The 1111259-nt window shown below is 41.3% G+C and overlaps 3 protein-coding genes, 7 long non-coding RNA genes and 2 other non-coding genes across 22 annotated transcripts; 6 read left to right on the top strand and 6 right to left on the bottom strand.

The window, feature by feature from the left end:
• Positions 1-56307: 56307 nt before the first annotated feature.
• LOC132664830 (uncharacterized) lies at positions 56308-59243 on the bottom strand. The gene is made up of 3 exons (XR_009603868.2): positions 58831-59243; positions 58648-58761; positions 56308-56537 (listed from the first exon to the last, which is right to left on the bottom strand). It is a non-coding gene; the product is annotated as an uncharacterized LOC132664830 (long non-coding RNA).
• Positions 59244-59374: 131 nt separating this feature from the next.
• On the top strand, positions 59375-77461 carry LOC132664829 (uncharacterized). Of its 2 annotated transcripts, XR_009603866.3 has the most exons (4): positions 59375-59502; positions 71554-71944; positions 77030-77143; positions 77324-77461. It is a non-coding gene; the product is annotated as an uncharacterized LOC132664829 (long non-coding RNA). The 2 variants fall into 2 exon arrangements; XR_009603867.3 differs by lacking the exon at positions 71554-71944.
• Positions 77462-77636: 175 nt separating this feature from the next.
• On the bottom strand, positions 77637-77743 carry LOC132664906 (U6 spliceosomal RNA). Its single transcript, XR_009603898.2, has one exon. It is a non-coding gene; the product is annotated as a U6 spliceosomal RNA (small nuclear RNA).
• A 17252-nt stretch (positions 77744-94995) lies between these two features.
• TNFRSF11B (TNF receptor superfamily member 11b) lies at positions 94996-124345 on the top strand. 2 transcript variants are annotated; one of them, XM_060611193.3, is made up of 5 exons: positions 95146-95291; positions 113777-114146; positions 117825-118016; positions 120587-120811; positions 123346-124333. In XM_060611193.3, exons 1-5 carry the CDS (start codon positions 95262-95264, stop codon positions 123732-123734), a joined length of 1206 nt encoding a protein of 401 aa, XP_060467176.1. In that variant the 5' UTR covers positions 95146-95261; the 3' UTR covers positions 123735-124333. The 2 variants fall into 2 exon arrangements, with proteins under 2 accessions (XP_060467177.1, XP_060467176.1); XM_060611194.3 differs by lacking the exon at positions 113777-114146 and having other exon boundaries at positions 94996-95291; positions 123346-124345.
• A 153-nt stretch (positions 124346-124498) lies between these two features.
• LOC132664439 (uncharacterized) lies at positions 124499-176215 on the bottom strand. 2 transcript variants are annotated; one of them, XR_009603672.3, is made up of 6 exons: positions 176137-176215; positions 167577-167937; positions 162971-163127; positions 156071-156254; positions 139317-139433; positions 124499-125765 (listed from the first exon to the last, which is right to left on the bottom strand). It is a non-coding gene; the product is annotated as an uncharacterized LOC132664439 (long non-coding RNA). The 2 variants fall into 2 exon arrangements; XR_009603670.3 differs by lacking the exon at positions 124499-125765 and having other exon boundaries at positions 129141-139433.
• A 52745-nt stretch (positions 176216-228960) lies between these two features.
• Positions 228961-372782, bottom strand: LOC144615134 (uncharacterized). 2 transcript variants are annotated; one of them, XR_013553604.1, is made up of 4 exons: positions 372470-372782; positions 359056-359158; positions 259248-259499; positions 228961-229151 (listed from the first exon to the last, which is right to left on the bottom strand). It is a non-coding gene; the product is annotated as an uncharacterized LOC144615134 (long non-coding RNA). The 2 variants fall into 2 exon arrangements; XR_013553603.1 differs by lacking the exon at positions 372470-372782 and adding an exon at positions 361627-361900.
• Positions 327356-327440, top strand: TRNAQ-UUG (transfer RNA glutamine (anticodon UUG)). The gene has a single exon. It is a non-coding gene; the product is annotated as a tRNA-Gln (tRNA).
• Positions 372783-372794: 12 nt separating the features above from the next.
• On the top strand, positions 372795-767128 carry SAMD12 (sterile alpha motif domain containing 12). 6 transcript variants are annotated; one of them, XM_060611200.3, is made up of 6 exons: positions 372795-372922; positions 410145-410323; positions 545879-546008; positions 600403-600543; positions 679730-679807; positions 759008-767128. In XM_060611200.3, the coding sequence occupies exons 1-5, from the start codon at positions 372910-372912 to the stop codon at positions 679756-679758; spliced, it is 492 nt and encodes a 163-aa protein (XP_060467183.3). In that variant the 5' UTR covers positions 372795-372909; the 3' UTR covers positions 679759-679807; positions 759008-767128. The 6 variants fall into 6 exon arrangements, with proteins under 6 accessions (XP_060467183.3, XP_060467182.3, XP_060467180.1 ...); XM_060611199.3 differs by lacking the exon at positions 372795-372922 and adding an exon at positions 373729-373878; XM_060611197.2 differs by lacking the exon at positions 372795-372922 and adding an exon at positions 408360-408716 and having other exon boundaries at positions 545879-545978.
• Positions 604769-608213, bottom strand: LOC132664441 (uncharacterized). Its single transcript, XR_009603674.2, has 2 exons — positions 607739-608213; positions 604769-604951 (listed from the first exon to the last, which is right to left on the bottom strand). It is a non-coding gene; the product is annotated as an uncharacterized LOC132664441 (long non-coding RNA).
• LOC132664440 (uncharacterized) lies at positions 615116-618585 on the bottom strand. The gene is made up of 2 exons (XR_009603673.2): positions 618498-618585; positions 615116-615685 (listed from the first exon to the last, which is right to left on the bottom strand). It is a non-coding gene; the product is annotated as an uncharacterized LOC132664440 (long non-coding RNA).
• A 4668-nt stretch (positions 767129-771796) lies between the features above and the next one.
• Positions 771797-820338, top strand: LOC132664436 (uncharacterized). 2 transcript variants are annotated; one of them, XR_009603668.2, is made up of 6 exons: positions 771797-771935; positions 772530-772609; positions 784701-784876; positions 810924-811022; positions 820003-820122; positions 820236-820338. It is a non-coding gene; the product is annotated as an uncharacterized LOC132664436 (long non-coding RNA). The 2 variants fall into 2 exon arrangements; XR_009603669.1 differs by lacking the exons at positions 810924-811022; positions 820003-820122; positions 820236-820338 and adding an exon at positions 790263-790687.
• A 5173-nt stretch (positions 820339-825511) lies between these two features.
• Positions 825512-1111000, top strand: EXT1 (exostosin glycosyltransferase 1). The gene is made up of 11 exons (XM_060611192.2): positions 825512-827304; positions 1075358-1075451; positions 1077673-1077780; positions 1082686-1082805; positions 1090880-1091012; positions 1093485-1093603; positions 1094492-1094587; positions 1099465-1099554; positions 1104896-1105056; positions 1107354-1107525; positions 1110440-1111000. The coding sequence occupies exons 1-11, from the start codon at positions 826343-826345 to the stop codon at positions 1110623-1110625; spliced, it is 2241 nt and encodes a 746-aa protein (XP_060467175.1). The 5' UTR covers positions 825512-826342; the 3' UTR covers positions 1110626-1111000.
• The last annotated feature ends 259 nt before the right edge of the window (positions 1111001-1111259 follow it).

Below are 1111259 nucleotides of genomic sequence, written 5' to 3'. Positions count from 1 at the left end.
ATAGACACAAAATGGATTAAAGACATACATGTGAGACTTGAAACCATAAAAATCCTACGAGAGAGCACAGGCAGTAATTTCTCTGACATCAGCCATCACAGCTCTTTCTAGATATTACTCCTGAGGCAAGGGGCATGAGCAGCATGGAGTCTGCTTAAGATTCTCTCTCTCTCCCTCTGCCCCTCCCCTGCTCTCTCTTTCTCAAAATAAATAAATAAATAAATAAATAACCTTTAAAAAATAAATAAAATAGAATAGGTCAGGTGATTGGATAAATGAAAAGAAGTAGTCAAATTATGTTAAGTGTATTCATTTTAGTGTGTGAATAATATACCTAATGCCCAGACAGATACCTAATGCCCCAAAGAATTTCTACTGAGATGTAAAACAATTCAATTGTTTTCTTTTTAGAAAAACATGGTTTGGAAATAGACAATAAACCTATCAAGTTTTCAGCAGGTATAAAATTGGAAGAAGTTAATGGTAACTAAAAAGACAGGACTTAGTGACTGGCTTATGAAACTGTCTCTGTAATTCCACATTTTCCTGAATGTTTTTCTCTTCCTCTTCCCAAGGCATTGAAATTTCAGGCTTGGTTTTGTGCTTGTCTGAATACAACATTCCACTAAAGTGAATGATATGTGATATTTCCCCACTCTTATTCTTTGACCCATTTTTCATGGGGTTGAATGGTGAGCCCACGAAAAATACGCCCACAACTTAATCCCTAGAACTTGTAAATGTGATCTTAGTTGGCAAAAGGGTCTTTGCAGATGTAATTAAGCCAAGGCTCTCAAGAGGGAATAATCTTGTATCATCTGGGTGATGGTGACAAGTGTCCTTAGGAGACACCCACAGGAGGGACATAGGGACAAAAGGAGAAGGTCATGTGAAGACAGAGTCTGGAGAGGCTGAAGTTATGCAGCTGAGGAACACTGGGAGCTACCAGAAACTAGAAGAGACAAGGAAGGGTCCTCTTGAACCTTCAGAAGGAATGCAGCTCTGCTGATGCCTTGATTCACCTCGGGCCTTCAGAACTGTGCGTTCATAAATTTTTCTTCTTTTTAATAATTTTTTTAATGTTTAATTATTTGGGGGGGGGAGAGAGAGAGAGAGAGAGCAAGTATGAGTGGGGGAGGGGCAGAGAGAGAGAGAGAGGGAGACAGAGAATCCCACGCAGGCTCCACACACACTGTCAGCACACAGCCTGGTGTTGGGCTTGAACCCACGAACTGTGAGGTCATGACCTGAGCTGAAATAAAGAGCTGGATGCTCAACTGACTGAGCCACCCAGGTGCCCCCTCAAATTTTCTTGTTTTAAGCCATCACATTTGTGGTAATTTGTTACAGGAGCCCTAGGGAATTAATACACCATTCTTATGATATTCATGCACAGTTACTGGAAGGAATGACACATCAAAACATTTACTCAGTGCCTGACAGAGACCGAGCAACATCTATTCTTGTGCATTTAGTTGTCATGCATCCAGCTTATGTGATATCTGGAGGGAGATGAAATACATATGAAACCAGCACATCCTAGGCAGAACTCAGGCTATCTTCAGGATGGCAACAAAATGACACCCTCCTCTCCTGAAGGAATCTCCTGACAAATTGCTATACTTCCGTTTTGGACTTGGTTTTGTATGTGTCCATTCACATAAGCATCTTACTGGACTCAGGTTCTCTCTTGTGAGTTAATTCAATTGAATGCAGTTTGTAAAAAAAATGGGAATTAGTAGAATAGCTTTTAAAATGACATATAGTTAGGAAACAACATGCTAACAAACACACTCATAAAATTATTTTATTATCGTTCACTTTTTAAATTTCATATTTATAAAAACATATTTTTAAAAAATGGTTTTAACTGGCTTCTGAGATTAAATAGAAACCTCCTACTGTTCCCATCCCATTCTTGATTCTTACTTCTGTAAGAAAATTATTTTAATAATTGTAATGCTTCTTCTTTTATCTTTTCCATATTTTAAAATAAATTTATGCTAATGTTCTTGATTTTTATTTGTTTCAATTTGGATACTCATTGTCTTCTTAATATGGAAGATGGAGATTTTTTTCTCTTTCATTCTTAGCCCTACACCCCCCTCCATACACATTTCCTTTCTTTCTCTTGGTAATTTAATAATGTTATCATTTAATATAATATTCAATGTTTATATCATAAGGATGCTATAACAATTATTCATGCCGAATCACATGGTGCATTATGATTACATTCTGTTTCTTGTACTAATTTTGTTTTCACAAGGTTTAATAATTGGGTTGTTTTCTTTTGCATAGCTTTCAATGTACCAATCCCACAATAACTACTAATTCTTTGAGATTTGTCAGTTCTGTGGAAAATGCAAAATGTCCAATTAGTTTTCATTGCTTTTCTAAGAAATACTTATTCTGGAACACTCATGCTTTTTGCTGCATCTGGACTGGATATTCTTTAGGCTTCTGGTAGAGCTATTCAATTGGGATGGGTCTTTGCCATTGTCTAGCAATCTGTTACAGCTCCTTTTCCTGTATCCACCTCTTTTTTTCCCTGGTTTCATAGTTGGTTTCTTTTCTCATTTTATGGTAGCATAAGTAATTTCTTATAAAGCATGTAGCTGTATATACATTTTTGAGATAGTGCACATCTGAAAATATGATAACTGTACCTCCAAATTATGACTATTTTGGCTGGGTATAGAATAAAACTTGTAGAAGAAAACATAATAGAAGATCGTTGTGACCTTGGGTTAGGGAAAAATTTCTTAGATATTGCACCCAAGCCATGGTTCATAAAAAAAATTTGATAAATCATACCAATTCAAAAGGTAAAATATTTATGCTTCGAACACACACACACACATGCACGCACACATCTTTTTTTTTTTTTTTTTTTTTATTTATTTTTGGGACAGAGAGAGACAGAGCATGAACGGGGGAGGGGCAGAGAGAGAGGGAGACACAGAATCGGAAACAGGCTCCAGGCTCCGAGCCATCAGCCCAGAGCCTGACGCGGGGCTCGAACTCACGGACCGCGAGATCATGACCTGGCTGAAGTCGGACGCTCAACCGACTGCGCCACCCAGGCGCCCCGCACGCACACATCTTTAAGGAAAAAAAAAACAGACAAATCACAGACTGGAAGAAAATATTTGCAAATCATACATCCAATAAAGGACTTTTATCTAACTCAATAATAAGAATACTAATGACTAAGAAACATGACCTAAGTACTTGAACAGACACATCTACAAAGAAGATGAATAGCTAATATACATAGGAAAAGATGCCCTATGTCATCATTTATTAAATCACAATGGGATACCACTACACACAGAGAAGACTAGTCAGAATACTGAAGAATGTGACAGGAGTAAGTGTTGGCTAATAAACTGGAACTCTGATATACTGTTGGTATGGATGTGAAGTGGTACAGTCACTTTAGAAAGCAGTTTGGCAGTTTCTTAAGAAGTTAGTATAAACTTAAAATATAACCCAGCAATTCAACTCTTAGATATCTAACCAAGAGAAATTAAAAAGTGTGTCCACACAAGCACTTGTACATGAATGTTCATAATAGTATTATTCATAGTAGTAAAACACTGGAAACAATACACATGTCCATCAGGCAGTGAATGCATTTCGCCTGTCAAGTAGTGTATGTGTACAATGGAATGCTCTTCAATAATAAAAGGGAAGAACGACTGACAGATGCAGCAACATGGATGACATCTCCTCTCCAAATTATGCTACGTGAAAGAATTAAGAAACAAATGACTACGTACGAGATGATTCTTTTTACATTACATTTCTAGAAAAAGCAAGATTTTACAGATAGAAAGTAGATGAGTGATTGCCTAGAACTGGGGGTAGAAGCAGGGATTGATCGCCTATTGGCACGATGGAACTTCTGGAAGCGACAGATAGCTATGTTGTAAAACTGAATCACAGGGATTGTTGTGCAAGTATACAAATACACTAAAGAATCCAACTCTCTACTTACAACGGGTCAGTTTTATGGTATATGATTTATACCTCCATAAAACTGTAAAAAATTTAACATTCAATTTGCAATCAAAACTCTTAGAATGTTTTCATTCTCAAGAAGTGTTTATAAGCCTGGAAATCATGAATGAGACAAACTTGGTTTTGCTCTACTTCGGAAAGCAGTCCTTACATGTTCAGTAAGTCATCAATCCTAAGATTGTTTCCAGTCCAGTGTATGTGGGTTTGGCACACCTGAAGAGTGTCTTTTTTCAGTTAAAGAAATACATCTAAGTATAAGGTTAATTATAACAATTAATTACAGTAAAGAGCACAGGCATCGCCAATCTTTTTTACCTACTAAGGGATCAATACCATCTGCTGGCCCTAATGGAAGTAGGGGCGAATTCTTGATTTTCATTATGTTTGTTCTGTGATTAATTATATATAGTAATCTCTTGAATAATATTGGATTAATGAGAATGGATAATTATACAGGCACATAATGATGGAAGTTTGAGTTTGGAAGATAGAAATGTGTGATGAAAATGCATTAATTCATCTACTCATTCGACAACTGGTACAATATCTGTAGCTACAATCACCCACAAGACAGTCTCTTCCTTAAGGATTTTATCATTGTCTTGTTGAGAAAACATAGAAGTTTAAAGTAGTTGCCATTACCTTTTTTCCCCCACCATTCAGATGGAGATAAATACCAGGTATCCAATTTCATAGACGCCTAGAGGAGAGGGACCTAGCTTAGACTTGGAGGCTCAGGAAACGTTTCCTTTAGGGGATATTTCCTAAGTGGGGTTTGGGAACCTGTCAGCGTTAGACAAATAAACTTGAAAAGGAATAAAGGGAAGATATTCCACATAAACAGACTAGTATATGCTAGTCTGTAGGAAGTAAAAGTAGTTCATTGAGGCTAGAGTTTGGAACTTGGTGGGGAAGATGAGGCTCAAGCTATCAATAAAAACTAGATCCTGAAGGCACTTATGTGCCGCTCAAGAGTTTGAAAAATATTCTAAGGCCAGTGGGAGCACATAAAGGATTTTAAGAAAAGGGATGTCACTATTAGAACTAATAATCAGAATGTAAGAGATGTGTCAGAGATAAAACTTCATCAGCTTCGTGTAATAGAAACCCAGCAACAGTAACTTACTGGCTTAGTGAAATAAGACGTGTTTGGTTTGTTTGTTTGTTTGTTTGTTTTGATAATAAGGAATCTGAAGGCAGAGAATCCTAACAGAGCATTTCCATGCTGTCACCAGGAACTATGACTTCCACTTTCTGGCTTTCCCGTAATTTATTTGTGGCTTTTCTCCTCATTGTCACAAAAGGGCTGCTATAGTTCAAACACTCCACCTAAATTCTAGGCAGGATGAAGGGAATGGTTGTAGACAAAAGACTAAGAAAACAAGACAGCGAAGTTAGTCACATTTTTAAAGAACATTCCTGGAGAGCTTCTGGGGTGAAATCAACTTACACTTCATTAGCCAGGATTAGGTCCTATGGTGGCAGCAAGGGAGGCTAAGAGATCAACTATTTCAATTGGGTAAACCTGGGCTTTGGAAGCAAGAATGGACAGTAAGCAGGTAAACAGTAGTGCCTGACTCTGCGTGCCCTGAACTTTAGCAGGGCCAATGGGAATATAGAGAAGCAAATGGATTTAAAAAAAAAAAAAAAAAAAAGTGGAGGTAGCAAGACTTACTGACTGTTTAGAAATGGAAGGGAGGGGAGGGAAGAGTCTGAGGGATTCTCAGGTTCTTAACTTGAACAGTTGGACGTGGTGCCATTTACTGGGATACGCAAAGCAAATTTGGGGGGAAAGATGCTAAATTAAATTTTTGGATACATTAGTTCAACGTCCGTCTGTATTATTCAAGGGGATGCATCTGACGACCTGGAAGAAATCTCAGATTAGGTACAGATTAGAAAGTCATCCCCATATACACTGTATTTAAAGCCATGGGAGTGGATGAGACCTTGAGAGAATAAAAAGTGAGAAGAAAAGATAGTCAAGGTATTTCAAAGGTAGAATCAATAGAGTTTGGTAAATTGTCAAATCTGTGTAGAGAAGGAAAGTTCACATTTTATAACCGGGAGATGCTTGGATGCTTTTGGCAGCACAAAAACGAAATAATACTTTATGGCGCTTTTTTTTTTTTTCCTTTTGACAAGGCATTTTATTATTTGCAGTCTGCTCAAATACATGATCTCTTTAGAATTGCTTTAATGCTCTCGAGGACAAATAGATGATTAAATTGAATATGTTTAATAGAAACTATGTTAAACAGTCGTCATGACTTGACATTTAAGAGGCCTGAGCCCAACTTTCAATTCCATCGCAGACTTTGCCTCTGGGAAGATTATTTACTTGTTCTACGTCTTGCCTCTCCATGTGGCAAATGTGGAGACCCACATCCCTGCTCTGCTCGTGCAGATGGGTCAAATAAAGGTTCACGGTACCTGAGACCCAGGACACAGGCACCAGACAGATATAGATCGAGTAACTAAAGGGCATCTTTGTCTCTCTCTTCACTGTGCACAGAGGTCAGGGAAGAGGATTCTTCAGGGTAATTGCTCCTGTGCATTCGTCCCCTACCCCTTGCTTCCAAAAAGCCCAAAGCAGCAGGGTTTCCACACAGACAGAGAGTATGTGGTTGACCTGCTGTATCTGTTTGACGCTCAACACAGAGGAGTTGAAGACAGACTATCAGGCATTTGTTGAACTGATGAAATGCAGAATATAAGCCATTCCTGGGAAAATATTTCCTGCACTGTGGAGATAAATATTTATTTCAGCTGTGCTGGGAAGCATGTGACTAACAAATGGCATGCTCCTTTTTTTTTAACGGTCTACGTTTTAGAGACTTCACATCACAAATCTTGGTCATTTACATCATATAGAACTCTCAAAACATATTTTCCTGAAATACTTTTGAGAAGATCTAAACTTAATAATCAAGCAAATATCCTTCGTTGCCTAAATTCTCATAAATGACTCTGAAGTTTCTAGTTGATAACATGCAGAGATACTGAAGCCTTTTACGCATGTAATTATTTTTTCCTTCAAAGGATACAAAAGCTCACAAGGACGTGTCACAATCTATACAACACCGAAGGACATGTTTGTTTAAAAATGAATATTTCGTTACTAAAAATATTTTTTAAATGTGTTAATTTCAGAAGCAAGACTGTATCATAGAAAATGGAAGGCAGAACTTAGGGACTCCCAGGAATAATTTTGTGTATGTTTCTGGGCGCCGCAAGGATAGGTATGCAGGGGAATAAGGATAGGTATGCAGGGGAATGTGTTAGGATATCGGGGCCATACCACTGAGCTCTGTTCACTTTTGGTGTCGTGTTCTGTTCCTCAATCTCAGTCCCCTGGTGCCTCTGCTAAGCGGCTCCCTGTCTGTCACATGCAATTCATCTCAATGTTCCACCCTGCTTCACTCACATGTAGGTGAATTCCTTCCTTAGATTTCTCTGACGCGTCACCGGCACGAGGTGGTTATATGCGGTCAGCGTCCTACGGGAGCTGACAATTTCAGGGAATCTCAAACAACTGAAGTGTGAGTAGCAGGCATGTTCTTCAAAGTTCTGGAGCCAATAACATATGAGGAATATCCTCTTTGCTATCTTCTCTTGTGCTTTCCTTCTCCACATTTTTCTTGGAAATTTTACCTCTGCTCCTCTCTTCTTGGTTCCAGATACCCTCAGTTTCCATCTTCCCTGAGCTGCCAAAGAAGTCCCAAAATCATTTTTTGGGTTTGTTTTCATTTTGCAGATACTTTTGCTTTCTCACTGTGCGCCTTCACCTAAATTTACCCTATAATTTCTAAAATAAAATACCTTTTTACCAGTATGAATTGCCACCAGCAACGCTTCTTTCAATTAAATTAAAATGCGAAAATGGTTATTTTTTTCTCTCCTCTAAAAATGGAATGGGCACAAAAACAACATCACCAGCTGATGGGAGAGAACATTGGCTTGCTTTACTGTTTATAATTTGTTCCACAGATATTGCAGTGGTCTGATAGTCTTGTTAAGTAGGCGGAAATGGAGGCTCAGGGACTTTAAGCGACATAATAAATTTGTATAAGTAATAAGTGCCACAAACAGAACCTGAGTTATAGGAATTAAAGTATAGAAATTAAGCATAGAATTTAGAAGTTGAAGTACAGAAATTATACTTAAATACTTAAATAAACACTTAAAATAAATATATATTAAATAAATTATAGATGTATAGTGAAATATTACTGAGCCACAAAAAAGAATAAAGTCTTGCCATTTGCAACAACCCAGACCTAGAAGGTATTATGCTGAGTAAAGAAGTCAGGCAGAGAAAGACAGATATCATATGATTTCACTCACATGGAATCTAAACACCAAACCAAACCAAACAAATGAATAAATAAACAGAAATAGACTCAGAGATACAGACAACAAACTGGCGGTTGCCGGAGGGGAGGCGAGTGGGAAGGTGGATGAAATAGTTAAAGGGGATTAACAGGTACAAACTTCCAGTTATAAGGTAAGAGCACAGCCAAGGGAATATAGTCGATAATATTGTAATAGTGGTATCTGGTGACAGGTGGTAACTACATTTATTGTGGTGAGAATTGTCCCACCCCTACCTTGTACACCTGAAGCTAACGTGACATTGTATGTCAACTGTACGTCACTAAAAAAAATAATAATAATAAACAAAGTAAAAGAAAATTTGTTCGAAAAAATTAAAGTCAGCAATTGTCAGCTGTAGTAGCCTTAAAAACTGAATGAAATTATGCCTCGGGAAACGGAAGGGTCTGTCATTGTCATCTTAAAACACTTACCTGGCAGACAAACTTGTATGTGGCTCTCAGGGTTAAGTGTAGGTGACATTACCATGATCTTTGTGACAGATCAGTATGTGCACAGGCTTGGTGTCACTACCATTCTCCACACCTTGGCTAGCATCTGGCCTACTGGAAAAAAATGCATGTGTCTTGTGAGCCCTCGCCAGACTATGGGATGTTGGTGGAGCCACAGCGAATGAAATGTTTTGCTACGACCAAACCAAATGACTTCCTACGAATGAGAAACGTTGGTAATCTTGCGGGTGAGGATGATTACAGCAATTTCGCCATCCTGGTATATTTTCTACCAGTTCTTCAGGGGCTTACAAAGTTACCCCGCAAAGGTCCTATTTTGCTGAGTCCTGGGCACTCCGGCTATCTCTTTTGATGCTGTAAAAATATTAAAAATACATAATAAATAAAACTGTTACCTTTCCCACTGTACATGAGAGAAAACTGAGACACAGAGCGTTTAAGTGGCTGGCTTAGTATCACACGGCAACTGAGGCTCAGAGATGGGATTCAAGCATGCCGTGGACTTAGGCTGTACTTAGGCTGAGCCTGGGTGTCTCTGAGCTCTGCCACCAGTTTGCCACGTTGCTCCGACGTGTTAAGCAAAGGGCATGTTATGCATTTGAGACCCTGACAAACGATGCGCTCACTGCCTCAAATGAGGGTGATGTCTGTGCCTTTGTCCATACCAGATGCACCTTTTTTCTTTTCTTTTCTTTTCAAGTTTTAGTTAACATACAGTGCAATATTGGTCTCAGAAGTAGAATTCAGTGCCTCATCGCTTACTTACGACACCCGCTGCTCATCACAGGTGCCCCCCTTAATACATCACCCATCTAGCCCATCTCCCACCCACCTCCCTCCATCAACTCTCAATTTGTTCTCTATCATTAAGAGTCTCCTGCAGTTTGTTTCCTTCTCTTCTCTCCACCCGACTTCCCATATGCGCATCTGTTTTGTTTCTTAAATTCTACATATGAGTGAAATGAGATGCAGTTTTATTTTCCTTCCTCAAGCGAAGATAAATGTCACAATCTTTCATCTATTGTACATTCATTTATTCATCCACACATTGATAAACATTCAAAGAACACGTATTTGGCTCCATCTGTGTGCCAAGCACACTTGTGTGTGATAAAGACCCAGACTTCCTGAGCAAAGTATTTTTGTTGCTGTTTTAAGACACTGATAACATTTTCATTAGATACATGATATTCATCTTCCTCATAAAAACCTGATTTTATAAATATAATAACTCAGTCTCAGGAAGGTCAAAAGACTTGCTTCAGCCTGCTGGTTAGGAAATAGCAGGGATTCGAGTTCAGAGCTTCTGATTGGCTTTCGTGGCTTTTGTCGCCTCAGCGCTGAAAAGGAAAGCAGTTGCTGTCAAGCAAGTTCTGCCTAAAACAGTTATCTGGGAAGAGCCAATAATGGGTACATTACTTGTATTTCATGCTTTTATTTCCAGTTCTCACAGGTGAATTGAAAATTTTTATTTTATTACAGACTCTTAATGTCCACAAGTAAATGCAGGTATGTTTTGAATTTTGCAGATCTTGGGGCGCCTGGGTGGCTCAGTCAGTTAAGCGTCCAACTCCAGCTCAGGTCATGATCTTGCGATTCGTGAGTTCAAGCCCGTGTGGGGCTCTGTGCTGACAGCTTGGAGCCTGGAGCCTGCTTTGGACTCTGTGTCTCCCTCTCTCTGCCCTTCCCCCACTCGTACTCTGTCTTTCTCTCTCTCTCAAAAATAAATAAACCTTAAAAAAACTGAATTTTGCAGCTCCTACTCCTCCAGCTTGGAAAGGAGCTTAAGTCAATAGCTCTGAAACATACATGTGTTTCAGTGAAACACTTGGTGGTGGGGGCGGGGTGGGGGGGGGGAGGATGGAAGGATTCATTCACTTTTAAAAAGCAGTTCATTTTCTCTTTTGCTCTATTTTATCGTTAGCCCAAGTATTTATAGATACATTAGTCTTTCTTGCTGGTAAGGAGGTTTCAGAATATTTTAGATGTATGAAAAGTTAATTGGCCTCATTGAAAATCGAGCACTGTAGGAGTGCTGGGCACATCACAGAGACCTGACCAAAACGGGCAGCAGAAACATGACTTTGGCCTCGTTGTTTCCACTCTGTAAACGAGTCAGTAAACCCAGGACAGAACTACTCAGATGTGGTTTCATAGGGGCAGAGAATTCCTTTGACAAGAATGTGGACTGATTCAATGGACTTTTTATGTCCAAAATATATATATATTTTTTTTCACACGGTTCTTAGAATCATGCAGTCATTTACTTAATTTTGTGTTGTCTTAAAAGATAATAGCTTTAATAAAGTAAAATAAATTACCAAGTCAAACAAGATGAGTTTTTTCCTAAAAAAATATATCCACTCAGACATTTACTCAGACTATGAATGTATATATACTGTTGCTTGCAGATTCTATCTAATTAATAATTGATAAGATTTTTCTGGATAGAAAATCTTTTTACTGGCCAATTTCTGAGAAATTGTATCACTTTAAAGCTGCCATAAGGTGATTTCCATAGATGGGGTACCTGGGTGGCTCAGTTGGTTGACTGTCTGACTCTTGATTTTGGCTCAGGTCATGATCCCAGGGGGTGAGATCAAGCTCCATGCTGGGCCCTGAGCTAAGCATGAAGCCTGCTTGGGATATTTCCATAGGTAACTGTGGGTTTATCATTAAAATTTTAAAGGGAAAATGAACTTTATTATTTATTTGTTTTCCTTGACCTCCAGGAATATATTAAAAGGAAACTCAGTTATTCTCTGGTTACTGTGGAGATTCTTAGAAATTATAAATGACGAGAGCTTTGAAATCGAGTGTTGACTTTTAGTTATCTCGTCAAAAATAGTGTAGCTAAGACATGTGGAGTGCTATGGAGTGCTAGGGAACATCCCATTTTACAAGATCTTTAATATACGAACTAGATTCTCACAAAAAGCCAAGTCATCAACTTCAGACTAGTTCAACCACAAACTATTCAACCATGCCAATAATGCGTTCTCTGGAAATTGGAGGGAATTTAATCTTTAAATAACAGAATTCTCAGATCCCTGATGAAGATAGCCGGGAGTGCTGTAGCACGGCTCTTTTCCAGGTTCAATCAGTGCTGAGGTGACTTTTTGTTTCTTCTTCATAGCCAATTATACAACTTCTATGATTGATGTTAAAAGAAGATTCCTTTGATCCATCAGAAATTTATGAGTAACTACTCTTCCCTGTACTTACCTAGTCAGTGGAGATAGTACAATGAATGACTTAGTCTTTGAACTTGAGAATCCCTCTTTGTTAAAAAACCAATTAAAAAAAATAAACCAAACTTTAAAAATACCATTACGCCACTCTTGTGTCTTGGTAAATAAGTATGTTAAAAAAATACTTACTCGTTTTAATGATGAGCTTTGAGGATTGGGGCTGTTATGTGGAATGATGGCCCTTTATCTAGAGTAGATGAATATTATATATGGAGATAACACACAACTTGTTTGAACTCTAGAATTTACATTGAAAATCACCTTTTTCTAACATCTAGAAGATAAATATTTAGCCTGATATTTCCCTCTTTTTTTTAATAAAAGATGTTGGGCACCTGGGTGGCTCAGCCGGTTAAGCATCAGACTTCAGCTCAGGTCATGACCTCATGGTTTATGAGTTGAGACCTGTGTCGGGCTCTGTGCTGACAGCTCAGAGCTTGGAGACTGCTTCAGATTCTGTGTCTCCCTCTCTCTCTTTCTGCCATCTCTGGCTCTCACTCTGTCTCTCTCTGTCTGTCACTCTCTCAAAAATAAATAAACATTAAAAAAATTAAAAATAAAAAAATAAAAGAAGGCAACTCAGACTTTCCATGTGTTTGCATCATTGCTGAGAACTGTGCTTTTATTAATTGTTTTCTTTTTAGTATAATTGGCATGATATCCTTGGCATTGGACATTCAAAGCCATTTGGTTTTTTTTTTTCTTTTTTTTTTAACGTTTATTTATTTTTGAGACAGAGAGAGACAGGGCATGAATGGGGGGAGGGTCAGAGAGAGAGGGAGACACAGAATCGGAAGCAGGCTCCAGGCTCCGAGCTGTCAGCACAGAGCCGATGTGGGGCTCGAGCTCGTGAACCACGAGATCATGACCTGAGCCGAAGTTGGACACTTAACTGACTGAGCCACCCAGGCACCCCCATTTGTTTTTTCTTACATGTTTTTTAGATTTTCTTTATATTAGGCAATCATATTCCTACAGAAAAATGTAGAAAATTGGAGACCTTTAGTTCAGATATTAACAAAAACCATAAGCTAGTGGGATTTATGCTTAATAGAGTAAATATATGCTTTTTGTGCACATTTTTCAGAGAGGAAACTCTTCACCATTCCAACTGATGGGGAAGGTTTTGGAAAACCTGCCTCTGCCTAGTCTATACAGGTTAGCTCTATAAGAAGACAAATATGGATAGACTTTTGTCTTTTTATAGAAAGTAAAAGTTCACATTGCATTTTGGTCATTAGTTTCGCCACCTTTCTCCATCCTGATCCTTATAATTCAACTGAAGCTTCCTTGCTGGTGTACCAAATGCAAGAAAGACTCTCCCAACTTGATCTGCAAGGCTAATGGCTGGATTTGACACAGCATATGCTGTAACATACTATTGGTTACTGAGTACACACAGAGGCTAGAGATGGCTGGCCATGGCCACGCTTTTGGCTTGGAGTTGCGCCCTGAACTTCCACATTTGAAACGAGTCCATGATTTTCTGGCAGCCTGATCCATTACCCATGTGACAAGAGAGCCAAAGTGGTAAACCAGTTTCCCCAAGGCTCAGATGTACCCAAAATGTTTACCTTGTACACTGATCTATATATGCTTTTATTGGAAGGTGGTTGCTACTTTGTGAAAGTGCTGTACTATCTCTTTTGAGATGGTACCCATTAACATCTGTTGTTTTTTGGAATACCATATATTTAAAAAAATACATTTTTGAATAAAGTCCAAGGTAGGAGTGCTTGATGACTTAGGAGAGCTAAATCATCATTTAGGGGTTTCCCAAAGGAATGTTGTTGTCAACATCTTGTCACATTCTTAGCTGAGTTCTTGACATGCAAGTTCATGCTGGTTACTTCATACCAAAAGCTAAAGGTGAAGTAGACAATTCTATGATTCCATGTGTTTTAGGGACCATGGACTACACATGAGGCCATAGGAAGATAGTGTATGGCTCAGGATCAGGATTAAATGAAGAGAAACTTGATTCCTAAATAAGCAGCAACATGCCAGAATCCATTTTTTATTTGTGTGTTTGGAAGCAGGTAGACAGAGAAGACATCACATAAAAGTCATGAAGACCGAGATAAAAATTACAACTGTTTGAAAATCAAGTCTTTTTTTTTTCATATTTGGAAGGAGTCTGACATCTCTAGCTTCGATTTAGAGATGGGATGTGTAGGGTGAAGCGTTTGAACTTTCTATTGTTTAAGAAGTGCCACTAAAAGGATGGGTTGGCCATTATAAAATATGAGCAAAGCAACCGCTAAAATAAGATGCAGCCAATATTTATCTAGATGATAAATTCATGTCAGGAATTCCAATTTACTGTACATCTATGGACTTATGATACCCACCATTAATCATACTTTTACCGAGAGAGCCCATTATCATCGGTACAGAGCCACCAATGAAGCAGAAGCAAGGATAAAATAAAAAGAGGTTGCTAGGATGAAGGTTGCAGATTCTAAACAAAGATGAGTGACACACGTTGGGTAGGATAAATCTACAAATAGCCTGGGGCCAGACATCAGACATTATTTGAAATGACAAACTTCACATTAACTAAAAGGGAGAGAAAAAGTTTATAGATGGAGACAGACGGTGGTGCTAAGAGTTATACAACTGCATGATTCATTTCCAGAAGAAATCAATGTTGAGGTGACTTTTTTCCTCCTTCAGAACCAATAATGAGCCTCCTATAATTAGGTAAACTTTCTCTGTCCTATCAAAACAAACTGTTAAGCCACAGCGAGGCCACTGACACATCTATCCCTCAACCAAAGCTATAGTATTTTAATCTAAGTACAATGCAAAGATGTATGAGTCAATCTACCGTAAATTTTCAGCAAGTAGTATGTGTCATTGGAAATAACTTCTGCTTTTCCGAAGACCGTAGATTTATTCTGTAGGAGTTTTAGAAACAAGCAACAATAATTTTAGCTAAAGCAATTCCCTGCGTTCACTAAACCATAACTGTCTGAAACTAGTTATTTCTAGAATTACACAGAACCAAAATAGCAAACATGTAAACAGAGAGCTATGGGTTAGATTCATCAAATGGGGGAAGAAAAAGTTTTGAATTTTAAGGTATAAAATATCACATCTGTGAACTATTTATAGGTGCCCAATTTTAATGCACAATTCAAGCACTAATTAAAAACATTCTCCATAAATAGAAAACCAATTTGCCCGTGTGTGCGCAGAGCGAGTAATACAATCAACTTTCTCCAGCTATCAGTTTTCTCTTCATACAGTCGGTCAAAAAGTAATTGACCTTTGGACTTCTCATTAAAACTCAGCAAGTGAGGCTGGAAAAATGAAGCTGGGTCTATTCATGCCATCAAATAGGGTTATAGCATATCTAATCCTGTCGTTTTCAGCTTTCTCTATTGTCAACACAAGTTGCTGGGCCGTGGTCTGAACCAACTAGGGGAAAGAGCAGAATTGAACCGATTGGCCATGCCACATTTATGCATCCACACCGACAGAGTCTTGGTTTGCCATAAAGCTAATAGACTAAAAATATAAGACAAGTGACATCTGAGCCAGCCTGGACACTGGGATGGAGAGACGGAGTCTCACTGTATCAACCCTATGTCTTTAGCTTGTGTGGATGCTTAAGGTAAATTCCAGGAGGAGAAATTCTCTTACCTTCTGAAAGTTCTGGGAAATACTTGTATTATAGACAACTTGGGGCAAATTGGTGGTGGGGGGAGAGATGGGTAATATGTTTTCCTGGGAAAGGATAAAATTATGGAAATTAATAAACAAGTCTATGGGAGTCTAAAATTGGAGCTGGGAATAACCAGAGATAGTGTCATTAATTCCCTTTATTTCACAGATCATGGAAAAATGATAAGACCCAGAGATATAGAGCAACTAGCCCCAAGTCACACTTTGCTAAAATGTGTATTTGGGTCTCAACTCCAAGCTGTATTTTTTTTCTCAGTCACAGCATGGTTTTACTACTCTTTCATGTACTTTCATTTTGTTTGTTAAAAATAAAGAAAAATTTAAAAAGAGAACCAAAATTCTCATAGAGGACATCTTGCAAAGCCACACATATGTGCTTCCTGGTGAGGGTTCCCTCTGCTATGGCCTTCTCATGTGATCTTGGTCATTTTCAAGTACATAGTATCCCCTGCCCCCCTTTTTTAGTCCCAAGCTCTTGTGATGGTTTTTGTGCACTTCTTCATGGAAAGTCAAGATTTAGAATGTATCTTCAGATTTTTTGCAAGTAAAGTGTGAATCTTTACATTCGACATGAAACTTGTGTTTAAATTAAGGTGATCATATGCATTATCTTTCAAAGCACACATTTGTGAGGGTGGATGAAACACTTTTCATTATCACAAAAGGGCAAAGGTGCAAACTTGAACTGTTCTTTGCAAACTAGCATATGTGATATCCCTAACTTTAGTGTTTCCAACATCCATAATAGTAAAAAGCTCCCTGTACATTCAGGTATCCGTTTCATTTGTGGGTATTTGATGATTTTGCTTTGTTTTTTTTTTTTTTTTATTTTGAAAGGCAGCATTATGTAGTGGAAAGATAAAAAGAAATAGAAAAAGATCTGGTGGCCCAAGACCTACTTCCAACTGTAAGACCTTATGCAAATGTTCTCTCTTGGATTCAGTATTTACCCAATTAAAACACAGGGATGGACTAAATCATCATTAAATTTTCTTCTAGCCCTTAATAGCTGAGACTTTATATGCCCTCCAAATTTCCATTTAACATGTATGTATTTTTATGTGTGTACATATACATATGTGCATATATACATATATATATATATACACACATATGCCTGTATAAAAAATAGAGGTCAATTATGAAAAAATACATAAAGTTTCAAAAATATTAAATAAGAAAATAACCAGTCTTGTGTCTGGAATATGCTGTTGGTAATGTTATCTTTGAAAAGAAAGCGAAATAGTTTATCTATATTTCAAGTCACACCTAGAGACATGATGTTAGAGCAACTTGGTAGTTCAGTGACAGACAGGAAATGTTTTTTCATGTGTGTTTTTGGCAAAACCCTACAGTTTGGGATACTGGTGGTTTTTTTGTTATACAAAGTCTTTCATGTGGCAAAGTCACATTAGACGCTGTCTGGTTGCTCTTGGTTACCAAGGCTTTTCCTATTTGACTCACCTTCAATTTTTAGGCAAATTCTCCAGCTTCCTGCCATTGTTTCTGGATGTCTGCAAGTTCTGGCAATCTTTTATGTGTCTACTGAAAGGAAAGACTAGGTGGGCGATAAAAGACTGTTACATGGCCCATGTAACTTTAGAGGTGCGAATTATTAAAAACATAAAGGTAGTTGGATAAGAAATAGAATTTATCATAAAGTTTAGATCCTTATCTAGTTTAATAAATCCCCCCTTTTAAATTATAAGCGATAAGCCTTATCTGCCTTCTGCATATGTCGCAGGCACAATCTAGGGCAGTGTTTTGTCTTTCCCTATTGCTTGTCTGAACTCATTTTGCAACTTAAGTAATCTTGCTCAGCCAGGGAGACAAGCACAAGCATGGGTGATTTCTCCCTTCTGCTATGACTTTTTTTAAAGGTTTTATTTTATTTTAATTTTAATAGTCTCCACCCCCGACGTGAGGCTTGAACTCACAATGCCGAGAACAGAGATCGCGTGCTCTACCGACTGAGCCAGCCAGGTGTCCCTATCACTCTGCGTTGTGAATTTTAGGCACAAGATTGTTTCTTCATACAATTACTATAATATATTCCTACTCAAGCTGCAGCAAAAGAATAGTTTTTTACAAAAGAACTTCTCAAGCTATGAGCTTGACAATGTGTTAAGCATTTTATACAAATAATCTCGGCCAATCCTCAATATCATCCATTACACAGATGAAACAAGGCTCAGAAGTGTCAATTACTCAACCAAGTCTGTACAGCTAGTTAGTGGCAAAACCAGACGCATATGAAATCCAAAACCTGTGTCCTGAACAACTGTAGTATGTTATCTCAGGGTATACTATGCGGTAACAACTCTGTTGGTTACTTTTTGAACAAAATCTTATACTTTAAAAACTCTTACTGGCACATCCATTTAGCATATTTGGTCCTCAAGATGCTCTATGAGGGCAGCATAAAGGGCGTGTGCTAAGGTTCGTTTCATAGATGAAGAATCAGTACTTGGAGAGGATGATCCAGTGTCCCCAAAATAGCAAGCCGTAGTGCCATCAGCCATCCCTCTGTTTTTGGGCAGCTGCTCTAGTGCAGAAATCCCTAAAACCAGAGTTATTTTCCAAATAAACTAAAAAAAAAAATTAAAAAAAAAAAAAAGAGGTAAGTAATTAAAACCTTAAAGAGGCCAAAATCTGAAAGCTTAATTAATCAATCTTAAATAAGGAACAATTGCTATATTAATCACATGCTGGAGAAACCACTTAACACATCCTTCTCCCTCTCTCTTACCTATTTCACATCCCACACAATGACTGGCCAGTCTGAATTTGTGACAACCCCAGGAATGGTGGTTAATATGACCCAAATCTCTACGATTCCCTGTTTTATCATGCACCAGCTTATATGGAGTAGTCTGGTTTTCCTACTAAATGCTAGTGTTACATACAGAAACCATTCTTTATAGGTCTTTCCATCGAGTGGGTACTCACTAAAAGTGTGTTGACTAAAAGCAGAAGGTAGTTTTACTAAGACATGTAATAACAACATTTATTAGTCCTTAATCTTTAATATAAGCCGGGAGCTTTGTAAGTACTTTAAGTGTATTAAAATATTTCATCCTGACAGCTACCTTATTTTACCCCAGTCTCCCAGGTATGAAAAATGAAGCATAAAGAATTCAAGCAGTTTGCCAGAGTCATAACATACTAAGGGGCAAGGTGAGACTTTGAACACAGTTAGTGCAGTTTAGAAAAATTAAGATTTCTAACTCATTGGCACTTAGGGATTCTGTTAGGGAGTATTCTTTTTAGTCTCTGATTCATTTCATAAAAATAGAGAAAATGCATTCCAATAGTGTTTTGCTACTGAATTGATGTACTGGATGTAAAATCATTTTTAAAAAGAACTTCAAGTTTTTCTACCAGAATTAAATGGTACTCGATCGTTTGGGGATCAGACCAGGGGAAAAAAAAATGCTGCTTGAACAGATTCTCAGCTGAGTATCTGACAAGAGCTGGCATCAGGCAGTAGACAACAACAGGGGCCTTAGAGCAGGCGGAGCGAGGACAGGGACGCAGCTCCATCCCTGTTTCTGGCCAAGTTTGCCAGAAGCAGAACCCTTCGGCAAGGATGTGAACACCTCTTTGGCCTCGTGCCAAACTAAATGTGAAATTTTACTCCAGTTATGTCCGGGCACACAAACTATAATTTCCTGTTTGGGACTCATTCTATGTTACTGATTCTTGATTTGCCCCTGTTCTTTTATCCTGTCCTTTTTAGATGGTAGCACAGGCTCATTTGCCTTGTGGCTTCCAGGTTTGAATTTTCCCAGTAGGGAAGCAGCACTGGTTGGAGATCAGAAGGTGGGAAGAGAGAGAAGTGAGGTACTCCCTCCACACTCGCCCTGTGGGCCAGAAGGACATGTTCCTGCGAAGGACCTGACTAATATATCCCATATCTGAAAGGGTATCCTCATTGTGGATTTCAGCAGAGAGGAGAGCCACCACGTTTATTTTTTTATATGCGTCTCTTACACCCCGCCCCCTCCCCCTGTGCCACTGGACCAGAAGGAATGGACTTTCCCCCTTTCTTTTGTGATAAATACATCTTTTACATCATATCCTTAATTTCACTTCCCATGGTTTGGAATAAAGCACAATTTGCAACCTCCCACTTGAATCTTCTGTAGAAACAGCTGTTTCAACTGCTGCAGGGTGAGCAGGAGTGAACTGACCTTGGGACCGTCAGTGAGATTGGGATTTGGGGTGAGACAGATCCAAGCAGAAGAAAGAGCTTATTCCAGAATAGAAAAAGGGTCTTAGTGCATTCAAAAGGAGATTCTACATGGTTGGAGCAAAGGCTTAAGGGGGAGTGTGGTGAGAGATGTGGCTGTCAGGGTGAGTAGGGGCAAAGGGACCATGCTTTACATGCTGAGACTGTGACCTCTGAGCCTTTGGGAACAGAATTTTGGTGATACAATTTGACACTATTAGCATGATGGTTACTATTACATATATGTAATCATTTATATTGTAATTTTGTGTATAATACTAATTAGATGGTCATGCAACATTGCAAAGAACTTAAAGAAAACTAATGTGGCTGGAGTTGGCTGGTGTGGGGAGGCCTTGGAAGGGCTGGTGAGACAGCAGAGCCAAAGAAGGCAGTGTCTGATAAGGTTGGGAATCTGGTTCTGCAATCTGCTGATACCACCTCATACCTGTCAGAATGGCTAAAATTCACATCCCAGGAAACAACAGGTGCTGGCAAGGATACAGAGAAAGGGGAACTTTTTTGCATTGCTGGTGGGAAGGCAAACTGGTGCAGCCACTCTGGAAAACAGTATGGAGGTTCCTCAGAATATCAAAAACAGAACTACCCTACGACCCAGCAATTGCACTATTGGGTATTTATCTAAAGCATACAAAAATGCTGACTCAAGGGGCACATGCACCCCAATGTTTATGGCAGTGCTATCAACAACAGCCAAACTATGGAATGAGCCCGAATGTCCATCGACTGATGAATGGATAAAGAAGATGTGGCATATTTATACAATGGGATATTACTCAGTGATCAAAAAGAATGAAATCTTTCCATTTGCAATAACGTGGGTAGAACTAGAGTGGAGTATGATACGTGAAATAAGTCAGCCAGAGAAAGACAAATATCATATAATTTCACTCATGTGGAATTTAAGAGACAAGATATATGAACATAGGAGAAGGGAAGGAAAAATAAGATAAAAACAGAGGGAGGCAAACCATAAGAGCCGCTTAAATACAAAGAGCAAACTGAGGGCTGCTGGCGGGGGGTTAGGTGGGGGCTGGGTTAAATGGGTAATGGGTATTAAGGAGGGCACTTGTTGGCAAGAACACTGGGTGTTATATGTAAGTGATGAATCACTAAATTCTACTCCTGAAACCGTTATTACACTATATGTTAACTAACTTGGATTTAAATAATATTTTTTAAAAAGAAGAAAATACTGATCTAAAGCTTCACAAGGACTGGTCATAAGATTCACATATGGATGAGAGCAAGGGTGTTTCCTCCCCACTTAGGCTCCAACATCCATTGATCCAAATACAGTCCTAAAACAGTCTTAAGTAACAGCTTGTACAGAGAAAGGGGGAGTGAATGTACATAAACTCCTATGGTAGTTTCCTTAGTTGTTTATTTAGTTCGAATATTACTAACGTGAAATTTCCACAGCCTTAACTGGAGGGCAAACTTAAAGGAAAAATGCTGATTCCCATTATGTCATGCCCTTTTTCTAAAATTACAAAGTTCTTAAATCCCCTATTCAAATCCACTGCCCCAGCCCTTGACTTTAACCAGAGCAGTTTTTGATATCCTTTAGGGAAAGGTGATAGAGGAAGGGAAGCTAATATTTCATCATGTCAGTGAATTTACTATTTATGTAATCCTATTACATTCTCCTCGCAACCTCAGAGAAGTTGAATAATGCTCAAGGTTATCAAGCAAGGAATGGCAAAACTGTGTTGTGAGCTCAGGTATGCTTCCTATTAAAGCCCAAGTTTATTCTATCCTACCATGTTGATTTTCATGCTTTCTCTTCAGCAGCAGAAAAGAGGAGAATTAATTTTCTTGCTGCACATCTGAAGTCTAGGGATATATCAGGAAAAGGGAAGGAGAATGTTGGACTCTTGAATAAATTCTGTTCTATTTGATGAGCCTCTATTACGTGTTGAGCTCCATGAAAAAGATGGAGTCCAATCCCTCAGGTAGCTAGACAACAAAGTTCTGTATTTAATACAGTCGTTCAAGGAAAAAATGCAATTCAACATGATCAATGCTTTTATGGAATGAGCATTAACCAAGTCCAGAGAAAATTTCCAAGAATAATAATCTACATTTACATGGGCAAAAGAAGAAAAGTCTTCACCATGAAAATTGAAACTATGGGGGCGCCTGGGCGGCTCAGTCGGTTGAGTGTCTGACTTTGGCTCAGGTCATGGTTTTGCAGTTCGAGCCTCGCATCGGCTCTTGCTGACAGCTCAGAGCCTGGAGCCTGCTTCGGATTTTGTGTCTCCCTCTCTCTCTGACCCTCCCCCGCTCATGCTCGCTCTCTCTCTCTCTCTCAAAAATACACATTAAAAAAAGGAAAAAAATTGATACTATGTATAGATGCTTGCGATGATCAATTCAGGGTTCAGAAAACTTTGGAGACTGAAGATCTAATGTACAGCATAGTGGCTATAGTAACTGTGGGAGGGGATGGATGTGTTAATTAACTTGATTGTAGTAATCATATAACATCATCGCACTACACTTTAAATATATACAACCTTGTCAACTCTCAGGAAAGCTGGAGGAAAATAAAGCACTTCGGAGAGAGAAGGAATCCCTGCCATTACCTAGAATGCCATTTATACATCTGTAATTATTCCCATCAATTACACTCACTGTGTGGCTAAAATCCCATACACGCGGGCTGCACCACATAGGTGAACACATTGGAGGAACAGACTTAAGTATGATTTCAGGTTCTAGAAGTCCAGCCATTCTCTAGAAGGAGATTGTTCATCACCAACACTGAAAAGTTCATTAATAATGAAGAGATTGGCTTACTTAACAATATAAATTGTCAAGTTCCAAAATAAGAAATACTTTTTTCTGGCATTTATTTATTCACCCATTTATTCAACAACTAGTTATTAAGTGCTTCATCTGTGTCAGGCACTGTTCTAGGTTCTCCCAAAAGTGTAATGAATAAGTCCCTCCCTTCATACAATTAGTAAAGTGAGATAAGTAGATAACGGACAGGATAATATTGTACCAAAAAAATTTTACAAACTTTGCTTCTCAATGTAGTCTTTATCTGGTTTGAGATGGTTCATTCTTTTTTATTATTATTATTTAAATCAAAATTAGTTAACATATAGTGTAATAATGATTTCAGGAATAGAATTTAGTGATTCATCACTTACGTATAATACCCAGTGCTCATGCCAACAAGTGTCCTCCTTAATGCCCCATCACCCATTTAGCCCATTTCCCCCCAAAACCTGCCAGCAACCTTCAGTCTGTTCTCTGTATTCAAGAGTCTCTTATGGTTTGTCTCCCTTTATGTTTTTATTTAATTTTTCCTTCCCTTTCCCTATGTTCATCTGTTTGGTTTCTCAAAATCCACATGAGTGAAATTATATATTTGCCTTTCTCTGACTGACTTATTTCACATATCATAGCACACTTTATCCACGTTGTTGCAAATGGCAAGATGTAATTCTTTTTGATCACTGAGTAATTTTCCCTTGTATATATATATACCACGTCTTCTTTATGCATTCTTCAGTCGATGGACATTTGGGCTCCTTCCATATGTTGGCTATTGTCAATAGTGCTGCCATAAACGTTGGGGTGCACGTGCCCTCCCGAATCAGCATTTTTTATCCTTTAGATAAATACCTAGTAGTGCAATTGCTGGGTTGTAGGGTAGTTCTATTTTTAATTTTCTGAGGAAACTCCATACTGTTCTGGAGAGTGGCTGCACCATTTTGCACTCCCACCGGCAGTGCAAAAATGTTTCTCTTTCCCCGCATCCTTGCCGACATCTGTTGTTTCTTGAGTTGTTAATTTTAGCCATTCTGACAGGTGTGATGTGATATCTCATTGTGGTTTTGATTTGTATTTCTTCAATGATGATTGATGTTGAGCATCTTTTCATGTGTCTGTTAACCATTTGGACATTTTCTTTGGAAAAGTGTCTATTTATATCATTGCCCATTTCTTCACTGGATTATTTGTCTTTTGGGTGTTGAGTTTGATACGTTCTTTATAGATTTTGGATACTAACCCTTTATCTGATATGTCATTTACAAATATCTTCTCCAATTCTGTTGATCACCTTTTAGTATTGCTGGTTGTTTTCTTCTTTGTGCAGATTTTATCTTGATGAGGTCCTAATAGTTCATTTTTGCTTTTGTTTTTCCTTGCCTCCAGAAACATGTCAAGTAAGAAGTTGCTGTGGCCAAGGTCAAAGAGTTGTTGTCTGTTTTCTCCTCTAGGATTTTGATGGTTTCCTGTCTTATGCTTAGATCTTTCATCCATTTTGAGGTTATTTTTGTGTATGGTGTAAGAAAATGGTCCAGGTTCATTCTTCTGCATGTTGCTGTCCAGTTTTCCCAACACCATTTGCTGAAAAGACTCTTGTTTCCATTGGATATTCTTTCTTGCTTTGTCAAAGATTAAACAAAACAAAACAGATGAACATATGGGGATGGGGAAGGAAAGAGGGAAACAACTACGAGAGTCTCTTAAAGATAGAGAACAAACTGCGGGTTGATGGAGGGAGGTGGGTGGTAGATGAGCTAGATGGGCGATGAGTATTAAGGAAGGCAGTTGTTCTGATGAGCACTGGGTGTTGAATGCAACTGATGAATCACTGAATTCTACTCCTGAAACCAATATTGCACCGTATGTTAACTACCTAGAATTTAAATGAAAATTTGGAGAAAAAAAATACCACCTTTGTTGTCTCTGAAGTTTCTATCCTTCGTTTACTTATCTGCTAACATTGACTGATACCACACCCTCAACCAGGTGTAGAGGAGGACACATGGATAGAGACAAATAATGCCTGCCTAAAATAAGCACTCTCATATACTCTTAGTGGGAACTCAATTAATATATGTCAAAATTTAAAAATGCATTTACCCTTTGCCCCAGAAATACCATGCAAGAAAACTTACCCTTTTCATACAGCATTATTTGTAATAACAAAATACAGAAATCACTGGTTAGATACATTATGGTACATCCAAACAACAAATGATATGCGTATGTTAAAAAGAATGTAATAAATCTGTATGTCTTAATATTGAAAACTGCTCAAGATACAATAAGTGAGAAATCAAAGTATTCGACAGTATGTTTATATACTGTTTTGTGTAAAACAAACAAAATATATATGAGTAGGTTTACACATAAAATTTGCTTTGGTTTTGTTTTGAAGTTGGGTATTGGGATGGGTTTGTTTTCTTTTCTTATCTATTTATTTATTTATTTGACATATAGAGAGAGAATTTTTGAAAGGGATACTTTTGGGAAGCAAAGCTAGGGAAGGGAAATCACTACCTCATATTCTTTCTGCTTTCAGTATCTGTTTTATCTTTTAAAAACCATGAGCTTAAATTAATTTCATTAAACAACATAAAAATGGGACTAGAAATGAAATCTCAATCCTCTATTTTGTTTAGCTTAATAAAGTAGTTCTGCCTTCCAAAATAGTTGTAATTCAGAGGAAATAAAGAAAGTCCCTAAAACAAACTTACAAGAAACAACATCAGGATGTTAAACAATATCACTTGTAAAACCTAAAACAGGAGCATATTACTAAACTTACTTCTCATGAAAATCTATTGAAATTGACTTCAAAGGCTGAACCACATGTCCTTGACAGCCACCAGGGGCCTGTTAACATAACCTCTGCTTGTTTTCTCTCATATTATTCTTGCAGTACAATTATAACTGGAAGTCCTCAAACCTTGTAATTGTCAACTAACTTTTGCAAATGTGAACGGTTGACCAAGAATTTAAAGGGAAGGCCCCTCCTACCTTCTCTGAACTTTGTGGTGGTCTTTGGGTGCAAAATGATCTAACTCAAACAATCCTCAAATAGGAGCCAAAGAATAAAATAATTGTCTTTTCAGGAAAGGTTTCTCTGCGGACAGCAAAGTTCTCTGAGAAGGAATCTGTATAAGATGATATCCTTTTCCCAGAAGTTATTGGCATCCATCCAAGATTTTTCTTTGAAAATTAACATCCTCATATATACAGATAGGTTTGCTATCTGAGCTCAGCTGGATCAGCCCATTTTTTGCACAAAGTGTATCAATATTCTGTCTATGCCCCAGACACTCTTATTAATCCAGCACAATTTCTCTTCTTCCTGTGTCTGCTTTTTACAAACAATCATAACCAACCATAGATAGCAAATATTCCCAAAAGTGCACAAAATAATAGCTAATACACGTAGAAAGCTGTTTGGAGCTCAGATTGCCTTCAAGAAGAATTCAGATCCTAAGCACTGTAATTTCTGATAGAAAGTCCCATGCGTTTTAGCATATTGTGTTAATTATTTTCTATTTTTTTAATATAAGAAATTTATTGTCAAATTGGTTTCCATACAACACCCAGTGCTCATCCCAAAAGATGCCCTCTTCAATGCCCATCACCTACCCTCCCTTCCCTTCCACCCCCCTCTATTTTTCTTTTTTATTGATAGAGCAGCATCTGTTGCTATTGTTACTCAGGTGTGCTGTATAGAGACTAAATATGCAAGGTGGGAGAACATCTTGTAGACGGTCATGCCCAATGGACAGAGCATACTATGCCATTAGTGTTACTGCTGCCAGGCACTGGCCTAAGTGCTTGACATATACTATTGCAGTATACTTGACATATACTATTTCAACTTCCTGACGATCTTCGAAATAAAGGTGTTGATTCAATTCTACAGATGAGACATGGAGGTTCAAGAATATTATCTGGAATCACACAACTAGTAAGTGTTGTGACTTGAGTGTCTATGTATTTTCTTCGAAACCCCAAGAGTAGGACTAACATCACAGAGCTTTAAATGTCCAAAGTGGCCATTTTTTTTTTATCTCCTAAGAAGAGCAGTGACCAAAAAGCCCCAATAACTTTCCTGTAGCCAAATAAAACATCAGTTTAAAGTCCAATGTAAAAGACCAAAGTTAGAAACAGTTAATATCTTCCCCTCTTCCTTTGCTGCCCCCATCTGCAGCTTGAAAAGACCCTTTCTGTGGGTTTTCCTGGAAATATTTATACTCTCCAATTCTCTAGTCAGAAGGGATTTTATTCTACCATATTTGGGCAGCATAACTACAAGGTAAAAAAAAATAGATGACAAAATTCAAGAGAACACAAAAAGTCCCAAGATCTTTATTTAAAGGAGAACAAGATTTTCCTCCTCCAGAGAAACTGGTCTCACTCCTTTTCCTATAAAGGAAGTGGCAATAATCCAAATAGTTCCTAGCCAGGGGAAACATTGCAGGAACTTTAAAAAAAAACGTCCAAATTAAACCAATGATCACATTTATTGGGCAACGTTCTGCCTTCTTTTCAGAGACATGCCTGTCCCCTCAGCATATTGTGTGGACCAGTCACCATATCCCTTTGAGCTCAGAGTCACTACCAGAATGAACACTCCACCGTGCACATCAAAACCATAGAATGCCATCACTTGAAGGGGCTACAGAGGTCTTTGATTTCAACTTTTCCAATGTCTTCCTGCCCTAGCAGCTCGTTCCTTGACTTATATTTTTGCAGATGAAGAAGGGTGACATGACTGTGTTCTTGCCAATAAATGGTGATATGAGGACTCTAAACCAAGTTTCTGAATTCCCAGTCCTCTGCTCATACCACAACATGGGAGGACTTCACTTTGACTCCTGGCTAACTTCTTAACAGTGGGTGATCAAACTCTCTAAGCCTCAGATTTCTCCGTCTGTCAATGGAGAGAATACTGGTACTTGCCTTGTAGGTTTGTTGTGAGGCTTAAATGAATTGATGTCTGTGAAGAGCTTAATGTTTGATACACCGTAAGTGCCAATTTAACATCAGTTTGTATTATTATTATTATTATTATTATTATTATTAATGCAATGCTTTCTAAATCAAGGTCTTATTCCCTAAGATGTGACATATATGGGCTTTAAAAATTGCATTTACACTCTACAAATGCTCAATTTTCATGGCAAGTGAATTAAGGTCAAGTATAACATAATAGAAATTTATATGTAATTCTTCCTCCTATTTACCCTTCCCATGAATTGATGTGAAACACGATCAGGAGAAAGAATTCTGGATAACCAGAAGAAGTATTTGCAGTATGTTATAGGTGAGTGGGAAGGCCGTCTGGAAATGGTCTAGCCCATCCCCCAATTTGCCATCTTTTTCAATTGTGTGCCCCATGTCAGTCATCAGCATCTCTATTTACTAATTTATTTACTGATGTTAGAAACATGGTGATCTTCTTTGACTCCTACTTTTTCTCTTTTCATCCAACACTTCTAGAGTTAATCAATGACTTAGTCCTATAAGTTTTATCACCGTACTCTGCGTCTAATCTATCCCTCATCTCCATTCCCACCATGACATAAATGCTAACCTCATCACCTATCATTTTAATTGTACAAGAATCGCCATAGCTCTCCCCACCCCCACTGCATTTTCTACACCACAACTAGAGGAATCTCTATAAAACAAAAAATAAGATTGTATTACTATCTTGTTGAAAATCACTCAGGGGTCCCAACTGTCCACAGAATAAGGTCTCAACTGCTCAACAAGATATTCAAAACCAAAGCCTTCTCCAGCCTCAATTACCACCAATATCCACTCCAGGTTATATGTCCTGGACATACTAAGACACTTGCAGTTTCCAAATATGGCATATTTCTGGCCTTTTTTCTAAGTAAAATGCTCCTCTCATGATAAGATCTTATTTAATGATTGACTCCTATTTGTCCTTCACATTCAGCTCAGGTTCTGCCTCACCCTGTTCTCACTTCCCTTGTCTCCTTGTCTTAAATTTTACACACCTCCATTATCATACTGTATGGGAAATTTTTACTTGTCTCTTTCCTCTATTAATTGGAACTTTTTTGGCTAGAGGGTTTTCTCTTTATTGAAACCCTTATGTCGATCCAGATACCTGGCAGAGAGTAGGTTCTCAACAGATTTATTTTAATGAATAAGAACCTTCCACATTTTGGAGACTGATTATCATTTGTTGCCACATGATATTTCATTCGGTCTACAATTTTCAGAGATGGAACTTTGAAGGAAGGTCCATGGGTCCTTGGTTGTGGAGTGCATACAACCATAAAACAGGGTGTGCACAACCACAACTCCAGAAACCTTTAATCTGGTCTGGAATATGACACAACACTGGCACCACCCTACATCTTTCTTTCCAAAGAATACATTGGACCTTTAGATATGGGTTCCATGTGAGACGATCAGAGCCTAATGTGATGGGCTTCTCTCACAACTTCCCTTTCTGCATCCCAGAGTCATCCGTGGAATTTTGAAATCTTCATGTAAAATACAGGATGAATAATTATAAATTCTTTTCCATATAATAAGTCAGAATTGTGGGTGAGGAGTAGGGTAATAATTATCTTTAATATGAAATATGGTTAGTTCCACAAGCATGCATTCACATGTTCATAGCTTTATGGAGATTTATTAGCAGATAGGACCACATTTTCTCAAAATTTTCAAAACAATATAATAAATAAGTAATGTTTATGTGTCAAGTATTATTCTAAGCTCATGTATTGACCCATTTAATCTTCCCAACAGCTTAAGTGAGGTGACTACTCTCTTTACCTCTATCTTAGTGATGGGAATTGAGTCACAAAAGTGATAAGTAATCTATTTATGTTCATATGATGAGTCAAAGTAGAACCAGGATTCAAACTCCAGAGCAAACCACTGCAAAGTACTGACACATTTTTACATTTTGAACTGTATTTTCTTAAGAAACATTTAAGTTGCCTTATAAAAATTAAATTATTACTGGTATCTTGAAAAGGAGAAACTGCCTGTGCTCTGAAAGTACATTTTTATTGCAGGAAAAATGTATGTCCAATGACTATATATCTGAGGTTCCTCAAAGTCTTGTTACAAATGACCACAATTAAGATATTTCCACAGTATCTGACCATGTGTCTTCACCCTTCTGCACTGTCATATCCATTGTCTGCACTGGGGACAAGGAGGTAGATAATGTGGCTCCAAGTCCCAGTTATCTGAATGAGGGCTGAGTCCCACACAGTGAGAGGCTAAAGGAGGATGAATGGGGATATATTCCTATTCTATCCCTGTGTCTGTGAAAGCCTCATATAGAGAAGTGGAAAATTAAGCATTTCTTCAGAGCAAGTAGTGGTAGGCCTCCTGGAGAAACTCTAATACTGGCTATGAACTTATATAGGTTTGTTTAGAGCTGAAGCAGCCATAAAGATTTCCCATTCATCAGCAAGGGCATGGAAGATGCTTAGCTAGTGTGGTGGGAGCAAAATTAGCCTCGTATTCATTCTTTATCTTTGGCTTCAATTCACTTAAGTAGAGCTGTTTGTTTTCTTCAACCAGATTTAATCTTCCCTGGAATTAGGGAACATGCCTTCTATTTCTTTTCTCTTACTTTCAGGACATGGTACAATGTGAAGCACATGGGTTGTACCTAGGGAGTGGGACTCAGGTGAGATACTGGCCTTTGTGAGCCAAAATTTCTCCATCTGAAAGAGAGAGTCACAGAAAAGACGGTTTCAAAATGCTCCTTTACAGGGGAGCCTGCCTGGAGTCCAAGCTCTGCATAGGGTTCTCCTCTGTCAACACAGAGCCTGCTTTGGATCCTCTGTCCCCCTCTTTCTCTGCCCCTCCCCCACTTGCTTTCTCTCTCACTCTCTCTCTCTCAAAAATAAGCAGATTTTTAAAAAGTATTTTTAAAAATGCTCCTTTACGTGTAAGTATTTTTTTCTCCAGTAATCGCAGAGTCACTAATTGTCATTACATCTATGGTACCTGCTCTTTATTATTCCAATACCGTAATACTCATTCCTTGGAAGACAGAAATAGTGAACGGCCATCAGATTCTGAGGCTGAAGACTTAATTGTCCAGATTGTTGGTGGCCTCCCAGATGATTTTTCTGGCTTCAGTTTTGGACTTTTTAATCCAATCTCCATACAGAAGCCAGAGTGGTCCTCACAAAAGAGAAATATGATTATTTTATTCTCTTGCATAAAGTCTAAAGGCTGAAAATGGACGACAAAGCCCCTCCGGAATTTTGTGCTCTGAGCTACTATACTGTACTCTTCCCTCCCTTGACTACCTCCAGACTAGTTAGGCAGTCTGTTACATGGTAGTATAGCATCCTGAACAACCCTGTGAGAGAGGTCTCACACTTGACTATTGTTTTAACAGTCATCCTCCCAATTGCAGACTTCATGAGAGCAGGAACAGTGTTTGCCTCTGTTCAGCTTCTAATTGTTCGCACTTAGTATGGTTAACATTTAGCAGATGTTCAACAAATAACTGTTGAGTGAATGAATGAACAAATACCGGGGCGCCTGGGTGGCGCAGTCGGTTAAGCGTCCGACTTCAGCCAGGTCACGATCTCGCGGTCCGTGAGTTCGAGCCCCGCGTCAGGCTCTGGGCTGATGGCTCGGAGCCTGGAGCCTGTTTCCGATTCTGTGTCTCCCTCTCTCTCTGCCCCTCCCCCCTTCATGCTCTGTCTCTCTCTGTCCCAAAAATAAATAAAAAACGTTGAAAAAAAATTAAAAAAAAAAAATACCATGCTACCATTAATGAGCCAAAATGACTTCTACTCCTGTCAGCAGAGGAAAATAATGTTTATCTACCTGAGATGACACAACCACATATGAGTTAACCTTTGAAACAGCTTTCATTTTTTCAAAAGGATATTATGACTCATCCTCACTTTAAAATGGAGATAATAACTCCTTAAGTTTCTGTGTCATACATTTGACATTTCACTTTTTTCCCAAAAGTCTGTCCTTTACACTGCTGTGCAATTTCAATATGATATACGATATATATCAAACCTTTCTTTAGCCATGTATCCAGCAATTATTCGTTTAATATGCCAGACATTCTCCTAGATGTCAAAGCAATCAAGATGTATATGATAGGGCTTCTTCTGTCAAGGAGCTTGTACTAAATAAAGGAGACAAGTAGACGAACACAACAATACTCATATCTACTAAATACTGAGTACACACTTTGTGCATCTGGTATACATTTTCTCACCTAATCCTTACATGTACCTTCCGAAGTAAGTTGAGAAAATCAAGAGTGGAACTGGTCAAAGGCTACTCCACTAAGCGCTGAGTTAGGATTTAAATCTAGGACTGTCCCATTCCAGAGCTCACCATATCACATTATGATACAATATGTTAAGTGCTCTAAACCCAGACCTGAACAGAGGAGGCAGGGTAACAGAATCTGATAGGAATATTATTATAAATATTATTATTAAATATCTTTATTTAATAGGGTAATAGAAGTTTTCCTACAGGCAGAGAAAGGAAAGTCTGTGTGCATTTGTACACTCATATGTATGAGTTGGAGAAGACTCCATAGAAGAAAAGATATTTTAGCTAATGGGAGAAGTTAAACTCACACACAAAAAAACTGGTTAAGGTCCCAGAGTAATAATGCCAGAGCCTCATAATGCGAGTTAAGAGTAATTAGCTGTTGCTGTAGAATTCGCTGCATACGAGGGAGTGGCAAGAAATGGAATGATTGTCTCTCTAAGAAACTTGTACTTTGTCTTATTGGCAATAGTATTTTAAGTAGGGAAACGATGGTTGGATTTGAATTTGTATAGAAAATCACTCGCTATTAACAAAGACTTATTTGGAAGATGGAAAGACTGGAAGCAAAGACATGGTCCAGACAACAGAAAATAAGGATTTGAACTAGGAAAGTACTGTTGGAACTGGAGAAGAGGTCACAAACAAGAAAAATATTTAAAAGAAAGAATCCATAGAATTTATGACTTGAACGTGAGCACGAGTCTAGGACGAGTCCCAGGGTATAGCCTGACGACGGTCTGCTGAATTCAGGGGCTAACACACTCCGTCTTGAGTGGCTATGAAATAAAACAGTAATTTTACTGGGCATGTACTAAATGCCAGAAATAATTTTAAGCAATCACAACAAACCCATGTGTTACGTACTATCATTGTTCCTCTTTTGTAGCTGTGGAAGTGAGGCACAGAAAGATGATTTCCTAAAGGATACAGAGCTGTGGTAATGGAAACTGTGAGGCTCTGCCCAGGGCATATTCCCCTAATGGGAGGCAGTGCTGCTGACTGACAGCCCTCGGCACTCAGACCCATTGCCCAATGGAGACCCATTGCCCGGAGAGCCACATCGCCCAAAGTCCTAATGCCCCTTCCAGGGCTCAGCCTACAATCAGTGATCGACAAATACAGGGTTACAAAGGCAAGGCCTCTTCTCCACAGCTGCAGATGATAACTCCACAAGCTTATTCCAGTTTTAGATCCCCACGCGATTATCTTTGATGAGTGACTGCACACAGCTCAACTTCTCTTTTTGCCCAATCTTGCTTCTTTCCCATGGTCTTGGTCTCAAGAACACTCCTTAATGAATCTCCTACAAACGAATCATTTCAGAACCTGCTCTCTGAGGACTCCCTTCTGAATGGCCACCAAGTGGCAGAGCTAGCATTTGAACTCAGGTCGGTTATAATAGCCATGGTTTTAAACACTCTTCTATGAGCTTCGCAAATTCAAAGGCCCTAGGGCGATGCCTGAGACTGCAAAAATGATTCATAAATGGCCAAATTATGACTTCTTCTTTTGTATTAGTTCGTGATGCAGAACGGTCATTCAATAAAAAATTTACCTGAAATGAAAACGAGAGAACGGAGATCAGATGTTGAACCAGGTACTGGTAAAATCAAATAAGGAAAACATTTAAAGAAGGAACTAGTCAAATACATCAAATACTGAAGGGAGATTAAATGAGATAAGGACTAAAAATTGCCAATGGTTTTGGCAATGGAAGTTTGAGCAATCTGAGTGAGTTCTGTTGACATGACATGATGTAAGCATCACCATATTGCTGCGTGACAGACAGAATGGAGGCAAGATGTAAAGATGAGTGATTGTAAACTATGCTACCAAAGAGCGCGGGTTTCAAGGGAGCTACGATAGAGTCTTGATGGTTTCTAACATTGCCACCTGTCCGGGTTGAGTGGGGTCCACATCTGCTGCACACACACAGGGAATCCAGAGTAAGTAATAAGGTTTGCAATAAATCTTGAGCAAACATCCAAGCCTCTGGGAACACTCATTCATCACATCTTCTCCTTTCTCAAGAACTGCAGGTTCCCAAAAGTGAATTCTCAAATCCCACACTGTGATGTGGTCAAGCCGCGTGCTTAGTCACTTCATGCCTAGTGTCCACACTGTCGACTTTTTGGAAGCCAGAGCTTTCCTTAAAGTCTTGCCCTGCCATTACACGATGAAGAACACCAAGCTCTGTTTCAGGTAAGAAGTTCCTGACCTAAGGCCACAGGGGTGGGTGGCCCAGGGAAATTAACCACAGAAAGTGTTTCCCACGAACCCGCAGAGCACAGAATCCATGTTCGAAATGCCTGTGTTCCTCTGTGCTTGTTTATTCTCAGCAGGGTGCAGTACCAGGCATTATGTAATAGAGGCAATGGCAGCTAAAACTTTAAAAAATAATCTCTGTGGTAAATTTGAAAGCAAATGTTGAAGACTGGAACATTTCAGATTTTCCACTCAGAGGATTGAATAGCCAGATACTTCAGTATCACTTTCTCTCCATTTAGCTTTGGAAAACAGAGATCAAATGCGTGACCTTGCAGTCAATTTCCACATTCTGGAAGGAATAGACACTGTAGATTTGAGCCGGAGACCCCAGCTCTGAAAACTGACACTACGTAGATGCCGTTATGTGTTATTACAATTACTATAAATATGATATAGAAAGTGAGATCTTTTTGTTAGTTATGACAATCCATGTACATTCCCAGCTTACTATAACCGGTCGAGAGATCGCATGTCAATGGTCTTGCCCAGACCTCTTGTGGTTTAAAAAAGAGTGGTGTGAGAACTCTTAATTCATACATTATAAATCCTCCTTCAGTCTCCCTTTTGAACTATTATAGCAGGTGTAACTTTTGTTCCACATAACTTGGCCAGTAAGGAACTTTATATTACTCACTTTCGGGAAATTGGGTGGTCTGTTCTGAGCCTCCATGTTTCTGGCAAAAGTGAGCAACGTATCCAGGCTTCACTAGGCTCCCTTCTCCTCATTGTCATGCAAAAAGAGTTGAGGCCTCACACCATCTAGAAAATGCAGTGCAGGACCCTCCGCCCACTATTCTTAAGAGGTGGCCATACGTCATCACAGATGTGTGTGCATGCAATGTGTGTGCACATGCGTATGTTTGTGTGACCGTCTGTCTTTGTGTGTGTGTGTGGGGGGGGGGTTCTACCCTGGGAACTGGGCCTTGACAGTCAGTGTCCACCATCCCTAGATGCTCCATGCAGCCATTCCCGTTTGAGGCTGCACCCATAATCTAGGCACTACAAGGAGTCCCACTATGAGAAAACTAGTAAAATACAATCTGCCCCCATCTCTGGGGAAGCTCTAAAAACAATAAAAATATTTTTCCTAGTTTGTTCTACTTCCAACTTTCCCAATCCTTGAAGCTTTTCTTTATACAAGGAGAGACCAAAATGTCCCAAAGAATATCTTAGGAATGAATGAGAGATAACGTCTGGGTACCCACCAACTATGTCTTTTGTCAAAAACTAACATGGCCGCCCCCTTCCCAAGCAGAGGCATGGAAACACGAAGTTTAAAACACTTTCTTGGAATCGAGTGCAGAAAATCTGTGAGAACAAAGCAAATTTCCTGTCTAAACTGCACTGCGTTCTCTCCAGCCCTTATCATGTTAGCGTGTGAACATGTTTCTGACAAACGAGACTGTCCAGAAGGAAGAGGCTTCCGTGTCCATGTGAGGTTTTGACCTGCAGTGCCTCACTCTGGACAAAAGCAGCTGGGACGCAGGGCTGTCACACGGTCTTCTAAAACAAAAGCAGTGACAAAATCCTGCTTCTGCCTGTTCAAAAGCTGTTCTTCTGATTTCAAATGATGGTACATAATTGCAGCTTTTGCCAAATGTATTGACATCGAGTAAGCTGACTGAAAGATCGATATGGAAAGGGCTGTGGCTTTGGCTGTAAGATATAGTAATTGAGGTATAGATTCTAACAGAAACATCATTGTTCTGTTTCACTAAATGTCACCCACTCTTCCAACATAACGAAAATTTAAAACCAGACTGTTTTCCAATTTTCATAGAAAGCACAAAGGGAGAACTAAGCTGAATAATTAATATGTTTAGAAACTGGAGGTTTAAAAGTTTCTGGAACATTTATCATCTCAGTTTTAGTCCTGTTCATTAAATCTGATGACACCATTTGTCTTTCTATAACTTGCCCTCTGTTTTTATTGGGTTTCCTCCCTTATCTACAAAGTACTCTCCTTCAGGCTCTGTGCTTCTCTCCGAAGTTACTCTTGAAAATACCTTCTTCAAAACTATGTGGTCAGGAATATCATCCAGTTATTCGTTCTATAAACTGCATACATACATGAAATGCATAGACATATATTCTTGCGTCCTTGGAATTTATATTAAAGGAAACAGATAGACAATAGGCAATCAATAATAAACATGATAAATAAGTAGATTATATGGTATATTACATGCTGACAAGGGCTACGAAAAAGTACAGAAGGGTCAGCAATATCGGGAAGCAGAGAGTGGGTGGGCAGGCTGTAGCTCAGGGTAGGCGTCGAGATGGTGCTATTTAGGCAAAGACTTGAAGCAGGTGAAAGTATGACCAGGTGGGTGTTGGGAAAAGAGCGTGGATGACTGCAGCTGCCTCCAGCAGAGCAAGTGGCCAGTGCAAAGGCCCTCAGGAGCCTTTGAGCTAATAAGGGATGATGTCAGAGAGTCAGAAGTGAGGTAAATACTGCCTTCTGGGCATTTTTTGGGATTTTGGCATTCACTCTGAGTGAGATGTAAGCTAATGAAGGGTTTTTAACAGAAGAATAATGACATGACTTTTTTTTTTTTTTTTAATCATTTTAAAAGGAGTACTCTGTTGCTGAATTGAGAAAAAACACAGTGGGGAAGACTAGTCCGGAGGCTACTGCACCGATCCAGGCAAGGCACTTTCTAATCTATTTTGAAGGAATAGCCAACAGGATTTCCTGAGAGACTGGATGTGGGTGTGAAAAACTGGCTGGCCTTCCTCCGGAGTTGTTACGCTACAAGAATGATGAGCATTTCTTTTATATTGTCCCCATTTTGAGCAGTTTCTTCTGCTTATTGTTGCAATCATTTTTATGAAATGCTAACACTCCACCCATATTTTCGTATCTTTGCTGTTTCATCCATCACAGACTTAGTAGGAAAAAAAAAAAGCTCGAGGAACATAACTGCTAGACAAAGGAGCAGCCTACCTCTCTAAAAGGGGGTGCTCATAGTCTGTTTCTCATCTGCTCCCCTTAAAAAAAACTGGCTATTTAAGCTCTCACAGAAAAAATAAAACCCATACGTGTTTCACAATTTATGTAGCTGATTTAATTTGCTTTCAACAATTCCATCAGAGTTCTGACAGTTACAGCTTTTATTTTTCCTCTGAAACGTCTGGACCTTGTATTTGGATGTTGCCAGGAGACAGGTATGCGGTATCTTGGCACTGAGCAAGATGACTGCCAGGGGCAGGGACACCAACCCTGAAATGGCCTCGCCAATTTCTGAGCCAGAGCCAGGTTTACAGGTAATGACGATACCACCTACCAAGTGTATACATTTCTCCTCAGTTGACTGAGCTGTTTTACGCACATTAACCTATGTAATCCTCAAAACCTCGGAGCTCTATGTCATTGGCTGCATCACGCAGAGAAGCGTATTGTCTGAAGCAGGTGAACTGATTTCCCCAGGTCGTATCACCCATAAATGGCTGATCCAGGCTCAAAACTGGGTTCAGAATTTGATTCTAGGCATATTCCTGCTAGGGGGCCCGGGCATGTTCCTTCTTGTTGCAGTTGATGGTTCTGCAAAGACAAGGTGGACCATAAACGAACACTATTCCGTTCCATAATCTTGCTGCGGACTGGTCTTTCCAAGAACAAAAGGTGGTGGTGTTCAAGAAGTTTCCAGGGTGCCTCAGGCCTTGACCTGAGAGGCAGACTCTGTCAGGATGAAACGCTGACTATTCCATTCCCCTCCAGAGGAAAGCCTTCAGCCTGTACCAACTCCAGCGGGAATAATTGCTGCTAGCTCCTCTGCTTTGACTGTAGAAGACATTCATTCCTTGCCCCTAAACTGCACGAGAGAATCCCTGTCGTAGATATAATTGCGGCTGTAGTTCATCGGCAGGGAGTAAAGATCTGTGATGAATGAGAGGACCGGTTTATGAAGTCTGCAGTGCCACAAAGCCCTTTAAAAAATGTTAAGTCCTGTTAGTATAAATCTAGAAATAATTTGATACATGTCTCCATTACAGGCTAGAAGAATAAAGAGTCACCATCTGCCTTTCCACAAAATAATATTAATGGGGCTAACACCATGGATTTAAATGGAGGCAGCTCCTAAAATTAGGGAAATAGAAGGCACAAAACTCACTCCATCAGAAGTTTATTGATTTTTCAATTAACGTTGAAGGTTTGCTCCCCCAAATTTTGCTTACTGGCTCAGAAATGAAGTGTGCCGGTAGATAATAATTGACATGAATTGCTATATTCCATGTATCGCCCTCAGTGTCAAAATGACTGATAATGAGCAACTCCTAGTTGTTTACACACTCTTCAACTAAAGTAGCATCATTAGAAGAGATAAAGATTGCACAGCATGAAATTCGTGTGCATTTTTAATGATTCCAGCTTAAAACAAACTACAAAAAATCTATTTCTAGGCGAATTTAATTTAAACATAATAAAGAGGATTATTTACTTAAGAAGGACCAGGCATTTTTTTCAAATGCAATTTAATTAAGTACAATTTTAAAAACTGGTTCAAGATTGCCAAGCTCTTAGCCTTCTGACATTTTAGGGTGCTTATAATGAAAAAGTGAAGAGCACCCTTACCGTTACACTGATATCTGTGCCCAGAAATTATTTGCTAACTTAGCTTCTTCTTGTATTTCCATCCATTATTGAATACACATCTTCAGGGTACTGAGTTCATCCATTAAGAATACCAGTAAGAAGAAATACCATTAAGCTTGACTTTTAATCACCACCTTAGAATTCAACACCTAGTATTTAGCAACTTGTACTAGCTGTCTATGTGCATGTCTTAGGTAAACAGCATTGCAAAACAAACCTGGAAACCATTTCTCTAGTTTTTGGAAAAGTTAATAACTTCCAAAATACTTATTTACATAGGGAATATTTTATTGATACATTCCAAGCACCTGAAACGTCACCTGGTAAATAGTGGGGCTCTCAATAAATATTTATTGAATGTTGGTTAAATGAGTAGACGTTCTATTTTTCTCACCAAGATTTCAATCATTTCAGCAAATGTGAGTGCTTACCCAGTGCTCAGTAATGTGCGAGGTCCTAGGAAAAGTAGACTGAAGCAGAAGAGCCAGAGACCCAGTTCACCACTTTAGCTTGTGACCCAGTAAGACAGGATGAAAAGAATTGAAAAGAAACCCAGGCTGTGAGTAAGCACTGTGTGGTCATAGAAGAGAAAGCTTACTGACTGCCTGGGGAGCCGGGACGGGATCTCCAAGAGGATAGGCTCTTGATCTGGACCTCTTGCAAGCCACATACTGAAGAATAAATGAAACTTCAAGAATCAATGATGACTCTGTTTACTTTTTGCTTCAATAGTCAATCCTCATCGTTCTTTAAGAAGCTAGATCACATCATATTGAAATTTCACCTGGGCTGTTTCACTCTATTCATCATTTATTGGGATAGACCTTCAAATGAACGAAGCGTATTAATTGTCCAGCACTGCCTGTGATCGATGTCAGGCCTCCATCCACATGGGAGATGCCACAACCCGTGTCCTAGAGGATTCCCACTCTAGTGTATCATTGGAGCCCTGAACAAGTGCACGCCCCTTCACCTGGGCTGGGGGCTGGAAGGCCTTCCCTCCCACAGGAAAGCACTTGGAAACTGAGATCTGATAAGTAGAGACAAACAGGGAAAACGGGAGGGGTAGAAAGGAGGGAAAGACATTCCAGGAAGAGGGAAGGGCATGTATGAAACCACCCACTCCCAATAGGATCCAAAGACCAATTTCTTGGGAGCCTTTCAAATGAATGGCTTCAAGAATGAGTGGAAAACTGGTTTTCCTGTCACTCCTCCTCCACTCCGCCTTCTCCCCAGCCCCTTCCATGCAGCCTGCACTGACAGGCAGCCAGGGACACGGGCTGTCAGTTTTCCGGTATTCTCCTCCCACTGACCCTGAATCTGCAAGCCACAGGTTTCTTGGAACTGCAAATATTGTTTGAACTCCAGCTAAAACTGGCCATGTGTTTTGAGTCACATTATGCAAGCATATTTATACCATCTGTTTATGACACTTACAGGTGGACACTATGATTCATTACACATACAGCTCACTAAAGATAGAAGCTTGGAAAATCCTGGGCCCTGGGGAGTCGCTGGGTATGGGCCAGGATGCAGAAGGAGAAGGTAATAGGGACCTTTTCTTCAGTTTTATGGCTTTTCACATAAAATCCTTACCTTGGTGAAAATGGTTTTGAGGGCATTTCATAAAATGGATTTGGTAGATAAGGATGGAGAAAAGGAAGTGAAAAAATAGGTGCTACCATGACCAGTTGTGGAAGAGTTCCCTCTTCTGCAGGGTGTGTGCGTGTGTGTATACGTGTGCACAAGTGTTAAGGAATCGGAAAATATTTGCTAACTATGGAGTCAGAAAGAAGTCATCTGGTGTCAGCAGGAGGGATTCCATTCTAAAACAATTCCTTCTTTCTCCTAAGTAATGTTTCTATATGATTTGGACTTTTTAGGTTGTGTTCCTTATCTTCATATACAAGTCATTCCTTGGTTTTTTAGTTTTTGTTTTGTTTTGTTTTTTCAATCTTTCAGGATGCTTTGCGACAGTATACATGGACCTAAGATCAAGCTACAAGATTTATCCATTCTTTTGCTTTCAGAAACCATTCCCCAATCCATAAATTAGGAATATTACCCCCACAAGCTAAGGCTGGTACCACTGCATTCTCTCTGTTTTAGTCAAATGTGCAAACTTTTAACAGCATCATAAATAATAATAGCTTTTAAAGTCATTTCAATAAGCAAGTATCTCAAAGTCAAGCTGTCCGATCGGGACCCTTCCCCTTGGGGTAGTAGAAACATCCAAAAGAGTCAAGGAAGAAGGAAGTCACTGCTGTATTCAATTAGTTGAGAAACCATCAAAGTAAATAAGGCAATACCTTTAAGAACATACAAAAAGGGAGGCAGTGAAGTAGAACAGATTAAAAGAAAAAGGAGAAGTCTGTTTTAGCTACCAAGTGACCCCAGGGGTGAAGAATAATTTCTTCTTCAGGACAATTTTAGTAAAGGTCTCCTAGCAAGATGGCTCAGTGGAGACGATTCCTTTTCATGTCTGTGGGGAACTGATGAAGTTTTCAGGAAACACAGGCAGTGTAATTTCAAACAAAGTACAGTAGGTCAGTTAGAGAGAGCAAATTTAGAAGTCTTTTGTCACCTCCTAGAATACTAATGGTTTTGAAAAGTCCCAGTGGTCATGAGGTAAGTAAGCCATTTGCATCTTAGGAATCAGATGCAGTGCAGAGAAAAATCTCATTAACTCTATGCCAACTCAAGATGGCTTTCACGGAATTCTCAACCTTCTTAAACTGACAGCTGATAATGCTCGTCTTACAAAATTATTTTTAGCTCTAACATGGTCAACAACTATTTATTGAATCCTGCTATGTGCCAGGATTCATGTCAGGCTGAAGAAATATCTGGATACATGAGATCTCTGACTTTAAGAGTCAGAGTAAGAAAAATGTCATTGGATATTTATATAGTTATTAATACAAAACCATAGAAGTATGAATGCAGTGATGTAGAATCTCTAAGGGGAATAACTCTACCTGGAAGAAGCAACATCTAAGACATCAACTGCTGGAACATAAATCTCAATGAGAGGTCCAGTGGATACGCTATGGGTGCTCCCTCAGTCAGGGCACACGTACCTGTGAAGTCGGTCATTGCACTCATTCCCGCAGAGCTGAGTGAGAGCCTCAGAATCCATCTTAACACAATTGACCACCGCTGACAGCTAAGAGCTGGTACAGAACCTACTTGCAAATCTGGCTCTTTACAAATGTAAGGCATTGTTACTAGATAGCTTTAAGAGCAAGTGCCCACCTACATTGCCCATTGCTAAAGGGTATAAGTTATCCAGATTATTTAAAGGGCACAGGACCAGGAATCAGATGATCCAAACGCTGGCTAGCTTTGTGATTGTGACTAAACCTTTTACATAAGAGCTTCTTTCCTCATCAGAAATGGCAGAAAATTCCCTCCCTGAGAAGTTTCTGGAAGTGTTAACTATAGAATTGTTACATATGTGGGTACTTTGAAAACTGAAGTGCTAAGCCAACACAAAATGTGAGCTTTTGTGACAATGTTTATTATATTCTTTATATTATGGTTTTAACTAATCTTTCCATAGTATTCTGGGATTTCTCCCCTGCATGCCTCCCAGCCCCCACCTTGCAAAATCCAGGATAAATACGTTCAGATGAAAATCAAAGTCATCCTTAAAAGGGAGAAGAAGTTTTAAAATGTGAAAGAAGGAAGAGATGGAGAGTTCCAGTGTAATAGTGTAGTGGTTGGGAGCAAAGGCTAGGGACCAGATTACGTGGGTTTAAATCTTGCATCTGCCACCAGCTGTGTGACCTTGGACAAATTGCTCAATCTCTCTGGCCTCAGCTTCCTCGTCTGTAAAATGAGGTTAACAGAAACTGTTTCACAATAATGTGAAACGTGAAGGAAATAATTCGTAAACTGTGTAAAGCTTACAGAACAGTGCCCATAGATAGCACATAATAAATATGAAATAGGTTTTTATTAATTAAATAGAAATTCACTGAGCAGAATGTGTTATATGCCAGATCCTTAGCAGCATGTAACGGCTTCCCCGACTCCCACCAAACCCCAGATTTGTTCAGTTTGGGATGAACATATTACTATGCTGAAGCCAATAATAGTCTGTGTTTCTCACCTAGAAAGTTTTCCAGCTATGGGGAAAAGATCAAGACTGTGTACAAAGTCTATGATCTTAAAGCTGCCTTAATGTTGTGTTAAAAAGATGTCAACTTTCCTTTCCTTCTTTACTTCTCTTCTTCTCCCCTTCCTTCCCTGATGCCTCCTTCCTGCCCTCCCTCCTTCCTTCCAACAATACTTTTTGAGAGTTCATTGTACATTAGATGCTATGCTAGAAATTTCAAAAGTTTGTGTTATGGTGGATCCGTCAGAAATATATGTAACTTTGATATAGCCCATAAATCCAGTGAGTATTTAGAAGGCAGTTTAAATCATCCTGTAAAGGAGATGAAATTGATTCATTGAAATAAAACATTAAAGGTTAGTTTCCTAAATTCTAGGATCTTTAAAATAGGGGTCTCCAAACTTGTTTGAATATTCACCTTTACAAAAAAAAATTTTGAGGGTTAATCTCCAATATAGGTTGAATATTAGTTTATAAATTACTCAGAAGGACTACTGTAACAATAAATATTATTTATTAAAAGACACTAACAATGGAACATTTAAACAAATGATAGAATAAATAGGTGCTCAGGTATTTTTTCTTATACCTTTGTGGATTGCCCTGTGCAGACTACTGTACTCACGCCTCACGTAGAGGACATCTTCTTTGGGTTTTATATAGGTTAAAAAAAAAACAAAACATGTAGAAGAAAATGTATCACTATAGAAGAGAAATGTTTTATTTGAATAAAGCCAGCATCTTGTGACATAACTGCCAACGTTTATTCTCTGTAAAGCCAAATAGGACTTTGCTGGAAGTAAAATATGCAACAAAAATTCCTCAAAAGAATGCAGCATATTTTGAGAGGCATTGCCTTTTAATTAAGAGCTGCTACATGAACTCAGCAGTAGGGCATAATGGTTAAACTCAAAGTCTCTGGAGCCACCTTTCTTGGATTCAGATTCTGTCCTCGACCACTCCCTAGTAATGTGTTCTCAGACAGGTCACTGAGGCTTTTGTGTGCCTCAGTTTCTTCATTTGTAACAGGTAGGATGATAGGATGCCTGTATGGTAAGTGGTTGTGAGGAGTAGATAACTCCCTGGCACATACTATGTGTCCCAGGATTAGTTATTATTATTAACTTTAATAAAGACAGCATTAAAAGCTAAGCTTTCTTGGCTTCATTTTTGAGTAAGTTGTTAAACTGCGTTACAACCATCAGAAGCCAAAGCAGTCTTCTTGAAGTGAGTTTAATCCTTAATCCGAGGATTAGCAGATCAAAGGTGATTTACCCAGCTTCCCAGAGAAACAGAAGAGGAAAGAAAAACCAGACCCCCATTTGTACTGTGCCCCATGAATCTGTCACTTCTGTAGGATTTATTTTAACTTCGCACAGAATTCTTTCCCAACAGGAAGAGATTTGTACAGGGGATCTGAGTCAGTGGTCCTGTCCTCCCTCCCTCACCTGTCTGTATCTGTAGGGTTTTATCAGAAAGAATCTCAAAGGTGAATTTTATGGGTAAATGTTGGCAGAAACATGTATCAAGGTATGAAAGGCATGGCCCGCCTAAAGGAAGAAACTGAACAGTGTATGTTTGTGTTCAAGAATCCTAAGCTGGTACTCAATGAATTTTTTATTTTATTATTTTATTTTGTATTAGTTCATTTGTCTGTCTGCTTGTTTAACTAGGCTTCACACCCTAGTTAAACTGGGCCCACCACAGGGCTTGAACTTATGACCCTGAGATCAAGGGGTGAGCTGAGATCAAGAGTCAGATGCTCAACTGACTGAGTCACACAGGTGCCCCTTAATGATTTTTTAAATTGGACTTGCTCATTAAGGCCATCTCTTTTTACCCTTGCTGAATTCGAATGGAATGGAATGGGATGGAATGGAATGGAATGGAATGGAATGGAATGGAATGGAATGGAATGGAATGGCATGGCATGGGGGGGGAGGGAGAAATTGTTACTGAGTACCTATTAAGTGCCAGGTACTGTGCTAGATCCTATATGTATATTCATTCTCTTTCAATGATTACCACAATTTGGTGGTGGAAGGCATCATCATCCTTATATTGCACATGAGGAAACTGAAGCTCTGAAGATTTAAGTAAATTTCTCAAGTTTACAAAGGTATTAGGAGGCACAGCCAGGATTCATTGTCTAGAATCCCAGATGTGCCAGAATGTAGGCCACCACACATACTTGTCTCAGTGCCTCCCATGGGAAACTCACCAGGATCCTGAACAGTTCTAGGAGGCCAGGTTCCTAGAGTGATCATCCCACTGACTATTCTCTAGAAGGATCTCTCTAAATAAATGCAAACCTTTGAGCTCTCAGGGACCCCAAATGTAAGCACAAACTGAATCCTAAAGGCAAAATATATATAATATACTCTTTGGATAATGGTTTTATCAAGTTAGTCCTTCCTCGGTCCTATAGTATTACACTTAATAAATTACTCATTTTCATGGGAATCATGACTGAAGAATATTACCTCAAAATATGGGATCTAAGAATGTAAGGAGGGGCATGGTATTCTGGGACTTTCCAGCCTTCACAGTTGTCTGAGTTCCCAGATTACTTTTTGCTATGCCTCTTCCACTCACTGCTTGCAATTAATTGAAGTCACACATGTTGCAAAAATGTCTTTCCAGAGAGTCCCAGTTTGAGGAACTATCATTGTTGTCCACAACTCACTTCAAATTCAATTGTTTAAGTCTTAAACTGCATTTTTCCAGAGGATTCATGTTCTCAATTTAGAGACCAAAAATTCTCTGATCTAGAATATAGCTGAAATTTATTCAGTATCATCCTGGTAAAATGTAAATAATAGATTTGAATAAGAAATGTTCATTTTTTTGTCATTAGTAAAATTATAATAAATATAATAATAATAATTGCAACCTTGTACCAGGCTCAGTATTTAACATAATCTCATAAAAATCTATCAAGGTATCATATCCCATTTTTATAAATGAGAAATCCTTCCTGAGCCAGATTAAGTAATTAACCTAAAGATACATAATTAGTAAATCATCCAGATTTGAGCTCAAATCTGGTATATATTTGGTATTGTGGTTACTCAGTCTCTCTGGATTTTGATTAATAAAATACAGGTGTCAGAAACAGGATACTCAATTTTGCTAATATGCTTTGGGCAAGTTCTTTGACTTCCCTAGACTTAATTACTTCACTAATAAGTTTAGCAGTTTGGACAATTGGTATTTATTTATTTATTTATTTATTTATTTACGTTTGTCCATTTATTTTGAGAGAGAGACAGCATGAGCCGGGAGGGGCAGAGAGAGAGGAGAGAGAGAAGCCCAAGCAAGCTCTGCACTGTCAGCGCAGAGTCTGATGCTGGGCTTGAACCCATGAAGCTGTGAGATCTTGACCTGAGCCCAAACAGAGTCAGACGCTTAACTGACTGAGCCACCCAGGTGCCCTGGTCTTTATTTCTTTAATGTTTATTTATTTATTTTGAGAAAGAGAGAGAGGGAGAGAACATGAGTGAGGGAGGAGCAGTGAGAGAGGGAGAGAGAGAGAGAGAGAGAGAGAGAGAGAGAGAGAGAGAGAGACTCCTAAGCAGCCTCCTGCTGTGAGCACAGAGCCCATAGGGGGGCTTGATCCCATGAACCAAACTGTGAGATCATAACCTGAACTGAAATCAAGAGCTGGATGCTTAACCAACTAAGCCGCTCAGGTGCCCCTGGACAATTGGTCTTTAAATTCTAGGCCAACTAAGCCCCCCTGGTGATAAATTTCTCATCATTTATACCAGCAGCCCTATACCATTGCTCCATGGCTACATTTTTTAGAAAGTTTCTTTTTCCTAGTCAATCAAAAGACATCTCTCAATGATTTCTAAACATTTTTATCCTAGAATCATACAGAATAAGTCTACATGCCCTTCTCCATCCATTCATCTAATCGGTAAGTATGTAGTATCATACCAGCATTAGAGAACCCAAAGATGTTGCATTAAATGGATGGAAATGAAATGAAACAATTAGAATTAAGTATTTATTTAATATAGGTACATTCTGTTTGGAATGTATTAGTTATGATATGTTAGGCTATGCTGAAGTAGAAATAAAGGCTGACATGTCAGTGGCTTAATATGAAGAAAGCTTATTTTTCACCCAAAAGTAAAGTCTAATGAAGAGTGGGGATATTTCTAGGCAGCTCTCCTCCAAGTGATGAACCAGGAACCAAGATGCTTCCAGCTTATAGTTTGGCCAAGTTCTATCCTTCATTTCCAACTGTATGGACAGAAATATATTGAGAATGGAAAATCATGCCAATTGTTTTATGGCTAGGGTTGTAAATCACTTATATCACCTCGGCCCACATTTCCCTGGCTAGAACTCCGTCACATTGTTCAACAGACATACAATGCTGACTGGGAAAGGTGTTCTTCCAGTATCTCCAGAAATCAAGCTGTTTGATGAACAAATTGCATTATGTTTCCTATAGGAACTGAAGGGAGTTTACATCGTAGACTTGCAAACAAATTAAGATTTGACAAATGGGTAGGAGTTTTATAGGTGATAAATCTGATGGAAGTGCTTAGGACAGAAAAGAAATTGCTGAGCAAAGAGCCAGACAGAGCCAAAGATACAGAAAGAACATGGCATGTCCAGGCACCAGCATTTATCACATAAATACTTATTGGGTCCGTACCATGTGCCCATCGTTTCCCTAGGTGCTGTAATTATTTTGGTAGTGTTGTTTAAAGTAGATGCCTTAGTAAAAGTTTCCCCCCAAAAAAGTTCCTGAGACAGATGTTTTAGTGGATATAGTTTATTTAGAAAGCAATGTCAAAAAGAAAATGTGATGGACACGGGAAAGCAACATAGAAAAAGAAAATAAACTGCCAGTTTGCATTGTCTAGTAGGCCCTGATACAGGCAACTGTGGCTCGGGCCTGAGAGTCATTACTGGCAGCTTATGAAATGTGTCTCATAACTGCTCTAAGAGGATTGGAAGTGGTGCACAAGATATATCCAACACCATCCATCTCCAGTGCCATCCACCTCTTATACTTGGGTCTTCCATTAGTCAATCCATTGCAAAGCCCCCTCTAAAGTAGAAGCCAGTTATTAAAAGTGGATTAGTGGAACCAGCCTCCGTCCCTGCTACTTTAACTCTCCTGAATCACATACTTCAAATGTATTCTCTTACTCTTACACTGTGCTGGGGACTGTATGTTTGGGTCCCCCCCCCCCAAAATTCCTACATTGAAGCCTTAAGCCCCAACATGATGGTATTTGGAGATAGAGATTTTAGCAGGTAATTAAGGGCAAGACCACATGAACACACAGTAGGAAGGATGCCACCTGCAAGTCAGGAAGAGAGCTCTCACAAGGAACCAAGTGGGCTAACACCTTAATCTTGGACTTCCAGTTTCCAGAACTTTGAGAAGTAAATTTCTGCCATTTAAGCAACCAGTCTATGGTGTTTTGTCATGGGTACCTGAGAGGACTAATGCACTATTTAATATTGTTTCCATCCTTAGCCAGCACTTTGGCTGGTCTAGTAGTCTTTCCTGTGGTCTAGGCTGCTTACCTAGAAAGATGGCCTGCACCTTCAATCCTGAGGGTTTTGGACTCATTGTTGTTATACTTGCCCAGTCATCGCTTTCAGTGTGTAGAGAACAAGCAGGACATTTCCAAGTAATTCCCTGGCTATACTTCAACTTATAGCAGCAACCCTAGCTCCTCATGGCGATAATGATCAATTACCAACACTAGTACTGTAATCATTCCTTGTTTGCTGGCCCACAAATATTAAGAATCCGGAGTGACAAAGTGGTAGTCCTAGCTCCAAATAGAGTGGAACGCTTCCTGTGGAGGTAAACTCTTTAGGAAAATAGGGTCTTGGGTCCAGCAGAGCTTAAGAACAAATTTTACAGGTTGGTAAACCTGTAAAACCACTCAGAGAATGATGATCAGTGTGCGTAATTTTCTGTAAACCTCTTGCTTCCTGAATCCATGTATTCTATGCACTGGGGACCCAGCACCATCTTTTAACCATTGGCTCAGTACATTTAAAATCTTAGGGTCAATATTATTTATGTAACATATTACTTGAGTTTTTAATAGACCTTTCCACTATTAGGCCACTTACTTCCCAATGACTGGGTATATAATAATTCAAGTAGATCTCATGGTTATAATGATATTTCAGGCATTCTATAAGGCTCCAAATTGTGGGTGCTACTTACAGTATTGAAGAGATATAAGGCAACCCATATGCTTCCATTTAACAACTCCAGCAAAGAAGAATCATCAAAAGAGGTTTGATGTAATCAACCAATCAGTAAGACACTGGCTGGATTCATTGAGTTAAAATACCATTAAAAAGGCTCAGCATTGGTCTATGACGCTTGCAGATACAGAGGTATCCAGATCAGCCTTTGGGAAAGGCATCTCATGTTATTGAGTCTGTGCATATAGACTTTATCTCTGCCACCACAGCCACTTAATTCATGAGCCCATTGTGTCATCCCCAAGCAGAAAACGGAGCTAGCTGTCATCTTCTCCAATTATTATTAGGTGTCTCCTCTTTGGTTTATGCTCTTCTCATAGTTTGAGTCTACTACCAGAGGTCTATTTGTATGAATCTATGAATCTTATGAAGACTTCCTTTTTGCCCATCTTCTTATCTTACTCATTCTATGTTGATGACCAATAGGCAAGCTATTTTCTAATAGCTATGAATTAATACATATCCATACTTCAAGCCATTTCTCCATCCATACAAAGTAAACAAACCAAGCATTTTACTCAATCTCATTTAGGAATACCCATGACTGGGTCTATGGTGTGGCAGCTGTCCTTTTAAAGTATTGTCCATATAACATACCAACACCAAAATATTCATTAATATGTCAGTACTCTGAATCATTGTGGAGTTTATTTCTCATCCGCTGGTTCTGGCTCACATGTCTCCTATGGGAGTATTTATATTTCTGGCTATTCATGATCTCAAGGTGCAACTACACAAAAGTATCCAATGCAGTGTAATACAAAGAGGAATCTTTATGATTTAGAAAGCTCTAGGCAATGCTTCAGCTACTCTATAGCCCAATGTTCCATCTTCTTTTTTTTTTTAATTTTTTTAACGTTTATTTATTTTTGAGGCAGAGAGAGACAGAGCATGAACGGGGGAGGGGCAGAGAGAGAGGGAGACACAGAATCTGAAACAGGCTCCAGGCTCTGAGCGGTCAGCACAGAGCCCGACACGGGGCTCGAACTCATGGACCACGAGATCATGACCTGAGCCCAAGTCAGATGCTCAACCGACTGAGCCACCCAGGCGCCCCTTTAGACCAATGTTCCTTCTACCCATACTTCATCACAATCTACCACATGTGATAATCTTAATAATTATGATGCTACTGCATGCCAAATATTATCACCACCCACTTCCCACAAGTAATTAGAGTTTTAATTCTTTCTTATCTATGAGTGATTCAACTTCAAAATCTCATCACAGGGGTTTGCTTTATAAGAACTTTCTTAGTAACTACTAAGTCTTTCATATTTCTTTGAAAATAAATCCTCATTCAAAGACTTACATAAAAATAGTCTTTTTGGGAAGTAATCTCATGTATCAAGAATTATGGAAAGAAGGACCAAAAAAGGAAAAGAGAAAAATAAATTAACATGAATTGTTGCACTGGCCATTGGCACAGGTGGAACAATCTGAAACCTTCATGACTGGCAGTGGAAGAGGCTTATAAAATATCTCTCTGAAATTTTGGCACAGGCTTCTATCCCCTGTACATCAAGGTAGTTCCATGTGTATGAATATCCCACACTTTGGGGCTACATCCCTGATAATGGGAGGCTTTCTCAGGGAGCCCCATGTTTTGATGACAGATATGCCCCAGGGAAGGAAGAGCTATGTGGCTTGAGCACAAGGTGAGGCACTTTCTGGATGCACCTGAGTGAAACTAGTCAAGTTCTATATAAAACTGGTCATGGTAACACCTCTGAAATAAGAGGTGAAGGTTGAGGAGATCTGACATAGTACACAAGTATCTGATGCATTGTAATGTGAAAACGATTGAGAAAAATTAGGATTGACACATAGAGAACTGATCCCAAGGATATTTCTATGAGATGAAAATTATTTCACCTTTTACCCTTTAGCAGGTGTCATTGAAGGATTTTGAGCATGGAAAAACTGTGCTCATATCTGAATGTTAAAACAATAAAGACAAGTTTGTAGGCAGTGTGAGCAGTGCTGGAACCAGAGGTATAAAGACAAACAAATAAGACTTCTCAGCAAAGAAGTGAGATTTGATGATAGTCAAAATCTGGACAGTAAGAATTCAGATGGAATGCCCACTTAAAAGCTATTTTGGGGGAAGAGTCAGTGGACTGGGTTTGGGTTGACCAAGAAGAGTATAGGAGAGAGGAATCTAGGATTACTCTGAGGTGAGCTTCTGGGTGATTTAATTGTGTCATACACAAGTTAGAAACATATGCTAGGAAAAGTTGGATGGTATAGGTGAAACTGGAAATATGGGGTTCACTTTGGGTACATAGAGGTTAAAGAATGGGTTGGAAATTTGGATGTGTATATTCAAGGTAACTGGGAATATTAGTGTGGAATTCAAGAGAGAGACTTGGGCTAGAGTGGGATTCACAGCTTACAGGTGGAATTCCGAGGAAACTAAAAACAACAGCTTCAGAAAGATTATGACTCATCATGGGGTTCCCTCAAGGGTAGTTCTCGGCAGCTGTAAGGGAAAAGGGAAAAGATTGAAATTGAAGCAACAAGTCCATGACACTAGAAAAAAATGGCCTAGGATTCTTGGGATCATAGTTGTTGGTTTCCCCCCTTGATTCTATAGTTGGAGTTGCTAGAATCGATGGTAGGCATCATGGCTGAACGAGTACCTCATTTGGAGGAAATTGTTTTCCCAGGGGTCAAAACAGTTCTTCCCACTTAGACTGTCCATAAATAACAGCAGCTAACCACTTTTTAAAAACTGAAGTGTAGTTGACATACAATATTACATTAGTTTCAGGTAAACAACATAGTGATTCTGTAAGTCTATAGGTTATGCTATGCTCACCACAAACATAGCTACCATCTGTCAGCACACAACACTATTGTAATACCATTGAGTATATTCCCTATGCTGCACCTTTTATCCTTGTGAGAATATATCAGGTATTGTTTGAGTCTAGAGCTCCCCCAAAATGATACTGCTTGCTATGGATGGGTTATAGTTAGATTAAACATATGTCCTGGCTTGCCCAGTAGAATCTCAGTTTCTGCCTAATGTACTAATCCTAGTGTTATTATTAATATGCCCAATTCAACTCTCAGAAGCATCCATATCTGCATGATAAATTATACGATCCTCCTAATTATCAATGTGATGGAATATTGATCTCCTTAAGAATGCTAACCAGCTTAGCATAGTTGAAAACCTCGAACAAGTTTCCTCTGGCCTTAACCATTTGCTTCACTGTGCCCGGTGAATATCACAATTCTGTATCTGTGTTAAGATGTGGAAAAGGCGGAGAATCTGGACGACTTGTGTGGTGTTATTATCTCAACTCTAGAGGTAAGGATATACGTTAAGTGGCACAACCATGATCAAACAAGAGGAGAGAAGATAACAATGCCAGATCTCTCTAAAGTGTCCACACTGATTTCCAAGCATCTTCTATAAAAAGGACATTCTGTTAATTCAGGCTATGCTCAGTGATGCCAATCACAGACTCATTCTGTTTGTGGTAAACTTATTTTGTGATGGCGACGTCACAAGGTCACCTTTTAAGAGGATATCAAAAAGAGAAATTGTTTTTGGAAGCCATTTTGCCATTTGAGGCCCAACCAAATATTTCAGGGAGTCTTAAAACCAGTGAACTAGAACCTGATACAGGGTATAATTTATTCTGTATACCATTTTCGTTTATGTGGTTCAAGATTTTGAATCTTCAAATAACATTGAAATATAGCCTTCTTGTCAAGCATAGTCTTAAAGTCATCTGACTTAGGAGGTTTATAAAAAGTAGCTGAAAAATATAATTTGGTAAGAACTTAGACTTCTCTCTGTTGTACCTGGTCACACATGAGTTTTTCCTAAGCATTTACCTATACATTTCAGTTCCTAAAACTAGTTATGACATTCAGCCAGAATATTTCCCTTTGCAAAGTACAAATTCAACTGGAACTAAGTCTGTGAAGAGACAGTTAGTTAAATAAATATGTTTATGTAAAGAACTTTTCTACCCTAACTTATTCAAGGTCACTCAGTTATTAAATGGCAGATCAGGGAATCGAAGCCAGGTTTAGATGATTTCAAAAGACCAGGGCTTTGAAATGGTGTTCATAGCTGTCTCCAATGATTTAGTCACTCACCCTTATGACAGTTCTCTTCATATGTCTTTCCGTTAGTGAAAACAGGTACATACTAATGTAGGTCTTTTGCAAAAACAAAGTGGTGTAACTCAGACTTTCAAAAGCAATCTGTAATCTGTCTAGGATACACTTCAAATAAATGGAATGGATAGCTAGAATTCGAGCCTGGCTCTCTTGACCCACATACCAAGTGCTTTTCACTCTCTACCTTATTTTAACTGTATAAAACCTCAATTTGAGTCCCACATCAATTACTCCCTGGGCAGGCAACTTTGGGTACGTCAACTCACTTCTCTGATGCTCAGATATCTTTTCTTAAAATAGGGACATCTAATTTCCTCCTAAGGCTTTAGAAAGACCAAAGGGTAGAAGGAACATCTGGATACCAGAGTTTTATTTTCCTGTTCCTGACGTGAAACATTTGAAAGTCAAGTAAGTAGAGGCTGATTGTCTAGCAAAATGGAAAGAGCATGACCCCTGGGGATTTTCAGATCCAGGTCCAAGTTCTTGTTTTTGCCTTCCTAGCTTCACAACCTTACCCAAGTCCCTTATTTTCTGAGTCTCGGTTTCTTCGCCTGCAAAACTGGCGCACACAATAAATGCTGCTCCAGGATCTACCCGTTATTACTTTTAGAAAAATGAAATGGCTATACACAGGTTTTAATTACATTCAGGATATTTGTTTCAAGAGACATTTAGTATATACTCAGTACAGGCATATTTGCTTTCTTGAGAGTGACTAAATTTCATTAAAAAAATTTTTTTAATGTTTATTTTTGAAGGACAGAGGGACAGAGCATGAGTGGGGGAGGGGCAGAGAGAGAGGGAGACACAGATTCCAAAATGAGCTCCAGGCTCTGAGCTGTCAGCACAGAGCCCGACATGGGGCTTGAACTCACAAACTGCGAGATCATGACCTGAGCTGAAGTCGGATGCTTAACGGACTGAGCCACCCAGGTGCCCCTAAATTTCAGTTTTTAACTGCAAATCCCACTTTATGTTACAGACAGCCATATCAAATTGAGTTTAAAAAGAGGTCATTTATGTCCTTCTCAGTTAAAAACAAAACACGCCCAAACCTGAAATCCAAGCAGATGATAGACCTAAGAGAGAAAAGATCTGTATGAAAATGAAAGCTTTGCGCGGCTGTAAAAGTATGGGGAGAAACACAGAGGCTTTGATTGCTGTGTGAAGGACAGGCTGCTGGTATTGTTTCCTTGTTCAAAGCAGTCCATTCGGGCCACCTGGGGAGGCATGAGGCCTTGGAGGAGCCCAGCAAGCCGCAGAAATGACTCAGGTGCTGTGAAAGATCGCAGAGTAACGTGCTGATGTGAATTAGCTTCTTCCCCAGGCCCCATTAAGAAGGCCACCCACGGCCAAGTTCAAGCATTAAAATATATATTTGCCTTCCCGGTTTTGTGTTATTTGATTCTCAAACATTCCTTCTTGAAAATTCTGTAAATACAGCAGCAGCCAGGATTCATACCTTGCGATCACTTTCCCAAACTACTTTGGAGGGGGACCTGTCATATCCCACCCATGAGACCTCCTGCTGAGACGCTGACCAAAAAACAGATTGCTTCACACATCAGCAGCCCAGAGTTATTTTGGGTCTGCTACTTACCAGCAATGTGGCCTTGTATGGGTCACTTAAACTTTCTGGGTTTCTGTTTTCTTATCTATAAATCTATGAGGCTAGGCTGAATGTCAAATATCTGCCAGACCCCTCCTGTCCCCATTTTCTCTGATACAACATATGAACTGATAACAAGGATTCCCAAACGAAAACAAATTCAATGTTGCATCCAATTTGGAATGCACTGACGTGATGTGACTAGATTTAGCCTATCTGTGGAGAAGGGGAAAAAAAAAAAAAACACACCAGAGTTTACTGGCAGCCTGGGTGAGTCAAAAGGCCAAGCTATTTTTGGTAAAGACCACTAAACTGGTTCGGGCATTTATATGCATTTTCTCAGCAAAAGGACACAAGCATCCTGCTCAAATTCCAGGGAAAGACCTACCTACACTTTGGTGCAATTCAGTAGTAAAATAAATGTACTTAGCTGAATAAGGACAACACACACTGAATGCTGGCTTTGTAGCATTATTTGTTAGGCTTCTCAGTCTGCTGGTTGGTAAGGTCATCAAGTGACCTAGTTATATGGTAGGATGCATAGCTTCAGTAGGGAATAAATAAGCATTTTTAGACTCTTTTAATTTTTTTCTTTTTGCCCACATTGAATTAATAACTTGTTGCCTTGCAAAGACATCTGTGGCCAGTGCTAGGAGATATAATGACCATTATTTGAATTTGGAAGGCAACTTTGCAAACTAAAGTCTTTCTAGTGCATGTTGATAATGCTAATAAATAATAGTACTTCCTATTCATCCTCGACATGGCTGTCATAATAAAACCAATGAAACCTAATTCCATAATAAAACCAATGAAAATGATTTCACATGTGAAGCAATCAGCATAGAGGCTAACACATATACATACGCATATACGTATACACATATATGCACTAAATCAACAGTAGTATTATTAGTCAATTGCTAAAGTAGACTTACAATTATACAAAGTATACTTTGTATCTTTTGTATTAGATCACGTGACAACTTACCCTTCAAAGCCTGGAAATTCACGTATTCTTATCCCTTCTCTATTTTGCTACTTAGGGTCTGTTTTTGCCACTTGACATTCATTTTGCCACTTTTCAGGTAAAAAAGTTAATCCGATTTACCCTTAACCCCACTAAATATGAACCTCTGAAGATGTAGGGCCTGGGTGAAGCCATCTTCCAACCACACGGGGACTGAGAAGTGGAGACAACATCGAGAAAGCAGATGGAAGAAATGTAAAAGGAGAAGACAGGCTATTATGGCATCATTTACACTATAGAATGAGGTTATGGTACCCTTTAGGCTCTTGATCCAACCTAAAACCTTACTCTCCAAATGCTCAGTTATTCGTTTTGGTCGATCCAGCTTGAAATAGGTCTTATGCCATCTGCAAAAGAACAACTCCTATCAGACACTTGTTAAAAATGCAGTTCCCTTGACTTAATGAGTCATTCTTCAGTAGTGGAGCTGAGGGATTCTGAATCTCTAACCAGGACCCCAAGTGCTTCTCCTATAAAACCGGTGTTATGGACTGAATTGTGCCCCATCCTCCCCAGGACCTGTGCCGAAGTCCTAACCCCACTACCTCAGAAGGTGACTGTATTTGGAGATAGAGTATTTAAAGAAGCTATTTTAGGTGCAAATTAGATATTAGGGTGGGTCCTAGTCCCTTGTGACTGGTGTCTTTATGACAAGAGGAGATTGGACACAGACATGCATGGAGGGAAGACCGGGTAATGGATGACACAGGGAGAAGATGGCCGTCTACAAGCCCATGAGGGGCGTCAGGAGAAGTTAACCCTAACCTTGACCTGGGACTGGAGGAAATAAATTTCTGTTGTCTTAAGCCACCCAGTATGTGGTCTATGACATGGCAGCCCTAGGAAACACGTATAATCACTTGGGGAAACATCAGTTCTGGGACAACTCATCCTATGCTAACATCTGTTTTGCAACCTTCCAGGCAAGCAATCCTGCAGCCTTTCTTTTCCCTGCAGAGGGAATCCATAAAGTTCCAGCATGGCCCGGTCCAAACTGGAACTACTCTCTCTGTGCAAAAGTCATCTTTACTTTATGCTGAAATTTATGTCATGATAATTAAGGTTCATAATGATGAATCTAAAGTGGTTTCAGAACAGTCAAAGACAACAGTTTACTCACTGAAATCCTAACATTACGTATTCTCTTTACAGTATAATATTTGATATGTATATTCTAGAATTTAATTTAGGACATTTGACAAATATTATTTGGTTATAACTAGCACTTTCAATGCACTGATCATTCTGGATAAAAGGTAGTTGATCATAGTTTCTAAAGCAGAATGAGATTAAAATGTTATATGTGAAGTTTTCCTCCCCTAGGGATTTTGAACTTCTGAAGTGTAATCACCAAATGATGATAAAATCTCAATAGGTTTAGCTTCCCAGTCCCTTTTGAGGACAGATCTTTTAGTCTGAGAAGAAACATTCCTTGCATACAGATTTCTATCTGCACATCACATGCAGATAAACTTAGAGGCAACACTCCCGTTAGGAATTAATATTTTTACTGTTTTATTTAAAACAGTTCTACCAACTCTTTTACTGAAATAATGAGTATTTTGGACAGGTGCTATCCAATGGAGTTGTAGAAACTGATTACCTGTATAAGTGACCCCCCAAAACCTTTCCATTTTAGAGACGATATTTCTCACATTAAAGCAGACCCTGACAGGCTTAAGTTTAACAAAGGTCCTTTCACTTCCGCTGACTGTATTGAAACTCATATTAATAGTGATAATAAAGTAACAACAATAATAATAACTAACATTTACTGACTGCTTACTGTGATTCTAGTAGAAGGCTTTAAATATATTGCCTCATTTAACATAATTGTCAACCGACAGAGGCTGTATTTACTATTTGCACTTTACAGATGAAACTCAAAGAAGTTTAATGACTCAAAATCATGCACGTCAGTAAGTAGCAGAACCAAGTTTGAGCCCAGCTGACACACAATGTTACATTAGTTTCAGGGGTACAACTTAGTGATCCCACAAGTCTATAGGCTCTGCTGTGATCACCACAAGCGTAGCTATCACCTGTCACCATACAACGCTATCATCATATTATTGACTGTATTTCCTGTGCTGTGCCTTTTATTCCCGTGACTTATTAGCAACCTTTTTTTTTAATGTTTATTTATTTTTGAGAGAGACAGAGACAAAGTGTGAGGGGGGCAGGGGCAGAGAGAGAGGGAGACACAGAATCCAAAGCAGCCCCCGGCCTCTGAGCGGTCGCTCAACACAGGGCTCAGACTCATGAACCGTGAGATCATGACCTGAACCGACATCAGACGCCTAATGGACTGAGCCACCTAGGCGCCCCTCCCATGACTTATTTATTCCACAGTTGGAAGCCTGTATCTCTCAGTCTCTTTCACCCATTTTGCCCATCCCTCTCCCCTCCCCTTTCCAAACTCTGGCAACCCTCACTTTGCAGATCCAAGTTTCTTACCAAGTTTGATTTGTCTTTAAAATCCTGCTCTCAATTACTGTGTTCGTTCCATAAGGAGAAAACATAGTCCGAGGAAAGAAAAAAATCATCCTCTAGGCAACATCTGTAAAACATCTGTAAAACAGGGATATTAACACCTGCCCCTTGAGAGTATGGTAAAGATTAAGTATAAATGTAATTTACCTCAGTAGCCAGCCATAGTTCTTGGCAGATATTTCATAAGTGCTTTATAAATGTCAATTTCCTCTCTTTCAGCAATTGTTGCCATGTATTTCCAGGACACTAAACTGGGTCACACCAAAAAACCTGTACCAAGTGGAAGGCATAGTTGCTCCTGCCTTTCTAGAGTTTATATCCAAATATAAATTCAAAAGACTGTGAAAGGAACAGGTTACAAAATACTCTATTTCAATGAGTGCTTCGTGTGGGCATTTTGTAGCCAGACTCCGCTGGACTGGCATCCTGTCTCCACAATTGTCTATCCATCATCTGTAAACTCGTGGGCCAGTTACTTTCCCTCTCAAGATCCTTATCCATAGAATGAGGATCTACTTCATGGGGTTGACATGAGGCTTTTAAAGGTTATTCCTTATTGGTGTTCATTTGGACTAAGGAGGGTTGTGAGAAATTTGATTACTCATTGATGAGGTCATTCCGTCCTCACAATGACTTGGTGAGATGTGTACTAGTTAACTATTCTCAGGTTGAGGTAACCAAGGCACGGGAGAGTAAATAGGTGACAAATGGCACCTGGCCAATTCAGTGTTGTAGCCAGGATACCATTCCAGGCAGTGTGGCTGCACAGCCCAGTCACTCCTCAAACCACACAACACTGACTTACAGATCATAAACGAGGTATGTGAAGTTCCGGAAATATTCAAATGCCAAAAAGGGAATATTTATTATGTTATCAATGTGTACAAAACAAAAACATACTGATTAAAAAGTTTTCTTTCCCTCGGGCTGAAAGGAGAAAATAAAAGGTTGTCCAATTTGAGAGAATAATAATGCCCTTAAGGTACACTAAACAACATTATGCTTTTTTTTTCATTCCCTAAAAGAAAGGCCCAAGTACATGAAATTGATGACATTTCCAGACTCTTTACATTTTTGCTTCCTCATGTCATTTCAAAGGATGACTTCTAACTTGATGACTTTTCCCATTAGCTCTGGGCCACTCAGCTGGCTTTTTCTGACAAAGGTCCACAGATAAATCATGTGTGGCTGACATGATTTCCTTGAAGTTCTCAGTGGTCTAATCTGCCTTGATGTGGCTCCTTTCATGGTTTCATGTGGCATTTGTGGTACATGAGTGGGCATAAGGCCAGCACGGTCATATTGCAGCCACTTGTCTCTTCAAAATGAAGATTGTGTTTAAATGAAAAATTGCGTTCCAGGCACAAATTATTTCTCTTTGAAGCTCTATCTCCTAACATGACATTTAAAGGTTTTGTGGAGAGGGGTGCCTGGGTGGCTCAGTTGGTTAAGCCTCTGACTTTGGCTCAGGTCATGATCTTGTGGTTCATGAGTTCGAGCCCTGTGTTGAGCTCTGTGCTGACAGCTCAGAGCCTGGAGCCTGCCTTGGATTTTATGTCTCCCTCTCCTTCTGCCCCTCCCCTTCTCACGCTCTCTCTCTCAAAAATAAATAAACATTAAAAATAAAGGTTTTGCGGAGAGAAATAATTTGTACTTTTACATATTCATCAATGTTAATTTTGCACTTCAATTTACTGTGAGGAAGGAGAAATTCAGACCATCCTCCTTTCTTCAATACAATCCTTATTAAAATTCCAATGACATTTTTCACAGAAATAAAACAAACAGTCCTAAAATTTGCATGGAGCTATAAAAGACCCCAAATAGCTAAAACAATTTTTTAAATATTTATTTATTTTTGAGAATGAGAGAGAGAGCATGAGCAGGGGAGGGTCAGAAAGAGTGGGAGACAGAGGATTCGAAGGAGGCTCAAACTCACCAACCGTGAGATCATGACCTGATCATGATCTGAGCTGAAGTTTGACATTTAACCGACTGAGCCACCCAGGCACCCATCTCAAGCAGTCTTAAAAAGAACAAAGTGGGAGATCTCACATTCTCTGACTCCAAGTTCTATCACGAAGCTATAGTAACTAAAGCAGTGTCACACTGGCATAAAAATAGACACATAGATCAGTGGAATACGGTCAAAAGCCCAGAAATAAATCCATGCATTTATGGTCAACTAATTTTTTTTTCTAATTTTTTGAAATGTTTATTTATTTTTGAAGGAGAGAGAGAGACAGAGCATGAGTGGGGGAGGGGCAGAGAAAGAGAGAGGGAGACACAGAATCAGAAGCAGGCTCCAGGCTCTGAGCCAGTAGCACACAGCCTGACGTGGGGCTCGAACTCATGAGCTATGAGATCATGACCTGAGCAGTCAGTGCCGATTCTTGAGTTTTATGTACATATTTCTGTAATGAAGTAATATATTTATGACACTTAAAAAGAAAAGAAATAACTACTAGGATTATGGTCATTTATGAGAGCCATATTTTGAAAGGTTCAATAACCACATGATATATTTTTTTAAGTTTATTTATTGATTTTGAGGGATGCAGACAGAGGGGGAGGGCAGAGAGAGAGAAAGAGAATCCCAAGCTGGCTGTCAGTGCGGAGCCCAACGTGCAGCTCAATCTCACAAACCGTGAGATCATGACCAGAGAGGAGATTTAGATTTGGATGCTTAACCAACTGAACCACCCAGGCACCCCACCAAGGGTATCTTTAAATAGGATAATGATCTGTGAGAGGAGGGCACAGTTCTTAAAACAATAGCATGGTGTCTTACTACATTCTGGCTACTGTAACAGAAATACCACGAATTGGGTGATTTATAAACAGCAAACATTTATTTTTCACAGTCCTGGAGGTTGGAGGTTCAATATGATGGCACTGGCAGATAAGGTGTCAATTGGGGACCCTCTTTCTCATAGGCGGCATCTTTTGACTGTGTCTTTACGTGGTGGAAGGAGGAAGAGAGCTTTCTTAGGCCTCTTTTTTAAGAGACTAATTTCTTATAAAAAGCTCTGCTCTCTTGAACTAACCTACTCCCAAAGGTACAACCGCATAACCTCTTGGGCATTATGATTTCAACGTATGAATTTGAGAAGAGACATAAAGATTCCATTCAACATTCTACAAAACCATCATTGAAGTCAAAAGACAAGCCAAAAGCTGACAAAGGATTATCATCTAGAAGACATAAAGAACACTTCTAAGTCAATTGTGAGTTCCAAATCCAAATTTTTTTAAATGAGCAGAAGATTTGGGCAGATACATCATAAAAATAAAAAAGATATTTGAAAGGTTAGAAGGCTCGTGGAAAGAGGCTCAACATCATTAGTCAGCAGATAAATGCAAATAAAAACACCGCTTAAATAAAATGTCGCTACCAACCATTAGAATAGCTAAAATAAAAAATACTGATGACACCAAGTGGTGCCAAGAATTTGAAGCAATAGAATTCTCTACATTTTGGGGAAAATGTAAAATCATACAGCTGCTTTGGAAGACAGTCTAGCTGTGTCTTATAAAGTTAAATAGACTCTTATTATATGTCTCAGCAATTGCATTTCTAGGTGTTTACCAAAGAGAGTTGAAAACATATGATCACACAATGACTTCTACGTAAATTTCCACAGGAATGTTTTTCATAATAATAAAAAAACTAGAAACAACCCACATGTCTAACAGCTAGTGGGAAGATAAATATTGTGGTACATCCATACTATGGAATACTACATAGAAATAAACAGGAGCAAGCTACTGATACATATACAGAATAACATTGATGAATCTCAAAATAATTATGCTGAATGAAAAAAGCCAGGCATGAAAGAGTACTTACTTTGTAATTTCTTATATTGAAGCAAAATGAATCCCCAGTTACAGAAAACAGATAAATGGCTGCCTGGGCCAGGGTGGAGAGACTGACTGAGATCAGGCACCAGGAAACTTCCTTGGGTAATGTATTTATTCTATATCTTGATCTTGATGGTGATTATGTAAGTGCAGATATTTATCAAAATTTATTCAACTGTACACTAAAGAGTATGCATCTTGTGTGTAAATTATACTTCAATAGAGCTGATTCAAATAAAAACAATAGCCTGGGAACAAATAAAAATGCAAATGGTTATCTTGGAAGAGATAGAAGGTTTCAGGCAAAAGAATCCTTTTTATGTAATGTTTGATTGACTACCATGTGTTGGATAAGTATTCAACTCGTTCTGTGGCTCCTCAGATGATAAATAAGAAGAAGAACTGTCTTAGGAGAACATAAGTAAAATATTCTGAAAACTGGAAACTTTTGAGTTGGATATTTGAGAACTTTTCAAATTTTCTGAGTTGATAAAATGCAAAAGTCCTCTAACGTGAAAAGTTTTGACATCGTATTGACTTAATATAATTAATCGCATTACAACTTCCTTTGATAACACTGATGTTTTGTGATTTCCCTTGAAATACCTGAATTATGAAGCCAGAAATTAAAATTGCATTAAAATATGCATTAGAATGGGAAAATAATGGACCATGTTCCATCCTTGGCTCTGTGCTGGACTAGATATATGAACTTGAAATGAGTGGCCTTCATGCAACTTCTTTTGTAAGTTGTAAAATCAAAGTACATGTTAAACTTCTAGGTCCCTCCAGCTCTTAAATCCCTCTACTAATTGCCCTAATTAAAGACTGGGATTTTATATTTGACCCTAAAAGGATTTGTGGAACCATAAGAGGGCAGCATTCCATTTACACAATTTCTTACACAATTTTCTATAAATGCTCAGTACACTAAAATTACAGGACTTTGACAACAAAAGACAACTGATAAAAAGATTCTGTCACAATGAGAGGGATTCCTATGTTTTGAATCAGTGCTCCAATTGTTAGCTATGTTATCTGCCTTACAAGTTCATCATCTGACAAGGACAGAAGGCCATGGAAGCTTGCTCAGTTCAAGGTTACAATAATAAATTCCAGATTTACAGACTGAACACTGTCTTCTCTTTGTGCTGTCCTGGATCATCATCTCCTGGTCACTGATCTTAACCCGGGGATTGGAAGTTCCTTTTTTCTCTCACATTGGCATTCAGTTCATCCTTCTATACAACGTTGAAGTACCTTCTCATTCTCTTAGGAAATCGCCCCCATCTTCCATAGTTAGAGGAAAAGAATGTTTAATCATTGGGAAAGAAAGATCCAAGCACTGGGAAATTGGGGAAACTACCAGTTACCAGCTATGTCCATGCCCAAAGGACAATCTGTCATCCTGTTGGCTTCCATGTGTATCTGAAAGAATGCATTTGATTTGCTTCAAGTCACTACCTTCATTATACTAATTTGAGTATATAGTGTCTCATGGTAATGGAGTAAATACAAACAAACAAACAACACAACGAATCATAAAGCTTTTATTTGACATAGAGAAACTTGCTTGGTCAGGCAAAATAATCCATGAGATAACACAGCAGAATTTACAAGTTGGGAGAATCTAGAAATGCTATATAAATCTGCACCTTGAAATGCTATATAAATCTGCACCTTGCTACAGGACCAGAGCAGTCATGCCTACAAATGAAAAAAATGTCATTTGATCACAAATGCTTTTCTAATTATACTCTGACTCCATTTTAATATGTAAAATCTATTTTGATGTAGTGTTAGGATGTTAATAAATGTAAATTGCTTTTATCCTGACCTTCTGTTTTATTGTTTCTCCTCAGCTTTTATTACAGAATTGTTATTGCTATGGAAATGTTAACTTCCTGTTTGTATTTCTGGAACCCTGAAGGGCATGGAAGTTGGCCAGTTTAGGCTTTATTAGGTAGCTACTGAGAGAAAAATGTCTGCAGCACTTTTGTTCTGTTTTGCTGCAGTTCACTAAATGAAAATCTGCCCATTAAAAGTAAACTTTGTGGTCAGTGCCTCAGAAATGTCTCCCTTTTCTCCCAGTAACAAACCATAAACCTTCAGCTCATTTAGGTTAATTCTGAAGATCTGCAATTGCTGCTTCTAAACAAATATGAACTTAAATCTAACCGTTCCCAAAATGTACATGTCTCTCTGGAATACTGGATGATAGCAGTAGTTAAAATTGGATGACTTTTCCGGATGTGTTTGATCATGTCTGCCTCCCACTGGAGGAAGATTACAGTGAAGAGTTGAGTCCTTGGCTTTTGAGTTCATAAACTCGATTCTGTGAGTTTACTTAAATTTTAGCTCTGATACTACCTCATAAACAGGAATGTCGCTTTACTAATTACTAAGGGAGATACTGAGAACAGTAAGAATGAACAACTAGCTCTCTATTCACAGTCTTTCCTCAGAACAAGGCAATTACAAAACTGAATTAGTGATAGAAAGCTGTTTGATGAGATAGCAGTAAAGGGAACTGAATGCCCTTGAAGGAATTCGCATCTTAATTAAAGGAAGATACACCTCTCTCTAGTGATTGGAACATAGTATGTCGGTCTCCTCTTTTGGATGATTACAGGATAATTATTAGAAGAAATTTGTGCTTTCTTTTTTCTCCTTCTGTAGTGCTTGCATTTGTTCTAACTAACATCCCCTTTATTTCACCAAATAGGTCATTTTATGTATATTGCATGGACAAAATAGACAATCTTTGCTCCATGGAGCTTTAATTTAAATGATGAAAACAGACAATTAAATGTGGTACGTAATATTTTATGTGGTTAAAAAACAACATTGGGAATAAAAATAAAGAAGGGTAAGGAGGGAGACAGCAATGAAGGAATTATTGTTTTATTTTATTTTATTTTATTTTTTTTATTTATTTTATTTTTTTTAATTTTTTTTAACGTTTATTTATTTTTGAGACAGAGAGATACAGAGCATGAACGGCGGAGGGTCAGAGAGAGGGAGACACAGAATCCGAAACAGGCTCCAGGCTCTGAGCTGTCAGCACAGAGCCCGACGCGGGGCTCGAACTCACGGACTGCGAGATAGTGACCTGAGCCGAAGTCGGCCGCTCAACTGACTGAGCCACCCAGGCTCCCCAGGAATTATTGTTTTAAATAGCATGGTCTAGAAAGGCCTCTCTAAAAACATGACATTGAAGGAAAAGACTGATTTAAGTGAAGGGCAGGCCATATGTGTATGTGGGCAGGAGGGCTCCAGGCAGAATAATTTACAGTGCAAAGTCCCCCCAAATGGGACAGTGTTGTGTGGATTTGAGAAACCGGAAGGAAGTCAGTACATCTGGACAAGAGAATACAGGGGGAGTGGTTTAAGATGAGATATGGATGGAACAAGGTCATGATGAAGAATTTGGAGTGTATTATGAGTTAAATAGGAAATACCTGGAAGGTTCGGAAGAGAGAGATGACACAACCTGATTTGTGCTTTAAAGGGTCTCTCTGACCATTGCATGAAAAATAAACTAAAAATATGTGGTAGGCAATTTCTCAGATGCACCCAATGATTCTTGCCTCCTTCATGCTCTTATATAATCTCTTCCCCTTGAGTGTGGGCAGGATCTGTGACTTGAATTAACCAACAGAATATGATAAATATGATGGGAAAATTGCTTCCATGATTAGATTATATGAAATTGGAACTTCCATCTGGCTAGCAGACTATCTAGTGGCTTCTTGACTTACACACTTTGATGAAGAAAGAAACCATGTTGGAGAAGTCCATGTGGCAAAGGAGGGTGGATGAGGGTGGCCTCTGACTAGGAACCACATAAGAATTGAGGCCCTCTGTCCAACATCCCCTGAGGAACTGAACCTTGTCTATAGTCACGTGAGCTTGAAAGTGAATCTTTTCCCAGTCGTATCTTCAGATGAGACCTTTGCCCCGGATCACCTTGACTGCAGTTTTATTGGATTCCCTGAAGCAGAGGACCTGATGAGCTCTGTCCAGACTCCTGACCCACGGAAACTATTAAATAACAAATGTAGGTTGTTTTAAGTCAGTACAAACTGTGGTGATTTGTTATCCATCAACAGATAACTAATAAAGGAGATAAAGATAAAAGCTGGGAGAACATTTAGGTGAGAGGCACCAGTAACCTGGAATAGGGCTAGTGTAGTAGGGAAGAAGATCGATTCAGAATGCAGAGCTCATAGTTTTGCTGATGTTTCAAACGTGAACTATAAGAGAAAAAGAGGAGTCCAGGCTAATGCCAAGCTTTTTAGCCAGAGCAATTCAAGTTCCTGTTCACTGACCTAAGGAAAACTAGAAGAAAAGTTTTTTGTTTTTGTTTTGTTTTGTTTCGTTTTTGTTAAGTTTATCTTATATTTGACCTTTGGGGGGGGGGGCGGTGAAGAGGGTACATGTTGGAAATAAAAGTTTTAGCTTAAATGTGCCAAGTTTGAGATGTTTGTTAGACATTTCCAAGTAGATGTTAAATCTAGAGTCAAAGGGAAGGCCCGGGGGCGCCTGGGTGGCGCAGTCGGTTAAGCGTCCGACTTCAGCCAGGTCACGATCTCGCGGTCCGTGGGTTCGAGCCCCGCGTCGGGCTCTGCGCTGATGGCTCGGAGCCTGGAGCCTGTTTCCGATTCTGTGTCTCCGTCTCTCTCTGCCCCTCCCCCGTTCATGCTCTGTCTCTCTCTGTCCCAAAAATAAATTAAAAAAAAAAATTGTTTTAAAAAAAAAAGGGAAGGCCCAGGTTGGGTACACAAATTCAGAAGTTATGCAACTCATTCTCACATTCTCCTTGGGAAATAGTAAAGAAGGAAAACCCTGGAAAGTAAAGAAGAAAGTAAAGCATGAAAATAGCTTTTTACTTAATTCCCTGAGGGTCATGGATCGAGTAAAACCAGGAGAAGCTACAGAGAAGGGCTCAGAATCCATTACTGAGAGTCTCTGGTTTCTTCCAGTTCATGAGTGGGCTGGGTGGGAAATGAAGATAAACAAATAAATGAAAGGTAAAGTCAAAAATTTAGTTATAAGCCCAACATAATTCTTTCCATTCAAGAAAATATGGCCACAAAGTAATAAATTAAAAGTTTCAAGTCTCCAATCAGGTGCCATTTTGTGAGGAGGGGTTAGGAAACAGACACACAAATAGTATTAACAAAAGAAGTGTGGGGTGCCTGGGTGGCTCTGTCAGTTAAGCCTCCAACTCTTGGTTTCGTCCCACGTGATGATTTCACAGTTGGAGTGTGAGCCTTGTGTGGGGTTCTGCACTGACAGCATGTAGCCTGCTCGGGATTTTCTTTCTGCCCCCTATCCCCATCTCTCTATCTCTATCTCAAAACAAATAAATGAACTTAAAAAAACAAAACAGAACAAAAACAGGTGGTGTCTGAGTTGCTAAGTTTCAGTAGAAACTGTACTTTAAATTTTGAATTGGGATCATTGCCCATTCCCCGGAGGGTACGAGCCTCTCTTGTGATACTGGGCAGGGACAGCAGGGTGCAGCCCCCAGTCAGCCACCTCATCATGAGGGTAAATAACCCCTCCACTGACAACCTATCTGTACGCATACGACCATTCTGCTTTTCACCTTCAGTACAGTATTTAATCAATGACATAAGATATTCGACACTGTATTATAAAATAGGCTTTGTGTTAGATGATTTTGCCCAACTGTAAGCATTGTAATGTAATGTACTTAAGTAGTAGGAGCACATTTAAGGTTGGCTAGGCTAAGCAAGCTATGGTGTTCAGCAGGTTAGGTGTATCAAGCGCATTTTCAAGGGGTGCCTGACCGGCTGAGTCATTAGGGCATGTGCCTCTTGATTTCAGGCTTGTGAGTTCAAGCCCCATGTTGCGCACAGAGCTTACTTTAAAAAATAAAAAGAAAGAAAAAGCATTTTCGACTTAACAGTATTTTCAACTTACTATGGCCTTTTGGGGATGTAACCCCATCATAAGTCAAGGAAGATTCATTCATTTAATTTGACCAGTTCTTGAGCTAATAAGGGGATGAGCTGGGAGTGGGGGTGGGAGGCAGTAAAGTAGGAACTCATCCTAAGATAAGAGAGGCTGGAAGTCTGGTTTCAGACGGCAGTGTGAGACAGAAGTATCTGAAAGCTGGTGACCGTCCCCTCTAGGAGTTTTTATCCTAACATGTGGGTGATACTCTGACATTACTGAATAAGGCACCAACAGCCACCCTGGAACGTGTTATATTTCTCTGGCAGAAGTCACTAGGAGGTGGGGCACCTGGGTGGCTCAGTCAGTTAAGCATCTGACTTCAGCTCAGGTCACGATCTCATGGTTCGTGGGTTCGAGCCCCGCATTGGGCTCTGTGCTGACAGCTCGGAGCCTGGGGCCTGCTTCGGATTCCGTGTCTCCCTCCCTCTCTGCCCCTCCCCTGCTCACGCTCTCTTTCTGTCTCTCAAAAAATGAGTAAACATTAAAAAAAAAAAGAAAGAAGTCACTAAGAGGTGAGGCAAGGACACATACATATGAAATCATTCCAGGACAATTTGTGAAATGTGCTTTCTGTTTTGCGAAGCAATATTGCACAATAATTAGCATATTAACAAGGTGTCTACAGTTTCCATGTCACTTTAAAGGAATGCTGCCTGGTCCTCTATCACTCAGAGCATTTCAATGTTTTTGTTTACTTTCACCCGTATTCCTGAGGCACCTCACATACAAACAACTTCAGGAATATCTAATGGGCATATATTAGTTCATTTAATTCTTATAATAACTCCACTAAGCAAGATCTATTTTTTAATAGATGAAATTGAGGTACAAAGAGGTTAAGTAAACTGGGATTAAACAATTAGCAAGTGCTACTACTGAAACGTTCAACCGAGGAGATCTGACTCCATTGTTCTCACTACAATATTGCAATGGACTGAATGTTTGGGTCCTCCCAAATCCCCACGTTGAAGCCTTCACCCCAAATGTCACGGTATTAGGAGATAAAGCCTTTGGGAGCTAACTGGTCTTTGATGAGATCATGGAGGTGGAGCTTATACGATTAGTGTCCCTTATAAGAAGGGGAAGAGACCCCAGAGCTTGCTGTCTCTGCCATGAGAGGACACAGCAAGAAAGTGACATCTGCAAGCCAGGAAGGGAGCCCTTAGCAGAACTCAACCCTGATGGCACCAGCTTGGACTCCCAGTTTCCAGAACTGGGAGAAATAAATTCTTGTTAAGCCACCCAGTCTATGGCATTTTGTTACAGCACCCAAGCAGATGAAACCAATTATATTCTACTACTTCTGAAGGTCAGCTGGGCAGTTGTTTGAAATTAAGTTCTATCAAAAATTATTGTGTCCACAGCACCAGCTCCCAACACTTTTTTGTATATAGGAAAAGCCAAATGAAAATTACTACTTAGGATAGTCTTAAAAGAGAAAAACCATCCTAAATGGATACAGTGCAATTGAGGACTTTGGTTTGGTAATGGGCAAAGAAACTGATATTGACGGTCCTTATCTACAGAAGGTATATTTTTCTTATACTATTTGGAACTATCTATTGTGTCACTCAAGGTCCTATCAAGAAATTAGGCTAAATTGAGGGAGGTATAGTAAAGCATCATTTACCCTAATGTGCAGCACCCTGATATTTTTACCAGTCCTAGGCCTCCTAAAATGAGGAGATGGCATGACTAATGGAACTCAGAAGAGAGTTAGACCTTGTGAGAAGCTGTGACTTTCAGTTGAGAAACCCAACCATCCGGAGGGGAACCTGCAAGGAGGGGTGTACTCCATGCCGATCAGCATCCCCAGGATGGGGTTGGGGTTTGCAGGTGAGGGATGGGTAGATAGCAGACACATCTTTTTTTCCCCTTTAGTTTGCCTGTCAGAGGCCCTACCAAGTTTAAAATGTGTGTCCCAGTCCTACAGAATAAAGGGGCTACACTCAACCTAATACGTACACAACTCCCCCTTTCCCAGTGAAGGTTCAACATGTCTAGAGTTGACTTTAGGTCAAGATATTTCTAATGGCAGTGGAAGTAGGAAAAGTAGCAGGCAGAGACAGTGCTAACCTGGCTTGATCTTTGGCCACTACAGATTTCAGGCTCCATGCAAACCATGCAAATGTCAAAGAAGTAGTAAGGACTATGAAGAGAGGGGGTTCTAGGTCCAATGACTTGAGTGCAAGCCATCCCTGTGACAAGTATTATCTTTGTGATCACTGGTCAAGTTGCTTAATCTCTTTGTCAGTTTCTTTACCTATAAAATGAGCATAATTTTAGTACTTACTTATAAAATTATTGGGAGAATGAAAAAATATGTATGTGAAACAACATATGCAGAGAGCCACAGTGCTTTCTGATAAGCTCCCAGAGACATAAGAACAAAAGCACTTAGTTAAACCTGAATTAGAATTCCAGAAAAAGGAGGGGCACCTGCGTGGCCCAATGGGTTAAGCACCTGGCTCTCAGTTTCAGCTCAGGTCATGATCTCATGGTTTAGAGATGATCTCGCAGTTTTGTGAGTTCGAGCTCTGCATTGAGCTCTGTGCTAACAGTGCAGTGTCTGCTTGGGATTCTCTCCCCCCCCCCCTTTCCCTTTCTCTCTGCCCTCCTTTGCTCATTTTGTCTTTGTCTCTCTCACTTGATCTTAGCCAAAAGGCCAAGAAGTAATGTCTTTTTCTGTCCCAAAATAAATAAATAAATTTAAAAGAAAGAAGGAAAGAGAAAAAGGCACAAACATATATTGAGAGTCCGCTATGCTTCAAACATTACTAAATGTTTAACATATACTATCTCACTCAATTCTTTGAACACCAGCTATCAAATAGGTGTTGATATTACTATTTTACAGTAAGAAAACTGAGGCTCAGAGACATCAAACAATTTGCTCTAGATCACACATCATATAAGTAGGAAGGTCAGGATTTATACTAAATAATATACTAAAGAATCTCAATCCAATGTATTTTGTTTGTCTCCCCCCACCCCCACCACATCACCAATCCTGCCTAGTGCTGCATCAGGAGTACAGAAAAATCGCGTCTCTCATTTCAGAGTTCTCCTGGGCATGAAGAAGACGGCCACCACCTGCCTCTGTGTCTCTGTGTGGTACCAAGAAAAAACCCTGGAAGCCCCAGAGCCCTCTGCTAGGTAGCAGCCAGGGCTGTGGCATCTCTGCCCAAGCTTCTCCCTGCTGGATTCAATATGAAAGGGTGTTCTGTCTCGAGTTTCAAAGTCCAACACCACCAATACTCCTTCTCATGTGGCAGCAAAAGTACAACAGGGATCTCTGCCTTCCCACCTCAGTGCAATGAAGCCCCACACCGCAAAGCTTAGGAACCCATGGGAAACCCATCATCACCATGCTTCACCAAATGCCATTTGTTTCCAGAAAGGAAACGAAGTAAACAGCCCTTTGATTTGTTGCTTCTCAACTTCTAAAGAAATCTAGCCTGAGAATCTAGTTCAGCTGGGTCTAACACACCCAGAGTGGATGGGTGGTAGATCAGGTGGGTAAACATTTGGTTTTATTTTGGTTTGGTGAATGTGAGTTCCTCCAGATGAATGAGGCATGAGTTCTATAAAGGAGGGCCATTTTGCTAAGTGCAATAGTGACATGTTGTGTTAGGGAACTCAGAGCAGAAGCATCAGTCAATAATGGTGCTATTGGCTAGGCAGGATGGCACCTTTAGGCATGCCCAGAACCAATATCGACCAGGTTACATCCTTATACGCGTCAGATCTTAGTCAGGCATAACTATTATTTGCCCTTACGTCCATGTATGAAGAGTTTTGGCCAGCCCGTTTTCATAGCTTTTCCTCTCCCACAGGGATGTGAAATTTTCTGATTGCTTTCCTCAGTTTTCGAATGGTAGTGAGTGGGCTCAGCAAAATCGAGAAGCTCATGGATATAAGGACTCTATCTGGCCCTCACCATGGAATTCATCACGTGTGGCATAAAGGATATAATCAGTAAACTTTTGTTAAATGAGTTAGCTAATCACCCCTGTGACCTCGCTTCTCATCCAAACTGACAGGTTACTAAGGGCTTTACATTTGGTTCCAGACTAGCTTGTGTGGTAGATATAAATAGTCCCCAAACATATCAATGATTTAAAACAACAAAGGCTTATTTCAGATGAGCTGGGGGCTCAGCACCATACTACCCTCACTTAAGGACCCCAGTGAATGGGGAGGCTACCATCTGGAATGCTGATGTTACTTGGAAGGAGACAATGAGACTCGCAATGGCTCTTTTTTTAATAGATTTTTATTTTTTTAATGTTTACTTATTTTTGAGAGACAGAGACAGAGCATGAGCAGGGGAGGGGCAGAGAGAGAGAAAGAGAGAGACAGAATCTGAAGCAGGCTCCAGGTTCTGAGCTGTCAGCCCAGAGCCCAATGCAGGGCTTGAACTCACCAGCCACGAGATCATGACCTGAGCCGAAGTCGGACGCTTAACTGACTGAGCCACCCAGGTGCCCCAACAACGGCTCTTAAAGACTTCTCCCAGAAGCAACAAATGCCAGTTATGCTCATATTTCATTGGCTAAAGTCAGTCACTTGCACTCTAAAAGAGATGAGAAAGTTCAGTCTTACCTACAAGGAGAAGAGAATGACAATATTTATAATGTCTCTATGACTGTCATCTGAGTGTTAGTTCACTTAAACCTTTTCAGCCAGAATGCAGACACTATTTTTGTCCCACTCTAAGGATCCCACTGAGGATCTTGAGGCTTAGCATGATCAACTGAGCTGATCGAGGAAATCAGACAGTGGAGCCTGAACTCAACTTCAATCATTTAACCAACCTGTTGAATGTTACTATTATCTGGCAAGTTCTATATGGAATGACAGTGAAGTCACAAGGGTGTGAGTCTAGGACAGAGTCTGTGCTTGAAATCACTATGCAAGCCTCATAGATCTGTGCCCATGCAGGCGGTGCCTCTGCTCTCTGATTTATCCTCTCTCTTTACTGGAAGAACTTACTATTCCTTGAGCAGGGTGATAGCTGCTTATTTAAGGCGTCACATGCCGGCCATCATCTCGTCCATGGCTATTTTTAAAAGCTAACGAACAACAGCAAGTTTCCTTATTTGCCGATGGTAGATAATACTCATGGAAATTATTATGAAATTCATATTTACAACAAAACTATTATTTCCATAACAAATTCTAGTAGCTCAGACATCAGAAGATTGCAAATTCAATCTGTGGCTCACATTTTTCTTTCCACATAGACAAAGAAAAATATTTCCCAAATGCTGAGATTAGGATGTGGACTTAGCTTGTTGAGGATAAAACGTCAGTTGGCTAGTGACCTACAGACAGTTTCTGTGAAATAAAATGAGCTCACTAAAAATAAATCATTGGTCTAAAGCACCATCACAAAACTTGGACATGATCAGAGGACACTATCAAGTGACTCTTTAGGTAATTTACCAGAGTGGGCATAATGGCCATAAAAACACTCTTGCCAGCTTGTGTAAATAAAGGAATTTATCATAAGGACCTGAGTGGCTCAAAAAATCAAAAGAAAAGCAAATTACCATACCTCTGGAAGGAATGGAAACAGCACAGCTCTGGGGATCAGGTGAACCACCATCAGAATTCATCAGTTCAGGGGTGCCTGGGTGGCTCAGTTGGTTAAGGGTCTGACTCTTGGTTTCGGCCTGAACTCATGGTTCGTGGGTTCGAGCCCCACATTGGGCTCTGGGCTGGCAGTGCGGAGCCTACTTAGGATTCTCTCTCTCTCCCTCTCTCTCTGCTCCTACCCCACTTGCACTGTCTCTGTCCCTCTCAAAATAAATAAACAAACTTAAAAATTAAAAAAAAAAAAGAGTTCATCAGTTCAAACATCCTTCTCCTGAAGGGTAGTCTCTGTCCTGCACATTCTGATTCCCAGGGTCCCAAAGAAAGCTTCAGAAAGGCATAGCACGGGTTATATGCTTACTGTTAACAGTGTCTGGCAGATGTTAGCAGCTCAATAAATTGTTGTTGAGTGAGTGAATAAATGAATGACCAAGTTCTCTGGGCCTGCAAGAAATAACACCATCCTTAATTATCCAACCCAGTAATTTCTAGATGTCATTTTATGGTAGCTTAGGGTTTTATTAGTGCCATTAAAAGGGACTCTGGCATTCTCAATGCTAAGATAATTACTTAATTAAAATATGGCCCCAACATTTGTAATACCATGGTTCCCAAACAAAATCCCGCTTTGTATCTCAGGTTCTTAATGTTCTGTCTATCAAACAAAACACCTTTACTTACAATCATTCATGTTTTTTCATTTTTTAAAATCAGACATACTATTTAACTTCAAGTCTGAGCCTCTGAGCAGCCTGAAATAATAGCTGGCACTGTTTGAACAAATACTTTATGCTAGTCTATCAGCAAATACTTTATCAGTTTTAGTCTTATATGTAATATATGATTTAACCCCCAAATGACTGCAAGTATTATTGTTATATCCATTGTAAAATGAGTCAACTAAGGCATAGAGTGGCTACTTAATTTGATGCAGGTCACACAGCAGAGCAGAAATTTGAATCCAGGGAGTTGATCTCTTAGCCCTTATCCCATGCCAATTCCCAGGACTGCCACTCCGGTTAGGTGTCATGGGAGTCAGATGCAAGAAAGTGGCTATGCAAGTTTCGCTTTCCTATTTCTTTTCGTTTTTTTTTTTCTTTTGGTTTCTTTTGCCTTTTTTTTTTCTTTGAGGATAAATTCGATTTGAAGAGACTAATAATTCAAACCAGACCTGTACATCAGAATAATTCAAAGAAGCATTTCCAGGTATGTTCGCCAAGTCTAGCCCTAGAGATTCTGATTTGCTGTGCCAGGGCAAGTAGACACCTGTGTGTACGTGAAAGCTGCTTATGTAACTCGACACAGACTCCTGAGGAACAGCCGCTGCACCAGGGTTCGTTAGATGCCCAAAGAAGTGCAGAAATGACATCGTTACCTCCAACGACCTGGAGGAATCTAGGAAATCTAAGTGATGTTAGAAAGTTGATAAACAGGGGCACCTGGGTGGCTTAGTCGGTTAAGTGTCTCTTGATTTCGGCTCAGCATGATCTCATGGTTCCTGTGATCGAGCCCCTCGGTGCTGTTGGGATTCTCTCTCTCCCTCTCTCTCTGCCCCTCCTCTCTCTCTCTCTTTCTCTCTCTCTCTCTCTCTCAAAGTAAATAAATAAACTTAAAAAAAAAGTTGACTAACAAAAAGCATACCACAATTCCAAAACGATTGTGAATCCAGTCTAGGTGGGAAGAAAACTTTACAGCAGAAATGTGGTACAGCACACTATGGTATACAGCATACCGCTATGAAATTAGAAGCGTTTATAGAGGAGGCAACTGCCAATGGTCCTGTGTGGCCCCTTTTCCCGTGTTAGGGCATGCCTTTGTATTCATGAGAGGATAGGGTGGAGTGGAGCAAAATAATAAAACTCCAGATGAAAAAAACACTGAAAGTATATTGTGGTTAGAGTCAAATAGCCTCAGTCATTTAAAAATGGAGCCATCTCCTCCAAGAAAGAGCAGTGGGAAATAACTCCATACCTTTTATTCATTTCTAATGCTTTGCAGTCTCCAGGCAAGCTCTCGCTCTTCTGCAGAAGGGTTTAACGGACTTAAAAAGAAATGCGAGGAGTCATTTCAAAGGATCAGTGTGCTACAACGTGCTCATACTAATTTTGAAGTCTCTCTGCATTACTTCATATGAATTATTTAAAATAATCCACCCCCCTTTAACACGATGACTCATGTCTCTGTCAGTCTCTATGTGGTATTCTTTTTTGTTGTTGCTATAGTCAGAAGACAACTTTTTGGCTTTCTGCTTTGTTTGTACTTGTGAGAAAGGCAAAGGAAGTTTTTCAAACATGTTAATGGCTGCTTGTTTACATAGTCAATTTTTTCAAATAGACTAATTTCATGCCCTCTTCCTTGTTGTGAGTTTCCATGTGTAATCAACAGACACTAAGTACTTTATTAGGATGTACCGAATTTTTTCCATAGCCCTGGGGCCATCTTACACTCTGTTTTTTTCATTAGAACTTCACACATGGTGTTTTCCATAAACTCTTACTTCCTAGGATCTGGTCTTTTTCCATTTAACTCAGGTTTGTCCCTGATTTGCTTTTAGATTATATAACTGTTGCCAAATAAGACATGGTTTTGTAAAACCATCACCACCTCTCCTGATGTTGAATTAATATTTTAGTTTACCCACCCAGGAGAAATATCAACAGTTACCCATTTGAGTGACAAAATTAAAAATTTTTTCATCCAGTCTTGGACTGGAAAGAATAACCTATTTTACTATTCACTTGCCTGACCTGACATTGATTTTCCATTCCCATGACAATGATCCTACAATCAACAAATATCAGTTGAATGCCTATAATGCAGAAAGCAAAGGATTGTGCCAGAGCCTGACTATGAGATCCATTAATAACTCCCCACACCTTCTTTTCCTGTTTTGAAGATGATGTTGAAGGCTGACCCAGCAACCACACCCTTTATCACCTCCCTGCTTCACACATACACCTCCTCCTAGCGGACAGAATCTGCCATGTCATATGGAGACTGCAAATGACAGGTATATATATTATATATATATATGTATATATATATATATTATATATGTATGTATATATAATATATGTAATATATTTAAATTATACAAATATATACTTATATTTATATACAGATAGATATAGATATAGATATAGATATAGATATAGATATAGATATAGATATTTTTTTTTTTTACCCCCAGCTTTCCTTGCATTTGGAGCACGAACATGCAGCCTGCCATGACCACTGGGATCCAAAGGGAACTCTACTGAGACAGGGGTGAGAAATGGAGGAAGCAAGGCAAGAAGAGCATAGTTCTTCTCTTTAATAAAAAGGATTTGGAGAACAGTTGTCCCTTTCAGCCTTTTTATGTACAATTGCTTAAAATACTATGCCAAATGACTTGGCTGCCATCTTGCAATCACGAGGGCAAAAAGCTTAAGAACAAAACCCAATATTCTGAAGAAGATGGAACAGACGGTAGAAGATCTTGAGACTTCAATGATTTTTTTTTTTTAAATATGGAAGGCTTCATGAATTTGTGTGTCATCCTTGTACAGGGGCCATGCTAATCTTCTCTGTATCATTCCAATTTTGATATCTGTGCTGCTGAAGCAAGCACTTCAATGACATTTTAAGCCATTGAACTAAACCCTTGCCTCTGTATTTTATATTATGTGGAACAACTATTGTACTTCTTATCAAATCCATCTTTAATTGGGTAGTCTATTTTGCAACTGAAGGCTAATATGTAAGGTAATTAGCCAACTAATAGACCTCCTTATTATTCTTCCTTCAAAACTCAACTGAGACATTAATGCCCTCCAAAACTTCCCTCAAAAGCATCTTTGACAACCGCCCCCCCCCCCGGCACTCCCCCCCCATCCTCTTCCAAGTGGAACAAAGCAAATTTTAGCTTCGATTCCCGTTACCCTGGCATACAGACACTTATTTTCCTACAAACAACTTAGGTTCTCAAAGCCACCTCTCATCTAATAGCCCTCAAATCCAATGCAATAGTGTCTAGTTGATATGACCACTTGCCCCAACTGTGGGTGGCAGGCGAGTTAAGTTCCTTTACTAAGAGGGGGACTTTGCTCACACCTGGAGGGGCAATAATAGTAGTTTAAAGTTCAGAAACAGAGGAAATTCTATGCTGCATTATATTTAAGTCATCAGTGTCCCAGTCTCTTCCTCAAGGTCCTAAATATCTTAAATGAATGTATTGTGCCTTTTTTCTTTCTTTCATCTCAATTCCTCCAGTGCCCTGCAGATAGGTTAGGAGCCTAGCACAATAGCTCCTCAATAACTCTGTTAAAACGGACCAATAATTAAAGAACTTAAATATTAAAGCTCAGTAACACTTTAGATATCCTCTAATGTAAACTCTTAATTTTACAGGTACTGAGATCTGGAGAGTTTACACAACTTCTCCAGTATGTAAAGTAAGAGCAAAGCCAGAACTACCACCTAGGCCTACAGTCTCTTAATCCAGCACTCTTTCTATTCTACCAGAAGCTGGATACATTTGTAATCTAAATGAACAGAAAGGATACCTGCGAAAATGTAACTACAAGTGCGTACAGAGACAGTAAGTGCCATCCATTGTTTCAAGAGGGGAAAAAATATTTTGGACTCTGATGGTCAAGATTGGCTATTATATATGTCAGGTAGCACAGTAGTCTGGATTCTTGAATTTATTGCCTTCACTCTTCTGACATCAGCTCGGAGAGGGCCTCTCTGGCTTCCCAGTCTAAATTTGGAAAGCACCCCATATTTTCTCTCCAAGCACCTTTAACATTTTCACTTCTCTCAACTCCCCACTTCCCATTTATTTATGTCTTTGTTTGTTTCTTTCACTTGAATCTCCTCCAGAAGGGTAAAGGCCATGTCTACTTTATTCCCCACTGTATATTCAGTGCCTCACACGGCTACTGATACATAAAGACACTCGCTATCTAATTGGTCATTAATTTATTCAACAACATTCCATGAGATGGGAGTACAAAGATGAACAAGGCAGACAAAAGTCCTGCCCTCTTAGAGCTTATATTCTGCTGGAGGAAGATAGAAAATAAGCAATATAACACAAGCACAATACTGCATATGACATCAACTTGATGCACTGTCATTTTTATGTCTAAACAAAGGAAAAGACATTACAAACTTTGCCATGCTATTGACGTTTCAATGAATAACTTTAAAGATACAAAAACACGAATAAAGGGGAATCTTAGAAATGATGAATATAGTATATTATATATTATATGAAGGCAAATGTGACAGTGAAAATTAAAAGCAGGCATGGTGTGTCGAGAGAGTTCCCTGAAGCGATGAGTGAATTAGATGGGAATGAGATAGAGAGATAGTGGGATATCAAAGGAGCAGGTAGTCGTAGAGAATTGATACATGAATTAGGAACCAACCTTGTATTTACATGGTATGTAGTACCTTTGTGGCAGCTATATCTTAACCCCAGTCCTTCCAATCATTTGTTGTAAGGGCTTGAGCAAGTTTTTGAGCCAAGGTTTCCTAATTTGGAAAATGGGTATTATAAAATGTGATATTTGAGATGAAGTATGTAAAAGACATTGAATTTAAGGGATACTTAAGTTGTAGTGTTTATTACTTTTATCATTTTATTCAGTAACTCCTGAATGGAATTCTAGTTGATATCCTGCTTGTTATTTGTTTGTTTATTTGTTTGCTTGTTTGAACTGTTAGACCCTCTCCTAGACTTGCAGTGCTGGGCTATTTTCCCCCTCAATTAACACTGTGTTTGTATTTTGCACCTTCTCTTTCAACTTGTCACTTATCTGTCTTCCCTACTAGATTATAAATTCCTTGAACGTGTGAACCCTGATCTACTCATATCTGTGATATTTGGAGTACAGTGCTTGGCACCTAGAAGGTCCTTATAATGTTTCTTGACTGAATGTAAGAACAAATGTGTTGGGTAATGGGCCTTCCAGGCAAAGGGAAAGTTTTCAATAAAGCCCTGGTGATGAATGCACTGGGCATCCATCCATCGCTCAACAAAACTTCTTTTGAGTGTTAACTGGCAATAGTTTCAGAGAATACTGCTCTTTGGAACACATAGGAATATCCCATGGAACGAATAGGTCAGTACCCCATCAGAATAGGGCTTTACCCATCACGCTAGTTAATCTCAGTTACTCCTTTCAGCTTGATTTAGATGACCCATTCTAGCAGTATCTTCTCTTGGTAAGCTGTTAACTTCATAAGGTTCTAAAGAGATTGCAAATGTTTCTCAACATTTTTGTATGGGTGCCAGGATTTACACCCGCCCCGTGGGAGGGTTGCCTTTTCGATATTGCAAAACAACAGGGCAATGACTGGTTTCCCTGTGTCGTTTAGACAAGTATGCCCTGGACAGCATGAGCTCAGCTGTAGGCCCATAAGCTGACATGTCAACCTGCAAAGCCACTTCTTTGAAAATGATTTAACTTTTTTCATTTCTTAAGAACTGAGTAGGGCTTTAGAAAATGTCCAAAACCAAACTCCCCGTTGAAATTTTGAGGTCTCTAAGCAAAAATAACCTCCTTCTGGCTTCACAGGTCAAGAAACCATCAGAAAGAAACCATCTCAGCTGCCTGAGGATGGTCTTAAGTCCAGCCACCCAGGCGCCAAAGCCAACACCACTTTGACGCAGATGGGTATTGAGCCAGAAGAGGTACAGCTCCAGTGTCAGACTCTCTCTGCTTCTCCAGCCTAGGAGTGAAGGGAGTGCATGATGGGAAGAGAGGAATGCGGGCCAAAGACTCAACAAAGTGCAACATGTCTCATAGCCAACTCAACTGGCAGAGTCCCTTAATGCTACTAACCAGTTTGGGCACCATGCGGAGAGCCAGCTCCTGTATCAGATGAGCCACTTGTAGTCTTCCATATTGGCACCTGCCCACAGGCCTCAAATAATTAGGAAAGGAAGAATTCTAATAACAGTTGAAAATAACCTTTAGTCTACAGAAGTTTACTGTCAAATGATGGAATTGAATTAAGCAGAAATAGCTAGCAAAAGAATGTAATGTATATAAATATCAAATCATTATGTTGTACACCTGAAATGAATACAGTATTGTACATCAATCATTCTTCAATAAAAATAACAAAAATATGATGGAGCATGAAAGCTTTGAAATAATCGAGAGTTCAAGCTCTTTATTTAATTTTTAGCCCATTACTTGCTAACTGTGCCATCTTGGACTGGCCACTGGTCCTCGGAGTGTAACTTTCCTCACCATAGAAATACAAAGCATGTTTTAACCAATCTACCTGTCGGTTATTGGGAAGGTCAAATGATTAAATGATCTGATATTTTGCTGACCTAAGAACACAGTGCACATGTTTGATTTTGTCTTATGGCTTAAATGATAAAATGATGGGTATATTTAAAAGTACTGTGACAATATAGATATACTTTATGAATAAGAACATCATTCCTATTTAAACATTTGACCCAGTTCGAAACAAAGGCAGATTCTGTTTCCAGACAAGTAACTTTGCAAAGTGGTCCACAGGTGGTCCACGTCATCCAGTCCCTTTCCTCCTAATCCTTATCTGGGTGTGAACAGGACAATATCTTGATTTTTGGCTTTATTTGCAACGTGGGTGACATGGCTGGGCAGATGTGCGACAAATAATGGCTGCTTTCCTATTGCACTGTCTCACTCTAAGCACTAAAAGAACTGAAGTATGTAAAGTACTTTAAAAAGAATAAAGTGGTTGGGGCGCCTGGGAGGCTCCATCGGTTGAGCGTTCAACTTCCAGGTCACGATCTCATGGTTCGTGCGTTTGAGCCCCGGGTCAGGGTCTGTGCCCACAGCTCAGGGCCTGGAGCCTGCTTCGGATTCTGTGTCTCCCCCTCTCTCTGCCCTCGCCTGCTCACACTCTCTTTCTTTCTTTCTCTCTCAAAAATAAATAAAGCATTAAAAAAAAAGAATAAAGTGGTTTATAAACGGTGCCTTAAGAGGTATCTCAAAAGTCTTCTGAGCCTCCACTGTTCATAAAGCAATAGCAGCACCTGGCATTCAAAATCATCCCTATTTTTTCCTTCAGCCCCTCTCTTCCCTGCAGTTTCAGCCCCAATGACAAGGTGCTGTCCCACCTGCGCTGCTCACCTTCTCTCTGCTGGGGCCATGCATCCCGCAGCACCAGCTCAGCCACCACCACCACTCCGACTACCACACACACCCCTGCCTGTCCCTGGGTCTTCAGTAGCCTCGTGTTTCCTGCCGGGAACCATTTCCTTCTCATATCTGTCTCTCCAAAGCCTGCTAATCTTTCAGAGCCCCTCTCTTTCAGGAAGCCTTTCCGGGTGCCTCCAATCCCATTTCAAATGCATCCTTCATGCCCCCTAAACCACTAAAGACTTCATACCACGTTCACATCACTATGGCGTCTGACCTTGTGCAGCACTTCCTTCCTGTAATTTTTTACAAAGCATGTGTAACCACATAAGCCAAGTTCTGATTAAGAGACCAAGTAATAAATTCCCAGAAGACAAGGAAGACACATGGACATCGGTGTTTGGTCAGTTTCCACGGTGCTCGGTGCAGGGCTGAACACACTGTAGGCACTCTCGGACACGTGTTCCAGCTGATTTCACTGCCACGGTTGCCAGATTTTCTAATTTGAATGTCTAGTTTATACTTTTAAACAGGTGGTACAAACAGTCTCTGGAACTATAAAGTCTCTCCATTCAATGGCCTGGACAACCACATCACACAGCCCAAGGTACAATCTTTCTCAAGTAAGACACCAGTGAATTTGATTATAGATAACCGCTGAGGTTTGTGGAGAGCTTACTGCTTGCTAGGCATTGCTCTAAGCGACTTGCATATATTTGCCCATTTAATGCTCAGAAAAATTCTAACAGGTAAATAATATTATTAGCTTCTCCATTGTACAGATGGAGAAACTGAGACACAGACAAATGAAAGGGTGTAGAGCAAGGCAGCAAGGTTTCAAATCCTAGCAGTGCAGTTTCAGAGCCAGGGCTGAACTCTTGTTTTTCATCTAAAAGGGTCCCACATGACTTGACCATATTCGCTACTAAACTGCCAGATCTTGATTCTTTGCTATCTGAACTTTATCTTCCATGGTGTTTTGAAGTTTTTTTATTTTAGAGAGCGTGAGCAGGGGAGAGGGGAAGAGAGAGAGACATGGAGAGAGAGAATCTTAGGCAGGCTCCATGCTTAGCGTGGAGTCTGATGCAGGGTTTGATCCCACTACCCTGGGATCATGACCTGCATGGAAACAAGAATCGGACGCTCAACTGACTGAGCCACCCAGGTGCACCTCATGGGTTGTTTTTGTTTTTTGTTTTTTAAGGTGACCAAAACCCCTTCTTTCACTCTTTTCACTGTGCATGCCCCTTGTGACTTATGCTTTTGTATTCCTTTCACCTCCCCTACTTCCAACAACCACTAAAGGAGGAGCAGAGTCTCCTTCAGATGTAAACTGTGGTAAGTACCAGGTTGTTAGGAAACCCAGGAGCTACTGAATCAGTCACTGTTTGCTGCTCCCTCTAACAAATATCTCTTTGAGATTCTAGAATGACTCAATCACACATCCCACACCTGCCAAATAGAATCAGCTACCCTGAGATCTGAGCTGTTCTGAGTGTACACAATTTCAAAGGGCAAGCCCATTTATAGTCTAGGTCAATAAAATGATGCACTAGGGAGGAGAAAACAACTCTCATCTATTAAACATCGAAAATTCAGGACAGGTATCTTAGACAAAAACCCAGGAAATATAAATATTGAAATATGACAAATGATAATACAACGATATTATTCTTAACCAAGGTACATCTCTTTAAAACTGAGCAGAAAAGAGTTTCATCACATTCCAAATCAATCTCCCTCCTGGAGTCAGAAGCCAGGAAGCTTCTAAAATTCAATGCAAAACATAGGTGAGCCCATGTACATATTTTTGGCCAGAAGTCCCACAGCCTTTGTGAATTTGAAAGTCCCAGCTGTGAGGCTTGCTCTTGACAAGAAAGCATCCCTGCTGCACTATTGACTGGAGTTAGAACCACTAAGTCGCCACTTCTAGGTCCAGCCTTTGCTTCCACTGTGCAAATTCCTGCCAAGTGGCCAGGTTTCGAAGTTCAAGAGTGCTTTTACCTCTACTGGAACTCCTTCCAGCAGAAGCAACATGTCTTTTGAGAGAAGAAATCAAAGCACAGATAATGTCCTTCTTACTGGGACCCAAAAGGTGACCTTAACTGTTTTTGGTTTTCATTGCTCCCACCTGCCTAATTCTCACTGACTGCCATGTGGCGCCCACGGAAATATGAACCTTCAAAGTCCATTTCACATACGTGAGGAGAAACGGTAGTGACAGAATTTGGGTTGTTTTTCGTTCACACGTTGTTTATATTCTTCCAGAGCCAAACTCCATCCTTTTTCTCCTGTATTCTGAGCTACTTCCTGCACACAACTCTTTCCCCTGTCCACTCCCTTGCTCTGGGTTCTTGTTATTATGTCTGTAATTTATTTTAGAATATTTCAGCACAGTGTGATGTTATATACACATGAGTCAGGTGAATCTACCCTCTACAGGTAGACAGTTGACTTAACTAGGATTCCTACATTCTGAGAGGTGAGTTAGCATTTCAAGAGAAGGTCCACATTCCAGCAATTCAGCTCTATCCATCTCCTGGCACCACCAGACTGTGTTACTTAGCATGATGGTGGTAAAATGGGTTCTTATTTGGTGAAATCATGGATATTCAAGGCCCTGGATTGGCTAAAACATGCATTCTTAGTGGGAGCAATATATCCCACAAGCAGACAAAATTTGTTAGGGGGGTGGCCTGAAAAAATTCTGAGATTTTGCAAGGATTTTATGTTTCTTTGGAGAAACATAGGCACAACCCTACCTGAAAAAAATCTTTTACCTTGGTATTTAATTTCTTTCTTTAAATTAAGTTAAATTAAAGTTTTCTCCTTTGGGGGCAATAATGAAAAAATAAGTGGGGAAACACTGGGCTAAATTTTTTTGGCCCCCTCTGTACCCTTGTAGGAAGATAGAATGTAGCCAGTTCTTTGCTCTTTCTTTTTAGAATTGGTGAATATGATAGCCGTGGGTTTGTCTGTATATGGCCTTTATTATATTGAGATACTTCCATTCTATACCTAATTTGTTGAGAGTTTTTATCATGAAAAGACGCAGAATTGTGTCAAATGCTTTTTCTATAGCTATTGCAATTATCAAGTGGTTTTTATCTTTCTTTGTATTAATGTGGTTTATTAATTTGCATTAGTCAAAACATTCTGGCATCCCAGGGATAAATCCCACTTGATCATGGTGTAAGATCCTTTTAATATGCTGTTGAATTCAGTTTGCTAATATTCTGTTGAGGATTTTTGCATCAATTTTTATTAGGGTTATTGGCCTATACTTTTCTTGCAGTGTCCTTGTCTGACTTTGATATCAGGGTAATGTTATATAATATAATAAGTTTGGAAGAGTTCCTTTCTTTTCAATTTTTTTTTTTTTCAAGAATTTGAGAAGGATTGGTATTAATTCTTCTTTAAATGCTTGGTATAATTACCTGTAAAACCATCTAGTTCTGGGCTTGTATTTTTTATTACTGATTTGATCTCCTTACTAGTGATTGGTCTGTTTAGACTTTCTATTTCTTCTTGATTTGGCCTTAGTGGTTGTTTGCTTCTAAGAATTTTTCCATTTTTTTCTAGGTTGTCCAGTTTATTGGCATATAGTTGTCCAGCATAGACTCTTATAATCCTTTGTATTTCTTTGGTATAAGTTGTCATCCTCAATGGTTCAACTTTTCTTTAGGATCAGGAACAAGACAAAGATGCCCAATCTCACCACTCCTTGTCAACATAGGACTGGATGTTCTAGCATCAACAATTAAGAAAAAGAAATAAATAGGATATAAACTGGAAAGGAAGAAGTAAAATGATCTCTGTTTTCAGATGGTATGATTTTATATATAGAAACCCCTACAGAGTCCACCAAAAATCTGTGAGAACTAACAAATAAATTCAGTAAAGTTGCAAGATACAAAATAAATAGACAAAAATCAATTTCATTTTATACCCAAGCGATGAACTATCTGAAAAAGAAATTACAAAAGCAATCTCCTTTTCAATAGCACCAAAAACAATAAAATATTTAGAAATAAAATATTTTTAGATCTGTGCCCTAGGTTTGATCCCTGAGCAGTGCTGTATCCTTGTGGCTGCATCCTCCCACTGGATATTGTCACATTTGCTTCAGGTCAACCTATAATACAAATTGTGCTTAGAAGATCAAATATTTGATGAGATCTGAGCCTTCATTAAAGTATAAATTTATGGGGCACCTGGGTGGCTCAGTTCACTAAGCAACCGACTTTGGCCCAGGTCATGATCTCTTGGTTCATGGATTTGAGCCCCCTGTTGGTCTCTGTGCTGACAGCTCAGAGCCTGGAGCCTGCTTCAGACTCCATGCCTCCCTCTCTGCCCCTCCCTCACTCATGCTCTATCTTTCTCTCTCTCAAAAATAAATAAACATTTAAAAAATTGTTTTTATAGTATAAATTCATATTACGTGACCATTGAGGGTCTTCTTGCTTATAAATATCTGTATATAGCAGATTCTGATCTAAGAAGAAAAGAAAACCCTCATCTACTTTTAACTGTTGGCTGTTACTGATACACCAAATACCTAATTTTTCTGCAGGACAAAATTTACTTCTACCTTTAGAAAATCCTCAAATTTATTATAAGCAGCAGAGCTAGTAGTTAAGAGCACAGGCTCTAGAATTAGACAATCTGGACTCAAATCCATTCATTAGCTGTTGATCTTGTGCAAGTTTCTTAAACTCTCAGAGCCTTAGCCCTCTTTTTAGTAAAATAGGAAGAATAATAGTGTCTGTATCATGGAAGTTAATAAATAGAAGACACTTAGCACAGTATCTTAAAAATTGTAGACACTAAAAAAATGCTGCCATTATTATTATTATTATCATTATTATTTATATTACCATTACTTTGGGGAACAATTAAACCTCAAGTATCTAGAAAAACATGTAGAAACTTGAACAAATGTGAAAGTTTAGGTACTCAGCATAAATGCTTCTTTTTGCATATTTGCTTCTTTTGCCATTTAGTTCTCTTGTTTCCTTCTTACATCTTAGTCACTTACTCCAAACATAGGACACAAGGAAATGTCCTTTATTAGTAGTATTGGAAATTTACATAGCACTTTAACACTAATGAGCTCTTCCACATATGTTATCTGATTCTCCTGGTATCCTTAGGAAGTACGTATAGATACATTAGGTAACTAGAATGTTCATTTTACAGACTATGAAATCAGAGGCTCAGAGAAACTAAATGACGTGACTGAAGACAGCTGGTTATAAATGATGAAGCTAAGGAGTTATGTCCCCTCCTCGGGCTGCTGAGAACAACAGACACTCTGTTATCGTCTGTTGAGATTTTTGTTCCTTTTTCCCAACTTCCCCACCCAGAAATATCAGAAATTTGGCACAACCTTTGACAGACATTGCAACAAGGAAATTGTGATGTGTGTTGTAAGCTCAGAAAGCCTTGACATATGTTTTCCTCTGCTCAAGTGGGCAGGGTATACTTTTTAATGTAATTGAGCTCTTTTATTAAATCCTTTACCAAAGAATGTACATCTTAGGACCTAAGGGTTTGATGATGATTGTCCTGGTGACAACTACGTTCCTACTTCCTGTGGTCCTCTTGCTTCCGTTCTAGCACATTACCACCACCAAAAACAATCCTTTTGCATGTATGTCAAATCACTTCACTCACATCTTGAGATAGGCCAGTGGCTTCCCTGCCCTTCAACTGAAGTGCTCAATCCTCACTGGGTATTTTATGAAAGCGATGAATCATGGGAATCTACCCTCAAAACCAAGAGCACACTGTATAACACTGTATGTTAGCTAACTTGACAATAAATTGTATTTAAAAAAATAAAAATTAAAAAAAAATAAAGTGCTCAGTCCTTACTCTGATCCTTTTGACACTGCATGGTGTGGCCCTGCCCACCTCTCTGGCCACATAGGGTTTAAATCTCCCTCTTCTTCCCTTAGCTCTAGCCCCTGACATTTCTCATCTGGGGTACCCCACTTATCCTTCTCTTGATCCGGAAGACTTTCACCCCACCTCATGGAATAGACCTCATCATTCCACTATCTGATCAGAAGTTGCTTCTTCAGAGGGTTCTTCCCTAAGGAGAACTCGGTGAAAGCAGCCCCTTCTTAGCTAAGCACCATTGTACCAACTTACATTATGGGCTTCAACCCTCTTACCACTCTCTGCAATTGGCTCATCCACCATCCAAAGAATTTATTTCCAGGTTTACTTCATTACTCTCTCACCCTAACTTCACAGGAAACTTCAAATATGTGGGAACTATTTTTGTCTATATCAGGGGTACAATGTCTGGCAGCTACTAGGTACTAAGTAAATATTTGTTGTATAAATGAAGATAAGTTACTTTATTTGTACTGAAATAGATTTCCTTTCTCGGTTTTCTCAATGGTATCCCTTCAGCTGAATATTAAATAATTACCTTCTGCCTTTTAGATTGTATTCACCTAAAGAGACTCCTTTAGGCTAAACGTTTCATAGGCAAACTCTGGTTTCAGGAAGCATTTCTCTCTTGCAGGCTAGTTTCTCTGAAGACTATCTCACCAAAAGCTTTATTTCTAAAGGTTTGTTTTAGTTAAAGGAGGGGAGTTTCCCAGGTAGAAGCACCTAATTGACTATTAAGAGAATAGTTCTAAGAGTTCTTATCTATCATATTTGTATGAGCCAGGTGCAGACAAATTACAGGGAGGTTGGGGAAGGGGGAAAATCTTTGCATTGACGCTAGAGGTGACCAAATTTCCTGAAGAATTTTTGAAGAAGAACTCTGAGTGCGTATGCAGTATTCCCTAACCCTCTTCAGATATAAACATTTATTTGTTCAGCCTCCCAGTGAGTAGTTGTTTGGGATATGCATCCCTGTTTAATTAGGAACCAATTTCTTGGGAATGAGTAGGCACTGGATGTATATCTGAGTTTCAGGAAACCCTAGTTGAAGTGACTAGAACAACTGGCAGATAAGGTCAAAGTATTTATAAACAGGAGTTATGTCCCTTCCTTGGACTGCTGAGAACAACAGATACTCTGTTATAGTCTGTTGAGATTTTTTGTTCCTTTTTCCCAACTTCCCCACCCAGAGATATTAGGAATTTGGCACAACCTTTGACAGAAATTTCAATGAGGAAATTGTGATTTGTGTTGTATGTGCAGAAAGGCTTGACATATGTTTTCCTCTGCTCAAGTGGGCAGGGTACAGTCTTTAGTGTAATTGAGTTCTTCTATTAAAAACCTTTATCAAAGAGTGCTCAAGATTTCCTCCCAGCTAGCGGCTTCCTGACCTCATACAGTCAGAGAAACCAGAATCCATAAATGGGTGATGATGTGTTTTATAAGATGATGTAGGCATAATTTGGAGCTGCCAGAACTATGGAGGCTATTTCATTAGATGGAAGAGGGGGAGAGTCCAGAGAAGGAGGAAAAAAGAAATGTAAGAGAGAGAAAAAGATTGACCTTACAGTTATATATCTATAACAGTAACTGAGACTTGTGGCAAAAGTCGAACTTCCCTGGAAACTTAAGCATGGGGTTGTGTCAAGAAAGAGGAAGGTAGACCTATGTAGCTAAGGACTGAATTGCATTTCCCCCAATTCATAGTTTGGAGTTCCAACCACCAACATAGCTGCATTTGGACATAGGACTTTTAGGAGGTAATTAAGATTAAATGAGGTCCTGAGAGCGGAACTCTAGTCCAATGTGATTGGTGGCCTTTTAAGAAGAAGAAGAGAGATAGCTCTCTGAACAGGCACCAAGAAGAGGTTATACGAGCACACAGTGAGATGGTGGGCCACATACAAGCCAGGAAAGAGGACTCAACAGAAGCTGGCACCTTGATCTTGGACTTTCAGGCTCCAAAACTATAAGAAAATAAATGCCTGTTGTTTAAGCCATCCAGTCTATGGCATTCTTATATGACAGCCCGAGCGGACTAAGACACGTTTCTACCCTTCACTTCTTGATGTGCTGATAGCAGTTGCTGAGCACTGAATTGTGAATGAGGCAGCTCTCCTCATAGATCTCATTTTGAAAGACCCAGTTTCCCGCTCAAAATGTGCAGGGCTCCTTCCAATGCCAGGGATAGGGGGTACAGGCAATAGTATTAACTGGTTTTACCGATCCCCCCCAAAAGTGGTAAGATTAATATTAAGAATAGTGACGTATTTGGGACACAATTTGGCAGCAGCTTTTGTAAAGGGGTGGGGGGAGGTCTGAGGTGAAATGGAGATTTACCCTCCATTCTAGATGTGTCCATACTATTTGAATTTTTACCACCCGCAGGGATTTAAAAGGTTGAAACCTAGTTAAATTGATACAAATACTTGTGCACGTGTGCTGTGATTTTTCGTGTCGAGGACTTTTTCTTGAGTGTCTATGTTTGGACCTAGAACCCTAAGAAGTTGGTAGGGTGAAGTTCAAAGAATTCCACCTCATGGCAACTGTATTGATCATGTCACTTTCATGCCTAAAAGCCCTCTGTGCTTCCCACGGTCCTTTGGAAAAATGCAAGAATCGATGACACTTTGCAGCCTGACCACTGTCCACTCACCTCTCCAATCTCACCCAGTCCACACGATGCTTTGCCTTCTATGTGTTAGCCATACTGGGCCGCTTCAGGTTCTTTTAAATCACACCCTGTTTCCTCCCGTCTCCAGGTCAGCTGGCCCCTGGCCTCCCTGCTCAAATGCTCTCCTTCCTACACCACCTTCTTAGCACTGATTAATACACATTTTGTTTAAAATCATACTGGGTCAGGTGCTCCTGCTCTAACTTATTTCTTTCCATGTAGCACACCGTCTTATTTATATTTATGCATTCGTGTGATTCTTTGCCAGTTTTCATCGAAAGGGTGATTACAATCGAATGAGTGACAATGCTGGTGTCACACCACTGAGTAGGGGGTGTGACAGTAATGGCTACTGACACCGGGTCTGACACTGCCAAGCAGACCCTTAAGTAACTGATGACTTACTCAGAAAGTGCTTTTGGTCCTCAACCTTGCTTTTCCATACATTATTTATTGCAAAGAAAATACACATTCTCTTCTGTACATAGTTTATAACACCTTAAAAGTCAAATAGCTTTTGTCTAGAATATTAACATTCTTAAAATCATGTGTGTTAGTGAAGAAATTGGCAAACATTAATAAGACAAAAGAAAATCAATAGGCAGGCTAGCTGCATCGTATTTCTCCTCCTTTCCTTCTGTTCTTTCTCCTGTGAAATCAGAAAGGGCTTCATTTTAATAGCAATGAAATAACAAGGAATATGTTTCTCTTCTCCAAGTTAATAACCTTTCATTTACATAACTCAGAACTAGTCTTTCCAATTTTCAGATGAGGGAATTTAGGCGCAAGATGATCTAGACACTTGATTAGTCACTTCAGAGCCCACGGCATTCCTGGTCTCCCAGATGACCTAAATCAATTCCCGTCCTGAGTTTCAGGCATTTCCATTATGATGATGGTTAAAGTGGCCTTCTGTAGCAGGTGCTTTGATGCTGTGCTAAAGAGATGAAGTGTTTTCCTCACGGGAGCTCCCAGTATGCGGGCGCTGTTTCTTAGGAGTGGCAGAAATGAAGGCAGGGGCAATCAGAGAAATAGAGGCAGTGAAGGGGTGCCTGGGTGGCTCAGTCAGTTAAGCATTTGACTTCAGTTCAGGTCATGATCTCACGGTTCATGGGTTCGGGCCCCACATTGCGCTCTGTGTTGACAGCTCAGAGCCTGGAGACTGCCTCAGATTCTGTGTCTCCCTCTCTCTCTGTCCCTCCCCCCCTCACACTCTGTCTCTCAAAAATAAATGTTTTTTTTAAAAAAAAGAAAATACAGGCAGTGAAAATGTGTGCAATATGGGGCCTAAGTCAAAAGGGTTCAGGCAAGAGAAGATAAGAGTTATCTGAAGAGGTGTCACCTAGAAAGTCAGCATCAGACATAATCTGGTGACCAAAAACAGAAGGTTAAATTTACGGGACACTCCATTCAATGTCACCAATGGCCTCTGCCAATGAGGGATCCATCACAGGAAGATGAATGTAGTCTGCCAAGTTACTGTTCGTTCAAACGTCCCCCCTTGGGTTCAGACCCAACTCCCTGGGTCCATTCCAACTCAAGCTTCAGATGAACTCTGGCTTCAGAGTGTTCAGGGCCTGCTGCCCACAGCAGTGGGTCACATGGGATCAGCCAGATTGCTCCGGGAATATAACAAATGAGATGACCAATAACTCAGAGTGTCTGTTTCCTGTCAGTCAGTGATTAATAAATGATCCGGAGTCAGGCCCTGAAATATGTGGACAACAGGCAACACACGGTCGATTTTGTGATTCTAACCAAATGGTGCCCCAACTTTTCTCAAGATTACAGGTAATTATACCTCCCCCCACACCAGCTGCCACCATCACTATTCCCGTTACTATTATTTATAGTAATTCCCCATAGTTATAAGGAGCCAGATGCTGAGCTAAAAGCTCAAGGAATATCACAAGAAGATACATGATTTCGGCTGTCAGGAGTTTATAATCTTAACTCACACTGTGCTCATATAAATGTACCAATGAGAACCTCAGATAAGAAGAATAATAATAGCTGGCAGGTAATGAGCACTTCCTCTGTGCCAGGCACCATTTTGAATGCTTTACATGTTTTATCCAATTTAATCCTCATTAACAACCTTTGTAATCCTCCGAAGTAGGTGAGATTTTTATCCTCATTATACAGATACAGGAACAAAACAGAAACACAAATAGGTTAAGGGAAAACTTGCCTGAGACCACAGAACTGGGATGTAGTAGATCTGGGGTTCAAGGTGAGGTGTCTGGCTCCAAAGATCAGTTCTTAGATGTTGCTAGAAAAATCATAGCTGTAATTTAGTAAATATTTCCTACAAGTCAGGCATTTTGCTAAGTTATCTTACATGCATTACTCTATGTGATGCTCACCACGAGTGAGTAACCTCCTTTATGTAAGACCTGGTGCATGCTTTCATTTGTTCCCTCTTACATTTCTGTAATATCAGTATTATTTTTATCCTACAGATGAGCTTAGAGAGACCTGGAACTTCCCCACAGTTAACACTGCAGGACTCAATCCTTGATCAGTTTTCTCTAAGGTTTGGCTCCTGCATATTGGCATTATATTATATTTCAAGAAAAATGCCTTAAAGGGGCGCCTGGGTGGTTCAGTCGGTTAAACGTATGACTTCAGTTCAGGTCATGATCTCCTGGTTCTGAGATCGAGCCGCACATCAGGCTCTCTCTCTGCTGTCAGTGTGCAGAACCAACTTCGAATCTTCTGTCTCTGCCCCTCCCCAGCTCGAGGTCTCTCTCTCTCTCTCTCAAAACATAAATCAACTTAAAAAAAAATGCCTTCAAATAATAGCCTAGACAAACATCACCTTAATAAATACAATAATATTGTCATTTATAGAGTGCCTTCCTACTGACATTTGAATGTATTTGAGTCCCACGGTAAGTCTGTGTTAGTTGCACAGGCTGTAGACGTCAAAACCGAAGTTCCAAAGTTGAGATCTGAGATCATAGGACTTTGTCCTCACTCACTGACCTTCATTTATTCATAGTTCACTTAAGAAACCATCATGATGTTATGCTCCAGCACTGGGGAGACAAAGCTGAACAAGACAAGACCCTCTGCCCTCTGTCTTTTGATTCACAGACCAGAAGAGTTGCCATTTTCATCCTCTATGTTCTACTCTGTGGATCCTCTTTGAACTTCTGGTAGAAGCGCCTCCATTTGAAGGGGCAGATGCTCTGATCCCTGTGGGCAGTATTTACCCCTAGGGGGCTCCTTTTGTGAGTCATCCCCTTCCATCCTGGAACTCTGGCAGAGAGTAGAATTTGCCCATTTCACGAAAGCTATCAGGGAACACTTGGTCCTGATGGGGAAGCCGGCTCTGAAGTGATGTTTTCAGCACCTGGTGAAAACCTGGGAATCCGTGAACTGCAGGACCCCTCAGGACCGGACTAACTTTCAGACTAGCAGCTTGTGGGAGTCAGTGAGGAAGACAAGAGCCCTTTACGCAAGCACCAAACTTCTTTCAACAGCTTGGGGGTAGTGGAACGACCTTGGAGAATTCCAAGTACTTAGGATACTAAGGCAGCAAGAGCCCTTTGATGATGACGGTGTTGATGAGGAAAACAGTGGCCAAGGTATCCCACAGCCTGCCAAGCTTTTTCCTGTCTTAGGCGGGAAGTTTTTCCTCTGCTGATTCTCTCTGGCCCGAACTACCCCAGACAGCAAGAAGTGCATGGGAGGAAGGCCCCAGCTCTAGAACCAGACAGAAGTTAGAGACGGTCCTTCCGCATGGTCTGTGCAACCTTGGAGATTCAGGACCGCTCCCAATAGGGCCCTGAGAGTGCGGTGCGTAGAGCAGAGGCCTTGTTACCGGAGCTCTCAGAACCCGCAGAGAAAGGGCCCGGACGGGAGGGGATCAAGTGTGGGGGACGCACGCCTGGCTGCGCCCCGATCTCGGCTGGGGCGGCCGTGCAGGGCGGACGAGAAGGGTACCGCGGCCCCCGGCGTGCGCCCGGCCCTCCCGCGGCCGGTGGCTGCTGCCAGGAGGCCGCCCGCTGGCGGGAAGCGGCCAGGAAACCTCAGGGCCGCGCGGAGACAGCGGCCTCCTTGTTTCGCAGCCTGGTGGCTTCTTCTTTTTTTTTTTCCTCCTGGGAGGGCCAGACATCCCCGCCCCACCCCCAGCCCCCACCCCTCCCGGCGGTTCTCCGCCCTGGCTCTGAAAGCGTTAACCCCGGAGCTCTGCGCACACCCCACGGCTCCCGCCCAAGTTCCTAAAAAAGAAAGGTGCAGAGTTGGGTCCAGATAGAGAATGGATGATCAAAGCCAAGCCGGTACTTCCTGTCGCCCGGACGCTATATATAACGTGATGAGTGCACGGGCTGCAGAGACGCACAGGAGCGCTCGCCCAGCCGCCGCCGCCGCCACCGCCCAGAGCCTGAGGTTTCCCGGGGACCGCAATGAACCGGCTGCTGTGCTGCGCCCTCGTGGTAAGTTCCCGCCCGGGACGCGGGCGCCTGGGAGCCCGCCCGCCCACTGCTCTCCGACCTCCCCGCGGCCCGACGGGCCCCCCGGCTCAACGCCTCCCGGTCCCAGGAAAAGTCTGGGCTCAGGTTGGAAAGGGGGACCTTCCTGGAGAGCTCATCGCATGGCTCCTAGGGTGTCCCTTTGCCCTGGAAAGTTCCTGCTGGGTTTATGGAAAGGAGAGAAGAGTTCTAGACCTCTTTCTTTTGAATGATCTGTGTCATTGTATTTACTTTCTTCATTGCAGCTTATTTGACGCCCTCAAGGCGTTCATACCATCTTTGCTTAGTTATTGGATATTATTATCATTATCGTTAGTATTAAAGTAGCCCCTTAGTAGCAGAGTAAGGAGATGGCAGTCCTTTTAAAACTATTATAATTAAAATAATATTTGGATGCAGTGAACACAATAGGGTACATGATCAGGCTCATTCCCTACTTAAGCAAATGTTATGGGAAATTTTGCATAAGTGGCACCAGAGAAAAGATCATACATACATATGTATGCACACATACACACACACATTTCATAACTATGCGATTTAACATTCTAATAAAATTTTATTTTTTAAATGGTTCACTTCAGTTCTCAGTTCAATATAATGTGGTGGGCTAATGTTAATTATGTTCTAAAATTTAAATAATTGAAGGTCAGCACTAAATACAGCGACAAGTTATTTTTTTTTTAATTTTTTTAATGTTTATTTCTGAGACAGAGAGAGACAGAGCATGAGCGGGGGAGGGGCAGAGAGAGAGGGAGACACAGAATCAGAAGCAGGTTCCAGGCTCCAAGCTGTCAGCACAGAGCCTGACGCAGGGCTTGAACTCACAAACCATGAGATCATGACCTGAGCTGAAGTCGGTCCCTCAACCAACTGAGCCACCCAGGTGCCCTAACAAGTTATTTTTAATGTAGTGTTTGGAAAGAGTCTTTGTGACTTCACTTGGCTTTTTTTTTTTTTTTTTAATTTAGATTTTTGACCAATCAAGTTAATAAGATTTGTATGTAGATCATTCTACACTATTGACCATTTCCTTTATGTCACTAAGGTGTAGAATACATTAAGATATGAATTGGACATTCACAAAGGCATAGGAAAACCCATATTTAAGTCACATGTGTGTTTTGAGCGTGTTCGAGTAAATGCTTGAATTTCAACATCTAACCCATGAATAGTGAGCAGTAGGCTAGGAAGTCTTCCAATTAGTTCCCAGGATACACAAGCATAAATAAGTAGATAAACAGCAAAGTCACTAAAGAAAATGTAAGTGAGACAGGAGTGCACCAAGAAGTATCTTATCTACCACTACATGTGTAAGATGCAATATAAAAATTGATCCACCAATATTGGTACCATGGAGAACTTTTGAAAAAATAGACTTCATTAAAACATAACACACATAGGGAATTGCACAACTCATAAGTGCCTAATAAAGTTTCTCAAAGTGAACACTTGTGATCTAGCACCCAGATCAAGAAATATGGCATTACCAGCAACCCAGAAGTTCCCTGGGCTCCCTCCCTATCACTACTATGTCTAATGCCAGAGTAATCAATATTCTGACTTCTAACATCAAATTTGGACTTTATATAAATGGACTTTATTACTTTTCTGTTTCTGGCCACTTTTACTTAAGTTCCATTATGAGATCATTTTGACTGTTGGATGTATAATAATTTATTTTCATTGGATGGTATTCCATTGTATGGATGTACCACAATTAATGTAATCATTCTAGTGTTTGGCTAGTTTACATAATTCTGCTCTTAATATGGGGACATTTTATTCTTCCTTGCCCTTTGTATTCTGTCAGAGATTTAATTAATAACAAACATATTACCAATGGCTTTTAAATTTCAGAATTTCCACTAGATGATAATGTATGTACCTAATAAGTGTTCCTAAACAGTACGTAGGTAAAAGTTTTGATATGTAGTCTATCTAGGGAGATAGATGTGTGCCTAGCTAATACTAATTGTAGATGATGCAGAATTATCAAAAGAGAAGACTTCATATGTTGTTGGAACATAGTACATACTTTCAATGGGAAACATTCTTGTTTCCCTTTCTGTAGTTTCTGAGATTGACTTTATTTGCTAAATGATCGGAAACGAACACTTGGAACTTACACACAAGGGGTCCAGATGCCCTTTTGCAGGCACCGAGGAGCAGCTGTAAGAAGTAGAAGCGTTATAGGAATTTGTCCTTTGTAGCAGGCGTGCCCCTCGGCACCAGGGACAGAATGGAAAGGAAGATGGACACCATTCCTGTCCCCGTGAACCTCCCAGTCTAATGGAGAAGGCAGACACTGGACCATTAATTCTGTGTCTAATGAGAGTACCGAAAGGGGAAGTGCTCGGTGACCTGGGAGTATAAAAGATTCTGCTCTCCAGGTTCTTCTAAAGGAAGCCGCAGTACACATGAGTTATCAGTTGGACCAAACTTCAAATCCCGTAGCACCACTACTTGATCAATGACTGTGGCAAGTTACATCTTTCTGAGTTTTAGTTTTCTCCTCAGTAAAATAGAGCCAATGATATGTACACATGCAAGATACCGCATACATTTCCTGCTTCATGTTAGCATGAAGCTTCTAGCTTCTAGCATTTTGCTCACAGACAACTGTAGCTAAATCTAGACCCAAGTGAATCATGGAAAAGAAATGCTGAGGATGCTCAGTGGAGAGAGAAGGCTTGAAGAAGGAGTGGAATGTTTTCATTGTTGCAGATAAAATCCACGTGTCCTGAACCGAAGAAGTGAGAGAAAGGAAAATCGTGTAGCAAACTGGAATTCTAGATTCTTTTGGGGATAGCAGAGGATATACTGGTAGGCAAGCAATGTGGGGGTGTGGCCATGAAGGCCAATGCCAAAGTCCCCTCATAGGCTCTCCGGGATGCTCACCAATGTGTCAAGCAGGGGCCTGCACTGCAAAGTGAGGTAAGCATATCAGCAGGCCATTCCGTTCATGGTTGCTCAAGGGCCGTCTGAGACCCTGGGAACATCCTGGCCTAGGCCTAGATTTTAACTGGTGGCTGAAGCTTCCCATTGTGTAGTGCCCAACCATCCACTGGCCTTCTCAAAGCTAAGCTCCTAATTAATGTCATGGTGATAAGACTTGGGGTGGAGGGTGCGGATGATGGGTTTGGGGGAAAGCAGATGATGGCTTCTCGGGACTACCGCCTGGTTGGCCTGTACTTTAGGATAATGCCTTTTCCGGTTTGTTTTGTTGTTGTTTATTTTGGTTTCCTTCCCCTCACCCGGTGATTGAGGGTGTGTATTTGTCTAGCCTTTATTTGTTGGCTTATCTACTTATTTTAAGAAAATGATCACTCTGAAGTTTCTAGGAGAATCTGACATATATTCAGTCCAAAACAGTTCTGATCCCTGTCCCTAGCAACCTTCCTGACCTTTGTCACCCAGCAACCTTCAACACAGTTCCCTAATTTATTAAAGTGAATCTTTAATTTTACTTCTAAGGCTTAAACCACAGTTGTCAGATTCAACTGGTTGGGGAATAAAGCATTCTGTGCCAGATATTTTATCCACTTAGTTCTAGAAGGAGAGCTATGGCCGTGTCTATCAAAGGGGCACTAAACACACACCCAACTATTCTTGCTCTCCTATCCACTAACTTGCCTGCTGGGTTTTGCCCTAAGCAACCCTCAGCCCCCCTGCCTGCATGTTCCCTATTCTGAAAGCTTCTTGTGAAAAGCATTATTTCCTTCAGCATCTCATTAACCAATAGCATTTGCTTTAGCCTGAGTTTCTCCTTTGCAGCTGAAAAAAGTGGACCGGGACATAGGTTGCAGAGAAAGAGTAATTGTATAAAAATTTATGTTCGCGTTACTCACGGCCTTGACTAATGATGCCTGGCTGCCTATGATGGAGCTATGAAGGAGCAAAAATGCCCACATTATCAGTGTATTTGTATGTTTTGCCCTGTAGGGCAGTAATTCTCAATGCTATCACTTCTTCCATGCACTTTGAAAATAAATCCTTTGTAACAACTCTCTTGCTCTCCTGAAATGAAATTTAGAGTACATATATTTTACCTGCATCCATAATTTTTAAAGTCAATATACTGGCATAACTATAAAGGAGAAATAAAAGGAAAGTAGCTAATAATAAAATAAGCTTCACTGTAAGAGATAATGAAGCGGTGATATGTTAGCATCTTGATGTGATGCCATGAACAGGCCACTAGAAGCAAAGGCTGAAGCCCATGTGATACACTGGTGTTTGAAACCATGATCAATGTTGGCTTTGGTGCTGTGCTTTTCTGAAATGGTGACCAAACCTTGCTAAAATTTTAAACAAAGCAAAGTACAACCTTCAAACCAATTTTATGTTGTTAAATCCTATAAAATTTAGTATGTGTAAAAATCATGCAAACACCACTTTGTGTATATATAAAATGTAATCGGAATCTAGGTCAGGATAATGATAAATAGGTTTTTTGTTTAGATCACTTAAAAATTTTTGTTTTAAGTTTACTTATTTATTCTGAGAGAGAGAAAAGCAGAGAGAGTGAGTGAGCGCAAGTGGAGGAAGGGCAGAGAGAGAGGGAGAGAGAGAATCCCAAGCACACTCCGCACCATCAACACGGAGCCCTACGTGGGGCTTGAACTCATGAACTGTAAGATCATGATCTGAGCTGAACCGAGTGGGACACATAACCTATTGAGCCACCCAGGTGCCCTTAGATCACTTATATCAGTTGTCAATAGGACATTTTAAAGTGTGTGAGACATGAGATTATTCTTGATTGTCCAGGACATTTAGCAGTCTATAGTGATTGTGACAAAGAAATCCCCTAGAATTTTCCAGAACTGAAAGGGAGTAACATCACCACTTTCTGGGAAACAAAGTATAAGCTCTTTGCAAACACAGATTTCCATTTTCTTCATAACTGTACCCTCCCCAGGTCTCCACAGTATATGATACTAAACGTGTGTTTGTGGAATCAAAGGAACTATAGTGAGATTTGGTGGGGTGTTATATAATCTACCGACAGTTTCCATGAGTGTCCCAACAGAATTTAGCTTACTGCCAGAGATTTAACATTCTAATGTTGGCTTTGATCTCTTTCAAAATATAAACATGACATCCTATCCACTTGGCCAATATTTTAGATATTCTTTTGCACATTTCTACTATGAAAATACCTTAGTGAAGACCCATTCTTCTTTTTTATTTTTAATGTTTATTTTTGAGAGAGAAAGAGAGAGAGCAGGGGGAGGGCAGAAAGAGAGGGAGGGGCAGAGACAGAGGGAGACAGAGGATCCCAAATGAAGCCGGTTCTGTGATGACAGCAGAGAGCCTGATGTGAGGCTGGAACTCACAAACTGCAAGATCATGACCTGAGCCAAAGGTGGACGCTTAACCAGCTGAGCCACCCAGGCGCCCCGAAGACCCATCCTTAAATAAGCAACGGAAATGAACTAGATCCATGTAGTGACCCCTGGAGGTGCTACCTAAACTCAGTCGAACCCACTTTCTGACCTACCCATATGGTTGGTTTGGACATCAAGTATTTGTTTTTTGGTTGATCAGTTTTACATGTTTGTAAAATGTGCCAATGCAGATGTCAAGTAGACATTTGGATTCAAAATGTCAGAGCACAGGAGAAGCCTGGGCCGAGGGTAAAAAAAATCTGGTCATCGGCATACAGTGGGTGTCTAAAGTTGTAGATGTGGGAAGGGTGATTTCACACAGCGAGAGAGGAGTGGGGGAAGCAGCCTCAGCATGCGTTTCTGATACTGATAGTCCAGTAAACAAAATGCAAATATGAACAATAATAGCAGCCATGTTTAGAAAAGAAAACAAAAATCAAAATAAAACTGAGCAACCCACAATAGCAGGAACTAGTGAATCGGAAATCCTAGCAACATCTGTAAACTATCTGTGCAAGAAGAAAGACTGAGGTATGGCCAACTTGAAATAGATACAAGGACGGTATTTTTATGTGACATGTAATTAGTTTTTGGAACTCACTACCACAGAATATTTTGGGGTGACTAGCATAGAAAGTCTAAAAAAAGAATTCTTTTAAATGGTTGTAAGGGATAAGAATAGTGTGACAACACATTAGGTACGAAGCTGTGTGGTACCCACTCCCTCTCACATTTACCTGGCTTCTCTAAATTAACCTTCCGAAGGCCAGAACAGTCTTCAGACACACTAAAATGGTTTCTCCCAACTACAAGGTGACATGACTTCCCTGCCTGGGTAGATTGTTTTCACCCCAATTTCTGAGAAGCACCTGAATCAGCCAGACCATTATAGGTAGAGGATGCAGGAGGAAATGAAATCTCGTTCCTAAAAAAGTAATGTGCTCCTAATGGCCTTGATTTATTACTTTCTTATTTTGATTTTTTAAAAAATTTGCCTCTCTAAAATTATGTTTTAATACTGTGAAGACATTGTTTAGTTTCCTTGAAGCATCTTGTATAAAAATAAAAAGAATAGCCTTAGGATTTTTACTTCAATTTAGTCTGTACCTTGGAAGCATTTTCTGTAAGAGTTTCTTAAATAATCAACTATAAAATAGGGAAATGGGTGTCAGGATGAATTTAGATTTAAAACAAGACAGTAATTCATCTAAACTTTCTGACTGCCTTTAGTCAATTCAATTTTCTTCTCTGGTCTTTGATTCAGAAACTTCAATTCCCTTCCCCATGTAATGTTGCTTTCTTGTTCAAAAAAGTGATTTTTTTTTTTTTTTTTTTTTTATTCTTTGAAGATACGGATATCAGGAACCTATTCTTTAAAAAAGTTCCCCCCCCCCCCCCCCACCATCAATTTGCAGTAACAGCACCACCACCACCAACAACAACAAAAATGTAATTTAGGAACTCATTTGGACATAGTGACAGTAAGATCGCTGCAGTGGCAGACAGGAGGCAAAGGCTCTAATTTCTCAGTTGTGCCTTAGTCTGAGGTCCGGTTGGTGATTCCAGCACTGTGAGTCTTGGCTTTACCCATCTCTAAAAATTGTTGCATCATTATATTGTATGCCCAAAACTATACAACCCTGTGTGTTAATTACACTTGGATAAAAAAAATCATAGTAATATACATAAATAAATAAAATAAAATAGGGGTATTGGACCAGGTGATATGTGGGAGGACTGCTTTAGTTTTAAGCTTTTGTCATTAAAAAATAATAGTAACAAATTGATGATATACTACTCGACACTCCAAACACGCAAAAGTCAAAAGGACTTATTTATCTATAAAAAAATTACCTTTAAGGCATGGGCTTTTTTTTTTTTTAATCTATTTTGTTGCCGTTGTCTGTTTCTTCCACCCAGCTGGTTTCACATATAAGAAATTCTGTTGAAGTCCATGAGATCCCAGAGGACTTACTAAAGAGGTATAATTTTGGTTGCTAGCAATCTCCTTAGACTCACTGGGAAGAATTTTCTTTGCAATTGTCTTCACAAGGAAGTACTTGTCAACTGCACATGGCTTTTTGAAATAAATGTCAAACCTGCGGGCAGAATAAGCATGATAATGGGCTAAATACTACCCTTGAGAACTACACCAGGCTGATAGAGAGAAATCCTGCTCCCACAATTTCTGTTTTCTGTCCCTTCTTTTAATATTCAGTAAAAAGAAGAGAAAATTACCTAGATTGTGCTAAAATAAAGGTCCACGAGAAAGTATGAGGGATGTTTATTGAGCAATGATGTAGTTGTTAGTGCTATTTGTAAATTGTTCTCAGTCCTCCCTTCCGGAAACTTGTTAAGACTGTGCTTTCCAGCCTCCTGGTGAGGGTTGGGGGTTGGGAGAGGACACGAATAGTTCTGGCCAATGACTTGTGAATTAAAAGGGTATGCCACTTCCAAATTAGAATACTTAACTGTGGACATATGACCCCTTCCCTCGGCTTTTTTTTCTTCTCTTTCTCTCCTCCACAGCCAACCAGCCATGTTCTAGACATTAGTTGCTTTATCATCCTAGGTCCTGGACAAAGGACAATGTCAGTCGGCTTCAATGGACTCACTAGGAATATAGCATGAATGAGAAATCAACCTTTGTTATTTTTAAAAAAAAATTTAAATGTTTTTATTTATTTTTGAGAGCAAGCAGGAGAGGGGCAGAGAGAAAAGGAGACACAGAATGGGAAGCAGGCTACAGGCTCTGAGCTGTCAGCACAGAGCCCGCTCTGGGGCTCGAACTTGTGAACCTCAAGATCATGACCTGAGTCGAAGTCGGGCACTCCACCAACTCAGCCACTCAGGCACCCCAAACCTTTGTTATTTTTAAGCCACTGAAAATTTGAAGTTGTTTATTAGCACAGCATAAAACCCAGCCAGTCCTAACTGACACATTAGCCAAACCCCAGGTCTGTCTGATCACTGACAGGCAGGAACTTTATGGAGCACATAAAATCACAAATGCTTAAACTTATGATTTAAATGCTTAAATTCCTTCTTCGTCAAAGATATTAGAAGTGTTTATGAGGAAGGACCTCTTCTTTCTTCTGATGCTACGTGTTCAAAATTTAGTCAACTAAAATTACACAAAAGCTTAGCCAGGCTGCAAAAGGGAAAGGTGCACAGATACTTAACAATAGACTCTAAATGAGACACCCTATTATGCAAGACTAAGTGAGCAGGGATCATGTTTTTTCCTCTTTATCACTTTCAACTGATCCTTCCTTCATAGAAGTTCCCAGTCATCTTTCATCAGGGTAACTTCCACCCATTTAAGCTGAGTCAAAGAAGGAAATCATAAACTACAAAGACACTAATGATTCTTAGAACGTGTTAGTATATGGAAGTCACACATAATATTTCACTTAATTTTCATAAAAATGCAATAATGTGGAGATTAGTGTCTATTTTACAGATGAAGAAACTGAGGTTCAGAGAGTTTAAATAAATTTCCTTAAAGTTACCTAGCTGAGTTTTTTTGCCCTATAGGAATTTATATCTAGTAGCTGAGTCCAGTGGGGGAGAAAATATCCATTAAGTCAGAGCCAAGTTTCTGTGGGTGCCTTCAAACCCAGAGATCTCCTCTCTGCTGAGGTTAAGAAAGCCCCAGATGGGGCTCAGGAGGGTCAAATCTTTGGACAAAGTGATTCTGATGTATTCATTTTTCATCCTTTTTCAGCTCCTCCCTCAGCTCCTGGGGGTCACCATGCTTGTTTTCTTTTGAAATTAAATGTCCTGATCTCCTTATTGGACATGAGTTCTAAGTCCAGATGCTTTAGGAAACACAACATGAGGCAAACACTTATGTTTTAGTACCTTACTAGAAAGTGCAATCTTAGGGAAAGAGGAATGCATGAAAGAAGACTAAGGCAGAAAAGGAAGGAGAGCAAAGTCAAGAGGGTGCATTACCAAGAAGCTACTACTTAGCATAAAGTACTGCTGAGTGTCACAGAACCATCCTGCAGAGAGGCTGCGTGAGTTACTGCATTTCACGATAAGAGAGGGAGAAGAAATTATTCAACAGGATAGATAGATGTCTGGATGGACAGATAAACAAGGCGGACAGATAGATAAGATGGATAGATAAAAGATAGATCTTATCCAACTTTATATTGTGTTGTAGTTGATTATTTAAATGCCTGTCTCTTTCATCAGACTGCAAGTTCCTAGAGGGAAGAATCATTTGTTAAAGGCTGAGATTCAGAGAGGATTGGCTTGGATCCCAGCTCAAACGTGTGTTGGCTCTGTGACTTTTGACAAGTCACTAAACTTCTCTGACACTCTGTGTCTTCATCTATGAAATGGGGGTAATCCTGACTCCTCAATGCTGGTGGAGGGGGTGGGTGATAATAGCATGGAAACAAAGAGCCCAGTATGTAATAATATAACGTACTGTGCTGTTATCATTTCCATGTCCCCGACTTCTAGAATTTCACATGTTGTAGGCACACAGTAAATGCCTCCAGGTTTAACTCACATCCTATTTGGTTCCATTTTGATTTGTGGTTTCTGTTCCATTTGATAACCACCATGGCTTTTCATTTCTTTTTCTTACCAGCTACCTTTAACCATATGGTGATTGGACCCCAATCCATATCATTAACAACCAAAAGAGACTAATAAAATGATGGGAGTGATATATTATCGTCAAAGAAAAGCACTGTAAAAATAAAATGGAATTTAAAAATTGATGTTCAAAAATATCAGCGTACCAAATGTATTGCCAATTCTGAGCCCCAATGCCAGGAACCATCGCTGGAATCCTCTGAAGTAATGCTTATCAAGTGGGCCTGAATGGACATAATTATAGAGAAAACTGCAGCCAGCCCTGCTGTTGAGCTGAAGTTCTCAGAATTAATGTTCAATCTCAAATCTGGTGATTAACAGAAGCCCGAGAGAAGAAATGTTAAGATCCTGGGGGCCAAAATATGTGAGATCTCTACATAGCTTTCTTGGAAAGTTTTAAGTGTACCTGTATTACTTTTTTTCTCAGAGATTTTTTCTCCTTTTTATTTTTTAATCCATCAAACTCAATTGTCTGTAAAACTCCTCTGAAGCACCAAAAGCCTCCTCAGCAAATCTGTCCTGACAATTCTAGTTGATTCCAAACATAAACAAGGTACTGCTAATTAACTTTAAAGGCTTCAAACAGCTAAAGGAAAGATCTGAAGGGAACGCAAAATCACATTTAAAGTTAAAGTTTACTTGAGACAGTTCTTCAGCCCCAAGGGAAGCAAAATAGTGTAGAAACTGGCTCAGCGATTCATCTAATAAATCATAATTGCTGTGTTTCCTTTCCCGATTGCCTGGCGTTAGCTGTTGGCAGCAAATGAGTTCTGTAGAGATGAACAGATTTAATTCATTCGCGCTTACTTCTTAGAGACCTAATTCTCAACAAAACAACTGGCTATTGTGAAAATTATTATGCAGTGGGAGAGAGACCCTTAGGTGTGGACCTGGCAGAAGCAGATAAATGTCTCTGATGAACTACCTGCTTTTTTTCTACATTCGCCTTTAAAATGGAAACTAAATGCAAATAGAACAGTACCTACAAAACGCCATATAAGATGAAAGGTGCTTTAAACATTTTTTTCCTTCAAGGGTGCCTAGGTGGCTCAGTCGGTTGAGCATCCAACTCTTGATTGTAGATCAGGTGGTGATCCAAGGATTGTGGGCTCGAGTCCCAGGTCAGGCTCCGTGCTGAGCGTGGAGCCTGCTTAAGAGTCTCTCTCTCCCTCTGCCCCTTTCCCCCGATTGCACGCTCTCTCTTACTTTCTAAAATTTAAAAAAAAAAAAAAAAATTTCCTTTAGGCAAATTCTGTCAGTATTATTTTACAGATGAGAAAATTGCAGATTTTTTACTTGTTCTTGCAAATTTACTCTTTATATATTGGATATTTGTCTGCATGCATATATCATCACCAGTAATCCTAATTACACATAGTAAGCATTCAATGTATCTATTGAATTGCATAAAATTAAATTAGATATATTGAATACCCGATATGTGTAAGATACCATGTTAAGCTTGTGAGGAGTATGGAGACAAATACTTTTCTATCTGGGCCCTCTAAGCAAACCCATGAAACTGCCTTGAAATATTTGATATGGAACAAGAAAATGATATCAGATGGGCAGATACTGAAACTAATTTAAAAAAAAGTCAGGGGTGCCTGGATGGCTCAGTCGGTTGAGTGTCCAGCTTTGGCTCAGGTCATGATCTCACGGCTCATGAATTCGAGCCCTGCTTCGGGCTCTGTGCTGACAGCTCAGAGCCTGGAGCCTGCTTCAGATTCTGTGTCTCCCTCTCTGTCTGCCCCTCCCCCGCTCATGCTCTGTCTCTCTCTCTCTCTCAAAAATAAAACATTAAAAAAATTTTTAAAAAAATCAGAGACACTTTTCCTAGAGACAAGAATAAGGTAGAGAATCAACTTATGGCACATCATAGGTGTGTTACTTCCTACTGAACAAAAAACTTCAACATGTCTTCAGAAAGAAGTCTGGTTCAATATGTCTCCCATTTCCCCCCTCCTATGTAATTAGTATATGTAATAATACCTCCTACGTGTCTGGAAGCATATTTACCAAGTGTATTTGTGTCCCTCCTTTTATTCATTTGAAATACAACAGTTGTACAGGGATAGTTAAAATAAGGAGTATCCTCGTCTTAGATGTAAGATAGTGGCTCAAGGTTATTAAACCTGGTGGTCAAACTGAGCTTGGAACTCCAGTATTTATATTCTAAATGCAAATCCCCAGCTGAAAGTGCTCTTCATAATTAACATTGATCTAATGGCCAAGCTGTATACTTTTTAGAACTTATTAATTATCCATTTGGCATTCTTTTTGAAACACTGTGATATCCCTATCTTTTTCATCTTCTGTTTTCATCTCATCTTGCGTATGTTTATAAGTTCAAGGGTTAACTTTTTGTTCTTTTATGCTTATATGTAATATCCCTGGGTAATGCCATCTGATCTCTCTGCTTCTAGAGCCATTTGTGTGCTCTTAACATTGAAACCTATGTCTTTAGCTGCCTTTCTGTCCTAAGTTCCCAATACATATATCCACTTATCTAGTAGACATCACTTGAGTCTCATAGATGGAAGATGTTCCAAACCAAATTCATTTTCTTTCTCCATAACTGTCTCCTCCTATTGCTGTCAGCAATTAACGACAATACTACGTACCTAATAGTTAAAATTCATGGGCATGTTCGTCAATTGCTTTCTCTAGGACATCCCCCTATGCAGTCAGCCAACATATCATATCTATCCTTTCCTCTCTATCACCAGTGTCTAACTTAAGCCCCTCATAATTTCTGACCTGTTGCTCTGCTGAGTCTTTTCTTGATCCCCTATCTCCTCTCTTCTGTTTCTAATTGTTTTTCACTGATTTATGAGTATTTTACATCAGGCTGGGCTTTTAGTTGAATGTTCCCATGAAACAGGAACATTAACTTATTCAACTTCATTTAGCAGTATTTCCAGAGCATAGTAATTGTTTTGTGTTTGCTGAATGAATATATAAATGAATTATTTAAGGAATAGAGGAAAAAGGGAATGGACTACTACACTATAAAATTATAGAAAATCCAATACACTAAACTTCATGGGAAAATAGTTTTTTAAAAATAAGCTTTATAGTTTATACTACGAGAGATCTTTCGGAAACTGAATGACTGTGTCCCTTCTTGGCTAAGTTGGACTGTAAAATGGCATGCTTTCCAAACTACCAGAGGTTTAGCTAACTCTGCATAGTCCTCAAATATTTCTCTGTGGCAAAGATCATGACAAGAGATCACAAAAGGAACTCCCAAACCAAGTAGTTATTTCAAGCTGTGCGTGGGCTCCTTTTAATGAATTTTCCATAAACGGAAACCCACTAGGTCACTCATGGTTCTGTATACCAGGGAGCAAGCCCAGTAGTATGGAATTGGCTGTACTGCATAATGCAAAAATAAATTTGCTGGAGGAAGTATATTCTTCTTTCGTCCTTTAGGACGAAGCATACACCAGTAAAGTGCTCTAGTCAAATCACCATCTGAGAAATTTCTATCTCGGTAGCTTTGGATGAGTAAGAGCTAGTCTCTGTACAAAAAAAAAAAAAAAAAAAAAAAAGTCAGCATCAGTTCATCTGGACTTCGGAAAGGCTTCGTTGATGTTTTGTGTTCTCCTAACTCTATGCCCTTGAGTCTAAATGAAATATTAGTGTGTTAGGTCTCAATTTTAGACTATAGCATAAATGAGAACATTTGATAAATGTTAAAAGGTTTGACAAAAAACCCCAGTATTCTATGGAACGTGCTCTGGGTTTGAATTGTGCTTCCACTAGTTAGCGTGACATAGGACAGTTACTTATTCATTCTAAGACTCATTCTTGTAGCTGGTAGAAACTTAATAATAAAACATCCTAATGTAGATGCAAACCAAATATCCTAAAGATTGTTTTTTGTTCTACTGCCTATCACAGAGTGGAGATTTCATGCATACATGTTAGAATGGAATAGACGAACCAGAATTCCATCTTCATTTCGTCCGTTTTTTGTTGCCTGCACATACCATTACCATACCACTCGACTTCCTAAATATTGGGAATTCTAATTAGAAATTTTGTATATTTGGGACTAAGAGTTAGATGATTAATAGATAAATCAATTAAAACCTTTAATAATTAAAATTGTGCACATATATCATAAACTAAAACATTTAAATAAACATTTATTCACCTGTGTTTTGAGATTTGGCCAAGGCTTTTCCTGGAATCTGTTTGCTAACTGTAATCCTACGTTGTCTTTCTTACAGAACCCTGATCTATGATGTATTGCCCAACCATTTCAACTCTGGTACTTAAAGACCAGTTTATGAAACAAACTGATTACTCTAGATATTCCCCCCATTTTGTTATTATAATTATCTCAGCTACTCCAAAGTCTATAGTAGATTTTTGTTTTTGCTTCTTTGTGGTTCCTCTTTATCAAGTTATTCCCAAATCTTTTTCATAGAAAAATAATTTTTTCACACCCATGTTCGTTGATTTACATAACATTTAATTGAATTACCTAAGGATAATTACAACTAGAGCATATACAGATATATATGTACAACTGGCATAAACAGATTCAGCAACAAACGTACAACTGACTTTGGTGAAGTACCAACTCCATGGTAAAAGCAGATGAAAGATGGTGTGTTAGAGAAGTACCTGAGAATTCAGGGTACTGGGGCATCAGTTGGTTCTACAGAGGGAGTAGAAGGCATGCGTGAGTGTAAGAAGTGCAGACTGGAAAAGAGGATTCTCCTGTAAAAAAGTGGTTTCACAAATAAACTGGTGCAAGAAGTAGGAAGAGAGTTAAAGCAAGACACTTGTTGCTAAGTCCATTAGCTAATTAAGTGCTATCAAAGCACAGAATCTTACAATGGTAGAGCTCAAAAAGGCTTTGGAGAGCAACTAATTCAAACCACTCTCCACCATCCTCCACTAACATTTGATAAATGAGGAAAGATGTTTGGGTTGAGATAGAAAATTCTTTTAACCACTGTCCACCAGTGGCTTCAGATCAGAGCAGGGTAGGGGAGGAAGCACGAGATTGGAGGCCTCTCAGACTCCCTTCAAGCACAGGTGCTCTACACCAAAGGATGGATGGATAGAGAATGGGAGGAGGAAGAAAGAAAAAATAGAGAAAAATCCCATTTACCTTTTCTTTAAAAGTCAAACATAAAACACCAAAACCAGAAAACAGAAAACCCTTCTACAGAAAGCACTTTGTGCTTCTGCAGACACACCTATGCACCTTTCCTAGCTTTTGCAGATGTTCATCAGTGGTTATGCATTTTACACAGAAATTTATTTTTGAACTCCTATATTTAAGTGCTACCAACTGACAAAGGAGATGGAACCAATGTTAAGATGATGTGTTCTCCTCTGGCATGTTTTTCATTGCTTTTCCAGGAAGTGCTGAAGAAACTAAGAGACAGGACTGAGATGAAGAGCCCTATTGATCTTGCCCATCCTCTGTCCAGTAACTAGTTCCAGAAATTCTGTGCGGGAATTGGGGCTAACCAGAGATTGAGACTTAACCATCCAGTTTTGGCCACACAGTTCTGTCTTTTTACCAAAGTGGAAAAGCTTCAAATAAAACACAGAGGCCCAATAGAAAGTTGCTAAAAACAAGTTATTTTGTAGTTCCTCAAGGCTTTCTGATTTTTAAAAATATATATGATAATCCCATGTGGTAGCCTTGGAGAAATGACCTTCACTAATATAATTGCCCTCTAATCCTTAAGTCAACCTTATTTATTCATTTCTCTGTGGATTCCTTTTACCTCAACTTCCCTGTATTTTGAAGAAATGGCAACCAATTTCCAAAGCATGGTTTCAGGAAACCAACAGTGTCACGTCCAGTTGCCTAGAAAAATATAAATTGCATCAGTGTTCTTGGTCAGATCTTCTATTTGTGTGACTCCTTCTAGTGAGGAACACAGGCAGCATGTGGGGGGTTTCCCATCCCATACTCGTCACATCTTGGTCAGGGAGAAAAGAGTCAGCTCGTGAGTAAATGGGCGCAAGTCAACCATGCTGAAGTGAGAAAGGGGGAATGCTGGGGAGTCAGGCTGGAGGATGGTCTTTCAGGAAATCAAACGTGAACAGCAAGAGAGAAAAGCATTTCTTCATGCTTCCGTGTGTCTGCAAATCGCATCAGGAAAACTTCATTCCCTAGCATTGAAGATTTTAGAAATATTTAAGCCAAATCTACACACGGTAGCATAATACATTCAAATGACCAGGTAGCCACAAAGCTTTTTCTTCTTGCCTTGTTTCCTTCAAAACGTTGAGCGCTATTTGTAATTATTTATGTCTTCGCTTCTTGCCATTTGCCCCCTCGCTAGACTGTAAACCCTTGAAGGCAAGGACCATCTTTGTTTTGTGCACCATTATATGCTGAGTATGCTGAGTTATGCCTGGTACACAACCGGTGCTCAACAAATGTGTGTTGAATGAAGAAATGGATTCCGTATTTCTGAAAGTCTCAGAGCAAACCAGAATTTCCACCCACTACTGGCTCATTTTTTCTGTCTCCTAATGTCAGTGTATTTTGTTTGCGTCAATAGAAAGCCCCAGGGAAATTCAAGAAGTATTTTCCCCAGAAACCCTCAGGTCATGAGGGTATCTTGAGAAGGCCCCTGGAGCAGCCCTGATTTTGCCCTGTATTCTACTTTTTGTTGGTTAGGAGTCCTTTAGGTCACAGAACTCTGAAAATTACTCTTGGTTCAAAGGTCCATGGCCCAAGGTGAGATATTTTGTTCTTTTCTTCTGGTTTATTAGCTCACGTTGGGTTCAGTCAGCCCTGACGCCTGTCATGTTCCAGTAAGAAGTGAATGATGTTAATTAGATTAAAATGCCCAAATGCTTATGAAAAGGGCCATTCTACACCTTTGTCACTCCTACTTCAAAAGGGAGTGCTGTTTCCCTAGCTTGGCATGCTTTTCCCAGGTCAAGGGGCTCGCTTCTGTGAGATTTTCTGTGTTCTGCAAAGAAGAGGAGTTTGGAAAAAATTATTGTGTTTGGTCTGCCACCTCCCCAAAGCCTGAAAATAGTCAGTGTCGATCCCTGTACCGTAAACAAACAATAAAAACCAAATAAACCACCCCCTACACACAGACAACACTGTTTCTTCTGAGTGTGTACTTTCTGTAGTTAGTGCGAAGAACTACTCCAATGTTCCCTTGAAGACATTTTCAGATATAGAATACAAGACAGAACACCCGTGGGAGCTGCCCTCCCAAGTGGCACTCTCACCCACAAAATTGTCTCTCTCCTGCTGCACTAGACCTCTTCCTGACATTATGTATGGAAACTTCCAGAACCCTGGCTAGTCCCTGAGGTTTTTCCCAGTCAACATGAAGAGAAGTGGTCATTTAATTTTCGAGACATTATTTACCTAGGAGAGTCCAGAGTAGGCCATATGATGTTCTGGAGGAAATATGAATCTTAAAATTCTAGGAATCTTTCCAGTGAATTGCAGCCTCCATGAGGACAAGAGTTAGGTCTTACTTATCATCACATTCTTGGTATATTCCTGGTAGGCATTCAGAGCCTAGCTGCTGCATGAATGAATGAATGAATGAATGATCAGGATGACTGTTGATGTAATCATGCAGTCTTCACACATCACCAACTCTTTATTTCACTATACATTCAGAATCAAGTCTCGGAATGGGAAAACTAAAAGAGAGATAGCATTTAGTCCTAAATACAGCTACTGTGACCTCCCATTTAAATGTCATTAATCACCCACCTTCCCTTCCATGTTTCTAGTCTCTTTGCCTTGTTTGTTTTTTGTGTTTTTTTTAACAACACTTACCTTCTAGCACATAATTTATCCATAATTTGTTATTTATTCTTTTGCCCACCCCCCCCAAGAGCAGGGATTCCTGAATGTTTTACTTACTGCTGCATTCTGATTGCCCAGCACAGAGTTTGGCACATATTAATGGCTCTGTAACTATTTATGAAGTGGATAAATGAAAGAATCATTACTGAGGATGGACTCCACTCATCGGAGTCACTGCAGGAATATTTTTAAGCCCCCTGATCTCACCTTCACACCCGTGGAATCTGAATGGGCAGTAGAAGTATGAGTGCCAAGAGTTTGCATTTTATCGGGGAGTCTAGGAGATTCTGGCATAGCTGTTTTGAGAACCACTAATCCATCCAACTCACTAATTGAGACATAATCCTGAAGCCCAGGGAGATAAAGCCTCCTGTCACCCATGAGCCTGGGTTTGCTTACTATAATGTGTGTTGCCAGCCCCATCTTGGCCTTTGAGAGTAAGCTACTGGAGGCAAAAATCATGGCTTCTGAACTTACTTTGTGTGGCGCAGCCCTGCAGGCAGGAAGATAATGAGGCTTCATGTAGTAAAGGACTTTTGGAGTCTGACGGCGCCTTTGCCCGGAAGAGCCACCCTGTCTCCGTGCTAATGTGCCGCCGTTTCCCTCTCTCCTAGTTCCTGGACATCTCCATTAAATGGACCACCCAGGAAACCTTTCCTCCAAAGTATCTTCACTATGACCCAGAAACCTCGCGTCAGCTGATGTGTGACAAATGTCCTCCCGGCACCTTCCTAAAACAGCACTGTACGGCCAGGCAGAAGACCGTGTGTGCGCCTTGTCCCAACCACTACTACACAGACAAGTGGCACACCAGTGACGAGTGTCTGTACTGCACGACGGTGTGCAAGGAGCTGCAGTACGTCAAGCAGGAGTGCAGTCGCACCCACAACCGCGTGTGCGAGTGCGAGGAAGGGCGCTACCTCGAGGTTGAGTTCTGCCTGAAGCACAGAAGCTGCCCCCCCGGGTTTGGAGTGCTCCACGCTGGTACGCATTGGCTTTCAGCGCGCGGCAAAATTAACGAGATCGCACAAAGTCAGGTAGTAGCGAAGGTTTAAAGGCACACTTCTGCCCCGATGATATTATAGGATAGCAAATTGCAAAGGTAATGGAACCTGCTCGGTACGTGCTATGTGTCTGGATTGCTGCCAGAGGACCATTTCTCGGAGGAACACTTTGCCACGCTGGGGCAATCTGGTGACAAATCTCAAGTGTGGCAAACTGCCCTCTAATGAGATGCGTGATGGATTGCACTTTTTTAAAGGGGACACACTGTGAGTTGCACTGTTTATAGCTGATATATGATACCCCTATGTTTCCCTTCAGCATGGACAGCTTCAGACTGCTGTGCTTTTTGACAAACATCAGAAATGATAATTGATACCAAGAGAGTAATTAGACTGATATTAATGAGGCTCTGGAGTGCTAACAATGAGCAGTTACAATTAATTATGTAAAAAATGAGAATGGTTAGGGGAAATGCATTTCATCATCAAAAATGAAGCTAGTTCTTCCCTTGGTGTGGGAGTCGAGTGTCTGTGAGGGTAAAGACCAGCAGCATCTCTAAAATGAGCTTATTCTTTATCTGAGACAAAACAGATTGTCAAGCCAAAAGTGCTTGTCTACAAACAAAGTACTTTCTCGTTTTGCATTTTGAACAGCGTAGGTTAAGACCAGCGTGCATTGAATCTTTTAAAGCTGCAACCTACATTTTTCCCTATCACATTCATGAAGCTTCCGATGTAGTGTGTATTCTCGAGTGACTTGGGAAAATTAAGAATATTCCCTTACTTTAGCAGTATCCCTGGTCTCTACCCACTAGGTGCCAATAGCACTCTTCCCCCAGTTGTGATGACCAAAAATGTCTCCAGACATTGCCAGTTGTCTCCTGGATGCCAAAACTGCCTGAGGTTGAGGACCACTGGTTTAGAGGATGCTAATTATTTGTAACTATATTAACGTTCAGAAGTTGTGATACACACAGCCTAAATTACTGGCTGGCAAATACTTTCGGTTTAAAGGCATACATAGGAAACATGCATAAACTGAAATCTGTTTCGTTTCCTAAGTTGTGAATCGTAAACAAACAGTTGCAGGAGGTGCACACTGAATGAGTGTCCCTTAAAATGTCTCCAGCGTGACTATTGGAGGGAGAAATTGGTGACACTTCCTAGCTTTTATCAGATGATTCTTTCGGATTCAAAAGCTAAGCCAAATTGTAGGGGGTAAAACTCACCCAACAAAAACAAATCCATTTAAATCAATTCAGTAAGTTGCATGCATATGCAGGAAAATTAATTAAGCAGGGACCATGCAGCTTGGAAACTAGAAAAGTTTGGGAAATAATGGCAATATAAGGAAATTTTCCCACGTAAGCATGAAAATGTGTTTGTGGAATGAAGTCAGCAGTCAGTCAGAAGAGTCAGACACAGATACCCATTTTATTTTGTGGCACCACCATGGGGTTTATTTACCTGTCCCTCCCTGAAGACCCACGGAGCAGTTCCTCAGGGAGTATAAGAGGTTTCCAGCCCAAAGGGAAGGAAGGACTATGTGGTGTTATTCCAAAGAGTATTAGCCATTCCGTGCTGTTGTTGCTTTGAAGTCAGATCATCTCCTCTCCACGTTTTACTGACTTTATTCTGTCTGTGAGTCCTGTAATTCCTGTGCCGTTCCTTATGGTTGGAATGGTGACATCCTTAACTGGAAAGCAGAACTCCTCTCCCCATTATGGTATCTCATATTTTGCCTGTCAGATTATACCTTTTACATTTCCACTGATATTAATAAGGCAAAATCATTTACTTAGATAGATAAATCTTTATTTTTCCATAAAGCTCTAACAATGGTAGAAGAAGGAAGTCCTGCTCAGGAAGGCCATTACATAAGGCCTCCAAATGTATTAAGAAACATTTACTTCCATTAGTCTTGGATTCTGTTTGTTAAAGAACTTTACAGGCGACATCACCTTAAAGAATGTCTTATATCTTTGACTTTCTCATCGGGAGGCATGGCAAGACCCAAGCCCTCAACACGTATCTGAAGAATGACAAGATTCTTCTTCGTGCAGTTTGCTTTCCAGAACATGTGGCAGTTGGCAGAGGGAGACTTGGATCCAGATGGCCAAGTCCACTGATTCCCAGTGTGTTAGCAGTGAAAGAATACTATGGAATTCTCGCCCAAACACCTCTGCTTATGATTTTGTAGGAACTGGTGTGGAGCTGGATCCCACTCAAGGGGAGAGGTGTAGTAAGAAAGTACTTAAAAAATTAGACCTCTGTGTAAGTTTTTTTCCTAACACGTTGTCACTGCAAAGATGGAAATGGCATGTGAAAGTTTTGGGCTTGTAGTTTGACCCTTCCTCTTTTTTTCCTGCCAGCCCTTTGTCATTTTTACTGGTCAATGCATCATCATCAATCCCATTAGAAGAGGCAGGAGCTAAAACTAGAGTGAAATCATTTTGCTCTTTTCCTTCCTTCCTTCCTTCTTTCTTTCTTTCTTTCTTTCTTTCTTTCTTTCTTTCTTTCCTCTTTCTTTCTTTCTTTCTTTCTTTCTTCTCTTTCTTCTTTCTTTCTCTCTCTCTCTCCTTCCCTCCCTTCCTTTCTCTCTCTTTCTCTCTTCTGGTTTTGATACAATGAAGTGGGAGGTTTGCATTTTTAATAAATGAAGTTTATTAACTTTCTGTAGCTTTCATGGTGTCTCTTTTGTATTTGTTATCTCCCCTGAGCCAGAATTGGCCTGGAAAAGCTACATTTGAATATTGAAGTCTGAATCTGTTCAACTAGCTTACACTAGATGGAGGTATTTTCATATGCAAATACCCTATAATGTATAATCTAGCCACGCATAATAGAGCCAAGGGTTTGAAGGTATTTATCTTTAGTTGTTGACTGGTTGAAATTTTTCTAATCAGTGAGTTCTCCAAACTTATCAAGTATCTTTCCACCATGAAATAAAATGCCCTTGCAGTCACCCTTCCCTGAAATTTTAACGACTGTGCTCTTTTAAAACTCAATAGTTTAAGCAAACGGTATATCATCTCCCATTTACCGTGTAGTTTAACTGCAGTCTTAAGCTTTGGAGTCACTGACCAACTTTATTGCCACCTTCAAAAGTTTATTATAATGTTGTAAATTTTTACTTCTCAAGGTTAGCATACTTATGCGTTGCTTCACAATTAGGATTCAGGAAAGACAACTTCAGTGGGCACCGCTTGGAATTTAACGACATGGCATTCAGTGGGTACTGATCTCAAAGAATGACATTACCGCAGGTACACAGCAGTTATCTTCATGATTTTCCAGCAGAAATGTGTGAAGAATTATGGTTGACAACAAGACCTTACCAATGCTTCGCACAGGCAGGACAGATGAACACCCCTATTCTTTCCTTTCCTCTTGTTTCCTGTTTTGTAGGTAACAGCAAAACACATTTGTGTTTGGATGACAGGGATGGGAGGGGCTGTAGCCTGAGGGGCTACTAACTGCAGAAGTTTTGTTCTCTCTGTCTAATGAAGGGAAAAATCGAAATGCCTCAAGTCTGTGCAACATAATAGTAGCAGTAAAAACCAAGTGAAAAGTCTTTCCAAGACTGTCTTTATTTAGAGAATGTCTGCTGCAAAAGGGTTTGGGAAGAGGGTGCTAAATTGCTTGGTATTTTCTGTAGGAACCCCGGAGCGAAATACAGTTTGCAAGAGATGTCCAGATGGGTTCTTCTCGAATGAGACGTCATCTAAAGCACCCTGTAGAAAACACACAAACTGCAGTGCATTTGGTCTCCTTCTAACTCAAAAAGGAAATGCAACTCACGACAACGTGTGTTCTGGAAACAGTGAATCGCCTCAAAAATGTGGAATAGGTAATTATATTTCAAAATGTCAGCCTTGTTGTACCGCTTCTGAATTGAATACAAGACCCTCTGGCTCCCTTCTTAGCGAAACTCCTGTTTTCCCATTCTTGAATGTTAACCAGAGAAGATTGTTCTCTGTTCTCTATGCGTGGCTGCTAACACCCTAAGTCAAAATCTCTCCAGAGGTTTCCCCATGTCATGATCGCACTCCCAAACTTGACTTTCTGCCTTTCACACTTGAATCAAACCTTACCCATGGGGAAAGGGGTGGTGTAAAGATTATGTCCAAGACCAAACTAGCAGTCCAAATTGTAGAGGTTTTTGGTAAGTTCTGCATTTTCATCACTTAAAAAAAAATTTTTTTTTAACGTTTATTTTTCAGAGACAGAGATAGTGAGCGGGGGAGGGGCAGAGAGAGGGAGACACAGAATCCCAAGCAGGCTCCAGGCTCCGAGCTGTCAGCAGAGAGCCCGATGAAGGGCTTGAACTCAGGAACCGTGAGACCATGACCTGAGCCGATGTCGGATGCTTAACCGACTGAGCCACCCAAGCGTCACATGCATTTTTATCACTTTTAAGAATAAAAATTGACAGCTAAGAGGCACCATGACATAAATCGGTAACAAATCAGAAAATGCAAAATCGGCTTTGTCGTGTATGGTGTTATGGCATACTGCCATATGGCACAGAGAGATTCTAAGTTCCTCTGGTTGTCCTAAACTCTGTATTCATGAAAGGTCACTAACTCCAAGGTCATGTGAATGCATCCCATGTTGGTGAGGACGCTCATCAGGATGGTGTCCTCACCTTGTCATTCTTACCACTAGACTAATGTCAGACCTTCCATGGAGGGTGCGGCACACTGACGATGACCTGCCTTTCGGCATTTAACCAGCTCGACTCTCCCCCAGCATCTTTTTATCTGACACAGAAGAATACGGAACATGGGAATGGGGCTGAGACATTTAAGATTCCAACCCTGTTCCAGCATTTTTTCCCCACGGAGTCAGAACCTTAGACAGATCATTCAGTCGTTCTGCTTTCTTAGTCAAACAGTGGAACGAGGGAAGGGGGGACAAGAGGAGTGACTTCTAACTTTTACATTCTCTTTTCTTTATTTCATTCATTTCTCATTTTATTGTTTTAAATCTTTTTTTTTTTTTTTGAGAGAGAGAGTGTGCACACGTGTGCACACATGAGCAGGGGAGGGGCAGAGGGGGAGAGAGAGAGAATCTCAAGCAGACTTCATGCTCAGTGCAGAGCCTGATGTGGGGCTTAATTCCATGACCATGAAATCAACACCCAAGCTGAAATCAAAAGTCGGACACTTAACTGACTGAGCCACCCAGGCACCCCTAATTTTTAGTTTTATCATTCATTGAGCACTTAGTATGTGCCGGGTTCCTTTGCTACATGAGCTTTAAACTTTACAAAAACATGGTGAAGTTTGCTCAGGTTCAATATTGGTGGTGAAGAGCCAGAGTCAGAATTCAGGCCCACGTCTGACGAATCCAAAGACAAACGCTTAATCCCTGGGATAAACAGATTCTACCCCCTCAGGCCATTGTACCTCTTTTCTTTAAAAAAAATTTTTTTTTTAATTTTTTTAACGTTTATTCATTTTTGATAGAGACAGTGAACGGGAGAGGGGCAGAGAAAGAGGGAGACACAGAATCCAAAGCAGGCTCTAGGCTCTGGGCCATCAGCAGAGAGCCCGATGCGGGGCTCAAACTCACAAACTGTGAGATCATGACCCGAGCAGAAGTCAGATGCTTAATCGACTGAGCCACCCAGGTGCCCCCATTGTACCTCTTTTCTAAACAACATATTTTTTGTGTTTTCTTATTTTCCCACGGAATATATGCTTATACATCTATATCCCTCCTTATTCTTAAAGGTAAACTATGTGTTTATGTGTGTGTAGAAAACAAAATACTACTCCAGGTTGCTTTTCCAGGTCCCGTAAAGACAGTAATTATATTTGTTTTGACAATGATCTTGAAGTAACCTGTGGATGCTAACTAAACCTTTAATAGGATATTTAAGATCTACATTAAAATATGTTAATGTGGGGCACCTGGGTGGCTCAGTCAGTTAAGCGTCTGACTTCAGCTCAGGTCACGGTCTCACGGTTCCTGAGTTCTAGCGCTTGTCGGGCTCTGTGCTGACAGCTCAGAGCCTGGAGCCTGCTTCAGATTCTGTGTCTCCCTCTCTCTCTGCCCCTCCCCTGCTTGTGCTCTGTCTCTCTCTTTCTCTCCAGAATAAATAAAAAACACTAAAAAAAATTTTTTTAAATGTTAATGTGTACATTAGAATGTTTGCTACAATTCATTCATAGCAATATTTTTATTAGACATTTGTTTAAACTATCCCCCACAAATGCCCTAAGGACATAAGCCCATTTGGGGTGACATTCAGCTACCAAGACCAGCCAACAGAGGGTTGGTTTTATTCAAATTTCACATTTTAACATACTGTACTTTGAAAAACCTTATGGTGCTGGCTTATTTATTTATTTATTGTCCACTAGACTTCCAAGAATCCAGTTGTTAAGTAAATCTTGGTTTTCCCACCTTCAGATGTCACCCTGTGCGAGGAGGCATTCTTCAGGTTTGCTGTTCCTACAAAATTCACCCCTAACTGGCTTAGCATCCTGGCAGACAATTTGCCTGGCACCAGGGTAAATGCGGAGAGTGTGGAAAAGATAAAACGGCAATACAGTTCACAAGAACAAGCTTTCCAGCTACTGAAGTTATGGAAACATCAAAACAAAGATCAAGATATGGTCAAGAAGATCTTCCAAGGTAGGGTAGCCTGAAATAAGCAGATTGATCAGAAATCAAAGACACTCATTTATCATAAACAAGAAGAAGACAATGTACCTGTTTAGTCGTGTGGATGGTGTTTGCCTTTTGGAATTATTCTTGGATTAAAGATGTTTTCACTAAGTGATCATGTAGAAGCTATCCCTAAAACAGTCCTGCATTCTCACCTCCTCAACACCCCAACTTTTTTTGTTTTGAAGCTTATTTATTTTGAGAGAGCCAGAGCGAGTGAGAACAGGGAAGGGGTAGAAAGAGAGGAAGAGAGAGAGAATCCCAAGAGGATCTTTTCTCCCTGGCAGCGCAGAGCCCCACGTGGGGCTCAAACTCACAAACTGTGAGATGGTGACCTGAACCCAAATCAAGACTTGGATGCTTATCCGACTGATCCACCCAGGCACCCCTCTTTTTTCATACCCCAACTTCTTTTTTAAGTGTATGAACACTCTAAAGTGAGAGACAGTTCATGTCAAATACTGGACCTCAGGAATCGCACCTCCACATCCCTTAGCAGTTTTATCAGCATCCCCTCTGTCCTACCTGGATGTCCTTTAGACACGTTGGGTTTTCTCTTTCATTTCCACCAAGAAGCTATGCTGTATTTATTTGTTAATTCTCTCCGGAGAGCCTCCAAGTGTCTTACAGATGTCCTCTCATTAATCCTCACAACATAGCCTATTTTAAAATTACCATTTTAATAGCATATGTTGTGAGGATTAATGAGATGAGGTCTGTAAAATGTTCGGGCTTCTTAGAGAAAAGGGCTGGTGAACACCAAGTGCTCTCATGTTTTAAAGTTTTATAAAGAATCTTCTTTAGAAACTGTGTGGGCACCTGGGTGGCTCCGTCAGTTAAGCGTCCAACTTCGGCTTGGGTCATGATCTCACAGTTCATGTGTTCGAGCCCCACGTCAGGCTCTGCGCTGATGGTGCAAAGCCTGCTTGGGATTCTCTCTTTCTCCCTCTCTCTGCCCCTTCCGCACACACACTCTCTCTTTCAAAATAAATGAATAAAAAAAAAAAAAAGAAAGAAAATAAAAGAAATTGCATGGGGTGTGTGTGTGTGTGTGTGTGTGTGTGTGTGTGTGGACAGAATCCAAAGGGGAAAAGGAAGCTGCATCCAGTGTGGACTATAGCTTTAGGATACACAGTGGAAAGAGTTCTGATGTCAGTTAGCATTGGGAAGGCATGCCTGAAAGAAGGAAGGTTTCATGATGCAGACGATGTCAGTGAGAAACCCATCTGCTCTTTACCTGTCACTAGTTAGATGACCGTGGAGTCCTACACTTCCTGAAAAGCTTCCACCATCTGAAACTGAGGCAGCAGATTTTAGGACACTGAGATCTTTGACAGCTGAATGCTTTCACTTGAGCAAAGAGTAAAGTTTTCTTCTGTTTTTGGCAAACAAAATGTATTCTTTGAAAGTATAATTAGCCCCGAAGCAGGAAAAAAAGGGGGGGGGGTGGTGAGCGGGTGGGATACAGAATCAGAGACTGTTAGAATTGGAAGGGGCCACATTCTCTGTTTCATAAATAAGGACATTTCATCCCCAAAAGATGAACTGACTTGCCTTAGGGCTTACAGACAGTAAATGACTCATGTCATTAATGGAAATGTTAGATACTCCCTCTTAGGTTTTTGTCCTAGCTCGTTACCAAATTATTCTCTAAGCCATATGGATCCTACCATTCTTTGTCCTCATATTAGTGGGTTTTCAGATCTTCTCTGTAGTAATCCTCAGGTGCTATTTATTTTAAAGACCATTCGTCACACCTAACTCTTCACTTGGGGTATATATCAAATATCAACTAGTGAAAGTTTATATTACAAAATTGCTAACTTGAATACTTATATTTCTACTTTTCTGAAATGTTATGGTTTTAATTTTTCTTAGAAAACAGAGAGTGATGCGTTTATAGTATTTTACTGTTCATTTCCAAAATAGGGCTTTTCACAAAGCTTTGTCGGATGCCTAGAATACATAAAGCATATTATCATTTATAACAAGAAATAATATTTAACTCATTTCTCACCAATAACTAGCATTACTTAACCTTCCTTCGCCACCATAAAAAGGAAGGAGAAGGTTATCCTTAAAGTAAATTTATGAAATTCTGGGAGAACCTTCTTTTGCCTCACAGTAGTTTTTTTTTTTTTTTTAATTTTTTTTAATTTTTTTTTTAATTAATTTATTTATTTTTATTTATTTATTTTAAAAAAAAAATTTTTTTTTCAACGTTTTTTATTTATTTTTGGGACAGAGAGAGACAGAGCATGAACGGGGGAGGGTCAGAGAGAGAGGGGGACACAGAATCGGAAACAGGCTCCAGGCTCCGAGCCATCAGCCCAGAGCCTGACGCGGGGCTCGAACTCACGGACTGCGAGATCGTGACCTGGCTGAAGTCGGACGCTTAACCGACTGCGCCACCCAGGCGCCCCTGCCTCACAGTAGTTTTGTGGTGGTGGCCTTGGAGTATGCATTATGTGAACATCTCTTTGGGCTTTGGCTTTCTACAGATATTGACCTATGTGAAAACAGCGTCCAGCGGCACCTCGGACACACAAACCTCACCTTTGAGCAGCTTCGCAGCTTGATGGAAAGCTTGCCGGGGAAGAAAGTCACCACAGAAGACATTGAGAAGACAGTGAAGACATGCAAATCAAGTGAGCAGATTCTAAAGCTGCTCAGCCTGTGGAGAATAAAAAATGGTGACCAAGACACCCTGAAGGCCCTGATGCACGCCCTGAAGCACTTGAAAACGTACCACTTCCCCAAAACGGTCACTCAGAGCCTGAAGAAGACCATCAGGTTCCTTCACAGCTTCACCATGTACAGATTATATCAGAAGCTATTTTTAGAAATGATAGGGAACCAGGTCCAATCAGTAAAAATAAGCTGCTTATAACCGGAAATGGTCACCGGGCTATTTCCTCACAATAGACCAGATCCAAGGAATGAGTAAACTGTTTCTCAGGCACTTGACGGGGGTGCAATGATTTCTTTCTCATCACCAAGGACTAGATTTGGCCACAGGGCACAAAAAGAAACAATGGTGTGGAGAAAGAACTAACATCTCCCCCAAAAGTTCAGTAAACCCCAAATGGTTTATCCAACTGATAGATCTGGTCCACTATCTACTGACTATATTTTCCCTTATTACTGCTCGCAGTAATTCAACTGGAAATAAGAAACTAGATTCCATTGTGCCTTACTAAATATGGGAATGTCTAACTTAAATAGCTTTGAGATTTCAGCTGTGCTAGAGGCTTTTATTAGAAAGCCATATTTTTTTTCTGTAAAAGTTACTAATATATCTGTAACACTATTACAGTATTTCTATTTATATTCATTCAGATATAAGGTTTGTACATACTATCATCCTAAGGGGAAACTGTGTAAGACAATTTTAGAAAGGAAAATATATATTCTGTTTATAATTATGACAAATGAGAGATAAAATATATTTTTTAATGGAAAGTTTATAGCATTTCTTAATAAGTACTGCCATCCTTCCTGTGTGGAGTATTTTTGTAATGTACTTTTACTTATATAAGTTGTAATATCATTTTTTAGAAAATGCATTACTTAGTCAATTGTTTAATGTTGGAAAGTATATGAAATATAAATTATCTGAATATTAGATGCTCTGAGAAATTGAATGTACCTTATTTAAAAGATTTTATGTTTTTACTATATAAGCAATATCATTAAAGTTTTCAAGTTATTTTTCATTGCTTTTCCTTTTGCTTTTATTTGAATTGGATGTTAAAGGGTCTGAGCCTTTGTAATTTTTCCTGTTCTTTTCTCATTGGACCACCTGAGAATTGTTAAAATGCAGATTCCTGGACCAATTTATTGAGAAACTGGGGTGGGAGGCAAAAACTTGCACTTCCAGTAAGTTCCAAGGTAACACTTACTACATTGAAATTGCAGAATTTCTGAAGTCAAGCTTAGTATACAGGTGGTACAAACCATTTACAACTGTCATGGCTAGCATCGAGAGACTCTAAACTAATTTTTTTTTTTTTTGGTTGCAAGTGATGGAAATGGGCACTGCTTAGTTTGAGGAAGTAATTGGAAGGGTGGGGTATTGGGTTCAATGATGGTAACCCCCCCAAAATACATTCACATCAGAACCCCCAGAACCTGTGAATGTGACTTTATTTAGAAAAAGGGTCTTTGTTGAGGTAATTAAGTTAAGGATCTTGAGATGAGGAAATAATCCTGGTGGGCCCTAAATCCAATGGCAAGTGTCTCTATAAGACACACATAAAGGGGGAAAGACACGGGAGAAGATGATGTGCAGACACAGGCAGAGACGGGAGTGATGGAGCCATAAACCAAGGAACCTAGGGAAGGCAAGGAAGAAATTCTCCCCTAGAGCCTCCATAGGGAGTATAATACTGCTGACAACTTGATTTTGGACTTCTGGCCTCCAGAACTATGAGAGAAGTATTATTAATGTCTATTAAGGAACGAATTCATGTTTTTTAGCCACTCAGTGTGTACTAATTTGCCACAACAGCTACAGAAAACTAATATAGGCTATATCCAAACCACAGAGAAATAACAGAATTAAAATAACTCTGGGACCTTTAGGGGCAGAAGTTCCTACACTTTCTACTAGTCTTTCATTTCTGTATCTTTCAGCTCAAAATTTCAAACTCTTTGGAATAGACACTCTGGTTGTCCTAGATTGGCACGGGTGTAGAGACATGGCCAGTGAGGGTCTGTCTTCTCAGTTGCAATTCCCAAGAAGGGAACATCGCTGTGAACAGGGTCTATTCCATTCCATCATTTTGCAGGCTGCAAACGTATGACTATGACTTAGAGCGTGACGTTGGCGCTGATCAGCCCTACCTTTGTGAGATCACATCCGTTATGGCCACTTTGACAGAAGGGCAGATCCATGTGAATGCCACACAAACTCATAAATCTGGGGAAATGAAAAGCAGAGGCAAAGTCAAGAGACTCAAAACCTGGAGAATCAGAACCCCATCACTGCAATACTTGAAGTGGAAAAAAATCGTGGGAATTAAGTGCTGAAGGTTTAAGCAGCAGAGCATGAGTTAGCAAGGAGCTTGCATTTCCCCTTCAGAAGCTCCAGTTCTTCCATCAGAGTTCCTATTTACAGAAAATGAAATGGCCCGCTGGCACCAGCTAGGTTTAGGAAACATTGGAAAGTTAATGGCATCAAGTATAAATCACTGAAATGCTAATTTGATGGGCTTCCCTGGTTGCTACTTTGGGTTCACTCTACCTCAGCCTTATCCTCAAAGGGAGATATGGTGTATGACTTCACGTCTGTTTCTCTTTATTTCTTAACTTTCAATTTTAAAACAACTTTAGAGTTACAGAACCACTGAAAGGATGATGTAGAGTATCCCTAGTGAGCTGTTTTGTAAACTCTGTCTCAATATTGGTCTTTCTGATGTCTTCTCACGAATAGATCAATGTTACGGATCTGGGGGAAGAATATCGCGTAGTTAATGGCCCTTTTCGCATCGTATCAGGGGCCAGTGATATTAGCATGACTAATTACTATTAACATTTACCTTTATAACTGAGTTAGTTTCTATACAGGATGTGAGATATGTATTGAAGCCCTCCCACCCACCTTGTTTACGTATGGTTTGGGTTGTTTCAACATGATTTGTTGAAAAGATGAGTGTTTCTGCATTTAATTACCTTTGCATCTTTCCTAAAAGTCAGTTGATTATATTTGTGTGGGTCTATTTCTGGATTCTCTATTCTGTTCCATTTATCTGTAAATCTGTCCTTTCACCAATACCACTCTGTCTTAATTACTTGCAATTTATAGTAAAGCTGAAAATTATTTCTGATGATTACTCTGTCACATGGTAGTATACTGGCTTTTTCTTGCCTTTTTGTATGTCTCATTTTTTTTTTTTTTTTTTTATTAAAAGCCAAATGTGTTGAGTAGGTCAGTGGAAATCAGGGTAAATAGTTTATATACCTGGATATGGGCATGCCTTTCCTTCTTCTAGAATTGTAATGGAAGGCTTTGCATTAATCGAGTTAGTAATTCACCAATTTTGTCCAATTCTTTTTCTTTCTCTTCCTTCCCTTCCCTTCCCTGCCCTTTCCTTCTCTTTCTTTTTTTCTTTTTGCAATGGTGATACTCAGTGCATCAGAGCTTTCAAATTCCTATAGATAGTTTGTTTCCAAGGTGGTGGATGTGTATTAGGGCAATGCTTGTTTGAGTTTTAGATCTTCCTCTTGAGCTGCTCCTCAAAAATCTTCTGTCTGAAAACAAACAAACAAACAAACAAACAAAACACGGCGCTTGGGTGGCTCAGTCAGTTGAGCATAGGACTTCTGCTCAGGTCATAATCTCATGGTTTGTGGGTTCCAGCCCCACGATAGGCCTGCTGCTGTGAGTTTGGAGCCCGCTTTGGATCTTCTGTCCCATTCTCTCTGCCCCTCCCCCACTCACACTATCTCTCTCAAAAATAAACATTAAAAAAAAATGCTCTGTCTGCACATTCTTATTCCTTTCCCATCCCTTGCCCAGCAGCATTTTGCTGTTACTCGTCATTTGACGTTCACTGATTGTGGGCTGCACTTAATTCTGCCCCTTGTCCCAAGAATAGACTTTCCTCACATCCTGCTCCCTTTCCTCAGCTATAATGAGTGGGCAGGACCAACATACCAGAACCAGCCAGTTTTCCCTTTCCCCTGCTACATTGATGTTTTCATTCGTCTGTCTGGGGGGGTCTTACTTCTCCCTACAGGGCTACTGCCCCTCCCTTCAAGATCTTTGGTTCATTCTGATCTATTCTGTGAGTGCTCAATGGAGTTCATGGAGAAAGAGCCTGCAAAAGTGCTGAAGGAGGTCATCAAGTGGCTGTGATCACTGGTTGACCTGAGAGCTGAACAGAAGGCAACTGGAGACTCCTCACCTAGTCCCCTGTCCTTGGAACATACGTTCTTCCCACCATTCCCACACTAGGAGCCATTTCTAGGGTAGCCCAGGAGAGCAATGGGTTATTGGGACCATCTGGACTGAATGCACAACAGATCCCCCATTAAGGCCTCTATATAAACGTTAAGAATCTGGCGGGCAGGTGCAGAGATCTACTCATCTTACAACTACCCAAGACAAGCCTTGTATGTAATTCTCTTACTAATTAAGACTGACACCTACCACCTAGAGTGGTCTGTGTCTTTCTTCAGTCTCCCCTTGCTCTCCATGTATGGGGACCAATTTCTGATTTCACCTGAGAAGCTCCCAAGGTTGCAAAGCAACAAAAAGGGTGCAGACCCCTTCAGTTTCTGCAGCACCCAGTTCCACTCTATTCCACCAGCCCACACATAGCCTTAACCAACTTCTGAGCTATCCTAGCTGAGCTCTTCCGATTCATGTTCAGTTGCATCTACCCCCCAGAGAAGCACATATTTGTGTGCCCTCTCTCCCTGGAATCACTATCTCTTTTTAGATTTGGGGCCATATTTGTTCTGTGACCTCAGGTCTCTCATGAGTGGTTGGCTTGTTTGTTTGTTTTAAGTTAAGACTATTTTTTAAGAGAAGTTTTGGGTTCACAGAAGAATTGAGAGGAAGGTACAGAGATTTCCCACATCCTTCCTGGGCCTGCACATGCACAGCCTCCCTTACTATCAACTTGCCCCACCACACTCATGTGTTTGTTGCAACTGATGAACCTACACTAACACATCATTATCACCCAAAGTGCACAGTTTACATTAGGGTTCACTCTTGGTGTTGTAGAGCCAATGTTTTTTTTTTTTAAGTCATGAAAGTGAATTTAATTTGTTTTTTTTTTGTCATAAATTTGAGAACAACACTAATTCCATGTCTCTACATTCTTCCCAGGAAGAAGCTAGAACTGGTCAATTCTGTTGTTTAAAAATTTGATATGACAGTTTGGGTGGGAGTTTAAACTATCCTCATGAGTACAAACGCACTGTGTCCCCTTGTTCATCCAGAAACCTACACCAGTTGTGAAGTATTTTTGATGGATTAGTATTGTGGACTAAAGAATACAGACTGAGAAATAATTTTGAAATCCTTATTCTAGACTGGTCATGTAAAATATTCTATGAAGTTTTTACTTATGAACCAGGATTTTCTATTCTACTTATTTTATTAAGTATCTTATTCAATAGACTATCCAGTATTTTATTCATATGTTGAAAATCTAATTTGTTAATTCATTGAAAATAATATTTTTGAGTGCCAAATTATAGTACTCAATACAGTGTACTTTATACCCAGTTCTTTTTTTTTTTTTTTTTTTTAACATTTATTATTGAGAGAGAGAGAGAGAGCATGAGCATGGGAGGGGCAGAGGGAGGAGGAGACAAAGAATCCAAAGCAGGGTCCAGGCTCTGAGCTGTCAGCACAGAGCCCGACACGGGGCTCGAACTCACAAACCGTGAGATCATGACCTGAGCTTACCCAGGAAGTTGGCCTGAAGTCGGATGCTTACCCAACTGAGCCAACCAGGCGTGCCAACTTTATACCCAGTTCTAAGCAAGAGATAAAGTGGCAAGCCATCATTACTCCCAGGAGCATAGTTTTGGGTTGTTTTAATTTGCTATTGGTGAAACCATCCCTGTCAAACACAAAAGTGTTTATGCTTGGGTGTATAAATCTGTGTAAGAGAAAGGGAGAGCTTTGAGAACAGAAAATTCTATGCTTTTCTTTGCCAATGGGGAGACTGATAGCCCTGGAAGTAGCTTCTTTTCAAAATACTTTGTGCCTTTGGAGATGTTTCCTAACTGATACCCAAACTCAATCTAAGGGATAAACTTTTATTATTATCTTCCCTTGATCAAAGCTCAAAACAGAGGCTGACGCCAGTTCAATTACTGTATGATTGTTGATATTGAATACAACTATACTCTCTAATTCTTTGACTTTCTTGCTGTTATTTTCCAAATTTCTCTTTCCTCAAACCTAGGAAGCTATAAAACAGGAATTTAATAGTAATAATAACCAGAAGCAATTATTTCTGCAGCTGAGTTTAAACACATCTGTCCTGAAGATGGTTCTAAGAGAGTTGGAGAGACAGGATATACACGTGGCAGAGTAATTGCTAATGCCAGATGATATATACTTAGTACCAATTGAATTGCATAAACATGGCACATTCATCAAATGTCATCTCTGAAACCCAGGGCAGGCCAAGAAGCAGTAACTTCAGCTAGGTCTTGTGGTCACATCTAGGCAGAGAGAAGGAAGTGGGATGTAGACATAAGGAATTGTACTGGAAAAGCCATAGTGGCTAAAATGTACATAACATGTTGAGGAAACATTGTCTAGACTCATGTAGTTTATATAAAAATTCAAAGAGTAGAATAAAATAGCTCAAAGAAGTTTATTATAGCACACTGTGGGTTGTAAAACTAACTGCTTTATCTACCCAGAACTCTTTGGTTTAGTCTGGTCAGCACCACCTTCTTTTAGGGAATTGCTCTCTCCCACCCCCACCCCCAACTCAACCACATAGTTCCAATGGGGTCTGACAATAACAGCCTCTGTTTCTGTGCACCCAACTCTTCCCATTGTTACACCAGGGCATTCAGTGAGAGACCTTCCTTAGGATGTCTGCATTTGGAATTAAAGGCAATTTTTTTTCTGTACAATGAAAATCTATAAAAGTGTGATCCTAAAGTTGCCAGAGGCCACAGAGAAAGGGAGCTATCAGAGAGAACTAGGAAAAAGAGACAAGCAAAGAAGCCTGATGATGTTCAAGCCCCTGGTTCCAGCCACATCTTTTCTTCCTGTTAGTTTCATGAACCATTGACCTTCCCTTCTCACCCAAGCCAGATTCTGTAATTCATAAACAAGAGTCCTGATTAATATATAGAGTAAATAAGCTGTCCTTGATTGCCAGACAAAGGTATTTGGATTTGGGGAGCTAACTGCAATGACTGTGAGGTTCTATCCTTCTGATAATCTTCAATTTCATAATATTTACTTATAAACACAGTAGGAACCATTGAAGTTTTAAGAAAGGTATTGATGTCTGCAAAGCAGAATTTCAAGACTATTGTGGCAGGAGTGTATAGAATGGATTGGAGTGGGGATAGGCTAGAGACTATTAAACCAGAAGAGCTGACCATTCAAACAGTTCAGCCACGAGGTAAATAGGCAACTCAGACTGCAGGTGGGAGCCCAGAGTGGAAAGGAAAGGTCACAGTAAAGAATCATTAATCTTTCCAGGATAGTCATCAGAGGCGAAGCACCATCACTGGGCATTTGGTTATGACTAATGGATTGAGATTCCTGTCTTTTTCCAAATATTTAATACAAAATAAGTCTCCCATTTCCTTGGGTTTTCTTGAGTCTTTTCCCAGGGAAATCCACCTCATCTTCTGAGACACAAAAGCTTAAGTCATATTTCCACAAAAATCCTTCTAAGTAAAACAAAGACGTTCTTCCAAATTGACATTTCAATAGCAATTTTGGTTTTTCATGACTCACTGACTTCAGACAAGAGGAGGTAAACAGGACAGATCATGCATAAAACCTGTGTCGTTCTCATGGAATCACAGGTTTCTGAAAGACAACACGAGGTCATCTGTTTATCCCTCCTGCCTTGTCCAGCCATTCCTAAACCCTCCTGGAGAGTGATGACCTCTGATTTAAGCACTTTTAAAGCATCTTATTGCTATAGTGATTCCCCCCAACACACATGCACACATGTACACACATGCACACCACACATGCATGTGCACACACACACACACATACACACATGTCCACACACGTACACAAGCACACACATACACACATACACACACACACACACACACACACACACACGCACAGCCAATGGAACCTAATTTCAGGACTTAACAGCTCTCATTCTGACGTTGAGATTGGGTAAAAATGGTGTCTTTAATAGAAACTCCTACTTTCTTGGGGTTTTAGAGTAGGTGGCCTTTATAGATTGTTCCATCCTAGTGTTTATCAACCTGACCTAATCAAAGGCATCACTTGGGATGTTTGTTCAAAATGTACATTCCCTAGCATCCACCCAGGATGAATTTTGAGTCACAGGTCAGGACTGGAGTGCTAGAGCTCTTATTGGGAAATTTTGGGGAATACTGTATGTAATCCTTGAGGACCCAAATGAGGCTGCAAGAAATTAAATTGCACAGCTGCTGTCAGAACTCAGAGCTCCTCAGTCCTATCAAGATTCTTGTTTAACTTTGTGCTTCTCATAACGAAAATGGGGAACCACCAGTTTTCTCTCTTGGAGTGGGTTTAATCCCACTGTGCATGTAACTATCATTGCACTTCACACCTGACAGTTTAACTGTCTCCCTTGATGCTGATGTCATGGAAATAATAACAGCAATAATAATACTCTCTACAATTTACGAAATGCTTTCCTATTAGATCTGAATCCATTTAGGTTTTGAGAAACAATGTTCTATAAAGGCAAAAGCTAGGAAGTCACTGATTCAGCTGATTTGCCCTTGTTTCTACATTGACCGTGGTACTCACAGGAAGGGCCCTTTATTGAGAACTTGTGAGGAACAGAGCCCTACACTTAAGACCATTACAGATATCATCTCATTAAATCCCAATAACCCAGTTATCATATCATCATTTTCCTAAAAGCCTACTTCAGCTGAATTCCCCTGACATCCACCATTCTTTTACTGGGACCTCTATTATTGTCTACTTCTTGGGCTGGGTGTAATATTTGCCTGACCTAGTCATAGCTATCTCAAGTCTTATACATCCTTCCAATGGTCTATCTCGATTACATCTTTGGATTTAAGCTTGAGATACCAAACATTACTCCTGAGACAGAGGGACAGCAAGAGTCAAGAAGGAAAAAAAAAAAACCCACAATTTTGAAAAACAGAAATCCACTAGCCAGGAACCCAAGAGTAATAGTTTTGCATGGAAAACTCCATCTGTTTTTTGTGGGATCTGGATCGTATTTTTCCCTCCAGCCACGGGAATATGCCACTCAAAAGGATCTGCCTTGGATGGTGACAAGATGTACTCTGCCATTAAGCACTCGTGGCAAGGAAAGCATCCAGGATTTGCTTACTAAGAGGCGATGGCAAAAGAAGTAAGCTGTGCTAAAGCCTCCAGAATAAATTTCTGTTTAAATCCAAGCCATGGATTTGAGACTGGGTATAAAAAAACTTAAAGCCAACAGACTGGCACTTGGGTGTAGCTGGCACTGTATGTTCTCCTAATTATTTGAAAATATGCTCTGTTGACTAAGCCACACTTAAAGAATAGGGAATGTCATCATAAAGGTTCTAGAAAAAATAAAATCTGATCAGGTCTTGGAATAAAAGAAAAATAAGAGCAAATTCTACCTCCAGATAAGTAGTTGTCTTTCTCAGAAGCAGGCCCACGTGGGTTAATGAACCTTCAGTAAAGGAAAAAGGGTTTGGAAGTGAGACGCACCTAATTTTAAATCCTGTCTCTTCTCCTAAATAGTGTAATTGCTTTGGGGCTCAGCCTCCCTGTCTGCACAACTGATAGAATAAAACCACAGAAGCTTATCCGGTCACCCCACGGAAGTTACTATCACAGCACTTGGCATAGTAGGCAAGTGTTTTTTAAAACCTATTCCTTCGCAAGAGAGAAATTCACATGAGGGATGGCACCCAACCATTTTGTGTGATCATTTGAGGGAAATGAAACACGGGCGTTCCTCCAGGAAACGATGCTGGTTATTTGGTTCAGAGCTAAAACCACTTTACCACAAAATGGAAGAGAGGCGAGATCGGAGGAGGCAGCTGAAGGGACATGGAGGCCTGGCTTTCATTCTGGGCCCCAGACATGCTGGTCCTCCCTGGACAAGTCACCAAAACTTATGGTGTGCCGATGGCAATGGTGCTGTTCAGAGCATCCACACAGCGCACCTGCAGCCGGGATGAGTTTGGACAAATGTGGCACCAGGCCGTTGCAAGCATCGCAGAGACCGCAGATACAGGCGCTGTAAGGATGTTCTTTCTCCCTTCCGACGCGTAGCAGAGATGGTGAATTTTTCAATTACAGTAAGACCCTCTTAAAGACAAAACTCTCTAACAGCCACTGACATTTGAGAGGTTGAGTCAGCATATCCCCCCAAAGTCCGGTAGTTCGCTGAGTGTTCAGTGAAACCACATCAATCACTTTGACTTCCTTTTGATAAACTGGATAGAAGGAAATCTCGCTCAGAAAGAACCATTCCAATTGGAAATAATCTTAAAGGACAGCTGAAAATAACAATCACTGAACATCTCTCATGTGCCAAGATTTTACCGTTTTATGTGCATTCTCTTAGCAGTTTTCCAAATTAGGGCTTAATATTCCCATTTTAAAGATAAAGGGCTATAGCCCAAAGAGAATAAGTTACATGCCCACCATTTCACAGCAAGTGAGTAACAGAAACTCCATTTGCAATGCATTTTGTCTTTAAGACACCCTACACCCTACACCTACCCATCACGCTGGCTCAAGGACATTGGGGAAGTCAGAATGGACAATTAAGAAGTACGATGTGAGTACTTTAATGTTGTATTTAATGTTCTCTGCATTTTCTTTTGGCCTTAGTGTTGAGGGGGAAACTAGTTTCACATACTTCTGAGTTTTGCCCACGGATATTTATGTCATGTAGTATCTCCCAAGAAGGTGAGGAGGAATTCAATTCTGACACTAACTAGCCGGAGGCAGCATAGACCTCGCAGGTTAAGGGCAAAGTCCTCCACCAGACTACCTCCATTTCAGAGGTTAGCCACCAGCCGCAAGTCTCAGGGATCTTCAGGCCACAGAAACTTCAGACAGACTGGCTACAAAAGAAAGGGGTGCCCCATGCCCCCAGATTCAATGATTTGCTAGAATGACTCTCAGAACTCAGGAAAGCACTATACTTATGATTATACTTTTTACAAAGGATCCCCCTAGGGGTTAAGATCTGGGAAGGTCCTAGACGTGGAGCTTCTGTGCCCTTTCCCAGGGGAATCACAGGCATCACCTCCCCCCTTCCCCAAACACACACACACACATCACAGCAATAATGTGTATACTAACCAAGAAGCTCCACTGTCTAGTTTTTACTGGGGTTTCATTCCATGAGCATGATTGATTGGGCTCAATTTCTAGCCCTCCTCCATGCCACAGATGTCAAGGAAGCTCAAAGTCCCAACTCACTAATCAACATGGTGGGTCTTTCTTGTGACCAGCCCCTATGCTACAATTAAGTAGGGGCCTACTGGGAGCCATTTCATTAACATAAAAATGATACTCTTCATCACTTGGGATAGTCCATAGATTAGAGTCTCCTTCCCAGTCAAATTCTTTATTGTAATGCCATCACCCTGTGCCATCCCAGTCCCCAGATTTGTTCTGTTTTCTAGCACCTTCAATTCTATCAGAGATACTACCCACCACCCTTTAAGCCTGCCACAGCTGAACATCTGTAGATTTCTTTGGCTCTGTCTTTCCTTTGTCCTTCTCAAGTAGCCTAATTTCCCCTGGGCTGATTTTCATCTCTAGGTTTCCTAGATTCATCCTCTCCTCTCCACTTCTACTACCACCATTACCACTGCCATTTAGAATCCAAACCGTCAGGATCCTAAGTTGTTGTGGAACTTCCTGAGGAAAAGTACACAGTATGGTAATTGGAAGGAGTGCTGATTCTAGAGTCTTGAGTGTGAAGTCGAGCTCAACTGCAGGCTACAGATACATCGTAGAGTCACTGCATAGGGCAGAGATGTGAAGGGTGCAGCACATAGATACTTATACACAGAAAGTCAGATCTGCAGTTAAATGGGTATTTTTCACACTTACCACACATTTCTCTAAACCCATCCTTTTTAAGGCACTGTATTAATTTCTTATTACCACTGAAACAAATTGGCATGAACAGGGGTTTAAACAATATGAATTCATTTTCTTATAGTTTTAGAGGTCAGAAGTCCAAAATGAGTTTCACTAGGCTAGACTGAAGGTGTTGGCAAGGGTGTGTTCATCCTGGATGCTCTGGGGTAGCACCTGTTTCCTTGTCTTTTCCAGCTAGAGGCCACCTGCATTCCTTGAGTCTTTTCTCCATCTTCAAAGCCAGCTGAATTGGGCCAAGTCCTTCTCATGCTACCATCTCTCTGGTTCTCCCTCCTCTGCCTGTTTCTTCCACAGTTAAGGGCCCATGTGATTACATTGGGTCCACCTGAATAATCCAAGCTAACTCCTCATTTTAACATCAACTAGTTAACAACCTTAACATCTCTGCACCCTTACTTCCCCTTGGCCATATAAGGTAACAGAAATTATTCCCAGGGATTAGGAAATGGACATCTTTGGCAAGGGAGGGCATTACTCTGTCTCATGCCAAGTTCAGGTGAAATATTACCTATGAAGCTTATCCTGATGACTCTCATTTATATTGCTCTCTTCCCTCTAATTCAGTAGTTTCCAATTTTGTCAGCTGCAACACTTCAAAGAATATTGATGTTTGGGTTCTGTTCTTGAGTCTGGGGGATTAAATTGGTCCAAGGTGTGACCTGAGCAAAGGACATTTTTACAAAACTCCCTTAATCATTCTAATTTGCAGCCAAGATTGAGAACCACTGCTCCAGTAAATGTCTGTGTTTTCATCTTATCTGTCAATGCAGAAAGGAGGTATCACGTGATAATTAAAAGGAAGACTGCACAATGCCTGCATTCATATCTCTTGGCTCCACTTCTAACTAGTGGTCAGACCTTGAGCTTAAACAGCAATCCCTCAGTGCCTGTGCTTCTTCACTTGTAAACTGGAAGGAAAAATAAGGCCCCCTAGAGTTGTTGAGAAGGTTGAATAATTCAATGTATATAAAAGTGTTTAGTAGCCTTATCTTTGAAACTTACCTAAAAGCTTTGCCTGGGCATAACCAGCCACTCTTTCTGTGGTTCTCAAAAAATACTTGATATTTGATGGATAGAAAACAAGCAAGTGTGGCCAAACCACATGATTGCAGTTCTTTGAGCCATAAATCTTATTTTAGTTTATTTTTAGAATAGTTCTGTCATATCTTTGCTCTCCAAATATCTTCAACCAGTGTAAGCTGAATGCACATTAGAATCTTTTTGGAAGCTTTTTAAAAGTAGTAGGCCTAGGATCCCCCTCCTCCCTGAGATATTAGCTCAACTGGAGCCCAGGCATCAGTATCTTTTAGCTCTCTAGGTAATTACAATACAGAGCAAAGGATTAGAATCTCAGACCTGGACTAGATGCCCACAACTGTTGTACTCTGAGTACATGTAACAAAGGTAATGACTTATGCCTGGGAATGACTAGGAAAGAGTGTAATAAAAGGGAAGTAGGAAAGGGAAAGGACTTAAAAAGAGAAAAAGGAAGGGAAAGAGGGAAAGGGAGAAATAGAGGGGAGAGAGAGAGACACACACGGAGACACACACACACACACACACACACACACACACACACACACAGAGAGAGAGAGAGAGAGAGAGAGAGAGAGAGAGACCAGAAACAGAGAAAGTAAGGAAAGAAAGATGGTCAAGTACACCTAAAAGGTATGTCTTGATGACTTCTTCATACTCATGCTATGTGTTAACTATGTTCTTCCATCCCAACTGGGTCTTAAGGAGAGATGGGTATCCATGAACAGAATCTCAATAGAGAAGTGGAAATTCTATGCCCTTCCAGAGTATGTACTCAAAATATATTTCAGCAAACATGAATCCAACAGCAGCACAGATTTGTTCTGTGGCTATTCAGGTAAGTAGTTCTAGAAGTTGTGTTAAAAAAAGACTAAGCTGAAAGTTTGGGGCTATCCCTTAATTCCAGAGAAGAAATTCCTTGCTCATCCTGAGTAGCACATAGGTCACTCTGGGGATCGCAAGGAACATGAGTCAGAGGAGACAATTACTCAAGAAAGTTACCCAATCTCCTAACATCCGGTGGTGGAGAGAGGCTTTGAGTAACCTCAAGGTGACTCCCAGGCAGGTGGCCACAGCACAAAGACATTTCCTATCGGCTGCAAAAGGATCTATACCAAAAATCACGTCATCACTTGAATTTACTTACCTGTTATGATTTAGAAAATCTTTTCCCGCTTATGATCTTACCTGATTTTTTTTTTCAGGGGCAAAATAACCTTTGTAAGACACATGGGTTAAATATTATCCCCATACTGGCGATGAAGACTCAAGTCTTAGGCAATGAGTGACTGAATGATAGAGATAATCCTCTCTCTTTTCAGAATGCACCCTTCCTTAAGAAAAGCATAATTAATCATGGTATAGATGATTATAAAATAAACAGTAAGAATTCAGCACCAGGAGGGCACCCGTGAGGGTCCATCTAAGAAAACTCCCTAAGGAAAGGTGAGCCTGGGGAGGGGTTTTGATACAGCAAGTTCCACTGGGAAATGGAAACTTAACATAGACAGTATATTTAGCCAGCAAAAGATTATATATAAGATACCACTACATATATATTTCTGGAGTGAACATGAAATCTCACTTACCAAATGTTACCATGTTAAAAGTCAGTCACTTTATTAATACTAGTGACTGATTACTAAATATCTGAGTAGCAGAATAGGACAAGATTCTTGACATGCACTAACAGTCCAACTCTAACAACTGCCCTACGATATGGGTCTTTATTAAATTATTCTCTATTCATGTACAAGGAGACTGAGACCCACCAGGCCAGGGCCCCACAGCTGGTGGACGGCAGGGCCATGATTCAGACCCAGGTCGCTCTGACTCCCGGCTCATGCTTTTTCCGCTGCTCTACGCCATCTCCTCAAAGCCCATAATTAAGCAAAATAATATGCTCTTCACAAATGAAAAGATCTCATGCACGAAAGTGACGAGACGACTCGTTTGGTTGATGGGCTTCCAAATATGCGGCGGATCCTTTTTCTGGAAACCGCATTTGGCATAAGGGGGCCTAAAGTCCAGACGGTTTTCATGACGTAACTTAAGGTCTCCGTGAATGTCAGCCTTGAGTCTGAAATAGCTCTGAGCCCTCCCATCCTGGCATCTTCCCTGCGACACCCCCCGGTGCCCCCGGCCGAGCTCAGACTGCCCACGGAACCTGCGGGTGGGTGAGCGGACAGTGCCGGCGGGGGTTTGAAACAAGGTACATCATGGTCCCCTCCTCCATCCCAGTAACTATTTCCGACGCTCTCACTCCCTCTCGGAGCTTATTCTCGGCTCCGTAGGACTTCATGTTTGTTTGTTTTGCTTTCAGGTTTAAAAAGGACTCTTAGCAGCAGTTCAAGACTTTTATAAAATTAATCCCTCGTCACTTAGAGCAATCCAGAGGGCTGCTGGAAAGGAATGGCACTCTGCGAGGTGGTGCCTGAGACCGGATTTTGAGTGTGGTCTGGTCTTGCATAAAAGTCATTTTCAAGGTGTTTCTCTTTGTCTCCATTCCTATCTACCTCGTCTTAATCAAACAGCATGTTCCCTCAAGTCATGAAGTCAGCCAACAGTACACCCCAGGGTTCTCATTGCACCCAACGGCCTTACCTGTGAGCCCCAGTGATTCTGCAGCTCCAGTGCCTCGGCAGGTCGCTGTCTCCCTCAGTCTTCCTTGGCCCCATGCCTTGTCTCCCTTGGGACCCTTTTCCTACCAGGGTTTAGTTTCTGTCAAATGGAAGCAATAAAAAGTAGTGAAAAGGGGCACTGGGATTACAGCCCTAAGAACTCAGTCTGAGTTTACTTGCCTCTGCCCTCACATAGCTGACAGGAGACCACGGACTAGTCAGAAACTCCTGTTCTCATATAGAAAGCAGAGATCACAGTCATATGCGTCTTACTTATCTCACAGACCTATAGTAAGGATCGGAGGACAGAGTGGACAAAAAAGAACTCGGAAAATGTGAGTGAACTAATGTGCATTAGTTCATTCACTGCCACTCCTGTGACTGGAGGCTATCGCTTTGACAGAGGGGAGGCAGAACCGGAAGAGAATTATTGTGTGTTGCCATGTGATGGAATAAGGTTCAGAGCGTCAAGGGGGCCTGGAGGAGGGATCCTGGCCGATGTCTGGGGTTTGGGGATGCAGCCAGGTGCCAGGAACTATCCCCAGAGGAAGTCAGATATGAGCTCGGCCATGATGGCTGAGTGGGTGAAAACAAAGGCCCAAAGAGCATCTCAGGACAAAAGACCAGCACATATAAAGAGATGCTTATGCTAACGTCAATTTCATCTCCTAAGTGCCAGGGAGGGCACAATGGCTTCAAGTAGATAGTGGAATAAGAAGAAGCATGTTTTAGGAAGATGATTTTAGAGGCCATGGGGCAAGGAAAACATGAGAAAAATTAGTTTTTGTTGTTATTATTATTATCATTATTATGAGATTATCTCTCACATGAGCCTGAATAGAAATTAAGTATGAATTGAGTCAAGAGTTCAGTTATTCTCTGCACGAAGGAAAGAGAGTGAGCCCTGGGGCAAGACTGGGGGGGAAAGAGGACTGGCCTTCGTTCCAAGGCCAGGTGACACCCTGGAGTAGGATAAAGGCTCCCTTTCTAGGGAGTGGAGATTTCTACTATCAGTAACCTCAAGGAGGAGTTGATGCTGGAAAATGAAATGGAGCCCGGGATGACAAAATTTACCTCTGAGCCTGGTCTCAAAGGAGTCTAGATAAGTTCAAGGACATCCTTTTGCAGCAAAAACATCTTTTGTCATAGAAAGACAGCCCTGAAGGCATGCCAGGAAGCCCCTGAGAGGGACCCCAGGAGAAAGCACTTGGGTCTATCATACCTGAGCATCTCCATATCAAATAGCAGTTGCATTTCCCCCTTTCTCTTATCCCAGAGCCATCAACCATGTCATGAAAACTTGTTAACTAACTGGTCTCAGCTGTGCTGAAGCCTGAAGCTTGCCCAGGCCAGAACCATTATTCTGTGAGAATAATACTGTTCACTGAGCATTTTCTATGTGCCAGGAATAGAGTTAGGAGCTTAAGTGGATGACCTTATTTTCTCAACAATCTTGAGATTATAGAACTCCAGTTAACCTCATTTTACAGGTAAGAAATCTAAGGTGTAGAGCGGTTAGAGAACATGCCCAAGTCCCACAGCTGATATGAGGCATTCTGTCCAGAGATAATTCCATTTGCTGCTACCCTAGACTACCTCCCAGCTATGGCCCAAGTGAGCAATGGCCATACCCATGCATGGAGTGGATATGAAGGAGATTGGTAGTGTCATGGGGAGCTGTCTGAGATGGAGCAGCCATCATGGGTCCATGGCTGAAAGATGCCAGTACAGGCAATAACACGCATTAACACTGGGGACGGAGGCAGATGTGGCCTGGTGCTTCTTTGACAGCCAGAAAAAAAGGTCAGGAAATCTCAGAATGAAACCTAAGCCCCTGGTCACGGTGATGAGTGGTACCAAGCTGCCAGACTTTAGCCTAACCAATGTGGCCGTCTTCATGCCTACTAGCTGGTGAGCCCTGAGGGACTTCCAGCTTGCCATTGTATGGCCATGAGACCATTTTCACAGAGGAAAACATCAAGAAGTTACAAAGTGGCCCATAATCCAATTTCAAACTTGAAAATTCCCGAGAAAACGCTCCATTCTACTTGGGCCTAAACAAATTACACGCTGACAGCATGCTGTTTTTAGAGTCCTCTGACTTAATGTGCTGTTCTATTATCAACTCCACTGTTACTAATGGATTTTCTTTGGAACTCAATACTCGCAGGGCAAGGACGAAACTAGCAGCAGCACCAGATGCTTCTTTATTTTATTTTTTTTTAATTTTTTTTTTAATGTTTATTTATTTTTGAGAGAGACAGAGACAATGTGAGTGGGTTAGGGGCAGAGAGAGAGGGAGACACAGAAGCAGAAGCAGGCTCCAGGCTCTGAGCTGTCAGCACAGAGCCCAACACGGGGCTCGAATCCACGAGCTGTGAGATCATGACCTGAGCCCAAGTCAGACGCTCAGCCGACTGAGCCACCCAGGCGCCCCGTCCAGACGCTTCTTTAAAGGCAAACAATATCAATATCTACCCCAGAGGCCAAAGAGACATGTGGTTGCCTTCAGAACCAGGCCCAAGGGAGCTGTCTGGAGTCTTAGCTTCTCAAGGGGAAGCCTCTTCATTTCCACAATCCCTGTACAATGTTCCACAGTTCACAGATGACCCCACTACTGGAACTTTTCCAAATAAGGCAGTGGAATCTCAAGATCCCTACCACTCAAAATACAGAAATCCAAATTGTCATCAGCAGAAGCATCTGGAAGCTTGTTAGAAATGCAAGATCTCAGGCCCCACCAAAGACATAATAAATCAGAATCACATTTAACAAGATCCCCAGGTGATTTGTGTGCATGTTAAAATTAAGAATCCCAGCTTAAGATTGCTTGAGATCTCTAAAGAGCAAGCACCACATGGGTTGTAATAGCCATATTACAACATTCACTTGTGTATGGGATTGTGCTGCTCAAATAATTAATGAATCCATTAACTACTGACATCTCAACATGTGTCCCCTGCTCTGCTAAACACTGTTGGTGATACCAAAAAAAAAAAAAAAAAAAAAGTCAAGATATGATTCCTGTTGACTGCATGCTTACAATTCTGTCGGAGAAAGAAAATATACACATGCTCAGAATGACCTTTCAGAAAAGGAATAATGACCCTAGCACCGTCCTACATAAAATAACTAGGATTCCCCAGTGCAAACTGGGTGACGTCTACCCTACAGCAGAGTATCGGAAGCCTTCAAGAGCTCAGAGCACACCTTCCTCCCTCACCTTATCCACGGACACAGCCTTCCCCCCCGTGCTTTGCCCCAGCCACACTGAACTTGAAATTCCTAGGTGAAAACCTTGCTCCTATGTCCATGCCTTGCCCTTGCAGAATGACCCCACCCCTTTCTGCCCTTCCCCCTTTTTTATGATCTCACCATTGAATTTTTTAGACTTAACACAAAAAGCTTTTGTTTTCAAATTTGAGGGAATTGTTGCCCTTCTTGAGTATTCCCACTGCAAGTTCTGTTTATGACTGTTTCCTAGGTATAAATGTCTGATTGAAAGAAATAAAAATGGTATATGAAACAGCTATAAATCATTAATGCAATCCATCACATCACCATCTTCACCTCAGACACACCTAAGAGCCCAGTCCCAGGATGTATGCGCCCTGATCCTTCTCCCTCAGACGTCCCTCCACATCATTGGACCTGGTGGCTAAGCCCAGTGGGAACTAGAAGCTCAGTCCTAGGCCTGGGATAGCCTCCCACACCTTCTTATTTGGGAGACTCCTGCACATCCTTTGTATCTCATCTCAAATGCAACATTACTGAGCTTCCCCCACTTCCCAGAAGCATACTGGTCCTTCTCATCTCAGTTCCAACATCACTTCGTACCTGTCTCTATCGAAGAGCTTATCTGCTTGATTGTGTACCTTCGCTTGCCTGTCTCTCCCACCTGACTTAGTTTTTCTAGGACAGAGATTTGTCTTCTAAGGCATGAATAGGACTGCTTGTGCATTTTCAGTGTTCTGCAAATGTCTGGCACCAAATAGACCAGTGCTTCCCAACCCCTGCTAATTAATCATCAGAATCAACCACATGTCACACCCATATGCTTGTGCTTCATCCCAAAAGATCCTGCTTCCACAAGTCTAGGATATGGTTCGGGCATCTGTATTTTTCAAATGCCCCCCCACCCCCTGATAATTCTATGTGCCACCAAGATTTAGAAACACTGCAGTAGGCCCATACTAAAGTTTGTTAATGACGGAATTATCCATCCTCTACCCCTGGGCATGACTCCTTGCTTTTCTAGATAAACCTGAGGTCCCTTGATTGGATTGCCTTGGTCCTTCCTGGCTAGATACACACCTTATACCTATTCACATCCTGATATCACTACACTGATATGTACTGAGCAGTATATGTACCTATGGGCTCAATTGTGTGTGGCCATCTTTATGTGTAATTGGAGGCAGACAAGAAAATGATGGATATGTAATTGCAGTAGAATAATGGCAGAGACCTTTCAGGCACACCTAGTTTTCCCTGTCCAATGTTCTCAAGATATCATGCCCATACTTCTATAACATCATCCCTTAACTTCCCTAGAATGAGCATATCTGTGCTTGAAGTAGACTGTGCCCCAGCTAGACTCCTTGAAGGCAGGCTCTTCTCTCTGGTGCTGTTACCTCAGCTCCTATCCCAGTGCCTGCCACAAAATAAGTGCTCAGTAGAGGTCTAATGACTCCCTGATTCCATGAAGACTGAATGTCTGAATAAATGAATGAATGAGAGGATTTGGATTGATGGAAAGGAGGAAGAAAAGCATTCCCACAGGAGTGAGGATTCAGAATCAAGGTATTCACAGGTCTGGAGAAGAGAATGAGCTTGGTACATAAGACAACTGGATAAGTTTTTGAAGATAGCTCCTCCTCTTTGGAGAAAGTCGGAGGCCTCTGTTGTTCCTTCCCATGGGATTTCTAATAATGGACTGTTGTCCTGTGCAGGAGGGAGGTGTCCTGGGAGTCAAGCAGAGTTATTCCTAACTCTGCTATAGGATTTCTGTGTTGCTATCAATAAAGGGAAGAAAGAAAATGAAAGAGAATATTTACTTAGTATCTATTTTGCGTCTGACACTTTGCTTATGTTGTTTCCCTGGATAGCGAGGACAGCTTCTTGTGCTATTACTGCCACTTGTCTGGTGATGGAAATTAAAGTAAAAGAGTTTAAATGACTCTGACAACTTGTTCTTTTCCCTGTGTACTTTGCTGCTTCCATTCACTTAAGCTATCTGGGCCTCAGTCTGTACTTGAAATGGATTGTGTTACATGATGTCTTAGGCCTTTTTAGTTCTAAAACCAATGGGTTTACCTTATTGTGGGGTTTCTCAACCTTGAGGCAACTTCCTTTGAAGCCTGTCTATTACTTAGTACTACCCTATGTACCATTCAATAATTGTTTACTGAATGCAAGAATTGAGTTTAATCACCTGGGCAGCTCTGAGAGATAAAGACATTTTGCTCTAGTTAAAAAAGGTTTACTCCCCATCCCTAAGCAAACTTTGCATATTCCTGTTTCTTCACTTTTGCTTGTAATTTGCTGTCCACTTATCAAAATGCTACTCTGTCTTCAAAGTCTAGCTCGATTCTCCTCCTCCACCAAGGCCTCTCTGGCTGCCAATGAACCAATCAACATGGAAAGGAGGATGGGATTATCACAGTTAATCTGGGGATGGAGTCAGTCACATCTAAACCTTGGGCTATTCCATAGTTAGGGAACGATGATGGGAGGCTACCTCAGGGTCCGATATATTTCCTCAAGGGGATTTAAAGAAAGAATAGTTGAAAATTGTTCTTCTCTAGACTCTCTGGGCTTCAAAGAACCCCACTATTGCCTTAGAAATAAAATGACTATATCTAGTTTTAAAATTTATATCACCTGTAGCTTTTAGAATTCTTCACAGACTTTTCACAACCAACCTCTGCCATCACATACCATTGAACTTGCACGCACCCAGCTTCCTTACATGGAAGGCATCCCTCTGCCTGGGGTAGTGGTGGAAAATTCCTGAAGAGGACTGACTTCATGCATTACATCTCTGCCTGAGGACATGGTCACTATCCGTGCAAGCAGAATCGCCTGCCTTATGGAAACATTTCTTCCTTTTAATGCACCTTTGTTCACTCTTAGTAAAACAAGATGGACGTAGCATTACGTACCTACAACCAACAAAACTGAAGTGCTTACTCCCATGTACACACGTGTATTATGATCTCTGACATTCAACATAGATGACTAAGTAATATGTTAAATATTCCGGCTCAACGTGCTATATGAATCATAGTGCACAAAGCTCCTGAGAACTTTAAAATCAGACAATAATTTTTTGTTATCATTTAACATTTGCTTACTTCTATATCCCTGATACATGGCCCAATGACAAAACGAGTCATTCAGTAAATATTTGTTGACTAAATACAACAATCAATGGATTCATCTCTATTTCTTTTATTTTCTCTCCCCTAATATGACTCTGAAAATGTGTCATCAATATAATAAACACATTAATTTAATATTGGAAAACCTGAGTCACATAATGGAAGAAACCTGTGTCCCCAGGGCTTTGCTAATGTTTCTGTAGTAATTCTTGCAATTAATCTGTTTTTACACAGCTCTCTCCTCCACTGGACATGTGTTTTTTAAGGGAGGTGACTGTCTTACTCATCTCTGTATCATCAACATTTATTACAGTGCCCAGCTCATAATAAGTTTAGTAATTGTTTGTTAAATGAGTGAGTAAATATATTTCTAAAATGATTGCTGTGCCTCCAGTGACTTCCTGGCCCCTCCTCATCCCTGTTCTAATATTTTTTTTTTTAGAATTCTCAGCTACTTCTCTGTTATATTTAGACAAACAGCTTGTGGGAAAATTAAACCCCTCTTACAAAAAGTAGAAACTCCTGATAGAAATAATTTTTAAATGCCTTTTAAATCACAAAACTGTAAGGCTTGAAGGAACATCACAAATCTTTCAAACATAGGGGTGCCTGGGTGGCTCAGTCAGTTAAGTGGCCGACTTCAGCTCAGCTGACGATCTCACCATTTGTGAGTTTGAGTCCCGCATCGGGCTCTGTGCTGACGGTTTAGAGCCTGGAGGCTGCTTCAGATTCTGTGTCTCCCTCTCTCTCTGCCCTTCTCCAGCTTGCACTGTCCCTCCCTCTCAAAAATAAATACACGTTAAAAAATTTAAAAAAACAACAACAAATCTTTCAAACATAAATATCAAGAAACTTCCCTAGCAATAAGGTGAAATTGGTATAGCTTTTTTACAAAGAATATGTGAGATACATTAAAAATGAATACTTACAAAAACATATGAACAATCATTACACAGGAGAAATGAACACACAAGGGATAAGCATATAGAAAACCTTTCATATGGGTGTTGGTAGGGAGTGGACGAGGGGTAAAAGAGCTCTCAGGCCCTGTTCATAGGAGGACAGGCTGGTGCTGCCACTCTAAAGACCCAAATGGCATTAATGGCTTTATAGGCATATAACCCAAGATCCTGAATGAATACCCCAAAGAAGTTCTTCCATAACATAGGAGAAACGAAGAGAATTTAGCAGCGAGTCAGAGGCAATCTGAACATCCATCTGTTGGAGCATGAATAGGTAAAATATGATACACAGACCCTAGGAAATTTCGTAGTGCAGTACAAGCTACAAATCAGATGTTCACACAGCAACAGTACTTACTGAGACACATGATACAAAACCACTTATGTAAATGAATCATATATGTACATGAAACAAATGATCTTTTTCAATAACATACACAATAAAAAACAAAGCAACCCACTTTAAATACATGATGATGGCAACCTATCATGGGAAGGGGTTAGGAATATGGAATAACAATAGTGATAACTGGGAACAAATAAATTTAAAATAAGAGGGAGCTCACATGGCCCATAGATGACAAAGTTCCATGAATTAAGCAATGTGATCAACTCAGGCCCAATACAGGAGGTCCAACAGAAAAAATTAAATGAAAAGAAAATGTTAGAACTTGCTAGTAATAAAATTAAGGTAAATTAAAACCAAAATAATAAAAGATGTATTTCACTTGAACCAGCAGCTCCATTTTTGTCATTATTCAGGATAAATAATGATCAGCACAGCTATTTAACTTTAATTCTGTAAGTATAATCCAATATAATGAAGCAAAAGAAAAATTAAAGGTGTAAAAATTAAAAATGTAGTATTTATTATTTTATTGTATATTTGAAAAACCAAAGAGAAACTGAAAAAGTTTTTTTCATTTTTTGTAGGTTTTTTTTGGGATAATTAAAAAAATATATTTATTTTAGACAGCACAAGAGCATGAACAGAGGAGAGGGGCAGAGGGAGGGAGGGAGGGAGGGAGAGAGAGAGAGAGAGAGAGAGAGAGAGAGAGAGAGAATCTTAAGTAGACTCCATGCTCAGCCCAGAGCCAAACATGGGGCTCAGTCCCATGACCCTGGGATGACTTGAGCTGAAATCAAGAGTTGAACACTCAACAGACTGAGCCACCCAGGTGCCCTGGTAATTTTTTTATTACAAAGAACAAACAAATTTGCCAAGAAAACAGGGTGCACATTTCAAATCTATAAATTAGTAGCCCTTCAGTTAGAATCAACACTAGTTTGTGGGTATAAAGAAAAAAGACTCCATCCACAATGGAATGACAAAAACAAACTTACCATTAGTGTTTAAGATCTAGATAAAGAAAACAGTAACATTCTTCTGAGAGACAAAGAGAAAACGTGTTCAAATGACAAGGCATGCCATGATCCTGGATGGAGAAAACCTATGTCAATTCTTTCTAAATCAATCTATATGTGTAGTGTCATTTTACTGAATATACCAACAGGCTTATTTGAGAAACAAAGAGCTGATTTCAAAGCCAATACAAATGAATAAATAATATCATCCAAGTAAATTCTAAAAAGGAAGAATATTGAGAAGGGACAACCCTTAATGTTAAAATACTGTATAAAGCAAAATGATTTGGAAAGATCATAGATCATAGATCATAGCTACATGAATAGACACACCTGGGAAACAGAAAACAACTCAAATAAATGGTCCCAGATGTACACAGGGATTAAGTATAAAAGTGGCTTCAAATCAGTAAGGAATAGAAAGATTATTCAACAAATGGTACAGAATAACCAGATGGCTGTCTGAAAGAAAAGACTAGTTGGATCAACAGTATAATTTAAAAATGAAATTTAAGAGTACAAGAAAACATTGTAGTGATTTTTGATAGTCTCTAAGTGGAAAAGGTCTTCCTAAACATGACCAAAAAAAAACCAACAACAACAACAACAAAAAAAAACCCCAAAAAACCCACACCAGATGTAATGAAACAAAAAAAAAAAATGTGAAAAATTGACAATGAAAAATTTTGGCATAGCAAAGCCCACAGTAGCCAAAATCAGAATTCTCAAGGGCAAAGTGAGAAATATTTGCAATTTATATCTTAGGAAATGAGGACCCACTTCCCTAATATATATTTAAAAAAAAAAAACAACCTCCCATAAACATTAAGAAAAAGATCAACAATCCAATAGAAAAATTAAAGGGATGTTTCAAGAAAAAATAATAGCCCTTAAACATATGTAATTATGTTCAAACTTTTAAGACAATAAATGCAAATACAAATTACAGTGAGATACCGTTCCCACTCATCATACTAGGAAATGTGTTAAAAATGTGTTACTACATGGGTTGTGAAGAATGTGGGAACAGCCACTTTCCTACACTGATGGCGGGAATGTAAACTGGTGGCACCTCTAGGGAGGACAATTCATCAGTAGCTATCAAAATTACAACTGCCAAGTATTTTTGACACAGAAATACCACATCTACATATTCCTCTACAAATATACTTGCACAAGTATATTCACTGTTGCCGTATTTATAAGAGCAAAAGATTGAAAACAATGTTTTTTCCAATACTCCACTGAAAATTTTTTCTCTTTATTGCCTTGGGCATGGTAACAATGTTGATTTTCAAGTTAGTCTCTGAATTTCTGGGACCCCTCTGGATCTGTGTTTATTTCCTATTGTTTCTATTAATTTTTCTTTGGCTTTCTTTGGCTTTCTTGGTTGGTTTGGGTGGCTGGGACTTTCTATTTGTAAAACTGTTTCTAAAAATAATGGGGAGTCATCTGCGGTTCTATTCCAACAGAGAAGATTTACCTTTGCTTCCACCAAGAGCTATTAGCAATCTTGAATCATCTCAATCCAATTTCAGAATTAGGAAGATGTGATCAGTCCCCATGAGGGCTTGTCACTTGGGGTTCATTCATTCCTCAGGTTCATCCCTTTGCAGTCTCAGCCCAAAGTTGAGAGGTCACCTTGGAGTGTCCATAACTCCTTCTCATCCCATGAGGTTGTCATGAAGTCCTCAGCATTTTTTTCATTCAGGTATAAAGCATCCTCAGAGGCTGGGCTCACTCACAGTCCTGGATTTCCATTCCCCTCATCTCCTAACCAAGTAATTCCTGACTCTCTTTTTAACCCTCCACTATCTTCAGGTAGACATTTTTTTTTTTTTTTTTTTTAACGCTTAGCTAGTTTTTCTGGTTGTCCTAATGGTCATTTATTCCATATTATCTTTCATGATGACCAGGGACAAAATTCCAAAAAAAAACCCATAGGTGTTCATCAATCAATAAATTATGGTACATTTATACAACAGAATAAATTATTGCATATTTATGGGTAAATAACATTATGGTTAAATAACAAAAATGTTAAGCCAATTACGGTACATTTACACAAATACAATGCTATTTGGCTACAGAGACTTTTAGGTGCTGATATAGACGAATCTTCAAAATATATTGCTTAGTGAAAAAGCAAGGTACAGAGCAGTGGATGTGGTATGCTATCATTCAGGCATAAAATGCCTCTAGAAGGAGTCAAAATAATTGAATACTTAGATTGTTTGGGGCCTAGAAAAATGTATAGCCAAGGCATGGAAGTGAGAAGAAAATTCTTCATTGTTTTTATCATTTTATACATTTGAATTTTGACACCGGTAATATATTATCTGTTTGATATAAAAGATAAAATAAACATTAAATGATAAAAAATGGGTAAAGCTATGTGCATGAACCTGTTTGTCGCCGCAGTACTTACAATAGCAAAAAATTAAGGCAAACTAAATGTTCGACTGTAAGAAAATAGTTATGTCGGGTGCCACTGATGGCATCTTCTGCGATGATATTAAAAATAAATAGGGAAGTTATGGAGAAGCCTGGATACACTACTTTTCTACTGCTGTGTGATAAATGAACACAAACTTAGTGGCATGAGACATCATTTATTCTCTCATAGTTGTAGAAATCAGAAGTCTCTCCCGATAAAGCTGGGTTCTCTGCTCAAGGCTTCACAAGGTTCAAATCGAGTTGTCAGGTGAGCTGAATTCTCATCCTAGAACTCTGCCTACCTCAATGGAAAATGCATTATCATTAAAGAAAGAAAAGAACGATGAGCCTTAAACATATGCAAAGATATTCAATCTTACTAGTAAGAGAAATTACACTGAAGTACACTTTTTATCAGTCAGACAAAAAAAAGTTTTAAAAATTTGGTAACACGTTCAATTGGAAATGGTATATGGAGATCATTGCTTTCTTAAATTATTCTAACTTGTATTAAAATATTGTATACAGAAATATACATAAACTATGAAAACAACCAGGTAAAAATAGGTGTGTGTGTGTGTGTGTGTGAAAGAGAAATAAAAGGGAGGGTACAAAAATGTTAATAGTCACACAAAAGAATTTGTGTCACTTAATTTTTCATTATTTTTGAGATTTTTAAGTAAGGTTATTATTTTCTTCTATCATTAAAATTGTATTTAAAAGGAAGAACAGTAACTTTTTCAGTCTGTTTTTACCACTGCACACACAAAGAAGAGTAGATTTATTGCAGTGTACCAGATCATTGCTATTTGCTGGTATTGCTGAGATTAGGACATAGGTCCCCAACTCTGGGTCTTCATGTGCTATGTTGTCCGGTCTCTTGCTGGAAAACTCCAGGCATACGAGACTATGACAATTATGGAATGCCTGTTATTTCCTGTGTGCTCACTACTTGCTAGGTACGTTTATGTGCAGTTAACCCTCATGACAATCCTATACGATAAGTATTATTTCATAGTGTCACTGGGTTTTTAATTGCAGCTCTGCTCCAGAAAAACCGAGGGACTTGGCAAGGATTCCACCCCTCCTCGCTCAGTTTCCTCCTTTATAAAATGGATCAAGAGTCATAACAGTTGTAACTAAAATGAGCCAGATACCATTAATACCCTGCCTGTATCCTCTCAGCACTTAACCACACCCATGCATGCTTAGTTAGCTTCCAACTGGCAGCACCTATGACTTTTTACCTGAGGTTTTCCTCTGACCAGGAAACCCCTTCTATTCACATGTGGGAAAGTCTAGAAGCCTTCTACCTTCCTCCAACAGCTCTTAATCAACGAATAACTGTGGAGTGCATACATAGTCCCTGAGCTACCTCAGCCCCTGCGCAAAATGACTGAAGCGCTTGTTCTATTCAATTTCCCATTGTTCTACTTACCCCCAGAGTAATCCCTTGACAATATTTTCTTTCTTTCTTTCTTTCTTTCTTTCTTTCTTTCTTTCTTTCTTTCTTTCTTTCTTTCTTTCTTTCTTTCTTGTAGAAAGAATATTTAACATGAGATCTACCCTTTTAACAAGTGTTTGTACAGTACAGTATTATTAACTATAGGCATGATGTTGTACAGCAGATTTCTAGAATTTATTCACCTTCCATAACTGAAACTTTATACCCATTAAACAACTCCCCATTTCCCCCTTTTCTAAAGCCTTAGCAATCACCATTCTACTCTCTGTTTTCCATGGGCTTGGCTATTTTAGATATCTCATATAAGTAGAATGATAAAGTATTTGTCCTTCTAGGACTGGCTCATTTCACTTAGCATAACAACCTGTAGGTACATCTGTGTTGTAGCATATTTCAGGATTTTCTTCTTTTTTAAGTTAAGGCTGAATAATATTCCATTGTACATTATACCACATATTCTTTATTCATCTGTCAGTGGACATTTGGGTTTTTTCCACATCTTGACTATTCTGACTAGTGCTGCAGTGAACATGACTTCAGTCAAGGTTTGATCAGGGCTGTGGTCTCATCTGAAGACTTGACTGGGAAAGGATCCACTTCCACACTCACAGTCTTGGAAAAATTCAATTTTCCAGCAGTTATTGGACTGAGGGCCTGTTTACAGCTGGCTATTGGCTAGAAACATTCCTGAATTCCTTGCCACATGCGCCTTCCTACTTGGCAGTATGCAAATTGAGAAGGCAATAGAGAGAATCTGCTAGCAAGATGGAAGTCAAAATTTTATGTCACCCAATTAAAGAAGTGACATCCTATAATTTTTTTTCTTATTCTAATGGTTAGAAGTCACTAGGCAAGCCCACATTCAATGGGAAGGGATAGAAAGAGGCTGTGACTGCCAGGAGGCAGGGACCATTGGAAGACATACTGCAATATACCTGTCACACCAGTCAATTTTAGATGATTCTGATAGGAAGGAAGGAGCCTAGCTCTTTCACAAAACATTCTTTTTCTGTTTCTTTGAGGTATTCTTGCAATCTTAACAGGAGATTTCCCTCATGAAATTAGCTTTTACTTAAGCAAATATATTCCAAGAATGTGATATATAGCTCTAACATTCTAACATGTTATGGGTAACAATAAGAAGCCAGAAGGAAATCAAAGTTATTCATGAATAGCTGAATTGCAGAAAACTGGGAGAGTACATTCAATATTGGTGGACCAATATGGATACTGGATGTTGACAAACTTAAATCAACATATATGCATTGAACATACTCTTTTGTATACAAAAGTAGAAACTTGAAATGTATTCGGAAAGAAATCAAATAGAATTAGACTTAAACGTATATATTTCAGTCATCTTTGCTGATATTGTTCATGCTTTCACTTTTAGCAAGAGCCATTATGCTTCTGCTTACAAATGTGATGAAGAAGAACTTGTTCCTTAAAGTAGAAATAAAAATGACTATAAAAATCAGAGTCCATGCTATTATTACTCACTCCTGACAGAGGTGTGCTTACAGAGTACAAAGGGCTGCCTTCTCTCTAATCTGAGGGGATGTTCCAGCCCACCAAATGAAAAATAAAGCTACCTTCAACAGCAGCCAAGGAGTTAAGAAGCTGGGTGTGAAATTGTGTCTCCCTCATTACCTGCAATGCATGGCTGAAATCATTTGAAGTAACGCCTGGAAATCTCTACTAAAACAATCACAAGGTGGGTTGGGAGTTTATGCCTTTTGACCAGGTCCACAGCCCACATTTGCCACAGAGAATTTTAATTGATATTATTCTAGAGAAGAATTCCTATGCTAGTATTAAATCAGGAAAAAAAACAATTGAATGCTGCATTATTCATCTTTCCAGCATAAATGAAAATAGAATGGATTTAGAGTAAAAAACTACTTTTCAGCAAGGAGAGGGCTTCTAAGTAACCAGACTATCAACTACAAGGATTGGGCCCAATAGTACAAAAATATATGTGACAAATGAATAAAAATGTTATTTCTTTTCTGTTTTTCTAACAATTGCACTCAGATATCTGTAGGCTTTTTGAGGAGTTGTTGACTTTTTTTTTAAGTTTATTTATTTGTTGTGTGTGAGAGAGAGAGAGAGCGTGGGAGGGGCAGAGAGAGAGGGAGAGAGAGAGAATCTCAAGCAGGCTCTGCACCATCAGTGCAGAGCCCAATACAGGGTTCAAACTCATGAATCCTGAGATCATGACTCAAATGGAAGCCTGATGCTCAACCAACTGAGCCACACAGGGTTCCCTAAAAATGTTATTTCTAAATCACTTTTTCCATAGCACAAATAAGGCAACTGCTTTTTCTTTGTACTGTCTATGATTCCAAAGCATTGCTTTTATCTTTTTATTGTTATTTAATTTTTTTTTAGAAAGAGAGAGTGAGCACATGTGCAAACACAAGTGGGGGAGGGACAGAGGGAAGAGGGAGAGAATCCTAAGCAGGTTCCATGCTCAGCTCAGAGCCCAAAATGGGGCTGAATCTCATGACAGTGAGATCATGACCTGAGCTGAAACCAAGAGTCTGATGCTTAACTGATTGAGCCACTCAGGCACCCCTCCTTTTATTTTTATAAGTTTGGAATAAAAATTGTCAGGAGTGCTTGGGTGGTTCAGTCAGTTAAGTGTCGACTTCAGCTCAGGTCATGATCTGACCTGAGTTTGAGCCCCACATCAGTCTCTATGCTGACAGCTCAGAGCCTGGAGCCCACTTCAGATTCTGTGTCTCCCTCTCTCTCTCTCTGCCCCTCCCTGGCTTGCTCTCTCTCTCAAAATTAAATAAACACTAAAAAAGAGAAAAAAAGAATAAAAATTATCAAGCCATTGAGTATACATCTATATGTATATGTATATCTATAGAGACAGATCATCTTACTGAACGTTTTAACTAGTACCATTGTATATTATATGTCTTTGTGACCTGTCTCCAACTTTGTCTTTATCTTTTTATTGTGTCCTTCCAGGCAAAGTGGAGAGCTTTAAGTAACCCTGAATCCAGAATGTAATTATTCATATACGTAAGATTTCTTTTCTTCTTAGAATTTATCAGAGAAGTTATCTTTGCCAATGAAGATAAGAAACCATTTACATTTTCAAAAATGTAAGAGAAAAGGCAAGGGGATTTGACATTTATTGAGCACCTAGTATGTGCCAACCATTTTTTGATGTATATCCTTTCATTGAATGATCAGTCCTACGAGGAAGTACTGTTATCCCAACACGATAAATGAGAAAACAGAAGCTGAGAAGACACAGAAGGAAGAAAATGAACATTTCTTGAGCAAGTGAACACTAACATGAGGTGCACTCTATATTTATACACTCATTTAAATTTTCCATATGCATACCCATGTTATGGGAAAAAAAGCTGGACTCAGAGTTGTTTAATAATTTACACAATATCATACACTTAGTAAGCAATTAAGTTGAACTAGAACTTGAGTGGATCTGATTCCTCATATTTTCCCCAATTATATCAAAATACTCCAGCATAAAATCCTTTAAATGTAGCCGCTAGCAGAGGCACTGAAAAATTTAGATGGCTTCCTCCTAGCTTATGAGGGAAAGGTTGCTATTTATAAAACTGTTGTGTTTCCCACTAGGGAAAGGCATCTGGGAACATTTCCAGAATTAAATTCATCCATAATTAAATAAATAAAATTAATAAGAGTAAATATTAGAAGCATCTTTCTTGGCTCAATTGTACATTCCAGTACAGGTACAGTCCCCAAATCTACTCTATTATAATTTCTTTGCCTTCTTTTTTCTTCCTACTAAAATTGTTGAACATTTATTCCTTCATTATAATTTGTTTTTAACTCACCCATCTCCTGCTCTAGATTAAGAGTTCCTTGGAGTCAGGTACCTTGGTATATCTTAGACATCTAATACTGGCAATGACTGAATAAACAGATGAATTAATTAATAAACAAACAAGAAACAACAGGATACCAAGCCAAACTCATTACGTAGCTCTACTAAGCTTTGGAATAGTCTACAATATGGCACTCCCATTGAAGGTGATGTGATACCTCCAGGCTGCTTCAAGTTGTAGATTTAGCCTGGCAAGTACTTAGGCAGGATTCAGCTTACTTGAGTAGTACCCACCTCTGTCCCAGCACCATTCAAGATGCTCCGTTCTCAGTCGCTGAGACTATAGTCCCTCTGACTCTGTGGTTCTCTAGGGCATACTTCTCCGACTTCTCCTCATTCCTCTATTCCAAATACATAATTTTGTTTTGATGTTTGCAAAAATGTTAAACGTAGGCTTTCCTTTTGCTTAATAGAATGCCTACAGGAAACGGGGTAGAGGTTAAGAGCATGTCAGGTCAGACTAAACAGGTTCAAGACTAACTATCATTTATTTATTAGCATGTGACCTTCAAAAAGCAGTATATCTAAGTTTCCGCTTCTCATGAGTAGATGGGGATAATACGAGTACCTACCTCCAAGGATTACTGTAGAAATTATATGAGATGATGAACCAAATGCAGTGAGCATGGCTCCTGACATATTAATGTTTTAATAAACAGAATGAGAATACAAAAGTGTCTTTTTTCTTTGGCTGTCTGGTTTGCAAGTACTTAGGAATTAAAACCAAGAGAAAAGAGAAATCCCCTTTATCTTCCAAAAAAAAGTATTAATTGTGTAGTCTGGTTGCAAGGACAGGAATACCTATGGTTTGGCCCACCTTTAAATCCTGTGCCCATCCTGACACTGAGGCTGAGTGCTTTGGTTGGTGATGTAGGTGTTGGGACCTCCTCAGGGGTCTGGGGTGGGTAAGAGGGTGGAGAGGGGAGTGCTGTCTTACCCAAACCACATGGAGGCACTCACTAAGGGAAAACCAGACCAGAAAGAGCCTTAAAAGCTGCTCTGCATCCCTACAGGACTAAGCTAACCAGGAATAACCAACGCAAGATGAAGAAACCTTCAAATACCTGTTTTCTCATATTTAAAACCAAAATATTAAGATAAAAAAGAGAGACAATCCAATTCAAGGCCTGTTCTGATTTAATTTAATGGCCCCACAAAGGAATTATTGCCGTAGAGGTTACAGAGTTGGGTCTAAGCAGTGTTACTGCAACGGACATATCCAGATATCCAAGTAGGTTAATAAGGCTTTTCTTTAATTGCCAATTTAGCTAAGAAAGAATTTCCTTGTAAGGACTCTTCTACCATCTCCCATAAACTACCTAGATGCTTACTTCAAATTTCCACTTTGCCTATAGAGTCACACAGCCTTGAAAGGCATAGCTCCCCAAATTCACGCTAATCACTTGCCCCTACAGGAAGTATGCAAATAAAAGGATCAATTTTCTTCTCTATGTGTCTGTTCTTATTATATTTCAATATGACCACATGTATTCCCTTGTTAGAGTAAAGAATAAGTAACAAAATTCAGAGAGACATAAATTGCCAATACATCCGAATGTAGCTTTGTTCTAGAAGTTGTTACAAAAATAAAAGTCATATTGATGCCAAGCTCCATAGTACTCAAATCAGGCCATTTAACAGTCTGAGAGTCATTTACCCATGAGCGGTAGTGGTGGTGGTGTTGTGTAAGAGTGTCAGTGCAACTGTATTTGTGTTTCCCTTATTCTCTCCCCTCACATTTCTCCTTACAAGACATTTCTTCTCTCTATGATCCTCTACCACTCAAGCCATCAAACATGGTGGAATGAACACAATACTTAGATAATGTAACTTTGTTTCTTGAATAGAATATCAGACATACAAGCAATTTTTTAATATGTCCACGTGAAAAGAGAAATAAGTAAATGTAGAAGGTAATTATGGAGGTCACAGAGTTTCTTTTCTCCTTTTGTTTTTAAATGAAACGTTCATTTTCTGGTTACAAAGTACAAGAAAATTCTGGGAATATATTGGGATGACCATTAAAACAGGATACGAAATATGAAAATCTCAAGTAAAAAATAACGAACACAAATAGATGGTCTGCCAGTTTGTCAACCTTGAAGCCAAGCATTATAGTCTGGGATCTAAAATGAATAAAGAGGTCATAGAAAATGATACTGAGCCACACATACAAAGAAATCTCACTGAATTCTATTGTGTTCTTAAAACATGGATATTTGTGTGGGTAGTGCATACACTGAAACATCACTTCTATTTAGTACCACTAATTTTGGAGGAGTACAGCACAAGAAAGGAAAACCTGGAACCAATTAGAGATATTCCCAGTTCTGGGTCGAGCCTGTTTTCCCTGGAGGCTCTATAAGCCTACAGCCAACATTACTTCTATCAAATAAAACAACGGTTTCACAAAATGAAAAGATCACTGGATATTGTAGACTACCTTTGGAAAAGGGTCTTATGAAAACATATCTCAATCATTTTACTTGACAGGGCAACTCCATTATTAAAAGTGTATCTATCTTTCAACAAATCTTGATTCATATCGGTAGCTTCCTTCCTAGTTCCAAAAGAGAATACTATCACCATGTGTTTACTATAGTAGAAAGGCTCTTATCATTGTATTATAAGTGGCCTGCTTCCTTAAAATTTGATCTTATTCCTTTCTTAAAGTCTAACTTAATATAATAATGTAATAGAATGTAATATAATAAATATAATATAATATAATATAATATAATATGTACCTATTACATAATACAATGTAACATGTTTATATTTATATTATTATTTAGATTATGTTTACTGTTATTCATATATTTATTTAACAGATAATACTTATATCTTATAATAATATAATTTATGAAATATATAACATAATATAATATATATTACTTACCTAATATGTAGTTATAATACATTAACACATATATTATATAAGTATCTATATATACATGCTTAATTATACCATTATGGGATGGACTGGAAATAGGGTTGAAAAAGAGTTCCCACTGAGATGTAATTCAGGGTCATGGATTAAGACATCGCAGTTTTAGTAATTCCCCAATCACCAGTATCTCATTCACAGAGCCTATTGCTTATAAATTTACCTCAGTTATCATCTTCTCTGAAGACACTTCCATGCCCATACTCTTACCACCAGAAAGACAGAGCTACTTTAAAAAATTCCACCAATATTTTGCACAAAGAAGTAAAATGCCAGTGAACATACAGATAATTGCAGTCTTGCGCCAGCCATCTTGTACAAATTCTTATGATTACACTTGTCACATTGCACTGTAGTTGTTTATTTAATGCCAGTCTACACAGTGGGACTCTGACTTACCTGGGCATAAAGCCACATTCTACTCATTTTTGTATCCAGTGGCAGATACTGCCTGAACCAGGCCGCCATTACTGAGCCAATGCACCTATCTCTCAGCTGCTGGCAGTCTCAGCTGCTGATGGCCCATAGCAATCTTTCTCCAGACGGTTCTCTTTGGCCAATAGGAGCCCAGAAATGCCCAAGAGGAGAGCCCTCATCAAAGGACTGGATGATTGAAGGATACATGGGCCAACCTCTTGATTCAAGGTGGGAGGAGTCTGTGATATTTTTCATGCCCTGCAGTTCCCGTGGAGATCAGGGCTAGAGACTGCTGAACCCACATGCCTGCCTAGCTTTCTCCCCTTTCAGATCTGCTTCCTTCATTTCCTTCCAGGCTTCTCCTGGAAACACCTCATCAGCTAATCACTCACACAAAAAACCCCATGTCAGACTATGCTTTTAGGAAATCTGACCTGAGACAGTGCGCAGTGATTTCTGTGACAAATGGTCTTTTCCTCCTATTAAACTCTGAGATCCATAAGAACAGAAAAGATGACTTATTCATCTCTTCATATCCAGTCCCTAATTCAGTGCTGATAGTAAACACTCAAAAAAAGTTTATAAATTTGAATTTATGTGAGTATATTTACCTCATTCCTTATTCTTTTCTTGGATTGAATAGATAAATCCTAGGAAAAGAGAGCTATGGGTTTAAGGACTATAATTGCCATTATCATTTAATACCAACCTTTCTCTAAGACTTAATGAATACGAATTGTCAGGAGAAGTAGTAAGCTCTGAAATGAGGGTGGTGGTAAAGACACCCCTCCTCCCAATTCTATCTTATAGTAATATACATAATTAAACAGTATCTCATTAAATGGATAGATTCATTAACAGTAGCTAATGGCCATATATCAAACTGAATTTTCTTTTGTTTTCTTTTTCAGCTTCCCATGAGAATATTTTCCCATTCCTCACTTTCATCTTACTCCCATATTAAATCAGAATTACGTTGGTAAATACAAAGCCAACTCTAGGAAGTAAAGATTTCTCAGTTGTGTTTTCTCAGTTCCAACACAATATATCACCAGAGATTAAAACAAATATGGGGCTCTGGTCTCTACTGTATCTCTTGGAAATGGTCCTATTTCTCTTCACTATGGAAGATAGATCAGATTTCACCAAATGAATTAACAAAATCATTTAGAAGGACAAGAACTCCAACATTAATAAAAAACATGTACATATATCTAAATTAATCCAAAGGCACAAGTTTCTCCATCAGTGTTTCTGCTTAGACCTATGTCTTACTAAGAAAGTGGCAGAATTGCCATGGGCAGAAAATAGAACAATACTCTCAACGTTCTAATTATAATTCCTGTTACTAACTGATTGCCTCAAAGTCTGGCCAAGAAAGCATAAAAATAATTGACTCTTCACAAATACATTTTGTTTTGAGGTAGACATAGCTTTCTGATGAGAAAAGGCTCATTAGGTTTCTATTACTCAAACTTGTGTCCAATAGACAAGATCCAATTCTTAACACAATGACAAAAAATGACTCAAATACCATCTCTAAGCGGATTCACTCCTTGGGAACATTGGTATTTGGTCAGCTCTTCTGCAAACCTCCAGCTATCAACTGTATCTCAATTACGGAGCTATGAACAAAACACGTGAGATGAGGTGGGGCAGGAGAGGCATGAGAAGGGCACAGGAATTCTAAAGAAAATTGGTCTTCAATATTTAATCAGCTGCCATTGCACCCAAGCGTGGGGCTGGATATGTTACGTTAGCTCATCTACTCTTTACTATAACCCTGACAGGGCTGTATTTTTATCTTCATTTTATAAGTGATAAAAGTTGGCTTTACAGAGACCAGATAGCTTTTACAAGTCACATGGCTACTAAGTAGCACAGCTGGAATTCAAACCAGGGACTATCTGTTCCAAAGCCCATCATCTTTTTTTTTTTTTTTTAATCATGTTTTAAATTTTTTTCCCCACATTTTATTTATTTTTGAGAGACAGAGAGAGACAGAGCATGAGCAGGGGAAGGGCAGAGAGAGAGGGAGACACAGAATCCGAAGCAGGCTCCAGGCTCTGAGCTGTCAGCACAGAGCCCGATGTGGGGCTCGAACCCACGAACCATGAGATCATGACCTGAGCCAAAGTCAGTTGCTTAACTGACTGAGCCACACAGGCGCCCCAAGCCCATCATCTTTTGACTTTACCACTCTTTATCCGGTTAGCCAGTATTCACTCAAGGTTTATTTTTCACTGAGCTCTTAAATATCCACATCTCTGTGACATGGGGGAGAAAACACTTTTGCAGACTCTTTCTTTATGACACCAGTACAACATAATACCCTTTTGATATATGACTTACTAACAAACAACTAGTGCCTGATTTGTTCTAAGAAGCAATTCTATATCCTGAGTAAGGATATAGTAAGGATCCTAGGTGCAGTCTTCTTTAAAGTTATCAAAATGCATTAGTGACATGTGGTGGATGCTTTGAGGGCATGCTAAGGCTTTGGAATATGTCAGCAAATGAAGACAAATGAAGGTAATACTGGGTGCCCCCAATTTTGTGGATAAATGCCCATAGCAGACATAGGCATGTTCATAATTCCATGGCCCCCAAAGCCCTGGGGAAGTTCCAAAATGGGGCCTGATCTCCTGAGTCAGAAAAAAAGGGACTGAGGCTGGGTTCTATTCTAGAGGGAGATGGGGAGAAACCTGGGCTGCCACCCTCTGTTCTCTTTGTGAAGTGGTGTATGAAGTATCTGCTCTGAGTGAAGGATGTGAGACAAAGACGAGGGAACTTAGAGAGTTCTGGCAGAGGTTAAATGGGCTTGGATTCACTGTCTTGCGGAATGAGAGAAAGGACTGACTGATGACGGTGGGACTAGAATGTAAGCTTCATGAGATCAAGGAATTTTTCTCCCGGGTATCTCCTTGCTGTTTGCACATAGTAGATCTCAATATATATTTGTGGAATGAGCAAACTTGAAAGTATTTTTTTTAAGTTTATTTATTTTTTAGAAAGAGAAAGACAGAGCATGAGCAGGGGAGGGGCCAAGAGAGAGGGAGACACAGAATCTGAAGTAGGCTCTAGGCTCTGAGCTGGACACTGGGCTCTAACTCATGAATGGTGAGATCAGGATCTGAGCCAAAGTTGGATGCTTAACTGACTGAGCCACCCAGGTGCCCTGGAAGAAATTCTTGAATTGATTTTATACATCATAGTATCCACAATATAATTTTAGAAATAAATTAAATTCCATTAATAGTATTTCAATGAAATTGGCAACATCTCATGCCATATCATTTCTCATGTTCTTCTTAATGCCAACCAAAGAGTCTTTGTGCAGTTGAGGTCTGGACAAAATGACTATCAAGGGTGAATTACAGGTGTAAAGATCAGCGTGATGATTACCTGTATAGGGTGGTTACAGGTCACCTTCTCAAGCTTTGCCCTGGTGATGCTGAAGAGGTTAGTGAGTGTTGTGAAAGATTGTATGTAGATGAGTCTGAGGTCCTTTGGGAACACAGCTAGCCATTCTGCAGGCTCTGACCTGACATTTAACTTTTCTTCTCTAAAGGCCAGTGTTTCTCAGATGCTGCATCTGAACTATTCCTTTTCTTGTTCTAGAGCTTCTTAGTGCTCTGTGTTTTCTTCTTTTCTTTGAGGAGTTTCTAGCAAGATTCCAGAGGGCTGTCCTAGCTTCCTTCCAACAGTTGCCCCAAAGTCTCAGGGCATTGTTTTGCAGGAGACTCTTAACTTCTGTAGGAAGCACTCACCTGGCCTAGAGATGTTGCATTGTGGTGATTTTAGGACTTGAGGTCTACCTTCTTCCTGGCTCCTCAACCTCTGGACCTCATCAACCTCCGGACCTCATCAGCCCTCGTGGCCTCCATTCCCTTAAGGCACCAGTTCCTGTGTGTTCAGCTCCTGCTTCTGCCAGTGGCAGTAGGAAGAAGGGGGACAGCAATGTGGTGTATCAGACAAGTTTAAGCTTTCAAATTGTACTTGCAAACTTGACAAAGCACTTTATAATCTCCATATAAAACCAAGTTTAAAGCAAAGACTTAAGTCAGTATAAAATATACAAATGAGTAAATTATTGTTAATGGAATGACTTTCTATTCTCATCTTCAAAGCTGAATCACAACCAATTACTTTTATTTTATTTTCAAATTTTTAATTTAAATTCTAGTTATTTAGCATATGGTGCAATACTGGTTTCAGGAGTAGAATTCAGTAATTCATCACTTACATACAATACCCAGTACTCATTACAAGTGACCTCCTAATGCCCATCACCCATTTAGCTCATCACCCACCCACCTTCCTCCATCAACCCTCAGTTTTTTCCATATCTTTAAGTCTCTTATGGTTTGTTTCCCTTTTTCTTTTTTTCTCCTTCCCATATGTTCATCTGTCGTGTTTCTTAAATTCCACATATGAGTGGGGCGCCTGGGTGGCTCAGTTGGTTAAGCGTCCAACTTCGGCTCAGGTCATGATCTCATGGTCCGTGAGTTCGAGCCCCGCGTCGGGCTCTGTGCTGACAGCTCAGAGCCTGAAGCCTGCTTCAGATTCTGTGTCTCCCTCTCTCTCTGACCCTCCCTGATTCATGTTCTGTCTCTCTCTGTCTCAAAAATAAATAAAACATTAAACAAAAATTTTTTTAAAAAATTCTACATATGAGTGAAATCATATGGCATTTGTCTTTCTCTGACTCACTTATTTCACTTAGCTAAATACACTCTAGCTCCATCTACATCACTGCAAGTGGTAAGATTTCATTATTTTAGATGGCTGAGTCATATTTCACCTTCATTATTTCATTATATGTATGTATGTGTGTTTGTATTCATATACACACACATACCACATCTTCTTTATCCCTTCATCAGTTGATGGACAGTTGGGCTTAATCTCATGAAGCATGAGATCATGACCTGAGCTGAAATCAAGTCGGGCGCTTGACCAACTCAGCCACCCAGGCACCCCCTTTTATTTTACTGTTTATTTTATTTGGAGTCTTTTGGGATTCCATACAAATTTGAGGATTGTTTGTTCTACCTCTGTGAAAAATGCTGGTGGTATTTTGATAGGGATTACATTAAATGTGTAGATTGCTTTGGGTAGTATGGACATTTTAACAATGTTTGTTTTTCCAATCCATGAGTATGGAATGCTTTTCCATTTCTTTGTGTCCTCTTCAATTTCTTCCATTATTGTTCTATAGTTTTCAGAGCACAGATCTTTTACCTCTTTCGTTAGGTTTATTCCTAGGTATCTTATTGCAATTGTCTGGGTGCAATTGCAAATGGGATCAATCCCTTTTCTGCTGCCTCACTACTGGTGTACAGAAATGCAACGGATTTCTATATGTTGGTTTCATATTTTGCAACTTTGCTGAATTCATGTAATTAGTCCTAGCAATTTTTTGCTGGAGTCTTTTGGGTTTTCTACGTACAGTATCATGTCATCTGCAAATAAATTACTTTCATTTCAAACAATAAATTCATCTTTTGCAGTATCCAGGATACCTCACTAATCCATTTCAGGTTTTCAGTATAGTACAGATCTGTCTACATTTGTAAACAAAAGACTTAGCTGCAAGGGAAATGAAGAAAAGAACTAGGCCTGCAGTTTGGAGTTACATTCAAAAATCATTAAACCAGAATTCATTTTAAACAAGTTTCTGCTAGATAGTATGGGTTCAGTGTGATTACTAGTTCTGGGAACCCATTATGAAACAAATAAAAGCTAAACATTGCCCTGGAAAATTGATACAGTGAGTTGAATTCATTTATCTATTGAACAGCAAATAGGGCTCAATTTTGGCAAGAAGAGTAGGATATCTGGGGAGAGGACGTTATCCCAAGGATGTAGGTGAGAACACATTATGTTAAGAAAAGTAAAAGGTACACAGATGGAATTTTACACAATTATTCAGAGTGTGGCAGACTTATGTTATGTCAATTTAGCTCAGCTGCAACTGAATTTCACAAAATCCCCTTGCCTGCATAGTTTCTGGTTGGCATGAAGTAGCAGCCACACTCCTTTTGCATGCAGAAGGTGAAGGCAGGCAATGAGGCTCCTGGTAGCTTACACACACTTGTGCAACCAGCTGCTTGCTGGCTTCCCACCTGGGGGTAGCACCCCCTCCTCTGGGTCCTGCACCTCTGGCCAGATCCTCATTTGGCTTCTCTGGCTCCTGGGCTAGGTGCAGATTTAGTTCCATAATGAAGGTCACTAGCTTCCTCCCATTATCCATGTGGCAGGAGGAGAGGCAGGAAGAGACTGCCATGGATTTTAAAAGCCTGCCCTCATGGGCTCCAGTCACCTCAGCTTTGTAGATTCCTGTTCGTACTCTCTTCCCTTCACATCTGATCTCCTTTTCAACTGCCTGCCTTGTGGATTTCCACCAGATCCAGAAGGAAACATCTTATATAATAGTTTAACCATATCCCACAACTGTGTAAGGCCTAGTCACCATTATAGATCCCTTATTTATAATGCATATTTTGGAGGTTTTGTGTTTCTCTGATCACAGTCTTGGTTAAACACAGGGTGACATTATTAGAATGGGGAAAATTGGGAAGATCATTGGATAAATCATCTGTAATTTCTCAGAAGAAAGGCAATGACTTTGACTAAGCTCTTGTTGGCATAAAGTTCTCCACAGTGCTCAACAAAGCTAAACCAATGCTTTTTAAGACCTTCAGTATCTTCATATAACTTTATACATGCTATTAAAGTTCTTAGTCACACACTTTAATTTTTAATTTATTTTTATTTTTAAAAAAATTTTTTTAGTGTTTATTTATTTTTGAGAGACAGAGAGAGAGACAGCATGAGCGGGAGAGGGCAGAGAGAGAAAAAGGGAGACACAGAATCTGAAGCAGGCTCCAGGCTCTGAGCTGTTAGCCCAGAGCCCGATGCGGGGCTTGAACTCACAGACCGCGAGATCATGACCTGAGCCGAAGTCGGACGCTCAACCGACTGAGCCACCTAGGCGCCCCACACACTTTTAGATCATACACAATAGATTATATTTATGTATATTTATGGCTAACATTTCAAATATATTCAGTGTTTGACATTATCTAGGTGATTCCGCCATTCTTAGTAGCTGATGTTCAATATTTAAGATTCTGCTTTGTATACCACTCTTGATGTGTATTTGTATCTGTGACCTGACTTTTTTCTCAAAATAATTCTGAGAGGTCAGAAAAGAGCCAGTAAGAAGTTGGGGTTTGGCACAGAAGAAGAGGACAAACATTCCGAAGCCCATGCTGTCACATTTGCACTTTATAATTTCAATTAATTTTCACAAAAATTCTGGTTAGTTTCTTACTCCTATTTTGAAGTTGGGCACTGAGAATCAGAGAATAAAGTGTCTTGTTCAATATCTCACACCTAACAAAAAACTGCTTTTCCTTAAAAGTGAGTGAAACCATAACCATACCAACGGAAAAATTGGAATAACCTTTAGAACCCGAAAACTTTCAGGTGCTATGCATCAATAAAACTAGGAAGATAAGAAGCAAACAGAACCATATAACAAGGATTCAGTATTTGACATGTGGGCACAGCAACAAAAAACAGTGATAAACATTTTCATCTCTTGATAATAAAAGCTTTGCTGGTAGTAAACTATTTACAGTATACTTAATACATCAGAAAGCTGTTACATTTTTAATATGTAAAATGAATAAAATGGAAAAAAAAAATGCCCAAGCTAGAGTTAAACACGAGGCCACAAAACTTCCAAGTGTCATCTAATGACTAGGGAGGAAGTATGTATTTTAATGAAAAAAATCCCCAACGTATAACACCTAGAATTTTCATTTCAGCAATTGTCCCTTTAATATTGAGACCCTTTGTCTATTCCAGAGGGGTAATGGCAGGTAGAATTTTACCTGAAATCCCCTTAAGTTTCCAGTTCTCATGGTTACTTCCTCCTCAAATTTCTTTCAACACTAATCAATGGCACCTCGTTACAATCTCAGTGAAAGTTTGAACAAAAGGACCCATTTCCCAATGGTTGTAAAAATAAATGGAACATGAGGGGAAGTTACACTTTATACCGAAGTAGAGTCACAGAATTGTAGTGGCATTGAAGATTGATTACCTATCTTTTACAAGTGACTTAACTGAAAATCAGAGAAGTTTTAGTCATTAAATTCAAAAGTGAGTTCAGGTTTATGGATGCACTAAACGTACACAATTTTGTGAGGAATTTTTTTAAAAAATAAAATCACAAATACAAAATTACATATAGGACTTTGGGTGTGGCTCATGAAAATGAGGGTTTAACATTCCAACCAAATCTGAATGAGGTAAAATCCAACTGGGAAAAGCAAAAGCCAAAAGTGTTCAACAAGCTGGTACCTGGAAGTGCAAGGAAGCAGAGGGGCATCAGGAACAACCGGAACCAGAAACATGAACCTCATTGGGATTGTTTCTGTCTCTGTTTCTCTCCGTAGGTAGGCCTTATTCCCTCTCACTGTAAACCAGCACTCTTCAGAAGCAGGCAAATATGGCTACTGATAGTTCTTAAATTACATATCATAAAGTTTCAACCACTGAGATGCCAAGAAGCTCTCTGGGCCAAATCCAATGCTAGAGAAGGACCTTCGTTGATCTGGTTGGGTCCAAGTTAACTGCTGTCAGTGGAGTTGAGTCTTATAAAAACATGGAGATAACCACAGGCACACGCTCAGCATAGAAAAGAATCTGTGCCAAGAAGAATCTGGAAAGACAAAACAACCCTCCATAAATTATTTGCTCAATGCTGAATAGCTAATAAGAAGTATAGTCAGAATCATAAACTAAGGGTTCATTTCTAGAACATTTTTTTCTCTAAATATTACAGCAGATACTAAAAAAATTAATTTTCCTGGCTCAGAATTTTTGTTTTCTTGGCATAGAAAATTATCAGAATACACAAACCAAAATAAGACCCAACAAAAATAAGCTTAATTTTTTCATTCAAAGGCAATTTAGAGTTCCTCTGAATGAGCATTATACACATCGATTCTCATTTAGAGACTTATTAAGAAAACACGACATTTGGGTTAAGCATGTATTATCTATTAACTTATACTAGAAACTTCCTTCTTTCTGCTATTCTGATGTAATTTGTTTACTTATTATCTCTTTATCGTAGATATAGAATAGATGAAAAGTGCTAATTGGCTGTGTTCTGTGATAAATGAAAGATTCTTGCACAGTGCTTTGATATGCAAATAGCATAACTACAAGTTTATTAAAGCCACATTTTTTAGAACAAATAGCATATTGCTAAACATTTCAGACCAAAAAGTTCCTGCATAAGGAAGTCGCTATTGATTTATATTTCCTAGTTAAGTAATTCTCTATCGATTTATATTTCTTTGCCTGAAACAAAGTGCCTCAATCATTAGAAAAATTAAAAGGAGGAGAATTGAAAATGGGAAATTTTGACACAATATATTACAATAGAAAGAAAACCCCAGGCCTTTGCTTTTCTTTCTTTAACTAAGCTTTAGCAGCATCTTTTTATTTTAATTTTTAAATTAATAAATTTCCATTGTTCTTGATTAGTTCCAAGAATTCTTCTCTACCTGGAAACATGACGTATGTTGAAGGCAATCCTGGAAAGGATTTGTAATAGTGCCTAAACCATGCCACTATGCTTAAGATGAGAAAAGATGGAGCTTGAAAATAAGTAATGGAGTTCAGAGTTCAGCTCTTTCCTACCAGTGAGACTTTCTCTGGATTAGACTCAGCCTTACAGTCTGGTGAGGCATGGCCAAGGCTACATCTGTTGTACTGTGTGCTGTTAGGCAAGAGCAAAAAGTCTCAATTCAGAAGCTGGAGAAAAGAGTAGGATACTAAAACCAAGGGTAGCAGACGCCAAACCAAACTGAAGGCCTATGAATTATCTTCTAGATGAGTAAGAGAGCAACATCTGTTCATACTCATAAATCAAATCCTGCCCAGCAGGCTCAGGGCATGGGGTTCCTTCCACAGAAGCACAGGATGGGACACATGAAGAGAATGGATGACAGTGTGATCCTTCACACTGAAGTGTCATAGGGCAACAGTAAATAAGGTGTCCAGGAAACAGGGGCCCACAGAACTGTGAGCCAGTCAGAAACCAGAACTGAGTTCATACCACCTGGTAAATTCTATTGGCACAAGATAGGGAGCCAATTTAAAAGCAAAGCCACAAATGTCCAAGTTTGCCAGATTCTTTAAAATACAATTATAATCACTGATCAAGGGATGGATTTAACATAAACAACCTGGAGAAGACTCCTGATCATATTTGAACATTTTAAATTTCACCTACCTACACAATAGCATTACCTTCAGGATGTTGTCTTTTAATAAAAAGCCTTTTCCCTCCTCTCACACTTAGAAGAATATGTTGTTTGTCATTTGTGCATAGTGTATCTTTGTTTTTTCTTGAATTGCTCCGTTTTCTTTTCTGATATCATACTAAGTGATCATGATTTAGAATAATATGACAGATGTGTTTAGTGTGGCAGAAAGTCTCCATTTTTCACTCCAAGTTTACTTTTCACCTATCTCAGCCTTAACCTGCACGCAAGAAGAATGACCTCCACCAACTGGGTCTCCTGAGCTCTCTTGCCCTCTGGCTTCCAGTTGGGTTTGGCCATTAAGAAGTACAGACATGAAGAGCACCTGGGTGGCTCAGTCAGTTAATTAAGCATCCAACTTCAGCTTAGGTCATGATCTCATGGTTGGTGAATTTGATCCCCATTTTGGACTATTGCTATCAGCCTGGGCATTTGGGCATTTGCTATCAGCCTGTCAGTGCAGAGCCCACTTTGGATCTTCTCTCCCCCTCTCTTGGTCCCTTCCCCGCTTGTGCTTTCCCAAAAATAAACATTTACAAAAAGAAGAAGAAGAAGAAGAAGAAGAAGAAGAAGAAGAAGAAGACGACGACGACGGAGGAGGAGGGGGAGGAGGGGGAGGAGGAGGGGGAGGAGGAGGGGGAGGAGGAGGGGGAGGAGGAGAAGGAGAAGGAGAAGGAGAAGGAGAAGGAGAAGGAGAAGGAGAAGGAGAAGGAGAAGGAGAAGGAGAAGGAGAGAAATAAGATCAGATAATAAGAGAAGAGACAGGTAGGGGTATTTTACTCTTACTCTTTTCCAACCAGACAGTAGTTTAGCAGGGGTTGTGTTCCTCTTGAGTGAGTATCTCAGATGGCCCCTGTCAGATGGCTGCAGCTTTCTCCAGATTCCACAGGTAGTCTCTTTGACCTTGTTTGTGTCATCTTGATGGTGGGAGTAGCTTCCTGTCACTGCTAGTCTTAGAGGGCTTTGCTACCCTTTTTGAATCACTTAACCTTGCGACACCTTGGTACAGACGCTCTTTATTATATTTTCTTAAATTATTCTTATATGTGTAACACCTCCTTTTCTTCTAGAACTCTCATTAATATAGTTAGCAAAGAAATATCATTTACAGGGCACCTGGGTGGTTCAGTTGTTTGAGTGTCCAACTCTTGATTCTGGCTTGGGTCATCATCCCAGGGTCATGGGATTGACCCCCACAGCAGGCTACACTGAGTGTGGAGCCTGTTTGAGATTCTCTTTCCCTTTACCCCTCTCCTGCTTGCACGTGCTCTCTCTCTCTCAAATAAATAAATAAAAATTTTAAGAAGACGTATCATTTACCACAATACCCAATCTGAAGAAGCATCAATCTATTACAAGCAAAGTCAATGCAAAGTACAAGGACAATCATCCCACAGATGAGAGGGAAGATTTCCAGAAAGCAGTATGGTGTAGTGGAGGAGTACCTTGTTTTTCATACCAGGGTCCAAATTCTGGTTCTGCCTCTTGCTAGATCCACGAACTAGAACAAATCTTTTAGTTTCTCAAACCCGTTTTTCTTAATAAGATGAGACTAATAATAACATCTCTCTCATAAATTTGTTGCTAAGATTCAACAAGATAATTTGGTTTAATTTCATAGTATGACGTTGGCATTAAGACTGATAGCTTGGCAGCTATGATGGAAGCCATGTTTTTAAAATGATGCTTCCAGGGATGAGACATCAACTGAGAAGTATAATCTAAACACTTAAAGGATGACTTATAGTGTTATGCTAAGAAACATCCATAGCGCTACTTTACTCAGTTTATTAACTGCTACCAAACAATAATATGCAACATCCTGGATTACCATCTAGTCTCAAATCCGATAAAATTCCCAGCCTTGAAAATCCCCTTCCTCTATGCTCAGAAGATACAGCCTAGAGGTGAAGATGTTAAAGATGGTGGCAATGATGAGATCTCTTACTGAGATTAATTACTGACATTCATTCTTACTGAGACTAACTATATGATAGCGCTCACTATTCTAAGAATTTGATACATTTTAAATCTTTCAAGCCTCATAACAGGTAACGTATATCATTATTTTCTCATTTTACAGGAAGAGCAATTGAGGCAAAGATTAAATAACCTGCCCATGGTCACATCTAGTAACTGGCGGAAAGGAAGTTTGAACCCTGGAGCCGAGGCTTCAACACCCATGTGCTAAAGCACCCAGCTATACTGCCTCACCCGGCAATTTCTACCCCATTTTTTGATGTTATGGACATCTGGGTTCCATCTTCAGGAATACAAACGTTTAACTTAGAATTATAACACCACTGACAAATTTTTGTCAAGCAAGCACTTTGCAGAGCAAATATCATTAGGCCAGTTTAATTTATTATTGAATTTTCTATTCAGCACAGTTAAAACATTTTTATGTTTACTTTACTGAAATTATATTCATCAGGATCTTTTTTCTGTAAACTGTACACTGAACATCTGATTTATTGGTCAGTCATTTTGTCCATATAAAATGTGACTGATTATAGCTCCTACCCAGAGTACTTTTCTTTTATGGTTATTATAATAGAGCTTCAACAGACCCACATCTAATTTACATGAATTCAATCAGCTTGGCCAAAAATTAAAATAAATCTAAGAGTTTCTGTGATTTCCCAAATCCACCTCCAAGGGATTTTCATACATGAAAAGGGTTCATACGTGGTGAGGATAGAACTGAGTAGTGATTCCTCCAAGAAGAAATTAAGGAATTAACTTGGGGTGGGAAGAGGAGGGTGTTGATGAGAAACAGCTTATTAACGTAATCTCAAAATATCTCCCTGCAAATCACAATTTGCAAAAGCTATAATTTGCTATACAGTGGAGAAATAAACAACACCCCAACCAACTGATGGAAATTAGCCTCATGAATATAGGACAGGCATGACGTGCCTACAGGTGTGATAGCCTAAGAAGGACAGGCAGCACTTAATTTAGCAATCCTGCCAAAAAATACATAACCAGAATCACATTATGGGGAGACACTAGGTAAACCGCCTTCAAAGGCAGTTTGTAAAACCACTGGCCTTTATTCTTCAAAATTATCAAGGTCCCGAAAGACAAAATAGGGTAAGGAGCCATTCCAAATTAAATAATGATAACTAAGTGCAATACATGATCATAGTCTAGCTTCTGGAGAAAAACTGCTGCGAATGACATAATGGGGATAATCGACAAAACTGGAAATGAACTAGGGACGCCTGGGTGGCTCAGTCGGTTAAGCGTCCGACTTTGGCTCAGGTCATGATCTCACAGTTCGTGGGTTCGAGCCCCGCGTCCGGCTCTGTGCTGACAGCTCCGAGCCTGGAGCCTGCTTTGGATTCTGTGTGTGTGTCTCTCTCTGCCCCTCCCCTGATCTCTCTCTCTCTCTCTCTCTCAAAAATAAATGAGGATTAAAAAAAGAAGAAGCGCTCAATTGAGGTGAAAGGTGGTTTTCTGATTTTAAAATTCGTATCAGATTTTGGGGCGCGTGGGTGGCTCAGTCGGTTGAGCCTCTGGCTCAGGTCACGATCTCATGGCTTGTGAGTTCAAGCCCTGCGTTGGGCTCTGTGCTGACAGCTCAGGGCCTGGAGCCTCCTTCGGATTCTGTCTCCCTCTCTCTCTGTTCTTCCCCTGCTCTCACTCTGTCTGTCTCTCACTTTCTCAAAAATAAATAAAGATTAAAAAAATTTTTTTTAACAGTTTAGACCTGCAAAAACTGATCTCGAAAAAGTGGACTTTCTAGAAGTGCACTGAAGTAACACCTTCTAAGAACTGGTTTTAAGTACTCTAAAATGAGTTGAAAATCATGTAGAGTAAAAATGACCCTGGAAAATCTCTAAATTGCCCATAAATATAGAGTACACACATTTTTGGTAAATAGCCCTGTACAGTAATATGTATGTACAACTGGATAATGTATACAATATGCAATTTCATGGAAGGACCGTAATCAGCAGGTAAATAATTCAAGTATTTTGCAACACTTCCACAATTTTGTGAAAATTCCAAATTACAAGTGCTAGCATTATCATTATGTTCTACATTCAATTTTAACGGTTCTTCCAGTTTGAGTCACTGTTTCTTTAAGACCTTAAAGTAATCCTTTTTTTGTTTTAAAGCTTTATCTTGGAATAATTTCTGATTTAGAGACAAGTTTCATGAAATTATAAAGAATATCTGTATTCCCTTTCTACAGATTCACTAATTTTGACTATTTTGCCACATTTGCTTTTTAATTCTCTCACTGTGTGTGTGTGTGTGTGTGTGTGTGTGTGCATGCACACACACACACACACACACACACAGTTTTTGCAGACCCATTTGAGAGTAGATTGAATACCTCAATGACTTTTTGTCACTTAATACTTCAGTGTGTATTTCTCAAGAACAAGAGTATTTTCTTCCATAACCACAGTCTAGCTATCAAATTTAGGAAATTTAACATGGCTGCGTTTATTATTTATATAATGTATAGTCCATTTCCAATTTTTCGAAATGTTTTTACTTTATTTATTTTGAGAGAGAGAGAGAGCATGGGAGGGGCAGAAAGAGAGGGAGAGAGAGGATCCCAACAGGCTCCACGAGGTCAGCGCAGAGCCCAATGTGGGGCTTGAGCTCACAAACTGTGACATCATGACCTGAGCCGAAGTCGGACACTTAACCGACTGAGCCACCCAGGCGCCCCTGCAGGTCTAAATTTTTAAGGATGCATCTTATACCTGCACTTAGGGGTTTGTGTTGATTTTTATTTCTGGTCAGTGTGCTGGATATTCTCCTTTTCTTCTCCACATCCGTATCTCACCCTTTGCCACCCTGCCCTGAATCTAGGACACCCAGAGCTTCCACACTCTCTGGTTTCCAGTTGAATGTGAATTTGGAGAGCCATCAGCAGGAGACCAGAGGGTGAGAGCTGAGTGACACTATTATATCCCCTAGCCTTGCCCTGACCTGGCCAATAAAGGCTGCATTCCCCTACTCTAGAGTCCCCAGCTCCCACTGGCCAGCTTTTGTTCCAGTTTGCAGTAACAGCTCTGTCAAATGCTGGGTCTCCAAAAATATTACCAAAAGTATCTGTGATAAAGCAAAGCTGAGTTTGTTGCTTCTCACAGGAAGGCAGATCACTACCTTGACAGTCTTAGCAGAAACTTGCAAGGGGAAAAGAAAAGTCAGGATATATATGTGGTCTTGAAGGTCTGGTTCAAGGTAGCTTTTCCAATGGGAGTGCTTGCCTAGGACTGGGCAAAGCTCATGATATAATAGTTTAGGATGGGTGGATATAGCAAGAGAGGGTCTCCAGGTGAGTTAAAGGAAAACAACTGCTTGATAAGCTTGGTTGAGTTGTTATCCTGAGTAGTGGATATTTACTCAAATGAGGATACGTTAAGCAGTATAGTGTGAAGATGAATGGACGTTCAGAAAGTTCCTAAAACAAGCAATAAAGTTATCTGAAACTTCATCTTCCTGGGCATGAGTTGCCTGAAATAGCAAAGTCATGTCAATGTAGACTGTATGCCCCATGGGTGTAGGTAGTTTCTGTTCTCAGCCCCCATCCTTTTAGGTCTAGGGATGGTGATGGCTCCTCACTGTGAGTTGCTGCAGGGTCCTTCATCACCCAATGGTTGGTTTTCCTTTCCTGCCCTCACTTTTGTCAATAATCTATTAAAATTTTTGCAGTTACTCTATTTGAATGTGCCATCTGTCTCCTATTAGTACCCTAACTGATGAAGATAATTATGAGTTAGGTAAACATTTATTCATTTGTATATATTATTAACTCAGCAACTCACACAGTATTGCTCTATTTCCCAGTATTAATCGTGTCGCCAGTCCAAATCAGTATCATTGTGTATGGTTTGTTCACTGAAGGTGCAGTAAAATGTAAATTGCAAAGTCAAAAGACCCTGATTTGTGCCTAGATCTATTTGAGCCCACCTACAGAAGTGGTCTCATTGAGCTTTTGCACTCATCCTGACAGAGGACGGGAGATACTTAAGCTACTCTAGCCAATTACTGGGGATTTAGGACCTGTAGGACCTAGCTCTGCCCTTCTGCCCTGATTTTGAAAACTGTACTTCATTCTGCTTCTCTCTGGGTCCCCATCTCCATCATGATAAACTACACACTGACTCAAAACTGCTTTATTCTTGGCAGTCCTAGCTGCCAGGAACTGGAGACCTGACCATAGTTCCAAGTGCAAGGGTGGCTGCCAGCTGACTGCCTTGCCAGTTGCCTGTGAACAGTCCGCGAATTCCTCTCTCTAGCCACCTCCTGGGCGGGGGGAGGGTATATGTTTGTTTTTAAACCCCCAATGCCACTGCCCACCCACACTACCTGCCCTACTGCTGAACTCTTGGGTATGGTATCTGTCCTCTAAGTATCTAACAGAGAAAATGGAATCAAGGGTTGTATGCCAACTCCCCCCATAATACACTCACAAAAGCTCGAAAGAAACTAAATCTTTAGAAGAAACTAAGCAAAGAACATAAATGCATATCTAAACACATTCCCTGAATATGTGGAAACTCTCCGGTCCTTCTCCTCCCTAGGAATATCACCGTCATCTTTAATATACACACCTTGCAGACGTCTGGAAGTGCTGCCCTGAATTATTTAGTATGATTTAGCATGGCCATTTGTTCTGTGTTAGACCTGTTTGGAATGAAATGAAGGAAAGGACTTTAGACAGACACAGAGGAGCACAATCAAACTTGCTAATCATAGGTAAATCACACTAGGTTTCATTCATCAGTCTTTGCTTTCATGCCAGGAACTATTTCAGCTTAGTTATAGTATGCACATTATATTCATTTCAAGGAGATACAAAAACCCATATAATACATATCTCAGTACTTACAGAAATAAAAGTGAACTCTACACAAAAGCCTGTGTCACATGCAATTGCACTGACACTTTAAAAAGAGGCGGATAGTGTTTTCCTAAAGGACATGCTATGAATATCCAGTGTATGAGTAGGAAATATGAAATTTCCCTTTGGACTTTATATTGGACTGAGACAGCCAAGAAATTATAAAACTGGAGTCATTTCAGGAACTTTGTGGACCTCTTATGTAATGCATTACAAGGGACAGCCTTCCAGCTGAGAATATGCTTAATTTGTATTGCATAAATTATACACTATACAGCCTGATATAGTGCTTAAAAGCTTTGACTTTCAAGTTAAACAAACCTGGGTTTGAATGCCAGCTCACTAGCTCTGAGAGCTTCTGCAAATTATTTTATTTCATTAAGCCTTGCTTACTTCAACTAAAAATAGGGATAATGTTAGCACCTACTCATAAGGTAATTGGAAGAATTAAATGAAATAATGCACACACACACAAAAACAAAGCATCGTGTCTAGCACATAGTAAGCACTTAACAACACTGTGTCATTCATGTTGCTGTTTTAATATTGAACCTGTACTGGGGTATGGCCAGTTTTTACATTTAGCCATACCATCTCCTTTTGGATGAAACCCAATAAATAACACTTCGCTAACTTCTTCCTGTACCACCAGTTGATAACATCCAACGGTCCATTAGAGATTTTTCATGTGGAAGTTACAGTTGCACATCAAAGTTGCTGTGTCTGAAGTCAAGCTTATCATCTTCTACCTAAAAGGAGTCCTCCTGATTTACCAACTTCTGTTAAACTGGAAAAATCCCTTTGTTCTCAAAGATGGCGAGAGTCATAAATTTGATCTGATTCAATTAAAGGCTAAGGAAATTGGAAAATAGAACCATGTATACATAGTTTATCTGGATATCACCACCAGTCATCATATTCATATCATGACTGTAATCCCTAAAATGAGAAGGAAAAAAAATGAACAGGTTTTCAAAAGGTCAATCCAATTTGGAAAAAAAAATTTTTTGGATCAATATTTAAATTTAAAACTCTTAGTAATTTTTTCCAGGTCTGAGTTATAAAAACAATGAAAATTCTTTATTTCTATAGTACCTTGAAGTTTACCAAGATTTTTCACATATCTTAACTCTTCAAATAGAGCTATTATTCTTGTTTTACATATAATAACACAGAGATGATACTTTAGATTGGATTATGAGGACAGTGCCATGCCACTTATAACATGGCAGAAGCAGACCTAAGGGAGGGACCAACGATGCAGCTCTTCAAAAGGAGAGCATTCCAGAGAGAGGGAGCAGCAGGTGCAAAGGCCCTGAGACAGAAGCATGCTTACTGTAGAGAGGAACTAGCAAGGTGGATCATGGGGCTGGAGCAGAGGTAGCCAGGAGCCCTATAATGTAGGGCCTTGTAGGCAGCGGGAAAAGCCTTAGAATCTTTACTGTGATCACCCAAAAGCTCTTAGCTACGAAGTGAAAGTTCGGAGGCATGACTTTGAGTCTTCCAGTTCGGAATCTGAGATGGTGACCCGTAAAAAGGGCTTTCTAGGTAAACAGATAAGATCCTGGATGGCATCTTTAATTATCACCACAAAACTCCACCATTTTATGTCCTCTGCCACACCAGCCTCCAGCATATCTAGTATCTGTCTCGTTCAAACTCTCCTATGAAACCAGTTCACATTCTCAGACATTTTTCTTTTCTCTCCTTTTGCTCAAATCTGTTCATGAGAATGTACGAGCCAAGACAGCGATCACAGAAGAGACGATCCTTCTTGTGTTTTCTGCTTCAGCTACTTGTCAAAATTTAATTTTAATCCAAACTCTGTCACACTTTCCAGTTGTGACATAAGACAAGTCATTTTAATTTCGTTGTTTTTCTCTTTCTGCAAAACAAAGATTCTGATTCTATTGATATTTTCAAAAGCTACTTTATCCCAGAAAAATGAGGTAATGAATGTATACTGTTTAGGTCTCTCTTCCAGACGGATGATATGTCAGCAAGTATTCATTAAGCAAGTCTATGTTCCCAGCCTGTGCAAGGCTCCATGGAGCATAAAAAGAAGTAAACTGCCTGAGCCCTGACTACAGAGAACTCAAAATTCTCTTCAGGAAAAGAATAAGTCTCCATAAGCAACGACTAGAGCCTAAGGGTTTTAAAATTAAGAGAGGGATGTTGCCAGGTCTCTTAGGCTCTACTGCTTAACGGGACCATTGAATTCAGTTGGCATCTGACTGGCCTTAGGCTTCTTTGAATTAATAGGAAGCTTTGGTCCTCACATCCCCCTTCAAGGTTTAGTATAAGCTCTCTGTTGAAAAAGAAAATCATATCGGCCCTTACAAATAGAAAAAGATGTCAAGGTCATTTAGTCTTTTCAAGGAGATCAGGAACTTAATGCATTTATGTTCTGTTCAACAAGGCAGACAGAGTGGCTGTTTTCTAGTGATTTCTGAGAAGACCCCTCTACCCACCACCAGCCTTAACTTTGCTCACTGGCCCAACCTAAAATGCCTAAAATTTCTACTTTTTGAATCAGTTTTTTGGAATAAATACATTCTGCATATTGAAAATCCTTGTTAGAATGCAGGCAAGTTACTCAGAAGAAGTAACCCGTTAACTGATTAGCATGGATTAATATATCATTTCATACCAAGGAGAAAGGCCTGAGGAGACTATAAATATGAAAGGTTTTGGAAAAAGAAGTAATGTTTGAGAGAACTGGAATAAAGAAACCCAGGATCAGAGACCTTGAGACTTTCATGGACCAAGATCAAAATACCTATCATCTGGGTACAGTGCTCAGAAGAGAAAAGGAATGTGAAGGTCAGATAAGAGCACTTAAGACCAACTCAGGCAACTCCCCAATGTGGTCTGGGTTGCTCTGGTGTTCTAGACTGAGACAGAACAACAGAAGTGACCTTAGAGATACCCTGTTTCATCTACTTATCGGTAGAGAAAATACCATCTGGGACATTTGGGACATTTGAGTGACTTACTCAAATCAATTCAATAAGTAAGTGACAGAATGAAAATTAGAAATCTAGATTCATGACTCCCCACTTGTTTTGCAAAGTTAAAAAAAAAGTGGCTCTCAAGATTAGGATCTTTGGTTAGGGTTTTTCCAGATCCTATTTTCAAGGCTTTCCGTCTCTGAATTAAAGGTTCTTTTATTTTGGCTATTCTGAATGTTTGTTCAAGAAAAAGCTATTAGACAGGGCTTAAACTGGGATTAGTATGTAAAGAAACTTAAATCCTTGGTAGAATATATCTCAAAATTCAGAAGTAGAAAAGTTCTCCTGGATCAGAGGTTGGTGCAATAGATAGACACATTTCCTCTTTTCTTCCCACACTCTCATCTTAAAAATAATACCAGACAGTACTAGACATCAAAGACAGCCAGCTGAGACAGGAGGAAGTGACTGTTCAAACAGGGAGGGATTCAGCAAGGTAAGTCCCTAACAAATAAGCCCTGGTGATAAATGACACAAAGCCATCACCCAACTAACTAATCAACGTATCCAGAAACATATGGATCTAGCCCGCAAACACCAACGTTCCTGATAATGTTGGTAATTGATTAAGTTTTGTACACAAATGGTGTTTGATAAAAATAACTAAAAAACAAAACATGCCCTTCCTATTTTTTCAGCTAAAGGGAAGACATCATGGTACAATGAAAAGAAAATAATGTTTGAATTGCATAGATATGCTTTTTTTATTCCTGGTTCCAGGATACGAGAAAGAGTATCATAAACAGAAGTGTGAAAAGGAAAATATAAATTTTATTTGTTTTGCATATCTATGCGGTATCTGTATCGTTTAGGGATCATATCGCACCTTGGTTAAAGTCAATGTTAAGGAATTAAGAAGACCTGAACTCAATACTCTTTATTGACCATGTGAACATAAGCAAGCTATTAATCTTACTTCTCTTGAAACAGTAATAATAAAAACCAATTTACAGAATTATCATGAGGATTGACATTGGAAAAAAAAAATCACGTGTAAAGCACCTAGTGTAATGCCTAGCATAAAGTAAGCACTTGACAAAAATATATTCTCTGTCCTTCAGGTGCCCTTATAAGAAGAGCAATTATCATAAGGGAAGGGAAACAAAAATAATATAAAACCAGGGAGGGGGACAAAACAGAAGAGACTCATAAATATGGAGAACAAACTGAGGGTTGCTGGAGGGCTTGTGGGAGGGGAGATGGGCTCAATGGGTAAGGGGCATTAAGGAATCTACCCCTGAAATCATTGTTGCACTATATGCTAACTAATTGGGATGTAAATTTTAAAAAATAAAAAATAAAATTAAAAAAAGAAAAGCAATTATCTATATAAAGTAATTTAAGAAATATTGTCCATATATTGAGTTATTTACACTTCAAAGATTTCTTGGTCCTTAAAAATAGCACCAAGAAGAGCAGCATAAGATAAAAAAATTGGGATGTATTCAATTTAAGAGCAATGAAATAAAAATGTTGAATTCCTGTGTGGGAACAAGTGTTACAAGCAAAGTCTAAGATCAACAACAGACTGGAAGAAAATATTTGCAACGCAAGAGTTAGTGGTTCTATTTTTGTTAAGAGCTCCTATTAATCAAAAATACAAATTTCAATGGAAAAATAGTCGAAATATTTGAATAGACAACTTACCAAAACTCTACAAATTTTCACTAGACATATAAAACAACATGCTCAACTCTATTAATAAGAAAATAAATACAAAATGCAAAATAAAACAAAGAGATAGTATTTTGCTTATCAGATTAGCAAAATTAAATAGATCGATAATATTCAGATCAGCAGACTTAAAAGTCAAAGAAAAGGTAATATTTTTAGAGGAAAATACGGTATTAGCTATAAAAGATTTATATGCTTATACTCTTTGACCCAGAAATACACTAGAGAAAGAATTATGAGCATAACCAATGATAAGTGTACAAGATATTGGCTGCACTATTATTTGAAATATCCAAATCACTGGAAACAGCTGCAAGTAACAGTAAAATATTCCTAAGCGGCTAAAAAATAAGAAAGGTTTATTATCTCATGTGCCAAAAGACATGAAAGATTATCCTGAGTGTGGGTTAATTTACTGACTCAGGGATGTCATGAAGAACAATGGTTACTACCATCTTTTCCCTCTGCTTGGCATGTAAACTTTGTTCTCACAATAACTGCACTTACCAACATATGGTGCCACAAATCCAGGCTTTATACCAACTGGAACAAAAGATTAATAGCCATCTTTTTGTAACCTATGGAAATGTCTTTCGAAGAAACTTTGTGTTTAGACATCCTCTTATTCTCCTTTGGCCAGAATCATACCACATATCCATTTCTCTTCTTTTTTTTTTTTTTTTTTTTTTTTAATTTATTTTTGGGACAGAGAGAGACAGAGCATGAATGGGGGAGGGGCAGAGAGAGAGGGAGACACAGAATCGGAAACAGGCTCCAGGCTCCGAGCCATCAGCCCAGAGCCTGACGCGGGGCTCGAACTCACGGACCGCAAGATCGTGACCTGGCTGAAGTCGGACGCTTAACCGACTGCGCCACCCAGGCGCCCCCACATATCCATTTCTAAGCAAATGCCTAGCTAGCAAAGAGAATGTGATTCTCTTACTTGATTTAAGAAAGAACATGGCTTCCTAGACGTCAAGTGGGTCACCAAAACTACTTCTGGGACCTCCTTTAAAAGAACAGGACAAATAATGGTAGGGAAATATTCTATACTTTGATTGAAAAAACTGGATACACAGTTCGTTCCCTCTGTTGAGTGAGATTGAGAGGTAAATGAGTCAGAACAGAAAAGGTTATGTTGTGATAACAAATAGACCCCGAATTTCAAAAGGTTAATGCGATAACAATATAGGTTTCCTTTCATTCAAGTCATAGTCTTATTCGAGTTGCCTGGCTCTCCTTGACAGCTCATCTTCCAAGTGTCATAGGGGTCTAGATTTCTTCTAACTTGTAGTTCTACTTGATCTCAAACACATCACTGCCAAATTTATTGCAGAAGTTAAAGAGAGTATGAAGACTCCACAGGGATTTCATAGCCAGCCTTGGGAGTGGGTTACATTACTTCTACTGACCCCCCATTTGTCAGAACACACAGTCCTTCCCCTAACTGCAAGAGAGGTTGGGAAAGGTAGTTTGTGTGCTCAGAAAAGGAAAGCAAGATTCCAGTTGCATTACATAAAGCTTTGTCTCCATCAGAGGGGATTTTTTAAAAAATGACTTTTTTGCCACTGTGGAAAATAGTATAGAGATTCTTCAAAAAATAAAGATAGAACTAACCTATGATCCAGTAATTGCACTACTGGGTATTTATCCAAAGAATACAAAAACACTAATTCAAAGGGATACATGCACCCCTATGTTTACTGCAGCATTGTTTACAATGGCCAAGATACAGAAGCAGCCCAAGTGTCCACTGATAGATGAATAAGAAGATGTGATATATATATGTGGAATATTATTCAGCCATAAAAAGAATGAAATTTAGCCATTTGCAACAACATGGATGGAGTTGGAGAGTATTATACTAAGTGAAATAAGTCAGAGAAAGACAAATACCATATGATCTCACTCATACGTGGAATTTAAGAAACAAAACAAATAAGCAAAAGAAAAAAAGAGAGAGAGAGAAGCAAACCAAGAAACAGACTGTTAACTATAGACAATAGAGAGGAGGTGAGGGGGGATGGGTGAAATAGGTGATAGGGATTAAGGAGTGCACTTACCATGATGAAAAAAATAAAATCAATTAAAATAAAAGTTAAGATGGTAAATTTTATATTATGTGTATTTTACCACAATAAAAACAACCCCCCCCCCCAAAGATTTTTCTTGTTTACTTCACACATTTATCCTAAGCATACAGAAAGTTATGTATAAATTATAACATTTACGTATAAAAAGGCGGGGGGAAAGTCCCTGGTCATTCCTGAGAAGTAATTTTGCCTGGTTTTGATCATATTTAATTCCATTTTCCTTGTATTAAAATCCTTTTTCTTTTTTTTATTCATCCTGGGGACCTTGATATAGAAGAAAATTCTAGTAGAGAGTCTGTAGGTTATGGATTCACCTTAGAGCATCCTAAAAGATCAAGGATTCACAATCTGGGAGGTAAAGAAAGTCAGGGCATTCTAGACAGAAGTCTCAGGAACACACAGGGATACACAGGAAATTGGCCTTACTACTTTTTGGGGAGGCTATTTGTATTTTTATTTACTTCTTTTTTTTTATTTTATTTCTTATTATGGCAAAATACACAACATAAAAGTTACTATTGTACACTTCTTAAGTGTACAATTCAGTGGCATTAAGAATATTCACAATCTTGGGGCACCTGGATGGCTCAGTCGGTTGGGTGGCTGACTTCAGTTCAGGTTGTGATCTTACAGTCCATGAGTTCGAGCCCCGTGTCGGGCTCTGTGCTGACAGCTCAGAGAGAGCCTGGAGCCTGCTTCAGGTTCTGTCTCCCTCTCTCTCTCTGCCTCTCCCCAACTCGCACTCTGTCTCTCTCTCAAAAATAAAATAAAAACATTAAAAAATTTTTTTAAAAAAGAATATTTACAATGTTGTACAGCTGTCACCACTATTTAGTTACAGAAATTTTCATCACCCTACAAGGAAACCCCATATTCAATAAGCAATCATTTCCCATTTCCCTCTTCCCTCAGCCTTTCATAACCACTAATCTGTTTTCTATCTCTACAGATTTTGCCTTTTCTGGATAATTCATATAACAGCAATCATACAATATGTGGCCTTTTGTGTCGGGCTTCTTAGATGATTTAGCATGAGTCAGTTATGTGACCATCTTCTAGTTTATCTGAAACCAGTCCTATTTAGAAAAGGGACTTGACAAAAACATTTATTTTTCCCTACAGAAAGAAGAAGAGTCACAGAGTAGTTGGAAGAGGTAAACATATAAATAGGAAATTATAATAACATGTGGTAAATGCAATGACAGAAATTTGCATGGAGTGTTTGGGAGGAATGCAATTGTCCCAAACTGGGTAGCCTCAAAGGCATGTTATAGAGGTGACACCAGGTTTTTGTATTAATGGATTAAGAAATGTTAATAAAGCAAAGTGGTCTTAGGGAAAAGAAAGGAAAGCCATGTGAGGTGTGTATATGTATATATGTATATATATGTATACATGTATATGCATATGTGTCTGTATGTGTGTGTGTATATGTATATTGAAAAAGACACCTTAAAACACTTTAAGCAAATTGGCAGCTCAACAGTTGCTAAGTGAACTGTAACTCAGAGGCAAGGCCACGGAACATTCGGGGTTAGAAGGACAGTGCCACTGGAAGAATTCACTGTCGCAAACCTCCAAGTCATCATTACGATCGTTGGGGCCAGCCTTTCACTCAACTCAGATCTCACCTCTCTCAAAATCTTCAGTCACACTTGTTAATTCACACACATTTTAATACTTGAGTCTTCTTTGGCTCATTATCTTCTTTATTCACATTTTATTTCTGGCTGCCACAAGCAGATACTATCTCCTTCAAGGCACAGGCACATGGGAGACATTGCCTTGAATCATAGTGGAGTATCACTACCTCTTACAGGCAGTGTAAAATCAAGCAATCAGAAAGATGGTGAGGTAGAAATCTTTTATTTTTATGAAAAAAAATAAATGAATAATGTGATAAGTCTTAGCGTAGGCTGGGATGAGGATTAGTAACAAAACTAAGCAATTATGACCAATGCTTGTTTCAGGACTTATATGGTTTCTTGCCTGTGCTACACACACTTTTCCTTTGGTAACTTCAACCTACCTATACTTCATTTCCTGTAGCTTTGCTTCTTCTGTCCATCAAGGCTTTTCCCCTTCTCGAGCCAAAGCATGCAAATGTGAGCCCAGCTCCAAGAACTCCCCAGAAACTAATGGACAACCTTTCTTACCAACACTTTTGGGATGATTCAGCATCATTATAGTTGCTTTTAAGATTCAAGCTTTGGGGAGGGCTAGATTAACCCACTGACTCGAGATCACATGCAATCTCTCTTGACTACTCAGGTTCTAGTTTATTTCCAAGCCTCCGGAGAACATGTAGAGTTGTGTTCAATGCTAGAGAAATGGTCCCACTAGGCATAAGGTTTCCACCACAAGGTGCTCTGTACCTTTACTAGCAACTCTTGCAAAAATTAAAAACTGCTTCTATCTCAACCTCCTTTCATGACCCTAAACCCAAGTCAAGAATTTCTCTGTTCTTTAGTCAAATTCATATCTACTGGTGATAAAAAATACAAAAAAGAAAAGTCATTGCTCTATGTACACTTTACATTGGGGTCATTTTCACTGTTGTATACAAGATGATCCTGAAAGATCCACCTTTTTAAAAGAATGAACAATCATCCTCAACGCATGGCACCCAACTCCTTTCAAGCTGAATTTTAAGATAAAGGAAACAAAGTAAGACCTAGACTTTCTTCTGAGGAACAAAGAAACGCAGAAGAGCCATATTCTTGGAGAAGTAAAAAACAGGCAGGAAGGAATGTGGAAACTTACCACAAATAATAGATTCAGGTAGTTCAAGGATAATATTTTCTTTTAAAAATATTCATTATACTTGCCTGGAGAACTGAAAACCATTGTTCTTTGGCCAAAGAAATCAGAGGAAGAATGTTGGATTTCATACAAACCATTTCCCTATGCACATAGTACTAGATAACCAAAATAAACATTAAAAAATACCCATCGTATTTTAGGCACTCAGAGAAGGTAATGTGTAAGGAGCCCTGCTCCTTCCTATAGCTGAAAAAGGGAAAATACATGAAAAAAAAAAAAGACATTTGGATTTTATATTATTATTAGGGGCTGGAAGGAAGAGGTTTTGGACAGTGATATGCACATTACTTGCAACTGCCACAAACAGAAGGCACAAAATATTGGGTACTATGGCAGGTGAAAGAACGGGCTTTGGAGTTGGGCACACCCGGCTTGAACCCAGACCCTCCTATTCACTTTCTCACTTGACTTCAGGCAAGCTTCTTTTTTTAATTTTTTTCTAAAGTTTATACATTTATTTTGAGAAAGAGAAAGAGGTGAGCAGGGGAGGGGCAAAAAGAGAGGGAGACAGAGAATCCCAAGCAGGTTCCATGCTGTCAGTGTGGAGCCCAACATGGGGTTCAATCCCATGAACTGTGAAATCATGATCTGGGCTGAAGTGGGACGCTTAACTGACTGAGCCACAGGTGTCCCTCTAAGAAATTCTTTTTCTTTTTTAATGTTTATTTATTTTTGAGAGAGAGAGAGAGAGAGAGAGAGAGAGAGAGACAGAGCGAGAGTGGGGGAGGGTCAGAGAGACAGGGAGACACAGAATCTGAAGCAGGCTCCAGGCTCTGAGCTGTCAGCACACAGCCGGACCCTGGGCTTGAAGTCACAAACTGCGAGATCATGACCTGAGCCGAAGTCAGACACTTAACCGACTGAGCCACCCAGGTGCTCCCTCTAAGACAATTTTAAGCACAGGAAAGTCACTTACTCCTCAAGACTGGCATTCCACTTCGAGAAAACTTTCCAGGGGTCAGCAAACTATTTTCAGTAGAGGAGCAGACACTAAATACTTTTGGCTTTGTGGGCCACATACGGTCTCCATTGCTGCTGCTGCTGCTTCCTTAATAACCCTCTGATACTATAAAAACTATTCTTCACTCAAAATCTGTTATGCATTGAATGTCTGTGTCTCCCCAAAATGTATATGTTAAAATCCTAACCTCCAATGCAATAGTATTTGGAGATGGGGCCTTTGGGAGGCAGTTAGGTTGTGAGGGTGGAGCCCTAATGAATGGCATTAGCCATTAGTGCCCTTAGAAGAGGAGGCATGAGAAAACTTGCTGCTTTTCTCTCCCTCAGCCATGGGAGGATACCAGAGGGAGATGGCCATCTATAAACCAGGAAGTGGGTCCTTACCAGACACCAGGTCAGTAACCACCTTCATCTTGGACTTTCCAGGCACCCGAACTGGGACAAATAAATGTTTATTGTTTAAGATGCCCCACCTGTGGTATTCTGTTATAGCCACCCAAGCCAGGACACGGCCCATATGAAAACAGGCCACGAAAACAGTATGGAGGTTCCTCAAAAAATTAAAAGTAGAACTACCATATGATCCAGGAATTCCACCTCTGGGAATATATCCGAAGGAAATATAAACACTAACTGGAAAAGATATCCGTACCCACGTTCACAGCAACACTGCTTACAATAGCCAAGACATGGTAACAAGTTTCTATCGATGAATGAATGGATAAAGAAGTTGAGGTATATATATATATGTGTGTGTGTGTGTGTGTGTGTGTGTGTGTGTGTGTGTGTGTGTATGCAATAGAATATTATTCAGCCACTAAAAAACAAGGGCGTCCTACCATTTGCAACAATATGGATAAGGTTCAAAGGTATTGTGCTAAATGAAGTAAGTCAGACAGAGGAAGGCAAGCAAATACTGTATGATCTCACTTATATGTACAACCTAAATACACACACACATACCTACACACACCAAACCCATAGAAAAAGAGATCAGAGTTGTGGTTATCAGAGGAAGGGAAAGGAGGAAAAGAGAGGAAGGTGGTCAAAAGGTACAAACTTCTGGCTATAAGTACTAGGGATGTAATGTACAAGACGATGATTACAGACAGTGCTGCTGCAATATATCTAGGAAAAATTGTAAAGAAACTAGATCTAAGAGTTCTCTTCACAAGGATAATTTTTTTCTTTTCTTTTTATTGTCTCGTTTTGAGATGATGGATGTTAACTAAACCTATTAGGGTCATCATTTCGCAATATGTGTGAATCAAACACTCATGCTATATACCTTAAATTTATATAGTCATGTATGTCAATTATTTCTCAGTAAAAATGGAGACAAAAAACCCCTAAAGAGGCCCTGGGCAAAATCCCACTTGCCATAGTTTGCCAGCTCCTGTTCTAAAATGTGATGATCCTTAAAAAAATAAAAAAGTAAAATAAATAAAAATTAAAAATAATTAAATGTGATGATTCTTCTCAGTATTAAGCCAAAATCTACCCCCTCAATACGTCCTTCCCTTAGCTCTGGTTCAGTATTAGCAAATATAATAGAATCTATCCTTGATCTTCCACTTAACTCACTCTATCAACTCTATGGGATATGTACTATGATTATCCCACTTTACAGGCAGGAAGGTCTTGCCAGGAGTGGGGATTCGGGATACGAAACATAAAGTTTCAAAAAACTCTTTCCACCCTGAGGTCCTACTTCTGCCCCCCAGAGAACACAAAGGCATCAGAGTCCTCTTTTGGCAGTTCTTGAAATAGCTGTCAAACTCACAAAATACTTTCTTCTACATGTTAAATATTGTCTGCTTTCCTGCTGCTTAAATAATATAGTTTTAAATCTCCCTATGGTGATCATTTCCTTTAAGTAAGGTCTTTTTCTTTTTTTAACGTTTTTTTTTTTATTTTTGAGACAGAGAGAGACAGAGCATGAACAGGGGAGGGGCAGAGAGAGAGGGAGACACAGAATCGGAAGCAGGCTCCAGGCTCCGAGCCATCAGCCCAGAGCCCGACGCGGGGTTCGAACTCACGGACCGCGAGATCGTGACCTGAGCTGAAGTCGGAGGCTTAACCGACTGAGCCACCCAGGCACCCCAGTAAAGTCTTTTTCAAATTTGCTCCCCACTTAATAGCTTCAGCCAACACTGATCTTTTCCCATCTTACTTATCAATATAATTTTGCTCCATACCTAGTATATAGAATATGGATTTATGAGTATATACATTTGGGCACAGGATTATATAATTATTCAACTCTCTCTGCCTTTCTCTTTCATGTGTGAGGCACATATATTCAAAATTTTATTTTGTTTTGTCTTGTTATGAATTTTGCCTGTGTAAATTTTCTCTCATCTAAATTAATGTAAATTCTTTTTGGATACACAATGGAAAAACCAAAATCATCTTTTAATTATCAAAGATTACTCAAAATTGGATAACAGATCCCCAAATGATGACCATTTTCAAAGAGAAAATAATGGAAGAAAGCCATAGCCAAGCAAGGTAGGTAGCCTCTGAGATGGCCTTCATTGACACCCACTTCTTGGCATAGTGGTAACTCATGCCTTTATGTATGTAACACCCTCCCTGAGTCTGGGCTGGACCTAATGACTGCTTCCAATAAATAGAATGCAGCACAAGTGATGGGATGTCACTTCCAAGATTGGTTGCACAGAGACTTACTTCCAACTTACTAGATCTCTGTTTCTCTCTCTCTCTCCCTCCTGAGTCCTCTATTATTCTCTCACTTGCTCACCCTGATGGTAGCTGTCGTGACGTGGACTTCCTTGTGGAGAAGCCCATGTGGCAAATAACTGAGGCTAACCTCTAGCCAAAACCAGCAAGCAACTGAGGCCCTCAGTCTAACAGCCTAGAGAGAACTGAATCTGGCCAACAGCCATGCGAGTGAGTTTGGAAACGGGCCCTTCCCAGTAAAGTGTTGACATGACTATAGCCCCTGACACTTTGATTATAGCCTACAAGAAACCCTAAGCTCAAGTCTAAGCTGTGTCTTTATTTCTGATCCCCGGAAACTATGAGATAATAAATGATTACTAGTATAAGCTGGCATGTTTCAGAGTCATTTGTTACACAACAATAGATACCTAATATAATAAGGATTTGGTCTTATCAAAAGTAACGAGACTGCTCAGTGGGTAGGGGGTTTCCTTTCGGTATGATGAAAGTGCTCTGGAATTAGATGGTGGTAATGGGGACACAACATTGCAAATGTACTAAATGCCAACTGCAAAGTGGTTACATTTGGTTCTGTGAATTTTACCTCAGTGTTTTTTTTTTTTTTTTTTAAAGGAAGCAGCACAAGACAAAGAAACAAGGAGAAAAATGGGAAGATAAAAGGAAAAAGAAAAGTTTACGTAAGAACACCCACAAGAAAAACTGTGCATCACAAAGAATGAAAACTATGACCAAAACTTGGCAAGTTACTCAACATAATGAATCTGTTGAGATAAATATAGAGACCCCAGGGCTCTGTTAGGAGAGGGCAAGATGACACAAGGAGCTAAAATTTACAAAGCAGCAGCAAGTGACAAAAAGGTTTTACTATGAAAGAAGGAAATAAGATGAGGGGAAAGAAGGTGCTGTTTTCTTAATAAATAGTTCTAGAATGATTTATCCCTTCAAATTACATAAATATATAATTTATTTCGAAACTAAACTTCACACAGCCAAAAGGGAAAGTAGATGATTTTAATTTTAAAACTCTAGCAAACTTTTTGTGCAGCTAAGGGTAGAATTAAGGGTGGCCACCTTTGAACGTGGTTTTTGTTTTTTTTCTCATGGGCCAAAAACCATCCTGATTACAGAAGTACATACACTCCACAATCAGGAATCCAATCAACAAACAGAAACTAGGACTTCTTTTCCTAATGAGGTAAGATGTTACATGCACTCTGGACAGGGACAATTGTTTAAATTATTTTGCAATTAGAAAAATGTTTCTTTGTCACGGCATGTATTTATACTGTACTGTCCCTGAGACTCAGTGTTTGCTTTGGGGAAATGTATATGTATCCTGTACTCGGGGTATCCAAGCCAGCCCCCCTCCTGCCCTTCCTCATGTTGCTTTTTTAGCACAGTGATTTTTAACTCAGTGTTGTAGAATCATGAAAGCTTAAAAAAAATCAGGGTCCCACAATCAGATATTCTGATTTGGCCGAGCTAGAATATGGTCTGGGCATTGGGTAGAAATAGACCACTGTTTCTAAACTGTACAACAGAGAAATATAATAGAACAAACCTGTGTTCTAGACAGGAAGATATCAGAATTTGAGAAATACAGCACTGAGAATTATTCTGTTCCAATATATCCTGGAAACATATCCTGGAAATGTGGGTGGGATTGATGGAAAACACCAGGGCCAAGTCAATGCCTGTGAATAAAATGGGATGAGGAAGGATGACGTCTCAAAATGTAGGTTGGATGAAAGGGGCACAGTGCTGAGAACAGGACTACAAGGCTAGGCAGTTTGGTTGTCCGAGTAGGGACTTTCCAGGGAAAGATAATTTATGGTGTTTTCTCCTTAGAGTGTCCACACTACATGCTCTGAAATATTTCATCCAAAACAAGTCCTACTTATGTCTCTACCCCAAATCCCCCATAATAGCCCTTTGTGACTGATTCAAAAAGTGATCATCTCACATTTAGAGACAAACCACTGGCAAAGGTGGTGTTAGGGGCTGAACTGTGTGCCCCAAAGTTCATGTGTTAAAGTTCTAACATCTAGGATCTCAGGATGTAATCTTACTTGGAGATAGGTTCTTAATCAAGTAAAAGTGAGATCATATTAGGGTAGGTTTTCCCATATGACTCTTGTCCTTATTTAAAAGGGGGAATTTACACACAGAGATAAGAACAGATGAACGACAAAGATGATGAGACAAAGAACAGGGCCATGTACCAGCCATGAAGAGGCCCAGAACAGATCCCTCCTTCACAACCCTCAAAGGGAGCCAACCCTGCCATTCCTTTGATTTTCAACTTCTAGCCTCCAGAATTGTGAAAAAAAATACATTCTTGTTGTTTAAGCTACCCAGTTTGTGGCACTTTGTTACATCAGTTCTAGAAAACTAATACAGAGGATGTTGGCCTTTCCTTTAGGGTGAGAGGGCTTTTCAGAACAATAATTCCTGTTTCTTTGAGGGAAGGGGGAAATATCAGATTACCCCTAGAATGAGCCAAATGACTTATTCCAATGTAATAAAAAAAGTCACACCCCTCCCAAAGAGTTTAATTTTTAATATCAAAATGTGTCCTTGTGGCATAATGGGGAATATATATTTGGCCTTTGTCCCCAGTTCCTGGCACATTGATCCTAAAACTCTTGGAATTTCCTGAGTGATAGGAGTGCCTTTTGATATTCACGAGGCTTTCGATCATTCCTGAGTTTATGATAAGAAGGTGATCTTGACATCCCCTAGATAGCATCAGGATGGGGGCTACTCCCCAAAAAGAACAAGAACTTTCAGCCCCAATCCCTGGCCTCCAGGGAGAAAAGAAGGGCTAGAGATTGAATTCAATCACCAATGGCCAATTACTTAATCAATCATGTCTACACGAAGAAACCTCCATGGAAACACCTAAACAATGGGATTCAGAGAGCATCCTGGTTGGTGAATACATCTAGGTGCTAGGAGGATGGCATGCCTGGCAAGGGCATGGAAGATCTGCGCCCCTTGCCCCATACCTTGTCCTGTGCAATACTTCCTTTGCCCCTTTGTAATCTGTATCCTTTACAATAAACCCGTAGTAGTATGTAAAGTGCCTTCCTGAGTTCTGTGAGACATTCTAGGGAATTAATGAACTTTCTAGGAGGAGGTCGTGGGAACCTCCAAATTTGTAGCAAGTCAGACAGAAGTGTGGGTAAACTGGTACCTAATACTTGCAACTGGGTCTGAAGTGGGAACAGTTTTCGGACTGGGCCCTTAAGCCTGCAGAGTCCGATGTTAACTCCAGGTAGTTACTGTCAGGATCCAACTGAATTGTCAGAAACTCAGTTGATGTTTGGAAAACTGGAAAACTGTAGTCTCAAACGTGCATAACCTTGCAAGGCAAATAACAAGATGATGGTCATATTGCTACTCATTCATTCACTTACCCTTTAAGGGACACCTACCACATAAGAGCTTCTTGCTGCTGCCCCGATAACTCAATGGAGGGGGGACAAGGAGGTGACAACGGCTTCCCAGGAAACACAGCCACAGATTCTCAAAGAGTCACCAGCTCTCCTTAGCAGCCTTTGCCTGGGCGGCAGCTGAGCACAGACAGGAAGAGTGGGAGAGCGTGGGTGAGGTCAGGAAGGAAACCAACCTGGTTTCGGCTCCCACCAGCTCTTCCTTTCTTCTCCCTCCTCCCCTGGTTCTTCAAGGCCTTTTTTCTCCCTTTGGACAAGAAATAAAGGTGGCCTGAAGTGCAAATTACTGGTTGGCAGCCACTGCAGTTTTTGTCACTGACAATTCTCACTCCTGAGTCCCTTAGATTTCCCTGGGCCAAGTCAATTTACTGCCCCCTCTTCCGTCTATGTGAACATGCCAATCCGGATCCGCAGGCAGCCCCAGAAACACAAATGCAAACCCTCTGTCTTCCCTGCGTCTCAGGCTTCTGATCTTTGACCTCCTGGAGTGGTGCATTTGTGAGTTGTTTTGCTACTTTTCTTACAACCTTCCCCTGCAGTTGGCGTAGGTGGAGAACCATACAGAGTGGGCTTAGGTTTGGTGCAGGTATGGATTCAAATTCCCCTGTGCTCATTACGTCTGCATCTTGTAGGAGTTCCTTAAAGCCTCCAAACTGGTTTCCCCTTTGTAAAATGCAGATTTTAATCCAAGGAGCTGATAGGCAGGCAGGTTTAATTTGTCAGGTAGGTTGGAGCGGTCACTTAAGGTAATTACAGGAAACCAACAAGATCATATAACTTTTGGAGAACTGAAGAAAACCTAACCTATACTACAAATGCAACTGGCTATCTTCCCAAGAAGTGAACGTATTATGGTTTAGAAACACTTAATGAAATCTGAATGCAGTCAACTCTACAGGCAAGAAGGAATTCTTTAGAATTGTATATTCAGCCCTCTTCACCCTCATGTTTCCATGATTCTGTTAGAGCACAAGTGGCTACAGGCCCAGACATCTGCAAAGAGATTTTCTTTTGTTCCTCCTTAGGGACGTTTCATTTGTAAACTTTAACACGCAAAGAATTTTATAGGTTTGTATGCCAAAAACCAAGTATTACGTACTCTGTGAGTGATCTAAGGAATTTTTGGCGTAATTCTGATGATACTCAATTTACCTGATACAATGAGTTTGAACTTCATTTTTAATAAATGTTTATCCTATTATTCTAACATAGCATAGGCAATGGAAATATAAATATACATAACTTTTCAGTATTTCATGTTTTTCAAATATCCAAGTAAGATATTCTTATAATGTGTAAAAACACTATAAAAGAACAGATCAGCAAATCTGCAGGCTGCTACCATGCTCCACAACCTCTCCCTCACCCACACCCACACCCCCCCCTCCACACACACCCACACACACACACAGAGCTTCGTGGGTACCCTTTCAAACCATTCTCTCCATCAAATTCATACATGCATATATATACCCATCCATAGGACTTATACTGTTGTTACTGTTTTTAAAATATATGATTATTCTATACATATTACTGGGCAGTGTGGACCTTCTACACTTGTATATATTAATAATGTCCAATATTAGTAGACATAGATCTAACCTGATCTACTTTCTAGACTTTATGCATATAGTCACATACACTGAACATTTTGTACAAGCAGTTTTAAATCAAACATTCTGAAACACTTTCTGTTAAGCCTTTTTCTCTTAATTTTATTTTTTTTTCTCCACGCCTTTCTTCTCCTTTCCTATCTTCATATTTATTCTACCAACTGTGAGTTCAGGGATTTTACCATATGGTTTTGGGTTTCTAAGAATGTCCTATTTATATCCTTTGTTCACAGCTCTGAACTATGTTTTCATGTCAGTTTGAGGCCTGAATATTCCTTGTATTCTATAGATTTTTAAATGTTGTCTACATTTGTGTTACAAATACATTTTACAAATCTATCATCTACATCCATTCACTTTGGTGTCTTCTGCCATATATATATATATATATATATATATATATATATATATATAAATATGTCTTTTACACTTTTTGGATTTCTTGTCCTGTTTTAAAAGTTCTCTCTTATCCATAGGTAATAAGGGTAACCTCCTAGATTTTCTTCAAAGATTCTTATTTATTTCTTTAAAAAAATTTTTATATTCAAGTCTTGAATCCATCTGGAATTTATTTTCATATATGAGATGGGGCTCCCACTTAACTTTTTTCCAGATGAACTCAAATGTTAACTGTGCTTAAATAAACTGCCTTTTCCCCTAAAAAAACAAAGTGCCAACTTTATTATATATTCAAAATTCATAAATATTAGAGCTTATTTTTTCATTCTTTATTTTGTCCCAAAGATCTATTTATCCATTTTTTAAATGTTTATTTATTTTTGAGAGAGACAGACAGAGGGAGTGGGGGTGGGGCAGAGAGAAAGGGGGAACAGAGGATCTGAAGCAGGCTCTACGCTGACAGGGAGAGCCTGATGTGGGGGGTCAAACTCATGAACCATGAGATCATGACCTGAGATGAAGTTGGAGGCTTAACTGCTACCCAGGCATCCCTACTCATCCATTTAAATGCCAGAGCTCTAAACGGCACCTTCTAATGTCTGGTAAGGCAATATCCTTACCATGATATTTCTTTTTTGCACTTTTCTTAGTTATTTTTGTTAGTCTTTCATAAGAACATCTGTCATGAAATTCCCAGAAATAATTCTTACAATTATAATTGGAAATGATATTTTTATTTAGGAAAGTTACCATGTAAAACCATGGCATGTCTTTCTAACTGCATGAATATTCTTTTATGTCTTTTAATAAGAACTCATTTTTTCCCTAAAAGTTTACTGTTAAGTTTTCCTGTTAAATTCTGATGCTTTTCTTCTTAAATTCATTCCTAAGTATTTTATCATTTTTGCCACCATTATGAATGAAATATTTTCTTACTTTTATTTCTGGTTATCATTATTATAGAGGAAACCCACTGCTTTTTATGCCTTTATCTTATACAATCTTTATCTTATACTAATGTATGATAATACATATCTTTATTATATAAGTGACTTCCTTTCCTATTAATTCTTAGTAATGTACTATATATAATGTACTTGTTGATTTTTCTAGTTACACAGTTTTTCGCTAGTAAAAATAAAAATTTTATAACTTCTTTTCTAAAACTTTTGCTTTTGTTTTAGTTGAAATAAGTTTCATATCTGACATTTAGGAGATCTATAATTATTTGGGGTGCTGAGGGTAAACAATTATTTCATATTCACCCAGCTATTTTCACCATTTATAATTATCTGGGTTTTAAAAATCAATATTAATAATCTCCAACAATTAAAAATGAATAAGAACTAAATGTCTACTTCACCACATACTTAGCAGACTGTATGTTAAAATGAATATAATCACATACCTATTTATTAGCAGTCAGGAACCAAAATGGTCACACACTCTGTATTCTAAACTCAGTGAAGCTCAGTATCCCTTCCACTTGTAAGAACTCCAAAGAATACCTTTTCTGGAAAGCTTACCCCTTCACAAATAAAACAAATATTCTGATGGTGGGATCCATTAATCTTCTAGTCATATTAGGCAGAAAACAGAGGTTCAGATGGCATTCTAGATGGAGGGGGCTGTTCTGAAGGTATTAAGTAAAGAACTAAGCCTCCAGCCAACAGCTACAAGAATGAACCATTTAAAACTGGATCTTCTGGCCCCATTCAAGCCTTCAGATGACTGACTCCTATGAATATCCTTACATCATGAGAGACCCTGAGCCATAACAATTCAGCTAAGTTTCTCCAAACTTCTTGACCCACATAAACTATGAGATAATATATGTTTGTTGTTTCAGGCCACCAAGGTTTAGGTTAACTTTTCATGCAGCTGTTTTTAAAAATATGTTCTATCTTACTCTATGCTAATTGATTTTAATTTGACATTTTTCTTTCGTCCCTTTTTGTATCTGTGGCTTATTTACAAGTTAGAACCGCTTATTAATTTGGGACCTGTAGTATACTTTTCTAATGTACTAATAGTTCCTTTATTTTTCCTGAGCTACAATCAAGCCTATTATTTCTCTATTAATATTAATTTTAGCTCAAAAAACCCTTACCAAGTGACCTATTCTTCTACTTCTCCCCTCCAAGTCCATGCACCTCTTAGGATGAGACTTCAGATTCTCCATTCTTCCTATCCCACTCACAGATCCAGGTCTATGCTGCCATCCCTCGAGCACCCCATTCTCATCTCTGTTATGATTTCTTTGTCGTTAGCTGTGGTCCATTCTCCAGAATTTTCCACCTATAGAATAATCAGTTGATGCATGCTTTAAGTCCTTTCATATCTACACATATTTGTATTTATTTCACTATGCTAGTGGAATGGCATTCTGGCTGCTTGTAGGAGCCATGGCTACACTTAGTTAAGTAGCCTGTAGATGTCATTCTATAGTCGGCAACTCTTCATTCTGCAGATGAGAAGCCCAATACCAAGCTGACTTTTTTATGATTATTAACCCTCCAAATAACTTGTTCTTTCTGTCTGGAAGTCTCTACATTTTTTTCTTTATCCTTGGACTTAAGGAATTTTATCAAGACCCACTGCAAAGGACCTCACTGTCTCAGGTCTTCCTTTCAGTTTAGGAAGTTTTTCTTCTATTATTTGTTTAATTATTGCCTTTCTTCCAAATCTTCTTGTTTTTCCTTTCTGAACTATTATTATTTGCATGTTAAATCTCCTGTGACTGTAATTCTCATCTGTCCCTCTTGATGTCTCTTTTCAGTTTGGCTAGATAGTCTCTGCAGGTTTTTTCCACTTATTTTCTCGGCCCCTAATGTGAAACTCAGGAAGGACTGTTTTCCCCTTCAATTTATCCACTGATATATTACTTAGAAAATAATGGGACTTAGTTCCCCAAATCATTTCTGTGCTGTAATGAAGCTCCTTATCTGCTCTTGTTTTATTTAAGTTGCCATTCACATCACCCTCCAGCTCTTGCATGGGCAGGGGCTGTCTCTCCTACTGTGCTTGTTCTTCTTTCTCTAGGCATGTTTGGAACATTGCGAATGTTCCCATATATAGGTTTTGTTTTTGTTTTTGTCTGTTCATTTGGGACTGGCTGCTGGACCCTGAGTAGCATGGTGGATTCTGCTCCCCTGGAACTATATATGGATGTAGCCAACCAACAGATTTGCTCACTCCTGTCTTATCATCTGAGGAAGACTGTCTGCTCCTTGGTCTCTTCAAGCTTTCCAGTCTCAGGGGGTAGAGTGGGCTCAGCTCATTTGCTCAGTTTTTTCTTAGATGATCATAAATGACAGAACACCACTGATCCACCCCAGGATCTGGGCCTGGTTCAAATCTTCACCTCAGGGCTCATCCGTCCTCGTCCCAGGCTCTTGTGATGCCCAACACATGGATAGTCCTACAAAATCCTCTTATTCCCATCCTCCAGGCTCTGGCTCCCTTTTAGCCCCAACAGCCATTTGGCTCATGTGAAGGAAGGATTAAAGTTGAATTTTGGAATTCAGCAGGATGTTTTAACCATCATGTTTCCAGAATTCCTTTCTGTCTTTAGAACTTATTCCTTAACTAAGTTGTGATGCTAATCTGTGTCTAATACATGGCGTTAGACAACATCCCTACCCCCAAGTATCTACTTACAGCCTCTTTTTTCATGCAAGCAGAGCATTTTTGAGTGTGGTCTATAATTAGGATATTTCTGATAAAAGCCATATTGCAGGTACAGATGCTGAGGTACTGGAAGATCGATAAAAAACATTTCACTTTTCCTGGCCTCAGTTATGAATCGAATGGAAAGTAAAACAAAAGAGTAAGATAGATGGGGATACCAGCAGCACCTTAATTACTGATTTAAGAACATGGTTTAAGAATTTTGGTAGCCAGTTTCTAAAAAGACACCATTCATGTACACATCTTTTGAACCTCTGCCTGGTATGAACATCTCTGTGTTGCCATCCCTAACCTAGTAAATCTTGGCTGGCCCCGTGACTCACTTGTAACCAACAGAATATATCAGAAGTGATGCTGTGTCACTTTCGTGACTAGGTCAGAAGCCTCCAGCTTCTACTTTGTTCACCTGGAATGCTCGCTCTGAAAAAAAGCCAGCCACAGTGAACGTAGTCCAACTGCTCAGAGACCACTATAATGTGAGGAAACCAGCACTAACCTTGTAGAGTGTCCATTTGGAGAAATAGACATGCCCAGCTAGCCCTAATTATTTCAGCCAGCCTTGTCCAGGCAAAGAAATGTCAGTGAAAACCTTGGACATTCTGGCCCTGGAAGATGTGATGTGGAGAACTGAGAAACCCAGCTCATGGCTAGAATCAAGGCCCAAGATGTATGGCTCCAGTCAAACCAGTTGAGCCAAATGTAGCTATTTTATCCAACCTAACTAAAGGCTCTTGTCATTGCAGGGCACAATACAGGTCATCCTTGCCGTATCCTGCCCAAATTTCGGACCCACAAAATTATGAACCGAGTAACATGATTGTTGTTTCACACTGCTAAATTTTAGGATAGTGTGCCATATAACACAAGGTAACTGGGCAAGACGTGTAGTAACAATGGGCTCTTCATGTTACCTTGTCCGTCACAGACAACACTGGATAATCACAACCTCTCCAGGCAGGGGTGCCCCAACATAATGAAGGGCACAGAAGAGCAGACTAGAATACATGCTTTGTGAAGGCAGACTGCCTTCCGTTACAATGAGGAAGGAAGGGGCTGAGATACTTCCACCCTGTTCCCCTCCCAAATTCCCCAGTCTGAAAACTCACTCCACTTCTGGGGGAGAGAGAAAACAGAAATGAGGGAGACTAAGATACCAGGAATTTTTAGGGAAACACTCTTCTCCTGGAAAGGAATGGGCAGAGAAGATACCTTCCCCCATGAAGGGTCCGTGATACCACAACAGAAAAGGATTCTGCCCCAGCAAGATGTAGCCTGCAAATGTGAGGAGGAGGAGTGGTTCTGAGGAATATGGTACGCACCACAGGCCCCATACTTGGATGTATACGGCGTTTCAAGAAAAAGAGCTCATTGTCAGTTGAAAACGCTGCCTGCAGAATTTTGTAATTGTGCTAGTAACTAGGGCTGCCATAACAAAATACCACAGACTGGATGTGGTAAACAGCAGAAATTTATTTTCTCATAGTCCTGGAGCATGAAGTCCAAGATCAAAGAGTCGTCAGATTTGGTTTCTCGAGACCTCTCTCCTTGGCTTGCAGATGGCTGCCTTTTCACTATGTCCCCAGATGGCCTTTTCTTCTGTGTGCTAAAGTCTCTCTGCATGTCCTAATCTCCTCTTCTTATAGGGACATCATTCAGGTTGGGTTAGGACCCATCCTAATGGCCTCATTTGACTTAGGTACTTCTGCAAAGACCCTATATCCCAATATGGACCAGAATGCACTTATTTTACCATCAGAATCTTATTTGTCCATCTTGGATTAAATCTTGAGCAAAGTGATTATTCTTGAGCCTCGTTCGTAAGTCTTGCTTTCATTATGACACCTGATAGCAAAGAAGTAGGGGATAGAAGACTCAGACTTCTATCTACTTCTAATCACCAAAGGCTACTACTGTTGACTGAACTGATGACAAATGTGACACGCCAAATTGCACCTCATAAGTGGACCCAGCTCAGGGGTTAATTTAGCCATACTGCCACTTGGCAAGGGATAGTTGCAGGGATTTATTCCCCAACCCCACTACCCTCAGCCTCCCTCTTCATCATGGGGGCTCCTTGGTGTCATGATGCTCTAGAAAGATAACCCTCACCTAACCTGGCACTTTTCCCTAGTCTACTTCCCCTCCACGCTTTGACATAATTTAATCTGGGGAAAAACCCTTTCTCTTTCCAAGTTTCTTGAGAGCCACTTTCTCTCTCCTCTTCTTGTCCCTCTCATTCTCCTCTGTTGTCATTTTTTTTTTCCCCACGTTAACCTTTATGGCTCATTAAACCCAAAGTCAGAATCCTTAGCAACTGAAAAACCCGAGTTCCTCTTTTTCCTTGAAGGCAAGAAGAGCTTAAAGTTTAAGCTTTCCCTGAAGGTGAAGGGATATACTGCGTTTTCCATCCTTCTGATGCAACATAGGAAGAAATAAAAATTAAAAGCAAAAGTCAAGTTTCCATATTGAAATATTCTGACATTCGGGTGCAGCCACGGAGTTGAATATGCAAAGTACATAGCACACTTGGCTACCAGTGATTTCTCAAATATGGGCAGAATTTCTTACTTTATGAGCAGCTATAATTCCATATTTCCTACTTGTTGAGGTTAGGTGACAGGAGTGAACCCTTCTGGAGCACCTAAGCATGTCAAAGTGGCTAGAGCTGTTAACCTGGTCTTGATGAGCTGTTAACCTGGTAGCACACTTGGCTACCAGTGATTTCTCAAATATGGGCAGAATTTCTTACTTTATGAGCAGCTATAATTGCCATATTTCCTACTTGTTGAGGTTAGGTGACAGGAGTGAACCCTTCTGGAGCACCTAAGCATGTCAAAGTGGCTAGAGCTGTTAACCTGGTCTTGATGAGGTGAGCTGGCCCTTCAGCTTGAGAGTATGGAAGTCGTCTGAGTTCAGCAAATGAAGCTGGGAGCTTATTCAGAAGGGAGGACTTAATGGGTGGCCCACGACAGGATTACAGATGCTGCAAAGGGAGAAAGACCCTATTTCCAGAAGTTGGAAGTCACATACAGGCTGCAGTCACATGGACTGTAGGGAAGCTGAGTTAATCCAGTATACAGAACTACTGGGCTGTCTGGTAAATAAACTATAGGTGAAATGATCGGGACAGACAGAGAGACACCACTGAGCTGAGTTGGTAGACACATGGCTGACTTCCCTTGAACTGTATGGCTAACACGTGCTGAGGCAAGATTAACATTAGTAAACCCATTCATTTCTAGGTCTTTTTGTTTGTTTCTACAATGAACTGAATGCTTATATCCACCCCCCTCCCAAGTTCATATTATTTTCAATACCAACCTTCAAGGTGATAGTGTTAAGATGTGGAGTGTTTGGGAAGTGATTAGGTCATGAGAGTGGTCAGGCTCTTTCTGTTCCAGCAGACGGAGGAGATAAGGCAGAAATTGGTGGCGAGAGTTAGGGTACTACCGTAACAAATACCCCAAAATGTGCAAGGGGCTTTGGAAGTGGGTAATGATGAGAGACTAGAAGAGTTTTGAGATTGCTGTGCATGGCATGACTGGTGTTTGTGCCCTGGTGTTTCGGGGAAGGCAGAAATTTGACAATGAAGCAGGTGAGGAAGGAAATGGGTATTTGGCTGAGGATATAACTAAGCAAAGTGTTGAAGGAGTGGCCTGGTTCCTCTTGTCTGCTTTTAGTGAAATGGGAGGAGACGTGAGGTAAGGATGGCATTGTTAATCAGAAGGGAAGTGAAACTTACAGGTATGGAATATTCTCAGCCCGTCCATACCATAAAGAATGAGAAGTCCTGTTTGAGAGAGAACTTTCAGGGTGTAGCCAAACGACTATCTGATAAGGAGATTAGTCAGCCTTCTAAACAGAAGCCAAAAGCTATGGCTCAAGACAATGGAAGAATGACCCTGTTCTTCTGAAGGTGATCCAGAGCTCACCAGAACAACTTCAAGGGAGGGGCTACCTATGCCTGCACTACCTCGGTGCACCTAGCCCTGCATAGGTATCCCCTCACATTTCAGGCACTGTTTCTCACACTCCAGTGCCAGGTTCTGGGGCCACCCAGGCACAGGTGTGGCTCTCATAGCTCCAGTGAGGCAGGGGCCATGGCAGCCATGCCTCTAGAGGGCACAGGCAGCAGATTTGGGCATCCCACACTCTGTCCACAAGCGTACATGGTGCAGGAGCCCTGGGGCCACGGGTACCTCCACCTAGGTTTGGAAGGATGGGGCTACTCAGAGCCACAGGCATGGCACTCAGGCAGAAAACATCTCCCAAACCCCAGAATGGTAGAGCCAGCCAGGGGAGCCACAGGCACAGGACAACAATCTGTGAGCGATATGGCTGGTCTGTCCCAGCAAGGCCGTGGGGAGAGGGCCTCCCAAAGCTGCTTGGCCTGGAGGGTCGAGCATAGAGCCAAAGATGATTCTGGAACCTTATCTTCAATGACCTTGAACCTTGGACTTACTAGGAATCTCTCACTCGTTTCGTCTTTTCTAGTTCTACTTCTTGGAATGGGAATGTCTGTCCTGTGCCGTCCCACCATTGTATTTTGGAAGCACATAACTTGATTCCACAGCCTCATAGCTGGAGGGAATGTTGCATCAAGATGAATCATAACTGAAGTCTCACCCATCTCTGATTTAGATGATATTTAGATGAGACTTTAAACCTTAGACTTTAAGGTTGATGCTGGAAGGCTATTTTGGGGCTATTGAATGTATTTTGCATGTGAGAAGAACATGAATTCGGGGGGCCAGGGGTAGAATGCAATGAACTGTTTATGTTCTTACCCAATAGTTATATGTTGAAATCCTAATTCCTAAGGCATTAGGAGGTGGGGCTTATGGGGGGTGAGTGGGTGATGAGCGTGAAGTCCTTATAAAAGAGGCAGAGATTCCTCATCCTTTCTGCCATGCAAAAGAGGCTGTCCAGGCAGCAGGCTCCCCCAGACACTAAACCTGCCAGTGCCTTGATCTTGGACTTCCAGTCTCCAGAACTGTGAGAAATCAATTCTATTGTTTATAAGTCACCCAATCTATGGTCCTTCTGTTACAGTGTCCAAACTGACTACCTGAGTTTTCAAGATTTTTTAAAATACATTTTTTAGAGTGTAGTTTTAGTTTCATATCAAAATTGAGCAGAAAGTACAGAGTTCTACTCATGCACTCCCAATATGTTATAAATTTTTATCTTTTTTCTCTTATTATTTTTTTAAATGTTGATACCTGACAAAATTATCATTTGAATAGATGGTAGTCATTCTGGGCTGGGATTCTTTGGGATTCTAGAAGGTAGAAATGATAATATTAGAGAAAGATGAGATAAGGCAGGATTTGGTCTCAACTTTGGCTTCATATGAGAGTCACCAGTCTTGATACCTGGCTCCCAACATCAGAGATTAATTGATCTGGAATGCAGAATTAAAAGGTATCCAGGTGATTCTAAGTATGTCAAGATTTTAGACCAAAGAGACAGAGCTATGTTCAACCAAACTGGGAAAAATTAGACATAGTTAAAGGGGTTTCTTTCATCCAGTCTGAAGTTATCTCTCAGCTTAGAGCCCAATGAGGTCAGTGTGTGTAAAAGCAGAAGGTAAGGTATGAGCCAGTCCCCTACCCTTGGGGCCATGGTCATCGGATCATGTCATTCCTGGTGCCCTGGCCCACAGCGTACCAAACGGAAACTGTTCTTTCAGCTCAAATAGCTGGTCCACTTCTACTTTCAATCTTCAAAGCTAATTTCTTTGAATAGAGTTTTGATTTTCCATTTCATTCTGAAAACTTTCTACCTGAATGAAGGGATGGCTTAGGTTTTAACAATTCTCTTTGGAGCCTTGCAGTTGAGAATCAACTATTTATTGCCTGACTATCTCACTGACATCTGCCTCCTTACAGTTTTCCATTTATAAATGGAGGCAGCTGCTAAAGAAAATGGAAAGAGGACAGTCCAAACGCCCCCTAAATCTCCATGCGTGTCTCAAGTCCTCTGGATTTCTAAAGCCTTTTATGAATAATCCCCAGAGGTTCCATTTAAAATGGACTCTTGTTTTACTGTTCTGAGAATTTTTATATATCCCCCCTGCCTTTTTCAAATCCAGATCTACCTGGTTTGGTTATACCCATTTAGCTATTGGCAACATAGGAGTCACTGATCTGAGCCCCAACATTTTTTAGTTTCTCTGAAGCGGGGGCATGAGAGACTATCGGGATGTAAGTAGTAAGATTATGATTAAGTGGGATGTGGGCAGGACTTTCTTCTTGATGCTTTGTCAGCAATAATAGTCCACCCTTCATAGTAGAGTCAGCCAGCAAAAGCATGTGAGACCATGGGCTTGGGTCTTCCCATTTTGTAATGGAAATGCATTACATACCCGGACATGTGCAGGTACAAGTTCAGATTGCTGTTTCTGACATCCTCCAAGTCAGGGACAGGCACTGACGAAGAAGGACAAGATCAAACATGCCACATGCCCTCACAGCAGTTGTCTTCACTGACCCTTCTGTTGCCTCCAAGGACTCAGGGCACAGAGCCACTTCTGCGTCACCTGCAGGCATCCTCCCCTCCCCATCCAGATCACTGCATGCAAGCCAGGTCTAGGCCTTCAACTCAGAAGCCCAGGATCTTCCTGGTCTCAAGAAGCTAACCCTATCTGTCCCTGTACCTTTCCAACTCCCAGTTCCAGCCTCTCTCCTCTTTCCTTCATTGAGTCTCCACGTCCCTAATAAAAGAAGACTGGGAAGGAGGAGTTAATTGCTTGTGGAGGCCTGAAAAATTCTATTTCCTGGTTTGAGGCCAAAGCTGCAAAAGAACTTCCAAGGCAAGGAAGTCCATCCTCTGGTAGAATAGGAAAGTCTGTCTACATACTTGGGATAGGGAAGGAAAAAAGGTGCTTCTCATTCACCTAAGGAGAACAAATAATATATCACATTATCCTGCCTCAAAACTAAACTTTTCCCCAGGCCACCAGCCTATCTTGCCCAATACAATCTAACGAGACCATCTAGAAGCAGCAACCTTTTGTACTCTTTTTAAAAAAACTTTTTAATATTTATTCATTTTTGAGAGAGAGACAGAGAAACAGAGAGTAAGTGGGGGGGGGGGGGGGCGGAGAGAGAGAGGGAGACATTGAATCTGTAGCAGGCTCCAGGCTCTGAGCTGTCAGCATAGAGCCCGAGGCGGGGCTCGAACTCACAAACCATGAGACCATGACCTAAGCCAAAGTCAGACGCCTAACCAACTGAGCCACCCAGGCGCCCCACCGTTTGCACTCTTAAAGCCCTTGTATTTTGGATTATCTAATCAATTACTTTTGCATTATCTAGTCACACATATGTGAGTCTCATTTTCCTCGTTGGGAATCAAAGCCCCTTAAGTGCCAAGAGCAGGGTGCTTGCTTCATTCTGCGACAACAATGATGATATCTCCTTACACCAGGCATCACGAAAGAAGGACCAGGCCTTTATGGCATTTCCAGAGCTGGTTGTACTTCTCTGGAATTATTGCACCACCCAAAGGTAGGATATACCCTCTATTTACATCCCACCTATTCCTCCCGCCTGCAAAACAACGAGATGGAATTTCCTTTTGCTCTCATGAACAAAAATTTGGACCCAATGTAATCTAACTTGAGAAAAAAAAAAGGGGGGACAACTCTCATACCATTCATATCTGGAAAACCACATGGAAACAAATACACTTTCTTATAGCTTATCAGATGAGTTGGACAAGTGGCCCAGGCTTAAGATGACCTGAGAACATGACATGTGGAAACCTGTCTGTAAATTTGCTAAACCAAACTGCCTCTTTTTAGCCAGGAATCCTCTCCTTGTTAGGATTCCATAAATAGCACATCTTCCTCTCTATTTTTCTACCTCATCTATGAATAGAATCAAATTTTGTGTGTGCTGTGGAGTGGAAGATTATGAAACTTCCTGTCTTCCTTCAAATATTGTATTGTGGGTGAAGTTACGGTTTCAGTTGATGCTCGTTCAATAAAGTTCTATCCCAATCACTGCTTTAAGATCTGGGGCCTCTGCTATTCCCCCAAAGCTTCTATTACAATACAGCAATTGCTACAATGGTGAAACTGTTGTGAAAAGAACATTTTCAAGCTAGCATTTCAATCGCTAAGCAAGTTCTAGAAGAAAATTCACCTGGCATAGCCAAGATTAGGCTCAGATCTTCAATTACTCCCCAACCACCTACTTCAATGTTCTGCACAAAATAACAAGGGATTGCATCACTTTTACTAAATTTAGTATTGAGATGTAACTATTGCACCTGTAACCAACCAGGTATTTTTTTAGTTAGGGTAGTAGACAAGTCGTAATGCACAGAGTTGAACTACTTCTATAAATGAAGTAATTTGCTCTTGAACACACTAAACTTTACTGCACTCACACACATCCCATATTATTGTACCTACACCCACAGCAAATCCAGTGCCGTCATGTGATTTATCAGTCAATTTAGAAAAGTTACAATGCGGGGCTCAGTTGGTGAAGCATCTGACTCTTGATTTTGCCTCAGGTCATGATTTCACAGGTTCTTGAGATCAAGTCCTGCATAGGTCTCTTCACTGACATAACAGAGCCTGCTTGGGATTCTCTCTCTTCCTCTCTCTCTGTCCCTTCCACTGCTGGTGCACATGCATTCTCTCTCTCTCTCTCAAAATAAATAAACTTAAAAAAAAATAAAAGTTACAACGCTTTAAGTCTGTCAGCAGAAGAGTTCTTCATCCCGTCTCCTTGACTGGCTGGAGCAGGAAGGGATAGAAGACACAAGTTAGGTGAGGGTCTCGAAAATACTAATATTGATGCATGCTTTCTCTGGATTCCATGTAGACTGATCCCTTTCACCAGCAAAGGAGACTCCCAACCTGGCCGCCCACCCCACTGCTACTGGCCCCCTCAGTCCCCAAACTCTGTTCTCTGGTGACACTCTATAGTCACCCTAGTTACCGATTTTTCGCTCCCTCATCTGGATTTCTTCCATGGCAACGTGCGGGCTGCGGGAATGGAGGACAATCCATGCTGTTTCTTGCCCCATCACACCACGGTGTCAGTCCCCTCCAGTGCTCACCCTGTCACAGCAGACACAAGCCTGAGGGCTACAGCCTGATAGACTCCAGCAGAGAAAGGACAGTCTCCCACCCCTCCAAAGCTCCTTCTTGGAGAGACCTGTCAAAGAAGTGCTGCAAGCTCTTTTTAATCTCAACTGGGATGGGACTAAATAAATAAATAAAGAAATAAAGAAATAAAGAAATAAAGATATCTCTTGGTCTCTTCATGCTAGTCTAATGTCACATTAGGAGCGATGTCCTTTGGGCCTTATCTACTTAGGGTCTGGCGTTTCTGTTCTTGACAGTGTGTGTCTGCTGGGGCTACGACTTCCTCTGGGGAAAGGGCTGACGGGTACGATGAGAAAAGAGTTAGCAGGTCATACAGGAAAGGCTTATGGATGTTTTCCACTAAAACCTCCGATACAGGCAGCCTCCTACTTAACATTCATCAAATCTTTTCCTGTGTTGACTTTGTTTTCATACTACGATACTTGAGGTTTACAATAGCCTATGGGAGGTGGTGGGCTCTGTAGAAAAAGCAGTGTTAGGAGTCAGGCAGACCAAGTTGTCTTTAACTAGCTTCGTGAATATAATAATCAATTAAGTCTTCCTCACTGCTGGTTTGTTCGTTGTTACCTTGGATAATAACAAAATCTACCTCTTGAGGTTATAAAACTTCAGGGAAGTTATCGTAAGCACTGAGTATGTACACTCTGTAGAAACTTAATAAGCTTTTTAAAATTTTAAGCGTTCATTTAAAATATGAAATTAGGCAATAATCTTAATTTTCAATTCAACCTGCCGTTCTAAAACTTCTGCTCTACATTGTCAGTTCTAATACATAGGTTGATTAAGCACTAAATTGTCATTGCCCAGGTGTTGGCAAAGATGCAGGGAAACTGTCAGTCTCATATGTAGCTCATTGAAAAGCAGTCTGCCAGAAAGAAATAAAATCTCTAAATTATGTGCATTTTAACCGAACAGATATACTTCTAAAATTATTGCAAATAATTGTGCAAAAATGCACATATAAATACTTTTATCATAGCATTTACACAGCTAAATATTAGGACAAATGGGGGATTAGTTAAATAACTGTGAATTTACCCAGAGCATATGTATAGAAGAATGATGTAGTTCTATTTACTGACTTAAAAAAGATGACCACCACACGGTGTGTGTCTGTGCATGCACACATAAAAACACACATACATACCTACATATGCATATGCAGGTACACAAACATTCACCACATATGTGATTCCATTCTACAAATATTTAAATAAATATGGAAGCATCTGGAAGGTTGAATCCTATCATCAGTGGTAGAAATAAGGTAGGATTATGGATGACTTAAAAAATATTTTTCTCTACCATTGAGCTTTTTATAGTGAGGATGTATCTTGTTTTAAATTTCTGAGGAGCAGAGATTCATGTGCAAATACTTCATGGAAGAAGAGTTCTCAGAAAGAACTTGGAAGGAAAAAGGAAGCAGGATAGGAAAGAGGAAGAAACCAAGCCAGAATGTCTAGCTTCAGCCTCATCCCATGGGGAGCTTTGGAGCATCTCCCTCATCCATCATCCAGATTACCTACCATCCTCTTCCTCTGACAGCACTTATTTCTGGTGGTGCAGACGTCTTGCCTAGTGCTCTGACCTATTCCCAAGGAGCCAGATCCCATGGTTTGCATGCCCTTATCAGGACAGTTATTTTCTTTCCTCACAAGCTACAGTGAGAGCACCTGATGCCCCAGTGGGTCATCTGGCTGCCAAACATATTTCTTCCTTCCCCTCATTATGTAGCAGCAGCCCCACTTCCCCAAAATGATCATGGTCAGTAGCCTGGCCTTTTATGGTGACTACTTGTTTTGACTACTGGTCTCCTGGCATAAAAATCCTAAGTGACCAATCGCAGCCATGGTGTTAAGTTTAGTAGGACTCTTGTGCCCCCGGTGGAAATAGACCTACGGAGCCTACAGTCGCTAGAGCAGAAGCAGATTGCCCTAGTGGGACATTGAGAATGACAGGGAATGAGATCATTCCTCTTTGTACCACACAGTATGGCTCCCTGTTTACAACTTCTCGAAATCTTTCAGTATCCATTGTTTTAAGATATATACCAGAACAATGGTGTTATCTCCAGGCTGGCAGCTCAGCTGCTGCTTCAAGGGTCTGTTCTGTCTTCTTCATCAGGTTAGCAGCAACTAGGTCACGAAATAGGGGGAAGGACCCGTGATCCCCTGGTTATGTATCCACACCTACTTTCCCATATAGTTGGTCCCTCAGTCCAAGGCTGGTCCCTTAGTCTGAAGCAGTATCAGTCATTCCTCAAGCTTCCCAGATTATTGGGGTGGGGATACCCACCTGAGCCAGCCTGTGAGCCATCAGCAACTAGCACTCATAGCAGCTGGAAGATAGGTACGATGACCCATAAAATAGATCTGGGCAAGAAACCAAGAAGTGCATCACTTCTATAATTAGAAAAAATACCAATAGAGCTAAAAGAAAGATTTTATATTCAGCTACATGTTAAAAATACTATACTTTTAAAGTGTTTCAAAATGCAATAATGTTTATTGTCCCCATTTCTTAACTCAATCATTTCTTAGTAATTTATAGCTTCTAAATTGAATTGTTAATTCAATCATTTATTTTATAATTTATATCTTGATGGACTTACAGATACTTATTTTACGCTTTGGGTTATAATCCAAACAAATTATTTAATTATCTTTTTTTTCCCCTCAAATTGTTCTAGCTTAGGCCATTAGGAACTTTTCAGTTGGTTCTTGTGCCTCTTTTGGAACACCACCATAGATTTGGGTGCTTTAGGTTTTTTGAGTTAGCATATGCATTTTTTTCGACATATAATTCACATAACAAAATGTACAATTTTAAAATGTACACTTGAGTAGTTTTTAGTATATTCACTATATTGTCCAACCATCTCCTCTAATTCCAGAACATTCCATTACCCCCACAATAAATCCCATATCTATTGACAAGGCAATATTCTCCCCTTTCCCCAGCCCCTGAAACCAGTAATCTATGGATTTGTCTATTCTGGACATTTAATATAAATAGAAGCAAACACAAAGTGGCCTTCTGTGTCTAACTTCTTTTACTTAGCATTTTTTCTAGGTTCATCCATATTGTAGTATGTATCAGAACTTTGGTCCTTTTTTATTGCTCAATAGTATTCTGTTGTATGGATGTATCATATTTTGTTTATCTACTCAACCTCTGGTGGACATTTATGTTATCTTTACTTATGAGCTAGTATGAAAAACATTGCTATGAACATTTTTTTGTGCAGGTTTTTGTTTGTGCATGTGTTTTAAATTCTCTTGGGTATATACCTAGGAGTGGAATTTCTGGGTCACCCAGTAATTCAACGTTTAATTTTTGAGGAACCACAATACAACTATAAATCCATTAAATAATCATCATTCAGCACTATTTGTCCACTTTCATGTATCATTTATAACCCTCTTGTCAAAGTAATTTGAGATGGTTTAGAGTAAAGAAATGTGCAACATGATATTATTTTAAAAAATTAATGTAGTAAAAAGCACAGGATATGTAATATATGCATAAGTGGTTCTTAATCTTTTGGGACTATGGGTCCCTTTGAGAGGCAAATGGAAGCCATGGAGGTAGCTGAAGAGAATCTGATATTTAAGACAGGGAAGCCCTTTTATCTTGAACACGAGAGAAGATGGATTCAGCAAATGAGTGTTACATTTGATTTGGAAGTTTCCAGGAACCAGAGCTCCTCCTCCTATCGAAAGGAGATCCTAGTCTCCCTAGCTCCTTATTGCACAACTGTCACCCAACTACAGCTTTACGTTACAACTTAGTAGAGCAGAAAACAGACATATAACTGCATAATTTAAAACTGATCTGGGGCACCTGGGTGGCCCAGTCAGTTGAGCATCTGACCTCGGCTCAGGTCATGATCTCACGGCTCATGATCTCACGGGTTTGAACCCTGCGTTGCGCTCCGTGCTGGCAGCACAGAGCCTGAGCCTGCTTTGGATTCTGTGTCTCCCTCTCTCTCTGCCCCTCTCTGCTCACACACACACACTTTCTCTCAAAAATAAACATTAAAAAAAAGTTAAAACTGATCCTAGGAATCTTACTCTTTTTTTTTTTTGTTCAATATATGAAGTTTATTATCAAATTGATTTCCATACAACACCCAGTGCTCATCCCAATAGGTACCCTCCTCAATACCCATCACCCACCCTCCCCTCCCTCCCACTCCCCATCAACCCTCAGTTTGTTCTCACTCTTAAAAGTTCATGGGCACAAACCAGTCTTAGAAACCTAAGATCAACTGGTACAATTCCCTGCCTAGTGTCGGCCTGCCTCCATATTGCAACAACTAGCTTACTGATAATATTCCCTGAAACATCCCAGTTTAGTCTACCTGCTCACCAGCCCCAGACAGGAGGATGTTCTTCCTTTCCATGGTACCTGACTTAAGTCATTCGCTGTTACTGAATTAACTGCTTCCCAGGAGAACTGATAGTTCCTTCCTAGTGTACTCGGGTACAATGATCCAGACAAGACAATCACAACTGTCAACAATTTCTTTTCCCATCAGGGTTACTTAGTGTTAAATTCCATTGCATTGAAACACTGACATCCAGTGGTTTGCTGAACCTGGTTTGCACCAGTGAATAAAAGCCAATTACGCACATCAATTTCCAACTCTACATTCAGTGACAGGATGTTGTTAGTTTGAAATAGACCATGGTAGAAGTAGTTACACAATGTGAATTGGCATTTCCCCAAAGAGCCAATTGATAAATCTTTACCAGCATACCACTGCTGACACCCCAGTCCTTACACACCAAATCTTACTCAATTATTCCTTTTACACAATGCTCCATCTAGCTTTGTACCTAAGTATTTGACATACACACACCTCACAACTGTCTCCATTACACAGATAAGAAAAGTTATATTTAGAAACATTAAATGTCCAAAGTTCACAGAAAGTAGCATGTCTGAAGCTCAAACTCAGGTCTTCTTGACCCCCAAATCTACACATATGTGTGCATGATTTATACAATAATGTTCTTAAAACCATTTACTATTTTGATATGAAAAACATTACACGTGTCTATATAAACTTGTGCATCTGTGTCTTACACCTAGGCTGAAACACAATAAAAAAATAAGTTAGAAGAGAATATTTCTTTGGTAGTTGCTAAAACAAGGCAACTCTACTTACCTTGCAAATTAACTTGGGAAAAAAATGTACCATAAATCCTTTTTTTGCGTGCTACCCCTCACCACCTGAGGGATTTGAAGGCTAATCCTAAATTATCTCATTTCATATGAATTTCTTCTTATCCCCTCCTCCCATTTATATCTCCCCTTTATACCACTGTTCTAGTCTCTTTTATTCAAGGATCATTTTCAGTGTTGGTTAGTGTCTCTTTCACTACACCGTGAGCACCCAGATATCGTCTTACTACCTTTCAGTTCCTAGAATAGCACTGTACACAGAGTCACTTCTCAATAGATAGTTGTTGAAATGAAATGAATCATCTCAAGATGACCCAAAAGAGCTGATCCTTGTTTTTATTTATTTTATGACCATCCCTTTCACCTTGCCACAAGAACCACTCACTGCTTCCATATTCAACACTCACCTTTTTTCTAAAGTCATAATTCTCTGTAAGTTTTGGCATCAAATCACATATAGGGAAGAAGTACTATTGAAGACACTGGGCACCTTGTCTGCTTGCTCTAAAATGGGTCCAACCCAAGAATTTCTTTACTATTTCCCTGAAGAGAGTTACACAGTTTATACTCTCTCTGAACAATGACACAGCGTTGTCCAACACTCAGTAGAATCTGCATTATGGAAATATTTTACCTCATCTGTCTAAAATTATATATTGCTAACATGTGAGTCTATAAATCAGACAGTCTGAAAGAAGCATTCTAACTCTTAATGTATGTTTTAGTATATTCTAAGTCTAAGCAGTTGAGTCAAAGAAACTGTATTTGCCAGTAACCTTAGCCATCCATGTTTTTGTCTCTAAAGGTCCCCAAAGCATCAATCATTATATTCTACCGCTGAGCCTCTTCATCTCCAAATCTATTGTATATTGCCATATTTTGTTTTCAGGCCCCCTAGGGTTGGAAGGTATAAGGTTCTCTACAAAAGTACTCAGTATATCATTAATCTGAATGTCTTGATACTTGTCATAAAGAACAAAATTGTTTTCTTTTCAATTTCAGCCTGTTAATCTTACCTAGAAGCCTTTGTACCAACCCACCTCATTTTTTCTCCCATCTCAAACTTCATAGGGACTTATGCTGTTGTTAGAACTTTATACTTTGTAGCCTTTACTCATAAATCATCTACTTAGGCCCATAATCATTTAATTTTCCTCTTCAGTTAACTCTCTCTAGGTAGTATAAATCAGATTATTACATTATGTATTTGCATAATTTTCCCAAAGCACATCAAAGAATTTCATGATCCCATGAACCATTCTCACAGCTCTAGATAGAAGATATGAGGGAAAATAGGTATGTTTAGCCATGGAGGAAACTGAGATGTGGAACATTTCAGTAGATTTGAACCTGGTGTTAAATATGATCCTATTTACGCCAGAATGACTAAATTTTATAATATCAGGCTACTAGACATGTTTCTATGGACAGCCAGATATGCTTCTGTCCATTCTGTTACTCTTGAGACTACAGACTTCCCACATTATTTCACAGAGCAGCCCCACAACACCATTCGCTCTGGTTTCCTTAGAAGCAACTTGCCACAAGCCTCTGGTGAGCTATTCCATGATGCTTATTTGCTAGTATTGATCCTGGCCATTCTGGCCTTTTTACCGCACATCCGATTCTAGATCAGGGTGAATAATACTCCACATCTAGAGACATGCAATCGAGAGAAATGGTTAAGAGCACTGGCTTTGCTCACGAATTTGAAACTCAATTCCAATACTTGAAGATGTTCTTTCAAGCTCCTATCTTGCTGTTTCCTCACCTGCAAAATGGAAGTTAGTAATGGTCCTCACAGGAGTTCTGTGAAGCTGGAATGACAGAATGCATATCGAGTCCCTGGCACTGGGTCTAGCCCAGTACTTGCTGAGGAACATTGGCTATAATTATGATGATTATTATTTTTTATCACCAGCACTGCCTTAGCTAAACTGCTAATCTGCCAACAGTTACTGCACCAGGCAAACCCTACTGGTTCCCTGGGTCTATGTAACCAGTTTTGTGTATTTTTCTTCCCCCTTCCCTTCTTCCTATCCATAACTCACTTCCTCCCTTAATTAGCTCCAGAGGAAAAGACTTCAGCATCCAGATTTCCTCACCTCTAACCTAAAAACCTAGTTCTCCAGAACAAGGGCTAGGTATCTAACAGAGTAATCCAGGGATTTAAAAAAGAAAGAATCCTTTTTGAGAAGGAAAACATGGCTTTGGATGAAATCCGGCTATCATAGCCTATGAACTTCCCTTAGGGCTTCTTTAAAAGAAACTATTTTTGCCCTGCTGTTCAAAGAGACACCTGGGATCGTTTCAGCAAATTAGCAATGATGACTTTCTACTTTTTTTTTTTTTTTATCTCTTTGCCCCTCACTAAAATCTTGTCCTTGGGGGCCAATGACAAGACATCATAAAAAATACCTTACGGTATAGACAACTTAATTCTAAGTGCTTATTCAGTGTAGTCCTGTAATTTTTGTGAAATAGGTGGAACCACATCAAGCTCTCACATTTAGTAATCGAGTTACTCAAATTAAATTCACCATTATAACCTGATGTAAAGTATGAAGTTATCACTCAAAGAGACAAAAAACTAAAACAAACAAGCAAACAAAGACTTACAGTTTAACTCTAAGTGGGTTAGCAGCTTAATCAGGGCAATTGAGACAGGGAAAGCAAAGGGACCCCAGCAGAGAGAAAGCTGTTTTTTTCCCTCTGCTCCCTTTCCTGCTTCTACTCTAGCTAGGACCCGCATCCTCGCCCTACACACGCCTTAATGTATGTCTTCCTTGTAAGGGACAAGGAGTTAATGATTTCTCTGGAGTCTTCCAGCACAGTAGATAACATCTCAGGAATGACTAGGCAAGGCCATCATGTGCATATTCCAGATCACTGGTGCTCGCTAAACATCTTGGTGCCAAAACTCTCTGGCTCCGGGGAACGAATGACTTATGATGGACACCTGCGCCTCGTCCTTGTTCTCACCCATTCCTGGATGCCTGAAAGGTGACGTACAGCACAACTGTCAATAAAAACCCCATATCCCAAGCAAAGATGAGACTCGTGCTCCTTTCCTTTCTGAGTCTCCTAGACACTCTGTCTGTATCTGACCTCTCTCTATATGCCTTCAGTAAACTCTGCTTCCACTTCCTGGTGGCTTGCATTTGATTTCCATCCTACATGAAGCCAAGGACCCTCTTGGCTGCTCCTGTGGGTCCCCTCTGAGTCCTCAGATGCAGCCTGTCTGAATCACAGTAGTCATAAAAATGAAATAACAATATGCATTAGCAACTCTCATCCAAGACACAGTGCAAGATGCTCCACGTGCATTTTCTTATTTCATCCCTGTCTGAAATGCTCCTGCAGGCATGAGTCAGAAAACAATGTTATTCTCAGTCTCCATTGAGTGGCACTCAAGGCACCTTTCAGAGATCAATAATCCCTGTCCAGAGACTGTCCTCACTCTCAGAGGCCAAAGTTAACTAGTTAAATGTCAAATTAAAGGGGGCATGAGAGGAGCCCCTGGGTGGCTCAGTCTGTTTAGCATCTGACTCTTGGTTTCAGCTCACGTCATGATCTTGTGGTTTTGTGAGTCCATGCCCTTTGTCGGGCTCTATGCTGACAGCATGGATCCTGCTTGGGATCCTCTCTCTCCCTCTCTCGGCCCCCCCACCCCCGCCATTCTCACTGTCTCTGTCTCTCCCTCAAAATAAATAAATAAACTTTAAAAAAGGGGGGGGGGAGGAACAGGAGAATCAAATATTGTCTAATTTCTTGTATCTTTAGCCAATAGAAGATCAAAACTTCCCTTAATGACTCAGGTTTTAACTCCAAAATCCATCATGAAGAGAAAATACTGGCTTCTCTTAAGTCTTCTAGCTCAAAATCTTCACTAAAATTCCAATTGACTATAATTTAAATGTTGGTTTCCACCTCCTGTTTCTAGTTAAACATCAATACAATCAATATAAAGATGAAAATATCTGGATGCTGAGTCAGGGGTTAATTTAAAAGTAAAAACCCATGAGAAGAATGACCATTTATTGGATAAAAGTGTGGGCTATAATAGCAGTTCACAACCGGGGGCAATGTTACTCCCTGGGGAATATCTGACAATGTCTGGAGACATGTTTGGTTGTCACAAGTCAAGAGCAGGGGGGACTGCTGGCATCTAGTGGGTAGAGAACAGTGATGCAGCTAAATATGCTCCTGTAGGATGCACAGGACAACCTCAAAGAATTCTCCAGCCGATGTTGTCATTCCTAGTCTAGAAAAATGTAAAGTTCCTTCTCAGTTATATTCCAATTCTCTAAAACTCCTCCAAAGAGATGGTTATACACCTCTCCTCTGTGTTCAACCAACTCTGTATTCTCACTCTTTTTTCCTGGTTAAGGCAACGATTACGGCAGATCAAATGAAAAATGGGGAGGTGGGTGAGAATCAGTCATGTTTCAACTTCATTCCTTCTGGGCCAATGTGAAGTGTCCAGCAGGGAAAATTAAGGGTTGGAATTAGGTAGATTTTGAAGAGATACGAGGAGAACACAGGACTGGCCCTAGAGAAAATGGTCAACTTTGTGTCCCTGTCCCTTCCATCTGATCCAATTCCTTTTATCCGGCTGCTTCCTCCTCCTGGCATCTCACACTGTCATTTTCCCTGCAGGGTGTTCCCCTTGCAGAGGCTACCTGATATAAATCTTTTTGATGCTCTTTCACTCAAAGAAACCAACCCACTATTGAATGATGCTTACCTAGAATGCATTTCATGAGAAAGGAAGGCAAGAACTAAGACGGGGCAGGTTTTTGCACCAAACCTGAAGCTAAGTGCTTACGTGCACTATCACAAAAAACTGAGGCAGGTCCTCTCAGTCTCATTCTGTGGTGACACATCTGCAGCACCATACAACTAAGTAACTGACCTAAGATTGTATGGTTAGCAAGTGGTGAATGTGAATTCAAACCCAGGTTTTTCTGTTCCCAAGGCCATGCCCTTTTTACCACGTAGCTCCCCAGGTCACATTTTACTTTCTCTCTATTAACTGGTGCATTCATCCATAAATCCCTGAAGGGTTCATTGTATTGGTAGTAATTACAGACATGTAACCATTTTGGCTTGACACATCTTCCAGTGGGCAGGTCCATCAATGCCCATTAATCAGGTCAAGTAGGCATGACATTCTACCACCTATGCAGAGTATCATACCTAGAAGGACTTTGAAATATAATTCAAGCAGACAGGTCTTCCTAAGACCAACTGCCAATCAATACCATTTATGATAATGTATTGTAATCATAAGCTAAAGCCTGACTTGCTTTAATAAATCCAGCTCATAAATGGGACATCAGCTCCCTACCCATCTTGTTTGACTCTGAATCAGGTCATTCCTCTCTCCTTCGACTTTATAAATACAATGAGTCATATCTCTATAAATTATTTCCTTATAGGGCATCAGGGACGAGAGTAGCTTTCTGTGCTCAAGTGGTAATACCCAGAAGGCACAGGGTCGTCTAAAAAGCTCCATCTTATCCCATGGGTTCTTAATTCATTAATGGATTTTAAGAGGTCCAGGTTTATAAAATTTCATATAAGTATGCATTTTTCTTCATATAATTGATGAAAACTTTCTTCAAATACTCAAAGATAACTATTGTTCCTGAATTTAGAAATCATATTCTCTCCTATCCTACAGAGCTTATCCCATAGTTTCTCCTGCTACTCCAGTGCCCCGAATTGCAGTATAAAGGATTTAATTCCTTAATACTAGCCTGGGATACTGGGTGCATGAGGACCGAGAGCATCCTTGTATCTACCCTCTCTATCACTACATGCCCAAAGTTCTGGGGATCCCATGATCTTTATCAAGAAGCCATCCATGAGTGCAGAAAGTGTACTGGCATATTAATAATTGATATTTTAAGTTGAAGGTGATAGAGTGAATGTGACCTCCTTTGACTTGTTTTTGGAATCTCTGTGGGAATTCAGTAGAAGTAAAATTCAAAACTTCCTGTGTACAGTAGCCACCATGCCTTCTGGTAGTTATTTCCCCACAAAATAGTCATTTTCCTATCCTTAAAATATAAGTATCTTAAAATTGAAATAAACTTTCAACATCTAACCCCCTATCGAGATCAGGAATTTGATCTTGCAATATCCTTTGCTGAAAGAGTCATCCCACCTATATATGGGTTCTCTCAATGATATGGTTCTGACTTGGCTTTTAAGGCAGCCTATTCCATTATTTTAAAGAGAGTCAGAAGTGTGCAGACCTTTATTCTGTTGAGTTACAATCTGAACCAACATAACATTTATTTGATTTCTTTTATTTAATCAAATATTGAGTATCTACTTTGTGGCCAGTACTATGCCAGGCCTGGGGGATACAATGCAATTGTGGCAGACACTATTCATAATCTCCTTGAGATTAACATCTAGCTGATGACTGCTCTAGAAGTGAGCCAGAGTGATACCCTCCCCTACAGGACAGTCCAACATTTGAGATGGTGATCAGGTTCTCTCCAGTTGTGTCTTTTTTCTAGGCTATATACCTTCATTTCAAGTGTCTTACAGATACCTTCATTATCCCAGTCAGCCTCTTCTATGTTTCTCAGTGGTCATCTGAACAATGGGTTGCCTAGAATGAAATGCAATACTCAAGTCTGGTGAGTCTCAGAGTCTGAGATTTTTGTGAAGACAAAAATCAAGTCTGATGATTTATTGCACAGAGCCTAAATTATGTATTTCATAAAACTTCTCTCAGATGATACTGATGCTTTAGAAAATTTCTGATCAGCAAAGAGAACAGTGGAACCCATGGAGAATGCCAAGGTGACTCTCCAAAGATTCAGCCAGCCAAAGCAGAGCTCATTATGCTTACCCACCAGTACTGCTGTTCTTGCATGACAGCAATGAGGCTCCACCAATGCAGTCATGCCACCACTTCTGAGCTAAGCTAGGTGTAGGCACCCATGTCAGCTCCAGACTCTAAATCCAGTCACACTCTCTGCCTAGCACTACTTTCTTCACTCCCTTCAATCCCTACTTTCTTTACTCCCCCAGTAAAATTCTTGAGCAAAAAATGTCAGTCTGTTTCCTAGGGAATCTGACCAAAGACAGAAAACCCATTGGGGTCCAGATTTAAATAAGTCTAATTCAATGAAGTTTTAGAGCTGAAATGGTTCTTTAGAGTTGTCCCACCCTCCACAAGCAGCCCAGCTCTGAAATGGCCACATTGCCCAACTGTTGCTGTGGGTGAATGTGCCTTGGGTGTGGAATCTCTCTTCGGCTGTTAACAAGGTCCAACAGCTCAAAGGATTGAGTATCTAAGCCTTGTGGGTGACGGTCCACAGCATCCATTACAGCCCCAGAGTGACCATGTGGAGCAGTGTTCCATCTATCTGCATTGCATGCATAAACTGTGTGTGTGTGTGTGTGTGTGTGTGTGTGTGTGTGTGTGTGTGTGTGTGTTTAATCATGAGATTTCATGGCTAATTTGTTACTGGCAACAGAGCTTAGATACTACCCTGCCTAATAAACCTACCTCATAGCATTGCTAGAAGAATATCTGAAAATAAATGTGAATCACCTCATATGAGAGGAGCCTTATCCACCTCTTTCAATGTTTGCACTTCTCTGTTTTCTGCATGATAACAAGATTTTCAAGAACGGACTCTATTTATAGTGTTACCTCCCCATTCCTTCATGGTTCTCAATGTGTGTTCCCTAGGCCAGCATCATCAGCATTATCTGAGAACTTTCCAGAAATGTAAATTCTGAGACCCATCCTGGACCAACTAAATTAGAAACTCTGGGCATAATGCCCAGCAATCTGTGTTTTAACAACCTGCCTAGGTGATTCGCATTCATGTTAAACTTGGTAAGCACTGCTCTAACTCTAATTTCCTAGACAATATTCTTGCCATCCAAGACAAAGATGTGGGCTCATCTGACTGTTCCTCTTGCTTCTAGTCCCCCATACTCGTTTTTATATTCCTCTATTCTACCCATTTTCTTATTATATTCTATGATCTGTAGAAGTGTGTCTTTTCTCATCACTATGCCCTCATCTAGGGCAGGTGTCAGCTATGTTATTTTTGCATATCCAGTGCTTTGCATTGTTCTTAAACATAATGAATACTCAACAAATTCATTCCATTAATAAATATGCAGCACATACTGTTTGCCATGGACTTTTCTAGGTATCTCAAAAAACTCGTATTTAACAAGAAAAGATACAACCTCAAAAACAAATGCAATAAAGTGATCCAGATGCTATAGCAAAATATTAGTAATGATATCCCTTGTGTCTGGCACTCTCCTAAATCGTTTGCATGTGTTAATTCACTTAGTCTTCACAGTAATCCCATGAAGTATGATTCTAGGAAAAGAACAAATTCATCCTAAGGAAAATTTACTCTTTCATTTAGCTATAATTTTTAACAAGGTCTTGGTTATACAGGATAAGACCGTAGCCCAATCTGGGATACAAAGGATAAAGCAAAGGTAGCTAAAGTGAAAGATGATAAGTAGAAGGTTGTCTTCCTTGGAGGTTGGTGTTTTGATAACTGATTTTTTTCTTGTCTCCCATGCATGAACTGGGGAGACAGAATAAATGGATATATGATAATGTCTTAAAAATCAATAAAATCTTAGCCTAAAGAGTAACTCTCTCAGGGTAAAGTTTTAGACACTGGGAGTAGGGGTGGAGATATTGGGGTAAGGAGTCTTCAAATCATAGTGCCTATGATGATCAGCCTGCTTTACCTTTAAGGTTGTCTTCCTGTCATTTCTCAAAACTATGGAAAACATTTTCGTCATGTGATACTTCAAGCAGAAAATTAAGAAAGGTTGTTTTATAATCTGAAAGAGTTGTTGAAAAGTAGGATTTTAATACTACTCATCCACAGAAGAATTTCTTGGATTCCCTATCTTGAACTTATTTCTCGGCAGATTCATGACTGGTGTTTGAATTATTCACCACTATTTACATTGAGCAATTAATTCTCCCCAGTGTGATCTGACCATCTCTGAAAAGCTATATTATCAGGCAAGGAAAAAAAAATCCATAATATTGGGCAGCTGAAATGATTTTGTAATTAACATGACATGGTTTTCTATAATGTCACATTAACTCTGAACATGAGAGAAGACGGGGAGTAAATCGAGCTCAAGGTGTTAAGTAGCCCCCTTTCTAGCACATGTAAAGGAAACCATGCCATGTCCATCATGTTCCACACATCCCAATGCCTACTGTCATCAGAAAAACAAGGCTAGGAATCTGAATGATAGAAATCCCAGGAAAACAAAACAGGCAGGGTGGCATAGACTGTATAGACTGTAGTAATGGCCCGTTCTTCACCTCCCCCTCTATCCACAGGTGATTTAGTAGTTGTACCCATGAAAGAAACATAATACATTTCCTTGCCCTCTGATTTTGGGTTTGGCCACATGGCTTGCTCTGGTCAACAGAATGAAGCAGTGGTGACAGTCATGTTCAGTTTTGAGCCTAGGCAATCAGAGGCCTTGTTTGGTTGTGCCTGCTCTCTTGACCTCTGCCGTCTCCACGAGAAAAGTTTGCTCCACCTGTAGGTCCCTGGAGGAGGATGAAAGACTCATGGATCAGAGCCACAGCAGCAGCTGTCCTAAGCAGGCTCCTTCTAGGTTGAGCCGAATGCCTAGCCTCTGTGGTCACAGCATGAGAAATAAATGTTTACTGTGGAAAGCCAGGGACGTTTTATGCTACTATGCAGCAATACTGTGGCCATGGTTGACTGATACCAGGGGGCATCTGTTCTTTGTTTCAACATGACTTCAAATGCAAACTTGAAAGTTAGCAAATAATGATAACTGAGTTTCACCTTGAAGTGTACTAAAAATAGGAAACCAGAAACAAAGACTAAGGAAAATAAATGGCTCCTTGAACTGGCTTTCATTTTAAAGATGATAACAGAGAAGAATCCAGTTCTTTCAGTGAAACTCAGGGACTGCCGTTTGACACTTTTAATTAAAAAGACATTAAAAAATTAACACAGAACTCTTCCCACTTTGCTCCAGGGCAGCTCATGAAAGATTGCCTCTTCGCTATCAGAATGCATAATATCTATGTCCAGACCCATCTGCTTCCCCTTCTACAGGAAAGATTGTGAATGTCAGTGCCTCCAGTGAGAAACTGTCCTGTCGAGGCTTAATTTCCTCGGCACTGATAACATAAAAGCAATCTGGCAGAATAAATTAGTGGATGATTCCAAAGCACACATTTTTGATCTTCTGCCATATTCCTGACAGAAATCATAATAGTCAAACTATTTTTCACTACCAAGAATGGAAAGACCTATCTGAAAAGGCGCAATCCTGTTTTACCTTCTTAAAAAAACACCTTGCGAAAAACACCTTGTTATGCTGGGAGACATAACTTCTTGGACAGTGCTTCTAAAACACTAATCTACATACAAATCACAGAGAGAGCATGTTTAAAGTGGATTTGGATGCAGTAGGGAGGGAGTGAGCTCCAAGATGCTGAATTCTAAAAAGCTCCTGTATGCGGCTGATGCTGCTGGTCCAGATACCTCGAGGGGATCATTCTTTATCTATGAGCAATCTCTGTAAGTTGAAGTTATCCTGAACTTCAGGACTGATTTTCAGTACCAGGAGAGAATATGGTGCAGTGGAAAGAACAGAGTTCAGGGCCAATCTAGGTGGTTAAGTAGCAAGATTTAAATCTCGCCTATCTACTCAACTTGCTGCGTATTTTTAGACACTCTCAGCATGCACTTCTTTGCCAAAAAAATGAAAATAAGCACTGTGGGAAAGGAGTTAACCTAGAGAAAATCTTGTTAAATGGTCATCCGTCAATAAAGTGAGTTCCTCTCTTTTAACACAGTAAAATCTCAACCATAATCTCAGTTTCCCTAATAAACTGACCTATGTTGTATATTTGGAGGGGAGTTTATGCATGCATGTTCTGTTTGTTTATTTATCTTGTGACAAAATGCTTCAATCATGAGGAGACATGGAAACAACACGTTCTGAGATGTCAAGATGGTTAAATGCTATTTATCTGATAAAATTTCAAAGGCACACTCTTCACTAAAACTGTGATAAGTGCTTTGAAGTATATAAAGACAAGATTTCACACCCTAAAGGAAGCTAAAATCTAGAAAGGATCAGAATTGCATTTTGTATGGATGGTGTTATCTTCTTCTTGAATCTGTTTAAGACTTCCCTGTATTCTGGGGCTGAATACATTTCATTAGTATTGTCCTTGTGCTTTTAAGAGATATTGGGTTTTGTAAAATTAAAAAAAAAAAATCCCTTTTCAAGAAAGGACTTTTAGAAGCTGTCTTCATGCCTTTCCAGCCGGTTTCTTCTGAAGTTAAGCAATATTAAACATTAAGTCACTGAAATGATTAGGACAAAACAAAGACACCTGACATCACTACACAATTCTTAATGTATATTTTTAGATGGGAGGAAATTGTTGAAGTGATGGATTCTTAGAAATAACTTCTTAGTTGCTGATTAATCCTTTAATATCACTAACCCTCATAACCCTCATTAAGAACATCTACTTTACATAATTTAGGAGGAACGTAATAGTTGCTCAATAAATGACAACAATTACTTATTCCTTGATACCTTTTTCTTAGGCTTTTCATATAAGATACCAGGTATCTCAAGGCAATACAAGCTAGACAAATTGGTCCACGGGGTTTTACCTTGTAATATCCCATGTAAAACACAAAGATGAATGTGTAGCTTCACATTATACGGCCGTTTGTATTAAATTCAATCATTACTCTAGTTTGTCAGCACACTTTCTTTGTGGACCCCTATTACTTCCTCACAGAGCTCTTATACAAAGCATCTTATAATCTTCTCCCCTGGAACTGGAAAGCCCCCACCTACATTCTGCCCCAGCCCTAACTAACAGAGTATATCACCTGTGCCGGCAGCTGCTAGAACTGGTGATAAGCCCAACAGGGCCCTTCACTAATAACAAAGCCTGAAGCTATGGAAAATCACATAGTTGGAAAGCTTCTCAGGAAATGAATTGCAGAGCTGTGAAACTGAGAGCCAGGGGTGGGATTTGTTTGTTTGTTTGTTTCCAACTATGAATGCCAATCCTAGGCTTCACTAAGTTGGCAGAGTTTGTAATTCAATTGTAAACACTCCTATTATATATCTATGGAGTTGTAACTGGGTTATAGCAAAGGACAACCAACTCATGCACCACCTTCTAATATTAGAAGTCAAAGAGAATGTAGGAAGTAGAGAATTTTTATGTTTTTGCAAGACTTGCTTTCCTTAGTTTGAGATTCCTAGTGTACTCAATTGCCTCCATTTATTAAGCACCTACTGTGTTCTAGGTACATAGTTTATCCTATTTGACTATAATAACTTTATGAAGTATCTAAAGTTTTATCATGCCAATTTGCAGATGAGAAAACTGAGATTCAGAGGAGTTAAGTATGATTTTGCCTGGATCAGAAAACTGTGAATTGGTAGAGCTGGGATTTACAGTCTCTGTGACTTTAGTACAGCTCCAGCACACAAAATTGTTTTTATATTACACCAATGTATTAAGAAAGTGTCTCCTTTTCCTCTGGAAAGTGAACTTTAGAATTGATGAAATAGGGAAAATCAAATAAATGACAATCTCTAATTGCCACTGTAGTTTCTCACCCCTAAATCTTTTATAAAAGTTGTACATGAAACATTTGGCTGATTTGAGTTTCCCGTACCATCCATGGGCCCCTATCCAATCTTTAGGGAAAACGGTGAGCTAATGAGCAGTCAAATGTCAAGAGACTTGAGGTCAAGTTAGAGGATTGGAGAGAGAGATCTTCAGGCAGCCTAGGAAGACGGGACAACTGAGAAATGGAAGGCTTGAGCAGGTCTATGTATTCATGGAAGAAATTTCTACATGAAGAATTTGTTTTACTTGAAAAAAAAAAAAAATCCCTCCCTTAGCCAGATCTGCTTTGCTGGGAGAATATTTTCTTAAAATCTCTTCAGGGCAGGATTGGGAAAAGAATGTGCTGAGGTGGTAGCCAAAAGAGGGAGTGATAAGGAGAAAGAATGTGGTAGATGAGAGGAAAGACAGGAATCTGGGGAGGGAGCTTGGAGAAGAAAAATGTTGGATGGGGAACGTGCCGGATGAAATGCAGTGTGCTTCCTGAGGTGACCGAAGCTCATGATCTCTAGGATTTTCAGTGGAGGCTGCCAAAAGTACTGGAACTAATGAAGAGGTGGATTCCTTGTCATGATTGATGGCGCTGGACAAGAGAACATCCGACTTTGGGTTACATCCAGAATATGTTAGCTAATCTCCGGCACCACAAGAGAAAAGGACTCAGACTACACCAGGCGGTGGGGAGAATTAGAGCTTTTGATTCCCCTGAAATTGACAGCATTTAAACCTCTCAGAAGCCTCACGCCTTAGAGTCTTGATAACGTGGCTCTGCCCTCATCCTATAGCTCCTATTAGATGATAAAATAAATGCGCTGAGGCAAGATTCACTTTAGAAGCATCTTTGTACATCCTCTGATGTTTAGTAGATGTAATCTTGATACATTTTTATATTAGTAAATGATAAATTGATTTCCAATATATTTGGAATCCACATGAAACTTAAAGCTTTATGTCCTTGAACAATTTCTCTCTGAGTCTTAATTTCTCTCAATGTGAAGCTGAGATAATAATACCCACTTTATAGGCCCAGTGTAAAGATTAAAAGGAGTACTCTTTGCATGTAGGTGTGTATATATATGAAATATAATATTCACATAAAGCATTTGGCACAGTGCCTGGAGTGTGGAAAGTGCACGAGTCATGGGTATTAGCCGGTGTTTTAAGTTATGAATACTTTTTTTCAGATCTTGACTTTGATCTGAAGTACAATCCCATAGATTGGAAAGCAAGAGCTTTCATTACATTCCTGCCAGTCCGCAAGGCTGGTTTTCTCTTTTTTTTCTCTACCTCCTCATTCCTATACCCAAGTTTGATACCACTCAGAATTAACATGAGTGCCACATGGGGTCCCTTCACAACTTCTGTGACTACTTCTCCCCATCTTCACACACACAGAACCCAGCATTTATGCATTTTTGAGAAAATTGAGTCTTTGAGGGTCACGGGGAAGAGTCACCCTGCAGACTGTGTAGCACTCTTACCATCACACTAGCCCCATCCCCCTCTCTCCCTTTTGCTATTTTCCTCCCCCTGAAAAGTGGCAAGAAAATCTGTTCCCTTAAGCAGTACTGAACAGTGAAACTCAAATTTACGCCCACTCGGTCCAGCCTTTCATTCTGAGTCCTTTTCCCAACAAATGTAGTTGTTTTCCCCTAGGGAATTCTCGTGAATAAAAAGTCTCTGTTCTGATATGTTGTCACTAATATAATAAGGAACTCCCGATGGTGAGTTTCACTAAGCCTATAATAAGTTTACCAGGGCAGCTACTGAGTCTTTTCCTTCTTTAGGGTTCTTCACAAGTAGATTAATGTGTTTGTGCAGAAGGGAGCCTGAGATGCTCTATTTTCCAGCTTGTCTCATAATATAAGACCATGCATTTATAATAGGGGTTTTCCTAAATGATCTCAGATAGAAGGAGTTAGAATCACCAAAGCTCAGAAAGCTTCAGATACCTAATTAGCAGCGGAGCAAAGATAAGAAATTGGGTCTCCAGACCCCTAGTTCTATGTTCTTCTCACAGCCTATTACATTATACCCAATGCTCTAGCTCAACTAAATAAACCTCTGTAGACATCTGATTAGAGACCAGGAAGTGCCCTCCTTCCTGATCAAGGCTGACCTCAAAGTTCTAGCTCATTTATTTCTATTTTAGTTCTTAAAAGAAGAAGAAGGAGGAGAAGAAGAAGAAGAAGAAGAAGAAGAAGAAGAAGACGACGACATGCTTTTCTTTTAAAATGATGCGGTGTTTGGAAACACCCCCAAGAAGGTTCTTTCCTTTTTTCAAAAATAAATCTCAAGGTCTGGTTTTGTTTGTTTGTTTGCTTGTTTTTGGTGAGGTTGCTCTTCAAAAGGACCCGATGCACTTGGGTTGTGCAGCCATCTGCCACTACATGCTCAAGTATTGTGGTTAAAAAACTCTGGTCACCCTGCCTTTGATATAGAAGAACCACACAGGGTTGAGTCATATGCTGTGGAGAGAACACAGCTAATTATGGGATGTGCTGGGCCCAGAGAATATGTTAACTGCTACATAATTACAACTGCAATCCAAGGGGACAGAGTCATGGAAATCCAGTTAATATAAAGAAGTCAACATAAAAATACTCAATTCTAAGCCACAAACTACTGAAATATATTTCCATTCTTGAACTTCTATTCACATGAACTTCCCAACTGAAGATCTGGTTTGTCATCAGGGATGTCCATGAGCCTGGAGCCCTTTTTGCAATTAAATATAACATTGCTTTAACAATTCTGGGTTGTGATGGTTTGAAAGAAGATGAGAGTCCCGGAGACACAAGACCTTGATTCTAGCTTCAGCTCTCCAATTAAAAAGGCAAGAGACCTTGTACAAGTCACTTAATTTGGGGAGGGGGGAGGTTGTGGGTAGATTTCTTGAGAGAGCCTCTAAAGTTTTCCTTCACAACAAATAGAAATAGTCCATTTCAAAGGAGTTATTGAGCACCAAGTTCATGCCATGCAAGTATTTAGAATTCAAAGATGAATAAAACATAGCCAAAAAGCCAATTTCACAAGGTTATTACACTTTTCTGAATGTTCTATAATTCAGTAAGATCATGACAGTAATAGAAACCTTACCTTTGGGAATTTTCTTTATTCTCTGAAAAAATTTCAACTCAAATTCTGATCAAGCAAAGTAACTTCTCATGACCAGTAGATTGAGAAGCTGAATGGTGGGGAAGTAGAAATAAAACTTTCACTGGAAATATTTCATGGCCACATTCGATGATGTCTAGGTTGTGTTCTACAACATTCCATCTGTAGGACATAACAGGCTGAAACCAGAAAAGAAAGCAGAGGAACATAAAAGGACCCCAGCACAACAGTTGTGTAATATACAGGTGTATGCGTGTGCATGTCTGCATACGTGCGAATATGCAGCCTTGTCTCTCAGGGTATGACACAGTGGTGGTTCTTAACCTGGGACCTGAATTAGGACCATTTAAGGTGCCCATGTCACACCATAAAGTTGTCATTCAGTGGATGTGCACTTTACCCATTTTGATCCTTGGACACCCCTGCCAGGTTTATCTACAAAACAAATATGGGAAGGTTATGGCCTTGAATTTTGAAAAGTCTCTCTGGTTTGTGTTCATTAATTTGCATATGGACACTGTTTTGTAGGACACTGGGAGAACCCATGGTCGGAATCAGAGATTAAAGTTGTATTCCCTACTATGTTGATTAATTAATTGGCTGGAGGACTTTGGCAAGTGACTTAATATTTCTAAAATTCATTTGTATCTGTAAAATGGGGACAATATCCAGCCCAGTCCTGAGGATTAAATGGGGCAATTTATATAGTTAGTTTTGTGACAGAAACGTAGTAATACTTCAAGGAATTGTAATAATGGTAATACTCCTGAAATGACTCTATGTACAGGGATGTAATGGAAGAAAACATATGATTTGTGAGGCATAGCTATCTCTCAATAATCTGTGACAATGAGAAAGTGTTATTGTAGGAAGTAAGATCATTAATAAATAATCTAAAAATTTCATTTTATAAAACGAAAAAATTATTTTTCATTATAAAACATGTATGTTCACTGTAAATTTTTAAATGATATAAATACGAATGAGGTAGAATATGAATTTTATACTTCCCAACTCCAAGATCCAGTGATTATTTTTTACATATACTTTAGGTATGCCTACATGTGTGTTTAATAAACAAATTATTTTATTTTATTTAAATGAACATTTTTCTGAGAGTGGGGGAGGAGCAGAGGAAGAGAGAGAGAGAGAGGGAGGGAGAGAGACAATCTTAAGTAGGGCCCACGCCCAGTGCAGAGCCCTGTGTGGGGCTCGATCTCACCACCCTGGGATCATGACCTGAGCAGAAATCAAGAGACGCTTAACTGACTGAGCTGCCCAGGTGCCCCAATAAACAAATTATTTTAAATAAAAATGGATCATGTTATATATGCTATTCTACAGAGTGATTCGGTTCTGTTCAATAATATATCTTAAACCTTTCATGCAGTTACATATTACAAATAATCTTTCATTGTTTTAACATGCTGAATAATATAATGCTATATGGATATACAAAGATGTATTTACCAAGCTGCTTGAACATTTAGATTGCTTGCAATTTGTAAGAATCACAATGCTACAATAATAAGTAAAAACTATAGTTTAGAGAATGGTACCTATGTTCTCCAATCTTTTAAAAATAAATTAAGGCATTATTGGAAGGAGGGAAAGAAAAAGTGAAAAGTTTATTAATTTATCTAATAATTTAATGTGCATAATGTTAAATAACATATTAGTGGGAATTTTTGTTGTTGTTGAATTTTACTGATAATTTTCCAGAATGAGAATTAACTGGATTGGGTGGCGCTCTTGTAGGCATGTTTGCATAGCCTTAGATGAAAGGGAGAGAATCCAATAAAATTGGTCTTCATTGAAAATGTGATGAATCTAACCTAATGAATCTAGTCCTTGGTTTCTGGAAAAATTCTCATACTTTGACATTGTGCAGATATCCCATTGTGAACCACCTTAGAGTCAGACAACAAAGCTTCTCACATGATATACCCAGAACTTAACCAGGCAGACATCTGAGAATCGTAGTTGCATTTCAATGGTAATGTGAGACAGGTTTGGACTTAACATTCATTAAGACAGGGAAGAGAAATATTTTTCTTCAGTGTTGACTTGGGGAGTGTGTTGAGCAACTCAAACATTTTAGAGGTACCAGTGCCTGATAACATGCTGGCAGAGATCCTGTGTGAGTGGATACAATTGCTTGGAAAGATTACTCACTTTTCTCTAGTGGATCTACATACACTGTGTAGTTTCAATCAAAACTCCATTGAAATTTTTCAAATGGACATTTACTCACCTGTTCCTAAAGTTCACTAAAAGAGTACATGACCAAAAACAGCCAAGAAATTCCAAACAACACAAAGAAAACAATGTAGCAAATCAAAATATAAAGTTATAGATATTAAAACATTGTGGTGACTATGTCATGAATAGACAAATAAACTGGAAAAGAATATAAAAGTCTAGAAATGAACATCCATAAGAATTTATTACGTGATAAAGGTGACATTTCAATTGGAGGTAAAATTATGTGCTACTCAAAATTTAGATTCTATTTGGAAAAATAAGCTATATATTTCATTATATATACAACAGAAAGACTAAAATGCATAAAAGAAAGCTTTGAAAAGTATTAGAAAAAACATGCTAATAAGACAATTAAATTAGGACTTGAATTATGATCGTAGGGCACTAGAAAAAACTATAGTATATATATACATAAAAATGTACACACACACATACTGGCAATATACTTCCTATATATACATATGTAAGTCTTTCTAAGCAACTCACAAAACTCAAAGGACATAAATACGAATACTGGTAGACTTCACTACCTAAATCTTTCAACTTAGATACTTTGAAAGACATCATAAAGATCTTTAGAAAACAAGGAACAGTGGGAGAAAATATTTTCAAAAAAAAAATCAATACTCATAATATTAAAAGCTCTTACAAAGCTCTAAGAATAATGTAACAAGACCACTAGGGAAAAGCACAAAATATTTGAACAGACAGTTCAAAAAAGGAAGAGGGAAAATCCACCAAGAAACATCAAAAGATACTCAATCCGGGGTAATTGAGGAACTAGAAATAATTAACACCAAGAGGCCATTTTTCACCAATTACAAGAATTGCAAAAGATGATATCTGGTGCTGGCAAAAGTACAAGGCTAAGAAACGGACACTCTAAAGCACTCTACACAGGGCGACTGTTGTCGCCTTTTTCTGTGGTGTAATTTCGTAATGCTCATCAAATTCAAATGCATTTATACTTTTTCAGTTTCTCTCCCATGGGACTTCTCACTGATGCTTAGATATTTATGCAAGGGTGTTATTGTAGCATTATTTTCAGTCACCGGTGTAGCGCATACTAATTCCATAAAAGCATAAAATGGTTGAGCCATAGAAGGCTCACCAGGGAGAAACCTGGCTTGAGCAGACGCTCTACAGCTCAGTTCGCTAAAAAGGCTGGAAGACATGGAACATGAAAAGCAACAATCTTTTTTCAGATAATCCCTCCTTTCCAAGAAAGACCCAAACTCCGTGTATAACACGTTCCGAGTCGGGCTTCTATTTTGTGCCCCCATTTGTGTTTCCTGTCTGCCTAAAATCAAGGCAATACTTCAGAAAACTTGAACGAATGAGAGGTTTCACGTCCGTGCATTCTAGTACTGGTGTCAAAAGTTAAATCCTTGCCGACCATGTTCATCTGAAAATACTCTTTCAGGGCAGTATCTAAAGTCACATATTTGCTAAAGCTTAAAGATAAAACTATCATTAAGGAAAGGCTGTTCCTTCGGCCATGGTCTTATAACTTCACCCAAAGATGACTGCAATATTCTTTTCCCTGCTGTTTGTTAGAGGTTCATGCAGTGCCAACTTCTACAGCCATGTTTATCTACCTAATTATATAGTGCAACCTGTGTTTGGAAGGCTAGTTCTGTTTTATTATAGTTTCCCACAGCAAAAACAAAAATATTTGTTTAAACTTATCTATTGAACACAAAAATCACTACTGCTTTCCTAGTCAATTGATACTAATGTTGGATTTGAACATTAAAATGACAACAGTGGTGCCTGTCTGGCCGATCAGAGACTTTAGGCCTAGAGCAATCACCACATCGCCTTTTCAAAAAAGGATAAAGAGGCCCTTGGTGGCTCAGTCGGTTAAGCGTCTGACTCTTGATTTCGGCTCAGGTCACGATCTTGCAGTTCGTGAGATTGAGCCCTGGCCAGGCTCCATGCTCACAGCACAGAGCCTGCTTGGGATTCTCTCTCTCCCTCTCTCTCTGCCCACCCCCCGCCCCACACTGTGCGCGTGCTCTCTCAAAAATAATAAATGAATGAATAAAATAAAATAAAATAAAATAATAAAAAGGCTATGAAACTGTTTCGTGGACCACTGTGAAGACAACATTCCAGCTGTTCTAACAACATACCTGCTCCCAACCACCACTGATACTGAAATCTGTCGCATTCGCTTCTCTTCTCCCCTAAAAACTGAAGACCACTACTTATCAGCATGGTACATGCTTCCCTTTCTGATGGTTAGCATTCCCACGGACCCTTCTGGATCCCTAGCATGGGCTCTTGCAGCTATTTGTACTCACTTGTGCTATGAAGTACTGGGTATCCAGGAACATGATGGTCAAGGCTTAGCATGTAGAGTTGGACTCCTGAAGGAAACCCCAGCTCTACCACTTAACTTGTGTGCCCTTGAGCATGTTACTGAACTTCCCTCAGCATCAGTTTCCTTATCTGTAAAATGGGAATGATAAAAGTACTTGCAGGATTGCTGAGATCATTAAATAGACTAATATGTTGACTGGCATGTAAAAAGAGCCAAAGGAAAAAAAAAAAAGAAAAAAACAGTCAGCTCTCATTGCTAGCACTCTCATGATCTACCTGCAGGCCCCCGCTTTGGCCAGACCTGGGTTTACTCAGCAAAACAGATCACACCAGTTCTCACAAGGCCACGGCACTGCTTGCAGATTTCCCAGGCTGTGGGCATGCACGCCACATTGGAGGCAACTCTATCCACAAGAAGGTGAAGAGAAGTTCCACCCTGAGTCCCAGCCATGCCTGCCCTTCCATTTTCACTTTCTCAGGATCCAGATAAAAAGGAAAGAAGTTCCATGGCTCTATGCCACTGTGTGCATACCTGCCTTCCAAAACCAGGCCCTCTGCAGACCTAACTGTGCACACATGTGCCCTTTGCTAGACTGTGAACCTGAAGGAGGAGGAATCAAGTTCCCTTTTCCTTTGTATCTCTTCTGGTGATTTGCCTTGTACTGTGTCTGGAAAAGAAGGAAGAGAGGGAGAGACATTTGTAAGCAAGATGACTGAAACAGCCTAAGGGAAAAGGGAATTTACCTGGTTTCCCAATCTCTTTGTTCCCAACTGTGAAAGATGTTCTTCCCCTTGCTTTATCAATGCCTTCCAGCATGCCTTAGCTTGTCTCCACCATGCGTTGGATTCCTTCCCCATTTCTTTGTCTCAGAACACTTTCTCTCTCTCTCTCTCTCTCTCTCTCTCTCTCTCTCTCTCTCACTTTCTCTCTCTCTCTCTCTCTCTTTCTCTCTGCCAAATGGCAATCAAGTGTGAATGCATTAGTACTCTAAGACAAGGTACTAATAAATCGATGTAACAGAAAACCAAAATCCTTAATCCAGGGAAAGCTATTCTCTACAAAGACTCTAATATGGGTCACTATAATGGGGCAATGTCAAGTTCTGTATTGGGCGGCTGAGAGAAAGACACCTGTATGATTTTTCTTTCTCCTTCCTTTCTGTACTAGCTTCCTTAGCTAGCTCTGAGAAATGTACCTGTAGGGTCTGAATGAGTCTGGCCACCCTGCTGCGGCTATACCAATTCTATCTTCTCTTTGGTTTTCCCCGAGCCAGCCTTAAAAGAAGCAAAGTTCATGCAGAAGGTATTGTGAGAATAGCCACTGCACAGTTTGTAGAACTGTACCAGAGAAACAAGAGATAACAGAAGGGCTTTCTAGTTCCTCCACAGAACAGCGGCATTGTTCTGAACACAATCAAGTGTTTGATTTCTTTGCATGACCACATGCAACCCCTATGGAGAGACGATGAGTAAACATGACCAAAGGCTGGTACTTTCCCTTTCAGTTCAAACCTCCAGCTAAATGAATCATAGTAGTTCTATGAGAAAGTGAGGGGAAAACCCACCAATAGGTAGTCAAAAAACTTTAAAGTATGACTGAGCAAGTAGCTGGGGGGAAAAAAAGAAAGCCTCGCAAAGCATTGCTTTTCAGATGGCGCCTTCTCTGTGCCTCAAATTGCCTGAGGTCCTTGGATTGGAGCATGTATTACTCTGTATCAGTTGACTCTGTTCAATTTGAGCGTAACCTGCCTGAGGACAGAATCTCACGTGGCACCGTAGTCACAGTGGGTTTGGTGAACAAGAGTACCTGGTTTTGAGCACAATGTCTACCCCTTACACCTTTATAAATTTGGACTGGTTATTCCATTTCCATGGGCTTCATTTTCATTTTTATAAAATGAAGACAATATTACTATCTACCTCATGAAGTTATCGTTGGTGTTGCCTGTATTAAACCACTATGCCCACGCCCAGGCATAATCATTGATGATCAATAATCATCAATTCTTATTGCTGACTATTGCTGTCCTCCAGGTACAGAGTCCAGTGCACCCATAATTCTCAAGATCGACATGATTCAATAAACTAATCACCAGTGCTGCCCCATGGAATTACTACTTTGGTGAATAAATTAGTCTGGAACAATTGCATCATCCTATTCTCTCACCTCTGTTTACCTTGTCAAACAATTCTTTTCCTTATTTATTTAGTAGCAGTGTATGAAATGTTATAGCAGTTCTATATGTATAATAAGAACTTTTAGACATCAAGGGAGTTATTTCCTTATTCAACAAACAATTTTGAAACAGATACAGTTTCCAGATACTGGGAACACACTAAGAAAATGACACAAAGACAAAATGCCTAAATCAGTGTAACTGATAATAACCACTTCGAGCTATTATCTACCTTGTAGTAAACATTGTATTAGGCTCTTTACATACATTAGCTCATTTTATGCTGACAAAAATTGGCAAGGTGATTGTGATGTACACTTTAGAGAGAAGAAAACTAAGATTCAAACAGACTCAATAACCTTGCTTAACACTTTTCAGTTAGAATTTTCCATAGCTAAAACCCCCTCTGTATTTCCAATGCCTGTTCGTTTTCTACTCTCTTGTGATCCCTCTTTTAACATCTCACTACACTGTCAGGCAGAATGAAATAAGCACTCATTTGGAGGCATTAGTAAATCACTATGGAACTCTGGAACTCTGGGAGGAAGAACAATGAACTTGGATAGTGGAGGACGAGGGCACTTAGAAGGAAACATACAACGTAAGCGAGATAACAGAGGCAAAAATGTTTCCAGGAAGTGAAAACATATCAGCAAAGACCCAGCAGTAACCATTTGCAGGGGGAAGTAGCCTGTGCACCAGGATATAGAAAATCAGCTGCAAGTCGGAGTGAATTATTTATGGGTGGGGTAGGATGTCCAGAGTTTTGGAAAAGATTGTTTTTTAAAGTACAAACACGATCTACCTGCATATTCACACACCTTTGTTGCATAGCTGAAGTAAAGATAAACTTGAGCCCCACCGTGGGTTTGGAGCCCCACCTTGGGTTTGAGCAAGTGTGACTTAATGATGTTTGTACCTAAAGCACGCGCGCGTGCACACACACACACACACACACACACACACACACACACACATCCAATGCCTAAATAATCCTACCTTGATCATTCTTTCTCCCAAGACAAAATACCCAGAGATTATTCTCAATTCCACAGACACTCAATGAGCAAATATGTATGATGAAGTCTATCTGTTGCAAGACCTAAAAGAGAGAGAGAGTGCTTCCTTTACATGTGACCTAAAAGCAGGTGTTTTAAGAGGAATAGAGGGGTTAGAAAAGGACACACCTGGGCATTCACATACAGACTGGGCGGGGGACGTTTGGAGAACTGTGGACCTTTAAGGTGGTCTATTTCCCCCAACTTTATAGACAAAAGGCTTAGGGACACCTGGACTTGCCCCAGAACCCAACACCCTTGTTGCCCTGGACTCTCCCACCACTTCATCATTGAGTTGTTCTGAAAGCAGTGGTTGCTTCCTCTAGAATACATCCCGTTTGCCTCTACAGGGAAGGCTTTTTTTGGCTACAGTGAAAGGAAAGTGGGAAGATAAAACAAACTTTAATTCATCTGTTCTTACTCATAGGCTTCCCATCAAGGATGGGTTTTATCCTTATTTAGAATCAATACTAAGTAAAGAAAGTATAAATATACCAATTGAAAAACTCTTTCTGTGGATGCCTTAGCAGCCACAGTTAAATTGCCTGAGGTTTAGAGACACCATGCATTTTCCCTAGCCCTTATTCTGGAACCCTCAAGTGTTAAACTCAATCATTTCCTGGGACCCTTGATATAACAGCATCTAGGATCTGTTAAATTTTTTACAATTTGATTTTTGGATTTAAAAAAAATAGTTCTGGGACAGAGTTAGGTAGGCCAATTGGCCTAGTAGGCCAATGGACTTTTTGAACCCTAATTGCTTATGCTGAATATTTTTTCCCCAAGAGTTAAGAGCAACGGTTTCAGTTGAGTGTTACCTTGTCTGACAAGAGCAAGAGGATCTGGGTGGAAGGGAGGAATTTCCCCTGGGCATTTCCCACAGATTAGCCCTGTGTCAAGGGAATCACACCTCCAGGGTGAACCTATGGTCTCTGTGTGCCCGCACAGGAAGCAGCATAGACTGAATCAGATGACCTTAATCTGTCCCCCACTGTCCCTCACACAAACTAGCACTATAATCCAAGGGAAAGTCAAACTGAAGAAAGTTTAGATTCTTCACCTGTAAACTAGGACACTTGAACACATGTGTCCCTTTTAGGACCTTGATCTCTTCATTTTCTTGGGTTGCCCCAGAGAAACACAAAAGAAGCCACCAGGTAACGTCTCAGAGCTGAGTACTTTGAGAAAATAAAAGGAAAATGCATGTTAGGAATGCATCTTAAGGGTTCATGGCTAGATCTGTTCCCTGGTTAAGGAAACTGGAAATCTGCGGGTGACTGAGTCTCAAGTAAAATAACTTGTTGAGGACAGTGTGTGTGTGATGGGGGGGGGGGGGGGGGGAGGGGCTTATTTTCATAAAAGGTGAAATCAAAACAGCCTTGAGTGATGAGCCTAGATCTTCGGCTACTCTCTGGTCAATTTTCCACTACATTATGCTGTCTAGATTTTTCTCCTCCAGACCTAAAGAAAAGAGAACATGAAATGACAGGCAGGTGATTTGGAAAAGGTTAAACCATTGTTTCCAACATTTCCAAAGACTAGTTCCAGAAGACAATGCATATAAAAATGTTTTCAATGGGGCGCCTGGGTGGCGCAGTCGGTTAAGCGTCCGACTTCAGCCAGGTCACGATCTCGCGGTCCGTGAGTTCGAGCCCCGCGTCAGGCTCTGGGCTGATGGCTCGGAGCCTGGAGCCTGTTTCCGATTCTGTGTCTCCCTCTCTCTCTGCCCCTCCCCCGTTCATGCTCTGTCTCTCTCTGTCCCAAAAATAAAATAAAAAAAAAAAAAAAAAAAAAAAAATGTTTTCAAGGTGCAAAACGGGATTCTAGAAAATCTACCTCTGTCTTGGAGCTTCAATATTAGCATTAAGAACAAGTCAGGAAGATCTTACTGTAGAGAAACCTGCATATATTTTCTTTAGTATTTCCTACCTTATTTGGCCACTGAAGACATACTTTATACAAACCACCAATTGTCACTGTATCTGATTGGCAAATACATAGAAACAATCACTTCTATAGATGTAAGGAAAGGTCCTTTTACCTACACTGCGAAGTGACCATCTCTTTCATCTTAGCATGTGTCCATTTGCTCTCCTATTGCTAATTACCTTCACTCAGCACAGACTTGGTTTTTAGTACAATATTTGTCAGCCTCATCTCAGTTGTTTCTTTATTCCAGCCTCTGACATCACACCTCTGAATCCACACAATTACCTGGCTTAATACTTGCAGGTCATGGATACTCAATTACTTGTGATGATTCTGTAACTAACCTTTATAACATTTTTGAGTCATTTCAGTCATGCAAATATGAATTTCTAAGTTGATTACATATACATATGGCGCAACTGACTTCTATAGCCCGTTGGTTTTGTGGGAAGCTATCCAATGATGCACACCCAAAACCTTCGTGTGTCAGTGAGAAGTGTGTAGCAAATCTAATCTTTGCTTAAATATAAACCCACAGTGAAAAGAAGCCACAAGAATCCTCCCTCAAAGCCAGTACACACAAATCAGGGTCAGCAGTTAAAGGCACATGGTCATCTGCCCAGTGACCTATCTTTCCCTTTGGGAGCTGGCCAAGTTCCAGAGAAGCCCTGGTGGGGAGGATGGATGGTGAGGAGGAATGACTCCAGACCAGAGTGACCAGAGGGGCCATGTGGCCTGGAGCGGTTCCATGCAGTCCCGCCCAGCTCCAGCTGGAACCCCAAATGAGAAGGTCACAGCCAGTAACAAGGAGCCAGTACAAATGGGCACGGATAACCAGACCTAGACATATGCACATGTTGATCAGCAGGAACAAAAACAAATTATTTAAGATAAATATGTTGAGGTGAGGACAAACATAGGTGGACAAACTGGAACTCTTGTGCATTATTGTAGGAGCGTAAAATGGTACAGGTACTCTGGAAACATTATGGGGGTTCTTCAAAAAATGGAAAATAGAACTTCATGATCCAGCAATACCACTTCTGGGTAATTATCCAAAAGATCTGAAATCAAGATCTCAAAGGGATATTAACACAACTGTGTTTATTGCAGCATTATTCACAAAAGCCAAGATGCGGAAACAACTTACATATCCCTTGACAGATGAATGGATAAGGAAAATGTGGTATTTACACATGGCGGAATATTATTCATCCTTTAAAAATGAAGTTCTGCAATATGTGACAACATGGATAAACTTTGAGGACATTATGCTACGTGAATAAACTAGTCACAAAAAGATAAATACTAAGTGATTCCGTTTACATGAAATACTGACATAGTCAAGTTCACAGAATCACAATGTGGAATTGTGGTTACCAAGGGCTGGAGGTAAGAGATAAATAGGGAGTTACTAATCAGTAGACATAAAGTTTCAGTTAAGCAAAATGAATAAGTTCTAGATACATGCAGTACAACATTGCACCTACAGTCAATAATAAACATACTCTACATCATGGTTTCGTTAGGAGGGTAGACCTCATGTAAGTGTTCTTACCATGATAAAATCAAAAGAAAACAAAAGATGATAAAGACATGCTTGGGATGTCTTAGGCACTGAACATATTGCATTATTATTTTTATATTCAGTGGGCTCTTAATAAGAGGATATAGGTTAGTGAATAAGGAGGGATTAGACTGTAGTCTGACATTACTGTGTTCATTCTCCTGATCCCTCAGTTTTTATCATCTATAAGATTAAAATTAAATAGAATTATATAGGGTATATAGGATGAAGGCCATTCCTAGCATATTCTAAGTATATTTTAAACATTTGTTTAAAAATAGGACAGTGTGAAGACCTGACCCTTTTGTCACTCTTGGTTGGTCTTTCCTTGAAGCTTACAAGCTCCAGATACCTCAACACATCTCTCTTGACCTCCTCCACTTTTCTCTTTTCTTTACCGCTTCATCTTTCTTCTCATTCCTCTGTCCTCTTTCTTCTCTCTGATCTCTCATATACCAGGTCAACCATAGTCTTTCAATGCCTACTCCCTGTGTGTGTGTGTGTGTGTGTGTGTGTGTGTGTGTGTGTGTGTGAGAGAGAGAGAGAGAGACAGAGAGAGAGAGAGAGAGAGAGAGAGAGAGACTGTTTTCACTGGAGAAGGGGGTGAGCAGGTTCTCCCAGATGTGCTGGTTAAAAGTGAGCCACGGTGCAAAGGAGGGTGACAGACTCTGGTGACAGTAGCTGCCATACCTTTCAGGATCTGAGGAGTAATGGAGTAAGAATATTTTTCTTTATCTACCATGAAATTGCCATAATCTAGCCCCGCTTCCCTCCTCCTGAGTCCAGAGAGAGCACACTAAGAGGACTCAGTTCTTGGCTTCACTGCCTTTGATTATGAAGAGGGCACATATCCATCACTAATACCTAGGTATCCATCAGGCTACTGCCCAAGACACACTGGCTCCTTTTCTGTAACCAGAAATTAATAACAAATATCTCTCAGAAATCAAGTGTTAGTCAGCTACTAATTTGAAAAACCAAGCAGAGACAGCTCTTTAGAAGTTTTTAGCAGCTCCGTAACGACATATATGCAAGCGAACATCTAACAGACATTAGCGATTTTAAAATAATCTTTTAAAATTAAATACAAAATATATACAGAAAAATACACAAATTATAAGTATACAGCTGGATACATTTATAAAAGGGGACACACCCATACAGCCAGCACCCTGACCAAGACACAGAGCATTTCGAACAGCCCAGAGCACCACATCACCCCTTCTTTCAGTCACCACCCCTGCCGAGGGCCAAATTCTGCAGAGTCCTAACATCATAGCTTAATTTGTCTGGTTTTTTTTTAACTTTTATTTAAATGGAATGAGTCGGTCCCTAGGCTCTTGGGTCTGACTTCTTGGGCTCAACATACGGTCGCAAGGTTCATCCATGGCTATTGCATGTGTCAATAGTCCACCACATTTTTACTGACATTGATATCATTGAACTCGCCAGCAGATTTCAGTCAGCTTTATATCTCAAACCTAGCACACTCTGGAGTGCTTACAAGCAAGAGCTACGTATGGAATAGGGGCAAGATCAACAATTTGCTTAACTTGTAAACAGCTCAACTTATTCATTCTTGTACAGGCTTCCATTTGGCAATAGCTTGACACCAGCCATAAAAATGAGCCTGCAGATTACGTATTTCTTGCCTCCCTTTTCCACATTCTGTCACACTGGTCGTCCTCTCCCTCCCCTGACCACCTTTCCCACTTCACCCACTCTTCCCAAAGGTATGAACATCACAGAGTCTGAAGTGAAATATTTTCCTTCCCTACCTATATGGGGAAAAACTACACGGGCAGAGGGTGCTGGCTGATTTTCAACCGCTGCCTAGCTGGATGGGTGTTCACACTCAAGATTCACAATTTTATTTGAAGTGCCACAGCACCCACACAATTGTCTCTAAGAAAAAAAATATTTGTTCCCACACATACAAAAAATTACTTAGGGTTGATCTGGACCAACACTTTTTGCTACCACCACAGTGGGTGGAGATAAATGAGATTCAACTAGAATAAACTAAGATGAGGGCAAACATTACATCAAAACAAGTGGATGCTGAAACACCATGTATGTGGTTAAGTCAGGCATGGAAAAAGCCCTGGAGTATGGAAGACAGATGGACATGCTAAAAATGGAAGAAAGGAAGCATACTAAGCAATGCAGTTGTTCCACAATGTCATTCCTGCCCATCCCAACAGGGCATAAATAGAAATATTCTGGAATTTAGCACCACTGATATTTAAGCCCAATTTCCAGCAAGGTCAAGACTAATAGCAAGTTATTTGTTTTACTAACTTAGGTTGCAGCGCCTTGGGCGGATCCTGTACCTTCTTCTATATCTCACTCAGCGCCAAGAACACTGTTAGCCATCAACAAAACCATAATAGACCTAGAGTCTTCTCTAAAGGCCAATGAAAACATTCACACTGAGCTAATAGAGACATTTACAAGCAGAGGATTCCAGTTTCCTTTCTGAAAATGCCACCAAGGCAGCCTAGCTAATTAGGTCTTAGTAAGTGACACCGACTGAGCAGAATGGCCCACCTGCCTGGAGCTTTGTGTGTGCACCAAGCCTGTTTTCCATTTGTTGGGTTTTTGTTTTTGTTCTTCTAACTATAAATCAAAAGGGCTATTTCTGAAATTTCAAAGGCTCTCTTTGAGATCTGGCCTGTGAGTTCACAGTAATTTCAGGAAAATGGGAATGCAATACTTAGTGTGGCAAAGAATAAATTTATTTATTTGGGGATGTTTGCTCATTCCCCTCCTACTTCTATTATCTTCCCTTTGGAGAAACATAGAAAAATAACGATGTCCCAGGCCACCTTGAAATGTAGGGACAATTCCAGGAATGAAACTCAGATGTTTCTTGCAACCTTATCTGCAATCCAGCCTGGGAGTAGCCACAATTTTCCCAGTTTTTCCCAATATAAGTGTCCTTGTGAAGGGCTATCTCAACCCTGGTTTGTGTTTCTGAAAATAATGTAAATTGATGGAGACAGGGATTGTGGACAGGAGACACTGGAGTAACACAGACACAAAGACTAGCAGGTCTCTCTATGAATAAGAATGGTGTTGACTTCAACCAACGTGCTGGAAACCGGGAAAGACCACGTGTGCTGAATATTAATCCCTGAAAAACTCAATGAATATTAATGGAGCTTCTATTACAAGTACTTAGAACACAAACGTTTCTATGTCCGTCATAATCTCTTCCTCCAAAATACTAGTAGAAAATGATACCACTGCAAATCTAGGCCTTTATCTGTCCCACCTTCCCAGATAAATACATACATTTATTTTCACAGAGCCAGAACATACCAGCAAAGCATACCAGAAAACTGTATAGCACTACAGTGGAGAAGAGGGAATGGACCATGGAGGTAGATACACCTGACTGCTAATTCTAGTTTTGCTCTGCAATTTTCTAAACCTCTCTCAGCTTAATTCCCTCATCTATAAAGCTGGGACTAACATATTTATTCAGAGATTTTTCTTTGTTTTAAGTGTTTATTTATTTATTTTGAGGGGGGAGGGCAGAGAGAGAGGGAGAGAGAGAATCCACTCTCAGCTCTGACCCCGACACAGGGCTCTATCTCACAAACCGGGAGATCATTACCTGAGCCGAAATCAAGATTCAGACACTTAACCAACTGAGCCACACAGGCGCTCCCAGAGTTCTTTCAACTGCAAACATCAAAAACTTAACCTAAACTTTCTTAAGCAAAAAAGTAAATACATAAGTAAAACTGAAATACATTTATTGACCATGTAATTGAAAACCCTAGGAGTCTCTAGCTTCTGGCACACCTGGATTCAGGTGTTCCATACTGTCAGGAAGTGGTCTGTCCCATATGCCTTCTTTCTTCTGAAATGGCTTAATTTTCAAGTTTGCTTGCCCATCAAAATGGCCTCTGGAACTCAAGGATAATATCCTCACAGCCCAATGCCAATGCAATGAAGACTTCTTAGGTACTGAACCTCATTCTCTCCGATCAGTTATAGGTCCACACTGTGGGCATCACTGGTAGAAGTCCCAAGATATATCAGATGCTATTACCTGGATAAATGTTAACTGGCTTGTGGAAGGGCCAAAACAATGTCCCCTACGATGCATCTCAGTTGTTAAATAGCAAGCAAACAAACAAAACTTATCCCAGTGCCTATAATTTCCATTATAATAGTACATTCATTTTTATAAGTGGACAAATTTTGACACCCAGGTAATATTTGCCTGCATTGACTCCAATTAGGGCATACAATACAGTTAGTAGCGGCATCTCCATGATCTACAGAACGTTTTGCCAAAATCAGGTAAAGCTGTAAGGTGAGATTTCACCTGGATTGACAGGGGCAGAGGAGTTAGCTAAGCAGAGAGGAACACAGAGCTCATTCTAAAGGAATTAATAAAACAAGTTAACGACTACATATTTTCATATAAGAAAGAGTGTCACGGGTAAGGTGCACATTCTAAACAACAGTAAATGGCGTATCATGAAGTAGATTTGTAAATACTAGTAGGAAGAGTTTGCATATTTCCAGCAAAAATAACATCTATAGAATTAAGTTTTTAAAATGTCATTAGTGGGGAGCCTGGGTGGCTCAGTCGGTTAAACATCTGATTCTTGATTTTGGGTCAGGTCATGATCTCACAGTCATGATCTCATGGTCATGAGATGGAGCCCCCCCCATAGGGTTTGGTGCTGGGGGCAGAGCCTGCTTGGGATTCTCTCTCTCCCTCAAAATAAATAAACAATATAAATAAACAAACAAACAAATAAATAAATAAATAAATAAAAATATCATTAGTAAGGAAATATTTTTTTTAAGTACTCATTCAATGTATTTTTTGAAAAGACACTCCTTAAGCTGGTCTGCTTTCAATGAGGTGGCCTATGTATAAACATAAACTTGACAAGTGAAGTTCAGATCTCTTCATTATAGGACACGATTAGCTCACTCCAGTAAAGATGAAGATTTACTGGTTTAAGCATGTTAATAAAAGCCTGGCTGCAACTGAGAAACAAAAAGTAGTTTCGAATGAGAAAATTGCATGAATATACATGATGTGGGTTCTCCGGAACAGGGGCCAAAATGAAAACTATTTCCTGGATTTCAGATAGAGCTGTGTCCAACAACAACCTTACTTTGAGAATTTTGAAGGTAGACTTCAACTAAATAATGAAAAGCAAGACAGAAACATTTAACCAAATGTGAAAAGAGTTTTTTTTAAACACACTGGGAGTGCCAACCATAAATAATTTCTGTAAGCAATACTAAGCCAGGCTACCAACCTTCCGGTAATGCACCTACATCAGGCACCAAGAATATTTATTTCTGGCTAAGATGAAGTCAGATGAGTTATCCCATTCTCCAAAAGATGTCTACAGAAGGCTCCCCTGGCTGCCAAAAGCAGTATTCTCTCAAAATAGAAATCCTTTCTCAATTCGATTTAGCAAGTCTGTTATGATAATCTCAGGGAATTTACCAGTCTGGGGAGATTTATTTCATGGAACTGAAGTGTTTCCAAGGTTTGAAGATACTCACTCCATATTTCGGGAAATGAGCATGTGATATATTTTGCATATATGTTAGCTCTTTCTACAGGGTGCTGTGAGTTGGTGATTAAAAGCTGTGTATGTTCACAATCAAAAAGTAAAAACAAAGCATTAAAATAAGTGATTAAGTTAAGATCTTGAGAAAAAGATGAAAGGGCATTTTAGGGCCACGACAGCAAAACATTAGATTCCAAACAAAAACATAAGTGACTCATCCAATTCTTCTTCATTAGTATAAAGTTGTTTCTAAATACGAACACATTGAGGAATGTCCACACCAAATACTCATCGAATGGCATGATGACCGCCAAGCATGTCTACTGTTTTGGGTCCTGTACCTTTATGTTTGTGGTCTAAAGGGACCCTTCCTCAGCTCTTCCCTCAACCAAGAGCTGTGAAGCCAAAACAGAGTTCATGATGTGGCTAAACAAACAGAATTTTGATTACAAGAAGAGAGTGCATGGCTGTCTGGATGTCTGATTAGCTGCTGAAGATCAAATCCGCCTTGGAGTGAGGCTCATAGGAGAGACACCTAACCTCATCTTCAGAAAATAGGTGAGGCTTGTGTGACTAGGAAAAATGTAAGCCATGGCCTGAAGCAGGTGGGGAAAAAGCTCTATAGGTAAATAAGTCCTTGAAGGGCACTGGTATATGCAGATGACTAGCAGGCAGTGACAGCATGGCTCTTTTGGGAATTTGGTTAAGTGTTCAGTAGAGTAAAAGAACAGTGTATAATGGGGAGGCAGGAGTGAGAGAAGAGGTTAGAAATGCAGGGCAGAAACAGGATCGTGCCAAATCTTGTAGGCCATGGCCAAGATCTGTACTTATTCTGAGAGCAACGGGGAGCCATATAAATCATCAGAAAATCCTATCATCCCTACATATGAAGTATATCTAGAATCTGACCCCATTTTTAAAAAACATCTTCATCCCCATTGTGGTCCAAACTACCATCAACTCCTGCCCAGAGTATTGCAATAGCGTCCTAACTGGCCTTCCTACTGTCCCTTGCTCTCCACAGGCTCTCCCCCGGGTACTCCCTGCACTGTGACCCCACTCCACTTTTCTCCAGAACACTTATCATCTGACCTATTCCATATTGACTTAGGAGTTCCTTGTCTATCTGCACTGCCAGCAGGGCAGGAATAAACTGATTTTGTTCACTGCTATAATACTGGCTTTTAGAGCAGTGCCTGGCACAAAGTACATGCTCAATAAAATTTTGATCATGGCGGACTTGCTTATGCTTCCTATATTCAAAACTCCTTCACTGGGTTACTATATCACTTTGATGAAAAGTTAAAATGCTGACTATGGCTCCCAGAGCCCTGCAGGATCTGGTCGTCCAGTCTCCTCTTTGCTTTCATCTCCCAGTACTTTTCCTACTTGCTCCCTTTATTACAGACACACTGGCCTTTCCATTCCCTGGCCATCCAGCAAGCCTGCTTGCTCAAGGGACTTTGCACTTCCAAATCTCTCTGCCCCAAACATTGTGGCTCCACATAGCTATATAATTTGATCCTATTCTTCCTTCAAAAACATTGATATGTGCAGGCCTGCCCAGAGAGGGCTTTTCTCTACCGTCCAAACAACAGCAGCCTCTTCCTGCCACCCAGGCACTCTCTTCTCCCTTACCGGCCTTTATTATTTTTTTTTTTTGCATAATAATGAAAAAGTATCATTTGTTTTAATATAGTTAAACCTTGGATTGCGAGTAACTTGTTCTGTGAGTATTCTGCAAAGCGAGCACACATTTCTAATAAATTTTAACTTGATAAATGAGCAGTGACTTGTAATACAAGTAGTACGTGTCACATGGTCACAACAGAGCCAATGGTTTGTCTCTCTCTCACTGCGGGATTGTGGGTGATTGTTTCCCGTGCTCAGATGCTTAATCTCAGGCTGCAGTGTCTGGCAGAAATCAGTGGTTTTTCAGAACGTTGGAAGGTGCCCACAGCTGGCACTAGTGTATTTTTTGTCACTTCAAAGCACTTACAGACAGTCCTTTGCTTTTCCAGACAACAGTAAGCTTAGGAATGCTCTGCTTCATTCTAGGTCAGGCTGCCTGCAGATATAGACACTTTCCTCTACTCTCTCATTGCCAGTTACATTAAATATAGTATATGACAGGAGTTTATTAATGCTGTACTGTAGTCCATTAGTGATAGTGAAAGTCATCTTGCATAAAAACCCTCCTCTCTCTTGTCTCCCTCACACCAGCCATGCAAGTTTTCAAAGGTAAGTACAGGTTAATTTTTTTTATCTTTCTTTACATTTTATATTTTCTTTATTATTTTGTATTATCTTAACAGTATTGTAATCATTTTTATATGTATATTTTTGAGTTGTAGAACGAATCTTCTGAGTTTCCACTCTTTTTTTTTAAGTTTATTTATTTATTTATTTTGAGAGAGAGAGAAAGAGTATATGCAAGTGGGGGAGGGTCAGAGAGAGGGAGAGAGAGAATCGCAAGAGAATCGTAGCTTGAACCCACAAACTGTGAGATCATAACCTGAGCTGAAGTTGGATGCTTAACCGACTGAGCCACCCAGTCACTCCAGTTTCCATTATTTCTTATGGGGAAATTGATATACAAGTGCTTTGGATTACAAGCATGTTTATGAAATGAATTATGCTCACAGACTAAGGTTTTACTGTATGTATTTATGCATGTTGCCTGTCCAACCCTACAAGAAGATCAATTCTATGGAAGTAGCAGATTTATCTGGGTCAGGGCCATTCCATGGCACTTAAAACTATACCTCATTCATGTTAAGCATCTCCATTAGTTAGGAGCCAGCTGGGTGTCAGAGACTATACCAATTATTTGATGAGAGGGAATTTAATATAAACAAGTACTAATTATTATGAAGTTAACTAGGTACCTGAAGGAATACAGACAGAACTCACAAGTATTTCACAAGTGGCAACTGTTGGAAGTGACTACCACCCGTCAGGCTGGGGGAGGAAAGGGGATGTTGGAAATAATAAATCCTAGAAACCTAGAGAGGGTCCTTGCAAGTTGAAATTCTGGGCTCTGAGGAGGGAGCTCTCCACAGCTGGTGTCTCTAAGCATCAAAGAGCAACGTGGTGAGCTCAGCATCCACATCTTCAAAGAGGGACTGTGACAGGTCACGACTGGCAAGATGGTAAGTGAGATGAAATGAGCTTTGCTCACTCTGGAAGAAGTAACTGCACTTTGGATCCAGTGGTTGCTATGGGAAAGATCAACTGCTAAGAGATAAAGAAGTATTGTTTGGGTAATATGCTGGGAACAGAAAGCTGAAAGGTAGCCAGCCCATGGGAAGCTGAGAGGAAGGAAAATATCCCTTTTTCCTCTTCAAACCTGCCAGTCTCCCTCTGTCGCCCCCTACTGGCAGATCCCAACATGAATCCAGCCTACCAGGAGTCGCAAAGAGGCCTGCACATTGCCAGTGAGCCAGCCTCACAAAGCTGAGTACAGAGGGTAGGTTTGAAACTAACAGACAATGCCTTATTGGCATAGTACTCAGTAAAGTTCTGCTGAAAGAAGTTATTGAAATGCATTGGAATTTCTTTAAAAATCATTTAAATTGCTTAAGAATGAAACACACCACTGAATATAATAAGTAACAATAAAAAAATTCTCCAAAGGACATAGAAGCAATTGTGAGGCTTGTCAAGAGGCTAGGGTCCAGTTAAATAATCAATTACTATCGAGAGTGAATGCTATTCTGTTTCCTGGAAGCTGAGGCAAAAATGGAAATATGCCATGCATTAAAATTTAACTATAATAATGGAGAGCAGCAGTGAGGTCTAAAGATAAAGTTAATATTTTTTTTTTTCAGAGCAGAGGTTTGATCCTTTTAAGCACGTGTATTTGTCTCAAACTCCAAAGTTCAAAACCAGGCAACATGGAATAAAAAGATTTAGTCTTGCCTAACTTTTATCTCATAGCAGTGTGTATGTATGCGTGACCAGATGCTGGCCTCATCTATAAAAGAAACATCAATACATAAGCTAGCAAATATCTCATTTTAAGAACTAGATATCCTCAGGAGCCATCAGAACGAATTAAGAATAAAATGCGTCTGAATAAGAGAATAGCTGCACTTGTGGCCCCAGAGCGACTGAATCCCTACAAAAGACATAATTAATTGACTTGTTGCCTGAGGGTATTGAAAATTGAGTTCCTGCCAAATACAATGATTTTTTGTTTTGTTTTGTAGAATTTTATGCTGAGTTGTTCCTTATGGAAGTCAGATGCCAATGGACTCCTACTGCCTCTTAAATTCACTCTGAGAAAATACAACCAGGTTATCAGCTTAAAGGACTCTGTTTCTGTTTGTTGCAGTAGGAGGGGATAAAGTCAATTCATTTTATGTTTATACTATGTTGATAAAGATTATAAAAATCAGTGCTGAACTTAGTCCTGTTTGACATCACTTAAGGCTGTACTGCATTTCTCCTATCTCTGCCTATGCGAATTTTGGCAAATATGTTGAATGGAAGAGACAGTAGTAATAGCTGAGGTGACTGTCTGGAATGCATGAGTTGGCCCAGAGACAACTGCTGTCCATAAAATCAGAGGTGGATGATGGAGCAGTGATGAAATTTATACATGGCCTTGAGATGTTCTTAAACCTGAGGTGTACCAGTGCACACACATCAAAAGAAATAGTTCTATTTTCAATTTCAAAAACATAGATTATAAAGACAATCTCAAGAAAATAGGAACACAAGCCACAGACTAGAAGAAAATATTTGCATAGGAAACATCTGATAAAGGACTATTATCCAAAATATATAAAGAACTCTTAAATCCCACAATAAGAAAACAAACACTGATTAACCAATGAGCCAAAGACCTGGCAGACACCTAACCAAAGAAGATATATAGATGGCAAAGAGGCATATGAAAAGAGACTCCACGTTATATGTCATCACAGAAATGCAAATTAAAACTATAATGAGATATCACCACATCTCTATTAGACTGGCCAAAATCCAAAACACTGACAACACTAAATGCTGGTGGGGATGAAGGCAAGGAGCAACAGGAACTCATTTATTGCTGGCAGGAATGGAAAATGGTACCATCACCTTGGGGGATAGTTTGGCAACTTCTTACAAAACTAAGCATCCTCTTCCCATATGATCCAGTAACCATGCTTCTTGGTATTTACCCAAATGAATCAAAACTTATGTCCACGCAAACCTACAAATGGATGATTACAGTAGTTATAGTCATAATTGCTGAAATTTGGAAAACTTTGAACAAAAACAGGGTTTCCTTCAATACAAGATAAACTGTGGCATATCCAGACACTGGAATATGATTTGCTGCTAAAATGAAATGAGCTAGCAAGCCAAGAAAAGAACTGGAGGAAACTGAAATGCATATTGCTAAGTGAAGGAAGATTGTAGCAAGTATACTACTCTGGATGTTGATAACGGGGAGGTCGGATGGGGGGGGGAGGGGAGCAGAATGGATACGGGAACTCTGTACTTTCGGCTCAACTTTGCTGTGAGCCTAAAACCGCTCTAAAAACAAAGTTTATTGATGAAAAAAAGCATAAATTGGCTGTCTATGTTACAGTGAAACTAATATTTTATCATACCTTGCTTTCTTCTCCTCTGTTATTTAAGGGGGAGAAGAAATGGCTCTGTGTTTGTATTCTTCACCTCTAGAACGCCTGTCTTAAAACTCTTGCTCTGTTTTCTATCATTTCCCTCATTTTCTGTTTCCTACCACTTCTGTTAACAGCAGATGTTAGGTAAGAAAATGCTGTTTGGGGGGGTAGCAATCACAAGTTTTATTTGCAATGTGACCAAGATGATTTAAATTGGTACTCTGGAGACTGACTAGTTAGAACTCTTAAAGAAATTCAGATCATGTCAGCCTTGCTAATCTCTCTTTTCATTACTCATCAATTCCAAATTCCATTAACTCCTTAGCCTGACTAAAACGAGAGCTTTCCAGAAGTCTCTGTCAGAAACACTTCCTGCTTCTAGTACCTCTGGTGCACATTCAGTCTGCTTTTTCTTACAAGGCCCACTCACAAGGCACTATGGGACAGAAGGTGAGTGGGTCAAAGAGAGTCTATCACTAACAGGAGTATATTGTTAATGATAAGAACAGCTACCTAATAGGAATCACCAACCATGTATCAGGCACCATATAGGTTTTTAAATGTAAGTAAGTATTGCGCCCTTGACAGTGAAGGAAACTAAGGCTCAGAGAAGGCACATAACTTATAAAAGGCCACTGGCTTCTGGATACCCTGTTTGCAAGTGTCAGAAACAGGACTCTGACTCATTGAGGCAAGAAAGGATGAATTATGACTAAAAAAATTCCAAAGAAGTTTAAACAAGCAGACCAAATGAGGGTTATGGATATAGCAGGACTTTAGGAATGTTTAGAACCAGCAACTCAAAGTCTACCACGTCTCTTACGGCATGATTTCTCCACGGCCTTCTCTGCACGTGCCTTTTATTTCCTCTTGTTGCAGACAAGTTTTCTCCCTTTGGCAGGAAACTGGCTTACCAACAGCTCCAAAGATTTATATCTTAAAATGTCTGGCCCTACAGAGATACTAACTTCCTTTGCACTTGTCAATTCCAAAATTCCTGGCAACAAATGTTCTGTTGATCCTGCCTACCCTGCTGGGCTAATGAACTCTCTCTATTCCTGAAGTCACCATATGGATGACAAGAAATGGGAGCAGAATTTGGAGGAAGATCCAGGAGAGTTGGAGATGATCCCCAAGAGACAAACTCAGAAATGTTCACTACAAAAACCATAATATAAGGCCTGCAAGCGAAAATTTATTTTCACTACGCAGATGAGGAAAACAAAAGTTAAGTGATAAGAATAAATTAAAATTTAACTGTCTTGCCCAATGCAACCCAATAAACAAGTCGATGGGACTGTACTCAGGCACCTCTAAGTTCGCTTTGTTTTCGTCTAAATCTGCTTCCAAATCAAAGAAGAGAAAGTGGCTCAGAGAAAGTGTTGCTAACAGGGTCATACTCAGCATCTCACAGGACTAGCTGATGCCAGTGGAATTTGAGGTCCATAGATTGGATCAAAGCCCAATTCCTCAGGCATCTATCTTCTTAAGAAAATTGCAGATACAACAAATTAATAAAGAATAATAACAGTGATATTGATCGATCACTACCTTCATGCAGTGAAATTTGCTTGTTTATCCCAGCAAATAAAACTCTGAAAAGTAAGTAAAATTATCACCACTTTATATAAGAGGAAATTGAGACTAAGAGAGGTGAAGATTTTACCTAACGCCATGGCTGATATTATATCATGGCTGATATAAGCCTATAACCAACAAGCTTCAAAGTTTTCTGCTTTCTAAATATCTTCTACTTCCAAAGAGAAGAAGGTGGAACAGAATGTATAAAGATTCTCCCACATAAAAATGGTAAAGTGCATTAGCACCTGTATTTGCTATGATCTCAACCAGATGAATAATCCTTGGAAGCAACAGGGACAATGGACATCTATGGTCTCAGGAGACCTGGAATCCTGGCAACTAACAGTGAGGTCCTGAATCTGACATAGAGACTCCAAATATAAACTGACACCAGGGATACAGTTAAAAAAGACAGGGTCCTCCACCTAAGGAGCTTATACTGTCATTGGGAAATAGGCCATAATTTTATCCAAAACAAATAAACAGATAGCTAAATCGTTGGATGGTTTTAAGAGAAGTAACTTAATCTGACTTATATTTTAAAATGATTACCCTGAAGAAGAACTCAGCGAGGGAAGAGCACATCACTGTGTGAAGGCATGGAGATCAGCAAGGCTGGAGGCCACTATAGAACAGGCAACGATGAAGGCTGGAACTCAAGTATTAGCAGTAAGATTTGTGGGTAGTAGCTGAACTCAGGACACATTCTGGAGAAAAAGCCTGCAAAGTTGTGTACGGGGTGTAAGGAAAATAAAGTAATAAAAATCCCCAAATCCTGGATTTTTTACCTGTACCAAGGGTTCTGTGGTAAGGACATTTACTAAGACAGCAAAACCTTATAGGAGGGCCAATATTGTGAGTAGGGGGTGGACACTTCCATTTTGCCCATGTGATGACTAGTATGGCTAGTTGACATCAAAGTGCAGATGCCAGTTAGGTAGTTAGGTACGTGAGTCTGCCATTCAGAAAGGAGACTGGGACTGTAGATTTAAAAGTAAGAGTCTTTAGGGGCGCCTGGGTGGCTCAGTAGATTGAGCGTCCTACTTTGGCTTGGGTCATGATCTTGTGGTCTGTGAGTTCGAGGCCCGTGTCAGGCTCTGTGCTGACAGCTCAGAGCCTGGAGCCTGCTTCAGATTCTGTGTCTCCCTCTCTCTCTGCCCCTCCCCTGCTCATGCTCTGTCTCTCTCTCTCTGTGAAAAATAAATAAACATTAAAAAATTTTTTTAAAAAAGTAAGAGTCTTTAGCTTACAAATTCCACTGGAATGGGTGAATTCTCTATGGAGACACTATAAAGAAACCAAGAGAAGTAAGAATGGGTCGTGTGACGTATTAAAGTTTACAGTCCTGATGGAATTGCAGACAGCAAGTTACTCAAGATGTAGTGTTAGGTGGCAGAAAAAGAAAGGGACTGTGAGTCACAGAAACCTAAAGATACATGAGTTTCAGGAAGGATGGAGAGGAGATCAACAATGACAAATGCTACCAAATGCAAGGCATCAAGTAAATAGGGATAGAGAAATCTGGATCAGAAATCATTTTGCTGCAAGCTACAAAAACCCACCTGAGATTATCTTAAACAACAGAGGGCTAGTTGCTTAACATAACAATATGCCTAGACCCTGGGCTATTCTAGGGTTTCTTTTTTTTTTTTTTTTTTTTTTTTAATTTTTTTTTTAACGTTTATTTATTTTTGAGACAGAGAGAGCATGAACAGGGGAGGGTCAGAGAAAGAGGGAGACACAGAATCTGAAACAGGCTCCAGGCTCTGAGCTGTCAGCACAGAGCCCGACGCAGGGCTTGAACTCACAGACCGCGAGATCATGACCTGAGCTGAAGTCAGACTCTTAACCGACTGAGCCACCCAGGCGCCCCTATTCTAGGGTTTCTTAATTCAAAGGGTCAACAACACTACCAAGAACCAGATATTCTCCATCTTGTTTTTCTGCCATCCTCAGAGTATGGACAAAGTCTTTTTAGGTATTAGCAAGATGATTATACATCTTCAAAACTTCATGTAGACATAATCCCATCTAAGAAAGGAGGTTTTTTTCTTCTATTCTCTCTTTAGTAGGAAGTGCCCAGATATGCCCCCACTAAAATTTTACTCAAAATCCACTAGCCTTGACTGGTCTTAAATCAGTCTATACCAGTCACTGTCAAGAAAAATAGAATTACTTTTTCTTTTTTGTTTTGACCAATTACAATTCACATCCCAAGGACTGGGAAGGGGTTTGGTTATCTCCTGTATCACATGAGAAAAATAACCAAATGTAATAAAAGACTTAACTAAAATAAGAGGAAGATGAAGACAAAAAAGAAAAAGGAAGGAGTGAAGAATAGGAAGAAAAGGAAGGGGAGGAAGTGAGGTACAAGAAGAAAAGTAGGGATGGAAATATCTTTGGGATAGATAATCAGCAGTATCTGTATCACAGTTTTATAAAGACAATTTCAGTGGAGGATGGGATTGAAAGTTCTATTAAAGCAACTGCAGAGAGAAGGGGAGGCCAAGAACACAAGACAGTAAATATAGACAATATTTTTAAAAGGTTTTTATACACCAGAGAAAACAAACACAATAGTTTCCAAAGAAGGATATAGGGTCAAAGAAGTTTGGGGTTGATTTCAGGTTTGTTTTAGGATGGGTGATTTTGTGCCATTTGTATGTCAGTATGAATGAGCCTAAAATGGGAAAAATTTTGATGTAGGAAATATGCAGGGGCCAAGTCCTTGAGAAAAGCAGTTGGAAAGGAATCTAAGACATTAGCAGTAACAAAAATAAACTTCATCTTTTATTTTTTTATTTTTTAAATTTTTTTAATGTTTATTATTAAGAGACAGAGAAACAGAGCATGAGCATGGGAGGGGTGGAGAGAGGGAGAGACACAGAATCTGAAGCAGGCTCCAGGCTCTGAGCTGTCAGCACAGAGCCCGATGCGGGGCTCGAACTCACAAACAGCGAGATCATGACCTGACCTGAAGTCGGACACTTAACCGACTGAGCCACCCAGGCGCCCCTAAACTTAATCTTTAATAGATGGGTAATTCAGTAGTTGGGTACAAATGCTAAATAGATGATTACATTGTTAAAAGATAAGGTAGTTCAGATCCAATGGTATCTGTTTTTTCTACAAAGTAAGCTTCACTGGTATGAAGAGAGTAGTCAGATGTAAAGGGGATGCTTGAAATTTGGGGAGAGAGGGTAAGAATTAAGAGTCTCTGAGAGTGAGGAAGTGTATTGATCAGAGAAGTATTATGGGGCAGGTAGGCAGAGTACAATTTGTTTTACTGTGTACAAAGTGCTTTCCACAGGGCCTAGCACCTAGGAAGCATTCAATAGGTATTTGTATTATGTATTCATTGCTTTATTTTTCAATGATGGTGAAGGCTCTGGATATTAAGTGTTCACTTCATGACAGACACTGATCTAAGCACTTCTTTAAAAAAACAAATTGCATTTAATCTTCACAATGCCCTTATATGGTAGGCGCTATTTTTATACCCATCTCATAGCTTAAGAGAGAGAGAACAGCAAGTAAGTGACAGTGCGAAGCTTTGAACCGAGTCAGCCCGATTCCAGATTCCCTGCCCTTCACCACCATTCTATGTGGCAATTCACAGAGGAATAGATAAGGCCAGGAAGTGAAGACACAGCTTGGTGGTGTGTATGAGGGCCACAAGGAAGGGCAACGGGTAATGAAGTCAATGACATGCACTCAAAGAATCTGGGGTTTTGAAAAAGGAAGGAGGAGAGACAGGCTGAAGTGACAGCAGGGAGCAAGGCTTACGAGACACAGAAGCATTTCAAGCATTTCCGACCAAAAGAACAACATGAAAAAACAACTTCAAATTTGGGCAACCAGTGGGCTTGGCAGTTCCTTAGGGTTCTGTCCTTGTCATTGTATTTTTATCCCAGGGAGAGGAAGTTCTTGCGAAGTCCTTGCTCTCTATCCCAGCCTTGCTAAGAATCATACGAAGTTTAGGAGTGAGGTTATCTTAACCTGATAAGAGGATATCAAAGTAAATTTTATTTTTGGAGGGGGTGGGGGTGGGATGGTTCTCAGACCAATACCCACATGAAAGTAGTTTTTAAAAAACAGAGAAAAACTCTCAAATTTAGAGACTCTTCTGCTATGCGAGATATTGTAAATAATGAAATTAGGTACATATTTTCAAATTCAATTTTCCATGATAGTTTTGAGAATAAATAAATAAATTGAACACTTTTCAAAACCAGCCAGTATAGATCAGGGGTCAGTCAGCAAAGTGCAGCCTATGGGCCAAATCCAGTCCACCACCTGTGTTTGTATGGCTTAAGAACTAAGAATGGCTAAGAACTAAGAATTATATGTTTAAATGATAGGGGAAAAATCAAAAGACAAAGAATATTTAGTGATACACAAATACTATACAAAATTCAAACTCTAAATGAAATAATGAAAATCTCATTACATGTCAGCATTAATAGATGAACATTTGCAAACTATTTTGAGGATGGGGACATCAAACCCAGTTAAATGAAATGTTATCCCCTCCAAAAGAATTTGATTCTTTTCATTCCATTGCAAAAAAATGTGTATTCAATGATCATTATATATATATATATATATATATATATATATATATATGTATATATATATATATATTTTTTTTAGCGTTTATTTATTTTTGAGACAGAGAGAGACAAAGCATGAACGGGGGAGGGTCAGAGAGAGGGAGACACAGAATCTGAAACAGGCTCCAGGCTCTGAGCTGTCAGCACAGAGCCCGACGCGGGGCTCGAACTCACGGACCGCGAGATCATGACCTGGGCCGAAGTCGGCTGCCCAACTGACTGAGCCACCCAGGCACCCCTATATTTTTAATTTCATCAGTGAAATATAGTGGAAATTTGTTTTCCCTCATGTTATATAAGTACCTACAAAATCTGCTCTATTTTATCTCTTAGCCTAAAAAGTTTAAAAGTATTGCCTTTTGGTAATAGATAAAGGGTAGACAAAGTTTACATTACTATAGGTAACATAGTATAAATATAGCCATTTGATCACATATCCCTTCAGCCAACAGACATTTATTGAGCACTGGAAACTATCTTGGTTGCTGAGGATACAAAGTTGAAAATATATGCCTTTTACTGTCAAGAAAATCACAGCCTTATTATTTTATCGTTGTGGAAATTCTGGTAGAATTTAAGCACAAAGGATTTCTACAAAATTCTCCTTCAAATGAATATACCCTCCACTTTCTCCCACTCAATCTCCAGCTTTTATTGGTTATTGGATTTTATATTTCTATATAACTTTAAGTGATTCACTGTTTTTCAATCCAGGATAAAAAGTGGGAGTTAACAAATGTGACATCGCTCCCCTGTCTTTAAGCCCACTGGAATATCTTGTGACCTCTCCTTCCTATGCTTAACCCCCATTATGTCATTTAATTTGTTGGGGTGCTAGCATGTCACTTGAATAAAGTCATCCAAGGTATGTGTCTTGCCAAGTGGAACTGAGCATTGTCTATCATTGTTGCAACTGCATCGCTCACACATAGAAGCAAGACCCAAAGTCATTTCCATATTTTTCGGTAGCTAACTCTTATCCTTTTCTTTCTAAATTGCCTCTGACATCAATAGCCCTACAGGATTTCAGTGTGGGTTTAGGAGACTGAACAACCAATGAATATGGGGCATTCTTATAGCATGCAATCATAACTTGTGCTTAGCTTTCATAACAAAATCTTGTCCAAAACCATCTCAAAGAAGCCAAAACCAATCCAAAACCACTTCCTAGGTCCATATTGCATAACAAGTGGATATGTTCTTTCCCACCACATGATGAAAGGCCCTAGGTGCCTAGATGCCTAATCATGTGAATAGTGAAAGTGTTGTCTATTAGGTCCAGGCTACAAAAATTGTAAGATTTCTGGGTCCATGCTATTTATTAAACATTCTTCTATTCACATCCATTGCTATTCCTTCTCTGACTCCTGAGAAGAGTGTTGCTTTCTCTCTTCCCTCACATCCTAATAAAACTTTGTGGGATTTGGCAAGGGGAACTTAAGGCTTTCACTTAATTAATACCCATAGATCAAGAAACAGAGGAAAATGTGAATGAATATTTAAGAGCTGCACTGATAGAAACAATAGAAATTGGGACATGGAGCTTTTTAACATTAAACTATTTTTCTCATTTCCCAAGGAACTTACCTCCCTAAGCTCTGTCAATACTGTTGAGCTCATGTGTCTGGGAAATAGCAAGGATTTGGGAATGCTCACTTGGCTCAGTAATCACATCTTTCCGAAATGTCTTCTGTGGTAGCAGCAGAGATTCTCTGGATTCTGAGTCCATGGGAGGAAGCCTCCATTCCATTCCTTGTGGATTTACCAATACACAGAACTGGGAGGTCTCCATGCTGACGCCCACTGCACTTTGTACAGAGGGGGAGGGTTTGGACAGTGCTGGAATGGCAAAGGAGAAAAGAATGAATTAAAAGCTAAAGGGGACAGAAATTAGAGATTTTTTTTTAAGTAAGAGAAAAAGTAAGTGTGCATGGAGGGCAGGGTTGCATGTAAACACAACGACCAGGGGTCCAGATCATGTGAAGTTATTCTAAATAGCTCCATAACCTGTTCCACCCCACCATCCAACCAAAAGAAGGTCATTTCTTCTTCATAATGACTTATTATGGTCTCTACAACTGCCAGTATTATCAAAATTCTTTAAAGGCATAATAAAAGAGATATGTATTTTAACTTAATGAAGCCAATCTGATGTCATTTTGGTAAGAAAATAACATACAAAATTATTAAATAGATTTCTGAGATCTATACCCACCACCATCAAAAGAAGAGTCTTCAAATAATCTCACTTTGTGCATCCCACATCTCTGGGAAGATACCATTCCCTAGCCTTCATCAGAAACCTAAAAAATTCTTTATCTCCCCCAAACAAAGATATAAGCAATAACCAAAGTGTGCAATTTCTATCTCCTAAATATCTCTCAAATCTGCCCCTTCCTTTGTATCCATACTGCCACAACTTGCATCAAGATCAACCCATCTCTCATCTAGATTTCTGCTATAAACTAGGTGATCCTATTTGCTGATTCTCTTCAGAGACCTTTCTAATTTGTAGATCTGATCTTGTCACCTTCTTGCCTAACTTGCCTTTGGGTCTCCCACAGCCTTCAGGATAAAGTTCATTCTTATCTCCATCTTTACAGCACACTTGTTTAGTGGCCTTTGCAGAACAAATCCCAGCATGGCTTTAGTGACATGCTCTGCCATCGTGACATTTCTTCCAATGTTTTATGCTGTCTCGTACCTTTGCATCTTTGTTGTAATACTGGATATTCTTGCCTATATGTCTCATGAAACTGTGTCCTCCATAAGCATAGGAAACATGTCTTCTTTACTGTTATAGCCATGACATTTGACATAGTGTCTGGCACATGGTAGAATGGGACAAAAGACCGGTAACTTTTAAATCAAGTTAACAATTCCAAAAGGAAGGATTATTTGCTGGCTGAGTACAGACATCACAGGGCTGAGGGTATAGTTATCTTGACAGTCATAAGAAAATGTAAAGGTCTCAAAACTGTGGGCCAAGGGGAGTAGGACAGGGTGAGTGATAGGCACCAGAGGGGGAAAAGTGCTTAAAAACAGTCTACTGCATAATTTTGCAGAAGGCTGGCCCTGATGTGAAGGGTGGCTCAAAGGGAACTTGCTGCCCGACACAGGCGTAAAGAATACCAATTATTTTCCTCTTAAGTAGGGCCAGACCAACTCCACAGAAAACCAGAGAGGATGGGCACAGCATTCCTGGAAGGAGCTGATGGTGCTGGTGCCATCAGCTGGGTTGCCTAAGGAGACACGCTGCAGGAGCCACCCAGCTGAAGGCTGGTACACCACAGATGGGCATGCTTCTTGGAAAAGACCTGCGGCAATTAGGAATTCAAGCTGAGCCCCAACTTTTAAGATGAAGCCTTCTAATTTTCCTTTTCCCTCCCCTGAGCTTCTTCCAGGAAACCTGCCTTGTCCTCTGCTGTGGTTAGGAAAGATCAAATGTGCCTTTTACCGAAAGGCAAGCTTTCCTCTCCTCCTTGCTCCTTCATGTGAACCCGCATGCTCACATAGGGACGCTCCTGGGCATCTGACATGGAGTTACCTCCACTCTGTATCTATCTATGATCCTTCATGTAGAATGGGAAGTCACGATGTCACAGTGGAAGGCCAGATCAGACAGCCTAAGATGGTTAAGGATGACAGAATAATGTGACCATGAAAACCACTTTGAATAGAATTTTTTTCTGAGATGCATTTTATTTTATTTTATTTATTTTTTTTTAATTTTTTTTTTTAACGTTTATTTATTTTTGAGACAGAGAGAGACAGAGCATGAACGGGGGAGGGGCAGAGAGAGAGGGAGACACAGAATCGGAAGCAGGCTCCAGGCTCCGAGCCATCAGCCCAGAGCCTGACGCGGGGCTCGAACTCACGGACCGCGAGATCGTGACCTGGCTGAAGTCGGACGCTTAACCGACTGCGCCACCCAGGCGCCCCCTGAGATGCATTTTAAATGCAGACAACTTTTAGATACTTTTGTGCCATGCCTTCATAATTTCACTCATGCTAACTAATTTTGTAGCCAAAAATGCTACCAGGAGAATTAGGGAGAAGGAGAAGGACAAGGATAAGGACAAGGAGAAGGACAAGGAGAAGAAGAAAAGGCATGGCCTAGCCTACTACTTAAATCACAATTGGTTTTTGGAACAGGAGAAAGAAATTTGACGCAATCTTTTCACCCCATATTCCAAAAAAATTTCCAAACTTGTCAAGTCTTGTCCTGCTTCCCATGGGCACACAGCATAACCTTCTAGCAGGTTTCTTCTATATACCTACTTCCTCCATTCTCTCCAGTACTTTAACTCTCACACCATAGAATCATTCCCCTTCCACTTCTGTCCCTCTCATCAGCTTGTGAACTCCTGGAAGATAGGAATTTATACCAGATTTCTCAACTTGTCACCATTAGGTCACTCTTTTCTTTGAAATACTCCTTCCTGTGTGTCACTGCAGGACTGTAAGCCCATCATGGGCAGGGATCATGGCTTATTTCAGTGCATAGAAGTCAATGAATGTGTAAGTACTGACTGCTTGTCTAATTTGGCCAAAACGTTGGTTGGCCACATACTGCCATGTCCAAAGTTTGCATGCAAAAACACTGTTGCTCTTTTCTGAAACATTCGTTTTTGTCACATTAAGTAAAATATTGCAGGTGGAAGGATTTAACTACCTCAGCCCGTGAGAGGGCTATGAAGGTGCAGGTGTTGTTAGCACTTAACAGGATTTTGAACTTGAGGCATTATGCAGTGGTGATGATGATCTAGGTTATTTCTCACCCAAGACACTCATAGAAAAATATCCACAGAACTCAATCAGTGGCCCCTTTGAGGCTAGAAAAGCTAGGTAGTCCTGGAAATAGAAGGACCATGAGGTCATGATAGAACAGTCATGAAGGGAAATGTACTGTGTTTTATAAATCACAGGGTTCCTGACCCAAGGAAGAACTCAATTTCTTTGATGATTCCACAGTATTTTTAGCCATAGAGTTGGTTAGTTCCTTGTCTGAATAATATTCCTCCTTTGTTTACTTAACTCCTGATTCTTCCTTCCTTCCTTCCTTCCTGCTGTGAAATGGTATGTTTACTGTGTATTGCTAAATCACTACCATATTTACTTGTGTTTTTATTGCCATGGCACTCACAACCCTTTTTTTCCTCCAATCTGTAAGGAAAAAACATAACTTGAGAGAGAGAGAGAGAGAGAGAGAGAGAGAGAGAGAGAGAGGGAGGAGAAAGAAAGAAAGAAAAGAAAAGAAAAGAAAGAAAGAAAGAAAAAGAAAAGAAAGAAGAGAGAGGAAGGCAGGCAGGCAGGCAGTAGGAAAGAAAAAGAGAGAAAGAGAAAAGCTTGGCTTTTACACGAGCAGAAATGTTTCATTTTATTTACTACTACATTCTGAGCACTTTCAAGTTATCAGGTATTATTAAGCACTTAACATATATTATCTCAGTTCACACTGATCACATTGATAGCCAGATACCTGTTATTACCCTCAGTTTTATTTACGGGGAAATAAGCACAGAGAAGCTTTCCCAACATCATCTGCTAATATATGTAAAGACAGAATTTGAACCCAGGTCGGTGGGACTCCAAACTTTAACTCATAGCTAATAGACTTCTATTATCTTCAAGACCGATGACCATGTTCATCAGTTTCAAAGACATCACTTGCCTGAGAGAACTGAGTATCACACAAGACCACAGAAGTCATAGGTTTCCTCATCTTACTGATGATATAACAAAGACGTAAAGAATTTAAATAACCCATGTAAGATGTCAAAGCTACTTTGTGCTATCTCAAATCAAAACTAGGTTTTCTTGTCTTCCTGTTGGTCTCTTACCCTCATAACAACACTGACTGCTTGTGCCTTTATATCTTTATCATGGTTTTTCCGTCAAGCACTATTTCTTTTTCCTCACTTAAGAAGCTCTGTGTTTGGCAAAGGAGAATGAAACATCTCAGAGGGCTCTGTCCAAATATATCATTTGAGGCTATTGTGCACACACTGGATCCATTAAGCCTTTTGGATGCTTAAGACATCTTGGTTATGAAAGATGATTATGTAAATGAAGATGCTAATTCACACTTTCTCACTTTATAAATTACCCCTAGGAATTCATTTGGCCGGTGGATGAGACAAAATACAAGCCAGGCCAACGCTAGGCCAACTTCAAATAGGCGTATTTGTTTTGGATGACTTCCCGTGTCCCCTCCACCCTTCCCCCACCTCCTAGCATTCATCTTCCCTGCTCAGCTGTCACCTGCCCTTTGGCTGCCTGAGCACACACTGTGCCAACTTCTCTCTTTCTTACCTCCATGACTCTCTCTTCCCCTCTCCCCTAGCTCTCCTTCCCTAAGCTGGATGATCTCCCTCAAGGTTTTCAGGGCCCCTATCCTTTTTTCCTATGCTCTTTCCTGTCCTTTTCCCTATATTCTGAGAGTATTTGTGACCTTCCAATACCTCCTTCAACCTACTCCCTACAGAAGAATTCCACCAGAATGGGGCATTGCTGTAACCTTGGGATCTTTCCTCTTTTTCATGACTACCACCTGGTCAACACTCAGCTGTCTGAATACCATTCCTTCATGTCCTGCTCTTTCAGGTAGTTAAGACAATTAACTACTAATGTCACTACTAATATTAGTTAATAATAATAATAATTTATTGGAAGTAATACTCTTGTTGATATTAATATTATTATTAATTTCCTTAAATGAAACCAATACACCAATCTCTGCCAACGTGTGAACTTCCTGATATGTTACCTCACATAGTAATCAAATTCAAAAGTACATGTGAGAATCCCAAAGACCTTCTAGGAATAACTACATTTAAAGACAGGTAGCAATACTCATTCCTTTTTTTTAATTAAAAAAAATTAATTATTTTTAAGAAAATTTTTTGAGAGAGAGAGAGAGTGAGTACACATGTGCACATGCATGGCTGGGGGTGGGGGTGGGGAGGGATAGAGGGAGGAACAGAGGGAAAGGCAGAGGGAGAATCCCAAGCAGGTTGCATATCTAGCACAGAGCCAGATGTGAGGTTTGATCTCACAAACTGTGAGATCATGACCCGAGCCAAAATCAAGAGTTGAATGCTTAAGTGACTGAACTACCCAGGCACCCCTAATTTTTATTTTAAGTAGGCTCCACACTCAATGTGGCCCTTGAACTCATGATCCTGAGAGTAAGAGTTGCATGCTCTACCAAATGAGCCAGCCAGGTGCCCCCAATTTTTTTTTTAAATTTTAAGTAATCTCTATACCCAACATGGGGCTTGAACTCATGATCTTGATATCAAGAGTCACATGCTCCTCCAAATGAGCCAGCCAGGTGCCCCTTTTCAATTATTTTATGTTATTCATTAAAAAAAATTTTTTTCTTAATGTTTATTCATCATTTTTGAGAGACAGAGAGAGACAGAGCATGAGTGGAGAAGGGGCAGAGAGAGAGAGACACAGCATCTGAAACAGGCTCCAGTCTCTGAGCTGTCAGCACAAAGCCCAACACGGGCCTCGAAATCATGAACTGTGAGATCATGACCTGCGCCTAAGTCAGATGCTCAACTGACTGAGCCACCCAGGTACCCCTTTATGTTATTTTTAAGTAAGCTCTATGTCCAATGTGGAGCTTGAACTCACAACCCCAAGATAAAGAATTACATGCTCTACTGACTGAGTCAGCCAGGTGCCCCCATATTGATATCTCAAATCACATCATAGAGATAAATCACTGCCAGCATCCTTTAACTCCAAAGTTAAGATTATTTATCCAAATCTTACTAATTTCTGTTTCATTCCTCATTGTGTCTATTACATCTTGTTCCCAGATAAGTGGTTTATAATTTCATGAGATAGTAGTGAAAGCTTTATTTTTCCTTTCATTTACAGTGTTTATTTTTTAATTGAAAAAGTAATGTAAGCCTGTTCTAATAATCAAGTCTAAAAATGCAGAGGGATAGAAGGAAACCATTAACAATTTCACTCTACCTCATTTCTACTCAATTCTGAAATAACCAATGTAAAGAGTTTGGTGAGAATCCCTCCATCCCTTTCTCTATGACTCAAAAAATCATATTCAAAATAAATATGTATTTTCACACAGAGATATAAATACAGAAGTAAAATGTTTTAATTATGTTCCAAATATGGGATAATGTTATGCATATGGATTTCTTCCTTGCTTTTATTCTTAGTAATATATCATGGACATCCCTTTGGTCTTTATAATTTAGTTAACTTTCCTCCTATTAATAATATATTCAGATTGTTTCCAGTACTATTGCCACTACAAATAATAATACAGGAAATATCATCGATTATAGTTCTGCATTTTAGTGGCTATTTTTATCTGTAGGATATATTTCCCAAAATGAGATTGCCTAGGTCAAAGAATCCATACATTATTTTTCTGGAAGAGATTGGTTAGAGGAATTCACACTTTCATGAACCATGTCTGAGAGTGTCTGTTCCTTAACAGCTTTATAATAGATAAAGTTTTTTTGATAAAAATATTATATGAGTTACAAGCATACAACAAGTCTATGTGGGCTGTCTAAAATACTGAGATGTCTAAAATGAGGGGCTTAAGGTGGAAGGAAGAAGTCCATCTTTCAAGATGGATTTTCAAAAATAGTAGTAGGGGTGCCTGGCTGGCTCAGTAGGTAGAACATGCTACTCTTGATCACAAAGTTCTGAGTTCAAGCCCCATGTTGGGTGTGGAGCCTACTTAAAATTATACACATACATATATACATACATACATATATAAATAACACCAGAACACTGACAATCCTTTTTGGAGTGTGAATGTAGAAAGGGCCATTTTAGAAAGGATGAATGTAGCTTTCAGGAGGGCAGTGGAAAGAGGGAGGACATAGTGTCATTGCCAGGCAACCCTCAAGCCAATTGCTCTGATCTGATGTATGTAGATGAATAATTTGGCCAGTCCCTCATTTTCCCCATTCATTGTCAAGCTGTTCAGTCAGTTGTTCCTTGCAGTGGCTCAGAGTAGACATAAGAGGCAACAGAGTGTGTGTCTAATGACAGTGTCAATTCCAACATAAGCAAATGATTGAGTGCTTGCAATGAACCAGGCACTCTTCTAAGTGCTAAGTTCAATTACTTGGATATCACTATCCACTGCATCACAGACACTCCCAAACTTCCTACAATGTCTAGTATATTTAAGCCACATAAACGCCTCAATGGTATGGATTGTTGGGAGTCTTGCTTGAGCCCATACTGTCTACATCCTAACTTCCTTTCCCCCATTCTCTTCTCAATCCCTTGCAGTTGGCCCCCTGCCCACATTGCTCCACAGAAACTGCTAAAGTGACCATCACTGGGTGCCTTCCATGTGGCCAAATCCAGCAAGCACCATTTTTTGTTTTCTCCTTTTTGACGTGGTCTCTGTATGCCTTTATGAACACAACTCTCACCTCTTGGTACGCATAATAAGACTCTTTCCTGGCTTCCTCCTAACACCACCATTTTAGCCCAAGCTCAGTCATGGACTTCTTTTTCTCCATCATTACCCTCAAAAGTTTGAAACTTGCGTCTTTTTCCCCTCTCTGGAAAATCCAATCCATATTCATAGAATCAGATACAACTTATTTGCTGCCAATACACAAGGCTAAATCCTTAGGCCTGAATCACTTCTGAGAAGCATATCCTTATATCCAACTACCTAACAGAAACACCAGATAAACTCATCCATGATTAAAATAAAACTCATTCTTTTTTTCTTTAAACAAGTTTGTTTTTCCTCCATATTCTCTGCATATCATGACTATCCAGCTAGTACTCACTTTAAAATTTAAGGATGTCATTCTCAACATCTCTTTCCCAATCAGCCTCCAAGAATGGTAGCAATCACTTATTGAGTTTTGATCTGGGGCTATGTTTTTTTTCATTCTTTGATCCATTTCATTGAAAAGGGCCCCACAAAATAAATAGTATAGTCCCAACTCCACAGATGACAAAACTGAGGCTCAGAGATATTAAGCAACTTGACCAACATCTTGCTGATAATACAAAGCAGTGATGGAATTTAAATAAAAGAAAGGATTGGAAAAAAGTTCACTTCTCACCCAAGTTCCATTTCTGATTGTAATTGTAAAGGTGTGATGTTTAATTTTATATGCCAACTTGACAGGGCCATGGGGTGCCCAGTTATTTGGTTAAACCTTATTCTAGGTATGTCTGTGGGGTTATTTCTGGATGAGATTAACATTTGAATAGGTCAACTGAATAAAGCAGATGGTCCTCCCCAATGTGGTTGGGGCATCTCCAATCTATTGGAGACCTGAATAGAACACAAGGTGGGGTAAGGAAAAATTTGCTCTCTCTGACTTTCAAGCTAGGACATAGGTCTTCTCCAGCATTCAAATTGGAACTTACACAATGAGTTCTCCTGGTTTTCAGGCCTCCAGATTCAGACTAGCATGACACTACCCATTCTCCTGAGTCTCCCACTTGTAGACAGTAGACCATAGGACTTCTCAGCCTTCATAATTGTATAAGCTACTTCTTTATAATAAATAGGATAATACATACCTACATACCATATACCTACATACCACTGTTTCTCTGGAGAAGCCCAACTAACACTACAGGTAACATATATAGAATTACTGTATTTGAAGCATTTGTATTGGATACCCCTTGTCCAGACCCTCATTTGTATTGGATACCAAGAACTCTTCAGAAATTATCTCATTTAATCCATATAACAACCATTTGAGGTCAGTACTATTATCCCATTTTACCAATAAACAAACCAAGATTCAGAGAATTTTAAAACCTTATTCAATATGAATGATCCAACTAGTATGCTACAAAGAAGTACTACCAGGATACTAGGACTCAGAACCAAACTTAACTTCTGTGATTTCCCTCTTCCCAAAGCAGTTTAATCTACTTCTCCACCATCACTGCTACTCCCCTTGTCCAGACCCTCTTTATTTCACCTTGTGTTATTTGTCTCCTCCCTTTCTATTCCCTTGAACTCACTACATTCCATACATGCCTCTGTTATTAGCACATACTACATTATTTGCTGACTGCTATTTGCCAGGGGCTTTTTAAGGGCAAATATTTCATCTCTATCTCCATCTGAACATCAACACATTTTAGACGAATGGACAGAGAGTTGCATATCCTTCCCCATCACCAGGATGGCTTATTCATGAACAACTCTAAGGTTTCATCCCAGCTGCTCATGGACAAAGAGATGAGTCAATGAAAAATGAAGAAGCAAATCAATACAGTGAAACCATTATTGGCAGCTCAGTAATTCTACCATTCCTCATCTGATTTCCTCTACAAAGTCCTCACCTAGAAACTTCACAAGGGTATCAAATGGAACATCAGTTTGTTTGTTTGTGATGATTTTCAACACAATAAAGAATCACAACTAATTATGATCAAGGAAAGTATATTTCTTTATCCTATAATCATACCCAAACCCACTTTAGCATTAAATCTAAAGGAGGTATTCCCTATCATTAGAACTTGAACCATGATATGTCATATAGTGTGTATACATAGGATAGTGTTATGTGGTTTTATAAGTGATTTTTTTTCTTTGCCACAGCTTTTTAAAGATGTCAGCTTCCTAAGAATTAACATGATGGTGGGAATGTAGCATTTTCAGGTTTCAGACGGAATTGGCCAATGTCGACCCAAACACCCAAATTTGTAACCACAAAAATTGATTCCTTTGAAGAGGGCATTTTTTCCCCTTCCCACAGACATGTGAGCTGAGCAACCCTGCACATGGAAAATCTAGAGAACCAGTGGAAAGAGGAAAGAAACCATGGGCTTCTTCCCAACATGCCAAGAAAGACACAGTGGCCAGACTTTTAGAACACTGGACTTTGGTAAGACAATACCCCATTTATAAACCTCAATTCATTCTTAGAGAACCAGTAGGTTCAATTCCTCTTGATATCTCAAACTCTTCTGGTTTCTAAAGATGGCCATTCAATGATAAATTTAGTAATTATTTACTTTGTATGAAAAAAATTTTTTAGTCTATCCCAGACATAAAGATGGAATGCCTTATCCATGAACAAACCACTAAAGGTTTATTCCTGGCCAATCCTTTTCTCTTTCAATGAAAAAAAAATTCAATATAGAATCTGACTTGCTCTGAATTCAACTATTCTCTCTTAAAATAGATGAGACAGTTTATCCTTTAGTATCTACAACTTCTACTTATAACCTATCCTTTACCAAGTTGCTAAAAACATTTTAGATAGCATCTACCTCACTAAATCAGATGAACAAAAAAGACTGAGTGATATATTAGGGAGTGGAGTGGCTTTAAGTCCATGACTTCCACACAGTGGGTAAACCCAGGAAGACTTCAGAATGGCCAATGCTTGAAGCTCTATCGTGGGGAGTCCAGGTCAAGGAAATCTTTGGCCTGAGGGTTGCAGGTGGAGCTTAGCTGTACCTGAGAAGACAAAGTACTGGTGTGCTATGTAACCAGGTATAAAGTTACTCAATGTGTTCTTTGTTTTAGAGGTTTGCTACATATTCAAAATAAATATAGAGAGGAAGAGAGTTAGTAAGAAAACTACAGGCCCTTGGTGCAACCAGTTGTTCCCAAGATGGCAAACCAAGACTTAATTGCAGTTTCAACCTCTCCAGGAGTAGGATTTTAAGCCAATCAAACTGGATTTTCATTATCCATAAAGTAATCTGTCACTGGGGCCTTCTCCAGCCTGCAAAGAAAGATGAGGTAATCTGCCTAAGACCTCCTGCCCTTCCCCCTCAGGGAAAGTGACCAGACCTGAAATATCCTTTCTTTTCTTTTGCTAATAACTTCTTGCTCCGCCTCTCTCCTACCTACAAAAATTCCTCAGAGCTCCCATCTACTTGCTAGATCTTCAAATTTACTCAAATTTTGTTTTTTAACAATATATATAACTATATATTTTTAAAATATGTACTTAACTATATATATATATATATATATATATATATGTTTTAATATAATATTGTATATTCCAATATGCAAAATCTAGTGGTTAATCTTAAACAGAAACACAAGTGTAAAATATACAACTTCAAGGAGTTTTTTCACCTAGTCTCTGTGGCCTCAACTTCATGATCTGGTATGAACCACAGGATTTTTCTTCTCTCACTGTCCCTTCGGTAATGGTGATTGTCCTTTGACTGCCCCTAAAGTCTGCCTTTCAATATTCTGACCTCAGCCCTGTGCTCTTCTACTTCTAGTCTTCTGCTTTCCTAAACTGCCTCTTTCACAACACAGCAAATGGCATGCATCAAAAGAGCAAATTAGGGATACTTGGGTGGCTCAGTCAGTAAAGCATCTGAATTTGGCTCAGGTTATAATCTCACAGTTCATGACTTTAAGCCCCACATCAGGCTCTCTGTTCTCAGAGAAGAGCCTGCTTGGGATCCTCTGTCCCCACCTTCTCTCTCTGCCTCCCCGACTTGTGCTCGCACAAGTGTGTGTGTGCGCGCATGTGTGTGTGTGTGCGCGCGCGCGCGCTCTGTCAAAAATAAACGTTAAAAAAAAGAGAGAAAATATTAAGTGGTCATGTGTGTGCATAAAACGAATGGGTTCCTGATCAAGTACAAAATAAATCTAAGTCCCTAAGACTCACTCTCTGTGAACCGGTTGAAATCATGCACAGAAGGTGATTTATATTCCTATAATAAAAAAGAAAAAAACACACCCTAATATCAAAGATCACATTGTGAGAAATAAACCCACTGCCCCAATCAAAGAAGGGACTGGAGCACAGTGAAGGGAGGCTTTAATCAACATTGTTGCAAGAGCCATGTCTGATGGCCAGGCACCCTCTGAGCAGTCACAGCAGGCGATTTACCTGCTAGCGTGCAAGCCCCTCCCCTGATTCCTCATTGGCTGAGTACTACAGAGGTTACAGCCTTACCGGGAAGTCGCCCATGCCCATGGAAGGTGAAAAGTACGTTCCTTGAGGTGACACAGAGACTTCAGTTCTTTGGCGCATACTCATTGCAAAGCCCGTGAAAATAAGCCCGCAAAATGGAGAGAGGTAGAAGAACCAGGACGTGAAGTGTCTAAGACTTTGGGACTCACTTGGTTGGTAGCGGGGTGGGGGGTGGTGGGGGGGGCGTGGAGGGGTACATATTTACACTAGGTTGTAAACATATTGTTAACTAGACGGCGCTGCTTTTATTTGGTATTTCTGAAAATGAGTCATCTCACTTACTTCTCATAAAACTATTCAGCCCAAGAAGGTAGAGGTGCAAACTAAAGACTAAACAAGAAAAAAGACTAAACTAAAAAAAAAAATGGAAGTATAAATTAATGGAAATGAAAAGATAAAGACAATAAACAACCCAAAGGTTAATTCCTCAAAAAGACTAATTAAATTGATAAACCTCTAGTGACAGTAAGCAAAGAAAAAAAAAGAGAGAAAGAAAAGGCACAAATAACTACTCATTCAGACATTCGAAATATAATGAGGACATTATAGGGTTGCTAGAAAAATACAGGATGTGGTTCAATCTGAATTTCAGATAAACAACAGATAATGTTTTAGTTTAAGTATGTTCCAAATATTGTTTATCTGAAATAGATCAGAATAATTTTATATCTTTAAAGAAATTGAAACCATAGTTAAAAATGTTTCCACACCAACTCAGGACTCCAGGTCTAGTTGGAATCATCGAGAATTACATCAAACATTTAAGCAAGAAATTATACCAATCTTACATAAAAATCTAACAAAGAATAGAAAAGCAAATACTTCCCAATTCATTTTATGAAGCCAGCATAAACTTGATAACAAACCAGAGAGAACATCACAATAATAATACATAAATCTGGCCATTTTACTTATTAAAAGTAGCACAAAAGACATATATGATCCATAAAGATTATACAACACAACAAAGTAGGGTTTATTCTAGGAATGGAAGGTTAGTTTAACATTTCGAAGATCAGACAATGTTACTTACATATTAATAGAAAAAAGGAAAAAATTATCTGATTTTGTCACATGTAGAAGAAAAAGCATGTGGTAAAATTCTGTTTGCGCAAGGATGTGTTGCCCATACCATGTCCTGACCACAGTGTGAACGGTTGGTTTGTAGTGTATGTAGAGTGATCAGAAGTATACGTAATACATACATTAGCAATTCCAGACTTGTTCCAGGAGAAAATAATTTCAAACAAATGCAAAATTGGAAATAGTGTCACTGTGATGCGTATAAATTCTTTGGGGGAGCTATGCCTGCATTCCTGGAATCCTAAGAATAACGATAAGACACGAATGTTTTGGTTCAGGCCACATGAGGCAAAGCTCTTTAAAAAGGTGACATTATGTCTGTTCTGCAATTAACAGGATGGTTATAAACCTCTGCCCCATGTCAATGATATTTTGAGAAGAAAAGCCCCATGCAAATAAATTGAACAGTAAATTGGGCAGAACGACCAGGCTTTAGCTGGTTCTGCTTAGTGGTAGTGTTGGAGAGGTTGGGGAGAGATGTTGAGGAACTCACAAATGTAAGATCATAGCAGTTTAATCTTGGGTTATAAATGAGACAGCACAGTACAGAGGTCTGCCTTCATCAACCAGCAGAAGGGAATGAAATGTTCTAACATCCACGTTGTCATGGCTGCTGTTCCTCGTGGCCTTTCTTGCATGGGAGGAAGTCCTAGAACTGGAGCAAGTCTCCTTCCCTGGGTATGGTGGCTTTTGCAGATTGGCCTGGGTTCCCAGAAAGTAAGGCAGCCTTTTTGTCTTAATTGCTCTTGGGTGGGCCTTGAGCCCATCGAGGGGGTTAGACAAATAAAAAGAAACTCAACATAAGTCTTTATGTATAAAAAAAGGGGTTCTCCTACCTTGTTAATAACCACATTATATATTCAACTTTATGTTTAGATTTTTTTTCATTTAATTTTATATTATGAGAATTCTTTCCCTTGAGGTCAGAGTCTTTATCATGGTTTTCCTGATGCCTGACTCTTAAATAAAAGCAAGTTCAATATTAAAAATAATGTTAAGAGGTTGATTATACAGACACAAAGGTTGAAATGAGTTGAAAACTTTTAAGAAACATTAAGAGTAGAGTCGAATAAGATAAAGTTGAGAAGTATTGGGTAGGGTGTAGCAGCCTTACATGCCAGAGTTTAAACTTTAATCTCTCAAAACAACACTCCCTGTTCAAAAGCTTCACTTTGCTTATTGCAATGCTTTCCAACTTCTGTTCATCAGAACCCAGGAATTACACAAAGGTGACTTAGGGTCTCAGTAATGGTTCGGTGGGTAGAAAGGGGAAGTGTGTGTAAGTTAATAGAAAGACCATTTAAATAATATTTTTGACGGTTCATTCCTACTCCAGCCAGAACAGCTATATATTTATCTATTTCTAACATCCTGAATTGCATAGAATATTTCATTTGGAAAAAAGCAGTTCACTTCCTTGGTTTGAAATCCATTGACCATCTAGTGGTATTTCACTGCATGTTAAGAACAGGGAGAGATGCACAGACACCATTTAATAAGCTATTGCAATGGTAGAAAGGTGCAGGAGTAGCAGCTTGATCACAGATAGAGTGACTGAGCTGTCTAGATGCTCACCGATCCTGTTCCCTCTTCCTCATCTCACAGGAAGACTCTATTTCTCAGCCTTTTTTGCTGATAGTTTGGTGCTAGTTAGTTGGATTTGGCCAACTGGATGCAGATGGAAGTGATATATGCTATTTCCAGGCTTGTCCATAAAATGTCTTGCCTAATCTTCAGCATTCTCTTGTCCTCTATATCTCTTTCTCCATCTATTAGCAGGACAGTAACCAAATCAACTCTGAACCTGGAAGAGGTAGCAATCAGGTAGCAAACCTCACAGAGGCTCAAGATGGTGGTTCCTGGAGTCTCTGGCACCAAGGATCGCCATCAGTCAGGAACTTCCATCTTTGATTTTTGTGCTAACCAGCCACAAATGTTAGTTGGGTTAAGCCACTGAGATTTCAGAGTTTCTGTGTTACTGTAACAGAGCCCACTGTGACCCATCAATATGGGGAAAGATATTTGGCATCCGAAGGATCATTTTCAACACATTTTTAACATTTTGAGTAACACTTATACCGTGAAGTGAAAAAAAAAGTTAGAAAATAGAAGCGGGATGAATTTTTTACTTCATAGAACTTTTTATATATTATGTCTTAAGTTTTTTAATACAAAGTAAAATAAATATGACAACATAAGGAAAAAAGGTAGTAGGTTAATTATTTTAACTGCATCACTGTACTTTTCAGAGGGGAAAATTTTATACCTAAATGTCGATCTATTGTAGTAATAAACAATAAAATTATAGTTTCCATTTTTCTAGCCTTAACATTCTACAAACTTATCAATGATTTTGTCAAAATTAATTTTCTTTACATATTTCTGTTCAATAGACGATAAAGACCTTTTTTGTCATCTGTTCGACGAGAGTTAATGGAAGAACACTTTTTAAATTAATTTTAATGTCATAAAGTTTCTTCTACATTAAGGAACAGATATACAAACAGCTAAGAAAACTCCTAAACATAAATGTAAGCCTGGCAAAGCTCCATAAAAGTCTTGTTTCATAATCAACTCCAGAAACTGCATACTGTCCATGTCTTTGTTTCATTGTCAAAAAAGTCCCACGAAACACTTTCGCCAGAAATTCATCTTAAATTTCTATTACATTTAGTAAAATCTCAGTATTTTTTTCTGCTTTAGAACTAGTATCCAGATCTTAATGAAAAGGATGATATTCAAATACTGTCTTGTTATTTCTCCCACAATGTAAGACCAGTATCTTTCTGTTATTACTCTGGTTACTTTTCTTCTAATTGGATTTCTTTTTCTATGTAAATGTCCAATTCCTTACATTTTGCATATGTAATAGCCTATCCCCCTATTTCTGTGCAGCAGTCTTCAAGGAACAAGTTTGAAGCTTGCTGTATTCACTGCATCATTAAACTGATTCTGGCTGTTTGCAATTATTTTTAGGCCTTTATCACACCAGAAAAAATATATATATAATTCAGAAAAGAAAAAAAACACATACAGATATCTTTATTTCCAATGTACTGTTCAAAAGTAAGAATATATAGCACCACAAGAGTTGGAAATATAAACTGCCCCAGAAGTAAGCTTAAAAGACTCTGAGCCATTACCAACTTCCTCTTGAAATGAACTTGGTAGCCAAGTACACGTGTGTTGGAGGCCAATAGTATAGCTGGGAATTCTCTGAATTAACTACCACACGGAATGTTTATTGAAGAAGTGAATTAAGTGGGCTAATTTATTTTTATTTTTTTAATATTTTTTTAACATTTATTCATTTTTGACAGAGACAGAGAGAGAGAAATAGAGAGAGAGAGAAAGCAATCAGGGGACAGGCACAAAGAGAGGGAGACACACAATCTGAAGCAGGCCCCAGCCTCTGAGCTGTCAGCACAGAGCCTGACGCGGGGTTCCAACTCGCTAGCCATGAGATCACGACTTGAGCTGAAGTTGGATGCTTAAACCACTGAGCCACCGAGATGCCCCAAGTGTGCCAATTTAAAGCATACATAAATGTATGGAAACTCAGCTGCAACCATGGCAAGTATTTGGAAATCAGTAGACCAGAAAAAATACATATATTTTTTCAATGAAAAGTGCTTAAGAATTACTGGGCATGATGATAATTTAAAAGCCGACTAACTTTTTGTCAGTTTCATTACATTTTTAAATTCTCTACAGGTAATGCACCCCCTGATTGTCTGTACCCCAGCTAGACTGAGTATCCAACCCCTTGTCACATACAGATGGATGATCATGCAACTATCCACTTATTGGAATGGAATCTAAGCAAGCCCTCAACAGACAGAGAGAGTTGCAATAGAACCAGGAAGCTGTGAATGGCTCTCTTGATGCCTTTATGCTTAAATCTGTAAAGTTTTTCACTACAATTATATGGATAGAGTTTTATCACCCTGAATTCCAGGATCTCGTTAAAAAGTCGAGTCAAAACAACAGTCTTAGTTTCAATAGCTTCCTGGGAAAAGAAACATTTGCAGAAATTCCCGACCTGTGCCCCGGTGCCGTCCACTTCCATGGGATCCAAGCCTTCTCCCTAACAATGGATTGTGGCATTTTCTTTAAACAGCCCTGTTCCCACACATGTCTGGTGAGACACACTCAAAAAACCAAACCAAATGTAAACAGACAAAATGTGACTTTTGCTTAGTCACAGAAACCACACTGCAGGTGGAGAAATAGGAATGTCCTCTTAATGCCATGTAACCCCTGCACCTGTCCCAAAGCCAGCTCACCATCTACAAAAAGCAAGGCAACCACTTAACCGGTGGGAAAGAAGAGTGACCAAACCCAGCTGAGTTGCGGTGCAGAAATCCAGGAAAACATAATGAAGTGGAAGCTGGAATGATAGCTACATATGCAATGTCTTCCTTCCAGCTGGAGAAAAACCCTTATTCTTCCTATAAAGAACTTCTCTGGGGGGGTGCCTGGGTGGCTCAGTTGGCTGAGCGTCTGACTTCAGCTCAGGTCATGATCTCATGGTTCGTGAGTTTGAGCCCACGTCGGGCTCTGTGCTGGCAGCTCAGGGCCTGGAGCCTGCTTCGGATTCTGTGTCTCCCTCTCTCTCTCTGCTCCTCTCCTGCTCACACACTCTTTCTTTCAAAAATAAATAAAGATTTAAAAAAAAAAAAGTAAAAAAAAAAAAAAAGAACTCCTTTGGAAATATCATCTCTATGGAAGAAAGAAAAGTTCTAAGATTTCTAATTTCACTTCTGAGTTTCTTTTGTTTTTCCCCTACCCTGTCTAGCCACCCAGAGCTCAGTTAATCCTCCTGAAAATAAAATACTTTCGCAGTTGTTCTCAGCCTTATTCTCTTGGCCATTATGTTTTCATGCCAGCTCCTCAACCATGATTATATTGATCCACGTATCAGTGAAACAAAGCCCAGAATAAGCCCAAGACCTTGGGATGCTCACCTCATAGCTCATTTTGACAGATTTATTTAAGGATTTTTGTTGTTGGTGGTGTTGCTGGGTTTTTTGCTTTGCTTTGTTTTGTTTTTCACTCAATTTTGTTTCCTTTTCCAACTAAGTATATCTTCAGATTCAAAGCCAAATTCATATGTTTATGTAGTGGATTCACTGGAATTAGTCTCTATACAAGTTACCCCTCCCATCAAGTCACAGAGTACATCAGACCCTCCCTCCATGAACAGGACAAATTCCTGGTGTTCTAAAACTTCACTTAATGCCAAAGTGCAGTGTGGTGTGACTGCCATCTGCTGGCGTGGGGTTGACATTACAGTATGGACAACTGTGCACGCCAAGGCAAAATAATCAGGTGACACTTAAAAAACAAAAGCTTTCTCTGAAGAAATGAAAAACAAGATTCTTCATAATCCTTGTCCATCTTTAACACCCAAAAAATAAACCTGTACACTGCAAAAGCTGAAGAACAGTATAAAATTCGTTTACGGCAGATTTCCAAGTGCTAAATACAGTGAGGTTATCGGCTACTAACCGCCTCATTGTGGTGGAATCCATTACTGTAAACCTGGAGGGCAAACCTCATTGACTCTGGGATCCTCCCTGGTGAAGCCCATGGTGGGCTAACATGAAACCAGTAACAGGATAAGTGTCTTCCTTAAGATAAATGACAATTTCTATAACCTCTTTCCCTTTAAAGCAAAAGATTTTGTTTCTTAGAAGCCAAATAACAAAACATAAGCATTGATGTTTGGGGGAGGTAGAGAGGTTTTTCTTCCTCATTATAAAAGCCATTCTCCAATGTTTAAGAATAAGAATCATGCTTAAGAAATGTTAACACAAGCTCACCCTTGAAATCAGAGTCAGCCACTTTTTGCTTAGTCCTGACTCTTTCTTTCCAACCCTTCAGGATCTGTGAAAGTGCACAATTCATGGCCACGAAAGGCAAATGCCTACTGCTGATTCCAGTGGGCGTTGCCACTGATTTCCATGTCACAGAATGGAAACTTGTACAATTGTGAATAGACAACCACAGGGAAGAATTTCCCAGAGAGAACACCCCTGATGGTGGAACAAAACTTAACTTCTTGAAAGGACCTTATTCTTCACAGAAACAAAACATTCAACACTGAAGGCACTGTCTGCTATTAATCAGCATATATTTCTTCATCAAAGGCCATGGGAACCGAAACAAACTTCAAGTTGCATAAAACTAGAAGCATGTAATAAATAGCGTATTTTTATACATACATAAATATGGTTTACCCTATCCCCAATGTCTGTTTCTCCCTCAGCCTTCCCCAACTTAGAAAATGGCAAACACTGGCTCAGTGGCTTGACCCCCAAATGCAGGGAGCCATCTTTCCAAGCTCTGTGCCCTCACTCACCGCATCCAATCCATCTCCAGGTCTTGGCAGCCCTAATTCAAAATCCAAGTCTGTTTACATTTCTCCATATCCACGGTGCCCATCTTAGTCCAGTCAGCTATGCCAATCACACACTAGCTGGACCCTATTTTCATTCTTCAACTCTCAGCAGTATGGCTGGAATTATCTTCTAAAATCTAAACCTCCAGTGGTGACCCTGGAATGAAATTCACAAACCACGCCATGGTTTACAAGCCTTTCCATGTCTTTGTTTCTACCTGTTATTCTTTATTTCCTTCATCTTCTTCTCTTTCCCTCATTCACTATACTCCAGCTACTCTGCCTTTCCTTCTGTTCTTTGAACTCTCCATGCCTGCCCCCACTTAGGAGTTTAAATATGCTTTTCTTCTGCAAGGTGCCAGATGTCCACATGATCAGCTCCTTCTTTTCATTCGGGTCTTCCAGAGACCATTACTCGGGGCTTCACCTCAGTGCTCCTTCTGTGACCACCCTGTCAAAATCAGACCCTCTCTTTGTTCTATTTGCTTCATATTACTTATCATTATCAACAATTATCTTGTTCCTTTTTTTAAAAAAAAACGTATCACTTCTATTTAAATAAATCCATGAAAACAGGAACCCTGCTTGTTTAACATTGTATCCCCAGTACCTAGATCAGACCTAGCATATGTTAAATACATACTAAATGAATGATTGAATGAATCTGTATGCATATTATGAAGAATGAATGAATGGATGGTGTATATACCATGCATCTCATTACATTTGCTTATAACAGAGTTTTCTCATAAGGGAGGATAACTGGCTACTGTTAAAACTAACATTAAAACCTAACATAGTTTCTGATAAGTGTTTAGCGATGGCTCTGAGCTCTGCATGAGGAAGTGGGGTTACGTTACTGGGAACACCAAGAGTAATGTCCTCATTCTCTGCTGCTTCCCAAGCCTTTAGTCCTAGCTTCCTGACTGCATCCCCATTCAGAAGAAATACAAAAGCCTTTAAGTGAACTAGACACCCCTCTTCTTAACAGGCAACTTAGTAAATATGGATTGTTACCCTGGTTCTCCCATTAGACAAATGGCTTAAGAAAAATCCTTCCAATCACATCCATTATTTCTCTGACAAGAGTTCTGCTAGATTCTATTTTCTCCATGTAATTATCTTCTCTGAGCTGTTTAGGCAACCTGTATTAGTCACAGTTAGATCAGAGAAGCGCAGCCACTAGGATATTTATATAATAAGGGATTTATTATAGGGATTTGATCTTAGATGATTGTGGGTTAAAGCATCTACTGAGCTATGGTTTCTCAAAAAGGGAAGTCAGCTGGTCTGGCATCTGGGAATGGGAGGAGAATATGCAGTGAGGAAAGCAAGCTCACAAGGAACCCTGTAGGAATGGGCTGGAACCAAGGAGAATGGACAAGAATCCATATCAAAGTCTCACCACCTCTGAGCCTCTCACTTTGAGGATGGGAATAATGTGAAGGAGAAGCTGGTGTCCTTTGTCCTGGGGCTAACTGACCCAGGAATCAGAAAAATGGAAACAGGGAGTCTGGCTGGAGTTGCCCCATGCCAACAAGGTGTGCCAGCAGGTAAATGTCAACAGTCATGAGGTGCAACACCACTTCATACCATGCACTGATGTCTTGAGCATAAGAGGAGTATCATTATTGCTTCACTTCCGCCTCCCAAATCTGGTGCAGAAGTCTTTTGTGACTCACCTCAGTCTGGAGCTATTCATGGAAGGGAATGTCAGGAATTCTAGTTCCAGATTGGCTAAACTGACACAATTTAAATCTACCACATAGCCCTTATGACTTGGTTCTTCAGAAAAATTCTTGGCGGGCATATTTATGAATCCAGCTATCATAACCAAATAGTTTTGTGATGTCAGGATACAAAGGAGAGACACAAGAGAATATCAGTACTGGGATGAGCTTACAGGTAGCCCAACAGACCCTCCCTTTTGACAAATGAGCGAAGTGAAAGAGCCAGGAAGGTACAGAAACTTGCCCAGTCTCATAACTGCCCAGAGGCAGTGCAAGAAAGTGGTTTATTTGTCTGCTAACCCATTGTATTTGAACTGAGAAAGGCTTGTATGAAGCAGTAGAAATTCCCAGGTGGACCTGCCCTGAGTCTAACACATGCAGGCCTCCTTGAAGGCTGCATATGTGAACATATAGTAAACCATGACCTTGGTATTCTTTCTCCCTTAAAAAAATCATTGCATCACCTCTGTTCATCATTTTTATTTTGGCATTCACAATTTCGTTAAGCATTATATCTTTTATGATAATGGGATATCAGCAAATTCATCTGGCAATCAGGTGCAGGAATTTAAATTTTTCTTTCAAATTAGCTTTTCAATTAGTTTTAATTTGTGATGCTCCTATGTAAAAGATTTGGGTAAATACAATCAAGGTACAGGTCACATTAAAGTTGATATTCTAAATGTTAGCCCTAAAAAAAGAAGTACAGTGTGTAATATTAAGAACATAATCTTTGGATTCATTGAGTCTCAGTTTCATGTAGAAGCTCTACCACATACCAGCTGTTGGGCCTACACCAAGTTTCCCAAACTCATAGGGACACTTTCCTTTTACTTAAAATATAAATCAGAGTGTTGTTAGGATTAAATGAGATCATTCATATACAATATTTACTACAGTGCCAGACGAATAGAAAGAGCATTAAAACAAGCCATTAATTACTATCATTGTTGTTATAATTGGCTCTATTAGTAATGGTGTTGTAGTAATAAATACTAATATAATTATTATTCATTAGTATTGTCGATAGTAATTAATCATTAAGAATATGTTGGACCTGGGGTGCCTGGGTGGCTCAGTCGGTTGAGCGTCTGACTTCAGCTCAGGTCATGATCTCATGGTTTGTGAGTTCAAGCCCCCCATCAGGCTCTGCGTTGACAGTTCAGAGTCTGGAGCCTGCTTTGGATTCTGTGTCTCCCTCTCTGTCTGCCCCTCCCCCACTTGTGCTCCGTCTCTCTCAAAAATAAACATAAACATAAAAAAAAAAAAAAAGAATATGTTGGACCCGAAGAACTGAATGTGGTACAAAACAACTTTTATAAGTTTTCTTATTGAAAAGGATAATTTATGTAATTCCTTTCAGAGCTCATATTAATGAAACTAGGGTTTAATATTAAAAAAAAAAAAACAAAAAACAACCCTGATGTTATCACCATAGGCCTTAGAGTCCCTTAGATTTCCCAATATAAGAATTGTTACACAAATTCGAGCCTAGGTTTTGGGATGAGAAATGGTAGTTGTATGAAATTAGTGTATATTTTTGTCAACATCCTTTCTCTAGTTGTTTATCTTTCTTCCATCACTCAGGTTCCCCTTCAAAATTTGCAAATGTATATGAAAACACGACTGCTTATTCAACATCTTATCTTCAACTGCTCTGCAGGGCCCTCTGATATGGGAACAATTTATTCTAAAGCTGTTGGGCCCCACCATAGACCCTCAGCCACCTTTTTTTTTTCCACTCTACAAATAATGCTGCACTGATAAGTGTTTTAGAAGCATTTCATTCAGGGCTCTACAAATTGCCTAATTTAGGAAGGTTTCTAAGCTTTCCTGATGTCCTCATTCAGGGTCCTGCAGGTTGTTGACAAACACAGGATCACTCGAATCCAACTTCAGAGAATTCATCCTTCTGCTAGTTCTGTTGCTACCTTGACTTCTGTCTTTCTTTATTCACAATCCTGGCTTTAGCTCCGTGTTTAGACATGTATCAGTGTGCTGACTTGAAAAATCAAAGATTTATTTCTTTTCCATATTATATGTCCACTGCAGGTTGCCAAGAGGTTCCTGCTCATGCTAGCATTCAGGGTCCCAAGTCTATGGAGCAGGCACCATATTCGCCCATTGCCAGATGCTGTGCCAGCAGAGAAAGAGCTGAGGTGTGTTGCCTCAGCAATTAAATGCCCGACCCAAAGAAGCACGCATGGCTTCTTCTCATAACTCGTTGGCCAGAACGGCCACATGGCCCCATTGAACCATAACAGGGCTTGGAAGTACCATTAAACTGGAAGGGGGTAAACTGGAAATGCCTGGGGAAGTCCTAATGACTACACATAGAATTGCTATTTTATTCCAAACAGCAATATCCTTCTTTTGTTTGAAAAACCGTAACTTTGAGAAGGTTGTTTATTTATTTCCTGTGGAGAATTTTGGTGGTAAGTCACAGGATATAAACATTATGTGAAAGGATTTCAAAATCAGGTAAGTATGTAGCATATTACATACGCTCAGATGCAGGTAAATTTCAGTCTAGGAGGGTTTCCAATAGCAAACTGCCATCAGATCCTGGAAAGCACCCTCATGTGGAGAATTACATACTCACCCTCTCCCCTCCAACTGAGATGAAAATGAAGACAACCAAGAGTGACAGACCTATTCAAGAGTCCTGCAAAGAACCAGACCTATAGTTGTGAACAAAATGCCTCCATGATGATGTGTCTTTATTTGAGAAAATGAGATTTGACCCTTTCACTTGATTTAGGCATGAGAATTCCAATTATTAGTCTAGGAGCCTGTATGCTTATGGCAATGATAGCAATCTAAATCTGCACTAACAGTAGCCACTAGCCACAAATGTACCTCTTTACACTTAAATGTAAATAAATTAAAATTAAATTACATTAAATTAAAAATTCACTTCCTCAGTCATAGTAGCCACATTTCGAGTGTTCAATAAGCCTGTGTACTTAGTGGCCACTGAATTGGAACAGCACAGATATCAAACATTCCCATCATTGCAGAAAGCTTCATTGGAGGGCTCCTTTGCTCTTGGAAACAGCTGAATGTTCCACATTTCCTGAAGTCATACTTTCAGAAGAGTAAGGTAACTTCCAAGATCTTAAAGACCTAAATTGAAACTCCTGACTGGAATATGCTAACAGTCGGTCTCTGGGGTTGGAACACTAATAGTTGGTCTTGCTTTTATCTCTCTCATTGGTTTGATATGCCTTGTACCTCAGTTGCAGAGAAGACCTATAGTAATACAAAAAAAAACAGTTCAAATTCAAGGTTATCCAAGCTAGAAAAGGCAAGGAGGATATCAGAAATCCTACTGACTTGTCTCATTTCTACTATCCTTGTGCTTCATAGCTCCAGGATAAAACTCAGACTAAGAGGAAACTGGTATAAGATTTGCTTTATTTTTTTCTGTGAAAGTGTTATAGAAAGTCTAGGTCAAGAGTTATAATATATGATCATTTATCTTGATTTTTCTGTTAACTCACTCAAAAGCTTCCTTCCATGAAATTAAGAACATCTTACATCATTCAATCAGAATAAAGTAGTAGATCAGCCTGGGGGGTGAGAACCAAGAGGATATGACAAAGGAGCCCCCATTCTGCTCCTCCTCATGTATGATATTCATATAATCTGTGCATTGTTCTGCGAGACTGGTGTAGTTGGTGAGCCACATGATGATCGTGGCCCTTGAAAACATGACTTGGCAGCTGGTCAGGTTTCACTTTCAGCTCCTGCTGCTTTGTTTTGGGAATGGAATACACAAATACTACCAAACAAACAAGATGCATTTGCTGCGCCCCCAACTCCTCATTGCTGAACCCTCTCAGCTTCTGTTTAATCAGGCACCTTTTCCCCATTTACACAAAGGCTGTTGCCGCACAAACGAAAGCTTATTTTTCACCACCTCCTATAAGTTTGTCAAGATTCAGTGACAGGACTGAGGATCTAATTATAAATGTCTTAAGTACTCTATCTGATTGGAGCAGACATTTCTCTGGATGAGTTTTATTGAACCATGGTGTATTTTAGGCCATGATATGCTCATTCTCTACAACCTACACATACTCAACAAAATTTCACCTTTTTTTTTGCAACTGGGCAAAAAAGAGGAAGATTTTAATCAAGACACTGGCAAATGCTCTACCTTTTTGCAGCCCAACTCCTGAAATTATAATGACAAGAAGAACTTTAAGAAATACTCATGAAACATGATGTATGCATGTCTAGTAGGTACTGTGAAACATTTTACCATTGAATGTAAAGCTGTAGTCATCAGGAGTTGTTGCTATGAATATTCGTATTGTGCCAGCATCTGCAGTGACCAGCATTGAGTCTATTTCTAAAGGATCGAAACTTGAACATGATGGTTAGAAGTCCAGCCTTAGGGTCAGAGGGGTTAAAATATTAGCAATGTCACTTTGTTACTGTGATTTGGGAAAAATTATCTTATCTCTCCTGGGTTTTCTTTTCTCTTTTCTTTTCTTTTCTTTTCTTTTCTTTTCTTTTCTTTTCTTTTCTTCTCTCTTTTCTTTTCTCTTCTCTTCCTTTCCTTGCCTTTCCTTTTTTCTTTTCTTGTCACTTATAAGATTCAGAAAGCAATATGTCAGGGTGGTTGTAAGGATTAGAAGTAATAGATGAAGGGGCGCCTGGTGGTTTAGTCAGTTAAGTGTCCGACTCTTGACTTTGGCTCAGGTCATGATCTCACAGTTTGTGAGTTTGAGCCCTGCATTGTGTAGATCCTGCTTGAGATTGTTCTCTCTCCCTCTCTGTCCCTCCCCTGCTTGCACTGTCTCTCTCTCTCTCTCAAAATAAATAAATAAAACTTAAGAAAAAAAGAAGTAATGGATGAAAAGTGTCTGATATATGGCATGAGGTCAATGGATGTTGTTGCCATTATGTTGTGGCTGCTCTTGGTCATGAGCAAGACAGTGCCACGTGCTTTAGGATGTAAATATGCTTATGGAAGGAGCAGTGACATCACAAACTCTGGAAAGTGAAAGTACTTTTGCCTGATCATTAGAGATATACTTTAAGCAGTGAAGAAATAAAGGACTGACTCCCCCCGTATGATTGGACTTAGTGATAACCAGACCACTGTCACATGAAATACCATCCTGACCTCCATATGAGCAATGTAGGAACTTCTCCCCTTTGAGAGAGAGGTCATCCTGGTAGAGGCTTTTTTGTTGTTTGCTGCTGTGGCTATTATTGTTTTTAATGCCCTGGATTTGAAATCTGGAATCCAAGGTTTGAATTCCAGCCCTGTCATTAACAAGTTGTGTGACCTTAGCTGCTAAGTCTCTTGGTCTCACTGAATCTCAATTTCCTCAGCTATAAAAATGGAGGTTGTTTTGAGCAATGTAATACTTGGACTTTTGAAAATGCTTTGCAAACTGTAAATGCTAGTTAGGGTGTGGCTTAAGCACAAGTCACCAGGAAATGTTGCTGCAAGGCAACTATGTTACCAAATGTGCCACTATACAACTGGTCTCCTGGGATTTTACTGTTTGTTGGTATTAGTCTGACCTCACTTCATTCATTCAGGTATTTACCGAATGCCTACCATGTGCCAGCTGTAGTTCTAGGGGCTGGGAATGCAGCGGATGAAGTCCCTCTCTTCCTGAAACCCACATTCTAGGTCAGGAGACAGACAATAGCCAGATCAATGAATATATGCTCTAATCTCAGGAAATGGTTAAGTGTAATGAGAACAGATAAAGTAGCATAGGGGGTGGGGTGGTGATATTTCTCTCTGAAGAGGCAATGTTTATGCAGAGACTTGAATGAAGTGAGAGAATGAGCCATGGGAGTGGCTCAGAAAGAATGTTCCTGGCAGAGAGAACATAAGTATGCATTGAGGCAGGAGCATAATTGGAATCTTGGAGGAACATTAAGGAAATGGGGGTAGCTGAAGCCTAGTAGGAAAATGGAAGGAGATGGAATCCAGATCAGTTAGTACTTGTAAGCCTTAGTGAGAAGTGTGGATTTTATTTGGGTAAGGTAGAAGATCCGAACAGCATAGGAGCTGAAAGAATAGAAGTTTTGATGACCATAGGGAAGGGAGATGGAAGGAATTCTAATGTGGGGCAGAGTGGGAGAAGGTGAACACTGACGTGGGGCCACAGTGCGGAGTCCTGAACCACCAGAGCCCCAAGTGCTTAGAAAATGCCAGGGGTGGATGAGGTCAAAGGCACCCATTCCCAAGACTAGCCAATTACTCCAGTGGGGAGTGGGATGGGTTTGGAGAACAAGCACGTTTTCAGAATAACACTTGGTACAAGTAAGGTTCAAGAAATTAGCATTCACATTTAAAATGACATTTGGCAAAACTTGTTCCGATGCTCATGTGAATGTAGAAGAGACCACAAGTACTCACAGTAAGAGAAAATTAAGAAAAGACATTGTACATCCCTCAAATGTTATAAGAAACAAAATATACACATATCTCTTTTTTTAATGATTACTTATTTTTGAGAGAGAGAAAGAGAGTGAGAGTGGGGAGGGGCAGAGAGAGGGAGACTCAGAATCTGAAGCAGGCTCCAAGCTCTGAGCTGTCAGCACAGAGCCTGATGTGGGGCTCAAACTCACGAACCGCGAGATCATGACCTGAGCCGAAGTTGGAGGCTGAACCAACTGAGCCACCCAGGAGTTCTTATATACATCTCTTTATTTTAGAGAGAGAGAGAGCAAGCAGAGGAGAGGGGCAGAGGCCGGGGTGGGGGGAGAGAGAGAGAATCTTAAGCAGACTCTGCACCAAGCACGGCCTGACACAGGGCTTGATCCCACGACCCTGGGATCATGACCTGAGCCAAAATCAAGAGTCGATGCTTAACTGACTGAGCCACCCCGGCGCCCCATAAGTGTGGGTTTTGTCTCAGAATGTGTCATTGCCAATCAAACAGACTGGTCACACAAGATGCACCCTCATTTCCATTCCTAGGTCTAAACCTTTTTCAACCTGTGTATTGTCCCTTCCAGTTTCTCATTCTCAGCAAATTATGACCAACTGGCTATCATTATCAGGCATTTTTCCTCAAATCCCTTTGCTTTAGCAGACTGGTTTTCCATCTCAGGATCAAAAGGAAAATATGTCCCTCTCTGATAGTCACCTTGTTTTCAGTATCTCAGAAGCAACAGAGCATGAACGTACTCCTCTGGCCCCTTTTTCCTTCCCAAGGACATGATGTACCACAGTCCAGGACCAAAGGAGGACAGTTGGAGAAAGGAGATAACAAAGGGGAAATACCATTTCCCAAATGCCATTAGAAAGCTCTAAAAGTTTTTTGTTTTTTTTATCCAAAATACTTTCAATTGTAACACACTTTTCACGTGTAATAGTACTTATCCTCCTGGGTGCAGAGAGAAGGAATCACCCTGACAACCCATCTGTTCCCCTCTTTGTTCTGATGGGACATCCAGCCAACTCCCCAACTTGAAGATTTAGTAATTTGCTCACATGCATATGACCTTCACTTCTCTGACTCTATCTAATATAACGAAACAAATGATTGCTCCCGGAAGTCCACAAAAAGCAGTGACAAATAAAAGTATTATGTTAAAGAGGAGAGCTTTTAAGAAAGTTTGCTAAAGAAAAGAAGAGGCCTAACCACCAGAGATATTAACACACAATTCAGAAAGGAAGAGCAAATAGTCATAAAATACAGCATTTTCAACTCAAGAAATGCAAATATAAGCCATCATTAATTTTCCTCATTTTGCCTATTACTGTGCCAAAGTTGAAAAATACTGACAGTTCCTAGTGCATGAGTGTGAAGACATGCCATTCTGATATTGCTGTTGCTGGAAGTTTCTTTGGTACACACTTCCTGAAAAGCAATTTGGCAATGTGTCCTGCATTGATCTCGGTGAAATTGGGAGAAGAGAAGCCACTTGTTCTGAGGCTTACACCCTAGGAGTCTGGACAAGTGTAGATCAGAAAGGCCCTTTTCAGGAAAATGGGAGTATAGGATCATAAAGGAGTCACACTGATACCCCAGTTTCCTGCAACACAGAAATAGATAGTTCTCAGGAAGACACCTGGAGACTGATGACTTCCCAGAGGATGTCTGAAAGTCATAGCCAAAACTCCACTGCTGCTTTAGAGAATGGCTTCTCCTCTTTCTTGTGTGAATGCCTCTTATTGGTAGATTCCAAACAAAACCCTACATCAAGAGAATCTGGAAAATATTTCTGGGCTTTAAGCCCCTGTGTTACACAGTTGAACTTAGAAAGGTAGGGATGAGTGGCATCTAGTATCTGTTATTAACTATTTATTTAACTATTATGTTCCTATCATTGACTCAGGGATTCCTCCTGTAAGAATTTAAACTGAGTTAATGGATCTGACTATATGATGCATAGGCAAATACATTCACCATGGCATTATTTATAACAGAGGACGAATGGTAACTATCTAAATATCCATCAAGAGAGGATTAGTTAATGATAGTCCATTCACACAGCAGACTCCCCATGAGGGAGATGTTACCAGAGCTCACTAATTTCTGAATTTCCTCATCTTCCCAAGGCACACGGAGACTATCCATGTCCTAGTCTTCCTGAAGTCAGACGGCACCACATGCTCAGAAGAGCAAGAACAAAGTATTTTGTTGCACTTCTAGATTGAAGCCAGGAAAAGCATTCTCTTTCCCTGCTGAGGACCCAGATGTCTCACAAAGAGATGAGATCCACGAGATGGAAGAGACATGGACTGATGAATCACTATTTACGGACACGAGATCCACAGCCAATTATGTGAACAAGTTATCCCTATGTCCTTAAGCCAACTGAGTTCTAGGCGTTGATGTTATTGCAGAATAACCTTACCTATCCTGACTAATACAACTTATTATTCACAAAATGATCAATCTTTCTGTACCTTAAAATAGGAGAATGTGGACAACATATTGTTTTCAGCATATTGCTTCATAAATGTCAAGCTTTCCATAAATATCTTGACTGATGAACAGATAAAAGCAGGTTACAAATAGTACCTCTAGTATTAGTCCATTTACCTTAAAATTGCATGATTATACATATGGTGCATACATAAAATGTAAAGATGCCTGTAAAGATTCCCATGAGGATGTTAACTGTGGTTATCTAGAATTGTGAGATTTCCAATGACTTTGGCTTTCTTGTATACATTCTTCTATATACTGATTGATTTTCATAAAATGTGTATTATCTCAATAAAGTAGATAATATATGTATATTAATACTAACGCTTGGAACATATCATTAACATTATCATTATAGTAGAGAAGTAACAAAACTTAACTCTGGAGCCAGAATGTCACTGTTCGAACTCCAGCTTAGTCCCTGGTTAGATGTGTGCCTCTGGCAGCTCTCTTCATCTCTCCATACTCTATTTTCCTTATCTGGAACATGCGGGTGAATAATCGTATCTATTTAGAAGGTTCTTTTGAAGACTGAATGAGTTAAGGTTCAATGAGTTTTTAGACCAATGCCTGACACATTTAAGTACTTACAAGTAAAAATAAGTATATACTACCTGTGATGTGTTTGAAAAAGTGCCCCGCACATAGTAAGCACTCTATAAATTTCAGTTGTGCATAAACCCTGCCTGATGCATAGTGAGTACACTACAGAAAGTATATGCTTCTGTTCAGAAAAACTAAAATGTTACAGAGGACATCCTTATTCTCTGAGCCTGTCCTATGGAAAGTGGATGCCTGCAGACAAGTCTTCCCATTCTCTAAAATGTCCCATGGTACCGCATTACAAAGGACACCCAAGGTGGCTAGACAGGAGTTGGATCTGCCCCTCTTCAGCCATTCTTCCATTCCGAGGTGAGAATGTCATGATAGGTGTGTGTGGTTTTAAAGAGAGGTTTTCCTCATATGACAGTAATGGCTTTTAAATCGAGATCATGGACCCTCCAGGGCTCCTCAAGGTAACTCAGGAACTCTCAAGACACTGAGTGGGAAGAACGCCAAGCCAAGTCCTCCTTACACTACAGCATCTACAATTCTGTCTTTTCTGCACTTCGACAGTCCACATGTCATAACAGGTCAGCATGGTGATTTGCTGAAAATTTAATGTAACAGTTATAACCTATTTGAAAATTAAATTAGGGTATATATATTTTTTTTCTCGACTAATCTATTATAAAGGAACCAAACATTTATTAGTGACACATCTCAGGACAATGGCCAGGCCCCATTTCCTAGGTCTATACTCCCTAATTTTCTAGGTTGCGAGATAAAACGTCTTTTACTATCCCTGTGTCCACTACTCCTCCCGCCGAGAGTCAGGATCAGGAGATTATCCTACCATCTCCTACAGAGATACTGGAAGTTCTAAACTCTAGGTGATTTGAAAGTAAGTGGAACCACTGAGGACAGAGATGGAGGCTTTAGGTCTTAGAAAATCTCCCAGTAAGGGCAGCTCCGAGCTGCTGTAAGGTATTGAGTCCACTGGACTTGAATAAAATAATGATGGTGGAAGCCCTTTTCTTTTTCATTTCTTTTTCTAATGTTTATTTACTCTTGAGAGAGATAGAGGGAGAGAGCGAGCGCACTAGCGGGGGAGGGGCAGAGAGAGAGGGAGACAAAGAATCTGAAGTAGGCTCCAGGCTCTGACCTGTCAGCACAGAGCCCAACACGGGGCTTGAACTCACGGACTGGGAGATCATGACCTGAGCCGAAGTCGGGTGCTGAACTTACTGAGCCACCCAGGTGCTGTTTTTATATTATTATTATTATTGTTATTGTTATTGTTATTGTTATTGAAGCCCTTTTCAAATTCCTTTGAGGGAAACCAGTTCTCATCAGGGGCTGGCAATGTGGGTCCTTATCAGAACTTAGCGTTAAGTACATGGCCTCAGATACCTCAGCCAAGATGCTTCATAGTTGAAACAGAAAAAAAGGAAATGAAGTGGGTAGGAACCATCCTCCCCTGATGGTTACGGCACCGTTGTGGAGAGTCAGGGCAGCACTAACCACGGTGAAGGGATGGCTAGGGCCATATTAGCCCCAGAGCTTTATCAAATACAAGAGAGCCAGAGAAAGCAAGAGAAAGGGTGGATTTCTATCCATATTGGCAAGAAGAGGTTGGAAGCCAGATTTAATTTGGTTTAAACAAATATGTAAATATGGCATGATCTGTATCCCAAGCATCATGTAATTAAGACTGTTATTTTCATAAAACTTTGGAAAAATGGTTTTAATGCTTTAAAAAAAAGTTAGAAAAGCACTTGCTGGACCTTACTACTCCTTCTGACCACACTACTCTTTACCTACTTCAAGGAAGAAGTCCACTGAAAGAATCCTTAGTTCTTATGCGTTCACACCCATGGGCAACATATACATAACTTTGCTGAAGCCTGATAGCAGATACGACAACGCACATGCCAGCTTCTACAATGAAAGAGAGAGGAAAACCCAGAGCAATGGGAAGATCAGAGTGGCAGCATCCACAAAGATACTGAATATCATGCCATAAGGATAGCTGAGTTCCAGTAAATTGAAGAATACATTCTTTCTATGTTTCATCTCACTCCCATTAAGCTTGACTTAGACCCTCAGTCTTTTCAAAATGGTGAAAATACATTGGATCACAGCTGGAAAATATGGCAGACCTTGGATTTTTACCCTCTGATTATTTCCACCCGGGGGAAGAACTACCATGAAAGTCCTGTTTCTAGTGGTTGAAATTGTGGCCCTGTAGGAATTCAAATAGTCTAAAGAAGATAAACAGCTGATGGCACAAGTCTGGAGATTAAACTCTCATTATCACTTTTGTCTGAGTTCAGAAAGAAATGTGGAACAAAGTCACTGAAGCAGAGCCAGAAGCCACTCTCATTTTGGTCCAAGCAACTCCTGCTGCCTTTTTTGTTTCTCCTGTGCAATTCATCATGAAAGCATGGCTTCTATTCCAGGGGATTGGGGAAGGGAGAAGTCAATTTTAACCACCTCTTTTAAAAGAGTATGATGGGTGACTATGGGAATTAAAGCAAAAGGAAAAAAATCACATCTTAAGCCAGAAAAAATAATATTCAACAGCATAAAGGAGATAAGTACCACTACTTACTCTCTAGAATTAATGAGGCCTCAAGGCAACCTGAAAAGCTTTCTTTTTAGAAAATTGAGTGGTATGTTAAGTGACTCTCTGAATAACAAAACCAAAGTGGGCACCCCTTCTCTTGCATGGTGGGCACTAGGAAAGGTGGTCTTTTTTGATTATTTCTTTCTTTTCAATGAATTGTCTATACTGTGATCTAGCTCCCTGGGCAATGGGGTAAAGGGTTGGAAGTTAGAAGATGGATTATTTGGGGGAAAATATGTCAGGTTAGATACTCATCTCACACACAAATCACAATGAAATCCAAGTGGAATTAAAGAGTGAAATGTAAAAAATAAGCAAGACCCAGAGAAAATAGATTATGTAGGGAATATTGGTAGAGAAAGACTTTTTAAGCCCAAAAGCAGAAAGCACGAAGGAGCATTTTAATAGAATTTGTCACATAAATATTTATGAAACATTGTAAATAAAATCATAGATAACAGAAAATATTTACAATGTTTAAGATAGACAAAAGATTAATATTTATGATATATAATTAGTTCTTGTAACTCAGTAAGAGAAACCTCCAGTGAAAAAATAGAAGACTTAAATAGCTAACTCTCAGAAATACAAATTATCAATAAGCATTTGAACAAAACTTTCATTGCCTATATAATTCAAAAATTATTAAAATAATAATATTCTCACCAGATGACAAAGTTGTTTTTTAAATTACAAACTCCATGCTGATGAAGCTTTTGAAAAACAGGTAGTGAAAACTGTAAATGGTGAGGAAGGTGAAATTGAAGCATTTACAGTCTAACAGAACACTAGTTAGGAGATTGGGAAAAGTGGGTCCCGCCGGGTCACAGGAAGACCAGAGGAAAAACGTTCTGTTTTTGTACCTCTAGCATCACAACCACACTGCTATTAAGGATATACTTCTGGGTTCTTGATGTGACCTCTTCCTTCATCATGAACATGGCCAGATCATGTAACAGCAGTTGGACCTCACATATCCCTCGTCCTATGGGAAGTATATAATGATAGCCAGCCTGTAGGCACACCATCTCATGTGTTACTGAAGGGTAGCAGAATATGTCACCCCAAAATATGCCACTTTGGCATACTGATTATTTTGAATTAAAGGCACTTAATTAATAGTTGGTACAAGAAAGACACCCTGAGCTTCCTTTGTCCTCCTGAAAGCGGGAGATAAACCTCCCATGTGAAAGGTGCCCTCCCTGTAACAGAAGGGAAAACATTCTTATTACCAAAGACAGGGAATCTGGGGGCCAAGAAATCTGTACAAACAAACCTTGTTAAACTGACCCTTATCTTCCTAGTTACTTCCTCACCATTTACTACAGTTGCCCTTGAACAACAGGGGTTTGAATTGCACAGATCCATCTACAGGTGGATTTTTTACAGTACGGTACTCTAAATGTATTTTATCTCCCTTATGATTGTCTTAATATTTTCTTTTCTCTAGTTTACTTTATTGTAAGGGTATAGTATATAATACATATAACATAAAAAATATGTTAGCTGACTGTTCTTGTTATCAGTAAGCATTCTTTCTGGTCAACAACAGGCTATCGGTAGTTGAGTTTTGAGGGAGTCCAAGTTATACATAGATTTTCAAGTGCATAGGGTGTTGGCACGCCCAGTCCCTGCACTGTGCAAAGGTCAGAGGTACATCGAACACAAACCCCTTTGTCTTGCAATTCCTCATAAATTTATTGTCTGAAAAGTATAAAAGCTCCCTACTTTGGTCATTTCTTTGTGTCTTCATTCACTTGTCAAGGCTCTCATGTCCAATACAAAAATTTAATACAATTTATGTGCTTTTCTCCTGTTAATCTGTCTTCATCAGTTTAATTTTCAGATCCAGTGAGGGACCCTAAGAGATGTGAGGAAAACTTTGTCTTCCCCACACCGTTATGGCTCTGAGTACCCGAGGCCATTAAGCTCAGTATGCCCAGCCATGAAGGTCTACAGCAATACCTATTGAAGGTCCTCATTTTTGTGGACCCAGAGATTCCACTTCCAGAAATCTGACCTAATGAAACAGAGATACAAACAGAAAAGTCTGTCCCAGGGATATTGACGGAGTCACTTTTTATTATTGAGGAAACCTGGAAACAATCTCAATGTTCTATACCTGAGGAATAGTTAAATTATGAAAAACTCAAGTGATGAAACACTAAATAATTTAAAATAATGTTTTTAAGGAATTTTTAATGACATGAGAAGAAACTCAAGATATTATAAGTGAAAAAAGTTGAAACAATAATTTCTAGAGTGTGATCAAAATTTTTAAAAAAGGATCAGAAGGACGAAAAATGTTAACATGGGTTATCTCTGATACAAGAGATTTATATTGCTTTGCTTAATTATAAACTTACAATTAAAAAATTATAACTATAAAAGTAGAATGTGATTGTTCAAATAACCTAGAAGCATATAAGCCAACAAGGAAAGTCCCCTGACATACTTCAATCTTCATCCCAGACTAACTCCCCCCAAGAATGTATTGATGCTTACCTAGGCAAGTTTATGTTTACAATATTTTAGGAAAATGGAGTCATGTTAGAGTCACATTCAGAACATATTTAGTTCTAAAACTTTATTTTTGTCACTCAAAAATATATCATGGATATCTTCCATGAATGTGCATATAGGTATGCTTGGTTATTTTTTAACAGGAAGCTAAATCTCTTAGTTTCTTTTCTTTTTTTTTTTTATTTATAATTTCAGTTTTTCCTTAATGTTCAATAATTCTACCATGAGCATATATTGCTTTTAGGATCAGAAAAATTTATAAACATTTTTTAAGGAGAGGAGTCTACTGTATTGCAAAGAGAGAGAGAGAGAGTCACTCCTGGCAATATCCCCTCACCATGTAAAGAGAAAAAGCGTTACTTCACTTAGCCATGGAACAGATGTCAGCTGAGGACCTGCTGTGTGTCAGCACCTCTGTGGGCACTGGGGAGACAGGGTCTGATCTCAGTGCCTGACTCAGAGTCAGCCAAGATAAATGACGAAACTGCACTGTGCCACCACGGCTGGAAGGGAGTAGGGAGCTCCCCATGCCCAGCGAGGAGGTTACAGGTGGGAGCAGGGAGGGGGACTTCAGAGCTTTCTACGGGTCAATGATTTTCCATTAATGCCTACTAAGAGTAAAACAAATCTTTTTCCCTGCCCCCAGTCTCCAGTAATTTAGTTTGACTTAGCAACCAGTGTAATCTCTAAAATGCTTTGATAATAATGGGTAGGGATTATGGGAAAATCCAGGTGAAATGCCCAGCAAGGGCATGACACATGGTGTATTCAATAAATGATGCCACCCAGAGTTCCTTCCATTCTCTGACGGCATTGACTTTCATCAGAAAAGACAAACAGCTTCATCTGGAGCTGAGTGATCCCTCTGACTGTGGGTAAAGTGCCATGTTCAGAGGCTCTGAGACTGAATCTAGGGTCAGTGTGACTAAACTCTACCCAGGCATAGGAGAAGGGAGCGGAGTCATTATTTGCCCTTTGTAAACTGAGATATTTTCAGAAGTGTAAGCTTATTTTAAATTGCTCCCATGCAAACAGAAGTAGGAAAAACAGTTCTGTTACTACAAAATTATTTTAAAATACAGTGACAGGAAGTAGGATTGTCAGTGATTCTGGCTTATGGACAACACTTCTCTCACAACATCACACATGTCTCTCAAACCTACACCTGGTTACGAAAAAAGAGAAGAGCAAAAGAAAATACTGAGTTAAGAGATAAGCCTAAATGGGACTACGGAAAGTGACCTCAGCATGGCTTTGAATCAAACCTACAGTGGTCATAAGGTTTTTTCCCTAGCTGTCACTGATGAAGCAAAACAATTGAAATATGTGACTACTGCTAACATTGTTAAAGGGCACAACCTCACATTTGATGGAGAAGCTAGTTCTCCCACTCAAAGCGAGAGACCCTTACTGGCTTGCAAATGGATGTGAAACAAACTGTAGAAAGCAGTTCATTAAAAGGATGCAGAAGAGTAATGGCCACTCAGTAAGTCTAAAGACATTACTATTGTGTGTAAAGACATGTATGCCAAAGTCAGGGTCAACCGAAGCACTGTGCCACTAGATTTCTGACCTACTCAATCAACAATGGGTTTGCCTTGGTATCATAGTATCAGTGGAGTTTACCCAGGATCAGGTGTCCCTATATTAACCACCACCTGTACGAAGTTTTTAAATCCCTGAGGCATTTAAAAATCAAACCATTAATTTAGAAAAATATCTCCTAATGAAGCCTTCCTTGATGTTTGCTCAGATTGAAGCAGTCTTTACCTGCTCTGAGTTCCTATGACCTTTTAGCTATACCAGTCTTAACTTACATAACACCACAGTTTTCACACAGTGAAGTTCTACCAGAGCATAAGCTCTGTGAAAGCAAAGTCTAGGTCTGCTGTCTTTGGGTCTCTCCTTATATTTAGCTCAGTGCATAACAGATGCTTGGTAATTGTTTATGATGTATAAAAATGAACACACACATACACACTAATCACTCTACACAAATGACACACAGCCTTTGCCATACTCACCCTAAGTCAGGGTTTCCTTCAGCAACTCCAATGTCTTAAGAGGCCAAGCGGCTAAGGTCTGTGAGTGAACGAAGCAGGTGTGAGGTGTGGCATCTGATGAATTGGTGAAGGCATACTTTATCTAGAGGGCAGCTGCTGCCGCTCAGATCCATGTAACTGTTGCTCTGTGGAAATCTGGGCACTGATTTGCCAGATCTTCCCATTTTCTCGAGGCTAAAAATCTTGACCTATGTGAAATCTCTCGGTTTTGAAATATTATCAACTAACACATATCTAAGTGTGTAGCAGGATGAGTAGAAGCTGTCTCTGGGCCAGACGCAGACTACAGCTGCCAGCCTGCAACCTCTGCGTTAGGTATACGAGTCACCATGTCCTTGACCCACACAATTTTCTCCTTAATTTCTCTCTGCCAGGGATGAGTAATGCTCCTCAGCCTGGAAACCTCTATCCTCGTCTTCACTGTTTCTGTCCTCCTGCCTCGCTGAAGGATTGTCCCAAAGATAGGGTTTGCTGCTATTTGCCTGAAACTTGCCCTGTTTTTCTTGACTCTAGTTAGGATAAACACAATTTCCAACCCCAAACCTGTGCCTGCTGCTCACATCTAATACCTATTTTCTTGTGTTTTTGCCAAGGGAAGGCTATGTTTTCTCTTTATAGTATAAACCACTGCAAACCTTCTTTATATCCAATTTGCTTTGAAATACATTGATCTCAGTTAGGCTGAGTTTCTTTCATTTCACTTTAACCTGAGTATCCTTCTTTTGTGTCAATTAACTCCTTTCTACATTTTAAGTCTCTCTTTGCTGTTTTTTCCTTGGGAATAAGTTTTAGGTTTCATATTTGTCCACACAACTGTGCCCTTAACCACATACCCACCAATCCTGAAGCTCACTGGTTCCCTCTTCTCTGTGGGTTTGCTCATCCATTGTGGGATCTTTAATGAGTAGCCAGGCTGATTTACAGAAGATATCATTCAATATCCTGTAACCCTGATCACCATTTTATCAATATGTTTTGACTCTTGGGACTTAGAGATGGCATTGGGCTATCCTATTCTTAACATGCCCATGACATTCTGGTCTCTTCTGTGAAAACAACAGCAGGGGCAATTGGTTTTGACTCCATGGTTTTAGCAAGAAAGAAGAGCTTCTGGGCAATGTGTAATACACACATATGTCTAATTACACATACTTTTGTGGAATAAAAGTCCTCTGTGTTATCTCATCCAGTTCATCTTTTCAAAGTTTTTCTCCATCTCCAGAGCCAAATAACCCTTACAACCTGCCATATTTCAAATAGAAAGACTGATGTTCACATTCAGGTTTCTGCTACTCCACTGAAAAGGCTTTTCACACTGAACTCCTTTAACTAGTTCCTGTCCCAGTGTGGGTGGGCTTACAGATCCAACTTAAAGATCTCATTTCTCTGGGGCACCTGGGTGGCTCAGTCCTTTAAACATCTGACTTTGGCTCAGGTCATAATCTCATGGTTCATGGGTTTGAGTCCCACATCAGGCTCTGTGCCATCAGCATGGAGCCTGCTTTGGATCCTCTGTCCGTCTCTCTCTCCCACCCTCCCACTTGCTCTCTCTCTCTCTCAAAAATAAATAAACATTTTTTTTTAATCTCATTTTTCCTAATCTGTAAAAGGTAGATCCCAAAGAATTCACATGATTGGGCTTGAAAATGAAGAGTATGTTAAAAGAGTTTTTTAAACAGGTAAAGATTTAGACACACATTTTCAGTGCATTTTTAAAGCATACAATAATCAAAATAATAATAATCAAATATGACAAAATAATTAAAAGTAGTGTACAAGAAAATTAGCCTACAGAAAACACAAATAATCTAGAGTAATCTTCTGAGGATACATAGAGGACAGTCAAGAGGAACTAAAATGTACTAAATATTCATTCCATGATTAGTCTGGACTCGTATTACTTAATACTCCTCACAAGTTTCATCAGAATAAGACAAATAATTGCAAAATAAAATTAAAAGCAGCAGTAGGGAGTGGGAGGATGGGGGTAGGGGGTAAAAATTAACCAAGGAGAGAATGGAGACCTCAGAACTCTGGGGGACCTGGTGACCTTCTGAAAACTATCTGCCAATATCAGAGCTTCAACTGAAGCCTGTATTTGGTAAACAGAATTGTTGTTGTGAACAAATTTAAAATCAAACATCTACTTAGTGACTGGCTACAGTATTTGTTTTAATGTTTGTTTTTGAGAGGGAAAGCATGAGTGGGGGAGGGACAGAAAGAGGGGGAGGGGGAACAGAGGCTCACAAGTGGTCTCAGGGCTCATGCTGACAGCAGTGAGACCGATGTGGGGCTTGAACTCACAAACCGTGAGATCATGACCTGAGCTGAAGTCAAAGTCTCAACTGAATGAGCCACCCAGGAGCCCTAAAGTATTTTTTAAGAGTTCCCATGATCACTTAAAAGGGAAACTGAACTTCACATCTTGCTACCCTCATCTTCAAATACCGAAGTCTTCAGGAGTCTCAAACTTCTAAGCCACTTTACTTGCCCAATTTAATTCCTGGTCCCATGGTCTGAACAAGGGGGGACAATTGCACTTGTTTGTTAAGGCTTAAATAGGGTTTAGTGGTTCAGAGAATCCCCTCCCTGAAGAAGCAAGTCATGGTACCTGAGAACTCTTCTAGGACCAAATGAAAATCTTGTTGTATCTTGTGATCAAGAGACGAAACTTCATTTCTGCAGGCACCACACACATGATCTCAAGTCCTGGTCACCAGGGTTGCTTTTGCACTTTTTTTTCCTTTTAACTTTTCCATCATTCCATCTATTCTTCATCATGAGAAAGTGACTAGGTTTTAAAATAGCAGACATTTTCTTTACATGAAAATGAACCAAAATATTCAAACATCAAAGCTGAGTTCACTTTGAAGCAATGTGAAGCTGCCTCTTATTTAAGATTGACTCTCTTCCCCAAATCACGTTAGTTCTAGCTCTCAGTTTATCGATTTTGTGTTTGGTATTCAAGGTTAACTCCCTAGTTGATTAGATGTAAGCCAATATTAACCGCAGCAACCGCCACTGTGAAAATGAGATGCTATACAACATTTGGTCTTAAAAGTCAAGAACCTATGAGTTAACTAGATGATCTAATCTAGCTTCAAATTAACCACATTAAAATAAATTAAATGCTCTTTCCTCTTCACGTTGCAAAGCACAAACATGTAATACTCTGTAATTTGAGAATGACTGTTCTCATTTGATTCAGGGGATGGCATGGTATCTTTAATTCCTTTATCAATATTATCCCAGGCCAACAGACGGATGATCAAGCAATTACATAGAAATGAGCATTTGCTGTACTTACCATGTTTTTTTGTTCCCCCTGAAGTTTGCTTACTCAAGTCTGTTTTGCTATATTCACCAGTCAGGGCTGTTTACAGCCAAGAAATGACAAAGAAAAAAATTAAAGAGCTCAGAGAAATCCATGATATATTTTAGAGGCAGGGACAGAGGACAAACTCACCTCTCTTTTCTCAATCAATAACTCTGTTGCAAGATTTTTATGCTAATAGACAGGTATCTAATAACCCTTGCTTTTTTTCCAAATGGGAAAATTGTGACCTAGATTTTGTCAAGTTAATAAGTCAATGGGGCGCCTGGGTGGCTCAGTTGGTTAAGTGTCTGACTGCGGCTCAGGTCATGATCTCACGGCTCGTGAGTTCAAGGCCCACATCAGGCTCTGTGCTGACAGCTTGAAGCCTGGAGCCTGCCTCAGATTCTGTGTCCCTCTCTTGCTCTGCCCCTCCCCTGCTCATGCTCTGTCTCTGTCTCTCTCAAGAGCAAATAAACATTAAAGAAAAATATTTTTTAAAAAAGACAGTAAATCAGTGAGCAAGTATTTATTGAGTATCTACCTATATGCTGAGTCCATTGCTAGGCTCTGCAGACACACTGGTGACAACTCAGATTGTAGCCCCATCTACTAAGGGAGCCAGAAAACTAGTGGGGAAGACAAATATTAAGGAAGTAACTTCATTTACTAAATGTGAAAGAGTTGAATTTTTCATCATAGCTCTGGGGATCAAGACAAGTGACATGCTATATCACTTTGGGTCCCAGCAGAAAACAGAGGCACACTTACATAAGTAAATGGGAGGCTTTAATATAAAAGTACAAGTCATAAAGGTGTAAGCAGGATTTAGTCCCCAAAAGGACTAGTAACAAGGGATAGTGGTGTCCTCCAGGGTAATCACAAGGGATGATAGAGTGCTCTAGGTCTAGCAATACCAGGGAGCCAATTACCCCAGTCCCTCTCCTGTCTCCCACCCTGCACCCCACATACACACTCACAGGAGTATGGCCATGCTCTGGAGCGCCTGGAGGAAGAGATACATGGAGAGGTCGGCCTGATGGGAACCGCTGTCCCAATGCAGGAATGTAACCAACCCTCAGCAAGAGCTGAGGAATAAACACCCCAGCCTCACCCTCCTCTGTCCTGACTCCCACTTGTGAATACAGGGCTGAGACTAGGTACAACACGTAAGGAGGCCATCCCCATGCTCAAAGGACCTTGCTTGCTCCTTTCACCCTATATCTGGCCCAGGGTGAGCCCAATTAAAGCCAGACAGCAAGACAGCCTGTTGATGAGGCCATGCAGGCCACAGAGCAAGGCTGAGAGAATACGGGGCAAATGAATAAACATGAACAGCAAACACACCTGCTTAATTTTTCTAAATCACATGACATCTGCTCTAAGTCTCCATCAACCTGGTTGGAAAGACATTCAATGTCAGTAAATGTTGGGCCCCTTTCAACTCTTCCATGGGATTATAGAAGAATCCTGGGAATTTGTGGCAGAAATATTGGGAAAGGGTCTAGGTCTTGGAGTCTGTTGCCATCTCTAACTTTGCCGCTGGGCCACTCAAATATTTCCCTCCTTTAGATGTGCACATGTCCAGGGACTGCCTATATTATTATTTTCTTGACACATTCTTCAAGTCAATCTATTTAGTTTATAAAACACCAATGGCCATAAAACCACGGTTTTAATGTGCAAATTATATATTTTTCCTATATGCATTAAGATAAATAAGTAAATGTCTGCCTAAAATCCTCCTGCATTGTTACCATTGTTCAGGCATTTTTGGCTTATTCACTATTTCAGCTTGTTTTCCCCGGACAAGCTCAGGGGTACATCTCCTAGGAGTTGTCCTCTCAGACTCTGACTCTGCACCTTCTCCCACCTTCTGAGACACATCAGGGCCTTGACCATTTTTAGTCTCAGAGGTCACCCTAACTCTGTCCATCCAAACATTGGCCTCCTCCCCCCACTCCATGAGAAACCCACAGTTAATCATTGTGAAAGGACCCAAACCTTAAAAGCTCCTAATTCTTCTAGTTCACGAGAACTTGGAAATTTAGAAACAGTATTGGCTTCTCTGTCACAGGTTAGGAGAAGAGAAAGGAGTTACTAATATTACCTATGTATAGTATGTGTTCTTCTTAATCATTCACTCTGTCACTAAATAATAACAGCTGCTATAAGAAGACAAATAATGGTGGGAAAAAATGTCAGGGGGGAGAGAGGGTACGATCTGTACAAACGATGAAAGGATTGGCTGCAGGCAGCCTTGAGAAAGGCGTGCAGAAGTCAGAGTGCCTGAGCTTGGCAGGCATCTCTCTAGTTTAGGAGGAGACCTTCCAAGTTTTGTTGGTACCTGCCTTTTCAGCTGTGCTAATGATGATAAACTGTTGCCTCAGAATCACAGCCAACCCTTTGCACTGCATAAGTGCTTATCACTATCACCCTCAAACAACAGATAGTAATTGGGAAATATGAGTGTGTGGTTTAGTATAAAAACTCACAGGTGTTGTTCTGATCCAAAGTGACACCGACATCTAATTGAGCAGGCTTCTGGGGACAGATCTCCTAAGAGATATGTAACGAAGCTATTGATGGTTTAAAAACATTTCTTTTTTTAAATAAAATAGCGGTCACTTAAGCCATGCACTGCAGTGGCCCATGTTGAGGGTCCATGTAGTGAAAGCTTTGAACCCGGAAGAGGGATCACCCAGCTGGGTTGCGATCACCAAATACTATTATTGCTAAGGAAGTGGCACTCACACGTGGAGGCACCAGGCGAGAAATTCCTCAACCTCTTGCTCCTTTCACAGACTCACTTCCTTCTTCTTGTCTCCCATTGGCTGAAGCCAATGAGAAGCCAGCCAGAAAGGGAGGTGGGGAAATGTAGTCCCCACGGATCAGCCTTGCAGGGTGCAGAGAAGAAGAGCAGAGCAGAGAAGAACAAGATCAAGGTGATGAGCAGAGGGATTATTTTAGTTATTTTTATCTCCTCTATTCAGGCTCTGGGGATCCACTGAGCTCATCTGAACCTGAGTGAGATCAGAAAGAAATATGGCTAAAGGAGGGCAGAAAATGGTCACTCCCCCTGGACAGAGTGTACAAAAGTGATGTTTTTTTCAATAATTTTCAAGGTAACATACTGACAAGGCTATAAGACTAGGATATAAAAACATGATAGGAAAAATGTGAAACTGACCATGAGATGCATATAAAAATATTAAAGGCACCTTTTATTGTGGTTTTATTCCTTTAATCACCACTGGTGTAGGTATCAGATATTGGGTTAGTAGAGAATATTTCATAACAGGATGGCAAAACTGAATTTCTAGAAAATTATCCCTCTGTAAGCCTCCCCATCAGAGTATGTAGGACACAGTGATGCACCATCCAGATTCCTCATTAGGAATGAAGGTCTCAGCCCCTCACCTGCTGGGAATGCTGGTAACAGATGGTTCTTAGGTATCAGTTCTCTCCAGGGATTGCCTTAGCTCTGGGACAGTCATTCCCGCAAGGCCACTCGCCACTTCCCAGTCACAGAACAGCTCACATCCCATGACTGATTAACACAGGATTATAAAAGACCAGCTCTCTGACCCCAACCAGGGACAGTTCTGAAGGGTTGTGCATTTTCAGGATTCCTCCTAGGGATGGCTGAGCCTTCCACTGAGACTGTATCTCAGCCTGACTTCTCCCTCTGTGTAATCACGCTCACCTCTCTTCCCCTCCACAAGTTGATCCTATGGAACACTCTCTAATAAAAACCCCAAAAGGCTGGTCTCCATCGCAGAGTCTGTTTCCTGGGACCCAACCTGCATCACAGAGAGCCCCTAACAAATAAATACTCATATTTCTCTATATCGTTCAACATGCCTTTATTATAAAACATCTAAATGAAGAAATTATTTTCCTGCTAATATTTTATTAGACTCTCTGCGCATTAGCCTCCCTTTCCAAGTTTCTAATTTTGCTTTTGAAATGTACTTGAGAAAATTAATAGACCTGGATATTTCAAAATAAAACCCAAAGCACACTAAGTCTTCTACCAGAAAAATCAGAGGGTGAAAAGGAGAACCAAAGGCCAAGCTAAAAAGGAATGGGGACTTAAGAAAAATAGGTACAAGAGCTATGCATATAGTACAATTTGGTTTTAACTTTGCGGGACAAAAAGGGGAGAGAGTGAGGGAGAGAGTGATAAATTCACAGAGTTACACACTCAGTGGAAAACACACTTTAAAAGGAAAGGGGATGTCTGGCCCCATGGACTTCCTGCTCTAGAAATCCACTTCTGTTAGGAATCAGAAGAAATCCACTTTTGTTAGGAATCAGAATCCTTTTCCTTCATGAAGCACCACTGAAGCACACCAGATTTGTCATGGGTGCAAATTCCCTCCACACTGTCTGAGCTCTACCCTCAAAAATGTCAAAGCCAGAGTAGTCAAGAGCCTTCTTCAGTGATTGATAGGAAAGGTCAATCTTGCAAAATGATAATGAAATCATATCATATTCTGTAATGACAAAATAACAATAGCTAACTTTTAAGTGTCATGCATGTGCAAGGCACTGTACTAAATGCTTTAATGATAACTCATTTAAGGGAAAAAAGGAGGAGATGCTGAGAATTATAAATCACGTATTATCTCAGTTACTAAATGATTATGGGAATCCAAAAAAAGGGAAAAATCAAAGACAAGCTATAGGGGTTTTGCAATATGTTAAGTTGGCTTGGGTGAACCACAAATTTGTTGACCAACAAATTCCCTTTCTTGTATGTTTCAGGTTGCGTTAGACAACCAAGGAGGTTCTTATTAGAGATTTGGAAGGCAATCCTTTTATAACTCAGATACACTGTTGCTGGTTGTCTTGTTAGCATGAGAGTGGCTGAGCCTTCAATGGTTCTACCTTTCCCTGAATCTTCCAACTTTTTTGTGTTCCCCCCACAGAGGTGGGATGGATCCTCCCACATGAAAATTTGGTTTAGACATTGAGACTACGTATGCACAAGGAGAGAATGAAGAGGTCTGTTACTCAACATATGAGGTTTTCTGGGGAGAGCAAGGCAGGCTATCATGGAGGTTGGAAAATGGCTTCAGAGAGCACAGAAAAGAGATTCACTTGGGGTTTTATGGTGGTTGGAGGGTGAGGCTGTGGTATTAGCTCCCATACATGTGCTGGGGCTCATATGGCTTGAACTTCCCACATGTACCCAGGGCAAGAGTACCCATTCTTTCTTACCAGCCTGCCAGGTATGAGACAGAATGGGGAAGGGGGAGTGGTAAAACTTGAAAGCTATTAGCAGTCAAAAAAAAAAAAAAAAAAAAAAAAGGAGTCAATCTCTCTAGTAGAAGCTTCTTTGATTCCTGACCACGTGTCAGTATTTTACCCCATGACTAAGGGCCTTGGCTGTTGCAGAGCACTCACAGCACCAAGACCAGGGACGATGAGAACGGACACAGGTTTCCATGTATTCTCGTGGGCTTCACCTCATGCTTGTGGGTTCCAGCTTGATCTTACGCTCCCCCACCTTACGTCCATCTTCCCTTCAGGAATGCCTGAACTGCATGGACTTTGAGCTCTAGCATTAAGTGCAAAGTAACAGCCTTAGAGAGAATACTTAACCACCTCCATCATTGCATATGGCCAAATCCCTGAAACAAATACGTGTGTGTGCACACACATGTGTAAACATTAGTGCTTCTGCTTCTCTGACTGAATTGTGACTGATACAGAAATCCAAATCCTAATTGTCTGGGGGTGGGAACATGGTTCAAGAAAGGTTTGGCATCTCTGACCACAAAATACTCCCATTCTATATATTTAATGGTTCTCATGGGGCTCCTAATTAAGTATCCAGGTGTTTAAAGCCCTAGTCCTACACTTCTACTCTGCATTGTAGCCAAACTGGGCTGCTAGCAGCCCTCTGACCAGACAGACATATTTACATACCCAAAGGCCCTAGCCAATTGTCCCTGTTAGACATGATGAACTTATTTGTATGGAGGTATGTGTGTTCTTTGGATAACCCTCCACCTCATCAGCCTCATTTTGAAAAACATAACTCCATGTGTGTAACTGGTGAGATTTGTTTTTTCAAAGAAAGACTCTCTCTATATATTGAGCCTCTCTTAATTACTATTTTTGTTAGAAACTAATTCTCAAGGCCCTCTTCACAAAGCATACTTTCTAACTTTTAGATCATAGGGTCTGTGTCAGTCATGATATCTACATATGGATTTCCTCCCTTTCATTTTTGTCTCCTTTTCCTTATTTAACATATCAAATGCCACAGCAATTTCCTACGATGCCCAATTTATGCCAAGTGAAGATTTTTCATACTTGAAGACAGGACTTAAAAGTGCCAGCATTTAAAAGCTTAAGTTCTTATCAAGGCAAATGATTATAGTCATTTGTGTAATTCTTGTTGACAGTTTTCTTTGACTTTGGTCTCCATGTCATAAAAATTAATGTCTATAATTTGCTTTATGTTCCCACAGAGAGGGACAGCAAAAGAAAGAGGGAAAATACCCGCTCTGTTAGAGAGTGTGGCCAGAATTGATCATGTCAGTGAAAATCCAGAATAAAATTAATGCAGCTAAGAGGCAAAGAAAAGGATGGAATAAAAAAAGCATTAAACAAATATACCAGGGGAGAAATATAAACTCTACAGAAGACAGGCTTGCTAATAAAAAGATAGAGGACTAAATTATTATGACTCTGAACGTAGCTGAATGATTGTAGTCATTTTTCAATTCCTGTTTACCAAGTCAAATTAGAAAAATAAACTTGCACAATAAGAATAACGGAGACACTGGAGAATAAGTACTGGCAAAATGCAGGTGGGGAGTATGTAGAGTAACTGTGCACATAAACATTTGGTCTGGATGATATGCATTCCAGCATAATAAGAACATTAGCAAACCTCTATTGAATTGCTTCTACTTGTCTTTAAACAAAGCACTCAAGACGCACCATAAGATTAGAGGAAAACAGATGTGGTATCATTCCACAGAGCAGGTAAGAATGGCTGAGCCAGCTATTGTAATTCAGAAACTCTACTTTAGCCTATAATGAACAAATATAATAAGATGAAAAATCTTTAAACAGTTAGAACACAATGGAACTGTAAGCAAAAGATAAGATGGGCTTACAAAGAAAATAGCACGTTAGACTGAAGTCATAGATTTTTGCCAACAAATTAGAAAATCAATGACCAAAGGAAATGAAGTAGATGTTTCATAATTGGCCTTTGGTGAAGCTTGTGACAAAATCTCATAAAATTCTATTTGTTAAATTGGTTTGAATTGGCTTAGAGATGAATATAGTCATCTGGACTGAAAATTGGTTGCCTCGTTGAAGGAATATGCCTAGAAGACTCTGACAAGGATGAGTATTTATATTTTTCAGTGCTCCTAGATTTTCCTTCTTCCTTTCAAGGCCTTGAGGAAAATGAGGGTAAAGTTACAGATTCAGGCACTACCCATATGCAGACATTAAATTTTATATTTTTAGCCAGCTAAATGGTAGTGTGTCCATTTGAAGAACACAGATGTAGAAGGAAATGAAGGAATGGAGTAAAATGAAATATTTCTGATAAAGACATGAAGTTTAAAATTTTGGCTGTTTCTGATTATGTCTGTGCAAACAAACTGAAGTAGGGTTTTGTTTGGGTGGATTTTTTTTTTTTTTTTTTTTACTTTACTTTGGTTGAGCTATCATCTGTACATGTTCTGGATTAAAAATAGCGGGGCACCTGGGTGGCTCAGTTGGTTAAGCGTCCGACTTCAGCTCAGGTCATGATCTCATGGTCCGTGAGTTCAAGCCCCACGTTGGGCTCTGTGCTGACAGCTCAGAGCCTAGAGCCTGCTTTGGATTCTGTCTCCCTCTTTCTCTGCCCCTCCCCTGCTCGTGCTCTGTCTGTCTGTCTCAAAAATAAATAAAAACATTTAAAAAAAAACCCAAAAAAACAAAAAAAAATAGCTAGAGTATAACTAAGAACTTAACCCTTTAGTGATCCCCCTTCTTGATCCTTGGACCTTGAATGATCTCACCAGCTACTCTTCCTACCCCCACCCAAAAATCACCCTTGTCAATGGAAAGAGAAGCTTCTTAAAGACATACTTTGTGTGACAACTAATGTTAAGAGCCCTGCTCACTCAAGCCAGGTAACAAGGAGAGCCTAGAGCTTGCTGATCCCCTCTGATCTGACAGGTGGAAATGAGTAAGGGACAAATTTTGTCAGGCAGTATCTTAGGGTGTGAATGGGGGCCTTTTGCTCACTGGGACAAAAGCAATGAACAAATAGCATGATTTTGTAAGATGCCTAAAAACTAGTCACCTAATCTGATACAGAAGGTAGGAGAAACCGTGGAAATGGATAAGCAAAGTGGCAGAGAGGAAGGCTTGAACTGGATATTAAAGGATAAGCAGGAGATCATCTGAGATTTAGGAAAGAAAAGCAGGGGAAAGAATGTTCCAGGCAGAGGGAACCTTACACACAAAGGTACAGAAGCAGGTACAGCCTGAAATTGAGAGCAGCTGCAGGTAATTTGTTGTTAGATTGACTCTACACCCTGCCACCAAGCCACTACCACTTAAAAGTTTTAGTAATATTCTATTGTGCACAGGATAGTGGGGTAGTAGAGAATCCCTATTATGGTCTATAAGATCTACATGAGGGGCGCCCGGGTGGCTCAGTCGGTTAAGCATCCAACTTTAGCTCAGGTCATGATCTCACGGTTGGTGAGTTCGAGCCCCGCATCGGGCTCTGTGATGACAGTTCAGAGCCTGGAGCATGCTTTGGATTCTGTGTTTCACTCTGTCTCTGCCCTTTCCCTGTCCTCTCTCTCTTTCAAAATTAAATAAACATTAAAAAAAAAAAAGACCTACATGATCTGGCCCATATCTAACCTTGCTGCTTCATCTTGCTGCATCCTATTGGGAGACAATTCTCCATGAGTCAGTCATGTTTCTGCACTTCTTTCAAGGAGAAGTATTAACTGTCCTTTTGTTCCAGAGTATCTTTTCAAGGATGATTGTACAGGTAACCGCCCTGGAATTTAGAGATAGTTTCTCCCTCTGGAGCAGAAGGCAGGTTTGCTCACTGTCTAATATAATAAAGACAATATTTCCCTCCAGACCAAAGCTCAGACAGGCTTACTTCCTATTTTAAAAGATTCAGGTTCCCAAGCTCAGGATTCCTCAATGGTAACACAAATTCACTGTGTGTTCAGCTCCACCTTGGTCTCTCCACGCTGCTATGCTGAGGCCATGGCAGTGGCAGTGGCAGTGGCGGTGGTGGTGGAGGACGCACAGTGGAAGTGGATGATGCAAATGTGAAGCTCCTGCTACTTGCTGGGTCATGAGTAATGGAGTCTTATCTCTGATCCCAGAGTCTTGTATCTTCTGTCAATATCCATAGAGGTGACATGCTACTTTGTGTATGTGTAGAGTACAATCTCGAACCCATCACAGCTCTTGACACACTCTCATTTTCTGAACTCCAATCACACTCAACATTATTAGACATCAGAAAAATGCAAATTAAGATAATAGAGAGCTACCGCTACATACGTATTAGAAAGGAAAAAATACAAGATAGTGACATCATTAAATGCAGGAAAGAATGAGGAGAAACCAGATCACTCATACCTTACTGATGGGAGCATGAAATGGTACAGCCACTCTAGAAACAGTACAGCAGTTTCTTAAAAAAACTAAATATGCAATTATCGTACAATCCAACCACTGCACTCTTGGACACTTACCTTAGAGAAAAGAAAACTATGTTCACATGAAAACCAGTACATAAATGTTTACTGCAGTTTTATTCATAACAGACAAAAACTGGAAACAGGATACCCATATTCAATATGTGAATGGTTCAACAAATTGTGGTACAACCATACCGTGGAATACTACTTGGTAATAAAAAGGAACAAACTTGTTACATGCAACAATTTGGAGAAGCCTCAAGAAAGTTATGAGTAAAAAAAAAAGCCAATCTAAAAAAGTTACACAATGCATGATTCCATTTATATAACACTTTGAAATGGCAAAATTTTAGAAATGGAGAATAGATAAATGGTTTCCACAAGTTAGAGACAAAGGGGGGAACATGGAGAGAGGTGGATGCTGTTAGAAAACAGTGGCATAAGGGATCTTTATAGTGCTGACACTGCCCAGTATCTTGACTGCGATAGGAGACATTTCAAACTATATATGCAATAAAATTATATAGAACTACATACACACACACATATTCACACACAAATGAACACAGGTAAAACTGGGGAACTATGAATAAAATCAGTGGATTGTATTAATGTCAATATCTTGATTATGATACGGTGCTATGGTTTTGTATAATGTCATCATTGGGGGAAACTGAGTAAAGAGTACATGGGCTCTCTCTGTGTTATTTTTTATAAGTGATGTAAACCTAAAATTTTCTCTATAAAAATTTCAATTAAAAACTTCTGGGACATGCCAAAGATTTTTTTTTTTGATAAGAAAAAAAAATCTATCAAAGTGTGTTTAAAGGCAGAAACAGAAAAAAGATGAATCATTTCCTATTTATACCACATCAAGCCCAACCAGTTTAAGTCACTGTTACAACATTACATAATTCCACATTTATTTCTGTGTATTTTGATGGATTCATTTTGCCTTATTATACTACAAGCTTCTTTATGTCAGGGCTATATCTGCTTTGCTCATTATTTTAGCCCTAGGGCCTGACAGTTATTAGGTGATTAAATATTGCTCAATAAATTAATGAAGGAAATTCTAAGAGGCAATGTTAATGAATCAGAATTTCACAACCATGAACATAATATTTTAAGTAGTAACAATGTCAAAGAAAGTGCCAGGACAACAGTGGACCAAGTGTACCCAAGTGTCATACTGAGCAGGGTTCACATTCTGCCTCTGCCACTTGTCTGATGGGTAACCAGGCTAAGTTTTGACTTCCTCATCTCTGAGGCATCTCTTTCAGTGGCATCCATCCTAGAGGTTGTTATGAGAACTGCGATTGCAGAGGTGAAGCACAGTTCTTGGAACACAGATGTTCAATAAATGCTGCTGCTTCTTCTACTAAAATTATTGATTCCACTTTTCAAAACTCATGTCACCAAACCAGTTGTTCCAACTGAAGAAGGGAGACACTGGTCAGAAGGCTTTAGACCGATAAAGAGATTTTTTTTCCCAACAAGTGTTTCTGTAGTAAGAGTGTTCTGTAAGTATATTGTTCCAATGAGAAATAAAAACAATGAACTAATTAAATAAAAACATTAAAAAGTTTCATATTCACCCAGATTCTGGGCCATAAAATATATCTTAACATATTCTTAAAAAAATAGAGATCATTTAAATATGTTCTCATCCCACAATAGATATGAGAAATCAATAACAGAAAGATAGTTAAAAAATCCCCCAAATATCTGAAGATTACACAACACACTTACAAATAACATGGATCAAAAAAGAAGGTATAAGACAAATGAAAAAGTATTTTGAACGAAATGAAAACGAAGACACAACTTAATCAAAAACTGTGGGATTGTGTGAAAATACTGCCCTAAAAAAACACTTATAGCATCAAATGCATATATTAAAATTGAAGAAAGATAAAAAATTCATAACCTAAACTTCTGCCTTAGAAGCCAGAGAAAGAAGAATTTATGCCAAAAGCAAGCAGAAGAAAAAAAAATAATAAAAAGGAAGAATCAATCATAAAAACAGGAAAACAATAGAGAAAAATCAATAAAATCAAAAGCTGGTTCTTTGGAAAGTACAATAAAATTGATAAGCTTCTAGCAAGGTTAACCAGAAAAAAAAGAGAGAAGTCATAAATTTAACAGTATCAGAAATGAAAAAAGGGTCATCACTACTGATATTGGGGATATTAAAAAGATAATAAAGGAATATTATGACCAACTTCGTGTCCATTAATTTGAATACTTAGGTGAAATGGACCGATTCCTTGAAAGACACAAAATACTAAAACTGACAAAGGAGAAATAGATAATCTGAATAGGCCTGTATTATTAAATAAAAACTTTCTGAAAATAAAAAGCACTAAATCCAGACAATCTCACTGGTGAATTCTACCAAAAATTTAATGAAGTCATGACACAATTCTCTACGATCCCTTTCAGAAAATAAAAGTAGATGGAACACTTTTCAACTTATTCTATGAAATCAGCATTACCCTAATACCAAAACCAGATAAAGTCATTACAAAAAAGAAAAGCTACAAACCAGTATCTCTCATGAATATAGATAAAAAATCCTTCACAAAACATTAGCAAATAAAATATAATGATGTATAAAAATAATTACAACATGAACACATGGGATTTATTCTAAACATGCAAGGCTGGTTCAAATATATATTAAAAATCAATATAATCCACACAACAGACAAAAGTAAAAAAATATATATATGATCATATCAGTATATACAGACACAGATTTTTGTAAAATCCAACACAATCATGATAAAAACCCTCAGCATACTAGGAATAGAGGGGAACTTTCTCATCCTAATGAAGATAATGTACAAAAAATGTTACAGGTAGTGTAGGAGCCAATGGCAGGTCACCTCAAGATGAGCCACTTTGGCATGAAGACTATTTCAAGTTAAAAAAGTAAACAAAACCCAACAGATTCAGGAAAAGCTCTTCACTGCCCCCTCAACTGCCTAAAAAGAATTTAGGTAGAGGACCTGCTCCAGGAAGAGAGCTATCACCATAGATAACTACATTATGATATGAACTAGGTATGGTGGACAGGGAGAAACCTAGCAAGCCCTGTTTAATCATCCTTCTCCTTGCCCCAATTGTTTCTGAGTGGCCCAGCAAACATTTGTTTACCAAACATTTACTTTTTTTCATTCTTTTTGAGGATTGCATTCCTTCCCTTGGAAATCCCTGACCCATATCCCTTTTTCCTTAGTTCAGGATGGCAAATATATATCATTTTGCCTGTCTTTGAAATTTCCATGTCTGTGTGGTTTCTTGTATGCACACTATTAAATCAGATTTTCTCCTGTCAATCTGTTTCATCAATTTGATTCTTAGTCTGGCTAGAAGGATCTAGAAGGGAACAGGTCATTCTTGCTCCTTGACGGTAACATCATACTCAATGGTAATATACTGAACTCTTTCCACACAAGATGAGGAACAAGGCAATGATATCCTATCTTTACTGATCCTTTTTAACATCATCCTGAAAATCCTAGCTAGTGCAATAAGACAAGAAAAGGAGACAAACAGTAGAATAGAAATTGATTTAAAAGACAGAAATAAAACTTATTCTCAAGTGACATGATTGCCTATGCAGAAAACCCTAAAGTATCAGCAAAAGCACTCTTGGAACTGATAAGCAAGTTTAGCAAGGTCATGGGATACAAGGTTAATATATATATAAGTCAATTACTTTCCTATGTATCAGTAGTGACCAACTGGAATTTGAATTTTAAAAAACAATACCATTTACAATATCACAAAAAATGCAATACTTAGGCATAATTTAATACATATATGGGAAAAATTATAAAATTCTGATAAAACAAATCAGAGGAAGATCTTGGAAAATGGAAACAAAATCCAGGTTCATGGATTGGAAAACTCAGTATTATTAAGATGGCAATACTTCCCAAATTGATTTATAGATTCAGTGTAATTCCACTCAAAATCCCAGCAAGCTTTTTGTAGATATTAACGAACTGATTCTAAAGTTTATATAAAAATGCAAAAGGCCTAGAATAGCCAACACAGTACTGAAGAAGAACAAAGTTGAAGGACTCACACTGCTGATGTCAAGACTTATAACAAAGCTACAGTAATCAAGACAGTTGTGATCCTGAATAAAGAACAGATTCATAGATCAATGGAATAAAATAGCTTAGAAGTAGACTCATACAAATATAGTCAATTGATCTTTGAAAAAGGAGCAAAGCCAATGTAATGGAGAAAAGACCATCTTTACAAAAAGGGTGCTAGAATAATTAAAAGTCCATATGGAAAAAAAAATCTCTGCACTCTTATAGCTTTCACAACAAGGAACTCAAAATGGATAACATACAAATGTAAAACTATAAAAACTTCTATACAAGAGCAGGGGAGAGGCAGAGAGAGAGAGGGAGAGAGAGAATCCCAAGCAGGCTCCTCCACACTTTCAGTGTGGAGCTGACCTGGGGCTTGATCCCACCTACCTTGGGATCACAACCTGAGCCAAAATCAGAAGTCAGACACTTAACCCCCTGAGCTACCCAGGCACCCCAATAAAAAAAAATTCTTAAAGACACATTTTCACTTTTAGCCACACAGTCAGGAGTTTCTCATTCACTTCAATTGCCTTTAACATTAAATATTAATTATTACAACACCATCATTACTAGTGTAGCTTCGAGCATCAACAGAATGCTTAGTGTATGTAAATGCTGTGCTAAGCATTTCATAAAAGTCCTTCAGTTGAATCCTTACAGCAACTCCATTAGGTGGATATTCGTATGTTTCCCATGCTAGGGGTGGTAACTATGAAGCTCAGAGGATTTAAGCAAATTGCCGTGATCACATTGCTGGTAAGGGGTTCTAATTTCCAGAGCAATTTAACTCCGAAAATTCATATTCACACCTACTTTGCTATATTTGCAAATTTCACTGACAGCAGTTCACAACCTCCAGGAATTAAAACAAAATAAAACAAATAAAAAAGCATAAGAGTAAACAAATGAATAAATGCCAGGCCAGCAGAGCAGCCAGCCGATTGAGTAAAGTGGCTTTGAATTCCTTATGCATTTCCCACAACAGCTTTTCACCATTGTACAGATCACTAGTCCCCAATTGTGATATCATTACAAACAATATTGGTTGCTGAGATGTAGACCATGCTCCCTATCACTTACTCATATTCAATTAATCTCATGAAAACTGGGAGGGGAAAAAAAAATGCTATGCCTTAGGGGCCAGAAAAATCTTAAAGGTTGTCACTGTCAACAAACTCTATTCTCGGAAAACCAGGCCACACAAGGTCCATTCTAAATGCCTTTCCTCTTGGAGGAAGAGAGAGTCTTAGGACAAAGAAGGGTAGAAGTACCCCGAAGAAATAGGTTAATCCTTCATTTTGTTTAAAAAGACTTGCATTTACCTGTCTAAGAACCCCCCGTGCATTTGTCAAGCAGGGGCTGTGACTGATGGAAAAGCAATCTCACACTGAGATTTGTAAAATCTCATACTGCTCTTCTGGCATTTTTAAAAAGGCAGAAAGCTCACAGCAGGCTAAACTGGATAGTTCCTTGCAGGTTAAAGTTGGAAACCTCTGAGGAAAGTATTTCAAGCTCTGTCTGATGTAAAAACAAGCACCAGAGCTTACTTTTAATATGGAAAATCATAAATCGCTGGAATAAATGCCTGTTTGGGATAAGGCTGGCCGCGTGAATGGAACATGGAAAACGCATACATAATTTTGAGTAGAAAAAGCGAACACATTTTCTAACTTTGAAAGTGCTGTAGAATGTTAAGCCAGGGTTCAAACTCTATGACTTCCCCTACCCATCAGCTTTCATTAATTGTACTTTCAAAGACTCACATGAAAGGAAGGCATAACCTCTGTGATCAGGTTCAGATTTCAATACAGATTCATTAGCTCCACTTTATGGATTATGTTAGTTGAGGTTTCTCTATCCCTGTTTGTGTTTTGTCCTCTGATTTTCCCAGGATTGAGAGAAGTACGTTAAAATCTTCTTTTAGTAGGGTATCTATTTCTGATCCCTAGTAGTTTCTGCTTTTTGAAAGTTGTTGCTGTGTTATTGGAGGCACAGATAATAATAATGATGACTTTTGCATCTTGTGATTTTCAGTCTTTAGTGTTATGAAATATCCTCCTTTATCTATTTTAGTATTGGGGGGCTTAATTCTGTCTTGCCTATATCAGAACCCTTGTTTTTTTTTTATTGCAATTGCCTATATTTTTTATTTTTAAACTTCAAAATCATTCCATTTTAGGCATGTCCCTTTTAAACAGTGGAGAGCAAGATTTTGCTTTGGTGGACAGTCAGAAAACCATTTTTTTTCCTTTTGTAATAAGCGAGGAAAGCCTGTTATGTTTATTAATATGATCTATACGTCTGGTCTCTGTTGTGTCATATTGTTTTATGATTTTTTTTGGTTGTTGAATATAGAAACTTGTTCACTGTGTGATCCTTTTCTTGCCCCCTCCAATTTTTAAAATGCATACTAAAGTACTGGGTAGTAAAATGATACAATGTCTGAGATTTTCTTTAGAACACTTTAGCCATCAAATGCGGTGGTGGGCAAGGAGAAGTAAGTACAGATAACACTGATGGCTAGTGAAGCTGGATATTGGGGTTCATTGTAGTTTCCACTTTTATATGTGTTTGGAAATTTTTGGTTTTAAATACAGTTTGCTTTTAAAACAGTTATAAAAAATAATTTCATCTTTTTCATGTTACACAAAGTTTGCATGGTTTTTATTTACTTTTATAATAAGCCAAGTTCTATCTTCATGAACATAGACCTGAAATAATGAAAACTTAAGAGCTTCATAAAGAGAAGTGTTAGTCTCTAAATCAAATAAAGACCTCCTCTATTGCCTCAAGCGCTGCAATAAATTATACATACTGTAAATGAGCACAGCTTCTTTTAAAGTTACAAGAAACAATTTTGTCTTTGTGAGAGTTTTATAACTACATCCAATAGCCTATAAAAAGCCTCTCTTGATGTGGTTCCCATGGTGACAGGACATAATATATGTGTCCATTAAATTTGGAAATGTAATGAAGTGTAATAAAAATCTACTTCAGAAAAATACACTTCTCAGCATATTTTTATTAATTAAAATATTGCATTGAGCATTTTTCATGTCTGCATGCCTGACAGCAAATAAAAGCTTTGCCACATATTAACTGTGACTCTTGAGTTCCATCCAATATTAATTGGTACAAAATAGGAAAGGCATTTTTGCAGAGAAAATATTTTGACTGGTGGCCCAGAGTGATTAATGGGTAAACAGTTATGCCTCTTGAACTGTGCATATACCATTTCAAATGCCACCAGCAATACGGATTCTGACATTTGTATCCACAGGGACAGGAACAGACTAGAAAGTGAGTATCGTTAATCCTTGAGGAAGAAGAGAAGTTCCTCATTGTGGACTCCCTACCAGAGCCCTGCCGAGAGTATGTGACCATTTTGCTTGTGCGGGAGGCAGGGTATCAGAAAAGCAGTTTGAGAAAATCCTGCACAAATTCAACAAACAGGAACACAAGCAAAGGCCACCAAAGCCATCTCAGTACACAACTAGAGGCACAGAAGTTACAAAAAAAGAAAAAAAAAGTGGGGGATGACAGAAGAGCTGAAGAGCAATGAGCAAATCACTCTCATCTTCAACTCTCGATAGTTAGAATTTTAAGCAGACTAAGAGGAAAGGAAGGAGTCTTACTCTCAGGACGATTACTCAGTCATCTTCAAATAAGGAGCAGAACATTCTTAACTACCACCCATTTGAAACCCTCTGTGTGTCCTCGCAAATTAACAATATCCAAATGACTTTGACTACTTGAAAGCACATGCAAAACATAACTGGGGAAAGTGTACATAGCTTCCACTCACCCCTAAAATCAAGAAGAGTATGAACTGCCTCTCATATATGACATTAATCTGAGAGACATTTGCCTTTTGAGCTCTTCTGTCGTATTGCAATGTAATATCTACAAGAATTGTTCACTGACCTGGTTGCTGTTCCATGAAGAACCCGATCAATCAAACCACACTGAACAAACCACCCAACTAAAGGATTAATAAGTGGGACTCACTATGTCATAAACTTTCTCTCAAAAATATTTTGTAAAAACGCTCTTAAAAGGAGGGGTGCTTGGGTGGTTCAGTTGGTTAAGAACCGACTCTTGATTTTGGCTCAGGTCATGATCTCACGGTTCGTGAGTTCGAACCCCACATCTAGCTCTGACTGGCAGTGTGGAGCCTGCTTGGGATTCTCTCTCTTCCTCTTTCTCTCTCTGCCCCTCCCCTGCTCATGATGTCTCTCTCTCTCGCTCTCAAAATACATAAATAAACTTTAAAAAATACACTCTTATAGGATTCCCATTACATACCTACACCTCAAGACCCTAGATACATTTTCTGGAATTATGGAAAATACCTGAAAAAAAAAAAAACCACTGCTCCCACGTAAATAGAACCATACTCAAAAATGAGAGGAAACATTTGGGCACCATAGTTATACTAGACTTGTCACTGAGGGCAGAGTATTTGTATTATATCACTATTTGATGGTACAGATTTGTCTAGCCGTGGCAGTGAAAAGGCAGTTGATGGCAATACACAAATGTTTGTTCTTCTAAAGCAAATTTCTTTTCTTCCTGGTTCAGAAGGTTTTTTGGAAGTTGGAAACTCTGGGTGTTATACATATATCAAGGCAAAATGGAAAGAAAAAGAAGTGAAGAAAGGCCTTCCAAATCTGGCGGCTCCTGGGGCCATGGAGTACAGCCAATTCCCAAAGCTACTCCTTACTTAATGAGGCACCTTCCTTTCTCTAATCATGGGAGGGATACTCTACCCAAATACATCAGAGTATTCTGCGAATTAGAACTCTGGTCAGGCTTCCCTGATTCCCAACACATATACTCCAGCTCCTGATTCCCAACACATATACTCCAGCTCCTGTCTGTTCCAGAGTTTCTCTGAAGTGTTCCCCTAGCCCCTGATGCTTCATTTCACATTGAAGCACTCCTCAGATTATCTTTAATGGTCTCCTTCTCTGTGCCTGTGCACCCATCAGACTGTGAGCCCCTTGATGGTGGGAAATGAATTTTACTCTTTTCAGCATTCCACACTTGAGTACTCAACACAAAAATGTTGGCTTATATAGATGCAAAAAGTCTTGAGGATGAATTTTTAAAATACTGTTTACATATGCACACTGATTCTGTCAAATTCATAATGGCACACTTCCTCCTTTGCACCTCAAGATCACATTGTCTGGATAATAGATACAGGAGGATGTTTACATTGTTCTCGGTACTGGTTTAACTCTTTGAAATATTTTAAATATTACTAAATTGTCAACTCTGAATATGGAAAAAGAGAAAAATATACATACTGAGTCTCTACCTCTGCCTACTTGTACCCATGTATTTATTTTTTTTTCACAGTATATTTTTTGAGCACCTATAAAGAATTGGATTTGTCCTAGGCATTGGGCAAGGGGAGTAGTGAACAAATAGAAATGCCCTTTGCACCCATAGAGTTTATCTTCTACTGTACTTGGGGAAAAAAACAATAAAATCATAAAACAGAGATACCAAGCAAACTCAGGCTATTATAAGCACTTACAGAGTGCTTATTTATTATATATAATATATATATAATATATATATAATATATATATTATATTATATATATAATATATATATATTATATATTTATATATATATTATATATAATATATATATAATATATATATTATATTATATATATAATATATATATATTATATATTTATATATATAATAAAACAGATGATGTAACAGTGTGGCTGGAAGGAAGGAGGCACTATTTTCAGAGATGGGCAGAAAAGGCCTCTCTGAGGTACTCCAACCAGGATAAATGCAGAAGAGTGAGGGAAGGAAGTGGGGTAACCTATGAGGTCAGAGAGTGAGCTGGCGCAAGATTACGGAAGGTCTTAAAAAAATGTTGCAAGGAGTTGAGATTTTATTGCAGTGCCAAGAGAAGCCATCAGAATGTTTTAAGTAGGGAGGGGACAAGAGTTTATTTTAGGGAAGACCACTATGACTGTTGGGTAGACAATGGAATGTGCTCTGCCAAGAGGTGAAGTAGAGGATCCCTTATGAAAACTGGGCTACATTTACTCGACTTCCTTCTAATGGTTCCCAACCAGGGACACTTTTGCCACTAAAAGGACATCTGGCAATGTCTGCAAATATTTTTGTTTGTCACAACTAGGAAAGAGGTGGGTGCTAGTGGGCAGGAGCCCCGGATGCTGCTAAACATACTATGATGCACAGGACAGCCCTATTCAACAGACAACTATTCATCTAATGGTGCCAAGGTTGAGAAATCCTAATTTGTCCTATGCAGATCTGCTCTTTGACCTCTGGGTTGCATGACAGAAGCAACAGAAAAAACAAGTTATATAAATTCTAAGGTGTGTGTGTTCATAGGAAGCAAAGAAGCAAACTATGGAGGGGAAAAAAGGCCCAATAAGAAGAAACTGTAAAACTAGACTCAGAGTCACTCCAAACATGGAGCCAGCCACTAGCCCCGCCTTGTGTGCCAAAAGCAAAGACACTTAGCTCTTAACATCAGCTGACCCCCCCTTAATTTCTTATTGCATCATCGACATGGTGAACTTCAAAGATGGAGAATACATCCAGTTATTTTTTTTAGTTTCCTTTAATTAAACTAAATGCCATCCCATTTAGACTACATTAACATTGAGAAAGTCTTGAATGGCATTTCTTGTCCTTGGATGTATTTTCCCTTCAATAAGTTGATAATTTGCCTTCAGAATTCGATAATTTTATATTAGTGATTGGGATTAAAACTGTTCTCTATGACAATACCTGGTCCTTTTCCATTCATATGTCTAAAAGCAGAGACAGCATTCCACACTGGACAGCAATGCCATATGCTGATCTAGGTTAAGCTGGATTTTTTTTTCCATGAAGAGACTGATGCAACAGGATTCTCCCAACAAATTATTACGCTGAGTCTCAGAGAAGGTTTCACACTCTAAGGGAGCCCCTGGGATGCTGTTATTACTCTTTGAAGGACACTTGACTTTCACCGAACATCTGCCTTGTTTAATGTACCTCTGCTAAATGTGAGCACCTGAACTGAATATGTTAACCAAGGAAAGCAACTAGCAAGAAACCATTCTGAAAACCCTGGGACTTTGCAGTAGGCTACAATACAACTTAGATCCTCAAAAGAAAATCCTTAAAAATAGGTTTCAGGAGTTTCTTTTAAAGTCTGTATTTTCTGAATGGTAATAATGAGTGAATATCAACAGAAATGAATGGAAAAACAAAGATTATATATTTACATTCAAATGTGAACATTAGACCTACTGGAACAAACAGATTCTAATATGAGGCAATCCATAGGCAGACAAATATATTTAACAATTAAATACAAGTTAATGCCAGTGAGGGTGGCAGGATGGTTACTCTGACACACTACTGGGGCAGGGTTACAAATTATTACCAATAATTATTAGTATTATAAAAATATTTGTATATTATTATCTGCATAATTTGCTTTTGTAGAAGCATCTCACAATAATTTTTTGAATAGTTTATGCCATATAATCTGATGGCTACCCTCCTAACTTCCCTTCTATCCTGAGTGATCAGAGAAGAACACAAAGGTTAATCAATGAGGGTACTTGTTGCAGAATTATTAATAATAGTGTGAAATGGTAACAACAACAACAAGCAATTCAAATGAATTATGGTTAACCTCAATTAGGAAATATTAGTAAGTCATTAAAAATGAATTTTTTAGACAAACATTCAGGATACTAGTGTATCCCTAGACCTTCAAATAGTGCCTGGTACATGGTATTACGCCCTCTAGATAGTTGCCAAATGAAAGAATATAACTTTAGGGGAGCCTGGTTGGCTCAGTCAGTTAAGCATCCAACTTCAGCTCAGGTCATGATCTCAGAGTTTGTGGGTTCAAGCCCCACGTCAGGATCTGTGCTGACAGCTCAGAGCCTGGAGCCTGCTTCAGATTTTGTATCTCCTTCTCTCTCTGCCCCTCCCTTGCTTGTTCTCTCTCTCTCTCTCTCTCTCTCTCAAAAATAAACATTAAAAACAAAAATTAAAAAAAAAGAAAGAATATAACTTTAAATGGAAAAGGGTACAAAAATCACTTTTTTCAGTATAATCCACATTCTCTTATAAGCATACTTTAGATAGATATAGATAGGGAGATGGACAGACAGACCTGTACCAATGCATAGAAAAAGATCAGAAAGGAAATACTCAGACTTTAAAATGGTTATTTTGGGGTGGTGAGTTTATACATCATTTTTATATTCTTCATTTCTTCCTTTATTTTAAAAATCTTCTACAATAAATATTCACCATTTTTAGAATCAGAGTGATCTTTTTAAGCATACATGAGAAATATAAATCACTATACCTTTTGGTGGTGTTTCTTACTGGACTTGACTCCACCTCTCTAATAGGATCTTTTAAGTGTTATGGGATCAGTCAATTAATGTAGTTTAATAAACATTTGCTGACACTCTGTTAGGTGTCTTCCATGATCTGGGGACACATGAATAGACAATAAAATTCTTACTCTTAAAGATATTACAATAAATACAAAGTTTTATTAGTTATGTTTTTAATATAAAGATAATACAGTTAGGATAAAACAGAAGAAACCTTCATAATGGAAGTAAGTGGGCACAGGCCACCATGAGAGAGTAAAGGCAAGAAGAGTCTCTTTGCCAACCTGAGGGAGACCAGTTCTAGAAGTGAAGGAAAGGAAATGAGCACAGGAGGAGACCAAGTTGGCATGCGGCCAAGGAACCAAATGAGACAACACCTGAGATGTGAAGTGAACAGACAGCAAGGGTAGCTTTGCTTTTTGGTTTGTATTCTAGTCACATCTTCGTTTCTACCCAAGGAGAAATGATAAATGACATGTCTATTGCCTTCGCCAGCCGTAAGGCCAATTTACCCACCCCCCTCTGCCTGACTTTGTCAGTAAAACCCCCCCTCTCTTGGTTATATCTCCACAACCCTGATCATTCCATTCTCCACTTTTTCCACATCTCCAAATCTTCCAGCTTTCTTCCCTGCCCAAGAAATACATTCCATAATGTTTTTGACATTTTAAGACAGGGAAAAGCATTTTAAGACAGGGAATTCATGACTGAAGCTGCATAGAGGATCAGTTCAAATAATTAAGTAACTAGTAAGATGGTAACTTTCCAACAAGACCCCTGCAGCCCTTCTCTGCTTATTGTCGTATAGAGCACGAGTGATGGATTACCTTAATACCAGGCCCTTTGCATTAGTAAATACCAAGTCCAATGGGAATAGCCCCAGGTAAGAAGTATCTCCAGTAAGGGTCACACCAACATACACTTTATTCAACAGCCACAGATACAGTATTTACCAATTTAAGACCATGTGGCCAATAGGAATTTCATGCATTTTGTGGTATAGTGTATAAATATGAAACTAATGTGGACATTCTTTTAATTTTCTTTTTTAAACACAGAGTTCAGAAATAATTCAAAACATAAAGCAGCATAACCAATATGTGGACTACAGAATGCTAGTTTCATGCGATTATAATGGATGTTATAAAAAAAATGAGGATCCTGGTTAAAAATTCTGGGAAACACTAGGTACAACAAGTGTCTTTATCATTAGTCTTGAACGAGTCAAGGCAAATTGAGTTTCTCCTAGAAAATGATGAGATAGGTAACATTTCCCAAGTTTATGTGACCATAGAATCTCTTTGCACAGGTTATTTTGCAGGTCTAGAGTTCTCTTAGGGACCATACTTTAAAATTTAATCATAGTACCACATTAGATTTTAAAATTACAGAATCAGATTAGATCTCTAATCTCTGTCAGGAGTGATTTCAGAACAACTGTCCTCAATAGTGTCTGCACATTAAAATCACACGAGAGAGGCACGTGGGTGGCTCAGACGGTTAAGCATCCCACTTCAGCTCAGGTGATGATCTCTGTTACGATTTCATGGTTCATGGGTTCAAGCCCCACGTCAGGCTCTGTGCTGACAGCTCAGAGCCTGGATCCTGCTTCGGATACTGTGTCTCCCTCTCTCTCTGCCCCTTCCCTGCTCATGCTCTGTCTCTCTCTGTCTCTCAAAAATGAATAAATACATTAAAAAAATAAAAAAAATAAAATCACATGAGAAACTTAAAAAATTTCCAATGCCCAGCCCTTACTTCAAATCAGTCAAATCAGAATCCCTGGGGCAAAGACCAAGGCATCAGTATTTTGTAAAGCTCTGAGGGGATTATAATGGGCAGCTGGGTTGAGAGCCGCCACCTTGGTGTCTCCTACCAATGCAGGACGCTCTTCTTAAGGCATCCCTGATATCTTGGTGTTCTAGCTTTTCAACACGGTGAGCCTCTGTGGCCCCTTGTCACAGCAAAACATTCCTCTGCTATGTTAAGTACAAGACGAAAGCCACTGTGTCTAAGATAACATTTATCTCAGTAATATCTTATATTGCTAAAACTGTAGGGCACATGCTACATTCCTATCTCCCATCAGTAAATGAAGGGCCTATTTTATTTTTGCCCCTTAGTAGTTTGAACATAGCGCTCCACATAAAATTCCCACAAAGGGAAAAACAAGCCTCACATTTATTAATAAAGTTCTAACAGCAAATATTGAAAACCTGATATCCAGACAGAGTACAGAATATTAACTGTGACATGTAATATTTAAGGGCAGAAATTTTTTATTAATATTTATATACCTAATATGTACAATCGAGAAGTCTAAATAGCAGAGATGCTTTTTGCATTATGCAGACACGGGCCCAGTGAATCTCTCCAGCCTCCAGGGCACAGAGTAAGACTGCCTTGGAGGTGGGAGCTGACACAGGACTCTTTGCCAGACTTTGCCTTGGTAGGAACCTTAATTAATTTTATTTATAGTTCTACCAAGTCCTGCTCTGTTTCTTCTCATTGAATTACTTGGAATGCGTGTTTAGTTGTAAGGCAGTGCTTTTGGTTGAACAGTGAAAATAAAAATACTTGAACTCCAGGGACTCCAGCCACACAAATAACCATTCAAAACTTGGAACCTAAAATGATATGCCTTTGAGTGAACGGAGCAAAAACCATTCTCATAAATGATACCTCCCAAATCACTGTCCCCAATTTGGCATGAGTCGTGATGCTATAGGCCATTCTGTTAAAATGTGTGAACAGTTTAACTTCTAGCTACCCACGGATTTCATGCAAAATTTGCACCAAAGAAAACAAAAACACCTAGTGCTTTATCCTTAAAACTGAAAAGGTTTATGACAAGGTAGTTACATTATTTATTTGAATAACAAAATAAAGCCCCAGTATCAACCTGACTTGCAAACCAGCTATCTGATCTTAGAGTCACTAATCTTTATTTCCTTCATAATCCAATTTCCTTTATTATTTGCAATGCTAATGACTGTTTTGATTAAAGAATTAGGGATAGAAATGATAATGCTGTATAATTAAGTATGCAGATTTGGAGCTTTTTGCTTTTAAATGCAGTGTATTCAAAGAGCTAGATCTTGGTACTAGATAATTTGTGAAATTATATATTGCATTAATAATGTGCTGGAATAGTTAGGGGGCTAAAAATTTCACGATTATCCCACACCCAATAGTTGGTGGTCCATAAATATACCAAATGAATCTAAGTAGGCCTTTAGAAAATCCAATTTATTGAATTAAGTATGAGTTTTAATAGCCCAATAAAACATAACTGAAAGAAAAATATTGCATGTTACACTGCCCAACTTCGGCATAGCAATTCATTGAATTTTATCTCTCAACAAAAAAATAAATACTATAATTATTTCTCATGACAAATTTGTATCTAATTTAAATGATACTCCTTTGTGAACCTGAGAGTTTCTATGATAATGGAGTAAAGCTATCTGCTTGTTAGGTGTTTTAAGACTGAAATATAAAAGGAGCCTCAGGGAATGTGTAGCACTTATGCTAAAGAAGAGGGAACTGGGAAAGCAGCTGAGAGGCTGGGGCAATTTACGGCTGTGTTTAATTTTGTGGTTGGGCTGCTGTCACACAGAAGAGGGACTGAACTTTCTCAGAAGCTTCTGAGGGCTGCAGAGCAAATAGATAGTCTGTAAAACAACTTACGGAAATCTTTTCAAGCAGTCAGAATTATTTCAAGAATGGAAAATCCCCAAAAGGAAGTGAGTCTTTCATTAAAGAAGCAATCAAGTCCAGGCTTGAAACACACGGGCAGAAATACATGAAGAAGAGATCTGGCTTGGGAATCAGGAGTCAACTGGATTACTTGCAAAGTCTGGTTCTACCCCGAGGTCCTAGAGTTTTCTGAGATTAATTACAGCCAATTGGGAAATATTAAAAAGCCAAGGAATTTAAATGAATTATTTAAAATACCAGAAATCAGAATCTAAAATGAAACTTTTAACTCAAGGTGCAGGCACTGGAAGACACACAGATTTTTGTAATGAAATCATTCTCTATTAAAAATCTGTACAAGTATTGTCATATTCCTCTCTCTCTCTCTCTCTCTCTCTCTCTCTGTGTGTGTGTGTGTGTGTGTGTGTGTGTGTGTATGGAGACTTTTTGGGAGTGGTCTTTTTTGATATTTCAATCTGAAATCTATCAACTATTAGATACCTACATGCTTACAGTTGCTATCCCTAGCATGCAAGGTCATAGATGATTTTTATTTTCTTCTTTTTGCTTATGTTAATATATTGGTTTTCTTCAAAGGTCCTGTTGGGGTGCCTGGGTGGCTCAGTTGGTTGAGCGTCTGACTTTGGCTCAGGTCATGATCTTGTGGTTCATGGGTTCAAGTCCCATATTGGGCTCTGTGCTGTCAGTGCAGAGCCTGTTTCTGATTCTCTGCCCCCTCCCCCCCCTTGTGTTCTCTCTCTCTCTCAAAAATAAATATACATTTTTTAAGAAGTGGCATTTTTAGGGGCACCTGGGTGGCTCAGTTTGTTAAGGCTCTTGACTTCGGCTCAGGTCATGATCTCATGGGTTGTGAGTTCAAGCCCCGCATCAGGATCCATGCTGACAGTGTGGAGCTTGCTTGGGATTCTCTCTATCTCTCTCTCTCTCTTCTCCTCCCCACTTGTGCTCTCTTTCTCTTTCAAAACAAATAAATAACTTAAAAAATTGTTTAAAAAAAGAAAATAAAAATAAAAAAGGGTCATTTTTAATTGAGAATTAATAAATTTCCATAAAATATTAGATGTTTTGACTACATGTGTACATTCACAGAATAAAATTAAAAACTGAGACACTTAGATAATCCTTTATCAAAGCCTCCTTTTGACCTTAGTTATCTGGGTATTATGTAAAAGAAAAAGTTTAAGAACCTAAATTAAGGGCACCTCGGTGGCTCAGTAGGTTAAGCATCTGACTTTGGCTCAGGTCATGATCTCGTGGTCCATGAGTTCGAGCCCTGAGTTGGGATCTGTGCTGACAGCTCAGAACCTGGAGGGATTCTGTCTGTCTCTGACCCTCCCCACCTCATGCTCTTTCTCTTTCTCTCTCTCCCTCTAAAAAATAAACATTAAAAAAAGAAAGTAAATTATAATTATCTAAATTTGTTCTTTAATTTCTCAGTGAAGTAGCCTATGTATTCTTTCATCTGAAAGCTCATACAAATAAATAAAATCAGCATTCTGGACACACTTTACTGATAGAGAGCACTGTCTTAATATCTTTCACAATATAATTGTACACTGAGGGGTATTTTAAATTTCATAATATTTTAGTTTAAAATTAAATCATTGTTGATAATTATTTAGGATTATAATAGCAACAACTGTACTATAATCATGGGGGTAAAAAGGTACCAAGATTTAATTCTGGTAAAATTAAGTATTTTACCAAGCTATTAGCATTGTAGTCAAAATTAAAGCAATAGCCACATGGTGCAAGTTCAGAGAAAAAAAGTATGATTTATCTGCTGCTCCCTGCTAATATTAAGCAAGAGAACTTACAGAAAAAAATCCATAATATTTGCTGTGTACCTACCATCTAAGTACTCTATTTTCAAATTACAGCTGTCTTCATTTAAATGTTGTGACTGACAGTTAAAGATATCACAGAAGGCCCTCCAAAGGGATTCAGGCACCATAATTGCAAGATTATTTGAACCTTCTGGAAACCACTGCATTGGATAACTCAGCTCCCAAATAAAGTCTCTAGTGTCTACCAGCCTTCCTCAGTGTGTAACTCAATTTGTTGTTTTAGGAGACTGCAATTTTGGAATCATGCCAAGGAAACTAGTGTGCCATTAAGAAAAATATGATTCTCTTCCTGTAGGGATAGAACCATACACACAGGTGAGCAAACAGCTAAAAGCAGCTACCGTTGAGGAAAAAAAAAAAGGTAGTGACATCAATTCCTTCTGCGAGCACTTGCTTCATTCTCTGAGTCCGTATCCTTCCTCCCACCCATACTCAGAGACAATTGGTCCCCTCCTGCAGACTCAGCTTTATTCTCCAGGCCCTATGACCAATATGATCCTTCTTCAGAAACCATTAAAAAGCATTTAAGTTATCTCAAACTTTAAGTCAACTTAACTCTGGCCTGCCATTGGTCCTTTGTCTAGTCTGATATGCAGCCTTTTCACCAAGACTCCCATCTTTCATTTCTGTCCTGATCAATGATTCCTGCCTTGTTCTTCTGCACCTAGCCATCTGCTTGAAAACCAGGTCAGGAGGCCAGTCTTTCTGACGCTGGGACCCAACACTGCCCTTGTGCTTGAAAAAAATTGAGGCTCCCACATGTTTAAAAAGTAATACAGTCATGAGCATGTACATGTATGCATGTGCAAACACACAAAACTCTTTTTTTGGGTTAAATGTATCTGTATCTCCCTATTCCATTGAATCAAACACTCTAAATCTCATCTGTGCCATAAGATCCCATTTAAACTATAAAATAGTTCAACCGTTCCCTTTCACAATCACTGCAATATCTTTGCTTTGGGTGGTACAAGAGGTAAATAGACATGTAGCCACCATTCACTTTCAGAAGTGTGGTTTAATCTGCATTCCCTCACTTGCCTTCCCAGTACAGGATACTAGTGGATACCCCTAGCTGGAGTATCCACAGCTCTCCTTTCACGCCTCTGCTTTACTAAACATATTTAGGATGAAGTCATAGACCATAAGGCAAAATTGCTTTGGGATCTTGGTAGCTTCCACTACCACCAAGAAGAATCCAGAAACACACTTGTGACACTGGTGGATATTTGGGAGAAATGGTTATTTTGCATGCACTACAGTATGGTTGGGCCACAGTGATTTACTTTGTAACAGGTAGAACAAGAAAACTGCTCAAAATTGTTCTGTTGATGTATAAAGCATACCATCTGCTTTGCTGCTGTCTATTAAGTCTCTAAGAACATTAGAAACAAAATTTGGAGTTAGCTTGAACTAACTCATTTTAAACTAAATTATTTTGGGAAAAGCAGGGAAGCACTGTGCTCTCCGAAGGGCTGAAAGCAACTCACGTGGGGAATTTTTACACCAAAATGATAACATAACTGAATCCCTTGAAGAGCCCAGTTGAGAACTGACTTTCCTGGCAACTCTTGCCTAGATGATTTCATCTTGTCTCATGGATTAATTACAAGCTCATGACTCCTACATTTAAACCTTGAGCCAGGGGCGCCTGGGTGGCTCAGTCAGTTGAGTGTCTGACTTAAGCTCAGGTCATGATCTCACGGTCCGGGAGTTCGAGCCCTGTGTGGGGCTCTGCGCTGTCAGTTCAGAGCCTGGAGCCTGCGTCAGATTCTGTCTCCCTCTCTCTCTGTCCCTCCCCCACTCACGCTCTGTCTTTCTCTATCAAAACATGAATAAATGTTAAAAAAAAAATTTCAACCTTGAGCCCAAACCTGTCCCTGACCTCCAGGCTCACTACCTAACTGCCTCCTCTGTTACCTTACATGATGTTTATCAAGCATCTCACAACAAACACATCCAAAATGGAGATAATGTTAGTCCTGAAATCTTTCCTTTCTTACTAGATACCACCTCCATTCTTCCAGGTATGCAGGTACAAATCTCGATTTCTCTCACACTCAACCTATTAGCAAATCCTATAAGCTCTTCCTTTTAAATACCCAGAATTTGATCCCTACTTACCATCTCTACCATGACAATTCTGCTGCAAGCAGCACCATGTCTTGCTTGGACTAACACAGCTTCCAACCTATGGCTTCCCTGCTTCCACTTTTGCTCCTGCATGTATTCTACACAGAGCAGGCAGAGGAAGCCTTCAAAAGGTAAGTCGGATCGTGTCACTCCTCTGCACAAACCCTTGCAGTGGCTGTTCAATCCATATAGCATAAAATCCGGACTCTTCACCAAGGCTTATATGAAGCTAGCTGGTCTACACCTCAACCTTCCTCTGTCCCTCACCTCCATTTTCCTGCTGATGCCCCCTCTCACTCTCCCCCTTACCCACTCTTTTTCAGCCACAAGGGCATCCGTGTTGCTACACCAAACACACTCTCATCCCCGGGACTTTGCCATGGTTGTCTGGAACACTCTTCCCTGATATCTGCAAGTCTTGTTCCATCACTTCCTGTAGGTCTCCGCTAGTATAACCTGAAGGATGCCTTTTCTTTTCTACATAAAAGCATGTACATAATAGCATGTCACACCCATATCACTCCTTGTTGCCTAATCCTGCTTCATTTGTCCTGATAGTATGTAATTTACTTATTTATGTACTGCCTGTCCTCTCTCGGAGGATGTAAATGGCCTGAGGGTAGGGACTCCGCATTCTCAGCATCAAACAGTTCCTGATACAGAGCGGGCACTATGTATTCGTTGGTTGATTAAATGAATGAAGAATGTACTCTTTTGTCCCTACTCTCCCTCATAATGGAAGCCTGCATGTTTGTACATCCTTGCACATCATCTGGAACACATCAGACCGTGATCCAGGCTTTCACAACGTCCCAAGGATGGAAAATCTGGAGTTAATCATCCTTTTCAAATTGGCACTGCCCTATGGGCACTTTATCATCCTTACCCCTAAACTGCTGGAAAATCCAGATTGAGCAATGACAATGTTCTCCTCAGGAGCCATTTGCTGTTCATAAAACTCTAAAAAATAGCATCTATGGAACAAAGAGTCTGATGCAATGTTAGAGATACATTATCCTGAACAGCTTAAGATGGCTTCCAGGAATAGGATGTACCACGTAATGGCATAATCGCCTGTCTATTTCTCATTAAAAGGGGCCTGAAAGTGCACGGGCACCAAACATTTATTTCTAAAGCTCTTTTGTGAAGTTGTTCTGATAGATGGATGTGAGTGTGTAAATGAGAATAGAATAGAATTTCTAATAACTTAGAAAATCCTTAAGATACCACATCCCTTCTGAATGTGCAATTAGAAAATAAGGTAGTGGAAAATAGAGGGAAGAAATTACTGCAGAGAAGACAGCAAGTGAATTTTAGACAAATCTTACTTTTTCAGAATGGAGTAAATGATTAGAGCAAATATATTATTATATTTTTATGCATTATGTATGTAAAGTGCTTGGCTCAGAGGAGGCACTATTTAGTAGTTATTATTTTATTCTCTGTGATAGTGGTTAAGATCACAGACTTTGAGGTCAGATCCACAAAGGTTAATTCTTAGGTGACACTTACACCCTGTGGAACTGGACCAGTCACTTAGCATCTCTGATCTTCCATTGTCTTATCTAGAAAGTGGACATAACACCCTTCATCATGGAAGGACCAAATAAAATATGCATATAAGGGAAAGCATATAACACAGCATCTAGCATATAAATAACAATAACATTTTTATATGAACAATAGGTAAAATGGCAGGCTTCACAGGAAGAGATTGAGAAGAAAGAGGGGTATCTAAAGGATGTTGTGCTTACTCTTCCATTCTTTCAGGTCTCTGCTCAACTGCGTATGGCAGGAGATTGGAAGAGCTGCTAACAAAAGAAAAGGCTTGGACTCCTGTTTCTCATAAAGTATGGAGTGGGGATCATTTCCTTCTCTTTGCCAACTGATTTGCTGCCTGCCTTCACACTAACTTAACAATCCTCCAAGGGTTTGATAAGGCCACTCTTCCCTAGGAAGCTCAACCTCTTAGAAATAAGGTGGGCACATCCTTTGTCACTGCTCCAGTCCTGCCAGTTCCTCCCTTGCAGGGAGGTTGTAGGTTGGCTCTACTCATGACACTCCAATCCAAGTATGCTTGACTAGTTTTCCGGCACCTTGTCCTCTGGTTATAGAAGACTCCTCATTCCTCCCTGAAGAAAGAGGCTGGTCACAATCCAGCCTGTGCATCACATCCCTGTGAAAAACCTGCTGTCCTCCCCACCAACCACAAACACAGATGATTTCTGACTCCTTTGCCTCATCTGTTTGCCTTATTAGAACTACATCATGCCTTCTAAAACCTGCATTGCCACTGCTGGTTCATCTGCAGCACAGGTTAGGATCCGACAGACCTGATGTCTACTTCCCACTCCCCATTTGCTAACATGTGACCTTGAGAATGTTATTTAATGTTCTTAAGCCTCAGTACCCTTATCTGTAAAATGGAAATAATCATATCTGAGAGGATTATTCTAGGAATTCAATGAGATCATGGAAACAAATGTTCACTCAGTGCTATCACATGACAAGTGTTTTATGGGCACAGTGCCTGGCACACAGAACTCCATGAGTCATCAAAAAAATATTTATAAAGCATTTATTATGTGTCAGGCATTGTAGTGGGAGCTTGCGGTTCAATAGAGGAAGTAACACTCAGTTCTGGCATTCATGAAGCTCCAAGACTATCACTGGGGTGGGTGAGAGAGTGTTGGTCGGGAGAGGTGGGGTAGAGCAGGCATGATGTGGATGGATGGACAACAAAAGCTGCAATCACACCACAGTGTGGTAGGTGCTATAATGGGGTGGGATTATAAGGGACTAGGCACCCTGAAATCTTGAAGGGGCAGAAAGGAGTTTTGGGATTCAAGCTGAAACCTCAAGGGTGACCCGTAATTAGCCACCCAATGGTGGGGGGGGGGGGGGCAACAATAGAGGCAGGAGAGATGATAAGGTTGGCGGGTAGGTTGGTGCTAGGGGAGGCGGAGGATGAAGGATATTCTTGGCAGGAAATGTGCAGAAATCTGGACACAAAAGAGAGCATACTGAGATCAGAGAGCCAAAACTATGTCAGTATGGCTCAACACAACGAAGATAACCAATAATACTGAATAAATTAACTAGCTAAGTAATTGGTTAACTGGACTCTCCACACTTCCTACCCTCACTAAGCTCTGATTGCACTTTTCTGCTATATGCTGCATACATTTGAAGACATTTTCACATCCAGTGGGAAATAAGGGCTAAGAGCAAATTCTCTGGACTCAGACTGCCTACGCTCAAAGCTTAACTCTGCTACTTACTAGCTGTGTGACTTCAATTACTTACCTCCAGTTTCCTCTCTCATAAAACTGAGATAAAAATAGTGCCTTCTGTGGTTACACGGATTTAGTTATTAGCATGGCAGCTGACACAGAGTAATCATCCAATAAATGTTATTAACATGACATATACTCCTCCGTAATTTTTGCTGAGTGTACTTCTTGTCTCCTCACCTGACTGCAAGCTTCTTGGGGTCAAGGACATAGTCTTCAACATTTTCTCTTCTCTGATAGGATAGAGTGGCACTGGTTTAAAATGCTCAATAAATGTGTGCTGACAGAGCTGTATTAGCTCAGGCAGCATAGCAGAATGCTTAAGACTGTGAGTTCCAGAGCTAGACGTGCCTGGGCTCATATTTACAGCTCTTCCATTTACTGGCTTTTTGACCTTAGGCAAGTTACTTAACCTCTCATTGCCTCAGTTTTCTCATCTGTAAAGTAGGGATCATCATAATAACGACTTTACTGGCTAGTTATGAGCATTTAATGGGTAAAGCCCTTAGATTAGGGCTGGTATTTAACTAAGAGCTGGTATAGTTACTATCATTCTCTTGTATTTGTAGCATCAGAATGAAAAATTGGAACTGAGGTGGGAATTCAAGATGTCTAAATATGCAGCCTATCTAAAGATATAATGGAAATTAGACACGTATAGTTTCTATGTATTTCTGTAAAATCAACTGCACATATGCGCAAATATTCACAACCTCATTATATTAAAAGTAACAGTGTCTAATGTAATAGGTCATACATAGATTTCCTTCTGTTTCATACCTGATTTTGCCTTATTAATCTTGAGTCACAGAATCCTGGCTTTAGCACAACCCAAATAAGAGACTGGAGGGCTTCCCAGAAATAAGAAACCAAACAACAAGAGACCAAGACCGCATCTTAATATCCTGATACCAACAAGTAACAAAAATTACAGCTTTAAAAAGTTAGATATTAATGATTGATCCAATCCTTAAGAGACTCTGTGCAATTTGAACCATCAAAGTCAGTTCTAAAGCTGGATCAAATCCACTTACCCATCCCTGATTTAGAGCTTATGGATTTTATTCTTCTAAGGATCTGTAATCCAAATATCTCATTTAGGGCTCACGGGGGAAGATGCAATAAAGTGTACAGAATGCTAGGAATTCAAATGGGGAAATTCCTAACTCCTTAATTAAACTTGCAGGGATAATGCTTTCTGCATGAATCAGATTCATAAAAGTATAATAACAACCATAGATTTATAGCTGGACAACAGATATATGTCATGCTCTGAGTTACAGCTGAGAACAGAGTTTGTTAAAGCTGAATTATGGCAAATGCCTTCAACTGAAAAAACGTATGCATAAAATATTAGCCATGATACACACTTAGAATACTCTGCAGTATAATAAAGACAGTTTCTTTTAAAGGTTATAAATTAAGAATGCTTCCTTTCAAATGAATTACAATTACCACGTTCTTTTAAAAAGTGGCTGAGCATGTATCTTATGCCTAATTCCTATTTAAAGGATATATCCTTAACCTTAACAGTTGCCTATGTAACTTTCTCTAGGGTTCCTGGATTACAGGCACACAGCTACTATAAAAATGAGAAAGAAATTCACCTCAGTCATCTCAATTGATAATTATTGTGCTTGCTACCAAGCTGCTTCTTTGATTCAGTGAACAGGTTTGCAGATGTTTGGAGCACTCCCCTCCCCCCCCCCCCCCTTCCTTATTATTTTAAGAAAATCCAAGTAGGACTGCCTAGGCAGTAAATATCCCTTGGACAACCACCATGAAAGTATACTTCTTCTTCCAAGCCAGGAAATGAGAATAGAAAAATTTTCAAAACATTTGAAGGTACATTTTCATTAAGAAACTTGGGGATTTGAGCTCATAATTCACCCCTTCAGGAAAGAGAATTTATAGGATGGAATACGTGATCCCCCCTCACCCCAAAGCCAGTAAGAGGACTCTCTCACTTAACTGGTAGATGATGGAGTGAGTTCTGGTACTTTCAGTTGTCAGATTTGCAATAACATTTAGTCTTTGCAAATTACTTTACCAACTCCCAAGATCATCAGTCTGTAGTTTTTTCTTCCCCCTTGAAAGTTGGCTTTGGTTCCTACTGGTCTACTGACTTGAGTTATTGTTGAATTTATCCAAAACTCATCAGCTTTTGCTTCATCAACTCTCTGCCAGGACATGAGCCACCACTTTAAGGTTCTTTTTTTAAAAGGAGGATAAATGTATACATACATAATGCTGTTTACTAAAAAGACACTCTCCAGTTAATTAGATCTAAAACTGTATCTTGCTTTAAAAATTGCTATTCTTTGAAGACATTCAAGATTCTAATTTTGTATGTTTATCCAGCAGCTTGGTGGTGGTGGTGGTGGGGGGGGGAGTTATGTAATATAAGTCTTTTCCTTTCCCTGTGTTACCTTTTTTTTTTTTTTTAACTTTTTCCTCCATGTTTGTGGAAAATTTTGAAATGGTGGAAAAGATAAAGAACAAAATATAAAAGGTGCGCCTGGGTAGCTCAGTCAATAAAGTGCCTGACTCTTGATTTTGACTCAGGTATTGACCTCCAGGTTTGTGAGATCGAGCCCCGTGTGGGGGTCCATGCTTACAGTACTGAGCCTGCTTAGGATTCTCTCTCCCTGTCTCTCTCTCTCTGCCCCTCCCCTGTTCTCTCTCTCTCTCTCTCTCTCTCAAAAATAAATAAATAAAATTAAAAAAAGAACAAAATTATTTTTAAAAATATTCCTAATTTCAATACCCTGAGATAATTACCATTAATATCTTGACATTTCTTTCTAGAATTTTTCCTATGCACCTTCTAACAACATTAGGATCATAATATGTGGCGGTAATTTGACATACTGCTTTCAAAACGTAACATTATATCTGAGAACGTTTCCATTTCCATGTGCTTTGAAAACCCAATTTTTTAATGGTTGTATAATACTCTGTAATGTGGACATGTCTTAATGAATTGGACCATTTCTATTAAGTTTGATATTTAAGATATATTTAAATGTTCATACTTACACTCAGATTCTTATTCTCATCTCTAATTATTTCCTCAGTTTCTACAAGTGCAAATATTGTGTCCAGAGATATTTTAGAAGGTTATTTAGCACAAACTGTTTGCTGGACACCAGCCCTTACTTTAGTAATATTGGCTTTATAACAGGCAGGTACTATTGTTACCCTTATTTTACAGATGAGGAAGATTAAGTAATTCCCCACAGTCACACCACAGAGGAACCGAGCTTTGAATGCAGGTAAATGGTCCTAAACACTGTGCCAAGCTGCCTTTTGGGAAAAGTTGCAAGGCTTTTGATAAATATTGGCAATTTTTATAAAGATGCTACCCTATGCAGCTACCTATAAAAGCACACACCTCACCTTACATCACCTTAAATCCACCAACACAGGATATCATTGTTTTTAGTATCTGTCCCAAAATTTTAGATTTTAAATTTGCATTTATTCAACTCAGTCCCTTTTTTCTGAATTATATACGTATGTTTGCTCTTCAATAAAATAGGACTGTGAACGTAATTGGAGCTCATGCCGTACTTGTAGATTGACTGATTAATTGACAGATTGAGAACAAAGGATAATTAATTCAAGTTATTATCAAGAAGTACTGATTTGGACAACTTGAATACAGGCCAGCAGTCTTGAAAGAACAGGGTGTCCATCTGAGCCAGTAAAGACAAGGCAAATATGCGTTGGTACAAAAAAACCACACACCATCCATTCTTCCACTAAGTGGGGTTCTGTTCCTAACTCAGACACAAGCTGAAAGATGATCCTTCAAAGAGTTCACCACTTCTGAAGGGTCAGACAGAAAGCAGTTGGAAAATAACAGGATGGTGTCCAGTCATGAGCTAAATGAAACAGAAATGGTAGAGTAGGTCTGAGGGGGGAGAAAACTCACAAATGCTAGACCCAGCGTGGAACCCCAACAAATGCTGAGACATCATCTTATGCAATTGTATTGAATTGGGGAAGCACATCCTTCTGAGAAATAGCGAGCCCACTCTTTCGGATGAAACCTAACTCGGGAAAAGTAGAAATGTCTGCAAATGGCAACAGTTTTAATTGCCTTTTATTTTTAAGCAGGAAATGTAATATCTGTAACCATACCTAATCATTTTCTTATTATTAGTTCGGTTTCCTGGAAGTGGTTCATTTTGTTTCATTTTATGTCAAAAATGTAGAAACTACATAACTAGGATGACTGTATGCTGTGCTTCTAAACACATTTTGAGTTTGAATCAGATATATTGATGCTTATGTAAGTCACCTAATTATGAAATGTGGTTTGTCTAGTTTACTTTGTAATGAAGTGTTCTTTAAAATGAGAACTTATTTTTTTGTTGCAGAGGCTATTAATAGTAGCTTCTTAAATACAGAACTACTTCTCATGCTTGTGGAAAAATGGGCTTACTTCCAGACACTTCTTGAAAGCAAATTCTGCAGAAGTGTAAATACTGTACTATGTAGTATGTTTTTCAGTTGTTAAAAATGTAATTATAAATTGACTAAAAAATTTTAAAACATTGCGATACAAACACACCCAATTTCTTTCACTAGGCACCAAAAACACAACGCTTAAACCTATAAAATTTGCAAAACCCACCTGTGACACACAAAAATGCAACAAAATGTATTGGCTCTAAAATAAGAAAATTGCAAAATAGGAATCAATACATTCCATTTTTATACCTACAGAATGCAACATTTTTAAAAGTTTATTTCTTTTTGAGAGAAGGTGGGGGGAGGGGCAGAGAGGGAGAAGATCCAAAGCAGAGCCTGATGTGGGGCTCAAACCCACGAACCATGAGATCACAACCTGAACCAAAGCCTGACACTTAATCAACTAAGCCACCAGGCACCTCCAGAATGCAACATTTTGTTAGCTATCCAATGACAATTAAATCTTATGATAGTTACATATAAGTTAAAATGTACCACTTCTCTTATTAACATATGTTTTACATGATTTGAGACTCTAAAAACAAGAGAACCTAAGACCTGCAAAGATCTTAAATTGGTCCTCAGTTTGAAGAGGCACTTCTGGGGGCACCTGGATGGCTCAGTTGGTTAATCATCACTCTTGATCTTGGCTCTGGTCACAATCTCGTGGTTGTGAGATTGAGCCCTGGCATCACTGGGCTCTGTGCTGGGCACAGAACCTGCTTAAGATTCTCTCCCTCCTTCCCTCCCTAGCGCATGCTTGCTTGGTCTCTCTCCTTCCCTCTCTTTATCTGTCTCAAGGAAAAAAAAAAAGAATTGAACAGGCACCGCTGTCTGATCAAGCTGTTTTCAGGCACTCCTCTATTAAGCATGGCTCTCATTTCTCCATTAAGTAATGTATATAACATACCTAGGGAATATTTAAGATATCAACAGGTATTATAAAATTTTTCCATCTGTCTACAGCCTCTGTAATAAAAGTTAGCTGCTTCAGGCATTCGCTTCTGCTGACTATACTATTTGAGATGCTTGCAGTATAGTTTTAGTCACTGTTTAGTCTTCATTGGATATGCAGTTTCCTCCTGCTTTTTGCTCAGACCCTGGAACAAACTATTCACTGCTCCTCCCCACTGGCCACCCAGTTTGTGGTACTTTGTTAAAAACAAAAACAAAACAAAAAAAAAACAGCCCTAGAAAACTACACATTGTCTCTAGGTTGAAATTCCAAATTCCCCAAGAAGAAAACTGATCCATCTGGGGCCAGGTGCCCTTCTCTGTCCTAATTAACCATGGTCATGGGGCAGGATTGTAACTTCTGCAGACAGAGTATGCATATGAGACAAAGGTCGGGGCGGGGGGAGGGGTGTCTTAGCCTGCACCCCAAGATAATAGAGCAGGAGTCAAGAATTAAGTGCCAATGCTTTGTGTGAGAGGTGCAAAACCAGGGCAGCAAGAGTGAGGAAAAGGTAGGACACCATACATCCCAGATTATACCCATTGTCCTGGTGGTTTGTGAGAGAGGAATGAGCAAATGCAGAAGTGGAGGAGTGCCTCATGATCTCCCATGAAGAGAGGCAGAGTGGTATTCTCCACTCCACACATGAAGCACCCTCTTTTTCTTTAAGAAAAACTATTTGGTGGCAAGTGAACAAAAGGTTCACAGGAATAGAAGTCAGGGCCCCAGGGTTGTAGTTTTGTATTTGTTCTTGTCTTCCATTTGGCTTAACAATTTCCAGGAAGTATCAAGTTTGGAAGGCATCTAGTTTCGGGTTTACTGACAGATGTATGTTTTTTATAGTTACTTTTGTGTTTTAATGAATATTACAAAATATCAAATATCAAATGTGCAGAATATAGTTTTAGAATAAATTTATCTAAAACATGAATGAATTATTTAAAGATTCAAATAATAGTACAGAGAACGTTGCAGCAAAAAAATTGTGGGGATGGTTCACAAAAGAAGTTGATTCATAAATCTGGTGTTTAATTCCTTGTGCAACATGCAAGATGTGGTTCAGCCTGATCTTGAACAGTTCCAATGACCAGTTTCTCCTGCTAATCCTTACCCCACACCTCAGCCAGGTCTTTCCTCTTTTTTTTTTTTTTTTGTCTTGATTCTATCTTGTGAAGTCATACTGAATTGTTGTCTTGTTTTTTCTTCATGGCTATCCTTTGAATACTTGCAGTCAGTAATCAAAACCTTTTTTTAATGTTCTTTTACTCAGTGCTAACTATTTCTATGGTCCTTTCTCATTGAGAATCTTTATATGCTCTTGTGTGTCATTTTATGAAGAAAGAGACAGAATGCCCACATCTCAAGAGCATGCATTTCTCATGTAATCCACCTGGGATTGTTCCAGAAGAATAATAAGGTTCAACAACTACAAGGCTCAAATTTTTGAAATACTTACCTAAAAATCATCTCATTTGATCCCTTCTGTAACTTTGTGAGGTAGACAGGTAACACTGCCCCCATTTATTAATTAGAAAACTAGGGGATAAAAAATATTAAGTGATTTCCTTTAATCAGAAGAAAAATAATAAAATTTCTGAGCATAAAAATAGTCTCTATACACTAATATTTTTGTTTTCTGCTAAATCTGCTGTTTATAGAGTCTTTGGCATCATGAAATTCATAGCCCAAGATGGAAGATAAGACAAATGGAATCACTGGGAAAAAAACAGGAAGGAAAACACAAAGTAAGAAATTAAAAAGAAAAACACATGTGATCTGGAGAGGGGCAGATGGACAAATCAGAAGGAAACAATGGGTATAAAAGAGGTGTAATGTTACATTTGAGTATTTTAGAGTGGACTGTCTTTCTTCATATTGATTCTTGAACTTGAGCTCCTTAAAGACAGAGCCTGCTGCTTCAGTGGTGTTAGGGAAGCCTCCAAAAAAATGAAATGAAATAAAATAAAGTAAAATAAATATATTCTCCCTAAGGAAGTGAAGAAGTGTCACGACCAGCCCCAGGCTCAGTGACTTGCTAGGAGGAATTACAGGACTTGGTATACAGTGGTACTCACAGCCAAGATTTACTGTAGTGAAAAGGATGTAAAGCAAAATCAACAAAGGTAAAGGCACGTAGAACAAAATCCAAAGGAAACCAAATGCAAGCTTCCAAGGGGCATACCCTGTGGCAGCCACACAGGACACACTTAATTCCCTCAGCAATGGGTTGCTGCAGCACAAGTGAAATATTGCCTCCCGTAGAAGCTCACTGGAAACCATGACCTAAGTTTTTATTGGGAATGGGCACATAAGCACCCATTGCCTGGCACATACCAATGTTCCAGAATTCCAGAAGGACAGCAGGGATTCAGCATGAATGATACCATTTGTACAAACAGTTTAAGCACAGTGAGTCACTCTTATCAGTTAGGGGCCACTTCGGATCAGTGTAAGGAACTATTCGCCATTCAAGTTCCCGGATGTCAGCCAAGGCCACTGTTGCAAAGAAGACTTCCTAAGGATGGAGGTCTCAGGTCTACTATGCTAATATTCCTGCAAACACAGTAAATGCTTCATCAATCTTTACTACAATCTCGCTTGATTGGGCTCTAGAACAGAGTTTCTTTCTTCCTCTTGGAAAAAGGAAGCCCAGCCTGTTCTAATAAATAAATACATCATCAGAAATACATTGGGATAATAGAGGACAAAGAGTACAGCCAGGTAGCTAATGACTAAATCCCTCTGATGGATACATAAATCTCCAGTCCCATTGATGATCCCCAAAGAACATTTCTCAGTCCCACCTGAGAGTTAGTACTGGCAACTGAATTATTTCTGTTCCTTAAATCCAACCTAAATCTTCCCTTCTTATTGAACTGGGTCTTTCTATCTGGCTATAAGAAAGCCTTCTATTTCCTGTGGGAGCTCAGATGGTGGTGGTCTTACAGATCATTGGGGTCCACGATAAGGTCTGCACTGAATCATATCCAAAAGAAGTGAGATGTGGTCCTTAGATCACCACGTCAGGCTTTAAACTTTGAAACATACAAAAGTAATCGATTCAGATTACTTGAGGAAAGCATGTCAGGAGATCTTCAGAGAAAACTGAGTCACTACTTAGCTGTGTCTCCTTGGGCAATTAAACCTCCAAACCTCATTTTTTCTTACCTATAAAATGAAAGAGGCAAGCTATGTGGCCTGCAAAGTCCCTTCTGACTCAAATACCCTTGGATGCAATGGGTTGCACAATACTATATACACAACACCATTGGCATTATTAAAAAGTCATGATGCTCTTGACTCAAATGTCTTTTATCCCACTCAAATGTAAGGGCAGGATGACAGAAGCCAAGGAGCTGGGGTAGAGGGGGAGTGACATCAAAAGAAATAATTGCTGGGATTAAAAGACCATCTGAATAAAAAAAAGGGGTCTTCCAAATATTCTCCCTACTCAGACACTTTTATTTGGATCATCTAGAACTATTTCTCTGTGCACCAACTGAACTCCACCCCCCCCCCTTGGTTTTTAATAATAAACCAGCACATTAATTTTTTAAAACAGGAAATGATAGGGCCAAGACTCCATAAACAGCTAAAATGTTAATCACACAAAGGCTCCCAAAGCAATTTCATTCTGGACTCCTCATGGTTATGCATTACAATAGGAATTTTCATCAGAACGCTGGCCTGAGGATGGGCTGCCTGGCATCCTACTAAAGCTTGAATCCCTGGGCCACTCTTGAAGGGGCAACCAGGACAGAATGTTCCAAAAAAAGACATTTGCACAGAGGGGGTAATAAATCCATGTTGAGGATACTAGGTACTCTGGATATATTACCTCAATTGATTTCAACAACAGTTCATGAGGGGATAAGATTATCACACTCAGTTCACAGATGATGAAAATGAGGTTCAGAGAAGATTATCACACTCAGTTCACGGATGATGAAAATGAGGTTCAGAGAAGGTAGGTAACTGTCTGAAGTCAGACAATCACACAGCATGTTAGCATTCCATTGACATGTCCTTGCTGCATAAAAAATTACCACAATATTGGCAGCTTAAAGCAACACAATTGTATCATCTCATAGCTCTTAGGGATCAGGAGTCCAGGTATGACGTTAGCTGGGTCCTCTGCTCAGCTTTCCCCAAGCTAAAATCAAGGTGTCGGCCAGGGTTGCGATTCTTACCTGAGGTTTGCAGTCCTCATCCAAGCTCACTGGTTATTGGCAGAATTCATGTCAGCCAGTAGAGGTCATATACTCCCTTGCCATATGACTCCATTAGTTAATTTATAAGTTGGTCATTTGCTCCCAGGCCAGTCAGTCCCCTCCAGGATAATCTCCCATTTGGTTAACTCAAAGTCAACTGGTTAGTAACCTAACCACAGGAGTGTAGCCTATCATATTCACAGGTGCCACCCATACTTGGGGTGGGGGAGGCAGGAAGATTGAACAGGGTGAAAGAGACAGCTAGCTGGTCACCTTAGAATTCCACCCACCATGCAAAGTCAGTAAATGGCAGAGCTAAGGTATGACTTCAGGTCCGTTTACTTCCAAAGCCATGGTGCTGCCTATCCACCTGAGCCAGTCTAGGTTGAAGCGGGAGCCTAGACAGGTACTCCCAATGGTGGCAATTGGTTCAGAAAATTAGAAAAGACAGGTGAAGCCCTAGCTGGCCTGAGTTACTCAGAGGGAAGGGTGGTGGCAAGATCTTGTGCCTAAGTTTCTGGGCAAAGTGTCATCTCTGGATGAGATCATTCTGAGATTCCTCAAAAACAAATGTTCTCAGTTGTAAAGGCCCAGACCATCAGGAGGCATCAGTGGCTACACTTCCTTCTAGATTGGATCCTCCCAAGGCTCCTTTCCTTCTGCTGATTCTTCTTGCCACATTTACAGAGCAACTGCTAAGAGCCAAGAATTTTGGAAGTCAGTGAGATGAAAAGACCAGGCCCTGCCCCTAAGATTTTTAGATCTTAAGTTTAGGAAAGGGATGAAAGTGAATAGATATAAAATAAATGTGTTCAGGGAAAAAAAAAAAAAAAAAAAAAAAAAAAATATATATATATATATATATATATAAATATTTATATATATATAAATATTTATATAAATATATAAAGTTGGAGAAGAAGTAGCTATATCTCCCTGGGAAGATTCCAGAGTTCAATCTGACTCTAAAGAGAAAGAGGATGTTGAGTGGATTAGATGAGAAGTGGTGGGGGTTGGGTGGGGAGGGCATTAGAAGCAGAGGAAACAACTTCCTTGAAACTCCTCAGTGGCTCCCATTGATTCTTGAGATAAAATCCAGGGCCTGAATATGAGCTAGAAGTTCCTATATGATCAAGCTTCTCCTTCCTTTCCAGACAATTCCCCTCCTTAACACCTGTGGTCTGGATTCATCACTGGTCATTCACATGTGTGGTTTCCTCTCTTGGAATATTCTTTATCAGTATACTGCTACCACACATAATTCCCCAACCTACCTTTACACACACACACACACACACACACACACACTTTTCCTGACTTATTACTATTTATTCTTCAGGTCTTGGATTAGACATCACTTCCTCTAGAAAGCCTTCCTCAGTGCCAAAGCCCTGATTTAAAATGCTTACTATAGGTGCTCCTATAACATTGTATCCGTTACCAGCATAGCATTTATCACAGTGTCTTGTACCTGTCTCCTTGAGGCTAGTAGAAGATATAATACAACCGATTTAAGGGACCAGGCTTATCTGCTCACTCTTCCATCTCCAGAAATTACTGGTTACTTAGTAGGTGATCAAAAACTATTTGTTGTGTAAATAGACAAAGGGCACAGAGGCAATCCTTGTTCATGGAAGAAAATTAAAGGCATCATAAACTAAACGGAAACTAAATTTATCAAGTCTTCCATAGCTTAGAGCCTGCACTGGGGTACCTGACATAAACATTAGCAGAGAATTTATATATCTAAGTTATATATGTCTGTGTGTGTGTGTGTGTGTGTGTGTATATATATGTGTGTGTGTGTATATATATATGTATATATATGTATATATACACACACACATATATATGACATACATACCATAAGTATATAGTGCATGTACATATGACACATACATTTATCATATATATATGATAGTACTTAAAGGAAGATCAGAGAAAAGAGAGACTGTTCTTAAAAAAATATTTAGAACTCTGATTTTCTGTTGGAATCATACTCAAGAAATCAGAATGGTTTTTCACAGTTGTCCATTCCTAAAATCTTGTTTTGGCATGATAACAAGTGATCCCCAAAATTGCAGTGGCTTAAAGCAAAGGTTTATTTCTTGCTCACAATGCATGACCATTAACTACTCCAAATATCGGTCACTCCAGACTCAGGCTAAGAAAACATCCTCTATCCCCAATATATCTATGGGGAAAAGAGACATGATGAATCTAAAATGCTCATCTTAGAAGTGACATATGTTCATTCCATCTGTATTCCATTAAATAAAGCATGTTCACATGGCCACTCCTGACTTCAACAGGGCATCTACATATAAACCTCACAAAAGAAGGGGTTCTTCAAGGAGGGAAAGTGAAATATTTGACCAACAGTAATATAATCCATCACACCAGGCATCAGCAGGCTTTAAACCTCTTTTCTGACATTTGGATTTTCCCTTTTCATTTGTTGGCAATTAAACTTTACAATACCACCCTGTGGTTGTAGTGAAGAAAACAAGTTAAGGTTCTAAAGAGAAAGAATCAGAATGCTCAAGTTGGGACAGTCCCTACAGTTCATAGTCGCAGCACTATATTTTATGAATGCAAAAACTGGCTCAGAGAACCTGATGGCTTCCCCAAGGCAACTGTGCATCATGTGAGAGCTAAGACCAAATCCCAAAGCACTGGTCTCAGGACTTAGGGTCATTCTTCCATTTCCCACATAAGAGGACCCAACTTAATGGCAATGAATCAGACCCACAGCTTTGCACCGCATAGATATAGCTCCTGCCCTTGAACCTGATTCATGGTACTGCTGAGAGAACTCCCCCAGTGCAATGAGCTACAATAGGGCTTTTCTCAAACCAATTCTCACTCTGTTGAGAGAGGCTGTGATTATGCTCAGTTCTTTGCCTGTTTTATAGCTTGGTACTGACATAGTGAGAACATCTACAATAAAAAAACATCTATAGGGCTTTGTTTCCTTTGTATAAATTCATTGTCTAGAATTTGGCAGTCCCATGTCTTGGTGATTTATCAGAATTAGTCTATTTAGGAAGGAGCGCCTTGCTCAACTGAAACCTGTTCTCTTTATTTTACCCAAACCCTAGTATTGTCATGTAGCTTCAACTAAACTCAGGTACGTATTTTAAAGTAACAAAACAAAACAATTCTTCTCCTAAAGCCTCTCTATTCTAATCTTTATCATGCTCCTTGGTTGTATAATGAACACTATTTCTTCATCACTTTCTTCTCCAACGACACTCCATATATTTTGACTACACAATCCGAAGGCTACCTTCACTTAGGAGTTGGTCAAATCTTAGAAATGGCAGAAAATGTAATGAAACAAAGAGCTGTTTTTAAAGATAAAGTATGGTTTATTTAGACTTTTGTCCTCAGTTTTTAACATAAACTTTTCCATATATCGTGGATTTTATGTCCTTCAAATTGTCTACGTAAAAACAGGAGCACATACTCCAATGTTCTCAAATCCTTAAGAAAAAGATATGTGCATACTAATGCACACTATTAGCATTTTGTTTATTCTCTGATTTTTGAGTCCATTATTTTACTCTCTCTTGTTTGCTGTTTTTTGATACATTTAGGGCTGCACTTTTTTTTCTTCTAATAGATTCACGGTATTGATGTGCAAGGCTCAGGGCTAAGAATTGAGCAAACAGTAGACATGTGGAGGAGTCTGAGAATACAGAGATTGGGTTATTCTAAGAAGTGAAATAAATGTTCACTACCCACAGAGAGGTTAAAAAATTTTTTCTGACAATTTTAGGATTTGGAGTCTAAAAAGGTTGTTTTGGGGTTCCGCCACCCCTAAATTGTATTCTGACACCCTCTTCTCATTTGCTGGCTCTGGGCAAAAGATACACAGAAGTAACTTATGTGGCTTATTTTGAACAGCTCCTAGGAATTTGATAAGTGAATTTACCTTCTAATGATTTGTTGTTCTGCAATTTATATCCACACATACACATATATAACACAGGTGTAGTATTTCCCTCAGGGTTCTCCAACATAAATAAACTCAATGATGTCATGTCAGACAAGAGAAATTCTTCAGAGAAAGCCAGCTTGGCATATAGAATCCAGATTATCAGGAGTATATCTGAATAGGTAGACTGTGTGCTGAAAAGCTGCTCTCTACAATGCCAGAGTGTGGAAAGGCTGAAAAGTTTGGTTACTATTCTTAGAAGACATCAGCAAGGTCTGGACAGATCACTGGACTAGGATGAAGAAGCCATCTTTATGCCCTGGAGACCTAGGAACTTGACCTGCTCCATGACTTCATTTCCACAGCTCAGTTTATGTGCTTTTGGCCATGCTAACTACACTACGACCCTTTCTCTCTTTACCTAAACACAGCTGACATAATATAAAACATATGGCCAAACACCACGATTCTATACCACAGTACCTTTTCCATATTAATTATTCTCCTGTATATAAAAATAGCACATGTTCGCTATAGAAAATACTGGAAAATAAGAAAAGTATAAAAAAGAAAAATTGTATGAAATGTTACTGCTCAGACATAAAACTTCTAGAAAGTGACTTAACTTTTTTGCTTCTTAGTTTTCCTACCAAAATTCAGATAAAAGTAATGCCTGCCTCACACAACTAGTATAACTATTCAATCAGTGAGTTAGTATATGTGAATGCTTAAAGCCTTGTCTGGCCATAATGGATACTCAACAAATGTTGGCTACTATTATCTTACGTATATATAGTAAGTATAGCTTACTGTCCCCCGCTTTTTTTAACTTAAAATAAAATACAAACTGTCTCCCCACCTTCACTGCTATAACCCTAGTCTTAAGCCAGCATCATCATCTCTCTCCTGAATTACTGCAATGATAATTTATGTCCTCAGTAGGACCTACAGTCTAGTCTCCATATAGCAGTTAAGATCATGTGTTACAAATATAAATCAGATCATATTGCTCTCCTACTTAAAACTTTCCAATGGTTTCCAGTTACACATAAAATGAAATATATTTACTTACATATTAGAAATATGTAATATATCTACTATATTTATCATTTAAGGATTGGATTCCACTTCATGTCAAAAAACTCTGGTTCATGTAGCCCAGCCAAACAGGAATCCGGAGGCAGGTTTTCAAGAATGCGAGTAAGACCCGCAGGGCGCCCTCAAGCTCCCAGGTGCCTTTCAGCTGCCAGCTCCAAAATTGTCAGCCCAAGGCTCTCGATCTCATGGTGGCGAGGCACTGCTACATTTTTAGGATATTGTCCATGTTCCAGAAAGAAAGAACTAAAAGGGTAGAGGTCAAAGTCCTCCATCTGCACACTGATTTCACTGGACATCTTCATTGCCCTGGACATACCACACTGCCCCCCTCCCCGTCCCTACTTCAGGTGTAAGAGACACCAGGAAAACCAGCATTTTCATTATATACATTGATGCTTGACGTTGAACGGTTTCCTCTGTGAGAAAGAGGAGAGATGGGGTGTTAGGTGAGCAACCAGCAGTACCTGCCAGCCGCTGGCCTCCAACATCCTTCCTCATGCCTACTTCCTCTACCTCTCTCTCCTTGACACTATGTCCAGACACACTGGCCTTAGTCCTTAGTGTGCACCAAACATCTGCCCGACTCGAGAGAGGTCGTTAGCCTTGCTTTCCCTTCTGCCTAGAAGGTTCTACCCAGTAGTTGGCAGATGACTGGCTCCTTCTCTTCATCAGGTCTTAGTGAACATGTAACTTCTTCAGGGAGTCTTGATTCCCCGTGCAGGGTCACCCCTCTTCTCCCCCCACCCAATTTGCTTCACAGCTCTTATCACTAGTTGAAATTACACTGTTTTAAATTATTTGTTTATCCTCTGTCTCCTTGACCAGGACATAAGATGCAAGAGAGCTGGGCCTTTACTCTTGACTGTATCCCCAGTGCTCAAAACAGAGCCTGGAACACAAGAAGTGTTAGATTTGGTGAGCAAATGTCGAATGCATTACAATCACATTCTGTTTTCATTAAATGCTGTTCAAGAGATTTAACAGCTGTAAAATATGCCACTGAATAAATGTTAACACTATTAACTGCTTCCTATGGTTTGCTACTATAGTAAGCTGAATAATGGTCCCCCAAACATGTCTACATCGTAATCCCTGGAAACTGAGAATGTTACCTTATAAGGTGAAAGGGATTTGCAGATGTAGACAAATGAAGGATCTTAAATTTAAGAGATTAAGCTTAAAAAATATTACCTTGGATTATTTTCACGGGCCTGATGTAATCGTAACGGTCCTCATGCAAAGGATGCAGGAAGAGTCAAAATTAGAGGAGAAGGCAATATAATGATGAATCAGATTAAAATGATGAACTTTGAAGATGGAGGAAGGGGGCCACAAGCCAAGGAACACGGGTGGCCAACTGAGTGGAAAGAAGACAAGGAAACAACATCCCCTCAGACAACGTCACCACAAATCAATCCTGACGCCATTGGAGCCCCTTTGAAGCAACCAACTTGAGCAATGGAAACCTGCGTAAGGTAGAAGGGGCCCTAGTGACCTCCTACCTGCTAGCTGAATACAAACAGGCTCGTTAGACCACCTACCTCACAATACCCATAAGCCCTAGCTGACCAATGAGTTACTGACACCTAGTCACAGGTACTAAAAAAGGAAAATTCCGTATGTTCCCATACCTCCTCACCTCCCCACTTTACTAGAGCCTCCACGCACCTCCTCATGGCAGGCACTTTCTCCTTCAGTGTCCTGCCCTCTGCTTCCTTGGAATGTGTTCACTAAAGTTCTATCTCCTTTCTTCTGCCGTGAGTGAATTCTTTCACTGCCCACACCTCCAGCCTCCACCCAGTTGGGTCACCCCACACACACCTTGACTTTAGCTCAGCAAAAGTGATTGCACACTTCTGACCTCCAGAACTTTGAGAATGGATATGCGTGTCAAAGTCACTAAATCTGAAACAGTTTGTTGCAGCAGCAATAGGAAACTAATATAGACATTTAGGTTTTCTTCCCTCTAAGTATTTACTTAAATAACATGATATCGTAAAGAACTTCATTTTGCAGGTATTTTTGTCTGCCTTTCCAATGATTTCATTAGAATAGTTTCCTAGAGGCAGAATTCCAGTAAGCTTGCACCACCATACGAGCTCCCGGGCTGTGCCAGGGTAAATGCCTGAGCAACCTGGCTGTTTAGACGTCAGCTATTTTGAGCCATAGCCACAGGGTCTACAAAGAATTAGCCCACTTTGTGCAACAATCACACAAACACAAAGAGATTGCTTTCCAGGGGAAAGAACGCATATAAAAAATAAAAACAAGGGTGCTTTTTTCCTTTTTTTCATTCTTATCATTAACATTATAGAAGAGAAATGGGGAGGAGGAAGAGTTAAAATATAAGGCCAGAAAAAGCTCAAGTTCAGCTCCAAAGATCTACACACCTTTGATACCTGCCAGATGGGCTTTTGAAGTGCAAAACAAGATCAGATCCCTAAGGGAAGGCTGACACTCCAGTCCTGACCTGTGAATTAATCAGAGAAGCCTCTGGATGTGAACAGACCTCAGGCTTAGGGTGTGGTCTGTGTAGGCTGTTTGGCCAGGGTGGTCTCCATGACAAAAGAGAGAAATAATTTACTTGGGGGCCAAGTGACCTGTGTGGGGTCCCTCAGGGCAGAGCATGTCAATGACCCTCCCTCAGCACAGACAAGGAGGCTGTTGCAAATATTTCAGTATGGAAACTCATGAATGATAACTTCTGTGTTCTCCAAAATTTTCCTGCATTCCACCCCAGAACCTTGCAAATCAAAGTGTGTTTTGTACACCAGCAGCATTGCCATTGCATGGGAGTTTGTTAAAAATTCAGGTCTTGGGGTGCCTGGGTGGCTCCTCTGCCTTCAGCTCAGGTCATGATCTCATGTTCGTGAGTTTGAGAGTTCGAGCCCTGTGTCGGGCTCTGTGCTGACAGCTCAAAGCCTGGATGGCGCCTTCTTCAGACTCTGTGTCTCCCTCTCTCTCTGTCCCTCCCCACTCACGCTTTGTCTCTCTCTCAAAAATAAATAAACATTACAAAAAAAATTTTAAAATGCAGATCTCGAGCAACATCCAGACCTTATGGAATCAGTAACTACATTTTAACACTATCGCCATGTGATTCTTAGGCACCTTGCAGTCTGAAAACATAGGCCCTAGAGTCTAAGCTGCATAAAGGCAGAACGTTTGTTGCCTTTGTTCAGTGCTGTACTTCCAGTGCTGCAAACACAGCCTGCCATTGCTTGAAGGGGCTCAGTAAATATTTGTTTTAAGAATGATTAAATGAGTGAATGTACTGATTCTTACACATTGAAGCTGAATTTGAAAAGATAAGGTACTTGTGTATTATAGTCTTTGTCTTTTACACACATATCCCCAGGTGCATGCATGCAGACACGTACTAAAGTCAAAGAATATTTTTTCAATCCATACTTCAGATGCATGAGCGCAACCTAAAGTAGCAGCACCTGAGCAGGGCAGGGGCAAAGAGAGAGAGAGAATCTCAAGCAGGCTCCACGCTCAGCACAGAGCATGATGCAGGGCTTGATCCCATGACCCTGGGATCATGACCTGCACCAAAATCAAGAGTTGGACGCTCAACTGACTGAGCCACCCAGGGGCCCCAAGATGAACTTTTTTCCTGGCCATTGTGAAAGCCAAAATTGAGAGGACGTTCAGATTAGACAGCTGGAATGAGCCTGGAGAAGTTACTGTCACAGCTGTAAAGAGGATGCAGGTCTATGGTTTACTCCACTGTCAAAAAGTCATACCTCTCCTGGGGCACAAATGGATCAAGACTCAGAGGGGGATGACAGCTCAGGTTCCCTTCCTGAACCAGAAGGGATCTAAGCAGGCTGGCCCTAAGCATGGGTACGACAGACTACAGAGATTCCAACTCCATCCTTGGCATAAATGCAGCTTTGCTGACTTCTTTCTAGTAACCATTCATACAAGATAGTGCTCATGTCACCATGACCCTGATGGCCTGAAGATTTTGCACACCACGTGAGCCTCCCCAGAATGTTGAGTGATCCTAGCAAGGGGCCTCTGCGATGATGGAGATTTAATTATCCTTCAGCCTTGTGATATAAAGACTGAGTCCGACTTCATTTCACTTAAAGAAATAAAGTGTGACATTTCCCTTGTTTATTGTTTCTTTTTAATTTTTTGTTATGCATATTTTCAATAGACGCAAAGGGCAAAAAGGAAAAATATATAATGACCCTTCATTACCTATTATCTAGTCTCAAGAAATATCAATATATTGCTAAACTTGTTTCATCTGTACCTCCCACTCTTCATTCTGTGCTGGAAATTTTTATTTAACAGCTATACTGAGGTATAATATCCTTGGAATTCACTCATTATAAGAGCACAGGTCAATGGTTTTTAGTAAAAGTATACAGATGTGCAAATGTCACCACAAACCGGTTTTACAGCATTGTCATCGCCCTTGGGTCCCCCAGACTCCCTCCTCCCCACTCCTGTGCCTATTTACAGTCAATTCCCAGACCAGGCTAGCAACTGCTGATCTACTTTAGTCTCTATAAATTGCCTCCTGGGCTTCCTATAGAGAGAATTACACAATATGTAATCTAGTTTCTGGATTCTCTCAGCATAGCGGTCTCCTCCATGTTGTAGTGTATATAAGGAGGTCCGTTCTTTTTATTACTGAAGAGTATTCCAATGTGTGATTATACCACATTTTGTTTAAGCATTTTCATGTTGACGGACATATGGATCTAGTCTGAGGTTTCTGTGTTATAATAACACTGTGAACATTCACTTATAAGTTTTGTGTATTATATTTTCATTTTTCTTGGGTAGATTATATAAGTGTGAAATTGCTGAGTCATATAGTAGCTTTTTAAAAATTAAAAAAAATTTATTTTAGAGAGAGAAAGTGCATGCACATGAGCAGGGGAGAGGGGCGGGGGGGGTGCAGGGAGAGGTAGAGAGAGAGAGAGAGAGAGAGAGAGAATATCTTAAGTAGGCTCCACCCTCAGACATAGGGCTCAATCCCACGCCCCTGGGATCATGACCTGAGCCAAAATCAAGAGTTAGACGCTCAACCAACTGAGCCACACAGGCATCCCTCATATGGTAGCTTTTTAAGAGACTGAGAACTTGTCTTCCAACGTGGTTGCACCATTTTACCTCCCATCAGCAATGTGTGAAAGTTCCAGTTTCTCCACACCCTCTCCAACACTTATTTTTGTCTCTTTTTTATTATAGCCATTCCAGTGCACTGAAGTCATTGTGGTTTTCATTTGCATTTCCTTAACGTCTAATGATGTTGAACATCCTTTCAGGTATTTGTGAACACTTCATCTTTTCTAGTGAAAAGTCGATTCAAATATTGTGCCTATGTATTAAATGCATTGTCCATCTTATTATTAAGGTAAAAGAGTGTTTTTATATATTCCAGACATAAGTCCTTTATGAAATATATGATTTGCCAAATTTTTTGCAAGCCAGTCTGTAGCTTGTCCTTTCATTTGGTTAATGATGTTTTTTGAGCCCTTGGGACCATTGATGGTGACAGTATCTGCTCACTCAGAATGTGTAGGGGTCTTGTTTACCTACAGTTAGCTCGTTTGGCTACAATGGATGATTGGGAAACCAGTTTCAATGGAAACTTCTCAACCTCTACAAAGCACCAAGATCTGTATCTGGAGAAACTAGCTCTGGCCCAGCTTCTGGCTCACAGGATGGCCCAGGAGAGGGGCAGCATAGGGGGTAGCAAAATCCCTAAGGATTGTGATAGCAGTGAAGGAGAATTAACATCTTCCAATTCCCAAACATGGAATGTTTCTCCATTCGTTTACACCTTCTTTAATTTTTGTCACCAACGTTTTATAGTTTTCAGCATACAAGTCTTACACTCCTTTTGTTAAATTTATTCCTAAGTATTTTATTCTTCTTGGTGTGACTGAGTGAAACTGTTTTCTAAATCTCATTTTCAGATTGCTCATTGTCAGTATATAAAATTGCAATTGATTTTTATAAATCGATCTTGTATCCTGTGACCTTGATGAACTCACTTATTATTTCCAGTTTTTTTTTTTTTTTTTTTTTTTTCTGGAGGTCTCCATAGGACTCTAAACATACAAGTAAGACATTTTTTTGGCATTGTGTGTTTATGTAATAAAATTCATAGCAACCTGATTTTAAATTAAACAAATTTGCACTCAAAATTATTCCAATTATAGTGTTGCATATGCTTCAAGGGCAGAGTGAGAGAGGTGCCATTGGGCCATCCTGTGAATCATAGGTCATCTGCAGCCTGTCTTACCTCTTCTACCTCCTTATGAGACAGCCTTTCAGTTGGGGATTTGGCCAAAATGTGCCTGTAACTATAGGATTGTGTCATTGTGTCATTGAGAACCACTGGAAAATTGCTTGACCTAAGATACATCCTTAAGGAAGATTCTAGGGAGTCAGAAATGGTCCTCAGGAGCAGGAGCAGCATGGAAAGAAACAAACCAGAAGGCAATGTATTTTGATGCACCCATACGAAAAGTATAAAAATGTAAGAAGAGGCATCTTCCCCACTTCACAGAGGGCATAGATAATGGTGCAAAATTGGCATTTTGAGTCTTTCACAGAGGATAACATTCAAAGAACTAGATGAAGTTAGTGAAAGAAGAGGTGTGGCAATGACTAACTTATTGCCACAAAAGTCACAAAATCTCAATACTGTAATATAATTGAATCCCAATGCACTGATTTAGCGTGTGTAAAGCACTTAGCAGAGTTTGGTTAATAATATATGTTAAATAAATAAATGGTAGCTATTTATAATATTACTATTACTTTTACAATTAAGATGAGAGGCCTTCTGTGACTGTGTATAGTCAATATTTATTTACTTAAGAGCAGTTCCCTGCTCAATTTGGTGGTCATTTCAAAGACCATTGCTATGGGTCTCTGGAAGTAGATAAGGCAATTCAGGATAGAGGTGGGCTTCAGAGGAAAACTTTAAGAAAGATGACAAACACCAAAACCCATGGAACCACCCATGGAAATCAAAACTACACACTGCTTTTCCCATGGCCATTGTGGCATTATTCACAGTAGCCACGACAGGGAAACAACTAAGTGTCCATCGTGTATATGGAGATATATATGTGTATATGCACGCAGGCGCGCGCGCACACACACACACACACAATGGAATATTATTCAGCCATGAGAAAGAAGGAAATTCTGCTATAATTCTGACAATAGGGATGAACCTTGAGAGCACTATGGTAAGTGAAATAAACTAGAGAAAGATAAGCACTGAATGGTATCACCTACATAGGGAATCTAAAAAAGCTAAGCTCATAGAAAGAGAGAGTGGAGTGGTAATTATCAGGGGCTGGGGGCTAGGGGGAAATTGAGGAAATGTTTTTCAAAGGGTACAAACTCCCAGTTATAAGACAAATAAGTTCTGGAGATCTAATGTACAGCATGGTGACTATAGCTAATAATGCTATATTATATACTTGAAAGTTACTATGAGAGCAGATATTAAATGTTCTTACCACACACACAAAAATGGTAATTATGTGATGTGATGGAGGTGTTAGCTAACAGTATCATGGTAATCATTTTGCAGTTTATAAGTGTACCAAATCAACACATTGTACGTTACACTTACATAATGTTATACGTCAATTAAAGCCCAATAAAGCTGGGAGAAAAAGACAACAAAGTGCTTGTAGAGAGACTAGTGAATAAACGCGTGCATCTGTACATCTGAATGTTTATATTCAGAAAATCTATTTCAAGCTTATTCGTAATCATATTTAATTGCATCTTTAATTTCTAAATTGCTAGATTAAGAAATGAGCTCCCTTCTCATTGATAACTGCAATTGCCTGACAAAAAGGAGGCTGTGTGGCCAGGGACTGCAGCCTGAAGGGGCAGTTTCAGAACAAGAGACGTCTCCTCCCCTCCCCTACCTTCCCTCTCCTTGCCTCCTCTCCTCACCCCTGCTCTAGCTAAGGGCACAGCCCTCTAACCCTGGAGGTTACAGTATCACTGATTTGGGAAGAGAGTTTCTTTTGGCTACATCTAGTTCATCTGGCTACAACATACAACCCAGAAACCAAGTTCAACTTGGTTGGAAGATTTTCAGACCCTACAAAGCACAGGAATCCACATCTGGAGAAACCACCTGTGTCTTGCCCAGTCTTTGTGCTCCAAGTAACTGAAAGCCAAAGCCGGTCTGACAGGATGGCCCAGGGCAGGAGTCCCCAGAAGTGGCCTGAATGCAGTAAGGTAGCAAGAATGCTGCCTGGGTGGCCAGCCCTTCAAGAGAAATTGACATTGCTGGGGCTTCCTGGTCACAAGGCATTCTCTGCCTATCTCAGCCTCTCTGCTCCTAAGCAGACAGATAATCCTACAGCCAGGAGAGAGAGGCCCAGGTTGCTAAAAGAAGCAGGGAGCCGGCACATTGATTTCTTCTGTGTGACGCCTGGCACATAGGGGCTGCTGCCTCAGGAAATGCTGCACTAAGTGGAATGAACATTCTAGACTCAACTTTGCCACGTGCCAAGTGAAGCCATTTCCCTTCTTTCTTCAGTTCTGCTTCTGTGTTTTAAAAATGTATGATAATTGCTACCTACAAGGTTGCATCTAGGATAAAAAAGGAACATACTCTAGAATGTTCTTTGTGAGGTCCAAACACCACATGAATAGGAACCAAAACTTGACAAGCTGCCTCCATGGTGCTATGTCTCAACTTGGCTCAGATATTAATATTTAAGTGCCTAGAAGTATGGCCTGTTTTCTTACTGATATTTTTCTAACAAAGATAATTTAAGTTAGAAGATTAGACATATTATTTTAATAGAATTCTATAAAGGTATTTTCATTTGATTGAAGTGGATATGGTCACAAACTTTTTTTTTTTTTGGTCCCTGAATGGGTCCCTGTACAAAACTACATTGTTGATCATGGCTCTAATTGGTTCCCTTGTTTCAGCCTGACAGTCTCTCAGATTCATTCTTCACACTGCCAGCCTGCTGTGGCTCAAAGACAAATCTGAGGTTGACTCCTCTTTTTCCCTAAAGACCCGTATCCAATCAGTCAAGTCTTATGGATTTTGCTTCCTTAATATCTCTCAAATCCAGCCATTTCTCTCCATCCCACCTGACATGCCTCCATTTTAAGTCACTATCATTTCTCACTGAAACTAATGAACTAGCAGCCCACACGGTCACTCCTAGGGGCCCCCCTGTGTTACTCTTTTGTCTCGATCCCTTTCCCCTAACTGCAGCCAGAATTATCTTCCTGAAGTGCAAATGCTACCAGTAACTCCCTGCTGGGACCTGTGATTGTCAGGATCATCAGGATAATCCCCCACCCCCACCCCTGCTGCTGGACCAGGTGTCCCTGCTCTTTCAGGTCTAGGTTCAAGCCCTTGCTCAGCTCCTTTGCCGGACCTTGCACCATTCATACCACACTTTCCCCTCTGGCCATTCCTAGCTATGTAAGGCCCCCTGTGCCAAGTTCTCAGGAGGGCGCCTTCTCTGTTACGGCTCCCATGCCCACTGCCTTCACATGCCCTGTCTCTTCATTGTGGTCACCTCCTCTGGGGATCCTTCTCAGGACGCCTAGGACTGGACTAGGTGCTCTTGCCCTGCATCTTCACAGCACTTACCACCTTTCTTACTTACTTATTTGCACTTTTACTTATCTGTTTGCTGCTAAGGCTCATCAACCAAACTATCAGCTCCCTGAGAGCATGAACAGATCTTTGTTCCTGGTATATCCCAGTATGTTGTATTCTTGCACAGATTTCTTCCCATCTCCTAGCTCCAGGGAATACTGATAACTGATGGCTCAAAGCCGAGTCCTTCGATGGGCATTGCCCCAGGCTGCAAAAACCTGCCTTCCCTGCAGCCACAGCCCCCTCTCAGGGACACTGGGCTACCAATGACCGGGTGACATTGGCATACAAATGCCTGGCCTCCTTTCTACTTTGAGACAACTCTAAAGGGTTAGAGCCAACACTCCGGGTAAGACTGGGCTGGGCCTCAGCCGCAACCCCATGGAGCACCTGCTTTTCTCCTAGCCCCGTCCTGCTATCCTCACTTCCGGTCAGGTGTCTCTCCCCAAAATATTCCCCAGTAAACCATCTGCACAAAATTCACAATTCTCAGTCTATTGCCAGGGAACCCAGTCAAAAACAGTCCTCCTCCCCAAAACAGTTCCTGGCACATAGTAGGTGCCCAAAATGTATCTGACATATGAACAAGCAATGAACAAGGGCCTTTTTAAAGCCAACTCTCAGAGCAGAAAATTTATATCACTCATGTTTCCATTTCCAGGCCCAGCACAGGAGTGACTACTTAATTCTTACTTGCTTGAATGGTCCTTCCAATGTTCTCTCTTATGGCCAAGGGAGCAGTCTTCTGGAGGTATATGGCTCCTTTCTTTAGCCATCAGGTCCAAAGTGATAAAAGCTAGAAGCATCAAAGGAATGTAACATTACTCTGCATGATAATGAAATTTACTGCCTTCAAGGAAAAAAAAAATTATGTGGCAAATTACAAAGCAGTTAAAAACCACTGTTTTTCATTAGGGTTTAGAGGGACGGTGTTCTCCCTCAGAATTAAAATAACTTTATGGAGAGCTATGTGCTTTTCTAATAAATCTAAAGAATCTAATAAATCCCCTAACAGACCTGCTGTGGAGGATATATGCCCTGAATGATGCTGTGAGACTTGAAGCACCATGACCTCCTCCTCCTGAACCACTCTGCAGCTCTTTGGGTTATCAGAAGAAAACACTGCCTGTCCAAATAAAACCTCTAGGAATCTACACTGAACTCAATGGCTTGGACTTGGGGAGATGTCTTAGCGAGGAAAATCACAATGGGTCCTGGAAGGACCTAATGGGTAAAGGTTAGAGTTTTCCAGAACATGAATAGAGTTAGAATGGGGAAATCCAGAAGATAAGGCTCCCTAGGATATAAGGGCAAAGCTAGGGATAGGGAAGTTAGATTAGAAACTGTGGACGTATTTAAAGAGGACACATCTGAGAAAGGGTTGACTTCTCAGTCACCACACATACACGTTTGGACCCTGGGGAAGTTATATTTAGTACTTGGCTCTAATTTTTTTTCTTTTTAAACAGACTATTTTTTTTTTTTAGAGTAGTTTTAGGTTCACAGCAAAATTGGTCAGAGGGTACAGAGAATCCTCACATACACTCTGCCCCCACACATGCATAGCCTCCTCTATTACCAACATCCCCCACCAGAGTGTATATTTGTTATGACTGATTAACCTACCTTGATACATTCTCACCCAAACTCCATACTTTACATTCGGGTTTATTCTTGGTGTTTTATATTCTATGGGTTTGAACAAGTGTATAGTAACATTTACCTACTATTACAGTATCATGAAGAGTAGTTTCTATCCCCTAAAAACATCTGTGGGTCAGTTCCCTTTAAAATGGCCCAGTTCTGGGGCACCTGGGTGGCTTAGTTGGTTAAGCATGCATTCTTGATTTTGGCTCAGGTCATGATCTCACGGTTTGTGAGACTGAGCCCCGGGTAGGGCTCTACACTGAGTGAAGAACCTGCTTGGGATTCTCTCTCATTCTCTCTCTCTCTCTCTCTCTCTCTCTCTCAAAATAAATAAATAAACTTAAAAAATTACCTGGGCCTTCAGCAAAGAAAGTTATGTATATGTATACCTGTATCCACATAGCTTGACACTCTAAAAGTGGTGATTCTGGGGAGGCTGAGGGTTGAGATCTACAGCAACATTCTATTGAGGGATGGCCTTCAGGACTTCTATGTGGTCGGGTGCAGTATCATGAGTGGGGCTCATCACCAAACAGTAAGTGTCAGGGAAGAGGCCCAGTGGTAAGAAACAGCTATCAAATGGATAATTCAAGAAAGTTTCATGATGTGAAGGCTGTTTTTGTCCACCACAAACCCAAGACAGTAAACTTCTCGGGTTACATTCTCTCTCCCCCAGGGAGCTTCATACTGAACCTCAACGCATCAAAGTCTGCAGGAATTTCTATTAGTGAAGAAAACTGCTAACTTCTTTTAACACCACATTCTCCAAAAACTCTCTCTCAATATCTACTAGTATTCATGGTATCCCATGTGAGGACTGCTACACAGCCAACTGAAGAGGTTTATTTTTTTTTTAAATTTTTTTAATGTTTATTGATTTGTGAGAGAGAGAGAGAGAGAGAGAGAGAGAGAGAGAGAGACCGAGCATGAACAGGGGAGGGGAAGAGAGAGAGGAAGACACAGATCCGAAGCAGGCTCCAGGCTCTGAGCTGTCAGCACAGAGACGGACGTGGGGCTTGAACTCACAAACCATGAGATCATGACCTGAGCCGAAGTCAGATACTCAACTGACTGAGCCAGCCAGGCGCCCCTGAAGGGCTTTATTTTAACAGTAGTGTGGTATAAGCAGAGAGGATATTCTTGGAGAGTTATGTGATCATAAAAAAGCCTGGAGATGTTGGCCCTATAAAGACGGTGCTACAATGTTTCCATCTCAGTCTTACCAGGTGTAGAATGAGGACAGTGGCTAAGGGACAGAAAAAGGAGAGCCAACAGTGTCATTGTTGAGGACAAATTGAGGAGAAATGAGTCCTCTTCCCTGGTCACTCATTTCTATGAGGATGGGGATCCAAGAAGAAGGAGGAATCTTATAATCATAAAACTTTAGGACAGGAGGGGCGCCTGGGTGGCTCAGTCGATTGAATGTCTGACTTCGGCTCAGGTCATGATCTCACAGTTGGTGGGTTCAAACTCCATTGTCAGGCTCTGTGCTGACACCTCTGAGCCTGGAGCCTGCTTCAGATTCTATGTCTCCCTCTTTCTGCCCCTCCCCTGCTCATGCACTCTCTCTCTCTCAAAAATAAACATACAAATAAAAAAATTAAAAAAAAAAAAAACCTTTAGGGCAGGAAATGAGCTTTACGATCATCTACTTTGGTCTTCAAACTTGTATTCAGCCTTTGGACCTCCAAACAACCAAGTTTCCAGGGGAAACCTAAAATGCAGACCAGAAGAAAGCAGAGGTGTGGGCATGCTTTACCAAATAACAGAGAAAGGAAGAGTTTGGGGGAGGAATTCTGGTGCTTCCCGTTGTGAAATTTTGGCTGGGAATTTTTAGAACATTTTAGATCTGAGAGAAGTGCCTCAACATACAGACCTCACAATTCAAGTAGCATTTTCTCCCGCTCTCAAAATATTCCTGGATAACAAGTTTCAGAGGCAGGAATATTTCACACAAATAATTTTAGAGGCCTTGCTTTATGACAAGACCCGTACTTTGGTAGTTAAAAGCTGCATCCTGGAGCTGACAGAGACTAGTTCTGGGCTCTATCACACTCCTCCATATGTTAACATCCAACAAAATTGCTCAACTTGTCTGTGCACACTTAAGTTTTCCCACCAATAAAATTGAGATAATAATAGTGTCCATTTTCTAGGGATATTGTGAAAATGGAATGAACTTTTCCGACAGAAATGCTTAGCACAACACCAGACACAAAGCAAACAACAAATTTAGCTCGTTATTTAATTAACATTAGCTCCTTATTTAAGACGGCCGCTGCACACCAAGTACTATGCTAGGTACTAGAGAGATGGAGTGGAACCAGGTACTTTTAAAGCCTTCAAATACTAAGTGCGTTCATTTATCCAACACTTATTTTTTCCAAAAATTTTACTTATGTTATCTCTTGTGGTGATTTAAAATATGACCACAAATTCTTAGACACTCCCTTCAAAAAAATAGAGCCTGATTCTCCTCCCCTTGAATGAAGGTTGGACCAAGTAGCTTGCTTCTAGCATGTAGAATAGGCAAGAGTGACGATTTGTGACTCCCAAGACAGGTCACAAAAGGCATGTGGCCTCTCCTGCCTTTCTTGGATAACTCTCTCTGTGGGAAAGCCAGTTGTCATTTTGTGAGGAAAAAGCCAGCAGTCTTGTGAAGATGTCTACGTTGCAGGCACTGAGGCCTCCTGCCAAGAGCCAGCACTAACTTGCCAATTGTGTGAGAGAGACACTATGGAAACCAGTCCTCTACCCCCAGTCAAGCCTTTGGAAGACGGCAGCCCTGGCAACCATCTTGACTGCAACCTCATGAGAGACACTGTGCTGGAAATCACCCAGAGAAGTTTCTCAGATTCCTGGAACCACAGAAATTCTGTGAGAGGAGAAATTATTTTAAGCAACTAAATTTCGGGGGTTAATTTGTTAGATGGATAGCTGATCCTCAAAAAGCCCCTGACACAGATAAATTGTGGTCCATTTTATAGATGAGCAAATCAAGGGCAGAGACGGGACTTTGTTTCAATTCACCCAGCTGGTATGTGGTGAGAGGCAGACTTCAAACTCACATCTATAGTTTCCAGGGTACTTCTACTCTATCGCTGTGCCTCCATGGGCAAAGTCAACAATACATACAGCACATATAAGGCAGCACCATAAGGAGCCGGGCCTCAGAGAAGCTTCGTGGTTGGGTTTGTTTTTTTCCTGAGACCAGCCCAGGGGATCGGAACGAAGGACCCACCCCCACCTCCCACGCACATCAATCCAAGAGTCCATACAACCCATGAAGAGTTGTATGAGGAAGGCAGAGATCACCTTAGCAAATATACACTGCATCAGTTAAGACACCTGACATATTACACCATTAACATTTAAAACCATGGGGAAAAAATTAGCTGATAATATCCCTTGCACTCATAACATTTACGTTTCCAGCTTTTAGTTTTCCTGAACAAAATCAGACCTCACGGAGATAACTTTCACAAGCCACATATTTTCTCTAACAGTTACCACGGGCTGGAAAAAGCAAGGAGAAGGCAAATAATGGGGATGCTCTATGCTAATGCTCGCCTTATCTCACAAGGCACATCTTGGGTGCACTACATCCTTTCTCTCCCAGGTGCAATCTAAATCATCTCCCATGTCTCATTTTTCTTTAACTTCTCTGAGTTTGGCAGACATTAGGATTGAGCCCTAGATCATGCCTTCAGGTTTATGAGGACAGTAATCTGTCATCGGTAGCTGCAGTGCCTTTTATCGGGCCCTGGCTGCACAAATTCCCTTAACTCTGACTTTCTGACAACTGATGGACTTTTCTCATCTCTAACCACGAAGGCTCAACTTGATTCTTTTCTTTTGAGACAACACAATATGCTATTTTTTCTGCCCCTGGGAAAATAAGAAAGCATAGAGCTCGCTTCCTAAAAAGAAAAGGCCGTAGAAGTTTTATCCATATTACTTGCTACCCTTCAAGGAAAGAGGCGTCAGGGTTGGGGTGGGGGCACTCCTTTGAGCCCACACCCGATATCAGTGTATCCAACTCCATGCTTTGACTTTTGAGGTCTGCCTCTCACCACATACCAGCTGGGTGAATTAAGCAAAGTCACGTCTCTGCCCTTGATTTGCTCATCTATAAAATGGAGAACAATTTATCTGTGTCAGGGGCTTTTTGAGGATCAGTTATCTATCTAACACATTAACCCCCCAAATTTAGCCACTCTCCAAAGCTGCATATAGAAGAGACACAACATGTGCAAAAACAGAAAGGCAACATAGTACGGTAGTCAAGCACATGGCCTCCAGAGCCAGAATGTCTGCATGTTTTTAAAGTACTTGGAATTTCTGGCAAATCGTAAGCACTCCATAATGTTTGATTCATGTAGGTAGGTTAAATTTATTGAACAAACTCCCATTTCTTTAGAGACCTACCTCTAAGATGGGAATTTTAATTTCCTCATTTAATCCTTGAAAAGCCAAGCAGCACATTGGAGTCCAAAAGAAAAAGTTTGGAACAGTCTATCCGCCCCCCACATTCAGAATGAGGACTTTATTTTAAAGGCAGGATGTTTTGAATATACAGACATCTGCATAAAGATTTTCCTTGTAGTCTTTTCTTTATGCTCTAAGTTTGGCGTGCTAGGGAATTACTCCATAGGACTGTATACATAAAATTCCATGCCTTGTGTTTCAAGGGACAACGTAAGGTATTTTCAAGCACAAAGTTGCCCATTCCTGATTTTTACTCTGTTTTTATTTGATAATCTAACCCCATCTCAGCGCTGACTCCCTTTGTTAAATTTAGTTGTGCATTAGATGGGACCTCACTGGTAAACTAACTTCCTATGTCTCATGCCTGAAATGCTGTACCAAACTGTGGCACGTTTTCCTTCTCAGCCCTGCACATACATTCTTCTCCAGAACTGGCTGAAGACAGAAGTGTGGAGTCAGCAGTTGGTCTTTGGTAATAATCATTTTCACAAGTGCACTGAACACTGTGCAGAACACCGTGGCTACGTTCTTTTCATGGATTCTCCCCAGCGTAGCTCACGCTGCAGACTCAGGAACCAGCTCTGATAACGCCTCCCAGCTTTCTCACACCCACAGGAAATGACAATTCAGTGATGACTTTTGCATATAGGAACAGTGCTTTGTCAAAGCCACTGATCCATTAGGCAAGGGGGACCTGGAGTCCTTAGAATTATATTCTTATTACTCAAGTGATTAGTTAAACCCACTCTACTTCCAACATCTGCTTTCTTTTGTGTAATTACCTTCACCATCACTTATTCCAACAACACTACATATTCAGAACACACGGACGGGACACCCAACTGGGTTTGGGTCCTACCTCTCACTCCTGAACAATTATGGCCACATTTACCTTTTTGCAAAGCCTAGCTTCTACTCTCTTCTACGGTAGGTGGTTCTCCAACTCTAGCATGAATTAATGTCACCTGGAGAACTTGTAACATCACACATTGCTGGGTCCCACCCCACTAGTTTCTGATTCTGTAGGTCTGGGTTGGGGCCCAAGAATTTGAACTTTTAACCACCTCCCAGATGATGTTCATTGCGTGGATCCAGGACCCAGACTTTGAGAACAACTGCTCTAGTTTATAAAAGACGGTACAGGATTCTGGTCTGTTCGTTGTGGGTTGAGTTGAATTGTATCCCCAAAATAAATGTGTAGAATTCCTAACCCCACATATTTGTGAATGTGACCTTATCTGGGAATAATGTCTTTCCAAAGACAATCAATTAAGAAGAGGTAATACAGGGTTAGGGTCGGCCCTGAATCTAATGAGTGGTGCTCTTATAAGGAAGAGCGACCTAAAAAGTCAGAGACATACTCATGAGGAACAAGACCATGTGATGACAAAGGCAAAGATACGAGTGATGTAGCAACACACATGGAACCTAAAGACTGCCAGCAACCACTAGAAACTAGGAAGAAGACAGGACTCTCCCGTAGAGACTTCGGAGGAAGTATGGCCCTGCCAATACTCTGATTTCAGACTTCTAGTCTCCCGGATGTAAAGGGATACGTTTCTGTTGTCTTAAGCCACCCAGCTGGGTCACTTTGTTATGGCAACCACAGAAGACTCATACACAGCCACTGTGGAGATTGAGTAATTAACCCAACGAACGTTTCATCCTTCCCCACATTCACATCCCTGCCACGGCTTCCTCATGGGCATAGTATATTTCCTCATGCCTTAATGATGAGATTGGTCATGTGACTTACATTGACAAATGACAAAAGGAAACAAGTGAACATGCCCCAGCTCTGAGCCAGGCCTTAAAAGTCTTGATGCTTCCTTTGCCCTCTTGTTCCTCTGCCGTTACTATGAGAATAACGGTCCCTCCAGTAGCCACTGCCCCTCCAGCCTGAGGTAGAGCTACCCCAACCTGTCCTCAAAACTGCAGCAAGAAGTACAGCTACCCCAGCCTCCTCACTTGGCAACCAAGCCAAGCCTAAAGCAACAGAAATCTTCCCATCCTGCACCCCCAACCCCCTAAAAAAAACCCTTGCCTGGATCTGGGTTCTAGACATTGTTCTACCATGGTACAACCTGGGCATGCTCTTTCTCTGCCCTGACTCTGAAATGAGAAGGCTCAGATTAACTTGCCTCTAAGTCAGTTTTGAATTGATCCCAGGTGTAGAAATGCCTACTTCTTCCAGCGTGGACCATCACAACAAACAAAAACAAAACATTAACTTGAAGTTTCATTGGGGAGAATGCAGACCTAATCATGACCAGGTAGTTTATTCATGTAAGCAAACCAGAGTCCTTCCCTGTCCTCCTGGAGCCAGGGGAAGCGCTTATGTTATTTAAACGAAACCCATGTCTGACTCCTCCAGCAGGGTAGCAGAGGGAACGGAGAGGAAGCCCACATTCAAAAGGCATGTTGCAAGACTCTATGACAAGACTCGGTGTCAGGTTAACAGAACATGTGACAGAGGGGAATGCCAAATATCTCTTCTTCCCCAGGCGGTTTTGTCTCTGTCCCTTTAACAAGAGTGCTCAATAGAAGCTTCCAATTAGAATCTCCTGAAATACTTAAAAAACTTGAAAAAAGAAAAAAAAATGCTGGTGGTGAGAGTCCTACCTCCAGAGATTCTGATTTCCTTTATCAGCATTAAAATCATTTTTTTAAACTGTCCCTGCCAACAAAACAGGTCCCATATAACTCTCTGCTGTGTACAGGATGCATCCTGTATTAGCTTCTATTGCTGCATAACAAACAGATTAACAGACAGAAAATAAGCATATTTAGGGGCACCTGCGTGGCTCAGTTGGTTAAGTGTCCGACTCTTGGTTTTGGCTCAGGTCGTGATTTCATGGGTTTGTGGGTTCAAGCCCCACATTGGGCTCCATGCTGATAGTGTGGAGCCTGCTTGGGATTCTCATGCCCCTCCCCTGATCACTCCTCTCTCTCTCTGCCCCTCCCCTGATCACTCTCTCTTTTTCTCAAAAACAAAAACAAAAACAAAAAAAAAAAAAGGAAGTACATTTAGCAGCTTAAAACAATATTGATTTACTAGCTCACAGTTCTGTAGCTAAGAGGGATGTGTGGGCTCACTTGTGTTCTATGTTCGGGTTTTACAAGACCTGAGTCAAAGTGTCAGGTGGGTTGAATGCTTATCTGAAGTCTCTGGGGAAGAATCCATTTCCAGGCTCATTCAAGTTGTTAGTAGAATCCAGCTCCTTATACCTTTAGGACTGAGGCCCTTTTTCCTTGCCTCTGTCTGCCAGGGACCACTTATATCCCTACTCACACGCCTCTCTCTTCAAAGGAGTAACCTATGTGTTGAGTCTTCTTCATGCCTAGAATCTCTTTGAGTTCCTCTTCTGCCCTCCTCTTTTGCTACCAGTTAGAGAAAATGCTTTCTTTTTCTTTTTCTTTTTTAACGTTTATTTATTTTTGAGACAGAGAGAGACAGAGCATGAACAGGGGAGGGTCAGAGAGAGGGAGACACAGAATCTGAACAGGATCCAGGCTCTGAGCTGTCAGCACAGACCCCGACATGGGGCTCAAACTCACGGACCCCGAAATCATGACCTGAGCCGAAGTCGGCCGCTTAACCGACGGAACCACCCAGGCACCCCGAGAAAATGCTTTCTTGATTGACTATATTAGGCCCACCTGGATAGTCTTCTACTTTTAAAGTCAACTGTGTCTTTTAACATAACACAATCACAGGAGGAATGACTCATCACATACACGAGTTCAGGGGATAATGGTATGGAATCTTAAGGGCCATTTCTAGAAATTCAGCCTGCCATATATTACAAACATCTAGACAAGGACCTAGTACTTAGTAGGTCCTCAAAACATAACTTATTAAATGGAATGGAATCAACCCCCACTTTACTGTGGCAAAGAAAGAGAAGGCATGGATAATCAGAGTGGCTGATGAATGGGTCATTTATCATGTTTAACTGAATCTAAGCATACATTACTTCTTATCAATTTTCACTGGAGTATCTCTCACACACATACACACTTCACAAATCAGATACATATGGCTTAATACCTTTCACAAACATTATACACATGTCTAAACAGTGGACAGCTGAAGAATCACAATACCCCAGCATTCCAGATGCCCTCATGGGCCTTTCTTCCAGTTACTAACCATTCCCTGCTCTTATACTCCCCCCCCCACACACTTAGGGAACCCCTACCCTGACTTCCAATGCCATAGATTTTGTCCAGTTTTTGAATTTTACATAAAATGGAATCACACAAATGTACTTCTTTTCGTCTGGCTTTTTTAGTTCAGCATCTTACCTGTGTGTTGTGGTAGGAAGGCTCTAAGATGACTCCCAATGATCCAATCTCCTGATATTTATAGCTTCCCCTTGAGTAACTTACATCTAACCAATAGATGACAACATGGCAACATTAAGGGGATGGGACTTCTATGATTAAGTAACAAAAGGTTGTGACTTTAATCTTGTTAGCAAACTCTATTTTCCTTTCTTAGCTTGTGTGTTTCGATGAAGCAGCCTGCCATGTTGGAAAGGCTCTTGCGGCAAAGTACTAAGGGCGGCCTCTGGCCAACAGCCAGCAAAGAACTGAAGCCTTCCATCCAACAGCCTGTGAGGAAGTGAGTTCCACCAACAACCATGTGAACTTGGAAGCTTAAGCTTCCCAAGTTGAGCCTTCAGATGACTTTGGCCCAGGCAACACCTTGATTGCAACCTGTAAAAGACCATGAAATGGGACACCTCGGTGGCTCATTTGGTTAAGTATCCGACTCTTGGTTTTGGCTAGGTTATGATCTCACAGTTCGTGGGTTCAAGCCCTGCATCGGGCTCTGTGCTGATAGTGCGGAGATTGCTTGGGATTTCTCTCTCCCTCTCTCTGTGCTCCTCCCTGGCTTGCATGGGTGCGCTCTTTCTCTCTCCCTCTCTCTCAAAAAATTAAAACAAAACAAAACAAAAAACCATGAAGCAGAAATTCCAGCTTAGCTATGCCCAAATCTCTTTCCCACAGAAACTGAGGTAATAAAAGGGTGTTATTATAAGCCACTCAATTTTGCGGTGATTTGTCACCAGCAATAGACACCTAATGCATGTGGTTTATCTTTGTTGTTGTATGCAGTTGTAATTCATTCATTTCCATTACTTTATTGTAGAATTTGCTAAAACTTTTTTCTGTAAGGGATAGGAAATATTTTAAGTTTAACAGGCCAAAAAGCAAAACTGAAGCTATTATGTAGGTACTTCTATATAATTTTCACAAGTGACAAGATATTCTTCTTTTTCCCCCAACCATTTAAACATGTAAAATCCAAACTTAGCTCATGAACAAGACAGAGATAGGCAGCAGGCCATATTTGGTCCATGGGGCATAGTCTGCTCACCTGCAGGACAGGTTGGTTTGTTTATACCACAGCTCATTTATCTAGTGTTGATTAACATCTGGGCTGTTTCCAGTTTGTAGCTATTACAAATAATACACCATGAACATTCCTGTATATGTCTTTTGGAGATGTGTATGCATATCTGTCTGCTATACACCTATAAGAGGAACTACTGGGTCACAGGATAAGTGTATATTTGACTTAATATGCCAAATGGTTTTCCAAAGTGGTTGCATCAATTCGCACAACAACAGCAGTATTTATGAGTTCTTACTGCCTCACAGTCTTGCCAAGAGTTGGTATTTTCTGTCTTTTCCTTTTGGCCATTCTAGTGGGAATTGTTTCCCCCTACCCCCCCAGATGATCAACCAGAATTGAAAACCCCAGGTTAACTTCTGCTTATCCTTCATTAGGTTGAACAATATGATACTGCTCTATTTCTAGGTTAAAAAAAAAAAAAAGAATTCAGTATTGGCTATTTCTTATTGGTTAAATTAATACTTCCTTCACATCTTAGATTTATACTAAAAGTGAAACTTAAACAAGAATGCACATCAATTGAGAAAGGTCTTAAATATTTGAGTTGAAATAAAGTTTTTAAATTAAAAATGGATTTCAGTGACTCTTATTTATTTTTTAATGCTTATTTATTTTTGAGAGAGAAAGAGAGACAGGGTGCAAGTGAGGGAAGGGCAGAGAGGGAGGGAGACATGGAATCTGAAGCAGGCTCCAGGCTCTGTCAGCATAGAGCCCGATGGGGGGGGGCTTGAACTCACAAACCTTGAGATCACGGCCTGAGCCGAAGTCGGAAGCTCAACCGACTGAGCCACCCAGGTGCTCCCAGGGACTTTTACATTTTAGTATCACCCAGATCCTTAAAAGCTTAAAAACAGACCAATGATTTTCACCTTCACTGCACATAGAATCACCTGTGGGTTTTTAAAACTTAATTGTCCCTATCCAAACACTCAGAAATCCAGATTCTGTGAGATCAACTTGAAGCTTTAAAATGTGTGCTTGGAAAAGACTGGTGCACAGACAAGGTCAAGAACCACTGATATTGCCTGTCCATTGGTTTTTTTTCCCCAAACATTCTAAGGAAAAACTTAATGCTTTGGTGATGTTACATACATGAGAGGGGAGAGAAACACCCAGATTTCACTTCCGTCCATATATTTTTTTAAGTAATCTCTACACCCAATATGGAGTTCAAACTTACAACCCTGAGATCAAGGGTTGTGTGCTCCACCAACTGACCCATCCAGGTGCCCCTTGTTCCTCCCAGATTTTAAAATGCTTTGTTGCATATTAAGTTGGAAAAATGATTTTACCAATGGCAAATACCCGCTGTGTCTCACTGAAAAGGTCTCTGGCTACTGCACCAAAGATGGAAATCTTGGGTTTGATTTGCACACAGCTCTACGGACTCACAGTTAAAGTATCACCAACGGCATTTAATGTTTACACACAGGTATTCTAAAAGTACCCAGACACAGGGGGAGGGGAAAATAAAAGGAAAAAAAAAAAAGGACCCAGACACAGTCATATTACCAGATAGCAGGACTAGGCACATACTCCATGACCAGAAAAGCAGGTGTGCATGTACACCCTCAGAAAGAAAATTATTTAAAAAAAATTTATGACCAAGACAAAATCTAACTAGTCATCTTTTGGGAAGAATCAAATCTTTATACTTCCTTAGAGTTATTTTCCAGAGTAGTTTTTAGATAGATAGGGATAGTGATATATCTAACGATATAGAACCATTGCAACTTTCAAGCTCAAGACCTTTAAAAGTCTTACTGCAGTCCTGAATCAGATTTTTTCCGCAAGACCCTTCCCTTATCTCTACCAGCCATAACTGCATCTACATTTCTACATGTGAAAAGAAAAGAAAAGAAAAGAAAAGAAAAGAAAAGAAAAGAAAAGAAAAGAAGAGAAAAGAAAGGAAAAGAAAAGAAAAGAAAAGAAAAAGGCCTGGGAACGTCATTTTTATCAGTATTTACCAGCTCTGGAATTCTATTGCCCTCCACGTGATTCTTTCCCCTGTCTGCTTATAGAGCAACCCAACACCTGGAGTTAGGACACAGGGTCAGAAGTTGAAAGGACACTAATTCTTAGGCGCTGTTAATTATTAGGCCCTACCACAGACCGTCAACTGGCTTCCAGGCCAAACAAGCTGAAAGCCTCCTAGTTGGGAAGCAAGACAGCCTTCCATCATCTGACATCCTCAGGTGGGATTTGGTTCTCAATAACCCCTGGAGGCTGATGCCTGTTCAGTGTTTTCAAGCCATCCCCCACTCCGTTTTAAGTGTTTATACACCTGTACAACTTGGAGGATTAGACGAAGGCTACGTCACCTGGCGGTTTTCTCCAGAACCCCGCGTATTCCAGGGCGCAGAGGAACAAGTTTGAGCCGCACCTGGGCAGCGGCTCTCTGGCCCAGGCGGGAACCACTGCCAGCCGGAGCTCTGCTCCCCTTACTAAATGACGGGCCAAGCACGCCGGCGAACAGGCCCAGAAGATTCCACCACAGACCCAGCTACCCCCTGCCCCCCGCACGACCCTTGCCTGCCAGGTGCTTACCCACTTCCAATTGTCCGCGAAGAGCTCAATTTCGGGTCTCTATTCAGCGCCGAACGAAACCCAGCGCACGGCATCCTGGGAAATGTAGTCCTCGCCACGTCCGGGGGTCGCTGGCTCTGCCCGCGAGACGCCCCCCAGGAGGGATTATTCTGCCTAGGCGGGCTGAGGCCGGAGCTGCCGTCTGAGCGTGGAGATGGAGCAGTACCCCGCGGAGGATTCGGGGTGCTCTCCCGGGTCGGAGGGAAGTGAGAGAACTACACTTCCCGGGCCGCCCTGCGCCGAGCCGAGCCGGCAGCCTCGCTTTGCGTGACCGCGGCAGGTTGGTCCTGGAGCAGATGAGCGCAGAATATTTAGGCGAAAGCGCGAGGAGGGGGGAGCGCGGGGCAGGAGGAGTACCTCGGCCGAGAAAATTATGCATGCGTTAGGGAAGCTCTAGGAGAATGGCTGTGGAAGGTAAGGGACGCTTGGGCATTTTAAGCTCCCTCTTAACCCGCGCACCCCACTACACACATCCCTGATGAATCCTGGGGAACGTGGGGAGGAGAGGAAAGAGGATGGTGGCGAGCGGGCCCTTTCCTCCTACACCTCTTGGCACTCACCTGAGTCCCGGAAGGCGAATAGGCGCTTTCTTCAGTTGCTTTAGAAAGACATGTAGGTGCGCAGGACTTTGGGGTTGGAGGCAAACAGTACCCCTGATGCGAAACGATGTGCTGGAAGTGGGAAAATCGGAGAGACGGGCATGAGGTCTCAGCTCCGAGGTGTCCCTTTCGCTGTCCCCTCTAACCGGGGCGGGCTGGGTGGCCGCAGGACTGGGAATGCCCATTTTGTAACACCCCCTCCCCCCACGTGGGAGAGGACCCCCGGCCGGGTGCGTCATCGGGAAGCCTGGACTTCGATTGGGTCCAGGGCCCCTATCATGCGCACCCGACAGCGGTAGCAGCGGATGTACTCAGAGGGTGGAGGTGCCCCTACACCTGTCTCTGTTTATACCACCATCCCCGGGGTTAGCAAAGTTTGCAAAAAAGAAATGGAATCAGCCAGGAATAAAAAAGAATAGCCAGCCTCTTCCGTTGGGGTGAATCCTTTCCTTTGAAGATACCTTCCTCTTTTTCTAGTGTGATTTTGGCCTTTTGGCTTTGCGGTTGGAGCTCTACGATACTGCCTCTCCTGAACCTCCTGGTTGAAAGCAGAGACAGGAGGTTTGTGAGGGATCCCGAAGTTTTACTTCAGAATATCTTACCTTGGAACACAAGACTTTTTTGTGTGCAGGGTAATTTATGGGGAAATATGCGTGGACCAGATGTGTTTGTGATGTCAAATTTGAGGTCAAAGTGTGCCTGAATGATAAAAATGCAATAATTATGGGACCGAAGTTACCTGCAGAGTTATGGTTCCTGAGTGTGCCTCAGGTAAGAGGGGAACTGGGGCAGGAAAATGAGGGCATGCCTGCCTACCGCATCTGGCTCCTTGCCAAGGGGAAATGAGCCCGTTCCTTGTAGGCTAGAGGCAAGAGGGAGCCACAAGGGCTTGCTTCCCTCACCCCTTCCTGCCCCAGGAGAGAACAATTGAACTACTCTGACTCCTGCTCTCATAATTATTTAACCACCTGAAGTGGCAACAACCCAGTTTCTGTGCTCAGTACCTTAACTCAAAAAACTATTGCCTTTGGGCTGAGTTTCCCAGTTGGCTACTTTTAGTTACCTATTTATTAATATACTCACATAATAGTTTCTATATTACATATATAGCATACATGGTTTTGAAAAAATAGCCAAAATAAGCTTCCTGTGCAAATAGAATAATGTGAGAATCAGGCTTCGTGCATTGGTACAGTTGATGGTAAGTGAAACAAGGCTTCATAGGAGTGAAAAAAGCTAACAGAGGATAAGGATCATCTTGAGCTTCAGGTCAAGGGTAAGTTGACCTGCTGGCACCCCTTCTGCCTCACCCTTCAGCTGACCTTGATTATCCTCTTTTTCTCTTCACTCTTCTGTGTTCCCAAGTGAGGGACACTCCCATGGTTGCCAGTCCACAGTGCATTTGAAAAGAATGTCCTGCTTGCTGTAAGAAGTATAAAATTAGTCATATTTCTTGTCTGATGGGTTATTATACTAGCAAAGGCAGACCTTGCAAAAACAAGGGCTTTGGAATGAAGTACACGTGGACTGCAGAGGCTTATTTTATTTTGTAGAGATTTATTGGTTCAAGTGCTTGTCTAGTAAACAGGAGATCCTGAGTTTGAATCACAATGAGGTCTCCACTTGAGGAATGAAGGAAGTAGTTTAAAGTTTGGCTGCAAATAGGATTCCTAGCTCAGTTTTTGCAAAGTCTGTTTGCTCAGCCTAGACTGGGCTCTTCCTGGCTGCTCTCACCTGATCTTTAAAGGCTCAGGGAAAACTTCACTTCCTCTGCGAACCTGACTCAGCCCTGCCTTCCAGCTCTCTGCCCTAGTCTATGGGAGGGGCTTCTGCACTGAGCTTCCCTCGTACCTGTGGTTACACCTATTTTAACATCTCCAAACTTAATCTCTCACTGGAGTATAAGACTAACCCCTTGGGGCTTGGGACCTTATATTCCCAGCCAGTAGCACAGTACCAGACCCATAGTAGGTACTCAATAAATGCTTATGGAATGTATGGGAAATAAACTCATGGCCACTTTTGTAACTGACTCCATAAGTGTGCATGGGGCTTTCTTAGCCCAAGTGCCATAAAATCAAGGACTTTCTGAGAGATTTGAAGGTAGGAGAGACTCTTAAAGGAAGTTCCCCTCTCCTCAGTTTTTAGTCTTGATACTCACAATCTGATAGAGCAGTACTCATCCAGGGAGTCTTGAACTTCCTAGCTCATGGCTGGGATATATTGGGGCTGTTGTTCCTATTTTTTGTCCATAGGCCAGGGATGCTGTATGTCCCTCAGTGCATGGCCATCCCATGCAAAGTTCACAACCCCAAACTAGGTAACAACCCATGTCCCTAAGTTCATTGAGAAACATTGATTGGGGGAAGGAATTTTGCCAGAGGAACTGGAATAGGAAATAACAATATGTGTTACTTAACATCTGAACTTTAGTTTCTGAATCTGGGAAAAAGGACACACTACTGTTTACTTCCTAGGAAAGTTGAGAGGATTTAATAAAGGAGAGGCCTTATAGGAGGGTACTTAGAACAGAGATCCTTAGTAAATGTTTTTGTATTCCCATCCTTAAAAAAAAAAAAAAAAAAAAAAAAAAAAATTTACTATTTGGCATGTTTTGTGTTCTGAATTTTCACTTATTCACACAAGTCTAATTAGCAAATTAGAAGGTGTTTTATCATGTGTAATCTGTTTGGTTAAGTAAGCTTGACCATGTGTTAAATATAAAGTGTTAGAAGTATTAAAAGTGTTAAGAACAAATAGGGAGCTGATTCATTTTGTTGAACCTGTAGCCTTGAGTTTAAGATGATAAAGAGGTGCCTATGTTTTATGGCCACCCTGGGTTGTGTTTTCTTCTCTGAATTTCATTACGACATCCTGTTTCTATTCCCTAGCCTGGTTGCGACCCATGCCTTGCATTTATGGGCAGCTGGGCAGCTTAGAGTTGTACCTTCCAGCCATAGAATGCATGGTCTGCTTTCAGGTGGGGATTATATTTACATCCATTGTCTTTTTTGAAAAAAAAAAAAATTGTAGTAAATTACCCCAAATAGCTGGAAAAACTAGGGCCACCAGGGAGGAGGTAGCACGCAGAAACCACAAAGTAATCCATTCTCCATGGACAGACTGTATAGATGATTGTGTCTGTGAGGTGATGTTTTTAACAGAAATAGATTGCGTTATTATACAGGGAACAGAAAAAGTGGACTCATCAGGGACAGTGTTTTATTCATCTCTGTAGTCCAAGGTTGGTGCCTGGCACTCGGAGGACTGCAGGAATTGTTCATGAATGGAGTAGAAATGCCCCGAAGCAAGCAAAGGGTATTCCTACTCTTTGTTCTCATTTCCTTTCCTGCTTGCTTCATCCTTAGAGCTGCATTTAAAAAAGGGAGTAGATAAACATTGTAGTGTTTCTATTCCAGATGTAATAGACTTGTCCCTCTTATGTGGCAGAAAAATGACTTCCAATATTCAGCACTTCACCTCCCTAAAGATTTCAAATGGAAAGTTATATGCTTTAAATGACATCTGTTAAGGAATCTGAATTTCCCATCCTAAATGAACAAACTGGCTATCAAATGGCCTCTAAGTCATTCAAGGTTCAGGTTCTGTAGTTTCTCTCCTGCAAAAGAGTAAAAACAAAAAACAAAACAAAACAAAACAAAAAAAACACCTGCCCATGACCAAGGTATTGTAAGGATACATGACAGCAGCTGGAGGAGAGGGCAAAGGAGATAGTCAAACACTCCTAGCAAAGAGAAGCTGTTGTAAGTGATGGCTCTCTACCCTGCTATCCTGTTTGAATTCAGAACCAGGTCACAGACTCCCGACGGGAGATAAAAATGTCTTTATTACAGGACTCCTCGGGCTGGTTTGTTTGGCTTTGGGTTGGATGATAAAGCAGACTTGCTGATCTTGCATCCAAGCAGGGAACTTGCCCCTCATGGAGGTACCTGCCCCTGTAACAGCCTGAAGAGCCAGGAGAACGTGGGCTCCTGCAGCAGGCAGGTGGGACTCAAAGGGAAGGAGAGAGACCAGAGCCACATATGCTTTGTTCCCTTTCATAGACGTGAGTCTATAGTTGTCTCCTTTCTGAAAAGAACCTGTGAGAGTGGAGAGAGACCAGAAGTGTCCACGTGGATTTCCCCTCTTATGAAACCTGGAACAAGGAGGAAGATGGCCCTCCATTCTAACCCCCCTGACATTTTTCTAAGTGCATTTTCTTCTTGAGAACATTGTAATCACCTCTTGTACTTGGTGGTGCTCGTGCTGTCTGCAGGTGGGCCTGTCTTCAGCCTGGGCCATGGTAGACCCTTGGTGAATTTTGTTGAATGAGGGAAGACAACAAATTAGTGGGTAGGGTTATGGATGCTTCTGATTGCCCCAGTAGCTCCTTAGATCACAGAGAACTCCCCTCTGTGTTCACCTACAGAGTAGGGCTGTAGAAGCGGTAGGAGCGTGTAGACCGGTTTCCATAAGCAGCTCTTCCCTGTGCATGGTGATGTTATTAGTTCAACTAACTGCCTGATTCGCTTCCATTTCACTTATCCCCAAGGGTTTTTTTTTTTCCCCCTTTCCTTTTTTTTTTTTTTTCTTCTAAATTTATTTTGTTCTCTGGCCCAGAAGATTGGACTTTACTGTACCAGCAGCTTGTATTAATCACTTTTTTTTTTTTTTTTTTTTTTTTTAAGACCTGGGAGTGGTGAATCGAAGCTCATCCTCAAAAATTCTTGTCTAGAGTGTGAGAAGCGGGGCCTCAAACCCTGCCACTGTGCTTGCCGAGGCTGGTTCCTGCCACTCCTGTCACTTCTTTGGGACCTCTCAGCCAGTTCAGACAGGGTGTCAGTTTAATCCTATTCTTGCCTGGCCTGGCCCGGCCCTTTCCTTCTCCTGTCTTGCTGTACTCCGGAGCCAGAAGAAACGAGGGCTGGTGTTCGTAGGGGGAGATCGTGTAGAACGTTGTTGCCGTGTTCTGCTACGCTGAGTCACGGTAGATGCTGTGGTGACCTACTGGAGGGGCAGCCCGGGGTCTGAAGCTGGTGCTTGAACTCTAGGGAGTGTCACGTGTTGTGCCTTTAACTAGGAGAAAGGTAGGGAATTGCAAACTCCTTGGCATTGTATAGGTTTTGCATTTTCTGTGTGCAGGGAACTTGACTAAATGTGGGGGGAGGAGTCAATAAAGAAGGGAGCTTAGCCTGTTCTGTACCCGCCCCCATCATCCCTTTGCTGAAGGGAGACAAGAAGCAGATGAGGTGGAATGATAGAAGTGCTAATAAGTAAAAGCACAAACAACGTGATGTGGGAGGTCTGAGAACAAATGGAGCATCTAGTTCTGAACTGGATGGGATAGCCTTGCCAGAGGAGTAGCATCAAGCGAGCTTTGGACCAGGATATTGATGGCTGGGGAATGGGGGGAAAGGCATAAAACAGGGGTGTATGTAGAGTATGTTCCACCTAATGGATCCCCCCCACCCCCCACGGTCCTGGTGTTGTGGTTGTTTAGCCCTTTATGGACAGGAAAGTGAATGAGGATGCTCCTGAGTCCTATCTGGTTATTACTTTTCCTGTGGGCTCTATTAGCTGCTTGGCCAAACCTTCAGCACTCCCCACAGCCCAGTTGGATCTTGGGTATGGTCCTTTTGAAACCACAGGAGCAAGCGGGGAAAGCTGCTCTCTTGTAAATCGAGCTGATTTCTCCCCAATTTGCTGAAGTGGAATGTAGCCGTGCTCCCAGCTCTGAGCTGGCTCATGAGAGCAGCATTGGCTATATTTAGTCTGGTTTGTCTAAAGTGTGGGTGCAAGAAGCTGCTTGCACAGCTTGCCTCCCCGAGTGAAGAGCATGAAGGGGTGGCAGCTGTTGGGTGCCAGGGGCAGCTGCCTCATTGCCTTCAGATTTTTTCCAAGGGCACTGAGGCTGGGAGGAGCCAGCTGCCAAGTTCAGTTCCTTTGCTCCTTGACTGCCCTTGTTGCTATGCTTATATGGTATTCTGTCCAGGAAATCCCAAGTCTTCAGTGATTTGACAGATGTGTATAGACTAATCATGGGGTGTGAAATCTCAGATCCAGCTAACCTGGAGAGCTGGGGGCAGAATGGCCCCAGACTGTGAGGGCTGTTGCTGTCTTTAAACGTACAAACTCCGCAGCTTTAGACGGGGTGTGAACCCCAACTCTGCTGAAGACTTGCTGTGTGCACCTGGGCAATTTACTGAATAGTTCTGAGACTCCTTGTTTAGCAAATGAGAGTATTAATAGTAATGACCTCATAGGTATGTTGAGAAACTTAAGTTAGTATCAGTAAAGCTCTTAGGACCCATTCTGGTCATTGCTCAATAAACAGTAAATGTTAGACAACATGATGGCAATGATGTCTCCTTCCTGCCACACTTAAGAAAGCATCTAACCCATCTTTATGGCCTTGTAATATACTGTCATATATAATAGGTGCTCAGTGAAGGAATGTAGGTTCTCAGAGTTGGGATAAAACCAACCAAATGTGATGGTAAAATATGAGTCATCTTTACTTTTAAATGTATTATTTGATTATCTGATTCCCTGCAGTTATGAGGCAACAGAGGGAGGTAAAAGTTTTCATAACAGGTGTATATTCACTTAAGTCTCATCACTTAATGATATTTCCCCACCCAAAATTTACTTGTCACTTAATACACACTGTTTCATTGGCTGGGCTCTCTAATGGTCTGATAATAACTCAGCCATACAATAAATAAATTGATTGCAAAGACAAATTTCAGATCTTGCAAAAGAAAAAAAATTTCAAGCACTCTATGAAATTGACATTGGACAACGGATGTTATACGGCTGTGACCCAGAGAAGATCTGGCTAAGTTAGGCCAGATAACTGTTAAAGAGGACAATAATCAACCTAAGATGGTGATTTGATAGTCACCAAAGGAACATGTTAGGATCATCTAAGGATTATAAAGTCTTTGTCAAAAATTGTTGCCCTAATATATTTTGGGGGAGAAAGATCTATGTAAATAGACTGTTTAAGAGTCAAATGTGAAATGAGCAAGGTTTTGTCCTGCTGATCTAAATCTTACAGAAGTTACTTAACAAAAAATGGATTATTTTGGTCTAAGAATTAACACATATTTACAATTATCTAAATTTGGTTAAATACAAGTTCTTAGTTTCTCCATCTCAGATAAAGTATCATTTAAACTGTTTCAGTATTCTCTTTGTGTTAGTATGCTAAATTTAAAATTTAGGTATCCTTTATATATCATAAAATGTATCTTTTGTGCCTCTTAGAGTTTTGACAAATATATTCAGTCTCACCACCACCGCCATCAAGTTCAGTTCCTACACCCCAAAAAGTTTCCTTTTGCCTCTTTGTAGTTACCTTTCACCCATAGCCCCTGACAACCACTGCTCTGAATTCTGCTCTCACACTCTGGTCTTTTTCAGAATGTCCTGTAAATGACACATTCTGTTGCCATTTGAGTCTGGCTTCTTTCATTTAGTGTAATGCACTTGAGATTCACCCATGTTGTTACATGTATCCATTCAGTCCTTTTTATTGCTGAGTAGTAGTCCACTGAGTGGACATACCACTATTTATCCATTCACCAATTGAAGTACATTGGGTTGTTTTCAGTTTTTGGTAGATGTGAATAACCACTATAAATAGTTGCCTATAAGTTTTTTGTGTGAACAGAAGTTTCTCTTGTATAAATAAGTAGGAGTGAGGTTTTTGAGTCCTATAGTAAATGTGTTTTAATTTTATAAGAAACTGTCAAACCGTTCTTTAGAGTTACTATGCCCCACACATAGTACTGTGCCAAATTTTCCTCAATTTGGATTTTCTTTTAAGTTTTGAGTTTTGTTTTGAGAGAGCGAGAGGCAGAGCACATGAGTGAGAAAGAGCACGAGAGAGCGCCCCAGGCAGGCTCCACTCTGCCAGTGCACAGCCTGATGTGGGGCTCAATCCCAGGAACCTGGAGATAGGGATCTGAGCAGAAACTAAGAGTTTCAGAAGCTCTATCAACTGAGCCACCCTGGCACCCCTGGATTTTCTCTATTAACAAATCTTCTGATAATGAGGGTCTCACAGAAATAAGATAATTATTTTAATGGGTAGAATGTAGGCATTTGGATGGTATTAGGAGGAAGTAACTTTCCAGAGGTGGGCTCTTGGGGCCGCATTATACAAGAGTGTGCCATATGGCTATGGCAAATATACACCCTTGGTTTCCAGGTTAGTCCAGATCCCGAGGATGAAGATAGCCTAAAAATGCCACTGGTTTTGCATCCAAAAGAAAGCTGTTAACAAATTCTTGTGTTACTTTCTATAAAGGGACTTGTATCAAGCTCTGGATACTGAGTCATTGTTGTCAAATAAGGAAAGCGGCCCAGATTAGGAAAGGCTTACCTTGGAAAAAGATAGGCAAGAGCCTGTGGACAGCAAAGGGAAGACCATGTGGGAGGCCACAGAGGAGCTTAACTGGAGTGGGGAACAAACTTCCTTGTCCTTGAAAGGAGTTGGCCTTATTTGCCAAGGGGAGTCCTGACCTGTTTTGTGAAGCCTAAGAAAAAGTTAGCCGTTTCTAGTGTGACTTAAATTATGAGGATGCCTGGGCCAGGGGCTTGTTCTGTGGCTTTGGGCCATTCCGATTCCGAATTGGCTCTTCAGTGAGCTGTTCGTTTATATAGTGGGAGCAGTGCTTTCCCTTGCTAGGAGCACATTTTATTCAGCTGCAGTCTGGATATAGGACCCAAGGGCAGAGTTGTTTCCAAGTGCAAACAATCGTCTTGGAGGTATCATTTGGACAGTAACACACTAGGGCTTCCAGGATTTTCCACTGTCTGTGTGACTGTGGCATAGAATACTTGAATCTGGGATTGCTACAGAATTCCTAGATGCATGATTGCCTTAACTATTGTGTGAGGTTGTAAAATGTTTTCTCAGGGTTTCTTTTTAAAAAAAATTTAAGAATGTACCTGTGCATTACATGGAGGTGAGTATGTTAACCAGACTTCGGTAGATGTACTTTGCACTTTTGTCTCGAGGTTGTGATTACCCCCTTGATGACCAGTGATGTGTATTCAGGTATAGGAGAGTTCAACCAGTCACCAAGAAGTGGAGCTGGGGCGTGCCAGCTCCTGGCCTTGGCTCAATCAGTAGATGTGTATCAGGGCCTTGTGATGCCCGAGCTCTTGCTTTCTCTTTCTGCTTTCTGATTTTTTCTGTTAAAAAAAAAAAAAAAACAAAAAAAAACCCCACTTTTTTTACATGGTGGTCCTTTAATAAATCTGCGTGGATAAACTGGGATTGATATTTTGTATTGGAGTCATCTAGGAAGTTTGTAGGGGTACGGCATTTACCTCTGTAGCCTAGAATTGGAATATTTTTCATTTTATACTCACAAATCTTAAGCACTTGCTAATAGGAAGTAATAGGTTCCTAATAGGTTGGGTAAGTCTAGGAAAAGCAGGTGTGCTGGAGACTGAACTCTAAGTCTTTCCTTGATGATGAGATTCTCCTGGGACACCTAATGACACCCACATTCCTAATCCCCTCCTTTGGGTGTATTGTTGTTTTGGTAAATCAGAAGTGGGGCCCTGACTATAACATGTTCCCTGAGTCATTAATAAGCAAATTCGGGAGACACTGATATAGGGGCAGGATTCTTAATCTCACGTCCTGAGAGGAGATCCTTAACCCCTTTAAAACTGTATGCACAATTTGTAGATGGACATAATGTTTTTTTTTTTTTGTTTTTTTTTTTTTACTGGGAGAAAAAAAAACTGGGGTTTACATTCTGTTCTTAAAGAGGCTAGGGATGAGTAATAAGAGCCTTATGAGAACACGCATTTGACTTTTTCTTCTGATACGTCTCCATTGCCTACAACTGTGTCTGACCCAATGAAGGCATACAATTATTTATTGAGAAAACAAGAGAACTAATGTTATTTTGTGCCTACTCTCAGCCAGGTTCTTGGTGTCCGTTCTAAACATTAGTTTTCATAATGCAGTGGGATACGTGGTTTCCCCTTCCAATAGTTGAGGGAATTTAGGTCCAGAGAAGATGTGTGATCTCCCCAAGGCCACACAGCTCATTTGTGGTGGAACCAGGCTTTGTTGCCAAATTTGCCATATTCCAGAGTCCTTACTGTACTATGTTCCTTTTCTGGTTTTGTACCAGTTCAGGAGGTGGGTTCTAGTTTACTAGCTCTCTCATGGAAATGTTGGTAATTTAAGAAAAAAAAAAAATTACATTAAAATACAACATTGCTTATTTGGGCTCTACAATAGAAAAAAACTCTTTAAGGTTTTTGGATCAGATCTGTAATAAGGTGTTTGTCTCGATTTTGCTTTGTAGAGTATTGCTTCTTTCCTTTTAGGGAGCCCCAGGTCTTCAGGCATTTGTTGCTGCTGTTGCTGTTTTCCCATGCTGCCTTGCAAGTTCACTTGCATGCCCAGCACAAATTAGTGTAAATCTGTATATCTGTGATAGGCTCAGCACTGTGAATGGCACTGGGCAATATACCAGAATCTAAGGCTGTGGACCTTCCCATCACGGGGTTTATTGTCAGGTCAGAGGTTCAAGAATTGTGTTGTAAATGTATCCCAGTTTAAAAAAAAAAAAAAGTTCAGACATGGGCAGGACATGTAGGCAGGGTAGTCTGTGTGGGGGCTCTGCTCTCTCAATCAGGAGCTACCCTGCCCACGGCAATGACCCACCCATTGCCCTGGACTCCCCAGGAGAAGTCTTTTTCTATTTTAAAGAGTGAAGGGGCACCTGGGTGGCTCAGTCAGTTAAGCATCTGACTCTTGATTTCAGCTCAGGTCATGATTGCGTGGTTTGTGAGTTTGAGCCCCAAGTTCCACTCTATGCTGACAGCATGGGGCCTGCTTGGTGTTCTCTCTTTCCCCCTTTCTTCCACTCCTCCACTTGCTTGCAGGCTCTCTCAAAATAAACATTAAAAAAAAAAAAAAAGTGAATTAACTGCTGCAGAAAGCTTGGTCCTAACCTGGAGAAACTGAAAAACCAAGCAAGCTGAAGTATTAAGAGAAAAGAAAGCAATAGATGTGAGAAATATTTCACAGGGGGAAAGGAAGACAGGATTGGGGCTTGTTTCCTTACAGGGTGTGGCAGGCCCTTAATTGCTCCCAACTCTCCACTGCCAATAAAATACCAGTCCAAACTCCTTAGCAGCCAGAGCCCTTCCCAGAGTGCTAAGACCTTCCTGCTCTGGGCTGATTTCCCTCCCTTTCCCCTTCAGAGTCTACCCTGATAGTCAGTGGGGCCCAGCACTCAGTTGTTTGCTGGCTCGTGGCACACCTTGAATCCCGCCCCCCCCCCCCCCCCCCCCCCCCCCCCCGTCTTTGTGCTCTTCTCCCACCTCAAATGCCCTTTCTCCCACGGGTTCGTGTGATGTCCTTCTGCTCTCCTTCTATGTCTACAGCAAGAGAATAGATGGGCAAGAGATGAAGATCTCCGTGTGTGGGAAGAGTGTGTCTGCCAGGCGAGGGCAGTGTTGAAGGGGTAGGATGAAGAAGCAGAAGGAGGCAGGAAGAAGCAGCTGTGGTAGCAGTGAGCCATTTTGGAATGGAGCATGTCAGCATCACCTGATGGTCAAAGACCACCAGCAAGGTATTAGCTGTGAGAGTCCATGAGTTTGGCAAGTAGTAAAAGATACTCTGATGAAATGAGAAGCAAATCCATATTAAAATAATTCAAAGATTAAATGGATGATGACACTACCCTTGATACACATGTATTGAAGTGGAACAAAGGGAGAAGTTGTTATAGCAAGAGAGTGATCCAGGTTTAAAGAGTTGCACTGTTCTCACCATTGAGAAGATGTGGGAAGGAAGATGAAGGCCTTTACCTAGATAGGAAACCAGTTCAAAGGAAGCTTTTTTTTTTTTTTTCTTCTTTAAGCTAGAAATATTTGAAAGAGTTTGTAGATGGGGTGTGTGTGTGTGTGTGTGTGTGTGTGTGTGTGTGTCCATCCGTCCATCCGTCCATCCATCCATCCATCCATCCCAGTGGATAGGGAGATTTTGAAGATCCATAGGATGGAAGGGAAAATGGATAGAAAGCAAGGACCATCACGAGTTTAGATGCAGAAGGTTTTTTTTTTTTTTTTTTCTGGAAGGGGTGGGTGGTGGGTGATGGGTGGTGCAGGTAAGGAGTGTTATTAAGATATGTAATCTTCAAGAAATACTAATACCTATACTGTGTGACCAGCACTGTCCTGCTTATATATTAACTCCTTAACCTTCCCATCAATCCTATGTGGGAGGTACCATTATCATCCCTATTTATAATTAACAAAGGGGCACAGAGAGTTAAGTAACTTGGGCATGGTCACTCAACTGGTAATGCTCAAGCCAGAATTTGATAAAAACAGAAGATGTCTGTCCATTTTCCTAGTTAGGAAACACTGGGAATACTGGATTAAGACATTATCATCCTTAGAATTTTCTTTAAAAATGAGGGTCTTAAAGTATGACCTTTAAGGGGGTACCTGGGTGGCCTCATCAGTTGACTGACTCTTGATTTCGGTTCAGGTCATGATCCCTATGTCATGGGATTGAGCCCCACATTGGGCTCTGTGCTGGGCACAAAGCCTGCTTGGAATTCTCTCTGTCCCTCTGCCCCTCTCCCTGGCTCGCACGTGCGCAGTCTCTCTCAAAAGGATGACCTTTAATAACATAGATCATTGACATTTTGTTAGTTTATTTTGTAATAATTGACTCCAGGTAGGTCAGGTGTGGAATAGGATTTCGGATTTCAAATTCACAGATGTTGGAGGAGGGTATCATTTTCAGAATGCAAGTCATTTCCTAGAGAGGTTAGGCCTTGGTGGGTGCTGGTCAGCCAGCTGGTGCCATGAGGGCACCCTGACCCTACAGGCTGGGTTTGGTGTTTCAGGAAAACTAATAGGGGTAATGTCAGAAAGGAAAAGTGAAAAAGGTACTGAAAATAAACTTGGCCAATTTCATAATTTTGCCAAGATAAGATCATGTTCCCTATTTTCTTCGATCTCCTGCCCCCTTCCTGCTTTTAAAGTTTTAAGATTTAGGTTTCCAGGGTGCTGCTGCCATTGTCCCTGATTCTAATGGTAATGGTAGTGATTTTCTGATTGATGCTTGGTCTATTGCCTGCTAAGTGCCTCTGTAGAGCCCCCAGGAAACTCTGCCTCCCTCTGACCTGCTTTGCCTGGCCAGAGTTTCTTAATTGAAACTCAATAGCTGGTAGCTTTTGGCACCCGTGTGTTTGCTGGGGCTCACCCCAAGGCCATCATCATTGAAATCCTACCGCCTTGGCTTTACAGAGTACTTGGTGCTTTCCAAAGTACAGTTTCTCATCTGAACCGCAGCTGATCCATTGGCAGCTGGAACAGGGGCTCTTGTTCCCATTTCATAAAGAAGGATGTGAAGGTTCCCTTGTCCAAGGTCACATAACATATTAGTGACAGAGCTTAGATTAAAAACTTGGGGTCTTGAGTCTTTGATGGCTTCTATTACTGCTGCCATGATTGAAGGGATGGCACAGGGCCTACTTTGAAGGGCTTTGCAAATGGGCTGTTCTAGAAGGTATCCAGAATTCTCTGAAATTATGGATGGAGGCAGCCAGAGTCGGGCCAGAGGTCATGTAGTTCTCTGGAAGCACCCAATCCTTGGCTCCGGTAGTGAGAAGCTAAATTCCTTCCCCCCTCCCCATTATTTGGTTGATTTGCCATAACTAGATCTTCTAAATAGCTATATTAAAGTAATATTTAAACACTTTTTTCTAGGTGTGAAAATCTTTCATAGTCACCACAGACAGAAAAAAACCCCACAAATAAGAAACTAGGAATACCAATAGCTAATGTTTACTAGGCACTCACTGATAGTAGCAGCTGGAGCTGCTCTCCAGCCAGTCTCCCTTGGTACAGCTACACTGGCTGTTGATAGCCAATGACTTCTGATGGGTTGTGGTCTGGACCATACTGGTTGTTTATTTTGAATATCCTACCTGTTCACAGCAATCCCATGCGATGGTTCTTAATATTCATTTCCTACATGAAAAATGAAGGCCCAGAGAGATTAAATAATTGCCTCAAGGTCACCAGCTGGTAAATGATGGAGTAAGAATTCAGACCAAAGTTCAAATGACTTCACTGCCCATTCTGTTGCCACTAAGAAAGCCAGTAGATCACCCCAGGGAAAGTTCATATTTCCTTCTGGGCTTTCTATAAGTAATTCACGATAGCTGGTGTAACCTGTCATTTTAGCAAATCTCAGCGGTTGGTTAGTTGATAAAATATAAATGCGTTTGTGTTTTTGCTTTGTTTTTTGGTCATTGTGTATGGTCAGCCTAATGAACAATTTCATTCTCTGTAGATAAAACATTTAATGAGGCCCAAGTTCCAGAAAGTATCCTCTCTGTCAGTTCTGTCCCTGTGACTTGATGGTGAATGTCAAAGTCAGAGTCATAGAAAACCCCTATCTTGTGTAATAAAAAGATGGGGGTGGGATTCAAGGTGCACCATGAGCCAACAAACAACTCACTGCTGGGCAGATTCCAAAGGGGAAAGGGAAGGAAATCAGCCCAGAGCAGGAAGGCCTTAGCACTCTGGGAAGGGCTCTAGCTGCTAAGGAGTTTGGACTGGTATTTTATTGGCAGTGGAGAGTTGGGAGCAATTAAGGGTCTGCCACACCCTGTAAGGAAACAAGCCCCAATCCTGTCTTCCTTTCCCCCTGTGAAATATTTCTTAGATCCATTCCTTTCTCTTATTGTTGGACTAGTTTTTAGTTTAAGTCTGTTTCCTATTTCTCATCTGTTTTTGTTGTATTTTCTGATAAAATTTATCTTTCAAGCATGTACCATTCTTAATTTTTCAACAGCTTGTTTTGCCTGAAATTTTTATAGCATCTAATCTTTGTGGATATAGTATCTTGCCATACTTCATTGAGGTTATTAATGCTAACATTTCTGTTGTTTGATTGAAGTTTACCTGGCTCTCCATATGCCTTCAAGGTGGGGTTTTTTTGGGTTTTTTTTTTTTTTTTTTTTTTTTTTTTTGGTTTTTTTTGGTCTTCATTCTGGTCTCTGTTCTTGTTAGATATTCAAGTGTTTGTAGATATTAGACTCTCTGCTCATATTTGAGTGACCTTAATTTTTTTAATTGTGGATGGATGGGGCCTGTCAATCATGGTTTTCATTATAAGATGTATTGGCTGGATTTTTAGAATGAGGGAGGAGGTTGTCTTACATCAGAATATTTAGATCATTTTTTCTTGGACTGGTTAATCGCTCAGAAGATCCAATATTCAAACTCCCAAATCTGATTCTAGAGTCTATGGCCTTATCTACTCATTTTCTTAATTTCCAGATAAGGTTCAATGTCTGGGTATATTTAATTGTATTACTTCTAGAAAGTTAGCAATCTAAATGTAGAATTTATAGGAATTATCATTTCTGAGGATGATAGTTTTAACCAGAAATTTCCCTCACTACAAAAAAAGATACATGGTATATGCTCAGAAGATCATTGTGAAATGTTATTTTGCTCAGTGCATCACGTCTTCATAAGAGCATGTAATAGGATGGAGAAAGTTTCCTAACTCCCACCCTAGCGCTGTAGTGCATGTGTATACATTCAGATGTGACAAAAGTGGTCATGCAAACCAAAACAGATTCAACCCCAAGAGCGGTGTCCTGTTTATGGGACTTGTTGGGGCAAGAGTGTTTCTTGATACTTGGGATTAGGAGTTAGTATTGAGGTGGCACCAATCATGTGTTGGTCTGAAAAGGGTTAGGGGAGAAAGGGCTGGCTGGACTCTTAGTAACTTGTCATGTACTTGTGTGTTCAGGTTATAGCATTTTGATTTAAGCATGCATTCTGCTGACTGCTTCTAGAGACTTTCCCATGTGGTCCCTTCTGCTGACTAGGTCTTTTTGAACTTAGAATGGAGAGATGTCCCCAAGGGCCACCCACAGTTGCCTCTTTCTGTCCTGATTAGGTTTTTCTCCTCTCTTTTCCTCTGTATCTACCCACTGGTATTTCATCATTGAAGTGGGAATGGGGATAAGGGCTTGATAATGTTGAGCTAGCATTTTTAGAAGAGCCAGCTGTCCTCCATTGGCCTGGCCACTTGTCCTCCATTTTTGAAATCTGGGCTCCCATTCTCAAGGAGGGACAGTGGGGTCCAGATTCCATGAAAGAAGCAAGCGGAATGAGACCACAGCACTAAGAATTCTCTCCTGTTGAGAATGTGAGGCAACCTGCTTAAAGATAATGGTCTGGAAAAATTTGAATTTATGATACTTCACCAACCATGTTGGGTTTGTCAAAGGATGAGAAAAAAGGAAGATACACTGGAAAATAGGACAACAGTGAAGAGGGTTTGGTGTCTGGAAATACTTAAACAGTCATTCACTAGGCATGAAGAGAAAATTTATCCAGTTAGAAAGGCTACATCAGCTATTTAGACCTGAAAGCATAGTTTTGTTGTAAACCTAAAGGTTTTAATAATTTTTACATAATTTAATATAGTCTGTTAATATCCTGGAGCAAAATACTATTAGAAATTCAAGAATTTTTTTAAATGCAACATAGCAACATTTCCCTACTTTTTAAATTAACCTTTTAAAATAATTATGATTACATGCTTATATATACTCTTTGGAAAGTAAGTAGAAAGAAAAAAAAATTATCCATGGACCCACCTCTTAAAAGACCGGTATTGCTAGTAGTTGGCATATTTTTTTCCTAGCCTTTTTTCTTTGTATGGTTTTTGGTTTTGCCTAGCAGTCAGAAAGCATTTTGCTTGCCTTTTAGTAGGATATTTTGGTCTTCAATTGGAGTTGACTGTGCTTATGTTCAGATAATGCATGTCTGGGATTTATTCTTTTCTTGTCATGAGGCTGAATAAGCAGTTCTTCAGTTCTTGGCTTGAATAAATTCACTGTGCTTTTAACATAAAACATTGTTCAGATTAGAAAGTGAATAATCCTTAGAGTGAAGAAGTATGATGTATGTTTTACAACCACTTAAAAAAATGTCAAATCTAAAAAAATCAAAAGCACAAAAATGGCTTGGGGAAAATATGTATAACAAAGATAAGACCAAGTCTCCTGAGGGACAGACTGTCCTAGGACCACTGAGAGACTCATTATAGATGTCTAGTAATATTTATTAAATATACAATAATTACACGCAACACAGTGGTCTCAAAAAAGAGTGACATCTTTATCTAGAGGCATAGAAGAGAGGAACATAGTGTGATAGATACACTACTGAAACCAGGGCTAAATTCTAGTCCTGCTTGCCCTGCTAACTAGTTGCTACCTCAGCGGAAGCTGCCCTCAATATTATCACCAATAAAACAAGGCTGTTGAGCTATATAATTTTAATGAGTTTCTATCCTCCTCTGACATTCGGTGACTCAATCAATTTATGATTCTGGGACCAAACACGGAGAACATAAAGATCCAAAAAATCTAGCAGCTACCTTGACTCATTTCCCTCCTCCCTCACATCCAGTCAATTACCAAGTTGGACCCATTTTACCAAGTCTGGGGTTAGCAGATAACATTGGTCAACCCTTGACTGAAATAATTTGCAGGGGTGCCTGGGTGGCTCAGACGATTGGGCATCCGATATAGGCCTAGGTCATGATCTTGCCAATCCTGAGTTCTAGCCCCACGTCAGGCTCTGTGCTGACAGCTCGGAACCTGGAGCCTGTTTCAGATTCTGTGTCTTCCTCTCTCTCTCTATCTGCTCCTCCCCCACTCATATTCTGCCTCTCCCTCTCAAAAATAAATAAACATTAAAAAACTAAAAAAAAAAAAAAAAAATCTGTAAACCAATCTCCTTCTCTCCTCACTACCTTTGCCCTAACTTAGGTCTTCATCTCTTCTCACCAGGTGAATCCGGGAGCTTCTAAAATGAGTTTTTTCTGACTCCAGTTCTGAGCCTCCCAAGGGTGCTGTGTATGGAAACAGTGTAATGTTTAAAAAGAAAATCTTAACACGAACTTGCTTAAAACCCTTCCTGGGCAGCCTTCTAATCGCAAGATGAAATTCACGATAAAATACCTAACACACCAGGTTAGAAAGCCACAGCACTTTACTGACATCGGAAGACCCTTGTAGTCACCAAAGACCAGGTGTGGTTTGGCGCATGTGGGTGACTCAGTCAGTTAAGCATCCGACTTCAGGTCAGGTCATGATCTCACAGTTTGTGAGTTCGGCCCAGTGTCAGGCTCTGTGGTGACATCTCAGAGTCTGGAGACTGCTTTGGATTCTGTGTCTCCCTCTCTCTGCCCTCCCCTGCTCACTCGCTTACTCTCTCTCTCAACATATTTTTTTAAAAATTAAAAAAAAAAAAAAAAAAAGACCAGGGTGGTTTGACATGACATAAGCTGTAGGGACTGGAAAACCCAACTAGCTTTAAGTAGTAAGAGGCTGTGTATTAGCTCATCTAATTGAGAAGCCTGGCTATTCATCTGGCCTGGAGAGAAGTTTAATCCAGATTTCTAGTTGTTTCACCTGGACTTCCTTTCCATTCTGACCTTATTCACCCAGAGACTTTTTGTCTTGAGAGGTCAGAACTGCTGTGGCAGTTTCTGTCTCCTCCTGTGAACACATCTGGTAGGAAAGAAAACAAGTCTCTTCCCTGTAATTCCCACACCAGTGCAGAGGTGTCTGATTGGACAGCATAGGTCATGTGGTCAGAGATATGGAATGTGCTGATTGGCTTAGCACCAGTTCATGCATTCAAGCCCTGGAGTTGGGGTAAGATCCCAGATGAACTATAAAAACTGGGAAGAGTGGAACTATCCCCAATCAAATATTGGGCTGTGGTGGAGACAGGGTGAATGGAGGTGGGTTGAGACAAAATAAGATTCACTGAGCATACCATGCACAGGATTGCAGTGATGGTCAGAAGCAGTAGCAAGTGACCTGGGGAGGCCAGCAATCAGAGAATCCCAAAGTTGGGGGATGATGGTTGCCTCACTCACTGGTTCTTAATTCCAACCAGTCATTAGAAGTACCTGATGCCTGGGCTGTTTGAGGACACATTAACTTGGGTTCTCTTTTTGGTTGGCTAGGTCTGAGGGATTTTACAAGTTCTCTGGGTGTTTCTAATATGCAGACAGACTGAACTGTTGATTGGGTTTAGGTCCAGGTTTCATTTCCTGATTCTGTGGAATGGCAACAATCGTAATTACCCAGCAGGATTGTTGTGTATTGATGTGAATAAGGAATACAACCTACTTAGGTGCTCAAATAAATGGTAGTTTCTTATCCGTGGTTCTTACCTTTATAGGATACTGTATTAGATTCCTGAGACTGCCATCACAAAATCTGGTGACATAACCAGCAGAGAATTTCCCATATTTCTGGAGGCTAGAAGCCCAAGATGAAGGTGTTGGCTGGTTTGCTTTGTCTTGAGACCTTTCTCCTAAGTTTTCAAGTAGCCTTTTTTGTGTGCATACACCTCTGATATCTCTTCCTCTTTTTGTAAGGACACCAGTCCTATTGGATTAGGGCCCACTCTTATGGCCTATTTAACCTTAATTACCTCCTTAAATATCCTGTCTTCAAAACGTAGTCACATTGGGGTTAAGACTTCAAGTGAATTGCAGGGAGGACACAATTCTGTCTATAAGAGAGATGGATCCTTTGATTCTCTGATAGCTAGGGTTCCTTTGCCTGGAAAAAAGCAGACACACAAATGTATGTCAGACTTTGTATGCATTTATAGGACTTTGAAGATCCCACTTACACAGGAACATCTGAAGCAGCCTTGCAGAGGAAAACCAAAACCCAAGAGGAGGATGTGTATAAAAGAAGGCATTTCATCTCCTCAGCCCATTCATTTAACAAGTATTCACTGAGTGCTGCCCATGTGTCAGGCACTGTGCTAGGGTTATAACAATGAATGGCACAGGCAAGCCTCCTTCTCTTACCACTTAAAACTTTCATTGGATGCAATAAACACATAAGCCATCTCTACATGGCGGTACCAAGTGCCATGTAGAGAACCAAAACAACGATGGGGGATGGGGTGGGATTTGCCTGGGAAGCTACTTAGAGAAGGTGGTTAGGAATGTCTTCACTGAGACGATTAAGCGGAAGCTTGCACAACCAGGAGTCAGCCATGCAAATGGGAGTAGAGGGTTTATGGCTGATGAAATGCCTGCTATTCTCTGGTTTATTTTAGTATCAGCTGGTGGAACCACCTCCTCTCTCAGCAGCTGCTCCCCTGATTGGGTTCCTCTGCCTGCAGAGCAAGAAATAGGAATCTGCTCTGAGACGGGCATAGCTGTTGTGGATTGCTCCCCTGTCTTTGGATGTCTTTCTCTTCTCCTATATCTGAAATGTTTAGGTCATGTATTTGAAGGGATAGGACCCATCAATTCAAACATCTGTTCCTCTGAATTCTCATGGACATGACGAGACTTCAATCGTTATTTTGACTTCAGCATGAAATAGAGTAACCCTGTGGGAGAAGCAGTCGTATCGGTGGCGTGGTAAATGCATAAACAATAATTGTATTGTAGTACATGTTTCTATAATAGTACGCTGTGGGTCTGAAGGGTCTAAAGGGACCCCAGATGGCATCTGGATGGAGTGGAGAAGACTTCTAGAAGCTGCATCCTAAAGGCCCCCCCACTGTCTTTAGGATAAAGAACAAAATCCTGTCATGAATCACAGGCTCCTGTAGGTCTAGTACTTGTTACCCCCGCCAGTTCTCTCCATCTCTCTGCCAAGAGAGGCTGGACTTGGCTCCTTACTTTAGGCTGGGGTCAGTTCTGCTCTGTGATTCTCCTTCTGGGTTCCAGGTTGAAGGAGCAGTAGCCCCTAAGGCATGCTTTTTTTTTTTTTTTCTAGTTATCACAAGTGTGTAAGAGGCCAAATCAAACTTCGTAACCACTGTTCACATCTCGTCCACTTCTATCCGTTGGTCAAGTTAAATCACACAGCCAAGGCCAAAGTCCTTGTCTAAGCATACACACTTTGCTCTGGAAGAAGAGGAGTAAGTGTTTATCAAACAGTTGATCTATCATAGCATGTAAGGTGCTTAGAATAGTGCCCGTTTAGGTTTGCCTAAAGTATGAACAATAATGTACTTTTAATAGTCTTACTTTGGAGAAGGGAAAAAGAAGGGAGTAATAAACAGGGGAGAGGATTATTATGTAGGGCAAGACTTGCCTTATGGGAGGAGTGTGTGGGTTGAAGATGGAACATAAGGCAGAGCTTGAAGATTCAGCTAAAATGTGAGAACATGAGCTTAGAGTGGTGCCATCTTCCTCATGGCTTTTGTTTGCAGCCAAGGGGGCAAGTGGCTGGATTGATAGACTTTCCCTGATCTGAGCTCTATGTACTTGATTCTTTTCCCCCTTCTCTCTAATCTTAAAGGAGAGGTTTAGATTGTGACAGTTGGTGTTTACAATGTTTTAATGTCTATCATATTGAGAACTGAGTAGAAGCATCTTTGGAAATAATTTACACCACCATAAAATGACTTGCTAATCTTTCAGAGTGTGTTCTTTAGAATTGTTTTTGTTTTTTGTATACCAGCCAAGACGATCTAGACCAATGAGGAACCTGGTAAAATATTTTAGAAGCATCATCTGATTTGCAAAGCTAAGTGGGAATATAAATCCTTTCTTAAATACACAATCATGCTTTCTGCCATTTACTTGTGTTTTGTTTCTTTAGTTGTCTCTTAAGGCAACGTTTATATATGTGATTAAAATGTCCACAGGATGTGTGCCCGCCCACCAGTGTTCGACTGTAGGATTCATGAGTGGGAACATAAGGGCTGTGGGATATGCTGGCTTGTACCAGCAGGCCTCATGTCGCCCCTATTATGCGTCTGGTCTTTAAAAGGATACAGGTAATGAAGTTGATAATTAACAGCCATACGATTTATTAGATGCCTAATTTGCAGTAGTGACTTGCCCTGTGAAGTGTAGATGGATGCTTTGGGAGTTAGGATTAAGGAATACAGATAGGTGTTGGAATGAAGAGGTTTTAACAAGACCTGAACTGCATCTTGAAGGGTGCCCACATCAAACAGATGAAGATTGTCACATGTTTATTCATCCATATAGCTAAAATACAACATTGGCTGTTTCCCTGTGTTTAAAGCATTTCTTCACCGTCCAGTTGTTTAGTGAAAAGTCCCAGACTTCTGATCCTATTACCAAAACCCCATGCACTCAAAAGCTCCCTGATCATCTTCCTGTCCCATCTCCATAATTTCTTTTCAAATGACCTACTTTTCCTTGTAAATGTTCCAAACTTACCTAATCTGTACCTTCTTTTAAATTGGTCACTCTTGGGGTGCCTGGGTGGCTCAGTTGGTTAAGTGTCCAACTTTGGCTCAGATCATGATCTCACGGTTCCTGAGTTCGAGCCCACGCCCGGCTCTGTGCTGATAGCTCAGAGCCTGGAGCCTGCTTTGGATCTGTGTCTCCCTCTCTCTCTGCCCCTCCCCTGCTCATGCTCTGTCTCTGTCTCAAAAATAAATAAAACATTAAAAAAAAAAAATTGGTCCCTCTTGCTTGGACATCTTCCTTGATATTTGGATTCAAAGCTGGCCTTTTCTTCAAAACCTATCAGAAATACCAAGTTCTATGGAGTCTTGCCTGTTCTGTTGTTTTCTTGGAAGTAATCCTTTTCTCAGTTTTTGAACCCTCTTAGCATTACTTTCTCTGCAGCTCATATTCCCAGCTTCCCTTGCTCTCATGCCATCTGCAAGTAACTATGGCTTGCTTATTTTTGCTCAATAGCATAAAAGTACTCAAACCTTTAGCTTTTATAGACAAGTAAAAAAAAAATTTTTAATGGGACACTCACCGTTTATATAACTTTTACTAACATTAAAACTCACGTGAACAGAAACACCACCTCTAATCTAATTTCATAAAAATCAGCATTTGACCCCCAAAAATGCAGAGTATGAGAGGACAGGGCTTTATGCTGAAAACTGGCCAATGGAAAACTCCTGAGGCTATCTGGTTTTGTTTGGTTTTGTTTTCCATTTCACAGAGGACCAGTGAAATGTTCATCCTGTATCTGCCCTCTCTGGGTAGACGTTTTCAAGTCACTCTTTTAGTAGACTGTGAGCTTTGCCAGAGCTGACTTCTCTGATTCCCAGTTTATCTCTGTCTCCCTCCAAGATAATCTTGGATCTCTAAAAGCTTATAACCATGACAAAAATAACACTGATCTGTGACACAGAAGCAACGAGGCTGGGGAATAAAGATCTGACTCTGTCTGAAATAACTAAACAAATAGTCACTTTTATACACACACACTTCAGATATACTTTTATAAAAGTCAGAGCAATAGACAGGTTCTAAGTGCTGTTCATTCTCAAAGAGCAAAAAATTTATAAAACCCCTAATATGTCATTATATCTTCTTTTGTCTTATCCCTAAAATGTACATATGGTTATTTAAATGACTGAAAAAAATCTTAAAACTGTAGAAAAGTCCAACTATTTTAGTCAGTTTCTTTTCTTGTTTTTTTTTTCCCCCCCTCAGGTAACATTTACAGAACAGAACAAATTGGTTTTAACATTGGGAAGACCCTGATCTTTTAAACTGGCACTATCCAGTAGAACTTTGTGATGATGAATAATGTTCAGTAATCTGTACCATCCAGTATAGTGGTCACAGCCACATGTGGCTATTGAGCAATTGAAATGTGGGTGATGTAACTGAGGAATTAAATTAAAAATTGTATTTAAATGTAATTAAAATAACCACATACTACTATTGGGCTCCTTTTTTGGACAGCGTGGCCTCAAAGATTGACTAAGGAGTATTGAGCTTTAATTTGTGATGTCAAGCCGCATGGTGTTTTATTCATTTTCTTTGTATACTTGAGAAATTTCAAAGGAGCATTTTTTTGAGTCTTCAGCGAGTTGTATATGTATCAATGGCTCTGTTGACCTTTGAGCTCCTTTCCATCTTCACAAGTCTTGAAGATGCTGATTGTCAATCCATAAATTAAGATCCGTCCATTTCCTCCATCATGGCTCTCCTTTCAGATACTATGATCTTCGACTTGTGTATCTGTATACACAGGCACGTACATTTAGGAAGATCCAGTGAAACAGTAATAGGGCTGGTTCACCTGGAGTGTTCCTGCAAGTTACCATGAATAGAAGGTGTGAGCAAGCAAGATCGCGTGTGCTCTCACTCCAGCCCCTTGGGGAAGGGGAAGTCCTATCCCTTCATCCTGCCCATCAAGTCCAACCGGAACCTGTTGAGCCTTTTGCATGTTGGTGTGACTTGACACCTGTTTAGTTTCTCCTGAGGTAGTCCTTTTTCTTTAGTTGCCAGGATTACTCTTCCCAGAGAATTTTAAGCTGCTCTTTTTCTTCTCTGAAATCATTATCTGACCTTTTGTCCTCCTACACTGACCTGACCCCTGACCAGTCACTTTTTTTTTCCTTTTTTATTAATGGAGCTGCTCTGTGTACATGTACTCAGACATATATACCAAGGGTAAAGATACTTCTGATGAAATCAGGATCATTAAGGTGATATTAGCAAGAGCAAAGGATGTAATAAGGCAATAGTTACCATTTGTGGGGCACGTACTGGGTGCCAGGCGCTGGGCACTTTTATTCTAAAGCTAAATTATAAAGACGTTACGATTATTCCAATTTCATAGGTAAGTTAACCTAAAGCTGAGTAACTTGCCTGAAGCCACACAGCTCAACAGTGGAAGAGCCAGGTTTATTCAACTCCAAAGCCTGTGGTTTTACCAACTAAGCAATAATTAAGGTGTAGAGGGGAAACTGCGTTGTGTGTGATGTACGAATCCTGGTTTTCATGTCTCCTTCTCCATTTTCATGGTGGTCTTAACCAAGTTGCTTAGCATCTCTGTCTTTCCCTCCCTCTCCACGCCCCTCTTTTTTTCTTTTTTGCCCTCCCCTGTCCCCCTCCCCACTCAGGGTCAGCTCAGGCTCCTGAGCGTTCCAGGCCAGGGCCTCACCAGTAGACACCGGGGAGGGCTCTGACTGTGTGTGTTTGGTCCCCCAGTGTCCTGGCTGGGTTTGGGGAGGGCCCCCTGAGGGTGGTGGTACTGAGCCTGGGGGCAGAGGTGGCAGGCCGGCAGGCCCAGAGTATAGCACATATGGGGGCAATACATATGGGCCAGCACGTGAGTCCAGGCCCGGGTAGGACGAGTCACGCTCAGCCTCTAGCTTTGTCCAGCGAGGGCTGTCCGCTGGTGCTGCGCCCAGTGGGACAAAGAAGGCAGAGGTGGGAGGACACTTGGCCACCCAGACGGAGGTGGAGGCAGCTTCAGTTTTGGCAGTGTGATTTTCCCCAGGCCCCTGGAGCTGTCCCCACAGCCCTGGCAGGGAGAGGGGGCTGGCTAGGCCCTGGCTGGTGAGGGAGCAGCAGCAGCACATCCTACACACGCCTCCCTGGGCCACAGGGGTTGTGGGTGGGGCAGGGAGTGGGGGGACCACTTGCTCATGCAGACGTGGGGGTCAGAGCTTAGTGACCGCCCCCACAGCACGCACTCACATGTTGAGGCAGCGGGGTGAGATGGTTACTGAGGGCGACGGATGGACTGACCAGGGGCAGGTGAAAGCATCCCTCCTTCTAATTTCTAATACCTTATCGATAGGGGAGGAAGAGTCCCCCGTATGTTAATTTGGTACCACCGCTTCCTCTTCCCTTCCTGGAATACCAGATTGTAGTGTGTAAAGGCTTCCTAAACCATCAGTCACTTTTCCCCCCCGTGGTACTGTTTGACAGAGAATGCCGTCAGCTCACCTGTACAAAGTATGTTACAGGGTGCACGTATTTGCTTTTATCTTTATCCCTCCATTCCTCAACTCTCTCACTAAAGTTGTTTGTGTATTTGAAAAGCTGTTCTTTTTGCCTTCTGACTACGCCTCCCTCCCCCATTTCACTTTAGTTTGTTCTTTTCATTCAGGATTGTCACTTTTCAAGTCTGTACTATGTTACAATACTACCATTTTGTTTACTTAACAATTGTTAAAAATGTTAATGCCAAAGACCCCTCCGTTGTGATGGAGGAGGGCACTAAGATAAAAATGGAGATTGATGTTCATTGAACATTTGGCAGATGCCATGTGTCCTATATCAATATAGCAAGATGTCATGTGTCCTTCATCAATATAGCAAGAAAGTAGAACTTGGACTTGAATCAGTGGGTAGCGGTGTGTTGGGTGGGGGAGAGGTATATGAATCAAAACAGATGAATCAAAAATCATTTCTCCACTCTATCTAAAAGCATATCTAGTGTCTGTATTGTTTTGTTACATTCTTAAGGTAGATGCTTACTGTTGTAGATTAAATAACCTTAGTGTTGAGTCCTGAGTTTTGATACTTGTATATTATACAACCAAAGCCAAGATTTAGAACATTTCCATTTGCAAGAAAGGTCCTTCTACTTTTTGCAGTGAAATCTTTGTCTTTTCCATTTGGCTCTTGAACCCATCCGTTGCGCTTTTCCTTTTGGTTATTACATTTTTTAGTTATAACATTTCCATTGGGTAGTTCTTTATGTCTTCTGTTTCCTGCAATTTTGTTTCTTGGGTGAAGCTTTCTAGTTTCTCATTTGTGGCAGGTGTAATTACTCTTTGAAGATTTTTATCTTGGCTGCTTTCAAATATTTGTCAGATCTGAGATTTCTGTCATCTTGGTGTTGGCATTTGCTGATTGTCTTATTTACTATGAGATCTTCTTGGTTCTTGGTTATGAGTGCTTTTTTAATCAAAATTTGGACATTTTCATTTTATGAGACTTGATCTTATGTAAAACTTGTTTTAGCTGGCTTTAACATCACTCTGGCCGGGTATTACCTGGGAGGTGGGGCCTCCTCATTATCACTGGGTGATGGTGAAGAGTCCTGAGTCTCTCCACCAAGCTTCCTCTGACACTATCCCAGGAAGGAGGAGGCAGTCTCATGGCCTGGTGGAAGTGGATGTCCTGCCTCCTCACCTCAGCTCAACTGATGCTGCAAGGGTGGGGAAGTGGCCTTGATAATGGTGGACAGATCAGAAATTGTGGGCTCCCTATGTGGCTTTCTATGACCCCACCCTCTAGGGGGTTTTGGAGTACCTAGGTACAGCCTGGTGAGGGTGGAAGTCTAGGCTCTCCACTCAGCCTTTGCTGATACGGGTGGTTGGGTGACCTTTTTTTCTGCAGTGTAAACTACCTACTTCTGTCTGTCTGATACCTGAATCCTCCATCTAAAGCTTCACAGAAGCTCTGATTATATCTGCTGTTGTATTCTCCTCATGAAAGAGAGGAGTTAACGTTTGTGCCTTACAGCTTGTCCATAGCCTTTCCCTGCGCTGATGTTGACCTATGTAAGTTAAGTGTTGTTTTAATTTCTGTTGTATTGAGATTGCTTAGTCTGTTTATCATGAGTGGGAAGGGTGAAGGTTTGCTGTGGTGATCACACTTAGGTTAGTCTTTGGATGAGCAGGGTTCCCTTATAGCAAACTGTTTTTACAAAGGTGAAATCATCTCTAAATGAGTGAGCCAGGGTGAATGTGCTTCATGTGGCTCAGAGGGGGCAGTGTGCTGACCCATCTACATGTGGTCTGAATATCTGGCTCGGATGGACAGTCACAAAGGCTCAGCTCCGGTGGCCACACAGTAGTTATCAAGGCTACCTATGGGCAGACTTCTGACGACAATGGAGTATTCTTTAGGTTCAATCCTTCATGTCTCAGGATATCTGCTCCCATCTCTTCTCATCAGCAGGTTGCCTTTCTCTCCAGCCCCCTCGTAGTAACAGATGGGGAGCCATCTATTACTGGTCAGTTGCAGACTTTTTGGGAACAGACATGTCCTTTTTTAATGCCCTTGAATTACTGGTTTGGAAATTTGTATTTTACCCCTATTCTTTTTGATAGGAAAGGACTTCAACCTGTATGTTGAATGTTAAGCTTCAATATATATTGTAAATATATGTTTATATTTTTATTATGTGTAATCCCTATCTCTCTCTCTCTCTCTCTCTCTCTCTCTCTAAACATATCTGTATCTATAGATACAGATAGAGAGCAAGAGTATACCACATTTAGCTGACCAAGGAGAGGTCTGGAAATCCTATTCTCTTTCCACATAGCCTGACCAAAATAATAAAATCAAACATAATTGAGCTCATTTAAATTGCCTGGGAGTGGGGGAGTGCAGCATAAGTAGGTGAGTCCCTCAGACCCATGAGGCTCTTCCTTGATGTTATGATGGAGGGGGCTAGAGTGCTCAGATCCCACTGTCCTCCGGGACATGGGGGCACTCTACCCTAGAACAAGGCTCAGCAAACTGTTTTGGTAAAGGGCCAGCTAGTAAATATTTAATTTTTGCAGTCCGTTTGGTATGTCCCAACTACTCACCTCTACCTCTGCCATCATACTACAATGGCAGCATAGAAAACGTATAAATAAGCATAGCTATGTTTGACATTTGAGTTTCATATAATTTTCAAAGATCACAAAACATCCTTTTTAATTCTTTTTTCCCCCTCAACATTTAAAAATGTAAAAACTGTTTTTGACTCATAAGGCATATGTAAACAGGCAGTGGGTTGGATTTGCCCATCGACCCTAGTTTGCTGACCTGCGTTTGTAGATATGTGCTGGACAGGTTCCTTTGCCCAAAGAGACATTGTGCCCTGTCAATTAGCTTAACCCAAGGTTGTGCTTCTTGGCACATTCCCATTCATTCCCATTCATTCATGCATAAATTCTTTTTTTTAAAACATTTTTAATGTTCATTTTTGAGAGAGACCCCGAGCACGAGAAGGGGAGGGGCAGAGTGAGAGAGAGAGGGAAACACAAAATCCAAAGCAGGCTCAGACCCGGAGCTGTTAGCACAGAGTCCGATGTGGTGCTTGAACTCACAAGCCGTGAGATCGTGACCTGAGCCGAAGTTGGGCGTTCAACCGACTGAGCCACCCCAGCGTCCAATGCACACATTCTTATGAGTGCTCTAGGCACTTTTCTGGGCACCGGAGGCTCCTCAATGAGTAAGAGTTATGCCCTCAGGTATTCACTGTATCATCTAGATTGATTCTACCTCTGATAACATTTTTCTTGATAACAGCATGTACTCATGTTACATGTATTCATGTACGTGTACCTCCTCCTTGCTAAGGTATTGCTATATTCAGCTTTTGAAGTCCTAATGGGAGTTAAGAAACCCAGAGCAGAATATTTTGCTAGGATTCCAGTTTTCATTTTTATCCTTTAGGAAGAGCTAAGCAACGATATATTGTTAAAGTGGTATCATGTGTCAGTTTGGAATGGTTCATCTGAAGTCCCAGAAGAGGCCTGATTTGGTGTTGTCACAAGGGATTACTTTTCTCATGTAGTGTCAAGTCCGGAGATAGGTGGTTAAGAACCTAGTTTGAGCCACTCGGTGATGGTAGAGCCTTTGTTGCTCTTAGCCTCTTGGCTTTCATGTTTATAGCCTATGATCTGTAGCAGCTCTAGATACCACCTCTCCATTCAAGGTGACAAGATGGTGAGAAGGGTGATATAAAAATTCGTTCTCTTCTGTCACTTCCAGAACTGCATCTTTACACATCAAACTTCTGCTTCGGCCCCATAGGCAGGAATCTGTTCACAGCTACAGATAGCTGCAAGGGGGGCTGGGAAATTGAGTGCCTTTGTGGGTACATTCCAAGAGTCTCTAGGAGAACTTTGGGAAGTGTTTCCTACAAAGAGAGGTCTCTTGGATTACTTGTAGAGGTCCAGATTACTTGTAGAGGGTAGTGCTGTGCTGAATTTGAACTCAGAGTATGATAAGGCACTTCTGTTAATTAAACACATTTAGAGAGTATCTGCTATGTGGTTATCTTATAAGAGTGGTTTGAAACAAGGGCTGTGTTTTCCATGAACTTTAGCAAAAGCAGGACGTAGAAATGAAATTTTAAACGATCTCCATTCCAATAGATAATGATGGGGATTGAAGTACTCTTGTTTCTAAGGTCATGTATTTATTTAGCAGCGTTTATTGGATGCCAAATATGTACAGCTGTTTAGTCTCTGCAGGCACACAGACCAGCATGACAGTTTCTCCTCTGCAGAAGGCAGTCAAGAAAATCAGTTTGACATCAGTTGTCTGGTTCTGTGACTTAACATATCTTTGAATTATACAATGAGATAGGAAACAACTTTTATTTGCCCTTTTTGAAAAATAAAAGCTGTAAGTTTTCCTAAGAAGGGAATGGCAGTGAGTAGGATTGAATTGGTATCTTTCCACCATACCTCTGCTTATTCTATAAACAATGATTGAGTACTTACAGTAGGCACTTGGCTAGGCACTCGGTTTGTCAAGCTTTAATGAGCAGTCACTTGCTTCAAGGGGTTCCTAGTCATAGACTAAGCCGACATGTTAATATACTCTTGTGGTGCGTTGTGTATATATACATGGGGTGGCTGGGGGGAATTAGGAGGGGAGAGAATAAGAAAAAAAGGTGAATTGTCAACATTGCTTAGAGAGGATATAATGGTTGCAAAATCAGTTAAAGCTTCACGATGAGAAGAATAGATTATTTAATTTCCTGAAGGATCATCCATGAAAATAAGGGAAGAGTATATTTTGTACAAAGATCAATTCTGTCAAAGTGGAGAAGCACCAAACCTCTCAGCTACAGGCAGCATCTGTGTGGTGGTAGAAACCCTTGGTGCAGGATCTGGAGCAGCCTGCTGGACCTTGGGGGTGTTTGCACAGCGTCTCTGTTAACAGCAAAGCCCAAAATAAAGGAATCTTCAGCTTGAATGGGGCTCAGCCCCTTGTTTCACTGCAGAGAGAGAGTGGTGTGGGTGGGGATTGGAAGACCTGGAAGCTGGGTGACTTCTTGGCAAGTAGGAGGCACTTGTTCATGCAAGTGGAGCCAGCACACCCCTTGGTTCTCTCGTCATCTTGAGACAAAATGCCTGGCACTTCTCCATAGCCTGTGACTGTGAGCTAAGTCCTGTCAGAATGGGATCTTTCAGAGGTCAGGTCCAGCAGGGTCTAGGCTCACTTCCAGCAATGAAACACCTCTTCTGCTAGTCAGACTGGGGCCCCTTTTTGCAGCATATGCCCTTTCCAGCAAAATTCTAAAGTAATATGATAGTGTTGAGCTATCCGTGTTTTTTTTTATTTTGTTTTGTTTTAAAGAAAACAACATGTTTTGGTTGAAAATCACAATGAACTTACTGAAAAAACTCTAAAACTTGTGAATAAAGTATTTTTGGAGGGGTGCCTGGGTGGTTCAGTTGGTTAAGCGTCTGACTCTTGGTTTCAGCTCAGGTCATGATCTCTCTGTTTATCAGTTCGAGCCCTGCATCAGGCTCTGTGCTGGCAGCGTGGAGTTTGCTTGGGATCCTCTCTCTCACTCTATCTCTGCCCCTCCCCTGCTTGCTTGGTCTCTCTCAAAATAAATATCTTTGGAGTTTCTCTTTCCAGCTATGGAGGCAATATGGGGGAATGAGATGAGAGGGAATGGGCTGTTTTTGTTTTTAAATTCTTTTTTGTTCTAGAATATGTGTAGCATAAAACTTATCATTTTAACCCCCTTTCAGCGTATGACTTAGTAGCATTAAGTATATTCACATTGTTGTGCGACTATCACCTCTATGCGTCTCGAGGACCTTTTCGTCCCAAAGAGAAACTGGACTAAGCACATCCCCATTCACCTCTCCTCCAGCTCCTGCTCACCACTGTTTGACTTCATCTGTGTGAACTTGACTACTACAAGTGCATCGTATACAGTATTTGTCCTTTTGTGACCAGCTTATTTCACTTAGCATGTCTTCAAGGTTCATCCTGTATCAGAATTTCATTTCTTTAAACTGAAAAGTCCACTGTATGACTGAAAATTCTGTCGTATGTATCACATTTTCTTTATCCATTCATCAGTGGACATTTGGGTTCTTTCCACCTATTGGCTATTGTGAATAATGTTGCTGTGAACATGGACATACAAATATCCGTTCAAGTCCCTACTTTCAATTCTTTGGTTGAATTGCCAGATCAGATGGTAATTCTGTGTTGAATATTTTAAAGGAATCCCCAGCTGCTCCCAGCAGCTGCACCATTTTACATTCCCACTAGCAAAGCACAAGGGTACCGGTTTCTGAGGGAATGGGCTTTTCCACACGAGAGACAGATGGTACCTTTGCTCTGGCATCTCAAAACATTGTGAAAACTAATGTCCCTGTTGACTCTTTTAAAGGACTATTTATGAAATCTATTTGGTTTTTAATTCTTGATTTTGAAGAGCTTAGTATTAGCAACTTTAATGTGAAAATTATTAGGGCGGCCCTGGAAGGAAAGACCACAAACAGCTTTCGATGTCAAATCAGTAACTAGAAATCAGTAAGGCACAGAGTGGTCCGGAAGCCCGGGGAAACAGGAAGAGGGTCTCCAAGCCGACCTGTGAGCTGCTGAGCCCATTAAATTGAGTAAATAACTTGAGTGAAAACAAGAAAGGGCAGTGATGAGGACAGAAAAGAGGACTCAAACAGGGGCACCTTTTACATGATGAACAAAGAAATGGAGGTCACAGCTTGTAAAGAGGCCATTTGAAAGTTGCTTGATTTGTAAATATTAGGGACATGAAATTTCAGGGAAAACAAAGCAAAGCCTGTCAGAAATGGTTTTAAATAAATAAACCTAAGCACAAAACCTAAATCAACTACTGGGTTTGCAGGTGAGGAGGGAACAGCTATGGAGGATTAAAATATTTGTGTGAAGAAGGTGACTACGTGTGTAGAAAGTCAAAACACCGTAGTCTGCCTCATGTTTATAGTTCTCTTACATTTTGAATGCTAGGTATTTACCAGCCGAGGGAAGTTTCCTTTTGATTTATGGCAGGGCTGTATAAAAAGAGGAGATTGCTGGTTCATTTAGCAGCTGAATAAATGTTTTTTTTTAATTTATTATTTTTTACTGTATTTTTGAGAGAGTGTGAGTGGGGAAGGGAGGGGGAGAGAGAGGGGAACAGAGAATCCAAAGCAGGCTCCACGCTGCAGCACAAAGCAGCCCCAACATGGGGCTCAAACCCACAAACTACAAGATCGTGACCCAAGCTGAAGTCGGGTGCTCAACCAACTGAGCCACCAGGCACCCCTGAACAAATGTTTCTTTAATGCCTATTATGTGCCAGGTTCTAGACTGGGGAGAGGAGGTCATGGAGGTGACTAAGGGCCTGCCTTGAAGAGCTTGCAGGGGTGGGAGACAAGGTGTACAGATCAGTGAGGTAGACCTCACTACAGCGAGGGAAGTGAAGCACCAGGGCACTGTGTGCATGGTCGAAGCATAGCTAAGTGGTTCTTGGTCTGGTATCCAGAAACTCCTAGGTGGCTTTCTAAGGGTCCGAGCTGACACATCGGGTGAGTGGACTTAGCCTCCCAAAGGAGGAAGTAAAACTGGGGTGAAGTAGAACCTCTTTCTAGGAGGAGGGACCAGCATGAGCAAAGGTGAAGGAAGTATGAGAATCCAGTTTGGTGGGGGAGGTATTGGGAGAACAGGAAGTACTGGAAATTCCCAGCAAGTCAGTGGTATTCTGAAGCTGTAAATTTCAAGGCAGCTGGGGATCAGTCTGGAGAGAAAGATCAAAGCTATATATTTTTCTTCCTCTAGTGTCCAAATCCATCCTGTGCTAATCTCTCATCTCCTTTTATAAGAAAAAAATTTTTTAATAGTCATGATTTTAAAATACTGAATATTCGTTGCAATAGGCCATTCTTCGGAGATGGAGAAGCTGATCTGATATTAACAGTAATGAGCCTTCTGCTCTTACAGATTTTGGCTGCTCCATTCTCTTTCTCCATATACCTGAAGTTGGCACTGCTGTTGGTTCTCCAGCATCTATTCTGCCCCTGCCTTCTTGAATACTAGCAGTGTGGTTTGAGAAACTGACTCTAGCAGAAGGGTCAGCTGGTTAACAGTGATGCTACCTCCACTGCCAGGGTTTTAGTTCGTTAATAGGTATGTGATTCACCTTGAGCTGATGGGGAAAAAAAATGAATATTTGAAAGAGGATTAGGGGAAAGAGAACCAGACAACTGAACTGTCACTATTTCTAGATGAGACCCAGAAGCTTGTAGCTCAAGGTGCCATGAGGGGACTCAGGCTTATGATCTAGGTGATGTTCTGGATAGAAGAATGGCAAGATGAAAGAAAAAAAAATAAGAATCCTTGATGAATCCTCTGCTGAGCTGGCAAATCCATGAACTCTGAACCTGTACCATTATTGGACTTCCTTTTCTGAAAGCTAATAATTTTCCTTACTGCTTAACCTATTTTGGGTTGCTCATCTGAAGCTTGAAATCATCCATATCCTAAATGATGCTTGATCTCTGTGACCTTCAGTAGACACCTGCATGACTTTGTGACTGTGCACCTTGAGTCTCCTCTCCCTTACCTGTGAAATGAATGTAATTATGTCTTATCGAGTTTTTATGAAGATCATTTGAGATCCGGCATAAAGCCTGAGGGAGGAGGTGTGAACTAATACATGTTGAACATCTATTGTGTACCATGAAATGGGCTGGTTCTTGGCTCTAGGAAGCTTAGAAGCTAAAAGAGAAATTCAGATAATTTTCATATTGAAAGGTACAAAGCCACATGCATATGGACCTTTGTATAGTTAGGTAAGGTCATCGATTCAGTATTTGAATACTTCCTGTTCCAGGTACAGTGATCTAAAATGGGGTGGAGGCAGGGGATGAGGAAGAGATTAAGGGAAGGCATATCTGAAGTGTTCTTTAAGCCAAAACCTGACAGATGAGTAGGAGTTAGGTGAGGAATAGGGAGAACATTTCAGGCAGAGAAACATTACGTACAAAATCTGAGAAGTGTGAAAGAACTTGTTGTGTTCAAGAAGTAGGAAGTGTGAAAAGGAAGTGTGTGGTCAGAGTACAGTGAACGAAGGATAATGTGGGTGATGAAGTTGGAAAGGTAGAAGGGAACAGATAATTCAGAGCCTTGGTGGTCATGCTAAAGACTTTTGAGTGATCTAGATCTAAAATGAAGCCATTGGAAAGTTTTAAGCCAAAGGGTCTCACGATCTGACCTGTACCTTTTTTTTTTTTTTTTTTTTAATTGGGTTTCAGGGCTCAGTCGAGGAAGAGCAGTTAGGCTGGTCAGCATTGTGGGTGAGAGACGTGGGTGGTTCGGACCAGGGTGATGGCAGTGCAGATGGAGCCACATGGATGGATTTGAGCAGCACTGTGGGTGTAGAGCTTGCTGGACCTGATGATAGATGGAAGGGATGTGGTAAATCGTGGAGAGAGTCCTGCCAAGGATGACTCTGGTTTCTGTGGAACTGGAAAAGGCATTTTGGGGGGTAGTGGTAGAAAATCCAAGATTCAGTTTTGAACATGTTAAATCTGAGCTATCTGATACTGGAATTAGGGTGTTGAGCTCCAGTTTCACTTAGGTCTGAAGCTCCTAACAGGTCTATCTAGGCCGTGGTTAAAATTTGGACGTCATCAGCAGGTTGTTGATTGTGTCCGAGTGTGGGAATGAATGGCTCCTCTGAAGGAGAGCATGGAGAGCAGGAAGGGAACCCCTGCCTCACTTCTGCGAAGCCAGCCCTCTTCTCTCAAGTGTCACATACTCTCTTGGAAGCCTGGTAAGAGGAAGCCCTGACCTGAATGGGGTGTTGAGTAAGGGAAGAATTGTAGAATTGCAGCAGTTGGCTAAAAGGGAAGCATGCTGAGGGGAGCCTGGGTGGCTCAGTCGGTTAAGCGTCTGACTCCTGATTTCTCATGGTTTGTGAGATGGAGCCTCACATCGGGCTCTGTGCTGGGATTTTTCTCTCTCTCTCTTTCTCAAAATAAACCTTTAAAAACCTCTATATATGTGTGTGTGTGTATGTGTGTGTGTGTATGTGTGTGTATATATAAAGGGAAAAAAAATTATATATATATATATATAAAGGGAGGCATGCTGAGAATGGAGGGAAAGTGAAGATATTGAGTAAAAGTCACCAATGAAGTAGAGTCCTGAGTGGGATGGAGGAGTGAAGGTTCTGGCCCTGAATCCTCTGAGGCCAAAGGGAAGGGGATAAGGAATTTAATTAAATTTAAAGGGGTGGAGTCCCAGGGAGGTGAGAGAATTTACTACCAGAAACCTTGAAGCGTGCACGCGCGCGCACACACACACACACACACACACACACACACATATTGTGTGCACGTGCACATGCACACCAAGCCTCACACATGCTGGATGCTTCGTGGAGGTCATCTGTGGGGAATGTATGGTTCCTGCTATTTCTTTGATGAATGCTGGGTACTTTGGAGGGGCTCAGTAAGTATTTGTTGAATAAATAATTATGCTCAGAAAATGGGCTGTAGATTTTATTTATGGTCCTATCCATGTTAGGATGTGGAGAGGGTAAGGCAGGAAAAATCTAGGCTTGACTCCATTGAACCCTTCACTTTGGTCTTTCCTTCTCTTTCATGTAGCTGTAATAACTGTTCTAAAGTCACTTGTCCTTTTGTTTGCCTCTTCTATTGGACCATAAGATCTTGGAAGGGAACATCTGTCATATATGAATCCATGTTTCCAGGATCTAATCCAGGGGATGTCTCATGGTACACGCTCAGCAAATAGTTGCACAGTCCATGCGAGCAGGGGTACTTGAGTGGATGCTTGAATAGATTCAGAGGAGGAGGGAACAAGCACTCTTCCAGATGGAGGCAGAGATAAGAAGCTGAACTGCAGGGGTTGAATGAGTTGCATGTGTGGGAGGCAGGAACGAAGTTGCCCGATTTGGTAATCTCATCTGTGATGTGGGCATTAGTAACTTGCTCAAGGTCAAACAACTTGGAACTGATGGTTTCTGGATTTGTGCTGAAATCTTTCTGACTTGAGAGCTCAGGGTTTCCTCTGTGCCATGCTCCCTCCTCCCCAGATCATTTCCCATAGTTATCACACCACTTGTAAACTTACCACTGCTTTGTTTCTTGCCTCTGAGGCCACACGAAATACTGTCTGTCGTGGACGCCTTCTTTGCAGGACTTGTTTTCAGTTATATTTTTTTCCTCTTTGCTAGCTCTCCACTGTGGCTTGAATCCACGGGGTATTGATCATCCTGCCCGTGCCGAAGGTATTAAACTACAGATTGAAGGTGAAGGTGTTGAATCTCAATCCATTAAAAACAAAAATTTTCAGAAGGTGCTTGACCAAAAAGGAACCCCCAAGCGACTGCCAGCAGAAGCTGAGACTGCTAAGGTAGGTAGTAATCCACTAAATTATGGAGATTGTGGAAGCTGCAGCTTTGATACTTTGTGGTCCAGCCACAGAGAACGGATGGTCCTTTCACTCCGTCCCGGTGTATCTTCAGTTAAATGAACACCGACTGCTTCTGGGTTCTAGGCAATAATGAAAATGTTGACTGCATCCCCTTTGGAGTTAAACACGTTTGTGGTCCATGTCCTGCCATGAGTATGGTACAGAATGGGCTATTGAGAAAGATGCCCTGGACTTAAAGGTGAAAGGTGTGTTTGCCAGGCTCACGCTTACCATTTTATGAACTTAAGCATGGCATGTGATTATGCAGGCCTTAGATTCTTCTTCTATAGAATGGTATCATAAAAACTCCCTCCACCATGGGTAGAACAGATGAAATAATAGCATGCATTGGAAGGATTGTGCAAAAGGTCCAGTGCTGCTTGTGCATGAGGGTCTTTGGCAGACAAACACTGTTAATTAATCACTGATGTTTTATTCAGTATATCCATGTATTCCGGGTACTGTTTTAAGGACTCTTGATATACTGGCCTACTTTGTCCCTATAACAATTCTGTGAGGTAGACCATCATAAACAGAACTCTGATGGAAGATAGAATGATCCTACTTTGTTTTAGGATGCTTAGTTCTTTTTCGTTTTTAGTCTTAAATGTAGGTACATAACATACATACACTGGTAAAATGGGGCTTGGAGGGTAGATGGTCCTCTAGTAAGGACCACCTCTTCTAAAGGTTTTCCACAGTGGAACTGGCACTTGATGGATTCTTTGTGTGAAATCAGTAAAGATGCTCGTGTCAAGCGCACAGTTGAAGATGTTCATATTAGTTTGCCCCTTGGAAATTGAAGAAACTAGTCTTCATGTGGTGTTCAGTTTTTCCCTTGTGCATTCTCTGCAGAGGAATTTCCTTTCAAATGTTTGCGTGAATGAATATGTGCGTGCCTTGGAAAGCAAATGTTACAGTCAGCCAAGAAAAACTTGAAGTAGAAAGGTCACTTTGCTGTCCTATAGGAACCAACTCCCTCCCCACCCCAAACGTCTTCCAAAATCAAATGTGAATGTCTCTGCTTTATCCACAGTTGTGAATAACTGCTGCTGTTACTTCCCTTCTTTAGTGTAGATAATTAAAACCGATGACCTTAAGTGCATGCCTTTGTGTGTTGTAGAGTTGGGAAATGATTAGCAAGGATACTGTAGATATTTGGCACTAGACATTTTAGTGGAAAGAAATTGCATCTCCTAGGAAATTGGTCGATGGTTGAAGTTTGGTTTGTGAGGAGAGTTGGAAATAAGTGAGCCCTGTTATATTTAAACCTCCTCCATCTCTGATGCTACACAGACATCTTGAAAGAGCAAGGGGAAAAAGTGTATGAAGGATCTTCTTTAGGAAGATAAATAGCTTGAGTGGGATCTTTTTAGAAGGATGGTTAAAATATTAAAAAGAGTGGAGGAAAAGAAAATTGCTGGTATTTGTCTGATTTTAATTCAGTTTTAAACATTTCCAGATCATATTGCTGGTCTGTTTTCCAATAAAAAATAAAGTTTTATTTAAATCTTATATGATTTGATTACTTCTGAAGTATTTGGAATATGTGATACTGTAGTAATTCCTGAATTTCACGTTGATAGCATTTGCTTTTGCCTCTAGATCACTTTATATTTGCTTTGCTGAAAGCATACTTCACTGAGAATAAAGTAGTCTATAATGACCCTTTTCTCAAGCATAGTCCACATATTGGAAACCAGATTCATTTGAATTATCCAGATCATCTACAGTGTAAGGTGTTAAGGGGATTCTGAGTATTTTCACGTTGACATCATATTTAGAAGTGGACAGACCAGAAGCCTTAGTAGAGCTCAGGCAAGGTATTTATTCCCTTTTTCATGGAGGACCCGAGGACAACTGTGTTTGCTGGGCAGACAGAATTAAAAGTAAGTACCATAGTGTGATTACTACAGATGTACAGTGTTACAGACACTGAACCTTCCGTGCCACAGTGTGAACTTATTTTGTGTGTGTACAAACACCTTTAAAGGGTTTTTGTTGCCTCAGAGGGTTATTGGAGGTGCAAGTTTTCTTTTTTTCTTGAGTAAGTAATTGAATGTTGGGTAAACTGACCTACTCTAAATAAAAAATCTGTTAGAAATGTATAAATTTAAAGGCACTCAGTAATGTAAATTGGTACAACTTTTCTGGAGGACAGTCTGATAGTAGCTATCAAAATTTTAAATGTGTGTAACTTCTGAGCCAATAATTCCCTCTAGTAACTTGTCCTAAGAAATAATCATCCAGATGTGCAAAAATGCCTACAGGACAATGGTCACTCTGGCGTGGTTTATAATATGAAAATGTTGGGAACAGCCCAACTGTTCATTCCTAGAATGCTGGCTAAAGGTACTATGTATATTCATGCAAGGGAATAGGATTCTGTTCCTCCCTTTATAAGGGTAGGAGAGACCTGTGGATTCATCTTAGTCTGTTCAGTCTGCTGTAACAAAATACCATAGACTAGGTGGCTTATAAACAATAGAAATTTATTTCTCACAGTTTTAGGGGCTGGGAAGTTCAAGATCAAGGTGCCACCAGAATCATTGTCTGATGAAGCCCCACCTCCTGTTCAGGTGGCCATTATGTCACTGTGTTACATGGTGGAGAGGGACAAGAGTGCTCTCTGGAGCCTCTTTTAGAGCACTGATCCCATTTATGAGGACTCCACTGTCATGACCTACGCATGTAAAAGGGCCCCACCTCCTAATACCATCACAATGGGGGTCAATATAGGAATTTTAGCAGAACATAGACATTCAGTCTACAGCAATATTTATGTGGGAACATAAGTGTGATGATACTTTAAAGTGAGGGGAAGAGAAGGACACAGTGTGTATAGCATGTCCCCATTTATGTAAAAATGTCTGTTTCTGAATAAAGACGTCACTGAGTCTGGAAGAGTTTATTGCACAATATGAACAGCGGTTTATATCCGGAGTTGAGATTATGGGGGAAAGCCTTCTCTTCACTTCTGTTTTGAGGGGTTTTTTTCTTTTGTTTTTTAAAGATATGCATGCTTTTAGGTGTATTGACTTCAAATCCCTTTTCAGATTGCTCTATTTATTAACTTGAGTAGCTCAACTGAGACTTTCCTATTTGAGTCGATATTGGGCCTTTTAGGGTGCTGATTTCCTCCCATGGCTTCCAATTCTTGTTGGTAAGTTATTTGCCAAAGGAGTAAGTTCGTTGGGGGACTTTTTGCCTATATGTGCCTTGAGTTGTGGAGACCATTTGGTGTGGTGCTTTTGCTTGTCTCCTGTTGAACTTTTTGAGATGTAACAGCTCTGACCAGTGTTACATTACAGTTCAGTTTGACTTTGGATCCCTTTGCTATTGATTATGCAAATCAAGTGGTCCTCCCCCATCTCCCCATCCCATATGCACTTTCTTGTTTGCAGGCTTCACACGAACCTGGTTCCAGCTTCCCGTCATGCCTGTGGGCCTTGCCACTTGGAGTCTAGCCATGCTGGGTTTGAAACCAGTCCCTCTCCATGTCACCTGTCCCAGATCCCAGCAGGCATAGTGACCTTCATGCCACCTCATTGCTGCGGTTTTCTGACACCTAAAAATTTCTCTTCTGTGACTTCAAGCTTGGCTTTACATCAATTTAGAGATTGATTTTCTAGTGCCTTTAAGTTCTAGAACCCAAGGAATGGGAGATTGTAGCATGACATGCTTAATATACCATCTTGACTCTGAAATTTGTGTTACTTTCATAATCTAAAGATACATCTCTCTTTCTATTTTATGTTCTTGAAATAATTATCTTTTTTGCTTCTCTTAGAATGTGATTTTGGAGCCATTGACTCTAATCCCCAAAAGACTAGGACTCTCATTCCAGAAAGACGTGGTTTCTGCCAGGAGATGCCTGTAGCTCTTACCATAAGAGAAACCAATGGAGAACCAAGCTCACTTTTTTAAAATTTATTTATTTATTTATTTTTGAGACAGAGACAGAGCATGAACGGGGGAGGGTCAGAGAGAGGGAGACACAGAATCTGAAACAGGCTCCAGGCTCTGAGCTGTCAGCACAGAGCCTGACGTGGGGCTTGAACTCATGAACCATGAGATCATGACCTGAGCCGAAGTCGGATGCTTAACCGACTGAGCCACCCAGGCGCCTCCCAAGCTCACTTTTAATTAAGCTTTATAACTGGGCAGCAGTGAGTCTAGTTGGAAAAAAAAATGGAGCCAACTGAAACGTTGGATCTACAAAAGATACTTACCAATGTAAATTCTAATTGCTTATGTGCACTTGGGACTCGAGAGAGTACACATGCCATCAGGGCTGCAGTTACAAGTTCAAGATGGGAAAGAAAAAAAAAAGAAAAGCCATGTTAACGGTTAATTTTATGCTACAGTTGGATTCAAGGCAAGAGATAAGAAGTATAACATTTTTATCTCCTATGGAGGTGCAAAAATTATAAAGGTACACATATGGGGGAACGTACAGCCACCACAGATGAGAGCCAAGGTGAGGGTCTTAACACAGAGAAGGCACAGCCTCTGTTGTCCATTAACTTATTTTTATTCTTAATCTTTTTACCATTGTAGTCACGGAGGCCCAAGGCCAGCTCCTGGTCCTGCAGACCAGGTATATGCCCACATAGAAGTTTCCAAGGAGACAGTCCTATGAGAGACCAAGGTCCTTCCTGGAGAGGCCCTGGCCTGAGGTTTGTTCCCCCTTTTCTCACAAGCCGTGGAGATGGAGCAGCCAGAGAGAAGGTGTACCAGTAAAGTAGAACTTGACCTATGTTGTGAAATATGGGTAAAGCTCAAATATGCAGCAGTTAAGAATGGAAGCGATGAAGTCTAAGTACCTTGAGCCAAGGTTTGGCAGCAGACTTCCTCAGGTGTGCTCAGCAGCAGTCTCCTTAGAGTCAAGATTCATGTTTTGGAAACAGGTTAGAACAATACGTTGGAGCCAAGTTTATGGGATGTGAATGCTAGGATGAGGAATGTGAGTTTGTTTTCTGCCTGCACTGCTCAATATGGTAGCCACTAGGCATATATGGCTATTTACATTTATTAAAACTGAATACAGTAGATCTACTTCCTTGGTCATACCAGCCAAATTTCAAATGGGCAGTTGCCACATGTGTCCAGAGGCTATTGTTTTGGATAGCACAGACCTAGAACATCACAGAAACTTCTATCAGCCAACACTGTCCTGATCTGTAGAAAGCTATTGATGAGACACTTGGGTGGCTCAGTCTGTTAAGCATCTGACTCTTGGTTTCGGTTCAGGTCATGATGTCATGGTTCATGAGATTGAACCCCTTGTCGGGCTTCATGCTGACAGCACGGAGCCTGCTTGGGATTCTCTTCCTCTGTCTCTGCTCCTTCCCAGCTCTCATGCAGGACATGCCTGCATGCTTGTTCATGCTCTCTCTTTCTCTAAAAATGAACTTTAAAAAAAAAAAAAGTTACGTAAGTTCTCTGGGTATAGGAGTAAAATGAGAAAACAGTATTGTTGACATTGTCTCTAATTCTTGTCCTTGGGTCTTGGAGGACGTGTGCATCAGTCATAAGAAAGGTTGAAATAGGAGTCTGTTTTGAGAATAATGTTCCCAACTGTTCTGATGGTTGCGATTTCCATTTCCATGGCAACTCTGGCTATGGCATAAATCAGCCTATCAGCAGGCAGTATCCTGCCTGTTCCCTGTTGGAATTCTGGGATGTATCCTCACCAGTGGCCTAAACACAGCATTGGGAAATGAGAAACTTTTGCCTTCTAGACTTGATTTTCTAGGTGCTCACAAGGAAACTCCCTTTCTGTGTTCTTATGCCTATAAAATAAGGGTTTCCTACAGTTTGTATTTTTTCTTGCCAATGATTCTAATTTGCTAGAGTCTGTAAAGTGGCACAGAGTGATAATCAAGAGTCTTGGTGGATTTTTGAAGATGGCATTTTGAGTGTCCCTCATACATGCATGACTGCCTTGTATTTTTTTTTTTTTTAATAAAATACGTATCCCTATTTAGCAGCTAAGAAAACAAAGCGTTCAAATGAGTTGCCAAAATTTAGTTTCTGGCTAACAACTAGAGAAAGATGGCATTCAAGTGTAAGTCAAATGACTCCAAACCCAGGGTTTTTTATTCCCTTGACATTAAATGTACAAATGACTTATTTATTGGAAAAGAAAATATAATCTGTTATACTGAGAATCTGGCCGGCTGGGCTGAAAATGAGGTTAAAAAAACACTGCACGTGATCTGTATTCCTCAGAGAGAAACACAGAAAATCTTGATCTCTGTTTTATATAAGGGAGAAGCAATGCCAGGATCTAAAACAGTGAATAATTGCCTGCATTTGGCTTTGGGATGCATTATGTGAATCTTTGGCAGCAGATAGCCTTTTCTCATTAGGCTAATATTAGATTTAGTTTGTATTTCTTTGGCACCAAGTTAAAGGAGCTGGCCTGGAACTTGGTGCTGGAGGCAGGAGGAGAAAGCTTGGTGCTTTGGATAAGCCACAGGCGGATAAATGAGAGTTGACTGGAGATGGCTGGTGGACGTTTGTAACTCTGAGCAAGAAGCATTCCTTTGGGATTAAAATAGAAAACTAAAAGAATTTTGACTTGGGTTAAAAGGTGAAGGGTGGATTGTACTTAACCTTGATCAAATTACATTGCTCAGCTGCCTCTGAGAAGGTCTATGGCAATTTGGGGATAGAATGATCTAATTCTTGGCTCTCTGTATTTCTTGGCTTGGGGAGGAAGCATGTCTCCAAAAGAAGCTGCCAATCCAATATAATGTCACCAATGATATGAAAGGACATAATGCATTGGAAATGTAATGAGCACACACTTTAAGAATTGTCAGAAGGGTCAGAACAAGAGAGGCAAGCCAGAATGACTTCATGCTATGTGAGTTCCAGGGCCCCAGCACATATATACTGGGCACTTGGAAAGCTCTCAGGAGAAACTATAACAAGTCCATATTTGAAGAGGTAAGCATTTATTACTGAAGTATCAAGCTCTTAAAAGCGTAAGAAATAGGGTGTATTTGCACCAAAGATTCATGGTATGATCAACAAAGAAGGAACCTTAGGGAGCATCTCACCACCTAATTTATAGGTAAGGAAACTGACTCTAGGCTTCTCCAAGATTTGGAGGCCAGTAGTGGCCCAGTCTAGTCTCAAATATAGTTCAATACATGGCCAGTGCTCTCCATTCTATCATGCTGACAAATTTATGTGAAACAAGTTCTTGGAGCCATTTGGTTAATGGTACTTTTCTGGTGTAGTAAGACTATGATGTGTGCCATTTGAAGGTACAGAATGAAAGGTGCTGCTCAGGAAAAGTGGAGCCCGTAACAGCAGGTAGATCAGAACCAAGTTACAATTTCACTGACCATTTTGACATAGCAGAGGTAGGCCTCTGGAGGAGAGGGCATTTGAGTTCTAGGGATGGCCTGTCTGATGGCTCTCTGCCCCAGTGCTTTTCTTTTCCAGTCTGAAATGTAAAGATCAGTAACCCACTATGGAAGCAGTTTAAAGAGTCCTTAACAGAACTGAGTTAAGAACTGAGTTAAGAACCTCAGTCAGAACTGAGATATTTCAGGAGAGTGTGCATCTACATGAAGGCAAATGTATATCTTGGGCCTGAGAAAGAGACAAACATAGGTGGGACTCAGGACAACAGTGAGCTTTTGCTGTAGTTGTGATGAAGAATCCTAGTCCTCAAAGACTGAGGTTGGAAAAGCTTAGCACTTAAGGGCCTTAGTTAACCCAGCTGAGTAAGCTTAAGAAGCAGGTAAAGCGGAGTCACAGGTTCAAGTGTGAGAAGGAGTAAGATGAACATTATTAGAGGGCTGTGGGAGAAAGCAGGGTTTGGCCTTTGCCTGCAACCATAGCTAAGGGCTATTGCTAGTTCTTAGGGAGGGGCATTACAGTTTAGCAAATACACATCTTCCCAGAGCACATACAGTCTGTCTCTCTCCCTCTCTCCCTCTCTCCCTCTCTCCCTCTCTCCCTCTCTCCCTCTCTCCCTCTCTCCCTCTCTCCCCCTCTCCCTCTCTCCCCCTCTCCCCCTCTCCCCCTCTCCCCCTCTCCCCCTCTCCCCCTCTCCCCCTCTCCCCCTCTCCCCCTCTCCCCCTCTCCCCCTCTCCCCCTCTCCCCCTCTCCCCCTCTCCCCCTCTCCCCCTCTCCCCCTCTCCCCCTCTCCCCCTCTCCCCCTCTCCCCCTCTCCCCCTCTCCCCCTCTCCCCCTCTCCCCCTCTCCCCCCCTCCCCTTCTCCCCCTCTCCCCCTCTCCCCCCCACACATACATATGCTAAAATACCTTCTTTATAAAATGCATGTTTAGTAAGGTTTTTAAGTGAATCTTTGCTTTCCTTGGTATCCTACGTTGTAGTTGCTGTTGAGCTATGAACACCTCAACTCAGGTGACCATTTAGAACGGGGTTTGCAAACTTACAAAAGGACAGATGGTAAATGGCTCTGCACTGTTAGAGGGGAGTGTTGCTATCCCCATGTGACTTTGAGGAAGTGGATGCATTTCTCTGAGATAGTCAAGTGGTGGGCCTGTGGCTGAGTTGCATGTCTGCATATCCTCACTGCTCCATATCCTTCAGCTGTGCCTCTGCCTCTGGGGGGTGCTAGGCATCTCAGCTTCTGACGCTGCACACCCAGTATGATGGAGAACTGTGGGGAGAGGGGTGGGAGGTAGAGGGGTACTTCAAATCATTTTAAAAGAACACTTTTTCTCTTCTCTATAATTATACAAATGAGCACAGTGTATGTTCTATTTGGACATAAGTTGCCAAAAGTTTATAGTTGGAAAGGAAAAAAAATGTAGTAAGTAATCACTTAAAACTACCCTGATTTACTCATACATTGAGAAAGATTTTGTAATGATTGAATTGGAAAACGAGTATTCCACTATGTAAAAGAAACAAAATGCCAACTGCATAGGCACATCTGTTGTACAGAGATGGAGTATTCACCAATATAACCTGTTCATTCATCTGCCCCTACAACCTATTCTGAAAGCCACGCATGTTCCGTCTCCACTGTCCTCACAGGTCCACATCACCATCTCTTCTCCCGTGGACCACCTCAGAAGCCCCTTAACTGGCTTCTGCTTCACTCTTGTCCTCCTGCAATCATGCTCCACACAGCAGTATTGAATCAGAGGATGCCATTCACCTGCTAGGCATTCTTAATGGTTTTCCATAGCACTTCATGAATTTAAATTGTTACTTATCGTGACTGATAAGACCCTAAGACCTTTGGGCTTTGCTTGCCTTCTCAACTTTGTCACATGGCAGGCTCTCTTCTGGTTAGTTGAGCTCCAGACATACTTATCTGTTTCCTGAATATACCAAGGTCATTCTGTCTTGAGAGCATTGGTACTTGTCCTCCCTCCTCCTGGTTTCCTCCCCTTCATCATTGCACAGCTGATTCTTTGTCATTTAGGTCCTAGCTCAAAGCTCAAATGTGCCTCTCTAGAGAAGCCTGACCACCCTAACTAAATTAGTTCCCCAGTCACATTCTGACATCACTGTCCTTCATGGAAGTTCTACCTGTCTGAAATCCTCCTGTTTATTTTCTGTGTCTCCAGTAAAATTGAAACACCTTGAGAGCAGTGGTCTTGTCTGTCTCATTCCCTGCTATAACATCAGTACCTGCTACAGTGTCTAGCACATAATGAAGAATGCATTTTTGATAAACAAATGAATCCGTTGATGTGAGACAGAAGTCTCTTGCCTCTGAGCCCTCCTCTCTTTTGCCTCATCGTTAATTCATTATGTTTAGCCTCTCTACAAGCGAACAGAAAGATAAATCTTGCAACATCCTATAGTGGTTGGCCATGTGGGGGGAATAGTTTTCTGAACAGTTTTCTCACTGAGTGATGAGTGAGACCTCATCCGCAGGGTGAGCAATGAATACTTCCATAGCCAATCAACTATTCTTCATCCTCAAAATCTAGATTGTCTCTAAGCCAGAGAAAATAGCTTTTTGCAGTGTGGCAAGCATTCTAAACTTAGATTCTCCAACCTCCATGTCAGGACCCGGTAATCTCTTCTACCTCCAGGGTTGGCCAAGATTTCAGATGGCAAGGTTCTCTCACCCCCACGCATAACTCTCTTTCAGCATCCTCAGCATAAGCATCTGTTGACTCTCCCGATTTCTTACCCTATTTTCTTTTCTTTTTTTAATTTTTTGAAGTTTATTTGAGACAGATGGCGTGAGTGGGGGAGGGGCAGAGAGAGAGAGGAGACACAGAATCCAAAACAGGCTCCAGGCTCTAGGCTCTGAGCTGTCAACACAGAGCCCGATGCAGAGCTCAAACTCCCAAACCATGAGATCATGACCTGAGCCAAAGTTGGACACTTAACCGACTGAGCCACCCAGGTGCCCCTCTACCCCCATTTTCTTGAAGTCAAAACTGGAAGGAGATGGAAAGCAACGGCTTCTCCTTAAATGATTAAGAACTTTGCCTTAAATTGAAAATCAGACCAACAGGCACCAATAAATACCTAAAACATTATTTTCAGTTCTTAATGAATTAGAAATGGCTTTTAAATGTTGCTTTCACAGGTAACCTTAGACATATGCTATCATAGTCTGCTTGGGTTGCTATAACAAAATATGCCTAGTCCATACTAGGTGACCTTAAACAGTAGATCTATATCTCTCAGAGTTCCAGAGGCTGGGAAGTCCCAAGATCAAGGTGCCAGCCAGTTGATTCCTGGTGAGAGCCCTCTACCTACCTGGTTTGGAGAAAGATAGCCTTCTGGCTGTGTTCTCACATGTTTGGGAGAGAGTGAGCTCTAGTCTGTCTTCTTCTTAAAGGGACATTAATCCTATGTGGTTCCACCCTCATGATCTCATCTAAAACTATGTCTCAAAGCCCCATCACCAAATGCCATCACATTGAGGTTAGGGCTTCAAGATAGGAATTGGGGAGGGCACACAAACATCTGGTCCATAACATATACTAAACATGCATTTTGGCTAAAAGCTAAACGGCTGAGTGTTAAATCATTATTTGGCTGAAGTTGAATATCACCATCATAGAATGAATATCTTGCTGGCATACAAGAATAAACCTGAAATATTAATAAGACTGCATATTTATTACAACTTAATTAAAATTATACCAAGCAGATTCTGTTAAAAATTGGCATTGTGGTAAGTGGTAATAATTTCTCAGAGCTGTCCGCTCCTGTGGTTTTTATATTGTACATTTATGATACTGAAAATGTGCTCTCTCTCAGCTGAGGTCAGTAATGGAGCAACCTAAGATTTTTGTCAAGCTCTGTCATGACAGGGTCATGCTAATGGTGATATTCCCCCTTCAAGTCATTAAGTTTTCTCCTTCTCCAGTAGTAACTACTAAAATGAAGGCTTCTACTCTTGGGCTTGCCATCTTGGTTGAAAGTCATGAGGCAATTTCATTGAAACAGTCCCATAAACTAAAGCTTTGGGCTATACTTGAAAAAGATGCTTTTTTAAAATTTCAAAATGAAGCTTAATTTTGTTGCTATTGCTTGTGGTTTTTTTAAGCAACGTTTTCACAATATTCATTGTAAAGCAGGATTCTCAACTCAGCAGCCAGAATGGTCTAGTTAATGTGCGAGTCAGATCATGTTCTTCATCAGCTTCCCGTTTTCCTCAAAAGCCAATGTCCTTCAGATGCCCTACCAGGCCCTGTGTGATCTGTCCCCTGGCACGCCACTCATGTCATCTGCTACCACACTAGCAAAAGCTCAGACTGTTCCTACGTTAAACCGGGCATCTTCCCACCTCAGAGCCTTTGTACTGGCTGTTCCCTCTGCCCACAATTCCTTTTCCTCAGGATGCACAAGCTGTGCTCCTTCATCTCCTTTAAATCCTCACTGCTCAGCCTTCTCAGTGAGGTTTACATGGGCTCTTCTATCTAAAGAATGAACTTTTTCCCAATGCCCCTGATCCCCTCCCACCCCCAGTATACCCATCACTTGCTAAAACCGTGTACCAATTCCTTATTATGCACATTATTATCCTACATCACCATCCACCACAGTGTAAACTCCAAGGGCAGGGACCTGTTTTGTTCAGTAATCCCTATGACTGCTAACCATGCCTGGTATGTCCTAGGAGTGCAGCCATTTTTTGTTTACATGAATATTTGTAATAATCGGTATACATTCATCATCTGGCTGATAAACTTTTAATCTTGTATGAAGCAAACCAGGAGAATCTTACTCTAAGCGACATGCCTAGTTTTATTGGAAAGGGAATTTTCATATAGGGACAATAAACCTAAAGAACACCCCTGTTTGTGTTACTGATGATGCCATGGTGATGAGATATGTAAATAACTTGTAAGATCAAATGATAATAATTGCACACAAGTTTGGGGTTGCCAAAAACACAGTTGAAATGGCATTTGGCTACTTGGCCTGCCAAAAACCAAGGTCGAAGCCAAATCCTAATAGCAGATTTTTGACCAAATGCTACAACCAAAGCTGGACTTAGGCACCTCCTCATTCTTAATATAATTAACCAGTTTAGATCCTAATTGGTCACATGTCTACCTTCCACACTGTGTAATCTATTTTGGGGGGGAAATCTGATACTAGCCTTTCACATGTTGTAAATACACAAAAAGGGTTAACCCTACAAAGGCCTGGATAATAGTAACCGCTTGCAGGTGGCCAGTACAGGCCAGAACTATAACAAAACAGAAGAGAGGAAGATCTCAAAACTTGGATTTGTTATCACACAGACATTCTTATACAGGATATGTGACTTCACTATTTTGATTTATGTTCAAATTACATCATAAAGCTTGCCAGGCTCTAGGGCCTAGGTCTGATCCCTGTCCTACTACTTACTAGCTGTATTACCTGGGGCTCATTTCTTGACCTCTCTCTGATTCAGTGTCTTCATCTACCCAGTAGGGACAATCCTTGTATATACCTCACAGTATGGTTGTTAGAATCACTGCAGTTGATGTATATGGTGCTTAAAACAGCTTCTGGCATATTGTAATCATGATGTAAGTTTGCTACTATTGTTCTTAATATCATCCTCCAGGTATTTTGGCCAGATAGATTAGAGAATACTTTTTTTTTTTTTTTTTTTTTTTTTTTTTTTTTTTTTTTTAGCAGTGGGTTTCAAATTAGGTGCCTATAGCCATATTGGATTTATCAACAAGTTTTGTTTGCCCACACAAACTTAAAGTTCAGATTCAACAGTGGAAAAACCCAGAAATTCTTTATTTAAAAGCTCTAGATTTTCTACTTCTCGAACTTAAAAAACCTGGAAATGATAAGCCTAAATTTATACCAGCTGCAGCTGTCAACTGTTGCCCCTTTTAGTTTGGTTCTGGCCCTCTTTACTCATTGTGTTTCCAGCTAGGTTTCTCTAAGCAGTTTAGTTTGTGACCCTTGATAAACAGGACCCTGACATAGTATAAAAGTCAGTTAACCTTTTCTTATTCTGTGAAAATGGCTCTTCTACCCTTAAAAAATGTACAGGTCATTCTATATTCAAAGTATCTATTGGACCCTCTCTCTGGTGATACTATATTGAGCAAGACAGAAGTAGAAACTGGATCTCAAACACATACTTGATGCAAATTCTAATATATATTTGGAAGGAAACCAACTGAGGTCTGAGAAACCGTTAAAAATGTTAAAAATAGCAGCCATGCCCAAAGAAGCAAGAACACTTCTTGGGAGCAAGAATGCTTCATGGAGCTAGGTCAGCTTGTGCAAAGACCCTCAAGTACAGAAGATTGTATCCTGCTTAGGAAAGGAGAGAAGACCAGTGTGGCAGGTTTACAAATGGCTCAAGAGGATACTGGACCGATTGTGTGATTTTTGTCTGAATTTTATACTTAGTGCAATGCAAATCCTTGAAAGGTTTTAGGTAGGTGAGGGACTTAGGAAGAGAAGACTTGAGCTGTTCTTCAGAGTTGATTGGAAGCAAGCAAGAGTAGAAATGGGGAGACTGGAAAGTGACCGTTGAAGTTGTTGGCATTGACAGATGGTGGTGTGTGGGTCCAGGGTGGAGTCAATAGAAATGGAGAGAGGTAGGCAAATTTAAGTTCATTTTGAAGATAGAATTGGTGAGACATGATTAGATAGAATTCATGAGGCAAGGGAGGAATCAAGGATAACTCCTATGTTTCTGGTTGGAGTAGCTAACTGGACATTGGTAAGATAGGGAAAATTGGCAAAGGAGGCTGTTAAAAAGGGGAAGCTTTGGGGGGGAAATCAGAAATTTCATTCTGACCGTGTTAATTTTATAATTTCTCAGTTATATCCAGAGAAGATAGCAAGTAGGTTATTAAAGTTGGGAATCCAGATTTATGAGGGAGGTCTCAGCCACAGATAGACTGGAGGCCATATCTGTCACATTGTACATGAGTGAGAGAGAGAAAGTATAGAAACCAAGAGTTTCTCCATTGGTCCTTATCTCTAGGAGGTGGTATCTCTTTGGCTGCTCTGCTTCTGTTGCTGCTTCTTTGATGGTTATCCTTGACCTCTTGTCATTGCACTTTGAGCTTCAGGGCTAGACTGTTGAGTTTGAAGGGTAATGGTAGCAGAATAAAAGGCCTTTTGTAGAAACACAGCTCCTCCTACTTTTTTCTGTCCAGCCTAATTTTGACCTCTCTCACCCACAGTCATACTTGCCTACTGTTAATGGTTTTAAACTTCTAGTGAAGAGGCTGGTGCATATGGTCAGTATTCAGAAAAGGGGAGGAGTAGGGTTGTTGGGGATGAGCTGCTGATACAGTCTTTAGGCTTTAAGGCTTACTAGCTTTGCATATGGATGTGAGAGTGTGTTTGCTTTTACCAGTGCTGTCATGGGAGAGGACACTTGTGTTTGTTCACACTATCTGCTTCTCTCCTGTGCTCGTGGAAGTCTGCACATCCCAATTTCTTAAGCAGCAAAACCCTGGTACAAACTTCGAACTCCCTCTTTTCTTTTGGGGGAGTATGGTGGCTGCATGTTCAGATGGCAGAGCACAAAGTCAAAAGAACTTTGATCACTAAGTCAATGGAGGACAGCTACTCAGGAGCTGAATTGTAGCTGACTTTCTGTAGAAGCAAGAAATAAACTTGTGTCCTGAGGTTTTGAGGGATGTTTCTTACTGCAGCAGAAGCGTAGCCTAACCAGGTCAATCTAGGTGACATCTGGAACAATGCAGTAATGCTTGCTCAAAACATAAGCTAATCAAGGGCAGACATCTTGCTGAACCTCAGGCCAAAATCAACCCCCCAACAAAGATTGGTGTGCTTAACGATTACTTACAAGTCAGTATTGATCATAACTTTGTTTTTAACAGAGTCTATCAGTGTTCTTTTTACTCTCAACTAGTGAACTAAAATCTCTATTTGAAGATTTTCAAGCTCTTCTCCTGGGTCCCAGTGATTGCTACCAATATAGAGACATTCTGGGGCATGTGTATCCCTAGTGCCCCATTTTGTGTTCATATGTAATTGACAGCAATTAGCCACCATTTCCTTCTCATTTTGATGCTGTGATTTCCTTTCATGTGGCTCTTGCTTTCTTCTAGCATGTGTCAGAAAATGCTCAGCGCTTGTAACTGGCCTGAACTGTTGGGCTTAAAAGGTAGAGGTGAGTGTTTTTTCCAATGTCCTGTGGGGGAGGGGCAGGAGCTAATCTGCTTAAGCAATTATTCTGTTTTGGAAAAGCTGACCTATTTTTCCCTCCTGAATGCAAATCTGGGCTGCATCTCTTACTGTTTACACGTTGACTTTCTGAGACACAAGTTCTTCTCCTTGAATGACCTCTTTCTCTCTTGGGCTTACATGGCTACTATTTATCGGCAACATCTGGGGTTTAGTGCAAGGAAGTTATTTACAGCAGTGCTTATTAGTGCACTTCTGTGAGTCATGGGAATTTCTAGCCAGTGCTGCCATTTTGTTGAGGATGGCCCCCAGCGGAGCCCTGAGATTTGCAGCTATTTTTCAGGAAGCAGAAGGCTTGTGTACCTCGATGAAAAGTTAGAGGCTATAGGGGAAAGGAATGGTTACAATTAGAATGGACATTAGGAATTTTGTAATCCACCCTTTCATTTGACTGATGAGAAACCTGATGGGCAAAGAAGGGAAATGACTTATAGCCGCCTGTAAGAAATAAGTTAGAGATGCAAGCAGGAGTCAGGTTTCTTTTGTTCTCATCGTGCCTTTTCTTTCTTGGGACTTTATTCAATATTTGTCCAGGATGTCTACAGAAAAGAAGCTTTCTTGGATCATAGATGATTACTTCACCGTAGATTATTCAAAGAAGAAAAATACAAGAAAATCTTAGTTAAATTTGGATTTTTTTTAAATCCCTGACATTTGAAGGGTTTCTCCCCCTTCCTTTTAGGGATCTTCTAGGCATCAGCTAGTGAGAAGAACAAGCAGTTGCCTTGGGCTTTGTGCTCTGGGCGTAGATGGTGAGGACTCCTGCTGAGCCTGGAATGGGAAGGACTTACATCTCCAGCCGCTGCTAAGGGACTCCTGAGCTCATGTGTGTTTTCCACTCAGCCTTTTAGAACATGTGTACTAATTGACACCTACCACAGCATATAAAATATGTATGTCAGACTAATGGTTTAAAAAAAAAAAAGACACTGGTGAACCCACCATCACACTTAGAAAAGCGTGCTCACTTTTAAACTCATCTTCTCTTGCGTTCCCTGGAAATGGCTGGCTTCCTTAGCTCCATCTTTTTTGGGTTTTTTTTTCCTTGTTTTCTTTCTGTATAATGTTATGGACTAAACCTGTACATATATCCTCTATTTTTAAGATGGCCATGAGTCACAACAGTCTCTCATTTTTTAACTTCATTCCTCAAATAGAGTGATTTTTCAAGATTGTCATCAATGCTTTTCCAGTCAGTCTCACTGTTGGCCTTTCTGGCAGTGTCTGCAGGTGACAGCCAGAGCCTCATCTGCAGGACTGACTTCTCCCCAGTCCCCCATTTTCAGCTGCCTGGTAGACCGTTCCACTTGGACTTGGTGTGGTTACGTCAAGGGCAGGGTCAAAGAGAACAAAAGAAATCTCTCCCCTTTGACCACCAACCTAATTTATGAAAATCTTTTTAATCTTGAACAAACCTCTCAGAGGAATAATTGTGTCCCTTCCCTGTATTTATTGCATCATCCATACTTTAATTTCTTGCGATTTGATCTCTGGCTATGTTGCTGAAATTATAGTCTCCCAAGTTATCAATGAGTTGGGTTTTTCTACCTTATGCGCCTTGCCTCCATGCACATCCTTAGTACTTCTCTGCAGTGTTTTACATTGTTGGTCAATTCCTGTTTGTTTTTGGAAATGTACTTCTCTCTTAGTCTATGAAATACAGCTAAAGCATGGCTTTTTGGTTTTTGTTTTTGGTTTTTTTTTTGCCTTTTTTCTCCCTTTTCCCATCCTTTTTTTTTTAATTTTTTTTTTTACATTTATTTTTTTTTTGAGAAACAGAGTGAGACAAAGCATGAGCAGGGGAGGGGCAGAGAGAGAAGGAGACACAGACTCCAAAGCAGGCTCCAGGCTCTGAGCTATCAGCACAGAGCCCGACGCAGGGCTCGAACCCACGAACCGTGAGATCATAACCTGAGTTGAAGTCGGACGCTCAACCGACTGAGCCACCCAGGCACCCCAATTCCCATCCTTTTTTTAATGTTTCTTTGTTTTTGAGAGAGAGAGAGAGAGAGAGAGAGAAAGAAAGAAAAAATTCCAAGCAGGCTCCATACCACCAGCACAGATCCCGATGCAGGGCTCAAAACCCACGATCTGTGAGATCATGACCTGAGCCCAAGTCAGATGCTTAACCTGAGCCATCCAGGCGCCCCATTTCCCTCCTTTTTTGAATGGCCTCTTTTGTTTTTCTTTAATCTTCAAATGCAGTGATTTACAAGTCTGTCATAATCCTTCTCTGGTTGGTCTTGCTGTTCCTTTCCTGGGGAGTGTCTCTGCACATGACCACCAGATCCTCCTCTCCAGGCCTGATTGCTTTCCTGAAGCCACCTTCATTTTCCAGTGCTGGTGGACAGCTCCGCTTAGACCTCTTGCACGACATGAGGGAAGGCTGCATCCTTCCTCTAGGAATATAGGGTCCTTTGACACAAAAATCAAGGAGGAAAAGCTTAATGTATACTATATTAAATGGCAGTCCAGCCCATTACTCACAGATTTTGTAATTTTCAAGGAAGGTATTTGTTTTTAGAAATGCTGTACATCTGGGGGGTTCCGGAAGATGGCGGCGTAGGAGGACGCGGGGCTCACAGCGCGTCCTGCCGATCACTTAGATTCCACCTACACCTGCCTAAAGAACCCAGAAAACCGCCAGAGGATTAGCAGAAGGGAGTCTCCGGAGTCAAGCACAGACGAGAGGCCCACGGAAGAGGGTAGGAAGGGTGGCGAGGCGGTGCGCGCTCCACGGACTGGCGGGAGGGAGCCGGGGCGGAGGGGCGGCTCGCCGGCCAAGCAGAGCCCCTGAGTCTGGCTGGCAAAAGCGGAGGGGCCGGACGGACTGTGTTCCGACAGCAAGCGCGACTTAGCGTCTGGGAGGTCATAAGTTAACAGCTCTGCGCGGAAAGCGGGAAGGCTGGAGGACAAAGGGAGGGAGAGCTGCTGAGCCCCCGGACGGCAGAGCTCAGCTTGGCGGGGAACAAAGGCGCACGCCAGCGCCATCTCCCCCGCCCATCCCCCAGCCAAAATCCCAAAGGGAACCAGTTCCTGCCAGGGAACTTGCTCGCTCCGCGCAAACACCCAACTCTGTGCTTCTGCGGAGCCAAACCTCCGGCAGCGGATCTGACTCCCTCCCGCTGCCACAGGGCTCCTCCTGAAGTGGATCACCTAAGGAGAAGCGAGCTAAGCCTGCCCCTCCACCCCCCGTGCACCTTGCCTACCCACCCCAGCTAATACACCAGATCCCCAGCAACACAAGCCTGGCAGTGTGCAAGTAGCCCAGACGGGACACGCCACCCCACAGTGAATCCCGCCCCTAGGAGAGGGGAAGAGAAGGCACACACCAGTCTGACTGTGGCCCCAGCAGAGGGCTGGGGGCAGACATCGGGTCGGACTGCGGCCCCGCCCACTAACTCCAGTTATACACCACAGCACAGGGGAAGTGCACTGCAGGTCCTCACCACGCCAGGGACTCTCCAAAATTCCCCTCAGAAGAATCTCCAGGAAATAACAACAGCTAATGAACTGATCAAAAAGGATTTAAATAATATAACAGAAAGTGAATTTAGAATAATAGTCATAAAATTAATCGCTGGGCTTGAAAACAGTATACAGGACAGCAGAGAATCTCTTGCCACAAAGATCGAGGGACTAAGGAACAGTCACGAGGAGCTGAAAAACGCTTTAAACGAAATGCAAAACAAAATGGAAACCACGATGGCTCGGCTTGAAGAGGCAGAGGAGAGAATAGGTGAACTAGAAGATAAAGTTATGGAGAAAGAGGAAGCTGAAAGAAAGAGAGATAAAAAAATCCAGGAGTATGAGGGGAAAATTAGAGAACTAAGTGATACACTAAAAAAAAAATAATATACGCATAATTGGTATCCCAGAGGAGGAAGAGAGAGGGAAAGGTGCTGAAGGGGTACTTGAACAAATTATAGCTGAGAACTTCCCTGAACTGGGGAAGGAAAAAGGCATTGAAATCCAAGAGGCACAGAGAACTCCCTTCAGACGTAACTTGAATCGATCTTCTGCACGACATATCATAGTGAAACTGGCAAAATACAAGGATAAAGAGAAAATTCTGAAAGCAGCAAGGGATAAACGTGCCCTCACATATAAAGGGAGACCTATAAGACTCGTGACTGATCTCTCCTTTGAAACTTGGCAGGCCAGAAAGGCTTGGCACGATATCTACAGTGTGCTAAACAGAAAAAATATGCAGCCGAGAATCCTTTATCCAGCAAGTCTGTCATTTAGAATAGAAGGAGAGATAAAGGTCTTCCCAAACAAACAAAAACTGAAGGAATTTGTCACCACGAAACCAGCCCTACAAGAGATCCTAAGGGGGATCCTGTGAGACAAAGTACCAGAGACATCACTACAAGCATAAAACATACAGACATCACAATGACTCTAAACCCATATCTTTCTATAATAACACTGAATGTAAATGGATTAAATGCGCCAACTAAAAGACATAGGGTATCAGAATGGATAAAAAAACAAGACCCATCTATTTGCTGTCTACAAGAGACTCATTTTAGATCTGAGGACACCTTTAGATTGAGAGTGAGGGGATGGAGAACTATTTATCATGCTCCTGGAAGCCAAAAGAAAGCTGGAGTAGCCATACTTATATCAGACAAACTAGACTTTAAATTAAAGGCTGTAACAAGAGATGAAGAAGGGCATTATATAATAATCACAGGGTCTATCCACCAGGAAGAGCTAACTATTATAAATGTCTATGCGCCAAATACCCGAGCCCCCAGATATATAAAACAATTACTCATAAACATAAGCAACCTTATTGATAAGAATGTGGTCATTGCAGGGGACTTTAACACCCCACTTACAGAAATGGATAGATCATCTAGACACACAGTCAATAAAGAAACAAGGGCCCTGAATGATACATTGGATCAGATGGACTTGACAGATATATTTAGAACTCTGCATCCCAAAGCAACAGAATATACTTTCTTCTCGAGTGCACATGGAACATTCTCCAAGATAGATCATATACTGGGTCACAAAACAGCCCTTCATAAGTTTACAAGAATTGAAATTATACCATGCATATTTTCAGACCACAATGCTATGAAGCTTGAAATCAACCACAGGAAAAAGTCTGGAAAACCTCCAAAAGCATGGAGGTTAAAGAACACCCTACTAACGAATGAGTGGGTCAACCAGGCAATTAGAGAAGAAATTAAAATATATATGGAAACAAACGAAAATGAAAATACAACAATCCAAACGCTTTGGGATGCAGCAAAGGCAGTCCTGAGAGGAAAATACATTGCAATCCAGGCCTATCTCAAGAAACAAGAAAAATCCCAAATACAAAATCTAACAGCACACCTAAAGGAAATAGAAGCAGAACAGCAAAGGCAGCCTAAACCCAGCAGAAGAAGAGAAATAATAAAGATCAGAGCAGAAATAAACAATATAGAATCTAAAAAAACTGTAGAGCAGATCAACGAAACCAAGAGTTGGTTTTTTGAAAAAATAAACAAAATTGACAAACCTCTAGCCAGGCTTCTCAAAAAGAAAAGGGAGATGACCCAAATAGATAAAATCATGAATGAAAATGGAATGATTACAACCAATCCCTCAGAGATACAAACAATTATCAGGGAATACTATGAAAAATTATATGCCAGCAAATTGGACAACCTGGAAGAAATGGACAAATTTCTAAACACCCACACTCTTCCAAAACTCAATCAGGAGGAAATAGAAAGCTTGAACAGACCCATAACCAGCGAAGAAATTGAATCGGTTATCAAAAATCTCCCAACAAATAAGAGTCCAGGACCAGATGGCTTCCCAGGGGAGTTCTACCAGACATTTAAAGCAGAGATAATACCTATCCTTCTCAAGCTATTCCAAGAAATAGAAAGGGAAGGAAAACTTCCAGACTCATTCTATGAAGCCAGTATTACTTTGATTCCTAAACCAGACAGAGACCCAGTAAAAAAAGAGAACTACAGGCCAATATCCCTGATGAATATGGATGCAAAAATTCTTAATAAGATACTAGCAAATCGAATTCAACAGCATATAAAAAGAATTATTCACCATGATCAAGTGGGATTCATTCCTGGGATGCAGGGCTGGTTCAACATTCGCAAATCGATCAACGTGATACATCACATTAACAAAAAAAAAAGAGAAGAACCATATGATCCTGTCAATCGATGCAGAAAAGGCCTTTGACAAAATCCAGCACCCTTTCTTAATAAAAACCCTTGAGAAAGTCGGGATAGAAGGAACATACTTAAAGATCATAAAGGCCATTTATGAAAAGCCCACAGCTAACATCATCCTCAACGGGGAAAAACTGAGAGCTTTTTCCCTGAGATCAGGAACACGACAGGGATGCCCACTGTCACCGCTGCTGTTTAATATAGTGCTGGAAGTTCTAGCATCAGCAATCAGACAACAAAAGGAAATCAAAGGCATCAAAATTGGCAAAGATGAAGTCAAGCTTTCGCTTTTTGCAGATGACATGATATTATACATGGAAAATCCGATAGACTCCACCAAAAGTCTGCTAGAACTGATACATGAATTCAGCAAAGTTGCAGGATACAAAACCAACGTGCAGAAATCAGTTGCATTCTTATACGCTAACAATGAAGCAACAGAAAGACAAATGAAGAAACTGATCCCATTCACAATTGCACCAAGAAGCATAAAATACCTAGGAATAAATCTAACCAAAGATGTAAAAGATCTGTATGCTGAAAACTATAGAAAGCTTATGCAGGTAATTGAAGAAGATATAAAGAAATGGAAAGACATTCCCTGCTCATGGATTGGAAGAATAAATATTGTCAAAATGTCAATACTACCCAAAGCTATCTACACATTCAATGCAATCCCAATCAAAATTGCACCAGCATTCTTCTCGAAACTAGAACAAGCAATCCTAAAATTCATATGGAACCACAAAAGGCCCCGAATAGCCAAAGTAATTTTGAAGAAGAAGACCAAAGCAGGAGGCATCACAATCCCAGACTTTAGCCTCTACTACAAAGCTGTCATCATCAAGACAGCATGGTATTGGCATAAAAACAGACACACAGACCAATGGAATAGAATAGAAACCCCAGAACTAGACCCACAAACGTATGGCCAACTCATCTTTGACAAAGCAGGAAAGAACATCCAATGGAAAAAAGACAGTCTCTTTAACAAATAGTGCTGGGAGAACTGGACAGCAACATGCAGAAGGTTGAAACTAGACCACTTTCTCACACCATTCACAAAAATAAACTCAAAATGGATAAAGGACCTGAATGTGAGACAGGAAACCATCAAAACCTTAGAGGAGAAAGCAGGAAAAGACCTCTCTGACCTCAGCCGTAGCAATCTCTTACTCGGCACATCCCCAAAGGCAAGGGAATTAAAAGCAAAAGTGAATTACTGGGACCTTATGAAGATAAAAAGCTTCTGCACAGCAAAGGAAACAACCAACAAAACTAAAAGGCAACCAACGGAATGGGAAAAGATATTTGCAAATGACACATCGGACAAAGGGCTAGTATCCAAAATCTATAAAGAGCTCATCAAACTCCACACCTGAAAAACAAATAACCCAGTGAAGAAATGGGCAGAAAACATGAATAGACACTTCTCTAAAGAAGACATCCGGATGGCCAACAGGCACATGAAAAGATGTTCAACGTCGCTCCTTATCAGGGAAATACAAATCAAAACCACACTCAGATACCACCTCACGCCAGTCAGAGTGGCCAAAATGAAGAAATCAGGAGACTATAGATGCTGGAGAGGATGTGGAGAAACAGGAACCCTCTTGCACTGTTGGTGGGAATGCAAATTGGTGCAGCCGCTCTGGAAAGCAGTGTGGAGGTTCCTCAGAAAATTAAAAATAGACCTACCCTATGACCCAGCAATAGCACTGCTAGGAATTTATCCAAGGGATACAGGAGTACTGATGCATAGGGGCACCTGTACCCCAATGTTTATAGCGGCACTCTCAACAATAGCCAAATTATGGAAAGAGCCTAAATGTCCATCAACTGATGAATGGATAAAGAAATTGTGGTTTATATACACAATGGAATACTACGTGGCAATGAGAAAAAATGAAATATGGCCTTTTGTAGCAACATGGATGGAACTGGAGAGTGTGATGCTAAGTGAAATAAGCCATACAGAGAAAGACAGATACCATATGGTTTCACTCTTATGTGGATCCTGAGAAACATAACAGAAACCCATGGGGGAGGGGAAGGGAAAAAAAAAAAAAAAAAAAAAGAGGTTAGAGTGGGAGAGAGCCAAAGCATAAGAGACTGTTAAAAACTGAGAACAAACTGAGGGTTGATGGGGGGTGGGAGGGAGGGCAGGGTGGGTGATGGGTATTGAGGAGGGCACCTTTTGGGATGAGCACTGGGTGTTGTATGGAAACCAATTTGACAGTAAATTTCATATATTAAAAAAAAAAAAAAAAAAAAAAAAAGAAATGCTGTACATCTATGTTACTGGATTAACATGACTTCTCTAAAGCATTTCCTTTCATACTGAATTATGGGTACCAATTTCTATATTTATAGACTGAGGAGGAATTAATATCTTTATAGCTTTCTGAACAAAATTTATCAGCTAGTCCCATGAACCATGAACTTTAATACACTAACTTCCTTGATTTTGAGTCAGGTTGAGACTTGCATCTGAGCATTTTGGCTTCTTTCACTGAAGAAGACAGTTTTAGGACAATGATTATATCCCCTAAGTTAAAGTTTGGGATATTTATAAATAGTTTTAATTCACATTTCAAATTGACCCTATGGAGGAACAGTGCAGATTTAAACTAAAATACAGAACTGTGCTTTTCTTGAAAAATTTTTCTTATCACATGAATAAGTAAAAGGATTTCCTTGCTATGCATTATCCGATGTTTAAATTTTTTAAATATTGGGCTCAAAATCTCATTTCATTATATGTGTTCTTATAGTTTCACTTTTACTGTAGTTGCTGCTTTTTTTGTTTTTGTCCCTAAACTAGGTGCAGGTTTTAGGGCCTGAGGCTTAGTTTTTGGTAATTTTGCTACAAAATTTCAAATACAAAAAATAGTATGAGTACTAGGAAAAATCACGAAAGTTACAAATTTGAAAGAGCTGGCAAATACAACTGTCCCAAAGTCCCCCAAAAATCCATTTTTATTAACTGATTGACCTACCTCTGTAATACTTTTTTCCCCTTTATATTTTGACTGCTTGCTGACAGATTGCCTTTCCTAAATCATTGATTTTTATAATATTTTCATAACAAGATTGAAAGGATAATTCAGTCTTTTTTGTAGTATGATTTGAGCAATGATTTTGTAGTATGTTTGAGCAAGATTTCTTGATGGTATTGATATTAGGGTTTATATCATGTGACCTCTCATACAAATGTACTTTCTGGTTATAGGAGTGCTACAGGTTTGAGCCCTAAAATAAGAATTATGATAAATTCTATTTCCTGTGATTCCTAGAAACACAACTTATTTATTTTTTTTTATAATAGTAGTTGCCAAAGTGTCTATTCCATAGTTACCTTTGACTTGGTGTTTATGAGAACTAGATTCTGAGCTTTCAGGGTTCCATATCTAAATATGAGAAGAATTTTCCAAAAAGTAGCTTCCTGCTTCACTACATCTCAAAGCTTGCTTCCTTCACTGCACAGGAACTTCAGTGCCAAAGGCTGTGGTCTCATGACTGAGTCCCTGCAGGTGGGAGTGGGCACAAAGTATTCTTGGAAGTCATTTCTACATGGAGACACCTCCTAATAACTATACATGGAAGTCAAGTAACCATATGGTACCTTATAGACAATATAAATACGTCCTGCTCAACCCAAACAAAATGTGATTCTACTTAAACTTCTCCATAGCTGGATCCCCCAAATGTCTGTGGATACTCCAGTACTACCGACATGAGGAAGGTGTGTCAGAGTCAGAGTAGAGAGACTGTTACCTTAGTTAAGGTAAGGTAACTAGGGTAACTGTGGACGAGCTACCTTATCTTAATAAATCTCATAGATTTTAATAAAATATATGATTACCTGATTCAGTTGGTAAAGCCCTTTCCTGGCCCCGAGGAAATGAGAGTCTGGAAGCTTCCCCAACTTAAGTCATAGTACATTTGCCCTATTTAGCCTTAAATGTATGTGATAATTCCTAAAAAGCATTAGCTTTCTGAATCTTAGCTACTTTAACTCTCTTTATGATGTAGTGCTCTTTGAGATTTAATCTTTAAATTTGTGTTTTAAATAAAAATAGAGAGCAATCCCCCGCAATTTAAAATTGAATTAAAAAAAAAAACCCACCAGATTTGCTGTACAGAAATTTACTTAAAGGGCATAGTTTTGTGTAATCATTCAATAAGTATGCCACACGAGATTTGCTATGGGCATTACCTATCTATGCAAAGAGGGTGAGGGGAGAGAAGGTTTTTAATCACAGAGAACACTTGTCTACCAGTTGTCACGTGCCATGTGCTGCTCCAAGTGCATTTCACGTGTCACCATTTGTAATTCTGGCAGAATTGCACACTAGACAAACCGAATGCCCTCCCGTTAAGAATCTCGAGAAATGCTAGACAAAATATAACAGAAATCTTAATGCATGATGGAACTTGTAAGGATGTAAAGGAAGTCTTGCTAAAAATGAGGAGACTAAAAGCCAGGAGGTGAGAATAAGGGAGGGGGCTATGTTACCTTTGTAGACCATTGACATTTGGGTTTTAATACTCGTGTGGGGTTAGAAGTGAGACCATGGAAACAGCCACCCCTGCATAAAATAGGGACTGTCAAAAGGGAGTATTCTGTATTCTTTGGGAGTGAGTGGTCTAAAGAGTCTTCCCATTAGTACAGGAAAGCAAAAGGAAATTTATCTGTCTTAATTTGAGTTTTGGGTAGGGGAAAAAAGGTCTTCCTAGAAGAACTTGAGTTCATGTACTTGATTTCCTGTGAGTTCAGGATTTATAATTCCCATGTTCCATAAGCCAAAGGCTAAGAAATTAATTCCCAAATTAGTTTTGTGCTAGTAATAGCCCTGGGACAAATCCCAGAACAAAAATCTACTCTGAAGGGAGTCTTTTTGAGATATTAGGAAATCAATAAATAGCTCTCCTTTCTTCTTCTCCCTAAATTGGGACCTGACTGAATTATTGAGTCAAGCAGCTCATAGTCAGAATTTCACTTCTATTCCTGATAAATCTGGTTGGGCAAGGTGCAGTATGAGCTTACACATACTTTACCATCTGACCTGATCAGCGTCTTCATTGAGCTCAACTTCGCAGGTACAGGTCACCCACACGGGACAGACCAAAGATTGTGTATGGTCTGGCAGTTATCCATGTTACTATGTAATGACAGAACAGTTCACTAGTAACATATAATGATTCTAAAGTTTCATGCATTTGATAGGATAGCCTCACAATGGATTAAAAAATCACATGAGGAAACTGACAAATTCACAATCATAGAAGAAAGCTTTGACTTCCATTTCTTTGTAATTGATACCCTAAGTTGACCAGCGTTAGAAACCATGTAGAAGGTACAACAACACAATAATCTTGATCTTGGGACAACAATCTCAATAATCTTGACACAAAGTAGAATGTTGTACCAAAAATTAAAGAGTATTGGTTCTATTGGTACGTGCAAGCCAGTAAGCTGCAGGTGGCAAATTAAAGGCCGCACATGCTGTATATAACCTGGAGACTGTGTCCTCTACCCTTGCATAGAGAAAGTCTTGGATACGGGAAAGATGACCTTTACAGAAATGGTATAGTATTATTTATAATACCAAAAAAAATCTAAATATCTGTGAGAAGACCAGGTAAGTTAATTCTGTTGTGTTCATACAAGGAATACTAAATATTGTTTAAAAAGATTGGAATAGAGTCACATAACCCAAAATGGGTAGGTCTCATAAACATGAGTGACAACTAAATTGTAGAATAATCTACTCCGCATAGGGAGATTTATGTGAATTGTAAAATGTAAAAAAAAATACTGTTTGTGGATATATATATAAATAGAAGAGGATGCTAGATTTTATAAACAATAGTATTAGGATATTTTTTTTCCTGTTCATTTTTTAAAAGTGTTTACTTACATTCCAGTTAACATACAGTACAGTATTAATTTCTGGTGTACAATGTAGTGATTCAACACTTCACAACAGTATTGGGATATGAGGATATTATTTTCGGTGGTGGGGTAAACCTGGGGCAAGCAAGGATAACAGGTTTTACCACGGTGCTTTAACTGTGTTTGAAATTTTGTTTGTTTCTAAAAGCTCTGGAGTAACACTAAACATAATTTCAAGATTTTACAAATCTCAGTGAAACCACAAAGACCTCTATAGATGAGCTATGTAAAAAAGTCTACATACCACTGGGACTCAGATTGTGTGTCAAGACACTCGAGTAGTTTGGTTCACGATGTGTCCTTGGACTACAGTGCCCTTTCTAACCTACTGTAGTGTGCTCCTGCCTGAAGACTCATTTTGGATATCATCGTTTTCCATGAAAGCTGCTCTGATCTACCCTAATGCCAATCAATATTAACCTTCCTAAGTGTTCCCTCAGCATTTTGCTATTCCTCTATTACGTCCCTTATGGTCTGCGTAGTTGCATATCACTATGATGTGTGTTGGTTACTAGATTGTGAATTTCTTGAGGACAAACCTGGGGTCTGTATCATCCCTAGCTATTAACGTCTTTATACTTACTAGGCTCTGAAGATCACATTAACCAGCTTTATTGACAGTTTCAATTCGACGATTGTTGTACTCTAAAAACTATTCTTTGTTGACACCCAGAGACACGCACACATACGCGTCACTCGCCAGTTGGCAAAGGTAAGTCCTAGGGATGGCCAAATACTGTGACACATGGATGGTATTTACTAGGGAGTCTTAGTCATTCCTGCCACCTAAGTCTTGAAGAAAATCACACAGCATCTGTAACTCCTTTCACCTCACCATGGCCTTATCAGCAATTCTAGAAGATCATGCTTGGGGGCATGGGAGTGACATTCTCGGCTATAGAATGTAAAGGAACAAATGTTGCATCTTTGAGAATATCAAAGAAAAAATACTCTAATTGGAATAGTTTTCCATTTAAAAAAAATTTAATGCTCATTTTTGAGAGAGAGCAAACGAGAGAGAGTGTACAGGTGGGGGAGGGGCAGAAAGAGAAGGAGACACAGAATCTAAAACAGGTTCCAGGCTCTGAGCTGTCAGCACAGAGGCCCACGCTGGGCTCAAACTCAAAAACCATGAGGTCATGACCTGAGCCAAAGTCGGACACTTTACCAACTGAGCCACCCAGGCGCCCTGGAATTGTTTTCCATGTAAACATTTAGCCTTTCCTTATAAAGTGATTGGTAGGTAGATTTTGCCCCACTCTCCATTTTAAAGATGAGAATACAGATGAGCTTAACAGCAAGGACTCCAAATTTAAATTCTTATGCCTCTTGCTCAGTGTTCTGTCCATAGTTCTTTTACCCTGACCTTTTCTAGTTTCCCATTCTCAGGGTATGATTTCTTCCTTTTCTTCTAAACCAGTGTAGAAATAACTAATGACTAAGGTATTCGTTGGAAGTCACCAAATATCAGGGACTGGTGATTGTGCCCCCAAATCATTTAAAAAAGTCTCTACTAGTGAGTTGACACAGTGCTCAAGGATCCCATCATACCTTTTACCCAATTTCGTGCTGCAGTGAAAAAGCTGCCTCATTGGTTGTGATTAGGCTACTTACAGTATAACTGACATTTTCCTATGGTTTGTTTCTGTTCAGGAAAAGTAATGATAAACACATGGGAGAGCCAGGAACCGGTCTGGACTTCATTGGCACTCTGTTATTTAGTGGCAATGGGGAGATGTACAATGTGATTTACAGAGTAGAAGAGACCTCTTATTTAAACTTTATAGTATTAATATTTTTGAATATTGATTTGGTTGTCAACATGAGCTGTAGAATTCATTCATTTGTTTGATTTGTTAACAAAAGGCTTTCTATCTAACATCTCTGATTGTGCAGAGGAAGACAAGTTTGTTGTATGTATATCAGTAATACAGAGTGAGGTGCTGGAAGAAATCTGGGCGGCTTCACTAGGGTTGAGCAAATGAAGAGGAGGAGGACTGTTTTGGGGAAATTTTAGATATGCCTTCTGGCACCCATTCAAACTGTGAAAGTTGGGTAAGAATATCTGAGTTGTTCTATCAGTGATTTAAACAAAACAAAGAATGGAAACCAAGTGTAAAGATAAACAACATCAAGAAAGGAATTCTTCAGTGTGTACCCGGAGAAAGTTGTAATGGAAACCAATGTATAATTACTTACGTGTGGAGCTACTGTGTTGCTTATTTTGCTTTATTCTCACATTTGCTGTGTTAACAAACAACAGATGAGTGTTAGCTCTTTTGTAGTTATTGAATTACCGGTTATTTGTCTCCCAGATTCCTGATTGGTCATCCTAAGGTGTCACCATTCTCCTGCAGATGCACAGACGTGGAAAAATACGGTTATTAACTAATCAGAGTTCTCTGGAGAAACGGAGCCAAAAGGATATATAGGGATCTAGCTCTGTGTGTTTTGGCTATGTGTCGAGAGACTAGTTCACGAAGTAGCTCGTGTGATTGTGGGGCTGGCAAGTTTGAAATCCACAGGGCAAGGGGCAGGCTGGAAACTCAGTCGCGACTTATATGTTAAAGTTTTGAGGTAGCATTCCTTCTTTGGGAAGCCTCAGTCTTTGTTCCTAAGACCTTTAACTGATTGGATGAGGCCCACTTGCGCTATGGAGGGTGTTTTATTAGGGTTCTCCAAAGAACAGAACCAATAAGGGTGTGTATGTAAGATTATGGAGGCTGAGCAGTCTCAAAATATATGCAGTCAGCAACAAACTGGAGACCCAAGAGAGCTGCTGGTATAGTTCCAGTCCAAAAGCCAGCAGGCTCAGCACCCAAGAAGAGCCAGTATTTTACTTGGAGTCCAAAGGCAGGGGGACACACACACACACACTGCTGTCTCAACTCAAAGCAGTCAAGTGGAAAAGGTTCCCTTTGACTCAGGAAGTCAGCTTTTTTTGTCTATTCAGGTCTGCAGTTGTTGGGCCACATTGGGGAGTGCAGTCTACTTTACTCAGTCTATGGATTAAAAAGTTATTCTCATCAAAAACACCCTCCCAGATGTGGGAGGCACCCATGGCCCAGTCAAGTTGACACATAAAATTAACCATCATGGAGGATAATCTACTTAAAGTCAACTGATTGAGTGTTTAAAAAAAAAAAAAAAAAGTACTGTCACACTAACATGTAGATGAGTATCTGACCAAATGGTTGGGCACATAGCCTAGTCAACACATGCAATTATCACATAGGGTGTACTTAAAATTTTTTCCGTTATAAAAGTACTGTGACCACATTATAAGTTATTAAGAAGGAGAAAAAGTAATATATCCATTACCCCACCAGAACTTTGTATTTTCTTTGTCTTTTTGGTAAAAGGGTACATTTTAAAGTACCTTGAAAATATTTGCAATACTGTTTTAGATTTTTGAAAGCCTTTATCTCTCATGTTTGTTTCAGTAGTCAGCGCAAAAACACTGTAGTGGGAGCTGGGGCTTGGGATGCCTGTCCCATCCCTCCCGCTACTAGTTTTATCAGTTGAGAAAGAAACAGAATTCTCCTAAGCCTTGGTTTCCTTATCTGTTCATTAATAGTTTGGGCTTGGCAATCTCTGATGACCTTTACAGCTTGAATATGTTACTAACCCAGGATTTCTTAAAGTGGGGTAAATGTGCCACTGTTACTCTTGGCTGGAGGACTGGAGGTACTATACAGATGAGAATGCTTATTCAGTAATTCGTGTTTTCTGTATTTGAACAAAAACTACTTAGCACACAAAACCATGGCTTCCTCATTGTTCCTCAGGACAGGGTGAAAACTAGCAAAGGGAAGCATTTTAAAGAAAAATATTAAGAAAACACATGTTTTAGACCAATATGGAAAACCATTACAAACGAGTTTGGACTGTATGTTAATCTGTGAGTCTACCTTGTACTTAATGTGCTTTCTGCTGCTTTTCCACAGACCCATCAAGACCAGAGTTCTCTTAGCAGAAAGCGGTACAGATGTTCGTTTCACATCTTGCTCAACCTGTATTGAGTACAACGTGTGCCAAATACTGGCCAGGGGCAAGGATCCTTGGGTAAATGCAGTGTGGCTATATTTGGCCCTTAGTACCTTACAGTCTCATGGGGCATCAGAAGTATTGATGATAACTCACAACCCAGTATCCTATCTGCAGTAATAGAAGTGTGTAGTAGGGACCATCTCGGGGGTGATAGAGGAAAGGACATCCTGCCTTCGGGAGACCAGGTAAAGCCTGAGTATAGTCGTTCTTAACATGGCTGACAAATTGGAGGTGAGCACTCTACATAAAAGGAATAGGATGTCCAGAGGCCTTCAAGAGACTCTTCGGTGTTTTCAGATATGTATTTTGATACAGAACATGCCTAATACAGAAAGAGCTCTCTCCCCAGTTCCTGGTGGCAAGCCTGAGCTAATCTTTCAGCATTCATGGATTAGATTCTGGAATATGTGCCATCTCTTGCTTATCTGTTACCTGACTTGAGGCTTCTGTTTTTTTATTCTTGAAGAAGTCTCAAGCAGAAGTCTACATGCCCTATAAATATGCTTTTTCAATATGGCTTCTGTCATTTAAAAAAAAAAGGCAAGAGAAGAAAAATGATTTTTGGTGATCTTGGATGAGGAAAACTTTGTATCCCTGATGACATGGCTGAGTTTGGTTTTGTGTTTGCTGGGAGCCTACTGTAAAGCAAACCGATGTGGCCTTCTGTTCTGTTCCACGTGCCAGGAGCTTGCTGGGCTGGGTTCCCACTGAGTCTGTGTAATGCATTCCTTCTGTCCCACCCCATATTGCAGATCTGCCGAGGCTGACATCATCACCTTGGATAATAAAGCCATTCCCAAATGTATTACAAGTGGAACTGCCTTAAAGGAGGCCTAGGGGTGGGGGTGCAGAGGGGCTTGCCAATTAGCTCAACGTTGTAATTTCATTTGCCTTCTTTTAAAAAAAGTCCTCTGTAGAAAGAGCAATTACACGTTTAAATTTGAAGTATTTTACAAGGCTAATTTATTGCTCCATTGCTGTCTGCCCTGCAAGCGGATCTGTTCATCTGTTCTTTTGGCAGCCTGCCGGCCTGAAGTTTGCTTACCCTCCCGGTGGGCCTCATCAGGGCACCTTGGGAACTGGTGGGAATCGTATGGACTAAGCTGGTGCAGGCTGCTGGGGGGAATTGTTTGATCCGGTGTTACTCTGGTTGGGAGCAGAGTTGTGCAGTGTTCTTCTTTCTCGGCCGGGGCTGGGGTTTACAGAACCTTTCCCCATTCCAACCCCTTGCTTTCATAGCTAAATGCTGCTGGTTACTGGTAAAGCCCTATCTTAAACCTTACTCAGTCCAGGAATTTTCCCTGACCCACCCAAGGCATGGGTGAGGCCCCTTGTTACATTCTCAGACAGCACCCTGTGTTTCTCTCTCAACATACTTGTTGGCAGTTCCTTTCCTGTCCCCTCGCTGCATTGCAGGCTGTGAAGGCAGGGACGATGGCATTTCTCGAGCCCTTGCTTCATGCCAGACCTTGTTCTCAGCTTTTCCATGTCTACAGTGTAGGTCGAGATCCAGTCCTGGAGCTGCGTGGCTCATGTAAACTCTGGGGGGGGGCGGTGAAGGAAGGCAGTACCTGAGCTGAGGTTGGACACCAGACAGCAACATGCCCTGCCTGTCAAGGTAGAAGTGATTCTCAAGTTAGAAATGGTCTCTTGTGAGCTGTGTAACTTGGGGAGCTTAACTTCAATTGCCAGGCATATAACCACAGATTAACCCTGACCACTGTGGGCACTTGACACGTGTTAACCATATTTTGGCAGTTCTAAGGTAACATGTTTTTCAAACCTTTTAACATTGCTGAAATTGAGAGGCATCTTACAATGCTTGCATAATCTGGTTTAATTGGCAAGGAGTTTTCTTTCTTAGTGATAGGTGGAATAATAATGCATCTTGGGTGTCTCAGCATTTATAAAATATGATAGCTTGCTCTCATCTATGAGGGAGAGAGTATCCGATTCCTCTGCTTCAGTATACAGCACCTGTCTAGAAGTGCCTGGGCTGCTTATTTTTTAATGCGTATGTTTATATATACATATATATATATATGCGTGCGTGTGTGTGTGTATGCACCCATGCACGTACACACAAACGTGTATATTTATATAGTTTTGGGCCTCATCCCAGGTCTAGTGCATTGTTTGACTGGCCTGGGCTTCTGCATTCCAGCAGTTGCCCTGGGGGTTCTGTCACAGCTAGCACGAAACAGTTTGAGAACCAGTGCCCTCATTGATCTTCTGTTGGCTTGATTCTACTTCTGATCACTCCTCTCTGCCTTTTTCTTTTGGCTTTGGCTTCCTTCTCTCTTTATATATGTAAGCATCTAGCGAACACCTGGCACAAAGCATGCTCTCAATATATATATAACTCCTTTCTTCATCCTTTCTCCTTCGTATTTTCAAAATTGGTGAGTGAATAAGATAGGTAGGGGACAGAGTTGCAGGATATGTGGAGGATGCAGTGCAGGAGTTGGGAGAGAGCTACTGACCTTTCCCTGTGTTGTTAGCAGGGAACGGGGACTGGAGAGAGGGAGAAAGCCAGACACCTTGCTTGTGTGGTTTTGGGCTGTCTCCATATCATGGCTTTTCCTACTCCTTTGGTACTCTAAAGTGTACTTCAAGCCCTTTAGTTTCTATTTTTCTTGTGGTGTATGGCCTGGGGTGAAATCCCCAGACCAAATCTCTATCCTCTTTGGCTGACTTACAGTCCTGACCAACCTAAATAGCATGTACCCAGGAAAACTCAAAGTATTGGAAGTCCTTGTGATTGGCCTGTTCTTGCTCATATTTAAGTGTGACTCTTATCTGGAGAACCCTGGAGACAGATCCCTCTTGTGTGCTCTCCCACATTTCTAAGCTATTGCTTCTTTTGGTCTGGAGTGCATCCTTTGGTCCTTCCGCACCCTTCCCTGAGGACTGTGCCACTTAACCAAGGCCTCAAAGAGAAGAATGGATTCTTATTCTCCTCTTAGGTTTTTCCACCCTTAGAACTAATCTGTTGCTGGTCAAAGACACCTGTAAACTTTATATAGCTAATAGCTTTCACTTAAAGTATTGTAGTATAATTATAAGAGTGGAATATGACCAATGTTGGTGCCCCAGTATGTCTAGCACGTAACTGTTAAATGTGAATATGTGATGGGGGAAAGGTGGGAATGAGCATTACTATCTGAGAAGAACTGATGGATCAGCTTAGGTTATGGAGAGATTCTTCTTGGGGGGATGGGAAGGGTAGAGTGGGAACCGATGGTGAAAGACCTATGACCCCAGACCCAAGAACTTAGACCGTTCTGTACATACAGGGCCCCCTCCCCCAATTTTTTGAACAGGAGACTAGTAGAGTAAAAATATTTTGGTAAGATTCATGTAGCTCCCATGGTTTGGAACTGGGAGATGGTGGAGGTAAAGTGACAGAGGATGAAGAAGACTATTGTAGAAATTCCTGAGTGCCTAAGACTTTGAATGTTATCACAAGGGATGTAAAGGAAGGAATGGTTCCAAAAATATGTCATGAAGTAAGAGTCCTTATTGTTGAGGGATGTGGGGTCAAGATCCCTTAGGCTTCCACTGTAGGCTGAAATAGGGTACACAAAAGGAGAGCTAACTAGAGGAAAAGAAAAGGGTGATAATTTTGTTTGATTTAATTAGGGTTTGAAATGAAGGTAGCTCTTTATTTTTTTAAGTCTATTTATTTTGAGAGAGAGAAGAGAGAGAATATCCCAAGCAGGCTCTGCACTGTCAGCATGGAGCCCAATGTGGAGCTCAAACTCCTGAACCACGAGATCATGACCTGAGCCAAAGTCAAGAGTTGGATGCTTAACCAGCTGAGCCACCCAGGTGCCCCTGAAGGTAGTTCTTCTAAAGGGAGGTGTCCAGCTGACAAAGAGAGACTTGGAGATGGATTAGTGATGGAGATAAGAGACTTGGAAGTTGGGCACATAGAGGTGCAGTTGGCATCATGAGTGTGGAAAGATGAGCTGAGGACTAAACACACAGACTATGATAACACCCTAAGTGAAGACAGGAGCCAAGCAGGAAATCTGCAGGGCTATAGGCCTGGAATAGTCCGTTCAAGGGTCTCTGACTTCTCTGCATTTTGGGGGCAGTGGGGTGGTGCTAGGACTATAGAATAGCCCTTTTTCTCTTTGTTCTTGGGTTGTTTAATTCTTTTTTTCTCTCATCTTCCCTCTTTCATCTGCCTTTGCTGTTTTTGAAAAAAAAAAAAAAAAAGGATTTCTTACATTTTATTTTTGCAGCTTTATTGATACATAATTACCATATAACATTGTAAGTTTAAGATGTACAGTGTGAGGATTTGATACATATTGTGAAATGATGACATTAAGGTTAATTAATATATCCTTTACCTCGAATAGTTATCACTTTTCTGTGTGCTTAAGTGTTCTCACCAACATCTATTCTCTCAGCAACTTTGAGACTTAATTGAAATATATCATTGTAGAAGTTTAAGGTGTACAATGTGTTGATTGGATACATTTGTATGTTGAGAATTGATTATCACCTTAGGGTTGGCTAACACTTAGGTCACATAATCACCATTCTTTTTTGTGATGAGAATATTTAAGATCTCTCTTGGTAGATTTCAAGTATGTAATACAGTATTGGTTCACTGTGATCACCATGCTATGTGTTAGATCCCCAGAAATTATAGTCCCTGTGCTCTACATTATATTGCCTTCCTTCTTTTCTTTCTTTTCTTTCCTTCTCTCCCTCCTTCACTTCTTTGGTTCTTGAGTATTTAGGTAGAACAGGGACAATCTTGGATGCAAGAGAGAGGAGTACAGACAGAAAGGAAAATGTGGGCAACCTTGGAAAGTTCATAGTCCTGTTTTACGTACTACTCACAAGACTACTTTGTCCCTCAAGGGCAAATTATTCTTCATTATAGAGATAAAATGCATTTTGTTAAATGGTATTTGCAGGTAGCCTATTATTGCCTAAGTGTGTATAGACTCAGAAATTAACTTTGACTTGGATTTAGTTATAAGTAACCTCATAAAAGTGATGGTCTTAAAATTGCCTTCGTTTGTTCTCTGGTTTCCTAATTCTGGAAGACCTAGAACAGCTCCCTTTTATTTCTATTGGAAGTTGACATCGGAATCCTGCCTCCTCCTTCCAATATGCTTAGAACCATATTCACGTAGAAATCAGATTTTAAAAGATACATCAAGAATTGTACTGCATCGTTAGTATAACATTTTAAGTACTTATTTATATTCATAGCAAATATTATCTCAGGGATATTTTAATTTATATCTAAATTTTTAAACATATAATTTTAATTTTATATAGAGGTGTTTAATTTATAGCTAAATATTTCAATTTATATCTAAATATTTAATTATTCATAAAGTGACTTGATTTTAAAAACAAATACTGTTTGGGAAGTTAATGGAAACATCCTTCTTTTCCCACCGAGAATGAGCCAATCTAATGTTTACCCATCCCAGAGAGAATAGTTTCTTGATTCCGCTCTTTCTTATCTTGCTGTTGCCTTGAAGTCCCAAGCACGTTCTCCTTGCAGTCTGGGTAGCCCACTTCTCACTAGCTTAATAGTTTGTTCATCTTTTCATGGAGTGAAATGGACTACCCTCTTCATAGGGGTTGCACACCCCCTAGCATTGCCTGCTCACCTTGACCTTCTTTGGTTTATCACCACTAAGGTATTTGGCGCACTCCTCTTTAAGAATCAAAATACTGGCAGGTGGGAGGGTGGGGGCAGGCTTGCTCAGTACAGGCCTTGACTCTTGATCTCAGGGTCATGAATTCAAGCCCTGTATTGGGCATAGAGCTTACTTAAAAAACCAATCAATAAAAAGAAAGTACTTAAAGTCATCATGATGTGACATTTATCAGTTTGGTTCATGGTTTTGTGTACTTTTTGTGTGTCTGGCAGTTTTTCAGTTACTGAAGTGTGTGTATAGGTGCGTGTGTTTAGTCATGAACAAGTTATAAAGCAACATAAACATGCTTGATATGGAATTTGTTTATAAAGAATTTACAATCTAGTTCCATGGTGAATAATGGCTTAGAATAGCAAACTATTCCCCCATAGGCCAAATTCTACCTTTTGCTACCTATTTTGTAGTTTTGTTTACGTATTGCCTAGCATTACTTTCAAACCACAGTGGCAGATTTGAGTAGTTTTGGCAGATTATGTGGCCCAAAAAGCCTAAAATATTTATTATCAGGTCCTTTACAGATGAAGGTCTCTGGACTCCAAGCTTAAAATCACTGAAGTGTAGGTCAGCTGATGCCCAAAGACTTGCCTGGGGTCTCATGGATGGGTATTTTCAGAATACCTACAAATTCATATAAAACATTGTATACCTACTTGCAAGAGGGCAAGCCAGAAAGACCTAGACTGAAACCCCTGCTCTTTGCTGATTGGATGACTTTGGATGGGGACACAAACCCAGAGTCTTAGTTTCCTCATCAGAAATGTGGGCTTAGTAGCTATCTACTTCCCTGGGTCACAAGACTTTAGTGAAATAACATACATGTAGTGTCTAACATGGTTATGTGCTAGTTTCTCTGGGAAAGACGGGTCCTCATATGTAGCTCCAGGCTTACAGCATTCTGCTAGTTGACAGTGAAGAAGACTCCCTTGTTTTCTCTAATTTCAACTTAGGAGAAAGGTTCCTGATTGGCCCACTCTAGTCACATGCCTACCTCTAGGCCAGTCACTGTCCTACCAGGATCCTATGGCCTGAAGAAGTATTTCCCATCAGAATAGGATGCAAACTAAAAGTAATATGTTAACTACTTGCCTTTACCTGCATTTGACCTCCTTATTAGACTTTACCCAACCTTTGCATATATTCTAGCTTGAGATAAATTTTTTAAGGAGGAAGACGTTACACATGGACATTTACTATATGGCTAATTGCAGTCCTTTTGCGGCATCAGCAGTAACAACAGCAGCAGTTTATGAAGCTCCTAGGACACACCCAGGGTTATGTGCAATTCCCTACATGCTAGCTATATCAAATTTCCACTAAGAAAGCATATGGCCATGCAAGTGAGGCTGACATTATTACAAATGACCTTGTATCTGCTGGGAGGGTGAGGAAACCATCATAAAGGACTAGCCAGCTCTAGTGCTGCATTATACTTTAAAATTACTAATGGCAAACCTCATCACTGATCACAACGCACTGGGGACCTGTGTCATGCTGGTTGAGAATCACTATCCTGGAAGAACTTAGAGTCACCTTAGGATGATGGAAGAGGCTTAATAAATGAGTCCTGATACAAGGTAGATAGGTGGAGTGCCTAATAAATGGAGACGGTGTCAGGAATAGTTGAGAGTGTAAAACATCCTACGGGTAAAGGATTTTTTTCATTTGTGGACCTGTGTTCATTGTATGTCTCTGTTAGAACAGTTGGAGACCCCTGTCATTAGCTTAAGCAAAAAAAGGGGAATTTCTTAAAATGATGAAATAGATCTTCTAGTCCTCAGTCATCTAAAAGGATGTCTGACATATATTAGGTGCTCACTAAATATTTGAATTGAATGATCCCAATGAAAAAGTCATTCTAACAAAGTCAGTACTCAGTCTCCAGGTCTTATCTCTGATTCTCAGTACACAACACCCCATCCTTCTCTCCCCTGCAGCTTGTATTTCCGCTTCCCAGTCCATGTGGCAGCATATAGCCACATACAGCTCCTAGGTTGATACTGTGCAGCTTCGGGCATGTGATGAAGCTGGCTCGATTCCCTTACTCCCAACTCTAAATTCTGGTAGTGACGGAGTCTGATTGGCACAGTGTGAGTTAGTGGTCCACTCCTCGTAAATCACTCATGACACAAACATGGTGGCCAGCGGCATCTTTCCTAGCATCCTGTGGCTCTGTTTTGGGTGATACAGAAAACATTCCAAGAGAGAAATTCATTATAAACTAGTAATACAGTCCTCGGGGTATCTACTATGTGCCCCATTGAATAGATGAGTTAAAAAGTACCAAAACCAACCCTCCATGCCACTTGCATCAGAACAGCATTGGTTAGGGATTGGTGGTTGTAGCTGGAGTCAGAATAGTTGAGCCTCCTGGTCTTGGGTAGAATGTCAGCCTTGCTCTTCTGTGCTTATTATCTCTTGGGTTCTATGCCAAGCAAGAGAACACAGAAGTGTCTTTTGAGAAAGTGTCAATTTGAGGCATCCTCATTTTCATGATAGCAGCTAGTTGGTGTTGAATAATAATGCAATTCTATTCCTGGACTTCGTGATTCCATCTCTGAGCAAATGCAAAGCAGATCTTGGCAGGTATATCTATATATGATCAGCAATGCCAAGGCACCTCTCGCTGCTAACGCAGTACAGCAGACGTGAGTGACATTTTTAGGTTGTTTGTACTGAGTGTAATGTTTTAATGTGGAATGTATCGTGCGTTACTCTTGAGAGACCGCTTGGTTTGGTGGAAAGGGTCAAGTGGGTTTATATCCCAGTTAGACCACTTGCTACCTCAGAATTATCAGGTAAGTTCTTTAACCTTTCTGAGTTTAAGTTTTGTTATTTGGAAAATGGAGATGATGACATTTTAAGAGAAAGAAGTAGGCACCTTACCTTATATGCAAAAAATAAATTCAAAATAGGTTCAAGAGTTAATATGATAAAGCTTTCCAAGTTTCAGAAGGCAATAAGGAAAAAGGCTTTCTTAAGCATCATAAACCTACTTCTAAATACAAAGTCGCTGAGAACACAGTTAAACACAGCATGGGAGAAGATTTGTGACTCACATATATCCTAGACATTGAATTAATATCCATACATGTTCAGTAAAACAAATATCCACAACAAATCAGTAAAACAAGCCATTGAATAAATAGGCTAATAAACAGGCAGTTCAGAGAAGAAATTTTTAAATGACTATAAACTTACAGACTCAATTCATCCTTAAAAAATCATTTTTAAAAAATGAGATTGCCTTGCATGGGATTAGCACAAATGAAAATGTATTAAACTATCAGGTACTGACAAGTAATGTGAAACAACGAACACTGTCACACACTGTTAGTGGAAAGCTTCTAAGTTATTTTGGCATTAATTCTGAGATATAAGACGTGTGCGCTCTTTGACCCAGCCATTCCACGTCCAAGAATCTATCAAGAAGGCTTCAGTTGTGGACAATTAAATGTACATGGATTCTTATTTCAGAATATTTTGTTGTAGGGAAAAACTTAGAAACAACCTTCATTAACAGAGTAATTATGTTTTTCTATTAGAAAAGCTCTAAGCAAATTCGTGCCTATCAATAAAGGGGTCACCAAATCAACCAGGTATATTCATTCTGTGAAATATTATGCAGAAATTTAAAAGAATGAGGTAGATCTCCAAATAATATGGAAGTGGCTCTCCAAGACCTATTGTTAAATGAATAAAATCGGATCATAGAATAACGTAGTATGATCCAATTTATGTAAATGGTACTTATATTTAGGTATGTGAGCATATGGAAAAGAGAAAGAGCCACACCTAATTTGACACGAGTGGCTTTGCGGAATGTTTAGATGTATGGGGTGAAGGATGATAGTCACAGTTTGTTATTGTGTTGTTTATTTTAGGTGAAGCTTTTATAAATTGGTTTCTTAAACCTAAAGTGATAAAGTATATTTTAAGTGGTGATCATGTAAGGGTAAAATATTAAATGAAAAATATCGAAGACCATGTGTGGCATATAATAGGTTCTTGATACCTATTAATGTTTTTCTTTTACTCCTAAGCTGGAAAGTATAGGAATTGTATGAATTGAGAAACATTAAATTAGTGCCTACTATATGTCCTGGGGAAGACATCCCTGTAAGGACATTCCAATGTACCTGTGAAGATAAGACAGATTCACAGATCTATCCAGAAGTGATTTGGATTGGTTTCCCCACTCCAGTGGTTGGTTTCGCCTAGACTCTGGACCGTTTCTTAGAACCTTTCCTGTTGTCCTGTCAACATTCAGTGCAGAGTGATCATCTTTATAAGCAGCTCACTTTTGTTATGTGTTCTTATACCTTACCCAAAGGTTTCTGGTACCATCAATCCCCTGTCTCCCCCACTCCCTTTTATGAGTTGGCTCTTCTTGCCTGTAAAGTTTTGGTATACCTGTGCCTTTTGTTTCAAGCTGCCTTGACTCTTTCTTTTTTTTCCAGAAGACAAACATGCAATAAATACATATTGCCTCTGTGTTACCACAAGCTTCTATCATCACTGCATCCCTTGTTACCATTAAGTTGTTGCTTTTCTTTAGTTAGCTACATTCCTGATCACTTGCCATTCCTCCCCTTCCTAATGAGAACAAATCCATTCTTTCATGCATGTCCTTTCTTCCTTTCTGCATATCCATCTGCTATATAGAATATCTTTTTTACCTGTGACTTCATGGCTGGACTTGAGACTTCCAAAGAGAACAAAGATCATGTGTGTTCATCCATGGGCTAGGTATCATGCCGGTCTAGGGCTGTAAGAGAAGCAGTTGATTACAGCATGGCATGAACACTCACATGTTGAAGGCAGACAGAAGTACTTAGGAAGGACATGGAACTGAGAATCATGCTATTGGGCTTGTGCCAGTGGGCAGGAGGTGAGTAGGTACAAAGAGTACAAAAATAGTTGCTACAATAAGGAAGACAGAGAATGTGTGTTTTGACTGTCAAAAGCCCAGAGAGAAATAAATGGAAAGCTGAGAGAGATGATGCTAGAGAGAAGACTATAGCCAGATTAGGACTTGGTAAGCTCTACCTTGGAATTTGCCTGGGGAAAATGGTGGCATATAACAGGATCTGGTCCCTGCTGCCCTCCATCCTAATTCCAGCCCAACTGACTTCCATCTGTCCTGAGTGGAACAGATACGGGTTAGGCAGGAACACCTGGGGATTTGCTGGAATCTGGAACCAGAGGGCCAAGCTGAGAGCCAGCTCAACGGGCGGTGCAGTGGTGGGGAGCCCTTCAGGAGTATTGGGATGCCTTGCCTCCCCGAGAACGTGGTGTACAGAGTGCTGTAGACCCTGGGACTAAGGGGAGTGTCATCCCTGAAGGTGGCTCCTGGAGGACTCCTGACCCCTAAAGAGCCATGACAAGGAGTGAAAATACACGGGTTGAATCTTCCCATGTGAGCAGGAGAATGCCAGCTTTCGCAGCTGAGCAATCCAAGGAGGAAATTTAATCCCTTGTTATGGTACATAGTCCTAGTAGGCTTAGTTTCATCTGTGGAAACAAAAATCCCCCAAACCTCAGTGATAAAAGTACAGCAAACATTTCTTTTTTCGTTGTCACTTTACATGTCAGTAGTTTATGATCTGAGGTCTCTGCCATCAGGGACCTGGATGAAGCTCCACTGTCTGGAAAGTCAGTGGTTGTCATAGCAGGGAGGAGGAGAGATGGGTGTTAACACAGTGACCTTGAAATGGTTTCACCCAGAAGGACACATGTCACTTTTTCTCATATTCATTGGACAGAACAAGTCACATGAGTACACTTAACTTTGGGGGTTAGGGTAGAGTATAATCATTCCTATACCAGAAACAGAGGGAACTGTATATTGGTGAACAGTGTAAAAGCCCACTATCTTTGGGAATGACACCTGCCAACCTGGCCGTTGCTAGTCTGTGGGCCCATTGTGCTTCCTCCCTCTTACCAGATTACTGCTTAAAGGGTCTCCGCAGTTGGACCTGAGCCTCAGGAGTGAATGGAGTTACGTATGGGTAAAGGAAGATAACCTAGAAGGGGCTCAGAAGGTGGAGAGAGGAAAGATATGCAGAATACCCTAAATAGGTAGCAGCTCTTGGAGAGATTGGTACATCATAGCCTATGGACCAAGTCTGGCCCAACTATCTACTTTTGTGAGGCCTGCAAGCGAAGAAAGATCTTAAAATTTAAATGGCTGGGAAAAAATTGAAACAAAACTAACACCTATCAAATGCTTTATAGTGTGTCACAAATTCTTTGAAATCTTTGCATTTATCAGTGCAATGAATCTTTCTGCCAGTCCTATGAAAGAGGTACTGGTAGTCATTTTATAGAAGAAGCAACTGAAGTTTCTAAGATAGGTCAAATAGGTAGGGTTGATGAGTCATCCAGCTGAATTCAAATCCAGAAGGTTTCATCCAGAGCCTATGCTCTTAATCTGGTTTTCTTTAACACTGTGAGTGCAGTATTTAAATTATGAAAGAAAGATAAAGGTATCATACATTCTGGTGAATTCCCAGAAAAGGTGATCACTCTATTTCAGAGAAGCAAAAAACAAAGGGGGAGGGGTACTCTGTAGGAGAATGAGGCTATGTTTCTACCATGATGGTGGGGAACTCTAACTTTGAACCCCAATTAAGCAAAATTAGGAACCCATCCAAAAAAAATTCCATTCTTCTGCTTGGTAGACTTTAGACTTGTATTACAAAAATCATACTCCACTATTGACATTATATTTTGTGTTTATCCAATGAAGAATCTTGTGGAAATTGGTTCTCTCTAGTTATGTATGTACCTACATAATATCCTCAGTTTTGCCTAATGGCCCCTAAAGGCTGAAATACTTACTATCTGACTCCTTGCAGAAACAGCTTGCTGACCCCTGAACAGATGCTGTAAAAGGAGCAGGAGATCACCAGTAATATTAATGAAAACGATGATAGGAACATTTGTGTAAATAAATAATTCTCCCTTAACTTTTTTTAATAGGAAGTTTTCAAACATACACAAAATAGTTACAAGAGTAGTGAAATGGATTCCCAGGTGCCCAACAGTTTCAATAAATGCCTGGTTTTACATACTGCCTCAACTGTTCCCCCACCTGAATATTGGGCAATGATATCCTGACTTTTCATTGAAAAATACTCTAGTATGTATCTATAATAGGTGAGGACTTCTGTTTTTTTTTAATGCATAACCACACACTTATAATACCTAACAAAATTAATAATACCTTAAAGTTACTACCAAGTCCATGTTCAACTTTTCCTAATTGTCTCCAGAAAAGCAGAACTTAGAACTTTGTACAAGCAAGGGAGAGGCAGTGAGCAGTAATTTGATCAACCCAAGAAATAGAAGGAAAAGGAAAAGACACACACGAAACAAAAACAGGAAACAGTAGAAGATACAAATAAATTGACAAATTCCCTTATTTTATATAGATTCAGTTAAAATCCAGAAACATGAAGCACCTTTAAACCAAAGAGATGAACAATGGTATAACTTACAGGAATGTGCAAAGAGATACTAAGAAAAGTAGATTATATTTGTAATACCGAGCTTATGGGAGTTTAAGGTTAAAAAGCACTAAGTAGGATAAATAAGGACATTGCAATAGGCACAATATAAAAGAAGATGTATTAGTCATAAGCATAAGTGTATCAAGTGAGACCAAAATATAAAGCAAAAGTTATTAAAATGCAGAGGGAACTTGATATTAGTAAAACTTTACAATATGACCTTGTTATGTATCTTTCAGGATCATCCAGGCAGACTATGTTATAATAAAATGGAATATATTTAACTTTGGATTCTATGAAGGGGAAAGGTGTGTGTATTTTTGTATGTCTGCGGAATAGTTCTAAGGATTGATTGTTTTTAGCCTCAGATTTTCATGGGCCATGTTTTGTAATCATAATCCAGTTAAAAATTTTTTTAAAAGATCGGTACTAATATGGTAACCAAAAAATGTCATTGTGTGTTTGTAAAATTCTTTATTATCCTTGGATCAAAATAGAAATCAAACTTTGAGTTATAAACTGTCTAAAAGGTGATTAAAAAGAGAAAATCTTAAGCCAAAATCCATGAGGCATGCCAAAAGCTGAAATCAGGAAATGTATGGTCTTAAACATCAGTACTTAAAAAGTGAAATAGAGGAACTTAAAAAGATGGATCTCAAGAATTTAGGAAAAGATGAGATGCCTGGGTGGCTCAGTTGGTTAAGCGTCTGACTCTTGATTTCAGCTCAAGTCATGATCTCACGTCTTGTGAGTTCAAGCCCTGTGTCAGGCTCTGTGCTGACAATGAGGAGCCTGCTGGGGATCCTTTCTCCCTCTCTGCCCCTTACCTCTCCCCCAAAGTAGATAAATAAACTTAAAAAAATTTTTTAAGAATTTAGGGAAAAAAGTAGAAGTAGAAATTGTTGAAGTAGAAAAGTTAGATGAATCAAAATCTGGGTCTTTGAAAAGGCCAATAAAACTACTGATAACGTCTTCTTGGTTGTATTTGAAAATAGACAGCAAAAAATGTATATAATTAAAAACAAAGATAAAAAAACAAAAAAATAAAAACAAATAGAAAACCATAGGGAGTAAAATCAAAAGACTTATAAGAGAATGCAGCATAAATCCTTGTGATCCTAAAATTGAAAGGCCAAAGGAAATGTTGAGGACACAAGTTAAAACTCATTTCTCGTGCTGGCCAAGATGGAGAAGCCCCACCAGGCCTCGGTTTTGAACAGAACACCAAAAGCCACAACCTGTGGCCTCTGAAAAGTAAACAATACAGACCGATTGGGGGTGGGGGGCAGGACCTGAATTGTATCGTGGTGAGGTTCCTGGTTTTTCTCTTTCACCCCTGGCTGGAACCTGAGGGTGGCTCAAGTTCTGGAACTGTGCGGAGGGTATCTGTGGCCACAAGTTAACAAACTCCTAATTCTGGCCAGAAGATCAGGAAGAGGGAGCCCCCTGCAAGCTGGAGAGTGTGGGAGAAATCTTTTTTTTTTTTTCTTCCTTTTTTTTTTTTTTCATCTTTTAGCCTTACCCCAAGGGTGGCCTCTCTGTGGCACTTTCTGGGTCACAGCCAAGATGGAGGCATCTAAAACCTTGAGAGAAAATAGTCTCTGGCCAGAAGAATCAAAAAAAGGTAACTCTGTGGTCCAAAGTGTGATGGGGGTAGGTAAACCCCCATTAATTTTTCTCCTGTCTTTAGCCACTTTGCCCAAGGGTACCCCCAGTTGTGTGTGAGTGTGGACAATGGGGTTTCTTTCTTTTTTTTTTTTAATGTTTTTATTTTTGAGAGAGTACGAGTCAGAGAGGGGCAGAGAGAAGGAGACACAATCCGGAGCAGGCTCCAAGCTCCTAGCTGTCAGTGCAGAGCCCAACACGGGGCTCGAACTTGTGAACTGTGAGATCATGACCTGAGCTGAAGTCAGACACTTAACCAACTGAGCCACCCAGGCACCCCTGGACAATGGGTTTTCTAAAACTCAGTCTCACCTTTGTAGGTGGAGGAAACGGGAAGACCAGCTCCTGTCATGATTGATATGACCGTGCATTGGTTGAATTTATAGATCTGTATGCCGTAAAGAATGATTTTTACTGGCTATAAATTCAAAAGTAAAATGAGAAAAACTATATACTTATTCACTTGAGGTTTGCTAGAAGATACTAGAAATATGATTAAAGGTCTCCCATTTAAAAGTCATAAGAGCTTGGGGCACCTGGGTTGAGCATCCGACTTCAGGTCATGATCTTACTGTTCATGGGTTCAAGCCCTGTATCGGGCTCTTGTGCTGACAGCTTGGAGCCTGGAGCCTGCTTCTGATCTGTGTCTCCCTCTCTCTCTCTGCCCCTCCCCAACTTGTGCTCTCTTTCACAAAAATAAAACATTAAAAAAAAAAAAACTAAAATAAAAATAAGTCACAAGAACCAAACCATTATACACCTGTGCTCTGCATATCAGAAATCATTTGATCCTAATATTACTGCAACATTCCAGACTCTAAAGGAAGACAGCATAACATGAATAGCAAAACGTGACTTTAAAAAAAGTATAAGGAACAATACCTACAGACCAATATTGTGTGATTACATCAAATCTAGCATTGTGTCAATGAATAATATATTACAACTAGGTAGGCTTTTTTTTTTTTTTAAGGAATAGAAAATAGGAAATAGATTTCCTTATGTGAATAGGAAATCTATCTGTATAATTCATTCCTATGACAAATAAAATATAGTGTATTAAAAGGCAGTTCCTAAACTTCAGCAGGTATTTCTAATGAAGCAAACCTAAGGGTAAGTGGGGTAAGTGAGAATAGGTGGGAACTTCATGAATAAAACTCCATGAAATGGAAATGGCTGTTATTTCAAAAAACAAAAACAGTGGCTAATATTTTAAATGTCAAAACACTTGAATAATTTCATCAGTTAAAATCAGGATCTAGGGACATTTGGGTAGCTCAGTGGGTTAAGCATCTAACTCTTGATGCTTAGAGGCCAGGTCTGTGGGTTTGAGCTGACAGTGTGGAGCCTGCTTGGGATTCTCTCTCCCCCTTTCTCTCTGCCCCACACTCACACTCTCTCTCTCTCTCTCTCTCTCTCTCTCTTTCTCAAAACAAATACACAAGAACTAGACAAGGATGGCTACTGTCACCATTATTCAGCATTGTTTTGGACACTCTAGTATACTAAGGAAAGAAAATGTAAAAATGTGTATAAATGGAAAGAATACAAGTATATCACGTTATAAAATTGCGTGCTTAGAAAATTTATATAGACTGATAAAGTACTAAAAGACTTTGGCCATGGTAAATGTATAAAAATCAATATCTTTTTTTTCTTCTCTATTAGCAAAAACTGGTCTAGAAACAGAACTAAGAAAATACCGTGTTCACATTTGGTGGCTGCAGTTTACCCGTGTGCTGTGGGGGATGACTGGGGGATACTAAACCTGGGAGAAAGAGGGGCAGGTTTGCATTTTGAAAAGAAGGTTTCAGCAGCTCTGAAGAGACTGGCTGGAAGCAGGGAGACCAATTATGAGGCTCCTGCAGTGATCCAGGCAGCGATGACGTGGCCTCAAGCAGTAACAATGGCAGTGAGAAAGAAGAAGAGGAGGAGAGAGAGCAAAGATTTCCCATTGGCTGATTGGGAGGGAGAGGGAAAAGTTAGAGATGAATCCCTAGATTCTGGCCAGGGGCCTGGGGGAGGGGATGGGTGCTATTGATTGCGTAGGCATGCAGGAAGATGAGCAGGTTCCGTGTGTTGGGGGTGGAGGCCCATGTACAGTTTAGGCGTGTCGTGTCCAGGACCTAGAAGTATTCAGCAGGCAGGTGGTTACATGGGTTTGGAGCTGAGAGTGAAAAGGAAGACACTAAGTGTCACTAGCAGGTTGGTCTGATAGGCTCAGTGTGATTACTAGGCTAATGTTTTTCCCATAGGAAATGGATTCCCAAATGCGTGGCATACGGAAAGTTTTCCTTTCAGCCCTACAGATCAGCATACCTCTCCATTTCTCCACTTGGCTCCACACCTCAGAACGCTGTCTGGTGGACTGTGTCAAGCCTTTCTTGCTCTTGCTCTTCTGATTGCCTTTGTTCTTGCCGGAATGTTTGAGCCCCTGCCAGGCTGTCTTCTCTTGAGCTGTAGCAACTCTGCAGCCTTGTGGCAACCGCTCCCTTACCTTGTCCCTTTCTGCCGAGAGGTATTAGCAGCTCTCTGCTGCTATTCTACTCTACCTTACCTCTGCCCGGGCCTTTCTAAGTAGTCCCTTCATTAAATTCCTCCTAATGACCCACTTGATGTGTTGTTGGTTTCTTCCTCACTATACCTGGCTAGTGAATTGGCTACATCAAAATCACCTGGGGTGCCTGTTAAAAATACGGATCTCTGGACTCCGTCACAAAACAGTTCCTAGGAGTGAAACCAAAGACTGCAATTTATCAAGCATCTCTCAAGTGATTCTGATCTATATAGCCAGTTTGGGGAACCTTCCCTAGTCTTCTTGGCAACACTTCCAAGACCGTGGAAGCTCATGAGCCAGATGGTTGAAGTTAAAGAATTCAATCCCAGCCTCTGCCATTGCCCTTGTGTGACCTTGGGCAACATTTCCATCTGTCTAAGCTTTGGATTCCACCAATGTAAAGAGAATTTGTAGTTCGTGCTTCATCTTATTGTTCAGAGACTTAAATGAGGTAATCCGTGTAAAACATCAGGATGCTAATCAGCTTCCAGTGTTACTATTGATGGTATCCATTTAATCTTCACACTTTCCTATTTTGCCAGTTTTAGGACAAATAAGACTTGGTCCCAGTGTTCAGTCTTGTGAATGACACAGAGAAGTGAGATAAATTCAGTTAGAGGCCTCAATATTTATAAACTTCTAATTTAGGAACTTTCACTGATGTCAACAAAACTGTGGCCCAAAGCAGATATTTTTCTACTCTGTCGTCCTTCTGTAGGGTAGGGTTATGGATTTATACACCTAATTCCACAGAGATGTTTTGTAATGAATCGCTTTGGAGTATAGAAGAAATTAGGAGAAGTAGGGCAGATTTCAGAGACATTTGTCAAATGTCACAGACTTGTCAGGCTGTCCATCTATCGGACAAGGATGCAGGGCAAGGGTTCCAGGGACTAGCACATAGAGTCCATGAAATGTGAAAGTGTGGGATCATTTGGAGGGGCACAGGTATACCTGATAGATTCGAAGAGAGAGCCAACAGAGCCAACATGTTTCAGTGATGGATCACGTGTGGGGTGTGCACAAGAGACAGGGAGCAGTTGCCAGTGTGCAACTGTGTGTGACTCAAGGTTTTTGACCTAAGCAGTTGAAAGGTGACAGTTGTTAGTAACTGAATTGGAGAACTGTGTGAGAAGAGAAATCAGGAAATCTCTTCTAGATATTTTTAGGTGGAGATGTTGAGCAGGCAGTTAAGGGGAATGAGTCTGAAGTTCAAGGGAGAAGTCCAGGCTCCAGGCTGCAGGTGGGAATTTGGGAGGCAGTAGTGTATAGTGGTATTTATGCCTTGAGGCTGGGTAAATCCCGAGAAGAGCTACAGGGACTGAATGCTGGGGTACCCAATATTTAGACATTGTGGAGACTAGAAGGAATCAAGCGTCCAAGAAGGGGGTAACCCATGAGGTTGGAAGGAAGGGAAGTGAGTCTTGTCCTAGGTGCTAAAACAAGAGATTGTTTCCAAAGGGGGTTGGCAGAAGCAGATACTCCTGATGTGTCAAATGTGGTAGCTCAGAGTTGGCCATTGGTTTTGACAATGTGGTTCAGTCATTGGTGACCCTGAAGAGTTGTCTCAGTGGAGTGGTGGGGCCCAAAAGCTCAAGAAACATGGGGTTCAGGAGAGAATGGGCCCTAAGGATTCGGAGAACAAAAGTGAGGACAGCACTCTTGAGGCTTTTTACTCTAACAGAGGTAAAGAGAAATGGAGTAGGAGCTGGAAGGGGCACAGAGATACGACAGGTGGGTAGTAGGATGATGAGGGTTGGGAAGCGCTGTTCTGTTGGCTCCTGTTTTCTCAGAAATAAGAAGTGGAGTTTCCATTCAACAGTGAGGACAGAGAATGTATGTTGGAGGGAGTGGGCAAGCGATTGGGTTGGGGGTTGGACTGCTTGTGTATTATTCTCTAGCCTTATTCAGCTGAGCACATGCAGGTATTAAGTAGAGTTGGATTTATCTAAGGGTGGAGTTTTGCCAGGCAAAACAGCCAAATGAAGAAAGGCAAAATATGTCATGTAAGAAGTTTAGTTTTATTTTCTAAACACTGGGAGTCTTCTATGATTACGGGTCCTCAGTGTTTATAAGGATAAGTCTGAAAGCAGTGGAAAGGGGAGGACCTGCATAATTGTAACAGATGCCAAGAGTTGATTCTTAATTCCACTTTGGCCACCCTGACTTGGTGCCTGCTTTCAGTTTGATGTTCTGTGACCATTCTAGTGATAGGTCCGGACTTGGATCTTTGCATCCATGAACAAATAATACCTTCCATTTGCACAGGAGGTTAAGGGAGGGCCCCTTCACCCCCTTTCCCCCCGATCTTCAATATGCCAAGTGCCAAGTCAGAGTTCTCTAAAAGGTTTGTGGCTCCCAGAGCTAACTTTAAAACTCCTGTACATCAAAGTGCATGCATGGGGTGCTACCCTTTTGGCTCAACTGGGACAACTACTTTCAGGTACAAAATATATTTTATGAGTTAGATACATATCTAAAAGTACATTTTGTAAAGCCAGATAAAATTGCATTTTCAGCTAGGGAAATATCAAATATCAGAATGACCTCCAAGGACCAAAACAGCCAGGAACATTGTGTATTTTATGAAGTAGAGAGATCTAAACAAAATCCATCGTGTGGGTATGTATAAAATGTATTTACACCAGAATAATCTGTCTTAGGATGGCCTCCTCATGGCTACTTGCCTATGCCCTCAGGAGCAGTTGGATATCTTGATTTTGTTTAATTCATGTAAATAAAAAAAACCTTGAAAACGTGTTTATTCTCTTAAACTGTGCCAGTTTCATTCAGTGTCTGATACACCGGTTTCTCAGTGTCACAACTCAAGAGCCCTGCTGACAAGGCCTTCAGTTAAACTGGATATTAAATTCTTTAATCTGAAATTGTCACAAAAAGAGTTAAAAGTTCACAGCAACTTTGTGGAAACGTGTCACTCGAAGGGATTCCTTTCATTTTCTCTTTGATAGAAACTTCAGTAAAGCTTTTGTTAAGGGAAGATGACTATTTAGTACTGAACTTTGTATCGTCTTAGCATGTGGGCATTCATGTGTAATTTAATTTGGTATGGAGTTCTTAAGTTACTGTAAACGTCGCACAGATATGCTCATGTCTCCCCCAAATACTGCTGAAAACCTCTTCTTCTGTTCACCAAACTGTCAGGAGTGGTTTCTCCAACGTGAACTGCAATCGTTGGGTGAGGTGCCTGGGTTCTGTCTACTGCTTTCCACCTAGGTCTTGCTCTCGTTTGCGTGTGTGCACACATTTGCGTGCTCTCTCTTGCTCTCTGCCCCTCAATCAGTAACTGTATACTAAACAGCCTCCACAGCATTGGATTCTGTAAACATGCCAGAGTTATGGGAAGACACAACTCTCACCCCAAAAGCTCACAATTGGGGGAATACTGGGTGGTATATTTATTACCAGATAGCTGACCAATACTTCCTTGGGACTGTGATTTTTCTCTTGACAAATGTGTATGGTAAGTCACTTTAAGATTCCCTGTTGACGCTTCTGCACAGCAAAGGAAACAACCAACAAAACTAAAAGGCAACCAACGGAATGGGAAAAGATATTTGCAAATGACACATCGGACAAAGGGCTAGTATCCAAAATCTATAAAGAGCTCACCAAACTCCACACCCGAAAAACAAATAACCCAGTGAAGAAATGGGCAGAAAACATGAATAGACACTTCTCTAAAGAAGACATCCGGATGGCCAACAGGCACATGAAAAGATGTTCAACGTCGCTCCTTATCAGGGAAATACAAATCAAAACCACACTCAGATACCACCTCACGCCAGTCAGAGTGGCCAAAATGAAGAAATCAGGAGACTATAGATGCTGGAGAGGATGTGGAGAAACAGGAACCCTCTTGCACTGTTGGTGGGAATGCAAATTGGTGCAGCCGCTCTGGAAAGCAGTGTGGAGGTTCCTCAGAAAAGTAAAAATAGACCTACCCTATGACCCAGCAATAGCACTGCTAGGAATTTATCCAAGGGATACAGGAGTACTGATGCATAGGGGCACCTGTACCCCAATGTTTATAGCGGCACTCTCAACAATAGCCAAATTATGGAAAGAGCCTAAATGTCCATCAACTGATGAATGGATAAAGAAATTGTGGTTTATATACACAATGGAATACTACGTGGCAATGAGAAAAAATGAAATATGGCCTTTTGTAGCAACATGGATGGAACTGGAGAGTGTGATGCTAAGTGAAATAAGCCATACAGAGAAAGACAGATACCATATGGTTTCACTCTTATGTGGATCCTGAGAAACATAACAGAAACCCATGGGGGAGGGGAAGGAAAAAAAAAAAAAAAAAAAAAAAAGAGGTTAGAGTGGGAGAGAGCCAAAGCATTAGAGACTGTTAAAAACTGAGAACAAACTGAGGGTTGATGGGGGGTGGGAGGGAGGGCAGGGTGGGAGGGAGGGGAGGGTGGGTGATGGGTATTGAGGAGGGCACCTTTTGGGATGAGCACTGGGTGTTGTATGGAAACCAATTTGACGGTAAATTTCATATATTAAAAAATAAAAAAAAAAATAAAAAAAAAATCTCAAAAAAAAAAAATAAAAAAAAAAAAAAAAAAAAAGATTCCCTGTTGAGTAATCCAAAGTGAATTTGGAAACTAGGCACAACTATCCCCTTTCTCCCTCCCCCTTCCACCCACCCCCACACCCAGTAGAGGGGAAGCCGTTCTTCTGCATTTGTTCTATAGCTTCTGATTCTGGCCAAATGCCAACAAAAGGAGGCGGTCACAAGGATATGACAGTTAATTACCTGGGAAGAAAGAAGTCTAATAAATTCATGGCCTTATCACTTAGCATTGTTATTACCACTAAGGAAAATAAGGACCTGGATAGAGATCATCAGGAGAGCCCAAACAATCTTGGATGAAGCCTGAATGTGTGTATTAAGCATAGAAAGCGCTGAAGGTCACGCATCAGTCACTTCAGCCATACGTGTGCATATCTCGTGGTATAACACTATCAGCAATAACGTTGTCAAATATGCAGGTGGCTAAAGGATAAATATGGAAGTAGTGTGAAAGGTAAAAGCGAGAATGGAAGAAGAAGTGACAGTGAACACTTATCTCTCAATAAGAGAAATGATTTCAAATGTGCCCTCCTTCAGGCCAGCTCTGACAGATCTCTAATACAAAATCCTTCGCCTAACATAGCCTGCATCTGAGAGTTACAGACCCTGTGCTCAGCCACCTCGGCTCAGCAGAGGGATGAAGGAAATAGACATGGCAGCCCTTGTAAAGGAGCTTAGCTCAAAGGGAGGATCAGGAGAAATGTGACAGACAGTGAGTGCTGGGTAGAGATAACAGCTGCATGATGGATGTTTAGAAATGTGTGAAAAATTGGACAATGCAATAAATAAAGTGGAGGGGGGGCAGACACTACCATTTTTAGATCAGCATGCACAATGATGCTAGTTTAGACTAAAAGGAGAGCATCAGGCATTCTGACATGGACTAGACGACATGAAGGAAGGGAAATTTACACCTATGCATTTAATATACATTTCAATCATATATACACAGATTCCAACAAACTCTTAGTGCCTGAGCAAATACAGATTGACGAGACGGATGGTGAATCTGTGCTACATAATAGGTTTACCCTTGTCCTAATTATTTTTTATGGATCACTACTCAGAATGGATATAAAAAAGAATGGCTTTAACCTTTCTCTCAGGCTGATTAGAGTTTTACTATCTTTTTGCTCTTCTCCTTTCTAAATCAATGAAAAAAAGTTTGTATAAGAAACAATAAATTGAGCCACTCTGACCTTTTGATATTTGGATAAAGCAAAAAATGTAAGTGATTGTCTTTAGACATCTTATTGATGAGTCTTCCAGAAGAGAAACATAGGCCACCTGGTTTTCTGATTATTTTTCCTCAGTATCTGGTCCTTTAATCTCTTAGTATTTTACCATGGAGAGGCCTGTATCTTCACAAGTAGGCTATATGTTTTCAGAAACAGTTAATTCATGTAAGTTTCCTGGACTAAATGTCAGTATATAGATTCCACTGAGTATTTATATTTTAAAATGATCTTTTTTTTTTTTATTCCCTCTATCCTCCTCCTCATAGCATAGAGGAAAATCAGCTTGCATTGTGTTGGGGTGTTTTTTCTTTGCCTGATGGTAATAATGGCCATGTTTTGAAGTATCTCACACCCGTGCAGTGTGATCTCTCATCACGCCTGCTAGTTCAGATATTTCAGATGTAAAAATGTTCAGGTAGGCTTCCAAATGATTTAAATTGACTTTTCTGAAAAGTCAGGAATTTGAAGATGCAAAGATATTTTCATATATAGTTTTTTTTTTTTTTTTTTTTTTTGCTTAAAGGTGGTATTGTGTTTCAGCATATGGTTGTCATATGAGGTAATTAAATCATTAGATTCTAGCAATGTACTTATTTTAGAGAATAAACCAAGCAAATTATACTATGCATGTTCACAACCACCCCCCTTCCTCAACTCCTCTCTAAGCTCTGTAATGCCTTCCCTAGAGTCATACCTAGTGTGGGACCACAAAAAGCTCTTTCATATTGCTGACAATTACCTGAAATTATCAGTAATCATACAAGAGGCAATTATAACTCCTAGAAGCACCAACATAATTATTACATCTTTTTCAGTGCTCTAAACTAAACTTAAATGTACTTGGATAGCTTGAACACAAATAATGTTGCTGTGACTGTATTAATCAAATTATATAGAATACACAGGCCACAAGTTAAATTACTTTAGTTGTGACCAGTGAAAGCAAGTCCTATTTTAAAAGTGTATAGCTTTAGACAATTTGTAGACCTCTTTCTTTTTTTTTAATGAAATTTATTGTCAAATTGGTTTCCATACAACACCTAGTGCTCATCCCAACAAGTGCCCTCCTCAATGCCCATCACCCATCCTCCCCTCCCTCCCACCCCCCATCAACCCTCAGTTTAGTCTCAGTTTTTAAGAGTCTCTTATGGTTTGGCTCCCTCCCTCTCTTTTTTTTTTTTTTTCCTTCCTTCCCCTCCCCCATGGTCTTCTGTTAAGTTTCTCAGGATCCACATAAGAGTGAAAACATACAGTATCTGTCTTTCTCTGCATGACTGATGAATGGATAAAGAAATTGTGGTTTATATACACAATGGAATACTACTTGGCAATGAGAAAGGATGAAATATAGCCTTTTGTAGCAATGTGGATGGAACTGGAGAGTGTTAGGCTAAGTGAAATAAGCCTTTCTCCTTTTTATAGTTACAACGTGTTCTTTTAAAAAACATTTTTTTTAGTGTTTATTTTTGAGACAGAGACAGAGCATGAACAGGGGAGGGGCAGAGAGAGAGAGGGAGACACAGAATTGGAAGCAGGTTCCAGGCTCTTAGCTGTCAGCACGGAGCCCAACGTGGGGCTTGAACTCACCGACCGCGAGATCATGACCTGAACTGAAGTCGGACGCTCAACCAAGCTGAGCCACCCAGGCGCCTCAGTTACAGCATGTTCTTTAAGGCCATACCTTAATAGTGACTATCAGATCATCTGTAGGCAGCATTGTATTACTCGGAATGCGTACTCAACTGGCATCAGCATCCCTCAACTTAGAGATACAATCACCAAACACTTGAAATCAAAGATACAGCCACTGTGTGTCTATAAATCATCAAAAAGGATAAAACTGTGCTCCATGTATTTTAGAATGGACACAAATATATTGCACTACATTGATTAGGAAAACAGCCCCTTGTGGAAAGAGCCCAAATGTCCATCAACTGATGAATGGAGAAAGAAGATGTGGTATATGTATATAATGCAATACTACTCAGTGATCAAAAAGAATGAAATCTTGCCATTTGCATCAATGTGGATGGAACAAGAGTATATTCTAACCGAAATAAGTCAGAGAAAGACAGATACATGATTTCACTCATGTGGAGTTTAAGAAACAAAACAGGTGAACATAGGGGAAGGGAGGCAAAAATAAGATAAAAACAGAGGGAGCCAAACCATAGAGACTCTTAAATACGGAGAACAAACTGAGGGTTGCTGGAAAGAATATGGGTGGAGGATGGGCTGAGTGAGCAAGGGGCATTAAGGAGGGCACTTGCTGGGATGAGCACTGGATGTCTTATGTAAGTGATGAATCACTGGGTTCTACTCCTGAAACCAATACTACCAATAGCATGTTAACTAACTTGAATTTAAATAAATAAATTGACAAAAGAAAAAGAAAATAGCCCCAGGGGACTTGAGATTTCTATGAAGGGGAAAGAATGTAAGAATCTCATCCAGGCTTGCATTGAAATTTGGATATAACTGAGACTCATTCTTAAGCTTTAGCCATTTAGACCTTTCTTCATTCATGATTAACAAAACTGAAGCTGTTACATGCCTGGCAAAATGCCTGGCGTATAGTTGGTGCTTAGTATTTGGTAGCTCATGTTACATATAGAATATTGCGGTGAAGTTCCCTAGAATTTGGTGGGGAAATTAAGTTAGGGGTGTGTAGAGAAACACAAATCTCCTAATAGACCTCAGGACTCTGGGAAGGTGTTTATCCACTGAGAGTCTAATTGAGGAGGAGACAGACCAGTGCCATTCTGTGGTTGGTTTTCTTTAATTCCCATGTGATGGACTGACTTGTCTGTTAGTATAAATCAGGCTGGACCTCAGTCCCAATAACTGTTGACTTTTGTCCCCCTCTGCTGATAGTTTTCTGCATTCTTATGTCTCTCATCTCTTAAATCTAGTTCTGTTCGATGAAGCTGGCCATCTTATGCCTGTGGTTTCCATGTCCTCCTTCCTTAAGAATTCATACTTTTCTGTTTCCTAACATTGATCGGACACATGCTATGTACCAGGCCCTTGTGTCTGACATTGGGGATAAGGAGGTAAAACAACAGAGCTATGCATTCCAGCTCAGAAACCTAACAAAGACTTGGTGGCACTTAATGAGGCATGGAACACATTTCCTCAAGCCTTTCTTCAAGAGGTCAGAGGCACTCAGTGTGATGGTGGTACAATAGAGGATGAAAGAACTTACCATCCAAGGAAAGTTCTATATATGCTATGTAATAAGGTCTGAGAAGGGCGTTTGAGGCTCCTATGTTACTCGGTGATTTCCCTTTACCCCCAGTTTAGTAGAACAGAAGTTAATTGATAACTTAGAAAGTTTCCGGCAAGCATTGTGTTAAATGCTTGACTATGTGTACCCTGCTCATAGTCTTGATTATTCTATAACCTTTTGGGCATGGGGGCATAGGAAGTGTATTAGAAGGAGGGATGGGGCAAAAGAGACTATTGTCTATCTTACCAAGTTATGAGTACTGACCCCATAGCTAACAGGATGATATTTTCGTGGAAAGGGACTTCTCTTGGCTTATATGTCCTCCACCCTTCTCCCATTTCTATACTCATACAGGCCCTCAGTTTTATAAGAACCCATTTTTGTGGTTTGGTGGAGTCAGCTGTGCCCCTCATAGTGGTGGGTATGTGATTTATGCCCGGTTGGTCCTCATCTCTTTGGCCACACTGATGAGTTCAGAGGCAGACATGCCCAAACTAGGTCATTTAGAAGTGCACAGAAGATGTTTTTGCCAGGGCTAATGAGAGACCACAGTCTGTTTCCTTTGGGTTGCTAAGCTAGTAGGGAGTGAGTCTGGGGCTCCTGCTGACCATCTGCTCCCTCTGTTGGAGAGAAACAGAACTTCAATGGCACTAAGGCCCCAGAATCCCAATTGTGTGTGCGAGCTAATCCCCCTCTCCCAGCCTTTTCTGCAGGTGGGTGGGCAGGTATAGCTAATTTAGAGTTGATTGAGTCGAATTATTCTTACAAACTCCTGCATTCAAAAGCTAAGACATTACCGATAAATGCTGGTTGATTTTATAACAGTCTACCAGTGTTGAGGCCATATTGCCTTTGGAAACCACCACATGTGTGTGTGACTGATGCCTAACTTTTTTTCCTTTCTTTTTTTTTTTTTTTTTTTTGTTTAACATTTCTTTATTTTTGAGAGAGCACAAATGGGAAAGGGGCAGACAGAGGGAGACACAGAATCCAAAGCAGGCGCCAGGTTCTGAGTTATCAGCACAGAGCCTGACACAGGGCTCTAACTCACGAACCATGAGACTATGACCTGAGCCAAAGTCGGACGCTTAACCGGCTAAGCAACCCATTTACCCCAATTCTGAACTTTTATATGACTCGTCCCATCCTTATGATGGGCAGGCACCAGCAGACACCATGGTTTTTGGTGGTTTTGTTAACAATCCTATGTTCTATAAGCATCTGTGTGATACATCATCTGGAATTCCTATAGGTTGCCTTTATGGGTATGATATACCTCCCTTCTACTGGTTGTTTTAAACATTCCTCAAGCACTTACCATGTACTAAGAAGTACTGTTAGACATTAGCATTATAACCTTTACTCTATAGCCCTAGAGAGGATGATACTGTTACTATTCCCATTTTGCAAATGAGGAAACTAAGGGTAGAACAGTTGAGTAATAGAACTGGCAAGCAAGTAGTGCTAAAGCCGTGATTGATGTTTGAGCCTGACTCCAGAGCATTGTGCCAGGGTTATCCGTGCACCCGACATAGTTTTGGTTTGTGCTTATTCAGACTCACTGTAGACAGTCTTGCCCTTTTCTTCCCAACTTCTTGTTCCTCTAGGTGACCAATGTGCCTAGTACCCACTTTGAGGTTGGAACTATTAAGAAATTAAAATGGTTCCTCCCCCACTGATGAGGGATGTGGAGAGTAGATGAGGGATGTGATGAGGGATGTGGGAGAGGTAGTCACCCACATAAGGAAAATAAGAGTCAACTTAAAAAGAAGGTTCTAGGTTTTCTCAGAAGTTCTTGGAATATGGACCTTGTAGAAATATAGCGTCTGCATAATGTTGTCAAGATTACAATAGTTTGTCTGAAACAAAAATGTCAACAATAGCAAAGAGCTACAGATTAGATATAAAGAAAAAGGCAAAAGGAACATTTATAGTCAAAGGAGAAATGGACACTTTTGAGCTCTCCTAGGTGCTAAGCTGCATTTCTGTACTAAGGAGAGCCTTCTATATGCCCACAACTCCTAGGGTTCCCTGCACTAAGCAGCTGTATATGTCTGATATAAGCAGCATGTTGTTAAAAAATGTAACACATTGGTCCAAAGTTTATACAAAATTGAGATGTCCTTGTGCCAGCCCAGATGAACATAAATGAGTCTTTAAACCAGCATATAATACTAGGTAATAAACTTTATAAGTAATATCCATAACATAGAGGAAAAGAACTGTTAACTGTGTGATAGAGATGAGAAGGGTGGAGAAATCAATGGCAAAATAGAGTGGACTATTATTCAGCTTTAAAGAAGAGAATCCTGTATGAAATAATATGGATGAAGTTGGAGGGCATTATGCTAAGTGAAATAAGTCTGTCACAGAAAGACATCACATGATCTTATATGTGGAATCTTAAAAGTCAAACTCGTAAGTAACAGTAGAATGATTACCAGAGGTTCTCATAACCTGCAATTGTCATATTTAATTTTTTTTAATGTTTGTTTATTTTTGAGAGAGAGTGTGAGCAGGGGAGGGGCAGAGAGAGAGAGGTGACAGAGAATCCGAAGCAGGTTCCAAAGCACTGTCAGCACAGAGCCAGACACAGGGCTTGAACCCATGAACCATGAGATCATGACCTGAGCCGAAGTCGGACACTCAACCAGCTGAGCCACCCCGGCGCCCCTGTAATTGTCCTATTGAATTACCTTGACTAAAGGGGTATTTCATGTTCAAAGAGCATAATGGCAGGCAAATGGTCTACAACCTGAACACTTTGTGAGCCAGCCGCCTTAAATACATTATAGACAAGGGAGAAAGGATACATTTCTTGACAGTTAGCCTTCCTCATCCTGTGGCTGTGAAGAGAGATGGAATGGGAATGGCTGGCTCATAGATGTCACTCAATAAATACTTGCTGCGAACGAAGATCAGTGAGAAAACTGATGACTCAGGGGACTCCCTTCTACCTTCTCCAGAGCCTGCTGTAAAGTCAGTCTGAAAATAGGTGTATCTTTCTCCACAGGTGCTCCAAGGATGAATTGAGAGAATGCGTAAGGAAACACCTTCTAAACATAAAACAAGCACTATCCACTTACTCTGAATTCCTACTTCGGCCCCATGGTTCTATCCCATGGTCAAAAATTAGAGAGTGTCAGGGGAGTATAAAAAATAGCTTTAAATGCTGGGTGACCGGGAAAGCTTGCTGGCCTCACATGCTCGTCTTATATCAGAGAGGCTACAAACTTGAAGTTAAGCCAACATGTGCATTTAGCTGACCTGCCCACTGCTTTAGTAAAAGTATTATTTAATCAGTTGCCAGCATTTAATAATAGCAAATTACACTTAAAATATGAATTTTAAGAGGTTCTTGGAAAATTGGATTTTCTGCAAACTTTGGAGCTGAATTTCCATGTGGAAGTAATGGATGGGAATGGGGTAGTGGAGGCTCCCTATAGGAGAGGCATACCTTTTTATCAGCTCTCATCCCCAGTATTGCCCATTTCCCCCCTAAAACTGAAGGCACATGTTATTTGCTGTTGATATTAGAGCTTTCTTTTCTTTCCCTGTGACCTTTTCTATTCATTTTTATTACCTGCTAGCCCATTAGGTGGTCAAGTTTGTGAGCTTTGTCAAGGGGCTCTGTCACCACTGCATACAACTCCCCCCATCTTCTCCCTACTTCCTACTCCCTTGAACTATTTGCCTTGTAGGCATTTTCTTCTTTTCTCTCTGCAGCAACCAAATCCTATTCTTACACTTGACTCTGCTATTTTGACCTGGTCTTTGTTCTAACATGTGTACAGACATATGTGTATAGTGTGGTTTGGTGTGTATATAGAGGGAAGCATCTTCTGACTTTTAAGATTTCTTGACAGATATATTCAAACCATTTTTCCTTTAAGATTTTGAACTCTGTATTTACTGAGTTATTTGTATGTTTTATTTGTAAAATATTATTTAAATTTCTCTCTCCTTGGGCTAATTGCATTTGCGATTGGCAAATTTTTAAATTTTTATGGGCTTTGGTTTTGCAAGAGAAAAGTCAAATGACTAGTGCATATCTGAAATAAATGAATACTATGGTATTTATTATGCCAGCACAATGAATACATAGCATTTATTATGCCAGGACAATTGACTAGGCTGTGGAGAAATAAAGCTAGTGTCTGCCTTCAAGGTGTTCAGTCTAGTGAAGGTGATATACATAAAACATAAGTAAAAGAAAATAACATAAGTGCTTAGTAACATTAAAAATGACCTTTGTGTAGCTCCCAATAGTGCACAAAATATCTTTCCCATATGTTTATATAAGCAAGAGCTTTGCAGAGAAAAGAATTAGAACTGACTGCAAGACTTGAGAGAAGCTTCATGGAGGTGATATTTGAACTTAGCTGTGTAGGGTAGTCTGAATAGTGGAGAAGAGGTTAGAGAGGTTGCATTCAAGCCAAGAGAATGACATAAGCAATATTAAAAAGGCACAAAAGGGTAAGGTATGTTTGGATATGATGAGTAGATCAGTATAGAAGGATCTTAGAAATCCTTCTAAGGTAACAGTGTTCTAGGTGATTTCATTGGAAAAAATAAGTAGGACTGGATCATAAGGAACTCTGTCAGTCTAAGGATTTAAGCACTGAAATAAAGTGTTCCTGACAACACTCAGTGCTCTTTATTTCCCTTTGTCACGGGCTCATAAAAATATTGTTTGAGTATCTGATATGGCCCTATTTCAGTACAAGCTCATATATGGTGGAATTCTCTAGGATTTGTTCACTGTAGGTGCTAGAAAAGGAACAAGCTATTTATGCAACCAGTCAGATAATGGGCTAAATATTTATTGACACACAACACTGAAAACGCCAATCATAGCTCAGGCATGGCAGATCCAGGGCTCACCCATTGTCATGAATCCCATCTTTTAGGTCTGTTTTGTGTGTCTTTGCTTTACTGTCCAGCAGGGTATCTGCATGTAGCAGTCCCCAGCCTCAAGTCCAGTAGACAAGTGTCTCTTTATTGGAAATTCCTGCCAGGGTCTTCAAAATTAAGGAGTCACTCAATTGTTAACACTTGCCCAATGGAAATGTAGTCTAAGTGTTACAGAAGTGCCTCTAAGGAAAGTATAGATCCTATTTCCAGATAAAGGGGAATGGATCAGAGTTGGAAGGCGGAAAATGTCCACTACGGTACTCTGTTCTCTCAGAAAAGTGCAATAACTGATTGATTTATTCATTTACTAATCCACACATTTATAAGATTGGAGGCTCAGATTTCTTTGATAAACAGAAAAGGCAAGTTTGATTTGTCTTAATAAAAGCAACAAGTGCTTGCAAAGGGCCAATGCTTTGTTCATTGCAGACGTGGTGTGTTCCTTTATGTGCTTTTACAAAACAAACGGATACTTTTTAAAGTCTTCACAATGAGCAATGATTTAACTGCAACCAAATAGTGTCTGTTTAATTTTCTACTCACTGATCTACACGACATGGTAGAGCCCAAGGCAAACCTTCATTCTGTTGATTTTGTGTGGCATTGTGTTGAGAGAGATTTTAAATTGTCTTTTTTCTCCCCTTTACTTTAGAGCTTTCTATAGAAGCTTGAATGTAGGGTTTTAAGAAAGAAAGTGCCTTTTCAACCGGAACTATAGAGTTGCTAGGGCCCCACCATGATAATTGACACAGCAGAGGTTCAGCAAACATTGCTCTGAAGTTTGCATTATCAAATCTACCCAGATTTTCCAATCCACAAAACGTCTATTCAAGCACTTTTTTTTTTTTTTTTTAAACATCAAGGGATTTCTAAATTTGTCAATTGACCTGCTAGACACTGCATATTATGTTGCCTAAAATAGCGCCATAACTGTGGGGGGAAAATGTAGAATTGTGAAATCACCTATGGTGTTAATGGCTTTCTCTTTCATATGAACATTTCAGTTTCAATTGCTGTCAGTCCCTCTAAATAAGAATCGATCTTTTTTTCCCCCCTTCCTAATTCCCATCATTCTGAGTGCTTTCCAGGGAAGTAACCAAATTAAATTAATCTCCACAGCTTTGAGTTTTTGTATTTATTTATTTATTCTTTTCTAATTTGGTGAATCTGTTGCCCTAAGACATCCCTTTTGTTAACAGTTCAATTTCCTTCTACCATTCTAGATGAGTTGCCAATGATAAGCAAAGTAATATTTGAATTCTAGTAGGTTCTTTGTGAAGAAAAATATAATATGCCAGACTGTCACAGTCAGTTTATTTTTTAAATGACAGAGGTATTGTTAATACCTTTTAACTTGAATTTCCTGAAGAACTTCAAGCTTTAATAGTTTTAAAGTCAGTAGAAAAGTAACCACATTCACACTTTATTTGCTTGGAGGAAATGTACTTTACTGAATATGTGAGTTGTTAGCATTTTTAACTATTAACTAAAGCTCTTGATAGAAGGACTCTGAAGAATTGTTAAAGGAATAAATCGTGTTTTTGGTGGGGGGCGTGGTTGGAGAGGGTTTGGGCGTTTAGTGCCTATTACAGCTAGGCTTTGATGTCTAACCTTGACCACTAGGTGCCATTCTCCAACATATGATGTCCCCTTTCCACTGCCTATAATGGCCAAAGTGTACACTCCACTTGGGGAAGAAGGGATGCTCTCGGTTGATTTATGATATGAATGACTCTTCCTGGAATTGTCTCGCCAAACCTCTTTGTCAAATTTCAAGATTGAGTTATATAAATGAAATTATCATTCTACTTCATAGGCAATAATAGAATGTCATAAAAGAAATTTCCATAAATATGTGTAGTTCCCTTTCTTGTTTAAAAACAAACGGCCAACTCAACTACCTCCTTGCTGTTCAGTGGGATCTGCGCCAGAATCCCATGACCTGCTTGTACCTGAAGGCTCCTGGGCCCCACTCGAAGCCTGCTCAAGCAGAAGCTTTCCAGGGGATTCTTCCATAAAACAAAAACTGAGAACCACTGTTAAAAAAGCTGTACTAGGGGAGCGGCTTGCCCACTAAAATGAGAGGAGTGTGTAAAGGAGAGAATTGTATTTATTTATATGTGTGTGTATGTGTGTGTGACTGTTTCAGCTCACACACAATATGAATTCTCTCCCTCAATATTACCATCTTTAAATATCAGTATTATTGGGGTGTCTGGGTGGCTCAGTCAGTTAAGCATCCGACTTCAGCTCAGGTCATGAGCTCACTGTTTGTGGGTTTGAGTCTGTCATCGGGCTCTGTGCTGACAGCTCAGAGCCTGCTTCCGATTCTGTCTCCCTCTCGCTCTGCCCCTCCCCCACTCACACTTATCTCTCTCTCTCTCTCTCTCTCTGAAAAATAAGTAAACTTAAAAAAATATCAATATTATTCACTACTGAAGTAATTGTAACACATTAACTATAATGTTACACTTGAGGGTATGTTAGTGCTTTATTATACAGGTATCATCTTTTCAACAAGATCTATAACCTAAGACAGTAATCACTGTTGGATACTTAGGATACCTATTAAGGACAGAAGTTTTTCTTTTTTTAAATTAAATATTTAAACTACATATAAATTAAACTGTTCATGTTATATTTTAATTAAAAATAAACTAAACAGGGGTACCTGGGTGGCTCAGTCGGTTAAGCGACTGACTCTTGATTTCAGCTCAGGTCATAATCTTGTGGTTCATGGGTTCAAGCCCCTCGTTGGGCTCTGCGCTGACCGTGAGGAGCCTGCTTGGGATTGTCTCTCGCGCTCCTCTCTCTCTCTCCCATAATAAATAAACTTAAAAAAAAACAAAACCTAAACATAATCTTTCATGATACCAAAGGTGTCAGAGAAGGGATGAGTGTGTGTGTATAATGTTCAGTTTTGAGTTTGGGAGAAGCTGTGTGTAGGACTGTCACGAAATCATGCGCTTATACATTTCAGAGGTAAAACCATTTCCAAAAGAAGATGTACAAATACGTTCATTCCTGCCCTCAGAGTTAAGGCCAGTTTCATGAAGGCACAATAAAATTTCTGCTCGTTAGGAAGTGATATCTGAAACTCTTAGGCTATTTTGCTTCAGTTCAGGTTCCAACCAGTCAGACCCTCCTCATCCCTCGCTCAGCCTGTGCGTTTAATCAGGATAGACAAGGTGAGTTTTTGGCTGTCCGTCAATGCTTGGGGTTAAATATTATTAAATTGTGGATAGTTGGCCAAATCCGTTCACACAAGAAGTTTTTAAAAGTTTTAGCATAATTACTTGGCCCTTCTGGGATACAAACACACACAGATGAACATTTCACGGGATTTATGATCTTTTTCACCTTCGTTGAAGACCAGTTCAGAATCACCTAAGAAGGTAATGCTTTTCTTATACCAGAAAAAATTGAACCTTAAGGGAAGAAGGCTAATATTCTTGGTATATTTTTTATCATCCACTTGTCTCCCAAGTGGCAACTCCCTGTCAATATTTAGACCAGAGTGTTATTAAGAATAAGAAATGTTATTACAGAGCAGATTTTATAAGAAATTTGATCCATCACTTTGGTATGACACCAGACTTTCAATCATGGTGTAGCATTAAAGTTCCATTTTTAATGTTGCCTGGGCCTGGAATTATGTTCAAAATTGAATAAAATGTGTTTGAAGAAAACATTCATTGTTCCCCTCTGTCCTGCTCTGCCTCCCTTTGTGACTGCTCACAGGACTTTGGTTGAAAGTAAGATAGTGTGTATTAATTGGGCACTTGCTGTGTGCCTCAAACTGCCCCATATTTAGCAATAATGAAAATAACTCCCTACCCAAAATAAGAACAAGTACATAAAGTGGTCATTGCACGAGTGATGTTGAAGCAAGAATATAAGATTACTTGGAGATAGGAGTCTGTCTTTATCTGACTAGACATGCAATCATACATACATTGAAATGTTATTGACAGGCCAAAGTTTATTATTAGTTGTGAAAATGGTGACTTTATAGATGGGAGAGAAAAACCTTTGAGAAGGCAGCTTTAGTCTTTGATTCATTAATTCTTTTTTTTTTTTTTTTTTTTTAATTTTTTTTTTCAACGTTTTTTATTTATTTTTGGGACAGAGAGAGACAGAGCATGAACGGGGGAGGGGCAGAGAGAGAGAGGGAGACACAGAATCGGAAACAGGCTCCAGGCTCCGAGCCATCAGCCCAGAGCCTGACGCGGGGCTCGAACTCACAGACCGCGAGATCGTGACCTGGCTGAAGTCGGACGCTTAACCGACTGCGCCACCCAGGCGCCCCTGATTCATTAATTCTTAAAAGGAAGAAAATTGTATTGTCTGGGAATGTGTTCAGCTTAAGTAAGCTTCATCTTCCTTTTCAGAGGAAATAAGATCGGGCCTTGGAGAATGCTTCTCTCATAAATTGGAAATTTAAGTTGTTTTCCACTTGTTTTAGAGCTTAGATCTATATTCCATACAACAGCTATCGTATAATTGACTCTTACCATTGGTACTGTAATTGAGAATTCAAATCCCAGGTAGTTCTGGGACCTTGAGCAAATCGCCAAGCCTCCTAAGCCTCAGTTTTTTTGTCTACAAAATAGGAATAATAGGCAGTAAATGAGATGATGACTGCACCATGCTTGGCATGCATCAGACTTTGTGCATAATAGCCTTTCAATGCTTTCAATCCGTGCCTTGTGGTAGATGTCTGTGTTTTACATACCTTCAAGGAGTTTACAGTCTTACTAGACAGGACATATATTCGTGTGGTTATAATTTAATACAAGATGAAGTTCAAAATTAAGTGCTCAAAGCCATAGGAAAGTAAGTTACTAAGTTTTGTGAATAATCAAGATAGTGAAAAACTGAAGAGAGCAAAGCTATTGATTAGTGGGTAGATATAATTGAGTGTAAATAAAGAGGAGTTCCAGAAATGTCTAGGCAAGAAAATGTGTCAACCTTCAAAGCTGGAGCTTGGTCTTCCCCAGATTGCTGCCAACTCTGATCCATCCTGCTGCTGTATAGGGACCAGTGTTCTGGTGTGCAGTGTTCTGTACCAAGACCATTGGGGTGTCCATGGATATAGGCACTGAGTTCTGTTAGTGACTATAGTAAACAAGAGAGCTAACTTCTACTGAAAGGTTCCTTTTAGGGATAACAATGAGATTGAAGTGTTAATGGATGATATTATGGCCAAAGCACCAAAGGATACTCAAGATCTTGTCTGAGGGCCCAAGGAAGATATTCTGGTGACTGCAAAATAGGAGGCAAATAATGCCTCACTTTTGGCTCTGATTTCACCTTAAGTGTTGATATAGAAAGCTCTAGTAATTGAGTGAGTTCACAAGGAACATTCTGTTTTTTTAAGCTGGTGGACATATTAGGATGTGACTGTTACAGAAAGCCCAGTTAAATAGTAGCTCAAATAGATGGTTGAAATTCTCACATGATACGAAGTCCAGAGTATGCAATGCATGACGGGCTTTCACATGTACAGTATCTTCAGTGTCACAGGCTTGTTCTCTTCTGCCTGCCTTAGCATAAGGCTTTGCCGTTTTTGTAGTTTCAGCTCTTATCATATTTGCATGTCAGGTGGGAAGGGGGGTAAGACCTAGGGCCACATGTGAGTGCCAGAGGAGTCTGCCCCCTTTAAAAATGGTTTTCCTATGGGGCGCCTGGGTGGCTCAGTGGGTTAAGCGTCCGACTTGGGCTCAGGTCATGACCTCATGGTTTGTGGGTTCGAGCCCCGCGTCGGGCTCTGTGCTAACAGCTGGGAGCCTGGACCCTGCTTTGGATTCTGTGCTTCCCTCTCGCTCTGCTCCTCCCCCACTCACACTCTGCCTCTCTCTCTCTCTCTCTCTCTCTCTCTCAAAAATAAATAAACATTAATTTTTTTTCAAATGGTTTTCCTAGAGACCAACCTAACCACTTACATTTATCTTTCAGACTAGATCTCAGTCACATGGCCACCTGCAAAGGATCCTGGGAAGTGTGGTTTACACATAGCTGCCCTGAAAAAAAAACCAGAGTTGTGTTCATAAGAAAGGAGAGGATGAATAGTGCAGAAACCAGTAACACCAATTGCCAAGGTCCATTAAGCCCGAAAAGCTTCAGAATGAAGTGGGTTCTGAGACTTGCTCACCAAAACCCAATCTCAGATTTCATTGCTATGTCCCCCTATTCTAATAGTGGCAGGTAGTGCACTATTAAAACTATTAGCTTTATGTTCCTCCCGTAACAAATTACAGTGATTTTTATTTTCTCAAGTTTCTGGAGTCCAGAAGTCTGAAATCTTAGAAGAATTGCACTCACCCAGAAGGCTCTGGGGAAGAAACTCTTCCTCCTCATTCTAATTGCTGGCACCTGTAAGCGGTCCTTGACTTGTGACTGTATCTCTCTCTACTCCTTCTTCACGTTTCCTTTTCTGTGTGTCTGTCTCCTCTTCTATCACAAATCTCCTTATGCTGTTCTCCTCTAAGGGAACTTGATATAGAGCCCACCTGGATAATCTCAATGGACTCCTCTCAAAAGCCTTAACTTAATTAGATCTGTAAAGATCCTGTTTCCAAGTAAGGTCCCATTCAGAGGCTCCAGGAATCAGGACATGGATTTGGCTTTTGGAGGACACCATTCAACTCACTACAGCCTCTGCTAAGCACTGAGTTTCCCTGGTCACTAAGCTGACCTGGGAAAACTTTTAGAAATAGCAGCTAAAAGGCCCATCCACCATATGGTCTCACCAGCTATGCATGTATGTAGAGAAAGTAGAACAGTTAGCAGCCAGGTTACCTTCCACTTATGGGTAGACCTTATACAGTTGTCTTGAGGACTAGATGGACATGGAACTAAGTATGTATTTAATAAAGAGAATCTATCCATTATTGGTGTGTTGCTTTGGTCTGGGCTTTTCTGTAATATCTAGTCTAGGAGAGGACATCACAGGAATATGTTGTTTTGCTATATGGGTTAAGAAGGCTGGTGCAGATGGGGCACCTGGGTGGCTCAGTCGGTTGAGCATCCGACTTCGGCTCAGGTTATGACCTTGGGGTTCGTGAGTTCGAGCCCCACGTTGGGCTCTGTGCTGACAGCTCGGAGCCTGGAGCCTGCTTCGGATTCTGTGTCCCCCCCTCTCTGTCCACCCCACCCCTGCTTGTGTTCTCTCTCCGTCTTATGAATAAACATAATTTTTTTTTTAATAAAAAATAAAAAAGGCTGGTGCAGAACTGTGTTGAAGATATTGACCTTTCCTTCACACTCACCTATCGCCTCAAGATATAACTGAAGGTGCGGTGAATACGAATTGTATAATATGCTGACAGGAAAAGATGGGAATATCAGCTGATTTCAATGGTAGCTAAGGATGGAGGTAAACCAAGAAAACTATGGGACTTGGGCTATTTATAGGGTATAGTTAATTTAAGAAACTGTTTTTTCAGGACTTATGCTTTGAGGCACCCCAAAAGACAGTTTAATAAGGTTGGATATGACCACCACCCAGTATGGCCAACTGGCAAAATTAGTGTTCCCATTCCTCTCAGACTCTACAGAATCATTTCAGGCAAGCATTTTGTGGTAAGATTAATTTTTCTTTTGGTTATGCTTTAGGTGTTTATTTTAATTGGATTTTATAGGGAACAGAGAAAGAGGTGGTGGTTCTAGAAGACTGATGAGAGAATGAGAGGTGGAAGGATGTGGTGGTGGTGGTGGTGATTCCCTTCCCATCGCTAGGTGGCGCTTGGTTTCTGAATTAGCCTCAGAACATTGTCTTTCTCCTCAGTTTTCTTAGACATGGTACCAGGCAACATCATTTTGAAACAAATAGGTAACTCTCCATGGACTCTTTTTTACCTTGAGGATAAATTTTAGCCTTATTGGAAGTTCTCTGTAGGGTCGTGAGGAGGGCTTGGAGAGATGAGCCTTCGAAATGCTTTTGGCTAGTTGGAAGGAAGCTCTGAGCAGTTACCCTCTTCATAAACATTTGTTAAATGAATAGATGACTCTGATACCTTTCCATGAAAGAACCTTCCCCATTAAAGGCCCAGGCCCAGGGGCGCCTGGGTGGCTCAGTCAGTTAAGCGGCCGACTTCGGCTCAGGTCACGATCTCGCGGTCCGTGAGTTCGAGCCCCGCGTCGGGCTTTGTGCTGACGGCTCGGAGCCTGAAGCCTGTTTCGGATTCTGTGTCTCCCTCTCTCTGACCCTCCCCTGTTCATGCTCTGTCTCTCTCTGTCTCAAAAATAAATAAACGTTAAAAAAAAAATTTTTTTTTTAAATAAAAAATAAAAAAATAAAGGCCCAGGCCCAGCCACATAAATAATCACTTAAGTTTCTTAATTTCCCTTCATAAGCACTACTGGTAGAAGAGCTTGTTTTCTAGTATTAAACCAAACCGCAGTGCATGATACATTTCCTTTGACTTGCGAGAAATCCCCACAGACAGCATTAATGGATTTATTTTAAATTGTTGTTTGTAAAATGAAAGCAAACTCCAAATAATTATATAAAATTGTTTTTTAATGTTTGTATAATTTTTTCATCATTAAAAGCCACTGAGCTCTTTAATATTGAGGCAGAACCATCCATTGAACATAAAAAATTGTTACCTTGATGCTTTTAATATCTCTGCCTCACACACAGGCATTCTCTGCGTAGTTATTTATAGTGCTTGTCACATTAGTGGTTTCTTCTGACAAATGTATTGTTTGGGCATGAACTTCACTAGGAGGGTGGTGGTGGGGTGGGGGTCCTTAGCCTGGAACCTCCTGGAAACCAAGCCTTTGTGCTTGACTGGCCTTAGAGAATTGGACAGAGGTGCTTCTGTCACTTTATTGTTTGAAGGACCCTTACGTGATGCTCTTCTCAGCGCTGCCCCTTGTTTGCAAAATCCTCCTCTGCATGGGCCAGAACTCAGTGCTGGAAAAGCCCACAAAGTCTACTTATTAGGATCAAGGGTATAGTTTTTAAAACATCATCCTCACAATCACAGAGGTGGCTCAGGAATTGACCAGATGTTGGCTTTGAATTTAATTTCACATGCACTTTTACTTACTGAAAATTAACTCTTAACAGTCTTCCAGATTTGCCTATACTGGAGACCATTAGTATTTTAATTTGCCCTTTCATACAGATATTAGCAGCTTTTCCTGTCAGTTCTGTTTCATTAACACCTAGCCTGAGACTGTAAGGCATGCTGCTAAATAGTTGTAAATTATTTCTAGTTTTATGTCTGTGCATGAGGACATTTATCAGGAAACAACATGCAAAATTAACCTAATGCTAATATATATTTGTCTTCTGTAACCCATGATTTCAAATTTTGCATTCAGCAAAACAGCTTCACTGGCCTTTTGAATTGACTGACTTTAAGAGTTGCTACAAATTTGAACTTAAATGTTAATAGAATATCACTAACATCACTAATAGAATATCACTTTTGTCTGTGATAAGATATTTTTTTTTTTGAAGATATATTTTTTTTGCATGTTTATTGTGAAAGAAAGAGCATCAGCACAGGGGAGGGGCAGACAGGGAGAGAGTGAGAATCCCAAGCAGCCTCTGCAATGTCAGCACAGAGCCCGATGCAGGGCTTGAACCCACAAACCGCGAGATCATGACCTGAGCTGAAATCAAGAGTCAGATACTTAACCGACTGAACTACCCAGGTGCCCTGGGAGATTATTTTTTAAATAGCTTCCTAATCGAATGAACAAAACAATTCAGGGTGTGGTCTTGCTACTCAAAGTATGGTTTGTACACCAAAAGTTTGGAGGTTAGAAATGCAAAAGCTTGGATCCCACCCTAGGCCTGCTGAATCAGAATCTGCATTTTAACAAGACCCCCAGGTGATTCATATGCATGTTAGAGAGCATTGTACTGCATAAAACAGACATCTCAGCTAAGGCACTCATAGCACATGGGAGTACCACATTATCAGCCATGAACACTTTTTGTAAAGGTGCTTTCCAAATGTCACTCAGCCGGCCAGTGTCCAAGCTGGATAGATTCCCAAGCCACATTCACAAAATGATGCTTTAATAGGTCTCAAAAAAGCTAGTTTTCTAGAAAGCAACACATTGGAGAATAGGATACAAAACTGAGTTTTTGAAGGTTGGATGAATAGGGAGGGTTCGCATTGAGAAAGAGATGATACTACATTGGCTCTAAAGTGCCAACTCCTAATCAGTCAGGGACCACTTGAGAAGAACAAAAGAAAATGGAAAGGACAGAACAAGTGGCTAGAGAAGTGTGGGTGTCTCTTTTATACCATCCCACACCTGTTGGTATCTGTTGTATACAGACCACCATGCTAGACAGTGATGGACAGTGAGGTAAGTAATTAGACACTCTCTGTGCCCTCTAGCACTCTCTAATAGAGTAGGGAAGGCAAGAATATCAGTAACTCTGATCCAAGTGAGAATAAATATGAAAACAAGGTGAAATAATTGCCTTCTCACCATAGAGGAAGGACCGATTGGTTTTAGCTGAAAGAATCAGGAAAGGCTTTTTGCAGGGTAACTTCTAGGCGTTGTTCTAATCACATGGGAGAAAGATTGATGTGGAAAGAAAAGCTGGAGGAGGGGTTCAAAGACAGAGTAAACCTCAGTCATAAAAGGTCTCTTGGGGTCCAGATCAGCATATACTCTGATGTGGGCGGAAAGGAGGCATATCTCAAGAGACCCCATAAAAGCACTTGGTTGTACTAGCATGAAGGACCGTGGAGCCATATTAAGGACAATCTTCTCTGGATCCTGGCTCCAAACTTAGGGAGACTTTTAAGGAGATTCAGAGGTCAGGGGGTTCAGAACGTTTTTTTGTTTGTTTGTTTGTTTGTTTTTTGTTATTTTTCCCTCATTACCCAAGAGAATAAATGCTTGAAGTTCTTGGCCTTCAGCTGAGTCGTCTTGGAGCCTGTGGTCAAGATTCATAAATTATTTGTGTTTTTATCCACACTGATCTTTTGGCAGCTTCCAATGTTCATCACTTTTTCTCTAGCTCTGGCCAACTATGTCCGCCTTGAACACAAGCAACTCCTATTCAACAGTACTGTATGTGTCTGGAGCATGTTTAGGCTTCCAGAGAATTTTCATATGCTACTGCTTCATTGCAGCTTTAGATCCACCATCCAAGCTGGGCAGGAGAGCTGTTATTGCCATATATTATTGCCAGTTTGCAGGCATGTGGCTGATGAATCTTCAGGCTGGGAATAGGTTGTTAATAGTCCATTCCACATATCCATACTTTTCCTTATTCCTTTTTGTAAACCACTGGGGTAATCACTGGTTCTAATTAACAGTATTTTATCCTCCTCGTCTTCTGGGTATGGAAGAGTGAAATTCCCAGTTTCCACTCCTGTACTGGGCAAGTAGTACTGGCAGAAAATAAACTTTGACTGTTAAGTGATTCAGACTGGGAAGATACTGTAGCACAACCTAGCCTATCCTGAATGGTACAGGCCCCACATCAAACCATGTATGAAAGCCAGCATGTATCCATGGGAGAATGTGGGCATATAAAGTGAACTTAGCAGGGTGATAAAGCATACATATACTGAAAACACTTCATGGGGCAAGACTGTGTTCTCAGAGGTGAGATGCTGTGCTTACCTCTCCCCTGTTGTATCGATCAGTTCTATGCACCTCATACCTCTTGTGCCCTGTCTATATTTGTTGAACGAATAAACATATATTTGTACTTCAAACCCTGTGGATATGTCCTTTCTATCAAGACCTGCCTTAGCAATAATACCACTTCTCTCATATTTTCCGTGCTATAACACCATAAACCATGGGAATTCTGGTTGTGAACACCAACCTTTATCCAGGAATTTAGTTTGGGTAGGGTATCTGTATTACCACTGAACTGCTAGTCTCATTGATTTTAGAAGAAGAAAGGGATGAAGTAATGATAACATAGAAATTCAGAGAAGGAACTCTCCAGCTTGATTTGCTGATATGCCTGGAGTGATCCATGTACCTCTGGAGTGCAGTGAGGTAATAAATGTTAGAAACCTAACATGCCAATGTAGCAGATCTTAAATACATTAGTGTGTTTTTTTAGGTTTCATTGGAAACACCATTGTCTTCATCTTTTATTTACCATACTAATGAGCATGTATTCAAAGGAACAGCATATAGCTGTGTAAACAGGTCCTGTGACTATTTCTGGGACTAGTGGTCATTGGTATATTCAGTGGATTACAAAACACCTTTTTTGAAAAGTGAAGGTACGTTTGTCGCACCTAAAATCTGAAGCGGGTTGAGCCGGAGAACAATGTCTGTGATCGCTGTCTTGCACTCTGCGGTAGCACATTCCCCACATTAGTTCAGTTCCTTGATTATTGGCTTCCAGTGATTCTGTTTAATTAGTCCTATGTTGCTTCATTCTTCCTGACTTTTTTCATCTATTTCATATTCTCCATCTGTTTCTGTCTCTGAAAATTTCATTTTGGTCTTTAAGTTTAATTGATGTCTCCTCTAACATTTCATAGTTCATTAACATTTCTTATCAGATTTCTTATATTCAGTTTTGCCATTTTGACAAATCTAAAAACTTTTAAGCCCTTGATTAAGTATATCAGTCCTCAAAAAGTCATCTATTTTTTGAGTAAATATTCCCAAATGTTTGATTCTTATAAACATTTTCCCTTGAGTCCAAAGTAGATGGCCTGTATGATACCCTTGATGTTACAGGTTGTATTTCAAAATATAATAATAGTAATAGCTAACATTTAATGAGCACCTAAACATGTCAGGCACTTTCCTTAAATGCTTTGTATTATCCCATGTAATCCTTACGAAAACCCTAAGAGGTCAGAGCTGTTGTTCTCCATGTTTTACGGAGAAGGAGACTGACACACAGGTTGTGCACCACCAGCCATGGAGTTCACCCAGTCAGCTGGATCCAGGTCCTAGTCTCCTAACCGAGTTAAAGAGAAAAAGAGATGAGATAAATAACTGGCCAGAAATACTTACAAGTCTTTGAAGATTAATTATCTTCCTATCAGTGACAAAACTGACTACCCAGTTTTCAACTGGTCATTATGTACATATTTACTGGCTGAAGTGATCAATTAAAAATCACACCCAACTGAACTTGAAAGAGAAGGGTTTCACAGAGTCTTTATATTTTGGAACCATTTTTAGACTAAGAGAGAACATGAATGTCATGACGTTACACCTCCTCAAAGCTTTGGAATTTGGGGCTCTGAGACTCACATACTGTGGTTTGCGTGGTGTCCAAGAGCCAACCTAGTCCTATATCCACAGGGGCACCTACATCCCATGACCATCTAATGACCCCAGTTGACATTTGGTTCTCTTCCCTTTTGATACATTATTGCCTGAGCTCACCCTGCATTCTGTCATCTTCTAGTGACAAGAATGATGACAGCTAACATTTACTTTAAACCTTGTGTTGGGTACTTGTGCTATATGCTTTCTGGGCATATTATCATGTGATTCTTACAACAACTCTGTAAGGTACATACTGTCATACCCCCGACCTATAGTTGGGGTACCTGAGCCGTGGAGAATCCATGTAATTTCTTATGATGATACAGATGGATGATTGCAGAACTGGGTAATCTGTTTTCACCATATGTGATTTGGGGTGTATGGAAGTTGTTCATCAGAATTTTTTAAATTTTTTTAAATTTTATTTTAGAGAGCAAGTTGGGGAAAGAGGCAGAGGGGAGGAGAGAAAGGGGGAGCGAGGGAGGGATGGAGAGAAAATGAGAGAGAATGAGAATCTTAAACTGGCTCCACACTCAGTGCAGAGCCTCACCTGGGCAGGGCTCAATCCCACAACCCTGGGATCATGACCAGGCTATAATCAAGAGTCGGACGTTCAACTGCCTGAGCCACCCTCTTTCATCAGACTTTTATTACACCGTGATTCATGTAACACGTGCTGAGCACTCAGAGGAAGGGGAAGGTTTTTGCCCTCACAAACTTGTAGTCACATAGGTGGACAAATAATTGAGATAAAGAAATGGTGCTGGGGAAGCACGATAGAAAGATCAACCAGTTCCTTGGGGGAAACAGAACAAAGTCAATATATTTGATAACTGGGCAAGAATTTAACCAGGATAATAAGAGTAAGACATTCAAGATGAAGGGAACCCCATGTGCGGAGGCCTGAGGTCCTTCACTGATTTGTTCAACAAATATTTTTGAGTACGTAACTTCATTGCAGACATTAGGAACTGCCCTCCTGGACTCAATGTTCCAAATATGTAATAGCATCGAATGGAGTTTCATTAAAGTGCACCACACATTTAGCTCATAGCTACACCCAGGGTTTGCAGAGGGAAAGGGTGGGAAGCTTTGTATTAGTTTCTTATCACTGCTATAACAAATTACCACAAATTTGATATCTTACGGTTCTGGGGATCAGAAGTCCAAATGAGTTGTATAGCTTTGCCAGGGCTGTGTTCCTTCTGGAGGCTCTAGGGAGGGATCCATTTCTTTGTCTTTTCGGCATCCAGAGGACACTTCTATTCCTTGACTCATGCCCCCTTCCACCATCTTCAAAGGATAGTGCCTTCGACTTTATCCTACTCTGATACTGCTGTCTTCTCCTTGAAAGGACTCTGTGATTACAGTGTCCTGGGTAATCCAGGATGATCTTCCCTTAATCACGAAGTGCTTACAATGGGCCTTGTGCCATGGAAGGTAACACCTTCACAGGTTTTGAGGATTAGGATATGGACACCTTTGAGGGCCTGTAATTTTGCAGTGGAGGCAGATGATAAAGAGCTTCATTTGACATACCAGGACCTAAGCTTTGTTTAATAGAAGCTAAAAGAGGCTGGGGAAAAAAAAGCTTAGAGTCTTTTGCTGGTGAGAGCTGATGAGGGTCTGAAGGTGGTATCAGTGGGAATGGAAAAGGGTAATCAATTTGAGAGAAATTGGTACATAAAGCGCTTGGCGGTTAACTGGTTACATGGATGAAGGAGATGGAGAATTCAAAGACAGCTCCAGTGGTTCTCACTTGGTTAGCTGGTTAGCAAATGTTCTTAATTCTCTGCTTAAAATGACATATTCTGAAGTATTCAGTGTCAGCACGAATATTAAGGCAGTGTAACATTAGCTGCATTGACTTGTAACAAAACACTAGTGTTATGCCTTCCACCTGAAGTTATTCAGATCTTCTGTTTTTATATTTTTCTTTCTTATTCTTTCTTATTCCTTTGTCTTTCCTAAGCTGTTCTTTAATATGATGGCATACCCAGATGTCTTGACTATGTTGTATTTTAATAGAGTATCTTAAGCTTGCCTACGATTGGAGCTTTTAAGGGTTGACACACATCACTCTTTTTGTCTCTGTCTCATGACATGTTAAAGAAAGTAATTTCTGATCTGCCAGTCCCACTTCTGAGTATTTATCTAAAAGAAAAAAAATTATCGTCTCAATGAGACATCTGTACTCCTATGTTCATTGCAGTATTATTCATAGTAGCAAAGATATGAAAACTACTTAAGTGTCTGTCGATAGACATGAATGGATACAGAAAATGTGTTGTGTGTGTGTGTGTGTGTGTGTGTGTGAATGTGACTCAGAAATTCCACAACTAGGTATTTTCAAAAGAAATGAAAATATATAGTCACACAAATACTTGTACATGAATATTTGTAACACTTTTATTCATAATACTCCCAAAGTATAAACAAGTCAAATGTCCAACAAAGGAGTGGGTCAACAGATTTTAGTATATTTGTATAATGGAGTTCTCTGCAGCATTAAAATAAAACAGACAACTTGTATACCCAGCAACATGATTGAATCTTACAGATACTGTGTTAAGAAGTCATACCCAAAAAGCATATATACTGTATGATTCCATTTAGATGAAGTAGGAAAACAGGCAAAACCAATCTATGGAGGTAAAAATGTTGCTAAAGGAGTGAGGATTGATCGGAAGACAACATGAGGGGATTTTGAGGGGATGGGAATGTTCTAGATTTGATTGGGGTATTGGTTACATGGGTGAACACACTTGTCAAAACTCCTCAAATTGTATTCTTAAGGCATATACATGTTACTGTATGTAAATTTTACCCAGAAAATGAAAATACTGTACTCAGGTACCAGGAATGAAAGGATGAACAAAATAGGTGAGATCCCTACCTTCATGGATTTTGCAGTCAAAAGAGTGAGAAAGACTGTAAAGAAGAGATTACTGTGGGATAAGCCTTACAATGTGGTGTTATGGGAGCATAAAGCAAGGGGAGACACTCGGGAAAGGTTAGTGTCCCAAGGGAAATGACCTTTAAGCAGACTTTTAAAGGATGAGGAAGAGTGACTTGGGTGAGGTTGAAGAAGCAAAGATGGAGAAGAGTTTCCTAAGAACTTGGAAAGTGAAAAAGAACTCTCTCCCGAGGAGCCAGAACATGGAGAAGGATGAGGGAAGTGACAGGAGATGATGTACTGGAGAGGTTGCCGGAAGCCACACAATGAAGAATCTTGCAGATTATGTCAGGGGCTTTGATATTTATCCTGGGGTAATGGGGAGATGGTGTCTGGTGTTACTTTGCAGAAGGACGTCTTTGGGGTAGCAGAGCCAGGTTTACCCCTGTATTCATCCTTTCCTTAATGTTAACAAAAATTTTAGCTGGGCATGGCTGCCCAAAGTAAAGCCTTTGTTTTCTCACCTAACTTGCAGCTCTCTGTGGTTATGTGGCTAAGTTCTGGCCAGGGGGATGCAAATGGAAGCGGTCCTTAGCAGTTCTGGGAGACTTCTCTAGGAGAGAGCTGGAGTATGCCCTCCTTCATTCACTTCCTCTTCCTCCCTGCCTTCGGAAACTTGGATGTAGCCTTGGACCTTGAGGATGCTGGCCACATCCTCAGGTCAGATTCTAGGGACTTCATGGAAAAGAGCTTACTTACACAGTGGTCCTTGTTGCAAACCTCTAGACTTTCATGAGCGGGAGAGAGAGAGGGAAGACCAAAGAGAAAGTATCTTTGGAATGGTGTTACTGTGAGGTGATCCTAATCCTAACACAATCTGATTTACACTTTTAAAAGATCATCCTGGCTTCATTGTGATTCCTAAACACAAAGTTTCATTCATACTCCTATGATACTTTGCTTTCTCTTTTGTTTCCTTGTCCCTTAGGGATGAAGATGATGAAAAGGAGGTAGTCCTTCATCAACATGAATAATGCTTTGTGGTTTTTACTTTCAATTTCTTAATTTTTTCGAGTGGTTGGTCTAAAGTATAGGAAAATGATAGATGTGATACACAATTATAAATTAATTGCCAAGAACCTGGAAACCAAATCTCAATAAATGGGTTCCCCCACTTCTGTTTGTGTTAAGCAAAGTTGATTAGCATCTTAAATAGGAAAGTTACGTGACTCTCATATATGAGTAACTGCAAAATGTTAACATATGATAATAATTTGCTACATCAACAGTATCAGACCTCTTCTTTAAAAAAATGCCCAGCTAGTAAGGACTTCATGCATTTTACTCAATAAAGACTGTCTCTCTGCAAGGAGGAAACATAGTTCGGGACTGTGCACTGGTGATATGCAAAGGAACTGTCGCTTCTCTGTATTAATCTGAATTCTCTAGGATGCTTCTGGAAAACAGAGCTGTCTTTTTCCCTCCCATCCCCCCATCCCAGTGTCCACCAGGACCTCAATATCTTAATAACCAGCAATTTGCATAGATGTTTTGAACAATTAAATCACATTACTTTCAGTGCCTCAAAAACAAAGGCAAAGCTAACATAAAAACACCATAAAATAAAAGCCATTACAACAGCTGTACTTAGAATATCCTTAGAACAGAAGGATATTATGGGATAAAAATGTTTTAAATTAGTTTTTAATGTGAATATTAAAGGCATTATAAATCCATCACATGAACAGGATTGTAATTTCCAGTCAATATAGAGAAAAAACATCCTGATAGGAAGGGTTTTAAAGCGCCGGAACAGATTACTGAAGGAGATTGGTCAAGGTGGTTTCTCTAGAGATCTTTAAAGGGGAAGAAGCTTATTTGTCTTAGTTGGTTTAGAAGAAAGTTGGTAGGAGGCAAGAGGCTGAAATTTCTGGCATTTGAAGGGCTCTTCTGCAAGAGTATTTTTAAAGTTCTATGCAAAGGGAATGTCTTCGTGACCTTAAGGTGGGCAAAAGTTTCTGAAACAAGACACACGAAGCACTAACCACACGAAAAAATGATAAACTGGTTGTCATTAAAATTAAGAACTCCGGGTCATTCAAAGATACAGTAGAATGAAAAGGTAAGCCACAGATTAGGTGTGACTATATTTGCAATGCATAATTCCAGCAAAGGACTTGTATCTAGAGTTTATAAAGAAGTGCTATCTCGTAGTGAGAAAAGCGATAAAGACCCAATTACAGATGGTCAAAAGATTGGAGCATGCACTTCGCAAAAGGGGATGTCGAAGTGGCAATAAACACGTGAAATAATGGAGCATCACTGCTAATCTGAGAAAGGTGAATGAAAAACAAAATGAGATGCCATGGCATCCTCCCCAGAATATCTACCAGTTCAAACTGCCAAGACCAAGGTCTGGCCAAGATGGTGAGTGATTGGAAGGTTCATACATTGTTGCTAAAGTATGAATTGACACCACCTCTTCGGAAAACTATTAGGCAGTTTTTTGTTTTGTTTTGTAAAGTTGAACAAATACCCTTTGACTCTGCAGATGCAGCCCTAGGTATTTGCTCAAGAGAAAGGAAAATGTGTCCAAAGACTTATACAAAACTGTCGTAGCAGCTTTACCCAAAATAGCTACAAACTGTAAGCGTAGGTGCCCACTAATAGGAGAAGGGAGATGAAATACTAACCAAGGATGGTATAGTCTTTACATGGTACTAAAGAAGAATGAAGTATGGATACATGTACAATATAGAAAAATCTTAGCACTGAGCAAACAAAGCCGGTCACAAAAAGATGCTTATAGTATTGTTCATGTGCAGAAGAGAAGGCAAAATTAAGAAATAGAGGCACGAGAACAGCTGCCTTGGGGCTAGTGGTTGGAGCCAAGGGATGGTGTGGCAGGTTGACAAGGGATGTGAGTGGAAACCTTCTGCAGTGATGGAAATTTCCAGTGTCTTGACCTAAGCTGTGATTACAGGGTATGTAAAAAATCATTACATTGTACATATTACATTGTACACTTTTGTCTTCTTGAATAAAAAAGAAAAATAATACAATATATTCTGTATTGTGATTCTGAATCCTTGTGGAGTGTAGTCCAGTATTTTATTGAACATATTATGTAAAGCACCTGTCCTCAAGCACTTTAGTACACTGTCATTTGAAAAAAAAAAAAAAAAAAAAAAGGACACTTGGGTGGCTCAGTTGATTAAGCATCCAACTTTGGCTCAGGTCATGATCTCACAGTTCGTGGGTTCGAGCTCCCGCCCCCGCCCCCATTGGGCTCTGTGCTGACAGCTCAGAGCCTAGAGCCTGCTTCAGATTCTGTCTCTCCCTCTCTTTCTGTCCCTCCCCCGCTCATGCTCGCTCGCTCACTCACTTGCATGTACACATGCTCTCTCACTCTCTCTGTCTCTCTCCATCTCTCTCAAAAAAATAAACATCAAAAACTTCTTTTAAAAAGTAATTGTGGAATTAGTGAGTGGAGCATGTACATAGTGCATGTGTTATTAACTGTATCCCATGGAACAAAATGTGTTTGAAGTAAAGGTCATTATTATTGAGAGTGATTGTGAACCCACAACTGATACTAGTCTTGATATTTTTTATTTCTATTGCTGACTTGAAGGCTTTGATGGCAGAGACCTACTCTCACAAATGATTACTTATGGAAGTAAGCATTTTCCCATTTTAACTCACCATCTGCATTGTTGAACTTTACAGTGGATATCTTGATGTTGCAGAGTAAAATGGATTATATTAAGTATATCCCAGTGGTGAAATTAATCCAACTGTAGGATTAAAAAGCCATGCTGCATTAGAGAGATCTGTCTCTCAAGTCATGAAGCCAGGATTTAGGGCCATCTTATACCATGTTAATGGACAAGAAAGTAGACTTGGGATAGGAAAGAGTTCTATTACCTAACAGCTCTGACCAAGTTATTTTTCATCTCTGCATTTCATTTTTTTCTTCCCATAAAAGGACCAATAATATCTACCTTAGCTGTAATAAAATAACTGGGAAAAAAATAATAACAAAGACCTAGAGCCACTAACATCCCAGGATGGTGGCATGGGTTGTCTAGGTAGGAAAGCCTACCATGTATTGGCTGTGTACCAGGTTCTCTATATACAGCTGTGCTGGGTATTCCATTTGCCCCCGTACATCCACTCTTGCCTATTTTTGCCTTACTCAGACCCTGGTAAGACCACACCACTGAGGCCCCTTTGCCCTTTGATTTCCATCTGGGAAACATCGACAGGAAGACAGCAAAGTTAGTGTTTATTTCTCCCCTCTCCGCATACTGGGTTGTGGTCTGACAGTGGCTCATTCTGCTGCCTGCAGCCAAGGCTCACTGCCTGGCAGGGTCTCTCCTTTGGCTGCAGCTCTCTCCCTGTCCCCTTCTGGCTTTGAGGTGGTATCTGCCTTCCACAGTTGCTGATACAGACCTGTTCCACTTTTCCTTGATGGTTCCATTAAACCAAGTTGTCACCACAACTTACTGTGTTTTCTATTGCTTCCATAAAAAATTACCACGAGTTCTGGAACTTAATACAGATTGAAGATATTACAGTCCTGTATGTTAGAAGTCTCACATCAGGTGCCAATGGGCTTAGATCAGGATGTCAGCAGGGCTCCAGTTCTTCCTGAGGCTCTAGGAAAGACTCTGTCCACTTGTCTTTTGCAGCTTCCAGAGGCCACCTGCATTCCTTGGCTCATGGCAGCTTTCTCTCCCTTCAGATCCAATGGCAGAGGGTGAATCTTCCTGTCCTCTCTGACTCCCTCTTCTGCTACCTTCTTCTACTTTTTAACTTTGGGCCCACTCAGATAATTAAGGATAATCTCTGTATTTTATTTGTATATAATTACCCTTAATCAAGCCAGCAACGTTTCTTTTGCCATGTAAGGTAACACATTTACAGGTTCCAGAGTTTAAAGTGTGGACATCCTTTTGGGTCATCATTCTGCACAACCACCTTGATTACAGTCTGTTCAACTATTTTGTGTCATCTGCTTTCTGCCAGGACGTTGATAAAGCACTGTTTAATTCCATCTCGTAGAGATTCTGTGAGGTAGATGTTGTTGCCACAGATGAGGAAATTGAGGATAGAAAACAATCAACTGCATTCATATTTACAATACTGGTATTAGGTAATTTTAATGATACTGGTTAGTTTTAAAAATCAGAATATCCAAAGTTATTTATGCCCACTAGCTGCTAGAACTGCTGAACGCATCCAGTCAGTCAACTTATTTGTTCTTTCGCTGTTCCCTATTTCCAATCCCACTTCTGCCATTTACAGGGGAAAAGTGTGTTTAATAAGTTATTGCAGCATTTGGTGTGAATTGGTTTAATGTGTCACCTCCTCAAGAGAATTGATATTAAAGAGATCCCAGGGCAGGGAAATATTTGCTAACCAAGCCATCTGGTCTGTTTACTTAATGTTAGTGGGTGTTTTGGGCCCATGGGTCTTTCAGTCCTATCTGATAGGAAGCTGCTTGCTCTTTTTACTGATGGTCCTATGTGCTAGGTTAACCAATGTAACATAGGAATTATGCCATTGAAAGAGCACAGAGTAGAGGAATAGTACAGGTGGGCACCCATGGCTTAGGTCTATAGATCATGATGATGTATTTGTGGACAGACCAAGAGCAGATTCCTAGCAGGGAGAGCAGGGCAATCAAAAGCATCACTGAGTAGATCCATTAGCATGAAATTCCTTTAGGACTAGGAAGCATTGTCTGGATTCTTTGATCTCCATTTTCCCAGTGCCCAGAGCAAATACTCTGTAGATCTTTAAGTGAAAGACTCAAAGAGAAGAGGAGAAAGAAGTGACATTTCAGGATTTGTAACCACCCTTTCAGAGACAGAAGCTGATTGCTTTTATCTGGCCGTCTTTTGTCCCTCACAGTAGAGCACTTAAGGGTTGACAAGTATGTTGATAGCTAGAGGGAGGGAAGGCTCCCTAGGAGATATTAGCTGTTTATTTTGTGAAGGAATTTTAATGTGTTATGCTGCATCATAAGGGGATAGTGGTATTTGGACCATAAAGTTATATCAGTAATACATATGTAACTTATTTGTAAAAGAATATTATAGATCAGTGAAAATTCCACTTGGCTAATAGGTCTAAACCCATTCTTCAGATATTCACATGACCACTTCAACCATGTGACTTATTGAGGTCTTTGTTCACATGTTCCCTTCTCAGATATGGTCCTCCAGTTTTCCTCCTAGCATTCATCATAGCATGACATCATATAAGTTTATTATCAGTGTATCCCCACTTTAATGAACTGTGCAGCTAGACTCTCTGTGTAGTTTCCTTTTCCAGTACTGAGAACAGTACTTAATACACTGTTGGCATTCAGTGTATATTTGCCAAATGCATGAATCTGACTTAAAGTCTGGATTTGACTTTAACTGGAGACCTTCTACTGGCCCATCTCTGTGATCCTCAGTTCTCTCACCTATGAAATGGGGGTAAGAATTACAATGTAGAGTTATTTTCAAAGCAAACAGTATGTGAAAGATCCTGGCACAGCATCTGGCCCTTAGAAGGCCCTTGAAAATGTGAGTTTCTTAAACATTGTGTAATTGTGTATGTTCCCCAGGGGAGTAGGCAGTTTTTGTTATATATGGGTATTGTTATTTAAGAAATTTGTTAATATTAATGATCTAGACATGGGTTACAGTCGTCACTTTGATCATTGAGACAGAAAATCAAAGTTGGCTGCTGACCATTAAAGCAGTATAATGAAATTCACTAGATGGCAATCTTCCTCTCGGTATCTCAAGAGTTGAGTGATTGACAGAAGTTCTTATTTGTTAAAGCAAATTGTAAATGACCACATTAGATGACACAAGCAGAGCAATAAATGTAGAAAGTGATTTAAGACTAGTTCTTATAATGTCAGTCTTTTTCGATTTACAAATCTAAGTGGTATGTTTCTCCATAAAAAGTACAAGTTAATGCAAAATAGTGTCTCCTTAAAATGTCAAGTGCAATGAATTACTAAGATGTGGCTGATGGTTTGTGTTTTAACCTCAAACACTCCCAGTTATTGTCTTGATTGTTACAAATAGCAGGTATGCTTTCTGACATGATTATTACTTTATTAAATAATTTTGTTTAATGACCTCTTATACCTCTTCCATGTCTCTGTAATAATTTATTCATGAGGCTCATCATATTCTGCATAAAACTAGCATGATTATATTTGCACCTGAAATTTTTTTTTTAGATTGAGATGGATGGCAAAGATCAGATACTTTTAAAAAAATACTTTGCTGCGCTGCCCTCTAATAGCCAATTTTACTGAATGTGAAATGTATTTACTTTCTCTTCATTGTGGCTTCCCTGGGAATAATACGCAAAAAGCCAACGAAAACCCTGTTCACTACAGAGCAGGCTTTCAGGTAGGTCCTACTTGGACTCCTTCCAAGAGAGATTTATTGCAAAAGTATCAGAATGTCTTTATTATAGGGTGATCTCTCTGGGTGTCCTAAATTATTGATCCTTGGACAGCTTTAAAGCCAGTAATAAAACATATACCAGTTTTGCTTATCTTTTGTTTGGTAGCCATTCGGTGAAAGTTGGAGCTGCAGTGTGGGGTGAGCTGTGACAAGTTAAAGGGATCTTTGCTTCAAAAAGTCTCCATTAGTCTAGGGAGAAGACTGAAGTGACTGAAAGTGCTCGTTTTCAGAGGGTGGGTATCCTCTTGTATCAAGGGGCTGACTTGCTGCCTTAAATGTTCACTTCATGTCTTTGAAGCTCTGGGGTCCTGTGCCTATTGAATTAAGAAGATACTCTACTCATGATCAATTTTAGGGAATAAAACTAATGGATGGTCATTTAGCAACTGTCATTAGACATCCTTTGAGGGGCAAGACTGCCTGGACCCCCTGCTCTTGCAGTAATTAGCTGCATGATCTTGCCTCTTTTGTACAATGGAGGTCATAACTGGAATCTACCTCATGGGGTTGTTGGCGGGATTAAATGAGCTAATATACGTAAGGCTGTCGGAACGCAGCCTGGTTCCCAGTAAGCACGTCTAGTATGTTTCTTCCAAGGCACCCTGAAAATCCTGCTTTCTGTGTGGGGTCTTCCTGTGTCTCTGCTCTTTCTGGCTGCCTGTGTGACTTCATGTCTGAACCATATATTTTGGAGCTTTGTTATATTTAATGTAACCCTTTCTTGTACCTTTATTTTCCCCCCAGTTGTCCATCTTGGCCACACATTTATAAGATTATTGAAGGCAAGGATAGTAATCAACCGTTTTTAAATTCCTCCTGTGCCCCGAATAGCAGAGACTGGCTAAATCTTTGACTTTGGATCTTTGATTTAAAAAAAAAAAAAAAAATCAAAATAACCCTCCTCTGCAAAGTCTGTTGGGGTCTAGCTTTGCTATCCCTGTGGAGAATTGGTAGGGTTGGGTTTGGGTTTGTTGTTTGTTTGTGTTTGTTTGTTTTTAGCATTTCTTTATCCAAAAATCTATTTCCTCTTTTCTTCCTTTCCTTCCAGCCAATCCAACCACCTAGTCAGCTGTTCAACTATTTTATGTATTTACTTTTAAATACTTATTTTTGATAGCACAAGCAGGGGAGGGGCAGAGGGAGAGAGAGACACAGAATCTGAAGCGGCTCCAGGCTCTGAGCTGTCAGTGCAGAGCCTGACATGGGGCTCAAACTTACGAACCGTGAGATCATGACCTGAGCTGAAGTTGGATGCTTAACCAACTGAGCCACCCAGGCACCCCAGCAATTTTATTTTTAACCTCTTGCTGTGGTTCCAAAACAGTGCTAGGTGTTAAGTATACAAATGGCCAACCTAGAGATAGCCCATGTTTTCATGAAACTTCTACTATATTGTGAGCAAATAGTTGAATACCTAATTATAAATTACTTTAAAGGCTAGAAAAACCGGAGGGCCCAGAATGCTGTGAATGAATCATAAGGACCTACTTTAAATTGCATAGGTGAGGCTGCTCTGAGGAGGTGTTACATAACCTGAGACAGGACAGTTGAGAAGAAACCATGGTGCTAACGTGAGTGATAGGAAGGAAGGTGAGGAAAGCCATGACAGAGGGGACTATCTGTAGGGAGACAAAGAGGCTTTCGATGAACTCAAGAGGACCAGTGCCCCTGAAGCCCTGTGAGCCTGGAGGCAATCACCAAAGGTGACACCAGAGGAGTAAATGGTGGTGATCCCATGGAGCCTTGCAGGCCACACTTAGGGTGTAGACCTGACATGTAATGAAAGTCAGTGGGATGGCTGAAGGGTTACATTTTCTCATTTTCATTAAAAAAATTTTCTGGTTGCTGCTGGGAATGTTGCTCTTGAGGGGACTCATGGCAACATGAGGAGACCTGGAGAATATTGCAAAAGTCCATACCTCTGTTACCATGTTTAACACATTGGGCTGTTTGAAAGATTGATTTACTTGGCTCTTCATGTTTACATCACTAGGTCCTAACATACTACCCAACATATGGTAAGATATGTCAGAAAGCACCGTAGGGGAGATAAATGCCTGAATTAAGGGCCCCTGTTAGTGCAGTCCGGGGGAACTGCCTCTCTTGTCTGATTGTCTGAAGTACTCATGATCCTGTGGTCATCTGCTGCTGTCTCCTACTTACAGCACATGATGTGTGCACTAACTCCTTAGGCACCAATAATCAAGTATAATATCCCTTCCTACTAAAGTGGGCCTGGGGGAGAAAACCACTTACTTCTCCTTGCCTGGAGGGTTGGTGTCATTCATATTCTTCAAGGACCTTGCCTATTAAACCCAAATATGGCTCTGGTCATGGTGGGTTTATACTTCTGCCTTCTCATTTATACTCCTTTCAAGAAGCCAGTGACACAACTTCAGAATAAGAGGTGCTGTGAGAGTGTGTTGGGATTAAGCAGTGAACACAAATGACAAAAATACCTGTCTTTACAGAGGTTGTTTTCTAAGAGAAATTATATAGGATGGTGAGTATTAAGGTGAGGTGGGAAGGAATCCTGGTAGCTGGGGTTATTATGGTCATAGAAGGCTTCACTGAGAAGGCAATATTTGAGCACATACCTGAAGAGTGAGCTATAAGGATACTAGGGAAGAGCATTCTAGCTGAGAGCAGCCATTGCAAAGGCCCTGAGGTATAGTGTGCCTGGCAAGTTAGAAGACAAGGAGGGGTGAGCTCAGGGTGATGGGTAGATGTGATCAGTGAGATAACAGTGGAGAGACAGATGGGGAAAGGCCTGTGGTTCACTGTAAGGACTTGGTTTTTACTTTGAGGGAAACAGGGAGCCAGTGGACATTATTGACTAAAGAAATTACAAGTGTATTGACTCTTAACTGCTCATTAAGTGACAGAGAGAAAACAACCTACCACATTCATTTGTCTTAAAAATTGGTGTCCCAGGTGTGGTGTAGGAATTTGCTGACATCGGCCTTGAGTAACTATGACATATTGTCATTGCTTGGGTGGCTTAATATCAAATAATGGAGTGTAAGCTCTTCTCTAATGAGGTCCTAGAGCTCCTACTCACTGCTGGAGAGAAGTAGTCAGGGTCATGAGAAGTAGGTCTGTGCAGCACAGACCTATGGTGACAGAAACCGCCCCAAGCAGCTGGCCGTTAGGAAGAGACCCTCACATTACTGAAGTGGGGAAGCATCCAGGCTATGGTTAACAGCTGGGATTCTTGGGCCAGGCTGCTTGGATTGGAATCCACTTCTGACCTTTGCAAGCTGTGTCATATTAGGTAAGTTAACTTCTTTGTGCCTCAGTTGCCACAACCATGAAATGGGAATAACTGTGGTACCTCTTAGAGTTACCGTGAGGATGTTATGACATGTAAAGGGCTTTGTAGATATTTTAAAATCCACATATACCCCTGCCCTTTTGTGGAGTTTTTGCATCAGTTTCCTTACCTTGCGGCTCAAGGAAATGAGATTGCTCTCTGCAAAGCCCTGTTGGCTCTTCCCTGGGTTCCTGTGTTTTCCTCTCTGTGTTTGGATGGTTAGTAGCTCTGCAGTTAAGCCGGATAGTTGAGGGCTCTCCTCCAGTCCTGACTGAAAATGGAACAGCAGGTTTCCTTTAAGGCGAACACCCTGTTAGAGGAAAATATATTGGCCAAGTCATCATGCTAATTATCTAAGGCTCAAAGGAATTAATTTTCTGGTAGTTGTTGAGCTTATTCCCTTTATAAAAAAATAGTTTATTAAAATAATATGATATAAGAGGATTTATATTTTAAGTAATTGGGTAGTGCCTGGAATAAGAATGAAGGCTTATTGAAACTAAAGGCCCAGGGTCAGATGGGCAATATCATTGAACATATATTCTTCATAGGTCCTTAGGTTTTTGAGGGATTGGCACTGTGTGATGAATGCCACGTGAGAAGCGCATCTAGTTCTTTTTTTACTCTAGAATCTTCTTTTTTTTTTTGAGAGAGAGCTAGTATAAGTTGGATAGAAGGGTAGAGGGGCAGAGGGGGAGAGAGCAAGAATCTTCAGCAGGCACAGAGCCCAATACAGGGCTCGATCTCGCAACCCTGATCCCGACCTGAGCCGAAATGAAGAGTCAGACACGTAACCAACTGAGCACCCAGGCACCTAGAATTAAGTAATTAAGAGAGTGCAACCAAGTACTGAGTACTATCCTATTCCAGGTGCTTTTTAAAAACTGTCCCTATTACTCATTTGGTGAAGTAGATGATATCATCTCTACCTCACAGTTGGAGGAAACCGAAGCCAAGAGGCTCACAGCTACAAGTGGCAGAGCCAGCGTTCAGAATTTTGTGTTTCCTGAGACCCCATTCTTTGTTCTCTCCTCTCCCTGCTTGGTAGGTCACTGCTGGGCATTATGAGGCAAAGGACTTGAGTCTTCTATCTTGGTAGGTCGTGTTAATGTTTCCCTGTAAGAATGTTAGATCCTACAGTCGATGTTGTACACCTGGCCTGGGAATAAGTCCCTGGGTATACCGTGTCCTCAGTGTTGACTGGGACGTACAAACTTTCAACTGGTATTCAGACCAAAGGGTCATGACCATTCATATGAAGGTCTTAGCCATTCATGTAAAGATGAAAGATGAGAAAAATGACAAAGACACCAGCTCAAACTACGGAAATGGAAAAAGTAAATAATTTGAGTTGAATATCTCTGGGTTATGTTGCAGCAAAGGCTCTCTTATCAGCTGCTAACTTTGCATGGCTGTTAGAGAAGGAGCAGAAGTTGCTGTTTGAGGGTTACGAAGCAGCCATCATGAATGGGCATCAAACAAAGCACAGAATCAGACTTTGCTCCGCCTTGGGTCAATACCTCATTCGGGTGATGAGAGAGGCCTGCTGAAGTGTGCAGGGACAGAAAGTGATGTGTCAAGGTGGGAACCAGTTGATGACAGGGTCTCTAGGAGACTTGCATTTGTATTGTTGCCAGCAGTTGGGAAGAAGTATGGAGCATTGCTTAAGAGCTGGCAGAGAACCACTTGAGCTGGAGGAACAAATGCCATTTTCTGAGCACTAAGGTTTCTTGGCAGAAATTGATATTTGATGCTACCAGAATGGCAATGAGGGCACGAAATAATTTTAATAGTTATTTTTAGTAATTTTGAGAACACGCCTAGTATTGTCTTGCTCCTGAAGCCACCTGTTCAGATTTGTTGAATACGGATAGAAATAATGTCAAGCCTCATTGGTCTCCTTCCCTACCACGTAGAAGCCCCTCCGTATGATTTCCATCCGTTCCTTGTGTGACGGTAATATCAGCCGTGTAGTGGACTGAACTGCAGTCTGGGAGTTTGGGAATTGCTGGAAGGTTTGGCAAAATTAAAAGTGTCTTACCTTTCTGGGCTAGATTCTGCTTAGATTCTTTATCACCATAAAATGAAAATTTCAGGCACCAAGGGGCAGAAAACATGCAAAACATATTCTTTCTTCCTTGAGTCCCCAAAAAAGTAGAGTGCCCGGCAAAACCCAGAAGTTAGTCACGCTGCTCCTGGCCTCTGCCTCAAGGCGAGAGGTCTTCCCTTACCTGCCTTCCCAGGGCTGAGAACAGGGTCCGTTCACCCAGGCGTGGGGGAGGATGGCAGAGGTCACATCTGCAACATGCAGCTGAGATGCATGACCATCCCCAAGGGGTGGTCATTCCAGTGTGAGGAGGTGTTGTGAGTCCTCAGGTGAGGAAATGTGGACCACCGGCGACAAGTCACAGTTTTGATGCTTTGGGAGCAGGTAGGACAGCGACATCCTCACAGACCCTTTGCCTGCCATTTGAGACACCAAGTGGCAAATGTTGTATACTTGAATTATTTCTATAGAGGGGAGGGATTTCTCACAGGAAGCTTTGAAGCATTGTACTGTCTCTGCCCACCATGTTGCAGATGCAGTTACTTCTCTGGGAAGGGGCTGCTAGGAAGGGGAGCTCTGAACAGAGCCTTGCTGGAGAGTGCTGAATAACTTTTGTTACTCCGTCTACCCCACCTGCTTCTCACGAGAAGGGGGAACCACATGGTGACGTTAGTGGATCTCTGAAATTGGGATTTTTCCCAAAGTCTTCTATAACCAGACTTAGTTGTGTCTTCCTCTCTTTGCTTTCCTGGTACCCAATTTGACATCTAGTAAGCCCATTAGAATTTACTAATTAATCCAACAAATGTTAATTAAGTGCCCCTGAGGGGTAGTAGAACATGGAGGGTAAGGGTGCAGACCAGGGCTATACGGCCTGGGTCTCAGCCCTGACTCTGCAACTCACTACTTACATGGTCTGGTCAGTTAATCATTCTGTGCCTCAGTTGCCACATCTACAAGGTGGAGGTGAACTTTGTATCTGCATCCTTGAGTTGACGGGAGTGGTAAATATATCAAAAGCATAAAGAACAATGTTTGGCATGGAACAAACACTGCTCAGGAGTCTGTTGGATGATAGTGTTGATGACGGTGATGGTATTGTTGCTGTAAAGCTGAGAATAAAAATTATGTTTCTGTTATCACGTAGCTGGTGATCGAGGTGGGGCTATAGCCAGGCCAATCCACAGTTTCATCACAGAGTGGTGCTGTGCTTGGATAGAAATGTGTAGTGGGAGCGTAGGGGAGACTTGGTATGAGGTAATGGGATGAATGCTAGAGGGTTCGATGTGCTAGCTGCCCCTAAGGCAATAAGCAGGGTTCGCAGGGAGAGCAGTGCCTTCCAGTAGGAGCACCGCACGTGTGAAAACCTGCGCAGACCAGTTTGAGAACCCCAGTTAGTTTGTAAGTTAGCACGTGAGGTTGCAGGTGAGGGAGGGGGTGAGAGACCGAATTGGAGAGAGAAGGAGCCACATCGCACAGGGTCTCCTGTTCCTAGTCAGGTTTCATCTGGAAGGTCTGAAGCAGAGGAGTGACAGAGCCAGCAAATGAAGCAACCGAAAACAAGTGAAAACATCGATAACCCTGAAAGCATTTCAAGTGTCCTCCTCTATAAAATCAGGGACCGTGGGGTTGCAGAGTGTTAAGTACAGAGCAAGTGGACAGAATGTTCTCTTTCCGAATTCTCGATCAGTGAGGCAGGAAACAGATGGCATACTCAAGTGGGGTATATGAAAATAAATGTTAAGGAGGAGACAACTTAGAGGTATGGGCAGGGTTTAGAAAACTAACAGGGTGTGGTGAGGGTGGCCGTAGAAGGGAGCCTGAGGGATGTGAGGTGGCAACACTGTGGCAGAGCTGGGTTTAGGGCTGAAGCCGTGGACAAGGGGCTGCTGATGGAGGGCAGAGAGGAGGGAAGAGTCACTGCCAGTACTTCTGGAAGAAGCAGGGAGCAAACTACCCTTTCCCACACACTCCTCTCCTGGTGCCCACCATCACTCAGCACCACCCCCCGCCCCCCCACCCCCCAACGCAAGACAGCGATGTGTCGAGGTCAGGAAAATGGGGAATATCCAGCACTCCTCTCAGGACACATTGTTTGAGACTATTTTAAATCTTTTTTTCTTTTTTTTCTGTCAAAATTCACTATAAGACAATAGCTGTGGTTATATGACTGGAATTTGTGAAATTTTTCAAACCACCTTCCTATTCTGACTCAGAAAGTTATACAAGTCCCCCCTCCTTTTTTTTTTAATATAATCAGCTGCTTTCTTCTAGTAGAGCATTCTAATGGGAAACCACAGAATAAGTACAATAATTCTACCACCTCCCCCTATTTATTGAAACTCGTGTGTGTGTGTGTGTGTGTGTGTGTGTGTGTGTGACAGACTCTAGAAACTTATCACCAATTCTTACAAAGATCTAGAAGACGCTTTGTATGACTCACACTTCATGGATAAGGAAATTGAGGCAGTGATGTTCCAATGACACTACAGCTGTAACTAATGAACCTGGGATTCACACTCAGTTTGGGTTTGTTTATACCCCACTGCCTTTAGGCAATAAAGGTCCTTTAGGTCGGTCCTTGCTTTGTGGAAGGCACTGAGTTCCTGTGTCTCTGCTGTCACCACCACTGTTATCGCCAGCAGCAACAAAATAAGCAACATAAACGTGGAACCAGGAGAGGGCTCAATGGACACTAAACCTGACCATCTTAAGGAAGAGTTATTTTTGTGTGTCTCAGTTTTGGCTTTGTAAAGGGATTTTTATAGATTCCTTCTTGCAGATGCTTTCGGTAGTGACATATTGGTTGTAATTTGGTACCATAGAGCATTTCAGTGGAATTATTGGTTTCGCCACTACTTTAATACTATTTTGATGCAACTAAAATTTCTGCAACATAATGTAAGAATAAATTGCTTCGTGTTCTGGGCTGTCCTCCCGCTCTCATCCAAAATGGTGGTGGTGGCTGAAAGTCCTTACAACTGCAGACTAGGTAATTGAATAATTTGTATACCAAATTAAGGTCCAAATGATGCTTTTAATAGCATAATTACTCATAATCTGGAAAAGGTCAGCATTCACTAGTAATTATCTATTCTCTATAATTTTTAAAACATGAAAAAAATGCTGTGGCCAGCACATCCAAAGGGGAAAAGGCACTGTAAAACATCCCTGGTATGAGAGATCCATGCGTTATTAAATTAGTAATTTCATTTGAGAGACACAATGTATAATTGATCAGCTAATTCGCCTGAAGCCTTTCATTTAAGTACTGTATTTCACAGATCCTTAAATGAACATTTTCTTTCACATTTTCACATTTCCAAAATCTGGCATCATTGCGTGCCATAGTTTCTTTGGCATCTTTCTTTTTCTGTCGCGGTGGTACATAAAATAAATGTTTGTCTTAAAATCAGTGACATCTTAGATCTAGTGACAGAGGGAATCAGACCTTTTTATTTTAATGTTTTCTCAATGAGATTGCTCTGAAAGACCCAAGAATCCTTCGGAAGGAGCTAATTCCAAAGACTAAATTCACATATTCTAACAGAGTTATTTTTCTGATTTGTATTATGTGCTTTATCTGTGTGAGACATGGCATTAGTACTTGATGGCAGTAATAATTGTGATGATAAGTAGTATCTTCTGCATTTGGATAGTGCTTTGTAAGTTTGAAAGGGGCTCTTGTATTCTTCATCTTACTTAGTCTCAGTGTTACCTTAGAAGACGTCCTTTCTACTTTCAGGCTAAAGAGTGAGCAACAAACCTTCTGAAGGTTCAGTGATCCCACTCAGGTCCCCGTCGACTGAGCCAGAACGTGGGTGTCTCCTCTCCAAGTCCATCCTTTAGAGCAGGGCCTTCTGAAGCAGCCGGGCCTAGATGCAGCGGCTGCCCTGCAATCCAGCATCTGAGCAACCTCTCTTCTCGGCTTAATTGCATAAGTAAAACGTGAACATCAACTCACTGTTTAAAACAAATGAGTAAAATATGGAGTAAAAAGTGGCCTATCCCCATACCACAGTGCCTTTTCTAGTAGATGCTATATGTGTGTAAATAGCTTTCCAGCATAAATGGAGTTCTATATATAGTATTTTGCAATTTGCTTTTCTTACTTATAGTGTATCTTAGAGATTTACTCGTTCAACAAATATTCACTGTTCTCAGCACTGAGAAATCCTCATGTCCATATATATAATTGTACCTCCCTATCTTTTTTTAATTGAGAAAGAATACTCCATTCTATGTATTTATCATCATTTATTAAAGCATTTCCCTATCACTGAACATTTGGCTTGTTTCCAATGTAATTTCAATTACAATTAATGCTAGAATAAAAATAAAAAATCCTAGCACCTACCAGTTTGTGCAAATGCATATACCTATGGGCTAATGCCCCACGTGGAGGACTGAAGGATGGGGATACTTCTATTTTAGTTAATTTTGCCTAACTATTCACCAAGGAAGCTGAAACAGTAGTATGTCAGAGTGAGCTACCTGAATCTCCATGATCTCTCTCTCTCTCTTTCTCTCTCTCTCTCTCTCTCTCTCTCTCTCTCTCTCTCTCTCTCTCTCTATTTTTGCCATTTATAAAAGGGAGGAAATAACACTACAGCGTTCTACTGGAAATTCTGTGGAGTGAGAGTTGGATCAAAGTAATGATAGCCACGCTGCAGGATTTCACTCTCTTTCATGGATAAGACAAATCCACAGAATAGGACATAACGCAACAATAAATTCCAGGAGCATCTGGATGTCACAGGCAGTTTTCAAAGGTCAGAGGAGGACCAGGGGACTTCTGGCTGCCATGGGCTGGGAAGGCAGAAGAGTGAGCTGTGGACTGTTTGTTGGATGGGTAGAAACACACCAGGCTGCAACCTTCCAGGCAGAAAGAGTAGTGTGGACAGGGGCAGAGAGGGGAGAGGAGTGTGATGGGAGATTCTTGAAGTCCACCAGAACCCTATATGCAGATGGAGTCGCAGCCTCTCCTTGGATTGAAGCTTCTGCTTCGCACTGCACTGGTCCTGCAGCAAGATAGGCCACATGGCTTTGTCTCCCCAGGTTGGCCATTGCATTCTGTACCCCACTTCTGTGCACAGTAACAAAAATTATATACCCAGGGGCAGGCTACCAAAAGTCCCACATAGTCCTCTAGTAGGGAAGAGTGTTCATAAACATGGCACTGATCGAGTTGGAACTGAGGGAGAAATCTTTTATTGCCATCACGAAGCTACATTTTGGTTCAGCTCCCCTCACCTGAACAGCTCTGTGCCTAGCGTTCTGCCAGGAGTGGCAAAGAGAGGACAAAGAAGAGTGAAGGGGATGAGGAGGTAATGAAGCCAGCTCTAAACCCATGAAATAAAAGCTTCCGTGATAGAAAGAGAACATTGTTTCACATCAACAAAGCCCTGTGAAATACCACATACGTCACTGGATCTCCCTTTACAATGGGTTATTTTCCGAAGGCGTCTCTGAGCCAATGGAAATAACATCAGGGTAGTTGAAAGCCATGTTGGCATTTTTAAGGAAGATGTTCCTGCCTGTAGGAGAGGGGTTTTTGTGAGCGTGTTGAGGACAGATTGGTTTTCAGAGGCAGTTGGCAAAAACCCATCCCTCCTTGTAGTTCATGTTACCACCTGGTGAATCTGCCAGAGATCAAGATGACATGCTTTTTGGTCTGCTTGCCATAGCTGTTCACCCACCACCCGCTACCATTTCATACTGATAGGAACTGGGCCCTAGTGTACGTGTGTGTTTACTTCCTGTCCCAGGGTACACGGCTGTGTGCTACTGTTCACTGATTTCCACGTTTATACAATGGACATACTGTCATGTAAGAGCTGGGGTTTGCAGGGAATGGGATTACCAAAGGAGAAAGAGCTGGTGTCTTGTAGCAGGACTCAGTCTCGCACTGATCCAGCATGGTATCACACTGTCCCCTCTCCTTATACGCTGGCAGGGCTAAGAAAGCCACAAGTCTTGTGATCTCCTCAAAGCCCTTTGGGCTTTTGAATTGGAAGAGTGTCTTGGTGATTCAAATGTGTAGTCTAAATAGCCACACTGAGGGGCGCCTGGGTGGTTCAGTCAGCTGAGCTTTCGACTTTGACTCAGGTCATGATCTCGCAGTCCGCGTGTTCAAGTCCTGTGTCGGACTCTATCCTAACAGCCCAGAGCCTGGAGCTTGCTTTGGATTCTGTGTCTCCCTCTCTCTTTGCCCCTCCCTTACTCATGCTCTTTCTCAAGGAAAAAATAAACATTAAAAAAAATTTTTTTTAAAGCAACACTGAGTCATGAATGCATTGATCCTGTCATTGATAGATCGAATCCTGCCCCGGGAATTGTGGTCTGAGACAAAAATGCAGATGAGGTGGTTCTCAAACAGATCCTTACCAACCAGCATATTTGGCCTATGGCAACGTGCTTACGGGCTGCTTGAGCCCAAAGCTATCCTAGAGGAATGTCCAAGAAGTCTCTAAGGTAAGTAGCTGCAGCCTACATGTCCTGACGCCGTCCACTTTTTACTGAGTCTGCGTTGCAACAAAGATCCCCGCCACATGCTTTTCTGCAGGGGAGCCCACAGATGGCTCTTCCACTTTTCTGACTGAACCTGGATCAGAGATCCTAACTTTAAAGTAGAGGTAGTGCAGCTTTTGAAATACAGAACAACAAAAACAATAATGAAAATAGTAATAAACCTTCATTCAAGTTTTTCCATGGAGTAGACCTTCCTCTAAGCACTCTACATGGATTATACCACTTAATCCTTCAACAATCCTGTAAGGTAGGTATACAGTTACCCGTACTTTACAAACAGGGAGCCATGATATGCTCTGGGTCATATAGATGTTGAGTGGTGATTTGAGCCCAGGGTCTGATTCTAGCACCCCTAGGGTATAATTGTTTATAAGGGTTCAAAGGGGCCCAGAAGTAGCCATGTGGACAAAGAAGTATAGACAGGGCACAGAAGCATTTGATGACTGACTGGCCCATTGTCTCTGAATAGATGATTCAAGAAAATGCAGTGCTGTCATTTTCTGTTCCCAGCAGACCGGTACCTTCTTTTGTGATTCCTACTAGGAATCATTGATTACTGAAAATGGTTTGTGAAGCAATCCAATTAAGTGAGCCAAGAATTACATGTCAAGTGTTACCATCTTTATTTGCTTATGTCAAGTGGAGTCAGAGCCCTTTTGTGATCAGCAAAGCAAGTGTAAAGTGGTTGATTAATTTCCTTTAAGTTTTGTCAAAATTTGTGGGCAGGGAATCTAATTTTCAGTTTAATTTTCCTTCCTGACACACATTCCATTCTTTTTTTCATTCTATTACTGTTAGCCAGAACACATCACTTGTAGTTTCACTTTGTTTGAGTGTTGGGTTAATAATATTAATCTGGATCCTTCTCCCTTTTTATCTTTAAGTAATTTGTAAAGGATGGTCAGTTATAGGCCTGCTTAAGTAGATGTCAGCCATTTTGCAGAATAGCTGGGAAAAAAAGCAAAAGATTTTTATTAAAGTATTCATGCTTCCCACACTACAATTTTGTGTGTATGGTTAATATTTTTGTGTGATGTGCTGTGTGTCTACTATGGGCTAGAAATACAAGGGTGAATAAAAATCCATTCAGCTTCAGTTTTATCATATTTAAAATGAAGATGATAGATTTATTTCATAGAGCTCTGATTAACTTACATCCTTTTGTAATATCTTAGTCTAAGTATTCAGGAAATGTCAGCTGAGGCCACATGGCTTCAAGGTCGTCTTGGCTATTAATTATGGGACCTAGGACCAGCTGACTGCCTTGATCAAAGATCTCCCCTACACTCTAAGCTCTCAGACATGTGTTGAGACTCCTGCTGACTCTCTTCGTGTTGCCAGTACCTGAACTGTGACTCTTTTCAATCTCTTTTAATGTGTATTTAATTTTGAGAGAGAGTGTGAACAAGGTAGGGGCAGAGAGAGAGGGAGACACAGAATCGGAAGCAGGCTCCGAGCTGTCAGCACAGAGCCCGACGTGGGGATCGAACCATGAACCACGAGATCGTGACCTAAGCCAAAGTCGGTTGGTCAACTGACTGAGCCACCCAGGCACCCCTATATTCAATCTTAAACTGAGATTTCGTCTGTAGAAACACTGTGGTAGGTGTTATATCTGAGCTGTACATGGAGTATTTGCTGGTTTCTCTAGTGTTGAAGAATTGTGATGTGAGGTGGAGAACATTTTTAATTCCTCCTCTCATCTGTTTCATTTTAGTTATCATTAGGTGATAGTGAAATCTCTTTTGTAAAGTAGATCCATCCTAGAAAACTAGGGGTATACCTGGGGGTAACCACCCCATCATCCTGTATTTAACTGCAAAAGTCTTGAGTTCTGGGAAATACCTCCCAACCCCATGCCCCCAGGATGGTCTCAGTTTTAAAACTGAAAATTCCTGCTTCCAGGAATCTCCTTGGTTCCAAGAAAACAGATTAGTGACCTTAGATGCGGAAGACCAAGACAGTCAAGAATGCATACCTACCATCTTGTTTGTATATAATTATTTTGCCATAATAAAAAAAAGGAAATTAATTATTCCCTTTGAAATACAATAACTGCCTTCAAAGTTATTTCACAGAGATGAAGCTATTTATTACATAGCTCTCCTGAGGGCAGCACCTGAGAGAGTTGTGAGAAATCCAGATCTCATCCTCTGCTTTGTTATGTATTTGAAGCCATGTAGATTTCTTCCTCTCTGGTTAAACAGATTCTGGAGATTGTGCATGACTTTTCAAAATAACAAGACAATAAATGAGATGTTCCTTTTATTGATTTAAAATAAGAACTATAACTGGCAAGCAGGCAGATTCCGTGGGTCAGATGATCACCCTTTTTTAAGCCCTTATTAAAAAAAAAAAAAAAAAGTCAACCTAAAAAGTAAAATAACCATATGAAGTTTGCTTATTAATCCTGGTACCAGAGCAAAGGAAGTTGAGTAATCATATTAGAAAGCCATCAAGTTTTATGAGTTCCACTCACCCATCTGAAAGCTTATGTCAGTTCTCAACCCTGGCTATGAAGTATAATAATTACTTCCTAGGTCTGTCCCCTCCCATTCCCCACCCCTCGGAAATTCAAATTTAACTTGATTGGGGTAGATCTCAGACATTGCTATTTTTAGAGTTAAAACAAAATATTTTTAATGTTTATTTATGAGAGAGAGACAGAATGTGAGCAGGGGAGGGGCAGAGAGGGAGACACAGAATTCAAAGCAGCCTCCGGATTCTGAGCTGTCAGCACAGAGCCTGAGGCGGGGCTTGTACCCACAAACCGCGAGATCTTGACCTGAGCGGAAGTAGGATGTTAACCAACTAGCCACCCAGATGCCCCAGACATTGCTTTAAAAACAAACAAACAAACAAAACAAACAAAAAAACACCTCCAGGTTATCCTAATTTTTCTCCAGGGTTGCAGCTAAGGATATAGGAAACCTGGTCCTCTGCCAATATGTGGGACCCTCTTGATAGTGGATAGTACCAAAGACCTGGAAAATCATGTACTTGGCCTCTGCTTTAACTCCATAAAGAGTGAACCATTCTGTTGAGACAAAACAGCAAAGCATAACATCCATTACATTCTGTTTGTGATTTCCTGGGGAAACTCCACATTATCTCAACAGGACTTGGAGGTGTTTCCAAATTATTTCTCGTGGTGGGATGAGTTTTTGAGTGTCCATTCAAAATTGATATTAGCTCCGTTTTTAGATAATACCATTCCAAATCTTGTCCCCAGAGCTTAGTTGGGCAGCCCACTGGCAGTATTTAAGAGGCACGGTATTAGCTCAAAATAAGGAAACCAAAATAATACCAAATAGAATTGTTTATCCTTTACTACAATTTTTTTTTCTTTACTGTGCTTTCAAAAGACTTTCTTTGTTCCTTCTTAACTTGCCTTTGGCAACTTTGGGGAGAAGCCCTTTATTCTTAGCTAAATAGTCAACATTCCCCTGGGTAAACTCCAAATTCGTACCATTTTCCCAAATATAAACAGCCCTCTACTTAATCTGACTCTCTCCCTGGCTCTAACTATGGTCAACCTCTAATACCCTTTTCCTGGAGCCACTTCTTTTCTCTGAAGTGTTCTCTGTAGTGATTCTGATCCAACATTCATGGGCCAATAGAAATACAAAGTCTCTTTGTCCTTGCTATTTCTCTTCTGCAGGTTTCTTCAAGATGAATGGTTCGGTCATACTATACTAGTTTACAGCACAACCAAGTTAGGTTTGGCAAAGTTAACTCCATGACGTATCATAAGTACAAAGCAAGTGCATTTCTTTGCAATGGTTATTTTAGGGGACTTCTCCCAGCCTTGCTTTATTTTATTTTTTATTTTTTTATTTTATTTTATTTTTTATTTTATCTATTTATTTGCAAGGCCAGAGGGTGAAGGGCAGTATATAATTGAAGGATCAGCTGAAATCCTAATCCTTTTAGCAATACTGTTGCTCTTCAGGGTTTCTTCTATAGTTGCCTCTGAAATATTTTCATTTTTTTAGATGTAGAAACTCAGACATAGTCTGAAAGAGAGATTAAACGACCTCCCCAAGGACATTCATTGCTAGTCAGAGGTTGATTCAGTAATCTAATTAAGGCCTTATAATTCCAGCACCGTTGCCAAAACCACACTTTTCCCTCCTCCTCCTGCCAAACCCGGTAATTGAGTATAATGACTTGCCTGGCCCCTGGCCCTGGAAGTCCTCTGATGCCCACAGCTGAAGCTATCTGACCACATTTAAGGATTCTACCCCAGCCCAAGGGTGTAGGATGATTAGTGGTTGTTAATCAGAAGGAATTTGAGGAACCCTCCTCAGGGGTCAGGTCTTGCTACTTGGGCTTCTTTGGGCTTGCCCTTTGTGGCAGTGACACAGCCCCATGTTGTAAGCTGGTCCTGGTAATAAATAGGATGACTGTTCTTTTTCTCTTGGTTGGATTTTCCTGTTTGTCCTTCAACCCCTGCGAGACTCGGATGCCCCGTCCTGGTGCCTTACCTACCTTCCCATAGTCCCTTTTCTTTCTGTGAGCCTCTGCCAGGAGGTGGGAGAGCTGCCTTCTCCTGCACACTCACCACCTGCTCGCCTTCCCACATGACACTGGCATTGACAGGTGCCATTACTGTCTGACTCCTGGATAAATCCTTACCTTGATTCCAGGCCTCCTGGTCTGTTGGTGCGGCCTGCCTGAGCCAGTGTGTCTCAGCATACACCCAGCATCTATGCTGCCCCTGACTCCCTGGGCTTCCCCCTGTTTACAGCTAGGCCTGCCTTGCTCTGTGGATCTGTCTAGGTTCAGGGTTCCAGTCTTAGTCCACCACCTGTGAAGTTCCAGTTTCTTGGCCTGGAAAGGAGCCATACGTTCCCATAGCGATTGAATTCTGTTTGGACTCAGCACTTTCCTCTACTTTTCATTTATTTCTTGTAGGACTTAACCTTTTATTCTGGCCTCTGTGGGTAGCCAGAAATTGCCTGTTGCATTTCCGTGTGATGTTAGACCTCTCTGCTTTTGATTTTGTAAATTGTCCTCATTTCTCATTTCCTTATTTTCAGCCATGATGTCAGATTTGGTTTCTTTTTGTTCTCCTTTCTTATTTGATTTCATGGAGGTTTCTGTTTGATCTCTTTTCACTGCATTGATCTAGTCAGCAGATAGATGGATGGACTGGTGGATGGACAAAACCATACAAACTTTCTGCTCACTTCCTTTTTAATCTAAGGCTGCCACACTCAGTATCTGGTACATGTAAAATGGAGTGCTGTTGTGTCTAGTGTACCTCCACAATCCCTTAAATGTGGTTAACATTCAACACATGTCTATTATTAATAATAAAGCAAAAACTATTGTCAAGTTCGGGTTTGGTGTCAGGATGAAGGAGAGCCTTGTCCAAGTTTACCAGAATAACCATATCCTTCACTTCATGTAGGAAGAAAAGCAAGACAAGGCTATTAAAATCTCTGAAAATAAGTAATGTCTCTAAAGGAATCCCATTATCAGATGTGCACATAGTCCTGGATTGCAGTTTTTGAAAGTATTAAAAATGAGAGAGACTTGAAATAAAGCAGCTTTGGGAAGGGACAGATGGGGGGCTGGAGTAAAGTTGGGTTCAATGCTCCAAAACTGACAGAATAAATGCAGGTATTCCACAGTTTTTTTAAACCCTTATAGATGTTGAAGAGGTTTCCAAGTTTTCACTGTTGCAAATCCCATAGCAGTGCACATCTGGGTATGCCCTCTTACACATATGCATGTGTGTGTTTTCAGGATAGAGACCTTGGAGTTACACGTTGTAAACTTTTAGAAAAACATTAACTGGCACTTTGAAAAGGCAAAACTAGTCTAAGAGCAAACCGCCCACTGGATAATATCAGTCATCTCCATGCTTGCATATTTCTTGAGTGAAAACTTAATCATAGTTTCCCTTGGCACATCTTTTTACTAGTGAACACTATACAATAGTTGAAAATGAGGTGACTTTGTATGCTTTAGGGTGGAAAGTATCTCTAAATCCATTAAGCAAAAATAAGTCAAAAGCAATGCATATGGGACTGTCCCATATGGAGGAGTGGGTGGAGCTTATAGAAAACTATATATTCCTATTTTATGTATATACACGTAAAATGCATCAAAAAGAAAATGCGCACAAACCTATACCTCAAAATCCTGATGGTTTCTGCCTCTGCTGAGAAGAATAAATTGGGAAAATAGTACAAAAAGAGTGTATATGCCTATTATACACCTGTATTGTTTGAATTGTTACGGTGAGAATGCGTTCTTGAGTCGCTATACTATTTTAAAATTAAGACATCCATAGTGTAATATTGTCTGAGTATCTGAGCCTTTGTTAAGTGACTGCTAGAATAATAAATTATATAAAAGGAAACATTTATATAATCAACACCTATCTGGCAGACCTTGTATTGAAGCTGTGAAGGGTAGAAATGATGGATAGAACTGTCAGTACCCTGGAAATGCTCATGGTTCTGTGTGGGAGCAGATATTTAGATAATTAAGCCTCATCAGGAAAGGGACTCTCATTGGAGGCTACCAAGAACTATGGGAATAAGGTAGGGGGAAATTAGGTTTTATTTGGTTTGGGGCTTGAAAGGCATGCAGGAATTCTCCTGGTAAAGATGGTGGGAGTGACATCCTAGCAAGATAAAACATTCTGTGCAAGGGCACAGGACCATAAAAGGGGCAAGTGTTCACGTGGCCCAAGAAATAGTTCCAGGGAAATGAAGAGTGACAAAGCTGGGAAGTTATGTCGGGGATACCAGTCATGACAGGTTTACCAGATGGTGCGTCGCAGTGGGTCTCTTTCACCTTTGCTTCACCAGCATCGTACTTAGCACTGAGTGTGTGCATGCAGGCGTCCCTGCTACACGTGGGAACAATACCGCATCAGTCTTGACGGCTTCCTCATCCTTAGTCTATCCCAGCTTTTCTTCCATACTCCTATACGTCTATCCATAGTGTTTCTCAGTCAGCTGGTTTCTTTTTTCCATCACATTAATATCCTCATGTGGCTCTGTCCTAAAAATACACACTGTTGGCTCAGACTCCCCATCACCTTCACTCATGCAGGCAGCAGGCTGGGTGCCTTCCTGTAGGTGCTCCTCTAAATTTTTCTGTCTTGCAGTTCTACCACAAACTGCTCTAACCTAATTATCTTTCTCTTTGTTCTTCGCTTTTGAAACCTTTGGCCCCAGCCCTGATTTTTCATCTTTCCCCAGCAGATAGCACAGTGCCTGGCATGTAGTAAGTGCCTAATAAATGTTGAATAAATGAATCTTCACTCCATTTAGTGGTGGGTTGTTGATTGTTAGCATGTATTTTTACACCTGGCCCCGGAAACTGTGTTGTGTGTGCTTGTTGAACAGTGTAATTATGTAAATCCTAATTCATGGAAGAAGGGTAGTAATGGAGATGGAGTACTTGGGAGGGGGGCAGAGCAGATTGGAGACAGTGATATTACCTGAACATACATTTCTTTTGAAAAATCAAAGATTTTTCAGTAAAATCAATGTCGTGACACAGTTTTTAATTTTCATGTTCTCATGCTGAGGTTCGTATATGTTAATTTTTTACAAAATACCTCCAACTTATATCAGCATTTTTATCTTATAGGCTAGCTGTCATATGAAATAAACATGCCCACCGTATCTGAAAGACCTTTCTTTCTCATGGTTCCCATCTCCTGTGCCCTAGTCCCAAGCTCTCTCCTCATCCAGTTTTCTTCATGGCACTCACCACCATTTGTTGACATGTTTAGTGTCTGTCTCTTATGCCAGAACATAAGTCATGTGCAGGCAGGTGTCTTTTTGTTCTTTCTCACCAGCGCATCTCAAAGTGCCTTGCATGTAGTGGACACTTGATCAAGTATTTCACTAATGAATGATTCTTGTAATTAATCTATAGAGAAAACTGTCTAACCATTTGCCTTCTGCCTGATATTAAAAATTTATCATATTTAAGTCCTCTTAAACTGGGGGTGGGGGTGGAAGGGACCACTTATTCTGTAGATTTAAAAACCTTTGAATGCACCTGACACAAAATAATCATCCATAGTTATTAATAATTGTTTGGTTAAAGTGGCTCTTAAATCATTTGAATTACAATATGCAGAGGCCTTTCCCTGTTCTCAGAGCTGCCCTTCTGTCCAGTCCTTCATCATCTGGGTGTACAGTTGACTTGTTTAAGGTAGAAAATAAAGAAAAATGTAGAAGTGCCACTGAATATGTTAGCCATAGAAATCAGAACACTTTGCAAATAGGAACTGCAAAACTAATGTGATAAGTAATAAATTATTATTTGACACCTTTCCTGTATAGCGGATTACTTTTAAAGAGCACTATATTAGTACTGTAAAAACTAGAGCCATGAACTAAACACACACACACACACACACACACACACACACACACACACACATCTAGGGACTTAAATACTATTTGCTTTGAACAATGGGGCAAACAGAGCATGAAATTAAGTGTTGGGCACATTAAATCTACAGATTTTAAACTTTTTATATGGTCACTTTTCAATGAGTAATAGTAACTTGAAAACTAGTTTGACTCTAAAAAGAATTATGGAATAAAATACATTTGATGAGTAGGAATAATATGATTGAAAGGGTAGCTGAGAGATAGAGGCTGGAATCACCCTGCTTGCCGTATGAAGGATTTCTGCTGCCTCATAATCAATAATCCCAAATGACTCTGAAGGGCTCCACTGATGTATAAAAGGTACAGAAAAATAATGTAATGGAGGAACAGAGAATCAGTGGAAAATTAGTTTGGAATCCTCTTCTGGGCTTTTCTTTAAAGGATCATAAAAATGTCCTGCACTCAATTCTCTCTGGTCTGTATATCAAATGTGTAACCCAGATATTTTTATTATTAAGGTAATGTGCTTTCAAATCAAAGAGGTCAAGAAATGCAGAAGATACCTTTGAACCTCCAGTCTCTTTTTGCACCTGCTGAGAATGCCAAATGGCTAAACATTCAGAACAGGCCCCAGAATAGAAGTGGAAAATAATGTGCCTGCAAAGGCAGAGAATGAAGGTTTTTTTTTTTTTAATTTAAAAACCTGTGTAAATTCAAGGAAAAATGGAAATGGAATGAAAATGAAAAGAGGACCTTATTAAAAAGGAATAAACAGAAGATAGAAAAAATGAAAACCTTAGGATTTTCGAGGATGATTTGTGGGGAAAGGCAGTTTTAGTTCAGTAGGGGAACTGCATTTGTGGTGTATCGTTTAGTGTCATTATTCATTCCCACAGACTCTGGATGATGCTTGTTGAGCGCAAGAGTTTTTCTGGTTTTGGATTTGTTCAGCACTTCCATAGGAAACCGAATTTCATTTCCACAAATAACATTCGTGAGCCGAGCAGGCACTGCTCAGTGAGATCCAAATTTCTGTTAATGGCCCCCAGTGATCCTCCCTGGGGAAGGTCAGAAGCCACACAGACCCAAAAGACAAGATATATTGGAAGAAAGACTGAGCAAATGAAAATGCTTCTCTTGGCCATGGTGTGTGTGTGTGTGTGTGTGTGTACACGTGTGTGTGTGTGTACACGTGTGTGTGCTGACTGGGAGCTGTGATTCATGTTCAATTGGGTACTTGCGGCCAGAAAGAATGTGGAGATTTTGTTCATGAATAATAAGTGCCAGCTTCATGCCTGAATATTAGAAATGACCAAGGTATGATGGCATGTTTCTTTTCGTGCTGTTTTCTGGAAAAGAACCATAAGATGGAAACCATCAAGTCATTTGCATTTTTGCCGTCCTCTGGGTCTGGGTAAATTATGCCACTGGAAAATAATTGATGTGGCTTATTATGTAGCTGTCAATGGATATATCTAAAAATGTGTTGCAACCCTGATTACCATCTGACCCACACTTCTTCAATAACAAGCACTAGTAGCAGTAATGGGAATAGCAACTGAAGTAATGATAAAATAATAAGAGGGACTACTATTTATTAACTATCATTAGTGCCAGGGACTAAACAACATATTTTGTGTTTATTTTCTAATCAAATCATCATAGAAAACCTGTAAGAACAATATATTGTCTCCTTTTCCTTTATGGTGAAGCAGAGATTTAGAGAAATCTAGTCACCTGCTTACAATTAAATGGCTACTAAATAGGGGCGCCTGGGTGGCGCAGTCGGTTAAGCGTCCGACTTCAGCCAGGTCACAATCTCGCGGTCCGTGAGTTCGAGCCCCGTGTCAGGCCCTGGGCTGATGGCTTGGAGCCTGGAGCCTGTTTCCGATTCTGTGTCTCCCTCTCTCTCTGCCCCTCCCCCGTTCATGCTCTGTCTCTCTCTGTCCCAAAAATAAATGGAAAAAAAAATTTTTAAATGGCTACTAAATAGAAAATTCAAGATTCAAACCTAGGCCTCTGGAATTCCATTTGAGCAAAGTTAAGCAGAGTGCCCATTCACAATGTCATTGAGCCTCACCTATTTAAATCTCTTGGTCTGTCAGGCTTATACCTGTGAGTACAAAGTATACCATGGAGGGAAGGCCTCTTCTGTGTTTCCAGTATGCCATACATGTATATGAAGCATTGGACAAGTATTCAGTAAAAATATTTGAATGAATAGGGAAGAACCCTCACTATTTTCAAATTCAGATGGACATAACTGCTCCTGGGCTTTGTAGACTGCTGCGTCACTTCCAGTGGTCTGACATCAAAGCCTTGCTCTACTATCCAATTGGGACAGGAAAAGACACAAGGAGCAAGGAGGACTTGTGGCTTCTGGTCAAGTATGAGAGAAGCTTGGAAGTTGCCACTCAGTCCTAACACTAAAAAGTTAAACAAACTGAAAAATCAGTAACTCTTCTTAGATTCATAAGAGAAATGAGGCTATACAGCAAATTGCTGTCCCCCAAATTGGAGAGAGCAACAGGTGAATATAGAGGATCACAACTTAACAGTGCAGAAACCTCCATGGGAATCAGTACCAGGTTGGGAAAACATGACCTGTAATTGATAAATTGCTAGAGGCTCAGTGTGGATAACTCTGAGAGAGAAACTCTAGGGGGACCCAGTCATTGGGGGGTATTATTCTTTGGTGAATTTTACCTTTTGGAGCTCTACAAGGCTCTCACAGTGAATATCAGAGATGAATCCCCTTGTGCATCTGGCAGAAAGAAGGGAAAAGGTCCATTTTGAAATACATGGGAGTATTCTGTTCATAATAAGTTCTTCCCTCATGAAAAACTAACCAGTGCCTAACTGACCTGGAAGAAGAAAAACACCCAATTCCAGCCTATTCTAGCTATCTTGTTGTACCTAAAGGAGGGGGGAGGGTGGGACTGAGAAGCATGTATAAAGTTCACAGTGCAGTCATAGACTTAATAAAATACTGAACTCTAATCAGAGAATTCTAGAATTCTTTGCCTCCTCCCACACCTTACATCACATTGCTAAGGACCTATTTTTAGTAGTTACTTTTACACAGTACATCATATGGCTATCATGGGAAAAACTACAAGATCTACTAAAGATTGAAAAACCATCAGAATCAGACTCAGGAATGGCAAGGATGTTGGAATTACCAGAAATTTAAAACTTACATAATTGATGTGCCAAGAACTTTAATGGATAGACAACAGATGGGCAATGCAAGTAAAGAGATAGGCATTCTAAGAAGCAAAAAGAAATGCTAGAGATAAAAAAGAAAAAACATTTTAACAGAAATGAAAAATACCTTTGATGGGCTTATCAGTAGACTAGACAGAGCCGAGGAAAGGATCTCTGTGTTTGAGGATATCTCAATAGAAATCTCCAAAAATGAAAATAAAGCAGAAAGAAAAGACTTGGGGTGGGGGAGGGGAACAGAAAATATCCAGGAACTATGGGACAATTACAAAACGTGGAATGTACGTATAATACCAGAAGAAAGAGGAAAACAGGAAGAAATATTTGAAACAATGACCAAGAATTTCCCTAAATTAATGTGAGATACCAAACCGCAGATCTAGGAAGCTCAGAGGACACTAAGCAAGATAAATATCAAAAATATATATACCTACATATATCCTGTTCAAACCACAGAAAATCAAAGATAAAAAAAAATCCTGAAAGAACCCATGGGGGTGGGGGAAACATCTTATCTGTAAAGGAACAAATATAAGAATTACACTGACTTCTCAGAAACCATGCAGACAAGAAGAGAGTGCAATAAAATATTTTAAATGTTGAGGGGAAAAAATCACCAATCTAGAATTCTATACCATGCAAAATTATCCTTCAAAAATAAAAAGCATTCTTAGACAAACAAAAACTGAGAGGATTTCTTGCCAGTAGTCTTTCTTGCAAAGAAAGGACAAATTTCAGGAAAGGAATCAGTGAAGGTAAAAGAAAAACTCATTTTTCTGACTCTTAGTCAATTCAAAAAATATGTTCAAAATAATGGCCACAATGTATTCAATAATTATGAATATTCATATACTTATGTGTAAGTGAAGTGAATGACAGCAGTGATACAAGGGAGGGGAGGGAGGAATTAAGATTATTTTGTTAGTATAAAGTACTTACATTCCCTTGAAGTAGTATTATATTATTTGAAAGTGGACTTAGATCAGTTGTAAATATATATTGCAAACTCTAAAGGAAAGACTATAAAATTTTTTTCAAAAAAGAAATATAGCTGGTACACTAATAAAGGTGAGAAAAGAAAATTATACAAAATGCTCAATTAAAACAAAAAATGATACACTTACAGCATTGGACAGATCACCTAAGAAGAAAATCAACAAGGAAACAATTGCTTTGAATGACACACTGGACCAGATGGACTTAACAGGTATATTCAGAACATTTCATCCTAAAGCATCAGAATACACATTCTTCTTGAGCGTACATGGAACATTCTCCAGAATAGATCACATACTGGGTCACAAATCAGCCCTCCAAATACAAAAAGATAGAGATCATACCATGTATATTTTCAGATCACAATGCTATAAATCTTGAAGTCAACCACAAGAAAGAATTTGGAAAGCCCTGAAATACATGAAAGTTAAAGAACATCCTACTAAAGAATGAATGGGTCAACCAGGAAATTAAAGAAGAAATTTAAAAAATACTTGCAAGCAAATGAAAATGAAAAGACAATAGTCCAAAACCTTACGGATGCAGAAAAGAAGTCCTAAGAGGGAAGTATATTGCAATTCAGGCCTATCTCAAGAAGCAGAAAGGTCCCAAATATACAACCTAAGCTTATCCCTAAAGGAGCTAGAAAAGGAACAGCAAATAAAGCCTAAAGCCAGCAGAAGAAATGAAATAATAAAGATTAGAGCAGAAATAAATGATATAGAACTCCCCCCACCCAAAACACAGGAAAGATCAGCAAAACTAAGAGCTGCTACTTTGAAAGAATTGATAAAATTGATAAACTCTTAGCCAGATTTATCAAAAAGAAAAGAGAAAGGACCCAAATAGATAAAATCATGAATGAAAGAGGTGAGATCACAACCAATACCACAGAAATACAATTATAAGAAAATGCTATGAGAAATTATATGGCAATGAACTGGGAAATCTGAAAATAAATGGACAAATTACTAGAAACTCACAAACTATCAAAACTAAAATAGGAATAAATAGAAAATTTGAACAGACCCATAACCAGCAAAGAAATTGAATTAGTAATCGAAAATCTTCCAACAAACAAGAGTCCTGGGTCAGATAGCTTCCCAGGGAAATTTCACCAGACATTTAAAGAAGAGTTAATATCTATCTTCTCAAACTTTTACAAAAAAATAGAAATAGGAGGGTAACTTCCAAACTCATTCTAGAAAGTCAGCATTACCTTGATCCCAAAATCAAAGACCCCACTAAAAAGGAGACTTACAGACCAATATCCCTGATGAACATGGATGCAAAAATTCTCAACAAGATAGTAGCAAATCGAATTCAACAGTACATTCAAAGAATTATGCACCATCATCAAGTGGGATTTATTCCTGAGCTGCATGGCTGGTTCAACATTAGCAAATCAATCAATGTTATATGCCATGTTAATAAATAATAACCATATGATTCTGTTAATAGATGCATAAAAAATATTTGACAAAATGTAGCACCCATACTTGATAAAAATCCTCAGAAAGTAGGGATAGATGGAATATACCTCAACATCATAAAGGTCATATACAAAAGATCCACAGCTAATATCATCCTCAGTGGGGAAAAACTGAGAGCTTTTCCCCTATAGTCAGGAACAAGACAAGGATGTCCACTCTCATCATTACAGTTTAACATAGCACTGGAAGTCTTAGCCTCAGCAGACAAGAAAACAAAAAGCACCCAAATCAACAAAGAGGAAGTCAAACTTCCACTGTTTGCAGATGACATGATGTTCTATGTAGAAAACCCAAAATACTCCACCAAAAAATTGCTAGAACTAATACATGAATTCAGCAAATTTTCAGGATATGAAATCAATGTGCAGAAATCTGTTACATTTCTATATGCCAATAATGAAACAGAAAAAAAAAAATCAAGGAATCAATCCCATTGGCAATTGCATTAAAAACAATAAGATATCTAGGAATAAACCTAACTAAAGAAGTAAAAGATCTATACTCTGAAAATAGAAGACTTATGAAAGAGATTGAAGAGGACACAAAGAAATGGGAAACTATTCCATGCCCATGGATTGGAAGAACAGTGTTAAAATGTCTATACTACCTGAAGCAATCTACACATTTAATGGAGTCCCTATCAAAATACCACCAGCATTTTTCACAGAACTAGAACAAACAATTGTAAAATTTTCACGGAACCACAAAAGACACCAAAAAGCCAAAGCAATCCTGAAAAAGAAAAACAGAACAGGAGGCATCACGATTCCAGATTTCAAGCTATATTACAAAGCTGTAGTCATCAAGACAGTATGGTAGTGGCACAAAAATAGACACATAGATCAATGGAACAGAATAGAGAAGCCAGAAATGGGCCCACAACTATATGGTCAACTCCTCTTTGACAAAGCAGGCAAGAATATCCAGTGGAAAACAACAAATGGGGTTGGGAAAACTGGACAGTGACATAGAGAAAAATGAAACTGGACCACTTTCTTATACACAAAAATAAATTCAAAATGGTTGAAAGACCTAAATGTGAGACAGGAAACCATTAAAATCCTCGAGGAGAACATGGGCTAAACTTCTTTGGCCTTGCCCAGAACAACTTCTTACTAGACTCATTGCCAAAGACAAGGGAAGCAAAAGCAAACATGAACTATTGGGACTTCATCAAGACAAAAAGCTTCTGTAAAGCAAAGGAAGCAGTCAACAAAACAGGCAGCCCACAGAATGGGAGAAGATTTTTGCAAATAATATATCAGATAAAAGATTAGTATCCAAAATCTATAAAGAATTTATCAAACTCAACACCCAAGAAACAACTCAGTTAAGAAATGGGCAGAAGACATGAGTAGACACTTTTCCAAAGAAGACATCTAGATGGCTAACAGATACATGAAAAGATCACTCATCATCACATGAGTGAATACAAATAAAAGCCATGATGAGATAACTACCTCACACCTATCAGAAGGTTAAAATTAACAACACAAGAAATAACAAGTGTTGGCAAGGATGTGGAGAAAGGGAACCCTCTTGAACTGTTAGTGGGAATGCAAACTAATGCAGCCTCTCTGGAGAATGGTATGGAGATTCCTCAAGAAACTAAAAATAGAGCTACCCTATGACCCAGCGATTGCACTGCTAGGTATTTATCCAAAGGATACAAAAATACAGATTCAAAGGGGTACATGCACCACCCCACTGTTTATAGCAGCATTATCAACAATAGTCTAATTGTGGGAAGAGCCCAAATGTTCATCGACTGATGAATGGATAAAGAAGATATGGTGTGTATGTGTAGTGTGTGTGTAGTGTACACACACATATACATACAATGGAATATTACTTGGCCGTCAACAAGAATAAAATCTTACTATTTGCAGTGATGTGGATGAAGCTCTAATGTATTATGCTAAACAGAACAAGCCAATCAGAGAAGGAGAAATACCATATAATTTCGTGTGGAATTTAAGAAACAAAATAAGTGAATATATGGGAAAGGGGGGTGAGAAGAGAGGGAAAGGAACCACAAGAGACCCTTAATGACAGAGAACAAACTATGGGTTGATGGAGGGAGGTGGATGGAGAGATGGGTTAGATGAATGATAGGTATCAAGGAGGGCACTTGTGAAGAGCATTGGGTATTGTATGTAAGTGACAAATCACTGAATTCTGGTCTTATAACTAATATTGCACTGTATGTTAACTAAAATTTAAACTAAAAAAGAAGGAAAAAAAATTTAAAGTGTACTTATATATATAAAAAGAAAACAGAGAAGAAATGGAAGACAAATAGAAACACAGAACAAGGGCAACAAATAGAAAACAGTAACAAATATGGTATACATTAATCCTGCTATGTCAATAAGCACTTTGCATGTCAGGGGTCTAAATGCATCACAATTAAAAGACAGATTTTCAGAGTGGATCAGTAAATGAGACCATACTATATGTTGTTTACAAGAACCCCACATTATTTATAAAGACACATAGATTTAAAGTAAATGAATAGAGAAAGATAAATCATGCTGACACTAATCAAAAGAAAGCAGGAATAGATATGTTAATTTCAAAGCAGTTTTCAAAGCAAACAGAGTTAGGGTAAAAGAGGAGCATTATATAACAGGAAGGGAATCAGTTTTCCAGGAAAACATAATAATCCTTAATGTGTAGGCATCTAGCAACAGATTATCAGAACATGTAAGGAAGAACTGATAGAACTGCAAGGAGAAATAGATTGAATCCACTGTTATAGTTGGAGATTTCAAGACTTGTGTATAGAAATGGACAGATTCAGCAGGCAGTAAATCAGTAAGGATAGAGTTGAACTCAACAATACCACTGATCAACTGTATATAATGAACATCTATAGATACTTCATTCAAGAACAGCAGAATACACACTCTTCTCAAGATCCATAGAACATTTACCAAAAGAGACCACATTCCGGGCCATAAAACACACCTTAAGAAAATTAGAACAGAAATCATACGGTGATTTCTTAGACCATCATAGAATTAAACTAACAGAATTAAATTTAAATGTAACCAGAATTAATATCTGCAGAATCACAAAATATTTGGACAGTAAATGACACTTTTAAACACATGAATCTTAAATGTTTTGAACTAAATGAGCGTGAAAATAGCAAAATGTATCAAAATTTATAGTATGAAAATAGTTCAAGGAAAAATGGTAATATTAAATGTGCATAAATTAGAAAATAAGAGTCTAAAACCAATCATCTAAACTTCCACCTTTGGAAACTGGGAAAAGAAGAGAAAATTAAATCCAAAGTAAAAAGAAATAGTAAAAATTAGTGAGCAATCAACTAAATTGAAAACAGGAATCAATAGATAAAATCGATGAAATCAAACACTGGTTCATTTAAAAGATCAATAAAATTGATAAGCCACTAACCAGGCTAAGAAAAAAAAAAAAAACACAGATTACTAATATCAGAAATGAAAGCAGAGACATCATTACCAGTCCCCTGGACATGAATAAGACAATAAAGGACTATGAATAATTCTCTGCCCATAAATTTGATGGCATAGATGAAATGGACTAACTCCTCAAAAGACACAATCTACTAAAACTCAAAACTCATACAATAAGAAACAGGCAAGCTGAATGGGCTTATATGTATCTACTTAAAAATTAAATAATAGTAACCTTCTAAAACAAAGCACCAGTCCTAGATGGTTTCACTGTGAATTCTATCAAACATTTAAGAAAGAAATTACACCAGTTGTCTACATACTCTTTTAGAGGATAAAATCTGAGAGAACACTTTCTAACTCATTGTATGAGGCAGGCATTACCCTAATAACAATACTGATGAAGACATTACAAAAGAAAACTACAGGAGTGCCTGGGCAGTTCAGTCAGTTAAGCTTCTGACTCTTGCTTTCAGCTCACAATGTCAACTTTATGAGATTGAGCCCTGCATCGGGCTCCACACTGTTAGCACGGAGCCTGCTTTGGATTCTCTCTCTCTCCCTCTCTCTCTGCCCCTTGCCTGCTTGCATGCATGTACTCTGTCTCTCTCTCTAAATAAACGTTAAAAAAAAAACAAAACAAAACTGCAGACAGATATGATTCACAAATGTAGATGCAAAAATCCTCAACAAACTATTATTAAATCGAATTTAACAATGTAAAAAATAGTTACATACCATGATCAAATCGGATTTATCTCATGTGTGCAAGGCTTGTTCAATATTTGAAAACAAATTACTGCAATCCCCAACAATAGGCTAGAGAAGAAAAGTCTCATGATCATATCAATAGATGTAGAAAAAGCATTTGACAAAATTCAGTTCCCATTTATGATAAAACTTCTCACCAAACTTTCAAAACAGGGAACTTTCTCAACTTGATCAAGAATATCTACAAAAGCATCTACATTTAATATACTTAAAAGTGAGAAACTCAAAGCTTTCCCACTAAGATGAGGAACAAGACAAGTCTCTCTTGCCACTGTCTTTCAACATCATACTGGAAGTCCTAACTAATGAAGTAAGAAAAGGAAGTAAAAGGGATGCAGATTAAAAAGAAGAAATAGTGTTTTTCTTGACAGATATCATGAGTGAAAATGATGTAGAAGTTCAAAATAATTGAGCCCCCAAAATTTTCTGGGACTAGTAATGCATTATAACAAGGTTGCAGGATACAAGGTTAATATACGAAAGTCAATTTCTTATATACCAACAATAAACAAGTGGAGTATGAAATTAAAAACACTATATACTATTAGCACCCCCCAAAATGATATGCTTAGGTTAAATCTAACAAAATAAGTACAAGATCTATATGAGGAAAATTATAAAACTCTGATCAAGAAATCAAAGAAGACTAAGCAGAGATATTCCATGTTCATGGGTAGGAAGACTTGATATCGTCAAGATGTTCTTTCTAACTTTGATATGTAGATTCAGTACAATGTCAGTCAAAATCCCAGCAGGTTATTTAGTGGATATTGGCAAACAGATTTTATAGTTTAGAGAGAGAGGCAAAAGACCCAGAATAGCCAATGCAGTATTGAAGAAGAATAAAGTTGGAAGACTGACCCTACCCTAATCCAAGATTTACTATAAAGTTTTAGTAATCAAGACAGAGTGGTACTGGTGAATGAATAGACAAAAGATCAGTGAAACAGAATGGTGAGCCCAGAAATAGAATTACATGAATATAATTAACTGATCACTGACAAAGAAGTAAGGGCAATACAATGGAGACAAGGTAGTCTATTCAACAAATTGTGGAACATCTGGGCATCCACATGCAAAAACAAAAAAAAACAAAAAACTAAAACTTTATATTCTTCGCAAAAATTAACTCAAAATGGATCACAAACCTAAATGTAAAATTCAAAATCATAAAATTCCTAGAAGTTAACAAGAGACAAGCCAGGTGATCTTGGATTTGCCTATGACTTTTTAGATAGGACACACTAAAGACATGATCCATGTGAGCAGTAATTGATAAATTAGAGTTCATTAAAATTAAAACTTTCTGCTGTGTGAAATACACCATCAATAGAATGAAACAAGTCACCACCTGGGAAAAAATATTTGCAAAACACATATCTAATGAAGAGCCATTATTCATAATATACAGGGAACTGTTATAACTCAACAATAGGAAAACAACCCTATCAAAAATTAGACCAAAGACATGGACAGACACCTCAGTAAATGATATACACAGATGGCAAATAAGCATATGAGAGGATGTTCCACATTATGCCATCAGGAAAATAAAAATTGAAACAACAAGATACCATTATATAGCCATTAAAATGGCCAAAAAATTGGACACTGATAATACCAAATGTTGGTGAGAATGTGGAGCAACAGGAAATCTCATTTGTTGATCATGGAATGCAAAGTGGTACAGCTATTGTGGAAGACAGTTGGACAGTTTCTTAGAAAAATAAAAATACTTTTACCATATAATCTAACAATCACCAGTGTTAGTATATTCCCAAAGGAGTTGAAAACTTCTGTCCACACAGAAACTTGCACATGGATGTTTCTATTGCCAAAACTTGAAAGCAACCAATATGTCCTTTAGAAGGTAAATGGGTTTTTAAAAACTGTGGTACCATAGAAATTCTAGAAGAGAACACAGGCACTAATTTCTCTAATATCTGCCATAGCAATGTTTTCTAGATATGTTTCCTAAGGCAAGGAAAACAAAAGCAAAAATAAGTTATTGGGACTGCATCAAAATAAAAAGCTTTTGCACGGCAATGGAAACCATCAACAAAACAAAAAAGCAATCTAGTGAATGGGACGATATTTGGAAATGATATATACATTTGGGGGTTGGTATACCACAACTCAGCATCAGAAAAAACAAACCAACACAACAACAAAAACACTAAACAATCCAGTTAAAAAATGTTCAGAGGACCTGAAGAGACATTTTTTCAATTACCTATTGATGGCCCACAGACGTGTGAAAAGATGCTTAACATCACTCATCATCAGGGCAGTGCAAATCAAAACCACAATGAGAGATCACCTTATACCTGTTAGAATGGCTAAAGTCAAAAAGACAGAAATAACAAGTTTTGGGGAGGGTAAGGAGGAAAAGGAACCATTGTGCACTGTTGATGGGAATGTAAATTGGTATAGCCACTATGGAAAACATGATGGAGGTTCCTCAAAAAATTAAAAATAGAAATACCATATGATTCAGTAATTCTGCTATTGGATATTTGTCCAAAGAAAATGAAATGTTTATTTCAGCATTATTTACAATAACCAAAATATGGAATCAACCTAAGTGTCCATCAGTAGGTGAATGGATAAGGAAGACGTGGTATACATACAAAATGGGATATCGCACAGCCATCATAAAGAATGATATTATTCCACTTGAGAGAACATGAATAGACCCAGAGGGTAGTATTCTAGGTGAAGTAAGTCAACCTGAAAAAGACAAATTCCATATGATTTCACTGATAAGTGGAATCTAAAAAACAGAAATAAACCAAAAAACCAAATTAGACCTATAAATACAGAGACCAAACTGATGTTTGCTAGAGGAAGGGGGGGATGAGAAAAATGGACGAAGGAGAAAGGGAGATATAGGCTTCCAGTTATGGAATGAATAAGTCACAGGAATAAAAGGCTCAGCATAAGGAATATAGTCAATGATCTCATAATAGCAATGTATTGGGACAAATGGTATCTACATTTGTGAGCACAGCATAATGTACCAACTTGTCTAATCACTATGTTGAACACCTGAAACTAACACTGTGTCAACTCTACTAAAAAAAAAATAAGTAAAATTAAAAAGTAATAAACTGCGGTACATGTAGGCAATGGAATATGGATTCAGCGCTAAAAAGAAATGAGCTATGAAGCCAGGAAAAGACACGGAGGAAACCTAAATGCATATCACTAAGTGGAAGAAGCCAACCTGAAAAAGCTGCATACTGTGTAATTCTGTGTGGCCTTCTGGAATAGGCAAAATTATGCAGACAGTAAAAATATCAGTGGTTCTCAGGGGTTAGAGAGGAAGGATGGATGAATTTCCCGAGCACAGAGGATTTTTATGGCAGCAAAATTACTCTTTATGACACTATAATAGTGGATACATGTCATATGCATTTGTCCAGATTGTTAGAATGTGCAATATTGAGTGTGAACCCTAACATAAACTATGAACTTTGGGTAATAATGATGTGTCAGTGTAGGTTCATCACTTATTCCCCACCAGAGAGGTACATTTGTTGTATCAATAATGAGGGAGACAGTGTTTGGGGCAGAAGTATGTGGGAAAGCTCTGTACCTCCCACTGAATGTTGCTGTGATTCTAAAGTATTTTTTTTTAAGCTAGGAAAGGTTTTTTAAAGCTATGAAAAACATAAGGTGAAAAATGATTCTGTCATTTTCTAGAATTGATGTATCCTATCATCAAGAAATCAGTCCAGACGATAGAGATTTACTGTATTTGCTTTATAGTTCATTCATTAAAGAATAGTTATTTTGTATGTAGGTGCTAGTTATAGGGAATATTGTAGTAATAAGTAAATGTAAAACTATCAGATAATAATAAGGCTATAAGGAGTTAAAAACATCACGGGGAACCATTACTATCTTATGCTAAGGAAAGATAGCCCTGAAGAAATGACATTTAAACTGAGATGTGAATGACAAGCCAAAGCTAGTCATGAGGACATGTGAGAGAAGAGCTAGCTTTCATTCATTCAAGCTAAAGTAGGATAGGGTCCATGTCTTAGTCTTGGCACATTAAAACCAAGGCAAAGAAGAGTCAGAGATGTATGAAGAAAGGGCCTTACAGACTGGAGGATGGAATTTGGATTTTATTATAAGTGGAAAAAGACCGTAAAGGACCCAGTGAGACCTACATATTTAAAATTTTACTCTGAAGCTACGGATAGTAGATTATAGGTGGCAAGTGTGGAAGTTGGGGATTTGGGCAGGAGAGTTTTGCTGGAGTCTTGGTGAGAAATCATTGCCTTTTGAACTGGGTTGGAAGTGGTAAAGGTGGTGATCAGTGTTGGGATCCTGGACACCTTTTCCTTGCAGACAACAGTCCTATATGGGTTATATGGACGGATGTATTTGTGTATTAGGAACAGGGCGAGGGAAAACTAAGGATGAAAAGATTATTGGGCTTTTGGTCAGTGTCTACCAAGATGTGGAAACACTTATGGTAGAACAGAATTGAGGGAAATCAGAATTCTGTTTTGAAACATGTTATGTTTGAAAGTCCTACTGGATGTCTGAGTGAGCTATCGGGTAAGCAGCTTGCATAAATGAGTCAAATTACAGAGATCTGTTGAGGGAGAGGTATGAATTTGAACATCATTGACTTATTGACAGGATCTAAAGACAAAGGGACTTGAAATTACCACAGGAGAGAATATAGAGAGTAGAAGGGGTACCAGGGCTAAACCCCAAAGCACACTATTTAGGGTTTGATCAGAAGGGAAGAACCTGGCAACAAAAAGGTAGCTAATGAGGAAGAAAGAAAACCATTTGAGTGAGATACATGGAATCGAGAAGAAAGTACTTCAAGAACAAAGTGAGTCTCCTTGTGTCAAATGTTACTAAGCGGCCACGTGAAGGGAAGGGTGACATTGGAAGAAGTGTTGTCAGAACTAGCAGCTCTGGTGCTTCAGCGGCCGTGGCAGGAGGATGCTTGGTGAAGAGCAGGAAAGGAAGCCAACTAGAGTGACATGACCCAGTGCTGAAACAGATGACCTCCAGCAATTCTTTCAAGACATTCTTGAAGAGAACAGAGAAATGGAATGAGACAGAAGTGGGGACAGGGAGGTTAGGGTTTTCAAACTAGTGGCAAAAAACTGGAAACAACATAAACGTCTACTAGTAGAGGAGTGAGCAAGACATTAGCTTTCCAGTGGAATACAAGTATGTGCATGAATATGGAAATATGTTCTTTTGTATGAATAAAATATATCATGGTAACAACTTAAAAAATAAATGTGGAGATTGCACATACAAGATGCCAGCACAGGTGTCTATTTCCTCATCCACTGAACACCATTTGAAAGTAGTAAAGAAATATAAGATGGTAGTAACAATGAGAACGGAAGAGAAGACATCAGTAGATTTGAAGATAAAATCTCAAAGAGGCTCTAGACTTGGGGACAGGAGTGAGAAACAGGATATAACATGGGGATCGGGGCACCTGGGTGGCTCAGTGAGTTAAGCGTTTGACTTCAGCTTGGGTCAGTTTGTGAGTTCGAGTCCCGCATCAGGCTCCCCACTGACAATGTGGCGCCTGCTGGGGATTCTTTCTCTCTCCCCCTCTTTCTACCCCTCCCCTGCATGCATGTGCACTTTCTCTCTCTCTTTCAAACTAAATAAACTTAAAAAATTTTTTTAAATAAAATGGGGATCAAGTAAAAAATGTCAATCAGTCTTTGCCTTGCCTTCTGCTTGTAGGAACAGATCCCACTGGCCAGATGATTGTGTGTCGGGGGCGGGGGGTGGGGGGAGTCTGTTTCTAAAAAGTTTTAAGTGTCTAGGTTGAATTGGAGCATATTTGTATATCCGCTCTCCAGAGTGATGTCCTCTTCGTTGTGGCATTTGGGAAGCATTCTGAGTAACAGGCCACTCGGGCAACAAGCCCAGTTCAGATGCACAAGAAATCCAAGTCTGGTCTCTATTGCCTAGTTTTTTTGTTTTCTTTTTTAATTGATAAATCTGTAAACCAGATATTTAACTTACAGATAAAATCAAACATGCACATTGAGAACATTTGAGAAATACCAACCCTCCTTTTAAAAAAATGTTAAGTAGTATCCTCAAAGAAATTCAAAACAATATTGCATCCACTGGAAAAAAAAAAATCCCCAGATGCTTTGAAAAAGGAACACATCAGAAAACAAGACATTTCCTGGAAATTAAAACACAATTTTGGAATTTTACAATTTAGTAGATGATTTGGCAGATGAAATTGAGAACGTGTCCGACCATGTGGAAGAGGGGTAGGCAAGCTTTTTGCATAAAGAACCAGATAGTAAATATTTTAAGTTTACTGCGAGCAGTTATTTGGTCTCAGTCACAACCCTTCACTCTGGCTTTGCAGCATAAAAGCAAATGAGCAAGGCTGTGTTCCAGTAAAACTTTATGAACACTGAAGTTTGAGTGGCATATGATTTTTACACATTACAAAATATTCTTTTGATCTTTTTCAGCCATTTAAAATATAAAAAAACATTATAATTAGCCTGTGGACTGTATAAAAATATGCAGTGGGCCGGATTTGCTCCTGGGGGCCATAGTTTACTGACCTGTGATATAAAAGAAAAGTATGAATGACATGAGGGGAAAGCAAACTAAATGGTGGCATGAACTGAAGCAATTGATGGAATATAAGAAAAAGTCTATTTGATTTTTGTCTTAGGAAACTTCTTTGAGATTCTGAACGGATATGACATTGGACAGCTGAGGATGTTATACAAGAAAAAATAATGAAAGCTAGAATAATTGGCCCAGCATCTGAACAGTATTTTTACACAGTCACAATATAGTAAATGCTACTTACTGATTTTTTAACTTTGAATCAATCCATATGACATAGCAGATCTGATAGAGATAGAAAATATGTGCTGTTATCCTTGACAATATAAAAATAATAGTGCAAATGACAGAAGGTGGAACATGGAAGGAGATGATCGATTACAAAAGAGGAATGAAAACAAAGAGGAGTCCTTATTTGGAAAAATCATACAGATTTAAGTATATTAAGGGTCAAAAAATAACCAATGAAGAACTAAAATTAATCATCCTGATTAAGGAAGCTAGCATATATGTGCCAAATCCTGATCATTCTCTTAAGAGTATCCAAAGATAATTAATTCTCTAAGTCTGACCAATTAAGGAGACTGAGGAGAGAAACCTTCATGTGCAGCTAGGGTTGGAAAAAAGGGACAGGTTTGAGTTTGATCATAATGTGCATGCTGCTTTGAAGAAATAATCGTTTCCAGTGAGAAAAATGGGACAAGAGACTGGTGTTTTTCACTCTACATCCTTTTGCTTCAATTTTTTTTTAAACTCTGTGCATGCTTTCTTTGATAGCAAGAAGATTAGGGATAGGATGATTATAGAAGCATAAAAGTTATTTAAATTGTTAAATAAGGATATAGAATTTTTTTGTTACAAGGGTCATGTGGCCATAAAGACATGTGCAGGGACATGGATTCTAGGAAGACAGTTTATAAATATGTAATTAAGGAGATCAATCCTAGGTTAAGATTTCCTTTAATTGCATAAAAGTATTTGAAAAGTAAATGTAAATGTATAAAGAAATTTTCTTCTGTTGTCTTATAATTTATCTCCCCTCCATTTTATCCTCTTCTTTATTAAGCGTATGTAGTAAAATTTTCCAAGTTCTATCAATTGTAGATTGTCAGACTATTTTGCAAGTTCACCAGTTTCTCTGAACCAGAGTTTGGCCCTGTATTAGCTTGGGCTGCTGTAATAAAGTACCATAAACTAGGGGGCTCAAATAACAGAAATGTATTTTGTCAGTTTTGGAGGCTGGAATTTCAAGATCAAGGTCCCAATATGGTCAAATTCTGTTGAGTGCTCTCTTCCTGGCTTACAGATAGGTGCCTTCTTCCCATGTGCTCACAAGATGGAGGGAGAGCCTTCTTGTGTCTCTCCTTATATAAGGATGCCAGTCTTACGGAGTCAAGACCCCACTTGGTGACCTCATTTAACCTTAATTACTTTCATAAGGACCCAAACTCCAAATACAGTCACATCAGGGGGTTAGGACTTCAACATATGTATTTTGGAGGTTACAAACTTTCAGTATATAACAACCCCCATTGAACTGTTATTTGGCCGAATTGAACATAGGGACAAATTGTTTTGCCACCAAGAAGTCACATGGAACTGGAGAGTAGCTGCCCTTTATGTAGGCTTAACTTTTAAAACCCAAGTGCACTAATTGGAAGCTTTGCACAGACTGACTTCTACCCTAACAGAGTCTAGAGTTTTTAGGCTCTCCAAACCCCAGTGTCCCTGCCCTGTTAAATACAACTGGAACTGTATTTTCTTAGTGCCTTTGTTTTCTCTGAGTGTCAACAGTATGGTAGCCCCAACTTCCCAAGAACCATCAGCCCTCTCTTTTCTGTAAAATGATCCAAAGCACTACTCAGCCTTTTGATTTTCATTTTACCTTTACCACAGCTTTGTAAGATGGTTCACGTTTTGCTGGCGATGTAATTGAGAGACTGTGATTAGTCCTGCCTTCTTGTATAGAGCAGACAATGTGCTGCTGCCCATAATGAAGAGAGTGGAAAGAACCCTGGGGGACTGATGACTGGTGTGGATCCCAGCTCTACCCTAGGCATACCCAGGTTAGGACAAAGGCAGGATTGCTTTTGACAGATTGATCTTAATTGATTCAATTAAGGAAGCAAACTAGCACTAGGAACTTCAATAAGGTGGCTCATGTCTTTTTTTCCCCTATGACCAGGAAGCCGGAGTGACCTCATGAGCCTCATTTTTTCTCGCATGTTCATCAAACTAGAGTGATGTCATGGAATAAGCATAGACTTTGGAATTATTGCAGATGTGGACTGAATGCAACTCTGAAGTTCACCAGCAGTGTGACCTTCCATGAGTTACTTCAACGTCCTATGCCTGTTCTTCTGTCAGACGAAAGCAATAACTACTTTATAGGTTGTTGGGATGATTAAAGATGATTTATCTAAACTGCTTAGAACAATTCTTCCTATATGCTGTTATAAAATTGAATCTAATATTCTGTCTGGAATGACATAATAAGCTCTTCTATCATGTTACCAAGCCTGAAATGGTCAGACCTGGCCAGGCATGTTCTTACAATGATTTCACAGGAGCGAGAAAGCATGCACAAGCCCCAAAGACCTCTCGAGAACTCCCCCTCAGACCTGGCCCATCATCACCTGTGCCTTGAACTTTTGATCAAAGCAGGTCACACTGCTCCCTTCCCATCCCCATCCCCACCCCCACCCCCAGAGTCAAGACTTGGAGAAACATGCCACCTTGTGCCTAATGGACCTCCATCTGTATTCAGAGAGTCGTTTTGTACTTAGGACATTTTGGTATCAATCCACCACATTGTTACTCCAAAGGAATTGTCCTAGAAATATGAACTCATGAACATTTTCTGGTCCTTACATTCCTTTTTGTTTTAGCATGCTTTCACTCATCCAACATCTGCACGGGGTTTTGCTCTATCAGGCACATGCTCAGAGCATATTTGTGCCTTTGTACCTTGCAGCACAGCACCTCCCATAGGGTGTGCGCATTTGGGCAGGTGAGCAATGGGCTTTCCTCTGTACTGAGATGGAGCAGACACCAAGTACAGTGTGATCCTCTCCCTCCACGTTTCTCTTAACAAGCACAACACTCTGGGCTTACAGGAAGAACAGGCCTTGATAAACAGCCATCCAGGATGCCACAGACATCTCGTTTCCTATTGACTGCCTGCGCATGCCTGTTTACCCCTCCGTGAGGTTTTAATGTTAGAAACTCTTATGCCCAGCAGCATGCATTTGGAAATCAGATCTTCACCAGCATGACATACAGGCATCCACCTCACAGCTTGTGAGCACTAGAGTGTATGCCTCTCGATGGTGCGCCTTTATATATAGTTCCATCAGGTGCCTGGGGAGTCCAGACGGTATCTTTGGCATGGCATTGGGACATGTTGTGCATGACTGTTCCTGGAGACAGGGAAGAGCAGGTTCTGAGTGTCAGGGAAACCACTGGCATGACCTATCATGGGAAAACACGAAGTGATGCTTTTTGGCTGCAGCAAAGCAGATTTGAGTAAGGCGACCATCCCTTTGATTCTCCTAATTTGGTATCTTTGCCTCTCCAGGTTTCTTCTTTTTTCCTACATTTTCTCATTTCTTGTTCCTAAGCATGCCATTTTTACTGGTGCCTTTTAATACTTCTCCTTTCCTTCAGCTGTCTTCCTTTGAGTTCACTAACCTTACCACCACCTCCCAACGCCTGCAACTCGGCTCAGGTCAGCTGGACTCCAGGGATCACCTCTGTCTGCTGTACTGCATGGCTGCTTCCCCAGCGAGGCTTGCAAATTCCAGCAGGGCAGCATATCACTGACATGTGAGAGATTAGAAGATACACTTTCCTGAACACATAGTATGTGACAGGCACCTTTAAAGTGCTTTGAGTAAACTATTTCTTACCTCCACAAATGACAAGCTACGTTTTATTTTCAGTGTACTGAGGGACATGTTTAGAAAGGTTCAGTGACCTGCCCAAGGTCACCGTGCTAGTGAATGCCACAACTAACCTTCAGTCTAGGTCCGCATGATTCCAAATGCCAACCTTGTTTCGTTACATCACTCTCTGGGTCAATCGGAAAAGAAAAATCGAGAATCAGAAATGTGAGCTGTCTTGCTAAGAATTATACTGCTAGAATGTCTCTGCATATTTGGCTCAGTGTAAGAGAAATCTAATTGGAGAAAAGGCTGTTGTAGTTCTAACCTGGGAATGTCAAGAGCACAGCTGGGACTTGAATCATCTTTCTGACACTCAAGGATATAGGAGCTGTGATATATGATGACGGACCAGACAGTTCTTCATTCGTTCAACAAATAATTATTGAGTGCCTGCTGTGTGCTAGGTACTGTTCTAAAGTTTGGGACTCTTCATGAAATAAAAAAGATCCCTGCCTTTGTGGAGATGGCAGGCGGGTGGGAAGAGACAGATGAGGATGATAACAGACGAAATAAGTGAGCTACATAGTACCGTAGATGATGCTTGCTCTTGAGAAGGAAACACTGGAGCAGTGTAATAAGTATCAGAAGTGCCAGAGGGAAGAGGGTTGCGTTTTTAAATAGGAAGATCGGGGTAAGACTTACTGAGGAGGTAGAACTTGAGCAAAGGTTTGAAAGAAGGGAGGGAATTAGCACTGTCACTGTCGGAGAGAGGAGCCTCTCAAGCAACATACGAACTGAGGAGAGTTGGCACTTATAAGCAGCAGCATTAAAGTGAGGGTAGTGGGAGCAGTATATAAAGGTAGTAAAGGAGTCCATCAGAGATACTGGGTTGCCAGATGGCTTGAGGCTTTGCAAGCCATTGCAAAGATTTAAAACAAGGGAAAAACAGAATGATCTGTTAGGTGCATCTCACCTAGATGAAGTAGGCTAGGTGTGGTATGATTGTGTTTTTGATCAAAATTGTAGCAGTCATTGTTGGTGATGAAAGGAGATTGGGGTCTGGATGTAGTTAAAGGTAGACCTCTTAGGTTTTGCCAATAGATTCAGTGTAGAATACAAGAGAAAGGAGTCTATGGTGAATTTAAGATTTGGAGCTATGGCAACATGAAGTATAAAGCTTCTCTTAGAGGAGGTGAGAAGTGTAGTTTTGAGAAGAAGGACAGGAGGTCAGTTTTGGACATGATGAATATGAAATGTTTACTGGATCTGCAGATGAAACTGTGAGGTTATGGATGGTATATATAATTTCTTAGTTTGGGGAGAGAAGACTGGGCTGAAAATACAATTTGGGGTTCATCAACAAATACCATGGTTAAAAAAAATAATAAAGCAAGATACCCAGTGGAGAGTACCAGTATGATGTGTGAAATGGAAATCAGTGCATTGGGTGGTAAGGAGACTTGTCTTGCATTACTGAAAAGGCAGGACTCACAATCAGTGAGAGCATAGAAGCCTGACTTTGACTTCAACGCACACAAAAAATTTTTTTTGAAGACTTTAAGTAATCTCGACACCCAACATGGGGCTCAAACTCACGACCCTGAGATCAAGAGTCACACACCTCACCAACTGAGCCAGGCACCCCAATACAAAAATAACATTTTAACCTATTAGAGCTTATTAGCAGTGGAATAACCCTTTTCACAGGTGCTTTTGCTGATGCTGCAAATTTTCAGGGAGAATCTTGAACCTAGATCATTGTTTTTCCAAATTTTGTATAGCTCTAAAAAAAGAGAATGGTAATTATTTTCCATTAGGGGATTAACATTGGTCTTTATCCAAGAAGTTAACACACATGTATATCTTGATATATTTATCATAGCCCTGGTTTACTCACCACCGTTTTAGACGTGTTAAAGTGGATTGGATTCTTGCCTTAGGTTTAAACTTGAACCTACTGGCTATGTAGAGTCCTCCAAAATTTCAGTTCCTGTGAGGCTGTGGTTCTGAGGATTTAGGAATGAAAAAAGCCATCACTAAAATTCAATATGGGCAAATTAAGGGGAAAATTATATCAGGTCAATTTTTTTTTTTATTTTAATGACACTACTATAATGATGTCTTAGAACAATGGTTCTCAAACTTTTAATCGTAGGATCCTATTATAATCTTAAAAGGTTTTGAGCACCTCAAAGGGCTTGTGTCTACAGGGATGGTGCAAATATGGGAGAACAACCAATACACTGGTTAATAAGGATTCCCGATGATGCACTGAAACCTGCAAAATAAAGTTGAAGTTCTTAAGAATCTACTTGCAGGAAAGGAGAACCCCTACTTTGACAGAAGTTAATTTGAAGAAGACCCAAAACTGTAGATTTCCGCTAAGTTCAGTGTAAGCCACTGATCTGACTTTGTAAAAGAAAGGACGGAAGGTAGGTAAGTTTGGGTTTCAATACTGTGTTTCTTTTTGTAGTCAGTGCTTTTGAGATACTGCCTTTTGAAGGAAATGTTAACAAGCTACCATGCCCTGTGGAGGAGACTGGAAATCGAAAGGTCTAAAGCAGGTACCATGTGAAGAACAGATGGAGAAACTAATAATGCCACTCTGTTTACTTGGAAAAATTCCTAAAGTTGCTCACCCATTACTGCTACTGAGGGATGCTACACTGGTTAGAAGAGACAAACACCGGAAACGAGGAAGCACAGAATGGTTGAGGTGATGTTAAAGCAATGGTTAAAGACAGAAAAATGTGAAATAACATGACATATATTTATCTTGCATTTATCTAAGACATTTTACTGTAAACTTAACAGCAGTGAGATGCCTTCTCATTGAGAAGCATGAAATTTAAGAGGTTCATTCATCACGTTTTCGTTTAAACCTAAGAAAGTGACCAAGTGGAGTTCAGAAGCTACACTGTGAACAGGATAGGATAGAAGAGATAACCGTTACGACTTTCTAACCAGTTCCTTGCATGAAAGAGTGAAGGCTACGGAAGAGGGCATTATTAGTACTTGAAAATCAATTCATTCAGAGCCAAGGATTCTGTGAACTAGCCCATGGATCCATTTTTGGGGTGAATGAGCTTCAGAAGCTGTTAAAGGAGACGCAAATGGCTTGTTGTATATGTTTGTCCTTCCCCTCCTCCACCTTGTCCTTCCTTTTTCCAATCTTGAGTAAGATTACACAGTGGTTAAACCAATGAAAGAGGAGACCAGCATCTAAAGGAAAATCACTGCAGGCTGGTTAAGAGAAGAGGCAATGTTGAGAGCTTGCAAACACCTGTTTATAATGAGATGCTGCAGATGTGTTTGCCACTTGCTGATATTTGGGCACAACAGTCACTCCGACCTGCCAGTACATATCAGCAATCTACGTGTTGCCTACATTTTCCCCTGTCGGCCCGCTCGGCCTTGTGTAAGCTTTCCTAGTTGAGTTTATACAACCATTGGGAGCTTTAGGTTGCAGTGTTCTCTTATAAATCAAAACCTAGTAAATTAAAGAGATTTTATATTACAAAACAAGTAAGTTGAGGGATAATCAAATGACAAAATTTAACTTGAAAAGTATTTTGTAATATGTTCTTTCACTATCAAGCTTCTTCTTTAAAGCATTTAATTATTTTATAAGTTAGAAAAGCTTCCAGTTTACCTTAAAGAACTTAAAACTGAAGAGTTTTCTCCATTTTAGTACAAACCAGAACTATAGACTGAAATTGTTGAATAAAGGTGAGGAATCATTTGCCAAAATTAATTTGCAAACAGATTTTCCCTCAGGGATGTGTCTTTCGCATCAAGTGAGGCCTCCTTGTAAAATAGACCCTAAAAGTGTCTCAAGTGCACTTTCAGCATCTCTACAGAAAGGTCAGGACCAATTCGGAGAGGAAATGCCCGGAATTCTGTTTGGTATCACAATGCTTGCAGTTAAGATAACAAACTGCCTCTGGCTCCTTTCAGGGCAACAAAACAAACTAAAATCATCACCAGGGCTGTAAATCCTGGAGAATGGTATGGTAAACCTGAGCCCAGAGAAAGGGAACTAGGGCAAATGTTTTTTTTAATGTTTGCCTTTCGGCAGGATAGAGGTTTCATTTGTTTTTTTTTTTTTTTTTTTTAATTACTATTTCTAATAAATATGAAATACTATTGATTTCTTTTGTGAACTGTTTTGGATTTGGCTCCCACCGGGGGTGGGGAGAGGGAAACAACATATCAGAAAATTTGGGGCCAGAGTTGTATGTAAGCTGTGAGTATAGCAGAGCAAAGGAGGGCGGTTGAAACATCACTATGGAGCTATTAGGTTTGACAACTCTGTACCTCCCAGTGGGAAGATGCTGTAAGTAGATTGACATGGGTTTGACATATGCTCATTGTTGTTCCAAATGACACATGGAAGTTAAGCTCTTTAAAAGAGTTAGGTTATGGCATTCACTTCCAAAATTTGGTTGCTACTGGGGATGGGGTAATCGTGATGGGAAAAGTGACTGAAGTTCACCCGGGTGCTGTGCAAAGAGCAGTTCAGGCAGAAAAAATGAAGTCGGCTCTGAGAATCCATAAGCAGCTGGATACTGAGGGAAGTGGAGTCTTTATAGCTCTTAACCAATTAATGTGTGGCAAATTAATAATTCCATAATAAAGCCAAGGCTAAGAATTGGCTAATAAATGGGGCCAGTGCTTTTATCACTATCTGAGTAAGAAGAGACAAGCAATTGCCCGATAGGAATCTTTATCCCTCCCCATTTTATTTATGCCAGTTGACATGGAGGCAGATCCATGTAGGTTCCTGCAGTCTTAAAACTCTGTGCCTAAAGCATTGAGTGTATTGCCCTCCGAGCAAGTGATACCAAATTACTGCTTAGTAAGAGTATATTCTGAAGGAAAAGCAAGGCACCTCCTTGCATGTTAGCCGCAGAACATCCGAATTTATGACAAAGGGATAATTTGTAACAAAAGCATACTTGGGGGCTGATGGGGATGCATCCTGAGTTCACTTGGCATGTATGGGTTAATCTCGACCTGAAGCCCAGTTGAGGGGGCTTTACTTTGTGCCAAGGGGCCTCTGTTTCCTAAGAAATGAGCAAGTTAAAGGTGCTCTTCCAGGAAATTTAGTATATTGATATATAAGCAACTTCACCCTCTTGTCTTTCCCTTCCTAATTTACACCTGTCCTATAATTGGTTTATAGGAGTTTTCAAAAGATGTGATTAGCTTTACCTGCAGTAAACTTGTAAAGGGTTTCAGGGTAATGATGTGTCAGTTATGAACTCATTTAGTTAATCTGAAGAAAAATTTTTAGCGCAGGAAGGAGCCAGATTCAGACTTGTAAAACATGATGGTAGTGCATTTCTAGCTAAAAGAGCCAAAATTCTAGTTTCCTCATCATGGAAAGGAAAAGAGGGAATGACGAGCAAATAAGAAACCAAACAACAAAACATTAACTCATTTGCACCAACCCCCTCAGAGGCCCTCCTCGCTCATCAAAATTAGAACAATTGATACGGGTGCATACAGAGCTTAGAGGGACCATGGTGGACAGCCTGTGACTCAGGGATATGGGGTGTGGAAGGAAGAGGCTGATACGTTTGACTAGGAGCCACGTGGGAGCAAGACACAGTTGGTGGAAAGCAGCAAAACGCTATGCTTGAAATTCACTGCTGGGTTCATTTCATTAATCCATTCACTTATTCATCATGGCTGCATAGCATCTCTTAAATGCAGGGCATTCTGAGAGCACAGTTGTAACACATCTATCCTCACCAGCATATAACTTAGTATTGTAATTGTTACTAACATTATAGAACATGGTACCTGAACTTCGTGATGAAAGACAATGGCTTATGACGCTCATGGATTATGCGAGTCAGGAATTCACTCAGGGCACAGCAGGGATGGCTTGTCTCTGCATCCTGGTGTCTGGGAGCCTCAGCTGGAAGATTCAAAGACTGATGGCTGGAATCATCTGCAACTTGTTGACTCATTTGTCTGATGGTTGGTTGGTGCTGGCTGTCAGCTGAAACATCAGTTTGGGGATTGGCCAAAATTTCTACACATCATCTCTTCACGTGGTCTGAGCTTCCCCACAGCATGTGGCTGGGTTCCAAAGCTGAATGCCAAAGAGGACGAGCCAGGCAGAAGTTGTATCTTTTTTGTGACCTTGCCTTAGAAGTCAATCACTTCCACTGTGCTCCACTGGCCAGAACCACTACAGACCTTGCCAAAATTCAAGGAAAAAGAATATCAATCCCAAATATCAGTGTAGGAATATCAAGTACAATGAATGAAGAACAGATATATGTGTACGGATGTGTATATATGTACATGTATAAAGTCATCCTTGAGAAATATAATCTACCACAATAAGAGTGAAAGAAAAAATTATAAAGTAAATTAGCAAAAAGTAAAAACTATTGCTTGTGATGATTTTGTAAGTCATGGCCCAAAGAATCCTATTGGAAATATACTAACAGAAAAAAGAAACACCTGAGCACTGTGTTTCACAAATGTGAATCATGTGCATGTGACTTCTGTTAGTATCTTGTTACCATCTATATCACTGTTCATTCCCTTCATTTTTTTAATTGACCAACGGTTGTTAAACTCAAATTTGTTTTAAAAGCAAACTAGGGGCACCTGGGTGGCTCAGTCAGTTGAGTGTCTGACTCAGGTCATGATCTCTCAGATCGTGGGTTTGAGTCCCACGTTGGGCTCTGTGCTGACAGCTCAGAGCCTGGAACCTGCTTCAGATTCATATTTCCTCTCTTTCTCTCTCTCTCTCTCTCTCAAAAATAAACACTAAAAATAAATAAAAGCAAACTAGATATTACTACTGAAAATAAATTTTTTTTGCCTTTATTTGCCATAATACAAAAGTAACCTTAAATATAATAAAAATAAAATCAAACAGTCGCTAGGTGTGTTGCTTTCTGATGAAGGTTGTAATGGCAAAGCGTGCCCTCTTTGTCAGAAATGTTAGCAGGTATTCGAAAGATATTAAATCACAGTCCTACAAAATTGAGGCTCTCTTTGCCTTAATCTGAAAGATTGAAAGAGAAGTAAAAGTGAATGATCCCTAGTGAGAAGGGACATTGACCAGGTCTGGGTGCTGCCCAATATCGTTTAAAGATTTTTCTATATTACGGAAGAGGGGCATCTGGCACAGAGCTGATGCACATTAATTGATGAATTAATTCTGTCGAAGGCTAGGTCCTAACACACCTTTGTTTTGTTTCATAAACCCCTTCCTGAAAGATCTGTTGAGCAATAAAAGGCCTTAATTAGTTGGCTTCTACATCAGGTTTAGCCACCCCATTATCTTATTACCATTCTCCACATGCTGGCAGAATTGACTTTTTGCTTCCCCGCTGTGGCATAACTAATTCCTAGACTTTACAGGACCACTCCCAGGCCAGTGTGCACTCTTTAGTACGTAGGTATCTAAATCCAATAACATTCGTTCCTGAAATAATTATTAGCGCCTGCCAGGGCTAGTGTGCACTAGACCCTAGAGATCTCAAAATGGACACTTTTGTGGAATACAAAGAAAGGCCATTTGGGGGCAGCTATTTCACCCCTAAAATTTAATTAAATGCTTAGCAATAGCATTGTCTTACTGTTGAAGTGTTTGTCAGAAAACACTACTTTCTGGGGACTTTTTCCAGTGGAGATGATAACTTGAGGATAAGTATAATTTTCATGGCCTTTTCCACCTAGACCTTTTCTTCTGGTTTTCATGGGTGTGGAAAAGGTCTATAGAGGTTAGGAGGAAAAGAGCCAGATACTTACCTTCAGGGATTCCAGCCTGGAGCCTTGACCACACCCTCTAGGACTTCTAACAGTAGTGCCTTTCTGGGCACTGTCATGGGGCTGACATTAACCTTTTCCTTCTTCATTTATAGTCGGCTACAGTGAAGCTGTCAAAACCAGTGGCTCTGTGGACTCAGCAGGATGTCTGCAAGTGGTTGAAGAAACATTGTCCGAATCAGTATCAGATCTACAGTGAGTCATTCAAACAGCATGACATAACTGGTAAAGTATGCGGCATCCAAAATATTTTACTCCCTCTTTCTCTCCCCATCACGGTGGCCTTTCCCATACCCTTGCAATGAACTGCATCTCCCTACTGAAATTTTCTGGCATGGGTTTGCTTACTTTAAAAGGAGAATGGATTCCAGACCCATGCAAATTATGCTACTGAATAAGCATAAGAAGTTCTAGAGAAGCTTGGATTCTGCGGGTTCAGTACAAGTATGTGGGAGTCAAGCTAAGGGGGTGGGTGGGGGACTCTAGAGAAAATGTGTACCAATCCTAGAGAAAAGGAAGGAAGTCTTCCAAATTATCTGGGTTTGCGGGATCAGTATTTGATGTTCTAAGTAGGAAAGATTTCTAAACAGGAAAATCCTGAGGTGAATATGATAATACTTACAGTCCCTGAGATGAATACCTTCAAAGCACAAATGAAGATTCCATTTACAGCAAGGGGCTCTGAGTATTATATTTGAAGGCCAAGAGACACTTGGAAGCAGAAACCATGACAGTATAATGAACTGTAAAAGCCCTTAGGATCCTGTCTCTCGATTGGAGAACAGGCTGGGTGAGAAGAAGTCGATAGGGCCCGCCGTGGGAGCCCATCAGAACAAGGGCATCTTCACACTTCCCCTGTGTTCCCCTCCCACCCTGAGGGTCTGCATGAATATGGGCCTCGTCCCTCCCCTTGTCCCTCTCCCATTGCAAACACTGTGATGAAACACAGGACTGAAAAACATGCTCTGTGCACTAAAACTGCGCTTCAGAGGAAAAACGTGTTGAGGAGTCCTGATTCTAGTCCAGATCCTTCCCCTTTTCCAAGAGAAGACTATCCTCTAGTGGGAAAGTGACTTGATCTTGAGTAGCCCAGCACTGTGGATACCAAGCCTCTTTCCAAACTGGGTGGTTTTCAAGGTGTGTTCCGTGGAGCCCTTGGGTGCGCTAAAGGTTGACAACAGGATGGGGTGTGCTTTGGGTAGAGATAAGTGTGTCAACTAAACCAGCTCCCTTTATATCTGTTTTACATGTTTGAATTATATGAAAAACTTCATTTGGAAAAAAGGTTTCTAATACTAAAGAACATTTTTCTTTTCTTTTTTTTTTTTTTTATGTTTATTTTTGAGAGACAGAGTGCAAGCGAGGGAGGGGCAGAGAGAGGGAGACACAGAATCCTAAGCAGGCTCCAGGCTCTGAGATGTCAGCACAGAGCCTGACGCGGGGCTTGATCTCATGAACTGTGAGATCATAACCTGAGCCAAAGGCAGACGCTTAACTGATTGAGCCACCTAGGTGCCCCTAAAGAATATTTTTCAAATCCTGAGCTGGATTTTCCTAGATTCCTTCTGACCAAACTGGTAATGTTTTAATATTTAAGGAGCACACCCAAGTGTAGCTCAGGCTGAGTAGTTAACAGAGAGTGAAGTGTTAAAATTGTACTTAATTAATTCACTTTGCTTCCCCCCCCACCCCCAAGTAGAATAAAATGGCTTTTTAGGTGAAATTCCTGAAATTCTGAAGGCACTGTCAGAACTTAGCTTAGATTCCAAGTGTCAAATTGTTTTTTCTTTGGCCCTCCCTTAACAATACAAGAGCATCTCAGAGTCTGTTTTTCCACCCCTTAAGTAATCAGTTAGTAACCATTTGACTGATTATGGTCGCCTTCATCCCAAAATGTGTGCTTAATGTTTCTTAATGCCTGTGTGATAGAGTAAAGGCAAAGCCTTTTTCATGATCTTGTTTGAAAGTAGTGTTATCTTTTATTATGGGCGGGCATTATGGGATACCCTTGAGGGAAGGGAGGCATTTATAATGGTTTGTCAGGGAGGGGCATTACATCCCTTAGAAGTAAAGGTCCCATGCTTCAGTGCTCCGAGTCAATGGTACCACTTCCCAAGGCTTTCTGCTAAGTGACTTGAAGAAAAAGAGTGTGGACATGAGATACACCTGTCATTGCTTCTAGTGGCACATTTGGTCTCCATGAAATGCCACTGATACTGGTAAACCACAACCTTCTTGAAATCCCAGGCAAGCTGCTTTAGGTGGTTGAGTTATTTAACCTCCCTCTTCATCTCCAAAATAAAGATGATAATACTACCTGTCCGCAAGAGTTGTTATGAAGACTAAATGAAATAATATTAAGTAAACTACTAAGTTGGCCATTTCTTGACACCTTCTACATGTCAGCATTTTGCTATCATGTCAAGACTCATCTGGATGTGTTTAAAAACATACTCTTCATTCTAAGGGCAGCCTTTTTTCAGGCAAGAAAGGAAAGCAGAAAATTATTGGGGACTCAGGGAACAGAGAGAATGATTTCACATTAACTATTGGCCCACATCTTTTTGACATTCACCTATGAGGCCTCAGAAAGCCACTCTCTTCCCCTGTTCTCTGGGCCTCGCCTCTCCAAATATGAATGTGAAATACCTGAATGATCACAAGCGCCAAGTGGTCAGATAATAGACGGGACTGCAGCTGGCCCGCGGTGACCAGCCCTAGGATGCTGGAGGCTGGGGGGATCTCCGTGCCCTTGGAGACTAGGCTGTGATAAGCAGGACAGAGAGGTCTGTGAAAAATTGAGACCTATAGTAACAGAGCAAATGTTGCCAGCCCCCAAAAAACAGTGGACTACTGAGGGTGAGGGCCGGCAGTGCTGACAGGTGCCGGGTGGAAGCCCAGAGCTGCAGCTGTGTTGTGTCATCTTGTGAAGGTCACTGGTGCCCTTCAGCTTTCTTTATCTGCAAAAAGAGGATGGTACCAGTACCTGCCTCATAGTGTTGCTGTGAAAGGAGTTCATGGTCCTGGGAAGCATGCATTGAACGCTGCTTCTGTTCTGAATAGCTGCTGCTGTTCTCCTAAGTGCTGTTCTGATTTTGGTGAAAACAACACACATAAACAGTGTTGAATTCGTCTGTCTTTATTATCCTGAAAACTGGGAAATGAGCAACCGGGGGTGGCAGGGTGAGGGTAGTCTAGGCTGGTAAATATCCTGTGCTTATCTGCAAGGCCGCAACAAAAATGCTCACCTGTCTCTTATTTATGCCTAGATCCTCTTGAGTGTTGCTGTTCCTTTGCTTTTTCTTAAAGGGTGGGTCTCCAATATCATGCTTATCAAGCAAGTGTGTCATACCAGTATAACATATAAACAGCCCCTTAATTTAGAGGCAGATGGTACAGTGATGGCAAATAAAAAGGACATATATTAAATGGAAAAAAGAAAAAAGGGCTTTCACAGACCTGAGTGTGATCCTCCCTGCTTGTCCTCCACCCCCAACCTTTGACAAGCAATATCTATACAATATTACACGAGTTAGTTTTTCATCAGTGAAATGAGAATAAATATTTTAAGAGTTGTCGGGAGAATTAAATGGAATGATGCTCGGGAAGGGCCTAGCTTAACGCCTGATACATAGTAGACATTTATCCATTTGCAGGTATTTATGGAGCATCTACCTTGTACCGGGTTTGGGGAATACAGAAATAAATAAGACAGTCAGTGGTCTGTGCAGGGAAAAAATTGGGCTTCTGTGAAAAACTGTGCCTCGTCAATAGCACACCATTTGGGGCTATCTAATTCCACGGAGCTGTTTTTACAACTCCTTACGTTGTAGATAGCTGATAGCGATACAAAATAATCCTTGTTGTGGATGTGTAAATTCTGTCCCACAGAGGTTCAGCTGGCTTTCCTAGCCACTGTGGAAAATCTGACTTTTGCCTGCCATTGCCACCTTCATTTACTCTCGCTGATCTACGTGTGTTTGCTCTTTGGATTCTCCTTTGTAGTATCTTTCTCCTGCTTATTATATCTTACTAGCTTCTTCACTAATGAGTTAAAAACAAACCTTAAACGTGTTCATTTTGTATTTTATGAGAATACTGGTTTTAACCTTTTTTGAAAATTACCGTTTTAACTTCAGTAGCTCAATTCCTTTTTTATGTTTTAGGCAGCAAGTCCATTAATATTTTTTAAGCCTTTGTTTGAAAGACACTGAATTGTACACAAACATTCCCCCCTTTATCTCCAAAATCTAAGAAAAGTTAAAATGTGTTTCAGTATAGGAGCATTCGAAACCTTTTGCAAGTTTCCTACTAGAATTTCTGAGAATCTCATTGTGTCCAGAAGGCACCTGCTATTTTGTGGCAGATGTGTTTAATCAGAGGAGAAGTTACTAGTGTTACCTCCCTGCAGAAGCGCTCTTACGCTCTTAAAAGGCATAAGATAGTTAGAACACCTGAGAGGCGTTAGGATAGATAGATTTAAATCATCAGATTAGGCTTGAAGGAAAGAAATTTGTCTATTTTCCTGTGCTTGCAAGATTCTCTCTCCAGCTTTCTGAGGCTGGCTTGGAATGCTGATGAGGAAGCTCTACTGGGGCCAGGTGTAAGCTCACAGGCAACTTTCAGATTCTCTTTTATGCACAGTTAAGAATATTTTCAGGTTTGAGGCGATTTCAGCCCCTGGCTGTGCCTTGTGTTGTTCCCGTGGCTGCTGAAGTGAGTTTACCTCCTTCAGCATCAAGTTCTCCATCTGGAAAGGGTTCTTTCCCCTGCCAACTTGAAAGGCTTATTTTTTATGGGTGAAGCACTTAGAGTTCCCTAGAATATAAAATATTTTTAAAAGCTATTTTGAATGTGTAAAAGGTTTCCGTGGAGTCTGCTTTGTGGCACAGCAATGGGAATTCTTCAGATGTCCAGATGTCTGCAGGAATAAATACTCATCATATGAATATCACCTGCAAGTGGTCAGTATTGATTTGTAGTACTTCCCAGTGGTCTCCTGCGACATAAGTGAATATTTCTGTTCTTTTTGTCCTTCAAACACACCCCGTACCTCTTCTTTTCCCCTCTTCAAAATGTTCTGCTGAGATGTAGCACCCTGAAATGTGGCACTTCTGCCTAGGTTATTGAACAAAAGGGAAACCTCTGTCTCTTTCAGACCTTTGGCTTGTGGCTCTGTGACTTTGCTAACATTATTCCCTTCAGTGCGGATTTCTCTTTTTCACCCCTTCACCTTCTGCTATTGCCCTCCTCCTCTTTACTATGGTTGGAGTTACGCATAGGGACTATGGGCTGTATAGTTAACAAGTATCACAAGAAGAGGAATGGTTACTTTATGTGACTAGGTATGAGTGTACTACTTAATAGAATCCAATATAGCCACATAAAGTCTGGGCATATTTACAGACAGTGCCTCATCTGTACATTTTCTTGTTGCTGTTTTCCCTCTGGATACTGTGTTTTACTTTTCTATGTCTTTGTGTTTTGTTACCTATCTCTTTTTGTATGAACTACTCTACATTTTTTTTTTTAATCTCAAGCAGCGTAGATTTGCATAGTAAAGTTTCTGACATCATCAAGGCCGAAGTTTCCCAAAAGTTAATTTTCCAATAACAACATATATTGCTTTTAACCCCTTTTGATGGCGAAAGCTTACTAATATCACCTTTCCACTCTTCAGAATTCCCAAACCAAGGGTACTGAATCTGGTTGTCTTGATGATCCAGGATAATAGACTTCTAAATGTTGGGAAGGGGGTTAGATGTCATCCCAGGTTTTATGAGGTCGATAAAAAAAATATTCCTTTAAATGTAATGTGTACATGGAGATCAGAATATCAGCTTCATTCCTGATAAAGCTTTTTGGAGAATGTCGTTTAGGTCTTCAGACAAATTGGTTTGCTCAGACTATTTTCCCTCTAAATTAGGCATTCCAGGGGGTGGAGGGAGGTGGGGCTGGGTGCCTCAGTTGGTTGAGCATTCAACTCTTCATTTCGGCTCAGGTCATGATCCCGGGATTGTGGGATTGAGCCCTGTGTCAGGCTCCGCACTGAGCGTGGTGCCTGCTTAAGATCTCCCTCCCTCCTCCCTCCCTCCTCCCTCCCTCCTCCCTCCCTCCTCCCTCTCTGCCTGTCTCCTCCACTCACATATGCACACTCTCTCTCTAAAATAGTAAATAAATAAAAATAGGACTTTCCCTCCCAGGCATGACTGGCCATGTCCCTTTTGCCACATAACAGAAAGCAGATTACATGAGGCACGCAGGTCACAAGAGAGGAAAGAACATTGCACTAGCTGAGCAAGCCCAATTCCTGCTTCCAAAGGCACCAAACAGAAGGCAGGAGAGGATCCGGGAGCATTAGTCCAGGAAGTCCTTCCACAAGGGACTAGGAAGAGTGGGGAAGTGGGTCCCCTTACCGAATCAACACAATGCCTCCCTGTGTACCTAGATAGCCGGCCAGCCAGCCTTTGCTCAAACATCTCCAGGAATGTGCATTTCATAACTTTTAAAAGCAACCTTTTATCTAAGAGTTGGAGTGGTGGTGGTTACAGTGTTTGGTTTTTCTTATTCTCTTTTCCTTCTAAGCTGCAGGCCTGCCAAACTGCTTTGCAGGCATCAAATGCTATGTTCTTTTCTACCATCCTCAAAGCCACTCATATACCTGGATAATCCCAACTTCCGTTCAGGCTTTAGTTCAGACACCATCTCCTACAGAAAGCCTTTTTTACTCCTCCTCTGGATTAAGTAACCCATGCTGTAGCTCCCAGGGTAAGCCCTGGTGTAGGACTTGTCACGTTAAGTTGATAGGTAAAAAGTTTAATTATTAGAAGGTTCTGCTGAGGTTTAACTGAAACCCACCTGTAGGTCCTATTTAGGTTCCAGGTTAGAAACCTTTGCTGAGGAAAGCCCTTAATGACTGCTACAAGGACAGATTGTTGCCACCAGGCTCCAGGGGAACCACGGCATAGTCCTCAATCCTTTCCTTCATCCCAGCCAACTGTTGGTTGGAGATCCCAAAATGTCTGCCTCTGAGTTCCTTCATCTCTAGTAGATGTCCTCCTTCTGCTACACGGAGAAGGTATAGACCATCTGTTGGCATTTCCCTGAATATTCTTCCCCTCCACTCCATCTTCCAGAAGATGATATGACCCTCTTTTACAAATCGCCTTTTCTGCCTCTGATTTAACCAGATATCCTCTATCACCCCCTGGGTCCTTGCTTCCTCAGCTGCAGTCATTCTCTCTTGAGTCTGGCTACACTGGCTTCCTCCTTTTCTCTAAATAGTTCCATTCTAGCCCCTTGTCCATTCTTTCTATTTCATTATTTTTTAAATCACAGTTAATTCGTACATTTGAAAATATGTACAAAGCCACAACCATATGCCAAGCAGAACACCATACCCAACAACTTACAAACACTCTCTTCAAGTTCGTGAGAATTATCCTCCATGGTATACTGCACTTAAGTGTATAAATAAATCTCAGCAAATTTCAAAACATTGAAGTCTTACAAGCACATTCTTTGACCACAACAGAATGTCATTAGGAATTGTTCATAAGATCTCCAGAAAATTCCAAATACTTAGAAACTTAACACACACTCAGGAACTGCGTGGGTGAAGGAAAAAAAAATCACAACAGAAATGAGAAAATGTTTTGAATGGGATAATAATAGAAACGTGAATATTCCAAATATCAGTCTTGTGCAGCTACAGGACAACTTAGAGGAAAATTATATCACTAAATACCTGTATTAAAAAAGACTTGAAATCAGTAAAGGTTTACCTTAAGACATTAGAAAAGAACACACTCATCCCAAAGTAGGAGCTGAAACCAGTGAGATAAACATACGAGCAATAAAGAAAATTAACAAAGATGAAGTTGATTCTTTAAAGAGATAACAAAATTGGTAAACATTTACCTAGACCGAACCAGGAAAATAGACAATACCAAGAAAGAAAGTGGAGGTATCATTAAATTTCCTGTATACATTAAAAAAACAATAAGAAAATAGTATGAACAAGTTTATGCCAATGTACTTAGATGAAATGGACATGTTCCTTAAAAACTATTACTTAGCACCCACTTAAAGCTGGAAAATATAAATAGCCACGTATCTCCTAATAAATTTTAAATCACAACCCCCGCCACACGTACACAGCCTAAGCCCTGAAGCCTTTTGCAATGAATTCAAATAATGATAACCAAACCTATGTAGATTCAGTGAGACAAGAGAGGAAAATGGGAGTACTTCCAAAGTCATAAGTTCAGAATAACCATAACACCAAAACCTGACAAAGATACAAGAATTGTATGGCATAGACCAATGTCCTTCACGAACGTAAACCTAAAATCCTTGACGAAATACAAATAAGTTCAACATAGCCATAAACAAAAATGATACTATATCATGATTGTGTGTGCATCAGAATTCAAGGTTAAGTTTTTGAAAATTCAGCTTGATTCGTTACATTAATAGGATAAATGCAGAAAGTCATATGATCATCTCACCAGATGCAGAAGGCTTCAGATTTCAGCTGTCATAGGTGAGGACCTTGGAAGTCATCACCCCAATCCTTACAACAGGAATAAGCTGGACAAAATAAAAATTCTGTTGGGACCTATCAAAGAACTGATGTCATAAGGCAGATGATCACCCTGAAATGTGGAGCAGAAGCCAACCCAATAATAATGGACAAAAGATTTGACCCTTTGCAAGGAAGACGAAAGAATAGACAATAAGCACATGAAAATATGCTAAAGAATATTAACACCAGGAAAATGCAAATAAAGCCACAGTGAGATACCACTTCATGGTCAGTAAAATGGCTTAAATTCAAACGACTGGCAATAGTGAGGGTTGCTGAGTATATGTAGCAACTAGATTTCTCATACGACGTTACCGAGTATAATATGGTACCACCTAATTCAAAAACTATAAAGGTTTTTATGTGGTTAATCACACAATTATTAAATGATCCTGCAAATCTACTCTGAGGTATTTACCCAAGAACATTGGAAACACATATTCATAAAAATTCCCGTCCACTAATATCCAAAGGACTGTTTCTCAGAATGGACAAAAATTCTAAACAATTGTTAGGTCCCTCAGGAGTAGCATGGATAAACTGGTCTATATTCACACCGAAAGCACTGCTGGGCAGTAGAAAGGAGCCAGCTACTGATGCGTGCAACATGAAAGCATGTCACATGCTGAGCGAAGGAAGTTAGAAACACAAGAGTATGCACGGTGTGATTCCATCATGTGAGATCCAAAGACACAAAATTGGCAGTGCGGCATCTGGATCAATGGTTGCTTGGATTCGGGTGTGGAGGGGAGATGGGGAAGAAGGGCAAAGGAACTTTCTGTGGTGATGAAAATGCTTATATCTTTGTCAGAAGTTATCAGCTTGGCACCTCTGATGTGTGAAGTTTGTTGTATGTAAATTATATCTCAACGTTGGTTTTTGGAGACTTGTGTGCTTTCCAAATTTTCTAAAATGGCATAGTGTTTTTTAAAAGAAAATGAAAATGTCATCCTATGTCTTTCCATACGGGCTGTTGGATCATTTCTATTAAAGATGTTGGAGACGGATCTATATTCATCTTCTATTACAAATTCATCTATATTTACCTATGTTATAAACATATAGGTACAAATATATAAAATGATATATAGATGCATTGTATATGATATAGAATAATATAAATATATGGAACTATAAAGAAAGGTATCTACATATAAAGAAACGGAGTTTGAAAATCCACTTGGTGCATTTTTCACTGGAAGAATAACCTGAAGTTACCAGAACATTCTTATAAAGAAAGGTACGGTTTTACCAATTGTTGGAAGATGACAGCTGACAAGAGAGCAGCTCTCTTCTCGTACTGAGACTTGCTCGTCTGAGCTACACTTGTGTATCCAAGACTTTTGGCTTTCACAGATGACTTAAATTTCAGAAAATATTTTTGCAGTAGCATATAATTGCTACCTCACTGTTTCACTCATTCATATTTTTAAATTAAAAATTACCCTCACCACCCTTTTATGAACCAAAGGAATTTTGACACATACACAAAATCTCATTTAAAAACACGCTAAATTTTACTTTAAGGAAAGCATACATTATTTCTCCCATTTGCATCACATAATGTGCCACTCTAAGGGGACATTCCTTGATGTTCTAAATACAACATTTATTTAAAGTTATCTTTGAAAGGATAAGAATGGAGGTGATCACACAATGAATTATTTGCTTCATACATCAAAGAACTAGAAGGATTTTTTTTTTCAAACCAATCGCATAGACTTAAATGATCAAGACTACTCTTACAGGTGGGAGGATTTTTACTTGCTCCCTGATTCAGTTTTTTCTTGGATGATGATCTCCCTCCGCTCACTGCTGTTCTGTAGTTTGCAAAACTGAGACTTGAAGGGAAAGGTCTGCCTAGGTATCAGGGCCAGGGAATGCAGGGCTAGGCTCAAGAGCTGGCTTTCTGCACCTTTGGATAGTTACAAAAGATCAGAGAAAGCCTGGATTGTGGAGACCCATGATAGGGTCCCCTCCACTGATTATTCACCCTGTGGGGCCTTGGCAAAGACTGTTTCACCTCCCTGAGCCTCAGTTTCCCTTTCTCACAAAATAATATGTGTATCTTACAAAGTTGCTACTGGTTGTTTTTATTATTGGTCTGTGATTATATGGACTCCATACGTGGGTTTATAAGAAGCAAAGGAGGGTATAGAAATCAGTTTTTGGGGGTGCCTGGGGGGCTCAGTCAGTTAAGCTTCCAGTTCTTGATTTCAGCTGAGGTCATGATCTCACGTTGTGAGGTCAGGCTCCATGCTCAGTGTGGAGCCTGCTTGGAATTCTCTTTCTCCTTCTCTCTGCCCCTTGCCCACTCACACCTTCTCTCTCAAAATAAATAAACATTAAAAAAATTTTTTTGAGGGGCGCCTGGGTGGCTCAGTCGGTTGAGCGTCCGACTTCAGCTCAGGTCACGATCTCACGGTTCGTGAGTTCGAACCCCGCGTCAGGCTCTGGGCTGACGGCTCAGAGCCTGGAGCCTGCTTCCGATTCTGTGTCTCCTTCTCTTTCTGCCCCTCCCCCATTCATGCTCTGTCTCTCTCTGTCTCAAAAATAAACAAACATTAAAAAAAAAATTTAAAAAAAAATTTTTTTTTGAATGTTTACATGCCAGGACTCCAGTAAGTCCTTTGCTACATTATTTAAGTTTATTTTCACAGTAACCCCATAAGGTAATATTATTTCCATTTTACGGGTCAATTGACTCTCCAAAAACTTAGGTATCTTGTCTCATGTCATAGAAGCCTAAAAATGGCAAAGTCAGGGTTTTAACCCAGGGCTGTCTGAATCCAGAGCTCAGGGAGCTGACCTCTGTGCTATGAAAGATAGCATCTTATAAGTACAAGCAAGTGATGAAAGAAGAGGAACACAAGGATAAACACCAAAGGAGACTTGAGAAGGAACTCTTATCTATTATCCGGGTTGATCAGGAAGTCTGCTTGGAGGAGGCTGGATTTGTCCTGTGTAGGATTTTAAAAGAGAAAATCCCTGAAATATCAAGGTGTATTTATGTATTTCATGTGACCCTCAGAGAGCTTAACAAGAGAATGTAACAACTTTTAAGCCATTGACCTCACCACCCCCTCTTGTGTCGGACCCTGACTCTTCTTCCCACACTGGGTTACCTGCCTGAGCCTGAAAACATTTGGGTCTCTGAACCTGAGGATGGGTCAGTGATGGAGGTGGAGATAGATTGGAAGAGTAGACTGAGGACTACATTAGAAGAGGCTTTGAATGTCGGGGCAAGGAAACCAGAGTTTCCTCTTGTGGATGTCATTCACCACCCATCAGTGAGGGTAGCATCACCACTGATGAGGGAACTGATGAGTTCAGACCACTCTTGGGAAAAAAAACGGAAGGTGTGGATGAGAGAGGTCACCAGTGTGTGAGTTGTTGGCCCAAGTGGATCCTGGGTCATGACCTATCAGATATTTCTTTTACCAATCTCCAGCTTTTCCCTTTTCCAGCCTCCAGTGGTGGGGCCACTCCTAGCTCCTTGTCCACAAAGCCCACCCCTCTCCCCTTTGATTATTCTGAGTAAGCACCAGTGGTAGTAAATTTTCTTAACATTACTTTCTGCAGTATTACATCTGTTTTCACCCCCTTCTTATTGGCTTCCTTTATGTCTCTGAGGAAAAGATACTTTGTCTCCCAAGCCAATCCCCTAACCTGTGCTTTTCTCACTGCCTGTGTGACCCTCCCTCCTCCCCCACCAAATTCTGTTCATCTCTTCTTTGCCTGTCAGACTTTTCTGCCTCCACTTTTGCATTCCAGTTTGAAGCCTTGCTGTATCCACCATCTATCCCCTTCTTGCTACTCTTAACTGCAATCCTTCTGGTCTAGGTTTTCTGAGCCTCTGCATGAACAGTCTCCTACAATCCTACTTTATGTCTCTCAGGGAAAGCATCTATTCTTTTGTCTTTTTAAATCAGACTTGCCCGGGTCTCTTCCTGCTTAAAAAGACTTAGTGCCTACTGGATAAAGCCCAGATTCTTAAGCTTGGAGCATGAGGCCCTTGATAAATCTTCCTCAGGTTCGTTTGCAGCCATTTCTTGAATCCATCCTATCCCCAAACCCCAGCAGACCACTCTCACTCTTGCCCCACTGTCCACCTAGTGAACTTGTAGTCATTTGTGAGGGCTAGCTCCAATTATGCCTGTCTTCCCCACCCTCCCTGGGCCTTTCCAAACAAAATTAATGTTTCCATTCCGTATTTCCTTCACATTTTTTGCAGTGAATAATCGCTGTTGTTAGTATTAGAACACTTATCACATTATATTAACTTTACTTGATAAGAATACTTGATTAGTCCTTCAGTTTCCTGATTTGCCTCCTTTTCATGAAGCCCATCCTACACTTTTCTATCTGCAGCTTCTTATAATTATGTTCCATTGATGTTCAAGTCTCTTTTCCTGTCTCATTCTTGGAGAAGCCCCATTTTATTATTATTATTATTTTTTAATGAACTCCTATGTTGGATCTGTACTAACCCCCAAAATGCTTTACTTGGTTACATGTTTATCTTCCTTCCATCAGCCCAGAAACTCCTATAAGGTAGAAATAGCATCTGGTTTATCTTACTGTCTCTAGCTGTGTTAACCCACTGCCTGGTGTGAAATAGGCATTTAATAAGTGTTGATTGAATTAAATTGAGTTTGTTCTTCCTTTGATAGGCTTAGCACTGAACTTAAAGCCCTTCTACATTTCCTTGATAAGAATACTTGATTAGTCCTTCAGTTTCCTGATTGGCCTCCTTTTCATGAAGCCCATCCTACACTTTTCTATCTGCAGCTTCTTATAATTACGTTCCATTGATGTTCAAGTCTCTTTTCCTGTCTCATTCTTGGAGAAGCCCCATTTTATTATTATTTTTTTTTAACGAACTCCTATGTTGGGTCTGTACTAACCCCCAAAATGCTATCTTTAAGTGGACTTGAATGACAGACTCTCAAAACTTTGCAGGATCCAGAGCCCCATATTCAGGCAGGTCTTCCCAGAGATGTTGTGGCAGAATGTGTCTAGATTTCTGCTCAGTGCCAAGAGTGATTGTCACAGTGTCATGGAAGCTTGTTGGGCCTGCCGAAAGTCAAGAGACAGGTGTTATTTTGGAAGATGGAAAGAATATCCTTTATCTGAAAAGCTTCTGTTTAGGGCAGCAGGGCAAGAGCCCAAAGTCTGTCCCACCACTCATACATTTAGTGCTGATTTGCCAGTGTTTCACAGGTAACAAAAGCATAATACAAATATAGCATTATTGTTTCTGACATCCATGTTGCCTGGATTTGGGTACAGCCGTCCTAGATTTTTATTCTCAACTCTCCGTGGCAGATTAGCTAACCCCAAACTGCTTTAGTGACATTGATACTATCTCAGAGATTACAGCTTACACCAGACAAATGAGAACAGTGAGTGGGTGAAATAGGGTTACAATTGAACCCTATAAAGTTGCCAATATTGAACAATTTTCACCAACAAAATGGCAGCTTCATTAGGTTTACCCCAATAATGGAATAACGTATCTTGTTTAAAAGGAAGTACGTTGGGGCGCCTGGGTGGCTCAGTCAGTTGAGCGTCCGACTTCGGCTCAGGTCACCATCTCACAGTTCGTGAGTTCGAGCCCCACGTCAGGCTTTGTGCTCACAGCTCAGAGCCTAGAGCCTGCTTCGGATTCTGTGTCTTCCTCTCTCTCTGTTCCTCCCCTGCTCACACTTTGTCTCTCTCTCAAAAATAAACAAACATTAAAAAAAATTTTTTTCTGGGGCGCCTGGGTGGCGCAGTCGGTTAAGCGTCCGACTTCAGCCAGGTCACGATCTCGCGGTCCGTGAGTTCGAGCCCCGCGTCAGGCTCTGGGCTGATGGCTCGGAGCCTGGAGCCTGTTTCCGATTCTGTGTCTCCCTCTCTCTCTGCCCCTCCCCCGTTCATGCTCTGTCTCTCTCTGTCCCAAAAATAAATAAAAAAAAAACGTTGAAAAAAAATTAAAAAAAAAAAAAAAAAATTTTTTTCTCAGTAAAAGAAAGTACGTAATAAATGTTTTTGAGACTTACATAATGTGCCAGGCACAGCAGTAAGTACTTTTTGTGCATTAACTCACTTAATACTCAAGACAACTCTAAGATGTATTATCCTTCTCTTTACATATGGGGAAACTGAGACACAGAGGTTATGACTTCCTCAAGCTGACACAGCTAATAATGTGCAGTGGATATTCCAATAGCACGAGAAGGATTCTTCTGGCTCAGGGGTTGGCAAACTTCTTTTGTAAAGGGCCAGCTAAGGCCATTTGGCTTTGCAGGTCATGTGACCTTTGTCCCAACTACTAGACTCTGTGCAGTATGTAAATGAATGAGGTGGCTGTGTTCCAGTAAAACTTTATTTACAAAAATAAGCAGCAGGCTGGATTCAGCCTACAGGCTATGGTTTATAGATCCTTATTCTAACTCTTCCTCCCTATCCCCAAATATGTTTTCTCAGTGATGGTTACAAAAGAAATTTAGAAGTTACAGTTTTTAAAAATGTGTGTTACTTTTCCCTCTTGTGTACCCAATGTAGAAAAATTAGAAAGTGTACATACACAAAAAAGGAAAACATATTAAAATCTCCCTCTGATTCCAACACTCAGAAATAATCCCTGGCATAAAGATTTTGATGTGTTTCCTTTCAGATTATTGTCTCTGCACACTTATTTGTGTGCATCAGACCTTAGGGAGGAGTGGCACAGCCTCTTTTTAAGTGGCTTAAAAATACATTTATATGACAAATACATTTTTAAGTTAAATGCAAACTGTTTTCTTTGGCTGTTAGTAGTTATTCTCTGGGGATGTTGCATATATTTACGCTTTTCAGATAAATTGTGTATCTGGTTCCATAGGCTCCTCTATTTCACACCCACCCTCCCTTCCCTGGCTATGCCCGTCTTACATTCTTTGTTGTATTATGGAGTCACGGTTTTCTTTCTCTGGTATTTTTACCTCTGGTATTGATCTTCTCCCTTCACCTTTGCCCTGGTGATGGCCAGCCGCAGAAGTGAAACCAGCCCTGTAGGTAAATGGGCACTAGAAAAATAAAGCGTCTCCAAGTCCCTGTCACTGTCCTCTATAGATGCCACCCTTGGGGGCAGTGTAATTTCTTTGAATGTTTTCCTTCTGTTTGCTTCCCTCTTCCCCAAGGCTCCTCCAAAAGAGAAGCTTGCACAGCTTTTCTTAAGTTCATTAAATTTTCAGTGCCTTTCCCCCATGGTTGGTACACTGCAGGCAACACAAGACAAGAGGACATTAGAATTCCTTCCGGGGAGAGAACATACTGTGAGCAGTTTCAAAAGGTCGCATGTTGCCACAGTGTCCTTCTTTATGAATCTTTCAGAGGACGGTGAGGTGTATCTAGAGAGGAAAGATGGGATTGCTGTAGTCATTCCAGAAGAATCTTAACCTCAAATCTGCCTTTAGCAGTAAACTCACAGTGATGATCGGTTAAGCACACAGCCGGGGGGGGGGGGGGGGGGAGGTATAATTACCTGTGTTTTTGCAAAATATGCTCCCACTAAGTTCAAGTCAAAGACTAGCCTGTCTCCCAACAAACATAGACAGCTGTAGGGTAAAGGATGCAGTGATGGCTGGGTGCTGACAAAAAGTGCTGCTATAGAATGTGAAAGGGAAGCCACATTATTTCTCTAAGCAATTTCCTGAATGTGTTTAGTTAACCATTCTGTGGATCTCCCCAGAATCTTCGATTGTTTTATTCGTAAAAAACTTCCCACTGACATTTGTATCACCTGAAATTTAGAAAAGTGATATTTCCCACACATTATCTAAGTGTGAGTCTCTCTTCAGATGAGGAACCTGAAGCTCGGAGAAGTTAAGAAAATTGACCCAGACCTCATGGCCAGTAGATGGCAGTACTCAACTCCTGACACCTAAGGCTACATTTTTTGCTCCCGTCAGAGGCAGGTTTTGTCTTCTTTACTCTCATCATTTTGCCCTTTGTTAAATGCTCAGCACAATCCTATTTCTCTCTTCTAGAATATGCTTTGCTATTCTATAGTATAGAACACACAACCTGTAGGGGAAGATTTTTGACGCCAAGGAGAAGATTGCCCTAGGAGATTCAGAACTCCAGAATGGTGTGTATATGCCAATCACGGTTGTTCATGATCATTTAATGCTGAAGCTATTATTCACCAAGAGATATTGTTACCTTTAACTAGAAATAGAAGGGAAAGGAAAATTATACCAAAACCCATTTTTGAGATAATTAGCAAAATGTCAGGGACAGATGGACTAGAAACTATGGAAAAACATATGTTTTACTGATGTTTTCTCTTTGATCATATGTTGGATGCTATAATGGCAAAAGCCTGTTTCCTGGCTTGAAAACTATCCTTTTCATTTTTTCTGCTTTTTACTTAAGAAACTGGCTGGCTTTCTTTTGGAAGTTTTTGTAGTCTGTATCCCTCCCTCTTTATCACCTCTGGCTGCACACACTTGAGTTGGATTTTCTTAGTACATTCAAAAGGACTAGGAAATAAATTGAATCTACAAACAGGACTACTCTGCTTTTTAGAAGCAGTATCAATAGAAACAATTATTGCATGCACCACTAAGGGTAAAACCAGGTCGCGGTCAGAAAGTAATGGATAGTATAGTACCTATCTTTGAAATTTTATAGTTTAAGAAGATAAGTGTTACAAAGATACCCTCACTTATTTGTTACCCACCGCTTCTCAATTCACAAAAAAATGGACTGGTGCATAAAAATGGCACGTTGGTCACTGGAGAAACAGGAATTGACCGAATGGCGGGGAGAACAGAAAAAAAGAAAGGACCAACTGGAAAGAAGGCCAGCAATGTACTAGCCAAGTAAACGTGGGTAGGTCGGACATCTGAAATGGGGCTCAAATTTCCCATCGCAAAACCAGTGGCGTTTGAGTAGAAAACCTCTCAAGTGTATTTTAATAGTAAGATTCTATCAGGCATTTAGCAGTTGACTCTCAAGAATTCTTCGTTGGTAATAGGTGAGGATGCAAGATGGCACAGTGAATGGTCCTGCTCGCGGTGTATCTCATTTTGTTTCAGCGCCCATTTACAGCTTACAGTGTTTGAAAACAATAACCTTTCTTTTCGTTGCACATATAGTGTAGCTTGGACCTTAGATTTTTTTAGTAGGAGTTTCCTCTTTCATTCCAGTAATTTGTTTACTTACTGAATATTTTATCATTATCTCGATTGAAGTTCAATTATTTACAGATTAGATAATTTGTAATTTATTATAGATTGCTAATTTGCAGATCATTCATTACCTACTAATTATTCAATTATCTTTAAATTAGTGCTCATTAATTTGCTCCATAAACACTTGCTCGGCAATTACTAAATGGTCAACACTTCCAGAATGGAGACACAAAGAAGCTTGAGAAGGATGTCGGGCTCCTTCTTTAAAGGAGGAGTTCACTTTGTGTCGATTCTGAGAAACTGGATCTTCTTTAGTACAGACACATATGTTCACATCTCTTCATTAACCTAATTCTGTTTATCTCCATATAAAAAAAAAAGAAAAAAGGGACGCCTGGTTGCTCAGTCGTTAAGCGTCCTACTCGTGATTTTGGCTCAGGTCATGATCTCAGGATTGTGAGACTGAGCCCCGCATTGGAGCCTTCCTGGGATTCTCTCCCCACCTCGCTCTCTGCCCCTCCCACCTCTCTCTTGAGCTCAGGTGTGTGCGTGCTCTCAAAAAAAAAAAAAAAAATAAAGGAAATCCAGAAGAAATATGAAATTTAGAAACTGTTATTTGATGCCTTTTTTTCCAAGATTGGTAAAATGAAAAAAAAAAGTTTGATAATCTGAAAACATTTTGAAAAATCAGAATGCACAAAGTTAATGGAATCATGAAAATCAGGTTTTTGTAATATATAATCATAAATACTATGCACCTATTACTCATAATATTTACATATTTGAGGGATGAAAGGAGAAAAGATGGATGGAGATACAGTGGCGGGGGAGGGGGAGGGACAAGCCTGAAAGAGTTAAATGGTGTTTAAGGATTATCCTGTGGTATCTTTGTTCTTGTTATCATGGGGAATACTGGTCAGGCTAATCAAGCCCAAATGAATGAAACCCTGTACCACTAGATGGTTGGATTTTTCATGCAGGACAATTCCTTCGATCTGGAATTTTGGCAGCTGCAACATTCAGTTCAACAAGCTAAATGTTGTTTTAGATGAAACCCAGTCTTTGTTATTTGATTGTGCCCAAGTTTAAAGATTTCCTTGATTTCAGCAGGCTCCCTAGGGCACGTTGGAGATACACTAAGTAGAAGTGTAGTATCATCCATTATCCTTTGCCAGAATTTGAGTAATATGCCCCGGAAAAAAAAAAAATAATGACCCTGGTCCTAAATTCTTTCCCTGGTCTGATTAACTTATTATCATTATGGTTAATAATAGCTAATGTAGCTAATATAGTTAAAAAGCTCCTCTCACTTCATACAACATCTTCTGTCTCTCTGTACATCCAGCATTTAGTGCCATCACACTGTGACTTAGATGGACAATACGTATTGCAAACTGCCTCCTCGATTCCACTTCAGTAGAAACTATTAAACTATTATTGGAACTGACCTGCCCTGATCTGATAGAAAGAAAATCCTATTCTCCTTTTATAACACAGAGCATTGATGTCTCTTATTCATTGTGCTGAGGGAAATGTGTCCAAAAACTTGAAAGGAAAAGGGGGGAAAGCCACGCTAGATAAATGGGGATATTGAGACAGCTTTAATGGAAGGTCTGTTCCAGTTGTCCTCGGCCTCAGGCACGGTGGGTCTGAAGAAGCCCGCTCCTCAGTTCTAGCACTGGATGGGCAGATCCTGACTTGTGAGTCACCCTTCGCCTGTGGAATGTGCCCTGGAGGTTTGTTTGTTTGACTTATGTGGGCAGATTGGATATCTCATTCTTAAAACATACTTGGAAAGGGAGACTGTTTACCCTGGGGGAGAATAGTTGCTGAAGACGCTAGAGGAGAACATCTCCTTTTTTTCTCTCTCTTTCAAAACCCCAGTAAGAGTCAGCTTCAGGGTATGCTCATCTTGAACAGAAAGCAGAATCCTCAAATGCTCACCCAGCAAAATTGTTTTCCAATTCATTATGACCTCTGGACAAGAAGTGTTTTGTCCTCCCTCACATTATTCTCAGAAGTAAAGCGACTATTTTTGGTAGCAGTCTACACACACAAAAAATGATACCTTAGAACAGGGTTAATCTCCCACCCCACCCCACCCCCCCCCCCCATTGGGTTTTCCTCACATCTATTGAAGGAGATGAGTCCTAGCTGGAGACAATAAGCATGACAATGTGGTTCATTATATGGGTCTTATTTCATGTTCAAGGTACCAGTTAAATAATATCTCGGATGGGAGCAAAAACAAAAAAAGCACCGTTGGTAAAATAGCCTTTGGCAGAAATATTTGTGAAGGATTTTTTTTTTCCCTTTGTCCTAAGGAAGTGCATAGCCTTTCCTTCTGAAGAAGAGCTGGCAATGTAATTTTTCAGTGGAGTTTTACAGTTGTTTTGAGCTCCTCAAGGGGGAGCTTTCACACAAGCTAACTGGTATACTCACCTCTCAGGTTTGACGTGGACTTTCACTGGGGACTTTATCCTCCCATTTAGTCTGAATAGGACTCTCCCTTTGATAAGCAAGTTTTGCTCTCTCAATTGACATGAAGGGAGACAACAGACAGCCAGTTACAATCTTTAAAATAATTATGTCAAGTTGTACTTGGATGTGAGTTAATCAGTTTCATTGTTAAGTGTTCTACTACATGTAAGGGGAGTGACCAGTCTGGTCAGTGTCCCCACTAGGGCATGAAAACAATGGCAACTGGGCTTTAGACATGTACTTTTCATTAGGACATTCTGTGTGGGTAGGATTATTCAAACCCACCAATGCACAGTGCCTCATAGGCAGTCCCAGTTTGTGGCTGCTATGAGATTGTTCTTGGGAGCTGTTCCCCACCCCACCTCCAAACCCTGGCCCTTCCACATGAATCTCTTTCAGTGTAGAATGCCTATTTACCCTCATTTTTAATGTCTAGATGTAAGGACTGGTTAAGTCCTATTGAAAATCGTCTTTTACAAAAGTAAGAGGAAATGTAACAACTAGGTTTCCTCTCCTTGTGGTTGAAATGAAGGTACATTGGGTACAAAGAAGACTTCAGTTTTTCCCCCAACAAATGCTAAAACATTATTTCCTATTGCTTTTCTTACTTTCAGAAAAAAAAAAAAAAAAAAAAAAAATCAGATATGGTAAATTGTCACTAAAATGTGGTTTTTGGCAGGTGATTATTTGTCCTAATTCAGCCTCCCCATTATCCTCAGAGGTAATTTCCCTGGGGGAAAAGGTGAGACCAAGAGAAGGTACAGAGTAACACTTCTTTTTATGATTCTTGGAAAAATAACGTTCTTTCATGAGAAATACAATCTTTTAAAGACAAATGATTCTTTTGTTTCAACTCTAAATACAGTGGGAGGATATCTGTGGAATATAAATATTTGCAAACTCTTTATGTAAGCCTGCTTTAACCAAACACCTGGTAAATGATGCACAGGCTATTAATGACTTGCAAAACCTCCAGATTGGGAAATACAGCTATGCCATTATGATCAGTCATTGGGCAGATAGTCAAGCCTGACAACAATTGTTTAATACCTTTTTACCCATGAAGACTCTGATTCACTGAAAACATTCAAGATTCCAGCATATTTTCCTCCCACCCCCTGACCCTACACCAAATTGCTCAATTATCTCCCATAAAGAGATGTATTATTCTTTCAAATTTGAGGTATAGTGTCCCCCTGTTAGCTGAAAGTAGAAAGTTCCTATGAAACCTTTCCTAAACTGAAATGGTATAAAGTGAATAGCAATACCATTAATTCATACAGAAAAATTTTTGAGTGTTCTCAGACCCAACAAGTCACCTCTTTTAGGCTTTGCTGATACCTGAGGACACCGCTTCCTAACAGATGCACGAAATAAATCAAGATAAAGCACAGATGCCCACAGACACAAATCCCAATTCTAGTGGCTTGATGCTGAGATGCTGAGCCTAGGTCCTGGGGAAGGTGCTTGGGGACGTGGGTGGCGAGGATGCTGCTGCTGCCTGGGGTGCAGCAGCCTCTACTACAGCTGCTGCAAAATCAGCACTGAATGCTGTTTTCGTTTCTCACCTTTTCTCTGTAAATCGAAAATCCTCTTCAGATGTCTTTCAGTTAGGGAAACTAGTACTAATGTGGGTCTTTCATAAATGCAAAGTGGCATCAAGGGAACTTCGGACAAGTGGGGGTTATCTCTAATAGGAACCGGTTAAGCAGTGTTACAAAATGTGTAGTCTGTTGTCTCTGCCTGGCGAGACCCTTTTAAAAGCTACAACGTCTTCTTATGTTAACACCTAGTATTTACATGAAACTGGGCTGTGCAGCATAGGGTGTTGTTGAGATGGATAGTAAGAGGCAGGAGAACACAAGATACCACCCTTCAGAGATCTCAAAATACAAGCAGGGAGAAATGAGTTAAGTAGCCTCTCATAGCAATACACAGTTAATTGTCCAGAAGATGGTCCAGAGAGTGAATTCTGCTTGAATCCAGAGGTGAACTTATTGCGAGGCAGAGTGATGTAGATTGATTTTAGGGCTACAGAATTTAAACTAGGCTGTTAAGAATCTGCAGGATTAGGAGATGCAGAAAGAGGACAAAGGGCATTCTGGAAGGAAGGGCATAGCAAGAAAAAAGAGACTAGATTGAATATACCCAGTGAGTTTGTTTTGTTGTTTTGTTTTTTATTTACAAATTTTTAAAATTTTGTTAACATTTGTTTATTTTTGAGAGTCAGAGCGTGAGCAGGGGAGTGGCAGAGAGAATGGGAGACACAGAATCCAAAGCAGGCTCCAGACTCTGAACTGTCAGCACCCAATGCGGGGCTTGAACTCGTCAACCGCGAGATCATGACCTGAGCTAAAGTCAGATGCTCAACCGACTGAGCCACCCAGGTGCCCCTTAAAAACATTTTTTTTTTAAGTTTATTTATTTATTTAGAGAGAGAGAGCACAAGCGGGTGAGGGACAGAGAGAAGGAGAGACAGAATCCCAAGCAGGCTCCACGCCATCAGTGCAGAGCCCAATGTGGGGCTCAAACCCACAAACAGATTGTGACCTGAACTGAGATCAAGAGTCAGACGCTTAATGACCACGCCACCCAGGCACCACTGAATATGCCAAGTGTTTTTAGGGACAGTGCACAAAACTGTGTGATTAGAAACAATGTGTTTTTAATTTTTTTTTAATGTTTATTTATTTTTGAGAGAGACAGAGCATGAGCAGGGGAGGGGCAGAGAGAGACGGAGACACAGAATCCAAAGCAGGCTCCAGGCTCTGAGCTGTCAGCACAGAGCCCATTGTGGGGCTCAAACTCACAAACCGTGAGATCATGACCTGAGCTGAAGTCAGCCACTTAACCGACTGAGCCACCCAGACGCCCCAGAAACAACATGTTTTTTTTTTTCCAAGATGTATTTAATTGTATTTATTTTTTTAAAAATTTTTTAATATTTATGTTTTTCAATATATGAAGTTTATTGTCAAATTGGTTTCCATACAATACCCAGTGCTCATCCCAAAAGGTGCCCTCCTCAATACCCATCACCCACCCTCCACTCCCTCCCACCCCCCATCAACCCTCAGTTTGTTCTCAGTTTTTAAGAGTCTCTTATGCTTTGGCTCTCTCCCACTCTAACCTCTTTTTTTTTTCCCCCTTCCCCTCCCCCATGGGTTTCTGTTAAGTTTCTCAGGATCCACATAAGAGTGAAAACATATGGTATCTGTCTTTCTCTGTATGGCTTATTTCACTTAGCATCACACTCTCCAGTTCCATCCACGTTGCTACAAAGGGCCATATTTCATTCTTTCTCATTGCCACGTAGTATTCCATTGTGTATATAAACCACAATTTCTTTATCCATTCATCAGTTGATGGACATTTAGGCTCTTTCCATAATTTGGCTATTGTCGAGAGTGCTGCTATAAACATTGGGGTACAAGTGCCCCTATGCATCAGCACTCCTGTATCCCTTGGGTAAATTCCTAGCAGTGCTATTGCTGGGTCATAGGGTAGGTCTATTTTTAATTTTTTGAGGAACCTCCACACTGTTTTCCAGAGTGGCTATACCAGTTTGCATTCCCACCAACAGTGCAAGAGGGTTCCCGAGAAACAACATGTTTTTAATCGAGAAGTACCTTAACATAAAAATCTTCATGTATCTACCAAAGGTACATAACACACATTCACGCTCTCCAGATGAGTGATGTAAAACAAAACATTAACTCACAAGTTTATGGCCTGGTGATTTGGGTTAGAATTGATGAGTGGTCCTTCTGGTCTTGGCTGGGCTCATTCACTTGTCTGTGAGCCAGCTGGCTATTCCTTTGTGTAGGACAGACTTGACCAGGATGGCAGCAACAACTAGGACCTCTGTTGCCATGTCTCTCGCCTGCCAGCAGGCTGGCCCCAGCGTATCTTCTCATAGTGATGACGGGCGTGCAAGAGAAGAGAACTCCAGTCTTCTGCTTGTGTCACGTTTGCTAACGTTCCACGACCAAAGCAAGTCCCATGGCTGGGATCACATTGCCTCTTCATTGTAGAGTGTATCCCACTTATAAATAGTGAGCTGTTCTGGTTATTTATTGCTGCTTAATAAAGTACCCCAAACATTAGTTGCTTAAAGATTCAGCCGTTTATAGTACCTCCTACAATCTGGGTGTCAGGAACTCAGGAAAGGCTTGGCTGAGCTCTTTTCATCCTTATGACATTACTGGTACTCAGCTAGTAGATGGACTGACCTGGATGGTCCAAGACCACATCACTCATCTGTCTGATATCTTGGGTAGAAGTCTGTGCTCCACTGGACTGTCAGAAAGAGTGGCTGAACTCCAGTCCACTTGGTGGTCTTAGGGTAATCAAAATCCTTCCATGGCAGGGGCACCTGGGTGGCTCAGTCAGTTGAGCATCCCACTTAGGTTTGTGAGCTCGAGCCCCACGTCGGGCTCTGCACTGACAGCTCAGAGACTGGAGCCTGCTTCAGATTCTATGTCCCCCTCTGTCTCTCTCTGCCCCTCCCCTGCTCATGCACTGTCTCTCTCTCTCTCTCTCAAAGATAAATAAACATTAAAAAAAAAATTTTTTTTTAATCTTATATGGCAGAGGCTTTTCCCAGAGCCAGTCTCCCAAAGGAACAAGGCAGAAACAGCATGGCTCTTTCTGACCTAACCTTAGAACTTATGCAGAAAGCTGTGTTCTACTCTATGGGTCAAAGCAGACACAAGCCCTCCCTGACTCCAAGAGATGGGAAACACACCCCATCTCTTTATGGGAGGAACATAAAAGAATTTGCAGATATGTTTTGAAACCATACGGGCATTCTGTAAGCAACAAATTGTTTCCATTTTTACCATGCTGTGAATAATAGCCCCTTGTGAAGCCCACATACCCAAAGAGAGGACCCAGTATGATAATCAGGCTCAGGTGCACGATCCAGGATCTTGTTATCTAAATCAGGTGCAGATAAAACTCCTACCTCAAGTGCTATTCACTGGGGAAGGTTACTTTTGATCTAAAGATAAGTGAGCACAAGAATCGAGTTATCTGCTCTCCAACGTAAAATGGCAGTAGACCCAAGTCCCTATCAATTCTGAGATATAGCCAGGACTATACTACCAGTTCTCTGGTCAGAGCCCATTATGGCTCCCTGGCAATGATTCTCCATCTTTCTTAGCTTTGCCCGCTAGATAAAGGTCAGTAAACATTTTTTGTAAAGGGCCAAATAGTAAATAGTCTTCACGCTTGCCATGTATAGTCTTTATTTAATTTTATTTTTTTAATTAATCCTCTAAAAATGTAAAAACATTCTGGAGCACCTGGGTGCCTCAGCCGGTTAAGCATTAGACTTCAGCTCAGGTCATGATCTCACAGTTTGTGAGTTCAAGCCTCACATCAGGCTTGCTGCTATCAGCACAAAGCCCACCTCAGATCTCTTCCACACCCCCCATACCCTCCCTTGATCGTTTTCTCTTTCTCTCTCTCTCTCTCTATAAAAAATAAATAAATTTTACAGAAAGAAAGAAAGAAAGGAGGGAGGGAGAGAGAGAGAGAGAAAGAAAGGAAAGAAAGAAGGGAAAAAAATGTAGAAACATTCTTAGCTTACTGGGCATATAAAATCAGGCCACCACCCAAATCTGGCTCATTGGCCCTAATTTGCCAACCCCCTGCTGTATACTTGTGATTCTATCCTTTGAAGGCCATTATTCCTTTCCCACAGAAAGGAAATAACCTATGTTTATTTGTGAGTAATTATCTCAGTGTGTTTCCAGCTCATAGAATTCTGGGGAGTGCAAGGCACTCTCTATATCTGACCTTTTAGGTCTAAGTTGGGAATGTATTCTACCAATACAATTCTCATAAAAACTTTCTGGGTTTTCTAGAATCTTACTAGAATTCATTGTACTAGACAAAGTCACATGCATAAAAGTCTTTGAAATATGCCCTTCTCTCTTGTGGGTCCTCTGAGACTACTGAGGGACAGTGCCCTTAAGATTTCTTAGAGGCCCTATTGTTTAACAAAGGGTCTGTAATGCTCACTATTTTTTTTTTAAAGATTATTTATTTATTTTGAGAGAGTGTGTACATGAGTTGGGGAGAGGCAGAGAGAGAGAATCCTAAGCAGGGTCTGCATCATCAGCCCAGAGCCCAGCACGGGGCTCGATCTCAAGAACCGTGAGATCATGACCTGAACCGAAATCAAGAGTCAGACACTTAAGTGACTGAGCCACCCATGGGCCCCTGTAATGCACACTCTTAAGATCCTTATGAAGCTTGGATTTTTGTTGTTTTACTAAAATAATCTATGATATGGCACCTCAAATCTTTTGAGGGGCTAAAAAATGGTTTTCTAGCCACACCTGGTGTTCATATGTACTGTGAGAACACGTCTTCCCCGCAGCATTCTGGTTTTGGCCTTTGCTTTTATACCTTTTCTTTCTTACTTTGATAATGTTCTGCTGAGAAACACGGGCTGAGAAATAATTTTATTTTTGAACTAAGCCAAGTCCTGACTCCTTTATATTTTCTCTAAATTCTGCTTGAAACAGCATATTTCCTTTTTTAGTTCATCTCTCTGTATTTGTAACTTATGAAACACGGTTAAAAGAAACCAATGGAACTTTTGATATCCTGTTGGAAATTTCCTTAGCCAGGTTCTTCAATTCATTAGTACAGTTTGTTTTCCAAAATACTGTAGGCAACAGTTTTTCTAGAATTTCCACCGCTGTGTAATGAGGGTTTCCTTCCCTCCATCTTCCAACAGTGTTTTCCTCACTTTCCCTGTAACATTTTCCTCACTCAACCTTACTGAAGACATCCTCAAGGTCTTTCTATCTTTTGCCCACTACCTGGTGTTAAAGTCACTATGACTTGCTATTTCAGCACCTCACTTCTGGTAACAAGTTCTGTTAGTTATCTATTGCTGTATGACAAAGAACCCCCAAATTTTGTGGTCTTAAAAAGCCATTTTATTTTATCTCAGAGATTTTATGTTTAAGGAATTGGGACAAGGCTCTGCTAAGTGATTGTTCTGTACCTTGTAATGTCAATTGAGGTAGGTAGGTTGGTTCAGAAGGTGCAACATGGCCCACTTACATGTATGGGTCAGGAGATGTGCTCCACCTGAACCGTTCACCTACATGTGGCCTCTCCAACATGGTTATTTGAGGGCAGGTGAACTTGTTATGTAACAGGTAGCTTCCTCAGTAGAATAGCAAGCATCCCAGTTTCCAAGAAAATGATTAATGGCTTTTACTGACAGCAATGTATGTTGGTTAGAAGAAACACAAACCCACCCAGATACAAGAGGAAGGGACATAGTTCCCACCTGTCAATGAGAGGAGAATGAAAAGATTCAAGTCTATATTTTAAAACTACCATAGGGACCATTAACACAGGTAGTATTTCATATGAGATAATTTTCATATCCCTTGTAGAGAGAATTGAACTTGAGCTTGGACTGTCTGTATTCCTTTGTATTCAATTAGACATAATTTCAGCCTTCATCTCCCCAAATCTTGCTTTCTTGCAGTTACAATCTTTTTATAGCACATCACAGTGTAAAACACTTTGGAACATGTATGCCCAATATGTGTAAATACTCTAACATATACACATTATAAACAGATAACTTTGTGATTAAGCTCATGATAATGGAAAATTAAAATGGATCTGGTAAACTCAAATGTAAAAATATTCTTAAATATCTTGCTAATTATGATGACTTCATATTATCACATTTCAAGGCAGAAAGATCTACTTAAAACTACATTCACAGTTAACAGTGAATATAAATATGTATATTTGAATTGGTCTTTCTCAATAATTTTGAATTCAGGGACCATTTTCTTGGGTGATTGGTATATTATGGCTTTTACCACATAGTGTAGCTAATTAAATGTTTTCCATTGGAGTAAAAAGTGCCAGTTTCACCATTTTACTGGTTTTCAATAACCATGTTAACTTTTTTTTGTCTTGTATTTTATGTAAGGCAGTTTAGTTAAAACTGTTATAGGCTACAGATGCATTTAACCAAGCACATGTAGATACTACACATCTCAGTACACTGATCAGGGACCAGTGAGTGGGGGTAGCACTGCTGTCCCTCAAGCCTATGGAATCTGACTTTGCTCTCGGGGATATTGTATATACACCATTACCTTCCAACTAATGGAGTCTTTTTTTCTTTTAATATAAAAAATAAGATAGGGGAGCCTGGGTGGCTCAGTCAGTTAAGCATCCGACTTCAGCTCAGGTCAGGATCTTGCAGTTTGTGAGTTCGAGCCCCGCATCGGGCTCTGTGCTGACAGCTCAGAGCCTGGAGCCTGCTTCAGATTCTGTGTGTGTCTCCCTCTCTCTCTGCCCCTCACCCGCTTGTGCTCTGTATCTGTCTCTCAAAAATGAGTAAATGTAAAAAAAAAAAAAAATTTTTTAAAGAGTTTGTTTTTTGGTTTGACTCTTTTTTTTTCCCATTTGCCCATTTGTTTCTTAAATTCCAAACTGATGGTTACCATGGGGGAGGTGGGTGGGAAGTGATGGGGTTTAAGGGGTGCATTTGTCAAGTTCACAACACTTCCTTGTATGGTAGTGTTGAATAACTGTACTGTACACCTGAAACTAATATTATACTGTATGTCAACAAACTGGAATTTAAATGAAAAGTTAAAAAATAAAAAATAAGAATATGTAGCCTGATTTTTTTTTTTTTACCACACCCTAACGGTCTTCTGACACACCCCCTGGAGTGCAGACATGTCATGATGAAAGCAATTGACATAGAGAACCTTCAATAAATGTTGCATTAATTTTTAAAAATGTCTGACACAAAGTAGGCACTCAGTATTTGTTGAGCGTAGAAGGAAATTCCTGTAACTGCAACAAAAATAAAATTGCAGAAATCTCCATCGTTCTCAACAACTCACCTCCTCCATGAGCTAGTCAAAATATTGTGGAAGATTAGAGCTTATTTTCCTATGAAATACATTCCCACTGGAGGCCACTTTGAAAAATTAACTTTCTGTATCAGTGATGATTAACAATTTTTCCTCCCCTTCACACCCTTCCTATTTGTAACTTCATCTTGATGTCTGGGGTTTTACATTTCATAACAGCCTCATAAATCATTTAATTTCCTTCCAACAATTAGCGGAGTTGGGTTAGCAGTATTAATATCCTTTTCTTTATAGAGGGAGAGCTAAGGCATATTGAGTTGAAATTTCTTGCTGAAGGCCTTAACGAGTGTCTGTAACCATGCTGGGATTAAATGTTTAAGATTCTTTCTCAGAAGCTTTACCTGGCTTCCTTTGAGCTACTGTGGCTTTTTGATCTTATCTTGAAATAAGAATTCTTGATGATTAAATAAATGGAGTTTGTCTTAGACCAGCAAACAGTAGAGCTTTCAAAACTAAAGGCAGTTAGCAAAGCACATTCAATATCAATGGTATTTTTGGGGAATAGAGTTACTATAAAACAAGCCTATTAAGTTGAAAAAACTAGGATGGTGGACGATTTGGTTCTTTCAGAATCCTTTTGAGGAAGGTGAAAGATGAAAATTTGTCCACCTCTGTCCCATATTTTTACATATATGCATACACTCATGTAAACCTCACCGAGCTCATGACGTGGAATGCTATCTTTCCAGTGGAGTCCCTTGTGCCACCTCCCAGCTGATTGTCTTCAAAGTGAACCACTTTTTCTGACCTCTGTCACCAAAGATTGGATTTATTCATTTTTAAATAAGTGTTTAATAAGTCTGTTGGTAGGTATTAGAGCATAAAATTGAAAGAGTTCTGCCATTTCCTGGGTTTCTGAGCAAAGCAGAACTTTTCTGATGGTGATATTGGGTAGTTGTTCAATAAGGAGGCTGGGATCGTGGAGAGAGTGGAATAGCAATGGTGCAGAATTGAAAACGGGTTCCCAGACAGAATGGAAGGTCCAGGTGAGGATGAAGAACATGACTTAGCCTGTAGTGGTACAATTTTCGCTGGTAGTATGTCAGTTGGGAAAGCAGATGGTATGATCTTTGAGTTTAGCGAGTCTTTTGAAGCATAGGTACAAGGGACACCAGATTTGAGGATAGTGTCAAGGGAGTCTGGTATGTAGCTGAGTGTAGGATTACAGTGAAAGTGAATGCACATGGGAATTGATAGGCGTGGGGAAAAGGAAGGTACAAAGAACTTGAGGGTGCAGAACTGGAGTGTGATATCGCTGGCCAGAGAAGAGGTTGGTGATGAATTTTAAACTTTGAGAGCTCAGGGGTGCCTGGGTGGCTCAGTCGGTTAAGTGTCAGACTTCGGCTCAGGTCATGATCTCACAGCTCATGCATTCAAGCCCCACGTCAGGCTCTGTGCTGACAGCTCAGAGCCTGGAGCCTGCTTCAGATTCTGTCTCCATCTCTCTCTCTCTCTCTGCCCCTGCTCTGCTTGTGCACTCTCTCTCTCAAATATAAATAAACATTAAAAAGTTAAAAAAATAAAAACAAACTTTGAAAGCTCAAATAATTCACAGTGATGACAAAGTCTGGAGTGTGGTTATGAGGGTGGTGGTGGTTGAAGTGGGGTAATACTTGGATAATAGATTCATTTGTATGGTGGAGAGTAGAATTTAAAGTAAAAATGAGTCTGGGATACAAGTGCTGTAGTCCTCAAGGGATGTGGTTACAAATGCCATAGTCCTCAAGGGATGTAGTCCTCAAGGAATGGGAAGGTGGCTGCTATTGGAGGATGGCATTGAACATCAAAGGGAAAGGATCTCTTCTGAAAGACCAGACTAATAGGGGTGCCTGGGTGGCTCAGTGGATTAAGCATCCTACTCTTGATCTAGGCTCAGGTCTTAATCTCATGGTTCCTGAGATCCATCCCCTGCTTGGGATTCTCTCTCTCCTTCTCTCTCTCTTGACCTCCTTTGTTCATGCTCTTAAACTTTACAAGAACAAACTAGTAATTTGGAAGCAGCAAGAGGAAGCTGTTGTCAACAATCACCCTGGACCCACCTCACTGCCCCTCCAGTGACATTTGTCAAGGAAGCAAGAAGGAGGACATTCATAGTTGATTATTTTAAACATAATTTAAATTATAAAGTAAACTTGAGATTTTGTTCTGTGCATTGTCCTTCCTAGTTGACTGAATGTAGAAATATAGGGCTGACCTCCCTCTCCTCCCTTAACATTTTTCCTGCTGAGTTTATCACTTTGTGATTTATTTTAAGAATGCATAGTGTTTATTTTAACCTGTCACATAAGAAATGTTAGAGCCAGGAATTTCAGGGAAAGCCTTGTGTATTTTTCCTCTTTAAGACTCTTCTGGTCAGAGGGAAATACTTAAATATGGTTCAATCCAGTTTATGTAACTTAGTTAAATCAACATACCCCAGCCTCCTGAAGTCATTGAACCTTGTATTTATCCAGGGAAATCTTTTTTTTTTTTTTTCAATGCTATAGAGAGAAAACCAAAAAGAGTCAGCAAGATTTTCCTTGTTATCTATGTGGGCATATGATTTCTATCGATTATTAATACTTATTAACAAAAGATATTTTCTCCAGACTTCCTTTATAGTCTGGGAACATGAGGGCTAAAAAGGAACTTAATAAAATCTGTGAAGTCATTAGTGGCAAGGACCAAAGGGCTTTCAAACTTGTTTTCCAGACTTTCAAATTCTTGGACAAAGTGGTTTACCTTTTTTTTCTTCCTTCCTCCCTTCCTGCTGCTCCCCCCCCACCCCCGGTGTAACTTATATATAATAAAAAGTGCAAATTGTAAATGTACAGGTCAATAAAATTTTATACATGTGTAGCCTCATGTAAACCTCACTCAGCTCATGACGTAGAATATTTCTGTCATTACTATAATCCCTCGTACCTCCTCCCAGTTAATTATCTTCAGAGTGAACCACTATTCTGAATTACTGTGATAGATTTTTTTTTAATTCTTTTGTGTATGGCTTTTTTCACTTAATATTTTCTCAATAAGATTTATCCATGTTTTCAAGTATCACTGTGGTCTGTGGTTTTTCATTAATGAATAATATCTCATTGTGCGAATATTTCCTAATTTCTCTATTCCATTGCTAAGAGACATTGGATGATTTCCAATTTGGAACTGTTTTGAATAAAGCTGCTGTGAACAGTCTTGCACATGTCTTCATGAAACGAGTACTCATTTCCATACGGAGGAATGGAATTTCTGGGTCTTAGGTATATTCAGCTTAATAGGTACTAAAAGGCTGTTAAGAGTAATTATTTCAGCTTACGCTTTGACCAGCTGTTCATGATAGTTCATACCATCCATATGCTTGTCAACACTTGGTATTGTTAGTGCTGTAATTTTAGCTATTCTAGGAGAGTTTTAAAAATAGTTAAAATAAGTCAACTTTAAAGTACATAAAAGAAAGTTTGGGTTCAAGCAGAGGACCATTAATTTTACAGAGTTTATTAGAGTACCACAAATAGAAAATAGTAAAGGATTTGTTACACTGATATTTCTGTAAATATAAGACCAAGATCACCTTTCTTAGCCTCCTTCAAGGTGTTTGGTGAGTATACATACTCCTGGCCTCACCCCCAGTCCACTGAGTCAGAATTCCTGTCCCTGAATTCTGCGTGTGTACCAAATCCCTTGTTAACTGTTACAGACCTTAAGGTTTGTATGTACAACACTACATACATACTTAAATGACGGAAACCTCAAATGGCAACTGAGAAACACTGAGTTAAATCTATGTTGACTGTTCTAGAGGCTAACAATTGAGGTTATCTCAAATCAGGACGGCCTCAGAAAATTTCAGCCACTCTTGGTATCAGGTGTCTAACATACGAGTAGTTAGAATTCCAGAAGGAAAAGAGGGAATGAAGCCAAGGGAATTTTTAAATTTTTTTCAGGAGGCCGAGAATTGTCTAAAATTAGCACAGGCACCAAACCACATATCCCAGAAGGTCCTAGAACACCAAGTAGAATAAATACCAAAAATCAACAAAACGTATCACACTGAGACCTATCCTGTTGCTAAAGACCAAATGCAATATACTGTCTGTATTCCAAAGACATGGAAGCATTTTTGTCATTGATCACCCATGGCCTTCTGAATTCCGGTTATAGGTTCTTCTAGTAGGAGGGATAGGTTCTTCTCTTGTTCTTCCACCTCATCAGAACTTTCTCCCATTTGTTTCTCATTGTGCACTTGACTGTATTAGTTCATGATAGGCCTGTCAAATGCCAGTCTTTAAAGTTGACCCCTTAAGGTCATTTTCTCCAAATATTCACAACTTACTTTTAGAAACTGTTTTTTGTTGTTTTTAATTTAATAATGGCATCTCTTACTAGGTCCTTACTGTGGGTCATGTACTAGCTGTATATGTATATCATCTCTTTAATCTGCATTCTCATGGCAACCTTATTAAAGAAATACTATTGGGGCGCCTGGGTGGCGCAGTCGGTTAAGCGTCCGACTTCAGCCAGGTCACGATCTCGCGGTCCGTGAGTTCGAGCCCCGCGTCAGGCTCTGGGCTGATGGCTCGGAGCCTGGAGCCTGTTTCCGATTCTGTGTCTCCCTCTCTCTCTCTGCCCCTCCCCCGTTCATGCTCTGTCTCTCTCTGTCCCAAAAATAAATAAAAAACGTTGAAAAAAAAAATTTAAAAAAAAAAAAAAAAAAAAAAAAGAAATACTATTTTTTTTAATACATGTAGAAACTGATGATAAAAGAACTTCAAATATTGTTCAAATTTCCCAAGCAAACAAGTAAAACAGCCAGTATTGAAACCCAGGCAATTGGACTTCAAAACTGCTACTTTTTTTCCTATCTTTATTGAGCTATAATCAGCAAATAAAAATTGTACATATTTAAGATACATAACATGATATTTTGATATATGTACGTGAGGGAAGAAAAACTACTCTTAATCATCTCAATTTTTTTAAAAAATGCCACCACCAGAGAGATTGTGTATGTGATACTTCTGAAATTATACCAGACCCTAGTCTCCATTTCCACTGAGAATTATATCCCAATTTGCTCAACAGGTTAGGGCACAATTTACCTCTTTACCTTTGTTTTCATTAGCCCAGTTGCGCAGCGACCTGGTTGAAATGAACAAACTCTTGAATTCTGAGCATTGCCTTAAAGGAAAGGGCAGGCTGGAGTGTGGGTGCAGTGCACCCACACAGGCAGATGCTAGCCTCAGTGTTTGTGTGGAGAAACACGATACCTCAGGAGAGAAGCTTTGTACCCACTCCCCAGTGCAGGGTGTGTGGGTGGACTCTTGATTCGGATTCTGATCAACTTCAGAGGTTGCTCACCAGCAAGTTTTACTATGTTTTCTGGCATGCTTCTCCTTTTAAGTGGCTTACAGCAACTAGTTAGTACCGTACTTTTTTTTAATGATGAAAAGACAATAAAAGATCAACAAGACCATGCCTTACAAAAGATTTATATTGTTAAAGGTCACACGGTGAGATCTGAAGAAGCTTACGATTTGGGGGTGATTCTAATGTGATTATCTTGGTAAATGCCAGCATCCGCCCTGTTGTGCTTTATCAGCCTGAGCCCAGGCTCCTGTATCTTCTCCCTCCCCAGCACACTCAGAAGAATGTGTACTACTAACCTTTGCTCTTTGCTAGAAGAGAAAGCAGATTTCTAAGGGTTAAGTTACATTTCTTAGATGAAAGGTTGGCGTTTTGCACACAATAATATCCTTTAGCCTTTGACCCCTCTGGCTTTTCTGGCTGTAAGTTCCCTATAAACCCCAATCCCTGGACACTTTGTCCTTGTGGAAATCCCAGGCCTTGCCTCTCAAAGTTTTATCTCCTTGATGTTTCGGTGTTACGTTGTTTGCCTCTCCTCTGCATCTTACATATTTCTCTCTGATATTTTGATCCGTGAGGACTTGCCTTTGATTAAGGGCTCTGATCCTTAAATGTTCTGTTTTACTTTCTCCACTTTTTCAGAAGATTGGAGGCACCTTGGGTGACCAGACATCTCTGGCATATTGAATCTGGGTGTCGAATGCATATACTTTCTTTGATAGATGACCTAATAAGCCTTTTCCATCTCTAATTTCAGTGATTTTGTAATACTGAATTATTTCTTTTTGTGAGCATACAATTTTCTTCCCCTCTAACTTTCCTGTGTTGTATAGGTTTTCATAATTACATGCAGAGGGTTGTTTAGAATCTAATCTCGGAAACATGTGCCTTTTTTCTTATGGCAAGACAAGGAAATGGAGCTTCATAAATCAGAATAGTGAGCTTAAAATATAATTTATAAGGAACAAATAAAGGAAATGTAAATCATGCTCAAGAAAGGCTCACTTTCATCTTAAAAGTTGGAATGAAAAATCATGTGGCTACATTTGTAAGTGATGAAAAGACATGCTGAAAATAAAATCTCAAGGTTAAATGAAGAAAGCACATTTAGTGTGTATCTGAACAATCCTGATATCTTTAAAACTTTTGTTTCTGCGTGCATGTGTGTGTGCGTGCATGCATGTGTGTGATCCCAGCAATGGACCTCCTGACTTAGCTCATTTAAAAGGTGAATTCTTATGGGTTCTGACTTCTGCGTCTTCACAAGCTTTTAATATTTTAAATAAAGCCTAGAGCTGTAATCAATCCAAAAAAATATGGCACCTTGGGCAAAAAGGAACCTGGGAGACTGTTGCTTTACTATGAAAGAAAGTCTGGAAGAAATGTTAATAAATTCAAAGTTTCAGATGTGTCCAGTTTGCACACCCCTCTGATTAAGGGAGAACTCTAGGAACATTCAAAAAGCACATATGTTCTTTTTGTTAGAAGCAAGATACAAATATGATCCAGGTGGCTTGGGTTAGGATGGTGTGCCGAAAAATACAACCCAAACCAAGAGAAACTTGATGTTCGAACACAGATTTAGGATTTGAGACCCAACAACTCCGTAAAGTCATTTCTCAGGATGGTATCCTCTAATTAATTCTTCAGTTTAGGCACATTTTGGAGCTATTCTTCACCATAATAGTGAAGTTGTAACGTTTGACATCTTTATGTAGAAGACTTAATTTAACCGATACAGTTTTCATTGAATTCAAGCTGTTGATGTTATGATAGCAATACATTTATCAGTTAGAAGATGGTTTTTCTATCTCACTTGTTTTTAGTGGCTGTTCAGTATTCATTGGAATCAGCCCTTCCTTCTGACAGAGGCTGTCTCCTGGCTTGTGAGGGCGTATGTTCTCACAGACACAACATGGTGGAGTGTGTGTTGATTTACAGATTTTTGTAGCTGAAGGCATGTATTCTGCTATGCTCCATTACTCTGCATGCAGAGGAAAACATTTTGATTGTAAAAGCAAGCTTACTTCAGTTGTTGAGAAGATGGACCTTTTGCATGGGCAAAAGGACAATGCTGCATTTCCCTGTAGCTTTGCTATTTCTGATGGACCTAATTTGTTTTTTTAGGTGTCTCCCGATTTAAAGAAACCCATTATACCAAACCCAAATTTACACAATGAGGAATCAGTGAGTCTCACTGATTGTTTTTGTTATTCTTTTACCAAATCCACATTTTTATAAGAAATTTGCTCAAATTGATGTGTGGCATAGTGATGAAAAGTCCAGGGTTTGAAAACTCCAGTGGTCCCAGGAGTGACTCAAGGTATCAGCTCTAACAGCTGGGAAGTCTTTGTCAGGATTCTTCATCTCTCTGGGCTTTAGTTTTCTCCTCTGAAAAATGAGAGAAATCGTGCCTGCCTGTGAAAATACAATGAGGAAGTTCATGTCCAACACTCTTCATGGTGGTCGGCATATAGCAAGCCTTCAGTAAGATGGATCTTACATAGGTTTCCATGTATGCAAGAAAGTATGCGTATGTGTGTGTGTTTATACCTATGTATTTTATGTTCAGATACATAACGTGCTATGATTATTTAGTGTTACCAGTGTTTTATGGAAAACGAGGCACACTTAGAAAATCAATAGATGGTGTGCACGTGGAATTTTTAGCAGATTTATCTTGCTAATTATCTATTGTAGAGGCCACTCTTAAAATTCATTTTCATTCCCTGCACACACACCTACTAACAGTGGAGGTAGATGACCTAGAAGTGTGCTGGCCGGTACAGCGAAGCCCCCAGGGCTGTTTTAAAGTCACCACAGACAACATGTGATGTTTATTTCAGAGAATCGATCAGGTACCCTTTGCCTGGTGAAACCCTGTGAGAGTTTCATGTCCCCAGAAAGCAGGCTCAGAGGAGAAGATCTGCATGTTGGAAGTGTCTTGGGTGTTATCCTTTTGTTCAGCATCTATGGAGGAAGTGAAAGAAGCAGGTTGGGCAGAGGGAGAAGTCAGGTTGTGATTCAGTCACAATAAGACCACGGTCAGTCCCAGCTCTGGGGTTGTTCCAAGCTGGGGGTGGGTTACCTTGGGAGCCTGGGTCTTTATACCTTCTTCCCCAACTGTCCACCAGGCATTGGATGCAGGCTGCTCTCAGGAAGAGGGGCATGACCTTGGGCTAAGTGGCTCTTCTCAGCTCAGGTTTAAAGAAAGGTTGACACCAGGCAACACTCCCTTGTAGGGAGTTTCCTCTTTTAAGTTTATATGCAGAGAAAGGCCAGGCTACAGAATAGGAGGAAGAGATGAGTTTGGAATTGAAAAATAATAATTGAAAATTCTATCCCTTGCTACCCATGTGATCGTAGTTATTCAAATTCTCAAACCCCATTTTCATCCTTTTAAAAATGGGGATAATAATTGAACCTGTCCAGAGGGCTGTCCCAAAGAATAAATTGAAGAATGAGAAATTATTCATTTATACCTAGCTCCTCATAATGGTCCAATAAATAAAGATGTTTTTATTATTGATAATGATCATGTTAACGGTTTGTGGCTCCATCTCCGTGCAACTCTGTACCTTTGTCTGTTGGGCCAAACAAAAGCTATCTAGCCTAGGAGGAGAGTTCAGTGATTGAGTGGCCTGAAGTATTATCCCTTCCCTCTTCTTCACATAGTTGTATGCCTAGGGTTCCTTCCTATACATCAAGGACCTTCCATTTCAGTAAGTCACATGTTCCAGTGACCACACTTAGACTTCTCAGCATTCGGCACCAATGGCCCCTTCTCTTTCTTGAACCACACTCCTCCTCATTCTCCCACCTTTCTTTCCAAGTCTCCAGCCACTCCTTAGAGGTGTCCCTGTTGGCTCATCTCACTGGTCTACCCACTTAATGCTAGAGTTCCTCAAAGACTCAGTCTTAGGGCCACTACCCTGTTCATGCTTCGTTTCTCTTCGACTGTGGGTTTGCATGTCAACTCTATGATGGGGGCTCCACGCTAAACCCCAGACCTGACCTTTGTTTAGAGCATGTACACCTACATGCCAACTTTACATTTTTGTTGAATATCTCATAGACAGTTCAGATTTATTGCCTATCTTCACCAGAATTATTGATCTTTTCCCTTGAATTTGCTCACTCAATATGCCCCACACCACCAACTGCACTTTATTCTATTGTTCAAACCAGAAATACTGGGATCATCCTTAACAGTCCCTTCTCTTCTGCCTCAAATACCTAATCTACCACCAAATCCTTTTGATTTTACATGCAACATGCACATGTTCCCATCAGCACCTCTCTAGAAAAAGCAACCACCATCTATGGGCTCAACAAAAGCTCCAGTCTCCTGACCAGTTTCTCTACTTCCAGATGTCACACCCTCAACTGAGACTATTTTGATAGCCAGAGAGAGCTTTAAAATATAAATTGTATCATGTCACTTCCCTGCTTGAAGCTCTACACGGACTCCTCTTGCACTTGCAGCAAATAACGAGATCCTTGATTTACCTCCAAGACCATGAATGATCCTGCCCTTGGCTGCCCCTCTGTCTTCCTCTTGAACTCCTGGCCTCTGCCCTTCCCACAAACCCACCTCATTGGCTTTCTTGCCTTCTCTGAAAGCAATACTCCACAGAATATTGTGCATTTTTTCCTTTGCCACATTTTTTCCTTTCACTCTTTTACTCTTGTCTTTTTCATCCTTCATCTCTTAGCCTTAAGGCCTGTCACATTTGCTTTCACCCTACCTCAGTCTCACTTGGGTTTCTGCTGTTTCTCTCATGAAGAGCATTTTGGTTTCCTTTATTGAAAGTATTTATTTGGATGTCACTAAACAACTCTGTGAGCACAGAGACCACATAGACTGGATTCACCATGGCTTATACCCAGCATCTAGTCGAATGGGTGATGTTAGAAGATCATTAATTATTTATTAAATGAACACTGGACTTCGATTTTTTATAGATTAAAAAAATTGTTTTTAACATTTATTTATTTTTGAGAGACACAGAGCATGAGCAGGGAAGGCCAGAGAGAGAGGAAGACACAGAATCTAAAGCAGGTTCCAGGCTCTGAGCTTTCAGCACAGAGCCTGACACAGGGCTCAAACCCACAAACTGTGAGATCATGACCTGAGCTGAAGTCAGACACAACCTACTGAGCACCCAGCTGCCCCAACACTGGGCTTTTCTAAATAGAGTTATCATGAATTTGAATCAAGCATCCTGGTTCGAGTTTTTGCCCTGCCAATTACTAGCCATATGACTTTGAGCAAGTCACATCACTTTTCTGAACCTGTTTTCTTTTAAATGGGGATGATGCCATTTCTTCTCCCTTTCTCACAGGAGAAACTTATTCATTCATTTAGCAGCACTTTAATAAACTTCTACCAACTGCTGAGTGCTGGAGTTGCTCAGTTAAATGAAGCCCACATTCTCTTCATTAAAGAGCCCAGAGTTTAGAAGGGAAGACAGGCATTTGAACAAATTCATGATTATAATATAGTAAGTGTGAAGGTAGAAACCTATTTGAGGCACATCTTTAATCTGTATGTTTAATTTGAAAGAAATGTGTTGAGCCAGATACTGTACTAGGCATTTTCAAATGTATTACCTGTTTAACTTGCACACAGAAAACTCCAAGTGACCAAAATCATTATTCCCATTTTACAGATGAGGAAACTGTGACTCAGTGGCATTAAGCAAGCTGTCCAGGTTCATAGCACCCATGTATGGAGGCACCAGGCTTCAAACCCAAACATTGTACTACAAGTTCAGGTCCCTACCCCCTCCCCAGAAATTAACATGATTAGAGTATAAGTTATTAATTACATTATTGCTAAAAGAATGAACTAATATTGAACTAAAAATTTTATAACCAAATCTAAGTCAGAAGGAAAAAAATCATACCAAAGAATCTCACTTTTTCCTTCAACTTCCTCTGTTTTTCCAACTTATTTGGGGTCTATTTTGATTATCATTTGTAACTGATTATAAAGAGTTCAGTATCGATTATAGCATGCCTTTATTCGTACCCACAGTGAACAAAGTGTTACTTACAACAAAAATTTGAAATTTGAAACCTTTCAAGGTTGGAGAACCCTCGTACATGGCCGTCCCAGAACACTGGCTCTAGTGTGCTTGTTGGAGAAAACCCAAGTTGACCTTGTTTTGTTTCTTTCCAAGTAATTCTTGAAATGTCTCATTGCAACTTAGAGCTCTTTAGGAAAAAATATCAATTTGAGATTACTTTAAATATCTTATAAAGTGGAATTATAAAAAGGGAAATTAAGGGGAAAAAAGGGAAATTGAGGGCAGCGAAGTAATTTGAGTCCTCAGGCAGAGGTTGAGTAACAATGAGCAAAGGTATGTGCTACTTAAGTGTTGGTATTTGTAGTTAGCATGGAGATGCCATACATTTCACCTGTGAGAACAGAGGAGCCACACTGCTGATCATAGGCTCACCTGTGACTAGTCCTCAGTCTTAGGACTGATCATCATCTTCCATTGCTAACCTCTATTGAAAGCTTACATGTGTCAGGCACGGTGCTAAGTGCTTTCGTGTATCATCTCATTTATTCTTTATAAATATTTCCATGATAGAGGTACCCTTATCATACCCACTGATAGGATGGAAAAATGAACTTGCCTAAATCAGCTTAAGTAACTTGCTTAAAGTAGTGTGTCATGTAAGCAGTAGAGACATGATTTGTACTCAAGCATCTGACTCTATGGGTTATGCCCTTAATCATTGTAAAGCCATTTGTCCATGCTGTGACAGCCATCCAGTGCCCCTTCCCCGGTGCTGCCACTCTTCAGGAGTGATCAAACTCATCACAGCATGAGCCCTTCTCTCATTCTGTTCTTCCCACCTTTCTCTCGCTCTAGCATTATAATCTCTGAGCTGAAAGAAAGAATAAGAGAAGAAAGCTGTTATCCATTCTTGTTTCCAGCCCCACAATCATTAGCACCATCAGCAGCCTGGACTATTGGATGGCTGTTGCAAGCCTACAGGTCTTTTTGCAAAGTCAAGGTATTGGCATTGCAGACATAGGAAAAGCTAGTCAATTCAAATGTCCGTGACAATGCAACATGGGACTGCTTTCCTTAGGGTCTGCCACATTCTCTAACTTCAGTTTCCTTTGACAGAGTTCATTGTCATACTGTCCAAATATTATTTCACTAGTTTATCAAATAGTTTCCTGGATGTTGATAGTATATAAATGAAAAGATATACCTTTGCTTTAAGGACATTTAAGTCAGGAAATAGAAATCCTTACTGTAGCACTTACCAGCTATATTTTACCTTCCAAAGGTGAGGTTGCAAAGGGAGTCAGGGGGCACTTTCTGAGAAAGACAGGCCTGAGGCAGCCCTTTAAGCCGATCAGATAAGAAAAGAGGGAAGTCATTAGGAGGGGAAATGTATGGAGACATAGACATAGATAAACGAGACTGAGAATCTGTTCACATTGCTTATCTTAATATAACTTTTAGTGATAATAACCTATTGACATCAAATTTTGGGCTTCAAGCTTGATGAACTTATTTTTACTCCCTTTTGGAGGACAAAAGAACATTATGTTGATGTTCATTTTCATTATTTCTTCAGCAGCGAAGCAGTGTCAGCCAGTGTTAGTCAATGTTTATGGTCTTGGTTCCCTCAAATTTTAGTCACTTATCAGATAAGGAAACTTCAGTCAACTTTTTTTTTTTTTTTTTTTTTTACTCCACTAGGCCCCTTAAGTTAAATGTCATTTGAAGTGCTATGGTTATGGGCTCAAGACATTTCAACATCAAATACATGGAACTTTTTACTTGTAGAACTGGGTTGGGATCCCCATTCTGCTATGTGGTTGCTTTGCTGCTTTATCACTATGAACTTCCGTTTCCTCATTTTTAAAATGGAGTTAAGAGTACTTTCCAGGGTGCTTTGTGGATTAAATGGGACAATGAATGGAAAAAGGTCTGACACATAGTAGGTGCTTTTCCCAAAAGTAAGTTTTGTGTTGGTTTGCCTTCTCACCCACCAGAGTCCCATGAACCTTCCATGCTGAGGATTAGTCTGTCTCTTGGAGATGAGCATTTTAAGAATCGGTTGCAAGCAAACCTCCGGATAAATGGTTCTTAAGCTGGGGATTTTGCCCTCCAGCAGACATTTGGCAAGACTCTAGAGACTATTTTGACTGGCCCAACTGGGAGCAGGTGCTATGGGCATCTAGAAGCCAGAGACTCTGCAAAACAGCCTGTTACACACAGGACACCTACCACCCCACAACAAAGAATCTAGCCTCAAATGTCAACAGTGCCAAAATTGACCAAGTTAAGCAGATAAGTTCCACTCTACTTGCATACCTTATTGATAGCTTTTGAAATTTGGCATGCAATAAATAGAATTTCATTTTCCTTGTTACCCTTCACTCCTGGTAAAGGATTTTAGCTGCCACCACGAGGTTCCATTTCCATCCTTTCAAGTAATCCCATCTGTTTTGGAGTGACCTACACCATGCCCCAGAGGATCTTGGGTGGGCTCCCTACCTTTCTTTCTTTCTTAAAGTGGCAACATTATTTCCTACTTGCTTACTTTCTTGGCTATTTAATCAGGACAACATGAGAAGAGAGGGTCTCATAGCACACCCAGAAACTGAAGCCTAACAAGGTATATCTTCACAGGGAAACAACCAGGCAGCTAATAACTGTTTAATCCAGCCCTGACTTTCAACTCCAAACTCAAGACCCCTTTCTTTCTACCAGAGCTTTCCTAATAGATCTTATGGTCCTCGTGGTCATTGCTATGGTTTTATCACATAATTGCTTTAAAGCTGTTTAATGCTTGCTGATCTTACATCACAGGTAATTTTTCATCTCCTCAAAGGCAGGAGTACTGTTTCCATGTCTTTTGCTGAATGTATCTGGAGCTGGGACGATACTCGTTGCTTTTTCTACTAAAAAAATCCCTGATACTAATAAAGTTAAACATTTAAAAGTTTAAGGTAAAACAAATCCCTACATATCAAAAAGAGAAAGTCAAATAGCTTTAAAATTTTTTTTAACATTACTTTGGCTGTGAGTCACTAGTTCAAATTAATCTACATGGAGACGCCAGTATGCCCCGTGCCCGTCTTCGGCATATGAACACTATACGTGTTTGGCTATTGTGGCCGTGAGCAGATTATCACAGGCTGGGAGGACACTTGTCAATAGAAATCTCAGGTGCTTCTTGGCAATTAATTTTAAAAGATGTCTAACGCAGAGTGGGTTGCTCACCTAGTGCACTCAATTAACAGAGAATCCCAAAACAATTCATACAAATGCTAATAAATAAAAGCAAGCATACCAAGAGGTTGGGTCTACCTATCAAAACCAGAAAAGACCTTGAAGGTTGTTTACGACATCATAAATCTTCAGCTATAGTCTCCGTTATGTTGGTACTAGATTTCTTTGCTTCAAAAATCTGCTCTGAGGTACAAGGGAAGTAATTACTGAGTCTTCCCAGGGACTGAAACAGAATCCCCAAACAAAATGTTTTAGAGTTTTCTTAAATTAATTTTTGAAGGGGATTTGGTAACTCTTCGTACTACCAACAACATAAAAGGATTTAACCTTTAATTTACTGTTTGGAAGATGTGCATTACTCCAAAAAAAATAGTGCAAGGCCACATTTTCAATCTGAAAAGCACTGTAATATAATTTCTTTCTGAGTTTATATTTCAGATGGGAAACAACATTATCCCAGTTTCTTCCCATTAGCATCATAAGTACGTGAATATATTCAACCAAAAAACTAGTTTGTCTAAAACAGTCTGTTTATCCCAGACTGGTTTAAAAAACAAAACAAAAAAATGTACAGTTCCCATCAGTATGGTAAATTACTTACAGTACTACAATGGAAATAAATGTCCATCAATCCTTCTCTTAAGCACAGAGAAGAGGCCTTCAATTAATGGCTAATCATTCTTAATGTAACCAAGTGAGTGACCAGGCTTGGCAGTGGGCTGTGCTCTCAGGTAGAAGTGAGAAGAGATTTATTGGTCTTGGAAGGTTTTGCACACGTTCTTGCCAGCAAATGAGGCAATAGTTTGGCTGACCTCAGAGTCCTTGTTAGCTCTGGTATTGGTGATTCGCAGTCACCTTTAGGAAATCAAGCACTGGGGTGGGGGCTACTTAAGAAGATGGATTTGCAAGGCACATCCAGGTTATAAAAACTGGAGGGGCCAGTTCAGACTAGTCTTCAACTACCTTTGGACTCAGTAGCTGTTAAATTAGAATAGGCTGTAGAGAATGGAATCTCAAAACTTGGAGTCTGTTCCTAAAGTCTGCTGAAACTCTGAAGGTGAGGTTGCCTGAATTACTTTCCATTGCGAGTGGGAGGGATGTGGGGGAGGGAAGGTTAAAAGTCAGATGTTGCAAGTGGCAACTTGTGAGCTGAATACGACCCATATACATGAATTGTTTGGCTCTCATAGTATGGGAAAATAATGGGCAAATATTAAATTGGGAGGATTCATAAAACTTCCAGATTTTCAGTTGTTGTCAATTTAAAAATAGTAGAAGAAGCAACACTTAGCCTGTATTCTAGCAGAGCAAAAATGGGTTGGAATTGCTCATTTTAGAAAATTAAAAAACCGGTGTCCAATAGGCTATGGTCCACCTAATCCCTGTTGTCCCTTAGAGTCGTTCTCTTCACACATCTGACAACATTTGAGTTTGTGACCTCTGGTCACAAATTGGATAAGGAGTTTGCTGGTGCATCAAATAGAAGTATGCAGTCAGATTTAAGGTGCATTCCAAACAATTTGTGAGGAATAAAGATATCAGAATTTGCCAGTGATTAACTTTTGAAAGCCAATTATTGTAGAATAAGTTCAAATCATCCCTACTGGCCTACACCATCATGGGCTTTCTTGACATGGACATAAGAGGGACCGAGTAGGCACTCAACCATGCATTACACATGAGCTTTTATCTGTAAGTCAAGATTCCTTTGGGTGCAAATGGTATAAATGAGCTCAACTTGCTAACCTCTCCCACCCCAATATTGACTTACATATATGAGAAACCCAGGGGTATCTGACTTCAGGCAAGGCTGTATTCAGGAAATCTCATATTGTTATCTTCCTTTCTCATTCTTTTTTTGTTTTTCTCTCAGCTCTGCTCCCTCCGTTGGCTTAATTCTCTAGCAATTTCTCTCTGTTGGCAATTTCTCTCTATGTTGGCAAAGGTAGCCACCAACAGCAAATCTAGGCTTATGTTGTCCCTTGGGACATGATCTAAGAAAGAAAGAGACTTCTCTCTTAGAAACCATGGAAATTCTAGTGAATTTTAGCAATTCTGATGAATTCTAGTGCACATTACTAGAACCAGTATTACTTTCACCAATATTTATTTAGTGCCGACTTTGAGTTTGGCTCTAGCGAGGTGCTTGGAGACATCCATGAAGCCCTGATCTTCTGGATCTTACATTATGGGAGGAGGTGGAAGGGAATCAGAAAATGAAAAATAAACAGAATAAGCAGGAACATTATATAGTACTGTAGATGTGGAAAGTACTACCGGGATTTTTTTTTTTTTTTTTTTTTTAATTATTTAAAGGCCCGTGGGGTGAGAAGGACCAGTTCCCAAAAGTCAAAAGAGATTCTTTTACCAGAAATTGGCAGGGGTACAATGTAGGCAAAAATGAGGTATTTATATTAGTCCTATAAATGGGAATGTTTTACAACTATGAACATCATCCCTTAAGTGCTGCTTTGGGGTGGACAGAGAAAGAAAAAGCCTGACTCATCTATAGGGTAGACATCATGAAATGGCATATAAGACCCCTCATGATGTGTTTCTTGCCTCAAGCTTCACATGCAACAATACCAAGTTTCTTGGAGTTCCCTAAATGCACCTTTTGGTTCTCAGATCCCTGTCTTAGTCTATGCTGTTCCCTGTGTCTTGAATGCCCTTCTCCCTCCTACTCATCCCCTTGGCTTTTGTGGGGGTTTTGGTTGTTGTTCAAGGACCCCAGCTAAGTTAGGCGCCCTTCCAGTAGGTTCTTAAAGAGCTTGTGTTTGTCCCTCCATGGGGAAATCATCGTCTTTTCTTCAGCCTACCTCCTAGTGACATAATATGTTCAGTTCTTGGTACAGACTATGGTACAGACTATGTAGATAGTCTGTATGGTGGAGAGGATGAATCTGTTTAAAGGCTACTCTCAAAGACCACTCAGCCCCCTGTGATACTCCACCAAGTGAAGGCCATCACAGCCTTGAGTATCATGAAGTTATACCAGTGTTTGCACTCTCTGGCTTTAAGGCATCAGAGATGATGACCTTTTTCTGCTCCTTAGTCTCTTGCCTGCCCTACTGGTGCTCTCTACACAAGAACTGGCAGAAATGGGTTTGGGGGACACATAAGGTCTGTTTGAAGAATTCTTGGGTGGCAGGTTAGAGGGTGGTTAAGAGCATGGCCATTATGTATATTAGTATCTCACATCTGCAGCTTAGTAGGTATGTGACCTCCAGCTGGGTATAGTTGCTCTTAATCAGGTCTAGACAATAGTAGTATCTTCAGAGAACTGTTGAAAGTGAGGTAATCCATGTAAAACTCCCAGGACAGTGTTTAAAACTCCTAACAACTGTTCAGTAAATGTTTACTCTCATGATCATTGCTATGAAGAGGAGGAAGCATTCTCAGCCAGCCAAAGAATTATAGGACCCTTATTGCATGAGCTTAGTGTTCATGTTTGCAAAGGACATGTATATGTCATTTGATGCTCAGACACTATGAAATAGTGTCATTTTCATCCCCATTACAGACATGAGAAAACTAAGACCCAAATAATGCTTGCTTAGGCATTTATACCTTTTAGCTCCCAGTTCCATGCTGTTGCCATTATAGCTCTCTCTGTCTTTCTTTGTTCCAGATATCCCAACTTTGTAATGATGGTGAGATGGAGATTCAAGGATCCAGGCTGTGGGATGCTGGCTCTGTGTCCAGCAACCATCACTGGTTGCTCTTGACCAGCCAGGAGTGGGGTAGGGCTAGGGACATCTACCTGATGCTTGATAGGGGACTTTACCTGAGAGCAAGTTTGGAGCTAACGCAGGGCACAAATGACCCTTTCTCTGGGGAGCTGTAAGTGACCTCTATTTCTAGCAGAAAGGAGGCCCTGTAGGACAGCCTCTTCTCTGGGAAAATGGGCAGTCCCCACCCACTTACAGTGGCACTGAGACTTCCCAGTAGGGTAGGGCCTGAAGCCACATCCTTTGTGCTCCTGGCAGCTTACCCAGAAATTTCCACTTGTGCCCTCTGGCATATAATCGTCCATCTTGAATAGGTGTGACAGGGCTTCTGTTACAGTTCTCTGAGCAGAAGGTAGGAGACACCTGAACTAGGGACCAAAGACCAGATTGGGCCTAAAGGTCAGAGACACGTATCCAGACCTGCCTTCCCCCCTTTTCCTGTGTGGCTTTCGTCAGTTCCCCCTCTGAGCCTCAATTTTCTATGAGGAACACGATAAATTTCGTGCCATCTTCCAAAGTCTCAAATATTCCTTCCTGCTTATGGTAGAGTGAATGATGGCCACCCAGAGGTAGGAAGTCCTGATCCCTGGAACTGGTAAATGCTTACCTTATAAAGAAATAGTCCCCAAACATGTGGTCTTCACATGAAGAGATTATCCAGGATTATTTTAGTGGACCCTAAATCAAATCACAAGCATGCTTACTAGAGAGAAGCAGAGTGAAAGGACACACACGGAGAAGAACGTAATGTGAAGATACAGACAGATTAGAGTGACATGGCCACCAGCAAAGGGATGCTGGAAGCCAGCAAAAGCTAGAAGTTTCAAGAACCAATTGTCCCTTTCAGCTTCCAAGGGGAGTGTAACCCTGCTGACACTTTGATTTCAGCCCAGGGAAATGGATGCTGGACTTCTGGCTTCCAGAGCTACGTGGAAATACATTTCTGCTGTGTTAAATTCCCCCGTTTGCAGTCTGTTACAGCGACTATAGGAAATGAGTACACTGCTCTCTGTGTCCATGACCTGTCATCCATTCTTGCTGCCTATCTGCCCATCGAGGCTTACAGTCCCACTTGGTGCCTGTTGAAAAGAAGCACAAGACACTTGTCTTTTCTTTAAACCCGCAGGAAAGCAAAGTACTCATTTAGCGTCAAGTTCCCTATTCCTTTTTACTTGGCATCTGTGGTCACCACCAACACAATACAGCCTCCACCCTCTGCTATTTTCAGTTTCACGTCGTCCTGGGAGTCAGTTTCCAGCCAAGTCTCTTCATCAGAAAAGATAGTAATTTAATGACCTTGAGATCATCAGTATGTGAGTAAAGAAGAGAACATTCATTTAGTAGAACTAAATGTATTCATTCAATAAATATTTCTTGAGCATTGCATGTAGCCATAGGGAGTAAGTGACAGTAGGGAAGCTGACGGCAAAGATACTGACTCTTATGGAGCTGGCATTGTGGTGGGCCACGCTTGATAAAGCTTTCACGTATATGCTAAAGCTTACATTGCAGCAAAGTACTAATTTTCCAGGCCCGTTAGCAGGGCATCAGATCCACGTTTCTGCTGGGTGAACTTTCTCATTGAATATTCCCTGGCTTGAGCTTCTGCAGAGGGTCCTAGGTAACATTTTTAGCACTGAAACCATTGTTGGGGGTCAAGCAGTACAGAACTTGGGTCATAATGGGTTTCTCATGTTTCTCTAAATTCCACTGGGATGTGCTCATGCACACCTTGCCCCAGTCAGCTCAGAGATTTGGGATCAGAGAAGAATGTTGAAGGATTGAAAGCACTACAGGGAAGAAGGAAGAGTATTCTAATCATCCTCCTTTGTTTCATTCTGTTCTTTTCATCACTTCTCTATATCCCAGATGACTTCAAGAGAAGAAAATAGCACTGACACTACCATGATTTCCTTTGCCTCTAACACACCTCTCTCCAAGTAGTGACTCAACTTCCTGTGCTGAAATGGTGCCCCCCTCCCATCTCACACTGAAAACCTGCATCATCTTTGAGGTCTGCCTTTTGCTCACACCCCGCTTCTAGGTGTCACAGTTCAGAATTCTACTACTTATGACTTCTTCCCCTCCACCCTCGTCCAAGGCACCAGCACCTCATGGTTTGACTACCATGGCAGTGTGCTCACTCTTCCCACTCTTCCTTACCTCCCCCCCTCCACACCCCCAGTCTGTTCTCCACATCGTGACCAGAGGAATTCAGTACATGAGATCCCACCCACGTCATCCCTTGCTCAAAATTTCCCATATTCAGAATAAAATCCAAAGTCCTCACCAAGGCCTAGGAGACCCTGTGTGATCTGACACCTGCCTTCTTCCAGGCCTCATTTCTTATTTTTCTCTCATCTACTCTGCCCTAGTGACGCTAGCCTTCCTGCCATTCCTCTGATTGCTTTGACACTTCTGGATGCTCCACTGTCACCTCTTGAGGGAGGTCTTGCCTCTCCACCCAAACTACGAAGTGCCATCCTTCCAGTAGGGGTCCCTGCATGTCAGTTCATTTGTAAATTGTCTGCCTCTCACACTAAATGGTAAGCTCCATGAAGACAGAAGATACTGCTCCTCTCCACAGCCTCAGTACCCAGAATAATGTCAGGCATACAGTGGTGCTCAATAAATGCTTAATAAAGGAAAGAAGTAAAAGGTCAGCATATGATCAGTGTGAAGGGCTTTAAGTCTTTTCCAACTCTAAGAACCTAGCAGCCTGCATTAATGAAATACCATTTATAACCGGTTTGGAGTATCAGGACATTTAGTTGGTGTTCCTCTTTTGATACTGAATTGATTTTTCTCGATTCCTCCTCCGTCTAGACAACTGACTGCAGAGCAAGGTGCCCAACACACTCTCGGGAGAAAAGGCGGGGAATGTAAAAGCCATAACAGCACGCCTCTGTCTGCACGTTCTCTGTCTGCAATAGTGGTATCCCTTTTCATCCCTGGGGTTGCTGGACTTCTTAAAAAATCTTTGCTTTATCCAATGGTCTTGGTCTGACTAACGCTTACTCACTCCCAAAGTCCTAGGTTAAATATTCTTTACTCAAAGACTGCTTCCTGGACCAAGTTAGGTCACCCAGTTCTGTGATCTCCTATTTGTTCTTTCTTAGGACTTCTCACATACGTGTAAACATTTATCATTTACTGCCTGCCTTGCTATTCTGAAGGCACCAAGATTGGCCCTGTCTGTCCTGTTCATTATACTCAAAGTGAATAACAAAGTGACAGGGACATAGTGGGTGCTCAGTAAGTGTTGAATTAACAATTGGATATTAATGCTAAGCAACAAAAAGTGACAATATACGTTGCAAAAATAAAATGTGGTTGTTGATTGACGACTTAACACTTTCCTGACACCAGCATCAGAAGCAGATCCACTTTTATTTGGATACTATTTTGTGGTCACTATTTTGTAGTCAGGTGGTGGGACAGGCAGTTAATGGGACTTTTCCTGCTGAAAATGATCTAATTATTGGGCAGATTTTTCAGAACCGTGGACCTTCCATCCAAGAAAGACAGTGAGTCAGATTTTGTTCATAACATCCTCAGCGTACAGATCATGATCTGTTTTTTTTTTAATTTTTTTTTTTTAACGTTTATTTATTTTTGAGACAGAGAGAGACAGAGCGTGAACAGGGGAGGGGCAGAGAGAGAGGGAGACACAGAATCCGAAACAGGCTCCAGGCTCTGAGCCGTCAGCACAGAGTCCGACGCGGGGCTCGAACTCACAGACCGTGAGATTCATGATCTGTTTTAAAAGTTGTTTTATCAGTAAATTCTTCTATACAATTTCCCCATAATCTCCCTTCTTGTGATCTAAGCCTTTTGGTTTCCTCCCAAAGAAGAGAAAGCACAACTGAAGGTATAGTAGGAGGAATTCGGAAAAGCTCTTGTGTTTTTTTTTTTTGTTTGTTTGTTTTTTTATCAACTTCTCAATTTTCCTTCCTACAAGATGGAAATAATAACATCTATTTCCTCAGGATTTGGATAAAACCGTTTGAACAGCTGAGTATTTAACATGTGATGTGTTGATAGGCACTATTGTTTGTACCACAAAGTCTTCAATGCACAGATTTTTATAGCTATTGGAATTTTGTAACTTGCGTTTTCAGAGCTGAGGCTGTTAACCCACCCGAGTAGGAGATAACATTCTGATAGGGCTTTTAGCTACACTTTGACCAGTCAGGTACATTACTGGAAAGGCTGAGGCTACAGGTCCTCGGGGGGCCACCAAAGAGAGAAGCTGAGCTATGCACACTGGAACAAAATCCTCACTCTGACTTACTGCACTGTGCTCTAGTGACAGACCAGCCGACTTACCGTGACCGAACCCCCGTGTGTGTTACCATTGCCTCAGCGGAGCTGGCTCCTGAATGTCACAGCTTGTGAAGCCACAGCTCAGTTAATTGCTGAAAGGAACAGAAATAAGGATGGGTGATCTACGTGAGATGTTGAGAAGGATTTAGATCATCTGAACTTCAGGGATTTTTTTTCCTATACACTATTTGTAAGTTGAGAACACGTATAGAGAGTTGGAGGTCTTATTTGGAAGTGGGTTATCCACATAAAGGCTGCCAAATCCCATTCTGTAGTTTTCTAATGGAACTTCAGGACCAAGGTCTGACAGTGAGGAGAACATTTGATGGCAGGGCTGTCCTGGAAGCCTGGGACTTGGGCTCACCACCCCCTTAGTTCTCTACCTTTTAGTATGTCACTGCCCAGAAATTAGGAAAGGGAATCTGAATCCATTGGTTGATTTCTTAAAAATATGTTAAATTTCAGTCAAAAGACCAGTTGTTGCTCTAACAAATGACCACGAACTTCGTGGTATAAAGCCACACAAGTTTACTGTGTTCCAGTTTTAGAGCTTAGAAGTCCAAAATGAGTCTTACGGAAAAACCACAGTTTTGGTAGAGATGCTTCCTCATGGTGAATATGAGAGAGAATCCATGTCCTTGTCTTTTACAGCTTCTAGAAGCATGAATTCCTTGACTTGCGGCTACCTCACTCTGACTTCTGCTTTCATTATCACAACTCTGTCTATGACGCTCCTGTCTCTTTCACTTATAAATACCTGTGTCATTAGATAGGACTCACCTACTAATGCCAGATAATCTCCCGTCTTGAGACCCTTACCATAATCACACCTACAAAGTCCCTTTTGTCACATAAGGTAACAAATTCACGGGTCCCAGAGGTGAAGACATGGACATCTTGGGAGGGGAGGGCGTTATTCTATCACAGGAGACTACCAGAACTACTTGAGTCTGTGTACGCTCTTCGTTTCCTTTCTCATGGCCACCACGAGCTGCCTGGTGTTACCAAGCCTCAGTGTAGCTACCTCGGATTCCTTTCCCCTTGCCTCTCCTTCCTCTTCCACACGTCGATTTTTTTTTTTTTTTTAATTTTTTTTTTCCAACGTTTTTTATTTATTTTTGGGACAGAGAGAAACAGAGCATGAACGGGGGAGGGGCAGAGAGAGAGGGAGACACAGAATCGGAAACAGGCTCCAGGCTCCGAGCCATCAGCCCAGAGCCTGACGCGGGGCTCGAACTCACGGACCGCGAGATCGTGACCTGGCTGAAGTCGGACGCTTAACCGACTGCGCCACCCAGGCGCCCCAACGTCGATTTTACTGAAGCTTCAGAACACCACAGCTCACTGCACTCACTTTCTTGCCAGGCACTGGTCCAAAGCCACGTCTGTCTTGGTGTAGTTCTTATCAGTGCCGCTCATCAAATATTTCTCTCCGTTTCCTGGCACATGCCAGAAGCCATGTGTGAACCTGTGTGGGTGGGAAAGTTCATGGGATTAGTTCCAGCCTATGATTTGTAAATGACCTCTAGGCTGAGCCTTTTGTTGATGCTATGAGACCTTTTAATATCTTCTCTTTTCCCTTTGCTACAATAATCAACGTTCAAGGTGGACGGACTTGCATTTGATGTGCACACTAAACAGGAAGTAAACCGTATTGCAGCCACTGATATTTGGGGATCATTTGTTACTGTAACATGTTACCTAACATCCCACCTGATGCATTTAGCAAGGGCTAAAGGGAGGTAAAAAGAGCAAACGAAATAGATTGTTCCTACCTGGTTCTTTCCATTTGCCTGTCTCTCTTGTCCCAGGCCACATACACTTCCCTATTTCTCTGATGAAAATGTCCGTGAACCCCACCTTGTGGCTGTGGGGTTTCTACTCTGAGGAGGTAGAGAACTTATTTTCTGAAGTGCATATGATAATACACCCAAAGATAGACCATTGATCACAAGTAGTTGACTCTCCCTCAGTTGAAATGAGAAAGGTGTGCAGGTACGACGAGGGAGTGCTTGGGAAGCGGAAGACCAGGCAGACCTCCTGGGGAAAGAGGGGTTGGAAGGAAACCAGGCCAGGCTGCCCAGGACCCCGGGTGTCTGCACACTGCAGGCTCTTCCACCCGGGGGCTCCTGGTTTTGCAATCTTTAGATGCCCTCACTCACCCTGCTTCCCTCACCCATCAGGCTGCTGCAGCCCTTGCCTTGGGCCAGAGATTGGGATTAAGCTTTAGCTCCCACCAGCTGGAGATGGATCTCTAGCCCAGCACGAGGGCTGCAATGCCTGCAGGTGACTGCCTGCAGATTAAAACTGGAACTTTAAATGCATGTTTCACAGAAACATTATTGTAACCCGGGTGAAACATTGGTGGAGTTTCTCTATAACCACACATACAGCATCCAGGTCTTCCGCTGGGCTCCTGTGGGCCAGCCTCAGGCAGGACCCATCACCCAAAGAAGTGCGTTGTTTCTATGGAAACCTGCAATCTGTGTCCAAAATACCCAGGTTAAAATTTTGCGATTTTATTTAACTCAGTGTGTTTTCAGTTGAGGATTGCCAAAATTAGATGAAAATTGGGGTTCTTTTTTTTTAAATTTGTGTGTTTTCTTTATCTGGATTATCAATTCTTCTTGTCAGTAAGAATAATCGAGGACCCTCTCTTCTAAATTATCTGTTTGGAAGGAAACTACTATTATGGCAGGGTTAGCCAAAACGAAGATGGAAATCCTTTCCAGCCATTGTTCATTTGCTTTTTCTTTTATTTCTTGAAACCCTGCAGGGCGAGCCCTGCTGAGACTCACTGACAAAAAGCTTGAGCGAATGGGGATTGCCCAGGAAAACCTCCGGCAGCACATCTTACAACAGGTGCTCCAGCTGAAGGTGCGAGAAGAAGTCAGAAACCTACAGTTACTCACACAAGGTACCCCGCTGCTGCCTCGTGGGTGGATATAAGGGGAAGATGGGAAGAAAGAAACCATTCCCATCATGACAAAGGGGAGCCAGAGAGAAACTATTGTTTTTTTGCAGAATTGCTTTTATTTAAAAAAAAAAAAAAAAAAAAAAGGATATAGATGTAAAGGCCACTTCCCTCCTTTTCATAGGGAAACTTCTCTTTTTCATAGGTCACTGGGGGAAGGATGCACAAACAAATAATGAGCAAATGGAAATATCTCGTGACCTAGTTTCAAGGACATCACATATAGCTGTATGGGATGTGCCCTGCACAACCTAGAGATACAGATACAGTTGCACCCCCTAGAGTTGTACAGTGCAGCCCAAGCTCTTTTAGTCTGACTACCAGTTCTGAGGGGGCCTTGGAATTTGCGTGATTCCGTAGTTCATACGATCATGATACAAGTGGGATTTTTGTTATGTTTCATGTTACTTTGCTTTTCAGTAACTAATGGGAGGAAAACATTTTAAAGGTATGTGTCTGTGTATATATACACGTATGAACACATACACTCTTTAGAGATTTTTGAGAATGCTATTTGGCATCCTGAAAATAGAATCACTTAAAAAATTTTTAATGTTTATTTATTTTTGAGAGACAGAGAGAGACAGAACATGAGCAGGGGAGGGGGAGAGAGAGAGGGAGACACAGAATCCAAAGCAAGCTCCAGGCTCTAAGCTGTCAGCCCGGAGCCCAACGTGGGGCTCGAACTCACGAACTATAAGATCACGACGTGAGCCGAAGTCAGACACTTAACTGACTAAGCCACCCAGGCACCCCGGTAGAATCACTTTTTAAAAATAGACTGTAGAGAATTTAAGCCTGGGATATTATGACCATGTAATTCTAAATAAGGATCATTAATAAATTCAATATATTGGGAACACTGGAGAGGACTCAAGTGACAGAATAAAGCTAGAATTTGAAGAAAAGTTTTAAGTTATTGCTGTATGTAATTTGCGTGTCTACATAAGATTTGGTTGCTATCAATGTCCACTGGCTATAACCCTTTATTTATTTTAATGTCCATTATACATCGTTGTGAAAGGATGATAAAATATGTGTTTTTGAGAGCCTGGGGTATTTTTCAATCTGTAGAATATTGTAATTGCATGCATACTGATATTGGAGAAATCTGGGTCAGCCAACTTTCGTGTTATTGCATTTAGATTATAACCCAGTAATAGACCATTTGCCTAGAGAAAGCGATGTACTGCCTGAAGATGACCGCTCTTCAAGGATGAATACAGACTTTGAGTGATACGAAAACAGTGTGTTTATTTGATACGCATTATTCGCATTTGTCTCCAGAGGTATCCAGTGGTAAATTTATAGGTACAAGTACACTGAGTGATTTAAATCTGAATCTGACATCCTGATATACTTTTTGGTTTCTTTGAAGAAGTAAATAGAGATTCAGAGATTTATTACAAGAAAGTCCATCCCCAGTGCTATTTATAAAACTGAAAAATTATGAACAGCCTAGAGCTTCAGCAATATGGAAAGAAACAAGTAAGTCTGCTGAAACTCATGAGATAAAATACAATGCAGTCATTAGAATGAAATCTTCACAAAATATTTGACAACATGGGGAAGTGCTCAAGAAGTAGTAGGAAGTGGCGGGGGGGGGGGTGGGGAAGACCATGTAAAAATTTCGTATTTACAATATGAACCAAATTTCTTAGAAAGAACATATTTTTATTGTACACAGAAAAAGGGATGCCAGTGAATGTGCCAATATTTTGATAATGGTTCTCTGTAGGTGGTGGGATCGTGGGTGATTTTGTTTATTTTTTTTAATATATTTTCCAAGTTTTCTAGTTTGAATCTGTATTATGGTTATAATCAGAAAACACATGCACATTTTTAAACTTCAATCACGTGTATCGTTCTGCCAGGTTCTGTTCAGCATCAGGCTTCCTCTTCTCTTTTGTTTTCCTCCTGTGATGATATGTAGAAAATGAGACCTAAACTCCTCCCATGTGCCTTGGACTCTTTTTTTTTTCCCTCTGCTACTGTCAGCCTGCAGTGTGTTTGCTTTGCAAAATCATTTTCTACAGCTTTCATTGCCCTAGATGCATAATATATAAGATTTTTCCTGAGATACTACTCAAGTCTATTAAGCTAAATGTATGTTTGTGTTCTGGGAAGGTAATGCTAAGTTCAGCCTTTTCAATTCAGTTCTTGTCACTTTCTTTAGCTTTGAAAAGCTGTGCCTTTTGCATTCTCTCATTCCACTCCTTTTAGGAGAGATCACGTTCTCCAGCTCTTCGATATTTTGTCTGCACTCATATTACCTTTTTTATTGCTTGTCCTTTACATGTTAATGTTCAGACTCATTTCATGCCAGGCAGACTTTAGAAAATCTATAGCCTTAGTGAAATGATGGTTTCTTTTTGAAAAACACAAAACAAAAAAAATTGACAAGTTGTTTTTAATCACTGATAATAGAAGTTCTAAAGACAGCTGGGGTAGGCTTAAAATATTTGGGGTCTATGTTGGCTATAATAAAAATTGGAACACTATTCCACCCAAGTTATGTGACTGGCATAACATATATATTGTATGGAAATTCACCATAAGAATGATACGTGGTTCAGTATTGAATATTTGATTCTTTATCTCTGCAAATATTAATCAGTAGGAAATAATATGCTGGATAAGTACAAACAAAGATTATAGAATGCTACATAACTTTTAGAAATCCCTGAACATGTTTCTAAAGGAAACAGTGGATAATTAAGCCTACTTTTCCAACTTTTTGATGGCTGTTTTAAAACTGGCTTAAGCTATTGATTCTATACACACAGTTGGTCAGGAGCCATGTAACCGTTTTAGGACTAAGACGGTCTCAAAAGGACTATGAGGGCTCTAGCTGGTTACTGTGGGTCATCTGAACACAGGGAATATGAAGTTTCTACCCTCCTTCTTTCTTACTCTCCTCCTTCTGGATGCTGACCCAAAGACAAATACAAACAAACTCTAAGGTATTTTTTAAACGTGTGTGGGATTCATAGTAAATATATCAGTTAATAGACACCATCATTGAATCGTGACAAAAATTTTTAAAACCGCTTATCACCTAAAGCCAGAACTGTTCTTCAGCTGAAATACTGGCCTCTGATTTTCCTTCTTTTATCCACAGTGGCCCTATAACTACCTGACATTTGCAAGAAACATAATCAATGTTTGGCCCTGCTTTAAATGTTGTTCCCTTGGGTCCCATTTAGGCGGTTTCTTCCTCCATACAGCCTTTTAGTCTTCTGTGTCCTGTCCATGGAGTGGCCAGGATGTCAGTCTGGTGGGCTTATGACTTTGTTCATTCCTGCAGAAAACTCACTCATGTCAGGGCACCTCCAGTTATCTCTTGGGAAATGCAGTACTGGGCTGGAAACATCATTATTCTCTTCTTGATTCATGAGAGACAGGAGAAACGTTCCTTATGTAATAGCAACAGTTCATGGTATCAAATTAATTCATAACCAAGCATATGAGGGGCATCCTTAGCTTTTTAATAATGGACAGTGTTTGTGGGAAGAAAAACACCCCAGGGATACTGAAAGCTGACTTTCTCATATGGCTAATGAGTTTCAAATTTTACTGTATACAAATCACTGCGCTAATTGTCACGTCAACTCCTGACAGTACTGTTGTTAGCCCCGACTTACATATGGGGAAATGGAGGATGAAGAATTTACATGACAGACAAAGTCAGACAGCTAGTAAAAAAGCACTATACAGGTCTATCTGAGTCAACAGCAAACTTTTACGCATTACATTTCAGTACCTCTCATCTGTCAAATGGCGATAAGAACTCCTATTTCATGGTGGTGCTATGATGAGTCCTGAAATTTTATGTGGAAACCATATAGCGTAGTTCATGACATATTCTATGAAAATGGGTTGGCAGACATTGTTTTTTCTTCCTGAAAAGGGCCACCTGTAAACATTTTAGTCTTTAAGGGCTATACAGTATCGATTACAACTACTACATCATGTGAAAACAACCACAGATAATCTTAAATGAATTGAGCATAGCAGTATACCAATAAAACTTTATTATTACAGACATAGTTGGTGGTCCATAGATTGTGGGTTCCTGCTCTTCAGGGTTAAAAATGTAAACTTTTAACATCATTATCAAGATTATGATTTATTCTTAGTGTCTTCCCTTTTGAGTTGTAAATACTTCCCTCAATCTCAGGAATACTTTTCAATGTCTTCCTTGGCTACAAATACTTGGATAGTGTAAAAATGTAACCACAACGATGAGGGTTGAGTAACTTCGGGCAGTAGAAACCAGTATCCAGACTGGAGGATAAAGCAGATGAAGACAGTAAATGCCACCATCTTCAAATGCCTTTATAACTAGTGCCTACAAAGTGAAAAAAAGAAGACCATGATTGTTTACCAGGGCCACTTATAGCTCATTAAACATTAGCATTTCCCAAAGGACTTTTTCCACATTGTCCAAATATATGTGTTAAATTTTAGTTAAGAATTGCATGACCAGAGGACTTTCCTAGAGCTTCATCTTTTGGAACGACACAAATTAGAAACACTACTTTCTAATCCAAGAAGACTTTTCAGAACCATGTGTACAGATTGGGTATTTTAGTCCAGTCACCCCCGCAGTGATACTTCAACTGAAGTAGGCCATCTGATCTGAAATAGGCCATCTGGTCCACCACATTGCTTAAAGAAGGAAGTCTTTGTAGAACATAGCAATAGACTCTTTGAGAAAAATTTTTCAATCTCATTTTACAGTTTTGGGCTCCAAGACCCAAAGAGGATTAGAGCATAGTTCGTGGTTACACAGCTGGTTAGTGGCATAACTGAAACTAGATCCCTGTTCTAATTCCCAGACCAGTATTCTTTTTTTCTTACTGTTTTTAATTAAAGTATAATTTACATACAGTAAAATTCACCATTTTTAGTATATAGCTCTGCAGCTTTTGACAAATGCATATAGTTGTATAACCACCACCACAATCAAGATATAAAATAAAAGTTCTCATTACCCCCAGCCTCTGGCAACCAGTGCTTTGTTTTCTGTCTCTTTAGTTCTGCCTTTTCCAGAATGTCATAAATGGAATCGTAGAGTCGGACTTCTTTCACATACTATAATTCACTGAGACTTATCAAAGCTATGGTGTGCTTCCATTCATTCATTTTAAGTGCCTAGTATTCCATTGGATGGATAGCCCACAGTTGTATATACCACATTCTCCAGGTGAGGGACATCTGGGCTTCCAGTTTTGTAAATACTCATAAAACTATTACAAGCATACATGTACAGGTTTTTGTATAAACATGAGTTTTCATTTCATTGAATAAGTATCTAGAAATGGCATTGCTGGGTCATATTGTAATTATATGACTAATTTCATAAGAAACTGCCAGGCCAGTATTCTTAAGGTAATAAAAGAAGAAAAATAGTCTTAGAGACTGGCTTTAATACATACAAAAATGTTACAAGCTTTCTGAAAATCATTCCATCTTTGTATAAGTCTTACCTAATGCCCTACCTTGAGTTACCACCATCGTAAGAGGCCTCTGTTTTCCTGAGAGTTTCTAGTAAATTGTCTCAAAGTAAGTCAAGGTCAAATATGTGTACAGTTCACTGCTTCATTTGACTAAATTTTTCTTAGCATCTCAATTGTCATTAAGAAATGCTTTCTTGGGGCGCCTGGGTGGCGCAGTCGGTTGGGCGTCTGACTTCAGCCAGGTCACGATCTCGCGGTCTGTGAGTTCGAGCCCCGCGTCAGGCTCTGGGCTGATGGCTCGGAGCCTGGAGCCTGTTTCCGATTCTGTGTCTCCCTCTCTCTCTGCCCCTCCCCCGTTCATGCTCTGTCTCTCTCTGTCCCAAAAATAAAAATAAAAAACGTTGGAAAAAAAAAAAAAAAAAAGAAGAAATGCTTTCTTTGTCTTTGTTCTGAGGAACATAATTATAGCAATATTTCCAGCTTCTGGGAAAGAAAACTTGAGCCAATCAGATTTCCTTTTATGCATATGTAAGGTATGTCTGATGGCCTTTCCTAGGGTCTTCCAAATTACACTATTTGGGTTTCCAGTCTTCTCCATGTCTTTTATTTAGTTGTGCCACTGGTGTTACAAATCTGTGTTCACATTCCGTTGTCTTCATACTCAGCTTTTCTTCCTTATTATTGTACAACATTGAGCCTTGACTCCCTGGTGCTCATCTGTCTGCATGAGCGTGATAATGACTCCCTTGGTTCTCCTCTTTTTCTAATGGCTCCTTCTCTGGTTGATAGCAAGCCACCTTCCTGTATCACTCCAGAATGTTGATGCCGCCTGGAGAATAGACCCTCTTAGCTCTTCTCATCATTCATGCTGTCTGGAGAATGTTGTCCACTGCCATTGTTTTTAACCATCCCTTGCTCCATAGTGACTCTCAAATACATCTTAGACCTCTATGAAACTTCAGATCTTTAATCTCCCTAAAAGGTGAACTCTGAATATTCTACTGACATCTCAAATTTAAAATGTCCAAAATAGACTCCATTGTCTTTCTGACCATCTCCCCAGCCTATTTTAACCCTTGTGCTGCTTCTCAAGCTTAATAATGCCATTATTCATTCCATCACCTATCGTAGAAGGTTCAGAGTCACCTGGCCTGTGATTACACCTTTTCCCTCACCATGCACGTATAATCAGTGACCAAACCTTCTGACTCCTGCCTGTTAAATGGGTTTCCAGTCATTCCATACCCCATGACCCTGCTGGCCACTGTGTTAAACCATTCCTCTTTAGCTCCTTCCCAGGCCGTAAGAATAACCTACTAGCTACTTGATCTTTAGTCTCTGCTCTGCCCCATTTGTTCTCCTTTAATTAACTTCCTGCTTCTATTGCCAGACTTAATTGTAATATATTTCTGATGACATTATATCCCTCCTTAAAACATTTGATGGCTCCCAAATGCCTATAGAATAAAATCTAAACTTTTTAGCGTTCCATAGAAAGCCATTCTGGGCATTTCATAGATGCATTAACTTTGGGCAAGTTACTTGTCAGAGATTAAGAATATTCAGTTATAAAAATGGGAATAGGACCTATTTCAGAGTTGTTATGAATATGGTATAATAAAACTCATGAAAGGACCTAGTCTTGATGAGATACAACCTCTTCTGAGAAGACTTACCTCATTTGTCAGGCAGAACCAATCATTCTCTCTTCTTCATTACTAAGCACTTTGTTCATACTAATAATGTCTTTATTGCATAGTATCCATTTAGTATCCATTTGTACTTCCATCCAGTGAGGACCAGGTTCTGTGGTACTGGGGTTAGAAAGGAACACTCAGTCTAGCAATGAGGATAGGATGTATATGCCCCTATAGAAATGCATAGATGTGTAGTAATGCCACGGAACTGGAACCTAGCCTCACCTGGGAATAGGTGGGGTAAAGGAAAACATGCCAAAGGTATAATACATGAACTAGATCTTGCAAGATACAAGTTTTGGTAGATGGCCAAGGGCTGGCATGAGGCAGAGGAGGAGCCTATACAAAGGCAAGGTAGCATGAGATCTCTCCATCTCCCCTATAGAACATGGACAACTTCATGGTCTTCTGATTTCCCTTTGCTCTCCTACCGCCTAGCATGGTACTTAGCAGAGAGTGGATCCTCTGCATATATTTACTCATTTAAAATTAATTGTTCTACTTTTCTCTTATTTACTATTCTCAACTTAATCTTCTCAAAGAAGTAAATACAATGTCAATTTTTTACAGATTCATAATAAAAAAAAAATAGTAGCTACAAAGCTATTTTGAATCTTCCACGAGCAAAATTGCACAAAATCTCTTTTATTCCTTTGTGATCTTTTTGTATTATTTTGACTAGTAAACTTGATGGCAATGGCTCTTAAATATACCTTTTTCAAGGGGCTCTTAAATATATAAGCCACTCCTTCCTTGAGTCTTTTGGCCCACTATTTTCAATTTTAAATGTGAGAGATACTGTCAAGCAACTATAAGTTGAGCCTTTTCTCCTAAGACCCAGGAATTGCCCAGTGGCCCATGGTAGATGAGAATGTTGGATCAGGAATCTTCTAAGACTTCATGGAGATTATTCTTCTATAATTGGGGTCTTTCATTACCACTTGCTCGTCCAGTGTTATTTGATTAGGACCTGCCAACCACATGTCACTTCTAAGTTGCCTCCAAGATAGCATTTCCTCAATCTGCTACCTTCTTGAGCTTTTCCCCCAACACATTTCAGAATCCCCATACCCTGTTATACAAATTGTATGGCCAGGAGTAGTTCTAATTTTATCAAGTATTTGAGCTTTCAGAGAAATTCTCTCTGTTACAGCTTTATGTTTAAAGGCCTAAACATAGACTTCTTTGGGGGATTGTTGAGCTCACACATCAGTGTGTCAGTAGGGGTTAGCATTGTGATGTGTACACTCTAGTTAGCATCCACCCCTGTTTCATTTTCATCATGGGACTCCATTATGGCTGGTGTTTGAAGTGAGGCTTCAAATGGACCCTTCTTATCTGTTCCATTCTTCATGGTAGAAAAATATCTGGGGGCGCCTGGGTGGCTCAGTTGGTTAAGCATTCGACTTCAGCTCAGGTCATGATCTCACAGTTCATGAGTTTGAGTCCTGTGTCGGGCTCCATGCTGACAGCTCAGAGCCTGGAGGCTGCTTTGGATTCTGTGTCTTCCTCTCTCTCTGCCCTTCTCCCGCCCATGCTGTGTGTGTGTGTGTGTGTGTGTGTGTGTGTGTGTGTGTGTGTGTGTGTGAAAAACAAATAAACATTAAGAAAAATTTTTTTAAGAAAGAAAGAAAAATATCTGTTCTGACTGCATTGATGGTCCCTCTAACCAGTGTAATTATTTAATTTGGACATGTTCTATGAGGAATTATTTGTCACTGCTTCTGCATGACTCCATTTTTTATGGCATTTTCGCATTCTGAAAAGTAACCATTAGGGAACCCCCCAAAACTCCAAATATTTATGTCTGCCTCTGCAGAAATCACTAACTTAAAAATTCTTTGCTATTGACTTCTTTGCTATTGACATTTAAATGTCCTGGGTGAAGGGGCACCTGGGTGGCTCAGTCGGTTAAGCGGCCGACTTCGGCTCAGGTCATGATCTCGTGGTCAGTTAGTTCAAGCCCTGCGTCGAGCTCTGTGCTGACAGCTCAGAGCCTGGAGCCTGTTTCGGATTCTGTGTCTCCCTCTCTCTCTGACCCTCCCCCGTTCATGCTCTGTCTCTCTCTGTCTCAAAAATAAACGTTCAAAAATTTAAAAAAATAAATAAATAAAAAATAAATGTCCTGGGTGAAGTTAAAGATACATTTGATGTTTTTTGTTTGAGCAATTCAAGATAGCCATGGGATTGCATTGTTATTTCACCTTGTGGTTTGACTGTGCATTTGAAGGATCTTGAACAACTGATACTGTATTGGCATTTGTTTTCCACAACTAACATTGGATTCCTTTCTTGAGGGGAAGGCTAAATCCTGAGATTTGGGTTCTGTGGTGTTTGAATCTCCTATGGGCTTCATTTAAAAGGCAGCTGTAGTAGGACAATGGCATGTGGACCTGAGGAGAGAAAATCAAAGCCAATTTCAGGGATGCCCTGAGCTGCCTTGGCTTCTCCAAGAGGAAACAGATAAATATACCATCTGCATGTTTTAGAATTTCTGTCCCTAATATTATATATTGCCTGCTTTCCTATGGCCTTTTCTTTGGGACCACCAATTCTCAGTGCCTAGAGCAAAACTCTACAGAGCTTAGATATTCAAGATTCTCATTGCATCCATGTTTCTGCCTGCCATCTCCAGGAGTCATCACATGTAGGCTACACTGTGATTGCTCCAACCTTGTGCTCCAGCCACGTGTCAAAATCTTCTCTGCTTCTCTGAAATAACCCCTTCATTATTAGTATCCCTTTTTTCATCCCTTTATGTAGTAGCAATTACACAGCGATTCATTCAGTGTATACCATGAACCCAGCACTCCATGCTGTGTGTTAGGGATACAGGGATGGATACAATAATCCTTGATGTGGAAGTCAAGTGAAAGAGACACAACAGAGTTGTAAACATAGAATTCAAGGATCGTGTAGGAAGTGCATCCAAACCAGAAAGAATATGTTAGGAAAGATTACAAGAGGCAGTGACCTCTGAACTGAGTCAGCTATTTAGTTAGGGCGTGTTAATTTTCTATTTAGTCATCAAACAAATATATAAAATGGCCAAAATGAGTCTCAGAGAGACATACCATGGTGTAACACTTATATTTACTTAAAAAAAAAAAAAAATCTGTATTTACTGAGTGCCTGAACTTTACTGGGTGTTGGTGAAATTCAGTAAGCAAGAGAGACATAGTTCTCAGATGTACAGATTTTACATTTCAATGGAGAAGACACTTCCAAACAAATTATCTTTTGTAGCATGGTGAATGATCCAAAAGGGGATGTTATTTATGCTTTGGGAGCTGTAAGCAGCCGGGACCTCCCTGACTGAGTGGTCAGGAAAATCTCCCTCAGGAGATGTAGCAGGGGAGTAGGGCAGGTCGGCTTTGAGACTATGGAAAGAAAAAATGTCCCAGTTGGAGGCAACAGCCTGTTCTGTTGCCAACATTGAAGAGGAAGCTTGGTGCATCCCAGAAACACGTGGAAGGCTGGACAGAAGGCTCATTTGGTTAGAAGGTGGAGAGCATGAGAGGGAGGGGAGCTGGTGGTGAGAGGCAAGACTAAGAGGGGCCGGGGTGAAGTGAACACGCTCTGTATTTGCTCTCCTAAGTAATTTAGAGACAATGGCGGGCCACTAAAAGGTTTGAACCAGAGACCATCCTGATGAGCTTTGTATAACAAAAGATGAGCACATGCCCTGAAGAGGGACAAGACTGGAGGCAGGACTCCTGTGAGGCAGCTCTTGCATTAATCTGTGCAGGAGATGATGGCAGCCTGAAGGAGGGTGGTGGCAAGAGAGAGTGGAGAGAAGTCAACTCGAGACCAGACAACCCGTGGTGATAGATCGAGGAACAGTAAAGAAGACGGTTGTAAAGGATCATCCCTCACTTCTCTGCACCACATTCTCCTCCCCCAAATCCATGCTCCCTGCGGCAGACTTTTCTTCATGCTTCTTCACAACTCTAGATTCTTGGACCTTCCTCCAGAGCTTGTGGAATTAGGCTCTCCAGTCCAGGCATCAGTATGGTTTTCCACAGCTTTACCCCCACATGATGTTTATGCAGATGAAAGCTTAAGGGCCATTACCCAACACATTGCAGATTCCACATGTGCAGTGTACCAGGCACAGCATGAGTAAAGCTCGTTTGGGCTTAATGACCAGGTAAACTCAGAGAAAGTCTTCAGCTCTTGGGGTAAATGAGAACATCTCATAGTAAAGCCCACAATGGAGTGGATCCCGTCCTACATAGCCACCTAACCTTGCAGGTGATGTCCTCAAGGTCTAAGAAACTGGCCCACCCTCCATCCTTCCCAAGAGACAGCGACTGAAATCCCATCTCTCCCATTTCCCTGCGGCAAAATGAGATGGGTTCTCTTGGGCAGTCCGACAGGGCAGTAAAGAAGGTACTTTACGCCAAGACTCCCACCATTTCCTGTGCAAGACAGGTTAAAGATGACGCTGTCAAAGCTGTTCTGGTAGGACCTCCTCTACAAATAGAAGGCGGGAGAAGAGAAAACAAAGTGGCTGCTTCAGCTCACAAGGAACAGTTCAGGGATCCATATTTGAAACCGTCGAGGTTTTATAAAGTTTGGCAACCGTTTCAAAATCATTACTATTTAACATCAGCATCAGATACTGTATTTCCATACAAGGGCACAAGTTACCAAATCTTCAATTTATCACAAAAGCGAAGCCTGGAGCTAATATTGATTGTGCACCTATTTGCACACTTGGCATTTTGAATTCTATATTTAGTCCCCACAATAATTTTGTAAGATGGATATCATGAACCCCATTCTATAGATAAAGAGACTTGGCCCAGAGAGCTGCAGTGCCTGTTCAAGGTCACAATTTAAAAGTGCACATATTAGTCAGGGTTCTCCAGAGAAACAGAGCCATTAGGAGATAGATGTTTAATATTTTAGTCATATATGAGGAGAGAGAGGCTTACTATAAGGAATTGGCTCTCATAGTTGTGGAGGCTGAGAAGTCCCAGGGTCTTGTTGTCATAGGAGAGCCAGTGGTATTCTAGTTTAAAAACCAGCAGTCTAAAAATCCAAGAAGAGCCAGTGTTTCAGTTAGAGCCCGAAGACAGGGAAAAACCCATGCCCTAACTCAAAATGGGCAGAAAGGATCCCCTTTAACTTGAGGGAGGATCAGCCTTGTTGTTCTTTTCAGACATTCAACTGATTGGATGAGGCCCACCCACATTGGAGACAGCAAACTGCTTTACTTCTACCTATTCAAATGTTAATCTCATCCAAAGACACCATCCCAGACACACTCAGAATAATGTTTGACCAAATATATGGGTACCCCCTGGCCTGGTCAAGTTGACACATAAAATTAACCATCACAGGGGGAGAGATAACTAGTCATTTCCAAAACCAGTGCTCTTTCTTGCTGCCCTACCTGCCTGCTGTTAAGTCTCAGTTCTTCCAAAGATACATTTTTTCTTTTACCAAAAACCTCTTGACACCAGTGTACTTTTAAAAATTACTGCTTGAGACTATTCACATGAAAGGTTTCACTTAATGCCTTGCTTATCACACATAGTTTTCACTCTCCATCCTCCATTTCCCATTATTCTGGGCAGCTAGGAATGGTAGGTGTATGTTTTTGCTAAGCCCCTCCTGCATACCCAAGATATTGTGACAATAAGAAATTTGTCTCCCTATTTGATGACATAATGAAGCAGAGATGCCAGCCTAGCATTTCCTGATGCCCCCACATACCCCCAAGTAATCTGAACCTTGTTGGATCAATGACATGAAATTTTGCCAGCTGGCGTTTTAATTGATTTAATGGAAATTGATTCAAAATAAATGAATGCACAGAAAATTATTAACAGTGACCTCAAAGGTTTCAAGTGTCTGCTATGTAAGAGGTGGTGTGGCTTTGATATATCCATCTGAAGTCTCCCGCTTTCCATGTTATGTCGGAGAAACAGCACAGATGTTTAGCACTAAAAACTATTAAACACGAAGCATTGATGAAGGCAGTGTGGGGGGGTTCTGAAAATACGTGAGAAGCACTGTAGTATATGTTTTGGTTTGTCCCATTTCTATCCCATTGGTTGGTTGTCATGGTTCATGCTTACTGTAAACTACACATGTAGCTATTATCCTTCTAAGTATCATGAAACTTGGTTTTTCTTTTGTCATTTGATCATGCCATGGAAAGGAGGAAGAGATGACATAATAACAGAACAAATTTCATTGACCTGGATTTGTTTGTTGTTTTTTTTTAAATTGATCCTTTCCTGAGACTTGAATATTTGTTTTGTTACACAGAGAGTTTGACTGTAATACTTTTGGTCTAGCAGGATTTGGCATGTGTGAAAGCATAAATAAGTGGTTTCTAATTTTCTATTTCTAAAAGTTTAAATATGCATTGTCTTCTGGCTTATCCCTCTCTAGTTCCCTCTTTTTTCTCCCCAGTGTACTTCTCCCCTAAAGACTACTCAGTCCACAGAAGAACTATTAGAAATTTATTAATTAAGGACCAGTTTCTGCTTCTTTGTCTGGGATAATCATTCGTTTTGGAACTGATTTTCTGCTTTAATTAAATGAAAATGTCACTCAGTCAAATGAATTCATTTATATTTATTTATCCAGTTCTCCAGGCTTGAATTTCTTAGTAGGGACTTGGACTCATCACATTTGTTCACGCAATGCACTGAAAAATGTCTCTTTCAGCAGTTTAAAAGGCTCACGAGTGTTTACTCCTTCCTCCCTGTAGAAGCACTGCGTAAACAAAGCCGTGACTAACAAATGTGTGAACGGTTGTTTTCCTGTGTAGACGTTATCTAGGTGCACATCGGGATATGTATTTGAGGGTGTCGGTTTAGACACGTGCACCTATGTATGCTAGAGCAGAGAAGTGAGGGATACCCACTACCACAATCCCTTCAGACTTTAAGAAAGTACCAGGGTCATATTTGAACCATTTGTGTGTCTTTATTTGCCTTTCCAAAATGCTAATTGGTGGGTGCAACATTTAAATGCTACCTAATCTTTCCCTTCATATTTTTTAAAGGATTTCTTACTGAGTATGGTCTATGTATCTAACACTGTAAAAGCACCCGTTGAAATGGAATAAACATACTTATTCACCCATTCATCAACTTTTGAGTATGTACTGCACATCAGGCTAGGTATTGGGACTCAGTGATAAGCAGTGTAATCCTTGACACAAATAGGCTAGCTGCCAAAGCCTCACCAAAATCTTTTTGGCATGAGCAAATTATGTTCCATTTCCAGAAGGCTGGCACACTGGTGCTAAGGCCTTCTACCCTCTTTTCCAGAACACAGACTGAGAGCTGTAAGTGTTATCTTGAATTCTCTTCAGGAAAAAAACAAGGGCAGTGGAAGCAATTCTCTGCTTTATTGAAAGGGTGGAAATGGGTGCCGATACGCACCTGACACGAGGAAACTTTGATTTAGACTTTCTGGTGGGCGCACAGCCACAGATGTGAAGTCCTTAATCACCCACGCTGCGGCAAAATCCCTGTGGGTGCGAAGAGTAGCTCAGGTCTTGTGCTACAACACTGGGTCCCTCACATGCACTGCCATTGTCCGTCCTGTGACTCAAGCAGACTTTTAACTCCTCTGTTTTGGTGGTAGTGGTGGTGGCTGTCTGGTTGCCTTAAATAATCTGGAGGCAACGCTGAGTTCAAAGGGCTCGAAAATTGAGTTTCCAACAGCTTACAGAGTCCATAAAATAGGCACAATTTTAATTTTCAAATAAATCATCCTTTTGTTTTCTTCTCTGCGTCATAATATGAGCTAAAATTATGATGGCTTGGCAGTTTCTGCAGTGAGAAACAGTTGTACTGGGAGTCAATTGGTCCCCTGGGTTAACCCGGCACTGGGGTTAGGAACTGCCAGTACTTGAGTTTCCTCATCCTTAAAATAGCTCCTGGTAGCTTCTAAGTGCTGTGACAGTAAAGATAATTGAAATAATTATTACTTAGACTCCAGGGAACCTATCCGATTCAAGCCCTGGGCTTAGAAAGAAAAGGTTGAAAAAGAATTGATATCCTGGTCCCTTGATATGGATGTTGAGCATGTTGACTCTGGCTGAAACGCCCCCCCCCTCCCAACACTGCCCCAGTGGAGAGGATAAGGTGATGGGCATCTCTAAAGGTAGGATTGGAGCCCCCCCCAGACCCTATCAGGGCAGTTTATGGAGTATTTGGATAAGCGTTTATTGAGCTTTTATTACATTATAGATACCTGCTAAGCCCCAGATAGCTCCTGCCTTCAAGGAGTCTTCAGTCCTGTGATTATTCCCAAAACTTAGACTTTTATCCAAGTCTTATCAGAATTGGTTCTGAAACCCAGGGTACTTAGTCCCATATGAGGCCAAGGTGAACAGCCACAACAGAGGTAATCGCTGTCATTTAGTGTGTGCTGTCTGCTCATCAACACTGTCCCAGGCACTCTGCATTGTCGTTTTGGGAGCTGTTGGGGTCCCTATTCAGCAGACCAAAAAAACTGATGCACAGAAGATCGAAGTGACTTTTGAACCAGGTCACCCAGTCTGAGAAGTGATGGAGTGAGGATTTGAGCCCCAGCTTTCTCCAAAGCCCATGGTCTGAGACACCAGCTGGGTTTGTTGCTGTAATTCTGTGTATGTATTGCATGAGACTGGGAAGAACAGTCACCATTATCTAATGTCAGGGAGCTAACTGGAGGGTCTGTACTGCACTGCCCCTACAGAATTGTTCAGCTAGCATACCCTTTTCTAGAGTTCTAGCCACAGGAAAGGAGATATGTGCAAAATTGTGTTAAGGGCAGTGAAGGAAAAATATAAAATGCAAGGAGAGGCTCTAAGTTGGACCATGGGATAACAGTGACATTTGAGTGGTAACAAGATGGAGAAGTGAGGGTGCCTAGGTGAAAGCAGAGGAAGAGCAAGCAGGCAGACGGAAAAGCATATGCTAAGCTCTGAGGCACAGAAGAGTTTAGCATTACCTAAGAACTGAACAAAGACCACAAGTAGGATCGCAGAGCTCTGAAGAGAGTTCTGTAGCCTGGACACAGCAAGGGACAGATCCATAGGGCCTTGGAGCCACCTTAAGGATTTGGAATTAGCATCTCAAGAAGTGCAGTGAGAGGCCATTAAAGGATTTTAAGCACAGAAGTGATGAGATCATAGTTACATTTAAAAAAAATGGCAGCTGACTAGAAGAATGGGTCGGATGACAGCAGAGCTGGAACCAGGGAGTCCCGCCAGGGACTCTTGCAGAAATCCAGGTGAGGACAGGTGATCACCAGAACTGGGTGGTGGCCCCTGAGCTGAAAGGGGACAGGTCTGTCTGCTGGTAGGATTCGCAGGGTGTGGGATGGGTTGGATGTGGCCAGGAGAGGGAGAACCGAGGGTGAGTCAGGATTCCTGGTCTGAGCTGCTACAGACTGGGCCAGCCTGTGCTCGGGAGGAACCTGGATGGGGGAGTGGGAGGCAGAGTCTTGATAGGAATGAAGAGGTCAGTGTGTAACACGTTATATTTGAGGTCCTTTGAAACATTGAAGAAAGCAGTTAGATATCTGAGTATGAAGGTCTCATGTGGGATGTGCACCGAACAGTAAAATTGAGGAATCGTCCAAATATGTGTCAAGGATGCCATGCGGGTGGTGCATTGGCTTGACCACCAAGAGTTCCTGCCTTTTACTCACAACAGGTTTTGTTGTACGTCAAATAAGAGAGCACGAGGGGCAAACTCCAAGTGCCCTGGGTGTGCTTCCTTCACTGAGCCGCCTGTCAGCTTTTGTGCATCTCCTGAGTGTCTTCAGGTGTTTTGTTCAAATGAACATCAGAAGAGACCTTGGGAGGGACAAGAAGCTGTGCTGAGGAGAGCGATCACAAAACGGTGCCACCCTGCCATGCCCTCCAACCACAGCATCACCTCTGTCGATGCCCTGGTGAACTGTCACAGAGTGACTCAAAGCACAACATTTATAGTCGAAAAATCTGAGTTGTTATCCCAACTCTGTCCCTCGCTATCTATTTAACTTTAGGCAAATGACATATCCTTTCTGAAAGCAAGTTTTCTGTGCTGTAAAATCAGAACAAAGATACCTCGGTCACAGGGTTGCTATGCGGATTAGAAGAGATTTTTGCCAAGTGATTATTAGCACAGATCTGAATAAAAGATAGGAAGTGGATCCATATCTAAGAAGACATTCTTGCCAGAGATTAGCATAAGGCTGAAATATGTATTTCATAAGCCTATTCCATTAAGTCAAACAGAATTTTTGCTAAAATTCTGCAATCATCCCAAGGCAGAGAGATGAGAGAGGCCATTGTGTAGAATATATAGCTTTATCACTTCCATTAAATTGCTTTTGACAGAGGCCAGTTTGTCAACCAGAATCACACTCAAAAGTGTACCAGTATCTTAAGACAGTTTTTCATTGTCTGTGAACAAGTCTAGAGGATGGTATGGAAGCTTCTATATATAGCTATGCACTTGAGTTCTTTTGATGACTTCATTTAATCAGACTATTTATCTTATTGAAGACTCATTGCTAATATTATAGATGGGTTCTTTGTGAGTACATAAGGAGGACATTGTATAGGATGCCTCTGTTTTTGTGGGATTAGAAGAATCCCTACCTACCACTACCGGCAGGTTGTCCCATGATACCCTTGTTATACCATTGCTTCAATCATTAATAGTTCTTTGCGTTTTAGTGTTCTGAGAAAATCGTCATGGTCATTACCCAAGTCAGCAGCTGTACTTACTGTGCCAGCACTGCTAGGACTGAGAATGAAGAAGACAGGCTCTTCCTTGTTATTCCCTAGTATTCTTGACCCTACAACGAAAGAACAGTACAAGGGTATTTGTGATATAATGCTCTTTGGAATCCTACATAATTAAGTGCTCTAGAATAGCCCTGTCCAATAGAACTTCCTGAAATGGAAATGCTCTAGACCTGTACTGTTGAGTACAATAGCCACCAGCCACATGTGGCTATTGAGTACTTGAAATGTGGCTAGTATGACTAAGAAACTGAATTTATAACTTAACTTTAATTGACCTAAATTGAAGTAGCCATATGTGGCTCCCAGCTACCATGTTGAGTACCACAGATCCAGCAATTGTGAGGAAGGGTGGGTGTGGGCTCCAAAAATTCAGGAAGGAAATAGGGCTTCAGGTGGAGCTTAGAATAAAGGGGAAAGTGAAGGATGCTCCATCTAGGGTAACAGCGTGAGCAAAGGCTGCAGGAAGGGGGAAAGCATGTGGTTTGCGAACATTACACAGAGAAGAGAATTGAAGGAAATTCACTGAGAGACTTTCTGAAAATCAAGGAAGAAGTTTCTAGAATCTAGACCATTCTTCTATTTTATTAAGTTTCGTGTAAGTATTTTACCTGTGGTAAGCCTCCCATTATTTGGAATGGGTTACATGATATTGACTTTGTTACACTTTTTATAAATAAGTGATCTCCACAGGGTTATACCATGTCATGTACAAGTTGTTCATTGAAGCTGTCCATACTGGTGAGATGGCAATCTAAAGGTAATTTAAGGAAGCACTGACATAGCAGAGGTTAAAGGAACCTACTGGGGTTGAGTCACCTAGCGACTAACAACAGCTTCTGCTGAAGGGTACAGAGAGCTGGAGCCATGGAAGAGGGGTCAGCTGACCAGAGAACCTTGTGAGAGGTGCAGCCATTACCACAAGCACCGGTTCCACACAGGGAGGGAAGGAGAGAACGGTCAAACCTCCTGTCTACTGCTTCCCACTGGTGCCTCTAACTAGCTAAACACAACCAGAGATCAGAAGGCAGAGGGTCACAGGTAATGCACTGCTCAGGGGGTCAGCCTCCCATGGCAGAGATGGACAGAAAAAGCAAGAATAGATTATGGGGAAGAAGCAGGGAAAGGAAGTGTGAATAAGCAGCTCTTTTCTTGATATTGAAAGAATAATGTCTTAGTTTGAGTTGTTACAACAAAAATACCATAGACTGGGTAGCTTAAACAAAATAAATTTATTTCTCATAGTTCTGGGCTGGGAGGGCCAAGATCAAAGTGCCAGCTGATTTGGTTTCTGGTGGGGAACTTTATAGATGATTACCTCTTTGCTGTGTCCTCACATGGTAAAGAGAGAGAAACAAGATCTCTTGTGTCTCATCTCACAAGTGTGCTAATTTTTTTCCTGAGGGCTCCAGCCTTATAACCTAAATACCTCCCACAAGGTGCCCTCCCCCCAACATCATCGTATTGGAAATTAGGGCTTAGGCAGATGAGATTTGGGAAAACATAAACATTTGGTCAATAGCTAATAGTAAAATGGAAACCATATAAATAGCTAATATGGTGGTTAAATTATGACAAAATCATACGATTGAAAGTGGTGTGCAGCACTGAAATTCTATGCAATGGCAAGAAAAAATCTTCGTGTGATTATTTATTTATTTTCTTTATTGAGAGAGAGCGTGTGTGAGCAGGGGAGGGGCAGAGAGAGAGGGAGAGAGAGAGTCTCAAGCGGGCTCTGTGTCAACACAGAGCCCGACATGGGGCTCAATGCCACAAACCATGAGATCATGACCTGAGCTGAAATCAACAGATGCTTAACCCACTGAGCCACTCAGGGGCCCCTTCACTAGCTATTCAGTGAAAAGAATATGAAAACAGTAGAAACAGGAAGATCCAAATGTTGTTTTTAAATAGTGTATATACAGTAAAATATTAGTGCATAGTATTCACACTCACAGGAAAAAAAAAAAGAATACTGGAAAGAAATGCACCAGAATTTTAACAGTGGTATCTCTGGATGGTGGTTTAAGGATGTTTTTTATTTTCTTCTTTGTACTCTCCTGGGCTTTCAAGATTTTCTAAAGCAACATAATTATGGTATATTTCTAGTCTGGAACAATGCTTCTGTTGTTCTTGATATATCTGCAGGGTAGATATGCAGGGCTATATACTCAGTAGAGAGAGGTATGTGACTAAGTTCCTTATTATTCAGTCAGCTTAAGTTTCATTGTATACCCATTTCTGCAGGATTGATGGGCACCTGCACATCTCCAAGTGCATTAAAAATGGGATGAACCAGTAAAATGCTCTTTTAAATATTCCACTAAGAAACTTTTAGGTCCTAGAGAATGGCCTGATTTCCTATTGATCTTTTTATTGCCTCAATCATTTTCTCAAACATGGTTAGTTAATTCAGATCCCTACCAGCCACCTTTCCTCATTATCTATTACATTTGGGTTTGTTAAATATGAATCTTTGGTGGCATTTCCATTATTAAATTGACAGTTGAGTAATGCTTTATTGACATATGTAAGATAGAAGCATATTTCTTAGGATCCGTGGTGGTGGTAGCCATGTTTTTTTCTGAACCACCTAAGCATAGCCAGTTTTTTGTGCTCTTGTAATCTTCATCTTAAAAACAGCAATCCATCTGTTTCATCGTTTTATTCTTTCCTGATAGAAAAACATTTCCCTCCACTGTCTTACTGATCTACAGTCACCCATCCTTGATGGACTCTTGTAAGCAGAATCGTTGCCAGTGATGTGATGACTTATGCTGGTTATCATTTCAGTAAATCCGCTCCCTCTCCATGGCTTGCTTTTTAACCTCCAGCTGCTACCCAATTATTAGTTCGTGGATGGCTGCTTCAGCAGCATTATTCTAGCACTTGCTTGTAGTGGATATTAATAATAATCAGTTAGTAAATGTGCACAGTGTTAAATGCTTGTAAGGATCGTTGTTGATAACCTTAATTGTAATCATAGTTTTGTGATGGCTAAGTTAAGATTCTTGTGGTTGTAAGGAATGGAAATCTGAAGGTGCTTTAGCCAAACATATGGGGCTCGATGGGGTATTCATTTTTTTTTTTTACTATTTTTTCATTTATTTTGAGAGAATGTGTGTGTGTGTGTGTGTGTGTGTGTGTGTGTGTGTGAGAGACAGAGACAGAGAGAGAGAGAGAGCAGGGGAGGGACAGAGAGAGGGGGAGAGAGAGAATATCAAGCAGACTCTGTGCCATCAACACACAATCCGACACGGGGCTTGATCTCACAAACCATGAGATCATGACCTGAGCCAAAATCAAGAGTCAGATGCTTAACTGACTGAGCCACCCAGGCGCCTCTTGGTGAGGTATTCATACAACCCATATGGGAGTCTTTGATAGGACTTCTGAGCAGAGGTAGCAAGACCTCAGGGAGGAGTAGAACTGTGAGAGCCAGCAAGAATCCAGACAACAGACTGCCCTCTTTCTATGGTTTCTCCTTTTCTGTCCGCTTTATTCTTTATATACAATATCTCTTTGATTCAAGTCTTGACCCCTTTCGAGTTTATGGACTGTGACTGGAGCACTCAGAATGTTCTCGAGTGCTCTCTCAATTTCTCCTCTCTCTGTTCCCAATTACTTTCTACATCTCCTCATCTCAAGTCCATAATCCCGAGACAGGAACTCTGATTGGCCCAGCTTTGATGCAATCAACAACAACCAGCAGCGGGAGGTAATGCTGCCCAGAGACATCCCCTGTGACCATTACGAGGCAGTCAGCCACCCTGAAAGGTGTTGATCCATAGTTATCATGCCCTCAATGCCTTCATTGTACCTAATGACAGAAATATAAATTTACTACATTAACCTATTTTTGCATTAATATTTAGAAGAAGGAGCATATAGCTCATAAAGATGGAGGTATGGAAAAAATGAATCTTGAAGACCTCTTTTCTACATAACAAGAAAGAACAGTTTTGTGTTTTCAACTTAAGATATTGTTACAGAGAGATGTCAGGGAGATGATGGGATATGATCAAAGGAACTAAAGTAAGGATCAGAACTAGTAATGACACCAGAAGAGTAAAAGTAGCCCATAGGAGGCAGGCAGCTTTGCCGTAGTGAAGATGGCCGCTTTGGTACCACATTTAAGAATCTACTATGCTGTGTCTAGACAGCAGCCCACGCGTGTTTTATGAAGCTTGAATTCTGGAAAGAGAAAAAAAAAAAAGGATCCATTTTAAGGCAACCAAAATACAGTTAGCTGTTCTGTGTGTGTCTTACTGTATTGGATTCCCAAATTTGTTTATGTAATAGACGATTGTAGAACACCCAGTAAGCCTCAGGCTGATCATAGCATGGTTATCAAACGAACCTTTAAACGAGCATGAGTATCAGGTAAAGTTTGTGCTCGACACTTGAGTATGCACTTCATGTTCTTTAATTTGTTTAATTCTTAAAGCAAATGCCATGAAGCAGGTTTTGTAATTTCTGTTTTATAAAGAGAAAACCGATACCCTGAAAGACTAAAATAACTTGGTCAAGGTCACAAGGCTAGGGTTTGGAGAGGCTGGAGCTCAAGCCAGATCTGTCTGACTACAGAATCCTTGGTTTTACTTTTTGATGTCCGAGTCGTGTTGTCATGGGTTATTCAATCTGTTGTATTGATTATTTGAGGAATTGTGTGAGGGACACCTGTGCCCCATCACGGATAGCTCCCCGGCTGGCACTGGTGTGAAGCAATGAATGATTAGGCCATGATAAGCCACATATGATGTGGTAAATACTATGATTGAGACATCTTGACAGAAGGCATCTGCCCCTTCCGAGCTATGGATCCTTGGGCAAGTTCTTTTGTTCTCTGAGCTTCGTTGTCCTGCACCTGTAAAAGTGAAGGTGTAGTCCTATAAAAAGTCCTACTTTGTGGGTATTATGTGGAGTACAAGAGTTGATACACGCAAAGGTCCTGGAGCAGTGACAGGAACAAAGTGCTCCCATAATGGTAGCCAGGACTACTGTCCACAGAGCCCTGCCTGAAGGAATCAGGCAGGATTTACAGAGGAAACACGCTTTGACGTATCAGATGTTGCCAGGTAGGGAGGCAAATGTTGGACATTTAAAGTGGAAAGATCTGTGAACAAAGGCCTTTGTATATTCAACCCACATTTAATTGAGCATATGCTATCCGCCAAGCACCCAGGTCGTTGTTAGTTTGGGAGAGGCATGGCACTATGAGAGTATATGGAATATTCCAGATCCTGACTTTATAAAAGAGGTGAGTCCCAGGAAAATGGCCACAAGGAATCATCTCTGAGAACAATTTTGTACATGACTAGCCCAGGATGGTCTCAAGGGGATATCAGATGAATTTCTTCACCTAGCCCTTTAGAAATTCTTCATTCAAATTCCTTTAGCACACTGAGAGGTCTTCCCCCACCCCCCACCCCGCCACTTTTTACACCCACCTGTACCTGCACACTAATAAAATATATCACAGTCCTTCGTTTTACAGGGTGACACTGCTGACTCTTCATATATCTCCATGAAGGATTATTCAGTTACATGGAACATTGCTTAACTGAAGATAGCCTGAGAAGGGATAAAGAAACAGTGTTAAGGCATGTTAAAAATTGGCTTTTTCCTGGTGGCATTTTGTCATTTTTCAGTTTGGCATCTTTCCCTATTCTTTCTTTCTACCATGTAGATCTGTATGAGGCTTGAATCAGAAGGGATTTTCTTGCGAGGTGCCTTTCTTCAAGCATGTGGATAAAATTGCCAGGTTTAGTCAAAGTTTGTCTAGAGTCTTGCTCTATTTAGTCAAAAGCATATCACTTCTGTTGCTGGCCTCAGTCCCAGACTCCCAGGAAATTCATAGTGCCTCTTGACCTGTGACAGTCTTCATTTACTCCCTAGAGTGGCCCTGGTTTTGAATGGTGTTGGTGTCGAGCCTTCCTGGGTCCTGGAGCAAGCTCCACCTGCTACCGCTCTGATTCCCTCAGGCCACCCTCACCATCCCATCCCATCCCATCCCATCCCATCCCATCCCATCCCATCCCATCCCATCCCATCCCATCCCATCCCATCCCATCCCATCTGAAGCCACATGAGTCTGTTGCTACGCCTGCCATGATTCATGGCCTAGAGCTACAGGATCAAAACTTCTCAAACTTTCATTTATTTAAAAGAAAGCTCAATAAGCACATGTGGAGTTCTTCCTGTATCTGAAGGCTGCTCTCACTTTGCAGTTGAGGAAATGGAGGCACACCAAGGTTAAGAAAGTGGTCATACAGCTAGTAACTGGTGAAGCCAAGAAACTAGTGCTCCAGTCTAATTCAGGGTTTCCATCCTTAACCCCCGCTGTGCTGCTTCTCTGTGCTTAGAGCTACCTCGTCCAACCTCGTTTGGTCAAATGAGTTATTACATAAAAAGCTCCTAACACACAGTAAGAAGAATTTTTGTGCCAGCTCTTGTTATTTGCATGTTTAATAAAGGGTGAAAGCTGAGGCCATAGAAGTGATGCAAGTCTATACATTTAGGCCAGGATTTCTCAAACTGTATTCTGTAGGATGCTAGTATCCTTTGGATATTTATTTTTGAGAGAGAGAGAAGGAGACAGAGTGTGAATGGGGGAGGGGCAGAGAGAGGGAGACACAGAATCCAAAGCAGGCTCCAGGCTCTGAATTGTCAGCACAGAGCCCGACGCAGGACTCGAACTCACGAACTGTGAGATCATGACCTGAGCCGAAGTCAGACACTTAACCAACTGAGCCACCCAGGCATCCCATAAGATATCTTTAAAAAAAAAAAAAGTGATCAAAAAGGTTTGAGAAATGTTGGTTTCAGAAAAAAGTCTTTCATACCACAATACCTTTCAGATCCTTTAGTATGCTAATGTGCATTATTTATTTTCAAAAGGTAGCCATGGCATATAGAATTCTCTTAACTTACTAGACCCTCCATAGGAAAAAGTTAAGGTAGGGGGCCTGCGATTCTTTTGTTAGAAGGTCCTACTTGCAAGATTGGCCCTTGCTGGTGTCCTGAAACTTGATTTTCAGGAGGGTTCTCAGCTCTCCCTGATCAGATGGCCCATGTACTTAAATTGTCTGTATGGACAGTGTCATTTATCCTGAACACGTGTTTTCCTTCTGGGAGTTCGGAGTTTGGGTACATGCTAGGCAGAGGATGCCATGTGAACAGCCTCCAATAAAAATCCTGGCCAGTGAGTCTCTAATGAGCTTCCCTGGTAGATAGCATTTCACACAACATTCTCACCACTCGTTGCTGGAGGAATTAAATGCATCGTGTGTGACTCCCCCGGGAGGGACTCTTGGAAGCCCGTGCCTGCTTCCTTCCAGACTTCACCCTGTGTGCCTTTCTCTTTGTTGATCTTGCTCTGTATGCTTCTGCTGTAATAAATGTCGGCTGTGAGTATGACTATTTGCTGAGTCCTGTTGGTTCCCCTAGCAAATCACCAACCCTGGGGATGTTTTTAGGGAACATTTTCCCAACAAGAAAATCCTATTCCTCACAGTGTTTTTTTAACATCCCATGGGCACTGGGGTTCTACAGCACACAGTATGTGCAGTGATGAGCTGTTCAGTCCCACATTTCAGAGGTAGAGATCGCCCCACACAACCACTCTGGGCTTCTTGGTAAAAACTCTTAGGGTTCCTAAGGCCCACGTGGAGGCCATCACCAAGTAACAATTTTCTTCCTGGCTGAGACACATAGATTAAATATATACTGACAGAGCAGAACTGACTGTTACAATTTTATTATTCTTTTGGAACAATCGGCTGGGAAGGCTAAGGATGCAACCAGTAGCCTCAAGATAGAGCCATCTGTTACATTCTTCCATTTTTAGACTTAGCTCTTTAGCCCAGGATAAAACTACTTATATAAATTTATATGAAATTATATTTCCATTTATGTGAAAATGTATTAAATTATATAAAATTATATATGTGTAGAGGAGATTTCTATATATATCTAGACAACCCTACTTAAAAGGACTTTATGGCTTTTTGAGCCCTATGGATCATAACTCACCCCTTAGTAAATATGATTTCCCTGAGTTCATTTTACAGCATAAACAGATGCACCAAGGGTCTCCTGAGAGCAGGTAGGCTGCTATGGTGCATGAAACCCAAATAGAGGGGGTGATCAGCCTCAGAATGCGTTCCTCCAAGACCTTTCCCGGTACTCCTCCTCCTCCGCATTCTTCATGGCTGACTTGTCCTCCTCTTATGCTTTTCACAGCTGCCAAAAGTTATATTTGCATATCCTCTACCATGGGTGGGGAACCGTGCTTCCTGCAATCCAGCCTGCTTCAGCTGACTTCCCTACCTTCTGTGTCTAGACCAGCCTACCCTGTGTTTCCTTTGACCTTGTTGACCTGTTTCCAGATAATGGCCAGTCTTACACCAAGACCCTGCCAACTCTTACTAGACTGGCCCTTTACCAAGCTAACTAGTGCACAATTTTCTAAGCACTTTGCTCTCCTCACTGTCTCAACACCCCGTGCTTATGCTACAGCATGTCGTGATTGATGTGTTTCTTCTGTCTTCTCTGCCCTTTTCAACCTGTCTGAATCCCATCTCAGGTTCCAATCTGCTTTCCATGAAGCTGGCCTTCTCCCTTGGACCCCTGTGGACCTCCCTGGACCTTGAACCCCCACCAATATCTGGGCCTGTGGCACACACCTTAACATTTATCCTTTTATTTGCTTAGACATCTAACACATGGTGATTGAGCTCCTAATAAGGGCTATCCATCGCCCTAGAAAATAGGGGAATAAAAAGAGAGAATGAAACAAAGCCCCCACCCTCAAAGAGCTCACCATGTGGTTGAGCCCATACCATGCCATACTGTTCTTTTTCATATGCTGGTCCTGATTATTCTCTGCACCTCAAAACTCTCTGGGAACAATGGGTTCCTCTTGTGTTTTCTTGCATTTTCAGAGTAATGAATGTTCAATCGTAAATAATGGTTAATCAGGAAAAGAGCTGATTTCTATTCATTTCTACACTTCATGAGCCATATTAGCCTCTGTTTCCTCATCTGCAAACTAGCAATAGTCATATCTACTTCTTATAGTACTGTAAGGGCTGACTTAAATAATGTTTATAAGTGCCTAGCCCTGGGCCAACCACATACTAATCCCTTAAGTGAATGGTAGCTATAATTCTTATTAGGCAAGCCTGTGACACAGGTTTATAATTTTTTGTACCTAGAACTTTGGCCTCAGAGCAGCACTGGGAGATTTTTCCTAATGGGCCAGATCCTGGCATTGTACTGCCAACCTTCCTGCACGAGGTCTAACCTGAGCAGAATGGGTGGATTTAAAAGAGAAAGCAATTATGAGTCAGAAAGTCAACAATGCATGTAAAAACCTGCCAGGCTTCCTCTGCATGAGGATGTGGATTTCTACGACCATTTTTGGCATGAATTTTGCTGTCCGTAACTTGCTTCATTTCCTGACACTCAAGGCAGAGGGAGAGGGAGAAAGAGAGAAGGGAAGAAAAGAGAACAAAGAAAAGAAAATTAATTTCCATGTAATAACTGAATATTGTGTGCCAAGTGCCACAGATGCATATTCTGTCCTGACAGCATCTCCGCCAAGAAGGGGTTCTTGTTTGCATTTTACAAATTGGGAAATGGAGACTTAAAGAGGTTAAGTAACCTGACAGAGTTGCACAGCTAACCTAGCACAAATCTGAAGCCAGTGCCCTTCACGTCAGATGTCCTTCGGGAAATCACGTCCATGGAATTCCTGGCCTGATCAGGCCTGATCCATCTGGATCTCACCTTCTACACAACCCATTCCCACTCTGCTCAGTGGGTCTGTGGCAGAGAAGACAGCTTCACAGCAAGCTCGCAACTCCACTGGAGTAGTACCTCTCCCCAGGCCTGGGACCAGGTCGAGGCCAGCAAGGTGCCTGGTACCAAATGTAAGGAGGCACTCACTCCCAGGTTCATTATGTGCAGACCCACGATTTTGCTCACCCTGATCCCAACCCTGCTCCTCCTACGGACTGTCCTGGGATATTGTTGCTGGGATTTGCTAGAGGCAACTATACCAAGACCTCCATCATCGAGAGAACCAAGGTACGTCTGAGACTGGCTGGCAAGTTGTCTGCCATTCCCACCCTTCTCAAATCACATGTTTCTGTTTCTGGATAGCTCCTGCCCTAAAACTGTTTTCCCACCTTCAAAACTACCTTTCATGGCTTCTTTTCAACTGACTTTCCCTCCAAAACTATAATATGCCATACAAGCAGGAGAAACGACAGAGATCCTTCACCACAGCTACACCATGGGGTATCACCCCATGTGTTAATTCTACCCTGTTGGAAAGTGGCCGGGAAAAAGAACTGGAAGGCCAGGCCAGGGCATAGCAGAAAACATGGTGCTCTTGGTGGAAAGGTGCTGGTTTGCAAACTGGCCCTTATGCACAGAGGGCAAGGAGAGACCAATGAAGGAAGCAGTTCAGTCCAGATCAGTAGGTAGCAGTATTAATAAGCAAGAGAACTTATATACAAGGCTTGTGTTGGGCAACTGCAGGACAAGTAGATCTCCACACCCACCCGCCAGATTCTTAAAGTTTACAGAGAAGCCCTAATGGGGCTCAGTCACATATTCATCCAGATGGTCTCAACAACACTTTACTCTGTTAAGGTCCTTGGAACAGCTCCCACTGTGGAAACAGCGGGCAGAACACACATTCCACGACAGAGGAGGGGCGCAGAGCCCTTGATTCCCCAAGTCTGGTTTGCAGGTCAACTAGCGGTCATGTCTTCTCCATGACCTCTTGCCACAACAGGGTGACCCTCGGACACAGAGTATGGGCAGTTGTACTTGCCACTGTTGAAACCCAGGCTAGCCCTCCTCATCTTACAGAAGAGGAAGCTGAGGCCAGGAGAGGGAAAATGACTTTCTGCAGTTAGCTAGCTAATGCAAAATCAGGGCTAGAAACCCTGTCTCCTGCTTCTAACATGATTTTGACACTGAGCCAGGGAAATGGGGACCATGATATACTTTCTTCTCTTGGCTCTGTTATTACCACAGCTACCACCAACTCCTAAAATGAGGCACAATTCAGCATGCCTGGGTGGCTCAGTTGATTAGTTGTCTGGTTCTTGATTTCAGCTCAGCTCATGATCTCATGGTTCATAGGATCAAGCCCTGCATTGAGCTCTATGCCAACATCGTGCAGCCTGCTTGGGATTCTCTCTCTTGGCACCTTCTCTGTTTGCACACGTGTGCGCTCTCTCTCTCTCTGAAATAAACATTTTTTTTTTTAATGAGGCACAGTTCATACTGTAGCTGTGCACCGCTTTGCTCTCCCTCAAAACTTATCCCTCTAATTGAGTACCAGCAACGTGGTTCATGGGCCACTTCCATCAGAGTCATCTCAAGCATTGACTCAAAATGCTGAGTCTTGGGACATTACCTGGTTCTTCTCAGCCAGAGGTGCTTTGGTCACTAAAGTTTAAGTACTAATGTGGAGTTTATATTGTTTGTATCAGTGACTTCTTGGTTTCTGTGCTTCTCTTTGGTTTTCTTTCCTTTGGGGCACTAAAGTCAATACCTCTATCGTGTATTTTCAGTTTTCAAATTCAAGAGATGAAAGTCACTATACTTTTCATCAAACTGTGATTTGGCTAAGAAAGAAATGGGAGAAGGGAATTCTCAGATAGCAGACATTCAGTATTCCCTTGTGGGTCATGATAGTCATGTAGAAAGATCCCTCATTTACCAAGTGGTGTGTTTTCAATAAAAATCTATTGTCAAAGATGGTAAAAAGCTTTTAAGATCTTCATTTTCAGTTGTAGGCAAAATATTTCCAAGTGCACATCAGTACTTTCTTAAATGTCCTTTATAAGAATTTGGTTTGTTGTGTGAAAGAAAGGGGACATGCTGGTGGGCATGGGCAGTGTCCACAAATGTGTATGCCTGACAGAGCTTTTCAGAAAATCTGAATCTTTTGCCAGCATTTAGAAATCAGGAGATTGTACCTTTTTAAATTTGAATTTCCATCATCTCTTTTAAATATTCATAATATCTCATGCTGGACTATAGTCTCACAATGCGACAACCTGGTATCTTGATACCTACTCTCTGAAACAGACTATGGCACATTAGAGATGTTTATAAATTCTTTAACATTCTTCCTGTTGAGATATGTGGTCTGGGTTTCCTCCCTTTGAGTCTGGGAAAGCTTAGACTTCTCTGACCAGTAAAATATGGCAGAGGTAATGCTATGTAAGTTTTTGGACACAGGCTTACAGAAACTGGCAGCATTTACTTCCTGTCTCTTTTTTGTATGTATGTATGTATGTATTCATTCCTTCCTTCATTCATTCATTCATTTAAAAGAGCAAGCAGGAACAGGGGAGGGGAAGAGAGCGAGGGAGAAAGAGAATCCTAAGCAGGCTCGCCCTGTCAGCGTGGAGCCTGACATGGGGTTCGATCTCAAGAAGCGCGAGATCATGACCTGAACCAAAATCAAAAGTCAGGTGCATAACCAACTGAGCCACCCAGGTGCCCCTCCTTCCTGTCTCTTGAGACAATGATTCAGGGAAATGAGCCACCATATATCAAGTGCAACTGTCCTGAGACCATATGCTATGAAAGCCCAAGCCACATGAAGAGGCCCTAGAAGAAGAAATGCCATAGGGACAAAGACAGAAGGTCAAAGAGCATCAAAGTGCCAGACACACGATTGAGGAGGCCACCTTGCAAGTAGATCTTCCATCCCCATGAGGGGCTGTCACATGGGTAAGAGATGAATCACCAAGCTGAGCCCTTTATGAATTCCTGACCCACAAAAGCATAAGCAAAATAAAATAATTGCCTTAAGCCATAAATTTGGAGTAGATAAGTGAACAAGAGCTTGTGTTTCCATTTTGTTCTATTCTGACCTCCATTCTTTCCCCTGGCTTCAGTTGCTTAAATTATTTTACATCCTGGTTCCTGTAAGAATTTGGATTCATAATCTTTATTTAAACCATGGTCTGGAGACCCTTGAATTATGTGAACTCTTGGAAATTAAACTATTAAAAATAAATATATATATGACAAAATTAGGTTGTAAAGGCGGGAGGGATACCGAAAAAAATGGAAATTTCTACTTGAAGTACTTTATCTTTCATGAACCTCCTTGCTCAAGGTGAAAAGAGTATAAGATCAAGGATTGGTAAACTTTTTCTGACAGTTGGCTTCCTTATCTTTAAAAGCAGGTCCTTGGGGTGCCTGGGTGGCTCAGTTGGTTAAGCATCTGACTTTGGCTCAGCTCATGATTTCGCAGTTCGTGAGTTCGAGCCCTGCGCTCCCCATCAGGCTCTATGCTGACAGCTCAAAGCCTGGAGCCTGCTTCAGATACTGTGTCTCCCTTTCTCTCTACCTCTCTCTCCCTCCTACTCTTTCTCTCCAAAATAAACATTAAAAAAAAAAAAAAAACAAACACGTCCTATTCATCTTTGACATTCGTTGAGTCTTTTAGTAAGATAGCTCAGCTTTTGTATTATTTATTTTGAGTGTGTATTTGTGTATCTGGTAACACATTAGAAAGTATATTTATTCCATGGCACGCTAGCCTGTGGGACAAAAGAAATGTCTAGTTCTTTGTTGAAGTCTTGTACCTCCAGCTCTCAGTAAATACTTGTTGAATAAATGAATGGACAAATGGATGTGTATTAGTCACCCAGAATACAAAGACAAATGAGACACGGTCCCTGCCCTTGAGGAGCTCACAGTCTATCGAACCCAGGCAGCAAATTAAATACTGGTTATGCCTCCTGGGTAGCACATTCTTTTATTCAAAAACACTACTTCATCTGTGTCTAGCCACTGTTCACACCATACCCAGATGAAACAGTAAGCTACATGAAAAAAAAATGTAGCTTTGTATGGTGGCAGATGGCAACTAGACTTGTTCTGGTCCTCTTCTGCCAAATATCCAAATATCAGATTTTTACTTTGCACACCTGAAACAAATATAATGCCATAGGTCAATTATACCTCAATGAAGAGAAAACAACACACATTTCTTGGAGGAGCCCAGAATGAGACAGGGGGCTGCTAGCCACCTCCCCTGAAGAGACTGCCTCCCCATACTGAGTTTAGGTAGGAGGGAGCTGGGTCCCATCAGAGCTGCGGGAAGCAAGGCACAATCACTCAGAGGCACCATCAGGGACTCATCAGAGAGGCAAGAACAAAATCACTGACGTGTCACTCCATCAGGCTCTGCTTACACAGACCACAGAAAAAAACAGTGAGGCTGTTGGATCAACACCACTCCTCAAAGCTGCAGCCAGAGCTGAAAGATTCAGGGAAAACACCAAAGTTTTGTTTTGTTTTGTTTTGTTTTGTTTTGTTTTGTTTTGTTTTGTTTTGTTTTGCTAAGGGAAATGGAGGAAGGCCTTGGTTGTAATCAGCCTGCCCCATATGGACTTGAAGGAATTCTCTTTTTTCCTTCCCAGCTATGTTGGGCAAAGTGTCAGCTTTTGCATTTTCCCCCTTTCTTTATAATTGAGGACTTTGCAAAACCAGACAGAGAGGAAGCAAAAACATTTGTTTAATATTAAAGATGGGTGGCTCCTGGGCTCCTGGGTGGCTCAGTCGGTTGAGAGTCTGACATCAGCTCAGGTCATGATCTCGTGGTCTTTGAGTTCTAGCCCCACATGGAGCTCTGTGCTGATAGCTCAGAGCCTGAAGTCTGCTTCAGATTCTATGTCTCCCTCTCTCTCTCTCTCTGCCCCCTCCTCCACTTGCACTCTGTCTCTCTCTCTCAAAAATAAGTAAACGTTAAATACATACATATCTATATCTGTATCTGTATCTATATCTATCTATATATATATATAATGTTGATATGATCAACATTGCACAGAGTGTTGATTAAAATGCTTTTGGGTTTTGAAGGGTTTCTTGTTGTTTATGTTGAACAGCAACCATGAGGATGTCAGGAAGTCATCAGGGGGTGATGGCAGGGCTGTCTCACCAATTTCCAAGCAGTAGAGTCACATTCAAGTCCAGGGAGGCCAAACCCTGCAGCTGGAAATGACTTTCTGTTTATCAAGTAGAACCTGGTGAAATACTTAACCAGTAGTTAATTTGCTGCTGGACTGAGCTTCTTCAAGCAGAAATCTTCTGAGGAAAAGTAAAAGAAAGAACAACAGAAACCATATTTCCCTCCAGTTTCTCACAGTTTTTAAAACTGCCAACATCTTAACCATATAAGGAGAAAGTATCATCTTTATCAAGGGTCATTTTTTTTTTCTTTAAAAAGTTAGCTGTTTCACCATTTCAACATTGGAATCAAGAGTAAATATAAACTCACTGTCTTAGGAATTAGGTAAAATTATGAAAACAAACCAAGTATTAAAATTAAATAGTAAGTGCAGAAACCATCGATAGGAGATGGCAATTTGCTTGCACACGATGTCCTGCTGACCGTCAGCTTTATCCAGTTCTGCCTGAACAGATCCACTCTCAGAGGAGAACTTGGTATCTTCCTGAGAACTGATCCTGCTTGCTAATTTTTGACTTTATTCTTTCAAGTTTCACAACCTTTCTTTGATCTGTATCTCGGCTATGCATCGCTGTCAGCTGTTACAAGTGTTTCCTGTGTGATCCACTACCCCTGGTGATTTCCATACGTTTAAATCTAGAATCTCACATCCCAAGATTCCTGTCTGTAGATAGGCGGTACGTTATTAAGTGAATAAAGGTTTTATTGCCTAGCCTGTAGGCGGTGACTGGAAGGTGAAGTAAGGTTGAAGAAAGCATGTCAAGACAGCATGCTTGGTCTCCCTGCCTTGAAGAGGTCTGAAAACACTTAGTACCTGGGGACCCAGGGCCTGGAAGAGACACTCGCTGATGTGGAAAAGCAGAACTGGCAAGTGACATGGCTTACTGGCCCAAAGCCAGCAATTACTAGGGACCCAGTCGGTTGCATAGTCTTGTCCCCTTAATGTAGTGAGCCGAGCATTTTAAATGAGGACTACGTAGATAAAATTCCTGAAGCATGAGCCTCTTTTTTCCTCAATTCATGAAGACTGTTCTATAATCATAAAAATCACAGACCTAAAAGGAACTGTAAAAGATTATTTGTCCATGCCCCTGACTTCAGGTAGAACCATGTACAACGTATCTATAAAGAACAAGATGCACCTGTTTTTAAGCATTCAAGAAAATGACAGTAGCCAGCTTTCTTTGGTAACCTATCCTGATGCTTAATTACCTTCCCCAGAAGAAAAATCCTAGAATAGCTTCAGAGTCAGAACTGGATTCAAATGTCTGTGTTGTCACTGTCTGGCTATGTGATTGTCAGCAGATGACAGATCTTGATAAATCTTATTTGGAACGTGGAATACAGAACAGTCTACTTACATCACAAGGTGGTTTTTGGAAGTAAAGAGATAATGTAGCACCTGACACAAAGAAAACATGGTCCTTTTCTATTCCTCTTTCACCCAACCGGATACCCTCCTGTTGTGTTCTTAGTGTCCTCTGGCTCAGTGTGGAGAGACCATGTCAAGTGCCTGATCATTCTCTAAGGTAGCAGGTAGCATGGCGTAACTGGAAGACGGCACAAACGTTAAAGGGAAGTTGGCTTGCCACCTTCTGGAGAGCAAGACAGAGTGAGAAAGCAGCTAGTGTATCAGCATGTATTCGTTGCCACCATAATAAAGTGCCACCAACTGGACAGCTTAGAACAACAGAAACGTGTCCTCTCAGTTCCAGAGGCTGATAGTATGACATCATCAAGGTGCCAACGGGGCCGTGCTCCATTTGAAGGCACTAGGAAAGGGTCTGTTATGGGCCCCTCTCTCAGCTTCTGGTAGTTCCTTATATGGCTACATAACTCCAGTCTTCATGTGGCATTCTCCTGTGTGTGTGTCTTTGCCCAAAGTCCCCATCTTTATAAGGACACTAGTCTTATTGGGGAGCACACTACTCCAGTTTGACCTCATCTTAACTAACTGCATGTACAACACCAAATAAGATCACATTCTGATTTGCTGGGGGCTAGGACTTCATGCGTGAGCTTTGGGGGTACCCGGTTCAACAGTTTACTAGGTTGTGAAATAGTAATTCCTAAAAATCTTTTGCCAGCCATTATTTGATATTATATTTAGTACTTAGAACAACATAGCTTTGCAGCCAGCCTCAAACAGTACGGGAAGACAATTCCTTGGAAAACCAGTCCCAAGCCCCTCACTTGTTCGGAGAGAAGGGGAAACGTCATAGTGGAGAACCCCAGAGTCATGTGCACAAATGGAAGAGGGAGACAGCATGGACTCAGAAGGGTGAGGCAACAACAGATGTCCTGGTTGAGCCACAGGAGGAATATTACAGGATAAAGAAAGGACTTGAGAGGCAGGGGCTTGTGAACTCTTCTCAGATCTGGGAGGTTTCTCTTCCTCTCGCCAGGGCTGTGTCCCCCTCCAGGGCTGGGAAGCTTCTGGCCCCACAACTGCAGGATGATGCAAAGGCCTTCAGCAGTCCAAGGAGAAAATATTTTTAATGTTTTTTTTTATTTTTGACAGAGCGCGCATGAGCTGGGGAAGGGCAGAGAGAGAGGGACAGAGGATCCAAAGCGGGCTCTGTGCTGGCAGCGGTGAGCCCAATGTGGGGCTCAAACTCACGAACTGTGAGATCAAGACCTAAGCTTAAGTCAGACACTCCCCTGACTGAGCTATCCAGGTGCCCACAAAGAGAAAATATTTTTAAAAGAGCTCTTGCCCTGAAAAGTAGCCTTCATGAAAAGAATAATGGTAATTGAGATTCTCAACACCACATTTTTGGGAAGTTGGGACTGAGAAAAGTTTAGAGTAATTTTCACAATATCAAGAGAGATGAAGAGCAACATTTTGTAATTTTAAAGCAAGGGGGAACAAGAGGAGGCTTGAATTATGAGAGGTGTGATTCAGATTAGAAAAGAACTTCCTGATAGTAAAAGAAAGAAATTGTGGTATTTTCCCTACTTATCTTAGAAAGGCACCCATGTCTCTATGACAAGCATAGTCATATGAGAGACTGGACTTTTCCCATCCCTTTTTGAATGAACTGGCAAGATACTGTGTGCATAACCTATGCCAGGTGCAGGGCTAACGTCTAGGGTCATAGGGATGAAGGGCACAGGCCAAGTCTTCATTGAATTCATTGACTCATGCTTCATGCTCAATACCTAGCTGTTGAAGAAATACAGAATGGAGGCGTATAAATAGATTGTAACACAATGACAGAGTACTGCCCCGTACTGTGATTATATTTCTGACTGTGGGTAAAGTAATTAATGCTTGGCGGATGAGCCACTTCAGCATCTTGAAAGATTACTGTTAGTTTGTGAAGTAGGTGTGGAAGGATGGGACACGCACAAGAGTCATGGCGCTGGGCCATCTGGACACCTGCTACAGTGTGATTGGAGTAGAGGTTACGTAGTAGAGACAAGAGGACCAGTGATTAGGAGGTGGGAAGAGAATGAAATATACAAACCCCAGTTCTTCAGAGTCCCGTGAGCTCCTAGTGACTCTAATGGTTTATTTACCATAAGTCAAGTCTTATTTAATACTTTCCTGGCCTGTCCTGAAAATAGGACAACCTTTTTTGAGCTTCATTTGTAAATTTGTAAAACAAAAGAATGATTGCTGAGTTCATATTCTAAAAAATAGGCACAAGTGAGGTGATTCTTCAGTTTGGGAATATTTGACCTCAGCCATGGATATCTGTGAACATCCCTTCTCTTTCAGGAGTGACATGTTTCATGATCATGATACAGAAAACTGAACTAGCCTGGCATCAGCTGCTTAACAGAGAGTGGTGGGGCTTCACGTAGGAGGTACATGAGGAGAAGGCACGAGCTATCTGGGATTCTCAATGAGGTTGGAGCCACAGAGCACAGGGAACTTGCTATTTAGCTCTTGCCAACTTCTTGCAGAAACATCTCTGTGCACAAGGAGAGGGTGGCTCTGAGGGGCTCAGAAGCTCAGGGAACATGCTGCTACAAATGCTGCGTCTTGGACCCTCTGATCTCTCCCACCAAGAAAGGAGATGTAAGCCAGGCAAGAAGGAGGTGGGAGCTGAGGTGAATCAGCTGTGAGAGGAGCCCTCCCCGTGTGACTGTCTACTGAGTACTTCCTCCTTTTCAGACTCGGTGCTAATGCTGGAAGGCAAATACCATACATTCCTGACCAGCAGGCACCCCAGGTTTTCCTTTAGAGACAGACATTTCCTTTGCAAAACAGTTGAATAAGCAGTCACTGTACCACAGGAGAAAATAAGGAGATAAGCAGAGGATGCTGTGGACCCTAGAGGGGGCCCCTAACTCCCCCCTAACACGGCAGAGCATTCCAGGCATAGCAGCAAGATTCAAGAAGTGACTTGCTCAGTATAGCTGGAGTTTGCTGTTTGTGGCAGGGGCTGAGACTGAAGTGTAGATAGAAGTGTATGGTGCTAAGGGACTGGAATGTCACCTCTAAGCCCCCACAGGGCAGAGGACCCAGAGTCATTTGGCTATAAGCCAAGGTCCCACACCTTCTGCATACACATGCACAAGCAATCATTCAAGGGCACTTTCCTACCATTGCGATGGTTATGCTGAGAAAACCAGGGAAGAGCACAATTGTAAAGAGTAATTAGTGTTGTGACTAAATAAATGAACGCCACCTGTGCATCCTGTTTGGGGAAATGAGTCAAATTAGTGAAACAAGTTGCATAATCACAGCAAATGCCAATCTCAGCCATTGCCGCTATGCCGGTCATTTCTAGTTTTAATGAGTGGCTTCGTGATCAGTGTTCATTCAGATGAATGAAGAGGAATTTTAGGTTTATGTTTTATTTTCAATCACATACGTAATATGTAATCGTTGCCAGAATTTTTATTTTTTTAAATTTAGTTAAGCAAAAATAAAAAAGATACTCTAAGCCCACCATGCAGAAATGACCATCAACATTTTGGTGCATATACTCTCAGACTTTCATAAATATGTATATTTGTGAAATGTATATGCATATGTGTATTTATGCATATATGCATATGTGTGTGTTTATGCATGTGTGCATATATTATGCATATGCATATATATGAAAATATTATTTTGTTATTTCTTCTGTTGTCTTAGTTTACATTGGACTTTTTTGTTGCTGTTTCCTTTATTCCTCTTCTCTCTCTCTCTCTCTCTCTCTCTCTTTTTTTTTTTTAAGTGGGGGCTAGTTTTACTATACAATCAATCGGAGTTTTTCTTTGATTCACTTTTCCTTCCCTATCCCACTCCAGGAATTTGGAAGGTATGGTACTTGTTTTAAGTTCCTCTGATAGTTACTATTGAATTTTTAAATAAGAGTGATGCTTAAAACCCATGTTCTAAACTTATGTCTCTCAAATTATCAGTGTCAAGCATGAAACAGTGTCTGTTGACTCACCACTTTTTATAAGTGGAAGATGACTGCAGGTTCCTTCCTCCAGCTGGCCGCCCCTCCCACCCAGTTTTTGTTGCTCTGCTGGGAGATTGATATCCTGGATTGTAGTAGCTAGGGTCTGGAATAACTAAATCGTTGATCCTCGTGTAATTGGACGTCTTGTTTCAAGAATGACAGTGTTTACATTCTTCATGGAAATGATGCTATTTAGCAATGTCTGCATTCCATTTTCCGTGCTCTTGCCTAATCTCAGTTACCATAGAGAACATCAGTGTTCTAGAACCGTTTCTCAGCTGAAAATGTCTTCTCGTTGCCTTCCATTTCATACTGACAGCAGCTTAAGCAGATAATAGAATTTGGGAATCATAGCCTAAGCATTCTCCCTGGAAACTAGGTGGACAAACTCTACTAACTTCTTTTTCTTTTATGTTATATTTTTTTTCCTGGATTTGGGGAAGATTTTTTTTTTTAGACTTACTATTGAAAGCATCTAAATGTTTATCAGTTTTCACTGAGTCCTCAGTAAAAACCTTTTACACTAGAGATATTTTTTTTCATTTCCAGGAAATTTCCTGCAATATACATTTTTGAGATTGTTTCTGTTGCATTGGCTCAGACTGCTTCCTCTTTTATTCCCATCATACACCTGTTACAGATTCTGTTTCGGTGATTCCAGCCCGTCTATTCCTCTTTCATCGTTCCACTTGTTTTTTGTTTTTTTTTTTCTCCTTCTGAACTCTGGGTGATTGTCTCACGTTTGTACTCACCAGTTTCCAAACCAGATTAATTTTTGGATCCACTTCAGGGAATTTTTGTAAATATAGATTTCATAGCTACACCCAAGGCCCACTGATTCAAAATCTCCTATATTTCACCCTAGGAATGTGTATTTTAAGTATGCCCCCCCCCCCCCCCCCCAGTTTATCTGGGTTTGGGAGCCACTGTCCTATTTCACTAATCTAATTCCATTTAATTCAGGGACGATTCTCCCCTTTACTGCTTTTCATGCAGTTTTAAATTCTGCAATGGAATTATTTGCTTGCTTGTATTCTTTTCATAAAATCCCTTTTTTATCTCTGTTTGTTGCCTCATTACCTCTCTTATAGCAACATGGTGTGTTGAGTAATTACCTTGAGAATACAAAGTGGTTACTCTTAAACTTTTGTCTTTGTCTTATGGCAATTCTTTTCTAAAGTGTGCTTTTCTCTTTTATGTGTTACATTTAGTCCCTTGTGTTTATATTATGTTTATAATTTGTGTTGTGGAACTTTTCTTATTCCGTGCTAGGGCCTATTTGATAGCTCACTGTTCAATGGTGACTTAGGTGATTTCTCTGCATCCCCAGGCACTCTTCCCTTGAGGGCTGGCTGATATGCCTTTACAAGTCTTGTCATTCAGCAGTCTGAGGAGCATGGAAAGGAGCCAGCTTTATGAGTAGACCCAGGGATAGAATTTTGCTTTACTCAGCATTTCCTACATATCTGGGGGCTCTTGCATCGAGACCAATTCCTCCACATCTTGGGTGTGTAGTTGACCCTGCCCAGTATTCTGCGTAGCATGGCTACCTCTACTAATATCTGTCGATCTGAGTTGGGTAGAACTTACATGAGTTGGAGCAGTATCCTATCTAGTTCGAGGATGTTTCTCCTGGTGTTTTGTTTTGTTTTGTTTTGTTTTGTTTTGTTTTTTGTGTGGAATGGCCATATTGTTGACAATTGGGTTAGAGAAAAATCCCCACTTTTGCTGGAGGTGCATGTGGTTGGGCCATGTGCATTTCTTCCCCAGACTGCATGTTCCACGTTGTTCCTGTTAGTGAGCCCTTCTACCTCCTGTAGACTACAGTTAGCCCCAGATCTCAAACCTCTACAGAGAGAACCTGTCCTCTGGTTGTCAGAGTAAGTCCACAAGAAAAGGCAAGTAATAGCCAAACACTGGAAAAAAGCTCAGTATCCATGTGCAGCTGTGGTTAATAAATTGTATATTTGTACAATGGAGTGCAAACCCTAATAGCCACATGCTATTTTGACATATGGACAAAGGTCAGAAACAAAGTTGAACAAGAGTCGAATGGAAGACCCCAAACAGCTGTGCCTCACCCTGAGAATGGGAACTGGTATGTCTTCCCTCAGTTTGAGGCCATCTACGTGGTGGCAGATGCAGGTTTCTAGATGCTTGTAAAACAGCTGTGTTAGGTGACCTAGTTCAGATACGGAGAGGCTATTCCCCATTTTCTCTTTGCATTTCTGAAAGGAGGAAGGTGGGAAGCTGGCTTTAATGAGAGATTCTTCCCCCAAAACACAGAATAACTACGCTTATACACAGGGCATTGTTACTGGTAGCATGGGGATGAACAGTGCAGGCCATTTTCAAGCAGTACCATGTGAATACATTTTCTTTAGAGGTATGGTTAGTGCCATGATGCCTGCAGGGCTGAGGAAGTGAAGCTTGGCGAACTGAATGGATTTATCCCTCTTGCTGTCAAAGACAGAAGCCGAATTCAAACAGAGTCCAGAGTCCCCTCGCTGTCCAGTACATCACAATGCCTGATGCTTCAAATCTATATAGTCAACTCAAGCTGAAAGATACTTCCAATCATTCAACAAATATTTATTGAGTGCCTGTTATATGCTGGGCCAGGTGCTGAAGACACAGCATTGAACAAGACATATCTTTTTACTGCTGTCATGACACTTAAAATATTGACTGGAACATAGACATTAAAGAATTACATGAAAAACCATTAAATAACGGTTGGGAAGAAGATACTGTATGATAGTAGGAAAGGGGAGGAACCTAGACAGGGTCAGGAGAAGGATTTCTTAAGTGACCATTAATAGGAACCCCAGGGGCGCCTGGGTGGCTCAGTCGGTTAAGCGGCCGACTTCGGCTCAGATCATGTTCTCGCAGTGTGTGAGTTCGAGCCCCGCGTCGGGCTCTGTGCTGACAGCTCAGAGCCTGGAGCCTGTTTCAGATTCTGCGTCTCCCTCTCTCTGACCCTCCCCCGTTCATGCTCTGTCTCTCTCTGTCTCAAAAATAAATAAAGGTTAAAATAATAATAATTAATTAATTAATTAATTTTAAAAAAATAGGAACCCCAATTGATAAACAAGTTAAGCAAAGAAACAAGGAAAACGGTATACAATAAAGTCACAGCCAGTAGGAAGAGCCCAGAGGCTGGGAAGGACTTGGCAAACTAAAGGAATTAGCATAAAGGCATAGTGAAGAAGGTAGGCAGTGGCCAAAGACGAGGGGAAAACTCGCTGCAGAGCCATGGCAGCCACGAGGACAGGATTTGGGTGTCACATTAAAAGTAAGGGCAGGTTTCCACAGGGTTTAAAAGTAGGAAGGGAATGTGGTCTTATCCATTGTTACCTACTAAAAAGAGGGTGAAGAGAGCAGACCAGCTTATTCCTGAGCCACAGTATAATTGGGAATGTTTAATGACCTGTTACATTATTGTAGATTTGCTTATAAATATGTAGCATCTAAAAGACTACTCTCAGTCTACAGATTAAAAATTGAACATAGATTTGGCAAGCCTTAAAAGACATCCCTGATCACAATTTTTCAAGTTGAAAATTTGTTTTCTGAATCAGGATCATGATGAAACCCCCACGGATCTTGCCACAGCTCACCACCTTTGCCGCTCAGACGTGGCTGCCCTCCTGCCCGCGAAAGATTGTGTTCATGACCCGAGGGTGGCTTAAGCTCTTCAATAGACCAAGGGAATCTACCACATAGCAGAATGGATAGGCCTTTATTTTAAATCAACATTTTATTTTTATAGATTCTCACTCAATGACTATAAAGAGTCCATTCAGTAGATCTTTTTCATATCAGAGAATTAATTTTTTTTAATGTTTATTTATTTATTTTTGAGAGAGAGAACACAAGCAGGGGAGAGGCAGAGGGAGACACAGAATCTGAAGCAGGCTTCAGGCTTTGAGCTGTCAGCACAGAGCCCGACGCGGGGCTCAAACCCACGAACTGTGAGCTAATGAACTGAGCCAAAGTCGGACACTAAACTGACTGAGCCACCCCGGTGCCCCGAGAATTAATTTCAATATAACTTCATTTGATTGCCTGCCATCCTTCCTCTCCTCTCCCCACTTCCTCTGACATTTACTCATTGTTTCTTCAGAGGCTGGAAGATAAGTAATTACTCTCCAGAATAATGTGACCTACAGTGACGAATGGTCCGATTCACACCTGTTTATTGAGTACCTATGGCATGGAGGTACTGCATCATACACTTTGACAATGAGTGACAAAGATGAATGAGCCAGGTTTTCTGCCTACAAGAAGCCTCCAGTTCCAGAGGAGATCAGAGGATCACAACAGGCTGTATATAAGTGCTACCCAGATGGCTAACATAGTCAGGATTTTCAGAAGCAAGAGTGAAACAAGGACTTTTAGTTACCTGGGTCTCTGGCAATAAGAAACTATACTTAGGAGATTATTTTCAAAATATATATTGAAATCCCATGCTTCTGAAAATTGATTATGTCAGAATTCTGAGCACTCCATTCATGTATTCCCTATGTAATTCCTTTCACTGAGTCGATCTCTTTAAACAAATCTTCTCTAAACCAGCAGTGCATCTTTGGGAATCACTCACTTGTGTGCAGGTTTGCAGGTCATCGTGTGGTTACTCCCTGGGAAGGATCAAAATAGCTATTGTCTAGTTCTCATTTTTTATTTCCTTCACCGTAAATGGGATGTAAAGCTGTCAATGTTAAGCTAATTATACTTAAGCTTTTATTTTCTGCTGCTAAATGGAATCATGTAGAAAGTACCCCCCACCCCAGAAAATGGGACATTTAATTGCAGTAATCATTGTGACATTAGGTGAAGCACCTTGCTATCCTTTAGAACCTCCTTGCCATAAAGTGTCTGACTAGCCAGAGAAACATGTGCAGGTCCCTATAGAAATACAGTGTGTGTAATACTTAGTAGAAATCCCCTTAGGCCACAAGGTAGCAGTTCCTTAGTGAGGGGGCCAGGGAAGGGGAGGTGATCTCTGTATATACCAATTCCAGTACAGATTAATGAAATTTTAACCTCACGAACATACATCCCTAAATAAGCTACAGTGGTTCATGCTGCCTCTTCTGGGTGCCTAGCTATCATCCTCCTAGAATCTGAAACAATATGATTCATACTCTTGGCCATCAGGCCAGAAGAAAGCGTGACCTGGAATATACTTTGGGTATTAAAATACAGAATCTCCCCTAAGTCACCCCCAGCTTGGGAGCCTGAGGTTTTGGCCTCTTTTAGGAGGTGAAATTTCATGGCTTACCCCTCAGTTATGGTGACTTTATGCCAGTCCAGGCCCAAAGATAATTGCTCTGAAATTCTTTACGAGGAAACCTTATTTATCATTTGCATATTAGATCCCCTACAACGGACTGGCAGGCATCAGAGTCAGTCTATCCTCTGGCTGTAATTTCTACGTGTGCACACACGCACACACGCAAACCAATTTGACACAGTGGAGCAGGGTGCTGTTATTGAGAAATTGAAGCACTGGGTGTGATTAAATAAGATCACACATCTCATTCTCTCCTTAATTTCACATCACTTTTCAGCAGCTGAATCCACGTGCTCCTCCCATGGCGTCAGGCCACATTGTGCATTTTTAGTATGCCCAGCAGAGCGGTGGCAAAATGTTTCCAAAATAAGCCACCCTGCTGGGCTGCTGTGAGTCAAATCTGCTTTGTCTCCAAATTATTCACTATTGCTAGATCCGGTTTATTAATCCGCTCATTTCCCTAGAAGCTAAGACTTCTGGCACTTTGACATCATCGATGCTCAGTTTCAACTAAAAGTAGTTGCAAAGCATAGAGAAGACTACAGTCAAAGATAGACACACAAGTAGCAGTCTTCACAACACTTCTTCTTAGCCCCTCTTGTTTCCTCCCCAGCTCCCCCACATCTTCACACCCACCCCGATGCTCTCGGCCTCTAGGATTAGGAATTGGAAATGGCGTTAATGTATTGTGTTTGCAAGCATGTCCTGAGAACTACATGTGTGGCATTCTTGATGCCACTGAAAACTGAAATTGAGGCAAGGGGGGCATTCAGCGTGTCCGACCCTGCTGTTTAGCAGTTCAGGACCACCAGGAATAAAGCAGCATCCCTGAGAGGAGAAGCTAGCAGGGATCACGTGGCACCCCCAGCATGGCGGTAAGCACCATCATAGATGCAGTCTCTAGAGACAAAGGAATAGCTGTCGTTCACAGCTGTGTGTGTGTGTACCCTTCCTTTGTAGCCAGAGGCCAATCACAGTGACCAGTCATGGGTCAACTGTGTAGCATGGTGTGGGTTAATTCATTCCACAAAGACAGATGGAAAGCCTATTTGCCAGGTGCTGTCCTAGGTGGCACAGAGCAAACACCTCACTGCTCTGAGGAAGCTTATCCACTCTTCCTGATCTGAACTCTGCTTACTTCTCCATTCTCATCCACTCATCCATTCACCACCAGCATGCTCTGCTAGCATCCTAACAGTAACTTGCATGCCCATGAGTACCGTGTACTTTCTTGCTTTCATTCATTCAGGTCCGTGTGCTTGGGAAGCCTGGACCCACCTCTGCCCCATTACCTGCCTAACTCCCAGCCAGATGTTGGGTCTCATTTCCTCCAGCTACTGCCCCAGGCCTCTGAGCTCACCACAGTATCTCTTCTTGTCTTTCATCCCTACTTTAACCTTTTCAGGGGTAGAGACTGTGTCTTATGGTCCACGTTATGTTTAACACATAATAGGAACTCAATAAATATTTGTTGAATTAATCATCGAATTCGCTTATAGCCTTGAATAAGATCCATACGCACTCATCTGCCCCCCATGTAATTTTTGTAAGACCCACAAGATAGCTCTTAAATTGCAAGTGGAGAGATTGTGACATTTATAATCGTGATCACCCTAATCATAGTGAGAATTAAGACCCCCCATGTACTTTCTTATGAAAATCACCTCTTCTCCCTGGTATACTTTTTAATAAGAGTGGAACCCTTGGCAAAATTAAATTGGAACTGTTAGAAATATTAGGTGATTCTTTGTTGGAATCACTCCTGGAGAATTACCAAGCCTTTGCTTTCCTTACCAAGTACAAATTAAAAGTTACTTTAAAAATAATAAGAAGAAACAGATTTACATCTAAGAAAAGTAGGCATGCACATAGGTAGAAAGCACTGGGTGAAAATGAAAGCTGTGTTTGGACGGTGAGATTAAGGGTCTGTTTTCCTTTTTTAAAATGTTTGATATTTTATAATTTATTTTGATGGAAAAAGTGTTAAAAAGAAAAACAAGAATCTTCTTGCAGAAGCTCATATCTAAGGGTTTTGCTTTACCTGTATGAATTCAAGTGAATCAAACATTTTCCCTGACTGAACAAATATTTTGTCAGTGCTATAGTGTTGGATAGAATTTTTTTTATCTCAGCCTTTTTTCAGCAAGATGTTCATTGATGCATTCATTCATTCATTCAACAAATAAATATTAAATATCTACTATGTGTCAGGCACTTAAGTATGCACTTTTCTCTATTAATAGTATTGGTGATTTGCAATAGATACATTTCTCAAATCATTACATTGTATACCTTTAACATACGGTGTTGTACGTCAACTATATCTCAATAAAGCTAGAAAAAAATAATGATGACTTGAGAGTACTTGCTCCTTCTCAAAGCTCTTTCCCATACATTAGGCATATTATCACAATCCTATAAAGTAAATAGGACTTGTGTATTAGTCACAAATACACTAGCTGCTCTAACAAATATATTCCGGAAAGCAAGTGGCTTAATTCTCTCTTATTTAACAACCCTAGCTGAAGGTTGCAGATCAGGGACTGACTGCTTTACATAGCCATTTAGGGACCCAGGCTCATAGCAGCTCTGCCACCTTTAATAAGCCACTTTTGAGATTGCCCTGGTCCGCACCATTCAAACCTGGAAGTAAAGGGCCTTGACCAAGTAAACACAGGTTACAAATGACACTTGTGCTTACATTCTGCTAGCAAGACTTTAATCGCATAACCACACAAGCCTTGAGGGGAATTTGGAAGTGTAGCCTACTCCTGTATTCAGGGTGAAGGGAAGAATAGATTTTGCTTGGTAGCAGCAGATGTTTTTAAATTGCTATTTGTAAGTTGAAAACAACTAAGGCTCAAAGAGGTTGACCTGCTTACGATCACCCAGTCAAACATGAAAAATCAGAATTAGAAGTCAGGATCCTAAATGCTGGACCAAGATCTTTTCCATCACGTGTTGCCTAGAAGTGAAGTGATAGCAGAATACTGGCTTTGGAGACACATCACCTGTGGATTTCCTAGGCACGGCCTGCATGAATCTGGATAGTCATAGCACAGCTCAGAATTTGACATTCTTGTCCTGCTTTACTTGATTCAGTCTAGACCAAAGAGGGGATCCTCCTAGTGTTTGAGGAAAGGCTAAATGCTACCTTGCAGACATTTTAATGTAAGCAATGTGTTTGGCTTTCCAACGCCTCTAAAAACAAATCTGAGAACAATCTTAATAAAATCCATACCCACGTTGTAAGTTGAAGCACTGTTCACAGGCATTAATATAGCCAGGGTGTCCCTGTTTCTTTCCTCAGTTTCTCCCTATCCAGTGGCTCATTTAATGACTGTTGATGGAGAGTTTATGATGTGGCGGGCACAGGGCTACACAGATGATCAAGACAGACACAAGCCCAGCCATGATGGAGCTCGTTGTAGAGAATAATGGCGGAAGGCCTCTTCGGACATAGCTTTTGGGAAAGCATTTCTGAGCGATAATATTTCAGCTGAGCCCCAAAGGATGAGAAAGAGTCAGTTATGTGAAGAATAGATGGGGAGAGTCTCTCAGAAAAACACGGTATGAGCAGCAGTCTGAGCAAGAATGTGGAGCATTCAAGGAAGTGAAGGTGTCCCATGCAGCTAGGGGTATTGAGTGAGTGGAAAGTGGTCAAGATGATAATGGCTAACGTATGCTTATTATACCCACACAACCTATGAGGTGGGTTCCTGCTGTCATCCCCACTTTACACATAAGGAAACTGAGGAATAAAGAAGTTAAGTGGCTAAATAATTTGCAAAGTGTCACACAGCTAGTGAACGAGGCCAAGATTCAAACTCAAGGAGTCTAGACTTGTGGAATCACTGTGTTGTACACCTGACACTATGTGATAATGCCAACCATACTTTAGTTAAAAAAAAAACTCAAAGGGTCTAGTTCCAGAGGCTACCCTTGTACCATTGCGTTACACTTCCATACCACCAAAGGAAGACTCAAAACTTTCCAGTCTCCATGAACAATTTTTCTTTCCTTTAATTAAAAACAAAAGCAACAAACCACCTCTTTCTCTTAGCTGAATAGTCTTAACCTAAGATTTCTAGATCCTTCCCAACTCCAACGGAGCCATGGATAGAATTTAGTGGCGCTGATGAATTTAGATGTATGTATATATAATATTTTACAGAATACTGTATTACATATATTGTATATTTAATCAACTTTTACTGAAATTTAACATTTTATTATGAATGTAACAAAACCTCAGTATTCTTAGCAGTTTATGTGACTTTGTCACTAGAAACACAAGTAAGGTTGAATCGCATAAAGATTTCTTGAAACATCATCGGCACTCATCACTACTGCCAAATTACAAAAGTTATTTCTGCCAATAGATTTTACTCTTTAATGCATTGACAAAGATACACATGTATTGTTAAACCACAAATTCTTAAAACTGTTTTGATAGGTGTTTTTTTTTAATATAAGTTGTGTATTTTCTAATCTTACATATTTTCTTTCTGCATTTAAAAAGATTCTTGAGAGGGAGTTCATAGGCTTTCCCAGACTGCCAAATAAATATCAGTGTATAACCCCTTGAAAATTTTTCTGTGACTTTAACAATCTTTCCCTGGGCCACAGCTTCCACCAGAAGCGATCGGGCTGACTTACAACTTAAAATTCAAATTTTAATGGTGTTTCTCTCTCTCTCTCTCAGTGTGGAACATGTTGAAAAGGAGTTGAAAAGTAAGACTCCCTTCCTTTAACCCTTTCTATGTTTAAACTTTTGCCCTCCTTTCCTGTGTCACCAGATTTCTAGAATAGTCTGTGGAGTGTCTGGATTTTCCTCATGTCCCATTTTTCCATAGCTCTGTTTTCTGGCTTGTCCCCCAAGTTCTTTTCACAAGATCATCACTCTAAGATCATTGGGAGTCCTCTGATGTTAAATGAATCCTTCTCGGTGTTTCTTTTCCCTGACATCTGTAGAAGTTTGCTACTTCTTATCCCTTTTTCTTCAGGGGACCTTCTTGCTTCAGCTTCAGGAAAAATCATTCTCCCTTTCATACCTCCTTCACTGTGTCCTCGCAGGCTGTCCTACTCTCCACTCCTCATAAGTTTCTAAATATTTCTTGTTGGGAAACCACATCTACCCCTCAGACATGACCTGAATCTATACACTAATTATTCTAATCTGAGCTAGTTCTTCTCAATTTCTTTACTCGGTTCCCAGATCTCCATGGAAAAATTTTACCCTCAGAGCCCAAAGACACCACCAATGCAGCACACCGAAGGTGAACTCATGCATTGCCTGCTGTCTTCTCCTGCAGCCATGTTTTGATCGTTGACGTGAGACTTTTCCGATTACCCAAGTGAAAAACACCGGGGCTGTCCTCAGTTCATCCCTCCCCATCGCCCCTACCTCTGCTGAACATTAGTCTACACTATTGAGGAAGTCGTTTTGATCTGGCCTAAGAGTCATTTGTAGTACTGGGAGGGAAGCAGACTTTCTAGGTGTAAGTTTTGTGAGTATAAAATCAATTTATAACCCCTTGAAAATTTCTCTGTGATTTTAACTCTCTTTCCCTGGGCCATAATGGGTGACTTATGACTTAAAATTCAAATATGAATGATTTTCTCTCTTTCTCAGTGTGAAACATGTTGGAAACACAGGCCACATTCCTCTGCCTAGACCTCCTTCTCTTGATGACGAGGGGTTTCTAACCTTTTCCTGATTAGGGCAAGGTGAGAGAGGTGCAGGGGTCAGGAAAGGTCTTATTTGACAAACACTGATAGAAGCCAGCCCACTCTTGAGGGCTGACAAGTGTTTAGTCTGTGATGGGTTCTTCAGACACCACTACCACCCCCGTTGCTGGAGATGGCTCACTTGTGGTTCCCGCGACAAGAGAAAATGCATCCGCACTCTTCCACAAGTTTATTTTTCTTAAACCAACAGCATTTCAGCAATGCATCAGCCTTTCAGCTTGAGTCGTGTTTTCGCCTTTTAAGTGGCTTCTTTTGGGAGGTCTTAGCTCCTCCACACCAGCTCTGTCCTGCGGGATGGCCGTGATCTGCCTCATGGGAAATGCTTCTGTAGTCCTTCCCTGACAAACAAGGGCAGACTGTCCCTAGCATGAAAATATTTTGTTTGGTCTGCCACCAGAGCAGTTAGCAAGCCACAGGTCCTGACTCTTTATATGTTTCACTTTGTCCCCCAAACTCCCCAAAACACACACGCCAGGTAGTTTAAGAGATCCCTGGAAGCTTCCTCAGAAGACCTGGCATCATGGAGCAGCCCCTTCTCTCTCTCCTGTACCCCCAAGCAAATAGAGGCAGGGAAGCCTGTCACGGACTCGCACCCAGCTTTCTTAATAGAAAACCTCCTTCGCAAACTTTTCCACCAAATTATATATACACTTATAGATTAACTGTATAGGTCACTGAATTTTCACAAATTGTGCACACCCATGAAATAGCACCCAGACCAGGAAATAGAACATTACTAGTAGCCCCAAAGCCTTCCTTGTTGCTTCCTTCCAGTTGCTTCCCCCCGAAGGGTAAACACTGCTCTATATTCTGTTAGTAAAGAATAGTATCATCTGTTTTTGTTCATCATATAAATGGAATCATTCATTATGTACTCTTCGTGTCTGACCTCTTCCATTCAACATTACACTTGAAATTTGTCCACATTGTTGTCTGTAGTCTGAGATGGTTTATTCTCATTGCTCTAAATCGTTCAATGTGTGCACAGATCACAATTATTTACATATTCTGCAGTTCACAGGCATTTGGGTAGTTTCCAGTTTGAGACTATTTTGTGAAAAGGGATACTCTGAGTATTATTAAATATATCTTTGGCAGGGGGCACCTGGGTGGCTCAGTTGGTTAAGCGTCTGACTCTTGATTTTGGCTCAGGTCATGATCTCATGGTTGGTGGATTTGAGCATTGCATTCTTTCTCTCTCTGTCTCTCTCTGTCTCTCTCTCTCTCTCAAAATAAAATAAACTTTAAAAATATGTCTTTGAGTGATAAAATTACACATTTTAGTTGGTACATCCTAAAAGTGGATTTGCTGAGTCATTGGGTATATGATGTGTTGGCTTGCTAAGGCTGCCATAACCAAGTAGCACCACAAACTGGCTGACATAAACAACAGAAGCTTGTATATTCTCACGGCTCTGGAAGCTGGAAGTCTGAAATAAAGGAGTTGGTAGGGTTGATTTCTTCTGAAGCCTCTCTCCTTGATTTGTAGATGGCCATCTTCTCCCTCTGTCTTCACCTGGCCTTTCTGTATGTGTCTGTGTCCACATTTACTCCTCTTATAAGGATACCAGTCATATTGGATTAGGGCTCACCCATATGACTTCACTTTACCTTAGTTACCTCCTTAAGATCTTGTCTCCAAATATGGTCGCATTCTGAGTTAACAAGCACTTGGACTTCCAATATATGAATTTGGTGGGGGACACAATTCATCTATACATATGTATTCAGCTTTAGTAGGTTCTTCCGCTGTCTCAAAGTGGTTGTACCTATAAATATTCCCTCCAGAAGTGTATGAGAGAGTTCTGGATGTTCCACATCTTCACCAACACTTGATTTTTTTTTTTTAAGGAAATCTTTAACCACAAGATCCCAACTTTTATATGCTCTTGATCACTCTGAAACATAAAGGTAATGGGACTGGTTTTCATATCTCTTTTGCAAACCTTGTATTGCATCTCCAAAGTATGTGGCATCTGTTATGTTCATGGAAAGTTTCATTCCAACATCATGTTATCTAGTTCTTGAATTTTTGCTTACTTGTTTTTTACATCATTAGGCAGAAAAATAAGTTGGCACCACCAGTACATTTATTATTATTATTATTTTGAAATTTGGCCCTTCCATACCTGGCCCCATATTTGGAGAGTAACTCTGAGAAGTTAGACATTTTCATTCTGGTGTTGGCCCCACAGCTCTAAGGTTGAACCTCTCAGTAGATGTTGCCCCCACCTAGAGGTGTCAGTCAGTCCCAGTGAGGGGTGGCTGCCCACATGTGGCCCATAGCAGGTCTCTCTTACTCAGCTCCATAGCTGGACTGTATGTATCAAAGAACAAGAAGGCACGTTTGGATCCTAGATAACTGCCAAAGTACTACTGGGATTGAAGATCTGTGTAATATAATCCGTTCCTTATGGTTGCAAATTCTAAATATTTCTTTTCATGGTTGTCTCTCAGTTTGGTTCAGTCATCTTGAGAAAGGACAAGATTCCTTAGTAGTAATATGGGAATATTGTTATTTAATACCAAACTAAGGTAACTAAGTTTCCCTGTGCTATTCTGTATGTCATCTGTGAGTCGAGTCTGGGAAGAGCAGGAGTTTTGATGTTAGCCTGGCTTTGGAACCTAGCACTGTTTCTTACTGAGTGTGCCTCCTTAGGCATGTCATTTAACCTTTCTGAACCTCAACTTTCCCTGTTATATGCTTCAGATAAAATTATTACCATAAACGTTATTATATTAGATATGTTAAAAAAAAATACAGCATGAACTACCTAGATATCCACTTTCTAAAAGGTTCAATAGAAGCTATAGTGGGAGGTGGTCATGTAAGGAGGGAGCAGCAGCAGTTGTGGGAGAGAGGTATAGACATATTCACATGGAGGAGAAAAGACTAATCCACATTAAACAGTCTTCGAGGACAATATGTCATTAAATGTTATAAAGGCTCTAAGGACTTAGAGAACAGAGCAAAGGTATGGCTGACGTGGTCACACAAATATTCATGAGCTGAGACAATCTGAGCCTTAAGGAATGGTAAGGACGGACTTATTTCACTTAACATAATACTCTCTAGATTTATTCACGTTGTTGCAAATGGTAAGCTTTCGTTCTTTTTTATGCCTGAGTAATATTCCCTTGTATGTATACCTCATCTTTATCCATTCACCGTTCAATGGACACTTAAGTAGCTTTCAAAATAAGGCTGCAATAATATAGGGGTGCATGTATTTTTTTATCCATATCTTTTGGTTTTGGGGGGTAAATACCCAGCAGTGGAATTACTGCATTGCATGGTATATGTCTTCACCTATATGTGGAATCCAAAAAAACAAAAGAACAAACAAAAACAGAAACAGACTCATAAATACAGAGAACAAACTGGTGGTTGCCAGAAGAAAGGCTATGAAATAGATAAAGGGGATTATAGGGTGTAGACTTCCAGTTATAAAATAAATAAGTCACAGAGATGAAAAGCACAGCATAGAGGATATACTCAATTTTTAAAAAGAATGGTAAGGATTGAGATGTGGACTCCAATAAGAGTTGTGGGACTGTTGTGAATGCTAAGAGGTTATTAAAATAATCCAGAGGGCCACTTGGTTGGCTTATTCAGTAGAACATGCAACTCTTGATCTTGGGGGTTGTGAGTTTGAGCCCCACATTGGGTGTAGAGATTACTTTAAAAAATAAATGAAATCTTGAAAATAATCCAGATATGAGAGGGTGAAGGTTTGGATAGGAGAAGTGATTTCAAGAATGAAGAAGAAATAGCATATTACAAGCCCTTTCTAAGGCAAATAAAATTGAGGAGGCCACCTGATTTCAAGTCCCAATATAAGCAGAATCATAGGATGATACTAAAGACAACACCGAAGAGAAGACAGATAATTAATTACCTTTCAGACATATTAATTTTGAGGTCAGAGTAAGATGTAAAAACAAATATGATTGATCTGCTATTGGGCATTTGGTTGTAGATGTCAAAGGGAATTAACTAGAGAATAGGGCTTGTGGTCAAAAACGCAGAGGAGATTGTTTGGAATCAGGTGAAAAGGTGGCTCTCCCAGGGCCAGAGAGAAAATAAGAGCTGGGGGAAGCCGAGTGCCACAAAAGGAGGGTCCTAGTCCAGAGGCAGGAGGAGAAAGATCAGCCAACTAAGAAAAGTAAAAGGGGAATGTTTTCTGGGAGACTTAATCAGGGCTGAGAGGCCCTTACATTGATTCCAAGCGCTCAGGAACCACAGAGTTCATGTCTTATTTTCAGTCACCTAGACTTGCCTTTATAAATTAGAGCATTTGTTCTTCCCATCAAATCATGTAAACCAAGAGTGAATATTTCAGACTTAGGGAAAAAATGCAATAAACGAGGTCGCAAGTGATGTTCCTTACAAAGGTGTGTAGGCTGAACCTCTCTGCTTTATCCCATCCCCATGCACCACTTTCTACATGGAAGAACCATGTTGCTCTTTGAAATTGCTTATTATATATCCTGCCTGCTATCCCAAATGCTCCCAATATAGCATGCTTTCTAAGGAAAAAGAAAATGAATTCATTAAGTTCCACGTACTTCTTTTTTTTTAAGGTTGTTTATTTATTTTGAGAGAGAGCGTGCGCACGCACATGTGAGCAAGTGGGAGAGAGGCAGAGAGGGAAAGAGATTCAATCCAAAGCAGGCTCTGTGCTGTCGGCACAGTGCAGTGAGTAGAGCCTAACTCAGAGCTCAAACTCACGACTGTGAGATCATGACCTGAGCGGAGATCAAGAGTCGGACGCCCAATTGACTGAGCCACCCAGGCGCCCCTCCACATACTTCTTGATAAACATGAGTACTTTCAGGTTGCTAACAGATTATCAGGTCTCACATTTAATATCTTGGAGGAATTCCGTAATCACCATCTCAGTTTTTCTGTATTTGGCCAAGTGGAAAAATATAAGTGAAGAAAAGCCAGAATACCTCTCTCAACCTGTAAACTAGCAAATTACCAAGAGATTATCTAATTTTCCTCCCTGCTGTTCTCACACCTGCATGCCATCAGTGTTTGGAACTAATTACTATGTCCATACAGGGGCATAAAGTGGTTTATGCTCTATATTGGCTTTCTAGTTTGGGTGTGTGAATGTTTATGATGGAAAGTGCCTTCCTTAAGTCCCACCAAAGACATGTGACAGGAAGGAATCTCTCTTTTTTTGTAAATATATGAAATTTATTGTCAAATTGGTTTCCGTACAACACCCAGTGCTCATCCCAAAAGATGCCCTCTTCAATGCCCGTCACCTACCCTACCCTCCCTCCCACCCCCCATCAACCCTCAGTTCTCAGTTTTTAAGAGTCTCTTCTGCTTTGGCTCTCTCCCACTCTAACCTCTTTTTTTTGGGGGGGGGGGGAAGGAATCTCTTAAATACCTTTATTACTGGTTTTGTACCAGTGGCTCTTGATAAAGGGAAAATTGCAATTTTGAGATCTGTATCTTTAACATCTTAGCTTGCCCACATTCTATTGACCACTTTGTGACTAACTACAAAGACATGGGGTGAGTTAATATTCCAGGGAACACTATAGACCACTTATTACAACATCTTACACACGCAGTAGGAAACAGACTATTTTAAGAATGTAATCCTTACCCTCAAGAGTCAAAATTTGCAGCCCTATGATAGTGTTTTCAATGAATCATTAAGATAATCAGTCATATATTTTCTGTTGTTTTCTTGTGAAATACCTTTATCTTACAAGAAGGCAGTGGCATAGTACAAGGAACAAGAATTTTGAAGACTGAAAAGCTGGGTTTAAATCTGGCAATAGATACCAGGTCCTATATCGGATTTTTTGAGTAATTTGCTAAATCTCTCTAAGTCTATTTGTAAAATTATGCAAATTATTCCCATCTTATAGGACAGTTGTAAGAATTAGTTTATAGAGAATATTTAGCACATTGTTGGACTTGTAAAGTGCTTATTCACATCAATACACATTAATGTCTTTCCACTATACAACAGGCACTATTCTAGACACAGAGGAGACAAAGATATCAACCCTGCCATCAACAACTCTCTGTCTGGTAGGGATATCAGTCAGGGCTCAGATGTGAGAAGTAGAAACTCTCTAGCCATTTCATGCAGAAAATATTTAAGATAGGGAATTAAGTACTTATAAAATTGTTGGAAGGGCTAAGAAGAGGTCCAGGGTCCCTGCGAATTCTAGAAATGACTCCCAAACAATACCAGCCATCTGGCCTTATGAGGTCAATTACTCTGTCTGCCTAAATGAGGAAGGTAGGGATTCAGGACAGTACCAGGGAAATTGCTGAAATTAAGGGCCCACTGCCTTAGCTGTTATTCAGGGCTAAGGGAGCCCATCATTGCAAGTGATTCTGGATACCCTTGGAGTAATGGCTGTTCCCAGGAGCCCTGCCACAGAAAAGCCCAGTGTCTCCACCACTGGGGATACAGCATCCAACTCACTTCCTCTATCAAAATCTCATGAAAGAGTAATTCATCAAACTTATAGTCTAGCTGCAAAGGAGTCTGGAAAATATAGTACTTAGTTTCACAGCCACCGCAGGACAAGGAACCCTGCTAGAAACAAGGTAGAATAGATATTGAATACTCCATACCCAACCCTGGAGAGACAAGCAGATAAACCAACAATATGAGGGCTGAAACATTATTGGAATTAAAGGAGACGAAGCAAAGGAAATGGGCTGACAAAGGAAGGAAAAGGATTCTTTTCAAACTAGAGAGGCGGTTGCTGGGGAGGAAGAATGAAAAGAGAATAATGAGACATGGATGAAAGAAAGAATTCTGAGCAGGAGAAACGGCCCAGGCAAAATGTTAGTGCTTCTTCTCATCCCCATTTCCAGAAGTGACCACAAACGTCTGGAGTATGAAGATTCACTTTTCCTTAAGAAAGGCAGAAGAGGCTTCCAAAATTATTTTTTAAGTACCAGAAGGTAAATTCTGTGGATGCAGAGAATAAGTCTGTTTTGTTCCAGGGATGCGAGGCTATACTGCGTGTCAGGAGCATAGATGGGACTCAGCAAATAAGAGCAGAATTAGTTTCCTTAAGCGGGAGCATAAACTGCAATAAGGCAGGACAATAAATATGGAAGTAAGGTTATCAGAGACCCAAGAGCTAAATAAATATCCAGAGATAAGGGATGTCTCTATGGAACTTTTGAGAGGGAGTGGAATTCTAAGCAAAGAGAACTCTGTAAGCAAAGACCTATATGTTATAAGCATAAGACATATTCAAAGAGTATGGCTTAATCATGCATACAATTTGATTTTATAGGCTTCTGGATATATAAGAGAGTAGTTGCATTCAAGACCAGAAAAATAATTTGGGAATCATGGAAGATCTTATCCTGGAATTTTGGTGTACTTTAGCAGTAATCTTTGAATTACATTGATAATTTCCAGAGATGTGACCATAATCAGAATACATTTTCAGCACGTTTATCTAGTACTGTGATAAGCAGTATGCCAAGGAATACAGGGAGAGGCTGGAGGGTGTTAGGCAGCCATGACAACACGCCATGTGTTCAATGGAAGGGTTCGAACTGAGTTGTGCTCGAGAGAGTAGAAAGAAAACTGTCACATAACACCATATTCCCTTTTGGGGCAAAGTGAATTTTTTCAAATTCAGGTCTGAAAAATAAGTGACACAGACTTTTCATTCAACATTTTTATTTTTATGAATTTTATTCACACACATTTGGCTGGACAAATAATGTGTGATGGCACTGACACTCACTTGAAGGAGTAAGTATTGCTCATGTATCTTTGTGCCACCTTTTACTGGCTTCTCTGGGTTCTACTACTTAATCATACTGATCCTTGTTTTCCTCCGCCATACAAAGGAAGTGAAACAGGGCCTAATACCCAAGGCACTTGTAGAAATTAAATAAGAATGTCCATGTGAAGCACTCAGCACAACAACCTGTGTGTAAGTGCTCAGCCAGTGTGGTCACTGCTGCCGTTATTATCTACTTCTTCATCATCACCACCATCATCGTCCTCCTCACCAGGGGACTGATGTAGGCCATGTAGAACAGGGGCAAGGAAGACTTTGGAGCCAAGCAAACTGTATCAGTCAGATTCCTGGCAGGAAACAGACGTAACACTCAAATGGGGTGATTGGAAGGGAATTTAATAAAGAAATAATCATACTTACAAAGTCACAGGCAGGCTGTGGGGAAAGAAAAAGGTCAATATCCTACTTCATCCTAGTTAGATGACAAAGGACACCGGTTATCAGCCCTAGACCTGAAGGGGCAAGAAGAGGGAACAGTTATAGGAACCTAGAAAGAGTCATGTAGCAGGAGCCGTTGATAAGAACTGTGATATGACCTGCAGTGAGGGAGGATGGGGAATCAATACCCTGACCTCCCTTTCTCTCTCCCCCAGCCCTTCTTCCAGGACCTCCCGTTGGCAGGACCCAACCCAACGGGAGGGTCAGAGGGCCCTGTGATGCAGTGTGTATAGGCCAGTGTCTAGGAGTACAGAGCATGGTAGGGAGGGGTGCAGAGCAAAACTAGGAAAATAAATAGGATATATCCAGCACGCACATACCCAGCTTTGAAGCCACTTTGCAACTTTAGGCAAGTTGCTTCATTTCCCTGAGCCTCGGGTTGCTCACTGTAAAGCAAGGGTATTAATAATAGTAATTATTAAGAGTTATGCAGGTTATCATAAGCATAAGCAAAGATGATGTCTGGAAAATGCCTAGCAGAGCCCCTGGAACATAGTAGGCATCAATTAATGTTCTCCAGCCCCTCCCCCACAGCTGATGACAGCTCTCTCCACTTGTGGCTTGTTTTATAACCTTCATGAGTTCCTCAGGAGCAGCATCTCGCATAGTGCGGTCCATAGACCATGAGCTTTAGAGGCATCTGGGGTCCTTTTCAACAGACAAGTTTGTGGCCCCCACTTCAGACCATCTAAATCACAAGCAGAAGGGTGGGGATCCTCATTTCAGACAAGTTCCCCCAAGTGATTTTTATGCACAATAAAGTTTGAGAGCCATCATCCTAGTCGTCCATATTTCTAATTGACGCCCACTTGGGTAAAGTATAGGTGAGATTTATCTGTGCTTGGCAGCCATTAGGTATAGTTACAGCCCATCAGCTCTGTGAAGAGAGGCTATCAGACCGGGACACTAACAGTCTGTCTTGTGGTGTTAGGCCATGCTGATTCTCCATTTTACTGGCTTTATTAATACTTGAGGAACAATGTTCCCAAGCTTTTAATTAAGAATTCTCTAACATCCCAGGCTCTAATCATTTTCTGTGTTGGATATGGGCTTGGTGAGGGGCTGGGTTTTACCCCCCTTTCAAAGAAAATTTAATAAGCAAAGCAGAGGATGTTAGAGGGAATAAAGCTTTTTCAAAGCTTTGTAGATGAGAATAGGTCAATTCCAAGTATAAACAGGAGGAGACCCAAACGTAGAATGAGATCAGAGGATCAAGGATCTTGCTTTAATCTAGTAAGAAAAAGCATAAGAAAATTCAGCCATGTGGGACAAATCAAGCTCATGATATGGGTCCTGAATTTGTAAGGATTCAGATTGGGTGCGATAAACAGAGACTCAAAATAGCAGCAGCTTAGACAAAAGAAGATTTTATTTTCTTCTCACATAAAATTGCAGAGGTAGAACAGGGCTGTGATGGTGGCTTTATTCCACAAGGTTCTCAAGGGCTCAGGCTCTTTCCAGCTTTAGGTCCTGCCCTCCCCAGAGTGTGGCCCATGTCCTCTTGTTCCATGATGGGACTCCAATTGTCAGATCCTTGCTCCAACCATGGGAAGATGGTGTGGCCTATGTCCTCTTGTTCCACAATGGGACTCCAATTATCATCCTTGCTCCAACCATGGGAAGATGGTACAGAGTATGGAGCAGCTTACTTACAAAGAAGGTTTAGAACGTGACACACAGTGCATCAGATTACATCACTTTGGCCAGAACTTGCTGTCGCGGCCACACCGAGCTACCAGGGAGGTGTGGAAATGGAATCGCAGCTAAATATTCTGTTAAGTAAATGGTACACTGAAGACAGGTAGGAGTTGCTGCTATAGGTTCTGCATCCTGAGAAATTTTAGATCTTCTTTTCCCCATAGGACGGTTATCAGTCAAGCTCCAGTCAGGAGCCCAGAAACTACTCCAGGTATATTTAGAGAAGGGAACTTAAAGAAGGGAATTAGCAGCACAGGTGTGACAGTGAGACAACACAGAAATTAGCAAAGTAGGAAGTTTCTACCTTTCCTGGGGCTGGAGGGACAGAGGAGGAGGCAGAACTTAGAACCTCACTGGCCTCTTCTGGTGGGAGCTGGAGCCAAGAGGAGATGCAGCCACTGCCCAAGTGCCTCCAGAAGCAAAGTGATAGAGGAAGAAATATGCTGGGCTTTCCCTTCTTCTATCCCTCAGTCTCTTCTTAGTGTCCCATTGGTTAAAACTGCCTGGAGGCCAGAGGGCAAAGGAGCCTGGGGAATGTAGTTGCCTGCAAACAGAGCAGGCAAAGGCAAGTAAAGCATGGATCTGAAATCAAACAGGTGACTAGAACCACAGCCACTCCCCAGTTGTAGGCCAGGATAAATTAGTAATCAAGACCTTGCTGGACATTATTCCTGGATACAGTTGAGAAATTTGCAAACAAAAGAGGGTCCTTCTGTGGAAAGCAAAGACTAAAACTGATCTTGTACATCAAGGTTCACAGCATCGTGCAGAATAGCAAAAACAGAAACAACCCAAATGTGTATCAACACATAAATGGATAAACAGAATGTGTATGTGTTGGAATATTATTCAACCCTCAAAAGCAATGTAATTTTGACAAGTACTAGAACATGAATGAACATTGAAAACAGAAACAAGCCAGACACAAAAGAACAAATATATTATTCCGCTTATATGGAGTACTTAGAATAGGCAAATTCATGGAGACAGAAAGTAGACTGGAGGTTACCTGAGGCTGGGGGTGGGGACAAGGGAGGCTGTTATTGAATGAATACAAAGTTTCTATTTTGGATGATGAAAAAGTTCCGGAAATGGCTGATGATAATGGTCATACGATACTATGAAATACTTGGTGGCACTGGATTTTGCATTTAGAGTAGTTAAATACTAAGTTTTTAAAAAGTAAAAATTTAAAGCATAAGTGCATTTGGGAAGCAAATGTATTTACTGATTACAGAAACCTTTATGAAAAGGTGAATGTTGGTAATAAGACAGTAGAAGCTAAAAAATGGACAAAAGAGTGGGATCAAAAGACCATGAAGATTAAAGACAAAAAAAACAAAAAAAAACAAACAAAAACAAACCAAAAACTCTGTTTCCAGGATTGTTGTGAAGTTTTAATAATACTTTCTGGGGAAAAAATATTGCTTCCCTCTTCCCCAAACTGAAGTTGCTATGGTCAGGAAGCATATACATAAGTCCAAATGAAAAGGCAAAGGCAATATCAGAAACATACAGGTAGAATTGGATGTCATACACACACACACACACACACACACACACACACACACACGCGCACACGCACACACACATATAGGAGAGAGCAAGTGAGCATGAGAGTGCATGCTTCTGAAAACTCAAAAATAGGTAATCTCACAAAGGACTAAGAGAAGATGCAAGCACCTAAAAAGCCTATAGGGAATCCTTTGAAGAATGGAGATACCTGGGGAAAGGTTCAGTTTCTGGGTCACCTGTTAACAAAGAGTGGAAGGGGTCAGGCTATACTCAGCTATGTCAAAAGCAGCCCAGAAATGCCATGGAGGACAAGCACTCAAAGATGGTTGTTGGCACTTGTACCTGAGAAGGTCATTGGCTGCTTGATGAAGGCCATTTCTGTGCATGGTGGGGGAATCTGAGCTGGGATGGGATGAGCAGAACAGTCTTTTCTGTATTTCTCTATTTGCTTGCTCAACAGAAGCAGTAAACAAACCCTATTCCCAGAACTGTGCTGACAACATTGATGATGGCGGTGCACAAATTAGGAGGTAAACAAAAAGCCATGTTAATTTCAAGCTCCATTAGAAACACAGGCTGGAAAAAAAAAAATCAACGTCTGCCAAATAAAAAAGGTCAAAATTGGAAAGGAAAGAAACTTTGATTTTGAGATCCTAAGAAGATCGTGCCAACACTGAAAACATGGGAAGATTCGTTTCCTCTTTCACTTTTGTTAATCATGGGATTTTTAAAAAGCTCTCTTGTTAATGTCTTCTCTGATCAGATATGTGAGGTGATGGAGTCTGAGTCGCATGTTCTTTCTCCTGGAAAAGGAAACCATGCAGAGTTTGGAGTGTAGCCACAGGGTTCCGTTCCAGAGCTGTCTGCTATTTTGTCTCTTATCATTTTTTTAAGAATCTCCAGTACTGTTTATGACCTTAGCATAATGTGTAAGTATTATTCTTTTGCAGATTCCACAACGTAAGTTGTCTCTGAGGTGAAGCTGACATAACATAGTCTTGTCTAAGAGACCTTGGACCCTTTAATCCCTTGTGAAATGTGTTGCAAAAACCCAAGATCAAGTCCAGGAAATGCACACGTCTTTCTCATAGTTGCTTGTGTTGAAGGGGATGATACATAAATGAAAACCGATATCTCTCTTAAGTTCTTTTCTATGTCAGGGCAATGATCATTCTGAGTCTTTGATGATGAATGGGTCTTCATCTGTAAATGTAAAGCCATATGTATTAACTTAGTTTCCTTCCAGGCATTTCTGTAATAGTGAGCCTCACATATGGCTTTATAATGTTCCAGTACCAGATGCCTGGCTGTACTTTGATTCAGTATATGCAAGAAGAAAATATATACAAGAACATCACTGTAACTTTCTGGCTAGGTAATCAGTCAGGAGTTCCATCCCACCAGAGGCAAGAGGTTGACCTTGTTGATTTCTCAGGCTTCTCTCTCTCTCTGGATTTTATGATGCTATGACTTCTTTTCCCAGAGGTACTAAATTTGAAGAATCAATCACTACATGCAATCAAATCCACCCTGCCTCCCCCTGAAACTGGGTATTTTTAAACATGCACACACATGTAAACATACATACATTTCAAGAACAACAGATTTCCCTTTTAATAATGGAAATATACTTATTGCTAAATTACATTTTAGGACTGAGATCCAGGTATTAGTTACAGTGGAAAGTGAGAAATTGTAGGAGGTTCTTTTCTTAGAACCAGAACATGGATTATAGCCTGAGTTTAATTAAGTGTTGCTCATGGCACCATGCAGGGCTGGCACTTAATTATATTCAGTTTATCTTTTTATATACCATCTTGACTAGTCTCCAAATATCTTGTCTTCTCCATCTCTGTTAGAAACTCTTTGATATCAGAACTAATGTCATCCAGTAGACACGAATTAATGTATCTTAAATTAATGGGCAAAGGAATAGATGTGGCTACAGATTCCAGATGTTACCATTCAGGTTTGAGATGTGACCTAAGAAATTTGAGTGAACAAGTGAGGATGTTCCCTGTTCTTCCCTGGAGGGCATCCAAATTCTCCTCCTCTGGCTTCCCTGAGTATTAGACAAGTTTGATTTTTCTCCCTTTCCTTTGCCCTTTTAATCTGCCCCGGCAAAAATGCACAACTCTGTATTACTAGAACGTATTGTGAGGAGTGTTCCCATCTTCCAGCACTTGTGTATTGATACACTTACTTTATTGTTGGCCTTAGCTTGAGTTTTATAATTCTCTCAGTTTCCACTGTTATTTTCTAAGTATGTTGTCTTTGCCTTATTTGTCACAGCTTATCAAGATGCCTGTTCTAAATGAGATAGTCCTAAAATACAGGTCAAGGACTCTTGGCCTGTGGACATTTTCCCTAAGAATAACATCAGGCACTAGTGGCAGTGGTTATGTCTGGGAAGCGTAGAAATATGGAAGAGGACAACGTTTACTTTTCATTCTGCAACCGTCTGTATCAGATCATTTTTGTCCATGAGCCTGTATTACTTTTATAACTTACAAACCAATTAGAAAGAAAATACCTGCATTCATCATGACATATGCCATTCTAGCAGATCTTAAAAGTGTTAATGAGGGGTGCCTGGGTGGCGCAGTCAGTTAAGCATCTGACTCTTGATCTCGGCTCAGGTCATGATCTCAGTTTGTGAGTTCGAGCCCCACATCAGGTTCTGCACTGATGGTGTGGAGCCTGCTTGGGATTCTGTCTCTCCTCTCTGCCCCTCCCCTGCTTGCTCATTCTCTCTCTCTCTCTCTCTCTCTCTCTGTCTCCCTCTCTCCCTCCCTCCCTCTCCCTCTCTCTCATTCTCAAAAATAAATGAATAAACTTAAAAAAAAGTTTTAAGTGTTAATGAAATATTGATGAGGTTTATGTATATCTTTAAACAAATGAACAATCTCATTGTTTTGACATACAACACTTCAAGAGTCCAGTATTTCAGCTTTTGAAGCATTTCATAAGTGGCTGTAATTAAATACTGGTTGGTGATTCATTCTGGGGTCCATTTCTGGGTGGACAGTAGCTGAGCTGCTTTTGAATCTGCAGCTTTTAGTTTTGAATGACACGCCCCCAGTGGGCATTTTAATAATATAGAAGGGGTTTCAGTCAACGGATCAAGAGAACCACTTGCATCAACGCTTTTCATATTTTTATTTCACATTTTCACTCTTGGTCGTGTTCACAGCTGTAACACTGTTCACGTGTATGGGTCCTCCATGAGGGTCACAACTTGCTGATTACCCACATCCAGTGGTCCCACCGCATTTCACTCTTTGCATTTCCAATTTTTTTCTTTAAGAAAAAATCTTCAAGATTATGTCATTTTTGTCCTGGGCTTTTAGTCCCATGCCAGGCTATTTGATCCTGCTTCTAATTTGTCATTAGCATTTCTACTCAGACTTGTTTGACTTCCTGCAGATGGCTCAACCGTAGTTAGACATCCTCAAAACCTTTTAACCTTTAAGTAAATAAATGCTTACAAATATCTAAAATTACTTGACTCCATAAACGAATGCTCAAAAATGCATTCGGTTCTTATGAACATCTTTGTGTATTGTATGAAGTTCAAAATTGGTAAGGTATGTTTAGATTTGCACATTGTAGAAGCTGTAAGCTTACTTCCCAGTAGAGTCTGTGGGTAAACGCTCAAAAGCATATACAGTTTTATGAACATGCAGTATCTATATGTAATCTGTAACATTTACAAATTAACAACAAATACGTAAAAGAGAATGGCTAAATAATCCCTGACCCTGGGCTTTTCCAAACTTAATTGCATCAGAATCACCTGAAGGGTTTGTGGAAACACTGCTGAACTCCTGATTCAGTCAGTCTTTTCTCTTCTAACAAGATCCCAGTTGATTTTGACTCTGTTGATCCAGGACCACATGTCGAGAACTGTCGCCACCCCATTTCTCTTCCTGAGCACACAGAAACACTGTATTTCCCAGCTGCACTTGTAGTCGGATTGGGACAGATGGCTGCATCCAGGCCAGAGGCATGCGTGTACCACTTCCAAATCCAGCCGCAAAATTCCCAGTGTCGTCTTCTACTCCGTCCCTTCCCTTTCCTAGGCAATATGGAGGCTACGTATTGAAGATGGTGGCTTGCCAAAATGGAAGGCACCTGGATCTCTGAGTTTGTGCGTGGAGGAAAGCTGCCTTACTCTCTTAAAACTATCATGTGAAAGAGGAATACACCTCTGTTATAGCAAGTCACTGAGGTTGGGGCAGCATTGCCCCAACTACCCAAGTACACACGACTTTCATGTGATGAGTGCCTAACACTCAGGATACTTTTATTATGTAAATTTAAGTGGAGATTAAATTAATCTACCGCATACTCTCCCAATCCAACTATATATCTATATATCTATATCTATCTATATCTATCTATCTTATATATAGATAGATAGATATAGATAGATATAGATATATAGATATATAGATATAGATATTTAAATTTATTAATACATACTTAGCCTAAAGCCACATGTCAGTTGACCACAAAGAGATTTTTGCCAGTCCTTCAGATCATCTCCTAAATCTGCCTTAGTACATTTTGGGCGGGCTTCCATCTGAAATTTTCTACCTGCTGCTTCTGGAACTCCTGTATTCTCACATTCTCAAAATGGTTACACCCCCAAATCCTTTGCTTCAAATTGGATGAGACCCATGTCCTTTTCCTCTCAAAGTCCGTCACAGGACAGCTCTGCCTGACTCTGTCCTCTGTTCCTCCCATTCCTAGTTCTGCCAAGGAGCTCATCCCAGAATTTGTGACTCTAACTTGATTGAGGCAGAATTTCCCCTCAAAATTCCCCCTCAGAATTCCCCTCAGAATTTCAGAGTAAGGTCAGTGGGCTCAGAATGATTCATCTTTCATCACAGTCCTAAGCCATGAGACCCTCCAGAAAAATCCCATTCATTGATTCTACGCCAGCACTACTTTTGCTGAATGTTACCCACCCCCTTTCTCTGGACCCTGACTAGATGTGCATGTCCCCCTTCCTGCACCTCCCAATCTTGCTGGATTTGACCACTTGCCTACTTGGGTTTCTGCTGGGGTTTGGTACCCCATTTATCTGTCAGTTCTGCACAGACCTCCATGTATTGTATTGCATGACTAAAGTAGACTCTAGTCAAGCTCTTTCCCTTCTGGTATGCAGATACCATATCATTGCCCATATTAATATGTTTCCCCAACACAGAACTGGACCAAAAGCAAAGATGTCTCCGAAACATGTCTTAGGAAAACAACCACTTCACTCAATCCTTTTCTTGCAAACTGCCCCACCACTACATTACATGAAATCAAAGTCTCAAGATTCAAGAAAATAGAAGATGCACATTTTAAAACAGTGACCATTTTTCTGATTATACGAAAGCATACATTTATTGAAGAGAATCTTGTAATTAAGAAGAGTACAGAAAGAAAAATCCATCTTCGATATCAGCCTTTAGCCAGAGGTAATCTCTTACATATTTATGTAATTTATAGTTTTTTTTTTAATTTATTGCCATGCCATTTTTATATAGGTGGCTACTTAATATTTCAATCATATGTTTAGGCCATCATTTATTCAAACAATCCAGACAAATATCGCTTGTGATTTTCTTATCATATTTAAATAGCAACATAATGAACATCCCTGTACCTAATCTTGTACCCATTCCTTTTCATATTTCTAGGGTACATGTTTTGCAAGGTAATCCCTTGGTAGAAGCATCAACAATTGAGTTCAATACTATAAGAAAGAGCTAAAATGATTAAAAGTGATTATGTCTGGCAAGAAGTTTATGAGGATGGGCAGAAATGGGCAGATGAATACCGTTTTCCATTATAAGTACTACATTTTATTTTTTCTGCTTATGATTAAAAGTAAACATTGTATAGAAACAATTTTTCCCAAGTAAAACAAAATTATGCCCATTTTGAAGAGTTCATACAATATCCCCATATGGGCAAGCTGCCCTTCTGAGAATTTATAACAATTTACCCTCCCATCAGAAATGTGAAACCATTCCTTACCTACAAAAGGCTCTATAAACTAGGTATTTCTTTTTCCTTTTAAATATCTTCCAGTTAGGTTTAAAATGACATGCAATTTAAATTTGCATTTATTTTACTGATAAGATTGAATTGTTTTCCTGTCTGCTTGGCCATTTATTTTTCTCCTTTTGGCTTTAAAAGGAACATACCAAAGCTCATACATTCGATGTATGCTGTTCTGGTGAAATTAGTGACTTCAGAAGATGATGTCCTTATACCAGTGATATGGCCACGGCTTAAACATTTGGATAACTCTTTCTGATTGACCATCAGAGTCTGAGTGACATTCTTTTGGATATTCTTAGGATCAGTTACATCATCAGGTTTTCTTCTGCGCTTCTAAACCATCCATGAAAACAACTGTCCCTGGAGCCATGAGAACATGAACAGAATAAAGGCCCTTGTAAAGCACCACAATCATTTCAGTATATCTGCTATGGAAGGCTTCTCACTACCTTCACCTCATTGCAGAGACTTCATATTTAATACATTAGTTAAAAGTTGTCCATTAGTCTATATGTCTATGTGTCATGATGAAACCTTATGCACATGGCCTTACATATGGCAGACACTTAGAAATTGGATCAAGAGTATGGACTGAGCATACTTTTGACAAGAATGTCATTCATCCTACCATTTTTGTTTGTTTTATTCACTGTTCTATCCCAGATAGCTAGGAGACTTCCTAGCACAGGCCAGGTGGTCAACCAGTGTTTCTTGGATAAATGGATACATGATGAACATATAAATGAATGAATGCACAAACCAACACTTAACAATCGGACGTCAAGGCGCAAGCTTCGTTTCCCTTATTTTGTAAGATAACACATGATGGCAAGTGCTTCTGAATAACATTGGTGAGAAATACATAATAAAAGTTGAATGGCACTGAAAAAGGAACAAGCTTCAGTTCTAACCTTAGCTCTGTCAGGGAGTGGCTGTTACCTTATTCACTCCATCAGTGTTTATGGAGTACCCACGATGTGCTCTGCACTTTTTTTCCTTCAGCTCTATGGAGGAATAATTGACAGGTATAACTGCATATACTTAAAGTGTATGAAAAGTGTCTGATCATTCGATAGACATTGCCAAGGTGAAGATAATTAACATATCCATCCTGTCACTGGTTAACTCTTTGGGGGAGGGGGGAGGATTCGTAAGATCTACTCAGCAAATTTCATGTGTACAATACAGTATTATTAACTGTAATCACCATACTGTGCATTAGATCCTCAGGAATTATTCTTCTTCTAATTCAAAATTTGTACCCTTTGATCTACATCTCCCCGTTTCCATACCTCTAGTCACTAGCAACCACTTTTACACTGTTTAGATAAGTGTGACTCTTTTTTAGATCCCCTATAAGCAATACCCCGCAGTTGTTATCTTTCTCTGGCCAGCTTATTACAGTGCCCTACCTATCCATCCACGTTGTCACAGATAGCAAGATTTCCTTCTTTTTTATGGCTGAATAATATCCCATTGTGTATATATACCAATTTTCTTTATCCATTCATCTATCAACAGACACTTGGTTATTTCCATATCTTACCTATTGTGAATAATGCTGGAATGAGCGGGAGTGCAGGTATCTCTTTAAGATACAGATTTCAGGGGCGCCTGGGTGTCTCAGTCAGTTAAACATCTGACTTCAGCTCAGGTCATGATCTCACAGTTTGTGAATTCGAGCCCCACTTCAGGCTCTCCATTGACAGTGCAGAGCCTGCTTGGAATTCTCTTTCCCCTTCCTCACCTCTCCTCCCCCACTCAGGCTTTCTCTCTCAAATAGACAAACTTAAAAATTAACAACAACAACAAAAAAAGATACAGATTTCATTTCCTTCAGATACATTCCCAGGAGTGGGGTTGTGGGATCATATGGTAGTTCTATTTTAGATTTCTTGAGGAACCACCATACTTTTTCCCATTATTACCATACCAGATACATTCTTACCAACGGTGCACTGGCGAGGTAGGGTAGAGCATCTCTGGTTTCAAGGAGGGCACAGAGGCATAGTCTCCATGAAGCCCCATCAGTTGAGGTTAATTTTGGTAAAGACTGGGGGGTCCTTAGTGGCCAAAACTGCAGGGATCCTGGCAGGCAGGGCTCTTGAGGTCCTCAGTAGCAAAGGCTGCTAGGGTCCTCCCGTTGTCCCTTTCCCTCCTGGGGGGATGTTCTAGCCACGGGAGTCCCCCTTCACCCCAAGTCTGGCATGCTGGCACTCAGAAGGGCAGCATAGCTGGGGTTGCGGCCTCAGGAACACACGGAACTACCTGGGGCCTGGAGCACAGGTGTACTGGCCGCGGTGGTGGTGCTGGTGCCTGAGTTGCGGGGCTCACACAGTGACTTGGGCCCTAGGGGAGATGGAATGGTGTGCAGCAGCAACAAGGGCCCCGTGCTAACAGGGTGCAGCAGTGGCCTGAGCTGAGGGGGCGGGGGGTGCAGCACAGTGCACCCCGGGATGGCAGTGAGAGTCCCGATTCGGGCCTCAGGGGACAAGATGCAGAGCAGTAGCGGGTCGGCCCTGGTGGTCACGAGTGGCATCAGGACCCAGAGAGCAGCACACGGCAGCAGCATGACCCAGCGATGGAATGTCAGAGCCTTAACCCGGGACCTATGGTGCAGGTTGCAGAGCAGCGATTCAGCCGCAGTGGCCGTGGATCAGTGCTTGGACCCAGGACCTGGGGAGTGGGGCTCAGAGAAACAGCAGCACAGCCCCGTGACGGCGAGTCGGAGCCCCGGCCCAGGACTCGGCCTGGGGTGCCATGCGGCAATAGCTCTGGTCCCCATAGATGGCAAGGGGCTACAGTGTCCCAATCCTGGAGGGCAGGACACAGCAGCGAGTCGAGCCCCTGAGGGCAGGTCTCACCTCAATGGCAGCTCCAGCCTGGGGAGGACTCCAGGCAGCTCTTTCTGCTGGATCTCCCATTCCTTGTGTGGTGCGATTCTGCCCCCTCCCACCCCCTCTCCCCTCATGGGGGGTGGGGGGGTACTCCCTCCAGGTGCTGAGCCGCTCCGGACCGGGCAATGGGATGATGTGGGTAAAATACCTCCCGCGCTTTTTCTCTGCCACCACCTTCAGTCTGTGAAGGATTCTCTGCAGGATTGTTGCTTCTTCACGGTAGTGCTCTGCTTTCCCAAAGGTGTTTTCATCAGCTTGTACTTGTTTATTGTTTTTGTTGGGGAGATGCACCTTGCAGCCTCCTAGCCCGCCATCTTGCTGGCGTCAGCCTTGCCGTGCACTGGGCTGAAGGCCAGAGACGCCCCTGGGGTATGACCTACAAGCCCTGTCCCCAGGGAATTTACAGTCTAGTGAGAGACAGACAGTAATCAAATGTTCCCGGATAAATAGGGAATGGCAGACATTGTTAAGTGCCTGGCATATAACGGGTTCGCCTGGCCTGAGAGCTCAGGGAAGCCTTCCTTCTGTGACGAAGGGATATTTGAACTGGATAGTAAGGCAGAAGGAACATTTTGAACAGAAGCTCAAAGACAGAAAATAAAAGCCCTGTGCATTGGAGAAGCGGACGACAAATGACTCTAGGGAAGCACAAGAGAGGGTAGAGAGCTTTGAGAGATGAAGCTGGAGAGGTCTTTGTTGCTCTTTGCTCTGTGATGAGGGAGAGACACACGGACCTTTTTTAGGGACATAGTACCAGACAGGTTTATTGTGAGTAGAAAACATACGTGTGCACCTCTTTGCTTAATGTCTGATATGACATTAATTAAACAGGAAATGTTTGGTTATGGTCACTTTCTTTTCCTCTTTCTTTCTTTTCTTTTATTGCCTGTCTTTTGAGTTCATTACGAACAAGAATTTGGTCTTCTGTTTCGGTGGATCCCCTTAGTGCCCGTGCTGGCTGTGAACTGCTTGGTAAATGCTCAATACATGACAGCTGGCTTACCATTATTATTACTAAGCAGTCCTTTGTATGCTAGGATTTTACATATATTTTCTTACTTGGGCTTTTTCTTAATAAAAATTACTTTGGATTTATAGTAATAAATTGAGTTTCTGGCATCTGATACTTTCATATGTGGAATTCTGCATCTTATCCACTGATATTTGGGGTTTGTGTCATTTGGACACGGTTTTATTTTCCAATAAGTGGAGTATTGGTTATTTCACAGCTTCAAAGCATCTCTAAGATTTAGAATGATGAAAAATGTAATCTATATATATTGAATCGCAACATGTATTTTGCATCAGAGCATTTTTTGATAGCTATTAGAAAAGTGTATAAATACAGAGATTAAATGAATGCATAAAAGAAAAATATTCTTTCACCAATAATTCGCTGCTCAAACAACAAAGCAATAATTTAGAGCTCTGACCTTGTAATTCAGCTGATTAGAGGAATCTAATTCTCTTTTTATTTCATGTTATGTTGTATCTAATTGATGGAGAAGTCTAAGTGAATCAATATGCCAAAAATTGACCTGGACAGACTCCATTTCTTTTGTGTCTGGATGACTCGTGTGCCCTGTCTTTCCAATTTTCAAGAAAAAAAAGTTTTCTTTTTTATAACTGCCAAAACTTCAAAGAAAGGCTGCCTCTTTCTCTTTCTCACATAATCACATGGTAAAGTTTCTGCACCCCAGACTTTGCTGACAATCTAGTGACAATACACAAAATGGGATAGAATGCGCCCCGGTCTCCCTTAAGTGGATGAGCCTCAACAGTTGTAAAAACCCCCTTTTAACCAGATCTGTGCAATCTGACCCAGCCCAGTGCTCAGAGAGCAGGTCAGAGGGGAAGGTACAAAGCATCACCTCTTGATGCGGGAGCCTACATGGTTCTTTTCTTTTTCTCCCTGCTTATTGATGGTAGATACAAGATAATATTTACACTTCACACATCACCCACCAGGATTTATTGTTGTTACCATCTTTTTCATCCTTCTGCTTTTATTAAGAAGTCAAGTTCCTATTTATCTCACCTCTCGGTCCCTCTTGCACATCCGGTTTTGTGCACTGGCCTATTCATAAATTATTAACGCACAGTGTAAAAAGCCATTCTGTTTTTTTTTTCTTTATAGAAACAGGCCCTCCTGACTTGTAGCTACTGGTAATTTTAGCTGAGCTTCGGGGTGCCTGAAGCACGCCCCACTCTCCTGGTGAAGAAAGCGTCTGAAGCTCTTCTTCTGCTAGTGAAACAATTAACTCTATGTTCCGTTAGGCAACAGCGGTGCTCACCTAGGTCGGTTGTATTTGTTAAGCCGGTGTCAGTCTGTTCAGCCTGCTCAGCTCAGGGGGAGAGTCAAGATGTGTAGCCGGGCTCCAGAGATTTGGGGTAGAAATGAAAAGATTTGCACTCATCGAACAAGAAAATGGCATTCCTGGCTGTCAATCTGGAAGGAAGCGCTTTTCTCTCCAGTGTTGCACAGCAGGCCCTGCTCATGTCCCCGAGTGTCAGCTCACGCCTCGTTGCTGAGTGAGCATTTCCCCCACCTAGCCTGTCAGGCAGACGTGTCTGACATAAAAGCAGGCTATCATCGGACTGGGAAGCAATGATGCCCCAAATTGGGGGCCAGTTCTGTTCAACTGAGGAGATTGTGCTGAATCTTACCTTGGTGTTGGGTTTATTACCAACTCTGACATGTGACTTCACTGCCCAAGAAATCACAGGTCAGAGTGGGTAGAGCTGGCTTGAGTCTGGAGACCTGGTGAGGGGCACTCCATTTCCCCGCCACGAGCCCTCACCTCTCCCTGCAACACCTCCTACATTGTTGAGGACCTGAGTGTGCCAGTCGAATGGTTGTAGAGGGAGTTGGGATGGCTTGAAAGAACACGCTTTGAGCCCTATGGGTAGAAACTGTCATCAATTGGGACCCATGATCAGATTGCATATTGGGGGTATTTTGCATTTCACATCTTCAGCTGGCTTCTAGCTGCACACATCTGGCTCTGATTTTCACCAAAGTGTTAAAAAAAAAAAAACTGGGCTGTGGTAATCTAAAAAAGATATAATTTCCTAAGATAAATCTGCTGAAGAGAACATGCATTTCGAAACCAAATGTAAATTGACTTATATGTTTTCTGTTTTCAGCTTTATATATTGGCTTTTCATCCACAAATACTGATTAAATGACTAGAGTGTGCTACCACTAAAGTGAGCAAAATACACATTTTTCTGGCCCCCAAGAATCTCACCATCAAGGTAACATTCGTTTCAGTTATCCTGAATCATCAGACTTGAGTGTGTCTAAATCCATAGCCTTAACACTTTAAATCCACTATTTTACCACATCTAAATACCTTATAGCTCTAAATTTCAGCATCTTGTGTGTTAAAACAAGGGGAATGGGTCTGTGTAGTCCTTAAGTACCTGGGAAACATTCGGCTGTCCTCTGCCATTAGTACCTGTGGGTTCTTAAGGCTGCTTAACATTTCTGAGTTATGAACCCTGAGTAAGTATAAAATAAAATATTGTCCACTTTGCAAGGGTTTATGTTTTGTGTTTTTTAATGGAATGAAGATTCAAGTCCAGCCTGGCCTAACAGTATTGCAAAACAGAAGTAGCTATTGTTGTATTGTTGCTATTTTTTTTTCTGTGAATCTGTAAATACTGCTTTTGATCCAAGGATTCCAGAATGTGTTTTTTTAGATTTACCAAAATCCCCTGATTCTGGCATGCTGCAGTTTATACTAGGCAATAGAATTGGGATGCTAAAGCATTGCTCTGTCGCATTTTTCTTCTTTTATAGACTCACATGCAGGAGCACAGATGAAAAGGGACACATATATTCACTTACGCCTGGTAAAGCAGGGGCACACTTAGGATCCATTGTTAGGTGCCTAAGGAGTTATCATCAGAGAGTCAGCTGTGCCAGCTTGACCTGGCCGTGGTGACTTGCTCCATGCTGACAGATTCTGAAGCCACACTATTGTGGTTTCAAGAAACAAAACACATGACAGTTTACATCCACCTTTTATGTTCCTCCAGCTTTTTCTTTCCATGTTAGAAAAGTGACAAAAAGTTCTTTTTTCAGGGAACTAAATGGTAATAGATGATAATCAGGTAACTTCAGGAAGTTAGTAAATATTTTCTTTCAGAGCCAAGGACACGTGAAAATCAGGCCTCTGAAACATCAGCCAGACACTGGAAACTCTCGTGATTTAGTTTCATTAAAGATACCAAAGAATAATTAGACCATAAGGGGATTTCTGTTTTCCATTCCCCAAAGACTATGATTAGTAGGTGACTTTCCAGGTCATTCTTTTTTCCACTTCCTGATTTTCCCCCTTTACGAAAATTGTTTGCTAATGATGGGAACAAATAGGTTGGGAGTACTGAAGCACCCTGAGCGATATGGGTGGCCCGGGTGTGCTGGATTTTCATTTTCATCCAGTAGACCTGGGCTTTCCTGCAGGCCCAGATGGGGACTCTCTTTTCTCCTCGTCTAGACAGCCAAAATGATAGAACTTGGCAGTCTTTTCTTTGCATTATTAATCTTTACAAAAAAGGGGCAGGGTGGGGAGTGGGCACTTGGGTGGCTCAGTAGGTGAAACTTCCAACTTCTGTTCAGGTCATGTTCTCACAGTTCGTGGATTCAACCTGCATGGGCTCTGTGCTGACGGCTCAGAGCCCGGAGCCTGCTTCAGATTCTGTGTCTCCCTCTCTCTCTGCCCCTCCCCTGCTCAAGCTCTGTCTCTCCCCAAAATAAATAAACATTAAAAAAAACATAAAAAAAAAACATTAAAAATACCATACATTAAAAAAATGTATGTTTAGAGATAAAGTGAAGTTATTTTATTTGTTAGTGTCCCTAACACATAGACACAGGGAAATACTGTCACAAATAGGGAAAGACTTTCAAGGTTTTCACTGTACTAGGAACTGTACACAATTAAATTGAAATTTAAATATAAGCCAGCATTTCAGTTAAGCTGCTTATTAAAATAATTAGGCCAGTGAAGCGAGGAGCATGTAAGCCAAGAAAATTGTGAGGTTTGGTTAAAATGCTCTCACTGTAGGTATATACAGAATTGAATGAGAAAGTTGTAAAGCCATTGGTTTAATAAAAACTGTTCTACACTAAAAGTCAAAAGACAACCAGAAAAGGACCAAATAATTTCTTTTATATTTATAAATTCATAGTAATAGAAATCCTGAGTTGGCAGGGATTTTTGTGAAGCCATTTCTAAACTGGCCATTACCAAGTTCCTGTTTAAAACTTATGTGTGCCTGTAAGTTTTACTTTTTGAAAGATTCCCTTTACAATTTGCACTTATTAAGTGCCAATTAACTTGATTTCCCACTAAGTAAAACCATGATCCTCCAATTAGAGTATTGGATCAGCATGAAATAACTAGTGTTACCTCTTTCAGTTAATACAATTTAAACAAAAAGCAAATAAATGTGACATTTTGATTATCCTGTGTAATCTTATTATGGGTAAATGTATGATTTTTGTGAGTCTTCTTCTGAAAAGCAAAAATAGGGCAAGGAGGCCGACTGCCACCTTTGAGGGCTACAAGTTGGAAGCCACTGTCTGTTCCAGCCCCTTTATTCCACGGTGGGTTTAATGGCTCAGCCTCTGACCATAAAGTGCTGCACAAGGTCAAGGCTAAAATATAGTTCTCCCTATTTTTTGTCTAGCCCTCTCTTTGCTAAACCATACAGCCACTTTATGAACTTGTGAGGCTGAGAAGTTTTGAGTGCTGTTAATTCCAAGATTTTAGAAGTACAACTGCATTCGAAAGACCATAGAAATAGCACTGTGGTAACCCATTCTGTATTCTGGATTTCTCATTAGATTTTCTTCGTATCAAATTGGTCATTTAAAAAAAAAAATGTGGTCTCATGTGCAATGCCGTTATATAAGGACCATAATTTCTACTCGGCTGCTCCACTGTAAGAGTTAGCAAATCATTGAATCTTCCTTATTTGAGTCCTTTAGTGTGAAAAGTGCCACCCTCAAACCCTTCTGTTTGATCATATAATCAAGTAAGACCTGGAAGAGCTCGGAAGACCTCTCTCTTAAATGAATAACTGCGTTAAGATTGCTTCTTTCTGATTATAGCTACATTTCGAATCCAACTCTGTATTCTGGGTATCACAAAGCAAGCTCTGTATTCTGTGTATCACAAAGCAAACTCAGGTGTGCTGGTGGGGATTTAATAAAGATTACGTGAAAATTATTTGAGCAGTACTAAAGTGCGGTTAGAACTGTGTCCTTTCATGGGGCACCTGGGTGGCTCAGTCAGTTAAGCGTCCAACTCTTGATTTCGGCCCAGGTCAGGTTATGATCCTGGGTCATGAGATCAAGCCCTGTGTTGGGAGCCTGCCTGGGAGTCTCTTGCTCTGCCCCACCCCATGCACATGGGCGCTCTCTCTCTGTCTCTCTCTCTCAAAATAAATAACCTTAAGAAAAAATAGAACCGTGCCCTTCCAGAACTTTAGGGAGAGTAGGGTTGACATTAGAAAAGTCATAACAGATAAAAAATATAGTGTGGCCAGGAATTAGAGTTGGTGACAGCAACTTAGGGAAGTAGCCACAACCCTGAGTCTGGTTAGCACTATTGTAGGCTAGGACATCATAATGAATGGCTGGTCCATCACACCTGGCGACGTCCTATTTTTAGACCACCTGAGCATGCCGTGAATGTGTGGAAGGCTGCCATTGCTTACTAAAGCCCTTTGGAAAGTGTGGACTCACTGAATGCCACACAGGCCCCCTCATATCAGTCAAGTCACATTTGGAAAACAGAACCTTTAACTGCCTGCCATTTTGAGCTCCTGCCACGGAGCCTCTATCCCTAGGCAGCTTCAGGGGGACAATTGCGAGATCTAGCGGGTGTCTCTGTCAACCTATCCATTAGGAAAAGAGCAGAGTCAGATGTGATATATTAGATGGCCCTAAGATGGATCGCTCTGAAAAATCTCATATTGGCAAGAGTAATTCAAGTTGCCGGGAATCCAAAGTTTGCCATGTGACGTCCCCAGAAGTCTGATGAGGTTTGACTGGTTTACTCTGCTAAATGAAACTGCTGAGATGGCTGTCACGAGGTGATTAATACAGTGCATAAATCTTAACTATGGGGAAAAAAGGAGATGAATCAATGCGTGCATATATTGGAAATGTAATGAAGCCAAATTGAAGCTACCAGGATTTGCTAATATATTACAGAAAAACAATATCGTGGTTAGTGTTCCTCCTTGGTTGGTCTCCTTTTGAAAATGGCCAGGAAGACATGTTTGGTTTTATTTTTTATTGTTTAACGCAAGACACCTGAATTGGCAACAGAACAGGAGAGTAATAATGACATAGTGAATATGTGCTGCTGGTGTTTACCATTCGCTATTTATTCCCACCATGTTAATGGAGAAGAAAAAAAGAAAAGAAAGAAAAAGATTGGCTCAGGTTCCCTCCAAGCTGCTATTGAATGCTGTTAGTAATCATATACAAAGTTTTGGTAGTTTTCAGAGTAATTAGAACCCCAGAGCAAATAAACACTAAATGAGCTCTCATCTTTGAAGTTATTTTTTTTTTCCTAACTAAATAGCTCTGTTCTGCTATAATTATATACCAGTCATTATGAAATTAAAAATCATTTTAAGTGATTGGATTTTTTTTAAGAAGCATTTGTTTCTTGCTAATTATTATGAACTAATTGTACTTTATGATGGTCTACAAGAAATCTGAAATCACTGCCTTAGAGCCCCAGTCCCCGGTGGTTGCAAGCTGCATTCCAGAAGGAAAACAAGTGATGAGAAAGAAGGTCCATGGCCATCAAAATCTGAATTTTCAAAACTTTGAAAATATCTGACTTTCTGAAGGTCATCCCAGACAGCACGGGGTGATGGCCTAAAAAAATTTTATTGTCATATGGACCTGAATTTCATTCATTCCAGCACTACTAGAAGCTAACTATGATCTCTGGCATTTTAGTTAACGTCTCTAATCCTCAACTTTTGTATTCGTAAATGGGGATGATAATACCTACCTAAAGCCTTGTTTTCAGGATTAAAGATAATATCTATAAAACTTTTAGCACAGAAACCGGCATCGTAGTAACTATTGTTATCACTGCTTATCATCATTTCCATTGTTATTTTTGTGATAGGAAAATTTACTCCTGCTCAGAGGCCAGAGCTTGGTCTTCAGGACAGGTAGCGCGTGACGTCCTGTGATAGTGTTTTCAATGGCAAGTTTGGATCTCTCAGGAATTAAGGGATTTAAATGTTCGGCAATCCAGAAAAGCAGAAGTTTTCCATGTTATTTTCCTATCCTTATGATCCAAGGCCAGAGTAAGCATGGGTAGAAAGTGTGACTGTGCAGACTGTATATTTATTAGGGGCTTTCTCATAAATGAACAAGTTCTTGAAACCCCACCCATTCATAATTTCATGAAGATCCATACTTTGCCAATACCTCCCTAGGGCAACAAGGAAAACAAAAGGTGTAAACAGTAGTAATCATAAATTAAAACATCAAACAAAAAAACCCCTATAGATGTATCACGAGTGACCCTTTTCCCCTAGTCCTCTCTTTTTTTTCTTTTTTCTCTTTTTTTCCATTTATTACAAATTAATATCATGAGTTATACAGATGAGTAAAAACTGGGTACCAGCTGATTCTGTCAGGAGGCAGGGTGATGATGAATGTCAAAGTTAGGGTTTCCCTCTGACTCTCTGCATTATCCCAACTCTTTTGATAGATAAACTATTTCATTTTACTGTCCTTAGGTCTTTTTTCTGCCTGTTCATTTTTAATTTTGCTGTTAGTTTAGAAAACATTCTTCCTTCATTTCTTGGTTCCAGATACTGAGTTTGCTGAGTGTTTCTTATTTTCTAGGCACAAGGTGCTTCACACATGTTATCTTAAATAGTCTTTAAGTCAGCTCAGTATTAAAGCTGAGAAAAAAAAAATGCAGGGTCATAGAGATAGTAAATGGTAGAGCAAAAGTTTAAGAGGGTCCTTTCAGACTTGTGAAGCCAGGCTGCCTTCCTGACTGTATTCAACGTGGTAGGCACAGATTGGTGATTTCAGGAATACCCACCTAAGAAACCAAATTCTGATTCTGAATATAGATTCTGTGATGGACACTGAGACTGTGGCTTCTTAATCTGACCTATCTAAACCTCTCTTACCACTCTCAAATGGAATCTACCTAGTTCTTCTAGTGCATAGGTTGATTAAGAGTCACAAATCCACCTGACACACAGGCTTGCTTCCTTCCTCCCTTGATCCGTCCCCTTCATACTCACAGCCTCCTGGTCCACCACCCTGGATTCCTAGTTTAATGGAGCAGGAGAACTCTGCCGGCTTATGACACATCGCCTCAGGGGTAAGAGAAGAAAATGTTCTCATCTCTGTGGAGTAAGGGAGTGGTAGTGTTGGCCTTTATTACATTTCTTAAAGATACTGGAAGGAAAAGGCTGGATGGATTTCACAAAAGGGAAGGAAGACAGATTGATGAGAAACAGGAAACAAACCACGTACAGACATGAACAGTCCCCAACAAAGACAAGAAAATTGCCATCCCTAACTGCCTCTTGGACAGAAAAGCCCAACACATCTTTCTGACATATGCTTGCCCCCACCCACCAAACTCAAGCATCAGTGTTGTACAACCAGCCATGCCCTGTCTTTCTCCAGGTATCAAACGAGGGTTCCCAAAGGGTCTTCTACAATAGCAGTAGAAGACTTCTACAATAGCAGTTACTAGCAATTGTCATATACCCACCCTATGCCACATACTGGACTAGGTCCCATTCAGTCTCTGCAATAATTCTGTGAAATTGGTAAATTATTCCCAGCTTACAAACAAGAAAACCAAGGCTGAACAAATGTCAGCGAATTGTCTGCTGCCACACAATTAGAAAGGAACAGATCTGGTATTGAAATGATCCCATGTTGTCTCCAAATTCTGTGTCCATTTCCACTATGCCATATTATCTACGCAGGACAGTGCTTCAAACATGCCATTCTAGGGGTGCCTGGATGGCTCAATCACATGAGTGTCTGACTCTTGATTTGGGTTCAGGTCACGATTTCTCATTTTGTGAGTTTGAGCCCCACATCAGGGTCCTGGCAGTAAAGGTGCAGAGCCTGCTTGGGATTCATTCTCTCTCTCTCTCTCTCTCTCTCTCTCTCTCTCTCTTCCTCTCTCTGCCCCTCTGCTGCTTGTTCATTCTCTCTTTCTCACTCACTCACTCAAAATAAACAAACTTTATTTTTTTGATAAACTGTAAAAGAAAAAAACATGCCATTCTAAATTAATAGGTCTTTTGGAAGGATGATAGTAGAAAGGGGAAAAGGGTCTGGGCACCTGGGTGGCTCAGTCAGTTAAGCTTCCAACTCAAGTCATGATCTCACAGTTCGTGAGTTCAAGCCCCGCATTGGGCTCTGTGCTGACACCCTGGAGCCTGCTTCGAATTCTGTGTCTCCCTCTTTCTCTGCCCCTCCCTGTCTTGTGCTCTGTCTCTGTCTCTCAAAAAATGAATAAACGTTAAAAAAAATTTTTTAATAAGAAAGGGGAAAAGGGTTTTCGGAAGTTTGTTGATGCCACAACCACCTGAGAAAATAGCATTGGTTTCTTGTTTTTTAATGGCAACATTCCTAGTTCATTAAATACAACAAATTCAAGCTGTTATTTGAATTGTTTAGCTTTTTCTGCTTACCTACTTCTTTAAAAAAAAATCCTGTGTTCTCCCAAAGTTTATATGATGGCTATAATATGGGCACTATCAGATTTCGCATGGAAAGATTCAAGACTCATGAGCGCCTGCTGCAAAATTTGGGCAAAATGGATTACAAAACCCCTCAGAATTGTGAGGTGTCATCTAGAAGTCCACCCATGCAGCTAATATTCCAGACTCCTTCTTATGACCATTTCTGAACAAATATGACTAAAAGCAGAGAAATCAAACAGGAAATCAGGAGGAGGCTGCCTGGATATAAGAGGATAAGGCACATGTGTGCTAGGGCAACACATAATCCACACTTCTGAACCTACACAGAAATCAGAAGAAACTTTAGCAAGGTCACTTACCTGTCTGGGATCATGTAGTTTCAACATCACATGACTTTCTATCCACGACTTTTCCAAGATTCTCCTATAGTCTATTTTCTAGAAAACAGTGATGCCGAGTATATAGTATGTCACCTCTAGTAATTGCAAGGAACTTAATGAATTTTACACCAGCATTTACAGTCAGTCTGGATGTTTCATTTTTGTCTAGATAGTAAAAAATGTCCTATGGGTGAAGTTTGGAGGGAACAGGGGTACACCAGGAAATCACAGGCATTCACGTGTCAGCCTAACTATGTAGATGTTCAAAGCAGGATATGTGGATTCTTGTCCAATTCAGTGGGAAAATTTATAGAATCTTGCCACTTGAAGGGAAGTTAAGAGGTCATCCTAGCCAGTCCTGCCTCAAGCAAGGTCCATGCCCAAACTGCAGAAGACAAGGGGGTTGGCTTATTGTTTCATCTATCTGTAAGAAGTGCAGGAAAGTTGGAGCTTTCTTCATTTTATCATAAAGGGGGCAAAAAGTGACTATCAGGTTTGCCTATAATGAATCTAAAATAATATATTTGGAAAGGTTTCATTTAAAGAGCTTAGTAGAAAATTACCCATTGGGGCACCTGGGTGGCTCAGTCAGTTAAGCATCTGACTCTTGATTTCAGCTCAGGTCATGATCTTGCCGTTCATGAGATCAAGCCCCAAGCCTGCTTGGGATTCTCTCTGTCCCTCCCTCTCTGCCCCTCCCCTGTATGTTCGCTCGCGTGTGCTCTCTCACAAAGTAAATAAATAAACTTAGAAAATTACCCATTTTATTGACATGAAAGCTATGACTCAGAGTCCTCTCTCTGTTTTGAGAATGAGCTAATACTGCTTCCAGAATGTGATACATAATAGTTTAGGGTGCCACTGGGCATCTATACATCAGAAACCACTATGTCTCCATACTTAGGATTTATGCATTGGAACATAACCACAATAGGGGAAGTTTCTGAATGAAATTCCCAGATAATGAGAACAGAACCCTACTCTGCAATCCCAAGACAAACCCTATTCCATATTCATATTCCATTTTCATCTCCTCTATCCATACATTTGCTCTTTGGAATCTGTTAATTCTGTTACCCTTCATCTCTCTAAGTTCTGGCCCTGCCCATAAGACCCAATGGAAACCCTCTCTATAGAAGTCTCATCACCCGAGTCTAGGAGGTACTGCCCTTCCCTAGGATTCAACACTTGGTCTTTCTTACTCTTGTCTTTAGCTTTGCCTCACAAACTAGTTCAGGTGTGGCCAGTGAGCTTTTCACCTCATTCTTGTACCAATTTAAATTGGATATGGCTGATTAGATGAAGATTGCAAGACCATTTACCAGGTGTGTGTGAAGAATGCTGTGGTGGAATCACGGCATCTTTCATGGGTTTGCAAATGAGGAATAGAACATTTGGGCTGCATATCTACCCTTCCAAAGCTAGCCCATCAGTACCTAAAGAATAAGAATCTCTCACTCTGGCTTTTATATTCCTTGCATGCCTGGTGTGGTTCTGACCTCATAGTAGGGGCTGAAACCATATTTGTTGATCAGTGTCCCAAAAGGTACCATTGACACGTCAGAGAATAAATTCTAAAGGAGTCTGAAAAGCAGTATCTTGTTTTTACCAGGAGACAACACTTCCCCTAAAAGTGAAGTGCCAGAGAGGGAGCACCAAGCATTTTTCTCCATGAGTCCTAGCCAAATATAAAGCGAAATTCCACATGCAGCCACACTTGGAGCTGGATTTAATTGTAATATGTCGAGGCTCATTCGAATTTTTATTGTTTGTATATTTAATCCATGGTAGCAGTTGTGTCCAACTCATCCTACCTGATGCCTAATTTGGGTTTAAATGATCTACTTAAAGGGAAAAGAGGAAAAAATACAAAATATATCTGACTGATGAAAAGATAAAATGAAAATATGGCAGGGAACCACAGCTCATGAAAACAGCCTGCCTGATAAAAATAGTCATATTTGCTTTGAAAACCTGCACCTCTTCCTGGGTTTCTAGAGGGAACAACTGGGTGGTGTCAGCTGAAGCATCTGAATCCTGATCTCTGTCCAGTTTCAGCAAATTCCAGTAACATTTGAGGTACCTTCTCATTTCGTTGAAAATAAAACTCCCGTATAGTTACAGCACTTACTGCCTGGGTTAATTGGAATTTCAACTTCAACAATTTCTGTAAGCTTAGAGCAAAATGTATGTTTGAAAGGCAAGAGAAACAAATTGCAGAAGACTGACAGGTTGGGCTTACAGAGAAGTTTCATGTTCTTTGGATCATAGGAGAAATGGCCAGCTGCTGGAGCCCAGCTTTCAACCTGCTCAGCAGATAGCCTGCACCAGCCTGTACAGGGAGATCAGAGGCAGCAAGAGCCTTTACCTGGCTTGGACCTCACATCTGTAGAAAAATGGGAAGGAAAATGGACTTGGAATGAGAAGACCTGAGTTCAAGTTTCTCCACATGTTTGACCTTGAACATGTGTCGTAGCCACTCCAAACCTTGGTTTCCTCTCTGAAAAAAAGTGGAAATATATATCCTTGCAGTATAGGATCATGATGGCCAGATAAGAAAATGGAAGCCAGAGGACTTGAACTGTAACCAAGGCAAATTAAGCTATTACCAAGCAGTGTCACTCAACCCCAGTTGCTTACCCCTTTCCCCAAATCACTTGCCTTAAAACAGAGATCATTTAGTCTTCAGTGGTATTGACCTCATTTCTACCAAAAGTACCTGAAGGATATAATTCCTGTATAAACAGTGGCTCTCCATACCTACTTGGTGGGAGAGGATATACAGTTTGATGTGACTCTCTAGGGACAAACCTAGCCTTTAATGTAGAAAAATGGATGCCAAGCAAACTTTAGGGAGGGTAGAGGAGGTATGGCTTTAGAAATTGGGGGCTGGCTTCTAACCATCCTACTCACTAGGATGTCTACTGAGTCATACTAAGGAAGCCTATGACCGGGGTTACTCAGCACTCTACCAGCTTACCTGAGGGCCTGAGTCAGAACCCCTCCCCCATCCAAGGCAGGTTTCTAAGGTACTTCTAGATGTTTCATGTCATTTACGGAGATGACAGCAAAAGATAACAGATCTTCTTTTTCTCTGGTCAAGAGATTGTTACTTTATGCCAAATGTCAGCAACATATTCCTTTTTTTTTTTTCTTTTTTCTTTTTTTTTTTTTAATGTTTTATATCTTTTTGAGAGAGCACAGGCAGGGCAGGGGCAGAGAGAGGGCGGGGGCGGGGGGGAACAGAGTTCTGAAGCAGGCTCTGTGCTGAGAGCAGCGAGCCCAATGTCAGCAATCTATTCCTAAAAATGCCTAGTATCTACTAGAAGACATCCATTCATTCACCTAACATTTGTTACACACTTGTCACAGAATGTTTTCTGCTCTAGGAATTGACGGTAAAAGGGTGAGCAAGAAAGAGTCCCTGCCTCACAGCACTTGCATTTCTAGACCCACAACCACTGCACACAGGAAAGCATGGAAGGAGAGGGGCCTCCTGTCTAGACATGTGCAACACGACATTTTAAAAGAGCACTGGATTCTGAGTCTTTAGTCTGGCACTTCTTTCTCTCTTACTAACTCACCATGTGACCTTTCTTTCTCATCCTCTACGTCCTGATCTATGAAATTAGAGGCCAGAATGAGTTCCCACAGGACCCTTTCAGTTCTAGAGTAAGCTAATTGGCAGACCTTAGGAAAATCTGTGCATCAGGTTCCATATTTAAGAGAAATTATGGTATTCTCTAGACTGATATACCGCTAGCTGTTCCTGCAATTGAATTTAGATAAGATGTGAATGAGTTTTAACTATGTCCCTGTAAACATAAGGTGCCATGAAGGCTGTTACTAGGATGAGGTCACCAATGTAGGACGAGGGAGGGCAACCTTGTGATTTCTATTTGGGGACCCAGAGTGTACCTGTCTGCCACTTAAACTAAAAACACAGAGATAACTTGTTCCTGAGCAGGTGGTTGACATAGCCTGCAATTATACTTTCTAGAGAACGCAGAGTGCTTGAGGCACGGTACGTATATAGTCATACAGTTAAGATAAGTCTCAGTTGCCTAATGAGAAAATAACTCCCTGCCACCATTTATGTGTGTTCTCAAACCGGTTTCTTCTCATTTCTGAAGAATGCGTGAACCTTTTCTTTCCCTTTTGCTGCTGTTTGGAGCCTGCTCTTGGAAGCTGACCAAAAACTTTTTTTTTTTTATTGCTCCTAAGCTTGATAGTCCAGAGTCATAACCTCCCCCCACCCCCTCCCCAGGTCATTAAGTACTATCAGCAGCGTTCAGGCCACCTTTGCTATATTTCCACTGAGGGCTGTAGTACAAAATCACCCTGGAGGTATCAACGATGATAATTTTGTCCTTGATTCTATCTCAAACTCGAGTTTACCCTGCCCTGGTAGCATAGAGTGGGCAACGCAGCTGACTGGAGATAAGCTGTATGTAGTCTGAGTGACCATGCTCCTCTCGGAGTTGCTTGGCTACAAAATGGCACTAGGGGAATGCTTTGCATTTGTTCTAACACCATAACAATGGACTCAAAAGTCTGTTTTGACTAAGAATGAAGACATTGTGCTATCATTTACACAGGGATTTGCTTTTGGAATTCCTTGTTCAGCTAAAGAAAATGTTATGACTATTGATTTTGTGGTTTATCTGGGCACTTGCAGCAGAAGGAAGCCTACAAGCATTTATTGTGCTTCCCGCCACCCCCCGCCCCCACCCGTCACCACCACTAAAATGGCCCAGTCCTATGTGCCAGTGGAGAGAAAGTGCAAGGGTCCACTCTGAATCTCAGTAGTATCCTTTAGAAGGGAATTATTTGCAGATGAGAAACTCGCCAAGGTAAGTGTGTTGGAATGTGTTGCTGTCTGTGCTCACGTTGTCTGCTGACCCAACTGTTTCTTTGGTGAAATGAATCCCACCGGGTCAAGCAGTGCATCTCCCCTTAGCTGTTCCACAAAGAAACACAGACCTCTCAGACGCACATGAACAGGATTGTGCTGCACGGAAGTCAGCAAAATTCATCAAATATGCATGTCTTGATTACAATGTTAAAATAGACTTTACTTATTCCCTCTTATGTATATAAAACACTGATGATGCACCCCACAATGTCAAACTGAGGAAATGGTGGGAGCATTAACTATTTCAGTTCTGTATCTGACGGTTATAGTCTTTGCTACAGTTGAGAGCATAATTCAGATGTGGACCAGAAATGGGTGATTAAAAGCAAGTTTAAAAAGATACAGTGTTTCTCTTTAAGGTTTTCCCGAGTCACTCTAACCCATGGAAATGTCTTCTGTCTTTATCTTCTTTCTCTGAGCTTACTGTTTTATGCCCCTTAGTTGGAAATTCTGTACTGCTTTAAAATACCTAGATTTAAAGATTACATTTCCAGGGTGCCTGTGGGGCTCAGTCTGTTAGGCATCAGACTCTTGATTTCGGCCCAGGTCATGATCTCATGGTTGTGAGATTGAGCCCCAACATCGGGGTCTGTACTGAGCATGGAGCCTGCTTAAGATTCTCTGTCTCCCTTTCCGCTCCCTCCCCCACTCTCTCAAAAAAATAAAGTAATAAAAATAAAACATAAAAATTAAATTTGCTTAGATGTTAAAAAAAAAAAAAGATACAGCGTTTGCCTCACTTCTCACGTAACCATTTCCGATTAATGTTCATCATAAACATTAATGAGAAGAGGGTAGTGTATGATTATTGCCTAATATTAAAATACACAAGGCACACCCCAGTTTGATCTAGATTTCCTTCCAGTTAAAATCATGGGAAAGTGTTAGGATGTTTTTTCTTTTCATGTGTACTCAATAATAAAATACTATTAGTCTGATCAGTAGAAGGTCTTAAAAAAATAATAAAACTAACACCAGCTGATTGTAATTTATCTTTCAGAAAAACAGTTGTTATAATTTCCATTCCAGGGAGGGAAAAAATTGTCAGGGGTGAGCACTTCTGCGCATTTTGATCACTTGGAATTCATCTTCATTTTTGCATCAGAGGCTGAAGCAGCCCCAGACCCAGATGTGCAATTGATTTTTGTTCAATTTCAACTCTGGGGAAAATTACACAGAACTGCGTAATTTTTTCCCTGAATACCCAGATTATGTAAACACACCCATTTCGTTTTAATAACAGAACTAGAGACATCCACTGGGAGAGCATGCTAATACTTTTTCCCCCTCTAAATCGTATTTTGGGGCAAACCTTGCACAAAGGAGTTAGAGCCTTTTATAAGCCAGGGAATGACAACATCTTAGGAGCCACTTTGCAGATACATATGGCCACGTGTCATGGAAACAATGCACCTTCACTTCTCTTCACTTTACACTGCCATGTTGGTGTCTTTGATCATGTATGAAGCCTTGAAATAGAAAAGTTGCCTTGCTTGGTTTGCATTTGTGATCACTGACCCCTAAATTACAGTGATCCAAACTCGAACCCCTTCCCATATGTCTCGAGAGTGAGTTGTTGGAGTATGTTGCTTCCAACCTGGTTTTGAGCAGAAATGGTTATGTTCCACTGGAAAGGCAGCCAATGACCAGTGAATGGTCTAGTGACATAACCAGGGAAAACGGGCCCATGTGCCATCTTTATGGTTTGTTCTCTAAGCTGCCAAGATGCTGGAGCTCTCTTGGATACACTTCAGACATTCAGGTTAAGCTAGGGAAAGGGGGATGTGTAGAAAGACAGGGAGAGAGAGCCTTTTTCTCAACCTTTTGCCTGAGGTAAGTTCCATGGTGATAAAGCAGAGACATAAAATAAGATTAGCTTGTCTATGGCACTCTTGGGTCATCCGTTAGACTTGGCAAGGTGGCCTTCAGTAACAGTGTAGGCTTGGCCTGCAGGGCTGCATAGGCACTTGCATAAACAGATATATACATATATACATACATATATATATATATATATATATATATATATACACACACACACACACACACACACACACATATATACATGTATACATATGTATACATATACATATATACATATGTGTGTGTGTGTGTGTGTGTGTGTGTATTATGAGATTTAGTATATGAACTGACATCAGGAGATTTTATGGAAGGCTTAATTACTCTCAGGGGTTTAAAGAGTATTGAATGGGAGAGATTTGGTCAAAAGTAAAAATGACAATTAAAAATAAAAACTGTTTGACACTAGGGCCCAAACAAAGGTTTGCTTTGAAAGGATTTGTGTATTTTATCACTGTTTATGTTTTCCCACAATCTGGACTCTTTCTGGAGTCAATAAATACCATGTTTGCTAACAGAATGAGTGCTAGCAATTAGCAGAGTTCTAACCAATGCTGGGTAAACAGCTGCATTGTTTGCTATGAAAATTACCAGGGAAAGACTAACCAGGATTGTTTTTACCAGCTCCAAAAAGAATCCCTCTGAGCCCTCTGGAGAAAGGCAGCATAACTCAGGAAAGGGTGCAGACTGTGGAATTAGATAGGCAAGAGTTTGAATCCCAATTCGGTAATTTAATATCCTCAAAATGTGGTCTCAGGTACCTCATCCATAAAATGAGGATAATAATAACTATCTCATGGAGTCGTTATATGGATTAAATAAAGTGAGTATACGAACATAATATGCATAGTGGAAGGAAGGCATTTTATTAGGGTTCATCCCTTTTGTTTCCTTGATTCCCTAAAGAATATCATCTGAGAGTTTAATCCTGCAAATTTTGCAGGAGACCTACAAATCAAATATATTACTTTTCCCCCTTTGTTCCAGGCTTGCATAAACCTGTCAAAACTACATAAGGATATGGTTACATCAGAACCAAAGTGTGGTGTTCCATTTCTAGCAAGATTAATGGCCAAATATTTAGAGAAAACCCTCCCAGTCTGCACCTAAATGTGCTAGATGATAGATAAATAGGTAGGTAGGTAGGTAGACAGATAGATACAGAGATAGAGGGGAGAACAGTCAAAGTCAAGGAACATCCAGAAAACTCTACTTCACAGGAGTAAGCAAATTTTACAGCTGGCATCCTCTGGTCTGTTTTAGCACTATGACCAGGGTGGGAGAAGGATGGACAGGAGTTAAAGTGGATACTGAGCAGGATGGGAGGTTGAATCTTTACAAAAAATACTTTACCAAAAGCCAGGACCCCAAAAGGTGACATGCTTAATAGGTGAATTAGGGAAAAAAAAAAAAAAGACCCACACCACAGAAAAGCTGTTGTTTGTGACTCCAAGTGATGGAGGGTACCTGTAGTCTATAATTTCTTTTTAGTTAAATCCAAGTTAGTTAACGTATAGTGTAATAATGGTTTCAGTAGAACCCAGTGATTCACCACTTACATGTAACACCCAGTGCCCATCCCAACAGGTGCACTCCTTAATGCCCATCACCCATCTAACCCATTTCCCCACCCCAAATCCCTCCAGCATCCCTCAGTTTGTTCTCGGTATTTAAGAGTCTCTCATGGTTTGTCTTCCTCTCTGCTTTTATCTTATTCTTCCTTCCCCTATGTTCGTCTGTTTTATTTCTTAAATTCTACATAGTCTATCATTTCTAAGCTCATAGAAGAAATACTTCAAAAGCAAAAAACCTCAGTAAGTCAAGAAGGAAAAGTGGTAATAAAATAGAAATAGTGAAAAGTGGAACAGATGCCACAAAATAAAATTGGAAAAATGAATCCAGATACTTCAGTAACCAAAAATCAACGCAATTGCATTATCCTTCCCTGTTAAAAGACGAAGATTGTCAGACCAGTTAAAACACACACACACGCGCACACACACACATGATCACACACACTATCACACAAAATTCACCTATATGTTTCTTAGACACAGGATGGTCAAAAGTAAAGGTTAGAAAAAGGTATTCCAGGCAAACATTAACCTAAAGGAAGCCATCATTAATAAAACAAGCAAAGATACTATTAAAGGCAAAAAATAATACACAGAAGAGGTGAATTTTCTTGAAAGTTAACATTTCTCAGGACACTGTAATCATGTTGTGTTTATATATAATGAATAGGATAGTTTCAAATACTAAAAACAAATGAACAGAATTACAGTGAAAAATATACAACCCCACATCATAGTAGGAAGTTGTTACTTAACGGTTTTCAGTACAATATACAAAAGTAGGACAGCACAAAGAATAAGCCTGACCTCAAGGACATATGGAGAACACTGTTCCAACAGGGAATAGAAATTCCTTTGAGGGAGACACAGGAATTTATAAAAATTATTCATGTTGTGAGGCATAAAGTCCATCTCTACAAAAAATAAAGAATCCATTTTACCATAAGAAGATGAACAAATCAGTTATAAAAAGACAAATGGATACATACAGAAATTTTAGAACCCACTTTCAAATACCCGTTGGGTCAAATCATAATAAAATCATAATAAGAATTATGGAAATTATAAGTACTAAACAATATATGAGATGAAGCTACAGTAGTACTTAATAAGAAATTTATAGCCTTGAATGCTTATATCAGAAAAAAAAATTAGTGCTAATTATCAACTGAAAACCTTAGAAAAAGAGCAGAGTAAACCCAAAAATAATGGGGAGAAAACTAAGATAACACAAATAGAGGATCACCAACATCAAAAGCCGATGCTGTGAAAAGAATAATGAATTAGTAAGACTGGAAAAAATGAAATTGCACAAATAACATAAAAGATGCAAAGGGTCTATAAAGGGCACATGATGTTAATCAGATAATGCGAATTATCAACTACTTTATGCAGATAACTTTGAAAATTTGTGTACAATGGACAATCTAAAAACATTGTCAAAACTAATTTGAGAAGAAAAATGATCCTTTGACCATGGAAGAAATGAAATTGGTAATAATGTTTTTTTTCTACTGGAAAACACTAGACCAGAAGGTCTTACATTTGAGTTATGCCAATTATTCAATCCAAAATACATAGTCTTTTAGGCAACAGAAAAAGTGGGAATATTCCCAAACTTCCTCCACAAGGCCAATATTAACCTTGGATCCAAAACTTGACACAGAGTATAAGAAAATAAAATTATACACCATTCAAATATCTAGAACATTAACCATTAAAAGAACATTAGCAAGCCAAATTAAGCAATGGATTTTTAAATGATATATCATAAATTTGAGTACATCCCTGGAAGCAAGGTTAGTTTGTTACTAGAAAATTATTTAATGTAATTTATCATGTCAATTAATTAGAGGAGGAAGTTTTATGTCATCTCAGTATATACCAAAAAAATCATTCAATAAAACTTTACAACCATCCACAATAAAAATTCTTAGCGAACAAGGAATCAAACGGACCTTTCTTAATCTGATAAAGTATACCCACAAAAAACTTATAGCAAACATCGTATTCAATGGTGAAATATTTTTTAAAGCCCCTTTAAAATCAAGATTAAAATGAGGATGCTAGCTCACAACTTCTATTCCATGTAATTTGGGAAGTTCTAGAGACACATGACCTAGGGAATAACTTTGTATATCAGGAGACAGGCAATCAGAGTGTTTCTAGCAGCTTTGATTTTAATAGCAAAAAACTGGAAATTACCCAATTGTCCTTTGACTTAGAATGGATAAATCAGTTGTGGCATCAACGGCCTTCTATACAGGAGGAAAACAAATGGACCATAGCTGTGTGTGTCCACATGAATGAATAATATTGACCAAAAAAGCCAATCACTGAAGAATACATATATAGTATCTGGAATTCCGTTTATATGAAGCTTACATAAATTTCGTAAGCAGGAAGATTTCAATGTATGCTTTAAAATATGTGTATAAACTATAAAGAAAATTAAGGAAATGATTAACACAAAATTCAGAATTTTGATTACATGGGAGGGGAGCATGGTGGACAGGATCTGGGAAGGGCTTACATATAATTTTCTATATCTTGAGCTGGTGATAGGTGCATTGTTGATTCCAACAATGAATCATGGCTTCCCAGCCTAATAATGAGAGATATGGTAACTTACCCCTGATCCATTTGGCTTAAACTTGAAATTCCTCTGACCCCTCACTTACCCAATAATTATATCCAACTGATACAATTACTCATTGGCCTGGTCATAGTATAAATATGTCTTCTTTAGCCTGGTTTTGTTTTCTGTTTTTTGCTATGTGTCCTCTCTCTCTGTAATCCAGGACTTATGTCACTGCTGTTGTCTTTTGGATTATAAGATCAAGTGTATGATCTAGAGAATGGTCAAGGATGTACAGAGGGGACTGCTAGGAAAGACTATCTTATGTCTGTGTCATTTATTTTCCTTTTAATAACCAGGCTCCAAAAAGCAATAAAATTTAGCACACAGTGTGTTCCGTGACTCCCTAAAAAAGACTAAATAAAAATGAATGTTTCCATTCGATATGCTGTATGTACAATGCAAAAATTGTAATCCAAATAAACATTTAGAAATGAAAGATGAAAACTCAAGCAAGACCATTCTACCCTCTGGGAATTCACAATTTAAATATGACAAACATATAGTGAGATAGAAAAGAAAGTGGGTGGTAATGATATTGCTGACACTAATGTCTATTCAGGAAATGGAAATATACAGAAAGAAGAGTCAGCTAGTTCTTGGGCATTTGATCAAAGGAAAAACATATAGAAAGAGGGGAAGATCACTGTATTTTATAACAGTCTCATTCTGACTTCAGGTGATCACACAGCTGGTCTACCTCTGCTGTCCCAGGGTTCTGGGGTATTTTGGCTAAACTATTTGCAGTGCCCATAAACTCAAAGGAAGTTAGTACTAAAGGGGATATGACAGAATAATCATTGTACAAAAAAACTCAAATACATTGAAGAAGTGTAAAAGTCATAGGCTTTTGTGAAGCAACCTGGTAATGTTAACAGAGTAGGAAGTAGTGATTACTGCAGAAAATTATGGAGTACTTTCCCCTCCCCCACTATCGCTAAGACAGTTCCATTCCAGAAACTTCCTTCGTTGTGCCAGCCACACTAAATATGTCTGTTGACTCCAACAGACCCATGGAATACCAGTTTGTGAGCTTTATCAGCTCCCACTGCACAAATGGGAGACACAAATAGAGGCAGAGATGAGTCTAGGATCCAAATCTGTTCAGCATGAGGGACTCCGTCTGAAACCGTGAGGGAAGGCATGTGCAGGTGTTTTTATGCGAACAATTTTTGCTAGCTGGAATAAACAAGAGGAGTATAGAAGTTTTGTAAACAGAGAAGTTTAGTATTGGGGTCAATAAAGGAGACCAAAAACTTGATTGAATAAAACATCTTGCTTCCAGCTCGTTGCATCCTTGTCCATATTGATCAGCTGTAATAGAGCATGACAGAGGTATCGATTGACTGAAGCAATTCTCAGGTATTTGGGACCTGAAAGCAGCCATAGACTATCAGGAAGGCAATGCTCTACAAAAGCCTACAATTAGGAAGGTTAAGCGAAAAAAAGGACTTGGGCATAAGGTGTTCTGTATTTATATCAATCTAGCAAATGACATATTTGAAGGAGAATGCGCCTCATTTTCTTCACCTGTAAATTAACTGATAAGCATATGTTGGCTATTGTCTTATAAAAAGCCGTTGATGAAATGGCTACTTAAAGTAGGTGCCTGGGTTCTCACTAATATTGATTTTTAAAACACTGTCAAAAACAATGACGGCAGATTGGATACACACTTATACATTTGTTGTCTACCAAAAAAAAAAAAAAAAAAAAAAAAGGCAGCAAAGAAAAAGGTTAAGGACATAAATCTATCAAGAAATGAGACCAGAGGGAGGATGGCTGTACACACATTTTGGAAGCTGGAAAGCAGACAGACATATGGTAAATTCGTTAGCAGACCCAAGATATTAATATCTGAGCTAAGATAAAGAAGATCACTGAAAAGTTTGAGAATAAACAAGACCCCATACCCCCTCTCCCACTCATTATATTTGATTCAGGAGACTCCCACGCTCCCGCCCCAGCCAGTGGCTGAAGATTTGTTCCTGAAGAGGGTAAAATAGTCTCTGGGAATGGATTGCACCAGTCTCAGTTGAGAACAAGGCTCCAGGAGAGGCTTCTCCAGGAAGATGAGATTGATAGAATACCTAAAGTATGGGACATCTTGACAGCGTATTTACATAAATGGTGAAGAGTTTGGGGCTGAGTGAGCCGTAAGTATTTAGAAAACCAAACACATTAAGAAACCAGATAATTTTACCTCCTGGGAAAACAGTAGTTCTGCAGGGAAGGAATCCTGATAGTAGTTCACTCCGTGCTCAGTTTTGGGTAGCATTTAAATAGTATAATAATGTAAACACTGCGTCTTGATTTAGTGAAAATTATTGGGGTGAAGAGGGATTGGAAAGCACATGTGTAAGTCTGCTGTTCACAGTGTTAGACCCATTTTTTCAAGTTGGACACTTTAAAGTAGCCATAGAGGGGCATCTGGGTGGCTCAGTTGGTTGAGCACCTGACTCTCGATTTTGCTCAGGTCATGATTCTAGGGTAATGGGATCAAGCCCCACATCAGGCTCCACGGTGAGCATGGAGTCTGCTTAAGATTCTGTTTCTCCCTCTCTCTCTTTCTCCCTCTGCCTGTCTTTCCCGCTCACTTTCTCTCTCTCAAATTTTTTTTTAAAGTAGCGATATAAGTATGTGATTAAGAGATAAAAAGAAGTAAATGCCAAAATAAGCTGGGGAAGGGGGGGCAGTTGAGGAGAGGGAAGAGGGATATCGTAGGATTTTTTTTATGGCAAATCCTGTAGAACAATTCAATTCTTTAAAATTAGGCCTAAGTATCTTTGATTTAAAATCTGTGTATTATTTATTGTTTTCAGACCAATTAATAAAAATAAGATGGCAGTATGTGCTGAAAAGCCGACCCAGTGTTTGTTCAACAGCCAGAGGTGAGGAGGAACAGAGAATGATGTTCTCTCCATGTTTACGTCTTTCCTAGCAAACCCACTCTGTCCACATGTTGTTCAAGTGATGCCTTCATCCCAGGTGGACAAAAATGATATACCCTAGCTTAAGAACAATAGGAACCATGGGTGCCTGGGTGGCTCAGTTGGTTAAGCATCCAGTTTTGGCTCAGGTCATGATCTCGTGGTTTGTGAGTTCAAACCTCGTGTCAGGCTCTGTGCTGACAGCTCAGAGCCTGGAGTCTGCTTTGTGTTCTGTGTCTCCCTCTCTCTCTGCCCCTTCCACACTCATAGCCTGTCTCTGTCTCTGTCTCTGTCTCTGTCTTAAAAATAATGATTAAAAAAATTAAAAAAAAAAAAAGAATCATAGGAATTAGATGGCCTCAGCCTTCTCAAACCTCTCATTTGTAACTGATTTTATTTATCTTCCACTTTGGGTTGTATTTCTTTAGGACATTTTTTGATCTTACAGATAACAAAAATTATTTTCTGAGAATCATAACAACATTAGATGTGCAACATTTTCTGGGGTTTATGGATTCTCCTTACTTTCTTCAGCATAACCCGAGTATACACCTTTTACTTAAAACGGCTGGGTGGGGAAGAGAGCACTCACTGCTCACTCACCTTAGTGTCTTACATTTGTATGCCTTACAGTCTTGGATGTGGAGCTTTGTGGCTCTTGACCTTTTTTCAGTTATGAGGCTTTTAATCTCATTACAGCTGTGGACTCGCTCTTTAGAAACATTCCTGTACACAGATTTTACATACACTTTAGGAGAATTACAGAGTCCCTGATGCCCATTCATGGATCACTTAAGTGTTCATGAACCTGTTATGAGTATGATCCATATCACTTGCTATACTAATAGACTCTAAATAAGTATTGAATTAAATGAATGGACCCAAAGAGAGGGACTCTAGTTCCAGCTGACTTATTAGGTGAAAACAAGGGCACACAATCAATGCACTGTTTTATTATATGTCTTTGATGTTCCTCTTGGAATATGGAAAATTGGTTTTGAATCTCTTTCTCTCCTTGCTCTTTGGACTCTGTCGGTCCTTATATCTTCTTCCATTTATCCTAAAGCAGTAACTAGAGAATGTCTTCTATACTACCTAGACTCCGGAATTTCTAGCCTCAACTTGTAAAAAGTACCCTCAACAGTACATCTTGTTATTCTTAAATAAATAAATAAATAAGTAAATAAAGAAAGAAAGAAGCAAGCAAGCTTCATTATGTCCAATTTGTTCCACATATTCAGGGCTGCCATATGGCTTCAATGGCTATCTAGTGAAAATGCATTTAATATCTCATAAAACCTACATAAAGATGTCAAATGCCCACAGTTAAAGACGAATACTCTTTGAGAGATTGCTTTACCAATTAGCCACCTGGAGCTGTCTGGCCGAGTCCTAATCAATTAGGCAGTTGTGGACGTTTTGAAGATGTACAAGTCCTAAGGAGAGTTGAGAAAACTCCGCAAATTAAGTAGTGATGGTAGGGCCGGGATAACGGGCCTGTGGATGTTCTCATTAGGAAAATGCCTCATCTCAGCCCATTTCTCCTCCCTCGGGCAATCATCATTGGAAGGAACGGCAACATAACCTGAGCCCTGCCCTGTGGGATAATAAAACTTGCCATGGCCACGTGAAGAGCAATATAGTAGAGGTAATAGGAAGGTACTTGAGGAATTAACCTTACTCTGTTGGTGGTCCTTCCCACGCTACACAGGGCAGTTATGTCTCAATTTAAGTCCTTCCCTTGCAGTGCTTCCAAGTCCCCAAAACTGTGTCATTCCCTTCTCCAGCAGTTAGTTCTCCAACCAGGTAAGAACAGCTGCAGGGAATGTAAGTTTGGGCGTGGCTCAGAATTCCCTGGGCAGACATATAAAACCATGCAGGTGTCCATGTCACCGTCCTAAAGATTTCAGTTGTCACTCCAGTACCTCGAGTTCATGTTCTTCCCCTGGCCTCTGCCTTCACCCATTTCACCCTTGTGCATATGGCCACAATCTTAGTCTCATGCTGATGGTTATCCTAAACAGCCAGCTATGAGTATCCTGAAGACCTTGTGATGGGTCACCTAGGCTTGAAGACTGTTTTCTAGAATAACAATTTTGTCCTCCCTTTTTGGCTCTGAAAGCCAAAAGACTACTCCAATACATGATTACTGATGTCATTAAAATGAAACATGAGGACACATTTTAGAGTGGAAAATTTTGTAAATATGGCCAGAAATCCCAGATTTGAGCCTATCCTTTAGGGGATCTTGGGAGGGACAGAAGGTGGAGGAGGTGGTGCCATTGTTGATATTACCAAGACCCCTCCAAGGATGGTAAAGTTGCCAATAGTTCAAAAGCCACGGCGGGGGGCGGGGGGGGGGGGGGGGCGGCTACCAGGAAGCACTAGGATAGAGCGTTAGCTAGGAGATTGTGTTAATTTTTGCAGGTGTTCTTAAGAAACGGAGTAAGAAACTTGGACTTAAACCGAAAATAAAACTGAAACTTATGTTAAGCAACAGAATGTAGCACTATTTCGATTGCAATGGAATCTGGCTTTAGCTTGCACCAAGTAAAGGAAGTCTCAAATTACATGATTAAAACCATCTTCTCTTGGCTTAGGAGAGGACCGTTCCATGTATTTACATTTTCGCAAGCCTTTTAAGGAGTGTTTATGTGTTTCCTGTCAGCGCCCTGTAAGAGCACGATCTCCATCCCCACCGTCCCAATGGCAGGGCCAACTGCTTTCTACGTGCCAGGCTGCCTCTGAGCAGGACCCATTACTCAGCACCTCCTAAGCCTTTACATACAAGATTCTAATGTTGTATTTTCAAGAGCACCCCTCTTTATCTTCGCTGGGGTCTTTCTCCTGAAGTGTTTCAGCTCTGGCTTCAACATAGAAATCAGCTTCCTTGAAGCTAAGCAGCCATTTTCCCCCATCTTCCGGTGGCATTTATGGCAAGACGATGAATAAAAGGGCTCTTGCGCTTGTGGACTGACAAACTGATAGGTTTTTTTTCTGAGGTACACATCTCTGTGCCTTGGAACAACATTCTGTTACTTAACTTCATTTAAATGTGTGTCCAAAGAGTTTCACATTTCCGAATAGCCAATACTTAAAACAATGCTAGAACATAAAAGCACCTAATATCCCTGTCCTGTTTTGTTCTATCCCAACACTTGACAATGAAAGTCCTCTCTTCCCACACCCTCTGTCATTGTTTTTATGTGATGTGTCCACACATAAGAATTAAAAGGCACATTTATTGAATACTTCCCTTTGTCAGGATTTTGCGCTTAACATCTTATAACCTTTCCCCCCAACATCAACTGTAGGAAGTAGATGCACTTTATAAACAGGGAAACTAAGAAAAAGCATTTTATCTAGAATGGTTTAAAATACCAAGAGAAATAACTAGGGAGTAAGAAATGAAACAAGAATGGCAGACGTTGATGGTTGTTGAAATGGGGTGGTGATTGTAATGTGATTTCATCATACCGTTCTCACCACTTTTGTATATGTTTGGGAATGTCCGTAAAGTAAAAGTGTTAGAATTATAAAAATACAGCTAATACATTTTAAAACTTAGGAGAAAGAACGTCTCTTCTTTAGCCCACGGTTACGATTACTTGGGTGCCTCCCCCCGGTATGAAAGTACTCGTAATAGCTGAGCCCTCTGCTAGAAGTCCGTTGAGACCCTGGGTAGTTTGTTTTTGCCCCTTCTTACCTACCCATGGCCTTAAATTTTTCACATTTCCTTCAGCTTTCCTCCTGAGTGTTCCACGGAAGCCTGTTTGTACCCCAGGAAGACATAAGGGGATGTCATTTTGCCACAAAGTAGTCTTTTTGCACTGCCCCGTTGTGATAATGTGTACATTTCCCTGTAGCTTCTCTCCCGTGACAACTGCTCCTTTTCCACGTCGTCTGTGCTGCCACCTCATTTTCTTGTTGTTAACTGAAGAATTGTTCGTCTCTATTTAGACTTCAGATCTGCATCTGCTTTATGCTGTTCCATCTGTTCTGCGTTGTAGTGTATATGTAATATATTAGGTGCTGGGTACCATTTAAAGAGACAGTCAAGTTAGCATGAGCCTTGAGCTTTCTGTCTCTTAGTGGGGAAGGTCCTTAGACTATTCACAGAAATACAAGTGGCATTTGGTTACCAGATAGATTTCACTTTACCATTTGAAAATTTGGGCACCTGCTTTTTAAAAATTCTCATCTTCTCTCTCATTCTTTTTCAATTATTTTTCTCTTTACCTTCTTCTTTAGCATCATCCCAAACCCACTCTCAGAACTAAGCAACTTGGTCTCCTGGACAGATTAAGAGTCAAACACGTCCACACCAAAAGAATGGGTATATGATGGACTGAAAACTTCAAGCGTCCCCATGGGTCCATGTGTCTGTGTTTGATACGAGAATGAGCAGCTATCGAGCACAGAAGGGCAGTTTCCAGTCTTTGGTTTCTGTGTCAGCATAGTTGGACTGAAATCCCAATGCTTCCAGTAGCCTTCCCTTGGTTCATCTGTGTCTTCTGTAGGGCAGCAGGATGATACCTTCCTCGTAGTATTGTCTTGAAGATCACCTTTAAAAAGTTTCCAGTATAGGACCCATCACCTCCTGCAAAAAAACTTCAGAAATGGTCAGTAGCTGTAATTACTATTAATTCTACAAGTCACTGACAACATGGGAAAGTGCTAACTGTGGACCATAATAGCTACAAAAAAATAATGTGTTTTCTTGGTTGCCAAATTAAGTTGAGACCAATTTTCACATTAACAGCAGGCATTTGCTAACTTAGAAAACACAGCTACCAACGAGGCTCCAAAAGAAGGTCTTTGAGACTGATGCTCATTTAATGTGTCATATTCGCTTTGGGTGAAAACTTTTGCTGAAATGTGAGAGGCTCGTTGGATTTATTTTTTCCCTTTCTTGTCTACCCAGCTGTCATTATGTGTATCCTCAGAGGTGGAAGTCTTCTGACCAGGGCTTGGTTAGGACAGCAGTTTCGTGCTTTGATTTTGTTTTGTGTTTGAGGTTTGTAATGAAGAATTCAGAAGGAGAATTGTTAGATGCTCTAGGGAAAGCACAGACGTCACCGTATTTCTGTTTTCTGAAAGTTGAAAATGACAAAGAACAGCAATGCTAATAAGTGGTACTGTGTCTAGTCAAGTTCAAAAATGTAATTCACTACTTCTGAGGAAATCGAAACCTTTGATGAGTGCGGCTATTTTGGCAAATGAAAAATTCCAAAGCTGACAGTAAAAAAATTTTTTGTAACATCTGTATTCATTCATTTACACTTTTAGCAAACATTTAGTGAACATCTTTTGTTCGATATATTGTATATTGTTAGATGCTGGGATGCTAAATTGAGTAAGACTGTTGTAAAAAGAGAAAAGTGGCTCAATTAAATTCTGTAATTTTAGGAGAGGTTTGAAAAGGAGCTAATTGCAAATGTACGGACTGGGTTTAGATCAAGTCACAAGGGATGGTGCTATACCCTGGGGCATCGTGACAGTGGGGAGCCATTACCACCCCTTGGCCTAAATGCACAAGGGGAAAGAGTAAGGGCCTGGGACCTGGAGAGAGGCCGGCAGGAGTCGCCCATCTCTGGGAGATGCATGGGCCTCATGCCGTGAGCTATACATAGTCCGGGATGGCCTGCCCCAGACATAGCTGAAGAAGATAAACTCCACCATTAATCCTCTTCTGACTTCTAAACCCCCTGCTGGTGCTGCCCGTTGGCAAATCCTCACTGGTACCCAGAGGAAGAGGGAGACCCCTGGTGCAGTTCACAGGCACCCCTGGTGCCTCCCAGGGCACAGAGCAGAGTGGAGAAGGATCTGGAAAGGGCAAAGGGAAAAAATCACAACATGACCTCCCTCAAGAGACTCAGTGTAAGGGTAGCAGACTGAGGCGCAAGCAGATAAATTGAATACCCATAGTAATTAATGTGGTTCTGATATTTATAGAATAATAGGAGAGCCCGGATGACAAAGCTACCAGCTCTGGTATTAGGGAACATTTATCCTGGATCCCAAAAAATGAATATGAGTTTGCTGGATGACAGAAAGAAGGAGGAAATAGTGCAAGGGGCAGAGGAAAAGGCAAGTATATAAATCACACAAATGTGCAAAGCCTGCTTAGAAATCAAGTGTGACTCCAGCATGAGGTTTATGGGACACAGGGAAAGGACGTGGGATTTTGCAAGGCTTTGTTTGCATTGGTGGAGAATATTATCCAGACTCACTGCAACATGTCCAGTCAGCAAGTATAAGGTACTTGTGACCTGCAGGCTTCGAGGGAGGAGGTGTCTGTGTGTGTCACATGTCCCACTCTCAATAGCTCTTTGGAAAATGAATGAACAGATGAACCTAAGTCCCAAGATTGCATTTTAATTTATTAAAACTAAATTTGATATAGATTAGCAACAAGCACTATTTTGATTCTTCCCATTTTGTTCTAGAAATAAGTAGATCTAAGGAGAAGTGGTCTTGTGGAACAGGCACAAAATGAGGAGTCAGGACATCTATTCATCACTAGAAACGCCATTTAGCCTTCTGTTTCTCAGCAGTCCTGTCTGTGAAGTGAAATTGTGCTCACTCCCTTAGCTATCTCGTTGGGTTATTGTGGAGATCAAATAGATCAAAGGTGCCTTGATAGGTATAAAGAACTTGAAGGATATGACACAGTAATGCCCCCTTCTCCCCTGCATCGGTAGCATCTGAGATGAGCCACATTAAGTGAATTTTTCAAATAATGCAATGTTGTTCCATTAACAAGGGTTTCTCATTCTCAGCACCGTGTGCATTTGGGGCCAGAATACTTCTCCGGGTGGGAGGGCTGTCCTGTGCGCCGCAGGGTATTTTGCAGTGTCCCTGGCTTCTGCCCATTGGCCATCAGTACCCACCCCTGCCCTCCGCTCCCGCAATCGGCTATGACAACCAAAAATGTCTCCAGATTGCCAGATGTCCCCTAGAGGGCAAAATCATTCCCTGGTTGAGAACAACTGCATTCAACTTTCTTTTTCAATCTTAACCATTCTAGATGGAAATCTTTCTAAAATATGTTGGTCACATCCCTGCCTGTTAACCATGGGCTCCTGAGTTGCTACATGCGAATACTGGCTGCGACCATCATAACATCTTTAAGACGTCTCCCTGGTCTGCCAGCTTTTTGTAGGCCTTGTGCCTGCATTTCATGCTTTTTATTTTCCCTCCCTCTCTCCCTGGGAGGCTGACAGCTGTCATTTTCCCGTAAGCATCGAAGTGTACTAATTTGCTATTTCTAATCTGCTGAGGATTTAAAAAGCAGTTAGCCAGCTTTCCGAGAATGCATCTAAAATGAGAATCAACAGCCCCTGAGTTTGGGTGTGCAGGAGCCTGGCAGATGGACTTGGTCTGTGTAAGCCATGCAGAGGCCTTTCTGTTCTCACTTTCTAGCTCCTCTGCTGTTAGGGACATCTGCCAGGTAAGCGTGGTGTCATCCTGATTATTATACTATGACCGTATGATGTTACAGACATCAGCTTTCCCATATCCTTGAGTGAGGATGAACGAAGGGGGGTGGGAATGGATGTCTGATAATAGTTCAAACATCCCTGCCAATTGTGTACCAACACTTCAGAGAACAGTTAGCCTTTCATTTTCCCACCACCCTTCTCACTCCTTCCAGCTAGAAATTATATGAGGGGCAATACGTCATTTGTATTCTCTATGAGGCCACACAGAGCCTGGAATAATGTGGGCTAATAAGACGGTCTTTGATATCTTTTGTTTTTAATTTTTTTAATGAATTTTTTTAATGTTTATTTTTGAGAAAGAGAGAGAGCGAGCACAAGCAGTGAGGGAGCAGAGAGAGAGGGAGACACAGAATCCGAAGCAGGCTCCAGGCTCTGAGCTGTCAGCACAGAGCCCGAGGCGGGGCTCCAACCACGAACCATGAGATCATGACCTGAGCCGAAGTTGGACGCTTAACCGGCTGAGCCACCCAGGTGCCCCAACGGTCTTTGATATCTTAAGTAAAATAGGTCTAATGTATTAGCCCTGAGTCTAGTGGCAGGTGTGGGGCACATAGTTGGCCTCTTTGTGGAAGGAAGCACGTGGATGACAAACAAGCCTCTAACCTCACTTTCCAGTTGCTAGTGTGAAAAAGCGCATGTGAGGTGTGGCAAGCCAGAGATAAGGACTTCAAAACTCCAGATGTGGAAAGTGGTTTAGAATGAAAGTACAGGCTAATCTTTCATGTCACAGATAAAGAGGGAACTGTAATAGTCCCACAGATGGGAAAATAAAATGATGAAATGTCAACCTGTTTCCTGTTCTGCTGCAGTTCTCTTTCAAGTTCACTGATTGGGGATGGCCCCGAGGACTCGCAGGACCAATTCGCCTCCCTTTGTTTCCTCCATTGCGAACGCTGGTGTGTTTCACTGGGCGGGAGAAAAGGGCAAGACTCGCAGCGCCCGCCTGACACCAATGCGTAGGATCTCAGATGTCTCTAACAGCTCGCTTGTCCACGTTGTTAGGCTATTTCTGTCTCCTGTCGCAAGGTATAATCCTTCATGCCAGAATAAAGCAACCTGTAGGGGAACTCTTACCTGAGCGCTGTGCAAGGTCAGAGGAAAGCATTCCATTTCAAAATGGCTCTGTACCTAATAAGAAAGGGATCGGTGTCCAATAGGACTCTGAACACTGGCAGAGGAATAGCATTTGACTTGCTGCATTTTCTCAAGGTCATGCCTGGTCTTAACAGTCCCCATGGGTGACAGATTTCCAGATGGTGATTCTGGCCCGGCCAGACCCTTGAGAAAGGAAGCCAAGACTGACCAGTTTCCACTGGGGAATATGAAACCTGAGATCTTGCGGGTAGCAAGATCACCCTCAGGGCTTGTCCCAGAATCCATGCTAACACCAGAGTGTCTCATCTCCTGAATGAATAAACCCAGGGATTCTGTGACTTGCAGATTGTATCTGGCCACTTCAGTAAGGAGTTCCATTGAAGCCATCCTGACAGCCTTAACTGGCCGGAGTCAGGAGAATAGCCAGTCCTCAAAATATAAATTCTTAGAACATAGTGACCCATCCACTTGTATTTTCAAAAAGGCAACATTAGTCAGAAAACATCTATGTGCCTTACTTCTGCAGTCTCGACGTTTCAGATAGGTCACTGGTTAATTGGGCTGGGTTAATGGTTCTTTTCATTACGGTGACTTTTGACCATCTTTCTGGCAGAAGGGGCCTGATTAAATCATGAGTTGCTGTGGGTGAAAGATATCACTTCTATGGCATTTAGCCTCCCCAGAGACGACAGAGCGGGAATTACACGGAGTGACTCTGGAACGTGGTGGGAACTTAGCTGTGTTTTGTTTACATTCACAACAAAGAGCAGCAGTCAGTGGTTCTGAGTGCCTTTTCTAAGGAGATGATTACACAGAATCTCTGGCAGTTTCTTGAGGCCAATGTGTCTACAGTGGGAGCAAACAGGAAGGGTATGAGAGGAGCTCAGCCAAGGCAGGGCTCAGGATTAGTACCCTATCAGGAAATGAGGGTGAAGGGGCTGCTTAGACAAAGTTGGGGCAGTGCAGTTGGCAAATTATGGGTTGAATTCTTGCAATCTGTTCGAATCCAAAATATCCTTAAAAACTCCTTGAACAATGATTCTGTGGCTCAAAAGAGATACAGAGATGTTACGGAGGTCCTGATGCCAAGTTTGTAATTATTTATTGAGTCCTTGGTAGGTGGCCGCCATTTTCATACATGTGATTTAAGAGAATTTTTACGAGCCTTTGAGATGTGAATTATTCTCTTTATTTTGAAGATGGAGGAATGGGGGCTTTGCCCCTATTTGTCTTACATACTCTGGCTGAAACTTGACCTGTAGTGGGGCTTTGTTTGGGAATGGTAGAACTAAAATTGGAAAAGTGGATTTCTGATTCTGTTTTGTCCATTTTTTAGTAGATAAAGTTCTTCTTATGCTTCATAGGTTACATTAATTTTTGAGTTCTAGCTCAGGAAACTAAATACCAGGAATAGTACTGTTTCAATGAGAAAAAAAAATCTTCTCATAGTAAATGTAAAAAGAAGTTGTGAAAACATAGCCCATTTGTAACTGGTAGGCTAATCACATATGTTTATGCTATTTATAAAGAATAAGTTCTGTATATATTAAGTAAATACATGTATACGTGCATATGTATATGATTACCTATTTATTTACGTACCCTGTATCCACTATACCCAGAAAAATTCCCAAAGAATAGATATTAAAATGTTAACAATACCTGTCTCCAGAAAATAGGATTTAGGATCATTTCATTTTGTTTATTTATGTGTTTATTTGCTTATTCCCAATCTAAACTTTTTTCCTATAATGGGAATGGACCACAAAGTTTATTTCTTAGAGACAAGAAATAAAGAAGGCCCACACCTGGCTTGTTTTAGATTCAGTTGTATTTGATGTTCCTTCCAGTTGTCTGTTCCTCCATAAGTATTGGTTTCATCACAAGGATACAGCTTAAGTGATGTAAATTTGAAGGTGATTCTTTGAGTTTATTACAGTATGAGCAGGTACCAAGATTACAAAAGCATCAACTCTATAAAAAGGAGGCCCATTGTGATAATTAAGATGGGGAGAACATTTGGGCAAGTCCCTGGGGAGGAATTAGGACAAACCCAAGGGAAGGAATAGAAATACCTGATCTAGGGGTAACTGGGTGGCTCAGCCAGTTAAGCATCTGACTTCGGATCAGGACATAATCTCACAGTTCATGAGTTCGAGCCCTGTGTCAGGCTCGTGCTGACAGTGTGGAGCCTGCTTGGAAATCTCTCTTTCTCTCTCTGTCTCTCAAAATAAATAAACTAAAAAAAAGGAAAAAAAAGAAAGAAAGAAATATGTGATCTATAAGACCATCACCAGGAGACATCGTTTTGGGGAAGGGGATAAGCAAGGGGAAACATACACCAGAATTGTCAGTCACAGCGTCTGAAATCAGTCTGGGAGAGGAACAAAGGGCAAATCTCAGGGGCCCTAGAAAGATAGAAAAACATAGGCTAAGGAGACTAAGTAAAGACAAGTCCTGAGCTGCATGGTGGAAAGTTCGAGGGAACAGCACCTACCTGCACTGGGCACTGGTGTGTTTGAAAGGCTCCTCATGTGGTGTGATCATGTAGGAAGCAGAGGGACTCTCATGACTCATCTGTCATAGGAAGAAGAGGGGTGGGGGCAGGGGCTGTGTAGGAAGAAGGGGCAAGGCCCCCAGGACAGAGGGAATGGAAACAATTTAGATACATGTTATTAATTATTGTCTCCAAGAGCCTGGTGTGGCAAGACAGATGATGACATAGGGGGTATTACTTAAATCCCTTCCAACATAGCTCACTGTCTCTTTCCATGTGGCATGAATCATAATCTCTGGAACTTTCTTGTTTCCAGCAAGGAGGCCGCAGCACTGATAAAGGCTATTGGGGAGATTGAGTGTTACATCACTGCCATTTTTGCAGCTGTCCGTCACCTTCTTGTCAACCCCAGCCTGCAAGACCCCAGGGTGGAAACATTCACTGCAACCTAATGCTTGATATATAGGGGATTGACTTGAATGATTTTTCAAAACACTTAAGTTATATTCTAAAATGAGTGGTTTCTGGCCCCTATTCCCAGCCATCCTCCTCTGCATCTTTTATCTTTTGCCCACAACAGATGTGGCCAATTTTCGCATAGATGGAATCTATTTTACTTGCGGGAGACTATGGCTTAAACATCATTATTGTTGTGGTGGTGGTTGTCATTGTCATTTCAACTTCACCTATTTCTAGAGAGCATTTGAGACCATTTTCTTGGATACAATAGAACCTTTCAACAAGATTGAAATATAAGAACTTTTTATTAGAAGGGATAGTTATAAACTACAAGTCCAAGTGTTATATTCCCCATTCTGGGCATTTTCTTCTTGGTGTATAGCAGGTACTCGATTAATATTTTAGAATTAAGAATTGTGGGCTTTGATTTCATGTAATACACCTCTCTTTTGCCCATTAGTGTCATATCCATTGCTCAGATTATTTTCCTCTTCTGAGACCTGACTTAGTTGGCCAAGTCATTTGTTAATTCAACTAACAACACATGCTAAACATCAGAGGTGACATGAGGCATGGAGAATGAGTCACTACCCTGTGTCCACATCTGAGCAGCAGCAACATCATCAGGAACATAAATATCCCCAAGTTCCTGCTGTCACCAGCCACGATTCCCAAGACAAATTGGGAACCTACCATTTTCAAGGCAACTCACTAGGTCATAAGATACAAAGACTATGTAGGATATCCTCATAAGTACAAGAAGAATGTGGGACATTTTATTTTAAAATAATACATAGCAAAACACACTATTATATCCTACTATAGGTAGTTTATTTAACTATTTGTATGAAAATGGTACAAAATGTGTCTTGTCACTATTCGCAGTTTGGCACTGAGAAAACCGAGTTCTATAACTCAGAACTTCAAAATGTGATGTATTAGTCTGGGTTCTCCAGAGAAATAGAACCAACAGGAGCAGGGGGTAAAGGGTTGATTTACTATAAGAAATCCACTCACACAATTATGGAAGTTGAGAAGTCCAGAATCTGCAGTTGGCAGGCTGGAAACCCACGAGAGCTAATGGCATAAGTTTTGGTCCAATTCGGAGTCTAAAGGCAGGAGGGGACTGATGGCCAGCTCAAAGACAGTCAGGAAGAGAGACTCTTTCCTTACTCAGTCTTTTATTCTACTTGGCTTTTGAATGGATTGGACGAGGCCCACGCACACTGGGGAGGGCAATACCTTTATTCAGCCTACTGATTCAAATATTAATCTCATCTGAGAACACCCTCACTGACATGCCAGGAAATAGTGTCGAACCAAACATCTGGGCACCCTGTAGCCCAGTGAAGTTGACCTGTAAAGTTAGCCATCCTCTGTGAGTTCCCCAAGATTACACACCCATGAAGAGGGAGCGCCAGTAACACACAGCCTTCCCACAAGCCTTCTCATTGAAATACCAGCCACTCCCAACTTTGCTTAGTTTAGGTGAACGCAAAAGATTGGTTATGTTTGGATGTGTATTATCTGTGTTTGGCTCACAAAGAAATATGCAGCCATTGTCCCATCTCTCACCCTACCAGCTACATTGGCCAAAAGGCTCTCCACCTCCTTGATGGGAGCTTCCAGCTCTTCCCCCGTAGAGCTGTCCATGACATGCCTGTGCTCAGCTCAGCTTCTCATTACATGGACCCCTTCTTCCTTTCTCTATGCTACCCCAAGCTCTCTGCTTACCCCATGGCCATGTTCCTAGCAATTCCCACAGACAGGGGCCTGCTGCAGGGACTGGCAGAGCAGCCGGGTCCCACAGAGGACAAAGGGTGGGACTTGCCTTATCTCTGAAGGCTTTGCACAGCCTCCAGCTCCTTGTGGGGATGTGGTAGGTTGGACCGCCTGTGTGTTCCCAGTGCTTGTTACCAACGCCGGCCCTTAATAGGCAGTCAATCAATATTTGCTAGATGAAGGGATGGCATGGGAAAGGATAGTAATTGGAAGAGGAAGGAAGACAAAGAAAAAGAAGTCGAAAAAGTGAAGGAAAAGAGAATGTGTAAGAGAAAGGAGAGGGAAGAAGAAAGAGAAATAAGAAAAGTCAGAGAGGAGGAAGAAGAAGGAGCCCAAAAAGCAAGCAAAGCAGCAGAAAGGGTGCTGGAGCTGGACAGGGCAGGTGCATGGCCCCTAATCCAAATAGAGACTGCCTGCACCCAGAGGTAATGACTTCCAACAAGTCATCAGCCTTTGTGGACGATGGAGGAAGGCCTTATGTGTGACAGGAGAGGATCAGGCCAGGTCCCCTGAGCCCCCGTCTACATGAGCACCCCTACCCCCTCTGGTTCTCCAAGGATCAGCAAACGTAGTCTGACCCAGACCCATTCTTTGTTCATCTTCCCCAGTCTTTATTTCTTACTAGGTGCACAAGTGCCCTAAATGAATGATGTAGGGGAGAAAACACGATGACCATTGCCATAGGAGCTAAATTGCAGAAAAGGGAGAGAATTTGAGGACACATCTTATTTTGTTCAACCTCTTCTTGAAGCCAAGATACACACAAACAAAGAGCCTGGGTGTTCTGTGGTACCCAGGCAGAGCCGGATTCAGAAGCTCCAGAAAGGAGAATGTAAAATGAAATATAGATATTTATAATTGAAGTATCTCTCCCCCTGGGTATCTCTCCGTCTCCCTCTCTCTCTCTCTCTCTCTCTCTCTTTTTAATGAAAATTCAGTCAACTGAATATTTAGTTCCCCAAGGAAGACTCAGCTGTCGATTACACTGTGCGCATGGGGAGACACTCTAACAGAAAATGACGCCCGCTCTTGGCTAATGATCACCTTGCTCAGGATCAGTACAAGACAAGGTCTTTGAGGTCGGCCCCTTTGGAGCTTCGAATTAGGTATTAGGTACAGAATATAGCTAAAAGCATTTTGTGTGAGCCCTGCAAGCCAAATGGACACTGGATCCAATTTTATACATGTACAGGTATATCAAATAAATTTAATTTCCCCATTGAAGGTGCTTGCTTTTAATTCTGAGGCCAGCAGTGCAGAACAGTTTTGAAGATTAAATTTCCATTCCAAGAAAGAAGTAGTTGGGGACAGAACTTCTAAAGCAGGAGTAACCAAAAAGCAAAAGGTTTTCAGTGCTCACAGAGAAGGTGGGGGTGTAGAAAGATCTAGTGAGTCCTAGGCAGACAAGAAAACTTCAGGTAGAAGATTACCCCTGCCATCTCCTTTCAAACCAGATAATTGCCTTATTTATAACCAAAGCAGCGCTGGCTTTGGTAACTCGATTGCAGCAGGGGGACCCTGAGACATCTGGTGCCCCTCTGTGTTGTATGTGGCTGCCCAGAGTCCTTAAGGTATAATTTTAAGACCAAACTCAAAGGTTTTAAAGAATAATCTTATATCACTTTCCCCACAAAAGCTTTCCTAGTTTCTGGCAGTCACCCACCGCCAGTTGACCACTCTGTCTTACAAGTCACTGAATCAGACCCTATGCTCATTTCAGTGACAGCAACTGAAATGGTGAGGTAGGGTTACCTTGGGGTTGAGCCCTGGAACCATAGGCAAGTTACTTAACCTCTGTGTGTCTTAAGCTTTATGTACTTTCTTTTTTTTTTTTTTTAATTTTTTAACTTTTTATTTATTTTTGAGAGATAGAGACAGAGCGCAAATGAGGCAGGGGTAGAGAGAGAGACACACACACACAGAATCTGAAGCAGGCTGCAGGCTCTGAGCTGTCAGCACAGAGCCCGACGCGGGGCTCGAACCCATGAACCATGAGATCATGACCTGAGCCCAAGTGGGACACTTAACCGACTGAGCCACCCAGGCACCCCTATTTTATTTCTTTTTTAATGTTTATTTTTGAGAGAGAAAGAGCACAAGTGAAGGAGAGGCAGACAAAGAGGGAGACACAGAATCTGAAGCAGGCTCTAAGCTCCAAGCTGTCAGCACAGAGCCCACATGGAGCTTGAACTCACAAACTGTGAGATCATGACCTGAGCTGAAGTCGGAGGCTTAACTGACTGAACCACCCAGGCGCCCCAAGTTTTATGCATTTTATTTTTTAAATTTTTTTAAATTTTTTAATGTTTATTTATTTTTGAGAGAAACAGAAAGACAAAACATGAGCAGGGGAGGGGCAGTGAGAGAGGGAGACACAGAATCCAAAGCAGGTTCCAGGCTCTGAGCTGTCAGTGCAGAGCCTGATGTGGGGCTCGAACCCATGAACCATGAGATCATGATCTAAGCTGAAGTCGGAGGCTTAACTGACTGAACCACCTAGGTGCCCCATGTTTTATGCATTTGAAATGGCAGTAATAATCATAGAGTCGGGGGGATTGAGTGAGAAGTACTTAAGCCAGTACTTGGCACACATTAAATATTGTAGGTAAATACCATAGGGATGTGGAGGACAGACCCTGTCTTTGACTCTAGAACTTAGCCCAGCTGAGCAGGAAAACAGTTTATTGACTGACGTTTGGTCTCAGTGTTTTACCTGCCCAGCGTTCCACACTTCAAGCCTGGGGGCATTGAGAGGCCTTCAGCAAACTGAGCAAGTTTAGGTTCCCATTTGTTGTATGTGCCGACTGCATGGCAAGTGCTGTTTGTGGGTCCTTGATATAAAATATTCTAGGGACGCCTGGGTGGCTCAGTCGGTTGAGCGTCCGACTTCGGCTCAGTCATGATTTCACGGTTCGTGGGTTCGAGCCCCGCGTCGGGCTCTGTGCTGACAGCTCAGAGCCTGGAGCCTGCTTCGGATTCTGTGTCTCCCTCTCTCTCTGCTCCTCTGCTGCTCTCTCTCTCTCTCTCTCAAAAATAAATAAACATTAAAAAATAAGTAAATAGATAAAATATTCTATTTCATCCTTATGTAACCCTCTTATTTTGTCCAATCTAAATATTGGCAAAGTGAGACTCAAGAGTTTAAACAGGCTGCTTAAGGTGATAAGCGGGTATTTAATGAGCTGGGATTCTAACAAGGGGCTCCAACTCCATGCTATTCCCACCTCCCCCAGCCTCCTACACGTTAAAATGGTGTGCTGGCACTCTGGCATGCTCTACCTGCCCACACAGATCCCTCTCCTGTGTGATCGAGGAAACTCCTAGTCAGCCTAACTGGCTGTGCCTCCTGTCCCAAAGGCCGGACACTCAGTTTAAATTAAGACACAGGGGAGATGTGCTCAGCTTATCTATCCTGCAGCCTCCCATCAGGCCTCCCACCCCAAAACCTGGAGCGTGGAATCACCCGTGTGTACTAAGAGGCTCCGGGTCACCCAATTAGTATGAGGCCAACAGCACACTAGGCCTCTAACGCCTTCCGCCTGCGACTCCATCGGAAGTTCATAGTGTAGTTGAAAAATAATCCTATTTAAAGTTTACGTTTCATCTCTGATCACTGTCAGGGACTGTAGCTGCTGCTTAAAGCAAGAGCAAAAGGAGCCTGCTATCGTAGAGTCAGTACACAGAAGTCCTGCATGTCTTTTATTAGTGAGAAGCTAGCTGCCATTAGAATGATCTTTCTTGAAAATACAGAATCTTTTAGGAGGTGCTGTTGTATAGGATTTCTAAAATGATTTATGAGAATAGAAAACTGGTGAAAAATAGATATGTATGTATGTATGGATGGATGGATATATACATATGTGTGTGTATATATATATATATATATGTATATATTCCTTTTTAATAAAATGAAATAATTGTCAGTTCAAGTAGTATTTTGACAATAAGAGCAGTTCCATTCAACGGATGGTCCTTGAGCATGAACAGATTCTCATGAATAAAGAGGTGCTCATAACTGTATTTATCTGAAAATGGATTTGTTTTAGTGTCTTGAGTATTTTAAGGAGAAGCGTATGTTAAGAACTTAAAAGAGTGTTTTAATAAGAAAGCTTTCTGGGGCTTTTTGTCGGTACTGATCATATTTTAATTGGCTTCCATTTGTTACACTGATGTTTCAGAAGAAGGTGTACATCTTCTGATGTTTAAAAAAACAAAGTCGCCTACTCACTAATCGTTTTATCAGAGAGTGGGCTAAGACCAGGTTAGCCAGTATGCGGTGTGATTGCCACCAGATCCTGCCCCCGCCCATGGCAGACATCAAAAATCAATCTGAGCAGCCTTATTCTTCTCCACAGCACTCCTCATGCAGCCACCGCCAGTCCATTCCGCCAGTCTGAACCAGGCAACAGCCCTTTTGTCTTTCCACAGCTGAAGCCAATGTTCATACAAGAGTAGCCAAGAGTAAGAACAGGATTCCATATGAAAAAACAAAGGGTGAAATATTCACTGTGGAAACTATCCCACGTGATCCTGTATTATCAGCAGAAGTGGAATAGTAGCATTCAGTGGAGGAAAACAACTGATGGTATGGAGTCAGGCTCTATTTTAGGGTAAGGAAAGCATGGTTCCTACCATACATAAATTTCACGTGTTGCGCTACTGAGACGTCTTTACCCACCTGTCTGCAGAGATGCTGTCCCAGTCTGCCACTTACCATCTCTTACCTTAACTTCTGTAATCATCTCAGCCAACCGTACGCTTGTCAAGGGCAGGGACTGTTTTCCTTACCGTTCGTTGTAGTGAGTGTCTAGTACCATTTGGCACCGTGAGTGCATGTGAGTGATTTCATCCCCCGTAACTGAGCTCCCGACTCCCCTAATTTTACCCTCCACCTTACAGCTATATGTAAACCTAGATACATCACTCCACTGCCTAAAACTTTATCTCATTTTCACCCACTGAGTAAAGCTCAAACTGCTCTCCAGCCACATTGCTTGTCAGCCAAGCATTACGCTTTATCATCTAGTAATTTCCCCACAAATATCATCTAGTCATTTCCCCAAAAATATCATCTAGTGAATTTCCCCACAAATATCATACAGTTCATGCTTTTGTGTCTTTACTCCTGTGGTTTCCTCTGTCTAAAACTCCTTCCCCACCTAATTCTAGTTCACCCTTCAAAGCTCAGTTAAATCATCATTTCCTTAGAAATGCTTGCCTCTATCCCAAGAGCTGTGGTCAGTGTCTCCTCTAAAATCTCCTGTTACTCTCTTCATATTTTTACTATAGTACTCACCTTACGATATTGGAATGATCTATTTTTATATTTCCTTTAAATGATGGTGTTTTTGCTGCCTGATACAGAAAATCCAACTCAAACTGGAATATATTGGTTCACATAAATGAAAAGAGGAATCAGGCTTCAGGTATAGTTTAATCCAGAGATTCATTTAGATGTGGGGCTTCATTTTTATGTATTTCTTTTGGCCTTGTCTTCCTGGGTTTACCTTCAGATTAGTTCCTCCTGGTATCAAAGTGATTACCAAGTTTTGTCACGGATAGCCAGATGAGAAGAATTTCTTTTCTCCTCACTAGCTAATGAAAGCTCTAAGATTTCACTAGTTGAGTCCGTGAAAAGACTGGTATCCATCTCTAAACCAGTCGTGAGTACAAAAGAGATGGGAGTCTGCTCATTGGCCAGGACTCCATGACTGGAAAGTTCAGGTCCTTGTGGGAAGTGGTAAGAGGTAAAGGATACTTTGGAGACCATCAACATGATTCAGTATACTTTCCAATTGGACCATGCTCCTAATGGTCATGCATACCTTGCCACAGTCATCTTTGGGTTCCCAGTGCTTGATACATGCAGAGTAGATAATCAGAACATATTTGCTTAGCTGAAGCAATTGAGCCTTTGGAAGTGAAAAACACATCTGTACCCTTGCCCATCTTTATCGATGCAGATTCCATCTCCATGCTGGCTACTGTCTACAACTACTTTTCACCCTTCCACTCTACGATTTCTGCTTGCAACTCATTTCCCTTATCCTGGGTTATCTTTACTCAATCAAATTCATCTTTAACCACACCCATCCCCACCCTAATTCCAAAAAGATCTTCCTGTTTAGAGACTCTCTAAAGTTTCCCTTACAAGTTGAAGGTTCTGTGATAAATGCACAAACATATTATCCCAAATGATAGAAATATGAAAAAAGGATGATTTGTCAGCCAGTCCTTTTTTATTTAATGTTCCCCAAAGGTAGATGCTGTATATCTTTTGATTGTTTCTTCAAAAGAAAGAGTATAACAGTACAAAGAGACTAGACTTTGCAAACAGGCCTGGGTCAAATCCACTTCTTAACTCTGTGAAATGTTGGGTGACTAATTTAATCTTTCCGAGCTCAGCCCCCTCCTGTGTAAAGTGGGGATAATAATACTCACCTTCCAGGATTATAATAAAGGCTAAGTAAGTTGAGCTATGTAATGTGGCTGGGACAGTACATGGTCAATTGATGTCACTTCTCTCCCTGTGCCATCCAGAATACATTATTGGCATGCCTAATTTCAGTTCCATAATTCTTTCCAATTTTCATGTGACCCAGGCTGTTGGAGAAGCTCCTAGTTACTGAAGTTAGTCTGTCTTCCCAGTGTTTAAGCATGGGAACTCGAGACTCCTTAGCAATTTTTGAGAATTTGTCCAGTTCCCCCAAAAGGCTGGTATCTACCTACTTTGGCATGCCCTGGTTTTATTTTCCTGGTGAAGCAGAAAATAGACAGCTTGCCGGCTGTGGTCACACTGAAGAAATAGATAGGATGGTGTGAAAGTCAGGACCACCTATGGAGCTTTAAATGTCCTCAGGGCTTCTCCGTCTCAAGGCTCTAGCTTCTGTACATGCTGTGTCCCTGATGTAAAACTCAGCGTCGTCTCCTCACTCCAAAAATAAACCTTGCTTAAAATTGTGGCAGGGAGGAGAAGTTCTTTCTCGACCTCACACAACATCAGATTTATCATTAGAGATCCTGTTATAGAACCTCTCTCAGGGCTGTTACCTGGTTGCTACTTCAGACCTTCTTACCTGCTCTTGGTTCCTCTCTACATCATCTCTTCTCAGCGTTTGCTCTACTGTCCTTCTGGGAACAAAACAAAATCTCATTCAGGGTATTTTATCATCAACTTTTGTGGTTTTCACTACTAACCTCATATGCTGTAGAGCTCATCAAAAAATTTTATCAAAGATAGTTCCCTTCCTCAGAAGAATTCTAATGTCAGCTGTTAATAGTTGTTATTAATAACACATTCACCTCATATATAAATGTGAGTGGGTTTTTTTTCCCTGCAAAATGAACACAAAGGGCCACCCCCTGGACTGCAAATGCTCTAAAATGCCAGGGACTGAAAAACAGAAGCCAGTGGCTTTATTTGACACCCAAATGGGAGAAGGGCACATATTTTAAGTGTTCCTTTCCAATGGACTTCTAGTAGGGGTAAAAGACATGGCAGGTCTTAGACTGAGACAACAGTTTTTAACACTTGGATTTCTTGGGGGACTCAGTGAAAAACACTCGTTGCCCAAGTGTGCCATTTTCTCTCTCTTCATGCAGAATTCATTCTTGTGGTAAATACAATTGCCAAAGGCTCAACTCTTTAAAGTTTTGCACCTCTCCATTTTCATGAGAAGGACAACCAGAAAGAAAAACTTCTGGTCATCTTTCAGGGACACAAGTCTTCAAAGCCCCACACCATGGGCAGATATACAGGTTAATAAGAGAGAAAAATATGGCACCTATCTTTAGGATTTCTTTTTTAAAGATTTTACTTTTGGGCACCTGGGGGCTCAGTCTGCTAAGCATCTGACTTTTGATTTTGGCTGAGGTCATGGTCTCATGGATTGTGGGATTGAGCCCTGCATCGGGCTCTGCACTCATAGCACAGAGCCTGCCTGGGATTCTCTCTCTACCTCTCTCTCTGCCCCTCTCTCCTGCTTGTGTGCACTCTCTCTCCCAAAATAAATAAATAAATATTTTTTAAAAAGACTTTATTTTTAAGTAATCTCTACACCCAGCATGGGGCTCAAACTCACAACCCCGAGATCGAGACTCACATGCTCCACCGACTGAGCCAGCCAGACACCCCATCTGTCTGTGGGATTCTTGAGTAAAGTTGTTTGCCTTTGTGCAAACTTTGTTCATCCTCAAAAAGCTATGAATAGAACTACCCTGATGTTTATAGCAACATTATCTATGATAGCCAAATTATACACATACACATACACACAATGGAATATTACTCAGCCAAAAAACAGAATGAAATCTTGCCATTTGCAAGGACATAGATGGAGCTGGAGAATATAATGCTAAGCAAAATAAGTCAGAGAAAGACAAATACCATATGATTTCACTCATATGTGGAATTTAAGAAACAAAAAAAAAAATGAGTATAAGGAAGAGAGAGAGAGAGAGAGAGAGAGAGAGAGAGAGAGAGAGAGAGAGAGAGGCAAACCAAGAAACAGACTCTTAACTATAGAGAGCAAACTGATAGTTTCCAGCAGGGAGGTGGGTTGGGCAATGGGTTAAACAGGTGATGGGGATTAAGGAGGGCACATGTTATGATGAGCATCAGGTGTTGTATGGAAGTATTGAATTACTAAATTGTACACCTGAAACTAATATTACACTGTATATTAACCGGAATTCAAACAAAAACTTTAAAAAAAGGAATGTATGTCCATTGTGGAAAGTCCAAAATATGAAGATACACAAAAGAAGAAAATAAGAGTTGAATCCCATTCCAGAAGTATACAGAAACAGCCACAGTTAATATTTCATTGCAAATATTTTTGACCTTTTCAGGTATATATGTTCACCTGGGTACATAGTTGTTATAAAAATGAATCATAGTGTTTGCATGCAGGTTTTCTTTTTAGACTTCAGGTACACAGAGTTGGGTTAACTGTACTACCTGATTCGGCATACGATTTTTTCCGGTCTTTCAAGGGACTCCTGTGGGTTTTGCCTCTCCTTTCCTTTTCCCGAATTTCATTTCCAGTCCTCCTCTCCTCACACTTAAGCAAAAACTCCAGTGTGTTTGATGTACTGTTAATATATACTGTTGTTTTGTGTGAATGTTTATAATCCATGCAAATGATACTGTGTTATAGACCTCCTAGTTTCTTTTTTTTTTTCCATTTAACACTTTTTGAAATCTCTCCATGTTGCTGTATCTATTTCTAGTCCGTAGTCCTAAATGCTGCCTAGCAGGTCATCACATTTTACTTAGGTAAAACCCTACATATGCTTAGTTGCCTCATACAAAGACCTGGGAAGAATTTACTTGCTCTAGACCAAGGATGGAGCTTCCAGGGTCCCAAGGTAACTTTGTGTCTGATTTCACTAAGTCTTGTCAGATTACAGTTCATAAGGGTGAACCAGTGTGTATTTCTGCTGGAGTGGTTGTCATTACCCACATTTCTAATTTTGGCCAGTCTGATGGGTGTGAAGTGCTATGTGGCTGTTTGAACGTACGTGTTCTGATAATAAAGGAATCTGAGCATAGCCTTACATACCTCTTAGCCAATTAGATTTCCCCATTCTAAGATTAGCCTGTGGGAAGCCTTCGGTTATTTAGAATGGGATGTTTCCTGCCTCTTGCTCTGTTTCTTTGTCTTACTTTCTTGCGGATTAAAGAGAATACCTACTTCCACATTTTTGACAGTGCCTATATTTTGACAATCTGTCACCTTGTGTTAACTTTCTTTCAATAGTGTTTTTTGCCAAACATAAATTCTTCATTTTTTTGGTCTATACAGCTTGATTTACACATATGGCACATATCTTTCATATGTCATTGTTTTGTGTTGGGTGTGTGGGGGGGAATGCTGGTTAAACCTGGTTTATTTATTGGAAAGTTTCTCGTTGCAACGGGAATGGTTATATGAATTGAAGGTACTTAAACTATTATTTTTCAGTGTACTTCTGTTGATATCATCTCATTTGATCTTTCTAAAAACCCTGAAAACTAGGCAAAACAGGTATTATTCTCCCCACTTCATGAATGAGGAAATTTATTTTACTCAGAGACATGTAGTTCACATAACTGATTGGTGACCAAGCCAAGATCAACAGTTAAACCTCTTTTCCCTGAGCAATATCCCCATGCAGCTTATTAAGAGTTAGAGTTGTTTCCAACAGAGTACAATCATCTTAATCTTCTCCATGAGAAAGTCATTCACTGCCTAATGAGATGGACTTATCAAAACAGATGTTTTAATAAACCTGGCTTGACCTCTCATTTTGGTCTAAAAGGTGAGCCAAGTGGTCTTCTTCTCAAAAAAAGGCAGAGGTGTCCGTGTGGGAAGGGATCAGTCATCTCTTTGAACAGTTGTAGGAGATAAGTTGCTTTGAGTCCTGTTCTGAATGTGGTGACTGCAGATAAATTATGGTTTTCAAGGGAAACCATCTTCCAGACCTGCCCTCAGCTTAGGGATGGAATGAATCATAGGGCCAAGCAGAGCATAAATGTGGATATGCAGATGGGAAGCAGGAAGAGTTTCCACCCACTGTCACATCAGAAAATGTCCTCCCAGAAAATGAGTATGTCATTCATTGTGACCTCAGTGTAGGCCATTAAAAGACAGCTTCAAGAGAAATGTTGGACTCTGGCCCCTAAAATCAATGAATACTGTCCCAGGGATGGGACTAATGAGCTGGAGGTCAGATGATTATCTGTAGGGGAAAGTGAAGTCCAGCTCTCAGCTCCTGCTGGCGAAGGAAAAGGTGATTGAATGATGGGGTGATGGAGAACTCATTCTTCAGTGTGATCTTAATTACATTACAAAATGCTGTTCATCAGCATTTTGTGGCCAAGGAGAGGGAAGCTCAGTTGGCTGCTGGTTGGTTAGGGCTTTTCAATCTTGGCATGTCCTTCTGCACCACGGGCAACAGCAGGGCAACACCTGTGTTCTCTGACCGAGCATGTCTCCCTCATAAAAACATTCCTTCTGTATAATCCAACTAAGCAAGGCTTATAGTTGGTACTTTAAGAATGAGTATTTCAAAGACTTGCCAAATGGAGCTCATAAAATTGTAATAACAATAATAATTATAACTTCCAAATACTGACTGCTTACTGTGTGCCAAGCTCTGTGTTTAACAAGCATCATTTTATTTACTCTTGTCGGGGGTGGGGGGAACTTGGGCATAAATACTGTTATTATCTCCATTTTTCAGGTGAGGAAATTGAGGCTTAGAGAGAGATGGAATGAGTTGCCCAATAACTGGCAAAACTGGAATGCAAATCCAGAACTGCCTGACTCCGAAGGTGAATGTCTGTGCTCCCAAAATTAGTGTTCGTTATCTATTTCTGCATAACAAATTGCCCTAACGTTTAGCTGTAAAAACCAAAAATGTTACCTCTTATGAGGGTTACAAATTTAAGAGTGGCCTGGTTGGGTGTTTCTGGCTCAGAATTGCTCGTGAAGTTGTACTAAAGGTGTCCACCAGCTCTTTGCCATGTGAGCCTTACTAGAGAGCCACCGGAATTTCATCCATAAAATAAAGACATCCTCCAGGTTTTTACAAGGATCCACTGAAACAACCTGTGGGAGAGTGCTATGTAAGCTGAAATAGCAATAACATTATACGAATTTACTGCCATCTTGCCTAGGGTATTCAGGGAAGTGGAGATATCCCTGACTCCTGCAGAATGACCAAGATCATGCCTAATACACTCCATGCCCTAGAAGAAGCCCAGCCACTGTGAGGTGACGCTGTAGAGTGAAGCGTCTGCACACAGTCCCCATGAGGCAGTTTATAGTCAGTGGTCTGGCTGGGATTCCCTGCTTTCCCTCATAATGGAAAGAAGAGGGGGAAAACGTTCTCATCTACAGAGACCTGGTCGCTTCTAGAAAGTAAACACCCAACCCCTTTTGCTTTCTAGCCCAAGATGTTAGGATCTAAACCCAGGATGGAAGTAACAAATGGTCTCAATAGAAAATGAAGCCTGGATGGCTTGGTCAGTTAAGCATCCAACTCTTGATTTGGACTCAGGTCATGGTCTCACGGTTCGTGAGTTTGAGCCCCACGTCAGGCTCTGCACTGACAGTGCAGAGCCTGCTTGGAATTCTCTCTCCCTTTCTCTCTGCCCCTCCCCCACTCACTCTCAAAAATAAATAAACATTAAAAAAAAGAAAAAAGAAAAGAAAAGAAAAGGAAAGAAAAGAAAAGAAAAGAAAATGAAGCCAGAGCTTAGCCTAAGAGAGGAGAATATGGTAGAAAGTCTTTGGTGTCAGACCCATATATGCCCATTTTTGTTATGACGAAACTAATGCTCACGGAAGTTCTATAATCTGAAGAATGACATACTTTGTGTGTAAAGCACCTAGGGGACTGTCTGGCACATAGTAAGTTCTCTAAAGAGAAGTTTGGTGGTAGTTTCTGTTATGACTGTCATCTTTCTAATCTCATATGGTTGTTTTCAGGATCAAGGTGACATGTCCTATTGCTTATTAGATTATAAGCTCCAGGAGAATGGGAATCTTGTGTATCCTATGTATCTGTCTTCCTACTGTATTCCCAGCAGCTATGAATGTGCCTAACACAAACCCAGTATGTAGGAGACACTCCATGGTTGATAGTTATGAGCATTTTCATCATCAACAACCCCATCATCATCATCACTGTCAGCGTTTCCATCCCAAGGCGTGAGAATACCCTGCTGTGATATTTCAATAATGCTCTCGGTCTGTGAACATGAGACGTAATTCCTTTTTGCTCCAGGTACCCTTCATTCACAGAAGAGTCTGTTTCTTTTTACCATGGTAACAAAAATGTACTCTGCATATTGGTATTATGTTGTTATGGCTTAAGGCAAAAAAAAAAAAAAAAATTCCTAGAAAGCCTTAATAAACCCTGTCACCAGATTCATTATATGTTGGACCTCTGTCCATCTGGTATTGGACTGCATCTGCACTATTTACTATGTGCCTTTGAAGAAGTTACCAACCTTCTCTGGCCCTGAATGGACTCATTTATAAAGTGAAAAACAAACAAACAAACAAAAAACTAAATAACACCAGCCAAATACCAATAATGGCTGTTGTAAAGAATAACTGAGATTCTCTTTGCCAGTTCTCTTGCATGCATCCTTCCATGGCAGGTAGATACCCAAGAAGTATCTATGGAAATAAATGTGTTAACTTAATGAACACGGTAATTTTATCCCTGACTTCATTACTCATTCCAAAACTTGAGTCTGTGTGAGAGGAAGAAGAGATCCTTCCAAAGTCTGGGGAATTCTGAAAGAGTAGAAGACACAGGTTCCAGGATTCGGTGTAACTTTGGGCAAGTCACAAGGTCTGATTCAGAGTCTCATGGGACTTACCCACAAAATAAGAGGAAATGATGGTTGCACCAAATGTGAATGTTCTTAATGGCCCTGAACTCTCCATTTAAAAATAGTTAAAATGATAAATGTTATGTATATTTTATAACAATGAAAATGGTGGGGGGAAGGAAAATCCTAGCTGGCTAGAGTAGTAACTTTCTGATACTGGAATCCCAAAGCTTGAGACAAGTAACATTGGCTAATATACGATCCTGTACTTTGTGGCAGACACTGCTCAAATGTCAGGGGCATGAACTCATGCAACCTTCCGAGTGGTCCTGTGAGCAAGGTAGAATTATTACCCCCATTTTACACATGGGTGAAAACAGACGCTCAAGCTAGCGTTTCCAGAGGTGGGGATTGAACCAATCACAGAGGCAGGCACCCCAAATCCCGATCAAGGAGAACTTTGATGGAGAAGGTACTAGGGAGCCCTGTCACAGTTTGGGAAGAGTCTTGGCTACTTCTCTTCTTTGAAGCTCCTGGTATATTGGAGCAGACGGAGAGAGGGAATGAGGAAAAGGAAGAAGAATCAGGTGGGAGAGCGGGGAATGAAGGCACACAGTTACTATTTTTCTGGGGTTTTTTAAATTTTGTTTTAATGTTTATTTATGAGAGAAGAGAGACAGAGTGCAAGCAGGGGAGGGGCAGAGAGAGAGGAAGACACAGAATCTGAAGCAGGCTCCAGGCTCTGAGCTGTCAGCACAGAACCCGATGAGGGACTCAAACTCACGGACCGCAAGATCATGACCTGTGCCAAAGTCGGATGCTTAACTGACTGAAGCCACCCAGGCGCCCCTCCATTTTGTCTTGTTTTGTTTAATATTAACATTTAATTGTTACATTGGGGTGATCCTAATAATAAAAAAAATTTATTAAGCCATGACATCAAAAGCCCCAAAATTTGGGAGGGCTGAGCAGTTTCCAAGCCTCTCCCACCCTCCAGTTCTTCCTGTGGAGAGAGGCTCAAAGTGGTATTGTGATGTAGCCTCAGGTGGCTCATCTTGGCATATCCATAGATTATAGAGGTGGCTTCTAGGACCCCACAGCCGGAGAGCAACAACAAGCCCAAGTCTTCCATCATATCATTAGTTTGACAAGATAGAGCTGTCAGGACCACATCCTGAGAAGCGTCACTCCCCCTAGTCACCTATCATGGACTTGATTGATTCTTAAAATAGCTGTAGTAGTAAAATGAATGAATGAACGAATAAGTTGTAGTAGTCATAATAATAATAATAATAATAATAATAATAATAATAGTAATAATAATAATAGCAGCTAACACATAGAAGGCTTATATGTCTGAGAAGCATGTTTTACACAGCTCATTCGTCCCTCCCCAACAATTTGGTCTGGTAGGTACAGTACAATCATCAATCATTATCTTCTTAAATATGAGGAAACAGCTGTACGTAGAAATTACATAATCTAAAAAAAAAAAAAAAAAAAAAAAAAAAAAAAAAGGGGCGCCTGGGTGGCGCAGTCGGTTAAGCGTCCGACTTCAGCCAGGTCACGATCTCGCGGTCCGTGAGTTCGAGCCCCGCGTCAGGCTCTGGGCTGATGGCTCGGAGCCTGGAGCCTGTTTCCGATTCTGTGTCTCCCTCTCTCTCTGCCCCTCCCCCGTTCATGCTCTGTCTCTCTCTGTCCCAAAAATAAAAAAAAAATAAAAAAAAAAAAAGAAATTACATAATCTGCCCGAGGTCACAAAGGTTTTAAGTTGCAGAAGCAGAATGGAATTATGGAGAGTGGCTACCATTTATGGAACATTTACAATGGAGTTGAATGGAACAATTCATATAAACATTTAACCCAGAGCCTTACACCATCCCTATGAAGAAGGTCCTATGACTATCATCCTAAATTTACCAATGGGGAAAGCATGGCTTACGGAAGGCAAGAGACACAGCCCAAAAGTGGGGAGTCTGCCTTATGTCAAAGCACAAATGGTAATTCTGTCCTTTGGGCTGCTTGGAAACTGATTAGAAACCAAGAAGGTATATTTTTGACGATGTTGTGACATCACTTTGTCTACTTTTTGGGCTTTGAATCAATGTTGTTTTTTTGTTTTGTTTTTTCATCCACATGAAGCATAAGAGAGGGTTCCAGTCTCCCAAAACATGTCTTTTCATCTTAAGGGTCAAATGTGATAATGAAATAAACTGTTCCATTCAGTCCCTCTATCATATTTCTCATAGAAGATGGATTATGTTTGTGTGCCTTTCTTGGACACGAGTTGTGATCACTTTTCCATAATCTTTCCATGTAGCAATGCAGAGTCACTCTAGGCAGCCCAGGCAGGGTTTTTCCCATAATTGTGCCCATAATAATCCATCATTTTATATTTACTTCATCATCTTCCACAGTTGACAAGAACACCCATAATGTTAGATGCAGTAATCAACTGTTTCACAATTGCCCCATCCTAAATTTAGGCCCTGAACTTGGTTATTTAGCTAGAGCGCTTCATTGTTGAGTGCCACTCTTTCACGATGGAGGGAAAGTGCTACTGTTTGGACTGTATTTAATTCTTATTATTTCTCAAGTTGAACTGGATACCATGGAGTTTAATAACGCAGGGGATAATTGCTTTAATGCTGTTAAGGCACAACGCTGCCCACTTCCCTAGTCTTTGCTAGGACTGTCTCACAAGTGGGAGGCTGCTGCTCACTGAGGCTTTTCTGCTTCAATATTTTAATAAAACAAACATCGTTGCAGTGCACAATTCATGGATGGTTCAGGGAAGGGTATGAAGTAGTTACCAAACAGCTTTTCATAGCTGCTAACACTCACTGATTGAGGACTTACTAAGTGCTTAGCACAGTACCATCAGCTTATTCAAACCACAACAAGCCTAGAAGGTAATTGTTATTACTGTTATGCTGACACTGGCTTGAAGGGATTCGTTTATAGCAGGTCACATGGTCTGCAGCAAGAGGGTTGGGGGGACAGCTCCAGAGTCAAAGTGTACAATTCCTGCTACATTGTCTTCCAGAACAGGCTACTTTGTTGTTTTTGCAGCGTGAAGGAGGGAATCAGAGTCCAGACAGAAAACTCAACACAAAATAACCTTAGGAAGAATAGAGTCCCTTGTGAGTTGTGAATTCTGGGTGCCCATTTGCCTGTTCTCTCAGTGGACTGTCACAGTACTAACTGACAATCAGCATTGTCCTTATTTCTGTGTGTCCCCTCCTATCTACTTTTTAATGTTTATTTATTTTTGACAGAGAGAGAGAGAGAGAGAGAGAGAGCGAGCGAGCATGAGTGGGGGAGGGGCAGAGAGAGAGAGGGAGACACAGAATCTGAAACAGGCTCCAGGCTCTGAGCTGTCAGCACAGAGCCCGACGCAGGGCTCAAACTCACAGACCACGAGATCACGACCTGAGCCGAAGTCGGACGCTCAACCGACTGAGCCACCCAGGCGCCCCTCTTATCTACCTTTTAAATATGACCCCAACATCCAAGAGCCGAGTGAATTTTTCCCTGAAGTATAAAGTATCTTATGAAGTATCCATTCCAGCTGCTAAGATCCCGTTCACATTGTAGTGAGACTCTCACATTCGATTGCCTGCTGAAAAGCCATTTTCCCTTTATCAAAATGATAAAACCCTGTGGACACCAGTACACATGTGAAAAAATAGATTTACGGTAATTGTGTTCATTTAAAATGTTTATAATATGTACGTTTTCCACTAACAAATTGATAGTGATATCATACTGACCCTAAAATATAAGGCTTATACATTTGAGATAATGGAGCTGATTTTAAGATAAATGATGGTACAAATGGCCGCTTACTGGGATAATACCTTCTGATTACCAAGAAATGGGATGAAATTCTAAAATGGAAGCATATTTATCTAAACATAACTTGGAATTCATTGGCCAAACATTGAACTTTTTGATGATACTTCTATAAGGAAAAGTGGATAAAAATCAATTCTGCTTCTGAAAGTACTTATAAATCAAGAAAAAATAGCTGTGTTTTGTGGAGAATTATCTATTTGTAATGTCTTATTTTATAGCAATAATTTTACTTTTTCTTAATCATCCCCCTAACCTCTAAAAATAAAAACAGCAGTCACTATAAACAACATATATATTTTGTTCATCGCTTCGTCCAAGAAATATTTCTGTATCGGGCATTATGCCCTAGGGATACGGTAAGCAAGCGAGCTGCAGAAACTACCATCACAGGTGCATTCCACTGGGGACGACAAATTATGAACACAGAGCCAAATCAATATGTGTCATTTGGGATGATGACAAATATTGCGATGAACGTAAAGCGAGGTAAGGAGGTACCTTCTTTGGGGAGAGGGGTAGTCAGGGAAGGCCTTTTATAGAGATAACATTCCAGCAGAGACTAATGAATGAGAAAGAATGTTCCAACCCCCTTTGTGCAGAGACTTCTCACCAAAAGCAATTGGAGAGCCACCAGTCCTACCGAAAGGAGAATGATTCCCTCCTACCTTCTTCCCTGTCATTTTTTTTTCCTAGTTCTGTTTTCCTCAGAAAATATTCATCTGTCTAAGATGAAAAGGTCTTCGTTCATCTTCCCCTACATTATTCCCCAAAATGAAACCAGAGCATTCCACTTGTCCTGGAGCTGAGCCAAATGTGAGCCTCTCTGCCAAGGGACCCAGTTCTAATACCTAGCTTGCAGCCTGTTTTAAGGCCCTTATGTGCTTGGGACTTCAAGGACTCTTCAGATACCTTTCTCCCTGTGGGAAGCACCTTAACATGTCACCAGCCCACATCACCCCCTGATCTGCCTATTTTGCCAGGACTGAGGGGGACATCTGGACCTTTCCCATTCACAGAGCTGGGTGTAAGGAGTCTACATGCCAATGTGGAAACAGTCTATGTGCTGCTTCACAACCCTTCTCTCTGCCTTAGGGAAGAGGAGGAAGAGGAAAGGAAATGCCATTTGATAGGATTCTCCTAAAAGGCAGGCACTACCACAGACATTTGATGCACCTTACCTTATCTTCCCACCTTACCTGGGAACTCAAGGACCCCAGAATGCTTAAACCATGTCTGTCTTCAAAGTCACCCAGTTCATAAGTGGTTGATCTGGGATTTGGTCCCATTTCAGTTTCCAAAACCATCTCATGTTCTTTCTACTACATGGATCCAGAAAGCTGTCAACTTCCTTGTCTCAGAGGGAAATGAGATATGGAACTCTCCCGCTACTCGGCCTATTCAAAACCCTTCTAATTCTCACAGGCACTGCCTGGCAACTGGTATATCAAAGCTACAAATTAAGGTTTCAACTAAGTAAAGTTCCAGTTTCCAGGATACAATTTCCAATAAGAAGATATTTCAGGCAGTGAACCAACTACCTTAACAGTGGGTGCCAAAGCCCTATGGGCGATTTATAGCGAAGTTGAAATAAGGAATGAAACAAATACATTTAGACTTTACTGAATTTCTCTCCGTTTGGGAGGAAGAAAAAATATTATTCTCTGCAAATGGAAAAAAATAGATTCATTTCTCTCTGCTATTACATGGGTCCAGCTAAGCAATAAGGCACGGCAAAGCCAAATGCTCTGATCGGTTTCTCTGAGCTGTTATTAAAGTTTGCAAAATATTGCTCAGATTCTTCCTGGCAGGGTTTCAATATTGTCTGTTTAAACCAGAATCGGGCTAGCACTCTTCATTTCTGTTAAGCTTACCAGAGCTGGTGACCCCACCTCACAAATCTGGTGCCATGGCCTCCATCCAGCACACCCTGAGAACCAACACCCTCTGTTGCCTCTGATATGACTCAGTTCAAAATGACTGAATCAACTTTGTCTTCCCCTTCACTTTGCCTCCCTTTTTCACCCTCAACATATGTGCACATGCGCACACACACACACACACACACACACACACACACACACACATTGGACTTCCACGCTGGTATTCCTGCAATGATGTTGGGGCTCTGAGCCCAGTAATCTAAAAGGGACATGAGACTCTTAATTCCCTCTGCTGATCTGGCAGATGATCTTAACCCTACAACAGCACCCCTCACCACTACCCAACTTTGCCCCTGACCTCACTCTGGCCCTACTCAACCTGTTCCATTTCCTCAGATACCCCATGTACTTTGTTGCCCCTGGCTATGCTCTGAAGGGATCACCCTTCCTCCCTCCCATTCTGATGAATTCCAGTTTACCCTCCAGTCTCAAGTTGGCTGCCATTTCTGTGATCCCCTAGGATGATGGTTTACATGCTCCTGTTTTGTGCTACTGCGGGGAGTTTATATTGTCACAACCTTGATTGTAATTTGTGTCTTCAGTGCAGCTGGGAGCTCTGAGATACAGAACAAGTTCTGTCTTTTTTTTTTAATTTTTCTTTTTTCATATATTTTTTTAATGTTTATTTATTTTTGACAGAGAGAGAAAGACAGAGTGTAAGTGGGGGAGGGGCAGAGAGAGAGGGAGACACAGAATCGGAAGCACCTCCAGGCTCTGAGCTGTCAGCACAGAGCCTGATGCAAGGCTCGAATTTACAAACTGCAACATCATGACCTGAGCCAAAGTCGGATGCTTAACCGACTGAGCCACCCAGGCGCCCCAGGGTAAGGTCTTTCTTGTTCATAGACCTATATGAAGGTAGGCTGACTGCTATAACATACAAAGTCACGTATAAAAGTTCCAATGTGACAGACTCGTTTTTGCATGGATAACAGTCCTAGGCAAGTTTGACAGGTGGACAGGATGGCCCTCATGCATGCAATCAGTGACCCAGGCCAACAGAGGCTCTGCCATCATCAACGAGTGGCTTTCAAAGTCTCCCTAGAGGTTTCCTCCTTTCAATCCAGCCCAAAAGAAAAAGAGTGCTAAAGGAGTGCCTCAGGAGAGGCTTTAACGGACCAGGTCTAGAGGTGTATATATCACTGTTCACATCCTGTTGGCAAGAATTCAGTCACGTGGCCACACCTCATTGTGAGGGGTTCTAGGACATATGGTCCCTAGCTGGACAGCTCTTTCTACTGAAAAGTATATGGAAGGGAGAACACAAATTTTGGTAGATAGGTAGCCATCTAACACACAATACCCAATCAACAAATGTTTGCTAAATAAATAAATGAATCAGTGAGTGAAAAAACTTAGGGTCAAAGACACCCCTAACATAGCTGTGGTACAGGATCACCTTCTCATAGCTACTTCAAATGAAAAAACTACACACAACCACTGGTTGTGCAGTTGGAAACTGCAATGGCCTTATCCGTGTTCCATGATCACTGGGAGAATAAAGGTGCCTGGCACAGTACCCGGCATATAGTTTGTGCCCAATGAATACCAGCTAAATGAATTAATGAATGGAACTCATAGACTGTTGAGGTTAGAAGTGACTTAAACATCACTATGTCTGTATTGTGCTGGCTTCCAGTCCCCACACACAGGAAGCCTGTTTGCTCCCAGAGCAGCACCTGCCTCCTCAGGTCATCCCTAACCGTCCTTCACTGAGCTGAAACCTGTCTCCCCACACTGTCCCCACATTGGTACTGGATCTGTCCCTTGAGATCATATAAAGCACATGTCCTCCAGAGGTACTCAAACCTGGATGAACATCAAAACCACCAGGGAAGCTTTTGGGAAATGACACAGTCCCAGATGGCATCCCTAGATACTGATTTAATATATCCCCTGTGTTGTTCACGAATCAACAGTGTGATCAGCTCCCCCAAATGATCCTCACATATAGCCTGTCTAGGAGACCATGTGTCTGAGATTTCTCTCAATGATAGAGTCCTGCTTCCATCTCTTACTAGTCATAGTCCCTTGGGCAAATCATTTAGCCTCTTTATCTGTCATCTCTAAAACTGTGACAGGAATAGTATCTACGTCCTAAGCTTTAAAAAACAAAAAAATAAGGGTGGGGCGGGTGCCTGAATTGCTTTGTCGGTTGATCGTTCGACTTGATTTTGGCTAAGGTCATGATCTCACGGTTTGTAAGTTCAAGCCCCACATTGGGGCACTGTTAGTGCAGAGTCTGCTTGGGATTCTCTCTCTCTCCCTCTCTCTCTGCCCCACCCCTGCTCGCTCTCTCGCTCTCTCTCTCTCTCTCAAAATAAATGAACTTAAAAAAAAATAGTATCTGTGTCACAGGGTTGTTGTGAGGTCCAGATGAGAATTCCAAATAAAGCCCTTAGCATGGTGCCTGCACTATAGTAGGCCCTCATTAAACATAGATGACCGTTTTCATTGTCACCTTCCTGCTCCTTTTGCTGGTTCCTGCTCAGCCTCCTTAGCAGGTCTTCAGGTATGCCAAAGTGACCATTACAGAACACTTCTTTTCCAGGCCACTAACCCTCAGATTTCTTTTCTTAAAATCCCTTTCCCCGCATGGCAGATTCATATTTCCTCTCTCATAGGTAGATCACATCCCAGGAGGAAGTGTGTTGTTGGTGCAGCTCAGAATTAGCAGGGACTGAAGCATCTGATGCGATAAATGCAATCATTGGGCTTCAGCTCTGAACTTCAAATGGCAGTCACTACTGGTCATAGTAAGACAGCTGTACATTCTCTCTTTTTCCAGGAAAATCCTCCCAGAGGGGAACCCAAGAGGTGCAAACATCTGTAACAAAGGGGGAAAACAGAGAGAGGAAAGGGGAGCTCGTCATCTGAATGCTTTCATCTTGGTATGCTTAGTTTTGAGTCGGAGCCTAGACCTAGTTAGCTCATGAAGTTCCCAGAGCTTGTTATGGATTTTCAGCCTTTAGTCCTTATACTCGACACCATGGGAACCAAAATAATGAAAATGGTGCCTGGGGAGTTGGAAAGGGCAGGCCTAAAAGTTCAGTGTGAAGTTAGAAAGGAGGGGGGAGAACAGGCCAAATGTGCAAAGCAAGGTGTGGTGCAGACTTTGGGAGGGCCGAAAGAAGTCAGGGAGAAAAAAGCCTGCACAGTACAGGAGACACAATTTTTCTAACTCTTATTTGTCAGCCATGGGTTGCTTTCCTTTCCCTTGTGGCTAAAGCCTGTCCTTACACAGTTGGGGAATGGAGAGGATAAATTCACTTTTAATCATAATAATTTGTATTAATAAAATGTTCTTCTTAAAGCTGCAGAAATGTTCAGTCCCATCCCTGTGAGTGAGAGGTCAACTAAATATCAATATTCTTGTCTAATAAATAACGAAAGCAAGTCTCAGAAAGGCAAGTGACTAAGCCAGTGTCATACTTCCTTGTTGTGCTAGACCCAGGAGGAAAACACATTGTCTTCTAATTCCAACTGCAGTGTCCTTCACTCCAAATGCTGCCAGTGGTTTCTGAAATGTTCCACTCATTCACCCTCTCACTGTTCCTCAGTCTTTACACACACACACACACACACACACACACACACACACACACTCAAAGCTGCCCAGTTTTTCTCAGCAGCTATCATCCTCGGCTTACGTGTCAACCCCTCTGGAAGTTCTTGATTTCCACAAGCTGACCTACTTCCTTCTTCCTCCGTGCACCCATAAAACTTTGCTTCTTCCTAAGATAGAACAGGGGTATCATTAGATTCTAATGTTTTTTGCAAGACCCCCTCCCCACTGCCGCACCGTGCACCGCGATGACTTAATTGAGGGCAGGGACTGTGTAAATTTTTATCTTTGTATCCCCAGCACCTCACACAGCGCATAGCATGTAGTGGGTCCACCACAAATGTTTGCTGAATGGTTGATGGATAGATGGACAGATGGATGGATAGAAGGACTTTCAAGGTTGAAATTTATAGAAATATATGAGAAGTCAGCTTGCTGTCAACAGAGGGCTTTCTTGACCTTCGATAGAATTCTTTTATATCCTATATATCCATATTCTGCCAGAATTCCCATTGCTGAAATGTTTATTTGATAACAATCTTCAATATGCCCAAAAGGGAAAGAGCTTGTCCCAGGCAGCAGGGTAACAGGAACAGCAGTCTCCAGATAACCAGAATTTGAATCCTGATTCATCAAGTTACTGGGTGTATGGATTTTTGCTAGAAACTTAGCCTCCTTATACCTCAGTTTCTTCTTGTGTTAAATGGAGATGGTCATGCCCCTCCCCCACCTGTTCAGATGGTTTGTGAGGATTAAATGAGATAATAAGTATAAAATACTTATTATGCACCAGCACTTTGGACAGCGCCTGACACAGAGCAAGCGCTCAGTGTGTGTGAACTCTTCTATTTTCCTGCTGCATACACACAAATCCTGTGACCCAGACAGTTGTCTGAGTCAAGTCTATATCTGGATACCCAGTTTGTAGAACACCTGAAGGGGTGACTCAAGCTACTCTGGGGACTGAACCAGCTGTAATTCATGGCAGCCTTAGCTACTTTCCTGCCCCTCTCGGAGCCTCGGCCCCATCATCTGTTCTTGCAGGGCTGCTTCAGTGTTGTCTCGAGCTCCAGATCGAGCTTCCTCCTGCCCTTAGCACATCGAGAGGTATGACTAGGACTGTAAGCTCTTTGAAGGCAGAAACTGCTCAATCCGCATCCTTGCATATACAGGCCCAACTTGCTCCTCTGAAGTCCCTTCGTAAAGTTTTGCTGAGTTGAAATAAACTTACCTAAATTGCTTAACATGCTCTTTTGGGGACTTAGTCAAACTCCTGAGTACTAAGCTCCAGAAAGGTTCTGGCCCATTAACCCTATTCCCCTGCAAGCAGTTAGTGAACTTAATGATCCTACTGCCCCCAGCATGGCACCAAGCCCACTCCCTCCCAGATTACTCCCGGATCTTCTCTGAGAGCTGGCAGCCTCCGAAAGCCCTGGCAACATAGCCTTCCCAGCAGCATTTGGGAAGCAAGGTCAAGTTCTCTGTAAAGTCAATGGAATGACCTTCTTTTAGGTTCTGGGTAATCCAGCCTCATGTTCATAGACAGAATGCTCTCCCTGGAGTTGTGAGCTCTTAGTTTTTATGTCTGTGCCTACCTAGCACAGCACCCAGAACATAACCAACATTCAACGTAGAATGAATGAATGGAGACATAGTTTTTTTAAAAAATAATATTAGCCTCAAAATGTGTGGTATTTACCTAATACAGGAAGGAGACCAGCCTCAGCTGCTTTTACTGTTTTCTAATAAAAAAACGTCCTCTCCCATGAGTGATTTTATGACCTCTATAAGCAAAGGGCAGGGCAGGGGAAGCGGGGAGCAACAAAATCTTTTGGTCATTTCAATACATACTCTCTCCAACCCTCTGCCCTTTTGAGAAGTCTCAGTTGAGAAATCTCTGTAATAGGTGAGCAATGATAATGTCATTGAATAAAGATTGATGGAAACAGATATAAACCCAAAATGTTTTTAGTGCCAGAAATACTGTTTGCTCAACAATAAGTTACATCAAAGGACTTAAACATTTCCCACAGAGGTCAGCAGTTCTGTAAGTGATGCACTGAAATTCATACCTCTTCCAGACACGCTCTGTGTCTGGCACGAAAAAGAAAAAGTCAAATCTGTTAACGTCAATTCCCAGAGGAGGCAGTTTTGCCTTTTCTGATTATTGTTCAGGTGTGTTGTTCTCCACACAGCTAGCCTCTGGAGGCTGGTTAGACCTGTTATAAAATTAAAGAGCTTTGTTTTATAATTTACAAATCTACTTTTTTTTTTTTTTTTTTTTTTTACTCCTGGAACTAAAAATATAGCCTGCAGATGTCTGTCCAGTGTGTGAATCTTAGAGGCACTCCACTTCAGCAAGCATCGCTGTTCCCGTAATCGGCCAGGTCTTGAGGCAAACCACCTGGGCTAAATTATATCCTTGGTTTCCTTTGTGATTTTTAAATATTGCCCTTTGTTATTACGACACCTGTTATCTGAGAATCATGATTTGGGGGTCAAAGTATTTGAGATTAGAAAGCATAATTACAATACAAATAATAAATTTAAAAAGGGGGGCACCTGGCTGGCTTGCTTGGAAGAGCATGCAGCTCTTGATCTCAGGGTCATGAGTTGGAGCCCCACATTGGGTATAGAGATTACTAAAAAAGTAAAACTTAAAAAAAGAAAATATAATAATTATTAGAAATTATAAATTGGAAAATATAATAGTAACATTTGAGTGCTAGGGGCTTTTTCTTCTACTTTGTTGCGTTATTACAACAACCTATGATCTGAGTACATTATCATTTATCTGGTGTGGATGAGGGGAGTCATCACTCATCAACTTCTGAAATACAAAATAACGTACTTATGTATGTTTTTTATCGTGTCTGCCCTCACTAAAATGGGAGTTTTATGAACGGAGGAAATCTTCTGTTCGTTGACTTACGCCAAGGTCAAGAACAGAGCCTAGCACATAGTCTTCACTGTGTCATTATTCACAGTTGTCATTATTATCTCTTTACCTACTGAACCATGCCACTTCTGCCCATGGCAGGAAAACTGAGGTCCAGAGCCGCCCAGTGACTTCCTGAAGATGGACACAACGCACGCACTGGCAAGGAAAACCGGGTCTCCTTCCCGCCTGCCCGGTGCTTTGTCTAAACCCCAATTCAATCTTGCCATACGTTTATTGTGGTGTAAAATGAATAACTGTTTATGACTTCATTCCCAGGCCCATTATTGCTTTTATATCACATCAAGGAACTTGAGACAGGCGAAAGATATAGCCCTATCGATTTTTCTCAGAAACTCAACTTTGCCTTCTTACGTGGAATCCGTGCTCAAGTCCCATTTTGAGAACAGGAGCCAGTCTCTAATAGAAAACTGTCCCCAATGACTATCTCCATATCAGGGCAGGGTTGTGGTAGTGTTCTGCTTTAGGAATTTTAAAATCAGTCATCTGAATTGAGGGCCCTTTTCTGTTCCTACCTGCCAGACTCCCACAGAACCTTAGGACCGACCTAAAGTCAAAATGCTGAGATGTTTTCAGCTCTTGGATTCTGAGCAGACTAATATCTTCTAGAGAAAATCCAGATCCTAGAAGAAGTAACATGGGAGTGACTCACCGCTGCCTGAATAAGGCATTGAGTTCCATGGGTCTGGTGGATACGGAGGAGGTTCTGGATGTTGGCTTAAGAAGGAAGTGACAACTTTAGAAGTAAGGATGCATTAAAACAAAGGGACTTGTATTTGGCTTTCTGAAAAAAAGAAAGGCTCCAGAACCTGTCAAGAGGATACATTTGTTTGAGCATGAGTTGTTTTCTCATTACCTGCAATACCATATCTCCTTTTCCTGGTATTCATATCTCCTCGTTCTGTTAAAACTGGAATATGTCACTCTCAGTACAAGACATATGTAGAGAATTTTTCTACTTCTGATGATGTGCCCAGACTATTCTGCCATCATACCATTTACAAGGCTGCTGACTGGAAGGGAGGGACTTACCTGTACTTTTACCAAGTTAGATGGCACACATTCATTAAATCCATGACCTTTAACGGACTAGTACCATGCTCTATTAAGGGATGCATTGCAGTCTTTTAGGGTAATGATAATAAGTATGAGTCCTCATAAAGTTCTATATACTTTAAAAATCACTTTCTCATATGATTTTAAAGTTTACGTTATTGGGATGCCTGAGTGGCTCAGTCAGTTGAGCGACCAACTTTTGGTCTCGTCTCAGGTCATGATCTCGAGGTCGTGGGATCAGGCCCTGCATTGGGCTCCATGCTGGGTGTGAAGCTTGTTTGGGATTCTCTCTCTCCTTCCTCTCTCTCTCTCTCTCTTTCAAAATAAGTAAATAAAACATTAAAAAAAATAAAGTTTACATTATTATCAAATCATCCTGGGGTACTTGGGTGGCTCAGTTGGTTAAACGTCCAACTTTGGCTCAGGTCACGATCTTGTGAGTTCAAGCCCTGCATCAGGCTCTGTGCTACCGGTTCAGAGCCTGGGGCCTGCTTTGGATTCTGTGTCTCCCTCTCTCTCTGCCCCTCCACCACTGATGCTCTCTCTCTCTCTCTCTCTCTCTCTGTCTCAAAAATAAATAAACATCAAAAAAAAATTTTAAATCATCCTAAATTAGTTATGGCAGAGATTCTTATCTCCATTTTACAAGTTAGAAACCCAAGTTGAGGGAAGCTCATGACATGCCCTCGGTCACATAGCTGGTAAATTACAAAGCCCAAACCCAATGTCCACTTCTCAGTTCTTTCTACCAAGACATTCTCCCTGTTGCCCATACGGTATCTCTACCTCGATGTCCTGGAGGCTTCTCAAATACATGTTGAAACCAAATGCTTCCCCTCTCAAGAACACCCACTTCTCTTCCTTCTGGTTCTTAAACAACTGCACTTCCCCCTAGAAACTTTGGAGTACCCTTCTAATATCCATCCTTTCTCCTAACCTCTTAGAGTTAACCCAGGATTTTCATTTTAAAGGTGTTAATCAGTTATTCTTTCTTACCTGTTGTCACTGGCGTTGCCTTGATGTAGGCCTTCATCATGTCTTGGTTGGCCTATGCGAATATCAAATAGTTTGATTCATTCAATGACTCATCATTGAACCCCTGCTATGTGCCAGGCACCATGCTTGGTACTGGGAAGACTCTTCTGAGCAAAAACAAACATGGATCTTGTTTGCATGGTGTTCTGTTCTCTAATTAGTAGTAATCAAATAATCACACCAACAAATGTAAAACGACCACTGTGACAATTGCTACAAAAGCAAATATATGATCATCCTAAGGGCAGTGCCAGTACAAAGTGATATTTCTAAACCATAAATATGATCACGGCACACACCCTCTGCTTTAAAAGTTTCCTAATTGCCCATTGTCTACATGATAAAATCCAAACACATTAGCCAGGTGTACATGTCTCTTCATGATCTGGCTCCAAACTCTAGGTTAGGTTGCAAGCCACTGCGCCCTCATTTTTCCCCCTACTCCTCACTCAACTCATCCTGTGACTAAGCCATATCTGATATTTGTTCACATCCTAACCTTCTGGAAACAACTCTGTTCCTTCATTTTTCCACATCGTGGCTTAAGCAAAACTCTCTTCTGGAAATGCTATTCCTCTAGCTATACACAGAGGGCTCCTACTCACCCTTCAGACTCTGCTTAAATTCCCCTTCCCACTCCCTGGATGTAATTAACAATTACGTATGTTTCCAGCACGTTTTCCACACTACTCCTGCAGCACTTATCCACTGGAATATAGTCTGTTACTTTCTCTTTCTACCTTCCACCTTACCAGATGGTGAACCACTTGTGGGCAGAGATTGTTTTAATTAATGTACATTTGAATTTATGTATATGTGATTTCATGAATCAGACCATAAACACATAATAGGGGAGACTACAGTATTTTGTTCATTTGCTATCTGTCTTCACTATGGGTCTTTTACTTCCCATGAGCACTCCTTTGTCTCCAATTTAGTTCTGAGAAGTTTTCTCTTCTGTTATTTATGAATAATGTTATTAATATTATTGCTATTTAGAAATGATGTACAAATAATTCCAGAGGTTTCACTTCACCATATTCGCCTGTGTGTTTGTTATCTCTTCTCTATGCAGAGTGAGTCCCCCACCCCTCCTGCTTTTTAAACCTCTGGCCCAAGGACACCTTTTGCATTCAAAGGACAGGATTTGCATAATCATCAGTTAAATGATTACAAAGTGGCCATATCAAGAAAATAGAACAGGTGTTCTTTGGGAAGGCTTTCATCTGTTTGTTTAATGGGGTTAAATTATCAGAAATGGATGAAGTAACTGTCAACTGTTTCCATTACCTTTCCAACCTTAGCCAAGCCTGGATCTTGTCTCTCCGTGCTTGAAGCATGATTGTTGCCAATTAGTTCCCAGGAAATTGAGAAACACATGAGAATGGTTGAGAAGAGATCTTTAATAAACTGATTTTACAGTGTGTTATGAATGGTAGAAGAAAAACGTAGTGATTAACTAAAAACAGATTCTTGGGAAGGAGGTAAGCTTTTATTAAAAATGTACACTTCTTTTAAAAACCTACAGATTTCTAAGATCTGTCAACTGAAATGAAACCTTTCTTAAAGACTATAAAATTTCATATTCCACAACCTGACAGTCACAGAAACAAAGTCATAAAATACAGAATCACGGCCAGATTATTTATGTAGATCAGAATAATGGATAGATATCTTTGTAAGATTAAAAAAAACTAATAGCCCAGCAGAGTTGCTGTGGAGAACAAGATATTACTTAGCGTTCCGTTACTGAAGGACGTGACAGTGGAAGTGTGCACAGGCAAGTGCTTGCTAACACCGACCTGCACGCCAAGAGACACGAGTTCTCTCGGCAACAGAGTTCCCAGGTCAGCCCTTCCACCCGCCAGCAGCCTCAACCATTTACCTAGAACACCAGATAGGTGTTATTACTTTCGTTGTATGCCATAACTTTAAAACGGCAAGTAAGGACTTTAATGTTACTAATAAGGATGTCATTCCAGTAAACAGTGGAAACTCGGGATAAATTCTGTTTTATTCATTTATCACTGTTTAGTAACAAACTGCATCCACAACTTAGTAGCTTAAGACAACACGCATTTTATTATATGTCACGGTTTTGAGGATTGGGGATTGGCTCCGGCCTCAGCTGGACAGCTGTTCAGCTTCACAGGGCAGTGAATGTGGTTCCTGTGTGGTATTCAGCTGGTGGCCGGGCTGACCATGACACCTTTACTTGCTGTCCTGGTGCTTTGGATGAGATGGCTTGAAAACTTGGCTCAGCTGGGCCCTCCCCCCTCTCCAGAGATTAGGAAGGTTTCTCCACATGGTCTTTCCTGCAGAGTAAGTCAGATTTCTCAAGAGACCAAGTAGCCCCCTGTCCTCGTACAGGCCAGCTCTAGAACTAGCAGTCAGAAGGGAGGGGAAACAGACCCCCAGCTGTCACTAGGAGGTGTCAGAGAATTCGTAGCTGCCTTTAATCCACCAGAGAGTATTAACAAAATTACCTCGTATATTTGACTTAGGATATGTACTTTAGATTTACAACCTAAACAACATCGATCATTTGTTCATTGAGCTATTTAAAAAGTACTAAGCACTTGTTCATGTGCATAGCGTTGTCGTATCTACTGAGAGACGTTGAGAAAAAATACAGAGCACAGTCTCTCCCCTCTAGGACTTTGCATCTTGATGTGAACTCAAAACAAACAACACAGCAAGCAATTAGAGTATGTGATAATATAATTAAAGTGGCAGAATGCACATCATAGAATGCACAGTGTGGCTGACACAAATGCCTACAGGGCTCAGGCAAACACACGAAGAGAGATGAGCTGTCCTGAGAATACCAGGGGGTACTGAGAATACCATGGGGACTGCAGGGAACTGGAGAGTGCATGCCACATCCAAAGAGGTGGGTCTGGGGCGCCCTGCTGGCTTAGTCAGTGGAGCATGTGACTCTTGATCTCAGGGTTGTGAGTTCAAGTCCCACGTTGGGTGTAGAGGTTAATTAAAAATATATTCTAAAAATAAATAAATTGGCAGGCCTGCTCAGCTCTAGCCGGTGACTGTCATTTGAGAATATGTGGCGATGAGGCCCCAACTGACAATTTTTGCAGGAAGTATACGTCTCCCAATTTTTACATGTTGGCAATTCAAATTCGGCCTGTGTGCCGCCAGTTTTTACCCCCCTGAAATGGACAATATGTACTTTGCAGACTCAGGAGAAGAAATGAGGTTAGACTAGAGCAGTGTGCTATACTGTAGGATGCAGAACCATGCCAGACTGTGGGCTGTTTGTTACCGATTTGCAGTGGAATCAGTAAATGACTTGAGAATAAGCGTTTAGATTCTCAGAGCAATTTAACATCCGAGGCTGTAATTGGTGTACTTGTCCTATTGGGCACTGGCCAGCTCTGGTGTTGCAGAACTTGGGCTTCAAGCCGTGTTTGGTGTGAGCTGCATGGTAGGCGTGCACAGCAGGAGTGGACGGGACCATGCCCCCGGATGGGGCCCCATGCAGAGGCCCCAAGAAATTAGTCCTCAAATAATAGGTCAAGTTGGGATAAGCTCGAGGGGACAGAAAGCTTTTCTAGGCATTAGGACTAGCACGCTCAAAAATCAGAGTCCAGAAAACACTGAGGTCGTCAGGGGAGAGTTTATTTGTGAGAGATGCTGGGGATGGTGTGATGGTTGGGTAGTGACTACAGGGAGCCTCAGATGAGGAATGTGGGAACCCTGGGTGGCTTTGAACGGAGCCGGGCATCACCAACGTCCTCGAATGCCCTTCCTCTCAATTCCACCCTCTCCAGGACCAATCCATGAAGCAGTAATCACTTGCTTATATGAAATCCAATAAACCTTTTTTTTATGTATCATCTTATACCTTATACTATTAATTATCTTTCTCTAAGTATATTATGTTTCCTTCCTTTTCACCTTTTAAGCCCTTTGGGAACAAAAACTCCCTTACCCCAGCTCTGAGTCTCCTTCAGAATCTAGTACAATCTCTTGCCCATAGTGGATATTCATTTGGTATGTGCTGATGAACAAGACCGGTAGTTTTTCAGGGGAGACCCAAGGGATAGGAGTGTTTGGGATAGATTTGCACAGAAGAATAAAGAGCTAGAGACCAGATAGGAAGGTGCTGCAGGGGCCTAAGAGGAATGCTGAAGCCAGGGACTAGAAAGGACAAACTAATGTAGGGATGTAGATAGTGAAGGGATATTTACATATGCACACCAAGCCATAGCATTGATTTCCTGAGGTCTCATGCTACACTCATGTATGGCTGATACTTTAGTGAGAAAGATTTAAATAAGCTCCAATACTTAAAAATTTTCCAAATGACCAAAGTTTACTCTTTCAAGCACCTAAATGTAAACATTTTTTAAATCTCTCATTGTGCACATCAGTTTATTTATTTTATGCCATAGTCCACGTGCCCCTATACTAAATGGCTCCAGATTGCTGCTTTTCAGTTACTTCAACCCTCTTCCAACTACTAATCAATACTATCTACAGGTCCCTACTACTTCTATCCTGCTGTCTTACCCCACCAAGCTTGTTCTGAGAATGAAAGAACTTGATGCATATCCATGGAGTAGAAAGTATTTGGTAACACGTGTTTTCCTTGCACTATGTAAACTTCTTAAAGCCTTTTCGCTAACACTTAGATTTATTTTGATATTTTACATCAGGAGTCCACAAACTTTTTTTTTTTATACAAAGAATCATGTACTAAATATTTTAGGCTTTTTGAGTCCTATGATCTCAGTAGCAAGCACTTAACCCTTCCACTGCAATTGGAAAAGCAGCCATAGACAATACATATGTGACAGGTGTGGCTGGGTTTCAATAAAACTTTATTTACAAAAACAGGTAGTGGGCTGGATATGCCTCATAGGTGCTATAATTTTCCAGCTCCTATTCTAGATTATTAAAATTGCCAGAGCTTGACTTTTGAAATAGAGGAGTTTGACTATAACCTGGTTTATTTTTTAAAAAAAAGACAAATAGAATTTTTCATGTGTAGAGAAGTTACATTCCTCTAGCTTGATCATTTTTCTTCAGAATTTTTTAAATGCTTCCAATAAATTCTCCTTACGTCTCACAACTGCAGTAATAGGCAGACCCCTTTGTTTAACCTCTCGTCTGAATAGTGGTCCTATACAGCCTCGACTTCCACCTCCAGCCATTGCTCTCCTGCATTCTCGACTCCTCTCTATTATGTCCGTGTGCCACAAGGCACCGTCTCCTATTCCACTGGTTTCGTTAAGAAATGGGAGCTTTGCCATCAACCAGCAAGTCATGGGAAAGAATTACAATTTCCTAAGCGCTACAGCTTTAAAGCAAAAATAAACAACAGCTATTTGTATTGAATTCAACACTAAAGTTTATGTTCCCTCCCTGCCTTGATTTCCAAAATAAATTACACACCATGTTTCTAACATTCATACCCATGGTAGATAGCATCCTGCATATATGCCTAATAAAGGGCTTCCTGCTTCAGTGATATTTGGAGTTTGTCTGACACGAAGAAGATCTGTCTCCCTAAGCGTCTTTAGCTGATTGCACGGTAAGATGACATAGTTGACAGTGTGGCCTGTGTAGACCTAGATGTCTCCACCAGGGTCCTACGCTCTTACCATTAGCTCTATCATGCTGCAGAAACCATAGCCTCAACACACAGACCACTAGATGTGGAAACAAAAGATCTTGACATCCTGGCCTAGAACATGAACAACAATGTGAAATATACTTGCTTGCTGTCTGAAGTGACACTGTGGTCAACCAGACTTCTACCCCTACATGGAGCCTTCATGTCACAAGGACATGACTGACTCCACGCCCTGTGTTTTAGTCTGTCAACAAGGTAATCTTTGTCTACTTGGGATTCCATTCTGAATAATCTGTGACTGATATGGATGAATTCCCTGAGACTCTTGCTTGTTTCTACTACGATATTATTCCTTGAGGCCACCACCACCAGGTATGTTAAAAAGCTTGGGAGTTCAGGGTGCCTGGTTGGTTCAGGATAATCATCTGACTCTTGATTTTGGCTCAGGTCGTGATCTTGCAGTTCATGAGTTTGAGCCCCACGTCGGGCTCCATGCTGACAGTACAGAGCCTGCATGAGATTCTCTCTCTCTCTCTCTCTCTCTCTCTCTCTCTCTCTCTCTCCCTCCCTCCCCCACTCACTCACTCTCTCTCAAAATAAATAAATAAACTTTAAAAAAAAAGCTTGGAAATATCACAAGCACATTTGCATCTAATTCATAAAGTCTACTCTCAAATTCCAAGTAAGCCTTAAGAGTGTGTGTGTGTGTGTGTGGGGGGGGGGGGGGGGGAGAGAGAGAGAGAGATTGAAAATTGAAACTTTTCCACTCTTGAGTGTTTGTTATTCTTATTTCTTTCCTGAACCCACAGATTGGCCTAGACCAATTGGCTCTCATCATATAATTAGATGAGAGCTAAGGTGTAAGACAGTAGGACATGCCCTGATTAGCCTCTGATAACTGCAGTGCACAGAATAATTATGCAAGGGCCTCAGTGCAGGAATCAGAAGATCTAGGTTCACTTCTGTGTTCTACTCCTTGAGGTTCTAGAACAGGTCTTGCTGAGCATCTGTGAAAATTAACAAGGTAATGAATTTCAGTTATCTATTGCTGTATAACAAGCTGCTCCATATTTTAGAGCGTCAAAACTCAACAGTCATCATTTGGCTATGATTTGCAATTTGGGCAAGGTTCAGCAGGGACCTCCTGTTTTCTCCCACATGCTATCAGCTGGGACTGAGAGACCCACATCCAAGATGGTGCACTCAAATGGCTGGCAAGTTAGTCCAAACAGTTGGCTGGTTGTGCAGCTGGAGTGTCAGCTGAGAGCCTTAATTCTCCACGTGGGTCTCTCCGATGTAGTTTCCTTGACTTATATATAGCATGGTGACAGGTTCTAGAGAGGAGCAAACAAGTTTCCAGTCCTCCTAAATATTAGACCCAGGATTGGCCCAATGCTATTTCTGCCATATTCTATTAGACAAAGCAGTCACAGACCTGCTCCAGAGTCAAGGGAGTAGGAAACAAGACCCTACCTCTCAATGGGAGGTAAGGAAATGGGCTCCAACAAAGAACTTACAGCCATCACTCACATAGTGTTTGGAAAAGTACTTTGATCTCTCTGGAGATTATTCATGGCTTTGTACTTTCTGAAATGTAAACTGTATCTAACAGGAATCAGATTTAAATTCAATATCTTATTGTTTTGGGGGAAAAAAATGAGGTCCAGACTCCATGCACCTTTGAGACTCACCACATTCTCCTTCCTTATTTAAAAGAGAAGGAAAAAACAAAAACAAAAACAACAAAAAAATCTTAAAAATAATAAAAAAATAAATAAAAGAGAAGGGATTTGAGATTTGTTGGGCATCTCCTGGGTGCAAGACCCATAATATATGCTCATCACTTACCGTGTTTCACTGCAACTGGAATGCCCTTTTTTTCATGCTTAACATTTCTGAATTGTACATTTTACAATCTAGGGATTCTTATAATCATCGAAGGCCAAATGGCAGTCTTGCATGCATGAATTTGGCTCTGATCACATTTTCATCTCTTCACTCAAGTTATATATACTGTTAGTACTTCACCTGTTGAGTTTAATTGCTATTTAAAAATGTCTTTAGAAATAGTGCACTACAATTTGGCACTGAAGCGAAAATTTATCTCGTATGCCCAAAGCCACGGAAATAGGGCACCATTAGTGAGGCAAATGTCTGATATCGGAGGAACGGCCTCAATTTCATCTATTTCTGCAAAGCAGCAATTGTGAACTTTACACGACCACCTCGGATAGGAGGTTATCACAAGCAGGTGAAGGCGTCTTGTGTTCTATTACGGGAGTGCATGCAGGATTGCCTACAGTACAGAAAGCTTATACCTGACAGCAGAGAAATGACCAGGTTCTTCAGAATAAATGAAAGAAATTCCAAAGGAGCAAAAGGCTAATATTATTCCTTGTCCAGGACTATCAAATATCATTATGTCATAGTTCAACTGGCAGGGTTTTTGTGTTGTTGTTTTTTGTCCTTTCTTCATGGTACATTAAAAATTGCATCTTGTGGGGCACCTGGCTGGCTCAGTCAGCAGAGCATGTAACTCTTGATCTCAGGGTTGTGAGTCTGAACCCTGAGTTGGGTGTAGAGATTACTAAAAAAAATTAAACAAACTTTGGGGCACCTGGGTGTCTCCATCAGTTAAGCATCTGACTCTTGACTGCAGCTCAGATCATGATCTCACAGTTCGTGAGATCGAGCCCCATTTTGGGCTCTGTGCTGACAGCGCAGAGCCTGCTTGGGATTCTCTCTCTCTCTCCCTCTCACTCCCTGTCCCTCCCCTTCACATTCTCCCTCAAAATAAAAAAAAAAAAAACATTTAAATAAATAAATAAACTTTAAAAATAAATTACATCTTGGATTCAGGGGAAAGTAGTTCTAATAAAAACATCTGCATAGCTCCTTTAGTAGGTGAGGAACACGTGAATTCCCTCCTTTTGCAGATGAAGCAGCTGTGGCTTGAAGAGGTTCAGTAACATGACCGGTCTCAAAACTAGCAAGATGCGAAAGACTGTTATTTTTATTATTTTACACTGATTCCCTAAAATTTGGGGGCAACGCAGGTTGGCGGTTCAGAGAAGAAAGGCGTGTTGTACAGTGATAGCCATCCCACCTCCTGTCTCCAACAAACTTCAAAACTGAATGAAATGCTGCTGCAGTTTCCCAAAACCAAACTCGAACTTTCTAGAGAAAGAGCTTTACTCTTTCAGGGGCTGGGCCACTGACCAGGGTTCCCTCACAATCCTGTTGAGAAGAGTAATAAGAATAGCTTATCTGCACGGAGCACTTATAAGGGGCCAAATAATGCGAAATAATGAGAGGAATCGTTCTTAAATGGGAATAACTTAAAACAAGAAATATTTCCCAGCCTTTGAAGGCAGGAGTAGGTTTGGGGAAGGCTGGCCCAAACTGTGGATGTGAAGGCAGTACATGAAACATCCCTTGACCCCTTACTCAGGAGCGCTAAGGTTTGGGCCACTGCTGGACACTGACCCTCTCCCCCTCTCTCTGGGCTAACACCATTGGGAAGGCACTGTGGGCATCTGCAAAGGCCTGCCTCCCTCTGTGCACAGAAGCGGCAAGGCTATGCCCCTACCATAGTGACAGAGACCCCATCACTTCTACTACAACCCTTCATTGTTTATCATATATTTGCTCAGGTTAGAGATGATGCCGAATCTCAGCACTGTACATAGATGCATCAAATACAAGCCCCCTGAACACGAAGTCTCCCTAACTAGGAGGGGAGATGAGGCTTGGGCAGATTTTCCAGCCATATCTGCAAACAGCAATGAGCAACCCCCTTCTCTCTGCTCCCCTGGCATCTTGCCCTTCTATAATAGCGTACAGGACATTATGCGGTCATGGTTTGCCTGTGTGCACATATCCCCAGTGTTTCATATAGCACCAGGTACAGCGGTCAAAAAGTGATGTTATTTTTTCCATTTGTTCATCCGTTCATTCAACAAAATCATACAGAGGTTCAGAACATGGAAAAATGGGCTTTGTGAGGCTATGTGAAGCCTTTGTAAAGCGGCCTGTGAGCTGGCCTTATAGGAAAGGGAGAAGTTGAGCAGGGGGATGAGGAAGGAAGGAGGGGCCATATAATCAAAGAAGAGGCAGAGTGGGACAAATTCCATCAATTCCTCTGTCTGGAATGCAGAATGGATAAGGCTGGAAGGATAGGCTGAAGTGTCATCTAAAGGACCTAGAATATTAGGCCAAGTATTTTTTTCAAATGGGATGCCATTCAACAGAATCTCCCTCCTCCCTCAGAGCATTCAGGAGGCAGCATTGCTCTGGAAGAAAGCAGGGAATAGGAATACAGAAGGCTTCTCCTTAGAAAAATGTGCCTGGGATCTGTCTTCTGTCTTGCAAATGATGTAAAATGAATGCTGTGTTAGCAACAACAGACTCCGAGGTCTTGTCTGTGATGCCACCGATACTCCTTAAAGAGGTAACTGAGAGCAAGAGTACCAGCTTCCAGCCTGGCTCCCTCAGTAATTAGCAGGGTGACCCAAACTCTGCATGCCTTTGTTTTCTGGGTTTCAAAGTGTAGCTGATAATCATATCAATCTCAAAGCTGTTGTTAGGCTTAAAGGAAATGCTGCACAAGAAGCTCCCATGGGAACAGTACTTCTTGGCACACAGGGTCCACAAATGTTAGCTATTATTATTCCTTCTCTTCTGTGCACCTTGGTTTCCTCATCCAAATGGAGATAATAATACCTGTCCCGGCCCATTTCTTCTAGACCCTGACCGAATAAGATGCAATTAAATGTGTGAAAGCAGTTTGGAAGTGAAGTGCTGTATAGTAGCAAGGTGGTAGAAGGGCTGTTAATTACCATATTTTTGGCTGAAAGATAATCCCAAGAGCCAGGGCAGGAAGGTAGGGAGCTTGTGTATCTCCAGGCTGTTGGCTACAGGTGCATGTTTGTGAATGGCTTCTCTAGATGCCGTATGCCAAAATGAAGACCTTAGCATTTGACTGGTCCAAGGTGACATAAAGATGGGAACAGGAAAATTTAAGCAAGAAATAAATAAGGTTTAAGCCCCGAAGCCTTGCAAGCAGTGTAATTTCAAACATCATAGTCTTGGACATCTGGGCTCTATTACCTGAAATCCCATTAAACCTCCAGTTTCATAATTCTGTGTAGAGCCCGGCAAAATGCAAGATCCTGCTGATGGCCACCAGCCAGTTCAAGCAATTAATCACAAGGGTCCCCAAGCAGGTTTGCAACTCATGCCAAGTGAATTCTTTAAGTGGAAACTGTGTACACAGAAGAAATAGCCCGATCTATGCAGTTTCATAGCAACGTGCTTTGTAGCTGTGCCAACACAGAGAAATTATCTGTTATCATTAAGACATCCAAGCCTCATAACTTTTTCCTCAATGGAAATTAGTACTCACCAGCCCAGGGCAGAGCCCCCAACCTCGTTAGCTGTAATATAGACTGTAACCTGCTGAGAGCTGATAAATCCAGTTTAGACAAAACTAAACCCTACCGTTTCCCCACCCTCAGCATTTTCTCATTTGGGGGAACTCAACTTGAACTGAGCTCTTTTTCCTTTTGAACTTTTCTTGACTATCTGAACGGTTTGCATGTGTTCCTGCATTCCAGGCCAAAACCCACAGTGAAGAAATAACCTTGGAGCCTGTCTTCAGAGTCCTGCTCCATGTACCCAAGGTGAAAGTGCCTGTAACAAAAGAATTACTTCTTATAAGACTTCTGACTTGGTTTTTGCCAACTCAAAAGGGTTTATGTAAACGAGATAATCTTCTGCACTTCAGAATGTTTATAAAGCCTTTCCTAATTACACTATTTTGTTTATAGAATGATTCTGGAGAACAGAGGGGAAACCTTGAGCCCTTGCTACAGAAAGCAGGAAGGGGAGGGTGGGAATCAGTATAAATTTACAATAGGATTGAGGGGAATCTGTGGTTTTCCCTGGTTTTTAGGGGTTTTTTTTCTTTCTTTCAGAAACCTTTTTCCTAAATTTTTCAGTCTGTTTTCTACTCTACAAAGCTGTTTTCCAATATGGTGGCCACTAGGTACAGGTGACCATTTAAATCTAAAAGAATTGCAATTAAATAAAATTTGGGGTACCTGGGTGGCTCAGTCGGTTAAGTGCCTGACTTCAGCTCAGATCATGATCTCACAGTCCATGAATTCAAGCCCCACATCGGGGTCTGTGCTGACAGCTCAGAGCCTGGAGCCTGCTTTGGATTCTGTGTCTCTCTCTGTCTCTCTCTCTCTCTCTCTCTCTCTCTCTCTCCCTCCCTCCCTGCCCCTCCCCCACTTGCTCGCACGCTCTCTCTCTCTCTCTCTCTCTCTCTCAAAAATAAATAAACATGAAAACATTTTAATTAAATAAAATTCAAAGTTTAGTTTCCTCCAGGCACTAGCCACATGTCAAGTGCTCAATGGCCACATGTGGCTAATGGCTGCCATATTGGACAAAGCAGATATAGAACATCTGTATCACTGCAGAAGCCTCCACTGGGCAGTGCTGCTCTGCATTAAGAACTCTGTGGCCTTGCTACTCGAAATGTGGTCCATGGACCACCAGCAGCACCAATATCGCCTGAGAGTTTGTTAGACCCGCATGATCAGCATTTTAACAAGATACCCAGGTGACTCATATGCACATTAAAATTTGAGAAGTACTGCTGTAAAATACCCTTCCACTCTAAGCTTCTGTTTGGTGAAATCCATCATTGTTATCAGCTTTATATGTTCATATTTATTTAGCTTGTGTGGCATGAATTCAAAAAGACACTTGCCCCCATGCAAAAAGAGGAAAAATAAGTATACTTTGTGTACTCCTTTAACGTTTATTTATTTTTGAGACAGAGAGACAGAGCATGAATGGGGGAAGGTCAGAAAGAGGGAGACACAGAATCTGAAAGCAGGCTCCAGGCTCTGAGCTGTCAGCACAGAGCCCGACGCGGGGCTCGAACTCACAGACCGCGAGATCATGACCTGAGCCAAAGTCGGCTGCTCAACCGACTGAGCCACCCAGGCGCCCCTGTATACTCCTTTAAAAGCATGCTTTTCTTGGGGCTCCTGGGTGGCTCAGTCAGTTAAGCACCCAACTTCAGCTCAGGTCGTGATCTTGCAGTTCCTGGGTTCGAGCCCCACCTCAGGCTCTGCGCTGACAGCTCAGAGCCTGGAGCCTGCTTTGGATTCTGTGTGTTTTCCTTCCCTGTGGCCCTCCCCCACTCACACTCTTTCTCTCAAAAATAAGCGTTTTTAAAAAAGTGTGCTTTCTTCTTTCTCTTGGAAAAGCTGCAGGATCTGAAGAGTTTTTTTGGACATGTTTTTCTGAAGTTGTGAATCTAATAGAATATTTTTCCAATGAAGAAGCTATTGCACTGGTCCAAAGAGAGGCCTTTGAGATTAAAGAAGGGTTAACTAGACAAAGAAGGAAATAGATAAACTTCAAAAAAAAAAAAAAAAAAAAAGGAAAAGGAACTTGACTTACTCATTTGGCAAACACAAAGGGCACCCTGCTCTGTGAGTGAGTGAGGTGGGAAGCAGAAGCAATGGGAGAAATTAGGAAACAGTCCTTCAGAATATAATCTGCCAGCCTGTCTGACATTGTAGAGATGGGAGGGAATTTTAAAGGCAACTTGGATCAAACTTCAAGGCATATTTTTATGATCTCCCATGAGATTCGTTGTTGTTTGTGCCAGTGCACACAGTTTTCTTCTGGAAGGCTCTGTGGGCTTTTAGAGTGGCTGTTGGAATTTAATGACTTGAAATGCTTACCTATGTCCAGTGCTGAGAATGGAATCACTGGATTGCCTCCTCCTAATTGGCTGTCCAAACGCATCCCTGCGGGGAGCATCTAGCCTGATGATACTTTCTCCCAGAAAGACATCAAATCATATTCATGTGGTGCAAGATGGCAGCCACTGTGGTCAGCAGTTCTAGTTCAGAATGGCCATAAAGCTGGGTGAGGTGTTGCCATTTTCCTGGGGAAACCGTGCCCTGAGACTGATCCTGATAGGTGTCCTGGTTTTTCAGAGAGTCTTCACGGAGTTCAGATGCTTGTATACGTTGAAATTTCTCAACCAGTTCTCATTAGAGAACAATATTATGTTGCCCAAATAAATTCTGCCTCTACTTTAAGTAAGTGCTAATGTTACTCAGGTAGCTTAGCCATTATATTTATTCAACAAACATTTCAAGAGCACTTTTGATATTCTAGACATTCTTCTACACCCTGCAGAAGGAGAAGATGACATATTCTTTGCCTGAAGAAGCCTGGGGTTGGGAGCAAATGGTTCTTAAAGAGTGCTCCTCAGACTAGCAACATTGAGGTCCCCTGCAAGCTTGTTAGAAATGCACATTTACAGACCTACTCCAGACCTACTAAATCAGATTCTTTCCATTCAGGGCTCAAAATCTATGCCCTACCAATCTCCCCAGGGGATTTCTAAACACAGTAAAGTGTGAGAAGCATTTTTATAGACAAAGACTGTAAAATTGTCTATATTTATAGACAAAGACATCATCAGGTGGTTCTAATACAGTGTGACAAGTACAATGATATAGATATGAAACTCCTCCAGCCCTGAAGGCCCGAAGGCAATGTTGGGCATTTAGTAAGTACTCAATGGAATAAATGTTACTTGCTTGCTTGATTAATTGATGCATGCATCAGCCTGTAAATAATACTGGAATGATAGAGCATGCCTAAGTTTCCAGGACTGTGAGTGGGTTGAATGGCTTGCTTAGGCTTCACTGCTCTTTTCTTGTCCCATTCTAAAAGCCAATATTTGGATCACTGCATTGTATTATATCCAAGATTCTTGGTATTTTATTATGTGAACTGAACAAGACTAAACCAAATTTCCCCACAGTCTACGCACTTTTCTCTGTCTGAAGGACAAATAACTACTATTTAAGTACTGGGGAAAAGGCATAGATGCTTCCATGGACTTAGGCCATGCTGATCTCGTGAGAATCACTGTACCGTTTGTAAACAGAGAGCTTTGCAGACCTCCCCCTGGACATTTGCAATCAGTGGAAATGCAGAGAGTCTGGACAAAAATAAAATTTTAAGACGCTCTTTAAGATGAATCCAATGCAGTCAAGTTTGAGAACCTCTGGCTGAAATGTCAGAGTTCTCAAACCTTGAAGTGCAGAAACTAAATTTTACCCATAGGACCTAGAGTTAGGAGAGGGACAGCTTACACACAAGTGCATTCCTTCTCTCATTCACTGTGTGTGTGTGCGGTGATCCAGCTTCATCTCATGGACCCTCTAAAACCCCAGAGAGAGGTGACAATCCAAGCCAATGAGGACTGCAAAGCCAACTGCAGAAAGACTCTTAAAGTATCGGGAGCCAATCACATTCTAATTGAACCAATAAAACTGAGGGCTGAGAGGATGGGGAATGGAGGCCAAAGCCTTCCTATCCCAACTAGGTAGAAATGCTTACCTGAATATGTTCCCATGGGGCTTTGGGGCTGCACATTTCCTGCTTAGCACTTCCATAATCAATAGGCCCCTGACACGTTATAACCAGATCAAGGGTCATAGGCTGGCCTAAAGTATAGCCCGTGTTAGTTCATTTATCCCTCCAAGCCTAACTTCCTTCATCTGTGGAGTGAAGTCACGATATCTACCTCCTCAAGTTGCTTCACAGTGGACACAGGTTCTTAGCATGATGCTAGGGCATGTAGTAAGTACTTGGTTAATAATAGTGCTTACTATTATGGTCATTGTCATCTACAGACTCTGTGTTAGTGTTCTCCAGAGAAACAGTAAGAGACCTTGCTTCTTCAACAGGAGATATATCAATGTATCTATATCTACCCATCTCTAGTTATTGAAAGACAGACAAATCTATCTATCTAGAGAGAGAAAGTGCACACGGGTCAGAGAGATGTCAGGGAGAGAGATAAAGGAATTGTCTCACATAATTATGGAGGCTAAGAAGGCCCAAGGTCTACAAGCTGGACACCTGGGAAAGCTGATGGTGTAAGTTTCAGTCCAAGTCTGACTCCAAGTCCAAAGACAGAAGACCAGTGTCCTAACTCAAAGACAGACATAGAGAGTGAATTCTCCCTTACTTGGCTGTTTTTTTGTTTTTTGGGTTTTTTTTAGAAAAGCATTTCTTTCTTTCTTTTTTTCTTTTCATTTTTTTGAATTCCAGTATAGTTAACATACAGTGTTATATTAGTTTCAGGTGCACAGTATAGTGATTCAACAATTCTGTACATGACTCAGTGCTCATCATGATAAATGTACTCCTCACCCCCTTCACCTAGTTCACCCATCCCCCACCCACCACCCCTCTGGCAACCACCAATTTGTTCTCTGTAGTGAAGAGTCTGGTTTTTGGTTTGTCTCTTTTTGTTCATTTGTTTAGTTTCTTAAATTCCACATATAAGTGAAATCATATGGTATTTGTCTTTCTCTGACTGATGTATGTCACTTAGCATCATACTCTCTGGCTCCATCTGTGTTGTTGCAGATGGCAAGATTTCATTCTTTCTCCTGGCTGAGGCTTACTCAGTCTTTTGTTCAACTCAGGCCTTCAGTTGATTGGATGGGGACCACCCACATTAGAGACAGCAATGTACGGTACTCACTCTACTGATGCAGATGTTCATCTCATCCAGAAACACCCTCATGGACATACTCAGGATAATGTTTAACCAAATATCAGGGTACTCTGTGGCCCAGTCCGGTGGACACAAAAGTTACCCATAACAGCACCATTGTCATTTCCGGTTTACTAGGGTTTATGAGAAGCTGCAAGCTAGTTTGTATGCATCATCTGTTCTATTGCCCTTCACCCAGGTCCTCTGCCAGCCTGATACTCATTTTGTCCAAGATTCAGACCTTGATTTTCACGCAGTCAGGGGGGTATAGTTAATTTCTTAATCATACTCTCAGGGGCCAAAGACCCCCCCAAACAATAGGGAAGCAGGCAGTGGCAGAAAGGAACCTCATGAAATGGAGAAGGCATATGAGCTCTCCCACCAAAGGACTTGTGGTAGAGTTTAGCTTTATCGCCACATAAATCCTCTTCTGTCCTTCTTTTATCTCCTGACTTCTCCCCTACGTGCTAACTAATTAAGTGTGCATACCTGTTTAAATCGTCCACTCTTGATTCTTATGATGGTATGCCCGTGAGGGTTCTAAAAGTTAGAAATAATTTAGTATTAGAGGTTTTGATTACATTGAATATAAAATAAAACAAGCAAATGATGAATAGAAGGAGTGAGGTTTGAGCTCAGCCTTATTTCCTGTACACACAACGGGCACACTTAAGTTGGTTTTTATCTTGGCCTATTTCGGGAGTGATATATTTGGCTCGCAACGAGGAAGAGAAGATAAACAAGGACCTGTATCCTCTAAACCAACCTCAGTAGCTGGATAATTCTTTGATGGGGGATGGGGCGTCTGTCCTAGGCAATTCTAGGATGCTTAGTAGGGTCTCTGGCCTCTACCCCCCAGTTGCAGTAATACTCCCCTAGTTGTGACAATCAAAAATGTCTTTTGACGGTGCAGATATCTCTTTGGGGAGGCTGGGGGTGGGGGAACTGTACACAGTTGAAGACTACTGCTCTAAACATAGGAAAGATTTCAGACTGTTAAATAGAAATGTACTAACTTTCTCTATTTATGGTACTTTATGTATAGGGTGATGAGCATTCTTTTATACAAACACAGCTACTTGCTTTCCTGCATTCCTGTTGGGAGTTAAAGAATTTGCTTTCCTAACATGTTTTTGTTTTTTTGTTTGTTTTTTTTTTTTTTTTTGAGAGAGAGAGAGAGCGAGCACAAGTGGGGGAGAGGGGCAGAGGGAGAAAGAGGGAGAGAGAAAAACTTAAGCAGTTTCCACACTAAGCATGGGCTCAATCTCACAACTATGAGATCATGGCCTGAGTGGAAATCAAGAGTCAGACACTTAACCAACTGAGTCACCCAAGCACCCCCTTATGTTTCTTATTGAGTCAAGAAAGCATTGTGGTAAGAGCAGATCCAGGTTCTAGTCTTGGCCCTAGACCTTCTAGTGTTATGACTGTGAGGAGTTAATGAACCTGGCCTCATTTTTTCCAGGTCTATTTTAAGAAGATCATACAATTCAGGCCTCAGAGATGGTAGTAAGGATCCAATGAGTGACTGCCTATAAAACTTCCGTTGGCCCATTGTAGCTGCTCAACAAATGTTAGTTTTGCTTGTTATTTCCATAATGGAGGGGCAACTGTGGACTTCACTCCTTTGGAGTGTGCATCTCACATCTGACATAAATAGCCCCACCTCAAAATGCAAAGTCCTCAAACTTGAGTCACATAAAAGACACTTTCACATAGAGGATATGGCCCCTTTATTTATTTATTATGGCTCTCCCTTTTGAATGGAAAACCCTAAACACCTTCTAAGAAACTATCTTATTTCCTTCCCTCAGCCCATGAGATGTAAGGCTGCCTATACACAGTATCTTTTCTCCTTCCCTAAAGACACGAATCCCATCAGCCCCTTGATGCTGGAATAGGGAAAGGTGGAGCTGGACACACTCAGTCCCAGATCTGTTCTTTGATTCCTGTGCCAAGCTGACCATTGCCTCCCGGGCCCCTTCCTGCCTTTGAAGTGAAATCTCCTTATCATGGAACCGTCTGTCATTGTCTGCACTAATCTGGGGGAGAGTAGAAGCCAGAGTGTGTTGACTGTGGCCTTGGCAGGCAAGAAGAGTGTTATCTTTCTCCTGGAGGGTGCAAAGGCTTGACCCCTGGGCATGGTGTTTCTTTTAACTGCCCCCAGCTGTGGCATTAGAACCTTGCCTTGCCCTATTTGTATTTCTTGTTTCTCTAAGGAATTTTGGGAATTTGTGGTAATAATAATAATAAATAGTAGCCATCACTCAGCAGATATTTACTATTTGCCAAACACCATGCAAGGTGCTTTTTCTATGAGCCCATTTTATCATTCCAGCAACCCGTTTTAAAATGATCACCATTTTAAAAGTAAAGAAATTGAAGGTTGGGGAAATCAATGTTTTCAACATCATATAGCTGGTAAGTGGCAAGCCTGGGATGTCAGCCCAGATCTGCCTGATTCCAGAGCCCATGCCCTTAATCACTGGACTTAAATGCTTCTCTACTTTTCCCAAACTCTGGAGGCATTGGACATAAGAGGTGGTTAGTTCCCAGAATACTTGAATAGTAATGTTGACCCTCAAACAGAGATCTGAGGAAGAACCCTTCACTATATGTTAGTTGCAAATCCATACATAGCCAGCACATACATAAAGCACATGTGGCTTTAGCTCTTAGATGGCAAGAAAAGAATTAGAACAATCGCCCTCTCCATATGCAGACTTGAGCTACAGGACTAAATCTCCTATAAAATTAAGCATTGAATTAAATTGAAAAGAAAAGAAGAGAAGAGAAGAGAACTCTTTTTCTCCAACATCATTCATTTCTTCATTAATTTTACTATTCATTAAGCACTTTCTATACACAGGGCACTGCACTTTGCACTAGGAAGACACACACTAAAAAGCCATGATATCAGCCTCAAGAAATTTAGGAGAGATGGATACATTAAAATAAAGTGTTCATGGTGGGTTTGGTGATAAAGGTTTCAGATGCCATGCTGGCTGATAGGGGGAAGTTGTCAGTTGTATCAAGGGGAAAGGAGACTTTGTAAAGAATGTGCCACAAGACCACAAGGTGGTTTTGGAAGACGGAGGGGTAGGTGTTCACTAGTGTCAGAGGGCATGCAAAGAAGGCGTCCTAGGCAGGCGGAAAGGCTGAGCAAAGGCTCAAACGCTCAGTGTGTATGAGGAGCTGGAAGGAATCTGGGATGGCTGAAGCCTGGGGGATGGCACCCAAAAAGAGCACCATCTGGAAGATCACGAACTGCCACTTTACATTCTGACCTCAGGTAGCTCTTCTGTGCCTGAAGACATGATTCCAGCTGCAGATAACAAAACTCTAGGGCAAAGGGATGACAGCAGAGTCCATCATTGCACATCTGTGATAGAAAACCAGTGGTTCAAGCCTGACCCGAGGCCAATACCTTTCACATGTAGCCTGAGTAAACAGAGGCCTCTTGCTCCCACATAAAGCCCAACTCAATGTGGTGACACAGTCAAGTGAAAGACAACTCACTGTGAAAGCATCAAGGAGCAATGAATTCCTTACTCTTCCGTGGAAAGATGGTCAAGGGGGCATTACGCCATAGCACGCGCTTCTCATTGGCCATCTGTTTGCCAAAGGCCCAGTTCCCACTGCTGCCATCTAAGTTCTCTGTCTCACTTCCTAAACCCCCACTTGGTATCTCTGTGAACTCTACGTCTGCCTCTGTCAGTGTTTTACAAGAGTACCTCTCTGCTCTTCCTATCATCTGTCTGTGTAACATAAATTAAGTCTTCAATTTTCTTCCATGCCCAGCAGGGCCCTTTATAGTGCTGACTGGGCCGATGGATAAACACAGAATCCTACTTAGGAGAGAGGAGAATGGGGAAGGCTACGAATATTTACACTTTATATATGTGTCCCTGTCACTCCTGCATGTCGCTAGACTGGGACATACCTAAGTCTGAGCACAGGTTCAATCCTCACAAACTGTGTGGCTTTGGTTCTGGGCCTCAATTTCCTTACCCATAAAATGGGGATATTCCTACCTATCCTAAGAAGTGAACTGAGGAACCACAGGTGAAAGAGTTGTGAAGTACAGTGGGCTCAGCTTATGTTAGTGTTTATAAGATTATTACAGATCTTGACACACCTGCTTTCCATCATCTGTTAGAAGTTCATGTGGAAAACATGGTTATTTGGAAGAATAGCAACTGTGATAAGCCTAGTTCTCAACTCTTGATTCAGGGTTCAATGTATAGTGATTAATTGGAATTCACTATTATCTTTATTCACTTTTAAATTTTATTCTATGGTCATTCATAGGAATACTTTTCCAAGGTCACACGTTTTTCCAGAGTGGATTTTAGAAGTCTCAAAAGGCTGGTGTACTGTGTCAGGTTCCCAGAAATTCCCTAGGCCGCCCTTTTCCCTCGCAGGTTGACCTGGGTAGAAGATTTTTATTCATGTTGGTTTCTGTTCGCCCCCTTCCATATTACTAGAGTGTTATCTCTCTTTTTTTAAGGTTTATTTATTAATTTTGAGACAGAGCATGTGTGAGCGGGGGAGGGGCAGAGACAGAAGGAGAAAATCCCACAGGGCTTGAACCCACAAATCATGAGCCAAAATCAAGAATCAGACACGTAACCAACTGAACCATCCAGGTTCCCCTAGAGTGTTATCTCTTAATGAAACTGCAAAGTAGTTATTTTTGAGGTAGTATTAGTATGAGTACGGATGCTTTCATTAGTCACTGCTCGTGGGTCACATCTGCATTCTTGTGAACCTAATTTTTGGTGTTTTGCAAAATACTTAAGACAACAATAATAAAAATCCTAGCGTTTTCTTCCTTTCACTTAGAATTCTTTTCTATGCATATGTGTAAGTATTATAGTGTAGTATATCATAACTGTTTACCATGTAGCTACATAATCATCATAATTATTACTTTAATAGCCATATAAGCATCTATCCTGCTAATGCACCATCATTTACTTAACCTGCATTTTCAACAATGGAAGACTCATTTCCCAATTTTTCCACTATTATAAATAATCTCTGGGTTGTATATTTGTGCATATAGTTTCTATCATTTTTTGGAGATTGTTTCCTTAGGATACACTCCTTGAATGGGAACAGTGAATGCGAATGTGAATGTGAATTTTTAATAGTTTTTAAATAAATTGACATTATTTTTCCAGTTTACAATGCCATCAGCAATTTATTAGTATTCTACTTTCATTGCAACCTTATCAGTAGTGTGTATTATTTTATATTTAGTATGCTTAAATAGTACCTTACTTTTGTTTTTGCATTTTCTCAAAAACAGTAAGTTGTAATCAAACGTGCTTATAAATTTTGCGTTCTCTCATTATTTTGAAAAGCCAGTTTTAAAAACTAGGTCAGTTTTTTTCTTTTTTTTTAACATCAAGAATTCTTGCTTTTTTTCTCTTCCAATGCCCAATAGTTTTGTGTATTAAATAAAGCTAATGTTGATATTTTTCTGAACAAGACATTCCATGGCACTCTCATATTAACTAATAAATGAGGACCTCCATATAAGGAACTATAGGGAGGACTCAGATAAAATAAAAGGAACATTATAAAATAAAAAATTACAAAACCCAGGAAGAGATCTGCACCAGCATTCCCAAAGTCAAAAGCAAGATTGCAGTGCAGGTAGTTTAATCTCTGGTCAGACTTTGACAACTTTCTCTGTCTCTTCTCTGACTTGCTCAGCTAGTCTCACTTTTCAACTAGCAAGCTCAGGAGCTCCAGTCATATTGCTTCCTTCTAGGTTTTATCCCAGGAAATCTCCCTGATAAATAAAACCACCATTATGCCCTACACACACACACACACACACACACACACACACACACACACACACACACACAAATGCCTTCACACCACTCCCAGTCTTATCCTGTTCCAGATCAGGTAACTTCACGAAGCTCTATAATGTATGAAATGGTTTCTCAAACCACAGACTATCGAGGGATGAATGCCAGCTCCAGAGATCTGATTTTGCCCTGCCTTCCAGGCAACTTCGCCTATCCCCGAGATGGATGTTTTCCATACTCTGCCAAATGGTAGAAGGACCATTCCAAGAGCCATCATAAATTTGTCCTGCAGTTGAGTAACTATTAGATCTGTTAGAGCTTTCTCTTCGACCTAAAGGATGTTAGAGTTTGTTTGAGTAGGATAATTGCTTCATACCAGTATCTGGGAACATAAAGAAATGACTCACCGCGTTTTTCCCCTTTTTCCTCTTGCAGCCTCAACCGAGGGTTCTCCATAAACGTGGTTAGCCTTCCAAGCTGCTGTCCTGCCAGTTGATATGAACATGGCCTGGTCCTCACAGAAAGACTAACTCATGGCACCTGCCAGAAGATATCCATGGAGCATTGACAGATTAACCAGATTAACTGAAAAAAAACACCCATTCAGTCAAGATTATGGGCTTTGGAAAATCTTAGTTTGCTGTGGATTTTTAAATGAGGTGCATAATATACAGTGCCAACTTGTTCCAAGTGGTCATTGGCAGACCATTAGCTGGAAAATTGCTTCCAGTTTTCATCACTGTGCATAACTCAAGCTCCCTTTGGGGGCTGTCTGTGCCCTTCACTAGAAGTCCTATTTTAGCATGGCAACTACTGGATTATTTTATTATGTGTGCAGATGGCATGATATGTTAGAAAAAAATCACAGCAGTTCTGCAATGTCAGTGGAAGTGTTCACGATACTCTGCCCTGGTAGGAATGTAAACACGTCTTGGTTATGTTAGTTATGACGTCTAAAGGTATTCTGTCCAACTCTTAAGCACTTTATATGAGAAAACTACGCCAAAAGGAATCAGCACGTTCTGTACCTATGGGAAAACAAGTATCCTCTCTCTCTTTTTTTTTTTTATAAATCTTGTCCTCTTTCTGGCTCAGACTGTCCAAGACAAACTCCACCCCTAGCATATGGCAGTCATTTGTGGTAGATTGGTGTATATATGGCCACAATACTGTTAGGCTTAACCTGTTGACACTTTAGTGAACCAATTGGATTTCTTGTAGCTCTAGAGGGAAGGAGAAGGGGGCTGGTGGTTGAAACATCTTAGTTCTTGGTTCCTGGTACCCAGGCACAACTTAGCACATGCACATACAGATAAACACAGGGGGGCTTGTATGTGGCCAGTGTATATATCCTGTCCTATAGAAGAATGTTTTCAAGAACAAAAGGAGATGGCCATTTAATCAAAGACCATGGTGGGTTGAGGGTAAGGGTGGCAGAATGCCGTTTTCCTGTGTGGTCTGACTGTACAACTTGAGAAGGCTTTCTAGGTCAAGTTTAAATCACAGCTCTCTGAAGAGGAAAAACAGCAAGTGTCCCCCTGTGTGCCTAAAGAAGGAAAAGGGCCCAATCCACACTAGGTTCCTACCTCAGTAGAGAACCTACTAGTCCCTTTTTAATCCTTTCTGGGATTATATCCACAAATAATTCTTTTTTTTACGATGTCTTACAACAAAGCACACTATTGCTTGTCTTTGGGCATTAGAGAAACGTCCACATTGACTGACCTTACGTAATGCTTTCGCTTTCCTTTCCCCTGAAAATATAAACTTGGCTGAATCAAAAATTCAGCAAATATGTTCTGTGTACCCACAATCCCAATCTGGGACTGATAGGCACTGGAGGCTTTTCTTTAAATATATATAACAACTCTGGGACCCTGCCAGCACAAGGAAGTTTGGCATCTTAGGGGGTCTCCATACACGCGCTCACGGTCTGCTCTCCCCTGGGGGCCTCAGGAAATGCACAGCACTTTGGAAAACGCTCCCCATCCCCACTGAGATTTGGAAAGCTGACAGGGGAAGGGAAAGAGAGCCAAATGTGATTTGGGTGAGTCACCTCATAAGATGACTCACCCCAACCTGTCAGGCTGTATTGTCAAAGAAGGGGGCTTCCAAGAGGGAACTCAGAGGGATTTCAGTCAACAACAAGTTCTGGCCTCTCAATGGGTCAGCCCAGGACCACCAGGCCCTCACAGACCCTAATTCTTCACAAATCCAGAATTACGAGGCCAAACCCTGTTGCCAATGCCCCTGGGGAGAACATTCCAATCTCTACTGCCCACCTCTTGAATTTCACTTCCAACAGCAGGGCTTCCTTCTTCTTTCCTTTATCCAGCACACGTTTGTTGAGCACCTACTGTGTGCCAAACATTGTGTTGGGGTAACAACAGGGTACAAGGCCGGCTCCCCATGTCCTTCTGAGACAATATCTCCTCCTCCCAAACCCTGTCCCTGTCCCAGCTTTCCCACAATGAAAACAGAATTCAAGCAGCATTCACCTCCTGCCAGAGGGACCTCAGAAAATGCACATGGCAGCAGGCAGTTCCCTTGCCTGAGGAAGAAGACAGTGGAAGAAGAGGTAGTGGACAGCATCGGGACACATATTTGGATCCTTGTGCACAGCCTGCCCTTCCAGGGCCCGGACTTTGCTGGTTAGGGCTTCCCCCAAACAGCTTTTAATTCCTTTCCTTGATAGTCACCCTGGTCACCTGTATTCCCATCCTTTACATAGGCACAACCGTTCATTGTTACGCTGGATTCTCTAAAGCTCCAATTCTAAACTTAGTCTTGGGGACACAGAAGAGGACCTGCTGAATCCAAAAGAACTACCAGCTGCTGAAATAGTGTAGCTAGGAATTTGTTGGTTCACTAATTGAGGGTCGTTCGGAGTCGACCCTTTAGTTGTTACAGGTAACAACCTTGGAAAACTGGACATACTTTATGGTGCAGGTGGTCATCCAGTGATGCTGGTTCATCCTTGCTTTGGCTTTTGCAAAATGTGTTCTGAACAATTAAATAAGTAGAGTTTCCTAGCTTTTTTTTTTTTCAGTCAGAAGTGTGCTGACAAATTTTTAAAAGGTGATGGCTAAGGGTGGAGATGGGAAAAGGCAAAGCTGAAGTCAATGAAAGAACCCAGTTGAAAATGGCTTCTCTATAAATGCCTTAATTCCTGGTGTATCACATATTTTCGTAGTAACTGTGACTGTTTTCCAAACTGTTAGCCTCATTATGCAGTCTTTGGCAGGGATAGTTTTGGAAACATGGAGGCATAAAATCTGAGCAGTTACTTGCTAAACCAGCAAAATGGAGAACCGACTTCATTCACAGCCTTTAGGTTCTTTGTTCCGTGTTAAGCCACGATTTCTGGTTGTTACTTCCTCCTGTGCTGTACCTTATTCCCAAGATGTATGTTGGAGATTTTACCTCCCAGAAGTTCAGGAATGGCTGTGGGGAGTTTTGTTTAGTAGGCAGCGGGAGACCAGGAGGTAAGGGATAAATATTTTGATGTCTAAGGGCTATAAACTGTTGATGCTTAACTTTTCCTTTTACTTAAACCTGTGCGACACCTTTTATTGAAAGGCTGACACCCACACTTGAGCAGGAAAGACACTCTTGGGAAGGAACAGAAATGAATAATTATCAGACTCTCTGGGGTGCCAAGGGGATTAGCTTGTACCAGCTTGAGAACTGAATTTGAGATGCAGAGCATCGGTGGTTCTGCTAGGGTGAAAAGCAAATCACTTCTGTAGTTGAAGACATACCTAGAGGACAGAGATCCTACAAACTTCCCTATGGATGATGGCCACCTGCAGACCCCTGCACAGGCTCTCTGAGCTGTGTCGCTGCACATGGGGCTTCTACCTCCAGAATGGGGGAAGCAGCCCTGAGTTCTCTCCAAAGTCACTTCTCGGTTACTCAGAGGTTAATGGTCCTTAGTTCTGAGGGAATTCTGCCATTTTTAACACTCAAGGGGAAAAGGAGTATCAACCTTACTGAAAATATAACCTAAGGATAGAAACCTCCAATGGATTATGGATTTACCCCAGTGTTACTTGCAAATGCTTTCTTTGTCTGCAAATGTCACCTGATTGATTTTGAATGGGAACTACAAAAGTCTCTCTGAAGAAAAGTTTAGAAGACTCCCTTTACCCAAACCTCCTCTCCCCGGTGCATTAGCAGCTTTATTCTTGGTGATGTTTTCCTCTATATTCTTTAGAGTAATTTTGTTGCTTGACAACTAGACTTAAGACTGCCGTAGACTCTTTTTAAAAATCTAATCTTTGAAAATGACATACATTCTTTTATGTCTTAAAGGCTGTTTTTATTCACCTCTCCCACAACCCCCTCCACCTCACTTTCTTTTTTTTTTTTTCTTTTAATCTCTTCTTTTAACAAAATTTCTTGGGTAGATTTTGAGTATTCTCTAAAGAACACAAACAGAAAACCTTAGCCGTCCCCCTTTTCCCCACTACTGACTAATAATTCCTTCTTATGCTTGATCTTGGTGAAGGCTTGCTGCCAAAACAGCAGTGGATGTGAATTCACATCTCCAGGGAGTGACTGGTCAAAGCTGCTAATCAAAACTGAACCCGTGAGATTATGAGAAAGGACAGACCAGGAGATGCTTCTGCTCAGGGCACAGCTGGGGACTCTATTTCAAAGACAAACAGGTCCTGCTCCTTTGTTTTTTTAGATCTGCATCTAATCCTGTGGCCAGAGAACTGTCTTATGAATTCTGCTTTGTCAATGTGCACGATTTCTGGCACCACTGCATAGCTTCCAGGTCAAACAGGACCACATTTCCATTCTTTTGCTCTGGTGACTTACTCTAGTGGGGAGACAAGGAACATTCTTTTGAAAGCTGACCACCTGTGGGAAGCTTGAGGAAGAGTTGGCCATGTGCACAGGGAGGTTCCGCTGCACTTTAATAAAAAGAACAAAATAGATCCTTCCCTGGAGATTCTCATGTGGGAACGTGGCCAGAGGGATGATACCAAAACTGGTTTTCTTCTGGCCATTATCTTGGCCCTGCAGGGAAAATTCTGGGCTGGAGTGCGGGTGGGAGGGGCACCACTTCTAAGATCTAAAAATTTTAGGATGAAATTCACCTCTAAGATAAATGTAAAGGAGGAAGTGCCAGTGAGTATGGGACCAGTTTTAGACCTCTTGCCCAACAGCACCAAGACGGACAGATGACTTCCACAGAGCAGCAGAAAATGGGTGTAGAAGGCTTTGTAAGATGGGAGTTTCATGCACCATGTAGGGCTATTTTACAATCTTGAAGAGCCCCAAGCACTCTTACTTCAGAGTCTCCCTTCTCCAGTTACTTCAAACACCAAAAAGCACCAACAACATGCACCTAATAAAATTTCAAAGTCACCATCTGACTTGCACAGAATTGCAGTTGACTGGTTGACATAACATTAAATGTTGTAGATACATTCTTTGTAATTATACGATATTCTTTTCATATTTTGGAGCCAATGGTTGAGGGGTTTCATTTATTTAATGGCTTGTTTTGTTGCTGTTGTTATTTCCAAACCTCAAACATTTACGGAAGCCTTAGGCTCTTAAACCTAGGCCTTTTGGCCTCAAGTGCAGAGTGATAGAGACAGCCCTGCTGATGTGAATGATAAGAAGAATGTTACATTAACCCAGTTGGAGATACTAATACGTAAAACAATGAAGACACTGAAGACGCTGCTGGTTGCTTTCTGCATTGTTATAATCTTTTAAATTTCAATAATTTGGATCAAAGGAAACAAACAGGGTGTTTACGCATGGCTATGCCCTATGAGCACACACACAGCTATCAAATGTGCAATTCTAAGCTGAATTGATAAGAGCACACAGCTCTGTTTTATGTGATTCTATTTAAATACAACCCTCCCCAAATTCGATAACAATGTATTCAAGAGTTCTCTTTTAAAAAAAAAATCTGAAACAAGAGATTCTCATTAGATCATTATTTCTCCTGCGGTTGGGGAGTGATTTTGTGACCTGACTTTGAAGAAATACTTACGCTTGCCATTAAATACAAGTGTCTGATCGTTGCTCTGCTCCACAAACTGATGGTGGCCACCTCCCATTCTGCAGAGGAAGCTGGCCTGGCCTCCCCCTAAAATAGCACAAGTATCATGAAGATACCTTTTGAAGCTCTGGGTAGTCCCCCTATTCATGCATAATTCCAAGAATATGATTTGGATTGAGCAGCGTCCTGGTCTTTGATTATGTCACCCCTAAATCAATTTGAATTATATATTCAATTATATATTATATGTATTATAATATATAATATATATAATTTCCAAGATTTTTTATTGACCACCATCAACTGCGTTTAGTGTGTGTTTGCATTGAGATCTGCCAGTTGACTCTGTGGCAGCTTTGAACAGTTCCTGTTTCCCATACAGCAGAAGACCCACACACCAGCTGCAGAAGTTTTGGAGTGTGTGACCAGGTTCTTTTTCACATCAACAGGCCCTGTTTATAGGAGGGAAGCTTAAAGAGAATTGGGGCAAGGGGTGGGGATGGGGGATGCATTCGCGTTTGAACACTAGAACCTTTATCTTTTCCATTGTAATGCAACTCTCATCTCCAGGCACCATGAAGAGAAGCATTTGCCTCTCCAGTGCCCACTGGAGGTAGTTGGGCTTTTACTGGCTTAAACTCACATGTAGGCAATTTGAAGGCTCTCTGGGGCTCTGAATGGTTTGTCCACCACTACCTTTCCTCCACCAATAGAAAAATGCTATCCTTACAAGGCCATGTTTGAGAAGACCATGGCTTGGCTAGTGAAAGAAGTTCACATCGCAGAGAGTTGAATAATGTTAGGCTCTTGACTGCACCGTAAGTCTCAGTCATGCTTGGCACAGAAGCAGCTAGTCTGCTGAAAAGCCAAGCCAGCACAAATATTTTGAAACTAATTCCACTAAAACTCTTGTGTCATTAAACCATACTACTGTAGTTCCAATTAATCCAACTCTTTAATATCATTAGCCACTAAATTAAATAGCTGTACCCAAAACTTTAGAAAAGATCAATATTGTAACAAAATGACATATTAGCAGTAAAAAGTACCTGGGAAAAGAAAATATTGATCTATTGTGGTTTATATACTGGAGTTATTTTTGGGACTTTGTGGATCTGGCACTGCTCTGAGAACGGGGAAGAAGATGTTTTGAATTCAAGAATACTTGGTTTCAAGAGAAATTGCCCATTTCTCTGGGCTTCTGCTCATGTGTCCCACCTTAGCAGACAGTGTTGTCTGCAGGCTAAAATGAGCTAAGGGGAGAAGGTGTCCCATGCCACTAATATATATGCAATTATCATAGTGACCTGGGCTTTAATTGTGAGCCCTTTCTCTTTATGCTTTCTCCTTGTAGCTGGTATTACTGAGAGTCCATTCTGGGATTAGAAAAGAAAAGAAAGAATGATAAGAAAGTAACAATCAACATTTTGCAGGCACACACAAGCTTTTTCTAATATGTAGGGACCGATCTGCAGAGCCCATGGCCAAGTATCTCCACTTCTCTGCCTCCAGAAGACAGAGTTAACCTAGCCGAGGGAGAGAGCCTCAGCTTTGGCTTAGTGCGGGGGGGGGGGGGGGGGGGGGGGGGGGGGGGGGGGGGAATCACCAGTCCCCGGGTTGGAGAAGACTAACGAAAGTGTGAAGTTGACAAATTAAGGGTCACAGGAAGTAGAGAGCCCTATCGAACTTCATTGATGAGCTACTGTCTACTAGCATTTGTCCTAGGGAAGAAAGAAGAAAAATCACACAATGTAAACTGAACGGACGACTAGTAGGGTCTTCCATTCCCTCCCCTCAGTAGGGTATGACAGGGGGAAATCTCATGAAAAAAACTGGTTCACAGTTTTACAAACACTAACAAACATGGACTATAAAAAGCACATTTCATAACACAAAAGCCTACATAGAGGGTAGACATTTTTATAGCTTCCTTGAGTGAGCAGTTAAACCAGCAGTCTGAATTCTCTTAGTCCCCTAAGAGTGGTTAATTAAATAAGTATTTTCCTTATCCATTGCCCACAACTGTGGTTTTTTTTTTTTTTTTCTTCTCTATGCACCCTAGAAAAACTCCCAGGATGAGACTTAGGAGGACTCAAGCAAGTTACATGGTAAAATCAGAGTGCCTTTTCTGTTGGATGTTCACTTTGGTTTCCTGCTTTCCCAGGACATACGATGTTTAGAAACTTTTTTCTCTAAACATAAGAATTATTGTGCACCACAATCTTGAACCAACGATTTCCATATCTTACGCAGCTATCAACTTGCCAATTCCCTCTGGGTCTCCTTTATATTTTCTTATAGTGTTTCTTTCTGTTTTGGGTTGTCGTCAAAAAGAGTTGGGGGGCATGATTCTTTTTAAATCAATAGAAATGGAACTGTACAGATTTTTGCCCCCTTGTATCTGTGAGCATGATCTCTATCAGGCCTGAAAATCTGCTTTATCATTTTGTATATTTGACTATTTTGTATTCAGCATTACTTGATTCCTTATGTGCATGGCAATGTATTAAAATGTGGGATTTCTATTACCGTGTAAAAGTGTTTTGATTCTGATTTTCAACATATATCCTTAGAAAAAAAATTACATTAAACTTTTTATTTCTGTTTTCTTCAGCTCATCAGCTTTGCAGAAGGAAAAGAAAAGTTAACAGCATTTCACTTTCCCTGTGTTAGCTAATGATGCAATTCATGGTGGAAAATTGTCCTCAATTATGCTGTGTTTCCTGGAGAAATAATGTATGTGAAATGGATTGGTGGCCTCCCTCCAGCTCCCAGCACACAGAATTCCCCCAGCAACAAATCCCACCAGCATGATTGCTATTACTGGTGAAGGCTTTAGTGTTGAGCACAGCCGGGCAAAAGATGCGATTCTCTTCATCTCCAGATCCTGGAAAGAGATGGAAGGAGATGGGACAACAGATCTTGCCCACCAATTTGCTCTCACCCCACAGAGTCTTAAGTGCTTATAATAGCATGATTGATGGCATTCCCCAGCACCTCCAGTTCCGTCTGTCACAGGTAGTGGCCAACGGTAAGCTACCTGTATTTTATCAGTAGAGATACTGACCTTCAAATAACACCTGCCCAGGAGATCTCGGGTTAGAAACTAGTTCTCCCAAACATGTGGCACAGCCAGTTGTGCATTTCAGAAAACATCTAGATACACTCCACTCTCAACCACGTATTTAAAAGATGCCAAACATTTTTTTCTCAAATTAAAAAAAATTTTACTGAATAATACAATGCACCAAATATAAACAACAGGCCATTTGACCAGCTCTAAACTACCATTTTCACCCTTTCTTTTCTCAAGGAGACATCCTAATGAGTACTTATAGCCACTATGACATTACTGAGTATGATGAATTGCTTCAACTTATACTAGAGAAACACTTCTTTCCCAGAAAGGAAAAAGCACTTATAAATTGCATGAAAAAGAAAGGAAACACCCATTGCCTTTTTTATTATATGTTTACTGTGAATATAGTTTTGGGTTCCGCCCCACCTAGAAAAGTCTTCCAAAAGCAAAACCCGTGATAATCTTTTAAGTTAGCTTACTGACTCAATGTGTAAACCTTCTAAATCTGCCTACGCACCTTATAACTCTAAAAGCACAATTTTCTCCCACTCTTAATTCACACAGATTAAGAACATGGAAAATGGGGCAACATTTTGCCATTCTTGAGAAGATGTAAAACTAGAGCCCCCAACATTTTCTTCATATTGACCTTTCTTGGATAATTTCTGACCATTCCCCCTCTTTTATTTGTCTCTCCTATCATTTTCTAACTTTTTCTCTGTCATTCCTCTGCCTTTAACTTACTGCCCCCTTTCCATGTAGTTGTTTTCTTTTCTCTGCCTTACCTTCCTCTCCATTTTATCTCCTTCTCTTTCCCTTTTCAGTCTCATCTCAGTCTCTCTCTTCCAACCCATTTTACCCTTCTCCTTCTTTCTTTTTCTCTTATAAGGTAGGGTATTCATCCTCTTGGTATTTGTATCCCCACATCATGGTGCTTAATAGTTGCTCAACAGAGGTTAGGGTTAAGTGAATTAAACTTGGTGTCATGTTCTTCTCAGCTTATTTTCCTTCTTCCTGCTGAGCCCAGCAAGCCCTGCTCCAATAAGCATGTTAACTCAAAGTAATAAAGACTAAAGTCAGGTGTCTTTTCTGAGGGAGGTGAAATCTTTAGGTAGCAGATCACCTAGGCAGCTTTAGGTCGTCCCAGCCAGGCACAGACAGATTCCGCTACCATTTTGCCATGCAAAGAAAAGTTTCCCTGCTATCTCAGTGTTTGGGGAACTCATACTTGCCTGGGCAAACATGGTGGCCATATTGGGATCAAGTACAGTCATGTCATGAGCAGCTCAGTTGAGACCACCAAAATTATTTATTGACCCAAGATTATTCAGAATCTAGTAAGACCTAGTGAGACCTAGTAAATGTATACTGCAGTGCTAGGTATTTTGTACCAGAGAAAGCTCTCCCCGGCTGATGCGGGTTCTTATGGTGATTATGAAATCACAAGGGTTATTAATACATTCCCCTTCACATATCTGTTTTTATGGCATCTGGGAAAATGTACACTGAAAAATAGCTTTCCATTACCTTTCCTGATTTTGTACGTATATTGAAAAATCAACTAAAAATAAAGTTTAAGAAAGACAACCACATTCTTGTTTTGGTATAGCACTGGGGAGGTGTAAGGTGGGAGTGGATAATGAGAATTGCATGCAGTTTTTTCACAAATGAGCACGCCCCCATTCTCATGAGAAATGGAAAACTTGCTGGGGTCCTGTTTCTCACTTGTATCTGTCCTTTGGTAGTACAATCTGAATATTATTAGGCACCCCCTGTTGCCCAGTTTCTGCTGGCAATTCCAAGAGGGAACACTGATATATCTAAAAAAATTTTCCAGATTTTACTTGGATGAATGAAACGTCCAAAATGGAATGTGTGGGTGTTGATATGGGTATGTGTTACACAGGAAATATCCCAAAAGTCCTTCTTCCCATGCATGCCACCCTCATTATCCATCCAAAGGCAGCCACTTCTGTTCCTCACCCCAAACCCTTCTCCCTCTGTCACTCTCAACTCCCAATGAAGAACTCTCCCTGCCACCAGACTTTTCTGGTTCTGTCCTCCCTCTACACCCTCTTTACTTCTATTCCATACTTCTCTTCTAAATCTCGGCCCTTGCGTATGCAATTTCCCCACTTTTGCCTCTCCAGCTCTGCTTTTCTCTACCAAAGTCACTGATTCTGCCTCACAAAAGCTAGTATTAGATTATTTTTTTTTTAGTGAGCAAGGGAGGAAAAAATGTGACAATATGTTTTCTTAATAATTTTCTTTATCATTTTTTTACAAATAAGTCTTGCTCCAGAACTGTAGACTAGATTTTTAAAAAATTAAGGGTAATGGAAGATTAATGCAGTTGCCTTTGATGGCTCAAATTCTACTTCCAGAAAGTAAGTCTGTGTATTCATTTAACAAATGTAGAGGCTATTCAATCTATGTGCCAGGAACTGTGCATGGTATGGGGCTAATTGTTGATGACTCAGAGATAAATGACGTTTTTTTCCTGCCCTTAAAGATTGTACCTCCTAAAAGAAATAAGGAGCTCAACATATAATTTCTTCTTTAAGAATCTCTTATTAAAATGCAAATATCTCTGGAAGGATAACTGAAATCCCTACTCATTCTCAGATGCTGGGATTGCAGAAAGATGGAAAGTTACAGTCAAGTAAGCTCTGAAAACATGATTTATGTTATTTACCCCACTCCTAGAGACACATGCAACACATTAGCATATTAAAGGCTCTGAGAAGTCTTGCAGGAAATAATCATATGCTTTGTTCAGTGCGGTACTTTTCAAATGCATTCAAGGACCAACAGTTTCCCCCAGAGAATACTAACAACCCACAGAACAAGCACTTTTGGAAATGTGGGTCCATGCCAATCATTAGCTTGACAGCAATGTTATTTCAACCAGGTGAGTGAAAAGGCCCTCAGAAATAAATGGTGCAAAAGATGAGCTCTCCAACGAGTGATGGAGCAGCCAGAAAATGGGCTAAAAACGAACTTGCTAATGTGTATTAATAAAAATAATTATAGAGCAACACTGTGAGCCTATCATACTCTAGCCCTGCCATCATCCATGGCTGCGAGAGGGGACAACAGTAGCCTTACTTGGACCAAGGCTCATATACCACTGGATTTTAATATTGTTTTTTGGACTATTAGGGGTTTGTAATAGGTCTTACACCACAGAATTTTAAGCTCAACTACAACTTTGTCCCATCTTACCTCCAATTTTGCTTTTAAAAAGAAGTAAGCATCCATTTAAAAATCTAAACACTTCAGTCCACTGTAGCTTACCTTCCTTCTTAAGATTGAAAAATATTTTTTAGTGGGGCGCCTGGCTGGCTCAGTCAGCGGAGCTTGTGACTCTTGATCTCAGGGTTGTGAGTTCCAGCCCCACGATGGGCATAGGGATTACTTAAAAATAAAATTAAAAAAAAAACTATTTTGGGGGCGCCTGGGTGGCTCAGTCAGTGAAGCATCTGACTTTGGCTTAGGTCAGGGTCTCTCGGCTGGTGAGTTCGAGCTCCAAGGCTGACTCTGACAGCTCAGAGCCCAGAGCCCGCTTCAGACTGAGTGTCCCTCTGCCCCTCCCCCACCTGTGCATTTTCTCTCTCTAATATAAACAAACATTAAAAACAAAGTCTATTTTTAAAAAAGACTTTTAATTTTACATAGCTTTGTCTCATAGAATTATGCGAGATTTTCAAAGGAAACAAGTTTGGAATACAAGTTGAGCAACTGCGCCAAACACACAAGCCCACAGTCAGCAACTTCACCAACACGAAAAGGTATTGATTTTGATTGGTTAAGCAAAAAAAAAAAAAAAAAAAAAAAAAAATCTTTAAAATTATTTTTGCACACATGGAACCAGGAGAAAAAGAAGCCAAAGAATAAGCGGTATCAAATTTGACACCTTTGTTACTCTTCCTTTCATGACACCCTATGAGAAATTAAGTTAGGGCAGTTCGCGACTGAGTTCAGAACTACATCTTAAAGACGGGTTCCGAAAGATTGCCGCTAACTTTCAGGACAGATTTCCGAAAGTTCGTGCACGTGCGCGTGCACATGTATGCGTGCGCGTGCGTGTTTATGCGTGCGTTGGCACGTGCCTGCGTGCGTGTGCACGTAGTCGTTGAGGGAGGCAGGAAGCGAGAAGGAAGCAGGAAGGTGGAAGAGATCGGAAGAGTTTCAAACAAGGCCCGATTCTCCTTAGGTCAGCTCGATTTGCTCTCTAATCCTGGGCGACGCAGGTAAATTCCTGCCTTGGTTTTTACTTTGTATTTGTCTCTGTTACATTCCAAAATCATCCGAATAAGTGTTTAGGTTTTTAGTTATTTTATTTTATTTTGAACAACAAAAATTGTTATGATGAGAATCAGCCCTGACGGGTATGTGATAATTCTGCCTGAAATGCAGTTTAACTGACAAGAACAAAAACAATAGCTGCCTTGACTGAGTGCCCACTATAGGTGAGGCATTCTTTATTCTACCTCATGTAATTCTTACTGTATTCTGTTAGGTATTATTACTCCCTTTTAATTGAGCAGTGAAGAGATCAAAATGTAAAGGGATTAAATTCTCAGACCTGGTCCTACAGCTCACTTAGCTATTTATGACCTGGAAGCACAGAATCTCAGCTTCACACACATATTTATTGAGCCCATACTACCCACAAGGCACTGTGCTAGATAATCCACTAGCCTTGACGTCATCACTGGTCCTTGACCTCTCCAGATCACAAGTATTTTCAAAAATCTGCTGAGAGCTATGGATGCTCTCTCATCAAAAAAAAAAAAAAAAAAAAAAAAAGTACACAACACAAATCTTTGCATTCATTTTCAAAGGGTTCAAGGATCTTCTGAATCTCATCCCATTGTAGGAACTCCTGCTGTACTCAGAGAATGTTGTTCAGAAGGGGAGACAGGTAAGTAAATGGGCCTTAGATCCATAGCCCTCATCTTGCATTTTCAAGCTTCTCAGTGCTTCCAAGCATGTCCAAAAGACCAGCTAACTCAGTTCTGGATATACGTAGTAAAGGTATTGCTATTGCCCAGTTTCTGTCCCAATGTGTGAAGTTGAAAGTGTAACGAGTACTTTTGTTAACAAAAATATTTTTCATTATTGCCCTTGGTAAAAAAAAGAAGCAAATAGACCCACTCTTGCCAATGCCGATTCCAACATCTGTCTTCCAAAATCAGTATTAATGTATTCTCTTCAAATTAGGACTTTTGATTTTCTGTGGATAACAAGAATATTAGCTATGCCTTTTTCATGCTGTTTCTGTTAAAATTTTAAACACTTCTTTTGGTTCAATGTGTTGTTCAATTCAGCTGAGGTTGGGGGGTAAGATGTCTATTAGTAGGAAACCAAGTACACATCCTGTGTCCTCATATGGTATCATTTCAAGCTTGTCAATTCTTTTTTTTATGTTTATATGAATGCTTTTATTTATTCATAACCCATTTGCTTCCACAAAGTCGTTGAAGCAATTCACAAGAAAATATACCATAAAATAGAAAGTTATAAATAAACTACAATCAGGATCAGAGAAATTGTAGAGTAATTAGGATATCGAGACAAGGATGTAGGTTGCAGTCTATATACTCTGGCCATCATTATTGAAGAGAAATTAGAAATTTCTTTTTTTTTTTTTTTAATGTTTATTTATTTTTGAGACAGAGAGAGACAGAGCATGAACAGGAGAGGGTCAGAGAGAGGGAGACACAGAATCTGAAACAGGCTCCAGGCTCTGAGCTGTCAGCACAGAGCCCGACGCGGGGCTTGAACTCATGGACCATGAGATCATGACCTGAGCCGAAGCCGGATGCCTAACCGACTGAGCCACCCAGGCGCCCCGAGAAATTAGAAATTTCATGTCAACCTTGAGGCAATCAAAGATCTGATGCAGGATTTACAACATCCATAAAAATAAACATGGATGTCTAGTGGAGAATACAAAAGTCACATGAATTTTTAACATAAACAGAAGAAATCGTACTCCCCATGCTGAGGGCTGTGCCTCCTGGAAGTATGAGTTCGGTCTTTTCTGGTGATGAGGGTGAAAAAGTTGGAGAAGTACCACTTTGGGGGAAGTCAAATTTTCCTTCCCACATAAGTCTGAGAAAAATTTCTTAATGTATATTTCTAGATGGGACCCTGAGTAAAGCTGTAGACAATATCCCTATAGCATATGCAATAAAGGTTTTCAAGTAGCTGTTTCTTAGGATGTCCCTCAAAGGCAACAAAGGACACAGCAAGGACATATACAGCCCAGTGGAAAAAATCCTGTGAGCGCAGAATCATGTGGTTTCAGTTTATGAACTCCTTCCTAAAGGATTGAGGATAAGGAATAAGCTAGAACCCCTAGCAACCAACCTCAGTCATAATAGCATCAACTTGTAATGTGTCAGGCACTTTAATAAATTATTTTGTTTAATTTTTACAATAACTCTCCAAGGTTGGTGCATTGGTCAAGACTTTTTGTTGCAGGTGCCTAAACCCCAACTCAACCTGCCTTAAGGAGAGAAAGAGAGAGAGAGAGAGAGATTTATGGGTTGGTATATCAAAAAGTCCAGGGCTAGGTGGAGCTTGTGGCTCTCCCAGTATCCACAGGTGCTGCTTTTTTGTCTGAGTGGGAAAAAATGGCATCTCACAGCTCCAGGTTTACATGGAAAGAGACTTGGTCTTACAACATCCATGCCAGCCTAGAAAATAGACTCCAATTAACCATTTTGGGGTCTCTTGACCATCCCTTGGTCCAGTCAGTATGTCCATGAGGATGTGGCTCTCTGAATGGCTGGCCCATGGGAGGGAAGGTGAGTCCCTACATTGACAAGAATCACCACCACAAGAATCCCATGGAGTTAGAGGAGAAGGAGAATTTACACCCCCCCACCCCCCGCCCCGCCACAATGGATGCAGGACAGACAAAATGACCAGACAGACACTGCAGGAGGTATTATTATCCCCACTTTACAGATGAGAGCATGGGGGCCAACAATAACAAATGGCAGAGACTAGATGAGGTTGTAAATCCTGCCTTAGGCATAATTGGTTAGGTTACGCTGCGGTAACCAGAAATGAAACCCCGAATTTAATGGTTTAGTACCCTCAAAACTCACCTTACTCACCTTACATGCCTCACTCAGGTTGAGGTTTAGGGGAGGCTCTGCTCCCACAGTACTCAAGGACCCAGGCCAACAGGGAAGATTCTAGCATCTGGAAGACCTAGATTCCAGGCCCATAAAGCAGAGGAAAAAAAGAAGCATGAAACACTGACAGCCATTGCTCACAGAGTGAGTCACATGGTTCTGCTCAACAGCAGGATGGTTAGGGAATCACTGGGGGGATGGAAAGGCTGGTGGGATGTACATAGGTATTTATGAGTATTAAATATCTCTGCCATTTAGGTCTCTATGACTCCAAACCTTTGTCTCTTACCTATCGTACCTCAGTCACGTGTTCCTCGAGTGCCACAGAAGCAAATGTGAGCAGTCAGAATTTCTGGGCAGCCTAGTCCCCTAAGAGTCATGAATGAGAAACAGATGGATATACTCGACCCTCAAGTGATCCTAGGAGAAAGGATTTAGAACACAGCAGGCTTATAATGGCTGTTCAGCCTTCTGCCTTCCCCTCAGGAGCCACAGAGAAGGGGCGTGGCGGGGTGACTGATTGGTCTGTCGGACTGCCTAGAGCTGGTCCAGCTTCCTTCAGGCTGCCAGGTACGGGCTAAACCTCCAAAGCCTTGTGCTTTGAAGCTGCGATTGTGTTTCTGAATTTAGCTCTTCACATGATTTGAATTCCTGTCTTTAGTGACAACAACAGGCTGTGATGGTGGATGCAGGAATCCAAGGGCATCTGGACTAATCAGGAATAATCTAGATAAATCCTTGCCTCGTTAATGCCCACTGTTTTGATCCCAAACACCTACCAGGTCCCATATCTGCAAGAGCCAGACTGTGGACCTTGAACACCCTCTCTGCCTCTCTGGCCTAAACCAGAATTTGACTGAAGAGGTAACATCAGGCCTCTTTCACCTGGGGCCCAGGTCTTCAAAAGTTTCAAGAGGAAACCTGAGGCCAAGAGGAAAGAGAAAAGGAAGCTTTCCAGATGAGAGTGCTAAGAGAAGACAAAGCTTTTAACTTCTTTGCTTCTCCTGCTATAAACTCTACCCCTAGTGCCACGGCCACCCCCTCAGATGGCCCTGAAGACGCCATTATTGAGAGTTTCCTACTTTCACATGTAATATCTGGGGACAGACCACTGACCCTCTCCAGCTACTCCAAGTACTCCCTTACATGGCCCAGTGATGAGACCAGCTGGCACCTTTGAAGTGTCAGCAGAAGTGATGACACTCCCTAACCCCCTGGGGAAAAGCAAGGAACAGCCAGTGTCTTCTTCCACCCTTCTCCTCCGGGCATCCAAGGCCACTTGGGAGGTTACATATACCAGATGGTGAGGCTATAAGGAGAGATGCCCCATCTTACCAGATTTTACACGTGCAAGAAATAAAATTTTATTGTGTAAGCTGAGATTTCAGGATTTGCCTGCTATGGCAGTTAGCATTAATTATCCTAATCCAATATGAGACATGTGTAAAAAAATCTTAATGTTTAAAAAAATCATATAGAGGGTGCCTGGGTGGCTCCGTCAGTTAAGTGTCCAAATCTTGGTTTCAGTTGCGGTTATGATCTCATGGGTTCGTGAGTTTGAGCCCCATGTCAGGCTTTGTGCTGACAGTGCAGAGCTTGCATGGGATTCTCTCTCTCTCTCCCTCTCCCCCGCTCATGCATGCTCTCTCTTTCTCTATATAAATAAACATTTTTTTAAAGTTTTTTTATTTTGGGAGAGAGAGAGCACAAACAGGGGAGGGACAGAGAGACTGTCAGCACAGAGCCTGATGTGGGGCTCAAACTCACAAACTGAGATTATGACCTGAGCCAAAATAGAGCCAGACACTTAGCCAACTGAGGCACTCAGGTGCCCCTGTATTATTAATTTTTGAGTCATAATGGCACTGTGGTTTGTACAGGTGAATGTCTTATTCTTGGGAGGTATTTGTTGGACTATTTAGAGATAAAGTTTCATGCTATCTGTAACTTACTTTAAAGGTTTCAACAACAACGAACACATGTGTATGCAAACATATAAAGACCTGCACACCTAGAAGAGGGAGAGAAGACAAATGTGGCATAATAATGTGGATTTAGGCAATGGAAAAATGAGTGTTCATTGCATATTGTTATTTCAACTTCTCCGTAGATCTGAAATTGTTCAAAAAAAAAAAAAAAAGAGTCTCCACTCCTACTTTCTATCCTTTGTTTTGCTGTATTTTCTGCACCTCGAGTTCTTTGAAATTATGTATTTATTTATGTCATTGATTATTGGATCTTTTTCTTTCACTAGAATGTAAGCCTCTGGGAGAAGATGTTTGTCAGTCTGATAAACCAGTTTATCCCAAGTACCTAGACCAGAGTAGCACTCAATTAATAATTGTTAAATGAGTGAATGAATGACCCATCCAGAAACCTTGACCCATGCTGGATCCCGGCCTCCTTAAGGATGAGTCAGGGGAGAATATCTTGAATACCTCCAACCCCCCCAACAACCCAAGGACTCCCAAAACAACCAGCAAATCAGCAAATCTGATCTGAGTATGCACACTCAGCCTCATGGAGCTACACAAACAGAGAGATCTCAGTCCCCTGAAACATCACACAGGTCCACATACAACAAAGATGGCTGTGAGGGCCCTTTTGGCTTTATAAAGGCACATTAGTAATGTTGCCCCATTGAACACTCAGGTATAGCCTACAAGATAGGTAAAATTATTAGCCTGTTGACAGAGGGAACCAAATCACAGAAGGGCCCACATGATTTGCCCAAGGTGCAACACTTTTATTATTTTTTTATTTTTTTATTTAAAAATAAACACTTTTAGTTGGCTAAGATGCGAACCCTGCTCTTCTGACTCAGAACATTTGTGCTTTTCACTATATATCAGACCATCTAAAAATATTACAGTTACTAACAGGCAGCATTTCTAATTGCCAAATGAGTTCCATATATATATATATATACACACACATCCCCAAATAGTTCATTACATGAAAGAAAACAGGGATCACTTGTCTAAAAGGTAGACCCTTGTGATGTACAATGACAACTACTTATTTTGTCATTGAGATGGAGGTTCTAAGGGCACTGGTTTTGAGCTAAGCCTGGGTCCTCAAAGGCAAGTGCTTTAGTTCCTTAATCCACTAGCTTGCCCTTTTGTACTTCACCTCCATAAAGACAGTCAACCCATTACAATAGTGGCCTCAGAGCTCTAACATCACACCGTGACAACACCTGACACCTTGTAAGCTACACAGAGCCCTGTCTCAATCAATACTCGAATGGAAAGCAGAAACTGAAAAGAAATTTCAAGCATTGCAAGGAATAGTGCTGCTCGCTGAGAAGGTTGCCCTCTTAACCATGAGTCAATCCGTACCACTTGCCTGATAGGAAAGGGGGGGGGGGGGCGGTTAAAAGCATTGTTCTATCTTATTCCGGAAGCAGAAAGCCTGACTCCTAGGAGCCGGCACTTATTAAAAATCCAGTAGTGCCTTCTGATTAGACTGGAATGCCTTTTGATCATGGTTCAACTCAGGTAATTACATTCCCATCCAAATTTCCATTGGTCTCCAATTAGCTCAAACAGGCTTGCAGAATTTGCTATAAAATACAGTGTTAAGCTTAATCAGTGCAATGATCAAATATGTATTTTATATGTTAGAAACCTATGTGGAGGTAACGGACTATAAAGTCTATGTTTAAGATCTGTTTGGAGACTTTTTCCTTTCTTTTCTAAAGCAACCTTATTGACATGTAATTAATATATACCATAATTCACCATTGTCAGTACACAATTCAATATTTTTAAGTATATTCACAGAGCTGTTCAACCATCTACCACAATCTAATTTTAGAACATTTTTTTATCGGCCAAGAAAAGAACTCTGTCCCCATTAGCAGTCACTCCCCATTCTCTCCAGCCCTCCCCTTCCTCCAGTCCCCGGCAACCGCTAGTCTACTTTCTAAGTCTATAGATTCGCCTATTCTAGACATTTCGTATGTATGAAATTATACAATGTGTGATCTTTTGTAACTGGCTTCTTTCACTTAGCATAATGTTTCAAACATTCATCCGTATTGTAGCATTATCAGTACTTCATTCCTTTTTATTCTCGACTAACATTCCATTGTATGAATATGCAACATTTTGCTTGTCCCTTCATCAGTTGATAGGCATTTGGGTTGTTTCCACTTTTGACTATTAAGAATAACACTGTCAGAAGAATTCATCTGCAAGTTTTTGTGCGGACATAGGCTTTCATTTCTCTTGGGTATATACCAAGGACTGAAATTGCTAGATTGTAGGTAACTATATGTTTAACTTTTTCAGGATCTGCCAGACTATTTTCCAAAGTGGCTGAAACTTTTTACATTCCCCTTTGCAATGTGTGAGAGTTGCAATCTCCCACATCCTTGTCAATACTCGTTATTGTGATTTTTTGATGATAGCCACCCTAATCAATATGAAGTGATATATTAACGTGGTTTTGACTTGCATTTCCATAATAACTAACGATGTTAAGCATCTTTTCCTGTGTCTGTCAGTCATATGGTATATCTTCTTTGGGGAAATGTCTATTCATATCCTCTAATCACTTCTTAAATTTGGTGATTTGTCTTTTCACTGAGTTGTAAGCATCTCTATATCTTAGATATAAGTCCTTTATCAGAGATACGATTTGCAGATATTTACTATCATTCTATCTATTTGTTGCCTTTGTACGTTCTCGATGGTGTCATTTGCCGCACAGAAGTTTTAAATTTTGGTGTAGTCTAACTTATCTTTTTTTTTTTTTTTTTTTGGTCACTTGTGCTTTTGTTGTTCAGTTGGAAAAACTTACTTTTTCTCCTGTGTTTTTCTCCTTTACCTTCATACGACTACCAGACTCAGTACTTCCGACACCAGACGTGTTGGGGGGGTGGGGGGGGGCGGGTTTCCACATGAAACAATTCTCTGATGCCAGCCAGGTGTCCTGCGGTTCAACTCAATTCTGACACTGTTTACCTAGAGATAGCATCCCATAAGCTAAGGGCTCAGTCCCACAAGACGTCTCTCTCTTCAGATACCAGTTACAAGTTCCCATTGTTACCTGTGCTTCTGACTGACTGACCATAAATTGGAGATTACCATGACCCCCTCCTTGGGTTCAGTTAATTTGCTAGAGATACAGAACTCAAAGAAATATGTCCTTACATTCGCCACTTTATTATAAAAGAACATGGTAAAGGATACAGGTGAATAGCCAGATGAAGAGATGCATAAAGAGAGGTCTGGGAGAACCCCAAGTGCAGGAGCTTCTGTCCTGTGGAGCTAGAGAGTCACCCTCCTGGTGTATGGATGTGTCCACCAACTGGCAGCTTTCCAAACCCTGTTTGGGATTTTTATAGAGGCTTCATTACGCTGGCATGTTGATCATTAATTCAATTCCCAGCCTCCTCTCCTCTTCCCAGAGGATAGGGGATGGGGTTGGAAGTTACAGTCTTGTAATCGTGGTTTGGCTTTTCTGCTGACCAGCCCTCATCCAGGAGCCCCCCAAATATTGTCTCATTAGAACAAAAGAGACTCCTGTCACCCAGGAGATTCCAAGGGATTTGAGAGCTCTGTGTGAGGAACCAAGGTCAAAGATCAAACATTTGAACAAAAGATGCTCCTTCTGCTCTTATCACTTAGGAAGTTACAAGAGTTTTAGAAGCTCTGTGCCAGGAATAGGAGGCAGAGACCAATATATATATATATATATATTTTTTTTTTCTATTATTTGATAGCTGTCCTATCCAAGTAACTGTTGCCTAACCAAAGGTCATGAAGATTTACTCCTACGTTATTTTTAAAGACTTTCATAGTTTTAGCACTTACATCTAGGTCTATGGTCTGTTTTTACTTCATCTTTGTATACGGTGTGAGTTAGGAGTCCAGCTTCATTGTCTTGCATGTGGATGTTTAGTCGTCTCAGAACCATTTGCTGAAAAGGTTACTTTCTCCCATTGAATTGTCTTGACATCTGTGTCGAAATCAATTAACCAGAAATGTAGAGGTTGGGTTTATTTTTTTTTCATCAGCATGCTGTACATATTCCCCTAAAAGTTAGAGTTAACTAAATTGGTTTGTTTTATTGTTTGGGAAATACCTGATATGTTCCTAGAAAAGAGGATTTGCAAAGTACACATTGGCCCATAGAACATGACATGTTAAAGATGACCTTAAGCCCCTTCCATATTTTATAAGGGATAGTAATTTTCAAGTCCAAATACTAAACTACTATGTCTGCAATAATTATAACTATGCTAGCTATTACTATAGCTAGCATATATTGGACCTGGGACTGTGCAGAGCTCTTTGAGTATCTGTGGCACTTAATCTTCCCAAGAAGATTCAGTGCATATGTGTTTCCCCAGATAAGGAAATTGAGGCTTAGAGGGGTTTTGTGGGCTTTTTGCCTCACACAGCTAGGGAGTCACTTCTGTATTTCCAAATCTCACATGAGCTGATCACTGTCTGTATAATGGGTATAACTTGTAGGTATTGCCTAATGGTAGAAATAAACATTTCAATGCTCCCCCAGGGTCTGAGAGCAAAGTCCCAAAAGAGCTAATTACAACCCGGAAGCGTCCTTGAAGGTACCATGTTTAATCTTTAAATTCATGCAAAATTTTCCATCACCATGATATGTGTGTTTATTGAAACTACATAACATATGTGTTTATTTAAAATAAATCTGGGTCCTGAAGGTAATCTATAGAAGTAGGGAATTCCTATATTGACGCCCCGTCCTTCTTCTTTTTTTTTTTTTTTTAATTACAACCAAAGTGTTTCAGAAACAGTACATATTCCCTCCTCTAAAAACTCTCTAGAACTATCCTTAGGCCTCCCTGAAAGAGCCCTTAGGGTCACAGGATTCTGCTGTGACTGATGGACTCCACATGCTCCTGAAGCATGGCTATAAAACAATTTCCTTTAAGCAAATCTTATTTTCTTACTGACTTACATTATACCAGTGAAGATGTATTCCCACAGGAACAAAGAAATGTAGCCCCAACATATAATTTTGAAACAATTGCATCTACAGGAAAGCTTTTCAAAATCACATCGTTTTTTAAAAAGTATATCATTTTTGAAAAATAATAATAAAGCCAAACTGAGTCACAAGGAGAATGAATAGTGTGCTAAAACTTAAAATACTTTGCCAACATCTGCATTTCCTTGTGGAGTAGTTTCCCCAAAAGGAAATTTGTCCACTGTGTTCTCTGGGCTTTTCAGCAATCAGTAACTAGTTTTAAAAGAAAAAAAAAAAAAAGAGTGTTAAAATGCTTAACATTTTCAATGTATTAATTAAGGATGATCTCTTAAGTAATCCATGGCTAGAGCCATTAATGTGTTTGCTTAATATTCCGTGTATTTTCTTTAGAGTGAAAATGGGTTTATTCTGCATACATATACCTGCATAGTCCTAATTCTTTTTCTTCTGGGCTTTGATTTCCACAACGGGTGTGCAGTTTTCTGACACAGAAGAGGAAAGGAAATACTTGCTAGTCAGCTGATCTTGAAATTTCATAATTTCTGAAGGTCTTTCCTAAGCCTATTAATTAAGCTTGATAGGGCAACAAAAGGGAAAACTTATGGAAGCATGATTCTGCCCTACTGGGGATGTGCCTGGCAAGCTGGTGAAGCAAACAAGCCAGAAGTCTGTTTGCAAGAGGACTGAAATGTGTCTTAGGAGGACACAGATCCTAGAGAAAAAAGAGTGTAATACGGAGAATCCAGTAAGAAAGTTTGGTCCCAACAATAAATTGACAGCACTCTTAAGCTGGAGAGTGAAAGAGCCTTTAATAGACTATACAAATGTGTAGTCAGAAGTTACAGAAACAACCAGACCTGGTGTGATGTCTCAGGGCTAACAACACAGGGGAGCCTGTGTGGTCACTGGAATGTAGGAAGAGAAGACATGGGTCTTGCAAGGGAGAATGAGGGGAATAAATACCCGGACCTCATTCTCCTCTTACCCCCTATCTTCTGCTGGTTCTTTCCGTTGGTCAAACGCAACAAAACCCCAGAGCCCATTGTTGTGTCCACTTGGATGTCAGTACTTTCCAGCCAAAGCCCTCCAGGAACACGTCTGTAGTTGAACAGTTGGGTTTATTGCTCATTAAATGAATAGGAATGCACACCATGGAGAACACTGGGGAGTCTTAATAAGGGGATGTTAGAGAGGATTTGTTTCTAGGGTTCGGCCTGCTGGTAAGTAGTTTTGGAAAAGGCTGAAGAAGAAAGAGGCTTTGCTCTGGGCTGAATGCTAAGTAAGGCAAAAGCAACTTATTGACCAATTACAGCTTTAGCATCCCCTCATTGTTCCCTAATTCTAGGTAAGATTTATTCAGGTACCCAATCATAGAATTGTTCCCACTTCCTGACAGCATTCCCCTCCCCCCAACTAAAATGGTGGACCATTTTTATGGCTTAGACAATAATCAGTTTTTGTCTGTTTTCCCATGTAATTGCAGAGTGGACTTGCTGTCTTGATTCATCCCGATCACAGAGTGTCCTTGTCTGATGTTGGGGCTCTGTGCTAGATTCCATGCTCTGCCTCTCCACATTCACCCAGTGTGTGCTCTGGGAGGCTGACTCATGAGCAAGGAAAGCAGCCCCTAGCCTCTAGGACTGGCCTGATTCAGTTGGCTTGGCCTTGGGTTTCAGTTATTGAACACAAATTTGCACAGAACCTCAGCATCAGTTAAGATCACTGAAGATGCCAATTCTGAGTCCACCGTGATACTTGTCATCAGCATACACCTCTGAGCCCAGCTCTCCATGGGGAAAAGTAAAAAGTGAGAGAACTTTTGAAAAGAAAAGCCACTTACAAAACACTAGAGCTTAAGACAGAAGACCGTCTCTATCAGAACATGACCCAAAGGGAAGAGGACCTTCTCCCACACCGCTACAGGTCACTGGGCACTGTGCGTTGGGCACTTTTTGTGAGGATGTCTCCAGGACAATGGGGGATGAGTGCACATGATTGGAAACAGCATATGATTGGAAACTGATGCTCGGTGAAGCAGAGGAGGTCCAGCGGGGATGGATGATCCATGAGCATAGAAGGAATGCCCCCTGGGGACACCCAGATACAAACAGGGGACTTTGCAGGGAGACAAGGTCTTGAATTTTGTAGGAGGGAAGAACCAGAGGAATTTGGGCTTACCATTATCGTAACTTTGTTAGTATCCATGGGCTGTTGAAGCCTAGAGGAACTTAGTATACATATTTTTAAACACCAAGCAAACTAATTTTATATGCATTTAATTAAAATGAGCTTTTCCTTGAGTTTGGCAATGATGCACAATACGCGTTTAACAGCTTTGTGCATCATTCCCAACCTGTAAATGTGAATAATCATGCTTACTTATTTATAAAGTTCTTTGAGGTTTTTGGATGAAAGGCTCTTTTAAAGTACAAAGCATTAATTTTTTGTGACAGAGCACTATACCAGAAGTGAACACGAAGCAATATAAAAATTTTGTGTTCTTTCTTCCTTTAAGTTTTTAGTTGCTTTCTTCACAAAGACACAAAAGCCAGTCTCCAACAGGAGATCTGGTGTTTGAGATAACAGAACTAATAAAGTACTGTAAGTATAAAATCCTAGATAGGCTTGAATTGGCTACTCCTTTTGAGAATGTGAGAAATGAATTGATAGACAAAGTATTTTGTACAAATGAACTCATTTCAGTAAGTCGCACTGATAATCTTAAGAGTATGTAAATGGACCTCTATTTATAGACTCGTTATATCCATTTTTGACCAGGACGAGCAAGTGAAGCAGTAGCAATAGTCAATCATTACAAGTAACTAGACCACAAGAGAAAAATGTGCCAGTTGCTAGGTGATGACTTTCAATCTATCATTTTAGGCAATAAATATAAGATGAAGTTATGAGGAGAGAAGCTATTCATAGCTAAAACTCTAGCTAAAATGGCTATTATTTATTGCACGGAACTGAAATCGGATGAAGTCGAGAAACCCAACGTACAAACCCAGAAGCTGAGATACTACACAAGCGGACGTATTTCAAGGACAAATCCAAAGGTAAACAGAAAACGAGGATTTAGGGGAGGGTGGAGAGGATAAAAGGTTTAAGATAAAAATGGACTCAACTGCATCACTTATTACCATGTTTCAAACCATAAAGTAAAATGGAAAAAACATTTTTCCGAACTTTACCATTCTGAGAAAGACGACAAGTCTTTCGGCCCCTATCAGTTACTTCGCAGGTGGCAATAATACATTTGGCACAATGGCATATGCAAATGCTGTGTGAGACCCTGTGTTTCCGCCCTCTGAGAGCACAGAGATTGGCTTGGAAGTATAGGTAACGCAAATGAAATGATCAGAGAAGAGCAGGGGCATTAAAAACATTCGGTTAAAACCTATGCCTAGCCTAAAACAAGCACTCAATCAGTGCTGGCTAAATAATAAAGAATTGTGTGTGCCGTAAGGGTGCCTGTTGCTGGTTCTATAAGGGGAAAACCATAGCTGCCTCAAACACAGCTGAGAATTACAAAGCATACGAAATAGCCTCCCTCATTACCCATTTACTTTAGCAAGCCCGATAATCTAGAACAGTGGTTCTCATACTCTAGTGTGCATCAGAATTACCTGGAGAACTTGGTAAAACACAAATCACTGGGTCCCACCCACAGAGTTTCTGACCCAGTAGGTCTGAGCAGGATAATTTTCATTCTTAACATACTCCCAGGTGATATGGGTACTTCTGATCTGGGGAGCACATTTTGAGAATTACTGGTCTAAAAGATTGTAAGTAAATTTAAAAGCATGAAAGAGGATACTCATAACAGCTAACATTTACTGTGTACCCACAATACCACTATGCTTCAAATCCTCCTAGGTGATAGATGATAGATATAGATAGATAGATAGGTAGGTAGGTAGGTGATAGATAGATAGATAGATAGATAGATAGGTGGAAGGAAGGAAGGAAGGAAGGAAGGGAGGGAGGGAGGGAGGGAAGAAGGAAGGGAGATGAGACAAAGACCAAAGGGAAGTCTCTAATTTTAATGCATATGCAAACATAAAGAATAGGCATTTTTATTTGTATCTTATAGCTGAAGAACTAGAAGTAGGCTCTGAGAAGTTAAAACATTTGCCTACAGCATGTAAGAGGTAGAGCACAGACTTGAACCCTGATCTGTCTCCTTCAAAGCCCATGCTGTTTCTGCCATATCCTTCTGGATCTCTCTGCAGTCACATGCTAACAGAAAAAAAAACAAAAAGCAAAACCAGCTTATGGTGTTGGAGGAGCCTGAAAATCAACCAAAACCAGATGGAAGATCACAAAATGCACAGCAGCCTGAGGTTTTTAAGACAAGACAAGACAGCCTGACCTTCTTCAGGCTGGAGACAAGGGACCAGTGTTGAGCTACACAGTTTTATTGCTTAGGGTGACCCTTGACAGTGGTGTGGGTGGCTGGGCCTCCCTTATGGCTCTGTGTTACAGCCAAAGCAGAAGCTGGCTGGCATGACCTTCCAAATCCAGAGAAGGGATAAGAGGACATGCTTCAAAATTACATTTTCTCTTTGAAGGGTTCACATTGCCCCCATTGACCTCTACCTCAAATAATAATTATAAGTGGAAACGGAGGGGGTAAAAGCCATAGAAGTGTCTCCTGACCATAACAGACACCAAAGAATGGGGGGAGGAGTTCCTCCTCTCCTTCCTCCTCCCCTCCTCCTCCTCTTCACATGAAGAAAAGCCCTTGTTTCCTAGGCCGATCTGTTTCTCCTCTCTCCTCTTTTTGCAGAACCAACATGTTCATCAATCACCCAAAGTCGAAATTCATCTTTGATTTCTTTCTTTCCTGTCATAAGAGCACATTCCCTATAACCATGCTAACACCTTTGTTGGGGTACAGTTGAGAAACTAAATGCACCTTAAAAAATGCACCTCAAGTGTATACTTTGATAGATTTTAACATATGTATATATCCATGAAACACACTAGATAGTGAAAATCAGCATAATAGAACCCTTAGAAGTTGCCTGTGGCTTACCTTTCCAACTGTGAGCATCCTTCTCAACCCAGGTGACCACTGTCTGCTTTCTACCCTCCCCCCCTCCCTCCCCCCCCCCCCCCCCCCCGGCGGAAATAACCTAAAGGTTATTTTGCCCTTTTCAGAGTGACATTAACCTTTTCCTGTGATTATTTGCCATTTATGTTCTTTTGTGAAATGTCTGTTTAAATCTTTTCCTAAAGTACTAATTTATTAAACAAATTAAACAATACTCATTTATTGTTATTATTGAATTTTAAGTGTTCTTCATATGCATCCTGGATGCAAGCCCTTGGCCAGATACATCTGGAAATATTGCCTCCCAGTCTGTGCCTTGTCTTTTCATTCTCATCACAGTGTCTTTTGAAGAGAAGCTTAAAATTTGGTGAGGTCCAATTTACTTTTTTAATAGATTATGCTTTTGGTGTATCTGAAAAATGTTTCGCCTTACCTAAAGTGAAAAAAATGTTCTCCTGTGTTTCCTTGTGGAAGTTGTACAGTTACAGGCTTTACATGTAAGTCTATGATTCATTTTCAGTCAGTTTTGTATGTGGCTCAAGGTATAGATTGAAATTCCTTTTTTTTCCTCTTTTGCATATGGATAGCAAATTGTTCCACGCCATTTATTGGAAAACTAATCAAAATCTTTCTCCACTTTTTTGCTGTCAGTGGCTCATGTATGTGTGTGTCTGTTTTGGTTTTCTGGACTCTGTTTTGTACCATTGACCAGTTTGTCTACAACGATATCATTATGCCATGGTCTTGATGACTGTAACATTATGGTGAGCCTTGAGATCGAGAAGTGTGATGTTTGTTCTTCGTTTTGAAAGTTTTATTGGTGTGCTCTCTTTAGCAGCACATACACCGAAGGTCATATTGGCTATTCTAGGTCCCTTGTATTTCCACACAGCTTTTATGGTTTTTGCCTGGGACTGCTTTAAATATATAGATCAACTTGGAGAAAATTGGTGTATTAAAATACCAAGCCTTCAGATCCTTGGGCATAGAATATCTCTCCATTTTTCAGGTCTGCTTAAATTGACTTCAACATTGTGCAGTTTTCAGTGTACAGGTATTACTCATCTTTTTTAGATCAATCATTAAATATTGTAAGTCTTACTTTGTTGGGTTCTGTATATTTTTATATTCCTATAAATATGTGTGACCTTTGTTCTGGAATAGAATTAAGTTACTCGGAGATTGGAAATGGTTTGATTCTTTTGGAGTTTGCTGTAAAGCTTTGTTAGGCACAACCAGAACAGCACTCAGTCCAAGATTAATTTTTTCCCTGCTAGCGAAGTAAAACCCTTCTGAGTACTCTCCTTTATGCCTTATGAATTATGACATTTTCTATTCTTGCTGGTGTGAGCACACAATCTTCCTGGCCCCATGGGAGGAGATCTTAAGGGCTGTTTCCTCTAATCCTTCCAGATGGTTCTTTTCAGGCCTCAGGATGCTTCCTTACATGTAGGCACTGCCACTGCTTAGCAGAATACACACGGGTGCCTTCTGCAGACCCAGAATCCTCTCTCTGGAGCCCTCTCTTCTTATCTGTTGTCCCATGCAAGCTCTGCATGCTTGGGAGACTGGCCCCCTGGTAGCCCCGTCTTTGTCTCCGCAAGTCAGAGAGACCACTAGGATCCACCTGAGTTCCCTTTCCTACTCCAAGGCCTAGAAGCCCTTTCTGAGCAGTAAGCTGGGGCCATCACGGAGAATCATTTGTCTCCCAACTTTCTGACAATACTGCCCTTCCTTCGTTGTCTGATGTCCACCGTCTTGAAAAACTTTGTTTCATATAATTGTCTATTTTTTCAGTTGTTTTAAGTGGGAAGGCAAAACTAGTCCCTGTTATTCTGTCTTGGCACAGTGGAAGTCCTGCGTGCCCTATGATTTTATTCTGTTTCTCTTTTATCACATGTTTTCTATTCTACCACCCCCATTGCTACATTGTAAAAACAACAATGAAACAGCTTTCCTTTATGAAAACCTGCTCTGTGCCAGGGCCTCTATCACACGCTTGATAAACATCATATCCACCAACCATGGCTATAAGTTGGGCTTGTTTTTTTATTTACAAAATATTTCAGACATTCGGAAAAGTTGAAAGTGATGTGAATACTCTCGACACCTAGAAGTGACAATGTTAGCGTTTGTGGCATTTGCTTCAGCAAAAGCAAAGTTTCTTTGTGACCTGTTCCCTAGTGCCGCTCCCACCCTCTCACGTGAAGTAGCTATTATGCTGGAGCTGGAATCGGTAAGGTGGGTTTATTACCTCCACTTACTGATGAGAATTCTGAGGCTCAGAGAGATTAAGTAGCACGCAGAGGGCCGTTCAGTTTATAACAGGACGGACTAATACTGGAGTTCTGGTCTCTCTGGCCCAAAGCCATGTGCTGCACCACAAGTATACATTCGTCTTCCTGAAGCCCCATCTGAATCATAGAGTTTCCCAATTTTGAATCCTATCCCTGAATTAAATATGTTTCTCATCTTGGCTTTATAGTCCTGACAAGGCGTGACTTGCATGTACATGTACGTTAGACACTCCTATTTTCTGTAAACCTCTTCAGATCATACAAAACCATCCTATTCTATGTAAACCTCTTCAGATCATACAAAACCATTTGGTCGCCCCCAGTAGTACAGTGGATTTTCTTGCTGTTGCATCATTGCTTGTATTTTTTCCTCCATCTGGAATGTTCTCCTCTCCCCATTTCCGCAGTTCAAAAACCATGCTGATTCTTCATAGTTTATCTGACAAAAAAAACATTGATTGAGTCATTTATTCATATCCCATATCAATGACTGCACAGAGCAGATGACCAGTGGCTGTTCGAGTCTTTACTCCTTCCCTTCACCCGGGCACTTTGTCACTCAGAACCCTATCGCAAAGCATTTTTCATGTCTTCCCCCAGCATTTCGTCATATTTGATAGTATTTTGTATATGTGCCTTCCCTCTTGTATGTTGTAACTTTATCTCTGTATTACCATGAGTGTCTAGTATAGAGCCTTTGTACATAACAAGGGCCCAATCAATGCTTATTAAATTGAATTACACATTCAAAATCTGGATATCCTGGGAAATATAGGAATTGGTAAATGTAGTAGTATTTGTTTTTCATTTACTTTTACCTTAAAAAAAATACCGAGCATGAGAGTTTTCTTATGCTGGTGTATACACAGAGCCCTTTCTGAATGTCCAGTGCTTGGGCCCACGTGGAGCCTTTTTTGTTCCTCCAACAAACCTCTGAAACACAAAAAGAAATCTCAACTCTGTCCTTGCACCCATAGAAAATGGCATTAACATCTTAAAGCAAGTTGGCTGAAAGACATTTGGATCCAAGCAAGTGATATTCGGCCAAATTTTCACACTGATACGATCTTACGCTATCTTCTACCGCAGGTGTTTTGTTCTGTGTTGGCCCGAATGATTGCATGTTGTTGTCATCATTGCCATGGAAAGTGCCACTGGAATGAAAGGGTTGCCATCAATGGGTCTTTTTATGGTTACTGAGCTGCGGAGCGAACCTGTTTGAGCTGGAATAATGGATACGGTGGATTCCCCAGCTAATTCCATGCAAGTTTAGTCCCATTTTATAGTTCCAGTTGCCTTCAACTAAAACAAGATGGTAACTTTGAGATTATCATTACATAAGGCAGAAAATAAATCTTGTGTTAATGCTATCTATAGTGAAAAAAAAAGTATGCTTTCTGATACAAAGAGAATTTGGTGCTGGAAAGAAATGCTTGGATTTACTTCTATTCTTGTGCCACATAAATTTACTAAGCGAGGCGGATTAACTAAAGATCGAGAAGGGAAAAAAATACCTAAAACCAGAATAAAAATTCCAGGTCGCTTCCCCTTATCCAACTCTGTGTGCATGGACACTGCTGATTTGGGCATGTACCATTTCCTTTTCATTATTCATCCTCCAGAAGCTGGGCAGACTAGCAATGTGTTAAGGCGTGTTGTGAGAAAGTAATGAACTCTCGGCAAAAGGCACCCTCCCCATTGCATGCTCTATCTACTGGGTGTAGCCACACAGGAACACCTTGAGGTCCCCGTTCAAGGAGGAGCCTAGCATCCCCCTCCTGAAAGCATGTCCACCGCCAGTCCAGCCCATGGTGCATCAGTGGCATCCTCGTGATCCCAGTGGGGTTTGGATCAGTGAGCACTGGCTGAGGACCTCCTGTGTGCCAGAACCTACTGTGCCGTGTTCCACGGTGAATACAATATAACGTCTGGTTTAGGAGCCCTCACAACTGAATAGAGCCATAAAGAACTTTAAGATACTCTTGTTAGGAAGTCTCATTATGGGTGGCCCACCCAAAAAGGAAACACATTGTTCAGCCGCCCTGTTCTGAAATGATGCGTCTGGTCTGGTCTGTGCGCTCTGACCATTAGATTGTTAATTTAATTTTTTTTTTTTTAACATTTATTTATTTTTGAGACAGAGAGAGACAGAGCATGAACGGGGGAGGGTCAGAGAGAGGGAGACACAGAATCCGAAACAGGCTCCAGGCTCTGAGCTGTCAGCACAGAGCCCGACGCGGGGCTCGAACTCACAGACCGCGAGATCATGACCCGAGCCAAAGTCGGCCGCCCAACTGACTGAGCCACCCAGGCGCCCCTAGATTGTTAATTTTAATTTAGAGTTGGGTCCATGCTGACTTCGGTAAAATTCAACAGAGTTTTCTACCCAGGACTTAATGAAAAACAATGAAAAGGATCAAATAGCTTGATTGAATCCATACCTTAAAAATAGCTTAGGTATAATACACTACTAGATATTAATAAGTAATTATATGTATGTTGATATACATGTATATACAGTATTAAAGTTTAATAACTGAGCCATAACTAATACACAGAGCTAACTAAAATTTAAGTGTAGTGTGAGCAGTCCTGTTAACAGTGTCACCCAAAGGAATTGCACCATCATGGTGGGGTCTAGCCTTTTCAGCTTATCTCCAGCTTCTAGGTCTGCTTTTTAGTCCTTTTGGTGACCCAGACTGGTCCCATGCTAGGCCATTTGCTTACCTTTTTTATTCTAAGGTTGATACATTATTACAGAGAATTTCATTCTCTTTTTCTGTCAGTGCTCAAGGTTTTAAGTCTTCACTAGGTATCTCACTCTTCCCCAAGCTATTACTGTTCCTAACGTACTATTGCACATATGGGTGCAGTGCTGGACCATAGCATGCTCACTAACCTTTGATGCCTGGTCTGCCCTGCTCTCTGTTACAGCCATGCAGATTCCTTGCCTCTACTGAAATTTAGTGGTGGAAGGGATTCTCTAGAACACCCTGGACCTCAGGAAGGGAAAGAACAGCTTCCAGGCTAAGTGCTTTCTGAAGAGTTTTCTGCATTGTGAAGGAGTTATTGATGCTCTTCTTTCTTCCCAGGGTTTCTGTGAGCAATCAATACATGCACACTTATGTGAGGCCTGCACTACGATAACATGATGAACAAGGGCCCATGGAAGCATGGAGGAGGGAATGATTAATTTTGAAAGGACAGTGATGTTTGAGGATAATGATTAGAAATTTTGGTCTGGTAGAGGACACATGAAAGAGCATTCTAAGCATATGGAACAGCAGGGGAAAATGCATTAATTTATTGAAGTGAGTGGACTGTATATAAAATGTGGGGCCCAGTGTGACTGGCATACCAGGGGTTTGAGATGAGGTGAATCTGGAAAGGGAGCAAGATTTCAGAGATCCTTGAATGTCATGATAAAGATTTTGAGATTTGTCTCTCAAAACAAAACAAAACAAAAACTCTCCTTTGACTTCTGTTTAAGCAGGTTTTGACATAATCTAATTTGCTTTTTCCAAAGGAAATTGACTGCAATGCAGTGGATGGACTGGGGAGGTGAGGGACAGTGGCAGGCAGACCAGTTAGGGTCACTGTAGTAATCCATGTGAGAAGCAAGATAGATCTCAAAGAAAGGTAGCAGAGAGAGTGGGACAGTATGTCATTTCAGTTGTAGATCAAAGAGACTTAAATGAGATGAAGGGATAAAGAAAACGGAATCAAGGGTGAAGTTCAGGTTTCTGAACTGGATAACTGTGTAGGTTGTTGTATCATTAATTCACATTAAAAATATAGGGTGTGGATAGATTTTTGCTTTGGGGGGATATGGAGGAACAGGAAAGGTAGAGATGCCACTCTTGCCTAGAAGAATCCTTAGCTCATGGCTGGCCTTTGGTCATTGCCCTTCTAAAGCAGTATCAAGGGGCAAAGTCATTTCTATGGCCCACATGGGAAATCAAGCATAGTTCAGCCAAAGCAAGCAAGAATACACCTGCATGAGCCATTCTGGTACCAACCCACACCTTAGTACTGGGTCTTTCAGGTCTAAGCTACTTGAGTGATTGACCTTTCCTGTCTCTGCAGGAAGGAGGTACTGGCCCCCAATTCTTCACTCGTTTCTGTATCCATACCCTTTGCCTTGGATCTTTGCAGTGCCTCCTACAAAAGACCTTATGTACTTTCCAGTCTCGTGATGTTGAGTTTGATGAATGAGATATTAGTAGACCTGATACAAGCAAGGACCTGAGATGTGCTTGTGCAGTGGGGCTTTCTTCCTCTTGTGCGTTTTACTTTTCACCAGTAGAAATAGTTTCCCCTGGGTAGATGTCTCCCCTTTACCCAGGTTCTACAACAAATACGCAAGAAGCAGAGCCAATCCAGCATCTGCAACTTGAAGCCAAACCACCTCAGCCCACAGGAAGAAATAGTTACATTGTGCCACTGAGTTTGGGCATGTTTTGTTATGCAGTGAAAACTCACTGATAAAGCCATTAGGTGAAATACTTGGTTATGGATAGTAATCTTCTCAGCTCCCATACTGATGCTTCAGCCAGCTGTGTTGAGTCTGGCACAGCCCCCAGCATATCAAATGCTGGTCTGAACAGCAGCTGCAGTGGTGACAACTGGAGTTAGATCTGTTCACATTGATTATGTGACCTTTCATGGATTTTCAGCCACCATTAAAAAAAACATCCACTTCTGCTAATGATTGGCATTGTGCTTGTATTTTACAGATTACTGGGAATAAAGCTTCTGCTACCAGGAGTAGACTTTTGCATACCTTACTTACCCCTGAATCAAGAAATTCTTCCTCATTTGAATCTTAGTTTCTTATTCTATTCTAAGTCTTAAATTCGCTAATTTTGGGGGTGGGGGGTCAGGGAGGTGGATCGTGGGCTTAGTTAGTTTTGTTTTCTGGAGATGTAGAATATCTGATCAGATGCCAACTTTAAATTCTTGAAGAAAAGTATTAAGTAAACTTTTGGCCTTTCTTTCTCTGGGTAAACAACCCAAACTCATTTAACCTTTCCTCAGAGCTTCAATTTGCCAATTATTTGACTGTTTCTCTGCTCTTTTCTGAACCCATCCTACTTTGTTATATCTCTTCTAAGTTATAAAGACCGAGATTGGACATGGTCTTTACATCTGAACTGGTGCTTAGTATAATTCTTTTACTCCTGGGTCTTTAAGACAGTGCCAGCTCAGAAACATCAGGAATTAGCTTTTATTGCATTATAATAGAGAATATGTGCTCTCTGTGAATTTCCCAGCTGCCCCTGGGGTCCCCCAACTTATACTTTGGTGATGATTTTTAAAAATATTTTATTTTATTATTTTATTTTATTTTAGAGAGAGAAAGTAATGGCAGGAGAGAGGGGCAGAGGGAGACAGAGAGAGAGAGAGAGAGAGAGAGAGAATCCCAAGCAGTCTCCTTGCCCAGCATAGAGCCCAAAACGGGGCTCGATCCCATGACCCTGGGATCACAACCTGAGCTGAAATCAAGAGTCAAACACTCAGCTGACTGAGCCACCCAGGTGCCCTTGGCAATGATTTTTGAGATCTCAAAGTCTTAATCTGCATTTGGTCCTGGACATGATCACTCCAGGTTGTTGATGATTGCTCTGTTTTATTTTTTATTTCTTCTGCTGAGACTGATCTGTGTCATCCAGATTTGGGGTTTCCACAGTTAAAAAAAGAGAGCCACATTAAATAATTAGAATGAACACACACCATTCTTGTAATACCAGTCAAAGGTAATTTATATTTAGGTAAGTACTAAGTATAAATAATTTACTAAGATACATAAGAATAAATATTAAGCTAGGTACTAAGGAGAAATACTAAGATAGTTAAATACTACCATAATTTTATAGCCTGCCCAAAGGAATACTGCAAATGCAATTTGTCACTTTTGTAAAGGGAGCCCCTCAAAAAATGAGGTGAGGAAAATTAACAGCAGCAATGGTAGTAATAATAACAGCTAACATTTATTGATTACTAATAATGTTCCAGGCACTGTACTGTTTTCACATCTTAGGTTCCACAGAAGAAGGCTCCTAGATAAGGAATTAGTGTGAATGGTTAATTCAGTTGTGTTCCCAGGACAAACCAGGAAGGGGGAGGAGAAAGCAAGACAGGGAAGAAAAAAGAAATCATGCTAGTGTGCAATTTCAGCCAAAATCCCGCTGTGGAGCAAAGTCACTTCCAGTTGAGAGTTACTGGTACAAAGTCCTCGTGATAGTGTGGTATTGGTGGCAAAAAGGACAATTAGATCAGTGGTAAAGAGTAAAGAATCCAGGGGTGCCTGGGTGGCTCAGTTAGTTAAGCATCCGACTTCGGCTCAGGTCATGATCTCACCGTTCGTGGGTTTGGGCCCCATGTTGGGTTCTGTGCTGACAGCTCAGAGCCTGGAGCCTGCTTCGGATTCTGTGTCTCCCTCTGTCTGTGCCCCTCCCCCCGCTCATGCTCTGTCTCTCACTCTCTCTCAAAAATAAATAAATATTAAAAAAAATTTTTTTAAAGAATAAAGAATCCAGAAATAGATCTATACACATGTGGCCAATTTATTTTCAACAAAGGTGCAAAGGTGATTCTTTTGAGAATGATGGTCTTTTTAACAAATTATGCTGAAATAATTGGCTGTCAATATAAAAAATAAAAATAAAGTAAATGAAAAATAAGCCACATCAGTACATGCTTGACATGACACACAAAAATCACTAAAAATGTATCATGGGCTTAAAAAACTGAAAACTATTAAATTTCTTAAGGAAAACAGGAGAAACTCTTTGGTACCATGGATTGGTCAGGACTTTCTTGGACAAGCACCAAAAGCACATTCCATAGAAGAAAAAATTACTGTACTTCATCGAAATTAAGAACTTCTGCTCTTTGAAAGGCTCTGCAAAAAGAAGGAAAAACCAAGCCACGAACTGAAAAAGAAAATATTTGTAAATCTTTTATCTGGTAAGGGGCTTGCACTCACAAGATATAAAGAACTCTCAACTTTCAATTATAAGAAAGCAAACAACCCAGTAAAAATCAACAAAAGATTTGAAGATATATGAATGGCAAGTAAGTGTTCAGCATCATTAGTCTTCAGGTAAATGCAGATTAAAACCGCAAGGAACTCTCACTTCACACCTACTAGAACGGCTATAAAAAATATACACAGAATTGTAAGTGTTAGTGAGGATGTGGAGAAACTGTAGTTCTCATGAATTTCTGGGGGCGATGGGACACCCATTTTGAAAACCATTCTGTCATTTCTTGAAAAGTTAAACATATATTTACCACATTACCCGGCAATTTCACACTGGGATATCTAAGAAAGAAAGGGGGTGGGAGGGAAAGGAAGGAAGGAAGGAAGGAAGGGGAAAGAAAGAGAAAGAAAAGAAAAAGGAAAGAAAGAAAGAAAGAAAGAAAGAAAAGAAGAAAACATAATGTCCACACAAAGATTTGCACACGAATATTCATAGCAGCGTTTTTCATAATAGCCAAAGAGTAGAAACAGTCCAATTGTCCATCAGCTGGTGAATGGGTAAAAAAGATGTGTAACAACCATGTAATGGAATGCTTTTTAGCACGTGAAAGCAACAAACTATGATATATGCTACAACATGGATAAACTTTAAAAACATTATCTTATGCTAATTGAAAGAAACCATATGCAAATTGTCACATGATTCCATCTATATAAAATGTAGAAAAAAAAATCTGTAGAGAAAAAAATCTGTTTGGGTCAACTCTGGCTGGGGGTAGGAATAGGGATTAACCACAAACAGGCATGAGAGATTTTTTTTGGTGGGAGGGGAATGATGGAAATACTAAAACTGGATTGTGGTAATACTTGCACAACTGTAGATTTTCCAAAAATCGTTGAATTGTACACTTAAAATCGTTAAGTTTTATGGTATGTAAATTATACCTCAGCGAAGCTGGGTTTTTTTTTTAAAGAAGGTCATGTTGTATGTGTAATTTTGCATTCCATTCTTTTCACTAAACACCATACCATAATGGCGTTGTTAATGTCATTAAAGACAATTCAAAAACATCTTTTTAATAATTACTATTTCTTTTAATATACATACCCAAAATTTGTATAATACTTTCCCTTTAAATTGTTTCTGATTTTTTCAAAGTAATGTTTTGTTTATTTTCCTTGTGCACTTAACTATGTGACCTAGAATATGTTAACCTCTCCCAGCTTTAATTTTCTGATAGAAAAATGGGCATAATTAATACCATTCGTCCTTCTTAGGTACAATGTGGTCATTCTGAACATTGTATAAAATCAGGTGTGAAGCACTTAGCTATGGCAATGGCAAACACCAACCTTTAGAAGTTAGCCGTCGTTACTGTCATCAGTAATCATTATAAAACCTTAAATTTATGATTTTTCTCAGAACAGAATCACAGAAGTGAAATCTCAGGGGTCGTTTTTAAAAACACTGCTCTCTAAATCAGAAGTAGGCAAAACACATTCTTGTCTGTGCCCCTTTTTCCTGGGATACTGGAAACTCAGAATAGTTCCTCAGATTCTGATTCTTCTTAGAGTTCCATAATGCTAACCTTCTCAATCTCGCCAACCAGTCCTGTGATTTCTCTCCTAGTTGGGGTAGACTGGTGGCCTTGGATACAAATATTGGACAAAATGACAATGGGTGATAATTATATTCTTCCTCAGAGGTAACACAGTTGCCTTTTCATAGGATCACTAGGGGGCACCTGGGTGGCTCGGTGGGTTAAGCATAAGGATCACTAGTGTCTCAGTAAGTACAGAGAATTGGGACACGGGGTCTTCAGGATTGTCTACTGATTGGGAGAAAAATGTGGGTAATTGTATGTTCCAATCACAGACCATTTTGCATGTGGTTATGCTGCCCGAATTCCTTAGCACAGTGTCCAAGCCTGTTCATTATTTACCCCTTACTTACTTCTCCAGCCTTATCTCTTGCTATTACCTCCCCACAATGTAATACTAAAATCAAACTGCAGGTCCTGCCATTCCCCGAACTGTGCTATGCTTTCTCTCCCACAAGGCTTTGTACACAACGTTTCCTTGCCCTGAACCATGTCTAGTTAGCCCTACCCCCTTCGTTTGACTAACTTCTACTTGTAATCCTGGCTCCATCTTAAATGCTACGTCTTCTTGGAAGTGTTCCTGTCCCCAAGTCTGAGTGTGGTGCTCCACGTTTAAGCTCCGGTGGCACCCTGTCATTACCCTCACTGGATTTAAATCGCCTGTTTACTTGCCTTCTTCCTGATCGCACCATGTGGCAGCCAGGGGGTTGCGTCACTTTGATCTCCCTTCAAGAAAGAACTTGCTGTTTAACTGCAAGGAGTGCAGTTAGCTGACGGCCTCCAGCTGTTAATGCCATAGAGATCTACCTCCCTTTCAAGTTGAGGCCTTGGTCTTTGGGGGCAGCCCCAGCCAGTGAGCGGAAGAGTGGTGCTGGGGCTAATGCAGGACTTCTAGTGGGAAATCTTTGGGTTGGCAGAGACTTCATCAGCTCTGCATTGTGGTCTGAGGCTTGTTCTGCCTCAGCCTGTGCTCAGAGACATTGACTGTATGAGTCTCTCTGAACTTTCTTCATCCCATTCATGGGGCAGAAAAACCCTGAATTTGAGTCTTGTCTTCTGTTCTCTTTACTCTCCATACAGCAAGCCCAGGTTTTTCACTGGCCAGAGAGGATTTGCCTGAGCCTACCTCTCTTTCCTTTCTCAGATGTCTTATCTGCTTTTGGGGAGAAAGGGTTCCCTCACCCTTTCACTTCCGTGGGTCATTCTCTAATAACCCTCTTGCATTCCTAAATTTGTCACTGCATCCGCTCTCTGGTTAACCCAATTAACACAGACTGCAACTCTTTGAAGGTAAGGGCTATATTCTTATTCAAATTGTATCTTCAGCTCCCAGAACAACACACATTAGGATCTCAATAAACAACCATGTTAATGACTGAATGAACGAATGAATGAATGAATGAATGCTCAAGACAGTGTTCAACACTAAATAATGTCTTGATCCTGTACAGTTCACAGATGTTGGTCAAAATTCAAGATACTCGGATTTGAAGACTTAGATTCATACATGAAATGCATTTCAGGAATGACATAATTGTGCATTTTCAAGTGGGTATTTTCCAGTGGTTGGATTTAGGCCAAGTATGTAATTTACCCTTTAGGATAATCCCATGGGCTAATGTAGTTGAGTATGAGTCATAATAGATATTTGTACTTAAAATTACACAATAGCTACAAAATTGTTATTTACTATCAAAATAGCAAATTTTGAATATTACTGCTTATGCCTGGAAATCTCATCTAAATATTGCTTTATAGAATAAAATCCAAAGGCATTAAAATCTTTCAGAATCCAGGCCCTGTTTATTTGGTACTTGTCACACTACCATCTGTATAAAGAGAGTAGCTAGCTGGATCCCCCAGGAGACTGTGAACTCCTTGAGGGCAAGCATTCCATGTACTTCTCTGTATACCAATCCTCCCACCCTAACCTAACCCCCAGCATCTGCCAGGGCTGCTTGTACTGGATAGCAATGGATTTCAAATACAAGCTTCATCACTTACTAATTGTGACCTTCAACTTATAAAACCCATCCTTGTTTCTCCCACCTTTGCCCCTGTGATAAGAACTAGTAGTGAGATATGGAGATTTCCTCTCCTCTCCTTTCTCTGTCTTTGCTCCCACTCTCCGTCCCCCCGCCACCCCCAACATTCCTTCTTCCCCACCTTCCTCCTTGCTCACCCCTCCCTCTTATGTTTTTTTTCCCTCCCTCCCTTTCTCCCTTCTTCCTTCCTTCCCTCCTTACTTTTAATCCCCATGCATTTATTAAATATCTGCTATGTCCCAGGTACTATTGCTAGGTGCTTTGGAAGCAGCAGTGAATAAAGCAGACAAGACTTATGTCCTTCTGGATGCTTACATTAAGGGTGGAGGCTATTAAAAGTAATTATCCAAATAATGAATATGTGCAATAAAGTTATAAGTGAAAGGGTGTGACGGGCAAAAAAATGCCCCCTCTCACAAGAGATCCATGTAAATTCCTAGATCCTGTGAATATGACCATATTTAGAAAAAGGGATTTTTGCAAATGTGATTGAGTTAAAGATCTTGAGATGAAGAGATAACACTGGGTTACCTGGGTAAGCCTTAAATGGGCCCTGCTGACATTTTGATTTTGGATTTCTGGCCTCCAGAACTGTGAACAAACACACTGCTATTGTTTTAAGCCAGTAAGTTGGTCACAAGTTGTTATGGCAGCCACAGGAAACAAACACAAGGGGTTATATAAACAAGCTGCTGTAACCTAGGCTGGGGACCCAGGAAAAGACTGTACATAGACCTTGTCCTCCTCAGGTCTTCCCACCTTCTGTTTTCCATAACACTTGAGAATATTGTCTCACTTCCTGGAATCTACATTCTTTCCTCTCTATTTGGAACACTCCCACCTTTCCCTTGCCCAGAAAGTTGGAGATTAATAAAATTGGAGACTAATTCTTTTTTTTTTTTTAATTTTAGAGGAGTGGGGGGTGCACAGAGAGAGAGACAGAGAATTTTAAGTAGGCCCCACACTCAGCATGGAGCCCAACATCAGGCTCGATCCCCCAACACCGGGATCATGACCTGAGCTGTAATAAATAAGTCACTCAACTGACTGAGCCACTGAGTCACCCCTGGAGATTAATTCTTGTAAGTTTGACTTGATCCCCCTTTGCTGTAGATTCTCTGAGGTCTATACTCCACATTTCTAAAAAATTACCACTGATAATTACTATTTATCAGCCTGGGTATGTATAACACAGATAGAAGGAAATTGCTACGGTGCACTTTGCCAGCAGGTGCCGTTCCCTAACTCAGTCACCATGATGTGGTGTAAAAGGCACAGGTAAGCGTCATGAGTTCCACATTTTAATTCAGCTTCTTTTTTTTTATTTTTTTATTTAAAAATTTTTGTTTAAATGTTTATTTCTGAGACAGAGAGAGACAGAGAATGAGTGGGGAAGGGGCAGAGAGAGAGGGAGACACAGAATCCGAAGCAAGCTCTAGGTTCCGAGCTGTCAGCACAGAGCCCAACGTGGGGCTTGGACTCACAAACCGTGAGATCGTGACCTGAGCTGAAGTCGGTCGCTCAACCGACTGAGCCACCCAGGCGCCCCTTTAATTCAGCTTCTGATCCCAATTGATTATATGATCTATGGTGAGTCATTTAGGTTATTTATGCTTCAGTTTCCTCATGTGTGAAATGGAGGGTTTCAGACAGGTTTAACCCTAAAGTTTTCTTCTGGCTTTAAAAATAATCATAATGCCATAGTCAAATCTTTTTACAATTGTGAAAAAATTATGTAGATTGACTTGGGGATCCTATAACATTAATACTATAAATAAGAAGTCTGCAAAACACATTATCTAAAAGGAAGAGGACTTGAACTCATAGGTACTGTGCATCTGTTGGTTTCACCCAGCCCCAATGATTCCCAGTATCATATGTACAGGTAATCACAGGTCCTTGACTATGCCCCCAAAACACACAACTCAAAGTCCACCTTAGGGAATTCACTGGTTTTTTTTTCCCCAGCGTCATGAATTTCCTGGTGTAGTATCTATTGGTAAGCTAAAACAAGTAGTATGAGCTGAGTTATTCAACCAGAAGAAGTTCCATATCAAACTTCTTAAAGCAGATTGGAAATAAACAGGTCCTAGTCCATGCCTGCTATGGATTATTCATCATTCTAACAAATCTCTGTGTCTGTGCTCTAGGCAAACCAAGTCTAAACATGCCTCCTGTTCCCTCACTCTCCTCTCTCTATGCACCCCCACAAAGTATATGACACAGGATAATATTAGTCACTTGTATATATCAATAGATGTTCCTCAATCAGCCCACTTTTGCCTGACACTGCAGGGACCAGAAATGTACAAGACATGTATGGTCCATACCATCAAAGAGCTTACTTGTACAAAGGTAGCCAAGCATTCATGCCAGCATTGTGTTCTAAGGGCCAATGTAAGAGTGCTTGAATTTGTTGTAGAAGCAGAAAGCAGGAAACAAATACTCTGGTCTGTTAACACTGGAATTTAGCCCATAGATCTGAGCTGCCCAACTTACCATAGTGTCTCCAGTGCCTAACACAGTTTGCCCAATAAAGTTAGCACTCAAAAGATATGAATTGAATAGATAAATGTACAGTCCGAAGTGGGTAGGGATGGTCAGGGGAAGGTTCCAGAATGAGAGAGACTTGATTTAGGGTTTGAAGCATTGAAAGATATTAGATGATATAAGGCAAGAGGGAACTTATAGAAGAATATAAGGGAAGTTGCAGAAGTAGACTCTACACAGAGATAAAAGTAGGATTTGGATGTAGAGTTCATGCTGAGATGGATTCTTAAAAGGTTAATATCATTTCAGTTCGTGACTTATACATTGTCGAGTAGCAGAGTCTGCGTCTAACATTTGTTAATTTTGGCAGTGGCAACAAGAGGTTCAAAGACCCAGGAGAGATGCATGGTCTTTCTTTGGGGCTGACTTGCAAAAACTTTCCTAATTAAGTGCCAGTGTTTTTATGTGTCTCTGCAGTCTCCAGATATGTAGTGAAAATATTTAGTTAAGGCTACAAGATTTGTGTGGCTACCCACTGCTAAGCCTAAGAAGGTCTTGTTTCATGGTACAGTGAGCTGAGGTTGTTATCCTAGAACATAGACCGTTGAGAACTGTCCCAACAAGAGGCTCTTTTCCGAAATTTGCCAGAAACGGTCATAATGGATGACCAGGACCATGTTCAGGACCATGACTCTTCCTAGCCCTCCTTTATTCTTCTCCTTGGATGTGGTTGTCTAGATTTGAATGCCCAGATATTGTCTTTCTTCTTTGCTCACCTCCTAGTAATTTTCATGGAGTCAGGTGGAATCACAAAGATAAATTAAGTATGATGATTCCATTTAAGATCCATATGGCTTCTGTTACTCACTGAATTGGAGCTAACATTCTTACTCTTTATGCCAAAACTACTAGAGTTCTTTCCTGTCTCATTCGTGTCCTCTTAACCTACATCTCAGCTTCTGTGCTTGTATTTTTGCATCATGGAAAGTTAAACATCAGACTGTTTGTTGGAAAGCAGCTTGTTGCATAGGCTCTCTGCTGCCTAGACTTCATTTTCCACTATGGTAATGGGAATAATAATACCTAACTTGTCATCCTCATAGGGTTATGAAGAAGAATCTAGTAAGATCATGCACATGACAGCCTTTGCAAAATGTAAGACATGTAAGATGTAAGGATGTTTTCATTTTTGAGTCTTCTCTAAGCATATGGCAGTCTCAATTTACTAAGTATTTCTGTTCTATTATACAAATAGCTACAGAAATCCCAAGGCTTTCCTAAGCCTGAGTCAGGAAAATATTGTCAACCTCTTAAAATTTCTATAGCTTCATATCTTTTATGCCAGTCTCTTGTCCCCTGTGACCAACACTCTGGAGAACTCAATACATGTCTGCTGAATTAATGTATGAATGGTTCAGCATCTATCAGTCAGGATAGTCTAGGTCATGCTGCCGTAACATAAAAACCCTGAAATCTCAGGTAGCCCAACAAAACTCATGTAAAATCTGATGCAGATCGGTGAGGCAAGGGGAGGCATCCAGTGACTCAGAGGTCCAGTGTTCTGTATTTTGAGTCAAGACATGGTTTCCAAGGTTCCTGCAGGGAAGGAAGAGAAAGGTGGAGAAAGCTCAGAGCTTTTAACTACCCTTTCCTAGAGGTGACACATGTCATTTCCACTCATAGCCTGTTGGCCAGAACTAATAATCATACAGACCAACTGAACTGCAAAAGAGGCTACAGAATGTCAGGGAATGCTGAGTGCTGACTTCTCCGTGGTACAGTGCCCTCCATCTCAGTGAGGCATTGCCTGCTACACCCTCGATCCTGTTCCAGGCACAGGGAAACAGCAATATGTAAGACAGAGAGACTCCCGGATTTCGTGGAGGGTATGCTGAGGTGGGAGTGTGAAAGCATTTTGGCTGTGCTCGAGTGTTCTACTGTGTGCTAGTTATTCTTCCACTACACTTGTTTATTCTTCTACCTCAATTGTGCCACTTTCTAGAGTGTCCACGTTTTTAAAAGGCTAGGACTTGCTACCCTTCTGCTAGATCTGTGCTCCTCCCTGGGAAGTGGGACTTGCTTCTCTTACTTTATCTCATGTCTGCTTGTCAGAAGGTTCAGAAGCCCCTGTGGTTTCAGTGGGGAGGAGGGGAAAGGGAAGGAAGGCTGGGAGGCAGCGACTTCCAGCTGGACATGTTTGAGTTGGCACAGTCTCTGTAAGCAGCCTTGACTCCAGAGCTGCTGGAAAATGTGCTTATCACCCTAGGGGGTTGAGCAGGAAGGGGAAGGTCCCAGCTCATAGAGTCTGAATGAGAGCTAATGGTAAAGGGGTCTCGGCCTTCTGGTGGATAAGCAGGAGGAAGACGTGGGGGTCCGGCTTCAGGGGATGAGCAAGCTGTGATAGTGTCTTCTCTACCCTAGCCAGACAGAATGGAAGCTATTGTTAGTTTCCATTGGATGAATGGGAGAAGCATGCACTTATGTTTCCTTCTCTGCCAGTTTCTTGTGACAGTCCTTTCCTTCTGTCATTGGACTTCCCTTCAGCTTGAAGGAAATATTTTTTTTAATTTATTATTTGCCAAAACCCTGACATCAGTCTTTGAGCTGACTTCACCCAACATGACTTATTCCTCTAATGCAGACCAGTGTTTCTTGCTTCTCTGCACTGTACTTGATACTTACACCATATATCGTTAGCATCCATTTTCACACCTCTGTCTCCAGTTTTCCTCATACCTTACAGCCCAGAAAGCTGAAAACTTCATTCCCCAGTCTGTCCTTGCTGTTAGGTCCAGATGCAATTTAGGGTTTACCAATGAGTTGGACTCTCATGAGATTGGTCAGTGGAAAGGAGGAGGACCATTCATCTTCAGTGTTGGTGTTGGCTGATTCACAGTCTCATCAAATGGGAGCATTGGCGGTGACCAGGAAGGCCGGTCTAGGAACCACATTTGGGACTGTGGAGCACTGGTAATGGTGAAAGTGGTTTTCCTTTAGCTTCCTGAAATGGGGTGGTAACTGCAGGAGAAGCCTGGAAGCCTAGTGGTGGCCTCTGTTTTCAGTCCCTGCCATCCTTCCCACAATTTTGTAACCACTTATTTCCCTATTTTAAATCCTCTTCTGCTTGAAATACCTAGAGTAGTTTCTATTTCCTTCACTTATTTCCTAACCCATGCAGTGCTTTTATGCACTCACTTGGATATCCACTGACTACAGCCACTCACTAACAGGTGATCAGAACACATACTCTAAGCCTCATTCTCTTATCACTACTCCATGCCACCTCCGTCCTTATTTTTTACATTCCAAATCAAGTTTTCCTCCATCGCTCTGTCCCTGATTCCTGCATTCCAAGCAGATGTCCTTCCCATACCTCTTCTTGTTGGCTCATTCTGCCTAATATTGATACCTACATTTCCCCTCTAAACTTACCTCCACAGGAAGAGAAGAAAGAAGTTAGCTTTTATGGTCAAGAGAAGTGCTTTCTATACGTGTGCAACCACTGCTCATGTGCATTCTTAATATTTGTTGGGTGACACTGTGTTAACCTATAGAGTATAAGAACACGGCAAAGAAGGAAAACCTCTGTTCCTAAATTTAAGTTGATACTTCTCCCAATCTCATAAGTCAAGAAGACTATAGGGCAATTATAAGACTATAGGGATGTACATTCTGGTGGAAGAAAAACCACCAAAGAAGAAATGGTGGAGGAAAAAGAGTCAGGAGGAAACCAGTAGGAATTTACCCATACAACAAAGCCCTGGGTTTTCTTCCTTGCTGACAGATCACCCCTTTGCTTTATTTTTCATGTCTCTAAAGCTCTCTTGCTGTTGTTCCACAGCAGATATCAAAGTGGCCCCTTCCACCAATTCACACACCTGCAGCTAGGCTAGGGGAGCCAGACCTGGGGGTAAAGAGATCAGCTGTGCACACCACCAGCTTTCCTCAAAGGGAAACTTGGAAGTAATTCTCAAAGGTTAAAGGAAATTTGCCAATCTGGAAGCTGCTGGAAAAATCCAACATAACACTTAATTTCTTTCCCGTCTAAAGGGAGAGATTGAAACGATGGAGAAGCTATATAGCTCATTGGATGGAGAACACCAGGGAAATCAGAACTCAGTAGTGAACAACTGGATTTGCAACTGGAAAAGCTTCTCTAGGTGGTAAAGTTAGGTCTTCTCCTTAAATTCCACCTTCTGGTTTTCCCACCAGATCCGTGCGCAAGGGTTGGCCCTGGTTCTAGCTTTTCGGTTCATGAGAACTGGTGCCAGGATTGACAAAGAACCCAGCTTCGGTCTGAAAGGAGCAGGCAGGTGAACAAAGTGTGAGTGGGGGTGGAGTGGCGGAAGGAAAGCGAGGGGGGTGTTGTGTGGGAGGAGGGAGGGAAGAGAGAGGGAGGGTCTCAGGGAGCCCAGGGAGGAAGAAGGCAGACATAAAGAACATTTCTGCAATGGACAGATCTCGTCCAAGCCTCTTCAAGTCCTGACCTGATAAACTCTTCTATTTCTTAGATTTCTCATTTGTACTGACAAAGGTTTTTAGGACGGTTTGTAGTTTTTCCCGTGCCTACTTGGTTTCACAATTAGATGCCACCTCCTCCAGTCTCTGCGTGATCTCTGGACCAGCAGCAGCCCCTTGGAACTTGTTAGAAAGGCAGGGGGTCGGAACCCCACTTTGGCCGTGCTAAATCAGAACCTGCATTTTAACAAGATTGCCGTACGATTTGTTTGTACATTACAGACTGCGGCTGTGCCCTGCAACTCCAGAAACAAATGAGGAAAAGAGAGTGTCAATGAGTGAGTGAGTTTGCTCTGAGGAGGCTGGTGTAAAGGAGTATGAACTTTACACGTATGTAAAAGTGCCATACGCTCTATTTTGTGAGAGACTAACGGCGGTAGGCAGTAGATAGGCTGGCAGTCGGCCATCACAAACCAGGAAAACCTGGTGAGACCCTAAACCAGTGGGTCTGAAAAATGCAGTATGCATCAGAATCACGCGGAGAGCTTGTTAAAACAGACTGCTAGTTCCTGCCTCTTCCAGACTTTCTGATTCAATAGTTCCAGGGTGGCCCTGAGAATCTGAATGTCTAGTCAGTTCCTAGGTGATGCTGTTGGTGCTGATCCAGGGATGACACTTTGAGAACAACTGCCCTAAGCCATAAAGATATTCAGATAAAAGAACCTCCCTTCTACAGCTGATTTGGGATAATTATGGTCTCAAATCCCCTATTGAATTTGCCATTGGAGACCAGACCACTTTACAATGACTTCCAGAAAGAGGCCCTCGTGGGAAAGCCCTGATACATTTCGACCAGCTGTGTTGGGTTGAGAGCTAATTAGGAGGGAAGCTAGCTAGAATGGTCTTGCTTTCCCAGCCGTGTCATGCAGCAAACCAGGAGACAGTGGGTTGGTAAAGAAAATTACACAGATGAGACCCGGAAGCTGCCATTTCATTGGAAAAGGTTTTGCCTTTTCATTACAAGAGAAAGCTAACATTTCCCATCCTTCCTTCCACCAAAAGTAGGCAAGCATAAAGCCAAAGTCAGTTTCTTACAATTTAGTAACCTCAGTACCAACCAATTATATTCTGGGACATGAGAAACAGCTGTTGTAACATTAGAGCCTGAACAGTTCCATCTCAGCTATTTAAAGGGATAAAAGAGCCAATATTTTCATTCCCTTGTGATATTATCAAGACATGATAAACAACCAAGACTATAGTATTAATTACATTAATTTGGAGAGGAGAGAGACCACTTTAATTGCTCCAAGCTGGAGAATAATTTTTTATGGGCAGACAATCATTCCATAAATTCACATTAGAAAGGGTACTTTGTCTCTTTCTATCAGCAGCAAAACTTCTGGAGGCAAAAAACAGCTACAACCCCCATTTAAGATGGATTTCAATAGAAAAAAAATTCTCACTGTTGCCATGTATTATTTATTGAACTCTGACATGTTGAACTATCTGGTAGAAACAAACATAGGGAAGGCATTTGTCTTGAAATAATTCATAATCTGAAACAGGAAGTAGGATTAACACAGCTAGATTTAAATACCTTCTCGTACATAGAATGGACATAGATGTGCCACCCTGTCAGGGTTTACAAGACCAAATGAATGATGGGCATCAAAGTGCTTTGTAAGCTGTAACCCCTTATAAGAGCAGAAAAGGAAAGAGATCTCGTGTATTGTGTGCCTTATACATGAGGTACCGAGCCAGGTGCTTGACTTGTATAATCATATTTTCACACTCATAAGAAATCTTAGAAAAATAAAAACATAAAAAAGAGAATGTAATAAATAGGTAACGAAAATGCCAATTTTTGTCAGTGTGGAAATTATTCAGATAACTCGTATGGCTCAGGTTAATTAATGGGATACGTGCTAGGGGTATCCTCTCTCACCCCCAAATACACACTAACTATCTGTTGATCAATAAGTGGTCACATTCTGAAGTCACCCGAGCATGTGCTATAGTTTTGGTAATGAAAATGTACCAAAGTCAATCTATCTGCTGAAATTCCTCGGATTAAAACCCACATTTGGCTTCCGTAGTTGCAAGGGAAGGGGAGGATTTAAGATGGCTCCAGGAAGTAGCTCCTCAGAGGTGTTGAATGCAGCAGGCATTACTGTGGCTTTGGACTAGCCATTTGTAACTTCACGCCCAGGGGACTCTGTCCAGGTTTCTAGAAGTATTGTTCTAGAGACTCTCAATAAGCACTGCTAACAGCGTTGTCCTTTGCCAGGTTCCCCTGCCTGTGCTTCCAGAGGTGCCATGAACAGTCATAAGGAATAGGTCTTCCAGTCCTCTGAATGCTCTGGAAACTTACTTGAGGATAAGAGCAATTCAACACTCCTCTAGTAATACACAAAAGAAGGGCTTGGAAGCAATTGAGAGAACACGCTAAGATCGTGCGTTCCTCAGTTGCTGGACCGAGGGACATGCTGTAAAGGGGAGCGCTTACTGGAGTATAAAAAACTGAATATTGCGAAGTTCTGCACCATCCAATTCCTTTTTATGTAGAAATATTTTCATAACTTAAATGTCCAATAGGGGATTGCCTGAGCAAAATGTGGAGCAACTCTCTGAACACAAAAAATCATGCAGCGAAACTGTATATCAATATGAAATAATGTGTGAAATGCATCATAAGAGAGGCTTTCAGTTGCAAAGCAGCATTGTTCAATATTGTCTCACCTTTAGTCAAAAATGTATAAACGTGAATGGAAAGATGTTTGAAGTGCATGTATATATAATCACTTGATAATGGAATTACAGGTTATTTTTATCCTTTCTTTGCTTATCTACGTTTTCTGAATTTTCTACAAGAACATGACTGGTAAAAATAAAATTTTTCTGAACAAGTGTTATTTTTCTTAGCATCAGGATAATAATACATAACATTTATCGGAAGCTTACTACTGGACACAGTGCTTTACCCTTGTTAGGTCGTTTTCTCCTCACAATGGCATTATGAAGTCATTCTTTCGTGAGAAGTGTTCCCCAGCAAAGCAAATGAATCAACGTTAATTGTAGAATCACATTTCTTTCTACTATTCCTCAGTCATCTGGAAATTCGACTCTTCCTAACTTCCACCTATAGCCTCCATTTTGAAAACAGGCAATAAAATTAGGAAGAAGATTTGTGGAGGAGATTACTGGTATAGAAAAGGTGACGACTATGGATCTTGATACAGCTATATGCTTAGGCCTGTCACAGAGTCCGGGTTATCTTAGCAAAATAGCTTTTCCTAAGTGAAGGCAAAGGGAAAATACACAGATAATACTAAAATTGCTTTCAAAGAAACACCTCGGGGCGCCTGGGTGGCTCAGTTGGTTAAGCGGTTAAGCGTCTGACTCTTGTTTTTGGCTCAGGTCATAATCTCACAGTGTTGAGATCAAGCTCCACATGGGGCTCCACTGTGAACACACTTAAGATTCTCTCTCTCCCTCTCTGTCTTCCCCTTCCTCCCCTCTTAAAAAAATAAATAAGGAATACCTTTACTGTAGTTTCAGTATACAAATGGGATGGAATAGGGTATACTCAAAAAGCTAAACACCTTGTAGCCCTGAAAAACAACTAGACCCCAAACTAGTAGATCTCCCAAGAGACCTCAAGCATGTCCATACCCAAATGATCCCCCCAAAATACCACTTATTCTCATTTTTTGATGCCCCAGGGAAATGGCGGTATGAACCAAATTTCTTTTGGGTTTGTTGTTAACCCGCTTTTAAAACCTTAATTTCCGTAAACACATAAATAACTGCAGAAGACACTATCTGTGGCCTATCCATTATCCATTTTTCTTCTCTGCTAACACAATCAAAATTTTGTTTCGGTATTGAGCAGTAACATGCTAGGGAAAGCAGGCTCGGCTCTGCTGGACTATTCTCAGTCTAAGTCACTGTGCTGCTTAAGTTGTGTCAACTTGACTGGGCCATGGCGTGCCCAGATATTTGGCTCAACTGGGAGTGTCTGTAAATGAAATTAACATTTGAACCAGTTGGCTTAGTAGAACAGATTGGTCTTCCCACTGTGGGTGAGCCTCATCCAGTCGATTGGAGGCCTGACTAGAACAGGCAGAGTAAAAGAAAATTCTCTGTGACTGTCTTCTCTTGTCTTCAGAATCAAACTTGGTCTGTGACTAGAATGTACACCATCGTCTCTCCTGAGTCTCCAGCTTGCCGACTGCAGATCTTGGGACTTGCCAGCCTTGATAATCATGTAAGCCAATTCCTTATAACAGATCTCTTTGTAAGCAAAAATATAACATGTATATATAAATATAAATACACGTATATCTTCTATGGGTTCTTTTTCTCTGCAGAGCCCAGATGAATACGGACAACCATGGTTATTGTATTCTCTTTTGCTGGTGATTGGTAACCATGTAACTTGTTTCTGGTCAATGAGATGTAAGGGGAATGTTGGGGTGGGGTGGGATGTTCTGGGACAAGTTTCCTCTTTAATAAGAAAGAGAGTGACACAGCCAGAGCTGCTGTGGTTCCCCTTGCTTCCAGCTTTTGGTTGGGGTTATGTGAAGACAGAATGCCTGGAACTGGGGTAGACATATTGTATCATTGTTGCAGATCTCACTGACACGTTAAAAATGGCAAAATGCCAGGGGTGAGGGTACCTGGCTGGCTCAGTCAGTGGAACATGTGACTTTTGATCTTGGGGTTGTGAGTTTAAGCCCCGTGTGGAGTGTAGAGTTTACTTTAAAAACATTTTTCGGAAAAAAAGAAAAATAAATGGTAAAATGGGAAGCCAGAAAACCCCTGGATTCTTCTTGGCATTGCTGACCTTCTCCTCCGACCAATGCCAACTTCTAGACCACCTGTTAAGTGAGAAGCTAGCAATAAGGTAAGTTGTGTAAGCCCGTTTGAGTTTGAGTGTGCTGTTACTTGAATCAGAAACTAGCCAGAGAATGGAAAAGTGTAATTCTGTATCTACTACTATCGTATTTTGTCAATCTGTTTTTTAAAGTTTACTCTTTATGATCATTTCAGAATCAAAATTAGAAACTTTTAAAAATGTATCAGTTATTGTTTGTAAGACAGGGAAAGGAGTGTCTGCAGGAGGACGAGGAATGTATAGACATGTAGATCCCTCCCACCGGTGAAGTTGTGTTCACGTGGTTGACTAGACACACAGCTGTAGTTGGAGGTGGGGTGGGGGAAAGGGAGAAGACTCCCTCTCTTCTCTTGACCACGGGGCCATCAAGAGCCAAATCACTCTCAGACTTTAGAGTTATTGTAGGAAAAAATCATTCCAGCTTCTAAGGGGTAAAACTGGTTTTCTCTGGCAGTATAGTTTCATAGTAAATTTCCTCTTTTCTTGTCCAACAAGAGAAACCTTTATTTTAAAAGGTTTAAAGTGGGAAGCAGTTTATTGATGATACTGGCCACGAAGCCAGAGGAGACACGCACACACGCGCACACAGCCTTGGACCTTGGCAGCTCGCCTCCAAGCCCAGCCACCTCAGGAGACCTGGAGCAGGGCCAGGAAGATGGCTGGGATGCAGAACTTGGTGGCCAGGGGGCCACTCCATTACTGTGGGCACACTCATTCTGGGACAGTTAATGACCGCTCCTTAGAGCCAAATAAATTGAACACTTGGGTGAAGGATTTAGTCTTAAAAATAAGCCCTAGCTAGTAGCAAACCTAGTGAGAATGAGGCGAATGGGCTTACGGAAATATAGTAATTCTAAATGTGTGCCACCTCCTACTGATTCTAAAATGAGTGAAAATCAACTTACTGTAAAGAAAATCCCATTCCCTATCAGCCTGTGTCATTTCAAAGATGATTTATCAGGCTAATTAATTTTCAGGTGGTATTTGTTTCCAACCCTTTAAAAACTGTCTTTTCTCAGTATGTGGAATGTGAGACTCTTGATCGCGGGGCTGTGGGTTTGAGCCCCACTTTGGGTGTAGAGATTACTTAGAAATCTTTTAAAAAATTCTTTTCTCTTCTGAAACTCTTAGTAAATTTGCACTACATTAAATTAGGGATTCACTCGGGGCGCCTGGGTGGCTCAGTCGGTTAAGCGTCCGACTTCGGCTCAGGTCATGATCTCACGGTCCGTGGGTTCAAGCCCCGCGTCGGGCTCTGTGCTGACAGCTCAGAGCCTGGAGCCTGTTTCAGATTCTGTGTCTCCCTCTCTCTCTGACCCTCCCCCGTTCAGCTCTGTCTCTCTCTGTCTCAAAAATAAATAAACATTAAAAAAAAAAAAGATAAAAAAATTAGGGATTCACTCCATTCATTCATCCAACACAAATTTAAGGAGCACTTCACAGGGTGTCAGGGTGCCATGCTAGGTGTCCAGGAAATGGGTGAAAAGTAGATCATCCTCGTTCTTATGAAGTTAACAGCCTTCTGAGGCTTCTGATGTGTAAACCAGCAATTGAAATAAGGTGGGAGCAGCATTACTACAGAATCTTGGGCAAGGAATGAACAGAGTAACTTAGTTTCCTGATAGAAACATCCCAGACAACATAATGTTAATGATCTGATTTAAGGTCATACTTCTGCACACACACAAATGTCATACGCATATAATACATGTAATATTTTTATAGTGTTCTGGAAATTGATTTATGGTTTAGGCAGGAATGACAGAAGGCACTAACTTGGGGGTAACTTGCTTGCATCTTAAAGAGACTCCCTCCCTGGCAATCTCAAGCGCGTTACCCTGAGTGCCTCCCTGAGAAAGACTGGTGTTGAAAACAAGCCTGAAAGGCTAAGAGACTCTGAGACCAAGCCGTGGATGTGGTGGGAGTGGTAGAATGCACCAGAAGCTGTCAGAATGTGACAAGAGGGCATTTATTTTAAGGGTGTGGGGAGAAAAATAAATTAGACTGCAATTGGATTCTTCAGTCAGGGGCAGGAGTTGAGAGGTGCACTGTGCTTGTGTGAAGAATTTTTTTTAAAGAACACCCAAGTGGAGAACAAGGAGATATAATTTTTCTTGACGTGCCAGTATACAGCAAGAACATATATTTAGTAACATTTGCTTCCCTGCACCCTGAGCAGCTGTTCGGCACCAGCACACCCTCCACTTCCATCCAGGCAGGGAAGGGGGAGTGTGCCTCGCACGAAGTTTCTGGAGTTGCAGGAGCTGAGGCCCTGCTCCTGGAGCTGATTTCTCCTGCCTCTTCCTGGCAGCAGGCGGCCCAAACGGGGCCTGGTTTGGGAAGTGAGAGAAGTTACTCCAGGGCAAGACCGACTGGAGAGCCCAGTTTAACTTGGGTAGGAAGAGCAAGTCTCCTTGGATTTGGCCATCACTGTTTGGTCAGGCTCTTAAAGACCCTAGTGGAGTTAAAGGGTCCTCCTTGCACTGTATTTTTTTAAACGCAGGGAGCAGGAAAGAGAAACTCTAAAAATCATCCCTCTTTGCTCTGTGAGACTGTAACTCACTAGGCAAGGTTTTTGGCTTTTGGGGAATGTTTTACATCCCTTAACATAGGACTGTAGGAGGTGGAAAACAGGATGAATCCACTTCAGCTCAGGCTATCCTTATCCAAGGAGTGACACTGTGGACATCGGTTTTTCTAAGTTCACAGTCAACTTCTTGGCACTTTTTCATAGGGCCTAGGGGGTATAGGTGACAGTGAGACTGACCAAGGTGGAGAGGGGCCCTAGGTAAATAGGTAAGTATTCATTGGTTTGCCCATTTCCTCCCTCCCTCCCAGCCTCTCTCTTCCTCCCTCCCAGGGTAGCACACTGGTGCTACTCAAAGTGTGGTCCTCTACTGGCTGCATCACCATCTCTTGAGAGCTTGGTAGAAATACAAATTCTTGGGTCCCCACCATACTACTGTGGTAGGCAATGTCTAAGACGAGGCAGAAGTGATAGGATGTCACTTCCCAGAGGAGGTTACAAAAAGATTTGGCTATAGTCCTGAATGCGGTCTCTCATTCACTTTGAGAGAAGCCTGCTGTCAGGCTGTGAACAGCGTTTTGGGGAGGCCCATGTGGCAAAGAACTGATGTCTCAGGTCAACAGCCAGTGAAAACCTGAGGTCCACCAACAGCCATGTGAGTGAGCGTGGGATTGGAGCTTCCCTAGTCAAGCCTTGAAACGACAGCGGCCTCTGACCTCCTGATGGAAGCCTTGTGAAAGACTCAGTGCCAGAGAACCCAACTCACCTGTGCCTGGATTACTGACTCACAGAAAGTAGGAGATAATAAACATTTGCTGTTTTAAGCCTCTACTTGGGGTTAATTTGTTATGCAGCAACAGAACCTAACACAAGTACTGAATCAGAAATCTGTGTAAGGGGGGCCCTGGAATGTGTATTTTAACATGTTCTTCGGTTGATTTTCATGCCTAGTAGTTTGAGAAGCTCTGCTGTGACTAAGTTAACAGCTAGGGGGGAGGGGAGGGGCTTTGGCACCCAGGCCGGCTGGGTTCAAATCCTAGCTCAACTCCTTCTAGTTCTAAGAGCTATGTGAGTTACGTAACCCCTCTGTGCCTCCATTTCTTCTGTGAGGTATTGCTAACAATAGTACATATCTTTAGGTAATATAAAGAGGATTAGTTGAGTTAATATACTTAAAGCACTTAGCATATTGCCTGGCAACAATGAGTACAATAAATTTAGTGAAGATTCATTCATTCAACAAACATGTAAAGGGTCAGGCATAATTCCAGATGCTGGTTACAAAGATAATAAGACATGGTCCGCTTCTTCTGGGACTATTCTCCTATAAGGGGGATAGGCATATAGAAGAATACACACAATAATGGCTTAAAGATGCTGGGATTGACTTCTGGAGCCCAGAAATGTCAGTTCTATCGAGGATGAAAGCATTAAGGAGAGGCTTAATAAGTGGGGTGGTTGGAGGGTTGGAAAAGAATAGAGGATATGGGCTTGATTCTCCCCCAGTGCCTCGCCTCAGTTTTTCTGAGCTTCCTTTGTTATGTGGAAAACGAACAAACCTATCGTCACAAACAGGTTCCTTTGGCAGAAGCTGCTTGAATGCAGGACCTGGGTGTCTTATTCACAAAATGCCAGCCACTTGGTCCCGTTTCCTATGCCTAGATCAGGCAGCCTAGTTTATCTGACCTTCAGATGTTGGCATCTGCTCTTTTGTCCCTCTGAAGGCTTCTCTTCCCACTCCCTCCCTCTGCTCCCCTCAGTCCTTGCAAGTCCTTCCTGTATGGGCTTAAATGCCTCCTCAAGGAAGTCTTCCTGAGTACTCTGTTTAAGTAACGCCTCCATGTCAGGGCACTGTTTGTTTCCTGAGTAGCACAAGAGTTTGGCATTAACTTAATTAGTTTATTTTCCTGCTCACCATCCTCTCCCTGAGTAAACTTTACTCTAAAGGCTAGCATGTGGTCCATTTACCTCACATGGTGCATGCCCAGTGCCCAGTGCCCTCCCTGGGACATAGTAGGCATTCAATAAATATTTATTGAGTGGGTAAATGAATGAATGAACATGTCCTTTCCCAGCCACTGGAACACTTCAGCATGATTTGCTGAAATGTCAATCTTAATCATGAAGGACATTAATTCAAATTCTGGGAGACAAAACTGCTGAAAAAACAGAATGTGAAACCGAGTCACTTTTACTCTAAGGGGCTGCTGGGGAAGTGGTAAGGGATGGGGTGGGGAGGCCCTTATGCCATTTAACATTTACTAAGTCCCTCCTCCTAGGTGCTGGGCACTGATTAAGTGTTTTATATACATTATTTCATGTACATCTGAAGTAGTTATTATCATTGTGTATGTGTGTTGGGGGGATGATGGGGAAACTGAGGCTTACACCCCTTAATGAACTTGCCTAACGTCACAGCCAGTCTGGGGTAGAACTGTAACTGGATCCAGGTGGTCAGGCTCCAAAGCTCTTTTGTTCGACAACTCTACTCCCCTGCCTCCAACGGAATGCAGCTCATTAAGTAAATATCCTGCACAAATAGAAGTGTATACAGTTGGACGGCTATAAGACTGACACTGTAACACCCGACCAGACAGGGAAATATCAGAAAGGTTCTCCAGGTCACAGCCAGGAGGCAGTATCCACGATTACCGGAACTGGGCTGTGGGCCAAGCGGGAGCTCATTCTCAGGGGCCCCTTCCCCCCATCCAGGGCTCCTTCATGTGGTCAGGACTACAGTAGAGTCTCACGCCCTCCAGGTGATGTAAGTGGTCTCCCCCTAAAGCAGATCTGGTGGGCTCTTAAACTCGAAAGGATTAGCATTCTCCTTGTCAAAGCAGCATGGAATTTATAGCAATCGGCAGTTCCTGTTGCAAAGAGTTCCAACATCAGACAAGCCAAGGGGCGGGGGGGTAACAGGTCAGATGTGAGCTTAGATGGAGAGGTGGTCAGGGGTGGGGTCAGGACAAGAACTAGTGGGGAGGAGACATTTTACAAAGTAGTGAGGCCTGTCTGCATTGCGCCTGGAGAAGTCTTTGACTGGGGTTTCCCATTAGCAACAAGTCCCCACAGGCCTAAAAGAACAAGAAAGGAACCAGGCTTCTCCAGGCTTAAATAAGACTAAAGTCTGCATTTTTTTCCCCGCATGGTAAGGAATTATTGGGCCAGCAGCTAAGGTAGGCTAACTCAGGCTAAAATCCCCAGTAGGAGAGAACAATTAGAGAAATCATGAATTATGGTTCTGTGGGCAATTCCCTTCTCAAGGCTTACTTAAAGCCAGAAAGTATATTTTTAGTCTACTTTTGTGACACTTAAATATTCAGATTTTGAGAGAGACAAAGCTTATACTGAAATTTACATATAAATGTACCAAAATATGTTTAAATACTAGCCTTCTTCATAACTTTCTCTTATAGTTCCCGAGCTATTTGCACTTCCACAATGTGATCAGTCTCTGGGAAATGAAGACTACAGAAGTGTAAGGAGACAGAAATTGAGCTAGAATTACTGGGAGGTTGATGTCCTAGGGTGGACCTAAAGTTAGGCACAGTTTATAATTAGAGGAATGGTTTTGTTTGTTTAGATTGTAAGTTCTCAGAATGAGTCTCCAGACATGCAGAATTTTGTAGACGTATGTGTGCGTTTTTACTTCTTTAGAAAGGCCAGTCTCTGTGAAATTGACCTGAAGACTTCCCCTTAAGACTTCAAGAATCTAGGGTTCATAGGAATAGAAGAAATTTGATCAGACAAGCTTGGAGCATCCAAGGGAGCATTCAATGTTTTTTTGTTTGTTTGTTTGTTTGAGAGAGAGAGAGAGAGAGAGAGAGAGAGAGAGAACGAACACAAGTGCAATTAGGGAAAGGACAGAGAATGAGGGGGAGAGAGAATCTCAAGCAGGCTCTGCACTGTCAGTGCAGAGCCTAACACAGGGCTTGAACCCACAGACTGTCAGATCTAGGCCCGAGCTGAAATCAAGAGTCAGATGCTCAACAAACTAAGCCACCTAGGCGCCCTCTACAACACACCATTCAAATAACTACCTCTAGAGTCCATCTTATATACTGTGCTAATAACAAGTTACCCCATGGGGTGCCTGGGTGACTGACGTTTGCAGAGCCTGCTTGGGATTCTCTCTCTCTCCCTCTCCCTCTGCCCCTTCCCCACTTGCATACTCTCGCTCTCTCTCTGAAAATAAAATATACTATACATGGTTCACTAACTTTAATTTTTGACAATCATGAAGTGCACTTAAATCATTGAAATAGGACTAGACATGATATAACTTCCCTCCAGCAAGTTGGCAGTTATGATCCTACGGGGTCTCACAGTTACCATTGTGAGCATCAGTAATTATTGTTCCATAGTAACCTAGAAGGGTCAGGTGATTAAAAAAATTCTGCTGACAGAAGATAAGACAAACTTGGTTCTATTGGGTATCAGAAGTTATAAAAAGAAAAAAAGGGCGGGTCAAGGGAGCATTGACAGACTACTGCATAATAAAATGTGTTACAGTCTAATGGGAAACATTGGCTCGAATAGTGGGTGACTTCCTGATTTCATCACCTTCCATAGTTGATGTTTCCATCTCTTATTTTCTCTCTCTCACCCATCTATTAAACAGATCTACACCCGTTAATAGGGACCCACACAAATTTAGCCACTTCTTCCTCTAGTAAATTACACCATAGAGCCAGATTTATTGTGATCATTTCTTCCCATGTCTTGTTTTACGCCTGAGGTTTGAGTCTGTAGAAGGCCATGCATTGCTAAAGGGATGAAAGTCTTTGGAGAAAACAGAAGTTACCAAGACAAGCTAGCAGGGCAGAATGTTTGTGTCTTCCACCAGGGGTCAGTAAAACTTTTATAAGACTCCTAGGATGGCATCCAGACTTCCATAAGGGCAACATCTTGGTCACTCTTTGTCCCTCAGAAAGCATTCACCAACAAGACGATGTCCTGTCACTGGGAATAGCAGTTCCAAGTTGTTAAACACATACAACAGGCACAGTTAGATATAAATATATATGGCTTGGACTGTATCAACCCTATGTGAACATCATAGAGAGAACATCAGCATATCAAGCACTGGAGTTTTATTCTCATAAAAAGAATTCTCAATTTAAACATGCAGTTTTGATATATACTAAGGCAAGCTATCTTGCCTAATTAGGAATCACAGGCTGAATGTCCAGCGACTAGACCTTATGGCTCAACTCTGATTGTCATCATTTCTGGGTCATGAACACAAGGCTTGAAGTTCTCCTTCCCTTCCTGGTTTGCTATCCTGGTTTGCAATAGTTGTTATGCTAAGGAATAAAGACTTTCAAAAATATGTACTAGATACACCAACTTGCCTTCCTGCTTCCACTTTTGCCATACTGTCAGCTAGAGGGAGCTGTGAAAAACGGAAGTCGCATCCTATTACTCCCCTGCTTAAAGTCTCCAAGGCCTACCCACCCCACAGAAAATAAAATGCCAACACTTCACCCACCTGCGGTGCCAGGGCATGCTCAATTTTCTGCAACTTCTCTGATGTTATCTCGTGACCCTCTTCCCTGCACTCAGCACACTCCCAAAACAGTAGCCTTTCTGCTCATGCTCTCAGTGGTTCTCAAAGTGTGGTCCCTGGATCTGCAGCATCAGCATCACCTGGGAAGCTGTTGGAAAGGCACATTCTTGGGTCATACCCCCAGATCTACTGGATCAGAAAACCCTGGGGGCAGGCCCCATCCATCTATGTTTTCACCAACCCATCTGGTGATTCTGGTGACCGCTGAAGTTTGAAAACCACCTCTAATTTTTCAAATGCACTTCTGCCTCCAGACCTTTGTACCAGCCAGACACTTTCCCTGGTACACTCTTCCCAGGGCTCTTTCCTCATCAACGAGATGTCAGCTGAAATGTTAGCTCCTCAGAGAGACTTTCACCAGCCACCTACTTAAAGTGAGTTTCCCTGCTCTACTTCATCCTACTCTATGCTGTAATCCTTTAATTAGAACTATTTGAAATTATCTGGCCTATTTATTTATTTGCTCTCTTACTATCTCCCCCCTCAGAATGAGAGGAGACACCTTATCTACTTTTTATACCCTGGATCCCAAGTATCTAGAAGCATGCCTTGTATGTACATAAGTTCATAATAAAAGTTTCTTAAATTAACGTCTGTGAGATTTTTTCAATCAGGCTGACTTATAGAAAGGAGATAAATTAGACTCTCTACAGGGAGCTGCAGTATTGTGGCAGAGCCCAGGGATGGAGTCAGACGATGAATGTCAAATTCTAAATTCTCCACTTGAAAATCACCTGACCTTGGGTAAGTCATCTAACTAGTTTAGGTGATTTTGCCTCCTACAGGCATTTAGCCATGTCGAGAGGTGTTTTTGGTGTCAACCAGAGATCCAGGTGGGGCTGGGACTGCTATTGGCACCTGTTTGGTAGAGGATAGGATGTGGCTAAACATCCTGCAGTGCACAGGCCAGCCCCCTGCAACAGAGAATTCTGCCTGTGACTGGCAACATGCCTTATACAGAACAGATGCTCAAAAAATATTTGTTCAGTGAAGGAAGGAAGGGAGGGAGGAAAAGAGGAAGGGAGGAAGAAAGGAAGGAAGGAAGGAAGGAAGGAAGGAAGGAAGGAAGGAAGGAAGGAAGGGAGGGAGGGAGGGAGAGAGGGAGGGAGGGCCAGGAGTCCCTTCCCAAGATTGAGTTTTTGTTTTCTCATTTGTGACAGAGAATAAGGATAGTACTCGTGCCCTGGAAACCTTGTGAGATTACAGAGACCACGTATATAAAGCAGCTGGTTCAGGATTTAACACACCCGGGGGAGAATTGCCCTTGTTTGGCCTTTGGTCAGTTTTCCTGCTTGGCTGCCCTGACTTAGAGGCCTGATGGGGCCTCTCGCTTCCGCTTCAGTTTTCCTTCCCTTTTCAGCCGGGTTGCCACTTCCTTCCTCCCCAGTCCATCCCTTCTCCATCCCCTTGGTCTAAACAGGGCATGTTTGTTTCAGGTGGAAAGGTATCACCAAGTCCTACTCTGTGCTTTCCAGGTGGAACCCTCAAGGCCTGATATTCAGAAACAATATGCTCCAGGTTTCCCTGAGTTTCCTGGCTCCTGGTTCCTGGTTGGGAATCTTTCCACTCCTTCACAATGTCCCAACTCTTTTCAGCCATTTTGGTCTTTTCTGTCTTCTGCAGCCAGTCAGTCAGCATGTACCCAGGAGGGGCTCCAGCCTTCCAGGTATACTTACTGTCAGAGACCCCATCACACATCACCAAAACGTGATATGTTTTGGTGCCCACATCAAATTAAAAAAAAAAAAAGTATATAACTATATGAAGATTGGATTGCCTTACCCCCTCAACCTTACAGTTACATTTTACAGAATATAAATATTTGTTAAATTCAGTATTATAGTTTGTTTTCCCATTTTGGAGTCAATTATTTTCTCTTATGGCAAATATAATTATAGACCCTTGAAAAGCATTTATGCCTTTGGTGCTTTATACATTTAAAAAATCTTCTTTTTGTCCATTGGTGAGTTTTCCTTCTTCCCTTTTCCTGTTTGCTTACAACAGTCAATGACCATTCCAGAGTCTATAAAGCATCTGGAAATTGTTGTATTTGGTAGGTGATATTTCATGTATTTAATGCTGTCATCATGGAAACATGATCTCATGCACTTGTGTCCATATCTGTCCAAGAGTGTGATGACCAGACCTTGCATTTGCTATGTGCATTGTGGGCTGCAGAGAGCTTTCTCATACATTATCCATTTGTTCTCATTTGATTCTCACAGTGGTCCACTGAGCTGAGCATGATATATATATACAAACATACAGTTACTCCTGATTTTACCAATGAGAATCCAAAGCTTAGAGAAGTGAAGGGACTCATTCAAGGTTATAGAGTAAGTGACAGAACCAAGATGAGAATCCCCATCTTCTGGGTTTCATGTGTGCCATGCTGTTTTCACCTGTGGGAAAGAATTATTCCTGGAAGAGGAAATTAAGCAAGACTTGAACAGTGGGATAGCTGTAGGGATGTGTGTGTGTGTGTGTGTGTGTGTGTGTGTGTGTGTGTGTGTGTTTTGTAATAGAACTCTAGCCTTTAACATTCTCTGTTTGCTCTATAGACAATGGGTTCAAATTTGTTACTTCAACAAATACTTAGTGATGAGCATTGTTGTAGGTCCTGGGGATATGAAAGAGAAAAGACCACATCCTTGCCTCATGGAGCTCATATTCTAGATACAACGGATAAATGATAAATTAACAATCAACATATAGTATGGTAGATGTTGATTACCATTAAGGAAAAAAAAATAAAGTGGGGTGACAGGGTCAGAAAATGAGGGAGGGATTGCTGTTTTACTTAGGGAGGTCAGAGGTGGCCTCAAACAGTAAAGTGGCATTTGAAAAGAGACTGAAAAGAAGTGACTGGCAGAGGTGAAGATGTGCAAAGGCCTTGAGGCAGGACCATGTTGGGTACATATGAGAAACAGCAAGGAAACCAATCTGGCTGGAGAAGAAAGGGAAGATTGGGATGGGGGGAGTGTTACTGGCAGGAAAATGAGGTGAGAGGCATCTGGGGAGGAGATGAAAGAGAAGATCCTGAAGGAGCTTACAGGTCATTGTGAGGGCTTAGGCTCTTATTCAGAGACAGAGATGCCTTAAGGGCTTTGACCAGAGAGGCGTTACACCATCTGACATACAATGCTGGAGGATTTATGATGCACGGATTTGCCCTCTCTTAAGATACTCCTGGTTAGTAATATTTCTGTTGTGAACAAGAGACTTAGTCCTGCCGGGGTGGGCTTTCCTTTCAAGCATGTTCAAGTGGTGAGGTTGAATTTTAGTAATTCATTCATCATTCACATCGGTGATTGAGCTGCACCTACGTGCCAGGAACTACCCCGAGCCTTTAGGGATTCAGGAGTAAGACAGACAGGGCGCCTGCTCTCAGGCAGCTTCTCTTACAGTGAAGAAACACAGACACTAAACAAATGAACAAATAAAAGATTTCAGCTAATGAAAGGGGCTAGGGAGAAAATAAAACAGGGAGATCTAATGATGATGCCATTTTCAGGGGCTACTTTAGAGTTCAGTTGGATTTTGAAATGTGGAACTTAGGCAAAAAATGTTACATGTGTGGAACAATTTACGGTTTACAAATTCAAAGAGGCTGGCAAAAAAAAAAAAATGTTAATTATTCTGACTTTTTAAATGAGAAACTGAGGTTCAGTGAGATTAGGCCACATGCCCAAGGCACTGGTAAATGGCAGATGTGGGATCTGAATCCAAGTTTTCTTCAGTTTTCAGTACCCGAACATTTCTCACAACATACGCCACTGTGAAACAGACAGTGGGGCTGGGTAACCCTGGAACATGGGATGAGGGGATCAGCAATGGTTAGGCAAGACTAGAAACGTGTGCCAAAGCAGGAAGAGAATGCGAAAGAATAAGAATGGTAGCTGGCTCCTCCTAAGGTCACATAGGACGACTGGTAGGATATAGAGGAGCTAAAATCCCCACATGCCAACTTCTCATAGGGCCCAGATAATCTGCATCCTGATCTCAACAGGATCCCTGCCTTGGGTGGCTGCTCTCAGGCTCCCAACCCTAGGCTGGAGAGAACCGAGGGTCACATGTGGTTTCAATCACTGCATTTATCTGCATCGTTGTCATCATATTTGGAAGATGACTGGACCCTCATTTCTGTCCCAGGCCTCTCCGAATTGTGCAGGGGGTACAGATCAAATCTGGAAAAGCTAGCTCATCAGAAATAGGGAGAGGCTTTGGGAATGTACAGTAATGTCCCACCCATGCCCCCTTCCCCCCTTTATTAAAACAAATCTAAAACAACAAATGTCTAAAATTTTCCACTGGATCATTTCACCCTGCCTTGTTATAACCATGCCCTTCGTCCACGCCCTGCTGGAGTTTTTTTGCAGCCTGAGGGAAGCTGGGAAGTGTCTGTCCCTAGCTCTCAGTCACTCCCATAATAAACAATCACTAAACAGCTTGCTGCCCTAGGCAACTGTTTGTCCTGCTTGGCCAGACCCTGCAGACTTCAGCTAGGGAAGAAGGTGGGTGGGAGATGTTCTCTGTAAAGCAGAAATCGCGCTCTGAGGCCCGGAAGCGTGGCTTTGACCAGAAACCTTGTTTGGGACCTAGCACATCTTTGTGGGCCTGGAGGACACCTTCCAGAGGCTGTAGGTCTTTATCTGAGCTAATGAAGTTCCCTGGGGGCAGCTGGAGCTTGGGGCTGCAGTGTGGGAGGGCAGTCCAAAGAAGGACCAACCGTCTTGCACTAACTGGAAATAAGGTCATTTCCTGCCTCAAGTTCCCCTTGTACAGCTGGGACAGTTGGCAGTTCTACTAGTCATCCATTCCTAAGAGACATCTCCTTAGAAACCACCACCCCACCGCTACAAAAAGAGGAGAACATCACGTTAGGGACTGGAACCAGCTTAAATTTACCAGTTCCTCTTTAACCATTAGAAAATCTTTTTTTCACTGTGATTGGATCTCTTGGAAGCTTTCTACAGAACAGACTAGGGGCTTCAGGAAGCAAGGAAAGGATGTGCATGTAATGAGAATTTAGAATAGATGTCCTTTCTCAGCACAGAAACAGACATGAATTGCAACGACTCCTCTTGATTATAAGATTTCCTCTTTATTTTTTTCGGGGGCGGGGGATTGGGGTGTGTCTCTGGGGACAGAAAAAGCAAAGATGGGCTATGTAGGGAATAAGGGAGCTGTTTAAACGCTTGGTAAGAAATTAAAATACTGGTCCTCAGAGGGTCGAAGGTGGGCGGGGAGAGACTTCCTTCTGGTCAGCGGTCGCGTTCTTTGAAGTCTTTCTTTCCTCCCCCATCCCTCGGGCTCGCCTCACCGCTCCATTTTCGAGCATCCTTCCCCAGGAACCCGCACACTCCCTGCCGCCTGCCCGGGGAGGCGTTCCCGGCAGGCAGCCGAGAAGACGGGATTCACGGGGGCGCCCGGGGAGAGCCGGCCGGTCCCTGCCTCGCCGGCGGCCGCGCGCCCTCGGGCGCCTCTGGGCGGCGCTGGCTCCCGGCGTGGCGGCTGCAGGCGGTGCGGCCCAGGCCCACGTACCGGCCCGGGCGCCCTCTGGGCCGCGGGGCTCGCACCGGGCCGCCCCGCGCTCCGCCCGCCGACCGCGGCCGAGGCGCCCCAGGCTCCCCGCGCCCCCGCGCCCCCGCGCCGCGCCGGCGCCTCTGCCGGCGGCCGGGGGTTATGAATGGGCGCAGCGGAAGCACCGCCCCCCCCGGACGTGACGCTCGGCCAATGGAAGCGCGGGCTGCGTGGATGGATGAGGTCAGCGCTGTCGTGTCGGGAATGGAATGTGTAAGTGTAACATTCAGAACCGGGTAACATTCGGCGACCGAACGCGGCGGTCGGCGGCGATCGCGCGGGGGCCTGCGAAGCGCCGCTCGGGGCCGGCACTGCCCGCGGGGAGGACGCGCCGCCGCCGTCACCCAGCGCCGCCGCCGCCGCCTCCAGCCGGGCCGCCGCGCGTCCCGGGGGCCGGCCCCGCGAGCGCAGGAGTAAACACCGCCGGAGTCTTGGAGCCGCTGCAGAAGGGAATAAAGAGAGATGCAGGGATTTGTGAGGTTACGGCGCCCCAGCTGCAAGATGCACTAGCCGGCTGAACCCGGGGATCGGCTGACTTGTTGGAACCGGAGTGCTCTGCACGGGAGTGTGGATGAGTTGAAGTTGCTTTCCCGGGGCTCGTTTTCCACGCTGCCGAGAGGAATCCGAGAGGCAAGGAAATCACTTCGTCTTGCCATTGATTGGGCATCGGGAGCTTTTTTTTCCCCCCTCTCTTTCTTTTCCTCCGTCTTGTTGCATGCAAGAAAATTACAGTCCGCTGCTCGCCCGCCCGGGGTGAGAAATATTCAGCCCCGCTTTCTCCCGTCCATTGTGCAACCCAAAGATGAAAGACCGAAGGGGAGAAAGTTAAAGAAATCGCCCACATGCGCTGGATCAGTCCACGGCTTGGGGAAAGGCATCCAGAGAAGGTGGGAGCGGAGAGTTTGAAGTCTTTACAGGCGGGAAGATGGCGGACTGGAGCTGAAAGTGTTGATTGGGAAACTTGGGTGATTCTTGTGTTTATTTACAATCCTCTTGACCCAGGCAGGACACATGCAGGCCAAAAAACGCTATTTCATCCTGCTCTCAGCTGGCTCTTGTCTCGCCCTTTTGTTTTATTTCGGAGGCTTGCAGTTTAGGGCATCAAGGAGCCACAGCCGGAGAGAAGAGCACAGCGGTCGGAATGGCTTGCACCACCCGAGTCCGGATCATTTCTGGCCCCGCTTCCCGGACGCTCTGCGCCCCTTCGTTCCTTGGGATCAATTGGAAAACGAGGATTCCAGCGTGCACATATCCCCCCGGCAGAAGCGAGACGCCAACTCGAGCATCTACAAAGGCAAGAAGTGCCGCATGGAGTCCTGCTTCGATTTCACCCTTTGCAAGAAAAACGGCTTCAAAGTCTACGTGTACCCGCAGCAAAAAGGGGAGAAAATCGCCGAAAGTTACCAAAACATTCTAGCGGCCATCGAGGGCTCCAGGTTCTACACCTCGGACCCCAGCCAGGCGTGCCTCTTTGTCCTGAGTCTGGATACTTTAGACAGAGACCAGCTGTCACCTCAGTATGTGCACAATTTGAGATCCAAAGTGCAGAGTCTCCACTTGTGGAACAATGGTAGGAATCATTTAATTTTTAATTTATATTCCGGCACTTGGCCTGACTACACCGAGGACGTGGGGTTTGACATCGGCCAGGCGATGCTGGCCAAAGCCAGCATCAGTACTGAAAACTTCCGACCCAACTTTGATGTTTCCATCCCCCTCTTTTCTAAGGATCATCCCAGGACAGGAGGGGAGAGGGGGTTTTTGAAGTTTAACACCATCCCTCCTCTCAGGAAGTATATGCTGGTATTCAAGGGGAAGAGGTACCTGACAGGGATAGGGTCAGACACCAGGAATGCCTTATATCACGTCCATAACGGGGAGGACGTGGTGCTCCTCACCACCTGCAAGCATGGCAAAGACTGGCAAAAGCACAAGGATTCTCGCTGTGACAGAGACAACACGGAGTATGAGAAGTAAGTGGCTCGGCTGGCGGGCCTCTGCCGGTCACCCTGGGCCCTGCCCACCTGGGCCAGGTGTGAGGTTGGGGGATGGGGCGCGGCCGAGGGGCCCTCTCTCAGCCTGGGACTGAGCAGCCTGGTTCTGGCGTGTGGATAGGAGCTGGGGACCCAGAGTTGGATCTCCTCGGGCCAACGGAAAAGCCCGAGCACTTTCGTGGGCCAAGTAGGCGCCCGTGTCTCCCTCTTGCTTGGAAACCCTTCAGGGCCATGTGTCTCCTGTGAAAGGTGTGGGTTTGCTCCAAGTTTGGAGACCGCTTCTTTAGTGGGTGCGGGAGGGTGTTTGTGAGGAGGTCTAGGGACCCCGAAGAGGCTGTAAATCCACCTACAGTCTGGAGACCTTCCATCCCAAGATTGATGCTTTATTTGTTTTTCTCACAAGCTGGGGGGGGGGGGGGGGGGTCTGTTTTCCCCGGGGATTTCCCAGCCTCCAGTTGTCAAATTTCTGTAAGCCTTAAATTTGTGTTAGCGCTGCAAGTGTTTTAATTTTAGCTACTAAACTTTCAGTGCCTGTCTGTCCCCTACCCTCCAGGGCATTGGCCTCTGTGAAGGGATACCTCAAGCTGATCTAGGCCTGTGATCTTTCTTTCATTCATTCATTCACTCATTCACTCATTCATTCATTCATGTGCATGTTTGTATCCTGTCTCCTTCCTAGGGAGAAGCTGTTTTTAAAATCTGGGCCTCAGCCCCACTGCTGTAAACTCCAGTTGCTAATTTAGATTTTCCTTTCCCTTTTGTCTTTATTATTTGCATGTAAATCGGAGACTTACTCTTTGAATGGGCATGAGATGCCTCCTTACCCTCAGTAGTGAGGCAAGTTTTGTCTAGTTGCTAAGTAACTGAGTTGGATACTTTGTAGCCCTTCTTTCTCTTCCTTTTCCTTCCAGGAACAGTATCAAAGCTAGTTTCCACAAATCTGCTTTAACCTGAGCTTTGGCGGGCCAGTTCCCAAGTCGGTGGGGTCGGAGCCCCAGACTCTCACTTGCATCTGGCTGTGAAAGAGTTAGTGAGCTCCTACAGTGCATTTCCACGTTACGCCAGTTAAAAACCCGAGCAGCCTTGTGCTACCCAGGGAAGGAAGGGGAACCTCTCAGCCGAGTACAAGAGGAACTGGCAGAGGTTGGCAGATTTTGCAACTGATTCATGAAATGCAGAATAGGGGAAACGCTTCGCAGACCTGATTGGCACAGGAAGGGCTATGGTGGGAAGCAGCCCTGAAGATGAAAGGTTTGATTGTTGTCTGTGGATTTCCTCAGACACTCAGGCCTCCGTAGGAGTGATTGGAAGGGAAATTAAAGTCCTCCTATCCTCGATCATAGACAGTGAAAAAGAGAGTATCAAACACTCGAATTCCCCAACCCCCAACACCTCTTGCTTTCCAAGCATAAGAGAAAGCCCGAGGCTAGGGTCAATTATGAAATCTGTATTTCCCCCTTCTTCAGGGGCAGTTGTGTGTGGATGTTGGATGCAATTGCAATGGATTAAAATTTTCTCACGAGGGAAACAAACTATGGTTAGTAATAAACTGCTTTGTTTCCACACATTTACATTGACCTGTTCCTTTGGGTGCTTGTAAGAAAAAAATGCTTGTAGCCTTTCAGGAATTTCTTTGTCTGGCTTATGGTGGAGTAACTTGCAATGAAGTCTAACCCTTCAGTGTCTTCTAAAGCATTCTCACTGAATTTTATGCAGGGGTCTCGGTGGTCCTCATTCTTCCAGAGCGGCTGGAGCTGAGTTCTCAGTTTAGGAAATCTGAATTGCACATTGCTTTGGGAAACACCCTCAATCCAATAGAACAATCATCTTCTTTACCTTCTTATTCCTCCAAATAAGTATTAAATCTCTACATTCTCCACTGAAGCTTTTTCTAGAGCTTGGCAATGAAGGAAGGAAGGGTTGGTTTCCTAGAACCTCTAATTTTTGCCAATTAAATGTAACTAATTTTTGACCTCTTTGGGATCGGGCCAGGAAATCTGACACCCACACTCTTGTTTTGGTTTATGTTTAGAGACCACAAGGGGTCAGGCCCTCAAGATTGGGTCTCATATGAAAAGTGGCATTTAGTTAGGAAACCAAGTTTTTTGCTCTTTCTCCCGAGCAGGGATTTCTTTAGCAGAGGCACTTCTGGATGTTTTTCATGTTCCCCTTTTGCATACTTTCCAGCTCTAACCTTGCTCAGTAGGACGGGATGCTGCTGTGGAACGTTTATGTTCATTAGCCTGGTCTACCTGGAGTTTTAACTCCTTCCTCTCCCTGGATTGTCAGAACTCTTGGTCACTGAGTAACAGTGCTTGCAAACATCATCGCCTTTTAGTGTTGCCTTTGAAACACATGCAGATAAAGACTGAGCCCTGAAACACCGTGAGAAATGCGCAGCCAGCAACTGCGTGTTGGGCTCAGAACGAAGAGCCGCTCCTTTGCTCTCTGTTGCTTTCTCTAAGTCTGTCATGCATATCTGAGATGCAGAACTCAAATCCAATGCTAGTGTCCCTTCAGGGTTTTAGAGAAGGAAGTGATAGTGAAGTTAGGTTGTCCAAGTCATGTAAGTCTGACTTCTTACTTATGACTTTTGATCTGTCACCTTGAACATCAGTTTATCCTTCTGTGGAATGGGCTTTTGACTGCTCCGGGAGAGCTGTACTCATTCATTTGGTGATGGCTTGTAAAAACACGATCAGTTTTCATCCACTTCTCTTCTTTATTAGCAAGTGCCTCTGAAAAGTCTTCAGTTTCATTTGCTCCCCAAGCAACTGACATAGAAGTTTGCTTTGGTCTTACGGGGTCAGATAATTAGATTGAAAATGTATGGTATCATGGCCTAGCTAGGGTATGACAGAATATATATAAGTGTATCAACTAAAAAAAGAAAAAAATTACCTTTAGTGAAATTGAGCCTCATGTGATGATAAAGGTTTAGTGCTAAGGGGTTGAGGACTTCCATCTCACCTGCACTTTTGTGAAAATCAGACGTTTATTATTCAAAGTACAAAAGAAAGACACAGAATGAGGGGAAGTACTTTTTCTCCTGTAATAGCAATATTTTTGAGCGCCAGACTTCTAGGACTACATTAAAACATCCATCTTCACGACACCCATAATTAATTGTCATCAGTTACATACATTAACAGATGTCGATGATACTGGCTAAAAGAAGTGGCTGCAGCGATTACATGATTCGTAGTGAAGCTTTAGAGAAATTCTGTTTCACTCCTTTGAGCTTCTCGTGCATCCTTACAGGGCTCCTATATTTCTTGCATGAACTTCGTAGTTCAAATCCCTTGAAAGGGCATTATTGTGAAGCTTCAGATTTGGCTTTCTGAAATAGAAGAAAGAGAAGGAAATGAGAGGTGGCTTCTATCTTTGACCCCTCCAAGGAAGGCAGTGGCGAATATTTTAAGCAGCTCTTCTGGGAACAGGCAGGATTTTGTGCAGGCCTTTTTGATATCTTTCCCTGTGTCTGCTGAAGCTGTACCTCACAATCTTGGCATTTTTAAGAGTCTTGAAGCTAAGTGATCATTCAGCTTCCAGGATCCTCCTTTCACAGATGTGGAAACTGAGGGATGGAATGTTTCAGGGATTTGCTGAAGGTTAAGAAACTGGTTAGTGGCAGGGGTGGGTGAATTTTCCCCCTTGACATACAGTGCTCCGTCTTCAATTACAGATATACTTGAAAGCCCTCCAGCCACTAGGAGAGCCTTACTGATGCTGTTCTTACGGGATTTCTCTTGGAATCCTCGGGGAAGCTGATGAAGACCTTGGACAAACTTTGAAAAAAGCCCTAGGAACTACATGCATGCACAGCCTGTCACAGAATTTTCTGGGTGGATGCACAGCCGCTGCTCAGGGCATCCTCAGACTTCCAAATTCTTGCTGTAGGGCTCACCTTCTGTTTTTCGTTGCTGCCTAAGGTGTAGGTGCCTGCAGCTGTTTCGCCTAAGTAGGAGGTTCTTGGACCTTGCATTTTGGACCTAAGGGATTTGGGGACTGGACTGTGACTTAACCTAACAGAGAAGCAGAATACAGATGCAGTTATAAAAAAAGAAAATGTGCACAACAAGTAGTCATTGTAAATGATTTATTTGTTTACTCCCCATCATCCCAAAGCATATTAACAGACCCCTTGAGCAAGTTCATGAGCCAGCAGTGAACCTTAGGTGAATGCTTTCCTCCTCTGAAATGAAAGGTAGAAATTGTGCTTCTTGGGTTTTAAATGTAAAATATGAGTGTCTTCCCCCCTACTCACCACAGTTGTATGAGAGCACAAAAGCATTTCTAAAATAAACCATACAAGCACAGTTTAAAAATAAAGATAGGGAACATTATGCAAAATTATGAAATTGGCAAATGTGTCTTCTGGTGCCATGGTTCTAGTTTTCTCTGCTCCCCTTTTCTTCCCTCCATCCGAACTTGCTTTCTGGAGAGGACCCAGGAGGCTCATTTACAAGGAATCCCCCAAATAAAGGTAGGGGTGCTATGTGCTACATCGGGGGACGTTTGCATATTGATTGAGTCCCCTTCAACAAAGGACTTGGTTTAGAGTAGAATCTGACCTGAACTGGGAGCCTGCAGGATTTTGTTATACGGCGAATGGCTTGCTCCTGAGGCTTGGACAGGCCAGACCGATGGGAGGCCACCTTTGGTGCTGCTGACTGAGCCAGCAGCTTTAGATGGCACACACTTGGCAGAGGGGGAAGCTGTCACACCTTCCGCTGGTGATTGTTCTCTTTGTCTACACACCTGTAGCTCTGCCTCCCCAGAAGACACTGCTAGAAAGTCACCTTGAGTATGCTAATATCACTTCAAAGATTGCACTGGATGCGGCCTGGCTGCTTTGCTCACAACCATCTTGCAAGGTGTCTTGTGAGGCCATTTTACAGATGTGTAAACTGAGACCACAGGTGGCACAGCTCGTAAGTGGCTGAACTGAGACCACAAAGCCAGGTGTTCTGGCCCCGGTTCTCTGGTTCTCACTGAGGCCTGCTGCTGCCTCTGCACAGCTGCTCAGGGTGAACCAGGTCAGGCTAAGTGGTCACTGGATTCTGCAGTCTCCTGAGCGTGTTCCATGTTCAGACGTGAACACCGGGCTCATGTGTCCGTGGGCCTAGTGACTAATTGCTTTCCCTTGGAGGCTCTTCCACTTGTGACCACATTCTTTTAATAAACAGGGACTCCCTCAAAACTGCGAGATTTGTTGAATGCCTGTTATTTGAGCCTTTCAACAACGGTGTGAGGTGGGTTAAATCCCCATTTTACAGATTAGAATGCAGGCCGGAGAGGGTAGAGTAAGGTGCCCAGAGTCACATGTGGTGAATCAATGGTGGCGTTCTAACCGGGGGTCGTGGATTCCCGCGTCTGCTCTTTTTTCCTCTACAAAATGATACCACCTTAAAGGATCTAATGAAATTTCTACCTTATGCTATTTATTGTGTTTCTTATGTTATTTATTAGTGAGTGTAGTGTGATCCAGGTATTGGTGGATCTTATCTTTGTTTCCACTGCGTTTTAAAAACACATGTTTCCCAAGGAGAAAATTTGGCTCAGGGATGTGATCAAGGTGGCCCCTAATTTTGACATTTAAGCATTGAACTCCTTACACCCTTCCCATAAAAGCAGATTCTGCTTTTAGTTCTCTCCTAGAGATCTTCCAAAAAAGAAAAAAAAAAAAGCGACGAAAAGGGACAATGGGTGACCTTTGCCCTCACCGATAAAGTGCAGGGTTTCCCTTTCTAGTTGTAAGTGAACTGTGAGATGGCACAGCACTGACTGTCGCCCTAGGTAAACAGCATGTTCCAGTGGAAATGGGAGACCCAACGGAAGGTTCCATTTGTGAAAGAAATGCACCACGCCACTGCTTCCGGGTCCTCAGGCTCCGTGAAGAAGAACAGTGCTTAAGATATAAAAGTCAGGGGCGCCTGGGTGGCTCAGTCAGTTAAGCATCCAACTTCGGCTCAGGTCATGATCTCGTGGCCCAGTCCGTGGGTTCGAGCCCCGCGTCGGCCTCTGTGCTGACAGCTCAGAGCCTGGAGCCTGCTTCAAATTCCATCTCCTTCTCTCTCTGTCCCTCCCCTATTCTCGCTCTGTCTCTCTCTCTCAAAAATAAATAAACATTAAAAAAATTTATAAAAAAAATATTATAAAAGTTACCGAGTGCCTTTGTGGAAAATTGGGAAAATAGAGAAGATATAAACCTGCAAACAAATTCCTTCTCTAATCCCCTTGACAAGAGCTCCCTGTTAGGGGAAGTAACCACTATGATCAAACTTCAGCGTAGCTGGCCTGTGAGCATACACGCCTTTACGAGGGTATCATTGTACCTCTCAGGTCCGAGTGCTTCATATGGATATGTTAGTTACTATTTAATTAATAGGAAGCAAATCATGAATTCCACACATTTTCCTTAAGTGCCTTGTTTGTGCCAGATGCCCAGGGGTTGGAGCTAGGGCTGCGGCCGCGAACAAACCACTCGACTCTCCTTCCCATTCCGGTCCGTCGGTCTTGAAGTCAGACTTCAGATGTTTTTTTGCATGTTGCTTTTCTCTTTACATTATCCAAGAACATTTTCCACTTCTACTAAGTAGGAAAATCCTATTAAAATATTAAAATCGGGTGTTAATGGCTGCGTGAGGTTTTTCACTAACCCGTAGCTGGTGCCATTTACATTTTCTTAAGAGATTGGTTGTTGATTATTTCTCATTTTTATTATTACAAATAAGAGTTTTTTTAGTGTTGGTTTTTTTATTATAATTGTTATTGTTTATTATAAGTAAGTCTGTGGTGAATTTCACTGTTGTATTCGTCTCCCCCCCTCCCCCCCAGTGAGGTCTCTCAGAAAACATGGCAGAACTTCCTCTCCCCACCCACCCCCCAACTCAGTCTTTTTGAGAGGAACAGCTATTTTTGAGGGGAGGCTGTGTACCCATTTAGTGAAGTAGCCATCATTAAATGGCTGCCTAGATAAACATTTGTAGGTGTTAATTGGTCCTGCAGGGGGTCTTTGAAGCTCCCACAGCTTCTGCTCCCTTTGAAGTTTTGTTTTTGCTGGAGCCAGAAACCTAGGGGAGCCTCTCACTGAGCAGGCGCCCTCAGACTGCCTTCTCCTCACAGCCTTCCCTCAGGCCTGACCTGAGTAGATGTCATTCTCTCAGCGAACAGTATCACTTCGTCAGAGCCCTGTTTCTATTTCCTCCTTCTTATTTGTATATTATTGTTGACTCCACGGTGCCTTGGAGGTGGATTGGGGCATCCACTTAAGGTCTGGACTCCTCGGTGCAAACGAGGCCCTCGTCCAAGTGATTTAAAAACCAAGACTGAAAACAAAGCCGGCCACCAGTTTATGACTAGTTCCGTTCAGGGCCTTCTCTGGCCTTCTCTGCATCGTAACTGCTTTGAACAGCAGTGGGATTTGTGGGGATACAGGGCCTCATTTTGTGTGCCTTCTAGTCTTCTCGGAGAACCTTTAGAAGACAGCCTGTGACCCCGGACCGAGGAAGGAAGTGACCCCCACAGATTCATGGATGAGGTGCTCACCCTCTGCCTCAGTTTCCATATCTGCGAGCAGAGACCCTAACACTTGCCTCACAGGGTCGTTAAGGGGTTCAGATGAGGCAGTGTGTATGAACCTTCCTTGTAAATGCTAGTGTGTTCTGCAGGGTGGTGTTATTACTAAAAACCATCTTCCTGCCATTTTCTAATCAACTGTAGTGGTTTGCTTAGTTTCATCACTTGGCTTTTCTTTTTTTCTTTTTTAGTTTTTTTAAGTTTATTTGTTTTTGAGAGAGTGAGAGACGGAGCAAGTGGGGGAGGGGCGTGGGGGGGGGGGAGAGAGAGAGAGAGAGAGAATGAGAATGAATATCCCAGTCTGCTGACTGTCAGCACAGAGCCCAGTGCAGGGCTTGAACTCATGAACCATGAGGTCATGACCTGAGCCAAAACCAGGAGTTGGACACTTCACCGACTGAGCCACCCAGGTGCCCCATCACTTGGCTTTCCTTAACTAAGTCCCAGAAATAACTCTGCTCCTCTTTTCCTTGGCACCTAATCCCCAAGAAATGGCGGTAGGCATTACTGGAAACATAGCTACTGGAAACATAGCTACTGGAAACATAGCTACTGTGTCTGTGGGCTGTGGAAAGACCTACACAGGGCCTTCAAGCCACAGCCTACAGGTGGCATGGAGCAGGGACAGGGTGGTCTCTGGGGCCATCAGGCCCTTCCTTGACTCCACCTTCCCCAAGTTCCCTGGCGGGCTGTTCCAAGAATACAGGTTACCTTTCTGCAGTTGACTTGTGCGCCCTCACCGGCCGAGGGTGACATTTGTGAGGGACCCGTCGTAAGAATGGAGCTGAGCTACTCAGTAACCTCCCTGGGCTGGTTCGGCAGGCTCTTAGGTTGCCAAAAGCAGAAAATTACTCGGGTCACTTTAAGCCACAGGATTTATTTGAGGGGACGTGGAACAGACACTCGTCTGGAACTGCTCCAGGAGGTTCTCAGAACTCAGCAGAATACGTTTCTTCCCACTCTGCACCTTGATATCTCCCTTGGCTAGCACCCCTGTGCCTGTGTGTGTCTGCCAGCTACTGCCCTGTCTTTCCTGAAAACTCTTGTCCAGGCCCGGGAGGAAACCAGGCTGGTTGACTTTACTGGCCATTGTTACTCCTTCTGGGGAGAGCCGTTCACATTTGGCCACATCTCGGGTATGGCGGTGATCTCATCAGTGAAAAGACTGCCCCGCCACTTTGCCACTCTAGATTTAAGTGGCCATCCTTTTGCAAAGAACAGCCTAAAGTTGCTTCCTGGAACAGGGGACTGTGGTTAGGGGAAGTTGGCGGTGGCAGGCACTGTTGAAGCCATATCCTGTTGGCATGACATATTTGAGCCCAGATGATGACGGCGATAATGGCAATAGCAACTAATCCTTCTTGAGAGTGTACTGTGTGCCTGGTGATGGGCCGTATCTCCTTCAGTCTTTATGCCCACCCAGCAGGAAGATACGCATTTTGGATGCCTAACCGAGACAGAGGGTCTCTGTGAGTCACTTACCTGAGAGCGCACACCTGGGATGTGACCCAGGCCCGCCCGGCTGCTGAACCCGCGTTCTTTCCCAGTAAGCTCCTTACTGCTTCTGCACAGCTGGGCTTGATGTCAGAAAGACCACATCCTCACCCACAACAGTGTGATCGATTATCCCTTGGACTTGCCCCCTAGTATTTATTTAATCTTACTTTAGAGAGACAATTCTAACCAGTTTGGCAGTCTGGTTTCTCAGCCCACAGTAGATTAGAAGCAGTAAAATGTAAAAAGAGGGGGATTCTTGCGGACAGATCTAGGAGGACGGGACAGCCGGCGATGTGAACGTGAGGAAGCAGGCCAGGGAGTTATAAACCGTAATGCCCAGAAGAAGGAAAGAAGCACTACGGTTGGAGAACAGCTGGCTCAGTGCCCGAGACAGTGTCCTAGAGACTCTTCGGGGAGTGTCCCTGTAAACCCCACCGCCTAGTGCCACGCCTGTCACAGGCATGGCTGCTTTAAATATCCGATGAACGACACCGTGGGCCATCGTTGATGTACGCCGTCCTTTGTTAAAGAAAGTAGAGGAACAAGTAGTGCGTTTTATAACTTTTTCTTTTAACCCTGACGGTTAAAAGCAAAATGTTTTGCTGCTCCTAAGAGTAAGTTCTCCATTTGAAAATTTGTCTACCAAGCCTAGGAAGTTCCCCAAGGGCTCTAGATACATGGGGTGCCCTCGGAATTAGCATTGAATTTCTGGGTGTTTGTTGCTAACTCAGATTTCTTGGGGTTTATGACACATATCAGTACTTTAAAGTTATGAGAAATGAAAAGTTTCCTGGTATTGTGGTGTGGGCCTGTGACGCTAGCTACTCTTGATTGACTAATACCCAGAGTGACTTGGGCCGTGGGCTCAGGTGAGAGAGTGGCCCCGGGCCAGTGCTGGCCGGCTTGCCCCAGGTGTGGCACATAGAGGTTGGAGATTGGAGAAGGGAGGTGCCCATGAGAGGAGAGGAGGCATGAAGTGTGTGGCTGAGGGGTCGTCCTGGCGGGCGTGTCAGAGCGCGTGACCTCAGCTTGCTTTGCCTTTTCCCCGCACCCAGGGGTGCCCGGGATGGGCACTGATGGGTGGAGGTATAACATGGATTTCACGCTTCCTGCATGTGGTCTGGCACCCTGACAGGTTGGTGGAAATCACCACAGTCCCTGATGGAAACTACGACCTGCCACCACCCTAGCTGGACTTGCCTTGGAGGCTTCTCCTAGTTTGACGTGATATCAAGGTGGGGTTGGTCCAGCTCTGCCTGCCTGTCCTGCAGCCAGCCCTTGGCAGAGCCCCTTTCCTCCTCCTCCCTCTCCCCGCATGCCCTTTTCTGTCCTTCTTGGAAAGCTCTCCCCGTGCTCCATTTTTTCTTCTTCTGCAGTTACTTCCTGATGCCTCATATTTGGTCAGATTCTCCTGGTATGTGCTCTAACAGAACGTGTAATACTTGGCTGCAGCTACTATTTTATGCTCATTTAACTATTTGTTTTTCTCTTTTCTTAGTAGATTGTACAGGCCCTGAGGGGAGGATTCGTGTTGGTTTTTCAGTAATGTACTCAACAGATATTCATTAAGCACCTACTGCAGGCACAAGGATTCAACAGTGCGCCAAACATCCCCGCCCTCTCGGCGCTCCCCCTCTAGTGGCTGGGGGCTGGCAGCTGCCGGCGATGGCATGTATTAGAAGGTGCCAGACGGCTGCAGAGAGAAGCAGCACATGGCAGGGAGTAAGGCAGTGGATCTCAGCCTGGGTAGTTTCTGGAAATGGGGCCTGAGCCCTACTTGTGGCCAGACTGTAGGGACGAAGTTCCAGGTTTTTAAAAAGCTCACCAGGTGATTTGGGGGCACCATGCGAATGGGGGTGAGGGAAGGTTTTGCAGTGTTAAATATGGAGGGGAAGGAAAGCCTCGTTAGGAAGGGCCATTGAGCTCAGTGGCCCTTACATTTCCACATCCTAGCACTGTGCCTGACCCACTCATACCGGGCACTCAGTTCTGGCTGGGTAAGTGAAAACAACTTACATTTATTTAACTGATGGAAACGTTACCACCGCTGACTGTGTATTCAAAGTACGGATTCTCTAGACGCCACGCTCTGTTTTACGGGACAGACCTTCCCATGTGTCCTCCGGGTTCATTGAATCACTTGTTGATTCACCCAGAATTTCTTTTCATTTTTGTTCATATTTTTAAATGTTTTATATATATTTTTAAGTAATCTCTACACCCAATGTGGGACTCAAACTCACAACCCTGAGATCAAGAGTCACACGCTCTACCGACTGAGCCAGCCAGACGCCTGTTTCATTTTCATTTTCAAGGGGATGTTTCTGTCAATAAACTTTTTAACCCTAAGGTAGTTTCTCTTTTTTCTTTTTCTTTTTCTCTTTCTTTCTTTCTTTCTTTCTTTCTTTCTTTCTTTCTTTTTCTTCTCTTTCTCTTTCTCTTTCTCCCATTCTGTTGGGTAAGTGTGTTAGTGAAACCAAATTAAAATGAATTGAGCGGGTTTGCTGCATAATATGAATCTAAATAATTTAGTGTTATACGAGAAGCCGTTATGGTCTTTTTATTATTTAATTTTAATAGTCTGTAGATATTGAGACTTTTTGTTCCTCCTTAACTGCAATTTTTCTCTGAAATGGTTGGTCAGGTATAACTTTTGGCTTGTGTTTTTCGCTCAGGTTACTTCCAAATTCTGTTAACTGATATTGAAGCATTGCCCCAGAGTATATAATAACATAGTGCTTAATTGAGCCATCAGGCTTCTAATGAATTCATACTGAGATTTATCATTTAATTAAAGAGCAAAGGGGGAAAAAAGCAAAGGGAAAGGTGTATGATTGTTTCTCCCACTGGCCTCCATTTCCTGCGTTTACAGTCTCCTGGTTTGTGTTAGCTTGTGTGTGCAGTATCGTGTACAAGTGCTGCAGGTGTAGAGAGAAATAAAATGGAGGACGCACTGTATCACAGTTACTTCTAATAGGTCTCAAAAATTGATTCAGCCTTGGTGGCAATCATATGGCCCTTGATTACATAAGAATTATGTTTCATGTTTTTACAAAGCTTGGTGAGGTCACTCACCAAAATTATTGCTAGATCTGAATATCTAAGCCAATCTGAAGACCTAATCACAGGGAATCTCATACTGAAATGCTTTTGCTTTACTAAGAGGTGGAGAATAAATTTTTCTTGAAAACACCATTTCTTTTTTTTTTTTTTTTTTTTTTTTAATTTTTTTTCAACGTTTTTTATTTATTTTTGGGACAGAGAGAGACAGAGCATGAACGGGGGAGGGGCAGAGAGAGAGGGAGACACAGAATCGGAAACAGGCTCCAGGCTCCGAGCCATCAGCCCAGAGCCTGACGCGGGGCTCGAACTCACGGACTGCGAGATCGTGACCTGGCTGAAGTCGGACGCTTAACCGACTGCGCCACCCAGGCGCCCCGAAAACACCATTTCTTATATGCTACATGGCTCCTTTAAAATTCACACTGCATTAAAAAAGCTACCTGTAAGCAACACCTTTCATGATAACTGCACTTTTAAGTATGCAAGTGTAATGTTGCCAACCTGTAAATGTAGGGCAGTCTTTTATTGATTCAAAGAGTGGAAATGTATAATATTTTCTGTATTTAGGTTGGAGAGTTATATTACATGTTTTTTTTTTTTTTTTAAATGAACAGTATTTTGTGTTAAGATAAAATTTAGGTACCTCTCTGTTTGGTATAGTATAGTTTAAAGGCTTGGAATGATATTTCCCTGTGCTTCGTTTAGATTTAGCCGTGTCTAAGAAGTAACCCAAGTAGGACAAAAGAGGCCAAAAAGATTAAATATCAAAATAAATCCTTCTTTAAACCAATATATAATTGACTTTAACATTGTATTGGTTTTAGGTGTACAGCATAATGATTTGATACATAACAGTTTTTTTCTTGTGATGAGAGTTTTTAAGATCTTTCTTAGCAGCTTTCCAGTATATGATACATTCTTATTAACCATAGTCAACATGCTGTATATTGCATCCTCGGGACTTATTTATCTTACAACTGGAAGTTTATACCTTTAGACCCCTTTTACCCATTTTGCCTATCTCCCACCTCTTGTCTGTGGCAACCATCAATCTGTTCTCCATATCTATGTTTGGTTTGTTTTAGATTCTGCATAGAAGTGAGACCATACAGTATTTGTCTTTCTCTAACTTATTTCAGTTAACGTAATGCTCTCAAGGTCCTTTTGTATTGTTACAAATTGCAGGATTTTCTTCTTTTTTAAGACTGAATAATATTCCATTGTATATCTATCCCACATTTTCTTTATCTATTCATATGTGAATGGGCACATAGGTTGTTTCTGTGTCTTGACTGTTGTAAATAATGCTATCAGAATAAATCTTCAGTTTTTATAAAAATAAGTCAAGAAATGAACATCCTTAAATTCAAAATACAAAGTAGATATTCTCTGGGAGTACTGGTGACTGTTGAGCCTCCTTGGGCCTCAGTCTCCCTCATCCGGTTTTCTTGCACGGAGACTTATGAGCTCATGGCTGATTGCGACTTCTGTACACGTACATTTGTGTCCGTATGTCTGTCATATGTTTGTCTGAGGATGGTGTTCAGTCATGGTACCAGATAGTTTTGTCTGGAAGACAGAGCCATAAGATCATGGAAATAACCTTAAAGATTCAGTGTAACTCTTGCATTATACAGATAAGGAAATAGAGACCCAGGGAAGTTGGGCAACTTGCCCAAGGTCACGTAGCCAGTGGTGACAGAACCGGAAATGGAACATGCATCTCTTGACTTCCAGCCAAGTGTCACATGGAGATTATACACGTGGGCTCTGGAGAGTAGTGGCTTGATTTCCAGTGGCGGCTCTGCCACTGTGAAACCTTGGGCAACTTTCTTCTCTGCGTCTGTTTCTTCACTGGTAAAATGGGGAAAATAATAGTCCCCACCTCATAGTGTTACTATGAGGATTAAACAAGTAATGTTACGCATTGTGCTTCCAGTGGTATTTGGTACATAGTAAGGGCTCAGTCAATAACCACTCTTAACCATTGCCTTTAATCTGATCCGTTAAAACATGTTACACTGTGTATCATTTCAGACTTAGCATTTGTGTGTGTTTATCATTGCTTTCATTTCATTTCTTTTATTTGACCTATCTGTTTACAGCTCATTATAATTGTAGTGCGCAATATGATACAGCAGCTTGCCAGTCATATAGGTGCTCAAGGTGGTTTGGCAGGTGCCCAGAATTCCAACCACCTGTTCTAACTGTTGCCAACATACGATAGATTTTCATCTCCAGGAAGGTGTTCGACCGAGAGTCCGAATCATTAGTATGACTCTGTGTCTTTAAAAAAATTCTTTCTCCTTTTACAGAAGTGTTATGTTTCCTACTGGTTCTGTGCAGCTGAGCAATCACATGGGTCTTCCTGTCCCTGCCTCTTGGAAATGCACTAAAACAGTGGCAGATGTACCAGTGGGATCACCTGAAATGACTTTCCGGGATAAACCTGGGCGAGATGGAGAAGATAAAACTAGTTTTTCTTCGCCAGCAATTCTGTGATCCCATCACTGTGCAGTACATAGCAAGTCAGGAAGCGTCAACAAGGAATACCTTTCTACTCTCCACAATCTGCATGGCTATTAACAATCAATGGCTTTTCCTTTAGGATGGCCTTACCAGCAGTAACAGTGCCTGTCCTCTAACTGTAGTCGGGGTGAACGTTAGGGAGGAAATTTTAGCTGATGTTTGGAAGATCTAGGTGGCGGGGGGGTGTTCAGGCACGGCATAAGTTACATTTCCATCCTTTCTGCAAGGGGACCCAGCTGCAGTAATGCACAAACATATCGTTAGAGCTTTTCCAAAATACCAGTTTTGCCACCAAACCCAGATGTGATCCGCTTCCTACTGGATTCCACACGGTAGCAGCCCTCGCTGTGATTGGGATATACCACCGGTGAAATCCTGTCTCTCGGAACTTCATCATATCAGAACAAATGAACAAACATGTTAGAACGGCATTATATCCTTGTGGTAAATCACAGAATCACAGAGGGTTCTCTAATGTCAGCTCTTGGAAAAGGGACTCTGTGTTGGTTCACTAAGGGTAAGTGAAGTAAGGGTATATACACAGGAAGCAGTGTATATATTTTATTCACAAGGTTGACTATAGGTATTTGTATTTGTCTGTGGAATAGATATTCAAAATCTAAAATTTTTTTTTCTGGAAACATTCCTGAGTCAGGTGTCGGATATTATTTTCTGCCAAAAGTCAAGGTGCTATTTTTTAAAAATACTACTTTTTTCATCCCACCCCTTCCCTTTCTTTGTCCCAAAGTCTTCTTATCTCTTCTCCACAAAGTAAAAATGGCCTTTCTTTCTCCTGGTAAGCTGACTTGTAGATTCAGGTAGCAGATTGATAAGAATACCGTATTGTATTTTCAGTGAACTCATTTCATTAGATGAGGTGAATTAATTGGGTTTTTTTGACATGTCTCTGAAAGTCTAAAATACTCGCTTTTGGAACTCCGGGGTATCGTGGCTTGGACGTTTTCTCAGTTTGCTCCTATTCAGGACCTGGTACAAGACCTGTCATTTGAGGCTGTCATTTGAGTTCCCCTTGGGGGTATAGAAATGGTCTAACGAATTTTCAGAGAGCAGAACATAAATCAGCCCGCTACTTGGCCTGCCCTACAGTCCCGGGCATTGTCTGGTCATCACCAACCTCATCAGCAGAAGCCTGGATGAAGCATTTCTCTGTCCACACAGGGCAGGTGAGATGGTAATCTAAGGGACTCTCTGAAGTTTTTCTACCCGCCTCCCCCATCCTCTCACCCTGTGTAATTTTAGGGATCTGGGCATGCAGGCTTTGAGGGTCCTTCTTCTGTCCTGTCATGACAGGGCCCAGAGAAACTCTAGAAGTTAGGCTGAGGCAGTTTTAAACCTCAGATCATTCTGCCTTGCCTTGTAATTACTTAGTTCTTGTCTCTCTAGCTTTCTGTGCCTTCCTGGGGAAAGCTGGCCCCTCTTCTGTACCCTAGGGTTTACCCACCCCTGCAGTAGTTTGCTTGACGGTGCCTCCTATATCTGATTAGCTCGCCATCCTCCTTTCTTTAGTCTAGAAATTCCTGAACCAAAACAGATGGAGGAAAGGCTATGGTACATTCTAGAATTCTTCATCTTTTAAAGTTTTTTTTAGTGTATGTCTTTTTCAAGTACAGATCAAGAGGGCCAGACCAATATATGTACGTATATTTTGGGATCAAAGTATACAGCACCTCCTTTCACGGTGGAAAAATGTAGCCAATAGGCTCTTTCTTTCCACCATTTGTCTCCAAATACCTTTTAATCACAAAGTTACTGGGACATTTCACACTTTATATTCTACTTGCATTCAAAGTCCATTGTAAGTTATGAGTCTATAGAAGTCAGATTTAAGTCAGGTCATAGTCTTGAATGTCAGTCAGCTGAGAGAGAACAGAGATGGTGTGTATTTCTTTAGAATCTGTTTCCCTGGCATCAGCACAGTGCTGAGCATGCAGTAGGTCCTCGAGAAATACTTGCCAATCGATTGTCTTTTGGTCATGGTGGCCTGTGGTACAGAATAGAAGACTTTGGAACTGAATTATCAGGATCCTTTAATTTTGTTTGGAATCAGCAACCCAGAGGGGATGTTGAATAGGGAAATGTGGTTAGAAGAATTCCTCCTTCCTGCTCTCCACCTTGAGGTGTGGAATTAGAGATTCACCGACATCACACAATGATTTGCAGCTTTGGAATAAGCTGTGTCTTTGTCATTTTAGCTGTGAGTGGGTTCCCGATCATAACTCTGTAATATCCCTAAATGCCCGCTTTATGGAGCCTGAACTGCACTGTATGGTGTGGGACAGGCCTCGGTTCTTGGCTAGCTATGGTTTCTGTCGCTCCGAAGTTTGCTTCCTTTTGAGGAGCAGGCTGACATTGCAGAGATCCATTGCAGAGAATTGTGGTGGATCCAGGCCACCCCACGGCGGAAGGGCCCTCTGTCTGTCCCTTGGTGCTCTGACTGCCCCCCTCCAAGGAAGGGAGCAACCGTGCTGTTGGGAACCGCGGCTTGCTCCCCGCCGGCGGCTGCCGAATGGTACAACAGCCTGCCCTGCTCGGCCAGCCGCTCGGGGGGGGAAGCGTCTCTCCTGGGCTCTCACCCTGTAGCTCCGGCCTTCCTGCGGAGGCACAGGGGTACAGTTCTGTGGCCCCCTCCGCCAGGGACATGGTTTCCTACAAGCTGGCTTTGGCTTCCAAGGCTCGTCCCCAGGCCACTTCATTCTTTTTTACAGGCTTTCAGTTGACCCTTCTCTGCAGAGCAGCACCTGGCACCTCCCACTCCCACCCACGAGGATGGATTTTTTACCACTCCTCTTTTTCCTTAGGTACTCTCCAGCTGTACCAGGGAGCCACCAGAGGCATTTGCGGCCTTTCTGAAAGCTCCCCTCCCAGCCGGAGTCACCCCACTTACTTTGTGCCTCTTCCTTCTCATTCCTTTTTTTTTCCTTCGTAAAAATTTTATTATTTTTTATTATTTATTTTTTAAAATTTATGTATTTTGAGAAAGAGAGAGAACGAGAGCATGAGCATGTATGTGGATAAGAGGCAGAGAGAGAGAGGGAGAGAGAGAATCCCAAGCAGACTCTGCACTGTCAGTGCAGAGCCCCACACAAGGCTCGAACCCACAGGGAGATCATGACCTGAGCCAACATCGAGAGTCAGATGCTTAACCAGCTGAGCCATCCAGGCTCCCCTCATTACTTTGCCTTTCAATAACTGACTCTCCCTCCCTCTTGGGAAGGTTTGTGCTTGCATGCACACCCAAGGGCAGGTGCACACACACTCACTCTTCTTGACCCCTTGCTGTCCCTCATCCTACGTCAGGTCTCCTCGGGCCATTCAAGTCAAGCTGTTCTCACTTCTAACAATTCTCATCTTGGAAACTCAATTTTACATTTAACCTTGAAGATAGAGCCACCCAAGAGTTACAGCACAAACGACAATCTGGTGATGTTTTGGGGAAAAAAGTTCTTTTAAAACTCAGAGTGCAGATGGCAGCAATAATACTTGAGCATTGTTCAAAGTTGAAATATTACAGAAAGTGAAAGTTACCTACACTATGTCTCCCATTCACTACCTATTTACTAGAACATATATATATGTTCTCTTTTCTAATTTCTTTTTTTTTTTTTAATTTTTTTAACGTTTATTTATTTTTGAGACAGAGACAGAGCATGAACGGGGGAGGGTCAGAGAGAGGGAGACACAGAATCTGAAACAGGCTCCAGGCTCTGAGCTGTCAGCACAGAGCCTGACGCGGGGCTCGAACTCACGGACCGCGAGATCATGACCTGAGCCGAAGTCGGCCGCTTAACCGACTGAGCCACCCAGGCGCCCCATCTAATTTCTTTTTTTAATCACTTCATTATATATCAAGCATCATTCCATGTCCATACATATAGATGTCTCACTTTATTTTAACAGCTGAAACTATTCTGTTGTGAAAATAATCCTTTGGTTAGATTATAATAGAATGTAAAATGGCATTTGACTCCTGATCACAGTCTGTCTTCCTGTATATTCACCCCCAGTTCCTTAGTCAGAATGAGGAGTAGCCCCAAGCTGGTTTTTTTGTTTATTTGTTTGCTTTTAGCAAAATGAGTTTTTTGGAGGGATCACTAGTTTAAATGCTTTGTTTTCTCAGTTTCCCACATCTGTTTAAAAATCTATTTTAAAGGCTAAAAAAAAACCTTAGGATTTTAATCGCTTTTTTTAAATATAAAAATCATAAACAGGTTAGGGCGCCTGGGTGGCTCAGTCAGTTAAGCGTCTGACTTCAGCTCAGGTCATGATCTCATGGTTCATGGGTTCGAGCCCCACATTGAGCTCTGTGCTGGCAGCTCAGAGCCTGGAGCCTGCTTCGGATTCTGTGACTCCCTCTCTCTGCCTCTCTCCTGCTTGCATTCTCTCTCTGTCTCTCAAAAATGAATAAATGTTAAAAAAAATTTTTTTTCAAATCATGAACAGTTTATTTTTTCCATTTAAGCAAGAGACCGCGGTCCACTGATTGAAAAGACTTAGTCTCCTGTGGAGGGAAAATTGAGTGAAAGCTTTGCCTCAGTCAGGACAACCCGGAGGTTCAGAATCACAGGTCTTAGAAGTTGGGGTGTGACCCCTGTCAGTAAGCATGACCGGGAAGAGGTTTGTCGATATTCTTTGTGGAAAGTTGGTTGCCAGGTACAACTACAAACTCTTCCACGTTTCTTCACACGGTGCAGTCACACTGTTTCTTGTCTGCTTGGCTCCGGTGTCTGCAAACCAGGACTGGCGGGATGGTACGGCTCTGGGCCCGAGGCAGCGAGTAGGGCTCACTCGGACTTTATCAAAAGCGAAGAAAGAAACAGAAGCAAAGGGGGAGAAAAGTAACAGAAGAATACCACATTTCCTCATCTGGGGACTAACATGCTGGGTGCTGGATTTTCACTTTCCGATTAGAACTGACAGTTGAACAGATATGATTTGTTTCTGAGGTTGTGTGTCCATTGCTGCAAGAATAATTTAGGCAGGAAGAAACTGTCAGATTGTAGTGTGACTGTTCTTTTCTCTGCCCCTGCCTGCCCCCCCCCCCCCCCCGGGCTTTTTTTTTTTTTCCTTCCCTTCCCTTTTCTTTCTTTCTTTCTTTCTTTCTTTCTTTCTTTCTTTCTTTCTTTCTCTCTCTCTCTTTCTTTCTTTCTTTCTCTCCTTTTTTTGTTTTTAAGCATGGCTGTATTAATCAGACAGCTACTGTTTGACATGTCCTTCTGTGGTAAGTGTTTGCAGATCAAGTCTGCCAGAAATCACCATGTCAGAAAGAACCATGCCAGAAATCACTTTGCATTTTTCTGATGTAGCAGAAATGAACCTGGTTCATTCCATCTCAACAGCTTTACCCAAAGGGCTCAGAATGGACCAGACTGATTTCATAAAGGAAGGCTAACGTGGGGTCTGGTTCAAATGGGTGCCATTAAAACAGGTAGATTTTTTTTTTTTTCTTCTCACCTCCAGGTTTTATGTTTCCATGAACATTGGCCTTAATTTTCCCCAAACGAGTCTGTGAATAACCTTGTTTGAGTATCCCTTGCTGGTTTTAGCTCCCAAGTAATAAGCCTGGGAATGTCCGCTTTCTCAGTTCAGCAGGAAAAGAAGGGGTATTCCACTATTGTGTTCGATACATTTACTTTCTACCTGCTGGCTTCAAACAGTATTAATTTTTATGTGCTCATTGTGCATTGTGTTTAATTAAAAGCAGTTCTATTCGCAGAGGTACTTGTAGGATTTTTTTTTCCCCCTGAAATGAATAAAACAAATAGGCATCTGGTATTTGTTTTGTATAACACAATCCCCATAAAATGAAGAGTAATAAAACATAATTATCTGTAAAGGCTTGTTTTATAAGCCTGAGAATGGGCTTGTTTCTACCAGGTTTTTAAATTCTACTTACACGATAAAGAATCTCTTTGTACATGAATCCGTAAGAGCAGTAACAACAAAAGCTTCCCAATTACATGTGTGAATTCAACTTACCTTTTATTAAACAAATGGGTTTTTTTTCTGTTATAGTGTGCACGATAAAAGTTTGTCATCACATTTCTTTTACACAAACACATTAGGTTGAAGGCAGTTTCTATATTCTGTTCAGCCGGTATAGCTTTATTTCTGATTGTTCCCTTTAATTTTGTAGTCACTTGTTGCATTTATTTTGGTCTCAGACCACTCCGTGGATTCTGAACCCTTGCGGAAAAGTACACATCAAACTTTTGCATATGTTTTTATGAGATTTGGAGACATTCTGATCCTTGGTTAAAGACCCCTGCTAATGTCTGCTGATGATTTTGAAAAGTGTGCTGATAATCTGAAGCTAGGGTTTTAGCTTTCGTGCATGGATATCTGATGGAATAAATTTGGTTTTGGAGCATTGGATTTAATTTCAGGGTTGGGCACCTTTCTAGGAATGGAGGAATCCTCTCATCTGAGAAAAAAAAAAACATTCAGAATGTGGGAAGTATAAAAATTATTAATTCAGAGGTGGATTTGCTGTCAGATTAGATGGCAGTGCCTACCTCCCTGGGGGCTCCTGTTCCCGAGACTGTTTTTATTGTTTCTATCCAGCGCTGGGCACGAGCCTTGAAGTGGCAAATCCATCCTCTGAGGGTGTGTGTCCGTTGCGGCAAGAATAAAAGGGGCAGTAGCAAAATCATGCAGCGCAGTATTTCATGATGACAGTTTTATGTGCTTGTGTGATGTCGCGGAGTCTCGTATGTGGTATCGACCCTTTTCTTTAGAATCAAAGCACAGAGTTTTACTGGAGAAAGGAGGCTCTAGAAATAACAGAGTCTAACACAAAATTAAGCCCCTAAATAGTTCTCCCATTCTGTCTACTATTATACTTAATTGCTTACAGGAAGTGAAAGTACATGTATGTAATATTTATATCCAGTTTGAGTAGTCATTTCTAATTTTAGAGTTCTAGCCCTTCTTTACACTATCCTATTGCATTGAAATCGCACCGAAACATTCGTGTTATTATGAATGTGCGCTGAATTAAATAGACATAGCTACTTGATTTCTCCCTTCGTGTTGTCATCTGTTGGAGAATGAATAGCTTAAAATAAGAGCATCAGTTCCTCATCCAAAGGGAGGCTGAATATTCCAATTCTAGATCAGCAGTCACTTTGTGTGCTTTATTCGAAATACCATTTTTGAACATACTTGGCAACTTAAAGTGCCCAATTAAAAAGAACTGTAGAGAGAGGAAGTCTGTGGATGTGCAATTAGTCCTTAGGACTCGGGGCATTTCCTTAATGTATGGAAGTCACTGGACACAATAGCTTTATGTCAGGTACTTAGAATAGAAGACATTTTCAGGATTATTTCTGTACTCTTGCTCCTAAACCGGTTTACCTAAAGAGACTCCCAAGTCCATCAAAATACTGATCGTGGTGGTGGCATGAAAAATATTTGGTGGTATGCTCTCGTACAATTTTAGGCAGTTGATAACTACAACTAGCCACGTAAGTGACAATCTTTATTACACAAGAGTGCTTACGTTCTCGGACTCTATTCTATTGCGTTGGCCACCTCCTCCCAGCTCTTATTTTCTTTTATTTAATTTTATGTTTTTCAAGAGGTGAGGGTTAGCTGCCAGAGAATTTGCCAGATACTGTGCTACCCCTTACTACAAAATGAAGCCCTCGTGAGGAGAGCCCAGTGAGCTGTATATGCTGAGACTATTTTTAGTACTTATGGTAGAAAGACCAAAAACACTAAGCACTTAATGGCTTTCCTTATTTACAAGTCAGCTTCATCTAAGGGGCATTGCTCTTGTATTTTTCTGGTGCTTGAAATATTCCTTTAAAATAGATTATTGGGGAGGAAACGCCGGGCCACAAGATTTGTTGGTGGTGAAAATGCAGAATGGATAAAGCTTTCCGTTTTTAGTGCTGTGCACCAAAAAGAAAAAAAAAATGTTCATTTTATTTAAGTGAAAGCACTGCTTTTTGTCTGAGCAAAGTCATACACATGTAACATAGGTGAGCTTTTACTTTAACATAGTGGGCTTTTACTTCCCAATTCTATAACAGAAACATCCCGTTAAAGTTGGCAGTAAAGTGAGGGTCTACTTAAGTGAATTATTTTTCCCTAGTGACTTCTGTAGAAATAGTGTTGTCTTCCGCCGGGCTGTGAATGTAATATGTTCTCATGTACGACTACCAAGAAAAAAGAAGAGAAAGGAGAAATCCTTTCAATACTGTAAATCTAAAGGAAACAGTTTCTGACGAAGCTTCTAATGACACTCAAAATATGGCCTGTCACGGTTAAGCGAGAGTATATGGCATTAATAACAGAATGGCAGTACACAGTCGGGTCACAGCTCTGAGAATGGTACTTCTTCCCATCGTCCCCTCGGGAGAGAGGAGTCCCCAAGGTTTTAGCACGTAGGTTATTTTAACAGTCTCAGCAGCCTTGTCTCCATACCTGTATACACTTGATGTCCAAGTTTTGTTAACTTAAATATAGAAGTTGAAAATACCTCTTTCTAAACATTGTGTCCTCCCTCTTCACCAATTTGCGACAGCATCTGTGCACAGAGGAGTGTTAGCCATGATAGTTAATGCTTAACCATCGAAACATCCACACCTCTGAAGCAACAAAGTCTTACACACCCCAGTTCCTTTCAGTTATCAGCTACTGGGAGGCAGCATGGACTGTCGACGGAGCTGTGCTTTGGGCCCCCTCCCCAGATGCCTGACACGTATTAAGCACCATCTGTATCAGGAAGGCGCGGTGCTTCACACGCACTCTTTCTTCTCATCCTTGCAACAGCCCCACGTCCTCATTTTACAGATGAGGACAGTGAGGCACAGACTTGTTAAATGACTTGCCTGGAGTCACTCAAAGAATAAGAGGCAGAGCTGGCATCTGCCCTCAGCTGAGCTGGAACTTTGGAACCTGGACACTTACCTCCTGCCGTGCCCTGGGTATCTGCCCGGGCTGTGCTTGCAGAATCACCCAGGGACTCACCAAAACGCTGATGACTGTGGACTCAGCATCTCGAGGAGCTGGGCCCCGGGCACTGTGTCTTGAAGGTTCACAAGTGACTCTGATGCTGTCACGCAAGCCTGACAGCGACTGAATCCTGTCACCTCCGTGGCTTGGTTTCTCGCTTGGTTGTTGAGCTGCTGACCGATCTCATCCTCACAGTCTTCAAGCCTGCATTCCAGTGAGGGAAATGCGTGCGCGCACAACCAGACCTGAGCAAGATGCCTTCCGACGAGTGCCGCGGCGGTGTGTTAGTCTGTTCTGGCTGCTATGACAAAATGCCGCAGACTGGTGGCTTCTAAACACCAGACGTGAATTTCTCATGGTTCTGGAGGGTGGACGTCCAAGATCAGGGTGCCAGCATGATCCAGGAGGGGTTGCAGACTCCTGACTTCTCCCTGTGTCCTCGCAGAGTGGAGGGGGAGAGCCTCTTTTATAAAGGCACTGATCCCATTCATTAAGTTCTGCCCTCATGATTTAATCACCCAAAGGTCCCACCTCCTAATTCCATCATCTTGGATGTTAGATTTTAACATACGAATTTTGGTGGGTGGGGACACACAAACATTCAGATCATGGCGGGAGATAGAGGCGTTGTGCTCTGTAGTAATGCTCATGAGGGGCGTTACAGTGGAAGAGGTAGCATCTAGAACATAGTCACTTCTGCAAGTCCTGTTTATTCTAGCTCAGAAGAGTTGTTGCATCTTTACCGTGCAAACCCTATAATTAAATACCGGAGAGCCTTGGTCTCGGTTCTCCTGAAAGTCCCAGTCAGGGATCTTGAATCTTCTCCATTCAGTTTGTCTGGGAGAGCTTGGGTGGTAAGACCAGTCGTTTGTCTATTGCTTCAATTTTCTCCCCAAACTAATGAGTGTATTCCTCAGGGTCCACCTTAATGGGATTATTAGATCAAGGATAAAGCATCAGCTAGGACTAAGAAGGAAGACAGGCTTTGCTGGCTTTTCTTATTGAGACCCATTGAGCAAAAGCTAATGCTTGATTCCCGAGTTTAGAAAACCTCTTTTGCGCTGCTTGCTTCTATTCCGGGCAGTGATGACATCAGCATGACAGTGGTTCTTTAGAAGCCGATTAAACTTGTCTAGGTTAGGAAGACAGGTGTTGAGGTGTCAGCTAAGGCATAGGCAGAAGACCCATCTCTCTAATGATCCTGGGATTTAGTTCTTGAATTCCTTATATTCAAAATATGGATTAAGGCCAGGCTGGTTTTGACCACCAGGATCATTAAACACTTATGGTGACCGTTGGGGGATTGGCCACATTATAAGGAGATGTGTTCATAACAGCGAATAGGAGCAGTGGGGACCTGATGGAGGGTATTGAATAGTAAGGTGTTCTCCATAATTGTTCTTTAATTGTGGAGAGGACTATTCTGTGGATGTATTCATTCACGCATTGAAGACGTATTTATTAAGTGCCTTTTGTATGTCAGACTCCTTGAAAAGTCTAAATTTCAAAGTTGGCTCTTTGATCCCTTAAATCGAAAGCTTAGCTAAAAAGCATTTTTATATCTCAAAAAGGAATTTTATCAAATTATGCTTAAAATAAGGGAGAAACTGTCTCTCCATCCTCCAAGCCCCATCAGTTCTGCTATTGATTGGTCTTGTCCAACAGTTTTAGGAGGTATAAAAATTTCTTGAGCCATAAGTACCACACTCCACAGCATATCCTGGTAACACAGATTGAGAAGCTGATTGGAAGAGAAGTGTAATCATTACCGGTGGCCTCGGGGTTCTGAGATTTCAGGTTTCTTTCCCTCACCACAAACTTAATTCTTCCATCTCTGTTTTCAATTGCAGAAGAACTTTAGAATGAGTGAGGGAAATCAAAAGGAAGTTGGGAAGACCAGCAAAGATGTCATTGGTAGTGTGGAGAGGGGTGACTTGTGACAAACTTATCTGAAGTTGGATTTTAAAACATGTGGTCGGCTCCATATGTAATTACTTTTAGCCCAAAATAGTGTTCTGGGTCACATTATCTGTGTTTGGAACTTTTTTTGTTGTAGAGGTGCCTGGGTGGCTCAGTGGGTTAAGCGTCTGACTTCAGCTCGGGTCATGATCTCACAGCTCGTGAGTTTGAGCCCCTAATCCGGCTCTCTGCTGTCAGTGTAGAGCCTGCTTCAGATCCCCTGTCTCCGTCTCTCTCTCTGCCCCTCTCCCCGTGCTTTCTCTCTCCCTCTCTCTCTCTCTCTCTCTCAAAAATAAATTTTTAAAATAAAAAAAATAAAACCCTTTTTAAAAAAAAAAAAACGAACTCTTTTTGTTATAGGGGATATTGACACCCTACATTTTCTTAAATTAGCTCATCCTTTTCTTGCTTAAAAAAAAAAACTGTGGGCATCTGATAAAATATCTTTGTTTTAGTATATAGTGATCTTACTATGACTTTGTAACGGTTTCATTTCTGGAGAGCTTTATTCACATTGGTATGATTGAGACAGAGCAGGCAGATCTTATAGGAAAATAAATGTAGAACTTTCCAAATAATAAAATGAGGTTTCCAGTTGTAATCTTAAGATGCCCTCTCTTGGTGTCCATTTTTAGAAACCCATTTTCCCCCAGGTGTGACTAACAATGCTCTTTAGGACAATGGCGAGAGTGCTTGAGAATTGTCCTTCTTGCATTGTGTTATGGTGCATGAGGTTGAGGTTTAGAAATAAACACACCCCTGGACACAACAGGCCTTAGTTAAGACATCTACTATTTTTAATACATTTTGCTATTTTTGGCCTGGTGTGTTATCTTAGGGTGAGAAAAACCATCCACTTGCCTTGGTCTGAGGTCATACGTAGCCGTCAGTTCTCTGTAATGGATTAGATGATGTTATGGGTTTAAAATAACTGAAAATTAACATTTCTTGCCCCCATGATCGTGGTTGCAGCCCTCTATCATTTTTATGCTATTAACGACACTCCTCTTTTACGAGAATTCCACTTCCCCTCCCCCTCCCCCAGAAGTGAAATGCCATAATTTAATACACCTAAGTAATGCCTGGCTCAAATCCTGTAATGTTTTGTTTTGTTCTCAGCTTTTGTGATGGTGTTAAGAGGAAGGCAAGTGGTGTAGGGATTGGGTTGAAAGAGGAGAAAATGGAGCAGTTGTATCCCCCAGGGACAGGGTAGGAGATTGTTAATACATTAATGGCAGGAGGGCTTCTCCAGAACATATGATGGTACAATTAAATGGGAGCTATTAAAAGCATGTCGGGGTCAATTCATTAAATGACAATGGCAATTTCTTTGTCAGCCCCTTTGGTCTTTCTCCTCTTGCAAGTCTGTATTTTCCGGGAGGAGAGCAGAAGCCCAGAGAGCAAGGAGGCTGCCAAGGAAGTGGCTACAGTTACTTACATGTCCCCCATCTGTCTCCCTCTCTTCAGAGGCCGGTCCTCTGATGCAGAGATTTTATACAAGACCCGCCCCCCCCCCCCCCCCCCGACAAATACCCCTTTGCAGCTGTAGACATTGGAAATGAAAATGGGGCATCGTGGGGGGACGATCTGGGACCACATTCCAAAGCACTCTGGACTTCATCATCAGGTCCTGGGTAGGAGAAATCTGCTTGAGGGTACAACGGAATGAGTCTTGTGGAAAATTTTGGATTAGAATCTTTTTATTCCTCAAGAATACTGAATTCACATTTGGCAGTCTTGTGTAAAAAAACTGCAAAAATGTTTCCACTTAGGGAAACAATGTGTTTTAAGAATCAGTTGGAATCTGATTGCCTGCATGGTTTAGTGAGACCTTCAAGGCTTGAGTTGAGTGGTTAAGCATGTTCGATGTCAAACAGTGTAGTGGGGAATCTGTCCTAGCACCTGAAGCCCCCCACTTACTTGTCAGGAAAGTGGGGATTCTGTCTTACTCTAGTTGCCCTGTGAGATTAAACAAGATGCTGAATGAAAAGCATTTAGCATAGTTCCTGGCACAAGGTACGTGCTCCCTAAATATTTACTGGTTTTATTATCAATTTAAATTTAGAATTAAAAGAACTGCCACAAAACCTGAAAAACATAGCGATTCTATCTGCCTATTGAAAGGTAAGCTACGAGGAAGCTGAGACCCAGAGAGATTACGTGTTAATTTTTGGTAGAGCCAGAATTAGGATCCAAATCTTAGGACTTTCATGGGACCATGGTGCTGCCCGTAGGTAGGGGGTTTTTCTGCATTCTGTAAAGGAGAGTGCGCCCTTAAGAATTCTTCTGTTTTCCCAGGCATCACACAGCCCGTAGGGATTGTATGAACTTTTCCATTTGGCCTCTATACTTTCTCTTTATTGTATACCCCATTACATACAGTATTACATACATACATATGTGTATTACATACATACATACCCCTATTACATACATACAATACCCCATTGTATATTTGAGGCATGGTATTTATTCCTTTAAGAATAAATTTTTATATATTTAAGAACCTCCATTGCCTTGATTTTTTTTGGTGGCAAAAATCTCTGCACTTTGGAAGGCATTATCATTGTCCAAGTTTTAAAAGAACTACCTTCAGAGAAACATTCACAGTTTTCGATTATGCATGAAGATGGCAGAACACCATTTGAACTGCAAGTGATAGAAAAAGGCAAAGTATTTGATTAAAACCAATGTCCCTTAAAGACTAATGTCTCAATCTCCATCTGATCTTCTCCAAGGGAGCTTCGATGTTTGCTGATGGTGGGGTCCCATTTCTCGGGAGTTAAAAGAAAAGGCAGTCACTTCCTTAACTCGTTTATTAACTTCCAGACTCGATCTATTGAATCTAAAAAATGGTGTTAGATAATAGAAGAAGTCCAGTGCTTACAAAATGTGTGACATGTCTTGTGCTTTCAGGAAGCAGCTATTTGATAAGATTTCAGTATGGTATGAAGTTCTCATTGATAACAGGCAAGTGGCATTTATCAGCTGAGCGACTCAGGCAGCACACATGATTTGAACTAGTGGAGACATCCTCCGTCCAATTTTCTGCATTGCTTTTGGGACTGTCGTGACTGTCTGAGTTCTCTCCCAAGCAGACACGGACATTCATAGCTCCAGTCCACACTCCAGCATGTGCTTTTCCCCAGCCTGGTGCACCGGCTACCGTGAGCCTCACCTCGCCTGACTTTTTGGCTTAGGTTTGTCTCTTTCAAGACTCAGCTACAGCACCTCCTCTGAGAAAGTTGCTTCTTGCCTTCCTCTGGCCATCCTGGGCCAGGGGCCCCTCTCATTTGGATTCCATAGCACCCTACTTTTGCTTCTTCTCCTGGCCCTTGTGGCGCAGTATTACAGTTGTATTACAATCCTCTGTTTAGCGGTCTCTCTTTTGCAGTTATTCTGTGAGCTCTGCGGGGACAAGAACCACTTTTATCTTTTCATGCAGTGCCCAGGAGGGTGCCTGGACAGAGAAGTGAATGTTCATTGAATGAATGAATGAATGAATGAATGAATGAATGAATCACTTTCTGCCCAAACCTGGCTTCCCTGACTTTATATGCCCTGTAACCTTTTGTAAGTGAAACCATTTCTATATAATTAGCCATTTCTATTCTTTTTTTCTAATGAAGTACTTTTTTTTTATTTTCCATGTAAATCTTGATGTGTACACCGCATGCGGCTCACGCTTTTTCCTTTTCTTAAAAAAATTTTTTTGGAGAAGTGTGAAGTACAAGATACAATATAATGTGGGCTAAATCCAGGGCTATTCAACTTGACTAGACTCTTAGCCTTCCAGAATGTTGAGAAAGTAATTAGTGGGAAGGAAAGTGTTAGAAGAGAGGGCTGCAATTCTTTGTATTGGAAAGAATGTTTCTCCTTGGTGATGAGGTAGGCATTGTCACCCTTCTGAATAAATCTTAAGCAAAGTACAAAAACACCAGCAGGCGAAACAATGGCCGGCTGCTCTCCCTTTGGGGTTGCAGTACCTTGTATGGGTAAGTTTAGAATTGGGTTTCCTGTTCAGATTTTTGAGGAGTCGTAATGTTGAGTGGCAGGCTAACCTTTGAACTTTCTGTGTATTTGACATCAAAAGGAATTCTGTGCTCTACCAAAAATGTTTAAGCAAGGAATTAATACTCTCAAGGTACAGAGCGAAGTTAGCATCAGACTTGTGGACTGATGGTGGAAAAACTAGTAACTTTCATTTGCTTAGTTTATTTGGACTATAGTTGTTGTTGTTGTTTTTTAAGATGGGAAGGTCTCATTTCTCTAATGTTTCCACGTGTTGCTTTTAATACCCTTAAAATTGTTTTCCTTATGCAAGATTGAATTTGATGAAAGGTTGTTTTATTTTGTTTTTGGTGACTTAAATATTCCCCTGATTCTCCAGTACATCTAACTCTGTTAACCTTACTCATGAAAAATCTTGTCCATGGGGGGCATGTTCTTAGTAGCATTTTTATAGCATCTAACATCTTTTATAGGAAAAACATGAGTCAGGAAGGGTGTGCTTCTCACAGAACTTCTCTTTTAATGGAATTTAAAATCTTAACTCGTTTTGGCAGCAAAGTTTTGCCACATGGTAAGTTCTTAATATTGAATTGAATCCCCTATTCCTTGTATTCTCAAAGTTTGGTATTTGTTGCATTTTGTCCTTCACAGAGAGGTGTTTTTGTTTTTTGTTTTTTTCTCCTGTGCACATGGAGATATCATGTTTGGTTTTTCTAGTCTTAATTTTTTTTTTTTTTTTTTTTTAACTAAATATGTCCTTTACTCAGTGTTTCCCTGTTTTTGAATAAGAGCGATTTAAACCTTTCTGACATGGTGTTCTGCGAGGTGTATCCTCTCTGGAGGCCACCCCTTGTTTGCCTTTATTTCTTCGCTCACCTTTCAGTTTTAGAAAGATGACTTACGTATTTATTACCTAAAATGTCTCTCCCCATGACCTTGAGGGTTTTTTTTCTAAAATGGTCTTCACCTAGGAAGACTGATTATTAAAATTTTAAAATTAAAAATCTAGGCAAATGCCCCTCATTTTTTAACAGATGAATAGTAAGTTATGTGAGGAAAGGGTTAGAAGGGCAACCTGTGGAGTCACAGACATAAAGGATATAACAAATTCTGTTTTAAAAAATGGGCAAGTCTAAATCATAGAGTCTAGGGAGGCGCAGTTGGATGGTAAAACTGTATGGAAATGCAACATATGACTATTAAAAGCAGTCTATGTTGCTAGTAGTATACAGAATGATCACTTAATTTGTGACAGAAGCATTTTGGTATTTATAAGTGTTCTCTCTAGTTTATTAAGAAAATACAAATGAAATCAGATTATAGGCTCTAGGCACAGGTGTTAATTGTACCTAATATGAAAGTACTGAGTTATTAGTAAAAATATAAGGAATATTTTTTGAAGTACAGACCTAGCAGGAATACTAAGTAGAATGGTGGCTCTGTTTTTTGTTTTTTTTTTTATCATCATTGTATTTGATATTTATTACTAGAGTCCCTATATTAATTCTGGTTTTATTGCTTTTTAGAATAATTAAGACCTAAATCTTCTGCTGAATTCTGCTTGATTTTCTGACTTCTTTTGCTTCGTTCATGCATCTTACAAATATTTTTGGTCACTTTCACTATGCTGGGCCTTGCGCTGAGGCTACTGTGATTAAATACCATAGGGTAACCCTGCTTTTAAGGATTGCCCAGAATAGGGTCTTGAATAGTCGTAAGGACTCAAATTGTTTTTGCTGTAAAAGTGTATTCAAGATACATCCTACAATGCCATTCCTGGGGTACATGGCTTTTCTTTTTTGGTTAAGTATACATTTTGCCCTGTTTTGTGGGAATTTGCTCAGGGTGGTCTCCGTTGAATCTTCATTAGGGAGGCTTCTGAGCTGGATCCTAGGGGATTGTCCAAAGCCTAGTGGTGGTCTGAAAGGCTTGTGAATGTGTGCAGCCAGAAGCCCACTGCCCACTGATGATCCCTTCGATGTACAGCAGGAGCCTTGGGGTTCTGAGTCTGCTCCTTTGAAAGACGGTTCATTGCCTCCTAGGAATTCTGGACCTTGTGGGAATCATTTGTGTCCATTATTTTTCACTACACTTGATCTTAGTCAAAAGGCCGAGAAGCTATGTGTCCATTATTTTTCAAAATAAAATCTAAAATGCACTCTTTGGGGAGAAAAATGAACCTGTTAATTTCACTGCAACCACTTAGACTTTTCCATATGTGTTGGTTCCTTAACTGAAAATTCTTTCTGGAAACTGATTTTCAGCCTCCTTCCCTTCTCTCTAGTGTTAAAAGGAGGAATATTGGAACATTGCTTTCTAAACATTTTAACAGAAACAACCCCTCCACAAGTAAAATCCATGTAAGGTCTGTGATTATTTGCATTACTATTCCATTTTAATTTTCCTATTAATAATTTTTCTTTATGTCTTACCTGTGTGAAGTCAGCCAAAAATTACAATGTCATTTCCTTGCAGTTACACGGTCTTACAATCTGAATACACGATAAAAATAATTTCAGTAAATAATTGATTTTTCTAAAAGAAGCGTCTCTGTCTCCAAAAGTTCTATCAAATGTTCATTCAACAGACACTTTTTTATAATAGTAGCTCATGTTTATGGAACATTTATTCTGTGCCATGCATTCGGTCTCCTGAGGAGTCTATGCAGTACCCAAACTGGTCTTGGGGAGGATGGTGATGTAAAGCCATTGATTGGCCTCCAACAGCTCAGAGATGGAGGGTGTGCTGTGGGGAGAGGGACCAAGGTGGACGCCTGCAAGGGGGGAGTACTTAGCCCTAATGGAAAAGACTACAAGGATGTTGAGAGCAGCAGAGATGAAGACATTCTGAAAACATTTGTTGTTAAAACTCATCGGAAAGCAGCCAGTGATATCTACACCCTCAGGAATGAAAGTACACAAGGATTATCATGGACAGTGTTCAAAACTCCACAGCTGAAACCATCCCCTTTCCCTTGTAGAATGGGAATGTAAAGGGGAAAATGAAATTTGTTCTGGAAACCTTAGCAGAGAGGATAGCGTTTACGTTCAAAAGCAGCCAATTTTGTGTCTTATGGCCTTTGAGATCATATAATCCTTGTATTATCGACTGGTGACTAATCTGTAAAGATATTTTTGGAATTATTTTATGTTTGGTTTCAGGGATATGCTTTCCTCTCCCCTAAATTATAATGATGGGAACATATAAATCTACCCCCAACCGAAAGCATAACCTTGGTTGTATTTATTTTCTCTTTTCAGCATATAAAATATAAAAGAAAACAGAATAAGTCCCCCCTGCAGTACAAATAACAACTTCTTCTTCCAAAGGAACTTATTTCTTTGTTTAAATAATGAGAAATGTGTGTCCTTAGTACCATTATTTATTATACATTGTCCCCTTACTACAAACATTTCCGTGCCTCCTAGTGTTTTCCTGACCCTTCCTTAAGATGAATAGATTAGCTTCTCTTCCATTTGTACAGCTGGAGTGAGATGTAGAGACCCCACACAACCAAGATTCCCGAAAGCACAGGGGCTTGGGTCAAGCCAAGCCTAGATGTTAGGATTCCCTGACCCTGTCCTCTGTCAGATGCAAACACTACACAGCATGGTCTCTCAGAACCCAAGACTTTGGGTGTTTTCTGAAAGACCTTCTTGCAGATACTGCTGGAAAGATGTCTCAGATCCAACTTTATTGCATCTCTCATTTTCTTGGTCAAGAGAGATTGTCTGTGTCCAGAATTTGGACCTGTGTTTAAGCATGGCTTAAAGCAGTTAACATCTGTCAAATGTTGACCATGTTGTAATATTTGAGGGGAAACATTTTTATGGGAAAAATGCCCTTGAGGAGAGTGGGGGTAATTGAAAACCCATTTTCTGAGTAGTGTTTTATTGTAGTCATAGGAAAGGAATAGGATTGGGATCCACACTAGTGGAATGGGTCTAAATGGAACCTGCAGCCAGCCCTGCTCTCCTGGATCCCAGCCTCCTGCAGTCCAGATTTTCATATTCTTCCCAGTTTGCCCCAGAGCGTGCTGTGACCCTCATCCATCTTTTTTGCATTTAACAAAGTTGTAAAGGGATTTATATGCTTTCCATTAGCCTTAGCAAAGCTGCTGTCATGAATATTTAATGGTGAGCACAGTTTGTTTTCTTTTTCTTTCTTTCCCAGCCTCGTCCCCCTCCCCCGCTTAGGCAGCTTGGAGAAATGTAAATATCTCAGCCCTGCACCCCTGGCTGGGTCCCAAAGCGGTCCTGGGCTCCCTCAATTCAAAGCCTTGACCCCGTAAGGCAAGGGCTTTTTTCTTTTTTCCTTTCTCTGCACTTTTTTCCCCTCCTCCCTTTCTTTCAGTTCCTCTTCCTGCAGGATTTGTGAGCCCCTGGCGCGGTGGCCCTCGGTGGCGCTGGGACAGTCGCGCGTGGGGCTCTGCCTCCCCCCCGGTCTCCTGAGCCCTGCGCTGCAGCCCATCCGCACGCGCCCCACCCCCCCCCCCCCAAGCAGTCCCGGACGGTCCTGTCCTTTGAACTTCACTGAAGCACAATAGCTGCCCTGCAACTTTGCTGGGGCTCCCTCAGATGCATTCCTGACACTTCACGGGTCGCTGGTCCCTTTCTCTTTGCAACAGCAAAAAGGGTGAATGTCTGGGACAGAAAATGACTTTTGAAGACACTAAAAGATTTACCGTGTCTAGAGCAACCTCTGAACTCTGGTGGTTGTTATCTCAGAAAAATGCACTTTTCCCATTGGTAGCTTGGATCACCCCCTTCCTGCCTCCCTTCCTGCCTCCCTTGCTTCCCTCATCCCAGACTTTACTATGGAATTTCTCCATCTCTTTACCGCCTCTCTCCACCTCCCATCCTGGCTCTCCCTTTTTCCTGTTTGCCTTGTCTGCTCCTGGAGACAGGGGAGTGTGAAGATTCTAAAGGTGAGGATGGGAGGGGACCGATGAGCTAAATCTTTAACTGAAGGGGAAGGTTAAAGGCAGTAAAGTCTCCCTTCCCCATTGAAGTTGAAGCTGTTTAAACATGCGATCTCCAGTACCAATCCTCTAGATACCCGGAAGGATTCTTTGAAAGAGTAGGCAAGGAAATCCAAACGAAATGTTGAACATGGTATTTGACTACAGTAATTGCTCAATAAATGTTATCTGTATGTTATAATTAATATTATACACATTTCCTCCTTTCAGAAACTCCTCAGTGTAGTCGCAAAAATTCCTATGTGTTCTAAATCTTTTTCCATTTAATTAGTTGTAGAGTGGGAATAAACATTAGGGCAGCTGAACTGGATTCTGTTTATTTTTTATGTGTCCAAATATAGCTTTCTTTTTGCACGGTTAAATACAAAGCTAAGGAGCATGAACTTGGATTTTTCTTTATTGGCTTCAGACTTTCCCCTTTTCCATGTATCCTGGGCCTCTCTTCTACCTGTTTCTATCTCTTGGATCAGACTTTAATCTTAGTTCCTTTTGGTGTGATTTTACCCACTAAGCACATTTTATAAACCCTCAAAAGTAATATCTCTTCCTGATCCCGAATGCAGGGCACTGTGTTGGCACTTCAGCTGGTCTCCATACCTCTCCCACTTCCTCTGTTTACAACAGTAAAAATTCTCTGTGTCTCCTCCTACCTTTAATTGCAGACACTATTAAAAGATGTTGTAACATCACAGCAAACACCATGTCCCAAGTGATATCTAATCCTTTTAGACTTCCCAGTGAAACTTACTGTAAAGCTAGTAGTGAACCTGGCCTGTGTGTAAGTCAGATTTATTTGGGGATATTAAGTGGTTATTTCTTATAGGAAAGAGTGGAAAAAAATTGCCGCAGCTTCAGGAAAGTCACCAAACAAATTTTATAGGAGAATCTGTTAGCCTGCCCTTGGGCTCCTGTAGAATCATCCTGTTTGCCTGCCAGTGAGTAGTAATCGTTATTTGGTGAGCTCAGTGCACTAGCCATAGGAATGCACATAGCTATTGAAGGAACTGAATGGGAACGTGAGTAAGCTTTATCTTCTGGGAGCCTGTTCATTTGCAAATCTATAAAAACATATGACAGTGAGTGGGTCCCTCTCTCAGAACAAATTATTTTTACTAGATCCTTAAGTGCTTATCTATCTCTAATGAACACCTACCGCTGTGTGCTTAATTGATGGGAGTGTTGTTTCATTTCTCTTTGGGTAACCTAAAATTAATTAGTTAGCGTGTGGGTAACCTTATCTCACTAATTCATAGTGTAGTTACAATCAATGAAAATCTCTCCAAGATTTCTACCTGGGCTACTAATTAAACATCTCCTTCGCTCTCCTGTTCGGTGGGCTTGACTACAACTTTTATAGATTTCTATATTAAATTTCTTGTTAATAGATTTGGCCCCTAATTCCAGCTGATGAGATAGTTTTGGATTCTGTCCCTGAAGTCTGTCAGATCACCCTTTCTCAGCTTCAGGCTTTCTTCCGATTTGGTCAGCATGCCCCTGGTGTCTGCGATGGCTTTGTTGACAGACTAGTAAGTGGGAAGGAGCCCTTTGGTGCATCTCTATAGACCTACTTGCCTTGAGTTGACTCAGACCCATTAGTAGGTCCCTTTGGGTCAGAGTTCCCACTGACAGTATTTTCCTCTCCATTTCTTTATCATGTTTTGAGGCTGACTGGAAAGATCTTGTCAGATGTCTTGCAAAAATTCCAACATACTTGTGAACAGATGTTGGTATGATTAGGCTGGATGAACAGAAAACACATATAGCCAGATCCGTTTCTTGAATAAACCAATTTCTACATTGCTTTTGATCTCATCCCATTATGTTTCCTGTAAGTAAGACTTTCGGTGCAAATATTAATTGATGTTAAGTCAACAAGCGCGGAGGGTCTGGTCACAGGGGACTAGGAAAGAGGGAGAGAAACAAAAGGGGTCTCTCCTCTGGAAGGAAGCTAGAGCCTTGCTGGGTCAGACAATTAGGTAACAGTGTAAGGTAATATGTAATTAAGTGCTAAATTACCGGGAGGAGATGATAGGAATTCTGAAATGGGAAAAATGACTCTCACATCTCTTACATCTGGAACGGATTTCAAAATTGTTTCATGCAAGTCTCTCTTCTTTATTCTGAGGCTCTTCACTGTCATTGACACTTACCTTTCTTGAAGCAATGACAATTGTTAGTATTTTCTGAGCACTTTCTATGTATCAGGGGATAGGTCTAGGAACTGTACCGATACCAACTAATTTGACCCTCACCACATACTTCTAAGGTGGATATGCTTCTTTTCTCCATTTTACAGATGAGGCAACCGAGGTGGGGTGGCTGTTACTCACTCAGCATGAGCTTTGATTAATTCCTTCCTCTTGCTGTGGGAGGCCTGTAGTGAAGGGAGCCAAGGAGAGGCAGTGTTGCCTTCTGTGAAAACAGCCTAGATTTTAGTCCTGGCTTCTTTTTACCTACTTCTACCTCTGTAGGTAGGACCTTGGGGCAAGTTGCTTAACCTGGCCAGAGCTTCTCAGTTGTAAAATGAATCCTTATTTTAAGGATTTAAGTGCTTCCCGTATAATAGGTGCTCAGTGAATGGGAACTGTTGTTTATTAAAAATAATGATAAGAATATCATTATCACATTATCCACCCAAAGAGACCTGTTGGAATTGTGCAGAAAAGGAACATGTCAGCCTTGACAAGTTTTTAAACTCCAGTACCAAGTACAGTGTCAGTCCTTTGTGGAAAATTTGTGGAATGGATGGGTAAACAGACAGAACAGGACAGGGGCCAGGAGAGCTCTTGTAGCGAGCAGAAGCATCTTCCTTTTCCAATGGAGTTATTCTGTTCCTTACTCATCATTTATTAATTTTATTAGCCTTAGCCGCCACCATTTGTGATGGAAACGGTCACCGCCTGACTTACTTATTTCCTTTGGAAAACACAAACAAAGGTGTCTCTTTCTCTCATGGAGATTTTAATAGTAAAAACCCACTGCATCGTTACTCCTGTCTTGTATTCCAGACAATAGTAAAAGGACGTTGTACCATCACAGTGTCAACACAAACGAAGAACTATGTAATTTCACCCCATATTAATACATTGTCTCACAGAAGGTCCTATCATTAGCAATCTATAAAAATGGCTCCTGAGACCAGGCGTGGGCACGATTATTTATTCTTCAATTATTTATTCAGTCCGAAGGAAGGGAATGCTGACAGATGCTGCAAAATGCACTACCTACCAATTTGCAATAATTGAATGACGGAATCATTTGCAGACTGAAGTAGCTTTTTATTGACACTATTTTTATTTACTTAAATTCTTACTTTCACGGCCTAACTATGTTTACTACACCCACTTAGACGACCCAAATGAGAGGCTGTTTTGTTGGTAAAAGCTACTTCAAAACAAATAAATTAGCATTTAGTCTGAAAGGGTCAGATCATAAATGGAGGCTTTAAAACAGTCTCGGGAACGTTCAAATCAGTCTTAATATTTTACATGGTTTTGTGTTTAGATTAGATATTTTATGGAAAGCCTTTTTTTCTAAAGCACTAAAAACTGTACCACCTGAGATCCCTTTTCTAGCTGGGTTGGGGAGAAAGTTACACGAAGCTCCATTTGCAGTAAGTAACTTCAATTCAGTGTATGTCAGGGGAGATCACCAGAAAGTTCCTGCCCTTGTCTCTTTTTTCTCCACTTAACTGTATCGATAGGTGCTGTTCTGGTGATTCCAGCGTGTTATTTGTGTGTGATAAAGTAGGATTCGTAAGACTTTGCACGCAGCTGTCATGAAGACATTAGTTTGGACTTAACTCCTGAAGTTTCAGAGCTTATTTGTATTTGTATTGATACGCAAGTCCAAAAATCGAATCTTTTCCCAAATGGTATGGCTTTCTTCAGAGATCAGTTTCAATTTTCATTAAATCAGTTATTTTCAGTTTTGATTTTACAAACTCTTGGGTGATTCCCAGTTAATCCTGCCTTCTGAGACTTCTGAAAGGAAAGTAACTTTAATTTACATTAATTTCCAAAATCCTTATGTCAAACACTAATTGATTTGAGAGGATTGACTATGTAAACAAAAATCCTAAGAGAGAGAAAGAATTTCCAGTGTTTTAGAGGTATTTTTTGAAATAGCCATAATGCTTATATTAGGTCTATGTGTGTGTGTGTATTTGTTTATGATGCACACAAACACATATATGGAAATTTATGACGTGTTTTTAGAATCCTGGATCTGTCAGAAAAAGTAAAGTAAAATAAAAATTTTTGAAAATATATGTCCTGGAATAAAAGTATACCATCAGTGTTACATTTCTGTATGAATTAAATTTACTGAAATTTAAAAACAATCCACATTTTTATAGTTACTTTAAGCTTGGATATAACCAGATATATCTAATGTTGACATCAGTTACAGTATAAAAATGATCACATTTTTTGCTTAAAGCCTCATTTGCATGGCTAAAACAGGTAAGCAAGGATATCATCCTGTTCATGAGGTTCTTGTCAGAATTAAATTAGCTAATACAGTGCAGATCTTTGTAGTGTGCCTAGATGACGGGTAACCTATACAGAAATATCATTGCATTATTACATTCCTAGAGGTAGGCTTTCATGCTGGGTCTTACCATGAATCATTTGGTAGTAAAGTACATGATACAGAGTAGCAGATTAAAAAATCCCTCGCAAACACCCATGACATTGCTACAAAATATCTTTCAACTTTTCCTGGGAAGCTATTTCCTGGAGGTAAAGTTGGCCATCCAGATGACCTGTCTTGGTGTTCACTTGATTTCTGCAACACCTCTCAGCCTGTCCATCTCCACTAACTCTAAATATGTACTCCTGCCAAATACACATTTGGCCCCATGCCTTTTGCTTTCTTTCAGCTAAATGGGAGAATTTTATGATTTGCAATTTGGAGAGAATATTAGGTTTGCAAGATTAGCCTCCAGCAGGAGTTCTGAGACAACTAGTCTAGAGAGGAGGAAATGGAATCAGAATAACAGAATGGGAGCAGACAGGGCACCAGCTGAAGATCACATGGGCAGGCAGCCTTTTGGGAATGACACTGCTAGAGTGACAGGTAGGAGACTGTCCTTTGGTTCTATGTGAAGAAACCTTAAGCTAAAAATGACAGGTTGTTGCCTCTCTTTCTGTAAAGTTATTACAGGTGGGAAGTTAACCTCTGCTACATAATACTGACAAAGACAAGTCATGGGCAAGTAGAAAAATCTAAGTGGCTTATCCTCAGCCTCCTGTAGTCTTTCTCATTGTCTTGGGTTACTTCATACTACTTGCTTCTTCTAGCTGGTCCAAGCTGTGTTTATCCAAGTAGGACCTGCCATTTAATGAGCACTTGCTGTGAGCCAGGCACTGTGCTGTTGGTGGAGGGTAGGTATTCAGGGGGAAGGCCTCCCCAACAGGTTAGCTTGGCCTTGGTTCACGGGGCCCAGTGTTCCAGGATGGCCGGAGTGGAAGCCAAAGGGCTTCTCGCAGTGTAGACCTGGACTGAGCGAATAACAACAGTGGCAAAACAACAACAGGAACAGTAATAATATAAACCGCTCTTCTAGGAAATCTGAGACAGATCTCTTTGTTCATTGAATATCAGAAATATTTAACGTTAAAGATTATTTTAAAAATCATTCTCAGTGTTGTGTATCAGGCATGTGCACTTGGAATAATGTGTTTTTGTAACATGTTCTGCCACCTCAAAAGAGCCAGTATTTATTCAGACACAGGCGTTGTGCAAGTTTATCACTTTTAGTTTCTGTTTATCTTTCATGTTATTACATTTAGCCAGTCCTGTTACCACATTAGCCATGTGGATTAAAAAAAAATGTACTTTTTCTTCAAGGCAAGATTTTGGAAGTATTATCTACGTTTTTGAGTTCTCTTTCAAGATGCCAAGATGAGGCTGACCACTGTGTTTTAGGAATTGTTAAGAACTCAGGCTATGGAGTCTGCCAGACTCCAGCGGTCCTTGCCCAGCTCTGGAGTAGGTAAGTTCTGTGGCCACAGCTTGCTGAACCAATTTACTGAACTATAAAATGAGAATAATAATATCTTTGTATAAAGATGAAATGAGAATGTAGTTCTAAAGATCTGAGTACACTGGTGGGGGGTGGCTATCTCGGGTCTTCAGAAATTGTAGTTGTTATTGCTATAGCAAATGCTCAGAAAGCAGGCATCAGTGACTGTTTCTTTTTTTAAATATATATATTTTTATGTTTATTTATTTTTGAGAAAGAGACAGAGATAGAGCACGAGTTGGGAGGGCAGAGGGAGAGGAAGACACAGGCTCCAGGCTCTGAGCTGTCAGCACAGAACCTGACGCGGGGCTCCAACTCACAAACAGCAAGATCACGACCTGAGCCAAAGTGGGACACTTAACTGGCTGAGCCACCCAGGCGCCCCTCAGTGGCTGCTTCTTATAGATGGTGACAGAAGCTCACCCTCCCCACCGGAGGAATAAGTGACTACTTCCCTTCCATAGCTGTCACCGGGTTGCTCTGGCCTCATAGTGCATACAGCATGGGGCCTATGAATCATGGATCAACACAAATGTTAACCAGCTGGGAGAGAGTTTAGCAGAAGTAGGCCTGTCTCCAGATAAGGTCTCTGACTTAATGTGCAATTTCTAAAAACCAGCCAGCATTTAACTGGCCTTATCCCTGCTGAGATAAGATCTCTCTGGATAGTTGCTTTGCAATTTTAGTAATTGGGGGAGGATAATTCCCATAATTCCCAATTAGTATTGATCTGACTGCTGCTTTGGGGACGAAATCCCTTTGTCTCGGTCTGATTTCCTCAGCTGTGGTATGCATTGTCCACACCTAAAACTGGGCTCAGTTTTGTGCCCTGTTCAAACTGGAGAAAACTGGGCAAGGAACAGAGAAGAGCGGGTTTCCTAAGCAGAAAAGGCGTCAGCCAGTGCATGCTGTAGAGCTTACTTCCATCTCGCTGGTGCGTCCTTTCTCGTTTTTGTTGTGTTACTTCACGCTACTTGCTTCTTCCAGCTGGTGCATGCTATGCTTGTCCAGGTAAGAACAGCCACTTAATGAGCACTGGCTATGGGCCCGATCCTCTGCTGGGGGCCTGGATGGGGGGCGGTCTAGGTGCCCCCAGGGGGAAGGCTTCTCCAGCGGGTTAGCTCAGACTTGTTTTTGTGGCAGCAGTGTCCCAAGAAGGCAGTAAGTGGAAACAGTAAGATTTCTCACAGGTTAGGCCTGAAAGCCTTGTGTTGTCATTTCCACTACATTGTTTTGGTCACAGGTCCGTGAGGGAGGGGACTGGTCTGTGTCATGCATGTAGGGAGAGGGACTATGATGGCCACGTTGCAGACAATCTACCAGAGACTTAGAGATGGCATCTGTCTTTTTTCCCATTTGGCTTCATCATTTATGAGCAAACATTTGTCAAACAAATATTGGATGGCAGAGTGTCATGCTATTAGGTTTTAAGTTTTCCCTTTTTAACATTTTTTTCAGAGTTTAACTTCATCTGCAAATCATTGATTGGCACTTCTATAAAGCCTAAATTTCAAACAGGGGTGGTGGCTAAGCAAGAAATTTTAAGACTGTTCAGGACAGTAACCTTATTAGAACTAGAATGGTCTTGGGGCACCTAGTGGCTTAGTCAGTTAAGCGGCCAGCTCTTGATTTCAGCTTAGGTCATGATCTCATGGTTCGTGAGTTTGAACCCTGTATAGGCTCTGTGCTGACGGTGCATCCTCTGTCTCCCTCTCTCTGCCCCTACCCCGCACTTTCTCTATTTCTCTTTCTCTCTCTCTGAAAAATAAATGTTAAAAAAAAAAAAAAGAACTAGAATGGTCTTTAAACTCTTGAGTTCAGTTTCTTTTCATCTCCTTTCCATGAGCTGTTTCTCCAAATGTGGCAGCTGGGACCAAGGGCAATTTCAGACCCATGGCCTAGGTCAGGCAGGTATTTAGTGACAGAGCAAAGACTCTTGCCCGTTTTTGCAGCCCCACTGCTCTATTGCAAAACCTGGACAAGAGGAAATTTAAAACATGCTCACCCACTAAATTTTATCTTTCTAATTCAGCTCCCCTGCCCCCACAGATACGCTCGAATTGGTAAAAAACTTATCTTTGATTGGGGTGCGCCTAGGTGGCTCAGTAGGTTAAGCTTTTGACTTAGGCTCAGGTCATGATCTCGCGGTTCTTGAGTTTGAGCCCCGTGTTGGGCTCTGTGCTGGCAGCTCGGAGCCTGGAGCCTGCTTCGGATTCTGTCTCCCTGTGTCTCTGCCCCTCCCCTGATTATGCGCTCTCTCTCCCTCTCTCTCTCAAAAATAATTAAACATTAAAACATTTTTTTAAAAACTTACCTTTGATTGTGCTTGGTTTACGGAATGTGTGATTGGAACCACCCTTTCTTTAGCAAATTCCCAAGAAGTATGTTAAAATGTAGAAGGTTTTTTTTTCCCCCTGAATGCTTTAACAGTATGCAGTTTTACAACACATACTAGATTCTTAGATTCATTTGGTGAAGACTGATTTAAAACCTTTAACATTTTTCTGACTTGAAGCTAGAGAAGAAATAGAGAATGGACCTTTTATTTTTTTTCTTTCTGACACAACTTTGTGAAATCACGGTGTTCCTGATCTTTCTGGTCTGTTTGTTGCTACCGTTTTGTTCCTCACTTGATCTGTCCTAGTGTTTACTTTAGAGAGCTTCTGGAATGTAATCCATTGGCTCCTGGGGAATTGATTCTTTTCAAAGACTCCATCCGGAGGCATATTTAAAGGCATGTTTAAAAGCGTGTAGTTCCAGTGTTAACTAAAGTGTATGATGTTTGTCTCCATGTAAATAATAGTAATGTAAGGACTGAGAAGTTCATACTCTAAGTAAAACCTTTGGTCTTCTGAATTAGGCCGGTGATCTCCCAGTCCAGTTGTAAACTCAAGGTCAGAACTTACAACGAGTGCTGCAGTGTTATTTGTAAGAGGGTATTTAGTCCGTCACAGTTAAACAGACTCCTCCGTATCCCCACAGAGAAATAAAGCAATTTGTTTTCAAGACTCCGAAGAGCAAAACATCTGCATGTGGTAGGAATATCAGCAAATGCAGTGAACCTGGTTGTCACATCAGTTGCCATGTTTCAACTCTGTCCAAACTGATTGTGTGATTAGGGCTTCAGTGAAGCTTAGGAAAATGCCTCGGCCACTTTTGTGAGAGGGAGAAAAATAAGTGGTTGCTTTCAGTGAACACTGCCAGCCTTGTCGAAGTGTACACCTTTCATACAAAAACCGCTAGATGAACTGCAATGGAAAATACGGGTTTGTGATAATTTTGAATGATGTGTGATTGCCTTGATTAGCACTATAGTTACTAAGCAGATACGCGCTTCTTTGTTTTAAAAGGGAACTTGAATTTTTTTTTTTCCTGTAACTGTCAGTTGCTTCATCTCTACCATCTTAAAAAAATTTATTTTGGCCCCACTAATCTGTGCTCATCAGTGATGTCAAGTTTTAAAAGTAACTCCAGTTAAAAAACAAACAAACTGGGGCGCCTGGGTGGCTCAGTCGGTTAAGCATCCGACTTCGGCTCAGGTCATGATCTCACGGTTCGTGGATTCGAGCCCCGCGTCGGGCTCTGGGCTGACAGCTCGGAGCCTGGAGCCTGCTTCTGATTCTGTGTCTCCCTCTCTCTCTGCCCCTTCCCTGCTCATGCTGTGTCTCTCTCTGTCTCAAAAATAAATAAACATTTAAAAAAATTAAAAAAAAAAAAAAACGAATAAAAAGCAAACTAACAAACGTACCAACTCTACAGAAGCCCTCGTCTGTCAAAAAGTTTGCATTTGATTTTTCCTTTCAGGTAGAGGTGAGACATTTTCTGCTTTTTTTTTTTTTTTCCCTTCCAGATTTGCACCTTTGAGGTTCCAGAAAGGTTGGCGTCCATATTATTTTGAGTTTATAGGTTTATAATGACCTAATAATAGTTATGACGTGGTTGGGGGTGGAGGAAGTGGGTAAGTCACAGAAAAATGTTAAGCGGAATAAATTGTGTATTCTTATCTTTGACACATAGTCCTTGCTTTCTTTAATCCACATACAGAACTTCTCTTTCTGAAGCACTGATCCAAGTAGGCCAGTTTCTTGTTTAAAAGCTTTTTGTATCTGCCCCTTTCCTGTGGGCAAAACACTCAAGCCTGGAGACTAAGTTCTTCCAAAATTGGCCCTAAGCATTCTTCTTAGCTCATCTTTACTTCTGTTACTCATGAATGTCTCACATCCATAGACTGCTAACATGCTATTCCTTCTGCTTTGGATGCCCTGAAAATCCCCTCCTTGTGCCAGCTGGTAACTTTGGAGACTTAGATCAAATGTCCTCACTTTGTTGAGTCTAGGGATAATGCCCCGGGTAAAGCTGGCCAGGTTGGGTCCTCTTCTGCTTTCCGAACCCTTGAGTGATCTTTTGTAAAGCACAGACTGCCCTACATTGTGAAATCTTTGTCTACCATTCTGTCTCCCCCACTGGGATGTGGCTTATTCATCTTTGGACTTCGAGGCTAACCAGGACTTGACATGTCACAGGCCTCTGCCTAAATATTGAGAAAGTCAATGAATGAGCCTTCGTTGTAGCTTACCAGGCACCAGATGATCTTTTCATAGAATCCGTGTTAACTGGAGAAGGATTATTGCGACGCAGAACTCATAATGATCGAGAAGCTAGAAAAAGGTCATTGAATGTACGATGTCCCTTTAGTTCACCTCTAAAGATGAATGAATGCTACCTGACTACAGGTGTCTTTGTTTCATTAATGAAGCTCTACCATGACAAACCATTTCCTCTCTCCGAGTTTCCTGTGGAATTTCTTTCCTTGTCAAGATAGTAATGTTTTGGCGTTTTGAAATTTATAAATCCAATCAAGGCAGTTTTTTTCATTTTGTCTCGTTACTCAGAGTCTTGTCCTGTAAAATGGGGATAATGTCCTTGCTATTAATTTATCTTGAGGGAGATAGAATGGAAATATTATCTGATCTGCAAATCTTTGGAGATGAACAACTCTGTTGACTGGTCTCCATACCCGAAACCAGCCTGTGATTTTAAAATCTTGGAATATTACTTTGCTGACCAACTAAACGCAGAAGTATTTTCCTTCTAGCTTTCCCCCTTTCACATGATTTGTGGTTGAATTTTGAGTTTCAGGTTGAACAAAGTGCTTTTCAAACTTCCCCAGAGACCTAGCCAATCCTACCCCTCACCCAAGGGTGTGCTGAGCCAGTCATGGGGGCAATTTGCCTTGTTTTTCATTTGAACATTCGGGTAGAAAGTTTAGGGTATTAAACCTTGTGGGTTATGAAATGGTTTTAGGTATCTAATGAGCCACACCATGTTTCTACACAGATGAACAGTTTTATTACCACATTTTCTAGGAAATGTATTTGCTGGTTACTCCTGAAGCAAACCAAACACCGTCTCCAAACTGCATCCCAAACAGCCCCAACTTAAAGACTCTTGACTTACAAATGTCTTGATTTACAGCCACTGGAGTGGCTGCCAAAGGCGTCCCCTTCCCTGTCTTGGTTGAATGTGCTTTTAATTTTGGCGTGAATGGTCTTTGTTGATAGTAATAAAACAATAACAGTCATTGGAGCCTTTATTGAATGTGTATCCCAGCCCCTCTGCCAAGCACTTTGCATGCAGTGTTTACTTCTTCCTCACTACAGTGCTCTTCTGATGACCGATTTCAGATCAGAAAACCAGGGCAGCAAGGAGGAAAGTAGCTTACTCCAGGTGCCTGGCCAGTTTGCAGAAATGGACTTTCTATGGAGTTTTTGCATATCTTTCTGACACTCCTGCTTTCTTCTCTCAGGCTTGGGCATCTGGGCTGCAAAGCATTTTCACCTGAGAGCATCCCTTGTGCAGCGACTTCTGCTTTTCCTTTCGCTGTCTTCTGATGTAAAGAAAGAGAAAACAACACTAGCCAGTGTTTTTAATAATAGAAAGCAGATACATATATATCTTCCTTAAACTGCTCTCCTTGGGGGAGAGTAACAGATGTGCTCCACAGGCTCTGACGGCGTGATTTTTATCTGGAGCTGCCGAGCGGGGTGGTGTTACAGCTTGCTCCTGGACATGTTGATACAGCCCCTTAATTGCTTCAGGTATGTACCTCTTCTTAATCACCTCTGCCTTAATGTGAGAGCTGTGCTACACTGTGACCTGGAAAATGTAGGCATTTCTAGCAACCCCAAATGTAAATGGCCCTCCCTGGCAGAGACTCCTCAAAACTACAAGTCACCAGTCGAGAAACACCCTAGGACAAAACAGTTGAGGAAACTCAGACGGCACGCAAAGGCTACGTCTTCGAGCCTTGGAGGCCCCCGAGTACTGGCTTCCCAAGAATGAACACCAGTTGGCGGTTGCAGCCTCACATGTTCTCAGGGTCTAAGCAGGTAGTGAGTGGAGTGCAAAATGGAAACCGAGATGGTGTCCATGTAGGAAAGTGGGGCTGGGGCGGGAAGGGGGTAAAATTGTCTGGTCTTTCCGGACAAGTTGGAAATGTGAAATTTGGGGAGGAATCTCCCAATTTCTCAAGATCTGGAACCAATTCAAACATTTGGAAAAGTCTGAAGGCCAAACCAAACATGCCTGTGGGCCGGAATCAGCTTTCAGGAACCCAGCTGGCGACCACTGTTGGTACGTGAATTTATCGGTACTTGACTAACAGAGTCTGGGAAAGATTTATTTTATCTTTCGGGTAAGAACATAACTCACAGGAAGGAAGTCACTTATTCATCATTACTCAAGAGTTAATTGTTCGACTAGCAAAATATTGGAAACTTAGCTGTTTGGGGTACTTGGTGCGCTGTAGAAGGCTGTCTGCCATGGTAGTCAGCTTTGGCATGCAGATCTGCAGGGGTGCCGCGTGGCTCTAGTGTGTGGGTAGGTCATATGTGTGGGACTGTAGAAGCGTGTTCCTTACTGAGCTGTGTTTTGGTCCCTGGGTCTTGTTGCTGGTCACAAGTGGGTCAGTAGTATGCATTATTATCCTTTTATCAGCTAGGTTTCAGTCTAAGAGGCAGAGCCATGGTGAGTGCTATAGGATTAAGGGATTTATAGAAATTGACCCTTCCTCAAATATGGGAGGAGCTGGGAAATGAAAGTCTGAGGAGGGGATGGGAGTGTCAGGGAGTTAGAGGAAGTTCCACTGGGAGGCCACCCAATGGGGACCATGAAAGGAAGCACCCGAGAGGAGTCTAAAGGCCATTGCCACTGTGTCTGTGTAGTTCCTACCTCTGCCAGGTATGGCCAAGCATCTCCTAGTAGGCTAGGGCCGCTGCTGGGTGGCAGGGCCATTTTGGGGAAGACAAGGGAGTGAGAGCAGAGGGAGACAGGGACAAGCTGGGACCCACCAGCAACCTTCCATCTGTTTACCAGCTGTTTGAGAGTAATGGACTGGACTTAACCTGTGCTTTCAGATCTCGCACAAGCCCCTCATGTGGCTAGCTGGAGCTGGATCACAGCGGGAAAGTTCCCAGCTAACCAAGTTGACAGTAGTAGTGTCCGTGTACTCTGTGAATAAGAACGACTGCCTCCTTAGAACTGGGTTCAGAGAACTGCTGGGTTCTCCCCTCTGCTCCTGAAGGACTTCTTCCCACTCTGAAGCAGAGGACTTAAGTAATGGGGTTTGGGGCTCCTGCCATGGTCAAGCCAACGTAGGTGTTTTTCTGTTTAAGATCCTCTCCACGTTTAATCAACCGTTTACATGCATTTTCAGGTTAATTATTTTATCTGACCTTTCTTCCTGGAAAATTTTGGTCTGGCAGGTTGGAGGAAAGAGGGATGTTGGGGACCAACATGCCGAGAAGCAACGCGGGCAAGACAGAAACTTTGGAGGTTGGGTTGAGGGAAGCTGAGTTCAGTTTTTGCCTTGGGTCCAACCCGTGTAAATCTCCTACATTATAGTTTTGTCCATCTGCTTATCCCGCTGTCAGTCAGTCCATTCATCCATCAATCATATAGATGTATATATATATATCTATATATCTGTATATTTATTTACAGTATATCTAATTTATATCATACTATATGCACATACATGAGAAGCTTTATAATGGGAGATTTTATGGGTTTTTGACCCTCCTATGTTAAAAGTGTTCTGTATCAGGTAAACACTTTTATTTATTATTTACTTATTTAGTACATTTATTTATTTATTAAATTGTAGAGAGACAGAGCATGTGTGTGCACGTGCATGTGAACGGGGGAGGGGCAGAGGGAGCGAAAGAGAGAATCTTAAACGGGCTCCACACTCAGCACAGAGCCCAATGCAGGGCTTGATTCCATAGCCCTGGGATCATGACCTGGGCTGAAATCAAGAGTCGGATGCTCTATTGACTGAGCCACCCAGGTGCCCCTCGTAAGAAATTTCAATTTTAGAAATTTTCATGCAAAATAAAACCATCTTAGGTGTCTGCTCTTTTTGACCATGTAGTGAGATCATTGGTTTCTTTCCATATGAGGGGATGCTAAGGTGGATAAGAACTCCTGAATTTGTCCACCCTCTGCCTGACTCCAGAGTTGTTCTTAAAGAGTTAAGTCTTGGTGGTGAAGGGAAGCATCTTTGTAAGTTTATGGCTGAAGTTTGGCAATTTTTGCCAAAGTATGAGCTGCTTTTAGGTGATACTTCAGCTTTTTATTGAAATATTGGCTACTTGCACTTCTTGACTGGTGGGTAGTATGACTGCTGAATAAGAGAAGGTAAATTACTTTCAAACCTCAGAACATTGATTTGGAAATTCCAGAGCACAGGATCAGATTTCCCCCTTATTTCCTCTTGTAGCAACTAAACTCTTTATCACCTACTCCCAATTTGATAGATGTTTCTTAGTAAGTTTTGCTTGCCCCCAAAATGATCAAGCCCCATTTTTCCTTCTCATGTTGTATGTTTCTGGTGTATATTTATGTCTGTGTGTGTGTGTGCGCGCGTGTGTGTGTGTGTGTGTGTGTGAGTGTGTGTGTGAGTGGGGGAGTCACATGGTGTCGAAGTTTTGAGAGATATATTGTCATCAAGGAATATTCTCATGAAGCAGCTAAACATTCTGGGTAGAGATAGCCTTTGGCTCAGGTGCAGATCATTTTAGATTTTTTTAACGGAGCAGACATTTATTAAACTCTTCCATGGGCCAGTCACTGCCCTGGGTACTAGGCCATCCTAGGTGCTCAATAGGAAGATTGCCTACTGGTCATGCCCATGCCCAGGTGCGAAACAAAAGAATGGAAATTGAACGTTCATGAATTCAACCCATTACATTCATTAATTTCATACCTATTTATTGAGCACATAGTATATGCCTCAGGCATTGGGCTGAGTGCCAAGGATATAAATGGTGAGCAAAAAGACAGCCCTGTTAGAGCTTACAGTGTAGCTGGGGAGCGGACAATAATCAAATCATTATGCAAGTAAGCATATACATTGATTACTATGGTAAATGTCTGAGGGGACCTAACAGGTGTGACAGGAGCATGAACTGGGGACCTCACTAGGGGAGTCGGGGAAGGCTGTTGAGAGAACGCAGGCATTTGAACAGCTGAGGCTGTGAGAGGAGAGACTGGCCTTTCTGCTGTGTCTGCCTCATGCTATCCTGCTGCCCTCTGCAAATGGTAATCAGAAAGGAGAGCATCCTTGAGCGTGTTCCTGTTCTGCATCCTTAGTTTTGGGAAACTAAGTCCCACCCCCAGGGCTGTTGGTTAACAAGGCATAGCTGCCTCTTACTCCGAAGAACTGTTGTCCAGGCTGACTGAGTCGCCTCCTGAGTTCTCCGGCTACACCTGCCAAGCCCACTGGGCACTTCATCGCCAGCCAGGGTCGGAAACTCACACAAAGTTCCCCCCCCAGCCTCTTTCTCTGGGAGCAGTCCCTGACACTCTGCCCTGTGCTGCCGTTCTTCCCATTACATCAATGTCTAGTTAGTGTGCCCATCATCTTTGTGGGAAGCTTACTGTTTGTCTAGGCCAGACTGCCCCGTGCAGGATCCCTTCCTGGCCTTCCTCACAGATGGTCACCCAGGCTCAAATTACAGAGCATATTTCTTCTCCACCCAGGGCCAATTACTTCCCTTCCGAACACTCCCTTGTCAGACTTGCCTGCACATGTGCAGGTAGGTACAAGGGGTGGATGTTAGGGGCCAGGTGGATGGGGGTGGGGGAGGTAGGGTAAGTAAGCCAGTGTTGAAGAATTATTTATCACCGTCTTCCTGGAAACTAGTTGGGTTTCATTGAATCCATTCATTTCCTTCTCTCTGATGAATGAATAATCAGGTGACTCACAGTGAGCTACTGGTTAGAAGGTTGCAACATGTCCTCACAAGCTCTGTCCTATCAGACTGGAGGAAAAGCTTATATTTGATATGTTTTTAGGCACAATGTGTCAGTTCTTCTGAGATTTTTATTAAGAACTTCTTTTTTTTTTTTTAATTTCCACACAGGAGGCAGAGTTTAAAAAATGTTTAAGAAGTACTGTGTTAGATCATCTTTTGTTTGTTCTCTGATTTCGAACTGGTACTGTGATTATCTTAAGGTAAAATCAGTATAAAGGAATTTGGTAGAAATAATAGGAATTTGTTTGAAGGCATAATGAAGCTTAGTCATTTTTCACAATAGATATTCACGTTAACAGTAATCATATCCCATAGTTAGCAACACTCACCATCCATTGGGCGCAGGGTTATGATCGTGTATGGATTATCATCATCATTTAATCTTTACAACAGCCCTGTTCAGGAGCTTCTGTTATCTTGATTTTATACATAAGGAAAGTGAAACAAGGTTAAAGTATTACTAAGGGATGAATCCAAACGATGGGACAAGCCATCTGTCCCGGAAGAACACGCTCCTCGCCATTTCTGCAACATGTGCTCAGTAAGAGGGCGTGCTTGATGCTGGAAAAAGGGTTGGAATTTAACACAGTTTGATGATCTGGCAAAATTTTTCTTTGGATGCGGCCGAATTTAAAAGAGAGCGGTGACTTGTACACGAATGCTCGTAGCAACTTGTAACGTCCCTCAGCATTTGGATAGATAGACAGTGCATATCCATACGATGGCATGATACCCAGCAGTAGGAGGGGATCAACTATTGACACACCCTAACATGGACGAGTCTCAAAATATTACACTAGAGGAAAAAAAAGAGTATTTGTGTTATATGATGCCATTTATGTACAATTCTGGGAACTGCAAATTAATTTACACTGACAAAAAGCAGGTTGGTGGTTGGCTGGGTAGAGTTGGGGGTAGGTGGGGGTGGGGTGGTGGTTAAGGAGGGAACTGTGAAGAAACTTTTTGGGGTGATGAATATATCATTAACTTGATTTTGGAAATGGTTTCATGATCATGTGTCTATGTCAGACTTCCGAAGTGCACATTTTAAAAATGTGTGAGGTTTATTGTATATCAATTTTACTTTCATAAAGCTGTTAAAAATATATATATGCAATCGGAAAAAGCAAGGAGAATGGTGTGTTTATGTGTGGGGGTAAGAAAAGAGAAATTTGTACAGTGGGAACCTCATTCGCAGCGTGACCTCTGAACCCCAGAGAGGTTGTTATTGTGAGATCAGACTATCAGTGGGTGTTTATTGAAGAAGACACTCTGGGAGAATCGGAGGTTTGTGTGAGGCATGAGTTTTGCTGTGTGCGGCAGTGGGACCCATTCAGAAAGAGCCCGAGCATTACAGTCAGCTGGATGGATATAGACTTGAATCCTGGCTCTCTCACTTTTCAGGCTGAAGCCTTTGAATTCCCTTAACTTCTCTGAGCTTCAGATTTGTGATGGGGAGAATGGAGATAACAGTATCTTTATTTGAGGTTGTCTTAAGGATATAAATATATATCAAATGCTTGGCCAAAGTCTGGAGCACATGGTAGGAACGTAGTGGCAGTGATCATTCTTGTCAAACCTGTGAGCTGGGGGTGCATTGTAACTGGTGAACTGGAGACACACATTATAGGGGGAGGAAATACTTGCCGTAGGCTGGTCGTCTCAGGCAAAACCTCACTTGAAATAGCTTTTGAAGCCTGTGCAGGAGTTAGATGAAGTAGAATGAGCTGAAATGTACAAGTGCAGAAATGGCACTACATAAATCAGGGTATTTGGGGGGGGGTGGGTAGCAAGGAAGAGGTCAAATAGGGGAGGAGCAAGAAAGCCAACTTTAGGAAAGTTGGTTTCCTAAATAGTTTTGGGTGCAAATAGTCAATAGATTTGAAGGCAGTGGTTGAGAAAAGGAATGGAAGGAAGATCTTTGTCAAGAGAGGACTTACCTGATTATTCGTCATTATTGACATTTTGTTCTGGACAGTTCTTTACTGTGGGGGCTGCCGTGTACATTGTAGGATGTTTAGCAGCATCCCTAGCATCTACCCATTAGACGCCAGCTGCACCTGCTTTCCCGTTCAAGTCAACCAGAACTATCTCCAGACTGCCAAGTGTGTCCTGGGGGCGGGGGGGGGGGGGGGGCACTGAGGACCACTGCTCCGGTGGTTAGACCAGGCTTCATTGAAGAGGATAGTTTCTTTTCCACATTGGAAGGGAGAAAGGATTGGAGCTTGTATAATAATGCAGTAAGCTGTTCTCTTGTAGAGGTTTAGCAGAAGGAGAGTGGTTTCCAGCATTGATCAGGAGTCAGAACTGATTCAGATCCTGGTACCGCCAATTACAAACATGGCCTTTGGCAAACGACCTCTTTGTATTTGAGTTCACTTATCTGTAAAATGGGGGCAATTATGGTACTTACTGATAGGGCTGTTGTGAGAATAAATACATTGTAACTGAAACCATTAATTATTTGCTTAAAGAAAACAGCCTACCGTTTCTTCCTGTATTCACAAGACTTTGAAAGCCATATATGGGAAGACAAGCAAGTCTTTCTGTCTCTAGCAATCTTCAGTTGATTTTTAAAGCGCCCATGTCTTGAAAAGACCTGTTAAAAAAATTAGCCTGAAAGGAAGGTATTGAAAGATAAATGTAGAAAATGGTACTTTGTCCCCAAGCTCATTCTTCTTCCTCCGTGGACCCACTGAGAGATCCTTGTGTTATTATGTAAGAGCCAGGTATCCTTGAGCAGAGCAGAAAATGACATGGAGGGCATGAGTGGCTGTGTGCTGTAAAGGAACTTGTGAGAGCAGCACTGGCCCCAGGCAAATCTCCATCTTCTCGCCACTGAAGGAAGACCATCCCAGACACAAAAGCAGACCCTGAAAGGGCCTTCATTCTAACGGGACTTTTCAGTAACACTGGAGACCTCGTGTGGTAGCCAGATTGTCTTCTGTGACCATTTCCAACTGAAGCCTTCTGTTGCTTTTACAACACACTCGTTTTAGAGGCTGCTTAGGAAATGCTATTAGGGATGTGTCAGGCTCCAACAAATGAGAATTTCCTCCCCTCCACCCCAGCGAGGGTGGGAGCAGCGCGGGAGCAGCGTAGAGCCTGGCAGAATGACTGATGCAGTGGCTTATCAAGGTCAGGAGTGGCAGCTGGCCCCATTGTCCCACATTCAAAGAAGGATTCCCCAACACTGCAACACTCCAGGATTCTCACCCAAATTCCTCAGATTCCACACACACAAAGGCAGTGCCATAGTGCTGGAGCGATCCTCCCGGGGAAGGCAGATTATTTTAAGCCCCTGTGTTGCTTTTACTACAGAAAGATGGGCCTCATCTATTCTAAATAAAGAATATTTAATAACATTTGCTTCTTATCACGAACTTTCTTTAATCACCTAATTTCATGAATCTAAACTGCTTTGGAACATCATTTGAAATGTTCCAAAACAAAATGAGAATCATTTGGCCCCACACTTCCTTTGCAGAAGGTGACTGTTAAAAAGGGTTTAAGGATTTTTTTTTTTTTAACCTTACAAGAGTTGAAGCTTGTTCTGTGGCCTAACATATGTTATTCTGTGAGTACAACGTTTAAATTAGCCTAGTTGTCTTAAGAGTATATAAAATCCAGGGCACCTGGGTAGTTCAGTAGGTTAAGTGTTCAACTCTTGGTTTCGACTCCAGTCACAATCTCATGGTTTGTGAGAGGGAGCCTTGTGCTAGGCTCTGCGCTGACAGCACGGAGCCTGCTTGGAATTCTCTGCCCCTCCCCCTCCCCTTCCCCCCCCCCCTTCTCAAAATAAATAAATTTTAAAAAAAAGTATGTAAAATCCTCCCAATAATTTAGATTAATTTGACATTCTTGGCTAAATTTATTATGGTTAGGGCTGATTCAAATGTGAGAACAACAGAAATACAAGTAACCCAAAACAAAAGAAAAGAGCTAGTAAAGCAGACAGTGAAATAAAAGCAAAGTGTCTGTCCACGTGTTGTCATTCAGACCTGTTGATTGAGAAAAACAAAGTGCACAGATGTTAAAACTTCAAATGCCACTATCAGGAGGAAATGTTCTAAAGATTTTCTTGGACAGTCTTTCCTAAACATTTCAAGCTGACTGACAACGGATAAAAACCTATCCTGTTACCCACTGGCTAGTGTTTTGTGGTACGTTAGTCTCTGAATTTTAGGCAGTAGCCTTTCTGTTGCTCACTTGTAAGTCTCTTTCCTATTCCTCAAGGTGGGACAATTGTAAGGGTCAGTTGACATGATTCACGGATGACTTTAATGCATAAAGACCTTGAAGGCAAAGTCTCCCAGTGTCTACGTGTGTAAGCTTCTTCCCCTCAGAGGTGCTTCTGACACTTAGCAGCGCTCCCACCCATTAGCATACGTTTACTTTGCGGGTAGCATGTGGTATGGTAACCCCCTTTCCAAAGGCAAATGGTAAGGCCACCGCTGATTTCAAAACGTGGTTACACTTTATGTTGGGAATGCATAGCAGAAAATAGCCGGCCAGCCATGTGGAGAAACAGAACCAGAAGAGACAGTATATTTTCAGGAGCAATTTAGTGCATGATTGATCTTACTGATACTGCTAGTGTAGTGGTTATTGTTGACTGGCTTTACCCAACTGGCCAGCACTCTGTGTTTGGGGGAAATCCTGGGAGGAAACACATTGATTAGATGGTAAGTTAACTCCACACTAACGTTAGGAAATCAGCCTGTCATTGCTATCTTGGAAAGACGTTCAAAGTATTGTATGCCTTACTAATCTCTGGCCGTGGTTGCTTCTATTTTCCTTGCCGAGTCAAGTCGTCTCCAGTTTTATGATTTTCAACTGATTTTATTTATGATTTTATTTTATTTTTTATAGTTTATTTACTTATTTTGAGAGGGGGTAGGGGCAGGGAAAGAGGGAGAGACAGAATCCCATGCAGGCTCCACGCTGTCCGCGCAGAGCCAGATGCGGGGCTCCAACTCATGAACCGTGAGGTCATGACCTGCACTGAAATCATCAGTTGGCACTTAACTGACTGAGCTACCCAGGCACCCCTCAACTGGTTTTATTTAATCTCCTTTTCCTTCTAGAATACCTGAGGGGCAGTTGTACCCAGGAAGCAAACTGATGCTTCAGAGTTTTTTTTTTAAATAGAGAAAATTTCAGAATTGTATGCTAGTGTGTGAGCTGAGTTCATTTGAATGAAATATCGCTATATCTGTATGTGTGGATTATTCTTTCTCTGCTAGTATCAATGGCAGCAATTTATTTTTTATTTTTTATTCCACTGGTGTGATGGAGAAGATACCTGGCCTGCCATGAAATGGGAATGAGGTTTTAGATTAAACAACACAGGACACCTTCCCCCGATTCTCCCATCTAATTCTTAGGACAGTGTAATCTCCCTCCCTGTCCCCTACCCACAGCTTAATCAAGATGTTCAGTTCATTGAGTATCCGACTTCGGCTCAGGTCACGTTCTCGTGGTTCATGAGTCAAGCCCCACATTGGGCTCACTTCAGAGCCCGTTTCAGATCCACTATCCCCTTCTTTCTGCCCCTTCCCCACTTGTATTTTCTCTCTCTCTCTCAAAAAAAAAATGTTATCTATGAATGTCGTAGAGCAAGGCTGACTGACAAACTATGGCCTATGGTCTACGGGCTAAGGATGGCTTTCACATTTTTAAATGGTTAAAATAATCAAGAGAAGAAAAACATTTTGTGATGTGAAAATTACATGAAATTCAAATGCTAGCATCCATAAATAAAGTTTTATTAAAACCCAGTCATGCTCATTCCTTTACTTACTGTCTCTGGTTGATCTCTCCCAGTAGTGGAAGAGGTGAGTCACTGCAACGGAGACCTTATAGTCAGCAAAGCCTAGAGTGTTTACTCTCTCTGGCTGTTCACAGAAAAGTTGCCCACCCCTTCTGTGGAAGCCGACTGAAAAAGCCATCAGCAAGAAAAGGAGCACAGGCTTAGAGTCAGGTGGTATGGAGTCCATTCCTTGGTTTCCTCAAAGGTAAAATGACTCCAGATTGTTCTACTTCTGAAGGTTTTGGTGAGGATGAAATGAGATAGTGAATGTAACATAAATAGATATGTTTTTAGACATATGTGCACACATGTCTAAAATGTGTGCACACATATATATGTATACACACATGTATACATGTGTGTATATATATGTGTATATATATATATATATATATATATATATACACACATATACGCACACACACACACACACACACACACACACACACATTTGGCCCTTGAACAACACAGGTTTGAAGTTTGTGGATGCATTTACAAGGATTTTTTTTTTTTTTTTATATAAATACAGTCCGGTATTGTAAATATATTTTCCCTTCCTTATGATTTTCTTAATGATGTTTTCTTTTCTCTAGCTTACTTAATTCTAAGAATTCAATATGAAATACATAGACAAAATGTGTCTGACTTGACAGATGATGCTATGGGTAAGGCATCCAGTTAACAGTAGGCTGTAAGTAGGTAAGTTTTGGGGAGTCAAAAGTTATAGGTGGATTTTAAACTGAGTCAAGGCCCCTAATCCCCTAATGTTCGAGGGTCAGTTGTACACGTGCGTTTATACACATACAGACTTTACACAGATGTATTATATATGTGTATGTATATATGACGTGGAATAATCTGTAATTGTATCTGTATAATATTTATATACACACCTCATGGGCACTCATTGTGTCTTTCCTTTTCAGTGTTACGAATATCTCAAGTTCATTTCCTCACGAATTCAAATAGAACTATAGCAGAAAATACCTCTCCCAAGTAGCTGAAGAGTTTAGAAGGAAACTCCTCCTTCACTCCCACCCTCTTTTTTCCTTTATTCAGTGTCTTTCTTTCCTCTACAAAACTTGGCGGGCATTCAGCCCTTGAGAGGGCAGTGAGATGTCATTTTACCTTGAGGTGAATGGGTATATAGAATCGGTCTTAACCTTGAATGAGAGCAAAGCACGTCAGGCAGCATCCAGTCAGTGGAACTTAAGAGGAGCCGCTGGCTGAGCGTAACGTGGTGCATTGACCTCTGGTGGAGACTTTCACACGTGACATTCTGAGCCCGGTGCAGAATGTCTCCGCGGACAGAAGGGGGAGGGGCGGAGGGAGGGACCCCCGCAGTCACGTGGCCACCTCCACCTACAGAGCTGTGTTCTTTCCGTTATCACGCTTCTTGTTCAGCCCCTGTGGTTGCTTTCTAAACTGCATATCCACAGGCCAAAAAGAAATAAAAAGCTTCTCCGCGTGAAGATGAAGGTTCTTTGGCACGATTTTCCTCCGTCTCTTAGTGAGCACAGCAAACAGAGAACTCCTTTCTGACTTAAGTTACACATATTTTTTCCCTCTTTTTTACTTTCAAAGCTGGCAGCCTCATAAGAGCAGCATTCAAGTAGACTGAGCCAAGGATGCGGGGCGTCATGAAAGGAGCATTTCTTGTCCTCCTGGCCCCCCTTCCCTTTGTGCTGTCTCTACCACGTATTATTAGCCACCTTGTGAAGTCGGAACTTTGCCAACGCCTGGCTTCTGGATCCCGTGGGTCGCTGCCTAAATCTGCCGCTTGTCTAGCAGAATGAGTTCGTTTCTACAGTTTGTAGAAAAAAGCTAATCAGATTTTATCAAACTTATTTAGGTTATTAGTACATGTGGTAGCTCATCTAAGTACACTGGGGGTAAGGCTGATGCTATGCACTCTTTACAGTTTGGTTTTTAATGTGAATTTTGCACAAGTTGATGAATGGTTGTGCCCATTTGGCCTTTTAGTTCTCTTGCTGGTTAAAAAAAAAAAAAAAAAGACAAATTTCTACCTTCCTATCTTTTTCCTCTTTTAAAAGTATTTTCATGTGACCTACCAGCCCCAGTTAGCTGGCCATAAAGCAGGGCGGGAGAATGTCATTTCAGATCTTTTATAACTTGGGAGTTTTTTTGGTGGGGGGAGGTGAATAACAGAGCTACTTTAGTTCTTGTTATTGGCTTATGATGATAGTCTGGAATTATTTTATAGATTGTGTTTGGCTGCCAGCATGGTGCTTGGGTGTGATTAATTTGTGCAGCTTGCCATTGGATAAATAATATTCATTCCTTGGATCCTTGTACAGAAGGGATTAGCCAAGTGAACTGGAAAACATGCCTTTGCAGGAGAGCTTTTGGTGTTTGTGATAATCAATGAACAATCTAGTGGCTGATTTAATTCAATTCTTACAGAACTAGCTGACTCATTGGCTCTTAATGCTTCTTAACTTCTTGTGCAGTGTTTTAATCTTCAGTTTCTTACACATATACCAATATTATAGTGGACACAGTTCAGAACTTAACATTTCCCCAGGGACCTTGCTCTGAGAATTCAAAATAAATACCTTGTGAAATGGGTTTCAAGAAAATTGTTTTTCTGATGGGTCTGTTTTTTCTGCCTTTTAATGGAAAAAAATTGCTTTGAAAAAGTAAAATAAACTTAGCTTTTTTTTTTTGTAAAGGGAGGATTAAAACAAAATAAAACATAAAGCACGTGACACCTTAGAGACCTGTGTGGCTTAGAACTCTCAAAGCCTATACCATGGCTTTGGGTTTTGGTCTTGCATCATTTATAGGGCTAAATAATTTATAGTTAAGCTTTTGCCCTGTGGGATGGTTGCAACATGTTCCACCAAGAGGCAAGGGTTTCTGTTCAAATTTACAGTTCGCTTGATTTATGTATCAGATAAATGACTGCAAAATAGAGGGGCCAGCTCAGGAAAGCTTTCTTCTTTCTGCTCTCCTTTGCCTTTGAATAGTTTCCCAGTGCGTTTTGTTCATCTGAACAATGCATTGACTTGCCCTACAGGGGAGCTGGCTAGTTGCTTATCATTATAGTAACATGTCTTTTGGCTACCAGGGAGCGAAGCGGTAAAGGTCCCAGGTACTGATTTGTTTTACCTTTCTTCGTTTGGTTTTTGTTTTTGTTTTTTGGTTCATCCATGGACTGGATTCTGCCTCCTCACCTCCATTTCAGCCTACGTTTAGATGACAGGTGAATGTAGGGTTGCGAGATCTAACTAACAAAGATACGGGGTGACCAGGTAAGTTTGAATTTCAGATACACAGTGAATAATTTGTAAATATTGAATATGTCCCTGTATTTTATCTGGCAACTCTAAGGGAGTGTTAAGGAGCTAGGTTTTTCTATCCTGAGGGCCCTCAAATTAGATCAGGAACACAGAGATAATTGTGGGTGGGATATAAGAACAGGAAAAGAGGGACGCCTGGCTGGCTGAGTGGGAGGAATATGCGATTCTGGATCTCGGGGTCCTGAGTTCGAGCCCCACGTTGGGTGTAGAGATTACTTAAAGTAAAACTTTAAAAAAGTGGGAAAAGAGAGCACCATTTATTAAGCATTTTTAATATCAAATCCTGCGTAGTTAGTCCTCAGCTTGTGAGATAGGCGTTACAAACCCCTTATTCCTTTAGGGATAACAAGAGCTAACGTTTATTGAGTGCCTTCAACATGCTGGGCACTGTTCTAAGAACTTCCTTGTAACCTCTTCATTCAGTGCTGAAAATAACCTCTGTGAGGGGTAAGTACTGTTAGGATTCCCACTGGACAAAGAGGAAACTGAGCTGAGGTCTTGTAGCTAGTAAAGGATTGTTTGGGGTTGAAGAAAAAGGATGCATGAGCAGTCTCTTGCTCAAGGTCACATAATTAGTGGTAATTAGTGGAGCCAGGATTCCAATGCAGGACCTTCATTCCAGCAGTTTTTACTTTGGCTGCATATTGGGATCCCCTCAGGGTGGTGGCGGGGGGGGGGGGGGGGGAGGAGCCATTAAAAGCCACAGATACCCAGGCCCACCCCCAGAGAGCTGGATTTACTTGGTCTGAGATTGGCCTGGCTCTCAGGATTTTTAAAACTTCCCCAGGCGATTTTCATGTGCAGCCAGGGTTGAGACCGGCTGCTTTACCCCATTTTTGGCGTAAAATGAATTACTCTCCTTAGGAAATCGAGTCGCTCTATGTGGCCATTCCCTTAGTTCCAACCCCTCCTCCACAGAAACTCACCATTCCAAATCTGGCAGCTAATTTTTCATGGTCTTTGTTTCCTCAAAATTATTTTCAGGAAGTCCTGGTGAATATATGTTGGGGTATAAACAAACCACAAAGAAAGACCTCTTGGGGGCATTCTGTTGATGGATTTTCAGAGCGATCTTTTCTTTCTCGTTCCTGTTCTACTTCCTGGAGGAGGGAATAGCCCTTTGTTCTTCATTTAGCCCCAGCTGGGTACCAGGCTGGGTATTTGAGGAGGTTTACAGATTAATAAAACTAGACCACTACCCTCCAGGGGTTTTCAATTTCGGAAGGGAAGTATATAAATGTAATTCTAGGTTTAATTTTCTCAAAGTCACTTCGGAGGAGTACAGAGCAGGAGGGAATCCGGGGACGGCAGAGGCCGGGGGCGAAGCGGTGTGGAGAGTGGCCTCTGCCGGCCGCAGCCCTGGGATGAGTTCCCTCTCTGCCACTTCTCCTCAGCTCAGCCCCGCCGGTCTCCGTGCCCTCCTTGGCACAGTGGACGTGCCAGGCCTTTGATGGGGACCGGGAGCCGGTCGGTGCCCGTGGCGTGGAGGGCAGACCGCCGACGCGGCCGGGGTGACGGCGCTGTTCCAGCAGGCCGCGGAGCCAGGGCGTGAATAGTAGGTTACTAAGCTTTAGCTATTGTTGCTTGAATTCACGGGGCCAAGGACTGTCCTTTGTTTGGTAGCTGGTGAGCAGTCAGGAAGGGACATGAGTGGGAAACTAGATGTATTTCTAGAAGATAACCTGTGGCTGGCCCAGTAGGAACTGGAGTGGGATGGGAAGGGACCCCCAAGAGCCTGAGTGGCTAAAAAAGAAAAAGAAAGGATTTCTAAGCCAGAGTGAATCGGGGCCTTAACAAGCTTGAACGCAGCAGAAATAGAAAGGGGGAAGGCTTTGGGTGCAAGGACTCGGATACCTATGACATATGGTGAGTGAAGGAAAGAGGGTGACAGCTTCCAGCCTTGATGGTGACGTTCACAGATGGACAACACAGGAGGAGAGTCTGAGTGTTAAAGGGAAGAGGATGATGAAACAGGTTCTGGGCAAAGTTACATTGCAACCTTCATCACAAGCCAAGCGGGGCCACATTCCACATTATTATGTACACGCCGTGGCTGCACATTGGGGCTGATGTAGCGTCTCCCTTTAACTTACACTGGCTGTAGCGCCTGCGTGAAGAAAGGTCCATACCACTACTACCCATCCCACCTGTCCTTTATGTTGAACTTGGGCTTTCCTGGCCTGGTTTGGTGAGGTCTGAGTGTAATACTTTGAAAAGGAAATCGATAAATCTTCTATTGCTATTGGCCAATGGGGCCGTTTCTTTATTATCAGACAGTTCTGCGAGCAATAAATACTTCCGGGATCCTGAGTGTACTTATTTCTAAAGGGGAGTGAGAGTAATGAGACATTTACTAATGCCAGGCTCAACTTATAATTCACAAACAGAAGGCAGATGACTCGGAAAGACTGTTCCCACTCAAGATTTTTAAGGTCATTGGAAAGCTTCCATTTTTGTTGCAAGCGCTGTACTTTGTGTATGATATGTTGAGCCTTTTAGAAGACTGCTAACACTTAAACATTCTATCTTTGCCAGTATAGCCTGGACCAGGGGTTGGCAAACTTTTTCTGTGAAGTGCCAGACAGTAAATATTTTAGGCTTTGTGGGCCACACAGTCTCTGTGCAAACTCTTCAGCTCTGCTGTTCTAACATGAACACAGCCATAGACGACATGCAAAGAAATGAGCTGTGCAGCATTTCAATAAAGCTTTGTTTACACAAATATGTGGTAGGCTGGACTTGGCCCTCAGGCCTCAGTTTTCTGACTCCTGGGGTAGTAGATGGGCCACGGAGGAAGAGCGTCTGGTATCACCTACCAGTTCTCAGCTGTGTGCCTTACTCTCCATTTTGTCCGCTGTAAAATGGGATCAGTAGATGGGGCGCCTGTGTGGCTCAGTCAGTTAAGCGTCTGACTTCGGCTCAGGTCATGATCTCACAGTTCGTGAGTTCGAGGCCTGCATCAGGCTCTGTGCTGACAGCTTAGACCCTGGAGCCTGCTTCAAATTCTGTGTCTCCTTCTCTCTCTGCTCCTCCCCTGCTCATGCTCTGTCTCTCCTTCAAAAACAAATAAAAACATTAAAAAAAAAATTTTTTTTTTTTAAATAAAAAATAAAATGGGATCAGTAGAAGAACCAACCTCATAGGGGTTATTTTGGCATTAAATGAGATGACAGGACTAGTTTTACATAGTGACCAGAACATAGGAAGGGCACAGGAAAGTTAGTGAAAGTGAAAAAGCAAAACAAAAACAAAACCGATGTCCCATTTCAGTCTGTATGATACACAACCCTGATGTTTGATTACAGTCATTTTTTTTAAAGTTTATTTATCTTGAGAGAGAGAGAGTGCTCACGAGCACAAGTGGGGAGGGGCAGAGAGCGAGGGAAAGAGAGAATCCCTAGCAGGTTCTGTCCTGGTAGTGATGTGGGGCTCGATCCCTGGAACCGTGAGATCATGACCTGAGCCGAGATCAAGAGTCAGATGCTACCAACCTATATGAGCCACCCAGTTGCCCCTGACTACAGTCATTTTTAAGGTAAGACAGAGAGAAAGTGAAGCAACATTTTTGCAGGACAATGTTAAGATCCCAGCCCTGCACGGTGAACCGATATTATAAACTAGTTATGTATTGGCTTTCACAGACTAGAAGTTGATGACATCATGGACGCTCCACATGGCCAGCACTGTTTATTCTTTTGGATGGTTTTCTTCTTGGAAATTCTGTGTCATTCCCTTTCTGGGAGTGAATTCGACTTTGACCTAATTTTTGGCATTGATTTGGGCTCCCCTCCAGCCCCCCGCCCAGCAGAGGTGTAGGGAATAATTTCTGCAAGTGAGATGTAACAAGCACTTATTGAGCGCCTGCTGTATGTTCATATTGAGTGTTGTGTTTTCCGTTATGCTAGAGCTTGCGGTGGAGTTAGAAAAGAAATATGGATGTATGTGAAACAGCCAGGCACGATGCTAATGTATATGATAGGATATAAAAAAGTGAGGGCTCATATGACACAGGGGGCCATATAAAGGTGCTTGAGATTGAGCCTGAGGAAAAAAGTCAAATCAGGTGGCGTTAACCCCAGTGGATACTTCCTGGAGAAAATCCGGATGGAGCCTTGTGAGTACAGTTTATCTTGGCTGCATAGATATCTTTCCTAGGAAATAATTCAGTCCTGTTCCCCACAGGCATCAAGGTCGATTTTTGGTGGATAAAGTGTCTCCTCATTTTAAAAACGGCACCGAGTCACCAATGCAGTGACATAGAGGGTAGAATTTTGTGGTGTCAGCCCATGGGGACAGTAATGGCTTTAGGCATTTAGTTTTCCTTCACACTTCAAAGAACCTAAAAGTGAGGTGATTTATTTATTCATGAAAACATGCTGCACACAACTACTCGTTGCACCTGGAATTCTTGTTGTGGGTGGTCAGGCTGATCTGGTGAGAAGGCCTGGAAGAGGGATGAGGAGTAGTCCCTCGCCAGGATGGCAGCCGCCTGGAGCAGGCATTGGGGGCTGTTGGGTTCACTGCCATAAACCCAGCAGCTTGAAACAGAGTGTGCCATAGAGTCAGAGCTCGATGTTTTCTGAATGAGTGAGCAAAAGAAGTACGTGAGGTGCACCTACTGCCCTCAATCTGGTGTTGGGTGTACAAGCAGAGTAGTCTAATGGCAGCATGGATATGAAACAAGTGAGAATTATTCCACAGATGGGGGCTGTGATAAGTGTTCAGGTGGGCAGAGGTGAGAGTGCCAGCTGTCCACCCCGGAGTTCAGGAAGGCTTCGGATGTGGTATTGTATGAACTTGATCTTTAAAGGGTGGGAGGAACGATACCAGGCGTACCAAGGTAAGGAGAACAGGGAAGGGCACGCCTAGCAGGCGAGTGAATAGCTGGGCAAAGACATGGTATGATTAAAGAACAAGATGGATTCGGGGAGTCACAGGCCCTACTTGATGGGAGCCAAAGGCTTGAGAAGGGTCATGGGCACACATCCCTGGAGCCCCATTGAAGCTGACTTCTTCTTTTTCTTTTTTTTAATGTTTGCTTATCTGTTTTGAAAGAGAGAGTATGTGCACTTGCACAAGTGGGGGAGGGGCAGAGAGAGAAGGAGACAGAATCCCAAGCAGGCTCCACATTGTCAGCACAGAGCCCAACTCGGGGCTCATACTCACGAACCATAAGATCATGACCTGAGCCAAAATCAAGAGTCAGATGCTTAACCAACTGAGCCACCCAGGCACCCCGAAACTGACTTCTTGACATTCTTTGATGCAGGGACCACAGTTAGATTTCTTGGGGTCCCTTCTTGTGTTCTAAGCATCAAAGACCCTATGGATGTTCCCACCCTTAACGGGAAAAGTGTCTTCTTCAGCAGGGCAAACAGTGGGGAGAGAGTAGAGAGCAGTGGTCTCATCCATGCAGTTGGCCAGATCACCTCACCCAACCCTGGGTTCCGTGGGGTGACAAATGTGATACTCAGCCAACATAACCTGCCTTGAAAAAAAAAAAAAGTATACCCAGCATACTTCTTCCTCCATCTTGTAGGAAGACATTTCCTGCTCTAAATAATAGTTACTGTTTATTGAGGAGCATGTTCATGCACCAGATACTGTTCTAACGGCTTTACCTCCAATCCTTGGTGTGGAATTACATGATATCCCTATGACATGGGTACTGTTATTATCCCTGTTGCTACTGCTTTCAGGCAGACCTCATCTGTTTTGTTCTCTGCTGTATGCCCCACGCATAGAAAGACGCCTGGCACGTAGTAGGTGCTGGATTTTGAAAGGATTAGTGAAATGCAGACATAATCTATCGAAGTCATACTGGTTCCATGTGGGAATCGGAGACCAGAAACATGATTTCAAAGTGTGGATCGTTCACTCTGTACAATAATCACTTCCCTGATGCCTACGGAGGAGATCCCCATGTTTTTTCGGTCTTGAGGACTCCTTTTTAATGTTCCAGTTGTGAAACACCCCGCACAGATACTTCTGGTCATGCTCGTATTTGTTATGGATAAAAAGTTTACAATTAATGAGGTGATGTTTAGAAATGGCTTTGTATGTCATATATTAGCAACAACGTGTGTGTGTACTTCTGGTTCCATCTCCTGACAGTGCTTGCTCTGTACAAGAATTGGGTCTGCTGCAGGAACCCAACTCCCAAATGGACAGATTGGGGGAGGTGTGGCTTAGCACGTGAAGCCTGCTCCTTGGGTGTGGGTCAGGCCTGAGTCTGGACTTACCCTAGAGCTAGAGATTTAGTGGCTCATCTGACAGAGGCCCTGTGAGCACTTGCTGCCAGTCCTTATCAGACAAGGAGTTCGTTCCTTGTCTTCTCAGGCCTTGTCTTCTGTACTGGGAGAAGTAAGAACGTTCTTTGCCCCAGGGAGCTTGTCTTCCTCTGGAGGAGATAAAGATGGAAATGGGACAGACCACGGTAAGTGCGTTAGTAGAGGCTGCAGGAGAAAAGAGGAGAGAAGAGATGAACGTTGGAGGCCGTCTCACAGATTTCTCCGTGGTCCTTGGATCTGGACGAACACCACGATTTTCTGTCTCGTTCCAGTTGTAGCATGGGCGTTCTTGAAGGAAGCATAAAGGAAACTTCCATTAATAGAGCTGAACATGGCACTGGTTCAGGAGGCTTGCTATCCAGCTTATGGAGTCAAAGCAAAAACAGAGACGATGGGAAGGAGGAAAGAAGAGAAAGGTGTCTAAGCAATTCAGGAACCCAAACAACTCTGTCTAGCGGCTCCTCCTACCCTCATCTCCCAAGGTGACCAAGAGAGAGTTTCATAAAGATAGTTCCCTGCAGCCTTCCATCACTTTGACAACACTTGGGATTCCCATCTCTGGGGAACAAAGACACTCTTGGGAAGGGAGTTGCTACCGGGGTTAGCATGAATCTGTAGTCTGAGGACTGGGAATGAGGCCAGCAGATTTTGTGTTTTATTTCGTGTATTTTTTTTTTCTTTTTTAGTGATAGAGCAATTTGTTAAAGATAATGTTTTAAAAAATACATCAAAGTCTTGTTTCTCACCATAATGAGAAGGAAGGTACGAGAGGTCAAACATTGGCTCTTTCTACTTCTCATTTGAAATTTTTATGAGCCAGAATAGCTTGTTCATGAAACAGCAGTTTCGACATTGCAGGACTCTCTGTTTTGGGGAGCTGTTGTGCTTTTCACACAATTTTTGAAATGTAGCCACACTTTGGGAGGAAAATGCCAAGTGCAGATGCTAACATGGACAGAGTGGATGTGCTTTTATCTGCCTTCCTCCCATAGTGGGTTTGTTTTGTGTGTGTTCATTTATTTTTGGAAAAAAGCATCGAGCCTGCTCAGTCCTTGACCTCACCAGCCCAATGAAGGCAGACCATTTCAGATCCTGTCACCTTCTCCCATAATTTATGTGAATTTCTGGTTCTGGCTTGGGTGTTCAAGGAAAATAATTCATTAGCATTTTCTTCACAAAAATTCTCATTTTTCTGTCATTTTGCCTTGATATTATCAGATGGCATCCTTTCCATTGCGCTTCCTGGTTCTTCATGTTGAAACAGAATGTAGACCTGAACCTTGGAGTGAAAGAAAGAATTAGCAAATAGATTATCTGGGCCCATCTAGCCCAACATACTTTTTTTTTTTTAAATGAACTTGTGGGGCGTCTTGGGTGGCTCTGTCGGTTGAGTGTCCAACTCTTGGTTTCTGCTCAGGTCACGATCTCATGGCTTTGTGGGTGTGAGCCCCGCATCAGGCTCTGTGCTGGCAGCATGGAGCCTGCTTGGGATTCTCTCTCTTCCTCTCTTCTTCTGCCCCTCCCCCACTAGCACTGTCTCTGTCTCTCTCAAAATAATAAATAAATTTAAAAAATAATAAAAAATGAACTTCTGTCATTTGGAATTAGATGATGCCACAAAAGCTGTTGAGTTATTCATCCATCCCTACAAATATTTATTGAGCTCAGTCTTCCAGATGGCTATCGACAGGGGACTGAACTAGAAATTCAAAATCACTGCCCTGAAGGGGCCTCCATTCTTCTTGTCGGAGTGTGTGTAGAGAGAAGATAGATAATCTAATAAATTGACAAGATTGTTTCAGAATACAGTAAGTTCTGTGAAAGAAATAAATGGTCCATGTGAAAGGGAAGATGATAAGAAGGAAGCATCTTATGGTCAGTGTTCAAAGGATCCTTCTCTGAAATGGATGGAGGCACCGAGTGGACAAATTTATTAGGATCTTTCTGGTATCATTTAATGAGGAATGCTTATAAACTGAATGTTTGTGTTATGCACCACCCCCCCCCCCCCAACTCCTTCATGTTGAAACCTAATCCTCAGTGTGACAATATTTGGAGGTGGGGCTTTTGCAAGGTGATTAGGTCATGAGAGTGAGCCCTTATAAAAGAGACTCCAGAGATACCTACCCCTTGTCCCTTTCTACCATGTGAGAAGACAGAGTCTATGAACTGCAAAGTGAACCGGACATTGAACCCCACCTGAACTTTGATTTTGGACTCTCCAGGCTCCAGAACTGTGGGAAGTAAATTTCAGTTCTGAGCCACCCAATCTGTGGCATTCTGTTAGAGCAGCCGAGTGGACTAAGTCAGAATAATGGCTTAAAATGAGACAGTGCTAACTTTAAATCTCAGCTTTATTCTTGGATTTCCTCTTAGCAAGTAGGAGAAGTAGTTATCTGCAGGGTTGTTAAAAGGACCAAAGACAAAACACAACGTCCCAGGGCACAGTCCATGCTCAGTAAACAGGAAGGGCTGTTATTAGTGTTGGGTGTCCTATACAGGTCCTCAAAGTGAATTACAACTTTGGAAGAAGGGGACGTGGCTGATCTGAACCGTTTTTAAATTAAAATTAAAACCACCTGATATAATTTGGCAAAGGCAAGCCTGGAGGCTGTGTTGAAACAGAGTCCAACACAGGGAGGGTAGCTGAACTTGGTGGCCCTCGAAAGGTCCACCCCTCCTGCCTGATTATGCAGGTTCGACCCCTGCCAGGGCATCGTGCAGTGTCCCTGGCACAGAGCGAGCACAACAGTCTGCAGTATGAAGTAGCCGTTGACTTCCTCAGAATTTATATTTAATCCATTAAGGGAGCCAGTAAGCCTCCAACGTTAAGTTGTTCTTTTTAGAACTTGTCCTTATTCAACATTTTCTTTTTTCACGTGTTGCATGTTTTAAATACCATTAGGATGTCTCTCCCTCTCCCACTAAAAACAGAATACTTTTGGAGCCCGGCACTCACATTCTTCTTTTCCAGCTGATTTTTCCTTCCTTTGAAATCTCTTCCTGATACAAGGAGGATCTAGAATGTTTCATAGGAGGAATATTGAAAGACTGGTCAGAGAGAAAAGAGGTTTTGCAGTTTTCAGTTTGCAGTGGAGAACCCATATTTGACTTTAACTGTGCGTAACTGGTAGAACACACTCAATAATGTACGTGCGTGCTGCTTAGAGGCAGTCAGGTCGTGAAGCATGTGTGTGCGTAAGAGAGAATAAACACGAATTTCTCTTTTAGGGCATGTCATAAGAGGGGAATGCTTATAAGAATGTTCTCATGGTGGGGGTGGGCCGGCGCCTGGGTGGCCCAGTCGGTTGAGCTTGAGCGTCCAACTCTTAGATTTCAGCTCAGGTCATGATCTCACAGTTCATGGGATCTAGTCCTCGTCGGGCTCCATGCTGACAGCATAGAACCTGCTTGGGATTCTCTCTCTCTCCCTCGCTCTCTACCCTTCCCCTGCTCTCTCTCTCTTTCTTAAATTAAATAAGCTTAAAAAAATGTTCTCATTGGAAAATCGTAAGGTCCATGAGGGCAGGCATCAGTGTCTTTAGATCTATGTGTGTTTAGGTGTGCAAGCCTGTGTGAGCTCACGTCCCACATCTCCTGCCTTTACATACTGCAACCTGTAACTTTCCAAGGTCAGTTGGGGCTAGCTTATTTCACACAGACATTTTACTCAGGTTATCCTGGAGAAAATTCTGAAGAGTCATATGCATTGATCATGAAATTAGAAAATGTGACTTGTAAAAGGACACCGAAATAGGAATTTAACTTCCCTTTCCCTTTTTCCCTCAAGCATTTTCGAGGTCAGTGTTTCCCACTCTTGCTCGGATACAAGCAGCACCTGGGGAGCAAAATCTGGTTTATGAGGTTTTTTCCCGCCTAGGGATTCTGATTGCCTTGGTCTGGTGTGTGCCACTGACCTCTGGTGATTCTCACGATAAGGCAGATTTGGAACACACAGGGAGATGAGAAAAGGGGCATAAGACACAAGTTCACTAGGAGGTGACACTAGGAACAGAGTTGGCAAAGTCTTGCAGGTTCTAAGAGTATTGAAGAAAGGGGCGTGGTTCTGGGTGGGGGGTTAGGGCAGTGGGAAGAGAAAGTCTGTAAATTCTTTGACAGGCACTTGAGGAAGGCCTTGTGTTCAAGGCTAAAGAGTTTTAACTTCATTGCTGGCCTGGTGCTGTGACCTTATTCACCATGTACATTTTTTGTTCTTACTGATGATCACAAAAGTGATGTTTGTTTATTAAATTGAAACATTATAGAGTTAAGTTGACCCCCAAAGAGAAATTTTCCCATAATTCTACCCCACCCCACTCAAATGAAATTACCACTGTGAAGTGTTCGGCATGTCAGATGAGTGATTTAGAATTCTAGCTCTGGCAGTGGGTGCGAGGAAATGTAGTGGGAAAAGAGAGAGATTATGCAATTTCACTGTCATAGGCAGGGGCTGAAAGAGGCTCCGAACTAAGGCACCGGAGAATACAGACCAGGGGAGGCAGCCTGGAGGTGCTGGGACGTGGGGGAGTGGGAAATGTGGGGAGAATCCCAGGGAACGCTGAGGTTTCTGGCTCTGAGTTAACTGGCCCGGTAGTGGTATCATTAAACATGCTTAGGAATCTAGTGGAAGATGTATGTTCGGGGACCTGTCAACACTGAAGTGTCCAGGGGTGTGTGTGTGTGTGTGTGTGTGTGTGTGTGTGTGTGTGTGTGTGAGAGAGAGAGAGAGAGAGAGAGAGAGAGAGAAATCATTTGTCTTCTGGGGTAAATTTTGTTCATGAAATACATTTTTTTCCTATTTCTCTAAATATTCTAGATTAGGAAGAATTGACCAGGATTGTATCTTAGTTTAAAAAGTTTGAACTTTAGATAAAGAGGGCACAAAAATAATTTTATTTTTGAAATTTAAAATAGGGTGTTACACGTACGTGGGTTTGTGGCAGATTCGAACAGCGTGGGTTTGGAAAGCGCGCTGACCTCCCGTGGCTTCAGCCCCGTCGGCTTCCCAGGGCTTCCGAGCATGGCTCTGGAGGTGACCCAGTGCCTCTGAGCTTCAGCCCTCCTGTTTGCACGTGAGGATAGCAATCAGCATTGCTCAGGATGGTTTGAGGATTAAGTTACACTCTAGATGAAAAGCCCAAGAACAGTTGGAACCTGCCCAGGGTCGGTATTCAAAAAATGTCCATTGCCTTTCCGTTCTGTCCTTTCTAGAAAAAAAAATCATGCTCTGTTTCTGTTAAGACTCTTTTGTAACATTCTGTTTTAACAGGATACTTAATACACTGTCAGAAACCATGTTTCCCAATGCATTTAGTGCACTTTATAATTTTTCATTAAAAATTTAAAGCTTTTTAGTTTCATAAACTCATCTTTTACTGCTGACACCCAGCAGGGTGGGGATTTCTATTTCTGCTTTGCTGGTAACAACGGAGTCCCTCCTCTCCCAGTAGTAAGTTGAACCCCTGCATCCAAATAGAACGTGATGAATGCCATGTTTTGGCCATCGGTGGAATTACTGCTCCTACCTCTGCAGCCTGTGGCAAAGGTAGAATCAGAGAGGCCCCTATGTCAACTGGTAGTCATTCTGAATATCACAGCAGCCCAGAAATGTAGACCACGTCAGGAAAGTAGCAAGCAAGGATCCTCTCCAGTGCCACCCCATTCAGACATGCTGCCAGTCATCAGGACCACTGTGACTTCGCATGTGTGCATGAGGCCGAGCCACTGTCACATTAATATCTGTGTGATCTAAATGCCATTTTGGTTTTCCATCATTGTCAGGGCTGCTGTTGTTTCTGTGTCTAAAAAATGTCGCCTCAAATAAACAGCCCACGGCCCACAACTCTGAGAGATGTTATCGGCCTTTATCACTTTTCTCTTTGAGAAGAAGGTAGACTCGGGTTTCAGAAATGTTGTCTTAAGATAGCTGGAAGGAAGTGTTTGAAATGGCACATGGGCTTGTGATTCTGGTAACCAAGGAAACACGTCCCTGATCCAATGCTTCCTTTAAAAAAATGCTAGTGTCTTTTGGAGATTGTCTCAGAAGCACCCACAGGATTCCAGAGGGATTTGAAATTAAACTAGGTCACTTCCAGAAACTGTATCAAGAATTAGCAAAGTGCATGAGGAACCACCTCGTTTAAAACACACTGTTTACAAGAGCAACTCAGTGCATTGTGGGTGTGTGCATAATATCCTCCCACCTGCATAATCTGAATCTTGCATCCACTGAAATGGATGTTGAATAAATCTTACCTGGGATGAACTTCCCTCTGCTCTTGCCCCATTATTTGTATTCTAATTCTTATTCTTAGTTTGCCTCCTATTCCCAGTTGATTTTCAGATTCTTCCCACCCCTTTGTAACAGTCAGTGATTAAAATTATATAGTGGCAGTGCAGCTCAACAGCTACCCAGCCTGCATATGGATTTTGCCAGTACGGGCATCTTGTCTAGAATCCTAGAAATTGGAGTTGATTTGGGAGATAATAATATACAAACTTTTCTTTCAATAAATGAGAAGCTGAATCTTTAGGGAGAGTTCCTTAGAGGCAGAGGCCGTGCCTTGAATCTGAATATACACATTTTGGTAATGTTCTTCACACAGAGACCGAGCGTCGTACAGATCATGTCGAATGATTACCGACACCATCTCAACATTTCTTTGTGTTAACAAAAGGTTTCCGAGCACCAGACAGCAGGAAAGAAATACAGAATTCACAAACAGTAAAAGGATGAAGACAATCCTTCTGAATGCAAGGGTCTCAGTCTCATGGGCCACAGCGGCCAGGCAGGCTTTACAATGTTGCAGACTGGTCTGGCGTAAGAGAACAGGGGGTGGGCAGGTATTTGGTGAAGTGCAGGGGGGGCACAAACTTAAAGTTACCTAACCTTTGGTGGGACTCTTGATAGCCAGACTCCCGATAGCCAGATGGGTAGCCACCTCAGCCTTAGGCTGTCTCGCAGTAAGCTGTAAATTGAAATCATGCTGCATTTTTCTAAGGGATATGTTCCACAGTTTAAGAGTTTGAAGCGGAAAGAAGTAGAATTTTCACTTGAGAGCACATTTTACTTATTCAGTATTAATTTTTGTTTTGTTATTTTATTTATTTCCAAGCTAGTTCACATACAGTATAATCTTGGCTTCAGGAGTAGAGCCCAGTGATTCATCTCCTACAAATGACGCACGTACTCCTCCCCGCATGTGCTCTCCTTAATGCCTGTCACCCATTTAACCCACCACCTCCCCCAGCCACCCCCACCCTCCAGCAATCCTGTCTTCCCGGTATTTGGTTTGTCTCCCTCTCTGTGTTTACCTTATTTTTCCTTCCCTTCCCCTATGTTCATCTGTTGAGTTTCTCAGATTCCACACATGAGTGAAATCATGTATCTTTCTCTGACTTATTTTGTATAGCATAATACCCTCCAGTCCGTCCACGTTGTTGCAAATGGCGAGATTTCATTCTTTTTCATTGCCGAGTGGTATTCCATCACACATATACACCACATGTTCATAATCCATATGAATGTCCATTCATCAGATGATGGACATTTGGGCTCTTTCCATAATTGGACTGTTGTCGATAGTGCCGGAGAGCACATTTTAAGCCTAATGCCTGGGTATTAATTAAATTATATTTTTGAGATTAGAATTTCAGCTTAGTTTGAAAGTTGTATTCTCCCTCTCTGTGAAAGACATGGTAGGGTTTTGATGGGATTTTCGATTCCAGATGATTAGAGTCATGAGAATTTCCACAGACCTTGAAGCAAATCTCTTGTCCTAAAGCACTATTTTGCGACTGCGGTCTGTACCAGAATGACCTGCAAGGCTTCTTCCTGCAGGTTTCTGGGCCTCATCACCCTCAAATTTCTGACTCACTAAGTCGAGGGTGGGGCCTGCGAATTTGCATGTCTAACCAGTTCCCAGGAGATGTTGCTATTCTGCACTTTGAAGACCTCTGAATTATAGAAAACCCAACTATTTACTTACTCTAATAGAAGTATTTTGTTTATTTATTATTTTTCATACTAGCTAACATTTATTGAATACTTGTTACATATCAGCAACTGTGCCAGAAGTATTCCATTGACTTTGGCACTTTTTACTCTCAGCCTGGTTGCTCAGCCCATCACCCAGAGGCCTTGGCACCTTCTCTAGAACATCATAAGCAGCAGTGTGCTGGTAAATAGCTCACAGTTGGCTTTATGTTTCAGGAGGAGACCTAATTTTAGTGTTGCTGGTTTCTGTGGCATAAATACTTCCATCATGACCAATTTATTCTTTTTTTTTTTTCAATATATGAAATTTATTGTCAAATTGGTTTCCATACAGCACCCAGTGCTCATCCCAAAACGTGCCCTCCTCAATACCCATCACCCACCCTCCCCTCCCTCCCACATCATGACCAATTTAAAAGCTACCTATCAACCAGTTTGTGTAAAATTCCCGAAATTTAACAATCATCTGTCTTCAGCACACCTCTGAATCCTAAGGAAGTATCAAAGGTCATGCTGACATTTAACTTTAAGAAAAGGGAAACTTTGTGCACTGTTGGTAGGAATGTGTACTGTTGATGGGAACGTAAGTTGGTGCAGCCTTACGGAAAAACAGTATGAAGGTTCCTAAAAAAATTAAAAATGGAACTACCACATGATCCAATGATCATCTATATTTCTGGGTATATATCCAAAGTAAATGAAGTCAGTTTCCCAAAGAGATATCTGCACTCCCATGTTTGCTGGATCATTATTCACAGTAGCCCAGATATGGAAACAACCTGACTGTCTGTCAGTGGACGAGAAGATACAGGAAATGTGTGTATATACAGTGGAGTATTATCCAGTCATAAAAAAGAAGGAATCCTGTCATATGCAGCAGCGTGGATGAAACTTGAGGGCATGTTGCTAAAATGAAATAAGCCAGCCAGAGAAAGGCAAATACTGGATGCTATCACTTGTGTGCGGAATCTTAAAAACTCATACTCCTAGAAACAGAAAGTAGGACTGGTTGTCATGGGCTGGGGGATGGGAAAAGGGAAGATGTAGGTCAAAGGGTATAAGCTTTCAGTTATAAGATGAACAAGTTCTGGGGATCTAACGTGTAACGTGGTGACTGTAGTTGATAATACTGGGTTGCATACTTGGAATTTGCTACAAGAGTAGACCTCAGGCGTTTCCTCCACTGCCACCACCATCAAAAAAAAAAAAAAAAAGTATAGGAAGTAAGAAGGAAAACTAATTTAATCTTGAGAGACGGAGGCTTACCTTCTCTTTGAGAGTCAGGTATGGAGCGGGATGAAAAATAAACCCTTGTTTGTCCCTGGGGGGTCAGATGGAGATGGCTGTGCTCAAAGCACAGTGGACTCTAAGGTTCAAAACTCAAAGGCTGGCTGCCCACGGAAGCGTTTTTACTGGCTCTGAAGCCTTTTAATCTTGAATTCGTTGCTGACTTGGAGATTCTTTGCATGAAAAAAAAAAAAAAAGAAAGAAATAGACAAACCCTAAATTTCTATCTTTTATTGAATGAAACATTAGAAGTTGTGGCAACTCAAGGCCCAGATTCTTTCTCAACAGCCAGGGACTGGAGCTGAGTAGCAGCGGTTTCCTCTTCCTCCATGAGCATTTGGTTCAGAGGGGACAGGCTTTCCAGGCTTTCCCCAGGCCCTCAGCTCTGCCTCATGAGGGGCCTACTTCTTTCATTTAGCTAGCTCTAGCTTGCCCTTGTGCCCTCTGCACCATTTGAGGATGCAAATCCAGGAGAATGAATATGCATCCTTCTTTCTGAGTGCAAATTTCCAGTGGGGGAAGGAGAAGCATTTGATCACCTTGGAGAACCTTTAAGAATTTAACAGTGGAAGTGAGTTGGGCGTTTCTTTGTGTTCCTTCTCCAGTGTTCTCACCACGCCGCCCCCCCCCCCCAACCCCCCCGCTTTACTTTGGGAACTGTAAAGGAGGAAAGAGGAATTACCCTTTCTAGAAACAGAAGTCAAAACACAGAGAACCCCCTTATTTTGCTTTCTAAACTATAGACCTGAGGTCTAGGTGAGGGGATTCCAGGTAAGAAAACACACGCTCCTAGGTGCTTTAATTATTGTTTATATGGTATAAACACTTTCCAGAATCCTGTTATTTATTTGTCACTCCACTGTTCCTTTTCCCATTTTTCTCTCAGCGTCTTGAATCTGCCCTGGCCAGGTTGACTTTTATATCCTTAGCTTTTGTTAGTATGGGAAAACCCAGGTCAGAAGAAAATTCTTCTGGCAAAATCTTCCACCTGCCCGAGCTGCTCTGTGGTTATTATATTCGAGGGTGGGGTGCGGTGAGGGAGACAGAAGATTCTCAGAGAGAAAAGCCGTGGATTTAAATCTGATCATTATCAGATTGAGAGCTAAATATTTTGGTAACTTTCATGAGGAAGTATCCCTGGGAATTTTCTGGATAAATACCATTCTTAACTTTTAGCAGCCTGCGGAATTCAGGCCCCCCACGTCGTGTGGGGCATAGACCTGTTCAGAGAAGTTTAAATGATGCGTTTCAAGAGTTTGGGTGAACTTGTAACTTAACCTGGGGGAGAGCAAACAAATACTTGTGGGAAAATATTTGTACTCGGAATCGGTAAGGAAAGTGCAAGTAAGTTGCCTGCATTCTGGGAGCGCTGGTTCTCAGTTGAGATTAGTGCCGGATGGCATTTGTTCACAGCAAGCAGAGAAGAGCAAAGATGTTGACTCTCGGTGGGGTACATTGACTTGCTAAGAAACATTACTACTGGCTGCTTGGCTTATCACGTGCAGGTCAAGTTTTTTCACAGATGAATGATCGGTAAGATTTGTTAAGCGTTTTCTTTGTGCCACGTGGTACAACACAGGAGTTTAAGCGCTGTCACACTGTCGGCATGCTCACTTGTCAGATGGGGAAGCTGACTTCTGGAGATCCGTTACTCTGTGATGGTCTCACACTTCTGTGTGAAGGAGCCAGGATTTGGGCCCAGCTCGACTTGACTCCACACTTTGAATCACATTATGTGAGCAGGTCATGGTCCTTAAAGAGGATTCCTTGCCAATCTTAGGGTTTTATATTCATAAATGTTGAATCTACAAAGACATCTCTATAAATGTTTCTTATTTTAAACTGGGTACATATAGTTCTTTGTATATTGCCTAACATACATACGCTGTCTATCCAACTAGGCATGAACATATTTTTTAAACCCTTTTAAAAAATATTTATTTTTGAGAGAGAGAGAGAGCGCACGCACGCTCATGTGTGAGTAGGGGAGAGGCAGACAGAGAAACCCAAGCAGGCTCCTCACTGTCAGCACAGAGCCTGACACAGGGCTCGAATCCACAAAACTGAGATCATGACCTGAGCCGCAATCAAGAGTCGGATGCTTAACCCCCTGAGCCACCCGGGTACCCTGGCATGAACATATTTTTATTTTTTAAACTTTAAAGTTATTGAAGTGCAGTTGACATACAATGTTATATTAGTTTCAGGTGTGCGATGTAGTGCTTTGACAAATCTATATGTTACTCACTGCTCACTCACCCTCGTAAGTGTAGTCACCACGTGTCACCATACAACATTATTATAGTATTAGTGATTATATTGCCTATGCTCTACTTTTCATCTCCATGATTTATTTTGTAACTGGAAGTTTCTCTCTCTCTCTCTCTCTCTCTCTTTTTATTTTGAGAGAGACAGAGAGAGCTTGAGGGGGGTGGGGGTGGGGCACAGCGAGAGAGAGAGAGAGAGAGAGAGAGAGAGGAAGAGAGAGAGAATGAGAGAGAATGAATCCCAAGCAGGCTCCACGATGTCAGCGCAGAGCCCGACTCAGGGCTCCAACTCACAAAACTGTGAGATCATGACCTGAGCCAAAATCAAGGGTTGGATGCTTAACCAACTGAGCCACCCAGGTGCCCCTGGAAGTTTGTATCTCTTGATGTCCTTTCCCTATTTTGTCCATCCCCCCACCTACCTCCCCTCTTTCAACCGCCAGCTTTCTGTATTTGTTTATTCATTTTGTTTTTTGGATTCTATATATAAGTGAAATCACTTATAATCATGGTGTTTGTTTTTCTCTGCCTGACTTATTTCACTTAGTGTATTACCCTTGAATTCCATCCACACTGTTGCAAATAAATGGCAAGGTCACATTCTTTTTTATGGCCAAGTAATATTCCGTTGTATGTATAGCACATCTTTTTTATCCATTCATCTGTTGATAGATACTTTGGTTGCTTCCATATCTTAGTTATTATGAATAATGCTGCAATAAACATAGAGGTGTGTATATCTTTTTTGAATTAGCGTTTTTCTTTTATTTGGGTCAGTGGCCAGTAGTGGGATTACCGGACCATATGGTATTTCTATTTTTATTTTTTGAACAACATCCATACCGTTTTCCACAGTGGTTGCACCAATTTACATTCCCACCAACAGTGCACAAGGGTCCTCTTTTCTCCACATTCTCTCTGGGACTTGTTATTTCTTGTCTCTTTGATCCTAGCCACTTTGTTTTTATTTTTGGTTTTTGGTATGAAGATATCATTTATTTACTTTCTGTTGGTGGGCATTTGGGTTGTTTGCAGTGTTTTACTCTTCCGAACAGTGCTGCTAAGAACTTTCACATGTCAGCTTGTACCCATCTTCTCAAGTACATGGCACAAGACTTCTAGCTTATTACTGGGAACGATTTAATGATCATTAAGGTGTTAGGATCTTCAACATTTATAGGTCATATTCCTTGAAAAGCTTTTAAAGGGATGAAAGGCTTGTGTTTAGGGTGCTTCAGGAAGCTCGACATCACAGAAGTGTGAAGTATAGAATGGAAGAGACAGACCTGGAGGAGGCTGGGCAATGAGGAAATGCTTAAAACCAGTCCACTGTTGAGACAGAGTACAGCACAGAACTGAACAGTACAGAACTGAACACGAGCATAGCACTGGGCAGTGTCGGTGAAAATGGGAAGGAAGAGGTGGATGTAAGAGACTTTCTAATGGATTTCCTGGGACTTAATAATTAACCATATTATGAAGCGGAAGACTGTAAGGCACTGTTCATTCATCCAGAAGTCTGCTTTGGGCCATATGTCCTGCTGGGCCTTGGTGAAAAGTACACAAAACAGAGACAGACAAGCTGTCTCTACCTTCATGAAGCTGGCAGACACGAAGAGATCAGGAGACAGAGGGGAATATAGATCAATAAAGAGGCAATTAGGTCACAGGATTATATATTGGCTAGGAGATGTACAATATGTTACAGAGCATCCCCAGAGGGACGTCTGGCCAGAGGAGTAACACAAAAGAAAAGTATCCCAGGGGCTAAAACACTTGGTACCCTAGAAGTAAAAGTAGTTCAGGGTGGCCAGACCACAGTTTTGAAGGATACTAGCCAGTTTGACTCTCTGAAGTGATATCTCATTGTGGGTTTGATTTGCATGTCCCCTGATGATTAGAGACGTTGGGCATCTTTTCATGTGTCTGAACATATTTTGATTTTTAACGAGTATTTATTTACACATGTGTATCTATTATGATGAGTACATCTTACCATATAACACATTGCTTTATGCCTTACCTTTGTTTTTCTTCCTTCTTGTAGTCAATTTCGACACCAACCAGCCATGTATATATAAAGAAATTCATGTTTTAATCTCCTTTCTTTCATTTAGTTAAGTTGGAAACCACTTAACTTTCATTTAGTTAAGGTTGTCACACACCCACCTAAATAAAGTAGGCAGATTCTAATATTGTTAAAAAAAAAAAAAAAAAAAAAAAAGAGCAGTGTCTGGTGAATGGAGCATGTTGGAATTTCCATCGAGGATTCTTTCGTGCGTCAATTATCTGGTGATGCGTGGTGCTCTCCCAGTTGACCCGGAAGTGTGCTTTTCTAAAGAGTTCCTGTTTCCTCAAGGCTAGATGTGTCCTTGCCCTTTCTCTGACATGGCTGTGGGCTACTAGTGGAGTGTTGGTATCTCTAGAAGAGAGTGACTGCTTCTGGGGCCCGAGCAGTGGACTCTTCCCCATCTGTCCAGTGTTGTAGGCTCTCATGGCTTCAAATGTTGTCCTCACCACAAGGGCCTTTGAGGGTCGGGGCCACAACTCTCCCTCTGATTCTTCCCTTACAGCTGCATAATTGGATGTAAAACTTTCACTGTAGGTGAAAACTCATTTTGGCAACCATTAATTTCACCGTAATTCAGGTAGAAACTGCAGCATTTCTATTAATGGAAAAGTGAGCTCACGCATCAAACAGCCCGGCTAATATGTGTTGATAACTGCATATTGTTGATAACCATAAACTCCTGGATTCCGCTAATAGAAGGTCATAATTTCCAGGACAACCAGGAAGGGGACTGGGGAGTGGTTGCAAAGTCAGCCCTTGCCATTTTGCCATTTCGCTATGTTTAAGTTAGTGGGAAATGATCAGAGTGCCAGTAATGCACTGGGATGCTGGGGGCGGGGGTGCGTGCTAAATAAGGGTGACTGGAGAGTGAAGACTTTGTGTCCAGGTGGGGACATGGGATGTGACCGCTGACGAGGCAGGTGGTTACTCTGATAATTGCTCAGAGCGCGTGGGCAAGTGCTTCCCAGAAGATTGCAGCTCAGCACAAACCTTGTATGGTCAAAAAGGCATCTGCTCGCCTTTTGGATCCACATTCCATGTAAGCTGATAGCCTGAGCAATCCCTTGTAGAGACCAGGTGATGAGGACAATCAGAAGGTGGGGGCTGGAGTCTGGCTCTGTCCCTTAGCCAAATGTCCCTGAGCCACAGCCCTTCAATTCAGTGACCTCAGTTTCTTCTGCACATGCGAATGTAGCTGTTGCTTTGTGGCTATTGTGAACATTAACTGAGATAATGTATATATGGGACGTTCCTCTGCAAACCAGAAAGCACTCTTTAAACATGAGGAACCTGGATACCTACCTTTCTTAATTTTCTGATGAGACAAATGGACCCAAGGGAAACATCCCTGTAAAACTGTTTCTTGTACTGCAGGTTCTTTCAAAACACCAACCCTGAGTACTCAGTGCTTGTAGTTTGTCTCTTTGAAAAAAAAAAAAATATTTTTTTTTTGTTAAAAAAGTCAGCCCATGACTCATTGCCTGGGGCTGGAAGTGCCATTTTTGGTAATCCCGATCCCTGTGGCTGCACATTGAGTCATTAGTTTGGACAATCTGATGCCTGAGAAGATCCTGTTCCCTGTGTTCCAAATGAACCCTCTTGGGTTTGAAGACAACACTGCCCAGAATGTGTGACTAATGGATCATTGAAGGTGTTAGATGTGGTCCCAACAATCCAGTGAATCAGTGACTGACTGTGGGCTTCAGTAGCCAGCACCAGGTTTATCTCCAAAGATAAAAGACCCAGGAGATAATTAAGTTGACTGTAACAGCATTTGTGGCAGAGCTGGAAGTCAAATGAAAATCAACTTTGCTTCTCGTCTTCAGGGGATTTTTCCCAGTGGCTTAACGTCGTCATACTCAAGATGAGAATGATGGTGAATATATTGATTATCTCACGGAGAGAGCTAGAAGTCCTGTTTGTTATGGTTAGTTAAAATTTAAAAAAAGATTAGAGGAATTGAAAGAGAAAAGAGTATAGAGATTGTTACCTTTTTAAATTGTTATCAAGATTATGCCACAGACTCTGAGTATATAAAAAATAACAACCCAAGCTTTTCATCTTGGGATCCTAATGAGATCAATGCTACAGCTGTGCTATTTTCTCTCCGAGTCATCATTTCAACTGGGTACCAGGGGTGTCGTGGACAGAGGGGTTAGTGTTTTCTGTGAGCTAGGTGCTAGAATGCTCTTAGAGCCAGCATAAATCCCATGAAGACAGTAGGGCTTGGCATTGGCCCCTGGGTCTCTTGTTGTGCAGGTGGAGACCTATGTATTTTCACTATAGTGACAGAGGCGGGTGGTATCTCTTTCCATAATCTCTGCATAGCTGACCCCCAACCTGTGTAACTCAAGGGACAGTCCTGACAACAGAGAGCCATCCTTTGCCACCGGCGTGGGGCACCCCTTTTCTGCATGAGCCTTTGTCTCACATTTTTGCTGTCTGCAGAGCCTTCTCCAGCCAAAGATTGATGTGCCTGGATGATTTATGGCAGTGATTGTCAGGGACTTTTGAAGCCCATCCAATTTCAAGATTCAGGTTCTCATTTCTTGTCATTTATGGCACATTTGATGAATTTTCACTATCAGCTGACATGTTTCATAATTGTCAAAACTTTGATTGAAATGGTAGTTCTGGAAAAAAAAATATGGGGGGAAAAACAACAACAAAGCTCCTTGACCACATTTTTTCCCCTGTGCCCAAAACTGCTTTGCCTGAGGTTCGCAGCCCATCATTGCTAAATGCTGACCTTGCAGACGACTCCCCACTCACTCTCCTTTTACAGTCTTGTGCCTACATTTGCTGGGCCTCGTATTTTGCTTGACGGGCCTTTTCTAGTCCAGATGGTAAAAACTGTTGAAAGTGGCACTTTGGAGAAAGTTTCTCGGTTTTTCTTCAAGTCTTTCAAGATACATCAGAGTGGGGCCTGCATAGATGGTGTCAGGCTCTTTCCGTTATCTTAAACCTGGTGTGGTTTGTTTTGTTTTTATTCCATAAGCCAACATTCTTTGGCTGGAACACAGGCTCTCCAGGTCTTTGGCTGCTTTCATAACCTAGAAAACCGTTCTTGCACTTTGGAGTTCTCCCCACACTTCAGCCAGCGAAAACCCGTCAGGAATGGATCTGGTTCTTTACTATGTAGAGTGATTCTGTTGTTGTTTTTGTTGCTTTTTTTCTACTTTTGCTCACCTCAATCCTTCCTAATTCAGTGACGGTTTTTTTCTGTTTTTAAAAACATTTCTTTTTAATGTTTATTCTTGAGAGAGAGAGAGAGGCAGAGCATGAACAGGGGAGGGGCAGAGAGAGAGGGAGACACAGAATCCGAAGCAGGCTCCAGGCTCTGAGCTGTCAGCACAGAGCTCGACGTGGAGCTCAAACCCATGAACCCACAAACAGCGAGATCATGACCTGAGCCAAAGTCAGACGCTGAAACGACTGACCCACCCAGGCTCCTCCATGACAGTTTTTTTCTATAGCAGCACACTCCTTTCCCTTCCCTCTCTATCCCCAGGGTATGGTGACAATGAAGTCTCTCTTCTACTTCTCGCTTGTAGTCTCTTGGTCTTTTCCCCCAGATGCAACCAATAATATCAGTTCTTTTTATATCCTTCTAGAAATATTTCATGAGCTATAAGGATTCACTCACACACATATGTAGAAGCACATACGTATGCAACAACATCCCTGATAGGATCCGAACTCATAAATCTGGATTTCTGACTCTGTTTAAAACACGTCGATATCTGGCATCTCCTTCCTGCTCTTTTGGTGGAAGACAATCTTATTAAAGTCCTACAGTGCTGACGGGCCTCGTGTGGTCTGGTTCCTTCCTGACTCTCCAGCCTCATCTAGCATCATTTTCCCTCTCTTTCTGAGTCCCCTTGCCTATGTCTTGTTCTTCTGTTAGTTTCTCAAACAGAAGTCTTCCTTGCTTCCTTGTATCAGACCAGTTACCCCACTATGTGCTGCATAGTGTCCTGGACTGTTTGTTTATAGTATTTATCACAGTTTGTAAATTCTATATTTGTGCGACTATTCAGATAGCACTTCTTCCCTCGTATTTAAACTACAAGTCCCAGGGTGCCTGGGCGGCTTAGTCAGTTAAGCATCTGACTTTGGCTCATGTCATGATCTCGCGGTGTGTGGGTTTGAGCCCCGCATCGGGCTCCACACTGACCATGCAGAGCCTGCTTGGGATTCTCTCTCTCTCCCTCTCTTTCTGCCCCTCCCCGACTTGTGCTCTCTTTCTCAAAATAAGTAAACTGAAAACTACGAGTTCTATGGAAGTAAACTTTTTCCTTTCCTTTCCTTTCCTTTCCTTTCCTTTCCTTTCCTTTCCTTTCCTTTCCTTTCCTTTCCTCCCCTTTTATCCCCTTTTATCCCTAGAGCTTGTGCATTGCCTGGAATATAGTAGGGTCTCCATAGAAAATAGTTGAATGAATGGATGAGTGAATGAAACACAAACGGGTGGCTGGCTAGATGAATGAATACATGATATAGAAGCTTCCTTTGGGTAGGGAGGAAATGCTGCCTTTTGGAAAATAGTTGCACTTCAGTATCCAAACACATTTTTTATCTTTAGATTCTAGACATTTCTTGTTGTTGTTTTTAACCAATTCCTAAGAAGTCAGCCATCCTGGAAAGGTTGATCATAAAGCACTGTCAAGAAAAACCTTGGTGGTTATATTGGGTATTAACTCACAGTGCTTACACTTCCTCACCTTTCTTGATCTATTTTGTTTCAGCTGTGGTTTATTTTTTCAAACACGAATACCCCCTATTTTTATTTTGAAATTTCTCCCACATTGTCATCTACCGGTGAGGCATCTAGCATGTAAGAAGGGGAAGATCAGAGATAAGAAGAAGGGGAAAGTGAGTGACTGCCAGCTAAACTTACAGTCCGCTGAGGGCAAGATCCACATCAGATCTCTGTTTCCAGCATCTGGCACAAGTGACGTGCTTAATGCGAGGTGTGGAGCAGAAGCGTGACGGTGAGCGAATGTGCAGGAAGAAAAGAAGAGACAACACTGCTAATTCTGGAACTGACATTATCATTAATGAGCAGCTCTGTTTCTTTGCTCAAGCCCTGGTCCTGATAAGCTTCTAGAGATGTGCGTTGCTCACTGCTGTGTTCACTTTTTCTTCCAAACTGACCATCGCTTCTTTCCTGTTTACTTTTTTCATCTTAACTCCTCAGTTCCATCTTTTGTCTCCAAAAAAGAAAGAAAAGATAGGGAGAGTTTGGGGCCAGGGCAGGATGCTGAATATTCGGGAACTGCTCTGTGTCTGGACTTGGTGCTCATTCATTTCCGAAGGCTGAGGGTTAGCTGATGACACCACACTTTCTTTGTAGCCCAGGACTCAGTTTTCCTTTCCATCAGTCCACTTCTTGCATCTAAAGTGGCCAAGGGTGGGGCGCCTGGGTGGCTCAGTCGGTTGAACGTCCGACTTCAGCTCAGGTCATGATCTCATAGTTTGTGGGTTCAAGCCCCGCATCAGGCTCTGTGCTGACTGCTTGCTCAGAGCCTGGAGTCTGCTTCAGATTCTGTCTCCTTCTCTCTCTGCCCCTCCCCTGCTCACGCTTTGTCTCACTCTGTTTCTCAAAAATAAATAAAATTTAAAAAAACAAAAAAAAAATTTAAAGTGGCCAAGGGAGTTGAGCCATTCCTGTTTTGAGACTCCCCCTCTGCTGACTGAGCTTTCTTATTCTTCTTTATTTTTTTTTATAATGTTTACTTATTTTTGAAAGAGAGAGAGCACACACACATGAGTCGGGGGAAGAGCAGAGAAAGGGGGACAGAGGATCTGAAGCAGGCTCCCTGCTATTGACAGCAAGCCTGTCGCGGGGCTCAAACTCAGGAACCATGAGATCCTGACCCGAGCTGAAGTCGGATGCTTAACCGACTGGGCCACCCAGGTGCCCCTGACGGAGCTTTCTTCTAAGCAAAGCCAGGGCAGGAGAATTTGTTGCCTGCTACCTTTGTGTTGAGTGGGGTAACGCCATACTTAATTGGCAGTGGTCAGGGTCATTCCTTCTTAATAGGAATTTTTGACGTTTTTATAATTAGCCCTTCGTATACCAGTTGTGTTACCGTATTTGAAGTGCTTGAAAATAGTTTAATCTCCCGTAAGTCAAGGATATCTCCTTGTTTACCTGATTCTCTGCAAACTTCCTTTTTCCTCAGCTAATAGGAAAGTCAACTTTCCTCTAGTTCATCCTAAGTAATGAAACCATTTTGCCCTTTTATGGAACATTTTGAATACTTATGTAACATTCGGTTATTTTCCAGGAAATAATGGGACCTTGTCTCGAAACCTTGTGTGCTTTATGACTGGGTTTATGACACCAGACGGAAGCGACGGACTTAAATCCTCTAGCCACCTGGCCTTCCTCGCTACCCTTCATTCGTTTGGCTTTTGACTTTTGATGAAGTTCTCACATCCGAAAATATGCCTGGGTGCCGAGCCTTATGCAGTGAATGTTCTAGGGTTTCAAATATTTGACCCTCACCGGTTTCCCCAGGCTTTTTACCTCCATCAGTGATAGGACACACTTTCTTTTTGTCATAAAAAGTAATTGGTTGTTTCTTTTAATCTGCTCAGCTGCATTCCAGAAAGTAATAAATCTTTGAAATTATTGAAATAATGAGCAACAATTATAGATGTTGTTGGGTTAACCTTGGGAACTAATCCTAAAGGAAATGAAGAATTTATCCTATTTCAACATCCCTCCCATTCTTCTGTATATTTTTTTGTTTGTTTCCGTCATTACAGATTCATTTATGTTAACTTTACAGATAACCAAACAAGTTACTGCTCTTGGGTACCATAATTTGCACCTACTATGAAAGCTGTGTCCAGGTTTCTCTGATGGGGTCAGTTTACCCGGAGTTTTATGAGTTGGGAGACTTACTGAAATTCTTGGTTTTCAGCCAAGTTTCTATTTCATTACAGGTGGAAAACCTGGATCTCGCTCTACATTCACTAAAATAGGTTGATGGGGGCAAGTAAAATGATCAAGAAGGTAGCGTGGGTTCCAGAAAGCAAAGAGCAAAAAAAAATTAGGACTCCGGAGTTACAGGATGAAGGGAAAGTGTAAGGGAAGGGCAGGTAGGCCGTGGGCCTGCTCTGGCACAAAAGGGCATGTCTCTGAGCTAGAGGGAGGTAGCTTTAGTTCAAATCAAGGGAACTGGAATGTCTTAGAGGCTAGCAGGCACATCGAGCTCATTATCCCAGGCCCCTGTGCCCTCTGGCAGGCCAGGGCTGTGGATTCAAGAATGATTTAGGCAAAACCCGTTGATGTCCTTTCGACATCCAGGCAACGTGTAGACGACACCTGAAACCTTTGAGTGTGCCGTCACACAGGCGAGTGATTCTGTTGCACAGACTAGGTTTTGATGCCCTTGTCAGACATAATGTCTGGTGAGACGTGGACTTCTGGTCCTACCCAGGGTGACAGTTTTTATGTTCTTCAAGTTGGCCATCTTCCAGAAGTGTCCATTTTACCGTGCTTATCCCTGAGTACCTGAACTTCTGTAGAGAATTTTTATTTGAGTCATAAATTTTTAATGTCAAAACCTTCTTGACAATTATTAGCAAAATGTTTACTCCAAGAAGAGAGATTAAATACATATATCTTATAACTTAGCTACCAAATGACTTAACCCAGTGAGGGTTTTCGGTTTAGAAGTAGTTTCCTCAGACTTTGGGGACAGACACCTAAAGATCTCCTAGTTTAGTGGTCATAGCAAAACCTGTGTAATATATTGTCAGCTGCCTGCCATGTAAAACATATGTTCACAGAAGCAACCCAGAGTATATAGTTAGGCAGTTCTTGCCAATTAAAGCCTCCTTCTTTAAAAAAAATTTTTTTTAATAAAAGTTCATATTTGCACAATAAATGATTTATAGAGAAATTTTAATGTGTAAGCTTTCCACCGAGTCTAACTGAAATTAGAAAGCTTTGAAATGAACTCATAAATATTGTTGTAACATACAAAATATACTGGAAGCTGTAAAACGTACAGCAGTTTATCACTGGAAAGTTAAGCTACATTAAAGGATGTAGATTTGGTTTAACTCTGTCTTCCCCTCGTGGCTCAGCGATAACTTTGTACAATGCTGAACAGTTTGCAAAGTACCTTTTATGTATATCGTTTAATTTGATCTGTGTAACCAACCCTGTAAGTCAGGAGGGTAGGTCTTAACATCCTGGTTTTATAGCCAACGGAGCTGTGGTCTCAAGAGGCTCGTGGAGGGTCACCGAATAGCTGAGTGAGGACTGAAGAACACACAGACTCTGTGACTCACAAATCCAGGCCTCTCTCCCTTCAGCCGTGCTAACCCATAATATAATACCATTCGGTCAGGCACAGTCCTGGAATAACCTCAGACAGTGCTTAACGCTGAAGGGCATATGCTGCGTTTTAATCAAAGAAGACTATGGCAGCAAGGATTAGCATCGCTGTCCCTGTGTCTAATGCTGGATAGCTGCATGTTTGAAAAAGCTCTGTATTTGCATCTTCGATCAGATAATACACTAAGCATTGTTTTATAGAGGATTACCATAGCATCTATAGTGTGTTTTAGATAACACAATTAAAATAGCTCCTATTTTGTGTGATGCCTTTAAAGCCACCTCTAACCTTGGACACATACATCAATAACTAGATCTGGATTGAAATGTAGCACTGACATTACAAGCAAAGGTGTGTAGAGGACAGACCATGAGCTGTCTCTAATTCTAGCAAGGGAGGGGGGTGAGATTTGTAAATAGAATCTCTAATAATGTCAGAGTGAACTCTAAGAGTGTCACAGTGAACTGTGTTTACATTTTATGTTGCTGTAGGAACTGAGACCAGATGGGTCGATTGCATCTGTCGATCATTTCCAAATGAAATTTTATTAAAATTCTCTCCAGACAAGTGTCTTTGTAAGGATTATTAATAAAGCCTAAAATACAAATTTTAGGTTCCTTTCTTTTATAAAAACGAAGCCAAGGGTTTTTTTCGAAGCTGTTGGAGGAACATTAAAATGATAACTGCCAATAAAGGTGGAGGAGAAGCAGAGACTAAATAATCCCCCAAGTTGGTAACCAGGGCTGACTGAGTGGCCCATGTTGCTGGAATCACTCTTTCACGTTGGAATCACCGGGGTTCTGGACGTGAGACTAAAGACGCATTTCCTCATGCACTGGATATATTGCTTCTGGTTACTTAACTGTTGTTTTTTAGACAGCAGCATTGGTGGCGGTTAAAAGACCAGAATCTGGAACCTGGATTCTAGATTCCAGGTGAGTTCAAATCCTGGCTCTGCCATTTACCAACCGAGTAAGTACCTTTGGGCAGTTGTTTAACCTTTGCGACTATAAAAAGTGATGCTGACAGTAATCCATTTCAAGTATTCAAAGTAGTTTGTGGCCCACAGGATCCTCATTCTGTTCAGATCACCAGGTTAGAATGGTTGGGGATGGTGGGAAAAGAAAGGTAAAGAATCTGGGGACTTTATGGCATAGTAGAAGATCATTCCAACAAAGATTTAAGGATTGCTTTCCTGGGTCCGGATGAGGTGGGATGAATAGCCACGGGAAATGGATCTTTCCACAGTAGAACCGGAACCTACCATTTCCCTGAGGCTCTGCTAACAATTTAATGCTGGATTATTCATTATTCATCATTATTCCTGTTCTGACAGGCAGGTGTCCGATTCACACACACACACACACACACACACACACACTCTCTCTCTCTCTCTCCCTCTCTCTCTCTCTGTCTCTTTCTTTCTCCTCATGTGCATGCACATGCACACATATGCATGCACACACTTTTTTCAAGCGTAACAGTTCAGAGGACTATTTAGGGTTGGTTATATGCGCTCAAGACTTGAGTCTTCCTCTGTATGAGAGTTTGAGTCTGTTTCTCCATGTCTCCCTCCTGTTTTGGACTGCCCCACCTTACTATTTCCTAAGTGAAGGGGGAAGGAATCATTTAAAGGGAGGGAAATAAAAGGTTTCAGAAATGAAGAACCATGGATTTCTAAAGCCGCTCACATTGTACCGGGTTATGTTGTGTATATTTCTTTAAGGTTTTTTCCTCCCCCCCCGCCCCGTCTCTGCCTCTGAAGCTACCGAAAGCACATTGATCACTTTTTACAGCTTTTCCATGATAGGTGCAGTAGTTGCTTTTTTATTGAACCATAGATTGCAGCATTATAAAACACACTCATTCAGAGGAGTAATGAAGGCCATTTTTAATTGCACTTGGGAAGCAGGGCACTATTATTAAATTATACCTGCATCTGTATTGGAAAGAAGAGAGAGAAAACCAGATCATGTTTCTCTTTGGGATTTGAGGTTTCCCAGAGCTGAAGTGAATTCAGGGCTGCGTGACAAAATTTGGAACTTTAGCCTTTTGGGATTATGAGTCAGAATTTCCCCAGTCGTGTGATTAACCTCACACACCCACAACTATTGCAGATCTAACAGCCGAGAGGTTAGTAATCTAAGGTTATTCACTGGTGGGTGACTGCTTATATACAAATAGGACACATTGGCACACAAGCTTTTTAGTTAAAATTTTTGTGTAGATACATGTATTTGTTTGCTAGGGCTGCCATAGCAACGTCTGTAAACTTGATGGTTAAACACAAACCTCATAGTTCTGGAGGCTAGAGGTGCAAGATCAAGGTGTCAGCAGGCTTCCTTCTGTGGGGCTGTTAGAGACAGTTCCCTGCCTCTCCCCTAGCGGCTGGTGGTTTCTGGCAGTCTTCGGTGTATTTTGACTTATAGAAAGAAGGTTCCTAACTCTGCCTTCATCCTCGCGTGGTCCTCCTTCTCTCCTTCACTTTTTCTATCTCCCTCCCTTCCTCCCTTTTCCTCTCTCTCTCTCTCTCTCTCTCTCTCTCTGGGTGTGTATGTGTATGTCTGCGTCCCTCCAAATTTCCCCCTTTTATAAGGATGCTAGTCATTGGATTAGGGGCCCATCCTACTCCAGAATGACCTCATCTTAACTAATTATATCTGCAATGATATATCTTATCATTATCTTATCTCCAAACAAGGAACTTCAAAATATAAATGTGGGGGTGGGGGAGGACACAATTCAACCCATAACATACAGCTATAGATTTCTCTCTATTGGTATATGTATGTATATCACAATGTTCATGCTATAGGTTGTTGAGAATTTCTAAGAAGTGTAGGAATTAGTTGCAAGAAAAAGAATTTTGTGCAACGAACGGTACTAATTTCCTTCTTGACATTTCTGGAAAGTGAAATTGCTCTGAGCCAATGCATCAATGCATGGAAAATCCTGTGCGAGAGCTCGTTCCTTTTGTTGCATTCTTCCAAGGGTTCTTTTGGCAGCCTTGTGTTCAGTGCAGATGCCTTCCACGTCCGGTGGTTATGCATGTGTGTACACGATTGTGTGCAGGGTTGTGCGAAGCCAATTACGGTTGGAAGCAGTTGCTTAGCTGGCAATTAGGTTCCTCGCAGGCTCGAATTACGCTGCTTTGAATTAAGATTGTGCAGATTTGAGTTGCTTTGGTAATTTGCAAAAGCCATCTCGGGGTTACAACTAGAAATATAATCTTCCAATTAGGTTTTCTATCCAATACCTGTTTTGTTCATTAGACTGCAGGCCCATTTTAAGTATTTTTCGAAACCAAGGGTAAGAGTGTCTGCATGCCAACCAGGGGAGTCCCCAACCGCAGATTTTTTGAGGACCCAATTCTGGCATTATTATTGTTTAGCAACTCAGGTACAAACAAGCATCAAATAACTCTTCCATTGCATATAAAACGTGAGGTTTTGCCGTCGACAAAAACTTTCAAAAGTGAGATCTGTTGTTTAAATCTGAAGTAGTAGTCTATTATTAACCTAGGCCAGCCAAGACCCACTCTTTAATTAGCATGCAAAAGAGAGGATAATACAGGAGGAGAATGAGGTTGATTTTACTTAGTAATGTTTTGGGGTTTTAAAATCCACCCTAAAGTGATCAGATTAGGGTCCAGGGAGACAAACGGATAGAAGTATCTTAAATTCAAGATGATGGACGTCTTCTCCTTAGAAATATGCTTGTACCAGTCCATCTGGGGTAACAACATGCTAAATGTTACATGCCTTGACTCTTTCGCTGGACATTTTATAAACGCCGCACGCAGACAGAGAAAGAAGTTCACGAGTCGCACACTCAGCTGGATGATTTTTCACAAAGTGGACCCCTTCCTGTGTAACCAGCGTGCAGGTCAGGACGCAGAGCCCCCAGAGGCTGCTCGTTTCTCTCTTCCGGTCGGTCGCTAACTCAGACTTCCGATTGTGCTGAAAAGGTGCTTTGTTTTCCACCGGCAGTAAATACTGGTAAATTTTTTGAGAACATGCTTCCATCGCGGTGTTTCTTTAGCCGTGGTTCAATTTTGACTGGGGGTGTTTTCGTGTGTCTTGTTCACCCAGCTGGAGGCTGGGTTTCACCCCTTAGAGTTGAGGCTTCTGGCTGACATTGACTGTGGAGGGAAGTGTCTTCTTCACTGATTGCGCACGCGTGTCCGGGTCTCATCCCCTTCACCTCCCTGCTGCTGTGTTAGTTCCCAGGGCTGCTGTGACCAAGTACCACCGACTAGGTGGCTTTAGATGACAGAAATTTGTTATCTGACAGATCTGGAGGCCAGAAGCCCCAGATTAAGGTACTGCCGGGGCTGCGTTCTCTCTCAAGACCCCAGATGTTTTTCCACGCCTCTTCCAGCATCCAATAGCCCCCAACATTCCTTGATTTGTGGCAGGACAGTCCCAGTCTCTGCTTCTGTCTTCACATGGCCGCCCTCCCTGTGTCTGCGTGTGTCTCTCTCTTGGCGAGGCGTTCTCCTCACTGTCCCTTTCCAGTTCTTATAAGGATTCCAGTCATATTGGATGATCTCATCTTAATGAACTCTATTTCCAACAAGCCTATTTCGAAATAAGATCGCATTCGGAAGTGCTGGGGTTATGATGTCAGCATAGCTTTTGGGGACACAGGTCAAGCCATAGTATCTAGTTTTCCCTCATTCTTGGTCTAGATGTCACCTTCTCCGGGAAGTCTTACATGATACTGCTTTCTCCAACATCTGGCTTTGACATCCCTTTTGACGCCAGAACTTCCTCACTGGAATGCCTCTTAGCCTATCTCACAACTGATTCTGTGTTTTTAGCCCTCCGCTAGGCTCTAAGAACCCTGATGTCAGAGATAATTCAGGATATTTTAGAAATATTTTTTCAAATTCTTGGAAGTGTTACGTTATAGAAATGTGGATACCTTTATGCATTTTGATGTAACTTGAAATATTGGTATCATTCCTCTTTTGGGGGAAGAAATGATACTTAAACACTTACCTAAGAGCAAAACCTTGGGTGAAACGTTAACCCCTCTCTTGAGTTTTTGTCATTGTGGACAAATGCAGTTTCTAAATCCTTGGCTTGAGATCACGCAATTGTGGAACAGATGTGGGATCCAGTGCTCTCGAGGACCTTAAGCAGCTTACCGATCCAGCCGTTTAAAGACTGTTTACTGGCCGTGGCAACATTACTTCTGGTTGCCTGTCTTAATTCATTTTAGATTAATCTGTCTTGTAGTTCGAAGGAAAATGAATTGAGTCAGTAACTTCAAGAGTTATGTAAAATCTGTACAGTGCTAAATAATTGAATGGGGTTTTATGTACGGTCTTGAAATTGGAATGTCAATTTGACACAAATGCTCCAAAACAGAGTGTTAGATGAGCTGATCTGTTCCTCATATAAAAGCTCTGAAGCTTCCATTCCTGTATCACTCTAGAACTTTCCATGCCCCTCTGTCACAGCATAGTTAGGACCCATTTCTTTTCCTTGAGGATGTTAACTTTGGGAGAGGCGAATCTGCCAGTGTGGCTGCTGGGCCTGGAGTTGAGGGTTTGGGGGTAATGGTGTCCAGACTTCACTGTACTGATGAGTCATCCAGCGGGTTATGTTAGGAAGGATGCTTTCTGCGCCCCACCCCCGAAACTTTGATTCAGCAGGACTGTGGTTGGGTCCAGGAAAGTCCTTTGGAACCACTGGTGGTTCCAGTACTGACATCCTCAGACCACATGTTAAAGAAATAACAAGTTTAGGGGCTGTGAGGGAAAGAGTATGTGGACTCTTGAGGGGAGGCTTAAGATGATTTCCCATTAAATATATTTATCACAACTAGGTGGACCAAAAATTATTTGAGTGGGAGAAGGAGTTTTTTGCCAACCCAAAGAAAAGAAATGCTGGAGACTTTTCCCAGACATCTGTGGGACGAAGGCTAAAGTATCATTCTAACCAGAGAATATATTAGAGTTCTATTGCCATTCCCTTTAATCCCATTTTTCAGATGGGAAATATTTGAGGCTCAAAGAGCAATGAAAACTAACATTTGTTGATCACTTAAGAAATGAAGCAGCAACAATACTCATAGGTATTGTCATTATTTTTATTTCATTTACCCTGTAGAACAGCCCTGTGAGATGTCATCGTCGTCTATAGATATAGAAAGTGAGAGGTCGTTCGCGTAACTTGCAAGGATTACACATTTAGCATGTGGTTAAGTTGGGATTCACACACAGCTGTATTTGAGTTCAAAATCCATTGTGTTGTTACTACATCAGGTAGATTTTTAAGATTGTCAAAACACAGGATGCCCAGTTTAATTGGAATTTCAGGTGAACAATGTGTATTTTTAGTATGGCTCATGATGTATTTGGGACATATACTAAATTTGCTAAAACTTTAGTGGGAAAACCTATACTTTCCAAAATTAGTGGGTATACTTATACTGAAAAAATTCATTGTGTATCTGAAATTCACGTCTGACTGGGCATCTCTATTTTTTATTTGCTAAATCTGGTCACCCTGTATATGGCTAGCGGGTTTCACATCATAGGGTCATCTCCTCCTGACTTCTGACTCCAAGTCCATTCCCTCCTTCTTTCTAAGTGCCACATTCTGTACTCCTATCTGGGGTTCTTCCCTCTTCTCTTTGGGGCCAAAATGAATGGCCTATCTACTCTGTCCTTTATTCTTAGGTAGGTAGATCATAGCTCAGGTAAGAATAGGGTCTGTCTGAAGTCCGTGAACAGCTGGACATAGCTCGCACTTTCTTCACCCATAGCATAGATATTTTCATTTGTTGAATTTTAGAGATAAGAGCAAGGGCCAGGGTCAAGTACCTTCTTAGTGGTGATAGAATCAGGCCACTACTCAGCCACAACAAATTTAGGGAAAAGGCTTTTATTTTGGGTATCAATGATTAGAGTCAGAGCGGTAAGGGTGAGTTAAGAAAAATATTCCCTGGAGTAAAATTTTTGTGAGAAAAATAATAATTATATTTTGGTTAATGTTAGATCCAGTGCCCGATAACAATTATATTCCAGTTAATGTTAGATTGAGTGCCTATTACGTGCCAGGCAATTTACATACATCGTCATTCTTACAGGCTGCCCTGTGAGGCAGTCATTATTATCAGCCCCATTTTAAAGATGTGGAAGCTGATAGAGAAGTGACGCGCGGCCCCAGCCCCAGGTCTAATGGTAGTGACGCACAGGACTGGAGTCTCTCCCCACAGCACTGTTCTTCTGTGCCCTATGCTGCCCTTAGTGCTATAAATCCTGTTAGTTGGGCGCAGTCCTCCCCCCTCTGCCGCTGTAAACTGTCCTGTCAGGTGGCCCTTGTAGTAATCTGTGCTCTGGCGTCAGAGGCCCACAGTCCCCGAGGGTTTTGTGAGCTCGGCCCGAGTGTGCTGGTGAGGAAATCGGGACTGTACACGGGGACACGAGCACCTCACTCCCTGTAGTTTTAGACATAGTAGCTTCCCAGGAATGGGGCCATGCCAGCAGTGCCTTTTAATACCTGTGGCAAACTGGGAAAGCCACTGCGACTTCTTGAGGACTTAGCTGTTGTCCCAGGGGAAATACTGTCAGATGTGCCCTGTGTGCGGCGGAAGCTTCCAGCAAGCTGCTTAACTCTCGATGACTGCAGAATTGCTTTGGACTTAAAACTGGCTCTGGCATGCACTTAAACCAAGATTCCCTGCTTTTGGAGAGAGCTTGTGAAAGCCTGCATCTATGGGTTTTCCTTTATTAGTAAATGATAATGAAGACTTTAAAGAAAAGAAACACATCCACAGTAGTATTCCATGCTGTTGTGAAGACGGAGCGTGAAGACTGAGGGCAGGACTTTGGACGTGCCCTTGCCTCGTGCCCCTGCAGCTACATGTGTGAGCGTCTCTGTTCGCCCCAGGGCCAGCTGCTTCTGTTTCTCTCTGGGCCTCGCCGGTACTCTGGCTGCAGCAGACGTTCTCCCTTCTAGAACCGTTGATAAATACAGACTCTCCCCATTTCTAAGCAATTGAAAGGGTTCCTTGAAATAGTGAGATCCAAGCTGGGGATTTGTCTTTAAGTGAATCTAAACTACGTGTCAGAGGCATGGCAGAGCCATACCTGATCCTTGAAAACTCGACCAAAAGCCTTCTAAGCCAGAAAAGGGGGGAAAGTGGGAGGCAAAAGGTGCAGGGAATTTTGGAGTTCGAGAAACCAAAAACAATCACTTTTCACATCTATGATTTTGGATACGTTGTCTTAGTTTCTCAGGACCACATTTTTCCTAATCTTCTCCATATCCTAAGGCGGTAGTGGGAAATGGATTTTGATTTATAGAAATCTTATTTTATAGGAGTTTTTAAATTAAAAAACAGCTATTGCATAATTCCAGGTATTCATTTATTGATGTTCATAATAGAAATACTTTGTCAACACCTATGCCAGGTATGCTTTGAGGCACTCGGGGATAGAGTATTCACGGGGCAGGTTTCCATTCTAGGCAGGGAGATGGCTAATAGACAAATCAGTAGATGGAGTGTACTTTTTTCTTTTTAAAGTTTCTTTATTTATTTTGAGACAGTGAGTGAGAGGAGAGGAGGGGGCAGAGAAAGAGGGAGCGAGAGAATCCTAAGCAGGCTCTGCACTGTCAGCTTGGAGCCCAGTGTGGAGCTCGAACTCACAAACGGTGAGATCATGACCTCAGCTGAAATCAAGAGTCAGACGCTTAACCGACTGAGCCACCCAAGTGCCCCTGGAGTCTACTTTTTTTTCTTTTTAATTTTTTTAACATTTATTTTCGAGAGACAGAGGGAGAGAGAGAATGCAAACTGGGGAGGGGCAGAGAGAGAGAGGGAGACACAGAATCCAAAGCAGGCTTCAGGCTCCGAGCTGTCAGCACAGAGCCCGACGTGGGGCTCGAACTCATGAACCGTGAGATCATGACCTGAGCCGAGGTCGGTGCTGAACTGACTGAGCCACCCAGGCACCCCTGGAATGTACTTTTAATGGCAGGTATGATCGTGAGGACAAGAGACACAGGGGATTTAGCTGTGGGGGCAGGGAGTGCTTGCCTCCCTGAGGAGATGGCTGCTTTGCTAGAGATGACAAGTGGCCGTGGCGGGCAGGCGTACTTTCCCCTCATGGAGACTCCATTTTCTTTTGTGCATCTTTCTGGCTCTCACTTTTCTTTCCCCTCTTCTCTCCTTCACCGTTGCGCTCCCAGCGTCACATTACCGGCAGAATAGAATTACCCACAGAAAGCTTTCGTTGATGTTGCTCTCCTGTCGGAGTGTTACCGGAAACCTTGGCACCATGAGAGCCTACCGCCAAAGGAGCTTCTAGCGAAAGGAGAGACTGAAGCCTGAGATGGGCTAGAGTGAGAAAAAGGGAGACGTGAGCCGACAGAGTTCTTAAAACTTTCATGAGGTTCGGTAGACCCACGACACCTGGGGGCCGCTCTGCCGCTCGAGAGAATTGATGCCTTCAGCCACGCTAATGGAAGGCTCCCCGCAAACTGAGGTGCTCTGTAAATACACTTCTGATGGTCCTGAAAGCTAATATCAGCACTAACTGCTCTAAAGCTTCTCCTTTTAAATAGGTGAGATGGATTTCAGGAGGTCAGCGTAACACATGCAAGTGAAATTTGTGTTGGTTTTCTTTGTAAACAGCCACGGCTGGAAGTCTCCCCAGCTGGTGGTCAAAGTGCTGTTTTCTTCTTGTTATTTTGCTGAGATTTGGGGAGAGTTGAAGTAGAGGTGGGGGTGAATAAGCTGCCGAGTGTGAAAATATACATGGATCCTGCCAACTCTGAGTCTCAACATCCATCTTTTTAAAAAATACTTTTAATGTTTATTTTTGAGAGAGAGACAGACAGACAGACAGACAGAGAGACAGAGCACCAGCCGGGGAGGAGAGAGAGAGAGAGAGGGAGACACAGAATCCAAAGCAGGCTCCGGGCTCTGAGCTGTCAGCACAGAGCCCGACGTGGGGATCAAACCCATGAACCGTGAGATCATGACCTGAGCCAAAGTCGGACACTTAACTGACTGAGCCACCCAGGCGCCCCTCAACATCCATCTTTTTATAGACAAATAAAGACACTGTGGGGCAAGGGCTGCTCTAACTTCCCGTCTCTCTTACACGTGGTACAGTGCCCTGTTGGCGGATTTGCCCTCCCTGGTTCTTAAGCCTGTCCCTAACTCTTGACCACCTCCTACACCTCCATACCCTCAACAGCCTCTTCCCCTCTTTGTACTAGATTCATTTCTGGTGCAGGCAGATGTAGACCGGGTGTCAGCGTGTGTGATACCCCTGCCATTACAGAGCCTGCAAACGTTGGCCAGTATCTGGTCACTGCTTCGACCGGTCCTTTTTCTCCACACGCTTTTCTCAAATTGCCCCTCTGTGGACCAGGCCATGACTCACCTAAGGGCTCATTTTGTAGTACTGAAAATAGGGATGTGAGATCTTGGCCAAGTTTTTGATGTTTCTTCCAGGATCGAGAGGTAATCTGGGAAATGCAGTTTGGCTGCCAAAAATTCGGCATTTCCAGGATACTTCGGTGGTTCCTTAGAACAGAGAAGGGTATTAGAGTCTGAGAGGTGTGGTTATTTTCCCGAAAGCAGCTCAAAAGCCACTTTCACCAGAAAGGACTAGCAAACTTCTGAAGTCCCTATTGTGCTGTGTGGCCTCTGGAGCACCCAGGGCCTCTGATCCCCCTTCGCTGAAGCCCACAGCCGTCTCATTTCACAGACTGATTTCCCCAGTCTTCTGGGGTTTCCACCACTAAAACCCCCTTCCCATTTCCTCTTAAAGGTCCTGGAAGTTCTACTACTAGGAATTTAGCCTTCAGATAGACTTAAATAGGCATGAGATGACCTGTGTAATTAATAATAACCACACCTGACACTTGCTGAGCACTTACCCTGTTTCAGGAACTAAGGATTTAACAGCTCTGTGAGATAAGGCTAATCACATCTTTATTTCTAGATAAGGTCATTGAAGCAGGAAGAAGTTAAGTAACTTGACTGACCTTTTTTTTTCCTTCTTTTTTTTTTTTTACTACACTTTTGTTTTTAATAACAGGAGATTGGAAACAACCTATTCAATGTATGTCTAATTAAATATAACATATCATTTGTACCATGGGCTTGCTGTGCATGCGATGGGGGTAGGGACAGAGAGAGTTGTGGGGTTGGGGGGTGATACAGAGGACCCGAAGTGGTCTCCATGCTGTCAGCACAGAACCCGATGTGGGGTTCGAACTCATGAACCATGAGATCATGACCCGAGCCAAAGGTGGATGTTTAACCAACTGAGCCACCCGAGCACCCGGTGTGTGGTGACTCTTATGTGACCTGTCTGCAGACGTGTTTTCTTTGACCATCAAACAGTTAAAAAAAATTGAATTTATTACCATCTCCAGTGATTGGGAAGTTTCACATAAATGTCGGGGTCCAGTGCTTAGGTAGGAAAATTGGAAGGAAGACAATAGGAATCTGACAGTACTAGACTTGTATCACTCCGTGGCGGCTGTCTTCCAGAGCCACGTGGGGGGTCGTTTTCTCAAGTTTGCATCCGATCACACTCAGTATGAGTCAAAGCCAGCTCTAGTCTAAGTGGCATTGGCTTGGTCTGAGGAGAAGCGGATTCTAGTTTCTTTTATCCCTAAAGCAACTCATGACAATGATGTGCATCGTTGTCTGCTGAGGATGGAAAGGAGACTCTGAGACATGAAATGACATCAGCCCATGTTGCACAGTGAAGTGGGTTAGGGTAACATGAAACTTGAACTCAGATCATCCAACTGTAATGGTTTCTCCGCCAAACCACAGTTGTCTCTCATGATTTTATTGGACCTTTATAACATTACTAGAGATGGGTAAAGTATTACATCCATTTTTCGGATGACCAAACCAAAATGTGGTACTGCTGTGAAAAAGGAAGGTGACATAACAAAAGGGCAGAGCTGGCATCTGGTCCCAGGTTTTCTGAATCCAGACACTATACCCTTTTAGTTGTATCCATAAACTACATGGATCTATATGAATTCCAAGACTCTTTGCAGTGGAAACATTAATGATTCTAACATATTTGATTCTGAACAGAAGCAGGAAAGGTGGAGGGAGCCTCATTGTTGATGTTGTTTTAGAACAAGTGGAAAGTTCATGGGGGTCAAACAACAACTTGTAGGAGACTCACTCCTTGCAAGGCACTAACTGGTCTGGGAGCTGTAGAACATGAAAGCAGGGGAGATGCGAACAGGGATAACAGATTGCTTTCCAGAGCTCTATAAACTCTGATGGGGACCTAGCTGTATACAGCTGGAAGGATTTAAGCACTTTTATAAAGACTACACCTCAAGAAGTACCTGTTAACATTATTTCAACTGTGTCCTTATAGAGGAAAAGGGTTGTCGTGCTGTATGATATCAGTTAGAGATGGCTGCTTGATGCTTGATGGAGAGTTCTTTTAAGACATTGTATAGTGCTATTTGGACCCTATTAATTAATGCTGGGTATCAGCCACTACATTTCTAAGGTGGAGGTTCTCTGCCATGAATGAAGAAAGATGGGGTGTGCTATTCACCCTGATGAGGTTGCCCGTTGAAGAGTTGGCAGTCAGCCTACAATCTTCACTTCCAGTAATGTGGAAGAAAAGGTGCCAAGCGGGCCCAGGATCACAAAGACAGTCGGTATCGTGGTGGAGATCCTGGACCCAGAACCAGCCTGCCAGGTTTAAAATCCTGGCTTTGACACTTACCAGTTGTGTGACCTTAGATCATTAATTTATTGGACTGTTTGTCACTTCATATTTCTCCTCTGTATGTAGAACTAAGAAAATAAATTCATAGGTCATAGTATTGTTGGGAAGCTCAGTGAGTACCTTGTGAAAAATTTGGAGGACGGAGCCTGGCACATGCTAAATAGTGCATAGGTATTAGCTGCTGCTGCTGGTTTTTGTTTTTGTTTTTGTTCTTGCTTTTGTTTTGTTGTTTTCTTTTTTTTTTAAATCATTGTTGAGATGCCTGTCTCTGAATTGTTGTGTTGTAGCAGACAGAGCTTGGGATCCAGAGCCAAGAAAGTGGTGGGCACAGACACTGTAAATGGGTATCGTCTCGGGCTTCATTCCCTAAACCTTAATGCGAAGACACTGACTAATTCCCTGTAGTGAGGCTGGGACAGCCCCTTGCATACAAACCCCTGGCTGTCAAAAGACCCGTGACCTTGGGGAGGAACATGAGACTTGACCCTGAGTTCTGACTCTACCCGTCCCCAGCTCTAGGATCTCATGCAACCCACCTTTATTCAGGGTTTTGTCTCCCTCACCCCCATGTAATAGTGGGATAAAAATAACATCTTTCAGGATCTGTGCAGGGAATAAGTAATGTTTGGTAAATGCCCAGAGAGTGTGGTGTGTGGTGGGCTTGTAGATGCTCAGTAAGTGCCAGCGTCTCTCAGTATTATCAATGAAAAATTCTGGTCTCGGATCCCGGAAATCAAAATACTTTACCCTAACTCCATAGGCTATATATATACATATATATATATGTATATATGTGTGTGTATATATATATATATACGGCTATATATATATATATACATACATATATATATATATATATATATGTTGTGTGCGTGTGTGCCTGAAATCATACAGATTGCATGTTACTTGGAGAACGTGGGTAAATGAATTGCAGCCCGGCCGGGAGTGACTTGCTTGAGATGAAATCAAAAAGAATTTCCTGGATTTGTGATGCAGGAAAGTTCACAGTGACAGTGGTTAGAATAGAGGGTAACTGAAACACCCCATGTGCAGGACCCAGGATAATGATTGCAGGTGGTTGCAAAAGTAACAGAAAGATTGAGCCATGGACTGAGTTTAGTTGGACATCTACACTCTGCTCCAGGTCCAGTTTCTCCCCTCCAATGGCTTAAAGATTTAGAGTGTTAGCACTCTTCCTCCCCAGCCAAATCAATCTCATTTTTTTTTTTTTTCCTGTATTTTGTCCACACTCTCTTGCTTGCATTTGCTGATTCATTCAATAAATATTTAGCTTCAGGGGTACCTGGCTGGCTCAGTCAGTAGAGTGGGCGACTCTTAATCTCGGGGTTATAGGTTTGAGCCCCACATTGGGTGTAGAGATAACTTAAAAATAAATTCTTTAAAAATATAAATGAATGAATGAATGAATGAATATTTAGCTTCTGTTATGTGCTAGGTTGTGCAGGTACAGCAGTAAAACACACACACACATGCATGTGCATATGTGTAAACAAACACACACATGTGCACGTGAATCCCTCCCTTTATAGAGTTTACATTCTAGCTGAGGAGGACAGAAAATTTATTTCAAAATTTCAGTGATATATGTAGTTTATTTTCCTTAGGATTGTTGAGGGTTTCTCTATATTTTTTTTTCCCCCTCTGCTATTTGGGAGGTTGTGCGTTCTGCTTCTCTTCTTTGAAGGACTTCTAGTCTATTTAAAGTTCACAAAACCTGTTCTTTGTAGAGCCTCACAGGATTTCAGGGAGCAAGGTTTGATCTGCAATTCATTCAAATGTTTGTTAACATATTAGAATGTGGTGGTGATCTTGCTTTTCTGTTGTGCTAAAAGCAAAAGTATAGATAAGTACACAAAATGTGAAAATGTACCTGTTTGGAGTCAATAAATATGAAAATGAAGTATATTATTAAGCTATGCTGGAGGTCAGTTTCAAATGTATTCTGTTTTTCCGTGGGATTTTTCTTCAAAAAGTTAGTAACTACTGGGTTGGTATGTTGAGCAATATTTAAATTGAAATCAAAGTAGAATAAATCCATATTTTGACCAGAACATGTATGCCTGATTATGGGGAAATGGAACTTGCTGACAATAAAATTAAGCTTCAATTTGAGCTTGTAGATACATTTGGCAAAATCTCTGAGCTTATGGTGCAGCTGGCTGGCCCATGAGAAAACTGATGGTTTTCTTTTCCATTTCTTTGTTTCTATCTTTTTGACTCTTGACTTGAGGAGTCCAGATTCCCATAAACATTGCGTAAATAGGTATATTAGGGCCTCAGAACTAGAAAAATCTCATTGCCTAGTGGCTGGTTGGAACTTTAGAAAACATACAAACACATTTTTTATTTAAATCTCTCTAATGTGAAGATAACAGTTAACAGTGTGTCAAAATGACATCTTTTTTAAGTGGAATTCATACTAAGGAAAAATGACTTTGAAAATAGCGTATGGATGTATTTCCATTGTTAGATTTTGTTGCTATAAAGAATATAGCACCCCCCCCACTTTCCTATCTTCTCATTTTTGAACATTAGACAATGACTATTTACTTTGTCTAAAAATCTCCCAACAGGAATCTCAGTGGTATTCTTTTGAAATTGACTTGTTAAAGGGGCACCTGAGTGGCTCAGTTGGTTAAGTGTCCAACTTGTGGTTTCGGCTCAGATCATGGTCTCATGGTTCATGGGTTCCAGCCCCACATCAAGCTGTGTGGAGCCTGCTTGGGATTCTCTCTCTCTCTCTCTCTCTCTCTCTCTCTCTCCCTGCCTCTATCCTGCTCATTCTTTCCCTCAAAATAAATAAACTTAAAAGATAAAATTTATTTGTTAAAAACACAAAGATCCAATTTTTTCTGATAAGTTTTAGAGAACATTAGTAAAGTAACAATATATTAGTGAGTTTCAGTAGACTCTTTCCTATGAACTTGCTGGGTAGGATTTATCATCTCGGTCATGGTTATTTAAGTATATCCCCAAATGTACTTACATTTAGATTTACTTTTCTTTGGTAGCTCTCTTATTGCAGTGGTAACCCTCACTAATCCCAGGCGTTGGGGGAGAAACTTTGAATTTCAAACCCAGCCTTTGAATGATTTGCCTATAAAATAAAAAGTATAAAAATAATGAAGCGTGTTCTTTTTCTTTTTAAATTTTCTTTTAATATTTACTTTTGAAAGAGACAGACACAGAGTATGAGTGGGGGAGGGGCAGAGAGAGAGGGAGACACAGAGTCCAAAGCAGGCTCCAGGCTCTGAGCTGTCAGCACAGAGCCCGACGTGGGGCTTGAACTCACAAACCGCGAGATCATGACCTGAGCCGAAATTGGGCGCTTAACTGACTGAGCCACCCAGGTGCCCCTAATAAAGCATGTTCTATCGCTTGTAGTTTTCACTAAATTTTTTCTTACTATTAAAAAATAAGATAAAATTTATTTAAAAATATTATTGCATCTTAAGTTTGTTCTTTTTATTGTATATTCCATAATATATATTTTTATTCGTAGAGTAGAACATGTATATTACATGCTCAATTAAAAAAAAATTTTTTTTAATTACTAAGGGGTGGGTACACAGTAGGGAATTTAGAAAACTGGTGTATGAGATGATATCCTATTAGTGCCAAAGGGTTAATAATACTTAACTGTCTGGTGTGTTACTCTCCTGGCAGGGGCCTCCCAGGAACGGGCTCATTGTACATTTTACTGTAGGTGTGTTTTATGAATGACATGCATTTTTATTATTGAATGATGAAAACATACAGGATTATGGGGAATGATTTTTCCCTTCTTAATCCATCTTTTTTCAGATCCCTTTCTCTAGGATACGCTGAACTCCTAATTTCAATTATGTGGACTAGTAGATTTTGCTATATATGGGTCAGATCCCCTTCTTCTTAGAGCATGTAGAATCTGTCTCCCTCCCTCCCTTCTTTCCCCCTCCCTTGGTCACCCCCCTCTCTCCCTCCTTATCTTTCTTTCATGGAAATAATAGCCTAAGTCCCATATCCATGATATGATTTGCCCAGCGCTCTATTTCTAGTTACAGTTACTACGGAGTCATAAGAAGGCGCTGGAAGTGGCACTCGGCCTCTGCTTACCTTTGTTCAGATTGGCTCTTTTCCAAAGACCCATAAGATCAACGACGCATGTAGTGCTAAAGGGCAGCCGCAGGGTCAGGGTGTATTTATTGCTTGCTGGGGCATGTTATTGACCAATAAGAAGTTAAACAGAGCCTTCCAACACTGGCTAAGACATTGCTTCCGAGCCAGGAAGACAAGAGATCACCTCCGGCCACTTCCGTTTACGTGAAGAGGTATGCAAACGGAAACAAGGCTTGCAGCTCTAGGCATCCCACGTGTCTGTCAGAATTTTGGCCTATTTGGTCACGGTGGAAAGGTTTTGAGACAGGTCCATGATGCTGTTTTGTTTTTTCTTTGTTTTTTTGTTTTTTGTTTTTTGTTTTTTTTTGACTTAGGCTTCCTCAAGGTTGACATGGAGTATTCATTTTGAAACCTCTGTTAGGTACACTCAAGTTCATGGCAAGGTTTTGGTTTGGTGAGGTGTTTTGTTTCATGTTTCCTAATGCTGATCTGTCTACTTATTTGTGTGTATCTTTACCTGTGTATCTATCTATTAATCATCTTTATGCACACAAACCTATTTATAATTTTTTTCCTTTGAAAGTCATAAATTAGCATTAAAATGAGAGGGGCAGGAGAGATTTTGATAACATTTGATGAAATACAAGCACACTTTACATGTGCTTCAATGAATAAAGAATTTCAGAGGTGCACTAATCAGGAAAAAAATCAAGCCATAATAATATAACATATAATAAATATGATATTACATAATAATATATTACATTATAACATATAACATGTGTGTGTTTAAATTTTTTTATTTCATTTTTTTACGTTTATTTATTTTTGATAGAGACAGAGCACAAGTGGGGGGGAGGGGCAGAGAGAGAAGGAGACATAGAATCCGAAGCAGGTGCCAGGCTCCGAGCTGTCACTACAGAGCCTGACGCGGGGCTCGAACTCACAAACTGCGAGATCATGACCTGAGCCGAAGTCGGACGCTTAACCGACTGAGCCACCCAGGAGCCCCTATATGTGTGTGTGTTTAAAAGAAGTATGTAGTGAAAAATCTCCTTTTAGCTTTAGGTTGTGTTCTGAAGCTCAACTCTTCAGGTTTATATTCTGGCTGTGAAGAAATAAAAGAAAAATTATGAAGTTGTCAAAGAATGTTTCTTCTCTCTTTTTTTCCTAAATGAAAAATGTGCTATTTTTGTCAATTATCCAAGGAGGAAGGACAGGCTAGAGCAGGGAAAACACTAGGAATCTAGACTCCAGGGCCCCAAGGAGTAAATACTAGTGTTTGTCACCCACCCCCACCACCAAGTAAGATAATTTCATTTGGTTCCTCTAATTGAAAGAGCATTGAGGACTAGGTTTCTGCGTGAGCCATGCAGAGTTTGTGTTCCGTGTGTTTTTCTAACCACTTGCTTATAGTGAAAAGTTTTGTTCTGTTAGGGGTGAGGAGGATCAATGAGAGTGGTGTTAGGAGTTAAAAAAGAGCATCTGGGGGCGTCTGGGTGGCTCAGTCGGTTGAGCAGCCTGCTCTTGGTTTCCGCTCAAGTCGTGATCTTGCAGTTTGTGAGTTCAAGCCCCACATCGGGCTCTGTGCTGACAGTGCAGAGCTTGCTTGGGATTCTCTCTCTCTCTGTCTCTCTGTCTCTGTCTCTGTCTCTCTCAAGGGTAGGTAAATAAACTTTAAAAAAAAGAGCATCTAAAACTAAAGCGCAGGTGTATTTTGTATTGTTTAATTACATTTAATGAATCTACAAAGATGATAAACAGTGTATGCCTGAGTTAGGAAGGGGGGTCAGGCTGGGGACACAAATCTTTGGGACCACCCTGTATTTTCTGCAATCCTAGTCTCTAATATGATTGAAGTATAGGAGTTAAGTTGTGGGGCGTTTCGTATCAATTTAACCAGACGGTTCTCCTTTAAAATTGGAATCAAATATTGACTTGTTTGTTAGTTGGGCATTCTTTGTTCAGATTTTCACTGTTGCAGGTAATGGGGGGATGTCTTATGCAGAATTTGGTTGTTTTTAAACCCTAAAGTTATGCATTCTATTGTTTATAAATAATTTGGTCAGACACTAAATTAGAACAGCCAACTTTATAATTGATGGTACTGTTGGTTTTCCACATTCTCTTTTAAAATCTAGCTGGTGTGCTATATGCCAGCCTCTCATTCCAGAATTTCTGAGAGGATGAAGAGAAGGTGAATTAGCATTTCCCAGGGCCTGCTGGGTCCAGGGCATTGTGCTCTGTAAGACATACGTCTTCTCCTTTCTCCTGAGAAAGGAGAACATCCTGGGATGTTAGCCATATCACCATCTTTCCCCAGTGCAGAAGGGTTAGTTTACCTGGGCAGGGCCACCTACTTAGGGAGTGGTCAAGCTGGGATTCTGATTTCAGTGCCTGGAGTCATCCTGCTTTGCTTTCGTGAAAATGGGCTCATTTGGACTCATCTGGGGTTTTCGCAGTTGGCATTTGGTTTCAAGGGCCTAGGAGCCTTCACCCATGTTCAGCTCTCTTGTATCTGTGTGATAGGCACAGAGCACTTTCTTATTTATGTTTTCTTGTTTGCAGACCAGCATGATCTTACCAACAGAAACAAATTCCCTGCCTCAAAATGCAGAATTTACCTATATGTGTGAATGAATAAGAGTGGGTTCCCTTTTTCAAAGAAGATGCTTTGCAAAAACATACAACTGCCAGTCACAGAGGATACTGTAGGGAAGGACTATGCAGTCAGCATGGCTTTCCTGGGGCCAAGGAGCCATGGGAGCTCCTTGGGGAGCAGAGGTGACCCCAGATGAAGCAGCTTTGCATGAAACCATAGGGCAAGGAGATAAGAGATGGGGATGGAGTGAAAAGCAAGCATCCTGCTTAAATAAGATGCTTATTAGCTTGTTAAGAGATGAGCTTATTGTCTCTGATTAAGAGACATTTGAGGAGACCAGTCTCTGTAAAATAAAGGGTGTGCTTTACCAAGGAGAGCATCTCTGGACTGTGCGTGTGTGTATCATTTTAACAGCCCTCTGGAAGAGCTCTCCCTTGGCAGCGTACGGATGGCCAGTGGAAGGCTTGGTAGGGAAAACCAGCGTGGGAGGTGAGATTCTGTGCCACCTGGGACTAGTCACTGATGACAGCCTATATTTTGTGGAGTTTCTTAGGAGGAGGGAGAACCACTGGTACTGAATTTTTTTTAAATTGTAAGTTTTGGATCTTGAGACCAGAGTCATCTGTGGAGGGCATGAGCTTTACTGTAGGAAAGAACTGGAAAAGCGTATGAGCCATGTGGTGCTTCCTGTACATTTGCTTTGTGACTTTAGATCCTGGGTGATCACACAGGTCACTATGATGTCATGGAAACAGTCAGGCTGGGATGGCTCTATTCACAGATTGGCCAGGGTGTGCCTTGGGGTAACAACCATGTGCTCCTGATTTTGTCATCTGTGAAGTGAGGATGTAAATTGTCAAAATGCTTACCTAACCCTGAGGTTGTATGATCTGTTGCCTTCATCTCCAATAAGAAAAGAGCAATCCAGACACTTGATTAATCCAGTAACCATCCAAGCAAACTATTTTCCTTTTTACATTCTTGCCAAATGAGGGGAAAAGGTTTTGTAGTTTTGTGACTTCAAGTGCCCTGGGATATTAATGGAACAGACGTTGTGCCTATTAACTTATAAAAAATAATCAGAATAAGCTGAATCTGAGCCCATGCTTTCAGACAAAGGCCAGAGTTGGCTGTTTACTATTCCATGCCCCTACTGAATGATGGAAAATGTGCATGTCAGTTCAGCTAGTTCAAGTTTTAATTTCTCTTGATCTCTTTCCCAAAGCAATTCCTATTTGAGTTCATGGCATTAACCCTTTATCTTTCAGTCTGCATATGGGTTTGGCAAACTATGGCCCAGGCACTTTACAGAAAAACTGTGTCAGTCTTGACCTATATTAATGATTTTGGCTTGATTGTGTCTGTGCATTTATTGTAAACAACTTCAAATTCTTCCTGAACATAGGTGGGTAGAAGTCTAAATATATATCTGTCACTGTATTCCAGTTGATCATACTGAAAGTTGGGAATTATCCCTTCCCAGTGTGCTATGGCAATTTGGAAGAAACAAACACAAAACAACCACCAAAACACAGAGAAGGGCCAATGCCTAACTTCCAGGATCGCCTCTCAACTTGACAGACAAGTGGAAGGGAACTCTCCCTCTCTCCTAACTACTGAGTTGCATTGTAATAGAGGATTTTGAGAGTGGCACCATGTTTTTCAGATGGCCTTCCCAGTTTCAAGACTGCCACTGCAAGGGGTAGGAACATGGAGAGGGAGCTGACGGCTCCCTGAGATTTTGGCATCTCATCTCTCAGTGAGATGTCCAATGGCAGGATAAGACCATAGAGTAGTGTTCCAGAATGAAGGTGGGTATTCCACTGGCCTGCACTCAGAAAAGAAACTGGTAGAAATTTTTGCTGCTTCTCCTCCAAAATGTTGACCATCAGCCCATTCTGGGTAGAGCAGTTAGTGATAGATACTGAGTGTTCAGGTGTTGTAGTAAAAGCCATCTCAACAATGACTGCCCTCTGCCTGTTGCTTTTCTCTTCCCCTTTTCCAATCCTGCTTTAAGGAATGTAGGAATAAGGTAGTTTTACAAAGAAATATGTAGAAATTGTAATGCAAAATACTGTTTTTCCGGTTACTAGGACTGTATCACAAATTACTCCAAAATTTACTGGCATAAACAGCTGTTTATTATGTTGATGGATTCTGTGGGTCAAGCATTAAGACAGGGCAGAGCAGAGATGCCTTGTCTTTGCTCTGTGATATATGGGCCCGCAGCTGAAAAGCTCAGAGGCTAGGGTTGGAATCATCTGAAACTGTGTTGTCTAATGAAGCTTTCTGTGATGATGAAAATATTCTATATCTATGCTGTCCAATATGGCAGCCACTAACCACACACAGCTACTAAGCAATTCAAGTGTGGCTTGTATAGTTATGGAACTGAATTTTTATTTTAATTCAGATTTAAGTAATCACTAGTGATTATTGGGCAACAATTCTGAAGACTTGTTCACTGAGCTAAATGTAGATTTGCACTATCTAGTATGGCAGCCAATAGCTACTAGTTGAGAATTTAGTTTGGGCTGTCTCCACTGGAACACCCCTGTGTGACCTCATGACGTGGCCTGCTCTTCCTCAGCATACAGTGGCTGGGTTCCAAGGGTGAGCTTCTTGAGAGAAGGAGCTGAGGGACCCAGCATTGGAATAGATAGTACTGTTTCTGCCGTATTATATTCATCAAAGCAATCACAAAATCCCACCCAGGTTCAAGAGGAGGGGCAGTAGACTCCATTTCTTGATGACAAGTGGCAAGGTTCTGGAAGAGCATTTGGACTAAAAATACCACTCTAGTCATTTCTGGAAAATACAGTCTGCCCCAGTTGTTCTAGTGGCCAGTTCGTCGATTCATTTATTCATTCTGTAGACACTTAGTGCCCACTCTGAGGCTGGCATCCAGTTATTTAGGGGATGGCAGTTGAGAGTAATGAAGCATAGGGTGGAAAGGGTGGGTGCAGAGGGTACACATAGGTATTTCCAAGGTAGTGTGGTCTGTGCCACAATAATATGTAGGAAGAGATGAGTAGCTCAGATGCACAGGAATCTCTTTGAAGAAGCAACATGAAAACTGGATCTTTTTTTTTTTTAAATATAATTTATTGCCAAATTGGCTTACGTACAACACCCAGTACTTATCCCAACAAGTGCCCTCCTCAGTGCCCGTCACCCATTTTCTCCTCTCCCCCCACCCCCCATCTACCCTCAGTTTCTTCTCTGTGTTTAAGAGTCTTTTGTGGTTTGCCTCCTTCCCTCTCTGTTTGTAACTGTTTTTTCCCCTTCCCTTGCCCCATGGTCTTCTGTTAAGTTTCTCAAGATCCACATATGAGTGAAAACATATATCTTTCTATGACTGACTTATTTCACCCAGCATGATACCTTCCAGTTCCATCCACGTTGCTGCAAATGGCATGATTTCATTCTTTCTCATTGCCAAGTAGTATTCCATTGCATATATAAACCACATCTTCTTTATCCATTCATCAGTTGATGGACATTTAGGTTCTGTCCATAGTTTGGCTATTGTTGAAAGTGCTGCTATAAACGTTGGGGTACATGTGCCCCTATGCATCAGCACTCCTGTATCCCTTGGATAAATTCCTAGTAGTGCTATTGCTAGGTCATAGGGTAGTTCTATTTTTAATTTTTTGAGGAACCTCCATACTGGAAAACTGGATCTTAAAGACAGACTAGACTGACCAAGGAGTTTGCCAGAGAGAGATGAGTAATTTAGGGAAAAGGTTGAACATATTACAAAGGAGGAAAGTGCAAAGCTAAGCTTTTCCTGGGGATGCCTCAATTCTCCAGTGCTTGTTCAAGAAATAGGACTGTACAGTTAACCCTGCCAACCACGTCCTTCATTTTGAGTGTGTGTGCCCACCCATATCATGCATATTGAGAACCAGCCGCATACCTAGCAGGTTGCCAATCCAGAAAAATCCATAGCCCAAGGGGATATCATTGATGAATTACAGACAAGTTGCCTGTCAGCAGGAAACATGGATTGGATTAGAGAATCCTCATACCATGCTGGCTTTTCTAAAGAAGGTCTGGCTCTGAGAGAGGAACAAAGATGCCTGAACACACATGGTCAGCATTGAAAACAAATATTGATTGGCCCCTGCTAGGAAGCTGAGCTAGAGTGGGTTAGAGTCTGATGTCAAAAAGTGCTGGGGTGTGGAAAACCATTAGCTGTGCTGATTGACCAGAATAAAAGCTCCGTCTATTTTTAAGATCTCAAAAATGAAGGTGAAATATTTAAACGGCTGGAAAGGCAGAAGTGACAGTGAGAACCCACTGCTGGGCAAAGGTCCTCTCTCCCAGTTGGCCTCTGTTGCTCTGGCCACAGGTCTTGGACCACACTTCTCTATCTCCTATTCTGCGTAGTGTTTTTCCGGATCTGTGACTATTTCTTAATGTTGTGCTAAATCCCCTTAACTGAACGAGAATGTCCAAACGACTAATGTTCAGTGGTGTTCAGATTTAGAATTCAGACCGTCTGCTGGGTTCTTCATAAACTGGTAGAAAATGCTGTGGCTCCAACTGATTGCATCTGACTGTCAACTGAGTTAGAAATATCTCCTTCACTGCCAGATGTACAAGATACTGTAAAAGGAGCATTTCTCCAGCAAATTAGACTTGCTAGCTCCGTGGATCTAGATTGACTGAAACAGCTTATTTGAGGGATAAGTCTGGATTTAGTTCAGTCATTTCTTTTAAATACAGGACGTTAGAAGCCTGATCTAGAGTCCTTTCAATGAAGATTTTCAAATTCTGTTCCTTTACTTTGAAACCTGTAATTTGTTTGTCCTTCCAGAGCTGTATTCTCAATAGAACTTCCTGCAGTGATGAAAAATTCTAAATGTGCACATTAATCATTAACCACATGTGGATACTGAGTACTTGAAGTGTGGCTAGCACAACTGAGGAGTTCAGTCTTAAAATTTTATTTAATTTAAACTTAGCGACACGGTGCTAGAGAGTATCCCATTGGGCAAGACAGTTCTAGGATCTGTTTTTAGAAATGGTATTTACTGAGGTGAGTATAAGAACTTTCTAACTCTCTAACTTTTTTTTGTTTTTTCTTTTTTTTTCTTTCTTTTTTTTTTTTTTTTTTTGTTGAGAGGGAGCATGAGCAGGGAAGAGGGGCAGAGAGAGAGAGGAGGGGAGAGAGAATCTCAAGTAGGCTTCATGCTCAGTGTGGAGCCTGATGGGGGGCTTGATCCCACGACTGTGAGTTTTTAAGTTTATTTTTTATTTTTTTAATAACCTCTATACCCAACATGGGGCTTGAACATAGGACCCAGAGATCGAGTCACATGCTCTTCTGGTTGGCTAACTCTCTAACTTGTTAGCAGTGTCTTAACTCGGGAGTCACTTCTTTTCTGTAGCAGCCATCTCTAGAAGCATGGCTGGGGTGGCATTGGTACACTAAGGCCTGGGGGGAGGGGGGGAATGGGACAGGATTATGAAAGGACCACCAGGCCAGCCATGACTCATTTTTCCTATAGCATTCTCTATAAGATGACCAGGATATTGCTAGTGGGTTAGATAGCCGAAACAGTTTGGAGAAGGCCTGGCTAAATGCAATCATGTAGGTTTCCTTTCTGAACCCTTTCTCAGCCTTAAATATGCTCATATGGGTGGTGAATCTCCAAAGGGGACCGAATATATCAGTACCAAATATATTTGATCTCAACAGACCCCTTTTCTCTTTCTCTTAGATGGTATTCTATGAGACGTGCTTTGGGAAGTATGGATTTAAGCAATGACATACTCTCTGCCAAAATAGATGATAAACTTCAGGTGTGTTATAGGCAATGCATCTATCCTCTTCTGGATTTCTGTAGAGTTTAAAAATCTGCCTTTGTGTTTAGAGTCTAATCATTCCTTCACTGTGTTTGCATTGCAGTTAACTCCTGCAGTCCATAAATATCCAGGCTGGCCTGGCCCGACTGCATACCCTGCAAAGCCAAGGACACAAGTGTATTCTTTTTACAGCCTTATCCCTTTAACCCAGGGCCGAAACACCCAGCGTTGGCACAAAATGTAGGTGTCGGGGAGCTAGGCTATCCTGTTCCCTTGACACGAGGCAGATTAACAGGAAAAAATTCAAATTTAATTTCATATGTACAGGGAATCCACACAGACGTGGACATTCCAATGATAGTGAGGTAAAACCAATGATAGTGAGGTATATATGTCATTCTGAACTAAGGAGAAGGGGTTAGGGATTTGGGAATGTCATTCTCAGGAAGATGAAAAAGAGTAAATGTTTAGTAAACAAATGTTTGCTCGGTAAACATTCCCATCAGAAACAATGGGATATAGAGGACTTTGATCCATCAGGCCTTGCTAAGTTCCTCCCTGTCTGCCAGACCTAGTCCATAGGATGATGTGATTACCTATGGTAATAGCTCTCTTCCTGGTGCAGATCTTCTATCTAAATTCATTTTGGGCAATTGGGTGTGTATGGGGGGGTGATAAAGAGCTTTTTCTGAATCTGCTGGGTTTTGATTGTTTTTTAGCTCAAAATCATCTTCATGCCAAAGCAGCCCATCTTGGGGACAGCCTGCTTTCAGCCTCTGCATAGGAAAAGGTGGGACTTACTATCCCCACTACTTTTGTGCCTCTGCTGTTGACTTTCTGAATGGCCGAGTTTAGTTCTTGTACTGGAGAGATGCTGGCCTTTCCTCCATCCGTAATTATTCACTCTCTCTCTTTTTTCTCTTTTTTCCCTTGATCTCCATATAGACATGTATATGAATGCATGCTTGCTTCTCCAAATTTTTTTTTTTTTTTTATAACTTGATGAGCCAGCAAGAGACCAATACAGCAGAGCACATCACCCTGTTCATTTAATCAAGTGAGTCACAAAAGGTGGGGAAAAGAAAGAAATGCAAAACTGGAAGAAAGAAGTATTTCCCTACTGCCCTGCTCTTTCTTCTCTCTCTCTCCAAAAAGTGTTCAACAAGTTATCTGCAGAAAACATCTGTCTCCCAAAGAATAAATGTAATTTGGTTTCTGAACTCGGCATGTCCCCCTCTGGTTGGAAGGGAGAGTTTTTGTCACAAGACAGAAGTGAAATCAGCCAGATGCTGTCTGTGAAGCTGAAATACTGAGCTTGATGAGATGACAAGAAAGTAGCAAAAAGTGGTGTTTTTCTGCTTGACGGTGTCACCATCGCAGGGGTAAGAAAGCATTCCGAGAAGAAGACAGGCTCAGAGTCTACAGCTGTCCCTCCCCATGTCCTTCTCCATCTTGCAGGCCTGCTGCTGTGGAGTGAGAGCCCTCGCCACTCCCTCCCTCCCTCCGCCTCTGTGCTTATCAGGCTTGTGCTGATTATCTTGTCAGGAGACAAAGGGTCTGCCAAGTAGGTGCCTGTGAGGAGTGTCAACAGCATCTCTGTGGGGAGCAGGACCTGAAGACCTGGGGAGAAAATGCTGGGCTAATGTATGAGGCCTGGAAGCTTCTTCTTTGTTAAGGAGATTCATGGGTCTCCAAGGAGTGGAGTAATCAGGGCTAGGGGAAGATTTGGGGCCAAGTCTTTGTATCCTATATCCATCCGCTTAAAAAAAAATTTTTTTTTAGCTAGTCAAAAAGAAGAGGTCCCATTGAGGCTTGTTTGAACAAATATTTGCTCTCCCTAATTATGTACCCAGAGCAGCTCTCCTGAATGTTTAATGCAAACTTTAATGTTTACAATAGCACAAGGAAGAGTTTATAACGTGTTTGGGAGGCTTCTGAAGTTGGGGCAATAATTCTTCTTTGCACTTATATAAGATCTTTCTTCCTAAGAGACCTCAGCCATATTTACTTTAGCCACTGTTCACAGAATGAAGCAGGGAGATGAAACCCCAAGGAAAGGAGGAACCCCTCCGGGCAGCTGCCAGCATGTTCTGTAAGGTAGTGAAACACTTGTCTTTGCCAGAAGTTTTGTGCCAGCCACAAACTTGTATTTCTGAGCATGGAGAACAGGCAAGCTAGGGATGGCGAGAGTCCCTAGCAAGGGTTGGGCAGGGCTGTTGACCTTGTGATGGTGGTGGTCTTCTGGCCCTTTCCCTCCTCTGTGATAGGTCTCGCCCATCTCTTTTTTATTCTCAAGATTTGGTGAGTTTGAATAAGATAATATTTGAAGACCTACATTGAAGACATTTGGGTCTAGAAGAACTGAATTGCAACCTTCCATCCCGTGTATGGACCTTCCATCCCGTGTATGGACCTTGGGAAGGTTGTTTAACTTCTTGGTGCCTCGGTTTTCCCATCTGTGAAGTAGGCACAATAAACACCATTTGCACACGTTTGGTATGAAGATTACAGAGTTTGAGCCCATTTCAAGCCCAGCACTCGGCCCCGGGGATGGACCTTTGTGCTGGAGCGGTGGTTATTATTTGTGTCATCAACCTAAAACGCCTTTTGACACCTGAGGGCCACCTTCATTTTGCAGGTTGAGTGAAAAAGGCTACTGAAGTGATTTCCAGAGTTTTTCTTCCATGCAATTCATGGTGCCCAGCACAACACAAACTGGGCAAAAACTGCCCGTAAAAGAGATGAAAACAGGACAGTTGTGCCTAAGGCAAGTAAGGGGATGAAGCACATGGCCACGTCCCCATCTTTGGAAATCTCTGGGAAATCAGGTTGTGGGCCTCGAGGATACAAATGGAAGGTCTGACTTCCGGCCGTGGGTCAGCACACCTAACTCCTGTTTGTCAGTCTCAGTACTGAGGCACTAACCACCCAAATAGGTACAAACGGCTCCTGAGCATTTTGTTGTCAGGAAAAGCATATATTTAGGTGAATACGTACAAATACTCACTTTCTAGGAGGCTGGAATGTGTCAAGATGTCTCCTCAGCTACTTTTCCTTCAACCCGGTTCATTGGATGCTGTGCCCAGCTGCTGGGTGGGTCAGTTCTCTGGAAAAGGAAGCCAGTTGTTTCCGGTCTACAGTCTTGAAACAGAATCACTGTGCTTATTACTGTCTTCCGGGGCAGGAGGAGAGGGAGACCCCCACCTGGCTTCCAAGGGGTCATTATATTTTTTTTTCCATTTTGCACACAAGCAAATGCATTTGATTTGTGGCGTCGTTGGTGTCACATGTGCTGGTGTGGGCACCTTCTGGCGGGGCAGGGCTTCCGGAGTTCCTCGGCACTGACAGCACCTGTCAGTAGATGACCTCTCACCCCGACTGATGACTGCCAATCCTGAAATCTGACTTCCTGTCCTGGACTTTTCTCTTTTGAGCGGTCCGAGTGGGTGACTTGGCAGTTTGTAAATGATGCCTAACAGACTTCTCCAAGTGGTACTTCCAAAGGAGAGGAATAGTTACCAAATGGTGGGCTTTGAAGTCGGTCAGTTCAGAAGAACTACTGAGTGTACTCACTGGGCTCCATTATGAGGTCTGGGGCCACAGAAATGAAAGGCACAGTTAACGGTCCTTTTTCTCTAGGAGAACGTAGTCTAGTGGGGGCTGATGGACAAGAAACATGGCAGCAAAAAGAAATAAACCTACAGAAGACCGGGAGAGGGGAGCGGAAGCAGGAGAGCCCTCAGGGGGCACTTGATATACTCCAGACCATAGTAATTCAGCTTAGAGCTAGGTGGGAGCCAGGGGAGACGGGATATTCTTCCCTCCCCGTTGGAGGGAAAGCCAGTGGAATTTGCTGGGTCTTGCCTCTGCTGTGGCCTCTTGTCTTTAAAACCTTCATTTTTTTTCCTCCATAAAAGGGAGATAGTAGTGAACTTACTCCACAGAGTTTCAAATGCGCCTATGTTTTAGTTGTCATTTAAGTTGTTGTCAGAGAACAGGCACCTCACGCTGGTTTTCAGGGGACAGCCCCTCCCCTGTCTTCTCTCTGTGTGGCCGCTTGCCTGGCTCTGAGTCGGGCCAGCCGGAACTTGTGCTGCTGCGTCCACAGGGACCTGGTTGGCATTTGGCATTAGGAGGCAGCGGCCCCTTCCATTGCCGGGTCTGCTGCAGGGAAGAGGCAGCTGCGGCCGCTCCCGCTGCCACCTCTGCAGGGCTGCTTCTGACACCGTGGGGGGCTGGAGGCGGGGCAGTTGGGGGTCTGGAGGAGGGCAGCCGCACACCTGCCTTGCCATTCCTCTTCGCGGTCCTATGGTCTCTCGGTTCCTGGCAGCTGTGCCTTCTTCCCTGATAACGCAGCGCTCAGCCCCTCCAGCACTGGTTCTTACCATGTGGCTTGCGTTTCCGGTTGCAGGAGAACCACCTGAGATCATTGTTAAACAAACCTGCAAAGTCTCGGCCTCACCCCTGACCTCCTGAATCGGCATCATTGAGGCCGGGCCCAAGAATCTGCATTTTCCGACGAGCTATTTTGCGAGCCCTGTGCACTCTAAATTTGGGGAAGCTCTCCATTCAGAAAATCTGATTTTGTTTTTGGACTAATAGTAGTCACTAATATTTGTTGTAGATTTATTATATGACACTGCTCAATGTTTTGCATGCCTGAGAGATAGATCCTAATAACAACGTTGTCTTATCGGTGGGTAAATTGAGGCATAAGGGATTTAAACAAGTTGTTCAAATACGAATTAAAGGGTCAGTGTTTAAACCCAGATTTCCAGCCCTTGTCCTTCTCTTCTCTTTGGCTCTCTTATGTAGTGATATTCCATGAATGAATCTTCTAAGTTTGTTTTTTTTTTAATGTTTTATTTATTTTTGAGAGACAGAGAGAGACAGAGTGCCAGCGTGAGAGAGACAGAGAGAAAGAGAGGGACATCCATAATCCAAAGCAGGCTCCAGGCTCCAAGCTGTCAGCACAGAGCCTGACATGGGGCTTGAACACACAAACCGCGAGATCATGACCTAAGCCGAAGTCAGATGCCCAACCAACTGAGCCACCCAGACACCCCTGAATCTTCTAAGTTTAAACCGAGTACAGGGTGACTTCATGTTGTATAAAAGCTAACAAATTAAACATAGAATATTTTAAAATTGAGCTTTAACTTCCATTAAAGCCTGAGGTTTGACTGGGATTTTGACTTAAGTCTCCATCCTGAGTACATCATTTTTAAGCAATATTCTTTTTTGTCCACTTCGGTCCATCAGACCCCATTGTGTGGCTCTGCTTCTCTCGTAAACTTTATCTCCTGTGCTACTTACTCTGTGTGCATGAGATGCTCTCAACTGCCCTGGGCCAGCACCTGGAAAGTTCTCTGCTAAGGGGCCAGCACCCATGGAAGCGTCAAAGGCCATGCTTCTCCCCCCTCCCCCCACACCCCTCACCATTATTCTGCTTCTTGGGAGGCTATGTGAAGAGACGGAGAATCTGGGGTTTTCCCGATGTCTGGAGGTCGCTAAACGTATTTATTTTCTTCTTCGTGGTTCCAGATTAGTGTCTGAGAAAAGTTGGCCATCAAAATAGGACCAGCCCAAGCAGGTCTGAAGATAAAAATCAATCATTCCATTCATAGTACTTTCTTCAGATTACCGTTGCTTCCAACTCCAGGGAGGAATTTGCTAAATAGACGACCTCACACGTAAGGTAAGGTGGAGAGAGGTTTTCAGTATGCATGGACCTGAGGGTCGTTAGAGAATATCTTACAGGATCAGATGGGTGGGGAGAGGTTTCTGCCAACATGCTCTGCTTGCATCTCAGATTCTGAACCCTGCACAAAATTTCGACTTGTGCCTCAACCTGGGTCACAATTGTGCTTCTGAAAGGAGTTTTGTTGGCTTTAACTCCACTAGAGCTGTGACCGCATTGAAGATCCAAAGGCGGGTCTTTATTAAAAAGTAATTTTAAAACATAATGATCTTTCACCTTAAACATTTGCAAGTGTGGTTTGTTTGTGGCAATGTGAAGATTTAAGACTAAGTGTCCCATTAACCACTTGCCAGATGTTTCCATGTCTTGGTGTGCATTTTACAAGTTGTTTGTGATAAGAACTCTTCATATTTTCTGGCATGGTTTTTTGGAAAATGAACGTATGATCCATGTACCAATTTTCTCTAGAGCTTGTATCTCATTGTTAGTTTGAGATTCCTCCCTCTGTTGAAGGGCTGGGTATAGAACACACATACTGCAAAGATGTGCCATGTAGAGACTTTATTTCCATAATGTTCTGGATTAATAGGCTTTGGTCTTCTTTTCAGTCTTAAAGTTATTCTCTATGAAAAGAAGAGGTAAATAGGAGCATTTTTGAGATGAGACAGGGACACCAGAGTGTTCGAACTTCATAGAAGAGAGGAGTATAGGTCCAAGAAAAAGACCGGTTTCTAGCTTTCTATCAAGAGCAGAAAGAGGAGGCTTTGAGCAAAGTGTGTGTGTGTGTGTGTGTGTGTGTGTGTGTGTGTGTGTGTGTGTGAGAGAGAGAGAGAGAGAGAGAGAGTGCGCAAGCATGTGTACATGTAGATACATACATACCTAATGGTAGGATTCACCTTAAACATCACAGAAAGACCTTAATACCCTTTTATTCCTGAATTGGATGTGGGCTATCGATTATGAATTGGTTCCTTTTTATTTTAACCCAGAATATGTAGGGTCACAAACAGTAACAGATATTTGGTACCTCTATGAAAGGAATAGCCTAATATCCAGGAACTGCCACTTTCCTTTTTCAAAAAGGCAAGAGTACAGTAGGTTTCTGTTAAGGAAGAAATGTACAGTCCAAATCCCTGAAATAGGGACACAACATCACATTATATTGTTCAAGCTGAGGAAGACTGCGGGAAACTGTCCCTTATTCCAATATTCGAAAAAAGTGATTTGTGAGTCGACCATAACGTTTTTAGGCCTGTTTAAATCACAAAATTGATAAATTAGCCAAGGAACCAGCAATTGATGTCATCTCATGTTCACATATGTTTTGATTTCAAGAATACAAATGCAATCACGGTGTCTATACTCCCCACCCCCCCCCACCTCTGCCCCCCGTCACTTTGTCCCTATACAGTTTATAAAGTTAGAAAAAGTAGCTGAAATATGAAGAGTTTATTTCTTTACATTTTCAGTGAAAGTTTTTCTAACATTTTTCTTCAAATGACCTCTTAATTTATTTCCCATTTCCTCTCTTCCTCGAAGGCATAGGATCACTTTATACTCAGAGCACCCTGTACATGCAGACTCAAAGGCATCTTTTCTTTTGGCTGTTTTGCCAAACCAGGAACACTTTCTACTCCCTGGGGTCCCATTCTAAAGATCGCCATGAATAGAGAAATCTGCAAACATTGGGCTGTGCCTGGTGCCATGTGCTGGGAAGTCTCCCTAATTGAGGGACTGAGTTACAAGGTGTTAACAGGCAGGATCAGCGCTGACTCACAACTTTCTCCCTGGTATCATGGCCGGGAGAGCCTTGGTACTGAAAGGGCAACCGTGTGCAAAGCTGCAAAGCAAAAGGGAAGTTAGGGAGAGAGATACGTGGCTTGTGCCTTCGAGAGCTGGCAGGATGAGCGAGCAGAGACTTGGTGAGTGGTCAGGCCACTCCTCTGTCCTCCAGAGGTTTGATTTGGTACGCATGGGTTCTTTTTGTTAATTCCTTCATTCAGTGGCTCAGCATTCCAGAGTTCCATAGAACTGTTAACAGAGTTACTTCCTGATTCTTGGGGAGCCTGGCAAGCGGACACCGCTTTCTCATAAGCAACCATTTTGAGGAACTTTCCTTGAGATCACAAGTGGGGAGCCAGAGCTCCACAGACTCGTTTGGCCATTTCTGAGGTGGTGGAAGGAGTTAAACTGTTTTGTTTGTTTGTTTGCAGAGGAGAGTCCCTCTCACTCAGCCAGTTTGTGATCAGCTCCGTATCTTCAGATTCTTACCAGTACCCTCTTTCAAATCCTTTCTGGTCTCCTCTCTGCACTCTGTGGGAATGCTCTTTTTTGTGTGTTAAGCCAGATCATGGCATTCATCTGCTCAAAACCTGTCAATGGCTTCTCATCAAAAGATGTGGTTCGGGCGCTCAGGCCTCCCTCCTCACCACACTGCCCGCTCAGTTCACTCTGCCTTAGCCACCCAGGGTTTCCAGCTCCCTGCAGACACTCTTGCAAGGCTCCAGCCTCCGGGTTTCTACCTGGGCCACTCTTCCTCAAGACTTCTACATCCTTTTTCACACCTTCACCTTGTGCTCAATCGTCCAAGAGGCGTTCCTTGTTTGCCACATCTAAAAGTGTCTCTAGGGGCGCCTGGGTGGCTCAGTCGGTTAAACGTCCGACTTCGGCTCAGGTCACGATCTCGCGGTCTGTGAGTTCGAGCCCCGCGTTGGGCTCTGTGCTGATGGCTCAGAGCCCGGAGCCTGTTTCGGATTCAGTGTCTCCCTCTCTCTCTGACCCTTCCCCGTTCATGCTCTGTCTCTCTCTGTCTCAAAAATAAATAAATGTTAAAAAAAAAAAAAAAAAAAATTTAAAAGTGTCTCTAGCCCCTGCGGCCACCACCCTGCCTTATTTTTCCTAATTACCACTTGCTTACATTTCTTCCCCTGCCCTGGAATAAAGTAGGGTGCCACAAAAGTAGGGGAGTTCTCTATTTTGTTAATCAGTCTCTCCAATAGCACCCAGAATAGTGCCTGGCATATTGTAGGGACTTAAGAAGTCTTTATTGCTGAAGTATGTTGAATAGTGGATTTTTGTTTTCCATTTCTTAATTATGTAATCTCATTTTCTGAAAATTACAGTAGGAGGGGGAGCCGAGAAGACAGATACCATCAACAAAATAAGGCAAGATAGATAAATTCAGAGTGTGGAGGACCAGGCAAGATGCAGCATCATGACTAAGAAAAATACCTCTGCTTCAATATTATGGTTAGGTCTGAAAACAATAATGCGTCTATTTGTGTAGCCCTATGCAATAAACACACACATATATTAAATTGTTAGATTTCCCCTAAAAGGCCCTATTAAAACGGTATTCCATTTTTTTTTTAATGTCTGTGATGTTGACCTTGTTTGAAGTAGGATTGCCTTTATTGTTTTGAGGGGAAGGAAGGGTATTAGAACTACTGGTAGGTATTTAGAACATGCCTGAGAAGTGGGGGCTGCTATTACTGAGTCTTGCATGTTGATGTTTGGAGTTTTCTGATAGTCTTTATTGTGATATTTAAGGCTGATATTCATTACTCCTCCTTCCCTGCCCTGACTGGTGTTACTTATGTGGAGGAAAAGAAAAGAAAGGCCTTAATAGCTGCCTTCAAGGAAACTACAAATCTTGTTGGGGGGGGGGGGGGGGTCTTAAAGTAACACTGTTTTATATTGGCCTTGATGAGGTATCAAGAACACTTAAATCCAGAGCAGAAGACTGGTGCTGGATCTGACCTAATTAGATGAGCCTTTAAAAAGGGACTCGATACTTCCCTTAAGATGCGATTCAAGCCATGAGAGGGATGCTACCTGAGGGAGCTTCTCCATTGCTGGCTTTGAAGATTGGGGGTCCGAGGTGTGGGGGATATGGCAAGACATGAAGGTGGCCTCTCCTGGCTGTGAGTGGCCCCTGACGGATGTCCGGGAAAGAGATGGACCTCAGTCCTACAACCACAAGGATCTGAATTTTGCCACAGCCATATGTGCTTGGAAGAAGCAGAGAGAAATTCATCATGCTGTGCCAGGACTTTTGACCTACAGAACTATGCACTAATAAATTGGTGGTATTTTAAGTCCCCATGTTTATGGTAATTTATTACAATAGCAATAGAATACTAATGTAGAAGGAGATGTCATCCATATTAAATTAAAAAAAAAAAAACCCTCCTAAAACTTTAAACACAAAATACAGTTTGCTTTCTGAAGGAAAGTACCTCTCTCAGGTACAAATCGCCAGCACACAGCCAGTGGGATCAAGCTCACATCAATTGCCTATTCCTTTGGGTCCTGGTTGAATGAATAGATAAAACGTTTCTGTAATTAGTAGATCAACTGTTTATAAATTAATGAGTAGCTCCAAATTACTAGGGAAGACCTAAAATAGTTTCTGCCAAGTGTTTTATCCATTCTTGGAACCAGCCTTATTCGTGCATTATAATTTAACAGTTCTTTCTTGGTAGACAGTAAAAGATTGGTTTCAGCTCTCCTCCTGTCTGAATACTGTAGTTTCTGAATTAGCAGGGATGGAATTGATTGTCTTAAAAAAATAAAGTAAATAAAGCACTTGAGATTCCCAGTGTTGCTGGTTTCATGCAGAGAGATAGCCCTCTTTGATGAATATCATGATGTTCATAGATGCTTTGCTACAGAGGCAGATTTTAAAATAGGTTTGAGTAAATGAGGTCCCTTTCCTTAGACTTGAGCAAGGCATTCTTACACAAGATGCTGTCTACATGCAGTCAAAAAACTCATGCAAACAGTCCTTTGTGCAAGGAAGCCACGGATGTAATCGCAGGCTGGGTTTTCATGAATGACGGCGCAGTAACGGGAGAGCAGATAGCCGCTCCCTGCTTGTCCCCTGCCATGGCTTGCACACCGCATGGGGCTGCCCTCCCAGCGGGAGTGTGTGTTTGTCCTGCCGACTGGGGACTGTGGTTTGGCCTCTTTGTTTACAAGAGGGAGGACGGCAGCCTCTGTCCTCCAGCTGCTGTGAAAACAGGGTTGGAAAACCAGAGCGAAGTTTCCACTCATGAACTTATTAGCCTGGAAAAACCCTGCCCAAACAAACAAACCTTTCTTAATGAAAGACCATCTGGGTTAAAACACAGCCCTCTGGGTTAGAACCCAGATGACAGGAAAAATGTAATGAGAATAGTTGTTCTTTAGCAAACTTTCTGAGCGGGATTTCCATATATTAAGTTGGCAAATGGCCCAGCGGTGAGAAACCGGAAACTGGCTCACATGCGGTTTGTACCGTTTGTAATGAAGATTTTTAGCAGTGGGATTAATTGTGCATGTTGGTCAAATACTCCCCATCTCTGAAGGTCTCCCCAAAATGAAGTATGTGCTGGGGATCTGACTTCATATGGCCTGCAATTTGGGGGGGATTTACTGTGTCCCAGGAGCCAGGCTTAGGTTCTCAGCACAGGATTGGTAAAAATATACCACGATCTCTCCTTTCTTGGAGCCAGTGCTCTCCTGGGGGAGATAGAAAATACCAATTATTTTAAATTGGAATTTAAATATAATAATTGGACAGGGTAGCCTTATCGTTAGAAATTTTGCTGTGAAATGGAAGACAGTCACAGAATGTAGTGATACACAGTGTGCTGGGGTGGGCCATGGGGAGGGCACAGTGACAATAAGACACAGCCCTCAGAGGAGGCCGCTTTAAGGAGGTGGCATTTAAGCAGAGACAGGAATTCAGGATGAATCAGCCCCTGAAGAGTTAGGGAAGAATCCTCCAGATGGAGGAAAACACATTCAAAGCCTGACTCGGGAAGGAGTTTGATATAGTCTGAGAACTCCAAGATGGCCGGTGTGGCTGGGACAGTGATCACTAGGAGGATGTCACCAGACAAGGATGGAGAGGTAAGCTGGGGTTCTTCGCATGTGGTCTTCAAGGAGGTTTTGCTTTATAGTGTCAGAGTGTTGGGGAGCCATTGACGGTTATACAGCAGGGGAGTGCCATGCTCTGCTGTGCATTTCAGACCTCTCTGCCTACTTTTATGAAGAAGGGACTGTAGAGGGGAAGGGGAGCAGCAAAAGGCGAGGTGACAGTGGAGACAGATAGGGATGGATTGGAACAATCCTTTGGCAGAAGCAGGACTTGATGATGGGTGGCGTGTGGAAGGTGGAGAATGGGGGAGGGGGGGTAAGACCAGGATGACACCCAGACCATTTTTTCAACCCTTTGCCTTGCCCCTCTTCTTATCTATTAGCATCTCAGGAAAAATAAGAATGGGCTTCTGAGATCATTGCTTTGATCAGTCGGTGCCAGAACCCAGTCATCTAGAATTCTGTGCAGAGCATCTTAAGCCCTCTGGACATTGACATAGAGCGCCGACCTGCTGAATTAATAACATACCCATGCTATTGTAGACAGGCAGCCGCAGTCACTTACACCACCGGGCCCTCTTCATTACAGCTTTGCTACCTTGTCCATCGTGTCTACAAGCTTCACATTAAAGACTTTGGTCCCAAGGTATCACTGAAAACACCTGCACTAACCCGTGGGACTCTGGGGGAAATATTGGGATGCAGGCATATAATGAAACAATTTAGTTACGTGGGAATTTATTTTTTCTAGCTTTTGTATGTCACTCACTAAAGGTGCAGTGGTCCAAATAAAGGCTGTTTTGTATGTATGTTTCCCCATGGCACTCTGTTTTACTACAGAGCTTTGGAAAGATGAAAAGAGTCACTTAACTCATTCACAGGTAGAAGTTAGGGGTGGAAAGATGGAACATTTCATTGCAGAGATGATGCATTTACTGTTAACTATGTGTTGCCTGGTCTGGTTATTAAACTGTGGAGGGGAGCTGTCTTTGTAATGTTCTTGTTACCCTCTTTTCCAGTGTCTTTGTACCATGATAGTCTGGTGTCTTCCATTGTCTAGAGTACATTTTTCTCTTCTCTGATATTTTTCAGGCATCAGACTCAGTTTTAGAACTTTTGTTACCTGCTTTACCATGACTATCCAACCCCCTCCCCACCCCCCCCCCCTCAAATTATAAAAATATGCCCTGGTAATCGGTAATGAAGGCAGAAATAAATGGTAGATGGGGATTGCAGACTAAATGATTCCATTTGGTTTTCAACCCATCATAGTAATGATATCTTCCTCTTGGGACCAGGGCCTGGGGGACTTAGCCTGAGATGGTGGGAGAAGCCTGTGTCTCGGAATCATTTTCACAGGGTCCAAAGCTGAGCTGTGCCGGCAACTCACAGTGGGACCTTGCTCTGCTCCACTTCCTCACGTGTAACGTGGTAACAGCACCTGCCCTGCCTCCACCACAGGGTTGGGGTGAAAAATCAACTGGGAGAGAAAAGTCCGGCATGAAGCGGCTTTTGTCAGTTGTACAGACCGTGTTAGCATCCGTGGCTGTTGATGTCGTTTCTCCACCAATCACGGGAATGTTAGGTGTAGCCCCCAACCAGATCTAGCCTTCCTAGTTGCTTTCGTCTGGTGGTAACCACTACTTTCAAACAAGTACCCAAAGGCCCAAACTGAAAGTATGAATAATACAGCTGCAGCACATTTGAAAAAGGATAAACCTTCCTGGACTGTCTTGGGAATGTTTGGTGAATTATTCCTATATATGTCATCTAGAGGAGATCGCTCCCCGCTCTACCCTCCCACAGACTCATATGGAAACACAACCCAGTCTTGGTTCCTCCCCCCCTTCACTAGTTTAGATAAATTGTGAGTTTTAGGGAGAACATTTCAGATAAGAAGTACTTTTACATGGTTGAATGTGACCTCTAGATTCTTTTATGTCTCCTAGCATTTGCATTAAAATTCCAAAGGGGTGATATACTGGCTGAGGAAGCTGACACGGAGGAGATGGGAAAAAGTCATTAGCTCATTACTCGGTTTTTATTTTGTAACCACTTAGAATAAGGCTCTGTATAAAATAGGAGTGTAATGATGTGGTTTTAGTTGGAGCCAGATGTGGTTGTTCAGAAATAAGTAAGCAAAGGGTTGCCAGACATTCACATTTCACTGGGCATCCTGTATCGTTGTTGTTTACTAAATCTTTGCAATCCTTGAAACAAAGTATGATATCTCCATTTACTGCACAGCACCTACGCCCTTCCTCAGCAAAGAGGCTCCTTCACATCATGGGCCAGAGTGGATATTGAGAGGGCATGCATTCCACACCACCTTTGTGCAAACAGATAAGGTCCTAGGCACTGAGTTAAAGTAATTTCACTGTTAATTATTGTGCTCTGGAGTTATTTTCCTTGAAATGAAACTCCTATCACTCTACCTATTTCCACACTCACTCTTTTGTTAAATGGCTAGGTTATGCATAGCTCCTCTCGGCTAACTTCAGGGTTTGGTGTTATAGATTTGTGTCCTTTATTGTGTACCCATCAGGCCACCGATCTTGGATACCGAGTACAGAGATGTTTACGTGGATCTCATCCCTCTCACCGAATCCTTCCTATGACCAAGGCCAGGCTGTGATTGAGAGGACCCCAAAACCCTGTTGAGGGACCACCCTGTGCTTCATTTCGTACAAGGATTTCTCTACCTCTTCTGCCATCTGTGTTCCTTGCTCTTTTTATATGTGTTCTTTGTATTAGGTTTACAGATTTAAAATGGCTTTTGGTCTGCTGTGAGCCCCACATCATCTTTGCCTCTCGAATTTATCAACTCATTCTAAGTTCATCCTAGCCTCAGGCAGTTTCTTTTCCAGCTAGCAGTTTCTTTTACTACTTTGTCATACTAGCTGGTGTCCCTACTAAAGAAGCACTTGGCTATATGAAAGATCTTAGGATTAAGGGTCCTTATAAACCCTAATGCACTGTATAACAATGGGTTTCCTGAGAGATCAGTCCCAAAAGATTCTGCTCACTCTATCCAGGGATGCAAACACTAGAACATTAATATCCAGGGCCACTCCTCCCTTCAGGGGGTCACGCCTGGGATACCAATTTCCTGACATCTTTTTTGCTATCACTACTCCGCTCATCCAAGAAAGTCCCTATCCCTCTCTCCCCCAGGATCATCTCCCTCTCCACCACCAGCCCTTCTCCTACTGTACTGTTTTAGGATTAAATCTTCCATTTGAGTTGTTAAACAAATGTATACTTATTTAAACTTCCATTGAAGTGTAAACCTTATAAAATGTTATGCGTGTATGCACCCATGTAATTATCACCAGATTCAAGATATAGAACATTCCCAGTGCACTGTAATATCCCCCATGCAATTTGTTGATATTTTCTTTGCATGATTTTAGACTTCATACAAATGGAACCATACTGCATGTACCTTTTTTGTTCCCACCTTCCTTAATTCAGCATTATGTCTGTGAGATTTCCTCCAGGAGCTTGTATTCATCTTGGTTCGTTCTTTGTTCTTGCTGAGCAGTATTCCATCGTACAAATGTGCCACAGTGTGTTTACCCATTAATGTTATGGATGAATATTCTGGTTTCCAGTTTGAGGCTCGTTATGAATATAGCTTGTATAAACATTTTTATACATTATCTTTTGATGGAAACACTTTTTTTTCCCCTGCTGGCTATATAGCCACAAGTGGAATTGCTAAGTGATAGGTTATTCAGATGAGACTTTTAATGGGAGAAATTGAATTTGATTCTGAGAATTATGCTTCACAGTAAGCTTTGTGGGGTATATTTTTCCATAAGTTGGGAAATAGCTCTAATGGAGGTCTGAATACTTTTTGCTTGCTACTCTTGGAGAAACTATTCTTCCAAGTTTCCAGTGTTATTTTGAACATGAATTGGGGTTTGTTTGTTTTCTTTACGTCTTAGCCCACTTTTTGTAGCTCATGTGACTATTTTCTATATTAGCCTCCTTTTTCCTCCAGGATTCAGGTTCTTTTTGAAAAATAGTAACATATGGATCCAGGGTCAACGCTGTCAGAGTCTTTCTTGTGAAATTACTCCTGGGTTGACACTGAACTACAGATGACAAGTTTGCCAAATTATATGAAGCAAAACTAAAACTCAAGTGAGGAGGTTAATTTTTCAAATGGATTTATTTGGGCAACTAGCGTTGTATGAACCCATCACTCTGTCAGGTACCGTAAAACATAGCCATTATTTGTAAGGAGCTGACAGTTTGGTACTGGCAGGGGGCGGGGGCCTGCAGAAAAGGAAACCAATGTTTTTAATGTCCTTTATATATTGTCCTGCATGTTAGAGGGGAGGGCAGGGGTGTGGGGGCATGTATGTCAGACCCGGGGACTCAGAGAAGGCTTCTTGGAGGAGGGGATTTTGAAGGAAGAGAAAAATGGAGGTATTATGAGAAGGTAGGGTCGGGATAAGGGACTTGTACTATAGGTAACGGGTCCAGACAGCATATTTAAAGGAAGGGAGGCATGAAATAGTATTATGCATCTAGTAGCCATTTTTAGGGAACAACAACAATTATAGGGAACAACAACAAACACCTAAAAAAAAGTTTTTATTCCATTAATGGTGCTATTGCTGTATACATTTCTGAAATGCCTCTTTTGGAATGACTTTCAGAGCTAATTTTCAAGCCACACCAGAAAATCACCCTTGATACTTTATAGCTTTGACCCAAATGGTACACCCCAGCTGGATACTCAGCCAGAGCTGTCTCCTGAACACTTTTGGCTCATTTCAAAGAAATACAATCTGTCTTCAGAAGGCTTTAAGACTTAACCACTATTAAGAACATTCAAAAGCTTGTGTGTCTCAGGCATCAATTCCAAAACGGCACTTGTGTGCAAAAAGCACTTCTCATTGGAATAAGTCTGTAACCTTCTCCGGTTGAGGCTCAGTTTCCCAAAGACTTGTCTTTCAACCAAATTTCTATTTTAGAAACTTTTTTGGTCAAAATTGGATCATTTTATGTGGCGAGAGATAGTGGATGTGCTTCATCGTAAACCCAGGTCTTTTTGAGGAAGAACTTTATTATGTAGCATTATAATTAGCCTAGGCTTGGTGAGACTGGCTTGTAACCCATGGAAACAAGGGTCCTCTGGGAGACAGCCCTGAGAAGCAAAAGCAAAATCCAGGTGATGGTCATCAGTGGTATCAGCCTGATTTTGGCCAACAGGAGGATCCATGAAGCCATGGGGCAGCAGGGGAAGGATGAGGGAGGGTAATAGAGTAGAGAAGAGGGCCGGGGAAGTAGGAGGCAGAGCCTGGAGAGTCATGGAAGCTGGCCCCACAGAGCAATGCTCAGTTAAATGCCTAGCCTCTGGCTGTATATTTTGAGTTGACCTTTTCTTAGTTCTTTGGCTCGTATGACATGTAAACAAAAATAAACCAAATGATAGGTCTTATCTGTTATTTCCCATGTTTTTAATCAATCTGAGTTATTTTTGAAGATGGGAATAGTTTTATGACCCAGTGAGGTGAAAGGGGATGGGAAAAATGATAAATTTTTCACATCATGTAAAGACTTTATTTAACGAGGGACTAAACTTTGGAGCTGGCCTACACTGGTCTACAAGCTTACGCAGAGTCCTGTCTGTCATTTATTTGTTTCCACTGCCTCAACAGTTTACTTGAGTTGTTATCGTGAACTTGGCTTCAACAAAAACACATACACCATGTAATTCCGAGTAATTAGGTTCCCAGCTCAGTTTTGCCAGCATCTTTCAGGTGTATTTGCAGACTTTTTCTATAAGGTGTAAAGACCCCATATTAAACTAGCATCACTGTTAATATGCAAATACCCAACAGCATACTTGGGGATGGAGATCCTGAAGACTGCTAGAGTCGTCATGTATTTCTTCACACACGTTACAAATTCTCATGCAGTTTTGGTTAGGATGCCCCCGAGGATGTACCTGCTCACCCGAGCCAAGACCATTTCCAGTCGAGCGGTTGTAGTGGAAGAGGAGGGACTTACTGGTGATCCCCACTCTCCTGTCGTTTTGTTTCCTGCCCTTGCATCACGTGTGGCCGTCAGTTCATTGTCGGCACCGTGGGAGTGTCCACATCAGATCAAGGAGGAGAACCAGCACTGAATTTCTTGTAAAAATAAAACATTTCCACTGGGTCTACGAGTTCTCCCACCACCACCACCACCACCACCACCACCACATAGTGTGTGTCTGCAAACAGCATTGAGCCTCACACCAGGGCTTTTCTTGGGTTTCAGGATCTTTCTTTGACTTCTGCTGAAACTTAATGAAAACTAGTGAAGAAAAGTTACTGGTATTAGACTTTGCATTTGCCACCGTAATATGTGTGCACGCATGTGTTGTGTGAGCACATGCCCTTTTTTCTCCCCTGGAATAGACAAAAGGTGCTGGAGTATAATGAAGTTGCTCCCCTCACAGCTCTTCACCTCTTCCTGCCATCTGAATGAGGATGGTTTCATATATTCTCTGCCAGCAATTGACCTTTCCCGTGTCTACCTATTACTTACTAATTTTATTTGTGCCCAGCGCCCTTGCCACAAATTTGCTTTTCAAGTAGAAAACGATAAATATTCCTCTACAATGTTCTACTGCTCTGAAAAATAAATGGGCAGAGGTTATAAAATATGGCACATCGCACAATGGATTCTTCAACTGCTCTCCGGAAAGCCAGGAACCTCTTCTAGTGCCAAACTTGATTTAATTTTTCTGTTGTTCAGGTTGTCTTGTGTTATGAATGGCCCTCTTGGTGATCCCAAACACATTGGCAGAGACCTCAAGAATGTCTTTTCGGAAAAAATCAAGATGGGGGGTAGCATTTGCAGAAGGACTCAACCCAGATGACCATCAGGCATCTATAATTTACACTAACCATTCATTCAATAGGTTTGAGGGCAGAGGAAGGATGCTGAGCATTCTTTGGCTCTTCATCACTGATGTTGGTTTCAATGGCTTCTTTATTTCCTTGCAGTTAAGTCATTAATAATCATGAGGAGTCTATAAAGTTTGGATTTAATCTTCACCAGTAAGTGAGACCCAAGGAGTAATATCCTTTGACTATAGACCGTTTCTCTAATTTATCCTCAAAACTGACTTTGTCCCTTCAGGTTTCTGTGGTCCCCTTCACTACAAGAAGTAAATCCCATGGAATGATTTTGATCAGGAAACAGGTGTCAGTAACTATTTTGTGCCTTTTAGCTCCAGCTGTGCTTTGTGTGGGTTGGCCAGAGTTTAGCACATCATTTCCACTCCAGGAGTTTGCCCATTACTCAGGCTCTGGGGGCAGGGGAAATGTAGTAGTGTTGTGGAAAGAGGTACGAGATGCATTTTCCTTTGACTTTCTATAGCAAGTGAAATGGTTTGGTTGGAAATAAGTTCAGGTGGTTACAGGCCCCTCCCTTTCCAAACAAGACAAATTAAGGTCATTTTGCTCTTTCAGAGAGCCAAAGGCAAGCCTACACAGGGGAGGACACCTGGGGGCTGGGACTGGAGCCAGGAAAGCATGTCACAGGGTTTGAAGACCTTCTCTGTAGGACAGACCATGCTAGGTAATCCCTCAAGGTCCCTCATCCTTCCTAGAATCCTGTGAGGTAATTCTTACTGGCTTTATTTTCCACATGGAAAAACTGAGATAACCTGTGATTACAGTGTCTAGAAGTAACAGAAAATGGCAGATTTAAAACCCTTGTTTTTCAAGTATAATCCACCATGTGCGTTCTCCCACATATGTGTTCTCAGTTCATTTAAATCAGATTTGCAAGGAATTTTGGCTCTATCTCAGTCAAGTTTATAATTGCTAAATCATGATGTGAGCATCCAGATCACTAAGAATTTCAACTAACCCAGTTTCTCAAGTGTGGTTGTAGACCACTTACCTTGAAATCACTTGGGAGGACTGGGCACAGGGAAGGAGTTGTTGACTATGCTGATTCCTGGGCTCTGCCTCCGACTAACCAGATCAGAAGTTCTGAGGGGTGAGGCCCAGTTATAAGCACTCTGGGTGATTTGTTTGTGCACTAAAATGTCAGAGCCATGCAATACAACTTTTTTTTTTTATAGATTCCCCGTCTCCCCCTCCCCCTGCAAAGGCCTTGGGGACAGAGTATGTCTACAAACTGCCAGTTGGTGAATTCTGCTCGAAGATCACCTGGTTTCATCTCCTCCTCTTACACAAAAGGAAGCTGTGGTTTACAGGGTTTAAGTAACTTGTTAAAATTCTCATGGCTTATTTGTGGTAGAGTGGAGTAGACTAGAACCAGTTTTCCTTTCTCTACGCTGAAGCTTGCTGCCTCCAGTCTTTTAAAAATCAGCTAATCAAGGAAACTTGGATCCATTTCAATCCTGTCAGTGACCCTACACTCCACATAAAAGATGAATCCTGTGAGAACCACCGTTCTGATTCACACTCATTTGAATGTTGAAAAAAAAAACAACAGTGCATTTTCCTGCGTTCTCTGTAGGAGGTGGAAAGATTCAATAAGCTAGCTAAAAAGGGTTCTGTCTAACACAGGCACGTGCACACGTGCACACGTGCACACACACACACACCCTGCAGGTGGATCCATCACAACATGAGGCACACATGCAGGACTTATGCAAGACTTCCATGGATTTTTTCAGTATTTGGAGATGATTGCTTTTTTTTTTTTAATAAAAGAAACGTTTTTAACATTTATTTATTTTTGAGCGAGAGAGAGCGAGCATGAGTGGGGGAGGGTCAGAGAGAGATGGAGACAGAATCCAAGGCAGGTTCCAGGCTCTGAGCTGTCAGCAAAGAGCCCCACGCGGGGCTCGAACTCACGGACCGTGAGATCGTGACCTGAGCTGAAGTCAGACACTTAACCGACTGAGCCACCCAGGCACCCTGGAGATGATTTCTTAAACTGTACATTGAAATAGTTCCCTACAGATTAAGCTAGAATTTCACCGTGGCCTCAGAAGTAAGAGAATTTGCATCTCTGGGATCCACGTGTATATTTTAACAGGGGCGTTTCACTTTTTGTTACACAGGGAGCCTCACACTGTGGTTGACATTTTAGTTTACAGGGCTGGATGCATCGATTGCGGTACAGTCCTGGAAAAACAAAATGTGGAGGAGATAGCTTTGGAAAACTGTCCAATTCAGTTAAGAAACAAATTCCTGAGTACAGTTTGTTTATTTTTTTATGAGTGCTCATAGACCGAATAGCGTGAAAGATACTTTTTGGATGGGGTCCGTGGGGGAAGACACTGAATCCTGCTTGTTTGCATTTTCACTTGGGATCCCAAATAATGAGTCTTCTCATAGAAGACTTGGACTCTGCCCGCAGGCCTTCAGTAATAATGAAACTGCTTTGTTTTGCTCCCTAATTGTTTCATTTGTAAGTCTTCCCTTTCCATTGGAGGTGGTAAACTCCTTTGTACGAGATCTGCTTTTTGCATTTTTTGGTTTGTTTATATACCGTCATAGGTATAGAACCTATTTTTGCTTAATAAATACTTTGGGGCACAAAAGGAGGTACGTATTTGTTTTTTCTTTCAACATGGTGTTTTTGCATGCCTTCTCTGGTAAATGTTATACTTCATCCAGATTACTGAACACAGCTGCATGCAGTAGGTAGTTTGTAGTCAAATATTGATTGCTTTGCATAAGGCAGGATGGGTAGGGTTTAATGCAGAACATGCGCTTTGGGAGGAGGCAGGCTTTCTGATCCCCAGCGGTGATTCTTACTGCCCCTTGTGTGATCTTGGACAAGTTGCTGAATACCACTTACCCTTTGTTTTCTGTGAGTTAGAAATAACTCGGCAATGTTGTGAAGATTAAGTAGCAGAATGCATGAGTAAGCAAATGACAAGTGTGATGGCTAGTATTATTGTTTTTAGCAGGAACAGTAACAGCAGTAGGTCCATTTTTGTTCTGTTGTTTAAATGTAATTTTTAAAGTTTTATTTATGTAAGTGATCTCTACGCCTGACATGGGGCTCAAACTCACAACCCCGAGATCAAGAGTCACACACTGTACCGACTGAGCCAGCCAGATGCCCCAATTGGTCCATTTTTGAAGGGGGTGGCTGTGCCAGATTATTTAGGTAGGTGCCAATTTCATTTGACTTTTGACCTTTGGAAGGAACAGATAGGCTTAATTTTGGGGTTTCCCCCCCAAAGTATGGTGTGTTCAGTTCACATCCATATTTTATGATGCTTCCATTTTAAACATACTCTCCCAAGTTAACCAAGCTGAAATTCTAAGCATGGCAGCCTGAAGATGTCTCCTGTTCGGGAAGAATTTGGTGTTGTTGTTTGATGACTGTTTCTTCTCAAGTTTTTGGTCTGAGGAAAGGGCAGCATTTCCTTGGCTGTGGGCCCAAACAAAGACATAAAAATAAGAACAAGAAACTGAATAGAAATGGGGGGGGGTTTGAGTGAAGAGTTGGTCATCCTAATAGCTCCCCTCCCATCAGACATTCAGGTGCATTCTGGGAGAGTTAACTGAATTCAAAACACTCACCTTGACAGGGTCACCTTTAAGTGCCAGGCGCAAAACTGTAATGAGCTTTCTCTTCTCATAATTCTTCTTTTCATGATTTTCTCAGCTGGATTCTTCAAAGGATTATTTGTAAAGACCTTTATGGTGTGTTATGATTTAATCAGATGTAGCTTGAATTTCCCAAGATGTGTTAATTATCATCGCCACACAAGTGCAACCGAGGAAGCAAAATGTTTTTCATTTGGGCAGGTTGAGGGTTTGTTTAAAATGTACTTAGGGCCATTAGGATCAAATCAAAATATAGTGCATGGTAATTATGCATGAAATAAAAGATTACCTGCTGTTTAAGTAGCCAGTTTCCTGATAATATTGCAATAAGTCTCGAGAGAAAATTGGTTTCCCAATAGCAGTAAAACACCTTATTTAAGGGACAAAGTGAACTGTATTAGATTGAAAAATGAAGAAGAGATCAAGAAAAAAAATTTTTTTACCTAAATTATCAGTGGATCTTATCATCAGTGTTAAGGAAAAATTACTGTGTTAATCTTTCCCTTGATCAAAATGGAGAATGATTTGTTTGCATTTAGATGGCAGTGAAGTTGGTGTATTTCAGATTCGATTAAATACAAGAAAGAATAAATGTCTCATGTAAGAAAGGAAATGCATATGTGAATGCCTTACTATGAGAGCAGTATGAAGCCTGACTTCAGACAGGTCCCAAAATTGAAGCCCAGTCCCCATGCTTACCAGCTGTGTGACCTCTTCCTTCCATGTTACTTAGCCTCCGTCCCTCATTTTCTTTATTGGCAGAGTGGGGATGTTAGTCCACCAGACCTTGCTGTAGAGATTAAGTAAGATAATGTATATAAAGCACTCAGACACATTTATCATATAGTAGTGATAAATTAATATTAGATGTGGTTATCATGTCAGCCAGGGGTGTGGCTGATTAAAAATAGTCTGGAGAGCAAGGGGGAACCCTAAACAGTCATATGATATACGTAAGGTAGACATCTCATTCTGTGTTGGAATTGGACGCTGCTTTGTGGACCTGTCATAATGAGGACGATACAAAGTTTACAAGTGTGCTGATGTGAGGAATTTCCCGTGTCACCCATTGGATCATTTTTTACCTTTTAAGGAGAATTAAATGTTGAAATAGATCTGTTTGTGGTAATTTGGCTAGCGGAATAGGTGGTTTCTATGGAGTTGTTTTATTTGTTTGTGGATTGTTTTTGTGTTTTATTTTTTGGGTTTGTTTGTTTGTTTGTCATACACTTGCCCTCGATGAAGAAGAAATACTTCTCTTGGTTATTCCTCTAGTGGGAAATTTGGACATTGCCCCTCTCCTCTGTTCATGGTGAGAGGAGTTGCTATTTACTCCACAGGTCTGAACCATCACGCATATGGTTAAACATTGACTAGTTTACAGAAAGTCTTTTTTTTTTCCTGCTAATTCTAAAAATGTAGCTTCTTTTTGAGTATTAGGAAAGAAGTTCAAGAGATTGATTAATATTTATTGAGCCTATTACATAGCTGATAATGTACTTAGTGCTTTCACAGTTTCTACCTTAAGCATAACTGGAAGGAGGGGAGCTTGGGCGGCTCAGTCGGTTGAGCATCAGACTCTTGATTTCAGCTCAGGTCATGATCCCAGGGTCATGGGATCCGGCCCTGCGCTGGGCTCTGTGCTGAGCATGGAGCTGCTTGGGATTTTCTCTTCCTCTGCCCCTTTCCCCCGCTCCCCTGCTCGCTCGCTCTCTCTCTCTCTGAAAATAATTTAAAAAAAAGTAACTGGAAGGGAAGAGGAAGAAAGAGATTCTTTGTCTCTGTGTATTAGAGAACTACCCTTTAAGTGTCGAGGTTTGTATATGGTCTTCTCAATTGCACCATATCTATTGAAACTGTGTAATCAGCGTCTTCTGACCCCAAAATGCCAGCATCATCTTTGGTGGACTTTGAAGCTAATTTCCCCTTGTTTTCCATGTAACCATTGAAAAACTAAATGGAGACATCTAGTGCTCTGCTGCGGGGGGAGCCCCCCGAATTGGCAGCACTGATTTGGCTCCAGGTTGGTAATTGAACGGTAGCAATCAGCCTGTGTGATCTTTAATATTCTAATATTGCCGACTGACGCCCAGGACACCAGACGTCTTGTAATTGAACACGAAATCATCCTGTGCACAAGACTGAAGAAAAACAACACATAATTTAGACCATATTTTATCTTCACCCTCAAGTTCCAGTGGAAATGCTGGTTGTATCTTTCCACTCTCAAGTCCTCCCTTATCTCAAGTACAAGGTGTAGGAATACTGAGAGTAAATTAGGGTGAATTCATTTCTTTCGGACTCTCCTTTTTGCTTCGTTTGTTTAGCCAGCAAATCCTTCTTGAACGCCCACCGTGTACTAGGGGATACGTGTCTAGGCACCTGGAATGTAACAGTGAGGAAAACAAAAATTTTTATTTGTGTGAAATTCACTCTCCTCCTGAAGGGAGGTTGTTAGGATTCTTCAAGTTGTCCTTTGCCTCCTGTGGTTGTATTTGGAATGAAGAATTAAACCAGAAGGCAAAATGCACCGCACATCCTGTTTTGGTAAGCAAACCTCTATTCCCACACCCCCCACAATTTCCACACTTCTACCCACACACCTTGGTGGGAGGAGGAGGGGAGGATAAGATAAAATACACTGTACATGGCAGTGTTTGCTGTGATCATACCAAAGTCTGTATAACTCAGTCTCTAGTCTCAATAATTGGTATTTTATGGAATCGGCATTGACTCTTTCCTTGTTGTCCCAGTGGACAATTCTTCATTTTCCTGGTACCAAAAGTTCTACCTTCTCCATAAATTTATGATTATGGCAGTTTTTATTTCTTTCTCTTTCATGTGCAGTAAGTACTCTACAAGCCAATGTGATAGCTGACCTCAGGGGATCCTTATAAAAACTTAGCAGACAAAAATTGTAAGCACTTCATTGGAATTCTACTAATTCTGGAGTTTGGATCAACTGGGAGGGTTGTCTAGACTGAAGCTTATCTTTGTTTTACATTGCTATCTTCAAAGATCATGCAAATTAAGAGGATAGAGAGGGAAATATTTAAAGTATATAAGTAAACAAATGATAAAAAGCATTGTAATTCCCCAAAGCAGGTTCTTTGAGAATGCACAATGGTTTGTGCTTAAAATTAATATTCCATATTTTATAGCTTTCACCAGCTTTAATCAGCATAACCACTTAGTCAAAATTATTAAGACTTTCTTCAAATGAACCTGACTCCCCAGTGATGGGGAGAGGAGGTGGGTTGCATGTAATAAAATCAATTTATATTTGGGGTAAACAACCGTACACATTACGCTCTTGGGAATAAAATAGCAGTGGCTAAATTTGATCTGCCACATTTCCAGCAGCAACATTAGCAGGTTTTGCTTTTCATAGCACAGATTCCTAGAAAGAAGAGTATTCCAAATGGATAATGCCTTCCTATAGCTGCGGTATAGCCCACAGTACATTCCTCTACCAGGAGGTGGCGATTCTTTCAATTCAGGAGGCTGATCCCCTGACCAGGACTGAGATTACCTGGTAACTGACTGAGGGAGAAGCCAGTGACCAAAACTGACACATGAGCACTTTGAGGTGGCTCTATATCAATGGACAAAATCTGAAGCAACTGAAAGACTGAATTGAGTGTCTTGTGAGCTTTTTGCCCGCATGTTGATCATTGGTTATAACCTGAGGTCTTGCTTACAAAACAGGTATTGAATCACTAATTTATGAAGGCTACTAAGTGAAGAATTCATAGTTCACTCAGAGAGTTGGGGGGATCTCTAAGACTCCCCCTTTTTTAAAGTAGGTTCGAAGCCCAGCATGGGGCTCAAACACACGACCTTGAGATCAAGCATTGCATGCTCTACCAACTGAGTCAGCCTGGCACCCCTCTATGACCCCTTTTCAGCTGTGGTTCTGTGCAAGGCAACCACAAGGGAAAGCGTTGTTTAGACACCATATTTCAAGGCTCCAGCTGCTCTTCTGCCTGTAAAAGTACTGTTCTAGCTGCATCTTGTTGTAGGGACCTGCAGCTGGAAACTTTCTTGAGAAAGACCTATCTTTCAGGTGCAAGACCTATGCTTATTTTCTGTGAGAATATTTGTTCTGAACAGAACACAGCTGCGTCTCACTCTATGTGAATTCTGAAAATAAGTGCGTGTAAGTTGCATGTTTGCAAATAGCGTCCCATTTGAAAACTTAAAAGCTTTTAGGAATCCACATAAATGTCAGCTCACTTCATAATGATTCTTTGGGTACATCCAGATTTCTGTACGTTGGGTTTGCTTGAATTCACTATAAATTTTAATTGCAGAGCATGTTCAAGTCAGTGATTAATGTCAAAGATATCTATTTATCCTCAGGCCTGTGCGCTAGGATCCCCCCCGCCACCTCAATTCCATATGCTCTTTCCTCGACATCTGCTTCAAACTCAAGAAATTCTTCGGACAAGCAAATGGCCTGAAATTTCATCAGGCTTAGAGTCTCATCAATACCAAAGCAAATGGTACTGAGATTATTTCCCAATAATGTTTTCTTGCTGGGAGAATCACCGGGGCAAAGAGGGTGTAGCATAGAACATCTTGGGCATATCTCACCACTGTGGAATCCTACCTCGTTATTATTTGAAAAACAAAGGATTCCTTGTAGCCCTTCAATGCACTAACACTCACATAGTTTGCCCCAGGCTTCTCATAAGTAGCAGTATCCAAAATTAAATGTCTAATTTCACTGCTTAAACATCCTTTGTCGGCACAGTATCCAGGATGCTTATTATCACTTCCCCAAGATGGCCGCCTAAGGCGGTCGACTCCGTCAAAACCAAATTGTAATTAAACTATTTTCGTTTTTCACGCACCTGCCTTCACATTTTTCTGCGTTTATTATGCATGGTGAAAATTCCTCATTGCCCAGATCCAGGTACTTCTAATTATGTACAAAAGAAATTGTTCCCTAAGATTCATTCACTCCTTAATTTCCTTTTCTATCTAATCTCGGTGGAGTACCTCTAAGACGAGGTGATGGTGGTGGTGGTGGTGGTGAATAATTTGTTTTTGGTGTAGGTGAATGAAAACTGGAAGAGTCCATTAGGTTTGGAACTTTTTGTAAGTTTTTGAAGAAAGCAAAGGCATAGTGGGGATAAAATATGGGGGGAATACATTTAGATTACTCATACAAAATAGTTTTGAGGTTCGCCATAGAAAATGCAAATCTTATTCAATTTGCAGGTAAATCCATAACTTAGGTTTTATATTGGATATCTATTATGTGTACTCACTGTGCTAAATCTAATGTTCTAATCAGTGTCGTCATAACCCTATGAAGTCATATTGAAGCTTTGAGATTCTAGGTATCTTAACCCATGGTTATGGAGAAAGTAAATGGCAAAAATTGGGCATCCAGGGAAGAGGTGGGATGTGAACTTAAACATGAGCCTCCTTCAGTGTGGGTTCCTCACCTCTAACACCGACCGGTCTTCAATGCTTGGTTCAGTGTAGCTTGGACAACTGTCTCATGAGGAAACATTGCAATGTGCTCTTATGAGTCTGGGCTCTGGAATCAGACAAACTTGGGCTTTCTCTCCATCTTTTCTCCTCTCTATGACCTCGAGTGTTCCCATCCGTGAAATGGGGACAATGACTAGTTACCACAGAGGGTGACCGAGAGGTTAAGTAAGATAGTCGAAGGTATTTATCTTGCACCTGCATCGAGCAGGTGGTGACAATAGTGACGACCATGAGGATGGTGTAGTTACATGTTCCCCTCCCGAGGAAGCACCCCCATCCCTGTGCTTGTAGCATGAGGTCACTGCTGGCTTGGAAGGATAGAACATCTTCGGTGTATGGGGATCCTGAAGCAGAGCAGGATGATGGAAGTGCCAGTAACAAAGCAGGGCTGGTCAGCAGCAAGGCCGGGGAGGGAGACAGGAGGTCAGCAGGCGGGCCCTGTGTGCCACGCATGAGAGTTCGGTGTCTCCTCCAGGAAAATGGGCTGCCCCCAGCGAGCTTTCCCCAGTGAGTGCAGCTTTCCCACACACTAACCACTCTCAAGCTGTGCTCATTTCCCTCACTCCAACCGATGTGTTGCTATTTTCCCAGGTGTAAAGTGATGCTTGTTGGAGCAGGTGTTGAACATTAGACCCAGAGTTCATCCGTGGGGCCCCCAGCTGATAGGCGCCCATTGATTTTATCAAAAACGAGACGCTTTGATAAAGGGCGGTAGTGGGAACTCAGTGCAGATAAGCCCATCCTACTGCTGGTTTTCTGTGGCTTCAGTGGAAAGACTTACACATGGAATACAATGGGAATGCTTTAATAGAGAAGCCAGAAAGGAAGTGCAGGACTTGTAGGTGGAAATGGTGTGTTGGAGGTGAGGGGAGAAGATCTTTGAATCTATTTTTTTTTTTTAATGTTTATTTGGTTATTTTGAGAGGGAGAGAGAGAGAATCCCAAGAAGGTTCCACACCATCAGCACAGAGCCCAATGCGGGACTCAATCCCATGATCCGTGAGATCATGACCTGACCCGAAATCAGGACTCAGACACTTAACCCACTGAGCCATGGAGGCGCCCCATATTTTTAGCCAAACAATTTAAACTTTAGTAAATCACTTACTTTTGACTGGGTGAACTGAAGAAAGGGTCTGGTTCTACAGGCAGGGATTAAAGCTGGTGCCTTTGGGTCATAGTTAAATGCCCAATAAATATTTGCTAAGCAGTGGATCAAGATTATTGTGTTTCTCTGAGTTTAGTTTATTATTGTTGTTGTTTTAATTTGGAAAGCAAATAAGCAGCCAAAGAATTATGTTAGAAGTAGCAACTTCAGTAGAAGGAAAGATGAGTTTTTAGACTAGATTTGATTCGGAGAATAGTTTGATGACTCAAGTTTTGTCTTGGTTTATGAGTGGATTCAGCATCCCTGTTTTTTCCTTTACCAACAGTGGTTTATGTTTGACTCAAGTGTGGGACACACACTTTGGACACAGGTCTGGTTCGTTTTGGAATTCAGGTCCTTTTTGGAAGGTTTAGGGTCATCTGTGTGATGGCGTGTCTCTGTGGGTTTCATCTTCTGGGCCCTGATCACACTCTGGCACTGCTTCTCATTTTCCCTCAACTTTTGTTCTCTTGTGTACTTCAGTACTTGGAGGCTTTCCTGTGGGATTGGAATATTGTTCACAAAGAACTCTGCCCTTGAGAAAAGTCTTGCAGGATTCCCCTTCTGCTTTAACTTTGTCCCCATTTCAGTGAGTCTCTAAACCTTTGAAAATAAAGGGCACCCAAGTCAGGCCACTTGTTAGCAGAAACTCTTGAGGTGGTGTTGGGTTTTGTTAGAGGCATTAGAAGCTGTCTCGTTCCTTCCCTTTCCAAAGAAGCCAGAGTTCTGTTGTCTCAGTTTTAGAATGAGCCGATTGTAAAATAGCCCTGAAGATAAGATCGTTTTGATACCTACTGGTGATATTCCACGGAAGCCCATTTCAGCAGAAACATAGTTAAGTATCTTGACCTGCATAGATACACTTCCAACTTAAAGCTGGAAATGAGCATTTTAATCTTCCTTTAGAAACTGGTCAAAGAGAAAGAAAAGAATGGACTTTTTGCACTCCTTCTACCCCAAACCATCCATTAAAAAATAAAGAGCGAATACAAATATGCTCACATTCTTTGAAAGTCTGTGGGGCGCCATTAAAATGTCTCACATGTTTGTTCTGAGTGTATAACATGCAGGACAGGGTGTAGCTGTCTTGAAAACTTACATGTACAGGGACCTGGAGGAGTTTGCATTTCTATAACCGCCCTCCCCACACACATACACAGATGTACATAGAATCGTCTCAGTCAAATCCCTAATACTTTTCAGATCAGATTAGGACTCTGCAGACGCAATTTCACAGTGAGACACAGTCCTGATTAAAACATTACATGGCACCTAGTAAGCACTTGCCTCCTTTATTGTTTCGATAAAAGTTTGGATTTTCTACTCTACAGCCGTGGTTATATCCCATTCCAGAGTCATGGATTGGTAGAAGTGTGTTGGGTTTTTGATCTTCTGGGCGAGGAAACTGAGGCCCAGTGAGTGGAGTCACTTCTCCAGGGCAGGGCCAGGCCTATGCCAGGGCTTTCTCATTTCCTATTTCAGGGTCTGTCTACCGTTAAGGCCCCGTAGGTAAGATCTGCAGCCGATGAAGAGCAGTCTTTCTGTTCTGAGCACGGGCAGCACAAACTCATCGGCATTCAAGGAATTATTGGCTGTTTATCAGAGGCCCTGGCATCCCTTTAGACAATTTAATTTAGTGGCACTGTTTTGCTGGTTGAATAGGTTGCAACTTTGTCAAAAGTAATGGATTTAACCAATTCCCTGCTTTTATCTTCGTGTCTCAGCAGTCTTCAAAGAACATCCGCTATAATGAGGCGGTGACGAATACTCTTGAAACACTTACACGTGGGATTTTCTGCTTTTTGTGTTTGCTACCGTTTCTCTGCACTTGCAAGCCTCTAACCCCCGGCCTGGGTATAACTCTTTGTGACTGCTAACACACTGTTGTCACCAAGACACAAAGCTGGGAGAACCACTTTTCCCAAGCTGTCAGATGGGTCAAGTTACAAACGAGATTATGACTGTGTTGTTACAGCCTGGCAAAAGTGAAACGGCGGGTTTCAAACTTGCCACCTCATTTATCAGGCTGGAGATTGCCTCCGTCCTAGGATTCAGTTCAGCAGAACTGAAGGCAGTGCCTTCCGCATGGAGGCAGGTATTTTGAGCCGGCCCTCCAGTGTATTGATACCCCCCAGACTCTCCTCTACCCGTGGGGAATATTTACCCATTGGGAAGGAACCCTAGGTCAGTGTGTCCATTGCCTCGCACCGGAGACTCTTAAGCTGAGAAAGCAAATTAGCTGTTTTCTGTGATTTAAAATACTTTCTTGGAATCATTTGTGCCTGTTCATAGGATAGAAGTTGGGGTCTTCCAACAGTAGTAAGGAAATACTGTTTTTACTTTTCCATTTGGCTGTTTGTTTTTTTAATGTTTATTTAGTTTCGAGAGAGAGAAAGAGAGTATGTGGATGAGCAGGGGAGGGGCAGAGAGAGAAAGGGAGGCAGAGAATCTGAAGCAGGTTCCGTGGACTTGGGGCTCAAACTCATGAACCGTGAGATCATGACCTGAGCCGAAGTTGGATGCTTAACCGACTGAGCCAACCTAGCTCCCCCTGCCCCCTGCCATTTTGCTATTTGGAAAAAAAAAATCCATACTTACAACTTTGGGATCTTTTGCTATCGTGTCATGATTTATTAATAACCACACTTTGCAGAGGGACAGGAGGTTCAGGTTATCTGTAAACAGCAGATATTCTAAAATCATTTTGATGTACCTTTTAAATTGACTGCTTTTGCTGTTACTTCTATGATTCCATCTTCTTTGAGTCTGTTGTTATAATGAGAGAACTAGTCATGCCCATACACTTGGGGTGGGACGTTGTCCTAGGGAGGCTGGGGTTAGGTGGTGCTTTGCTCTTGGTAGCACATTTGTCTTAAATAATTCACAGATGCAGACAGTTTGCAGAATGGAGTTTTAAATTATAACCCTGCTGGGCACTGGTGGGGTTTAAAGCAAGGCTCGCGATTCAGGCCAGGCTTTGAAGCTCCAGTCCACTCATTGTTTGTATCATTTAGCAAAAGGACGTAGGTTAATCTACCCACAAGGAGTACGGTGGTGGGTGGGGAGCTCCGGAGTTGGTTTATTCCGTGGCCCAGGCACACCTGTGGCTTTCCAGGCACTTTGCACCCTCCCGCTTTTGCGCTCCAGCTTTGGTCACAAGCTGATCCTTTTCCTCACCTCAGGGCATGGTGACTTTTAGAAGCAGTCCCCTCCTTGGTCTTCTCTTAGGAGTAAGGAGACCTTTCCGGGAACCCCTTGGCAGATCCCCTGCCCACATCATCCCTGGAGAGCAGAAGGGCAGCGCTGTGACAAGCTGACCCAGTCTTGATCAGCTGGAGCTGGGGTTAGTCTTCCCTCAGGCAAATAGCCCTGGAAGGGAGTAGATATGCGATGGAGATTCTTCTAGAAAGGAGGGCCCAGTACAGAAATGGATAATCAGGATGCTTACCACAACCGCAGTTTCCTCAGAGGTAGAGGCAAGGATAATAATAGTACTTAATAGGGTTATGGTGAGAATCCAATGGATTAATACATATAAAGCACCTGGAAGAGTCTCGGGCACATTAGAAACACTTAATAAACAGCAGCTATGATTATTACAATGTTGAAAGTCTTACCATTCATTGGTCTCATAATAAATGTTAAATTTGAAAATGGAAGAGGCAATAAAACAGTGGTGGGAATGACCCAACTACATGGCCGCATAAGAGACTGCCGTCTGGACAAGAAGCACAGGCATCATTCAGACTTGATCATCTGAGGCTCCTCATTTGGCATACCTGAGCCATAGGTATTGGGAGCTTTCGGGAAGGCATTGTCGGAAGAAGGGTGGCCCATCAGGATAGGAGCAGCAGAAGCAGAGCAGGACAACTGAGTGCACACTCAGGGCATTGTTGAGGCCGTAAGCTTTATCGGCATTCACAGTACTGGAACAAAACCATTCTCAGAATCACGGGAGCAGAATGGCTATTCCTCCCATAATCTGAGGACCCAAACACTGTTACGCTGACTGGATGGTTTTATGAGGAAAGATTAAAGCAGCAATACGTATATTTGTGTAGCTTGGGTAAGTGACAGCGGAGGGGCCAGCTGGATTAGAGCTCAAAATAAGATCATAGTCTACAAATCCCTGGAAGGCTTGAGAAACAAACGAGAGAATTGTTATTTGGGGACACTGTTGGGGAAAGTGGGTAGAAAGCCGACAAGCAAATTAATTAAAATACACACGTCCTTGCCAGTATGAAGAGCTATTACATATTTTGGTTTTCTAACTATATTATTCAGCCCTGTACTAAATATGGCTTGTAAATAGGTCAGTCAGTGAAGACCATATTACTCGGAAGTTGCTGAACCTCTCTGGTGCACACAAATCCTTCTGTCCTTCCGTGGCTTACCTCACGTAAGGCAATGCAGAATCGGAAGGGAGAAGACAATCCTGAGGCTTCTTTAGAAAATGTCTTCTCACCCACATTTTTTTGAGAGTTGATTTTGTTTTCGTGCTAAATTATAGATTCCTTCAAGGAATTGTGGCAGCCTCATGTTTTTCTCCCCTTTAGCAGAGTACCTGGAATGAAGTCCTTACTCTGCAAATGTTGGCTGAGTAGGTGTTGAACATGTGAACCAATTCTATTTCAAAGGTAATATGACACTAATTTTGTGTTCAGATAACATTTTAGTATTTCACTCTTTATTATCTATACTACTGAGGCATGTGCTAGCTATTTATTTATTTATTTGTTTGTTTATTTTGAGGGAGAGAGAGGGAGCCTGAGTGGGGCAGAGGCAGAGAGAGAGAGGGATAGAGAAAGAATCTCAAGCAGGCTCCACGCTGTCAGCATGGAGCCCGACGTGGGGCTTGAACTCATGAACCATGAGATCATGACCTGAGCCGAAGTCAGATGCTTAACTGACTGAGCCACTCAGGCGCCCCAGGCATGTGCTATTTAATAAAGACAGAATGTGGGAGCACCTGGGTTGGCTCAGTTGGTTAAGGATTCAACTCTTGATTTTGGCTAAGGTCTTGATCTCATGGTTCGTGAGTTCAAGCCCCGAGTCAGGCTCCGTACTTTCGGCTTAGGATTCTCTCTTTGCATCGTCCACCCCCCACACTCTTTCTCTCTGTCTCAAAATAAACTTAGAAAAAAAGAGTCTAGGTTTGTCTCTTTAAAAAAAAAAAAAAAAAAAATATATATATATATATATATATACACACACACACACACACACACACACACACACACACACAGAATGTGATGATGTATATTAAAAAAGAAAAAAAAGGATTATTTATGACTGACTTGAGGTGGGTCCTAGCATTGTCCTAGAATGATCACAAAATAGGCTTCAAAAGCCACTTAGGAGCCATGTTTTTGTATTTTCCAATATTAATAATTTCTGATAATGATTTAATTTACCCTTCAATAAGGTCCTAACCTTCTAGACCAAGGGTCAGCAAACTTTTTTCTTTGATAAGCCAAATAGAAAATATTTCTGGTTTTGTGAACCATATGTACCGTGTCATAACTATTCAGTTCTGCCATTGTAGCGTGAAAATAGCCATAGATCATACTTAAATGAGTGAGCATGGCTGTGTTCCAATAAAACCATTTATGAACATCGAAATTTGAATTTCATGTAGTCCTCTTTTTTTTGACTTTTTTCTTTTGTTATTCCCAACTATTTAAAAAGGTGAAAATCATTCTTAGTTTGCAGGCTGTACCAAAACAGGCAGCAGGCCAGATTTGGCCCTGGGCTGTAGTTTGCAGACCCCCTATGTAGACTGAAGTGGTCTACTTACTAAATGTGCGGTTAGCAGAGGAGGTGCTCTGTATAAAGAGCCTAATTTAAAGAATCAGGAGTAGGCAGAAGAATGGCTTATAGGTAGCCATTTGTACCTACCTCGATTGTAGTCCTAATTCCACTGGTTCTTTACTATCTGTTTTTTCTTAAGGCAACAGATATCCCAAGTGAGGACAGAGTCCTGGTTCATTCTTCCCTGTAGTCCTGGGGTCTAGTGCTTATGAGTGAATGAGCAAAAGAATCAAAGAATCAGATTTACATGTCACAGGAGGGGCTTATGATTAATGAATTACAAAGGATAACATTTCTTTGGAGGAAAAACAAAGAGGAGACCCACTGCAGTGCTATCATTTTGTCTGGAGACATTGTACCTTCATAAATAGGCTTTGTAGAACATCTGGAGGAGTGACCAGTGAAGGGGGGCGCTGTTTTAGTTGGGAAATATGCAAATAATTTTTAGAAGATTTCCATTCCTGGGGCACCTGAGTGGCTCAGTTGGTTAAGCATCCGACTTCAGCTCAGGTCATGATATTGGGGTTTGTGGGTTTGAGCCCTGCATCAGGCTCTGTGCTGACAGCTCAGAGCCTGGAGCCTGCTTCAGATTCTGTTTCTCCCTGTCTCTCAAAAATAAAATTAAAAAACAACAACAACAAAAAGTTTTCCATTCCTACTGACCCAGGGTTGCCAAGGTGTCTCGGTTCTTCCCTGAAAATGATCTCGCATTAATGATACTCTAAAATGTTACCTCTTCTCCAGCTTTCCACTTAAACAGAGGGTCTGATTGGCCAACCCTTAGGAAAGGTTTCCATAAGTAAATGATCTCAAATGGGATTAGATTTTGTAACTAAGAACCATCTTTTTATATGTATTGATACTCTTACTTCTGGCATTGATTATCTAATTAAAGGTCAAAGTTCAATAATGTTCCCCCCAAACACAGATTGCTCCCCTTTGTTTAAAAATAAGGAAACCCACATTTTTTTCTTTTTACATTTTTGTTTCTCCATGGATACAGTGTAGAGAGCCAGTAAAATCCTCCCATTAATAAATATGATAGATAAGAGCACATACTCAGTGTAGTTAAAGCTCTGGGCTAGTTTCCACTACAACAATCAAGGTGAATTTGAGTATCATATTTGAGCACAATTCATAGGCCATCCATTTAATGGTCCAATATACAGATTTTTAACTTCTTTCAAAGCCTGTCTTTTCAACCTGCTTTTTACCCTGGTGTGCTCCTACCTGGTTCTATCAGGTTAATATTATGTAAGCCCAAGAGGGAAGATTCAGACTTGGCTATGATACTGGCCGAACACAGCTTCTCTTCCTATTGTGACCACTTGCATTTAACTATCACGTTCTTCTATTTGACAAAGTAAAAGTTCACTGTGGCAGGAGATTAAATAAACAGGAATTGGACTCACACCCCATTTCCAGGAAAAAATGGGAACAGCAAGTATTATCTGATGTAATTAAAGTGTGTTGAACCCTGAACAAAGTACTAAGTGTAAATCCTCATCTGGCCTTTACAGCCAACTGGTTTAGAATCAGTGATATGAATTACCTGTTGGATGGAAGGTCTATGGCCTCTCCAAGGTCATGTTGTAGATTTTATGGCCAGCCTACTAGAGGTTTCCTTGGTAGTAATTTTAGAGGGACACTCAGATGTCCCCTAGTCACCCCTCTCTGAGCACCAGTTACCTTGTCTACAAAATGGATATAATTTCATTTCCCATGTGGGATTGATGTTGGGCTTAAAAGAAGTATTTTTAAGTACTTAGCACAGTTTCTCAGATTAGTATGTCCTCAAGAATGAGTGACTGTTACCTATTGTTCTCTTTCCTTTTCTAAACATCTCCCAAAAAAGTCTCAATTAGTAAAAGATCTTTTTTTTTTTTTTAAACCAGGTTGAAAACTTTACCATATAACCTACTTGCTATCTTATATTGTTGAAACTATATGTCATATTATTAATGATGTGTAAAAAAAGCCGAGTTCTAATTTCAATTTATTTTATTAATTCTTCACAATTGACTCCTAAGGAAGCCTGAGAAAATAATGTTCAGACGTTTAGATCTTCGTGCCCCAATATTTGTGTCATTCACATACATGTATATGCGCATGTACATGTGCACACGCATGTGCATACATACATGTACATATACACGTATGTGTGCATATACACATGTGTGTACATATACATATATGAATACAGGTATTGACATTAAAACTACAGGTACTAACATTACTTTTACCTGCAAATTTTAAGTGTCAGCTATCTCTCCAGTCCACTGTTGATTTTTTTTCTAATGCTGTCAAATATTTCCAAAGCTTTAACTATGTAGGCTTATGATAGATCTGTTGACCTCAAATGGATATTTGTTATTTCACCTCAATGCTATTTAGCCAGTTTCACCTGCCTTTTTGTTTATTCAACTTAATTTTTTCTTTCTTCTGAAAATGATCTTAACAAATTTCTGACATATTTAAGACAATAAGGATTAGAAAATTGGTTGGGAGTTTGCAAATTCATCTGGTTCTGAGGGTGGGGATGAGTGTTTGGGATATTTGTCTCCCAAGGATACATTAACCTATCTCAAACACAGTCAACAAAGAGTATTAGCGTCATTAGACAACATTTAAAATTCAGCCCTATCCGCCCTTCCAGTTCCAAGTTGGAATAGAGTTGTCTTCCACTGGGGAATAATTTGTCTCCATTAATGGAGAACAAATGTGCATGGGTGTTTTAATTACACAGTAAATTAGGGGAATTTAAGATGCAGAATATGTGAAAGCCAAGAATTCAAAACCAACAACTCAAAAACATAAGTAGATAAACAGGGAAAATATCTCAGCATACGAGTGCAAGCAGGTCCCAAGATAAAGAAAGAAAAAAAAAAGAACAAGATCAAGACAAATTACTAGGGTTTTACTAAAGCTCCCTTCAAGCGGAACAATTCTGATTTATGATTACAAGCCATTGTTGGCTGTTGCATGGCAGGTGGAAGAAACCGTATTCATAGGGTTATTCCAAGGTGTCTGCCTTCAATAAGTGGCCTTGTAAGCCTTCAGTGAAGAAGAAATATTGAGGATTTCCTATGTGAATGTAAACTTTTTTTTTTTATTTATTTATTTTTTTTTTTATTTTTTTTTTTCAACGTTTTTTATTTATTTTTGGGACAGAGAGAGACAGAGCATGAACGGGGGAGGGGCAGAGAGAGAGGGAGACACAGAATCGGAAACAGGCTCCAGGCTCCGAGCCATCAGCCCAGAGCCCGACGCGGGGCTCGAACTCACAGACCGCGAGATCGTGACCTGGCTGAAGTCGGACGCTTAACCGACTGCGCCACCCAGGCGCCCCAATGTGAATGTAAACTTTAAAGAGAATTCCCATAGCAAGTATATAGCCTAGGTCTGTGGAACCCTGAAGAGTATATGCAAAACTATATGATTATGAGCTGATGCGGGAACAGGGTCTAGAACTTTCCTTAGATTCTCACTGGAATCCATGATCTTAAGACATAAGAGTCAAAGCTGCTGATGAGCAATGTGGCCACTTGTTAACTTTGGTCTCTGTCATTTAAATGAACTAAAAGTTGTCTTCTCATAAACGTACAGCTTTTTTTTTTCAGGCAAGGAGAGTTAAATGGCTCCACCACTCCCACCCCCACCCCCACCCCCACCCCCATTGTGACCACTAAAATGCTTTCAACCGAACTTGGTGCTTTCTAGCAAGACCACCTAGTTTGTATCTGGTTCAGAGCATCCTTCTCTCTCTTCTTACTACATACATATTTAGGTATTTCACTTTATTTTTTTTTTCTTAAAAAACTGCTCTGGACATATGTGTATTTATTGCAAGCCACTGTCAATCTTCTCTGGAAGCAGGTGGAATATAAATAACAGGCCTCCGCAAGATCTCAGAGTGCCTGTTGATTGATTACAGGGTAAGGGGGAATGGAGGATACTTGTCTGTTCCCCATGATGGTTGAGGGAATACCTACATCCTCTAATTGTCCTACTTCTGGAGAGTGGGGAAAGCTCTCTTCAAATGAGCGGCCCAGGAAGGGAGGGACAGGGACTTTGGCTGACCTTTGAAGTGAAACAAAGATAATTTCTGCCTTCCTGGTACTACTTACTCAAATATGCTTACTTACACTGTTTTCATGCTTCCACTAGAGGTTACGTCCTTGCTGTTGTTGGTTCATCTTGTGTCCCCCGCCTTCTGCACCCCCCAGCAGACTTTGAGCTCCTTAACAATGAGGGCCCTCATGCTTGTTTGTCCGTTGTTCTTCGGCAGCATTTCCCACAGAGTAGGCAAGAATGTGATTTCAGTTAATGATCAAGACACTAATCTCTCACTGATGCAAGTTATCAGCTTTTGACTTTCCTGCCTGGGAGCCTAACGTTGTCTGCTTGTGGAGGACCCTAACGTGAGCCACACTGACCCATTTGTGGTCCATGTGTCATCAGCTTCCCAAAAGTTTCAGAACTTAGTGATGACCTGTGCTTTCCCCAAACAATTTGCTGGCACCAGCGCTTCAGAAACGTTCCCTTTTAAAGACAGGTGATCGAGTCTAACCTCCTAGTTGCCGATCCCTGAAAATTACAAGACGCAGGTATGTCTTTTCCATACAAACATTATCTCAAAAGAAATGGAAAGGAAAGGGTGAATTTAGGTAAATGTCAAGTACAACTTACGTGCTGTGTGTTTGAGACCTGAACTAACTGCTAGATCTTGAGGCCCCTGAAATGTAGAATGTTCTACCCCTCTGTAACTGGGATGCAAGTGTATTTACCCACAAATGTGGCTTATTTTCCTCGTGTATGTGGATTAAGCACATCTGTGTATAATCATGTCTGCCCTTTCTTCTCCCTCAAATCCTAAGTGGAATTAATAACTTATTATGGTCCCTTTAAACAAGATAGGACAGATCTCTGCTTAAAGCTTAGAAGGTTCCTTTATAACAGTTCTTGGCTCAGGTGCCCATATACTTCTCAAAAATACATCCCGTAATGTTATGAAATTGGCCACAGAGTCCTCCCTGGTTTCCTCTGTGAAATGCTGATGAAGCAGTTGTGGGAGAAGGAAGGAAGGAGCATTTTCAAGGAGTAGCCAGAAGTCAATTCTTTGCTGTTCCCCAATGTAAGTTTCACTTTCCCCAAAGAGAATGGTGGAAAATCCCTGAGGACAGTGCCAGGTGGCACAAGGGCCTGTGGTGAAGTCCACATGGGAGCATGAGAAGTTAATAATTACGAAGCCGTGGGCCTCCCGCCTCCCCCTGGATCAGTGCCTGTTGTTTGCTGGGACACGCTGCAAGCCTGCCCCTGGTCCTCATGCCAAAGCCCCATTGTTGACGAAGCTTTTTGTCTGCCTTCTTATGATCCCAGTCTACGTGCTGGCTCCTGTGGGTTGTTCAGCTCCCTGGTTGTGTCTCAGCAGGCCTTGGCCTGTCTGTACCTTCCTTCTGTGTGACTGGCTTCAGGAACAGGCCCCGGAGGGTGCCAGGATTAAGCACCACAGCCCTTAACACAGGGTTTTCCTGTGTGCTAAGTGCTTTGCCTTCTCTTTTATTGGTTCTCACTGAGAGCATTGATGTAAAGTGAAAAATCATTACTTGGGCCTTAACGCCAAAGGGGAAACTGAGATAGGCAAGTCACATAGGCCTCACAAGTATGTCCTGGTTAAAATGGGCACCCTCGAAACCCTGGTCATGCTTTTTTACATAACATTAGTTTCCTCGAATATAACACAACATAGGAATCTTCTACGTCCACACTTGTCAAATACTCTGTAACTCTAGAATCTCAGGGGTATCTGAGAGAGGAGGGTATCTGAAAGAGGAGGGTAGAGCTCTCTCAGATCCATTAAACTCAGCCCCTTGTGTCCAAATGGCCTCTGAGGGGACTCTGGAGTGAAGCTTGGGAAAACCCCCAGGTCCCCTAAGTGCTAGCACAGAGCCTCACAGAGGGAGAGCCTGAGGACATGTCTGAGGAAAGGTAGCATATGGGGAGAGCTCTGGCGTCAGTTCCCAGCTTTGCCAACTTGCTAATTAATTGTGTGCCCTTAGGTCCTTAACCTCTCCAGTCCTCAGTTTTGTCATCAATAAAGTGGGAACAGTGAAAGGGATCATGCCATTTAGAACCCTCTGCATGGGCCTGGTCCACAGAAGTGCTCAGTGAGTTCTGGCAATATTATTTCTCTTGTTATAAAAAATCAATAATCGTACTTTGAATTTGGGAGAATAGGTTTAAGAACAGAAACGGTCTCAGTAGTAAAAACTGCCCGTTCTTGTAACAGATGTGTTCTTAGTAGGCATTCCAAACATGGTATGAGTTTTTCCAGTTGGGAAGTCCAGAAGTGGTTCTGTCTTGCAACCCGCCATGTATGTCCTAAGTAGAGCCTGTATGTGCAGCATAGTTGCAGCTGGGCAAAGCTGGTGTCTAATGAATTTTTACTTCCTCACAATCAGCAAGTGGGAAAGAAATACCAAATAGCTGTGAAGAGTAGCAAGAGAACAGTTAGAAGTGACTGAGCGCTGGGTCAATGCACAGCCTTAGGGGCTTTCTATTCCCTGTACCCATTTCTTTTCCTGTAGTTAAAGGTAGAATTAGGGAGAGATCAACAGATAAAAAAACACCACACCCTCCTGATCTCCCCTGTACCCATTATACAGAAATGAAGCTGAGGAACTGGAACTGAACAGCCAGTAGATAATGGGACAGTCACCTAGGGAACAGACCGCGGCACGGTTTGCCGGGGCTGCCTGCAGGATGCCACCAGGAGTAGGAGGCGACCATCAGAGGGTAGCAGTGCCCGAGCTACCCATTCCTGGCCTGGTATCAGGAAGTTGTTTCACGTGGCAAACGAGAGACAAAATCCACATGTTAGTACACGTGCAAGAAATACGAGTGTTACCCACCTCGGATATTCCTGTGCATTTTGAACTGTGTGCCCACATGTGCACATGTGCATACGTACGTACTTTCCTTTGCAAGAATACCACCATTGCTTTTTGACATGCTTTGTTCAACCAGCAGTGCACTGTAAGCAGTTTTCCATTCTAGCAGATTTCCCGCCGTAAACGTTTTTTTGTATGTGGCCGTGTAGTGTTCCTTGGCATAGATGGACTATTACTTATCGAAGTATTTATTGTGGGCCACGTGGTTGTTTGCCATACGCATTGTCATATTTGGGGCTGTGATTATAAGAAACGTAGGCCTTTTTTTTTTTTTTTTACATGCCTCCTTAGGGATTTCTGTAGGAGAAATAGTCAAATTGCCCTCCACAAAAGACCTCTCAGTTTACTTTCTTACCAGCAGCTTCTAAGTGTCTATTTATTCTCACCCTTGCAGGTATCAGGTAGTCATCTTAAGGGGGAAAAATTCTTGCCAATCTGTTAGACTAAAAAAGGTACCTCGCTGGGGCATCTGGGTGACAGTCGGTTAAGCATCCGCCTCTCGATTTTGGCTTATGGGATCAAGTGGAGCCTGCTTGGGATTCTCTCTCTCTCTCTCTCTCTCTCTCTCTCTCTGCCCCTCCCCTGCTCACCTTCTCTCTCTCTCTCTCTCCCTCTCTCTCTCAAAATAAAAATTTTTTAAAAAGGTACCTTGCATTAATTTGTATATTTGTGATTACTGATCAGTTTGCAAATCTCTTCATCTGTTTATTGACCATATGCATTTTTTTTTCTTCTGTGACGTGCCTGCTGATGCCCTTTGCCTAATTTTCTATTATGGTGGCTCTATTTTTCTTATTTTATAGGAACTCTTCACATATTCAACCTATTTTCTCATTGTTGGTCATAAATCCTGGCAGAATTTCCTCACGACAGGGACATGATCTTCCAGGAAAGGGAATATCCTGGGTACAGTATGATTCTCTGTAGGCAGGAAAAAGAAAACCCAAGTTCGGCAGATTCCTCGTTTCTTCACAAATAGGAAGCCACTGTTTGGGGACTGTTTAGGGATTGGTTGCCATAAAGAGGGTATGCTTCTACATGAATTAGTTATATGTGCTAGCCTGACGTACTTGAGAGAAGACAGGCAGTCACCACTTCATTATTAGAACATTAAGAGTAGCTAGTGATTCTCTACCTCTCCCTTTCAATAAAGACGGAGTAGGAGAAAGCTTCTGTGCAGAGCAGTCATATGATGGTGCTGAGATATTCATGGCTTCAATCTGGATGGTTCAGGGCAGAATATCATGTTTACATTAAAGATTTTATAAAACCACTTTTAAAAATTGCCTGAATAAATGTTTCCTTAAATACTCTGAAAAGAAGAAAGTCAGGCTTTCTGGTTAAGTCGCTTAGAGCTTCTGCATGAGTATTTTCCACAAATACACATTTAAGAGAGCTGCTAGAGAATTAGATGTGGGCTATCTCATTTTAGCATAAATGTGTATATCGATTAGATTGGAACAGATCTTTGTAATCACTGGAGAGTTTCTAACCCCGTGGCCTCACAGGTTCCTGTGATCCACGGGCCTGGGGAAACTCCGTATTTTCCCGTGATCACTTGATCACTATGTGCCGGGAGAGGAGGAGACCCCTAGACCATCTGACTTTTTATCACATGTAATTCTTGTTGCATGAGATTGTTTGGCAGGACTTGGTGGGGTTTTGAAATTAGAAGTTTTCTTATCAGGTATACAGTTTCTACCAACTAGTGTGCTGGGCTCTGGGAATATAAAACACGTGGGTCAGGTCTACCCCTGCCCTGTGGTGTTATAGTCTCCTTGGGGAGAGGCCCGGAAGAGTCGTGATAAAGGAATAAATGCCTCAAGAATACAGAATACAGACGAGCACAAGGGTACAGAGAGGATGTAGGGGAAGCTGTGTTTCATTTGAGGTAAAGTAATAGGAGTGAACCATGAGCTGAGTGTAAGGGAGTGAGGAATTGGGATTTAATCGATCAGTGTGTCCTCGTGTTAAAATTAACGAGTGCGGACATTAATGAGGCTGAGGAGGCCGTATGACATGGAGGAAAGATCGTGGGCTTTGGAGACAGACCTAAACACATCAAGAGGTTGGTCTGGCTCCTTGAACGGTTATTATTTTCCGTGAGCTTCCATAGTCCCCACTGGAAATAGGATGAGAGTATGTATTGAACGTGTAGAAACTGGATTGTGGGATTAGCCCAGCGCTTGGCAGCCAGATGGCAAGTAGAAGTGGCAGAGAGTGACCGTGGTGGCGTCAACACTGTGCAGTGACCTGGCCGGGGCCGGGGGGTGGGGTGGGGGGTGCGGGCCGCTCAGCTTCTCAACTTCTCACTCTGTCGTACATTGGATGGCATGAGGCTCAAAGCTGTGATGTCTGCCCTGTGGTTGCATGACAAAATGACCGGTCCCCTAAAGAAAAGGGACAGTGAGCTTTGTGTTTAGAGCTTTCCGCAGGACCTGTTCTGGAATGACGGAGGATTCCGGTAGGAGGGTGTGAAAGGTGTAAGAACGAAGCCCTTCTGTGCCAGTCCTTTCAGGAGGCCTGCATGACATCTGGCTGGAGAAGGTTCATTTACAATCAGCCCTTCGTACACGGTACGTGGCGAAGGCCTTGGTCCGCTGTGGCGGCGGCTAGTTTGCAAGGTGTGTTTGTTGCTGTTTCTCGAGCTGCCCCTTCTGCATCCACCCTCCTTCCCAGTCCCCATCTCCACAGCCCCAGATCCAGCCTGCCTGGAGTTTGCTCAGTCCACCAATTTGTAAAATGACAGGCCTAGCCAAGGTATTTCTTCCCTCCATAGATAATAGGAGCCACGTTGTGGCTTTCAAATTTTGCAATTTAGAGACTCTGATGACCCTCTCCACCTCTAAAGCTGTCCAGTGGCTTTGCACTGCTGTCATAAGAAAATGCCAAGCTTCTTACCATGGCGTTTAGTAGGCTGCCTGTATTCACCCCATGGCCATCACCCTGCCTTCATCCCCTGCCCTCCACAGCTTCTCTGTCTTGGTTGCTGTTTCCCTTCTTGCCCATTGTGATGGGTAGGGTTCCTTAGAGACAGGGACTGAGATGGAAATTCTCCTGCAGTCATTGACTGAGAGAGCATGCTTTATGGAAACCAGTAAAGGCATGAAGGAAGCAGGATAGGGCAGGGCAAGAAGTGAGGCAAAGATGTGGGTTCAGTTATAGTCTGACCCTGGGAGTTCTTAGAGCCTTTAGGTTCCCCGTATCCATCAGTCCCTGGGCTGCAGGCTGCCCTCTGGGTCGGGGAGGTAACCACCCAAGCATTTCTGATGGAGGTGGAAAGGCCAGCTACTGGGACAGTTCTCTGAAGACATGAGCAGCCAACACTCAAGGCACAGGAACGACTGCTGGTCCAATAAGGGGGATCTGGGTAGGACGCCAGCAGCTCCCACTCGTCTCACCATTCAGACTCCTGATCCATCAAGACCCAGACAGATGCCACCTGTGTAAAGTTTCCCCCAGCCTAGAAGTCCTCATTCTGAATTAATGATGTTCTCGTCTCTGCTTTTGCTTATCAAGCTCTACCATGTGTCACTGGATTGGCTTAATGTCCAGCTCCCTGCTAGACTAATGAATTTCTTGAGGGCACAGTATGTTTTAATTCACCTTTAAGTAGACACACTCCAGACCCCAGGACTGTTCCTATGTGGCTGTTTAGTAAAGACCTTTTGAATTTAAATGAGCTGGAACATTCTTCCAGGCTACCTAGTGCTTTAGCTCCAAGGGGCTATTCCTCCAAGCCTTTCCAATGTGGGGTATGTGGGGCTTTTCCAGTAATGCTAGCTCAGCTTGCTGCCCTTTTCTCTGCAGAGTATCAGGGCCATTGAGATGGTGCACCCCTCTCTGGGTTTTCTTCCTGGGCTAGTCTTTTCTTCCACCTGTATCCCTGCATGCACCCTACTCCAACACCAATCAGCCCAGGCCAGTGGCTTGCTGTCATCTGCTGCCCACGTGGGCTGGACCCCAAGGGAGAGGAGTCAAAACAAGCATCACTTCTTGGATGACACTCTGGCTGCCACTCAGAATCTGGCAGTTGGTAAATCCTGGCTTGTGTTGTTGAATGTCATGGCTTATTGGTGCAACTGTGAAAATTGTTCAGAGGACAGTTGAGACCTCCCTGGCATACCCTTTTGGCAAATCACCATTTCTGGCCATGGAAAAGGGCTACCACTTTGTAGTTTGGTCCAGAACTGGTTTCTGAAAGATGCAGTCCTAGTCCGATAGTCAAATGAAAGCGTTTGTTCAGTCATTCGCTTGCTCAGTCTTTTATTCCTTGTTTTCTGTTTTGTGCCGGGTGAGGGCAGAAATGTGTCAAGTGTGGTCTTTGCATTCAAGGGATTTCTAAGGAAGGAGGATGGGATTGAGGCAGATAGGTACACAACTTTCAACTATCAAAGGAATAATAGAATATGCTCCACAAGAAAATAAACATATAAGGCATGGGTTAAGAATTTAGTCTCTGAAGCTGGAGGGCCCTGAGGTCAAATCCCAGCTCTGTTATTTATTAGCCGTGGGACTTTGGGCAAGCAATTTTTCTAGGCTTCACTTTTTTCATCTGTCAGATGGAAATAACAGTGGTATCCACCTCTTAGGGCTTGGGAGAATTAAATAAGATTATCTGTGTAAAGTATTTAGCTGGGCACAATTGATAAATGTTAGCCATTATTAAGACTGTTATTGATGGGCCAATTCTCACAGAGGGTAGGAGTCCATAGAATAGGTGGTGTTTGAGTGAAGTCTTAAATTGAAGGCAAGAGAGGCTTCCAAGTGGAAGAAACAGCCTGGGAAAAGAAGTGAGGAGGTAATTTATTAGGGAATTTACAAGTGGTCTGGACTATCTGGCATATACTGAGGAATGTTTGATGGGTTTCTGTGGGTGCTGAAGCTGTGAAGACAGGCTAGGGTCTGTACCTTCCAGAGAGTGAATGCTCCATAAATATTTTCTAAATTTCTTTGATCTGTAAACTTTGAATCGCTTTTTTTGTTCATGTGTTAACTAACATTTATGTTAAAGAATGGTAGGGGGCATTGGGTCCAAATTTATCTCACTACAAAATGAAAATGATTACGAGCATCCCGCCTCTAACAGGTAGGGGATTTTCAGCGATTGGCATGCTTCTTAATCTAGGTTGTCCAGTGCACCAGCCATAAATCACATCGGGCTAGTAAGCACTCAAAAGGTGGCTTCTATGACTAAGAAACTGAATTTTAAATTTTATTTAATTTTAACTCATTTAAATTTCAGTAGCCCCATGTGGCTAAGGGCTACCATGGTGCATGGCACCTGAGTCTAGAAATTATTTGGGGTATCCATAGAGGGAATATACAGACGTGAAGCATTGGGTTTGGATTGGTGTGGGATAAGGGAGAGGTTGCTTATTGAGGCTTCTGCTGCTGCTGTAATTCCAAAAGGGAAGGACCACAAAACTAGCTGTTTATTTTGATTAGTATTGTTTCAGAGAACATTCAGGCAATCTATGACTAGGATAAGCAGTGCTTTAGTAGAGTGCCTTGCAAAATACCAGCCTGATTATGGAGCCACAGGAAGCAATTGTCATAATCAGGCTCTGTTAATAAACTACAGACCACAAACCAATGTGTGTTCTCCACCCACCCCACCCCCCCTTCCCTCTCTCTCCTCTCTCCCTCTCAATCCAGTGTTCACTCTGGCACATTGTTATTTTTCTACCCAGCCTCAGCTTTTAAACAAATGGGAAAATGCTCTGAAACACATTGAATACGGGAAAACCTTACAGCCTTTATTGTGCGTGAACGGCTAATGAGGAAACCGTTTGACAAGAGCTCACTTTGTGTCCTGGCTTCTGGCCTCCAGCCAGTTTATTTGCTTGCTGGGACGACTATATTCAGGCAGGCGGAGTTGAGCAATGGGGAGGGGGCAGCATGAAGAAACACAGACTTCATAAATCAGGACGATTCAGCAAGATTCCTTTTGAATTGAATCTGGGCCAGGGGCATGAGCACCATGGAGTGTCTGCACGGAAGCTGACATTTTAATGATTTGATTAGTTTAGGAAGAATATTTTTATGGGTTGTGTCGTCGGTTATATTAAGTACTGAGTGAAGTTGTTACATGATGATGAACTTCCATTACCTAGCTTGGCTGTGTTCAAGTCTCTGTGCAATGATTTCAGCCCAAGACCCTAAGGGTAATCTCGTGCAATCCTCTTAAAGAAAGCACTGTTTAATGACTAAAGCTGTTAATCATATTAAATACACACAGCCACTCTGGAAACAAAAATGCCCAATAAGCATAAAGTTAAAAAAGGTTTTTGAATTAGCTAAATGGGGTTTTGGGGGTGGGGGGGTGTTAGGCCGGTGGGTTGTAATGGGGGAAGGGGTTGGATGAGGAGTTGGAGGAAGACAGTAATAATAGCTCCAGGAATGGTGCTGTTTATTGATCTCCCATATGGCAGGCGCTGGGTTAAGCAAATGTATCAGAATGCTTTGGGCCACACATAAGAGACTGTCCAAGTAGCTTAAAAATAAGAAAGTTATGATCTTACCTAAAAAGAGAAGGTAGACAGCTCTAAAGTGGTGCTTCTCATTGTGTTTTGTGTGTAAATCAGCAGACCCCTGTGTCAGAATTCCAAGTTGACATGTCCGTGATTCTCTTGGTTTTCTCTGCATTGGTCTTGTTGGGTGACATTCAAGTTGAAGAGTAAAACTATCAGCTGCCTCCATACTTCTTGATGCGTGCAGATTTCATTGACCAGTGAGGTGCCTGGGTTGTGAGAAATCCCATGTAGAGATCTCTGAGGTGTCAGTGACAGGGGATTTGGAGATTCTAGACCCACACCCCATTGGAGGCACTGCTGAACAGGCTCCAGCCCTCGCCTCACCAGAAGCCAGGCAGGGAAATTCCAGTCTCAGAGGTTTTTGTCTAAGCAGAACATGGATACGGAGGTAATCATGATCCCGCGGCACCTGTTTTGGGGTTTTGTTTTCGTTTGTTTTTGTTTTTGTTTTTGTTTTGCACGAAGCATTAGGATTAGGTTGCCAAATCAGACCGCCATTCTACTTGAGTAAATATCGTGCCCGGTTTTCCAAATAAAGAAGTTTTATGGGGTGTTGAGCTGAACTGAAGTACAACCCTGCTCTTTTTCCTTAGCCCTTCTGTTGACCAAGGCAAGATTTTATAAAAGCGTCTTCGTTCATTCCTCCACTTGGTGTTCTTCTGTAAACCAGAAGCAGGGAGCCTGGGACATAGTATTGAGCTGTAGAAGATGGCTTTCACTAAATATTATTCCTGCCTGTAAGGTTCACAACCTAGTGTTTTGACAACCCAGGCTCTCTCTGCACTGTGATTTTCTGTGTTGAGACTATTACAGAGGTCCATACGTGAAAAATAAAATAAGGCAAGAGTTAGAGAACTACATATTTGCATTGGGCAGTATTCAAGAAAGGAGCTTGGATGGCACGGATTGTAAGCGTGACAGTGACAAAACAGAATTTTATGCAGAAGACAGATCTGGGTTTGATCGGGTGAATAGAAGTGGGCAGCCTGACCTTGGCAATGACCCCATTGGTCTCCTGCCCCTATAGCTGCTCTGTTTTCTTGAAAGCCCACTTCTTTAACCCCCTTATCACTTCATTGTGCCCACAATCCTGGGGACTCCGCAGGTCCTTATTTTAGAGATAAATCGAGGCAGAGTTTAGTAAGCAGTAGTGCATTTTCAAGCCCAGGTCTGTTTCAATAACAAAGCTCCTGTGCGTTCTCCCCAGGGGTGCTCTTGAGGCTGTGTTCTGCTGAATCCTAGAGACCTTCTAGGACAGATGCATGCCTGGGATCGATTCAGGGAGAAAGAGCCAGAGTGGCTTTGAGACTCCCAACCTCTGCTTTTAATGGGTTCCTGTCTTGAGTTTCAACAGACCACTTTTGTGGAGGAAAAGGCCCTGTGCTTTGATAAAGGAGAGAAGCGCAGGGCTCTCCTTAGCCACAGTACAGGGCACCCAGTGTGGTGGCATTATAGAGACAGCAGAGGCAGAGCGGTCCCAGCTTTTCTGAGGCCCAGCCTGCTGGCTGCCTGTGGGGACACTGCATTCCAGCTCTCTTTCTATAGGAAGCCAAAGGAAGGGGCCCTTTGAAGAGACTGGGAAGTGATGAGGGCCATCAAGACAAGAAGGAAGAGAAACGGAGTGTGACATTCCTCAGAGGGAATTTCCCCAGAGGGCACTGCCTCCAGAAATTCCACACTAAAGCTTAATGGGAAGTCCGATTTCCACTGTGTCTGCTGATGCCCCGGGGGCCTCTTCCCACACCCTGCGGACTCCCCAGATTCCGCCATTTCTCCTTACTGGAGGCCCAGAAACTGGCCTACCTCCCTGCTCTCCCTGTTCTCTTACAGAGCCAGCCTTGTCCCACAGTGTCCTTATGCCTTCTGGATCCCTCCTTCTTCCTTCTTCCCGAAGGCAAGTCACAGGCCTTTTCTCTCCTTTATGGCATGAAGCCCTGCAGGGAAACTGCGGAAGAGAACAAAACAAGCTCTCCTTGACCTTGCTCCTCGTGTGTGTGTGTGGAGGGGGGTGGGGTGGAGTGGGGGGGGGATGGTAGTGAAAACTTACAGGTGTATCCCCAACCAAAAGAGTTGTGAAATGCTGTGCTGCAAGCCATGCCTGCTGAAGGAGGCACAGGCTATGCCAGCCAGAAGATAACCTTTGTCCAGAGTCTGAGACGGGAAAGGACTGTGGCAGAGGCTGGCAGAGCTGGGGCCTGGAGCGGGGACGGCTTCAGGTGGGGCAGGGCCAGGGGGTGGGACCCCACCAAGCCTGCTAGCACGTCTGGACTTGGTCATTTGGGAACAAAGCAAGAAGAGGAGTGTGATGTGGCCTGCTGAGAATGGGAGATAGCAGACAGAGTCAGAGAGAGGGCCAGCTGTGTCCTCTTCCTGTGCCCTGTGCTTCCTCCTTCCTTTGTTGATTCATCAGGTGATTATTAATTACTTATAATGGAAACCGTGGTCCAGGAACATGGGGCACAGCTGTATACAAGACCAAGAAGGACCAGTTCTCATGGGGCGTATATTCTGGTAAACAGAAAATAACCAAACAAGACAGTACTCAAAATGCAATATCCCTGGGACACCTGGGTGGCTCAGTTGGTTAAGCATCTGACTCTTGGTTTCAGCTCAGGTCATGATCTCACAGTTTGTGAGTTCGAGCCCCACGTGGGGCTCTGTGCTGACAGTGCAGAGCCTGCTTGGGATTCTCTTTCTCTACCACCACCATCCCCCCACCCCCCACCCCCCCCCCCACACACACACACGCAAGCACGTGCTCTCTCTCATTCTCTTTCTCAAAATAAATAAACTTAAAAAATTTTTTAAAACTTCAAAAAACTTAAAAACTTAAAAAAAAAAAAAAAAAAGAATACAATGTCCCCAGAGAATTAAAATAGGTTTATGGTATGGGGTACCTGGGTGGCTCAATTGGTTGGGTGTCCGACTTCAGCTCAGGTCATGATCTTGCGATCTGTGCGTGATCGAGCCCTGCGTCGGGCTGTGGGACTCTGTGCTGACAGCTCAGAGCCTGGATCATACTTCGGATTCTGTGTCTCCCTCTCTCTCTGCCCCTTTCCCACTCATGCCCTGTCTCCCTCAGTCTCAAAAATAAATAAACATTAAAAAAAATTTTTAGATAGGTTTATGGTAATGCTAGGAAGTGACTGATCTTCTAAGACGAGGAGGCCTGTCTGAGGGGGACTTTGAGGTAAAATGTGAGCATAGAATGGCCCCAGTCTTGTGAAGGTCAAGAAAGAACATTACCTGTGGGTGAGAAGAGCCAGTGAAAAGGCCCTGAGCAGACCAAAAGAGTAATATGTTCAAAGAACAGCAAGAAGGCCAGTGTGGCCGGAGGTGAGTGAGCAAGGGGGAGAGTGTTGGGAGTGTTAAGTCTTATATCCCTGCTAAGTGCCCTTGAGCAAATCGCTCAGCCTCTCTGTGCTTCTCTGGCCTTGCTGCCAGCTCTGGGCTTTACAGACTGGATTTCGGGTGCCCACAGATGTGAATCCAAGTTCTCTTTCACTTTATATCTTCATTTTGATCATAATCTTGAGAACAGTCATAAAAGCATTTTCTGGGTCGTCTTGATGATCCCAGGTCTGAGCAAAGCTGCAGGTTTCATAACTATCCGTGCTTGTTTTTGCAATCGGCTCATGCCAAAATGAAGGCCCAGGAAGTCGGGGCATGCTTCGTGCAGGAAGATTTTTGCAGTAGCTTGACTAGAACAAAAGGAGCAGGGGAAGTGAGCCATCCTAGATACTGAGGCGTGTCCTGGCCTTGCTCAAGAACCTGGGCCAGGTAGTCAGTACATGTGTGTGCAGAGTGGGATTCCACTTTCACCTTTCAGCTGGCCACGTGTGTTCAGAGCAGGCTTAGCACGTGTGCACCGTAGCTCTATCCCCTGGTCTCTGGCTCAGTACCTGGATTAGACGCCATTTAACACAGCTTTCAAATGCCTCAAAACTAGCCTTATCTTCGTTTGAATGAAACACCTTTTCAGATTTACCGTAGTGACTGCTCAGTCAGGTCAACATCAAAGGCAGGATGGCTGCCTGGTCTCCATTTGGTTAAGCTGAAGGCTGATTATCTTGAAAACCTGAAAACAAAACTTTGAAGTCCCTGATAACTTTTTGTTCAGTCTGCCTCTGTAAAAGGAAGTTAAAACACCAAAAAAAAAAAAAACCCAAAAACAAACCCCCCAAAACCCCTTAAGTACAGAACCCAGCCAGCACGCTATTTTTCTACTGTAAGACTTAATACGGACCGGTGGGTTTTAGCAAAACAACATGATTTCAATGAAAACAATGTACATTTCTCTGGTTTTTAAAATTTTTGTATTTGTGCATAAGGAGGAGCGTTTCAATGAAAAAATAATAATTTAAGCAAATGCATTCACTTAATGCATTCCCCATGTGGGCATTTTCTTCTTCAAATATGGTCCACAGTTACTTGAGATTCACTGCCCCAGTTTATAAACTAGCTGCAGAGCATTTCAGGTTGTCCAGATTCTAGGGCCCAGATGCAATGAATGCAAAGCTTTGAGAGTCTGCCTTTAGCTCCTTGAGGGGTGCATACAGTTATTGCTGTGATGTCCCGGGAAAGGAATGGGATTTTGCAGCATGTAGCTGTTGTTCACTGGTGTAACTGGGGTCAGGTCCCTTTGGAAGCATATTTTTGAAAGTCACCGTCTTCGGCCTCTCCATGTCTCTCAACTTTGGGTTTCTGAAAGACTGATAAAGGTCGTAAAACAGTCATCTTAACTCCTAACTGTCTGGTTTTCCCTCCCTCCTTCCACACCCTCCTCTTTTCTCCTTCCGTTCCTCCTTTTCTCCCTCCTTCACACATGCACGCATCAACGTAGTCTGTAATTTATAAAGATTTATCAATTTCTAATATCTCAGTCTGCGTTGTTCCTAATCACACATCCTCTGGGGTTCATGTACAGGAAATGTATCCATATATCAGTCTGCTTGGCTGTTGGAGAAAACGTTGTCACCTTGTCATGTTGCCTATATAAATATAGAAACATATATTTAAAACCCGATAGACGTTTTGTCATCACATTCTCTTCTTCTCTCCCACATCCTCTAGCCCAGTCCATTTTTAGAAATGGTTTTTGGGGGTGGGGAAAAGACCAGATGTGGATATTCAAAGATAGGTCTACCAGCTTTCCAAATGGAGAAGTCTGTGTGGTCTTTGACACCTGGATTGTGTGTATAATTGCCCTATTCTTTTTGTATGTATGGATAAAAGAATTAATTTGCATTTAATTGCCTAAGTCTGCCTTCATAGCCTGGGGGGGGGAAATGATGGTTTGTTACTTGGTGTCACTCTTCCCGCCTCTCCCCCAGTATCTTTTGGTGCTTCATTTCTTCCTGTCCGTGTGTGAAGATTTCAGGAAAAATGAGGACTGACCCACTGGTGGGGGTGACAGTGAGTGACAGGTAGTCTCACACTTCTCGATTAATGACAGGATCACCCACTTGGCCAGCTCTTCCAAGTTCCCATCAAACACGTAGCTGCAGACAGATATCCCATATTGAGAGAGGCACGTTAGTGTCTGTGCAAGCCTTGCTAGCTGGGGGTTGCTGGGAAGGTCTTCATCTTTGGGGCACTGCTCCGACCTCATCCCTACAACCCAATAGGACATTCCAGAAAAATCTGTTGAGCCTACTTCTAATTCTTAGATTTTTTTTTGTCATCATTTTTCATTGGTTCATTCATTCAACAAATCCTAAGCTCTGACTCCATGTCTTGTAACTGCTTTCCTGGCTAGTCTGTGAGCATGACAACAGGAGGGCAATGTGCATTGTATGCTATTGTGTCCCTGTGTCTCTCGCAATGCATAGAGTGGCGTAGGCGTTTCTATTCATATCTGTGCACGGAGCCATCGGGCAAGTGCTCCGAGAAGGTGATGCTCCCTATATTTAGGTCACCTGCCCATAGATCATCTTTTTTGAGCGTTTGACCGGTGTCTTCACCACATGTACGTGTCTTCACCTTCCTCGGCTCTCTCTCTCTTGAGTTCGGCATCACACACGCTACTAGACAGAACACTGCGTGGTCAGGCTTAACCCAGAAACAGACAACACTTCACGAGAACTCTTCCTCGCACTGCGTATGTCCGCACGCATTTCCTTCTCTCAGAGACTCAAGGGGTATATGCTTCCATTAGCACCCGATTGGCAAAGCCAAGGATCGCAAGGCATTCAGGCTTAGCTCACGTGATCCACCAAAATAAAGGAGGCTTCGTTAATCAACTAGCTGATCAGGTATTTCCGTTTTTGTTTTGCCCTTGGGCTTCGGGCGTGTTTTAATGGGAGCGTTACTCAAAGTCTTTGGCCTTTTCAGACCCATTTTAATCTGTGTCACAGGTAGTTGCTCCATAAGAAATAGTCTCACTTTTACTTCAGTCTTTAAAATCCTCCTCTAATGCATCGGCTTAATCTCTTTGTTTCTGAAATATCGACCCATGTGCCAGAAGACCCGATGGGCTCAGAGTACATGCATCTGCAGACCTGTCTGGTACACACTCAGGCCCAAGGTTCCACTTACTCCAGGGCAGCTGGGGCGGGGGGAGGGGGGGAGTGGATAGAGCTCCCCTCTGTTGGATGTGAGGTCTGAGCCATTTGCCAGAGAGGTGTCTCGGCCTTCCTCAACTGTCGCGTTCTAAATAAATGTTATTGTGGTAATTATCATCATCATTATTTTGCGAACCCTGCTTGATATTTTTCCGGAGAGGCATTCCTTTCTTGAAAGGTTTAAAAAAAAAAAACAAAAAACAAAAAGCTGAAGGTTTTCAAGAAAGTTTAAGTAAGCAAAACAGAGTTTTTAGGTTCTGTGCCCTGTGGGATACAATTTATTTTATTACTTTTTTTGCTTGCTCGTGCATACATACATACATGTGTGTATTCAACCAGATATTTATTTGCCCCATATGGACAGTGTGCCTGGCTCTGTTCAGAGGTGCAGATTTACAATAATCAGCCAGCCAGCCGGACTCCTGCCCCTGGCTCGTCCGGCTCATCAAATGGAACCTAAAGTAGTCAAAGAGCAGTGGCCTTGGTTTTATGCTGTCTTCTAGGAACTTTTTATTCTTTGGCGAGTCACCCAAATGTCCAGGCTCTTCACCTGCAAAACGAGGCTGTTGGCCAAGATGTTCTCGATCGACTCTAAGGTCTCAGGGATTTATGACGAGGGATGTGCCCACCCAGTGAAGATCAGCAGGCATCATTCATATCAGGTGTGTTCCATGAAGAAGTTGGCCTGTCAGCGTGAGGCTGTCCTGAACCAATAATCTTCCCTATTCTGCCTGCGGTAGGGTTTCTCATTTGACCACGACGGCTAATATGAAAGGGAGCTGTTCATAAGCCAGCGAGACTAATGTTTGCAGGTCTTAGCCTGAAGGCAGGACCAGCTACATAATTCACAGGGTCTTACACAAAAGGAAAACATGGGCCCCTTGTTCAAAATTGGTTACGAATGTCTAAGACTCTGGAGAGCATTAAAGCAAGCACAGCACTGCTCTGGGAGTACAGGGTTCCTGTGTCACCTCATAGGCCACACACCCACGAAGCCAGCCCTACCTGCACGTGAATCTAAGGACGGAAACAAGTATCTTCCTATTGTGTAAGCAGATTTAATGGGTACGAGTTATTATTTTTATTCTTACTATGATTAGAGGCCACCCCCTGCCTCTCTTCTCTTACGAGAGTATAAACTCTCAGACAGGGTCTGCAGGTTACCTAAATTTATGATTGCCTGCAGCCAGATGACTGGCATGAGGTATGTGTCAAATGCAGTGAATGCAATGTCCATTTGTTGTAAGGAGAAATTGTGATTTTTTTTTTTTCCAGAGAGACTACTTTTTTCCCAGGGAAATGGGTTTGAAAAATCCAGTTGAAAGGAATCCAGTTTAATTAGGTGTTTGTAGGAACTGAGATGGGCCATTTGGCGAAGTGCTCTGAAATCAAACTGGGCCTATACACTGTAAGAGGGAAGAGACTCCTATCACAGTGAGTTGGAAAAAAACCCTTCCAGTGCAACACAAATCAGTATTTTTGTTGCTAGTAGGGACTTTATGAAAGATGGTAGCCCGGTGAGTAGAGCTAAGAAAGAAAATCCGTGAGCGAAATTTACAGCTGGCGGTGTTCGTAATTCTGCATTTATTCTGCGTGATATTTTAAATAAATGGTTTTCTTATGTAGGGGATAGTTATCACTGCGTATATCCCACATAGTAGAGAACCCAAAAGAGGGCTCACCGAAGGAGTTATAAATTGCACATGTAAACGGCTGGACTTGTGAGTGCTGGTAAAGCCTCTGAGCAGAGATTGATGAAATTCATTGTGACATTTGGGGCTTTAGTTGCTAGCTTTCTTTTAGAATTTTTGGCAGGTCTTTAACCAGCAGAGCAGTTATTTTCAATAACCTGGACTCTCCAGGAAAATTTAGAAATCCGTCCAAATAGAAGGTAAATAAAGATGTTTGTAGGCAAAGGCTTTTCTGTAAAGCATTTTTGCTGGGTGTGGATCTTCTAAAGGGACAGAGTTAAACTGCCTGCCCTATTTTCCATATTCTCTTTGACCTCCTACGTTGTGGCTTTGGCTTCAGTGACCTTCTCCCCCCCAGTTTCCTAGAAGCAAGTTGTCATTATGAGCTAATGCATTCAGGTCCTTTGGATTTACTCAGTGATTTTGGCAATTAATGACTTTTTATGGGTTCAGTCACCAGGCCCCACCACTCCATCTCTGCACGGAGCCATGACAATGTACATTAATGATGAAGCCTGAAGGAGGAAACAGCATATACAAGAAAGTAAGGGACCGTGTCTAAAGAGCAGTCAGTTAGGTGAGCATTAGATGAGGGCCTGATCTGGGCTTTTGCCTAATCTGTCTATTTTTGTTTCTCTTTAAGATTTTTAAGTCCTCTTGGGGCACCTGTGTGGCTCAGTCGGTTGGACATCCGACTTCGGCCCAGGTCATGATCTCACGGTTCATGGGTTTGAGCCCCGCGTCGGGCTCTGTGCTGACAGCTCAGAGCCTAGAGCCTGCTGCAGATTCTGTGTCTCCCTCTCTCTCTGTCCCTTCCCTACTCACACTGTGTCTCTCTCTGTCTCTCAAAATAAATAAACATTGAAAAAAAATTTAAAAAAAAAGATTTTTAAGTCCTGTCTACACCCAACGTGGGGGTCCAAACTTACAGCCCCGAGATCAAGTCGCATGCTCTACCAACTGAGCCAGCCAGGTGCCCCTTCCCTGGTTTGTTTTAAAAGGAACTCACCCGAGTCCTAATCCTTAGAATTGTAGGCCGTGAAGCCGTGATCAGCTTATGTCACTTTGAGGACCGGTAAATCTTCCTAAAATATTGTGACTCTAGAGAAGGGAAAAGATAAAGAAAAAGAGAAGTTCTACCACCTGAGTGATCTGAAGAATAGGGTCAAAGTCTGCTATGCCCTCACCCTTGCACTGGGATTGTACTGGGCTTACAGATCTATGTTCCTCTGGGAGGCTCACAGTTCCCTCTTAGAGCAGGAGGTGTCAGCATGACCGAGTGAAAAAAAGGCTGTACTGAGCTGGGGAGCTGCCCAGCCTGGGCTCTGTCTGGTCCAGGCTCTTCCTTCAGACCCAAGATAGATCGCTTAACCCTCAGGGGCTTGGCTTCCTTACTTTTGAAAGGAAGCAGCTCAAGGAGACAACCTATGAGATGGCTAGTGCAAGATAACTAGGGTTTTAGAAAAGCTATTACTTGTTTGTTTTCTTAGTTTCTACGCCCAGTGGTGGGGCATAAACTCACCATCCCCAGATCAAGTGTCACGTTCTACTAACTGAGCCAGCCGGGAGCCCCAGCAATTTCTTGTTTTTAAGCCCAGAGTGCATCAGATATATTCTCATATACCCAGAATCCTGTGCCTTCCATGACTGGAGAAGGCTTAGGGAACGCCGGGAGGTTACAGCACCGTTAGTCTGTAGGCTTTTTGAGAGCAAGATACTTCTCTCTGCAACCTTCCACTCTAACTCTAGAGTATGCTGCTAAGTTTACACCTGTAATAATAAGTGTTGTTATTGTTGTTGTTGTTTAATTGATCTGTTCCCTCTTTCAACACTTAGGTGCCAATGACTATATTAAATGCTGTGAAAAGAATGTCAACAAGACAAGCACAGCTCCTGCCGAGAAAGCTCTTACAGCCTTCTCTCATGTAGGAAAGCCATAGACTACAGTGTGGGGGCGGGGGGTGACAAGTACCGTGGTCCCCCTTATCTGAGGTTTCCATTTCTACGGATTCAGTTACTCATGGGCAACTGCAGTCCAGAAGCTGGTGATGCTCTTTCTGACGCATCGTCGGATGGTCCACAGTGACCTAAAGCTAGCTCACAGTGCCTGCATCATGCCCTTTACATCATTTCATCACGTAGACATTACATTGTCTCCCACTGTCACAAGACAGAGGGTAAGTAAGGTACAGAAAGGCATTTTGAGAGGTAGACCATTCACCTAACTTAACTACAATATATTGTTATAATTCTGTTTAATTATTAGTTATTGTTACTCTCTTACTGTGCATAATTTATAAACTTTATCATAGGGATGTACGTATAGGGAAAAACATATTACCGAACCCTATATATACTGTCTGCAGTTTTGGGTATCCAGTGGGGGGGTCTTAGAATGTATCCCCTGTGGATGGTGGAGTGGGGGCTACTGTTTTTATAAAATATTTCAAAAGCATTCTTTAGTCTAAAGATCTCTACTATAGCATTGGGATGGCTTTAATACAGTCCCTAACTCCCTGAAAGATTTCAGATCTATCTTTTGGGATATTTTCCTCCATGGAAACATGTCTACATTTATAATAAAAATCGTTTAGGAAACAAAATTAACAGAACACATTCTTAGGAGTTTTTCGATTATTAGAGAAATAGGAAATAGGTTGCAGTTTGGGGCATCTTATAGCCAGTCCATTACATATCAGAAATTGTATGTATTTCAAGGGCCATTTACTTAAGTGCCTTATTAATAACTCCTATGGATGATATAAAATCGCCTTTAAACTGGCGGACTCCAATACACAGAATAAGGGGATATAAATTTTGCGAACTCTCTAGCCAATTTGTGCTGGTTTTATGTCCTTCTAAACCTTACTGGAACCGTTGCCCCCCACTCCCACCCCACCCAGCCCCTACCCCTGCCCTTCTTCTCTCTAAGTCTGTTGTGCTTCCCTGGATTTCCTACTTACTCTACCTGTTTTGACCTGTAGTGGTAATTGTTTTTCTCTAAAACGCGTGATGTTACCAAGGAGGCCAGTGTGAGGTCAGTAGTATTCACATGGCACAGTCATTACTGGAAACTGTTGATTGCCTTTGTGCCCAGAAGATTTGGAAAGATGTTGCATAAAGGCATAAACAGATAATTTTCTTTTGGCTTCTGTTAGCAATGCAACCTAAAGGAATCCCACTCATTTAGCATTGCTCCCATTGGCTTTTATAGCAGCCAAAAATACCTCCTCCCCTCCGCCAGTACTACTCTGGAGGGTAGCTGATGACATATAAAGTAAATCTCTTCATTGTATGTGAGCTATAGATCAGTCAGTTCCTTGTATGTATTCCAATAGTTCTAGTCCCAATACCATGCACAGAGGGGCATTTAAGAAATGTCACTAATAAAGTAGAGAAAGAGAAAAGAATTGTTTCCAAATCAGGCAATTTTAGAATTGACTGTATGAATCACCTATTTAATTTCTTAAAATGCAGGTTGCGATTCAGTCTATTTAAGGTGGAGTCTAAAAGTCTGGGTTTCTAACCTGCTACCATGTGATGTCAGTTCCTCTGATCCGAGAGCCTCCTTGAGTACAAGCTAAGCAATACTGGGACCAGAACCCAGCCTTTGTAACTCCCAGTCTGGGAGTTCTTTCCCCCACGTCAGTGGTGGTGAATACATTCCCCCTTGCTTTCCTTCTCCCTCTTACACAGCTTTTAGCCCTAGTTGACTGGTGAGCTCATTCCCTCTGAGCCTCCAAGATGCAGCGTCAGACTTTCTCAGTGGGGTATTTCATCCCCAATACTGGTCAAGTAGAGCTTTGTTCCAGACCGTACTTGCTGGAGGCATCCAGGAAGGTCATCCTTATATTCCCTGTTTCTTAAGTCAGTTACACACACGATAATCCACAGCCCCATCTGGCATTAGCTTTAGAAAATGTTGCCTCTGTCCCATGATAAGTCCAGTGAAGGTTCATTGCAACGAACGACAGAAACTGACTGTAGCCAAATTCAGCAGAAAAAGAAATAACCGAGCAACACTGGACAGTTCACAGCATTGACGGGATGGTAAGAACGAGACTAGAAATACTGGTTAGAACCCTGACTGGGTCCTTCTCAGGAAATGCCAGGTATTGGATCCTGGCCAGTGCCACAACTGGATCCTAGATGCGGCATCTGGCTGGCTACCTTAGGTTCCATACCTGACCGCCTTGGGGCAGGGAGAGAGAGAGAGGGTGGCCTTTTCCTGCTTCCATAATGGGAGGCAAACCCTGCCCCCTCCCAAAGCCTCTCACAGTGGAGAGTTCCTCAGTCAAAAAAGATGGGATCAGTTATTAGGAAGTCAGAAAAACGGTAGGTGTCCGCTATCACTTTTATGCTCATGGGAAGCTACTTAGCAAAAGTTTCTTGATGAAACTCAAGTTGGCTACCAGCCAGCTCAAGTCACACAACAACTTGCCCCTCTGTTCTTCTGAATTCTGACTTCTACTGATAGTTTCTCACTACACTGTCAACCCGTTGGGGAAATACTATAGGTGTGTTTGAGCACATTGCCAGGTTTCTTTTGCATTAGACCTTGCAAGATAAAATCAGTTTACTTCTTCAAATGGATGGAGGTGTGTCCCTTTCTCCTTTAGGAAGGGAGGCCCTGGGGAATTGTAGGAAGGCGTTTGGGGCTAAGTGCTAAGGGCCGTGTAGTTCAGGTAGCCCATGACGGTTTTGAGAAGACATATCTCCTCTCCAGGAGCAGCCTCCTCTGAACCAAAGTGGATTATTTCCTCCAGCGGCAAATCCAATTGGCAATTGAACATTTGCAGTTCTTAAAGGGATTTAAGTGCAATTTCAAAGCTGCAATTTTTGTAACTGGGGTGAAAAAAAAAGAAAACAAATCTGAATAAGGCAAGATAATCCTATGTAGAGTTTGAGTGTGTAGGTCTATTTCTTCTATCCTGAATGTTTTCCAGGCAGAGGAAAAAAAATTTTTTTTGAATGTTGAATATATGCAAACATTACAATCAAGGATAATTGTTGTGTCTGTATGCTCTGACTCTGATTTTGCTTTCTCTCTTTCATCTCCTGTACCCTATAGGAATATGATCACAGACATAGAAATAGAATTTGCATCTATATAAATAATGCCCAAGCTGTTTGGAGGAAAGGCTTCCTGTCTAGGGCAAAATGTTTAGAGATGGCATTTTCCACCTCAAATCTAGGTTTGGCTTGGATCATAGAAATAAGGCCTTTTACTTGTAGGCGTCAGAGTTTACTCAGCACCTTTACATCTATTCCTTGACTTGAACTTGACTCTAACTCATGAAGCTGGCTGGTCGGACATTATTATTCTCATTTTGCCAATGAGGGAATGAGGCTCAGAAGAAAGCATCCAGATCAGAGATTTCTAGGCAATGTTTACAATGGCATCCTCCAGTAAAATTGTTGTTATTCTGTCTAGTATATGAGCTGGTTGCTCTTTTCTCGCTCTGGTGAGCGGGCTGCCCTTTTATGTTCTGGTTGGGTCTGGCTCTGAGCGGCCTCCTGAGACTTAATGAGTAGTATCTGTAAGGAGCATCAGAAGGACCCTCAGATGAGAGGCGCCCCTGTTAGTATTGGTTATGAAAGAGTAGAGCTTCTTGAAGTGCTGCTCCCTTTTTGTTCGAGACGCCGGCCAGATGTCCTGGGCTTTGCGTGAAGCCTTTACTAGTCATTACTGTCAGGAAATGCACCCCGACCAGGATGGTACTTTATATACTGTAAGTGCATTTTGAAAACAGAGCAAGGAAAACAGAAATCATCTTTTTGATGTAAAAGGATAAAGGATAATCTGTTACTATGATCCCGTGTTCTATGAATTTGAAGACCTAGGTTTGTTCTGAATTTTACATCTCCTGTGTTTTAGGGCTGGAAGGTACCAATAGATCCATGCTATTAGCAGGGCCATGCTAAATTTTTTGGAGGAGCAAACTGGGAGCACACTGGACACAAATTACTCCTAAAGTTTGCTGTTGTTGTTGTTGTTGTTGTTTTTAATTTATTTTGAGAGAGACAGAGACAGCACAAGTGGGGGAGGGGCAGAGACAGAGAAGGAGAGAGAATCCCAAGCAGGCTCCACGCAGTCAGCACAGAGCCCCATGTGGGGCTTGAACCCACGAAGCCTCGAGATCATGACCTGAGCCGGAGCCAAGAGTCAGACGCTTAACTGACTGAGCCACCCAGGCGTCACATGAACCAGCCACTCCTCTTATTCCAGGACAGCCGTGAATAAGTTGCTTAAGTCCATAGGCCTGTTTCTTCCTCCCTCACGGAATCCCGGACATGTTTAATGCCGACCTACTTCCCCAGGCATTTGGAAAGAGTAACTAGGGGATGGTTGTAAAGGCATTTTGGACATATGAAGGCACACCACAAACACTAACTGCAAAAACTAATAAGGACACAGCAGTTCCTCTTCCCAGGAGATTTTATGGCGATGATTTGCCATCGTGTTTTCTTTGGGAGGTGGAAATGCTGCCCATGCTTAGGACATAATGCGGGAGAAAAACAACACTCTAGACCAGGACCCAGGAATATGTTACTATTGGTATATAATGTTGCTGCTAAAATCTCAGTGATGCTGTTAAAAAATAGACGTTTGGTTATTTCTTCTCTTATTCCTTCCACTGGTTCCTTTCCCTCCCTCCTCACCACCATCCACATCGTTGAGTGATCTTGCCTCATATGAATCTGAGAAAAAGGAACCAGACTTTAAAAACTTGTGACACATTGTACATTAATCTTTTACTATATTAATTGTTTATAAAATATCATATTAGCTGACCTTCAAAATAACATAGACTGAGTCTATGTTATTTTGAATTTGGAGTTGAAATATAAAGAGGTTATTTCTATAAAAGTCAGGTGTCCTTGCGGCGCCTGAGTGGCTCAGTCGATTAAGCGTCCGACTTCAGCTCAGGTCGTGATCTCACAGTTCATGGGTTCGAGCCCCACACTGGGCTCTCTGCTGTCAGCACAGAGCCTGGAGTCTGCTTCAGATTCCGTGTCTCCCTCTCTCTCTCTGCCCCTCCCCCACTCACACGTGCATGCACACTCTCTCTCTCTCTTTCAAAAATAAAACATTAAAAAATATTTTTTTTAAAAAGGCGGGTGTCCTTTTATTTTTCACTTTATTGAGTATGAAAGTAAAGAGAAATCCTTTTAGTATTTTTCTATAAAGTTGCATTCTTGGTTGTCCAAGGATATGTGGGGCAAAAACAAGAGTCTCTTCCACGAGGGGTATTGAATTTAGTAAACCTGTAGATTTGTGTTTCCCTCGAGAATTTTAGACAGTCACCTAGGGGAGCTGATCCATGGATTTTGTTCTCATGTTCTGCTCCTACAGTCGGTCTAATGCATCATGTTAGTGATTAATCACATGAGTATTAAGACACTCCTAAACATAGGAACTTAAAACAACAATTTATAATTTCTACACTGACTGGGTTGTTTGTCTGTTCCACATGGTGTCAGCTGGGGTTACTCATGTGGTCACGTTCAGCTGGTGGCTCAGCTGGGGCACCTTGGTTCCCCTCTGTGCAACCTCCCTCCAGCACAAGAACTTGGACTTCCTTACAGCAGGTCCCAAGAGCAGATTCCTAGAGAGCAAAAGCAGAAATGCTAGGCCACTTAAGGGCTACACTCAAAATAGTGTCACATCTGCGGTAGTGCTGCTGGTTAAAGCCAAGTCACAAGACCAGCCTGGATTCAGGAAGAGGGGAAACGGATTTCACCTCTAGATGGGAGAAACATCATACACATTCAGGGAAGGGAGGACTTGATGGAGGCCGTCAGTGGAGACGAGCGCGTGCATTATACCTGTGCAGCGTGATCATTACTATGCATGCTGGACCACATTTCCAGGTGAAAATGACACATGGCATTCCCTTGGGGCGGGAACCATAGTATTTTTCATGTTCCTCATAGGACCTGACACCGTGCCTCATGCAAGGCAGGAACTCACTGTTGTTGAACAAAGAGCATGCTGTGAAATTTTAGAAAGTTGAGTATCACATAAATCCTAAGATAGGAAATACTAACTTCATGTGTCGTGTAGTGATGTCTCTTGTCCCACCATGTCATGCTGCTTAAAGCTGCATTACAGGAGTCTTTGAAGCTCAGAAAGGCAGTCATTCGGCAGAAAGCATGCTCGCTGGTGGTTTAAGTCACATCTCTGGAAAGAACAGAGGACTCCCCCATTAACATTCACTGCGGCAGGATCTGTGCTGCCAGCTCCCCCAACAGTATGCTGGCCGAGCCTTGGTCATCTGTGTATCTCCAGAAAGGCACAGAGCGCACGTTAGGCACTCGATAAATCCCCAGTTGGTGAGTGAGTGAGTGAAAAGAAATGAGGGATTGTAGGTCCTGTACACCAGTATCCGCACCAGGCGAGAACTTCTGCACGGAATGTATGATTGCTTGTTCAGGCACACCCTCGTGTCCCGTTCTGTCTTCTGTGCTGACCGACACCATTCTACTGGACAGACAGACGTGTACTCTGTGCTCATGGAAATGTGCAACTGTTCTAATCCTGCCGGTCCGAGGAGAGCCTTCAGGCTATGCCATTAGCTCTGTTAGATGCGTATTAGCCCATCCATTCTCAAAAAATCTCGAGTGAGGATTTTATGAGGGTGTATTAACAATGAAATCTTAGAGAAGCATAAATGGTTTTGTAGACTTTCCTGTGAGTATTAGGATGAAGATTTTTGAAAAAGACTGTAGCTACTGGTGAAAAAGATGTCTATTAGGTTGTGGTAGCTTCTGAAAATCCTTTTCCTCTTCTCCTTGTGTTCTTCCTTCCCATCAATACTAATACTAAGGCTACTATTTCGGTAACGTCCAGAGGAAAGAAATTGATTTTGATAGGTGTTCTTGAATGATGTGTGTTCTCTTATCGATGATACTCTGAAATAGTGTTTTCCTTAATCAGTCTTGTTAAGTAACATTTGGATAGAAATCCCAATTCTTTGTTAAAAGTGCTAATTACCGACTTTAATTCTTAGTCATTTTTAACTTTTCTACCCTTTCATGCCATTTTAATTACGTGCATATTGTCATTCCAAAAACGAAGTTTCAGGACAAGTGAAGGGCTCCATCCTCGTAAGCTATAAATCTCTTAAAGAAAAAGAAAGAAGAGGTCTAGCTAGGTTTCCAAGAAATGACTGTGGTTTTGGGGGGGTGGGGGGCACGTGCGTGTGTGTGTGTGCTCTCACAGGCACGCGTGTATGCGTGCGTGCTTGTGCTCTGGGCCCTGGAAACTGGTATCAGAATTACTTTGACCTAAAAATGCACTCTAGATTTTAACACACCTCCAGTAGAGGAGAGGAAAAAACATTTGCTGCGTGGAATTATCGGTCCCATTACCACACAGGTGTCAAAGAAATGAAGCTTTTCTATTAAAAGATTGCAATAAATCACACAAGAGGATGACAACCTCATTAACATGGGTAAAGTTACTGTAACTTATGTATAAATAACTTTTCTGTGTCAAGACATAGTATCACTCAGTCCCTCCAGAATAACGTCTTTTCCTTGAAAAAAGTGAAATGCCAAAAAAAGCAGTTTCTGTCAGAGAAATCCACAGAAGGCAATGGCTTCCTGCTATAAAACTGGCTCTCACACAGCCCACAGCAATTCGGCTTTATGGTGTTAGGTTTTTGCGTTCAGAGTAAGTGGAAAATCTCAGGTCTTATCTCAAATAGTGATTTGCTATACTGTTGGCTTTGATACTTAAATTGGCTGGGAACCAGTTTCGGGCCATACCAATTAAGGATCTCTTGGGTATTCTCTGGAAAAGGGGCCATGTTGAGTGAAGAACATCTCCACTCTTGATTTTATACCCAACTCATGGTATCGTCAAGAGGATCTTCCACGTGGCTTAAGGAGGGGAAATTTTGCCCAGAGTCCCTGGAATGATTGAAACATCTAAGAGAGATCCTGAACTGCCATCACGTGCTGAGGCCCCAAGACTGGAGGTGAGCCCAGGTGTCATTAGTAGGGCATTCCCATGGTTTGAGGTTAACCCCCAGTGAGGGGACAGGCAAACAAGGGAGACTGGGACCCTTATGTAGGCAGGGGTTTCCTTGGAAGGCCTGATACCTTCTAACAGATGCTCAGTGGTCCTGTTACCAGTGGGAGCTCTACCACCCACATTATTACCTCCCTGTATTGGGCTATAATCTGGAACCTGTCACGGCTTTCACATGGTAGCCTGTCCACCGTTATTACCAATAGTGTACTGGTTTCCAGATATTTCTATAAATTCTGGGAGGAAATTTTTCTGGGCATTGGTCTTGACTTTGAGACATTATATTTATATACTTTCTGGTGGCCATGTTGGTTAGAGATACATTTCATTGGTCGGGGTCAGTATCCAGTCAGGCCAGAATAAACTCATCACGCTTTGCTGTCTCACGTTGGCTTCTGCAACCCAGGGCTATGAGTGTCGACATGGTAAGTGCAGGAGGCACAAAGAACCCGGAACCCCGGGTTAGCAAACCTGCATCCTAGCCCTGAAATGGTCTTGCTTATGCCCCCAGTTTTCTCCTCAGTGAGTGAGGCGATTGAAGTTAACCATTTTCAAGACCTCTTCTAGCCCTGAAGGAAGATTATTTTTTCTTTCTAATTATTTTTTCAAAAAAATTTTTAACGTTTTATTTATTTTTGAGAGAGAGAGAGAGAGAGAGAGAGAGAGAGAGAGAGAGACTGTGTGCGAGTAGGGAAGGATTGGAGAAAGAGGGAGACACAGAATCCGAAGCAGGCTCCAGGCTCCGAGCTGTCAGCACAGAGCCTGATGCAGGGCCTGAACTCACAAACCTGAGCTGAAGTCAGATGCTTAACCAACTGAGCCACCCAGGCACCCCCTAGTTATATTTTAAAATGCCAATTTTATTTTTTTTAAACACAAAACTAGTATCTGCTCATTGAAAGAAATAAATGAAATTAAAAAGTATGGAAAAGAATAAGGTAACAAATGGAAGTTGTGCCCCCTCCGTAGGTCCCAGAAGATAAAGGGGGAAATCTCTGGGCTTGAAAATTGTCGAGGTTATCTCTAATGATGGCATCGTGTAGCCCTGTAAGGTTTTCTAAGGTATTGTGTTGCATGCTCTGCTAATAGGCAGAACCATTCCCAGGGAAGGGATCTTTGCAGCTGGTGCCTCCAGTGGTCAGCAGCTGGCATATCTCTGTTTGTAACTTATTGCTTCAGTAGTCTTTCTTCTGCTTGTGTTTAAAATGTAGCTCTCTTGTCTCCTGTCTCTGTCCTCCTCCTTCTTCCAGCTCCCCTCTTCTTTCATTTTTTTTTTCCTCTTCTGCATTTCTCTAAGGGCGTCCTAGAAATAACTAAGTCCTTGTACTCCCTGTGACAAAGAATGTTCCTATTGTAGACCGCCACTGTTTTTAAAAAATAAATTAATTCCATTAGTCAAATCCACAAATATTCACTGAGCTCACTGTGGATAAGACATCAAAGCGAGTCCGAGAAAAAGGTGCGATGATGTAGTAGGACACTCAAATTTGTGGCTGGCCAGCTCGGATGGAAATGAAAGCTGAGGGAGGGTTCTGGGTGTCCTGGAAATCGGCACTCTTTGCTGAGAAGGTGAAACAGATGTTAAAGATAATGCTTCTTATGAGCTCCTCCAAAAGCATATGGGAAACGTACAGTTTGGATCCACCATTTGCCTTCTGCCCGAGGCCGATTCCCTGAGAAGGTTTCCCATTTGCTCTTTGCTCTTGATTTGCTTCTGTTCAGCTTGTCAGGTGTTACTTTTTGTTGACGGTCAGTTGTAGACTTTTGCATCTCTAAGTGCTTCATTTGTGGTTTTTAGGCTCAATTACTCATCGGGTAGGGACTGCGAGCAGCCATTCAGACTGAGCGGGTTTCATTTCTCCGGGTATTGTGGTCGGAGTAATCACGCTTCAGAGTCTCTGCTTTCTTCCGATGGTTAGTGGTACATGCTTTCCAGCTACCCCACTGGATACCAGGAGGTAGAAAGCGTTGGCCTGTGTCCATGGCCGATCTGAGGATCATCTAGTCTGTGATCCTGTCCTGCCCTTGGTTTGATTACATAACTGGGGAAAATTGATCATGGAAGAACTTATTTAGTAACGCTAAAGAACCCACTGCGTACCAGGATCTGCACGAACCACCTGCTTACACCCAGAGGCAAGTAGTATTATGCCCATTGTAGAGATAAGGAAGCTGAAGTGTGGAGGGGACCAGTGACTTGCCAGAGTCACTCAGCTAGTCTTGGAGTCAGAAGTCAGCCTTGGGCGGTTGACTCCAGAGTCCAAGCTCTCCTCCTGATGCCTTCCAACATCATCCATCCCTGTAGCCTGACATCTCGCAGATTTACACCTCCTGGGCATGTCTGTGGTTTCATTATGTACAGGTGGTGCCTAAAGCAAAACTGTTTCTCCAACATGCGCTGAGCGCTAATTGACTGCATCGTTTTGCTAGTCTAGGATCTTATGGATCTTGGCACAGTCTTGTAGACAGGTTTCTCAAGGTGGAGCCCCAACAGTCGCATTGCTAGACTTCCCTCAGCCTTGGTCAACTGATCTGCAAGATGAGGACAGTGGCCCGTGATGGGGGGTTGTGGAGATGGGTAAGCTGAGTGACACGTGAAACAGAGATGGGCTCACACGTCATTGGTTCTCAGTTCATTTCATGTCCTTTTCCCCACTCATTCGTCTCCCTCCCTGCCTTTATTTCTTGATTTTCTCTCTTGCTGTTGCAGTAATTCAGCACATCTACGGCCGGGCGTCGTTTCAAGTCGCAAGAAAGCAGAACTGGCCGTGTTTACGGCAGTCTCAGGCTCTCGGGGAGCCGGTTGCTTGCGTGTGTCAGCTGTGGTCAGATTCTGCACCAGGTGAACCCCGTCGTTCCTGGAGCGGAGAGGCAGCGCCTGCAGGCAGACAAATGCATCACAGGGGGAGGTGGCCCACAAGTGGAACACACTCCAGTTCCCGTCTCTCTCTGATGGGGGAGTGATTTTCATCTTCATCAGCAGGTCCGTCTTGACCTCCCCAGACTTGACTCATGGCAATCCAACAGGGCTTGTGAAAATGTTGGCTCTTGTGTTGCAGACCTCGCGGGGGGCATTTCACCTGCTTGTGGAAGCAGCCTCCTAAGAGGAAAGTGAATGCAGATGGCGGTCATCCTAGGGAAAGCGTATGAGACCCCATTCTGGACATCCTGTAAATGAATTCATTTATAAATTTCCTCCAGCGGGAGTTTCCAGGAAAGGAAAATGATCCTAGAAATGGTGACAATGAATATAAACCTCCTGCTGTGATTTTTTTTTTCTGCATTGAAATTATTAATAACATAAAGTTACTGACATAGGAAATAAAAATAGCAAGTTTTTAGGAGATCTATATCACCAACAAGTATATGCCACAAATCAGCCTTTCCTATTTTAGCTTATTTCAAAATAATTTTATGCTTTACAGAAAGTTCTAGAAGTAGGATAGAGACTTCCTTCATATTCTTCACCCAGCTTTTCCTAAAGTTCACATATTGCATAACCACAGTATAATTATGCAAACCAAGAAATTAGCATTGGTACAATACCATTAATTAAGCTACAGATTTTATTTGGATTCCATCAGATTTTTCATTGCTTCTCTTTCTGTTCCAGGATCCCATCCAGGATCCCACACTGCCTTTAGTCTTCATGTCTCCTTCAGCTCCTCCGGTCTGTGACTGTCACCAGTCTTATCTCTCATGACATTGACAGTCATTAATTCATTGTATTGCTCCTTTCCAGTCCTTATCTCTAATTTGTTTTATAGTCAACATTATTGTACCGTAGCTATATTTTTCCATTTAGCATCTCAAAGTAAGACACTTTCAATGAATGAATGGCATGGTAAGTGGCTAGAATTTCTGTCTGCAGTGAATGTTAGGGTTTGGCTTAATGATTCAGGCCTTACACTCGAATAATCACAGAAAGAGCAAGAAACAAGTAGTTTTCTCCAACCACCCTTGTCTTGCCCACAAAGAAACTGAGGGCAGCGAAGTGAGGGGACATGCCAGAGACACACAGACTGGGATGGTTAATGGAGACGACAGCCCCAGTGTTTCGGAATGTGGGAACCTTCTCTATCTGTATAGGCATAATTACAGTCGTGGCTCCCATACCCAAAGCTGGAGATAGGCTCTAAAGGTTAGGCAGGTGTGGCATTGTCCTTGTATTAAAAGCTTTTCTTGGGGCACCTAGTTGGTTCAGAGTGGCTGACTCTTGATTTTGGCTTAGGTCATGATCCCGGGGTTGTGGGATCAAGCCCTATGTCAGGCTCCCCGCTGGGCACAGAACCTGCTTGGGGGTTCTCTCTCTCTCTCTCTCTCTCTCTCTCTATCTCTCTCTCTCTTTCTCTCTCTATTTCTCTCCTGCCTCTCTCCCCTGCTCATGTTCTCTCTCTCTCTCTCTCTCAAAAAAAAAAAGAAAGAACAAAAGAAAGAAAGAAAGAAAGAAAGAAAGAAAGAAAGAAAGAAAAGTCCTTCCTTAAGACCTGTAAAGTTTTTCCCATTGTACTTGGAATTAAATCTAGTCCTGTGATGTACAAGGTCCTCAGGGACCTAGCCTTGGCTTGCCTGCCCACCGCATCTGCCCTGTTTCCCCACCTCCCTCATTAGTTTCTAGCCACAGTGGCCTTTTCTCCCCCTCAGACATTAAAAGCTTATTCTTACTTCCCACCACCACAGGGCCCTTGCAACTTGTCAATCCTTCTGCCAACATAGCTTTCTGCCTAATCTTCATAGGGCTACTTACATCCTTCTTCCCATTTTGGCCTCTCCGGTATTCAAGGACAGTCTCTTCAGATGGGCCTTCCTTGGCCATCCTTTTTAATATGGGATGCCCCCATATCACTTTCAATTGCTAAACCCTGGTTTATTTTCTTCCTCTCATTTTACTGTTGCAGGTGACCTCTTGCTTGCTTGCTATCCCCCAGTAGAACCTGAGCTCCATGAGCGTGGTAATCTCCTCCTGCTCAGGACTGTATCCCTGAGCCTAGAACCCGTGCCTGGAGTCCAAGAAGTAGCTGACCAAGTGAGGCCATTTTCTGAGGGCAGTGGTTACACTGTCTTTCTCTTTCTTCTGGAGCATGTGAGAAGAAGTCTTTCCTGAGTCCCAGTCAACAAGAATTTATTGGAGGTCCCCACACCTAGCGCCACAATAGCACTTTTGTTAAAGCTGCCCATCCTTTTTTTTTTTTTTCTGTTTAACTTGAATAGTATAAGAGACAGCAAAAATGATGAGCATTTCAAAGGCATTTAAATTAATGTCAGCTCTGCCCTAGGCCTTTGGTGTGTTCTTTTCATTGAGAAACCTCCCCTTCCCTTAAAGGTGTTACAGGACACCACTTTCCCAAACATTTGGAGTAGAATTAGAGTCTTTAAAGGATAATAAAATGCCACGGTTTAAACACATTTCTGTGACTTTTGACAGCTCCTTTATACCGTATTGTCATAGGAGTGGCAGTGGAGGAGCCTGGGATGGGCCTCTGCCTGCAGATCAAAAGAACGGAAGTCCTTAAGGCATCCCGGCAGGCCTCTCAGCCTGAGACAAAAGGGCAGCTCGTCTTTTCCTCAGGCCTGTACCTCACCCCCAGGCTATGCTTTCGTATTGTTCCATCTGGGTGGAGACCTGTTTCATTTGGAGAGCTGGGCAGGCTTTTATTGTTTATTTATTTATTTTTGTAATGAAGTTTACTGAGCCAACTCATTAGGTGTGATTTACAAGGACCCTCCTGCCATCGACTAGAAATGAACAAACCGTAGGTCATTGTGAGCCATTCTAAACTAAGAGTAGGACGTTAAGAGATGCCAAATGAGGCCATTCAGATGCAATTAGAAATGTAAGACAACCCTTTTGGCTTACAGGGAAAGAAACTTCACTTCTAGCCTGCCATCTTTATAATGTTACCAGTCCATTTTATGGATGAGTGCAAAGAGATCAGATAATAATAATAGGCAATAAAATGTGAACCGATTTTTTTTTTAACATTTTATTTTTAAGTAATCTCTACCTAGCATGAGGCTTGAACTTAACAGCCCTGAGATAAAGAGTTGCACGCTCCGGCTGAGCCAGCCAGGCACCCCTTTTAAAATTATAAACATGAATATATTTGATCCTGTTTGTGGACCAGCAAGCATTATACTAATTTATTTAGTAAACAATATGAATGATGAATAAGTTCTAAAAAAGCTTTTTGGTTTTTGTTCCCATTTTGTTTTGTATTTATTTCAAATGCACAAGAACACCAAATTCAGGCTGAGCAAGAACTCCCTGAAAAGGAGGACCATATATGGACCCAGGAAGCCTGGGTACCACCTGCTTCCCTTCCTCACCAACTAAACCATTTTTGAAGGGGGAGCGGGGCACTTAGCATCTCATTTCACCACAGCTCCGTTTACCTGGATGGTTCTAAATTTTTAATCGTCTGATCCTATTGTAAAATGAAATCTTCAGAAACTGGTTTGTATGAGACATAGAGCAGTTTTAAGTTTCATGTATTTTCCTCTCCAGGTTTGGAACATAGTTCTCTTGGCAGAAAAAAATACCATCTTCCTTAATTCTATATCATTGATAACATTTCTTTGTATAAAAAGACTAGGCTCATTTGTGGATATCAAATAAATGTTACCTAACTTAGTGGAAAAGTAATGTTGGCTAAAATGAGCCAGAGAGTTGTTTCTTTGAAGTTTAGACCTTATTTGAGCAAGAGAAGTGTAATCCATCTTGATAGATTGACTCTCGATGTTACAAATGATGAGGAAGTCGGTGTTTGACTTTTTCCAAAATGTTTTCTAACCATCTCTATCTTACTACTCAAGTGTGTTTAAAAACAAACAAAACAAACCCCATATGTGGCTGTTGTGTTTTATAGGCATATGAATACCTGAATTTACTAACAGGCTGATCAGCAAGCTTCCTAGGTTACTTTAAAAAGTAAGAACTTAAAAAAAAAAAAAAAACAGTGAGAACTTCCTAATAGTGGAAAAATACCCACCAGTTCCTTTGTTTAAAAAAATGTCAATTTGATCAGGAAGACCAAGTGACATGTGAAATGACAGTAAACCTCACAGCAGCTTTTCTTAATTCATACATAATACAGCAAAACTAGTGGCTACTAGAAACAGCAAAGCAAGAGGCTATTTTTCATTCAAAGCATCTCATTTTCCATTATTAATAATTAATAGAGCTTTTCATTTCTAAGTGTCAGTACTGAAAGCACCAGTGTGCTCAGCAGTAAGCGATTACAGAATGTTATTTTAAGGTAACGGTGTTCCCGCTAACAACAAAAGTCAGAGGATGGGCAGAAAATGCACTTACTGTCAGAGACGGGCCTCGTCCTGAAACAGACAGAGGCTTTCTGGATTGCACAGGACTGTGTTGGTAGGTCCCTACACCAAGCATGTTATAGTGTTCCAAACCTCTGGAAAATGGAGATGAGGAGGGAACAAAATTCTTAATGGTAAAAATTGCCAGACCCTTAGATGGGCTAATGGTCTTAACTATGAAAACTTTGAGAATTCATTGTCACCTGTTTGTGTTTGGGCAACAGTCTGGATATTGGTTGCCTTGCCTTTGTGAAAGCATGTGCTTTGCCGAGGCAGCCTTGTTTGATCTGAAAATTGTTTGAACAGGGGGTGTGGGGTGAAGGATATCAAGAAGGACTTCTGTGGGGAATGCTATGTCTTTTACTAGAAATCAGGGCTGTTGATGGGTGAATATGTAGGGTCCGGCATGGTCTGGGCCATCGTGATACTGAGGGATAAGGGAGATGTGTTAAAACAAGCCATCTGTGTTTTCTGTAGTTGGAATTCTTCAGATTTTGAATAATGACAGTTCCATATCAGCCAAATAATTTAGAATGGGTTTGTGGAGTGGGATAAGTAGACCTGTATGACATGACCTCTGTCTTCTGATCTCATAGATCTGATACCTGTTAATGTGTCATCATCATTCTCCTTAAAATAGATGTAAAACCTACACTATTCTTTCCCATGGAGACAAGTGTTTTCCCTGTAAAGTATTTTTCATTAATTTTTCAGGTGCCCATGGTATATACCATCTTTTGGTTGTTTTGAGGTATACCATTTCCATGTAAGAAGTTTGACATATAAAGTATGAATGTTTTGTGCTGTAAGGATTTACACAGGAAATGGTGCATGTATTAGGGGCAGATTTTGGAAATGTGCTCTGAGGTTATAAGGTCTTGGAGAGATGTCATTTGGGAGGATATTTATTTATGGGGATAATTAATAGATTTCAACTGATGGCAACTCAGATCCCTTGGTAGTAGCTTCCTGGACTGCTGTGTTGAGAAGGATTCTAAGGGCTCCTGAGCGCAGTGGGAAAGAAATCCATTACTTATATCTGCCACAGGAATCAGTCTTATCATGTGTTTTGCCATTGCTGGTTTATATATTTTTCTTACATGAGACAGATTGAGTAGTGCTTTTGTCTAAACCAATATTTAGATGGTTCTTACCAGTGTTCCAAGACTTAAGTCAATCAAAACTAATTATTTGTCGAGCTCTTTACCATGTGTTACTTGCTGTGAAGAAAATAGATGTGCAAAGTTAAAGTGAAAGCATTAGGTAAGATATTGAATGGTGGAGAATGGGCAGACACCTGCCGTGGGAATTGGGAGGGAGCAAATACCAGGCCAGAGTTAGGAGAATTCTGGAATCAGCGACACTAAGGAATGGCAAAGAGGAAGCTGCTCCCGCAGGGAGAGATGGTTTTATGTAAGCAAAGGCAGCTAGCAAGAAGGATGGTCTTTTCAGAGGAATGTGAGAACAGCCTCTTTGGAGAGATTGTTTGTGATTGGGAGAAAAGGGGAGCCACAAGCTGGTAGAGGGTCTTGGAAATGAATGGTTTTTATGAGTCCCTCTTGCTACTGTGTTCTAGATTATAGGTCTCTAGAAGGTAAGAAACGGGCTATCAATCACCTCCTTCCGTGCAGCTAAGATTTATTAAGCTGCTTGCCATATACTAGGCACCGTATTGAGATGACAGGACTTGGTGTAGATTCTGACCTTGAGGATTTTTCAGAGTAGAATAGGAATCAGGAAGGCAATTACTGCCTGGTCATACCTACATGTCTCTTTAAGGAACTTATCATTAGCTTCATTATATAGAAGGGAAAATGAAGTCCCCAAAATGTTAACTTGCCCAAGGTCAGCTTGAAGAGCTAGACTTGACTCTGGATCTCTTGCACTTGAATTCTGGCGTCTTGTCACAGGAATTCTTCTAAGTACACTTGGATCAGGTGGTCTATTTATGGGCCTTCTTGATTTAGATTCTCCTTTGCCCAGAGCTAGAGATAGAATGTTCTTGTAGTTCTTTTTGAAAGACATTTAAAGGAAGCATTTTTATTGAAGCATACATACTATTCATGCAAAAAAGTCCACAAATCAGAAGTCGACAACTTGACCAGTTTTCACAAAGTGAACACACCCTTTGTGACCACTGCCTAGAGGAATGGACTTTCATTTCACTTGCAGTGGAGATGAACCATAGAGTAATTTTTTTTTTTTTTTGTATATTTCTTTCTCTCTCTTTGTCTCCCTCCTTCCTCCTCTTTCTCTCCTATTCCCCTCTCCCCTGCCTTTTTCCCACTAATTCCTCCAGGCTGAAGTGTGATCTCTTGGACTTCTTGAGCTCAGAACTTTGTCCCAAGGACTTGCATGAAGGTACCTGAGGGACCGGAGGGGACAGTGCCCTGAGGTACCCCTTGTCTGGGAATCACTTAATAGAGAATGAATATGACAAGTAACAGAAATCATGAGTGCTGATTTAATTCTACTTCAAGTCACATTCTACTAACATTTATCATATACTTGGAATATATTAAAGAATATAGCTGTGAAATGGGTATATATTCTTCATAAATGTGCCCATACAAAGAAACGGAAGTTCAAAGAGCTTAAGTGACTTGTGCAAAGTTATAAACTACCTCGTAAATGGTAAATTTCTTTACACTCCTCCATTTTTCTTTAAAATACACCATAGCTGCCTGCTTTTACCTTCACTCTTTGCTAAACATAAGTTTGCTCGCTTAAGAATAAAACTCAAGAAGAAGAGCATAGACACCAGGTTTGTTATAGGACCTGTTTTGTTTCTTCCCTTTCTTTTTTAGAATAAGAACTCTGATTCCAGATAATTGCAGTCCTGGAAATAAGACTAAGTCCCGTATTTTAAGGAGCTGTTCTCACATTTCCAGATCTCTGTAGAAGCTGGTCTTTAGAGCCTTGTTTACTAACACTGTTGTCTTAAAGCTGTTGCAACTGACTTTCTTAGCAGAACTAGAAGTTCCTAAGGAGATATCAGCAAAAAATAAATCTGATCTCTTTGCCTTCTAGTTAATTAAAAAAACAAATTTTAAGAACTTAAGTTCAATTACTGTCCCTTGAGTAACCCAGGAAATATTTTACATGCCCTTTGAATTGATACAAATAAAGTTCAAAAGAGGGGCATCTGAGGACGTGATTGTTTCCACCTTCTATCATTAGAACAATCTCACAGATTGAGTTTTGTGGGCTGAGAGTCTATTATTTCTAGTTCTTTCTCATGTCTTTGCAAATACAGGAATACTAACCATTGGGATTGAGCCTGTTGCCCTTAGATTCTTGGCTGTAGGCACCATACAGTTTGATATTTTGGTAAAGACTCCGTCAAGTTGTAAGACTAACTTCTATGTGCAGGCAAGGGTCTCTGCACGGAGGAAATGGGAGTTTCCGTACAGGCCATCAGAGATTGACAGTAATTTTTAATACTGTCCACGTCCTTTCAGGAATGCCATTTTGCTTCATGTTTAGTTGAATCCGTGGTAAATCTTTAAACATTTTGTGTTTTTTAAGAGTCTATTCTAATTTTGAGTGATCTGATGCTTTGGAAATTTATAAAACGCTATAATATATTCATAAGAAACATAGAGTTTTTAAAGTGGAAAATGAGCCTTTTCTTTCCTCCTATCACTCATCAGGGAGTTCTGACTCCTCCTTGAGGTGTGTTCTGTGGACGTCTGGGGAATCCACGGAGCTAAATGAACACCCCTGTCTCCCTCTGTTCCTTTCCTTAATAGCTTCTGGAGTATTAGAGTTTTTGCCTTGGCAACTTCCTGCTGCTTCTTCTTAGTTTGAGCCTTCAAATAGAGCCGAACTTAATAAAACACCCCCCAAATAGGCAAATACCACAAGGAAGGATACATGGCCTTACTCTTCCTTTGTGCTTGGCGTAGTTGTAGACACACACGGTGGCGTGTGCGTATTAAGGACTTAAATACCCTTAACGGAGTGAATGGATGAATGATTTGACACTGAAGACTGTATAGTTCAGTGGTGCGGTGATACACGCAGATCCTGGTTTATAGCTCTCATTGGTGGAATGAAAACAAACAGCTCCCTTTATAAAACTAGAGATTTGATGGGAAAACCAAGGAAGACCTTAGTGAAGAAAGAAAGACATTTCTTATGCCCAGATTATTGAATGTATTTGTAATATCCCTGTTTCTGACAGTGACAAGGATTCTATTTAAGGGTCTGTGAGCTAAATCAAGAACCTGAGCTCCTCCTTGGGCTTAACAGAGGAGAGAGGGAAAAGTGAGTGGGAGAAGATATGTCATATGTTGTTTCAACCTCAGGAGCCCCTCCCTTACCTGCTTTGCACAGGGTTACCAGAGGCTGTCGCAGGGCATGGTGTTATGTTCTTTATATGTTTTGCTATGCCACCGTGTTTGGCTGGCAAGCCCTGTAAGTGCTGGGTGGCTAATTATCATAACAGTGCTTGGCCAAGTATCGTAAAATGCTCTGATCTTGCCAAGTAGTGCCTTGGAAAATGCTGGACTCAACACTACTGGATCTCATTTCTGGCAGATCAGAATTCTGTCTTCACTGGGACTTCTTACGGGGTCCTCTGCTTCTGTATAGGACTAACTCTTTGCAGAGGCCACACAGTTTCTATCTCAGTAGGAATCGGAAAAAAAAAATTTTAATGTTTATTCCTTTTGAGAGAGAGAGAGAGAGAGCGAGCAGGATAGGGGCAGAGGGAGAGGGAGACACAGAATCTGAAGCAGGCTCCAGGCTCTGAGTTGTCAGCACAGCTCGAACCCAAGCTGTGGCTCGATCCCAAGAACTGTGAGATCATGACCTGAGCTGAAGTCGGATGCTTAACCGACTGAGCCACCCGGGAGCCCCTCAGAAAATGTTTTTAATGGTACAGTAGGCTTTCAGATCAGGCAGACCCGTGCTTGAACCATGGATGTTCCGCTCATTAACTGTATATCCTTGGACATGTTACTTAACCTCTGAACTTCATCTGTAATTCCAGGAGTGGTATTATCTACTTGCAAAAGTAACGAGGACTTGAGGAAAAGTAACTGCCAGTAATGGTAGCTACTAGTTTACTGATACCAACTTTCCCTTTTCTTCATCTTGCCTTTACCCCTAGTTCCAGGAGCCATCGAATCTATTGCTACTAAAAGCGAATCACACAAAGGTTGTGGGATCCCGAGCTTAGAGACAGTACACTGCGTTGTGGAGGTTGGGTCTCCAGCTAATTCTAGGCTTCTGCTGCTTCCAAGCCAACGGAGTTGAGTTCACTCACCATGGCGTCTGCAGCTGAGCAATATGTGGTAGTTTTCCCCTATTTGTCAGTAACGGGAGTGATTCGGGTTAGAACACATTTCTGCTCCTGAAGAGACTGGCAGTGAACACCCGTGTAGCCAGCCATTCTGAATCTTGACCTGGGATGAACTCCGTAAGCAACCATGTGTAGGTATTCTCTGCCAGACACAAAGAATACGGTACAATTGTTTTCAGCCTGCTTTTAAAAATAGAAGAGCTTCCTCACATTTTCTGTACGAGAAGCATGTAACATTTATAAAATTCCATGTCTGTGAGGAATGACCATGTTCACGTGGCCTTAGCATTATTGTCCTGCTTAGCTGAGTGCCTGGAGACCACACTCAACTCAGATGTCACTTCTGGCGTCTTTCCTTACCTCCAGGTGGGCCTCCGTCCTTGCCACGCTCCCATGGAACACTTCTGTCAAAGTACCCGCCACACGGTGTAGAAGTGAACTGTTTACATGTTGGCTTACCCCACAAGACTCAAGCCCCACAAAGGCAAGGATCTTCCTGGTAGCCATCTTGGTGAATCTCCCTCTCAGCCCAGCACCTCGGATGAAGTGAGCTCCATCCGTTGTACTGGTTGATCTAAACCCCACCAGTGCATTAGAGGGCTCCATGCCTGTCCTAACTCCAGTTTGGATTTAGACTAACACTTCTGAGCACGCATGGAGTGCAAGGGAAGATATTTTGACTCAGACCGTCCTTTGCACAAATTGCCACATCTAGAGAACCATTTTCCTCAGATATATACTTTCCTGCTTCTCCAGCCCCAAAAGGTGGCACCAACTACAAAACCCCAACAGCTGATAAGCTTTGATTTTATGTTGGTTGCATTTATCTTGCTGCTCCTTCGAAACACGGGCCTATATTGCCTCTGAAACATAATCTTTGGTCTCCCCCTTCCCTCCAGATTGGATTAATAGATGTATGTAGCTGTTGAACACAAGCTGTCTCAGAATGTTTGTGTTTTAACCCAGTAGGAACCCAGCTGATCCTTTCAAAAGCAACTTTTAAGAGAAGCTGATGTCCTGTGAACATGTTAGCAAGCTGTCATTGTGACTCTGTCAGCAGGCTCATCTCAGAGCAACTGCAGACTCATTTTGAGATTGCCTAATTATTTATACACCCAGATTTCTCTCCTTTCTGGCGGTAGGCGGTAGGCTGAGACTGAGCCAGCTTTTAAGTATGAGAAGATATGTTATGAATGCTTTGTCGTTAAAATCGGTCACTTTTTGGGGCACCTGGGTGGCTCACTCGGTTAAGTGTCCGACTTTGGCTCAGGTCACGATCTTCTGGTTCGTGGGTTCGAGTCCCACGTCGGGCTCTGTGCTGACAGCTCAGAGCCTAGAGCCTGCTTCGGGTCCTGTCTCCCTCTCTCTCTGCCCCTCCCCCACTGGTACTCTGTGTCTTTCTCTCTCTCTCTCAAAAATAAATATTTTAAAAAATAGGTCACTTTTCTATTATGTTTTCCAAGTCCTTAAAGCTGGTATTAGAAAATTATATTTGTACTACCTTCAAAAGTCATAAAACTGTTCTTTAAAAAACTTGCCTTATTAGTCTTTGCAAATGTGAGGGCAACACGTTCCACTCAATTTAAAGTATGTGTATTTGTGTATTTGTGTGTGTGTGTGTGTGTGTGTGTGTGTGTGTGTTTAGACGGAGGATGTAAATTTAATCCTAGTAAATGCCTATTCTGAAGACAGTCTTCTCTCCTGTGTAATGTGTTTATCAGTATGGAATAAATGTATTCAAAAATAGAGTAAATGGCCTTCTACTCAAATTGCACATATGTACTTTTGAAATCGTGAACACTTTATTATCAATGGCTTTATTTTTCCTCCACCTACAGATTTGGAGATTAGAGAAAGAAAGCATGTGGGGCTGTTTTTTGTTTTTGTTTTTTGAATCAAAACAAATCAGGAATTGGCAAAACTGTAGTTTTCTGACTATTTACTGACCTGATTGGTATCATTTTCTGAGCTTGGGAGAGCCGTGTTCATTCATTTTTATTTCTCTTCTGCGGACTGAGTTTAGTAGGTAATGTTAAAACCATCTACCATAAATAAATTGCTGCAAGATAACAAACAGAATTGGAATCCATGCTTGCATTTGTCTGGGTTTTGTTTTGTTTTGTTTTCCTCCCTTCTATCCAGCTCTGCCTGGAAAGGCCATTAGTGTGCTTTTTAGGATGTTTACCGTTATGACTTACAAAGCTTCATGTGGCCCTCAGCTGTTCACACATTTCACAAAACCTGCAGAGGTGGCAGTGGGGGAGGTTAGAAGTCAGCTTGTCACAGAGGTATAATTTAACAATAGCTGAATCAAAAAGATGTGATTAAAATCACACTTGAAAATGTGAGGACATCGCGACGCCATTAAACAGACTACATCTCTGAGCCACCTCTGTCTCATTCAGCATTTCCATGGCTGAGAGTCCCAACCTCGTATTCCACCGCACTCGCAAGATTGATGCTAGGAAAAAGAGTGAATCTTCAGAACACCTTCATGATAGCCACATCTGGGACAGTGTGCCTGGGGTCCCATAGGGAAGCGTTTCCTTTGAAGAAGCGACTCACCACACGTTCCTTCTGAGATGAAGGAAATCATCGAGACTCCAGTATGGGATTATGGAAGCCCTGAGATCATTCATGGCTAATTTGAAGGTTGGATTGTAATAGAGCCCTAGGCACCTCCATCCTTGGCGTTTCTCCCCAGAATATGGAGATAATAAGGTGTCGTAGAAAAAGCACACACGCTTTGGAGTCAAGTCAGATTAGGAGCGCATTCCTGGATTTGCTTCCCGGACAAATGACTTTACTTTGCATCTATAAAATGGATATTAAAATAATAACAAGAGCCACTTAGGAAGCACTTCCTATGTGCCAAGTCTTGTGCTCGATATTATTCTTATAACCACCTTACAAGGTAGGTTCTTACATTCAAAGAGGAGCAAACTTAGAGGCTTATAAATGCCAGCTGACCAGCCAAGATGGCACTCTTAGAAAGTGATGAAGTGTGATTGAAACCAAGGTGGGCTTTCGATCTAGAGCTCAGGTTCTTAACCAGTATGACTTTACAGATTGTTACAAGTGTTCATCGACGTATTTGAATAGTGCCTGGCATTGGATTCTGGCACATAGTAGGCCCACAGCAAAGGTGAACCTGGAGCTTCCATTCCTTGGGGAAAGCAGTCAGACCTTTAGTTGGGCCCTTAGAGTTAAGAATGCCATGCCCCCAATACAAGATGACCAGCCACTTTTGAAATCACCTCCGCTTAGATGGGTGATGTGTGTGCTTTGTGCCCTGCTGGATACAGTTTAATATTCTCATTTATATATGGGGGGAGGGGGAGTCAACATGCTCTACATTACAGGTAAAAAAGCCACAGGCAGCTACTTTTGTCCTGAATGGCGAGAACAACTGGTTCTGGTTGAATTACCCAATTTTTGACTAGCTGCTGCTTTGGCATCATAGAAACAACAGCCCTATTAGCCTCGTATTCTTTCCAGTTGAAAAATGTAATGTAGTCGCACAGCAGAGAAATTCTGTGGACAGATAACTGGCAAGTAGGGGCACTCAGTGGGGAGGAGGAGATGATGATGGGGATGGGAGCTAAGTGGGTTGAGGCCAGTGAAAGAACTTCAGCACAAAAGTTCACCATTTCCCTTGGGGACAAAACCTGCAAAAGTGAACCCTTTGTTTAAGGGCAGTGAGTTTAGAAGGCAGCTATTCTGTGCCCTGTTCTCTCTAAATGTAATTAAGAAGACTTTGAAGAAGCAATACTGTGCTAAAGCCGAGATAAGAACCCACTCTCTGTCCACTTCCCCAAATCCCTAAAGCCTCATTTGATTTTAATATTTTTCTTTTAGATTCCATTCTGCTGCTATGTTGAGGGGGCAGCAGGTGGGGAGGGTAAAGTGGAGGGTTCCTGGGGAGGCAAGAACCTTATGGAAACCCGTTTTTAATCTGGATGATGGCTTGGTAATATAAGCAGTGAGTTGGCAGAGGAGTGAAAACTGTAGGATTAATGGCCTTGAGCCTAATTCCCAGATAGCTTTTAAAAGGCCAGCTAACCAGCTGGTTTTCTCTTTTTGCTCCACATATGCTCCCTCCCATATCGCCGGTGTTTTTTTAATGTTCTTTTGGCTGACTTTTAACTCCTCTGAATCTGAATTTTTGCACCAAAGCATGGATGAGAGAGTTGTTATGTATATGATCATTTGCACTATAATAAAATATGGGGTTGATTATTTGCATTATAATCTGTGAGGTTTGGGGATACAGGTTTTTAAAAAATATAAACTCTTGGGTGCCTGGGAGGCTCAGTGGGTTAAGCGTCTGACTTCGGCTCAGGTCATGAACTTGCAGTTTGTGAGTTCCAGCCCCACATTGGGCGCCGCGCTGACAGCTCAGAGCCTGGACCTGCTTTGGACTCTGTGTCTCCCTCTCTCTGCCCTTCCCCTGCTCATGCTGTCTCTCTCTCTCTCTCTCTCTCTCTCTCTCTCTCTCTCTCAAGTAAACATTAAAAAAATGTTTGAAAAAATGTAAACTCTTACTGATTGTGTGCTCATGTATACATATATTCATGCATATGTCTGCACGAACACAATTTTCGAAGTTTATACCCTTGAAATCTGTATTTTCTATGTGAGGAGAAATAAAACCCAACACATGTCGTCAATTCTAGCAATGTTCCATATAAAATATAAATATGTAACCGGCACATTTTAAAATCTTACTACTTTCCGTAAGTGCCCATTTATGTCTTTCTTTTTTGAGAGAGTATGTACACGTGTGTCTGGTAGGGAGGGGCAGAGGGAGAGGGAGAGAGAGAATTTTAAGCAGGCTCCATGCTCCAAGCCCACGCAGGGCTTGACCCCACCAACTGTGAGATCATGACCTGAGCCGAAATCAGTAGTCAGACGCTTAACCAACTGAGCCACCCAGGCGCCCCTCATATATGTCTTTTACAAAGCCATACAATCTTTAAGACGGGGAGGCCGGTGTAGAAGTAAAAGGCTATGTTTTGGGATGTGCCTGTGATCTCCTGAAGGCATGAGTGCCCAGGTACTGAGCATCACTTCGGGTGTGAATGGAGGCACTGGGCAGGAAGCAAAAGGAGTGTGGCTGACTCCAGCAGACAAGGATGTGATTAGTGTTTCCAGCGTGAAACCTTTGAAGTGGGTCAGCAGGAAAGGAAGGAAAAAGTAAAGCCAGTCAGATGTCAGAGAATAAGATTTCTTCTTGCCTGGGTTATTCCGGCCGGCGTTGAAATACCAGCTCCTATTAGTTTGGTGGGTAAACATTCTCATTATTTTCCATAATTTGCATTATGATTGGGAGGTAATTAACGACATGAACATTTTCATATAACACTTAGACCTGGATGGGTCTTAATGACTTCCCTTTAGTCTTGCGTGAAGTTGTTTACTGTTTGATTTTGGAGTGCTTGAAACTACTTACGATTCTGGCTGAGAGTGGACTCTGCTGGGCCTGCTGTATTTTATAATATCATTGCATTTGCCTTGCCAGTCAGATTATCTTCATTTTTTCTGCCCTGGCCCAATGTCTGGCCAAGGTAGGTGCTCAATGAATGATAGCCGTTCTTATGACATTTGTTAAGCAAAACATGGGAGCCTTTTATAACTCTTGTCATCGTGACTGCTTCGTGTCTGTCGACACTTTGGGATATTTTTGGACTATAGAGTGCTTTTCCCAAGTCACAGATAAACCCCCATGTAGACTCTATTAGAGCTGAGCCCAAGCAAGCTAGGATGTTATCAAATCAGTCTCTGTAACTTCACAGCCTTCCTTGGTTTACAACCATTTTGATCATGTCATCTAAGATTTCCCATTGACAGTGGATTAGTTCACCCATCCAGAGGTTTGGCCAATTTGATGCAGCAAGGCCACGGAGCTTACAGACGTTGTTTTCATTGGTTGATCCTCTATCCATTCAGCCTGTTTATATTCAGTGAAATTCACATCTCCACATCTCCACGCTTATTTTTAGCTCCTTTATCACTTCCTGTCATTTTCTTTTGCTGCCCTCTCCTTATCCCCAGATACGGTGCCAGGATTAAACTGGACATTGTGATAAAGGAAGCAGCATCATTGGGAGTCTGTTTCTTACACTTTATTTAACCTGCCGCCATCAGGATCAGCCAAGGCATCTCTAACTACAAGGGACAGAGGTGGTGGTCTTGGGAAGAGACACAGATACTGTCCATTCTCTGCTTTGAAACGGGGCCCTGGACGAGGTGGGAAGGATGTGGCATAAGTAACTCATAGTCACTTTAAGTGCATTACCAGTGGGGACGTGTTTCTCCTGTATTCCTTAAAAAGAAATTCAAGGTGGGGGTGAGGGGAACAAGCAGTCTTAGGAATGTAAGTACTCACGGGGCTGTCTTCTTTGTTATCTTCTCTCTGGACTGATTCTGTCCATTTTAACAGCATTGTGCGATAAAGATGGAACCAGGAACCCTGTGCCACCACCAGTCACGTCACTCACCTTACCGCCATCCTCATTCATAACTCCACCAGGAGCACTATGGAGGGAAATACTCCACAAGGTGTTTGCTCCATTGGTCACTGTCTGGTCTCAGTAAATGTACCCACCCGTTCAAAGCGCAGTTAGTTCCCTTCAGGGTCAGAGAGGAAGGCCCCAGGGATTAGGGACAGGCATAGATGTTAGGCACCACTTGGAGTTTATCAGTCTGCTTGAGTGCAAACATCTTGAATTTACATGCTCTACCCCACAGAGGTCAGCCTGGATGCCTCTTGCCTCACTGCCCAAATTCCATTTTCACCCAGCAATCCTCAGAGGATTCCAGAGACCTTTTGTTTCTTTGTGCTATTCTCCTGGTAAGCTTCCCATATGGCCTTGGCGTGGAACAGGTTTATCTAAACCCTGGCATTAACGGCACAGCTTTGGCTGGTCTCGGAGACCTTTGGTTCGGCCCAAATGGCTTTTCTGTGTCTCCTCCTGAAAGATTAGAAAATGCTCATGGTTTTCCTTTAACTTTATTATACTGCTACTCGTTTAATTATTATTTAGCAGAGAGTTCACTTAGACAAGAAAGATGGCATATCATGGCCATTTCTGTTTTGAGAGAATTGCCCAACTCATGAAGAGAGGGGAGCATGCCATCCATCCATCAATCCATTCTTATTTTCAATACACATATAATGTGCACATACACATTCACATAAATAGATACACATACATGTGTGTATAAATGTGGCTATAATGTGTCAGATACCTTTTTTCAGGAATGTCCAGAAATGAGACAGTGAACACAGTTTTTTAAGCATAGAAGATGGTAATACATTTTGGAATAACATGTCCAAAACCAAGTTCTTAATTTCTCCCTGTTCACCCTCCCAAATGTGCAATATCTGTAGGCATCCCATCTCTGTGAAAAGCAAGTCCTTTCGCAGTCACTGAGGCCAAGCCCTTGGTGTTGTCCTTGACTCCTTCCTTTCTCTCATAAACCACGTCCAACTCATCGAAACATCCTGTTTGCTGTGGCTTTGGGATTCATTCAGAATCTAACCCCTCACCATCTCCACGGCCTTCTCCCTCGCCCATGCTGTGGTCACTGCTCACCTGGCCATGGCAACAGCCTCTAAGTCCATCTGGGCTCCTGTGGCAAACACCACAGACTGGGTGGTTTATTACCAAGCATTTATTTCTCACAGTTCTGGAGGCTGAAAGTCTGAGATCAGGATGTCAGCAGGGTCAGGCAGGAGCCCTCTTGTGGGTCACAGACTTCTTTCTGTGTCCTCACATGGTGGAGGAAGCTATGGATCTCTCCAGGCCTCCTTTTTTTTTTTTTTCTTTTTAAGTTTATTTATTTATTTTGAGAGAGAGAGAGCGCGCGAGCGCAAATGGGGTGGGGGTGGGGGTGGGGTTTATGGAGAGAGATAATCCCAAGCAGGCTCTGCACTGTCAGCACAGAGCCCAATGCGGGGCTCAAGCTCATGACCGACCATGAGATCATGACCTGAGCTGAGAATAACAGCCTGACGCTTAACCCATGAGCCACCCAGGCACCCCTCTAGGTTCTTTTTATAAGGACATTAATTTCATTCATGACCTAATCACCTCCCAAAGACCCCACCTCCTAATCTCAGTGGGCATTAAGGTTTCAACAAGAGTTTTCAGAGGACGCGAACGTTCAGACCATAGCAGCTTCCTAATGGACTTCCGTGCTTCTACCCCCACCTGTGCCCCACTACAAATTCTTCTTCACACCCCATCCCCCAGAGGAGTTCTTTTAAAAAATCAGTCGGTTCTCATCCCTCCTGTACTCACAATCGTCCGTAGTTTCCTCACAGCAGGATCCATGTCCCTTCATGTGACCTGCAAGGTGAGAAGCCTGATGCCATCTTCCAACACTTCTCTTCCTCACCGGTCTCCCGGTTGACATGTACTGTTCAAACAGTAGTAGTAGTAGAAGAAGTGGGGATAATTTTCTTACCAGATAAGCTGACTTGTGCTGGCCAGAATCCTCACATCAAAAATATCCTTGTGAGATTATTTGCTTTGAGCTGTTTCCTAGGTGGGTGCGTTGCAGATCTTACTGAGCAGTCCTGAGGCAGCACCTGTCACTGGGTTGTATGCTTTGGGGTGGGCTGGAATCTTTCTTCGACTGTCCAAAGCTCAGGAGATGGTTAAATTGGAAACAGAAGCCACTGTCAGGGGTCAGCCTCTGCCATCAGTAAACTCGTGCTAAGAAGGCATATCCTGCTTAGGACACCGCCGTCAGCCTGTGTCACTGGGATGGGGAAAGCCCTTCTGAATGGTTTCTATGTCTGGAGTAATCAAGAGCAAAATAAGCACCGTGGCATTTGGTGCTGCCACTACATCCAGGAATGCTCAGTGACTTCTTTTGACTTCCTATGAGAAGCATATTTAAATATATTGGATCCAGGGCCATGATGTTGATCGCACCCACTCTGTCTTCCTGACTTGGAGCCTTTTTTTTTCCCCCTCAAGGGCATTTCCAACAAAGGAGTATAGCTTTAGATTTGTAAACTGCCACCTTATTATCCTATTAGTCAATTACAGCTGCTGAAGAGCAGGGAAAGTGACAGTCTGGCAGATTACAGCAATTTATTTGCCGTTCTCATAGTCTTGTTCAGCATATCATCAGGCTGTTTAAATTTAATGATAAGACTTTCACATGTGTTTTAGAGCAGTTAAAGTTGTAATCAAAATGTTTAGGAAAACCCCCACTGACCCGCCTGAGAGCTGCCTTTAGTGTCGCTCGTAACGCCTTGTTGTAATCTTTATTAGCCAAGCTGCCTCTAATTAGGAAAGGCAGCCTACTTTCCAAAGAAAAGCAGGGCTTTTTGGCGTGCTTGTGCACAAAGCTCGGGAAAGATGGAGGTGGTTGAAATTTTTTACTTCTGTTGGTCCTTAGGGATAAGTAAGTAACTCAGTCCCCCTGAGAAACTTGATGGACTCTGTGGAAATAGGAGGGGTTGGGCCATGAGGTCAGGACGGGTGTGCAGTGTGGGATTGGGAGTTACTTGAAGGAAGGAGAGCAGTGGGTCATGGAGGAAAAAGAACTGCCCTCTCTTATGTTTGGTTCTCTTTCAAGCTTCAGGCGATACTTTTTGTAGTAGGGGCCGCAGTGAAACAACAAGAAAATGTGTGTAAAAAGAAAAAAAAAATTGAATGCTTCTATAGAATCTTTGGCTCTTACGTGACAGGATGAGATATTGGAGAACCTGTTACCTTGAACTTGTTCACACCTTTGGCGTCAGCTGGTGGACGTGAGGAACTGTTATTAACTGAATAATCGAAAGATTCAAAATAAATGCCGTGAGGTAGAAGAACGGGTCTACAATAGATTTGGCTCAGGGACTGTCTGTTCTATAGCTTGCACTGGTATTTGCATTTTTGAATCCATAACCACTAGATCACAATTTCCTTAAAAGCTGAGGTTGTTTCTTATGTGATTTCACATCCCTGGAGGGCTTGCACAGAGTCTGGCTCAGAGAGCACCATGAATCTTTGATGAATGTCAAAGGATGTATATTTTATCTCCATGATGATATGCAAGTTCCTAAAAGTCAGAAACCACTTTTAATCCCTAACTCCATGGCTGTGCATAGGAAAGGTGCTCTGTAGACCTGTTTTGATAATTGCTGACATATTCTATGTGTTCCCCCTCCCCTGCCATCCCCAGAAAAACATTTGCAGAAATTACTGTGCACTCAGTGATCCTTAATTATGGAAGGAACACAGTGTGCCAAAGATATGAAATTATCGTTAGGTCAAACTGCTTAGGAAAGTTCAAACAACCCCACTGTTCTGCTTTATGGCAGCAGTTTTAATTAGGGTGATAAATAGCTATGAATGACACAAAACTCAAGGAAGCAGTGCCTCAAGCAAGATACATGTTTGACTCTCAGTCACCTAAATGTAGGCAGCTCAGGGCTGGTAAGCAGGCTCCACAATCATTAGGGATCCAGGCTCCCGTTTTGTTTCCCTACGTGATTCATTAAACATAGAGCTTTCATCTTGTGATCCAAGGTGGCTGCCCCAGCTCCAGCTATCACAACTGCATTCCATCTCTTGGAAAAGAAGGAAAAGGATCAGAGAAGGGCCCCTCCCTTAAAGAACATTTCCTGGAAATTACACCTTCTATCTCTCTTGGACCATAGGAGCTAGCTCCTGGCAAGCCACCATCAAGGTGAGGAATGTGTTTGGATTGACCATGTGAACATCATCAGATTAGGTTTTTGCTTCAGGGAAGAAGATTGGTTCATTAATAGTGAAAAGAGAATGGACTTGGGCAGGCTAAAATTTGAATACAGTCTGTATTACTTACTAGTTGGGAGGAGAAAGTAAGTGCTAATTGACAACAGATGTTACCGGAATTTAAACAAAGTGTGAGATCAGGGGCCTTGGCAGTCCAGGAAGGCAAAGGCAAGGAAGTGGGACTTGAACAGGACCTTGATAGAAAGAGCTTGGGTAAGCAGAGACAGAGGGAACCCAAACAGAGTCCACTAAAAAGAGACATACCAGTTTCTGGCTTCTTTACAGGCCATAGTTCAAGGGCATTTAGCTAAGACCTGAGAATAGAAAATGGATTTGTACATGGAGGTCCAGTAAGTATTCTGTTTTTTTTCTAGACCACTTACAAAACCTTTAACCCATATTGCCCTTTCTATATGTATATAATGACTGTATGTGGTGACGGCCTTCAGGATTTTGCAGAATGAGAAATATCATGTTACTCGATTCAACCTATTTCCCAAGCTATTAAGCAACCAATTTAGAAGGTCTGAGACTCATACTGTTTCCATCTACAAGGATCATGAATCTATATGAATGTAACTGTATTATTTAATCTATTATTATATCATCTGTTATTTTTATTATCACCATAATCTTGAGACAGTTCATCATAGCATAAAATGATAACCTCTGTGCAAATGACTTGACATGTATTTCTACTAACTTCATATGTGTGTCTAGATACCACAAGTCTGCAGAATTTTTGTTTTTAATGTGTTTTTTAAAAGTAAATATTTCAGAGAAATGGCATTTCGTTTAATAGAATAGTCTTATTGTTACCCACTTTTTGTCAATAATCCTTCAAACTGTGGATATTTGATAAAAAAGAGAAGTCAGATAAGCAATGAGAGACAGAAAAATTATTGAATGAAAAGAACAGGAAAGGGTTTGGAGACATTCTGAAAACATGTTCTGCTTGGTGTTAAGTCCTTACAGTATTTCTGGAAGATTGACTATGGCATAGTCTGCCTTAGAGGAAGAATAAAAAGTACCTGAGTCATATAAATATGTATCATTCTGAGTGAACCCATAGATCTGTGTAATGAATTGTTGGCCAGTAGAATATTGGCCTTCGGATATTAAGGTATGGCCTGGAAAATAGAACAATATTTGTTACAATAAAAGTAAGACAAAGATGATCACTTTTCATGAGAAGAAAGCTTTCTTCATTGAACTGTAGAGCAGAGATGGTGTTATCAATGGCATGCTTCCCATGACTTTTTTTTTTTTAATTTTTTTTTTTAACATTTATTTATTTTTGAGACAGAGAGAGACAGAGCATGAACAGGGGAGGGTCAGAGAGAGGGAGACACAGAATCTGAAACAGGCTCCAGGCTCTGAGCTGTCAGCACAGAGCCCGATGCGGGGCTTGAACTCACTGACTGCGAGATCATGACCTGAGCCGAAGTCGGCCGCCTAACTGACTGAGCCACCCAGGCGCCCCTTCCCATGACTTCTTTTATTACTGTTTAATAGATGTGTAGCTGAGGCACAGAGAAATTCATGAGCGTGACCATAGTCACAAACTAGTTAAGTTGCAAAGCTGGGATTCAAACTTTGTCAGTCTAACCAGATCCTAAGCTTTTATTTTTTTATCCTAAGATTTTAACTTCTATATTATACGGGTTTTCCAAGTAGGAAGATTGAAACCCTTGAATAATTTTGCCCATTTAAGCACCACATGAGAGCAGGTAAGTTCACCATCTGAAACTAATAAGTGATATGCACATAATTGACTTAGTTAGCCTGAGCACAGAAAGGGAAAACCGAGGGTAAAGCAGAGATCTAGGAGTCTCTCCAGAGTCTTGCCCAGTGATTGTGTGAAGATCTAGTTTCTGATGTGTAACTTTCCTTGGGATTTCACATTTTTTGTGCTCAGCCAGTTTACAGGTGAATCAGTCACTGATGCCAAGTAGCACTGGCCATTTGTTTAGTAAATGTTTACTAAGTCATCAACCTAGACACTTTGTCTTTGAGGGTAGGAATGTTTACACTCATTTTTGTATGGAGGACACAATAGGTAGCTACCAAACGTTTGTGGAATCAGATCTACTGACGAATTGCTTGGGTTGCATTTCTGTTGGAGCTCACTAATATGAGATGGAAAGAAATTAACACTGAAGAAACCCTAGAGACCAGCATTCACCATGTGACTGAATGCAGTACAAGGTGTTCCATTCTTTACTACACCCAAGAAGAATTAATTGCTGAGACATTAAAAGGACTTTATTCTGAGGTAAGCTCACTTAAAAGGTATAATTTTACATTTAATGTAGTTGCCATTTTTTAAATCTTTATATTATGTGTCAGGTTTTTAACAAATATATCATCTCATTCATGGCTAATAACAACCTTATGAGGTGTATATTCTTAGATGGATCATATAAACATGAAGACTGAGATTCAGAGGTCACACAGTTGAATTTGTACACAGTTACACAACTTTCTTACCTTTTTTTTTTTTTTTTTTTTTTTTTTTTAGAGAGAGAGCACACACGTGTGCAAGCATGCAGGGGGAGAGGCAGAGGGAGAGGGAGGGAATCTTAAGCAGGTTCCATGCCCAGTACAGAGCCCTACACAGGGCTTGATCTCACCACTGTGAGATCAGGATCTAAGCCCAAATCAAGAGTCAGACGCTTAATTGACTGAGCCACCCAGGCCCTCGAGTTATACAACTTTTAACTGGTATTTGAAACCAGCTCCAATGGACTCCTAATTCTAAATTGATTTCACCATTCCCTTGGCATCTTCTACCAGTGGTGGATTAAAGACCAAAGGGCCAGTATCCTGGAGAAGACCTTAGAAATTGTGTCCTTCAGGGAGATTGTGGAATTAGGAAGTCCCCAGCTGTACACTGGATTAGAGTGAAGTGTGAGGCAAGTTAAAAAAAAAAAAAGAGTGACTTCTTTCATAAATTAATCACTAAGGAGGAGCCCTGAACTTCTGTGAATGTGTGAATGGCTATGAAAACCACAGAGTCAAGGGGCGCCTGGGTGGCTCAGTTGTTGAAGCGCCTGACTTCAGCTCAGGTCATGATCTCACAGTTTGCAGGTTTGAGCCCCCTGTCGGGCTCTGTGCTGACAGCTTGGAGTCTGGAGCCTGCTTGGGATTCTGTGTCTCTTTCTCTCTGCCTCTCCCCGCCTTATGCTGTCTCCGTCTCTCTCTCTCTCTCGCTCTCTCTCGCTCTCTCTGTCTCTCTCTTTCAAAAGTAAATAAATAACAAAATAAATAAATAAATAATTTAAAAAACACAGAGTCAAGACAGGAAGGAAAATCTTGATGGTACCAGCTAGTTGGGAAAGAACCCTGTCAAGAATCCTGCCACTACCTTTTGAGCCAAGAGATGTATCTATCGCCTTCCCTCTTCCTGACATACCCTTTTAAACCTCTAACAGGCACTGAATGAGTTGTATGAGTTGATAGTCTAGATTTTTTTCTTCCGTTTTTCATTTTCAGAAAAAAATATTGCAGGGTTTCTTTCCCCCTCCTCCACCAATGCTAATGTCAATATTGCTAGGACAACTTTAGATGATAGATATTAAGAAACAGTGAGTTAATATACCAATTTGATTTTACTGTTTAATTTACATGTAAATCTCTAGGCGAGTTCTCATCATTTAATATTTACTTAAAATATTTACTTTTATACATATACACAGCACTTGGTGGGAATGCATTTAAGATGAGTATTGATTTATTTGGTTTGTTCTTTACTAGATAATGCCATCTGTATCGGAATGAGTTAGAAGGAGGTCATTACATCCACTAACTCTTCATCCTAGAGAGTATATCGATGCTATGCCTGGCACCATTTTCTCTACTTCGATAGTGTAAGGTAGCTGCATGTTTTCAAAGTAAATAATTATTTTTAGCTGCATTTTTAAGATTCATCTCTAATGTAGCACTCAGGGGAAAAAAAACCTCAGGAGACCTGTATTAACTGGGAAACCACTTTTGTGTTGCATTTCGATCCATTTAAGCTAAAGCTGATTAGCACTTTTTGAAAAGTAAATCTAAATCCTTGTGTTAATCAAGGGAAATTGAGCCATGTTGTTACTTCAGAAAGCCAGAGAGAAGAACAGATGTAATAGTAAGTTTCTTTTTTATTAACCATACACATGCAGCTTGGTTCCATGCCCACCCCCTTCCCCAACAAACCCCTCTCCTAAGTGCTTGTTTAATAAAGTAACCCAGCAGGTGAATATTTAGGTGTTAGTGGGATGCAGGTAGTTTCATTTCGGTGCAACAAGAAGAATAGAAAAGAATGGGGGCAGGGGCTGTTTCCAGCATGCTGTTAAGGAAAGTGTGAGGCCTCTTATACATTACGGACACAGTGGTAATTTGAAGCATGATGTGTTTGTGAATTTGATGCATGTGTTTACTGTAATTAGTGGCTATTCATCCTTGGGTGCTGTTTTATTTTATCAAATGTTTATTTATTTTTGAGAGAGAGACAGGGCGCCAAGTGGGGGAGGGGCAGAGAGAGAGGGAGACACAGAATCTGAAGCAAGCTCCAGGCTCTGAGCTGTCAGCATAGAGCCCAGCGCAGGGCTGGAACTCACAAACTGTGAGATCATGACCTCAACCGAAGTCGTATGCTCAACTGACTAAGCCACCCAGGCACCCCCCTGGGTGCTGCTTAAAAAAATTTTTTTTAATTTATTTTTGAGAGAGAGAGAAAAGGAGAGAGAATGAGTGGAGGAGAAGCAAAGAGAGGAGAAGAGACAGAGAAAGGAGGAGACAGAAGGTCTGAAGCGGGCTCTGTGCTGACAGCTGAGAGCCCGATGCGGAACTCAAACCCACAAACTGTGAGATTGTGACCTGAGCTGAGGTCAGCCGCTTAACCGACTGAGTCACCCAGGCGCTCCACCTGGGTGCTGTTTTAAAATGCACCTTTTAAGGGCGCCTGGGTGGCTCAGTCGGTTAAGCGTCTCACTTCGGCTCAGGCCATGAACTCACCTTTCGTGGGTTCCAGCCCCGCGTTGGGCTCTGTACTGACAGCTCAGAGCCTGAAGCCTGCTTTGGATTCTGTGTCTCCCTCTCTGTCTCTGCCCCTCCTCTATTCATGCACATGTGCGCGCTCTCTCTCTCTCTCTGTCTCAAAAATAAATAAAAACATTTAAAAATTTTTTCTTAACTTTTTTAATGTTTTTATTTATTTTTGAGACAGAGAGAGACAGAGCATGAGCAGGGGAGGGGCAGAGAGAGGGGGAGACACAGAACTCAAAACAGGCTCCAGGCTCTAAGCTGTCGGCACAGAGCCCAACGTGGGGCTTGAACTCATGGAGTGTGAGATCATGACCTGAGCTGAAGTCGAACGCTCAACCGACTGAGCCAGCCAGGCGCCCCTAAAAAAATGTTTTTAAATAAAATGTACCCTTTTATTATTATTCAGGTATGGTGGGGCCAACAGGTGATTACTGTTGCTATTGAAAAGACAGTTTGTTACTGACCATTCCCAAGGGGAGGGGGACATGCCCAGGGCCACATGGGGAAGCACCTAGGTTGGTCAGGAGGCAGAATAAGGGGCAAATCTGGACAAGAGTCTTTATTGTGGTTTCTGTTGGAAGGACAGGGTGAGGCAGAGTAAACAGGTTTAGGATTGGCTAATTTGAATAATTTCAGCAGACCCTGGAGCAGAGTGGCTACTTCTAGTTGTCTGGTACCCAGCCCTGGGGGGATTAGGGCAAGGGAATAGTGGCATGCACAGGGTGTAAGAGCCTAATAAAGGAGGTGATTAGCAGTGTGGGCTCTGGGCCGGTTGCTTTGCATATGAAAGACACACTCAGACTGTTTCCTGCCTCTGGGAATTAGCTGGGGGCCCACAGTAGGAATGGGCAGCCCCACTAGTGTCTGCAAGACCCCAGACGTCAAAAGCTTTAGAAGAAACCAACTTGCTTAATCCAGGTGGTGGGAGCTGATGGCCCACTTCATACATTTGACACTGATGATCGTATCTAGGAAGACCGCTCATCTGCCTCTGCCATTTCCAAGTGGGTACAAATGCCAACAGCTGGGCAGGTGGGGGTAGGGGCGATAAACTTGTGGCTAATTTCACTCTTTACTAAGCAGTGATATAGCAGAGGTATTTGCTCATCCCTTTCTTCCTTCCTTTTCTTTGGGGGGGAAGGGGTTGGGTGGGGCATGACTCTTGGGAATACCAGACACCTCTTTGTCTTCCTGCTGTCTAGTATGGAGAAACTGATGCCTCGGAATGGGGTGGCGAAGTGAGAGGGAGGTATGATAATATTTACTTTTATTCTTTTCATGCCTAAACAGATTTAAGGAATTTTCATTTTTTCAATTAGAGTCACTATTAACCTCTACTTCCGTAAAGAGGAGCTCTGGAGTCTCTTTGGAGACACAGAGAAAAGATCCAGCACTCCCTCCAACCCTCTCCAAATCACCAGTGCTACTCAGAGCTAGTTGAGAAGGTTAAAAGCTCAGAGATGTGAAGACAGAAGCAGATTTGCCCTTCGTGGCATGAAAACTTTGATGTCTTCTTACAGAGAAAGTACCCTGTATAATCGAAAATTCTCAATGTACGTTCAAGACTGACGGCAGTTTCCCTGCTCATACTATCACAGTGATATCTCACCTAGACTCCAGCTGCTCTGTGGTCTCTGAAAAGACAGCCACGTAAAGCCCCAAGCATAGCTCCTTACCCCTCTGAAAGGCCTCTCCAGGGCACACTCCACTGCAGCCACTGCTTAGCTAGGGGACCTTCCTAGGAATAGCTCTGGTTTGAGTTTGTCTAGTTGTGTGCTGTGAAGGTAGCAGGGATCTTAGAAAGCCAGAAAGAGAAGTGGTATGGAGAGACGTGCCTTTGGATGAGAGCCCGAATGACTCAAGAGTTAGCTCCAGTCTTTCCAAATTGCCAGTGTTTCATAGCTGTGATGATTTTGATGGGACTTTTATTGTTGCTTTCACTGATAGAACCATCCAGAGGCAATAAGTTCTGTCTGGTGAAGAGCAGTCTCTGAAATTATTTGAAAGTGGTTTGTAATCTCAGGAATGGTAGCACAGGGTCCAGAAAGAAGTTTATAAAGGAAGTAGAAGTTGACAAGATGCCAAACAAATGGACGTTAAAAGTTGATTTTTTTTTTTCAAATGCTCGGTGCCAAGACCACTTTTTAAATGCTCTAGTACTTAAAAGGAACATTCAAGACCACTTCTGTGGACACTTTTCTTATGTGTGATTGAGGACAACATGTACACCTCTGGGGTGGGCCAAGTGGATTAGAAGCCTTCACTGAAAATTGAGTTGTAGTATTTTGTATTCATTGCTTTTTTTTTTCTTTTTTAGTCCTTGGAATTTCATGGCTTAGACATTTTGTTCTCCCAGACAAACCAAAAACATTTTAAACAAAAGTATAATGCCATATCATATTTTTTATACCCAGAGCACCTAGCATAGTGATAAGCACAAAGGACTGATTGCGAGACCCTGCCTTGGATGAAATGAGTCAACTTACAGCACCTCTAAAGCTGCTAAGTAATGGTCCCTGTCCTTATTCTACCCTGAAGAGTTTACTGAGGCTAATTAGGGATTGGTAGAACTGAGTATTAATGGGGTAGACAGCCTTAATATCAGTGACATTAACAGACAATAGGAAATTAAGGCAGGTTGCTAGACATCTCTCCCCCTGCCCAACAAACAAACCTGCCACTTGCTACTTAAACTAAATAACAACAGTAAAAATCCAAGTCACTTGGTTTTGTCTGGCGTGTTTCCTTCAGTCTTGAGGTAAGTGTTAAATGGCAAAAAATTCCCATTAGATTTATCACTTTTGGCTTTTCTTAATTGCATTTCTCAGAGAATAACGTTTGGGGAAGCTACTGTATGCCAGAACAATCCCAGGGAATCTCTGGAAGAAGACATGTATTTTGTGTGCAGCAGCAGCTACAGTTTGGGAGTGGCAGTGGGCGTGGTTTCGTGGTTTCCTTCTTCTCAGGGCAGCTCATCACTTCAACCACAGAATCACTGCCAGCCTTCAAAAGGGGAAAGAAATATATTGGCCAGCCTACATTTTCTTTCCTTTTTTTAAGGACAAGCAGTGACTCGGGTTTTTAGAGACCAGGCAGCTTAGTTGTCTTTGGAGCTCTTCAACATAGTCTTTGCAGAAATGTGGCTTAATTTCTACATTGCTACAAACCAAGTCGTCTGTGTTAAGGTTGGCCTCTCTCCTGGAACCGCAGAAGTGGTTTGCTTTACCAGTTGACTCATGCTGCCTAACTCCCGTGTCACCATAAGGAACCAGCTCCACTCACCAGACAGTGAAAAATGAAAGAATGGACACTGCTGGCCAGCCTATGGTAAAAGACCAAGAGTCATCCATTCATTCATTCTACTATTTTTTTACGGAGACCCCCAAATTAGCCAGGTATGACTTTGGGGGCTGTGGCTATAGCAACGAACTGGACCAGCAGTTGCAGACTTTTTCTTTGAAGTGCCAGATAGTAAGTATTCCAGGTTTTACCATTTCTGTTGCAACCATGCATTTCTGCTGTGTTTTGCACAATAGGAGCCATAGCAGTGTGCAAATATTGGCTGAATGTTCTAATGAAATTTGATTTATAAAAACAGGCAGTCATGGCCCATAGTTTACCACCCCTGAACTAGCCATCCCATAATATTTTTGTTCTTGATGAGTGTACATTCTACTGGGGCATACATGCACTTGATTTCTACTAGGTGGTTATATTTTATAAGGAAGATCTGTTCCGAAACACCTCACCTAATTCAAAACAAGAAAAATTCAAAACTTGAAGCTTAGTTTCACAAGGTATAGGATTCCTGAAAGGATTACAGTGTCAATAAAACAAACAAAAAGATTCAAAAATGAGTTAAAACAAAGTGATTATTTTTTTTTTTAATCGTGCCGATTCATTTACTAATTATGATAAATAATTTTGGAATATGTTTCCCAGATATTAAGCATTCCAAAGAAAACTAAGTCATCTGTAGTTTTGGATGAACGGACCTTTCCTTCAGTGCTATGTAGACAAGATGGAAACTCATTATTAACACCAGAAATATGAAGTTTTTAAGACTACTCCATGCATAGTTTAGAGGAAGAAGATGGTCACAAATTTGGTGAATCCAGCAAAGTGGTTATTCAGCATGCTGTATTTGGTGAAATGGTCATTCATTGATTTGGTAGCTTGGCATGTTGACTTTGAGCAAATCGATTTTTGACAGGTGAAGCTAGAACAAGTAAGTTCTATGTACATGTTGTGACTTAAAATGCTCTTTGGATTTCTCAATCCATTATGAATACACGCATGGGACCAAACTTGCTGGTAGAATGGTATTAGTTGTTTAGGTTATAGGGCTTATCAAAAATTCCTGCGTGACAAGGAAATTTCATCCATGATTGTGTACAGGAAGTGTTTGCTTCTGGAGTTCAAAGGCTGATTCAGTTCTGGACATACATCTAATTTTCCCCTTGACATTTTATTTAAAAATTTGACATTTATGAATTCTCAAACATGTAGAAAAGTTGAAAGAATGGTCCAATGAACACCATTCTGAATTTTAATTTTAATTTTTTACTTTTTTTTTTTTAAGATTTTATTTTTAAGTAATCTACACCCAGTGCTGGGCTCAAACTCATAACCCCGAGATCAAAAGGTACATGCTCCACTGACTCAGCCAGGCACCCCATGGATTTTTAATCATAAGTGATAGGCTCTTGGTTTCCAAACTAGCTAAAAGAATACCAATGCAGATCTCTTTTAGGACCACATCTTTTCAGGAGTGACCAGAGACTGACCGAACAATTTCTGGTTCTCCTTTGTGTTTCTTGGGGAAAACCATGAAATATACCTTCACCTTAGGTTGTCCTTGCTCACTCTTGCTTTCAAAGAGTTAAAAAAAAAAAAAAAAAAGCCCTCATGTCTACTGGGTTTCTTTGAGTGTCACAGAATCACCGTTGCCAACCCTTACAGTAACTGAAATCGGCATCAAAAGTTTTAATGCCAGGTATGAACTCATATGGCTGAATACTGAAGTGTCATTCCTCAGCATGTTGCTAAGAAACCAGAAGGGCTATGATGGCCTTTTGAATTGTTATGGTATGTCTTTCCCGTATCCCACTTCCATTTAATTGCTGCAGAAGGAAACTCCCAAGAGGTGTGTGTTAACCCAGCCTGTCTCCTTCTACCTGGCAGTGTAAAGTATCACGTGGATCTCAGAACGAATTTACTAGCTGCAAAGTAAAACGCAGTCTTCCGCACTGTAATTTCTTGAGTTCCTTTTCCTTCGAGTGGGAAGGAATGATTGAGGGGAAAAGAAATTGTTTGACATCTAACCACAGAAGGAAAAATTGGTCTCTCAAATTTCTCTGGGCTCTGTTTCTGTTCCGTTCTGCATCCTGTGTGCTTTTGGTCTGGTGAGGAATCATGATGTGAAAGGGAGTTATTTCCCTTCAGAAGATTCGGCAACAATCTAATAGTAATCACAAGTTTGGGGAAATTGAAGGGTTGGAAATATTTTCTACATCTTTTTTGGTAGTTGGCTACATTCTGATAAATGCTACAACCTACCCATCATTGATTGTTTTGTTCGCCACTCCTGCCTGTGGGATAATAATATATCCTTGCCCTGTTGACCTCATACTGTGTTACCTGCTTTGGCCAATGAAATGTGAGCTCAAGTCACCTGTGCCACTTGTGAGGAAAAGCTTTAAGAGCCATTGAATGGCTCTGTCATTCTCTGTGTTCCTTCTGCCATGAAGGCAGTAATGTCCTAGGGGCAAGCTACCCTACATCCTGGGTCCCCTAGTGAAGATGTGGAACATAGACCACAGCTGACCCACAATGGACATCTTGTAGAAAGCCATTGATGTAGATGCTGTGGTTGTTTGTTACTACAGCTGCCTAACTTCACCCAAGCTGACTGGAATGCCACCCATATGTGGTAGTGCCTGTTCATACTTCTGTGGTCCTGGAATAGAGTCATGGAATGATTGGAAACCTGGACTTGCATGAATGTGGGAAGAAGGGAGGGCTTTGGGCCATTGCCTTTAGAACAGTGGATTTTTCTGTGTGTAGTGATAGGTGATTTTAAAAATCCTCTTTCCCCTTCCCTGATTCTCCTCAAATTAGCCCTTGAGAGACTTTAAACTGAATCACAAGAACTTGGCCATCCTTATGGCAGGACGCCTAATTTGTAGAGGATCTTTGCGTATGTAAAGATTGCCTGTGGGCAATCCATGTGTTCCATGTGGGCGGGGCACCTGGATGGCTCAGTCGGTTAAACATCTGACTCTACGTTTCGACTCGGGTTGCGATCTCCTGGTTCCTGGGTTTTCAAGCCCCACATCAGGTTCTACACAGACAGTGCAGAGCCTGCTTGGGATTCTCTGTCTCCCCCTCTCTCTTCTCTCTCTCTCTTTCTGTGTTTTTCTCACAAAAATAAATAAACATTAAAAAAAAGTAAGTTCCACGTGGGCAACAGCTTGGTTACGATGAAGTGTCTCAAGTGCCTGTGTAGAGTGTGGCAGGATTCTCACACAGAGAGTCGTGACTCCGAGGCTGTTCTTTCCAGGAAGCAACTTTATTTGTGCCAGCATAGTTGGCAGTTGGGTTCAAACCCGAAGAACTGAGCCCTGAACGCCACGTGGCATAGTTTTTTATATATTTTCTACTTCTTTGTCTCCCATATGTGGTAACACACAAACATGTAGTCTGATTAAGTGGTCTCCTGTTACAAGGTGGTGAGGGAAGTTGTCATGTACACGTATAACCAGGTTGCCTTGAGGTTTTCTGTTCTTTTTCCCCCCTTACGGAGAGGACCCTACCACAACTGTACATGCTCACCAGATATTTGGTGAATTAATGAACTACGTCATTTACTTCCAATGGGTTTCTCTTTTGATTTTAGTGAGTGTGTAGTCAAAATAATCACATTCCTTAACTATTCCTCTGTGCCTCTACTAGAAAATCAGATTCTAGTTAATAAGCCGAATATTTATTTTTCTCAATAAATGAATAGATACCACAGGGTTAAGTCACCAAGATTCATGACCTCAGTTTATTATAACCAAGGTATTGTCAATTGCTTGAAATATTGTCTTCGCCTCATCTTGGCAAAAAAGTTTAAAGACTGGTAGTTTAAAGGAAGAGTTGATTCTGAACGAGTACCTTTCCCAGATTCTGCTTGACTTTGGCATTCTAAAGACTGAATTGGATCAGGAAGGAAATATACGTCATTATATTGTATTCATGGCCTTTCTAAGCCATGCCTGTCATTTAAGGGTGAGGGGCCGGCATATTTCCGCAGACTTTTTAGCACATTCACTCATTTCCTCTGCTATGTCATCGTTAGGCTGGTTTTAAGTAGCATTTCTGTAAGGTTTCCCACTGTGAAATTTCAACACAAAGAGGTTTTCGGATCTCTTTAAAATAAAATGGTTAAAAATAGACCTTGTGGGAACAGTTTTCCACTTCAAGAACAAAATCCTGCAAAAATGTTTTAATGCAGATTTGGGACCTAATTATTTTTTCTCACCTCAGCTTAGCTATAGTTGCATTGCAGTGGGAACAACAAGCCTCAACTTTATAGACTCCGGCCAGCGAGGCTTCCTGTGGTTTCCTACGGAGCTGGCCGGGCTTGCTTCCCCTCCCCTCCCTGTGGACCCTGGAGTTCCTCATTCATTCACGGGCCTCCCCGGTCGGAGGCGCACAAAGGCCCAGCCACGTCAGCTGCCCTGGTCTCCGGTGACTGCACACCTTGACATCTGCCCTGGGCAAAGTTGAAGGACTGGGAGGGAAAATAGCGACGAGAGACTGTAATTAAGGTCCAGGATGCCCCGTTGGCTCAGTCATTAGGGCCGCTTAAATCAAGCCTCTGTGACTTGGTTAGTTTGGGGCAGATGCAGGGGGCTCTCTGTGTACAAAAGTAGACTCCTGCCTGGCCGTATCATGCTCTTATTTTAATGTCATCCCCTTCACCACAACCGAGGGGCACCACTATCTATGGACACTGGTTTTTGTCGTTGCTGCTGTAGCTCTGCTACCTTAGAATAGCGCCTGGAACTTAATACATGCTCAGTAAATAGGTGTTCCATGAAGAGTGCATGACAGACCGATAAATGAATCTCTGACTCCTGGTGATGAGTCGTCGTTTTAATTCTATGTCTGTGTTCAGTACCTTACTGACCGTGGGGTCTGATTATTGACTATATCAGGAAGAGGACTCAGACAGAGTTCAGATCTTCTGCCGCGCGATGCTTCATTCACCGTGACCCACATGCATCATCATCCTCATCATCGGTCATTATTTACCCTCTGCCCTTACCTCGATCAGCAGGTAAAAATCCTTTGTGAAAAATGGCAGATGATCCCAACACTGTCTAGTGACGAGGACTGGAATACATTTCTCTAAAGTCCCGCTGGACCACAGGTGTGGGGCATTTTTACAAAGCAGTTTTATAAGAATCCGTCTTCAGCCAGTGGGTCCGGGGTGTAGTCTCTCTGAAAATGAATTTGAATGCTTCGGAAATAAATTGCTCTCTGCTTCTGCCTGTTTCTGCTGCAAAGTTCTCACTTCTCTTGTGCTCTTTTGCATTCTCTCCCACTGCACAAGTGTGTTTCCTCCTTTCCCTGTCCTGATAGTCCTGTCCCTTTAAGATCCCTATCCTTTTAAGATCCATTTCAAGTGTCACTTCCTTTGGACACACCCCCCTGTGAATTAGATGCTTCTCAATCTCCATGTCTCCCGGTACACTGTGAGTACACTTCCAGCATAGAGCATTTATCACCGTTTATTGTTGCTGCTTGATTAGCAGTTAGATGGTGAGACTCTTAGCTCCTGTAGGTCATGGCCTGAATATTATTCATTTCTGTTTGGTGGGCATCTAGCATGCTGCCTGGCACCTACTGGTGCTCAGAATATTTGTTGCATGAATCGAATTGTTTATGTTCTAAAGAAAGCCTCAGTTAGGTGCTTATCGCCCTTAGCATCTGTCTTTAGGTTAGGTAATCGCCTTCTCCTCTGCCTAGGAGGTTTGAATTTAGGGCTTGATTGTACTTGCGGCCGCAGAGCCCATAGCCACCGCTGTGTGGGAAGAAGGGCCAGAGAGGCATTTGTTGAATGGAATCCTGGGTCCTGATACATGTTGCTTGGCTTCCAACCATATTCTTCCCTGTCCTTTTTTTTTTTTTTTTTTTCTCCTCCCCTCAACTCCTCTCCCCTTAGTGGGGCTTGAGAGCTGATTATTTTGCTCACTTGAATGTCACAGAAATACAGCAAATAAAAGAGTGACCCTGACAAAGTCACTGAACACAGCTGGAACATTGCCTAAAACAGTTTTGCGTGTGGAATTAGTAGTCAGGGCTCTGAAATCCCAGCTGTTGCTTTCGAAACAAGGGGCTGGAAGGGACACATACAGAGGCTTCTTCCTTCTTCATTCTTTGCCTCTAGCTGGTCATCCTGGGCAGGTGATTCTCAGCCTTGATATCAAAGCATAGGGAAGACGACCACCATTTCTTTGACAGTCTCCTTAGCTGTCTCATCCGTGGAAAACCTGACCAACATCTTCATTTTTTTTTTTTCCTCAAGCTGCAGTTTAAAATCTTTCCCTCTTGCAGCTTCTATATGTAGAAAAAATAGCTAGCTGGGTAACTCTGTCGTAGGAGCACCTACTGGACCGTTGGAGAGAAGGAATTCAGGAAATAAAGCAATGTTAGAAGCTGGATAAAGTAATTTTTAAAGTGCAGCCAGTCACCTGTATCTGTGACTTGACACTAAAGAAGATGGAAAAGGAACATATTTACTAGTTTCTGTGGTCGTTAGTATTGGAATCCATTTGGCTGAGAGACCTTTTGAGGTTGATGTTGTCAGTGAAGTCTTGCCTACATTTTTATGGACACCTGAGTGAGGGTCAGGAGATCAATTGGTGGGGCTGTATGAAAGTTCATGTAGCTAATGACCCAGGATAATTGGGGGAAAGGTATAGGGTTTTTATTTTATTTTATTTTATTTTTTTTTTTTCAACCTTTTTTATTTATTTTTGGGACAGAGAGAGACAGAGCATGAACGGGGGAGGGGCAGAGAGAGAGGGAGACACAGAATCGGAAACAGGCTCCAGGCTCCGAGCCATCAGCCCAGAGCCTGACGCGGGGCTCGAACTCACGGAGCGCAAGATCGTGACCTGGCTGAAGTCGGACGCTTAACCGACTGCGCCACCCAGGCGCCCCTAGGGTTTTTATTTTAAAGATGTAGTAGGAAAAATCGCCAGACTTGTCAATTTGCATTCACTCCTGATTATGCATTATGAACTGGCCTACTAAAACTATTTTGCACCTCTCTGTTCATTTCTGTTCAAAATAAATGCTTACTTAAAATTTGGGAATTCCTCACAGAATCAATTGGGCAAACTCCTATCCAGATCTACTCAGCCACTGGGGATTAACATGTAAATTAATGCTGAGGTTAACAAGGTTGAAGAGGACTGGAGTGTCTCGAACAAAGGAGATACCTGAGAAGCTGGCCCAGGCCACCGGTAACCTTACATTTGCTCCCACCTGTCTTTCAAGATGGAGGGAGATAGGCTTTAGTGTGTTATGTTTTCCTGGCATCCTAAGCAAACCAACTAGAAATGCAGCCCAGAAATACAGAGTGAATGTCCTTTCGGGTACTGACGAACTCTTATCCGTATGGATGTCAAAAGTCACTCCGATCCTGTGGGCGTGCACATCTATAGATACCACTTTGGTTCTCTTTTTGTAAGTGAGAGAGAGATCAGTCTTGGTCTTAACTGTGCTTGCTAGTTTTCTCCAGTTCCTTAACCTTTCCCAGTTTCAGCGGAAATTATAGTTACCTTCAAAAAGAGTTTTGTGGTCAGAGATTTCTCTTTTAGGGAACTAGTGTGAACTGAGCAATCCAAGTATTTACTCTAAAAATGAGAAAACCCTCTTTCTTTAACTTCTCCCTAGTCCTTGTACAAAATTCAGAATCTGTTATGTAAAATTCCATTTGGCTTCCTCAACCCTAAACTGGATATTCCCTTTCAGTGTTTTCACTACCTCAGTATTTGATTTTCATGTGCTTGGAAATCTTAGAAATTGAGTAAATAGTAGAAGAATGTATATTACAGAAATTAGATACCAAATGGCATCGTATGATGTTGCCATTTCTTTCTTTTCCACATTGCTCACATTAAAAATAATAATTTATCCTTTGACTAAAATACCAACAACCAAAAAGGTCAACTTTTTTTTTTTTTTTAATGCTGCACAATTAGCAGCTATCCAGACATCTCATGGTAAACATGTTAAAATCCACACTCAGCATTTAGGTAACAAAATGTACATCGAGACACTCTTCATTTTGTAAATTAGGCAATCCCCTTAACATTTGATATTGTTATTCTCAATTCTTATCTGTAGCTATACAGTCATTGAGCTGAATAAAATGTCGCAGTGTAGCAATTAAGAACACCCTATCCTTTTTTTTTCTTTAATCCACAAGTTCAGTAAATTCCGACTTGATTGTCTGAGTAAACAATGGTACCGGCTGTGGCTGCTTTGTTATAGAACAAGAGTTCTGCATGCAAATTAACAACAGTCAGTAATTCCCAGTATGACGGAGCATACTTTTTCTAGAACTTAAATTTCCCCTTCTCCCATCCCAGGAAAACAGATTAAGACAAACACGTCGTCATATTATCCTTTTTCTCCACAATTTCTTGGCCACAGCCAACCATGCCTACCCCAGCACTACCCTGGAGGGCACTGTGGAAGCACTGTCGGGAAACATGCTTGAGTGTGCTTTATCAGCCCTCCGCTCTCTCAGTGGCATTGAGCAGGACTTCACCAAGACATACACAACTTAATCAGAGTAGAGGAAATGCCAACGTGTTTTCTCATTAGGGGATAGAAATTCTTAGGGACTGGAGTATGCGTAGTCGTTCTTGCATTGGGGTAACCTGTGGTATTTCAGTGAGGTCCCGCTCTTGTGTACCGCATATGGTTCGCTGTCAGATGATTTAACACCCAAGAAAATCTTCCTTGAATAAATTAGAATATATTTGCAAATTAATTGGTTAATTAGATTTTAGACATCTCTGGGGGACTGAGCTGAAACAGATGTGTGCAAAAGCCCCTCACAGAGCAGAGGATGAGGGCTTCTTGCTGAGCTTTAGGAAGGAAGAGTTCTCCTATCACCTGATCCTGTTGTCGGTGCCAGTGTATTCCGATATGTGCATTTATGCAGCATAAAGCGGCAGAACTACAATTCCGCCTTGGGAATTAATTGTTTTAGGGACATGCTCAGAAGGTACCAAACTCGTCAAATAACTGGACTGTAAAATAAAGTACTAGTAGAGTGTTGATTCTTTCTTAATTATGTCAGGAAACCATATGGGGATCCAGTTACAGCTAACGAAAGGCAGATTAGAGGATGCTTTTAAATAATTCCGTAAGACATGGGCAATGCATGCGAAAATACCATTAAAAAGCGAAAGCTAGAGCTCAGGGCTTGGAGTTAGCAATCAACTCGTATTTGTCATTTAACTTTCTTTTTCTTCTCTATTGCTTTACTATAGAACAGAAACTGAGTTGGCATTCCTGCGAGTACTGTTTATAATATGTGACTTTAATCACTGAACCATTAAAGTGAATTTCATTTTGTTCCTTTATTCGTTTTCCTCACGAAGCAGTTAATATTTATGGTGCACCTGATGGGTGCTGAGATGGATGCCGCACACAAAATAGACTGACGTAGCCCCTACCTTCAGGGGGCTCCCAATCTCTTGACGCTTCCTGGAATGGTGAAGTTGGTTTCTATTTTCTAGCACTTGCAGTGGGAAGAGGCGACCACCCTGCAGCAAGTTGAGTAACAGGAAAAAAAAAATGTAGAGCTAAAGACTGATCATAAACGAGCCACGTGTCCACAGTTACAGACGCACTGTCAGCATGAGCCACTCAGCGGGGACTAGTGTAGGCTGTCGGGCAGTGTGCTAGAAGTAGGGAACTAATGGCAGAGCCAAGCTATAAACATCACCATTACACCTTTCCTTCTTTCTGCTTGGTGCCCACTTGCTCCATTAATTAATTGTCAGCTCCCAGAGGACTGACATCTGTGTGTCACCTGTGCCTAGAAAAGTCCCTAGCAAAGAACACCCTGGCAGCAAATATTGAATGTGAGCAGATGCTCAGACATAGTGATTCTCAGATGTTTGAATAAAGGGGACCCACACCTTGAAAGTCGCAGGGGAAAATTAGGGGTCAAAGATGGATTTTTAAGGCAACATGCATCCCATTTTACTGAGATTTGAGAGGTATGTCATATTGTCATAATTAGTTGCTTCGATTTTAGTTTTGCTTACGCGTTAAGAAAAAGGAGTCATCATGGAAATGATTTATGAATAATTGGGTCATCTTTAAACAAAGTGTCCATTTCCTAAATCTGGTTTTTATTTTTTTTTTAGGTAAGAAGTAAAGCCCTAAAGCCCTCAATAATACAGCAATGATATTCTCATTTGAAATCAGTAGTGCTTAAGCTTTGGGGGCCGTTGTTTCCTGTAATCAGGGTAGTAATGTCACCTCATGCTGTATTCTTGCTTTATCTCACATGGTAAATATTTTTTTCCCTAAATCTCAGAAAATTAGTTCATAGTCTAAAGTACTATTATATATCTGGGGCACCTGGGTGGCTCAGTCGGTTAAGCATCTGACTTTGGCTCAGGTCATGATCTCATGGTTCGTGAGTTCAAGCCCCACATCTGGCTCTGTGCTGACAGCTCAGAGCCTGGAGCCTGCTTCAGATTTGAGTCTTCCTCTCTCTGCCCCTCCCCCACTCGCACTCTGTGTGTGTGTGTCTCTCTCCCTCTCAAAAATAAACATTTTTAAAAAAATTAAAGTACTATTATAAATTTTTGTAACTAAAAAAAAAATGTTTTTAAATAATCTCTACACCCAACATGGGGCTCAAACTCACGACCCTAAGATCAAAGCTCACACGCTCTACTGACTAAGCCAGCCAGGCAGCCCAAAAGTGTTATTATATTTGATTTTATTTTCTCAGAGCTACATTATTAATAGCACTATTCACCTAGCATAACCTTGTTTCAAGGAGAAAATCTCAACATGCATATTTTTTTTAATGTGAGGGACAATAAATACTTATGGCAAAAGAATTTAAATTCCATTCTTTTCCAAACAATCCATTAAAATGTAGCTTAATCAAATAAGATTGTTTTAAAATCAGAAATGTATGTGCTGGTTGTGTTTATATTTGACATTAAGATAGGAATAGCATAAAATGAAATATTGTATTGAAAATGGGCTTTGTTCCTGCTATGCTGTCCTTCAGTAAGAGCCAATGATGACCAGAAAAAAAGGAAATTTGCTAAGATATTTTATTTTGATTTCCAGGCATGGTTTATAAGGGAGGGAGGGAGACATTTTAGAGGATTTCAAAAGTTTCTGGTAATTGAATTCACTTGAGACTAAAACATTCCTATGCACTCTGTACTCTGGAACAAGAGTTGCCCTTTAGCCAGTCCTGAGTGGGTTGAAGAGAAGAACTGTTCACAGGCAAGATGGAGCTTCTTAACCTATTGGAATTTCCATTTGAATACCACGGATTGGCAAATCGGGGTTCTTTCATTTAAGTTCTTCCCCATTCTGGATGTGGAGGCAGGCATGGACAGCATTCTGGATGTGAAGACAGGTATGGACAGATTAGTTGAGGGTCACAGAGCAGACCAGAAATCCTGCACCTGGAGAGAAGCCTTACCCACTGGAGAGGGGCAGGGTGGACATCTACATGTGCTGGCAGCAACTCGAGCCCACCAGGCAGAACACACACAGCAGGGAAACCAGAGTTGTGCAAAAAGTGAGATTTTTGGCAGGCACTTGGCACTGGGGAGGTCCTGAGAGCCCCAGGGCAGGTGAGTGGAGGAAGTTGAGGAGCAGAGGTATGGCGAGAATGCACATACTCGGCTGCTTTTCATCAGCATTAATATGGTCTGACATTGGTATCAGGCCCTACTTCCTGGGATGGGATTTTGGCAGGACTCCAGAATTTGTTCTGAGACGTGCTTTCATGGTAACATACCACTTGATAGTGAGGATGTGTGGAAAGATGTATATATAGTTTCTTCCTACACTCTTGCAGATATTACCAATATTGAGTAAAAGAACCTGACAGGAGGAGGCAGCCATATTGGCTTAAAGGATTCCCAGCACCATACCTGGAAAACCGTGGCCTGGGGAATGTGGTTTTGTGCTGGTGGCTTACACTTAGATCACCAAGGCCCGTAAGGCTAGGAATAAGGATCAGTCCCACCCACCCCAAAGGGCCTGGGTAGCTCCCCAGAGGAGAAATGGGTATTGGAAAGAAAGGAAGCGAACAATTATTCAATGTAGGATAATCCCATCAGAATTCCACATGTGCTTTGGACTGAAATCTACCTTGGACTCTTTTCCTCAACGTTGTTCACCTCAGTGGGAGGCTCCATTTGCCTGGACAGATTGTGGACAAAGATGTTGTTGGCTAGTGGGGGGTGGTTTCTGGAGCCAGCGTCTTGAGCCTGAAGTACACAGCATGGCCTTGGAGTCTGGAGCAAGGGGAAGAAGTCGAGACCAATAAGTAAAAAGAGCTAATGGCATTGGTTGTTTGCTGAATCCCTCAACTTGAATTGAACCTAAGTTTCACAGGGCTTCTCTCAGAGGAAGAACTGGTTCTAGAACCTTGCAGATTTGGTGGTAATGGGTTTCTATGGGATTTTGAAGACTACAGGGATGGGGGACTAGAAAACTTACACGCTACAGTGTACAAATTATTATGGGGTTCGTTGGTCGGTAGGTATGGTTTTGTTCAGAAGAACATACATCCTCCCAATTAGCAGGAGAGCATTTTAAAAAATAGAAGTTAAGAGAGAAAAGAAGGGAAAAGAAAGAAAGGAGAAGAAAAGGATATGTTTAGAGGAAGTAGGTAGGTTTGAAGGAATCAAAGTCCCTCTGAAGACTGTTACATTCAGCCTTTTTACCTCCAAGCTTTCAATCCAGCCAGGGTGTTGGTGACTGAAAATCATTATTTTATGACCATTTGCTATTTGGTGGGGTGTTTGGAATAGCTAGTTAATCCCATTCCAATTCATAATGGGCAGGTAGCCAATTCATACAAAACACCTTGACAATCCATACTAATTGGTTTGTCTCCATGGAGCAGCCAAAATTGAATTGCCCGTGGAGATGGACATTTCCTTCCACCCACCCCCTTCTTTCAACTCTCCTCCTCTCCCTGACCAGCACCACCCACACACACACACACACACACACACACACACACACACACACACACGCACACACACATACACACACACACACACACACACACAGTGTGCACACATACACAGCCTGCTAGAGTGATTTTGCATTTAAATAGCATCATTTTTCCACCCATCTTCCTGGGCTATAAATTTCTCCAAGCTTTCTTTCTAAAAGAGGGAGCAGATTAGAGGTAAGAAAAGTAAACTGAATGTCCTTGGGACATTTTCAGGGTCATTTATATTGTCAGAATTGGTTTCATTGCAAAGGATAGTAGAAGGGAAGTTATCTGTGAACAAAGCAAAATGCACTTCATGTTTTGGATGTCCAGGGAAACATTCCTAGACAAAGATTCATACCACCTAGAAATAGTTCCAGAAAGATCTACTGACCCACAAAAACAACCAGCCCACAGAATCATCTCCAAGAATGTCTAATCATGTACTACTGAGAGGACCCCCCCCCCAAATATAAACATATGGGTTTTTATAACTGTGCTATCTGGTTCCTTTACACCTGAAAGTTGGCTTTATCAAGCACTGACTACCTTTGGGCTCAAGCATTTCTAAGGGGCAGGTGGGATCGATAGCATTCCCTCCATTTTGTTAAAGGACCTGTTCAGTTAGTTAGCTGGGAATGCAGTAAAACAGTGGAGCTGGGCAGAATCCTGCGGGTGCTCCTTACCAGCTGTGTGACCTTGAGCAACCACTTAACCTCCCCATGTTTTCACGTTCTTTTTTAAACCAACCATTCTTGAGATAAGGTTTCTACTTAATTGGAAATTGTATATTATAATTAAATAACATCTTTATCTTCAGTTTTAAATGGCTTAACTTTTTATACATTTGGGTTTTACATAAAGAAGGGAAACCTCCATGTAGTAAGTTGTAATACTTTCTTCCTTTATTAATGTGATATTGCCCTCACCTTTCTCCCCCTGCAACCGAGGGTAAATTAAAATAGTATAGCTCAGTGCAAACATTTGTCAGCCCAAATGCATTTCTAGATATTCAGTGTGCACAGACACCTGGTTATTTACACAATGTATACAGTGAGTGCCATCATCTGTAGGTCGCATGAATATCTATCAAATACCTGCTCCTAGTAAGCCTTGCTGTGAGTTTTGACAGTCAGAAATACATAACTTTACCCATAATTATCTCTGCCTGTAGAATGTGGTGGATAGAGAACAAGGTTATGAAACACTCTAGCCTCCTAGGGTCCAAGAGGGATGAAGGAAATAGAGAAAGTTTTCATAAAGTCTAAGACAAAAAGTAAGTCATTTCAAAGTAAGTTCATCTGATACTTTTCTCGCTGTGTCATCTCAAGGCCTAGATACCACTGAGTGGAAGATGATCTGATAGACTTCCCTTGACCACAGGGTGAGAGTCAGGGAGGTTTGATTGGAGCCTCCAGGCCTCCATGAAAAGTCAAACCGGAGGTGAAATTTACAAGGAATTGTAACAAAATCAACAAATGTTTGCTTTGGGCTCACATCACAGCTCACACTCATTCTGGCCTGCAGATGTTCTTTGGGCTTCTGTCGTTGTAATTGGTCTCTTACACAGATGAATAGATCCTAGAGGCCTGGAATCCATAAAGAAACACGGCTTCTGCTTTCTTTTTTTGTTTTGTTTTGTTTTGTGTTTTTTTGGTGTTTTTTTGTTTTTTTTTTTTTTTGGAAAAGTCTGTGTATCTTTGGAGAAAAGGGACTAAGGGAGGGAATCTCTAGACTTACCAAAAGAAAACAAGCCAGGCTTGATAACCAAGCTCTGCCCCCTGGGGTTCCTTATCACCCATGTGCACAAATCACTAGATAATCTGAAGGATACTTACAGGAAGAAAGAATAGTGGGTAAACCTGTTCCTTGGCCTGGGAGAGAATGGATTTTTTTTTTTTTTTTTTTTAATTTCAGATTTTTGTGTTTTGGCACTTGGTTTGGAACGTCTACTTAAGCACTTTTTAAAAAAACGTTTTGCTGTAATCCCTTTTTCAGGATGACTCTTCACCCTCTTGAGAGGATGGGGATGGGGGTGGAATTGTCTTGCGATTATGTCGATATAGTAAAATTCCGTGCAACTTGTTGCCTATGAAAGAGGTTGGAATATATCATAGCTGACCCAGACTCACTGGCAGCAGAAACTTCCCCCAACAAGTAAAACAATTTCATCTTTTGGAAAATCGTACCCAGGTAGTAAAGGCTGACAGTGATTTATGCTGACTCGGCTCTCGGCTCCTGATATGCATATGTGAAATACCGCTGGGCTCCACTGGGTTGCTTAAAGAACTGCTCTGGAGCTGCTCCTTGCAGCCTTCTTCCTCAGCCTGCATTGCTGACATGTCTGAAGTGTGATTTGAGGGTCTGCAGAAGGAAAGAGCCAGGATCTGGAGCCATCTGGAGCCTGGGAGAGTAAGCACAGGGTGAACATCTGTTTGAAACTTCATGGAGATATGCAGCACACTGATTTACAGTCCTTTGGGGAGACTGTGTACAGAACCCAGACTCATGAGGAAGCTGGTGTCTGGCAAGAGTCGGGGTACACAATTGTGCTTGATTATCAGGACGTTTGATACGTCTGTCTAGTCTTGTATTCAGTGCCAAATTGTAGATTTCTTATTTGGGGCCACATCGGTCCTCTGTGCCACCAAAACCAAAACAAAAATGCAAAGAAAAAAAAAAAGGCCCAGACTTATACATCAAAATATACACGGCAATAATGAAACAAAATGATGCTTCTCACAGTCTTTAGAGTGTAGAAGTCAAGAGCATGCACTTTGGAGTCAGACCACCGGGGTTCCTGTGGTCACACAGTAGCTGTGTGACTGTGGGCAAGGCACTTAGCCTCTCTGTGCCCTAGTTTCCTCATGCGTAAAAGGGGGATGATAGTATTTACCTTTTAGGGTTATTTTGAGAAGTAAATGAAGTTTATACATGTAAGGAACTTAAAATAGCACCTGGAAAATAAAGCTCTATCTAATTTTGTGTGTGTTTATTTTTTCCCTGGAAGGCGTGAGTGTGCCTCAGAGTGAGGGACGCCCACTGCCCTGTTGGACAGATGCCTTTGGTCGTTATCACGTACCTTCCTTCTTCTGCCATCCCGTCCGCCACCCGCACCCTGACTGGCATGGTTTCTTTCCCTCGTTCCTTGAGTGCAACAGGAATGTTTGAAACTGGGGCTCTGTCCAAATGGCCCCCACTCGCCGAATCGTTCTTTCCACGCCACTTTTAGGACACTGTCTTCTCTTCAGTCCTTAGGCCCGGTGTCAGTGTTGCTTCTTCAGAAGGGCTTTCCTGATCACCTCATCTCCACTTCTATGCCTCTGCCGGCTCATAACTGCTTTAACGCCTACCTGTTCTACAGCGTCTTTAGGGTCTATAGCTGTAGCTACCTATGACCTGCGTGTGTATTTTAACAGGGTTTGCATCCCGCAGTGGATGATGGAGCACGTCCCATTTCTGTTTGAGCCCCTGTTGTAGATTTAGCATGCAATCCAGTATGGTGCCACCATATATAGGCCCTCAGAAAATATTGGTCCATAGTTAGAGTAAGTGACTGACTGAATACCTGATGTGCTTTCTAGACTATATTCACAGTGTGTGGGCAGGGAGAACATTTCTTCCTTTTGAGCTGGCCAATTCTCATTGCCCCCAGTCCAGCTGGTCTTTACCCCTTTTTATTTACATTGTAATAGGAGTGCAAGAGAAGTCCAGGAAACAATCAAATGCCTCTTCTACAGATGAGCTATATCCTCCCCCTCCCCACGTATCTTTTTGACTCTTTGGGAGCTAAGGAGGGGGAAGCAGGACCTATTCCCCTTTCTCACCAGGCAAGTTCGGCGGGAACACTTGCATGTGGATGTGCCCCATCTACTGGTTGAATCCGGTGGCTACATTCTTCGTGGATGGCATTACCCCGTGCAGTTAAGGTCTTTAAAAGCAGTTGAGATGATGCTGGTGTTTGGGTCACACGTTGCTATCCTGCTGGCAACGAAATTAAAAGTAAAGCACAATTTGTTTATGGAGCACGTGTTCTAGCATCTCTAGTGCCTAGGTATTTATCTGAGTTGCACACATTCTGTCGTGTGGGTTTTGCAAGCTTGAAGTTAGAGTTTCACGCTTGCGTCCATGGGTTAAAATCCATTGTTTAACATCTGCGTGCACCATTTTGTTGTTCCGTGTGCATTATGCTTGTGTAATTTATGGATTAGCTCATAAGGAGATGTAGCAAAGGCTGCCCAGCAGGTCTGTGGGCTGAGGGCTAAGTGGGTAGCGTTTCTGACACCCTGCTGCTGTTGTATTGGGGATGCCGCTGTCTGAACGTTGAATTCAGGTGGGTATTTTGTAGCTTTTTATAACTTGTGCTACCTTCCAAGGATTTGTCTAACATACCCACCCAGAAGCATCTTACCTCACACCACCCCCTCCAGATTTCCACATCAGAAATAGCAAAAGCATGAAACCATCTTAATTTTAAGTTTTAAGGCCACTTGCTGTCAATTACGGGTTTTTTTTCTTCTTTTAAAAATTATGAGGTAGTTGTTAACTTACTCTTCCTCACTGTTATTCTGTAGTCTCCACTCAATCCCCAAAGGGGAAGGAGTTGAATGCAGCTGGGTTTTCTGAGCCTTTGTGTTTAGCTGAGTTGTTTAGCACGAGAGGATTTCACGGTGTCAGTGCAAAGTGAACAGACCAGTAGCTTACTTTGGTTTCTCATGGTTCAGGATGATTTCAGACACCTGAGAGTGCCTAGCACCCTCTCAGAGCAGAGATGTAAAAAACGGAAAGCCAAGCAACCAATGCATTAACTTAACCAGAACGCAGCCATCGGGAAAAACCTCAGAATAAGCCATTGTAACGTCCACGCGCATGTAAGGTCTGAATGTTAAGGTTTGGTAATACTTCATTGGAGTTGCCTGTTGGAACAAGCATCAAAATATTTCCAGTGCTGATGCTTTGAAAGATCTCCTCTATGCCTCTTTCTTCTGGAGACCTCAAATACTGCCAGTACAAAACACCGCTGAAGAACAATAGGCAGGTTCTCAAACTTCTCAGAACACACTTGAATTCTAATTGTCTTTATTTACCGGCTTTATAATTCTGGGCAGATTATCGAACCTCTGTCAGCCTCCGTGTTCAGTTGTAAAATGGCGGTGATCGTACTGACTTCCGATTGTGACCCCCCGTCTGTCAAGCAGTTAGCATGGTGCTTATTAGCATACACGTGTGCTGTCAGCTGGAGCAATTGTTATATTTTTACCATTATTGTATTTTAGTATTTATTTTTTACCGGGAGTCTTTCCTTGGACTCTCATCATCATCTTTCTTTTTCTAGGCAGGATTCTGATTTAAAGAATGGAGAATGTATGTTGTGATGTTAGACACATATATATCTTTCCCTCCAACCTTTTCTTCCAATTCTTTCCTAAGGGCTTAGCAGCCTTAAAGATACAGGTGGCAGCGGTTTGCTCTGGTCTGACTTCACGATCCGATCTTTATTTTGCTGTGTCGGAGGTTCTTGGTAGGTCCTGTAATCCCTAAGTGAGTCTAGGAGGCAGATGCATGAAAGCCATGTCTTTGTTGGGCAAAGCCCAGTTGTGGCTTTTCTTTTGTTCCCGGCTCCAATCCAAACTAATGCCTTAATCACTGAAATTCCCTCTTGCACCCTTCACCTTAAGGACTATTAAATCAGCAGGAAGGATGTATCACAGTGGCAGAAAGATGCCTTCACAGCCCTCCCCACCCCCCACCCGGCCACGGGCCCTGGGCCAGGCCACACAGCAGTCAGCACGGGAGGACGGGCAGAAGCCAGACCCCAGGGGCCAAGTGCACCCTCCCGGTGGGAGCTCTGGCTGCCTTCTCCTCTCCATGCACTTTGACGGCACTGTGAGGCTGCCTTTTTCTGAGACTGTGTCACCTCTGCCTTTTCTCTCATGATTTCCTTCCCCCTGGAGATGTTCGATGGTAGGGCAAAATACAGGCATTCAAGCTGCTCGTAGCATTTAGGGAGTTGGGGAATTTGCCTTTTAATTACTGTGAAAATATGATTATTTAGGGACTCAGCACAATCTCTACAGGCTTGTAGAATTTTGTGACGACAGGAAAAGGGGCTCACAAAAGTGTGCTATAATAGGTGAGTTGGCAGGTCCTGGGAGGGAAGAGCAGGTAAAACGAACAGAGCAGTCCCACGTAGCTTTCGTTAACTCGAATCAAGATGTGAAGGCTCTTTCCTGCCACAGCCTTCCTTCTGTAACACAAGTTAAGACCCGCTGCCCGGTGCCATTGCCGAGAGGGTGCGTGGTGTCTAGAATGCTGTGCACAATGGGCGTGTTTCACGGAAAGTGCTTATCCGTCCGGACAGCCAATCCTTCGTTCCACTCCATGTTTCCAGGCAGCAAGAAGCCCCAACCTTTGTTTTACACACACATCTAAAGAGTTCATCTTTGTCACGTTTTTGACTTGTTGAGATGACAGGATGTAGTATGTGTCTTTTGCTTGCCCAAACGTATTTTAAATTTATCCATGGCCTTTGACAGTTTTCTGTCAACACTGCCCATAGCACTTCATCTCAACCCCAGGCCTCCTTGACCCTTATGGGGTCTCAGCTCAATCCCCTCCTCCTGACAAGGTCACTCTCCTCTTTTATGTGCTCTTGTAGAACCATTAGACTATCCTTTGAACTGATTAAAAATTATTTAATATCGGGGCATCTGGGTGGCTCAGTCATTTGAGCAGCCAACTCTTGCTATTGGCTTAGCTCATGACCCCAGGGTTGTGGGATCAAGCCCCACATTGGGCTCCACACTGAGCATGGAGCCTGCTTAAAATTCTCTCTCTCTCTCTCTCTCTCTCTCTCTCTGTCTTCCCCTCCCCCTCCCTACCCCCATCCTTCTCCCCCACTCATGTGCATGCTCTCTCTCTTTCTCTCAAATAAATAAATAAATAAATAAATAAATAAATAAATATTTAATATCAGCCCTCCCAACAAGACTGGAAATTCTGTAAGGTAAAGAAATGCCATGATGACGATGATGAATGTTTGCTCCCCATGTATTCCCCACTCCTAACAGCAGTATGCCTGGTTCTCAGGTGGCTTCACAAGAAGCATTATTGGTAAATGGGTGGATGGATGAATAAGTGAATGAGCGAGATGCCAGTGTCTCCTATAGTGTTCATTTTGTGTCTCTTCCCTGTCCCGTTCACATGGCCTTAGGGATCTGCACACGTAGGAGTTCCAGGGACCTGCACACATAGGAGGGGTTCCACACAGTTTCCTAGGTAACCAAAGGATGCATTGTGGGTCTTGGTACCAAAGCCCTGTGGTGGATTGGGGATGTAAACTTATCTAAGTTCTTAGAAAGAGGCCTTGAGGTTCACTGTTCTGACACTGGTCCTGACCGGGATAAAATATAGCAGACGGGCAGCCGTTTGTTTCTCACCTGCTCTGTCTGCTCCCCAGGATCTGGGAGTAACACTTCTCTTGGGAGGGGACCTCAGGAAGGATGCCTTCTCTAATTCAGAGCCAGATAAAAGAACTGGTGCAGTGCCAGGCCTGTCTCTAGCCAAAAGACCATGAATCTGCCCAGAAGATTCCATAGTGGTTCTCATGGTGTCTCTCAAGACAGAGCTCACTTAGCTAGTCCCTGGGCCATCTCCAAGAAGCATTATAGAAGCAAGATATTGTGCTACTATATGTTAAGTTGGGCCCTCCAGTCAGAATGCCTGAGTTCAGGGGCACCTGGGTGGCTCAGTAGGTTAAGCGTCTGACTTCGGCTCAGGTCATGATCTCACGGTCTGTGAGTTTGAGTCCCATATCGGGCTTTGTGCTGACAGCTCAGAGCCTGGAGCCTGCTTCGGATTCTGTGACTCCCTCTTTCTCTGCCCCTCCCCCGCTCATGCTCCATCTTTCTCTGTCTCTCAAAAATAAATGAATGTTAAAAAAAAAAAAAAAAAAAAAAAAGAATGCCTGAGTTCAGATTCTACCTGCCTGCTTATTAAGTGAATTTAGACAACTTAGGTATAATCCTCAATTCCTTCTTCTATAAAGGAAGAGACATAATATTATCTACCTCACAGGGTTGTTGGAAGATCAAATGGCCAGATATAAAGTGCTTTGCAGAAGGTTGAGCATGTAAGAAGCTCACAAGAAATGTTAGCTCTAATTGTTATCTTTTTTTCTTGAGAGAGAGAGAAAGAGAGCACGCGAGCAGGCAAACGGGGGGGTGGGGGTGGAGGTGGGCAGAGAGAGAGAGAGCAAGAGAGAATTGCATGGAGCCCAACATGGGGCTCAATCTCAGAACTGTGAGATCATGACCTGAGCTGAGATCTAGAGTTAGACACTTAACTGACTGAGCTGCCAGGCGCCCCTAATTGTCATCATCATTTTTATCGATAGCAAGAATTCCATTGCAATTCCAAGCCAGTCCCCCTGAATGCTTGTCCATCCAACCCCTTTTAGTCTGTGCTGGGACCCATGTTTTCTTGCCCTCCCTGCTCTGCCTACGTGTACTGGGCTCCCATTTTTACTATGAGGACCCAAGCACAGTGTCCAGGAGTGACACCAGTTATGCTGCATTTTGCCTTCTAATACCTCAACCACTACTGTAAAGGCCAGCTTGGGCCACCTGAAAATCTGTACTGTATGGTGATTTGCCAGTATGCACACACTGTATACAGGTATTAAATTAATGCTGGCCGTGTGTGTGTGCCCCACCAGATTGCCCTGCTTTGTTAAAGCATTTAAGCACACTTAATCAACGGAACATATTACGACTGCAGCAGCTTCTGGATAAAAGTTGGAGAAAAAAATTTTTTTAACGTGGCACCAACTAAAACTCCCATACGGTTATTTAAGGCAACTTCGGCACTTCCACGGAAACTGGGCTCTGTTGAAGAAATAGCCACTCCTCTTACAGAATGAATTTTTTTTTTCTTTTAAAAAATTCCTTCTTTTATTTTTAGAGTTTGGATGAGATTGGAACTCCAAATCTATTTTCAAGCTGTCTCTTTCTTTCTCCGCTTGCTCTGAACTAACCTTTTTATCTTGCTTCTGCCCCTGGTGGTAGTATCTTGGGCAAGTTACTTGACCTCTTCCTAGCTTCGCTTTTTTCATCTGGGATGTTTGGAATGGATGATCTTTGTGGTGCCTTCTAGCTGTTAACATTTTTTTGATTTCATGATTTCTCTCCCTTGTTATTACAGAAAGCACAAGTGTTGTGCCGCAAGCATAAGATAGGAAAGTATTCATTGATCAAGTTGAAAAACCTCCGCTTGCCACGTTCCAGGACTCTGAGTTTGGCCTTAGAGAGTTACAGTTGTTTTCAGGCAGTTTTTTTTTTGCTAATGGTGGTAATGGTGGTTTGGGTTTTATCCCTGTTGTTGTTGTTGTTGTTGTTGTTGTTGTTGTTGTAGACCTTATTGGACGTGTGGCCATTTGATCTTGGTAGAGACCTACTGTGTCATGACATACACCATTGCCCTTACCCTTGGCATGTCTTGGAAGCCCACAGGCAGGACCTTAAGGCTGTCTGAGTCACTGTTAATGAACCAGGCCACCTAAAATGCTGTGATGGTCGCCTTTCGGCACTTGGCAGGAAAATCCTTTTCATGTTAGTTTCAAGGTTGTCAGATATCATTATCTCCAAGTATTAAAAATTTCAAAGAAAGGAGGCAGTGTGTTTGATTTATAGAATAATTATCTAGCTTTAGCTCTCACTTGGCTTTGGCAATGGTTTTGCAGGCACTCGAAAATTAAATCCATTTTTTATGGCACTACAAGGTATTATCTCACAGCAAATGATAATTAAACACCTGTGAAATCAATTAGCCCTTTAAGCAGGAAAAAAAAAGTTTTCCAATTATGTTTTCACACCTCCAAAACTTTTATAATTCCAAAACCAACACTCGTGAAGAGGGATGTGGTCGATCGGCGTTGCAAGGTTAACTTTCCATAAAGAGCATCCCTAAATTTTGCTTTGACTTAACCCCAAGCAAGGAAGGCAGTTTATGGTACCAGCTCCCTTCCAGAGAGGATGCAGCCGCCTTTGGAGCTGACTCTTAGCAGCTATCTATCTGACACACCGCTGAGCTGTCAGCTCTTCTACAAAGGAAGTTACTCACTTTGTGTTTTGATGCCAAGTTTTACTTGACGGTTTATTTAAAAGCCAAGATACCTTAGTGGAAACTAAGCAACAAGAGGTTCCATGTGACAGAATTGCTCTCTCTTTAAGGGCCCTGTAGCCAAGAGTTCTGAGCCATCTTCATTACAGATTCATACTCTGAAAACAGGCTGATTGGCTAATAGCTGAAAACTAACACAGAAGAGCACTGGGAATCAAGGCCGGTTTTCCAGACCCTTTTAGGGTCCTGCGTGTTTCATCATTGGCTTTGGTAACAAATTAGCTATTCCAGATGCTTCCTTTGGAGAATGACCTGCACTTCTGAAGCATTGAATGTGCTTGGGGTGGAGGCCATAATAATTGGGACTCAAAAAAGAGGAAAGGAAACGAAACAGCACCAAACCTCTGACATCCTCTCCATTATGCCTCGCAATATGCAGACCATTCCAAGAAGCCTCTTTCCTTGTGTTCCCTGATGTTGCCAGGTGCTTTAGTTTCCATAAACTTCTCATGCACTCTGTCCCATTAGATCATCAGTAGACCTCGTTAGGCAGGCAAGACTAGTATGATTGCACCATCTTACAAACAAGCGTGCATTTAGAACCAAAGCGCCTTGCTTAAAATCAAGCCATTAATGACAAAGTCAAGACCAGAAACTATAGTTTCTAATATTTGTTCATGCAGGTTTCATCCTATCACTCTACATAAGCCTCTCTTAAAGACATTCTTTACAAAAAAATTTTTTTTCTCCACAGACATTTTTAATGAGATCTTGCTTTCATAGCAGATGGCATTTAGAGCAGTTGATGAATCTTAACATTAACCGGAGAGATGAGGCTGGTATTGCACACACACAAAAAAGACAAACAAGAACTTCTCTATGTTCTTTTAGAAGGTTGTCCTGTGGGTTATCGCCACAAGCATGGCCAGCAACTGGGACACTTTGTGGCCTCGTGAGTATTATCCCTTGAGGAATGAGAGATACGGTATTTATGCAACAACAAAATTTTTTTTAACCTGTTAGCATGATCCAGGTTGAGGCAGAGGGAGAGAGACAGAGACAGAGAGAGAGAGGGAGAGAATCCTAAGCAAGTCCCACACTCACTGCAGAGCCCGACACTGGGCTCGATCCCACAACCCTGGAATCATGACCTGAGCTGAAATCAAGAGTCGGACGCTCAACCGAATGGGCCACCCAGGCAGCCCAACAAAAAATATTTCTTAAGGTCACTACGGTCCAGGCACAGGTCTAGGGGCTGAATAAGAGCAGGTAAACCCCTTTCCTCATTGTGTGTGTGTGTGTGTGTGTGTGTGTGTGTGTGTGTGTGTGTGTATATATTTATATGTGTGTGTGTGTGTGTGTATAATATATGTGTGTGTATATATATGTGTGTGTATAATATATACATTATATATTATATACATTATATATATATATACATAATATATATACATTATATAATGTATACATTATATATATAATATATATTATACACACACATATATATATTATATATATATAATATATATTATATTTAGGGAGAAGGAGAGTGACCCTGTAAAACAACAAAACGGGTGAATTCAGACGGTAGTAAATCCTAAGACAGAGATGAAACACAGCAATGGGACAGTGAGTGTTCGGAACACAGGCTAGTCTGTGAGGGCCTCTCTGAAGACGTACTGTTTATCTGAAGGCTAATTTGCATCTGGGGCAGACTGGGGAGAATGTTCCCAGCAGAGGGCGTAGCAAGTACAAGCCCAGGAGATGATGATGAGTGATTTGTGTGTAAAGAAGCTGAGAGGGCAGTATAGCAGTAGCTGGTGAGTGAGGAGAAGGGCAGTCTGAACTGTGGGCAGAGGCCAGTTCTCACAGAGTCCTGTTGGCCATGGCAAGGGGTGTGAATATTATTCTAAGTGCCATGAGGAGCCACTGGGGGGTTTTCAGCCTTGGAGTTAACATTTTAAGGGTAACTTTGGTCGCTCTATGGATTGAACCCATAAAGATTGAACTTACTCTGACCTGAAACTAACATGAACCAGAGCATGCTTCTTATTGCTCTGTTCATGTGGAGACCCAAAGGAATAGAATTAAGGGAGATCTAGGGAAGGGCGTGAAGAGACCGGGGGGTCCTGTGTAATTACAAAAACCATTGAGGGCACCGTTGTTTCCCCTGAGCGCAGTGTGCTGTCTGGCACAGAGGAGTTGCTCAGGATTCATGTGTCCAGTGAACAAATATCAGAGCAAGAAGGCATCTTAGGGCCATCTGGTCTACCCCTCCCCTATTAAGTGCTTAAATTTCCTCTGTTTCACAGCCTCTTCCCAAAATGAGGCCACCTAGGAGCTGGCTAGCTTCTCAAGGGGAGCTGAGCTGACCAGAGCCAGCTGGAGGAGGAAGGAGGGGTGACGCTGAGCTCAGACTCTATCCCCCAGGGCACTATAGTTCTTCTTCCAAAGGAAATGGCACAATCTGAGTTTATGGGCCTTTCCAGTCTCCAATGACCAACCCCTCATGGGAGGGTGTTCTGGTAAATAAACAATATGCACCGTCAGGTCATTAACCATAACACACATTTGTATGTCCCATGGACCCATATGCACCTGGACATTTATATATTCTCATACCCAGAGGGAAAGAATAAACTTTCCCTAGTCAACTAGCTTCACGCAGCTTTCATATTATGTTGGTGTCCCATAATTTCTTGAGGATGCACCGTCTTCACCTGTGCAGAATTCTGAGACCTCATTTGCTTATTCAGCATGAAGAGTCCCAGTAGTGAGCTGGCCCTGACTGTCAAAGTCAGAAGGTAGACGCTCAGGAATGGCAAAAATAGGAGCAGACTTAGGAAGGGGAGGTTGGCCGAGCCAGCTGTTATTTCATTAACTGTAATTGGATTCTCAAGGTATTTTATAATCACTTAAGTGCAAGGACCAGACGAAAGGCTTAAGGGCTGACAAAGAATGCAGGGCATGTCGTATTCACCACTGGGCAGCCACTCCGTGGTGATGAGAACAGCCCAGAAGGAATTCCAGACATCCTCCTAATCCCAGGGCTGACCAAGTCCGGCTGGGCAGGAAAGAATGTTTTGGCTCAAGAATGGAAGTGGTCAGAACACTAGGTTGAGCCCAGTTTTCTTTGGGGGATGGGGAGGCCTTGCCTTTGGACCAAAGCAGTGTTTGTCGTGATGAAGCCAGGAGGATGGTGGACCGTGTTTGTTTTTTTGGTTTTTGGGGTTTTTTTCCTTCAGCTCAGACGTGGAGGAAGACCAGGAGAAGGTTCATTTTGAATAGCACTGCACATACATTTGACTCGATTTGCAAATAATGCTATTTATCAGGGCTGGTGAAACACAAATCCCCCACCCTCACCACGGTGCAGAAAGAAAATGAAACTTTTAACAAACTGCCAGGCCTTTAGAAATAAAGACAAAGAAGAAGGGATAGAAAATGTACAAAAGGAAGAGAAAAAAATAGTTAAATAAAAGACCCTGTTTTCCACTGTCTAGCTTGGGCTCAGCCTCAACAGAGAAGTGCAGGTCGTCCTCGGAAGACCAGGCACACACAGAAATGTTTGTTACAGCTAAATGGAGATGATCATAATGAAGAGGGGCTTGCGTCTCTTGGTCTCTCTGTTGATCTCGCGCCCGCTGCACCCGAAATACAAACCAGTGCATGCTGACACTTTCCATCCATTTACTATTTTTCAAGTGGCTCCTGTAGGGCCAGGCCCTGGGGGAAGGGCTGGTTCAACAGCAAGTAGGACCGAGGTCCTGTCTCCTGGAGTCCAATGAAAGGAAAACAAGAAAACAGGCAACTTAATACAATGTGAGTGGAAGACAGGTCAGACCAGGGCACTGGGTGAGCAGCAAGAGGGTCTCTGGCCAAGACTCAGGGTTTCAGCGAGGCTTCCTCCAGCAATGCATGTAAAGCAGAGGAAGGAAGGAGGGGCATGCTGAGGGGACGTGCCCCTGCTCCTGCTCCCTAAGACTCGGCTTGTCCGGGGGGGGGGGGGGGGGGAACGCTGGGGGGTGGCGCAGGGAGCTGCCATTTAGAACGGATACTCCGTGCTGGCACTCTCAGCTTTGGTCCACACTTCCTGGCCCCGCTCCTGTTGGCCCGTCTCCCTGGTGCAGAGCCTGGTGAAAAGTTAATGGTAAGATAATGACCTCGGGATTCCCAGTGGCCCTTGGGAACTGAGAAGACATTTAGCTCCTGCAGCCAAGACCTTGGTGTACCTCTTGTGGACCCATTTATCCACCTGAGGTCATTGTTGCTGCTGGCTTTTTTTATGGCCTCTCCCTTTTCTGTCCCCCTGTACCCAGGTAGCACTTTGTGTAGCATTTTCAGAAATGCTTTCTTTTTTTTTTTTTTTTTTTTTTGTTTTTAATGTTTATTTTTGAGAGATAGAGTGCAAGCAGGTAGTAGGGGCAGAGAGAGAGGGAGACACAGAATCCAAAGCAGGCTCCAGGCTCTGAGCTGTCAGCACAGAGCCCAATGCAGGGCTCGAACTCACAAACTACCAGATCATGACCTGAGCTGAAGTTGGAGGCTCAGCCAACTGAGCCACCAAGTGCTCCAGAAGTGCTTTATTTCTAACCAGAGAATTGATGAGACCCACATGTCCTGGAATTGCATTTATCTTGGAGCCGTTTGAGTTTGGCTATTGCTGAGCACAGAAGCCGGTGCTCTAAAACCTCACCCCGCCAGACAGCTGAGATCAGCGTCACCTGGCACAATGTGGTGGAAATTCTTTGTTTTCACCTTTGCTGTCCCCGTGTTACTCCTTCCTTCTAGGCAGCCCTGAGAGACAACAGAGCATATTGTGGATTCTGCCCTCCTTCTACAAGTCTCATAAAACTTTTACTACTGTACTTCATCATCTGTAAAATGGGGCCATTTCACATGTGCTTGTAGAGATAAAGTACAATAATGAGCACAGGTTGCTGCCCTGCACGCAAGGAACATGTAATCAGCATGTGTATGTGGTGGGGGAGGGGGGCAGGTGGTCATTACTGTAATGTTACCTTTCACAATGGTCCTATTTTATCACTTTTACATATTAGCCGTTGTGCTGCTATTTAATGACGGGGAACCAAGATGGTCTTCTACCCATCTTGAAATAAGAGATGCATCTAGCACTTGTTGTATTCATTAGTATGTGCAGGTGGCGATTACCACATGGTCCAGGTTTAGAGTTCTGAGCTGTCAGTAGCTAGGGTAAAGATGGTGTAAGGGAATTTTGACATGATATGGGGTTAGGATCCAGCGTGTTCAGACGGGGTATTGGATTCCAAGTGTCTTCTGACTCCTGTTCCCTGTGAGAAGCTGGCATAACCATACTTACCTCCTAGTGTGGCTGCGAGGCTTAGGTGAGAAAATGTGTGCAAGAGTCCGGCTTCCCATGGGGCCTCATGCCCCAACGAGAGCCTGCAAAACCTTAACCTCCATCCCTTCCCTACATTGAAATGGATTTTTTTAAGACTTTATTTTTAAGTAGTCTCTCCACCCAGCGTGGGGCTCAAACGTGCCACCCCAAGATCAAGAGTCACATGCTCCACTGACTGAGCCAGCCAGGCGCCCCTGAAATGGATTTTAAATGGACAGTAAAGAGGAGATGGTCTTCTGCGGATAGCCCTTCAGGTGTGAAGGATGGATGTAGATGCATGTCCCTCCTTGTAGCCAACCACAGCTCTCTGCATTGGAAAACTTGGGGCCAGCAGCATCCTTTTGAGAAGCATTAAAGAGAAATCACATCCTAACCAATGGCATGACCGGGTGCCCCTGAGGTTCTGGCAGCAGGCAGCGCTCCAGGCAAGAGTAACCCATGTGAGGAACCACAGCACCTGCACAGCAAGTGCCTTCCGGCTGCGGGGCAGTAAATGTCCCTGAGGCTGCAGCCAATCTGGTCAGCCTGGGCCAGCACCACACATTAGTATAGCTCTGGTCATTTACCCGACACTGGAGCATATGGAGTTCATTCATGTGCACAAGAGCTGTGTGAGCAAGTGGTGAAGAAACTGAGGCTTAGCGTTTCCCATGAATTCTCAAAGACCACGGGGGCCTGTTCTCCTCTGTATGTATGCTTACGTGACAACAGATAGCCATACTGTAGCGGCCAACTAGACCCATTTTCTGACTAAAAGGTATGTTTCTCAGTTCAAATTTGTGTCTTGGGCCAATTTCATGTTATTACGTGTTATGGGCTTTGGGTTTTCTCAAAAGTCATTGAAATTTTACGTGTTGAATCTGTGAAGTCCAAGAAAGGTTCTAAGGCAACATGGTGAATAAAAACAGAGCACCATCTTGGACCGAATTGCTCACGTGACATGATGCAGGGCTTTGAATAGAGGAGAAAGGGTCCTCTTAGTGGTAGCCACTTGTTACCAGTGCTTGACTAGATGAACTGCTTAGGGATTCGCTCCATAAGAAATGTTTCAGGGGCGCCTGGCCGGCTCAGTCAGTGGAGAGCGTGACTCGTGATCTTGGGGTGGTGAGTTTGAGCCCCATGTTGGGTGCAGAGATTACTAAAAAAGAAAGAAAGAAATGTACTTTCAGACCTTGCATTTGTGTGAGCTGACCAAAGAGGCAGCATGGTGTGGTGGAAGGCAGAGGCTCTTTGGTATCAGAAAGCGTGGAATTGGAGCCCTTTATGGCTCCATAGTTGTGACCTGCATTGTTGGCAAGGTTATCAGACTGTCTGCACTAAGCACTGGCCTGTGAAGTTGTGTTCTATCAAGTTGTAAGAATGCCATTGGGAGCATGTCCTTCTTCTGCTTGAGCCCTTCAGTGACTCAGTCCACCACACAGGATTATGTCTGAGCTCCAGGAGATACCACACATTGTCCTCCCAGTGGGACCCTGCCCTACTGGTAGTTTCACTCCCCTCCTCCCTCCCCCACTGCCTCGCCCTCCCCGAACTTTGGTGGGTTCTCTCATCTTGGTGTTTGTTCCCGCTGTCTGTTTCTACCCCCAGAAATGCCGATTGCCTCCTCTCAGCCTTACCAGGCTGATTCTTGCTCTTCCATTAATAATTAGCTCCGTCTCCCTTCCTCCTGGAGGCATCCCTGCTTCTCAGTCTCCCCACAAAGCCAAGTTGTCGCTGTTGTTTCTCTGCATAATCTCCACCTCAAGCCTCCATCCTACCGATAAATAATAATCATTGATCATCATATTCCCTCACTGAATAACAATCAGTTGATAACACATCTGCCTTTTCCCTGGACCGTTGGTTCTTTGAGGAGTGCGTGACACATGGTAGGCATTCAGCTAATTAACGTTGTTTGAGTGAGTGAAAGAAAGCACAGGGGAGGTGCTAAGGACCTTGTTTTATTTCCCTCATCCAATGTACTTAATGGAACTACAGTGGCCATACATTGGTTTTGTTTTCTTTCTTTTTCTCCTAAAGGATACAGTTCAAACCTGGGTGTAAGCAAAGAAGATTAAGTACTTATGAGGATGGGGACTGGAGGGAACAGATAGCGTAGATGTTCACTTTATAAATAAATACTTGAGACAAACTGTAGCAACATCACGGGGAGACTGGAATTGCGTGACTACAGAGATGAGAGGCTGGATCGCTTGGCTTCTTCCCTACCCTCTTTGATTCTTTGATTAGCAAAAAGCAGGCTCACATGGCAACTCTGTGTGCTACAGAGGGGTTGAGGGAAGCACGGGACGGCCGGTGGGCACGCTGCACCGGCAGCATCCGTGTCTGTGTAGCTTTTGAAAATAAGGCAAAATCCTTTCAATTAGAAGCTGCTGTTCTGTTGTGATTCCCAGCTTCTGTTTGCATTTTATTTTAAAGGGTCTGTTCCACATTTGTCTCTGGCTCTGTCTTGGGGAATCTGTTCTTTCTTTTCTTTTTTCATTGTTCTTTTTTTTTTTTTTTTTAATGGTTTTATTCCTCTCGTCCCGATGTAATTTACCACAACAGCTTACAGTTTGCCTAGTGCATTGCAGTTTATAGGGCACGGACTCGATCTCATTTGATCTTAACTGCTTTGAAGCATGGAGAACTTCTTTTACACAGGGCCATACAGGAAGTGGCAGATCCAGAACCCAGGTTCCTCAAGCCAGGTCCTCTAACTTTTCAGGTCGGCTTTGTTTTCCATTATATTCTGTTGCCTTCCTTCAGCTGTAATGATAATAGCTACCATTTATGGATGGGTTAGGATATGCCCGTGCTTCAGTTAAATTGTACCAGCTAAGCCTCACAGTAGAAGTATCTCCATTTGCCCACCAGGAAACCTGAGATTTCGACAAATAACTTTCCCAAGATCACCCAGCTTGTAAATAGCAAAGGGGAACCCAGGTTTGGCTGTGTCTGAAGCTGCTTAACCCACAAAGCTTTGTGTTCCTGACCTCTTAACTCAAATTTTCTGTGAGCTCTTCGCACAAAATTTAGGATGCGTCCTAATTGCCTGGAGGGCTTGTGGCAACAGGATTCTGGGCCCTTCCTCTGGAGTTTCTACACCAGTGGGCTTTGGTGGGCTGGGCATTCCCATTTCCACAAAGTTCCCAGGGGGTGTGGATGATGTTCCTGTGGGGGAAGGCACTTGGGGAACCCTGCACTTGCCACGCTGATCCCCCCTTCCTCGGGTACACTGAATTGCCGCCAGCTACGATGTGTTTCATATGGGGGGGAAGGACTTCAATTTTGCATTGTTACAGGGCCCATTTTAAATGGGGTGTATCCCATCCATTATTCGGCACAACTTTAAGGCGAAAATTATTAAGCCATAGAGTGGTTCCTGGTTTCTAGGTTAAATTCAGGCCGTGTCACTTTATTGCGTTTTTCTTTGCAGCCATTTATAAAAACTGCTCTAACTTCTGTATCACCACCTACACAATGGGGAACTTAATGCCCATCTGAAGAGGGTAACAAAACCATTTATTGACTTGAAGTGGAAAGGTGTCTGAGATTAGTTGCCTGCCCTATCTACTTACCTTTTTGCTTAGGATATCATGTGTTAATTACCTCTCATTTTGAAGATGTTTATGATTCTGATGTGATTTACACTTCTAAACTTAATAGGGGAGAATTCATCCCTCTGAGAAGCCCGTCCCCCTCACTTGACCTGTCCTCTCTCTGCCTGTCCTTCTCCCCCATCTCTAACCTTTGGTAACTACTAATCTGTTATGTATCCCTAAAATTATGTTACTTCACGAATGCTATATAAATAAATAAGGCAGTATTCACCTTTTTGAGACTGGCTTTTTCACTTAGCATAATTTCCTTGAGGATGTTGTGTGTATCGATAGTTCATTTCGTTTTATTGCTGAGAAGTATTCTAGGCTGTAGATGTACCACAGTTTGTTGAATTATTCACCCATTGAAGGACATTTGGATAGTTTCCCGTTTGGGGCTATTAAGGATAAAACTGCTGTGAACATTCATGGACAAGTTTCTGCGTGAAAATAAGTTTTCATTTTCTCTGGGCTAAATGCCCAAGAGTGCAATTGTTGGGTCATATGCTAATCCCACTTTTAGTTTTAAAAGAAACTGCCCAACTTTTTTCCAACGTGACTGCACCATTTTACATTCCCAGCAGGAATATGCGAGGGTTCCAATTTCTCCTCAGCCTCATGAGCACCTGTTCTCACCTGTCCTTTTGATGATAGCCATCCTCGTGGGTGATTGGCATTTCTTTAACGGTTAATGGTGTTGAGGATCTTTGTGCTTATTGGCATTTTGTATATTTTCTTTGGAACAATATCTAGTCAATTCGTGGCTTGTTTTAAGATTGGATTATTTGTCTTTTGATTGTTGAATGTCAGAATTCTTTACATATTCTGGATAACAGTCTCTTACCAGATCAATGATTTTCAGGTATTTTCTTTTTGCTGTGGGTTGTCTTTTCACTTTCTTGATGGCAACTTGTGGGAGAAGGAGCCCAGCCTTCTTGACTGAACTTGCCTGAGATGGAGCTTCTATGAGGCAGAACTGGGAGGGGTTGGTAATGGAGCAGACCATGGTTCAAACGCCACAGACACTCAGTGTTCTTGCCAAGATTCTGTAGCTTCTCCCGAACAAATGTTTTTCCATTTGTCATTAGACCTTTGGGACAATTTCCAGAAAATTTAAATGAATGAGGTTTTTGGTTTTGGGGTTTTTTTTTTTAATAATTTTTACCAGTTAAATTGTTGTTTTGTTAGGGAGAGTGTCCAGAGTTCCTTAGTGTCTCCCTTTGCAAGGCCAGCCTTCTCGAGTGTACTTTATAATGCAGATTTCCAGGTAATTTTACACCTGGAGTTCTGATCAGTCTCTCCTAATTATCAGATGATTCCTTGATGATTCCTTGATAAGCCTAGTGACTGGAGAAGGGTCTTCTCTGCACAACATCTGCAGGACTAGAACGGGGCCTGGGACATAGTGTTTTTTGAGACAGTGACTAAAAAATTGAATGAGTTCAAGCATCGAGAAGGAGGTAGATGTGGGTGTGTGAGAACACCAAAATGGAGAGATGGGTCCCAGAAAGGCTGAGTGGGAGGGCACCAAACACAAGTGCGGCCCGCCTGGGAAAACTGCCCCCCCTTTCAGGGTATCATTACTCCCTCAGTTAGAACACACTTATCCATTCATAGGTTCCCTCTCACTAGAGCCCAAAAGAGAGGCTGGCTGACGGACAGAGCATGGTTAGAAGTCTGAAAATCATTGTTCTAAGTTTTGTGTGCACATGTTCTGTATATGTCTTTATGTGTTAAACATACATTGTATACACATGAGCAGATATTTATACATATATATATATGCATATATGTATATATATATATATATATATATATATATGCACACATACATTTATACAAGGGTTTTGGAAACCTTTGGAGCAGTGGGATATTCTGAAAGGACATTCTTCTCTCTTTTTTTTTTTTTTTTAGGTTTGTTTCTTTATTTTGAGAGAGAGAGTGTGTGTGACCATGAGCAGGGGGAGGGGCAGAGAGAGAGAGAATTCCAAGCAGACTTCACACTCAGTGCAGAGCCCTACACTGTCTCCATCCCATGAACTGTGAGATCATGACTTGAGCTGAAATCAAGAGTCGGATGCTTATCAACTGACAGAGCCACCCATGCACCCCAGAACATTCTTCTTCCTCACCTAAAAATAACATAAAGAATAATGGAGTGTTCAGACAATCTCTAGTCATTTTGCTGATGAGGAAAGTAAGGCCCAGAGTGCTCATGTGTTTTATTCCTAGTGCTCATGTGTTTTATTCCTAATGTCACAGCTACTTAGTGGCAAGGATGTTCATCCCACATCTCCCTTTACCTGCTGTATGAATGAACACAAGCTTCAATCATGTAAGCTTTATCCCCTACATCAGCAAATACTCCTGTGCCACCACTTAAAAACCAACACCCTAGAATAACTGTCAGGTGAATTTTTTGCTGTAAGTTTTCTGCCTTCTCTCTACCTCTACTCCTTCCCCAAAGTAAATTCTGCAACTGGCAACTTTGAAACTTGTTACAATCCAGAACATTAATAGGGTTCTACATTTTTAGCAGCCTAATGATGAGGGTGTAGGACCTTCTGTGCTAATCCCTCAGGGGTTTCTATTCTGGGCACTTACTGAACTTTGCTGTAGTCTGAAGTATATTTGACCTTTTTATATTAAAACAATTTGAGTTTAAACTTTATAAGTATATGTGTGTGTGCACATATTTCCCTCTTCATCGGTTAAGGGAGAGAGCCAGACATTTTTTAACAGTTGAATTTGAAGATACTTATCAATTACTTCCCGTGTTTGGTGAGCAAAGGAGAAGGCATTACCATCATAATTTAATATTTCTTATTTAGCCAAATTTGAGCCCTCTTAAAAATCTTTTCTACTTTCAAGTCTATTTTGCAGTTTAATTAATGCAGCAAGGGTTTTTATTTTACTCTCAATGGAGATAATCTTAATCCATTCATGGTGACCTTTTCTTGTGCAAATTAGTTGTACAAGCTTGTTTAAGCAAATGGTCCTTTGCATGATGTCTCTTCTTAATGACGGGTTTATAATTGAAAATTGGCTTACTCCCATATGCCTAGTTTGTATGAGAATATAAAAATAGATGTGGACTTTAAAAATATAAATGTATATATCAGTATCCCAAAACGAGGAGGGAAGAATCCGATGCCTTCAGGCTATGATTAAATTAGACTATTAGAGTCACAAAATGCTGGTGACATATGCTACTGTCAAAGTCACACCTGTCTGCCGAGCATTGCAAGCTCTTGAAAAATGAGAGTGATTTCATCTTAGCTCTGAGAATCTAGGCTTGCACAGGGCACGAGCCATTTCTGCTTTCCCAAGTTTGCTTAAACTCATAATGAACCTGAAACTGCATGTTTAGGAATGTGTTTGCAGAAGCCACTTTTAAGGGGATATCCCTAAACAAAATGAAATGCCTGTCGCCTTTCCTGCACTTCCCCAGCCTAAAGAGACAGCCGGCGCTCATGTTATATTTTGCCTTTTTTCAAGCGCAAGAACCGTGTTGTACCGTCAAGTGGTATCTGAGTAAAAGAAACAATCCTCTCTTCTGCACCCTGGTTTTCCGCACCCCACGCTATGCTTTTTTTTTCTCCTGTTATTCTTATTTTCACATTTCTTAGGCCAGCTCCTTCTGTCTCTCTTGTGTTTCCCCTGTAAGTTATGTTATCCGTTCTTATATATGAGTATTTGTCTGGCGTCGCTGCATATTCTTGGTTAAACGTAGAAACTCCAGCTTGAAGGAGAAAGTAAATGTTCTGTGCTTGTAATGGAGGTTTCCTGGGTAGGTTTTAACAGCATGGTTTTGTGGGGTGGGGAACAAGGACTGTCTTAGTTTTGCTGAATGACATGGCATTAAACAAGAACTACTCGTTGTGATCTTTTGCTTTTAAGCTCATGGGGACAAGACATTTCATCAAGACACAAAAAATCTGATTTTTGGAAGCAAACCATGGGCAAGCCAAATTGTTACTGGGAACATCAGACTTGCCTTTCATGTACTGCTTGCAAAACACCCTAACTACTTTGCCCCTCGTGAAAGTTCACATTTGTTGTTCATGCAACACCCCCCACTCCCCAAAGGGAAAGTGAGAACTGCCTGCCCAGCGTGTCTCCTGAGCTGCTCTGGGTAATTCCATGTTAGGTATACACCCGCAGATGGTCACCGTCCCCTCCCCTCACCCTGCCACTCCTCACGGGTCTTCGTCTGCTGATTGTTCCTGATTGTTCCTCCTCTCCTTCTAGGTATGATTATCGGGAAATGCTGCACAATGCCACTTTCTGTCTGGTTCCTCGTGGTCGCAGGCTTGGGTCCTTCAGGTTCCTGGAGGCTCTGCAGGTAAGAGACCCTAAGACCTCCCCAGAATAGGGCTGAGGACTGAAGTCAGGGTGGATTTAACCTTAACCTTTCTGCGGGGATCTAAGCAGAATGCATAGTTTGCCTTGAACACCTGGAATCTGTTTCCCCAAGAAAGTCTGTGACATTTTTTATAAGAGATGGGGCGGAAAGAGGATTCACTAATTGTCTTTGGACCTGAGAAGATTAAACGGTTCACCACCAGGGAGGAGGTGTTCTTCAGAGACATGTTTGCCGACAGAGGGTGGATCTGACTGCCCAACAGCAGCCTTGCAGACACTATTCTGCTCCTGGAAGCCGGTCTCAAGAGCCCTGGCTTAAGAAAATGGCTTATTGGGGACACCTGGGTGGCTCAGTTGGTTAAGCATCTGACTTCGGCTCAGGTCATGATCTCACAGTTTGTGAGATCAAGCCCCACATCGGGCTCTCTGCTGTCAGTGCAGAGCCTGCTTCAGATCCTCTGTCTCCCTCTCTCTGCCCCTCCCCCCACTCAAAAGTAAACATTAAAAAGAAAAGAAAAGAAAAAGAAAGAAAATGGCTTATTGGTGGTGCTTCCAAAAAATAAATTGTCTTGGGGCACCTGGGTGGCTCAATCAGTTGAGTGTCCAACTTCGGCTCAGGTTATGATCTCATAGTTCATGGGTTCGAGCCCCATGTCAGGCTCTCTGCTGACAGCTCAGAGCCTGGAGCCTGCTTTGGATTCTGTGTCTCCTTCTCTCTTCTCTCTCTGCCCCTCCCCCACTCATACTCGATCTCTGTCTCTTGAAAATAAATGTTTAAAAAAAAATTTTTAATTAAAAAAAAAAAGCAAATTGTCTTTTCTGCTCATCCTCCTCAGTCATCTCTTGGTGCCTCTAAATTCCAAGAGTGATGCACAATGGGTCACGCTATTCACTTGGCCCAGCTATTCTGAGGCTCTGCAGCTCCAGGGCCTGTGTGAGGTTCTGCTCATTAACCTCACTCTGCAGAAATGCCTCACCAGATGAGACACTCGTCCGACATTAACCACCTGAGAGTTGCAACCAGCCCTCCTGGATCTCGAGAAAGCATGCTCCCAGCTGAGATTCTCCTCCTCCACTCCTTACCTCTTGGCCTCTCTGTTCTTCCCCCTCTATGTTCTGCACCTTGCCAGAGTCTATGCTTTTTGCACAGTACTCCGTAACATACACCATTCTGTCATGTCCTTCAACAGAAGAGCTTCCTTTTCTTTAAGGTCCTTTCCAGTGCGCTCTGTGTTCCGTGAAGCATACGGTCACTAATGTTCTGGTAGCCTCATTCAGATGTGGCACGAAGCAAATTGTTCTCTGCTTTGGAACCAGACCCGTGTCCTTAGCCTGGCGTTTCTTGGCTGTCAGATCACTGTGCAGACAGTACATTGTTACGACAGTAGTTTGGATCCCTCCACAGTGACACGGAACAAGGTTCTGGCTCAGATGTTTGCACAGCAAGGGAAAGGTGAACACCCTGTAATAGTTAAGTCCACAAAAAGCTTCATTAGGAATGCCAAGCCCCATTTTGCTCTTTGTTGCACCTGACAGTGGGATAAGCCACTTCACAAGCAGACTTGTGGCAGTTACATTGACAAAACTGTTTATATTCAAGGTTGGTTTTATGCTAGGATATTGTTGGTGCACGATTTTGTTACATCAATAAAACTTCTCAAACAAGGCCAGCCGTCTCCATGGAGGTAAGGTCAGCCAAACCATGTACTAGAATAGAAATGGGGTTTTAGCATTTGAGGGCAAGACTTGCAAACATTAAAATCTTGGCTGGATATGTACAGCCTTCACATGACTTGATAACTCATATAAGCTTACTTTTCCTTTTTGGTTTTTTAACTTTCTTTATTTTGAGAGAGAGAGAGAGAGAGAGCATGAGCAGGTGAGGGGCAGAGAGAGAGCAAGAGAGACAGAGACAGCATCCCTAGCAGGTTCTGCACCCGCAGCACAGAGCCTGACATGGGGCTCAAACTCACAAACTGTGAGATCATGACCTGAGCCAAAATCAAGAGTCAGAAGTTTAACCAGCTAAGCCACCCAGGCACCCCCGTAAGTTTACTTTTCTTCTGGACTAAGCAGTCCAGGATCCATGCAATGATCCAAGCAAGAAATGCCAGTAATTGAATTTGCACTGATGTCACCTCTGATTGGAATGTCCCCCTGCTGCTTCCTTCACACTCATGAATGCCCCCTTGCTCACCCAGGCTGCCTGTGTCCCTGTGATGCTCAGCAATGGATGGGAGTTGCCATTCTCTGAAGTGATTAATTGGAACCAAGCTGCCGTCATAGGCGATGAGAGATTGTTATTACAGGTAAGGAAGGGGCTCCAGCCTTCAGCAGATGAGTGTATTATTGCTGCCGCCGTCCAAACTTTCAAAGAAGATGAATCCAAAAGGTCAGCTCTATAAAAGAAATTTTATCAGGAGAAAATTGCCTGTGTCGTGGCGAATATGAAGTCATTTAATATGACATTGTTCACTTTCCAACACAAAATCCGCCCAGGTCTAGGGAATATATTTGGAAAAGGAGAAGTGGCAGGTGAAGGGCATGAACTTGAAAGGAAGAAGGGGTGTACATCCATCCTCTTCCCTATCCAGGAGTTTTAGAAATGATACAAGAGAGCTTTTGTACCATCCTGCCACTCCATATTCCTTTCCCTTGTTTCTGTAATTGCCTTCAGATTAATTTTCAGAAAGAGGGAGGTCTCTAGGGTTGATTCGTATAATTAGTGTTATCATTGCTCAAATGATCTGGTCTGGGAGCCTGAGCAGTGTTAATCTTTAACATGTATATTTAAAAGAGCGGCCTCTGATAAAATTGGTTTTTTAAATGTATTTTTTTGCCATTTGGATCTCTATTTTATTATTTTATTTTATTTTATTTTACTTTATTTTATTTTATTTTACTGTAGCAAGAACACTTAAGATGAGATTTATCCTCTTATTTTTAAATGCACGATACATTATTGCTGACTGTGGGGAAATGTACTACATATTTCTTGAGCTTATTCATCTCGCTTAACTGAAACTTTATGCCCACTGATTAGTAACTCCCCATTTCTTCCTCACCCCCAACCCTGGCAACTAGCATTCTGCTCTTTAGTTCTATGAATTTGGCTGTTTTAGAGACTTCAGGTAAGTAGAATCATACAGCATTTGTCTTTTCTGTGACTGGTTTACGTCCCTTGGCCTAATATCCTCCAGGTTCATCCATGTTCTCCTGTATTGCAGAAATCAGACTTAATATTATTAAAATGGCCATCTTACCTAAATTGATCTACAGATTCAATGCAGTCCCTATCAAAATCCCAATGGCATTTTTTACAGAAGTAGAAAACTAATTTTAAAATTCATATGGAACCACAAAAGACCTCAAATAACCAAATCAGTCTTGAGAAAGGACAAAGCTGGAAGCATCATAATTCCTGATTTCAGAATACATTACAAAGCTACAGTGATCAAAATGATACTGTACTGGCATATAGAGAGAGATACAGACCGAATGCACAAAATAGAATGCCTAGAAATAAATCCACTCATATATGGTCAACCAGTCTTCTACAAGGATACCTAATAAAAGTTTGAACTTCTCAGGAGCTGCCTGGGGAGAGGAATATGATACAGAGAAATCCAAGGGCAGTAATTGTCAGTCACTGAGGATTTCTAAAGCCCTTTCATGTAATAATATTGTAGGTTCCACATAATTTGTCATACTCCTTTCTCTAAAATTATAGAATATTTTAATGTTTTCCTTTGATGGCAGTATATACTCTATCTTAAACTACCACAATATGGTAGAATGTTTTTTTTAATGTCCTAGCTTTAAAAAAAAATTATTGGGAAAATTGAGTTTCTGGGGCGCCTGGGTGGCTCAGTCAGTTAAGCGTCTGACTCTTGATTTCTGCTCAGGTCATGATCTCATGGTTTGTGGGTTCGAGCCCCACATCAGGGATGTGCTTGGGATTCTGTCTCCCTCTCTCTCTGCCCCTCCCCCTCTTGCTCTCTATTTCTCTCTCAAAATAAAGAAACATTAAAAAACAAAAAAAGAAAATTGAGTTTCTAACTCTCTTGTTGCTTCTGCTTGTGCTGCTGGCCAGTCTGCTAGCTGGCTGGTGAAGTAACACAGTAGTCTTCCCAAAGCAACGGGTGATGTACCTGTAATCAAGAGCGCTATGGATTAGGCAAGCCAAGCTGAACACAGCTCCCAAAACATGGCTTCTCTCTGGTACTCAGGTAGATCACTCTATGGCCCTTGGGACCTCCAACACAAAAGAAGAATATGTCACCTAGCAAAATCCTCCCCAGGCAGAATGGCATATGCTGAAAACACTGACTCATGAAAGGCCAGACAAAACTGATCTGTGTGGGTCCTTTCCACATTGCCTCTTTCCTCCTTTTTATGATTTTTTTTTTAAATAATACATGATCATTACAGGAAGTTTGGGAACTAAAAAGAATAAAAAACATCAGCCCTAATATCTCCCGTTGTTTACCAATGCTCCTGTGAATTTGATGTGAATAACTTGGGAGTTTGTCTTGGACAGGAGGGCATTCTGGGATACTTGAATGCGGTTGTCCAGCTTCTAATGTTTCACCAAAGATGATATGTATTTCACCTTCCGCAGCAGTTTTTTGCTTGACTCTGAAGATTTTGTTTTCGATCCTGCACCCACCCAAACTTGCTCTCGTTTTCCCATCTCGTACGCAGTCTGTCTTTGCACAGCTGCCTCCATATTGAACAGCGACTGCACCGTCGTTGACAATGGTTGTAAAGGTCTGGCACCGAGCCCAAATGTCTGCTCTGGGAAATGTTGTTGTTATGTTACGATTTTTCGTTTCTTGTTTTAGAACAGCTCGGATGTTTTTATTTGAATATATTCTTGTCATTATGTCACCAGGAGAGCTGAATGTTGCTTTCCTATATCTATTTTGGTAGATTCCATTAGTTTTGTTGCCATACATGACCTTTTATTAAGACTTCAATGAGTTCTGCCACACTGAACAATCCAGCCAAATTGGAATTAATTTATCACTCTCGCATATACCTGTCTCTCAGGACAAGCAGATTAATAACCAATAGCCAAATGCCATTAAAACTTGGAACTCTTGTCTTTTCAGTCACTTGGAATTCTCTTCCAGAGCACTTTGCAAAGGGCTGTCACTTATATTATACGTACAAACAGGTAGCATGTATTTTATTTGATGTCCCAACATCAAGTTGTGGCTTCTATAAAAGAGGGGAATGTACTGGTAGGTTAATATATGATATTCCCTCTCTTCTTTCATAACTTCAGCCCACTTAGTTTTCTGGAGACTACACAGTGGCAGTAGCTTTTGGCATTTTCTAATGGACTGGTTTCCTGTGATCATGACAAAACAGTGAAGTCTACCTATAGGACTCTTAGAAAATACCATTGGCATTTAGAAGAGAACCTGATCATGAAATTGGTCATGGTAGCTTTTTCCTAGTCTTTTTTGGCAATCTTGGTAATTTTCTCAGTAAATAAAAATAGTCTTTGACGTAGCAAGGATCCACAATATGGATGATTTTTCTACCTTCTCCAAGGGTATTTTACTTCCATTTGACCTTGAGCTCTGATTCTGGGCTAATGTTTGCCTGCCATTGCTTTTCCTTTACCTGTTGCCTCCATGCTTCTTCAGTGGTGGGCATCCAGATACACACTTTGGGGCACAGATTTGGTATCTGCTTTAGGATATTGCCAAAGCAAGTGAGCTTGTCCTTGTGTTCTTATTGTGAGGCGGTTTCATTGCTCCTTCGAAGAATAGTCTTAAGACAAAAAAATGCGCTACCACCTCCTTCTCCCCTAGTGGAAATTCAGATACAGGCTTGATCACAACGCCGTGAGTAACTTTCTTATTAAAGCAGCTAACAGAGCATCCCTACTTCAGCCCAGGCCCCCACAGCTGTCTGATTAGTTACACATTAGCAAAGCAAGCATGCAGAAAGAGGTGAGCACAAGAGAGCAGTTGCTAATCACAAGGACTCTCCTCTAAGAGTATAGACTCCATAAATGAAATAGACCTTGAACTATAGGTGAAGATAGGGAGCAAGCCCAGCAAACTCACCAAAAACCCAGGAAGTACATGTCAGACAGAGCTCCAGATCCAAGCAAGTTCACATGCAGACATTAGGCAGCAATTGATCCAACTTTGACCCTTATGTAAATAATAATAATAATAATAATAATAATAATAATAATAGTGGTAGTAATAATTTGCTATGTTAATTAAGCTTCCCATGTTCTAGGCACCGTGTGAAGCACTTAGATAATCTCCATTACAACCTTGTTATGTTCGTACAGTATCCCCATGTTATAAATGAGGAAATAGAATCTTTGAGAGATCAAGTAACTTGTCCAAGAAAACACAGCTGGTAAATGTTAGAGCCAAGAATCCCACTTTGGTCTAACTTCTGGTGTCCCTGTGCTTAATCATTAAGCTATATTGCTGGTAAAAAATAATGATTTCCCTATGGTGGCTTCAGATGGCCATGTTCAGTTTAACTCTTATTTCTTGAATAAAAATCACTCTTCTAGCCTTAAAATGTGTACCATGATGGACAGGACATAGATCTCTCCTTTAAAATCATGTAGCCTGGTAGAGAACAGTGATGGCTGAACATGGATGATGTTTGGCAGATCATTGGGGTAAGTGCTAGAGGCAGGAAGAGAGGTCGGGGAGCAGAAGAGCTCTCAGGGTGAGGTAGCAGGTGTGTGCATATAGAAATGACTGTCCAGCTGCAGATTAAATGGAGAGACTCAGAGATATTCCCTTAAAAGCCCTTTTGTAGATCATTTGTAGTCCCTGGCATGGCATGTCGTGGAAGTGTTTGGAGGATGATATCTTTCAGCCTTTCCCCAAAGCTGATAGCTTCTTTCTCTATAGAATGTGGTTGTGTGCAGGACTGAGGATTTGTGGAACCCTGAACAACTGATAAGCTGCTACCAAATCTTAGAGGTAACTTTAACTTCCATGCATTAAAGGTGGTCAAAGCTGATCCCCAGTAAGTATTGTTTGTCTGTACCTGACACCTTCTTAAGGGCATTTCAGTTTAAGGATTGGTGATTTTTGGGAGATCTGTACGCTAGAACCTGAGTGCTATGAAGTATAAAAGCCTAACCCAGGTGGGTTATTTTGATCAAATGGTATCTCATTGTTTTACAGTTCTAGTTATTATGTGTTCACCTTGTGTTACAGATTCCTTCTACAATCAGGTCTATTCATCAGGATAAAATCCTAGCACTTAGACAGCAGACACAATTCTTGTGGGAGGCTTATTTTTCTTCAGTTGAGAAGATTGTATTAACTACACTAGAGGTAAGTGAGACCACTTAGCTCTTTGTCTTGAATAATGGTCCTTTATACACTTCTGTTGGCTTTCTTGTCTGTTATTGGTGAGGTGTAATTGAGTCAAATGTGACAAAACTGAATTTTATGTACTTGGATATGTCAGTTAACCCTCTTTTACCTGCCCTGCCAAGCCCAAGCAAATCCCTCCATTCCTAACAAAGCTCCATAGGAGAAAACTGACATGAGGAGAAATTCCCCTCCTTGACACAGAGATTGGCTCAGTCTTACATCATTTCAGCAGTATGTGGTTAATGACTACCCTCCTGTCCTTCACACTCAGTGACATCCTTTGAAGACATATTTCTGGACCCCATTTAGAAAACCAATAATGACCAAGTAGGGGAATATGTTCTACCATTCTAAAAATATAAGCAGTTTACTGGGCACCAATGGCATTGGGGTACAACAAAAGTAATTCTCAACCCCACCTGCGCAACCCAACCAGCATCAGTGTTGTCTAGAAGAAACCAGCATCAGGATGTGTCGAGAAGAAAATCAGGACTGCACCTCTCTGGTGCAGAAAGTGTTAAACTTTATGAATGCAGAAAACCTTCTAGGCATATGGGTGCCCCTTGTAAGTTGCTTTTTATTAAGGCAGGAGGGAAAAAGGAGAGGGAAGCATGGAGATGATTAAAACCTTTGGAAGCAGAACAGATAGTGATGGCCCGAGGCTACACCACACTAGCACAAAAAGCTAAGAAAAGATTTAGGAAACTGCACACTCATGAATTACAGGCTTGCAGGAAGGAGAGCAGAGGTCCTCTCGTGAGGCACAGCATTGAGGTGATTCTGAGGTGTTCGCATAATGCAACGGGGGCATTTATGGCCTCACTTTGGAGTATTTACTTTGGAAAAGTGTTTACTGCTCCAGAAGCTAATGGGATTTGTAGCATACACTGAGAAGTCTCAGTAGTACCAAGGAAAATTGAAAATCACCCTGTCTTGTCCACAACACTGTTCTCCTGCCATCCTGGGTATCACAGCCTGTGCTGGTCATGCCATGAGCACAGTGGGGTGTTTACTTGCCCCGAGCCTAGCCTGGGCCCCTGCTCTGGTCAGAGTCTTCTCATGAATGGTCCACATTTTTTTTTCATCCTGGACCTAGGTGAAAGGGGCTATTTAGGACCCAGGCCCAGTCCATGAAAGGGACAAGGTCAGAATGGCTTCCAAGGGCTTCCTTATTGCAAGCAAAGCTCTTATTCCTTAACATTGATTTCATTTTCTCTTCTGTTCATAGCAGCAGATTTGAATATATAATAGATCTTACTTTTCTATCCTATCTTCCATCCAAGACCCTTCCTGGGCCCTTCTTAAGGAAAGTTGAATGTCAATTCTTTTTCTTTGTGGAATGAGTGCTTTTTATTTAAACAAGTACATGTATAATGGAAAATACTTAAAGCATACAAATAAAATCATCTCCCCATACAAAATCACTATTTATGTATAGGTATGCACAAACACATATATATTGGCTTTTTCTATGTGAATTTATACATATGTTGCATTTTTTAATTTAAAGAATAGTCTTTCAGGGGTGTCTGGCTATCTGGGTTGGTAGAGCTTGCAACTCTTTTTTTTTTTCAAAGGTAAATTTATTTATTTTTGAGAGAGAGAGAGAGAGAGAGAGAGAGAGAACAACCAGAGGAGGGGCAGAGAGAGACAGGAAGAGAGAGAGTCCCAAGCAGGCTGGCTCCACACCATCAGTGCAGAACCTGACATGGGGCTTGAACTCACGAACCATGAGATCATGACCTGAGCTGAAGTGAAGAGCTGGACACTTAACTGACTAAGCTACCCAGGCTCCTGAGCACGTGACTCTTAATCTCAGGGTTGTTCAGTGTGAGTTCAAGCCTCACACTGAGCATGGAGTCTACATGGAGCCCATATGTACCTTGGATTGCAGGTAACTTGTTCTGTGAGTGTTCCGCAAGACGTGCAAACATTTCTACTAAACTTTAACGTGATGAACGGGTGATGTCTTGCAATATTAGTACGTGATGCCAAATGTCACATCATCACAGCTGAGCCAATGGTTCTTGAAATTCACTTTGATGTACAAGTGTTTTAGATTACAAGCATATTTCCAGAATGAATTATGCTCGCAAACCAAGATTTCACAGTGTATATATATATATCATATATATATATATAATATATAATCATATATATAACTTATATATATATAATTTATTTAGATTATAATTTATTTAGATGATACATATAATCTAAACTTGTTTATAATCTGTTTTTTCTGCTTTTAATAATATGCTGTTAACATTTTGTCATGTTAGATGTTTCTATAATGATTTTAGTGACCATATAATATTCCATTCATAATATCACTTAATTTCTTTAATTATCCTCAATTTGAAGACATTACAGTGGTTTCTGCTTTTTAAATATTTATATGCATTGTTGCGGCAAATAGTCTCAGCACCAAATTGTTGTGCAGGTTCAAAATGACTTCCTGAGGATTAATTCCTTGAATTCAAAGTCCTGGTTCAAAGAATGTGACAAATGCTAAGATTTCTAATAAGTTGTCAATTTGCCTGCAATAGAATGGAACTAATTTATATTCCCTCCAGCTTATATGAGAGGACCTGTTTTTATTATTTTGGGTAATTTTCACTTTCACCAATATTGGACATTATATCTTTCAAAATGATAAATCATTATTATTTAATTTATATTTCTTAGGCTATTAGTAAGAATGAATATTTTTCATATTTCTTAGGCAACTCACAAAGAAATAGAAATGGCCACAACTTTGTCCCACTTTTTCTCACTAATTTTTAAGAGCTTATTCTACTAAAAATATTAGCCCTCTGACTCTCTTGTTGCAAATATTTCCCCCAACTTGTAGTATCCCTTTCTATTATGAGGCAATCTTTTCATCTGTGGCGTTTTCATTTGCTACTACTGTTTAGAAAAGATCTTTTGACCGGTAATTTAATTTATACACACACTCCCTTATATTTTTCTAGTACTTTCATGGTTAACTTTTTACATTTAGCTGTTTAATCCTATTTACTTTAATATATATATGATCATATATAGGATCCATGTTGAAAAATCTTTATTCTTTTTTGACAGATTATTGTGTAGTTTGTCCCAACATATTGTTTTCTTTCCTCAATATTGTCACATGCCACATTTATGCATCTTTGAGTCTGTTTCTGGCCTTTTGTGGGTTTTTTTTTTAATGTTTATTTATTTTGGGAGAGAGAGAGAACAGGAGAGGCAGAAGGAGAGAGAATCTCAAGCAGATAATCCACATAATCAACACAGAGCCCGACATGGGGCTTAATCCCGTGAACCATGAGATGATCATGTGAGCCGAAACCAAGAGTCAGATGCTTAACTAACTGAGCCACCCAGGCGCCCTGTTTCTGGCCTGTTGATTTTGCTCTATTAGTTGTCCACTCTAAAATACCGAGGCCACTTGTTTTCATTTTTCCTGCTCTGTATGTCATCCTTAGGCAGACCTCTGTTTGTTTACCTAACCTACTATTATTGACTGTTAATGTTGTTTCTAGTTATTTATTTTGTATAGATCTAGATCTAGATATCTTTATCCAAGCAATGAGTTTCTACATGTATCTTAGGCTACAACTCTATTTCTTTAGGCTAGAGTCCTTAACGTGGGATTTGTTGCTGAGCCAGAGTCTAGGTTCATGATAAGCATTGCCAAATTACCCTTCCAGAAGGATGCATCAGTCTGGACTCTCATAAGCCATCTGGGGGGACACCTTCTCTAGCTATGCTCTTGTGAGCCTTAAGGATCATAATTAAAACACACACAAACACAACTTTGCAGATTTGCCAGATGAAAGATGGTATCTCATTAATTACACTTCTTTTGAGTATTCTGCATAGAGCCAGTCTCTTGCCTATTCAGTTAGCAGTGTGCAGTTATCCTGAGAGAACAGTTGGATGTGTTATATTCATCAGAGTAGAATCTTAAGTCAAGCTGTTGTCATCTCTGCTGGAAAGGCCTTCTTCCCCTTGGATTTAAGCCATGCAGTTCTTTAGCGACACAGTTGTTTTGAAAACACTATGAACCATATACTTCATTCAAATTTATAGCAACTGTCAAATCTCCATATATAGTTCCAAGATTGGATTGTAACAGTTTGACCTCTCAACCGAATTGCATGAAAGATACCATCCAATTTCCCTTTTTAATTCAGAATCAGATTACCCCAGAATTCAATGTAACTAGAAAAGCAGAGAAAATAGCAGGAAATGCCATCCTCATACACAAATAAAGCCAACATGTTTATGAGAACAACCTAAGTATCACATATCAAAAATGTCTCCTCGGCTTAGAACTTAGATGATATAAGTCAGTCTGTACTAGAGCTACTAAGTTATGAGGATAATTCAAAATTACCCTTAGACAACATAGATTTGAGGATCCTTTGTTTTCAGGATGTTCTACACTCAGACTCTAAAACTTTGGGTCTTCCTTGCTTGCTATACATGAGGCCATAGAAGGGGATTACTCGGTCTTTGAAGATTATGAGCCTTAGTGTTGTAGGTAATGCTTAGACACAATTGAAAACAGGACGCCTTCTCTCCAATGCCAGGGTCAAGTTGTTAGTGCATTCCACTGCACTGCACTCTGTCATGCTTGGGAGTTGGCTAGCATTTCCAGTCGGATAGAAACTTCCTCATTCTGCATCTTGGAATTAAGGAGCTATTTAATAGAGCTGGGCTCTTTGGAGCTCAGTTTTTGTGTGTGTGTGCAAGTTGAGAAGTGATGATGGGACAATGATCAAATATTGCAAAGACAGTGCTCCTTCATGGATTCCATTATTTGTCAGAATATTGCACAGCAGTGACCTGGCACTAATGATTAAACCATACGAGCTCAGGCAGAATCAAGGTGAGTGAAAGAAAAGTGCACTAGATCGTAATAATATATGAATAGAGCTAATGGCAGTTTGGAAAGCACATTTTTAATGGAGTTTTATGAATTTTTTGTCTTCAGTTACCTAACAATGCACATTCAAACCATGGTATTGCTGATGCTGTTGTACAGTGAAATATTAAAATCGATGAAATAATGGAAATAGAATGCTTTGGCTCAGAGTAAGGTGGCATATGGTGGCACTGTGTGTGAGAGGCAATATTGCATTGGTCAAAAGACCAAGTCAGGGCCACACAGAATGACTGTAACCTGTAACCAGTAGTCCATTATTTAGAAGACAGATGGCACATAAAAAAAGAAAAATAAGGAGCCCGCCATTCTTCCCTTTGAATTCCGATTAATGAGAAATATTATCCTTATCGAGGGTACCATTTGGGTCTATAATGAAGAACTTTTGTATTATGAGTGTATATGTATCTATGTGTATGTTTGTGTTGATTTTCTTTATAGCCAAAGAAATGCCCAACTTCTAAATGTCGTGTCTTCTTCCACAATGATAAAGATTGAGCTCTAGACCCCTGCAAGGACCCCGGGAGCTGTCCAGTGTAGCAATAGGGAGAATTGGCCATTAGGAGAGGGACAGAATGACTTTTCTGTTTGGTGAGATGAGATCCATACTTGTTCAGACTTTTGAGAAGGCAAGTTGATACAAACCTTTTAGAAAACATTTGTCAGTACATATGAACTGTTTTAACAGTGTTTGTACCCTTTGACAATTCTCTGAAAAAGAATCAATTTTAGGGGCACCTGAGTGGCTCAGTTGGTTAAGAGTCCAACTCTTGATTTTGGCTTAGGTCATGATCTCACGGCCTGTGGGTTTGAGCCCCACATTGGGCTCTGCTCAGAGCCTGCTTGGGATTCTCTGTCCTCTCCTCTCTCTGCCTCTCTCTCTCTCAAAAATAAATAAACATTTTAAAAATGAATCAGTTCTAGATGTGGAAATTTTTAACTCATAAATATATTCATTGCTCTGCATGGAAAAAATTACACTATTATTGGTCCTTTAGGATACATAGCCCATGAATACTATTAACAATATGGAAAGACACCTATAATATCTAATATCTGTGATATTAAAACTATGTACAAATGGAAAAATCTATGCCTAGAAAATGGATTCAGGAATGAGACTTTTTTTAAGGCAAAAAAGTCAAGTCTTAAGTATAAAAACTTGGGCAGCTCTTCCTAACAAATTCTGAGGGGTTGTTAGAATTTACATGATATTTTATTTTACTACAAATGAGAAAAGTGAGACATAAAGATGGCAAGTTGCTTGACCCAGGTTAAATTAAACATTTCCTGTTGCTCTTATAACTTTACCGATATCTTCCTATCAAGATTCATTTGAAGAGAGTATAACATGCCTACTGGTATCTCAGAAGATTGCTATAACTTGTTGTATCCTTGAATTTGAAATGATAACAATATTGTGCTACTGAACCAGAAGGAGTATGACAATGAGAAGCATACTGCCCTGAGACTCGAAGTGAATGGTGAACCACTTTGTGGCATCCTGAGCTCCATGTCATTCGTATATATGTCAGATTTATGATGCTGTCTACTTTCAATGTATTCTGTGTCTTGATGTCCAAATTCATTTAAGTGACCACATAAATTTGGAAAGCAAAAAAAGAGGATCTAAATGAAAAACTAAAAGGGAAAATAGACAGTAGATTTGGAAGGTATAAATAATATTATAAAACTTGAATAAATGGTATAGAAAGTGAAATCGTTAGCCACATAAAAACCCTTAACAACCATAAGAAGTTTCTCATAATTAATGCCTACACAATAGCATTTTTAACACACCCCTGTTGTACCACAGAGTGTAAACATTCATATTTTAGCTAGCTTCTTAAACTCGCCACCAAATTAGAAACCATTACCTAACCATATAAAATTAGCAGTTTTGATCTGGGAGTAAGAGAAAATACAGAAATCACTAAACTAAGATATTTGAGTTCTTTCAAATTACCTCCTTGCTTCCTTTCTTCTCTCTCATTAAGAAATATAAACATGATAAGGTTTGCAAAAATAAATGTAGCTTGCTTTGTTACTTATCTATCACTATGTGGGATGAGACAAATGTGTTAATAACCTTAACAAATAATAAAGCTCCAGTTAAAATGGTCTTTACTTAAAATCACGTTGCATTAAATGGGAACCTGGAAAATAATGATTTAGGTCTTAAATCTCTTGAGAGGCATGGTAGGCTTTTTCTTTTTTTTTTTAAGTGCAAAAAAAAATTGCTACAAACATGAGATCCTGTATCAAGTTAATTATTTGCCAAATCATATCTTAATGAGTGGATGGTATAATTACAAGAGTTTGAAAGTCACAGAGAGAAATCTGTAAAGTGGACTAATCATGTTCATCTGACAAATGATTCAGGATGGGAGAATGTTTGACTCTAAATGTAGAATTTAATGATCTGCGAGGTCCCAAAGTCCAAAGAAACTAATGAACTAGCATGGCTATTAGTCTTTATATGCCATGGTTCTTGTCCTATTATGTGGGATGTTTGGAGCAATTGTTAACTCACTGCTTTTTGAGGTGAAATGTAAAAAACGTCAGCTAACCAGTACCCCAAAGTCCTACAGTTGACTTTGGAAGGAAAATGAAATATGACAGGTAAATCTGCCTCCTAAATTAAAGGAACAGATCAAACTTCAACAGCTTCTAGAATGTGCCATGCCTTCTGTACCCTCCCCACCCTGTCTCCACATGGATATGTGTGTGGACCGAGAATAGATCATCCTGGCAAGGATCTAGAACCACAGCTGGAGGCTCGACCATCAAGGCAACTGTTCCATGCACTCTGCTTTCAAATGAGAATGGACTTACTATTATAGAAAGGCAAGGTAGAATTTATGGTTAAACTGAAGTTTAATTAGGAAATTTGATTAGCCATAATTCATCTCTTTCTCTCTCACACTCTCTTCCATTGCTCTGTCAGTCTGTTTGTGTCCCAGACGCTTTTATCTGTGAAGAATTTGGGGGTAGTCGCTACTTTGAGGGTCATCATTCCCCAAATTTGGACTGAACACGCTCCTTATCAAATACCATCAGGGTTTCATCCTCACCACACACTGTGTTTTTATTTTCTAGATTATTCAGGACAGAATATTCAAGCACATATCACGTAACAGTTTAATATGGAACAAACATCCTGGAGGACTGTTCGTACTACCACAGTATTCATCTTATCTGGGAGACTTTCCTTACTACTATGCTAATTTAGGTAAGTGAGTTCCTTTCAGGGTGCTACCTTGTGTTTACCCTCCAGCTGTTGTCCAGGTTAAAGTCCCTTGATTTTTCTGTTCTAGAGCAGGGTCTTCCTACCAGCCTGCATGGGACATTGCTTCCTAGGGCCCTGTCATACATGGCGTATCGAGATCAAGAATTATAAATCTAGCAGAACATTGCAAGATGAAAAAACTCCTTTCTTGTCTGAGCAGCACTTCACATTTAGTGGAGTCATTCCCTTTTGAGACATGGGCTCCGCAAACGATGGATCATTTTGAACATGACAAAGGGTTTGCTGTAATTTTACGTCTCCTCTTATATGAAATGGAACCAGAAGAGCTCTCCCTAACTCTTTTTTGTTTCTTCGTTTGCGATCTCAACGTATCTCTCTCCTACCGAAGAAAAGTGGAATTAATAAAGGGAATGGAGAAAGATTTAATAATGTATGACAAGAGACAAACCTATTCACCCATTTAACATTTATTGTGCTCCTCTTATATGTTCCATTAATGCAATGCTAGGTGGTAGAAATAAAAAATCAGATGAGACACAATCTCTGCTCTCTGGCAGCTTCTAATCTAATCCCAATGAGGAAAAGGGAATGGGCAGGGTCCTAGACAGAGCTCGGCTATTACTGCCATAGACGTTTACGTTTTTGCAGCCCCACTTGTGCTAGTGTTAACAGCATTTTAGACATTTCCCTTCATTCACAGTTCCAAATTGGAGAAACTCTGGGACAGTAAAGCATCTTTCAAGATATTGTGGGGGAAAGACTCTAGATTTTCCGTCTTGTGCAGATGTTCCCCACAACGATCTCACCCGTGAGTTGTGTGTTTCATTTGAAACTGATAAAAAAGAAACTGAACGAAAGTCCTGTCCCGAAGTATCAACCAGTGACAAAGAACCCTTTAATCCAAACCAAACATGTTATGGGGACTGGTAGTAAAACCAGGGTATGGTCCACACTGGGTAATACATTTAGAATTTGGTAATTTTTAGAATAAGGCCATATTTGATAAAAATCCCTACGTATTTCTTGTAGAGCTAGTGAGATCTTCATGTGGAGCAAGCACATTAGAAGTGTGTACATGATGCTGCTCAAACTAGTACAGGAAAACGTTAAAGCAGTGACTCGCCCTCACCGTGAAAAAGGAACCCCTCCATCATATTTATTCTTCCTTGGCAAAATTTTGATTGTGTATCTAGATAGTGGGGAAGTTAGCTTCTTTCTAACATGCTATTAAAGTACCAATTGGAAGATACAATTTGCTCTACAAAACACCCATTGAATTCTTTAATATGTATAGTCTGATTCTTCCCTTTACTCTACCAACACCAAAGCTGAACTTGAACGTCACTGCACACTCTTGTTTGCGTTTAAGCTACCAAAATGCAAAATTTGTGGGTCTAAACTAGTGAAGTCTTAAAAAGCTTTTAAACCTGTCTCCATTTTCTTAGTGAGTTCTTACGGAAAAACTCACTCGAGGGAGAAGCTATCTCACTTCTTTCGCTTTGGTGGCAGTGCCTGTTTTGCATATTTATGACACCTTTCTACCTAAGGCTTCAGAGCACAACAGTTGGCAGAGGTCTGGGTCACACACTTATTCTCTCAGCTTCTGTCAGCACCGCACAGAAAGAGCTTCTTGGGAGCATAGAAGCTTCCACTCCCAAATGATGGTGATGATGACAGTGATGATGACAGTGATGGAGATGATAGCCATGAACAAATATTGAGCACTTACTATTTGCTGTGTCCGCTGCTACCTGCTCATAAAGCATTCACTCCTTTAATTCAGTTCTGATAATAACCCCACAGGTTTGATGCTCTGACCCTGAGCCCCATTTCATAGCAGGGGAAACACCAAGGGGAAGATCCCACCACCACTGGGGGGTGGCACAGAGATTCAGACCTAGACAGTGAGGCTCTGGATGCTGTTCTTTTAACCTTTACCATTTGCTGGTTATAATTTGAAATAGTAATAATCAGGCAAAAAAAAACCACACAAAAAAAACAATAAAAAACCCTTAACTACTTTATTAAGAATAAGAGCTATTCAAATACCCAAGGAGAGAGAGTACATTTTCTTAAATCCATATTACGATATAAGTGACTAGCATAGACTCTTTCTGGAGTAGAGGGAGGTGAGTGGTGGGATGTGTGTTAAGACTTTGGGTACCTAAAGAGCAGACGGGTGATCAAAGATGCATCCCCAGGGGAGGAAAATGTTATCAAAGGAAGAACCTGCAGATACACATTGAGCTGTAAATTATCGAGGTCCTGGAGCCTCAGGCAGCAGTTAACTAGCAGCTTTTCACCTTGTTTTTGTTCTGTCAGGACATAAGAGGTGCAGGACAAATATGCTAGGAGGGAACATTAGCTTAGGGTGAGGCAATGGAGCGAGGAGGAATGATTTTCTGAGTGTTGTTTTTCAGTGTTTCATTGGCTCCTCTCCCCTTTCTATTTCAGGTTTAAAGCCCCCCTCCAAATTCACTGCAGTCATCCATGCAGTGACCCCCCTGGTCTCTCAGTCCCAGCCAGTGTTGAAGCTTCTCGTGGCTGCGGCCAAATCCCAGTACTGTGCCCAGGTGAGTGGGGGTGCCAGCAGCACCTGCCTCCTCCAGCTCAGCGGACCCGAGACCCCCCCCCCACCCCCCGCTTTTACCTGCCCTCCGCTTTGCTCCCTGGGACTTGTCTAACGTCATGCCCTGCTACTCCCCTTTCATTTGTCATGCCTTGTTACTCCCTTTTCATCAACTTAGAGGTTCTTGGAAGTGAAATCTAGCACAGGTAAGGGATGGGTTACAAAGAGATTTTCTGCTGGGGTTACGTTTAAATATATACACCAACACATTCTTTAAAGAATGCGTAAGCACACTATTTTGTTTTTAAATGTCACCGTGGTAAAGTAACATCAGAAATGCCATGGGAGGACCCAGAAAACTAAGTTTCAACAGAAGGAACAGACTTGCTGGTTTCAGGATGCATCTTTCATAGCAACCATGACTTAATTATAAAATTGGGAGCAGAAGATTACATCTTTGACAATAAAATTTTCCAAATCAGTGTCACTCCAATACTCTTAACAGTGGAGTAGCACTGGCTCATAGCCAGAATTCAGATGCTCACTATATGTTTTTATTTAATTTGGTCAGTGTTGTTATCTTGCTCATAGTAAGACATCAGAACTTAGGAAACCACTGTATTAAGATTCAGCAACCCTGAAGTTTACTTCTTTTCTCCCCAGCTTTCCCCTACCTCCTTGTTGTGTTAGGTTACTCTTTCTGCCCTGTCTCTCTAGTTGTTGAGTCACCAGGTTCTGAAGATTGTGTGGGAGGGGACCCTCTTTAAAATTCAAGGTTGATGTCTGCCTCCTGCTAAGGCTTCTTCTCCCTCTGTCTTGAGAAGGAGCTGGGTTGGAGGCCTATATAAAGCCAGCCTTCCCGAGCCATCTAACGATCCCCTGTCCCTTTCAGATCATAGTTCTATGGAATTGTGACAAGCCTCTACCAGCCAAACACCGCTGGCCTGCCACGGCTGTGCCTGTCATCGTCATTGAAGGAGAAAGCAAGGTAGGACAGGAAGGTGGCCCTGAGTGTGGAACCACCATGGAGCCTTTGTTTCTCTGTGGGGTGCTTTGGGCATTGGCTCTAGATTACTTCTTCCTGCCCAGGGGAGCTTCTGGCCCTGGACTCTTTTCTCTAAAATTGTCCCTGGGGCCCCTGGGTGGTTCCGATTCGTGAATTGGAGCCCCACATTGGGGACTCTCTGCTATCACTGCAGAGCCCACTTCAGATCCTCTGTCTCCCTCTCTCTGTAGCCCATCCCCTGCTTGAGCGCTCTCTCTCTCTCTCAAAAATATAAATAAATGAATGAATAAGTAAATAAATAAATACATACATACATACATAAATGAAATTGTCCCTGTCGCTGAATATCCTCCGCTTTGATTGGGTCCTAATACTAACTCTTTAGGAGCTTTGTGACCCTGAATATATTTTCCTTCTCTGAGCCTCAGTTTCCTCATCTATAAAACAGAAGTAATAACACATACTCGTAGGGTAGCTATTAGGATTAAATGCATTCAGGACCTGGCAACGGTGATCTTTCTATAAAAGATGAGTATCCAGATGAGGCTGCCAATGCTGGTGATGCATGAGGTTTGCTTGGCTGGTTAGCCTGGATTACTTGTGTCTTTCAGAATAGTTGCTGGTCTTCACATTTGTCCCCCAAAGGACATTTGCATTTTAATTTCCTTTGCGTGTCTCCACCAGAGACCCACAGGTGCCACCTAGCTGGCCCCTTGCTTCCATTCTGCAATTCATTTTGCCTAGAGCGGGATGAACTTCTTAATCATCTCGCAGCCTCAAGGGATTCTGTTTGCTAGTGCTTTACATTAACATTTGAGGCCATGTGTAATCTGTTCTTGGCCAGCCTTACCAGTCTTCTCTCTCATTGCTTTCCCCCACAGACCTTGTCCTCTCACCAAATTTGATCATCCACGGTTACCTAAATTGCCTTCCTGCCTCTGATTCTTGTCTTTCCCTTTTGCTTTAAGTCTTAACTATCCCTTCTCAACTCTTCATCTCTGTTATCAAAATCCCCATGTATTCTTTCATCCCTGCTCCCATGCACCCTCCCCTTTGGAGTTTCTTCCACTCTTGGCAGCATTCTTTTTTTCTCTAGCTTCTGCTTGTTACTTCTTGTAGGCCATAATCCATTGTGAGGCAATTAGTGGCTCCTAAATAAAACAGATTGGTGAAGCAGTCATCCAAGAGACCTCTTTTGTCAGTGCCCAAGGAGTCCAGTCATGAGAGATTGTCTCACACTAAGTAAAACATCTTTGAGCCAGAATAAAAAAATATCAATTGGGTCAGACCATTCAAAACAATCACTTGACTTGCTAAAAGTGGCAGTTTCACACAGTTCAACACGATGCAGTGAGAACTGTGACTGTCATGTGGGCAAGACTATCAGTGCATTATCCTGTCATTTCCAGTGTTATGACTGCCTACTGTGTGCTGGGCACCATGCAGTGTGATGGAACACAGTGCAGAATACGATACGTAGAATCCCAGCATTCCCAGGGCTGGCGTCCAGCGACGTGGGTATCCAAGAGCTGCTTCATAAGCATTTAATGAGTAAAGATGGCAATTAGAAAATCACCTGCCTCTCGGCATGCGTCTTACCTACTCTTATGAAATCCGTCTCCCCACAGATGTGGTTTTACGAGAGGGATGGGTGCACAAAAATCTCCCGCCTATAATCCCATACATCTTTCACGCCATTGCCAATGCCTGAGTCCCTGAACGGTGCTCACATGCATGCTGTCAACTTTGGACTTGGAAATTCATTGTTTTTGTGCTTACATGGGTGACTAGATCTTCTGGTAAAAAAGTCTTCCTTTGAATTTGTTAGAATATCCATACAGGTTCCAGTCGGACTGACTGGGAGCCGTTCTGACTTCTATGGCTCACGGATTCATTGGTTGATTTTATATTTTTACCCTGTAAGTAGTCCCAGTTTCTTTATTTACGAGACAGTGGGTTTTATCAGATGTAGCTTATAAGATACTTCATATTCTCCCCGCCATATCTGTGGCATCTTGCCATTTGTTGAGTCCTAGCCTCCACCTTGGCCACTGATTCCAGTGGGCCATGTGATTCCTTTGCTGTCACTCCCACTACTCTGGGATTGCACCACCTAGTAAAGCATTTGCACTCAATTAAGTATTGCTTAAGGCTCTGTATTCCGGTTATCCTAGGCTAAGACTCAGGCCCATTTTGAGGATTCAGTGAGATAGTGCATTACAGGTGCTTAGCCTGGTTCCTGTTATACACCAACAGTACAATGAACGTCAGCTACTCTTCTGTGGAGGTATTGTAATGTTCGTATCATGGACTGTAAGACGAGTTACTAACTTTCTGTGCCTCAATTCCTCCTTCAGTAAATGGAAGCAATCATAATACCTAACAGGGTAGCTAAAAGATCAAATGGTACAACACTGTACTTGTAAATGTGCTTAGAAGTATGTGTGCACGTGGTCAGTGCTCGGTAAACATTAACTCTTATTGTTCTTTCTATAATTGCTTATGGATATTTCTTATCTTGCCCATTAGATCATAAACTTCTTGAGTCTTGGTAGTCATTTTTGTTAATCCTAGAAGAGGTTGGGCTGGTATATGGTAGCTAACTGTTTCTTACATGAACTAACAAGCAAAAGCCAGTTCACTCAGGATTGACTTTGTAAGTACACCAGTTCCTTTCATGCTAAAGCATTCAACTTTTGGAATGTAGCTGAGGCAAGGTATTTGAAAGAGAGCATCTAGTTTCTACGCTAGAATTTGAAGTGGCTAGATTATGGGCTCTTAACCCCTGTCGATGAAGCATGTTCAGAAAAAGGAAGTGAGTGGATCCTTTTAAAACCAGTGGTTGGGAACATAATGGGAAAGGAGTCATAGGTCTCCTTATTCCCCATTTTACATTTCCATATCTAGCCTTGAGTTTAGAGTTGATGTGTTTGCTGCTTTGGCTGCAAAATTCTCTTTTGAATTTATAGGACTTGTCTTTGCAGCTCTCCCCCTAAAGACTTAACAAGGGAAAGGTCAGGGCATCACTAAGCTGGCAGCTAATGGTTTCTGTGTTAGTCAGTGGACATGTAAACAGTATCAGGAGAATTGCTTCAGGCTGAGATTTCTGAGCACTGTGTATATGGGGTTGCTGATCACTTTATATTTTATTTTATTTTGAAAGCCTGAAAAAGAAAAAGAAAACTTGACCCATTTGACAGATGTGTAGGAGCAGACCCTGGAGCCATTTATGCTACAGATCCATCCCTTGAGCTCCCAGAGATGGGAAATGTGGGCACTTCCCACCCTCTGATGTCAGAAGCCCTCCAGTAGCTACACAGGCACAGAAGCCGATTCTGAGATGTGGGTTCATGGATGAGCTAGCTTCTTGGGGGTTGGGGGTCTCAGATTTGTGGAGAGCAGACCCTTGGTAGCCAGGTTCAGGGTCTCCCTTCTCCCTCTGTCTCCAGTGACCAACTGCTGTATTCCCTGGCCTTTTGTGCCTTGGAAGTTGGTGGCAAATGTGCCTTTTCTCTCAGTCTCCAAGTGTGAATTTAGAGAGGATGTCACAACTGTGAATATAATTTCCAGAGGAAGGTGGTGAATATGAGATCACTTTATGTGCCCCCAATTCACTTTTGGGGTCCTTGTCAAGCCTGAGGCAGGTCCAGCATGGTGGATGAGGTGCTCTGTATAAGCTCACCATCTGGGATGCAATGCTGGTGGGTCCATCTTGAGCAAGACATCTAACCTTTCTATGCCTTAATTTTCTCAGCTGTACAATGGGGTTATTATAAAGATGAAATGCGATGACGTGTATAAAGAACTTGGAACATTTCTGACACAAAGTAAATGGGTTTTTTACCATGTTAGTTATTCTTAAATCATCATTCTCATGGTTAGTTATCCTGTGGTACATTCAGCACAGAGGTTGAAGGTATGACTGTCACAGAGAAGTCTTTCTAGACTTAATTTTTCCAGCTGGTCCCTTTATCCCCAAAGCCCTCACCACCACCACCACCACCCCCCCACCAAAACACACACACCTCACCATGCCTTATCCTGGAGTTGCCCAAACTTTATTCATGTAGTGCCTTCACAATGTGCCTAAATCCATAGACCACATATGCTCTGTTTATTTAATATTTTTCTATAAATCAGCTTACTTTTCGTTTCAGTGAAGTTATTTTTGAATAAGTTGACTGCTGCTCCCTGTTATTGCTATAGCCACTAATCTCTGTGTATGTATATTTTCTCATCTGTGCTAACATCAGTGAAGAGTAGAATTTTCAAATATGTGTCTCTACACCTCCTGAAATGACGTGGCCTTCCAGTAGTGTGTGGCCCACACTTGGAATCATGGCTCCATCCATCCACTCTCTCCAGGCCTCAGGGTGCTGGTTCTTTCCTCTGTGCCTTATGTCTGCTGAGCGCTGTTTCTGCCTCACTTCTCTTTATACCCGGTGGATTCCTGTCCATCAAGTCCTACTTAAATGTCCCGTCTTCTCTAAGGTTTTCACCTGCGCTTCCAAGTGGCTGGCTGCTGCGTCCTCTGCACCCCTGGCATGGTCCATATCGGGCTAGGACTGGTCAGCGGCATCTCGATGGCTGCGGACTGTGAACTTTCCCAAGACAGGAGAAAATGTCTTATTTACCTTGTACTCCCTTTGACTAGCAAGGTGTCGGTACACAGTAGGTGCCCAGTAACGGTACATGATTCTCCACCGATGGGAAATGGAAATATTCAGTGTTGAAGGATGACACGGTGGTAGAACATTCTTTTCGAAGGTGAAGATGGGGGAATTTTCCTGAAAACGGGTCTCCAAATTTACTTCTTTTCTTTAATTCCTTTCCTCCTGTCTGCTTTCTCCCCACCCCAGGTTATGAGCAGCCGTTTCCTGCCCTATGACAACATCGTCACAGACGCAGTGCTCAGCCTTGATGAGGACACTGTGCTTTCCACCACGGAGGTAAGGAGCGGGCGTGGGCTCTTCAGGCAGGTGTCCCAAACCCCAAGGGGCCAGCGTTTCCTTTGCCCTTGCCTCGGCTAACTTGAAAACCTTTTTCAAAACTTCCTGCACAGTCGGTTTTAATCAACCTGGTTCCTGATAGCACCTTGCCACCACCTGGAACCCTGATGAGGGCATTTTTTTCCCCCTTTGTTTTCTCTGCTAATTGGCTCCTCATTTGCATGGCTGTGCCTCACCTCTCCCCTCCTGCCTGCCCTCCTTTTGTTTTTCAACAGCACAGCTGTGGGCACGTGTGCAGAGCCAAGGGGAGTAGTGGGGGCGGGGGTGGGGAACCTGGCTAGCATCATCTTGAGACCACACAATCCAGAGCAAACAGCCCATCCTTCCCCGGTTATCCTAATGCCTGTGTGCGTGTGTGTTGCCATTGTTAGGGAAAACTATTCTGGGTTCTGAAGGCAGGCCTTCTGTCTCGCATTCAAGCGCTCATTTTCCTTCACCCACACAAGAGCAAACGATTTCACTCTTAAGACGGAGTCGGAGATCCTTGCTATTTCAGATGTTCAGGTATTTGTGCCAAAAATAAGATTGCACAAAGAACGTGTGAGGAGGAGAGAGAGAGGAGGAGAGATAGATATGATAGAAAACCAATTTTTACAACCCGAATGAATATTGATCTCAGAAACCTTACTTTAAACCATCGAGGGGACCAAAGACAGTTCTATAAAAATGTCATATATCGGAAATGCATTATTAATGGTGGCTGCTAAAAAGCACAGAGACTGAGCTACTTATACCTTTACCTTTTTTCCTCCCTCTTATTCATAATCATTTTCTTTCCAATTTAAACATCGACACTTACCAGCATGCACTTTCCTGGACGCTGGACCGATTCTAATGGCCTGCTGCCTGCGCAGCCAGCGCTTGGTGTTAACCTAGGCCAACAGTCCCACGGCCTCTTTCTTGAAATTCGGTGGATGCTTCCAATTTCCATCAAATGGAGTTGAACAGAAGTTATGTGCAAGAGCTGCCTAAATAACCCCAGGACAAAATGCCCTGGGCCTCACTCACCTTGGTAAATGCTTTTTCTGCAGCCCAGGCTCTATAAATACTCAGTGAATGAATGATTGGAGAGATGTGTGCTGAGGTGTTTAAAGCCTGAGCACAAAGCCAGTTGCGGCACGTGCAAGTCTGCAGGAGAAAGGGGTTTGGGGGGGACAAGCTCTGCCTAATGTTCAAAGGGAAAGACAGCTGTGGAGTACAGGGTGTGGGACACTCCAGCTTGCATGTTTCTGCTGCTTCTTGCAAGGGAAGCCGACATCCCAGGAGCACATTCATTCAACAAGTATTTATTGGGGGATCTCCTTGTTCTGGTCTCCACGCCGGGTACCTTGATGACCCAGCTCCTGCCTCTAGCCATCACAGTGGTGGCAGCAAACAGAATTCAAGTCTGGTGACTTCAGTGAAGGGCTTTAGGATGACTTAGGTGGGCGGGCTTGTAGGCGCCGGGGTACCTGGAGAGCGACAAGAACCACAAGCAGCCCCCACCCCCAGGGGTGAAGAAGGGAGAGGAGGAAATCGTGTTTCATCGTCTTTGAGAGAAGACCGCTCTCCAGGAGCTGTGACGACAGCGGAATATGGCAGATGGGGGCGAGATAGGGCAGATAACGGCAGGATAGGGAAGATGGCGGTGGGATAGGGAAGATGGTGGAGGGGTATGGATGACAGCAGCGGGATATGGCACGTGGCGGTGGGATAGGGTAGATGGTGGCGGGGTATGGTAACTGACAAAACTCTGATGCCAAACCTAGGAGGGAGCTGGGAAGAAATACCCGGACCTCTCTCTTTCTCCCTCTCTGTCCCACCTCCATGTTCCCCCTGGTGACTGCCATTGACCCAACTCAGTCAGCCAGCAGCCTGCAAGGGAGACCAGGTTGTGCCATCCGTAGGGTTCCATCCTGCCCAGCCACAGAGCATGGCCAGAAGAGCAGGGAGGGGACGTCGGAGAGCAGACGCGGGGAAAAGCAGCACGCTGGCCTGGTAGAATGTGTGGTCAAGACATCTGCGGCGTCTATTTAAATCATTATCCCATGGCCTCAAATACTGATGCGCGTTACATCTTCCCCTGGGCAGAAGGCACTTAGTCCCACTCTACAGGTGTTTTTATCTGTCCCACGGGCAGGTATCTTGCAGCTTCTTTGACGTTTCCATGGGCTGGTGAACGTCTTTTCAAAGACTGGCAATTCCAGACGCCCAGGGCGTGCTGGGAGGGACACGGGTCCTGTGTGAAGTAATGAGAAGTCAGCGTTGGGGGGGGTTGGGGAACGATGTCAGCATCGTTGGCCAGGAGTCTGGTTTACTTTTGCCTGCTGACCACGAAGTGCTTGTGTGACCTAAAACGGCCAAGGACAAGGACTTCTCTTTTCTCGCTTTTTAAGTGAATGGATGTCGGTTCATTTTATTCCTTCTCTGAGGATTCTCCGGTTGTTTAAATGCCTCTCTGTAGTATCAAGGATAGATTTTTAAACAGCATTCTGCAAAGGGTATTAGATATAGTTGGTTTACAGTTATTTACATTTATCTGGGTTGCTGCAAATTCTCAAAAGGAAACAGATGTTGGTTTTTAAGAGAAAAGGCCCTAAGCTGACCTTTGCCTCCTTTGATGTGTTAATGATCTTCGTGAAAGCAGAACTATCACAAGAATCGTAGTTTTATCTGAATTTACTTTCCAGTTCCTTTGAAATGACTTGAAACGGCTTTGAGATAGTAAGAAATTCATGTGATGAAAAAAACCCCATCGGGTTCTATAGCAGTTGCCAGTGCGTGTGTTTCCTTTTCAAAGAATAATGGAAAACCCCAAAGAGCGCTGACAGCCAGGCTGATTCTTTGACGCCGGGCTGCATAATATACGGGCCCATCAGTTGGCGCCATTAGTATCGAGCGCCAGTGACGGTGTGCAGGTTATCACAACCGATTTCAATCTTCTGGCAGATACGGTCCACTCCCCTGCTGCTGGCTCCGAGATACCCTGCCCCCAACAAGCTTTCTTAATGTATTTTCCAACGCCTGGCTGCTTTCCCCGCCCCCCCCCCCCCCCATGTTTGCATTTGTGGGAACAAACTACGTTCTTAAAGCCTTTCTTATCTTGAGTTAGGGAAACTAGATATTCAGAAAATTTTGAATTTATGGCTGTTCACAAAAATAGTGACTTCTGGCCCCCAGTGAATTCAGAGATAGAAGGACCCTCACAGATGATTCAGGCCAGTGTTTCCTAGAGGATAGTTTGTGCACAGTAGTTTTGCGTGGCTCATGGCAAGCATATTTCATTTCAACAATTGTATTTACTGTTTGCTAGAAAACAATATAGCCAGCAGTGAAACCTAGGATTTCACTGACATGTTTACATAGGATGAGGCTAAGTAAGAAAAGGAAAAAAACAAACATAGGCAATTTAAAGAAAAATATTAAATACGTGATTGTGTGGTGTGGGACTGTGGCAGAAAAGAGATGATGTTACGCATGTGGTGAATGCTTGGGAAATACTGATCTAGGCTTATTTTTCTGTGCTCTTTATATGACGTAAAATTCACAACATAACCATAAAATTAACCATTGTAAAGTGAATAATTGAGTGGCATTTACTACATTCACAGTGCTGGACAGTCATCAGTTCTGTGTCATTCAGAAACATCTTCATCACCCCAAAAAAGGCTCCATATCCGTTAATCAGTCACTCCGTAGCTTTTGGAACCGCCGATCTGGTTTTGTCTCTATGGATTCCCTTATTCTGGGCATGTCATACCATATGTAGCCTTTTGTGTGTGGCTTCTTTCACTCAGCATACTGTTTTCAAGGCTCAGCCATGTTCTAAGTACTTCATTCTTTTTTATAGCTGAATAATATTCCATTGGATGGAGATACCATGGTTGGTTTATGTATTCATCAGTTGATAGAACTGGGTCGTTTTCGCTGCTGGCTGTTGTGAGTAGTTATTGGCTACGCTTTTCAACCTCTGGGGGGTAGGAACTGGCCTTGCCGCCATCACTCAGTTCCCAGCCACCATCCCAGCGTAGCAACTGGAAAAATTTGTAGAATAAATGGAATTTCCATTTGCGTGGCTTATTGAGAAGAGATTAGAGACAGGTCATGGGGTGAATGTGGCACCTGTATAAGAGTTAAATTGCTCTCAGTACCGTAGCAACAGAGGTAAAAAGGAGGCTAATGGTAACAGTACATACCAAGTCTGAAACCAGATGGCTGGATTGAAATCTTGGCTCTGCCTCTTACTAGCTCAGGAGAATTACGTGAACTTCCATATACCTTAGCTTCCCTCTCTGTAAATTGGAGACTATAAAATTACCCACTTCACAGGGTTATTATGTGGGTTAAATGAGTTAAAATGTGTAAGTACCTCGCACCAAAGCATTACATGATTATGAGCATTAGCTGATCGCTTGCTGTTACTGTTTTTATTTTTTATTTATTTTTCATTCATCAAACAATCATAGCAAGTCAGAAATTAGCTCACACATTTAAAAACAGATTATTTGCTAATTATAAATGTCAGTTTCCAGCATGTTTAGAGAAGTACCTGCTTTGGGTTAGTATAAGCACTGAAAAGTCATTTACCTGCGTTTCCTTTAAAATAATCATGTGGCAAAAAATAATAATAATAAAATCACCATGTGGCTTCACTTGGAGCTTTTCCCCACTTACCCTTAGTGATTTTTCATTGTGGCTGCTTCTTCTAGATTTCCTTTTTACTGAGCATCTTCAAAGCTGAGAGGTCAGACTTACATTTCTTTATGATATCTGCTCTGAATTTCTGGTAGAACTTGTGTGGTTTTTAAGCATCTTTTCTCTTGCTCTTAAGAGGATGCTTTGATTCTAGTCACTTTGGCTTTGCCGTATGCTAGTCATGTTGTGTGCTCTATATTCATACTCTGGATGTATACAGGAAATCTCCCGTTTATAAAACAGACACATTTGTGCCTCGTGTGAATCAGTGGTCACGTGCACCCTAGAGGAAGGAGGGGAGAAAGCAACTGCTTTTTTGACTTGTGTTTTTTCTTGAACAAATTGGATTCTGAAGGACCTATTGGCAATTTCTTTTCTTCTTTCATTTCTACACTCATCTGAAGTTTCTTCAACAGAAAACATTAAAATGTGCATAATTATGGGGCAAAATGTCAAGCAGTCAGTTTAATTTGCTGATGAATACATGGAATTAATGTTGGGCAACAGTCCTGGGATTTCGCATTATGAATTAGCAGGGGGAAGGTAATGTTTTGTTGACATTTGTTGACGCTGTTGATTGCTTGTTTGGCTTGTGTTCTGCCTGCAGGTGGATTTTGCCTTCACAGTGTGGCAGAGCTTCCCCGAGAGGATTGTGGGGTACCCCGCGCGCAGCCATTTCTGGGATAACTCTAAGGAACGGTGGGGGTACACGTCCAAGTGGACAAACGACTACTCCATGGTTTTGACAGGAGCTGCTATTTACCACAAGTGAGGAATTTAGACATCTCTCATAGAGATTTTTACGTAACTCCTGTAGATTAGCTTCTGGCTGTTGCATCAATCGGAACTTGGGCCAGATCTTGTTAACAGTATTAATAAAAATTAGTTTGCATCACTGTACAAGTTTTGTCAATGTGGCCAGCATGTGTCTTTGAAACCAGGAAAACCCCTTGCTTACTGCATTTCCAGAAATAATGGTAGAGTAACATCTTCAATTTGTCTGAAGTTGGAGGACATACTCATGTACATTGAGTAACTGAACATTTTGAATAACAACTACAAAAGTAAATACTTAATTGTGCATTCCCAGGCACCATTCTGAGTGCTTGGGGTTTACCTTTGAGTAAAATTAAAAAAAAAAAAAAAAAAGGAAAAGAAATTCCTGCCTAAGTAGGCTTTCTCTTTTAACAAGGGGAGGACACAATATTCATAATAATTTTACAATAGGTTAAGGGGGTGAGTTATATAGCAAAAAGGCAAAGTCAAACAGGTCAAGGATCATGAGTGCTGAAGGTAGAGGGGAGGTTCGAAGGTGGCCGGTGATCCTGATTGAACAGGTGAGATCGGAGCAGAGCCTTGAGAAGAAATCATCCAAGAGGATATTTGTAGGAAGAGTGCTCTGGTGTAGGGAACAGCTGAACTAAGCGAGTGCCCTGAGCCAGAATATCAGGAAGACGAATGTGCCAAGAGTGGAGTGAGTGGAAAGCAGGGGAGAGAGGCATGGGAGCCAGTGCCAGGGTTTGAACAGGGTAGAGACATCTTTTTTAGGCATCCACTCTGGGTGCTATGATGAGAACAGATGATACAGGGGACAGGGTAGAAGCAGGGTGACCTATTAGGAGGTGATTGACATCTAGGCAAGAGATGATAGAGCCTGGGACCTGTAAGGGAGCACTGGAGGTAGTAAATAGGGATCAGATTATGGGCATATTTTGAAGATGCTCCAGTCTGATGACGAAGTTTTTTTGACCTAAGGAACTGGACGGATAGGAGTCATTAAAAGATGGAAAAAGCTCATATAGCTGAATTAGGTATTAGGGAAAATACAGGAGTTCAGTCTTGTGCATGCTAAGACCTCCAAAAGGGTATGTTGGAAAAAGGGCAAGGATAGAGATACACATATGGGAGTTGTTTAAATATATTTGGTCTTTAAAGCCAGGGGACTTGGGTAAGACTACCAAATTAGTGAGTGTAGGTGGCTAATGTTAGTGACTCAGTCATTAATAAATTCCCCATTCTTCTGCCTTAGTAAGGTGAACACACTAATCTTAACCTAGTCTTCTTTAGTAAAGAATAGAGAGTCTTGCCATCTCAGGGACAGAGTTGCAAGTGCACAAGGTAGAAGCATTTAGGTTGACTGAATCTTGATCTTAAGACCTTACCTCTTTTTCTTAATGTTTATTTATTTTGAAAGAGAGCGAGCAAGGGAGGGACAGAGAGAGAGAGAGAGAGAGAGAGAGAGGGAGAATCCCAAGCAGGCTCCATGCTGTCAACGCAGAGCCCAACACAGAGCTCAAACTCACAAACTGTGAGATCATGACCTGAGCCAAAATCAAGAATCGGATGCTTAATCAACTGAGCCACCCAGGTGCCCCTTAAGACTCTGCCCCTTGAAAGTTCATTGTTCCCTTTCTTCCTGTCCCTACCACTCAATGAATCTGATTCATTCAAATGATTTTTCCTATAAATATATGCTATTATCTCTCTCTTAATAGTAGAAAAAATAGTAGAGGGAGAAATAATTCAACTTAATTTTAGGTTCTCCATAACGATTGACCACCAGATTAATTAGGGTTTTGATCTAACAGTGTAAAAATGTATGGTTTATAGGCCACAAAAATGGAATATTGTTGGACTCAGAGCCATAGGATAGTTGAATACAGTTCTGATTAAGCCAATAATTAAAATTGTACAGCAGTTTTTAAGGATAGGTAGATAATGTGTGAATAACTTCTCTTACCATCTGAATATTCACCTTCTAACCAACCACCCTGATATTAAAGTCACACTGGCCAAGCATATCTGCATGTTATTTCCTTATCTGTGAAGCATGGGTAATGACGGTACCTGTATCATAGGCTCCTTATGAGGGTTACACGAGGCCTTTCTTGTAAAGCATTTTAGAACATTATGTGGCATATAGTAAGTACCATATAAGTGATAGCTATTGTCATCATCTGTGATCCGTTTAGGGATTCAAAGAGTAAGTATAGGTTTCCTGTCAAAGAAGACCACTTGTCATTATATAATGATGGCCACCTATGAAACCTGTCTGGTTTTTACAGATATTATCACTACCTGTACACCCATTACCTGCCAGCCAGCCTGAAGAACATGGTGGACCAACTGGCCAACTGTGAGGACATTCTCATGAATTTCCTGGTGTCTGCTGTGACAAAATTGCCTCCAATCAAAGTCACCCAGAAGAAGCAGTATAAGGAGACAATGATGGGGCAGGTAAGAATAGAACTCTCCTCCTCTGCTTTGCTCTCTGGTGGTTCAGCCTAAGGTAATAAGGACTCACTGTTCTTCTAGGAAGCATGATGAAGAAATATATGTGTGTGTTTATACATACATACGTACACACACACACACACACACACCTAAAAGCTTTAAGGAAGTATATGGTTGGCACATGGATGAATAGGAAGACCTAAGTCAAGGGTATCTTTCTATCAAGAACATAAAAGCTCTTACATGACCTACAAAGTGCCATGAGAAAGATGTATCTTATCCAGAGTTAAAGACCTACAAGAATTTATGTAAGTTTATTGTAGGTGCTTTATGTAATGAATAGCTAATAATACTGTCTTCAACAGAGCCTTCTGGTAAGTGCTCTTGAGTTGGGTGAGCATCACAGTGACAGACCAGGAGTCATAAGCCTTGATTTTCACCTAGAACTAACATCTATAGGCTATACACAAGTCAGCTACCTTCTGAAACTCAGTTGGTTCATTCTTAAAATGGAAATAGTAAAAGTCTACTTCACGGGGTTGGGGTGACATGTATGAAAACTTTTATGAAAGTAAAATATTGTTGAGTCATGTAAGGTTAGTAGTAAGTAGTAGTAGTAAGTTTAAGATACTTGCAAGGAAATATAATTCAACTTTCTCTTTTTACAACTAAGGAAATTAGGATCCAGAGACTTTAAATATAGTGCCACAAGTCACCTACTATTAGAGACAGAACTGGGAGTTGAATCCCAGGCTCTGTTCCTTCCACTGCTCATTATTTTACACTTCTAGGTTCCATAGCAAGATGATCTAGATATGCTGTAGTTCATCCGCCTTTATTCGTCCTGGACAGAGCCCAGTACCAACAAGAAGCCAAAAACCTTTAGACCATTTAGATCCACCCAAGTTAAATCGAGAATCCAACTTGCAAAGGAACACTTAGCCAGGGCTCATGTTAACACAATTGATGATTTTTCATTCACTGAATTTAGTAAGAACAAAAAACGTGCAGGATTTTAAGTATATAAAATTTCATAGTTCAGTATTTACGAATGTGTAGAGTATCGGACACTGTTTTAGATACTGGTTGTGACAGAGCTGCTGTCCTTAATGAGTAAAGAGTCTAGTGGAAAATTTTGTTTCCGTCTAACTACTAAAAGAACAAGCAAGAGGATTTGCAAGAATTTTTCATCTTGAAGGCTGACAGAGTATTCAAATTCAAGCAAGATGTATTGAGTGGCTACTGTGTGCCTAGCCATTTTCATCTATGTCACTTAGGGATACAACATTCCTTTAACATTGTTTGCTCAGAGAGTTCAGTGAACTTCCCTGAGGTTATACACTAATTAGGGGTGGAACTCTAATAACACATGTTTTCTTAGGCATTGGTTTTGTGTTCTTTTCATAGACTTGCCAGTTCTACCAAACCAGTATTTCAAGTGATTTTGCACATATTTGGGGACACATCTAAATTCAGCCTTAGGTATAACTTGATGTATCTAGTTAATATGTACTATACGTGCCCCTGCTTCCTATCATGCACATTAGTTTGTTGAATGTATGACTGGTGAAGTAAATGGATATCATGTGGTATGATTGTTTTTATTACACAGGAAATGTATCTTCTCTAAGATGTTGGCTGACCAAAAAATAAATGTTGAAATCTAGAGGCAAAAATGATACTTGAATGACTCAACTGGATTCTTTTTTTTTTTTTTTTCATTTGTAAGAGAGACTAAGCAACTCTTGACAGTAGTTCCATTTGCATACATTTGCATATGTGAGCAAATGTCTGGGGGTAGGGAGTCTGGCCCTTTGGGACAGTCTGCTCTGCTATGAACTCAACTGGTCAGCTTAATTAGAAACTTTCTCTGACTTACCAAGTAGAGTTCTCCTACCATAAATGGTAGAGGATGGAACTCGAGATCTGCCCCTTTCTAGCCTTGAACAAGTAAATGTAACTTCCCTAAACCAGCTTCCTCATCTATGCAAGGGGGGGATGTTATTACCTGGATAGATAACTTGACCAGGTTGTTGTTATGAGGCTCAAATGAGCTTCATGGAAACACTTTACCAGTAGTGTTTTGTTTGTTATTCTGCTGCTCAGAGGTAACTTGACATTCGTGTTTACCCTCAATGGTTCCTTTCAAGCACGTTGACACTTAGGTTTTTAAGTACTCTGAGTGATTCTCACAGTAAAACGTACCTTCCTAGGAAAGTATTTTCTAACAGTACATGAGAATAAAAACACACACACGTGCATATACATCATTGTACAGTTGCCTATTGATAAATGTGTTTGTGTTTTTCCCCCATAATCTGGTAGCTCTCTTTTTCTTTGTTTCATAAAAACATGGTTTCAGAGATATTATGCTTGTTTAAATTTCAGTGCTTAAGCCATTTAAGGCTTTCTTTTAAATCAGTGTTATCCACATGATCTAAAAATATTTAACCAACCTTAGGGGAAACACAGAGAGCTAAAGAGATGGTAGGCATCTTTCCTACTTACCCAGAATCAACCAAGTAAACCAGAAGGTTTTAGAAACTGTCTTTGAAACCATAAACACATTGTTAGTCATAGTATTTGATCGCAAGCACAAAGGTTTATGTTTACTGACCATAGTAGTTGGAATTCAACCGGTAAATCATTCCAGACCAGGGAATTAGTCAATATGGAGCTTTGTCTGTTCGCCTGTTTTTAACATCAAGGAAAGTCGCGTATCTTGGGAAAACCTTCTGGCGAGGCTGAAACCCAGGACTAGTGCTGTCATCATCTTCTGCAGGCGCGTGGGACGTTTGGTGGCCCGTCCAGACCCCAAGCTCTGTCACTTGCCCTGGAACCTGACTTGGTTTTCTGCGGTCTTCCAGCTCACCTTGCACTGTCTCATTGTCTTCCTCGTCTCTCTCCCTTTCCCCAGACTTCTCGGGCTTCCCGCTGGGCTGACCCCGACCACTTTGCCCAGCGACAGAGCTGCATGAACACGTTTGCCAGCTGGTTTGGCTACATGCCGCTGATCCACTCTCAGATGAGGCTCGACCCTGTCCTCTTTAAAGACCAGGTCTCCATTCTGAGGAAGAAATACCGAGACATTGAGCGACTTTGAGGAATCCGGCCAAGTGGGGGAGGGGCAGCGAGAAGGGACGGGGTCAGGCTGCTCTCTCTTCCTAGTGCAGATCCGCTAGCAGCGGAGCCAGATTGTGCCAAGTATCCAAATAATCTTAGATGAACAGAATGACAAAAAAAAAAAAAAAAAAGGAAAAAAGAAAAAAAAAAAGGCCAATGAAAACTCGACTCCTGGCTCCTGGGACTGCACAGGACTGCTCAAACTCACCTCACTGGCTTCTATGTCCCAAGACTAGGTTGTGTACAGTTTAATTATGGAACATTAAATAATTATTTTTGAAATGATTGCTATGCAGGTTTAAACTTTTTTAATGATCAAAACTATTAAAAACCAGAGTTCTTTCTTTAATCAAAATTGTGTTGGTTGTGAATATTTCAAAGCTGCTACTCTTCTTCCCACAAACATCATTGCCGTCGGTCACGCAGGGTTCGCAGCAGTTACAGACGCTCAGACTTCGTGGAAGACACAAGAAGTCACTCCACCCAGTGTCAAGAAATAACCGAGCCTAAGTTTAAGACAAGTTCATGATTCCACTTTGCCAGTGCAAATGTTTTCCACTTCCGAATTTGCAGATCCACTTGAACGTCTATCTCTAATATGTTGCTGCATGGGA

The sequence above is a fragment of the Panthera onca genome, chromosome F2, assembly GCF_046562875.1.
Source record: "Panthera onca isolate mPanOnc1 chromosome F2, mPanOnc1 haplotype 2, whole genome shotgun sequence".
NCBI classification, from domain to species: Eukaryota; Metazoa; Chordata; class Mammalia; order Carnivora; family Felidae; genus Panthera; species Panthera onca.
This window is presented reverse-complemented; position numbering and strand designations above follow the sequence as displayed.

Coding starts and splice junctions, on each gene's coding strand:
- TNFRSF11B (XM_060611193.3), top strand. CDS start 95,262: ATGAACCGGCTGCTGTGCTGCGCCCTCGTG. Junction 95,292..113,776: donor TGCTGTGCTGCGCCCTCGTG/GTAAGTTCCCGC, acceptor CCTCTCTCCTAG/TTCCTGGACATCTCCATTAA. Junction 114,147..117,824: donor GTTTGGAGTGCTCCACGCTG/GTACGCATTGGC, acceptor TATTTTCTGTAG/GAACCCCGGAGCGAAATACA.
- SAMD12 (XM_060611195.2), top strand. CDS start 408,611: ATGGCTCCTCTGAAGGAGAGCATGGAGAGCAGGAAGGGAACCCCTGCC. Junction 410,324..545,878: donor CAGAAGCTGAGACTGCTAAG/GTAGGTAGTAAT, acceptor CTTCATTTATAG/TCGGCTACAGTGAAGCTGTC. Junction 546,009..600,402: donor CAAACAGCATGACATAACTG/GTAAAGTATGCG, acceptor GAAACCCTGCAG/GGCGAGCCCTGCTGAGACTC.
- EXT1 (XM_060611192.2), top strand. CDS start 826,343: ATGCAGGCCAAAAAACGCTATTTCATCCTGCTCTCAGCTGGCTCTTGT. Junction 1,093,604..1,094,491: donor AATCCCAGTACTGTGCCCAG/GTGAGTGGGGGT, acceptor TGTCCCTTTCAG/ATCATAGTTCTATGGAATTG. Junction 1,107,526..1,110,439: donor AGGAGACAATGATGGGGCAG/GTAAGAATAGAA, acceptor CCCTTTCCCCAG/ACTTCTCGGGCTTCCCGCTG.